This window comes from Cavia porcellus, unplaced genomic scaffold, assembly GCF_034190915.1.
Source record: "Cavia porcellus strain 051 isolate PalLab524CR breed Dunkin Hartley unplaced genomic scaffold, mCavPor4.1 scaffold_28, whole genome shotgun sequence".
Taxonomy (NCBI): domain Eukaryota; kingdom Metazoa; phylum Chordata; class Mammalia; order Rodentia; family Caviidae; genus Cavia; species Cavia porcellus.
The window spans coordinates 43,608,020-44,744,541 of record NW_026947511.1 but is presented as its reverse complement, the minus strand read 5'-3'; the positions used below and the strand labels follow the sequence as shown (position 1 = coordinate 44,744,541).

General features: G+C 43.2%; 7 protein-coding genes, 1 long non-coding RNA gene, 2 other non-coding genes and 1 pseudogene across 33 annotated transcripts; 6 read left to right on the top strand and 5 right to left on the bottom strand.

The window, feature by feature from the left end:
- Positions 1–14,185: 14,185 nt before the first annotated feature.
- Positions 14,186–268,890, bottom strand: Dnah8 (dynein axonemal heavy chain 8). 6 transcript variants are annotated; one of them, XM_063238969.1, is made up of 92 exons: positions 268,470–268,842; positions 267,872–268,006; positions 265,167–265,251; positions 263,175–263,326; positions 258,397–258,586; positions 257,603–257,766; positions 252,828–253,004; positions 247,628–247,741; positions 243,963–244,070; positions 240,503–240,604; positions 237,171–237,317; positions 234,272–234,469; positions 231,088–231,164; positions 226,656–226,755; positions 225,987–226,106; positions 224,804–224,939; positions 221,835–222,022; positions 221,065–221,145; positions 220,527–220,643; positions 219,246–219,365; positions 208,897–209,032; positions 206,512–206,624; positions 203,856–203,962; positions 198,788–198,863; positions 197,493–197,676; positions 193,937–194,133; positions 193,320–193,446; positions 190,938–191,173; positions 188,484–188,588; positions 186,761–186,874; positions 184,911–184,973; positions 180,502–180,602; positions 178,695–178,832; positions 178,314–178,554; positions 176,655–176,854; positions 174,316–174,469; positions 172,644–172,807; positions 171,789–171,891; positions 170,294–170,398; positions 169,687–169,848; positions 166,325–166,549; positions 162,933–163,105; positions 161,978–162,156; positions 158,059–158,246; positions 155,171–155,257; positions 154,965–155,072; positions 154,645–154,779; positions 152,691–152,852; positions 150,693–150,939; positions 150,332–150,573; positions 150,104–150,244; positions 148,411–148,648; positions 144,474–144,616; positions 143,898–144,032; positions 143,235–143,357; positions 141,210–141,423; positions 137,418–137,527; positions 133,592–133,755; positions 132,012–132,204; positions 130,176–130,298; positions 126,063–126,193; positions 122,521–122,674; positions 121,313–121,477; positions 119,770–119,996; positions 117,260–117,378; positions 115,192–115,295; positions 113,745–113,921; positions 111,674–111,841; positions 110,931–111,146; positions 107,956–108,093; positions 106,565–106,692; positions 105,659–105,830; positions 104,399–104,554; positions 102,431–102,586; positions 97,970–98,152; positions 94,918–95,023; positions 92,928–93,180; positions 92,412–92,602; positions 88,870–88,991; positions 85,882–86,000; positions 83,699–83,901; positions 72,931–73,004; positions 71,067–71,219; positions 70,554–70,709; positions 58,084–58,200; positions 55,999–56,100; positions 49,504–49,664; positions 37,495–37,651; positions 31,340–31,492; positions 31,071–31,260; positions 18,875–18,996; positions 14,186–14,600 (listed from the first exon to the last, which is right to left on the bottom strand). In XM_063238969.1, exons 1-92 carry the CDS (start codon positions 268,512–268,514, stop codon positions 14,313–14,315), a joined length of 13,773 nt encoding a protein of 4,590 aa, XP_063095039.1. In that variant the 5' UTR covers positions 268,515–268,842; the 3' UTR covers positions 14,186–14,312. The 6 variants fall into 6 exon arrangements, 5 of the variants coding, with proteins under 5 accessions (XP_063095039.1, XP_063095041.1, XP_063095043.1 ...); XM_063238971.1 differs by lacking the exon at positions 184,911–184,973; XM_063238973.1 differs by lacking the exon at positions 107,956–108,093 and having other exon boundaries at positions 268,470–268,841.
- LOC111758025 (U6 spliceosomal RNA) lies at positions 129,033–129,144 on the bottom strand. Its single transcript, XR_002792267.1, has one exon. It is a non-coding gene; the product is annotated as a U6 spliceosomal RNA (small nuclear RNA).
- A 14,756-nt stretch (positions 268,891–283,646) lies between the features above and the next one.
- Glo1 (glyoxalase I) lies at positions 283,647–303,648 on the top strand. The gene is made up of 6 exons (XM_003473677.5): positions 283,647–283,827; positions 296,500–296,582; positions 297,437–297,577; positions 298,817–298,884; positions 299,442–299,531; positions 302,036–303,648. The coding sequence occupies exons 1-6, from the start codon at positions 283,744–283,746 to the stop codon at positions 302,125–302,127; spliced, it is 558 nt and encodes a 185-aa protein (XP_003473725.1). The 5' UTR covers positions 283,647–283,743; the 3' UTR covers positions 302,128–303,648.
- Positions 302,239–321,533, bottom strand: LOC134473806 (uncharacterized). Of its 2 annotated transcripts, none has more exons than XR_010044240.1 (3): positions 321,345–321,533; positions 313,263–313,348; positions 302,239–310,649 (listed from the first exon to the last, which is right to left on the bottom strand). It is a non-coding gene; the product is annotated as an uncharacterized LOC134473806 (long non-coding RNA). The 2 variants fall into 2 exon arrangements; XR_010044241.1 differs by having other exon boundaries at positions 302,239–310,271.
- A 235-nt stretch (positions 321,534–321,768) lies between these two features.
- Positions 321,769–698,610, top strand: Btbd9 (BTB domain containing 9). Of its 4 annotated transcripts, none has more exons than XM_003473890.5 (11): positions 321,769–321,928; positions 361,862–362,070; positions 364,511–364,874; positions 366,120–366,384; positions 377,085–377,304; positions 380,636–380,755; positions 576,982–577,091; positions 611,710–611,899; positions 639,459–639,566; positions 687,992–688,070; positions 698,393–698,610. In XM_003473890.5, the coding sequence occupies exons 2-11, from the start codon at positions 361,886–361,888 to the stop codon at positions 698,594–698,596; spliced, it is 1,845 nt and encodes a 614-aa protein (XP_003473938.1). In that variant the 5' UTR covers positions 321,769–321,928; positions 361,862–361,885; the 3' UTR covers positions 698,597–698,610. The 4 variants fall into 4 exon arrangements, with proteins under 4 accessions (XP_003473938.1, XP_063095467.1, XP_013012082.1 ...); XM_013156628.3 differs by lacking the exon at positions 321,769–321,928 and adding an exon at positions 322,109–322,285; XM_013156629.3 differs by lacking the exon at positions 321,769–321,928 and adding an exon at positions 336,818–336,973.
- On the bottom strand, positions 683,627–698,393 carry LOC134473805 (uncharacterized). Its single transcript, XM_063239399.1, has 2 exons — positions 687,277–698,393; positions 683,627–684,179 (listed from the first exon to the last, which is right to left on the bottom strand). Exon 1 carries the CDS (start codon positions 696,068–696,070, stop codon positions 695,159–695,161), a length of 912 nt encoding a protein of 303 aa, XP_063095469.1. The 5' UTR covers positions 696,071–698,393; the 3' UTR covers positions 683,627–684,179; positions 687,277–695,158.
- A 5,313-nt stretch (positions 698,611–703,923) lies between the features above and the next one.
- Zfand3 (zinc finger AN1-type containing 3) lies at positions 703,924–979,819 on the bottom strand. Of its 2 annotated transcripts, XM_063239403.1 has the most exons (6): positions 979,605–979,815; positions 885,343–885,383; positions 781,470–781,652; positions 753,630–753,695; positions 728,446–728,613; positions 703,924–706,069 (listed from the first exon to the last, which is right to left on the bottom strand). In XM_063239403.1, the coding sequence occupies exons 1-6, from the start codon at positions 979,673–979,675 to the stop codon at positions 705,915–705,917; spliced, it is 684 nt and encodes a 227-aa protein (XP_063095473.1). In that variant the 5' UTR covers positions 979,676–979,815; the 3' UTR covers positions 703,924–705,914. The 2 variants fall into 2 exon arrangements, with proteins under 2 accessions (XP_063095473.1, XP_063095474.1); XM_063239404.1 differs by lacking the exon at positions 753,630–753,695 and having other exon boundaries at positions 979,605–979,819.
- LOC111757945 (manganese-dependent ADP-ribose/CDP-alcohol diphosphatase-like) lies at positions 799,587–865,082 on the top strand (annotated as a pseudogene).
- Positions 973,411–973,509, top strand: LOC111757996 (small nucleolar RNA U13). The gene has a single exon (XR_002792246.1). It is a non-coding gene; the product is annotated as a small nucleolar RNA U13 (small nucleolar RNA).
- On the top strand, positions 979,767–996,608 carry LOC101787316 (uncharacterized). Of its 13 annotated transcripts, none has more exons than XR_010044239.1 (5): positions 979,767–980,501; positions 981,352–981,452; positions 984,199–984,287; positions 986,144–986,263; positions 996,121–996,608. XR_010044239.1 is itself a non-coding variant. In XM_063239400.1 (5 exons), exons 1-5 carry the CDS (start codon positions 980,160–980,162, stop codon positions 996,135–996,137), a joined length of 600 nt encoding a protein of 199 aa, XP_063095470.1. In that variant the 5' UTR covers positions 979,767–980,159; the 3' UTR covers positions 996,138–996,608. The 13 variants fall into 13 exon arrangements, 4 of the variants coding, with proteins under 4 accessions (XP_063095470.1, XP_013012497.1, XP_063095471.1 ...); XM_063239400.1 differs by lacking the exon at positions 984,199–984,287 and adding an exon at positions 988,186–988,225 and having other exon boundaries at positions 979,767–980,457; positions 981,328–981,452; XM_013157043.2 differs by lacking the exon at positions 984,199–984,287 and having other exon boundaries at positions 979,767–980,457; positions 981,328–981,452.
- Positions 996,609–1,070,363: 73,755 nt separating this feature from the next.
- Mdga1 (MAM domain containing glycosylphosphatidylinositol anchor 1) lies at positions 1,070,364–1,119,097 on the top strand. Of its 2 annotated transcripts, none has more exons than XM_063238968.1 (17): positions 1,070,364–1,070,505; positions 1,096,121–1,096,260; positions 1,098,745–1,098,919; positions 1,099,987–1,100,183; positions 1,100,952–1,101,084; positions 1,101,268–1,101,537; positions 1,103,086–1,103,415; positions 1,106,558–1,106,854; positions 1,107,433–1,107,717; positions 1,109,110–1,109,261; positions 1,109,845–1,110,022; positions 1,110,264–1,110,287; positions 1,111,066–1,111,218; positions 1,111,509–1,111,643; positions 1,113,689–1,113,819; positions 1,113,992–1,114,100; positions 1,114,571–1,119,097. In XM_063238968.1, exons 2-17 carry the CDS (start codon positions 1,096,222–1,096,224, stop codon positions 1,114,660–1,114,662), a joined length of 2,700 nt encoding a protein of 899 aa, XP_063095038.1. In that variant the 5' UTR covers positions 1,070,364–1,070,505; positions 1,096,121–1,096,221; the 3' UTR covers positions 1,114,663–1,119,097. The 2 variants fall into 2 exon arrangements, with proteins under 2 accessions (XP_063095038.1, XP_003473935.3); XM_003473887.5 differs by lacking the exon at positions 1,070,364–1,070,505 and adding an exon at positions 1,072,596–1,072,777.
- Positions 1,119,098–1,136,522: the final 17,425 nt, after the last annotated feature.

The window sequence follows — 1,136,522 nt, the reverse complement described above, 5'->3', positions numbered from 1 at the left end:
CCTGTTGGTAGAGTCTCTGTTTTGTTTATTTAATGACTATCTGTGGAACACTTGAGCAGGGTCCTGGGGCACAGTGTTGCGGGCCATCCCGCCTGCAGAGAGATTATGTTTTAGTGCAGGAGGGAGGCAATAAAGGAAGGGTAACATCACTGGGTGTGGAGCGCAGTTGTGATACCCACTGTTGTCACAGAAGATGCTGTTAAAGATCCACCCACAAAAGACCACTTTCTCTGTGCCAGGGCCTGTCTCTGGATGGAAGGAATTACTACTTTTATGTCTGACCCCTAGGAGCAGCTGTGAGCCACAGATGAAGAGCATCAGAAGGACACATGTCCCCAGGTCCTGGCCCACTGGATAGGACAGCTCAGAGGCCTGTTCTGCGTCGCCCAGGGGTACCCAGATTCCCACAGCAGTCCCCTGCTCAGTCGAGCTGGTGCGGTGCTGTCTTTTGCTTCCCTGTCTCGCTTGCATATTTGCTGTCTGCAGTCCCAAATAAGACAAACCACTTTGTCCTTACATCCTCATTCCAGGTCTGCACCTCGGCGTGCCCAGTCGCAGAGATCGGGCTCGGCGTGTACCCAGGAGGGCAGGGCTGGCCCTCCCAAGACATGGGGGGTGGGTAGCTGACACTGTCATCCGAGCCTCTCCTGTTAGGGCCCCAGCTCCAGAAGGAACCCCGTGCTGCACCTCAGCACTGCACAGCTCTGTCCTTCTTGTGTGTCCTTTCTGGCTCTGTCTCCTGCTGCCACCATCGCTGTGTCCCGTGGGCCCTGGAAGACAGGGTGGACGTGTGGGAGGACTTGGTTCCCCCAGCCAGAAGGTAAGTCAGCTTCAGAGTCCATCCGAATTTGGATTCCTTTTTATAAGAACATAGCTGCTCCCCGGGACTCTCCCCCAGGCTCCTGGAGGATGACCTTTCTCAACCACCATCAGACCTTGCCATACCGCCCCCATGGCCCCCCATGCCCACCCAGAGCAGCAAGTCCTCCAAACCCAGCAGCACCCGGGGAGCTGGCTTAGCTCTCCTGAGGGACCCTCGCCATCTTCACCCTCTGTCCTTGCACACGGTCCCCGCTGTCTGGGGCACCCTTCCCCACCTTGCCCTGCTCAGACTGTGAGCTCCCAGCTTTCTCCGGATGTCCTGTAGTGCACCTACCTGGGCACATGGCAGATGCACCATAGATGTTTGTGGCAGCTGAAATGTACCAAGCCAAGTGTCCTGCAAGTGCAGTTCCAGGGGAACTGCACACCTCTTCCCCCAGGCGCTGCAGCCCTGGAGCAGAGGAAAGGCTGAGCCCTTGATAGCAGGGGTTCGAGTGGATGGCATACTGTTTGCTGAACTGTACTTAACACTGACCATGACAATGAAAACCACAGCTTCCACACTGACCAAGGTGTGCTAAATGCTTGGGCGGTCCTGGTCTCACCATCTGTTATAGGCAAGTGTTATTATACCCATTTTATGGATGAGGAGATGGAGGTCTGTGGATGAAAAGAGAGTTGTTCATAACCTGGCACCATCCCATTTCTGCTACCCCCCAGTGCTGGTATAGGAGGAAGCTGCTGGTATGTGTGTGGCAGCCCAGAGGTTCCCAGCTCCTGCTCTGCCTGGCTTCCCGTGGCTCTTTTGTTTACAGCCCCAAGTGGGGGTCTTGCTCTCACCCTCCTGTACAAGGCTTCTCTAGGGCCCTAGGGTAGGCAGAGAGAAGCCAGCCAGGTTTTCAGATTGTCTGCAGGGAGTTTAGGTGTATCCCTAAGAAGAAGATGCTACCAGGCCCTGTTCCCATGGAGGCGGCTGCCTGTCCCTCCCTGTCAGTGCTCAGCAGGAAAACCTGGCCAGCAAGCAGGCAGGACAGGTTCCGCCTTGGGGAAGGGGACAGAAGGAGCAGCAGGGTAGAGAATCGCTAGATAGGGGTCTCTGGCTCGCATCCTTCAGGCTCCTTCCCCAGCTCCAAGTCCCTGAGATACTCATTTACTCCCGAAGTTTAAGATCACATTGCTCTTAGCTGGGGATATAGCTCAGTGGCATAGTGCCAGCCTGGCAAGCGCAAGGTCCTGAGTTCAATTCCCAGTACAATAAAAATGGTCTCATCTCCCTTCTGAGAGGAGGACAGAGTCCCATTACCTGCATGTGTACAAACATACGTGGGCCTTAGTCTGACAGCAGTGGGTTCAAGTTGGTCGAACTCGGTCACTTTCTGTGTAGCCTTAATGCCGTGAAGCCTGTCTGATGACTTACTAAGAATGGGGACCAACCTCACCCAGCCCTCGGTCTGCGTGCACCAGGCGCTGTTCTAGGAGCCCAGAGTGCCATTCCTTTCCTGCTCACCAGCGCCCTCACCCGGTGGCCGCCAGTAGTCTAAAAATCTGCAGACTGCAGCTGCCGCCCAGGAATCCACTTTCTGCAGGAGATCCTGGCTGCTGCAGCTCCTGAGACACAGACTGTGTCACCAGAGGAGGCTCCCGCGGGCCACAGCTCTGACCCTGATGACCTCTCCCCTCTGCCACTCACCCAGAGCTCCCGGGGGGGGGGGGCTGGGTTGTGAATCAGGGTCATTTTGAGTCCAGTTTAACAAATGAGGGTGCTGACATCCAGAACCCAGCCCCAGAGAGATAACCCCAGAGAGCCTGGATGCAGCCCATCCAGCAGCCCACCGCGGATTCACAAGTGGTGTTGCCGTATCAAAGCAGGGTTTGCTGACAGCAAGTAAAGCCTCCGTGAGTGGCAGCATTAGTGCTGTGCTCTTCACAGGCCCTCCGTCCTCCTCGATGTTGGCGCAGCCGCGGTACCAGGTCTCAGCAGGCAGCAGGCGCAGCTGCTGGTGCCCAGGCGCCCTGGCACAGCCCCCTTCCTGCTTGGGTGGTCATCGCCAGGTCTGGGGTGGGTGTCTGCCAGGTCCAGAGTCCTCTCTGTGGACGCCCGCTGCCCCCATGCCCCGAGCCAGCCGAGGTCACCAGGTGCTGGGTCCTGTCCAGCTCCAGGCCGTCACAGGGAGGATTTACTGCCTCTGAGCTACAGTGATTATTGCTCTCTTGGGTGGATGCAGCAAGCCGTATTTCCAAAGTGTCTCTGTGTTGCTCTCAAATGGACTCCTCTGTGGAGAGGGACAAGCCCATGGATTCGCACCCACTTTATAAGGAGGGACACTGAGTCCCATGGGCATTGGGATTCACTCGAGGTCACTAAGGACGGTGCTGGCAGCCTTTGTGCAACTCTGGACCAAAGAAGAGGAAAAAGTGGGGTAGGAACTGGACAGCGCCTTCCTTCTCCACAGAGGGCTCTGCCCAGCGGTGGCCAGGGCTCTGTCTTTGTCCCAGGGAGGGATGAGTGTCAGGAGTGGGAGGAGTGAGACAAGCCCCGTGGTGAGACCGGAGGCCCACGAGGAGGGCGGGCAGGGGTACCCTAGAGCTCTTGTGGCAGACCTGGCTGAATGCTCCCTGAATCTGGTGCACACCCCATTTTAGTTTCCTGGGGCAGCTGTCACAAACTGCTGAAAACCGGGTGGCTTTGCAGCAGAGAGAGAATGTCCAAAGTTCCGGAGCCCGGAAGTCTGAGATCAAGTTGTTGGCAGCTGGGTCCTCCTGAGACTGTGGAGGAGAAGCTGCTGCAGCCTCCATGCTCCTGGCCCTGCACAGGGGTCCTCCCTCTGCCTTCACATCGTCTTCTGGGACCCAAGTCCCCTTTCCCTAAGAATTCCAGTCATCAGGATGGGTGCTTATGGTGCCAATTTGACTTTAACTCGGCCGCCTCAGTAAGGAAGGATCCTATCTCCAAGTCAGGTCATATGCTGAGGTCTTGGGAGTTAGAACTTCAGATTTTTTTGGCAGGACACACTACCACCCATTAAACATTGAAGTCGCATTTCCCAGCTTCGTTGGTTACTGAGTGTGGTCCCCAGCAGGTGACAAAAAGAGATGCAAGCCTGGCCCATAACACCTCCCAGGCAGCCTCCCCTCCCTTCTTCCAGCTGCTGTGTTGGCTACGTGACCAGCAGAGGGCGCCACAGCCCCAGACGACACTGGACCCCTGGTTCGGAAGGAGCCTGGGGGCCCTGAGACACTGCCTGGAGCAGAGCTCCCTGCAGACTCACACTGGCTTGTAGCTTGTTAAACCAGCAAGACTTGGGCGCTGTTTGCCACTGCCCTTAGCCTACCCACCCCTACATCAACACAGCGGGGCGTGCCCCCAGGTCTATCCTGGAGAAAAGTCCACCCCTGTGTGCAGCTGTCACCAAAGGAACGGGGCTTCTCACCTGGACCCGCTTCCTCCTCCCCTGCTCCCCTCAGCTGCCTGTGGAGGCTCTGGGTGCGTGTGACTGGGGCTCCAGGACTGGCGAGAAGGCTTAGTCCTCATCAGCGAAACCCACCTGTCCGCCTTTCTGTCTGGAGAGAAGGTGGGGGCTGAGGAGGGGGGTGGCTACCACACAGCTGTCCCTTCTGAGATTCTAGGATCCTACAGGGAAAGAGAAATGCGCCAAATTTCACACATCTGGAAATCAAGGAAAGGAAGTGTCACACGGAGGCCTCCCTCGGTGTAGCCTTCAGCAGTTGTGTCTCTGGCTGAGAAACCCACTGTGCCCAAATGAGAAATAAAACCACCATCAACCTGAGTCCATCATGAAAGGTGACCGCAGGCACCCAGCAAGTGGCCTTGTTCACAGAAGCTGTTGTTTCTTCCTTCTTAGAAGAAATAGCTGTCCCCCCCTAGCTGTGGCATCTCTCAGGCCAGCCTGGAGAGGAAATGGGCCAGCGGGGTGCCAGCTCTTCTCTGAAAAGGTTGGCCTCACTGCTAAGGGTGGGCTCCCTCAGACTCCCCCAGGTCAGAGAAGGAGGCTCCCTCAGGGCAGGCAGAACCCGGCCACAGGCTGGCTCCTCCATGAGCTTCCTGGGTCTGGTCTCGAAGTCACCAGCCTGTGTCAGCTGGCCTGTGGCCGGGGATGGGGGGAAGCTTGGAGTCTCCCTCTGTTGTTCACATCAGACCTCTAGACCCGGCCTCCAGAGGGCCTGTGGCTCTGCCTGGCAGGGGTCACTGTGTCCCGTTCTTTCTCCCCACAAGGCCAGCTCAAGTCACTTCCTACTTTCCCTGCTCTGAAAGTCCTCAGCCTGGTGTACTAAGTGATGCTCTGGTTTCTGGCTCATTTGCCAAATGAGACGGCAAACAAAGCAGACGAGCCTACGAAGCACCTAATGGATCAGATGTCTGACCCTGCCCTTCTGGCTCCCTCGGGGCACGGGATGGTGAGGGGGGCTCCTCAGAGGAGAGGCTCACGCCATTTATTCCAAGCGTGGCGGTTTTGTGATGTGAGAATGCGGATATTTCTCTGAGAAATTGATGACCAGTGCTGCAGGAGGGGCAGGAGGACCCTGGGATCCTGGAGGGGAGACTGCAGAGGCTGGTGCAGGGGGCTGGCAGGGCTTTGGTGGTACAGCTGTGTCCAGGGTCTTGGCTGTGGTCAACACCAAGGCAGATGACCCAAGCTGGTGGACACAAACCTAGGATAAGAAATGAGTCCCCAGCCAAAGACCTGAGGCTCAAGTCCCTGAAGATCTCTCTCTTCTCTTGCCCATCAAGGAGCTGGGTTGACCTGCTCCAGAGGAAGTCCCTCAAGGTCAAGGTCAAGGACATCACGCTTATACAAAAACAAACTGAGATTGGCAGCAGAGCAGGTTTAAGGTGACTGTGTCCACCAAGGAGGTACCCACACATCTGTAGCCTGCTGTACTCTGTCATCCTGGGGAAGGCAAGCCACTGGAGAACAAGATGGGCAAGTTCCAAGTGGTGCCTTGCATGGTGACAAGGCCACAGAGCTTTGCTCTAATGCACTCCCACACACATTGTCCTGGTCCCTGTGCCTATGATGCCATAGCTGTTGTCATGTCTGGGAGGCTGCTATGCCTCCGCCGTTTCTGCCAAGGCCAACTTTGATGCCCCAGCTCTGCATCTGGAAGGAGACTGCTCCCCAAGTTTCCCTGCCAGGAATCTATTGACTGCACCAGCATATCCAAAGGGGCCACTGCCTGAGGCCTTTGCACGCAACGTCAGTGCATTAAACCCCAAAGCGAACAACCAGCCAACAAAAACACACAGGCACACAGAACGAGAAGCTACCGAGGAGCAGGTTCTCCTGCAGACTTCCTACCCGCCTGTGGTTTACGGACAAGGCCCTTAGTCAGGGTTCTGGCGAGCTGGGCTCTCACCCTGGTTCTCCTGTGATTCTCCTAGGTCCCCAAGTCCCTTTAACTTTCCAAATCTTACAGCTCTCAGATGTGTAATAATTCCTGCTGTCCTCTCCTCACAGGGTTGCTGTGAAGATCAAGCCGGATAACACATATGAAAAAGCTTCAGAAACTGCCAAAGGCCTGGGAAATAGTCGTGGTTGCTGGGGATTTAGCTCAGTGGTACGGACACCCATCTGGAAAGCGCAAGTGAGTTTGATTCCCGACATGGAAAACAAACAAATAATTAAAGGAATAGTTATGGTCGCACCCACAATGTCCTTGAGGCTCTGCTGTCACACGCATGCAGCCTTTCTTCCCAGCTGTCCCTCTCCTGTGTCCCGTGCTGCGGCCAAACAGAAATCTGTCATGATCTGAATTCTGCTCCTGCTTTGCCTCCTCCTGGGATGCTCTTAGCCCTTACTTCTTTTGGTCAAACTCTTCCTGACTCAGCCTCAATGATACATTCTCCAAAGACCTCCCCAATGCTCCCAAAGACAAGTGAGTCAAGTCTCTCCCGCTCTCCTGTCCCAGGGCAGTGACCTCTTTCTGACTTTGCGTGGCTGTGTGCAGAGCTGATGTTTCCAGGATGCTGTGAGGCTGAGGATAGGGTCCGCGTCTCAGGGCTCTTGTATCTACTGGGGTTGGCGTAGAGCTGATGGTGCGCTCAGAGCACGTGGTACCATCATACTCGGTTACAATGAGTTGGAGTGGACCTCAAGCGGTGACCGATGGCACTGGAGCCTAGAGCCTAGACAAGTGGCTGGGCTCCAAGGATCAGGCCTATAAACCTCTTTTGACAGAAAAGCCCAACTTCAGAGCCTAGCAATTTGAGATCATATTTGCATTGGAGGCTTTTTAAAGTAGCAAAACTTTTAGATTTATGTCTTCATGAACAGATGTGGAAAGGAAAATCAATTCCTCATAGGATTGGCTTGTTTTTATTGCAGTACTAAATATTATGCACCAAGTGACAAATTAATACATAAATTGACCTAGAGACATCAACATCACGGGATGGATGATGAGAATGGAGAGGAGTGGTCCGAGCTCCTGGGGGCTGGGCGGGGCTGACACCTTCGCACTGCAGTGGAGTCAGTCAAATCAGCTTCCCAGAAAGATGCCGGAGGGGCTGACAGCGCCAGTCAAGTGTCAAAAAGAGGCCAGATCTTCCTCGGAAGAGGGTGGCTGCTCACACGCTTTGTTGAGGGACGGTGTAAGATGGTGCCATGCCAGGGCTGCTGGAAGCTGGCATTTGAAGGGCCTGGCAGCACCCAGGTCCCCTCCAGGGACCATATCCCCAGAGAATACGTCTTCCCCTCTGGGCAGGGCCAGTCCCAGAGCCCAGGGCACGGGGGCAACCGAGACAGCAGGCAGGAGGGGGCTCAGCAAGAAGATCCACCCGCTGAGTCCCTGGCCGCTGTCCCAGAGCCCTGGTTTCCCAGGACAGAGGAGGGGCCCTGGGGAGATGGGGGAGCTGGGACCCACCAGAGAGCACGGCGGCTGGCTGCCGGGAGCTGACACTGACACAGTCTCCGGAGAAAGCAGACCAGGTGGAAAGAGCACGTGTATTCCCTAAAGAAAGATTCCATGAAAGTGAAAAAACCCAAAAGCAACTGCTTGCCCCAGAAGAGGCGATGACACATAACAGACAAGGTCACTAACACCAAGTACCTTCCAGCCCTGGAGAAAGCGGGGAAAGGGAAAGACAGCGAGGGATCGGGAGAGGAAGGCAGACGGGCAGGGAGAGAGAAGAGCATTTTTTGGGCAACTTCTCAGGATTTATCAGGATGGGACACTGGATGTCCTTTAGGGGGCCAGTTTGCACCAGCAGGAAGCCGCGCATGGAAGCCACACGTGACAGGTGGGTGTCCTCAGCCCTCGGACACAGGCTGAAATCGCAACCATGCGTCTAGGCCTGGGTGCCGGGGACAGAAATGCCCAGGGATGTGTCAGCCGGGAGCCAGGGGAAGGCTCTGTCTTGGAGAAGCTGCAAAGATGCCAGGAAATGGAGGAGAAGCGGGAGGGAGCCGCTAGAGTAGCTCAGGTAAGTGAGCATGAGCCACTCCACCTGGAACACCTGTTCAATGAAAACTGAGCATAAAGAAAGAGCCTGTGACGTCGCCACATCACATATGCCCAAGTAAGGTGGCCTGGTAAGCCCGGAGCAAGAGAGGTAACTGTGTGTCCGTCCCTTGGCTGCTGAATCCTTGGGGGACAGAATGGAACTCTGTAAACCAGCAGCTCCTACAAGGGTTAGCACTGATGCAGGGCACATCGAGAAGTATTTATGCTTATCTCAGGAAGTCTTACATAAAGGGAGACCCCAGGAGCGGCTCCGGATGCCGGGAGACTCACGTGATGGAGCTGACCAGCGTTTCCCACGCACTCAAGGTACAGAAGCAATTTTTTGAACACAAAGTACAGCTTTAGCCTTCCAAAACAAATAAAATAAAATAAAAAATAAAACAGGGAATTTATGGCTCCGAGAAAAAAAGCAATGAAGGGAGGAGGCTTTCAGATTTCAGTTGGCTTCGGAGCTTGGGTTCTTTTCCAAATCTGCTCAGTCCCTACTCTGTGCTTGGGGGGCCCCAGCCCCTCGAAAGGGATAGAGCCGTGCATGCTTCAGGCCTTCTCTAGACTTCAGACTTGCTGGAAAATTCTGCATTTCAAGGCTGCATGCAGATGTCAGAAACACCATTAAGTTGTTCAGAGCTCTCAAGAGCATAAAGAGGAAGGGAGAGAAAACCTGCTCACCATTTGTGTTTTAATTAGTGGTGGTGGGGAGCAGGACGGGAAGAAAAAGGGGGAGCCTGGAGGAAGGGAGGCTGCCCGTGGTGTCCGGCTGCCTGACCGCCTTGGCCTGGGCCTCCTCCAGGTCCAACAGCCCGTGGGGCCATCCTGTTCCTGCCCGCCCCATCTCCTTGGCTGCCCTTGGGACTGGAGCCCAGGGACTCTTGCGGGAAGCCTGCACACAAGTCTCCATCTCGGTCCTCCTAGAAACCCGGACCTAAGGCGGACAGAGGCAGTGCTCAGTGTTCTTAGTAGGTGGACAGAGCTTGCAGTGCACACCTGTGATTCCAGCACTAGGGAGGCTGAGACAGGGGGCTCACCAGGAGTTCAAGGTCAGCCTGGGCTACATGCTGAGTTCCAGACCAGCCTAAATTGCATAGTGAGACCCTGTCTCAAAAAACGCAACAAAATTAAGTGGATGGCTGTCTTCAAATATAGGAAAGACACAAAAGCTGATGGCTAAATAGCCCTGGGGTGCCCATAATGGCGCTCCCATAATTCAGTCACCTTCCCAAATCCTTGTTTATGAGCACATGAGGTTCTTGGGAGACATCTAGATAGAAACCATCACAGATGAAGTCTGAAAGTCTAAAACATCTGAATAGATAAACTGCGATAAAGCCAGTAAGTTACTTTACCAATGAGTGATTTACCAATGAGTGACCTTTGAAGTTAAAAGCTTCCCATAGCGCCTTAATTTTTTTTTTCACTTACAACAATGAATTTGCTTTTTTTTTTTTTTTTTTTTTTTTTTGGTGCCAGAGATTAAACTCACAACCTTGCGGTTGCCAGGCAGGCGCTTGTGCCACTGAGCTACATCCCTGGTGGTCCTCCACATTTTTGCTCTCTCTCTCCCATTCCCTCTCCCCCCTCCTTCCCTTCTTCCTCTTCCCTCCCCTTCTCTTGCTGGATTTTAATCGCTTCTGCCTTTGCATGTGGACAAGGAAGCAGCTTGAGATCCCGACCTGAACTCGTGTCTTCCCACCGGGAGATTGGAGTTCGTCCCTCCAGCACGCTCCCTTCAGCCTACAGTGTACCTGCTGGCCTAGCAAGTTCAAGATGGTCCCCCAAATCATGTCAGAATGAACCCAACAATTCTTCCCAAAGTCCTTGATTTTTACACATTTGTTTGTGCATGCGATAGCTGTCCCTGCCTTCTGGTCTCCTTTCTCTGTGCATCATCCCTTCTGTTCCTAGGATTAAAGCTGCCCAAATGCATGGGACAGAGAAACACTGTACGGCTGTGCATTGCAGAGGCTCATACCATTAGGCTGGCTTTCCAAAACTCTAGCAGTGTCTCATGAAATTCACAGAGCACAGATAGGGGACATTCAGGCTGGTTTGGATCCCAGCTCTGTCTTTTGCTAGTTTGAGAATTTGGGCAAACAGCTTAGCTCCTCTGGGCTCAGTCTGCAAAGTGGGGATGATGGCGTTGGTACCAAGCTGGTACATGGCTTACGCGTATTAACTACTCCAAGCGCTCAGAGCAGCCTGTGCTAGCATGAGACTGGGCTGGAGACAGGACCCAGATCTTGTTTGTGTTAGGCAAGTGCTCCGCCACTAACAACATCCCCAACCCCACACATTATTAGACCAGGACTGCACTGTGAGCAACATGAGCTCACAAGCCTTGCAGTCTCTTTGTAGAGACCTCGGCAGTCATTCAGGACCATTTGCCCAGCAAGACAGCTCTTTTCCCCGCATTTTAAAGACAAAAGATGTATTCAGTTAGAGTTTCCAGACTATAAATTATATCTTTAGACTCCAATTATTTTTTGCTTCAGCTCAAGTTTTCTGAATTCCCAAATTTTACCTTCACACCCTATTTCAAATTGCTTGCTTTTCTGCCAGTCCAATGGTCAGCTCTCTGGTTCTGATCTCTACTTCATCTTTTCTGGTCTTGAACGATAGCCTTCTAACTGCTCACGTTCTTTAGCAGCTCAGAACTATCAATGGCTCCCTGCTGTCCCCTGCAGGCTTCTAGACTCTCCCTCATACCCTGCATCTGATGTCCTCTTCCCTGCCACCTTTTGGGTTATTTTGTTATTCATGCTTTCATCCAGCTGGTACTTATTGGGGTGCTTCATCGAAACAGGCTCTGCTTTTCAGAAGCATGTTATATATAAATAGAATCATACAATTATGCTCTCTTTAAGGGCAGGCTTCCCTTCACTGCATAATTATTTTGCAGTTCATCCATATTGCCTTGTGCCTCAACGACTTCTTCCTTTTCATTGCTGGGTAGTATTCCATTGTGTGGATATACCACATTTGTTCATTCATTCATCTGTAGATGGACATTTGGACAGTTTCCACTTGCTGGTCATTGATGTTACAAATAAAGTTTCTACAAATGTGTTCAGAAATTTTTGTACAGATCTTTTCCTTGGCAAATATCAAAGAGTGAAACATCTGGGTTGCACAGTAATTATGTTTTAAGAGACTGCTGTCTTCCAAAGTGTTTGTACCTTGTACACTGCCTCCTGCTGTGAATGAAGCCTCTAGCTGTCCCACCCAAGAGTTTTCTTCAGTGAGGCTGAGGGTGACAGTATGGTGACACTGGGTGGGGGGGACATCATCTAATCCTAGCGACAAAAGCAGCTGAGCACGGGGAGGGAGAGAGCCGTGACAAGGCAGAAACTTTGTCTTAGGCCAAAGAGCTCACCAAGGACTCTGGGATTTGGGGTGCACGTTCCAGGTAAGGGGAGCTCAGCGTGGGCTCTGTGTGGGCCTGTTTTGCACGTTCCGTGCAGCGTCCCGTCTCCTAGTCTCCTCACACTGTTCTTCCTTAGACGTGCTCCCCTACCGCCTTGGTAATGCCCACGACGGGGTCCAGCCCCAGCTGGAGCGCTGCCTTGCCTTCAAGCTCATCCCTCTCTTGTCCGAGCTCCACCCGCGGCCCCGAGTGTGTGTGCTTCCAGCTACAGGTGCGTTCTCGGTGCCCCCGAGGTCTCTGACCGCGGAGAGCGGCTCTGTCGTGCAATGCCACCCACAAGACCAACCCGCTTTAGAGGGTCTGTCTCTGGGTGCTCGGCTTCTGGCCTTTTTTTGTTGTTGTTGTTTAAAGTCCAAAGTAGAATAACATTTTAAATCAGCACAGGTATAAATCTCATTGCTCATTTTGCTGAGACCAAAATGAGAAGATGTGGACTGACTCCAAGGTGGATAAGACTGCTCTGCCTGTCTCCCAGCACAGCTGGTCCCCATCCGGGCCGCTGTCCTTTGCTCTTTTATGCTCACCAGGTCTCCTTCACTCAAGCGCGGCTAATTACATAATTAGTGAAAGAGCAACAATTGTCAGAGAAAATGGCTTTGTGTTTATGGAAGTTCAATGACTCAAAATGTGGCAGGAAACCATTCACGGAGGCGCAGAGAAGAAAGCAGGGCTGGGCCTGGCTAGCTCTTGGCAGGGCGGGGTGGCTGCGAGGTGCCTGCCAGAAACAAGGCCATTTGGAGGCACGGACCTGGCCCAGGTGCCCATCCCGGGTGGGCTCCAGTGCCCACTTCTCTCTCCTCTGTATTCACTCAAGGCAAAATAATCAGGCGGAGCAGAGTCCTCAGGAAGTGGTACTCGTGTGGCTTTAAGCAGACTGATCAGTGACTTCTGCTTAATGCACATTTGTTCTGTATCTTTCCCCAGTTTCCTTCAAGACATTAAAGAACACTAACCCTAACTACTATCCACAATAGCCAGGGGTTTCCACGATGCCTTTGCCTTCACTTGTTTTAGCAACTGGACAAAAAGTCTTGATAAAATCAGTTTTAGTTCAGGCTCTGTAGGTTGGTTTGCTCCTGTGTCAGAGCACTCTCCTTTCCCTGTGCCCGTCCACACAGGGCAGTGGTTCTAAAGGCCGGGCAATGTCATCTGTGATTACAGCGTGGCAAATGTCACTTGGACCAGAGGCCTGGCTACTTTATTAAACTGCCTTTTAACAGTTCAGTGGCTGTGACATTGAATCAGTCTCCTGAGTATACCAGAGGGCGCTGTGACAATGTGCATTTCATAACCTATTAGAAAGCCCACCAGACTCGGGCGGGATTTCCTCTGGGGTCTCCCTGGACTCCCTACCTCGGCTGTTGCTGGGCCATTTTGTTTCATTTGCCATCAGAGACAGCGGGTCAGAGAGGAGTGAGACTCCACCATGTCCCCTTCCCAATAGGTGGAGCTGCGGGCTTGGCTGGGGCGGGTGCAAGAACTCTGGATGAGAAGACCAGGGCCAGGCCTTCTTCTCTACCTCCGAGTGGCGTGAGCTTCCAACAGCGGACCGCGTCTGTTCTGCTAAATTGACAATTTCCTTGAGCAGGAAATAAAGGCTCATGCTGAGTTTCAGACTAACTACAGAGTAAGGAATAGCTTCACTTTTTAAAGACCGCCTTTTAAGACATTCGGCATCTAACCTAATTTCGCTTGATGGAGTTTGTTTTTCCTTCTCCATTTGCTGCCTAGAAATGTGTTTCATTCTCTCCCGCAGAATTGCGGCAGAGAGAGAGAGAGGGAGACTCAAGAGTTCCCTGCGCTTCAAATGTACTGAAAAAATAAAATAAAACTATTTAAATACAATGAAAACAAATTCCAAAGGCAGCCATCCCAGTGGAGTTCCTGTCCCAAACACTTCTCGCCCCCAAATGCCCCATGAAGGCCACTTCCTGGGCTCCTCAGGTTCCTGCTCAGGAGCAATGGGAAAAGAGCAGATTCAAGAGAGCCCAAGAGACCAGGCCCAGAGGCAGAGGCCTGTGACCTCAGCACCTGAGGCAGAGGGGTCAGGAGTTCAAAGCCACCGAGACCCTATCTCACAATTAAAAATGAGAACAACCTTGGTAGAGTGTCTCTGGGTTTGGTACCACCACCACCACCAAAAAGAAAGAAAGAAAGAAAGAAAGAAAAGAAAAAAGAAAAACAACAGGTTAGCACATTTTTCATTTAAGGGAAAGCAGTTTTTGTTGGAGAGGCAAGTTTTGAAAGTTTTCGTGCACTTGAATCCTTTCAGGATATAACAGATTTGCCTTTTCTTTTAGATTTTTTAAAACTCTAAACCTGCTAACGTGCTCTAACCCAAAGACAGGATTTTATCATTGAAATGTAATTATAGTGGAATATGATTCCTAGAATAAAAAGCATGCACGTCAGAATCGTCTTTTTTGAACATGACGCGAGGAAAGACACGAGCGAGAGGAGGAGAGGTCAACCTTTTAATTGAGAACGAGCGGTCAAGCAGCAGTCAGGGCGAGACACACGGCGGCTGGGTCTCTCCGTACCGGGGTGTCCCTGAGGCTCCTGGGGCCCTGGGCAGGTGGCGATGGGCTTACTTGATGTCACACAGAAGGGCCACGCCTCTCAGGATCCAGTGGTCGGGGGACAGCACCGTCCGCAGGTACACCACGGTGATGAAGGTCAGGTCTGTCCGCCTGGGCTTCTTGTAGATGGGACACACGTACAGCTTGGGGTCCTTGGGCGCCGTGGAGTTGATGGCGAAGATGTGCAGCACCGGCAGCAGCGTGAAGAGCACCTTGGGCGTGGACTCCGTGAGCTTCCCGTTGCGCCGGTCCCAGGCTGCCCCGTCCATGTACAGCCCGTAAATGTACACACCTTCCTGCAAGAGCCGAGGGAAGGGAGAAGGGTTAAAAACACGCAGGGCTTAGAAGGGCATCCGTAATGCCATGCTGATGGTCAGACCGGTGAGAAGGCCTACACCGGTCTTCAAAAACTACTGGATGAGGGATGCGCCAGTGGGCACTGGGCCCGATTTTTCCTCATGGCGTCACAGGCAGTGAGGCTGGGGACGACATGGGAGGGTCCTGTTACTGCTTATGGGGGTGCGGGGTGGCCCGCCTGGGCAGGGGCGAAGTCAAATCACTTCTGCGTGCAGCTACAAGTCTCTAAGGTTCTCATCGGAGTTGGTGCAAGGTGGGAACGTGGCCAGGGTGTGGAGCTGGGACCTCAGCCTGCCCTGGCCCAGCCAACCTGTGCGTCTGTGTGTGGCTCCATCCCTGGACACAGAGGAGTGTCCAAGCGCCCCCAGAGGCCTGCCGCGGTACAGCAAGGGAGATGAAGCGGCGAGGTAGGAACAGCACAAGTCTTCCAGGCATCTCTCCCACACACTGGGACCTGCCCTTGTGCCCCTCCATCCAACCAGGGACACGAGAAACACAGGTACGGGGCAAACTTTTAAAAGATCTGAATTGGATTCTAGCATCCACTTGTCACTGGGGCTTTCAGCTGAAGTGCATTGTGGGAGAATCTTTATGGGGGGTGGTGGCCCTGAGCTCTCCCACAATGCACTCCAGCTGAAAAGCCCCAAGCAAAGCCTGTGTTTGGCAGGCAAAGGAGAGAGGGTTGGTTTCCCAGACAGGAGCAAGACTACAAGGAAAGGTAGGACGGCTGGTGAGCCCCAAGCCACTATTTGGCAGAAGGTTCACCAGTGGTCAGTGAGGGCTTGGCCCGGGAGGAGTCCTGATGCCAAGCTGAAGGGTCTGAACCCGTTATCTTGCAGGCAGTGTGTGTGTGGGGGGGGTGTCACAGAACACCAGACAAGAGAAAGCAAGGCTGGGGTCTTACAGGAGAGCTCCAAGAATCACACAGGCTCATAAAGTACTTATACAGCAGATGGTGACCAGTTTTCCATTGCTAGTGAGCATAGATAAGGAGAAATAAATCTAGATTAACATAAAGGGCATGGAGATTAGTGGTGAAGTGCTTTCTAGAATGCCCTCACACAGGCTCCCAGCTTGAAGAGCATATTTTTAAAATCAGAAAGAGGCATGTGGTTTGACAGCAAAATCTTGGGCAGTCACAGAAAGCCAGGACATACAGTTCTCATCATCAGCTGAGTGCTTGATAGTTATCTACATGAACAAGGTATCACTGTTCAGAAACCATCTGATCTATAGTAAACTAGCTCTCTCTAGGGTCTTTTCACTCTCGGGACCTTATAACGTCAGTCAGAAGGTGTGGCAGATGGAACAGTGTCAACCCACATTCATGTCCATTCAGAAGCTCAGAATCAGGCTTGGAAGGCTGAGGCAGTGGGATTGCTGCAAGTTTGAAGCCAGCCTTGGCTACAAAGTAAGCTCAAGGCAAGCCTGAATGCATAGTAAGACCTTGTCTCAAAAAGAAAAAACAAAACAAAAAGATCAGAACACATTTAGAATAAAGACTGCAGTGATAACTAGTTTAGATAAGGACATACCAGGTGGTGGGTTAACTAATGTCAACTCGTAACACCCAGCTGAACTGAGTCAGCGTGTTGCTGCAGTGGTGCTGGGTGTGGAAGGCCCGCCTGAGGATTGTTGTCAACAGCATAAAAAGAGAATTGGAGGGGAAGATGTGTGCTGTTGGTCCTCTGAAGAACCTTGTCACATTGACTTTTTTGATATGAACTCAGATGTTCTCTTTGTTGGAGGAGCTCAGGTCCTCGCTGTCACTGAGGATGGCTGTGGTTCTCTTCAGGGGAGCTCTGGGATTTACCTTGAGCATCACTTCCTGGCTCCAGTGCGGATCCCTCAGCCTGCAGGCCTAGATACTTCATCCTCTGGTGCAGACTTTCTAGCTTCCACTACTGACCTTTGGGTCTTCCCAGTGCAGATCCTTGGTGCAGACTTGCATAAGACATGGTCATGGGCTCTAGGTCTCCAGCTGGACTCATGGGGGACATTGCTATAGGTTCTAGGTCTTCAGCTGGACTCGAGGAGGACACTGCTGTGGGATCCAGGCCCTCAGGTAGATTCTTTGGGTCTCTAGTGTGTGGACAGATCTCCAGACTCTTCTGCATTTGACTTTTTGGGTGACTATTATAAAATAACCCTATAAATTACGATCCTGTACTAACTCTATTGCTTTGTAAACCCTGCCTACAACACTGGTTAGGGCAGGTCTGAAATGACTTGCATTTTTGTGGGGAGAAGAAGAGGCATGCAGAGAATATACAAGGGGAAAAAGGTGTGCCCGTGAAGACTGAGGACTGCCAACAATCACCACAAGTTAGAGGGGTGCACAGAATAGGATTGTGCCTCAGAAAAATGATGCCCAGGTGACCTGAGAAGCTATCCAGCCACTGTGTGGGTTTCAGGAGGCCGCTGACCTCTAGCTAAAGCCTAGGGGCAGAATCACTGCCTAGAGCTGTGGGCTTTACAGTACCACTCCAGAAGCCTAGGGGACAGAGGACAGAACCAAAGAGAATTATTCCTCAGCCTGAATATCTAAGGGAGTTTGTCTTGCCAGGTTTTGGACTTCTTTGGACCCATCTTCCTCTTCTCCTTCTACTTCTCCCTTTTGGAGTGGGAATATTTCTCCTATTCAGGCCCCATCATTGAAGTTAAGCTGGAACAGAATGAATATATTCTGCATGTGAGAAAACCATGAATGTGGGAAGGGTCAGAGATGGAATATACTAGACCGAATTGTGTCCCCCCATTTTCCTATGTGGAAATCACAAATGTCGATGTGATTATGACTTGAAATGGAAGTTTTCGAGATGATCAGGTCACAAAGGTGGGGCCCTGGTCTGATGGGATTAGTGCTTTCATAGAAGAGATGCAAGACAGCTTGATTTTTCTCTCTGTGCCATGCAAAGAACAAGGCAGCCAGGATAAATCAGCAAGAGGACCCTCACCACAAACTGACCTGATGGCCCCCTGATCTTGGACTTCGAGCTCTAGAACCGTAGGAAAACAAATTTATGTTTAAACAATAAAAATTCTCAGTCTCTTTCTAGAAGAAACAATATTCCCCACACCTTGACTTAGGACTTCTGGCCTGTTGAACTGCAAAGGAATAAATTTCAGTTGTTTTTAGCACCTAGGTTGTGAGGCTTTATCAAATAGCCCCAAGAAGCAAATACGGACTTGGATTCCCAGAAGCAGGGTGCCTCTATGACCAACTGCAGATCCAGAAGTGACTCGCAAACCACATGATAAGTAGCCACTGGAGGAATCTTAACACATATGGTTTAAATAACTCAAATTACTTTCAAGAGAGGTCAGAAATAGAGTTTGAAAGTGTTTACCATGAGGTCTCAGATACAGTAAGGAATACGTTACTGGGCACTGGAGGAAGGACAATCCTTGTTATAAAGTCACAGAACACATGGCCAGACTCGGCCATCATCTGCTCCAGCCCCGGTATTTGAAAAATTAAGGGATGAAAGTCAGAGAAAGGAAAAACGGGGTTAAGATGTATTATTGTGTGTCTGCGTGGGTCCTGTATCAAATCTATAAGATGGCACAAGATGGCCAACTTCCTTCTCTGAGGCTGAACTGTCATGAGGTGAAGGTGAAGAATGTGTCCGAGTTTGCTGAGCAGATGTTGATATCCAAACAGTCGCTCGGGATGGCATCCGTCCTCCCCCAGCTGGATATTTTTGCATCCCGTGTCCCAACGTTAGAGAGGACACTCCTCTGCTACCATGGGGGCTTCTGAGTGATCCACAGTGGTAGCTTGAGATGCATGGAAAACCTTTCCATCCAACACGAACTTATTGAAATGATACAGACTCGTCAGCCCAGCCCTGGGAGACGGAGGCAGCAGGAGGCTCACAAATTCAAGCCCAGTCTGGCAATTTAGTGACTTGCTAAGCCACTATCTCAGAAATGGAAACAAGTAAATGCATAAAAAGAACTTGGAGTAGCTCAGTGTGAAGGCCTTGGGTCCAATCTCTGGTCCTTAAAAACAGAGACGAAAGTAGCCCGGGGAGTTCCAGGGTTCCCTGGGCTTCGTCACGGACCCCTTCCCCGGCAGATGGAGGCGGCTCTGGTTTGAGGTCTCCTGGGTACAGCGGAGAAAACCTTCTCTGTAGAGCAACCCAGTTGCTCCAGGCGAAACTTTAACTTCCACCCCCAGCCCCAGAACTGTTCCGGCAGCAGCACCTACCGCAGGGGGGGACGTGATTTCCTCCTTGGTCTGCCGCAGGACTTCGTTGTGGATGGTCACAGTGTCCAGTGCCCAGCCTTTGTGGGCACGAGTCACTTCCTGCCTCATGGCTGTGAGGAAGCCTGGAGAAGAACAAGGAAAGATTTGCTGCCTTGTTTGCAGTCGGTCCCCCTAGAGCCCAGGAGGAAGCAGTGTAAAGTGTTATTTGCCAATCAATCGCCAAGCCTCATGCCTATCCCCAGGGGGCTGAGGCCAAACCCCAGGGGGCTGTTTCTCCCAGTGTTTTGTTTCTATGGGGACTGCGATGAGGTCGATCTTTCCTGGCAGTGGACAGCACAGCACAACAGCGCTCTTTTCCGCCTTACCCTGGGGCCTTGGTTTGAAAGTCTCCTGGGATCCCAACTGCTCAAGTCCTCTGAGGGTCATAACCCACTCCCAGCTCATAGTCTCTATTGGAAGGGACAATATGGAACGTGTGACCGGAATGGTGAAGTATTCTGAGAAGCAGCATTCCAATTAAACTCCAATCAAACCATTATCAAGCTTCTATTCGCTATAATGGAACAATTTCATTTAGTCTAAGGAAATAAGGCATAATGCCATAATAGGAAACCCGACTTTCAATTTGATCAAACAAAGCAATCACACCGGAAAGGAAAGCTACATGTTTCAATGTGCATAATACAGTTATTTTAAGATAATATGTGGCTCCGTATCTTGTGGCCTTTGTTTAAACTTAATATTTGCAAATCATGCCATTCAATTCAATAAGAGAGGTCTTCTTGTAGACTGGCATTTTCTATTAGAAAGAATACCCTAAACTTCCACATGGACTTTAAAACCTTAGGTTCCATCTGTGACCTGTGTACTACAGTTCAGCCTCTGTGGAAATACTGCAAATTATGAGGCTCTCCTGTGGGTAAAATTTCGGGGTGCGTATGTCCTTGCTGCTATTAAATTGTGACCTCCGAGAGCAAAACCAGCGCATAAATGGTAACACGTTACTGGGCTTGAATAGCAATCAAGGGAAGCATTCAACCAAGAAGAGGGAGCATGGCAAGGCATAATCCTAAGCGCTGAGTTAAGACTTTTTAGAGATGGAAGGAAAGGACGGCACCCAGCCTGACTTCACCTGAATCAGGTCCTCCTCATCCCTGAATCAGACACATGGAGAACCCCCCAGATAGCCATTCCTTCCTTCCATCTACTCTCCATAGAGTGGCCACTGTGTACCCCTCTGGGTGGGACAGGCCCAAAGATGAAAAGACCCTGTATTTGAGGAGCTCAGTCTATGGAACTAGGGGCGGTGGGGCATGCCTATGATTCCAGTTTAGTAAGGAGGCTGAGGCAGAAGGATCGCAAGCTTGAGGCCAGCCTGGGCAATTTAGAAAGGCCCTGTCTCAAAATATAAATGTTGAAGAAAAGGTCTGGGGACATAGCTCAGCAGTAGAGCACAAGGCCCTTCATCCAATCCTGCAAAAGAGAAAGGAAAGGAAAAAGGAGCTCGGCAAGGGTGTGCAGTGAGGAGGACATTTCACAGTGTCGTTATGAGCAAAGGTGTGGACACAGCTCAGGAGGAAGCTCAGGGGAGGCTTTGGGGAGAAGATAGAGTGGGATGCAACTCTTGAAAGATGCACAAGAGTTTGCCAGGTGGGACAATTCACGTTAGAAGAGGAGCATGTGCAAAGGTACAACAGAGGTGAGGTGATGATGCGGACAGGGATAGAACTACGGCAGAAGCGTGGGTGTCAATTTCAGAGTTAGACCTGGATTTGTGCTTGACTTGGTGCGTGGCAGGAAGACACTGCCTACTTACAGCAGGCAAGTGATTCGGCTGCACTGGTATCTGAAGAAGACCTGATCAGGGCTGGGTGTGCTGATGCACACATCTGTAAACCCAGCCCTGGGGAGGGTGAGGCAGGAGGCCATTCTGGGCTACCCCAGCTCGAGGCACTGCATGGTGAGAGACCCTGCCTCAAAAAAAGCTTGTTCACAGCACCATTCAAACTGAATTTGGGTGTAAAGAGGGGTCTTTGCATTAATCCAAAAGAAAAGGTGGTCAGCATAAGAAAGGATGATTTTATGATACAAAATGTTGACTTTTATTAACAGGAGACATAGTGGAAATTTGCCTGGCAGCAGCTGCTGGTCACCGCCTGTGCCCTGATTGCGGTCCCTTGGGGGCCCTGATTTTCAATGTAATCAAGCAAAGTAATGATGAAATCATGGTCTGCATGTGGTTATGTTGACTCCCATTTGGGGATCCCATCCTCTCATAATAAAATATTTTGTGTGTTTGCCAGTCAGTGGTATGCATGACCACAATACTGAAATCTGATTCATCCCTCTAAGTCCCTCCATGAAAACGTCCTCTTCGTCATTGAACACTAAGTGTTCCTCCGTGTGGGCTGTGAGACACTGCATAGCCAAGGCAAGCACGTGGAATTAAATGGACCCCATTTTATGATATTTTAAAAATCATCAACCAATCCGTGAATCCACAAGTTCATAAAGCATAACGTACAAATCCTGGTCTTAAACATCCATCTGTGCAAGTTAAATACTTGATTTTTCTAAAATATTCTAAGTTCCAACTAAATTGCAAATTTGACCTCCCTCCATATGGCTCTCGAGACAATACCCGAGGAGCCAGATAAGGAGTGACCTGCATTCTCCCTTAGTAAGGACTCTGTTTTGTCCCTATTGCCGAGCTCTGAAAACCCTCAGTACAATTAAGGAGAGACCTAGACGTCCCTTGTCTTCTCCTGTGGTGCAGTATGCAGTTGTATCCTGTAGACTTGGTCAGCAGGTCTCCCAGGACTCAGGAGGCATGCCTACTGTGCCACCAGGTGGGACACAGGACACTCAGCTTGACTTACCAAGAAAGGATAAATGTCAAATAACTAGATCTGAGTCCAAAGGGGCAAGTAGGGAACTGTTCCCTGGACTATTTTCATTCAAAGAACATCGATAAAATTTGTATGCTTTCAATCCTTGATGGTTTTGATTTGATCTACTGAAAGAAAAAAGCATGCTCTGTGGCATTCCAGGGGTAGAGAGTCTACTTAAGTGTTCCATGTGTTCCACTTTTTTAAAGTGACTTAAAAAAAAAATAATCAGCGAACATCTTTCTTGAAGTCTGGTTCCAGGTATGAAGGAAGCAAAATGTGTTCTTGTTGAAGCCTGTATAATTCTTTAAAGATTATTGATACAGTTTTCCTCATAAGGGCTTGGAAATAAGCGCTTTTTTGGCAAAAATTAAGTTTTGATAATTTCTAACAGGTGATAAAATGATTCATATGCCTGAAGGAAGAAACAAAAAGTTGGGGAAAGTCTTCAACAATAATAACCTACTCTCCAGGAGGTTTAACCTCCCACATGAAAATGAGCAATTTGACTATTTACGTATCAGAGTTACAGGTGGTCTAAGTGAGATGCTCACAAAAATTTTCCCCTTGAAATTCATAAAGCACAATGATTTCTTTATTTAAAAAGCATAATGAATTCCTCAAACCCTTGTCAAGCATATTCTTTTTGAAAACTAGGATTATACATTGGAAATTCAGGGCTAAAACAACATTTGTTATGTCTTAGTTCCTATCACAGAGTAATCCAACATTTCTGCAAAGCTAATCCTGCTGTTTGACTTGTGCAATCAAGGTCTTTGGAAGGATAAAAGAAATAACCAATCACGAGGGCTGCTCTTTTCAACCTTATAGAGAGTTGGCTGGTCCTATCACAAAAATAGGCAACCTTTTTCTTTCTGTAATAACTGATGCGGTTCCTCTGTAATGGGCCTTCAGTTGTGCAGTGTTTCCTGTCTAAACAGTTACCAAGCCTCCCAGGAGCATCTTCAAAGATGAGGAGAAATGATGTTCCTGCCACGAGTTCATGACAGGCAGTTTTTCCCCCAAATGAGAGGCAAATGTAGTTCATGGCTAAGTTAAACAAAGGTCAGAAATCATTAAACGAAGATGGGGTTGATCCGCCCAGTTGAACGAAAATGCGCCAGGCATCTCTCCAGACTTTGCTGCATGCTAGAAGGCAAACATCTGAAAATGCTGCCAATCAGAATCATGGGGAACCTTGGAAAATCCCCAATTTCCGGACCATGGTCCAGATCAATCACGGCAGCATCTCTAGAGGCGTGGCCCGGGCATCCCTGTTGATTGAGGGTTTCTTCTTAAACTCTAATGCTCCCAGAACCACCTGGGTGGGGAGGGGGCTCTTGACACAGTGCGGGTTCTCAGGCAGAAGAAAAGTCGAGTGTGAGGCCCGGGGTCCCACATTTCTATGAGGCTGAGGTTCCAGGCTGGACGATACCATTCTAGGTCACAAAGACGGAGGTCAGGGTTCTGTACACATTTGAACGTCTAACGGACCTTTGAAGAAACCACTTGGACAGATTCCAGAGTCACCTCCCCAGAGATCACAGTGTAATTGATTCGGAGGTCCCAGGCACTATTAAAAGTGCTCTGGGTGACTCCACTGTGAGGGCTGGTCTGAGAACGACAGCTCTGTAAAAAAAACTGTGAGACAGGTCACCAACAGTCCCTGAGCCACATTTGCTTAAAGAGCTGGTTAAAGAACCTCTCAGTAAAGTAAAATAACAGGAAGGCTGTTAGTAGCCTGAGCTGACTTCTTAAAATGTTATTAACCAGGGAGATGATTGGTACCAGCAAAGCTTAGCACACCCAGCACCGTGCCTGTGCTCTCCCGTGTTCTGAAATGCATCCCCTGAGCCCATCTGTCTTCTCTTGTTACTTCATGCCTGTTTCCCTGACCCCAAATTCCATTTCTCCTCTCCCTCCTAACCCTTCCCACTATTTCCTCTGGCATGGTTCAGCCTCCTCAGAACAGTCTCTACCTTTTTGCCCTTCCTGGAAGCAGGCTCAGCCCAGACCACCTTGCCCTTCACAACAGCTGCTCCACCCTTCCTGAGAATCTCCAGCACGCAGGCAGCCACAGGCTTCCAGCCGTCCCCAGCCACTGACCGTCTGCCAGCATCTGGTCTCCACAGTGCCCCACTGCAGTGGACCCCTCTGTGCCTTGACCTCGCCATTTTAAACTCATCAACGCTACCCTCTTTCCTTACACTCTCCCCGTTCAGTCTAGATCCATTCTCTTCACCCCTTGCCAGGCAAGACCCCAACAGTGGATGGATCCAAAAGTTCCCCTCCTCCCACAGACACCGGGCTGACGAAGGAGACCAGACACCAACCCGCAGTGGCCATCGAGAACCCCAATGGGATTCCCGAAGCCACCTGGTAGACCCTCCCGCCTAGCTGATCAGCTGCCTGTCTCCGGCTCCCGCTACCCTGAGAAATCTCTCTCCTAACACCTCCTTTGGAGATGACTTTGCTTCTTTCTTAACATAGAAAGCAGAAAGCGCCAGCTGGGGACTCCTCTACCCCTGCCACCACCCCTGCACTAAGCTCAGCCTTCCTGCTGCCCCCGTCTCAGAGGGCAGAGCGTCCCTCCACAATGCCGTGATCACCCGTCCTGCCTCTTTACCTTCTCTCTGCCATCACTGCCTTTCTCTTTCTCTCTCCTGGTTTCTTTCCATCAGTGTGTGAACAGACATGAACTTCTTATTCTTACCATTATTTTCTTTTTCAGACGGGATTTTGATCTGCAGTGCAGGCTGGCTTTGAACTCACGGCAATCCTCCTGCCTCAGCCTCCTGAGTGCTGACAAAGCCTTAAAAGAGCCTTTTCACTTCACAACTATCCTCCAACCCGCTTCTCTGCTTTGGAACCAACTGTCTTGAAAGAATTTTCTATATTATCCACACTCCTTCTCCATCCCCCCATTCCCTCATTTCTCTCGCCCTGAAACCCAAGCCCTCCACCTGTGCACTCTGCTAGCTCTGCTGGACCACCTCTTGCCAACAGTGTTCCGGCTGAGAAATCCTTCTGGCCATCTCTGGCCCTCTGGCCTGGCAGTGGCAGCCCTGTCACCCCTCAGCACCTTCCTGCTCTTTGTCTTCCATGACCTGTGTCCTTCTGGTCCCTTCTTCCGAAGTTAGGACATGAGAGTACCGTCACAGAAAGAATGCAAACTGGCAGAAACACAATGCCACCGAGAGCTGATGGCAGGTGCAAATGGGAATCCTCCAGCTCCTCTGGGACGTCAGATGAGCCAATCACAGGTAGAGATGAATACTTCTACTTGTGAGAATGGCTAAGGCCATCAGCAAGAAGGCCAGGCGCGAGGGCAGAACTCGCTCGGGTACAGCCCACAAAGGCAGCTGAGAAGCTGCCCTCGGAGACGCGAGAACAAGAAGGCACGAGTGGGGCCAGGGTTTGGAAGAGTTTCCAGGATCAGCATCCCAGCTACCGTCAAGGGAACGGAGTCAGCAGGAAGGACGTTAGGAAGGGTGGCCTTGGAGAAAGTGGTTTCGGTATAGTAATGACAGCTGGCCAGGCTGGGAGACTGGTGAGGAAGGGGACCACGGGCAGGACTGGACTCTTAGGAGATGTGGTTGTGATGAAGGCCAGGTGTAAACCCCTCCCACACATGCACAAAGGCAAGCAGGACAGTCTGTTATTCAGTCAGGCATCTGAGCAAGTCGCAGTCCTCCTATGGGTCTGTGACATGGGGACAGGTTAGTACTATAGGGAAGGTTAGCGCTATTACCGATATCCCAGTCACTCGGATTCCCTCCGACATGAGGGGCAGCCTGGTTCCGCCAACTGCTCCACTGGGACATGGTTAGCGCTGTCACTGGTCCCTTCCAATCCTGATGTCCTGTGAACTTTTGGAGCATCCCTCCGCCTCAGAAACAGCAGGCTTTTACAAACTCTTCTCCAGGCAAGTGCTCAGAAACCACAGAGAGCAGAAGCCAACCAACACCCAGGCAAGAGGCTTCAGGTAATTTTTACAGAAGCACAATGTAACAGGGCAAAAATTCCCCATCTCTTTGCTTCAGCAAAATCCCTTCTCAGGCAGAGATCTCGACTCATGTAGGGCAGAAGCAGTTACTGGTATCTGCTGCCACAGGCTGCCCTGGCATGTCAAGATGCTGAGAAAAAGCACAGGGAAAAAGCAGTGCAGTTCGGCATCTGAAAGGCATACACTCCAGTCAAACATTTGGAAAATAATGACCCTGCGTGGTTCAGAGTAATCCCGAGGTGTGAATCCTGGGAGGTAAGACTGCATCCGCCTCCGTGCACTGCCAGCCCCTGAGTCACAGCCAGCATTGCCCAGCAAGGCGGGGCCGTCACTCTAGAGGTTCTGAGAGGCAGGCAGTTCCCTGGCTTGCAGCTCCTCACAGCTCACACACCAGAATCTAAATCATGACGTATGCCATGGCATATATGATGCCTTGACAAAAGCCACCTGTGAGAAAAGCAATCCTTGGAGAACCCCAAGAAGCACATCTTAAACAGAAGGTGACTCTGCACCCACAATGGCTGGGGAGGACCCAGGGGAGGATCGAGGTTCTTCTGACCCAAGGAGTCCAGTAGGAGGCAAATCCACGCACTGCAAAGGCTGTACCACGTAACACATGTTGCAGGGTCACAGATGCACAGAGCCTGACCATTTTAATAACCAAACCTAATTACCACACGGCTCAGCTCATCAACCGCTACAGAAATCACCGCAGAGAGGCTGAAAGCACCCGATGAAACCCACAGTGCCTGAGTCAGCCTCTTCAAACCTGGTCAGGTCTACGACAGCCCTGCAAACAGCACCAGCTCAGTCCTCAAGGAGGGGTGGGTGAAGCACGTCACCTCGCCTTGCAGGAGCATGGCTCTCAAAGTCACTGGAGAAGGCACCAGGGCATGAGGAGAAGCACATGGCAGAGGGGGTGTCAGATGCCACACTGCAGCATAAGATGATGAAAATGAAGTGTCCCGTGAACACAACCCTTTCAAGTGTTTTATTGTCTTCTTTAGCCCCAGAGATTCTAATGATACATATTGGTGGTGAAACCATGGCCTCTTAGCAAACTGCACTGTGTTTTCCTTGAATGCGGGGGACTAATTTTGAAGTCATTGACTGAAATGTCTTGGGTTGAAGAAAGAAAAAAATTTTTAACTGAAGGAGACTAGGTTAGAAGACAAAACTCAGGAACTGGGTTCTTGTTGAGGAACCCATCACGGACGCCAGATGAAGGCCAAGTCTTCCAGTGGGAAAGGGCTAGATGTGCTCATGCACCACCTGAGAACAGGTGTGCAGCTGCTGTAGTCTCCACATTTTTTAGAATAGGCCTAGCAACATGGGACAGGAAGTAATTGTCCTTCAAGTCAAGGGGAGGAAGTGGGAGCAGATAGGGATTTGTGTTTGGGAAAACTTCGTCTTCTGTGCAGTGAACAGCAAGCAGAGTTAAGGGTGTGCAGAAGCACATCAGGGTTAGACGCTGGCTGGGGTACGTCTGCATTTTTCACAGATAGGGAGCGAAGAGAGGAAAGATCAAAGTCTGGCTTGAGCACAGAAGTCCAGAAACAGGAGAAGGATGTATATTACTTACAAGCAAAATGAAGTAAGGAGCAAACAGGAATGTACATCTGCCTTCGTGTTTCTTTAAGTATTTGGTTTGTAGCGTTTTTTTTTTTTGTCTTTTTCCTTTTTATCAGTACCAGGGATCGAATTCACGACTTGCAAGCAGGCACTTATGCCGCTGAGCTAAATCTCCAGCCCCCGGTTTGTAGCGTTTCTTAATTCATATTCACTGCTAGAGATTAGCTCATGACAACAGTAAATTCATTTATAGAGTAGTTCTCGGTGCTAGACATTATGACTTGGGTCTTTTAAATTACTTTTTTGTTTTGTTTTGTTTTTGGTGAGACAGGGTCTCACTATGCAGTTCAGGCTGGCTTTGAACTATGAAGCCCAGGCAGATCTCAAACTCAGGCTCCCGAGTGCTGGGATTACAGATGTGTGCCACCATGCCCAGTTTAAATGACATTTTTAAACAAAAGTGAAGATAAAAAATAGCTACTGAAAGAAGCTGTTTGCCATGACAGATGGTGCATTTAGTCACTTGTGTCCATGGAGGCCAGGGACAAATCCTGCTCCCGCAGTTGCTGAGGTCAAATGTCCACCCAGCGGCCTCATAGTTTTGGGCCTTCTCTGCCACACACCTGGATGCCCAGCAGCTCTCTGACCAAGCCGGGCTCCCTCCCGCCTTGACCCCCGACCTGTCCTCTTCCCCTGCTCCCTGGCCTGTACTCTGCCTTCAGCCTAGGCCACTGCCTCCCCTGCTCCCCAAGGATCCTCTTTTTGTGCCTCCTTCAGGTCTGTCACCTCCTGCACTTCCAGCTGAGTGCCCGGCTCTCCTCTGTGGACCTGGTGAGAGTCCTCAGGTCCAGCCCCCCCCACCATCTCCTGGACCATCTCTTGACCTTTATTGACTTTCTGCTGCCCTTACAATCGAGCCAGAACTCCCAGAAGACTTTTCAAACTCCAGCACAGTCCCCTCCCTGCTTCCTGAGCCGAGCCGCAGCAACCCTGGTCTTGGGCTCCACGGCCACGTCTTCTCTTGGCTCAGGCCTCTGCCTCTGCAAGGCCCACACACTGCTTCCTGTGGAAAGTGCCTCTCTAGGCAGACTTATCTCTCTGCCCTCCGTGTTACCGTGGCACGTGGCCGTCACAGGGGTAGTGCAATAGCCACCATGCTCAGGCTGCTGACAGGTCTGTCCTGCTGACCAGATTATGGGCCCCTTTAGGGCAGGTGTCCGGTCTCAGATCTGTCTGCTGAAGGCAGTTAGCAGAGCGGTGGCACAGGAAAAAAAGGCAGCTACACAATTCTCACTAAGAGAGATGCTATTGCCTCAGGCTGCAGGCCAGGAATTACCTGGGGAGGACTTGCTCAACAGAGGGCTTGCAAGAAAGAAAAACACTCAACAGTAGACACACAAAACCTAAGAACAGCTGCAATTCACTTCCCGAGTGAGTGGAAATTCTGGGGGAAAAACAGATGAGCAGACTCTGAGAGCCACCCCTGCCAAGCGTAAAGGCCGCAGACCCAGCGCTTCACCATGTGCAGCTCAGCCTGCTCAGACAAGTCACCATGGTCTGCATTACAAATTTAGATGCTGTGAAGGCTCTCAAAGATGCATCAAGCAAGCAGATGAGTGTGTGTACGCTCTCTGAGGGCAACTCCCTGTGAACCCTTCGAGTACAACAGTTACGGGAGGACGGGTTATAACCCGGAACTACACAAACGGTGAGCACACAGCTCAGGGAACACAGGCAGTAACCGGCACGCAGGTCAGGAGGCAACGTTCCCAGGCTCTAGAGGGCCACTCCAGCTTCCCTAATCCCGGACCTCTCCAGGGGTAGCCCCTTCCTGCCTTCCCCACCGCAGACCCCCAGTGTCTGTCTTTACCTTCATAAAAAACAAATTGTACAGGAGGCAGTGTTTGCTGTTTAGCTGCCTTTACTCGCCATTACTGTGTGAGCTCAGCCACCTGGCTCAGAGAGCAGTAATTCATTCTCGGTGGATAGATGGCAGTGTGTCTTCTGTGGCATTATAAATGGAGCCATCAGGTGCTGAGCCAGAAGCAACCCAACCTCTCTGTGCCCCCAGATTACAAGAAGCAAAACTACCTGTGTTGTAGGCATCTACACAAACATTTGCTAGTTTCAGAACCTTCCAAACTCTATAGTATTTCTCAGGGAACATTTCTAAAATGAAGGAATAAATGAAGCAGAATTATAAAACATTGTTTTAGGGACAAAAGCCCCCAGATCCTGGGAGGGATGGAAGCCCCACAAAGCTCACTGAATATGTTTGCCAGTAATGATTTTCAAAGTTAGTCTAATTTTCTGACCTTTAGGAACAAATTTTGGATCTTTTGAAGATTTTCCTTCTCCTCCTCCTCCTCCTTCTCTTCTTCCTTCTGTCCTCCTCCATGATTTTTTCACAAACATTGAAAAACTAAAGTTTGAGGCCGGGGATATAGTTCAGCAGCATAAGTGCCTGCCTAGCAAGCACAAGGTCCTGAGTTCGGTTCCTGGTACATAAAAGAAAACTAAAATTTGAGAGAATTTTTCTAGAAATATTTTCAGTGTCCTAGCAGACCAAAGGTTTGAAAATGAAAATGAAAAGGGAAGATTTTGCCACTACATTGGAAAAGTATGGTAGGATAAATTTCAGCACACTTCTCAGATGGAGAAATACAAATGGCAAATAGATATATGAAGAAATGTTCAATATCACTGGTCATTTGAGAAACGCAAATTAAAACAACACTGAGATTGCATCTCACTCCAGAAAGAAAGGCTATCCTCAAAAAGATCATCCAATAACAAATGCTGGTGGGGCTGAGGGAAAAAGGAACCCTTCTCTACTGTTGGTGGAAGTGTAGACTGGTACAATCAGTGTGGAGATTCCTTAAAAAACTAGGATGGCAGGACCCATTCCCCCCAGCTAGTCCTCTTCTGGATATTTTTCTAGAAGAACTGAAAACATCACACCACAGCCACATATGTGCACCCACGTTTATAGCAGCACAGTTTGTAATAGCTAAATCTTAGAAACAACCCAAAATGAGAAATGGACAAAAGAGATGTAGTATTTTTATACAATGGAGTACTACTCAGCTATAAATAAAGATACATTTGAGGCTTTTAGGTAAATGAATGCAACTAGAGAACATACTCATAAGTGAAATAAATCAGACTTGCATGTGCAAACATTCCCTAGTGTGAGAAACTAGAAGAATAAATAAGATCCAAAAGGTACAATGAATATTGCAAAAGGGAAAGAAACTGCTTAAGAGGAAAGAACTGGGATGGGAGAAAGGAGAAAAGAAAGGAAAAAATATGTAAACACAAGACAGCTCAGGTAACTGTACTACTCATTCTGTTACTTCATTGAAAGGGACAGTTAGTACTGACCTTGTCTTATCTATTTTGCATGCCTGCATCTGGTAATCTGAGCAACTCTTTTGAAGACAACAATATGCAATATAATAACCGTTTTAATTTCCCATTATATCACTTTTGAAATTCTGCATTGTTTTTTAAAAATTCTCTTTCAAATAAAAAGAAGAAGAATTTCAGGTTGAATTTGCTAAATAAACAGAGGGTTGCCTGTGGTCTGCAGCCCCTGAAAAGCACGCTCAGCACCAGCAGCCGCACCTCTGAAGTTGTGCTTTATGCCCTCGCCGTGGGTTGCACAGCATCATCACCGGACTCCCCACGTACCTACCTCTAGGGGCCCCACTTTTCTGTGAGCGTGTACCTTGGGGATTGAAGAAGCCAGTCATCCAAAACACGTTGGGTCTCCCTTCGAATATCCAAGTAGAAAACTGAGCGTTTCTTTCCAAAAGCTCGGTAAACCAGAAGCCCAGGGTGGACGAATCCCAGGACACCCTCTTCCACATCTGGGGGATGCGTGCATCATACATGTTGTCCAGGGCATCTCTCAGGTTCTGAGGGAGACACGGGGACACACGTGAGGAGGACACAGCAGCGAAAGGGCAGATGGTGACCGAGAGAGCCCCTGCTCACCTCACTCATGATGATTGTGCCCTCGATGGCCAATTTGAGGTCACTCAGGCTGCTGCGAAGTATTGAGATGACTCTCTGCATCCTGTCAATTTCTTGTCTGAGGAAGATGTTCATTGAATTCAGATGGCCCATCTTTATCAGACGAGCTTTCACCTAAAACAAAGCACACGGCACAATCAAGAAGACTTGGCATCATTTATCATTTCTCTCCCATGGACCTCTCCTTCCTCAGTTCTTTTTCCCTTCTGGACATACTTCCACCAGACCAAAGCAACTCTAAAATATCTCTTGCAGAACCAAACTTGCCATTAAATCCCTCATTTTCTGAGCTTCAAAAACTCCTGTTCAACTAAAATGATTTTTACTTCCTGCTGATTGCACTTAGTTGATAATTGGAAATGTACTTTAAAAAGCTGAAATAAAATTGTACCTTTCCCTTCTTTCAAATGATTAAGTACTAAGTGTCAGTTAAATATTCTTTTGCAATCTAACCTTAATAAGAGTATGGCAGGATATTTTTTTTCATTAAGCTGGCAGAGTTGTTATTAGAAATGTCAGAAAAAGTTAATATAACTGAAATCTTTACAGAGCAGATGCTGGTAAATATGATTAACTGTGGTTTCTTAAGATCATGGTTGCCTGGGCTAGGAGGGATAAAAGGAGTCTTTAATCCACCCAGTGAAAATATTTGACTTTGTGGGAGAGCCATTGAGCGTCTGTCATTTGTTCCTTTTGAAATATCATTCACTGGCCATTTTAAAGAAATCAATAGGGACGTGTGTGGTTGTGGGAACAATAAAATATAACAATTATTGGAAAATAAGCCCATACATGTCCACATTTCATTTTAGTGGTGTGTGCCAAGAAGATTGTGAATGTGGAGGGCAACCATAAAGCACTTTGAACTTTTTGCTGGCCATAGTCTAAGGGGGCAGCACAGGAGGGACAGACACCCAGCGTGGGAGGGAACTCAAAGTGTGGTATCAGTCCCCAGTGTAACCAAAATGCCAGCAGCAGCAGGATTCTCATTCAGAGGTGCCCAGGCCCCTTCTTAAGGTGTGGGACGACAGAGGCCCAGAGGGACAGGGTCCTCTGGACCCCTCACTGGACAGAACAGGCCTCTGGGATGGCGCACACATTTCCTTCAGCCATGGGCACTTCTGGCTGGCTGCATCCATGTGGGTCACCCCGGGGAACAGATGAAGTGCGCAGCACAAACTCAACAGGAAGCGGTGATGTACAACAGGACAGCAAGAGCGTGACATGTGCATGGGGGCGAATAACATAAGAATCACAGCCTAACACGCCTTAGGTTTTTGCCCAAATCCTGCTTCTAGAACTGATGGTTTTGGACCCTCCAAGGCTGCTTCCCATCGCTACCCAAACCCCTCAATCTCTGCTGGCTGAGCAGCACCTGAGCTTTCAATCGTGATGACTCTCTTGAAATTCTTCCTTTTAGTTTTTTTGTCTTTCTCTTTTCCATTCCTTCCCTTTCCCTTTCCTTTCCTTTCCTTTCCTTTCCTTTCCATAGTAGTGGAGATTGAACTGAGTTGAGTTGCACCTACAACTCTTAAAAAATATTTTGATTTATTTTACTTTGAGATAAGGTCTTGCTAAGTTTCTAAGTTGCCCAGGCTGGGCTTGAATGTGGAATCCTCCTGCCTCTGCCTCCCAATGTGCTGGAATTATAGGTGTACACCATTCACACCTGGCTTGGAAATTTTAGGAAAAAAGGATTTACAGAAATACTTCTTCAACCTTGCAAGAGAGAAGTTAAGTCCAGGTATGGCCACAATCAGCCAGGTTTCTTTATTATGCTAACAGCTCCAAATTGCCCTGGCCTGCTTAGAGTTCTGAAAGGCTGCCTGCCTGGCATGCTGGCCTGTCCCTATAGACTCAGCTGCAGTCCTAACTTGGGAAGCTGACGTAAGAGGATTACTTGTGTATAGCAGTTTAAGGTCAGTCTGGGCAACATAGCAGAGCTCTGTTCAAAAAAATTAAATTATGGTATACCACCCCCCCACTGCTAAATTTGACTGCCTTTAAAAAAATTAAATTAAAAATAATAAATGGAAATAAACGCTTTACTTGAGATAAAGACATGCTTAGGGGAACTAACTCTTAAAATATAATTTTAGTACTCATCTTATTTTGTGTATGCTATCATTTCAGTCTAAAATTGTCTTTTTATTAAATAGAATTACAGATTTGTCATACACGATTTTCATTGTTTCTTTTATTCCAGTAACGAATCTGCAGTTTTGCTAAGGAAGCTAATGATGTAATTATATTCCTGTTTACAGAATTCATTTTACTGTCATATTTTCAAGGAGAAAGCGCCAAAATGCTAAAAAAAAAAAAAAATCAGTAATTTTGGGACAGGAGAAGTTTTGGGTGTTTTGAGGTACAAACTCCGTCCAGGTGGAAATCTACCTGGTGACATCCTGGACACTCAGTCTCTGCCTGCTCCTGCTGGTGAAGCGGCCCCATCAATCCTGGAAGACTCAGATTATCACAGGGGCTTAGGAGTGCCCTCTGCAAACAGCAAGCTTACAGCTGAGTCATGGAGAGGAGCTTCAACCACTTTCATACACCAGCTTTTTTAAATCTCTGAAGGAAGACATTTTTCCTCATCTATCTTTTGACAACCACACACATAGTGATGGCTGAAGCTCTGTCCTTATCATATTTATTTGTCCACCTAAAATTATTTATCATAACTACTCCTGCACGAAGCCATTGATTTGGGCATCCTAACCAAACGCCTTGGTTCCATCTACACAGCAGAGAGGAAAAGTGTTTTAAGAGGTAAGAAAACCTTGTTAATCTCGCAAGCACTCATCACAGGCTAAAAACGATTAAGATTGTAGGTTCTAGAATCGGAGCCGCGTGGTGTTCAGAGTCTAGCTGTATAATTTAGCTTGGCTCTGCCGGTACCATCCAGAGAGTGAAGGGTTATAATGTGCATAAAGCACTTAGCACAAGGCCGGGTAGGTAATGAGCCCTTGAAACAGCGGCTCCCGCCCCATTACGATCTCATCCGAGTGACCGAGTGACCGGGAGAGTGAGCCGCTGGGAGACCGTCAGCCTGGAAACCGGCTGCTTATAAACATGAAGCCCGCAAATCGCTCTGCTTTATTCAATCAGCTCCAGAATCGATTAAAAATCAATTGCGTTAGCAGCCCATCTATCCACTATTAAAATATTTCAGGCTCTGGAGGAATGGGAAACCACTGATACCTCCACTTTTTGGCTTGAAGAGGTTTGAATTTTTGTTTAGCATGGCTTTGGACACAGCAGAAGTTGGTATATAACTGGGTCATTGGGAAAGCTTTGACCAAAGAGGAATCAATTTGTGAAAGAAATTTTAAAGAGAAAGCAACAGGTGGAAAGCATGGCGGAAAATGTTTTTTAAGTCTTGAAGGATGCCTAGGGTAAAAGAACAATAAGAGACACAGAGTTTAGCAACATCGTTAAACAATATTCATCTGTCACGCAGGCCACACCAGGCAAGCTCTAGTTTTTCATGGTCATCAGACCGATGTGTTGAGATGCACAAATAAATGATTAGATTGCATCTACCCAGTCAAATACAAGATTCCCACGGCCAACTCCAGGAGGAAGAGGACGGAGGAGAATGCTATGCTGGCTCCCTCCCCTTCCAGCCCAGGGGAGAGGCCTGTAGCCACAGAGCCCTGGGGCTTCCAGCTTCCAAGCCCATCTTTTCCCAGACCTGAGATAGGGGCAGTGATACAGGGCAGCCACACCCGCATCATGGCCCTGGCCTCTGACCATTTTATTAAGGAGCTACACTTGTTGTTTGGGATCCACTGGGACCCTAAGATCCTCGCAGAGAGGGGTCCACAAGGTTAACCTTTATTTTTTTTTTAAGTAATAAGATACCAGGCTGGGGATTTAGCTCAGCGGCATAAGCACCTGCAAGCAGGTGGTCGTGAGTTCGATCCTTGGTACCAATAAAAATGAAAAAAAGACAAAAAAAAAACCCAAGTAATAAGATACCAGTTGATGGCTCTCTTTTCTCATGAGTAGACAGTGGCATTTATCAGAGGCCACATGGCACATAACAGGCCGGATGCAAAAGCAGGGGTAAGAATACAGCTGTCTTTTATTAATTAAGAGAGTAAAGAGATTTGCAAAAGGGCCAAAGAACTAATTTTCTCAATGAATTTTTTTTATCTTAGTAAAGTATACTTTTTAAAAATAAAAATGTCTTTTATGCTTACATATAACAGGTGTACAACCTGTTTTTGGGATCCTTCAATATTTTGTGAAAGGGTCTTGAGATTAAAAAAACGTCTTTTAAGAAAGGCTGATTTACACGTGGGAGGTTCAGGAGGCTGACAATCCCGGCCATCTCCTCCGGGTTTATTTAAATGGCCCCCACTCCTATTCCATAGCGGAGAGCACTAAGGGGGTGAAAGGCGGGGGGCCAGAGACAGAAACAAAAGGTTACTAACAAGAAATGACAGAGCAGATTTGGCTAAGAAAAGTGGGGAGAGCTCTGAAACTATATTTAAAAAAAAGCAGAGGTCATTGCTAATGGTGTATAACGATTTAAAAGACACAGTAGTCCTAGTGCCATATTTAGATTGAATTTAATTTGTTCTGGTCTGTCCACTCATGTCAGATTTGAGGACACAGACCTCTAGAACCAAAAATAGCAGGTTATACCATGATAACTATCCTTACTTTCCTATTAACTTAAACTGAAATCCTGTATTACTTACATTGTCTTACTATGACTGATCTTAATTGTATCTGAATCATAAGACTATTGGTTGGCCTTGGCTGATTCTATTTGAAATTGGTATGCTTGTTAGTATCAACCCTAAAAGTAGAGGAAACTACTCTGAACATGACAAGATGTAAAGGATATCCATACTGGTATGAATTAGTAACAGCTCTCAAATCCTACAATGCTGTCAAAGTTAAGTTTTTATAAAAATAGGTGATAGTATGTTTAACTATAATAAGCCAGTGTTGTGGACAAATCTATTGAAAATAACAAGAGAAAACATAGTAGCTACGGAAGATCATTTATATTGTAGTCTTATATGTCTTATCCATTGCATGTTTTTCTAGGAAATTGTTTTGCTGTCTTGCTATGACTTGGTTTTCCCTATAATACAGAGAGGATAGATATATAGGTAGAAATTCACACATGGGTTTTTTTTTTAAATTATTTATGGGAACAGATTATATAATGCAAGATGTAAGGAACAGATACTCTGAGGAAGAGACGCTGAGAAACCCGAGGCTTATTTTGTAGCATTATAATATAAATTCTAGCAATCTATTGTTCGCTGATTAGAATGACATTGGACTGGTTTCTTCAGCTCAACTTCAGCATATGCAGAGATGGGGACGGCTATCACAAAGAGAATGAGAGATGCGATGGTAGTTACTATTGTCTTCCCTAATTTGGAACTTGAGGACCTAAAAAGACTTCATCATCCTGTAATGATTTGATTAGTTCTATAATATGCAATAAGTATATAAAGTGGGTGAAGATAGGGACAACTATTTGTAAGAAGCTAGAGACAGTTAGATAATGAAGATCTTCAGTGGACTTGCTTTGAAATCTGTATTTCTTTAAATTGTTTTTTATTTTTTTTTAAATGTTCTGTTCTGTTTTGATATGTTTAATCTTACCCTCTTTGAGATGTAAAACAAATGTGTAGGACTGATAATCATATTACTGAGCTTTTGTTCGATCATAGAGCAGAATGGTTTGTAGGGTCACTTTTTGAATGTCATTCTGAATACTTTAATTCTATAACCTGAACAGCTATTTCGAAGAAGACAATGTGTAACTTATCAACCGGCAATTTCTTACCTTTTGTTTGTCTGTAATTTTGTATTATTTCTACCCTTTTTTTTTTAATCTCCATATATTTTTTTCGTTTCCTTTTCTTTAAATTAAAAAAAAAAGAGAGGGGAGATGCTGCGGGGGGAAGGGGAGCTCGTAATCTTCAAGATGCATGAGAAAAGGCAAGGAAAAGAAGACCGGCAGGTGAAAGGGAAGTTGGAAATGGAGCAGCAGGCGGCAGAGAATGGCAGGATGGGGCCACATGGGTCCAGCGCGGTGCTCAGCGTGTGAGGCCAGCCCGCCCGCTGCAGAGGGCACGGCTTACCTCATGGGGCACATAATCCGGGGGCAGCTTGCTCAGCATGTCTTCCGACAGCCTGTAAACGATGGCCTCCCGCGTCTCTCCCGCGCCGCCGCCACTCTCTTTGGGTTGGATGTTGGTGATGGTCTCCAGAACCCCAGAAGCCGTGTTACTCTGATACCTGATAGGGAGAGGGGCTGGTCAGAGTGAAACGGAGAAGCAGACAGACCCTCGGAAACAATTGTCAAAGTTAAGATGAAGGAATAGGAGCTCTGAGATCAAAGAAAGAGAGAAAGGAGGGAAGGAAGGGAAGGAGACCATCATAGCTAGAGCAATAAAAAAATTTAATGTCCTATTTACCGCCTCCTACTGGCACATCAAGAGCATCACAGAAATGAAAAGCTCTCCATCTCTGTGGAAAGAGATTCCACAAATGTCCTTGGTGACCCAAATCAGTGCTTGCAAATCCTGACTGTCACTAGCTCAAGCACCCTTTTATTCTCCTCTGCTCAGGGACAGGTCATGAGTGTCTAGAATAATATGACAAACTGGTTAGCACGAAGGGAGCTACTCCTATTTCCACACTCAATTCTGCACTACTAACATTTCCTTGATCCTTTCTGTTCTGTTTTCCCATTTTCTAATTTGTTTTATGATTTCCAGGGCGATTTCCTGGCATCCATCACAGTCATATCTTTAAAACCCATTTAGTCCCCATACACTGGCACTGAGCTAGATTTCAGAACATGGCAGTGGACAACACAGAGTCCTGTCCTCCAAGCGGAGGAAGTGTGCATTACACAGCACCACTGCAGGAAGCCCTGCGGAAAAAACAGGATGCTTTAAGCAAGTTTCTCTCCCGCTATAGCCCTTTTAGGTTTATCAGATGCCCTGAAGTGCAAGAACTTAGCCTTTACCCTGAGATGCTGGCTGGGTGTTATCTGGGCACTCATGTATTTGTATATGTGCATGTACATTTGTGTTGTGTGTGCTGGTGTGTCAGTAGCCAAAACCAGATAAAGTCACTTAAAAAGTCACACGTGAGCTGAGATCTAAAGGATGAGCAGGTCAGTCTGGCAGTAGGTGGAGTGGGAGGCAGAAAGGACCTTCAGGAAGAGGACGTGAGAAGGATTTCAGTGCCTTTGAAAATGGAGCCACGGCCAGTAAGAGTGGAGCCTGGGACCAGAAGAGCGGCAGAGGGAGCTGGGGAAGGGACCCCTGTGGGGTCATGTGGGCTATTTAATGATTCTAAACTCGATCCAAAAGACAACAGACAACCACTGTAGACTTCCCAAGCTGGAGTGTGGCACGGCGTGACCAGCTCCGATAGACATCAAATCCTCTGACTAAGTTTTGCATTTATAAATTTGTATATGTCCAAATGTGTACCATAACACAGAAACAGTGGGAAACAAAAGGCAACATTTTATATTTATTCTTTATATTGTATACACATTTAACACATTTTATAGTTACTTAACGTTTGACAAAAGAATTTTAAAAAGAAGTAATCAGATCAGTGCAAAAAGATTCATATAGAGGACTTTAAAACAGTATTTGTAAGAAAAAATCCTGCTAAAAATCTGCAAGCATTTACAGAAGCAATTAAAATGGTGATGTACCTCTGTTGATTCGGGATCATTAGGAGCTTATAGACCAACATAGCACTGAAAAACAGCTATCTATTGGACCAACTAGCCAGGTCCTCTCTTGGTAACAATGTGCATACAGGTACAGAAAAAAAATCTAGAGGAGTACTCTGACAGTGGGATTCTTTAGTATTTGTGCTGCCAAAGTGAGCTCAACAGTGGGATTTTTTTATGACAGGCTTTATATTTTTCTGCATTGCTCATTTTTTGCAGTAAAATGTATGATGTTTATAATAGTATAAAAACCATTTTCCTTGGGAAATATAGAGAAAAGGCAAAACCCCCATGGGCAAAGCCCATTTTAAGTGTCGAGAAAGCAAAACACATGGGTCAGTGGTCACCGGTTCAGGCTCACTGAAGAGCGTCCAAAACATCCCTACTCTTCGTGCCCCATGAGAAAGGTCTCCTCTAACACTGCTCCACAGTGCATGGCAACACAGAATGACACTCTCTCTTCTCGTCATGCCTAGATGTGAATTATACTAGCGGAACTTCCCGCAGTAGCAGTCAGCATCCTCAGGAGCTCCTGGTGAAGTTACTCATGCTTCTTTGCTTATGAAACAGTCACATTTCGTGAAAATAGAGGGAAACATATACAACTGTGCTTTTAGTTCACTTGGGAATGAAGCTGAAGAACACAGGACCTGCTTTCATATTTTGAGCATTGTTGTCTGATCACCAGGTAGAACAGCACATGTGGACTGAGACAAGTGTACCCAAAAGACTGGATCCTTCCCTAAAGCCCCAGCTATGGTAAATGCACATGGCAGTGATAACAGGCCCAGCGACAAGCTGGTCAGAGCTCCCACCCCTGCCCAGAGTTAAGGAATTACCTCCATATTACTTCTTTACGCATAAGAACTGCATAGTTCGTAGAGTAAAAGTGGGTTTTTAAAGATTGATTTTATATTATATATTTTATGTATAATTTAAATTTAGCTTGGATCTTTCTTGTGAGCTACCTCAGTTCAGAGGGGGTTTTAGGATAGCCCAAAAGACACATACAGGAAGACCTCAGTTTCTGAGTGGGTTCCTTTCTGGGAGAACGGTTCATTAAGTAGGATTTTTTCATAAGCTGACAAAGTGAATCTTACTCAGTACACCTGTGGACATTTGCAATTTGAATGTTCATAAGTCAGGGACTTAGCATATTGTAAGAGCTGAAACTGAGTACACAGAACCCATTTCTGAATCTTGAAGAGGGGGTGCAATCCGAATGGTTTAATGTTTTTTACTTGAAAAGAAAAACTGCATATGACATAATCCCAGTTTTCGAAAGTCATCTAAAGCACAACTGAATTACAAATAACTCTGAAGGAGAAATGAAAAAAAGCTGGTGAGACAACAAATTAAAATTTACTAAAAGCCAAGGATCCTCATGTTAATATATGCATTTTAAACAATGGGATTCATGTTCCTCTAGGTTTCCCCACAGCTTCAGATCCCGCAGGGACAGAACATGTAGATGCACGGCTGTCAGAGAGGAGGAGGTGCCACCTCTGCTGACATCTTCCAGAGAGCACGCAAGGCTGAGTGCTGGTGAATTCCTGCCTGTATCATGAACTCCTCGTAGCCACACATCCCGGACTCTGCCAGCTCTCTTTCTTTTATCAAACAAGTCCCACTCTAGACTCACTGTATGACTCCTCCTTGCCCTTCATGCCTTTGTCCTGGTTCGTAAGTGACCTCCATGTGTTCCCCCAGATGTCCACTGTAGAACCGCGGAGGTGGCCTCCTCGTCCACCCAGACTCCCTCAGTTCCCAAGCATTCAACCTCACCATCACCTCCACTGCTTTCAAAGCTGCTCTAAACTCTGCCATAAAACCTGGTATTTCCAGAAGCCATACTCTGCGTTAGTCCTTTACCCCCCTCAGTACCTGCCCCCTGCCACACTCGGAGCAGGCTGGACTTGGCCCCCAGTACCTCATGCACTTTGCCATCTTCATGCCTTCGCCCACATCTTGCCTGGGTGTTTCCTGCTCATTATGTCTTTCTGGCCTTGGTGCTGCTGTCCCCTCCTCCTACTCCCATCTCTAACCTCAAAATGCTCCACACGCATCAAGGCACAACGAGGGTTGCCTCTGTCATTAGCTTTCTTTGGAATTTGCCGCTCTCGCACTGCAGTCCACAGTACCGTAGATGAGCTCTGGCTGCAGAATGCACCAGGTTACCTGACAGACCATTTGCACTCAGCCCTGCTCAGCCTTGAGCCACCAGGGCAAGGATGGCGTCTCACTCCTCTTCGCTTCCCCATCCCGGCCAGACAATAAGTTCTCAGCGAGTATCTGTCTGTTGCATTGAAGCCAGTTGGCTGGGATTTTATTAAACTTCAAATATAAAGGAGAACAATTTTCCAAGACTTAGAGGACATGAAAATTTAATTGTCTGCTCCTTCTTAAAAGTTTTTAGCACACTGTTTTCCCTGGACTTCCGCTTCCTGGCACTTTTCTACCTACAAAGGAATATATATTTAGCTCCTTGGAGCCTTAATATTTGATGAGCTAATTTTGTTGTTTTCATCAGATGTGTTTGTAGGTTTGTCGTACTGTATATGACTTACAAAAACTGGGATCGTGTTACACTCTAAAAAAATTCAGAAAGGGGGTGCAAAAGGCTTCTGTCATACACATGCTCACATACACATGCTTTTTAAAATGAAAACACAGAAGTAAAAAGATGCAATTTCAAGATGAAGAAAAACTAACTTATATTATCAACATAGGTCTTTAAAGGTTAAAGAAAAAAATCAAGGTAAATTTCCATCATGCTAAGAAAATCCAAGTTCATTCTTCCTGCCTAATCTAGCTATAAACAAAATAGGAAAAGACCCCACAACCTGGAGTCCCAGGGTGTCCCTGGGCTATATCCCATCTAGAACGCACTGATTGGTGCCAGCAGTGCCCACCACTGTGGCCACGACCATCTTCTTCATCAGCTAGGCCAAATTGAAAGATGCCCAAGGGAGAGGCTGACAGAGACTCCTGCTGCTACGTCTCACCCAAGAAATCCCACTCGTGCTGGGTGCTTTTATTCTTTTAGGAGGTGACCTGAAAAGAACCCCAAGAACACAGATCCTGGGAAGCAGCCTGGAAGAGCCAGTCTGTGCTGAACAGGAGCTAGACAAGCTCTCCAATTCATTTCCCCAGCCCTCGTTTTGCTAGGCACTGAGCGTCATTTCTTGGTATTCCAGGGTTGTACCACTTCCATCTCTTTTTCGACAACGTGCTTTTTATGTTTGCAAAGATATGAAAGGCAAAAGCCAGTAGGCTGGCTAGAAGGCAAATATTTCTATACGCCTTCAAAAAAACCCAACGTTGTTTGACAAAACAGTGTCCCTAAATGTTTCCAGATGAAGAACAAGAACTTTAATATTCTGAGAGCACTGGTTCTAAGTTACTTGTTCAAGAAATTTTCTCTTTGGAATAAACAAGGGAAGAAACTCATCTTGGTTGTTCTGGAGAGTTGGGTTGCAGGCAATAAAAATGCAAAACAGCTGACAAAACAGAACTGTCTATAAAAGAAACAATTAACTATCTAATGAGAGATTAGTGCACGGTCGCATTCAAAGCAGTTTAGATTTATATACACCTTTGCAAATGAAATATCAATGAGCATAACTTTAAAAAAATCTCAAAAGTATCAGTTAATACAAAAAGGAACGCATTAAAATGTGCCCTGCATAGAAATGAAAATTGTAATAAGGTATTTGATAAATCTCAGAACATAGAAAAATATACACAACCACTAATGAGAAAAAGAGTCAAAATAAATACTGCTTTTCACATCGAGATGGTTGAATCTGTAATCTTTGGTGCCTTATAAATCTAGATAATAAAATGTGAATAAGCTATGCATTTCTTTTATGGTTCCTGTCACCAAGCTATCTAACCTCTTGGGAGAATTTTAACTTATTTTAAAATATTTATTCAGTGGGAGCCCCACCCGCCCCCTCGAATTCTTCAGAGGGTCTGCATTTTGAAACAAGGATGGAAGACAAAGACTGTGTCCCTTTTCTCTAAAGTTCTCTCTTCTCATATTTGTGGGTGCCATCTTCACAGGGCAGAGTCAGGTAAGCAGGGGACAGCCAGCAAGCCTATCTAAAAGCCAGCATTGTTAAATGACATGATCCACCATATAAAGTCATCATTCCTCTGGCTGGGAACATTAACAGACTTAGAAAGAGTACCGTAGGGTTCTCACTGTCTCGTGGCTTCAACCTTTATCTCTGCTCAAATGCACTCAAACCTCTCACCTGGGCTCCTGTCCATGTTTCTCACCTCACTCAGATAATATTCCACTGTCTTTCCCAACTCAGAGTCCCCAAAGGACTCTGTAACACCCAACAGGCACTTCCTCTCCCAGCTCCTCCACTGTACCAGCTTCCAGACCAGGTATCCCGGGCAGCTTAGGCTACTGCCTTAATTTCCCGCACTAGTTGGAGTTGCGTCTTGCTGGTATGGGAGGGGTAGGCTTTAGCTGGGAAGCTGCATCTGTAATTGTTTACTGCCTCCTGGTGGCTGCTAGGGGGAATCATGATGGGGGCGTAGTGAGGAAACTTCAAACAGGAGGGTTCCCTGCCCAGGGTAAGTGGGCTTGGGATTCCACTCACCAGACAGTTCAGAGCCCAAAGGAAAGAATAATTGAGCTTAGGACAAAACTCACGCAGAGACCAAGAAAATTGCCAAACATGGAGCTACAGAATGGAGCCTATTGCCTGAGCAGAAGCCCAGAAATAGGCCAAGATGTGCTAGCTCAGGAGAGGGGGTTGAGGTGGATAGGTGGTGGGTGGATAGGTGGTGGGTGGTGGGTGGGTGATAGAATCCTGAGTAGACCAAATGGGAGGTTGAAAATGGAGACAGGGGTGGGAGAGCAGGTCTTACAGACCAGCCAGTTGTCTATGTTGGAAATAGTCTTCCATCAGAGACAGAAACATCTGCAGCTTTCTACTTGACCTCACTGAGTGTGAAAATAGATTACTATGTCCTAACACTCTATTTTTGGGAGCCACTAGCTTAGGCATCCTACAGCCTAAGGGGTGGGGTGTGGGCCCCGAGAGAGTTGTAAAGGGTCACTTGCCAAAAGACAGAAGGTTCCCCATGCCCTCTCTACCACCTGTTGGCAGCAAAAATTGTATGCAAACTAAGAAAGCTATGGATTTACCATAGGGTCTCTAAGCCTCCAGATTAGGTTGGAGCATTGGGCCTGGTGGTGATGCCCTGGAGCTTGCATTGTATTCTAAGTGCTGGGGAAACTTCTGCAATGCAGAACAGGTATGGGAGATAGGGGCTTATTTTGGGGCTTTTTAAGGCTGTGCTTCCTGCAAGACATCCAACTGGACATCATGTGAAATTGTCTAGATGACCGCGGCCTCACAGAGGAGAGGTCTGGAAGAACTCAGCATTTTCTCTGGGATGTGTCAGTATAATCCAGCACAGTGGCTGAACAGAGCTGCCCTGGTAGGTCACACTGAGAGCCTGCACATTCATCCTGGAGACAGACTTCAGCGGTTTCAAGCTGTCATCAGATTTTAGACTGAGGTCTACAGAGATAGTGTTATCTCCACACTTCTATAATGAGTTTACTGAATGAGCAGGACTCATTATCGGATCGGATCACAGAAGGAGAAGGCAATTTTACTCTCTCTGACTCTGTACTATATCCAGCTCATTTAATCAGGTTAAAGCCTAATTTGTGTAAACTTTACAGTTAAACATGAAAACATCGAAGAAACCAAATTTCCTTGGACTGCACCATTTCTAAAAACTGACCTCAGTGGTAACTGAAGATAAAGATGACATCAAAAAATTAGTATCACCCAAAAGCACTAGGCCCAGATGGTTTCACTAGGGAAAGTATCCAACTTTAAAGAATGTGATGCTATATAAATTGTCCCAGAGTCTAGGAAACTTCCAAAATTTTATAAAGCAAATATAACACTGATTGGTAATTAAACCCAGTGAAGATATCACAAAAATCTCACTTATGAATATTATTGCAAAAGTCCCCAAAGAACTGTTAAGAGAATATTGGGACCAAGTAGAGTTAATTTTAGGAAATTATTAATTAGGAAATTATTAATATTATTCATCAAATTTTTATACATTTGGGGGTAATGATATGATTATCATCATAGAAAAGGTATTAAACAAAATTGAACATTCATTTGTGATAAAAAAGAAAAGTAAATATGCAATATAACTAGGAAAATCCCAGAAAAAAATACCAATGAGGGGAAACAGGATCTACCAGAGAGTAAAACACAGTCTCTAATTTTTTTGTTTTGTTTTGTTTGGAAGGGGGTTGTCTTTATTTTTTCTTTCTTTCTTTTTTTTGGTGTTTTTGAGACAGGTTTTCATTATGCAATTTAAGCTGGCCCTGAGCTCCCTTTGTAGCCCTTTGTAGACTGGTCTCCAACTTGCAATGATCCTCCTCCTTCAGCCTCCCAAGTGCTGGGATGACAGGTGTGCACTATCATGCCTGGTGAGTTTTAAACAGGGTGCCACCAGAAATGGACTTCATACCTATAGAAATCCTATCTATGTTAAAGAAGGCACCTTGGGTCACTGATGTTTTGTGGAAAAAGCTAACATTTTATACACACTTATTCCAAATGAAAAAAGGAACAAAATATATAAAAGGAAACATACAAATACTGGAAGAAAATATGGATTATGCCTTTATAATCTGCCGTGGGAAAAGCCTTTCTGACTATTACTAACAGTTTAGATAGCAGAAAACTAGCACCACCAAAACCAGGTCTAGAAGTGGAGGAATGCAGAAATGGATGCAGAAATTTGACCATGAGAAAGTAGAAGCAAAACAGAACACAGAGCAAAATATAGAAATGAAATAAACATTTCTCCCTAGCCAGTGGAAAAGGTCATAAGCAGAGCCTCTATAACACACATCACAAATAAGGGCTAGCGTCCCTAAATTTAAAAAGATCAAAAAAAAAAAAGAAGAACAAAGCTTCACTGGGAAAAATGGACAAACTATATATAAGGAGCCCTTGAATATATGAAAAATACCTCCATTCAACTCAAAATAACACGAAATTAAAACTACACTGAGCATTTCTCCTCATCCTATTGATGAAAATTCAACCCAACATCCTGTTGATGAGATTCTGAAGGGCCAGGTGGGCTCAGGGGTGCAAAATAGATCAGCCCCATGGAAAGGACTAAGAAAGGAAAAGGGAGATGGAGGAGGGGAGGGGGGAGGGCAGAGGTGGGAAAGAGGGGCGGGGAGGGGGAGAGAGATGGAGAGGCAACCGCCACACCTTGATCTAGCAATCCCACCCACAGCCACTGACCTAAAAAATACATCTCCAGCAGTAAGGAGGTGAGGTTGTCGACTGACGGATTATCTGAGTCACCAAAATACTGGAACCAATCCAAATGCCCGTCCTTAGGAGAACGGTTGGACCAACTACGATCTACACAGACAATGGGCAGCAGGCTGCTGTGAACAATGAGAAAGGAACTTAGGAACCGCTAAGCGGTGAATTATATAGGATACCCTGCTAAGTGAAAAAAACAAAATGAAACACCAACCATCACAAACCTTGGCAACTTGGGCAACTTCATGCAAGAAAGAAGGGAAAATAAGACTAGTATGCATAAAGGTTAAATGCATGCAAAAGGCAATCTGGGTGCGCTAGACCAGAAACTCACGTGTTTACCCACCAATGAAGGGAGCGGATGGGCTGAAGGGTTAAGACTTCTCTAACAACACCTCGATATGGAGCTGAGACCTCTGGCCTTGCTCATGTTTTGCATATTTAAGACAAAAATACAGCTGGGGAAAACTAAAATGTAATACAAACAACCACAACAAAAAATGAATGCAACCATATATTGACTGATAACAAAACCACACAGATAAAGGCAGTCTAAGTAACTTGGACACAGTACTCTCTATATCCCAAGCAATATATACCCAAAAGCAAAAACAACTTCCAGGAACCTCTGACCTCTACTGTTGGGAGTGGCATCGGTGTATTAATTTCAAGTGAATGAAGAATAGATTAAAGTTGCTGGGAACCACAGTTCTCACAGCTGGAGAAAGGAGGTTTTTTTTTTGTTTGTTTTTTTGTTTTTAATTTCCGAGAAAAGATAGATTAACAATGCATAGGGGAAGACAAGGAAGAATCTTGAGGTTTGCAATTAGAATTGGGATTATTAGTATTCACTCATGACATTTCACAAAATACTTAACTTTCCTAGGTCTGTCCACTATAAGGGCCTAAAATAGGTGAGTGTGCACACACACAGGAAGAGAGGGAAGTAAGTGTGGTTATATACGAGATATAACTTTAAATGTATAAATATACAGGTATTTGGAGATACAACATAGAAAGAGAACGAGCAAATGGAATTAAACGCTAACAAGCAGCCGAGGTGGAACGTGAGGCCCATGCACCGGAATCTTCCCCAGGATCCATAATCGCTCACAATAAGAAGCTCAAGAGCCTTCAATCTCATTTACACCATTGTTTTTCTCTGCACTATTCTAGCCCTGGTTCATATGCATTGAGAGCTGGTGACTATTATTTCCTCTGGCAACCAAGATAGAGTGAGTGGTTTTCACCAGAGTGAGAGGTTTTCGGCTTTGTATCATGTGCTTTTTGAGAAGACTCAAAGCCTGATAGGATCAGATTCTCAAGCTCTTGTCAAGGATAGAACCCAAGTTCAGAGCCAGAACACCTGAAGATACAATGACAAATCTCTAAATGCGGGGAGACTTGCTCACTGTTTTTCCGCCCACTCACATGAAATCATGGGACTGTTCTACTCTGACTAACAGCACTGCGATCAGATTCCTGGCAATCTAGAAGGATTCAGTGTCATCGATTCTATCGACAAACAGCTCTGGAGCACCAGGTATATGCCAGCACCGCAGAGACTGTGGTGAACATGGACACAAGTTCTAGGTGCAATGGAATTTAAAGCCTTTGTGGTGGTTGATAAATAATGGCAGATAAAATAAGTAAAATACAGTGCATGTCAGCTGGTGATATGAACTATACAAAAAAGCAGGGGTTGGGACAGGATTGCAATTTGAAAATAGGGTAGCTATGGAAGGAGTCCCTGGAAAAGTGATATTTAAATAAAGACTGGAAGAGGTAAAGGGGTGAGTCACATGATCTTAGCCGAAGAGTGGAAGAGAGTGGGAGGAGAGATTTCAGGAAGTGCAAGTTGCCTTGTTTGGGAGTTTTGGGGCCTGGATGAAAAATAGGGAGGTGGGGGAGCTGGGGCTGGCCAGGCAGGCGTCACAAGACAGACGCCAAGGTCTGCAGTTGGAGGTGGATTTCTAGGGCACCCTGACCTTGCCCCAGAGTGAGCCAGGATCTCAGGAAGGCTCTGGGGTGTGTTCCACTCACAGTCCCTTCACGCTGCACCCTCTTCCAGATAAGTTGATTGCAGATAAGTTGACCCTGAAGAATTCATTTTAACTCTGTTCTCCTTTCCCTTCCCAATTAACTTAACACAGCCTCTTTAATAACAGCTAGAGCTGCCACCAAGCCTTCTCTGCTCCCCATAGGACACACCAAGAGGCCACAGAGACGATGCCCATTGAAAGGAGGGGGTCGGCCAGGCATTCAGACAGTCTGGTCTTCTCGAAGGTAGTGATCTCCAAAGACAGGATTAGAGAGACTTTATCCAGAGGGTTGGTGGCCCAGGGAGGGGGGGTGGGGGGGTGGCATTTCTTATCTCTTCCAGGAGCAGGGACCTTACAAGGCAGTGACTTCAGTGTCCCATGGAGGATTTTCCCAGCAGGGAGGGGAATAATGGGAGATGGGAGTGGGGATGGAGGCACAGTGCCTGAGTCACCAGCGGCCTGAGGCGAAGGTCATATTGGTGACTGTGCCTCTCTCCAGCCAGCCATGCAGCCTCTCCCCAGCCTGTGTTAGCTCTCTGAAGCCTTGGCTGCGTGTGCCTGGTGCTCACTGCCGTGTGCCTACCCTGGGCAGTTCATGACGAAGTCATCACCTCCCAGCTCGCTCAGGCCCTTTTAGATCCCACTTATGAGCATTGTATTTTTAATGGCTTGTTGGAGAAAGAGATAAGGAGCAGAGAGACTACATTCCTATCCATGGAGAGCATCAATACCAATAACACCAACTGGTTTTATGACAGGACCGAGGAGGAGTAATCAATGCATAAATTAGAGCTTTAAGGTTGTCATAAACACAGGAGCAGCAGGATTTAGTGAGGGGAGAGCAGGCCAAGATGTGACACGGCTGTAATTGGGAGACAGGAAGCAATGCCATTCTTCACGGTAAAATAAAAAGAGGGGAAAGGAGAGAGATTAAGAGAGAAAATGAAATGCACTGCCTTTGCCAGGCTGGGTTACAAACGACCCTTCAAATCGAGAACTTACGTGATATCAGCATTAGGGTGAAGACCAAAGACTTCGGGGTTATCTAGGGACGGCAGTGACTGGATGTACTCAAAGTACTGGTCCAGGGTTTTGCACACAGGGATTTTATATCCGGTGTAAAAACAGAATGACGGCTCGAACATCTTCTCACTGAACCAGACCTGCGTGTGAGAGAGAAAATAAACCAGGGGACTGATGAGCACCTAAATGAAAACTGCCACTGTGGAGGGAGAAGGGCTGACTTATTTCCATCTTAATAGGGTTTTTCCTTTTTACATTGGTTTGGAAAGCATCTTCACAGAACCCCTGATAGAATAATTAGAACATAACGGAAAGGAAGAGAGACCGCGATGCAATAGCAGTTAGGCGGTGAGGAGGCAGAAGCTTCTGCTGCAGCTTCAGAGCAGGGGGGCAAGCTGGTCCCTAGTGGAGCGGTCTGACCACTGTCAAGTCCCACACCACAGGGTCAGCAGATGGGACCTACAGCCAGGCACCGAGATCCCCGGGCATTTACATTACCCTGCGTGCTGCCAAGGGGTGAAGCATGGGCACAGCTTTAGGCAGGACCCAGCCAGAAACCCTGGTCCCTAGGCACAACTGCCCTCCCACCCTGAGCCCGAGAGCCTCCTTCCTTAATTAAGTTGTGTCCCTGTCCACAAGAGGCAAATGGCTCCGCCCACCTGCCATGGTGTTCGCCTTAGACACCCTTTCTCACACCACATGGATTATCTGCCACAAACCGGTGAGAGAACAAATACGTACTTGGTGTGAATGGGGGGAAATGGTGCTGAAAGCTTACACGCGAGGCAGTGACTTCAGCGTCCCATGCAGCGATTTTCCCAGCAGGGAGGAGAATAATGGGAGATGGGAGTGGGGATGGAGGCACAGTGCCTGAGTCACCAGCGGACCGAGTTGAAGGCCACAGCGGTGACTGTGCCTCTCTCCAGCCAGCCACGCAGCCTCTCCCTGGCCTATGTTAGCTCTCTGAAGCCTGGCGATTACGCTGAAATACCTGCTTGCCTCTACTGCCTTATTTGCTCTGGTTCTGTTCTATTCAACTTGTGAGTGCATGGTACTAAGCTTTGTGTCAGAACAGAATGCAAAGACACCATGCCTTCCTTTGAGGAGCGTGTGATGCAGGATACGGCTAAGCCAATTATGTAACCACCATGATACAAAGTGTGCTAAGGTGAGAGCCTGAAGGAAATAGAAATAAGCCATGTTCTAAAGAAGATTACGGCAGAAAGAAAAAAAAAAAAAAGAAAGAAAATGGCCAGGTGGACGTCAGGCAGGGCTTTACCAAGGAGGTGACTTCAGAGAGAAATTTTAGAGCAGAGTATTTTGACAAGAGAACGGGGCCCTGGGGAGGCCACACAAGCAGAGGCATAGAATAACTGATGCACATGTAACCACAGCTAGGGTAGATATAGTGGTAGAAGATCAGATAGGAAAGGAGAGGTGAGGTCACGGTGTGTGGCTGATTGAATGTCAGGGTGATGACCGAGCTTAATTTAAGGAAACTGACAGTCGTTAAGGAGCACAGTGCTATAGCATAGTCATTGCTTAGAAATATTGGATTGTGGGTGATGTTGCTGACAATTGGGGGAAGACACCCCAGGGAAGCAGAGGCTTCGGGTCTTCGGCACACGGAGCACGGTGAATTCCATGCTGCCAGATAATGAATGTCTACAAGAGCAAGACGAAACTTCTTCCTGTTTTCCATTACTCTGCTTACACATGTCCAAATGGCTGGATTCAATACACACAAGTAGCCGAGTTTTACCGCACTTAGGGGCTGTTTCGGGCTACAGTCAAAACACAGACTATGGCGAAGTCTCCCTGGAATTACTTTGGAAGAGTCCAGCAGGTACCCGTGGAGGTCAGCAGCTGCTACAGACTGGATCTAAAATGACTGTAGCTTGTGGTGCTGCCGGGAGGCCGAGGAACCCTTAAGAGGCGGAGCCTCAGCAGAGGCCCCTCCCCTTCCTCGTTCGCTTTTGTACTCAGCCGTGTGTGAGCCGCTTTGGTCCACCACATGCTGCCCACCATGGGGTGCTGCTCTCATAGCCTCAGGCCCAAAAGCAAGGAAGGCAACTGATCATGGACCGAAACCTCCCGAAGTCCTGCAATAAACCTTCTGTTTCCAAGCACCTTATCTCAGGTACTTGTTACAGTAACAGAAAGCTGACATTGCAACCACCCTTGAATAAGAACATTCCACAACTGATCGCTCTGGAGGAGGCACCCAGTAAGATGCAGAGGACACAGAAGACAAACAGGGTCAAAGACAAGCCCCAAAGTAAAGGTCGCAGGGACAAAGGGTACAACCTGAAGGCACTGGTTCGCAGTGGAACCGCTTCCCCACCAAGGCAGCTGGTGCTGGGGAAAGTGGCGACAGCTTGAGGTCTGTGGTGAGGAGGGTGAGCACCAGGCTGCAGAGGAGCCAGGGCTGGGGAAGGCAGGATGCGGGTCCTGGGGTTCTTTCTGCAGCCTGTTCAAGAGGGTTTCTGCTGCTTAGCTCTCTGGTTATTGAGGGGCTACCTGGTACAAGCCTGAGCTAGACAGAGGGACAAGAGGCCAAGGACAGACAGAAGGTTGCAATGAGGAGGGCAGAGAGCAAACGGGAGGAGAATAAAGGAGTGGGCGACCAACTGTCCGACAATGAAGGCGTGGAAGCCACTGCGGGTCCTCAGAGAGAGGGGGAGTGAAGGAGCCCAGGAAAGCTGCTCAGGAGTAAGGGGTGGACGACAGTGGGATGAACTTTCCATTTAAGGCAGTGACTGCGGAGGACAGGGTCCGAGAAGCCAGGGCCAGATGATTTACAAGGGCAGGTGACCTGAGGGGAGGAGGCTGCTGGCACTCAGCAGCAGCCTAGAGAAGCCCCAGCGTGCAGTCCTGGTTCAGGCCAGCCCAGGGTTTGGGACTCAAGATCTTGGGCCTCTCGGAGGCAGGCAGTGGCTGAGCCTGATTGACTTGTCCCCTATGCCCAGTTGATGGCTGTCCGGGTAAGGAGAAGAGGAAGAGGACAGAAGGCGGGCTGGGTCGCAAGTTGGAATCAGATGGGGCAGGCTGCTGAGGGAGCAGAACAGTGCCTAGGTCCCTCCCTCCCCACATTCCTGGCTCAGCTGGTGGCCCCCGCTGTACCCCAGAGCCAGCCCTAGTTCTGAGGTGGGCCCCCTTCTTTGCCAGCTAACTGAAAGGTTCCAGCCACCCAAGAGTAAGGCAGTTTCAACAGAACAAAGACCTGCAGAGGTGGTTGGCTTTTTTTTTTTTTTTTTTTTTTTTTGTCTTTTTCCTTTTTATCGGTACCAGGGATCGAACTCATGACCGCCTGCTTGCAAGGCAGGCACTTATGCCACTGAGCTAAATCCTCAGCCCCGGTGGTTGGTTTTCTTGAACTCAAGAAAGTAGATACATATTTTATAAAACTGAGAGGCAAGTTTTGTTGGAAACAAAAACACCTGCTTTTCAGGTAAGGCTTGGATGTCTTTGGAAATTTAATGCAATGGTCTCTGCTTTGAATGACTGTGCAACCCTGGGCCTGGGAAGTTTCTAGTGTGTCGAGTTCCCATGATGCTTACTGGCAGAGGAAGGGGCACAGACAGCCAGAATACCCAGCACCTTGCCAAGGGACTTATGTGGAGTGGTTGGGCAGATGGCCTCTAACAGGGCCACACACTCCCTGTCCTGCTCTCAGAGAACTACTTATACTTTAGATTCTCTCTTCAAGTATCCCAAACTTCCTCTCCCCCACCTCAGCAGTGACCCATCCTCATCCTTCCCACCATAAGGAATGGGGATCCTCCTTCTGCCAGGAGGGCAAGGGAAGGGCACAAGATGGGGTGTAAAACACTGCACACACAACGGCCAACCCAGCTCAGCCCTGGTTGTTAAAGTCATCATGAATTCATCACAGTGTATGTTTATGGCTCATTCATCCTTCTGTATTTGCACAACTGTTTAAACATATTCTTGTTTTTTTTTTGTTTTTTTTTTTTTTTTAGTTTAAAAGAGGATAAAATAGAATAAAGCAAATCAAAACAAACCAGTGTGAGAGATATAGGCCTAAAACATTACAAAATCAACAATAGTTAACCATAATGCCTTTTGACATCTTCGAACTAGCTGCAGATAACTTTGGACATAGTAAAAATCAAACAGAACAGAATAGAATAGAAACAATAAAAACAAGACAATGAATTAATAAAGGACTTCAAAACAAGCCAAAATTGCTACCATAATATATCTTGCTATCTTGGAAATAGCTGCTCCTGCCGTTGGGTTTAACAATCAAACAAAACAAAAGAAAATAAAACCCAACCCAACGAAACAACCAAAACGATACAGGACTTCAAAACAAGACTGTAGGGAATCAACAATGGCTGCAGCCCTCAGCAGGAGTCCCCCCAGATGCCACACAGAGTACCACTACCCTCTGGACCCATGATCAGACCACTGGCCCTAGACCTGCAGTGTCAGTGAAACACCAAAGCACCGCAGGCATCCGGTTGCATTTCACCTCATAGCTATCAACACAGCCTGTTTCTTTGGATAAGCTGGTCAATTAGGGGCCGGTGTAGGGGAGGGCTGTGAGATGGTAGTTCTGGTTTTCTAGCTCACGTGCCAGAAGGTGGGCATCCACGCACAGTGCTAGATCCCAGACTCTTAAATGTATTCTTGTAAGTAGATATTTTATATTTTTTGGAATGTTGTCTTAGTTACTTTCTCCCTGCTCCTTGGGTCAAAATACCTGACATCCACAAGTTAAGAGAGAAAAGATTTGTTTTGGCCCACAGTTTATAGGTTTCAGTCTACAAGGCAGGAAAGCATGGCAGAGAGGCATCGAGGAGGAGAAACAGTCCATGGCAGGGTAAGCAGGATTGTGCCCATCCGCTACGTCTTGTTCTCTTAAGATTTTGTAATGGACACTGTCATATGGTCCTGATGCTCCTTCAGGGCCTAAGCTCCACCTCCCCCAGTCACATCTAGAGTTTTGGGTTCACAATATTGTCCCTACCCAGCAACTGCCCTGGGTGAAGGGGGCCCCCTCAGCCAAGATTGTTATGTGGGTGAGAGCAGAATGGGGGAAGGCAAATCTCCATGTCAGAGTCTGTTTCTAGGGAAACCAAATATGATGGTTTTCTTCTTCAGCTCTATGCGATGCCTCCATGAACGGTTCTGTATGTGCCCATCTGTGGACTTTCCCAAGCCATTGCCAGGCTGTATCTGCCTGGGTTACTCCATTTCACCATGTATCACTGGGTCATTCTTCAAGAAGTCTGTACCCGTTTAACCTCCAAGCAGCACAGCTCCACCCCCACATGGCCTCCCCAACTCTTGTTCATCTTTGTCTGCATACAGCTTCCCCCAAATTATGCAAAAATATGTTTAACAATCTCAGATCTCAGGTCAACCACCTGTTTACCAAAATACCCTAGAATCTTGTACTTTGTTGTTCAGGCTCTAATTTTGTTAAGAAAAAAAACTCAGAAAATCTGTATAGAAAGAGAAAATTAACAAAATAGTTCCTAATATAAAGAATTCAGCAATCATAAGAATTCTCCCGTATTCTTTTTCCACGTAGATAGTGCAGATCGCTCTTGTTGCTGTTGTTTGGTTAGTTTTGCTTCTCCCTCTCCTCCCAAGGCTGAGAATCAAGCTCAGGGCACAGTGTGGGGTTCACAGAGCTCTACCACTAAGCTGTGTTTTCAGCCCCTGCTCTCTGCTTCTAACATACACATCAGCATCCTCACGAAGAGCTCGCGGCTGATAGGGGTTATTCACAGTGTTCACCTTCGACATGAAAGCTGTAATTGCTAAGAATTCCTCTTCTCTAGAAAATGTTTACCAGCAAGTGAGATGTGGATTTCACTGGTTATAGACAGGGGAAAATGAACACTTCATCGATTTTCAACTGTCTGTCCTAACACAAAAAGTGAGAAAGCTGAGATTCTAATGCATTCCCCTACTCCTTATTTTGGGTCCTAAAGTCACGTGAATGTTGCGTTCAGGAAAAGGCACAGCAGTGAAGGTGTGGGGGGGGGGAGGGCAGCAGGGAGACCCGGGCAGGCACAGAAGCAGCTTCACAGACCCTTGAGCACCGACCGAAGCTCTCAGGGCACTGCAAGTAAACTGCTAGTTAGTGCTGCTGCTATTGTTGGGGTGTGGGTGGTAAGGGGGACGGTGGCCCCTGACTCATCCTTTTTTAGTGGCTGTTTGTTTCATGCTTTTTTCTCCTTTAAGGTTTTTTTTAACCTTTAGAGACAGGGTCTCACTATGCAGTTCAGCCTGGTTTTGACTCACTTTGTAGCCCAGGTTGACCTCAGACTTACAGTGATCCTCCTGCCTCAGGCTCCCAAGTCCTGGGATCATAGGTGTGCACTTGGATCCCCCTTAAGTTTGGCAAGCCCATTACAAACAGAAAGCATTCTTGTTCAAAAGGGAAATTCAATAAAAATGTGTCTCTGTGTCTTCTTTTTTCTTAAATTGACTTACCCTGGCAAAGCAATTAAGTAGACGTTTATCAAAGTCATCGGTCACTCTGCCTCCGTATTGTACTTCTCCAATCATGTACCGAACTGTGCTCCATGACACACCCTTTATTAAAATAAAAAAGGATAGTTCACTGTCAATCCAAATGAGCATCTCAGGGCTTTACCTAGCCCTTAGACTGTGTCTAAAATTATACTGTTACTTGCCTTGTTTGTTCACCAGAGAAAACCCTAGCAGGTATGATGCCCACAGAGTATTTAAAATAGGAGAAAAAAGTCTTTTTTTTCACTCTGGGGTTGTAATCACCTATAACAGTTATTATAGTCACGCCAAGTTATTACAGAGAGAAAAAGTGGTGTTTAGTGAAGAAGGAGGGAAATCAAGTATTCAGTGCTTCAGTGTGCTTTCCTAGCCATGTGTTTCCTGAAATCAGTATGAGAACAAGAAGAAAAGTACTCACGGGATTTTCCTACAACGCAATGCTTTGCATTTCATCCTGTGAGCTAAAACTACATTAAAAAGTACTTATTCATTTCTATAGCCATCATATTATCAATATATTTCAGACAGTAACGGGTTTTTAAAGCCCTCAATGCATTTTGGGTAGGAGAAATGAAGATCTGCCATTCTTAGTGGTTTTTTTTCTCAGTTAAAATTTTATTTCCCAGCTTGGTTGTCTTTCAAAGCAGCTATTTCAAAGTGACCAGGATTTGTATATACCAACATGATAAATAACCACACAAAGCTGAACCCATATGATGTAATGTTTTTGCATCAAATTGCCATACTTTTAACTTAATATTCCTCTGTCATTTCAGGGGAAAATGGATCTAGAGTCTCTTCCTGCCTAAGGAAGCCTTCACCATGGCTCACCAACACCAGCTGGTACTGCAGAGTCTGTGATTATTGTGAGGGCTTAGTACGGGCTGCAGAGAGGGATGGGCAGGAAAAGTGGTATTAGGAGGCCCTTGTTTGCACCACCATTGTGTCTTACAAACACTATTTCATGTGTTCACCACAGAATCTGGGCCCCCTTCCAGATGGCGATACAGCTCTCACTTTCACGATCATGAGGAAACCACATTTCCAACCCTGTGTAACATGGAAGGGGAGGGACACTTGGGTTTGCATTCTCAGCTCCATGGCCTTGAGGAGGACACTCAGCGTCTCTTCTCTGTTCTTCATCAGTAAAATGCACATCATAGCGATGCTTCACCACCTCATGGGTGATCAAGGCAAAATGAGGAGCATCTGGGAGTCCTCTGAAAACTGGGAAGCGCCCCATGACAATGAGTGACAGTATCAGAAATGACAGCACGGATGAGCAGAACAGTCAAGAAGTGATTTAAGGGCTCAGGTGTAGCCCAGTGGTAGAGCACATGTCTATCAAGTGTCTAGGTTGAATTCCCAGTACTGACAGCATGAAAGCCAAAGCCATTTACCCTTGAGCATCACTGAGAGACAGTGGGGAGGGAGGGAGGGGGAGAGAAAGAGGGAGACAAAGACAGAGAGAGAGAGACAGAGAGAGACAGAGACAGAGACAGACAGAGAGAAAAAAAGAAAAGGTAACCTAAAGTGAAAAAAACTTCTTTATGGGCTGGAAGATAGCACCTCTTTGTTTTGTTTATTTGCTTGTTTGGGAGGGAGGGAATTATGGAAGGTTTTCTTTTCTCTCTCTCTCTCTCTCTCTCTCTCTCTCTCTTTCTCTTTTGAGACAGGAGCTTGCTATGTAGTCCAGACTGGTCTGGTCTTGAACTCACAGGCATCCTCCTGTCACAGACTCTTTTAAGTGCTGGGACTACAGGCGTGTACCACCCTGCCCAGTTCTGTCTTCGTTTTTAAGGAGGCAAGTGTAAGGTCAGGGAGGCCAAGTTAGACGGAAGCTCACCTCTTCCCACAGGGCCCTGGGTACCTGTGTGACAGGACGGAGGCCAAGGGACTCTGCAGCACACTGGGTTCCATCTCTGGCAGGCAGCTTCGGGTGTGTGCAAGAAAGCTGATGGGGCGAAGAAGGAGGGGAGGTGGGACCAGCAAACGGCTGAGGACGGCGAGAGCAAAGCAGAAAAGGAAAGAAACTGCTTCACTCACTTTTTTAATATCACACTCATCGAGGTGATTCTGAATGAACTGAACGCTGGCGGAGAAGTCAGCAGAATTGAATTCATACGGAATGTTCCATCCCAAGGGACCGAATTTCCTTCGCTCCTTGAAAACAACAAAGAAAAGTTAAGCACAGCATGAGGGTTTAAAACTATGTGAGCTAATTCCTTTATTACTTGTTTTTTGTTTGCTTGTTTTTGCTTTGCTTTGTTTTGTTGTTTGAGATCAGGTCTCACTGTGTAATTAGGCTGCCTTGAACTCACTGTGTAACCCAGGCAGCCCCCTGAATGATGGAATTACAGGCATGCACCACCACATATGGCTTCCTTTTTTATTATTAATATAAGGTATGGTAAAATTAAGACATTATCAAGATAAGCTGACGCTGTCTTAAAAGAACAGTGTATGCAATTTTGGAAAGATTAACCACTAAAGATACTATTTCTATATATAGCTAAATCTATCTATAGCTAAATAAATCTAGTATTTGCCAACTTGGAATTTTTGGCTGGTTTTTGTTTTGTTTTGTTTAAGTCTAGACTTCCACTGACAACTGAGAAAAAACACAGTAGATGCTCAATAAAACCTTGTTGCATGAGTTGCTGTTCTAGGTCAGACCCTTTTAAAAGTGAAATATTAAAAGAGTTTGAATTTTTCAAGTTGGATAACGTAAGCCCTCATAAGCGTTCAGACTCGCTGCTAGTCTCACTTCGTAATGTCACCGTTTCGGAGTCTGAAATGGTACATTTGTCTTAATACTTCAGTACTGCCTTCATTTGTTTCTCTCCACTAAACCAAAAAGAACCTAAAAGCTATTAGAAGCTGTGGCTGTTTAGAATTGCCAAGTTCCTGATAAATAATCAAGCCAGACTTCATTCAAATGATTCAACTGTCGGCTGCTGTTCTGTAGGCCATTTAAAAGTCCTGCGTTAGAACTGATGTCTCCAGGCTCCAGCTGCCCAGCAAATCACACAGATGGTTCAAATACGCCCAAGCCATCAGCTCTCCATGCCCAGCACACAACCAGTCTCTACAGAAGTCCAGGGTTCATCTGGACCTGATCCTGGGTCTAAGGTGAGGGTGCATGTGGTGGCGAGGTCCCCTTGTACATTTATGGGGAGACTGAATTGTACTTCCTCATCTCTAAATACATAGCTTTGCTTTCTCTTCTGCTTTAACCAACCAGCTCTCTTTCTCTCTTTTTCTCAGTCTGTCTGTCTGCCTCTGTCTGTCTCCACAAGCCGTTTCAATTCTTTTCACTACAACTGTCCCAAACCTCACAGACTAAGTAATCTCACTATTTAAAGGAATCTCATTAGAATTTTAGCTTGGACAAAATCATAAACAGCTTAGAAAAGGAATTCAGAAAGTACAAGGTTTTCATTACTGATTTCCAGGGAATGCTTTTAAGATACTAATAAACCATTAACATCAATTTGGATCACAATGTTCTGAACCAGAAAATAAAAATGACATGGGGGGAACTTCTTAAAAATGGAAAATATTGCCATTACTTCCTTGACCTCCACTTCCTTAAGCAAGGTTATCAGGTGTTAGAGGCTTATATAATGTGACTCCCACCCATCCTCAGCTAATTGGATCAAAAGCGGAAGATTCCTTCTCCCAAGGACCTGAACTTGGAGCTCAGAGGCTGTCTGTGGTTTACAGAGGGAAGCCCTGTGAACTCAGGAGCTATGAAGGGCATAGAGGAGTGGAAGGCAGGACCATGACAGAGGACAGACTGACCCCGGGCCCAAAAAAGGGAGCCGTGGCCCTGAGACCGTTGGCTCTCCTCACGGTTTCCTAGTCCCACAGTGCCCTGGTTTGCTTTCAGGTTGTTTCACGTTGAAGTATTTAGTCCTATCGTTAGATTTGGGATCTTGGCAGTGGAAAACAGATCTTCTAATTTTGTCTTTCTTGGGCAAAAAAGCCAGGTTGCCCAATGAGCATTGGTCAGTTACTATGAGACTCACAGGAACTTTTCTGGGCACTCTCTGGGAGGTCAATTCCAGGCCGACCCAGGATTTTGACTTTCTGGAGCGGACATCAGAAACACTGCTGTAAGCTTCCTTGGGTTGTTCCCAGGAACCCAGGTGGGTTGAGAGTCTATACGATAGTATATTAACATGTGTTCAGTGAACCCATTTGTCCCTGAGATTTCTTCATCTTGGGTCTGTGATAAGAGGAATGAACTCACTGTGTGAAATGTGAATACAGTGAACCTCAGCTCACAAATTTAACTCTTCCCATGATTCTGAAACCGGGCTGTGGTCATGGCACTGCCTGATACAGAGTTGGCAAACAAAAACAGTTTTGTGGAATGTGTTCGTGAACTGGGGTACCTCGGTAGACTATTTTCCCATTTTTGAAACAGAGAATCCAAGCCTACACTTGGTTTTACCTATGTGTTTGACATAATTTTTACATTTCAGGGTTCCACTAGACAGGACACTGAATGAGAAATAATCCTTCCTGATTACTAAGCTGCTTAAATTGGCTCTGGGGAAACGCTCCCATTTGTATGCACCGAGCAACTGCAATTTAGTTGCTCTTTAAAATGTGATCTTTGAAAATTGCCCCAATGCTAAAATTTGCTTCACATTTATGTCACTTATTATCAATTTTCATTTAAAGCATTCAGTTTACAAGTTGGTTTACTAAAGTCATAGACTTTAGTTGAGCTCATTTTGGGAGGAAAATGACAAAATCTTACTAAGTGTCATTTTCTTCCATGAATGAAGCTGTTTCATATTCTTGCAATTTTTTTTTGTTCCACTGATCTCTCAAAGTGACAAATACATGTACCTGGATCATCATCTTGGCACACTATTAGAATAAACTCAAATCACTGGGGTTTAAGAGTTCATAAGGAAGCTCAAAAGCAAGGTATTTCGCTGGACTTATTTTAGTATACTGAATCCTTTCGATCCAAATAATATTTTGGAAGCCAAAAGAAGAGTCCTACGTAGCGCAACAGGAAAGTGTGAAAATGTATGTACTTTCATGCAGTTTTAATCAAGTTGAGAAAATAAGATTTAGAAACAAGGAAGGGACACCTTGATAGTGACTTGGAAATTAGCTGTCCAAATTTAGAACAGAAGCTACGCTTGAAAAAGACTTCTAATCAGTGGTTCTGGTTCAGGATAAAATTGAGTCTGTTCTCTGAAAAGAGAGAAGAAACTTCTGAGCTTGGCAAAGGCCATGAGCAAAGACAGAAGCGTGTATTTGAAGAGGAGGCTGCAAGTTCAAGGCTCTGTGCAGAAGGGAGTGAGCACTGGTGAGCAGCAGAACTGAGTGTCCACGCCCATCAGGGAGGGAATGGAGGAAGCTTCAACCAGCAACACAGCTTCCCGTACAGTGCTGGCCTACAGGACAACTGGTCATCCCCATACTTAGTTTTGCTAATCCAGTTTCTTTTTTTCATTCCAGAGAATATGCCAGTGCTACTAGTGAAATCTGGAAAACTTGGAAATTTGGAGAACTCTTCAGTTATTCATAGAAGTCAGCATTTTAGAGATGTCCAATAATCATTTAAAAAATGTCAAAGCTATTTCCAATTTGAGATTAGAATCTAACAGCCCCCACAGCCCAGTGCAGAATCACCTCACTTGCTTCCTTATAATCAGGTAACTGAGCTGGGTATGGTAGTGGCACATGCTGGTAACCTCCGCACTTGGGAGACTGAGGCAGGAGTTTCACTGTAAGTTCAAGGCCAGCCTGGGCCACATAGTTAGTTCAAGGCCAACCTGAATTACAGAGTAAGACCACTATCTCAAAAACAAAGACACAAAACCCCCCTAAGGTAACTGAAACTGTCTCACTCTAATAACTTGCACTAATATAAAATGAAAAACACTAATCCATATTAGATAATATAAAGAAAACTTTACCAGGTAAAATACTGTAATTAACAAAAACATCCCAAACCACAAGGAAACACTATAGGACAGTGTATAAAAAATCTGGATCATGGTGTAACTATTAGAGAACATTTAAAAGAAGAATTTTACAATCATGCTTGCCCAAAGCAAGAACTTTAAATGCACTGTTAAACTCACAAAAGGTGTTTGTCAAGGCTCAAACTTGAGAAAGAAAAAAAAATATAAACATCCAATATCATACTAAATAGACAAAAACTGAAGCTTTCACTCTAAAATCAGGAACAAGACAAGGATGTTCACTATCACCCTCCTACTCAATATAGTGCTGGAAACATTAGACAGAACAATTAGACGAGAGGGAAATAAAAGGAATAAGGACAGGAAAGGAAGAAGTTAAATTATCATTATTTGAAGATGACACGATACATGTACACAGAAGACCCCAAAAACTCCACTGAAATAAGCAAATTCAACAGCAAAGCTGGACACAAAGTCAGCACTCACAAATCAATAGCATTCCTGTACACAAACAACAGACTCACTGAGAGAGAAATTATGGAAATAATGCCTTTTACAATAGCATCCCAAAAAATGAAATACGGAGGAATCAATCTAACAAAGGATGAAAAAACCTATATATTGAAAACTACAGTATTCTGGCAAAGGAGATTGAAGAGGACATCAGAAAATGGAAACCTATCCCTCGCTCTTGGATAAGAAAAACCAACACAGAGAAAATGGCCACACTGCCAAAACTGTTACACCGATTTAATGCAATAGCATTAGTAGACCTCACAGATCTAGAGAAACAGATCTAAAATTCATTTGGAGAATGAATGAGAATGAATGAATGAATGAAGAGGCCTAGAAAAGGAAAGGCAATCCTGGACAACAAAGGCAAGGCAGGAGACATCACAATCCCAGTCTTGAATTATACAAAGCTACTGTGATAAAACCAGCATGGTACTGACAGAAAAACAGACCTGAGGATCAGTAAACAGATTAGAATATGCAGATACAACTACAAAGACACTCAGCCACCTTATCTTTGACAAAGAGGCTAAACATGTTCACTGGAAGAAAGAGAGCTTCTTCAATAAATGGTCTTGGAAAAACTGGTTTTCCACATGCCAAACACTAAAATTAGACCCTTGTCTATCACCATGCACTAAACTAAAGTCAAAATGGATCAAAGATCTAAATATTAAAACAGAAACACTAAATCTATTGGAAGACATGGTAGGCAAGGTAAAAATCTTGAAGATACGGAGTAGGCAAAGAGTTCATGAATGAAACACAAACTACACAGGAAGTACTTCCAAGAATCAAAACCTAAGATCTCATCTTATTAAAAAGTTTTTGCACATCAAAAGAAATCACCAACAGAGTGAAAAGAAAACCCACAAAGTGGGAAAGTTTTAACCAACTGTCCTTCAGACAATTCTGGATATGTTCTATCCAGAACATATAAAGAATTAAAAAAGAATATGGCCCTCCAAATCAAAGACCCAACCCAAAAATGGGCATCTGAAGAACACATGCTTCTCAGATGAAGAAATAAAATGGCAGATAAATATACAAAGACATGTTCAACATCACTGGTCATTTGAGAAATGCAAATTAAAACAACACTGGGATTCCATCTCACTCCATAAGGAATGGCTATCATCAAGAAATCAATCAAAAACAAATGCTGGAAGGGCTGTGGGGAAAAGGAACCCTCCTTCACTGTTGGTGGGAGTGTAGACTGGTACAACCACTGTGGAATTCAGTGTGGAGATTTCTCAAAAAACTAGGATTTCAGGTCCTGTTCAATCCATTATTCCTCTTCTGGGTATTTTCCCAGAAGAACTGAAAATATCATACCACAGAAAAAATGTGCACCCATATTTATAGCAGCATGATTTGTAATAGCTAAATCTTGGAAGCAATGCAAATGTCTATGAGCTGTGGAATGAATAAGAAAAAGATGTGCTATTTTTATACAATGGAGTATTACTCAGCTACAAAGAAGGATAAATTTGAGGCTTTTATAGGTAAAGGGATGCAACTTGAGACCATACTCATAAGTGAAATCAGACTCACATATGTAAATATTGTATCACCTCCTTAGTGTAAAAAAACTGAAAGAGTAAACATCCAAAATGTACAATAGATATTGTGAAAATGAAAGGGAAGGGCGGTGTGGCAGACTGCGGCCCCTCCAGGGAGAGAACCATCAGCAGCTCCTGAGATCCGAGCCATGGAGAAACTTAGGACGCTGGGAAGCCAAGCAAGCACCTCCCCTCCCTGGTAAGCAATAGTGAACCTACTGGTACACGGCCTAGAGTCAAACAGCCCACTTCCCCTACCCCCTTTCCCCTGTCTCCCCCCCCCCCCCCCGTTAGCAAATGGGAACCAGAAATCTGAGCGTCTCCTGGGAGGTTGACCATAGCAAATAAGGGGGATTTCCTTCTACCATCTCTTTGAAGGCAAATATTTTTATTACTGTTTTGCTCTATTCTGATTAATGGTACTGCTCTATTCAATATTCTGTTTTGATAAGTTCTATAATGTTCTGTATTTCATTTTATTTTGATATACATGATTGAAAAAGCAACTATTATAAAGATAACGAAATATACTGTGACACCTATTACTGTGATCCTGGTAATCTGCTGTGAAGTTGTGGACCAATTTCACTGTACGATCTTAGTTGGCTTTATTCTGTCTTGTTCTGTTGTATTTTACTACTTTCAAAATAAAATTTAAAAAAAATTTACAAAAAAGAAAATGAAAGAGAGAGTGCTTGAAAGGAAAAATAACATGGGTAGGAGAAAAGAGAAAAGAAAATAGGGAAAAGATTATATGTAAATATGTGTGTGTGTGTATATATATACAAAATAGATAACTACTGCTAATCACTGTTAGTTCATCAGAAAAAAGTTTGTGCTTTCATTGTTTGTTTGATCATTTTTCATGTTTAAATCTTATAATCAGAACAACTACTTTGAAGATAACAATATGTAATATATTAACTAGTGATAACCTCCTATTATTTTGTCTTGAAATTCTGAATCATCGTTTTTACTTTTTGTCATTTTGTTTTTAAAATAAAAAAATACTATGTAAATAAAATCAGAAAAAATAAAACAAAATGTAGAGGAAGTAAATATTTTCTGAAAGAAGTATTACTAATGGAATTTGTGGCACGGTGCTCCTCGAAAGATCACTTGTCTCCATTTTGGCTAAGCCTGGCCCTAACTCTGTGTATTGATATGTATACTCTACCCCCTCAACTGGCTTTATGCCATGCAAGTGTTTCCAGCCAAGGTGCTGGTGTGTATCTTTGGAGCAATGCGACAGGTCAGTGATGCTCCACCTGCAGCTCCCAACTACGAAGCGTGATCCAGACCAAGAGACCACTGGGTGAGACTAAGCCTGCAGAAACCACCCATGACGTCTCAGGGCAGGGGGACAAGAGAGCTAAGCTGAGCCACCAACCAAAACCATAAGATACTTCCTCAAACTGCGTTATGCAGATTCCTGTGAACTTAAAGGCTCCCATGACTGGAGTCTGCTACTCTGTCTGCATCCCTCTCCCTGCGTATTGCACAGGTGCTGTGGGGCCTCCTGCCCAGCCCAGGTCACAGTAGCCACATTCTCACAGTCACTCAAGCTCAAAGCACTCGCCTCTTTATGAATTAATAAAACCTGGTCTCTGCCCTGGGTCATGGCCTTTGTTCCGCTAGCCATGGTGCTGACTGGACCCCCTGGCTCCCCTCAACTGCAGATAATGTGTTTGTCTCTTTGTTTCATCATGGGCTGCACTGGAAGCGGTAGACTGGAATTATTTGCTAGAATTTCAGTAACTTTTCCCTGGCATTACAAATATAAATTCCTCAGGACCACTATGAGGCTGAGCTGGCTCTCTATAGAATTTCCTGGGCTGTGATGATATGGCTGTTTTTATTTAATATTTAAATTATTTTAAGGGCCATGATAAAACCCCTGTATTTACAGCTGCCATTGTGGGCCCATAAAGAGCCCGAGACAAGGCTGTCTCGAGGCTCGCTGTTCTGGGCTGGAGGCAAAATGAGCTTAGTAAAACAATAGCAGGAGCAAGAACTCCGCAGTGACGTATAAGCCACCAGAAACATCTCAAAGATGAGGCCCAAGGTGAGAAAATCAAAGTGATGGGAGGAGGATCCCAGACCATGAGGACGGCACAGAAATAGCTGAAGATTCCTCCCTTAGGCGCTGGGAGATCGAGAGCGGCACCTCTCTTCCAAAGCCTGCTTTGCGTGGCCTGGTGTGCAGTCCGGGTGCTGGCTGTGAAGCTCTGCTCAGTTCAGTTACCCCTTCCAACACACTGCTCAAGAGCCAGACCCTGGCCGCAAACGCCATTGTCCTCCTGTGGGAGGTGCTGGGAGGAGACCAAGAGTGCAATGACTGAGCTTCAGAAGGCCCAGACTTTGGAGGAAAGTGTGTCTAAATGAAACTCCTGGAAGATGAGGCCACAGAGGAGGTCTCCTTATGGGCATGTCCAAGAGCATGAAATGTTCCCAGGCAGTGGGGCCCAGTACGAGCCCGGGCTTCTGGAGAGGGAAGGCTCTCATGTGGCTGGCAGCAGGTGGCTGGCAAGGGCAGAGGCATCACTGGATGGCAGGAAGGGTGGCAGCCGCTGCAGGAACCTCCCGTCTAGGGCAGCTGCCGTGTGCTCAGTACGGATGGGAAGTCCCAGAAAGAGAAGAGGAGGGCCGCCGTGTGTGTGGAGTGTGTAGCGCTTTGCCAGGAGTTGCCCTGTCCTCTGGGCAAGTTCCTAAGGCAGCAGCCAGGGCATCCTCCTGTCGGGTAATTCTGATCCCACGCCAGTGACAGAACAAACCACACTCCCCACCACTCTTCTACCTGCAAAAGTCATCTCTGGTCAGTTCAATCTATTTGCCCTTCTCCAAGGAAGAAAGCTCATTTTGTTCTCTGCAACGGGAGTGGGGCCCATATCCCACAGCGAGACCCTGAGTTGGGGGAGGTGAAGGTTAATGCCAAACCACAATTCAGGACATAGCCGATCCTGGGGTACAGGTGGGGGGCTGGCTGTTTTACCCAAGGCCCTGCATTCGGATATGGGGTGGACTTTAGTGTGAACTCCTTCCAGGCCCACAGCTTCAGATTATGTGACATGAGTAGATTCTCTGTACTTTTTTTTCAGTCTCTCTGAGGACAAAAGTATATGCGTCCCATTTGTATAAACAAAACTTACTGGTGTGCTATGGTTTGGGTGAGTTTCCTCCAAGGCCCCTGGTCCTCAGCCCGCGGCACTGCCTGGTGGTCTCTGGACTCCACCCTTTAAAAGGGACCCAGTGGCCCTTCTCTTCCTCTCTTTTGTGTTCCAGTCATGAGGTCAACAGCTTTATCACACCTGTCTCCACCCATCTGTCCCCCAGCCAATAGCAACAGGACCAACTGACCATGGACGGAAACCTCCAAACCTGTGAGCCAAAATAACCTTTTTCTCTGTATAAGCTGATCAGCCCAGATGCTTGTTACAGTGACTGTGTGCATCTGGAGGAGCCTGTCAATTAAATCAGGTGTGTGGCTCTTGTATTTAACACTAAAGAGGTAAAAGAAATGTAAGAAACTATCTAATCCACCACATTTCTTCTTCTGGAAGTTGTGTCTCCATCTTTCACCTGCACACACAGCACCTGGCATCTTTTTACACTGAAGATTCTGAGTGGCAGGTCTGGGGGGCCCGAGGTCACTTCCAATAAACTCCAAGGGGCGCTAATCCTGCTGGCCCAGACAGAAAGCCTGGACAGAATCCTGGGTGTTTCTTTCAAGCTGGCACTATCCTAACCAAAAGAAAAGATTTAGGCAATGATCATGGTAAACATTTCTGAAACTGATGAAAAAAGGATCAGGGAAAATAAGTTTGTATTATCTATACCTGCTGTATAGGCACAGAAGTGAGTGGCAGGATTTTAAGATTGGGAAACACCTTGAAAGGTCCTGTGTTAGTCACTTTCTTGTCACTGGGAATAAAACCTGACACCCACAGCTTAAAGGAGGCGAGGTTATTTTGACCCACGGTTTTTAGAGGGTTCAGTCTATGTTTGCTGGCCCCAAAGCAGAGAGGGAATGGTGGAAGGGTCTGAGCAGAGCACAGATGCTCACATCACGGTGGCCAGGAAGCAGAGAGAGAAGGGGAGGAGCCAGAGAAGGAGACAGCCAGTCCTGAGGAAGCAGAGAGAGAAGGGAGGAGCCAGAGAAGGAGACAGCCAGTCCTGAGGAAGTAGAGAGAGAAGGGAGGAGCCAGAGAAGGAGACAGCCAGTCCTGAGGAAGCAGAGAGAGAAGGGAGGAGCCAGAGAAGGAGACAGCCAGTCCTGAGGAAGCAGAGAGAGAAGGGAGGAGCCAGAGAAGGAGACAGCCAGTCCTGAGGAAGCAGAGAGAGAAGGGAGGAGCCAGAGGAGACGGCCAGTCCTGAGGAAGCAGAGAGAGAAGGGAGGAGCCAGAGAAGGAGACAGCCAGTCCTGAGGAAGCAGAGAGAGAAGGGAGGAGCCAGAGAAGGAGACAGCCAGTCCTGAGGAAGCAGAGAGAGAAGGGAGGAGCCAGAGAAGGAGACAGCCAGTCCTGAGGAAGCAGAGAGAGAAGGGAGGAGCCAGAGAAGGAGATGGCCAGTCCTGGGTTACAACCCCAGCCAGACTCCTCCTCCTACAAGCCAGGTAGTTACAGCGTCCCATAATCCAATCCCCTTCCAAAGGCCCCATCTCTGAACATATGTGGCTTTGGGGAGAATGTTCTAGATCTGAACCTTAACAAATTCCTTCCTTCTGTTTCTTAACCACACATTTGGGGAAACAGAAGTCCTAAGGGGACATCACCGACCAACTTCACTCTGCTGACCGACTGCATGGCAAGCTAAAATCCAGGCCTTCCGACTCGCAGGGAAGCGCTCTTTCAAACACATTATTATACACTTTTAAGAGATTTTTTTTTTTTAAAAATAGACACTCTCCTATTGGCTTTCCAACCCTAACATGGAGATATTTTTCACCTTAGCGCCATGACTGCACGACAGTCTTGTTGCTTTTCTTGCGTTTAGCGCTGAACAATAGCCACTAAAAACACAGGTCACTGCACTGACCATATGGAAAATACCCCCCATCAGCTCTCCATGATAAGCAGGGTGGAAAAGTTGAATCATCACTGCTGAGAACAGAATCATAAAATACAGGATTTGTGAATGGGGAATTAAATAACAGAGATAAAGCAGTATTTGTATTAGAGTGATAAGGTCCAGCAAAGCGAGCAAGGATGCATGAAATAGGTCTCAGGGACTTGCCAGCTGTAATTTATGGTCCAAAGGCCACAAAGGAACTTAGTAAAAATAACCACCCACAAATCCTGTAACCTGACCGTAACTCTCCCGGGCTGGGAGACAGATAGCCACCACAGCTCTTTCTGGTGGTAGTGTGGGACCTTGGAAAGTGTCAGGAATGCTGAACCAGGGGGTTATTAAACATTTCTGGAGTGAACTCTGAACTGCCCTCCATCCTTGAGAAACATGAGGGAACTCACACACTCCCGAGCACAATGTAAGCGTGACCCTTGGGATGTGGCAGTAGTCCATTCTGTCCTGTCTAGTCTCAGGGAAGGGCAAATGTGACTCTTTATCTCTCTGTGAAACCAAGGCGCAAACCAAGCACATTAAAACCATAGAGCTTTCCAATACAGAACCACACACAAAGTTAAAATACACAACAGCAGGATGTGTTGGTGCATGCCTGTGACCCCAGCACTCTGGAAGACTGAGGCAGGGAGATCATAACTTCCAGCCCGGCCTGGGCAAGGAGCACCTTGATGAGACTGTGTCAAAAAAAAAAAAAAAAAATAGAAAGGGCCAGGGATCTAGTTTGGTGTGAAAGCCCAAAAACAGAAACAAACAACACCTGACCAGCCCCCCAAAAAACCCTTAAGATACAAGATAAAACAGTAACAAATCCCACGAAGTGTTTGATAATCAAAATTATTAAATTACTACTAATTATCTTGTAAAAACAAACCAAGAGGCCAGGAACTGATGCCAGCACCAACATCCCTCTGACTAGTAGAGAACACCACCAATCAGGGCCAGGCTGTCCTAACCTGCCACATGTTCTTATAGGGTCTCTGTGTCAGTTCCTCATTTTGAAGGTAGTGACCACCCTACCTTGAGACATGGTTTTTGCTGTCACATGAAATGATGCACATAGAATTCCTGACTGGCACAGGCCCTTGCAGGCCCAAGCCCCTTTCTTAATAATCTGATCAATACTCAAATGTTTATTGAGCTCTTGACTGTGCTCCAGTGCAGCTGTGACAGCAGGAGAAAAAGAAAATCTGCCCTCAAGAACTGTACCATCTCATGGTCAGGGCAGAAGCCTCATGACATCCATAACTAAGACCTAGGAAGTCAGAGGCGGTAAAGGGCAACAATGGGAAAGAAAGCAGCTCGAGGTGACAGGTGGCAGCAGGTGACACCTTCCCGCCACTTCTCCACTGAAGCTGTGGCTCATCATTAGCACCTTCTCAGTGTGCAACTGCTCTCTGATTACCTGCACAGTGGAGTGTAAAAACGCTACTGTGTAGAGCATTGGCTTCCACATGGGTAAATTACTGACGTCCAGAAGGTCCTGATTAATTCCAGCAAACGTTCTTTTCAGACCCGCGCGGACACCTTGGGGTGGCTCATTAGTGAATTTGAGAGAAGTCTGCCGTCAAAAAGAAAACAGTTGTTTCATTGCTATAAATTAGTGGGAAGAATAAAATAGACATTATGACACATCAGACAATGAGATGCTTGTGGCACATAAAATGTGGCGTGAAATTCCGCATTGTAGAAATTAATTACACTCATTGGAGCTGAGACTGAATAAATTAATACCCTCCTAGACCTCTCGTGGAAATAGTTACTGTGCAACCTGGACATTCATGGTCCGGATTCTAATGACTGTAAGATGTGTGCAGTGCAGACTCCTAGGCACAAAAGTTTCCATCTTTCGATGGTGTTGATTATGCTACTATTACCTGTGTGTCAGGGAAAAGGCCTGTATCTCACAGAAACCAACCTGAAGCAGTGTGATTGGAAATCGATCATGGGGCTCAGTAGTTATCCATACTCGGAATGAATCATCACTGGCCTCGGTGGTGGTTAGCGTCTCCAGTAATTCCTCCATGAATTCCAGGCCAAGGTGACAATTTTGCAGTAATACCCAACCACCCTGTATCCAAAAACAGGGCTCATATTTATTTCTTGAAACCACTTTGTGATCATTTTAGTAAAACAAAATGCACAGATTAAAAAAAAAACGTTTGCTTAGAGCATCTGATTATTCCAGTTTGAGGACTCATACACATTTTAAACTGTATTATCAATATGATCCCCTGCTACTGGTACAACCTAGTCATTTAGAATTGGGAGGGTTCAAAATGCCAATATGCTACTACTCCCGTTCAGGAAAGAACAGAAATTAGAACTTGAGGACAGCCTTGCATAAGTACACTGTGTGCACCATCTAATGGTGGGAATGGTGACTTAAACTGTCTGCCTATGGGAAAACAGGTACAACTCCCCCAAGCCCAAGAAGACTGACTCCTATCACCCACAGCTACAAAGCAAGATTCACCATCTCGTGAGAGAGCTGGAGACAGCACGTTTGGTGACATTCCCTACCGATATGCTAAACCTTATTCTTTGTTATTGCTCTTTCCACCCCATCCTGAAACCACATTTACTGAGCTCTGCTATATTAAATACGAATTTGATAGAATTACCTTTATTGAATTCATGATTAGTTTGTGTTATCCTCGACCTGGTCACTTTGTGGTTCCTCATTCCACATTCTGCAGTGTCACATCCTATAATATCCTAAATCTGGCATCTCTCAAGGTGACATCCTGGCTGTATTTGTTCATTTTCCCCTTAGTAATACCATTATTATCAATACTTATCCTACTATGAGAAATAGAATTTCAAACTTACAAAACCTAGTAGTCTGAAGAATGTTAATTGAATGAAATATTTAAATAAAAAAATTTCTAAAGAAATCACCTGAGCCCAAAGTTAAACTGTCAGATCATTCAACAGAGTGAAACATTTGAATCGAGTAGAAATGATTTTATATAATTGTTTCTATATAAACTAAATATAATTTATTATTGAATTTAATTAAGTGGTAAAGATTAAGACTTAGAGCACTTAAAAATTAATGACGAGTTTGAAATTTTGATGACCCAAGTAGAGTTTTGGCCCATTAACCCTAATTATTAATTCCCAGAAAAAAACTGTCCCAAAGTTGTATGGCTATGATGAGATCAAAAGCTTAAAAATAAACCAAGATCTCATTTTATTTTACAAATAGTGCAGTTTCTTATTACAGCTGAGATGGCTGCTTAGAGACCATTCCTAGAAAATTAGTATATTGTACCATTTATTAGGTGTGATGAAAACTGTATCTCAATATTTCATTTAGCTTGCAACTTCCAATGAGAATCATTATCAATAGTTAAATATTAAGTCCGTAAGTATTTCTTATTTGCCTGAAAACTGCTCCTTAATAAAAAATGAAAGCCTGTCTTTAACTACAAATTGAAATTTAACTATCTCAATCTGTCACTTCTTAAGCTCTACCTCCTAATACTGATCATGAAGTTCCAAGACTGTTGAGCTACATCCTCGGGAACCAGAAGACGCATTTCCCAAATTGTGAATATGTAAATAAATGAAAACAAAACAAAGTATTCATCATAGGAAATGGAAAGCTTCCCAGTGGGCTGTCAGGAGGAAGCTAGCTTGAGGATTAAAATTCACAAACGGAAAACAGGGATCAAGCATCAGTGACCGGATGGTTCTCACCACTGTGTGTTCCTACGTCAGTCAGAGGGTCGGAAGAGGGACAGTCACAAGGGGCACAGTGGCTCCTTGATACGTACCTGCTGCATAGACATCTGAATCAGCTTTCTAGCGTGCACTTCCTGTCCTTGTCCCATTGAGATAGTCCTACATTCTGTAACACAGGAGAAGGTGAAGCATCATAAGATTTTTTTAACAGGATTGGAATGAAAAGTTAATTTTGAAATGGTCTCAGCCTTCCTTCTGCTGTCACTTCTGAGAATGAGCCTGTGTTGTTTAAATACGCCTGGCCCTTGGTGTGTCGATCAGAAAAAATGAATAAAGCAGAGGACTGGAGACAGCACTTGGAAAGGATGGGGCAAGGAGACTAGCAAGACACGGGGAGGCAGAGACAGACAGAGACACAGACACAGACAGAGACACAGACACAGACACAGACACAGACACAGACACAGACACAGACACAGACAGAGACACAGACACAGAGATACAGACACAGACACAGACAGAGATACAGACACAGACAGATGGATAGAGAGCTCACGTGACAGAATTGAGGATCCAGAAATAAACTGTCACACACATATGGTCAAAAGGGTTTCAGCAAGGGCCCCAAAGCCATTTAGTGTGGAAAAGGACAGTATTTTCAACAAATGAGTGAAGTCTGACCTTTATATCACACAACATACCAAAATTAAGCAAATGAACCAGAGACATAATTGTCAATAATGAAACTATAAAGCTCTTAGAAGAAAATATAAGGGTAAATCTTTGTGACCTGAGAGTAGTGATGGTTTTTCTGGATATAATATCATAAACACAAGCAAGAAAAAAGAAAATAGGACTATAAGTTGAACTTCATCAAACTTTTGTGCTTCAGTGGGTACCATTAAAGGATATCCTACAAAATGGATGAAAATACTTAAAATTATACTTCTGATAAGGGTCTTGTGTCCATTATCTAAAAGGATTATTTCAATTCAACAACCAAGAGTCAATAGCCCAATTTAAAAATGAGGTAAGGCTCTGAATCAACGACTCTCCAAAGATGATAAGAAATGGCCATCAAGCACAGGAGAAGACTCTCAAGACCATTAGTCATTAGGGAAATGTAAATCAAAACTACAATGAAATGCTATTTCACTCCCACTATGATGGCTATCAACTTTTTAAAAGGGGAAACCACGCAATAGCAAGGATATGGAAAATGTAATCTTCCCACATTGCTGGTGGTAATGGAAAGTGGGGAAGCTGCTTTGAAAAATGGTCCTGTAGCTTCTCAAAAAGTTAAACAGAATTTTCATGTGACCCAGAAAATCTACTTCTCAGTGTCTATAGAGAGACCAACAGGGCAGAGCAGAAGCCAGCAGCAGATGATGGGCTCTCTAGGACCCGGCATCAAGTCAGAAAACTACTTAGTGAGGAGTAAGAAAGTCGGGCTTCAGGAATCAAGAAAGAGCCAACAGGAAAGCTAAAAACCATGGAGAAATAGAAGATAATGTAAAAACAAAGCAAAACAAAAAAAGAACAATGCATTCCAAAATGTTCATCTGGGCTCCCTAGAAAAAGGGAGCCCAACTCCACAAGCATAAGGTCAGCCCAAAAAGGGCTCCAGACCCAGTGATAAATGATGGCATGGCAGCGCCAGCCCCAGCTGCAAATGCAGTGTGAGACTTACCCTGAATGTGGCTTCTGCTATGTGGCAGGCTCGCTTTGGAGAAGAAATCCCCTGTAGTGCCTGCTGTATCTCAGAGTAGCACAGTCCGGAGCCACTTTAAGAAGGGTTCTATTGTTTGAACCTGAGTACTCTGGGAAACAGAATAGAACAGCCACACTTCAGAGTCCCTGGGGTCACCAGCCACAGTGACTGGGCAGAAGACGGCCACAGAGACAGCTGCAGAGAGGGGAATAGTCGTGACCATCCTGAGAATTTTAGGTGGTGAGGCTGCTGCTCCAGCTGTAGAGGACACAGTGATTGGCCACCCCACCCTCAGTGGTGGGACCAGGCCCTTTGTTTGGGCTTCTGAGGGGGCTGGGTCTGGCAGTGCCATGCTTGGCTCCTCTCGCTGCTGCTTGTAAGCGCACAACTCAGGGATGTTTGCCGGACAGGCAGAGGGGCCTCTGAAGCAAGTGGGACACTTCACAAGCCCTCAGGCTGCAAAGCTAGCTGGGCACCGCTGAGGCTCAGGCTCACAGAAGGGCCCAAACAGGTACTAAAAGCCTCTGGAGTGAATACAGCCCTGAGGCAGACAATACTGAATGATCCCTTCCCAGCAGGAAGGGTAGCACTGGGCATTTGTTCTTAAGTGGGTCTGGAAACACAGCAGGCCCCGGGGTGACTCACTAGCCTCCCCCACACCTAGTGGATTTCAGTGCTGTAGGTTCTGAAAGGCGCTCTCCCCACGGAAATGTGTCAGGAGGCAGGCAACGTTCTGCACAGATCCTTTCTTCAGTATTTTTTTTTTCTTGTTACTGTTTTGTGTTACTTTTACCTAATTCCATTAACTCTTTTTATTCTTTGAGTTTTTATCACTTTTTTCTGTTTTCTCATCTTCCTTTTTGAATTTTACTTCTTTCCTTTTTCCCATTCTCCACCATCCATTTATTATTACTACTACTTTATTGCTATTATTTTAACTGATATTTTTAGCTTTTTTACTTGATATTATTATTGCTTTTTTCTATTGTTAATGGTGGTGCACTTGCTGCTCTTCACTGGGTTTTACTGTTTGTCGATATCTGGTCTGTCTTTGTGTTATAGCTGCTGTGACTCATCTTCTCTTCTCTGAGTGCAGTGCAGGTCACATCCTCAAAAAGTCTGGACGCTAACAAGACCCCCACATAAAAGGAAAGAGACATCCACTCTGAGACATGCACAAATCTCAATTTAGAAAAACAAGAAGCATGAAAAAACAAGGTACTATGACTCCTTCAAGGGTTCATAACTTGTTTGTAAATAATACAAAGACATCAAAGCAGAGGAAATGCCAGACAAAGAATTCAAAACACTGGTTTTTTTTTTTTAATGATGAATGACTTCAAAGAAGATACAGATAAATGACTGAATGAATTAAGGAAGACAATGCAGGAAATGAAGGCTCACCGAGAGAGAGAAAGAGAGAGAGAGAGAAAGAAAGAAAGAAAGAGAAGAGAGAGAGAGGAGAGAGAGGTTTTCTGAGGAAGAATCAAACAGAAATCTTAGAAATTAAAAATGCAGTAAGTCAAATGAAAAGCCCAGTGGAAAGCTTCACCAATAGACAGGATCAGGCAGAAGGTAGATTTTGAGGGCTTGCAGTTATGGTTGAAAAATTACTATAAACAGATACTAATAATGGAAAGAAAACCAAGAGATTATGAACAAAACGCCTAAGAACACTGGGACATGGTTAAAAGACTAAACTAGGACTTTTTGATATAGAAGAAGGTGCTAAGTTTCAGATTAATTGCACAGAAATCTATTAGTAAAGTCATAACAGAAAACTTCCCAAACCTTGGGAAAGATATAGACACATCTAGGTATGGAAAGTATTTGGAACAGGCACCACCAGAAAACACCTCCCCATGTCATGTTATAGTTAAAACGTGGAGAGGACAGAACAAGGCAGGAATATTTGAAGCTGTCAGAGAGAAATGCTAAGTCACTTACAGAGGCAAATCCATCAGGGCAACTTCAAACTTTTTGGCAAAAACCCTCAAGGCCAGGTGTGGAGACCACCCGGGTGGCTCTCCCGGAAAGAAGAACATGTGTCTCCATTTGGCAAAACCTTGCCCTTGTATGTACAGAGCTCACAAGGATATCGCCTTTACACAATGCAGATGGGTCTAGCCAAGCGCAGATGTGTAGCCTTTGATGCAGTGCCACAGGTCAGTGATGTCCCGCAGATGGCTCTCAACTACTAAGGGTGAGATAGGCTGAGAGACGTGTGCCGTCAGCTGAGACAGAGCCTTGAGAAATAACCTGATGTCTCAGGGCGAAAGAGTCATACATTAAATCTGAGGCAACTGACCAAAAACACAATATACCTCCTCAAACTGTCTTATGTAAACTCCTCCAAACTTAGAGGCTGCCTGTCTCCAGAATCTGGTGCTCTTTCTGCACAGCGCCTCTGCATATTGTACAGGTGCTGTTGTGACTCTTACCTGGCCCAGCTCCCAGCAGTCTCGGACTTCGGCCACTCTCAGTCTCTCAACCCTGAGCCCCTCCCCTCTTCAGGAATTAATAAAACCTGGGTTCAGCCCTGGGTGGTAGTCTTCGTTCTGGTTAGCCATTGTTGTGACTGGACTCAGGATCCCCTCGACTCCTCACAACTATAGACATGTGTTTGTCTCTTTAGCCCCCTCATGCGTTGCACTGGCAGTGGTAAACTGGAATTCCAATAACTTTTCCCTGGGATCGCAAATATAAACTCCAGACTGTGACGAGCCTGGAGCTGGCTCTCTATGGCCAGGAGAAAATAAAATGATGTATTTCAAGCCCTGCATAAAAGAAAATAATTGCCAACCTATATTACTATATCTAGCAAATATAACCTTCAAATTTGAACAAGAAATAAAGAATTTATCATTAGATAAGCATAAACTAAAAAAATTCATGACCACTAAGCCAGCATCAGAGAAGACACTTAAAGGAGCTCTATACCCACAACAAGCAGAAAAGATAAATCAATTACAATCAGGAAAGGATCAAACAGTAGAAAAACAAAATGACAAGAATTGGTGCACATGTCTTTATAATAACTCTGAATGTAAAGGGTATTAATTTTCCAATTAAAATCCATGGCAGATCTAATTTTAGAAACAAGACTTAACTCTTTGCTATCTGCCAGAAAAACACCTTACTAGGAAAGAAATAAATAGTGAAAATATTAAAGTGAAAGTATGGGGAAAATATTTCTAATGGAACTAATGGAACTCGAAAGCCAGCAAGAGTAGCTATACTCACATCTGACAAAGCAGACAAAACTAGATGTCACAAAGAAAACCACTAATTATTGGTAGTGGAAACAATCCACCAAAAAGATATAACAATTGTAAATATATTATGCACCTAACATTGGTTCACTCAATTTTATCCTCCCCCAAAACACCGACTAACCAACAAACAAAAACTACTCAATATAGAGGCATATGAATCCCAGTATAATAGTGAGGACTTTGGTACTCCACTCTCATCAATAGACAGGTTATCCAGACAAAAAATCAGCAAAGAAGTATGAGAGTTACACACTTTAGACAAAATGGAATTAACAGATGTCTACAGAACATTCCACTTAACAACTACAGAATATACATTCTTCTTAAGCAGCTCGTGTTCTCAAAAGCAAGTCATATTTTATTTAGGTCATAAACAAATTTAGCAAGCAACAACAAGTACAAAAACATCAAAATAAGTTTTGTTTCTCACCATGTGATAATGGAATGAAACTAAAAATCAACAGCAAGACAAATGTCAGAAACTGCAAACATAAGACTGAACAATTCACTTCTGGATGATCAGTGGGTCACTGAATAAATCAGGGAGGAAATATAAAAATGCCTAAAAACAAGTGTGAATGGAAACACAACATACCAGAATCTCTGGGGTACAGCAAGGGCATTCTAAGACGGAGGCTTATAGCTATGAGCACCTGCATTGAAACATCACATTAGAGACTTCTCAAATAAATAACCTAATCATGCACCTTGAGGTCTTAGAAAAACATGGACAATCCAAAACTAAACCCAAACCCAACAGAAGGAAAGAGATAATAAATATCATAGCTGCAATTAATGAGATAGAGACTAAAAGGAAAATGAGCAGTCAATGAAACAAAGAGTTGGTTCTTTGAAAAGATAAATGAGATTTGTAAACTGTTAGCCAAACTAACCAAAAGAGAGAAGACTCAATACAGTTAGAGATGAAAAGAGGGATATTATAACAGATGTCACCAAAATCCAGGGGATTATGAGAAATAATTATTATAAATAATATTTATTATTAGTACTGGAAAGCCTGTATTCTAATAAATTGGAAACTCTAGAAGAAAAGGATACATTTCTAGACATACATGACACATAGAGCTTACTCCCAGTGTCTCTCCATGAAGTGGGATGGTATAATTCCCAGCCCACACTCTGATCTTCATTTCTATTTTGACTTAACTTATGGAGTTTTGAACATACCTAAAGTTTATAAACCTTATGCAGTCACCTGACCTATATTAGTCTAGTTTGGGACTCTGGTATTATTAGGGAAGTCCTCATCACTTAACATTACATCACTAATATATTCTTTTTTTTCTTTTACAGCATAATCTGAAGCTCTTAATATCCTTATCAATCCAGAAATTATTTTGGAGTTTAATATGAATAAAGATATTACATTTTTCTAACACTAACCTGCTGTCTCCACACTGTTCACTGGCTAATCTCTTATCTCCCTACAGATTTGAAATGTGAGTCTTATTATAAACTATTTATATATATACACTACAGTCTACCTTATTAGGCCTTTCATTTTGCTCCATTGATTTGTTTTCCTATGAAGCCAGTAACACACTAATTAAACTGCCCTTTGATAAAGTTTTTAAAAATTTGGTAGTACTGGATCTTCATTATTCTTTTTCTGTTCAAGATTTATTGACTATTTTTGTTCACATATAGTTCTAAATGATCTAAGATCTCCCTATTATCCAATTAGGAGGGGAAAAATGCTCCTTGAACTTCAATTAGACTTGCATTCAATTCATAGATTAATCTAGAGAATATTGACATCTTTACAATATTGAACCTTTATATCAAGAATGTGGGATACCTCTCCATTTATTTTAGCTAACTTTCATGTCAGAAAATTTTATAGTTTTCTTCAAATGGGTATTTAAAAATTATTTCTGCTTCATTTTTATTGCTATAGTTAATGGGATTTTTACATTTTTATCTTACAAGAAGGCATCATTGATTTTTTATATATTTATTTTTGTGACCAGTCACCTTATTGAACCATCCTATTAAGTCTAATCGTTTTTCAGCTGATTTATTTGTGTTTTTTAGTGAGACAATTATACTGTCTGAGAGTAATGATGATTTTTGTTCCTCCTTTCCAATAGATATATCTTTTATTTATGATTCTTACAATACCGTAACTTGTACAATGATGCTAAATAACTGGGCGGCAGCAGACATCTTTGTCTTACGCCCGACGCTAACGGATATGTCTGTCTCTAGCCACTCGCCAAGTCACGCTGCAACTTGCACGGATTATTCTTTTGTTCCTACTTTTTAAAAGTCAAATCTAAATGCTGAATTTTTATAAGATGCTTTGTAAGCATCTATCAAATATGATATGACAGCTTAAGGAAAAGTCTTTTGCTTATCATTGGGAAAATTTTTGTTTCTGTTCTTCTTCACTTTGTGATTCTGGGGCTGGGACTCAAGCTCCATCCTAGTCCTAAAGAGATTTATTCCTACTGCATCTTTCTGACGTTCACCTGTGGATTTTTACCTCCTCAAAACACCTTATTTGTACGTTATCATTTAAATTTTCCATTGCGTTTTCCTTACTTGTATTTTAGTTAAGATTTTATTGGCAGGTGAGGTGCATGCCTATAATCCCAGCACTTGGGAGGCTGACGCAGGAGAATTGCTTCAAGTTCCAGGCCAGCCTGAACTACACAGCAAAACCCTGTCTCAAAAAGAACCCGCCCAAATAAAGGACTTTGTATTTCTGTTGATCAGTAGAATCAATGTGTCGTTTTCTTTCTTTTATGTAATTACTGTCTTGGTCAGTTCTTGCTTACCAGGCTAATTAATGTTAATAAAGAAAAAATGTATCCCATTTTTCTATATTCTAGAAGAGAACACAGGATGTGAAAGTCTTTGGAAGTTTTTAAGGGACTCACCCCAAAGTCCCCCACGCCCAGAAAGCTTTGCTACAGTAGTATTTTAAAACAAAGATTAAAACTGCTTAATTTTTCTCACTTTGATTACTGGTCTGGATTTTCTACTGTTTCTGAGAAAATTTTGAAAATCTGTATTATTCTACAGACTTCTCAACCTGATGAGATCTTCCCAGTTACTAGAGTTCCATTCTCTCACTATTTAAAACATTTCATCTATGCGGGTTGTGCTCATTTCTCCCCGCTAATTTGTCTACGTGGGGGTTTCTATTTATTTGTGGGCCATCTGTCATTCGTTTTTGGAGTCCTTCCCTGAGGCCCACCCCTCTCACCCAGCTCCTCGCAGGGAGTGTCCTGGAGCTGCCTGCTTTCTCCCCTCTCCAGGTTCCCAGGACCTGGAGAACTTTGCTACTCCGAGCTTCTCTCTACAGAGCCTGGCCAGTGCTAGACAATGCCCGTAACTACAAGTTTTCCTTCTCTTTTCCTACAAAAATTTATTTGATTCTGTCCCACCCTCAACTTCCTGTCAGGTCTCTGATTAAGCCAGCTAGCAAAATCAGTGGGAGGAAACAAAAGCCAAAAGCCACTGAGACCAACGCTGTGGGGTTCAGGAGCCCAGGAGTCCTGAATCAGATCTGCCACCAACTAGCTCTGGGGCCTCCTCTCCACGTCTTGGTTTCCCCAGTTGCTAAGGCAATTGGGTCTCCAGGCTTTTAGTCTCGTTCACCTAGAGCATTCTATGGTCATCTATTACCCAGTCTTCCAGATTAAATATTAATAGTTGATGCTAGATTCATGTGCTGATTGGTCCACATAGTAGTTTAATTTTCACAGCTATCCTTGAGACTTTTAAGCCAGAGCAGCAGACAGAAGATCTTCTCTCACTGCTAAATATGATATGGCAATAGAGTTGTTTATGAAGTTCACTGGGTCCTTCAGTATAAAAATTCAATCCCCTCTGTTTCACTCTCCTAATGAAGTTACCAATAAAAGCTTGCACTGTTGCCAGAAAAACTAAAGGAGTAGCAAGAAAAGGAAATCATCAAATTGCTAAGCAAAGCAGATTAACAATACAGAAGGTGACTTCTGTATGTGTTTGCTGTCAGGGTTATGATTTCTTTCAAAGGAGATCCTGAACTCTTAATTCTGTTCTTAAACCATTGTCTGAGACAACAGCATTATTTTAAGGTGACACAGTAATACAGTTATGAATGTATTTGGGTTTTTATGCTTTACATTGTAGATTTGTGTCAAAGGTATATAAGGCTCCCTTTGTCAGATTATGAAGGATTCTAACTTATTAACATTACCCTGAAGCAGAACTCTTTCATAAGTCAGGGGCTTAACTGTATTTGAAATCAGAACTAACGAAATGCTTTCTTCTAACTGTGGTACCCTTTCTAAGAAATGACCCTATTCCAGTTCTATGTGGTTTCTGCTATGAATTTACGTCTGTGGTAACATTTCATCGATTGGTCCAGAAAGGAACATGTGACCAAAGCTAAGCCAATAAGTGACTTCTCTGGATATCTGGACTTGGAACCCTCAGGTGTTAGAGGTGTTCCCTGAGGATGCTGACTGTGCTGAGCTTGGCAGTAGTGAAGCCAGCCAGCCACCAGGGCCGTGAGTTCTGCACCGTGGAAAAGAATGACTTGTGGCAATAAAGAAAAAAGGCAGAGAGAAATAGAACACAGAAGCCGCTGTGAGCAGAAAGAGACACCAGAGTGATAAAAGCTAAAGATGGTTAATGACCCCTCGCCAGTGGTATATGGAACCTGTTTGCATTTGGCACCGTGTGAAAGCTTACAGAACACAGAACAGTGTGCTGCTGCAGGAACAGACCAAGGTCAGGGTGAGAAACGCTTGTGTGTCATGTTCGGAGAAGGATAGCAGAATGCGTTTCCACAAGTTAAAGACAGAATGCAGAAGGAAGGTGGCAGGCACCTGGGCATGTCTCAGTCAACTTAGTGAACTAGATAAGGAACTCAGGGTAAGGCTTAGTTTATAACACAGTTTTAGTGACTCATAATCAACCACTCTTATAATCTTTATAAATACCTGAATGAATGAATGAATAATGAATGAACTCTGTAAGTACAGTTACAGAGAGCAGAACCCAGAAGATCTGGGAAGATAACGCCAACAGCCTTTGGATGTGATGTCCCCGATAAACGGTCTCCCTTACAGGGACACTCAGGCCTGTCAAGATGAGCTGTACCTCTCTGTCCCGCAATTCCACTGCCTCAGCCACTGCTGCCACTGATTCTGGGTTGGCAACTCCTTACCCTGTTCCCTTTCTCTGGGATAATTTTCCATCTGTTTCCTACCTGGTAATTTAAAAAACTTTAAATCCTTTAACCTTATTTTTCAAAATATCTATATATCTATATTACGATCCTTTCCCAGGCAATCTGAGTAGCTATGAATTCTATGACCAGCCACAGCTGAGAAACTTATCACAGTGTTTCTCATATCGTCTTCAAGCACATATCTGCGTGTTTGTCTCTCCTAGCCCCGCTGTATTCATCCTTGTGCCTCTAACCTAGCAGGTGGTCTGCACTAGCTCATTACTGAATGAAGCTATGAATGAATCCCGAGTGACAATGGGTTACATCAGCAGCTACACTTTTTCAAGTAGTAACAAATATACGTTTTGAGATGATTTTACATAGACATGGAACAGCATAGAATTTTGTTTCTTGCTAATCTGCTGTCTATACAGTATATCCATGTGGTATCTGCTGACAATATAAAAAAGAAAAAAACACCACAGCATACAGGTAAGTATGTTCCTCTCTGCTCAAATATACCCATATTGCTTCCTTACTTTAAGAGGTTTAAAGGATAAATGCAGTATAGTATTTTTTCTAAATTTTACAGGCATCCTTAAAAACTCAGTCCTAATGTTATGAAAGGCAAACTTCAGAGCAAAAACGTGAGGGTTTGGTTACATTTCTCAGGTTGCTAATCATACCGAGCTTCAGTTTCTTGGCCAGTGCATCAATCTGAATGGTAGGATCCGATCCCATGGACAGGAAACAAATCAGGGGTGTTCGTGTATCACTTTCCTCCCAAGTTTTCTCCAGATTCAAGATAACTGGCTCCGTGTACTTCTCCTCCAAAGAATCTGCGATATACTTTCTCGCCTGAAAAACAGTACGGTCTGGGCACCAAGACCTAGAAAAAGAGAGCACATCAGAGGAAATAAACTCATCGTGTTTATTTTTACTCCATCTCATTCTGAGCATATACCAAACACATATTTCATTAGCCAGAGGGCAACACGCATATTCTCCCATGAGCAGGTCTGTGGAAGAGGGATGCATGAGCACAAATTTAATCAAGCAGTTTTGGTGCCAGGCACTGGCAAGGAGTAGGGCGGAGCAGGAACAGGGCAGGGCTTCCTGCCAGCTCTGTCAGCCAGCAGGGACCAACCTGCCTGCCACACCGTCTGCTATCAGCAAGTGTTTATGTCACACCATGTGTGTCCTGCACAGCACAGTAGTTTGCACCTGAAGGCACGAGTGTTGTAGAGGACCACCCGGACAGCTCTCCTGGAAAGAGAGTGTTTGGCCCTGCTTCTGCATACCGATATGCACAGAGCTGGCTAGGATAGTTCTTTACCACCTCAGCTGGCTTTAAGCAATGCACACGGGTCTAGCTGAGGTACTAAAGCAACCGGACAGGTCAGTGAGGTCCTGTCAACCACTCCCAAGTCCTAGGCGCAAGCTAGGCTAAGGAAAGCCACACTGTCCACTGAGACTGAGGTTAGAGAAAGAATCTTCAACATCTCAGGGCATGAAGATTACACATCGAAGCCCACGCACAACCCCTAAACACAAATACTCAGTCTGTGATACACAGATTACTCTTTCTGCATCTCTGTTTGTCTCTCTCTCTCTGTCTGTCTCTCTGTCTCTGTCTCTGTCTCTCTCTCCCTCTGCATACTGCAGAGGTCCTGTCAGGCTGCCTACCTAGTCCAGCTCACAGCACTCACATACTCCCCACTTCCCCTCAGTCACTCACCCTGAGCCACTCCTCTCTGTATGAATTAACAAAACCCGGGCCCAGTCCTGGGTCAAGGCCTTCGCTCTGATTAACCATGGCTCTAGCTGGGCTTAGGACCCCCTGGCTCCCACGACTACACACATCCCTGAGTGCCTTTATTCTTGCCGTGGGTTGCACTGGAAGTAGTAGATTGGAATTAATTTATTGGAATTTCGATAACTCCTGCGCGGGACTATAAATACAAACTCCCAGACCTTGAAGAGTCCCAGAAGGGCTTTCTTAAAGTGTCACTCGATACTTGATACATCTCAGATAAGCTCTACAGATTCCTAATTGATTGTAGACTACACTACTCACTTAAAAGAACTCCAATTTTAAAATGACAAAGACACATTTGTTCCCCCAAAGCAGTAGCCCTCTCCCACTCCGCAGAACAGGAAATTACTATTGCTGCTGTTCAGGTCACTCCCAAAAGGAACAAACTCTTCTAAGTGGAAGACCAGGTATATAATACTAGGAAAGACAAAAACCACCCCAGTAAATCTACATCTTTTATTCTCTTGGGTGTCTTATCTCTTTTAACGCCACCATTCCACCTTACCCATTGATCAAGCATGCATACATGTATGCACACACACACGGAGAGAGACAGACACATAGACAGACAGGCTGATTTTTCCAATTCAGTAGAGCTCTGAGGCTTTGAACCAAGGAAATGTGAAAAGTGAGAGGGGAGGGGAATACTCTCCCTCAACATCCATTTCAAACTTTTCCTTTTAGTAACCAAAATGGTATTCATATATTTTAGTGTAATATTCTTGGTTTTCTTCCTCAAATGAAATTGAATCTTAAATTATAAATTAATTGCTCTGTGAATCCTACTTTTTAAAGAAGTACATTCAACGAAGTGATTCATCCATCAGTGAGTGAATAAAGTGAATAATAAAAGCTTTTATTTTTGCTAGAAGCACTATCATTAATACATTGTAAAGATACAGCATTCTAGACCTCTCTTCCTAAAACCACAGTTTGGAAGCACACACATCTCTTATAAAATCGCAGTTATATGGGCACACAGTGAAATTAACTCACCCTGTCTGTAATGATAAGTCAAGTGATGCTCCCAGGTCTGATAAAACCTATTCTCACCTGATAAGTAAAAGCTTTCGGCAAGTATCCAGCGAGTCATTATATCCATCCGGGATCACTTCTTCCTCTGGAGCATCTTTATCAAACCAGTTTTTCCACCCCTTTTCATTGCGTGATATCTGTGAGATACAAACCAATCAGCGAGTCACATGTGACTGGAATGTACTGGACATTCTGAATGAACTTAGAGGGTCCTTATTCTACAGGCGCATACTCTTCACACAAAACCACACACATTACAGCTTTCTTCAGGATGAATGACTTGACTATTGTAGATACGGCAAAAACTGTTCCAAAGGTTTTCTGCTAGGATCATGCATCAATCACACGAAATGCTTAGGCAGGAAGAAACACAGGTGAGGCCTCTTCACCTTGGGGATGCTAACTTCTAGGGCTGGATAATTCTTAGTGATGGGTGCCATCCTGGACCTCATAGGATATTTAACAGCATCTCAGGACTCTGACCTAGTAGATGCCAATAGCATCCCTCCCCTAAATCTCAATCACTAAAAATGTCTGTAGACCTCGCCAAATGTTCGCCACCCAGGTGGTACAAAATTAGCATCATTAGAAAGCCACCAACACTGGCCATTCTAAGAAAAGAACTTCTGAATGTTGATCTTTACTTAGACAGAAACAGATGAGAAAATCAAAATTTTTATTTTCCTAGTAAATTCTCCGAGCCCCTGTGAGACCTTAAATCTAAGAATGGCAAAAGTACCTCCAAGAGCTGGTCTCAAACATCCTTTTAGGAGCACGGGGAGGGGCTTTGGTTTTCAAAGGTAGTCAAAGGCGCCCCCTGCAGCCTGAGTGCTGTCACTACAGATTGCAGAAATTTTAAGAGTCTCCGTGACAATCAAGCTGGATTCTTAATGCGCTTGTGAGCACTTTTTTAAACCCCCACAGTAGAGCTCAAGGTAAAGGCCACGAAGCAGACCTATGGACAGACTTCACTTCTGTTACTCCCACTTCTCAATGAGGCACAGGGAGGCTGGAAGTGGCCCCACATCACACACTGTGTGGCCAAATCATCGGATAGGAAGCACAGAGGGTGCAGACGCTAACAGAAGAGTTACTCGGGGATTCTATTGCTTTAGCTTTGTCCCCAGGGCCCTAGGAAACAGAAGTGGATTTCTGAAATGTTTCACAAGTGCTGTCTTTCTCCTGAAGACTCAGAGGCTCTTCCCGAGTGGAGGCCCTCAAACTAGCTGCCTGCATGCTGCTTGGAAGGCCTGGGTGGGACCCACCTGCTCCTGCTACCCTGGTGCCTATCTACTACCGCCACTGCGCCCCCTGCAGGCAACACAGAGGCCATGCAGGGAGAGGTGCGACAAGAAATCAGGTGACCATTCCCAGCCTACTAACCTTCCCCTGCTAATTGGACTCAAAACCGAGTGCTTTGGAGGTCAGTAGGCTGCACCCATGACAGGCGGTAACCCCCAGCCCCTTGCTCTCCATCTCCTCCACCTACGACTGCCTCACCTGTGGGCAGAAAACATTTCCATGGATTAAACAGCTTGGCCTGGGATGCTGTGGCCAGAGCAGCTGCAGCTCAAGGTTATTTTCCTTTTGTTCTTGAAAGCCACTCGGCTTGGAGCCTGCTCTACCCTCTCCCTTCCCTCCTGCATACAGGCCAGCCCGGCAATGGCCATGGGATGGCAGGTCGCCACTCAGTTCCTGCAGGCTCCTGGGAATGGCCTCTCCCCCGCTTCTGGGATACCAGGGTTGTAAAAGTAGGAGGGGAGAAGTAACTCATGACAGCACGGGAAGAGATGAGGGCAAGCTACAGCTTTGCCACGTACTGGCCGTGTGACTTGGGTAATGACAGGACCTCTCTGGAGTTCAGTCTTTCTCATCTATAGAGCAGTCAGGAACACTTCTCTTCAAGGGCTGAGCGAAGCACCTGCTTCCTAGTGAGCAGTGATAGCTATCAGATTCTGCACCTCTGGGTCTTCCGCCCGTTCACTGGCAGAGGCAGACAGCAGTAGTCTCCGGACAGAGCCCACCAGCAGAGGGCACTGGCTCTAAGTGATTTCCCCCTCAGCAATGTCTGAGGGTGCCCATGATTCATTCTCAGGCCACCAGATCATTTTCACCCAAGGTTTGCCTGGACTCCGGAGGCTCCTGTGGGGCTCTATATGAAACAAGGTTTACTATCCACCTCTACCCTCCATGGAGCCCACGGACTTCATCCAATTCGCTCTGACCCCACCGTGGCTGAACAGAAGGAGTCTGTACAAAAGTTTCAAAATATGACTGAAGAGTCACTGCTAGTGTGGGTCCCCAGGAAGGGATCAGAGCTCACAGCATGTGGTTCTGCCAGCCTGTCATCTAATGTGCCAACCACCAGCAACCACACAAAAGAGATGATTATCAGCACCAGACGCTGGGAAGCCACGGGCACCATCAGTACCCCTAGTTATAACCAAGAGACCCAAGGGAAAAATAGCTATCCTGCGAGCTGCAAAATTGCTTTCCATTGATGGCTGACTCGGTAACAAATTTGCAATGACCAATTTACATCTTGAAATATGAAAGAACTACAATAAGTAATCAGTACCTAATTCACCACTTTGAGCATTTTATATGCTCACCGCTAAAATGACTGATGTGTTTAAAGAGGGACTTTCATCTCATTTGTCCCCAACTCACATGTGCACAAATTACTTAACTGGAGGCAGAAGTAAAAAATTAAAAAGATCATTATGCTACAAAGAAAGGGTCCATTCACTGCATCAGCTTCTGATCGCAACTCTGGCAGGCAAGGAAAACATCCCACGCCCACCACAGGGGAGGGAAGGAACACCCTGTAGGGAAAAGGTTACCTCTGAGGCCCATCCGTCCCGTGTCCCCTAGACTGCCACAGCGCCTTAAACTGCCACACTCCTGTCTAGACGTCCTTGTCAGGGAGGAATCTCTGCCAGGAGGCTTCAGTTAAAATGTCCTGCAGGGGTGTGCTGGGGTTTACAGATCCAAATGCTCTGTTACCTGGTTCATAATTTCTGCAAACTGCGGAAGTTTACTCAGCTCTACGAGGTTCAGCCAGGTCATGTCGAGGATCCAGCGGAAGGGTTTGGGCGGGCAGGCTTTCAGGTCCAGGGCCGCACCCCCTGGGGAAAGTTACCATCACACGGTGTGAATCAGGTCAGCCTGTACTTCGTTTTCGGACATGTATTTTCCAAATAATAAAAGTGAGGGAACCACATTACATAAAAGATGGGAAAATTGGAAAATAGTCTTATTACAGAAAAGGCGGTGATCTTCCCAGGTACATTGCCTTCAGGCCTTAGTGTTTTACTTACTGATTTGCACCATCTTATAAAATACGACAGCAACCTTTTGTCATTTTTCCCTGCAAAGAATTTTTCTCAGGTGGTCGTGGTTATTTGCTTCAGGAACAAAAAAAAAAATTTTTTTAGCAACCTGAAATTTACAGATTTTGTTATCAGTGAATAAATAGGCTGATCTTTTCATGTGCGGTTTTCATAATGACTTGTTAGTCTGTCATGTCTCCCAGAAGTTTGATATTCAATACTATTTCTTACCAAATTAAATAAATGGATAGGTAAACGGAGGGCTGGAGGGAGAAAGGGAGAAGAACGGGGGAAGTGAGAAGGAAGGGAGGGATATCACACATCTTAGAGATTTTAAGGGGTGACTGGTTTCCAAATCATTTATTCATAAACATTTACTGAGCACTTTGCATGCAGCCACAAGAGCCAGGCACTGGGGAGGATGCACAAGAAAAACCAAGCACAGCCCTGCTCCGCTGGAGCTGGTCGGCTAGTGGAGAACGTGTTTTTGACTCAGGTCATGTTTTGAAGCAAATTACAAGTCAAATGAACATACCCAAGGTGGCCATATTCCAAGGAAATACATGATTATATTTACAATGTCTTTAGCAACATTGTATCATAACCAAGCTCCCCTGTTATTTAATTCAGATGCATGCAAAACAGTGATTCTAGATGTTTCATCAAACTCTCCACTTTTCAAACAAACCACTGGGCAATAAATAAAAGGTGGGACAGGGAGGATTTGGACCTCTGCTTCCCCGTCTACCATCCTCCTTCAAATCGGTATGAGCCGAGGTACTTTTTCATGTAGACTCCTCTGGTCCACTGGGAAGAACTCGAGGGTCAGCAGCTCCAAAGGCAGCAACTTCAAAACATCCAGGGCACATTCCCCTCCCTGCCCCGCCCCCTGCAACCTGGTGCAAGAGACTGCAGGTGCAACCACTGCTGACAGCCACCTGTCCTCTGCCCAGAGCCCCCTCTCTGCCTCAGAGACCAGCTCATCCCTATCCTCGCTGGTTGTTTCCAAAGAAATGTCAAGCAACCATAAGCTTTGGAGCACCAGGAGAAGAAGGCTAAACTGACTTGGTATGTTTTCAAACGCACCATGCTACCCAAAGCAGCCCAGAATAATTACCAGCCATCCGATTCCCCCAGATACCCGGGTTATACCACTCACTAGCTGCATACGCTTGGACAGGAAACACTACCTGTCTCGGGTCCCTCATATAGCGAATGGGTAAACATCCACCAGGTTAGCTGCCGTGAGGATTAAATAATCTATGTAAAACTCCTAGAACAGTCTTGGCCCAGAGTAAGAGCCACATAAACATCTGCAGTTCTTTCTATATCATTTATCTGCTTCTTGTACATCCTTTGGGAGACCCAGATCCAGTCTCCCGAAGGCACAAGAAGACCCCCCAAGGTGTCTAGTTATCCGTGGTCTACGACTAAAGACAGGTAATGCCTTTCTAACGTCACCAGGCAGAGGAAACAGGTATCTCCATAGTTCTATAATGCAGGATTGCCCCTGGTATCCATTTCATTTTTCAAAGTGTTCTGATACTGTAGAGGGCAGAGCAAAGTCAAAGGCACCTTACAAATAATGCAGAAACAAGGGGTGATTGATAGGTAAGGCCTGTGACTCTCGGGAAATCACACATTGCTGCTGTGAGAAGTACCTGTTTTAAGTATAGAGCTCACAAAGATAAACAAAAAACCAATCTATCATCTAAGAGCCATATTTGTTAACTTTGTCAAAAGCGTTGAAAGCTGAATACACCATCTCTTGAGAATAACTCAAAATATAAGCTAGTTCAAAACTAAACAGACTACACGGTAAACTAGTTCTCTCAAAAACCAAACAAAACACTGTTTTACCGCTGAGCATAATCAGCTCAGCGGTCAATCAACCTAGCATGCAATTCCAGATCAATCTCCCTAAAGCACCGCTCTGTTCATGCCACGTCCCTGCTCATAACACATTCAATGGCTCCCGACTGCCAACTAAATTAAACCCAAACTTCTCTCGCTGGCTTTCTTGGCCATGTACAATCTGGTTTTCCCCAGCTCTCTAGTTTTATGAGATGGGGTCGCAAAGGTGACAAAACATCATAGACTGGTGGTTTCAAAACAACAAAAATTCATTTTGCACAGGTCCGACAGCTGGGAAGTGTGAGGTCAGGGAGATGGTGGCGGATTCAGTGCCTAGCAGTGGCCGCCCACGGGTCACAGGTGGCCCCTTCTCAGTGTGTTCTCTTCCTAAGGTGGAAGGGCCCATGAGCTCCACTGATTCATCGTGCTCTACATGGGTGGCTTTTCCCCATTTCAGTACAGAGTAATCTCATTTCAACCTCTCCTTCCAGGATGCAGCTCGAATGCCACTTTTTGAGGGCTGTGCGGCTAGCTAGAGGACAGTGCGTTAAATTATACACACAGAGCAAACAGCATTAAGAAAAAGACGGAAACATATTCATCAGGCACCGAATAACCCTCGGGTTCACACTTCGCTAGCAGAGGTGTACTTTCGAAGTAGCTTTGCTGGGTTTTACCACGTAATTGCTCCCGCCTCTAAGACAAAGCACTGTGTTTCTTAGCTCTCTTAAAACAATTAGGTTCTTCTGCCTAGATCTGGGCTATTTTGAAAAACATCTTTAACCTTGCTCAAGAGGCTCCTATTTCTTTTAAAGCAATGACTAGCTGATTGTGATGTCTCCGACACAGGGCATGCTCAATAAATACCGCTCATCTTAAATAGGAAAGCAATACATACAGTCAAACTTAAAATAGGAAATACAAAGATCATGATGCTGCTCATGTGGAAGGAATTTTCTCTTTTTCTTTTTTTTCTTTAAGAAATCTCATCACAGGCCTTACTTTTTCTTAAGCATAAGCAACAAGGAACAAATCTAATATTTAACTAAAAAATCACAGGTTAGTACAGACCAGAATCTTCAGTAACCAGAGAAAAATTGATGGACACCAGAAAAAGAAAGGCATGAGATGAATTAAATGTTCATCAGGACACAGTTCCCCTAATGGATCGCAGACACAGGATTGGAGGACATCAAGACCACATCAGAGGAGGCTGGGGATTTAGCTCAGCGGCATAAGCGCCTGCCTTGCAAGCAGGCAGTCGTGAGTTCGATCCCCGGTACCGATAAAAAGGAAAAAGACAAAAAAAAAAGACCACGTCAGAAGCAATGTCCTCTAACATCCACATCCCGAACACTGTACCTTTAATGAGAGCCTGAAACTCTCTGTGCTTAACTGTCCCTCGCTGCAGATCAATCTTTAAGGTCATGAGGAGTGCAAAGAGGAATTTGTGGTTTTCATACAGGCCCCTGACGGAGTAGATAAAAACTTCATATGTCAGGTACTCGATAATGTTGGTGATTCTCTTCTGAGGGAGCGGAGACTTTTCAGATCTGCAATACATTTTAAAAATCCAAGAAGTAAAAAAAAAAGAGAGAGAGAAAAAAAACCCATCCCAATTTCTTCAAGAAACAGAAACAAACCAGGCACAGTGGCACACATCTGTAATCCCAGCACTCAGGAAGCTGAGGCGGGAGGATGGTTGCGAATTTGAGACCCACCTGGGCTACAAAGTGAGCCCAAGGCCAGCCTGAATGGCATAGCAAGACCCTACCTCAAAACGATTTTTTAAAAAATCAAAAAAGAAAACAAAAGAAATCAAAACAAAAATTGTAAGTTTCAGCTTCAGAGCCCCGGGGGTGAAGACAGGGGTCGCACCTGGCCATGGACTGGTCGAACAGCTTCAGGAACTGTGCCAGCGACGTCTGGTACATGATGTTGACCATGCTCATCTCGGTGATGAGGAAGTAGAGGATGCTCCCGCGGGTGGCTGCCGGCCGGAACTCCTCTTGGGCCATGTTGATCTTGATCTCGGTTTCTGCGGCCACGTGGAGCTTCTCACTCACCTCGGCTGCCGTCTGCTTGGTGGTTCGCAGGACACCAATGAGAGACTCGTCGTCTACTAAGGAACCTGGAAGCCAATGCAGAAAAGGACAGACACGAAGTGGGGCCATGTCACTTCCGCGGTGGTGCTGTTAATTTCCCACTTGACTTCTCCACTGTCCACGGGAACAAGGAGAGTGGCATCTTTAGACACCAAAAACCTTCTGGCCCACCTACCACCCACTACCTACATTCTTCTAAATATTCCTGCTGAAGTCTCTCTTCCACTCTGTCTGGCAAAACACAAAAGATCTACTGGCTCTTCAAATGTTTGAGGACAATGACCACAGCTCCATCAGCTGTTCCTGTGTAACACACTTTGACTCCCATATCCACCCCTGAGGCTCTCCCAAAGTGTCCCCAGATGACCATGGTGGTGACACCTATAATCTCTGGGAGACTGAGGCAGTCTCCCAGATCTCAAGATTGAGTCCATTCTGGGTAATCTAGTGACTTAGCAAGACTGTCCCCAAAGTTCAAAAAAGGGCTAGTGATGTAGCTCAGTGCAAAGGCCCTGGGTTTAAGGGTTAGTACAATAAAAAAAAAAGTCTCTATCTTGTTCATTGCCTTGGTCTTGGATGTGAACTGATCCAAATATCACACAGGAAACTGGAGAACTGGCTGTTGGGTGGGACCCTCTTTCTCCCGCCACCTGTGCTTTTCCATCTCTAAGGAGAGTACACTGGGGTACAGCGGGAGTTGGCTTCCCAGGAAGAGAGACCCTAATTTTGTTGTAGTTTTTCCCTCACTGTTATTTTTTTAATAAGAAAAACACACATTTATGACAATAAATTCAATGTTTAAGCAGCAGCAGAGGCACGGTTACTCTGATGAGCACGCTCCAACCAGCACGGAAGACTGACTGCCCTGGGTAGACCGCCCTGGGTCAGCCTCACGCACAGAGGTCTTGATCAGCAGGATGGACAAACCTGAGCTCTCCTTGTGAACACTTCGAATGCATGGCAGAAGTCTCTGGACCAAAAGACAGGTGACTTCACCAGTAAAAGCTGTGCCAGTCAGACAGACAAAGACATTTTCACCAGGCTTGTTTGAAGGATATAGTGCTGGGAGGTTAAGGGTTGGTTTGTTTGTTTGCTTGTTTTTTTGTTCAACCAGGCATTAAAGCAGCCTTGGGAAGTAGTCATTATTCAACTGCTAACAAATGGTGGAATTTAGGCTGTAATTCACTTGCTACAGAACAATGCGGCATCGTGGATCCGACTTTGTTTGAGCAGAAGTTTCCGGTACCATCCTGCTCAGAAAGAGCAGCCTTAAAGTAGGGTGTACTGTGAGGGGAGCCCCGCCCTTGACTTCTACCGGGAAGCCAGGTCACATCCAGATGAGCCAGGCCCTGGGCGGCCAAGTTCCTCTGCCACAAATGACATGTCACAGCCTGCTGTAGCAGATGCATTTAAATGCCAGATTTTGAAGGAAAAAAAAAACCAGACAAAACATATTAGTTTCCTCCGGGCAAGCAAATTAGCCCACTGTGAGTTACCTCACACTGTTTGGAAGCCCTTATTTTTCTCAGGAGAAAGTAATTATATCAGAAAAACTGTTATTCTCAGAGGCTCAGCTGCTAGTTGTTAATTCAAAATTCAGATTCTCTGCACTTTCCTCAGTGTCTGCATAGAAACCCCCTTGCTTGCTCTTCCACTGATAACTTGACTCTTTCCTGACATCTGTAACCAGGAGGGTACCAAAGAGAGTGCAAGAATTCCTCATTCAGAATCTGTTATTTGATTACTTCTTAATAACACAATACCTTTTGTAGCACTTAATTTATAGAGGAGGTTATCTTCAAGTTCTTTCATTTTCCGCTTGTTAAAAGTAACGTCCTCCAAAAGTTTAACCCTCTCAGACTCTAACTCCTGTCATTAAGAAACAAAAAGACAACATTAGAACTGTAATTACCAGTGATTATGCTGAATTTAACTTCCTAGAGTTTATTATCAATTTAAAAGGTTTAATTCAAAGTGCCTTTCAAATGGTAAAAGAAATTACTATGATTATCAAAATCTATTCTATTGTAAAATCTATTCATATTCTTATTTTTCTGCATAATTAAAAAAAACTATTAAGATTCCATGTCTGTAATCCTACTGGGGAGGCTGAGGCAGGAGGGTTGCTCTGAGCTCAAGGCCAATCTGAACTACACAGCAAAACCCTGTCTCAAAAAGACAAAAAAGAAAGAAAGAGAAGAAAAGAAAAAGAAGTATGAGTCCATGGCACCTACACTGGAATGAATGGAGAGCCCTGCTAAAATTTTACCAATTACACCAAGCCTTCTTGCTACCTGCATTTATTAACAGAGGGTCCCCATTCTTTTGGCCCTGTTCCTACCTTGCCTCAGTGGGAAATATCTTGATCTTCACTAGAAAGTGGTAGAATCAAGGAAGCATTAATGCCAAGAAACCACAGGGCACTGCTGACCAAATGCGAGCTCTCGGCTTAGGGCCTGCCCGGTAAGATCCTGGTGCGGCAGACAGGGACCAAGAGACATTCACTTTCCACTCTATTTATGCCTCCTACCAAAGGGTTACAGGGGGGCTTTGGGAAGTATTTTGTCCCCTACATAAATAATGTTGTATTTAGAAACTATACTTAAAACTATTTCAAATGCTCAAAAGTTTATTAGACTAGTACAATGAAGTCTCATTTATCTGCATTCACTCAATAACTTTTCTTTTTGTCTTTCTGAGACAGGATTTGCTATGTAGTTCAGGCTGGCCTTGAACTTGCAGCAATCCTCCTGCCTCAGCCTCCTGAGTGCTGGGATGACAGGCACGAAGCATCACACTCAGCCACTCTTGTCTTATCACTATCTTAAAAATAATACTTGCTATTGTTAGGATTATTTCTGCTGCAGCACTTGCTCTTGCCATGACACTTTATGCCTAAACACCGCAGCAAAAATTCTTAGAACCAGGACATTCTCTCGTATAATCATAACCCAGCATCCAAATCCAGAAAACTGAACGTTGACACAATACTCTCACTAAATACACAACCTAAATTCAGATGATCACAGTAACATTCTTTATAAAAGTTTTTTTCTGGCCTCATTTCCGAATCATCCGCTGCACGTAGATTAGATTAAAAGGCATTAGGACTATTTATTTAAGGACTATTTATTTAAGAACATTTCTTGACAAACTGCTTCAGAAAGTTCACCATTTTCAAAGTCTTCCTAAACCAACTAATCAACAGCCACAGTGCAGCACTGACCAATACATCAGCTATGGCTTGTGTCATGGTCTGTCGATGTGGTATTTTCCTACAGAGCTTGTGCATCTGGAGGGCAAGAATTTGCCCAGCTTCTTTTTTATATGCTCGACAGCACTTACTGATAGCACTGATTTGGCTGACTTCCTTTATTTTACATCTGAAGAAGCTAAGCCTCCAGGAATACGATCAACAGCCCATGGCTGCACACACAGCTACCTGCTCACGACCAAGCCTTATACCCTTCTCCTCCCGTTCCAAGACGAAGGTGACTGCCATATTCACAGGGAGGCAGTGTTTTCCAGGGTGATGAAGACCATGTTTGTATCTGCAGGAGGTGAGCTAACAAAGCACTGTCATTAAAATGTTCACCCCTGTGTGGCAGCACAGGAACACACAGACAAAATGAATCAAGTTGGCTTCCTTTTCAGTATGAACCAGAACAGCCGTGGCACCGTGGAGCTTTGTTACAACGTGACCTAGAAAGTTTATCTAGGCGTGCTGGTGGGGTGGAAGTCCGTCTGCCGTTACAGGATGACACCCTGCTTCTCTGTGGTCTCCACTTGGCCAGCTGTAAACACACGGGTACAACTTTTGGACTGTGAGGAGGGCACAGGTCGATATGTTCTCCTTCTGCATATGAAGTGTGCATTTTGTGATCCCTGCAAAACTGGTATGAACATCCCAGTGCCTCTCGAAGAGGAAGCTATGCTCTGAAAAGAGTGGGTATAGGGTGCTTTGGGGACTGTTACTCAGTGCAGCTTCATGGCAGAGCTGGACCAGTACGAAATAATTTCAAAATAAACCAGCACTATCCGTTAGACTGGAGAGAACCCACCTGGGTTTATTCTAGTCTCTTTCCTTTCACTGTTTCATGCCTCTCTGCTCCTATTATTTCTAACCTTGCTCTTTCCTTGTAAGTAGAATGCTAAAATTAATTAGACTGAACCAAATATAAACATTCTCGATTTTATGCAAATACATTTTACATATGCAAACATAATCGCTTTATGCAAATATACTGTGTGCATAAAATTTAACGTTTCTGAGCACTACCTTAGTCTAATCTTGTATCTGTCTCTTAAAAAATTCCTAATCCTAAATTGTTCCTTGTCTCATTAGAACCCTCAGTTATACTTAATTTCCCTGCTTTCATGCAAATTTCAATTAATCTAAATAAAAGTATGGGTCCCCCTGGCATTTGATGATTAAACTGTAGTCAGTGAAACTACTACAGTGGTAACAGCTATCAGGGCTTCTTTTTCTCTAGGAGCGTTGATTCACTGAATTTTTCAGGTATCCCCAGGTTAATCTATAGGAGTATAAACTTGTAAGTAAATATACCCAAAGGCTTGAAAACAGAAATAAAAAGCCCTTTCTCCCTCTCTCTCTTCTTTTTCTCTTTCTCTCTTTCAGTTGGAGACGTGAGTTACATGATTTCTTGACAGAAACTAACACTACTTTATGTTAACAAGGTTAATACAATTCGCTTACTTTTCCCCTATACTCAGCTACTCAGCCACTTCTCAATAGTTTAAACATTTATCATAATTTATTATCAGTAGAAGCTCTTTACCTTCAGAAATGATTACCTGCTTCTCCGTTAGAATTACTCTCCTGAGTAACTGGTTTTCCAGTCCTTTCATTGTAACAGTAAAATCGATGACCGAGGTCTTAGCGTTGATCTCGGGGGTAAAGGCAGGGTTTGGCAACTTGGTAGTAATATAAAGTTTAAATGTATCCATGATATCACATTCCTTATCACCAACTTTCACCTATATAAATCCAAATGTGAAATTAAAGACAGCCTAAAGACCAGAGCAAGGGAATTAGGTACAATTTAGGAAAGAATTTAACAAAGGTCAGAGCTATGAAACTTGGATGAATTGAGAAGAAAGGTTGTGAAATTTTAATCAGGGATCTTAACTAATAAAGTCTGTTCATTTTGAAATAATTTAGATTTGTGGACCTGTCTAAGAAGGATGTTTTAGCCATGATACCAAGAAAATCAAATGAAAAATTTATCTAGAACAAATGGTGAGTAAAGGGAAACTCAGATGCATTTAAGATTTGACTTTAAATTTTAATGTTTATCCCTCTCAATAATAGTTCACAGGATAAGCAGTGCTATCCCCCACCCACCCAGTAAAGGAAATCATGTCCTGTAGGGAACTCTGCTGTGTCTAGAGAAAGAATTGCTTTTCTTTGCAGGTTACAGTAGTGTCTGATGTGTATTTGTTATGGTTTATATCTAGATGACACCCCAAAGCCTCATGTGGTCATAGCTAGGGCTTTTGGGAGGTGCCTGGGTCACAGGGGAGTGATAATCATCAGTGGATGAGTCCAGGGGTGAGTTTATAGCTGACTCGCTGTTAGGAGGTGGAACTCTGGAAGGGTTCATCTCTTCCCTGCACCTCTCTTCCCTGCTCTGCTTCCTGTCCCTGTGCCCTGAGAGTCTCCTCTGTTCTCCTCCACCAGTCCCCTCTGCCCTGTTGTTCCCGCCTTGGAGCCAGCTGACTATGGCCTGAAACCTCTATAAACTGTAGGCCAAAGGGAACTTTTCATCCTTTAAACTGTGAGCTTTGTCCCAGCAAGGAGTATTGTAACTCAGACAACATTTGACAACAGAAAGAATTCATATACTTCACTACAGTGCGTGATGATAAAAAAAAAAAAGAATTCATATACTTTTTAAAGAAAAAAGAAATGCCAATCTTTCCTCCAGAAAAATAACACTTATTTTAAACACTATTACTTGCAGTATACTGGGGGGAAGTGGTTTTTGTGATCAAACATTTTGGTGGAAATCACAGCTTTTGAAAGTGGCTTGAATTTCTAATTAATCTTCATCTTGTACGTGATGGAAAATGTTACTAAAGCTACTGCTTTTGTGCTGCAGTTAGGAATCTGCAGACTTTTAAAAGACCTTCAGGAAAGGACAGTCTATAAACCACTCTGACACATTAAATAAGCCAGATACAAAAATACAACTACAGTATGGGCTCATTTATATATAGAATTTTAAATAGAAGCAGAGAATCCAATAGTGGTTACCTGGGCTGGAGATAGAAAGGGGGCGGTGTCGGTCAAAGAAAATACAATTTCATTTGTAAGATCAGTGAGTGCTGGATGTCAAGAGGGAAGCACAGGCGGTGATGGATTTACTAACTAACTGTGGTCATCACTATACAATGTGTAGGGGTAACAAACAGCATACTGTATACTTTGAGTAGATGGACGCATAACTTTGTCAAGTAGGTGTTTTTTTAAAATGCAGTTCAAACTTGAGGATGAGTCCAAACAAATCACTAAAATTTTCCCTTAACTTTCTTATCTGAAAGAGAAAATCTGTTTCCGGAATACACACTGAGTTTTCATCCCCCCCCCCCATAAACTCTTGCAGGTGTAAGTATATACTGAATATTCCCTAAACACTTGCTAAATGAATTGTTAAAATACAGTAAGTAAAAGAATTCACAATGTAAAGAAAATCTTTCTAAATAACCTATTTTTGTTTAATTAGAAAACACACATGTTTATTTACCCACAGATACTGAGAAATTGAATTAAGTTGACCAAAGTGAAAAAAAAAAACTCAATCAGAGATGCTATCATGCATCAAGAAATAAAACCAGGGGCTGGGGATTTAGCTCAGCGGCATAAGCACCTGCCTTGCAAGCAGGCGGTCATGAGTCGATCCCCGGTACTGATAAAAATGAAAAAGACAAAAAAAAAAAAAAAAAAAAAAAAACTAAAACCAAAGAAGCCTAAAGGTAGAGAATGACAGTTATTTCTTAAAAAGTCTTATGTTGAAAACAATTTATTCCAACATCAATAGTTGGAACCAGTACTCCTTGGCTTCCAGCAAACTCAGTGAGTTTTGATTGGAAGTTAATAAAGAGAGAAATGAACAAATCAATGTCTATGGACTTTATTAAATTGCTATTTTTTTGTACCCAGAATCAAATTCACAACCCTGCACTTGCCAGGCAGGCACTTGTGCCACTGAGCTAAACCCCCAGCCCTAAATTGCTAATTTTTTGCTGAGTTCAGGAGCAAACATCTGTAATCTCAGCAAACTGGGAGGCTGAGGCAGTAGGATCACAAATTCAAGACCAGCATTGGCCAACTTAGTGAGACAGTCACGAAACAAAGCAAAGCAAAGCAAAACAAGACAAAACAAAGGGCTGGAGATGTAGCTCAGTGGAAAGCACTTGCTTACATGTATGAGATCCTGGGTTCAATCCCTAGTTCTGAAAGGGAAAAAAGGTCCGTGTGTGTGTGTGTGTGTGTGTGTGTGTGTGTGTGTGAGAGAGAGAGAGAGAGAGAGAGAGAGAGAGAGAACCAGGTTTCAATTGATGTGGCAAAATACCTGACATACACAGTTTAGAAAAGCAGAGCCCTAGTCTGCTATGTTTTCACTCAGTGGCTGGCCTGTGCTAAGGCAGACAAATCTGGGAGGAGGGAGGGAGGGGGGAAGGGAGAGGAGGGAGGGAGGGGGAAAGGAGGGGGGAGGGGGAGGGGAGGGGGAAGGAGAGGCAGCATAAGGCTTCTTTCCTCTCCCTGGGACTGTGTCCCACAGCGATGAAGAATGAAACCAAGGACAGCGGAGGCAGAGTGCAATCAAACTGATTTAGAAGACAAAGGCAAGAAAGTAAAAGACATAAAAGCAAAAAAAAAAAAAAAAAAAAAAAAAAAAAAAAAAGTAAAGATAGAAAGGTGGGGAAGGAACACTCCTGCGAGTTGGGAGGGGTCCTGGCAAGATACCCAAGAAGAGCTTTCAAGGGATTTAGAAGAGAGCTGGGGCCTGGGGCCGTTGTAGGGGCAGTAGTATCTTTCCCTTACAGGAGACTACACACTTCAGGGTCCAATCTATGCAGCGTTCATGCAGTGTCCATGCAGGGCCCACAAGCCAATGGCCTGCCTGAGCGTGCACTGGGAGGTCACAGTAGCTAAAGGACACCTGGCAGAGGGGTTTGTAAAATCCCCAGAGGGTTGTGACCTGCAGATGCCATTCTGGGCTTCCCAAATGCACTTTGGCACAACTGTCCTTACTGCTTGATAGAATCCTAACTCCTGTCTCTCTAATTCCTGTTACAATGGCAGCCAGGAGGAGAGAGGACCAGAGAGTCAGGGAGGAAGGGCCAAGTACCAGTGACCATCCCTAAGGTCACACACCAGTGACCCACTCCTTCAACTGGGCCCCAAGTCCCGCTTCCATCCCCTCCCCATAATGCCATCAAATTATGATCTAATCAATGGGTCAATGCATTGATGAAGTTAGAGCCTTGTGATCATGCTAAAAGCCCATCAGCTAGCAACCAAGTGTTCAGTGCAATGAGTTTTTAGGGGGATATTTTAAATAACCATAACACACACATGCACACACACATGTACACGTGTGTATGGTAGTATTTTCTCCAGTGAGGAAATCCAGGTTTTCTTATTTAAAAAAATAGTGTAGGATTGCAAAACAAATTTTTTCATATATAAATATTTATATATGAATATAAATATTCATATATAATATACATAATATAATATAAATATACAATGTGTTTCCTCTTAATAGGTTACTTGGTTTCGATTAAATGACTATTCTTACCAAGATATTGCCCTCTCCTGTTTAATTTATATACCATTTTTTTAAAAGGTACTGAAATACCATATTGTATTCCATTGATATGTAAAATCTTAATGGTTTAATGGATCTGTCGAGAAATAAATTTAATAACTTTTTGAAATCTCATTTAGCAATTTTGCAGTGTTCAAAACATTGAACCCCATAAACACAAAAAATGATGACTTCTCAAAACCAAATTAAAGAAAAACAAAGTAATAGCCACCACTGCAAAAAAATAAGGAAACAAAATAAACATGTATGCCTAATAAATAAATACATGGAAACGTGGGTGATTGGTTTGGAGAGAATTGTTTGCAGCGTACCAAATGCTCCTACCTGGAAAAAAATCGTCTTCACTGCTGTGCCCGAAAAGATAAGCAGATGTCAGCATTGTTCTTCGCTTCTTTTCTCCCTGGCTGATAACACTCACCTTGAAAGTGGTGCCAGACTTAATGAAATTCTTCTCTAAGACATTGTCCAAAGCCGGGTCCAGCTCTTCCCGGATGTCCTCGATGAGCATGGGTCGGCCCAAGGACAGGCTGTCCTCCAAGTGCGTGCGGAAATACTTATGGTTCAGAGATGTCACCTGGAAGGAGAGCGCTGGTGAGGCCAAGAGGGCGACAGAGAATGAGCCCACTGCTGGGTGCAAACCAGCGATTTGTGGAAGGGGTGACCAGGAATTTTAAGGGCAGCAGAGGATGCCTTACTTATAAAAATAAAAGTAATGAACAAAAGTTAATTTTTAAAACCTGTTGAGCTGTGGGTTTGCTGTAGGCACGGCTGTGCAATGGGGTCTCTGGAAAGAGGAGAACCAGTGACATTCCTCAGAGGGGACACCAGAGCTCTGCTCCTGACAGGCAGCAGAGCAGGCAAGGGGTAATCTTTGGAGATTTACACAGCGATAATCACTGGTAACATGCATACTTACAGTATTCATTTATCTTCCAGGAACCCTCCTGAAATGCAAAAGTGATTTTAAAAAAAGTCACAACATCAAGAATGATATATTGACAGACTGAGCATCCATCCAGGTCTTCTGTCCCTTACTGACAGAGGAAAGAATGTGATACTTTCCATAAAGTCAGCCTAGCAGGACTACAATTTCCTTTCATCGATCCTCACGTTGGTTTTGGAAATGAGAACACAGAATGCCTGGCAGGATCACTCGTTTCTTAAATCAATACTTGTTATTAGTTAAAACAGTCACACGAGACTGGCTGACAGCTGCAGGAGACACTTGGCTTTGAACCCTCACTTCTCAGAGCCTTCTCCCTGCCTAAGAGGCTTCCCAAAGGCTCACGTTAGCCCTGTCTCCTTGGAGTCTGTCCCCACAGCTGTGGCCAACTGTGGCCAAATGATTATGACAGCAAAACTGATACACATCAATCACTGTGGGAAAAAATATGGAACTGAACAATTAAATAAGCTTACTTCTATCCCGTTTTGATTTAAAAGGAAATAAAAAATCTCCCACACAAAGAAAATTGTTCTGGATCGATGGTTTCTTTACACAAATTATGTGCTATAAGAACCTTACTGTGAGTTAATAAGGTAAATGAACTAAGCAAAGGCTTAGCCCATTAAACAAAATGAAATATGGTCCTAAAAAGCCTAAATTTGCTTATGTCCTATTCTGTTTCCCAAGGAATAAACTCTTTGTGATTTCCTTCCCAGGTAAAGAAATAGCAATTTTTCACTTGTCAGTTTACTTAGGATTATTTTTAACCATCTTTGATATCTTTATAAACCTGAAATAATATCTCAGAGTCACAACTACAAGTTTAATTTGCCTGATTTTTCTTGAGAAGCACAAATGTGAGCGAAGCAGGGTTTAGCCAGTGTGGTGGTACACATCTGTGATTCCAGCTACTCAGGAGGATCCCCAAGTTCCAGACCAGCATGGGCAATTAGTGAGACAAAGTCTCATCAATAAGCTAAAATAAAACTATAACAAGGGTTCAGTCCCCAGTACCACACACACATACACACACACATGCACACATGCAATGCAGGGGCCGGTGGAAAGAAATTATTTCACTGGAGATGTGACCTCACAAGGAATCCTAGGACCCCAGCCCTTCCGTTTCTGCTCTTTTGCATCGTGATTACGAGGTGAACAGTTTTGTCCTGCCCTGCTGCCATAATCTGCTGACTCTATCCAGGCCCCAAAACAATGGAGCCAACCAGTCATGGATGGAAATGGATGAAGCCAAACTATTTTGGCTCCAAAACTGTGAGCCAAAATAACCTTTTACTCTTCATAAGCCGATTAGCCCAGGTATTTGTTGCAGTAAACAAAAACTGACTAACACAGATGATGACTTTATGACTGACAGAGTCTACTGAAATTTGGGGGAAATTTTATGATTTTTTTTTCCAAGCACCAAATGCTACATACCTGTAAATCATTTTCTTTTTCCTTTGATTTAATCCAAGTTTTGCCTTGGGTCTGTGGATCGATGAGGAGCGGGTACCTGGTGGCTTTTGTCACAATGATGCCATTCTGAATTGAGAGATCGTCTCCTGGCAGTCCCTGCAGGCCCCACTCACCAATCTGAATGATATAAAGCCACTCAATGGATATAAAGGATAATGGATATAAAGCCACTCAATTGTGTTTCATTCACAATTGAAAGTTCCATAGAGTAAAAATAAACTTTTAATGTTGACATGTTTTTCTGTGAGACTATGCATCTAGTATCCAGGAAAAAGAAACTTGCTAATGCGAACCAAATACCATTAACTATATTTTTGTCTTTATTAGCTCGTGTCTACAGTACATAATGATCACATTCATCACAGGGAGTTGGTCCACATACATAACGCATTTTAATTCTCTTTTCATCTCCTTCATCTCCCCTCCCTCCATCTCTTGGTCCAGTAGACCAACCACCTTGGTTAAATTACTCCAGGCCTCCCAAGGGCCACAGTTAAGGAACACCCTGGCCCTCCCTGCTCCGTTGGACTGCCCCACACATCTCCAACACCTATCTATTCCCTGTAAGGATGAGTTCCACATTGTTTGAACTGAAGATTACTTTTTAACTTTTAAATACAGATAATACAAAATTAATAGCATCCCATCCCCTAAGGAAGCAGCAACTGGAGAGCATATTTGCAAATCAAAAATGCAATCATGAATACAAATTGCCTGGAAAGCACTTAGTGCCATAGGAGTTCTGTAAGCTACGCTGAAAATTGACAGTGGTGTTAAAATCCCACTGAGGAGGATTAGAATAGCAGGTTATCTCCTATTACTAAATAAGAGCAGAAGACGGTGAATAATAAAAGGAAGGTTAATGCCAGCATTTATGGCCTACGTGATGCCTACATTTGCCAAAAAAAACCCTGAGAGTGTGTGTGACTTCACAGGAGCACTGTAAACAAGGCAAGTTATTAAGGAGAGTTCCATGTAAGAGAGCTTGGAACTCAAAATGATCTTTTACTTCATAGTAGCGCTAATGGCTTTTCTCGGAAAGCAAGGGTCTCAAAATGCAAAGAAACGCCACAAAGAAAGTTCTGTTTCCCCCTCTCAAGGATTTTCAAAGCGATATTTTCAGTTCAACAAAAAAAGTAGAACATCAGGTGGGCCTTGATTTCTTAGTCAAGAAACAAATGAGGCTGAAATGTGAACATTATGAGGCAAAATAATACTTACCGTTGGAGGGTCCACCAACATTGAAATAAGATTCAGGTTTTCCGTGAAAGGAATTTTTCGAGCTCTCAACTCTAACTCCCACTGATCTTTAAGCAAATAATTCCTAAATATCTGATTGAAAGGCCCAAGATAGGAGAGGAATCCCGTGCACAGCAGGATGTCACCTACAAGTCTGTTAAGAAAAAACACACAAGCCCTCCCCAAATAAGTCAGTATCCATCTTTGTTTTGTTGGGTGAAGAGCTCACTAATCGATTGTCCCTCTCCCATACCCTGCAGGCATGGAAAGGCCATGCAAAAAGGAGCCCCAAACCCAACAGGGTAAGAGGGACCACATTTGGAGGGGATCAGGGAGCAAGAAAGCAGGTTCCCTGTGAACCCCAACAGGCACAGAGCCTCCCTCCTGTGGATGGACCCTCTTCCCATTCCATGCCGTGATACTGCTCACAACCAGTTTTATGTTAAACTACTTCCTCTTCCTCTTCTTTGCTATTTTCCTGCTCCTCTTTCATTTCTTCTAAGTTCCCTGAGGACCCCAATGGACATGAGTCCAAGAAACCTTTGCATTTAGAGCAAACCAAGGTCCACACTTTCAGACTCACGGAGGTGGGAACTAGAGTGAAAACCCAAATTGTCGGGCAAACCCAGACATCAGATGTGGGAGGTACCTGCAGACTGAAAACCCACCCAGCAACACCATGGCGAGGTTAACAGGTCCCACCGACCATGTGTTATTCCAGCTGTAAGCATTCTTAAAGGAAGGGATTCGGAGGACAGATGGAAATAAAGGGGAAAAGCACCCTCATGGAAATCAGTCGGTTTCATACGCTCTAGCATCACGGGGTGGATTTGTCGTGACGACTATATTAAGGAGGAGGGCGATCACAACAGAGACCGGAATTCATACCTACTGATCTGAGCCTTGAACTCTTTGCTCTGCTGTGTCCACCGCACTTTCTCCCCACTCAGTCCATCGATGAGTGTGGACGCCGCCTGCATCTTTTTCCGGCACATATCGGCGTCATTGAGCAGATCCTGCACTCGGAAAAGAATGCTCGATTGAACATCTGTTATATTCACCCGTAAAACTACAAGGAGGAAGGACCCAATCTGCAGAATAAATGTCATCTAAAAGCAATGCAGAATGGTGGAACTTCGCCGAGCAAATTCGTGATGGAGTGATTTGACCTTATGAGATGTCAAGAAAAGCAATTTTATAAGACATTATCCTGTTAATTCTGTCAGGTATTTTCAAGACAACAATAAAGAAAAGATAAATGTTGGAGGAGACAGATATGCTGCCCGTGATTTAAGTGTTACACAAACTACACGTTCCAAAACATTGCAGAGTACCCCATCCATACATACAATTTCCTTGTTTTTACGTATTAGTTTTTTAAATGCATTTAAGAAATATCAAATTGATTTTTAAAAAATCAATTAAATCAGTAGCTTAATCATTTGTTGCAGTTAATAATGTGTTTTCTCCAAGAAAAATCTGCCATGAGGATGAGTTTGTGGCAAATCATTAGTAGCAACTATTAAGTTTTCAGAGCTCAGTGCAAGCCAACACCAGTGGGGGTTTAGCTCAGTGGCACAGCACCTGCCTGGCAAGTGCAAGGTCCTGAGTTTGATTCCCGGTACCAAAAAGAAAAAAATTAAATGAAGTCATTATTCAAAATTAAATCCCAAAATTTACAATTATATCAAAAACAAGGATAATACATAATAAAACCCCTCATTTTCTGATTATTCAGATTTGGATACTACATATGCTGCTGAGGAGCCTCCCCCGTATCGATGTGATGGAATGGTACAGGACGAGGAGTGTGAACGCTTTTTTGCCAAAGTTGCATTCAGTGAATCACGGTGTGTTAACACAGACAGGGGCACACAGAAATCAGTAAATTCTGCAAATCACAGCTCCTCGGAGCCCGGGCGCTGATGCCGCCTGCCCTCACACCCTGCGGAAACCTGTCCTTCTAGGACCCCCACTTTACAGAGGGAGCTGGGTCCACTGTCCCAAACTGCACGCTTAGCAAGTGCCTGCGCTGGACCATCCACACCCTGTCTTCTCACTCGAGCGCCAGGACTCTGTCTGACGGACACGGTCCTACGATAGATCCGTGGTGATAAAAAAAGAGAAGACTCTAAAGGGCCAGAGATCCAAGACAGGGAGCCATAGACAGGGAACTGGGGCTGTTCTGCGAAGAATTTTCACCGCAAACCATTCTAAATATAACACACACTGGGCTGACGTTTTGGGACGTCATTTCGGTCACACGGGCAGCATCTCACCATTTTCTCATTCATCGCTGAGTCAAATTTTGCCTGGACTTTATCGAGCTCTGCTTGTTTCTCATCCAGGAGCGCCTGGGCCTTCCCTAATTCTAAATTAGCGACAGCTAAGCGGCCTTCCTGCTTGGCTAGGTTTGCCTGGAAAGGAAGAAGAGGTGGTTTATGTGGAGTTATGTGAGCACCTCGAAACATTTACTTATTTATTTATTGTCTTTTTGAGACAAGGTCTCATGCAGATCAGGCTGGCCTTGAGCTCACTTTGTAGCCCAGGCTGGTTTCAAACTCGCAACAACTCTCCTGCCTCAGCCTCCCAAGCGCTGAGATTATAGGTGAGCACCACCATGCCCAGTTCAGCATTTATAATTTTAATTGGTGAACAGTAACGTAAACTGCATGATTTTGGCAGTGGGTGGCATTCCCGAGCTCGTCTGTTTCACTGTTTGCAGTTATGGAAGCAGACAATCTCGGGGCTATTTCATTCATTTTTTTCCTCTTTTAATTACTAATGTTCAATATAGAAAATACGGGAGATAGAATAGTGTCTAGGAAGGAGAACAAAAATTACTTCTGAAAATAACCTGAGAGTATCCTGTTAAGAAGCTGGTAAGCGGCTTTTGGAGCTTTTTCATCTTGTGTGGTGTGACCACTTCCAACATATCATATTTGACTTCATCTTTTCCTGACTTACACATTTTTGCTCTCCCTTTACTTTTAATTCTTATAAACAATGCTGGGATGAGTACCATGGACAGGTAATGTTTCATGCTGCTTCTTAGGTAAAGATGCTTTGAAAATAAAGTGACTGTCACAGCAGCTTTTCGCCTTTTTCTAAATTCTACAGCATGGTGGCTATTTCCTTCTTCTAAAGTTAAAACAACAGTATAAAATAACAGAGCTCCTGGGGTCTGGGTTTCTTTTTCAAATATTTCATTTATTTGATTTTAGAGAACTTCCACTTAGATGATCTAATGTACTTACATACAACCATGTAAAATGGACTCTTTAATTAGATAAATCTGCACAACTGTGGTTATGTGGATTTATCTTTCCATGCTCATTCGTTTTTGCTTATTTTCTTCTTGATTAGCTTTTCTAGGAACATAGATCTTTATGGTTTTTTACTTATTTTTCAAAGCACCAGTTGTTCCTGGCTTTGCTCATTAATTCTACTGCTTTCTCTTCTCTATTTTTAATGTTATTTTTATTACTTCTATTCTGCTTTCTTAATTTCGTGTGTATCCACGCGGGGGAGCATCTCCTTTAACCCCTGTGAGGAACGTCGGCTTCTCTGATGGAGGTAAGGGTTGAGAAGGCACAATTGCACCCACATCACAATGGCTTTGGTAACTCGCCTGATTTCACCATTCCTTCATAGAAACAACTGGCTTTTTAAAAATGTAAGTTTCCTTATTGTATTGTTTACAATCAAAGAACGAGGCCGAGGAATTTCTGCTTTGGGGCATTTATCCAAGGTTTTCTTGAATATGATCAGTTTCTGTAAATGTTTCTTGGACAATAAAAATAACTTCACATTATTTGTTTATACTGAAGAAAAGACCCACTGTAGCTACTGAACCTTTAAAATAATATGAAATAAGAATCCTATAGAGTTGTTAATCAATGGCCATTGAGGACTTGTTCCATAATTTGCAGGGCCCCGGGCACAATGAAAACACAGAGCCTCTTGTTAAAAGGTTATGAAGCATTTCAGGAGGGCAGCAGGTGAACATTAAGCCAAGTGTGGGCCCCACACCTGTAACGCAGGCCCCGTGCCTAGCAGCTCTGCTGTAGGCTGCCAGTACGTGCCAAGATCAGACGTTACGTTATCCTTTTTGTTAATTTTCACTTGAGATACTAATGGATTATGTTTCACATAATACTGCTTCATAGCTAAAGCATTATCATCATTAAGGCTCTACTGAGCATAATTTTTATTGGTAAAAGATAACTCTGCTCCCATGTACTCTTTCTTATAGTTCATCAAGAACTTGATATTATGCTGTAGTAAGGCTTCCCCTTGCCATCTTTCTGTGGGGGTGAACCTGCGGTATTTTCCTACAGTGTCCTTCTGATAAAACTTCCTTACATGTAATGTATTTTCTGTTTTCCTCAAAGTCACCCACGTACAGTTTAAAGAGGCAGCCCCTTCTCTATGGGAGATTGTGGCACAAGAAACGGCCTGCCCACCTACCGGCCCCACAGAGCACCTCCTTACAACTCCACATATGTGGCATGGTGTAGGAATCTCTGCCTTCCTGAGAATGTCTTTCTGTTTCTTCGGACATAAAGGACAGCCTGGTTGGGTGTGAAGTGTGTGTGTGTGTGTGTGTGTGTGTGTGTGTGTGGACCAACTAATACTCAGTTGCATCCTTACAAATATCTTTTTGCTCCCACATACACTGAAGAGCAGCTTTGCTCAGTACTGATTGCTTGGACAACAGCAATCTCCTCCTCAAAATCCTGCTTATGTTCTTCCATTATCTTCTAGTGTTTAGGATAGCAGAAAGTCGACAATACCTTGATTTCTCTTCTTTTGTAAGTTTCCTTTTAAATTCTGTTTGCTCATTTGCCTCCTAGATTGCATACATTAGGACCTCTTTATGTGTTTGAAATTAAGACATGTCTAAGCATGAACCCCAATTTTTGTAAGCTTTATTGGGAATATAGTCATGGAACTCAGTCTTCAGGCCAATCTCCACACTTCAAGGAAATGGCGAGTTTTCTTTTTCTTGATTATTTTTCCCAATAAATTCACTTTCTATTTAACAAAATTGTTTTGATTACTTACCTGCATGGCCAAAAAGAAGTAACAGATATAAAAAGAACAGAAACTTCATGAGGGCATAAGGGAATAAAGACAAACTTGGCTACAAGGACATCTACCTGTATTAGTCTAAATTGCACTTCGTTTGTTAAGAGCAGTCATGCTGCTGATGGCCTTTAATAAACACTGATGCCCTGGGAGGGAAATTTACCTTGAGGGGCAAAACCTCTCTGTTGATGCCATAAAATGTTGCCATAGCAAGCGTCCAAGACAGCAGACCTGCCACATTCCCACAGACTTTTTTGGCACTTTCAAAATTGTAGTCATCCATATTAAAATATGGTTGTAGTAACTCCACCGTCTCTTCATTTATTGTGTCCTTGGGGAACTGCTGAAGACTGAACAGGAATCCTGTCGCGCTCATTAGCTGAAAAATAGTATTGTGACCCATTAAGGTACGGGACAAAAGAAACACTTTCTTCCTGGGGTAGTTTTTGTGGTTTCTAATTTGGATTTTTTTCCCCCAAAGACGCAACAGTTGATTTGTCCTAAATATATCAATCAAGACCATTTGTAATAATTAACCTAAATCTGTACATTGCAAACCATCTCCTTGTTTCCACGGTGAAAGAGTAAAGAGGAAAACCTGTAAGTTTCCTGCTTGGTAAATGTGTCCAGACTCCACCAACCACACAGCCTGGGCTGAACTGGGCTGAACTGACCTCAGGCTGTGCCAACACTTGGACACTGCTCTGGAATGATTTCATAAGAAGATGGTGGTCAGTTTGGAAAATCTATCCCTTCTTACGGGTGGGGTGGTACAGTGAAAGATAAACACAGTCTACAATAGACAGCAATGTATTACTGTCTCCTGGCTTGTCTGTCTCTGTCATGTGTCCTGGGCTGGGGACACCTGAAACACCTCATAGGACTTCCCGAGACAGACTTGATTACCTTTAAGGACTCGGCCCACGAAGGCTTGCAGCAGGGCTTTTCCGGATCCATGGAAACAGGGTCAATTTTCTTTTGAAACAGTAGCAGCACACAGTCCATGATGCGCATAATAAGATGCGGTGGCTTTGCCAGCTTCCTGACCGTGGCAATATCATTTGGTTTGATGGTCTGTATTGGAAATTAGGAATCCACATATTTTTGTTGAATATTACTAATAGTCATATGGAAATCAAATGCTTTTTAAGTCACTAAGGCAGGCTACTTGAAAGCTTAGTTTCTCTAATCCCCAATACTATCTCAGGGTTTGAATTGTAAGGGTATTTTTGTTTTGTTTTGCTTTTCTTCACAGCGGGGATCGAACTCATGACCTTGCACTTGCCAGGCAGGCACTTACACCCCTGAGTTAAATCCCCAGCTGAATTCTAAGATTTTTTGTGATTTTTCATTGATTTTTTAGAGTTTATTTATTTTTATTGCTTTATCCCCTATCGCCCTCAACTGATCTAAAACATCACTAGCACTGATTGTCCACCACACTAAATCTATTTATAAGTCCCACTGATATGTAATATTTAAATATTGCATTTTCAAAACATAAAGTTTACATTATGTGGATCTTAAGAGAGGAGACAAAATCCTGGATATCAGAACCCTCACCTTTGGATTTCATTTTAAGGGCTGCTCCATGTATGAAAGGGGAAGGAATTAGAAGAAAATAAGAGAAGCTCTTATAACACACGGCTCATAAAAATATGTGTGAAAGTTTCTATCTGTGAGTTGGCTTTCAGTTAAGACACGTCTGACATTTAAAGTGAGAACCCTGGGGAGGCCACATGGTTTATAAAATGTCTTAAGACTCATTTGGCGTAGCAATCTCTCTCTCTCTCTCTCTCTCTCTCTCTCTCTTTCCTTTGCATGTTATGGTAGGACCCATAACAGGAAGAATGGGAGGTGCAGAATGCGTCCTGACCACTTTGAAAATTTTATTAAATGATTATCATAGATATATTCATTACTTTAACAACTATAAACATTCCCTCATAGGGAAAAAACCAACCCCACCCCCCAAAAAAACCAATAACGTTGGCTTCATAATCTCCAAAGGAAGGCAGAGAAAACACAAGTACCCTAAAATAAGATTTCTGTCATAACAGACGCATAGGGAGACAGAAAAACAAAGGAAGGTTACAGAAGAGGAACTGAAAACTTTCCCAAAGCAGGGCAGCAGCCGCAAATCTGAGCCCAGATTTGTGAATGACTTTTATTAAGCAATAAAGCTGAGGCAAAGCATTCCTGGCATAGGAGAAGCACATTAAATGATAACAGATCATGATTCTCCCAGAACCCTACAGATATTTCTAATGGGTGGAACACAGAATGGCAAGAGTTAGAAAAGTTCAAGAGGCCGAAAGGTCTAGGTTATCACAGCAACAGAGGCAGTAGCTTTTATTGTGCACTTTCTATGGGCCCTGCAAATTACATCTTTTTTTTTCCCTTAACTTTTAACACTTACCTGGACCCTTCAGGTATCAATAAGCAATTATAATCCTCTTGGAGACCCAAGAAAGCCAACTAAACTTTCCCCAGACCATACATCTAAGAGGTGGTGGTCAGAAGCAGCAAATGCCTTCTGCCTGGTGTCCAAAGCAGGGCCCCTCTTGCCTGACACCTGTGGGTGGCCAGTCAGGGAATTTGTCTTTTAGGCAGTGGGAGCCATGTGAGGACTTTAAAAAGCAAAAGGACACTATTCAGAGGGGATATCAGAGATCCTGAGGAAACCAAGAAGGCTTTCCATGTAATCTGCATCCTTCATGGTACAATTTAGTCCATTCTTCTCCAGGATTTCTCAACTCCCAGGGTATACTGAGTTATGAAATAACAGGTTATAAAAAGTGAGGGCTTTGAAGAGTTAGGAAAAAAGTCTCAATAGAAACATTTGCCTGCAGGCCTAAGAAGACTGAGGACTCAATTCAGCTTTTGATTGTGAAATTCCACAACGGATTGCAGGCAAGGAAACAAGCAAGGTTTTCGGGGAGGATCTGTGCGGGGCGGGCCAGGACACACTGCTCACGTTCAGGGCGGCTTCGGCTTCCTCCAGGGCGGGTTTCGCGGCCTCCAGTTTGGTCTCAGCTTTCACTTTCTCACTATCAATTTCATCCACAATTTTCTGGGCTTTGTCTTTGACCTCTTGCACTTCATTTTTAACTTTGGCTGAAGCCTGAGCACTTATGGTCACTTCTGCTAATACCTGTCGCGTTGAAGAAACACATGAAAGCAAACAGAAACCCTTCAAGCAAACTTTACAGTCTCACTCACACAGCAAGAGAACATTCATTCCATACAACATAAAATATAGATAAGAGCAAGGCTACTCCCCATCTAAGCCATCTGTTTCTAAGGCGTATTACACTAATTCCTTTGGTTGGTTCCCCATGGTGTTCTATTTTTAAGCTTTCCTTAGGCTTAGCATGTATAAAAATACATATTTTTTTACAATGTATACATAGATTATATAAATACACATTTTAAATTGCATTTATAAATAAAGAGCAAACAGGCATTTGATGCTATGAATTCCTAAAAATTGAGACAACTCAAGGAAATAGAATAAGGTCAGAAACCACATTAAATTTAATGTAATAGCCATAAAAACACCTCATGTTTATTGAGTGCTTCCTACATGCTCAGACTAGGCCAAGTACTTCTAGATCTCTCTCACTTCCATAACTGGCTAAGGGTCGAAACTTAGGCTTCTGCCTAACTCTTGATGGATGCCAAAAGCAGACTACACACGGTGGTAGACAAAGGAACCGCACACGCATCCCTGTCTCTTAGGAAGAGTGTACTCCCCCTCCCCAAATCCCACTAACTCTTTTTTACTTTTTCCCTCCTCAATATCAACTTGAGATGAGACTTGAGCCATTCCAGGGAGCTAAACCATGCAGGACTTTGAAAGGGGCTCACAGTTGAGCAGAGATTCCATAGACAGATCAGGGAGAACAAGAAAGAGCAAGAGCAGGTGAAGGGATAAGAGTTTGGATGTGCCTTAGCATAAATGACAAAAAGTCCTTGTGAATACTACTTAGCAGGACTAATCTGTGGGTTATGCCTTTTTCTTTTTTACCCCCGTGCTGGGATGGAACCTAGCACATTTGTACTGAGCTATATTCCCAGTATGTAATATTTTTTATTTTGAAACAAGATCTCACTACATCACTTGAGTTTCCCACGCTGTGGTCAAATTTGCAATCCTCCCGCTTCAATCGCCCAGAGTGCTGGATTTACAGGTGTGCATCACCATGTCCCGTTTTGCTTTTTATTTTGAGAAAGAGTCTCTACTAAGTTTTCTAGGCTGGCCTTAAACTTTCAATCCTCCTGCTTCAGCTTCTTGAGTAGTTGGAACTACAGGTGTAACCACTGTGTCCAGTGGTCCTATTTCTAATAACACTTTTTAAAGTGTTTTTTTTAATATGGGAAACAATTCCTCCTCAATAGTGATAGAATAAGCGCAAACTTACCTCATCTGCTTTTACAGAGGCCACAGCCAATTCCTTCTCCTTAACTGCAAGATCTTGAGAGAGTTTAGCAACGGATTCACTTGCCTCCATGAGCTTATCAAGACCTTCACAAATGCACACATACACACTCTTGCTGAATACAAATACAGTGTCTATCCCGTCCTCAAACATTTACTATGTATAAGGCAATGCATATGTAAAGCAACAAACACAAGGTGATTATAGACAAAAGCTTTGAAAATACACATAACTTAGGAAAACAATACTGGCCATATTCCTGAGCATTCAACAGGGAATAAGAAAATAGCTTTGATGGGAGAATACCACCTATCTGATCTCCAACATCGCCATCTCTTAAAAGTCAAATAAAGGAGAATATAATTGAGATACATTTAAGGGAAGGTTACTGTGGCACACTGAATGCACGGCATTAGCCAGAAAATTTATTTGGCAAACTCAGGTTCTCCATGGCTTTGTAAATGGTTTGTAGCAAATCTTTTTTTTTTTTTTTTTTAGCTTTTGCCTTTGTACCATATAGCAGCTGAGTTGACAAACGAGATAGAAATGTTAGTATTTTTGTGGTTCCTTTCGCTATAAAAATGGGAACAATCACTAGACCTTGTGTAACTGACACTGAGGAATGCAGAGTAAAGATAATTGGGAAAATGAGTTTCTCATGTAGGTGGATGTTCATATCTAGAGGCCTCTGAGGAAGGAACACAGTCACTTGTGTATTTTCCACCATGGCTTGAACCCAGGTATTTTGCATTGAGTTACATCCCCAGACCTTTAGTTAGTTAGTTAGCTAATTAGTTTATGGCAAGAAAGGTTCTCCTTGAGTCACTGAGCTGCTTGCCCAGTTTGTACTTGAACTTCAGATGCTCCTGTCTTAGCCACCCAGGCTTCTGGAATTACAGGAATGCACCACCATGCTCAGCTATTATTTAGTTTTCCAGAAAGGCTGTGCTTAAGAACCAGACTGTGAAATTCCTAAAAACTTGTCAGCTGGTTCCATAAAGTAATACAAGTACGCTTCAGCCCAACACTGATTCTAGAGCATCATACACAGGAGCGACCAAGATACATGGTCAATGTTTAAATTTTAAAAGACGTATTATAGTAAAAGACATACCACCATTAACCCTTCTGGGAACACTCCCACTCACTTTAAATATTCTTATATTACTGTTGCCATTTCCGAAGCCACCGTAAGTGTCTAAGTGTCTTTATAACGTATGATTTTTAAAAAATCCAGTGAACATTGCTGCCAAGTACCGTACAACAGAAAGGAAACATTTAAAACACAGGAGACTGCATCCTCATCCACCTTATTCACCCGAGCTGGCACAGGGAGACTTGGCTCTCCTCCTCCAAGCCAAAATGAAAGCAGGCATATTCCAAGGGGGTGACTGGTACTGTCTCCTCCACCATAACACAGTTTCCAAAACTTAAACACTCACCGTACTCTTTCAAAAGCTGAGTCATGAAGAAAGCCACAATGAAGGTCACTCTCTTAGTGTTTCTATAAACACTGCTAACTTCACTGACGCTGGATCGCTATGTGAACACAATTTTGTTTTGCAGAAATAAAAGAAATACTTTGGATCATATGGACCCCATGCTGTGCCAATACACGTTTCCTGTTTATACTACAGAAAATCAGAAAATCATTGCTTGGCTCAGCAACCTCTTTTTTTTTCTTGTTTTGTTTTTTTCTTTGCTAGAAATCGAGAAGGCACTAACATGGCAAAGCTTATACAAATCAAGACAGTTAGTCTGAGGACTGCCTTTCCCCATCTCCAAGCAATGGCTCAGGGACCGTATTCACGACCCAACAGTGGACTGGAGTTAAGACGGCTGTGTGTAAAGATTCTAGAAAAAAAGATGCTCAATTTGTCCCTGCCCAGGGTCCCTTGACAGCACAAAAGACCCTTAAGTTCATCTGTCAAAATTATCTACTACTCACCATCAGGTTAACATTTGGCTTTCAAACATGATAAATATCTACCCAATGGCATGTTGAGGTTACTAGTCAAACAAACCCCGAAAAAGATTCCATTCCTCTTACCAATATTCATACGTTCAGCTTGTTCATTAATATACTTCACCTTCTCGGTGTAAATGTTCTTGTAACCGTTTATAAAGGAGAGGTAAGATTTGGGGGTCACGTGCGCTCTTCGGCGGTATCTGAAAAGAGATAAAACCATGGCCACCTCTGTGATGCTGCTGAGCTCCCTCAGGGCGCCAGCAGACTTCTCCCACTGTGAAGTCAGTGTGATTCCTTGTGGAAAGCAGAATTGTGTGTGGTCCCCCAGAGGGGAGGGGTAAAGGGCAACCTGAGCCTCTGATGCTTTGACCCTGAGAGTCCTGGACTTGACCTTCACCCAGACTCTGGACCCCTGTCTCTGCAGCAGGATGCCGGCCCTGCCTCCCCCTCCCCCTCAGAATTTTGTGATGATCAAACAAAATAGGATCTCTGAATACACTTTGTCAACCTTAAGGTTCTGGACAAATATTAGGGACAGCAAAGAAAGTGGCTGTAATTCACTTCCTTTTTTGGCTGCTGTTTCACTCTTTTTTAATTTTATGAAAAAACAAAACAAAATTTTATTACCAAATAATACAAGAGTAATCATAGTGCATGCACTCTGTAACATTATCTTCAAACCAGTTACTCAGGGTACAAGACGTAAATCAAAAAGATTCTTACAGAAACAAACAAACAGTAACATGAGATGTTCTTTTCAATGAACTCAGATAAAACTAGTAGTATAAACAAATCAAATTAGCATACATATTGAAATATTTTTAAAACAATGGAATACATAATTTGGGGACATATTTGAACATCTCCATACTTACTATTTACCGGGTAGCTCTTCTGTTTTGTTCTTTATTTGCACGTATACACATACACAGATATGTGTACTGTTATATACCTGTATATGTACACAGTGTTTCTCCTACAGAGAAACCATGTGATATTTAAGTGTATGTGTCTGACTTCTATCACTTAACATTCCCAAGTTGTACCTACTGATGGATGCCTCAAATTTGTCTTTCTTTAGGCCAATATAATTCACTTTCATTCAAATGATATTTGCCACACACTTCTTCACTGCTACACCACAGTGGGGTGGAGTTTACAACAGCAAAAATCAGTCTCCCCTGGTGCACTGGATGGGCCTCGAAGTCCACACAGCCACCCCTAAGGCAAGCTTACAGTGGGCTTTACAGTATTACAGTAATTATATTCAACGACAGATATGCATGAAAGCAATAACTTTACATAAAAGAAGCTCAAGTCAAAGAAGAGCTCTTCTCTTACTCTATAATTATGTCACTTTTTATATTAACCGTTCACCTTTGCCATTCTGAAGATTTTTAACAGTTTAAAAGGGTTTTTGTTTTGTTTTGTTTTGTTTTTAGGATTTGGGAATATATGTGACTACTACCGAAGTGGTATATGAAACATACATGCAGAATAGGGCTAGAGATACAGCTCAGCAGCACACTGCCCGCCTGGCAAGCAAGTGTGAGGTCAGGAGTTAGATACCCAAAAAAATAAGAGAATGCAGAGTGAACTTCCATAATCTAAAAGAACATGAAACGCTTTAAAAATATACAAAAAATAAAAATAAAAAATCGGTTTTTAAAGCTGCATGAAAGTAAAAATTCATCTTCATAGGTGACAGAAAATCAAGCAAAAAGATAATCCTCTTAATGGCACAAATTAATACACACTAATTCACTAGGCAAATCTGGGAGACTGTCTGGAATTACTTAAGAGAGGCAGTCCAGGTATGGTTTTAAATAAAGAAAAGGTTTTGGAGTAAACCTTTTGAGACAAAGACCTCTTTCTAGGCAGAAAATTAAGCATAGCCTTTCTGGGAGGTTCTGCACCCCCTGATGCTCATCCATTCACCCCAGAGGTTAATGCTGATTTTATTCACATCTGTCACACAATCTTACACAATCACTATCATGCTCAAGGGAAAAATGAAAAATTAAAAACTATATTTTTGAACTGCTGACACCAGCTTTCACATAATAAACACCATTTCTGCTCTTAGGGAATGGTTTTTCCTGCAGTCAGTTACAATTCTGTTTCATAGTTTTTTGGCATAAAAGAATTGGTAAGACTAAGTTATGCAAACATGAAGCCTAGATGCTCCCTTAACATAAGGCAATAAAGAAACTTAAAAACAGTGTACTACTTTAATCAAAATAAATAATGCATCAGAATAGGAAACTAATTTTTAAAGGCTTCTAATGAATTAGTTATTCTCAAAACAAAACTAAGCAAATGAAATCGAGCAATTCATTAAGCAGCTGTTACTTGGAGACTTAGAAGGGAAGGAGGCATTTAAGTGTGGATGCCACTTAATTTTTAAGTCTCTTTTATTTGCCATCTTTTCAATATATAATCTCTAGAAAATCAATGCAAGAAAAATCTAAATGCACCTGGAACTTCAGGTTCAGTCAGTAAAAAGAGTCTTTTAGTGGATGTCACACTTAATCCCACGAAGGAGGGACCTCTGCTGCCAACAGCCATCAAGCTTAGGCACTGTCACTTACCTTTGGAAATAACTCTCACAGCTCTCTGAAACCATGTCATGAAACAGGCCCATTGTTTCCACAACCTGTCTTTTAATTTCACTAGAGCAGACGATGTTATAATCCATAAGGAAATAGGAGGCCACAGCGACCAGAGCCTCCTTGGGCCAGCGACTGAACCAGTCCATTGTGCAACCTGATATCAGGCCAGGGAATTTCAGAGATCGGGCACGGAACTTCTCACCAACCTGTTGACAGCAAAATACGAAGCATCACAAACCCAGAGGGAGTATTTGGCAGTTAGAGAGGGAGAGGGATGGAGGTATTCTGAGCCGATGGTGTGACACTGTGAATCAACAAAAGAAAAAAGAAGACTTGGGCTGCAACAGTATGAAAATTTAGTGCTCAGATAAAGGAAGGGGACACCTTTCCACACCTCCCTGTCCTTGCACTACGTCTGCACTGCCAGCTACACCTGCAGGAACTATCTTCTCAGAGGACGCTGACAAATGAGACTTCTTTTGGGACAGAGGACCAGGACAGCGAAAGGCGGGGTACTAAGTGCAAAGAGCTGACGGATCAGATGTTTGTTCTGAGAAGGAAACAATTTAGGGAGCCTGAAAAAACTTTCTCTGAATACCTGAAAAGCTTCCTGTGGAAACAGGGACCGGAGTCATTTGATAGGGAAGAATTAGAAGCAGAAAATAAGGTACAGACAGACAAAATTTAATTGATCAGAAAGAATCATTGTTTCTTCAGCAAAGAGATTACGGAAAAAGGAAGCAGCCTGCCCTTAGATGAGACTCTCCCTGGAGCAGAGTAAAAGTGGCCAGAACTTGCTGTGATGATGGAAATGATGGATGTATATGATTTTCAACGTGATAGGCACTATCTACACATGGAAATTGAGCGCTGGAAATGGGACTAGCAAGACTTGAGGAAGTGAATTATTACATCCATGTAATTTCTTTCTTTTTCTTTTCTTTTCTTTTAGACAGGGTCTCACTATGCAGCTCAGGCTGGCCTTGAGCTCACTTTGAAGCCCAGGCAGGTCTTGAACTGGCAATCATCCTCCTGCCTCAGTTTCCCCAATGCTGGGATTACAGGCATGAGCCACCATGCCTGGCTTTTTCCATGTAATTTCAATTAATCAAAATTTCAGTAGCTGTAAGTGCCTAACAGCCACAGTACCAGATAGCAAAGTGAGCAAGAGATACTCAGTCCTAACTCAGGGATATTCTAGATGATATTTCCAGACTGAAGAAGGCACAGCTGGATGAAGCTCCATCATTAAACTCCTTACAACTCAAATAATGCATGTCTTTTGGTAATTCATGAAAAAGACTGAAGACCGTGCAGTCATCTCTATTAATATGAATATCTGAGTTATCACACGGGTCATGAGACTTGAGCCCATGGAGACTGGTGGCAGGAAAGTATTAACCTTAATTCAGTGAAATAAATGCTAATTTCTGAGCAAATAGCTCAACAAGGCACAGCAGGTACATACTGGGGACATTTAAACAACAGACACCTCTGACTCAGATTCAAAACAAAGACTCACCGGGGAGAAGCAGAGGACCACATGCAGGTTCTTTCTGGATCGAGAAATGAAGTACTCGTAGAGATTGTCAAAGGTGGGAGGGTGGCGCGGGAGCTCCCTCTTCATCACAGAGATCAGACCTTGGGTGATCTCATCCAGCTCGTCACGCGCAAACAGATTGGCGATCTTTGAGCAACAGACAAGAAAATGTTCTGTATGTTAAGAGTTCTCCAGCCAATCTACTGCCACTGTTCCCTCTTTTTTTCTCCCCTATGTGTCATATTGTTTTATATTTTCTTTCTGCATCCTGACATCCTGATTAGCCAGAGATTATTAAGTGTGATTTTTTTTATTGCACAATTGAATCAAGAGCAGATTATGCCTTTTCCCTGTGCTTAAATCGCTATCACTAACTAAATGACTCCACTGTTACCATGTGTGGTAATGAGTGGTCTGGCATCCTTTGGGAATGCCTGCCCTACTATGAATGCGCAAGGCTGTTCCACTGTGCCCAGGCTTGGATGCCAATACGGTGATGGATGGTGGACACCCGGCCGGCTGGGAGTCGCGAACTTCAGCAGTCGTAGCTAGGCAGAGTGACTACATGACCAATAAAACTGTTGGTGTCTGAATCCTGGACAGGCTTCCCTGAGCAGAAACGCAGAGTCCACATTCCTGTGCTTCCTACTAGAAGGCCAGCACGTTTGCAGTGGCCCCTTGGAGAGGGCCAAGGATGCGTGCACGTGGAGTCCTCCAAACCCCACATGGTGTCTCTTTCTTTCTTGCTTTATCCTTGCTGCAGGGCTGCAGTAAATCTTAGCCGTGAGTGTGACTGAGCCCCACGAGTCCTTCTAAGGAAGCACTGTACCCATCAGGGAGTGGTCACAGCAGTGCTGATACAACAGCCATCAGAACTTCCACCCACTCACAACTCACTTCATCGGGAGGACTTTCTGTACTCCCAATTAGTAAACGGACCTGTGGGTCCTTGCCTGCTTCTAAAATAATCTGTAGGATCAAACTGAAGATTCAAGGGACATGCAAGGAACCACACTTAAAAGTTGGAAGTGGACAGCCGTCACTTCACACAAATAAAATAATCCACAAAATCTCACCTCTCACATCAAGAATGTGTGCTAAATGGCCTGGCTTCTCAAGAGTTCCTCCCTTGCTATATAAACATAATTCGGTTTTTTACAAGACAAGCTTTCCCTCTCTCCTGGACCTACCTCCCCTGAAGACAGTAAGTTATTGAGGTATTCTAGAAATGCCTCGTCTTTGATCTCATTGTCAGTAAAGATGAAGGTAATGCCTTTTCCATCCGCACCAGCAACCTTGTATAAAGACTTCAAGTCGTCTATGAGGTTAGTCACATTGTAAGACCTGAAAAGGGAAAATTTACAATTAGAGAAAAAAAGTACGCAGTCTTCATTCATCTCAAATCACAAAGAGCCCGTGGTTGTCACAGTATAATCTGTACCAGCCCCAGCCGGTATTAAGTAACTGTGCCTTCCAGAAAACACAGAGACGGGCGCCGAAGAGCTAAGTGTTATCATTCAATTCAATTCAAATGTGCTGTTTTCCAGAAGTGAGAAATAGGAAGGTTTACCAGAAGTGACCCACGAATAGTGATGGGAACAGGACAATGAGCTTTTAACCCCGGCCACCCGACAGTTTTCCTGCCCAGCTGAGTACGTGTCTAATATCTGCTCGGAAATTTGGATGAGTTTGGTTTGGTGAGAAAAATCACAATAAATTATACGTAAAATAAAGCACACAGAGTAGTCATTTGCACAGCTAAGTGGTTAGTTACAGAGAAAGCCAACAGAAAATTAAAGATTATGCAAGTTGGTAGAAATAACAGAAATGTCCCTAGGTGGTCGCAGACTGTGAAAAGAGAAGATGTTGGTCCCTGTTTACTGTTTCCTGCTGGAGGCACACGCTGCAAGTGGTGATGCAACATATAAGAACAAGGCAGGCGCTCTCCGAAGTGCTGTACACGTCAGGGAAGCTGACACAACACAATGCAGAGACCTGACCTGTAGGAGGTCTCAGAGCACAGGCGGTAGGGAGCTTGGCTTGAGCCAGAGCGTGTGATGCAAAAGCTATGACCTTGGAGCCAGAAAGCTCTGGGTTCCAATCCTGGCTGCAGCTTTAATCAAAGTCCCCTTATGTTTCCCAGCTGTCGTTTCCTCATCTACAAACTGATGATATGTACTGTGAAGGTTGCGGGTACTGAGAATGGCATAGTATAAGGACACTCCAAAGCATAAATGGCTTCTCTTACACTAGGTTTTAAACTAGGTGTGCCAGTTCCCCTGTTCAGAGTGCACTATTGCAAAAAGTCTTGAAACTTCAGCAAAAGAACCTCCTTCCCAAAGAGAATCTAAGTGTCCCTTTCAGAAGAGTCCCACGGGGAACTAAGGGACTCGCGGAGGGTTCCTGAGCTGCAGCTGCACCTGTGCCTCAGTGGTACGGCCCGCGCTTCGGGAACAAGCCTTTCAGAGAAACTCTGACACAGAAGCCATCCTGCAATGAAGTCACGTAACTATGTGGGCTATTAAAAACAACTAGACCACTTATGTACTGCTTTAACAGATAGAGCCCCAACACGCCCCGCTTCAGGTCCTGTCACCCTGCCCCTCTGTCCTGGAAATGCTCCTCAGGAAGTTTTCTAAGCTCATCTCTGCTGCTTCACTCTCTAATGTCATGTGTTGTCTCGTTTTGGTGGCAGCACATAAACTAAAATTCTAACGGGCTGCGTCTTCCGCATCCATCCACTCCACTGAAAACTTCAAAGATCGGATGATTTATGACCAAAAAAAAAAAAAAAAAATGATACTGCGATGTAGCCAGGAAGAGAGGATCTTGTAAGTGCAGGAAGCTCACTTGGATATGCATATAGAAAATAATAATAATCTTAATTACCTCTTCAGAGCTTGTAAGAAAATGAATTTCTAAAATAGGATATAGCTCTAACTGTGAAAGTAGTAAGTTTTATTTATAAATGTCAAGGAAATCATAGAACATCTTTGTGACCTTAGGATGAACAAAGATTTTTAAATAGAATACAGAGAGAGACAGAGAGACAGAGAGAGACAGAGACAGAGAGGGAGGGAGAGAGAGAGAAAGAGAGAGGAACAGATACATTTCACTAAAAGTGAAGATTCACCTGCCCAGGGGGCTGGGGATTTAGCTCAGTGGCATAAGCGCCTTGCAAGCAGGCAGTCATGAGTTCGATCCCTGGTACCGATAAAAAGGAAAAAAAGACAAAAAAAAAAAAAAAAAAAAGATTCACCTGCCCAGGTAAAAAAGCAAGACAACTTGGGAAAGAAATTTGCAATACATACCCTAACCAAGACATTGTATCTAAAACACATAAAGAATTCTTAATAACCAATAAGAAAAAAAAAGTTCAATTTTTTTAAATGGGTAAATGACTTTAAACAGGTATTTTGTAAGCAAGGTTGTCTAAATGGCCAATAAAAGATGAAAATATGATCAATCATTAGTTGTCATTTCTGGAAAGGAAACTGAAGCCACACTGAGATACTGTGGAATACTCATCAGAATTGCTAAAATTAAAAAAATACACAATAACAAGGGTGGGCAAAGATGTGGGGCAACTGAAACACTCTCAGACTGTTAGCAAAAATGAAATGAGTTACATTCACTTTGGAAAACCTCTTAGATCCACTAAAGTTGAATACATATTCTCTATTCAGCAATTTTACTGGACGCAGCATCCTTAGACATGCACTAGAGCATTCAGAAAAGCTCTATTTGTCAAAGACCAGATATTTATTTTTTTAATTTTTAAAGATTTTCAAAAATTTAAAAACATTTTTAAATTTTCATTTTAAAGAGAAAAAACAAGAGAAAAAAAAAACAAACAACAACAAAAAACCCAAAACAATAGTAATGTAGCACTTCAAGACAAGATGATAGGAATTTAACAATAGTTGTTATATTGCATATTGTTATCTTCAAAAGGTTGCTCAGATCAGCAGATAAAGGTATGTAGAATTGATCAAACAATATGAGCACTAACTGTTCCTATCAATGAACTAATAGAATGAGTACAATTATCTTAGCTATCATATATACATACACACACATACACACACATATATATATACATATTTATATTTTTTCTTTTTCGTTTCCTTTCCCCCATCCTAGTCACTCTTTCCCTTTGAACACTTTCTCTCCCTTTTGCAATATCTAGTTTCTTACACTAGGGAGACTACATGGTGTCGCACATGCAAGTCTGATTTATTTCACTTGTACGACCAAATATTTATTAATAGTGTAATAGATGAGTGAATAGTGGTAATGACATGTAATAAAAATGATCAAACCATCGCTAAAGCATAACACCACAGAGGAATCTCACACACAGCGCTAGAACAGAAACGAAATGTGATGTCAAAAAAGAAAACCCCGTACGAACTGACCTAAAGTTCAAAGCTAAGCAAGATGAATGGATCAGCTCAGGGGTGGGAACCTCAGTTTTGCTGGGAAGGTAGTAACTGACAAGTGCCAGGGTAATGCTTTGGGGGTACAAGCAGTGTTCCACTTCCTGTGGGCTGTTCAGCCAGGTGTACTTGGTACTTTGTGACACACACGCACATTCTCTTCCATATATAAAAGTTATATAAAAATTTACTTTAAAAAGAATAACCACAAGTTGTATTTCTTTAAAAGTAAACATTTGACTCTAGAGAAATTAACTTAGAAAAACATATCGTCATGTTTTCTTTTATCTCACCTGGTTAATGTTATCTGGAATATGTGATATCCAGCTATAAACGATGCCAATCTTGAAAGACTTTGCTTTCCGGATCCACCAACACCCACCAGCAACGCATTTCCACATGAAGCCCGAATTATTCGTGAAATCTGTTTTGAAATTTTTAAAGTGTTCATTAGAGGAAAGGATGTAGCTACATTTTTTTGTACAAGAGTCCAAGGTTTGACCAGAATTTTATAGATTGAATTAGACATCTTTCTTGTAATTATATCCTTGGAATTTAAAATTTTTTGCATTGGATTACTTATCATAAATTTTTTTGTCCATATATCATGAACAAATTAGTTTTAATCCTTTCATAACTATTCTATGTATTTGTATAATTTTATTATTTTTAGATTCAAAGGATGCTAATTTGCAGAAGATGTAAAAACAGGTTAGAACTGTTTGCTTATTATCCATCAGTAATACAGTGAATCTCTACAACACTGTCCCTGTCATATCTCCACCAACAAAGCAGTTTGTTTTATTTTGCAACAGAGTCTCACTCTGTAGTTCAGGCTGGCCTTGAACTCACTATGTAGTCCAGGCTAGTCTAGAACTCACAGTAATCTTCCTGCCTCAGCCTCCCAGCATGCACCACCGTACCTAGACAACAAAGCATTTTTCACTCTGTATTTTTTTAAAGAGAATAAAACCAAACAAAATAAAACAGAATAAAGCCAATCAAAACAAAAGCGTGAACACAATACAGGACTTCAAAACAAGATAATACGAAATCAACAATGGCTGCCATGATATCTCTTGTTATCTTCAAAATAGCTGCCTATACCATCAGACATAAAATCAAACAAAACAGAATAAAATCAGGCAAAATAAAACAATGAAAGCAATAAAGGGTTTCAAAACAAGATAATAAAAAATCAACAATGGCTACCATAATATACCTTGTTATCTTTGGAATAGCTGCCCAAAACATCAGATATAGTAAAATCAAACAAAACAAAATGGAATAAAACCAATCAAAACAGAACAATGAAATGATACAGGGCTTCAAAAAAAGATAATAGGAAATTAACAATGGCTACCACCTTCCCTTTTCAGACATTTCCTCCCCTTTCTCTTCCGCAATGTCTATTGTACATTTTGGATCCTACTAACTCTTCCGTTTTTTATATCAGGGACACAACGCAATGTTCACCCATGTGAGCCCGAGCCGTTTCACCTGTGAGCATGATCTCAAGTTGCATTCATTTACTTACAAGATCCTTGAGATTATCCTTCTTTCTAGCTGAGTAGTTTTCCATTGTATAAACATGCTGTATCTTTCCTACCCATTCTGCAGGTGATGGGACAACTTCCCCTGCTTTTTGTTCTGGTTCCCTGTCACATGGAGCAACAAAAGAGACTGAGTCTCCTTTGACTTTCAGTCTATGAATTTCCTTTTGAGCTCAATGTTTCTTGTATAGCACACATTGATGGACCTTGTTTCTTGATTCACTCTGCCTGTGTTTCTTTTTATTGATGAATTGCGGCCATCTGCATTAATGGTTGTGGCCAGCATGCACTGGCTCCCCTCTGCCTTGCTATCTGCCTGCCATTTGCTCCCTATTTTTCCCTTGTTCAACTGCCTGCTTCACTCAGTGATCCCCCTCTGTCGCCATTCCTGGAACCATGGTCATTTTTATCTCTCCCTAGAATATTCCTCAGTGTTATCTGTAGGGTTGGTTTGGTGGTCATGAATTCCTTCAGTTGTTCTTTGCATTGGAAGTATCTTGTTTCTCCATTAATTTTGACAGTTTTGCAGGGTATATCAATCTGAGTTGGAAGTTGTTTTCTTACAGGATTTGAAATACTTCAAGCTCTTTTTGACCTGATGTTTTGTGTTGAGACATCTGTCATGATTCTGAAGGGTTTTCCTTTATAGGTGATCTGTTTCTTTTCTCTTACAGCTTTTAATGTTCTGTTCTTGTGGTCTTTCTGGTATCTTGATTATTGTATTGTCTGGGTGTAGATTTATTTTAGTTACAGCTAGTTGGAGTTCTATATGTCTCATTTATCCGTATGTCAAGTCCTTTCCCCATGCTTAGGAATTTTTCTGCTTATATCATTTGTATTGACCCCTGCTTTTTTGCTGACACCTGTCATTCTTAAGTTTTTTTTTTTTTGTTTTGTTTTGTTTTGTTTGCATCATCTTGCAGTCATTGAATTGTTACTTCTTGGATCCTTGTTATTTTTAAGAGATCTTTCCTTTCTCAACTGCTAGCTGCAGTCCTGTCTTCAAGGTCTGAGAGTTGATCTTCAGTTTTTTTCAAGTGGTTTTGCTAGATTTCAATGGAGTTTTTAATTTCCTGACAAACTCTTTGAATCAGTTCCGTGCATTCCAATTCTTCCCTATATTGTTCACTGAAGGTTTCCTTCATTCTCCTGTGCTCCTTTTTTAAAAAAAATCTGTATCTTCTTTAGATATGCTCAGCAACTCTTTCACTATGTTTGTCATTTCTTCTTTGACCAGAGATACTATTTCTGATCTGATTTCTTTTACAGACTCATGAAATCGTTTCTTTACTTTTGTTGGCATCGTCCCAGAAATTTCAGGTGTGCGATTTCTAATTTCTTCCATGGGCTTGTTCTGTGTGGGCTGGAAGCCACAGATTGCCTTGTACTCTTTCGTATTGACATTTTCCTGGTTTCCTCTGCTTCCTCTGGGTGAGCAAGTTGTGGGGTCCCAGGCACTGCCACGCTGGCTACCATCTGCGGTGTAGGAGAATGGGTCAGGCACCTGGTTTCTCCTAACCTAGGTTCACAGGGAGATGGTGGGGCATGGAGTAGAGTTCTTCAGACACCTGTGGCTTCTCTGAGGCAAGACTGGCTGGTTCTCTTGGCCCATGCCAGCTACAGGTCCCTGATGGTGGCAACTGGGCTCATAGGGTTAAGGTCAGCTGCTGCTCCTCCTGGCCCAGGCTGGCTACCCACAGGAGGTCCCCTTAAAATATGGAATCTTCATGGAATCGTCATGAGTTTGCGTGTCACCCTTGCTCAAGCACCATGCTATCATCTTTGTATCATTCCAATTTTAGAATATCTACTGCCAAAGCAAGCATCAGGAAAGCATTTTTAAAACTACCAAAATTCTACAGAAGTTGGGGGCAAAAGAGCATTTATGGAAAAGGCTCAGAGAGACCGGCTTCACTCAGTATTACTTTTCTAAGACTGATTTTCCCAGTGAGGATAAGACTCATATCATGGTCCAAATCTTATGCAGGCCATTTGAAGACTTCTAAAAATGCTATCTTTTACATTAATGTCACAAATTAGGAAGACAATTACTGAACCCATTATCACCACTAACTTTTTTTTAAATGCATGCTTAACAGATGGCAGCAGAGGCATACTGCCTTGGTATGCATTGATACTATCGTTACATTTTTAAAATATGTTAATTTTATGCATTCTTATACCTACAACAGGATCATCAGCTCCTAAGACCTGGCCATGGTGAGTGCTCAGTAATTACTTGGTGAATGCATGAATGAGGAAACCACCTTAGAACATCTGGACTCTCACCTCCCTATCTATGTCATCACTTAAGAACTCACTGTCAGACAACCAGTAACAGAAACAAACTTTCTGTAATTCTTCAGGCTTTGCATCAAAACATGCTCCTTTTTGGCTCCACATCTGACTAGCTCCATCAGTCCTCTGTACCTGCCTTACTCCCCATCAGTTTGTCCATCGTGTGTACCCCAATCACAAGTCTGAAGTTTGTAAAGCAGCATTTTTTCCTATGTGGGGAACCAGAAATAACAAAATGTAATTCCAGGTAACAAAATGTAAGTCCTTCACTGAACTCTTCAGTTTCCTTTTAGAAAGACAAAGCTCTTTGACTAAACATGTGAAAAGCTCTGAACACAAAAACCATGAATTTGTAATGGAAAACATTTGCTCTTGTGTAGGTGGATTCAGACAAAGGATGTCCTATTAAGCTATTACTTCCTGAGACAGTGACTGATCTATGTTTACTCTTCTATATGCCATGTGACAATGTGTATTTATATTCTTTCCAATTTATCTGTGAAATTTACTAAGCGTCAACACCACCTATTTATACCAGGGAATAGTCAACAGAACCTTAATAAGATGAGTCATCGCATCTTTAAAAAACACCAGGTCAAGAGACGTTCCTCTAATGACTTCATTGAACTGCCTCTGGTAAAACTGAAGTTTTTCAGCTAGAAATTCAAATGATGGTATCTATGGGTAGAAAGAAAGAAAAGAATATGTAGTATGCAGATATTTGTTAAAGTCTCAATTGTCAAGGCACTCAAAATTATTTTTTAAAATTATTTTAGGTTTTCCAAAGCCATATATTAATAAACTATAACAATTTTTTAAAATTCTTAATCTGCTTTTTATTACTGTTTATGGCTTTTTTAAAACATACAGAATTCTCACTTGTTTGCTGAGCCCCTAATTCACCAGTGTTTGTTGTGAAATAAAAACTTACCCACTTTGTTATAAAAATTGTTCCTTCTCATTTAATTCTTTATTCTAATGCATTCTAGAATTACCTAGGTTAGGTGACCTTGTTTTGGGGGGGGGTTGTTTTTGTTTTTGTCTTTTGAGACAGGGTCTCGCTATGCAGTTCAGGCTGGCCTTGAGCTTACTTTGTAGCCCAGGCTAGTCTCGAACTCACAACGATCCTCCTGTCTCAGCCTCCCGAGTGCTGGCATTACAGGTATGAGCCACCATGCCCAACGACCTTGTTTTTTTTTAAACTCTTTTGAATCTTATTTCATATTTCATTAAGCTTATAAATTAATTTAGGAAAAATGATGTATTTTTATTTAATTAAGTAAGGTTTTGATCACGTTAATTCCAAAATGTTTTATCTAAGTATTGCTGTTGTTGAATGAAATACTCGTGTATTATTTTCTGTGTTGTGATTGCTGCCAAAGCCTGGCAAGCTTTCTGTGAAGGGTCAGACAGTAAATGTCGTAGGCTTCACAGTCCTGACAGTCACTCTTATGACCTTCTACTCTCCATCCCTGCAGTGCTGAACAGACACAGACAACAGGTAAGCAAAGGGGAATGGCTGTGTTCCAATACTACTTTACTCAGGAACTTTACTGAGCTAGTTCTGTTATTTACGTAGTTTATTTGAGTTCCAGATTGTTTCCATGTGTCATAAGGTATTAGCCATCTTTTGATTTTCTAAGTTTTAAAAATGTAAAAACGGTTCTTAGCTCATAGTGTAACAAAAACAAGCAGCGAACTAGAGATGGCCCATAGACTGTAGCTTGCCATTCTCTGGTACAGAAGATAGTTTTCTGGGGTTTTTTTGTTGTTGTTGTTGTTATTGTTGTTTCATTTTAGTTTGGGGGTTTTCTTTTCTTTTTTTTTTTCTTTTTGTCTTTTTGAGACCAAGGTCTCGCTATGCAGTTCAGGCTGGCCTTGAGCTCACTTTGTAGCCCAGGCTGGTCTCGAACTTACAGCAATCCTCCAGCCTCAGCCTCAGTGCTGAGATTACAGGTGTGCACCAACACCCAGCAGAAGATAGTTATTGAGTTGCGTATTTTGTTTATATAATATTTGATCATCTTTCTGCATTCTTATTAAACCAATTCAAAATTCCTTTGGGTTATACAATTAAATAGTCATATCTTCCACCGATACTTTGGTTTTATCCCTGTCTTGATAGTGATGGCTATTTTTGTCATTTTACTCCACTGTCTAAAACTTTCAAAGCAACAGTAAATGAAGCGGGGATGGTGGGCACACTTTGTATCTGCCTTCAATAAGATTGTTTCCAAGTTTCTCTGATGAAAACATTTTACTTGGAGTATGATAAATGTGAATCACAACACATTCATAAATTAGAAGTCATGGCACCTCCACAGCGAAACCAGTGCAGAGAGAAGCAGCCAGTGAGTGACCTGAGGGGTCCTAAGAGATGAAAACACACACCAGTTCATAGACCTTGGGTACTTCAAAGACACTGTCCTCTGGCTCGTCGCCTGTTGGTTCAGGCATCTCACGGAGGAAATCCACAAAGTATGGCTCAGGAAGGATACAGGAGGCTACTTCGGGGCTGATATTTTCTTCCACTGCACGGATAAGATGTACATTAAACCACTGCTCGTCTTCGGGAGTTATAAATCTGAAAAAAAGATACACTAGTAAGGATGCAAAATAGGGAAGCATGTTTTCTAACTGAACATGGGCACGCCTCCCTCAACCTGTTTGCAGACCTAAGCCCGGACCTGCCTCACATCCCTATCCTTTTTTTTTTTTTTTTTTTTTTTATCGGTACCGGGGATCGAACTCACAACTGCCTGCTTGCAAAGCAGGTGCTTATGCCGCTGAGCTAAACCCCCAGCCCATCCCTATCCTTACAGAACGTGGGATGAGTCACTTAGGTGAGATCAGTGGGCCCCGACACTTCTGCAGGAGTATAGGGCTGAGAGCAACAGCGAGTGTCCTTTTTCTGAGTTTATGGACACAGCATCTGAAGGTCCTTTGCAGACTTACACAGGAGGAGGAAGAGCATAAACAGCTGACCAGTACCACTATCTCGTGATCCATACTCGACAACTTTGTAAGGCTGACCCTATCATGCATATGTTAATGATGAGGATGCTGCAGCTGAGAAGGTGCCTGGATTTAATGAGGTGAAAGCAGATTTCACCATGAGAAAACCTACCCAGAGTTCACAATCTTTGTTTTGGTGCCAGGGATCGAACTCACTACCTCATACTTAGCAGGTTCTTGTGCCACTGAGCTAAATCCCGGCCCCAGAGTTAACAATTTTATAACATATGTGTAACTCAATTTTGCTGTTCAATTCATGATTTATGAAAATTTACTGTTATAATACTTCTCAAGGAAATTGGCAGAGCTTTATTTATTGTTTCTTCTCTTTTTAGTGTACTAGGATGTACACCCAGGGCATCAAGGCATACGGCTGGGCCAGCACTCTACCACTGAACTATGTCCCCAGCCCTTTTCATGCTGTATTTGAGAGAAGGTCTCCGTAAGTTGCACAGGCTGGCCCTGAACTTGTGATCCTTTAGGCACAGCTTCCTGAGCAGCTGGTACAGGCGTGCACCACCATGCCCAACTGGCAGAGCACTTTTCAAGGTGATCAGTTCTCTTTAAGGCTACCACTGCCTCATAGCCCCTAGGAAATTCACACGGTGCTTTTTCCACTACTCATCCGAGTAGGAACGCAAGAGTTAGTCTGCAAGTTAGGAGAGGAAAGAGTAATGCAAACAGATCTGCTGCTACTATGAAGTGGTTGCTATCAAGCAGGGACATTATGATTCATAAAGAGACTTGTTAAGCTGGAGCAAATGAGTCTAGATGAGATCATTTTCACGTGACTAAATTAGCCCAGATCTGCGTATAACATAGTAGCCATTAGTGACATGTGGTTACTTATGTTTACATCTAAATAAAATTAGAATTAAATGAAATTTTTTTAAAAAGAGTCTGTAAATATAAACTCCTTAAGTCATTCATGTAAGTTCCAGTGCCAGCATTTATACCTGTCTGCAATCACTCGATTGCATTCATGTTTGAAAAGCGACATGAGAACAGGGATTGAGTCACACTCCTCAGCTTTTATGGTTAACATCCCTTGCCAGATTCTGGAAAGATCACGGAGATTGAAGATGTAATGAAATTTAGAAGGTGTCGGCAGCATCTTCACCTGGAGACAAAACAAAACAAACAAACAACAACAAAAAAAAAAAAACTTAGGGCTGTCAATTAGGTTTCAAATAAAATTAGAAGTAGGAGGGCTCTGAGAATGAGTCTATTTCACAACTTCCATCTCAGATAAAACAGGCTGAGAAATCAATCAAGAGTAAGTTTATATTTTTATCCCAGTACTGACAGAAAAAATACATCATAAATAAAACAAACATGGTGTTTAAAAGACCATAACCTCTTGGGTAGGCTAGAGTCAAGAATAATGCCCTAGATGCATATTCCAAGGCCTTGGTTATTTTCGAAAGTAAAAAACAGTAACCGGCTGGTGACACAAAGCACACTCCCACATGATTAATTTAGGAGAGCGCTTGCTTCTCCGCCTCCTCCACCCTGTATTAGGAAAGCACCCTGCGGAGTCTGCAGAGTAATTTTACTGGCTAATTCACAGTGCAAGTGAAAACAGCAGAGAGTGAGAGCAGCTGGATGAAGAGAAGGCGCATCCTTTCCATCACCTTTCAGTTTCCCTCTTGCTCAGATCCACTGCAAGACAAGATGTCCATTCTATCCATTAAAATATAAGACGCACATTTATACTAGAAATGTGTAGAAAAATACGCAAGGGACCAGGTTGTGTATGCATTGATTGTTGTCCACATGATAAAAGATCATGACTGTAATGGCAACCATTGGGGTAGGTGGAGCAATCATTAAAGAGAATTTTTGTTTAAAAAACTCCTCTTTTCCTTCTTATTCTCAGTATTTATTAACCTCCTTCTTTCCTTTTCTTCTAAAATTTCCCTTCACTTTTGTCTCCATCTTTCTTTTTCTCATCTGCTTCTGCTTTCAAGGGACATAAAGTAATACGAAGGTGAGTCATGGCACAAGGCAGGAAGGAGTTTAAAGGGCCCCTTGTGACAGTGGGAGATTCGCAGCCAAGATACCCAGAAGGTGGCCCCTTTGGGGAGAGGTGAGGAGAGAAAGATTCATTGTCTGTGCACTCCCATTGCTCCTAGGAAGATGCCACAATGAAGGGACAGCTACCTCTGCTACCGACAGTCACGCTTCCATTGCAGAAAGGGGCCTGATGACAAACAGGAAATTATAACATTCATTAAAAAAGAAAAAAAAACAGGCAAAAATAATGCTGGAAGTGATAGTAAAAAGATCAAGTAGGGTCAGGAGACTGAGACATGGTCACTTATTTCAGAGGACAGTCCAAGGAAGGCTTCTAAAGATAAGAACGATCAGAATGAGCAAAACAAACTCAAAGGGCCCCGCTGCACGAGTAACCTGCAGGATCCTAGAGTACAAGAAGGACGTCACAGCTCAAGAAGGGCTGAAGGGGAGAGAGGTAACAGGTCTGGTCCCGACGGTTCACTGTGAGTGTAACTGGGCATTCACTATGGTTTTAAGAAGCACTGATAAAATGGACACCAGGCCTGGCTCCTATCACCCCAGCTACTCAGTAGCTGCAACAGGAGGTCATAAGTTTGAGCCAAGGCTGGGCAATTCAGCAACTTAGTGAGACGAGACCCTGTTTCTAAAGAAAAAAAGACAAGGGTGTAATTCAGTGGTAGTACGCCCCTGAGTTTGATCTCCAGTACTAGGAAGAAAAAAACAAAGTGCAATGTATTTTTGTAAAACATTAAGGCTGTGTAAAGAAGAGAGTCCAGGAGGGAAGCAGGAAGCCGGGAGACTGGCTGGGAAGTCCTTGCAGGCCCAGAGGACAGATGCTTAAAGCGCACATCAGGATGGCAGTCAGGGGAGTGCTCATCTTTGGGGTGTACTCTGGAGGTGACATTGCTGAGGCTTGCTAGGGGGAGGAAGCAGGCAGTAAGACAGATACATCAAGGATGGTGCGTTAGGTTTTAGTCTGAGTGACAGGATAGCAAGTTTCCTAATCTAACTAAGAGGCAGAATTCCAAAGAAAGATCATAATTTAAGCATACTTAAGAATTCCTATTGCACATGTTAACTTTGAGTTAGAAATCAGTGTAGGGCCAGCCAGAGGGGTGGCACATGCCTGCAATCCCAGCCCTCGGGGTCTGAGGCAGAAGGATCACCATGAGCTCAAGGTCAGCTTCAGCTACATAGTGCATTTAAGACCAGCCTGAACAACAAAGGTCTTTTGCAAGACCCTGTCTGTAAAAGAAAAAAAAGGAAGGAGAAATCAGTCTAGCATCCAGCAAGCAGAGAGGTGTAGAATAACTGTACTAAGTTTGGAGTCACCAGCCCAGAGGTGGCGCTCAAAGTCTTGAGCTGGCCGAGGCTACCTAGGAGAAAATGCAGGTGGAGCAGAGGCCCCAGCATCCAGGCCAGGAGCATTCCAGTATGAAGAAGGGAAACTAAGGCAGCCAGTAAGTCAGGAGGGCAACCGAGAGTATGAGAACCTTCTAAAGCCCAAGAAAGAAGGCGTACCCCGAGGGATCATCTTCTTCAAGAGCTCCTGAAAGTCACCAAGGAAAAGAAGAAAGTTGGAACTGGCAGGATTAGGCCTTTGGGGCCCGGAAGAGAACAGTGGGAACGAAGGATTCTATAAAGCGGGCTCAGACGGTAAGGAGAGGTGAGGAAGTGGAGGCAGGAAACCTTCAGAGGGCAAAGGAGACACCTGCACGCGTCATGAGACCAGCGCTGCAAGCACCTTACTGTAGTAACAGCCCCGCAGGTATGCAGATGGCTCTCCCCACAGAAAACCATCTCAGGGGCTCGGATCCTGCAGCTCATTTCTTAGTTTCTTTAAGGGAGGCAAAAGAGTGTGTGCAAAGTCCTCCTGTGCACAAAGACCAGCCCCCTGCCAAGAGCAGACCTGATCCAGATGGAGGCTCCAGGGAGGAGCCCTGCATTCCACAGGGTCGCCCGGCAACTCCTGGGTCATCCTGCACCAGCCAGAATCCCCCAGTCAGCTGAAGAATCAGAAAGCCTGGCACAGACATGGGCATCTCCCTAGATATGTTTAATTGGCTTAGTTAAATAAGAATTCTCTCCCTTGCCAGTTTTTTCCCAAACAGATCAATCTATCTTTTCTTGCTTTCTTTCTTTCTTCTTTCTTTCTTTCTTTCTTTCTTTCTTTCTTTCTTTCTTTTCTGAATCCAGCCCTACCCTAACGGCTTCCATTCACATGGTGACAGATCCAGGTTTGCGGAGATTCACTCAGGAAGTCCTGATGTGTGTATTAAAATCCAGCCTACTTTCTTAACAATAGTTCCACCCATTTGTGAATTCATGCCTAACTTCCAAGAATCACACAATTAGGACTTCGAGGCTTGGTGAGCTGAAAATAACAGAAGTCCATGTATTAACTCAAGTCAATAAATGTGCGAGAGTCTGACACAGTTTGGTGGCGGGACACAGAGGCACAAAGAAAGAGTGACAAATCAGAGTAACGAGTAGAAAAGCAGCATTCTCATTTCAGAAGATTCTCCTCGATCTCGCATGTCATGTCTGGTTTGCAGTAATATCTCATACATATGGAAAGCATCACTCAGAATATTTGCTCTCTGGAAGGAAAAGGTGTCATAAATCTATTTGAATGCCTAATTTGTCTTCTCTCAAAAAAACACAGTGACATATGATGTTTGATAATTGAATGAGCCATGAGGTGAGACAGGGGCTGGAACAGCTGACTTTTTTAAAAACTATGGACAACAAACCATTCTGTACCTTGGTCCACTGCCACAGCACTCTGCCCACGGAGACTAAATGGGCAATCATCTCACATATTTCAGGTTTGAACTTTCTACAAGGATCAAAGTATCCACAGCCAATAAGTCCTGGAAAATAAAAACGATTGAAAGTATGGGCTTACGAAAGGATTACCCAGGTGCATGTTTATCCCAGTGAATAAATCATTACAAGGCTGACCTAACTGGGAAACGCTAAGAATATCTCTCAAGGAATCAGCTAAGATTAGGAGTCCACAGTGATTCTGCCAAGCTTAGTAATGAGTGGGTTATATGCATTAACTTATTTAATCCTCCCAGGCCCCATGAGACACTGACATGTGATAGACATTATTATTTTTACTCCCATTCTAACTCAAGTGGTAGTGGTATGCGTGTGTGGTCACAGGGCTCATGTGCAGGTAAATCTGAGATTTACATACAAGCAGCCTGGAAAAGGCTTAGCAATGACTTTCTCATCGTACAGAGAAGGAGACTAGGTCTAGGCAGGGAAAAGGAACTGTCCAAGATTACATGGATTGCTTGCTGGCAGAACTGAAGTAGGACTCACAACTTCTGTAGAAGACAAATTGGAGCAACTCCTCTTGAATGCAGAACATTGATTGTATCGAGGAGGCTTCTTTCCATATCCTGATAGTACAGAGCTGGCTCTGGTATTTCCTTCTATCTTCAACTGGCTCTAAGCATTGCAAATAAGGCCAGCCAAGCTACGGGTGTGTTATCTCTAAAGCCATCAGACAGTCTCCTGTCTCCTAGCACAGTGCTCTCTCTAAAAGATGAGCACAGCAGGACAGCAGAGCCAGTCAGCTCTGGGGATGTGAGCTGGGTAAGAGCCTCAGAGCAAGAAGTTATGAGTCTCCAGGGCACAAAAGTTTACATATTAGAAATGGAAGCAAAAGCCTCTTAAAATAACTCAGTTGCTTAACTGAATTATGCAGACTGGTCCTTCTGCATGTCTTTCTCCCTGCATTTTGCAAAGATGCTTTTCTTCCCACCCAGCCAGCCAGCTCAAGTTACTCAGGTAATTCCCGCCATCCTCACTGTCACTCATCCCTGAGCCACCATCTTCTTCACAAGATGCTAATCCTGGGAGAGGCCTTGGATCAGGGCTTTTGTCCACACATCCTCGTGGGGATTGTGCTCAGGACCCCTCGGCCGCCCTTAACTTTGACTATGTCTTGGTGTCTACTCTTGCCATGGGTTGCATTGGTGCTGGTAGATTGGAATTAACTTCCTGGATTCCACTAACACCTTCATGGGATCATAAATATAACTTTATGGATTGTGAGGAAGACTGGAAAAGGGATTATAATACTCGGATGACAATACACAATATTTGGGATTACAATATTTGGGGCCCAGTTGTCAACATCTCTACCTGGCCTGGCTGGGCAGCCACACCCGGGGACAGTGACAGTCACAGATTTCCTTAGGAAGAACAACTCCTAAAGTCTTGAGATGCCTTGGAGTCAGGCAGCAAGAAGAGATTCACTTTATTCCGCTCCGGAGAGCTGTACCCTGTACGTTTGGTTCTGAGCAGAGTGTGTCCAGAGGAATAAGAAGATCAGTATCTGTGCAGAGATGTGAGGCACTGAAGGAACAGGCTCCTTCCCAAGGACTGAAAAGCAGTCGCCATGGGAAAACGTGAACTTGCCCTCCAACGTCCTGGTGGGCCGTGCTAGTAGCCCCAGTGGATTTTTGGCTTCCTTAAGTGCTGTACTCTAGATTCCCACCTTCCTGTGGGACAAACCTTAGACGCATGGGACCCAGAATCAGAAGACAGGGATTAGTGCCCCCCTCTGCCAGGCACCAGCTACCCGGCCTTGATGGGCAACCATTTCACCTCCCCAAGCCTGGCCTCCAGGAACTGTAGCCCTCTGTGATCTGCTTCTGACCAGTCAGCATCATATTTCTTGGTTCCACTCACGTTAAAGCACGCACCACTGTACAATGCTACATTTTGTGCTTTCTGCCACAATCTCCTTACCCACTGTTGGTGGCAATGGGTATCTGGGCTATTTCAAGATTGTGCTGCCAAGCACACTGTTCTGTGAACATGCTCGTGTAAGTCTCCTAGTGTGCATGTGTTAGATTACAGAGGCACCGAGGACCTAACCATGGAAGGCAACACTATAGAGCATTTGGAAGAAGACAAAGGATAAGATCAATGTGAGGTCTGGGTAGGAAAGGACTTCTTAAGAGAGACCATAAATGCACAAATCGTAGAAGAAAATACAATAAATTGGCATATTTCTAGTGGTGGAACTGATGGGATAGGTACATGTCCTACTTTAACAGTGACAATGCCAAACGGCTCTCTGAAGGGTTTGCGGCCAGTTGCATCCCTGCCCTCGGGGGAGGACAGTCAGCTCTTCAGCACTCTCACTAACACTTTTATTTCCCTCCAGGTTTGGTGCAGCACACCTGTAATCCCAGCACCCGGGAGGCTGAGGCAGGAGTACTACCCCGAGTTCGAGGTCAGCCTAGGCTACTTAGTCCAAGGCCAGCCTGAATTACATAATGAGACCCTGCCTCAAAAAAAACTGTGAATATAGTAAGCATAAAATAGCATTTCCTTGGCATTTTTAATCTGTATTTTCCCCAAATATTAATGATGTTTATGATTTCCCCTTTTTTTAAAGTGTCTTTGAGTTTTGCCCATTTTTATATGGGGTTATCTGATTTTCACTGATTATTTTACAGGATTTCTTTGGTATTCAAAATATAACTTCATGTTATGACGTGGTAAAAATTGCTTACTCCTTAAGGCTTGTTTTTTCCTCTTCCTAGTAAAATTTTTAAATGAAGTTCTTAATTTCAATCTAGTGAAATTTATAATTTTTTCTCTATTTTTGTGCTTTCTGTATCTTATTTAAGAAGCCCTTTCCTGCTCAGTGAACATTTGAATATTTCCCTATTTTTTCTTCCAAGTGCATTACAGGTTCATCTTCCATATTTAAATCCTTAGCCCATCTGTATTTGACTTCAATACAGAGCACTAATTTCAATATTTTTCCATAAGGACTTGGATAGTTCCACTGGAACCTACCACTTGCCCTTCGCCGGCTGACAACAATATAGTAAATATTGTTATACCAAGAAACTGATGTCTGTCTAATTTAACAGATCTGCCTAATGCACAGGCCCATTTCTTTGATGTCTGTAATTTTTGACAGTGCAACTTATATGTGCCTAAATTTGGTGTCAAAAATCTTACCTTCAAGAACATGTCAAAGTGCTGCATTTTGCTTGACATATTATTACTATTAATGCTAACCTGTGATGGAGGTGCATGTGCTGGTATTCATTAGCACAAATTTCCCTGTTTAACCATGCCAAAGAAAACCAAAACACAAAGCTTCTTTTACCTGTAGTGTCAACCTTCAGCAAGGCGATTTCTGAATATCTCTTAGTCTTAGAACAGGATACTGACATGAGGCATCATTCTCATTAACCTCTCTTTCCTGGTAGTTAGCTCTCCATTTCAGATATTTAATTCCTATTTTCACTTTTTTTTTTTTTTGGCATTGGGGATCGAACTCAAGACCTCGCCTTTGCCAGGCAGGCGCTTATGCCACTGAGCTAAATCACCTTTTAATCCCTATTTTATGTAGGGCCTTTGGACTGTTACAGTTTTGTATATTTTATATGTAATATAAAATATATAAAATAATATATATTTATATCACATTTATATATAATATAAAATATACACCTTTGGCATACTTTCTATATGATGCAATAAAAAATTAAGTGCCAAGAATACGCTTACCAAAAATTTTGTCTATGGACGCATTGGAAGGCAGCGTGCAGTTAAACACGGTGAACTGTCTTTTTAAGCGTTGCGGGATGTCGTTCCGACCTCCTCCGGGGTGAATCATGGCCGCTATGAGCTGCACGTCCACAATGGTGGTGAAATCTCCGGGCTTATCCAAGCTGTACATCCCTTCCATCTCCATCATCTGCCGCACAATCTCGTTAGTTATCTGAAAATTTACACTAAGATTTTTGTGACATATCACTACATGTTCCCCTACAGCTCCTATGAAACAGCGCTGACCAGAGTAACAGAAAAATATTCAGCTCCCAGAAGGCAAGTCGGTGATCACCTTCGGGCCATTTGATTTACATGACGTCACCCATGAACTCTAAGTCACAAAAGTTAAACATGCCGGGTGCCAGGAGGGTGTGCCCCTGTGCTCTTCACCTGAGTAAATTTACACAGATGATTATGAGACAGCTGGTACAAATAGCAATAGTACTTAGGGTCACAGCAAGTTTTACACTAGGTGTGGTTCATATCTACACGCCAAAAGGCTCTAGATCAGAATGCGAGATGGTTCTATTCCTGAAGGTTTTGACCTGTGGTCTACGCGCTCTTGTCATCTTCTCTGCAGCCTCTAACACTGCTAACACTTCCTCCTTCTTTAATGTTGTCCTTTCCTTGGTTTCAGAGGCTCATCCTGAGACTCCTGATCACTTCCCAAGCATCCTCCACCCACGCACCCCTGGCTCTGTCCTTGCCCTTTTTGCTTCTCCCTACTCCAAAGGAAGCCGTCACAACCCAGTACCCTGAAGGATCTCAATGCTGGGGCTCTCGCTTCAGGCTCCAGTCTAAGCTCCAAGCCTGCGTACCCAAAGTCCTCCTGGGCATCTCAGAGTGGATGGCCGCAATCACCTCGGACAATCCTCTTTATTCAACCCAGGTTAGTAAGAGAAGAAGGCAAGTGTCACGCCCTGACTATGTTTTAATTGATTGCTGTCTGAGATCAGACCGAGAGAAGCCAGAGAAACAGAGATAAGGAGTAGGCATTTGAAATGGTCCCCAAGACAGATGGTGTCAACTGGCACCAGGTGGTAGGGATAGAGGTGGCTTTGGATCTGGAGGTGGCTCTTTGAAAGAAGAGCCAACATGATTTCCTAACAGACTCAATGTGGGGCTGCTCCTTCCTGAGATGGAGAAGCTGTTGGAGGAGCAGGCTTAGCACACTAAATTCGAGATCCAATTAGACATTCAATGAGCTCTTCAGCCTGTAGACAACAGGAGTGACAAGATCTAAACAGGTAGCCACTCTCCCCCGATCCTGGTAACTAATGGGGCCAACCTGCCCGGGAGTGGAGGAGTGCACAGAACTGTTTAAGAATTCGTCCCAGGATGAACCCGGAGTTTCCAATGGCTCCCAGGGTTGGGATAAAGAGGGACAGGAGCAGTCCTGGTGGACTTGGCGTAGATGGTGCCCGCCCCGGAAACAATGGTGAGGTCTTCTAAGGGGAATGACTTGGGTTGACAGATGACTGCAGCAAGGGCTGTGATGTGTGGTAGAATTGATAAAGCATTTACTTGTTTATTATTTAATTTATTTATTCTTTTATTTGGTCTTTTTGAGACAGATCTCACTATGCAGTTCAGGCTGGCCTGGAGCTCACTTTATAGCCCAGGTTGGTCTCAAACTTGTAGTGATCCTCCTGCCTCAGCCTCCTAAGTGCTGGGATGACAGGCATGCACCATCATGCCCAGTTTAAAGTACGGTTTTAAAACATCACAAAGTCCTCAGAGAATGAATGCAGAATAAGAGGTCAGAACAAGGAGGGCATCTTGGACCAAGGCAGAAGCAAGAGAGGAACCAGAAAAGACACTGAAACCATGCAGCCAAATACACATGAGGGAGCTGAGGAATTTTAAGAAGGCTGAGTCCAAAAAAGCTGAGAATTATCACTCGTCTTAATAACGTGCAGGTAACTGATGTCACTAAAAACACTGGTTAAGAATCATCTATGTGAACTCTCTGGGTCATACCTGATCTCCCCACTCATTAATCACAGGCATATTAATATCATCAATAAACACAGTCATTTTTCTCCCTCCTGGTGGCCCGTATGTGCTTCCCATCCGCTTATCCACGTAACTTTCGATGGTCCTCTAGGAAAAAGAAAGGTTTGTCTTACTCATTAATCCATATTTACAAAAAGGTGAGTAATTTTTCAGAGTCAAATAACATTATTGCATTAAGGGTAAATATAATTCTTACACTGTTATAATGTTTTTTAAAGTGAAAGAAATATGAATCATGAGTTTATAATAGATTTGCTCCAGTGGTCAGACTCAGCCTCAGTGATAGGTCAAAACATGCTACTTGGATTTGGCTTCAGCCTCAGCCATCAGCAGGCTGACTAACTGAATGCCAAATGGAGCCTTAGCTCTCTTGAGACATACATACAGCAAACACTTCATTGTAAGGTCCACTTTAAAATGTAATATGTTAGCTGGGTATGGTGGCACACTCCTGTAATCCCGGCACTCAGGAAGCTGAGGCAGGAGGATCATTGCAAGTTTGAGACCAGTCTGGGCTACAAAGTAAGCTCAAGGCCAGCCTGAACTGCATAGCAAGACCCTGTCTCAAAACTAAAATAAAAATAAAAATGTAATATGTTGATTACAATAGTGCCTGATGGGCTTTACCTGAAACATCATTGGTTCTGTGGCCGAGGAAAAGTTTAGACTTTTGGACAGCTGCACCTCGGGATCGTATTTTTTCAAATAGGCCTTAATCATTACAGTTTTTGCAGTTCCCTGCTCTCCTGTGAGCAAAACAGCCTGCAAGGATGAGATAATCCTGTTGAAAGCTGTTGTAAGATGTTCAGGGCCCAGTGAGTTACAGTTCCACTGGGTATTCTTGCATTCTTGCATCTAAAACAACGAACTGTTGATTGATTTTGGAGATGGCATCTGCGCCAGAATAAATCCTACTGGCATTAAGGATTTAAATGTGAAATGCATACAGTGCTGTAGAAGGGCTGGATGAGAAGGTAGCTGAGTGTTTGCATGGCCACTGGGGTGCAGAAGAAATTTTGCAAGCAGACACCCACCTTCCCCAGTAAACCGAGGCAGCAGAGTCTGCAGCGGGGGTTCTGGGATCTGGGGTTCACTGGCGGTACCTCCAGGCCTAAGAGTTTAGTTTTTCTCTGCCGTGTGTGAGTAAAGGACACGTTTCTGAGATGGCTGGGGATCAGCTAAGAATCTACCTCCTAAACTTACTTTATGTTGTTTTGCAATGGTGTCTATCAAAAAGTTTGTTCTAACGTTGTCAACATTTGGAACCAAAATTGATGAATATTCCGGAATGCTGTCCGTTGGATAAAAATATGGCTGAAGCTTCTTATTCCAGTGCTCCCAATCCCCTGCACGATAAAGAAAAATTTCTATCTTAAAAATGCATCCTTAGAAAGTTATGTCAGAAGACAAAACTGTAAGGGCTTCCATCAGCTGGATCATAGAGACATCTAAAAAACTTTCCCTGGACATGTCCCTGGATCTGTTCATTTAAAGTTCTCTTCCATTGCTTTTCTTTTTCATTCTCGACAGTGGTAACTGAGATCTTTTCTTTTTTCTTGCTATTTCTAGTAAGTAAATTATTAATTTTATTGATCTTTTAAAAGACTATCTTTTGGTTGCACTGATTTTCCCTCTTATTCTTCTGTTTTTTTGATCACTGATTTCTGTTTTGATCATTGTTCTTTCTTTCTTCTGGTTACTCTGGGTTTAACTGAACTCTTTCTTCTTTTGTAATACAGACATGAAGTGCTCTACTGAGAAATGTTTTATCATCCAGCAATCTGGGGAAATATTTTTCTGTGCTCTTGAAAAAGATATGCATTCTGCTTTCTGGGAATGAACTATTTACTTTCTATTAGCTGAAAAAGGTTGACCACGTTGTTCAAATCTTCTTTATGTAATTCTGCTTTGGCCATTAGCAACAGTAAAGACATCTTTACCATACTTGTGGGTTGATCAGGTCCTGCAGTTCTCTGACAGCCTTCTCAGTACAGATCCTTCCTCTCTGCGGGTCTGCCCCATATGTCCTAGCCACTTGGCCTCCCCCAAATCAGCCTCTGCTTCTGTGTTTTGGGGAGATGGCCAATTCTCTGTGCATTTCCTCTGAGTTGCTGCTAGAATCCACCTTCAGGCAGAATCTGGTACAAATGCCTTGTTTCACTTCTTAGACTGACTTTACTCCTGCGCTATCTGTGTCCAATGTCTGAAAACATTTGTTTCACATACTATTTTGTCCAGTTTTCTAATATAATAGGTTAGACTCAGTTTCTACTTCTTCACTGTGTCAGGAAGCAGAAAACCCCGTATTTAATTTAAAATCAAAAACAAGGCCTCTGAAGACAGTTCCATCTTCCCCATCAGAGTGGCCCTTAAGTATCTCCAAAAGTGTTCATGTCTGTGCCCCAGGAGGCGGGATGGATGAAGGAGACACACATGAAGAGCTGGCTAGAAGTTATCTGGAGTAGTATGTTAGACCCCTTATTACAGGGCCCAAGCAAAGAGAATCTTGGTTCATTTCATGGGTACTTACGCTCAGGCAAACAAATCCCATCCAGAGCTGTTATTCAGCGGGACAAGTGGGGTTCCTACAGGCCCTCAACATTGTCTTCATCAGGACCCCTTGAGGAACGAGTGGAGTAAGCACTATCACTGTTGTTCAGGGTTCTCCAAGGGAAACAATTTAATACAAGACACACAATTTATAGAATTGTTTTATAGAAGTCAACCAAAGAGGCGAGCACAAAAAATGCAGGAAATTCTGTCCACACACTAAGGACCTCAAAGAATGCAGCTGAGGGTCTGGATCTCACAGCAATGTCCTGCACAAATCCAGTGGAAGATCTGGAGGCCATGACATTGCCCTCTGCGAGTCCAACTGGAAGCCTAGAGCCCAGACAATGACTCATGCAAGTGTATTTCACGGATGTGCACTGGGAAGGCCCCAAGGTCAGTGATGGAAACTAGAAGGTCCTGTTCAGTGGGGTGAAGGATCTGTGCCAGCAGGCTGAGGGTTCTTCACAGGAGCCAGGAAGCAATGCTCAAAGTAAGGACCAGAGCTCCCCTGAAAAGCACCACAGCCAGCCTCAGCGACAAGGAGGTCCCAAGCTCCTCTGATGGTAACAGCCGAATTCACACCAGGAAGCCAGCATGGCAAGCTTTTCCTGGAGATTGAACAGCACACATCTTCCCCTCTGGAGGAAATGATGCTCAAAGTAAGAACCAGAGCACCCCCAAAGTGAACCACAATCATTCTCAGCGGCCAGGTCCTGAGCTCCTCTGACAATGAGCGCAGCTGAGTTCACATCAGGAAAGAAGCTCAACAAGTTCCTCCAGAAGAACCAATGGCAACAGGAGAACCAACACCATCCTTCTTCCTCTCCAGTTCTCCATTTTCATGTTGTTGGCAACAATCCTCAGGGGGCCCTCCATGTACAGCACTATGCTGATTCAGTTCAGCTGGGTGTGGCAAGTTGCCTGCCACTTGTCAATCCACCACCGTCACCTTTCTGTGAACATCTCCACTAAAACCAAGAAGGCACCAGCCTATAAACCTATAGAACTCATGGTGGGTACTCAGAAGAAAATGCTAGAGACATTGTTTTGGAACAGTATGAGTGTCTACCTTTGCAGGCACAGGGGAAAGTAAATACTCAGTATGCATCATTAGTGGGTCCCCCAGGGTCGGCGGGCTGTGGGGCCTGGGTCTTCACCCTCTGATAACTGGAATCCTGGCCCTCAGAGGAAGCAACTTGAACCTTCAAACAAGATGGGACTGTGGGATGCTCAGAGGCAATGTCTCTGGAGAAGCTTGGCTCTGAAGGCCAAATTCATTCTGAGGTTTGAGGATTCATGGTGAGATTAAGGATCATCGGTTTTGTATTCTGAGTTGAGTCTGGTTTTGTTACCTCAAGCCTTTGGAGGCACGTAATCACATGCGGTAAAATTACTGGTCATTTGGGTTTAAAATGGTTAGCTGCAAAGTTTATCTTATTCCCTTCATACTAGCACTTTTTGCAAAAATTGCACTTATTTTCCATTTCCAGTATCACCTTTCACCCTCCATGTGCCTGGTGCACCCCAGGTCTAGGAAAGCCTCTGTTTTGCATACCTCAGACCATGGCCCTGCTGCTTTGCCTGTGTGTGGGTAGGTGCAGGGTGCGGTGTACACAACAGAAGACTTTGGAAAGAGGACCAGAAGGTGTCTTTTCTTAAACAGACTCACAAGCACACCTCTCCCCAGGTTCCAGGCCTGCGCCCTTTGTGGTTTCTGTGATATATACCAAATTACCTCTCTACTCTTCCTAGTTTAGGACTTGGCTTTGCAAGCATGCTAAGCTACCCTTATCTTTCTGCTTTCTTGCTTTCAAAATTTTGTTACTTGAGCTGGGGATTTAGCTCAGTGGCATAAGCACCTGCCTGGCAAGCAGGAGGTCATGAGTTTGATCCCCGGTACAAAAAAAATTTTTTTTGTTACTGCTGTTTACTCTGAGTTTATGCATTAAAACAACAACAAAAAATCTTTGCTGTTTTAGAGGTTTTAGGAAAAAGAAGACGTAAATGTAGGAAGCATATCTCTTCCTCTCTGGGGCTTAGAAGAATTGGGCTCTGGGCCCCTGGCCCTGGACTCTGGAAAAAGTTCAAGGGCACTCCTTTAAGGAGAGGTGAGCTGCCCTGCCTGGAAGGCCAGGCGTAGGCGACAGTGATGCCCTGCCCCAACAAGTCTGCCATGCACCAGGCAGGCCCCATCTGCCGGTTAATTCTCCACTCTTGCTCCCATTTCCAACAGGGAAATTGTCAGACTGACCTGTTATATGTATTTCCACATTTTGCGTCATGAAAAAATTCTGTTCTTTTATGCTGCTACCTCCCTCCTTTAAGCCTTTAGAAGCATATAATGTAAGACATATTACCACTTATTTATGCCAGGTTTTATTTGGGTCACTCCAAAAGAAAATGTTAGGATTCTCCATACTAGTTCCTGGCTAATATGCAAAATCCTACTATCTTTTGCCTAGATGCTTCTTTTAAAATGGTGCTAAAAATTATGTTGTGCATCATTGACTACAATTGCCCCATAGAAGAGTTCATGGAAATTTCTATTTTTCCCATTTAAAAAAATAATATAATTTGCTGTTCTTACCGAAATCAGTAACATAAAACTCATACATGGTTTGATTTGTGCCTGCGGGTATTGCCGGTAAGTCTAACTTGCTCTCATGACGTCGTAAAAAGGCCTCCAGTTTTTCCCTGCTATCCAGTTCCAGGAGGGCTCCTATACTCCACATCAGGCCGAAGACAAATAATTTATGAAGATGACTGACACATGAAACACCACCTTCCTCTTTGGAGGGGATCAAGCCTTCCAGAAGATTCAGAGACTGAAACATGTTTAAATAAAATTTTAAATTAAAAATTTGCAGGAAAAATTTTTTGAAATAATAACAAAATTAAAAGGAAGGAAGAGAAAGAAAAGAAAACACAAGTATCTCACGGTATTTCTTGCTTCCTGTTCTCCAGCCCATGACATTCAGAATTGAGGCCTGGTCGGGCCTAAGCCTAACCCTAATCTTCTACATTTAGACAAGTTGCATGGCATGGAAGAATCTGGAATCTAGAAGTGTGGTTTCTACCCCCAGCTGCTCCTCTGACTTCTCAGTTTCCTGATCTAAATTAAAAGGCCAGCGCTAGATATTTTCTAAGATAGCTGCTGGTTCCAAAGTTGGGTTACTCAACCCAAAACAAAGATTTTATCTCGTTTTAATGTTTTACAGGACTCAGTGGACTGTGGTCCTGGAGGGGGCAGCCTCTTGCTTGGGTAGAGTTTTTGTCCAGCTTTCTAATGTTAGAGATTAAGCGCAGTTTGTATTACTCCACTGCGTCTGGAAGCAGAAACTCCCACATTTAATTAAAACCTAACTCCAAGTCTCCAGAGTCAGCCTGATCTTTGCACACTCGGTCGTCACGCTCTGTCTGCCTTCGTGTGCAACAGTGAAGTTGAACAGTTGAGACAGACAGTTGTGAAAGCACAAAATCTTTACCCTTTGGCCCTTGAAAGTAACAAAATTACTTCAAGATATGACTTCCCGTTATACATCTGAAAGTAATTACTAAATAATCCATTGGTACGTGTGTGTGTCACTGCGAACCTACCTGGCCTTGCTTTACTTTGAGACTCAAAGCACAAGAATGAATAATTCCCACCAACAGGCTGGCAGTAGGAGAGCCCTTAAAAATCTACAGTTCATTCTGGTTTTTGATAAAGACTCACAGGAAATTGAAATATAGTGGTGGGGAGAAATGCTATAAACCACTCCTCAGAGAATTTTATTTAAAGGTGTTGCCTGTCTGGTCTATATGCAGTTTCTTAAGCCAAGTTCCAAGCTCCAAGCCACCATCTAAGTTTTCTTGATTGACGCAGACCCTCTTTTATACTTTCATGTAAATCTCCTAGCTTGCTTGCTCGCTTTATTGTACTGGGGATCGAACTCACGACCTCACACTTGCCAGGCGGGCACTCCCCAACTCCCCTAAGCTTTATTGACTTATTTTGTCAACTCTCGTTATGGTACACACACGTAACCTGGGACAGGTTACAGTGGGAAAGGTCATTCCTCTTCCCTTGATAACATCATTTTGGAAAGCAAAAACGATGAAGAGATGATGATGATGATGAGATCATTCAGAATATCTTCTCTGAGCCTTCACCAGCACATCTTTAAAAGATTTCTATGAATTACCCCCGTTTTCTACTTTTGAATCCTGGAAATGGCCCCTGAATGAAAATAAAACCTCAAAGTCTAAGTAGTGAAAGCACCAAAATACCACGACCTTACTTGCACAATGTAGTTGCATTCCAGGAGCTGCATTTTGGGGGTAAGGCTTAGTTTCATGTATGTATACGCATCTTCGAATGCTTTATCATACAGCGTCTGGAACACAGTAGCTTCCTGTGCTGTCCGCTTCTTCAACCACGCCTATGGAAAAGGAACCAGACCTCTGTTTATTAAGAAAGTGCAAAAGCCGAGGCCCCAGGCAGACCCTCGGGTATCTCTCGCGCCCACCTGTAATATTGGCCTCCAGCTGAGCGCAGAGCTGCTGATATAGACCATGCCCATCCTAGAAACCGTGGCGGGAGACGCATTCTCAATATTGTGGACCTCAAACAAAAGCTTACAACTCGGGGCCATGGGGATGCGGTCTCCATTCGCCAGCGTGAGTGTTTTGTTATCATCCAACACAGAATTTAAATTCTCGATCCAAATGGCATCCACAGGGCCATCTAAAATGAGGAAAATGTTTTCACCTGCAACAAAAAAAAATTCCTTTTCATTCACAAATTGATTACGACAGAGAATCAGACAAAGAGCATGCCATGGACAAACTGGCAGGGAAAGAGATGACCACCCAGGAGAGCTCCTTTACCCTTTTTGGCTTTTAAGGTTTTCCTCCACAGAGTAGAGAAAATCCCATCTGTCCAGTCATTGGTTGCAGTGTCCAGCCTCCCAAACATCTGAGGCGCTGTGATAGCTTTGGGGTTCATCCGCATTTCCCTATGAGGCCGTCCGCACTCGGTCTGCGCCTTCATCAGGATGGTGATCACAGTGGTCTTCCCAGAACCGCTGGGGCCCAGCGTCATTAGGCCATGGCGTACCAGAGATGTCTCATATAACTGCACGATTAAATGATAAATTTAAAAAAATTGTAATTTTATGAGTCTCTGGTTGACATTGCTAAGAGCTGAAACTTTAAAGCCTTAATGAAGTTCTTCATTAACCACCGCAGTATGTAAGACATAAAAACGTTCCTGGTTTTACTGGCTATGGGTAGCCAATTAGCATCACATCAGCAAACGACATAAGTGATAAAGTAATGACAATGCGGGCTTGAATGACACTTTGGGAAATAATTAATTCAGGTTCTCGCTAATGCTTCCCAAACTACTGCTCCTGGGGATTCGGGTGTTACTGGTATGGAACCGAATTTTCCCACTCTCAAAGTTTCTCAGTATCCTGCGGGATGCTATTGCCCCCCAGTGGTGGAAAGCAGCATCGCACGGCACCACGGGGAAGAGCTGTGGGTTTCATGGTGGCCTCTAGTTAGCTCCCTGGAAGTGCGTCTTGCATGAGGATCCACTGTCAGTACCCTCAGGGTACTCCCAGGAGAAACAGAAAAGGGCCTGGAGAAGTGTGCCAGGGATGGGAAGAGGCCACGCACGGTGTGACAGCTACAGAGGGTACATTTCAGGGTGTTCCTGCCTCAGGCTCTCCAGTGATTGTTCCCAAGAGTTTGACTTTCCTACTCCATCACCCATTGGCCCTCTTGTAAGGAGAGGGTGGCTGGGGCCAGGAGTAACAAACCCCCAGGCACAGCCTGCCCTCCGTGCCTATCCACAAAGAGGCTGCAGGCATCCTTTTGCCACGAGAAGCAAATGCACAGAGAATGTGAGGAGGGGGCACATGGAAATGGTAAAAGGGGATTCAAGAAAATTCTAACAGACAGACAGCGCCTGTTAAATACTCTGAAGTCCCCTTCATAAAAATAAGGCAAAGGTCTTCCAGCGAGGCAGAAGGAGAAACAGCAGCAGTGTTCTAACATTTTGGGTAGAAACAGGTTACTACTGTAATCCGTAGTTGAAAAGAAACAAAGGCACTGCCTGTCCCACTTTGCTCCGAGTAAGGTGACCGCTCTCCGCTCAGACGCTGCTCTAGTTACCCCTGAGATGACACGGTCTCAGTGCACAGTATCCCATACACATAGTGAGTATAAAATGCTTGGCCAAACTTTTAATGGCTTCTGATCCTCAGATGAGGAAAACCACTTAAAACTTCTCGCCATGTATTTCCTTCTAAGATCCGGAGATGTTCCTCTGTACGTATGTAAGTTATAACTCGGTGAACAACAGGAAGCTAAAATAAAAACTGCAGATGTTTTCAAATAGTTTTTTAATACTCTCTAGCGGAGGCCCTTTATTTTTTAAATGCCTTACAAAAGCGTCAAGCTCACAGACATTTAACCCTGTGGATACTGCCTCGGGTCCTGTAGTCTGCTGGTGAAGTGGACAGGGCAGTGGTCAGAGGATGGGGTGTGATGGGCAGAAAGACAGGAGAGGCCCTCGCTGTGGGTAACCTGCCACCTAGGCACAGGAAGCAAGCTGGGTCAGTCCACGTAACATCGCAGCTGTTCTGAGAATGCCTGACCTTTTCTTTCCGTCAGTTGTAAGTTGCAGACTAAATGACTGCTTTAATTACTGTGCGGCAGGACAAACATTTTTCCCCTGTGGACGCTTGTTCCAATACCATGCACACGACGTTTTAATTTATTCCAACAGGTACGTCAAGTAAGACTAATTCAAGCTGGGGTCGTGTGATGTCCAACAGCTCACACGGACTGAACTACAGACAACAGAGCAAAACTGCCCACCTGTATAAGTTTGAGGTTCCAGGGTGGGTGGTTAATCAACCCTTCTAGCTGAACCTGGTTGGCTACTGCAGCTTGCAGTTCCACGTAAGTATTGCTATCCAATTGTAATCCCGGAAACAGGTCATTGATTAAGCTGAGGAACAGGGGTTCATCTTCATCCACCTAGGGTGGAAAAAGTTAAACTAAGTCAACAAACACTGATCAACGAGCCAGACCGGTATGGCGTGTTCTACTTGCACAGAGAATCACTTGTCATTTTCCTCATCTGACTTCCCTGTGCTGGTGTTTTCTCCTGAACCTGCTACTGGATCCACACTGTGCCAAAGTTTCTTGGCATTCTCCACCCACCAGCCAGCCCTGATTTCCTACTCCAAGTTTGATTTCATTATTTATCATACGAATGTTCTGTTTCTTGCAAACCAGTTTTCACAATGACCTTCAGATATGAAATTTATAATCCCAACCCTGTAACAACAGGGCACTGATATTTCATTTAAGCTAAGAAACAGCCAGCTGGGCACAGTGATTGGCATATGCCCGAATCCAGGCTACCTGGAAGGTTGAGGCCAGCCCTGCAACTTAGGAGATACTGTCCCAAGGTAAAACTTAAGAAAGGGTTAGGGATGTAGCTCAGTGATAGAGCATCTCTGAGTTCAAACCCCAGAGCCACAAGAGAAAGGAAATACCATCACCCTGTGTGACTCCATCCAATATTGTCTGAAAAACTCCATTAGATCAAGGTTCTGCCCTTCTTACAAGTAATAGTTTAAGTAAATTGACTTCAACTCCTCACTAGCTATGTCTTTAATATATTCATTGCCCAGTCCTAACCTCTGACCCCTTCTGATTTTTCCTTGTTCTCTGGCATTTCCCCGAGGCTTCCTTGAATATATACAGGTAGGCATTTCAAGAATCAAAGAGTCTAAGGTAAGAATATTCTAAGTTCAAGCCCAACCCTGGCAATTTAGCAAGACCCTGTCTCAGAATAAAAATTAAAAAGGGCTGGGCTGTATAGCTTGGTAGTATAGAACTTGCCTAGCATGTGGGAGGCTCCCTGAGCTCAACCCCCAATATGCACCCCACACACACCATTATCAAAGAGGGGCAGTGAGATTTATTACAAGGAGCACAGGATCTGACATTGGGACATTTTGAGGGTTGTTGTTCTGGCTTCTCTGATGATTGTGATTAGGGTCAGTCCCCTCTCCTCTCTGAGTTTCAGTCCCGTCACAAGGACTTGTAAGACGATGATAAGCAAACCAGCTGCCCGTATCCAAGCAGTGCTGTGGTGAGGCTCAGACAAGGCAGGGCACTGGACCAGCTTTGCAACAGTAATGAACAAGGCAGAGGTACTGGGTGGTTTCTGAAACCAGCCTGGGTTTCCCAACAGCCATTTCTTGTCCAACCTGCAGGCCCAGGGCACAGACACCCTATGTGGCAGGTAGGAGCCCTTGAACAAATACCACACAAACACGTCCAGCTAGTCCCAAACACCCAGCTATAGTTGTAACAGGCGTGAAAGCAATGAAATAACTCCTACAGTTACTGAGGCAAAACTGTAACACGGTTTAGGAAAACAGAAATAGTGCTGATGCTTTGGGAGAAACACAGCTGAGATACGCTATTCCCATACAAAGCAAAGATTCTCATGGTTCCCTACAGACCCGGATTTTCAAACTTAGAACCTGTGTTACACCATGAATGATGGTAGAGAACCTGATGGAAACTCTGGCCCTGAAGCCCAGCAAGGACCTGTTTTACTGCACACAACCAAAGAGAGACCACTTCGGCTAGTGATGGCTACACTGGCAGATGGGGACTCTGCCTGCGGAAATCACAGTCATTCCCCTGATTGCTAGGGCTCCCCGCTCCAGGAGAGCCACCACATGCCAGGCAAGCAGACAGAAGCCAGGTCAAACTTGTTAGAAAAGTGAAATAAGAAAAAAAAAGGTACCAGTTTAGAGAGGTTCATGTCTCTCAGGCCTCGCATGACAGTACTTAATTCACTGTCTTCCGGTCTGGCTCTTTTCTGAGCTCCAAGTGTTCTCAGAACAGACAGAATATTTCTTAATCCAAAGTCATAATGGACCTGTGATGAGAAGAAAAGGCAGGGAAAGATTATTAAATTGAAAAACTGTAAATATGAAAGTGGAGAGTCAGTTTTTTGTTTTTGTTTTTTAGAAAAAAACTCACTTATCAGCATCTGCCAGGGTAAGATTGCACAATAAAAAACCCAGTGCTACAGCTGAGGGAAAGATACCCGGATAAAGTCACCTGTTTAGTGAGCTGCTCTTCACAGAGTTTGTAAAGCACGTAAAACTTCTGGGCCAAGACAACATTTTCAAGAAAACCACAGCTTGCAAGTTTAACTCGCATAATGATCTGAAAAGTAACACAGTGAGACTTTTTTTTCAGCAACTTTGGTGAAGAAAAAGGTAAAGAGCATAAATTATACTATGCTTTGAAAGGCTAGTGCATACCTGTCTATCAGGAACCATCATAGCGACAGTTCTAAACTGGATTTTTAAGTTTTCTGGCAATTCCTGGCGTCCAGCATATCCAGGGTTCTAAGAGTTAAAACATAATCCATTTTTAGTTCTTGATACAATTTTCATTTTCTGGGTACATGATACTTTTCTTACCCCTCATTCAGATTCAGTTTTATAAAATGTCCTGCCTTTATCAAAAATGTGTACTGAACCATCCATATTTAATATTGTTCGCATCACTTCTTTTATTTAACCATTTTCATTGGCTCATTAAAGCCCCAGGGCCGGGACATAGCTCAGCAGCTCAATGCCTGCCAGGCAAGTGCAAGGTTGTCAGTTTGGTCCCTGATACCTTGCTAAAAAAATTGAAAAAAATAAAATAAAGAATTAAAGCCACACATATACTTTTGTATTGCAAAAATTAAGCATTTGTGTATATTGGTTTGAAAAATAGAAAAATAACAAGTGAATAATAAATGAGTAATTAGATCTAAAACATGTTACTCTAACAGGTTGTATTTTAAACAGTCTTTGGTAATTTTTAGTTCATCTTTTGAATTATTCTTTACAGCCCTAGTTATAAAATTCATTGGCTGACAAGGTACCATTAAAAGTAAGAACCACAAGGGGCTGGAGATTTAGCTCAGCGGCATAAGCACCTGCCTTGCAAGCAGGTGGTCGTGAGTTCAATCCCTGGTACCGATAAAAAAAAATAAAAGAAACACAAGTGTGAGGGGAAGAGTCGGGGATGATAAGAAAATACTGTGCTGGAAAGAACAAAAAAGTAAAGTGGAAAGGAAACTAAATTTCTTTTCTTTTTATTTTGAAGAGAATAAACCAAATGAGACAAAACAAAATAAAGTCAATCAAAACAAAAGGATGAACATGGTACATGACTTAAAAACAAAATACAAGGAGATCAACAATGGCTACCATAACGCCTCTTCAAAGGAACTACCCACATCATCAGCATAATAAAATTGGGCAAAACAGTACAGAACGAACACTCAAGTGAAGGCAGGTCAACTCCGAAGGTTCCGAAGAAAAGCCCGGGGAAGGGGGGGTTCAAAAACCTGTAGCAAATAAGGGCCCCATTATTTTACAACAGTTACTTAAGAAACCTTCAAGTCTCGAACATTTGCTGAAATGTATGTGAAGACTATAGGCCTTGCTAGGTGTTGAAAATACAGATCACCAGCTGGCCTTCAATACTCTTCTTTCTCAGGCACAGAACCCCCAGCTGCCCACTGAGTACAGCACCACTGAGATTAAAAACTACATTTCCCAGCATGCTTTGCAGCTGGTGTGATTAAATGCCAAGGGACACATTGTTGTGAAATACCCTCAAAATTTGTAGTTGGTTCAGTTGGTTGGCTGGAGCAAAATCGACCTGCTTTCTGTAGCATGTTGGGTCATAAAGTGACTTTGGAGATGGAAACCGTGATGGAGTAGACGCTGAAAAATCTTAGTAGAGTAAAGCCTTATATGCCAAGCAAGTATTTTTTTATGTCTCAGTTATACACAGCTTAATGCAACTATCTAATTAATATTTCTAATTTTGTTCTTAATCCTGGGGGACTGTTAAACTTGTAAAAATTCTTCTCACTGGTACTTTCACGCTGAGCAAATGTCTTCATCCTGTTTCCTATTATAACCGGTAACTTCTAGATGATTATTATTTCCCCAGTCGCTTTACTGCATATTTGCTTTCAATAAAGCTTATCAGAAACTTCGCTGCTTTTGCTGTCTATAATTTATCTTTGTCCACTGGGATCTTTAAAACTGAATACTTTGTATTAATCTTGCAACTCAGAGATTTACCTTCATAGATAACATATAAAACCATTAAAACTGGCTCAACATTAACTTCATTTCCCTAATTCATGGAAACTTCTGTTTATTCATGTCTTTCGCTGTTGATCTGTATGACAATTTATCTGCGTGTTGTCAATCTGCAGTAACTGAACTTATTATGACTCCTTGGTATAAGGCTGCTAAATTACTTTGAAAACTTTAAGTCATTTTCTTGTTAGTATCAGGGGATACTTAGTGTAGTGGTTAAGCAGCCAAGTTTAGAGTCATAAGAACCAGTTTCTCTTACTGGCTGTGTGACGTCAGCAAGTTTACTGGTCTCCCTGAGCCTTAGGCACACACGCTATGAAACGCCCGCCCTCAGAGGGGATGAAACAGTGAGCATGCAGAAGCCATTAGAGCTTCTGACCACTTAGCTCCTCCTCCTTGGAAATCTCATGATAGGCCCTCCCCACTCAAAGTCAAGTACTACCACGCAGATGAACTGGAGCCAATGGGATTTGGATTCGTGACACTTTGAGAAAGAAACAGAGCACAGCTCCTTGTGTTCCCTTTTCCTTTGCCATAGCAACCAGCAATGCTTGAGAGCGTGACTACACTGCCAGCCTGCATACCAGTGTAATGGCACATAAAGCAGACCCTGGCCTCCCAACCCCACCCAGCCAACCCCCAGTGAAACAAGTTTGAGGTTTTAAGCAAGTAGGATTTGGAGAATGTTTGTTAGTGCAGCATGAGTTATGCTGACTTAGTACCTAAGCCCAGAGCTTTATCTCTTAGTGATCAATGAACCGTAGCTGTTGGTATCAACGTATTACTATTTCATCTTCAAACTGGACTAATTTCCCTAATGCAAAAACAATTCCAAAGTCCTGGAATATAGCTCAGTGGTACAGTGCTTGCCTAGCATGCACAAGGCCCTAAGCTTGATTTCTACGCCATAAAAAATCACACAATAAGAGAGTCTGAACTCCTTGATAGTCATTTGCCAACTAATATATGGGTTCTAGTTTTTTTTAAGTGTGTAACAATCAAATTAATCAAATTGCATTTAAAGACTACATTCTCACCATTGTTAAGAAGATCCCAAATTCTGGGTTCAAATCAACACAATCACCATCAGAAAAAATGAACTGTTTTTTCCTCTCTTTTCTCGCTGTCAAGACAATGTAAATTTGTTGGGCCGCCACAGATAATACAGGCAATTCAATTCTGTTAAACTCATCAAAACAGCCCCAGGAACCCGACTGTGCAAGACCTGGCATGAAAAACAGTTAATTTGTGAGTTTTGGTCTATAATACACCTTTTTGATAGCAGTATTGCTCCAAAGTGCTTGCAAATGATATATTTAAGCATGATTTATATAAAGTTTCAGATCTGGCTGTTTATGAAGACACCATTATGTTCAGGAATAGTCCAAGGGAGATAAAATCTGATTCGGTCTGGAAGTTCTGCCTTCAGTGGAGGTGAACATGGATGGAGCCACAGTGTCTGGGAAAATAACAAAATAAGGCATGCCCCGTGGGGTCAGAGCGCTCTGTTCCTTTATTGCAAGAAGATAAAAATGTCAGGATGTGAGGAGAAAATAAGAATGGCCAGAGATTTTCTTATTTGTTTCTTACAAAACCCAGCACAAAGAAAGACCTGGGTATCATGAACAGTGCTGCTGTCCATTCTCTAAGGACAGAAACCTGTGTTACCGTCAGCTATATGAAGTGTTTTCATTTCTTTTATTCTTAGCCTGCCCAGGCTTTTTCTCTCTCCCTTGTGAATTTCTGTTATATAGAAGTCATATATACATGACTTCAGCTTTTCTGTCCGATTTTGTACCTCTCTTCCCCTTTCTGGTACATTCTCTTGGCTTGATATTTCAGCTGAAGAGTTTCTTTCTTTCAATTTGCATTTCCAGCTTCCACGAATTCCAGTTGTTATTGTCTCATAACCACCTGTTTTAATTGGCTGAATGTAAAAGATTCTGGAATCTCTCGGAAACTACTAACTTGACTTTCTTTGGCCTTTCCTTCTGTTTCTTCTTTACTCCAGTTTAGCAGTCAGCGCCTCCCTAAGTTCTGGAAATACTGTTATGACAGTTATCTCTGCCCAGTGACTTGTGAGTGTGCTGGTCCTCATCCCACATGCAAATTCCTGTCTGCAGGCCCCCTGCCTGTCTCTGGGGCTTTGAAGAAATGGCTGGGACAGGGAGGAAAGCTTGGGGCTTGGTCTCTGGCCCTGCTACTCTGGTATGTCATTTTTACTGTAGACAGCACTGTGGATACAGATTTTCATTTTTTTTTCCTTAATATATACAAATTACATGTTCACGATTTATGCATCAAGACCACTGTAACTGACGCTTGGGGTTGTTTCCAGTTATTTGCCATTGCAGGCGATGCTGCTACGAACATTCACAGATACGCCTTCCAAATATATGCCAAGAGGATGGCGGCTTAAAATATGCACGCCTGCTTTTGAAAGTGAATGACTGATATCCAAAAACATTTACGCCCCCACAAAGGGGATAAGTGTTTCTGTTCTTCTACATTCTTGCCAGTGGTCAAAAACATGTGACATGGTAGTGCACATCTATAATCCCAGCACGTGGGAGGCTGAGGCAAGAAGATCACTGCAAGTTCAAGGTCAATCTGAACTACAAAGTGAGACCCTGTCTCACATAAACAAACAAACAAACAAAATGACACATAAGTCATAATCTGCTAAGTAAATTCAGAACGGATTTCTTTTTCTTTTTAGGTACCAAGGAATGAACTCATGACCTCATGCTTGCAAGGCAGGCACTTATGCTGCTGAGCTAAATCCCCAGCCCATGGAATTTCATCATTCTATGTACTTGTTTGGGTGCTGGTCACTGGGTTTTCTTTATCTATAAAAAGCTGTCTTTTTCCTCATTTTTCTACTGTGGCATCTTTGCTGATGATTCATAGGCAGTATTTATATATTAAGGACACTAACCCTTTGTAGAGAGTTTACATTGTCAAAGCTTTGTCCAAATTTCTGGCATGGCTTCTCACTCTCTTTTGGGTTTCCACTAACGAACCTGTTTTTGACTTAGCGTAGGCAAGTGTATTGATCTTTTCCTCATGGTGTAACTTCTGTATTAACCTTTATTCTAAAAACAATTATTACCTTCTAAAACTACCGTTCCACTTTTGCCTTCCACATTTAGGCACTGCCCCCAGAACTGATGTTGGGGTATGGTATAAAGTAGGGATCCAATTTTCTTTGTTAGATAATATTCATCTACTATCCAGAACCACTTATTATAAGGTCCACCTCTTCATCACAGATTTACAATATCATTTTTTAACCACATACCAGGTGCCCCTGGCCTGCTTCTGATTCTCTATTATATCCCACTGGTCTACCCATCTACCTCTGCCCCAGTGTCGTACTCACGTTCAAAACTTCTGAAAATTTCATTTTCTGTTTTTGTGATAAATAAAAAAAATTGCCTTTGTGCTGATTTTACAGTCTAGTAAACTTACTAAATTCTAGTTTCCTTCAGATTTTGCTGAAATCTACCACGTCTGTTGTTCTCCACTGCACTGGCTAGAACTAGAGTGCAGTGAGGGACAGGAATTACAATGAGAGTCCTCGCTTATTCCTCTTCTCAAGGAGAATTCTTCCAAATTCTCAGCAGTGCCACGTCTGCTGTCAGGTGAGTGGATAGATGTCTAAAAGAACAACTCAGGAAACAGCAAATGTCAGGGTTCTGAAAAATGAGCACGCATCAAATGTCTGGCAGCCTCAGGAAGAGCAGTAGGGTGTCGGAGACGGAGGGAGGGAAGGCGTTAGGAGCTTGGGACAATGTGAGGGCGGTACGGGAAGGAGCAAGCGTGATCGTCCACGACAACCCGGACCACTGTAAGGATCCCGGCTTTTACTCTGGGCGAAGCCAGTAGACAGCTTTCAGGAGACCATGTCGTGATCTGATCTACATGGAATACTGTGTGCTGCTTTGAGACAAAAATGGAGTAGGGAAGGGCATAGAAGCAAAAAGACCAGCTGGGAGGCTTACAGAGCTGCTTCAGGTTAGATGCTGGCTGCTTGAGTCAGGATGACAGCAGGTGGGGGAGTGAAATTTGGGAGAGTATTTGGGAAGTAAAACCACTGATAGCATTTGTGGATGGGCTGGATTAGAATATCAGACAAAGACAGAAGTGATGGCTAAGTCAAAGGGGTTTTTTTGTTTGTTTGTTTGAACACCTAGAAGAATGTAGTGGCCACTTAATGAGGTAGAGGAGGCTGGGGAATGAGCAGATGTGGAGGAGAACAGGAGGTTAATTTTGGGTGTCATGAATTTGGACCTATGAGACATTTAAGTGGTGATGTCAAGTCAACGTTTTTATCTGGAGCCACAGTTTCAGACAGAAGTCTAATGCACAGTCATAAATTAGAGATTCATCATGAGATGGCATCTAAAGCTTGGTCTGCACGAGATTTCTGAGATGCACGGAGATACAAAGGCAAACAGAGCCAAGGACTGTGTTCTGAGATGGGAGTTCCCTTGGATTTCTTTTTCCTGTTCAGCTGAAATCACCTCCTAGATACCCTCCAGGATTTCTTCCAAAATTTCCAACTGCTGATAGCCATCCTTCTTAGTTTCCAGTACTGCTGTGCTTTTTAAAAAAAATCTTTCAGTTCAACGAGATTTAATACAAGAAAGGAAGTCAACCTTGTCATCAGTTTGCTATCTTGTTCTTACCTCCACTGTTGTTTCTATCTATTATACACTGATTCCATTTTCATAAGCTAATATACATTCAATGCATGGACTGTAACACCAGCAATAGTATTGAACCATGCTCAACTGATAATATTCAGCCACATCTTGTTTGGAAAAATGGCAACACATTTAGGTCAACTCATACTAATGCTGATTACTGGGATAATGGCATTTTAGATTTATATCAGGTTTAATAAAGGACAAATTCGTCTTAAAAAACAATGTAACAGTAGTTAACACTTGCCTTTGAAAATCCTTCCCAGGCCTCTGAAATCCATTTGGTCTGAGCAGTTGAAGACAACCACATATTTTCCCAAACACCTGCCCATGTCTTTTGTGGTTTCTGTTTTGCCAGTGCCCGCAGGTCCTGCCGGAGCTCCTCCCATGTTCATTCCCAAAGCCTGAGCCAGCGTGATGTAGCATCTGTGAGCGTGAATTAGACAAGGCTTTGTGAATGCAGTATAACTCATGTTACAGAAAAGCACAAGCAAGCGTCCAGTGTGATCAGAGTGGACCTGTCTGGTAGAGTTTTAACAGCCCACACAAAAGAAGTGATCAAATAGTGGTGTAGGCGAGGGACATCAAGAGGGGGCTGAAGATGAAACTTGACTGTGTTATCATTTTACTTGGAAGCAGCTCTATTTACAGTCATAGCAGAACAAAATGTTCTAAAAATTAACTCAGGTCGATTCCTCTGTTTTGAATGTGTTCTATGAATGGCATACGGAATTGGGTGTTGTCCATTATATGAAAGTAAAAAGGACCCAGTTCTTGCTTAGTGTCGTTACTGCAAAGAACTGTGAGAGGATCTGCCCTGGACTGATTGTTTACAAACTTCACTTCAGGCATCCGTTTCTACGTGTGAAAAACCAGCCGGCTGAATCAAATGACATCCAAAGTACTTTTCTTTGCAGTTCTGATCACATTCTTTATGCTTCTTGGAATAGTTTCCATCTTTCAATCTAAAACTCATTATTAAATTACTCACAGTCAACCTTCAAGCTTGCTTTTATCCTTTATCTTTGTCTACTTCATAAAAGTTTAACGAGCATCCTCATTTAAGTAATAGTGATGCTTATTTCACGTGAGACTGATGAGCTAGCACAGGCCCGACACAGCGGTAAATATTTTGAATATTTCAAATATAACTTTACAACAATTTGCAACACATAATTTAATTAGGAAGTATAATAACAAACCTATCAGTTAATGGTGTGATAACGAGGCGATCTGTGCATCCCAGAAATTCATTTTGGTAAACAAAATCAACGTCAGTAATTGATACCACGGTTTGATCCAAATCTTCCTTAAAATAAAATCTGCTCTGTTTAAGCCACTCAAAATCGGTAGCAGATCTGATATGCATTTTCACCTTAAAAAACATGAAATTTTCAAAATTTACACGCTGAACTTAGCATGCTGAGCATAAAACATAAGCATGTGGGAATTTCTGCTCACTCATTCATGCACTGATTCTCCTTCATTAAACAAATATTTATTGATTCCCTTTGTGCCTGACAGTATGTTTTTGGGAGGACAAAGACAGACACTGTTGCTGCCTTCTGGAGCGCACAGAAAAAGAACAAAAACAAACAATGAAACAAAGACAAATGATTTCAATACAGTAAGGAAAGCACTATCAAAGAAATTCAGTGTTCGTGAAAATATGTAGCCAGAGAACTAACCTAGCCCAGGAGATCAGGGAGGGATGCTTAAAAGAAAAAAACATCTAAACTAAAAACTGGTCAGGGAAATAAAAGGCAAAGATCCAGAAAATCTATTTCCTGTGTTTAAGAAACTGAGAGAAAGTTCAGTACACAACTGAACATTCAGTGTTAAAAAAAGAATGAGAGTTGGAGCATCGTGGTGCCCTCGGAGAGATTTTAGAGACTGTACTCGTGGAGCTGGGATCACTGAAAGTATTAAGCCAGGAAATGAACGTCTTCCTGTACCAGCAGTATGGCCAGGCCACCAGCATACACCACACCTAAGAATGGGACAAGATGTGCCAGGTTCTTGTCACTGTGGATGAAAGCTCTAGTACCTGGTCCCTGAGAAGAGACAAAAGCCAGGCCAGCATTTTTAAGAACTCCATCCCACCACAATCTCATTCCAAAGTACTTCAGGACTTCCCCCTGGTAAACTTGAAGGAACTTCTGTAGGAAACTAGCTTGCAAGGAATGCCTAAGCAGAGGGGCAAACAGAAGATTAAACACAAGACACAGCGATAATTTTTTTCTCTTTCTTTATGTTAAAGGGAATAAAACAAAACAATAAAATGGAACAAAACATTGGATTTCAAAAACAAGACAGAAGGAAATCCTCCACAGTTGCTGTATTGCATATTGCTATCCTCTAACTAGAAGCACAGACTACCAGCCTAAAGCCTGCAAAGCCAATCGAACAATACAAGCATTAAGTTGTTTTTTTTACTTCAGTTGCTATCATTTCAGCCTGCGTTCCTCCAAATCAGCTTATGAGGGGGAGGGACCATTTATCTGAGACACAGATGGCCAGAGGGTTCTTGCATCTGGCTCACCTCGCTTTTATTTACTTAGATACAGGAGCAAGCAGTTGGGGTAGAAGATTCATCTGCCTCCTGTTGTCTATAGCATATGCCCAGGTGAACAACAGGATCTCTGCTGTGTGACTCCTCCCTGGAATTTGCAGCGTGCCAGCATGTCTGCATGCTGCCAGCAGAGCACAGGTTGCTGTTCTTACCCTTTGTGGTTCCAGAGACGGTCAGTTAGGCCTCGATTCTCACTACCTGGTCTCTTACAAACCTCTGTTCTGCTTTTTTTAAAAAAACAGCTCAGTAGATCCATTTCCAGGTTACTCAACAGACACTAAAATCTGGACTTCTGACATGTACAAGGACCTCTGCAATACTCAACTCTCCATCTGACCAGGACTCCCACACCTTGCTGTTTATAGTCTTGCTTTTTATTATTATTGTCTGTAACATCGTTTAAGCTCATGCTTCCTGCTCCACTTAAAGAATCTACTTACACGTAACAATAGTCTAGCTCCATTCCTAGGGACTTCCTTTTTAACACAGAATGCACAGGCCTGGAGATGGAGGTAAGTAGCTACTTTTATCAAAAGTAAAATGGTAAGGAGGGGATGGATAAGAAAGAAAAGAATATAGCTATTGGGTGCTGAGTACATACGGATTATAATGTAAGCATTACATTTGGGAAAATAAAGGGTACCTATGCTGGCTACAAGATCCTATTTTAGTTGGGATGGAAACTGATGATGAGGTCAGTGGTGATTAAGACAAAAAGAAAACAGTTTCATAGTTCTCACTGTAGCCCAGTTGGGTTTTTTATTTGGTTTTTTAATTCATTCCGGTTGGAAAGTAAAGCTTTGCTCAGTACTTAGTTGTGAAAGAAATTTCTCCCACAGGACTTTGCCTTTAAGAAGTCAGTGAGAGAAATGAGGACATCTTCAGCATATGCTCAGAGGAGTACACTAACACATCCCACACTAGTGTTTCTTGAGACGGGCTTCAGTAAAAGTCAAAGTTTAACAATAACTGCAATGCAGTGAAAGCCAGTTTGCAGATGGCCACAGCAGTATGTCTATGCGTGCAGCTTTCTGACGATTAGTTTGATCCAGAGAAAATTCCATAGCAGTTTTTCTCAGCCTTTACTCTACATGTGCGAACACCTGCAGATCCTGTGAAAACACAGATGGTGACTCAGCAGGTCTGGGAGTGAGGAAGGAGCTGGAGATTCTGCTTTCCTAACAGGCTCCTGGATGGTGCTAATGCAACTGGTCCACACAGGAAATTTTGAAAATGAGAATCTAGGTTTCAGGAGAACAGATGACTGGCTATGTACCCTTCATACAACCTTCAATAAATACCACTTATCTGATTGGAATTTTTTTATAAAAGTTTGAAACTGGTAGTCTATGATCATACTGTCTTTTTAAAAAGTCCCAACTTGCATGGATTATGAATCTCTAATGAAGGAAGGGATGCCTTTAAGATGAATAAATTAAGTCAAATAAAGCAGCAATAAAGACTGTTAAATGAGGAAATCTGAAAACCACTGGGAGCCCTATTCCATGACAGAAAATTCCTGCTAATAGGATAACTTGGCCCAGCCCAAAGCCACTGATTACAATGCTATTTCCAAGAGAAATTCAAATACTATTCCTGTTACTCCCACCCTACACAAGAACCTTGCTCAAATCAACCCCTGCTGGATGCTATCAATTGACAAACAGCCATATGAGTGAGAACCTTGAAGTTCAATTCCACTAATTCTGGACCTCTCCATTCACAGCTGGTATATCAGCCCATGATCCACCCCAACAACATCATGCCCCTAGTTAACATTTAATGAAACAATTAGTTGACGTGTAGCCTATTTGTTGGTTCCAGACCTTCAGAGAACCACGTAGATATACATATATGGCTACTTAAACCACCTGATACAGACATTTGTGAGACATATAGGTGACATTTGTGAAAACAAAGGAGATGGGAAATTTATGTAAGTTAGACAAGATGTGTAATCCTTAACTGTTCCTTCTTAATTAGTACACGAAGTTAATTTGATATAAAAAAAAGATACTTTACCAAGTCATCGAAAATGTCTCTCTGATGCACGTGGATGGTAATCAGAGTCTCAAATTTCACTCTATCAAACTTGGTTAGGTCATGTGTTGTCTGGCTAATGAGAGTATTCAGAATATCCAAAAACTTCTGATTGGTCACTTGCATGATTTTCCTGTCGTCTTTTGCATTACGTAAAGCCTCTTCTGAGTCATGTGTCCACAACATCTGAATTCCCAGAAGCCCAACCTATAAACCCAGCAGACAAAAATTTATATTTGCCAACTATTTAAAGCATATCTGCAATAAAAGTTTGAAGTCACACATAGAAGTCACACACACAAGAAAACAGGACTTTACTTGTTTTTAACTGAAAAAGGGACATGCATTTCTCCACTCCAAAAGGAAAAACATCTGACATTCTACTATTGATATTTAATTATGTTAAGGTACATACCATGTTTTCTCCAAATTAAAACCTAGCTAGAAAATAAGCTCTCCCTGGCCATTACTGTGGCGACAGTCAGAATTATACCTCACTATTGTCTTGCTCGGTGGCCACTCTGTAATGGCAGGTAAGGCAAGGGCAGGCTCATTGGCAATTTTGATCCCTAATTTTTAAGGCTGTTAGGTCTCATTTTTGGGGAAATGAAGCAGATGAATAATTAAATAATGCCCACTGGTTGCTGAATTAACTTCTCTCCGTCCATTTTATGTTGCTATGATAGAATACTACAGACTGGGTAATTTATCATGGAAAAATGTGGTTCTCAGTTCTAGGAGCTGGGAAGCCCAAGCCCAAGGCTCAGGACCGGAGGAATGCCCCCCTTTGCTCACCATCTCATAGCAGGAGTGGGTGCAGCTGATGCTCATAAGGGCTAAACTCACTCTAACATCTGACTTCATGATGACTAATAGGAAGCTCCAAGAAGCTACTCACCTCTGATTCGGCTCCCCCTTCCAACACCACTGCAGGGGCATTACCATCCCAGCACACACACTCCGAGGGACATGCTCAGACTGCAGCATGTCACAGGAGACGCATAAGAAACGTTCCTATGAAAGCCTTAGACCACCAGATACCCCATGCAACAATTTTCCTTTCCAAGGAAAGCAAATGGAATTAATGACGTACTTTCTCTTGAGTAATATTTTCCAAACTTCTAAAAAAAAAAGTACTGCTTATCTCCCTTCTTGATCTCTCACTAATATTCGTATCTTCAGGTCACATTTCTATCTGTCTACAGAAGAGAAAGACAGGAAGTGAAAAGAGTCGATACTTGTCCTTGGTATCTTGACCCAGCATAAAGAAATTCTGATGAGTGTCACCTAAGACCCATAATTTGGGCTCTAAGGGAGTAGTCAAAGCAATCTGAACAAGCCCCACCTTCACCCCCTCACTGAATCAGTTGTTGTTTGAAGGGACCTCATTTTTCCCCAGAATCCAGCAACAGACCCAGATCACTCGGCACACAAGGAATCCCACATTTCACAGAGAACTGAATGCTATGTGGGCAGAATGTGGGCACTGCTGGGTTCCACAGTAAGTAAAACAAGGATGAACCGCTCTTTATCCCTGCCTCGTCAGGAACTTGTATATTTTCACTGCCAGAGCTGTGCACATCATGGGATCTGCAGGGGAAGGTAAATAAAAGCACCTCCTGAGACGAGCATTGGGACCTACAGAAAACGTGATGTCAGGAAACTCCCGCAGCCTAAGACCGCCCAGGATAGAAAATGCAATAAGAAAAAGCTACAAAAGTATAGTGGCATGGAGGTGTCTGAATTAAAGAAAAATAGGACCAGGAGACCCTGAAAAACCACTTCATAATTTCATGTATTCAAGAGTAAATCTTTAAAATAATTTTCCTGAGTCCTCAAGAAAATTTTAAATTATGCTTTTATATTCATGCTAAGACGTTAAAAGACTTAATGGTTAAAATTAAAGGATTTTTCATTAAAATAAAAAATAATGTTCATTCTCACCATTTTTATTTGCTGCTTATAATGAGCATATTAAAATTCTAGAGGGGAATACACTAAAAAATTAATAGTTATTTCCAGGTAATAAAAATATGGGAAATTTTTATTATTTTCCAAACTTTTCCAAATGTTTGTAGCAAGGATCCATTGCATTCATAATCCTTAAAATATGTTTTAGAAGAAAGCATATGTGAAATCTGAAATAACTTTAAACAAAAATCTTAGATTACTTTGATAGCAGCCAAATTCCAGTTATTTGGAAAAAGTACTTCAAAAGACACTAAAAAAAAAATAAAATAAAATAAAAACACACTGTAGAAAACTGGCCAACTTTCCTGCTATTTCCTGTTCAATTTTACCATTATTTTGAACTTGTACTCAGCTTTTCTCCCACAGTCTAAATGAGACCTCAGAATACAATATTCAGAATACAGACTTCAGAAATAGGGCTCAATATTAGACTCTGAATTTTCCTGGGAGAGGGAAAAATATGTTGACTTAACCTCAGGAGCTCTTTTCTCAGCTAACCAAGTAAAAACTTTATAAGGCTTTACCACAAAGATAGTAAGAATACTGAAGTTTGTCAAAGATATTACATAACATTAAAAATGAGAATACAAGATATTCTGCCCAGTAAAGGTTTACTCTGTATCTGGACTTTCGTGGTTTGAACAGCGGTTTCCTATCATTTCATCTGTCCCCAGTGTGTGGGCGTTAATTTAGGATCTGGGGTTGAGGCTGGGGCAAACAGAAAAGAAACACGGTTGGGGTAAACTGCCCCATTGTTGTTGGATAGTTCTTGTCTGATCTCACACTATTTCTGATCAGATTACGATCACCGTCATTTCACTCATCTGGGGGAAATTTAATGAAACTGTTAGTTCTTCATGTACCTATCAGGTTTGAATAACGCTTGACCTGTCCAAGCGGTGGACAGGTCAAGATCCCTGCCCGCTTGCTCCAACCCCGCCTCTTGCAGGTCTCTCCCCTTAAGAAATTAGTCACCTGAGAAAGCCTTCCTTATGGCAATTTTACTCACTTGAGGGCAAAATAAACAAAAAAAGCAAGAAGGGTTTCACTTTAAGAAAAGCAATGCTCGTTCCTTTAACGTATGTCCAGGTCCATCCACATTATCCTTGTATGGTACTCACCTAGGTCTTCATATGCACTGCATTGTACGCCTTAGCTGTGTGTCCCATGAGCGGTTTAGCCTCCGCACACACCCTTGGCCAGAGGATGAGTTGTGTCTGGTGCGGGCTCATGAGCAGGTGGCCAGAGCTGCCAGGACGGCAAGGCCCTCCCGAGTAGCGGTTCAACAGCCCGCTGCACACCCCCAGATCCGTCACTCCTGAGCACCACCCGGCCGCACTTCCTTTAACCGTTAGTAAACGCGGTCATCTCACCTGTGCCGGGAAGTGATTGAGGAAAGGCAAGAGCTGAAATCCCGAATCACTGATCTGATAGAATGCAGACCTGATGATGTTGTGTAGCGATGACATCTGTACTTTCAATAAATCCAGAAGCCAGATCTCGACGGGACCTTTGGCCATCACGGGAGTGTCCAGCTAAAAACACACCACAGGTGTAGGTCTCACTGATGACGCTCTGGTATTTTAACTAAGTCTCACCCTTACCTCAATACTTCACAATACCCCAAGGGCAAGCGGCAGCTTGTTTTATGTTTTATACAAGATTAAATATAGGTGGATTCACCTAATCACTGACACTGTTAACCGGAAGGAACAGTAGTATCACCCAGTCTAAACTCTCCTTTTATAGCAATAAAATTAATCACAGAAAAGTTCAATGGTTTATTCAAACTAGTTTCTATGAAGCCAGAGCTATGGAATTAGAGCCCAAGGTTACTTTCTCCCTCCTTTTATTTTTTTATAAGAGAACTGCATTCTCCTTCACTACATTGTCAGTGGGAACATACGTGCAAATGCTTCGGAAATCAACCTCAATGTTTAAAGAAATTCTAATAACAAAATTCAAAACAAAGCAAATTACCATAATTTTTTCTCCCTCTCTTGATATAACGGCCATCATACGATCGTAGTCTTTTGGATGAAATGTCACCTCATTTATATTGTCAGACACTGCGGGGAGATGTGGCTGTAGGAAAAACAAAACAAAACCAAAACATCGTGCATAAGCCAAACGCCAAGCCCTGGGCTATTTCTAAAAGCCTTAGTATTCTTTAGCTTTGAAAACAAAATTTTTATTTCTTTATCTCTGAAAACCAAACAATACAGGCTCTGCTATGACCCTTGAATGGAGGCATCTGGAAAAATCTTGTAGAAACTGAGTGTCATGGTGCATACCTGTAAACCCAGCACTCTGGGAGGCTGAGACAGGAGGATGTGAATTCAAGCCTAGCCCGGAGCACTTAGCAACACCCTGCCTCAAAATAAAAAATAAAAGGCGGGGGGGGGGGGGCAGGTAGCTCAGTGCCAAAGCCCTAGGTTCAACCACCAGTACACTGAGGGTTATGTGGGGTGGGAGCAGGGGTGGGGGATCCTATGGGATGTTTTCGTGTTTTCTCCCAGTCCTGCAAATGCCCCTTTCATGCTTCAGAGACTGGACTAATGACCATCCTCTCCCTCCCTCCAGATGGAGACAGACACAGGGTGCACCACCCAGCCCTCCGCTCCCAGGCACAGTGGGTCCTGCTCCTCTCTGCACTGTCTGTCTGCCCTTTACACCCATCCTCCCTTTCCTGATCTCTTCCCAGATCCCAAAGCCAGCAACAGCCGGAAGGTGAGCTCTCAATGCCTCCAAGCTCAGTGCAAAGGCTTTGCTCTTCCTCCTGCAGTATTGCTCTCGGAAACAGCCAAAGACATTTGAGAAGCATTCCAGAAGGAAAAGAAGGACAAATCTGAATCGCAAACCCTGTGGTCTAAGACTCTGAAGTAAAATCCTGAAGATGGTGAATTATAATCTGCAAGCACAAGCTATGCGTCACCTCGTGTGACCTGCATGACAATCCCACGATGCAGGAAACACTAGTCTCCTGCTTTGACAAATAAGGAAACCAAGGCACAGTAAAATTAAGAAGCTTGTCAAGGCCACACAGCTAGTGAGAGACAGAGCGGGACACCTCTGCTCATCAACACCACTGCATTGTGCCAGGCTCTGAATCCACGGAATATGACCGATATAATTTTAATATTCGTCTTTCCTGCCTGCTGGTGTAAGACTTATTGATTGACTGACTAATTGATTTATGGCAGTCCTAAGGCCTGAACATGGGGCCTTTACATTGAGCTACTTCCCTAACCTTTTCTTCAATTTTTTAAATGTTGAGACAGGGGTCTCCTTAAGTCACTAAGTTACTCGACCTAGGCTCAAAGTTGTGACCTTTCTGCCTCAGCGTCCCAGAGTGCTGGGAGTACAGGCATTCGCTGTCATACCCAGGGAACCTTTACTTTTCTTAACTGGTTTTTATTCTTGATTATACATGCTGTGGAAAAGGCGACAGCTATCTCAAACACTTGGGTTATACCTGGATGGTATGGGAATCACTGGCTTGTCCAAGGATTTCCAGGAGAACTGGATCAGACACAAAGAAGAATCTTGGAAATAATAACCGCTTCTTCTCCAAATACCTGCAAATAATGTCAATAACATATTACAAAGTGATTTTTTTCTGAATTACTAATTCTGTGTGTGTGTCTGTCTGTCTGTCTGTCTTGTCTTTCTTTTTGAGACAGGGTCTCTCTATGCAGTTCAGGCTGGTCTTGAACTCACTTTGTAACCCAGGCTGGTCTCAAACTCACAATGATCCTCCTGCCTCAGCCTCCAAGTGCTGAGATTACAGGTGTGCACTACCACACCTGGCTATACTAATTCTTTAGTGAAGACAGAAATCACTATTATCTTCAATAAGACAATGGCAAACACCTGGAGACATTTCCTATTCCCCTCCATGATGTCTGGTGAGACCCCCAAGTCTGGGTTCCAGCATGGATGCCACTTAGGAAAACAAAAGGATCATGAGAAAGTGATTTGGAGCAGGGCCACCCCAACATCCACCGTCTTTCTTATCATGAGCCCCCTCTGTCACATTTCCAAGAGTATCAGGAACCTCATGGTTTAAACTCGGAAGAACACAAGGATGTTTTGAGAACAAAACTGAGGATTAAGCCAAAACGAAGTCAGGACGGGGTGAAAATGATCGCAGTGTGTGCATGATGAATCTGCCAACAGAAAATCCATGCATCTGTGTAACCAATAAAAAGAGGAAAAGATAAATAAGTCCTATTCCCAGCTCATTCCTCACTATACAACCAGACATGCAGTCAGCAGAGTAACCTGTGCGGGACACAGCGCGTCACATGTGAAACAACACAGTGCTTACCCTGTAAGCGACTTCTGACAAACTTCCAGCTGTTCGTGTAAATGAGGCAAAAGCTGCCCCATGGTTTCGTCGCCAACACAGCAGCTAATCACATTGGGATTCTCATGCGCTCGCTGCATTATTTTTATCCAGGACTTGTCAATATTCTGAAAACGCTTTGCTTCCTACAAACAAACCCACAGTCGGTAAAGATTAGCTCTTGGATAATGAAAAAGCCAAGTCTTCACTTCCAAAGTTCTTATCGTTATTCAGCCCAATCTCTACTAATCTCAGGCTAACATCATTTAAACAAACTTCTTCACCTGAACAATAATTCTTAAAAAGAAAACCCCACACTTTACAAAGCTGCTTATTAAAACGCTGCTTCATCACAGGGGGGTTAGCGCTCGTCTGTTTCCCTGAGTTTAATACATTTTTGAAGCACCACATGATTAATTTGCAGAGCTCTCAACTTAAAGTTCAGATCTAGTCTTTCAGCACCCTGGGTGCTTTGGTTTGATGAACAAACTGAAGAAGCATGAAAATAATTTGATCTCAGGGTCCTTGGAATAATTACAGCTCAATAATACCCCAGGAAAAGAAAGAAAAAATAGCAAACAAAACAAAGCTCATTTACATCTTGGCAAATGAAAATTTTCTATTTGCCATGAATGATATAAAGCTTTGCATGTAATTTGCAAAAAACATGCCTCAAGAAATTGGCATAATCTTGCTTCTTTTAAAAAATTCTCTTTTCTAGTTTAAAAGCAAGATAATAGTTTTATGTCCTAAAAAATGTGTTAAAAAGACCAATCAGCCATTTTCAATCCCTTTTATCCTTGATTTATCATCTATAGAGATGTTGCTTCTCTATAGACAGAAATTTAGTAATTTCTGGCTTAATTATTTTAGGCTTAATTTGGTAAGAGGAAAGTTACCTTCATAGTCCCAAATTATCATTTGGTTACTGACATTCATTGAAAAACCAGAATAGAATTGTTTTTAAAGTTAAAATCCTCTAAGGCTGTCTCTTTGTCCCACAGTATATTTTGGATCTGCTGGTAACAGACTCACTAATAGTTCAGTTGGATTCTAGAATACAGATTAATTTTAATATTACTCTCAGACAAATACTATAAGGTTAACTCTTGGAAGAGATGAGCTACTATAATTTAATAGTGCTGGAGTTGAGCGTGTGTTCCAAGGTATTTCACTGTTTGAAATTTGAGTTTCTTTTCGATGCTAAGTCGATCAGAGATCAACATCTTTTTCTTTCTTTCTTTTTATTCTTGTTTCTTCTTCTTCTTCTTCTTCTTCTTCTTCTTCTTCTTCTTCTTCTTCTTCCTCTTCCTCTTCTTCTTCTTTTTCTTCTTCTTCCCCTCCTCCTCTTCCTCCTCCTCCTCCTCCTCCTCCTCCTCCTCCTCTTCCTTCTTTTTTGTAAAGGGCCAATAATGAGTATGTTGGACTTTGTGGGCTCTTTGGGCACTGTTAAGCCTACTCAGCTCTGTGGTCACAATGCAAAGGAGTGGATGAGGCTCAGCTTCAAGGATGCTTTGTTTAAAACATGTGAGTGGGCCACAGTTTGCCAACCCTTCACTTGTCAAGGCTTGGCCATCTGAATTCGGGAGGGCTTTCACAGAGATATACAGATACATCAAACCATCTTTTCGGTAATTCTAAAAGCCATATTTACCTGAGGTAGCTGTTTGGCGATATCTCCCCCTACAAATACAGCCTCAAGATACACCCAAAGGTTCTGTACCACTAGCCACTCTTCAATGATATCTGAGGAAGTGGATAATTTATACACCCAATTCTGTATGTTTTTCTTAAATGGAGCATTGTATCTAAAAAAGTAAGCATGGAAAACATTATGTTTCAAGAAAGATTAGAAAATAACATGGTTTAACAAAGCAGACAACAAATATTCCTTTGGGAATGAGTATTTTGTTCTAAAAGAGCGGTCGCTTTTACATTTCATACAGCTAACGAATTTTTTTCTTTTTCTCTGCTGTTGCTGTTTCCTTCCATCTGTGAAAGAATCATATAAGACAGTTTGTTACTGATCTAAGAGATTTATGAATCCATGAGACCATTATCCAGGAATTTTACTTCTATGAACAGTCCTAAAAGATTCATCCAAGAAGCTTCTAAAGCTTGGAGGCACAGAACAAATCTAAAGATTAGGAGAAGGTTAGGTATCACCAGTTCACGTGGGAAAGGATTACTGCAAATTAGGGTCAAGCTTGAGATCAGCTGTCCATTCACACAAGTGCCCTTTCCTGCCACGTTAGATTCCACAGTCACTGCAAATTAACCCTGCAGTGCTGCGGATCTGGGGTAGCTACCCCAGAGCAGTACAGCTCCTGCTTTCTGATCATCAGAGCTGGCAGGAGTGCTCATGAGAATAAAAGATCTCTCTACAAAGCCGAGCACAACAGAGAATGACAACAAATAGTGTGGATGCCATGGAAGAAGAAATGTTCCTGCACAGAGAATAAGAGTCACCTTTGATGTGTATAACTCTGCAGCATGAAAAAGAAGATCTTAAATAAAATCTAGTATGATTCGTTTCTGTCCTTTGGCCAGGTACTTATATTATACAATTTTTTGTGGTACTGTCCACTATAACTAGGAAAACCATGGAAGACCATGAAATCCCATGAAATCCGGCATCACAAGGAAAGTGCTGTGATCTAGGCACTACCTGGTCTCACCCATGCAGACATATGACCTCCTTTCAAAGCCACATTAAGGTCATCCCAGACATGTATGAAGCTCCACTTGCTATGAGGTCAGTCTGCAGCTATCTCTGAAACAGGATTTCCAAATCTACTTGGTGTTGCAAGGTCATCTGGAGGAAAATCTCCCAAAATGTGATGACTTTTAAGATAGCCTTACACTATTTCTAGCAGAATCTTAACATTGAGTTTATTAGTGCCATGAAGAAGTATTACACTAACCAGGTTTTGTTCCAGTAAGAAATTCAAGGATTTACATCTTGAATTCCTGGGCTGCAAACTCTGCAGCCCTTCTCTTCAAGAGGTTGTCATCCGAGAAGTCAAGATGGCAAAATATGCAACGCGCCTGTGTAGTCTGGGAACTAATCAATAATTTGTGGCTGCCTTTACTAGGACTATTCAAGTTCCCTGGAGGCAGGAGATGATGCCCCTGGGGAACTTTAGCCCAGTAAATGTAACCCAGAACTTTCTAAGAGCTTTGGAGATTAGAACATTATCCAAACAGAAGGCTGCCCCTGGAGCTGGACGTCATGTGCGATGCCGTTCACTAACCATGGACCAATTCCCTTCTGGAGAAAGGCTGTTACAATTCCCATGCTCCCTGGACAGGACCCTCTACTCATGATGGGGTTATAACATACGTCCTCGGTGTATGTGGGGAAGAACAGTCAGGAACTCCTGCGCAACTACGAGGATGCAAGTTGCAAACATAAAGACCTGAACAAATACATGATCTGATGTAGTCTCATGACAATTTCTTGCAGCTGCACCTGAGGATCGGACCCGTTCAAGCTGCCCCAGCAGTTCAATGGACCCCACACAGATGTGACTGCTTTTTACCATACAAAATCGAAGTTTCTCAGTACCAGTCTCCTAGATATGTATCGCTTTTGTGTGTGACTGGCTTGCTCTTTCTAGGCTAGAGGGTTAATGCTTGCACAGGGCAAGTCAGAGAGAGCATGATGACAAATCAAAGGAACCAAGGAAAAAGAAAAGAAAATGAGGAAGTCCTCTCAGTGCGGAGCCAGGACGTATAGAGAAAAGGCTGCCAAGTGCAGGAGGGGTAATTATGATGGTGCAGGTCTGGGAAAGTAGGGGGCAGATGAGTACCATTAAAGAAGAGACCGAGGCCATGAAATCTGAGAAAAAGGCAGTGCCCATCGGGACAGACAAGAGCAAGCAGCACAAGGCAGAATCACTCATGATGGCACAGCTATCAAACTAGGCACTTACTTAAGGCTTTATAGTGTAAATACCGCATCAAAACCGCCTCCTCAAATTATAAAATTACCTGTTGCTTAGTAAGGAACCTAAAACCATCAGACTGTCCTCCATCATCGTGATAATTTCTCCTGATTCAGTGCCTTTGAGCAGAAGTTCGCCTTTCCCCTTGAATGTTGCAAAACTGAGGTTCTGGTTGGTCCAGTTCTCAATCACTTGAGTCAGCTTCGCTTCAATATCCTTTTCCTTACTGGCAGATATGCAAATGTCCTGTGGAGGAATATCAAAGAACAAAGGCTATGTTTTCAGCTACAAATTAAGTGCATCTTAAGATCACAGGATGTTTTAGCTTGGAAGGGTCCCGGAGGTCACTCAGTTCAGTGAGTCATTTTGCAGCCAAGAATACCCAAGGCTCGTAGCAGGTTCACACCAGAACCTGACTCCCTGGCTGCTAATTATTTTCTTGTAGTACATTCATGGGATAATGGAACTTGATCCCTTCATTTTTTTCTTAATTACATTTCTAATTGGAGTTTTCCACTACAGTGAAGCCAATCCCTGCCACTCTTAGAATGAGAAATTTGGAAAAATAAGCCTGGAGCAAATTCACTAAGAACTCAATATATAAACAAGCGTTTTAAAAGAGAAGACCAAGTAAGGGACAGAAGACTAGACTGAAAGGCTCCAAAATGAATGTATTCCAAATAATCGTATTATCTTCTTAAGGTCCAAGATTATTTTGTGAAAGCCAAATATTCAAGAAGTCATATTTTGAACATGTACCATAGAGGACAAGTCTAATAAATGTTTATTTTTATTTATATTTTTAAATTTTTAAAAAGCAGAATATTTTTATTGGGAGAAAGAAAGCTTCTGTCTTGGAGAGAGACAAAAGAGGTCCTGAGTGGGTTGCCCTAAAATGTCTACTTTTTAACAGAAAGTGAATCAGAAGTTCTGGAAGGCTTCTCTGCTGAATACTGAGCCACTGAGTCAAGCTATACCCACAGTTCCAGTATGACAGATTTATATGTCTCTTATGAGAATATTGCTATCCCTCACATTAACTTTATGGGAATGACACACCCCAATTCCTACTTTATTACCAGCTGTTTTGCTAGAAACAATGAACATGTTTGATACAAGTTACTTTGATGGAGTAAATAATAAAGTTCCCATCTTCTTATTTCACGAATCATGGGAGTCAAAATAACTCCTAGGAGCCCCCAAATCTCTATACGCCAGACACAGAAAAACCAATTCCATGTGTTCTCATTCACATTTTGAAACCAGAGCCTTTAATCTCACAGTAACAGGGAAGGGAGGTGATCATGACAGCTGGGAAGGGTGGGAAGACAGAAGGGGCTGGATGGGGGACAACAAAACACAGGCAGATCCAAGGGACAAGGAGTGTGCCGGGCGGTGCAGTGAGGTGACCACAGTTCCCAGAATCTCATCACGTGTTTCATGAAGAACCAGAAGAGAGGAACCCGAAGCCTCCACACATGAAGAAACAAGGAGACGGGCATGCTCACTACCCAGAGGTGATCACTACACACTGTGCTGAAGATCACACCGTTCCCCATTCATACGTACAATTATTCTGTGTTAATTAGGAAGGAAACAGAAAATCAAGAAAATACAATCAAATGTTCCTGCGTGCAGTTCTCAGAAAAGACAAACAAAAGACATCCTTGAACAGACCCTTGACCAGGCCGATACTCCCAGGTACCTCAATATCATCTTTATTTTTAAGGAGTGGTGCTTCCATGATGTTCCTAAGACAGAAAGTATCAGACTCCACATCAAACGGGGTTTTGGTTAACTCCGAGATTCGATCCCAGTGCCTCTGTTTCATTGCCTTATTCGTCATCATTTCCAGCAGCGGACACGACTCACTGAAATCATCAATTCTCTTTTTGAGATCCAAAAAAGCCTGCCAATCTTTAAGGCCTTTGGGAAGTTTACGGCACCTTCCGGAAAGAAAGAGGATAAAGAAATTACCTATCTGCCTATTTCTTTGAAGAAGACACTACAAACATAGAACTATATAATGCCCATAGGGTCCTAAGAAGGTAAACACCACATAAAAGCTAATTTGACTGAAACTCACCTGTTTTGAAATTCCTGAAGCTCTGCATTAATTTTTTCAATATCTACATCTCCCCAAAGTATTTCATAATAACCACTGATACTGCCCATTACAGTATCATACAGTCCATACAGTTTCTGCAACAAGTTGAGTTCTTTCCTGGGGAACAGAATAAAGACATCACACAATGGGTATTTTGTTTGTTAGTTGGTTTGGTTTAATTTTACTTTTAGTTTTTCTAGACAGAGTTTCCTTGTGTAGTTTAGGCTGGCCTTGAACTCACAGTGATCCTCCTGCTTCAGCCTCCTGAGTACCGGGATCACAGGAGTGCACCACCACGCCAGACACAATGTGTATTTTTAAAATAAATTACTCTCAGCTAAATAGAGTCAATTTAAATATTCTATTTATCATGTGTACAATGTCTTTTAGATGCTAAACACAACAGCTTGCAACATTGAAACTTTGTTAAAGTCTTATCAATAAAGCAAGTTTACAGTTTTTGAATGTTCCAAGTCATACCATAAGGTTATGACAGCTTGTTGGGTTATTTGTTAAGGAAAAATCCAGACCCTTTTATAACCCTAACACACGTACTGATACACTAGTTTGATTATTTTCCCCACTCCTGACTCATTTGCTCTCTCCCATACCAAGATTTCATTATTACTCGGTTATTTCCAACCATGACTAAAATAACAGTTTGCTGAGGGATGACACAGTAACAAAGACATTACAATCACACCATTGTTCAGGTTTCTTACTGTGTTTCTGAAGGTACTATGTCACCTTTCAAAACAGAATTCTAGCAACAGCACTTTTATAGACTTTTGCTGCTTTAGCTTTCACATAGATAACAGAGGAAAAACATGACTCCCACCTGCTAAGTACCAGATACTCCAAGTTTGTGTCCCCTGAAATCAAAGAATGAATTCTAAGGAACAATGGAGGTTAAGTAGAGGAAAAATTTATCGAGAGATAACTTCTGAGAGGCAGAAGGAAACCTGAAAGTGGCTTATCACCAAGGCCACTTCTCTCAAGAATGTTTTACAGAGAAAAGTCATGGGGTGGGTACAAATCACAAGGTGAGTACAATGCGGGTCAAACTATAACCAGCCAATCAGATTACAAGTAGAGCTGCATTAAGTAATATTGACCCAATAGGTAAGTGGGTCATGTAGCAAGGGTACATGGAGCAAACAAAGGCATTCTGGGAAAGGGGTGGGTCCAGATGCTTTAGTCACCCACCTGGGTGACTGATGTCCATCTGGCTGTTAGTGACCTAGGTGATACCAATTATAGTATAATCCCAAATTACTGATTATTCCTGAGAGGAAAAGGTATGCAGGCCTGGTTGCTGCAAATCCATCTAGTTGCTTTGGAGGAAAGTTATACTTAAATTTCTATTTAAATTTACTTGTTTAAATCCTAGGTCTATTGTTCAAAATAAAGTTCATCTTTGGCCATCAATTTCAATAGATTATCAAGTGGGGAAGAGCAATTCAGCTCCAAGTGCTAAGGAGAGTTATTCAAAATTGCAGGAGCTCTGTACAATTGCTGATACCATTCAAAACTACTACAAAGAAAAAGAATGGCATAAATTAAATTTAAAGTCTAAAATAGCTGCAAGTCTAAAATAGCTGCAATGCATTTTTACTTTCCTAGACTATTTCTTTTCTATGGAAACTGTGTGCCTAATAGATCTAGAAAAGTGTTCCAAGCCATGTCCTTTTTTCTGCATGATAGAAGAACTGGAAGCGATATGATTTTTCTAATGGGCAGTAGTTAGCTATTAGCACATAATACTTTGTACATGTCCATAACTTACCTAGTTTTGTGTAAAACCTCATAGTCAGTCACAGGCAATCCAAAAAGTTGTTCACCAGATGAATATGTAACAAATTTCCTCCACAGATCATCAAAATTGGCCTATGACAAAGATTTTTAAAGTACACTAAAATAAAACTCATTCAGATTCTATTAAGGTAAAATTGATTATATCAGGTAAAATTTTCATTTACTTAGTATTTTCTATGAAGCAAGGATTTGTGAGGCAAATTTATAGCTATACCAAACCACTAGAATTAAGCTAATCATTTATGAAAGTTAACTTTTGGTGATCACAGGCTGTCGGGTGCCCAGGTCACATGGCGGGGTGCCCGGGTGGTGGGGGCCAGGTTGGGAGTTCCTGAGGGAAGAGTCGGGGTGGGGGACGTGGCAGCAGAGGCTCTGATAATGAGTTTTCTCGGAGGCTTTTGGGTCCTATTTGTGAGACTGACGTTGTTTTTAATGATGGGGAAACAAGGAAGATGCCAAGAGAAGCCTGAAGATGGCAAAGTAGAAAAACACTATCTCTTCTACGATGGAGAGTCTAAACATAGCCTTTAAACAACCTGCAAAGAGGCGACAGCACCAAGGAATTAGAACTGAATCTGTAGGTCAAATTGAACTTTTCCATGACAAGAGTAATACTCACGAAATGTGTAGACCTAGGGAAAGAACTAGCTTTACCTGGAGAACTGACTCAGAATGTAGATTATGATTTTGAATTTATACAAGTAGAAAAGCCATATGAATCTTACATTGGTGCCAATGTCTGCTTGAAGCATTTTCTTTTTTTTTTTCTTTTTCTTTTTTTTTTGTCTTTTTCCTTTTTATCGGTACCGGGGATCGAACTCATGACTGCCTGCTTGCAAGGCAGGCACTTATGCCGCTGCTCTAAATCCCCAGCCCCTTGAAGCATTTTCTTAAGGTGATGATAATGAGAAGCCTAACAGACCTAGTGAAAGAGTCTGATCCTATTGTTCACCAATTTGCCATCTCTCCTGATGTTAACAACTCTATTAAAATGGAACTGGGCACTGAAGATTGTCTACATATAGGATTTGAATATAATAAACCCAAGCATCACTTAAAGGATATGATCATTGGAAAAATTTACTTCTTTTTTTTTTTTTTTTTTTTTTGTCTTTTTTGGTACTAGGGATCGAACTCACGATTGCCTGCTTGCAAGGCAGGCGCTTATGCCGCTGAGCTAAATCCCCAGCCCCTAAAAATTTACTTCTTATGAGTAAGAATAAAAATACAACACATGTTGTACCAAGTTTGAGAGTGTAGGCAACAACTTTGAAGACAATAAGATTCACTATGATGCCCACTCTGGTTTGACTATTATCTTCTTTTGAAGTGCTGTAATGTCTCCAATGTTTTGGTTTTATTGGTTTTGTTCAATTTTATTATAACTGATGACATAGGCAATTCTTTTTAAGATAGCAGGAGGCATTATGGTAACCATTGTTGATCACCTTGTATTCTGTTTTTACATCATGTACTATGTCCATCCTTTTAATTTGACTGACTCTGTGTTGTTATATCACATTTGGTTTTATTCTCTTCAAAAAAAAAGAAATAAGAACTGTGGGAGTAATAAAACCCAAAATGTATAATTGTCATTGTAAAAAAGAGGAAAAGAAAGTGCTCCAAAGGATATAACTGCATGTATATTTAAGCATATAAGATAGATAACCATATTACTGAGTTTTTGTTGGATCATTGAACAGAACTGTTTGCAGTCTCACTGTTTGAATGTCCACTTTATATGCTTTAATTTTGTAACTTGAACAACTATTTCTAAGATGACAATATGGAATCTATTAACTAGTGATTTCCTACTGTTTATTTTTTTTGAAATTCTGTATTACTTGTACCCTTTTTCTGTTTTTTTTTCCTTTTCTCCTTAAATAAAATTTTTAAAAAATACAACACATAGGGTTACAACTGATCAAAAAGGAGGCACAGGAATTGGACCCAGTCCTACAACTGAAACAGAAACCATCGCCAAATACAAAAGAATGGATGGCGCACCAGTAAGATGATAGAGTCCATTCCAATAAGACTGTTTTTAGCAGGATATGCCCCAACACCAACAATGTGTACAAAAAGTGTTCAGTAAGGCACTTTTTTAATCTAGTGCTTGTTGATGTGGAAGACAAAAGGTTCTTCAAGCAGCAGGAAATTGTCTTATGGAGAAAAACTCCTGAAAAATTGAGGATACAGAGAACAAACTTTCACCAGCAATTTGAATCTCCAGACTCACAGGCATCTGCTGAACAGCCCGAAACGTGAACTGAATAGGAGGATAAAAGGAGAAAAATCCATACCCATTGAGATTAAGCTCAGCAGGTTGAAGATGGTTGCAGCCATGTAGCGGGGGAAAAGGCCAAAACTCCATGTATAAAGTCTTCCTTTATCTTAAGGGCTGCATTTATTTTATAGTATAACTAAATGTTCTTCATGTACAAACATTTTAAAAAGCGCTTTGAAACACTGGAGATTTCCTAAGCTGCCTTTATTTTTATTTTTGATTGCATGCTTTGATGATAAGTACTCAGATACTGCATCACCATAATATTAAATATTTTAATTTGCGGGAAAAAAAGCAAGAAAGAATGTAAACTTTTGAGCTGGGGATGTAGCTCAGCGGCACAGTGCCTGCCTGGTAATCATGAGGTTGTGGGTTTGATTCCAGTACCAAAACAGAGAGAGAGAGACAGAGAGACAGAGAGAGTAGAGACAGACAGAGAGAGAGAGAGACAGAGACAGACAGAGAGACAGAGAGACACAGAGCGAGAGAGAGGAACTTAATTTTCAAGCATTCTAAAAGCACCCATGTTATATAAAATTACTTCTTTAATAAATTAAGTGGTTTCCAGAAGACCTGTATGCTAAAATACTCTAATAAACATTTGAAAGTAAGAAAACTGCCTTTTAAAAAATCTGTAATTCAGGCTTCCTCACTGTATGAGACCAGCCTTCTATCACCTAAAGGATTCAAAAATGAGTAAGGTATTAGTATAATCCATTTGTTTCTGTTTTCTCTACATGCAATAAAAAGCCTACAAAATGGAAGATCCCATTTAAACTCCATTTGAAATCATTCTAACACTTTAAACCCTCAAACTCAAAGCATGCAATTTAACCTTTTTCCTTTGATTTGGAATTTCAATATCCTACATTTGAAATGCTAAAGATTAACAGGGTTCAAAAAAACACAACTGCAAACAGGGTATGTGACCCTACGGCATCGTACAGCCGGCCCAGCCCTTCTCCACCGCTCCCTGCGGTCCCCAACCTCCTACATCTCCCTGCTTCTTGCCTGACTCTTGGGTCTCTGTGCAAGTGCAAATCCCGCCTAATTGGCTTTTCCTCCTCCCCTGTCTAACTCTAATCCCCAAGATGCAGTTGAGATAGAAGCTTTCTCTTCTGGGAAAACTTCCTCTGCCTCCTGTAACACCCCCATATGGCCTGGGAGCCCCACACCTCGGTCTCCATAAGCAGAAATCTCAGAACTGGATCACGGTGCTTAGCATATGGCTCTGGAATTGTCTCTCTGGCTTGCCATCTCCCTGTCAGACTGCAGTAGCTCAGAGGTAAAAGCCATGGCTTCATCGAATTTGGATTGACATAATAATAGCTATGGAGTGAGTATTTTTTAAGTACTGAGAATGCAGGTGGGTTACAGAACTAAAAGAACATAAGCATTATTTTTCAGCTACTGTAGGAAATAGGAAAAAGAACAGGAATAAGATTGCTTGATGCTCCTGACCAGTTAATTTACAGAGAATGGCTCACACCAGAGATAAAGTACTGGGGTAAGAGATAACTACTAGACAAACAAGTTTTCATGAATTATTGTCCTGAGAAGCCAGAAAGTCATATAAAAAGGAATGCACAGCTAGGCATGGTGATCCAGACTCATGGGAGGCTGTTTTCAGAACATTAGTCTAAGTGGGTGTGTGATTTTTTCTCGAGATGTACTCGGCAGTCTGCGTGTAGAAAAAGAGTGACTGTTTGGCCTGATGCGATGAGTACGTACAATCTGAGCTGGGAAGTTTAAAGTGATGGACACAGACACAAAAATGAACAGTGGACCAAGGGAAGGCAGAGAGGCTGTCTGCCAGGATTTAAAATCTGAGTCCTGAAACTAGAACATTACTTAAACTCACAGTCACGGTCTCACTCTTTAAAAATACAGAGACAGATTATGTGGAGACGAGCCTGCTGGGACACAGAGAAGGAATTAATCACATCATTTAGCAGATTAGAATATACAGTAACTAAAGCCTCTCTGTAGGTAAATATTAACTTCTCCATTATCAGAAAAATATGTTTTCCCCTATAATCATCCTTAAAAATAATACACTGTCAATGTGACCAAAATAAAATGTGGTATTTTACCTGAAATATCTGTAGCCTATTGCTAGCTTCTTGGGGTGGTATATTTGGAACCATGGGTCCTTCCTGCAAGACATAATATAATCTCCGTTTTCGTTCTTAACCAGATGTATTTGCCTACTATTGGGTCTGTCTAGTATTTCCTTTTAAATAAGTGAGCAATACTTTTCATTTAAATGGTCTAATTTTGTTTTACACTTGAAGCGTCCCTTATTTTCTGTAACGCCTTTATTGAGACATAATTCACACACTATCTAATTCACCCACATAAAATTTACAATTCAATAGTTTTTACTATATTCGTAGAGCTGTGCAACCATGACCACCATCAGCTTTAGAACATTTTTCTTGCTCTGGCTTCCATTCATTTTTAAAAGGACCTTGACACAGCTAACTTTAAACATGCAACAAAATCATACCCTATAGGAAGTGTGTACCACAATTCTGTTGAACTTCATTTATGGCTATAAATGACGATGCTATGGTTGTGTATTAGGGTAACTGACAACAGAATTCTGAGAACAGCCTCATTAGCCCAATATGGAACCAGAGACATATATAGGCACAAGAATACTTGGCACAAGCAGAAGGCAATCTCTGATGCCACGACGCAGTACATATTTGTAAAATAACCCTTCAAAAGTAGTCCTCCACCCCCTAAAAAAGGCAAAAGAATGAAATAACTTCTTATATGGTGATAGACTAAAATACCAAAGGCCAGTCCCTATGAGAAAATGAAGGGCATTAAGAATATTAATGTGGTCTGTATTATCGTGAATACTGTGAATTTATAAATATTTACATCCCCAATATAATAGTGCTAAGGAGGTAAACTGAGGCCCATAAAATTTTAGAGTTTACTCATGCATACTGAGCTCCAGGAATCGGGCAATTCTAAACCAGAAGTCATCCAAGACTCCACTAAAGCAAGGTCTACACTTTTATACAGGGAACACAGAAGTAATACAAAAAATGCTTGGTTACAGGGTAAAGTTGTCTCCTTTCGTCTATCTTGCTGGAAAGTCCCCAGTTATACACATTTGCTTATTACCTCTCATTGATTAGCTTACATTCTGCATTGCTTTAATACAGACATTTACAGGAAACAGCTCAGGTTAAGTTTTGCTTTGCTGCAATCAAGCAAGGTTAAGGTCACTTAGATTGCCAAGCTGGCTTTGTCTGCTCAGAGATTCTTCAGACCTGATCTCCATTTTAATCTACTTTAACAATGGAATGATAGGGAAAATCTATGTTGATTAATCCAATTAAAAAGAGTTAAGTTTAATATGTATAAAAATACAACAACAAAGGCTTAAAACATCTTCAGTGATCATTAATAAAAGTAAAATAGTTTAGGCAAATACATTAACTTTTGAGTTTAACTTGAAGCACTCAGATATTATGAGAATATCAGGTTGAATAATCTACGCCACTGGTCCCTTATGACACTTATTATTTATGCTTGGTGACCCTTCAGTTCTCTAAGAATTAGTGACAATGCAAAATCAGTTGCACAATGCTCTAAGCAGTAGGGCATTTATAGTTTCTCATAGACTTCTAATTACTTTATTATAGTTCTGGCTCTGACAGGCACAAAACCAGGTCCTCTGTTCTTCCCATGGGATGCTGCTTGCTCATTTCAATGGTCAAATTTGCTTCTTTTTTTTTTTCCTTTTCTTTTCTGTCTCGAAAACATGCTTAAAAGAGCAGCCATCCTCTTTTTTTTATTTATTTTTTTGACCACTATAATAAGCAAATACAATGGACCTATTTTTTTCAGGGTTCATCACTTCCATATTATATAAACACATCACAGATCATTTTAATACAGTGTAGGCCAATATGTAAATTACCGTCTCATAGGCTTCTGAAAAGTTCATTACATCATCACGAAAAACTTCCACAGCCTCAAGGAGACTACTTTTAAATATTGGCTGCACTTGAACTAGTTCATCTTGTACAGAAACCTAGAAAAAAAATTCCACAGGAGCATGAAAGTCATACATTGAAAATGAAACAAGGATTCTATTCCAGTGAATTTGTTATCTCACAGATGTCCCGTGGGAACAAGGTGTCTCTGCTCGCTCGTAATAAAATACATAAAAAGCCCATCTACTCATAACAGCAGACTCAAATCACTCTAGCTTGTGACCCAAGAGGCTAAGGCATTTTCTCTGTTATTTGCTAATTGCAGTCAGCATAAAGTTCTCTGGCTGACCCAGTTCAGGTCATCACCACAGCCAGAAAAGTTTCTATTACAGGACCCGGTCTGGGTCACATGCAGTCTTTGGGGCCCTGCCAACCAGTAGGAGCAACGATGTCCGGTAGGTTCACATGGCTATAAGGGTCTCTGAAAGGGAGCCCTATTTCTCCAGGTTAAAGAAAAAAAATTTTTTTGCAAATATCTTCAACAATAGTCTTAAAAGCATCTGCTTAAACCTTCAATAGGCCAGGCCAAAAAGCATAGATACATAGATCAACAAAGTAGAATTGAATCTGAAATAAGCTTGTACATTTCAATTGATTTTCAAGACAGTTCATTAGTGAAACGATAGTTTTTTCCATAAATCATGCTGAGATAACTGAATATACCCATGCTTTTGCAGGAAGCTCCACTGCTAAATTATACCGTATATAAAAGTTTACTCAAAATGAATCAGAGACCTAAGCGTAAAGGCCAAAAATCACAAAACTCTTACAAGAAAGAGTGAATCTTTATAATCCTAGACTAAGCAACCATTTGCCAGATACTACACCAAAACATATGCAAGGGAAGGGGAAAAAAACAGGTAAATTGGACTTGTTCAAAATTAAAAATGTATGCAGGACATGACAGCACATGTGTGTAGCCCAGGAGGCTGAGGCAGGAAGGTCATGAGTTTAGGCAAGCCTGGCAACTTAGCAAGATCTTATCTCAAAATTTCACAAAAAGTGGGGAGCAGGAATACATTCAGTGCAAAGGCCCTGAGATTAATCCTTCATAGTAAACAGAACAAAAAAAGAATACAAAAGAACTCAGCGATTTAAAAAGACAATTCTGTTTTTAAAATAAGCAAAATATTTAAATTCATATATCTCCATAGAAGATATGCAAATGGCCAATAAAACAGCCATATCAAAAAGATGCTTAATATCATTAGCTATTAAGAAAATTCAAAGGGTGATATGGGACAATATTATGAAGCTTGAAAATGTAAGTTAAATGAAAGAAACCAGGCACAAAAGACTACACATTGTGTGATTCCATCTGAATAACCGTCTGGAGAAGGCAACTCTAAAGCAAGTAGATTTGTGGCTGCCAGAGCTAAGGTAAGGGGGAGAATGAGTGTGCTTGTTCATGGATACAGAGTTTCTTTTGGGGGTGATAAAAAATATTCTAAAATTAGATAATGATAGCAGTTATACAACTTTCTGAGAATGTTAAATAAAAAAGCCACTGAATTCCATACTTCAAAATAGTAAACTTTATGGTAGATGGATTAAACCTCATAAAACTGTTATAAATAACCAACTCTTGAAAAAATAAAATGTATGTTCCTGGAAATTTTGACCTAAAAGAATTAAAATTGTACTTACAGCTTTGCTCTGTAATTTGTTGAAAGAATATCTCAAGGTATCGACTGCTTCTGATTCTTCTTTGGTCACTTCAACTTCAAATCTGTTTAAAATCCCATAGGCTTCCTGCAAAGCAGAAGTACGGTTCAGAAACATCACAAGGAGGTGTGGTCACCTCGTCACCTGAGACACCTTCCCAAAATGCCGCGGTTTAGAAGAGGACACTTCTACAGGAGTGGGTTTCAGAAAAAAGACATAGGGAAGGCACCTTTAGATTCTCATGGACTTCCACATGTCGACTCCAGACTACAGGCTCTGAAATTTGCATTTAATAACCATTTAAGAGAGCCTGGTGGAGAGGTTAGCAGATAACGTTATACTATTCTAGAAAATACAGTTATCTTCTCTCTCCTCCTTCGTATTGTGCTAATGTCTCTATGTCTTGCAACATAATTTCTCCAACTGTTAAAACAAAGGTTGGTTAAATGTGATGTGGGTGTTAATCCAAAAAAAAAAGAAACCCAAATGATTCAAGGGATGGAGCAGGAATTGGCTTCACCAAAAGAAGCTATGCTGAAGAACTAAACTTCTGTAATCAGGGAAAAAAAGACAATGCATTAAATCTGGTGGTCAAAATTCTTAAATACTAGGATTATTAAAAGTAGCAAAGCTTAGTATTCTATCACACATTTTGGATCTTATTACTCTTTCAGTTTTTTATTATTTTTATACTAGAGAGATATTTACAAATGTGAGTCTGATTTCACTTATGAGGATAGTCTCAAGTTGCCTCCACTTACCTATAAAAGCCTCAAGATACTGTCATTGTATGATTATCCACTTTTTATGCTTTGATTTTGTAACCTGAACAACTACTTCTTAGATAACAATATGTGATTTATCAACTAGTGATTTCTTACTGTATTTTTTAAAATTCTGTATTATTTCTACCCTTTTTCTGTTTTGCTTTTTTTTTCTAAAGAAAGAAGTACATGCTAGAGAAAAAAAGTTAAATAGAAAAAAAAGTAGCAAATCTATGAAGTTCAGCAAGCTACCAGAGGGTGTAAAAGGCTGTGGAAATGCCAATTTATTACCCAGAAACTGCAGGTAATAAGGGCGTGCATTGCCTATAGAGAATTTTTAATAAGTAAATAAAACAAGAGTTTGATATTTACTGTTGCCCAAGTCAGAAATTTTGGATATTTTAAATAATGTTAGACAAACTAATGTACCCCAATACCGTGTACATTCTGATCCCTAAAATCTGTAAATACATTGCCAAAAAAGGAACAAAAGGGACTTTGCGACTGTAAGTGAAGGGGCTTTCAAAGAGGCGATGACCCTAAGTTAACCAGATGGGCCTAATGTGGTCACAAAAGTCCACCGAAGGAGGGAGGAGAGTCAGGAATCCGATGCCATCCGCTGGGGTGGCACTGCACCGCTGCTGCAGTGAGCTGTGAGCGAGGACCGTGGTAGCTTCTTTGGCCAGAAAAGACAAGGAACGGATCCTTCCCAGAAGTAACCAGTCTTGCTGACACCTTGCCTTCAGCCATGTGATTCTGAAATCTTTGCACACTCTGATCGCTAGAGCTATCAAACAATAGATCTGTATTGTGTTAAACCATTAAGATTTTTTTGTGTTAGGTTAATGATGGTGACCCAATAAAAGACCACGGCCAGCCTGAATTTAGGGTCTGAGTGAGACCTCCCAGGAATAACTAAAGGAGAGTCTAAATCAAGTTTATTGAGCTGGGGTTTTACAGACAGGATTGGGGGGTGGGAGAGCATGGGACTGGTGAAGCAAAATCAGCTAAGTAGCAATGGCTACAGGGCAGTGGCTAACATAGCAGCAGCTAATATTCTGTTGTATTGGGTGTGCTGTGACCTCACAAGGCAGGTAGGGTGGCAGCAGGATACAGCAGTACTGTTTTGGGGCTCAGGCACCTGGAAACTCCAGAGGCTGGGTAGAGGAGTCGCACCTATCTTTTTTAAATTTATACTCTTTGGTAATTTGTTATAGCAGCGATAATACAGTACCCTTTCCCCAAATCATCTTTTGCTGATCTAAGTCCCAACAGTTTTCAGTTAAGCCTAGGTGTGCTCTTCCCACCAGACTGTGGTATGCCGCTGGCCATGGGAGAGACCTACCAATGGTTTCTAAGGAAAGCCAAAGATACTTAAAGAATTTGACTAATACATGTGATTGACATAAAAGCATGCAACCCTTCTCTTTCATAAAATGTTAGTGTCATAGCAAAAGCACTGTATGTCCTGGTACAATATCAACACATTAATATTCCTTTGTACATTCTTCATTGTCAATCTTGTCAAAATTCCCCCTAAGTCATCAACATTAAAAAGGATACACAAAACATGTGAAGAAATATGTTAAAGGAATCACACTTCTAAATATTTCTCTTTGAAAAAGAGAAAAAAAAAAGGATTTCAAGAAAAAAAAATGCAATCATTTCTTACTTCAATTGGTCCCAAAGTCATGTCCATCTGAATTTCATTTTCACGAATACAAGACAGAGCTTCCATTGCAAATCTGACATCATCTAAATCACGAATAGGTCTCGATAACTTTTTCAAATATTCATTGATAAATGCTATCATGTCCAACATTTTCTTTTTGTATTCTTCATTCAAATATCGACAGAGTAACATCTTCCACGCCTTAGCTTCAATTGATAAGGCTAATTTCATTGGCCCTGATGTGGAGATTAAAAAAAAAGATGAAAACAGAACCCAATGGGCATTCTGAAACAGTTCACTTATGTATAATCTGAGTATCTACAATTGTCCAACTCAGGAGTCATCGGTCACCTGCAGCTTCTTAGCACCTGAAAGGCGGTTATGCTGAACTCATGTGCTATAAGGTTACTAGACTTTGTAGACTTAATTCCTGTCCCCATAGAGTATGTTCAGCTGTGTACACAAAAGACACTGCAGCTGGGGTGGGGGCATTTCCGACAGCACTGTTCTATGTGGACCTTGCCCTGTTTCTAGCCATCCTATTAGCAGCCCTCATTTAGTCACCCCGTGTCCCCTAGGGAACCTCTCAGTGAAGTGAAATCTATTGTTTTGCCACTCAAACCGCAGTTTTCTTGTTATTCTGCTCTCTGCCTCAGCCGCATGGTCAGAGCACTTGTATGACTTGACCCTGAACCTGGCTGGCCATCCCAGGTCAGTTCTGCCCTACGGTGGGCCAATTAGAGAGCCTTCTGGAGAGTTCAGAATGAGAGTTGAGAGGGAACCACGTGGTCTGGGAAGCAGGAAATGTCATATGTAGAGGGAAGCAGAAAAAAAAGAGGGTCCCAGGTCCTGGTCTGTTCTGCAGGCACTGCTGCATGTTGGATTCTGACATGTACCTTTTTCCCTTAATGTCACTCAAAAGGGCTTCTGCTTCTTGAAAATGAAACAGCACCAACTGGCCAACTCTTTTCCCAGTCCTCTCTTGCCTCTCAATGTCCTCCCCACCTTGCCAAGCTTGAAACACAGCTGCTGCCCCTCGGCCTCCAAGAGCTAAACTGGGGGGGCCTGTGGAGCAAAGGGAAAGGTGTAGCTCAGGAGGAAGCAGTCGGGGGTCAGGAGATGCCTCCTCGGGAGTTCTTATCGTGGGCCCTTCTCTCCTTCTCCTTGGGCTCAGGAATTCAGCCCACCTGCCCCCCTCTTTGTAGCTGTCTCCACCTATTCCAGTTTTTACTTCCCTTTCTCAGCCCGGTGTGACACTAAGGGGAAAATAATAAGCTATCACTGTCTTTCACACAAGGATCACAGTGCTAATCACTACGAGGAGACAAATTTTTAAAAATAATGTTATGTCCAAAAGTCTCCCGAAGCTCTTAATGTATAGTTTCTGATTTCCAGCTAAATAATCTCTCCTTGAGTATTTGTGATTCTTCCTCAATTTAAACCCTCTCTTGGCAGATTAGTAATATTTAATATGTACTGAACATTAATTATTTGCCACAGGTATTCTATGCTAACGTCTCATATAAAAGCAGCTCATGAGGTAGATGTCACAGAGCCAGCAAAGGAAAGAGAAGGCTGAAGCAAAAACAAGTAAACTCAAGTTACTCAAGTAAATCAAACTCAAAAGCCATAGTTACGCTGACTCCTTGAAGATTGATGTAGATAACTAGTGTAAAATAGTTGTTCAAATATCACCTGAGAATAAAATTTTCCCACAAACCAAGGGCAAGATGGATTCTTCTGCAACCATGGTAATTAGTTTAAACCCAAACCACAGCCCAACTCATGCCCTTCTTAGCATCAACCAATCAGAGAGGTTAATAAATTTACCTCTGAGCACCAGCCAATCAAGTCACACCTGAGTGAAGCAAGCAACTTGCAATAGCCGACCTTAGCCTAGCTACATCCACAATCCTTGGATTCTGTCTTGCAAAGACACCCTATCAAAGATTGCAGTTTGCCTCCCAGGGAAATTGTCCAACCAGCATAGCTCTCCCTAGGTGAGGTAAACCAAATAGCCAACCTGGCCTTTGTATTTCAGATAGTAAATGGTTGTCTCACCATATTTTGGTAATCCCAAATGGATGAATTTAAGAGACTTTATCTGACGCTTACCTGACGTACATAACACCCTCCTCTAAAAAATAATTCCACTGTGGTTTTAGTTATTTGACTGCTAACTGAGGAATCTGCCTATGTAATATACTTGTGGATATAAAGAATATGGATAGCCCGGAACTATTTAAAAATATAAATATTATAATAATATAAATATTATTATTATTATTATTATATTATACCAAAGTAATGTAACACTGCTTGCTAAATAAAATTTTTCATGTGGAAACATAGATATACTACACAATAAATAGTTGCAGTTACCTGTGTGTAGTTCAAGTGCCCCTACAATAATTATTGGCTTCAGCTCATCAATCTCCTGTTCAAAAGTAGCATAGCGAAGAATTTCTGATCTGATTTCCGTCAGAGAGGGATTGTTACCCAAAAATTCCTGTTCAAGATAGCAATTAATATTTTCTTAATTTTTTAACAGCCTAAAAAGTATATTTCTAATGGTTGACTTAGAAATTTTTACTTGTTTATACACTCTGACATTTACACTTGCTAGGTGGCCCAGGGCTTGCTAAAGGAAGGGCCACCTTGGTAGTCTTGAAAGAAGAGGGAGTCTCATAGTCTATGTGGTTACCCAGAGTTCTCTAGTTTCCCTGAGTCTCTAAGCTGGCCCTAACTGTGACATATCCTTGAATACCTGGCCTTTGGACAGTGTCTAACACCTAACTGGCACCCAATTTCTCAAAGAAATTATATGAAATCTGCGAGAGTCTCACTATTATCACTCGCCTTAAAGGTCCTGCCAGGTGCTGGGCATCTGGGGGTTCTTGGCCTCTGCCCATGAAACCTTCTCATTACTCCCGAAATGCTTATGACCCCCTTTCAACAGTTAAAGGATGAAACTGACAGCACCAGTAGTGGAAACACACCTTCACTTTCACATCTCGGTCCTCCGTCCAGAGAGTCTTGTACTTCTGAAACTCCTGCAGGGCCTCCTGGGCCACCGTCCTTAGAGAATTCACAGAGGAAGAAAGGAGGAGGACTAGCTTGGAAATGTCTTTATGCTCCGCCACCCCTGGGTAGAAGTTCTTCAGCTTTCTTGCAGGAATGATTTCTTCAAAGGATCCTAAAAGAAAATAAAAAGGTTATAAATAGGAAAAGAAGAAGTTAAAATAGTCCTACTTGCAGATGATACGGTTCTTTACACAGAGGACTAAACACAAAAGGCTTCTACATTTGATGGGAAAATTAATCAAAGTGGTGGGGTTCAAAATCAGTTCACAAAAATGAACAGTATACTGTACACTAATAAATGAACCAACAAAAAAAAAACCCCAAAAAACAATTCCATTCATGGTACTAAAATATTACACACCTAGGAATCAACCTACCTAGAGAGTAGGTATGACCTCTATAATGAAAATTCCTGAACTCTAAAGAAAGAAGTTGAAGAGGACATTAGAAAATAGAAAGACTGCCCTATTTGGGGGCCAGAAGAATTAATATTGTTATAAGGGCCATACTGCTAAAGGCAATCTATAGATTCAATCCAAACCTATTAAAATATCAACAATATTCCTCACAGAACTAGAAAAAAATCTTAAAAGTTTGTATCTAACAAGAAAAGACCCATGGGCTCGGGATGTAGCTCAGCAGTACAGCACCTGCCTGGCAAGCGTGAGGCCCTGGACTTGATTCCTGGTACCAAAAGAAAAAGAATAGACCCAGAAGAGCCAAAGTAATCCTAAAGGGGTGGGGAGAAGAAGAGGAAGAAGAGGAAGAAGAGCAGGAGAAGGAAGAGGAGGAGGTCAACAGAAAAAAGAAAGAGCAAAGCAAGAGGCACCAAAATCCACCAAATACTGAATTTCAACTTGTACTACAAAGTTAGCATAATAAGAACAACATGGTACTGGCACAAAAATAAATAGAAAATGGAATAGAAAAGGAGACACAGAAACAACCCCATGGTACCTCCAGCAATCTGATTTTTGACAATGGAGTTTAAAACTCCATTTGGAGAAAAGAGAGCCTTTATAACAAATGGTGTGCAGAATATTGAAATTTGATCCATATCATTCACCTTTTACTAAAATCAAATCAAAATGGATTGAACACTTAGCTATAAAACAGAAACTGCTAGAAGATAATGTGCAGGAAATACTTAAAGCCATAAACATAAGCAGGAACTTCCTGAAAAGAACTCCACTGGTACAGAAAACAGTATCAAGAGTCAACCAATGGGATTACATCAAATAAAAAAGTTTCTGCATGGCAAAAAAAAAACAGAGTGAGATCACAGAATGGGAAAAAAATTTTTGCCAGCGACTCCTTTGATAGAGGACTTACTTACTCAAAGAATTCCAAAAAACCCCCGAGATGACCCAATTTTTAAAAATGGACAAATGAATGGAATGGACACTCCCCCAAAGAAGCACAAATGGCTACTCAGTCCATGAAAAACTCTTCAACCTCTTTAGCCGTTAGGGAAATGCAAAGCAATACAACTCTCAAATTCCATCCCTCCCTAGTCAGAATGGCTGTCACCAGAATACCAAAAACAAAAGCTGATGAGTATTGGAGGAAAAGGAACCCCTCCACCGCTGGTGGGAATGTAAAGTAGTACATCACTAAGGAAATCAGGTGGCAGATTCCTCAAAAGAATAAAAATACGAATTCCATTTGACCCAACTATACTTCTCCAGGGTGTACTCCAAAAAGCATGAAAGGTGACACCATAGTGACACCTGTCACTAAAACTTCATGTTTCTAGCAGCAAAATTCATGACAGCTAAGCTCTGGAAACACTCTAGCTACCCATCAAGAGCTAAATGGATAAACAGAATGTGCTATATGCACAAAAGTGTTTTTCACCCATAAAGAAGAATGACATCATGCCATCTGCAAGAAAACAGAAGAAACTTGAGACCATAATATTAAGAAAAATAAATCAGACATAGAAAATTAAATATTGCATGATTTCTCATATATGAGAAACCTAAAACATTAATGAACAAAATAAAGGAGAGATAGTAGACAATAAGAAGATGGATTTTGGGAAATGAACAAGGAGACCAGAAAGCAGGAGGAGGTAAGAAAAAGGGAAGGAAAGAGACCAAAAATAATTAAGGTATGTTATGTGCAAGGACCAATTCCCCCAAAAAAACATCCCCAGTCTACACTGCAAACACACACTCAGAATGACTCTAAAAGCAAATGTTTTCACATTATAGATAGCTTCAACATTCAATTTTAAATATTAACAACTTTAATAATCATAGTATTTTCAACATGTATTTTCCTAAAGATACTCTCTTTAGATAATTAAATTGTGCCAAGTAGTTAAAAGCTATTATCTTGCTATTTTTGCATATTAAAAACTACCATGTCAGATTTAATTGTGAAGTCTAGATTTTTTTCTTTTAATCTGGGAAAACTATTGTTTTTCAGAGAGCAAAACAAAAAGACATTGATTGAAACCTCTCCAAATTTAAAAAAGTCCCTCAAGGAGAATTTCAAGAGTGAAAATTGCTATCTTATGGACCAGCACAGAGGGCAGAGGAGGGAGACTGCATGTATGAATGACCCCAGGCCAGTTGTTCGGTCTTTACGGCTACCCTCACGCAGATGAAATGAGACAATTTCAGCCTCTACGACACAGAGATCAGCCACAGCCCCGGACTGCTGCGACAAACACTTTTCACCCAAACCCAAATCTGGCCCTGTCACTACACTGATTGAAAATTCTCAATATTCTCCTATCTCACAGAGACCTTACCAATATATTTGTTTGGCCCATGCAGCACCTTCCTATTTCGAAGCAGCTTTTAATTTAATGAGATTTCACAAGAAACTCCAGATGCCCAGGTTCTCTTTTTAAAATAGCATAATTTATCACTGATGTGATAAATTTACCACAGTCCTCTCTAAGCCCCTATGTACTTTTATTTTGTCTTGTATTTTAACAAAATTAAGGAGGAAAATACAAAGTATTTTCCTAATTTAATTAATAAACTAATTCCTGCGACACGCCTTAGTTCAATCACTTCTATTGTGGGAAGCATTCTGTTGCGTAGCTATGCATGTGGCTTTTCACCACTTTGTAGACCTTCCTTAGCCATTTAGTGCTATTACCCACAACACAGCTATGAAAATTCACACAAAGTTTATTAGACCAAATGCAGTGTTGCAAGTAAGCTTAACAGAGGTTTAATTTTTAAGATTAATTTTAAAATAACCACCAATGTGTAAGATTACTATCATAGAGCAAAAATAAAAATCTTCGTGCATCCATGACCAAATACGAGAAAGACATATCGGCATGTTGTATTTTAGATGGAGAACAGTTTTTTATGCAAAATTTAATAACGAAACCTGCAGTTTACAAAGACCCCATATGCCGTCAAACCTGGGGAGAATCAGAAAGGCCATTACTAATCGCTAGGATTCTAAGGTTCTACCCTCCAGGACTGGCTTTAACTTTCTTACTGTCTTCTTTCTTCAACTGTTTTCCAACAGTGGGGTGTGCCAGGTCAGTGACGGTGGGACTGTTTGTCACGGCCTTCAGGTGCGGCTGCTGTCCCCAGTGAGCCACGCCGCGGCTGACCTCCAAAGTCAACTGGATCATCCGGTTAATGGCTTGCTGAATATCATCCAGACTGGGAACCATTACCTGCGGAAGAAGGAGCCAGGACGTAACACTGCCGGCACGGACAACACATCCCTGCACTTCTCACCTCCCCAGCCTCAAGTGGCCAGTGGGAGAGCTGTGTGCAGAGAGGGCAGGCTGCAGACTTCTCCGCAGGGAGGCTTTCCCACGCTATCCATTCTGTGGGCAAAAGGTCAACCACAGTCCTTGTCAGCCTGCGAGGACAGCAAGATGCAAGAGAAAACTGTGTGTTGGGTGCCCAGGGTAGAAAACAACAGAAGAAGCTGTACCACAAAGAATCTGACCATTCCTTCAAATGGTGCCCAGTAAGCTCAGGGGCTCTCCTTCCACCAGTCAGAACAAGCAAACGCGGTGTTAGGTGGGTCACAAGCTGGCCCTGCTGGGACCTTGGCCACCTGTGTGGTGTGGAGTTCTAGGCACAATTAAGTAGCCCGAGTAGTTGCAGAGTAAGTGCCAAGGAAGAGCCCAGGGGATCACAGGCTCAGGTCACAGGCTCTCTCTCCCTCTGTTTGCCATCATTGGTAAGTGGTCTCACAGTGGTGTTTGGGGTGGGGAGTTGGACTTTCATGATGACTTTATTTAAACAACTTAATATCTGAAGAAAAAGCAGGTGACTTGTAGGGTTCTTGATTACTGAGAGCAAAACAGATACTTAGCTCCTGACACCAGCCTTCAATACATCATGAGCTATTGTAATCATGTTTAATTGTAGTAACAGTTAAAAATAACATTAAAAACCTTTCTACTTTTGTTTAAGGAGAAAGTGGGCCGGAGGGGGGTGGGGAGGAAGAACCACATGAGACCAAGGCCTTCCTCGAAATGAAAATTCAGTTCTAATACTGTAATTCTTTTTTTTCCTTTTTCTTTTTTTTGGAGGGTCAGGGGATATTAGGGATTGAACTCTTGACCTCACACTTGTCAGGCAGGCACTTACACTGCTAAGCTAAATCCCTGGCCCTAATACTATAATTCTTAAGTGCATTATCAACATATCACTGTAATCAATAATACTTTTCCACATGGCCAGGGGATGTAACTCTGCGGCAGTGAGCGCGAGGTCCTGAGTGTGATTCCCAAGACAATAACCACCCTCCAAAACAGTAATAATACTTACCACATTAGGAATCGCAAGATGTACTTCGGTTTTTATGAACGAAATAATATCTTCTGACGGTCTGCGTCCATATGGGCTGCAATAAGATGATCATTTGGTTGATGAGCCTAATTAGCCAAAAATTTCATAACTAACTGATTATGCTACAAGTTTTGATTCTAAAAATAAGACTATATTCAAAATATCAAATTATACCAAACGTTACTTATAACCAAATCATAAATTGCAAAGAACACAATGATTTAATATTCTTAGAAGCAAAATACTAATTAATTGTGCATTTTCTAGTGTCTGAATGTTGTGCTCTCTCTGATATAACCATTTCACAACATTTACTAAAGATTTGCTTTGTTTTCCCTGTGACAATACAACATGAGAACACCAACAAAAAGCTACACCTCCGTGAACTTTTTACATTCTACAAGACTACACAGGAGGTTTACAGTCAAAGTTTTCCAAAAACTGCTTTTTTAAAAATCTCAACAAAGACAAAGAGACACATTTCCAATAATGAAAGCATCCAATAACACCTACAGAGCTACAAATTAGTTTGGCCATCTCCCTCTTATTTGACTTTATATTAGGCAGCTTTCTATCACTGTCATAAAACACCTGAGAATAACAACTTATAGGAGCAAATCTTATTTTGGCTCACGGTCTCAGAAGGTCTAATCCATGGTCGCCCTGCTCATCACTTTCAGGTGAGGCAAACACATCCTGGTGGAAGAGCATGCAGAGCAAAGCTGCTTAGCTCGTGGCAGCCAGGAGGTAGAGAGAAGCAAACAAGAGAGTGAGAAGGGCCAGACATAGTCCCCAGTGTCACAATCCTATAATCTATTCCTTTCAATAATCCACCTCTTGATAATGCCATGAAATTATGATCTCATCAGTGCCACTGATAAAGTTAAAAATCCTTAAGATTCACTCATTTCCCAAAGTCCAGCAGCTGCAACCAAGGCTTTAACATGTGACTTTGGGGAACTGTTCACATCAAAGCCATAACAGGACTCCATCCCTATTCTAGGAAAAAATGTAAGAACCATAAATTCCGTTCTCTTTTTCTCTGGGAATGCAAGGACTGCCATCACTGACAGACACTTCCACATATAAGCACATGGGGTCCAGGGGCAGGAATCACAATAAACATACACACACTACAGCTCAGAAGTGGAGCCCTCACTTTTAGCACTCAAGGCCATGGTTTCCAGATAAATATTACTGGAAGGAGCTCCTTGAACTAGGAGCAAGCAAACAAAAGCCTTCTAATTCATAGTCTCCCTGTGATATTTCAGGTACTTCAATAGAACAACAAGAACTGTACGTGATATAAGGGGTGCAATCTGAGAACCAGAAAGAGTTCCCATAAATACAAACAGCTGAACTAAAAAAAAGGCAGTGAGCTGCACCTAAATCAGTCAGCAATACAGCTGGTAAATCAGGGGATCAGCTTCAGCAGTTCTTAAAAGTTTCAAGTACAAAATGCAAAAAGACAGAAATTATTTAAAGAAAAAGAGAAAAGAGAAAAAGATAAGTAATGTTTATTGAATGTTGAGTGTATGCCAGGCACTTTAAATTTTCTATGGATTAACACACTTCACTCTCAAATTAACTTTGTGAAACAGATTCTGTGATTATTATTTCCATTCTATACATGAAAAAACCCTGAAAAGGAAAAGGTAAGTAAGGAACTTATCTCAGAGATACTTCACTATCAAGTACCAGTGTTTTAATTTTATATGAGTATAGTAAATTAAAGCAAGTGCTCCTTTAATTTTTTTTTTTTTTTTTGGAGAGAGGGGAGTCTTTTGGGGGTGCAGGGTTTCACTATATGTATGGTTTAGGCTGGCCTTGAACTTACTTTGCAGTCCAGGCTGGCCTCGAACTCCCAGCAATCCTTCTGCCTCAGGCTCCCAAGTGCTGGGATTGCAGGCATGGGCCACCATGCCTGGTCTCCTTTAATCTTAATAATTGACCTATTTTTTCATTTCAGAAAAATTTTGTGTGCCTCACAGGATTGAGAAGGGGGCTACATTCAAGCATATAATTTGTGAATTTCAAGAATTTTTTTTAAAAAATCTATAAGCATCAAAACAACTGCTTAGCAGCAAAATTCTCACCTGAAAACTAAAACAAAAGAGCAACATTTATATGAGAAAAACAGATGATGATTCACAAGACCAACTGACATCTGTGCATGCGAATGAGCCAAAGACATTTTAGACAAGCGAGGATGCTCAGTTATCACTCCTGATATCCCTCTCCAAATCACGTAGGTACTACGGAACCTGTAAGTCAGTGTGGCAGTGTGAGTTCATTCTCCAGAAATACCTCTTGGCGCAAAACACATCACAATCATGCACTGACACAGAGGAGGTACTAATGTTCAAATACAAGGCCACCTTCAAGCATCAGGAATGGACCACAAACACCAAACAGCCTGGCCAGGGTGTTTCTGGTTTCTAAGGGCAGCAGTGACAGTGGCCATGGTGGCTCTCGGGATTTGGGAACTGACAGTACTCCACGTGAGACAGGAGAACTTCAGGCAGTCTCACTGCATAAAGCCAAAAACCAAGAAGATTCTCCCTCCATTACCAAAAAAAGGAAAAACAACAAGACAGGCTATCAACCTCCTGCCTGAAGCTACAGCTTTCTGGAACACGCAGTGGCCCGGGAGAAAGAAACAAATCCACAGCTTCCCTGATAAGCCACAAAGTTGGCCCTTCTGCCTGCCATGCCCACAATCTCTCTCCAGGGGGCAGCACCTCTGCACAATTGAGAGCTGGACCTGGACTCAACATTGCAAGCCATACCTGGAGGCAAATGTGAAAATCCTAGACAGGAGAAAAAGAGAAAGAAACAGAAAAACAGAAAGACCTCATGCTCAAAGAGGACCCACACAGTAAAATATCAACAGGCATGCAAAACTCAAAGAGTACGACAGACAGAAAGGAATCAAAACTTGAAACGAGAAACTCGCTTCAGATAAAATGCAATGTTTAGAGATATGAAAAACTCTAAGTAAACTGAGAATGTTCAGTGAGTTAAGGGAAGGTTGTCTTCCCAAGAAAGATTTAAAGACTAACCTAACAAGGTACAAATGATGCAATATCTGAAGAATGAAGGGGAAAAGCATTTGTTTAAATATTTAAAATCGGTAGATAATACAATCTCTAGAGCAGATGCACACATACCTGCCCATAATGTATGGACAAAAAATGATACAATCGCATTGGCAACAGAGTGGTTAGGAAGGAGAGTTCAATGTTTGTAAGGATGCCAGTTCTCTGGAGAATTGATCTACAGATGCAATACAATTTAAATAACCCTCTCACCCCCCGAAAAAATAATGTTGATTTTTCAACAACTCCTGCTTGGTAACTAATAACTATGTGTAGAAGCTTTATCCTGTATAAGCATAAAAATCAATACCATGTGGATTAAATCTCTAAACATAAAAGACAAAAACTACAAAACTTTTAGGAAGCATGATGAAGTAGAAAAGAAGTTTTTAAAAAAAGACAAAGAAATCACAAATCACCTCTAAATAACTGATGAATCTGAATATCTTAAAAAATTGATGCTTCTGAGAAAATTTTAAATTTCATAAGGAAAAATATTATAATTAATAATGTAAATGAAACAATAAGACAGAAGTGAATGGTGATATTTACTATGTTATCATCAATAAGGTAATATACTAAACTATTTATGGCTCACTCCATTCCAATAAAAAAGACCGCCACCAAAAAAACCACCACAATTTTTAAGGAAGAGGAAAAAATGACCCATAAGCAAATGGAAATACATTCAGTCTCATCAATCATCAGGAAAATGGATATAAATCCCTTTGAGGTGCCACTTTGCACCCCTGTATGTTAGCAAGAATTTTTTAGTTGAACAGCACTGCTTGCAAGGGTGCTGAGCTATGAACATTCTCATTCCTGACTGGTAAAATGAGGCCCACACATGCCCTGAACCCCCCAAATCCACTCTTCACAGCTACAGGAGGAGACAATACAGGTACAGTCACAGAGGCTTTATCAGAGGAGTGTAACCTGGAAACAGCCCAGATGACCATCCCCAATGAAACAGATAAATAAATTGCACATACTCCACATACACAGTTGTGAAAATAAACTACCAACATAGGTGAATCTCAAAAGTGCAAAAGGGAAAATGGTGGAGCGGTGAGCAGCAGAGAAAGAACCTCTCCAAGTTTTGGTGTTCAGATCCTGGAATACAGCAACTATAAGAAAGAGAAGGAGGAGAGATGTGGGGCCCATGGACGCAGGAAGGGTCTGGACAGAGACTTGAAGCCCACGGAGAGAGTTAATTCAGGAATCAACAAAAATAAGAAAACCAGGGAAGGTGGCCCTGCTGGATAGGGAGAAACAGCACAAGGAAGCCATGCGGCCTCCCCTGGGCCAGCAGAGGTCCTGTTGGCACGGAGAACCCAGCAAGGGAACCGCCTCTGCCTCTCACCCCCTGCCCCAAGCAACCAGACACAGCACAAGCTGAGATGATGGTAAGTGAAGCAGGGAAGCAACCTGACATTTATGTTGTTTGTTTGACTTTGCAGGTCTGGGGCCTGTAGTCCAGGCAACTATTTGGAGAATAACAATATGCAATACAGTAAGGAGTGTGGATTTCTTACTGTATGATCACTGTTTCATTTTGTTTCATTTTACTGTGCTGTTTTACTCCCTTTAAAATAAAAAAAGGCCAATAACACAGGTCAAATACAGACAAGTACTGTACTAGGACTAGAAGCAAGTGGGAAGCTATACGGAAAAATAAGCATTGGTGAACACCTTGATCCTCAGGCAAGCAACAGGAGGGCCGGTCAGGGGACCGCCGTTCCCCTTGTCCTGTCCACACGCTAGAAACATGATTGTTCATTTGCTTGCTGTTCTGGAATATTACACAATGCCTTCATACAGCTTTTTTGTGGGTGCAATATATGACATTTTATGACTTTTCTAAATTAACAAGGCAATCGAGAGATACAATTAAAATGGTGTCATTCTGGGTAGGATTATCAGACAAATTTAGCATATTTTCAACTTGCCTCACGACAAATATTCTTCTTTTCATTGTGTCCAAAGATAAACGTGTAGCTTTTTGAAGGCTGTCTAGTAATTGATGAGAGAAAAAAGCATAGACCTCCTTACATTCCTGTAATAAGAAACCATATTACATTTGGTACACAAAAATAAACCTCTAAAATCCCCCAAAGCAAAGAAACAATAACAGAAATGATATGTGAAGGTGAGAAACAATAAATTACAGTTTCAATAACACTGTAGAAATAAACTCAACTCTGCATCACTTGTCTGTATTTTTTTAGACAATATATAAAACTGGATATTTTGGATACACACTCAGGCAAATCACGGCTTGCTCAAAAACCACAACTCAAAAAACAACGTACTCAAAATAATCCTAGTTTGCTTGATAGGCAACAATTAACTTACTAAAACCAAGAAAAAGGCACATTTCTAAGAGAAAATCAGACATACTCTCTGAGTACAGTAGAAACACAGTCAAAATCTGAGAGTAGGTGACAGTTTGGAAAAATTTATGGAAAAGCAATCAGATTTTTGAACTAAAGGAACCAAATAAATCTAAAACATCTTACCCTGCTTACAGGACTCAGAGTATTTATCTAACTCTATTAGGGGGAAACACATATTTCCTTGTATTTCTAAATACAGTTTAGAAACTGTCCCCAAAAGTTCTTTTTATATACTTTATAGCCAAAATTCAGTCTAGTCATTTTGAAAAGACTGTTGCAGCTCTAATTACCTGTGTGATTTACAGTCTAATCTGTTAATTTAAGAACATCATAATCTGACCTTAGCATCCTTCTTGTGGTCAGAGATGATAACAGACTACCCAGAAAAAATATGATCTAGCTTTTTCAAAGCTGTGTTATTAACTTTCTCCATGATCTAAAACCAGTTATTAATCTTTATTTAAAAAGTAAGGTCTTATTTATGGAAGGAACTACTCTAAGGAAAATAATCTATGGCCAAGCTGCGTCTTTCATAGCCTTCTACAGTGCATGTCTATTTACGCCAAATAATTTGTTGTTTCTTCAGATTTCCTGTGCTAGCGTGGTAAATCATCAGAGAACTTGTTTGGGGTATAAAAGTTGGATGCAAATAAATAATGTTCAACAATGAACCTAATGAAGGCAAAGCACTGCGAGTGTGGTGCAATTGTCAGAGCGTGCGGGTCTGAGCACAGGAGGACGAGCAGGAATCTCCCTTCTCTAGAAGTGCAGTCTGGTGGGAAATGTATCTTAAAGCACAAAAGACCCAAATGTACAGGACAAACCTTCTAGCCCTAGACCATGGCTTGACCTTCTCTTCACATCCTTTCTTCCCTTGAGAGGAGTTCACAAGCTTATTGGTTAGAGCGCAGAACAGGAGCTGGCAGGCAAAGACCCAACACCTTTTCTTCCCTCTTTTTATGGTACTGGCCATGAAATTCAGGGCCTTGTCCATGCTAAGCAGGTGCTCTTGCACCAAGCCACACCCTCAGACTGAGCCCCAGCAAGGCAGACACATCCACACCTCTGAGGTTTTGCAGCAGATCCAGGTTGAGTTGGGTCAGAAGAATTACAGAACAAAGAGGGATGTTTAGATTGTACAGAAGGGAAGAATTATCAAGTGAAAAGACAGGCACTGAGGTGATCAGGTTATAAATTAGAGAGACCTCTCCAGCAGCACGTGGCATGTGGAACCCAGAGACAGCTGATTTCAATGACACGGCTGCAGGTGACCCCGCCCAGAGAGGCTCCGAGAAGGCTTGTTCTAGACCCAGCCCGTGTGGAAAGGAAATGCAAGGGCTGGAAGATAGCTGAGAAGCAAGCTCACTTCCTAGGTGCAGCTGGCTCCTGCTGGGGGCTCAGCCACCTGCGTGGGGCACTGAGAAGCCCAATAGTGTGAACCTAGACTCCGCAGGAAAGTGCTTCCCAATCAACTGGCAATATCATCAACTGTGCCCTGTTTATTTCCAAACTACATTACCTGTGCAAAAGTAGGCAAAACAGGGAAAGAATGAAGGGAAGGTGAGGACAAGGGATTCAAAGAAAACTGGCAAAGGGAGGAGACAGCAGGAATTTGTGCAAAAGAGGAAAGGGCAGTTAGAGTTGACAGATGACCAAAAAGAGAGAGAGAGCTCCCCGTGTCTCCTTTCCAATCTTCTCGACTCATTCCAGCACGGTCTGCCCATCTGGGGTTTCTCTGAGGCAGAGGCCACAATTTGTCCATAGTGCTAGTTTAAAATACACAGCCCTGGGCCCCAGGTGAATCCAAATCAGGACTTGTGATACAGATAACTCCATTAAGCATCATCACTGCAGACAAAGCTCTCTGCTCTGAGCTAGATGGACTGAAGCTACCACCCCAGAAGTCACATTTACTATGTAAGAAGACACAGCTGTTCATAATATGCTGAGATCCGATGTGAACTGTAATCAATAGAACCACATCAGAAGTCGATGATCCCAGAGGAAACTGTGAGGCTGCAGTGGCACGGTCTAGATCTGCCTGGTCCTGCAATGTGAAACTGAGATGTATATTTATATTTTCTGGCAGCTGGAATAAATGAGACACAGGTTTGTTGCAGAACTGCCTGGAGGACAGCCCTGCTGGGACTGTCTACAGTCCTGAGCCTCACATCGGTGAAATCGTTCAACGCTGGTTTGCAATGAGTACCTTTTTAAATTCATCTTCTTTATCATTAGTATCACCCACATTGACAACATGGTCAAAATCAGCATTCTCACCATCTTCTGTTTCACCCCCAAAGACAACGTGTTTCTGGTGCTCTAGAGAGAGAAAAAATCCGTAACACGTATATTTTTAGTGTTAAGTTTATTCTCTATGCCCAAACCTTCTTGTGAAGCTCTTTTAAAAAAAAAAAAAAAAAGCTATTTAAAAAAATTTTATCTTCACTTTATTTTGCATTCGTTTGTGTAGGACTCATCCTTGAATTCAATGTAAATCACTCCTCTTTTAATAGAATCATCATACTACTACCAAGAAACACATTCTGTCAATATACTCTTAGGATCTAGCATTAATAAAAATTTTAAGAGGGTTTTTTCATTGTTTACTGGTACATTAAGAGGGTTTTATATATAATCTTTCTAAATTAGCTGGACTGTTTTCCTCCTGAGTTTTCTCACTTAACAAACTGGATTTTTGTGGTTTCTGATACTTGCAATAAAAGCTAACTAAACTAAGTGAAAAAGTGCCAAGAAACCACACTGTCCATATTCATTTGAAGCGGAGTTTCTCCTCCTGGCCACTAGTGACACAATGCCAGGTGTCACAGGATAATCTTTGGATCTGATGATTTTTGTCATTGAGGTCTGTCCTGCAGGACACTGAGTAGCAGCCCTAGACCTAGCCACTGGAAGCCAGTAGCAACCCACACATGCACACACACCATATGATAGCCAAAAATGTCTCTAGATGCTGTCAAATGTCTCCAAGGAGGCAAAATATTCCCTCCCTTGGCCCCACTGAGAATCAGTGTTCCAGGCGCAATCCCTCTGTCTTTTTCTTAACAATGTCGTTTACACGAACTCCTTTCACCTGGAAAGTTCGCCTCATCCCAAACAGCCAACCCCCACATATGCCCAACTTCACACATGCTGGTAATTAGCTAACCAAGGTCTCCTCATAGCAGCCTGCTCACACAAACCCCTGAGGAGGGGATGATGGGAAGGGCGGGTACTCGGGCGAACAGGACTCATGATTGATGGATACAGCTCCTCATAACACTAACAATTAAAACCTTCAACTGCAAATTTCTAACTTCACCAGTTCAAACTCTTTTCAGAGTTTGAAACAAACCTTCAAAATAAAAACGTTCCCTTCAAATGTATTCCAGAGTCTAAATAGCTAGGACAGGACAAGCCAAGTTAAACTAAAAAATTCAGGTTCTTAACCTGCTGTCCAGGAACCAAAAAGCAAAAAACTCTCCTACTGGAAAATCATGTCTTAGCTGGGCATGATGGCACGTGCCTGTAATCCCAACACTCAGGAAGCTGAGGCAAGAAGATCACTGTGAGTTTGAGGCCAGCCTGAGCTACAAGGTGGCTCTTTTTTTTCCCTCAAAAAGAAAGAAGGGGGGCTGGGGATTTAGCTCAGCGGCATAATAAGTGCCTGCCTTGCAAGCAGGCAGTCATGAGTTCGATCCCTGGTACCGTTAAAAATGAAAAAGACAAAAAAAAAAAAAAATACAAAACAAAAAGAAAGAAGGAAGGAAGGAAGGAAGGGAGAGAGAGAGAGAGAAAGAAAGATCATTTCTTACAACTCCCTGCCCTGATAAGGAAGAAGCAAATTCAACAGCTTATCTCTTGGGCTTATTAGAAACATGTGTTTACTGAAATTATTAAAGAGTTGGACTTTCTTGGGAAAAAAAAAATGAGATGCTGAAATCAGGAGAACAGGGCTAAAATTATTTCAACTACTTCAAATAATCCGTGCACCTTGTCCTACAGATTTGTCTCAAGAGCAGTGGTGAAATGAAGGATTCTCTCTTTTTTTAAGGACAGTGAGAGCTTTGGCAATGTCAAAAGTTACAGTTAGGACACAAACTTTTCAGGCTGTTCTTTAATTAAGGGTATGATCTTTGCTCCCTTGGGAACACCTCGCTCTATTAGGCCCCAATGACCTATACTCTGAGCCCCCAGAAACACATCTAAGTAGGAATGCATAATTTATTCCATTCGGACAAGGGTCTAGGAGGAGAAAAGTTCTTTAAACAGTCTCGCTCAAGTTAAGTTTTCCAAATTCACGAGAAGTACATAGTCTGCTCTTGCTGGGTTCACTTATGCTGTACCACAGAAAGTTACCACAAGAAGATCTGCTGGCAAGAGCAGCTTTGGTTTGGCTTCAGAGCTTGGGTTTCAAAGGGTCCCCACTGACTGCCAGATGACAAAGGAGCCCACTGGTCCTGAAACTGTAGACGCAACGCGATTCCCACTGAACACCTGTGCTCCCCTCCTTGGTATCTGGAATTCCGCTATCCACTAAGCAGCAGGGGCCCACCTGAGGACACAGCTGTGCCTCTTGTAACTCAAGCATTACCTGGTAACTGTTTTCCTTTATCCCCAGTGTTCTTAACTTCATAAATATGCTCAAATATTAGGATAAGTTCTCTGACGGCTTCTTCCACGTGCTTACTTTTGTGGTTGATAATATCAGCCCATTCTTTTGTGTACGTCTATTGAATAGAAGAAATGGTTATTAATTTTGAGATACCTAAAAATCTGAAAATTATTAATATGACTTTGATTCATCAAACTATAATTAACTTCACTTGAAAACAATTAGAGACCCTGAGGGGCACAGCTTGTTTGGGGAGCACTTGCCAAGCAGACTCACAGTCCTGTGTTTGATCTTGACACCACACACAAAAAAATCGTAATAAGAGATAGGTGCCAATGGTTTCACATCTAAAACTGCCAATGGCTAAAAGCACAGCTTCTGAGACCCAAGTAAATTAAAGGAAAAAGAAGAAAATCCCAGTTCTTTGATCTGTACCTGACTCAATCATATATAGACATTGAAAGTGGAAAGATGTCATCAAAACTGAAAATGAAATGTGGCTTTGGAGAAAGATAATCCAAAGTGTTGCTTTAAGATTTAAATAAAATCAAGGTTTCAAATGAGCATGGTGTTTTATGCCAGGCATCAATTCAAGAGCTTATATGTTTTTTAACTATTTTGATTAATTAAATCACATCCTTTTGGGATAATTAATATTACAGTCTCTGTTTCACTGACTCAAAATCCAAGGTTCAGAGAAAATAAGAAAGTTGCCCAGATCATGCAATGGTTGGCCAAAATTGGGGTTTGAAACCAGCTGTGTCTGGTTTGAAGTTTGCACTTAGCCTTTCTTTTTCTAATGGTCAGCAAAAGCTTTAGGAAGAAGTAGACAGCTAGTTCAATTCAAAACAGAAAATTAGTTTATCAAATTGAAGACATTTTTGAACATATCTAACAATACCTACGCATTTTAGGAAAGGAATGGAGTGAACACGGGCAACCAACTTGGCTTCAAGCAAAACATCTGTGAAGGGACCTGAGGATTTCCATGCAAACTGCTCCCCAAGCAAGCTTTGAAAGGCCCGCATTCCCCACGTGCGGCTCCCACGTCTTCCTTCTCTGCCTGCTTCATCTGAATCTGAACCTCCTCTTGTCTATCTTCAGTCCAAGGGAAACTGTGCTCCTCCTCCTACCCAAAGACGTGTTCTGATCCCCTCCATCCCTTTTGACCCAGCTTCATCATGCCTTCATTTCACCCTTTTTAATGTACTCAGCACAGTGCTACACTTGCATGGAAACTGGGGCTGGAGCCACTAGAAGGGAAACGAAGGTCTCCGAGTGGACACTGCAGCCAATGCTGGCAGACTGGAAGCATATGCTTATACACCCCTTGTCAGGAATTCCCCTAAGAGAGGAACTGAAGCAGGACACAGACTCGTTTGGGGACAAGAGACAGAGATTCTCAGGCCTTGATCTATGACCCACTGTCCACTGAAGAAATGCAGACTTGGATTTTCTCCATCTTTCCTTGATAGCAATGGGTGCTTGTAAGCTCCTCCTATCCCCCTGTGCTTAATGCAAGGACCAGGTACTTGGTCCTAACAGCAGCGGGACACCAGCATTTCTCCAAGGGTGAGAGCAGTCACCAGTCTGTAGCCTGAAGGAGGAAATCCCCAAAACAGGAGGGAAAAGTCTCAGCAGCAACAACAAAAATGCCACACCCAAGACCCAAAGGAAAGGACCAGCCTTCACCCTTCCCAGGCTTCATGTGATGCCATAAAAGCTGAACCCACTTCTTACCCTCTTCATCACTGTGTGCCCCCATCACTGCTCAGGGTGAAATCCCTCCCTTATTTTCTCTTACTTTCTAATTCTGCCTAATAAATTTAGGCAGTGCTTCTCACTGACAACTCCTGAAAGGCTTGTCTGTGGTAAGGGCTAAACCGATCCATGGTGAGTTGAGGTCTCGATCTCCTCTTTGGGAATCTTTTCAGACTGTATCCAGTGACAGAACCAGATACTGCTAGCTAAATCTGGAAGGCTGAGTACAGATGTTTATCTTACAACTCCCCTCCATCTCCAGGAACTTTAACAATGACAACAAAACAGTGATCATTTAGAAAGAACTTGTAAGAACCTATGGGAGAATGCCGTACAAATTCTTATGTATGGTTCTCATATTGTATAATAATAAGCCTAATGAGATTCAACAACTGGTGCTGGCGGAACTGAATATCCACTTGTAAAAAACGAAATTGGGCTGGGCATGATTGTGCACAAAAGAGAAAGAAAGAAAGAAAATAAATCATACACTAAATGTAAGAGCTAAAACTGAAAAACTTTGAAGAAACCATAAATAAAAATCCTCATGACCTTGAATTGGGCAAAGTTTTCTCAGATATGACACCAAAAATACAGAAGAGCAAACAAAAAAAAATAAATAAATTGGGCTTTAGGAAATTAAAAATGTTCATGTTTCAAAAAACATTACTAAGAAAGTAAAAAAGGGAAAATACTGTAAAAAGATAGCCCACAAAATGATACAACAATTTTGTAAATAGTATCTGACAAAGAACTAGTACCCACAAGGAACTATGGCAGTGATCCAATCTAAAGATAATCAAACAGACATTTATGAAGGAAAATATACAAAAGATTAACAAGCATGTAGAAAAACGCTCCATATCACCAGCCACTAGGGGAATGCAAACCAAAGCCACGTGAGCTACCACTTAATACTCACTGGGATGCTACAACCAAAAGACAAAGGATCACAAATGCTGCTAGGATGTAAGGACAGTGGAACTCCTGTACGCTGGTGTTGGGAATATAAAATGACCCAGCCACTTTGCAAAACATTCAGGCAGTTAGTTCTGCAAAAGGTTAAACATGAAGTTAACAACTGCTCCCACAAACTGCACTCCCAGGTAAACACCCAAAAGAAATGAAAGCAGGTGTCCACACAAGAGATGTGTACATTTGATGCTCATATCAGCATTATTCATGTAACAACCCAAATAGATGTCAACTAAACAGGTAACCAAAATTCATCACATCCTTTCAATGTATTATTGATCATCAAATACAAGAAAGGACATTCTAATACACATGAAACTGAATGAATTTCAAGAACAGTAAGTGACAGAAGCCTGATACAAAACACCACAAACATGTTATATGGTTTCATTTGAAAGAGATGTCCAGAACAGAAAATCTTTAGAGGCTAAAAGTCGATTAGTAGTTACCTTAGAGCTGGGAGAACTGACATAAAATGCAGATGAGTACAGGATTTCTTTGGGGACAACAAAAAGTGTTCTAACATGGACCGTAATGACAGTTGTACAACTCTGTGACTACACTAAAAACCACTGTGCTGAATAATTTATATATTTGAGTTCCATGATGTGTGAATTTCATCTCAATACAGCTGTTAAAAAAATAATAATTCATGCCAGAAATAATTTTAGCCAGAAATCAGGGAAGAAAAATTAATAGAAGATACAGATGTGAAGAAAGCGTGTGTGAGGGTACGGAGAAGCTCAGGTGTGAAAGGTGAAAGGAGATGGTGGGGAGATTGTGTTTTCTGCTGTTAAGGAAAAGGTGACAGCACATGAGACTGCAGGTGGGCGGGATCCAGCAGACAGTCCAAAGGGGAAGACAAAGAGAGGAGGTCCAGCGGGGCATGGTCACTGGGGAGGGGGGCTCCACAGACCATTGGGAAGATAATGATTTTGAAAAGGTGGAAATGGCCTCCATGGAACCAGAAAGAAGGAAAGATAAATGCAGAAAAAGTCAGCAATGGAACTGGGAGAAATACTTGTATGGTTTTAGCTTTGAAACCTGTAAATAACACCTACTCTTCCATCAGGACCATCTTGCCTGACATTCCAAGTGTGGCTCCCCATGCGCGCCTGGCCAGCCTGTTCTCAGGCTTCTGCATCCTCCTCCCTGCAGAGACAAGCTGGCCACAGAGACTCTGGCTTCTCCTTGGGTTTCCCTCAGTATGAGGCCCCAGAAGAAGACAGGATGGTTGGAGGACAGCCTGGGTGAGGTCTTTCCTTCCCACTCCCACCTTGCTAGGAGTTGTAGCTCTATTTTACAAATCTGATCTGAAAACACCACTTGGTCCGAATTAACCTCACCCCCAAAAATCAGTGTCATGTATGCAATCTTTCCAAATCTGATTTCTGCCCAGAGTGTTACCCAGCTTGTGCTGCCTTTCAAATCATATTCTGTCCACTACCATGACTCACCAGATGGTACATTTGTAGAATCGTAAATCTCTCCTCGGAAAGTGACTGTGGCATACTGCATAGCAAAGGTACTCTTCAAAACTAAGCCTCCTGCACCGTGACTTACAGCACTGAGAGTCGCCCAATAATAACACTTTCTTCTCTTGTGCCATTGATACAAACACCGCATTTGTCATCCGTCATATTCAGCCTGTCTCAGACTATCTCAATTTTCTTCCTTTGTGTGATGTGTTCCTCTTGCTACGCATATAAAAGCTCTTACTGACACATGTATTCAAAGCAAATTCTCTCCAACAGTGTGTGCTTCCCCTGCCCAATAAGTAGTGTCAAAATAGTTATAAATACACTCTATGAGAAGATGATTTTACTATAACTGAAACAAAAGATAGGAAACTGATGCAGAAATTTCTCTAGTGCTATGTACTCTGTTTGTAGACAGGAAGGTCTGCTATGAAGTGCACACAGTCAAATTCTAGGAGTGGTGAGGAGAAAATGGTGGGCAGGAGAATGGTCACATCTTTGGAAAATTTCAATTGCTAAGAAAAGATCAATGCAACATTTGAAGAGCTCTCACACCTACAGAAGCATGGGATGCTGGGGGACATAGGGAACATAGCAGATAAGGAAAGTCCCAGGTGAACAGTTTTGCAGCTGATTGGTCGATTAGAGAGTAACCCATCCAGGTAGAAAGAGGGATTCAGAAGGTCCCAAAGGGAGGTTTCTTGTGGGGGAAGAAATGAAACTCTCATATGATCGTGTTTTTAAAATACAAAACAGGAGGCAATTTGAAACACCAGAAAAAATTTAAATGCTATATAAAAAAGGAAATATTGTATATGCACTATGCAGCTCTATACTGACTGAGATTTACACGGGCACAGTGACTGCTATGCATACTTCCTGTTTAACTGACAATAATAATGTAACTATATCGAGAAGAAATGGGAAGAGTGGTAAAAGATAGAATCAAGGAGGTATTTATTAAAATAGGAATGAAATAATGCTCAAATTTGTCAACTGAAGAAATAGTCTCCCCATCCACTTCATTAGGTTGCTTAAACATGTAGGAGACATAATATCAGAAATAACTAAGAGTTAAAAACGGGGCCCTTTGCTAGCACCAGACTGTGCCTTTCAACAGCATTTTTATGGGTACCACTGGGGATGTATTCTGGGGATCCCAGATCTGGGGCAGGAAATGAGCTTGAGATGTCCAGGAGTTACAGAATGCAAGGAGATTTTCACAGACTACCAAATTTATCTCAAAACACGGAAGCCAGCCAGAATGATTCCACTAGACAAAGATGGGAAATCTTGAGCACTCAAAATATGATGACTGCGAGAGACTAAAACCCTCCCAGCCCATAAAACCCCATAAATTCATAATGATCTTCTTTTAAAAATGAAACTAATAGTGATCCAACTCATTATCTTGAAAATAGTAAATAAAAGGCAAACCGAAGGACTGAATCTGATATTTCTGAACAAATGCTATTTCAGAGTAACCAACCAATGAGGGGAATCTTTTCTTTACACGGAGACCTTGGCCTACAGTCAGATACCAGTGTTACCAGGCCCCAGTAAAACAATGACTGGAGGGAGCTCGAACTAAGAGCTCCTGAGCCTTAAGTGAACAGTGACAACACTGGAGCTCACTGATCAACCGTAACAGCTGTGTGGTATTATGGCCCTTTGATGTGATGCAGTAGGGGACACTCAGGATCCTCGAGGGACTATTTGTCAGAAAAAAACAAAAGGAAGTTGAACCTGAGCTGAATCAAGCCCCTGGATCTAATTATAATTTACAGGAAATTTGGTAGGCAGAGGTATATTGAATCACATTACCAGAATGTTACTGAGAAAAGTATAGAACACAGAAAGTTCTACAGAACTAATGATTCAATTTCCTCCAAAAAATAAAAAGCATTAAAACAAATATGATGGGAAAGATCTTAAATAGACATTTCTGCAAAGAAAAAGACAAATGGCGAATAAGCACATGAAAAGTTGTTCAACATCAGCGATCATTAGGAAAATGTAAATCAAAACCACAATGAGATTTCCCTTCATATCCATTAGAATTGCTACTATCTCAACAAGAGAAAATATCAAATATTGGGGAAGATGTATAGAAATTGGAGCCTTCATGCATTGCTGCCAGGAATGCACAATGGTGCCGCCATCCTGGAAAACAAGCTGGCAGTTCCTCAAAATGTTAAATACAGAATTACGGTACAACCCAGCAATTCCCATTCTGTGTGTGTACCCAAAACAACTGAAATCAGGGATCAGACAGCTGCACACCGATGCTCACAGCAACAGCACTATTCACAATAGCCAACGAGTGCCAACAACCCAAGTGCCCATCAAGAGTTAAATAGTTTTAAAATGTGGTCTCTGTGTGCAATGGGATATTACTCAGCCAGAATGAAATTGAAATCATTTTGATAAGTAAAGTGCACCAAATGCCAAAGGCAGAGAAATGATTTGACTTATAAGTCATACTGGAGCGGCTAAATTCTTAGAACGAAGAAGGAAGTTACCAATGGCTGAGGGAGAAAGGAATGGAGAGTTTTGTATAATATAGGCAGAGTTTCAGTTTGGGATGACGAAGAAGTTCTGTAAATAGAACTTGGTGGTGGTTATACAGCGTTGTAAATGTACTCAATGCTACTAAGTTGTTTACTTAAAGTGGTTAAATTGGTAAATTTTATATCAGTATGTTTTACAAGACACACACACACACACACACACACACACACACACACAGGTCACCAAAAACTGAATGGGGTAGGAACGATTTCTAAAAGTTAAGAAATCTACAAATCAAATCCAATGCCTGAATCTGCCTGGTTCTTAGTACAAGTAGACAAAGTCTAAAAAGACAGTCTCTACTAAAGCTAAATATATTCATAATCTATCACCAGCATTTTTACTTCTGGATATATGCCCACCAAAGTTAGTACCTAAAGTCACAAAGAAGAATAATGTTCCATGTAAAACCCAGAGCTATAAACCAAATACCCTCCAGAGAATGGATAAATTGTAGTAAATTCACATGATGAGTATTATGCTGCCATGAGAATATGAAAATTAGTGCAGATGAAGCTCACTGATGAAATGTTAAGCAAAAGAAATGAAAGACAAAGACTGTATGCTGCCATCTTTCCACTTATGTACTGTTCAAAAACAGCCAAACAAATACACGGACACAGAAATCAAACGGTGATTGATTGCTTGGGGGGCACTGCCTAGCATGGAGCCCAAGGGGTTCATCTGGAGTGAAGGAAGTATTCTATAGCCTAATTGTGGAGACAGTTTTGGGGTGTAGCATTTGTAAACATACTGAATTGTGCATACCGGGACCTGAAATGAAAAATAAGCTTCAACTAGCTGCTAAAGGAGACAGTTTTCCATAGCCAACAAAACAAAGACAGCACTGAACCCCTCACAAAAGGCTAAAAGTTACTCATACCTGCTCATTCCAATACTCCACATAACACCAGACAATCAACAGGGAGAAGCGGGTTAACTCTCCTGGCTGAGGTTCCAGGCTTGAGGAGCAAATTCTTTCTTGGGAATTTACAATCACAAGCTCACCCCAACATAAATCCAGACTTTGAGATTATACTACCTGTGCAGTTTTGGAAATTCCATGCTCTGAGAAGCTAACTTACTATGAAACTTTTAAGTACTACACAGGAATAAATAAGAAGGACAAGTTCTCAAATAAATAAGAAGGGACAAGTTCTCAAATAAAGTTGTCCAGAATTGTCACAAAAGGACACATGTGCATCAACCCACAACCTAAAATATATAAAAGTCACAAACAAACAATACCCCCCGCCCCAGCTGGAGTTAATGGAAAAAACAAAGGGCAGAATTAGATCCGTCACTTTTCTCAGGCAGTGATTATTTAAATCACTATGTAAAAAAGAATTAAAACAGAATTATATTTTTAAAAATCTGACATATTTGAAAAAGAATAAAAAAAAAAAAAACTCACAAAACCAGCTAAGTAGGGCCGAGGATTTAGCTCAGCGGCCCAAGTGCTTGCCTGGGTACAAGATCATGAGTCTGATACCAGTACCAAAATAACCATCATCATCATCATCCCAGGCCATGATTAAAAAAAAAGCTAAGTAAATGGAAAAGACAAAGAAAAAGTAAGAAAAGAAAGAATAAAGGCATATATAAATATATTGATAAATAAATATAAGTAGACTAAAGTTATCAGTTTATAAAAAATGTTTTTCAGAGTAGATTAAAAACAGACCACAGCCAAATGTTCTTTATGAGAGAAAACCCTAAAATAGAAAAAGCCAAAAAGATTAAAAATTACAAAATGGAAAGAGATAAATCTTTAAAAAACTAACCTAAAAAAGTTGGTGTAACCTACATTAATATCTAATGTTACAGATGTAAGGACAGAAAGCTTTCTCAATAACGATAAAATCCACAAACAACCAGGAAGATTCAGTTGTATCTCCATTCACAAAAGCGTCTCTTCATAAACAATTCAGTTCTCAAAGGAAATGTCTGAAAAAATTTTGCTTCAGTTCACAAACTCCACATCAGGTGACAAACACAGCCATGGGCATCTTCCCCATGCAAACATCAAGGCTGCCATCTTCCCCAAAACTGTAAAACAAATTAAGTTTGTGAGCCAAGGGACCACTGTATCATCATAACTCTGAATACACCCACAATGGGGTATTAAAATTGCTTACACTGTTACTGGTGAGAGCTGAGGCTCCAAAGTTGAAAACCCATGATTTTAAGGCCCCATAAAGCAAAATAAAAGAAAGACAGTAGGAAGCAGGGTGACAGATCTTTCTCAGATAGGAAGTGGATCAAGAGAAAGAGGGAGGGAGAGAGGGAGGCAGAGGAGAAATGGGGGTGACAGAGCAATGGAGATGCGTTACGTACACACACTAACGCCACACAAAGAATGCAAACATGTGGTGCAAACGTGTACCACACTAATAAAATAAAATAACGATGAAACAGACAGTTCTTAAACAGTAGCCCGTGACGCAGCTGTCAGCCTATTGCCCACTCAGAGGTCACAGAGGGGAAGCTCGCTCTTTGGTAGAGAGCTGGTGGCAATAATGTAAAAACTTAGAACTACTGAGAGGCAGGGTGACTGGTGTTCTGGAGAATTTGGGGATGGAGGGGCTGACCCATGCCTGAGTCCTGAGGCGAGAGGCTGCTAGTTACCCTAACCCTGCAGGCAAGGAGTGCCCAGGAGGGAAGATGCTATGCTGCCTCAGAAACAGGGGCAGGTGTGCTGGTTTCCCATGAGTCAGACTGTCCCCCTGGGAACAAAGCCATCCTCCATGTCTCCAAGAGGACCCACAGGGCGGGTGCAGCGGAAGCACAAGGAAGGGAAAAAAGGAAAAAAAAAATAAGATTCAGTTTGAGACACAACTTGGGTGCTTTTGAGAGACTGTGTTATGTACTGGGCCTCAAAGCCGATTAGACAGAGTTCCTGTCTTTGTGCTTTCAAGTCAATGGAGGAGAATTCGGTATCCAAACAATTTCATATAATGGGACACTTGGAGAAGCACTAGCAGCTAGCTATCAAAAGGTTCAACATTTCACAGTCAGATATGGAGCAATGTGGCTGGATCTGATGGGGGCCATTAAATCCCCAACAGACACTGCTAACCGCAAAAGGAGTTCTGCAGGCCAGACTTAAGAAATGAATAGCAGGTAAGGAAAAGGAGAGAATTTAAGCAAAATCTCAAAAGAGCTGGCTGGCTGGAGGAAGTGAGGAAAGATGGTGGTTCCCAGGTTCCTCAGCAACTTAAGGAAAGTACGCTGTAGTTGAAACCATGAGAAAAGCGACTGAGCCCTGGAAGCAGAAACCAGGAACCACTGACGGAGCACCAGGAAATTCCAGCATTAGGCTGACACACTGGTAATCACCATCTAGGGAACAACGAAGGGCCCGAGCCACTGGAGCTCTGGAAGTTTTTGGAGCTGAAGATGTCAAAAAACCTAAGAAGAAAATAAGACATCCGCTATCATCACAGATGTCTGCTTTTCGATTGTCAGTTCACATTTTAAATTTATGGTTCAGCGTTTTGCGTATTATCTATTATAATAAATGACAATAACTAAAGTGCATACCTCATTGAGGGTCAACATATCTTCCACTCTGGTAGCACCACCTTCAGGCAAGGAAATCAGCACCGTCTTGGCTATCTCCTTCAGAACTGTGTCAATATTCATCTCGCACAAGTCACTCACCTGCCAACAGGAAAACAAATGTCAAAGAATTCTTTAAAAAAAAACTCCTTGGGCCGAGGATTTAGCTCAGTGGCATAAGTGTCTGTCTGGCAAGGGCAAGACTATGAGTTCAATCCCTGGTACCGCAAAAAAAAAAAAAAAAAAAAAAAAACTCCTTTTCCCATGAGTGCTAATTTTTCACCCAAAAGGTGATTAAGCCATGCACTAATTTAGAGAAATAAATCTCAACCTCCTGAGTCAGACATCATTTGGTGAAAATTCAGTGTTTCCTTGAAAATAAGAGCTAGCCAGAAAATAAACTTCAGCTGTAATTAGTCATTGGTCGTTACCACGGTGATGGTCAATGTCATGCAGAAGATTATACCTCACTAGTCCTATGCTCAGTGGCCACTCTGTAATGACAGACAAGGCAAGGATAGGCTCCCTGGGGCTGGCATTTCTGATCTCCAGCTAGGTCGTATTTGTGGAGAAACACAGTCCAGTGTTGGGAGCATATCTGCCAAGGAAGCTTGACAGGGCACTGAAGTTTTCTTTAGCATCAACAGGCACCAATAATCTCATATGCATTATTTCCTTAGATCTTTATTACTATGAATGAGGCACTAATATCCTAGCTTTCCAGCTAAAGACACCAAGCCTCAGAGGAGTAAAATAATCTAGGGAAAACACACAGCTAGTAAAAAGCACAGAATCCTATCTAGGTTGATCCAAGTCCAAAGCCTCTGAGCTTGTCTGTAACACTAGGCCACTGCAGCAAACTAGCACATCTGAAAAGGTACGCCTGGACTGTGTATCAGGTAGGTCAGAAATCAACAGACAAGACTCCAGGTAGACTAACGCCTCATCTAGCCCATTTAGATGCATTACTGTTAATATTTACGGACTTCACTCTCATCCTCTGCAGTCTAGGATTACCTCATGTTCTAAACTACAATGCCAAGCTGCACCATCGTTAACAGCAAGATAACTCAGGGATTAGAAGAAGGCAATGTAGATGAAAAGGCTCCAACTCAGTAAAAGAAATGTAAAACCTTTTTTTAACTTAGCAGATGTTCTTTTAGTTAAAAGCCGCATCCTTCAAAGAGCTTCTGTGTATAATCACACTACTGCTTATAGCCTCAGTATTAATGCAGGTAGCTTTTAAACACTGATTGATTTTACCTTCTTGAGAAGTTGATTGAACATGCCCAAGACTGATTCAACTTCTTGAAAGAAGCTTTCCAGAGTTAACGATGACCATGTTAATATTGTAAGCCCCTGCCTTAACACAGATTCCACCTAGAAAAAGTCAAAAGAGAACAAAAAGTCTAAAGAGCATGGCTCCTGTTAGGAGCAGGAGCAGCTGCATTTACAGAAAAGACTTTCTCTTCTTACCTGCAAATACATTCCCTTAACTACCGCTTCCCATCGTTATCCCTAATAAAGATGACATTTTGTTTTAAATCGCCTTATCTTTGGCTGCCCAGGAAGCAGGCGTGTATTTTTAGAAAGTGTTCATGATTTAGATTTAGTTGTTTTTCAGAGACAACAAAACAGACAAGAAATCATTCTGTAGAAAAAAATCAGAGCTATAAAGTTGAACTAGAAAGATAGATAGAAAGCGTAGGCAAAAATGGATGATTCAAAAACCATCATCTACAGAACTAGAATCTAATTCAAAATAACAGGGAGATCAATATAAACCCCCAGCATCACTAACCTTTTTCATTTTAGGGGTCATCAGATTGACAAACACTGAAGGCACTTCCTGACATAACTCATCATAATACTGCAGAAGACCCTGTAAAAAGACAAAATGGCATATTTTACCTTCATTGAGTTTAAAGCAGTAGTCGCATTCTGATTCACACCAGGGAGGTTTCAACTACACCTGTTTCTTCATACCTCGCATCCCAGGGGCTGCCCATTTCATTTGAGTGGAAATAATGCTCTATTTTACACTGTGATGTGAAAGAATACTTATTTATGGATATCTCACTCTCTTAATTTATATATTATTAGTACCCTAAAATTAAATACATTATAAAAGCTTATGCACTTAATTTTTAAAATTATAAATCCGCTATTTCTTCACTCCTTATCTAGGAAAGTCTGATTTCTGATACTCTTCTCACATCCTACTTTCCCTCCCTAATCTTTTGTTTGCAAGTCAGTGTTACAATTTGTCAAGAATCAACATGGGAGCCTGGTGTGGTGGCACACACCTGTAACCCCAGCACTTGGGAGGCTGAGGCAAGAGGATTGTTTTGAGTTTGAAACCAGCCTGGGCTACAAAGTGAGCTCAAGGCCAGCCTGAACTGCATAATGAGACCCTGTCTCAAAAAAACAAAAAAAAATTAAAAAGCATCAACACAGCAGCAAATTTTTCCTCAGTGTCAGCACACCTGCAGAGATATATTTCTCTTGCACCAGAAAAAAAGAAGAAAAAAAACTCCTTCAAAGACAATCAGAAAATGTCATCTGTCTTACCTGCAAATATAGTTTGTCTGCTTTCAATTTACTTTCCAATTTCAGCAATCTCTTTGCCTGTTCTGGAACATCCAACTTCATCTTTATCATGCACTTAGTTTCCCGCACAATTTCCAAAATTTTGGGATCAAAATTAACCAGCAACTTTCCTGTTTCTGGATGTCGCACAAAAAGTGTGGCTTGTAAAGCTACAAATAAATGATTATTGACATTACTAATCCTGGATTTCCTCTCTGCTTCTAGTTCTGTTTACACGGCTGCCTCCTCCACCGAACTACTAACTTCTGAAGGGTAGAGCGATAGCTTTGGGTGCACCTGCTAGACGGGCAGAGTGTCTGGCAACTAATCAGCACTCAAAACTTCAATCAAAGAGGGCAGTGTCTGCAAAGCCCTAGAATCAGAGCCAGAGAGATCAGGTCTGCTGAAGAACTGATAACCTCCTTATTTTTATGGATTATCACTTAACTGCTGAGAGTCAGAAGACAGACAGATCTACAAAGCCAAAACACCCTAGAGACTTCAAATTCTCTTCCACTCTGATCTCAAACTGGCTTCCCTAAGGTTTACCTGAATTAAATCTCTTATCTTGAATTTCTGATAATTAAGCCCAGTATCAGTAAGAAATATCTGTTGAACAACATTGAGTTGTGGACTCTTAGAATGTAGAGGATTTTTTGTGCTGTAATTCAGATGCATATCATCCCTATAAACAGACATTTTCAGAGACACTTCTTATTAGGAACTGAAAAATATACCCCCAGACAGTTCTTACTGGGTAGGCTTAGATTATTTTTTATCCTAACAAGAATTACTTCTAGATGCATAATAAAACATTTATAGACTTGCATGTGTTCGTTCAAATTACACACCATTTTAGCAAACACTACTAACAAGAATTTCATGATGATCACAGAATCTTTCCAGCCTCACATTACCTCACAGAATGAGGCAACATCAAATTTCTAGCGGAATAAATTGGTCCCAATATCCCTCTGAAGTGGGCTTTTACTCACTAGATAAAATGAGATTTGATTGTGTTTTAAGGGTGCAGTTGACGAGCATTTCAGCTAAGAATTTTGTCTAAATAAATTGGAATCCTGTTAGAATTTGGTTAAAGAGCATTTGTCCAAGTGAATTCCAAAATAATTTTGAATATTATTTAATGAAATTGTTTTCCTTAGGTTATACCAAGCTTGTCAAAGAGACAGAAAGTTCAGGAGCATGACGAAGACAAACCAATAGCAACAGCCAGGAAGTTTGCTCCAGGACCGGGAGCATTTCATTCCATGTGAATCACCAAAGACACGGTATGTTTATGTACCAGTTCCCCAAGATTAGTACAATAATTATATGTCACACACCTATACCAAGAGAAAACTACCAACGTTTACCAAAAAAAGCTATAAAGCAACCAACTAGCAGAGGCTGACATGAGGTTCCCAATTATTATTTCAAAGTCCTAGACAGTCACATCAACAGAGCAGCAAGACGCCTTCCACAAAAATTAATCTCCCACAGCTTGGGCTCACCAGAAAGAATTTTACTTTTCTTTGTTAGTCTTGCTTGTGATCATTTCTCCTAGGCACCACCCCAATGAGCTAGTGGACCTAACAGATGTCAACCGATGTTCTTGGGGGGGATGAACCCCCTAGAAACTTGACATAACTATCACTTATCAAGATTGTCTGATTTCAGCCAGGTGTGGTGGTGCATGGGCGGAAGGCTGAGGCAGGATCACAAGTTCAAGCCCAGCTTGGGCAATTTAATGTTTTAGCAAGAGTTGGTTAAAAAAAAAAAAAAAAAAAAAGCTGGGGATTTAGCTCAGCAGCACAGCCTGCCTGGCAAGAGCAAGGTCATGAGTTCAATTCCTGATACAAAAATTGATTAATTAATTAACTAAATTAAAAAGCTCAGTGCAAAAACCCTGGGTTTAATCGCTAGTCCTACCAAAAAAAAAAATGCCTTGTCCTCAACAACTAAACTATTAGATTTTGAATCTGGAAGAAAAAAGAGAAATGGCCCCTCCCCGCATCCCACTAGCAAATGTTGTGCTCCCCAGGCACAACAAATGGAGATATTAGTTTGGCAGGGAAATGAAGCAGGAAGCTGAAATGAGCAACAACTGAGTTCCCGTGAAAGTCACATCCCAGATGATGCCGGCAGCGATGGTACTCCTGTCTCAGCTGAATTCAGTCCACATAACCCAGTCCCTGAGAGTCAAACCTACCACTACTCAAAGCAGTGTCATGGTTTGTGTTTGGAGGTCCCCCCAAAGCCTCATGCAGTCCTGGAGGCGGCTGAGTCCAGAGTTTGTGATTGGTTCATCTAGCACCAGGCTTGGCAACGTGAGTGCTGCACCTGCCCAGGGGTGGGGAGCCAGCCTACAATATAAAGGAGGGAGGAAGCATGCTTCCCTTTCTGCCCTTTTGCTCTTGTTGCCTTTGGTACTTATTGCTGCATACAGTTGACCCTCAGCCACGCCACCCTGCCTTGGAACCAGCTGAGTGTGGACTGAAACCTCCAAAAACTATAAACTAAATAAATCTTTCCTTCCCTCATTTTGGGTATCAAGTATTTTGCTTCAGCAACAAGAGAAAAGTAACCAAGACATTCAGTTATAGAAGAAAAAGAAAAAGAAAGGCAAGAGGAAGTAAAAGAGGGAGGATAGTTGTAATTTTTTCTCTCCTGATTGGGGCTGAAAGTATAACATGATAAAAACTAAATATGAAAACCGTCATACATCTATGAAGAAATATCTATTGAGATATTTTTAAATCATTTTTTCCCTCCAGGGGAAGAGTCATAGTTTAAGGCCAAGATAATTTTTACTCATGAAAATCAGAATATTAACAACTATAAATAAATAAATCATTGTGTCATCCTTAAATCTAAATTTTAACTAGCTTAAGATCACGTGAGTGGGAGGCATCAGCCCCAGAGGAAGCCCTGTGGCCTGATTTCATACATACCATACTGCAGCTGCGAAATCTCTCTGACCCAGGCCATATGATAGACCACCTCGAATTCCACCAGCACATAAGAGATTCTGTTATACTGACGGATGACAGCTTTACCTTCTGAGCTTGACAAAATCTCTGAGTTTTTCTGTTTTTCAAGGAAAAAAATATATTTTAGTAGGTTGTGGGCAATCTTCAGAGTTTAAAATGGCAGCAAATGGTTATGCCCCCAATTTAGATTTTTGCCTCAGGGTAGAACAGAGATAGCAAAGTTCTACAAAAGCTACAGATGGGAGTAGGGAAACACTAACACCAGAGACAGAAAGGGAAAGAAACGCTTTAGAGAGAGAGGTTGCTGGCCCTACAGCCAGCCCCAGGCATGAGGAGTCCAGTCCCTCCCCATTTTTCTGGACAAGACACAACTGATCAGTTTTCTTTGATTATCCATGTCAAAGGCCATTCCGAAATCCCAATAAAAAATTTACATACAATAAAAAGCAACTTTCCTTGTATAAACCTGAATGATTTGGGTTTCAATTCATTTACATCAGAGCAATTTCTACCATGACACAATAGCAACTGCGTCCCTACCTTGGCCTCTTGCCTAAGGCCTGGGCTGCTTCTTTTTCTTTTAAATGTTCACAGCAGTGGCCAGCCACGAACTGAACATATAGTAAGCCCTGATCATAAGATCATTTGCAGGACCGCCGCCTTGCACTGATGCTGTTCTACACTCAGGCGTCAGGCACAGCATCAAGCAAACCAACTCTACTCTGTTTCTCCGTTCTTCAGACAGCGAAGCACTCACTGTTTTCACTTTTATTTAATACCTATCAGTACCCTATCAACACACGGGAGGAGTAAGCTTCACAGCTAGGCCTGTACTTTGTGGCATTTTCAGAATAACTTTTTAAAAGACTTTATTAAGTGTCTTCCATTGTCAAAAGACATAATATTACCAGATACCAACTCTGAGAGAACTGCAATTGCAAGACCTTATTTGTAAAATACAAATGAATTTACTTAGTCTCTTTCCACTGTATTTACAAGCTAAATTTTCTTTTCCCAGTCACACTGGCTCAACCTACTTTAGTGGGCACAAATACGACAGAATAAATGTATTTGTGATGTAATTTTGTATCATCTATCCCCACCATCGTCCACATATTATAAATTTAATTAATCATTAGCTTACAAAGAAATAGTCGATGGGCTCATTTATCCGGCGGTAAAGCTGCCTCACCCACAGGATTTTCCCCGCTATCGGGGGCATGTTGCGAGCAAGAGGCGGATCATCTTTTTGAGAATGATAGAGCTGTAATTAAAAATAGAGTGTTAATGTTTGAATGTGATACAATAGAGAAAGCAAAACAATCTTTCTGTAAGTTGTTTTATCGTGATTCACATGCTGTGTACGCAAGAGGCAGTCCGTAAAACACGCTAATGCACTTCAGAGATGATAACCAGAGGCTCAAGAACAGTGTTAGTCCCATCATGAATTTTTTTCCGCTCTTACCCTGAATTTTAAGGGGGTGTTCAAAAGAGACAGCGGATAGCTACATTATACCTGTCATCACATTTTCCAGCACTTATATTTCTGTATGCAAAAATACTAACTTAACTGGGCATTTCTATACATACACCTGAATATTGAGATAAAATGATGTTCTTAAGAGCAATAAGGTGTTGATATACTCACACTACATTAGCCCGTTCGAACATTTATAGCAGAGCTCAGAGGTCACAATCAGGGACAGAACCACTCTGAAAAGCTACAAGCTACACTGTTTACAAGACAATGACAGCAAAAAGTTTCAGATTTTTGTCTCCTTTAGCGCTAATGTACTGTAAACATGACACTTACCTTCTTAGTAGCTTCAAGTTCAGCCACGTAATACTGGAGAATTCGCTCAATTGTGTGGTTGATTTCTAACTGAAGACACGGAATGTTTAGCTTCTGAAATCTAAAGTAATGGAAGCTGAGTCATTAAAAAGGAAATAAAAAATGTACAGGATGGCTGGAGTACTAAATATTCAATCATTTGGCAATAGGCATCCAGGCCCCTGCACAGTCCTAGGATACATATTGACAGGCAAGGCATATGCACTCCTAGCATTCCTGGAGCTTATGGTTATCTTATAGGAAAGGCAGGGACCAGTCAAGAGTTACATAAGTAATTATTTAAATACGCTGGAAATGCATGTAATGGGGGAACCCAGCAAGCCTGAGGAGACAAGAAATGGACTGTGACAGTTAAAACTGAATTACCAACCTGACTGATTTGAGATCCACCCAAGATATTAATAAAGAACACCCCTGGTATGTCTACGCAGGTCGCAGAGGTGTGCCTTTGGGTACTATATGTGACCTCTGGCCCCTTCCTCTCTAACACTGTTCTCCTGCCATGAGCTCAGAGCTTTTCTCCACCACACCCTTCTGCCAAGATGCTTCTACCTTGGAGTCGGTCCACTATGGACTAAACCCTACACAACCAGGAACCAAATTAACCCTCTCCTTTAAATCGTAGGTATAAGGTATTTAGTCCCAGGGACAGAAAAGTTGATTAATACAGTGACATTTAATTCAAGATGGAAAAGATGCATATTAAGGATCAAGGATGTAGCTCAGTGGCACAATGCCTACCTAGCAAGCACAAGGTCCTGAGTTTGATTCTTAGTGCCCTCCTCAAAAAAAAAAAAAAAAAACAAAGATGCATATGAAGTTAAAATCAAAAACAGAGGAAAGTACACTAAATGTAACTCTCCCAATGTTAACCTTCACATAATTCCAACCAACCGTCATCATAATGACCATCAGCCAGTCATCATTGCCTCCTGGACATGAAATAATGCCTGGAAAGTCCAAAACTTATAACATTCTGATAATAAAATTAATTCACAGCAGCCAATACAGGTAAAGAGGGATACAAGGACAAAAGGAAAAATTGACAAGAAAATATTACCTGCCATGTACATCACTCATCAGAATCACTTTGTATCTATGTTGATTCTCACCGTGGCTTCTTGAGCCAAACATGCAAATTCAGACTCGAACCCAGATCCACTGGCCCTCGGGGAGGCATTCACAGGGGTCCCTGATAGGGCCTAAAGCCCCCTCTGAGCTGGTAGAAAACAACCTCTACTCCACCCTGAACCTCTAACTGCACTCCCTTTGGGCGAATATTGCTGTACGAATCATGAAAAGGGGCGTGATAATTTTATTAACCATGTAACTATGTCTATGGAAACATCATGCTGTAAACTTTAAGTCCATGACCCAAAATAAAATTTTAAAAAGATGCAAAAGCCCTCGAGGAAAGACAAAAAATTTTAGACCCTACTATTCATATTAGTCTCATTTTTTGAAATCTTTTCAGTGTGTAGAACTAAACATGATTTGTTCTCTTTGCAATAAAAACTGTGTCATTAACCTCAAGCATATAACCTGGGTGGTGGTGGGAAGTCACGTGAGATACCTTATTTTTTTACTCTGCTATTTTAAAAATACAATGAAAAAAATACCATACTGATTTCAAATTTTCACCAGTCCCCTTTAGTGGTACTTGAAAGGTTAATGTTTATAAGTTGTAAGGTTTGCTGGGGAGAGGGTTCTGAGGGTTCAGATATAGATGTTCTCCTTTACCGACACCCTGAAGCCTTGCAACAAAGTTATTAACTGAACTGGTTGCTAAATACAGTGTGCACATTATTTTTTTTTTTTGTCTTTTTCCTTTTTATCGGTACCAGGGATCGAACTCAGGACTGCCTGCTTTCAAGGCAGGCGCTTATGCCGCTGAGCTAAACCCCCAGCCCCCAGTGTGCACATTATAATATACCAAAGGAAGAAACAGTGATAGAAACTCCATTCTGATGACTGTGCTTTCACTTGCATAACTATTAAATGCAGTGCTGTAACAAGTAAGAGAAAATAAAACTACAGTACTGGGCATTATAATCAGCAAAAAATACAGCACTGTATATACACAGAGTACTGTACAAAAAGAAGACATTGAGGCTCTATCAACAAGATGTACAAAATTGTACCAAAAAAAGAGTGGTCATAAGTCTGTGCGGTGGCTTATCAGTCCAAACGGTTGTTAAATGTGGAGTATCTGTATTAGACATCATATTATCAAAATAGCTCAATGACAATTATTTGTTTTATAAAGAACACATCCGGGGGGCTGGAGGTTTAGCTCAGCAGCATAAGCGCCTGCCTTGCAAGCAGGCAGTCGTGAGTTCGATCCCCGGTACCGATAAAAAAGGAAAAAGATAAAAAAAAAAAAAATGAACACATCCTGTCCACTAACCTTTCAAATAAAATAGAGCAGCCACCAACAAATCATCACACCAGCTGGATTCAGGCAACACTGATCCCTTATATGTCAGAAAAGGCAGAGATGAAAATTGCCCAGAATACAAGATATATTATGATATAGCACTGATATAGAAAGTGCTCTTCAATAATCATGATTGCAAAACAGATGCAATCCAGATATAATCTTTAGCAGAGCAATAAAGCATCTATCCAGTGGTCGTGCACACCTGTAATCCCAGCACTCAGGAGGCTGAGGCAAGAGGATCACTTTAAGCTTGAGGCCAGCCTGGGCTAGAAAGTGAGTCCAAGGTCAGCCTGAACTGCAGAGTGAAACTCTGTCTCAAAAAGACAAAAAAACGAAAACAAACAGTATCCCTATCGATTCCTGTATTGCTTCTCATGTCCTTTTCTGGCTGGCACCCTAGCATCTTCCATGAATTTTTCAAGCTTACATTAATTACACAGTTCATACTGCTGGAAATTATGTTTTGAATGTGCAATTTTGGCTCATTAATAAAGGAGTTTTTGCAGGTCACTGCAAGAGACCAATGAAACTAAAATACCACTCATAAGATCCCACAAGCCATCAACCTGCTGGACTCTAAAAAGTACTGGAAATGCCAAATATCCTTGGCGATGAGACTGGCACTCATAAAGCCACTGCTCTGTACACCTCTGCGGGAAGCATCTTGGAGGACAGAAAGACATCTAAGGTATGGAGTAAAGGTGATGACCAACCAGGAGTGTAAGGCAAAAAGTGAATAGATGACCATATTAATGTTTTTGGTTGGGTCATTGAACACAACTGTTTGCAGTCTCACTGTTTGAATGTCCACTTTGTATGCTTTGATACTGTAACTTGAGCAACTATCTCTAAGATGATAATGTGTAATCTATTAACTGGTGATTTCTTACTGTTTTGTTTGTTTTTTTGTTTTGTTTTGTTTTGTTTTGTTTTTGTAGTTCTGTATTACTTGTACCCTTACACCGCTTTGTTTTGTTTTGTTTTTTCTCTTTTTCCTTTTAAATAAAATTTTTTTAAAAAACAATCACAGAGCCAAGAACAAGAGTGATAGCTAATTTTTCAGTCATCTCCCTTGGTTCAGAAGTGTGTATGCTAACCCTTGAGGAAAAATGTCCACCTCTGGGGCATGAGACATCAAAAGTTCCAAAAGTTCCAAACGTAACGTCACCTCTAAAGAGTTTGTTTCTATCTGAAATTTATTTAGCTCCACATCAATCAGTTTTATTATCACCCAAGAAATGATTGGAAACAAATAATCTTTAGACGTGAGCCCAATAAAGAGTGCACTGATAAATTTTTCTGGCCCTTGGGCGTAGCTGTTGCCCCTGCATCATCTGGGATCAACAGATCTCACAGGACCAGGCTCTGAGCCACTCCCTTCTGCACCCAGACAGAAAAACCACACATTTTTATCTTTCCTCAGTATCAGACATTATAGAAACACTACTTATTTTGAAGACATTTGTCTTTTTCATCAATGCTATGTTTATTTATAATGTGCTTAGTGGGTATGCCTAAAATTCAATAAACTACAAGTATTCCCCTTTCATGACTGAGTTCCCTTCCTGGGCCAAAGCTGTTAAAACGTATTCCTCACTAAACGAGGAACCGTATTGAGTATGTACCTTACGATAATCAGAACAAAGAAACAGTCAAAGGAAACTCCGACCTGATGATTTTGCTCTTATTTGCATAACTCTTACATGCAGTACTGTAATATATAACATAAAACTATAGTGTTGTACTGTACAGTGTGATAAGCAAAAATTACAGCATTGTATAAACAAGGTAGACTGCACCAAAAAAGATATTGAGGCTCTATCAACAACATGGACAGAACTATACAAAAGTCTTAAGTCTGGAAAGTCATTAACTGGGTAGGTCATAAAACATGGAAAAGCTGTATAAAGTTATCCCACCTGGAAAGTGCATTGCTTAAAGCATTATAAATACCTTTGAAGTAGCTGAAGAGCCTGCTGAGAAGATAAGATTTTTCCAAAGGTACTGTTCATAAATACTTGTATTTGTACCTAAAATAAAATAGTAAGATTTAAATAACTTTTGGTGTTAAAGAAAATGCTAGTTTTATTTAACAATTAATGACTCTCCTATAGACTCGAAATACATCCAGCTCCAAAAACATCTAGCAACACCCCTGGAAATGCACGGTCCAGTAAGGTGGCCACAGACCACACGTGGCTACTGAGCACTTGAAATGTCACTACTTTGGAGTGAGCTGCTTGTGAGCACAAAACACATGCTGAGTTCCAACCCGTACAAAAAGAAATAATGCAAAATATCTCATCAATGGTTTTCACGTTAATGACACAGTACTAGCTTTTAAAATCAAGTACTCTGAATAAAATAGGCTAAACAACCATATATATTTTTTTTCTTTTTTTGTTTTGTTTTGTTTTGTTTTTGAGACAGTGTCTCACTATGTAGCCCAGGCTAGCCTTGCATTTACAGCAATCCTCCAGCCTCAGCCTCTCAAGTGCCGGATTATAGGCATGTACCACCACCAAGTATATTATTAAAAATTAATTTCACCTGCTTCTTTTCTACGGAAAAATTATAGTTACACGTGTGGTTTGCATTTGCAGTTCATTAGTGAACATTTCTGAGCTGCTGAATTTATGAAAGAAGGGAGGGTCTCCCACCACCCACTGTTCTGTGCGGCATTCAGAATTTCTGAGCACTCCAGTAGAGCAAGGCAATGACAGCTTCATTTTCTGACGCTGCTGCTCTCCCAGACCTCTTTGCCTTTGCTTAGGAGAAGCGAGAAGTGGCAAATGCTCTTGCAAGATTCCCACCTTCCCTAGCAGTGAACTCCCAACTCCTGGTGCACAAAAGAGGAAGTGGAACCACCCTGTGAATTAGTCTTTTGTTGTTGTTGTTAGTTTGTTTGGTTGGTTGGTTTTTTGGTACCGGGAATTAAACTCATGACCTCACACTTGCAAAGCATGAGCTTGTGCCACCAAGCTAAGTCCTTGGCAGTAAATTAGTAAATTAGTTTTGCACACAGACTCTCCTGCTATGATTACTTCTGTTTATCACATCTGTGAATCAAACACTGGAAAAGGAAAATTGAAATGCTGACACTTACCTAGCTATGAAAAGGTTAATTTGGCCTCTACATTTACTGAAAGCTAAAATTGGTATCAGGGACCACAATAGAGCTGTCTAACAGAATCTTTACTAACAAATCATAAAAATAATTTAATACTGGGGCCGGGATTTAGCTCAGCGGCATAAGTGCCTGCCTTGCAAGCACAGGGTCGTGAGTTCGATCCCCAATACCAATAATAAAAATAAAAATTAAAAAAATAAAAAGTTTTAAAAAATAATTTAATACATAACAAGTTTTTCTGTAAAAACAAATGGGCTTGAGGAGCAACTCCACCTTACCTCACTAGCCCAACATTCAAATCCATAACTAAAATATACCTTAATACCAAAGACGCTAATTTTCAAATGCCAAAAGAAAACTGATATCAAAAATATGAAGTGTTACTGTAAGAGTAGTAGAATTTTTTCAGAGCTTTCTTATTTATAGTGCCAGGATTATAAGTAATGTAATTTTTAATGTAAATAAAGAGACCATCCCCTGAAGCCAGGCTAAGGTTATAGCTAGTTTTCAGTACTGGAGTAACTCGGGTCACACAAGGCCAGTTAAAAATACACTACAGCCTCATCCAGGGTATTTTGAATGCGCCTCCTCATCTTTCTGGTTCCCCCAAGCCTATGACACACAGACTTGAGGCCTCTTCAGAGCTGCCCTCTCTAGCTGCAGACAGAATACGGAGGCAAAAAGCTCAAGGTCGACGAGAAGGTCAAAGGGAGAGCGAGCCATCTTCCTCATCTGCTCTCAAATTGACCACAGTTCAGACAGAATAAGGACAACCGATTCTCTCTTAGACTGCCAAAAGGGCACTGGCTCCTTAGCACAATAAAAATCAAATGCAACTTTTAATGTAAGTTAAAAATGAATCCAAAAATGGGCATCTGAAATGAACAGATGCATCTCAGATGAAGTAGAAATGGCATATAAACATATGAAAAAATGGTCAGCATCACTGGTTATTTGAAAGATGCAAATTACAACAATGCTGAGATTCCATCTCACTCCAGAAAAAATGGCTATTATCAAGAAATCAACTAGTAACACTGGAGGGGCTGTGGAGAAAAAGGAACCCTTTTCCACTGTTGATGGGAGTGTAGACTGGTACAGCCACTGTGGAAATCAGTGTGGAGATTCCTCAAAAAGCTAAAACTAGAGGTTCCATTAGACCCAGCTTTTCCCCTTCTTGGTATCTTCCCAAAAGAATTAAAAACATCATACCACAGCAATATATGCACACCATGTTTAAAGCAGCACGTTCTGTAATAGTTAAATCTTGGAAATAGTCCAAATGCGCATCACTCAGTGAGGAAATAAAAAAGATGTGGCTTTCTTATACAGTGGAATATCACTCAGCCTTAAAGAAGGATAAACTTGAGACATGTCTAGCTAAATAAATACACCTTGAGACCAAACTCTTAAGTGAAATAAATCAATCACACATGTAAATATCACGATGTTTCTCTGGTATGAGACACCAGAAATATAAAAAAGAACTAAAAAGTCTAACAGACACTGTAAAATAGGAAGAAAAACATTCACATGAGAAGGGGAACTAGGGAGGAGGGAGAGAGAAAGAAAAGAAGAGAAAAGGAAAAAACAAGAAAAGAAGGAAGAAATGGGAACAAAGCTTGTGTAAACAGGCAGAAGAGGAGCTGAAAGAGCAGGGGAATGGGCAGAAAGACGAACCAAGTTATCTCACGCTCAGGTACAAATTCCCCAGGATGAATGTGATCATTCTGTGTATCTAAAATGTCCCGTAGCTACAGCAGCGCTTCGGGCTTCTGATTTTTCACTAACATCTTTCACTGGCTTTGCTCATTTTTCATTTTAAAAAAGATGAAAAATATTTTGTGGATTTTTAAAAAGTACTCACTTTACAAATATTTTTTCTCTATTTGCAACAGTAATTTCAAACCAACAGTAAACATGCGAACATTTGCTGTATGGGAGTGTCTATAGTAATGTACAGAACAGTAGCAGCATTAGTAAATGAAAGTTTATGTAACTATTTACCTCTAAACCATTGATTTTTGCCATAAAGTCTAAGAAATCTGTGTCAAATTCTGTTCTTCTTGGGTCCAGAATGTCATACTGCTTTTTCTTAACCCCCTGGTATATGTTTTTGAATTTGATTGCCATGATATCTATTCCTTCGATTGTAGAATTGCTCAGTGCTGAATACGTTTGCACAATAGTTATCATTTCTGTAATCTTAAACAGAGAAACGTTATTTCAACATTAAACGTTAAACGTTAAAAAGTGAATTAGTCCCTTTTCTACAATAACCTCACTTCACTAAATCAGTGACTTTTAAAAAAGGCTCTAAAATCACTTGTCTAACCCCAACCAGAAGAGATAAAACAGAAGACAAATCTCCAGTCATTTTGCTGTACTGTTCAATCATTTAAGAAAGACGGTGTCCCTTAATATCCTGAGAGCATGTACGACATTTTGCAGAAGCAAAATACTTCGTCTTTGGGATGGTGGAGGAATATCATTCCTCCTCCTCCATTACTTTGACCAACTGCATCATGCTTTTGTTCTCAAGAAGCTTCTTACTGAGACTGAGTTCAAAGCTCTACTGTGCTTCCTGGCCCTCACTGTGGCTCTGCATGACATCAGCACAAATCCACTGTGTCCTCCCTTCGACGCTTGTGTTCAAGGCAAGGACAGACCCCAGGAAGTGGGCGCCGCGAAGGACCCCGGGAAGCCTCCACCATGACCTTTATTTCATGGCCGACTCTATCTCAGTGTTCCAACACCACTTACCTTAGCAGAAAGATGAACAAAAATGTACTCAGTCCCTGAATTCTCATCTAAGAATCCCCATTTTTATTCCTGCTTTAAGCGACAAGCATTCAAAGTTCTTTAGGGAAAGCTTGTTTGGCCAGAAAGGCAATAACCTCTTCTGAGGGAGAGTTTTAAATACCATAGACCCATAAAGACAACACTTACCATCCTTCTAGTCAACAACAGAGTTCACAAAAAGTACCTGCTAGCGTCCATCCAGAATTGTTTTCAGGGCAACTGTTTTAGAATCATTCTATCCAAACCTGGAGGGGCCCTGGGATTTCCAGCATTCTCTCTAACCTCCGCACAAACACAAGAACTACCTGGGTCTCCTTCTAACACCTGCATCCCACTTTATAAAGCAAAAAAGAGTAGAGGAACTCAAAATTCCCAGCCTGCCAGTTAGAGCCTGCCCTGTTCACCTCTTCCTCTACCAGCTGGCTCCAAGAGCCAGAGACTGAAACACAGTTCCTGTCATTACCACGTCCTGTTTTATCCCCAGGTGGGATGAGTCTGCGCCAGTGGCCGGTCCCACCGCTGCCCCTGAAGACCCCCATGTGTCCCACAGCAGCTACCCAACACCAGTCATGGTGACCGCTTGTGACCCGCCCCGCCTGGTTTGTCCCCGCCTGGGCATTTTCATCAGCTCTCTCTTCAACAACTCTGACCCTTTAGTTCAGGCAACCAGCTTAATAGTCCCTTTTCTGGCTCATGCACCTCGGCACCTTGTCCCTTTCTGCTCTCCTTGTCAACAGTTTAAGAGCTGACAGGAATAGTCCAACAGGACCCCCTCAAAAAGAAGCAACAAGCCGGGCACGGTGGCACATTCCTATAATCCCAGCACTCAAGAGAGGCTGAGTCAGGAGGATCGTTGTGAGCTCCAGACCAGCCTGGTTTACAAAATGAGCTCAAGGCCAGCCTGAACTGCATAGCGAGACCCCGTCTCAAAAGGACCAAACAGAAGAGGGAACAATCAGAAGGTCCCTCATGTGATGACGGAAAAATAACACAAGGTATATGATACCATGAAGATTATCCAGCAATAAAACGTAGAGCTATAAACAGGGATGAACTCTGAAAACATTAAACTAAATGGAAGAAGCCAAAAGAATGAGTAGAATATGATTTAACTTACAAATGTCCAAACTAGACAGACTTATTTGAGGAAGAAAGCAGATGAGTGGCTGCTTAGATCAGCTTGAGGAGAGAATGGGGTGTGACTGCTAGTAAGTATGAGGCTTCTTTCGGTGGGAATGAAAAGACTCTAAAATTAGATAGTTGTAGTTACACAACTTTGAGAAAATAAAAGTCACTGGCTTGAGAATTTTAAATGAGTAAAGATATGGGAACTATGTCTCAATAAAACTGTTTTTAAAAACAGTCAAAAAAAGCCCCACAGAAGTAAGCACAAAGGACAGCAGTAGTAATTTTGGTACCTTTCACCACCCATACTTTCTAGTCCCGGCTGGAGGCGGAGACTAAAATCTTAAAAACTGGCTATTGAACATGTCTAGGAAATACCCTTTGAGCTGTGTCACACCCCTGCAGCCCCCACTTTCCAACAAGTGATGACTAGGGTTTTTAATATCACCAGGATCCAGCGAGTTTGAAAGAAGGGGAGGTTGTGTCTAACGGTATCTTTGGGCTTCCTACAGCCCCTGAAAATATCATTCCTCCTCAGCCAGTCCTATTGCAAGGTGCAGAAGTTTCCAGCCATGTCTCCCCAGCACACAACACTGAGGTTACACCAAACACACCGTCCAGAAAGGGGAGATGCTCATACATCCAGACCTCCCACGGCTACCGGTTCTGCCAGGGACTGTGGGTATTTCGCCTCACACCCTCTCTCAGTCTAGTCTCACAGTCAAGAGCAGAAGCTTTGAAGGTCAGATTTTACAGGTGGAGGGAGAATTGAGGTCTTGAGAGAGGTGAGAGTCTGCAATAGCTTTTGCGTGCCTGGCAGAAGACAGTCACTAGGAAGGAAAAATTATGCTATAATAAATAACATCGCAGGAGCGAGAGAAGAGATCCAAAACAGTAATTCTCATTGGCGTTAGGGAAGGAATGACAGAAGCAAAAAGGTGTGACCCGAGCTGAGATGCTGGGACTGCCGAATGCCTACCTTCTCCAGTCTTTTACAGAAGGCTTCAAATTTCCCAAATATGTACATTTCAGACACCTCGAAAGACTTTTCCCCTGAGGATTCTAGAATCTGCTTCCTGGTTTTATGAAACGATGCCTGATATTCCTTGAAGAGAAAAATGCAGTCCTAGGAAAGAATGCAAAAAAGAGAGAGAGAAAGCGGTAAGAAGTTTGTCAGGAGTCAAAGTTTCATAACTGCCACCTTCACACAGACCTGGTCGTGCCAGCTCCTGAGCAGGCTGTGCTGTTAGCCGAAGTCCAAGTTCTCTGCCTTCGTACTGAAGGCCCACGAACACCAGGACAGTCTCTTAATATACGTCATATTTTCATTTCTTTATCTTTAAGGTTTTCCCCTAGTTTATCTTAATCAAAGTATGACAGATACCATCGGTTTTATGTTTTCATTACTAATTGCAATTCCCGAAGAGCCCAGAAATTATTGATCAAGACATCTCTACTCAGCTAGGATCCATCTTTACGTTCAAGTATACAAAACACGAAGACTCTGCAGTATTAATTTACCAACCAACCATCATTTCTACAAAAGGACATCATAAAAGTTTTGATTAATATTTAGCTACAGCTATACCACTGCTGTAGTCAGTTAAACAGATTAGGAAACCTATTAGAAATCTCAAAAAAGGATACAGGGTGGGCATGGTGGTACATGTCTAATCCCAGGCCTCGGGAAGCTGGGACAAGAGAATTACAAACTCTAGGACAGCCTGGGTTTTTTTTTTTGTTTTGTTTTGTTTTTTTGTTTTGTTTTTTGTCTTTTTCGGTACCAGGGATCGAACTCACGACTGCCTGCTTGCAAGGCAGGCGCTTATGCCGCTGAGCTAAATCCCCAGCCCCAGCCTGGGGTTTTTTAAAGAGACTTAGAGAGAACTTGTCTCAAAATAAAAAACAAAAGAAGAACTGGGCATGCATAAGTGGGAAGGGCCTCAATTCCTAGTACCTACAAAAAAAGACAAGAGGCGGGGAAAAAAGAAGTCATGGTCTCCAGGGTCCATTAATAATTAATAAATGTGCCATGCTAACATTTAGCTCCTAAAAATTGAATCATTCCTAACATCCCATTTTTTTTCACACTGCAGTGGCTCGTCAATCCTTACCACGTGCTGTCTCTGTAGTCCTGACACTTTCACCTCCCTCTCCTCCACAGAGGGACCCCTGCGCCCACAGAGACTTTCCCCATATCAAATTCCACTGACCGGAACTTTGATTCCCCCTTGCCATGCAACATGACATAGTCAAAGGATACAGATGTATTTTGACTTAGTGCTTGGATCTGACCCCTATACCACAAGCACTAAATCAGAATTTCTGTGAGCGGAACTTGGAAGATTTGAACAAGTTCCCACGGTTAATTCCCATAAATATTTGGATTTGAGAATAAGTCACCACGTATCTGCTTCTGACTCTTTCTCTCCTCTGTGTCAACCTCCCAAAAACACCACTGCTGTCCAGGGTTGCTGATAATTTTTCAGACACTCATGTTGACCAAGTGTTGGGAAATCTTTTGGAAGCCAAGAACGCAGACAAGTCTCCCCGGACAGAATATACCGTCTGTTCTGTTTCACTAGCACAACGTTCCCGCCCTTCTGTCCACGAGATGACCATTTCCTCCAAGTGCGGCAAATTTGCAAGTCTGAGCCTATCACACCATTTTCCTGTTTCTGCCACCATTTTAACCCAGTCCTCGCACTGTCTGACGCCTAAATAAAGTCCAAGTCTTCCTGGAATTTCAAAGTTCCCGCCTTTCTTTTTCGGGGACTCTTCCAGTTAGTTATCTTCTTGTGTTGCCAGGAATGCGAGCTGTCTAAACTTCCCCCTCTGCCTGCTTAGCCAGCTTCTGATTCCACTGCTTTGTTTTCTTTAGCCTCCTCCCCCTCCACACTGCTTCTGCATTTCCTTTCCTCTCTGCTTCTTTCCAGCCTTTCCTTTGAATTTCTGTCACAGCTATCTGCAGCCTCAACCAATATTCTTATTCCTTGCTGCTCTGCTCTTTTTCAGTCCACTCCACGCATCATGACATATTTTTCCCCCTTCGGCTTTTAAACAAGAAAATTCTCTCCAAGAATAAAAATTATTCTGGAGGTATAAAGTGATAAATTCACATCACCAACTTCTCTCTCTCTCTCCCTCTCTCTCTCTCTCTCTGTCTGTCTCTCTGTCTGTCTGTCTGTCTGTCTCTCTCTCTCTCTCTGTCTCTCTGTCTCTCTGTCTCTCTGTCTCTCTTTCTCTCTCTCAATTTGACCATCTTTCAACACCGGGGAAAACACTTCAAAGAGATTTTTCCTTTGTTTCACTTTTAGAAGGAAATGAGTTATCAAAAGTATAGAATCGATCCCATAAACACTCCTCTTTCTACTGGATCAAACATTTCATAAGCTTTTATGCAAGTGAAGTACTCCTCCTCTTTTTTTCTTTTAACTGGTTCAGCAGCTGATTTCCCTGATGTGTTAAAATCTCTGCTTAGGAACTGCTTTGATCTGTGTCTGTGCAGCTGCCCAGTTTACATGGTCGAGTTCAAGAACTGCATTCGGAATCTGGCTCCTCCAGTCCTTGGGACTCAGTATCCCAGCACAAGAAGCTCAGTTCGTCATTGTCCCATCCTTCAGTTTGGAAGTCCAAACACAGGAGATGGCCATAGCCTTGCCAGCCCTTTGGGGTGCAGCCACCTCCCTCCTGGGCTTGGGGCCCGGAGGAGGTGGGGCTCCCTGTTGGAGCTGTGCTCCTAGGCACCTCAGAGACCAGGGGGCAGTCCCAGCATGCTGGTGACTAGGAACCACTTTGGGATGGAGTCCCCCTGGGGAGCTATTTCTTCTGAGCTTTCAAAACACTGATTTTTAAAAATATGCTATGAGCAAGTTGAATTTATCCCAGGAATGTTAATTTTAGAAATCCAGGGGACGGGGCTTTAGCTCAGCTGCATAAGCACCTGCCTGCCAAGCATGAGTTCACTGAGTTCAATTCCCAGTACAAAAAAAAAAAAAAAATTAAAAACAGTTTTTTTAAAAAACTGAAGAATCCCACCCATCACACTAACAGGGTAGAACAGAAAATTCTATAAACACTGCAACAAATAGGTACAGGGGGGAAAAATGGAGAAAGCAAGAATTAAACTCTATCCTAAAAGAAGCACTGTACATAAAAGGAAATAGGGTAATACAAATAACATTCTTCTTGCCCTACTCGGTATGAGATTTTTTTCAGACTTAATATGTTTTCTGTGTGAACAAAATAAACATAATTGGGCCAGATGGGGTGAAGGCTGTACTTTATGAAAATAAACACATTTCTACAAACCTGAATTTTTTGTAGTACCACTGGAGTTTCCTGATCCCAAACATGGTTTACTCCTCCATCAGTAATATAGGCTTTACATGCTGTCACCATTTGATTTGTTACCTAAAATAAATGTAGGTACAAAATAACTGTAGGCAAAAAGAGAAATAAAATTCGCAGGTTTTGTTTTCTAAATTCCAAGCATGAAAATATGATAAATTGCAAACTTACAAAGTGAATGAACTGCAGAATACAGAATATAGAAATTGAAGAAATATATATTCTGATCAAAGCTAAGAAAACCCAAAGTCATATATACTTACTGCATTTAAGTTAATGTCACTGGGACTATACATTTCAAAGTAAATGACATTTTCCACTAATCTTTTTCTCCGCTTACTAGGACCCGACTCATTTCAAGGATGATTCTTTATCATACTTCAACATGAAAACACTTCTCACCTGCCCCAACATAGTGAAGAAAAATTACTAACTGCTTAGAAGTGGTTGAGAGGGCCGGGGATTTAGCTTAGTGGCATAAGCATCTGCCTTTGCAAGCAGGCAGTTGAGAGTTTGATCTCTGGACCAAAACATAAAAAACAAAATTAAAAAAAAGAAATAGTTGAGAGACTAGATCAAAATAGCAAGCTGACACAGAACATTCGAGAATCACAAAGATACCAAATGCACAAAAAATCAGATGTGCCAGGGCAAAGGAGAAAGATGACTAAAGAAAAGCAGATCTCAGATCTGCAAAAGGTTACTGTGAAGTGAAAATGGTTCTGGAAAACTCTCAATGAGGCTGGCAATATGACGTCATTCTCAGCTGTGAACCTACGCACTGAACTGAGAGGAACTTGTCTGGCAATGACTTCTGCTGCAAGGGCTAAGTTATAAATCTGAACCACAGCCCTGGAGAGTTGGAGCCACACTCTGAAGAAGCTGCTGCACCCCACGTGATCACATACAGGAAAAAAAATATGCATAATCCCATCCCCAGCAACATCTCATACTTCTTAGCTCCACAAAAGATAAATAATAATAAACAAAACAGAGAGACAAATCAGTAGTCTTAAATATACAAAGAATCACCAAGCAGCTGAAGAAAACAGTAACAGAAACATTAAAATGAAATTGAAGCCAAGTGTGGTGGCTCACATCTGTAATCCCAGCATTTGGGAGGCTGAGGCAGGAGGATTGCTGTGAGTTCTAGGTCAGCCTGGACTACCTTGTGAGCTGAAGGCCAGCCTGAACTACACAGGAAGACCCTGTCTCAAAAAGAAAAGAAAAGAAAATTGAATTTTTATGGTCAAAATTAAAGAAAAATTCTACTGATGAACTGACTACCAATTGGTCCACAAAATGAAGAGCAAACAAATGACCTGAGAATTCAAAGAACAACTAGGGGAGACCAAAAATATTGTTAAGAAAAATGGAAGTTACGTTCAGTTGAGCAGCTGATTCAGGAATAATCAAAAGCCAAAGAGGAAAATTTCCCAGGAACATAAAAAAGAGATAAAAACTTTCAGACAGAAACATCCCGATGAGTATAGAGTAAGATAAATGTAAAAAGAACCACATTTGAAATAAGTTCAAAGATACAGAACAAATCCTAAAAATTACAGAAAACAAAACCAAGTCCACCGAGGACAAAAGAATCTGATTAACACCTAACTTCTCATCAACATTGGATACTAGACCATGAGTGAGTAATATTTTCAAGTTCTAAGGGATAAGAATGTTGGACTTAGAACCCAGTTAAACTAGTATGTGAAGCCGGGCATGGTGATGCACACTGTAATCCCAGCACTCAGGAGGCTGAGGCAAGAGGATCACTACCGAGTTCAAGGCTAGCCTGGGCTACACAGTGAGCTCAAGGCCAGCCTGAACCATATAGTGAAATCCTGCCTCAAAAAAAAAAAAACCCAAACCAAGATGTGAGTGATCCAAACAAAATTAGGCTATTTTCAGGAACACAGGCATTAATGTTCATTTTCTCATACTCCTCCTCTGAAATAATTCCTTGACAATATTTCAGCAAGAGAAACAGTGAGGGCGCCAGCGAGCCACGGACGTGCCAGAGAGAGACCAAGTCAGCATCTCATGAGAATCGGCCATGCTGGAATTTGGGGGACCGACCCAGGGAGGGAATAAGTCAGTGTCTTCCGAAAGCTACCGGCACAGGGGCTGAGGTTTCAGGCACAGGATGCTGAGGTTACCGGCACAAGATGGTTTCAAGGTCAGCCTGAGTTGACAGCAACTAAGGCAACAAAAAGCAACTAAATACTTGTGCTGTTGGGTTGTTGTGTTGACCTGGGGCCAGAGGTCTGAGCATCTCTGGGGAGGATGATGGTATGCAATACAACAAATATGGGGGGTTTCTTTCCACCTTCTCTTTGAAGGCCAATATTGTTTTCACTTTTTGCTTTGTGCTGCTCTATTCAATATTCTGTTTTGATTGGTTTAATAGTGTTCTGCTTTTGGTTTGCTATACCTGACAGAATGGACAACTATTGTGAAGATAATGAGGTACACTATGGTAGCAATTGTTGTTTTCCCAGTATCCTGCTGTGAAGCTTTGTACCAATTTCACTGCATTGTCTTTGCTCTGTACTGTTTTGTTGTATTTTACTGTCTTTAAAATAATAAAAAGAAAGAGAGAAATAGTGAATCCAAGAAAGGAGTATGTGGACATCACAAAATAATGATGACCAAATCAAACAACAATACTTTGTTTGAATATTTTTTCAAAATATTATGAAGTGCTAATAATATAGAAGTAAGAATGGTTTCATATGAGACACATATTCAGAAAAAGAGCAAAGCATGTAAACAAGAAAAATTCCAAGGTTCTTGTCTTATTTAGGGCAAAGATGTGTGCTTAAGATCATACTTCACTTTTTATGGAAAAAAAAGAAATGAGACTTTACAATTTCAGTTCTGCTTGAATAATTTACAAAGAAATTCTATTAATGTTTGCATTGGGTAGTCTTTCAAATTCTTGAAAATAACTGCACAGCCTAACAAGGAAGGCTTTAGCATACCGCAGTGCTGGAGGAAAATTTTCATAGCGAGTACAATCCTTATCTTTGGAGCAGAATCAAAAGTATCTGGAAAGAATAAATTACAAAACAGCAGGACAGGCATGGTGGTGCATTCCTGTAATCCCAGCACTCAGGAGGCTGAGGCAGGAGGATCCCTGTGAGTTCAAGGACAGCCTGAACTGATCAGTAAAATTCTGTGTCAAAAAGATCCCCCTCAAAAAAAAGCTGATCCCCAACAAGGAGAAACCTGCACATTACTGATTCTATCACATACAACTGACTCCAATCAACGCCACCCTTTTCTTATCCATGAGCAGTACTAAAATCCAGCATTCTGAATGTACCCAAATTTCTCAATTCCTTTTCCTGGTTGTAAGGGAAAGAATTATTAACTTTTTCACAGGATTGCATTGGGAATTCTTCCCTCAGGAACCCACCTTGATAAACAATGAGGTCATTCTCTCCGAGGTATTATAATACCGTGACACACTGTGAATCATTTTGATGGCATTAATCAAATTTTGTATTCCATGTGCCATAGAAACCTAAAGTAAAAATATATTAAGTGAATTACATTGTATATCTATGATTTTAATAACCAATACCTCATATAACATTCACAACTCTAAATATACACGAAATGCTATAATATTTTCATCTTTAGGTCAGATTTTTAGCAAATGCACTATGATATCCTAGACTGCACCCTAGAACAGAAAAAAAGGATCTTTGCTTTGATAAACATAACCAAGGTGACAGAATTTGTTAGCAGGAGAATGAGTGAAAAGAATTCTGTACTGTCACTGCAGCTTTTTTGTTCAGAGTCTATTTTTTTTTTTTTTTGTCTTTTTCATTTTTATCGGTACTGGGGATCGAACTCAACGACCGCCTGCTTGCAAGGCAGGTGCTTATGCCACTGAGCTAAATCCCCAGCCCCCACTGCAACTTTTTTGTACAACTAAACTGAATGGCCAGAGATTTAGCTCAGCAGACAGCGCCTGCCTGGCAAGCATGAGGTCTTGAGTTTGTTTCCCACAACCCATCTTCCCCCGCAAAAAACTGAACTGAAAATATTTAAAAATAAAATTTCTGGGCATGGTGACACAGGCCTGTAGTCTCAGCACTCAGGAGGCTGAGGCAGGAGGGTCATTTGCAAGTTCGAGACCAGCCTGAACTGCACAGCAAAACCCTGTCTCAAAAGGACAATAAAATAAAATAAAATTGTAAGAGGTGAAAGCAACTTTAGCTAAACAGAATCCTTTTCAAAATGAAGAAACTGACCCTTTGAAGGGTGGCTTACGGAAATCAACATCATTACTTTTCAGTTGACCTTAAATGTTAGCAACCTTAGCATACATCTTATAGTTGATCAAAAAGATCCTAATAAAATTATACCCTTGGGCTAGGGTTTTAGCTCAGCAGCATAAGCACCTGCCTTGCAAGTGTGCAGTCGTGAGTTTGATCCCTGGTACCGATAAAAAGGAAAAAGACAAAAAAAAAAAAAATTATACCCTCACCAACCCTACAGAATACTCCTAACTCCAATGAAGAGGGTTTAGGAAGGGCACCATACTGGTCCCTCAGGAAAATGCCTTTCATTCAAATGTTAGACAACATTATTTACAACAGCATCCTGAGGGATCAGCTCTTACCTCCTCGTGCACAGTGTCAGACACGTGTAAGAGTCAATATGCAGAAGCCTAATGCCATGATGCTAGAAATAAAGCATGTATGAAATTCATGCACCAGAAATGGAAGCACAAATCCTAATTTTTTGTTTATTTTGTCTTTTGTGGTAATAGGAATTGAGCCCAGAACCTGAAACATGCTAGGCAAGAACTCTATCACTGAGCCACATGCATCGCTAGCCCTTTATAAATTTTTATTTTGAGACAAGGTCTTGCTAAATTGCCCAGGCTGACCTCAAGCTGAAGATGCTCCGGCCTCAGCCTCCCAAGAGACAGGATCACAGGTGAGCATCACTGCACCCAACTAAAGCTTTGGCGATTCTTCTGTCCAAATGAGAGTTACAAACTAAACAGCAATTGATGGGTACTTTAAATGACAATAAAGATAATGAGGGAGGAAAGAACTTTTGAAACTATAGCAATAGTGGGTGTGTGGGTGGGAAGCAATTATATGACTACTGTTATGTCATTTCAAAAGGTAATGCCTAAAACCTTCCCACATCGGAGACTGTAAAAAGCTGAACAACAACAAAATAACAATAATAATCATAATCATAAGGCTAAAGCAGATGAACAAAGTCTTCTTAAATTACTAGGATTAAAAAAATACCCAAACTGAATGATTTTTAAATTATATGAATTTAGACAGTCTTTTGAATAAAGAAGTTGAAATCCGTGAACCTTAAAATTCAGAGCTCCTGACAATAAAAAGCATTACATTTTTCCTGCAAGTTTACTTTTCACAAAAAAGCCTTAAATGTATAAAACACTACAGAGGCAGGTTTAATGACCACCTATATCCATCACTAGTTTGACAAATGTTAACGATTTGCTTTCTTTTGCTGCCACATCTATTATTTTCCTCATCAAGAGCGGCCTGCCAGTCCTCCTGGGGTAGCCTTTAGGTAAATGTGTGTTTCATTTACAACTTCGACATTTGCAACTCAACGCTTGTGAGTAACCCCAAATGCGTGTACATGTGATGATCTTAATTTTCCTCTGACATGAACTGCAAAGCTGGAGGATCAAGCAACTCAACAAGCCAAGCATTAGCCCTTTTCTCCAGTCCTACACATTGTGGTTTCCTTCACGCCCGGTCACAGACACCACAACACCCCCGAAGTCTCAGTACTGTTCTCACACAAAACAAGCTCCAAGAAGGTCCCCAAAGAACTCCAGGTGCTGGTACTAGGAGTAGAAGAGAGCATCAACTCTAGGTTCCTTGACTTCCTCTTTCTATTTAAAGAGAGAAAGGATTTTCCTTGGTTTCCCTATTTCACATGAAACATGAAATGCCAGATAATTTATAAACTGAAAATGCATTGTAACTTTAGGGGGAAAAGCAAATGCTAGGTTAATATGTTCTTTTTTTTTTTTTTTCCTACTACTGGGGATTGAACTCACAACCTTGTGCTTGTAGGGCAGGAGCTAACACCACTGAGCTAAATCCCCAACCATCAGCTATTATGTTCTTTAAAGGAACACTGGAAATTTTATAGCAAAAGTAGGTGAGAAAGCTTAAAGATGGGGTGTGTCCTGCATCACCACTTAGCTAAGTGATAGGCAGCAAAGCCTCCTCGACCTCAGGATGAGTCTTGGTTTCCTACTTTTTCAACTGGGAGATTTCAACAATGGTAGGAGCTTCCACGTTGGCCCTGTCAGATCCTGGTGGCAGCCACAGCCCTGTACACCTCCTCCCTCCGAAGTGTGGGGGAGATTTCCTGACTCATTTATAACCAAAAGGATGCAAGGAAAGGATGAGATGTTGCTTTTGAGTTTAGGTTGCCGAAAGATGGTGGCTTCCATATTGGACAGGCTGGTGGCTCACTCTGGGGTCACTTTTCTCGGGGAAGTGACTTGCAGTGTGGTGAGGGCGGGAGATCTGCCAGCAGCCACGTGAATGAGCTCAGGTGCGGACCCACTCCAGGCCGCCTCGCTGAAGAGGAGCCTGGTTGCACCCTCAAGAGAGCCCCTGAAGCAGGCCACCTGATCCCGGGCTACCGGCCTCTAAACCCAGGAAGGGATTAACATGTCTTTTTAGTACAATATTTAAGTCATTATCAACAGCAGCCACGAGGTGCCTGGACTCCTGCTGCACAAAAATGGTGACAAAATGCCCGCTGCTTGTTTCCAGTGACGCAGCCCTGGGTTATTCATTATGCAGCAGTGAGTAAGTAATACGCTCATCTCACTTCATTCACAAATGAAGCCACACTTATAATTAGGTTCTATATTTAAATGTCAGTTAACATATCAAATATTGTTTATAATTCATTAAAAATAGACAACAGAAAAATGTATCTTTTAAATAACTTTTTGGTAAGGTGCGCTTTTACTATAACTAAAGTTCTTTTAAAGCAAATTGGTTCTACAACTTAATTTTCTAAAGTGCACTTTTTTAAAAGCATACTTACTAGGTCGTAGTTATAGAGAGGTTGGCATACTTTTTCCAGAGTGTACAAATATTTAACATTATCTTTTGATTCATTTGCTGTATCTGTGATTCTTGCATCCAAATCACGCCAATTCTAAGGGGAAACATGTGCAAAAATTTCATTAAAAATCCAAATGTAGGAGTCAGTGCCATTTGCAGACTAGGGGGAGAGAGAACAAGGCCACACCAGGAAGCAAGCCCAGTCTGGCAACCACAGCCATGCGTGGGCCACTGCTGGACTGGGAACGGCCACACACCAGCCCCTTCTGGGGCACAGGCTGGCAATCAAGAAGTATCAATTCGCTCCCCATCCCTCTATAAGTGACCCACTTATCCAGAGAAACACAGGCTGTGATGATAGCTATGGAGGTGAAATGCAACCGGATGCCATGGTGCTTGGTGTTTCGCGAACACTGCAGGTCTAGGGCCAGTGGTCTGATCATGGGTCCAGAGGGTAGTGGTACTCTGTGTGGCATCTGGGGGGACTCCTGCTGAGGGCTGCAGCCATTGTTGATTCCCTACAGTCTTGTTTTGGAAGTCCTATATCGTTTCTGTTGTTTTGTTGGATAGAGTTTTATTCTCTTTTGCTTTGTTTAGTTATGTTAAACCCAACGGCAGGAGCAGCTATTTCAAAGATAGCAAGATATATTATGGTAGCAATTTTGGATTTATTATTGGCTTGTTTTGAAATCCTTTATTGCATTCATTGTCTTGTTTTTATTGCTTCTATTTTCTGTTCTGTCTGATTTTTACTATGTCTGAAGTTATCTGTAGCTATTCTAAAGACATCAAAAGGCATTATGGTAACTATTGTTGATTTTGTAATGTTTTGAAGTCCTGTATCTCTTACACTGGTTTGTTATGATTGGTTTTATTTGTTTTATCCTCTTTAAAATAAAAAAAAATCCAAATATATCAGAGTGGCATAGTTTATTCAACAAATTCAAGCCATGAGCCCAGGGTGGTAATGCATTCCTGCAATCCTAGCACTCTAGGAGCGTGGGAGAGGCAGAAGAATTACATGTTCAAGTCCACCCTAGGTTAATTAGCAAATCTGTTGCTAAAATTTGGCTGGGCTGGCTTCTGGCGTGGCCTTCTATAGATCAGCATGAAGGTCCCTGAGTTAAATTTCCAATATGAAAGAAAGAAATTTAAGCTGTGGTCTCTAATCAAACATATTCTAAAACTGTAGGTAATAATGATTAATATCTTTTTATTGGAGTGTATAAGTTACTATAAACATCTTAAAATGATTTACTAAAAGTGGAGTTACTCCTTTGTAATTAATGCCCTGTCTGGACACTTGAACTGGACCTAACTTTACTAGTTAGCTATGACATCATATTGCTCTGGGTTTTCAAGAATGGGTCAAGTTATTAAAACAGAAACAGAAACTATCCTATCAGCAAAGTGACTCAGCCTGCAATCAACCATTTTTTGCAAACGATCATCACATAGTCTCTGCATAGCTAACTCAACTATGAAAATAGTTCTCATTTTAAGAAATCTGCTACGGTCTGAATGAGGTTTGTCACCACCAACATTCTTGTCAAGGTTTCATTCTTTCAGTGTCCTGGTACTGAGGCAGCGGGGCTTTCAGAGAGGTGATTTTGTCTTTGAGATGGGTTAATGCTGACTCATGGGAGGAATCAGATTAGTGCAAGAAGGGACTGTTACACAAGAGCTGGCACTTCTCCTGAATGTCTCTTTTCCATGCAAAGTGAGCCTGTCTTGCATACTCTTGTCAAGATGGCATCTGCTGTATGACACAGGAAAATTTGTCCTTTTTAGACTGAGTAGTAGATAGCAAATCTGCACTTTATCAAGCGGTACACATCAGCTCCTTCCTTAAGAATGCTCACTGCAGAGTAGGTAAGACTCTTGAAGACACTGGTGTAGACAAAGACTTTATAAATAAAACCCCCATCACACAGGAACTAACACAAAGAAGCAACAATTGGGATCTCAGCTTATTAAAAAGCTTTTGCAGCCGGGCATGGTGATATACACCTGTAATTCCAGCATTAGGGAGGCTGAGGCAGGGGATCACCACCAGCCTGGGCTACAAAGTGAGTTCAAGGCCAGCCTGAACTGCAAAGGGAGACCCTGTCTCCGAAAAGATTAAAAAAAAAAAAAAAAAAGAATAATCCTTCATCCATGTTGTAGAATGTATCAGTATTTCATTCCTTTTCATAGCTAAACACGGTTACAATTTATAGTGAGACCCTGTCTCAGAAAGATAAAAGCTTTTGCACAGCAAGAGAAACTACCAACAGAGTAAAGAGACAACCCACAGTGTGGGAAAAAATGTTTGTCAGCTTTCCTCAGATAAAGGGTTACTATTGAGAACATACAAAGAACTCAAAAAAATGAGATCTCCCAAATTTAAAGACTCAATCCAAAAACAGGCATCTGAGATGAATACACACTTCTCAGATAAAAAAATATAAACAGCAAATAAATATATGAAAAATGTTCAACATCACTGGTCATTCGAGAGATGCAAATTAAAAGAACACTGAGATTTCACCTCACCCCAGAAAGAATGGCTGTCATCAAGAAATCAACCAGTCACACATGCTGGAGGGGCTGTGGGGAAAAGGGAACCCTACTCCACTGTTGGTGGGAGTGCAGACTGCTGCAGCCACTGTGGAAGTCAGTGTAGAGAGTCCTCAGAAATTTAGGACTAGAGGTCCCGTTTGACCTGGCTATTCTCCTTTTGGGTATCTTCCCAGAAGAATTAAAAGCATCACACCACAGCAATATATGCTCACCTGTGTTTATAGTGGCATAGTTTGTAATAGCCAGATCTTAGGGACAACCCAAATGCCTATTAACTGGTGAATGGATAAAGAAGATGTGGGTTTTTTTTTTTTTAATGTAATCGAGTACTGCTCTGCCATAAAGAAGGAGACACTCAAGACATTTTTAGGGAAATGGATGCAACCTGAGTTCATACTCTAAGTGAAATACTTAAGAGTAATTGGCCGGGGATTTAGCTCAGCTAAACAAGCACCTGCCTGGCAAGTGTGAAGTCATGAGTTCGATCCGCAGTATCAAAAAAAGAATAATTACACACATGTGTAAATACTGCATTGTGTCTCTGGTGTTAGAAACTGAAAGTGTAAATAAGGACCAAAATATATAATAGGTATTGTGAAATAGGAGGAAAATGTTCAAATGGGGAGGAGAAGAATGGAGAGGGGAGAGGGAAAGGAAAGAAGGGAAAAATAAAAACAAAAATTAGAAAAAGCTGTTAATTTAGTTCAGCAGCATAAGCGCCTGCCTGGCAAATGTGAGGTTGTTTGACCCCGAGTATCAAAAAAAGAAAACATGGAGACAGAGTACAAAGTTATATCATGTACAGGTACAAACTCTCTATGATGAATGTAATCATTATGTACATCTAAAATGTATCAATAAAATCTATTAAAAAAAATAGTGCTCACTGCAAGCACAAACCTAAGAAGTGGCCAGGTAAAGGAGGTCGGTGTTCATACCTAGCAAAAACACTATGCAGAGACACAATGAAGGACCATAATGCATTTCCATCATTTATAGTATATAAATTATATCTCAAGGCTGCTGAAAAGAGAAAGGAATGAACAAATAAAAATAGACAGAAAAGAAACCTGGAACCATTTCAGAAAACTACACAGCTTGATCTAACAGGCATAACGTCCCCTGCCATGCTGCTGAGGTGGGAAGAGGAGCTAAAGAATATCATGGTATGAAACTACTTAATGTAAAAATTAGAACCACAAAACAAAATTGTATCATTTCATATGGGCTTGGTAAACTCATGAATTTCACAGAAGATGTTCAGGGGAGGGAGGGAGTGGTGAGTTCTGTTTCTCAGTCAGGAAGCATAGTGGTGGGGAGGAGGCATGGTTTGCAAAATCATGTGATAGAGATCTGCTTTACATACAGTAAAACCATGCATTACAAGTAACTTGTTCTGCAAGTATTCTGCAAGATGAGCAAATATTTCTAATAAATTTTAACTTCATAAATAAGTGATGGTGGGGATTTAGCTCAGCAGCATAAGTGCCTGCCTTGCAAGCGCACAGTCATGAGTTCGATCCCCGGTACCAAAAAAAAAAAAACAAAAAAAAACTCAAACTGGGGAGTTAGATAACCAGCATAAGTGCCTTCCTGGCAAGCGTGAGGTTGTAAATTAGATCCCCAGCACAAACACACACACAAAAAATGATCTCTAGAGCCAGGTATGGTGGCGTACACCTGTAATTCCAGCACTCAAGAGGCAAATTTGAGAGCAGCCCAGGCTACAAAGTGAGCCCAAGACCAGTGTGAACTGCTTAGTGAAGCCCTGGCTGGGGATTTAGCTCAGTGGCTTGTGTTTGCCTGGTAAGTGCAAGGCCATGAGTTGAGTCCCCAGTACCAAAAAAAGAAAGAAACAAACCCTGTCTCAAAAGACAAAAAAAAAAGCCCTCTAGGAAAAAAGGTAGAAAGCAGGTAGGGGTGAGCTATTTTATGAGAAGCATTTCTATTTTTTGACTTTCTATGTCGAAGCATCTGTATTGATTTACAATTTCAAACCAATTTAAAAAATAAAAACGATCACTTTTCTAGCTAACAACGCACAGTAGCACGGTCACATTTGGTGCAGGAAATAATGAGAAATAAACTTTTATTTCAGCTGCTGGAAATCACTGTGATACATGAGAAGAGTTTACTCGAAGTTCAACACTTCCAAATACGTAATTCTGACATATTCAGAAGTCCTTCAATTGTGCAGAACAGAATGGCATAGAGGTCACCAGAAACTGGAAAGTGCAGGCAGGAGGGGATCAACAAGTTCAATAAAGTTCAGTGAAGGGCACCTGACTGCACAGTTAGAGAGGGGACATTCTGAATCTTCTACAGTGCAGTACGTAATTACTGATAAAAATAATCCATGACATAAGTCAGAATGACCAGAAGAGTACAAAATTCCCAATACACAAAAATCATTCAATGTTGAAGTGATGAAAATGACTTTTACCGTGATTTGATGAATATGCATTGTACACAGATATTGATTTGCCATAATGTGTACAGACACACAACTACTACGTCTCATTTAAAACTGTTTCCAAAGCAGCAGCTTCCGAGTGGTGATTTTCTACTCAGCTGCTCTGAAGCACACCTACCAAGCTTTAAAATAAAAGGACTCTTACCTTCAGCAGCTTGGAGTGGGCCACGTTTAGCACATTGATGACAGCCTTACACGCGGGCCCTTTAATCTGCTCAATGATGTAATTGAACTTGGCTGACATGCGTTTCCAGTGTTCCAGTTCAGTGAGTGGGCCAGAATCGTCGGCTTCTTTTCTCATCTGCTCACTCTCAATAAGTACCTACCACAAAAAAGCAAACAATGCAGAGACGGTACATTCTTCTCTGGTAAGATCTAACTTCACCTTTTCAAAGAACACTAAAGCCATAAATAATATTCGATAGTGAATAACTTTTTTACATTATCAGCAAACGAAGAACAGAAAGGAACTTTTCAACACAAGCATATATAGATAGATAGATAGATAGATAGATAGATAGATAGATAGATAGATATAAAACCTCTCTGGGCATAGTGGTGCACACCTGTAATCCCAGCACTTGGGAGGCTGAGGCAGAAAGATCACTGCAAGTTTGCAAGTTTGAGACCAGCCTGGATTACAAAGTGAGTGCAAGGCCAGCCTGAACTACTATACTACTACCTAACTACTATAGCAAGACCCTGTCTCAAAAAAATTAAAAATAAATTTTTTTTTCTTTTTTTAATCTGTACGGAGGATCGAACTCACGACTGCCTGCTTGCAAGGCAGGTGCTTATGCCGCTGAGCTAAATCCCCAGCCCCAAAAATAAAATATTTAAGAATATAAAAAGGTAAAATTATAAGTGATAAAGGTGAACAATTCAGTAAGTGATTGCTGGAATGGCAGTATTATTTATAAGCCATCTAACAATCTGAAATGTATTTTCCAAAAATATATTATTTGCAGTAGTGACCCTAAATGATAAGATATCTGGAAGTTAATCTAACTAAAAAAGTGGAAGATTTTTCAGGGGAAATAAGAACACTGACCTTAAGCACATAAAAAAAGACCTAAATAAATGAGAGACATACGCTATTCATGGGTGGAGACTTTAATAATAGAAAGAAGCCAGTTTCTCTAAATTAATGTATACATTCAATAAAATTCTAATCAAGATGTGAACAGTTTTTCATACCACTTGACAAATATGAATGGCCAGTTGACCAGAAATAATCAATGCGATTTCAAAGAAAAATACAGAGAAGAGACTTGGCATATACCAACTTCTGGTTTTGTGAAATTACAAAAAACAAAACAAACAAACAAACAAAAAAAAAAAACTACAGAAACTAAAGCACCATGGCATGAATACAAAAAGCAAATAAGTATACCACTTAGATAAACAAAAAGCCCTAAAAACCTGGTCTATGACAGGGGTGATACTATAAATTTTTTAGGATGAATGGATTTATTTGTTTTGTTTTGTCTTTTTCGGTTTTTATGGGTACCAGGGATCAAACTCACGACCACCTGCTTGCAAGGCAGGCGCTTATGCCTGCTGAGCTAAATCCCCAGCCGATGAATGGATTTATTAAAGAAGCAATTTAACAGAAGATGTAAAGTGGGGATGATGGCTACTACATGAAACACATGGAATTGCATTCCTACTTCACACCATACCCCCATGTATATACAAACAGTGATTCTCGATACATTAAAAATCTGTCAAAAATAGGATGGAGGGGCTGGGGATTTAGCTCAGCAGCATAAGCGCCTGTCTTGCAAGCACGCGGCCATGAGTTTGATCCCTGGTACCGATAAAAAAAAAAAAAAAACAAGATGGAAAATCTTCCATAAGAAAATATAGGCATATAAGTAAAACTGTTAGAAAGCACAAAATTAAATATCGTAATTATCACCACTAGGGGGAAGAAAGGTGATTTAAAGCTGAAAAAGGGGCTGGGGATTTAGCTCAGTGGCCTAAGTGCCTGCCTTGCAAGCAGGCAGTCCTGAGTTCGATCCCTGGTACCGATAAAAAAGAAAAAGACAAAAAAGAAAAAAAAAAGTGTAAAACTGGGAAAAAGAAGCAAGCATAGGTGTTAGCTGTGTTCTTTTTTCTCTTTTTGACTCGGTGTTGAAAAGCTCCTTTTTACTATCCGTAGTACAGAGTGCTCTATTTTGTAACCTGTACAAAGTTTACATGGATATTCACTAAACAACAATTTGTTTCTTTTTTTTTTTCCATCGGTACTGGGGATCAAACTCACCACCACCTGCTTGCAAGGCAGGTGCTGATACCACTGAGCTAAATCCCCAGCCCCTAACAATCTGTTTCTTTTACTATATTCATTTTTGTGTTGTTTCATTATTCAAATAAATACTTGGGAGAATGTCTTCATGACATGAGACTAGGAAAGATTTCCCTAAATAAAACACAAAAAACACAAAAGTTTCTAGTCATTGGTTGAAAAGAAACTGGGGCTGGACTACCATCTGTAATTATTATATTTAACTTCATTAAAATTTTAAATTTCTAAAGACACATGCCAAAGAAAAGACATGCCCAAGTGAGGGCCAGCAAAGGATTAACATCTGAAAAATATTTAAACTCCAACAATTAAATAGCATCAAGTAATCAAAAAAAAACTTAAAAGATATGACCAAGAAATTCAATAAAATTTAAATTCAATTTAAACATGCCCCTCTTCAACAGTATTCAAGACAATGCACGGTAAATTGAGATATCATTTCCCAGCCAGGTATGATGGTGCCCACCTGTAATTCCAGCACTCTGTGAGGCTGAGGTAAAAGGATCATAAGTTCAAAACCAGCCCAGGCAATTTAGCAACTTAGAGAGAATTTGTCTCAAAAACAAAACATAAAAAAAATGGGCTGGGGTTGTAGTTCAGATGGTGAATTCAACTCCCATACCACAAAAGATAAAACAGCATTTCACATCAAATATACTGTGCACAATCAGAAATCTGACAATTCTAGATGTAATAAAAAATTAAATGAGAATTCTCATATGCTTCTATAAGAAATATAAATCAACATCATCACTCTTCAGAGAGCTTTGTAATATCCAATAAAAGATCTACATACAGGGAGCTGGGGATTTAGCTCAGAGGCATAAGCACCTGCCTTGCAAGCAGATGGTCGTGAGTTCGATCCCTGGTACCGATAAAAAAAAAAAAACAGATCTACATACAAATGCGCCTAGGAATTCCATGGAGAAACTCCTGAACGTGTGTAAAGAAGTCCTGAACAAAAGATATTGCTGAATACGTGTTATCGTTGTAACAGGAACAGTAGTATTAAGGTGCGCCAGGCGTGGTGGCGCACCTCTGTAATCCTAGCACTCAGGAGGCTGAGGCAGGAGGAGCAATGTGAGGTGGAGTCCAACCCAGGCTACAAAGTGAGTTCAAGAACAGCCTGAACTGCATAGTGAAATGCCCTTTTAAAAGCCAGAAAAAAAGAAAGAAAGGTAGAAAGAAAAAGAGTATCATCGATTGTCTTTCTGAGGGTATGAATGAATACACTTCTCCTTAAATAGAGGATATTAGCTGTCCTTTAAAGGTTTCCTAAATGTCTGAAAGTTTATAATAAGATGGGGTTTGTTCCTAGGCCAGATAGCAGCAGTGAAGTGAATGAACTGGATTTATTTCTACTAAGATGAAAACATTAAGGGGGGCACAGAGCTGTGAAATGATAGACATTGCTCCCCACGTCATGGCATTTTGGATATGGAACTTTGGGAGAAAGGAGATTTCTACCCTCATGAAAGAGACGCATCTCTTCATAAACGTGATCCCTCGCCTCTCCCACCATGTGCGGTTATAGCAGGAAGCTCTGTGCGTGGCCCAGGATGCCTGTCCTCCCTAGGTGGAGTGGAATCTCTTCCAGCAACACAGCAGAGATGGCAGAAGTTCCCTGCGGGGTAACTAACTGCCCACTTCAATGACCTAGCGCCCTAGAAGCAGATTCTGTGGCCAGTGTTTTAGGTTTTGGTGGGGTTTCCAAAATCCTCTAGTTTTTAGAACCCCAACTGTACTTCCTGGCATAGTTCTAAAAAGGGTAAAACCAGAATGCATTCCTCAACCTTCTGTTTTTTTCTCCCCAACCCCTTACTTACCTGAAGATTATCTCCTCTAGCTGAATCACCCTATGCTCAAGAGCTCTCACTGAAGAGTCAGCTCCCAGAGGGCTCTTTCAGTTTAGAGAAACCACTGTACATAATATTGGACTTTGCTTTGCTTCCTGCATCTTATGTAGCAGAAGTTGGAGCCCTGTAATCCTGACATATATTCCATTCCTATTATTTTTTTACTGCTAGAGACAATGTTTTGCCCAGAGAGCTCCCGATTTGCCACTATAATACTGATACAAAGGCCCCTAGTCTGAACCTCCTGGGCAATTCTAGCCATTTCATGGATCAACCAACAAGCATTGCTTCAGTGTGAAAGCACTGTGGCTTTGCGGTGCGTCCTTCCCCTCTTTTACGAAGCATAATGACGATTAACACATTGTGGGGTTTAAATGCTAGTCCTTCCCGATTCTTCACTGCTTCCCAAGCCATATGGATGTGCTTTCCTCCTCAGGAATTTCCTCCTAAAGTATTTCCTCCTAAAATTGATGTTAAGTGATATACAAAGAATAATTTAGCTATGAAGCCAAGAATAGGCTGAATTTCAAAACAAAATCTGGAAGGAAGTAAAAAAAAAAAATAGAAAACAAGAAAAACACCCCTTTGGGCCGGGGATTTAGCTCAGTGGTATAAGTACCTGCCGGGCACGTGCAAGGTCACAATCCCAGTACAAAAGAAAAAAACAAAAACAAGAAAACCCCACCCCTTTCCTTTACGGTTGGGGCCTCAGTGCAAAGGCTCAGATGCCAGTGTGGCTGCAGGCAAACTCACCTGCTCAATCTGCTTGTACCATATCATCAGCACCTCTTCCAGCTGATGAACCATTTCCGAGTTGCCAGCTGCGGCTGTTACTTCTTCAAAAGTGTGCAGTTTAGAAAAATCAACATTGTCTATCTTCTTTAGCATCACCGTTCCCTCAATGCTTATTCTAGCACCTGGTGGGATCAAAGCGATGTGAAGAGAAGAGGGGTTTAATGTCAGCATGTTAAACGCCAATCACGTGCTTTCACTGGTATTTCTTGAGATGTTAAAAATCTTGTACTTGGCAGAAATACAATTCTAACTGAGCATTAGATTGTGACTTGAGTTGTAAGTAAAACTATATATTTTGCAATACGAAATAATGGAAATAGGTGTTTTACATAGTTCACAATGAAGCATATCTTTATAAATATGGTAAAATTTTTCATTAAGAATGTAAAGAGAGACTTTTCCTGCTAGAGTGGAAAAATTATTTTTAAAACACATTCTACTCCTAAAAAATAACACGTATCTTAGGCCTATAAAGATCCTGGGCAGAGCTGGGGGTTTAGCTCAGTGGCACAAGCACCTGCCTAGCAAGCACGAGATTGGGAGTTCAATCCCTGGCAATCAATCAATCAATCAATAAATAATCCTTGGAAATGAGGGAATCTCATGATTTCCTATCTTATCTCTAGATTTCAGAATTACTTTGACATCTTTTAAGATGGAAATTTTCTCTCTAAGGACTGTTTTTAATAATACATCTTCCAGCTAATTTATTCATTTTTATTAGTTTGATAGACATTTAATTTTATACTTACCATCTAAAAATGAAAGATATCTGTTGATGGTTTCAGTGAAAATATATTTTTCAGATTCTCCTTGCTTGGACTGGTTTAAAGCACCCCAATTGTTTGTTGCAAGAATAGCGGGTAGAAATATATTTGCCAACATATTCTTGATTCCACTTAAGAGCCCTTCTGATGCATCCAAAACAGTAAACAGTACTTCCTAAAAGAGGATGCTCAAATGTTACTTGATACACTAATTCTATTAAAGAAATGAGAATCATGAGCTATTCCTCACCACCATAGACTTATAGTTTGCAAACTATTACAAAAACTTAAGTGGTTACAAATGTCAGAACTCCATAATTAATCCACTCACGTTCTGCCCCATTCTAAGCGTGATGTGACCTCATCATGGAGCTGTTTTCCTGGGTGCTTTAACTTCTGCCTGGGGAAGGACCCATGGCCTGGACCCTACTGAAGGGAAGGAAGACTCAACTGAGGCTCCCACACAAAGGAGTTCTCAGGTCAAAGCTGTCCTGAATCAACAAATGGATTTACATAAAATTAGGTTTCTGCATAGTAAATAACACAACCAATAAAGTGAAGAAACTATCTACAAGATGAAAAAAACATTTCTGCCAGCTATGCCACGGACAGAGGATTAACATCAAAAATATATAAAGAACTCAAAAACATGAGGCCTCCCAAAACAAAAGTCCCAATCAAAAAAATGAGTAACTAAATGAACAGACAGAATGCTGGAAGCAGCGGCACACACCTATAATCCCAGCACTCAGGAGGCCGAGGCAGGAGGATTGTTGCAAGTTTGAGATCAGTTTGGACTACAAAGTGAGCTCAAGGCCAGTCTGAACTGCACAGTGAAACCCTGTCTCATAAAAAGACAATAAATAAAATGAGCAGACATTTCTCAGAAGTACAAATTGCCAACTAATACATAACAAAATGTTCATTATCATTGGCAATTTGCATCAGAGAAATGCAAATTATAACTGAAATATCATCTTACTCCAGGAAGAATAGCTATCATCAAAAAAAATCTAATAGTAACAAACATTAATGAGGATGTAAGGAAAAGGAATTCTACTACATTCCTGGTAAGAATGTAAACCAGTACCACCATTACGAAAGTCAGTGTCGAGATTCTTCAAAAAAACTGAAAATAGAAATTCCATTTCTATTCCATTCCATCTATCTCCCTTCGAGGTTTCTTCACAAAGTTAAAAATCATCATATTACAAGAATACATGCCTACCCAGGTTTATAGTAGCACAATTTATAAAGGCCAGTTCTTAGATACAGTGAACGTGTACACCAGTAGATGCACAGATAAGGAAAATGTGGTAGTTATACACAATGGAGTACTACACTGCCATAACGAAAGATAACTTGAGGCATTCATAGGTAAATAGGTACAACTTAAGAACATAATATTAAGTGAAATAAGACACACGGGCTCAAATATCCCAAGAAAACATACATATATACACAGATATGCAATTAAGAGCAAATTAGAAGAAAAATAAATATGAAATAGAGTTCAAATACTTCCCCAAATTACAAACTCCATTGTTTTAAAAATATTTCAACATACATGCTAATTGCTTTCATTTATATTACTAGTCTTAGTTCATTGACAAGAAAGTTATGTGATTATCTGTTTCTTTTTTCATAAGAACCTTTTTGATTTATGTCTTATACACCAACTACTTGAAGATCACGATACAGTATAATAACTATTGTTACTCTCTTGTTGATTATGAAATTGTTTTTCTGGTTTTTTTAAAAGCCCATAAACTAAAAGTCTATTATTCATGAGTTTGACAACTCAGCTAATACCATTTAAGAGACCAAGAACTCCCAAGCCAATAAAGTAAAACAGAAAGCTTGGTTAGGGCCACTGGAAATTGGTTGGTTGTTTTTTAATTGCTTGTCTGTGGCTCCCTTGATTTGACAATGGGTTATGTCATCTGAAAATCTGTATGTTAGGGACCAGGGATTTAGCTCAGCAGCATAAGCATCTTCCCGGCAAGTGCGAGGTTGTGATTTTGAGCCTCAGGACCAGGAAAAACATCTGTATGTTAAAGCCTTGGTCCCCAGGACAATGAGAAGGCGGAGCCTTCCTGGGAGGTCCTGGATTATGTGAGGTATAACATGAAAAGGGATTCTGAGACACTACCCCTCCTCTTCTCTCTCCACTTGTTGGTGCAAGATGTGATTGTTTATTCTTTTTTTTTTTTTTTTGGTACCAGGAATCAAACTTAGGGCCTCGTGCTTGCCAGGCAGGCACTGTGCTGCTGAGCTGCATCCCTGGCCTGTGACTGTCCATTCTAACATGTGTCCTCCCACTACTGCCACTCCGTGCTCACACCAGAGACCGAAACCAATGGTGCTGCCCAGTCCTGGATTTGAACCTCTGAAAGTGTGAGATAAATTAGCCTCTTCTTTATTAGTTAGCTGCCTTGCTGTTTTCTGTTAGTGATGCAAAACTGACTAATACAGCATCAGTGAAGAATACAACGGCTCCTTAAACAGTTCGATGCCACTGTTCTGGTCTGTGCTAAGTGTCAGCAATTTTTCCCATCACTGCTTCTGTATCACTGGGTATCGACTGGCAGAAAGGACAAACAGCATCTTAGCCTTCTGATGAAAACTGGTTTGCCCTGGCAGATCCCCTGAAGGTGTCTTGGATACCACTGGCACGGCACATGCCTCACAAGTCATAATGATGGAAAAAATCACTTAGCTTAGCTAGGCCTGGTGGTGCACACCTGTAATCCCAGAACTTGGCAGGCTGAGGCCAAAGGATCGCCATGAGTTCGAGACCAGCCTGGGATACATAATGAGTCCAAAAAGCCAACCTGAACTACATAGCAAGACCCTGTCTCAAAAAAAAAAAAATATTTAGATGAGCAGAAGAGAATATAACTATACCAAAAGAATGGAGGATTAGGAAAATAAAGAGGAAAAATAGAAGGTTAAAAAAAAAAAGTAAATTTTCATATAGAGAAAACTCCACAGATGGCATCTATATTGGAAAAAGGAACAATCAGAGCAAATTATTTCAAGTGTAGAGGTAAAGAATTTTTTAAAAGAACTTAATAGTTGCTTCTAGAGAGTGGCATCAAAGAGCTTTTTAAAACTAGGCTTAGAGTTATTCAGACTAGCTGTACACCATGTCTGTTTCTCTTTCCTCCCCCTCTTCTCAGCTTCAAATAAATTGTCTCCTTTTATTAAAAAAACTAGGCTTAAAGAACAACTTACTACTTTAAACTATGTATACATATAAACACCATAGAACAAAAACTAAATTTTTTTTGTCTTGACATAGGGTTTCAGTATGCAGCTCAGGCTGGCCTTGAGCTCGCTTTGTAAACCAGGCTGGCCATGAACTTGCAGCAAATCTCCTGCCTCAGCCTTCCAAGTGCTGGGATTACAGGCATGAGCCACCATGCCTGACACAAGAACCGAACTATAAAAAGTGGATTAAGACAAAAAAAAAATACCAAGGGACTGGGGGTTTAGCTCAGCGGCATAAGCGCCTGCCTTGCAAGCAGGCAGTCGTGAGTTCAATCCCTGGTACCGATAAAAACGAAAAAGACAAAAAAAAAAAAAAAAAAAAAGTGGATTAAATCACGAACAAGTGAAATGGAAGTAGATTGAAGAAATTTCCACACATAGAGACACTGTGGTGGAACTACAGGACTTCAAAGATACAGAAGAAATCAACCAGAAACAAAAAGGACAGATTATCTACAAAGGACACTTAACAGAAAAAGTCTCATCAGCCATGAAAGATGGAATGAAATATCTACAAGGAGCAGGAGAAAATAGCTGCTAACTTAGAATCCTATTCAAGCTAAACAAACTTTCTTTAAGCAATCCTTTTTTATAAATAGAAAAACTAAATGAGACCGGATTTCAGTTATTGTTCCAATTATAAAATATAATAAAACTCTCTAAGAATAATAAACCAAGTTAGTATTTGCAGAGAGCCTATAGCATGCCAGGAAATATAATAAGAATTTATTGTTGGGCCTGATACACTGCCGTAATTCTAGCATTGGGAGGCTGGGGAAGGAGGATTGCCATGAGTTCAAGGTCAGCCTGGGTGGTTACATAGTAAGTTTAAGTCCAGCCCAAATGCCATAGCAAGACGCATTTCAAAAAAGGATTTATTTATATTATCATGTATAGGTCTCACAACGATCTTGCTAGGTGACTATTATTATTCCCAATCTTAAAATGTCCTGAGAATGACCCACGTCTTAGAAAAAATAATCAGGTTGCCAGGGAGGATACCCTGTTACTCAGCAATGAAGCCAGAAGTAAATTTGTCTCTATCTGACTAAAACTCTTGCTTTCCACATTCTGCCTTTCCAGAATTACATTAGCAATGTATGGGATCAAAGTCAACCTGCTCTTCTGCTTACAAAAACCATGAAAGAGTTAAAATTTTGAGGGAAGAAGAGGTTAAGTAATACAACCAACACTTGTACGCACAGAATTGCATATAGTTGCAAAACTTAAAACTGTATGCACAGTTCCAAGTGAATGGAAGAATGAAAATTATCTGCATACCATCTAGAAGAAATGGAATTTTAATGAATTTTAAAAGACAGTATCTAAAGGATAAATATAGCTAAGCTCCATTATAGCTAATTTCTTAGTTTATTTGAATATATGAATATATTATTTTTTTGGAACCTAATCTGATATATAGAAAAGGAGAGGGAAATTTGACTATGAAAAGATATTGATATTTACACATTCGTAAGAAATAAGCATACCTCATGGATAGTTTTAGCAGTTATAGGAACATCGTTACGACAGCGAACAAAAAATATACACAGTCCCTTCAGTTTCTCTGGGGCAGCGTTGTCTACATACAACCTCATCATTTTTGCTCCTTTGCCTGCTCCCTGAATAGTTCGACCACAATCTAAAAGCAAAAGTCAAGAATTTAGCGTATAATCACTTACCTGATACGATGTGATAAGTGATAGCCACTACTGTTAAACTGTTTGGTGTTTTGCTTTATCTTAAGGTGTTTTTGACAAGATTGCTGGATATATTGTTTTTGTCTACCAAAAGAAGTCAATAATTCCATTTTTCTTTTTTTTTGCCAGTACTAAGGACTGAACCCAGGGGCCTTCTCACAGAGCTGTATCTCAGTCCTCTTTATTAATGCTTTATTAGGAGACAGAGTCATTAAATTGCCCGGGATAGGCTCCAACTTGTGATCCCAGCGCTCTGGGAGGCTGAAGCAAAATGCAAATTCCAGCTCAGTCTAGGCTGTCAAGAGTCTGTCTCAACAACAAATAAATAAATGGGCTGGGGAGATAGCTCAGTGTGAAGGCTCTAGGCTTAGTCCATGGTATCAAAATACAAAACAAGAATAGAAACAGATTTAACAAACTTTCATAGGTGATGGAAATAAAGATTTAAAATGTCTACCCTGGGCTGGGGATGTAGCTCACTGGCACAGTGCCTGCCTGGTAAGTGCAAGATCCTGAGATTGATTCCTGGTACCAAAAAAAAGTCTACCCTTTCTTCCTGCAATTCCCTGGGTGAGAATTCTTCCTAAAACTTCTTCCTAATCTACATAGATTTAGCTTCAATGATATTTATGCATGGTTGGTCCAAAGAGCCAACAGTTGTAAACAACCTAAATTATAAAAGGAGATCACTTTTGAAAAGTTTACTTACATCAGTTTAAGGAAAAACAATGCAACTAATTACAAACTTAATTGTAGAAATGTATTTATTGACATGGAGAAAACAATATAATCAAATTTTTAAACCCACTGTAGAGTATTATGCAGAATTGATCCCATTTTTATAAAATATGTATATATACCAAAACAGTTACAAAAAGATCTTCATCACCGGAGATATAGCTCAGCAGCGTAAATGCCTGCCTGGCAAGTGCAAGGTTTGTTGATTCCCGGGACAAAAAAAAAAAGATATTTGTCAAAGAGTTAACTACTATTTTTAGTGTTGGTTGTATTCGTCAAAGAGTTCTCCAGTTGAATGAGCCTATGAGCTTATGAATGGCTTTTATTTTTCTTCTCATTGTAGATTTTTTTTATCTTTCTACAATTTTCGGTTATTATTTTAATTTTTAGTATGTTTTAAAAATATGACCGTACAATAAGTTCCCCTCTAAGAACTATAAGAAACAGAAAATTCACCAAGTAGACCTAATCCCTAATTATGAATTATACATTTTGTTGAAGAAGCAAGACTTAGAGGCTGATTCCAGGACCCACAAATACACTAAAATCCATGGATGCTCAAGTCCCTTGCATAGAGTAGCACACTATTTGCATGTAACCTACTCTCCTTCCATTAAATCAGTTCGAGGTTACCTATAGTACCTAATACAATGGAAACACTGTGTAAGTAGCTGTCACCCTGTATATTTAAAGAATGATGAACAGGGAAAGTCTGTCTCCCATTAGTTGAATCCACAAGGCAGAACCCACAAACATGGAGAGCAGATGGTACGTACATGGAACAGTTAGAGGAAAGTGCAAGGTCCCGGCTGAGTGCTGTATTTACAGTGCAGGCCTTCAACGAAACAAGAGTTGGGGAGTATTCTCTAATAGCTGTCAGCGATTTCTATAAGGATATCTCTAGTCCTCCTTAAATTACTACAACAATGTCTAATGTATTTTGGTGAAAATGGTGCTGTTCTTAAGGTTCTATTTTATTTTTCACACAAGCTTATGGATGAGTTTTTCTTTATAAAACAGGAGATTATATATAAACATCCTTACCAAAGCCAGGCACGTCTCCTTCCTGATACAAAATTTTCAAAGTCTTACAACCATCTTTCTCCAAAAAATGGGTAAATGCGTCCAACTGTTAAATAAAAGAGGAAGTGATGATCAATAAAATGACTAGAGAATTACAATAAAAGGAACCGATCCCTGTGCTAGGCTTTTCACCTACCTTAATTAAGCATCAACATTTTGTAGAAATGAAGAAAATAAGGCTCAAAGACTTTATTGAAGGTTCACATGGACATGTATATCTGAGGCAAGATTAGCAACCTAAGCTAACTTCACTCCATTACTGCCCTAGAATTAAAGTGGATTCTAGTTCCCTTTTTCTATTTTGCTTTCTTTTTAGAGACAAAGTCTCAGTTGTTGCTCAGGCTGGCCCCAAACTGGAGTTCAAGTAATCTTTCTGCCTCAGCCTCCTGAGTAGGTGGGACCACAGTTGTATGCCACAGAGCCTTGCTGGGGACTTTATTTCTGAACCTACAGCCACATACTTGATCCTAGAGCAGATTGGTAAGTCCAACTGAAGGGTAAACATAAGGAATTATTGGGCAGAGGATTAGGTCAGTGGTGTAAATGCCTGCCTGGCAAGTGCAAGGTCATGAGTTTGATCCCTGGTACCAAGAAAAAAATATATAATTATTATTGAGAGAAAGAATTCTTAAAAGCTGTCTGGGAGATACAGAAAAATTGCCTTATTATTTTGTTTGCCAATTATTTTAGCAACTAAGCTCTCAGCAATTGTAATTTGACCCATATTATAACCAACTAACATAAAACCAAATCATTGTAATGAGATTCTTCTGTATTTATGAGCTTAACATTTCTTTTCAGTTATTTAGGAGTCATCGTAATATAAGCGGAAAACCATATTGGTTATATAAGCAAAGGCCCACAAACATAATCAGCTGATTCCAAAGCAAGGTAGCTGGGCAGACGGGCAACTGTTTGTATCAGCAAACAGCACAAAAAGAGAGGCATCAATTCTCTTTTCCTCCCTTATAATGTATGCAGGCTACCTACTTTAGGGCAGGTGTAGCACTCACACCATATCCCTATCTTTCTCTTACACAGGCTCAGGATGTTTACAAAGTGAGGACTTTGGCTTCTACTGAGTCATTTAGTTAAACTTCTCAGGTTGACACAATGAATCAACCGTTACAACATTCTAAAATGTAAACAGCCTCCCTAGGGCATGTCCTCTACACCCTAGCATGCAGAACTAACCAGTTACTTGGTCAAGCTTCTAGATTTCCCAAATTGACAAAATGTGTCAACCATTACAACTCAGAAAATTTTATTTCAAGATAGCAAGAGGAGAGTGTTAAACCAAACACAAGATCCTGGGTGACTGCATGGGACACATGTCCCAGAAGCCTGCCTGGGCCATGATGCTTCATTTCAGCAGGGAACTTCAGAGATCTAGGAAACTTTATTTGCAGTTGCACACTATGGAATCTCTTATTTTATGTGCATATCACTCATCCTCTATCCTGGGTCACTGAAATAACTTCAGGTTAATGATGTCTTTGCACCAATCACATCACTGTTACAAGCACAAATGAAGGAAGCAGAAAAATGAGAAATCTCCCTTATACCTCCAGGAGACTGCCAGAACACATTTTTATAAAAGTCTTAGAAGTAATGAAGGACAGGCAACTTTCCAGAACTATGCAATACTGCATCAAGCAAGGGAGGAGTTCTTTTAAATACCAGTCCATGAAATTCTGACTCCTTGAGCAAGCTAGTTTTGTGTCTGAGAATCACTGTAATACAGGGAATATCGACCCCTGGTGGTGATAACTCATCACCACTCCATCCCACCCCAACTCACCAGTGCTTGAGAGACTACCATTGGCCGGTAGGGCTCATTCATTGGTCTTGTTGGGATTCTAGCCTATTCTTTGCCTGAAGCTGAAAAAAACCCAATTACTGGTATTTCTACTGAAAACCAATGTAGAAGCAGAGCTATCAAAAAGGAAGCTATGACACAGACTTATCCATTACAATAGTTGGGGTAAGCATATGAACTTACCACCCAGTTCTGGAACAGGTTAAGGTATAAAAGGAGGTATGGGTAGTAAAATACATATAACCCAAAACTGTTCCTAGCATCTGGAGACACTTGGTAACCTGACCTGTAACTGCCCCTTTGTTTTCTATTATATGGTACTCCATGTCATATTTATAGTCTGTTTTTCTATGCTAGTAATTTGCATGGGATTCTTACAAATATAATTGCAAAATAGTATTCTACCTGTGCTCAACTATCCCCTTGTCTCCTGAAGTCACTGCTAGAATTGTAACCCAATTCCAACAGCTCACCTTTGTCTTCTGCCACAATAGCAGAGCTGACTAAATCTATTCAACTGGCCGTAATTTACCAAATAAAGCAACCTGAGTCGATCAAAACCCCAACCTTCTTTTTCAAAATGCTTTTTCATGACAATGAGTCCAGTTTCTTAAATCAGTTACTTCTTCAAGTGTCACTAAAAAGAATGAAGACACTTGGTGTGCAGTCCAGTTTTTGAGCATGTGCTCAAAATTCCTGAGGTTCTGTGTTCAAGCCCAGTATTTAAAACAAAAAACTAGGCTAGGGATTTAGCACAACGGTGCAAGCACCTGCCTGGCAAGCCAAAGGCTCCAAGTTTGATTTTGGGTACAAAAAAAATTATTTTAATGGAAAGATTTAAACTTACAGATGGACAATCCAAAATTAATTCTTCAACAGTTGGCAGGTCCAGGCCAAGCTTTTCTGCTAGAATTTCAAATATATATTTGCATGCTGGGTCAATTTTCATTTTTCGGTTTTCTCTTGCCTCTCTGAATCTTGCCTGAAGAATGAAATCACATTTTAAAAAATTATAATTATGAAGAAAACACGAGCAAAATATTCCACTTAAAAATATGGCACATTGGAAAAAAGAAGAAACAGCGAAAAAATATTGCACATAAAAATAAAACCCTTGTAGACCAAAATGTATAACAGATGTTGTGAAATAGGAAGAAAATGGTCAAATGGAAAGGAAAACTAGGGAGGGGAGGAGGGAAACAAAAATGATGAGAAAAGAAGGAAAAACTGTTAACAAGGCTTTTGTAAACAAGGAGGGAAAGAGAAGTTGTACGAAGGATAGGAGAATAGGGAAAAAAATCAAGTTATAACATGCACAGGTACAAATTCCCTACAATGAATGTGAGCATTATGTATGCCTAAAATGTCCCAATAAGCTAAATTAATTTTTTAAAAAAAGAAAAGAAAAACGCAAAGCAAAGTATAACGTCCTTGTACAAGCAAACCTGTCTCTCTTTCAGAGTTTCCTGTAGGTTTGGAATGCCGCTCATACTTCGGAGGTATTTGGAGGGCCTCCGGGAGGAATTCTCGGACTGCCCTTCTGCAAGCGAGGCCTGCACAGGTCGCGGGGCAGGCCTAGGCCGAACCCTCGGCTTGCTGCGCTCCCGCTCCCGCTGGGTGGGAACGTCTTCATCGGGAGGAATGAGCTTCCTATAGTCCGTCACAGAAGGCACACTGTCCACTGCAGGAAGAAGGCCAGCACCTTCCTCAGGTGCAGCATGTCCTTCTAGAGGGGGCGGGGCCTGTCCTTCTGGAGGGGGCGGGGCCTGTCCTTCCGGAGGGGGCGGGGACGCTTCTCGAGCAGAGGGTAGATCTTCTGTCCATGCAGGTGGGCTATCTTCTTCTGTACTCATGGTTTCGCGCCTTTACTCCTCCAAGTACCTTAAAATTTCAAAACCTAGAATTGTAAAATGTTTTCCTTTTAAACATGTATGAGCAGTTGGATGTTCCAAGTTTGCATTCCTCCTCTGGAAGCTAGGCAAGGAGCAAAGTCCTCTGCTTCTCGCTTAAGACATTAGCTGAAGAAGCTAAGTTTACTGGGCACACATTCCATCCTTGCAAAAAAAAAAAAAAGTGAGCTAGAAAGCAAAGAGGCCTGACCTTTCCCTTTTTCCCACTTCCCGTGAATGCCAAGGAGAGGTCATGAACGGCCTGGGAGCTCCAAGCACTGGTGCTCTATCTCTAAGGAGCACACACACACACACACACACACACACACTTTTTTTTTTTAACTTAATGACAAAGACTGGAGTGGCACCAGGGCCCATTGCTGATGTTCCTCAGAGTTTCTTTCGCAGTATAGTTTTAACAGTATAGTGATTAACAGTAGAGTTCCTCCTCCAGTGACCCTATTTCCTACTCCTGATCATTTATCTCTAGCTGTAGTGAAGTGTGGTTAGAACCCGCTAGGGGCCGCAACTCTAAAAACTATCATCCCAGAGCTATAAACCTGGAGCTAAGGGGCACTGACACTCAGGGTCAGAGCTGTAGCCCTGAGGCATGAAACCCACAAACATTGAAAGGCCAGGAGCCTCGAACCTCAAGGGAGCAGCACTGTGCCAATTTGATATTTCTATCCAAATTGAACAAAAAGAACCCTCGGCTGGTTGATAACAATAGCAACCTCGGCAACTGACAGGAAGGCACCTGTCTTCAGGTGTTTTAGGGATGAAAAAATATTCAGAACCATTGCATCAGGTGCTGGAGTGAAGATCATGGACAAGATAGACACAAAGACTCCAAGCAGAGAATGACATGGTCTGGAAATGTGCCTTCCTTTAAGGAAGCCTGTGATAGAATACACTTAATCAATCAGACACCCAACCGCTCAGCCATCTCATCTGTAAAAGCATTATCACACATGAGCATGGAAAATTAAGAAATATCCAGGGGAATGAGAGAAAAATGTCAGTTAGAGATAAAAATTATATTATAGGGCAATCATGAAGCCTCCATAAAAATAAGTTTTCAGGATACCATTAAAATCTAGAAACCAAGAGTCAGGTGTGGTGGCTCATGCCTGTAATCCCAGCACTCAGGAGGCTGAGGCAGGAGGATTATTTCGAGTTCGAGACCAGCCTGGACTACAAAGTGAGCTCAAGGCCAGCCTGAACTGCATAGAGGTCTATGTCAAAAAGACAAAAAAAAAAAAAAAATCTAGAAATCAGAATAACCATAAATAATTCAAATGCAAAGAATAAATTCCTGAGCAGAGAAAAAGTCGGAGAATGAGGGTTTTTCAGTGAATGATACTAGTGCAACCCTGGCCTAAGTTAAAGCTTTTGTGGCAAGACAAGATATGACAAAGATACGCATGTCATCTGTGTCCCATAAGTGCCCTCTCCAAGATTCCACAGAACAGCAGAAACTGTTTTCTCAATACTCTTCGCCTGTCTAAGGGCACAAATAACCAAACAAATCTATGTTTTAGATGCCAGCTAACCAGTTCACTACGCTCAAACTATACAAACAAGAATCATTATTCTCAAACTATCTGCAGTGTGATTTTTTTTTTCTTGTTTAATTTTCCTTCTCGTTTGTAAACTCTGGGTTTTGCTTTTGATCCTTGACCCTGATCTAATGTTTTTGTTCACACATGAGCAAATTTACTTGGAAAATAGCTAATTAAATGTGACTGGGTAGTCATTAGACCCAAGGAAAACCCATTTAATTTCTGAGGTTTACTTTACATTCTGACCACTTGAACTGGCCTAGAGGATTGGTCATACAACCTAGAACTGAGGAACAATGATGGTAATATGTGTTACTGAAGTTAGTTGCTTGTCACTTTCCTCAAATGCATGCTTCCAAATCCTACAAAACATTTCACTTTGCTCAGCAAGAGAATCTTTGTATTTTTTTCCTCAAGGGATATTGACAGGCATGATTTTCAGGTTTTAATAATCAAAAGAAATTAATTTAATTCCAGGATAGTGATGAATATATGTGCTCATATATTGCGCTCAGTAGGACTGGGCAGCTTCCTATATTCCTGGGACTTTGATACTCACTTTAGAAAGCAGGACAAGACCTCATGCTTAAGAAGTCACAGTTTTATGGGAAGATAAGGTCCCTACAAGAATCAATCAAGAGTGTTAAATTGCAAAGTTCTGCTGGAATCTCTATATAAGAGGAGGGCCCAGGGACTTAGCTCAGCGATATAAGCACCTGCCTGGCAAGTGCAAGGTCCTGGCTTCAATCCCTGACACAAAAAATAAATAAACAAACAAACAAATAAGGAGGTTAGCATGGACAAAACAGAATATTTTAGAAGATTTGAAGGAGGAATATGATGCAATAATAAGCAGAGAACCAATCTAAAGACAAAAGTAACAAGGTACAGCTATAAAAAGCCTGAGTATGTCAAAAGGGGAGAATATAATAGGAAAAAAAGTTTAGAACTATGCCAAATCATATTCATTCTTCCAAAAGTCCATGAACAGCAAAGATTCAGAATCAATTTAAGTAGAGCAATAAATGCAGATTTTTGTACAAGCAGAGACAATGTTACCATCTTAGGGCATAGGTTCAGTTCTATTTGGTGCTTTTATTCCAATATTCTTAAGTAGTTTTCAGAAACCCAGTGAAAAAGCGGTCGAGTTTATAATTTAGAATATTCAAAGTGTCCATTGGTAGTTCCTGTTTGTCTGGTAGTCTATGAAACATACCCTATAGTTCAACTCAGTAAACATGTTTAAATATACTACACATTTTCTACTTCTTCGTGTGTCTTATTTCAGGCTCCTTGAAAAAAAGAGAAAATGGCATTTAATTTCTGAGGTTTACTAGATTACTCCTCACAGAAAGCATGTCCTATGTAAAAAATTCAGTTTGTACTGAATATTATTTATTTCAAACTAAGGATAGGATCAAGTTCTAGTTTTTGAACCTTAAGGAGTCTCAAAAGTTAGTGGTCCATGAACCCTGGAATTGACAACCAGATAGTAATCACTATCATGAATGAGAAAAAAATAGATCCTAGATAACTCATTACAGTTTATATTTTTAAAAAGTTATTAAGATTGTCAAAATATGTACATCACCACTGTCGTTTTGGAAAGATTTTGCTTAGGGAAACTGTAGAATTCTTCCTCTAATAATTTAATGTGGGATGCATTTTCTCTATGGCTTTTGAATGTCAGATCTTATTTAGCACATCGTGAACTTTACTAAAATATCACTTTGCCACTTCCAAAGTGCGCTGCAGCCACTTAAATTTAAGTTAGGAAATGTATACAACTAGTTATATAGAACAATGGAAATGATTATATTGAATGTCGGAAGCATTTAAGGGCTATGCCTGCCATCTTGGAGGAGACTTGGGACTTGAACTTTTCAGCAAAGCTGAAACTGTTAGGACTTTGTCAACTCTTGCAGATGAACTAAATGTCTTTTCCATAAAAGGATACCTGTGAGTCTTTGGGGGCATGGGACAGAAAGTTACGGTTTGTGTCTGGATGTCTCCCCAAAGCTTCATGTAGTCAGGGTGGGGCAGGCTTTCAGAGGCAGCCGAATCCAGAGTTTGTGATTGGTTCATTGTCCTGTGCTGGGGTTGGGGGTGTGAGTGCAGCACCCACACTACTGCAGGTAGCCTGCATACTATGTAAGGGAGGGGAAAAGGAGTACTCCTGCCTTTCAATCTTGTTGCTTTTGGTATCTTTTGCTGCCATGAACTGTTGCCCCTCTGCCATGTGCCACCCTGCCTTGGAGCCAGCTGATTATGGATTGAAACCTTTGCAAACTGTAAAGTAAATAAAATTTTCCTTCCTTAACTTTAGGTTATCTCAGCAACAAGAGAACAGAAACTAAAACAGTCACTTTGCCACTTCCAAAGAATGATACAACTACTTAAATTTAAGTTAGAAAATCTATGCAACTACTTATATAGAATAATTTTTTCCCCAGTACTAGGGATTGAATGCAGGGCTTTCTCACTGAGCTATATCCCCAGCTCATTTTATTTTTTATTTTGAAGCAGTGGTGCTTCACTAAGTTGCTAGACTGAGCTTGAACTTCCAATCCTTCTGTTTCAGTCTACCACAGTGCTGCGATTACAGGTATGCACCATCAATCACACTTGGCTATAGAAGAACTCTTAAAAACTATTGTGAAACTTAATACAGCACACACACAATTGAAATGGAAAAATATGAGCAATTATAATTTACTCTTTATACATGAGACACATTGTGTGTATGAAACAAACAAATCAAGAAAATAACTCTGCACCTTGAAAGCAACTATGATGTGCCTTAATGAGGTACCTATTATATAATTATACTCTACTCCTCTATCCCATTGAATGAAATCTTACTACAGTCATTAGGGGTAAATGGAATGAGGGAGGACTATATGTGTAGTGTCAGAAGCTCTGCCATACATTATACAGATTTTTAAAAATCAAGGTATAATACATTGCATAATGAGACTAACTGTGTACATTTTTTGGAGTGTGCTTATATGCATGGTACATATGGCATTGCATCAGTTCTAAAATGTACACTTTCCAAAGGTTTAACTGGCAGCACTTTTTATTTCTTGATGCTTTTTCTTTAGCACTTACCCGTATGCATTTTGCATTTATGCAACTACATAAAATTATAATCACCAATTACCTAGATTTAACAAACATCAGCTTTCCAGGTACAGTCTATAATAAATTATGAACAGTAATCACTTAACTTAGAATGAAAGAGACTGGTGAAAGGAAGTAGAAAAGGAATTTTACTTTTCAATATGATAACATTTTGTAGGGTTTTTAAAAAATATGGTATGCATATTCTACTTGCATTATACATGTATCACATGCAACAACCTACAATGTGTGCCTATATTTTTCTCTGTATGTCTTAAGACTTACAGATTAGATTGCGGGGGGGGGGAGACTTACAGATTAAGACCTCATATTCCCTATAAATTTGCTGCTGGTTCCTCACTCTGCTGGCTGAAAGACAACAGAGTGAGGAGCCAGCCCTGTCCGCCTCCTCCCAGCCCTGTCCTCCACATGCAGTCACTTTCACTCCCCAACATGCCATCTTCTTAAGCTCAGTTTTGGGAGGTGAGTAAACTTCTATAAAGTCACCCAAACTTGGAATACCGCAGCACAGGAGTAAAGAGTTGCATATCTGTGTGTCAAGTGTGAGCACAGTCATGCTCTTTCCTCTTGGACCCATTTTTGTATCCCTATCCTCAAATCCAAAAGCTCACCAGTGATTACTGAGGTTCTGCATGAGTGGCTATGTGGGAGACTAAGGAGCCCCTCCTAATGAAATGCATCATCAAATCACAAGACAGCTAAGGACAGCAGGAGGGTCAGTGTCCCTAAGAGGTGAATTAACAAAGGACTGAGGGACCTGCCGGGCAGAGAAACTTTTGGGGGGAAATATGTGAGTCAGTGGGGAGCTTTTATGCAAAAGATGGAGATCATGGGTGCAAAAAGTTAGCCTGGAGAAAGTGGGATAAGAAGGTCTCAGGGATGCAGCCAAATAAAATAGGTAGAGGAACAGAAAAAAGTCTGGAGAGAGAGGCATCGGTCTGCAGAAAAAAATGTGTGTGTGTGTGTGTGTGTGTGTGTTCTTTCTTAAAAAAAATAGTGCTGAGGACTGAACAATGGTATCTGCCCCTGACCTACACCCCAGCCGCTTACTTTTGGGTTCATGAAAGCAGGGGTGGGGAGGTGGGGATGGGGGTATCACTGGGCCAGTGTTTCCCCTGGGATTTGTAGCAGGGTGTTTGTTCCCTGGCTTCGGCTCACAGAGGTGGAGAGCTGAATTGCAACAGGAACTCCAGGCCCCCTTAGGGAGGAGGTGGGCCAGGGTCCGGGAGAAGGAGGCCCAGCCCGGCTGCGCACTCACCCGAAGCCGCAACCTCAAACCACTCCGGCGGCCAGAGGAGCTGCTCCGGTCCGGGCCTCCGAGACGCGGCCGTTGGGAGCCCGAGCCCGGAATGTCCGGGCGCCTGCGCGGCTCCACGCATCCCCGGGATCCCCAAAGAATACCCAGCCATTCAGCCTGAGAAGTGAAACATTGCTTAGAGAACCTCCCCTCCCCAGGCTTGGAAATTAAGGGGTGGGGAGAGATGCAAGGGGCTTGGGAGAAGGCCGAGGTGCCTCGGAGGGACTGGCATGGAAAGGTGCAAATGTACAAAAATGGTGTTTTCAAGACAGGCACAGCGGTGCACGCCCGTAATTCCAGCACCCTGGAAGGTGAGGGTAGCCTGGACTGCATAGCCAGACTGGGAAGGAGGAAAGAAAGAGAGAAAGAAAGTGAAAGGGCAGGGAGAAAGGGAAAAGACAGGAGGAGGAGGAAGAGGAGAACAGGAAGAAGTGAGTTTTCTAGACCTTACAACTTCTGGGGTTCCTTAGTGATCCACTTGAGTGGTATAAAATGTTTTCTACTGAGTCACTTTCCTCCAATAGTCTGGAAAGAATGGAGAAAACTGACTTCTCAAAATATACCTCTTCCCTTTTCCAGTACCTTTGTACTTTTCCTGCAACTCCCTGACATGGTGTCACAGTCTCCTTTTTTTTTTTTTTTTTTTTTTCTTTTTTAAGTAAGTCCAACTCTGTAGCATGAGGGCTGCAAGCTCTGCCAACTGAAGAAAGAGAAAAGAGAAGGAAAATACAATGAGAGGGAAAACACCAGTGAATATAAAATCCTCAAGTCAAGTCTAAAATCCCAGGAGAAGGGAGGCTGCGCTGTGCGGTGAAGGCAGAGCGTGGGGCTCCGCGGCAAAGCAATCCCTGCACAGCCTCACTGCGCATGCGAGACCTGCTGTAACACAGACCCAGAGGCTGGGCCTGCAGATGACCTGCGGGTCACAAAAGCAGCACAAAACCTGGCATCTCTGCTCAGCTCCACATTATAGGCCTGCTGATCCCTTCAGGAGTGTCTGTAATACAAGGTTTGTTAGCCAGAAATTTACTTAGCTTAGCTTATCCCCCTCAAGACTGAAGGCACCAAGAAAAATGAAAGCACTGCGGTGTGCAGGAGTATCCAGCTGTCCAGACACCTTGAAGCAACGTCCGGAAGTCTTTGGATTTTGGCTTGAACCTGCACTCATCTCAGATTCCATCTCAGAAAAGCGGAGCTTCCCAGACCACCCCAAGATGAGGTCAGCTGCCTCCAAGCAGGAGCGATTACTCCATGATGGGAGCTGAGGCTGGCGGGCTAAGCAGGACCTGTCCTCTCATGATGGAGACCATTGTCCCCTCAAGAGATGATGGCTCTCTCAGAACTTCACAGAACCAATCCTGTGATACCAGTCCACCAGACCATGCTTTGAGCTGTGCAAGCCCTAGCTGTTGCAAACTCCAAACCTTGCTTTTCTTCTCCCTTTCCATAAAATCTCGAAGCTTCTATCAGCCTCCTGAAGACAGATCATGAACTCCTTTATGCTTTGCTGTGTTCCCCAGCATGGGGATTAAAATTCTCCAGCATGTTGATGAAAGTTCCTTTTCTGCCCTTTGTGGCCTTTGCCACTGAGAGAATCCTTGATTAGAGTTATGGAATGAGCAGCCGAGCTTGGTCTGTTAAGGCCTGTGGAGCCAGGGTTTTTGTGCTATGTATTGGACAATACTAAGTCTGAGCCTTAGCACTGCGAAGACACAGAAGCAGGCCCCAGCAACCACTCACTGGTGCCAAATTCAGGACCACACCAAATGGAGACAGGGCACCGGAGGGACTTTGGAAGGCAGCTTCATTATGCTAGCAGATTGAAGGGAATCTCAGTTCCAACTCATTAGCAGTGATTGAAGTTTTCCAATCATTTATATGTTTCCAAAAGGAAGCACAAAAGGCAGATAACATAATATCTTACAGTTGGTTACACGTCTTTGTCATTAATTGTTGGGCAGAATTCACTCAGCAAATAAATGAGGTTATTATCATACAACGTAGAGAAAAAATCCACCATTGTTTGAGACTGGGCAAAGATGTCCTTGCAGTGATAGCTCTCTGGTACTCGCAAGCAAGAGAAATATTTCTTTCTGACTGAGCTACTCTTAATCGTGCAGTTGATACCCGGAGTGTCAAAGCACAAATTTGTAGCTTTCTATGTCTCCTGGTGTCATCTTTAGGTAGTTTTAGAAATATGTTTAGTATAAGAAATAAAAGTTTCCAAATTTTCTCTGCTTCTATAACATGAGTAAGGCACAACTGCTCACTTCCCCGAGGGCCTGGCTTGTTTATTGCTCTCTACAAAAGAAGCTGAACCTTTAGCCTTACATTTCTTAGCTGCTGCACGATTGTTGCCTGCCCAGGGGTGCCTGTGGTGGTGGTCCCTGTGGCAGGGCAGTCCCAGGGCAACTGTGTCCTCGTCCTATGAAACTCCCACCTTCTTTGGGTTATTAATCATAAATGTCTCGTTCTTGTCCACTGAATCCCATGGCCTCACTTACGGAGCTGTAGCAGGTTTTATTCCTTGCCATCTCTTCTTGTCAGAGGGCCATCTATGTATTCTGATAAAGAAACTAACTGTAGAGTATCATATCTCTTAAAGAACTTTAAACATACCCATTCACATGTCTTAACTTGCAAAGTGCTCCTGTGAAAATATATCCTAAAGAATTATACTAAATAGAGGGGTTTTTTCCCCCTAAAAACGTGTGTCACTGTCCTAGGTTGGTGGCAGCACCATGATTCAGGCAAGAGTCATTGACTGCAGTAAAAAACCAAGAATGCCTCAGATTTGGGGCTGGGGATTTAGCTCAGCGGCTTAAGCGCCTGCTTTGCAAGCACATGGTCATGAGTTCAATCCCTGGTACCAATAAAAAATAAATAAAATAAAAAAAGAATGCCTTAAATTTGGGAGAACTGCACCTTTGACAGAGTTCTCTTGGGGTTTCATAGAAGGTAAACACAGCACTGTCACACTAAGTGCAAGACCTTGAGAACTAAATGTTCCTGAAAATCCAACCGGAGATGTATATATATAAACACTTAGCACAGTAGTACATAGAAATGGAAACGGCTTAATCAATGAGAGCTGTTATTGCTAATAGTTTAGTATTAGTGTATCTAGTGAAGGAAAATATTGAACTGGTAATCAGGGAACCTGAGATTTAGTCCTGGGATTGTGCCACTTAATAAGTAACTAATTAGTTGAACAACCTTTAGGTTGTAAAATTATTCTGGTCTTGAGTGTCAGCAAAATGAAGAGGAAGAGACAATTTCTAAGTTCCAAAAATCTATAACTCCATGATGAGTTTGGCTTCAAGCTTCATCAACTGAGCAAAGGTTGCTATATTGACAGAAATTAAAATGTCAAAACAACCAACTGGGGAAATCTAGATGTAGGAAATGTGCAATTAAAGTGTACAGATTATCGATTTTTATTATGTGTCCTAGTTCATTTTTTCTTGTTACTGAGACAAAGATACCCAACACCCAAAGTTAAAGGACAAAAGGTTTATTTCAGCTCACCATTAATAGAGGCTTCAGCCCATAGTCTGCCAGCTCCAAGGCAAAGTGGCATGGCAGCATGGCAGGGGGCATCACAGAGGAGAAATAGTCCATGGTAAGCAGACAGGAGACAGTGAAGCAGCAAGCAGCAGCACGAAGCCTGCCCTTCCCTTTTATCCCCTTTATCTGGCCTTTTGGGTAGTATCTTGTCATTATCCACATTCAGAAATTGGGCTAAACCAATTAGTGGACTAATTTAGTAATCACTTATTGCATGCTCCAGATTTAGATACCTCTGAAAAGCCCCACCTATAACTGCAGGAGGCTTTGGGGGATACCTAGACTTAAGTCAAAGCATTAAGCTATAATTGTCCTAATGATAGAGGGGCAAGAAACTTCCAGCCTGCTAGATGTCCGTGAGTTCATGCTCTCTAAACTCCAAGAATAAATTCTAAGAAAAATGGAGGTAAAGAGTGAAATATATTTATTAGAGAAAGAAAGCTTCTGTCAGAGAGAAATAGAAGGGGTCTTGAGTGAGTTACTAAGGACCCTGACTTTCTAAGAGATTTTTATAATGCAAAACCATGAGATGAGGTGGGTCCATGGTGGGAAAAAATGGGAAATCATATGGTGGGCAGGACGTGGGACAAAATTATGGGTCAACTAATAAGATTACAAGCATACTTGATCAGATATTGATTAAATGGAGATCATACAGGGAAGCAAGTCATACAGCAGGCCAGCATGAAACAGAACAGTGGCTGTTCCTGGCTTTCCTATCTAGACTATCACTGCCTATTGTTTATCCTTAGGGGAAGTACGTGGGTGCATTCTTTTCATCTTTTCTCTTGAGGTCTGGCCCTCATGGGTATGTCTGTGTCTTCCCCCACTGTTGGAATATATCCCTTCTGCACTGGCTCCCTCTGCACTAACATTGTTTTCTTGGCAAGTGTGAGGTTCGACTCCTGCTACCAAAAAACAAAACAAAACCCACTAACATAGTTATCATGTAACAATATAAGTAGCCAGTCACTTAAGTAAAATATACATAAATACTGAACAACTATCCACAGCTCATTTCTTCAAACTTTTCTTCTAGGACAGTTGCTGAGGACCAGCTTGATAAGTACAAGAGGACTACAATTAATATTTATAAATAGGCACAAAGTGAGTTGAAATTCTGTCCTAGGCTTACATAATTTGTACCAGAAGTCCTGGATGGCTTAGGGACAGATTAATTTTTAAGTCAGTGGCCAGAGTCCCAGCTAGCAAACAGTCTATGAAGTTCTGGAGCCTTAAAGCAAGATAGCATAGCAGCTGAGGACTTAACTCATGCATATAATGTCTAGCTCAGTAGTCGCAGTTAGCAGACAATCAGGTTACCAGTTAACCCTGATCTGTTCCTGTGTGATTTTCCAAAAATGTTCTGTTCTTTTCGGTTCTGGAAGCTGGACTGCACCAGCATTTCAGACCCACTGCTTCCTGCAGCCCACTGGCACGGAAGCCAATCAAGCTGTGCCCCTAATAAAAACCAAAGACATCCTGCCTCGTGATGCTGGCCTGTCATTGGGCTTTGACATCCTGGTGCCCCTTGTAATTAAAATACGCATTTGTTTGTGTTTTATGCTATTGGTGTACCTCTGAGCAGATCTGTGGCGCCAACAGACAGTGATGGTAAATCTTTCGGAGATAGAGTGCCCAAGTTGCAACCCCAAACCCACTTATTTATCACAAAGTGCTAATACTGCAACTTCACCTGAACATCTGCTCAGCAGCTGGGGTGACTTAGCTGGTGAATGGAGAGGGCTCCATATGCCCGCTGTGGCACCTGTACCATAGGTTCACCATCACTGTTGTAGGATTATCAGTCTGTGGCTATAACAGCACATTTATATCCTGTTTAATATTTCATTGTGTTAAAAAAAAGTGCCAATGCAAAAACTCAACAGGAACCTAGGTAATAATAAACTGGATGTTGGACTGGGGATAAGCTTAGTAGCACAGAGCCTATGTAGCAAGTGCAAGATCCTGTGTTCAATTCGCAGTACCAAAAATAAAATAAAATAAAAAGTAATATAAAATGGATCTCCATTAAGGAAAATAATTTTAGTCTAGAAGTTTTTTTTTTCTTTTTTTGTACCAAGGATTAAACTCATAACCTCATGCTTGCCAGGTAGCTAAATCTGCAGTCCCTTGCCTAGAAGTATTTTAAACATACTTTGAATAGATTTTCTAAACTTGATTTTTACTAACAAAATAGGGGAAAAAAACCCAAATATATCTAAGTCTTAACTTCTAGTACTTGTGAACATGATCTCACTTGGAAATTGTCTTTAGAAAATACATTTAAGTTAAGGATCTCAAGATGAAACCACTGCAATCTACAGTAGGCCCTAAATTCTATGATTTCTATCCTTACAATAGAAAGACGAGAGAGATTTATGGACAGAATTGTTGGGAAAAAGTGCATGTGAAGATGGAAGCATATTGGTGTTATATCTGGTCCCTGGGCCATTACTCTCTGGGTCTTCCCCCTGCTCTGTGTCCTGCAGCAATGAGTTGATGGAGTATCCTTTACTATGCCCTTCCAAAATGATATTTCTGCCTTTTGGAGTCAACCATGGACTGAAACCTCTGAAACCATGAGCCAAAATATATATTTCCCTCCTTTGAATTGTATATGTCAGGAGTTTTGTCCAGCAACAGACAAGCTGACTAATGTAATAATCAAGTGGAGTGGATTACACAAAGACCTGAGTACCATCAGGCGAGGATCACTGGGTCATTTTAGAAACATCTACCAACTTTTCCATTTACTGTTCTTTACCACTATCTATCCCCATCATTCTTAGTTACTATATATTTGGGGTCCCCCACAACCAAAATGTTACCAACCCCTTAAATTCATGCCCTTAGGTTCATTCGCCCACCACTGACCAAGAGTCAAAGTGTTACAGGTAGCTGAGTTAGATAAACATATTATAGGCAGTCACACAAGGCTGGACGGAGCCAGTGCAGAAGATCAGGTACCTTGCAACTATGGAGAGACAGACACTTCCACTGTGGACCAGACCTCAAGACAAAAGATAAAACAAATCACTCATATTCTTACTAAAGATAAACATCAGGGATTGATTTTTTTTTTTTTTTTTTTTTTTTGTCTTTTTCCTTTTTACCGGTACTGAGCTCACGACTGCCTGCTTGCAAGGCAGGCGCTTATGCCGCTGAGCTAAATTCCCAGGCCCCAGGGATTGATATTATAAATAAGTCTCTATCACTTTGAGGAAGCCAGAAGGAGCCACCAACTCAATCCACTACAAGAAAAGGCCCTGTTCTGTATTCATGCCCTCTTGCTATATGACTTGCTTCCCCATTTGTCCCCGAGCTAATCAATTTTACCTGAGCAATTATAATCTTATTGGTTGACCACATTTCTGTCCCACCGCATACTCACCTTGCAATTCCCCATTTTTCCCCACCTTGGGTCCACTTTACCTTGTGATTTTGTCCAGCAACAGAAAAGCTGACTAATGTAATATTCAAGTGGTGTGGATTACACAAAGAGCTGACTGCCATCAGGTAGAGATCACTGGGTCATTTTAGAATCACCTAAAAATCCCTGGAAAAGGCAGGGTCCTTAGTAAGCCATTTGGGACCCCTTCTGTCTTTCTAAGTCTCTCTCTCACAGAAGCCTTCTTTCTAATGATAAATATATTCTACTTTTCACACCCTTTGTCCCTAAAATTCATTTTTCGACTTTAGAGAACATGAACACATACCAGACATCTAGGAAGCTGGGAATTTCTTTCCTCTATATCAAAAGGAGGCCATATATTTTTGTGAAAAGAAAAAAAAATTATTCAAAGCTAGCTCCAAGGACACGGAAGGGTACATTTTCCTCAAATCACCATCTCACCATGACCAGATGGGCCTCGATCTTTTATATTAAGGAAAGTGGGGAAGGCACAGAGAGAAAATGTAAGTCTCCACAGTTGCTTTATCACACTGAGCTGTTTTCAACCCTTTGCCCTGGAAAAAGAAACCGGGTTCCTTTCCTGAGCTGGTGGTATGTGCATATTCAGTAGTTATTTTGGGCTGAGGATAGGAGGTAATATTGGCTTTGTGTTCAGCCTGAAGAAGTTTGGTGGTTATCTCTAGAAGAAAAAAAAAAATCTAACTTTTTAAAGTTTCATTTTGCAGTGCGAGTTACAAACCCATGACTTAAATTTTATTTCTTACCAAATGAAGAAAGCTTCAAGGGAATCTGTGGGTAACCACGCAGATTGCTTCAAAGTTCGGGGGTGTCTAGGGATACCTGACGATATGATTCTTACTCGTCTGGCGCATGTGCGCAGTGGGATAGAGTTACGTAGCCCAGTCTTGGCAGAGGTAGACGCATGCGCTGATTATGGCGCTGTGTAAGAATGTAAATGGGAGCTAACAATCTATATGAGAATTATGCATAAAGATGCAGGCGGCTCTTGCTCTTAGGTTCCTTGCTGCCTGCTATTGTTGCTGATGTTTTGCACAAGTGCGCTCTTTAACCTTGGGACTTAACCTGTGAAAATCTTCCTTGGGTCTCTGAGCCAGCACACACAATTAGTAATTATTCCAAGACTGATTCTACAGCTAATGTAGAGTGGAAGCAAAACTTGAACCTAGGTCTTTTACTAAACCAGAGCGGTTTTACTTATTTTTTTTGTATTTTTGTTTTATTTTTATTTTTTTAACTTATTCTGGACTTCTTAAACTGAGAAAATAAGCTTTCGCGCTTTCGATTTAAAAAGCAATAACTCTGGGACTGGGGATTTAGCTCAGTAGCATAAGAGCCTGCCTGGCAAGCATGAGGTAGTGAGTTTGATCCCCGGTACCACAAAATAATAAATTAAATAAATAAATAAATAAAAAGCAATAACTCCCGACTGTCACTTCCTATCAGATTACAATTTTCTCACAAGTTGCCACTCTGAGGTAAGAGTGGTTACTGAATTTTAACAGATAAGCAGAAACACAATTAGGTCTTTGAGCAAGTGCAAAACCTGGCTTTTCAGCTACTGGATTTTTTTTTCTTTTCACCCTTTTAAAACAGGGAGTCCGTTGTGCGCTAGGCACTTTGGGAGTTGTAGTCTTTAGTGGGTGGCACCGACTCACAAAACCCCAATCAGCAGCTAGCCAGCTGCTCTCCGTGCAGCGATTGGTTTGAAGTCAGCTGCGGCCCGCCCCACGGCGCCATCGCGCTATCTCTAGTGGCAGTGGCACAGTGAAGCGTGCTGTGACGGGGTGCAGGTCAGTGCTCTGTGCCTGATACGTCTCTGTGGACATGGCCGAACCTCAGCCTACGAGCAGCGGCCTCACTGACGAGGCCGCATTGAGTTGCTGCGCCGACGCAGACCCCAGCACCAAGGTGGGCACGGGGCGTCCTCCCGCGTGGCCCCTGGAGGGAGCATATCCTGGGGCTTCAGCCTTGGCTGGGCCTGAGGGGCGGGATTTGAACCCTGTCCGCCCATCGCTGCAGGCCGGCTGGCGTTGGGCGGACCAGAGTGGATTGGAAGAAGGGATAATGAATGGAGTCCCTTAGGAGCCACTGTGAGGACCTGCGAAGAATGTTCTTCGGATCGTTTCAAAAAGACTGCGGCCCGATTTCCCTTGACCTGTTTATTTTTGGGCGGTATTTGGAAGCCAGGCCACACCAGGGTCAAATTCCTTATCTCGTGGTTGTGCGTGTGGCCCAGAGCCGTTTCACTACTCCCGCGCAAAGGTCCCTGACAGTGCTGGGGCCTCCTAGTTTTCGCAGCCGCCCTAACAGCAGTTAACTCCTCCAGTCTCCTGGGATCGCTCCTTTGCTTGGTGTTGGCTATTGCTTTCAGCCACTCTTTGCCTTAGCGAAGTGTGGTGGCCCCAGGGGGCAGACCGTAGAGTTTAAATCTTAGAAATTCCCTGTCTGACTCAATCGTTTTAATAGTTGTGACTAAGAGGAATGATTGTTGAATTTGCAGGCTTTCACTTGCATAACACGATTGTATTGAGTCAGGGTAACTAACTCACTCAGGTATGATGCCTCCTGCCTTGTCCAAGGAGATGGGAGTTTAATGCTGTGTCATCAAAGTTTATTCTTGTGTAATCATCAGTGTCAGCACACGTTTGTATTCATTTATTTTCAAATTCCCAGAAGATTGATTTTGGGACTTTATACAAATCTCTGTCAAAAAGAGGCAGATAGATGGTCAACAACTTTCATCTTTGCCTTCAGGGCAGTCTGACATCTACTTGCTAAAGCTTTTGACCAAGACTTGCTAAATACTTAGCTTAGGAAAAATGTTAGTTACTACAAAATTAAGGGAGTAAGGAAAGGATGCTCACATGGTAGACTGAAGATAGATCGTGAAGGAAGTGTTGAATGTTACATCTATGAAAGTTGGATTTTATGTGGTAGGTGGTGGAGAATGATCCAAGATTTTGAAGCGTTTTGCAGCTTGGTAGCACTTTCTCATACTTAGCAATGGGTGGTCATTTTATATACCATAAATAAAATCAGTGTAAATTAATTTCCCACATAGCTGAGGGTTTTATGTCCTGGACTATTGGAAACAAACAAAAAAAGATTACAGGAGGTAGGGTAGTAACTTAGTGGTGGAAAGTATGTATTTGGTCTCAAGGTTCATTCTGCACACACACACAAAAGATTCCAGGAGCATTTAAAAATACACTTCCTGTGTTAGGTGCAATTGAGAGGCAAAAGAAAGGAAAAGAAACCTTTACTGAGGTTGTGGAGAGGAGCACACAACTTGTAGGGCTGGGCTCCTTCTCTGATGGGAGATAAGCAGGGTGGAGATTATATGACCTATGGTCAGGGGCGGAGTTTGGGGCGGGTGCTAATGATGTGTGAGGAACTAAAGAGGAAGTTGTGATCAGTGCTGGGGGCAGTGAGTGGTCATCAGGGAAATTGTTGTTTTTTGCTTTGGTCTTCTGCTGTGTTAGACCATTGCCATAGTATTCAGTAATTTGTACTAGGGCAGAAAGCTTTCCTTCCAGTCTTTTTGTTGTTAGGAAGGGGCTACAACTCTCTTAGAGTGCTTCATGCTGAATGAGGGCATTGTGTTGGGGATTGGGAGGGTTGATGGGACAATGGCTAATGCCCATGTAGAAGCTGGTACCAGGTGTTTTAGCCAGGACAGGAAGTTTATCATTGGTGAACGCTTGCATTCTACACTCAAGAAATCTCTAAAAAAAGTTTTAAAAGACGAGGTGCTATGAGGAGGCAGGTTATTATCATAACTAAAGGACCTAGGACAGGTAGGAAGAGTGCCTATGATCCAAATGTATTGCTCCACTAGGACCATGGTGAGGAAGAAGAGTATCCATGGCCTAGCTGTAGGTGCTTTTTGTTTAGGTAGTTCAGAGACTTTTTATCTTGTCCATGACAATTCCCAGCTCATTTATAAAGAAACAACATTCCGCTCCCAGCACAGCACAGGTCTCCCTCTTTTGCTGTAAAGACATTTAGAGCTCGCTGGTTCTGGAGAGTCCCTGCTGCAAGGCTAATTATATGGTTCTGGAGTGAGTGGACGGAGATGGTTATGTGTTGTAGCTATTGGTGAAGCTCCAGGGAGAGCTGATGATAAAGGTGGGCTGCCGTGCCTGTTCCCCACCCCAAGGCCAGCTGAGTACAGAGAGAATATTGAGGCCAACAAGAACTGAAACGTGGATGGCTGTTGTTTGTCAGGTGAAATGTGTACCGTGGAGTTGGGATGAGAAAAGATTTTTATGGCATCCTGAGAGTTTACTGTTAGGAATGGAACAGATAGGACTAGGGTACAAGATCTTGTCCATTGGTGAGGAAGGCATGTGTAGGCTCCTGTTTGCCAGCCAGGAAACCAGGCCTAGAGGCCGATGGCTATGTTCTGGTTGGAGGTAATGTTGTGAGTGCAGTGAGTGAGGAATGTCCTGCATTTGTTGAGAATAATTTTGACACAAAGATACCAGGAAAGTGAGGTTAGTTGGCCAGTCAGGAGGACTATAGTTAAAGAGAGGGCCCACTATGGCTGGATTTTGTGGATGGGATAGGTAAGAAGTGTTCCAGTATGTGGGGGCAGCCATTTAAACATTTTGTTGGTGTGGAATGCAAAGCCAGCACTCTGTAAGATTTGTGGAGTGTGATAAGGTAATGTATGCTGTGACAGAAGTTGGGGAATGGGTTGAGTTTGATGTGGAAATACTTGTGGCAGTGAGGTGGGTATTACTGGGGTGTTGATGGGGTGGGGCTATGGGTTTTACGCATAAAGTGAAGAAATTGCCTTGTGAGGTTGGATTACTTGGGTCATATTCATGATGGTCTTAGAAATAAAGGGCCCAAGTTTTGCCCATGAGATATTAGGATGTGATACATTTTAAAATTGTGAATCTTACCTGTTTTATACTGTTTTTCCCCATAAGTTGTGGCCGAGATGAATGGATCTGTTTCCTTTTTTTTTGCAGTGTGTGTGGGAGGGTAACAGGGATCAAACTCAGGACTTTGTGCTTGCCAGACAGGTGTTTGTGCTACTGAGATAACCCCCAGGCCCCATCAAATATTTCCTCTTGTGTGGATACTGATGGTTTCACATCTCAACTTGGCGAGGTAAAACTAGATAAATTAGGTCTCCTAGGAATATGGGAGAATCTGATTTGGTCCCATCAGAGGGTTAGGGAAGGCAGAGATCAGCATGTTGTTATAACAGGTGTTGGAAGAAGGAGAGGCTCGGGATAGAGTCAGCAAGAGGAGGGAGTTTTGGGGAGGTAGGAAGATTGCGGAGTAGGAATGGTTGGCCATACCTGAGTACAGAAGGGCTTAGAAAGGTAGGAGAATGAGGAAATGCTCTGAGCTTGGCTAACACTAAGGAAAGAAGTTGAGGCCAAGGTTGCTGTAGCTTTAAAATGAGTTTTATGAGGTGTGTTTTTCTGAGGCCATTTGCCTTTCCTACTTTTCCTGAGGATTGCAGATGGTATGGAATGTGTGGGTGCCAAGTGAGGTGTAAGCTTCAAGATACCTGTTGAGGGATCTGAGAAATAAAGGCTGGACCATTATCTAACTGGATACTCTGAAGTAGACCAAACCTAGGAATGATTTCGTGTAATAGGATTTTAATAACCACATCAATTTCCCTGGCCCCGGGAAAGGCTTCCATCTATTCTGAAAAGGTACAGACAAAGGTAAGAAGATATTTAAGAGTTTTGTGGTGAGGCTTGTGTGTGAAATCTACCCTGTCAGTCCTGACTAGGGGTGTACCCAACCCATGAAATTGGTGAGTAGGAAAGGAAGGGGGTGGTACGTGTCCCTGAGGAGAGGTTTTAACACAGACATGACAGGTGTGGGTAATCTGGAGGCTGATAGCTCTCAGAAAAGGATGTGTAACCTCTCAACCCAGCAACTTTGCTTTCCACCTCAAAAGAATACCTTCATCATGACTGCATTGAGGTCCTGCAGATGACTCCCACCCCTTTTCCTCACATTAGTAGCACACCTCTCTCTAGTCTTTGACACGTGGTTCATAGATGGCCATTTGACAAACACAGACAGTCAAAAAAAAGAGAGAGAGAGGTGAGAAGCAAAGTTGCTGGGTTGAGAAGCCTACAGGTTGCAATGGAGATGAAAGGGTCCTGCAAGAGGACTAGATGCACCTGTTGCATCAAGGCAGGGGGTGTTTTATGCAAAATAAGCTCATTTAGATGATGAGGTGAGTGTACTATAGTAGATAAATGGGAAATTTTTAGCTTCCTGTGTCAGTACAGCTGTGGCTGCCAGGGCTTGGAGACAGGGTGCCCATCCAAGTAGTCTGCTGCTTGAAAAGAAGGTCCCTACATAAGTGCCTGCCTGGCAAGTGTGAGGTCGTGAGTTCAATCCCCAGCACCAAAAAAGTAAAAAAAAAAAAAGAAAAGAAGATCCGTTTTTGTGCCCCAGTACACCTACAGCATTGTGACCTTGAGTGTACAGAGTGAAGGGTTGTGTGGGTTCAGGGAGAGTGAGGGCTGGACCTTTAAGAGAGCCTTTTTTAACTTATGAGAGGAGAAATGTATAGGAGAGTGGCCATGGGTTGTATGGGTAAAGTGTGGGATGAAGAACATAGGAGAAGATCATCAGCATATTGAAGGAGAGTACTGGGTTTGAGGTCAAGAGCTTTTAAGGTCAGCAGCAAGGCCTTGGCTAAAGAAATGAGGATGGTCTCTGAATCCTTGAAGGAGCACCACGCAGATGAGTGGTTGAGACCTGAGACTGTCTGGGTCAGTCCACATAAACGCAAAGATATCCTGACAATCAGGGTATGGGGGATGGCGAAAAAGGCATCTTAAGGTCTAGGATTGTGAAGTGAGTGGTGGAGGGAGGAATATGAGAGAGCATAGTTTAAGGGTTTGGCACCACTGGGTGAACTGGGATAACAATGTCGTTAATTACCCTTGTAATTACCAGGAAACATTAGGCTTGAGTACTTTGAGAATGGGAGTATTGTAGGGTGAATGGGTAGGTTTGAGAAAACCATTGTCCAGAAGGTGCTTGATTACAGGTTTGAGCCCCTGTTGATGTTTGGGAGCTCTAGGATATTGGGGAACACAAGGAAAGATTGAAGGCTCCCTGAGACAGATTAATACAGGTGTAGCATGGGTAGCACGGGTAGGTTGGAGGTGTCCCAGACTATGGAATTGACAAGAGAAAGAGGAAGACGAGGGGATGGATCAGCAGCACACTGTGATGGCATGTGGAGGATGAGAGCTGTGGGGAGGGAGAAAGTAAAGGAGAAGTTAAGCTTTTGGAGAAGATCCCTACCCCAAAGGAGTGTGGGACATGTTGGTATTACCAGAAAGCTATGGGTGAAGAAAGGAGGTTGGAACCAGTAGGGTTTGTGTCCCATTTGTAGAGGCTGTGTAGGTTCGCCATCCACACCCACTAGAGAGACTGTGGATTCAATACAGCGGCCTGAAAACTCAGGAAGAACACTATATGTGGTCCCCGTGTCTACAAGTACAGAGAGTGTCTTACCCAAGATCTCCAGTGAGACCCAGGGCTCCAAGGAGGATACCTTAATGGAAGCCATGGACCCCGAGCCTTGTCAATCTTTTTAGTGGCAAGTCCAGGTAGATCAACCAGTGATGAATCCAGTAGTTATGAGATCTCCTGTGAGAACAAGGAATTGGAGGATGGCTTACCCACTCTGTAGGGGCAAGGACAGTCACTCTTCCAGTGGCCATTGAGGTTGCAGAGGTGGCAAAGCCCTGGTGGCGGTTGTGGATTAGGGCATTCTCTTGCCCAATGTCCTTTGCCACACTTGAAGCATGGTCTGGGAGGGGCTCAGGCAGCTCCATCTTGTTTTGGTTTACCTGTCTTAGGATCCCCAAGTGCCAGTGCTACAAGAGCATTTTGATATTTAGCATGTTTCTTTTTTGTGTGCCTCTTTTTCTTCCTTTTGAGTTTTATCTCTGTTGTTGAAAACACAAAACAGCCATACTAAGAAGGTCTTGCTGTGGAGTTTGAGGACCAAGTTCAACCTTTTGTAGTTTTGCCTGAATGTCAGGGGCAAACTGAGAAATAAAATAAGGATTAATAATAATTGTTCCTCCCTGAGAGTCTAGGTTTGCATTAGTAAACTTAACTAGGGTGTCCCTAAGACATGTGAAGAACATTGCAGGGTTTTCATTAGTCTCTTGGACCTGTTCTAAAAGCTTGTTATAATTAGTATGTTTGTGAGCTATTTTGTTAAGGCCCACAATTACATATTCAGTTATCTTATGTACTTTATAGGCACCCTCTCCATTTTGATAATCCCAGGCTCAGGCACCATAGCAGGCCCAGGGTCATTTTCAGCAGTATTTGCTTTATGTGTATGATTGGCCTTTTGTCTGGCTGCTTGCCATATTTGAGTCCTCTCTTGTGAGGTGAGGTGGTGTTTAGACATCCTTGAAATGTAAGTCATAACAATTAGTTATAAATTTAAACTCAAGTTTATGGGTCAGCACAAAAGGAACCTAATTTATGGTTTACCTGAGATAGGTTGGCAAGGGAAAAAGGAACATGGATACTAGTCTCTCAGGAACAGCCTGTTTCCAAAGGGAGAATCAAAATTGAGGCTGAGAAGGCTGTGGAGTGGGAAGTATAGATGGCTACCGAGCAGCCAATTGCCCAACAGACATCTGTGGGCAGGAACAGGGTGATCATAAAATGGCCACTTGTCACCATGTGACAGGGAAGCACAAGATGGCGACTGGGTACCATGTGACCCACAACAAATTGGCAGCTTCTGGTCATATGGTGAGGGAGCACAAGATGGTGATTGGTCATCATGCGACCTGCAACAAGGTGGCTGCAATTGGTTACATGATGGAGAACAAGATGGTAACTTGTGACCTGCAACAAGATGGCTGCTGTTGGTCACATGATGAGGGGCTGCAAGATGGCAGCTGTCTACCATGTGACCTGTCACAAGATGGTGGCAGGCTGCCACATGGTGTAGGACCACAAGGTGGTGACTTGCAGCAAGATGGCTGCTGAGGACCACATGGTATGGTGTTGCAAGATGGTAGTTAAATGCCATGTGGTTTGCTAGGTGACTAAGAGACATGAGATCAAGTGTGGTGAGCTGGAGGGGAAAATGGCAATGGAGGAGGAGGGAGAAGAGGGGCTGTCTAGTGAGATGGATGGCTCAGGTTGAAGGGATTGAGTCTGAGATTGGGGAGAGGGAGTAAAGGAAGAGTTAGAGGCCACTGGAGGTGAGGAGAGAGAAGAGGGTGAAGGAGGGGGCTTAGGAACCTCCGGCAGAGACGCTGAGGAGTTTGTGCTTGAGAGTGGGGGGAAGAGGGAATACAGGTAGGAGGCATGACATCTGAGGGGTCCGGGGTGGGAGGAAAGGAGAGCATCTGGTGGGGTAGAGTGAGCCACAAGGACTGGGCCACCCCATGTGACTGAGTAAGAGATGGCCATGTCCTCCGAGTGAAAAAGGCCTGGACGTAAGGGATATCTGACCAGTTGCCATTGCAATGACAAAAGTTATTTAAACCTCGAAGGATGGAGGGGTCCAGAATTCTCCCTTTAAGCCACCCAAGCCACCTGACAGTAAAAGACCAGCTTTTTGAGTAAGTTTTCCAGAGACCAAGAGTGTCAAGGTTGGAAACCAGGCATCCCAGCGGTGTGTTTGTTGGAGGATGGAAAAAAGTATTCCCCATAGTGACAAGTTAGAGGTGAGCCAGGAGCTATGGCTAAAAATAGCCGGGGTCCCTGTTCTGCGAGTGTGACAAGAAACCCTACGTCCATTCTCAGTGGCCATCACTGAGAGTGTTGGGGTGGGGGTGTCCCAGAGGACCAGAGGGTAACAGCCCTGCGTTGGGGTTTGAGGGCAGTAGTCCTGCCCAAGAGGTGCATGAGAGCTGTTATCTCTGCCCAAGGGACATGCAGGAGATTTCCTGAGCTCATGCATTTCTGAGACTGAGAAACTGAGGCAGGGAGCCCCAACTGAGAGGTGGCTCAGCTGTGACAAATGAGGTGGATCAGTGCTGGATGTAGGCTAGCAATGCAAATAGGCAGGTCCCAGAGGAAGGAAGGGCGGCTCGTATGCAGGGGAGCTCACAATCAGAGGTAACCCTGGGAGCCACATACACTGCTAATCTGAGTCAGACGGCACCAATGTTGGGGGTTTTTTGGTTCAATAGAGCGGTGAAAGAAAGAAAAAGAAGCCTTTTTTGAGGACATGGAGAAGAGCACACCACTGGTAAGCCTAGACCCCTCCTCTGACGGAGACAAGAAGGGCCGGGGTTACATGACCTCTGGCCAGAGGCAGAGTTTGGGGTGCGTGTTGATGATGCTTTAGGAAATGATTGAAAATTTCTTTGAGGGCTCTGGAAAAGAAAGAGAAAGTTATAATCAGGGCTGAGGAGGAAGTGGTCATCAGGGAAAGTGTCCTTTTTGCTCTGGCTTTCTGCCATGTTAGACCACTATAGTATTCAGTAATTTATTCTAGGGCGGCATTTTTCCCCCACCTCAGTAACTGGGCATTGAACCAAGATCCTTCATGCTTAACTAAATTCCCAGCCTTTTAAAAAAAAATTGAGAAAGACTTCTGCTTGCCCGTCCTGGACTTGAACTTGGTATCTTCCGACCTCAGCCTACTGAAGTGCTGAGATTATAGGTAGGCTTCCTTGATTTACATTCCACATCACTTAATTACTTACTTCCACACTGTTTAAATTTCTCTTGATGATTTAAAATAGTTAACCCTAACCCTAACCCTAAGAAGATTTAGACGGAGAGATGTCGGGTGATTGACCATAGATGAGTTCATACCGTCAGCCTCTAACCTGTCTGCTTTTGGGTAGTGATTCAAGCAGTGAGTTTGGAATTTGCTATGAATTGGAAAAAAGCTTTTTTTCAATGCATTAAATTCAGGTTGATTGTTGATTGTCCTCTATATGCAAAAATCATGGTAGGAACTTTGGGGAGTACTGGGCTAAAGGTCCCTTCACCAAACATACCCCATCTGTACATAAGGTAGACCTGAGATTAATGGACTGATGGAATTACAAAGCACTCTGGGAACACAGTGATTGAGCTGATATTAAAAGAGAGGAGACAACTAGATAAGAAAGAGTTTAATGTGGGCACAGAAGGCGTCACCACAGAGAAGGCTGTGACAGCTCTTTGCAGACACAGGGTGGGTTCTGCTTGATAATAGGCTCTGATGGGGAAGGGAATTTGGGGGCTGATGTAAGCTAATTTATTTTGTGAGAGTGCAGGCAACTGGGTAGATCTTTACGTGCATGAACTTTGGCAAAGACTTTTGGGAGGCAGAACCATAGGGACTTCTGGGAAGAAGGAGCTAAGCACCCCGATGATTCAGCATTGCACGCTGCCATGACTGGGGGCCCCAGGCAGGGCCCTATAATCCCCATCACTTGTGTGTTAAAGGGTGCTCATTGTCTCTCTGGCTACTTCCTGCTGAACGAGGGTGGCCCGGGACCTAGGGAAAGGGGGTCTGGGTTGAGGGGCCTGTTGCATCCGAGTTTGCAAGGTAGTTGTGTCACCCAGGAAGGATTTCTCTCGAGGTGAACCCCTGTATTTTGGCTTGGATGAACCGTGAGAGGAGTCTGAGATGTCCAGCAAGACTTGGGGCTCTGAGAGAGCTACCTCGGTGAGGGCTGTGGGCACTGAGCCCTATCAATCTTCTTCATCGGCGATGCAGAGCAGATCAGCTGGTGATGAGTCCGAGGTGGCAGTGTCTTATCCTGTGAGGGCAGGGAAGGTGAGGCTGACCCACTCTCTGGGGGACAGGGCAGTCGTACTTCCAGTGGCCCCGCTTGATTGCAGATGGGACCAGTTCCCAGTCATGGCCACAGGTCAGGGCAAGCTTGTGTCCAGTACTGTTTTCTGCTGCACTTGAAGCATGGAAGGGGCGGGGCTTGGGTTTTTTTCTCCTCTGGCCTGTGTTTTATCTCAGGTCTCAAGTGCTGCAGCTGCAGCTGGCATGGCCAGAAATTGGCCTTGGAGTTTTAGCCTGGAATACAACTTTTTAAGGTCATCCTGTTTTTTGTCTATTGTTGAAGGTGTGCAAAGCCACATCTAGGAGGTTTCCCTGGGGGAACTGAGGACCAAGGTTGGACCTTTTGAATGTAGTCTGAATGTTTGACGCCAGCAGAAGTAAGTGGGTATTGGGGAGGTTAAGTTTAGTGTTGAGGTTGTTAAAAGCATAGGCTGAGGAATGCAGATTCAGAAATCAAAAGCAATAGTTGGTAGAAACTCAGTGTATTTTGTATTAATAACAGTAAGACAAATAATAAGCAAAGTTGCTTGCTGTAGGCCACACATTATGCTAAGCACATTCATGCATTATTCCATTTACATTTCAGCTCAACCATAGGAGCTAGAAACTATAAATTACCCTCAATTTAAAGGCGCAGAAGCTGAGATTCAAGGAGATTAATCTTAAGGTCCCATTTGTAGAGCCAGCATTTGAACTATATTGCCTCTCAAAAATAATTCCTCACAATTTGTCTGGTCTGTCTTCCTCTTCCTGTGAGTGAGATATAAAAGGCCTTCTGTGATATTGAAGAAATGAGCGGTGACCTTGGGTGCAGCTTGGTTAGAAGTATATCATCTCATAGCTGTATAAGTTAGAAGTCTGACGTGGGTCCCACTGGTTCAAAACGACGGTATTGAAAGGGTTGTGTTCCTCACTGGAGGCTACGGAGAAGAATCAACTTCTAAATTCAGGTTGTTGCCTGAGTGCAAATCCTTTCAATTATAGAACTGAGGTCCTGGTTCCCTGCTGGCTCTTCCTTGTCTGCCAGGAGCTGGTGGAGGTCTGCCTTTAACTCCTTGTATCGTCTCAAGCGAGTAGCTGGAGTAAACTCCTTCTCACCCTTGCCGTCTGTCTGACTTCTCTGTCACATCTCTGCCTTCTTTGCTATCTCTGACTTTTTTACCCTCCTTTTTTGCTTTTAATGTCTCTGGCGAGTCCACTGAACGTACCTCACTGCACTAAACCAATCCCCCTATTTTAAGGCTGCCTCATAACCTTTAATTCCATCTGTAAAGTCCCTTCCAGCAGCACGTAGGTTCATGTTCGGTAAAATGATCAAGGACGTCTTTAAAGTTTAGTTCTTATCTACAACTCCCTCCAGACACTGGCTGAGCACTGAGTCTACTGTAGAGAGGATGGCTTAGCCCCACGAGGCCTGTCACGCAGAGCCTCTGAAGTGCCAGGGTCTGGTCTGATGAGCACACAGGTCTTGCCTGGAAGTTGGCCTCCCTGGGGAAACATCCTAACAGACAGGGAATCTGTGGGGATCACCCATTAGCTGGAAGAGGGAGAGGGTTGCTGTTTTTGGAGTGTTCTCTGTGACTTGTTTTAATCTGAGCTCACACAAGCATATTACATGAGAGTCATCTTGCTGCTTTATAAATGTTTTATTTTTAAAATTTTTTGAAAAATGACAAAAAAAAAAAGATTTTGGTTTCAGTTCATTGCAGGCAGAGAGCGACTTTGTAGGTATTTTTTGGACTATGTTCAACAAAGGAGACCCCAACCCTAGCTCTGAAGGCTAGGCCAGTACACACTGATCAAGAACTGATCTCTCTTTCTCACCTGCTTATTAAAACTAAAACCATTAGGAGAGCAGTCCAGGCTAAGGAAAGTGATCTGCATATTCTGAAGACATGGAACGCAGGGCCTTATATGTGATTATAAGATACAATGTTTTTTGTTTTTATTTGGAGACAGGGTCTCAATTAGCAAGACAGCCAGGTGTGGTGGCTCACGCTCAGGAGGCTAAAGCAGGAGGATCATTTTTGAGTTTGAGACCAGCCTGGGCTACAAAGAGAGCTCAAGGCCAGCCTGAACTGCATAAGCGAGACCCTGTCTCAAAAAGACAAAAAATAATAATAATAAAATAAAAGTAGCACAACAGAAGAGTATCATTTTCTAGCAATGCAGGATGAATGAAGTGTTTATAAGAGATGAATTATGGGGAAAAGATAGCTATGCAGCTGCAAAAGCGTGCTTGAATTTTCAGGCCTTACTGTTATCCTTGTGGGCATTTGGAGTTCAGTCTCAATAGGGTAGTCTCTGAGGAACCATGTAGAAGGTGCTCTGTCCCACTAAAGGAGCAAGGAAGCCTGACTTTTTTAAATCTACCATTGGTTGAGGGTCGTTCCTGGCATTCTTTTGTGATTTTTTTTTTTTTTTTTTTTGAGAGTGGGGCTTAGTATGTGTTTTGGGCTGGTCTTGAACTCACTATGCAGCCTAGGCTGGCCTCAATCTTGGAGCCAGCCTCCTGCCTCAGCCTCCCAGTGCTGGGATTCCAAGTGTGCACCATCACTCTTGGCAGTTTTTGAGCTGACCCACACAGGGCCCTGCAACCAGAAAATACTAGTGGAGAGCTGCAGGTCATAGGTGATGGGCATGCTGGATTTTTATGATAGGCTCTAAGTACAGGTTTTCTCGTTTTTCACCTTAACTTTGTGTTATAATGGTGAACTGTTTATACATTGTTAAGAATAGTTAATGTTGCCAAGAAGTGGCAAAAGTTGAAGGTATTTAATATATATGCTGTTTGTCTTTAGGATTTTCTGTTGCAGCAGACTATGCTACGAATTAAGGATCCTAAGAAGTCGTTGGATTTTTATACTAGAGTTCTTGGAATGACGTAAGTAAAATATATATTAGCACCTAATATTTAAATCAATAGCATTGCAAAGTGTGTTTCAAAAGTAACAGAGGTTAGTTTCAGCCAAGAATCTGTAAGGAGTCCTGACTAGGTAGGGCTTAGGAGTAAGTGCCTTTATTTTGGCCAGGCTCAAATACATTTTCTTCAAATTCCCTTCTCCCTGAGAGGTGCCAGCTAAATCCTTAATATGTTCAAACCCTTTTTGATATTCTGACCATTTTAGCCTCTTGGGCGGGTGGGTTGTTTGTTTGATTTCCTCATTACATGGGATTGAACCCAAGACCTTTGCCCTGAGCTACATTCCCAGCCATTTGTAATACTTTTTATTTGAGACAGGGTCTCATTAATTCTCTAAGTTGCCCTGCCTCAGCCTCCCAGAGAATTGCGATCACAGGCACATGGTACCACCCCGCTGGCTTAGCCCCTTGTTTATTGCAGAAAATGTAAATATAAGGGCAAATTACTTGGAAAGAGGATGAGTTTACTTAACCCTGCGCTGTTTCATTTTTTTTGGATTGCATTATTGTTTGCTAAACATCCATTGATCTTAGCGTCTTTAAAACACATTTATGTTTTTTCTTCCCCATTGTTATTGAAGTACAACTGACATATTTTCTTGGTTCATTTCCCTAAATAACATGTTTTTGGCTTGCTTTTAATAACATATGTGTTTGTATAGAATAAGTTATGTTTCATTTATATCTAAATTGACATTGAGAGAACAGTTTAACTAATACATATCTATGTTTAGAAAATTTGACCTATTTGAAAAAAAAGAGGGGAAATCAGCTTTTCCTGTTAATGATATATGCTTGTCATATTTTAAATTTCAGGCTACTCCAAAAATTAGATTTTCCTACTATGAAATTTTCTCTCTATTTCTTGGCTTATGAGGATAAAAACGATATCCCTAAAAATAAAAATGAAAAAATAGCATGGGCATTCTCCAGAAAAGCTACACTTGAATTGACACAGTGAGTATGAATAACATTTTGTTTTATTTTTATTTTTTATTTTTTTCTTAGCAATTTAATTAAATCATCAAACAATTTTGTACTTAACCTTTGAATTTTAAGGCTTTTTTTTTTTTTTTTGGTACTGGGAATTGAGCTCATGATCTCTCACTTGCCAGGCAGGTGCTGTGCTGCTAAGCTAATTCCCAGCCAAAGTTTTAAGGCATTTTTATAACCTGAGCATTAAAAACATATAAATAAGCATTTTTAAAGTTATTTTTTATTTTTATCTATTTTTCATAATACTAGGGATTGAGCCCAGAACTTTCACATTGAGCTGTGTCCCCAACCCTGTTTTTTATATTTCTGTTTTGAGATAGGAGTTTGCTAAGTTGCCAGTGCTAGGCTCAAACTTGTGACCCTTCTGCCTCAGCCCTTCAGAGTGTCATTATAGCCAGGGATTTAGCTCAGTGACGTAAGAGCCTGCCTGGCAAGTGCAAGGTCATGAGTTTAATTCCTGTACCAAAAAAAATAAAATAAAATAAAACCAGAGTGTGAAAACAGGCCTGTGTCACCATGGCTGGATTGCTTTTTATTTCTTAACAGTTTTTTCTCCACACTCTTTAACAACTGCCAAAAAAGGATTTGTTTCCAGATCTGTGATTCAATGGTACCCTTGATTCAAAACAAAGCTTCAGAGTCAGACAGACCTAGACATGGGTCTTAACTCTGACAATCTATGACCTTGAACAAACTAAGTCACCTCTCTCCAGGTGGCCATCTCATCTATAAATGAAGTATTCAAAGCTAGCCTGTGGAGCCAGGTGGTGTAATCCCAGCACTTGCGAGGCTGAGGCAGGAGGATCATTGCAAGTTTAAGACCAGCCTGAGTTACAAAGTGAGCTCAAGGCCAGCCTGAACTGCATGGCGAGACCCTGGCTCAAAAAGAGAAAACAAAGCAAAGCAAAACAAAAAACTAGCTTGTGCAGCTCTTTTGAGGGTTTAATGAAATACGAAGTACTTAACACAATCAATGGAAGCTCTTGTCCAGGTGCCTCTTTTTACTGTCTCTTTCATGAAAGTCATACATTTCCTGTTTGCCCTTTCAACAGTTGAAAATTTCAGTATTTGTTGTAGCGGGGGCCACGCCAAGTGTGTGAAGTAGTATGTGTACGTGGAAAGATTTCAAAGGCAGATTTCTTTTCAGAATGTCTGCTCTGTAGGACAGAACTGTAAGTTACGTTTTGCCTTCTTTCGTAGCAATTGGGGAACTGAAGATGATGACAACCAGAGTTACCACAATGGCAACTCAGACCCGCGGGGATTTGGTATGTTTGTCTGTTTGTATGTAATACCAATATATGTGGATTTACGGGCTTTTGTATGGTGTGCATCTAAACCAGTCATGGTGTAAATGTCAAGTATAATCAGTTCAGTAGAAATCTGGTTTATTTTCTATAAATCTTTATTTAGCGCTGTATAATTTCAGAATCAATAGTCTACACACACTTTTCTCGTAGTTTTACTCTTTAAGTCTTAGTATTATATTTTCAGTAGATTTTTTTTAATCAATAAAAACCTACCCTGTTTCTGCTAGTGTACACTTCTTCCTTGTTCTAAAATCTCTCAAATTAGCACGACAGAATTATGGGCTTCCGGAGGTTGCTATATAGTGAATGCTGAGAGCAATCTATTCTGCATGAGCAGATGATTACGCTTTTATTGGTGTAGTTTTGTTTTTGTTTTGGTGGGTTTGTTTGTTTTTGGTTTTCAGATGCCTTATGTTTTGCATTATGTGTTGGAAACCACTTGTGGTGGTTGAACCTCTTGTAATTACTTCTTCCTTTTCTCTATTTTTATGGTGGGGCCGCTGGTGTCACCTAAGGTCACATTGGAATTGCTGTTCCTGATGTATATGGTGCTTGTAAAAGATTTGAAGAACTGGGAGTCAAGTTTGTGAAGAAACCTGATGAGGGTGAGTCTGCTGCTTTCTGTGCTCGTGCCTTGCTTCGGTTAAGCCGTGTTCCTCAGCACCCACTGTGGGCTCGGTTGTGCTGAAACTGTTACAGGTAACGGGCGTCTCCTTCAGCCTGCTTAAGGAAAGAAGAAAAATTAGGAGAATATCCGGGTATTCTAGGAAGCAGAAAGAACAACTAGGGTGCTTCACACAGACTGGACGCAGGGTCTGGAGAGCCATCAAATCTCAGGCTCTTTCTCCCAGTCTCACTTAATTTCAGTCTCTCCTCGGCCACCAGTTTCACTATTTCGAGGTATATTCTGGACACTCAAAAGTAACCTTCTTTAAGTCTTTTTAAGTCAGTTATTAGTAGTAGATTATCTAGCAATTCCTTGCTCATTATTTACAATCTTTCTGTGTATGTGTGTTTTAGGTGTGGCTATTAGGGTAGCATATATCTGGATTTTGTTGGCTTTACGTGTATTATGATTATTTTCCTTAGATCTGTTTCTGATACTGGATTTTATTTCAATTTTAATTTGAAACATTAATTCAATGCATAATATCCAGATCACTTCTCCAAGAGGACCCATTCTCCTCTACTAACCTTATATTATTGTTACCTAGACTGCCGTGTTACTCATTTCCTTTTTCTTTGAGCTTGCCTTTTAAAAATATAATGGTAAATATGTGAAGCTATTTTGATCATCTTTCTCTGTACATCTCTTATACTATAATCTGAAACTTTCTGTCTTTATTTGAAATACCTCAAAATTGTTTTCAAGAAGTTTGCAAGGCAAAACTCTTGAGCTTGTATGAGCCGAGTCCTGGGCCTGTGTGTGAGTGACTGTTTTGTTGACAGTCCTAGGTTTATTTTTCTTTAGTCTTGAAAATGCTGCTCCCTTACATTTTGCACACAGTGCCATTGAAACATCTGCTGTCAGTCTGACTCCTGTTCTTTTATCTATATCACTGTGTGTCTTCTGCTTCGTTCTGAACGCTTCTTATAACATTCTTTGTCCTTAATGTTTTTCTGAATGTTTGTTCACTCTTTTTCTCCAACTGTATTTGTTGTGACATTTAACTCACCTATTGTATTCCTAATCTATTTTAATTTTCATCCCTAAATTGCGCTTATTCTTTTAATAATCTTCTTGTTCTTGTTTAATATTAGCATGGCAGGTGCTTATGCCGCTGAGCTAAATCCCCAGCCTCCAAAAAATTGTTTTTACCCCACAATCATGATGTGCTTCTGACCTGGGTCTGCTCTACTTCCACACACACTGCGATTAAAATAGTCACTGCGCCCCATCCAGCCTTCCCTCAGGTATCCCTCCAGGGCTTCTCACCCTTCTCTCTCCTTTTCTCATCTCTGTTCCTCTGGAGCCAGAGATAAGAATCAAATCAATTCAGCATTTTGGTCCCAACCTAAATCTCCAGGCCACATATCTGCATTTAAGCAAACTCTGACCTTTTAGCCTCCTCATCCTGGTTATCAGTTCCTGGCAGGCAGAATCTCATTGGCTCGGCTTAGCCTGCCTGGTGGGATCAGCTGAGGACCGGGATTGGGTGATATTTTTGGAAGCAAAGGGAAGAGGGAGGATGGTCCACATCAAATTTATATTTCAAGAAAAACAGACAGTGGATTTATCATGGAGCATTTTTATTGGATTTTTTTTTTTTTTTTTAATATAGGGAAAGGGCCTGATTTTTAATGCTTTGTGGGTCTTTTTGTTTTTTGTTTTTGTTTTTGGTTCCGGGGTGCACACCCATGGGTCCTCTCATATTAAGCCACATTTCCAGGCCTTTTGTTTTTGTCTTGAGACAGGGTCCCACTAAGCTGCCCAGGTGGGACTCAGAGCTTGTGATCTCCTCCCTCAGTGTCCCTCAGTGCTGAGATTATGGGTGTGCACCGCTGCACCTGGCTTCAGAGGGCTAAAGGGGAGGTAAAGCACATTTCACCAGAGCCGTTACGCAGCTGTTTCAGATGATTTATACCCAGGCACCTAGCGTCTGGCTTCTTTGGTTAGCGACACGACCTGCTCTGTTGAGCACCTTCCTCTTTTTATTTCCTTGGGGTTTTTTTACGATGGGGTCTTGCAGTGTGGACCTCCTGCACTCAAAGGAGCCTCTTCCTCAGCCTCCTGCGTAGCTGGGATTACAGGCACATCGTGTCTAACTTCGTTAATTTCCGTGACTACTGACCTGGTGTCATGAAATGGTGTCACAACAGTGGGGCCAACACCTGTTACCAAATGCTGGCTGAGAGAAGCAGTCCGTCCCAAGTTTATTTCAGGAGGACGGTTTCCAGCTACATGTGGAAGATAGTATTGCAGTCAATATGAAAACTGAGCATTGGGCAACGTTACAGAATTTTTAAAAATGAAAACTGTAGTCAAAGCAATGTATTTCATTAAAATATAAATTTATAATTGAATAAAAGCGTTCCTAACTTTTAAGGATTCTTTTTTTTTTTTTTTTTTTTTTCCTGTTTCCAGTAATGAAATCATTCCATTTTACAGGTAAAATGAAAGGCCTGGCATTTATTCAAGATCCTGACGGCTACTGGATTGAAATTTTGAGTCCTAACACAATGACTGAAATGCTCCTTTGAGACGTCAGTGAGGATGGAAATAAGAATAGAAAAACATGACTCGAGATGCTCGGAGTACAGCAGCACCGAGGACCGACGGATCTGTGTTCCAGTTCAGATCATTCTTCCGTCCTTTTCCCTTCCCTCTTCAGTTCTGTTTGTTTTTGTTTTTTGTTTTTCCGCCTGCTCACTCAGTCTAGTTTTAAAGTACTGCTTTACTTTGTGACCTTGAATACAGCTGTGTAACTTTATTTTTTGGTAATAATTAGAACAAGTCCCTTCAGAGGCTGCATTTGCTGCCTTTTAACTCCGAAATATTACCTCTCCTTAAGTCTTGCTTTGAATCATCTTTTTTAAAAAAAAAAATTAACGTTTTTGTGGTGGCTATCTTCTGGGGTTTGAGTTCCTCAGAAATAGCTTTTCAGGGTGGAAAGTAAGGAACACTGAACAAAAATGAAGCTTCACATATACTTCAAACAGTATGAAGTGTTTATTTTATAAAAGAGAAGGTACTCTTGAGAACCGTTCAGAATCACACTGACAAGAAGACTGATAGAAAACTAATTTTTTAATTTATAAAATACTTTTAAAGTTCAAGGACTAATTTCGTTTATTCGGGAAGGAGGAGGAAAAGGGTAGAAAATTTCTGGATACTCAGACTGTTTCTCTGAGTGGGAATACTTTACTCATTTAATAGCATACTGTTTCTCATTTAATAGCATACTGTTTCTCATTTAATAGTCCAGCTACCCTATGAAAAAGAAAGCGGGCTAGCCGCGGAACTAACTTGAGGCAAGATCTCATCTTAGTGTTTAGCATATACCTCAAAATTAAACCTTACTACACCTCCAGCACTGGTTTCCTATTGTGAAAACCTGCAGTGAATTCACTGGTTGTGGTCTTTGCTCTTGGACCTGTGGCTCCATTGAAGGAAGAAATATAATTTTAACCCAAGTTTGCTCGAGGGACACCCCCTTATTCCTGCACAGGTGATGCTGTTACTTAGAGGAATCCTCTTTACCCAAGGTCTCAATCATGCCAGGAAGCATAGTCACTGATAATGTAATGTAGTTTTAGAAATCAGCTTAGTTAACTTGCCTGTGACAATTGACATTTGGTGAGTTTCAACAAATCAGAATGAGTTTGAAGATTTCTTATGGCTAGAAAATAAAAATGGCACCAAACTCTATGTAGAACACCTAAATCACCTGTCATGGTTGTTACATTGTGTCAACTTGAACAGTTTAGCAGTTTAAGAGACTCAGCACAGAGCCAGGGTTCTTTCTTTGTAAGCATCCTTATCCTATGCAGAGGAGGGCAAGGAGATTTTGTGAGTGCTAAACCTGCCCCAAAGGCTGGGTGGTGACCTGTGTACCATATAAAGGAATAAAAGAGACTGCTCTGCCCTCTTTCGCTCTGGCTGCTTTTGCTGGCTGCTGTCCTGAAGTGTTGTGCTGGTGCCATGCTAGCCTGCCTGGTGCCAGCTGACTGTGAACTGAAACCTACACAACTGTAAGCTAAATAAACCTTCCTTAATTTGGGGGTATTGGGTATTTTGTCTCAACAATGAGAGAAAAGTAACCAAGACACTACATTCAGGTTTTCTGTAGATTCTAGTGGAAGACCTTTGGGTAAGCCATGGCTATTTGTTGTTGTTGATGATGATTTTGGTTTTTTGAGGCAGGATCTTGCTCTGTAGTCTAGATTGGCCTTAAACTCCATGTAGCCCAGGCTGGCCTTGAACTCACAGCAATTCTGCCTCAGCATCCCGAGTGCTGAGGTTACAGGCTAGGCATGTACCACCATGCCTGGCTCATGCCAATTTTTCTTGCATTACTAGAAGCACTTTCCATTTCCTTTTTGGATGAAATGGAGCCACATAAGAAATTTAAGCAACTAGCAGTACTATAAAAACAAATAAATTTTAAATAAGACTTTTAATTTGTAAATTTCTATCTAACAAGTTCTTATAAAAGGCTTCCCTTAGAAAGTACTGAAAGGATTTGAAAGGGCTTGCAAGTTTGATCCGAACTGGGAGCAGCTGTAATTTTGGACCGCCTGGAACACAGAACCGTGGGGAGGGTGGGAGGAGGACAGTGAATAAAGAATAAAAGGTTGTGGTAGATAAAGTACAGAGAATCAAAAGACCGGGTATTAAAAAGTGAGTCATGGAAATTTTATGAAGACCAGCATCACATGTTAAATACTAGAAATACCGAACAGGAGTAAAGCAGAAATCCTGACCTAACAGCTGTCCTTTTGTCCAACAAGGCTGCAGTCATACAGTTGTCTGCCACTGAACTCCGCTCAATCGTTTGTCATCAAGCTGAAACTTCTGTGGGTGTGCCAAAAACGACTTTGCTCCATATGCACACTGCATAAGATACCCCTTGTGCCACAGCCTTCAGCTAGAGTTCATTTCGTTTTTGCCTCTTTTTTTTTTTTTTTTTTTTTTTTTTTTTGTCTTTTTAGTTTTTATCAGTACCAGGGATTGAACTAAAGGCAGGCCCTTATGCCGCTGAGCTAAATCCCCAGCCCCTTCATCTCATTTTTGTAATTTCTGTTCACCACCCTATAAATGAGCTCTTTGCAATCATCACCTCAGACCCTGGAGATTACTCCTCTGGGGTCCTCCAGCATCAATAAAAGTCCTTTCTTTTGACCTATTGGCTGTTGTTAACTCAGTTTTTCCTGCAAGGGGAGGTCAATTAGATTAGAAAGTTTAGTAATTTAAATCTTATTGTTAGGGAGAGAATACTGCTTGCTGAATAAATCTTGCCAAAAGGTAATTCTTACTAAATTGTTTTCTGGGCTCACTAAGACAATGTGTAGTCAGGCCTTGGTAGGAATAAGAATAATTTATTTCTTTTTTGAATTCATAAACTTTTTTGAGAAATGGTGATAGCAAAGGGCAAACTAAGGCAGAAGAAGTTTTCCTGTTTTTCCATGATGAGATGGCATTCGTGCTTCTAAAGCGTCTCTTCCTTCAGACTGTTAACAAAAACACTACAGAGGTCCCTTCCAGGCTTGTAAAAGATACGATACCTGCTTGCTATGTCCTCATATGACCAGGAGAAATGGTCTTTCATATCTTAGGAGAACACCAGTTCTACTCTCCTCAGGGCTCCAGGTTATGACCTAATTACTTTCCAAAAGCCCCATTTCCAAATTCCATCAGCACACTGGAGATTAGATTTAAACAGAATGGGAGGAGACACAAGCATTCAGACCATAGCATCGTATATAAACCTTGGTCGCATAACTGAAGGGGTTTCATCAGTAAAGATGCTGTTGGTAATAAGAAAAATGAAACAAAACAAACCTTACCTGATGCCACAGGCACTAAATTCTAGAATGTGTTGATAGTTCAAAAATGTCAAGAACTTCAGATTCCTTCCACCTTTCTCATCCTGTCATTTTTTTTAAACCTTTTTTTCTTTGAGCTGATAATACTTAGCATCTTTGATGCTTATCATCACCATCCACAGTGTCCTGTAGAACAACAATGTCCAATGAAAGAAAATAACTTCTCATTCCTCATTTGACTTTAATATGGACTAAAAAGCTTTTTCCAGCACTCCTTAAAATTCTCATCATGACCTGGCTCCAAACCTAAGAGACGCCGAAGCTCCCTGATGGCTGCATGGAGTTTACCACACTATTCCCAGATAATTCTGCAGTGTGTTTGAAATTTTCCACAGTAAAGTGAGACAATATATAGGGAATTTTTCAGTTAACAAAGAGGATACCAGGCAGGGGGGGGGGGTGCATGCCTGTAGTTTCCCAGCACCCTGGGAGGCTGAGGCAGAAGACTGCAAGTTCAAGCCCAGCCTGAGCAACTTAGTAACTTAGTGAGAACCTGTCTGCAGATAAAACCAGTAAAAATTGGGGGCTGGGGGTTTAGCTCTAGCGGCATAAGCACCTTCCTTGCAAGCAAGCGGTTGTGAGTTCGATCCTCGGTACCGATAAAAATGAAAAAGACAAAAAAAAAAAAAAAAAAGAAAGAAAAAGAAAAAAAGTAAAAATTGAGGGTAGCACAGTGAAAAGGCCCTGAGGTCAACCTCTGGTACTTGACCAAAAAAGGGGACGAGGATACCAATGTGAATTTGTGATTTTGCAACATGAATCCGTGCTTATAAATGAAAAAAGTGACGTGTGCATACAGGGGCGGTGCTCATCGTGCTCCTTGAGCTCTGCTAGACAGTTTTGCAGAATCCTTGTTTTATATGAAGTGTAAAGTGTCGGACACTTTGTAGAATACTCTCAATATGCATTTTCTGATTTTTGTCATGATCTAACTGAAGTAACCAGTTTAGAAGAGGAAGACCTCAGGTAAAAAGTGATTATCACACATCAAGGGGATGTGCTGTGGATACACCACTGGTGATGTTAACTGTGATCCACCAGCTGTGCGCTAACAGGGTGACAGTGACCACTTCCCCACAGGGGTATGGCTAGATTTCAGGGGGGAAATGAACATGAACCCTTTTGTAAACCGCCTAGGATGTGTCTCCCAACATTCTCTTCTCAGTGCCAGCCTTTTCTTGCCCTAGTTTCCCCACTTTGGTAATGTCACCACTGTCATAGCTTTAACTATCATTTTCTGGGTAACATAAGGAGTTTATAAAGATTAAAACTGTTATAGAGCAAAGCCAGAAATATAATTCATGTATACCTGTATTTGGCCTCCATGTCATCCTAGACTTTTGGAACAAAAGTAAATAGCTTATTTTCTTTTTTTTTTTTTTTTTTTTTTTTGTCTTTTTCATTTTTATCGGTACCGGAGATTGAACTCACGACCGCCTGCTTGCAAGGCAGGTGCTTATGCCGCTAAGCTAAACCCCCAGCCCTAATAGCTTATTTTCTCACATGAAAAGCTTAATCACCTTTTGCTGTCTGTCTTTCTGAGTTCTCTTTTTCTTTTATGATCAGGGTATTTTTTTTAAATACCCTTTGTTTTTCAGGAGCTCGGCGGCTGCTTCATCTCCATTTCTACCTAAAGCAGCGGTTTTCACAACTTAGCAAGGCCACAGAAGGAAACAGGGTGGTCAGTGCAGAAGCCACAAGTCACAAGAGCCTGCACATCGCGGGATTCCATTCCTGTGAATTCTCCAGACTGAGAGTATCCATCGCCTGGGGCGGAGGGCATGGCGTGGGGAGTGCGGAGAGTGACGGACAACGGCAGTGAGATTTCTTTTTGTGGTGATGCAAATGTTTCAAGTTAGATGTTTGCACAACCCTATGGAACAAACTACTTTAAACAAGTGATTTATAGCCCAATGGAGATTTCATTACACACACACACACCCACACACACACACACACACACACACACACACGCAGAGGGCTTGCGTCACCCCGAGGTTTTCAGGGCGTCACCCCGAGGTTTTCATTCAGATTTTTTATTTAGTTTCTAAACGAAGCTGCTCCGGCTGGCCCAGCACTGCACCACAATAGTATAGCACTGTCCAAAAGCAACATAAAACGAGCCATGCATATGACTTTTTTTTTTAAAGAAAGCATAGGAAGATGTCAAAAATAAATTTAACTTTCACCATGTTTTAAGACAATATATCCAAAATATCTTAAACAGATAATCAGTTTAGTACACTTCCAAGATATTTTGTATTCCTCTTTGTTTGTGTGTGTGTGTGTGTGTGTGTGTGTGTGTGTGTAGACAAGGTTTCGCTATGCAGTTCAAACTGGCCCTCAGCTCACTATGTAGCCCAGGCTGGTCTTGAACTTGCAATGGTCCTCCTGAGTTCTGGGATTACAGGCATGAGCCACCACGCCTGGCTTCGTGTTATTTTATTCATACAAAGCCTTTCAAATCTGGTATGCACACCGTCACATTTAGACCACATCTCAAGTGTTCAGTGGCCACAGGTGGCTAGTGTAATGGACAGCATAGCACTGGAGAATTCTGTTTTCCCTTGAACTGGGCTGGAGTTAAATGTTATTATATAATGAAGAGAATAACATATCTTATCTCATGGTATTGCCGAGGACATGCAATGAGTTAATATGTGTAAAAATGCTTAGAACAGTTTCAGCCAGGTAATAGTGCCATCTATTATTATTTCTCTCATAATAGTTATCAAATGAAATGATGTCTGGCTCAGTAAATACTAGACATATTGAAAAGCTATATGAAATACTATTTCAAGTTCTAACATAAATAATTGAAATAAAAGAATGACAAGATTTTAACCTGATGGCATGGGATCGAATGCTTCCGGCTGGAAGCCAAGAAGATTTAAATAACAAGGAAATTAAAGGTTCGCGTAACTCGTAACTCGGGTGCAGACAAAGTATGGCTCCATTTCAGTTGGTACGATTCAAGTGAAAGTGTCATCCCTGCGGCCCAGGCTCTTTCTGTCTCTTCACCGCGAACTCCAATACCGGTTTCATCCTGCAGCTGGTATCTCTTTTCATTTTGGAATGCCTGCTAGTAACAATTCGAGTTAAATACTTCTGGATTTGCTGTAATTTTTCCGAGCTGGAGATGGAACCCAGAGCCTCGCCCACGCTCACCACAGGCTGTAAAACTGAGCTACATCTCCAGCTCTTGCCACCTTTTAAAATATTAATTCTAGTTCTATTGCATTGTAGCTAGAAAGCATACACTATGTGTGTGTTTATTTTTAATTTCTGTGGGCAAGCGTGTGACTGAGTTTTGCAGATATTCTTTGGACAAGAATAGTCCCCTTTTCACTGTTTCTTGTCCAAGGAATAGTATGTGTTTTGTTATAGAATACAGAATTCTGTTTAAATTCTATTTAAAACTGTTAAACAAAATTCCTTCTGAGCTTAAAGTCCTTCAGCATTATTAGTCTCTTTGGCACATCAAATTCTAAGAAACAAAATCCCCTAAATTAATTGTACTTTTATGAAAACCTCTTTGCAGTTTGGTGTTGCTTTACCTCTTAACCATGGGAGGGACTTTTATTGGTACCTTTTTCCTCCCAAGTATGCGTGTGCAGGGGGGATCAAGTCATTTACACCTTACTTTTGTTTTAAGAAATATATACGGCAGAGATGATGTTGCATGGTGGTCAAAGCCTATGTACGAAATGAGGGAACACAGTTATTGTCAAATACCTGGTTATTGTCAAAAATGTAGAAATAATCACAATGATGTGAAATTCTACATGTGTAAGCAACTATTTTGAAAATACTTTGAAATTTGCTCAAGTGGAAGAGACCTGTAGAAATATTATAAAAGTATTGCTGTCAATATATGTTACTACAGTTTTCAGAAAACATACTCGAAGATGGAGATATAATAAAATGTATTTATTTTGGTTTTCGATTAATCATAGATATCTGATCGATGTGTCTGTAGTCTATTAAAAAATCACACCTTTTCAAGAAAAAATTATATCCATTATCAACTAAGAATAAATTGGTTTAAGGAATTCTGTGACATAAAATGCTCTGCTTACTTTTAAAAATGTGTCATAGTTCTGTTTTTACAGCTTACTGTTGACAGAGTAAGGTAAATTCAACTACAAATTTTCCCATATATTTAATTTCCAATGCATTAAAAATTGACAGCTCGGGGGCTGGGGACTTAGCTCAGCGGCATAAGCGCCTGCCTTGTAAGCAGGCAGTCGTGAGTTCGATCCCTGGTACTGATAAAAAGGAAAAAGGCAAAAAAAAAAAAAAAAAAAAAAAAAAGAGAGAGAGAAAAAAAATTGACAGCTCAGAACATGGAGTTCAATCTAGTAAACCAGCCCTCTGGTATCAGGTCACCAGGGTCCCCACTGTCGTACAGCTTGAGTAAGTTCTTCACGGGCACTTGAATCTTGGTGAGGTTAATTGTTTGGGAAGGAACTGTGGATGCTGGCAAATTTCTGCAAAAGTCTGGCAGACAGCATCCCTGATATCAGAGGTGAAAGGCCAGTAGGCTTCTGCTAGCCAGAGATGAACCCAGTCACTGTCAAGTGCTCTTTGGTAGCCCAGGTGTCCACAGCCAAGTTAAACGTGGCTTCCTGAACAGGCTTGTAGACATGAAGATGCTTTCTGGGTAACCTGTGCTCGCGGATGGTTCTCCTGGGCTCTGACTTGTAGCTGATGGGTGGACCACGCCATATACAGACTTCAGGAAAGCAGACTCCATTGGAGGAGCGGGTTCCGGTTACTTGGCACTTTAGACATCTTTGCTGCACAGCAAATAATATATCTTTCACTCTTTCAGAACGTTGGATTTCCAGTCTTTAGAGCAGTAGGAGGGTAAATGTATATTGTTTTACGCTGTTGCAGAGGAAACTAATACATTTCTTCCTTTTTTTCCCCACAAATATGATATCAGGTCCTATACTGTGCTTAGCATCTAGCTTTTTTTCTTACTAATACATCAATTACATCTTATAGATCAATACTTATAGGAGTAGTTCATTTATATAACTGAATAGTATTCTGTTGCACAGATGTCTCACAACTCATTTATTCATTATTGACCGACTCTCTCATTGTTTCCATTTTTTTAAATTGCAAATAATGTTGCGAGGCGCGTTCTTACACATGTACATGTGGTTTACCTGTTGGCATTTTTGAGGGGAGGAAGGAAGAGACTCTTAGGAAGATCTATAAGTTCATTTTTAATTTTGGTAGACAGAAACAGATTACTTTCTAAGATATCTATAAAAATTCACACTCTCATCTGATTTGAATTTCCCTCAGGACACGTGAAGTTGAGAACTTTTTAAAACACTAACGTGGCAATTTGCATTTTCTAGTTTATACAATGCTCCTTCAGTTCCTTTGCATATTTTTTGCTTTAAGATTACTTTCTTTAAGGCTTTTTTTTTTCTGTCAAAGGTCTTGGAAATATTCCTCTAGTCTTTCAGTTATGTCTTTGACTCTACCCTCCTTCTACAAAACCAGAATTTCCCCTTCCCATTCACAGCTAAACAAACGTGTGAATCTAAAATGCCATCTCATTTACCCTCCCACATTGATTTTCCTCAGTAAAGTCCACATCCTTTCTGCATCAGGATTACCTTATTTATGAAAAACACCATGGTACCTCTTTAATAAGAATCTCTGGCAGAAGCCATCTAGATGCCTCTCCTGCCCGTATCATACTTCCCCCTGGTATTTTAGCCTGAAATTACTCTGCCCTGACTTATTTGTCTGACCCTCACATGACTGACATACCAGCACAATTCAATAGAACATTCTGCAGTAACAGGAATATTCTACATATGTCCTGTCCGATGCACTGGGCTCTGTGTTTACTGAGTTCTTGACATGTAGCTAATAGATCTGAGGAACTGACTTTTTTCCTAAGTACTGGGAATTCAACTGAGGGAATCTGCATTGAGCTCCCAGTCCCCTTTTATTTTTTTTTAAATTTTGAGACAAAGTCTCATTAACTTGCACACAGTTGCCCAGGTAGAGCTGTAAGTTGGATCCTTCTGCCTCAGACTCCCAGAGTGCTGCGATTACAGCCAAGCACCACCACACTAGGCTAGGAACAAAATTTTTAATTTAATTTAAAATAACCACCAGTCATGTCTGTAATCCCAGCACTTGGGAGGCTGAGACAGAGGATTGTTGCAAGTTGATGACTGGCCTGGGCTACAAAGTAAGCTCAAGGCCAGCCTGAAGCGTGTAGTGAGACCCTGTCTCAGAAAGACAAAAAAGACAACACTGAATCCTGCTTGTAGATCTTCCATGTAGCTTCAGTTAAAAGTGTATGTATGCTAATATATTCACCAGCAAGTACAATCAGCTCATTAATATGTGAGGTGGAAAGGAGTTTAAAACAAGGAACATGATTCCATATGCAGAGAGCTACTCTTTCAAATTCAGGCTTACTGGGAGAGAACACTAAGGGAGATGGTGAGAAAATTGTTGATTGGAGAACGTGGGACTTGAAGCTTTCCATTTATGCTTGTCAGCTATTATTTCGCCTACCCATCTTCCTCAGAAGAAAAAAATCAAGTCAATGACATTCTGGGAGGGGCAATAACATTAAAATTTTTTGAAGATTTGTTCTAGCCCTTATTTATCTCTTATAAAGCTCTGGAAAACTCCTCAGTCACATTATTTTATTTTATTTTTTTAGCTTTTCAAAGGCAACTTTTTACTTTCTTTTATTATAAAGAGGGTAAGAAACAGAACAAAACAGATCATAAGGAAACAATTTTAAGAAACATGGATTTCAAAGCAAGTCCACTGGAGATTTTCACTGTCTTAGTGTCTCTAGTTTTCTTCAAAATAGTTGTCACCATCTTCACACACTTTGAATACATATTGAACATTATAGAACTAATCTAATCATTACAGGATGAGGAGGGCTTTTTAGGTCTTCAAGACCTGACATTGGGGAAGACAATAATACTACCATAGTGTCTCTCATTCTCTTCGTAGTAGCTGTCCTTATCTTTACATATGCTGAAATTGAACATAAGAGACTAGACTAATATCAAACTGAACAGTGAATAATAGTATTGCTAGATTTTATATCATAATGCTACAGAATTAGCACTCGGTTTCTTAGTGTCTCTTCTTCAGAGTATCTGTTCATTATATCGTGCATTATATAATCTGTTCCCATAAAATGTTTAGAAATTCTCCACATGTGTGAATCTCTACATGTACATCTATCCTTTCTGTATTATAGGGAAAAACAGATCATAACAAGACAAAAAAAACAAATTCCTAGAAAAACATGAAATGAAAAAGACATATTAAACCACAATATTAGGTGATCTACAGTAGTTACTATGCTTTCTCTTGTTATTTTCAATAGAATTGTCCACATCGTCAGACATATTATAATTGAACATAGCATTACATAGCTATTTTAATAAGAACACAACATTGGAGACATTGTAGTACTTCAAAAGAAGTTAATAATCAAACCAGAATGGGTATTTTATTACATCTTTGTTGGGCGCAGGTGCTCAACATACCATACCCCACCCGGGACTAAGGACCACGCCAGCTTCCGCAATGCGCTACGTCCCTCTCCAAATTAGCCACCCCATAATCACTTCGTATTCACCACAGCTGAGTATATTAGCCAGAGCCCGCGTCTCATTCCAGCCCTTCCTCGTGGCAGCCCTCGTGGCAGCCTGATTGGCTACAGTCAGATATATAAGCCAGAACCCGCAACAATAAAGTTGGCAGTTCCTGTTACCCACCTGAAGTGTTTCCTGTCTCACTGGGGAGCTGCGCCGGTCACATCTTGTCATCTTCAGAGTAGTTGCCTCTGCTCTTAGAGTTGATACTATCAAGCATATCAAATTCAAATAAAATCAGTCAAGGTAAAACAGCGGTCTAACAAACCAGCTTCAAATAAGATCAGTCATAGTAAGACAATGTAAGTAATACAGGGCTTCAGTTTAAGTTAAATTCAAGACAGTTACCATAGTATAGCCTGCTATTTTTGGGATAGCTGTCTGTGCCCTCAAATCTAGTATGAGTAGACAGACCGGAACAAAATAAAATCAAACTAAACAGAGTGATAAGACTACTGTGGCTTTTAAATCCTGATACACTACTAACAATGTCCTCTGCCTTCCTTTTTTTTAGGCAATTCCTCACCTTTCCTTTTCTCAGGGTGCTTTGTATATTTTGGGTCCGCTAGCTCCTTTAGTTTTTCGATTAGGGGATCAACCCATTATCTGAGTGGTGCTGAACCTTTTTACCCCTGAGCTTGATCTTGAGCTGTACTCCTTTACTTACTAAAGCCACAAGGTTTTCCTTCCTTCTAGCTGTGTAGTTCTACACTGCACAAACGTGTCATAACTTTCCAACCTATCTGCAGCTGCTGGATGAGTTGTCCCTATTTCTCTCTGGTTCCCTGTCACATAGAGTATCGTTTTCTCATCTTTGACTTTCAGTTTATTAACACTCTTTCAGGTTATTTCCTATTCAGAGCATCTCCATGAATTCTGCCTCCTAATCTACTCTGCCTGTGTTTCTTTTTGTTAGTGTATATTAAAGATTATAGGGGCTGGGGATTTAGCTCAGCGGCATAAGTGTCTGCCTTGCAAGCAGGCAGTCTTGAGTTCGATCCCTGGTACCAATAAAAAAACTAAAAAGACAAAAAAAAATTAAAAAAAAAATTTTCTGCTATTATTTGTCCACTTGTCTTCTTCATTCCACTGTCTGCCCTGTTCATTGAGGCCTCTCTGCCACTGTTGCTGGAATCCTGGTATGTTTTTCTCCCTCTCTATAAAATGTCCTTCAGTATTTTTTGTAGGGTTGGATTGGTGGTCATGAACTCCCACAGTTTCTCCTTGTCTTGGAAACATCTTATTTCTCCATTAATTTTCAGAGAGAGTTTTTCAGGGTACATCAATCTGTGTTGGAGGTTATTTTCTTTCAAGGTTTGGACTATTTTCCCCCATGCTCTTCTCAGTTTAATAGTTTGTGTTGCTAAGTCTGTTGTTATTTTGATCTGCTTCTTCTCTCTGGCCGCTTTTAATATTCTGTTTTTGTGGTGGATTTCTGGGATCTTGATTATTATATGTCTGGGTGTAGACCTGTTTTGGTTGGAGTTGGTTGGAGTTCTGTATGCCTCATTTATCTGGATATCATTTCTTTTTTCCTATGCTTGGGAAGTTTTCCTTAATTATTTCTGTGAATAGTTTTGTAATTCATTTGTGGTTACTCCCGCTTCTTTGCTCATGTTTTTTATTCTTAAGTTATAGATCCTCTTGTTATCTTCTAGCCTTTGAATTGTTACTTCCTGATTCCTTGTTATTTTTAACAGGTCTTTTCTTTCAGGATCACACATTGTAAATCTCTCTTCAAGTTTCAAAAGGCTAGTTTTAGTTTCTATCAAGCCATTTTGCCAGCTTTCAATGGAGTTTTTAGTTTCCTGGTAATTTCTTTGGATCTGTTTCATGTATTCTAGATTTTGTTTATATTCTTCACCAAAGGTTTCTCTTCCTTTTCTGGGTTCCTCCACTCTTCCATCTGTTTTTTCTTGAGAGGTCTCAGCATTTCTTTAATTAATCTTTTTATATCTTGCCTCACTTGGATTAGTATTTCAGTTTTAAGTTCATCTATAGGTCATGAAAGTATTTCTTTATGTCCATTGATGTTGTGGCTAATATTGCATGATTGCTGCCCTGGTTTTCTTCTGTGTTTACCTCTCCTGGGCTTATTTTCCCAGGGTCAGTAGCTGGAGGTTTTCTCCTATTTTTTTGTTTTCTCTTGTCATGTTTCTGTTTTCTTTCAGACAGGTGTGTGGTGCAGGTCTCAGGCCCTTTCCGTACTGCCTACTGTTTTTCTGAAGCATGCTGGCTGGGGTTTTGCTGCCTTCTCCAGTTTGCTGTTATCTGAGGTGCGTGCAGGTACTACGGGCTAACTGTTCTTCTCCGAGCCAGTGAACCGGCAAGTGCCTTCAAAAACTTAAGCTGCGCTGTGGCTATGTCACAGTCACAGGGTTGAGACAGTTTCATCCCTGGCTATTGGGTCCCGACCAGGGTTGTGACTCAGCCCAAGCTGATCCCACCAGTCCTCTCTGAGCCAGGGGCAGCTGACTGATGCCACCGCAGCACCAGACTCTGCTCCACTCCAAGATGTCTTTCAGCCGGCCTCACCCGCCATGGGACCCAATTTCCAATACTCATCGAGAATTAATGCAGTTCTCCATCTTGGCTCCACTCCATGCTTGTGCCTTGTCCTCCCGCCAAGCGCTTGGGACTCACTAAGTCCTGTTATCAGCAGCCGCAGCTTCAGCGTGACCGTGGATCATGCGACTCCACGGTGCTCCCAGCACAGCAGGACGGGACTCAGTGAGCATGTCCGGCTTCATTCCTCCACCCACATTTTTCCTTTTTCTTCCTATTTTTCTTTTTCCTTCAGTTTCTTCCTGGGGTTGTGAGAATCCCTCTCCACTCATCTGGCCCTCTGCATGTTGTCAAATTCCAGCATCTGAGTTGTTTTTCCCAGAGAGGCTCTCACTCCTCAGTCACATTCTTATCCACATAAGAGAATATATAAGTTTTAATTCTTGCTTGATATGAGGGAAAGGGTTTGGGATAAGATTGTTGTCCTAAGCATATTTACTGTTCATTTCTCAGCTGTTTCCACAAACAACTTGACACGGGTAGTATAATCACACACAGCATGTAACAGACTATCGACAGATCAAAGTGAGAGAAAACTCAGATTTAAACAGAAAGTTCTGACCGGGAACCAAGTAGAAAGCAGATATGCAGGCCACAGGTACATGACTTTCAATCGGAATTTCATGCAGTGATGGTAAAAAGGGAAACACGTTGTTATGCAATTCACTTGTTTATAAGGAAGGAGTATCAGTTACTCAAGGATGACCACACATTTCAGGGTACAGTAGTCGGTTCCAGAAAAGTAAAAGTCTCTCTAGAAGGGACATAAAGTGATCAAATGCACATGAACAGCTTTACAGTGAAGGCAAAGGTGGGGTCTGTATATCTGTGCCTTCTAGAGCTCTTTACCATATGCAGAAGACAAAATACTCAAGCCAGGAACCACTGCATGTGGAGGTGAAAAATTCTGTGAACAAGCTCAGGACAAAACTGTCAGGGGTGCACTTTCCGGCTGGCTTCAGATGGACACAGACCGTTTGGAATTCAGCCTGAAATTTGGCAGTGGGAGGGGGCTGACAGGTTTTTGTAAAGAGTAAGTCACTTCATTTAGATCGTCACCTTCGTAGGAACATTCCTCCATCTATGACAGTAGGTAGACGGAGCCCTTGCAGGCTATCTGAGGTTTTCTTTAAAATTCAACTTTTTAAAGAAAAAAGTAAGTGTTCAAGGCTGTCAAGTTGTGTCATAAAGGGAATGAAATGTTCAAGTCTTGTTTCTACTTTTTTTTTTAAATTCACATTTGCTATCATCATTTAGAGATCAAAAGATTTTAAATCTGCTAATCCTGGAGGTTTATACCGTACCACTCTGGAACAATCTGCTCAGCTGAATACAAAGCACTGCACTCATCTACCCAGGCTGTCAGCATTGAAATGCCCTGCTGGAGAATGGTGAAGATGTCAAAGAAATCATTGGTTCACTCTGACTACAGAAAAAATATAAATAATGCTTTCAGGAAACATGGCTTTCCAAAAAGCGATTGGTCAGTAAATCTACCTGGAAGATCTCCTTGAGAAACAAACAAATCTGGTTTGTAGTTACTGGATCTGAGCTAATTAAGTTGGAGGATGCATACAGAGATAATTATTTTAGTTTCTGACACATGGTGAGCAAAGAGATTAACTAGATATTAATGTTCTGATCTGTCTGTACAATTATTCTATTGATCTAGACTTTCAAAGTCAGGTCGTACTGATCTTATTAGAATTGAGATTTTTATATTTAACTCATACAATTTAACTTGAAACTAAGTTTTTTATTTTAAAACATTTTATTTTTTCCTTTATCACTTTTTTCTTTGTACTGGGAATTGAATTGAACTACGATTTTGCACATGCCAGGCAGGCACTTCTGCCTCTGAATTATATCTTCAGCCTCTGAAAGCTATTCTTAGTTAGAATCAAAACATGAGCAATTATCAAAACTTGCAAACAATTTTAAAAGCAAGGTTTATTTTTTCTAATTTTAAAAATGTATATTATAAACAACTCAGAAGGTAAAAATTTAGGTGATTTTTTCCCAATTATTTATTTTGAAAAATGTCCCCAAGTGCTGTCATTTGTATCTGAAATATTCCCAAAGAACCATGTCCTATGGCTTGGTACCCAGTGTGATGATATTGGAAGGTGGTGGAATCTCTAGAGGCGGGGATGCCTTTAAGTCATTGAGGTTGTGTCCTTGAAAGGCAGTGTGGGACACTTGCCCCTTCCTTGTTCTTTTCTTGCTTCCTGGCCATAAATGGAGTGGTTCTGCTCTGCCACACAGTCCTATCATAGATGTGCTGCCTTGCTACAGGCCTAAAACAACAGGGCCATTCATCATGGACTGGAACATCTGAAACTGTGACCCAAGATAAACCTTTTTGCTTCATAAGGTGATACTCTCTGATATTTTGTTATAGTGACAGAAAGCTGAGTAACATGCCAGCAAATACAGATATGCAGGCCAATCCACTCAGGTACAAGTGCTACGGCAACAGAGCTTGGCAGACAATATGAAAAGAGACAATCAGCTGGTTATGCAATTTACATTCCCTATAAGGAGAAACACATCTGTTACTCAGGAGGAGTCACACCTGTCCATGGCTTTTGAACTCATGGAAAAACCTGTGTTCATATAAGGAGTACAGAGTGGTGTCGCATACAACAACCCTACAATAAATGCACTGGTGAGTTCGGCGAGCTGTGGTTTCTAGACTCCCTCAACACAGGCAAAGGGCCACACTGCATGATGGTAGTAGTCAGTCCAGAGATTCAGAGTACAGATACTAGCATTCAGCTACATGGATTGGAATCCTGGTTCCATCATTTATTCTTTAACTCTGAGTTATAATTTAACCTTCCTGTGACTCAGCTTCCTTATCTATAAACATTTTGATGAATACTATCATTTGCTTCAAAGTTTTTATAAGGCTTAAGTGAGCTAATATCAGTAACACACTTAAACACAGATAAAAGGTATCAGAACTGTAGTAATGCACATATAAAGTATCATTATTACTGCGAATGCTACAGTGTAGGCACATTATGTTAACAGTACATAGGAAGGGCACTTAAACCAACTGAGGACTCAAGGCAGTGTTTTCTGCAGAGACTTGTGCTGTGTCTGATTGTCAGTTCACTCCTTGACTGTTTTGACCTTGGGCAAATTATTTAAAATTTTCATCCCTCTGACTAAAACTAAGATGTTGGTACTCAGTACAAAAAGCTAACGCTCATGAAATTAGGTGAGATAATGTGACGATTAGATATCAAACCCTACCAAAGCATAGCGTTTATAACAATGAATACATTTCCTCTTGGATATGGTGGAAACATAAGTAAGTCCCACAGCTAAAGTTTATTTGTGGACATTTTGCCCATTACATGGTGTTAGTTTAGAAACAGCTGTATATAAACAGATCATAACAAAAACACCTGGAAGGAATGTTAAGTGATGTCACTGGCTGAACGTCAACTCTCCTGGTCTTTTTAACCCCAGGGTAATGCCCTGGCATATTTCTGCCCATGTTTGAGGGATCCTGTGTCTCCCTGGCAGTGCAGCAAAGGACAATACCATGACTACATTAAGCAGAACTGATTGCTTCTTCATCTGGATCCCTGTGTGCAGCCCTCATTTCACTTTGCACAGATTTTATTATAGTCTACAATAATTGTATTCAGTTACAGGACATTTATACCTTGCTTTAAAAGAATCTATGGCAACTAGCTATTCACCTATGTGTTTGTATCTGCAAAATATCACATAGTATTTGGATAGAAACTGTGCACCCATACATTGGCCCTGAGTGCTTTGGAAAATGATCTGAATAGGATTTTAAGTGTGATGTTACAGGCAAATGAATCTAATCTAAAGTTGGGGAAATTGTATTTTCTCCCTGATTGACTTTATCTATGCTTAGGGCTTAATTGAACAATTATAGTTAATGTTCTTCAAATCTATTTCATTTTTCAACTCAACCTCATTCCTCATTCATTGACCTGCATAATTGATAGTTTATTGGACAGTTTCCTCTGAATATGTAGGTTTTCTCCACCAGGGCACACATCGCTTTGGAGGCCAAATAAATTGTATCCTTTTCTAGATAAAAGAGAAAAAACAGAAAACCAACTCTCTCCTTAATTAGTAGTTTTTCTTGTAACAAATTACTACAAACTTTGTGATTTAAAACAATACAGATTTATTATCTTACAGTTGCAGAGGCCAGAAGTTCTAATAAATTTTCTTGCCTTCCCAGCTTCCACAGGCTGCCTGCATTCCTTGGATTCTTCTTGAAGATTAACCGTATAGCATCTTCAAATCATTTTGATCTCTGCTTCCATTATTGCTTCTCCTCCTCTGACAGTCTGGCCAGTAATCTAAGATAATCTCCCCAGATCCTTACTCACACCTACAAGGTCTTTTTTGCCATGCAGTGCAACATAGAAAATAGAGTAGGTCATTTTGTGGACCATTATTCTGTACAACACACCTAAAAAAGTTGGTATTTGATATTACACAGAGAGTTTCCTAATGTTAAATGACAGAATTAAATTGGTTTACTTGCTTTATAGCACTGAATAGCCCCCTATTTCCACTCTCTGCTCCTGGACAAGCAGAGAACACCAGGACAGTTCCCCAAAGACAAGATAGTTTCTCTTTTTAAATTCACCAATCAAGGAGGGAGTCTGGGACAGGCAAGAAGTCAGGTGTGAAGGAGGCATTGTGAGAAGTGTTTCTTCAAGAAACATATGCACATTTGAATTCATCATTCTCCATGTATTTAGTCATCTGCTAAGGAATGTTATCATCCTTTGGTAATCAGGTGTTCTCAGCTAGGAACTTAGGTTCAGATGCAAAACCCAGACTTATCTTTCTTCCTGTCTTGATAAATGTTATTGCTATCATTGTGTTACTCATGCATCCTCTTCTCATACTTAGGATTGACCTAGGGCCCTTGCACCGACCCACAGCCTCAGACCTTTTTGATATTTCATTTTGAGATAGGGTGTCACTAAGAGTCTCAATTGGCCAGTGTTGGTAAAGCAGAAATCTGACCTAACTGCAGCCATTTTGTCTAATGTAGCTGTAGTTATTTGGTTTTCTGCCTCTGAACTCAAGACAGATCACACAATTTCTTATCAAAGTGAAATTTCTGTGAATGTGTTAAAAACAATTTTCCTACATACAACTGTGTTCACCACAAGCTATCCATTATACTATGGCCTTCAGCTGTTCTTATCATAGCTTTTTTAACTCCCGCTTGCCATCCTATAAAAAAGACAAACTTCTTGTATTCAACGCCTTAGATTGGAGATTACTCCTCTAGGAGTATGCCAGCGTTAAATAAAATTTCCTTTTATCTCCTGAGCTCCTGGCTACTGTTGACTCAATTTTCCTGGAACACTTATTGCTCTTGCTTTTCTGCTTTCTCTCATGAGAAAGATATTTTACATACTGAATGAGCTTTATCTTCTAAAAAGTACCTTTGCATACATTATTTGTTCTTAGCCTCATAAGTCTCCAGTATTGGCTGGATGGGTATTAATCCCACTTACACTTATCTACATGTTATTTTATTTTTTGAGGTGCCAGGGGTCTTAGACATGTTAGGCAAGTGCTCCATCACTCAGCTATATCTCCAGCCCTAATTCCACTTACAGAATAAGGGAACTGAAAGTCAGGAGGGATTCAAGTGTTGCTCCATCACACTTTGCTGCCTCGGCATCAGCTGCATCCAGCTGCTTCAGGTCCAAGTGCTCGGAGAACCTCTTTGCACATCGCATAAGCTGCTGATCAGGCCGTGTCCGACTGCACGACGACACTGCTCTCTCCACAGGCACGCTGGACCTTCCCATCTCTAGTGACACGCACCGCGCCGGTGACGCAATATGGTGACGCGTGGTGAGGCGCTTACCCGGAGCTGGGGGCCGACCTAGGGGCCACACGCCGAGGTCCCTGCTGAGGAGGGGCCGCGGGGTCGCGCGCGTGAAGGAGAAGCCGCAGAACCGCGGGAGAGGATCAAGGAACCTTAGATCTCCGGCTCCCAGGTACCACAGCCTCGGTTGCTAAGTGACGCCAGCGCGCAGAGACGCGTGCGCGGCCACGGCGGTGTGCGTAAAGGCGGGCGCGCGCCGCGACGGCGGCGGCGGCGGCGAGGACGGCGGCTACGGCTACGAGGAGACAGCGCAGCAAGCGGAAGAGCGTCCGAGCCAACGGCTAGCTCGCCTAGGGACATCGTTGGGGTGAGTAGCCGGGCCTCCAGGGCAGAAGAGCCCTGGCCGCCCCTGCTGCGGGGCCCCGGGCGCGGGGACGCGCGCTCCTTCCGTACCCGCGCGCGCCGCTCCACGCCCCTCAGTCGTTTTTTCCGGGGGCGGGGAAGGAGCGGGGACGGGGGCCGACGAGGGTCAATTCCGTGGGCCGGGCACCCAGGGAAGCTGTAGTTAGGGAGTGGTGGACTCTCATAGTTCTGGAAGGGGTGTGTGTGTATGTGTGTCTGTAGTGCTGTACTGGGGTGGGTCTGCTAGGCTCCCAGAAGGACAAGTTCCTGCCTGAGACGCGGTTGCCAGAGACCCACTGGAGCCGGACCCCAGTGACCCCAGGTTGGAGTTCAGGGGACTCTTTGGGGTCGTGGGAGCCCCAGCCCTGCCCAGTCACCGAGTAGGAGTCGGTTGTTATGGAGAGAGTTGTGAATCAGTGCTTGCGTGCGCGTCAGACACACCCACGACCCGGGGAAGGAGATCTGTCAGCCTAGATGCGACCTGTTGCTGGGTTTCTAACCTCACGTGTATGTCCTTGTGCTTCCATGGCATTTTATCACTGTTGTCACAGATTTTGAGGCTAAGGCTGACAGCCATTCTCACTTGTTAATCCCATAAACTCAAATCTGTGGCTACATTTGTCAGAATTTGTTATACTTTTGGCGTTATTAGGGCCAAAGAAGTATACAAAAATTTTTTTCCCCTAAAAGCAGTATCGTTTCGCTGTTTACCAGACAGAAAATACAGATTTTAGTGAACATGTGGGCTGGTTCGGAGAAACCAGAGTATAAAGGCGAAGCAAATCATGAGCCTAGGGCTCTCTTAAGTGTATCAGACTCACTCAGGGTAGGTACTGGTAGTTACCATACTTGGGAAGAGAAGTATTGGAAGTCCTTTTTTTCCTGAGTTGGTGATAACTAAGGCGATGCCTAGAACTAGTAAAAAGACTATACTGAAATATAATAATTTCTTCAGGCAAGAAAATTTAGGAAAATAACTTCAAAGTTTTCATCAAGGTCTGAAGTTTTCAGATTCAGTTTTATAACTGAGAATCTACAATGCATGTTTTGTGAACTTTTAAATGTTAGGATCGGTAAACCTTGCTCTGTAACTGTTACTGAGAATTCAAAAACTCTCTGGACTGTAATATCTTTTAGGACAGGAATTGCTTCTATTTTCTTCCTTGCTTCTCAAACCTGACAATGTGCTTGCCACAGAGTAAGCACACAATAGATACTATGTTTCACACTGGGCATAGGTGATGTATCAACGTATACAGAGCATTTGATTCAGTTCTTCACCTATTTAATATATGTGCCCACTCCAGTGTTATGCTAGATGTGGTGGTGGGGTTGTGAGGTTACAAATAACATAGGAGACTTGGCTTTTTCACTTAACAGCAGATCGGCTAGGGAAAAAGGAAACCAGATGGGACACTCTGAGATACTGTTGCAAAGAAGTGTTACCGTGAACCCTGTAAATGCAGTAGAAGGTGGTTTGAATTAGGGAACACTTCGGAAGAAGTAAGATTTGAACTGGTCTTTGAAGGAGATGTAAAATTAGAAAAGACGTAAGAAATTATGTGCTGAAAAGTTAATGTAAATTTGGTCATTGAGGGAGCATGTTGAGGAAACATGACTGGAGCAGAAAATGGTCTTTTGTTTATTTTAAAGAGAAAACTTTCAAAATTTCAAAACAAGATAATAAGGTAACAGTGATTATACACTGCATATTGTTATCTTTAAATTAGTTATGGTACAAGGTATTGACATTTAATTGTCCAAACAATATTAGCAGAAACCTTTTCAATGAACTAAATTAGTAGTATAACTATCTTAACTATTTTTTATGTATGTGTATATATGTATTTTTTTCTTTTCCCTCCCTTTTTTTTCCCATTCTGCCATTCCAGTTTCTTTCCTTTTGAAGCGTCCCATTTTACAATATCTATTGTACGTTTTGGATCTTATTTACCCTTTCACCAACACGATTTTACACATGTACATCTGGTTTATTTCATTGATGAGTATAGTCTTGAAGTGCATCCATTTACCTCAAAGTGACCAGTTTATCCTTCTTTGTGGCTGACTAGTAGTCCATTGTATAAGAGGACCACTTTTTTTTTTTTTTTTTTTTAAATCCATTCCTTCGTTGATGAACATTTAGGTTGTTTCCAAGATCTGGCTATTACAAATTGTGCTGCTATAACCATGGGTGCTCATATATCATTGTGGTATGATGTTTTTAATTCTTCTGGGAAGATATCCATAAGGGAATGGGTTGAATAGGATCTCCAGTCCTAGTTTTCTGAGGAATCTTCATGCTGATTTCCACTGTGGTTGCACAAAAATGGAGAAAGTTCCTTTTCCCCCACAGCTCCTGCAGCATTTGTTACTGGTTGATTTCTTGATACTAGCTCTGGGTTGGGATGGAATCTCTGTGTTGTTTTAATTTGTGTCTCTTGAATGACCAGTGATGTTGACCATTTTTTCATATATATGCTGTTTGTATTTTTTCCTATGAAAAATGTGTGCTTATCTCAGATGCTCATATTTGAATTGGGTCTTTAAATTTGGGAGTTCTGCTTTTTTTGAGTTCTCTATATGTTCTCAATAGTAATCCTTTGTCTGAGGAACAGCTGGCAACCATTTTTCCCCATGCTGTGGGTTGTCCCTTTACTCTGTTGGTGGTTTCTTTTGCTGTGCAAAAGTTTTTTAATAAGATGAGCTCCCAGATGAGCAGATGAGTTGATTCTTTGTGAGAAGATGATCTTTGATAGGTAAATAAGAGATAAAGTTTAACATGGTGAGAGGGGAAATTGTTGAAGGCTAAGAAGACTTACAATGTCTTAGTTATAGCAAGATAAGCTGCTGACAAGGGGAATAGAGATTGTTAATCAGCATAGTTTTAAACAAGAGGGAATGTTGTTATTTTTGCTTAAAGAATATTTTGTTCAAACCCGGATCAAGTGTGTATGTTGCATATTTTAATTTCAATTACTAATTGGGATAAATGCCTCATGAGTGTGCATGTACCATAGTCAGCAACGCTGATCTCATCTTCTGAAATTTATTGGATGTGCATAGGCCCTTCTGTTGGGAATTTACTGAAATGATACACATTTAAGTAAGTACACCTGTTTCCTTGTCCTGGGCAGTCTGCTCTTAAAGGAAGATGATCAAGTCTTACATGTTATTTGTGACCTCACAACCTCCATAGGATACTCAGCTAGCTGTACTCCATGACACAGTTTTGCTTGGGATTATCTCTAATAGTGTCTGTGAGTTTTGCAGTTTTTGCTGACTCTGTATAAAATAAAATGTTAATTGGGAAAGGAATCTTTCTGAAGGATACTGAAAAATACTGGCAAAATGATTTGACATGTAAAGGCACTGCTGTTGCATATCTTAACTATTTGTAACATTTTTTGCAGCAGGAAAATTCTTTTGAGTGGTATGTAAACTTCAGGTTGAGTTGCTAACCAAGGTGTATAGGGTTGCACAGCAAATGCTGCATTATTAAACAACTCAGCAAATATTTATTGGGTGCTGGCTACGGCTAGCCATTCTGTTGGGTGCTGGACAAACATGAATAAAGCAAGTGCCTATCAGAGGAGGTAAACTGCTAGATATGTGATAAATTGTGGTAGAGAAATAAATAACTTTGGCTGAAGAAAAAAAAATTGATAGTCAAGAAAGCTTTGAAGTGGAGAGGATAGAGTTTCGTCCTGAAGATTAAGTAAAAGTTTGCCTCATGTAAAAGAGAAGTGACATCACAACAATGTTATTAAAGATTAAAGCTGAATGGTTTTTTTTTTTCTTTTCCTTTTTTTTGTCTTTTTCGTTTTTATCGGTACCAGGGATTGAACTCACGACTCCTGCTTGCAAGGCAGGCGCTTATGCCGCTGAGCTAAACCCCCAGCCCCTGAATGGTTTTTGTTTTGAAGTGTCTGAGTTGTTTGTTGTAGGGTTGAAGCAAAATGACAGTAGTGGTGAAATAGGAAATTATTTTTGGAGCCAAATTATGAAAGGGGTCTTCTACTGTACTTAGATAGTGTAACTTCCCTTCCCTTCATCTTTAGGTGGCAATGGAGAGCCATGGAAAATAAAATAACTTGATCACAAAGTTAATCGACAGTTCATGTGCACACTGCATTAGAGTGAACGATCAATTAGAATGTAGCTGAGAGATGTTGGTAGCTCAAAGGACAGTGGGAATGGATAGTTTGTAGAGATTTATTTATTTGTCTTTTTGAGACAGGATCTTGCTCTGTGGTTCAGGCTAGTCTTGGGCTCACTTTGTAGCCCCGGCTGGTCTCAAACTTGCAACGATCCTCCTGCCTCAGCCTCCCAAATACTGGGGTTACAGGAGTAAGCCACCCTGCTCGGCTTGACAAACATATTTATTTATTTTTTTGGGGGGAGGATACTGACAATCAGACTCAAGACCTCACACTTGCCAGGCAGATGTTGCTCCACTGAGCTAAATCCCCAATCCCTGTACAGAGATTTTAGATGTTAAAATTTTTACATTTTATGAACAGGTAGACATGAGAGAAGTCAAACATCACATGTGTGCCTTGAGAAACTGGGTAATTATGATGACACTAAATTAAAAAATATTGGAGAAGGAACAGGTTTACAGCGGAGAGAAATGATGCCATGTTAATTTTAAGATGTCTGTGGGAGTTTAAAAAGAAAGATCCACTAGGTAATTGAAAATTCTACTTTAGGGGCCGGGGATTTAGCTCAGCAGCATAAGCACCTGCCTTGCAAGCAGGTGGTCAAGAGTTCGATCCCCAGTACCGATAAAAAAAAGATTTAAAAAAAAAAAAGAAAATTCTGCTTCAGAACACAGGAATGATTAAGAGCAGTTTATCATGTAAATGACAGCTTGAAGCTCTGGGAGTAGCAACCTTCTAGGAACTGTGTTGCAGTAGCCTGTGGACTTTGGAATTAGGAAGACCTGAGATGAAATCCCCATTATGGCATTTATTGATTGGGTGACCTTGGTCAAATTATTTACTGTCCCTAACCTTCAGTTTTTTATTTGAGTTAGAGAAATGTTGTAAGATTAAGTAAGGTAGTGTGTGAACAGCAATTAGCACAGTGTTTAGTTTATAAATATTTAATAAATGGTGGCAGTTGCTATTATTATGATTAGTAGTAGTAATAGCTGTAGCTGTAGTAGAAGGTTCTACCCAGAAAAATGGAGAATGAGAACTGGAAGAGACAGCAAATGAAACTTCTGAAAACCAGCACTTAAGTCAGTGTTTAGATTTAGGCCAGTTCTTGTCTGGATTAGTTGCTAGTCTGTTTTATATCTGTGTTGCAGAATATCAGAGACTAGATAATTTATAACGACTAGACATTTGTTTCTCCACAAATTCTGGAGGCTGAGAAGTCCAAGATCAGGTGCTGGCAGCTAGTAAGGCGCTTCTCACAGCAGTATAACTTGGTGGAAAGCATCATATAAGTAAGAAAGACAGAGGAAAAGGGACCGAACTCATCTTTTTATAGGATCCCACTCCTGCAATTAACACCTTGAGGGCTTGATAAAGCACAGAATCAGGGTCCTGCTCCATAGTGTCTGATTCCTTTGGTTTTGACTGAGACTCATGGACAAAGTCCCAGGTGCTGCTGATGGTGGTCATGCTGAGACCATATTGTGAGACTCACTGGCTTAGACTAGTGTGAGTGAGAGACAAGGAGCCAGCTCAGACAGTAACAATGAGGATAAGGAGAGAATCAGGACAGAGTTTAGAGAAAACTTGTGAGTTTTCATTGTCTGATGTCCATTTCCATAGACATCATTCTTATTTTTTTTCTTTTCCAGGATCTATTATACAATACTTGGTACAGATCAGTGTTTGAACAAACCTTTGAAGCTGCTTAATGCTGTCCTTTTACCTGATTGCACGTACTTCAAACACAGATTTCATGCACCCTCCTGTCTTTGCTGAGGCACAGTGAGGTTACTGTTTCTAATTTTACATACATCAAAAATTTATTTCAAATAGCTCTTGTGTAACTACATGCATTTGATACTGTTAGATGGTGCCTTTCCTCCTTTTTTAAAAAAATGACAACCAAGTTTGCAAAATAATTGTTACTTGTATGTGCCAAGATTCCAATCTGTATTCCTTATTAGTCAGCTTGGAGTTTTATAAAGGAAGCAAATAGTATACTTCTTATTCCTAGAGAGTTTATAAAATGTGGAAGAAATGGGAATAACCAAAAGGAAAGAAACAGAAAGAAGTATAATCACAGAAACCTGGATGTAGAGGAATCTAAGGATCATTTGTATATTGGGTGTTACATTTCACATATGCTGAGGACTTCTGGCATACAGTATAAACATTTGTACTGTTTTCTGATAGGAAATTGTAAAGGGATTTCACTGTTTAAGGAAATCAGAGACTTGCAAAGTTATAAACACAATTATGAAAAGATTCATCACCATACTTTCTAAAAACTTGTTCTCTTTTGGTTTTCTCAGTCAACATCCATTGTGAATGCACTAGTTACTTTCTCATTCCTGTGGCACAGTACCCAACACTCACAATTTAAAGGAGCGAAGGTTTAGTTTAGCTCTTGATTTTGGGGGATTCGGTTCATGTTGGCTGGCTCCAAGGGGAAAACAGCATGGTAGAAGGAAGTGGTAGAAGACAGCTGCTTAACCTGTGGCAGCCAGGAAGCACAGAGAGAATGGGCGAGCTATACCCTTCAGCTTCGTTCTCACACTTTTCATATCGCCCTCTGAGGAGCATGCTGCCTGACCTCATACCTACCTTTGAAATCTGGGTTGAAGCCTCCCTGACCCCTAAAATTCTTGCATTCTCTATGTCTGAAAAACCAGCACCATATAGATGACTCTTAAGTCTACCAGTAGCTGGGCCTCGGACCATGGGTGCAGCAGCCTCGGAGAGCCTGGATACTGAAATTGGGGAAATACTATCTTAGGCAGCCCTGAAAGGGCAGGGTTCTTGGGGCTCTCAGAGCAAAGTGTTTCAAAAAAGTTTACCTTTTTATGTACTCTTAAGCCTGTGAAGAGTGGGACCCAACTGATTTGTGAGGTGCCTTCAAGTCATTTTTTCTGTTGTCTTGATGCAAAGTACTAGGCTTTTTTTTAAATGCTAGTCTTTTCAACAACCATGTTTTTTTTTTTTTTTTTTTTTTGTCTTTTTGAGACAGGGTCTTACTATGCTGACCTTGAGCTCACTTTGTAGCTCATGCTGGTCTTGAACTTGCTATGATTCTCCTGCCTCAGCCTCCTGAGTGCTAGGTTTACAGGCATGCACCACCATACACAGCAACCATGCTTTTCTTAACTTCAACTTTTCAGGTGCTTCCTTTTTGTGAAACAGAAAACTTTTTACACTTTTGGCCCTGCTTTTTGTTCCTGACTTTCTCTGTTCTCTGGCTAAAAGTAGCCAGCACTGTCTGTGTCACAGATTGAACATTGGGCTTCCTTGAAATTTCTTCCCTTAAGTTAATAAGTCTACCAGCTTTAAGTTTAGCCTCATGCAGAGTCTTAGGACATGAACAAAACATAGACAACTTCTTTGCCAGAATAAAATTCACATCCTGTTTTCAATACAGCCCTTGTTCTCATCTTAAACCTCATGAGCCTTTACTGTATGCATTCCTATCACCATTCTGATCTGCTGAGCTCTAATCAGAATCACTGTTGAAGCTCTGCTTTATAGCATGCTAAGGCATCTCTAGTCCACATCTCCAAGATTTTCTAAACTCTTCCAGCAAACGAGTCCCAAAGGGTTCTGAACTACATGGACAGATACAGTCACAGCAGCATTCCTACTTTTGGTACCAGTTTTCTGTCACTGAGACAAAATACCTGACAACTACAATTTAAAAGAGGAGATGTTTAATTTGGCTCATGGTTTTGGGGGATGTTACAGTTTGTGTCTATATGTTCCCCCCAAACCTCATGCAATCATGGAAGGGGGAAGGGTTTTCAGAGGTGGCTGAATCTAGAGTGTGTCATACTAGAATTAAGGGTGTGTAATCAACTCATGGGTTGGTTTGGCATTGCCCTAATCCCAGCAGTTTAGATAAAGTATATAAGGTTAAGGTTGGTTATTGATTTTACTATCTTATGCCTACCATGAACTGTTCTCCTCTGTGAAGCCATCATTGTCTGGAGCCAGCCAATTATGTATTGAGACTTCTACAGACTGTGAGCTAAGTAAACCTTTCCTCCCTTAACTTTGGGCATTAGGTATTTTGTCTCACAGCTGAGACAGTAACTAAGATAGAGTTTGGTACCAGACAAGTGGGGTTGTTGTTGTGACCATACCTGATCATTCAGGTCAGTATCCTTTGGGAATGGCTTGTGGAAAGAATCTGGAATGATTCATAGTTGCTGGCTGAAGAAACAACTGGAATGCCTTAGGTTATACTGTATGAGACATTCTGGTCAGAGTTCAGAAGACCAGAAGGCTGTTGAAATCCTGTTGTTAAAAACCAGGCTTGGGAAGTTTCTGCTGGGAAAAATTACTGTGTTGGCTGTTGGACTCCAGACAATGTGTATTATGGCTTGGCAGAAGACTTGTCTGCATTTTGCTTGTGTCCAGAGATTTTACCTGAGAAGAGATTAAGGACAGTAAACTAGTTAATCTGGCAGAAGAAATTTCAAGGCATTCTACTGTTGAGATGGTAGCATGGCTACTGTTGGGGCAGATCTATGTTGAGAAGCATGAGAAAGAGCCCAGAAAAATGATTTAAAATATTATGAGTTTGGCTAGAAAGAAAGTTTCAGTAAAGCTGTGGACTGCAAAGATAGAACAGGAGGTTTTGATTGATAAGAAGGAAAGGAGATTAGAAAGATAGCTTGAGGGCATTACAAGAAGCAGTAGGACTTTACCCTTTGTGGCCTCAAAATTGCAGTGGTGAAAGACTTTGCTTTGAGAAGAGAGCCTCACAGTACTGTGTCCCAGAATGGTGATGGCCTAGAGAATTTGTTCCTCAGAATTGGGTTCAGAGAGCTCAGGGATCCAGGCAGTCAAACCCCTATAGCCAAAAGAGAAGGAAGCCTGGCTACTGCTCCAGTTGGCAGCAGCTCCTTGGTGTCACCCGTGTGGTGCTGGTTTTAGGTGCATGCAGAATAGAAGAGTTGTGGGGTCAGGAAGGCTTCTACTTAGATTTCAGAAGAAGGCCTGGGAGGCCAGACAGTGTGCCTCTGAGAGGGCAGTATGTGAAGCTGTGAGTGTGGAGACAGAGGTGCAGTGGAGAGCCCAGAAGTTTGGAAAAGCCAGGAATGTGGATTGTCAGAGGAAAACTGCAAGAAGGGAGCAGAGTGGACCCAAGAGAGAAGCTCTGGATACAATTCTTGGAAGTGTCATAGGGTTAGAGCACCCAAGCCTTTTGGAGTTTAAATCTTGCTACAGATTGCCTCAGATTCTGCACATGAAACTGTAGGACATAGTGTTTGCCCTTCTGGATTTTGGACTTGTTTGTTTCCATTCTTTTGTAACCTCTAATTCATAACTTTTGGAATGGAAGTGTATATCTTGTGCCATTGAATGTTGTGTTTAACTTTCTTTTCATTTGTACAGGGACTCACAGCTAAGAGTTTGCCTTAAATCTCAGAGGAGACTTGGAACTTGAACCTTTCAGCAATGCTGAAACTATAGGACTTTGCAACTCTTGGAGGTGGACAACATGCCTTTTGTATAAAGGAATGTGAATGAATCTTTGGGGTGTCTAGATGTGCCCCCAAAGCCTTATGCAGTCATGGGAGAGGGCAGGCTTTTCAGTGGTGGCTGAATCTAGAGTGTGTGATGCTGGGATTAAGGGTGTGTGATTAGTTCACTAATTTGTGTGGCAACACCCTAATATCAGCAGCTGATAGCATATAAAAGGGGCAGAAGTCAGTTGTTGATTTTGAAGTCAGTTGTGTTTGAACACAGTTCATGTGTTCTCTGCAAAGTCACCCTGCTCTGGAGCCAGCTGATTATGGACTGAAACGTCTGCATATTTTAAGCCAACTGAACCTTTACTCCCTTACCTTTGGGATCCAGGTATTTTGTCTCGGAAACCGAAAAGGTAACTGAGATGGGTTCAGTCCTTGGTCAGCTGGCTCTGGGGCTGAAGTGGAATGGTGGAAAGCTGCTGAGGACAGCGGAGAGAGAAGGGAGGAGCTAAGGACAAGAATTACAGCTTTTCAGGTCACAAATCCAAATGATTTTGCCACTCTGATGAGGCCCCACTTCTAAATATAAGACTTTTGAGGGTGTTTTAGATTTAAACCATAACAAAGCATTTACTCTTTCTGTAGAAATTCCATAGAAATTTCCATATCCATGGCCTGCTGGGCATGGACCAATGACAGTTTCTCTGGGCATATAAGTGTGGCTTTAGTTAGGGAGAATAAATGTGTAGCTGTGATATTATCAGGTAAAAGATGCAGATTTATATAATAAAATTATGCAGATAAGAACAGATATCGAGGACTTGATGTTGAATCTCTTCAACCTTATGTATGCAAGGGGCTGCAAAGAGTGGAAAGATGTGTAATTTTTTTTTTTGCAGCCATACTGTATTTGTAATTTGGTAGAAGAGGACATATTTGAAATACTACAAAGAATATGATAAATCTATATAAATACTGATTTTGGGCTAGGTACATACTTATAGGTATTCACTGAATGGTTAAGTGTTTTTGATTTCAACTCATAAGCCATTTAATGTTTTAGAAATTATAACAAGCCATAGGTCCACATTAACTTCCTGGGCTCTCTTTCACATAACAACATGAGACAAAAATATACTGGTTGTCTGTGCCCATCCTTGTTTTCTTGATTTGGGAAGCATACTCATGTTTGATTCTATTTGCCTGCTTTCTGTTGCTATGCTAAATTCCTGAGATAAATCACTTTATTAAGAAAAAGTTGTATTTTGGTTCAGAGGTTTGGAAGTTCCAGAAATGGAACTTGGCTTCAAAGATACAGTGTCACTAAACCACTAAACTGCCCAGCCTCAAACTTGTGATCCTACTGCCTCGGCCTCCTAGAGCACTGGGACAACATACATGCATTTATTTATTGGTTACTTACTTAATATCTCCATGATCTCATGGGTCATATATTATTTAATGGGTTATCATTTTTTTTTTTATATCAGGGATTGAACTCATGACCTTGCACTTGCCAAGCAGGCCCTTATGCTACTGAGCTAATTCCCTGGCCCTATAATTCTTTACTGTCATTTTTAATCTCAAATTATTCCAGATTTAACCAGTACACACCTTTCAAAGTAGCTCTGTATTTTTCTGACATGTTCTCATTATTCTCTGATCACTGCTTTATTTTCTGGTATTAGATAGTCTAGATTCACCTTATATTTTCCCTAACCTTGCCCTGGAATCAGCTATTTTTCCAAGGAGCCCTTAATGGAAAAATATGTGTTTTTGGAAACAATATCTCTATTAAAATTCATGAGTTCACAACGTCTCCTCAATTTCAGCCCTACACTACGGGATTGATTCTATCCGTTTTCCTTTTTGTGTTGGTAACTCCTTTCTCCAGCCTTGGAATCTAGATCTCTTTGACAACGTATTTACTTATTTGCATTCTTCTAAGTTCCCACAAAGTAGGTTCAGAATCACTTTTCTATACCTCTGTGAATAACCTATCAATTAGAGTTGTTCATTTTTAATGTTGGCCAAATACTGCATTAAAAGTTACAGGCTAGCCAGGCATGGTGGTGCATTCCTGTAATCCTAGCACTTGAGAGTTCAAGACCAGCCTGGGTTACAAAGTGAGCTCAAGACCAGCCTGAACTGCATAGTGAGACCCTGTCTCAAAAAGACCAAAAAGAAAAAAAAAGTTACAGGCTTAGTTCTTTCCCCTTTCTTGGTATGGTTGTGTTATTCATTTGAAATAAATTCATTTGATTTTGTTCATATTTTATATGAGGTTCTCTTTTCTTCTAATTTTGTTGACTTCATTTGTTGTGCTTGAGTTTGTGAAACATTAATACCATTGCAAAAGTTAAACAGGTCTTCTTACAGAAGTGTCACCTCTTTCTTTGTTCTTTCTAGTCTGTTCCAACACACTCCTCTATAGACCATGTATGTATCATGTTCCCATGAGCACACTTTATTGGAAGTTATGTATAATTGAATTGCTGAGCCGAGCAGTATGCTGATCTTCAACTGTGGTAGATAATACGAAGCTGTTTTCTATAGTGTGGCTAAACTGCTGGTGTGGTGTTGCATGCATGTTGTCCCAGTGCTCTAGGAGGCTGAGGCAGTAGGATCACAAGTTTGAGGCTGGGCAGTTTAGTGGTTTAGGGACACTGTATCTCAAGATAAGAAGTAAAAAACAGGCTGGGGAGGTGGCTCAGAGTGAAGGCTCTGGGTTCAACCTCTAGCACCGAAAGCAAAGCAAAGCAAAACACAAACAAAAAACAAACTAAGAAATCTAAACGGTTAGTTTTATTTATTTTGAGCTTTTATTAACAGCATGCACGTTACCTATACTAAGTCTGCTGATGCTCATGTTCCAGGTTTTAGTACCTTGCTAAAAGTTCTGGAGATTAAAAAATCTAGAAATTAATTATACTTTTAAAAAATTATCATTTTGAAAATTTAAAAATAAGGTCAAAAGAACATGCTCTCACCTCACAGTCATCCAGTTTCTTCTAGAGCCACCAGTATTACTTTGGCTCATTAATTTATTCAACAAAGGCTTGTTGAGTGTGTCTTTAATGACAACCGGAGTGCTAGTGTTTGGGGATGGAAAAATGAAAAAAGATACTAAAGTCTGCCTTTCTGGAGCTTCCTTTGTAGTGGGGGAGATTAAAAATAATATTTTCTTGTGTATCTTTTCAGAAAAACAGTATGTATATATGGCATGTGTCACTCACTTGTACTGCATATTGTTCTTGTATCTTGGAGGCTGTTTCTTATCAGCACATTAATGCCTGGAGAGTACTATGCCATGATTTCCTTTGAACAAACTTATTCCAAAATAAGCTAATTTGAATTATAAGAATTTATTTACTAGTTTTATTTGAAACTTTTAATTTAGCTTGTTAGCACCTCTGTTCATATACCACCATGACTTAGGGATCTTCTGGCCTATGTTAAAAATACCTCTGTTAAATCATCTTTGCACTTAGGTATTTTTGAAGCTCTCTCAGATTCTTGGCTAGCTGTTTTGTAGTGGTGGTAATCTCGTGTACCTTTGTGTTGTTTTCATTGATGTCTTTGTTGTTCTGTCACCCTCTCTATTAAATGTTGGGTTACTTAGACATTAAATTATGTTTACTTTATTAACCATTGCCGTAATTGTGTGCCTTGTCTTCTAGCTGGGACCCAGCCAAGGGCGCTGATTGCCTGTTAAGGGTATGGTAAGAGCATGAAATAAGAAACAGAGACAAATTCAGTAATAAATCATGAGTGACTGGGATGTCAGGGTCTCTGGATGGGCCAAGAAGGCGACACTCCATGACAGCCACTATATATTGAGTGTATACAGTGATAGACAGGGCTAGTGAAATATTCAAAGTTGTCAGAAGACTCAGAGGCCTGTCAGACAGCAATTTTGGGATTACTCAAGAGGATGGAGATGATTTTATGCTAAGAAGTATCATGCCTTGGAGTGTTTTTTTAATTTAGTGGTTTTAGTTGTAGTCTAAGTTTGTGGGAGAGGATGGCTCATCCCTAAAGAGTTCATGGGGACTCTCAAATGAATGATTCCAATAATACCAAGCCTCCATTTTATCCCTTAGAGAAGTATGCAAAATTAGCCATTGTGAGGGGCTGGGGGTTTAGCTCAGCGGCATAAGCACCTGCCTGGCAAGCAGGTGGTCGTGAGTTCGATCCCTGGTACCGATAAAAATGAAAAAGACAAAAAAAAATTAGCCATTGTGAATTCGTTGTTTCCAACAGTCTTCAATGGTAATTAAGTTATTATTATTAGTATTATTATTATTTGAGATAGGGTCTTGCTATGCAGTTCAGGCTGGCTTTGAGCTTACTTTGTACCCCAGGCTGGTCTCAAACTTGCAGCAATCCTTCTGCCTCCATCTCCTAAGTGCTGGTTTTGCAGGTGTGAGCCACCACACCCAGCTCAAATTCCTTTGACATTGAAAAATCACGCAATGGGAGTTGTGAGTTCTAAGGTGGAGTAACTGTTTTGCTGCCTCTCCACTTCTCTGTTGTCCACGTTTCTAGGGCCTTCAGTGAATTCTTTACTGCTTACACTTCTTAGGGAATGAAAAACTCCTGAAATCAGTCCCACCTTCTGTTAGCTTGATTACAGCAAGAAGTGTATAGCTACTATGCAGGGGTGATCTCCCTGCTCGGTTGAGGTAGACTGTAGTGTGACACCTGTGGTAAGCATTGACCTAATTCAGGTAGGACTGGGGGGCAGGTGCTCAGATAGCTTCCCTTTCATCCATGAAACGTGTGTTGGCCACTTGGCAGGTTATATAGTAAGTGCGGTAGGTAGAATAATATCAGGTCCATATCCACAAGTAATTTGTTATCTACCGGTGGAGACAGATTTAAATGCAGATGTGTGTAGTGTCCCCTGGTAGAAGCTTTCGCAGAGATATATTTGGAAAACTGTTAGCTTAGAATTTATATGCCAAGGATCCATCTTAGTGTAGTCTGGTGTTGGAGGAAGGCTTCCTAGTGAAGGAGGCGCCTCAGAGGGTTTCATGATAAGGCCTGCCTATGGGGGGTTAGGGGTAGTATGGATTTTAGGCAGAGAGAAGGCAGGATCTGTCAGGGTAACTGTGCTAATTAAGCTTGATAGCTTCAGTGGGTTAAGGGACTCGTGGAGAGGTGATTGGGTCCTTGTGCTGTTTGGAGGTGGGGCTAAGTTGAAGGTGGGTCACTGGGGGTGTGTCTTTGCAGGGCTATGTCCCGGCATTCTTCCTGGTGCTCTGCTCCTGGCCACCTGAAGTGAGCAGCTTTGCTTTGCTGTGCCCTTTGGCCGTGACATTTATTGTCTTGGAGTCAGCTAACTGGAGACTGAATCTTTTGAACCTTGATACCGTGAGTTAGTGTAAACCTCTCCTCCTGCTTGCTTGCTTTCTATTTTGAGACAAGGCCTTGTTAGGTAGCCAAAGCTGACCTTGAACTTGGCGGTGATCCTTCTGCCTCAGCCTCCTGAGTGTTGGGGACTCAGGCATGTACACTAGGTGCCTGCCCTCCTTTAAGCTGTGGTGACAGAAGTGGTAAAGCTGGTCAGTACAGTAACTGTAGCTGCTGTAGCTAGTTTGGTATTCCTGAAGCAGAATGATAGGCAGGGTTTTTTCAGGACGGACGCTGGGCTGGTTAAGGGTTAGTTTAAGGAGTTTCATTTATGGAATTTGATGAATTTGTGTGCTAGCTTGTTAATACAGTTGTTACTGTCATTTGTTAAGCCCTCAGTATGCACCAGGAAGTACTTCAAGGTTTTTGTCATTTAATCCTGTGAGACATTCACAGAAGAAAATATGGAGGTGCGGAGAGCTAAATAGCTTGTTCAAGGTTATTGCTAATGTACGTCTTTAATGTAGAGAGTAGTTCAAAAGTGCAGAAATGTGACTGATTCCAGGACTTTTTAACTAGAGAATCTTTAGAAGAGGGTTAAACAGGGGATTAGTGTAATTGTATCTCCATTTTGGATTGATTGTTCTGAAAAGTGGAGATGGAATTGAGGGGCACAAAATAGGAAGCAGGGAAGTAATTATAAGCTGTTGAAATAGTCCGTTGAAACCTGAACCAGAAGTTACTAAATTGACATAGGAGTGATAAATTAGGGAAATACTTAAGAGGTTAAAAAAAAACCCTGATTATATGTGGTGAGGCCAGGGGGGAATCCAAGGATACTTTCAGGGTGTTAGCATGAATTGACTGTGTGGTGACCCACATGTGAAGAGAAACCACAAAGGAGACTGTTCTACCCCTTGCCCTGGCCAGGAGGGTTCACCTGAGATTCCATCAGCCTGAAGAAGGACAAAGAGCCATGTGAGTGTCCGGCATGTCTTTACCGTCTCAGAAGCATGGGGGCAACACTGCAGAGTTCCACTCTTTGATATATGATGTCGTACAAGGCCAACAAGAAAAGTTATATTTTGTGGGCATGTGCGGGCTGCATAACATATGCTGACTCATAGCAAGTGGAAGGCCTAGGGGGAAAGCCTGAGCCCTGCCTTCTTGAGTGCTGTGACACACAGAGACAGGTAAACATTAAGAAAAGACTAGTTCAGTTTTGGGTCATTGTTTTGAGGTGCCATTGGGGTCATACAGTGGAATCACACTGCAGGCATACTAATCTATACATAGAGAGGTTTGGAAATCACAGTGGTAGGTGGTGGTTGGAATCTGGAGCTAGATAAATACACTCAGCTGGGAGTTACTAGATGGCAGATGAACTCGGGAGGCTAGATGAGCAAACTCACCTGAAAGGCATAAACCTGGGGAAGAGATGGCCAACCTTGTGGAGCTTTTTATGATAAGGGAGGATGAAGTGCCTAGGGAGGATAACAGTGCCTTAGGTTTGCCACAACTGCCCTAGGGAATGGAACTCAAAGAGACAGTGGGGATGGTGACAAAGGCTGTAACTCCACCACTCTGAGAGGCGAGGCCAGGAGAATTGCAAGTTTAAGCTCAGCCTAGATAACTTAGTGACATAATGAGAGCCTGTCTCAAAAAATATTAAAAAAGGGATGGAGCTCGGAGTGAAGGCTCTTGGTTGAATCCTTGTACGATATGCGTGTGCACACATGCACAGAGTAAAAGAGCCCACGAGGCAAAAAGAGCGCCAGGAAGAGGAGTGTCATAGGCCAAGGCAGTAGTTTCTCAAGGGCTTGTTCATGTGCCACATTGTTGTCTTGCACAAATACCCTGGCAGGTAAAGATAGAAGAGTGACATAGGCATTCCAGTTAAGACGTCATGGGTAACCTTACAGTGGTTTTATTGGAGTCATAAGCTTACTGGGAGACTTGCGTACACTGAGGAATGAGTTGGAGGTTGGAAGAAGGAGGCCAGGAAGATAATATGGGAAAACTTGAATAAGAACTAAAAAATGTGGCTGGGGGTGTGGCTCGGTGGAAGAATACTTGTCTAGAGTGTTTGAGGTCCTGGGTTGGATAGCAGCACTACAAAACAAAAATAAATGATGAAGAGCTAGAAAAGGGATTTTAAAATGTGTATGGACCTTAAAGGAGAGAGTTTTGGGCTAAGTCCAGTAAGTTGAAATGCTTGAAACTTTAGGGAGTGTAGACTTAGCCTGTGAGAGTCAGGTGCATCCTCTGTAGCTTCCAGCTGGGTTTTATCCTTGAATCAAATTGGCTCTGATTAGTCATCAGTGCAGTACACGTTAGAAAGTCCTTGCCCAACTGCGTCATCTGGAATTATACTTTGGCAATAACAGTAACAATAGCAGCAGCAACAAAAAGATGGGGTGAGTTGGTGGGCGGAACCTTGGGAAGGAGAAAGCTGTGCATGTGACAGATGGCAGGCACTGTACTGTTCTTCAAGTACTTTATCCTCATCACCACCCGTGGGGCAGTGGACTGTGCCCGTTTTCTAAATGATGGACTAGAGATCCCAGAGCCTCACCTCCTTAGTCTAGGATCTGCTGCTGAACTGCTCTGGCCTTTGACGGAGTCTTTGAGTTTTCTCATCTGTCAATAGCCCTGGATGTGATTTTTAAGTTATTTCCAGCTTTACGTGAATATTTACTAATACTGTCCTTTTTGGGAGCATGAAGAAAGCAAGTAAGAGAATTTTCTCCCTCTGAGTGAATTACTAACTTAATGGTAACACTGTCAGGTTGTTTGGACTAAATAATTTATTTTTCCATCACAAAGTGAGTACCCATTATGTTTGTGGCCTTAAAAGACTAGTGAAAAATAAATCAAGTAAATACACTTGGTGACAGGCCCTCCGTCAGTTGTTACTGATGCTGGGCACATGGCAGATAGCTACCTGCAAGACTGTGTGATAATTTTAAAGTATGTTAGGTTAAGTGCTAAGTATTTTTATTAATTTAGGATGTACTTTGCCATGTGGTGTTTATATATTATAGTATTATTATATTATCATAAATCTTGATTACGGCAACAAAACATATTTACTATGACCAGCTTCACAGCTGGGGTGAAATATTTTATAGCATGTATAATGAGCCACTAGATGATGGTGATTCTCTGTTCACATCTGAAAAATGAGAGTTGGGAAATGAATTAGAAGCCTTAAAAGTCTAATTGTGAAAATTCAGGGAGTGATGTCATGTAGCCTGTGAGTACTTAACTGAGGAGGACGCTAAAGGCAGGTAGAAGATTCTCAAACCTCCTAAGTCCATTTTGGAAAAGACTAAAATAAAACTATAATGCTCATCTGACTGTTAAAATATGCTTTCTACATTAGCAAATGCTAGGCGTTTTAAGATTGAGTATTCTCCCAGATCAGGGGCCGTGTGTTTTAGGTACACGAAGGCCCGGAGGCGTGGGAGGAGATCCTGCTGCCGTGGGACAGCCAGCCACGCACACCCCTGACTTTGCCTCTGTGCTGAGCAAGTGAGGGCTCTCACCTGCACCACAGCTCCGTGCTCCCTTGTTTTTAGGGTGGTGGCCATTCTCCCTTAGCATCCTGTTTGGGAAGGAGGGAGGAGACTATCAGCTGCAATTGACTTCAGGGGATAATGACTCTTTTTCTCATTTACCAGTGAGGCTACTAAAAACCAGCGTGGGGAGCAGACTTGCTGATAGGAGAGACTGAGCTAATGCCCCTCATGCTGCTACGGGGGTGTCTGGCAGGGCTTCTTACAAGTGTAGTCCTGTGTTTTCTGACAAGTTTATATGGAAAGAGAGTGCCCCCAGAACAGCTAGAAATCCTGCTGCCACTGAGTAACGCAGTCCCCATGCAGGCTGTGTCTGCAGGCACAGATAGCAGCCTAGGGGTTCTCTGTATGTAGAAGAGATCTGTTCCCGTTGGCTGGAAAGAGCGTTCTCTCTGAGTTACCTATATTTGTACTCTCTCACCATCTTTCTATTTGCATCTCCGTCCTTTTCATCATATTCTCGTAGAGAATAATGGTGGAAGTTGCTATTATAGTGATAGCAGTGGTACTGTGGAATATTTCTTATATGCCAGGCACCCTACTAATTGCTTTACTTTACCTCATTTAGTTCTACCAAAAGTCCTCTGAGGTAACATTTTATTACCTACAGTTTAAAAGCTAGGTTTAGCAAGAGGTTAAATATCACAAATTATATAGTAGTGAATTGTGGTGTCAAGATATGAATTCAGACAGTGTAACTTCGGATATTCTACTACTGCCTTTCCTAAGAAAATCTCCACAGCAGTGCTGTCCATCAGAAATATAATGAGCTGGGCATGATGGCTCACGCCTGTAATCCCAGCACTGGGGAGGCTGAGGCAGGAGGATCGTTGTGAGTTCGAGACCAGCCTAGGCTACAAAGTGAGCTCAAGGCCAGCCTGAGCTGCATAGTGAGATCCTGTCTGCAAAAAAAGACCAAAGAAAGGAAGAAATATAGTTAGCCACGTATGTATTTTAGAAATCTCCGGTAGTCTCAAAAAAAAAAAAAAAAAAAAACCAAAGAAATAAAGAAATACAATGTTAGCCATGTATGTGTTTCAGAAATCTCCAGTAGCCATGCTGAAGAAAAATGAGGTGAAATTGATTTATAAAGTCTAATGAATTTTATAAAGCTTAATATATCTGAAATATTATTTCAGGGTCTCAGTAAAATTGAGGTTTTTACTTAGTCTGTACTTTGTCTTTGACATACAATGTGTGGTTAGTATCTCCAGCATACGTTAGTTTGGACTAGCCATATTTTAATGCTTGGTGACCACATGTGACGAAGAGCCACTGTTGTGGCCTTTATTGTTTCAAAAGGTCAGTAGAGTTGGTTAAAAGTAGGACTTTGATTAGAGAACCTAAGAGAATGAAACTCTGTGGAAAATCAGATGATACCTGCAAAGGGCAAAAAGGCAGAGTAATCTCTCCCCGCCACCCTCAGGTCAGCCCTGGGGGCAGAGAGAGTAGAGAAGAGTTTGCTTTCCTTTCTCATTGTCCTGAAGTGGATAAGGTGTCCTTTTCTTCCAAAGGGAGATTGTATTTCCCTGAACTGTTAGGCCCTGTAGTTGGTTTCCATAGTATTTCCTTAAGACTCCTTGGGAATAAATAGGCATTTGTAGGCTGGCCATTACAAACTGCAGCATTGTTTCTGTGGAACAGATTTCAGAATTTTAAGATTTATAAATAACTTGCTTTTTGAATGTCATGCTTTATTCATTGTAGGGAGATAATGAGACTGAGGAAGAAACAGGCAGTTACTATTGGTCTTATCATCTAGCCAACTTTTAGTTGGTCTGTAGGGTAACGCTTGTCCCTTTTTCTTTCCCTGCGGCTCTGCTGGGTTCTGCGTCTAGAAAGCTTTCGTCAGTTATTGAATGTTAGTTGAAAAACCGATATTGACAGTGATTTCCTTCTTGAACATCCATCTTTTCTTGGGTGGTAGGTGAAGACTGAACCTAGTGCGTAGCACTGAGTTATGGTTTGAGACCTGCTTATCTACTTGGAGGTACTGGGGATTGGATGCAGAGTCTTCACAATGAGCTTCATCCTTGGCCCTGCTGTTTATTTTTATTGTGAGATAGGGTTGCCCAGGTGTGACTCAAACGTGTGGTCCTCCTGCCTTAGCCTCCCAGAGTGCTGGGAGTACAGTTGTGCACATCTGTGCTGGCTTTATTTTCATTTTGAGATAGTCTTGCTAAGTCACTAAGGTTCCCAGGCTGGGCTTGGACTTGTGATCCTCCTGTTTCAGCCTGCCAAATGTCCGTTTGTTACCACTTTCTTTCCATAGGTCTTGCCCACTGCAAAAGCAACACAAGCTGTCCTAACAACCGAACACTGAGGAGTACAAAGGATAGAGAATCTTGTTCTTCCTTTGTTCTGAAAATATAAACCTGAACTGTCAGCACAACAGTTTTGTATTTTTTAAATGGGAAAGTAGAATGGTGATGTGCCTGAGATTCTAAGAGAACACTCTTACATGTACACTGTGATTAAGGTTAGTTTACATTCCACTGAAAGTATTTACTGAATTGATGACTGAAAAAAAAAAAAAAAACTTGAGCACTAGAGACTTTGAGGAAGGACACCAAGAAAGGCTTTTATAATGCTTTTTATAAGTTTAAAAATACTTGAAAAGAAATGTAAAACATGCAAAGTGTGATAAGGCAATAACCTTGGTTAGTAAAGTAGAAATTAGAAAACCAAATACTTACTGAATATTAGGGGAAGGGAAACTTCTTAATGAAAATGTGATTTAAGTAGGCGGAGACTTTTTTCCTTCTGCAGTCCTAGGGATCAAACCCATGGCCTTGCATAGGCTGTTGGAGACCATTGAGGCTGAGTACTCATGCAGGGATGTAGGGTGGCCCGGGCATGGCTGAACTGAGAAGGAGGAGACACTTCAGAGGGCAAGATAGGGCACAGCTGGGGACACCTGGAGACCCTGGAGACTGTCTGGGTAGTTTTCCTTAATTAGCATCTGTCAGTTGTTCTGAGGGGTCCTTAACCCCGCCCAAGATCCTGCTCAGGTTTCCTGCATTTTCCCTTCAACTTCTTGCTTGTTCTGATTAAATACAGGCTGCCCAGCATCAGTCAGCCGGCCAGCCAGCAGGGTTAGGACGCTGCCGAGGATTTCAGTCCTCCTGCAGCCCTAAAGGTCATGCCTCGTGTCTCATTCCTTTGAGTCTCGCCATGAACTGTTTTGGGGGATCGGGGATCTAGACTCAGACTCCAACAATAGGCAAAGCAGCTGCTTGTCCATTGATCAACACACCCGTTTATCTTTTAATTTTGCCATTTATTTTTAATTAATTTATCTTTTGCAGTACTGGGGACTGAACCCTGGGTCTTCACACTGAGCTGCATTCTCCTTCCCTTTTTAAATTTGGGACTGGGTCGCACTAAGTAAATTGCCCAGGCTGGGACTGAGGCCTTCTTAGACTTTCCCTCACTCCTACCCTTTCCTGGAGTTTATTGTTTTTCACAGTGTGGTACTTGAAGTCCTTTTTTCTGTTTGTATTTAATTAAGTAGATAGAGATTTAGGTCCTTGCTAGATGCCAAGCATGTACACATATGTATGTATAGTCTCACATGTCTATACATACTTGTGTTTACAAAACTGAGTCATTGTATTGAGGCTTGCTTATATTTTGTGCTGTACTTTGGAGCTTAGGTTTAATTCCATGCTTATCAATGGCTGCATTATACGGATGTATTATAATTTATTTTGCACTCACTGTTGTGGTGGACATTTCATTCCCCCAGCTTTTTAAAACAATTATCAATGCTGTAATAAATAATAGCCTGATATGTATATTCTTAGAAGCACAGTTGCTAGGCTATAGAAAATATATTTTTAAAATTGGTAACATCTGCAGGAATGACCTCCAAAAAGCCGAATGAGTTTATACTTCCAATAACATGAGAATACCATTTTTTACATTCATGACTTAAAATTGTGGGTTTTTAAAAATATATATATATATTTCTTCAAAAACTACAGAATGTAGCCTGAGTCCTTACCTCCTTTATTAAGGTAGAGACTGGGTCTTATTTAGGGACTCGAAATGATTTGCCAAGACGTTAGGAGCGGGACTGTGAGCCCTTCCCAGTTTGTGATCTTTGTTCCTTTCAAGGCATCTTAGTTTAGATTTATTTTACATTGCAAGGTTCCATCAGTGTTTTATGTATTTCTATCTTTTCTGTTGTTACTAAAAACAAATTCCTTTTGGATCTCACATTTTCCCTTAGTGCCACCCACTTTTCTGCTCTTGCCATGTTGTCTGCATGGAGTATTTTTCATTTAATAACCTTAAAAATCTACCTTACTCCTTTATCTAAACCCCACCTGTTCCACCAGATATTTGGGTTACTTTATTCATGGCTATAGCAAAGAGAATATTGTGTGATTCTTTTATCAGCAACAGCTGATTTCACCTTATTTGCCAAGTACACAAGCTGCTTCATCTATAAACCCTGAGAAGAAAACAGACTACAGGCCTTTGTCTATTACAGCCTTTCTTTCAGCCACACTTGAGATAGTTTTGTGTTTGTCGGTGATGCTTATCAGGGAAATGAGGTCTAATGTAGTGGCATTTAAAATTTTTATTAACCACAACTTATTTTCCTCTTAGAAATGACCTTCAAAAGGTTTTCTGTTTGCATGGGGTAGGTTTTCTTTTCCTGTGTCAATGTATTTTATTTGTATGATGCCTGCTGTGTAAGCTGCTCTTGTAAAAGCATGGTTCTACTGTCCTTTGCTGTGAGTATTTGTGTCAGTCACAGCCCAAGTTGGTGCTGTAGCTGAGTGGTCACATACAAGATGATTTTATGTAAAGATCAACTGATGAAATTCTATGTTTGAATTAAATTTGGTGCATAAACATTCAAAACCAGGAATAGCAGTCTAATCATAAGCTCATCAATTATTCAGCAGTGTCTTGGTAGTGTGTGTTAGTGCGTGGAATGCAGAAGACCTCGCCACTATTCTTTACAATTTTTGTTGTAAAACAAAAGGAGAAGGGGCTGGGGATTTAGCACAGTGGCATAAGCACCTGCCTTGTAAGCAAGCGGTCCTAAGTCGATCCCTGGTACCGATAAAAATGAAAAAGACAAAAAACAAACAAACAAACAAAAAAACAAAAGGAGAAACATATTACTCTTTTTTAAAAATGGATTTTATTCTTCCACAGTATGAGTAAAGTTTGTAAATTTATACTGGAAGACAGTGAAAGGAAGACCACATTTTACTTATTCATTGATTCCTGGAAGTTTAGGAATAAGTGTAAATTTGAAGCATGAAATGGTGATAGTTCTGTAGGAAAAATCCATTTTGTTTATCTTAGGAGACGTGAACTTCTTGGACTTGGTGACCTTTTGCCCCAGGTTTTCTGTTTCTAAGGTGAAAGTTGTTGACCTGGCCTGTGTCTGTCACTCATTCTTACCTTTACCCTATTTTCACTTTGAGAAGAGGTCTTGGTCACATCAGTGGCTACCTAGCTAGTTAAGTCAGTGACTCATTTTGATTAGTAACTTCCAGGTTACATGAGGGTAATTATCTGAGTTTTGTCTGTTTTTTTTTAATCACAGTAGAGAATGTTGTGTTAGAGTTAAATACAGGACTCATTAAAAAGATAATTTATAGAGGGAAAAAACAGATTAGTGTAATTTATGAACTTTTTTTAGATTATATTTAGAATGGCATAAACTTGTAAATCATGATTTTAATATGAACTGATTTCTCAGAGTTGATCTTTTTTATTTTACACTTTCACAGAAAAGAGCCAAGGTATTGGGGTTTAACAAATTGCAATCAAAGAATGCACAGTACAACATTGTTATAGCATTGTACAAATGAAAAGCCAATTTCCTTTATGCAGACAATAATGCAGATGTTCACAGTAGCTTTGCTATGAAGAAATTAAATTGCCACAATTGATGATTCCATTGCTTTAATGGGAGTTCATGCTGTAATAACCTTTATTAATTAGGAAAATATCATATAAGTTAGATTGGGCAAGAATATTATAGACGCATAAGTTGTTGCTAAAGAAATTAAAAAGAAATGGTGTGACCTATATTTTCAAATATTATTACAACTACTAACGTCCATTCCCATCACGGCTTCCTTGTTTTGTGGCTCTAGCTAAATATATTTTTTTGCTTTGAGCATACAGATCATGTAGTTTTCAGGGAGTTTGGGACCAGAAGGCTGAGAGCCTCAAAAGGAGAGTAGTGTAAACTGTAAATTGATAGCTACTTCCGAGAGCTGCAGTCTTTGTCTACCAAAGTCATCACGTTATGGAAACTTGACTTACAATTCACACACGCAGCAAGCAAAAGCTGGAAGCCTGAGGGAAGGTTGGTGGCTGGATGATGGAAGCACTCAGTTTATAAGCACTTAGACTGAGAAAATCTGGTAAATGTTTGCATCTAACCTCTTTGCCAAACATGTTTCGAAGAAGATACTTTGTAAGGAAGAAAGCAGGAGCAACAGTAGGCTTCCATGCTGGGGAGGAACTTTACCATAGATTGTTAGCAATGGACTGAGGGTGTTTTGCTCAAGTCCCATAGAAACGGGTTTTCAAACTGCAGTTCCCTGGATGTTAGGGGCTTAGAGCTTTTAGCGTCAGAGACTGTTGACTCTTTATGTTGCTACTCTGAGATCTGAGGGCCAGCTTTCAGTGTAACCTTGCATGTTAGCAACTTGGTAGCTCTCAGCCAATTCAGTAACCAATTGGTGGCCTTCTAGAACCTGGCCAACAGCTTCTGGTGTCTCTTTCAGGTTCCTCCACAGGTCTTTGCAGGTCTGCTGTTCCTATCTCTTTAATTCCTCCCCACTGTCAGTTCCGTGCTGCTCTCTGGAGCATTGTAGCAGTCCTCTGGCTCCTAACCACACTCCAGGCTAGTGGCCCTCGGAGTTATCAACTCTTTTTTAGTGCAACCATCTCAGACCACTGTACCTGGGTGAAAGGCATGGGTCAGGAGTAAAGCTCCCTGAACAAGTAAAGCTCCCTTATGGGTGGGGGCATGGTGCAGCACAGGAGAGGACCATCTTACAGTGGCCCAAGGACAGTGAAGGTAACACCGCTTATATAGAGAAAGGTGGGCTGTGTGTGTGCAGTGTCCTGTACTGATGAACATTTAAAATTGGACCTTTGGAGTGGTGGTGCAGGGGACAGTTATCTGGAAAGGCTGTGGGGCAGTCATCTTTGTGATCATTGGCCATCAGTGGCTGTTGTACCTGAAGGTTCCCATACATGGTGTCGCTGTGGCTGGAGCAGAGTTCTCTCAAGCAGCGTAGGGGTCTAGAACAGCTTCATCTGTCATGATGACATCCTGCTAAACTGCTGGGAGATACAGCTGCTTTATTGATAGCTGTACTGTTTCCATGGAAGCCGTGGGGGCCAACATTATACTTCTAAAGGGTGTTTCTAGGGGTAGCAGCGGTGTTGATCATGACTCATTAGGGTTTGGAGGATTTGGGGGATAACCACAGCCCTAATCTGACTGTGATCTCTGTGCTGTCAGGTGTGGTCCTTGGGCTGCTTTTTAGGGAGGTGTAGTAGAGGCAGCAGCCAAGGGACTGCAAGGCCACCAGCCCAGCCACATCCCTGTCGGGGTCACAGAAGACGTTGGCGGCTTAGCAGTGGTAGCCAAGGCAGCTGCAGAGGTGGCTGGAAGGCACCAGAGCCAGGCAACACCCTCCCTCTCGCCCTGGAGTGAGTGTTGGGTTGGGGGGGATGTGATGAATGTCCAAGGGAAAGAGAAAGAAGCCAGGAGTCTCATTGTTCTGTCTCCCAATGAAGCTCATTTGGGCCATTTGAAACTACTTTGTTCAAGGATATCCTATTTGCATGTTTTTTGTTTGTTTGAAGGAAAAGTTGTAATTAGAAGCGGGACCCAGAAAGGCTTGAATTTAATAGAAAATAAAAACAATACTGCACGTTATAAATTGGGTTCTTTATTTCTCTTTTGGCCTTGGCAGTCTTAGGTATTTTGTGATTGAAAAATGAATCAGTAGCTTGTCTTAGTCACCACAGAACCAGCTATCATTGCCAACGTGAGCCTGGAGCATTGCCTAGCCCAGAACATTTTTCAGAAGTGGCCTAAGGCCACTGATGGGCCCTGATTAAAAACCAAAATTGGCAAATAACAGGCAATCTCCATAGTCTTTCATTTATACATATCCTTTGCCAGCTTATTAATAATCAAGTGAAGCATTAAGGGTATGCAAAACGTGGCATTCATAAAGCTACATTAGCATAATGTTGTGAGAGTGTATAAATAATTCTGATTATTGTTCTAGGTCTGCCTCCGCTTTACCATGTAACATTACAAAGCTCCTATCTCATTTACTTATGTTTTTGGAAAGACCTATCAGTATATATTGAGTTGAACTTTTCAGCTGTTCCTAGTTTTTTTAAACTATAAATTACTAGTGTTACTTGAATTTGTTACAGATTGTTCAGTGAACCCATTTGAATGTATTGATACATATTTATGTCAATAGTCTTATTCTGTAATTTCTAGTAACTGGGCTTTGTGTTATAGATTGAATATGAATTATCCTTCTTATAATGAGTGAAACAAATGTGCATGTAAGAGATGACTTGAAAAACAGCACTTTGTTCTCATCACCAGTGGCATATTTTACCTGGTCTGAATAGGGTATATTAGTATTTTAGAACTGGTGGCCTGAGGAACTAATTGGTAGATCAAAAGTCATAGTAAGAATAATTTGTGTTTTCTCTCATGTCACTACGGCATAGCTCTTCTAAGTTCGGGACATTGGCAGACTATTTATCAGCTGTGTCTTTGGTTAAGTTATTTGATCTTGCGTGTATATCAGTTTCTCATCTGTAAAGCAGAAAGTTAAAAAGTACAATACCTACCTAGTAAAGTTCTCTGAATATTGTATAATATGTAAAAAGTACTCTACACAGTGCCTTGCTTATATTGTTTTCGATTAGTAGTAGATACTCATTTTTTTTAAAATTTTAGTTTATGTTTTGAGATGGTGTTGCACTTTGTTTTCCAGGCTGGTTCAGCTCCTAAGTACAAATAAATGCTTTTGTGTCCAGCTAAGAGCCACTTTTTTCCTCCGTTCAGTATTGAGGATTGTATACTGCATTTTCACCTACCGTGAGGTGCACTCATTCCTTAGTCATTTTCCTTGAGAAGGACTTTCTGGTTCCTACTACAAGATGTTTATTTGTTATCAAAATGTAATTTTTATTTTAAGTTTGTTTTGGTTTAAAACAAATACTCAAATGTTTTAGTGCCTTTTAATAATTATAGTTTATGTTTCAGATGACCTTGATCATCTCAGATTTTGGGGATACCACCTGATAAAATCTGAATTCCAGAGTTGTTTGGCTGTTTTCTTACTTGCTTGTTCTAACCATGTAGTTTCCTTGTAGGAACATTTTAAATCCATTTGTCATTTCCTGAGTGACAATTTAATTAAAACATTTGGAACATTTGGAAAATTCACTTAAGCAGGCACATATAAACTTACTACTTTCCATGAACAAGTAAAGACATTACCTTTAGCACTACCTATTTGTGGAATTCCCATTATTTATCCTATGTGACAGACTGTTTTTGGAATGCTGATCATGAGAGGAAGGCAGTGAAGTATAATGTTTTATAGTTTTCCTTGGTTAAAAATAGGTATCAATAGAAATGTCAATGTTTTCTTCCCAGATCCTTGTGGGAAGAAATACACAATTTTGTATTTTGTGGTCTCTAGGAACTAAGCACCCTGATTTGGAGGTTAGTAGCCAGTTGTAATATTTGAATATTGTATTAAATTTTACTCTGATAAAAGAATAAAAAACAAGTGTGATTTTCAGAGTTCCTGGTCATATAATATTCTGGTAAGCATCCCTAGTTTTAGTAGGTACTTATGGAAGTGTTTGACTTTCTAAAAACCATAAAATCATAGCCCACTAATTCTAAAGCTAATGTTATCCTACCTCTCTCAATAGACAATGAATTTTTCAAAGGTAAAAGCTTTCTTAATCTTTGTGTTTTCTGTCATCTGGCACTGGGCCTGTATTATGAAGATGGCTCAGTAAATCTGTTGTCAATCATAATGGTGTGATCTGTATCTCACTAGATTGAAGAATGAAATTGGAGACTAAGGGAGTAGAGAGGAGGAATCTTTATTAAGAGAAAATAGCTTCCAGTAATGGGAAGGGGGACCCAAAAGTGGGTTGCCATGGGAACTTCTTGACCCTGGCCTCGTACCACTCTGAGTCAGACTAAGACCAGCCTACAGAACTAAAGCGAGTTTACTTAAACTAGGAACGGCTGTGAGGAGTGAGCTTGGAGCACGCCCGTGTCTACAGGTACTTTTGGCCTCTGTCCTATCCCAGTGGCATATTAGAACAGCAAAGTGAGAAGGAAGGCCATTTTCCAGGTAGGCAGGAGCAGAAGTTGTCCTAGTGGTCATCCATCACTGGTCATTTCCTCCCTCACTATATCCCAGAGCTTAATTATCCATCTGCTTCTCACTAGCTTTGACCTTGAGCAGTTTATCCGACTCAGGCCCGATCATCCTGACTTTATCTTGAGCCCAGGGCCTCTCCTGCTTGCTTGCTGTCTTCTGCGTAACTTGCCTGTCTATAGTAGAATGAATTCGAGATAGATTCAGAAACTAGTTTATTGTTTGGCAAAAAAGTGGAAAATCAATATGGTAATTGATAAATGGAGTTCCATGCCCTCATGATAAAATAATCTTGTGGACATGATAGTCTTTTCCAGAGAAAAAGCTGTGTCAGAAGTCCTTCCATGTGAACCTCAGCTGTGTCCCTCACAGCAACATTTACTGCCCAAGTGAGGATATTTTTTTGCAAGGGTTACAGAATATCAGAATCAAGGTTGTATCTACCAGTGTGGTCAGTCTTCACCTTTTTATTCAGACTTTCAGATAATAAGTGTAGAATATATATCAAAAGAAATGAGGTATCCTTACTATGAGAAAGTGGAATGTGGCTTTTTTTCTGAGTGTTTAAGATGCAATAGGACACCATCTATCTCCCCAAGCGATACTAATTTAAAGTTTAAGGAATACTCCTTCAAATTACACACCACATGGGTACCAAGAGCAGAAAGAAATTGCTAAACCATATGCTTGTAAATGCCATCTCTTTCCTCAAGAGAAAGATCATTTATATATTGCAATTAAAGAGCAGAAGGTCTTTTTTCCCCATAAAGGCCTTACAGTCAGGAAATGCACAGGGCTGAGAGGGCTTCCCAGGGGAGATGCAGGCGCACTTCAAGGACTTCACCTAGTGGACTTTTGTTCATCAAATATTTCCTGATTAAACCCTAGAGAATAAACTTTAATTCTGAAGAATGTAGTTAGCCCTTGTTACGGTACAGTTTGTCATCGGTTCTGCTGAAAGTGAGCTTTAAATCAAGAACTGATTCTTAGGTCAACTTGGTTTTTTCCTCTGAGGGAGGCAGTTGTAACATTACAGCGTTATGAGCTACATATGGTGTTCACTTTATTGATGGACATTGTTTATTATTTTGGTTAGAACAAATGGCTGTGGGTTTCTTATTGCATAATAAATAGGCAGTAGCCCTCTTATTTTTAGTACTGCTGCTTTAGTGATTTTTGTTTTTTGTTTTGATGCAATTGAATTAATGAAAGTTAACCAAGAAAAGCAGTATAGTTTCTTTACTGTTTATGGTACATAAATCTGTACAAGGACCCATTTCTCTCAGCTGATAATTGTATTGGGTACCATTTTCTAGTTGAGATATTCCTGTCCCCTCTTAGACTAAGTCCTGGCTTGCCCTGTCTTCCTGCACTTCTTCCTCTCTCCTTGTGGGAACCGTTGGAGCGATTGGGTTAGACCCTTGCCTTATCTTGTGGAAATCAGCAAGTTTGGGCTCCATGACTGTTAAAGGAATAAGTGTCAGAGCACTTGCCCTCGGAGAAAATCTGCCTTGAGGCTGGAAAAGTCCCTCTGAAAATCTCTTAGGTAGGTACCCAAAGGTGGGATGGATCAGGCAGTGTGTCCTTGAAGGCAGTGCTGCCCAGGTGTCTGGTGCACCTGTGTTAGTGTAATGAACTTTTTTTTCTTTTTTCTTTTGGCCTGTCTTGTGATGTGCTTTTTTCCTTGCCTTCAAGTTGTTGATTTTCATCTTTAGAGTTAATATATGGTTCTTTTATTAGTTACCTTTCTCCTTGCTGAGACAAAATACCTGACAGACAAAATTAAAGGGGGAAAGGCTTATTTACTTATTTATTTTGGTGTTGGTAATCAAACTCATGACCTTGCACTTGGCAGGCGCTGTGCCGCTGAGCCTTGGCAAATTTTGTATTTTGTGTGATTATTGAGTTTATGTTTTCAAGATGCTAGCCAACATTTTAAAAAATCCATGTTTTCCCCTATTGGATTAAAAAACACTACACCTATGCATTTATTTCTGCGTTAATATGTCCTAACAAGCTATTTCTCTTATGTGACATTTCAATGCTTTGGTTTGTGATTTGCTTTTTTTTTTTTTTTTAATCTGTTAAGCTGTTCCCTTTGAGTGCTTCTCTTTTTCAGTATGTATTCAAGATTATATATATATTCTTCCATTTGAAATCTCTTACCTCAGTTCATTTTAAAGAGTCCACTGTGGTTCTGATCAGGATTATGTTTAATTCATGGATTAATTAGCACTGTTTCTCAGCTTTAAAAAACCGTTTTAATAAGGGGCAAGGCTGTAGCTCATTGAGTGGTACAGCCTTTGCCTAGCTGTGCTTGAGGCTCTGGTTTCGTTATCTGGCATTTTAAAAACACAACAAAATAAAAACAGAAACCTCAGGATCAATGTAAAATTCTTATTATTAATTAATTTTCTAATATGTGTGTCCATTTGACAATTTTTAAACTGCGATTGTCCAAAATATTTTGTTGAGTTTTGCTCTCTGAAGTTTCTATCATGTAACGTTGTTAGGTTCACTGTGTAATACTGTAAAGTTTTTTAAGTCCTTCAGTGGGATTTTATAATTTGCATTACATATCCCGTGAGTTTGTTTCTAAGCCTTGCATATATTTTGCAGTTATAATTTTCAAATCTTTTCCCTCATATTTTGGTTGCTTTGGCATGGAAGAATGCTGTATATTTTCATATAATTATATTACATGGTCCCTTTAGTGAACCTTTCTTACATTCTTTATATTCTCTAATTTTTTTTTCTTAAGAAATTTTCATTTGGATAATCGGCCTCTGTAAATATTACTTTACATCTTTGTTTCTTTAATTTGGTCTCCTTATTTGTATTGTATTTTGCTCCTGAAAATGTTAATAGTAATGAGTAGACATCCTTATCTTTTCTTTTTTTTTGGTACCAGGGATTGAACTCACTATGTCGCACTTGCCAGTCAGGTGCTTGTGCCACTGAATTATATCTCCAACCCTAGACATACTAATCTCAGAATGCTTCTTGTGTTTTATTAACCCTGTCCTTACATCTTTTAGGCTGTATATGTATATATCAAATTATTGAGATACTCTTTTATTCCTAGTCATTTAAAACTTTGTAAACTTGTAACTGTTTTTGAAATACTTTAGCTCTATTGAGTAATTACATGAATTTTTCTTTTTGGCCTTTTAATTCCAGGAGTTATTGTTTCTTATATTCATCGGTCCTTTTTTTCGTGTGTGTGACTATTGGACCCAGGGCCATAGTCGTGCTAGTAAGCACAGAAGTACAGTCATAGCCGCTCATCTCTCGCTGAAATTCATCATCTTTGTTATGAGTCCCTTTTTTGGTAACAGGGATTGAACTCATAACCTTGCGCTTTGCCAGGCAGACACACGTGTGTCACTGACCTAAATCCCCAACCCTATGAGTCCTTCTTCTTAATTCTGTTGCCTAATATTGTATGTTGGATATTTTTTCATTAATATTAGTTTTTGAGTGTTTGAGTATAGTCATACCTTCATGTCAAAGTTATGTCGACTTCAGAGACAGGCATGGTGGCATATGCCTATAATCCGAGCACTTGGGAGGCTGAGGCAAGAGGACACTGGGAGTTTGCGGGCAACCTGGGCTGCATAGTGAGTTCCAGCTTAGACAATATAGTGAGACCCTATCTCAAAAACAAAACAAAACCCCCTAAAATCAAATAAAAACAAAAGTTATATTGACTTTGTAAGATGAAGTAGAAAACTTCTTCCTATACACTCAAGAACAATAACTAACATTGGAGTGATCTTCAAAGTTTGAAGAATCCTGTCCATAGCACTGTGTGGCGTAATGAGAGCCTAGGATTTAGGAGTCCACTGGGTCGTTGGAGTATGTTGTTGTTAGTGTTTTGTTAAGGACCCTTCTCACTTACCCAAATAGGTTTATACATGATGTGCACATTAGGTAGATAGACTTTTTCTTCTGTGCTTTTTATGACATTATGAGATCTTCTCATTTTTGGAGCGACGCAGAAGAGAGTTAACAGAGTAAGAATGAACTGGTCATCATTGGAAAGGCTTCATTGCAAGGTTGGCCCTTGATTGGCATCTGGGGATTCCAGTCAAGGAGGGGTTCCTTGATGAGAGGGCTGCATTATGGCTAAGCTGCACAACAGTTTTCCTTCTGAGATGCTGAAATTTGGGTCCATTCCAGGCAGGAGCTACCTAGATGGAAAGCCCCTATTACACATTCTGAGTGTTGAGTCTCTTCATGGGCTTCCTGTGCTGTCAAAACTCGTGATGTGGGCTTTCTTTGGCTTGTTTTCCTTGAGCTTTGTCTCCCATTTTTAAAATTTCTTTCCTTTGCTGATTTTGCTTTGTGTACTTTTGCCATAGTAAATCACATCTATGAATAGAAATGTGTGACAGAAAATATCATGAAAGTTTTAATTTTTAAAATTTATTGCTGAACCTGGTGGCGCACTCCTGTAATCCCAGCGCTCAGGAGACTGAGGCAGGAGGATCATTGCAAGTTTGAGACTGGCCTGGGCTACAGGGTGAGCTCAAGGCCAGTCTGAGCCCAAGGCCAGTCTGCACTGTGTAGCAAGACCCTGTCTTAAAAAAAGACAAAAAGGATTTGTTACAGTAAAAGATCACATTGCCTTTAATTCTTTTCAAAATATTCCCCATTTCCTGGAGCACAGTTATATTATCATTCTTGCCACTTCCTGAAATGGTTGCATCTTTGTGAGTGTTTTTAGTTGCTGTCATGATTCCCTGTGTCTTAAATAGATTCAGAACTTTAACTTCCTGGTCATTCTGGCTTGGGGAGGAGCCCGCAATTGCACAGCGCCAGATCCCCGGAGAAGGTGGATGAGGACACAATGTGGTGTTTTGTGAGCTCACCTTTACTGGGCGGCACTCAGCAGCAGCATTCCCTGTATTTCTGATCAGACTTTATACAGACCCAAGAGGACTTCCAGAATTGCTTCAGAAAGTTGCAAGATTGATAATTGTGTTTGAAATGAGGGTTTTGGAGGAGATTAATGGTAATATGTCTTTTATGATAATTTTTAAGAATTTTAGGCATGCATCTTATATTTTGATCATACCTTGTGACTATATACTGAACCATATGAGCCATTCTAATTATCATTGAACCTGGGGTGATGTAGGGACTCTAGACATAGAACCTATAGAATTTTGATCTTTAAAGCAGCTGGATAGTTCTCAAAACTACTTTTATAGAAAAAAGTTCTTTCATCACACCAACAACCTTTTCAAATAATTTGTACTCTTAGAAAAAGGATTGAGAAATGTGATATTAAATTGGGAAGTGATTTCAACTTCTCATTATAGGTTGTGTCATACTTTAAATACAATAGGCATGGGGGTGCATATCCGTAATTCAGTACTCTGAGAGGCTGAGGTGCAGACCACAAGTTTGAGCCCATCCTGGCAACTTAGTGAGACCCAGTCTCAAAAAACAGAAACAAAAATCCCTCCAAATAACAGCACCAATAACAAACCAAACCAACCAAAACTGAGGATGTAGCATAGTGTGCTGAGTTCCAATGCTAGTACCAAAATAAAATATTAAAAATCAGATAGATTTTTATGATATTTTGAGCATTTCATGGGAGTTGCTGACCTGTACTAGAAGCTCTGGCAGAGCTTTCTGACTTGTTCTGGATGTCTTTCTAGCTTTTGGTTCAGTGCCTGAGTCCTGGTAGGTTTTCAGTAAATATTTTAAGTGCATGATCACCATAAACTAATTTTAGTTGTAAATTATTCTTTCATGATACTGTATACTGAACCTTGGAGTTTTGTTCTGTTCCTCCCTAATAGGTGGTAAAAGAGGTGACTCTTAAGCCTTCTTGTGTACTAATTTTTTTTTCTGTACTGAGAATTGAACTCTCAACCTTGTATTTGCCAGGCAGGCACTGTGCCACTGAGCTGTATCCCTGGCCTTGTGTACTAATTTTGATATTGTTTACAGTTGTAAAATTTATAAAGTAAGGGGTCCATTAGATGTAGAGTATCTTTCACACATTTCTGCCCCTTCAACTAGAGTAGATCAGATGACAGTGAGCAGGCTGGAAAAACTTGACAGGGCTCATGTATGGGGTCTTGGTTTTCCTTTCTTTTCAGGTTCTTTGGTTCTTCTCTGGCCATCTCAGGGCCTTTCACTTTCCATGTAGTCAAGGCAGCTCAGGGTTCCCAGCAGCTTAGGACTGACAATGTTACTAGATTTAGGCTTCTGCCTTGGCCAGGACCTGGGTGTATCTATATTGTCTTTTGTCTTGGTCCTTGGGACAGGCACAGTGCACTTGGGAGAGTCCAGTCCAGCAGCTTGGTGGATTGGGAGTGCTTGAAGAGTTGCAGTAGCTTATAGGGAATGTATGCTCCCAAGGAAGGGGTGCAGTACCTGAGAGAAAGCCCAGGTACAAAGAGCTCTTCCAAAGAGGGTCGAGACTGCCATACAGCTGGCGGGGGAGGGGGATAGTGGAGCTGCTGGGAGCTGGAGTCCCTTAGGTGCACTGTGTGGACCTTAGACTGGTGATGGGGTCCCTAGACAGGGCTCTTTGAGCCCGCCTCAGGGAATGCAAAGATTGAAAATTCGATTGCAGTCAAGAAGCTTGGCCTCTGGTCTGTCTGAGGTTTTGCCTCTCAGGCTTAGCTGTGGTTCTTCTAGCTCCAGTTCATGTCCAGTTAACTGTGTTCTCTTCTATCAGAACCTCACTTCTATTGGGTAAAGTGATCCCCAAACTGGATGCTGTGATGCATGCCTGCATTCCCAGCTACTGGGGAGGCTGAGGCAGGGAGACTGCATGATCAAGAGCAGCCTTGACAACTTAGAAAGGTCCTTTCTTCAAATAAAAAATAAAAAGGACTGGGAATGTAGCTGAGTGGCAGAGCACTTGCCTAGTATGCGTGATCTCCTGGGTTTAAACCTCAGTCCTGCAAAAAAATAGATAAAAATAAAGTGATCCCATGGCCATCCCAGACTCAAGGAGAAAGAAAATAGAATCCTCATCTCAGTGAGGAGGTGGACTGTCGACCCCAGTAATCATGCACTTGCACAAACTTTTAAGAACTTCCAATCCTCTTTATAAACTTTGATTTTACATGTTGTGTTCTTGTTTTATAGCTGAAATGCCTTGATTTTATAGAAAGACCAGAAAGAGATATTAAAAGGCAGTGTAGTAGAACTATAAAATGTAACATAGAAAAATATCAGCTATACAGTGTACTATGGCACATGTACTGTAGTAGGCACCCAGACCCTCTCTGTCAACATGGAAGCCAAGTTGCTAAGTGATGGATATTCAGAATATTTAACTGCAGTGTTGGTGGTGTGTAATAAGTGGGTTTTGGGTTGCAGATTAGGCACTTGGTCTCTAAAACATTTACCATCCCTGGAAATACTCTTGTGGAAGTTTGTCAGAGGTCACATACATAGTTAATGGCGAAATAACTTAGTTGAAGAAAGTCATTACATTTTCACTCCATGAACTTTGTCTTTTTCTAATTTTATTATCAAGTTGAAGGGGTTATTTGCAATTTAACTTATTAGCATGTGATTCCTGGCACACTTTTGCTTTTTATTTTTTATTAGTATGTGTTTGCAGTACATAATGATTACATTCATTGTGAGGTGTTGGTACATGTACGTTATATGTCTTAATGCTTTTGTTTTTTTTAAACCCCTTTCCACTTTGTTCCCTCCCACCTTCCCCTAGCTCTTGGGTGTTCCCTTTTGCAAAAGATTGTATTATCCAAACTGTTCTGCATATAAGGTGTGGCATTGATAACTTTTAAAAAATAGACTAAATGAATTTTCTTAGTGAATATTTTTGTGAACTTGAATATCAAAGGGATGTGAACTGTATTAATCAGCATTGTGCTACTATAATTAAATACTTGAGGTGGGCTAACTTTATAAAGAAAGAGGTTTACTTAGCTCACAGCTTCGGAGGTTCAAGGGCATGGCACTGGCTTTGTCCTGGGACCTCATAGTACAGTGGCAGAAATGTGTGCAGGAATAAGAAGTGACATCTGGAAACAGGAAGCCAGAGAGGTAGTTGGGTCTGGTCTTGCTGCTTTTGTAGTAACCCTCTTGAGAAAACTACCAAGGATTCCCAAGAGAACTAGCTTCATCCCTTCTGAGGGAACTTCCTTAGTGACCTAAGGACTTTCCACTAGGCCCCAACTCTCCTGGGTTATATACCAACTCCTAATACCAACCATCCCTGGACCAAGAGTCCAACACACAGAGCCTTAGGGAGCAAACACCTCCTAACCACATGTGTACCACAGCAGGAACAGTCTAGACCACTGGCTGTTTTCCAGGTTGCTCACTGGAGTCACTTCAGGATGGTGATTCCAGTGCCTGGGCCCCATTCCAGATGAATTAACTAAGAACCTCTGAAGGGTAGGACTCAAGCATCTCTTGTTTCTTTTTTTACTCTCCCCATGTGTTTCCAGTATGTGGAAAGCTTATTGAGAATACTAGTCTAATTAAATCATTTCTGTGTGCCAATAGAAATCATGTTTATTCCACACTAAGTGGCTATTTTCTGTACCCAGCAATATTCTCTTTATGTTTTCATTTGGAAAAACATAATTAAAATGTAAATTTAGCAAAATGAAATTATATGTATTGAGAATAAAGATCTAGAGAACCTATTAAGAAAAATATTTACATGTGTAGTATTAATGTTCATAAGTGAGTTGAATTGTAAATTTTTCTTCCATGCTAATTAGCCAAAAATTGATCTTTGTTTAGCAAGATTCATTTAGTCAGTGATTTGAGTCTTAGCCATGACCTAGATAAAATATGAAGAGAATATTATGCCAGAGAGTGTATCTGTTAGACATGTATGCATCCTTTCAGCCAGGGAAGAAGTGTGTTGAGTCATACATCATGCTTGAAATACTAGGTGGTAATATTTGTATTCCTTTGAGAAGAATGGGATTTTGAAATTAGGTTTCAGTAGCTCTTAGAATTCCATGGCCAACACAGGAAATGGAAAATCATCTGGGTCACTCAGCAGAAACATTTAAGAAACTGCATCTGACTTTTGTCTAGGTGATAATTCTTGATCTCACGTAGAATGGATTGGCGTGGTATGGCCTGTGGCCAAGTCCAACTCTTTTTCTGTGTTACTGGGAAAGTAGCCATGTTCATTGTACTTACTGCCTGTGGCTGCTTCTAGGTCACAGAGCTACATTGTACAGCAAAGGTGGGATAGTGGTCAGAGCCTAGGGAATTTACTGCCTGGCCCTTTGCAGGAAGTTTGCCTGTTCCTGTATTAGCTTCTTGTGTTAAATGTTAGGTTATTGTATCACACATTACCTGTTTGTGCTCCTAAATATACCTTTTAAAACTGCATATGGTCTTTTATACACAAGGGACTGGAGATAATATATTTGTTTCAAAGGCCTTCAAGTGGAGACTGCAGCTGAGGGAGCTGGATTTGCTGTGGCACCAACGGCAGTTTGCTCCTAGCATGGGGGACCAGGAGTTTGCTCACTTACCTGGGGTGGATGGCCCCTAGCCTGGCCATCCTCCATTCCTCCTGGATCACAGGCCCTGCTGGTGGTCCCCTCTGTAGAGGCTGGGTGTGTGACAGTAGGTAGCTAAGCGACTTGGTCTGTGGGATCTTGACTGCAGTTGGAGGAGACTGTTTTTCTACACCTTGCTAATGATTGGTGTGGATATAGTGTTTAAAGATGAGTCGCTGCTGAATGCTTCCTCCTCATTCAGGTGGAGTTGAGAGGGTGTGGAGGGTGAGTGGAGAGAAGGTGTCTGGCTCAGTTCCTTCAGCACGCAGTGCAGCAGGCGGGCAGGGTCTCACCTAAGCTGACTGCCGTCTTTCCTGGTGTGCTGAATGCTGTGAAGTCTGTCACTCAGCTGCTGGGCTCTTAAACTGGAAAGCACAGCCTACAAGTGCATGAGGGATTTAAAAATAAAGATATTTTTGACTTTCTAAGATAACTCCCTTTTCTAACCTATAAAGCCATTAACCAACTTATGTCCTTTTATTTTTCAGATGTTTTTATAGAGAATCAGGGAGCGCCTGTACGTGGAGTGTGTGTAGTGTTGTGGTGTACACCAGCGTCCTGATCTCTGAGCCGTGCGCCTGGGATGCAATTTATAGTCTAGAGAGAAATGCCAGGGTTGTTCTTTCTCTGGGAGAGGCTTAGGCTGCTACTATAAACTTTCATTAATAAATGTCATTATTTTTGTTATTTCAGATTATCTTTCTAGAATATTTATGATGCTTTCAGATTAAAATCTCTTACATGAAATCTGATTATTTTATGAATTCTGTTTGTAATTTAAGCATAGGTCAATGCCTGAATGGTTTTCTGGGCATAGTTGTACCAAACCTTCTTAAATAAATCTTTGCTAAAATATGTTGATTTTAATTTTCCTGATGGTACATGACTGTACTCCCAGGGATTTGGGAGGCTGAGGAAGGAGTATCACAAGTTTGAGCCTTTGTCCTTAGCAGCTTAGGTCCTGTCCCCCCCCCCCCAAGTCAATCAATCACTCACTCAATCAATCTATCGATGGTGTAGCTTAGTGCAAAATCCCTGGGTTCATTCTCCAGTTGCAAAAACAAACCCATAGACCTGTGATGGTTTTAGTTTTCCGGATTGTGATAGCACCGAGTGCTGTCGGTACTTAAGAACCTGACATTTTTGTTTTTCTGGTGTGATGAGGTGTGAAGGCAGTGAGTTAGTGGAAATGAGTGGTTTCCCGGAATAAATCAGTTAATAAGGAGATTGCTGAAGATCCATGTTCTCTCCCATGAGTTTCTTTGAAGCATTTAAAGTTTTACTTGAGAATCATATATCATAAACACAGCTAACTGTACTCCCCTTCGTCTACTAACTCTGATCCCCTTTTTATAATAGATCAGCAACTACCAATTTGACAAGATGAGTAACAGCCACCCTCTTCGGCCCTTTACTGCAGTGGGGGAAATTGATCATGTGCATATTTTGTCTGAACATATTGGTGCTTTGTTGATTGGAGAAGAATACGGCGATGTCACATTCGTTGTGGAGAAGAAACGTTTTCCTGCCCACCGGGTAATTTTAGCGGCCAGGTGCCAGTATTTTAGGTAAGTGTGCAATAGTTATGAAGATTCAAATAGCATGTACAAACCCTTGGTATTTTCTACTCTGAAAAATATGTAACAAAGCACAAAGTTAAATCATAGCAATCCTTAAATTCAATACATATGAAAATTCTATCTTTGTAGACTTTTTATTGTTGATTTCCTTTAGAAATCATCTGTAGCCTTAAGGTGTTAAAAGGTTTCCCAGGTCGTGGTGACAGTCTACTCTTTTTAAAGGCCTGGAGAATATTTGTCAGCATGAGCTTTTGTTGCCTTTACCATCTCACAGTTGATGATTAATGTGACTTACACTGATTCCCTGGTAGACAGGCTTCTCATGGTCTTGGTAAACTGACCTCCCAACCTGCTTCTTCTCTGCAGAGTACTGCTCCATTATTATAAACACCACGTTTTCTTTATTCATCTGTTAATGGACAAAGAGGATGCTTCTGAAGTTTAGCTGTTACAACTTGTTCTGCTATGAATATAGGAATGCATGTATCACTGTGATATGACATTTTTAACTCTTTCAGGAAGATACTTAGAAGGGAATAGTTGGGTTGAATGGTATTTCTAGTTTTAGTTGTTAGAGTAACCTCTGTGCTGATTTCCATAGTGTCTGTACTGGCTTACATTCTCGACAGCAGTGTAGAAGGATTCCTTGTCCCCTGCAGCGTTACAGCACATGTTATTATTTGATTTCAGGATGGTGGCCATTATTTATGGAGTAAGGTAGACTCTCAGTGTTTTAGCTTGCATTTTCCTAATGGTCAGTGATTGAATATTTTTTTCATAAATTTATTGGCTATTGGTACTTCTGAGAAGGTTTTTATTACAGTTGTCCATTGTTTTTGATTGGGTCATTTATTTGGGGTAATTAACTTTTTTGAGTTCTTTTTATAGTCTAGATATCAGTCCTTTGTCTGAGGAGTAGCTGGCAAAATTTTTTCCAATTATGCGATGAACTTTTGATAAACTCTTATCTGATGATTTTAATGCTGTTTCTTGTGCGACTGGGGTTCTGTTTAGAAACTCCTTGCCTACACTTAAGTTTCAAATGGTTTCACCTGTTCTATCTAGTGGATTGTTTCAGTTTTATATTTAGGCCTTTGATACATTTTGTTTTAGTGTATAGTACCTGGTGAGAGATGTGGGTCTAGATTAAATCTTCTGCATGTGTAAAACCAGTTTTCCCAATGCTGTTTGGTAAAGAGGCTGTCTTTCCTCCAGTGTATGTTTTTGGCCCCTTTGTCGAAGATTAGGTAGTTGAATATACCTGGGGCTATTTCTGCATCCTCTGTTCTGTTCCTTTGATCCACATGTCAGTAGCGATCAGTATATCCTTAATAGAAATTCAGATGCTTTTAGAAATTTGAAGATCATATTGAGTGAATAGAATATTTTCCCCTCATTTATTGACCTCATTCTTGTGGATATCGAACCTTTGCAACGTTTGATGGTTCACTTGGCTAAACTCAGAGCCATGTTCAATATTTTCTTAGATTCTCATTGCCAACACTATTCATGAGCCAAGAAATGCTGAAAAGTTAACTGTCAGTAATCAGACGCCTAAGTACTGTCAGAAGAAGCTGTCAGTTTCCAACTAAAGAAAGGCTAACTGTTTAAGAGGGAAGTTTTGTAGTAAACTTTGCACTTTCCTTGCTTATCTGCAGTGCTCTAGGAAAGTGCATAGACAACATGTGCTGCGGCGGGCTCTTTGTATAGTGAGAGCTCTGAAAGGTTTGTCATCACTGGCCTAGACATGTCTTTCCAAGAAGTACCTCTTGGTCTCTATTGATCTTTCTAATGGCTATTGGATTGTGTGTGTCATTTTTTTCTAATGTGTTCCTATTTATGGACATTTTTCTCCAGAATTGAGAAAAGTAAAATTACTGCAATGAAGTGTATACACATTTTAGGTTAGAATAGGTGTCACTGAGTTACTTTTCAAAAACAAGGTCTCTTTTTTATACACTGTTTCTCAAAGCAGTGCATAAAAGAAACTGCTTCGTCAGTGTTTTTGCAGCACTGGATATTAATGGCTTTTTAATTTCTGTGAATCTAACAGGAGAATGACATCTGATGGGTTTTTAAAAATATGATTACATCTCTATAGTTTTATTTTGAATACTGCCTATTGACTTTTAACATTTTTATGTTGATTTCAATGTTCTTAAAAGACTAGCTACTACATCTATTTAATCTTGAACTCCCAGTGTAGCTTATTATTTCAGTTGTTTGTGGAATTCATTCAAAAAGATTTGAAAATCATTCTTCTGTCTTTCTTTAAAGAACTATTTAAAATGATTAATTTGCATTTCTTTAGCTGGACCCTTGTGTCATTAAGCAATTTATGTTTGCCTGATGTTGGAAACTTATTTCATATATACTGTAGCAAATCCTATTTGAAGTTTTCCTCCTGTGTTTCTTCTGTGATATACAGAGCATTACTGTATGGTGGGATGCGAGAGTCCCAGCCTGAAGCGGAAATCCCGCTCCAAGATACCACTGCTGAAGCCTTCACAATGCTTCTCAAATACATCTACACTGGGCGGGCAACCCTTACAGATGAGAAGGAGGAGGTGCTGCTGGACTTTCTGAGTCTGGCTCATAAGTACGGGTTTCCAGAGCTGGAGGATTCCACTTCTGAGTACCTCTGCACCATCCTTAACATCCAGAATGTCTGTATGACTTTTGATGTTGCCAGCCTCTACTCACTTCCCAAGTTAACCTGCATGTGCTGCATGTTCATGGACAGAAATGCTCAAGAGGTGCTCGCCAGTGAAGGTTTCCTCTCCCTTTCGAAGGTGTGTCTGGTTGCGGTAATTTATAGGCCTGCATTGTTTTATTTGTACATTGTTTACTGGAGTACAGCAGTGGAGTAAGAAGTTTTTTAAAAAGGTGATTGCTATAAAAGAAATGATTGGTCTCACCACTTGTATCTGGCTGTTGGGACTCTAGATCATATAAGAAAGACTGGTTCTGCTTTCATTTATGGCTCTGTAGATAAGTTTTATGTTCAAAAGATAACTGTGCTGCTGGGTGTGGTGCTTTTTATGATCACAGTCAAACAAGGGTCCTTTGATAGTGTGTGTTATTTTTTTTGGTTTTGTATTTCTCTGATAGAGCGCAACTAAATTCTTTATAGCAAGTGGGAAAATTCATAAAAAAGATATGTCATTGATGTCTTAAGTCATTGCACTTTTTGCTGATAAATTTACGGTTATAGGTAGAATAAAACTTTTTGCGCAAATCTTTCTCTGAATCTTGGGTAGTCATTTTTTCTCCTTTTTTCCTTTTTGTGTTCCACCTGCAACTTGGGTGTTTCTAATGAGAAAATCTTTTTAAAAGCCCTATTTCTTGGTTTGAGTGTAAGCTATGATTTTTATTATCCTTCTTAGTTTTTAAAGGCAAAGATCTTAGACTGTTGCACCACTGTTGATGGAAGTCCATTTGGAGAGCTGAGAACCAAAAATATGGTAGCTGTAACACAGTGCAGCAAAAGATTCTGAATTTTACACACCACTGCATCCTTTACTGGCTTACAGATGTGCACTCTGTTAAAGAATCTGAATGCATTTGTCACTTTTTATCATTTTTAACTTTTCTTCTTGTTATTCTAAAAAAGATGGGTATAAATATATTGGAAAGGCTAGATGCTTTATGTAGTGGTAGCAGATTCCAGGCAGGAAATAAAGGTGCCACTGCCTTTCTTATTAATCACACAGCCATAACAGGCAAGAGAATACATGACACAGAGTCTAAAGAAAGAAGAGGGTTAAAAGAATCAATTGCTTATAATTCCAGCACTCCAGAAGGCTGAGCCAAGGGGATCACAGGCTCAAGCCCAGCCCAGGCAACTTAGACTCTGTCCAAAAAAATAGGGCTGAAGAGGGAGTTTATTGCACAAGCTCTGGATTCAATCTCCAGGGCTGAAAAAAACAAAATTGCCTAAATACAAATGATACTACAATTCTGTAAAGTTTTGTTGATTGATCCTGAACATAATTGGATTCTGTCATAACTGAATTTTTGCTTTTTATCTTTTTCAGACAGCACTTTTAAACATTGTATTAAGAGATTCATTTGCAGCTCCTGAAAAAGATATTTTCTTAGCTTTGTTAAACTGGTGTAAACACAATTCAAAGGAAGATCATGGTGAAATCATGCAGGCTGTGCGTTTACCCCTGATGAGCCTCACTGAACTTCTGAACGTTGTAAGGCCTTCGGGACTCTTGTCTCCTGATGCCATTCTGGATGCTATTAAAGTTCGGTCAGAGAGCCGGGATATGGACCTCAATTACAGAGGCATGCTCAGTAAGTACCTGTGCATTCTCAGCTCACAGAGAGAGTTTGCTTGCATGTTATCCCATTCTCAACTGCAGAACTCCAGCTGTGGGACTATAGTGCAGTTGTACATGATGGGCTGTGAACATATAACTGCTCCCTGTGTGACGGATGGCCTTCGGTTAATTCTCCCTGAGATTGATTAGCCATTACAGACCTTGCCAACAGTGGTTTTCTGGTCATTCCTGGACAGACTTTTCCAGTTACTCCTCTAAATGTCATAAGTAAGACAATTTCCTAAAAAATTTCTTCTTCTTTTATGTCTTTTGCTGTCTTCCTCCATCAAAGAAGCATTGAGTATCTTCTGTGTACTTACTTTAATTACTGCTATTATGGAGAGCAGAAATATCTGTAACAGTAACATTAATGTAACACTTGGAACACTTGTGTGGTGACGTTTCTTACTAGTGAAAGTAACAGCAGTTATCACTTATAAAATGCTTACCTTATGTATGCACCTTATGTATGCAACAGGCCCTACACGAACATTTAATTCTCAAATGACTTTTTGAGGTAGGCGCTTTTAAACTATATTTTACAAAGGAGAAGTTAGGTAGCTTTCCTAAGGTCACACAGAAAGAAGAAGATCTGAGAGTCAAACCTAGTTCAGCTCTAAAGTCTGTGTATTTAACCACTGAACAGGGCGGCATAAGTGTAAAACATACATTTCATCCTTTTAATTTCTTTGTAGAAATAATACATAAGTCCTAAGAAAATTTAAACACAACAGTGTGCAAGTGGGTGTGTGGTATGAAACTTCACAAGAGGGTGGCTTAGAAGGATTCAAAGAGATTTCATGGAGATTATGAAATTCAAGTTTGACTTAGAAGGCGTGAGGCTGGGTGATATTTAGATGGAAAGACTGGTGAGGTTAATAGGTTAGGATTAGAGTATTTGAGGGACTATGGAAGGATAGGCTTTTGTTAAAAATGATGATAATAGTAATTAATATAAGGTGTGCCTAAGTCAGTTCAAGCCAAATTGTAGACATCTTTTTAAAATTTTTTTATTAATTTTATTTTTTGGTACTGGGGATCGAACTCATGACCTCACACTTGCCAGGCAGGCACTGTTTGTGGACATCTTTGAAGGTCATCTTTGAAGGAATTTTACTTACGTGCAGTAAGGTGCCAATTTAAGAGAGGCAGTGTCCTGTGTGCAGTGGCAGTTTGGAAAGATTGATCCATGCTGCATACTTGATTTTGACTGTAGAGAATGTGGACTTAGGACGACCTTTGAGGAAGCTTTCAGTTCATATAGCCTGAAATACAGTCATGGCAGGAAGGTGGAGAATGATGGATGTGTACAAGGAATGTTGTGGAAAAATATTAGGTCTTGGCGATTCAGGGGATTTAAATTCAGGGATTAAGTTTAGGATGAAGTTAGCATGTTTTATAAAATCTAAGGAAGGTAGAGTATTGCTGCTTACGCCATGATGTACACCACAGTGTGGACTTTCCCATTTCAGAAGTGTTAGTTTTTGAAGGGGATATTGAAAAAGAATTTTTAAAAGGTTTTGTTGAGTCTGAGAGTATCTAGGACTTTTAAATTGTAAGTTCTAGTTCATGCTAGTCATTTCTGAGAGATCTCTTCCTTGACCATGGCTCTGGACACACTTGAGAGACTGGATCCTTAGCTTGGGCCCCTCGCCCAACTCATCTGATCTGGACTGCTGTTTTCACAAGCAGAGGAGACAGAGCGTGTGGTAGTTGTCACAGTGGTCACATTATTTGAAACATTTTTGTTATTTGGCTGTGGTGCCTGAAGGCAGAGATTATCTTTGAAGGTCTAACTGGTATGCCATTCTCACTGTATAACACACCGAATAGCATATAACAGGTACTTGGCGAATGCTTGGTGAATGAATCAGAGGAGTTGTCTAACAGGAAGTGGAAACACATTGGTGGTGTTAAGCAGTCAAAGCTGGTGATAAAGAATTGAAATCTCAGGCCGGGAATTTGGCTCAGCAGCATAAGCACCCACTTGGCAAGCGAGAGGTTGTGAGTTTGATTCCTGGTACCAAAAAAAAAAGTGAAACCTGTCCAAAAATATAGAGAAAGAAGTAAAAATCAAAGTGTAAGACTTGAAGAAGATCTATACCCAGGGGACTTAAGAAAGAATGGAGAGGCAGGCAGGCAGCTGAGATTGTGAAGCATGACAGGGACCAATCAAAAGAGAGCTGTTATATAGAGGGAGTGGTTAATGGTACCTCAGGATATGCTGGGGTTAAATGGGAATGAGGATTGAGGTAAGACTCTGGGTATAAATTGTGAACTGAGCAGTCTGGGCAGAAGCCTGGCTGCACATGGAATTAGGCCATGAATGTTTGAAAAGACAGTGGCTATAATGTGGTGTATTGTTCATGAATGAGGTGACAGGTGGTATAGAAACTGTGTGGTAGCTACAGGAGAAGAGATTGGGAGAGGGTTGGAGGTGTTAGCTGAGGGGCAGCCTTTGCTCAAGTGTGGGAGGGGACAGAGGCTAGAGACATAAGGAGATGAGTAGTTAGTGTTGGACTTTCCAAATTCTCGCTATTGTATCTTTTTAAAAAACTAATTCCTTTTCACTTTATTTCATATATAGAAATAATTATGCTCATTCTTTAATTTTTTGTTTGTTTGCTCTCATGGTGCTGGGGATTGAAGAAGGCAAAAGCTTTGCCACTGGGCCGCATCCTCAGCCCCTACCCTCTCTCATGTAAGCGCCAGCCGCTCCCTTTCTTACTCTAGGTTAAGTTGCTGATGGGGCTCTGAACTGGATTTGGGAAAACAACAGAGGTGGGACATGGCTGGAGGGGTGAGGAGATGTCTCAGACATTTCTCATAGTTACTAGTATCTTGAAATTGATCATCTGGTCATTATAGGTGCTAGACTTGGGTTATTAAAAAAAACCCATGAGATTACTTGTGAAAGGTATAATCACCAGGTGAGAAACTAGGTTTCAGAACCATATACTTACCATGATTATTGCTCATTAGTGATAAAAATTGTTCGTTTTAATTTTGGGGCTCGAGGAAGTGATTATGGTGATGTTGAGGAATCTTTTATCTGACTTCTAAACTTGAATAATGATAAATAGCAGGCTGCCCAACCGTGATGGTGTATGCTTATAATCCCACGTACTTGGGAGGCTGAGGTAGGATCACAAGTTTTAGGTCAACCTGGGCAATGTATGGAGACCCTATTGCAAAATAAAAATAAAAAAAGGCTAGGGTAGGTCAGTGTTAGAGATCCCTGCCCCCTAGTTCCAGCTGTAGTACCATGAAGAAACAAACAAAAGCTGGGTTTTTTCCCTCTGACTTTTCAAGTATTTGAAAAGTAAGATGATAAACAGGAAGCATACTACTATTCTGTCAGACCCTTTAAAATAGATTAAATGCCGGACTGTGGGTGCAGGCCTTTAATTCCAGCACTTGCGAGGCTGAGGCAGGAGGATCCTTGCGAGTTCGAGATCTCCCTAGGCTACACAGCTCCAGGCCAGCCTGAACTGCATAGTGAGACCCTGTCTCAAAAAGAAAAAAAATTAGATTAAATATTATCAAAACTTTATTTTCTTTCAGCATACCTCTTCAGTTAGGAAAAAGGTCTAAAATTTAAGAACTGTTCCTGGGCAGATGATTTAGAAAGTTAAGTCTGCTGATTTTGGAATTGTCAGAGTTCAAACCTCTCATTCTGCTTTGGGCACATGGTACATTTCCTTAGGGATTCTTCATGAAATACAGAAGATCCTATTTTGGGAATAGGAACATAGTCACTAATGCTTTTTCTTGGTGTTCATTAGCATTGGTTTCTAGAAGGTTTGGTTCTTACAACTGTATACTCTGATTTTTTTAAACCAAATTAGAGATATTTTCAAATTTTCTTAAAAGATCTAGAGGATTTTAAATTTCTAGTGGTAGCTGGTCTTTCTGAAGATGGTTTATCTATATAAACAGTGAGCATTTATCTGTATAGCTGGAAAAAGAAAATTTTTATTGAAACTGTCTTTTCAGGAGGGTATTTGAACTACTCATACCATTCCCTTAGCATTCAGTTTATCGTAGCTATGGAAACATTTCTATTTTGAACATTAGTGCTTTTCTGGTACGTTATACTTTGTTTTGTATATCTCAGATTTTAGACTTTGGGAAAGAGAATTTCTTGTTTCTGCATGTTTATAATAAAGTGCTATATTGCAGAGTCTATCCAAAGATTTCTTTATTGAGTAAAAGTCAGTGTTTTCCTAGGACTGCTAAGTTAAATTATTAGTTAATGTGAGAGGAAAAGAGGAAAAAGGAGAGGGGAGAGTACGGAGGGGCCCGTCCTGTCAGCCCTGTACCTGTTCCTGTAGCATCCACGCATCACATCGTGGGAACCTGGCTGCGATGGCATCGTAGATGCTATTGTAACATTAAATTGTTGGGAGACTGTCCTGAGCTCTTATTAGACTGGGCCTTTTTTTTTTATTATTTTTTTAAATTTTATTTAAGGACGAAAAAAAAAGCAGAGAAAGGGTACAAGTTATACAGATTTACAGAAAAAAAAATAAACAGTAGGAAATCACTAGTTAATGGATTACATATTGTCATCTTAGAAATAATTGTTCAAGTCACAAAATCAAAAAGTGGGCATTGTAAAGTGGACATTCCAACAATGATACTGCAAATAGTTCTGTTCAATGATCCAATAAAACTCTGTGATATCATTTTCTATCTTACACACTTAAATATACATGCAGTTATATAGTTTAGAGCACTTTCTTTTCCTCTCTTTTGTACAATGACTATTACACATTTTGGGTTTCATTGCTCCCACGGTTCTTATTACTTTTTGGGAAGAGAGTAAAACCAAATGTGACATAACAGAACAGAGTTGGTCAAATCAAAAGGGTGGACATAATAGATAATGTAAAAACATAATACAAGGTGATCAACAATGGTTACCATAATGCCTCCCACTATCTCTAATAGAATTGCCTATATCACTAGTTATAATAAAATTGAACAAAACAGTAAAGAACAAAACTGACAAAACCAAAACATTGGAGACATTTGTAGGTCTTCAAAAGTAGATAAAAGTCAACGAGAATGGGCGTCATAATGAATCTCATTATCTTCACAGCTGTTGCCTAAACTTTCGAACCTGATACTATCCAGCAAAATAGAATAGGGGAACATCAGTTAAAAACAAGATGGTGAGAGTAATACAGGGCTTTAAATCGAGATAATGGAAAGTCAAAGTGGGTTACTATAATATATCCTGCTATTTTTATTTATTTTTCCCTTAATTAAAAGGATAAAAATAAAAAAGTAAATAATGGCGTGGAGATTGAGATAAAAAAGGGCATAACGGCAAAACAGCGCAGGTCAAAACGTAACTATTTAAGCAGAATAGTGTTTCACCACTAGATAATCCTGACATAAAAGTAGTTACCATATTGTCTCTTTCCTTGAAATCTTTGAGTACAACTTCGTATACTGTAGCATTAAATATATCAAAACAATGTAAAACCATTTAAGAGAATGACAGCATTACAGGGTATTTAGAATCGACTAACAGAAAATGAACAATGGTTTCTGTATAATCTCCTTGTCTTTAAAAGGTTTTTGCTTATACTATCGTACATAATAAAATCCAATAAGATACAACCTATTTAGACCAATGGAGACAGAAGAACAAAAGCTTGATGAGACTTCAAAACAAGATGATACTAAATCAATATTACCTATTAAGATTAGACTGGGCCTTTTTGAGGATTGACTGTAATTATGTCGTCTTTTTGCCTGTAGTTTTTTTTTTTAAGCACCTAATTCAGTGCCTGGATTTAGACTTAAAAACAAAGAAGCTAACAAAGTAAATCTATTCCTTGCTTCTAAACTGAAATTTGAGTCCATATCACCTGTCACGTACAGGCACTAATAACAATGAAGTTTTAGTACTTTGCGAACTTAATTGTTGCCTCTTTCCAACTGTAGTTATTTGTGATGGGTAAGTCTCATCTGTTAACTAGGGGGTTCAGACATCATTTCTGGGATTTTGGCATCATGGTGCACACCTGTAGTCCCAACACTCTGGGGGGTTGTGGCAGGAGGATTGTAGGTTTGAGCCCAGGCTAGGTAACATAGTGACTCAGTGAGACTCTGTCTCAAATCTTAAAAGTCTGGGAATGTAGTTCAGTGCCAAAGCCCTGGGCTTAATACTGCAAGGCCTACAAGACAAACCAGCACAAAACGCTTCTCTAATGCCTGCTTTTCTGTGGAGGTGTGGAGGGGCTATATATGTGTGCTGGTCCCATTAGACAGTGAGCTCCTGAGGTCAAGTCCAACACGATGGCCAACACACAAAAGGACACTTAGGACCTTTAAACAAAGATGGTCTCGGTGAGCTCCGTTACCAAGTAAAGTAGGTGCCTAGAGCTAGAACCACAATGCTGGACTTCAGCCGTATAAGAACAGTGCTCTTCCATGGCTGTCCTGCCTGGGTTCCTTTTGGCGTACCTTTTGTGATGCATGCATACGTTTTGTAGTGTGTTGAAATATCATGGTTGTATAATGTGGGAAGGAGGCTGCAGAGAGTTGGGGGAATGGGGAAAGCTAAGCCCGGGTGGCGGCCGAGAAGTCAGCTGCGGTGCCGCGGTGGTCAGCATTACAGGAAGGGAAAATGCGCGCATTCCCTATGGAAGTGGAGATGGGGAGAAATGATGAGGGTGACAGAGCAGGGGAAGGAGATTCCAGGGAACTGATTTGGCAGCCAGGTGGACATCAGGGTGAACGTCCAGGTCTACCTACAGGTAATGGAGATTTTTACAAAAGATAGTTAAGGACGTAGAACAAATAAAGGAAGACACAAGATAATCAGCCACTATCACTCAGAGTTTGATACTGTGTCACTGGGGATGCATGCTCTATCTGTCCTTATTTTTTCTGATAATTGACTTCTTTGTACCTAGCTATAAAGAAAGTTTAATTTTTCCTAACAGTTAAAAAATATATTAAAACTTAAAAATACAAAGTAAGTTTTGATAGACATCTATTCTCTTATTTAATTCTACGATGTATTTTTTGGGAGTTTTTTTCTGACAGTAAACAGGTAAATTTTTATGATTTGAATTTTTTCATGATCACACTTCCTATTAATATCATCACTTAAATAGATTTTGCAAAGATTACTTCAAGTCATGCTTTTATCCAGTAAGATTCTTTTTTTTTTTTTTTTTTTTGGTCTTTTTCGTTTTTATCGGTACCAGGGATCGAACTCATGACTGCCTGCATGCAAGGCAGGTGCTTATGCCACTGAGCTAAATCTCCAGCCCTTATCCAGTAAGATTCTTACAGTTATAGTCACTGTGAGAGAATTTCCACTTGTATAAACGTTCTCCATTTTGAGTAAAAAGATACTCTCCAGGAATGAACCTATGGAAAGCAGATAGAAAAGTTCCTTAGCCACTCATGAAATAAACTTCACAAGTAGACTGTGGTAGAAAAACTTCACAAGTAGGCTGTGGTAGAAACTTCATTTGTATTTTAGACTCTAGATGCAGTTATTTGAAACTCTTGTGCCTAGTGTGTTATTTTAGCTTGGTAAGTTTTAGTGCTGGGGAAGCTCACGCTGAGAGGAATGAAAGGGGACATCACTTTCTGAGTGTGGCGCTCGATCTTCTTCTTGGCTCAGTCTTGATTTGTGCTATCAGAACTAGAGGAGAGGGTCCAGGATCAGCAGCAGAAGGCTTGGTGCCTGCGCATTTTACACCTCGCAAGGTGGGGAACACACTTACGGTTACTTTTATCAAGTGGTTATGCATCACTGGTAGGTGAATAACACGGATTTGAAGCTCTCATTTGCTGCTTGTGAACGGCTTCCTCTTTAGACTGGAGGTACCAGAGGGAAGGGCCTTTCTTGGTCTAGTTCACTAAGTTACTCCCAGTGCTTTGCACAGTGCCTCGCGTGGAGTATGTCCTCATAAACCCTTTGATCCAGTGAGTGTTGTACTACATAGTAACTTAAGCATATGTTCTTTGTAATATAATTTGAAATAACTCTGTGAGGTACATTGTGAAAAATACTATTTTTAGACGGGAAAACAGACTAAGAAAGATTGAAGCTTAAATTGAGGGGTAGTGAACAATAGAACCTGAGTCTCAAATCTAGACTTCTTTCACTTTAAGTTGAACTCTCTTCCTTCCCTTTCCTGGCTCCTCCCTTCTTTCCTTTTCTGTATCAGACTGCCTGTTTCTTTCCTCTGGGTCTTGACAATCTGAGAGGGAGGTGGGGGCTAGAGAGGGAAAAATTATGGTCATCCCATCAGAAACCCTCCTGCTGAGGGAGGGAGCAGAGAAGCATATAAAAATGGGGCCCCTGTCAGTGACCGCCTGGGTTCTAATTCAGCTGTGCTACTTGCTGGTGGCCTGACCTTGGACAAATAGGTCTGTCTAACTGTCTCTGCCTCCCCTTTTGTCTTACATGCGGTAAAATGTAATCATGGTGCTGCAGCCAAAGGATTGCTTTGAGGGGTAAATCAAAGGCACTCATATTTTCGAAGAGCTTGGACAGAGTCTAGCACATAGTGTATTACACAGGTTTGTTGAAGAGAATGTGGATGCTTATCATCAGCTAATAGGCCTTAGAAAGCTGACCATTTAAACCACGTAAGCTTCTGGGGGTAAGACGCTGGGTAGGGCTCCAATGTTTTGTTCCTTTTTTTTTGCTGGTTACATGTGTGTTAGTTACTTTTTACTGGTGGCTGAGACAAAATACCTGATGCCCAAAATTGGGAAAGGAAAGGTTTATTTCTTACAGTTTTTGAAGGTTTCAGTCCATACTCAATTGGCTCCACGGTAGGGTGGCATGGCAGGGCCACAGTTCATGGCGGCTGCAGACAGCAAGGGGGAAACCATAAGAGAGAGAGAGACACCCCTTCTTCCTGTCATTACATTGTATGCTGGCTCCACCCCTAGGTGGGTGTAGCACTGACATCATCAATCTAAGCCCTGGACAATGAACCAATCATAAATGCACAATGCAAGCGTGTGAGGCCTGGGGGCCACCAACATAAACGATGATACCTTGGTTTTTTGTCTGTAATTTAAATCCCACCCTGCCCTCTGCTTTTCAGGTGCAGTCATTTTCTTCTTGTGGAGCCTCTCTCTTTGTCTGTCCTTACTAAATATGTTTTTTTTTTCTTTCTTTTCTTTCTTTTTTTTTTTTTTTTTTTGTGGTACTGGGGATCGAACTCATGACCTTCTGTTTGCCAGGCAGACATTTAAGCACTGAGCTAAATCCCCAGCCCTACTAATACGTTTTAAAACCAGCTTTCCAAGAAATCTGCAATGAGGAATTACTAACCATCTTTTCTATAGGAGCCTGATTATAGCTCATACTTTCCCATCCTCAAATCACATGGCCAAAATATGTGTGAGAATTTAGTATTTATTTATAATCACCAGATGTGCATCATTTTCTTACTGGATACTTTTAAAATATATGTTTAATACCATAATAATGGGCTGTTTTTATTTATTTATTTATTTTTGTCTTTTTCTTTTTTATTGGTATCGGGGATCGAACTCACGACTGCCTGCTTGCAAGGCAGGTGCTTATGCCGCTGAGCTAAATCCCCAGCCTCAATGGGCTGTTTTTAAAGAGTATACCATATACTTTATAAACATCATCTCATTTAATCCTTAAAAAACCCTAAGGGATAGACACACCCCCATTATGAAACTGAAGTTTAAAGAGGGTATTTTTCCCTAAGTGAGGACACATCTGGTTAAAGGCAGAGCCACGTTTAAAATTCTCAGCTGGTTTCTGCACCTCTTGTCTTTCCATGGGGAGGGTCAGTACATAGGGGCTGATTCCAAAGCTTTGAAGTATAATTTGCATAGTGGTTTTCAGAGTTCCAGGCTTATTTGGTGCCTAATAAACCTCATATTGGAGAGGGGAGGGAATTTAATAATATAATAATTTTGACTATAAATTTTCATCTAAAACTCTCGAGGGAGGTAAAGAGTTAAACATAACATTTTTTTTTTTAGCTAGATGAATGGATTGAGCATGTCCGTGTGTGACTGACAGCTATGCCATATTGGAACCCTTCTGTGTCTCGGTTTTATCAGATGTCTGCCTGTTTACTTCACTTTCATGTGTTGTCCTCAGTCCAGCTGGCAGGCAGAGGTCATCTTACGTGCTGTTTCCATCCAGTAGACATTAAATTAGAGCTGCTAACAGAATTACCTCAGAAGAGCTGAGTTCATCCCAGTACATGCTTTTTCCAGTATTAGTAACTTCTTCTTGGAAAGGTTTAGTCCCAGACACATTGTGGCTGTGATAGCAACTTTAAATTTAAACTCAGAATAGGTGTTTGTTGTTTTTTTTCCCCCTTGAGACAGGGTCTCACTGTGTAGTTCAGGCAGGCCTTAAACTTACCATGTAGCTTAGGCTGGCCTCAAACTTGAGGCAAATCCTCCTGCCTCAGCCTCCCAAGTGCTAGGTTTACAGATGTGAGCCACCATGCCCTGCTTCTGAATGCTGTTTTAATCCATATCATCTATACCTATAGACTTTCCTAGGCCGTTTTAAAAATAAAATGGAGATACTGAATCAACTGGAGTGCTAGCATTTTATCTTTTTGACAAAAATGTAGACTAATTAGATAAGTAAACATTAACCCTGCATTTTCTATTTTGTAATTGCAGTACCAGAAGAAAACATTGCGACCATGAAGTATGGAGCCCAGGTGGTGAAAGGGGAACTGAAGTCTGCCCTGCTGGATGGTGATACTCAGAATTACGATTTGGATCATGGATTTTCTAGGCACCCAATTGATGATGATTGCCGTTCTGGCATTGAGATTAAGCTAGGTCAACCATCCATTATCAATCACATACGGATCTTGCTGTGGGACCGGGATAGCCGGTGAGTCATCAGCCTGACTTGGAGAGAAACTGGCCTGTCTGATGGCAGCGGCCTGTCTTTGTGATCATCTGCTGTGGTTTTACAGATTTTAATGATTTATGTGTTGGTGATTATTTGGCTGTGTTTCTTGAAGGTTAGTTTTGTGGGAAGACGTAGATTATAGATTCTATATATTTTTTAAAAATGATGCTTTCCCCCCCATTGATAAAAGCACTGACTATATGTTTTGTGTGTGTGTGTATGTAATAGAAAGTAACGACCACATAGAAGAAAGTAAAAATTGGTAGTAATCTCACCACCCATTATGAAAATTTGTATGTATCTAATTATGCCCCGTACCAGGGATTAAATCCAGGGGTAGGAAGGCATCTACCTCTGAGTTATATTTCTGGCCTCTAACATTTATGTGTGTATATATAAATGTGAAATTAATTTGTTTATTAGTATTGGTACATGTTTGCAGTGCATAATACTTATGTTCCTCATGGGGAGTTGGTGTATATATATAAAATGCATCTTAATTCTTTTTTTTTTTATTTAGAGGAAAAAAGCAAAACAGAAAAAAGGGTAGATGTACAGAATTTCCAAAAAAAGCAGTAAGAAATCACTAGTTGATAAATTACATATTGTTATCTTAGAAGTAGTTGCTCAAGTTTCAAAATCAAAGCATAAAAAGTGGACAGTCAGACAATGACAGCACAAATCAATCCGTTTGATGAATTCTTCTATTTTTGTTATGGATACATAGGTGCATATGTGAACACACACAAACCTGCATGTTGTTTTAAAAAAAGTAAGTTTTTAAAGATTACATAAAAACCAACTGCACTTTTTAATTAATATATTTAAAACATTCTAACCTTTTAAAAAGATTTCTCTTAAATGTTTCTTGTAATGGTTTGGTGGAATACCACCATACAGGTGGTATTATTTACTGGATTCCTTACTGTTGAATATTATGATATTTTTTGTAGGTAGTTTTTGGGGTGTATGTATGTGTTTAGGAGTGCTGGTGATGAAAGCTATGGCTTCATACATGCTAGGCTAGCACTCTGTCGTTGAGCTATATCCATAGCGCTATGACAATTATTTAAATGGGTGAAAAGAGCTACTGTCCTTTAGTGTATGGGTGAATATCTTCAAAATAATGAGAAAATTTGGTGGGCCATAGTCTGGGAGCCTACCCATTTTCTCAGTGGCGTCAGGATTCTGCTTTCTTTCTAGCTGCTGTGATGGTTTTACCCACTGTGACTTGCAGGGTCCATCCATGATGGCAGGATAGCAAGGCAATGTGGGAGACCAGGATTGAACTGCCTCTCATTGCTGCTTATATTACACTAAGCTCTGCACACCCAGAAGCTTGCTCTCGCTCTCGCTCTCACATCTTTGGGTATCGACATGAGGGGCTTTGTAGTAACAGTGATGGTGCCCTGTGAATTTCACAGGGTGCTGCATTTCTCTCTTTGGCTCCTTTGGCCAACATCCTGGTGGCCTTTTAGCCCATTTGAGCCATGTGTGAGGGAAGAGACAAGGGTCACCATTTGTATATGCAGTGAGGTTTTGAGATTCTCCAGGTTATTGCTCCTTGACTTTACTTTCTTTCTCCCAGTGCTGAGGTTCGAACCCAGGACCTCAAGCATGCTGGGTAAGCACTCTACAATTTAGCTACATCTCTGCCCTTCTTTTTTTTTTTTTAATTAAGAATATATTTCCTGGGGCTGGGGATTTAGCTCAGCGGCATAACCACCTGCCTTGCAAGCAGGTGATTGTGAGTTCGATCCTGGGTACCGATTAAAAAAAAAAAAAGAATATATTTCCTGACATATATCTTTGATATAATTTGACTTTTTTTCCCTAAAGCTTTCACTCTGAAGTACATCCCAGGCCTCTTTTTTTAAATTTTGTGACATGGTGATCAGGTTGGGACTGAATTTATGATCCTCCTGTCTCTGCTTCCCAGAATGTTGGGATTGCAGGTGTTCACCACCACACCTGGCATAACTTTGTTTAATTGGCAAGTGAGTCTAATTCACATAGCCATTTCCAAGAGCCTCTCATTAATAACAGTGTAATAATATTTATATAGCTCTTTCATTTTTCCTCTGTGGTAGGCACTGTTCTAAAAGCTTTACATATTTCATCTAATTAGTACAGAAATTAGTACAGAATAATAAAAAACATGTAGGAATATTTGAAACTGAAAGCAGTTATCATTGTTTCCATGGTGTTAAGTATTTATAGTTGACTTTTTTATAGTACCTATTACTTTTATGGGGGACTTAACTTTACCACATCACTCATAACTCTTCTTTTCTCACAGAAATTGTTATTCTAAGCAAAGGTGAAAAATTCAGAATCTTAAGCCAAAAAGATTCTGACGTGCTTTAAAATTATATCTTGCATTACTGATAACTCGGAGAGGTTCAATAAAAGGTTATAACCAGTTTGAGACTGAGCGATAAAATGAATGGGAGTTGAGGGGACAGCAGAAAATGAGGCAGCGCCACAAAATCAGCTGACCTTTCCTGGTCACAACTGTGGGTTGCAGGCTGACATTTATGGTCACCTAAATCTTCAAGATTGTTCCTGTTGATATTACAGTACCAATAATAACTGCATCTCAAATTTAAATTCGGCTTATGACAAAGGAATATAGATTTGTTCAGTGTGGAACCAGCATGGAATGGTCCAGGGCAGCTGACTGGGGAGGATAATGGCCTATTTTCATTACTGTCAGGTTATTAGTTGGCAAGTTTTAAGTTGTACCCAAAAGAAACATGGATTATCTCTTCATCCATCTCGTTTATTTTTTTGCAGGCTGCTTGAATGTGTGGAGTGGGAGGAGAATGAGGGGTAGCAGAAGATAAACTAGCCTTTTTGGGGAGCCCTCCTAGTTGCTTTTCTTCCTGAGAAGGGAGGGCTGGGTACCCAGGCCAGGGCCCTAAAGGGAGACGGCACACCTGCTTCTGTTTTCTGGTCTCTCTCTTTTTTCCCTCCCTTTCTCCTGTTTGGCTCTATTAATTTGCTAATACATTATGGCCATGGCATCCTGGCCATGTTTGAAAAGGAACAAATGTCTTGCATGTCTGATAGGTGCTAAGCTATGGTCCTTGTTTAAGCAGTGTATGGTTTGATAAGGCAGACACAAAAGCTGAGAGAATTCTAATACATGAGGTACATGTTACACTAAAAGAATTTTGTACAACTTTCATTGTTATCAGAAGTTGAGTTTTTGCAGAAAATGTAATTAGTAAGTTCTATATATTTATGCCATTTACTACTTTAAATATAGCTTTGTATTTTAATGATTTTTTTTCTGCTTTGTTTGTAGATCTTACTCCTACTTTATTGAAGTGTCAATGGATGAACTTGATTGGATCAGAGTGATAGATCATTCACACTATCTGTGTCGGTCTTGGCAGAAGCTGTATTTTCCAGCCCGTGTTTGCAGGTTAGTTCTCATGGTTAATAAATGATTTTCATTCCTATTTAAAAATACATGGCAAGGTCATGAGTTTGATTCCCAGTACCCCAAAAGGTAAAAATACATATGTGTGTGTGTGTGTGTGTGTGTGTGTGTAATTTGAGAAGGAGATGGGAATCTTGTAGAAGAAGAGTGTTTCAGACTGTCAACTACCAAACTCAACCCATGGGGGAAAAACTTATGCAACATTATGTGCCTTGATGTTTAGAATGCAGTGGAGCTATTCTACATGTTTTGTATCATGGTTATGTGTAGAAATGTGAAGAATAAGGGACAGGGGACACTAGATAAGCTGAAATGCCTTTTAACACTCAGTGCTATATTTTGAAAATAAAATTATTGTTAGGGACTGGATTCTTCCCACAAAAGCTATGAGAAATATTTCTAGAGGCTTTCCAGGCTGTGCCCAGCACCACGGGGAGGGTTTTGAATGGCAGAGTGCATGTTCTGGCTATCTGTGTTCTTTCTCTAGGTAGTGGTTCTCAGATGTGTTTGACCAGACAGGTGTCTCAAGTGGCTGGGAGTGTGGTTGACTGGAGTCCATGTTGACGTCTTGTCTTCCTCTGTGTTACTTCAGCTTGCATTGTTAATTATATTGCAGCCCCCATTAGGATTGTTTTTTTTTTTAAATGGATTCAACCTTTATTGTGGGAGTGGGTTACTTATAAAAGAATAAGTTCAGTTTTCTTTTCTCTCCCTCTTCCCTTCTCATCTTCCCTCTCGCCTTCACACCTTCAGCCTGAATGCCACTGCCAGATCCTTTGCACTCAGTCTTAGACATACAATGTTCCAGAGTCTTTGGACAGCTCCACAGGTCTCAGGAGTGGATTGGCTTTAATATCCTCAATGAGCTCCATCATAGGTTGCAAGCACTGTATAGGGAACTTGGCCTCAAGAAAACACAGAGAGTTTTGCAGGGCTCAGCCACTGGGGTCATCTTCAGTCAGGCTCCTTGAATTTAGATCTGCTTCTCTAGGCAGTTAGAGGTCCAGCAAGTCTGGTCCTTACTTTCTCTTGGCAATGGTTGTTAAATGAACAATGGTTGAGTTTAATCTTTTATGGGAAGGAAAACAGTAAGTCACTGTCTGGCTCCCCACAGAGGGAGTGTGACCACAGAGGTTAGCTGGCCCCACTCTGGGTAATCTCTAAGGTCCCTTTGGCCTGCTGGCTATAATGCCACGGTGAACCCCCACCATAGTTATGGTACTAAGAAGATCAAATGCAGAGATTTGTAGGCCAATAGAAAGGCTCAGGCTGTTCAGCAACCAGTCCTCCCCTGACCCATCAACTCCATCGTCATTTCGAAAAAGGCAAGGTCATCTAATTGCAGTGTTTCCTGTCACAGAAAGCCTGCACAGAAAGTTCACCAACAATGATCACTGCAAAATGAATTCATACATTCAGGATCAGGGCTTTTTTTCAGGCTTCGAAATACATCATAATTATGGAGACCTCCTCCTAAAGGCACATAGCTTGCAGGACCCATTAGGATTGTTTTTAAAAAGTATTGAAAACCTACTGTTATTGTATTTCATATTCTCCCTTTATGTGTAAATCATTGTTAAACTTTCTAAACTTCTGCAAAATCTGTACAAATTAATGAATTTGGGAGTTGGGAAAGGTCATTAAAGGGCCCTGAAATTCTGACATTTTTCTACTGGAAGTTGTTCCCAGATATTCTCTACCTTCAGGTCCAAGATCAAAAGCAGAAAGTGGTTGGTTCTTTTAGTCAGGCGTGGCAGGAAGAAAAGGGAAGGGACATTGTGGCCATCTACCAGCAAGCATGTGACGCTGGCACGGCCACCACCACCACCTGTGACTGAAACAGACTGCTGTGTGACTTAGTGGAGGGGAGGGGGTGCCCCACAGCACTTGGTCTCTTGGTCATGAGTTACCCTTGCAGCTGTGATACTCGTGGCACAGCAGCAGGTCCAAATTCTTCTAGCACAAGAACTCCACAAAGCTTTCAGCCTCTAGTACAGTAAAGAATGTGCCAACATTTGTTTTTAAAGGTGTGACTGGACATAATGTCGTTACACAGGAATCTGCTTGTGTGAAAATGAACAAAGCCAGTTTCATTCCCAAAGAGGGACTGAAGTGTCTCAGACCCGTCAGTTGTTGTTTTATCAGAGAGATTTTGAGTGAATTAAAATAAGAGGGACAAGAAATCAAGTGAAGACTCCCTATCTCAGAGCTGCCTATGGATACTGGCAGAATAACTGAGTTTGAGTCTGCATTGACTCAAGCTGCTATGATTGTGTAGGTTTAAAAACGAACAGCATATAATAACCAAAGTGCCTGACATGAACCGAAGGACATTGTTTGTGTTTAATTTGAAGCAATGGAAATGTGGTACTTGCCGTGACTGTGTACACCTGGCAGCTCCAGGTGTAAGGAGCGAAGCCCTCCAACATCACTTCAGCCTTTTGGAAGATATACTTCCCCTTCACTTACCAATGGGTGTTATTTACAGTTAGTCCTTATTTTGCCAGTGCAGAACATTGATGTATTCACGATGCTGGCTTTTGTCTTGGTATTTCAGTTCCCAAATCTGAAATACTGACCAAGAGTGGTATTAGAAATTAATGATGGCCACAAGAGGAAGACGTCTCAATAGCCAGTTTGTAAGAAAGTTAAGGAAAAACCCTTATAACCACCTTACCATTATTAACTACGGTAGCCCTTAATGAACTCTGCCTTTGTGATAGGTTAGATTTTGATACTTTTTAAAATGGATCTAGGAATAATCTCCCTTGATTACCCAAGAATGTCTAGTGTTTCGAATCATTACAATCATTATTGACTACTTGACGTTCTAAAAACACTTGCAGGAACTTCACTGAGCAACTACACACTTCATTCCCTTAGCATAGCAGCGTTTAGTTTGCATAATATTAATTTGCATGTTTGTATGTTACCATTGTTCTTCAGTGTCCTTTGTTTGTCTTGCCTTTGATACCAAAATTACAAGCTCTTAAAGGCAAGGATTATAGACTCTAATCTTTTAGTATTTTGGCACAATATTTAGTAGATAGTGTATAGATGTTTGGAGTTTGTGGTGTTAAAGCACTGGATATGTAGTGAGAGATTGATTTAACAACAATAATATGTACATATATTTGTTGGTGCTTTTTATCAAATGTACTCATTAACTTGAGTGTGAGTACTGGAAGATTCCCTGGAGAGGAAAATGGTCTGTACTATTTGTAAAGGTTATTCTCTCCGATGTTTTTTTTTTGAAACTGAACTTTGAGATTCTTCTTGAAGGATATGACTGTAATGTTTTGATAAAAGATTCCATCCATTGCATTCACAGAAGAGATACTCTTTGAATTAGAAGTGGTAGATTACCATTTCCTCTCTCTGAGGCTACATAAAATTGTCTATAAATCAGCATTGTTAGTAAAGGAACTGGGTTGTGGAGTTAGAGCTCCTCTCAAATCATAGTTTTTACCTCAAACTTGCATTGTGATAAGTTGCGCCTTTCTGATCCCTGTGATCTGTACCTACCAACGGGAACAGTATCCTCCTCATCATGAACTTTGCCACGAGAAATGAAGGAAATAACAGGTACTAAGTGCAGTTCCTTATGGGAAGCAGAGGTTCAGTGAATAAGTGGTTTTTATTAATTTTCCTAAATTGTGAGACTCAACTGATGCTTGATCTTTATCAGTGGCAGTTCTCACTTTGCCCCCACTTTCCTTAACTCAAGAGCTAAGTTCTTTGGGCAGTTTTCTGAGTTGCCTATAAATCGCAATCTTGAATATGCCTTTAACTGTTCCCTTTATCTTAATAACCTGCCCATTTTATGTTTCTGAAATTTTATATGTTTAGGTTTTGGCAAAGCATTTTTTATTTTGGTAAAATACACAGTGTAACATAAAATTTGCCATTTATATATCTTGTGTAATGTAATTCAGTCAACATTTACCTTGCTAAGGTAGTGGGTGCTATCTAATGGCAGTCAGGGTAACGTTAGGCCTCAAAGCCAGAGTGATGGTTCCACTGCGGCCGAGAGTAGAAGTGATTGACTGGGTTTTTCTGAACTCTCTGAGGTAAGCAGGGATAACTCTCGCCAAAAGCTTAGGCCAATCATCTCCCTTAACCCTTAGCTATAGATGAAGAAAAGTTACTTATTTTACACACAGTTTTTCATGCCCCCCAGAATCATCTTACGTCTTTGCAAGCTTCCTTTTTCTCTCCTTTATCGTGATCCACAAGCTTCAAATATTTTTCTTTACTGTCTGGTAAGGTTTTCCCAATATTTTCCATAGTTTGCTTAAATGGTAAAGCCTAGGACTCAATGGAAAACACTAGTAAAAAGTGGCAATTATTGAGTATCCTAGGGATTTTATAATTAATTTCTAGCTATTTCACAACATGATGCTTTTAGTTTGGCAGTCATATAATACAGCTGAAATGTAAGACGACTTGGTAACAGAGCTCCATCTTAGGCCATTTTGTGTTGCTATTTCAAAGACTGGGTGTTTTATAAGGAAAACAGATTCTGACTCGCAGTTGTGATTTCTGGAAAGTCCAAACAGCATGGTGCTGGCTACCTGGCTGTGTCCCACCATGGTGGGAAGGGAACTGGCCATGTGGAGGGGGAGCCAAGCACACGAGATGGCCTTTTATAAAAATTTGCTGTCATGAGAAGTAGCTCAGTTGTATGACAGTCACGAGAGTTCTCCCCAGGGTGTTGCTCCCTGACCTATCCCATTCCCTTGGCCTGTTCTTACAGATACCACTTAGTATGGTCACATTGGGTATGCAGGGACTCTATCCAGGTTCCACCAATTAAACATAACAGCACCTCCTCTTCTGAACCTGTCACCAGTGGAGGTATTGGTAACATGTTGCCCTTGTAGTTTATGATTTATAAGCACATTGTTATTTTACTTTGAATTTATCACTGAGTTAAAGTATCTTTGAATACTGGGCATTTGTTCTTATTTATGAAAAGGTGGTTTTTGTCTTCCGTATATTTCTTTTTCCGGAATGGTTATCTTTTTCTTTTTGACTTGTGAGAACTTTATATTGATACCGTGGTATATCTAAGTATATATAATGACATTATTTTGTCAACAGTACCATTTTGTCTGTTATGTATTGTACAGTTGGTTATTAGTTTTTTGAGTTTGTTGGTAATTTTTAACCTTACTTTTAAAAATGTAGTGACATCTATTGTTGGTCTTTTAAAAAATGATTTATGATTTGATAGCATGTTTAGGAAGGTATTCCTCTAGCTTTAAACTATGCTGTGTTTTCATATATTTTTATCTACTACTTTAATAAACGTTATGTTAAATATTCAGCCAGATTTTTTTGTATATATTTGCAGGTAGGAGGAGGCAGCTGACTAAGACATTCATTAATAATGATTTCTTTCCACACTCTTGTGGAAGGCCATATTTATCAAGTGCTGAATTCTAGCATGTATTCTACTTTGTTCCATTGATTTCTTTGCTTTTGCTGAATGTTTTAATTATTTTCATTTCCATTCTCTCCCTTTCCTCTTTTTTTAGAATGAGAAGTTACAGTGCACCAAATGTGTCGCAGAAAAAAGAAAGGATATTTGAGCAAATCTGTCAGCCTGTCTCCTGGTCTCAGGGGTCACATTAGGGGCTGTAAGTGATGATAAACATCTCACTAGAATGGCTTTATTTTCACTTAGAACAAGAAACTTAGGCATGCTTTACCAGCTAAGGAAATAGATTTATCTTCATTTATTCCTCTGTTTACTCATTCATCACTTGCTCATTCAACAAATAAGCTCGCACTTTGTGCTGTGCATCTAACGTGGTACCGAGGCCGTAACACTGATGAAAACTTGCCAGAGTTTCTGCGCTCATGGAATTTTGGAGAAGCAGATATAAACAAGCTATAAGAACACAGAGGGTAATGATTAATATTTTGAAGATGGTTGATGGTGGGAGCATTGTTACTTTACACAGAGTGGCCAGCAAAAGCCAGAGAGGGAAGGTGGGCATTTTAAACTGAAATGAAAGGGGTGACATTTCTGGTTAGAGTTGTAGATATTTAGTCTTTCTTTGGTGTACGCTGCGTGCTACCCAGAGTAGCTGGTCTGCTGCAGGAGGCCTCATTAGATGAATACTAACACTGTACTATTTTTTGGTATAAGGCACTTTTCGTCTTTTTTATTGCTACCATCCATTCCAGATTCTCCCCATCCCTGCCGTCATTAGATACAGCATAATCTTTTTTACACGTTCTCATTAGATTATAGTACCTACACCATGCTGTAGATCTAGGAGACATAAAACAAATGAGAAAATAAGCATTGCTATTTATGAAAGTATTTTCTCCTGCCTGTTTTAACAGTGTATGAATGCATGTGTATCTCCTTTCTTTTCTTTTGTTCTGTTCCCTGCTCCTGAGTGTTAAATATTTAATTTTAAAGGCAGACACTTTATTTTATCCAGGAGGGTGTTGCATACTAGTGAGAATTATGCCAAGCCTTTACTTTTTGTGTGTGACGGGAGAGCACAATGCAAGAAATGTCGTATTCAGATGTAAGAGAAGCAAGAAGGATTTCACTTTTAAAAGTCATTGTTTTAATTCACATGTATTTTGAATTGTACCACTACCCTACAACTTCAGTATCATAATTGAACTAGCATAGAGCAACTCTGCATACAGAGAAGTGTTTTCTTCTAGGAATGCAAAGCAAAGTATAGCCACACGGTGTCACTAAATTATAACAGTTTTACTGAGAGCCAAAGAGAATTTTAAATTCCTTTTTTTTATAAAGCCGTATTTAAATATAAATTGTTCTGAAGTCTGTGATTTGTGAAATAACATGCGAAGCTGTTTGTACTGGTTAAGTCTTCCTGCTGATGTGCAGCATGAATTACGCCCCAAGTCCGTCGACGTACAGTCAGGTGCCTGCTGGCTTTTGAGCCGTCATCTGCAAAGCACAGCAGATATGAGGGCTTCTGCAGTACAGTTATTCAGTTTCACACAAATAAGGTTTAACTTCTTTTGGAATTTTAAAATAAATAGAAGAATAACTTGAAGGAGAATTATTTATAAGAAGTCAGGAAACAGAAGAAAGGAGAAATGGACTAAAGAGAGACAGGGTCACAGGACCCCAGGAAAGGACAGGAAGGGAAAAGTCAAACATTTACCTAAGGATTTGCCCGAGGCCGAGCACCTGTCATTACTGTATTGTGATTTTCACAAGAGCCTTGTGAGAGAAAGAACAGCACTTTAATTTTACAAATGAGGAAATTAAGCCTTAGAAAAGCTGAATTTGTAACCAAATCTGACTTGACAGTCTTAATACTGTTGGGTATCAGGTGGAGTAATAGCTGCTCAATTTGGGTGCAGCTCAGTGGTAGAGCCTTCGTATGCATGCGTGCGTGCGTGCGTGCGTGCGTGTGTGTGTGTAAATCTGCTTTAGAGTAGTAGGACCAGACCTGGAGCATGGAGCCCTGAATAGGCCCACGCTGGCCTTCGGGAGGAGCTGTTCCCAGGAGTGCGCATGAGAAGGAGGCCGGTGTGCTGCTCACTGCCGCTGACTGCAGCAGTGGGTGTACTCATGATGGTGACAATGATGATCAGTGGAGGACATTTCCTTTTCAGCCATGCTCCGAGAAGAGTGCAGTAACCCGTTATCTAGGTGTGTTTTGTCAGTTTGTCAATAGAGCTGAATTTCCTGCCCCTTCATTCCCCTTAAGATCATTTTAGACTTTATTACAGAGTGAACCTGATTTTCTTAACTGCTGATTTTGCTTCAGCTATGATTAGAAACAAAGGCCACAAATTACAAAATTTCTCTTCACATCTTGTGTTACTTTTTAACGCATCTTGAGACTTTATCCATTTGTTGTTTTCACCTACACTCTAGTTTGGAGAACCCCACAACAATACAAACACACCCCAAGCCCCATTATGCTTTGGATTCAGTAAGACCTTAGAGAAATGACTGCTGGTAAGTTACTCAGTTGAATCCAGGCTTTTTGTTTTGTTTAAAGGATAATAACATGTTGAGATCCTTTATGTGTAAGGGGGATTGGAACATGAGAAAATAGAACAGGGTCATCCTTTTTCTTTGTGTTTTTGTTTTATGATTTTAGAATATAAATTAGTATCTTAATAACCTCATTGCATGAGATGCTGTTAATGACAGTAATAACCTGTAATTATTACCACAAACAGCCGTTGTCTGATTTTTATTCTGGAAGGGCAAGACCTATATTTGGTTCTGCTAATGGTTACTTCCCAAGCAGTTAGGTCCAGGGAGCAGTTCAGATGACCCCTCCTTAGTGGGTGATCACACCCCCTTTTTCTCATGCTTTTCTTCTTCGCAATCCAACTCTGTTATTAATAGGATCGATTTATTGAGACACTCACCTGACAGACATTTATCGACTAAAACACAGGTGCCTAGTGTAAGTGTCAAGACACAGCTGCTCGTCTCAAGAATTTCGCGATATAATGGGGATGATAGACTAAAGAAGATTGATAAGAAAATGTGACAGGCACAATAATAAAGATGTTATGGGGGTCTAACAGAGAATCTGAACAGTCTAAAGGACTGGGGTTCATGCCATCTAAATAAGGGAGAAAGGGTGTTCTTCAGAGTCAGGACTTCAGCCAGAGGCTGACCATAATGGGCCTTGGTCATGCTGAAACCCTGTGCTCAGCTCTCCATCCTTATGTCCTTTTGCTTCTCCAGCTTGATTCTTGGTTCCTAAGAAAGAACCCTTTTTGTGTCACCAGTCAGAGTGGTATGTTTATCATTTACTCATGCATGCCTCCTACCTGTGACTTAAGCTCAAAGAGTATACATAAGTGACGCTGTCTTCCTTCTCTGTTACCTTGTATAGCTTTTGTAGATTCTGGGATTTATTTGGTTTTGGTAAAAGTTTTAAAATCTCCTTTTTATGTGATTAAAACACTCCTTGTAGAAAACTATAAACTGGATTGGCACAGAGAAGTGAAAAAGAGGTTACTCTTTTGGAGCCAGGATTCAAGCACGTATGTCTTTTGCTTTAAAAAGTGATGCATTTTTGTAGGTATTTCATTCTGAGTTTAGATCTTACATGTGAGGAAGTGAACATGAAGGGATTAATGTTCATGTTTGAGATCTCCTTTTGAAATCTGTTTTGGTACTGCTGATCTCCAAGTATCTATTAATGAAAATGAAATCCTGAAGCAGGAAGCCAAGTACTCAACTATTAGTCATGGACAGTGGCTCTGTCAAGTAGAAAACTAGGAAGGAATCAAATGCAAAGCCCAGGACTTTGGGCTCCTGGGTATACGCTGAGGTATTCTAGCACAGAAAACAGATACCAGAATTAATGGGACTGCTGGCAAAGAGATTCCAGGATCTTCAGTCCAGCTTCTAGAGTGAGTAAAAAAATTACATTAATGGAATATGCATATTTAACTTTTAGATGACAAAGAAAATGGGCATGTATATTGTGGAGGTAAAAACAATACTTGGTTATAAATTTATTATTGTGAATTAGTCATTTTTTCTATCCTGCTTATTTTGGAAATGTAATTGAAAGAAGATGTTAAGGAAGTTTCTCAATGGAAAGTTAAGCTTTTGTGCCTTCAGATTTTACCCCTGTAGTGTCTTGCATTGGCTGCTATAACCTTTCATAGCGTTGATAGCTTGGATCACCCAGTTGAGCCATTAATTATGTAACACATCTGTTATACGTCCGTATTTTGTGCTTCCTGGGTTTTAATTTATATTGCTCTGGTAGTAGTTGCTAATCAGATATGTCATCGAGTCTCTTTAGCTCTCTTATCATCCCCAGTTGCAGTTGCCTGGGGAATCGATTTTTTCGGAAAAAAATACTTTACAACTGCTATTCCTCCCCTCTCCCAGTGTTGCAATATGATACCAAGACTTTACACATTTCTTTCCACAGAAATTTTTTTTTCTTTTTTTTTTCGTTTTTATTGGTACCAGGGATCGAACTCAAGACTGCCTGATTACAAGGCAGGCACTTATGCCGCTGAGCTAAACCCCCAGCCCCCCACAGAAATATTTTTAAAGAAAATAGTGTGCGCAAGTCCCATGATTAATAAAATCATCAGAGCTTTCTAGGTGACTATTATAAATGTACAGGTCCGTAGATCAGGGTGCTCTTTGTGGATATGGAGTTAGCTCAGGGGAGAGCAGACCAGAAGTAAAACCCGATTGCTTGTCAGCTGCCAGAAATTCTGGGCAGAGTGCCAGGCTTGGTTCACCTTCTAAAAATTCATCTCTCAGTATGAAAATAGAGGGCTCGATCCCTGCAAGCAGTGGTGGTAGCATGAACATTTGGACTTCCTTCAACCCAGAGTCTCCATCGATGTGGAGGGGTGGGGGAGCCACTGTTGGCTTTGACCTCATTTAAGAGCCATAATATTTTTTTAGCAGACCTACTTCATTATGTTTTAAATTATCATTTTATAAGTTAATAATTGTTCTTCCAAATAATGTGGGTCATATATACACATGGACATGTTCTGCTGATAGGAGGCTGTAGGTTTAATTTCTAATAGTCATAGAAATTCTGTGCACATTATAAAGCTATTAGGATGTAACAGCTGTTTTAGCTCATTTCACCCTGCAAAAGAAATGTGATGCAGACTAAAGTGATCAGTAATTATGTATTTTGAAAGCTAAACCTCCAGTTATAGAAAGAGCTAATTTACACATTAGATACTGATAAAACTACAGTATGCTGTGAGTTTCAAAGTTAGTGTTATCTTCTGCCTAAGACTATGAAAGCAAACTGTGTCAAAAGACATTTTTCTTTCTTTGAAATCCTCTTTTGCATTGCCCATTGTAATTTTGGAGTTGCACATCAACAGTAGCAAAATACTGCTTGATATTTTTCTAAAGAAAAAAAAGTAGAAGGACTGTTAGAGGGAGTAGGATTTAGAAGGATTTTTATGTCTGTTGATCAGTGACTACCATCTGCCTTCCATTTAATGTTTTAGAAGCATGCATGCGTTTCCCAGTTCTGAACAGATGATGTGCATGGTTGTTGAGATATATGTGTGTTCTGGATTGGTGTGTGTGTATATACCTACAGTGCTTAAAATCACACTTGAAGTGTAAAACAGATAATGAACCTCCATTTTGAGTTAATTTGCATATTCAGTTCTTGTACACAAAAGACCACAGTGACATTGATTTTCGTTTCTACTTTAGAATCAGCACTAACCAGCTGTCAGCAAATATTTTGATTAAACACCTTTCTTTATTGGGGAACTTTGGGACACATTTTTTATATAAACATTGTTTTCTTTGATTTCAAGGGACATTTTCAGTATGATTCATGGATGCATCATACTGGTAAACTGTCATACACAAAAATACATTTTTCTTTATAAGCTTCCTTTTTACCTTTGATTTCTCTAGGGCAAAAACATGGTTAAGAACAATGTTCCAACTCAAGATATTTTCTTGAAATGTTTTAGGTGGCTTTCGTGAACTAAAAATTTCCAGATATGAATTCATAAAGTTCCTTAGCAGTTCCTATAATATATTTAAAATATGAGATTGCAAAAAGTTTCTGTTTCAACATATTCACTAGAATATTAGTGTGCATTCTAATCGTCTAAGTGTAATTATACATAAACATACGTTCAAAATGGTATTTTGGGCAGTACGTACTATTTGAAACCTTGCATTTATATCTATATGGCTATCATTCTATATTAGTACATAAAATATTCTAAATGTACTAACATTTATCCAACCATTTCCCACTAGGAGAACCTTTTGAATATTTCCAGGTTTGCAGTTACAGGACATTGTTCCTTTTGCCCACTCACCTGATTATCTGAAAGCAAGCCAGAGTCAAAGGATTATAATCATATTAAAAATTGAAATACATTGCTAAAGGCCATCTAAAAGCATTGTACCAGTTTTATGCTACCAGTTTCTCTACATCCTTATCAACACTGTTGTTGTTATTTTTTTGTGTGTGATATTAGGAATTAAACCTAAGGGTATGCTACCTCTGAGCTACATCCTCAGACTGCTTTGATTATAACTTCTTGTTTTGAGACAGGTTTTGCTGAGTTAGTCCCGGCTAGTCTGATGCTCCCAGTCATCTTGCCTCAGATTCTTGAGTAGCTGGAAATCTGAGCCTGTGCTCCAGTATATTATCATTTTAAATCTTTGTCAAGTTGACAAACTAGCCAAGTATAGTGGTGCATACCTGTAATCCAAGCACTCTGGGAGACTGAGGCAGGAGGATTGCCAGTTTGAGCCTAGGGTAGACAATTCAGCAATTTAGTGAGATCTTGTCTTAAAATTAAAAAAAAAATTTTTTTTGTCTTTTTTTTTTTTTTTTTCATTTTTATCAGTACTGGGGATCAAACTCATGACTGCCTGCTTGCAAGGCAGGTACTTATGCCGCTGAGCTAAATCCCCAGCCCCCAAAAAAAATTTTTTTAAGGGCCAAGGATATCATTCAGTGCAAAGACTCATGGGTGTAATCCCCGGTACTACAAAAACAAATCTTGATAAATAATGGTCTCTTACTTGTTGTACACTGCGGATTTTTAATTATTTGTAAAATTAAACAACTGGGCATCTGTTTGTTACTTGGCACCCATATTTTCATAGTAAAGATAAAATTTGAGTTAATTTGAAAGGATAGGGTAACTTTCAATTAAGTAGTTAAGAGAGCTCCCATCTCTCTCGGGGGCCAGTGGTTTTCAGTGGGGGCAGTTTTCTTTCCAGGAGACATTTGGCACAGTCTGGAGACTTGGAGGATCAAGATGCTTCTGATATCTAGAGGATAGAAGTTAGAGATGCCACTAAACATCCTACAGTATGCACGTCAGGCTCCCAAAGAATTATCCAGTCCCAAATGTCAGTAGGGCCAAGGCTGAGAAACTGATTTAGAAGGTTGCAGGAATCACATATAGAAGGGCGTTTGAATTACACTTTGATTAAAATAGAGAAAAAAAAGAGCTGTGAAAGACATTTCAAAAGAAAACCTAGATGACTGGATATGGAGGAAAGAAAAAAACCCTCCAAGTTTAGATCGTGGAGCACTGGGAAATGGGGTGCCGTTGGTAGGAAGAAGTTGTGGGGTCAGTTTGAGCTAGTTACGGAATTATTAAAGAAAAAATGATGACATTTTAAGCTATTTTACCTGATTACTTTTATGTAATGAGATCCTTACTTTATTCTTGTTGCTAGGATTGTGTTGGATTTGGATTTCAGAATCTTTAGTATCAAACATCTGGGGTCAGTTTCCTCTTTCTGAAATATTCTATCTGAACTCCTGAAGTCTGGTGTAGTAGTCAGGGTTTGCAAGGAGAACAGTTATATATAGGACACATAATTTATAGTATTGTAATAATCACACAAAGAGTCAAACACGAGAAGTGCAGGAAATCTGCCCACCCACTAAAGACCTAGGAAATCCAGCCCAGGGCCTGGATCCCATGGCAGTGTGTTGCACAAGTTCAGTGAAGACGAAAAGCCCATGCCAGTGCCCACTATGAGTCCAGCTGGAGGCTGAGAGCCCACAACAAGGTTTCATGCAAGTCTGTTTCACAGATCTGCCCTGGGAAGGCCCAAAGGTCAGTGATGGAAACTACAAAGTCTGTGTCCGTGGAATGAAGGAGCTGTGCCAGCAGGCTGAGGGTTCTACACTGGAGCCAGGAAGCAATGCTCAAAGTAATAACCAGAGCTCCCCTGCAAAGTACCACAGCCAGCCTCGGTGACAGTGAGGTCTTGAACTCCTCCAACAATGTGAACAGCTGAGTTCATGTCAGGGTACCAGTGTGACAAGCTTCTCCTGAAGACTGAGCAGCACAACATCTTCCCTCCAGAGCAGGGAGCAATGCCCACCGTAAGAACCAGAGCTCCTCCAAAGTGAACAGAGTCATTCTCAGCGACAACAAGGTCCCGAGCTGCTCTGACGAGACAGTGAAGTTCATACCAGGAAAAAAGCTGGACAAGCTCCTCCAGGCGAGCCCACATCAGCTCCAAACAACAATGACTCGTCCTCTCCAGATCTCCTTCTTATTTTGACAACAGTCCCCAGGTGGGCCATGTGCAGCCAGCACCCTGCTGATTCAAGTCAGCTGATGTTTAAGTTGAGCATCAGTTTTCAGTCTACCAAATCCTGTATTCATTTAGCAAACTAAAATTCTGCTTCCTCCAGAAAATGTTTGGTCTCCCCAAATGAAGTGAGTGTTTTTTCCTAATGTTTACTGAGTACCTATTTCCTAAAAGGCCCTGTGCCCAATACTGTGGTAGAGCTGCAATGGAGAGCTTCAGACACATTCTCAGCTCCTATGGAGTTTACAGCATAGCAGGACAGTCATGCATTAAACAGTGTAGTTACAAAAAGGAAGATCTCTAAGCTGTGATAAGAGCAAAGAAATACACAGGTGGGCACTAAAGGAATGACAGGAAGTATGATTTAAATTGGGGAGTAGTTGAGGTCTTTTAGGAAAGGCATATTTGAGTAGAAACCTAAATGATGATTACGAATTAGGCAAAGACAAAAGGGGAAAGCTTTGGAGCAGAGACAGATTAGGAAAGGCTTGAGGGGAGAAAGAATTTGGCTTGTTTAAAAATTAATGCCATTGTGGCTAGAGAGTGGCAAAGTAGAGAAGGAGAGGTAGTAACAACCAAGTTGTCGGGGTCTGGGATGAGCCAGTAGAGAACTGTGTGTTGGAAGTGCAGTTCCCGGGAAGGGTGTTAAGGGAGAGGACGTGACATAATAATCTGATTGAAATATGATTTAAAATTTAGAGTTTTTTCCCCTATACTGGGGATCAAAGCCAGGACCTTGTTCATGCTAGGCAAACACTACCAATTTAACTCCAGCTCCGGCCCTGACTTCAAGTTTTTAAAGATCTGTTTCCTTTGCTAGAAGAATTATAGTAGGTAGGAGTAGAAGTAGAAACCAGTTGTAAGACATCTGTTGCAGTGTGGAAGAGGTGTGGTGGTTTACGTAAGTCTCTAAATGAGTGGATTTGAGACGTGTTCTTCGGCTCTGAAATCCCGGAGAAGCATTGGTAGGTATATAGGTATACAGGCGCTGGAAAAGGAGAGAGAGGGTAGAGAAAGAAGAAAAACAGGAGCTAGTCTGGACTTTCAGGTGCTCTAAAATTTGTTGAGCAGCAGAAGAGAGATTATTCCGAGATAAGGGCAGCCAACAAGACAGCGACAGGAAAGAAAAATGTGGTTGCAGGAGGGGATGGGTCATAATGCCAGATGTTGCTTGGAGATCAAATAGGTAAGGAATGGAAAGTGTCCATCAGCACTGGCCGCACAGTGTGCTTTTCACCTTGGCAGCAGCGGTTTTGTGGGTTAAAGGAGTAAAGGAATATTCTATTATAAAATTAAGCATGCATATACCCATTGGGCCAGTAATCCTCTGTTGGTAAAATATATTTAAAAAGGTGTTTGTTAGGGATGTTTATTTTACAGCATTATAGCTTCAAAAACTGGAAATTCCAGGCACAGTGGCACATGTCTATAATCCTAGCACTTGGGAGGATGAGGCAGGAGTCTTGCTTTCAAGCCTTGAGGCCAGCCAAGGCTACATAGTGAGTTTAAGACCAGTCTGAGCTATATAGTGAGACTCTGATTTAAAAGTAAACAAAACAAAACAAAACAAAACACTCATCGATAAGAGAATTAATCACAGTAATATCTATATAAATTTCTAGAGGCACAAAACTTGTTAAATGAAAAGCACATTGTAGGTAAGTGCTTGCGGCATGGACCAGGAGGAGAACCAGAACTCCCGAGATCCGGCCATGGCAGCTTATTCACCCATCCTCTTTGTAAGCGCCTGTGGCATGGGCCTGGAGGAGAACCATTACCTGTGAGCCTACTGCCACATAGGCTGAAAGTCAAGCACCCTCCCCACCCCCATAGCTACTGGGGATAGATGTCTCAGCATCTCCTGGGAGGATGACCATATGCAGTATAGCAAATATAGGGATTTCCTTCTGTCTTCTGTTTGAAGGCAAAAGTTGTTTTCACTGTTTTGTTATGTTTCTTTTGCTATATTCAGTATTCTCAATTGGTTTTATAATGCTCTATTTTTGGTTTGATTTTGCTATACCTAATTGACTGGACAACTATTGTGAAGTTAAAGAGATATACCATAGTACCTATTACTACTTCCCAGTATCCTACTGTGATATCCTGTAACAATTTTACTGCATTGTCTCGATTGGCTTTGTTCTGTCTTGTGCTGTTGCATTTTTACTACTTTCAAAATAAAATTAAAAAAGAAAGAAAAGCACATTGTAGGTAGTATTATAATATTTTATCAGTAAACCTTTTGTATATGTGTATGTATGAATTTATGTGAATATAGAGATCAGCATGAAGGGTACTCACCAAACTCACCATTGGAAAATGAGGATGGGTTGAAAAGGCGAGAGATAGCATTAGAAGTTTGTCTTTTGTTTTGCTATAACTTTTTTTTTTTTTTTTAATTTAAAAGAGTTGGATTTTAAGAGTTCTAGGAAGTAAGGAAGTGGAGAAAAATCAGTAACTTTTTGGGAAACTTTGTTGGTAAGGTGAATAAAGAGAAAAGATGAGGCTGGAAATGCAAGTCCTTTGTATAGCTAAGAGGCCCTAGCACATGTTCAAATGCTGATGGAAAGAATCACAGCTGGAGAGGTTGAAGAAGCAGAGAGAAAGAGACAGCCACACTGTCTTTGTAGAGAACAGGAGGGGGAGAGGGCAAATGTAGCTCCAGACTGCAAGAACCAGTGAAATGTTTTCTCTTTTCCTCCAGACACATAGAACAGAATCGTCAACTGAGCGTGACGGGAGTTGGAGGTTTGAGGAGAGTGGAGAAACAGAATAGTTGTTGCAGACCCGGCGAGAGGAGTTTTCTAGGGAAACTGGCATGCGGGCAAGGCTGACTGTCATGTAGGTGTGGGAAGCCTGAGTTTGTAGTGGTTCTTCTGCTTTGGTGCTTTTCTCTAGTGAAATTAAGCTGAGCAAAGGCTCAGAGAAGCGAATGTGGGAGTTAATTAGGCCAAGAGTTTGGATGGGCCCACGCAGTAGAAAGCGGAAGGACAGTACAGTGGAAAGGATGTGCAGAGACTCGAGAAGTGAAATCATGAGCTCATTGCCGCTTGCTGTTGCGATAATAGTGATGCCCTCGTGTCCAGGTCCTGATCTCTACCTTGTGTGTTTGTTGCTTGTGTGGGCACCACTGTCTGTACCAGCGTTTTCAAACACTTTAAGAACAGCTCTGCTGACTAACTGAATAAGACATGGTTATTTTCTAGTTTTCTTGCAGCTGCTGAAGTCGGAGATCCTGAGACTTACCTTTAAGTGTAAACTTTATGTAAGTCTGTGTGGTTGCCCATCATCTGGAAAGAATATGAACTAAGAACAAGCAGCAGGTTTGATTGGGACCAAGAGTATGGGCAGTGTGGTGCTCATGGCCGTGGCCGGAGTTGTGCATAGAGGGAGAATGGGTTTACAGACTTCCGAATTTCTTGATTAAGAAATTGTTTCAAGCACTGTGATGGTTTGATTGTTTACCATCAATTTTATCAGTTTGTTATTTATGTTATCAGCTTAGGGAAGCGTCTTTGGAACAAACTTTAGGGATGTATTTTATTGCTGTCATAGTATATTTCCACATGTGCTCTATAGGGTCTGGGTCTATGGGGCCCCTACATTTTGATTTTCGGAGGTTTGGTGTTTTTTTAAAACTACAAATTGTTGATTTCTTATTTTTAAAATGGCATTGTTTGTAGAGCTTAGATGCCTGGTAGTACTAAGTGCTTTTATATAAGTTTTTTTTTTTTAAAGTTCCTAAAATGACTCTTGGTATAGGTTTTATTATCTTCAGTTTACACAGCCTGGAGGTAACTATTATTGTCCAGCTATTTGTGTATTTCACAAATGAGGAATGCTGAGACTTAGAGCATAATGCCCTTACAATCACACAGCTAGAACGTGACCTCTGGGATTAAAGCAAGGTTACTCTGGCTCTAAAGGTCTTTTTAAAGCATACAACACTGTCTTTTACATCTCTCTATTATTCTGTGGCATTATCTTTGTTTTCTTATGTAGCTTCAAATAGAAAATTATTTTATTCTGGACTTTAGGATTTTGAAGTAACTGAAGGGAGGGGAGGAGAATGGGAAAAAGGAAGCAAGGATTCTAAAGTAATAACTTTTCCTGCAGGATGGTCAAATTCTCTCCCTTGCTTCCTCACCCCAGTGCCCTGCCCACCTTATAAGAGCAGGATAATGTCCGGATGCTACCTATCTTTTAATTTTCTGATGAGATGTGGGTTATTCAGGATGGTATGGCTCTAGACAGATCTTTTAATTTTTTAAAGCACTTCATACCCTCAGTGGGGCTGGATTCTGGCAGTTGCCAGAAGATTTTTGAATGCTTAAGTTAATAAATCAAGATTTTAATTTTGACTGCTTAGTGAATGATGCCGTATTAAAATTATCTCCATTATGCATATTAGGTATCATTCAGTCTATTTATACTACAATGGTAGGGCATGTAGACAACAGTGTTAAAGTGTAGAATGTGAGGATGTGTTTCTGGGCTGTGCTTCCCAGTCCCCTGAGAAGCTTTTCTTCTGTATTTCTCTGATGTCTGTGGCCTTTTATATATGGTTGCTCCTGTTAGCCCAGTGTTCATTATCTCATGCCTTGCAGCCTTAAAGGTTGCAGAGGGAGGCAGAAGTCATCATAACATAAAAATATTCACTAATGAACTGTCACTTGTAAAATTAGTTTCCACTCAGACATCCCTGATGAATAGTACTCCTTCCCATCCCATTAGTTATAGCGTTTCACTGATTATTGGGAAGATATAAGATCAGTGTAGTCAAATGCAAAATCTAGTGGTAGATTTTATAAAAACCTGGGAAATGAAGATTTAATGAAATCAAGAAAAATGAGGTAGTAGAACTACTAACCTTGTGTGTAAAAACATTTGGCAAATGAAATTCTTGAAGTATTAGGCTAGCGAACAGTTGAAAAAGAGAAAAATTCACCAAAATGATGACATACGTTTCAGGACATACGTTCTCTTAAAAATTAAGAGGACGTTGGTGATCTCCAGATATTTTCAAAGAATTTTCCCTCACTTTAATTTTGCCGAGAAAGTTAGAAAATGTTAAAAAGCTTTACTGGAGTGTTTCTGATGGCCATTTATTACTGTTGATACTTCAGTTATTAATTTTATTAAATAGAAGATAAATACACTCTGATTTCGTATTTTAATTTAGTGAAACGCTTTTCCTACATTCTGTATCTGTGATTTTGGTCTGTATTCACTTTAAATACCTTTTTTTTTTTTTGTCTTTTTCATTTTTATCGGTACCAGGGATTGAACTCACAACTGCCTGCTTGCAAGGCAGGCACTTACGCTGCTGAGCTAAATCCCCAGCCCCTTAAATACCTTTTTGCAGATAACTGTTGTCACGGAATAATGAGACCCTCTTGTACTGGGTTAGATACTTGTCTTTCTGCATCTGTATATCTTCCCTTTCCAGTTTTGCTGGCAACAAACACGGAGGGTTTAGACATGGTGAGTTTAGAGGTAGGGATGGCTCAGCCTGAATAAAACTGTCTCTTAACCAGTGAAGCAAAGAAACAGAACCTTGATGAGCAGCAGTCTCTTCTAGAAGAATGGCTGGCTGGCAGATGATACTTTTATCTTGAGAAAGAGCATCAGGTTACTCATTAAATGAAATGGCAGTAATTCTTGTTGTGGGGTGGTTGAGGGGAATATAGCAGTATTGTTTTTTGAAGTCTTTCTCTTCTTTAGTAGTAGGGGTCATAGCTTTGATGTTACTCAGATTCCAAGATGATATACTTTGGAGCTTCCTAACCCACTTGAAAATAAAATGGGTTTGTGACTTATCACCTTGATTTGGCCCACCCGGTAGACTTGGGGCAGGCCCTCCTGCAGGCCTGAGTGGGTTCTAGTGTCCTCTGCTTGCTGCTGTCACCAGCCAGGTTCTGGAAGCTCATCATTCCTAGGAATGACGTTGCTTTTGTATTTTAAGTCTGGGGCATACTCCAACATTGTGATTGTATCAGAGAATTTAGTATTATTTTAGGTTTTGATAAAAAAATATAAAACATTCCCTGGTTGAAATTAATACGTAGTTGATTTTCTGGTAACTTCCAACAACAAGCAAGCTGTGTCCTAACAAAGACAAGAGTTTTTCTTTTTAGACCTGCAAAATAAATGTGTACCTTGCAGCTATTCTCCAATAGAGCTCATTCATTATGACCCACATTTATATTCATGCTTCCCCTGGACTTGGGCCAGAATATTTATCTGTGCAATTTAAGTGGCAACACGTTAGTTAAGTGCTTGATTTAAAGTAGCTGGCATTTCAATTTATTTTCCTTTTATTGGAAAAGTTCATCCCTCTGAGAGGGTTTGAATTAGTCATTGTGTAGTTCAGATAAGTCCCTCGATCAGGGGGCAAAACATTTGCAGGATTTGTGGCGCTGCCTGTTGCGTGTGTGTGATGGACACACCGAGAATCTCTTAATAGTTGTGAGATTGCCTTTCACTGAATGATACAACATGTGACTGATTCCTGCTACATTTTATGGCAAACCATGTAGCTCATACTTCATGCTAACCATAAATCTTAATTTGTTTGTCCAAGAATTGTACTCTGAGATTCACCTTCTTAGAAATTGAGAAGTTTTAGTACCATCTATGGTTTCTGTTATTATGCTCAAAAATACATTTTCATCAAAATATGCCAACCTTGTATTATAAGAAAAAAGACAAGTGCTTCAATATATTAAATTTATTTTTTCTCTTTTAACCTCCATCTAATTAGGTAACATGTATAAATTTTAAGGGTTAGATTATTTAGAACATTTAAAAATGTAAATCTTGAAGCAGTAAGCTACTTAAGGGCAGCTACATCAGATACATGATAAAATTTCAGAAAATTTGTTGCAGTTATCTGGTGCTGTTTTTTTTTATATTATAAAACTACAGAAATATATTCTCTGCTGGAATTACATTCAGCTAATGCTGATAAAAGAATCACTGTTAACGGAGAGCTCAGTCCATACTCTCTTCATGACCGTGAAGTGGGGTGAAGATTGAAGGGGATTATCTGGCCAAGAAGCACAGGGGTGAGGGATGAGAGGCAAAGCCTGTCTAGCCGCTCTCTGCAGTGTGTGTATTTCCGCATGCACACCTCCCTTGGTGCCTGGTCTTCGTTGGACAGCTGCCCCTCCATGATTGCTACTTGGGGTGGCCAGTCCTGTCTTCATCCGGCAGAGCAGCCCTGCTGTCTCTAGTCCTAAGCTCAAATAAACATTTATAAAAAGCACCAAGCTGTTGCCCAAATTTTACTCCCAGATTGGGCAAACTATTCTAAACCACACATTGATATTATTTGTGCATTTTTTCCTTCCTTCATTAAACATGTTTCCTTGGGACTTGTTTTCCATAGTTGCCTTGGTATGACCCTCAAGGAACTGAGTTTAGAGCCTAGTACGGTTGTGTGTCAGGACTTTAGAGGTCTCAGAAAATTAAAAAACATTGTTAAACTTCTTTAGAAAACCATTGGCTTAGGAAAAGCAAAAAACAAACCAAAGAAAACAACAGAAATGTATGGAGTAAGTAGTACATTTGGTTAAATGGTTTCCGTGTAGCTAGTATTGAAAACTTTAGAAATCCACTGGACCTACAACTTCTTCCAACTTCTTTATAATTGCTCTTAAGTCTGTTCTGTTTTGCTGTGGTTTTGCTGGGGTTCGGTTCCAGAGGCTTGTGATGCTAGACAAGACCTTTCCACTGAGCTGCTCCCCCGTCTCCGTCCTCTTTAAGTTGCATCCTTTACCTGAATTACTAATGGAAAGTCCTGCTGTTATGTCTGCCTTTTCAAGAGTTGAAGGATTATTCTTGTTGGCTTTTATGGCAGATAGTGTCCTACATTACCTAAATTCCTTTAAAAATACTATCTGTCATTGATCTTTTTGAGAGGCTATGTGTCCTAGCCCACCAGTGTTAAAGATAGTGATGTAAAATCTCTCAAGTTTTTTTGTATCCCAGTGTTTAAAGTGTTTTGTCTCACGCTCCTCCCTACATCCCCAATAATGGGGATTGAATCTAGAGAGTGTTGAACTATATCCTCAGCTATTTAATGTTGTCTTGTTTTTATTGTTTTAAAATTTTGAGATAGAGTCTCACTAATTTGCCTAGACTGATCATAAACACACGATCCTCCTGCCCTGTCCTCCGGAGTAGCTGTGGTTTCAGCATGTACCTCCTTGCCATTAGCTTTAAACATGTTAGAATTCAAGGAAAGCTGGCTGAGGTAACACTTTTGCTTGTGGATTTGTTTCATTGACCAGGCTGCTTTCTCCAAATTCAATCAATAGTAAGTGAAAATTATAGTCACCTCACCACTGGCATTAATTTTATGACCAGATTGACCCACTGATGAGGCTGTTTTATCAGTGAGAAAGGAATTGAGCTCACTTTGACCTCTTGTTCTGCCTCTTGAAGGTTTCCTGCCACCATCACTTTCTCTCGCTGAACTGCTTTTGTATTTCTTCCAATAAATTCAACCAGAATGTGTCATGCAACCAAGGCAGTCATCCTTGGTTCATGTTCTTGTCCTCTCCGCACATCGCCTTAGGTGCTGGTGACTACTTCCGTTTTCTGCACTGTGTGGTTGACCTGAGGGTAGGGAACTCCTAAGATACAGAGCTGACATGAGGGAAGATGGAGGCCTTTAATTGTATCTTGATCCTTTGCCAAGTGCTCTAGTCCAGCTCTCTTAGATTTCTGCTTTGTGGCACTTGGCTTCTGACCCAGCTTGTGATACTTTAATTTGTATCCAGCTTTTGATTTCCTAGCAATATTGTTATTGTTTTTTTACACATGTAGATACATGGAGAGAAGGAGCCCTGGGTCTTCAGCTATCATGTTGTCAAAACCTCTCAAAAGTTGTATTTTGTTGGGAGCCGCGGCCGACACCGGTCGCCTTACTTGGCGGACGTAGGGCCTGTGGGTGGGAGTGGAGCCTGAGCTAGATTGCCCCTCCCATCGAGTGAGCCAAGTTGGCGCCTGCTTCCTGCCCCCTGATTGCGCTGGCGACTTAAACAACCCGCTCTGTAAGATAGTCTGCCTAGCAACAACTGATGTTAGCCAATCAGCCCGCATCGCGCGCTTTGAACTGATTGGCCACTGTTACCCTATAAAAGTGAATGCCTCTCCCGCCACGAGGGAAGAAGCACAGAGAGAGATAGAGAAAGTCCACCGGAGAAAAAGGGCTGGTGGCAGAGAGGAGGCCTCGCGGGGCCCACGCGGAGACAAATAAAGGCAAGGTTGCACACCGCCAGACTTTGTCGTGTGTCTTTCCTGCCGGCCGGGAGCGACCCCGACAGTATTTTCTGGAGTATTTCTCAAATCCACACTGCCTCCCTCCTCCTTGTCTTAAATCCTTCTTGAATCTTGCATCCTGCCCTTCTCTTGTCCATACTGCATATCACATCCTAAAATGTAAATTAATGTTATTCGATAGTTTGAAAGTTATCACTGACACTTCCTTATCTATACCACAAAAGCGGAGATCGTTAGCACAGTGGCAACACAGTTTAGAGATTAAGGTTGTACTTTGGGAATGTCTGGCTTTCATGTATTAGGTGATTTTTGCCAAGTCATTTAAACTTTGTATAATGGAGATAGCACACTGTATAATGGATGGAGACAGCAATAGTGGATTCTTGCTAGGAGAAGGCTTGCTCCTTATTGAACTGTGTAACACAGTGCCTGTCATACAATGAATGCCTAGTGTTAGACCCCTGCCTACTTTGCTAGGCTCACTTTCTGCTGAACCTTAAGTTCCATCCAAACCAGACTGATTATAGATGCCAGATACACGCTATGTTAACTCATTGTTCTGTGATATACCCTTTGTCCACAGGGAACCTCATCCTGCCTGGTGTCTGAGTATTGCTTTCCCTGAGAAGATTTTTCAGTCTGGTCTAGACAGTCTGAGAGTTGTGGGCATTGAAGATTCAGCAAAGTACAGATTGCACGAAAATGCCTGTCTTCATGGACATTACGTTCTAATGGGGAGAGACAGACAATAAACAAAATAAATAAGTAAAGCAGGGAGAAGGCACTAGGATGTTTATGGCGTTGGCTTTGCAATTTCAAATAGGGAAGGCCTCATTATAAAGGTGACATCTGAGTAAAGACCTGAAGACGATCGGGAAACAAGCTGGTGTTGCAAAGAGTGTTGCAGCGTGAGGGTGCAGCGGCTAGCGCTGGCGGGGACACATGTCCAGTGTGCTGTTGGATGCCAAGGGCGCCGCTAGGGCTGGAACAGTGGGCAGAATGGTAGAAGGCCGTATCCTAACGGGAGAGCAGAGTCGAGCTGGGTAGGATTTGGGTGAGTGAGATACAGAGTGGAGGATTCTGTGCTCATTCTAAGGACTGTACTGGGTGGAGCAGAGCACAAAGGCCAACACATTCTAACAGTCATTGTAGGCAGAAGGTGGTAGCTTGGATAAAGGTAGAAGCAGTGTAAATAGAGAAAAACGCCTTAAATGCTGGCACTGCTGGTAGGTTTGATGCGTTAAGAACGGGATCAAAGAAAACATCAAGGTTTTTAGAACTGAAACAATGAATTGCTGTAGAATGTAGTGAGGAGTAGCTCAGTTTGAAACAGATTAGGTGTGGGATCCTTTTTAGATATTCATGTGGAGATACTGAAGAGGCAGATGAAAAAAATATTTGTTCATTTCAAGGGAGAAATCTGAGCTGGATACATAAAGTTAGTAGTGATCACCTTTGATGTTCTTCTTAAAGCTTGAACACTAGAAGAGATCACCAGTATTAAGAGGTCAGGGCAGGAGGAGCATCCAGCGTACACACTGGGGTGAAACTGGTGGGGGCTGTAGGGACAGCTGGTGTCTTGGTGAGAATGGTGTTTTTGAAGCCAAGGAGGGAAGTGTTTGCTCTGGCCAGGCTGCCTGGAGGTCATGTAAGATGAGGCCTGAGGACTGGCATTAGGATTTGGCAGAAGGCGTCCTCAGTGTCCTTTGAGGAGCACTTACAGAAGAGAGGAGAGGAGGGGGGAAGGCCTGCACTGAGGAGGTGTAGGGGGAGACGGAAGTTGGGAACACCATGTGTAGACAGCTGTTTGGAGAAGTGGACCGTGACAGACCGGAAAGCTGCACAGCGGTGTCCCCGCCCTCTGAAGGCTTCACCACACAGACACTCCTGCTGTCACCTGCCTAGGAGGAATTAGTTTTGCAGAAATCTAGTCATTATCATTAATCTTTTTGTTTTCTCTCCTGACAGCTGTCATTTTGGGTTGCTTCCCTCGTTTACTCTGACGGTACCCAAATTAGAACCTACTGAAATCTTGCTTTACTTCAGTTCTCAAATAGGATGAAAAAATACTGAGCCACTGTGTTTGGGGACAGAGTTAGTGCCTTCCACAGTAGGTTACTGGGCCTGTCAATTTGGAGACACGACATTTCCTGAGACGTGGGGTAATGCTGTGTGAACAGAAGATAGCTTGTATTTACTGAGTTCGCCATGCCAGCACAGTATTCTTCATCTTGTCTGTGTGGGGTGGTAGAGCCTTGTAAAAAGAACATTGCAGGTAGATCTGTGGGGTTGTGACAACCCTCTCAGCACCCTGCTTCATCTTCCCAGCTTTGGTAGCTCATCAGCATACCCAGGGATGCTTTATGAGTGCCTCTGAGTACCAGGCACATTGGTGAACTGGGCATTAAAAGAAGTCCCATTGCAGGTTACTCTAGAAAAATATACTGAACTTCTGGAAAAGGTAGCCTTCACTTTCTTAAACTGAGAGGCTCAATTTTGGCAAAAAACACCCCAGTCTGATGAAAAGCCTCCTGAAGCTCTTAAATCTTTAGAATTTACAGTTCCCCTGTACCCATGGGTTTTGTTGTCCCTTTCTGCAGTTATTGATTTTTCGTGGTGCCTTTTCTGTATCTGCCCGGCAGTACCCACTTCTTTATGGATTTATTGCTCGTTTTTTTTACCCTACTCTCTTTAGAAAAATACTATGTCAAGCTTTTATCTTTTCTATCAAGTTACAACAATTTAAAAGTAGATTGTGCTTTTGGCCTAAACATGTTGACGGTGACCCTTAACCATACAATACCTGAATTCTAGGGTGGCTTCCAGGTAACCAGGTATCTTTTTATGTGTTGACCTCACTTCTAATTTGCTTATCTCTAGGTAGAGATATTCCTGATTTGGGCAAAAAGAAATTCTGTTTTGAAATGACACTATTCTTTGTTTTGTTTTGGTGCCATGTAGGAATGCACTGTTTTAAAAATTTTGAACTTTGTAGGCACATTTTCATTTTAAAGGAAGAGGAAAAGTGATTTTAAAAAATGGGTTGGCAAAACCTGAAAAAGCTCTTTAAAAAACGACCATACACTGACAAGAGAATAGAAAGAAATGATTACTGATGATTTCAATTTCCAGTAAATTACGAAGCATACATAATCGGCCTTGACGAGAGATGATTCCTGTAGCATACTTCATGGTGCCTTCACAGAGAAGTGTGCAAAGGAAAATGAAACGGATTGTGTCAGCCTGGCAAATCTGTACCATTTTGGTGGAGTGAAAATGAGTGAAATTGAAATAATTCTATCACTCTTTAATGAAAATAAAACATATAAATATTTTTGATGTGTTTCAAGAGAGTAATGCACTTATAGGTTTGCTGCAAAGAAACAATTTTGAGTCAGAGGTACCTAAAGAGGTATAAAAATGCAGATACAGTGATGATTTATATAATTCATACTGCAGTTTGAAATTTTGAAATGTTCCTTGTAGCTCAGAATTAATTAATTTTGTACTGGAGATTAAAACCAGTGCCTTCACACTCAGCTACTTTTTCTTCCTTTTCTATTTTTTGAGACAGGGTCCTGCTGAGTTGCACAGGCTTGGGTATTTGTGGTCTTTTGGCCTAAGCCTTCCAGAACGCTGGGATTTTTAGGTGTGCACCATCTTTCCCAGTAAGAACTTTTAAAAAACAACTTAGAACTTAGCAAACTTTCAAAATAGGAAATGCATTTAATTCATATAGTCATTTTTCACATGTTTATTAAAAGCTGTGTTCCATGTGATATTAAAGACAGAAAAACCATCCCTCCTTTAAGGAGGTTATAGTCTAGAAAAGGAAAATGGTAATAAACAAAGTAGATAATTTTATCATTTCAGTTACCGTGTGGTAAGTGCTGTGTAGAAGTTTACTATTCCCTCCCAAGTGTACGGAGTGAACCCCAGGCTTTTTCACTGAACTACAGCTCCAGCCCGTTTTAGTTTTTATTCTGAGTAAGGGACTTACTAAGTTGCTGAGTTATCAAAGTTGGATTTGAACTTGGAGTCCTCCTGCCTTAGCCTGCCCAAGTGCTAGGAGCACAAGTTTGTACCACTATACTCGGGCAAGTTTGGAAGTTTTTGGGGCCTCCCTGAGAAAGTGATGACTAAGCCGAGACCTGAGGAAGACAGGATGTAACCGGGCGGGCAAAGAGGTGGGGAAAGAGATGCAGAGAGAGGGGCATGTGTAAAGATGAGGAGGAGCCTGGTGCATTCTTACACCAAAAGAAGCAGAGGGCTGGGGAGTAGCGGAGGAGCACGTGAGCCAGGGTAAAGAGGTACAAAACAATGTTGGGGTGATGAATTGGGGGTGGCTGTCTTAGGGTTTAGTAAGTGAACTTAATTTGGTACTGAAGAGAAGCTGTGAAAGGATTTTTGACATGTTGCCATTGTTATAGGATCTTGGATAGGCATCTCCAAAGGTGTCCAAGTGCCCAGTGAAGACATGAAGAGGTGTTTGGCAGCGTTCGTTAGTCATTAGAGCATGTAAATGAACACCACAGTGAGAAATCACCTTACACCCAGTAGGACAGCTGTTATAAAAAATAAAACAAAAACCTGGGCATGGTGGTTGGTGCTTATAATCCTAGCACTTAGGAAGCTGAGGCAGAGATTGTCACAGGTTCAAGGTCAGCCTGAACTACATAGTGACACACTCTCAAAAAACCAAAAACCAGAACAGCCCTCCAAAACAGAAGATGACATACGTTGCCAAGAATGTAGTGAAATTAAAACCCTTGTGCAGTCCCACTAGGAATGTAAAATGCTGCAGCCACTGCGGAAAATAGTTTGGCAGGTCCTCAAAAAGGTAAACACAGAGTTACCTATATATGACCCAGCAGTTCCACTCCCCCAGTCTATACCCAAAGGAACTGAGAGAATTTAAACACATGCTTGTACACCAGTGTTCCTAGCAGCTAAAGGGTGGAAGTGTCCCTCCACAGATGAATGGGTAAGCAAAGTGAGGTGTGGAGAGTCGGTAAAATACTGTCCTGAAAAGGAATGAGAATGTCATGCATCTTACAACAAAGATGAACTCGGAAAATACTACATTAAGTGAAAATAGGACAAAAACAAAAGGACAATCATTTTTGTGATTTTGTTTATATGAAGTACCTGGGATAGGCCAGTTCCTAGCAACCAAAAGCACAATACAGGTTACCAGAGACTGGAGATTCTGGTGCTTTGGAAGTTATTGTTGGATGGGCACAGATTTTCTTTGGGATGATTAAAAGTTATAGAAATTGATGGTAGTGATGGTGAATGTACGTAACCACTCTGAATTGTGCACTTAAAACAAGATTAAAATTATTAAAACAGTATGCAGAAAGTCACCATGTGCAGTGATACTTAGGTACTGCTTGTTTCCAGGAGGCATGAGAGTCCCCAGTGAATTGTTCTGTCTGGAAAACCTGGCCAGTCACAGGCCATTGACACTGATGAGTTCTAAGCCTGCACGTCGAGTACCAAATAAACGAAGTGTACCAGGACAAAATTTTCACCTCAGACTCACTTGCCAAGTTTCAAACAGTCAAGCCCCGAGGTCTGACTGTGTATCAGGGAGGGATGCATTTTAGAACAATCGCAGGAAGTTCTGTCTTACATACCAGACTGCTCATCCTTCTCAGAGGAGAAACCTGGAGGTTGGTGCCCTGCAGCTCAGTAATACCTTTAGGAGCCAGGCTTTTTCTGTTTCTCCTGCTGACAGCCTTGGTATGTTGGCATTTGCCCTCCTCCTCCTCTTGGAAGGTCCCACCTGTCTGCCCTGCCCCAGTCTTGTCCATGTTCTAGGCAGGGAGGAGGAGGACTGGCAGGAAGGGGAACAAAATGTCAGGAAGGTGAAAGCTGCGTGCTTGGGGCTCGGCATCCTCCCACATTGTTTTTCCTCACAGGCCACATCTAATCCATAGCAAATCCTACTGGCTTTACACCTTCCAAGTGTCTCCAGCATTGGACCCACTTAATTGTAGCCTCAGCTGCTTTCCGGGTCCAAGCACCCCATCTCTCGCTTAGATTATTATACTGATCTAATACTTTGTCTCTGTGTGTACTTCTAGTCTTACGCTCCCTATGGTCTGTTTTCAACTTTGGGAATAGTTTGTGTTTTTTAAAATTAGGACATAATTCATCTACCATAAAACTCAACTTTTTAATAGAGAACAAGTCAGTGTTTCTAGTATATTAGAAAGGTTCAGCAACCACCATCACTATCTCAGCCCAGAGAGTGTTCTTAAACATAAGTCAGAAGCCTCTTAAACCATCTAATCAGGTCAGGGGTCTAGTTCAGTGGCCTGGTGCCTGCCTGGCAAGCATGAGGTCATGAGATCAATCCCTGGTACCAAAACAAAGAAAAACAACCATTTGTCTTGTTCATGATAAAAGCCAGATCTCTCTCCACTGCTCTGCAGGACACACTGTGTCTCTAGTTCATCCCTTTCACACTCCCCTTTACTGAGGTAGGTGTCGATGTCCGCTCCCGGCCAGCAGGAAGGACACACGACAAAGTCTGGTAGTGGACAACCTTTTCTTTTTATTTTCCTTCTCCGTACAGCCTGCCCTGGGTTCTCCCAGCTGAAGCCTCCTCTGGTCCGCTCCCCGCGGCTCCTTTTGTGCTTCAGTCTGCCCCAAAGCCTCTACCGGTCCGCTCTCCGCGGCTCCTTTTGGGCTTTTACTTCTGGGCTTCTACCTGGCTTCTTCTTCCGCCCAGGGGTGGCACCGGTATATATACGGGTACAGTGTCCAATCATGTTAAAGTAAGCAAGGCAAGCTGATTGGCTAACATCATCAGTTGCCAGGCAGACTATATTGTTGAGCGGGTTGTTTACGCGGTAAGCAGGAAACTAACATATTCGATGGGAGGGGTAATCTACCCCAGGCTTTGCTCTTTACCACAGGCCGCACGTCCGCCAAGTGAGGCGAGCTATCACAGACGCGGCTCCCAACATCTCCCCCTATTTTATTTTTTATGAATGTGCGCATCGTAGCCCTTCCTGGACTGGGTGCAGAGGCTTATGCCCTATGTGTAGGCCCACCGTAGGTCCTTGGCTTAGACCCTGGTTGGCCATGCCATGGTCTGCCAAGGCCCTGAGGCCCTCGTCCTTTTTCTAGGGCCAGGCACAAACTGGACGGAACCTGGATGCACACAAGCTTGCACTCATTTCCTCTCCGTAAAGAAATCCCCTCGGAGAGAAATTTAGACCTGGGCAGCATCTAACAGTCCAGCGGCTTACGTGCAGGATGGGGTAGGGCCTGGCTTAGGTCAAGTCGTGCTGGGGAGGCACGCTCTTACCCGTCATTGACTCACCTACCCTGCTGTGTATTGTCACCTTATGGAGGAGAATGAGGGATGCCCGCCATATCTAGACTCGGTCGTGGGCCAATTGAGCAAGCCATGCATATGCCTGAGGATCTTCTTGTCCATTTCGGGCTACCGCTATTTCTATTCATCTTATTGGTTGGTCTGTGATGGATCTCCAGTAGGGCAGGTCTGATCTTCAGTCGAGGGCTTTGTTGCCCGTGTCAGTCTCTCCGGTATCCACAGTGGTTCTCGTCCCGGTTCCTGTGGGAAAACACAAACCGCGCCTCGGTTCCAGCTGACCACTGGATCCGGGCCCATCCATTGTCCTGTCAGGACATCTTTCCACTTCACCCACCCTTTATGGTTGGGGGAAGGGTTGCAGTGCTCCACAGCTGGGGAGCGATTATCATTATTTAAATTTAAAAAATTGTGTGTGAATAGTGCCATGGATAATCGTGCCTTTGGGGCCAGGCCTTGGCCTACTCCCCCTTTTTGTTTTTTATTTTTTATTTTTTATTTTTATCTTTTTCGTTTTTTTTTTTTTTTATTGGTACCAGGGATCGAACTGGCGATTGCCTGCTTACAAGGCAGGCGCTTATGCCGCTGAGCTAGATCTCCAGCCCCCATTTCCTCGACCGGCGTTTTTCTCAGCCTGCTCGGCAGAGAACTCTGCGTACCAGGCTCGCCAATCCAGGTAACTGCCCGAGGGCAGACACGCCTTTGCCAGCTGAATCCAGTCCGCGGGGGTGAGGGGCCCAGAAGACAGATTCTCCAGCATGGCAATGGTGTAAGGCGCAGTCGGCCCAAAGGTTGTAACTGCATTTTTAAGTTCTCTAATCTGCTTTATCTCAAAAGGCTCCCATACATTGCGTCCCTGGCCCATAGCTACTTGTACAGGAAATATCCCGTAGGGGCCACTATCTATCCCAGGTGGATGTACCTCATGAGACAAGCGTCCCCCCTGCCAAAGCCGCCTGTAAAAATACCGACCCGCCGGCGGCGGAGCATAAGACAGCGGCCGTGATTGGGCGGAAAATGGGGGCCCGTGCATCACTTCCTGTTCTGGCGAAAGGGGAGAGAGCTCCCAGGCGGCCGCCTCGTGGCGAGGAATCGCCTCCGGAAACGGCCCCCAAGGTAAAGAACCCTGCGACTCCTTATCGAGCGATTTAGGCTCCTGACAGCTGGTCTCTTTGGCCTCCTTGCCATTCAACTTTCCCTCGTCCTCGGAGTCAGACGACTCCGAGGCTAGAGCCCCGTCCTCCTCCTTAGCATCCTTGTTCCCCTTGACGGACCCCTCTCGGGAGCTCCCTGACTGGGCCTGCTCAGATACCCTGCGTACTTTTGTAAGCTCTTGAGAGCTTTCTCCACAACCACCCTCGCTCTTAGTGTTGCTACCTAACATGTTTCCCATTTTTTAATATGTTACTCACCGCGTGAGGCCCAAGGAATCCGCCACTTACGCGTGAGCCTGAGGGGAGTCTAAAAGCCCTGTAGGTGCGCGCCACCCAGAGCCCAGGCTTATCCCCAACTCACCTGTCTCGCAGCTCTGTACTGGAGCGTTGTCCACTTCCACGTCTCGGGGGTGATCAGTCCCCGGGCGGGCCTCCAAATGTCGATGTCCGCTCCCGGCCGGCAGGAAGGACACACGACAAAGTCTGGTAGTGGGCAACCTTTTCTTTTTATTTTCCTTCTCCGTACAGCCTGCCCTGGGTTCTCCCAGCTGAAGCCTCCTCTGGTCCGCTCCCCGCGGCTCCTTTTGTGCTTCAGTCTGCCCCAAAGCCTCTACCGGTCCGCTCTCCGCGGCTCCTTTTGGGCTTTTACTTCTGGGCTTCTACCTGGCTTCTTCTTCCGCCCAGGGGTGGCACCGGTATATATACGGGTACAGTGTCCAATCATGTTAAAGTAAGCAAGGCAAGCTGATTGGCTAACATCATCAGTTGCCAGGCAGACTATATTGTTGAGCGGGTTGTTTACGCGGTAAGCAGGAAACTAACATATTCGATGGGAGGGGTAATCTACCCCAGGCTTTGCTCTTTACCACAGGCCGCACGTCCGCCAAGTGAGGCGAGCTATCACAGACGCGGCTCCCAACAGGTAGGGAAGTTTGGAAGCGCCTCATGGCGGTGTGGAAAGACCCAACACTGGGTAGTGGGATGTGGCCTGTCCCAGACTTCGTAGCTTGAGTTTGAGATATGTGCGGGTCACCCAAATGGAGATTTCCAGAGAGAGTTGCACACAGGAGAGACAAATTAGGTGTTGCCGACCTGTAGCAGTACTTGGAGGGGGAGCTCTGGGAGTAGTTGAGACCAGCTGTTGAGAGGGGTACAGAAGAAGCCTGACGTCCAGCTTTAGTCTCATACCTGTACTCTGGACAACCATGTCTGTGGTCTCCTCTCTGCATGCTTTCTCTAGAAACTTAGGGGTTAGTCGTGTGAAGTTTGCCACCGTACCCCTCAAAATGACTGGTTTTATATTAAATTTTCTAGGAGCAGAGGAAGCAAGCAGGCATTTTACTAATTCTTGGTAGAGATTCAGAGTGTGATCAATTCAAAAATGAAAGTTTTATAATTGGCTTTTATGTGCATGCTCCAGTCATAAAATTCCCTCCTGTTTGAACTGTTCTGTTTCCTGTTCTTACTCCTACCTCTCTTCCTCCTCTCTTAACTTTCCTCACATAGTTGAGTACTTACCATGTGCAAACACTGTGTAGACATAGGTGATATAATAGTAAAACCAAACCAAACCATGAAGCTTGTTATCTATTTTCAGCAGCATAGTGTGCAAATATGCTACTATTCTGACATGCATTTTAAGAATTTTCATGCTTTTTATAAGGGGAAGAGTGGAAGGCCTAAAATAAAATTAGAATAAATGTTAATAATAAGTATTTCACTTTAGGAGTCTGTCATCTGAGAATACCAGAAAAATGTAGGTTTCTATTTACCATTTTGCCTTTATCCAACATTAAGATGGCTATTGTGTTTTCTTCTTGGACTTGCTGTCCTGATCAAGCTGTGAATACATATGAAAGTGAAAGCCCCTGCTCAGTACAGGCCATTAGAAGGTGGTGCTGTGGGCAGGGTATTACCACTTTAGTACATGGCATCATAGGACACCGCGTGAGCTACATTGCGTTCTGCTTTGCTTTGGAGTTACATTCAGAGTAGAGATTTGGTTTTATTTTTTCAATTGTGTAAGCCTTTTGGTATCTTAACATTTGCTTCCAGGGAGGCACTGCTAAAGCCCTCCTGCTCAAGTCTTTGGTGTCCATAGATAGCAGTGTTTCCTTGAGATAGACTTTATTTTATAAAGCTTTATACAGTTGGCCCCTTGGGTTGACCTTAGGATATAAGACATACTGATTCTGTTCAGTGGTTAAAAAAGAACACAAAGTAAATCTGAACAGAGCTAGGATTTTCTCTTTGTTAGAATTTTGTATCTGCTTTTATATCACGTAAATGCCTAGAGGCATTTTAAAATGGACATGATTTTATAAATCTTAAATCAAAAATAAATGCTTTATAGGTTTGGGATTTGCAAGTAGGTGATACGCTATAAGTCAGTGAATCCATTGTAACACAATAAAGTGTATTGTAACATAAACCTATTATCAGAAATATGGCTTATGGATTACTAGCCTAATCTATAAAATGGGCCCCACTGTGGAGCATTTTGTATTTATTAGACCTCCAAAATGTGTATTATTACTTAAAAACAGCTATTTCTTGAGGACTGGAAAAAATTAAAAGATGGAACTTGACCCAACCAAAAAATTATTTGACACTCTGATGTAGGAGCCAGGGAGAAGAAGAAAAGCTTTGCTTTTTTCTGTCTCCTTTTTTTGTTGCTTGTGCTTCTAAAATATGTTTGATTCCTAAACAATTTCAGTCCTATTTCCAAATTTGGATACATAAAATAATGCTCATAATTCTCATGTCCTGTTCATTGTAGGTGTTAATGAAGAACCTTAACTTTTAGAGGAAAACACCAGTAACTGAGCATCCCTTCTCTTCATCTTGTGTGAACCTTTAAGACTGGCAGTCCACCCACCTCCAGGTTTCTAGAACATGCATTTTTCTTAGCTTGTATACTCTTAAGTGACCACAAGTTTTCTTTAGTTACTTATCTACGAGCTTATCCCATATAGAGGCTAACACAAATTCATGCTTTAAAATATCTTAATACCGATAGTCAAATCTCATTGATCTCTTATAATTAGTCTATATCTTATTTGTGCTAGATTTTTTTATACCCAAGTTTAGTTGGCTGAACTATCATTTTTGCTTCCCTTATTTGGCTTGTACCCAGAGAAGGTAAGTCTTTTTTCATGTCATCCTGAGGAAAATATAATCAGATGAATCTCTTTAAAACATTAAGAGACGTTCCAGAGCCAACCAGAACTGATTCGTGAGTTGTTTTTGATCAGCCGCCTTTGGATAACATAAGTGATCAAAAGCCAGTTTGAGCAGAACTGTGGTCATCTGCTTAAAGATACACTGGCCACCTGTCCTAGTGGGGTGTAGGCCCCGAGCCTCAGGTTCTTCATTCCATCTTGGGAAATAATTTCAATCCTGAGATTATTTGGTTGGAGGAAAAAACCCCACTTAAATAAGGCCAGTGTTGGCAGTATTGTGCTAAACTATGATACCAACATTAATGAAAGTTAAATTTGCTATTGAAATTAGTTAAATGTGGAACAAATGATTAAAAATGGTAATCAAAAAGCTGTATACTTAGTAAGTTTAGATTAAAAATTGATTTAGATAATTAGAGATATCAAAATTACTTCTGTTTACAAAGAGAAATGTTAAAAGGATGCTATGGAGATGATACCTGTCACATATGGAATGTATGTGAATTTAGACTTAAAAATCAGCAAATACGTTTATCATTTCTCTCCCTGTTTCCACTCCCATTTGCCTTTTATTATGAGTGTTGGCAGTGTATATGCTCCTTGGAAACCCCTTAATTTCCCCAAAGTAATTTGCAAGCTTGTGTCTTGGGTTTAATGCTATGGATTCAAACATTAGTTTTTTATCTTAAGAGGCGAATGAATTCCTAGGCACTGGATGCACAGGAATAGATTTATACTGTACTGGGAGATGTTTTTCTGCCAAATTAGTCCTTCCATACTATGAATTTGCAGCGTGGTGGCATTTAATACGTGTTTCTGATGTTTAATTTAATCAATATCTGTATTATTAAGGGTATAGATTAAGCTATTGTGTCAGAGGCTCAGTCACTTTGTTAAAACTGGGTTTTTTTTTCCCTCACCCATCTGGACTGGTAGATAGGCTTTTGTATTGGGTGGTGTCTGGATGTCCTCCAAGAAATCTCATGGGGTCATAGATAGGGCTCTACACAGGTGGCTGGACCTAGAATGTGTGACCACAGGTGAGTGATTACTAAATTAGTCCACTGATTGGTTTGGCATGATTCTGGGTATGATTAAAGGTGTGACGCCATGGATTTGCATGCCACCTGCCCTACGACATGTAGCCTGGGTAAGACACAAGCGACAGAAAGAGGGCCCCTGCTTGCTGACTGTTACCATTCTGCCACCTGCCTTCTGGCTGCCCTGCTTTGCCATGTACTGTTTATCCTCAGTGATGCCCCTCTGATGTGCTGCCCTGCCTTGGAGCTGGCTGCCCATGGTCTGAAGCCTCTATGAACTCTAAGCCAAATAAAATCTTTTTTCCTTTAACTTTGAGTGTTGGGTATTTTGTCTCAGCTGTGAGAAAATTAACTAAGACAGCTTTCCTTTGGGACCTCAAGGGATGGAGACTGGCAAAGGGACTCTGCCCTTCTTCGGGTAACTTTCTTGGTTATTCTGGTGGATTCATGAAAGCGGAGAAGGAGAGCTCAGTGTATTAAGACCAAGACCAAGACCTGGAAATGTCATACATTATTACTACCACTCATATTCTGTTGAGCAGAACTTAGCTACTGGCACACGTACTGGCAAGGAAACTGAGAAATGCAGCCTCAAGTTTGGTAGCCATGTGTCAGCAAAAACTACCTGTAGAGGAGAAGAGAATAAATTTTGAAGGCCAACCAGTTCATTGGATATTTTATGTTTCCTTTGTTTGTAAAAAATTAGTGGCGTGTTGGGGAAGGGCAAAGTGAAGCACGTTTCCTAGTTCTTTCCCAATCCCAGCTTCTCAAAAATAAATAAAAATCAAAGATACAGGCTTAGCAATTATTTGGTATATTAAACCTGCAAAATCAGAAATTGATAAATCATCCATACCCTGTGGGAATCTTTGATAATGTGTTTGTATTTACATATCCACAAACTAGGCCAATCAGAAGACCTGATAGCCATTTGCAGTAGATACTAAGAGGAGCTTTACTGAGAGAGATTCTGGGAGAATACACCCACACACCAATGGGGAGCATTCCTTTCTGTCGTCATGTAGCAACCTGCTTCCTTTGGAGTTCTGACACCTTGGGCATCCTCTTGACTCCTGAACGGTTCTCTGTAGACAGAGAAAATTCATCAAACAGTCTATAAATATTTCTGGTTTTCATGAGAGTTATTTCACATGATGTATTCTCTCTTTCCTTAGGATATTAGTTTCTGATTATTTTTGACTTCTATTGAAGAGGTAACTAATAAACAATAGATTGTGCTGATCATGCTAGCATGTGTTTTATGAATTAATAAATCATTCCAATGCCTGTGTCAGTCTTATGGAGAAAAAGGGATTTACTCTTTAATCATGAATTTTGAAAAACTTAGCTAAAAGGCAAAGATGAAAACAATGTGGGACCTGGGTGTGGTGGTGCACACCTGTAATTCCAGCATTCTGGAAGGCTGAGGCAGAGAGATCCCACATTCCAGCCCAGTTTGGGCAACTTGGTGATTAAGCAAGATCCTGCCTCAAGATTAAAAAATTTTAAAATGACTGGGGAAGTAGCTTAATGGCAGAGCATCCTGGGTTTCATCCTCAGTACTGTACTCATTACTGGAGGAGGCAGGAGAGCAATAACAACAAAGATTCTTCGAGTTTATTCCCTAACGTGTATCAGGGAAGGGTAGCTTTAAGGAGTAATTGAATTTGTTACCCAACCACTGCCAAAATGAGTATCAGCTAGCCCAACACTAAAACTAGTTTCTGACTAAACGGTAACCCCATGTTATTTGGTCACCATGTACAGTTTTCAGAAGACTCATAATGCTGGACTTACTGGAGTATAGTTTTGCATAAGAGTCATGTTCCACCAAACACAACTTAGATAAATTTGTGGCCAAGGTAGCTCACTCATTTATTAAAAAACACTGATTTATTTTTTCTGCATTCTCACTAATACTAATCTATTTCTCTTTCAGGCAAGACTACTCAGTTTTTCTAGGCATTTTTTTTTTATTTGCAGGGATCTGAAGCAGAAGAATTACTTATACTGTACTTAATATTTAATCATTAAGAAATCTTTTTCCTGATACTGTTGTATTACCTGGAAATTGGAGCTCATCAAATATCCAGTTTCCTGTAATAAATATTCTGTACTTTAAAATGGGCACAGTCACATACTAGATTTTGAAAAGCTGCTGGTGTTGTCATTTTAAAAATACTTTTAAAATATATATTATCGCTTGTGTTTAGATGTCACCCCAAAAGCCTCATGCAGGAAAAGTGGGACTTTCCCGAGGTGGCTGACTCTAGAAAGTGTGATGCTGGAATTAATTCATGGTGCAGTGCTAGGCTCAAGGGCACTAGGATTGTGGGCGTGTGTACCACCTGCCCTGAGAAACCTAAACAAGACAAAAAGAACAGAGAGATGCTCTTAAGTTTCCTTATTACTTTGCTACCTTTTGTCTTCCATGGACTTATCTCTGTGAAGCTACCCTGCTTGGAGCCAGCCTATTATGGACTGGAAACTCTGCAAACTTTGAGCTAAATAAACCTTTCTCTCTTTAACTTTGAGTGTCAGGTATTTTGTCTCAGCAACGAGAAAAGTAAGACTGTATAAACTAACATTTGTTGATAGCAGGAACTGGAAAAATCAAAGTATTTGAAGATTTAGCCTCTGCTTTCTGAGAAATCTAGTTGGAGAGAAAAGAGATACTTATGTCTTGTCATCTTATCATCTTGGAAGACATGTCTCAAAACAACTAATTAAAAAAAAGCAGTATAGTATAGCCTCAAAATGCCCAAGAGTTCCAGAAGAGTTCCTGCAGAATCTGGTTTATTGACTTTGGAGCCACACTGCTTGGGCCTGAATGTTGGCTCTGTCATTCACTAACTGAATGAGCAGTTGCTTCACTTTTCAGTGCCTCAGTTTCCCTACCTGTTAAATACAGTAGGATTCACTTGATAACATTACTGTGAGATACAAACTAAGTTTGTATATATGTATGTGTATATATAGTGTTGTACATAATAAAGGCAATAATAATGATTGAAACACACTGTAGGTTGGGTCATTTGAAGGAAAATGGATGGGCCTAGAGACTGTAATGTTCAGTGGAATAAGTGACATCCACAAGCATAAATATCATATGGTTTCTCTCATAGGAGAAACCCAAAGTGTAAATAATTTAAAGACTAAAATAAAGGATGGGTTGTAGGAATTAGGGAGATAGACCTTTTGCAAATGGAAATGAGACCTAGAGATGGAAGGAGGGGGAGAAAGAGGAGGACAGGAGAAGGGAAGTCAACAAGATGTGTTGGTACATGTACCAGCTCCCTGCGATGAATGCTGTCACTCTGCATTGCAAAATGTACCAGTAAAAAATTAATAAAAATACATTTGTAGTCGTTAGCCTTAAGGACCAAAGACAGGCTTTGGATAGTCTTAGCAGAGAACAGAGACCTACCCAGATAAGGCAGGAGACCACAAGATGTGTAGGGGGCACGGAGTGCACTGGTTTGATTAGGTCAGTTTGTCTGAAACAGGAAGGCTTAAGAGTGGGCAGACTGTGGTCCTACTCTGAGTGTCTCCTGCTGTCACTGAGTGTCAGGAATCCGGATTTGACTCTTTGTAAGTGGTAGGTTTCAAGCAGTGTTTTAAGTTTTGATCTGGGGTACTTTGTTAGTTGGTGGAGGTGGGTGGTGAGCAGCTGGGGTTATTGTAGGGTGGGGTCAGGAGAGACAGTTGAAAACGGAGAGGAAGAGACATCTGTAAATGATGTCATCCTGGAGAACTGAAAGGGGCTTTCTGCTTCTGTTTTTTGGCAGTTTTCTTCTGCTGAGCCTGCCCACTATTTGTGAAAGATCAGGGTAGGGACAGTTTTTGGACCAAGTGTCAGATGGAGGGGGCGTTCTTAGATTGAGAAGCCAACTGGAAATGCCTTTCAGGATGTTGGAAGGAAGGCCTGAATCTCAAGGAAGAAGTCTGACATGGAGAAGTAGGAGCTGGATTTAGAAACATTGCAGTCTACTCTAGAGAGCTGACACTTGACTCTGTAGAATATCCAGATCTTCAAGAGAGGAAGTCAAAAGATTGGAGCTGCTCCTTAGGGGACGTCTGGTTTAAGGGCATGTGACAAAGCAGTCAGGAATTGGGAGGAGACCAAGATGCTGTTAACAATGTATGATAAAGGGGCCTTTGCAAACAGATTGCATAGTCAGCAGTGTCAGAGGCTGCAGGACACACAGGGCGAGACCTAAAATGGTTATTGGACTTGACAATACAGAGGCCATTAGTAATATTGGTAGGTGAATTTTCAGTGGAGTACGGGAAACTGGTTGCAGGATATTGATTTGAGAAGTATGGGTACAAACAAGAAAAGAAATACATGATGGTCTTAATAGGTTCAGATTTAAGAATTTTTTGAAATGGTAGATGTGTATATTTTCAGCCAAAGAGAAGAAAGCCTGAGAGGGTGGATGTGAGGAAGGAGGTAGAACAAACTGGCAAGGGGGTGGAGCAGGTGGGCTGGATAAAGCAGAGCCCGTGGTCCATTCCAGAAAGGAGGCCCGTGCTCTTGGGCAAGGCGATGGTCTTGTGCCTGGCACAGTGCTGAATAAAGGTTGGTTGGTACTGGAAAGCAGCATACGGAGGTGTGACCCAGGAGAGGCAGCCCAAGTCTAAAAACAGATATTTAGGATGGAGAAGTGATGAAATGGCTGAGAAGTTGTTTGGTTTATCCTTGTAGTAGTGAAGGTGTCAGGAGGATGGTGGAGGTAGTGGCTGACGTCTGTGTGTCAAGTCACGCCAAGCATTTGCATGTGTTACTCACTTGCCGGACAGCCTGTGGGGTATTGTTGTTATATTGTCAATGGGGAATTAAACAGAAAACAATAAAATATTTACCTCAAACCGTACATTTAATAAAAGACAAGCAGCTACAGGTTGTAAGCTCAACCACTGGGCTATTGCTTTGCGGGCCCAGGGAAATGAATGGTAGATTGGGACATTTATGAGCATTTAGATCATTTATGTTGAGAATAGTGGCTGGGGAGTAAGTAGGGGTTTAAATTCAGGGCCTGTCATCCCGGGTAGGAAGCTGTCAAAGGAATACCAGTTTGAGGGCAGCTGAGCAACTTTGCGTGACTGTCTGGAAACAGTTTTATAAAAGGGCTAAGAGTGTAGCTGTGCGATAGAGTATTTGCTAAGCAAGCACACGGCTGTAGGTTCAACCCCAGTACTACAAAACAAAATCAACTATCTTGTATTTTTAAAAATAATGTTTAATTTTTATTTATGAAGAAAACTTAGAAAATTAACAAGTCATAATTTTTTTTTTTTGGTCTCTTTCGTTTTTATTGGTACCAGGGATCGAACTCACAACTGCCTGCTTGCAAGGCAGGCGCTTATGTCGCTGAGCTAAATCCTCAGCCCCAAGAAGTCATAAATTTAAACAAAATCATCTTAAACAAGAGATAATTAAGGCTGACAATTTTGTGTATTTTCCTGTAATTTTTCCTATATTTTGTTTTTACAAATTGGATGATAGTGTATGTGTATGTTGTGTGTATGTGAACACCTACCCCCCCATACAAATATCTGTTTCTTACATTTTTGTGGAATTTTCATTTAATGCCATAAAGAACAGCATAAAAGTTTTGCCATTTCTTTTGTGTTGAATGGTCAGGTCATTTCTCTGTTTTGTTCTTACAGCTCATGCTGCAGTGGCCATTTTTTCCTTTGTTTACAGTTGTTACCTTAGACTACATATTAGTCAGGACTCTGGTTGTGAACATTAAGACTGCACCTTGGAATAGCTTAGGTGACAGCCGGACGTTTCTTGGCTCATGTAACTACTGAAATGCCACGGGGGCAGCTGGGCCTCCAGAGTAGCTGGAGCTAGAAAGCAACCCCTTGTTCCTAGGTCTTTTTACATGTGTGATTATTGAAACATGTTACCTCCATAACCTGGAAAACATGACGAGATAACTCCAGTGCCATGATCACGTCATTTCCAGTTTGCTCTCCTACCCCCAAATTTTATTATGACATTTTTCAAACAAAAAAGAAAGAAGAGTTTTGAGGTGACACTTTACAAGTGTGTATAAATGTGTGTTACTATACCTGCCTCATGACGTATCCCTCTGTCCAGCAGTGCATCTTTTAAAAACACTTAAGAATAAACTATGCATATGAATACTTACTCCTAGATATTTCTGCATGCATATCATAAATTTAGGGTTCAATATTTTCTTGTAGGTTTTCATGTGATGTAAAATTCACATGGAAAGAAATGCACAAGTTGTTAAATGTATATTCACTGACTTATGAACAAATTCATACACACGTGAAACCAAAAAGCCTTATGAGACTCCCTTTTTTATGATCCAGAGCTTAAAAAATGGCTCTATCTGGCCCACTTCTGTTCTAGTACCCCTAAGAGTGAAGAAAGCAGTATTTCCCACAGGCAAGAGGATGCTGTGCTGGTCAGACAGAGCCATAGATATCTGTAAGAGAGAGCTTCCTGGAAGTCAAATTATACTAATTGAGTTTGGTGCTGTACCCACAGCATATGCATGAGTTTCATCTCCTTTGAAATGCTTCTAGTGGCCACAGTGATGATTTTCTTATCCTGTGTACCTGAGCTTATTTTATCTTTAATTTGATATATCAGTTTTATACCTTGTTTTATGTCTTTAAAAGATAAATTGAAAGCTCTTAAGAGCAAAGACAATGTCTTCTCTCTCTCTCTCACTCTCTCTCTGGGAATCGAACTCAGTACCTTGTGCTTGCCAGGTACACAATTGCATTGCTGAGCTGTGTCTCTGGCCCAACCAGTATTTTTCAAATTAACTGTATTCCTTGTATAATGCATGTTATGATGGTAGGTATTCAAATACTTCCCAAGTAACCAGATTCCTTATATAATCATTGAAGGTGGCATTAGGTTCAAGAGAAGACTGACTCAAAAGGATCGTCTAATAAGAAGTATGTGTCCTTATGTAAAAGTGCAGATATTGGCCAAGTTCAGTATTATTGCCTTGGTGTCTTGATAATATTATCAAGAACCTAGGACTTCCCCATGCTTAGACTCTGCCATCATATTGTGAGCTTTGCTTTCAGACTGGTTCTTTTCCTGATCACAAGGTGATCCATGCAAGGCCAAACAACTTGTTCAGATGTAGTAACATCTCTTCTTCCATTACTCAAAAGCCAAGAAACTTTCCCTAGAAGCCCCCAGAGACTTTGTGTATAATTGGCTAGGGCGGATTGAAAATACACTGTCTCGGTCTCTAGTGGGGATAATAGAACCGTGGGACCAAGCGTTATTGTTCAAGATTTTATGTCTGAGAAAGGAGGGGCATCCCCCACTTTTTTTCCATATGGAGAGGAAAGAACACAGCTACAGTTAGTATTCTTAGTAGTAAGAAAGAAGGAAGGGAAATTTTATGGTTACAGCATCTGTCACACATTATTCCTTAATTAAAATGCCAGATCTTGTCCTCTGAGGTTTGTCGTGGTGGGGGCACCTTAAGGAAGTTCTGTATTCTTGTAGCTACCTGAATGTGCTTTCTCTTTTGGCGACATTGGATCTGTATTGATTGTGGTTTTATAGGTTTCAGGTGCTTAGTGTTAGTCTACTTCTCCTAAGCATTCATGAGTCTTAGATACTTATTTATGTTGGAAATGTGGATTTTGATTTTGTTTCTTAATGTGATATAGAATTAATAGCTGTAAGCCTAGAATGTAAGACTGGGTTCTCCAGAAAATAACCTGACACAAAAATTAAGGCCTTGTGCTCTCTTTGGGAGGGTGAGTACAGGCCTGTATGGGTAAGGGCAAAAGGAGGCGAAGCAAGGACGGAAGTTTACTCAGCAGAGAGCTCAGCTTTTCTCTCCTCCCAGGCTGCGCAGGTAGGCCCTCTGTAGCTATTCAGGACGCTCGATCCCGTGCCGTGTAGTGTGTTATATGGAACAAACCCTAAGTGACTTGAGTAGGTGACAAGAAGAGGGGACCGGGAGGAAGCAAGCGGGGAGAGCGAGGGAGTTGGCTCTGGTGTCTGAGGAGACTCCCAAGGTGTGTGTTTCAGTTCACCGGAGGAGTCAAACTGTCCGCCCAGTGTTGCTTTGGTATTTAATTACTAGAAAACATTTTAGTTTTACAAAATGCGTTTGTGGTTCCAAGCTCCAAAGTTTAAGCAATCACCTTTCGAACGAGTTTCCTTTCTGTGGTCTGCCATCTCATGTAAAACGTGTTGGCGGTGTCCCAGAGCGCACACGTGTCGTGGGTGTGGGTCTGGCTACCATCGTCTCCTTCCAGGCGTTCTGAAGCATGACTGGGGCAGGGCCGAGTGCCTCTGAGCACCCTTAGATCGGGCAGGTCTCCAGGTTTATCAGGATTGATGGGCCTGCTGCTGGGCATCCTCGGGGCAAGGCTTTGAATCTGAAAGTTCTTAGAAGGCCAACTTCTTTTCAAAGAGCAGTTTTCACTTTTTATTCAGAGTACACTGGAAACTGTGTTGGATTGGCGGAAGAGGCACGATTCGATGGCCTAAAGGAAGGGACGTGGGGGTGGTGGTGTCCTCATGGATGTCTTCCATTCTCTTTGGTTACCTATGGCTTTGTTTTTTCCATTAATGTCGTTACTCAAATCACTATGACTGCTTAGTAGATACTACAGAGTTATGGTAGCTGTTCTTGTGTGGAGATTAAAGGAGAAGCTTGTCAGAGATGAATGTTAATTGGGTGCATCTAACAAGCCTGAGGAGACTTCCTGCTTCTGTGTTGGAGCAGGAGCTGAACCAGAGCACTTGGGCACTCCCAGCTTGTTGCCAGCTGCATGCTTTTCACTTGCTTCTGAGTTGCCTACGCTGGCTGGCACCGGCAGGACAGAGTTGTGGCATAGGGAGTCCCTTGAGCTGCACTGGAGGCACAAGTGTGCTTTGGTAGGTCCTGGTAGTGCTGCCCAGGCTTTTGGGTATGTTCTGAAAGGGTCTGCTTTCTTTTATCTGATTTCAAGGATTGTGTTTAACCTAGGGGCATAAAGGCACAGTGGGGTTTATTGGTGTTTACATAACAGGGAAGTGTTACCTGGTTTACTGAACCTACCTAACTTTAAAATTCATGAAATGGCTGCTGAATGTTACTTAACATAACCTTGAAAAGTAAAAGCACTCCCCCCCATCCATTTTCTATTCTACTGAAGACATCACCCTTCTCTTTCATTTATCTTGGGCCCTGGTTTTTTGCCCTGAGGCACAGGACTGCTTGTATGACTGATTTAAGGTGATACTTTTTTTTTCCCTGTTCTTTTTGAGGCTATACTTATGAGCTAGAATCATAAAAATTCAAGAATGGTGCCAAATTTTCTTTTGTTGATAACTGTGATTTAGTCTGTTATGTAACTGTAATGTATAATTTACACATCCTGAAGATCATCCGTCTCTGTACAGAGTGACTATATTTAACCCCGCTTCTTTGGAAAAAGAGAACATTACCAATTATCTTTGAAACTGTATTTGTGAGACAGTGCACATTGATCCACCCTCTGTCTCCATGTTTAATTTTTGGTACATCAAGTAGTACTTTATGATTTGTTCCTTGCTTTTCGTGTACAAAGGCTCAGAGGAGAAAGGGAGGGCTTAGTTGCTGATGCGTCTGCCTGGAGGTTTCCCCTTGCTCATGTTATCTAAACCAGGAAGAACAAACATAATGTCTCTGTCATCTCTGGTAACAAGTTATGTCCAGAGAGAACAGAAGGGGAAATCTCTTCCCACTATTACCTTCTCACCTGTGGAACGTGAGTGGAGAGAAGATACTGAAATATACTGACTTATTAAATGGTTGACAGTTTAGTCGTAAGAAAAAAAGGCTTTTTCTGTGTGACACCACTAATTTCTTCATGATATGAAGTTTCTGAGATAGAAGATGGTGAGTTTCCTCGGATCCTAGACTTTGGAAGTCAAGGCCAGTTTTAAGCTCAGATTCCACAGTGGTGTCTTTCAGACAAATTCACTCGCTCGCACCCCCCGACACACACACACATTTTACCTCACTGCCTTGTTACAGGCCCTGTTTGCATGAAGCTGTCATGATGTCAGAGGAAACGCTGACTGTTTTCATACAGGATTGTGTTCCCTTAAAAAAAGAAAGCCTTGAATAAGAAAGTGATGTTCTCATTAAATCAGCTCTTTAAGACTAGGTGGGAGGAATTGCTACCCATCAAATGGATTTAATAGTTCGTATACAAAATCTGTGGAATAGAAGTAATATTCTGCAGCTGAGTAACTGTAGATTAATCCATCTTCAGACAGAATTCTAGAAGCATCTGTAAAACTGGAAAATTACTTTTTCTTTACTTTTTTCAGGCACAACTGGACTAAATGTATTTCCCAAATACTTTAAAATTAAATTACATCCACATAAGTAGGTCTGCTAAAATTATGAGAAAAATTGAAATAAAATCATAAAATACAGAAGCCAGGCTCTTCTTGGCTTCATTTCGTCTGGTGCTTGTCTGTATGGTATGCTGCCTTGTTGACGGGTACCCAGAGGTCACTTGTAAAAACTCTTCCTTTGTTAGCCAGCCCCCAATGGCTAGTGGCGGCCCATTTTAGTTTCCATTTGGATGAAGTAACACTTTTAAGGTGGGTGGTGAAGTCAGACATTTAAGCTTCTCTTCAGGCTCTCCCTTTGACCCTCCTTAAAGCCCTTTTCTTTTATTCCACCCACTGAAAACACATCACAAGTCCTCCTCCTCTGTCAGGAAAGGCCAGCCATTCCCTTTCCCCTTCTTGCCCTAACCTTTAGTGAGTGCTTGGTTCTGCAAAGATAGGGAGACTCCCAGGACTTGTGAGAATTTTAATAGGTTGGAGTGACATTCTGTAGGTGCGTTTGTAAGACATGAAAGGAGGTGGACTTTGTTCATGTCTCGTGTTTAAATTACGTATCCCATTCATGGGTAATGATGCCTACAACCACGTTTAATTTGGGCAGCACATACAGTTTGAAAGTTCTCAAAGATATTAAGGAATGAAATAACAGTAGTGTCAATAGTTACGGTTCTGTTTATTGGACATGAGAAAATGCAGGAGGAGGAATAGATACATATTAGGAGCGTGGTGTTTTTATAGAGCATTACAGTTTACAAAGCACTCCACATACTCCCATCCGAGTTTAGTGTGGTCTTACATGGTAGCAGGTGGGTGCATTGGTTGAACTCGCATAATTTCTTAAGCCTTGAGATCTCTGAATCTGGATCTGAATCTTCACACCAGCAGTTTCAGTCGCTGTTCTTGCTGCACTGAATTGTCACAGTGGCTGAATAGTCAGTCCGCTCTTCGTGGCAGCTGTTCTTGCTCACGTTTAATCTTCCCTCTCCTCTGTTTCTCTCATCACTATTGCTTTCCAGTTTGAAAACCAGAGCATGTGTAGCCATCTTTATTTACTTTTGTCCTATGCTAGCATTTGTCTTCTACCAGACGAAGTTGTCCTTATGAGACAGCTGGCAGTTTGTTTCCATGTTCAAGACTCAGGCAGTGTGTTTCAGAACCTGAGACACATTAACAGGGTGACAACTACAGAAGTAGGGCGTGAGTGAGCACTGGACCAGAGATGGTGAGCTACAGATGCCCCCCCCACACACCTGAATGTGTCCAGTCAGTGGCACAATGCCTTCTTCTGTCCACCCCACCTCTCCTGACAGTCTTACAGTCCGTGGTGGACCATGAGAACAGCTATAAAGAGGTGTGTGCATGTACGTGTGTCTTCACACTCATCTTTCTGAAAAGGAGTCACTGCTTGGCTTCACTCCGGATTCACTTTGAGCAGTTCTCGTCATTTGAGCTTAAATGTCTTCATTTCCATTTACACTGGGGTCATTGAAAGGATTATGGAACTTTTGAGCAAGATGGAAGTGCTTCATAAAACAGACTTTGATTACAGACATCTTATAAGAAAAATTCAGTAATCTAGGTAACACCTCAGGGTTTCCTAGGTTCTGTGTCAAGCGCTGTGAGAAATAAGCATGGTGCATCATGAACTCTTTGGCTTTCTATTTGGAGGATGTGCTCTAACCTAGTAAAGGATGCTGCCCTTGTTCATGCAACTGGGTTTTTGTTATATATGTTAGTTTTGAAATTCAAAGACTAAGCAGATTTTAGCTCCTATTTTGACATTACATGTATTGTAATATTAAATCATCATTAGGTTACATGTAAATACTTAGATTGCGACTACACAATTCTGTCAGTATAATAGTTAAGTGAACATATTAAGAGTGGCTTACAATATAGATTCAGTTTTTAAATCTGCCTCTTCAGAGTTAAAAGTTTTATTTCTTCAAGGCAAAGGAATTTTTCTGAAGTTTAACTCTTGGTGATGTCTCTAACAGGATTATTTGTATTGTTTTGTGTATATGCAAAGGTCAGGCACAGTAGCTCACCTCAGCAACATAATCCACTCTGTTATGGATGCTGGTAAGGATTTCTTGGAGCATGTCACGTAAAGGTGCTAAAGAATTCAGGTCACCTCACTAAGCAAGTTCCCACCCATGTCTCGACCCTGGTGATATGGTGGTGAATGAGCCCACACCTCCTTTTTTTTTTTTTTTTTTTTTTTTTTTTTTGTCTTTTTCGTTTTTACCAGTACCAGGGATCGAACTCACAACTGCCTGCTTGCAAGGCAGGCACTTATGCCGCTGAGCTAAATCCCCAGCCCCTACACACCTCCTTTCTTGATCAGCTGACGGCATCCTGGGAAGGGGAGTTTCATGTGAGTCATCTCCGTTGGTGGCACCATGTGGCGTTTGATCCGCACATGTTCCACAGGCACTGTGAAGAAATGGGCAGTCGAAGTATTCTCTCCCTTTCTTTCCTTAAAACAGAGTGCTGTTTTGTTGTTGCTGTTTTTAAATTTTCTTCTGGCTTTTTTTTAAATTTCCTTCAGTCCACACTGTAAGCTTTGAGGAGAGTCCTGGACCATTTTATTTCCCTTCCCTCTGCTTCTCACATCTAAGGTGAAGTGCTTCCCAGAACTGCACCTTTTGTTTGAAATGCCCTTTGGTTATCTGGCCAAGCAAATCTTTTTTCCTTTGTGTTTTCATGTGAAACTTTCCCACATCTCAGAGAACAAAGCCCTAAGTCTGTGATTTCCTCTCACACTTTGAATTCTGCCTAATGAATATGCAGTTAATCATCATAATTGAGATAGAATTCAAGCTACACTAAGGATATTTACAAAATACCATGAGAACAGAACACAAAGGAGGAAATGATTAATTGTTTCTAGGCAATTCAGAAAATCTTTTGTAAAGAAATGAACATTTATCTAGGGTTTGAAAGATAAGTAGGGGTTTTCCGGGTGGGAAGGTTATTTTAGGCAGGGGGACAATAGTATGTATGAAAAGTTACGGCATCAAAGAGAAGGCATGGCGTGCTGAAGCAGCATGGCCAGCCTGTTGGATGCACAAATGTCTGGGGGGGCGGGTGCTTGTGCTGGGAGGTGGAGTCCCCAGTACGATTTGTACAGTAATCTCTGAGATGCTCATGTCTCTCTGATGGAGTGCCTTGTGTTAGCACCTTGCCAGGTGGAGTTCAGCATACAGTACCTTTCTGTGACTGTAGCTGGCTGTTTGATCAGGGTAGAAAAATGCGCACAGTCTTGTAAAAACCATATTCATCCTTTACCAGGAATTCATCCAACAAGTATGTACGGAGGCTGCTGTATTCAGAACAGCAAGGGAAATATAAAGATGTTTCCACTCTGTGCAGTGCCTCTTCTCTAATTCAGGGTTTATTAGATTTTTCTTTTGAGAAGCGTTAATTCTGTGCCATTTTATTATGTTTTATGCATGCTTGCTACTGTGCAGTTACTGCTCTCTGAGATCCAGAACCATTTTAACCCACTCCATGGCTTCATCGTAAGATCTCACTGTACATTTTAAGGAGAGTCCGTGTGCCCAAATGGCTGGTGTTTTTCTGTGTACCATGCCTTTGTAGCAAGTGTTTATGACATGGAGGAGGAGGAGGAGTATCAAGAGTGAGAGAGAAATCTGAAAGCCGATTTGTCCTGAACCTTTCAGGCCTAACGTGTTTTTGCTGCCATTTTTTACTTATAATTGATGCAAAGAGAACACGTTTAAACTGTAGCAAAGAAAAATAGAGTAACACTGAAGGCAAAATAGAGACTTCACTTTTAGAGGTTCCACTCCTAATGATACGTTCTTTTACTCATGTGCGGCGGAATATTCAAACTACCTTATTTGTAAAGGTTATTTCACACTCAGAATGGCTGGTTCATGGAGAATGGTTTGTAAGGGGGACACAGAACTGGAACTCAGCCCCTGGTTGCGTGGACTGGGTTGGCAGCTGGAGCAGAGCGGGTGGCCAGTGAAGTACACTGCATAGACTCAACGGGATTCAGCCATGTGTGAGGGAGGGGCAATGGGCAGGAAGAGGAAACACTTTAGAGTTGATTTTCTAATTTTTGTTTAGTTAGTGACCCATAGGATGGAACTCAGAGCTTTATGTGTGCCAGGCAAGTGCTTTGTCATTATAACTGACCCTGGTCTGATTTTAGTGACATTTACTGAGGTGAGAAAAACTGAGAAGGATCCATATTTCCAGTGCAGGTCAGGGCTGGAAAGACACACAGAATTAAGATTTCTTATTTTATAAACTATGGTAAAATTCAGTTGCATAAGGACATTTTTAAACTTGGCAGTTGTATATAGATATGTGGAGGTTAGAGGGGAAGTGTATTCTAAAAAGAGGAAAAATACATATATTGAAGTGGTGAGATGGAACCTAGGGCCTGGTACATGCCAAGCAAGTACTTTACCACTGAACCACACCCCTACCTCTCAAATAAATACTGTATTTAAAAGTTTTGGGATGGCATGGTGGCACAGGCCTGTAATCCCAGGGCTCGGACACCGAGGCAGGAAGATCACCGTGAGTGTGAGCCAGCCTGGACTACACAGTGAGTCCAGGCAGCCTGAACTGCATAGTGAGACTCTTCTCCCCCTCCACTCCCCAAGAAAGTTTTGACATATGGATGTATTTAAAGTCATGAGAATGGACGAGAATCTTGAAGAGGATACAGGACTAATCTCTGAGTTGTGCCAGCGGCTAGAGGTCAGACAGAGGGTATTGAAGCCGCCAAGATGGAGGAGCAGCCACTGAATGGGAATGCAGGAGAAGGCAGAAGCTGAGGGAAGTGTTTCGGGAATGCAGGGGAAACACCTTGGCTGAATGTTGGACTTGGTTGAATAGGATCAGCAAAGTGTCCTAAGGGTTTGGCGTCATTTAGATTAATACATTACCAGTGCAAGACCATATTCAGTGTTGCTCTGGGCACGGGAGACGAGGGAGCGCGGTGGCTTGTACTGCCTGGCCCTTTGTAGACTTGATCCATTCTCCCAAGGGCCGCGTGCAGACTGTAGGTAGTTCCACCACAGTTTATTCAGCGTTCCACTAGGGGTGGACATTTATTTGTTTTTCCTCTTTTTCACTGAAATAATGCTGGAATAAATACTTTTGTCTGCCTTAACACACTGGCGAATTTATAGACAACAGATTCTAGAAAAGAGCTTAGTGGAATGCTGGACATGTGTATTGTATTTAATTTTAATGGGTGGTGTTACTTACTTTCCCCAAGGGCTACACAGGTTCATATGTTCACCGTCAGCTTGTGACAGGTGGTATACAAGGAGGACCCACCTAGCTGAAGGTTTGAGGTTCTTGTCTAGGTAAGAGGAGATGTGGTCCAAAGTGCATGTAGAAAAAGTAAACTTTGATAGGCAAAGAAGGAAGAGGAAGACTTAAATACTCACAGTTTTGTGGTTTTGGTGGTGGTGACATGGGGAAGTTTTCTAGTCTCATTACATAAGATAGGAAACCAGTTGCAAAGGGAGAGCATGGAGGCTGGGGTTCAGCTCAGTGGCAGAGCATGTGTTTCGTATGTGCAAGACCCTGGCTTCAGTTCTTAACACCAAAGGGGAGGGGTGGTGGGAGGACTTAGAAGACTCAAAGTAGAAAATAGTTCCTGGAAGGAGGAAAGGGGATATGGAAGGATTCCTGGACAGAGCTGAATTTGAAATAAAGTCTGATGGTATGACTTTTCCTGAAGCTCTATGCAGTTTCCTGTGTGACTTGAGGTCACACAGGGCAGGATTTTGCCAGGCAAGCATGGTAGAAAGAGGGACAGAGTGAGGGCATTTATACAAGACTGTGAAGGTACATGGACCTCAGGATCTGAGATGTGGTCCAAAGGAAGGAAGCAGGGCGGAAAGAGGCTGTAGGCCTGGGCGGGATCTGTGGGTAAGAAGGCTCGGTGAGTTCCTAGCAGTGCGGCTGCTAAAGAGATGAGTGGGAAGGATGAGGAAGAGCATTGGAGTGTGAGGTGATTGGATTCAGGATTTTGACAGGGCTGTGATTTCCCGGACTGAGTCAGGAAGTCGCCTGCAGATTTAGGTCACTGAAGTATAGTGGGAGAAAGAATTCCTGGAGTGAGGATGTCAAGGATGTGGGAGACCAAGATATTATTTGATGTGGTCTGTTGACATGTGCGGACAGGCACATGGGTGGAGAAGTTGGTGGCGTGAACGTGGAGTTGGGAGGTAAGGGTGACAGGAACAGGTGGAGCTTGACTGTGGAAGGCAGGGCGATCTGCAGGTGGCAGGGAAGAGGTGGTCTAAGAGGTAGTCACGGGGAACATGGGGTTTGATCCTCCCTCCTCCTGGGCCAAGGATTTATGGGGCATTGAGGGAAAAATGTTTAGCTTAGCAGAAGGTTGAGGAAGCCTGGGCAAGTGGTGGTGAGGATTCAGGAGAGAAGGAAAGGAGTGGGAGGGAGAGGGTGCAAAGCAGAGCTTCCTGAGAGGGGAGACTGCACGGATGGACTCGAGAGCCTTAGGGAAGAAACGAACCTTGGTCTTGTCCTGGAGGACAGGAAGAGGGCAGTAGCCCCAGGGGCTGGTGTCCAGACCCCATGCTCCTTTCGCTCGGCAGGAGACAGCCGGAGCTGCTGCTGAGCGTGGCATCAAGGGCGTTGGGGAGGAGACAGGCAGGTGATAGGGAGATTTGAAGTGACCTCTGTGGAGAAAGGAGGACTAGATGTCCCATGCAGAAAGATCCCAGGAGATGGTAAGGGCTCAGCTGAGCCTGGAGACCTCAGGTTAGCTGCAGATTCTCATTCCCTATCCTGTACCTATGCAATATCTATCTGTCCTATTCTCAACAGAATGAACTTCTTTTCTATCCATGTTTTATAGTATTAAGCACCAAGCTTTTGCATCACTCGCACATTGTGTTAGATTTTGCTGTTGAGTGTGAGTTCTTGCATGGTATGAGCATGTGTCTCATTGATCCTGTCTTTTATGATCCCCTAGACTAATGACTGGAACATAACAGGCCCTCAGTTAATGTTCACTGAATTGAATCGAATTAAAGTGTGGTCATTTAATTTTCCTAAAGTTCTTTTCCTCTGTGGACCCAATGCCATACCTTCTAAACAGCTCACTAGTTTCTGCGAGTATAGTGTGCTCATTAGGGATGCACCATCCTGTTTCCGTGCTGTGCAAGAGCAAGACCTGTGCAGAAGATTAAGATACCACAATTGACTGTACAGGATTGACATATTTTGTTTGCCTTGGAGATTTCCGTCAGCAGAATATTTACTTTCCTTGTTCCTGGCCTTGCCACTTGTCTATAACAACATGGTTTGAAAGTAGGGTGAACAGACTTTTTCCCCTAAGCCTTCTTCCCCTATGCTTCTTTCCCTGCCAAGTGAATGGTCCTGGGCTGTGTGATGTGAAGGCAGTAGGAAGCAAGACAGGAAGGAGAGAGCTTTTCTCACAAAGTAAGAACTCAAAAACAGCAAAATTAAAGGATCACTTTGCATCCAAAATATAGGAAATACTGTACTGACACGAAAACCATACAAGTATGGAAAATATTAACTTGTCCATTAATATGCTCAATTGTTTTGTGATGGTAAAATGAAGGCACATTACATATTGTCCATGGTCCGTGTCAGTACTCACAGCTCTGGAAGGAGGCTTCCTTGGGTCCCTTCTCAGACTGAATTATGGAGTCTTGTTTTAGAACGGAGCACTGTGAGTGGTTGGTCCCATCACCTGGTCTTACATTTGATTCCCTTTTCAGGCCCTGGCAGCTGGGGCTCTAACCTCTGCTCAGATGGCCCTAGAGATCTGTGCAGCTCCTGAGAAGAGAGCCATGTTCTGCGTAGATGCCATGACATTGCAGGTGGCAGTCTCCAGAGCAACAGTTCTCAAATGTTGGTGTCCAAAGGTCCTTTGTCCTCTTAAAAGTTACTGAGGACCCCAAAGAGTTTTGATAATGCAAGATACAGCTATTGTACTTATATATGAACTATTTTAAAAATACACTAATAACCTTATGACATGCCAATATGAATAACGTTTTAAATGAAAAGCAGCTGTATTTTCCAAAATGAAACAAATTTAGTGAGGAGAGCATACTTGTAAATCTCATTAATGCATGGTGTAATAAGTAGAAGACAGCTGGATTCTCATAACTGTTTCTCATTGTGTCTGTTATGATACCTAACACCATACCATAGGTGATGGTGCCTATGTGAAAGGCAAGTAACTCCTTAGCATTAGGAAAGTTTGACCTCGTGGATCTCCTGAGGGGCTTTAGGGATCCTCAGGTATCCCCAGACCATGCTTTAAGAACTGTGGTTCTCTGGTCCATCAGGAGATGGAGTAAACTGGCGAGGTTCATACAGGAACTGTAGTGAAAACAGGAAATAGACACGAGAGGGCCCAAAAATGGACTGACATCTGTGGCCAGCAGGTACTGACTGTACATTAGTACAAAGCACTGAAATAATGCACTCGTATGAAGACTCATTTTGACATCAAAAATAATTTCATGCCTGTAAATTGTCTTTTATTTAAAGCATCCATTGAGAAAATGACATCCTCCAAAACCCCCCACAAGAAAAGCTGCTTGTGAATTACATTCTGGTTTTTAATGCATTTCTGTTTTATTAAGCACAACAGTATCTATGGACATTAGAAAACGAACTGTTTTATACATTATGCATTTGGTCTGCAGGCAAGAGCTCGGTGCCGTGGGGTTTGCAGAACGCTTGCAAACAGCTCTGTGCCTGGCCTCTGTCACTTCCCCTCTGCATCGGACTCATGGATGGGGAACTGAAGTCATTCATCGGCTGTGGACACCAGCATAGAGGTGCTAGTGATGGATTGATTTGTAGATTGTTTTAAGCCACTAACACTTTTGGTGCCTTTACTCAAGATGGCCAGCTAGATGTCGTGCAAGAAAACGTGAGACGGGTGTGTGAGTAGCTAGGGCTTCTCTCCTCCCTGGCCCTCTCCTGCCCAGTGCCAGCAGTGAGCACTTGTGTGTTGCACACTCTCTCAGACCCTGTGAGAGGTTCCTGAGAGTAAATGGGAGTGAGCTGTGTTAATGCTGAGAGGAAAGTGAAGTGTGGAGATAGTGCAAGGGGAGGAGTGAGAAATTAAATGGTATCTTTTTAGAAGTCTGCCTTATTGCAGTCTGCATTGCTCCTCGGGGATTTTCGACTGAGTACAAGAAAATCAGCAAGCACTTCTTGAAAAACCCAGAAGAAATTACTGCCATAAATTTTTATTTTTTTTCATGGTATAAAATCCTTAATTTAGATGGGGAGGGTTTATTACCAGTGTTTTCTTGGCATGGCTAAGTTCAATTAATTTCAGATGACAGGCCCTATACCCTCTCTCTTGGCTTTCATCCCCCTCCCCCACATGTGAGAAGTACACTTTGTTACTGGTTTGCCTGTGGCTCTGGAGACCTCATTAAGGGCCTGAGAAAGGGATTCTGTCTTTTTCTTTGACACCTTTCTGTTTTCTGCTGGATTCAGACCATTTGCATTGTCACATGTAAAGTATGTGTGGTGTGTGTAAGGAGGCTTGCAGACAATCGTAGTCATGTTTATACCCTTTACTGATTTCAAATGACTGTTGCAGGCTAAGAAATCATCACCACCGGTGTTCAGCTAAGATTGTGGCTCATCTTAAGACAGGGTCTCTGCATATGATGTGGGCAGATTTAGACAGGAAAACTTGCTTAGCTGCTCTGGCGGGTCATATGGAACATACCTGGTTGTTGGAAAGCAGGAACAAGATGTCAGCAGAATACTGTGTTTACTCATACTCCTAAGGCCTGGCGTAGCACCCTGCAATCTTCTAGTTCTTGTTCCTATCAGAGGGCCATGCGGGTATCTTACAAACAGGGGAAATAATCTATGGTGTTTCGTTCTGTTTTCCTCTGCATGGTAATATAACATCCATTGTACTGTGAATAAAAGGAGTCACAAGAGATTCATTACTGTTGTGAAGTGTACTATCTTTGTCTTTCTGCGTAGATCCTTTATTTTACTTACAAAGCAGATACAAAAATTAGAATTGAGGTGATAGAGACTATATATTGCATAAAAGCAATTCAAACAAAAGTTTTACCATTAAAACAAATAAATATTGTGCTTCAGAGGTTAGACTCTTGCTACATTAAGTGCTTGACAATTAATTAGCTATTGTCTCTAAAGTTCCCAATATGACATGTTACTTAAATACTATTATTAAGAATAGCTGGATTAGTAATAATAATGTTCAAGTGCCACTGGCAACAATGGGGAGATTTTAAAAATAAAGATAAATGCGTGTGATCATAGTCCAAGTGATTTGTGTGCTTGGTGTGGAGCAGGCGGTGCCCAGCGCAGTTTTCTAAGACTGCAGCAAGGAATGCTCAACGCCAGGCATAGTATGCGGAGGAGGAGGAGACAGAAGTGCTTAATTTGTTAATATTTTTAATCTGCTTTTTGTGTAGTGTTTAACCCCTTGTCAGTACGGTGTTCACTTAACAAAATTAAGGAGAAAGTAAGAAAGCTGACAGAAACCGGCTTGGCGCGAGGCCATGTCTGGAAGGTCACCCTCTAGCTGTCCGGAAGGTGACCCTCTAGCCGCTGATGTCAGCCGTTGCTTAGCTTCTCCCCCAAATGCTGGACCCTTCCTTAGTGTGTTTTTTGAGGAAAGAGTGGGACGTAATTGTTACGGATACAAATGTATGAGGCTTTAACTTCACAATAAAGGTTTTTTGCTCTGTGGAATTTATAGCTGAGGCAGGGGCCGCATTTGTTGTGGATGCAATTTTATGAGGAAAAAATCAATATGGGAGCCAAGAACTGACCCAGTCCCAGTAAGGAGTGGAATTACCGAAGTCCAAGGATACACACGAATCCTCAGTGTGGAAAATGGAGCTTATAAGAGGAATAAGATGGGACAGCTCAGTTTTTAGAATCAAACGTTTTTAAAATCAGGAGACAGTGCTTGTTAAGTTTCCCATGTTCCCTCTCGTGCTGATGGGTTTGGCTCTGTGACATGCTGGGGCCAGTGGACATTGGGAGAGAGGCACTTCTGGCCAAAGAGTTCATGCCATTGTGTTCCAGCTCGTTCGAAGTTGGTTCTTAGACATTTTATTTTTATGTTTTTTCAGTACTACTAGCTACTCAAGAGAAAACCATACAACTTTTGAAAAGTATATTGTGTCTAAATACTGAAAGAAAAGTGGCTTATGTTACATACAGCTTCTTGGTGCAGTCTGCTTTCGAAAGTGTCCTGCATTCCCTTGTCTGTGAATATGGGACATGGATGTGGACCGCTTCTGGCACTGTGGCTCATCCTTGATCCTTACGTGAGTCCTGACAAGACTTTTGTGTGGTGAAACACACAAAGCTAGCTTGCTTCTGGCCTTAGCTGTTACAGACTGGTGCCTCAGGCAGCCAAATTCATGGAGTAAACCACCTTCAGAAATGGCTAGATTTATGTCTCTGATAATTTATTGGGAATCATTTGAATGTTTGTCTTACTAGAGGTTTTCATTAATATGACAGTGACTTTAGAGTGTGTTTCCGTGAAGTCAGTGAGCCCCAAGGTCCGAGGGCACGCAGCCCCAGTCCGTGTTTCCGGCATGCCTGATGCATGCGTTCTAATTGAGTGCTCTTTCTGCATACCTGGCTGCTGCTGCCGACTTGGCGGCGTGGCTGCAGTTTGATCCTTGCTAAACTTGCTTCGGACCTGAAATAATGCCTTCGGACTGCCTGGGAGTCGGGAGACTGAGCAGCGCTGAAACCTTGGCCTCCGTACTGATTGCTCAGGAGTGGGAGTTTGTAGCAACAAGGCTTGGAAACCCTCCAGGAATCTCTGCTTTTCACTTTTGCGAGGTCAGTGGTCAGGAGTGGCCTTCTGCATTGACCATGGTTCTTTCTTGCTGAGAACTGTATTTGCAGTTTTCTGTCCCCTTCTCCCTCCTGCCCACTTTCTCTTTTCCTCGGTTTCCCTCCCGTCCTTTCTTTCCAGATAATGAGCTGGTCAGTGTGAAGAAGGGGACTCGCGCTGCTGTCACCGAGTCTCCTGTGCAGTGTCCGAGAATCCTGATAATTTTGAGGAGTCAGTGTGAAAATCACCCTTAGGAACAACTACTGGATGTAGCATCCTTTGTGTTAAGTGACATGATAGAAGAGGGAATAAAATTTGGAAAAGAAGAACATATTCTTGGGAACTGCGTTAGAGAATATAAATTACAAATCAATATAAATTTCAGAGGCTGCTTTAGCCAGCAGTTGTGTGTGGCAGCAGTAAGAGGTGGGAAAAATTCTCTCCGTGTGTACATTTTGAGAAATACAGTGTTTTTATTTGGTGCAGTTGCATATTCATTTCCAACAGACTGCATCCTAAAAGAATTGGGCATTTATAGATTTTATGAATATTCAGAGAGCCACCAAAACCAATTCTGTCCTTTACCTTATGTATCTATATCCATCTGTCATTTACTTGCTGGATGGCTCTAGCTCTGTTTGGTGGCATTTGCCTTTTGAGAAGCACTTCCTGCACTGATGAGGGGGCATGCCGGTGCCTTTGCTGCCTTGCTTGAAATTTCCTGTCCTGCTGTGGGACTTGGAAATTGTGTGAGGCCGGGGCAGGTCCTGCCTTCTTTGGCATTTGGTCTTACTCTTTTAAGCTTATCTGGGCATTGTTTTGAGGACATAGAGACAGCGAGACAGGCATTGATGGCAGTTGCTGCTGGTAAGTCATCAGGGAACTTGGCAAGCGGGCAAAAGCTGGAAGCCTTATCCATTTGCATTTTAATTGGTATGACCATAGCCTAAAGCCCAGATTTTAAAAGTTGTCCCATAAGCCTGTTCTCCCTTTACCCTTTCATGTTCCTCAAGCAATTTGTATCTTCAAAAAAAAAATCATGCTTCTCAGTGTTTTAATAAAACTCCTGATCCTTTTGATAAGTGTAGAAATCTTATATCTCCCTTCATATTAAAGTAAGAATGTAACAAAAGAAAGAGTCACTGACAGTCTCGGAAGGGGGCCCCTTTTCCCCTGAAGTCACAGGAGGAGAGGAGTGTGAGCGCAGGCCGCTTGCCTGCCTGCCACAGCATTTTACCTGTCCCTGCTCCTGACAGAGGATAGCGCAGGTCACTTTCACGTCGAGCCTGTACAGCTGCTTGGTTTTCTTGGTCACACAGAACAGAGAGCCTGCTTTATAAACATAACTCAGAAAAATGCCCTTCAGAATATACACGCCCCCCCCCCCAGGGTTTTGATATGACTCATGTCCTCTCCCACTGCCTCACGGCTTTAAATACTTAGATAGGAAGAGAGAAACAGATGAAAGTAATTAAGATGGGATAAGTAAGACATTCTTATTCATGAGCACATCCTCGTCTCTGTCACCGTTCTCGTGGGGCTGTTATTGCTCCTCTTTCTCGCCGTCTTTACCACCTAGATCTGTCTGCACAGTCAGCTGGGACTTGTCCTTCAGTAGCCACCCCGCTCTGTGCAGGCCTGGCTTTCTGCCCTCCCCAGGATTCAGAGACTTTTGCTTTGTGTCATCCCTGGGTCTTCTAGGGTATGGCAGAAAGGAGGGGACGGGTTTTCCTAGGTGAGATTCCGAGTGGGTGCCTTGGCCCATCCATGTGGCTGCAGATGTGCTGGTTCCTGTCCCTGTGGTGCGAATGGGTCTTCTGCGTCCTTTTCTTCTTGTTGCTGTTGTTTATAATTTTTTGGGGCCAGCAGTCAAACCCAGAGCCTTGCGCTTGCCAGGCAGGCGCTGCCCTGCTGAGCTGAACCCCTGGCCCAGAGTTAGCATTCTGTCAGTGGTAAGAATGGATGGAGAGGGGGGCTGGGGATTTAGCTCAGCGGCATAAGCACCTGCCTTGCAAGCAGGCGGTCGTGAGTTCAATCCCCAGTACCAATAAAAAAAAAAAAAATGGATGGAGAGAACTAGCATTCCTTGAAGAACCCCTATGTGAGTTGCAGGCAGTGGAACTCCTGACCCCTGGTCCTCACAGCGTTCCCAGGAGATGGAGTTGTGTTATTTGCCCGACTTGGACTCTGTTGTAGGTGGATGCAGGACCAAACCCAGAGCTACTGCTTCTACATTGGACAGAGTTGCTGCATCGGTTCTATTGAACGGAGCAGTCCATTCACACGTGTTCAGATTGCTTTATTTTAGGACTGACAGAAGAGGGAAAATTATTTAGAAACTTACTAAAATAAATACATTTTAAAAATCAAAATGTATGCATTTTGCCTCATTCTACCTACTGTTGGTGTAAGATCTTGTGCACTGCTTTCAGGCCATACCATTTTTGTTGAGTAGAAAACCAAAAATATATGCAATTTACTCTTATTTCAGTTCTTACTATGCAGAGAACTATGGCCCCTTTTAATAGAGTTGAGTTGTAATGATGAAAATGTAATGTATAAGGGGCTGGGGATTTAGCTCAGTGGCATAAGCGCCTGCCTTGCAAGCGTGTGGTCGTGAGTTCAATCCTTGGTACCGGTAAAAATACAAAAATACAAAAAAAAAAAAAAGAAAAAAAAAAAAAAAGAAAATGTAATGTATATACAGTGACTATTTACAAGCAGACATGTTCACATATAATAAATTGAATACGTGTATTTGTATAATTTTGAGTCTGCCTTCACCGTGTCTTAAAGTAGGCAGAATGGAGGCCCTAAGCCCACTTCAGAGTCAGATTTCAGCACCCTTAGCACCGTGGCTCTGTCCCACGGCTGTGGGGAATTCACTCCCCAGCGTGCCTACCTCTGTCCCGCTCCCGGTCTGTTCCGCTTTACTTTGCTTTGCTTTTTTATTCTCCAGAATGTGTTGCAAGTGGAGCAGACTCAGACTTGAAAAAAGTTTACATTTGGTGAGGGAAGTTTGGCAGCGTGAAGGTGGTCTGATTGTGAAGGCATGGACTGAGATAAACAATTGTATTTAAAAGAAAAAGAAAAGTTTGTGTTTTTGTCAGTTCAAAAAGATTAGCCACTGAACTTTGGCCTTTGGAAATTGCACTTTGAGTACTTGACCACCAGAGGGCGCTGTGCTACTGCAAACCAACTCAAGTCAGAAGTCGTCAAATCTCTCTCCTCCTCGCTAAAAAGATAAAGGATTTATATTCTTGTAATGCCAAATCAGTTCATACTTAACATTCAGCCTTTAGCCGTGGAAACTTGTTTGAATGACAGTAATGGCTTCATTTCAAGTTATTTAAATGTTTAATGCTGTGTAATTTACTCAAATGTGTGTAATCCTTTATTTAACTAGATGAAAATAATGTTCTGTTAACATTGTTTTTAGCATTAATTAATGTGACTAATTACAGTTAAAAACACTAACCCAGGTTCCTTATTTGCTGCATGATCAGCCTGTAGAGGGACTTCTCTGGCCCCAGGTGCTCTCTGGTCCTGGTTCTGTGCTCAGCCCTGTTCCTCGCCCCCACCCGTCCCCCCACCCTGCTGTTTTTGCCGTTAATTTGATCCCAGTGCACTGACATCTGTTCTCCGTAGCCAAGCTGTAGGTCCCTTTCCTCTGAAAATTGGCCTTGGAATGAAAAGAACTTGGTAACAATGTTTTATCTTCTAAAGTGGATGCAGCAGCCATTGCAACCACTAAGTTACCATCTGCACTTAGAAAGAGGTGCATCTTGGCATCGCCAGTCCCACACACACAGGAGACGGCAGAACTCGTTTTCAGCTGGGAAAGGTGGGACCTCTGTGCTCCTGCCTGGAGACCCGGCCGGCTCGGCAGGTGCTTCTGCTGACTGCCAGTAATGAGGAAAACGCAGTCAGAAGCCTTGCCGTTTCCGAGGCTTGAGTCTGGCCTTGGAAATCTCTGAGTGTAAGTCAAAACCAGGTAACAGGTTCCTGACAGCCTGCTTGTACTGCTGTGATGTGTTATATTAAAACTGCCTATTACAGGTCTCTGTTTGTAGGTATAAATAATTTTTTGTTAAACAGTGTTCCTCTGGGGTACTGAAGAAATTTTTACCCATTGAAATTTTTGAGAGAGATAATTTTTTTCAAAGTAATTGTTGAGTCATAGAAAGCTTTCTTATTCTAAATTATGTGGAAGTTTTGTTTATAATTGGACAGAATTTTAAAGATTAAAGTATAAAAGTATCCCGTAAGTTTTAGATTGAATACTTGGATTAGAATGCTTTCTATGTCCAAAAACATAAACAGAATTTGTCAACAATAGGGAGTGGCACTATTTTAGCTAAAACCTTAAATAGAAAGCCTAAACTTAATTTAATGAGCAAAATTCAGTCTTATTAACACATTGATCTTTATCTGTAACTTTAAAAATAACTTATATATTGGTACCACACCCTACTTTTCTGTAACATAATTTTACATGTATATATAAACATAATTTTAAAACATAAACAGCCACACCACACAGTTCTCAGTTGGGTAAGGCAAATGATTGAAATAAAGAATTTCATTAATTCTTAAATATAGTCCACATAGCACTTTTAGATCAGGTTATGAAATTCGTGAGAAAGTGACCCAAGTTTAAAAATCATATTGCTGTAGTTGTTTTTATTCTTCTTTGTCGGGCCCCTAAGTAGTGCCCAGCACTCTGGAGCCCCTCCCACGTACTGAACGGGTGTAATGGAAACGTTGTCCCCATTTTCTCCTGAGGGAAACAGAGGCAGACAGCCTGGCCTCTCACCCTCAGGTGAGGCCCTCCACCTGGAGGCGTGGGGTGTGGGGCCCAGGCTCGTGCCTCAGGCCAACCCTGGTCATTTCTCTAAAATGGGATTTGATTATTCTTTTTCCATTTGATCCAGTACAGAAGACACAAGAAGGGGATTTTAACTTCTTGAGAACTTTGAGCCTGAGGATAAAAGGTATCTGCAGTGTAGTTTTCTGCCTCGCGTGCTTCCTGAAGGTGAATGTGGCTGTCTTCTTCATATGAAAGACAGTAAGCAAGCTTGAAAAGCAGAGCACTGGGAGCAGACAGATGTGTGGGCCCCTCATCACAGACACACAAGCAGGCAGTGCTTTAATTATCCCTAATGCTTCCCTCTGGACCAGCTAGGGGCTGGGGATTTGGGTTTTGGCTTATTGCCTCCTTGCTTTGTGGTTTCCTCTCACTTGAGAATGAAGTCTAGTATGTATTTCTACTGGGCATGGTGGTACATACCTGTAATTCCAGCACTTGGGAGGCTGAGGCAGGAGGATTGCTGTCAGTTCAGGCTCATCCTGGGCTTCATAGCGAGTTTAGGATCAGTGTGAACTACATAGTAAGACCTTATCTCAAAAGAAACACACAAATGCACACTTTCTCTCTCCAGACATGCACACACACTTTTATATTTATATACATATATATGTGATGATAGACTGATTTCAGAGACACAGTGTTTTCAGATTAAATTAAACCATAAATTACGACATAACGTCTCCTAAAGGCATTTTATGTTGTAATCTGCTAAAATACTGGAAAAGCTAAATACTGCAAAAGTAGCAGTAAAGTGAAGAAAGCAAACAGGTGCTTAATATTGTGTGAGCAGGAAATGGTTACTGGTGAAGTACATGCAGTGAACGGTTAGCAGCGGCACACGGAGCGCTTTAACTTGCTAATGTGGTTCCTCATGGCCTGGCTCTGCTGGTGCCGCTCAGGCCCGGTGCTACTGTTAGGGAACAGGCGCTGTGCCTCTCCTGCCAGCACGTAGTCCTTCAGAGCACAGGTCACACTCCCATTTAGGGACAGCCCCGCCCTCTCCTGATTTACCCTGGAGCACTTGTCTTTCCCTGTGCTTGAGGGTTTTTTTCTTTTTATAAGTTGTTTTGTTTTAAAACAGGATCTCACTATGTAGTTTAGGCTGGTGTTGAGCTCAGGGTGATCCTCTTGCCTCAGCCTCCCAAGTACCAGGATTACAAGGTATGCCACCATGCCCAGCTCTGTTTGAGTTTTGTCCTGTGTTTTTTTTTTTTTTTTTGGCTCTTTTGGTATCTGTGACCTAATCGATGCCTGCACTCCGAGAGCCGGCTCTGGTGGTGGTCCCCTCCTAAACAGCTTCTTCGTTTCACCTCAAAACGCTTGCCACGTATTCTCATCACAACTCACTTTGGGTCTTTTTGTGCCCCTGTTCTTCTGCCCTCGGTGCCCCTGTCCCGGCTGACTTGGAAGAAACATGGAGGAGTCCCTGCCCTGGTGTTGAACCTGTGTCATCTTTGGTTCCCCACTACCTGGGGCGCCCTAGGTCATGGCTGCTCGTGGGAAATGAGTTCTGTCACCTGTGTGTCTGAAGGACTACGGTTCTGTCCTAGAGGCAGTTACTGCCTCGCGCCTTGGCTCTTCTTGTTCGCCGGCTGGGCTGTGGGTCCTGACCAGCCTGGAACAGCTAGCACCGTCTCTGGTGTGCAATAGGAAAGCGCCCTTAGCTCTGGCTGCGTCTTTGAGATGGTAGCAGCCAAGCCTTTCTTTTGATTGTCAAGATCCTTGCTACCCAGGGAGCTGTGGGCTGTGTGTAGGGATGAGCAGCAGGCCTGGGGCCGCACCCAGGCCTCCTGACCCCTGATCTGTCTGATCGCATTTCTGCCACACGTCCCTTCTGTCTGGCTGCCAGCGAGGGGAGCCTCTGCAGGCTGTGCGGGTCCAGGGGCTTCGGCCAGCGGATTTGACAGACTAATAGGTCGTTAGCCAGCTCCAGTGCATTGTCCTGCGCGTGGCTCCATGGCAGTGGGCAGCCTCAGACAGAGGACAGAGGGATTACAGGGGATTTGACCAGACAGGAATGCTACACTTCTGGAATTAAAAACAACAACTTAAAAAGACAAGGCAGTGCCAAAGTGGGAAAAAATAGGATATTTAAAGTAGAAAGAGATTAAAATCTTTGCAATTTGATTTTTATAATTGAAAAGGAAAAAGATGAACCCTCCAGAAGAGAACCAGAAATAGGGTATGTAATACTGAGATTAGACCCTTCAAGAAAGAAGGCATGTGAGTATAGTCGGCCCTGTAAGTTAGGACAATTCATATGATACAAATGCTGACAAGTTAAGTGAAAAAAATACAGAAAGAATGTTCTAAGGTTTAAATGACATGTATAAATGCATTTTTAAAAGGAAGTATAACAAATGTTACTTTTATTTTTTAAAGACTATTATAAAATGAAAAGACTGAGTGATTCTTTAAAGTTTTTTCTTACATTTTCTATTTTTTAGAATGAACATGGCTTTTTGAAATTTAAAAAGCACCATAAAGTGAGAAACAAATTGTTTAATAAAGCGGTTGAGCTTTCCCTTCGGATTGAACACTCTTTGCAAAACTGCTGGGCTTTGTTTGACCTTTTAAAAAGCCGTTTGCAGAGTGTGTCTGTGCGGTGAATGCTGGCCGCATGGCCCTGGGAGGACAGACAGCCTAGGAGCAGAAGCTACCGGTGCTGTGCCAGCCCCGCCGTCAGGCCTGAGGCTGCTGCCCCTGCTGGGCTGTGCCCTGGTTTACGGAGACCGACACTGGGTCCTCCACGTCCCTGAGGTCCCCTGCAGCTCTGAAGCTGGATGCTTCTCATTCTTCTCCAAGCCATTGGCTTCCTCCTTTCCTTCTCATGTTTCCGGGGAGCATCTCATGGCTCCTAAGTGGGAAGGCCAGGTCTACTTTAAACTCTGACTCTAGGAAGTGCTGTTGTAGATGATGTATACCTTCATAAAATTTCAGGTGTAAAGTATAAATAGAGCCAGCTGTGGTGGCAATGCCTAGCGTCTCCGCCCATGGGAGACTGGGTGGGACAGGAGGGTTGCCATGAGTTTGAGCCACTGGGGCTGCATCATGAGTTCAGGCCAGCTTGAACTGCATAGTGAGCCCTGCTTTAAAGAAACCCCCCAAAACCAAACAAAAATTAATTATATTTATAAAACATATATTATTTATTAAACAGTGTTTTGTAAGCTACATATTTATTTCATATACAATACAATATATATTCTTAACCATGTATTAATTTTCCTGGATACTTCTGAAAACCTTCAGGGAGTCACTTTTTCTAACTGGGGACTTTATTCACTATAGTAAATATTTCATACTGTTTGTGTCCATTTTTAAGATCTGGACTAGGGGCCAACAAACGTAGTCAAGTGCCAGGAAGTGAATATTTCAGGCTTGGCAGGCCACGTAAAGTTTCCATTGTGTGTTCTTCTTTCTTTAACTAACTTAATGCACGAGCCATTCTTGGCTCATCGGCCCTAGTTTGTTGACCTCTGTTCAAAACCTTGGAGGAACAAGCAAGTATTTGTCACACTGGTGACATTTGCAAACTACGTTTCCCCTCTCCAGTCCTGGGATAGGTCTCAGCCAAGCATAGCAGCACATGATATAATCCCAGCTGCGAGGAGCAGAGGGAAGAGTACCACAATTCTGAGGCTGTCCCGCATGTCTCACAAAGGATGGCATGTAGCTCGGTGGCAGAATACTTCCCTAGCATGTGGGGGCCCTGGGTTTGATTCCCCAGTTTCACAGAGTTTCTGGACTATGACGAAGACGAGAGAAGAGAATTTATGTAACGTGTAGCCAGCACTATATTGCTTTGTCTGATTCCTCAAATGTCTGCATACCCAAGAATTAGAGAATCTATATCACTGGTACTGTTTTGTGTTGCTCATGTAGTGTCTTTTATGCTATTTCTGGACATGTCTTAGGGCTGTAGGTTTGGGTAAGGACTCTACGAGTTAACCCCATGCTTTCAGCGGGCTCCAGCTGGTGCTTTAAATCCTCCCTTCTGGACCTAGGGTAGGAGCACAGTTTTAGAGCGAGCTTCCTCCCAGCGTGGTCATTTATCCCCTGCCTGGCCTTCATAAGCTAGTTTCCTCATCTCTAAAGTGAGGACAGTAGCAGACCCTGTCAGGTGGGGATCCTGCGAGCGTCAGAGGGGTCCGGCTCAGGGAGAGGCACGTGATCGACACGTGATTGTTGTTTCTCCTCTTGTGTAGAGGATGTTCCATAGTCCTCTGCAGGTGCTGATCAGCATCTCAAATCATAGCCCGGAAAGTGTTGTCATAACGCTGACCCACATGTTACCTACATCCATTCTCCTAAATCTGCAGCCCACTTTCTGCTTGTTGACTTACTTGGTTTGCTTTAAGTTAGTTAATCCTCATCAGACATAACAGCTAGTGATGACCTCTGGAAGACTGGAGGTAAAAAGCCTCCTCAGCAGTTCTGGTTCTCGTCCTGTGGTCCGAGTGCCCTGTGCACGGGTTATTTTGTGTTTCCTTTCACTTCTGTTGCGCTCCTCTGGAACCAAGAGCTGGGCATGGCCTCCAACTGAGGGCTTCAGGCATTTCACTCATGCCTTGGGCGAATGTTTACAGGGAAGACCTGCAAAATGCCGAACACCGTGCCTGGAGCCAGATACACAGCAGTGAATGAGACCGCGTCCTTGCTCTATGTGCCTTACATTCCAGCAGGCAGACTGACAGATGAGGTGTGAAGAAATGCATGTCACACTGTGCTTGTAATGTTTTGAAGAAATTGGGCTGGGGTCATGAGCCAGCAGGATGGCTGAGTTTGGGCAAGGGATGCTAGGACAGGACAGTCAGCAGGGCCTCTTTGGAGAAGACAGGTGATCCAGGACATGAATGATAAGAAATCGTCATGCAGCGAACTCAGGGAAGTGTGATCCTGGCTGGTGAACATTAAGGGCGAAGGCGCTGGGTGGTAACCAGCTTGGAGGTTCAAGGAATAGAAGGAAGAACCCCATATATTAAATCTGCTGGGCGGCTCTTAGGGTGTGGTGAGAGTGATGGTTAGAAATGAGGGAGGGCAGAGAGGTAGACAGGAGCCGGGTCCTGCAGGGCTTCGGTGGGATGCAACTCATTTAAGTGGGTGATGATGGGAAACCACTGGGGGCTAAAGCCAGGTGACTAAGTTGGGTTGTATTTTTGAAAGATCAACCATTAGGGCCTAATGTGAGAACAGAGTATAGCGGGAACAAGAAGTCAGACAGGCAGGGGAAGGTGAACAGAGCTTGGAGAAGGATCTGCCAGGGAGTAGGCAACAAACAAGGACAAGATCTTCAGGGACTGTGAAAGAGTCTTCCCATATGGGAGAGCACAGTGGCTGCATGAGGCACGTAAAAACACAGATTGAGCAAGATGGGCCTTGCTGGTGAAAGAGCCAGGAGCCATTTCAGGAAACAGGCTGCGTCAACTCAACTCAACGTAAGAGAAAGGGGAGTCGCGGGGAAGGACGGGACTGGTGGGCGCTGGCGTCAAGGGAGAGGACGCCAAGCTGTGCTTGTATGTCCCATGAGAGCGGCAGCCCGGGAGCAGGACTTGATGATGCAGGAGAGTGTCCCTGGATCAGGTCAGGGGCTGGGCCCCTGGGACCAGCTCTTGATAGAAAGGAGGGCAGCTCTTCCCTTTACCAGGAGGAAAGGCCCGGCGTGGGGAGGGGTGTACATAGTGGATGGCGTGAGGCAGGCCTGCAGTGTCCCGCTTGCAGTTCCCACGTGTGCTGCGCATCCCCGCTATGCAGTGCCCTGGCTCCTTTCTTGCTGCTTTGCTGAGTTATTTGTGCAATTTCATTTCTTTTCCTTACTCAGGCTGGGGATCTTAGATACAGATCTGTTTACATGTCTGTCTCCTCTCTTAAACTGGTATCTCTTCAACAAGAGCAGTTGTCTTTGTATCTCCAGACACAGCTCTGTGTTTGGCAAGAGCTGAGTTGAAGGAATGACAGCTCCATCAGTGCAAAGAGCTTGCAAAGCAGCTACACAGATGCGCTGCTGAGGGAAGCAGTTCGAGAGTGAGCACAGAACTAAGTGTTTACATTGGTGGGAAAATTAGTAAGATTTCCGTTTTACAGGGTGAGTAGATTGCCACCCATCATGGTAGAGGAGTAGCCGAAGGTGAGGAGGAGCAGCCCCCAGTGGCCTCGTGGCAAGAAGGGGCTTCGAAGCCCTCCTGATGCCTGACATGCTGTTCCCATCTCGGGAGGAGGCCAGGGCCGAGGGTATGAGGGAGAAACAGGCCCTGGCGTGCTTGCCGGGCTCCTGCAGAGAGGGAGGCTGAGTGCTTGGAGCAGGGCGCCTGTCAGGGAGGCGGCCTGTGTGGACTTGGGTTGCAGAGCATTTCCAGGGGGTGTGTGGAGCTCTTGCCCACATGCCTTCCACTTGGGTTGGGTTGGGGGAGAACATGCACAGTAGCTGCCCACACCCGATATTATACAGCACATCCAAAATGAAACACGAGCCCTGAGTTAGAAGCTGTGCAATCTCAATGAATGCCGCGTGCCCCGAAATTAATGTTCCATGGGTGCTCCGGGCTCAGGTGACAGGGTGTAAGTTATACGCAGCCCAACTGTTCTTTTAACTGCCGCATTAAGCATCATGAAATGAGTTACCCTGAAAGGAACCATCTGAATAAAGCAGCTTTTTTAGCTCCTTGCTGCACGACCCCAGGTCATCACTGTTGATGTGGGAGCTTTTCTCCCACTTGTCACCCTCTGGCCAATAATGGACAGGAGTTCTTCAAGCCGGGCACCCTGGCTTGCTGTCCTCGCCTCCCTTACCCCTGCCACACACACACATAGTGCTGCCAGCCCTGCCGCGGACGCAGGACCACACAGCCTCTCCTGTAGCCCCCGTCCCAGAGGCCTGTGGGAGGCCACTGAGGACAGGTCAGAGTCCAGACCTGCTCTGCAGCGTTCATTGTCTCCAGGCTCATTGCGGTGCTGCTTTCATCATTCCCCTGGATTGCTACTTTTCAAAACAGTTTACAGTGTGCAGCCTCATTTTATTTTACATTAAGCTGACAGCCTAATGTCTCACCACGTGTCAACTGGGAATACAGTTCTGTACTCACTGTGCTGTGCCATCTTGCCAAGTTCTGTCTTTGTTACTTAGCCCTCATTCAGAAAGGAATTAATTTGAATTACATGATGCTGTGATTGTCTCCTTGAAGAGAGCTAGGTTCTTGCACACCTCTGGAAAGGATCGATTAGTGGTTGTACTTGAGCCTTCCAGGTTATGTGCGGTTCTGTTCTCTCTCTTTCATGTTGTACTGGGGGGCAGGGGGGTCGGTTTCCCCTCATGTTAGAATTAAGTCTGTTTTGACTCTTCCTACTCATTAGGATTTTCAGGGGATTCTTCCTTCTGTTTTTACTTCCTCTTACCTGAGAAAAGTTCGTAGAGATGGAAAGTCATTTTTGAATCTAAATACAGTGTTCTGTGTTTAGAGAGGATTTGTAAGAGAAAAGAAGTCGTAAGAGGAAAGAGATTCATGTTGTTGAAGGTGCCCACGTGCCAGCTTACTTCCCCAAAAGCACACACAGGCACCCATCACTGTGTTTCTCACTGCTGAGCACGTGTGATGGTGGCCTGGTGTCTGGCAACAGTGTGACCCACACGGGAAGGGCCCCATTGTAGATGGGTGCTAGATCCAGAACTGGCAGTGGGATTGTCTGCGAGAGGAAGAAAGGATTTCTGGGTAGGGAGTAGAACAGGCAGGTGATGAGGCTTCTGCTATGCATATTAGCATGTGGAGTATGATTGAAAACTACCGTGTTTAAAAATTTTTAGAATTTATTAGAGTAAGACACATTGTAGTTAATCCCTTTCAAGATACCCTCACATTGAACACACCAGCCTGTTATTCTTGCCATTTTCTGAAGCAGTTCTGGAGTCTCTTTCGTGATTTTATTTATGCTACTGTGGTTGCCTCAATGTCCTGAATTGTTTCAAAATGTTTACCTTTCATGGGCATTTTGACTTTGGTAAAGAGCCAGAAGTCATGTGGTTCCGGTGAATATTATTCTGGTGAATAAAGTGGACAAGGACACATTATAATTTTTACTTGGCAGAAATGTCTATAAACTGTTGATCAGTACGGATCATAAATTATGATGAATGTTAAAATTTTAAAAACAATTATTACAGTAAAAGACACATTGTCCTCTTTCCCTCTCAGAATATTCACAATGCTCCCCCTCACCTTGACCGTGGTTATTCCATTGTTCTTGGTGGTGTGTCTTCTACTGTAGCATGATTTTTAACATGTAAATGTTTACTATATCTTTCACTTATGTTTTCATTCCTTAGAACAATGGGTTTGATGGGATTTAGTGGTGTGTTCTGTTCATGAACTGCAAACAAAATTAGAGCTTTTTGCTTTTATGCTATTTTGCATGGAGACAATCTCAGAATCTTAGCTGTACTAATTTTTTAAAGAATTTGATGATCTCTTAGTTACTTTTCTCTCATTGCTGAGACAAAATACCACCCACATTTAAAGGGGGACAGGTTTATTTAGCTCATGGTTTGCAGAGGTTTCAGTCCATAATTGACTGGCTCCAATGCAGGGTGGCTTGGCTAAGGGGCATCATGGGGCCCACAAGACAGCCAAGCCAACATACTGTATCCAGGCTGCCAGAATTAGGGCAGTGCCAAACCAGTCAGTGGACTGAATTAATAATCGGCCACCCTTACTTTTAGGACCCTTCATCCTAGCATTGAACCATAAATTAGCCACACACTAGATTCAGCCACCCGTGGAAAAAAAAGCCCCATTTATGACCAGAGGAGGCTTTGGGGGGACATCTAGACACAAGACATAACATCTGCCCATACTTAATTTAGAAGGGCAGGAAAACAGAATATGTAACCCATCACTGACCATGGGGTGGCACTTTTCTCAGAACTGTCTGTACCGTAAAAGCTCCTAGGCAGAGTGCTGTATGACTATGTGTGGTCTTCTGCCTTAGCTCCAGGATTGGTAGAAATACCTGCCATTTATTGGGCACTTGCAAAGGGTTGCATATCAAATAACAGCACTCCTCAACCCACAAGCACCCTGGAAAAGAAGGCATCGCTCCCCTGATTGATAGATGAGGACGCTCTGTCTCAGTTCGCCAAGAGTCTTGACCTTGGGAAGGACAAGGCAGAGGTTCAAGACTACTTTACTTTATCTGGTTCCAGGGAGTGGTGACTTTCAAAATAAGTTTCAAGTGCTCCCCACCCTTTTTCTATTTTTCTAAGCAGTCTATTACAAAAGATCACAAAGATTTTAGTGTGCCTCACTTGAGGCTTGGGATCTGAAGTGAATATTCTCGTTCTGGATTGAGCAGTGATGGCAGCATGTATCATTGTGACTTGGTGGCCCTGTTTTACCAAGGTGGTCCAGAAAGGGAGTGTTGCTCTATGCATCACTAATTCAGTTCTGGGGTTGGACTTTAAGGTGGTGAGAATGTTAAGAAGCAGGACTTTGTCCCTCCAAAGATGTTGATAACCTTGCCGTTGTACTGTTAGCTTCCCAGTCACAGTGCACCCCCTTTGTTTACTGACGTTAAGGACAGTATACGCTGTATGCTTTCTCTGTCTTCCTACTTCCTCCCATCTACCCTTTGTGGATTATTAGATAAACATACCACGAAAAGTCAGCGCTGGGTTAGCCAGGGCTTGGGGAAGACTGTGTGAGCGGGAAGCCATCCTGGGGGAGCAGGATGGCTGTGTGTGTGTGTGTGTGTGTGTGTGTGTGTGTGTGTGTGTGAATTTCCATTACTGTGTTGTGTGTCTCTCTGCAGCCTCATTAACAGTGTGATTTGCAGAGAACATCTTGAGCTTTTTGAGAACTCCTGAAACTCCTACTTTGCCTTCATCTGCAGGCAGGATAATTGAGGCATCCTCAGTCCACTTTAGCAGCACTTCTTCCTGTAGACTGTGCTGCAGTTTGAGTGTTCAGCAAGGTCCAAGACAATACAATGCGTGGAGCTGTGATTCTCATTCCGAGATCACAGCAAGGCGGGATTTCAGCTCACAGGCAGACCTAGGGTTGCTTGGCCATTATGCAGTGGGAACCTCTTATAATTGCCATAGTCTCTTCTGATTCTCAGCCTAGTGACTTTTTAGTTTTTGTTTTTTTTTTTTTAAAGGAAAACAGTGTCCTAGCTCTTTCCCGTAGTTGCTGAAATGGTGTCCCATCAAGTTGGAAGGTAAGTGAAGAAGTGGGTCAGAGTACATCCAGAAGCCAGGAACCCACCTTCCTTCCCTCCTGCAGGTTCTGCTCTGTCTTCCTGGCCACGTCCTTCTCAGTGGAGAGAGACCACAGCTGGTCTTCTAAGGGCAGCATGGGAAGAATAGTTAAGATCAGTCCTGCAGAAAGGGGAGGAGATGTCTGTAGAAGAATGATGAGATTTAATGCCAGCCTCGCTGCTGGCCATGAGATGCTCTGAAACAACTGGGAGGAGGCTAGAGGCAGTCACGTCATACTAACAGACCATTCTTCAGGCATCTCCGTACCCAGAGACACCTAAAAGACCAGTAAATGGATTATGTCCGGTGATATATATGGGCAAACCAGTAGATATTCATATCAATAAAGTAAAAACAAAAATACTTGGAAGATGGCAAAGCTCATGAGAGCACAGTAGTTGCGAGTATATAACCTTTATTGCACCTGTCCCCCTCCGTGTATATACCCTCAAGCAGAGACTGGTTGTAAAAGTTTTGAGCTCCTCAGCCTTTGCCTCGTAGAAGGAGGGAAAAGAGAAGAAACAGTGTCTTGGACTCAGGCTACTTCAGCTTGTCAACTACACATACTTTACAAAATATTTGTTACTGCACGTGTGTAGTGATGTTTGGATTCCTTGTGGGCTACGCATCTGTAACACATCTTAATTCATTTTTCATTCCCTTTTATTTCCCTCTGTTTGCTGTCTTACCCATCTTTTGATTCCCTTGCTGTTTGGTTTTTTGTACACGTTTGCAGTACACAATGTTTATGTTCCTTGCATGGAGTTGGCATATGCATGTAACTCATCTTTTTGCCTTACCTAATTATGCAGAATATAGAACATCCATGTACAGTAGGGACAGTCTCAATTTTATAGATGGAGAAATTCAGGCTCACAGAAAGTATAGAGTTAGAAAAGAAAAAGGTGATGGGTCCCTGTTTTCAAAAGCAGGTTTAGCCAGGTGCATTGGTGTGGACATCAGCTACATGGGAGGCTAAGGCAGGAAACCAGGCTGGTTTGAGACCAGCCTGGGTGATATACTGAGACTTTGTCTCAGAAACAAGACAAAACAAACAACAACAACAAAAGCCCAAAGAAATACCCTTAAAAAAAGAAAAAAAAAAATAGGTTTGAGCTTGGTGCAGTGGCCCAGCTACTGCAGAGGTTGAGAAGGAAGGGTCACAAGTTTGCGGCTGCTGGGGTAACTTCATATCTCAGAATATGATTTTTAAAGAGGGCTGAGAATGCAGCTTGGTGATAGAGTGCCTCAGAGTTCAACCCTCAGTTGAAAACAAAAGAAAAGATAGGTTTCCTTGGCTCCGGAAACTTTATGTAGGTTCTCTTTCCTTTAAACCACCCCGCCTTGCTAGAGAGCTGTGGCAGTCTTTAGTTGATTGCACTAACAGCTCCTTTTTGCTCAGTTCAAATCATGCTAGGAATTCCTAAATGACTCCAGGATAAGACCTCCTGTAGAGGCTTTAGGGAAAACAAATATCCCCAGTTAGTATTGCTTTCATCGTCACTTTCTTAACTATAATCAGCATTGATTCTTTCTTATTCCCTGATAACATTAAGTTATGATAACATTTGGGTGACAGAAAATAGAATCAGCAAATACAGATACTGCTCAGTAGATCAGTAAATGTGAGGATTGGCAACCATTAAAGCAGGTATTATCTAGAAAGTATGGGCATAAATACAAAGCACAAGTTTCGGAAGCTTTGCAGATAAAGATAAGTTGGTTTGCTAAACAAGCTTTTATTAGGTATAAAGGAAAATGCAGTCTTGCTTTTGAGCATCTTATTAGAGGCATGGTCTTATAGGCAAGAGCTTGCTCTTATAAAGTAGGCAATTGCTATTCAGCTTTATTCAGATGATACATCTAACACGTTGCAGGCATTAGATAAAGGCTAGTTGATGTATATCACCCTGAATCTCTAATAAGGTATCTTCTAATTCCAATATTTCCTTCGTCTTATCCATGGTGTCACTTTCTGTAGTTTCAGTGATGTGCAGTCAACCACGGTCTGAAAATATTAAATGAAAAATTCAAGAAGTAATGCCTAGTTTTAGTTGTTCTATTGTAAGTGTTTTTAAAATCTCTTACTGTGTTTGATAACTCAAACTTTACCATAGGCACATGTAGGGGGAAAAAGGGGATACAGAGCTAGGGTCTCCTGTGGTTTGGGCACCATCACAGTCTTAGAATGTGCTCTCAAGAAGAAGGGAGACCACAGCATTACTTTTGCATCTGTTCCTTTTCTATCTAGGTTGCTTTATTCTCCTCTCACTTTAACTGTCATCCCCCATGATTAGAGAAAGAAAGCACGGGTTAAGGCTTCTCTTCTTTTTTCCCCTCAACTTCTGCCTCAGTGGGATTCATGCCATTGCGGGAAGACTTCTGTGTCAAGAAAGACATCTGTCTTTGTGTGTGCTGCGCAGTCCGCAGCTCTAACTAATCATTGGGAGAACCCCACCCATCCCCTTGTCACCTTGCTTAAGCCTGGATTTCACTGACAGGGCCCGCGCAGTGTTCTGCAGTCCTCGCTTCCTGTGCATATATTAAAAACCAGTTGACAAAAATTTCTGTTTAAAAAGCTCCAAGGGAAAATTAGGTAGAGCAATAACATTTTCATATGATTATTTGCCATATTGGCATTGAGGCAGAAAAATCTGTTAGAAAAACTGTTTGCTCTTTTCCCATGTGTCCATGTGAATATTTGAGCTGGTTAAACTGTCTCTGTTCTGAAGCTGTCATGTGTTATAATAACTGATTTGACACTTATTATCTTTTTTAATGCAAAGAGGAAATTGTCAGAGTTCCTAATAGTCAAATAGATCCGTTGTTATTTGTATTTTCCCTTAAAAGTATTTTTTACCCTCTTTGCCTTGATAAAACTGAAGTTTATGTGGTAGAAGCCGATGGCATGACATGAAATGCCAGAATTTGGACAGTATCACCGGAGAGCAGGACTCAAATGAATCGTTAATTGGTGTTTTTTGGAAGCAATGTTTATAAGCAAAGCTGTCAACTCAAATCATAGCCTAGAATCACAGGATCTTTGCGCTTTATCAGAATAATTACTCATCACTGACTTTAATATGTCTTCCTGGAGTTGTTGAAAAGCATATTTTCTATGCCATTTCCTAAGCACGTATCTTCCACCCTGGCTTAACTCGGGTCTCTTTCATTCATTCCAGGGTTTTAAGAAGGATAGCCTCCCAAGTACACTGAATTATATTTTTTAATTTAATATCCTAGGGAAGAATTTGTGATCGGATGATTCTGGCCTTTCTGTTGTGCTGGCTTGAAAACAGTTTTTAAAGTGCCTAATGATTAAGCTTTTTAAAAAACCCAGTACTTTCATCTGATTTCAACAGGAATTTGGTATTCAGTAGCTAGATTATACAGAACGAAAAACACAATGGCAATCCTAAATTAATTTTCTCCAGCCTTCCAAGTGGACATTCAGGAAATCAAGTGGGCATTTCCAAAATTAATTGCCAGTTTACATTATTTGAACCGTTAGGGAGCAGGGCTGTCGGAGCCAGCCCTGTAGAACAGACTGGAGGAAGGCTGCTGAACCTGAAGCCATCGGCCCAGCCACTGCCTCTCCCGGGGACCCTCAGCGAGGTCTCAGCTGTCTCACCCGTCCTGCCCACCCGTGATTCGGGTGGGAACTGTGGCAGCAGCTTTAGCCACAAAGCAATAGGGGCCCAGGATTTCCTGGCCATACTACGCTCAGAATTGTGCCCTTGCGTTGGAATCACTTCATTGTGAACAGTAACCAAATGTTCAGTGCTTAGGTAAAGGGGCTGTGCCTGGTGTGGGGGGGGGGGCAGGACAAAGAGAAAACAAAGTGGATAATGAATTTGACAGAGGGGATGACAGCTAAGTCATAGAAGAGGAGTTGATGCGCCAAGGCAGCATCTGTGGATGAGTGCTCTGGGTAGGTACCATCAAGGCAGGAACTGTGTTTCTAAGGGCACTTCCTGGCTGCATTCCCTGGCTACGGAGCAGAGGGGTAGGCAGTGGAAAGGAGCGTCCCAGAAACAGGTTTGCAGACTTGGAACAAAGACGGGGAGCGCTATGTGGAAGTAGGTGGAAAGGGTTTTCCTTTTAGCTGTATCTATTACCGGGATTTTGTTGTTGTTGTTGTTGAGAAAGGTACTACTATTGTAAAAAAAAAAAAAAAAAAAAAAAGTTGGAAACGACAAAATATTGAAAAAGTAAAAATCATCAATAATGACCTGATAATCCATAGCTCTTTACTTTGATAACTCCATTTTGTAATCATGTTTATGTGTATATGTGTATTCTTTTCAAAATTGAACTTCAGATCATATTGTAGATGTATTTTTTGGTCATTTTTAATATTGTTTTGCTTTTCCTGAAATTTTAAATATTTTATGAAAATGTTTTCAAGAACTATTGTAGTATTTCACTCTAGAGATACCCGATTTGACCTTTTCTATATTGAAGCATGTGTAGATTATTTTGGTTTGCTATCATAAATAATGCTGTAATGAATAGTGTTGCATATAAAATTTTACTTTTTCTTCTGACTGGTTAAAAATTACACTTCTACTTTTATGTAGGATTCAATGTGGCAGGTAAGGAGTTTGAACTTTAAACTGTGAAGATTAATACCATCTAATTTTTAAAATCACAAATGTTGACTAAAAACGATATTCTAGAAAATCAACATAATCGTGTCTGAGAAGGAGACTGGAGGAGGCCTCTGTACGGTGAGGGCGAGCCGTGAGCACCGATGCTGGCATCCCGTGCTCATTCGTTCCTTTAGAGGAAGCCTGGGCGTAAGGCGGCTTCTGTTCCTTCCACGTGCGCTCTGCTCTTTCTATAACTGCCTCATGGACTTGTAAGTGGCTTCCCTGGGTTTACTGTTGCTTCCCTCCGCTCTCTACTTTAGCAGCTGGTATTCTTTTTTAGACACAAATCAGATGGCACGCATAGCCCTTTGGGTTTCCCCATTACGGGGTCTGGGAGGCCACTGTCCATTTCTGTATTTCCTGAGATGTGATGAGCGCTTTAGTGTCTCGGGGTTTTCCTGTCTCCTGCCTGCCTTCCTAAAACAGTCCTCACTAGCAGTCTCTTCAGTCACAGTTTAGTTTTCATTCCCAAGAAAAGCCCCTGCCAGCACCCTTTGTCGCAAGTCTTCTCGGACTTCTTTCAAGAAACCAAAATATTTTTCTTTAAAATATTAATCACAATTTTGCCTTAATAAAACAAAGCCTGTATGTTTGTTTACCTATATGTCTCCTGTGCTGGATTATAACCTCTGTGAGGGCAGGAATTGTCAGGAATCTTTTACGCAGTTCCTGTCGCTGTCCATGTCGTGTGGCAGAGGTGGAAAGGTGAATATGATGGACACAGTCCCAGCTCTCGCACTCATAGTCTTAGTGAGCTTCCACATTGGCTCTGAGGGTAAGAGAAGAAGAAGGGTCAGAAATGAGGGATGCAAGCTTCAATCTAGATGTTTGGTAGGAGAAAGGTGTCATCAATAGAAAGGGTTAGGCAAAGAGATAAGAGGTCACATCAGGAGAAAGGTAATGAGTTTAATTTTAGGCTTGTGAAATCTCAGGATGAACATTGAATAATCCATTGGAAAAATCCAGCATGCCAGTAACAGTCCCTTGCCTTAATAAAACAAAGCCTATTGCTCATTTTTTATTGGAAGACATTATTCATGAATCAGAATTTTTTTTATTAAGGCCCCAGAGACCATTTTTTAAAAAAGAATATTGACATTTATCATTCTGAGTAGCAGTTGAATAACAGGATAGAGCCATCTTTTATGTCAACTTGAAGACGTGGTTTTCTTCCACCTCCATGACTGAAACCCAAGATGCATCCTTGTTTTGTTTGGCAAGAAGCAGAGATTGAAACTGCATCCTTACTCCTCACACCAGACTCCCTCAGTTTCAGTCAAAACTTCCATTATTTTTTGAAAAATGTCTAAATTATGAACTGGGCATGGTGTCACATGCCCATGATCCCAGAACTCTGGGAGGCTGACGTTGCCCAGATGGGGCAAGTTTGAATCCCAGCTGAGTATCTTAGCAAGAATTTGTCTGAAAATAAAAAGGACTGGGGATGTAGTTCAGCGCAAAGTCCCTAAATTCAATCTCTAATACTGTACACGCTGCACACATCCCACAACAAGAAGAAAACAAAACAAAACAAAAAAACTCTTAAACATAAAACAGACTTAGATCACAAATTTGAAAGCCTTCTGTAGTGTTTTCACATATTGGATTCAACCATAATATAATATTAGATTTGGAATATAGTGTTTTAAGTCTTTTGCAGTATTTTGCAGATTTACTAAGATAAATTAAATTGAAAGCTGGGTTTTTACAAGAAATAATAGAATTACTCTTTGCTCTGTGAAATCTGAGTAATGCAAGAATGGGCTTGATTGTGACTTGAGCAGGATTATAGCTCTTGGAAAGCCAAACCTAGAGACGAGCTCATCTGTTTGTATCACAGGCCCAGCATATTTTTAGAAATGAGTGAAAATATGAACAAAAATCTCATCGCAGATTGATGCCCTTTTTTTGGCCTTATGTTTATAGAAGTTATAAATTTTATCTGTGGACTGGTTTGTTATTTTATGTCTTTAAGATTTAGTCCATCTTCGACATGGGTTTAAGGTACAATCTGGAGGTCGTACAGGTTTTTTAGACATTCCGTAAAAGACCGAGGAATTATCTTTTGCTGCTTGGCACCTTCCTATGGCAGTGCCCAACTCTCCTTTTCAGTAACCAGCTCAGCCTGACACAGTTGTACTTGCTGCTTAATGCTCTGTAAAATGTTATTTAAATATTTCTAACTTATTGTTTCATGCTTGGTTTTATGGTACATAAATTTCTATTTAGGCCACTAATTTACAGGAGAAGTTTGGTGCTTATATCACTGCAGGCTCCATCCATCTAAAAATATTGCTCATAACCTACGCTAAAAATATGTTATTTATTTTGCACTGTATGTAAACAGTGTTGTGTTTTATTAGTGTGCAGTGCTTTGTCTGTGGAAATGTTGGTATTGCAGCATATATTTAGAGGGACTAGGGATACAAGTATGTAGAGAGACTACAGAAAGAATGAAATCCCTGCAGGATGGGATTTATGGAATTTTCAGACTGCTTTGCAGAAATCTACATATAATACATTTTCTGTGAAGGCAAAGTGGAATCTTGCAGAATGTTCAGAAAGGTCTAATTTCCTGTATTCTCCAGATTGCTAACTGGTTTATGGAGGATTAAAGCAGCAAGTATTTCAGCTCAGAAAAAGCAGTCATTGTTGTTTTCATTGACCACAGTGTTTACCTTCATAAATACTTCTTCAGTGGGCCAATAGTGACATAAGTTGGATTTTCTTTTTGGTACTAAAGAAGCATAATCCTGAGGAGTGAAATTTTGATTTTTTTCTGAGTGTCTTTAGCTGGAGGGATGATTTGGGGGTGGAAGGTTTAAGTTGGAAGAGTTCTGTGGATTGTTTTGAGCAACCTTCAGTTTTGTAAGTCAGTGGATTCCTAGCTTCAGTTCTGAGCTCTGGTCTGTCCCTTCCCTGGTAAAAATGAAGGAAAAAATAGATTAAGGGGAATTAATCCTAGTTATTCAGGTAAATTTTGTTCATGAGTTCTGATGGCTCTGCTTTCTGGTGGGAGGCAAATGGCGCTGACTCCGTCTTCTGACAGAAGCATCACCGGGGGCACCACCTGGTGAACTCACAGTTGTTACTTGCGACCTGGCAAAAGGATTATTGTGTCTCAAAAACTGATTTAAGCTGCCAATTAAGCTCCCCAGAGCTGGGCTTTTACCACTTCTCAAGGGCTGCCTGAGATTCAATAGCTGTGTTTGTAAACAGAAGGTCTTACAGCTTGTTTAAAATACCTTTGCAGAAAATTAAGGCCACTGGACCTGCTCTGAAATAGTGATAGTGTAGTGTTTACCATCCTGCATTCACATGGTTCCCCGTGCTCCGGAAGCCATCATGTATGTGATGCAGACTTTGCAGACAGCTCCCAAAGAATTTTAAAGTTGCAAATGAATCTCGGACAATGTCTCCCTATCTAATTCACTACTTCATTCAATATGTGTTAAAGAAGCAGCGAGTCATGTAATTAAATGTGATCCTTCAGGCCTTCGAGGTGGCACTTGGCAGTTAGTCCACACTGGCATTGCTTGGCCTGTAGCAGAGGGCTCCTGGTGGTCACCTCCACGGAGTGTGAGGTTGCTTTGTGGCAGCGTGCTGCCGTCGTTGTGGTGCTGTCGCCTGACTGTCTGCAGGCTCTTGCTCTCCCAGCGCTGCTGCTGGTGGTAGTTTTACTTAGAAAGTTCACAGACATTCATGTTATGATAATAATAAAATGTTTTCTAAAAGCTAATCACTAGATCATTTGATGAAATGGATTGGAATCTAATATAAATTTTCCAAAGGGATCTTTTTTTCCCCTACAGTAAAACCAAACTCCCTAATCAACAGTTTTATTGCCACAGGGCATTCATTGTGTCTCATTCCCTGAGCTGTAACCCACCCTGTCTTCAACATGTGCTCCCATTTTCAAGACTCAAACATCCTTGGTTTAGGTAGAAATTGCGTGGCCTGCATCAGGGTTGCTATCGATGTAAGCCTGGCCAGGCATTGCACAGGCTTGCAACTGGGCAAGACGAGAGGTGTGAAAATTGAACTGGGTTTCATGGCTAGGTTCTCAGTTGTTTTTTCTCTTCTGGTTATTTTTTCTGTTCTTAGAGGAAGGAGAACAAAGCCCATTTAATAACTGTGAAGGATGTAGACTGCAGAGGCCTTAAAGATTACTGGCAACCTAACATATTTATGCCTTTAATAAGGAATTGAAATATACTACTCACTAAATAAATGTTTTCTCTCATCTTTCTCTGTTCTTTCTCTTTGGAAACTATGATGAAACAATTTGGTCAATCAGAGTATTTTATTGATGTCTTTTGTTTCTTTAGGCAATATTTTATAGTATTTCTTGCCAGGAATAAAATTGTGAAGTAACTGCATTCTTAATTTAGTGGGTAATTTTGTATTGAATATTTAAATACTTTGTATGGCTTCTCAATAGCTCAGGACTGAAAGAGTGGATGACACATAGTAAATGAACGAAGGTGACTGTGAGAGTTTATTTTATGGCTGGAGATGTGGTTGTGGAATCATGGTGATAGTTTTCAAGGGAAACTTGAAACGAGCATGCTGCCTGTGGAATGGCCTCCCACAGTCTCTCCAAAAAGACAAGGAAGCTGTCATACCCGGATCTCCCTTCACAAGCTGCACGGGTAAGCAGGTGAGTCTTGGCACTGGGCGAGGGGGAAGCGCTGCTGAAAGTCAGCAGCCTATGGTGAGCCAGGCACCGCGGACGCTGCCCTGCTCACAGTGTTTGCTTGTTGACCAGTCACACAATTCTGAGTAGGCCTTTTGTTTCTTTTTAGATGAAGTTTTAGATTTAGTTTTTTTTTTAAACATACAAAAAAATAGTATACTGTCAAATTGATATTTTATTTTTTAAGGAAGAAATGAAATTAATTTATCACTTGCTTGCCTTCTGGCTATGATACGCTTCTGAGGCCCAAATCTGTCCTCTTGGGATTTTCCTGGCATAGCCAAAGTTATGTGTTTTGCAGGCTGAGGCTGAAAGAAGCTTTGTGCAGACAGAGAAGCAGTCAGATCCCCTTTATGCAGGACTATAAGAATTACGTTTCTACTTGTAGATGTTTTTTTTTTTTTTTTTTGTCTTTTTCGTTTTTATCGGTACCAGGGATCGAACTCATGACTGCCTGCTTGCAAGGCAGACGCTTATGCTGCTGAGCTAAATCCCCAGCCCCCTTGTAGATATTCTTATTAAGAGAGCTTTTCATGCCAAGGTTGTGATATCCATTCACTGAATCATTGCCTAAATATTTGAGTGTCTTTTTGAGTCTACAGTGATATATTCTATATAGCAGAAGATTCAGTCTCCCTTGAGTTGAATTATTAAATATTTTATCCTAGGGAATCTTTAGAGCTATTGAAGAGAATACAACATGATTTTTGACCTCAAGGGGCTTACAATTTGATAGATGCAAAAGAGCTCAATATAATAGTGTGTGTGAAGGGAGATGATAGAAGTACAAAGTGCCATAGGAATCTAGAGCAGGAAGCCTGTATTTTCAGGGATAACCAGGAAAGGCTTCCAAAAATATATTTATGCAAGGTTTTGAAAGATACCAAACATTTTTAGGCAGACTGGACAAAGAATTGTATTTCTGGCAGAAGTCACAGGGATGGGAAAGGACATATTTAGGGAATGGCAAGTGCTTTTATTTGGCAGGTGGAGGGATTGTGGGAAATAAGGTTGAGCTACAGCTTGAGGTCAGACTATAGAGCTTTGAATGTGCTGAGCTTGTGAGAATTGAATTTATATGACAGTTGATTGAAAGGCTTGAAAAGCAGAAAATTACCCAACCAGGACTGTACCTTAGAAAGATATTTTGGAAAGCCATGAGTAAAATAGATTGGAATTAGGGGTAGAGGATACAGACAAACTAGGATTCAGAAAGCCAGTCTGGAATTAACTGTAACAAACTAAGGTAGATCCTCTTTATATGTAACTCATGTACACACACACACACACACACACACACACACACACACACACGCACGCACACACACAACTGGGCCTTGACTTGGAAATATAAAGGAAGGGTCAGAATTGAAAGGCATCTTCGAGTAGAATCTACAGACCTGTCAGTTATGATTAAGTGGAGGTGGGTGCAAAGAGTGAGGACATGGAAGTCAAAGATGATCAAATTTTTAAGCATAGGTAATTTAGAGCCATCGTGGAGCCAGAATAGAAATAGAGAAGTCAAGAGCAGACAGGAAGAAGGTTGTTTTAACGAGCTGATGAGTTGGATATGTAGGAGCTGAAGTACCAGCAAGCTGTCAGATTGGCTTTGTCCAGGGCACAGGTGAAAATACGGAAAATGGGGAAGGGTAGGCTTTCAGCTGACCTTTCACAAGTCGGAGCTATGAATATGGATGCAAGAAATTGCAGTTTCTTATAACTCTGATTTTTCATGGCCTGAATTACACTGTTCTTAGAATTCTTGATTACTATAGAAAAGAAGTTGAGGTGAGTTCTGTGATTTTTACATCGGTTTATTACTGGTGCATTTGTGTCCAGTGATGCTAAGGCAGCATAATTTAGAAACACAGTTACATGTTTGTTTGTATGAAAACACTGGGCATCTCCTCTTCTACATATTGGGATAGGGAGACAGGCCTGATGACTTTTGGGACCAGAGCTGAAAGGGACAAAAAATAGGACGAGATGCTTTTCAATAGCAGTCTCTATAACTTAGGGAAATTGTCTGAATATTGCTAAATTCTGGTTTTTGTTTGTTTGGTTTTTAATTTGTTCTACTTTAGAACCACAAATAGGAAAAGCTACTGCTTACATTTTGGTTTAATCATTTCTCTCATTTGCACATTCTGATATATTGGAGTTTGTGGCTTCTGTTTGTTTGGTTATGCATAGATTTGTTGATGTTACCCTTGAATTTTTGTTTTTAATACGTCAATAATATAGCGCCTCTTGGCGAAAGAGTGTTCTGTATTTTCTTTCTTAAAATGTAATTGAAAAATGCCATAATTAAATGCCATAATTAAAATGGGTAGCAGGTATTTATTTTTAGCTCTGTTTTAGCACTACTATTCAGAGTGACCATTATATTTAGTGTTAGCACTACCCTACCTTTCTACCTTTGACTTTCCCATCTTGATTTTTATGTTTCAAAAATATTGAGCAATTTATAAAGTGTATACCAAAAATATTTTAACTGGTTTTTTTTTTGGTAACTTAATTGTATTTATACAGAAATATTTTGAAATTTTAGTTCAAGACCATGAATAAACCAGTAAACACAAAAAAAGTTCAATTTGACTTGTTTAAGAAGAAAAGGAAGTGGAGAGCTGAGAGTTTCAAACTTTTAAGAATGTCACATTATTACAGACTCTACAGATGTTACAAAAGTGATCACAAGAATAATGATGAATATTATAAACAACTATGAAAGTAAGACAACTTAGTTCTAATGAATAAATTTACTGAAAAGATAAAGCATAAGTTACTTAGGAAGAAATAACTAGAGAGAGACAAGAGACAGACACGGACAACATAAACTAAAATGAATTTAAAATGAAAAGCTGTTCCACTAAGAAACACCAGGTCCAGATGGCCTTACTGATAAATGCCGCATTAAATGTGTAAGAAAAGACATCAATTGCACACAAATTTGTCTTTAAAAAAATTGAATAGGAGACAGTATTTCCCAAATCACTCTGAGGCCTACTTAATCTCAGTACCAAAACTAGAACATGATGATGTGCAAAAAGAAAATTACAGACCAATATCTCTCATGGAACACAGATTAACAAAATTTTAGCACATTGAATCCAGCAATCCATCAAAAAAAAAATAGCGTATCATGATCAAGTAGGAAATTTTTCCTATAATGCAAAGCTGGTTGAAAATTGAGAGATCAGTGTTGTTTACTGTATTAACAAATTGTGTTACTGTGATGGGGTGCTGTAGCAAAAGACCATAGACGAGGTAAATAAACAATAGTTTTTCTTAGCTTTTGGAGGCTGGAATTCCAAGATCAAGGGGTTGGCAAGTTTGATTTCTTCTGATGCCTCTTGACTTCTGTCTTCTCTTTCTGTGACTGGCTGGCTGTATACTAATTATTTTTTTATAGGATGTGGATTAGAGCTAACCTGAGTAGGTCTATTTTAATGTAATTACTTCTTTTACTCTACCTTATCTCCAGAGCAGCCTGTCATAGGCTGAGATCCTGGGGTCTAGGACTGCAGCATGTAAATTTGGTGGTGGTGGTGGAGGTCAAACTTCAGCACATGATGTTTGCTGAAAATTATGTACTCATCTTAGTAGCAGAAGAAAAATACTTTTATGATATCTAACACTCATCTCTGTAATTAATAGCAACAAACAAGATATAGAAGAGAGAGGAAAAAAGAAATCAAAGGCTAATTTAATGGCAAGCAACTGGGTACTTCCCCCTAGCATCAGAAATGTGCCGAGCATCTCTGTTCTCCTAAATTGCATTTAGCATTGTGCTAGAAGTGCAGTATAGGCAAGGAAGAAAAATAAAAGGCATCCAAATTGGAAGGGAAAAGAGGAAACTTTTTAATTCTCAGGTACCCTTTTTCATCTATGGAGAAATTGAGTGAAATCTACATAAAAAGCTGCTAAAACTAAATAGCAGGGCTGCAGAATGCAAATCATTTTACAAAAACCAATCGCATTTCTATACACTACTCATAATCAGCAATTAAAAATTGAAAACTCCTATTTATGATAGTATTAAAACTTGGAAATTCTTAGGTAAGAAAAATGATGAAGAATATGCAGGAAACTGAAAACTACCAAAAAATGCTAAAATTAAAGACTTAAATAAATGGAGAGTGATATAATGTGTTTATTGTTAGAATGTTCTCCCCAAATGTATCTGGAGATTCAGCATAATCCCAATTAAAATCCCAGCAGGCACTTTTGAAGTAAAGGACAAACTGATTCTAAAATTCATATGCAAATGCAATGAAGCTAGATTAGTCAAAACAACTTTGAAAAAGAACAAAATTAGAGGTCTAACATTATCATACTCTAAGATTTCTTGTACTTTAATCAGAATGATATAGTATTAAGGTAAACAGTAATAGACCAAAACAGAGATGAGAGGTAGACCACATGTAACAGTTGACTTTCAGGAGCAGTGCAAAGGCAATTCAGTTAAAAATGGAAAGGTTTTTTCAGCAAATGAATGTCCACGTATAAAAATGAGCTCTAACTCATACCTTTTTCCATAGATAAAAATTAATTCAAAATGGATCACTGATGTAAGTGCAAAAATCTAAAACTATAAAGCTTCTGTAGGAAAGAATAAAACATAAGAGCAAACCTTCGTGACCTTGGCATAGGCAGGTTTTTAAATCTAACACCAAAAGCATGATTCATTAAAAGAAAAAAATTGGCTTCATCAAATGTGAAATCTTTGGCTCCTCTAAAGACATTTTTAGAGAATAAAGAGGTATGTTACAAACTGGGAGGAAATATGTGCGAATCATATATCTGCTAAAGACATTCAGAATATGTACAGAATGCTTATAACCCAATTTTTTTTCATGACCTCATATCTGCAAGGCAGGCACTATGCCGCTGAACTGTATCCCTGGCCCATAGCTCAATTTTGAAGTCCAAAAAATAAAACAAAAATAACTTTCCTCAGAGGAAAACAGGATAAAGTTTGACCAGAAACTGCCAAAAATGATATATAAATGGTGGGTAAACATGTGAAAAGATATTAAATACTGGAAGTCACTAGAGAAGTGCAAATTAAAACCAAAATAACATTACTTATTAGATTAATTAAAATTAGAAGATTGACTGACTGTGGCACCGGTGGGATGCTATGGTCCTCTTTCTCTGCTGGTGAGAGTGTCAGATGTATAACCACACTAAAGAACAGTTTAGTAATTTCCCCCCAAAATTAAGCATGCATGCATGCGTGATTCAGCTAGTCTATTCTTAAGTATTCATTTATTCAAGAAAATGAAAATATGTATCCATAGAAAGACTAACATGCAAATATAGCAACATGTTTTTAAAAAGCGTGCTAGGGGTGGAATCCTGGGCCTTCACAGAGAGCTACATCACCAGTTAGTTTTATTCTTCAATCGCTAAATTGCCCAGGCTAGGCTTGGAAGTTGCAGTCCTCCTGCTTCAGTTTGGTTTTTTGAGACAAGGTGTTGCTATTGCTATGTCGTCTCTCCTGGTCTTGAACGTACTATATAGCCCAGGATGGCTTCAATATCATGATACTCTTGCCTCAGCCTCTTAAGTACAGGGGTTACACATATGTGTAACATGTTACATCATGTGCTGAAGTTTGACCTCCACCTTCCCCAACAATTGCATGTTAATACCCCAAACTGAAAACCACACAAATGTCTAGAAACAGATGAAGAAAAAAATTCTAGATTACATGCAGCAAAAGTTGGATCCTTTACTTCAAAACTGAGAATTTGAAACCTGAAACTTCCTGAGCTCCAGTATGATGATTAAAATGTTGCAAGTTTGGAGCATTTTGTATTTTGTCTTAGAGATGTTTAACCAGAAAATTTTATTCAGATATTAAAAATCTTCACATTTGAACCTCTGTGGATCCTATGCTCTTCAGATAAGGGACATTCAACAAGTGTCACTCAGCAACAAAGATAATTAACTATTGTTGCATACGAGAACATGACTAAACCTCAAAATAATTATATTGAATGAAATACGCCAAACAAAAAAGAATATGCATTGTGTGTTGCATTTCTATACAATTTCAGAAACCTTGAAGTAATCTATAGTGTCAGAAAGCACTACGGGGGCTGGGGATTTAGCTCCATGGCACAAGTGCCTGCCTGGCAAGTGCAAGGTCTTGAGTTCGATTCCCAGCACCAAAACAAAACAAAACAAAAAACACTACAGGTAGGAAGCAGGTTGATAAGAGAAGGAAATGTTGCAAAAAGGCCCCAAGAGACTTACCGAATTGTGAAGCTCAGAATTTTAATCAAAATAGAAGAGATTTTTAGCATCAAGGGTGGTTCTAACTCGCTAAGTTATTTACAGTGGAGACTTTGGGGTGTGTGGCTGTAAAACTTTCTGCAGTTCCTTTTGCTCCACAAGGGTGAACACAGTGAATAGAAAAGGACTAGTCAGGATAGCAGAGGTGATTTCCTGAGGCACAAAATTTATTTTCATAGTTATGTGATAGAAATTAAATATTTCCTCAATTACAGTGTTACGTTACCTGGCTTTAAAAAAACCCTCACTATGAAATGGTTAGTAACAAATTCCATGGTTTGGTTGAATGTCTATATGGTATATGAAGAAACATTTCTTTTTGTTTATTATATGCTCACCAGCTATTAGTTTAGAGTGCCCTATTGTTCTTATATTACACTAGTAAATTCTCTTCTGTTTCCTCTTGGGAGGGGAAATAAATATGCAGCTGCAGCATGCATAGTAATATTCAAGCTAATGCTGTTGTTACCAACCAAAAAACAAATAGCAGTGTGTTGTCAGGTTCCTGGGTAGTCCTGGCATAAGGGACAGCCTCGTTTTATTTTCTCTCAGATCCAGCTGTTTGATTGCTGTGATATTGCTAACTTAGAAAGGAGGAAAACACAAACTTTGCATACACAGAGAAACTACTGTGGAACTAAGATTATTCATATTATCTCACTGTGTAAAATTTTTTTCCAACTTTTTTATTTAAAGAAAAAACAAAATAGGAAAAAAGAAAAAAAGTAGAATATACAGAATTCAAAAAATAACAGGAAATCACTAGTTGATACATTACATAATGTCATCCTAACAATAGTTGTTAAAGTTACAAAATGAAAGCATAAAAAGTGACTAGACACTCAAACATTGATAGTGCAAACCCTTCTGTTCAGTGATCTAACAGAAATTGAGTAATATGGTCATCTATCTTACTATACGTACCGTTATATCCTTTAGAACACTTTCCTTCTCTTTGACTTTTACAATATCTGTTATACTTTTTGGATCCCATTATTCTGTCAGTTCTTATTTTTTACACTAGAGAAACAATGTGACATTTACTAATGAGAGTCTTGATATTTCACTAATGAGGATATTGTCAGGTTGCCTCCATTTACCTATAAAGGCCTCAGGATCATCCCTTTTTATAGCCAAATAGTATTCCATTGTATAAAAACACCATATTTTTTTCATCTACTCTGTGGTTGATGGACATTTTGGTTGTTTCCTCACTGTGTAAGATTTTTGTGCAGGTCCTTTGGTTTGTTGTTGTAGTGGAGATGTCTGTTAATTTATGGGTTAGTGTATAAGCAAAACATATTATTTGTCTGAAAATTTATATAGTATTGATTCCCCCATTCTATTATATTGTTTTTCTGGTTGATACCTACTTTGGCTGATTTGCTTGTTGATATTTCTGTCATGCTCTAGTGTGAGATGATTCCATAAAGATGGTAAAACAAATGAAACAACACAGAACTAAAAGTTTTCTGTGTAGTCTTGTAAACCACCATTAACAAATCAGTTTTGGAAGTAACAATAAGAAATAAAATGACTCTTTACAATCAAAAGACTACATACTGACCTGCAGTATCTACACTTACAAATTAAATGTACAGTGTGAATGGGTTCTTTGACTAAAATTAGTCTTGTTATCTCCTTCAGGTTACTCATTACTATGAACATGATTTTCAGCTGTGAAGATCTAAGGCTAGCCTAAGATACTTGCACTAACAAAAATAAAATTGTGGTAACCTAGCATAATGCAGGTACCTCTTAAACTGTGCGTCTGCCACACGGCAGGCGTTGCATTCCGTGTGGTCACTCTCAGGGACCTTGGCTGATAGAGGTTTTGCCGTCTTCTAGCTGACTGTGCCATCTGGAACAAGTCACTGGGGAGGTCAGGGCCGGAGAGTAATGTGCTATCCTTTAAATTCTTCAGCGTAAAAGCTGAAAAAGAACGTGTTCCTCTAGTCACAGCCCACTGCCCAGAATCAGTAATACGGCCCACCAAACTGCAAGCTAGCTGAAGGATTGAGGGGAGCGTGTCCATACGCAGTGATAACAAACATCTTTGATGTAGAGGGGCGGTCAAATTTTTATGTAGCATGAACTTCGCTTGGTATTTTTGAAGTTAGAGCCTTGATAGAAAATGTAATGCCATATACTTATTCAACTGGTAAAGATGTTTTTAAGATTGGCTTTTTATGTCACACTTAAATTCTTTGCATATTCTCATTTGTTAATAAATGGTGGAAGGGAATCACTATATTCTTTAATTTACTATTATTTATATATAAAGGTAGATAGTTTCCTTTTTCCAAATCAAAATAACCTTGCTTCTGACCTCAAAGTGAACTTTTGTGTTTGTATAGAAATATGTTGCTACAATAAAGACTAAAATGTTTTGAAAGCTACCAGAGTTATTTTAGTTATTTTAGAAATTTGTCCTGTTCAGAGTCTCTTTATCCCTGTTTTTGCTGTTATGTTAATTTTCCTTGCATTAAAGCCAAGCCGTTAAGGAGAACCTTGTATTTTGATAGAATTGGGTTTTGCTTAGGCTGTGGAAATATAACCTTTTGTCCTGCCTAGGCCACTCTAGTTGAAAAGGAATTGTCTTGGCCAGCATATGAAATATATAATTAATGTATATAAATGACAAAACTTGCTTTTCAAACTTTTTATGGTAACATTTTTTAAAGGCAACATAAACTGCATGGTGGACTCTGAAGGCAGAATTAGCCCTGTACTCTGCCCTCTCCTACAGAGTTCCATTATGTCCATGCAGTCGAGTCATAAAATATATAGCTAAAAATCATGTAATATTAAAGTTTAAGGTCTTTTGGGGCTGCATTAGTAGCTGACCCATGGGTTGGGCCCACCTGGACTTCATGTTCTCTCGTGAGTCTTTTTGGTGGAAGCAGTCAGATGTGAAAGAATTCTCTGGTAGCAGCCCCAGCCACTGTTGGGTCCTTTGCATTCTTAAAGGGCTGGGAGGGGCCACTTGTATGTGGATTGTCAGACCCCACGACAGTCTTAGTTTAGCATGGTCAGCTGACCTATCACCTTGTCAACGCTCATAAATGGAAAGAACTGATTTTGCAGGTAGGAAATGAAAATTAGTAGAAAAGAGAATCTTCAGACTCATTCTAGGTGAAAAGTGGCTTTCTTATTTGCAAACAAGTATTTTAATATGCTCCTTTGACCCTTTTTTGCTGGAAATATTAGTTGCCAGTATGGACACTGCAAAAATCTAACACTTAGAGCTTCCACTCTGGGATTGCAGTCTCCTGAGGGTCTCTCGTCTTTACCAGCCTGTGAACACCCAGTACAGTAGCATTGATGAACACATAGGTGTCAGACAGGCAGATCTGTTAGATACAGATGCAATGTGGAGAAAACACGATCTATGCACTTTGAAGAATTTACAGGCCAGGTGGGTGGGGAGAGGCTGGTGGAATTCCATTTCAGTGGAATGGAATGCTGAATCCCCAGTCCCAAACTCAGGTTTCTGTATCTCTGGTCTCTTTTCTTACACGTCTGTATGCTTTTAGCTCTCAAATTTATCTTTCTGGTCTAGGATTCCTTTATGTCCCAGCTATTTATTTATTTATTTACTTTTTAAAAAGATAACTTTTTTATTTTAAAAAGCATAACAGAGAAAAGGATAGAAATGATGCAGAATTTTTTTAAAAAAATAGGAAACTAGCACTAGTTAATGTGTTATGTATTATTTTAGAAGTAGATTACAAGATCTAGGTATAAAAAATGATCAAACAATCCATCAATGGCAGTACAAACTGTTCTTTTTGATGAGCTAATAGAAATTAGTAGTGTAGTCATCTTTCTTGCATACATATACATACATACGTTTGTATATGTGTACTTACATGCATATAATCTTTTCTTCCTCTTCTCCTTTCCTCTATTGTTGTTTTTTCCTTTTGAGCACTTTCTTTCCCTCTATTGATTTAAAATGTCTGCTGAGATATCTGTTAGGTATTTTAAATTTAATATGTTCCAAATGGAAACCTTGAATTTTCACTCCTTTCTGTCACACTGTGTCATTATCATCCACCTATTATGTGACCCCAAACCTAGTAGTCATCCTTGATCCTTCTGCCTTATTACTTTCTGTGTCTTAGTCCATCAGTGAGTGCTGCTGGTTTTGTACTTTCTTGAATCCACCGACTGCAGCCCGCCTGCTTCCCCACCACTCTAGTTGCCACCAACATGCTTCTCGCCTGGTGTGTAGTAGTCTTCTCACCAGTCTTCCTGCTTGCCTCTCCAGTTAATTCTTCATGTGATAGCTGGGTGAATCATTGTTCAGTAAAAGAACCTCTCTGCTTAAAGCCCTTCAGTGGTATTGTACTTTCAACCTGCTCCAGGGCCTGCGAGGCCGTGAGGGCCTTGGGCCCCACCTCTGCTGCTGCTCGTCATCTGAGATCGCGTTCTGGCCCACTGAGCTCCACCATGATGGCTTACATCGGCTGCTTGGACTTGCTGAACTTGTTCCAGCTCAGGGCTTTTGCTTTGCTCTTTTCTCTCTACCTGGATATTCTTCTCTCTGGCTTCTTATTGCTGTAATCTCAGTTTAAATAGCACCTTCTCAGAGAACCTTTCCTGACAGCTCCATCTTCATCATGCCACTGTGGTTATGAAAAGCTGTGCTAAAACTTTAGCTGGGTAATGATTTTAAAAATAGCTGATATTTGGGAAGATAGGTAAGAAAGATACAAGGGGAAGACATTTGTAGCACAGGATTTATATTCAAAATATACAAAGAACTTGCAAAGTTTAATAAGTAAACAGATACAATTTAAAGGTCAAAGATCTGTACGGGTACTTCATCAAAGATGGTATCCAAATGGCACTAAACATGTGAAAGATGTCCATAAGAAGACCATAAGAAAAGCCACAGTAAGACACTGCCACACATGTCTCACCGTGACTTTTATCAAACAACCTCCATTACCAAGTCCTAGCAAGGAAGGGAGTATCCAGAAATCTCACACCCCTCTGGCAGGGATGCCAAATAATGCAGCCACTTCAGGGAAGAGTTTAATAATTTCCTGTGAAGTACACATACTTATGCATGGTACAGCTATTCTGTTTAGACAGATGCCAACTTTTGTTTGTATAAAAACCTGAATAATAGTTATTAATAGTTGACAAGAACTAGTTGTAGCCCAAGTATCCCTTGAATTGGCAGGTGGAGAGACAAGTACAGGTGGCGTCCGCATATGTGATGTACTCAGCCAGCACAGGGAGCGAGCTCCTGATGGACACAGCACCTGGGTGACTCTCAGATGCTTCACACCAAGTTGGAGGCACAGGACTCCAGGGCTGCGCACTGGGTCATTCCATGAACAGTGTCATTCTTTAAAAAGAGGAGCAATTGCAGTGAAAGCGCAGCTAGTATCTGCTAGGGATAGAGAGAAGCTGAGGATTTCACTGCGACTCCAGGGCACGTTCAGGATGATGCTGTTCTGTGTTGTTGTGACTGGCGTATCAGCCCACATGTTTATAGAACTCGCAGAACATTACACCAAAAGGCTGAATGTTTCTGTCTGAGTTTTAACATAAATGAAAGACAAAGATCATGGGCAGAGGTGCTTCTAAGTATTGGGTAAGCTTTGATCCCTGCCTCGCCCCACACCCCATCATGATGATTGCTCCCAGACTAACAAACTCAGGTTTTATCCTTTCCAGAAAAGAGTTGTCTGTTTATAGGAAATGTTAGTTTCTTTTGAGGGATTCATTGGCAGTAACATTCTTTAAAGTTGCTATGTTGAGATTCTCCTCATTTTTGAAATTAGCTTTTTTTAGCCGAGCGTGGTGGCTCATGCCTGTAATCCCAGCACTCGGGAGGCTTGAGGCAGGAGGATCGTTGCGAGTTCAAGACCAGCCTGGGCTACAAAGTGAGCTCAAGGCCAGCCTGAACTGCATAGTGAGACCCTGTCTCAAAAAGACAATAAATAAATAAATAAGCTTTTTTTTTTAATGAGTAGGCTTTTATTTTATGTATTTTTCTATTATTATTTCCAGTATCAGAGCTGGGTGTTTTTGGTTTGAGACAGAGTCTTGCTGTGTAACTCAGGCTGGCCAGGAACCTGCAGCCTCAGCCTTAGTTGCTTAGTGTTGGGTTTCCAGATGTGTGCCATTACACTTGGACAGTGTCTAATGTCTTTAAAAACCACTGAGGAAAGAGATTAATCTTGAATTTTCCTTTAAAAAAACAAAAAGATAGTGTCAGTGCTTTGTAATACAACAGTGTGTATATGAACTGTTTTTTTTTTTTTTTTTGGATTGTTTTAAATGTAGGGACGCTGTACCACTGAGCTACAGCCCTAGTCTTTATTTTTTGTTTTGAGAAAGGGTCTTACCAAGTTTCCCAAGCTGGTCTTGGATTTGTGGTCCTCCTGTCTCAGGCTCGTGAGTGGCTAGGATTGTAGGTATGCACCGCTGTTCCTGGGTCCATATATGACCCAGGAACTCTAGCATCAAAAATAATCAGACTAAGAAGATATAGAATAAAATATTTCTATTTTTTAATACTTTGGGTTCATCTCTAATAAAACAGCTCTGTCTACAAGAGACTATAAACAGTAAGTTAGCATTTATCAGACAGCATTTTGTAGTTTATTAATTTTGTAGCAACTTACTGTGTTAGGTTAATCACTTAAAACCCAAATCTACCCGAAGAATTTTCATTGTGAAGTGCTTCAGGGTCATTATTCATTGCACCCATAAGAAAACAGTCTGACATTTACTTTTTTCTTATCTTCCTTAACAAAAGGAAACCACTTTTCACCCTGCAGAGGCATTACATGGTGTGTGTGACTCGGTACGTGTTACATGAGTGTACAGACTGTAGGACTGGGGCTCCTGTGTGTCCACAAGATTCCGCGCTGCACCTCAATTCCACACTCCCCCGGGTCCCCGAAACTAGCTTGGTGTATTTATGCAGCAGTTATTACAACTGTAGCAAGCATGTTCTTTCTGTATTTGGGATGATATTCAGGAGAACACTTGATAGAAAGCCCACCTCATCAGCCCCTGCCCAGCTGTCAGGCTGTCCTCCCCAGCGGGTGGTGCCTAGCTATCTACTCATGGGATCATAGCACTTCTTTCAAAACTTGTCATTTAAAAACTATAAAACCAAATATTTAAAAGCACTCTGTGTTTTTACCTTCCTGTTGGTTTTGTTGTTTTATGGGATGCTGCATTGGAGTCCGTTGTTAATCTTGTCCTAACTCGGTAAAATATGTAACAAGCCGGGGAACAGAGTGATGACAGCAGACAAAGAGCAGGGCTTCATTTGAATTCATGCAAATGCAGAGGTTTCCCAGAAAGCCATTTTTAAAGTATGAGCCACATTTTGAAAATAAAACAAAGGATAAGGCCTTGGAGTAGAAATCTGTAATGAAACCCATAATCGCTGAATGAGTACAATAAATTCTGCAGGGAGAGGTTTCCATTTTCTGTTCCTTTTCAAATTCTAATACTAAACTCTATTAGTAGTCTGTATAAAATGATGAGACATGAAGCCCTGCTGGTGTAAGACTATTACTAATCTGTTACTTTGCATAAATTTTCACTCCAACGATTGTCTGTGGTCTTCTTATGAAGGACCTGCTACACGCTTTCCAGCTAAACAGATGAGACCTATTAACTATCTCCCTTGAATTGAATGGTGTTAGAATTTGCAGCCATTTCATTTCTTACCAGTTGAGAAAAGAAATGGGTTGCACAGGGAACACAAGGGTATTTGCTCCATTTGGAGAGCTGTGTTCTTGTGTGAATTGATGTCCTTTTCATCAGTTTCTGTGTCACATTGCACAAAGGGAGAAAGGCATTTTCAGTTTTATTTTAAAGGTAAGCGTGTTCTAAAGTAGTCACTTTCCTACACATAGGTCACATCATTGTTTTAACAAAGTTTTCATTTCCGCTCCCACAAATGTTTTCCCTATTTCAGCTCAAGCACCTCTTTTGTTTCTTGGTCACACAGACTTATACTTTAAATCACTTTGATTCCTTTTTTCATCCTTCAGATGTGTAAACCTTCGCCAGGTTCTTTTGAGTCATCTTTCATAATTTCTCTTACATCCATTTCTTTCCCGTTCCCATTGCCAGCATTCTAGCGGCTTCATACCTAAATTATTACATCTTTAATTGACTTCCCAACCTCAGTTAATTCTCTTCCAATCTATCCTGAACACACCACTAGATTTCTCTTACTAAAATATGGCTTTTTTGTGTGTGTGCTGGAGATTGAACTCACAATCTCTTGTTTGCCAAGCAGGCACTTACACTGTTAAGCTAAACCCCTGGCCCGAAATACGGCTTTTTTAAACTTGGTAATTTGAGAGTTTGGAAGTGATTGCAGTAATTATTGAAGCTACTGGTGTTATTAAGAGACACTGGTAGAATGGTATATTTGCTTCACAACCAAATAGACATGTGTTGGAATCCCAGATTAATCCCTTAGTAATGATCTGACCTTAGAGAATGAGTTTCTTGATTTTGGGTGGCTTTAGGGCCCTCAGTTGCAATAGGAAGAGTAATTCTGTAGTGTTCTGAGGAATAACCATAATTCATGAAAGACATCGCTTAGTGGACTCAATTAATGATGATGATGATTAGAAGTGTTGTTGCTATTAGTGTTATCTCTAAGATGAAATGGAGAAAAGGAACAGAGAGCAGAGAAGGGGAGCTAGGCAGAATATCTCCAATTAAAAAGTTAAGAGATGCAGCATGGTGCACACATTTGTAATCTCACCCACTGGGGGAGGCTAAGGGAGGAGAGTCACAAGTTTGAGGCCAGCTTGGTTTAGCAAGACCTTGTTTAAAACTAAAGAAAAGTAAGATTGGCGATGTAGGTAGTGGTAGAGAGTTGCTTAGCATGCGTGAGCCCCTGGGTTCAATTCCTAGTATCTCAAAAAATGAATAAATAAACAAAACATAAAGGGAAAATCTTCCACATGAATAGATAACTCTGAAAGAGTGAGAATTTAAAAAAAAAAAAAAAACTTGTAGGTTTTGTAATGATTCTACTTAAAAGACCCAGACGTTTTTAAAACGTCTGGGTCTTTTTGAATAATGACTACTTTTCACACATGTGAACTAAAACTTTCTTGCAGACCTAAGGATCCAAGAGCATCAGTTTGGATGATTAGAAACTTAGTGCTGACTTTTCAGATTGCAGTTTCATATACAGCAGTTAGTGCCAGATAGGAATGAAAAAGAGGATGGGTGTAGGAGAAACCGCCAGGGATGAATCAACAGAACCTGGCAACAAAGGCCGGTAGTAAATTGTGGTCAAAGAGTGGAGGCAGAGAGTGTTAGACACTCTATCCAGTTAGTGTAGGGTGAGAAAAAATAGAACAGCCTGTCGGGGCTACCAAGATTAGGAGAGGCCTTTTCACCCCTGCTGAGAAGATTAACATCAGCTGAGGCTCAGTGTAGACCACACTGAGCTGGAGGAGTGTTGGTACTGTTTTATTGTTACATGGCACTGGGGCACTCTCTCTCAGGTGTTACTGTCACCTTCATGTGTGGCCACCATCCTGCTGTTCTTGTGTCTTTGCAACTCATGATCATTGTGATCTTTGAGGACTCTCGAAATGCTTGCCAATTCTAAAACACTTGTGAGGCACGCCTTTACAGGCAGTGGGAGTTTTCAAAGGTGGTGGTGGACACCGTTTGAGAGAACTGTTTGTAAAAATGCCTTACAGAGTGAAAACGGGAAGGAACGGATGGAAGTTACTCATCGGTGAGTCTGGCACAAGGTTTATCAGACTTTGAGTCCGAGCTCTGTGCTAGTGACTACAGAAGGGCACCCATCTTCAAAGAACCTACACTTATGTAAGCTCAAAATATCCACCCGAGATAACATTCATGCATGCAGCAAGTGTTTATTTGATTATGTTTGTAACACACTGTGTTACATCACACTGTGTTATGACACACTGTGGTTATATCAATGAAGACAATGAAGCTTCAGTGGGAAATGAGTCAGAGATGCTCCTCTCCAAGTGTTCATGGTGTATAAATCACTTCCCGAGTTAAGGACTTGTTAACTTCATTGTGCCAGGAGCAAGTTTCACTGGGGTGTACAAAGTCATAGCAGAGTGTTCAGAGTAAATAGAGCTCATAGACGATTAGAAAATCAGAAATCATTGGTCATTCAAGGTGATCTTAAAGAATGAACAGACTCTCAGTAGACAAAGAGAAGTTAGTGGAACTTGAATGAGTATAATTTTCTAAGAGGCAACAACACTGAGAAAAAGATTGATCTTAGCAGAGTAAATATTTGGACCAGCCAGGGGCTAAGGGGTAGGTGAATCTCCATAGCTCACCTAGTTTTGTTCTCAATCACGAATGAACATTAGAACCTCCTGGAGAGTTTGTTAAAGTGCAGTTTCCCAGCCACGTACCTCCTTTGATTCTTGGGACCCAAGAGCGATCTAAGAACTTCCATTATTTTCTGAACGTGTATCATTTCCTAAATTTACATTTTCAGTAATTATTTTGAGTGGCTCTAATTCAGTTTGTCCTTCAAAACAAGGACTGGTCTCAAACCTTCAGTCAGTTCTTCAGCCCTGCTCACTGAATCTGTTCTAAGTGATGATCTCTGCTTTGAATGGACTGGCACTGTCTTCTTATGGAGCCTATCTGTACCTGAATCGACCCAGTGGTCAGAAAGTTTCTCTTTATTGAGCTGAAATTCTATCTATGGTTTTTGCTTTCCTCCCTGGACACCGCAGAAAACAGTATGCCTTTCCCGTGCGAGAGCCTTCAGGTATTAAAAGGCCTCTCTTCTGTAAGCTGAGCACATCTGTCTTCTCTCTTGATTCAGGTTTGAGTTCTTTCCCTGTCCTAAGGACATGCATCTGAATGCATTCCAGTTTCTGTGTGACCTTTGGGAAGTGAAGCACCCCAAATTAAGCACTGTTACTGCATGGCACCTGAATTGAGAGTGAATAGTACCAGATGGGCCATGTGGTTATATCAATTATTTCCTCACATGGTCCTCATAAATATTGCAATGAAAACTTGGGAAAAAACGGTTGATTGGGATAACCTTTATTAAGGATTACATGCCAACAAAAAGAGAGGGACCAGAACTGGCTTGTTCTGGGTTAGTAATTGTCAGCTACACAATTTTGGAATGAAATATAATGAGCTAGAATACTGTCCTTGTCCTTTTAAAATTTTACCCTGTGTTTTGACTTAGGAAAATACTCATCTTCCACTTCCATTTTCCTTGTAACAGCTTCCTTTCTCCCAGCCCTTTCTTTCTTGTTCAGAACTTTGTATTAGTGTGTGTGTGTAGTATGTGTTTACGTCTCTCGTGGTTGTGTAGGCCGGGGCTCTGTGTATGTGGGGAGAGGAGGTGGGATGGTGATGCATACGCTCCTGGAGGGGCCGACGGGAGCTTTGGCCAGGAAAGCACAGTACCATTGCCACCCTCTCTTTTCTTTTGTGACCCGTGACCCACTGCAGTTGCTGTTGCAAGAGCTGCAGTGGGGTAAGCAGGATTTAATTCATAAACTGCCTTTGGGAGGGTTGTATAAGTATAGGCCTGTAGGTCTGTTTTAGTGTTGAACCAGGACCAAGCTGTTCACAAATCTTGCAGCCTTCATTCACCTGTTTCAATTTTAATTCAGATTTTATCTTCTAGCAACTTTTTTGACTTACCCTCAGAATACATAGTTTGTGCAAGGTGGGGTGTTTTTCCAACACGATAAATCATATTATACAACCTTGCCATAGAGAGGCTGATGATAGGGACAAAGAAGGGAAGTGATTCAGTGTTTTTTTCTTTTTCCGAGGCAGCTCTTCAGTACATTTTCTCGATTTATAATCTTAATGAGTCAGAAAAGATACCCAATAGTTAGCGATTTTGTAGGAAAGTTCACTAAGACTAAAGTCTGTACTGTAATAACCTTGCATTTTTTTTCATTTTTTGTCTTTTAGTGATAGTCTTGTTTGTTGATGACTATAAGAGCTTTTGTTTGTTTTCTTACTGGTGTTTGCCTTCTAGAATAAAGTAGGCCAGTGGGCTTTTCATGAGCTCATCAGTTTTCCAAGTCTTACTAACATGTAAATTTCTTTTCTCCCACTTCTGTGCTGAATTATTTGCAGCATCTTTTGTCTGTTGCTCATTATGCCAGGTGATTGAAAAATCCATTGAGTCTCCTCCTATCTTTCTGACCCCAGAACTGACAGTGTATTGTAATAAATTGCTATGTACACCGACCCAAATTCTATTTAATTGATGGATTTTGCAAACTTCCATGAGTTTCGACAGTAAGAGGATTTTTTTCTGCATCTTCGCTTCTTGACAGCATTTTGTTTCAATATTAGTCAGCTTTTGGTATATTCTCTTTTGCTTAGGAAAAAAAAACCAGTTTAAATACCCTTGGAAAAAGCCAAGCAGTGATGGTTCAGATGACTTATAAAATTGGCATTAATAAAGAAATATGGCCGGAGATTTAGCTCAGTAGCATAAGCGCCTGCCTGGCAAGCGTGAGGTCATGAGTTCGATCCCTAGTACCAAAAAAAAAAAAGAAAAAAAGAAAGAAAGATGAACAACATAGGGGAGAATTACTGTTTACAGACTTGTTTTCTTGAAGGCAGAGTTTTTGAGGATAATTTAGTGTTCTAATTAACCAAATATATGGGAATTTTGCCTGTTCAGGTTAATTTATCTAGATTTATATTCAGAGCTTGACTTTTGGACTTTGTAATATGCTCTGGAGGGATTATCCTACTCTACCTAGCTGCTTAGGGTTGCATTATGAGTATTTATTTGCTTTGGCATCCAATAGACTGGGGTTCAACTGTATGACCTGAGCTAGGATACTTGTCTAAGCCTCAGTTTCCTTATCTGTACTATATGGCTGGTGTTAGACCCTGCCTCACAGTTGCTGCCAGGGTTAAACAGAATCATCTTTTTGAAGCCATCAGTGCCTGGCGCAGCATCAGCACCCAGGACGTGGCAGGTGCCAGTGGTAAATGTGACAGTTCTGATTGCAGTCCACCTTATCCAGTCTCTGGGTAAGAGAGCAGCACTATGCAGGTCCCTACAACATGGTTGTTTACGGTTTCCAGTGCTTTCCAGCACAAGGACAGGTTGCATTTTAAAGACCGTGTTCTGAAGCTAGTCCTTTGTGATGGTCCCCAGCGACTGTTGGGTCTTTCTGCTGGAAAGGGGCCGTCTCTGGTTATCTGAGCCGGTGGGTGGAGCCCTCACCACTCAGCTGTCTTGCTTTTCGTTTTTGCTCTGCTGTTCTCCCCTTGGTTCAGTGAAAACTGTCCTCCAGAACAACAGGAGGAAGTTCTCTGGTCTAGGGATTGTGTTATATACATTAAATACTTTTAAACTGCTAGCTAGACTGTGTTTCTAGAACTAAGTTTTCGAATTTGTTCACTCCTTAGCAATGCTTGGCAGATGTTACATATTTAAGTTCTTAATAACTTATATTAACCAACAGATAAACAAACTTGTGATCTTCTGTCCTCCCACTATACCCATTTTGCCTGACTGCATGACTGTATCCATACAAATGTCTTCTTGAGTCATAAATTCCATGTATTCATTTCAAGATCTGCTGTTGATGTACTTTTTTCAGTATGTAGTCATTTAGACAATTTTCTATTCAAGTGTCTGCATTTAATAAAGTAACTGATGATACAGATAACCTCAAAAGAAAAGATGTCTATTTTAAGAATATTTTCATAAATAGATAGAATCTCCAATATTCTTTGAATATATAATACTTCCGAGTAATAAAATTATCATAGCAGACAGAATGAGTTGGGTGGCTTGGCTTGATCACACACACTATCAGTTTACACTTCTTATGGGGTTCAGACCATCCAGTTTATCAGTGTCTTTTCTAGTGCATTTTGATCTCCACTAGCTCTTCACTAGGCTCTTCAACTTGGCTCTTGTCAAATTAATGGTCATCACCAGAAAGGCGTTGGGAATTCGGGTCCCATCCAGGTTTCCTTCTATGGATCATTTAAGAAGGTAACAGCCTGTGGATCCTGTCAGAATCTTCTGGGTCATCCTGTGTAACAGCCAACTCTGAAATCTCAGGGGCTTGTTTCTCACTCCTGCGACAAATTGGGTGAGACTTGTCAAGGCATTGCTGATTGCATTGGTCACTCAGGAACCCTGGCTAACAGGGACTCCGTCTCAGTACCTGTCTCCAGGGTCACGGAGGCCGGGGCACAGAGCCCTGGAGGCTCCCACTCCAGCTTGCGGACCAGGTCAGGCCTGACTCACGTCACTTCCACTCACAGCTCCCCTGGCTCCCTTTAGCCACAGAGGAACAGGAAGTTCAGTCTTCGTGTGCCCCGAAGGGGCGGAGAACTGGACCTAGATGTCGGTGAGCAGGAATAGTGACTGCAATTAAGAATAAATGAATCAATTTTCTTTTAGTTAGTAGCAAATTACTATTGTTTTGGGGGGGTGGAGAATGATGATAACTTTTTAGCTGTGTTTTCGACAGCCTACACATATTCAACAGATAAGTTGTTTTAAATATAGATTCTTGCCTGCCTGGCAAGCATGAGTGAGGTTGTGAGTTCAATCCTTGGTACCAAAACAAAAACAAAAAACAATAAATATAAATTCTCGCATACACATAATGTAAAATGTAGTGGCTAACATCAACATAACACTGTTTTGTGCCCTATTCTAAGCATGTTACTCACTTTAACCCATTTACTCCTCATGACAGTCCTGTGAGGATGCTGACATTCTGTCCCTATTTTATAGATGTGGAACCTGAAACACAGAGAGGTTAAGAAGTCTAGCATCTCACAACTGATAACAAATCCAGGGTTCTGTCTTAGGTAGTCCAGCTTCTGAGCCCAAGCTCGTAAATCACCAGGGTATATTCCACTCACAGCAGCCCAGTGGGGGTGTTACGAAGATGACGGGTGTGTGGGACCCAGGGCCTCATGCATGCCAGGTAGTGCTCTACCACTGAGCTGCATACCCAGCCCTTATTGTTTCTTAAATAATCTGTATGCCATAATACTCTCTAGTTTTCCAGAAGGAATACGCAGCTATTAGCAGGGGGCTGGACTCGGTTACTAAGAAATTTCCTTCCAGCCGTACGACTTAGTTACAGTTCTGGAGTAACTTCGGAAAATATTTGAGTGTGCCAGGCACTGTGGGAGGCTCTGGTGATTTGCTGTAGTAAATAAGATAGAACCATCTCTGTTTTCACAGAGCTGTTTATTGTTCTTGTGGAGCAGACAGTCGTGGATGGGAAGCATTAAAAAAAGCAGCAGGGCACATGGCCAGGGGATTTAAACTCTTGTAGATAGTTAGGAAACAGAGCTTGTCACCCTCTCACCCGAACTGAGGCAGATAAGGGGAGAGAGGTGCAAAGAGTGCCCAGAGCTTGCCAAGCAGATAGCCAAGTGAAGAAGTGGTGAAGTCTGCAGAGCAGAGGGTTCTGGGGCAGGAGCCGGTTAGATCACGGGAGCGTAGCCCAGGGAAGAGGGAAGCTGTAAGCAGGGAATGACGCTCTGAGCAGACAGAGGTGTGGCGTGGATTAGGGGGAGATGCGAGGAAATGGGAGAGACCAGCAAGAAGACCGTAACGGCGGTCGTGGTGAGAGAGGTGGTAGGGGGGCTCGGGTGGTGGCAGTGAGGGGTTTAGAGAGAAGACGGTTTCAGGCCTGAATGTATGTATAGAAGTGGAAGGCAGGAGAGGGGGGACAGATTTCCTGACCTGGGGCCTGCAAGCTGAGTACTTGTTCCCTAGAAAGGGGGAGAATGTGGGAGAAACTGCTTTGGAGGGGAAGGTGAGGAGATAGACCTGCACACCCTCTGCAGTGGAAACAGGTGGCACATGTCAGCGTAAGGGGCCGAGGAGACAGGGACAAGTGTGCATTGTGAAATGAATGTGGAAACACGGATGGAAACAGAAGTGAGCAGCTGGGTAGTAACACATATCGGAGAAAACACATTCTCGCCCGTCTCACCCAGAAACAGGATTGACCTAAGCCAATCTAAAGTGTGCTATATATTTGCTTTTCTCTCTGCAGTGGACATTTGTTTGTAATGTCAAGGTTTCTGTCCCTTGTTAACAGTCTTCACAACATTCTGAACTGTTTCTTCTTTGATTAAGTTAGTATAGAAGTGTCATCTAGTCTTGTGTGGAAAATTGTTTATTTGGCCCTTTATGTCACAAGGTCATAGCATTACAATCCATTTGATTGCTAAGTAAATACTTGCTTGACAAAAAAGAAATCAAATTGATCCTGTCCAGTTTGAGTTTCTTATAGCGTTAAAAAAAGCAAAGCCTTCTTTCTTATTTAATACTTTAAGGGTGATAGTTACTTCCTAATTTCCTTAGGAAAGGCTGTTACTAAGCAAACCAGGTCTGGTGAAGCTTCCGAAGATATACCCCAGCATCTTTTTTTTTTTTTTTTTTAAAGACAGTCTCAGTGAGTAGTTTAGGCTGGTCTTGAACTCACTGTGCTTCTCCTGCCTCAGCCTTGAGGCACTGTGCTGGGATTACCAGCATGCACCACCATGTCTGGCTCACACTAGCACGTTTGGGTATAGTCTTTTTCTCTTAGTACACAATACTTTGGCTTTTATATAAAATGTAGTTCTAGCAAAATTTTTGATTATATGAACTCAGGTCTGTTACAGACTCAATGATAACCTATAGAAAAGTGGAGTCTAGAAAAAGTCTGCTGTCCAGTACCACCATTATGAAGGTCTTGGGATCATGTTCGTGCATTTCTGTGCGTTCTGATCCTGGGAAGCTGCTCTCTTTTGCCATGCTTTTGTTTGGTCTCTTCTAGCAGGAACATTTCCCCTCTCTAAAGGATGTTGGGGAAGAAGGCTTCATGCTTGAGAAAGTGGCTCTAGAATAGACTGGGTTGTTATTTAGTTCTTTACTTCATAATTATACATTTAGGCTGGGTAACTGTATGGCTTTGCATTCTGTGCCACATGTAAAACTGGACTATTTTTTTTCTTTTTTTTTTTATTGGTACCGCGAATCGAACTCATGACCATGCGCTTGCAAAGCAGGCGCTTATGCCTCTGAGCTAAATCCCCAGCCCAAAACTGGACTATTGATGGCATCTACTTCATGGCTTATTGTCAAGGATAATGAGATAATACATGTAAATCACTTAGAAAAAGTGTCTGGCACGTAGCAGAAGTTCATTAGATATTAGATATTACTACTTTCTCTGTATCCCCAGGATAAGATCTTAGGTTTTCTTTTTTGCAACTCAATTCTGGAGTCTCCAGAAACCACCTTCCCAGACATACTCGCAGGGATTGGCAAAGAAATAGAGCGAGTTAGGCCTATGGAAGAAGCTCCCAGCAGCCAGGAGAAGTGAAACTGTGCTTCTACCCAGCCCTTGTGGGCTGTTGGTCGGTACACAGGCTGGAATCTGGTCATGAGAGCTGCTCTGCAGGCTTCTCTTCCACCTGAGTGTCAGCTCTGGGTGTCTGTTCTGGGGTTATGACTCTACCCTCCCTAGATAGTTGTCCACTTTTCCAAAGTGTTTCTCAGAAGCACATGAGAAAATGGTTTGTGTTTTCCCAGAAGACAAATATAAGTTTAAATTACTTTGCCAGCTCAGAAACTCAATATCAAAGATACTTCAGATTCGGCCATTACTAAATTGGAAAACCCAGATCCTCTGGCTCTCTGGCCAGTGCTGTGCCTGCTGTTGTTCATTATCTCCTTTAAAATCCATATAAAATATACATAAATGTTTAATTAGTATATGGTGGACAGAAGGCCCTAATGTACTATAAAGCAGACATTCAACAAATTAAAATATGTCTATTATGCTATAAATTTGACATACCTAGAAGTAATATACACTAAACATTCAATTAACACCACTGTTGCTTTCTTAAAATTCAGAAGGGATTTGATGAATTCAGAAAGCTGTCCAGTGTCTTGTCACTTTTCTAGAACTGTTAAGAAATTTGCCCAGAAATTATTATTATTATTTTTGGTCTTAAACATATTCTAAACAGGAAACCCCTCACCTTACACCCTCGAAGTCCTGGTCACACTGGCTGCTGTCATCAGGCCGAGTCCCCTGGTCTGTTCTGGGTCCTTGTCCTGTTTCACTGTCAACAGTGTGTGAGTGAGCTGATCACGCTCTGCTCCATGAAACCCATCACGGACAGGACTCCAGGACCCCCTGCCCTGCTGGCTGCTTCTGCTTTGTGACTTGTGCCGGTTCCTCCTCCACTCCGACCTCCGAAACTCAAGTGCCGGGTTTCATCCTGACCCCCTCTTCCTGTCCATACACACCCGTGTTCACATGCTCAGTGATCTCGCCCAGTCTCAGGGCTTTAAGCCATGTCTGGGCCGAACTCTCCCAGATCTCTGTAGGTAGCCCAGACTTCTCCTTCGAACTACAGATTCATAAATTAAGCCACCTACTTGACACTTTCACTTTAATAATGTCTAACAGAAGTCTCAAACAACATAAGCCACAGTCCTGAGCTGTTCTCAAAAGGCTCCCTCCCACTGCTGTCTTTAGTAGTTTTTGGTAAATAGCACCTCCATTCTTTAGTGCAGGCCATCCTTCTGTCACACGCCTCATCTAACTGTCAGTAAATCCTGTTCATTCTGCCTTTGGAATATTTCCAGAATGTTGTCTTTTTTCCCGGTCGTCTCAACATGCCCCACCCATATCACCCCCTCCCATTTCCTGTCTCGGGAGCCTCATGAGAAGTAATAAGCTGCTACCAGTGTTCCTGGGAGTGTTTTTCCCAATCCAGCACCAGAATTGATCCTTTTAAAATGTCAGATCGCATCAGCACACCTAGGCTCTCCTGCAGTGATTTCCCATTCTGTCCTAATTAAAAGCTCCACTCCTTGCAGTAGCCAGCAAGGCCCCACACTATCTGGTGCTCCGGAGTGTTGGACTGCTTGAACTTTCTGTCTGTACTTTTTTTTTGGTATCAGGAATCGAACTCAGGACCTTGAACTTGCTAGGCAGGCACCTGTGCTGCTGATCTGTGTCCCGGGGCCTGTCTAATTCTCTTGTTCTTTTTTTCACTCCAGCACATTCTTTGCTGTATTGTGAACATAGTAGGTGCTGTACCTGAAAGACCAAATGCTTCTTGTGTAACTTTAAAAGGCAAAGAAGCCAGGCATGGGGCAAGTGCCTGTAATTCCAGTTATTCAGGAGGTTGAGACAGAAGGATCTCAAGTTTAAGACCAGCCTGGACAATTTAGCCAGACCCTTCTTTCAGAAATATGATGTGATGTAGCTCAGCTCTCGCCTAGGGTATGTGAGGGCCCAGGTCCAGTCCTCAGTGCAGCAAGGAAGAGAAGCAAAGAGGCATAACAAGGAAACGATGCTTCATTTAATTGAAGGGCCCAAATAGCTAACAGGTTTATTTCTTAGGAATGTTTCCTTTTGAAAATACTGTTCTAGTGACAGGAGCATGTGTGATGTTTTGGGCTTTTTGTTTCCTCCCTCTGAACTCCTCTGCTTTTTCAGCACTTCCATACCACTGTCGATCGGAGTTAACCGCTTGCGTCTGAGCTCTGAAAGTCTATTACGTATACAATGACCAGCACTTCTCCACTTTGTTGTTCTGCTGCCCAAGCTTATGTTGAGGACCCAAATTATCTGCAAGTAGTTTTTGTGTTCTAAATTGCCATAAGCCGTAAGAAGATGGTAGCATTCTACAGGCTCAATCATTTTGCACTTATTTTAGGACTTCAGATTCAGCGCTGTCAGTTGGGGTGAAAAGCCCACCTCTCTGTCCCATAAGACAGCTGGGCTTTGGAGCAAGGTGGGCTTTGTTTAAATTAGAATTCTGGCTCCAACACTCACTCCACTATGTGACCTTGAAAAAGCTGCTTAAAATCTTACTCTGAACCTGACAGGTTCAGCACAGGTCGCTTCTCTTTGCCTTTTTGGGCCCTGTTCCTTTTCTCTAGGTCCTCTGGGTCCTGCCCAGAAGGGAGGCCCACTGGGCTTCCCAAACCGTGTTGCAGAGATCTCATTTCAACACTGTCGCCTGCTTAAAAATTGTATTCAGGGTTAATCTTGAACGTTTCAGTAGGCTCTTTCACCCTTAATTATTATTAATGAAACTATCTTCAGTACGTGAACTATGTACTGAGCAGTCAGCCTGGAATCTTCACTTTACAAGCACTGCAAAGTAAGACAGATAGGTCCTGGGTATAAGATTACAAATGAGTGCATTAGAAAGGGCACTGCAGTTTTCACAGTCCTTCTCAAGATGTCTTTCTTTAGAAAGAAACAATAAAGGCAGAAAAGACAGATAATGTTTTCACACTTCTCAGTAAATAGAAGTAAAAATTAATAATAATGCGAACAGAATGTGAATCCATAAGTTATTTTGCATCTTCCTGTATTTTTTTCGTCCTCAGACTGTTGTGAGCCAACAGACACTTTCGGATGAATGTCAGAGCCATTGGGGAGAGGGCAGAATATTTCTGGGAACCCCAGCCTCCACGCCAAGGCCACCCTTACGCAGCAGAACAAGTCCAGGGGAGCTTTGTTCTCTGTGTCCTTGTCCTTCCTCTGTCATTGTGTCACCTTGCTCCCCAGTGGGAGCATACCCCAGTGGTCAGAGCTGACCCCACATTCTGTATTCATATTTCTTACTGGGATTTGTTGTAATTCATATTATCACCAACCCAGCCCTTTTTTGATTTTGGTACCATGTTTGGCTCTGCACTATTAAGGAGAATAGAGAGAGACTGGCCTGCTTTAGATATCACAGAAAGTCAGAGGAAGAGCTGAATGATCCGAGAGGTACACATATACATATCCCTATGCCTGTGATGTTCCATATCACAGTTGGCTTGTAATTTCTAGAGCTTCCTGTTTTTAGATAACAGAGAGAGGCTCATAGTGACTTGAATTAATACTGACAGCCAGGGGCAGGCACAGCCAGGAGTTCTGGTTCTGACAGCTAGAGAGCTCAGACAAGCACTCAAACCTGTCCTGCTCTCTCCTTTCTGTAAAAACTCCCTGAATGAGGATGTTGACGTTAATATGCAGTCACATCAGAATTTAGGCGGACACTGCTGCCTTAGTTTCACTTTGAGAAGATTCGATACCCTGTCCTCTTAATGTTAGATAACAGAGTATTTGGGAGGCAGAGAGTGGGGGATTTGAGTTTAAGATGAGAGTGAGGGTGAGGTGTAGCTCAGCGGAAGAGTTTGTGCCTAGCATACGTGAGGCCTGGGTTCAATCCCCGGTAACACACACGCAGTAGAAATTAGAATTGTATCTTCTGAGGTGTTCCTCATTGTATTGCTTTTATAACATATGAGCAAGAATTTCTACTATTGGCTTCACTTTTCACATTTAATAAAAACAGTGCTTGTTTACATATGAGTATGAGGCAGAGACTCCGTATAACTTTCAATTTTAAGATAGTTAAGTTTATGACACTTACTGATTTTGCTACAAATTGCCTACTTTATCCTCAGAATGTTAATACTGAGCCTTGTTAGAAATCTGTGGTTGTACGGGATACTTTTCATGCCTCACTGATTAGACAGACAGTTCTGTGGGGTTCTTCAGTTCTAAAGATTGTTCTTATTTTTTGATGTGTTCTAGATTTTTCTTTCTTTCTTTTTTTCTTTTTTTTTTTTTTTTTTTTGGTCTTTTTCCTTTTTTATCGGTACTGGGGATCGAACTCACGACTGCCTGCTTGCAAGGCAGGCGCTTATGCCGCTGAGCTAAATCCTCAGCCCCGTGTTCTAGATTTTTAAGAATAAATCTTCAATCATACTTTCTCAAAGATTAAATGTAACAGACTTCTGCATCTCATGCTTGGGAAAGGCTGAGAGGAAAACTACATGTACAAAATGAGGTTGGAGAGTTTGCTGTAGCTGGAGGCCTAACCTCTTGGCTACAATGAAGCAAGTCAAACTGATAATAAGCCTTTTGCTTCCTGTCTTCTAGAAATTTCTTCATAAAGTAGACAAAGATATGTAACTGTGTCTTTCTATCCATATGAAACAGTTGAACAGTTAATGAATGGTGTGCTTTATATCCAGGTATTCCCCCAGTCTCCTAAGGTGGGGCTTTGGGGAGTGGCTGGATCACAGCAGCGTAGATCAGTTTATAGCTAAATGCGATGCTGGGGGTTTAGGCCTGGTTGGAGGAGGCAGGTCCTGGTGGTATGGCCTGGGAGGTTTTACCTCCCTCCCTGCTCCCTAATTTTTAAAAATCTGCTTCCCTTCTGCCCATGCCATGAGCTGTGGCTGCCACTGTGCCATGATGTCCTGCCTTAGAGCCAACTAACTACGGTCTGAAACCTCTACAGACTGAACCAAAATAACTTTTTCCTCCTTGGAGTTGTGGGTGTCAGTGTTAGAGATGAGAAAGTAACTAAGGTGGTGTATAATCACATACTTTCTGCGTGGCAGGATACATCTGGGAGAATGTAGACGAGAAAGTGATTTGCTCTCAAGTTCTCAGTAAGTACTGATTGAGTGCCAGACGCTGCTTCTCTCTCTAATGTACCTACCTTGTAAGCTCAGCTGACATGGACCCCATTGTAAAGTGAAGGGCAGACAACAACGGAGGGCAGGAGAAATCCACTGAGCCATCAAATACAAATGGCAGTTTCAGATGCCATGAATGCTAGACGGAAATAAACATCGATGAGAAGCTTTATATCGGGTCGTCAGAGAGCCTAAAGCTGAAACTCAAATGACAGGGAATGAAGGAAGTAAAAATCTCATGGGGATGCATTCCAGGCAAACAGGGAACTCAGCAAAAGTCACGAGGCTGGACTGAGCTTGGCGGGAGCGGCGGTTAGAAGGCTGGCTTGTGCGTGACGGCCGGTGGTAGTACAGGAGGTTGCAGATGTGGCTGTGAGCCTGACCACATAGGGCACGGTGGAGGAGTTCTAATGTTGTTCTCAATACAGTGGATACTATTGGAAGATTTTAATTAAGAGGAGAAGCAGAGCAGGTGTGTTTCTACTTGCCCGAAATTCCAGCATTCAGGAGGCCGAGTCAGGAAAACTATGAGTTGAAGACAGCCCAGATTACATAATGAGACCCTGCCTCAAAAAACAAAGAAAACAGAACAAACAAATAGAAGCAGAGAGACCAGTAAAAGACTGACATTACTGCTTTACTCCTCTGTTTCATTTAAAGGAAAGTGAAGGGGCGGGGCTGTTGGTGCTGGCAGTGGAAATAAAGAGCTCTGGTTAAACCCAGGATATGTCCTGAATTTGCTGATGGGGGAGCAGAAGCAGATAAGGAAAAGAGAAAGTTTGAGCACATAGTTGGGGAGGAGCAGATTTGAGAGACGGGAATCACGATTTTGTTTTGGCCAGTTTATTTTAAATTGCATGACTCCAACACTTACTTACCAGTGGAATATTGAACAAGTTATTTCAGTTTCTTCATCTGTAAATTGGGGATGGAGCTTGGTGAGGTGACACATACCTATAACCCCAGCACTGTAGGAGGCTAAGACAGGGATAACAAGTTCTAGCCCAGCCTGGATTACAAGCAACTTAGCAAGACTCTGTCTTTAAAAAAAAAAAAAAAGGCGGGTACTATAGTCATTTCTATGATCTTTGGAAATTAAATGAATTGATATACCTGAAGCATTCATGCATGGGTGGATACCTCGTAAGTGTTCTGAATGTATTGGCTGTTCTAGCGGCTGTGTCAGTCTTGCTACCTGTAATGGCTGTAGAAGCATAAACCCAAATGAAATGTTGGATAGGCTATGGCTGTGCATCTGGACCCCGGGAGGGAGTAGAGTGCAGGACTGGAGATAGACCTGACAATCATCAGCATTTCAGTGGATGTGTTCTCTTTATGAGATTACCTATGGAGGAAGGAGAGGAGGGAGGCATGGACTGAAGAAAGAGGACCCCTCCTGCATGACAAGGATAGAACAAGGAGGCGCAGAGAGCAATGAACTGAAGAGGAGCTGTCAAGAGACAGGAGGGAAACCTGAGGAGTGTGGCATTGTGGAAACAGAACACATAAAGAAAGAATTGGACTGTATCAAATTATGCTGAGAAGTAAGAGGAAGAACAGGACAGGCCTGACGGTGGTTTTGGGCAAGGGGTAGGTTGATGGTATCTTGATAAGAGCCATTTCAGCTGGGGTGGGGACTGAGAGCTGTCTCCAGAGCTGGAGGGATGAAGAGGTGGGAAGTGGGAAGGTAGCCTTTAAAGGGTGGTGCAGATGTCTCAGGAAGCTTATTGAGAGTGTTTTAAAATATGGTTATGTGCTAATTGAAATGCTTATTTTTGCAAAGGAGACTTTTGTGATTTAAGAAAGGTAATGCTAACAACAAAGTCCTTGAATAGGCAAGAAAGGATATGAGAGACTTTGAAGGTGAGCAGGAGGAGATGGCACAAGTAAGATGGTTAATTTGGTAATAGATTGATGAAAATTTTTATTTAATTTTTTGTCATTTAAAATGAAGCATAAGATGGACGGGAATGGTGGCACATGTCTGTAATTTCAGCACTCTAGAGGCTGAGGCAGGAGAATCACCTCAAACTTAAGGCCAAAGTGGGCTCTGAAACTGCACTGCTCTGAGACCCAGTCTCAAAGAAAAAGGTATAAAAATGAAATTACAAGATTGAGAGAGTGAAGAAGGAATTAAAGTATTTATAATGGATTGAAAATACAGGCAGGCATTGTAGTCTCCTCTCTCAAATTTAAAACATTTGAAAGTTGTGTCCTGAAGTCTGAGGAAAACAGACGGTAGCCTTCACCTGGAAACACTGCTCTGATATTGCTTTTGCCAATAACAAAATAGAATTACAAACTCCTACCTTATTTCTGTTTTCAAATTGGAATCTAAAAAACAGACATGGCTGAGAAGGGTCTGAAGCCAGAGTTACTGTCTCAGGCGAAGGAGGTTTAAGGTGGGTAAGATTGAGGGAATATTTGCTGCTTTAAATTAGTTCTAATCTCCAGGTTCTGCTAAATTACATCCCAGGGGGTCTCAGAGAACTTTCAAATCTGAGTTTTGAGTTTTTATTCACCATAATTGATGGAAGGAAAATTGATATCACATGATTTTCTCCCTGAAAGGAGAATTTCTATATACAAAGAGAACAGAATTGGCTATTATCCCTGGTAAAATTCTAGAACCAATGATTAATCTGGTTTTTGAGCACTTGAGAAAGAAAAGGTATAGTGCTAGTAACCAATTTGTCTCATCTAAAATAAGTTATTCGCAAATAGGTTTCCTTGTAGATTTTGTTGTTAAAAATCTGAGCAACAATGTAGGTGCAGCATATCCTGATTTTGAAAGGAGAAAATTAAAATTTTAAATAAAAGCCTGCCTAGGCCAAGTGGGCATGTTCAGAAGGCCTGATAAGAGAACACTTCCTCCTTGATATAAACCCCTTTTTGCTGCCTTTGTGCAACTGATAGCCTTACAATGTAATTTAAAATGTTGTAGAACATTTCTCCTCTGTATAGCCGGTAGCCTTGTGATGTAACCTGAAATGTTTAAACTCCCCTAACAACCCATGATGACGCCCGATCTTCCAGTCATACGTGCTGAATCTGCCTTTGTCCTCCTCTCTTTCTCTTTAAAAGCCATGAAGCCCCACTGGGCAGGGCTCTGGCTCTCTAGGAGAGACTCTACTCAGAAGCCCGCTGGTGTAATAAAACGCCTCCTTAACCTCCTCCATGCCATTTCTTCCTGCATTTGGTATGTTTTCCATAACAACTTCAGCCAAGTGTTTGATAGTTTCTCATGTCATTTTGTAGATAAGAGCCAGCTTAAGCTAATGTTTAAGCAACCTATGCGCAAGGTGCTTGATAAGATGGTGAAATTATATTGGAAGTGTTGGTTCTTGAATCATGACTCCCATAAAATTTCTAGTGCAGTGTCACAGGGTTCTCTTTTTGTCTCTTCTTACTCCTGGAGTTTTAGTGAAAAAGGCTCAGCTCTAGGATCAGCTCAACCACATCCTCAGTGTACCAAAGAGGTGTTGTTGAAGGGTGGAAAGAAAAGCTTGAGTTAGTGCGCCTTACTGGGAAGGATAGGTGAAGGGTTCCAGATCTGTCTTCAAGGGGCAGACAGGAACTTTGAGGTTGGGATTGGGATTTTGCCTCGCTGGGGCTGTGAAATCGAATAGCCATAGTCATCCTGGAGTTTGGTTAGTTACTGGTTCAGGATTGGTTCTGCGAAGTGGCCCCAGAGAAGTCCTGGTGATTTGAGGAGTCCATTTGCTTCCCATGGTGAGATGGTTGCTGCTGCTTGCCATGGCAGCCTTGGGGTCCTTCACAGGTTAATTGCTGCTGTTGAGGAGGCAGTTACATCAGGGAGGATCTGTCTGCAAGACACTTGTCTTCCTGAAATTCAAGGTGACTAGAGGTTTAGGACAATAACTGTAGACTTCTAGCTGCTGTTGGCCAGCTATCGTGCTCTTCCCAGGGATCCTTTTCAGGTTCAGAACTGAACATTTGTTAAAGATAGGAAGAGAAATATGCTCTGCAGAGTGAGTGCAGGCACTTGAACAGAGCTCAGTGGCCACAAAATTAATGGCCACTGTCTTTTGTAACCCCCACTCCTTGGACAGATGTCAGATCTAAGCTGTACTATCAAAAATCAGTTTTCTTTCATGCCAGGAGAATTGAAGATAGCGGTTTCTCATTGGTTCATCGTGAAGGGCTTGGGAGCTTGTGCGTGTGTCCAGGATCTCCGTGATTGAAAGGTCATGCCCACTTGTGGTCTGGAGCAGGACACAGAAAAAGCTCTCAATTCAGGTATGCTTATAAATCATGAAAAAAAAATCCTATCTTAGTGTCCTCAGTCTTGAAGAGGCTGGGTAAATAAATGTATATTACCAGTTTTTAGACAGACATACCTGAAGTGCGTTTATGCAGAGCTGAGCAGAAATCTGACCCCAGTTTAGGGTAATAAAGGAGACGTACAAAACCGAAGGCAGAGATGCCAGGCTTTATCCTGATGAAAAGTACTGTAATGTGCAAGTGGAGATGAGTCAGTGGGCACTCGTCTCAGTGCCTGGCCATCATCTAACAGGGAGCCATTCATTTGTTCATTTATTTGTTCTTACTGAGAGTGTGATATCAAGTACTATTCATGGTATTGAGAATTAATAGGGAATTGAAGAGAAGCAGGTCATCCTCCTTGCCTTCAAGGACCTTCTAGATTCTGTTAAAAGAATGCAACAGTATATATAGCAGGTGTTGACACAGAGGTGCATACAGAGGTCTTTGGGGCCCTGCAGACAGGGCCAGTCGGTCATCTGGGAGCTCCTCTGTGCAGTGCTTTATCTTCCAGATGCCCAGTCCTTGAAAAAGGGCTTCCTTTCAGGCTCTTGTATCCTTTCTAAAAGGTGATTGTCTTAGGCCATTTCTGCTGCTATAACAGAAATAACACAGACCAGGTATTTCGGGAAAAACTCAAAATACTACTAATACTGCAGCCTAGTAAGTCCCATTTCAAGGTGTGAGCCTGGGTATCACGGTGAGGCAGAGTGCCATTTCACACGGGAGGGGCAAAGGGTTGCACCGGCACTCACACAACTCCAGAGATAATAAGCCTAGTGCAAGCAGCAATATATTGATTCTTCCATGAGGTCAGAGCTCCCGTGACCTGTGACCTCTTAAAGGCACCACCTCTTAGTATCTCACTGTGGCAGTTAAATTCCAACATGGGTTTTAGAGGGGACATTTAAGGATGGAGGTACATTAAAACCCCTCTTGATGTTCAAGACTGAGGAACCTCAGCCTTCTCATCCTGTTCTCTCCTATCCTTTCCTAGAACCTCCATCCTGAACCTAGCTGCTCTTTTGTTTCTCACGCCTTTGAAGGGGCTTGTTACCTCTTTTTATGCAAATATGGAAAAGTACCTTCACTTATGCAAATGTTGAACATTAACACTTCCTGGCATCCAGGAGCAATGTTCCCTCAAACATTAGGGAGTAATAAACTATGAAGGTTAAGTGTACAGGAAGCTTAATCTTGTAATCAAATAACTTACTGTGGTCCACGCAGCACATATAACTTACCTCATTGTTATTTGCTGCATTATAATTAGTGGAATAGAGAATGGTCGACCTAAGAGAATGTAATTAGCATTTCTCGTATAAAGTGAAAATAGATCTTTGTGGATTTCTCCTTCCTTTTGTTGGTTCTCTGTTACCTATAATTATCTTCATTGTTGACAGTTTTTCTTGAGTCCACTATAATTTACTCTTTCTGGTATACTTATAAACACCCAAATCCTCTGACACAGGTTACAAAACTAAAACGGTTGTATTTGCCAAGATTGCTTCCTTTCCGTGCTTGCTCCGGCCCAAGTGTGAATCTTCCTCCATTCTTGCTCGCACAGGCATTTGCCAGTCTGGGTGGGCCTGGTTTTCTTTGGCTTGTTCTGCTCATATGCAACTTGAGTTGAACACCATTGTTCCTAGAGGGACAGCAAAACTGGATTGTGATCATTTGTCCAGGGAGGGTCAGTGTGAGCATCACGGTGCTGGAGAAGGAGGCAGAGAGGTCCTGCTGGCCTCCTTCCCTATAGGCCACTGAGAGAACTCCACGCGGATTCTAGGTGGCCAGGAATTGAATCTTCCTTGTAAGGTGTTCCTAGGGCCCTGGAGGCTTGGGCAGACACAGCATCGCCTCAGACTCCACCACTGACTGCGCCCTTGGGAACAGGCCCGGAGCGGCTCTAGACAGCCCCTCTTCTGCTCCTGGAGGTCCATTCTTATCTCCCTTTTTATGAAGACACTAAGAATTTTATCAGATTTAATTTCTTCTTTTTTATTTTAAAGAGAATAAAACAAAGCAGATCAGAATAAAACAGTGCAAGCAACACAAGACTTAAAAACATGACAACAGGAAATCAGCAATGGTTACCATAAAGCCTCCTGTTTTCTTCGAATTAGATGCCCATATCTTCATATGCAGTGAATTCAAACCAAAATAGTATAAAACCAATCAAAACAAAAGAATGAAAGCATTACAGGTCTTCAAATCAGACAACAGAAAAATGAACAGTGGCAACCATAGTGTCTCTTGTTCCCTTCAAAATAGCTGTCTGTACCTTCACACATATTTAAGTCAATTAATAGAAAACAGACTAAAACCAATCAAAGAAAAAAGTATTACTGGACTTCACAACAAGATGATAGGAAATCGGCAATGGCTACCACAATGTCTTGTTTTCTTCTAAGTAGCTATTAATAACATCACACATAATAAAATCAACTTTTGTAAACTCTTTAGGAGAAGATCCTAGGCGTGCATAAACATACATGTACATCTATCCTTTCTATATTAGAAGGAAAAACAAAATACAAGAAACAAAAGAGACAAATAATAGTTATATAATTTCTGGGCTGGACTCGTACCGGTTTTCTGGAGTGCTGTGATCTCTGCTTAGAGATGATTTCTAGATCCTTTTATCACAAACAAAGGACTGAATGAAGCAAGCAAAAATGGTAGTGTTGGGGGCACAATTATGATGTGAGAACATTTTTGTAAAATAGCAAACTTAAAGGTATTTCGTGATCAATTAGAGGTGTCTGACCAAGTTTTCAGTTGACCTTGAGCCCAGCTGCATACCTCAGAGTAACTGTCTATACTCCAAGGCGTCCTGGGCTAGTACAAGGACTCCTGTAACTATGCCCACTCTGTAAGGCTCCCTCCCTTACAGAAACTCGCGGAGTGTTTCTGTATTCCTTTGTTTCAACAAATCTGTTCAAGACTAGCCTACCCATCAATATATGACTCAAAGCATGTAGCCAATTATATAACGTTTTGTCACTTGCTTTGTTTCTCCCACTTCTAAATTCTACATAAACTAAACTCCTCCTAAATTCAGGGCAATCACCTTTGTGGAAATATCCTGCAGCCGTCCGCTGGCGTAAGATTAAAATGCTGCCTTCTTATCTCCCTGGTGTCCTTTCCATTTCATTTGGCGGGGCTTGGGAATTTTCCTGCAACAGTGGCAAAGTTTCACATTTATTAGAGATAGGAAAATTAAGAGAAGGGTGAGAAACGAACAGGCTCTACAGTGAATTTGGGCCAAGGAAAAAATAAAAAAATAAAGGTATGTCCTAAAGGGCAGGCCATCATGAGGATTTTCCCCAGCTGGTGCCACACACAGGCCATCCTCCAGAGATGCACGGGAGGCCTCCTGAGAAGTCCACCAGGAGGTTCTGGAGCAGTTCTGCACGCGTGTTCTGGGATCCGCTCACATCTCCCTTGCCAGCTAGTTTAGACCATGCCCTGGCTTCCTGTCTCAAACGCACAGTTAAGCCCTTAGTGATGGCCACAGGGAAACTGGAACCCCTCTGTTCTTCCTTTCCTTGACACACTTCATACACAGATCTCAGAGCTTAAAGTCATTTTTCTTGGTTTTAGATGAGATGTTAAAACCCATAGAAGCTAACTGTGCTGCTGAATATCCCACAGCTGAGGTGAAGATCCACTTCTCTTGGCTGCGAGGTCTTTGCTTTTTTTTGTCACACTGTACTATTTTCTAGTATATTTTCCCAAATATTTTCAGTATCCTAAGGACCTCCATATTTTGGGAACAGATTAACTTTTGGAAATTTCTGTAACTCATTCAGATGCAAGCCTTGTAGGATGGGAGATCTCGCTAATATTTGTGGTTTTATGACTGGCTGAAAATTTACTGTCAGGAGAAATATTGTCATCAAGCCGTATTCAGTATTACACTTTTTCTGTATCACAGAGTTTCTCAATTGCTTAACATTTTCTTGCTTATAAAGTGGACAGTATGACCTTGTGGGAGGAATTTGAATGGACTATGCCATCTGCTTGCTGATGCCTAAAATTTCTTTAAAGGAGACACAGATTTTCATTCCACAATTAGAAGCAAAAGCCTTAAGATGCAAATGCCTTAAGCGCCTATTGCAAGCAGGCAGTCATGAGTTCGATCCCTGGTACTGATAAAAATGAAACACACACACACACAAAAAAAGATGCAAATGCCTGAGACAAGACCCATGTGAACTCATTCATTCATTCATTCATTCATTCATTCATTCATTCATTCATTCACAGGTGGTAGTCAATGAGAGAACAAAAATAATACTGATAGCGTCACTTATTTAGTTCCTCTTAGGGACCTGGCTCTTGGCTGCCTTACGTACTCATCTCCAGAATTCATACAGAAAGTGGAGCTTAGTACAGTGGCATGTGTCTGGGGAAGTTGAAGCAGGACAATTCTTTGAGCCTAGGAGTTCAAGGCCAGCTTGCACAACATAGCAAGATTACATCTCAAAAAAGAAAAAAAAAAAGCCAGTATTACTGCCATTGTGCAGACAGAAAAGCAGGCTTCTGAAGGGTCACGCCTGGTCATGTCTCCAGTGAATCAGTACGTGGCTTTGGACCTTGAACATCAGCTATTTTAAAATGTAGTCATTTATTCATCTAAGACCAACAGATTTGACTAGATTTTTAATATTCCATATATTCTTTTAATTCATTTTACCTGACATATCATTTTATTGTTGTTGTTATAACAACTACAGAATCTCAGTATGAGTGTTTGGCCTTTGAGGTGGTGCATTTCAGTTTTGTTAACCATTCCTAAACAAAAACAAAGGGGTTGTGTATACAGGAATTACCTGTATGCTATTAGAATAATTACCCTTTAATCACCTGATGGTGATCTATAAAGAAGTTAATGGAGTTGACCAAAGACGTCAAGATGCACCTGTGCCTACAAAGCCCTGTGTAATATAAATGGGTGGCCAAATGCTGGCATCTGAGAAGGGCTTTCAGATGGGAATCTGCTCGGCAGTCACCCTGGGGCGTTTCTTTTCTCACAGAAGATCTGGTCTTAGATCGTGAGGCCCAGGTTCTGCAGGGAAGGTCTCACATCTTCATTTTACTGAGAACATTAATTCTTACCCTCATCAGGCCCTCCATGGCCCTTTTTCAAGAAATTTCATACAATGGCCTTTACTGTCTGGAAATAAAATTCGTAGAAAATAAAACCTACTGACAAATGTAAATTTAAAAAGAAATCAATATAACCCCAACTGGTTCTTTAGTGGAATTTAACAGGCTGATTCTAAAATTTATGAAGAAACGTAAGGATCAAAAATAGCCAAGTCACTGAAGGAAGAAAACAGGAAAACTTGATTTGTTACCTATCAAGTAGGGGCACCCAGGGCTTCCAAGGTACTGGGCAGGAGCTCACTTTACAGCCATTTGTGAGTTATACCTTTAGATTTTATTTCTGTGTATATTGGTTATATCACAATGAAAAAGGAGTTTGAATAAATCAATATTATGTTCTAGCTGTGCCTTAAAGAAGTGAAAGGACTCCACTGCAAGACAATGACATGAATTCTGCAAGACAAAAATGCTCTAACAGATTCCAAAATGTCCCCCACAATGATTCTGCCCCCTCTAAAAATCTCTAGATTGCTCTAGATTACTAGAGGTAGTCTATGTGATTACTTGATACAGAAGTATTACAACTGTACTTGATGTAGTTTTTGCTTTGTTTCACTTGCTGCATTTATTCATTTACTTTAAAAAATTTTTAATTCACACATAATACTTGTGAATATTTATGAAGGACAGTGGAACAGTTCCAAACATGTATGCTATGTGTAATGACCAGGTCAGAGTAAATGACCCATCTTTCGCCTCATTCAAAATCTCTACTCGCTATTTTAAAACGTAATTGGTTGCCGTTGACCATAGTTATCCTGCTGTGCTGTGTACAACATTAGATATCATAGCTCCTTGTCTAGCTGCACCCCTGGCCCCACTAACCGTCCTCTTTATCCTTTCCTCCTGCACACACCAGTCCCGGGCTGTGGTAATCACTACTGTGTTCTGTGCTTTCACATCAACTCTCAGCTTGCACACATGAGAGAGGCTGTGCAGTGTTTGTGTTTTTGTGCCTGATTTATTTCACTTAACATAATGTCCTCCCATTTCATCTATGTTGCTGCAAATGACAGGATTTCATCTCTTTTTATGGCTAAATAATACTCTATTGTGTTCATGTACCACACTCAGAGCAACTGGTCATTATTTTCAGTGGCAGACATTCATATTTTTGGCTAAGTTTTTATTTTTACCATTTTATGTTCACACACCTACTTTATATTCATTTTTTTGTTCCATTTTTGATGTACCTTGCACTTGTCATTAATGAACTTAATTATTCCATTGACAGTTTAATATTGGTCAGAACTTCTAGCATCTGGTCAAGGTCTTGCTGTTTGGTATCATCTCAGTGTTCAACTGCGTCTACTGCATATTTTTTTGTTTGTGGATGAAAATGGTAGACATATAGCATGGGAATGCATGGTCATATTATTAGAGACTCTAAAAACCTCTGTCTGTATACAAATTTGCCCTAAGTTAATGAACAGAGCAAACTTCTTTGGGGTAGATGGTCCCATTTACAACTAAGTCTATTACATGTATAATCTTCAAAAGAAAAAAATCACAAATTATTGATAAGAATATAATTTAAAACTAAACTATATATTAAACATAATAAAGAGAATGTTGTTTTCTAAGTAATCTTTCCTCCTAAAACTGTTACGTGTTTTCTAAAACACTTTTAGATTTTTTTCTTTTTCAGTATTAGAAATTGAATCCAGGGCCTTTGCACTGAGCTATTTCCCTGACCCTTTTTAGTTTATTGTGTTTAATTTTTTTTATTTTGAGATAGGGTCTTGCTGAGTCACTAAGCTGCCCAGGGCTAAGCTCAAACTTGTGATCTCCCTGCTTCTGTCTCCTATGGTGCTGGCATTGCAAGCCTGTGCAGTCAGGCCTGGCTAACTATTTTTCCTGAATATACTTTAAGACATCATAAATAATTTCAGACTTCTTTCAAGCTTTATCTAATCTTATCACTGTGACATTTAGATTTTTTACTGTTTAATAGCTATAAAATGTATATATTATAAACTACTTTTAAATTTCTGTGTGTCTTGTTTTGTTTTATTTTTGAGACAGGGTTTCACTATGCAACTCATGCTGGCTTTGAATTCACTGTGTAGCCCAGGCTGGCCTCAAACTCATAGTGATCCTCCTGCCTCAGCATCCCAAGTGCTGGGATTACAGGCCTGTGCCACCAGCCCTGGCTGCTTTTCTGGGTTGTTTGTTTTTTAGGTGACATTTAAAAAACTGTCTCCATGTATCTGTCACAAGCACCCATTTAAGTGGCTGTGTGGTGTTCCATCTTTTTCATAGAACTTTACTGTTGGGCTTAACAAGTAAGAAGCATTCATGAACCCCAGGGCTTTTACTAAGGCACCAGTTTTGCGTTATCATTGCTATTTCTCCACAGATTTCCACATGAAAATAACTGTTTTAGTGCCACTTTGTTCTTTACTGGTCCTTACATGCAAAGTAACTCTTAGAAAGCAATTAAAGAAAAAATACATAACTTTGCAGAGTTATGTGAGTTTTGGGATATTGGTTACCATGGTAATAGTGCAAAATAGAGTTGATTTTACTGGCACAGTGTACTTGATTAGTCTTATGAGTTGTTATTGTCTTCTACTTATAGAATAACTAAAAGCCTAAAGGGCTTAGAATTTTAGTTTTTTTTGTCAGGAAAGTGGGATGTTGTTAGTGGTTTTTCAGAGTTTGTACATTTAGGGGTACTCAGGCTAAATCAGGTTTCACTATTTCGGTTGTAGTGTAATTCATTTATCTTCCCATATTTGAGGGCATTTAGTTTGTTGAAAGGAAGAGTCCTTGAGCACCTCAAAAAGTGTTAAAATATTTTCTCTTAATATCTTTTAGCCAGTTTAGTCTTTCAAAATAAGCATTTTGGGAATTATATAATGTGTTGTCATTCATGTTTGACTGAGTGTATATGTGCATGCATCTGAACCCAGGGCCTCACACATGTGAGCATATGTTCTGCCACTGTATTTGGCTTTGTTAGTCCATTTTCCTTTACTATATAACAAAATACCCGACGCTGGATACTTTAAAAAGAGGTTTACTTAGTGCATAGTTTTAGAGGCCAAAAGTTCAAACGGCACAGCATAGTTTCTGGTAAGGACACTCTGGGCTGTGTCAGCAGATGGGCTGACAGCATGGAGGGAGTGCATGAGAGAGAGAGAGAGAGAGGTCACACGCATGGTGACAGGAAGCCAGAGTGGTGAAAGCGTAGCTGCACTTGTTCTAACAACCCTCTCACCAAAGCTAGTCCAGGGTCTCACAAGAACAACCTCATTCTCTTCCTAAGGCAGCACCTCCGGCAAAACCGCAGCCTCCCACCAGGCCGAGCTCTTAACTTCCCACCATCTCTTCCCATTGCCGCCCTGGGGATTGGGCTCGCAGCAGACACGCGTGCAGAGCCCAGCTGTGGCTTTCACCCGGTGTATTGTTCTCATGCGCACTCTTGTTTAGCACACCTCACTAGTTATTCCTTGTATGTGTATTAGTTACTAGTTACTAATAACTACTAGTTATTCCTTATATGTTACTCCTTGTATATGACTGTATAACATTTCATTTAGATATTCATCAGATGAAATTGGGATTATTTAAAAGGTTAGGATCTCTGACTCTAGCACCAATTGGGTCTTACTTGGTAATAGGAATAGATCTGAGAATTTCTTCCTCTATCCAAGCCCCCAACAGAACAGGATCCCTTTGGGCTGTCAGGATGGCAGGAGGGGGAGCAGAGGGTACAGACCAGTTTGCATTAACCCTTGCCAAGGTATAATGTCAGGAGGCCTTAAGTAAAGGGATTAGGGTCCAAACCTTAAATGATTATAAGTAGTACGTTGATACAGTAAATCACCAGTAGTGTACTTCTAACTAAAGGTAAATTGAGTTTCAGGTGTTATTTTTCATAAATACAAACATGCAGGTAGTTTGTAAGGATGGGTTTACATCCTTGGTAGGATCCGTGTTATTGTATTCACATCCTCTGGATCACATTTTCCGTCCAGCATCTGCTGCCCTTAGACAGTGAGAATTCATTCATGGGGTGCCTTGCTCCCCTCCCACCCAGGAGTTGATATTTCACGTATAAGATACAAGAATACCTTTAGCACATAATCAGATAAAACTAAGATTTCATGGGGAAAATAAGAGGGGAAATGACTTTAAAAACCTTCTTAAGGGGCAGTAGTGGAAAATAGAAGTTCAGCCTTAAGAGGGCAGTCCGTGCTGCACAGGTCCATCGGGAATTTTCCTAAGGACCACCTGCAGCAGCCAGGTCACTAACTTGCTCCCTCTTCATCTTACTCATACACATCCTGGCCGTCCTTCCTCTGTGATGGGGAAGGGGAGGAAGTGGCAGAGATAGGGAGGAGTGGATCGACATCTACTCAGGTAGCGCCCAGATTTGTAACTGGAGAGCCTTATATATAATCAGGCAGTTTCTGTACCTAAGCCCAGACACATTTACCTGGTAGTTGAACAACCCTAAACATATTTGCCCCTATATTTAGAGTCAGAAAAAGTGATTTTGTGTAATTTATTTCCTTTGGAAGGCTCATCTCCTACCAACACTTTTGTTTCATCAAGATCCTTTATATTTTTCCCTTAAATTTCCAGTGCAGTTAAATGTGACTCTTTATGGGCTGTAAGCAAAGACATAAATGATAATAGAAAAAAACATTCTTCAATTATAGGAACCAAGAGTTCTAGGGTATACTGCTCAGCAGCATTCTTTCCCTGTGGTAGAAAGCTGGTAACAAATGACTTTTAAAAGGTTTTATGTGTTAGGCGTGGTGGCATCCACTGATAATACCAGCTGCCTAGGAGGCATAAACTTGCAAGAGGATTCTAAATTCCTGGCCAGCCTGGGCATCTTAGCAAGATCCTATCTTAAAAAGACCTGAGGTCTGTAGCTCAGTGGTACAGTGCTTGCCTAGCATGCACAAGACTTCGGTGTAATCCTCACTATACCCTCTCTCTCCCCACAGTTTGTCTTGAGTTTGTCGCTCAGTGTTATAGCACCAGGCCCTGAATTTAATTCCCTAGGACCTCCCCCGCAAAGAAGTTCAGAAACTTTCCTTTAATGGGTAAAATGAGCCATAATAGTCAGTTATCCAAAACAAAGGTTACTTCATATTGTGGGAAAATGGAAAATCAACTAAAACTAATATCTATATTCTCATTTAGTCAGCAAATGCCAATTACATGTCAGTATTCTATTTAGCGTTAGGGCACAGAGTTAAGACCAAGTCTCACCTTCTGGGAGATTACAATCTAGGCAGAGGAAACAGATTTAAAAATCAGTTAACCCTCATATCGCCCTAAGATGAATAAACCAGGAAACCCAGGACAAGTATGTAGAGTGGAGAGATGGCCCTGTGAGACTCTGAAATAATACCTGCTTCAGGAGCAGAATAAAGGGGAAAATGTCAGACATTAAAAAAACAAACAAAAAAACACGAGCACGGGAAGAGGCAGAAAAGGGCGTGAGTGTGTCGCAGAGGAACGGGTAGTCGGTCACATTAAGCGTGCACGGCAGTCAGCAGGACTGAAAAACACCCGGCTGGACCCAGCAGAGTGGCGGGGGCAGAAGACCAGTGGCAGCAGGCTGAGGAATCAATGGGAAGAGAGAAAGTGGAGACTGATGTGGAGGAAGGAAAAGAGAAAGCACAGTAGCCAGGGGGAGAATATAGATTTGAGGAAGGTTTTTTCCCCTCTCTTTTAATAATGTATGGTGGGGGAAATGATGAGCCCAAATGATTAGGAAGCTGTGAGTAGCGTTCTCCATTATTCAGAGGATTAGTTCAGTTTATCGGTAGAGCTGATATTAGCTATTATTTTTGAGATGCTGTGGAATACCAAAGCCAGCCATAAAAGCTGGAGAGTAGCTTCAGGATGCCCCCAATAATTATGGATGCCTTCCTGATCCCGATAGGGAAGGTAGCACAGCCTGTCCTCAAACAGTCCACTTAAAATAGCCACCTTGACAGCGCAAGACACTGCACAGCAGTGGCAGTGTTTGCAGTGGTGGATTTTGTCAGTTGTTCAGTCTTTTTCAGTGGTAGGTGTTCCATGAACAGACATACAGAAAGCCATGTAACACCTAAACCTCGGGGTGCCCTGGGCTGTGGGAGGTGAATAGCAGCCCCCGTGACAGCACTGCTCTGTGGCCGGGAGGTGTGTGTGTGCCAGGTGTCGTACAGAATGCTCTCCCCGCTCTCCGTCCGAACCTGCCCAAGGAGCCGGGGAACTTCCTCCAGGTTGTATAGTGGGTCTTTAGAGAGAGCTGAAGCAGTCCTCGGAGGAACAGGTTTCTAATCTAACCCTATTTTAAAAATATAAAAAGGTAAAAAATAAAAAATATATAAAAATGTGGCTGTGCCATAGGATGGCATACTATTCTTTTAAAAGAAAATCCGAGGCTCCAGCATGCATATGAAAATGACATGTAAAGCCAAGGTGTCATGCTATATACCTGTCATGTCATTCCTAGAAAATTGCGTCCTTTTTCCATCTGTATTTGAAAAGAATATACCAGCTGATTTAGATGGAACAGCCCTGATCATTAATAGGTTGAAAAAATAAACCCCTTGAGAAAAGACTAAAGCAAGGCTTATAATTGTGAGGTTGAAACAGTGGCGTTTTTGTTTGGCCTATACAGAACAGGAATCTGAATTGGATGCTAGCTCTAGCTCTCAAAAATGGGAAGCTTCCTATGAAAAAGCGAAGTGACCAGCTGCTCAAATAGGAAGCCAACACGCCATCCACATTCCCTGCCCTTGACTAGAGTCAGTGTGAGCACATGCTCTCAGTGTGCCCTGCTGCCCACGTGGGCACTTGCTTCGCCTTCCCTAGTCTAATCCATGTGCTCAGAGGAGTCTAGCTTTGGAGATGGGTGACTTTTAAAGGAAGGATGTTGCCAGGCCTAGCAGGCTATGCAGTGAGTTGAAGGCCAGTTTGGATTACACAACCAGATCTTCAAAAACAAAACAGAAACAAGAAACTAGCTGGTTGTGTTGACAAACAGGCCCATAATCCCAGCACTTTGGAAGGTTGCAGCAGGGGGTTTGCAAGGTTGAAGCCTGCCTGGGCAACTTAGATCCTGTCTCAAAATAAAAGGGGTGAGGGTAAAACCTAGTGGCAGAGCACCCCTCCCTCTCCTTCTAGAGGGAATAGTTAAGAAGAAAGAAGAAAGGAAAGAAGGACAGAGAAAAGGAACAGAGAGAGGGCAGAAGGGAAAGAAGATCAATTTGAACAAAGTACGAGTTTGTTAGGAAGGAGATCTTTCCTAAGGGAATAATTTTCCTGGAGGACCATGCATCCGACAGCGCAGTGAGAAGCATTTTACATGCTCCAAAGTCACTCTGGGTTGCACCCACCTATCGTACATTAGATATATGCTGTTGGCTGGACTGGAAGTTTCAAAACAGTTTATAGAATTTCCAGCTGTGAAGGTTTTTTATGTAGCCCTTTAGCTCCTTAGTACATTGTCACGTGGTAGCAAGATCGGACCCCTCACTTAGAAGCCTCAAATCCCTGACTGCATGTGAGGCAGGAGGTCACGCTAAGAGGAGGCTGCAGTACATTCTAGGGTCCACATTCATTAATCATGCAAGATTTTATTACTGAACATTAGTCACTGAATAACATTTTCTAAGGAAATTCTTCACCAAAGATACGTATTTAATTCATAGACAATGTATCGTTACCAAATAGTTTTGTTTTCTTATCAGTAAAAGTAATGTTATAGAGCTGTTTTAAAATTCTTCTGTACCGCAGTTACTCGATTTCATAAAAATGTTAAGTTTTCGAGATTGTTTCGTTTACTGTTCTTGGCGAGGGCAGTACTGGGGATTAAACACAATGCCTCAAGCATGCCTGGTGAGTACAGCTACATCCCAGCCCTTTTCATTTAATTTTGTTTTATTTTGAGATGACGTCTCACTTAGCGGCCCAGGCTGGTCGCAAACTTTTGATTCTCCTTTTTTAGACTCCCAAGTAACTGAGATTATAGGGATGTACTGCCATACCAGGCCTAAGTGTTTGTTTCTAATTTCAAGATAAGAAAAAAAATAGATATTTTATAAAATAAATAAACTTTTTTTTCCCATCTTTTTCAGACAGGGTCTCACTATGCAGTTCAGGCTGGCCTTGAGCTCACTCTGTAGCCCAGGCTGGTCTCGAACTCACAGTGATCCTCATGCCTCAGCCTCCCGAGTGCTGGGATTACAGATGTGCATCACCATGCCCAGCTATGGACTTTCAAAGAACTATTTAAAACTATTCAAAACCCTTGATATTACTTATATTACTAATTTCTTAGAGTAAATAGTGATTGTTTTTAAATTAAAAGCTTCTTGATGTGATGGATCCCCCAAAATACAGTGATTTAGCTTCAGAATTTAATGATTCTGGGCTCACTCACCCTAATAGGCAAGTGGATTAATTTGTTTGAGTTATGCTTTACTTTTTTAAGTTTTATCCTCAAAATATTTAAATGTATAGCCACACATAGGTTACACATCCTAGTGATAGCCCATTCAAGAAATCTTTAATGAGGCACACAGAGGCTGAGGTGGGATAATTGCACATTCAAGGCTGGCCTGGATTATACTGCAAGATCGTATCTCAAAAAGCCAAACCCAACACATGAAAATCCTTAATCCAAACGGTACGCAGGAGTTTATGAATGTATGTTTTTCTGTATTTTAGAAATATTTTTAGAGAATAAGAATTTAGAAACAATTACTAGTTGCTATTCTATCTTATATATTATTTTCCATTTCAAAACTATTTACCATTGATTAAACCCTTTAGACCATCTCAGGAAAGTACTGCCATGATACTGCAAAGTGAACTTTCTCAAAGTGTTAAGATGATTCACATTATGTTATGGGTCGCCGTTTCACTGTTGGGTAGTTAGTTGTCTACTTACCTGTTTTTCTGCAGCACCAATACCTGCAGTAGGAAAAGCAGTAACTTTCCCTCTTACTACTTGCTTTAGGCTCTGTGTGTGCTGGGAACAAACTGGAAGGTGACAGTAAAAATACTACTACTGTTAGCCTTAGTTTCAGAGAAAGAAGGCTAAAGATAAAATTAATCTGGAAGCCTGCTGTCAGCAAGAGTTAGGGCATAATAAAACTTGCTTCCTGTTGTTTGCATATGTTTCTCTCTTTTTCTGTTGATTGCACACAGCAGCTGTGTTCTTTGGAGTATTTATAGGTTGTATGTTCAGTGGTTTTTCAGGGATTTGTTAGGCCAATATACAAACATAATGACACTAACAGCCATCTCTCTTGACACAGAACTAAGATGTCAATGTGATAGTCTTGGAGTTATTTCAATTTAGGTGGAAGGAAAAAAAATTTTTTAAAAAGCAACACAAAAACCTTTGATAGATCCATCTCCCCTCTCCGGATCAGAAAGCTTTAATTCGTTAATTTGCAGCATAATTAATCTTGGGGCATTAGAATAACTAGCTGAAAGGAATAACACAAAAGCTTTAAAGAAAAGGTTGAAAAAAGATATAACATTGCACTGTTCCTCAGATTAAGTCACACCATTGTGCTAACCAGTGTGTCCCTGCAGGGATGTTAGCTTTTGGAGAGCAAGATTCCTCAGTGGCAGTGACAGAAGCTGACTGTCACTCCTGTCTTACAGAGCTGCTGCCAGGAAACACGTTCACTCCCTCTTAGGTGCCATGGTTTTAAATCATGTCCTCCTAGTGTGGACAGGAAGAAAGGTTTTCTTTAGGTTATGTATTAGCTATTTCATTGGGATCTCTTTTCTCGAGGGAGAGGGAAAGTCAGTCATCTCCAAAAAGAAAGAGAACAGCTTTCCTTTGATCATACATCTGATTATACATCAGAGTTGGGTTCTTAAATGCAAGAATTCATGAATTAATTTGGATGAGTAGGCAAACATTGTGGATTTTGTTAGTCTTCTAATTGAATCCAGTTTTGATAATTATCTGCATAGTTTTTCCAGGGTTTCCTATTATCTCTGTGGTCACAAAGGAAACATGTGGAAATCCCTGGGACAATAGAATATTACACTTTTTGTTCAAAGTAATCCTTTAATTCATTTGATCTTGCACATTTCTCCACATTTAACCTTTACCCTAGTATCTCCCTTTTTCTCAGTGTGAACTGAAGCAAGTCTAGCATGTTGGGAAAATGACTTTAAATGCATGACTGGAATCTTTTCAAACCCCAGCCATCCTTTGTGAGGAGTTGCTGCAGGTTGTGTGCAGGACAGACTGGCCAGTGTGCTTTCCTCTCCAGGCAGGGGCAGGCTTGTGCACTGGGACCAGGAAGGTTAAACATACCTGATTATGCATTGGTCTCAGCCATAAAATGTCAGCTAGAATTCAAAGTTGATCCCTGAAAAAAAATCTTCCTGTCTTATTGCTCTGAAATGATCTTTCAATTCAGGCTCGTTCTTAAAGCTACCACTTGAATTGGACTGGGACTAAATGTTCGAATTTACTGAAAACAACTCATTACTTAATCTTTAGCAATTACCTTCCATTATGTGATCAACAGATGTGTGGCCCATTGAATTCAGAAGGAAAATAAAAATTGAAATAGTTAAAGTGTGGTCATCAAAGAGCTTCCAGATCAGAAATAACCGGGAATTAAAATTCAGCTTAGACATACACAGCTGCAACCATTTTGATTTTGATTTGGCGAGAGGATGTTAGGGGATGTTAAACCCAGAGCTTCACAAACGTTAAGCCTGTGTTCCACCCCTGAACTGTACCCCTAATCTGCAGGCCATGTTTCTGTTCTGTTCATTCCCATCTCTGACCCCCAGATGTATTTTGTATTTGTATGCTCATTTACAAACTAGGCAGGTAGTGAAACACAAGGAATTTGGGCTTTAAAAGCTTTAATTTTGGGCCCGGTTCTGCCACTTAGTGGTTGTGTGAGCCCTGCTCATACTGGTTGTTGTACGTCCCTGAGCAAAGCATTAAAAGGACCTACTCTGCCTCCCTCATCAAGGCAGGTACTGATTTCAGATATGATGCATATACACATTAATTTCCTCCAGTGAAAGTCTTCTGATCAAAACCCCACATCCAGGCCTAGACCTTTAATCTTCTAATGCTATTTTAAAGTGTAGGGCCATCAGAACATTATTTTCCCAATCCTTCACTACTGCTGCACTCTGGAACTGGGAATACCAAATCTTCAAAGTAAATGAAAATGTGGTTCCCTAACCTAAGACTCTTTCCAAATACCAATTCCAACAAGACATTTAATGGAATGGTAATGTATGTATATTCCCATAAAGTGTGGTGCGAGGCTTGCTTAAACTTGCTGATAGTAGAATTTAGAGATTAAAAAAAAATCAATTCTTAGGCTGTAGATCAAAATCTCAACAACACTTACAACTTGGCGAAGAATTTTGCCTTTGGCCTGTGTCGTGTTCTTGATAGCTACTCTTTTCTGAGACTCCGAAATGTTAGAGCACTGTATGAGCCCATGATTTGTAAGGTGCTAAGTCCCCCTCCCACAGAGTTGCAAAGGATTTCTCTCCTTAACAGTCTCCTGCCCTTTCCCTAAGTACCTGTGAACATGTGCTGTATCTAAGCTTAGGGTGTAGGGTTTAGGCCATAAAGAGCACTTTACAGGATCATCGCTCTGCTGATCTCATAGATTGTAACATTCGCTGCCATTGTTTCTGTCCAGAACATTTTCCACCCCCACCCCCACCCCCACCTGCCCCCAACATCTTCACAAAACTTCTTAGTGCTCAAATGCTCTTCAGAAATAAATCTGTAACAGTCGCACAGTCCTGACATGCAGAACTAGTCAAGATGCTAAATTTTTAGCATCTTAAAGGTCACTGGAAAACTCATGATTAATATGAAAACTCAAGTAGGCTTTGTGGCTGTTTTTCCTAATAACATTGACTTCTGTTTATTTGAGACTCGTTGGCTTTTAACAATTATAGAATAAATCTGCATAAAATAATTTGAAAATTTCACAGTTATAAAACAAATATGACATTTGTATTGGGAATGCAGCTAGCTCTTGTGTGTTTTATAACAACCAATAAAATGATTAATATATGTTTTGCAGGAGTTTGATTTTCATTATACTGAAGTGTCAATATTGGAGCAGAGATTGTGAATCTGAATCTGATTTTTCAGAATCTCAGCTCTAAGTTTTTTTTTTTTTTTTATCGGTACCAGGGATTGAACTCACGACTGCCTGCTTGCAAGGCAGGTGCTTATGCCGCTGAGCTAAATCCCCAGCCTAGCTCTAAGTTTTTATGTGCTGATGTAGGCCTGCTCTTTTTAGGTCATAGCGATTTGGCATTTCTAGAAGCTATTCTTAAGTGACTGACAGGAATCATTACTCTCTATGGCAAGAAACCATAAGTTGGCAGGAGCCTTATAAGGACTGTTCAATTGGATATATATTTTTAAACTATTGTGCCAGTTTCCAAATTATTTCCAGTTACAGAGCATCTGTTTTCTTTAAAAAAAACTTCAAAATAGGTACCAAATCAATTTTTTTATTTTATAAAAAGACGAAATTGCATCATCTAGGGCTGGGGGTTCAGCTTAGCAGCATAAGTACCTACTTGGCACATGCAAGGTCGTTAGTTGGATCCCCAGCACACACACACACACACACACACACACACGCAAAAAAATTCATAATCAAATAATAGAAAAATAATATTACACAATGTATCGATATCTTCAAGGTAGTTACTCAGAGTGCAAGACTTAAACCAAAAAGATTCTTACAAAAAAAGAAAGATACTATAATGCAAATTTTTCTTTTCAAGCAACTAAGATAAGCTAGTATAAATGAAACCAGTCAATATGTATTTGTCTCCAAGTCAGTTTTTGCGGAGTCCAGAGGTAGTTCCTCAGACAGACTTTTCAATTTAGTACTCCGGACAGAAGCAAGCAATCACAGTGCATTCCTAGAATTTCCCATGTCAAAGCCAATTTTTGTATATGTTCCTGAAACTCTCGCATTGTGACTCTCATTCCTTCTGATGGTACAGAGGTGTGACTCAGACAAGGCTCACTTTGTAATGATTACAGCCCTGCCCCCAGACCTCCGTGATTTAAACAATATTTCTTGCATCTTCTTTCCAATATAAATTTTAAACCATCGAAAAGGGCCAGGACTACAATCTGAAGAGATTTCTTGATTTCTCTCTTGTGTGAGCCAATTAACTGAAATAGAAATACTGAAGTGGAAGCCACTGTGGCATTAGAGTCCACCTTTTCACCTGGAGTTAAACCGTCCCACTTTACTCCCGCTTTGCTGGCCAGGGCCAATTGGATAATAACAAGCTCAATGTAAAACGTGTGTTTATTTCCCTAACCTGCATTAACAACTAGAAATGCTTTTGCTTGTTTTGAGCTTTGTCCTCCATAGAATCTTGGTATTTCTTTCCAGTTTGGTTTTTGGCAGAATGAAATGTTTCACGTGTGAGGCAGGCTCGAGGATGTGTAATTAGTAGTTTAGGATTCTGTTTTCTTTTTTTTATTTACTTGATTTGGGCCAAAGCTTTCAGTTTTCAGACTTTTGACTTCTCTTGTCTTCACTGCTGTCAGTAATAAATGTATTGCCTGTTTTGGAACTGTGCCTGATAAGATACAAATTTGACTATATTTTTTACCTAGTGAGGGTCTACTGTTGTTTTATATAAGACTTGTAAAATTGGGCCGGGGTAAAGTTCTTGCTCTGTAAGGAAGGGAGGAAATGGAGTGGTCTTCTAAAGGAGTGTGTTTATGTTGATAGCTCTTTTCTCTGGAATTTTAAATTTCACATGAGAGCCACCTTTTCAAAGTGTACAGTTAAGTGGGTTTTAGTATATTCAGAAAGTTCTGAAACCATCAGCGCTCTCCAGTTATTTCACATTTCCATCCCCAAAAGAACTCCATGCTCATAAGTGGTCACTTGCACGATCTTCTTCCCCTGGACCCAGCCATCCACTCTGTTCCTCTGTAGATTTGTCTCTTGCAGACATTCGTAAAAACGAAGTCACAGCATGTGTGGTGTTGGCGTCTGGCTTTCTTCGCTTCACACAGTGTCCAGTGTTCATTTGTGTTGTGTTTCTGTGCTTCGTTCATCTTTACGGCTTAATGATGCCCCACTGTTTGAACTTACAACATTTTCTGTACCCATTCATCAGTTGACAAATAGTTGTTTTTTTTTTTTAATCTTTCGACTTTTATGAATAATATTCCTGTAGATATTCATGTACAGTCTCTGTGTAAACATGTGTTTTCATTCTCTTACACGTTTGAGTAGAAATGCTGTCATAGTACAGCCTAATTGTTAACATTTTAAGGAACTCTTTTCCATCCGAGTTGCACTATTTTCCACTCCCAGCAGCAGGATGGGTTGGGTTTGATTTCTGACAGCCTCCCCAGCGCTGCTTGTTAGCAGACTTGTTGATCTGAGGTAGCCCACTGTGGTGCTGATTTGTATTTTCTGATGACTGATGATACTAAGCATCTTTTCCAGCCCTGTATGTCTTTTTGGGAGAAATGCCTTGTTCTGGGCTTTTGCCCATTTTTGATTGAGTTGTTTTTATTTGCCCATTATTTAATTGGGTTACTTGGGCTTTTTTAGTTGCTGAATTTCAAGGGTTCTTTGTTATTCTAGATAGTAGGTCCTTACCAGATATGTTTTAAAAAGATTTTCTTCCGTCATGTGGGTTCTTTTTCTTCTCTCCTTCCTCCTCTCCCCACTTTTAGTGCTGGGTATTGAATCTAGGTCTTTACATGTACTAAGTATATGCTCTACCACTGAGCTACACTCCCAGCCCTACCTTTTGAATAATGTGCCTTAGAAGAAATTTTTAATTTTGATGAAATCATGTAGGTTTTCTTTGTTTGCTTTGAGTTTAGGTAGTGTTGTTTTGCTTTTGAGACAGAGTCTTGCTATGTAGTCTAGGCTGGCCTTGAACTCAACTATTAAGCCCAGGCTGACCTTGAACTCACAGCAGTCCTGCCTCAGCCTCTTGAACCAACATATCTGGCTTTAGGTTTCATATTGAAGAAATTATTCCCTAACCCAGGGTCATGAAGATATATATGTAAGTTTTATATTATTAAGGTTTTATAGCTTTAGCTCTTATAGCTAAGTCTTTGATTCATTTTGAGCTAATTTTTACACATGGTTTGAGTGAGGAATCTGTATTCATTTATTGATTTGCATGTGGATATTTAGTTTTTCCTGCACTTTGTTGAAAAGATTATTCTGGCTGGGTGTGGTGGCACAGGCCTATGATAATCCCAGCACTTTGTAGGCTGAGGCAAGAGGATTGGACAAGAGTTCAAGACCAACCTGAACTAATAGAAAGAAAAAGAAAAAAAGAATAAAACAAAAGAAAAGAAAATCACAAAGATTATTCTTTTCTTCATGGACCTCTTTTAGCACTCCTGACAAAAATCAATTAGCCATAGTTGTGTGGGTTTATTTCTAGTCTCTTAAATTTTATACTGATGCCACACAACTTTGATTACTAGAGTTTGTTGTAAGTTTTAAAGTAAAGGAGTGTGAATCTTCCAGCTTTTTTGTTGTTGTTGTTCATTTTTGGTAGAAGGAGATTATTTCAGTTATTCTGCATTGTTTTTATATGCATTTTAGGTTTGGGTTGTTAGCTTCTGTGTAGTTTGGCTTTTGAAAGGAACTGTATGAAATCCAGATATCACTTTGGGGAGTATTTTCATCTTAACAGTGTTAAATTTTTCAGTCTTTAGACACAGTGTTTCCCCACATTTGTAGCTTGTCTTTCAGTTCTTTGAACAGCATGCTACAGAGCTGGGGATAGAGCTCAGCAGCACAGCACCCACCTGGCAAGTATAAGGTTGTAAGTTCTCCTGGTATAGAAAAAAGAAGAAAGAAGAAAAAGAAACAACAACAAAACCAGTATGTTACAGTTTTCAAAGTGTTTGTAGTTTTGTTAAATTCATTCCTAAACATTTCAGCGCATGTACACCTGTGTGGAGCTGGGGATTGAACCCTGGGCCCTATACACGCTGGGTTAGTGACCCACACGTCCAGGCCATTCTTCCTGATGCTGCTGTAAACGGAATTGTGCATTAATTATATTAGCCATTTGAAAGAACATCTTACTATAATTTCAAACAGATTGGAACCAATTTAGAAGACCAGTTAGTCTTCCTTGGATTCTTTTAAAGACAAGACCATGTAGAGCTAACTTTTATTGAACCTATGTGTCATTCACTAACCCATTACATATGTCACAGTCAATTATTCTGATTTCATGCTGGTCTCTGTCTCCATTTTACAATGAGGAATCTTTGCCCATAGTCCTAAATTAAATTGGTGGCAGAGCTGGAACTTGGACTCTGGGACTTCGTGATCTGCCCACTGTGTGCCCACACAATTTCTCATTTCATTTCTTATACTATTCCAAAAGAGTAAGAGCCTTGCCCTTCTTTGAATATATCATATTGTTTACAACTCTGCATCTGTACTTGAAGTTTCCTTTACAAAGAATGTTCTTTAGTTCTTCATTTGCTCAGTGTATTTGCTTGATCCTGTCTCAGTTGTCTCCGTATTTAAATAGCCCCAGTCCTTTGTGTTCCTAATTAGTTGGCGATATTTCCCTTTGGGGAAATAATTCAAAGTAGCTCTGTTCTAGGACTTAGGCAATAGTTTAAGTAACAAGGAAATATTTTCCAGGTCTCTAATTCTTTTCACTTACCTGGATTGATCATTTCACATTTGTATAATGATGATTATCTCCCTGCTTTGAGAAATTGCAGTTTCAGAGAGATTCTTAAGCGTTCTAGAGCCTTGTAGAATCCGGAGCCCGCTTCTCTTCATCAGCTAGAGAGGAGTAAGGCGCAGTGGAGAAGGGGTGAGGTAAAGGAGTGGGATTGAGCAGCATTTTGAAGGTACAATAAGAAAGCAAGTGTATACTACAGGGGATGGAAAAAGGGGGGTGGGGTAAAAAGCAGCTGAATTTTACTGTACGGACTGAGTAAGTGGTGGTGGCAATGGCTGGAGATGTGTTAGTCAGGCGGAGAAGACTGTGGGCTCCTGGGGCACTGGAGGGAAGTAGGTGCTGTAAAGGTTGGACTGTCAGAGCATAATGGGAAGATCACTTAGACCTATTCTTATCTCTTATAAATTATTTCATTTGTATACTCAACAAATATTTAGCCAGTTGTATAATAGGAAAGTAGATGTGATCCGGTGTATCTTCATGGGAGAGACTGTTACAGGAGTTAGATAAGGAAACCCAAGGTATATAAATACCAATTATGTATCATAGAACAAAAGGAGAGTGTCATGAGAAAGAGGGAGTAATGTGAAATTCTGATTTGGAAAGGGGCCTGGGAAGGCAGTGACTCTTGAGCTGTGACCTACCTGAAGTATGGTAGGAATTGGTCCAATATAGGTAGGGAAGGGTGTTTCAGGCAGAGGGAGCAGATGTGTGTCTCACAGGATTATGCTGAGACTTAAAGAAATAATACACGAGATTTCCTAGCCTAGCCCTGGCACAGAGTAGGTGCTTTAAAAAAAAAATTTTTTTTTTAAAGTGAGCATGAAAATCAGAAAGCCAAATAAATCATCCTGTTTAAAAGTGGTTGGAGCGGTGGGAGGTACTGAACTGGCCTTGGAGAGTGTATTTGCTGAGACAAGAAGAGATTTGAAATGGTATCCTAGTACCATTGGGGTAAATGAAAGAAGACAGGAGCACAAAAAAGGCTCAGAGGAGTGACCTGAGAGACAGCAGAAAGAACTGGGGAGAGGTTAGAGGAGAAGGAGGAGGGGGAGGGGGGTGTGGAGAAAAGCAAGTGTCTGAACTTGAACTGGTAGGGCGTAATAAGGAAGGGATGGTGGGAGGAGTGGCTGCTGGAGGCACGTGTGTTGTTTGAGGCTCTGTGGTAAGGAGAGGCCAGCAGAGGGAGAGCTGTTAAAGACCCAGAGTGAAGCCTGGAGGTGGCTCATGTAGTCCGGAGGCAGACGTGGGAGGATCCTTGTGAGTTTGAGACTAGTCTGGGCTACAAAGTGAGCTCAAGGCCAGCCTGAACTGTACAGCGAGACCCCGTCTCAAAAAGACAAAAAAAAAAAAAAAAAAAAAAAAAAGACCCAGAGTGGAGCAAGTGCTGATGACAGATGGGAGGAAGAAACTGGTGAAGGACCTGGGAGGGGGGCTGGGGACATGGGTGGAGGAGAGGCATAGGAAAGGTGACAGGAAAAGGGGAAAATCAGGAAGAAGATCAGGCCCTAGTCAGATAGCTACTTCTCTCTGCCAGAGACATTGGGAATTGTAGTTTGTAATCCAGACAGTTATGTGCTCAGCTGTAAAAGCAAAGCAAAACAATACAAAAACCGAGGTGGTTTTTTTCACTAATAAGATAAAAATACAGATTCTTGGTTAGGCAGTTCACCGTCTCTGCCATAGATAGCTCAGCCCCCAAAGGGAGGATGGTGAGCTTTCATAGGGAATTAGACATTTTACCACTCGCCAATGACTTTATTTCCATGACAGGAAGCTGAACTCAAAATGTCAGTTGCCACAATTCACATAGTGAGAAGGTAGCATAGCAGAAACTAAAGCCTTTATTCTCCTGTATCCAACATTCGTTCTGTTGCACTGTTGCCTTTCATATGATTGTATGTGTATAATAGTGTAGTTCAACTAATAGACAATCTTAAGATACAGAGCTTTGATTTCAGATACTATAAATCTAGGTAGTATTAGGTATACTGTATTAAAGTCTGGAAAGATTAGGAAGTTAGTGGAGTTTAGATGAGGTCCACTGAAAAGCTTTTTATAATGGATTTAATTTTAGTTCAGAAACTCATTCGGCTTTAGAGACATAGTCATTTCTCAGGGTTTGCAAATATCTTCCCTGCATCAGACTCGCCATTATTATCATAAGGGCCACTGTGAAAGCTGATTCTGAACATGACTTATTTATAAAGCCTTTCCCTAGTAAAACAAAATTTCTCTATCTTAGTGCTATAGAATGTGTTTTATCTTGGAAAACCCGTGGCAGTGTAAATGCCAAAAGGCTCTAATCTGAGGAGCCCAAAATACATGACTCCACAAGTCAGTTTTAGCAACCATAAAATGAAATAAAGAAAATACTTTTCAAAAAATGAATGTGAGCATGAATTAGGAAAAAATAGTAAGTTGAAAATAAAACAGATTATGTTAGCCTACATTTCAACCTTCAGCTTAAGTTTCTTCTCTTCTGACGTCGGAGAGAACTTGTTTGGGAGTGTCCTCCTCTCCCAGCCCTGGGTGCCCACAAGCAGAGGGTCAGGGGGCAGTGGAGTCTTTGAGAACTAAGAGCAGGTAGGTGGAGGATGCTCAGAGGCCTGGAAGAAGCTTCACTGGGCAATTAGTTTGTGACGCTGTGTCTCTGGAGTGTGAGTGGTCCTTTGATGACCCTCAAGAAGGATTTGCTTCCTTTTTCCATGCATTTCACCAGACTATACGATATGCAAAGTGGCCACTGGTCCCTTGGAGTGGCCTCTGATTGTTAACATTCTGGCTTGTGTGCATATAACTACTTTTTTTTTTTCTTTTTCCTTTTTATCGGTACCAGGGATCGAACTCACGACTGCCTGCTTGCAAGGCAGGTGCTTATGCCGCTGAGCTAAATCCCCAGCTCCTCTATATAATTACTTAAGAGTGAATAAGTGGGGAGGGGTGGAGGGAGGGAGGCTTGCAGAATTGTCACAGTTACAGTTTTACATTTCTCACTAGTCCTTCAACTACTGACTGTAGTTAGGTTTTAATAATTTAGTCTAGGGGTTTTCAAGTTGTGCTGCGTGGAACCAAGGGTATGTCGGGACCAAGTGGGTGGGTGCTCCTTGGAATTAGGCTCATGGACCTATAACAAAATTGTGAAGATCAAATGAGTTCATGTCACTCCTCTGCTTGAAATTTCCTAGGGCTCCCCCATCTGTGGCAGAAAGTTTAAGATTTTGATCTGAGAATGCAAAGCCCATCATGATCTTCCTATTCAATGTTTGCAGTTTTTCTTGTCCTGTTACTCATACTATGTTCCAGTGGTGCCAGATTCCTGCCCCTCTTATGAGCTCGTCAGGCAGTTTCTAACTTTTTGCACTTGCACGTGATGTTTGTTCTGCAGAGAATACCCTTTCTCTCTGTTTATTTAGTGTATTTCCTTTTTTCTGGGCTTAAATAGCCACCCAGCCACTGTCTTGTGATCCTGCTGTTTTCTGTATAGCACCCATCACAATCTAGACTGATATCCTTAGCATATTTGTGTTGTCTGCTTTCCTCACTCTGCGCGCTCCCATGTAATCTCACAGGGCTCAGTTGCAGTCAGGTAATAGCGTGACCGCTGCCTGCCTAGGTCTGTACCCAGTGCTTGCATAGCTTTACTAGAGTGACATGGCACCTCCGGTTCACAGAGTGCGCCAGCTCACTCGCTGTATTCTCCAACATTCTTCTTTCTGTGCTGTCTTCTCAGAGCTGGGTGTCATCTTTCATTCCTCCCTCTTCCACAGCCAGTCATTTCAGTTTGCCAGTTCTTGGCCTTTAAATTCCTTTCCATCCCATCTTCTTTTCTGCATTTCCATCACAAGGAGTCACTGCACTTTTCTTGCTTAAATTATGAATTCCAGGTCCTTTGGAACAGTGGTTTCCAGTAAAAATACATGTTTTAAGTAATTTTTTATAGTACCAACATTAAAAAAGATAAGAAACAATGAAGTTAAGTTTAATAATATATTTTACTTACACCAGTATATCAAATATCAATTCAACATGTAATCAATATAAAAATTATTAATAATTATTTTTGAAACACCATCTTCAAAATCCAGTCCATGGCTTATTCATAAAGCACATCTCAATTGGGATCAGCCACGTTTGCACCTGTAGGAACTAGAGGTACTAGGTTAGTGACTATGACATTTGACATTGCAGCTACACAGTATACAGAACCTGAAGCAAGGATTGAAGTGCTGGTATTTTCTCTGGCAGCTTCCAAGCTGGAGAGGGAAGGGCGAAGGATAAAAGGAAACTAAGCAGGAAGTGAACCTTAGCGTGCTGACTACCCCCTCGTAACCCAGCAGGGATGCGTGGCTGCTCAGCATGCATGGTTCCCTCCCATCTTCTGTTTCCCATTGGATTCTCTGGACACCTTGAGAGCTGTTCAGAAAGCAGTACATTTGAGCCAGGTCTAACAGGGAAGCAGGGAGGCTCAGTATGAGTTAGAAAAGAACAGGCTGGAGCTCACTGAAGGAACCTAGAGAGGCGCTGAACGTGTGCCAGATAGACCGAAGTGTTGGACTCGGCTGCTGTCTTCCTCTGATCTGTTTCCTATGACCAGATGTTCTTGCTAAATGCAGATCTGACTTTTCTGTCCCACTGTTTCAAAACTTTGAAACACTCCTCATTATCTTCAGGATAAGGTCCAACATCCCTGCTGGTCAAAGTTTAACATGATCTGGTCTGGCTGACCCTGCTTGCTCATTACCTCAGTCACCTTTGGTTCTTGTTTGTGGCCTCTATCTTGGTCCATGTGGGCTGCTACAACTATGATAAACTGTATAGTTTACAAACAGCAGGAACTGTTCACAGTTTTGAAGGCTGAGAAGGTGAAAGCTCGCTTGATCTGGTATCAGGTGAAAACACAGTACTGATTCTTAGGTAGTAGCTTTTGTTGTGGTTTCACATGGTCGAGAGGGGGACACAAGGTCCTCAGCCCTCTTCTACAAGGGGCAATTTCACTAAGTCCCGACTAACAGATGAGTTCTATTCTGGGAGAATGTTCACGAGCAGGGTTTGTTTGTAAGTCCAGCAAAGTGAGTCTTAGGTGGAAGATTCCCCCCGTTCATCCTGCGTTTTTCTTCACATCTTCCAGTTTTCTTGAATAAGCATTATGCTGACTGGGACTCAACACTGATGCTGATTGTGAGAATCCCCTCCATCTCCTCCGTCACTTTACCACACTTTGTGGATATTGTTGTTGACTTCACTGGCACAGCGGACTTCACGGGTTCTGTGATCTTGTTTTTGTTCTTTAGAATTGTGGTTGAACCATTCACATTGTAAGAATGAGTGATGTTTACCATCTTGTCACTTTGGTCCAGTATCTCAATTGTTTTCACTTTTATCTCCATAGTTACTGCTTTGCGCTTCCTGGCAGTCCCCACAACATCACCACAGCTTTTCCTCTCCTGCCAGACCTCCTGGGCTCTGACTGAGCACTGTACTGCCCTTACACTGTTACACTGTGCAATTAGTGCAAAGCAGCACCACTGACGGATGCAGGAGCTTCTTCTGTGATTCGTTCACATCTGTGAATATTTCTTTTCTTTGCTTTTTTTTTTTGTTTATCGGTACTGGGGATCGAATTTATGACCACTTGCTTGCAAGGCAGGTGCTTATGCCGCTAAGCTAAATCCCCAGCCCATCTGTGAATGTTTCTAATCCAAGGTCTGTTCGTATCTCAAAGTTCACAACTCACATACTCATAAGAGGATTTCCTGTATTTTCATCCATGAGGGCTTCTACCTCAAGACATGCACCCCTTCCCAAAGGCACCCCACCTCCTAAGGTCATCAGGATATAGGATTTCAGCATGTTTTGGAGGAAAGCAGATATTCAGTCTACATCCATCTCTTTCAGAAGTATCACGAAAATATCAGCCAGAAATATAGCCATCTGGAGTCATGACAAGGCTAGAAAGATTCGTTTTAAAATGTAATCCACTTGGAAGGTTGGGAAAGTGCAGGTTGGCCACTGGCAGAGGCCTCAGTGTCATTTTTACCAGAGGACTGCTAGAATGTCCTCACAGTATGGTGGCTGTCTTCCCTCTGAGAAGGTGACCCAAAGGAGAACAAGGGAGAAGCCACAGTGTTGTACCCAGCACTGGAAATCAGATATCACCATGTTCATAATGTCCCACTGGTCACAAAGGACTGGCCTTGTATTGGTTGGGAGTGACCTGTGCAAGTCATGAGTAACAGAAAACAACAACCATGGGGCTGTGTCGGAGGCTGGCTACCAGTGCGATTTTCTTTTTTTTTTTTTTGTGCCAAGGATCAAACTTATGACCATGTGCTTGCAAGGCAGATGCTTAAGCCACTGAACTAAATCCCCAGCCCTACCAAATTTCTTTAAACCCCTCCGCATGCACTGACTTGTCTCTGAACTATATTGCCCTCCTATCACAACAGAATCATCTCTTTTGTCTCTTCCCTTCCTGTTTGCCCTTCTTGCTCTATTTATGCTTTAAGTTTCAGTCTGGATGTCTTCTCCAGGGATAAACTCTTACCAGCATAATCTTTACTACCACTACCAGTGAGTCTCTTCCTCAGGTACCCTGTTACATTTCTCAGAGCACTTACCACCCTTTATTGTAGTTAGCCGTTTCCTACCTTGTTTACTGTCTTAGACTCTGAGTTCATGAGGCTGTGGACCACATCTTTCTGCTTCATTGTTACTTCTCAGTGCCCAGCACAGTATTCGTGATACATCACAGGGGATCGGCAGATAGTTGTTGGTTGGAAAGACGAAGGAAGGGATGGAGGGATGGACAGCTCTGAACTAGAGAACAGTGTCCTGAGCTTTTCATTTCTGTAGCTCCAGGGTATTCCCTAGGGCCTTGCACACACCAGGATAATGTCCTTTCCTTCCTTCTTCTCTTTTTCCCGTTGTTTTTGATGGAATAAAGATTTTGAGATCCAACATCTGCCTGAGTCTATCATTAGTGATCAATCTAATTATTTATAAAATTTATCTCAACTGTTTTCTATATGCAGGTATTATTGACATTCCTCTATAAGTCAAATCTTGTAATAAGATTTTAGGTAATCTGTATTTGTAATAAGAGGGCGTAATAACCTTAATAGTGTTCATTTAAGCTTAGGTACCTTCAACATGGAAGATATTTTATGAATGACTGATGAATTCAGTATATTCCTAAGTACCTCTCATTGAGTGTAGTGAGTTTTCCAATTGTATGAGAAGAGAATAATTTTTATTAGATCTTAACAAATTACTGGCATATAATTTGAATGTGTCATTTCTGCTGAAGTTTAGGAGAAAGTTGAACTATTACTGCGACTCGATTATTTTTAGGAATGGTTCTCTTCAGCTGTCTGGCTAGCTGTGTAGAAAACGGCAGGTGAGCAGGAGACTGAGCAGTGATGCTGGCCAGCCCTGCTGCTTCCCCACAGAACGCGCAGACCTGGGTCAGTGGCCAAGAAACCTCTGGCGTGAGTGCAGTGATCTTTATTGTGACTGCACATTTTTCATATTATTGTCATTTTCATTAAAATCACTGTTTTATTTATATACTGTATAAGTTAATTCTATTTTTGGCTGTTTTGTTTTGTTTTTAAATTCCTTCCTAGAGATTCATTGAGAGGGCGTGGACTTTGGAATTAACCAGAACTATATTCAAGTAGTCTCTGCAGCTCCATCCTGGCAGTTACTGGTTCGAAAGATGCAGGAAAGGATGAGTTGATGTACAGATGAGTGATGTGTTGGACAAGTTACTTTCCATGTTGTAACCTTTTTTGTTTTATCTTCCAGTATACAAAATGAGGCCAGAATTGCTCCTTAAGATTGTCATCAGGCTCAGTAAGATACGTTAACGTGGGCTGTCTTTGGCAGACAGTAGGTGCTCAGTCAGTGACCCCTTCCCATTGGGTGATGTCATGTTGCCTGAGGAGTGGGGGGCCACCCCTTCCTGCAGGGCTCGCTCCCTTGCTGTCTAACAAAGCCCACCTCTGCTGTTTGCTTAGTTCACCTTCCATCATCAAAGCAGTACAGCCTAACATAACATATTGTACTTACGCCGGTGAGTGTAGTTTTTGCTTTACTGTTTGTGGTGTTTTTCTTTATGCTCACATCTCCTTTTGACTGTGTTCTGCTTGCCTTTGGTGATGGTTGATATTTTTAGGTCCTATTTGCTTCCACCTGCTGGTGTCTGTGAGACTAGTTCCTTGCGCTGCCTGCCGTTGCTATGCATGAGTGGCTTCTAGACCCTGGGAGAAGGACCCTGCTCCTGGGAAGCCTTTGCTCCAAAATCTCCCTGGAATTAGCTACTCTGGGGTTTACTGGACATCCTGCTGGGAAGTGTTTGTTTGGATGATGTGACTTCATTTTTCTCCTTATGCTCTTCAGAGTAGCCTGACTAAGAGAAGAAATGTGTTGGCCCCGCAAGTAGGCAGTCTAGAGTATCCAGATCTTGAGTTGAGTGGCCTGTTAGAACAGGTCTGTGTCAAAAGTGATGAATAGTTTTTGTGGATTTTGAGCAGGTTGCCAATCGATCAGCTCCTGTTTAATGAGAGAGAGGCACTGTAAGAGGAGCAGAGCCCAGCTGCCTGTTCAGGAGCCACCTGCCTTTTCTCTTTACTTCATTTTCTTGCTAATGAAGGAACCAATTGGTTTAGAGGGATCAATGCTGACCTATTAGGATCAGACATTGTTTTGGCATTGCTAAGGCAGTTAAATTCAGGGTAAGGATTAGAGCAAGAAAGGCTGTGGAAAAAATAAAGAAACAGGGACTTTTTATTCAGAAACAACCTTTCTGGTGTTAAGAGGTATAAAAAGGATTAGTTTAAAAGAATTAATCATTAGAGCATTTTCTTTTTTAGTGAAATAATCAGAACTATTGTTGATACTAGTTCTCAGATTTAGGGAGATAGAAGCTCTGCTTGCTGATTGACTTAAGGTGCAAACTTTTACCGTTGCCCTCTTTCCTTTAGAAAGCTGCAGTTCATCCAAGAAGCGTTCTCTGAGAGACCTTGTATTGAGTCATAGGCACTGTAGCTTCATGTGCTAGACCTTCTGAAGCAGCTCTAATTTGAAGCAGTCTAGCCCCTCCCTACTCCATTAACAGATGATGTAATCCAGAAATTGTTCACCAGTCGGTCATTGATGTGATAAAGAGCACAGAGTAAACCCTGGAGGCCAGACTCATGAGCGATCCCTTGGCACATATCCGCCTGGTCCCTCGGCCATCCTAGCACAGAGCCTTCCACTTAGTCGCTCAGAGAACAACGTAGTAAAGCCACTGACAACCACTGGTTGAGTCAGTAAGAGGCTGGATCTCTAAAGATGTTTGGATTTGAAGACTTGGTATTCCAGGGTTAGGAAGTAAGGGGAGGGAGCCTCTAAAAGCAGGCATGTTGAAGTAAGTTAGGGAGACTCTTCTAGAATGAAAAACATGCACTGAAACAGTTTCCAGACTGATTTCACAGACTAGTGCATTTTCCACAAGTAATTTGCTAAGTAAAGTTCTGAACTTTGCCTTACTGTTCCTCCATACCAAAATGTATGAGTTCTTGGCAAGAACTCTTCTTGCCAAGAAGAGTGGGTAGTCCTTTAAATTGCTTATATTTTGCTGTATTAAAAACGCGGTTCTTTTCATTCTCTACCAAGGAGAGCTGTTCACACAGACACAGGTGCCAGCCTCCAATGGCCTGGTCCTTACACAGCATCTCCCTTGGAGTTGTCACTAGACTGCACTTTGATGGGCTGTTTGTTGATGGTTTGCCAGGGAAGCAACTGAAGCATTACTGCCTCTCCCTCTCCACAGTAAGAGGGAAATTGTGCATCAGGGCAAGTAGCAGTGACAGTTTATGTGACAGTCCTGTGTTCCTCACTGTTGTTTGACCTCCTTGACTTGGAGCTGGCATCTGGACGTCTGTGTCTGGTCAGTCTTTGATCGCCCATTGATTTCCTGTGTCTTTGTCTTGATAGTTAGGCCACCTACGAGTGGTCTTTTGCTTGTTCCTGAGGATTTAAATATCTTGAACAGGAGCTATTGTGGTTTCTCTAGACTATTTTCAGGGTTTTCTAATTGCCTCTGAAATTCCCAGAGAACTTTACTTCGGTGGCCTTCCAACTTTTCTTAATCAGCATTTATTAGTTAAAAAAATTCACACATGGACAGTTGATCAGCCTCATTAGTCACCAGGGAAATACAAACCAAAGCTACAGTGAAATACCACTTTGAACTCCTTAGGATGGTTAGAATCATTTAGTTTGGATTTTTCCCCTACTTTGAACAGGGTATGTACATTTATATACTGGTGCGTGTCTTTTCTATAGCAGTGCTGTCTCATTGCAATCACATGTAATTCAAGATTTTCTAGTAGCTACATTTTAAAAGAAACAAGTAAAATTAACTTTAATAATATAGTCAGCCCATCGGTACCGGCGATTAAACTCCCAACTGTACATTTGCAAGACAGGCTCTTATGCCACTGAGCTAAATCCCCATATTATCGTTTAAATGAGAGATTTTGCACTATTCTGTTCAAATTAAGTCTTACAAATAAAGTATGCATGTTTCAGTTGGAACACAAAACTTTTATGTGCAGTTTTTGATCTGTATTTGTGTTTCATAAAACTTAAAATGTATATTCACATACCTAGGTTATTCTAAGAATGCTTGAAAGTACTATAATAATGGAATCAGTATGAAATTTTAAATTGAAATTTTAGTTACTTGTTTCTTTCATCTTGCAAGTATTAATGTCTACTGTATTAAACAGAACAGCCCTATGGAGTGACTTCTGAGTGTTGCAAAGCATTTCTATATGTTGACAGATTGCTTTCTGTAGAAATGCCTGGTTTTTCACTTGACTTGGTATGATCTTTCCAATGTATTTCATTTATCTACTTCTGTATGTTGTGATATTTCTTTTAAAATGTAGCATGTTTTCATAAAAAGTGACAAATTAGAACATTATATATTGCTGGTAGCAATATAAAAATGTTATAGCTACTTTGAAAATAGTTCCTCAGAAATTAATATATAACTACCACTCAGCCCAGTAATTCATTTGTAGACATATAATCAAAAGAGAGGATATTTAGCAAGTGTGATTCCCAGTACCCTGAAAGGCTGAGACAGGAGGATTGCAAGTTCAAGCCAAGTCTGGGCAGTTTAGGGACTTCCCAAGACCCTGTCTCGAAAATCGGGGGTGAAAGAGTTGTTGAGGAAGTGTAGCTCTGCTGAGTGGAGACACCCTAGGTTCTACCCATGACACTACAAAGAAAAATGGGAGAGAAATGCAGACATATGTCCACAGCATAAAAACTTGAGCACAGATATTCATAATATTCACAGATACTCATTCATGTGCGAAAGGTAGAAACAGACTAAGTGTCCACGGATTAGAAAATGGTTATGTAATGAAACATTATCGTCATCAGCAGGAACGAAGTGCTGATACATGCCAGAGCATGGGTAAACCTTGAAAGCACTGTGCTGAGTGAAAGAGCTCAGTCACAAAGACTGCAGATTTTAAGAGACCATATATATGAAGTGTCCAGAATGCGTAAGTCTACAGAGACAGAAAGTAGAGTGGTGGTTGGTTAGGGCCAGGAGAGTGGAGAAGTGCCAGCAGAAGAGTACGCAGTACTTCCCGCGGTGATGAAATGAACGTTCCTCAATTACGGCGGTGGTTGAGTCTGTGAATATACACTGAACCATGGCACTGCCTGCTTTGAAAGGGCCGATTGTATACTAAGCCAGTTGTATCTTAATAAAACTATTCACAAAAGGATTTCCAAGTGGGGTGCCCTGATATAAATATATTTGTTTATTCTTAAAGTGTTTATATGCACTCCCACGATTTTTTTCCTGTGATTTTATATATTATAAAAACATAAGAATTTAAGACATTGCATAAGTGTACAGTTAAGGTAATGATAATGTAAATTCTAGTATTTTCTTTGTGTAATCCTTGAATCAGAATCTTAGATACCCCTGGAGTTGTTCGTACCCCCCTTGAGAATCACTCTTTAGACCACTTGATAGAGATTAATCGGGGGGCAGGCTTTGCAGGAAGGCTGTTTGGTGAGTCCAACAGTCTGCTGTGGTTATACTCTGAAAATGTCTGGAGCAGGCTCCATATCTCAAGGAGAACGAAAGCTGCCCGCATTCATGTAGCACAGCGCACACTGAAGTGTGCCTTGGCACCAGCAGGAAAAGTATTTCCAGTCACTTCACTGTACCATCAGAGAGGAGCTTGAGTGGCATATGATGACAATCAGTGATCGCCCTGTAACCTCATATTTCATAATTACTACTAGAATCTATTCAATATGTATGTGGGAGTCTACAGAGTAAAAGGAAAATCCTATTCCCAGCTGCATGATATAAAGCTGTATTTTTTATTAAGAGATTTGACTGACAATATAAATCATAAATCACCAATATGAAGCTTGAAGCACCAGAAATGAGAGAGGAAATATAACCTGCAAAATGTACCATGCTGGTATAATTTAATATTCATATTACTAGGATTTTAAAGCAATTATACGTCAAATTAAGGCATCTGATCTTTTATGCCACATTTTATTTTTTTCTAGTGAGTCATGTTGATCCTCTTTATGGTATGTTGATCCATACCTTTATCATGTCAGTTGACAATTATAAATTTAGGTATTTGTGCATCTAAGTGATTGACTTTTGAAAAAGCTGGCAAACAGTTACAGCATACTTTTCATAAAGCATACTTTTCATAGCATAACCTTGTATGCTATGAAGGCATTCTAAGGTACAGTCAGCTATTAGTGAATATGTACCCACAGTGACACCCAGAATAGGGTTTGGGGGGGGGCAGGGGTCTCACACACATTTTTGCTAGTGATATTCATGTTGAAAGATTAAAAGGGGAGTATTTTAAAATTTCTTGACTGTTTGTGAAACATACACAGTCACAGTACTACATTTTTGGTGCAGTAATGTATCATTAACAATTTATTGTGGTTTATCAAGCCATGAAACAGACCATGTCTTGAGCATATTTCTCTGGCAAACAAAGGTGCAGATTTTTATATATTGAGTTAAAAGGAAATGAAACTTTCCCAGCAAGGGTAAGTAGAAAGAAACTTGGCTGCAGATATAATGTGTGTCTTTAAAATGTGGTGAAAATAAATTTAAATTCATTATTAAATCCTCACTTCTATTAATTAATTTCTATACTATAAATTATCACAGATTTCCTTACAGGTAAAGACAGCTAAAAGATCAAGTGAAAAGACTGGTACATTGTGTAGTCCTAAAAATAAATTATTATGATACCATCCTCATTTCCCCTTCCTTCTTTAAACAGAGCTCTTTACCTGATACAAAACCAGTGGTCTAACAGATTTCTTTTTTGAGAAAAGATAAAACAATACATCATAAAACACAATTTATTAAAGCCTTTAAAATGTAGCTTTCATGATGACATTTTAACATTTGAGAAGTCAGGACATTTTAAATTTCAGTATAAATGATCCTCAGCTTCTGAATATTAGTATTTTTTTAGAAAGAGTCATTTCAAGGTTAAGGTCTAGAAGCAGAATAAATGTTTTTACACATGCACAAAAACATGCTGGCCACAGGATTGATGGACACTGCCACTTGAGCAAACTTCATTTGAAAAGGGCCGTATCGGATCTGCAAACACACTAAATTCAGTTGATATGTTTCCTCTCAGTCACTGTGAGCCCAGGCAATACTGTGGAGAGATAGGAAAAGCTATTGCACCATGTGCTAAAATATAATAGCTAACTATAACAAATCATTATAAAAATCTAGATGGGCTGTAACCCTAAGGGCTAACACAGGTACTAGGTTGTATTCTCTTCCTTTGAATAAAAGAAAAGAAAAAAAGAAAAGGAAAGAGTCTCTAGTGTCGGGGTGCTGCTGTGGCTGCCACCACCACTGCTGCAAGTGGTAGGACGGGCCCTGGTTACTGGTTACAACAGTAATGTCAGGCTCCAGCCAGTTAAATTATGAGCTTCAAAGCTGTTTTACCAAAGCAGACTTCTGTCAGGGGCGGTTTTACTCGGAGCATCTTCCTGGCACAAAGTGCACATCTGAACATTTAAATCCAGATATGCTAACAGATGTCTCTGGAGTGAGAGCATCATAAAGCCAGGTTTCACTTGAGCGAGGAAAAGACTTTTTCCATCATTTCTTATTTTTCACTTGGAGATTGCATTTCACTTCAGACGACAGCTCCGTGGACTGTGATTAGAAAGGGCATCTGAGAAAGTAGAACTGGGGTGCATCCTATCAGCACGGGGCGAGCACACGCATTTCAAATGGAAGTGATGCTACCTGGTCCTGAGAACGTGGAATGTTAATGAAACGGGCCATTGTTTTTCTCACTTGGTTTTCAGGCCTCTTTCCCGCCAGTGTCTGACAAATGAATTTGCTCTTCTCCTTCACGATTCTGCAGGAATGGATTTGGCATTACAGCGAGTCCCTTCTCCAAGAATTTAGTGGACTAGCTTATCTGCTGCTTTTCCCTCTGGGCACAGATGGAACAAAATGAATGACACATTTTTAGAAGGCTTCTCTCAGATCCATCTGTTATATCTTGTGGCCATCGCTCATACTCTCTGTCACACTGACCAAATACCAGAGGCTGAATAATGCGTGTTGGATACATGATCCTTTCATATGTCATCTAATTTCTAGATTTACTGTAATTTCACTCTGCAACAAACAAATGTTTTCAATCCAAAACATAATAGTTGAAAAATAACTATTATTTGATGGTCTAATTTGAAATCCTTAGGAAAGTGAATGTCCAAGAGTAAATTATTGGGTCACATGTGATAGGTAATGCCTGTTATCCTAGCTACTCAGTAGGCTGAGGCAGGAGGATTGCAGATTCAAGGCCAGCCTGGGCAACCTAGTGAGATTTCATCTCAAAAGAAAATAAAGGGGGCTGGGAATGTGACTTAGTGGTAGAGGAAGGTCCTGGATTCAACCTCTAGTGCACGCACGCAAGAAATCCTTAAATGTTTTCTTGTTTATTCTGTTGCAAGAATCCTTTCTTAGAACAAAGTATAGACCATCACATTAGAGGTATATCAAATGCAGTCATCCCTCATTATTCTCAAGAGATTAGCTGTAGGTCCTCCATGTATACCAAAATTAAGGACTGTCAAGGCCCTTGTATGTAATGGTGCATCTGCATATAACATGAATATTTTCCCATATACTTTCAGTCATCTCTGGACTACTTACAATACCTAATGCAGTGTAAATGCAGCATGAATAGTTGTTATACTATATTTCTAGGGAACAGTGTCAAGGAAAATTCAGTACATTTTTAGCACGAATGCATTTTTATCTGTTTTTCAATCTGAGGCTGGTTAAATCTGTTGATGTGGAACCTGCAGATATGGAAGGCTGACTGTATACAATTTAGCTACATGAAAAATTGAGACCAAAAATACCACCAGTAAGGGTAAACTTTTGGGGAAATGAATATATCAGAAAATATTTCCCAAATGTGTGTATCACTATAATTTTATTACATTTATATTGGTCTGAATTTTGACCTTACACATGAGTCTGAGCATTAACCCCTGCTGAACTGCTTTTGTGGGCGTCATTGCTCACCCTTGGGATCGCAGACTTTCATGTTCGGCTGACGTCTGAAGAAGAACAGTATATTTTGGAGTGATTCATAGTGTTCTGCTCTTATATTCTTTTTATGTTTATTCCATCAAATGAGAGATAACCTGTCATGGATATTGTAATATGTAATTAGGTTTTCTCAGTCATTCATTCATTCATGCATTCATTCGTGGAGTGGTGCTGCGAATTGAACACAGGGAGGGTTCATGCATGGCAGGCAAGAACTCAACACTGAGCTCCACTCCAAGCCCCCTATTTATGAAATTCCAAAATGGCAAAATCAATGTACCAACATATAAAATAACTACAACAGAGGTTTTCATTGACTGTCATGAGTAACATTTTACCAACTAATACCACAAAGATTAGAATTATTATCTAATCTCAACAGTCTGCTTGTTTTGACTAAAGTTTATAGGTTCAAATTGATTTTAAAAATGTAATGTTCTTCCTAAATATAGCTGGCAAATTTATTATTTCTTAATATTTGTGCTGTTAAATGCATCTCCAATTATTTAATCACTCTAGCTTTTATAATTTTGTACACAGAATTTTTTATAGTTATCATTATTACTGTAGCATTTTACTCTAGGAATTATAAATATACACACCAACGTATATTCGGAATAGGATACTTAGCTCTGTTTGAAAGTGAGTAATCAAGTATTAACACCAAAGGTTTGGCTGGCAGGGTGCCACATGCCTACAGTTCCAGCTACACTGGAGACTGAGGGGGATCACTTGAGCCAGAAATTCAAAACTAATGTGGGCAACGTAGGGCAACTACTAGATAGTAACGCTAAATCCAAAGGACGTACCTTGTCCGTATATCGGAGGTTAGTATTGTTACTTAGATTTTCTGGGCACCTATGATGGTCATTGGTCATCAGTACATTCAGGGTGCTGCAGCTGGCTCTAAAGCTGACTTTGGCTTCTCAGCACCCTTCCAAAGACTGAGATCCAAGCCACAAAACTGCAGCCAAGGCTGAATTTATGTGTGTTCCTCTCATAACATTGATCAGAAATTATTTTTAGTCATGCTAAGAAAAACCTTGAACATCTAAGTGTAATGTTGAACAGGTATTCCATGCAAGATGAGGCAGAATTTTCCTGATGACTGGAGGTCTTTATACTTAAGTTTTAATTGATCATGCTATTCAACCATCATGAAATTTTAGGTCACTCAGGAATTATCACATATCACATACTAGCCTAATCAAACTTTCCCCCCAGTCTTCTGGGCCTGGAAATAATTGATTTTCTTTCATGGTTATGAGACTGTTTGCAAACTGTTAATATGTATCCTATGGATAGGTTCCGCTCTAACTTTCTGTCTAAGCAGCCACTAAGCAGCCTTTTGTTGGGAGATACATTTTGCATATCCACAAGAACCATTGCCAAAGGCCTAGGCTCAGATGAAAGATAAAAAGGGGTTTATATCTGACAGCAACCTTTGTCTCTTTTAAAACCATTTTACTGAATTCTTCATAAGGTGAAAACTACTCAGTGAGTCTAAAGATGCACAAATTAGGCTCAGAGAATCAAAGCCATTCGATGATATAGCAGATAAGCAGTAAAACTTTATATAATGAAGTGTGCTTTATTTTTATATAGCCTAATTCACAGTATCACAAGACACCCTATAGGAAGAATCAATTGCAAGCTTAAAAGAAAAAGGAAACTTTTAAAGTGAGATTTAAGGACAGAATGTACTCTAATTTTGCGTTTATCTTGCAACCGAATCAGAATCACTGCCTTATGTACTACCATGATTAAAGTTAGACTTAAGATTTTCCCTCTAACTGAGCCCTGCTACTGTACTTCCAGCCAGCAGAGGGAGAGGTGCTTTGTTTCCTTGCCAGCCAATAAAAAAGCCACTGTCTCTACTATAGCTGCTCAGTCATCCTTGGGCAAAGAAAGTGTGCTTTTTTTTTTTTTTTTTTTTTTTTTTTGTGCCAGGGATTGAACTCATGACCTCACGTTTGCCAAGCAAGCGCTTATGCTGCTGAGCTAAACCTCTGGCCCCTCTATGCTTACTTTTTATATTCTTGTTACAATGGTGCCTCAATTCATGAATTTAATTCTTTCCACAGTTCTGGTCACAACTGGATTGCAAGCATATTGAATCAACCATGGAATGAATTCTGTGACCAGAATCATGGAAAGAATTAAGTTCATGAACGGAGGCACCACTGTATTAAGGTCAGCCCTCAGGTAGGCAGGTGTGGTTGCAAGTATCTGTAACCCTAGCATCGGGTGGCGGAAACGGGAGGATTTCAAGCCTGGGCAACTTAGTGAGATCCCATCTCAAAACACCAGAATAAATATAGCAGGCCCTCAGTAGGACACCAGCATCTTTACCATTGCATCTTTGATTTTATCCTCCACTGTCACTGAGCATTGTGTGTGTATGCTTGGGTGTGTGTGTGTGTGTGTGTGTGTGTGTGTGTGTGTGAATTGTGGGAAGTGGCTAAACAAATTATTATACTTGTAAGATTCTGTCTTAGCCTGTTTTGTGCTACTATAACAGAATACCACACACCAGGTAATTTATAAATAATAAAAATTTATTTGCGCAGTTTTGGGGCCAGGGAGGAGAAGCTCAAGATGCTGACAGGCTTCATGGTCTGGTGAGGCTGCCGTGTGTCTTGGAGGCAGCCCCACATGGGAGGAGCTCCATGTCTTCTCATTGCAAAGGCCAAAGGATGGCAAGCTGAAAGCTTCCAAAGCCTGCTTTGTCAGCACGCACGGGAGAGGTACTCTGATGCCCCAGTCACCACCTAAGACCCTGGCTCTGAGACCGTTGCACTGACCATAAACATCATACTCCACCCCTCAATTTTTGGAAGGAACATATCTAAACTATATTGTTGCAAAGGCATTTTTGAATTTAAGGCTATCCTTTTATAATTTTCTTAAAGTCATAATTAGATTTAAATTTTCTTGTGAAATATTCAAAAATGGGGCTAGGGATTTAGCTCAGCGGCATAAGCACCTGCCTTGCAAGCAGGTGGTCGTGAGTTCGATTCCCAGTACCAATAAAAAAAAAAAAGAAATATTCAAAAATTGTGTGTGTGCTTATGTAATGTACGGTTTAGAGGTGAATGTTGATCTGTTCAGGCTGTGATAGTACAGTATCATGAACTAGGAGGCTTATAAACAACAGAAATTAATTTGTCCTCAGAGGTGGAGCTCAGAGTCGGAGAGCAGCTGTGCGGTGTGTGGGAGGCCTCCTCTCTGGCTCAGGGGCAGTGCCTTCACAGTATGTGGCCTGGTGGAAGCAGCAGACTGGCTCTGAGGTCTTTTTTTCTTCAGAGCAGAATATATTTATCAAGAGAGAGAAAGCATCTGTCCAAAGGATAGACGGAAGGGGTCCCAAGCCTATTCCCTCTTAGAGGAAACAGCTTCCACTTTTGCCCGCTCCCTACTCATGACATGGTCACCTTGCAAAGTCTCCAGCTCCTAGAACCACCTCCTCAGGGCAGGATTTCAGAGAGAATTTGAGAGACACGAGCACTAAGCCTGTACCATGAGTTTCAGTAAGTCGCAGCTATGTTACCACAGTCTCAGACACTGAATGCTACCCGGTTTTTGTGGGGATCTTTATGATAACTGTATTGTCCTATCCATTAACATGGTATGTCTCTCTATTTCTTTTGATCTTTACTTAGTCCTTTTCTCCACATTTCTTACAGCTTTTAAGTTTGTTCCTAGATGCATTTATTTTTGTCATTCTTGTGTACAGTATTAGTGTGTTTTGCCCAGTTATACACACTGTGTAGAAATATGGTCAAATAGAAGGAGCAGTGGAAATCATCTTTCTCACTGCCTTTTCCTTCTAAATACGACCATTTATTAAAGTGGGAAAATAGAGTGTCCATTTTATTTTAAATGCAGCATCCATTTTACCACCAAAAAAAAAGACAATTTGTTATAGGATTTTGACAGACACCCTTTCCTAGGTTAAGGAAATTGCCTTATATTCTTGGTTTGTTAAGTATCTTTAAAATTTCTGAATAAAATTGAATTTATCAAATGTGCTTTTTTGAAATATTAAAACAATCATAATTTTTCTCATTTGAAATTAATGTAGTGAATTATATTATGAGATTTTTCAGTGTTGAAGATACCTGGCATTTCTTGAATGAACCTAATTTGATCACAATCAGTTATTTGTACATTGAATTTGTTCTTCTAAAATTTTGTTGAGGATTTTGCATTTGTGTTTAAGAGTGAGCTCCACTAGAATTTTCATGTACCTTCTTGTCTAGTATTTTTTTTTGAAGTTATATGAGCCTCATAAAATATGTTGAAGAGTATTTCTTGCCCAGCAAAAGACTTTGTGTAATATTGAAACTATTTCTTGACTGTTTGGTGCAGTTTACTAATAAAACCTTCTGGGCATTGTCAGAAGATTAACTATTGATTAAATATCTTAATGTTTACAGGATCACTCTGGTTCTCTGTTTCCTATTGCTTTCTGTAATCCACATTTTCTAGACATTTGTCTAATTTAACTAGGTTTTCAGGTTTGTTGACTTAGTTACTCATAGTTGCTTTTATCTTTTCAATCTCTTTAGCATCTCTCAGTGTTTCCCTCTGTGCCTGTCCCACCAGTCTTCCAAAATTGTTTCTGACCCTCTCTACTAAGGATCCCTTTTTCTGTTTTATCAGTCAGCTTTGTTTTGACAATCTTTGGATCACTGTTTTTTATTTCGGTATTTTTGCCCTTACCCTCTTCTTTCTACTTTCTACTGTTTATCTAACAGTGATTACAACAATAAATTGCTAAGTTGAATGTCTGACTCAGTATTTTCATGTTTTCTTATATTTTTCAATATAAGCATTAGAAATCTCATTAGCGATAGCCTGCAAATTTCAGACATAGACATACTAGACAGTCTTTGTCTAGTAAGTCCTATGCTTGGACTTCTTCTTGAGTAGTTTCTATTAATTTCTACGTCTTTATCCCTTTTTGTGAATTGACCATGTTTGCTTGTTTCTTTGAAAGTCTCATAGTTTCTTCTTGAAAACTGGACATTCTGAATATTATAATAATGTGTTAACTCTGGAAATCAGATTCTTCTCTCTCCTGAGAACTTGGAGTTGCTCTTTGTTGTAAGTTGTGTTTGAAGACTTCTTGAACCTACTTTTGTAAAGATTACATTTTTTGTTATGTATGGCCCCTGAAGTCTGTATTTTGTTAGCTAACTGGTTAGTATTTTGATAGTTTTCTTAAACGTTTGAAGCCAAAAACCTGCCAACTCTTTATAGATTCTCTGTTTTGAGGCAATGCATCACCAGTCCAGTCTGTTGACAACTTTGCTTTAATCCTTTATTGACTAATGGTCCTGAATTCACTGTGTGGCCCAGGCTAGCTTCAAACTCAGAGTCCTCCTACCTCCACCTCCCAAATGCTGGCTGAGATTAGAGGGGTGTGCCATCACTCCCAGTGTACTTCCTGCTCCACAGGACCTGAAAGCCAGCCACACACAAAAGCTTAGGGGCTTCTCAGGCCTTTCTTAGTATGCACCCAGCCCTGTGGTTGCATGTGGACTTCTCTTTTCTTCTATATTTACAGGAGTTTTTCAAGAGTCTCCCATGTACCTTCTTTTCCAACCCCTTTATTTCCAGGCTCCACCTACCCCATTTTCTTGTCTCAACCCGTGTCCCTTGTCTTGTGCTGTTGCAGCCAGCAGTTATGCCTTTAAATGCTTTTGACAAAAGCCACTTGGGAAGCTACCCAACCTTGGCACATTTCCACAGTGGAAAAAAGATAGTCAAACCCATAAGCTAGTCCTTAACACAGTTACCAGATAGGTGAAAATCTACAACCAAAATTCTTTGAGAATAAGGTTCATATTTCTCCCTCTGGTCTACAGACCCACAACAGAAGTATGAGCTCTGGTACTCACAGCTGCCACAGATGTGAGGTGTGGGGATAGTACCAGGCTATTAATGAATGAATGAATGAATGAATGAATGAATGAATGAATGAATGAACAAATGAATGAAATAGGGTCTCGCCGTGTAGCCCAGGCTGGCACCTGCCATCATTACAGTCATTACAGTCATCTGCCATCATACATGGCCACCACAGCCTCTTTCTTCACCATGCCTTGTGTCGGTTGCAGTGGGTTTTGATTAGGTTCCAGATTTCTGCAAAAGTTGATTCTGACAAATTTTGTTAGTTGCATTTGTAGAGTTGGAACCCCTGGAGTGTCTTTACCACTTTCAGTGATGTCACCCCATAAACAAGTATTTATTAAACGTTATTTTCATTATTGCTCTTATCCAAAGACTAATTTCCATTATTTATTTCTTCTTTGACCCATGGACTATCTAGAAATGTAATTAGCTTGCAAATGATGGGTTTTAACAGTTACTTAAAAGGGTTGTGTGTGTATATGTGATTACTGTTTTCCCATTAATTTGGCCCAGAGAATATGATCTATGTGATACTGATCATGTAAGATTTATTGACTCTTAGCCCAAGTGATGTGTTGGCTTATAATCCCAGCATCCTGGAAGACTGAGGCAGGAGGATAGAGAATTTGACCCCAACCTGAGCAAATGAGAAAGACCTTGTCTCAAAATTGAAATTAAAAAAAAAAAAATTGGAGCATAGTACTGAAAAAAGTTTGTTGGTTCTTGATTACCTAAAATGTTGTATTTTTTAAAAAGATACCTTCTTCTGTTCTTGAAAAGAATATGTGTTTTCCAGCTCCTGGAAGCATTCTTTTATGTCCATGTTATTTTGATTGTATAGCTCATATATTCTGTATTTTTCTGACTTCGCCTGGCGGATCTATCAGTTGCTGAGATAAAGCAGTCAGAATTTACCTGATAATGGGCTTGTCAGTTTCTTGGCATGTCACTTTTGCTTCATGTAACTTGAAACTATATTGTTACATAAATACACACTTAGAATTGTCAAATATTTCTGATAAAAGTGAACCTTTTATCAATATGAAGCTTCCTTTTTTTTTACTTTAAAGTCACTTTTTCTCATGCTATTTTAATTTTATATATGCGCCTGATATATCTTTTTCCATATCTTTCATTTCATGTCCTAATTTTTTGTTTCATTATACATTTTGACTTTAATTTTTTTCCAGTTTGGTATCTTTTAAAGTACAGAATTTGATCCATAGATAGTGTTAGTCTTTATGCAGTTGATCCATTCCTACTGTATCATATTTACTATTTGTCTCATTTTTTCTTAATTTACTTGATTTTTTTTTGCTTTCTTTCAAGTTGATTTGTATTATTATTATTATTTTTCTTCATTCTGGTCCTTCCACAATCTGATATTTTGGAAGTTGCACATTCTGTTTATATTTTGCAGTTTACACTGGACTTTGGAAATTTTTTTTTTTTTTTTTTTCATTTTTTTTAAAATTTTATTTAAGGAGAAAAGAAAAAAAAAGGAGGGAAAGGGTACAAGTTATACAGATTTACAGAAAAAAAATGAACAGTAGGAAATCACTAGTTAATGGATTACATATTGTCATCTTAGAAATAATTGTTCAAGTCTTTAACTGATGTTCCCCTATTCTGTTTTGCTGGATAGTATCAGGTTCGAAAGTTTAGGCATCAGCTGTGAAGATAATGAGATTCATTATGACGCCCATTCTTGTTGACTTTTATCTACTTTTGAAGACTACAATGTCTCCAATGTTTTGGTTTTGTCGGTTTTATTCTTTACTGTTTTGTTCAATTGTATTATAACTAATGATATAGGCAATTCTATTAGAGATAGCGGGAGGCATTATGGTAACCATTGTTGATCACCTTGTATTATGTTTTTACATTATCTATTATGGACTTTGGAAATTTTAACATGCTGTTTAACCTGACGTGAATCTATGTCTTACCCCTCTATTAAGTCTTGATAAGAACCATAGACTATGTCCATTTCCTACCATCTGTTTTATGGCCTCTGTTGTAGTCAGGGGTTGTGCAGAGAACAATCAGAATTAGGACATGGAACTTATAATATTATTTTATGATGGTCATCCCAGAGTTAACACAAGAAACTACAGGATATCTGTCTACAATACTAAAGACATAGAATATTCAGCCAAGGGCCTGAATCCCACGGCAGTGTCCCACATGAGTCCAGATGAAGACCCAGAGCTCATGACCATGCCTCCCACGCGTCCACCTGGTGGTCCAGAGCCCACAAGAAATACTTACGCCAGTCTCTTTTATGGATCCGTGCTGGGAAGGTCCAAAGGTCAGTAGTGGAAGCTAGAAAGTCTGTGTCAGCAGGGTGAAGGAGGTGTGCTGGTAGGTTGAAGGTTCTACACTGGAGCCGAGCAGTCACACTCATAATAAAGAACAGGGATGTCCTGAAAAGCACCATAGCCATCCTTAGTGACATGGAGGCTCTGAGCTCCTCCACCAATGAGCAGTCGAGTACATGCCAGGAAGCCAGTGTGACGAGTTCATGCTGGAGATTAAGTGGCACACATCTTTCCCTCGGGAGCCAGAAAGCAATGCTTGATGTAAGGACCAGAGCTTCTCCAAGAGAACCAGTGGCTCAAACAACACCACTTGGTGAAAACCACAACACCTCAATGTCTCTCTCCTTCTCCATGTCTCTATTTATGCTAGCAACTTTCCTCAGATGGGCCATCTATGCACAGCACCATGGTGATTAATTCAGCTGGTATTAATTTGCCCACCAGTTTTTAATCCATAATAGCCTCTGTGTCATTATTTTCAGAATTTTATGTGCATCTTGATTTTTAACCTCACAAATGGAACAGTATTATTATAATCTAGTCAACACGTGTTTAATGGCATCCATAATTATTTCCTCTATTTGGCTTCCTTCTGTATCTCAAATAATTCTTCTGGAACAATTTTCCTTCCTTCTGAAACTTTCAGAAATTGTTTTAATAAGAATCTGCTGGTGTCGAGTGAGGTGGCCTGCGCTTGTAACCCCAGCACTCAGGAAGCTAAGGTAGGGTGGCTGCTACGAGCTTCAGGCCAGCCTGGGATTCAGAGTCAGTTCAAGGCCAGCCTGAACTGCCCTAGTGAAACTCTGTCTCAAAAAGGACTGACCCACCCCCACAAATCTGCCGGTAGTGAAATTTCTTACTCTTCTTTGAGAATTTCTTATTGTTCTGAAAATTCTGTCTTTATTTTTACTTTTAGTCTTGAAAATATTTTTATTTGGCATATGTTTACCAGTGCTTTCTTTTTGCACTTGCCAAAGAAATGCAGGTACATAGTTCAAAAAGTCAAGTAGCGACCAGATGTGGTGGTACACACCTGTGACCGCAGCACTTGGGGGAAGCTGAGGCAGGAGAGTCACCACAAGTTCAAGGCCAGCCTGAACTACATAGGGAGGCCCTGCCTAGGAAAAAAAGTACAGAAGCACTTGAAAGCATGCAGAATAAACCCAACAGTGCCTTCCTCACTTCCTCCGCCGGCTGCCTCTCCACAGGCGCACACTCCCCGTGCTGCATTCTCTCCCCACTTCCCACTTTCTGTGCATTTTGGGATGTTTCCTCTTCCTAATCTGCTGACTTTTATTCTCTCTCTCTTTTTTTTTAATTTAAAGAAAAAAGCAAAACAGTAAAAGGGTACAAGTAATACAGAATTTCAAAAAAAAAGAAACAGTAAGAAATCACTAGTTAATAGATTACATATTGTCATCTTAGAAATAGTTGTTCAAGTCACAAAATGAAAGCACACAAAGTGGACATTCAAGCAGTGAGACTGCAAACAGTTATTCTCTTTCATTTAAATTTTTGCACTCCTATTTTTTATTTTCTAGAGCTCAATTTTGCTCTTAAATAATTGTCTTGAAGTTTTCTTCAGAGTTCGTTTGCTCCAATTTTTTTTTTTAGCTCTCTTATTTTAGAGTTTTCTTTAGTTTCCCTCTGAGGAAATCCTTGATTACCCTCTTATTAACAGTAAAATACTGACGGAAGCTCAGTCAGACTTTGAACTCTGCTGCTGGGCACTAGTTCTTACCTGTGACTGAACATCTAGGAAGCTTTAAAAAAAATGCCAGCATCCTCCAGGCATGGTGGCTTGTGCCTGTGATTCCAGCACTCTGGAGGCTGAGACAGGAGGATTGCAAGGCCATGCTAGGCAAGTAATTTAACAATTTATAGAAACGTCTCAAAATTTAAAAAAAGAAAAGTTGGGAAGGGCTGAGGTTGTAGCTCAGTCAGAAGGTTCTGGTTCAGTCCCAGTACTGGGCAGGGCGAGGAGGAAGGGGCTGTCTGGGCTGCCATGTCAAAGACCAGTTAGAATCCACCGCAAGGCTCTCAGGTGTGAAGTCATTTGTGTCACTTTTTTTTTTTTTAAAGCTTTGTAAGTGATAGCCCCAAGCAGCCACATCTGAGAACCATTGGTAAGGCTCTTTTTTTTTTTTCCCCCCGGGGGATCGAACTCATGACTTTATGTTTGCCAAGCAGGCACTTACGCCACTGAGCTAAACCCCTGGCCCTTGGTAAGGCAGTTTTTAAACAGTGTCAGCTGTTGATATTTTAGGATCAATCCCCAAAAGTAGGCTTAAAAGCAAACATTTACCTGCAGAGTAAAGATCTAGTTCCAGTGTTCTAAGAGCTGAAGGGAGGAGGAGGAGGCTTCTCAGCATTCTCTAGTCAGTAATATGGTCAGGTTGTCTCCTGATCTCTGTAAGATGCTCTTGTGTTCTATGAGCTGGGTCAACCTCCAGTCCAGAGATTATTTTATACTCTCTGAAGGATAAGCCATCGAATTGTTTTTCCTGTGATGAAAGCTGGGCTTACATGTTGTCACAGTCCAATATCATTATGAGCTTTTACCCCAGCTGCACATGTCCTTCACCCCCAGTTCCAGAGGCCTCATGGCTACGGGCTTCCGGGGACCTTTCAGGATTTTGTAGCTTAACATAGACAGATTCTCACTACTAAAAATAAGCTTTCTTAGGCCTAGGAAGCCAGTTTTGAGTTCCAAAAGTTTATCTCCTTTTCTTGTTATCTTTTTGACTTTCTTTTGAATGTCTTTTTATTAAAGCTTTAAGAAATTTCGGGTCAGTGGTTATTTCCCTCATTGTTCTTTAATACCCTCCCCTGCCTCCCTCAGACCCTCACTGAAGCCAGCCGTCAGTCCTGTGGTACACTCTGCCTCCACACGTTTCCAGCTCTACGTTTTGGTTGTAATGTGCTACAGACCACTACACGTTTAGATACAACTATCTTTTTGTTTATTGTACTTGGGATCGTTGGAATTATTTCATCTGCAGATCAGTATCTTTCATTAGTTCTGGAAAGAGCTCTTTTTATTACTCCAGTAATTTATTGCTTTTCATTCTTTATTTTTTTATAGATTTGAGTTAGATTATATGTTAGATATCTTCATTCCATTCTTCATATGCCTTTTGCTTTCTTTTTTATATTTTTCATGTCTTTTATAGCATTCTGAGCAATTATTTTAGCTTTTTTTCTCATTCTCTCCAGCTATCTTTGATCCCTGATTAGCTGATTTCAGTTTAAACTGTATTTTTTATTTCTGTAATACAGTATGCAGTGTTTTCTTTATGCTTTGTCAATTTTTTGTACTTTTGGGTTGCATTATGCTCTCCACCTTCTTGGTACATTAGCATATTCATTTATATTCTATATCTGATAACTCTAGTAACTACACTACTTGCTCATCTGGTTATGCCATTTGTTATTTCTACTTGTTAATTAAGGCTTCATCATGTTTTTAGTGATTCTTTTTATTGAGCACATAGTCTTTGGAATTCTCCTGTGGACTCGGGAATTGAGACGTGCATGTATGTTCCTCTCTGGATTAACAGGTTGGCTTCTTTTCAGCTCTTAAAGGCAGACTGTCAACCAAAGATCATTGAAAACTTAATTTTTAATTTTGGGGTTTTTATGCTATCCCAGTAGTATGGATTCTGATCTGAAACCTAAAAAAAGTTCGTGAACCTTTTCTTAGGAATTCTCAATTTGTTGTTGTTGTTTCTTGTTTGTACTTGTGTATGTATGTGTTTTTTCTGTTTTACTCAGTCAAACTCTAATTAAATCTGTCTCCTTTTGCCAGGCAGATTTCTTGCATGCTTGTTTGCTTGCTTCCTAACCAATTAATATGCTACTTGGTGGGGAGGGCAGTGGGTGTGTGAGCTTTTTCAAGTGTCTCCGGTTAGCTTCTGCTCTGTTCAGACCCCAGGCTTTGTCTCCTAACCCCCTGGCATAGCCACGGCTTGTTTAAATCCAAACTCCCACTGGTGATCAACAAGTGAGCTCGGGGCAGTGCCATCATGATCTTGATGTCCCTTGGAAAGTATGACTGTGTTTTAGCTTCGTTATTCAGACTCGGGGTGGCCTGGTGTGGGTGATGACCAGTGTAGCCTCCCCTACCTCAGAGCGGCACAGCCTTGAGACTTGGCTTGTTCCTAGAGAGTGGTTCTTCTCCAAAGATTCTTCCCACTGGTTATTCCTTATACTTCGTTTTTAAATAACAACCTTGTTTTTAAAAGAATTCAAAACATTTTTTATCCATTACTACTATATAGTCTTCTTGAGGGGTTTCTCCATGCAAAGTCAACAGTATTGCTTGATTTGAAAGCCTGTTCACATCTTTGAAAAGATCTTATCTAAGGAAGACTCTGAAAGATTTCTTTTTCAGGAAAAACTCAGAATGTTACTTCCTATACCAGCCTGTTAATTATATAATACTTCTTAGATTAGAAAATTAATAATTCCATTAAAATTTAAAGATATACTAGATGGAGAATTAAAATTCAGGGTAAATATGATTATAAAAAGATGGAAAAGCATCTTGCTTAAAAATTAGCTTTCTCAAGTATTGTAACTGGAAATTCAAAGCAAAGTCCAGAATCAGTAAACAGGAGAGGGGGTCGTTCTGGATAAATAGACAATAGGGGCAGTGTGTCGTGTTTATACCTGTGAACATGTGGATGTTATATTTTTTATGAACCCAAGAGTTAAATTGAGAAGCATAAGTCAAAGGAGAGGTTCTTACTCCTCCCGTTTAGGTGATTGATTCCTTTGGCCTCAGCTGCAACAGTTGCATACTATTGTTGGTTTGTGATATTCTTAAAAAGAGCGTGACACATAGTGCCTGACCCTTCCTCCTCCCTAAGTGGAGAGGGTGACTTCACTCTGTTGGAATTGTTTGTGAGGGGAGACTAGTCCAGCCTCAGGGTAGCTTCCTCCATGTGACTGACAGGATTTCTTCTGGAAAAAATATATGAGGCAGAAGTATGTATGTATGCATTCGCATACGAAAGTATGACTTCTCCAAAGCAGTAAGAAAGCACTAGGTAAAGTGTTCAGTTTTCACTTACCATGTATCAAAAGCGATTGGTAATAAGCTTAACCGAAAATGTAGGTACTTGCCGAGCAGACTCGAATGGTAATGAAAGCAATACAGTAGATTTAGGCACAAAAATTTGATGAAATATTGGAGACCTTGCCCCTCACCTCAGGAAACTGGTTTTCATAAGCCGAGCTTTGCTCAGGGAACTTATTTCTGAGAGCGGTCTGTAGCATCAGGCAGGGAAGAAGTGTGTGTGTCATCAAGTAGGATAATACACTTAAAGGAAATTATGACACACAGTATATTCAGATGGCAGTCATTGTAATTCTAATTATCCAGTCCATTCAAAGTACTGGATAGCTTTTTATGATTATAACCACTCCAAGAAGAACAAATATAAGGTAATAAGCACACAGAGCTATTCAGTACCCAGAGTGCATAGACTTGGAAAAATGAATGATATCGGAATACATCAGCTTGTCTCCAATTTCCTTTGTACACAATTGCAATAAAACTTGATGTGCAATTCATGGTGTTAGGAGGTTTCTTAGTGGTTAATGATTTACATAATGATTTCTCTTTTATCAGAGTGTTAACACAGCTCTTGTTTCTGGATTTAGAGTAATTTTGTTACAGTTCTCATTCTATTTCATTTAGATGTCTGTGTACATGCCTTCATTTAAGATGAGTGTGTTTATATATTAACTGCCATACATGGTACTTGTATCATATAGATTGTAGAAAAATTCTGCCATTTAGCATAAAATTTCTTTTCCTTAGTGTCTTTCTTATTTCAATTCCATTTCCTACTGTAATAAATATTATCAAATGATCCTTCATTTGGATACACTTCAACATTATTTGTAAAAAGCTAGTCTTTATTGGCATTTAGATAAACTGTATGTGTTTAATGTTTTGCAATCTTTCTGCTGAAGTCATTCCCTCTGTACCTTGTATTACCTACAATGTTTTTCCTAAGTTTCACTTGTGTAACATCGTTTGTTCAAGCAAAAAAGAAAAACACATTGCCACATGGGAACCTTTTCTTCCATGGCTTCCATGCTCATTAAACAGCAAGGAAAAATAATTTCTGGTTCACTTTTCATGTTCAGTCCCCCATCTCGGGTACGCTGTCTGGTTATATTCAATGAGACATGTAAAACTGCAGACTTGGCCACTTTTCCTGTCATAGTTACCAACATACTATTATAGATTTGTTTGTTTTTGCTTGGCTCAAGGTTAATTGTTTCGCAAAAGTTTTAATGTAGGCCAAACTTACACTTTAAATTTGGTAACCAACAGATGCCCATTTTAGACAGGAAGGGTTGCACAGTGTGCACTGCGTCTGTGTCCGTCCTCAGAAACCCTGCCACAGGTGGATTTATTTTTCTGGCTCACCCTTTTCCATACACCCATTTTCCTTGGAGAAGTCTGTTCAATAATTAAGATAGGGCTGAGGATTTAGCTCAGTGGCATAAGCACCTGCCCCAGTAAACGCAAGGTTGCCAAGTTTGATCCCTGGTACCGCACACATAGACACACACAAAATAATGATAATAGTAATAATTTAGATAGTTAAATTTCTCTGAGTCTGAAAAGGTCTGCTACTGTTGCCAGAGTTCAAATACCTGCTAACCTTTCATGCTCTGGCTAGCAGTGGTAGACAGCAATCCGAAAGATGTTCTCAGCCTCAGTGTTCCAAGTTTAGAGCCTTGCTAACTTCCTTTCCCCTGTCGTTACTAGATGCAGTGACTAGCATTTGGTTCTGCTTGAACTTGGCTAGAAGATTCTAAGAAATCTGAGAACACAGACTTCATTATTAACATGAAAAGTTTTCAATGCCAAGTCCCTAACACAGTTGTATGCTTATTACAGTTAAAAATATTTGTTGCTAATACAAAGTAGGATCTACAGTGCAGTTGTCTGGATAAGTCATGCTACAGTTTCCACTGAACATGATTTTGACTAAATTTATGTGTCATTATTGCATTAATTGTCCGTGCTTTACATTCTGAGAAAGAGCTCCTGTGGTCAACTCCACAGTGTTTCTGCCATTAACTTTCCTGGCACTTCCCTCATCCTGGCCTATCTGACTGCTTCACTGCTGGTTTTATTAAGGGATTTGAGAGTCCCATAAGATAGAAGGAATATTGAGTGATTCAGACCAGACTCTTGCCTTAAAGGCAAGAATGTATGAAAGACAACTCTAAGCAGCTCTTCCCCATCAAATCTCCAGGGTGATGGCTATCACATCTCAGCTGCTCCCAGAGATGGCTTGGGGATTTTGGACATTGTGTTCCAAAGATCACTAAAATGTCGCTGCTAACTCTGAAATCCTTTCCTTGTACTATAGTAAGGGGGACAAAGCCAGTGACACTTTTCTAAGACACAGTAGGTGTATCGATAGGTCTATCAGTGCTTTCCAGGCCACATAAAAGGTATTGATTTCATGCTGATTTCTGTGCAGGGTTAGTTCTCTCTGTAGGTGTCTGTTGTGTGGGGGGAAGGATGAGATCTTTTTTGATTGCAGAACTTTTAAAATAACTTAAATCGAAAGCATTTTCATTATTTTGGTTTATTTTGTCTGTTATGCTAAAAATGAGGAGTCACAGAAAGATAGTTCTTTGTTAGTATACAGTAAGTTAAATGGCATGTTTGATTTCTAAATAATGATATTTATGGTTAGCCAGACATTTCTGGCTATTAATAAACCTAGCTGTGAAGTTTAGGCTTTTCATGCTATCTACTCCTTCTCTGTGTAATTGAAATGCTAATAACAGGCAAAAAGCTCTACCAAAAGGTGGCAGGCACAAAGCAGAGCTCACGTGGCTTACCTGTATGTCTCTATTTCCCTTTGTCATTTTTTTCAGTTTCATTGTTAATATTTCTAAACCTGATTTTAAACTACTATTGGCAAGTTTATATGTTTCTTACAATAGTAAGTACAGCAGGATGCTTCCTGAAGTGCGTATATTATGGCTTCATTAAAAAAGAAACTGTCACAATATATTTCCTTCAACATATATTGGGAATTTAAGATAATGTGGAAAATACAGAAATGACTTAATCATAATTCCTATATTCAGTGAACTCAAAATCTTATTAATTCTGGTTCAGTAGAGAGGAATAAATCAGAGCATAGAGTAATCTGTCCCAAAAGCAGAAGACTGGCATGAGTAGTCTTTCAGTAATTACATATAATACCTGAAAATATACAGTCTGTCTACTAATCAGCTTAACAGGGAATTTTTCTGAATACTAGATTATTTTTCTGGAAATTATGTCCAGGGTAACACAGAAAGCAGTAAAATTACACATTTTACTCTTTTGATCTCTTGTGGATGTGTAGCCTCCTGGGACGAGTAACCATGGTTTTATCTAATATTGGTCCCCACCCTCTTGGTGCTGGTTGCCACACAGCCAGCAGCCCCCAAGCTACAGAAAAACTAGTGGAATGGCCCAGCTACCTCGACCCCATAGAAGAAACGATACATTCCTGCATGCTTGTATAGCGGGTCATGGAGAAAACCACAGAGAAAGACACAGCTGGAGTAGGATGTCTGAGTTTGAGTTTCCGCAGACCTTGCACTCATTTTGTGCAAATCCAAGACTCTCATGGCTAGAGCAGAGAGCTTTGGGGCATGTGTCAAAGGTGTTAGAAGTCAGGTCGTGTTTGGGAAAATTCTTGGAAGGAAGTCTAGAAAGAGATTTCATGTTCTCTAGGTGGAGGGCACTGAGGGAAAAGCCAGAGCCTTCCAGGACATTGTAGGGGCAGATAAGTAGGCCCAGTCTCAGTGCTGAGAAAGCTAAGAGCCCATCCTCTGAAAAGGGGAAACAAACACAGAAAATGATACATTTTTGATAATTTTTAGTCCTGAAAATATGGATGAAAAGGTTTTTATCCTGCTGCTTCGTGTTTTAAAGCATTTTTTTCCTTGAAGAATCTGTGGATTGGTGGAATAGGATTTTCTTCTCACTGCTGTAGCAATATGTTTGATTTTCAGAAAACGGGTTCTGTCAGTCCACACGGAGCCAGTAAAATCCCATCTCACAGCTGTAGAAATAGCCCGAGGAAGTGACAGATTGACGTGCCTCGACATACTGTGATTAAGCTCACAGTCTTTTAATAATGAGTATAACTCTGCATGGTAAGAGAATAAACTGGCAGTTTTTACAGAGATCTGGTCCCTCTGGAACTTTGGTGATATTTAAATTTTAATTAGATTTCAGGTTGTGAGTGAAATGGAGGTATGACTAAAAGTCCTGTCACTCAAGGCCCTGGAGTCATCGTTTACACAGGTGACTGATGACCCCAAGATAGGGACTTGTTTATATTGTGTGATTCCTGTAGGATGCAAAAGGCATCTGATTGATCTTACTTGTTTTACATTGAGGTGTTGTGATTTGCTGCTGTTGTTATTTTGTGAATAAAATAATCTTTTTTATTGAGATTATCCAAAATTTATATAGATCTTTCCTTGCAATTTTATGAAAATTGGGCATAGCTGGGTATGGTGGCACATGTCTGTAATCTCAGCGGCTTGGGAGGCAGAGCAGAAGAACAGAAAGACTGAGGCTAGCCTGGGCAGCTCCGTGAGACCCTGTGTCAGAAAAGGGGGTGCATAAATAGCTCAGTGCCTCCTAATAAGTTAAATTTCAAAACTACAAAAAGAATAGATGTTAAGACCATCAAAAGTACAAGGTTTAAAATTTTTTACTCACTTTCTGATTGTAGCTGTATGCTAGATACTGATAAAAGCAGCTTGAGACATTAAAGAAAGACAGCTGTACCATACTTGCTGGATTCACTAGGTACATGGCCCTTTTTTTGAAGTAACTTTGTTGACATTATTTTCAGTATGCTGATTTGCAGATTACCGAGAGATTGGGAAGCTGTGAGATTCATTGTTCACAGAAGGTGGACAGTAGAGTCTATTGCTTTAGGAAAGCACACGGCTAAGAGCGGCAGCCTGTCCTACATTAGTGAATCATGACAATGGCGGTGACCTTGAGAAGCCATACATCTCACTCTCCCCAAGCTTCCGGGCAGGACTGTACTCACACACACTCCTGGCCTGTCTCATATGCTCGATGAGATCCTGAGGAGAACTGTACTCTCCCCAAGTCCTCCCAGCCAGTGATCGTCTGGTCATCCTAAGTATTCTTAGCATCCATCACAGTTACCCTGGGCTGATCTTATTCATGGCTGCCTGATTGCTGGACACTTTCACAGTTTAAATTTCACTTGGTTTTGGAGAAAGGGCCAAAGTCAAACTCTTGCAAAACAGAAGGTCTCATCTGTGCACAATACACAGAATGCTAAATTGTCCCAGGCGGACTGGCTCATCTTTCAGTAAACTAATACTGCTGAGATCCATTAAAGCCACGGGGGGCTGCCAACTCCTCACATCCTAGACTCATCAACTTGTTTTTTTTGCTGACCACTCAGTCAGTCAGCAAGAGCAGTGTGATAAGTCTTGGATGATAAACATGGTTCTGTTACAGAGACAAAATGGATCACAGCAGAGAAGAAAAACTGTTTCAGTTGAGGAAAATAAATGCCAGCAGCAAGGTCTTTTGGGATGAGAGCAAGTCCTTTCAGATCCAAGAGATTCTTGTTCCCATATGGAAATTGGAAAAGAAGAAAAAAAATTCTTTTTAAAAGTCCCATATTAGACCTCAGCCTTCGACACCTGCAAGTTTGCAAATAGCTCTAGGTAAACCCTTGACTTCAAGACATGTTAAGGGCAAATTTCAGTACTTGCTTAATAGAGTAGAGACATTTGTTGCAATGAAATGCAGATCTGCTGTTAGTGTGAATTTATTGTGCTGCTGTAGCATCTTTATTATTTCCTATAAAATACAATCTGATTTAAAAATAACTGGTCCTATGACACTTACAAGGTTGAATCTGATGGGATGTCCACTGCAGATGAATAGCCCTGTAAATAATTTATGTCTTTTGTCACTTCTGTGTGAATTTTCTTAGACCTATAGTAATTAGCAATAAGTTCTAGGGTAAACTAGAGAGTGAAAGTGCCAGAAAGTCATATAGGTTAGTGAGTGCTATTGATTCTTTAAAATAATTCTATAGTAACGATCATGGGAAAGAAGCCAGTATTTTTCTAGGCCTGATTAATAGCTGATTTAATTTATAAGCCTTAAAGCCCAAAGTAAAGATTCATTTGCTTTCAATTCTCTTTTATGTTTTTTGGAGTATTGAAGCTTGGGTAGTTTATTTAAATGAAGTACATTTATGACTTTAATACGATTGCCCTCCCATTTACACAGAAAGTAATACATTGTATGCAAAAAGGCAGGTTGAATGAGTAATACTGGCCATGAAACAAACAAACAAAAAAGGCGAGAAGGATTCCATAGTGGCTGTCACTTCTCTGCTAACACTGACATTTGTTGCAGTGAGCAGAAATTTGCTCAGATTGACCGAAGCAAAGTGGAATTTTTACAGGATGCAGGGAGACTTGGCGGAACCAAAGGAGGAATGTGGGCAGTTCTCATTAGAAGAAAGGAGAGGAACCGGAATGTGGTGCCATGCTATTGCTCTCTTTGTTATCCTGCCAGAGCTGAATATTCCCTTGCCTTTTATTACTGCTTGTACCTGCACACTGGTTTTCTCTTCAGTGAGAACTGTAGTTGGCTTTTGTTTCAGATTTGTATTACTTCTCAGGGTAAGAAACACCAAACAACTAGCAAGAACTCTGATTGCTAATTCCACATTCCTGGAAACAGTCTGATTGGCCCCACTTCGTCAGATGGCAAAGAGCAAGCCTCTGGAAGGCAGGTGGCCTAGCGCGAAGAAGGTACAGAGGTAGAGTTCCAGTCTGCCTAAGATCCTTTGCTAGACCTTCTCCCTTCTGTCTGCTTTCTGCTGTGAGTGTCAGATTTTTAGAATGGTTACTACACTGCCTACAGAAAGGGGAGAACGTGCTGGGATGTTGCAGGAGAGGAAACGCTGTGTGGCGTGAACTGATTGCACTTTGATATGAGTGGAGTCTCGAAAGGGCAAGGGGCGACATGAAAATGAGACTCCAGGACAAGTGATCTGAGGATCCCATCAAGAATATAGGGTAGATCTGGAAGGCCACTGGTATGTTTGTGCTTTTTTCAGGGACTGGTCACTGAAGGGCTTGAGCAAAAGCAAATCTAATAGTCTCTGTTTATTTGGGCGCATGTCTGTAGAATGAGTTGGAGAGAGAAGAGCAGAGCAGAGCAGAGACGGGCATCATTTCAGCGTCTCCCGTGGATGATAAGGCCCTGCACGCAGCAAAATTCTGGAAAGGGGGAGATTTTTGACACATATTAAGTCAGGGCAGTGGGAAGGACATGTTGATTGATTGGCTGTAAAATAAGGAGAAAGGAATTATAAGCGATCAAATTTCTACTTGGCAACCCGAGAAGATATGGTGGCATGAACGGATTGGAAGCCAAAGCAATTTGAGTGGAACAGTCCAGGACAGGGCAGCAGGGGCTGAAGCATCTGTGGGACATCCACACAGACTTATCTGTCAGCTGGAGTATCTGAGCGTGGCCCAGAGGCCAGTGCTTGAGTAGTGAGTTTTGACTTGGAAACACCCAGGTGCTAGTATGTAAGAATGTGTGTAATTTTCCTGGGGTGCACACAGGGCAGCACTGTCAGCTCGGGGTCCAGGGACAGCCCTATAGGATTCAGTGAGGACTCTGACCGTGTACAGATGTTTTGTACCTGTTTGTTTTTGGAGGGGACACAAGTCCATACCTTACATCAGATTCTCAAACAGTTCCAAGAATCAAAGTGTAGGGGCTGGGGATTTAGCTCAGCGGCATAAGCACCTGCCTTGCAAGCAGGCGGTCATGAGTTCGATCCCTGGTACCAATAAAAATGAAAAAGACGGAAAAGAAAAAAAAAAAGAAAAAGAAAGTGTATCAGGCTCTGGTACACAGTGAGTCTTTGGAAACAGGCAATATTTTCCCCCCAGAAGGATGAAAATTGCTTCTTAGGGGCAAAAGAATCTTACTCTTTTTTGTGGATAAGGTGGAGATATGTGTGTAGTACATAAGCATATAGATATTATATCTGTGATGTTAATGTTTCAAGATTAATCTCTTCAGCCAAGCTAAGACTAATGTCATAATTTTGGTGGTAGGAACCAAACCCCAGGCCTTCTGCATGCTAAGCACATGTTACTGTTGTGTTACCCCCAGTCCAGTGGTGGCAAATCTGTGGCACGTGTGCTGCAGTGGGCTGTTTGTATCTAAAAGATTTGCCACCAGTGCCCTGGTCCCAACTTGGTAGTGTTTTATGAGAAACATACGGTCACAGAAGTTACTACTGAGCACTGAGTGAAGAATACAAACATTATGTGGTTTGTGTCTGTGGTGAGCACAAAAAACAGGGTCCCCCAGGAAGCAAGGTGACTGGTGCAGAATAAGGGCTATTCTTATTAAGAACCAGAGAGAGCTGTAGAAAGAAAATGCAAATCTATTTGAGGCTGCATTGTGGATGGCAGTGTGATCAGCCTCAGATGGGTTTTGTTGTGCTGAAAGAGGAAAGAGAAAAGAAAAGAGAAGAAAAAAAAAGAAAAGAAAAGGTTAGGGGTACTTGTGGTGCTATTGCACCTCATTGTCTGAGCTACTGAAGAGCATAAAGAGCTCCCTGAATCCAAAGATGGTAATGTCCACCAGCGTGCTGTCGGAAAGCCCGTGGAGAAGTGTAAGGGATCCGAGGTTTTGCCCGGTTACTTCGGGTCCTGTAGCTCAGAAGTTGGTTTAATGGTCTGACAGCCTACTAAGAGAAATAAGGAAGAGGGCGCAGAGTATCGAAAACTTTCGACAGAGGCAATAAACAAACAAAAACCCACTAGGAACAGGTTGCCACAAGATACAAGCCATCCTCTTAGAGGTTCTCCAAGTCTAAATGCAGTACAAGATAAGAATTTTAGGGGCTGGGGATTTAGCTCAGTGGCATAAGCACCTGCCTTGCAAGCAGGCAGTCGTCAGTTCGATCCCTGGTACCGATAAAAAAAAGGAAAAAGACAAAAAAAAAAAAAAAAAAGAATTTTAGTAACAAATGACTAAATCAGTCCTTAAAGTGTTTCAAGGTACAAGGGATTTAAAAACAGACACCCTAACAGGCTCTTTAGGTAAGTGGTCATGAAGAAAAGAATGCAAGACAGCTGTATGGCATTAGAGAAGCAGTGTTTTCTGGTCTGCTTTACTCTCAAAGTCTGAAAACTGGAGACAGAAATAATCTGCAGATTTTCTTGCTGACAGCAGTCCTGCTGTGCCGCACCTTTCCCTCCTTTCTGTTATCACGTCGCCATCACTGCCAGCACACACTCATCCACACATACGTACTGTCTGAAAAGTTTACAGTGCATCAAGTTTACCCAGGGTGTGAGGAATAAGGAGGACAGCGTGCTTTTCAGAGGGACCCGTTTTTTTTTGGGTGGGGCTGGAGCTTTCTAGTTTAGCATTCTTTCAGGATGGTGTAACAGTAACTATTGTAACTAGCATTAGCATATTTTAAAACTGGTCTTGCACATTAATAGGCATACTTTCCTCTTACTGCCGACTAATAAAGCATCGTTTGGGGTGCTCAGAGCTTCCAGAATTGTACTCCTCTGGGCTTCTCTCCATCACCTCTTCTGATGCTAATAATTTTCTCCACTGGGTATTTTTGAGCCCTCACTGCACATGTAACACCGGATCTAAATGTTGAGGAGCCTCATAGAATTCAAAGAGGACCAGATCTCCTCCTTGAGAATCTTCTCTGACCCACAAGAGGAAAGCTGGCAGTTTGTTTCAGAGGCACCTGCTGCTACAGCTGGCTGTCAGAAATTACAGACTCAGACGCCTCCTCAGGAAGACCCAAGTCACTGAAAAGCAGCAGGGAGCTGTCACTTCTCTATCTAATGTATTATGTGTACTCCTAATCTTAATTGTTTTATAAGCTACTTAGGAAAAAAGATGGGCAGATTAACCAAATTTCAGTAATCTTCCCATTATTTTATTTTCGTGTAAGTTATTGGCCACCCTTGGGGCCAACGCTGAGGGCAGCAGCTTCTGGAAGGGGAAAGCGAGATCAGCAGGTTTCCGGCCACTGTAGTTCATTAAACCAGAAATCGTTTATCTGCATTAAGTGCCGTTCTGAAGTGTTCACGTTTGAAGCATGTGTGGGTGAGGGTTTTCATGAGATGAGGGTCTGCTTTGTGCACTTCCAATAACACAAGTTGGCCCTTTGAACCCATATTCGTCTTGAAGCCCTGTTAGCAAAAAATGGAGCTACTGTATTATCAGGCCCCTGGAGTCAGGACGCTGAGGGCTCTTTGTGTGCTTCCCTTAACTAACTAAAGATCAAAGGCAGCAAAACTGTAACAGAAGTAGTACAGGAATGCTAGGAGACAGGGAGCACACATCATCAGAAGGAGGCATCACTCTCTTCCATGCCTGTGAATGGTCCTAAGGCTGAAAGTTTTCTGTTTTCCTTCTTCCATAAAGGCTTCGTAAGATAGCTCACCATTACATTTGTCATTCTTTATCACTTTCTTTAATAGTATCGGTGCGCCCAAAACTGTTGAGGAGCATTTCAGAGCTTAGCAACTCCCAAAACATGGATTTTAAATGTCTTTTAGTGTTAACAAACCAGCCATTCACATTTGTTCAGGGCAGGCCAGGCTTCTAGTTTACATTGATTTTTGGTTCTGCACTGTGAACATGAAACATACTAAATAAACAGGCTTTGTTTTTCCGGCTTTGGGGACAGCTTTCTGTTAGGTACCTGCTTCTTGTGTCAGCCAACTGGCACCCCCAGTGCTGGGGAAAAGAAATGATTCCTTGGTGCTTAGATAACTGTTACAATTAACCTGTAGACAGGAAAATATTTTCCTTGGAAAGAAGCTGGAAGGAACTGCAGAAGGATGTCTGTCATTGTGTGGGGACACTCAGGCCATGAGGTAAGGGGTCCTTATTCTGCAGATTTAAATCGTGACCCTGTTTTCCAGACAAGTGAAAATCTGACTTAATAGACTTTCAATTTTTTCTCTTATGAATTCTCTACATTTTAATAAACTAAACCTATCCATTTATGAAGCAAGTCATACTATTCTTTTAATTCTGAGAAAATGAGGCTAGCTTTTATTTTTTACCCCGAACCTCCAGATATTTTGTGATATCTTGTGGAGAGCAATGCACCTTCTTTCTTTTAGGTGAGAACAACCTAGTTAACATGGAAATGAAAACCTGTTTTATATCATTTCTAAAAATCAGTCGTTGTATAACTGGAGCAACTTTTCCTTCCATTTTTCACTTACGTATATTTTTGCAGTGCTAAGAATTAAATCCAAAACTTTGTACATACTAGACAAACTTCTTACCATTGAGCTATATCTTCAACCTCTCCTATTTTTAAACACAGTTTGTTTTTCTATATAATGAACCACATAGGAAAAGGGTTGACTCAGCTTTGAGGGATTATACCCTCACCCATAAATAGGTTGTTACTGTTGCTAGGACATGTGGTGTAAATATTTACACCATGTTTTAGTTCAGTTCTTGTGGCTATGCAAATTAACCCCCAGATCCATGGTCAATGACTTACTAAGTTTAAAAGTGCAGGTGGGACCACCATGTATTTTACTATGTGCCTGTAATGTCAGCTACTGAGGAGGCTGAAGCAGGATTGCCTGAGCCCACAAGTGTGAGGGCCATCCGGGCAACATATATCTCCAAAAAAAGAGAAATCAATCTTGTGACTCACCAGGTCCTGCTGTTCTATATTGGCCAAGCAGTTCTGAAATTCTTATGTTCTGAAATACAGCCTTGCTGTTTGGCCAGCCTCAAAACATAGCTCTTCACTTCCAAGTCTGTGAATTTGAACAAATGTGTTAAGCACTACATTTATGTTTGTTTGCTCATCTGTAAAATGAGGTTCTTGACCATGCCTATCTCCTAAGTTATGAGCATTTAATGAGATATGAAATAGGTAAACTATTTAGCATTGTATCTGGCCTAAACTAAATAGTCAACAAATATTAACTTTTAAAATTTTGCCGTAATTATATTATCAAGTTGGATTTTATAGGAGTGAAGAGTTTGATCCAGACCTGAAAATACCTTTGAAGACCAGGTTACTTGATGGGCTTCCCCCCAGTACTTTGGAATCTTTGTTGTCATGGGATCCTGACATCCTAAAATTTGATTCACTTACACAAAATCTGCTGAATAATTTTGACAGAACATTGCTTTATTCTTTAGTTTATTTGGCTAGTTTTTTGCCAGTGAATATATATTTCTCATCGTTTCCTGTTGGATGAACTAGAAACAAAGTAAATGACTTGCTCTAGGATGCCTGGGTTTGGTAGTAGAACTAGGCGCAAAACCATTTGACTGCTATTGGTGGGTGTGATGTTTTACACAGATCCCACAGCTGAGGTAGCATGTACATCTCACATTAGCTGCCAAGGTCAGCAGTGGCTGTGTTAGTTTTCCATCGCCTAAGTGTTAATTCTAAGTACTTTATCATAAATATTTAAAGCAAATAACCAATTTCCACTTAATCATAAAGCACAACTCTTGTTAGCCTGAAAGCATTTGCATGGAAAACTACACATCACTTTAATGTATTTTCTGTCTGTTTTTGTATCCATATAAAAATAACAAATCACAGATGCATGATGACATCATCACAACACCAAAGAAGGAAGCAAAGGAAATTGTCTTGTAGGCTGAAGGTTTAAACCATTCCCTATCAGCTTAGGAGTGCTTTTTTAATTTTTAGGATGGAGTTCCTGTGTGTAGGGTCAGCTGAAAGACCAAGGATGGTGATGCTTACTCCTATGAAAGGAGCCCCAGGTTTGAACACAGTGTCCTCCAAATGTCCCTTGGTGCCAATGAATGTGGTATTTTTTAAAATGCTACATTAGCTTCTCTGGTTCCTCCCACTCGGCTCCATTGCGTTTTTGGTAGTGTTGAGTTCAGCTTTAAATGACCTGAATGATGGGTGTGGCGTCTTGCACCTGGTGGGTGTAACCGGGAGTGCCCAGGAGTCCCAGGTCTCATTCACTGGGTAGTGCACCGAGGCAGACCTGGAAGGGTGGCAGGCTCACAGGGCTTTAATTGCTGCCTAATAGGCTATAGCAACCTGCACATTTTATTAAGAGGGCATTTAAAATTAGCATTATTATTCCAGAAGATGCATTCACACTGCAGTAAAGTCATGCTGAGAATGTTTGATATGTAACCTAATTTCTCTACTTTCTTAATTTCTTCCCATTACTCCTGGTAATATACCTCTCAAGCCATTTTATATTCTTCTCTTTGTACTTCTCTGATTACATAAATAATTTTATCTCCTCCCTCTCTATTTTCCCCAGGATATTCATGAAAGCCATAATCCTGTCAATAGAATTGGAGCGTATTACAAGCAGAGTTTTCAGAGTTGGAGTAACTTTTTCACAAGTAGATGCTGAGGATACCGATGGAAGCAGGCAGTATACCTTTCCATACCAGGGTGGTTGTAATTTTTAAAACTTCTTCTTTTCCTATCATCCCACTGTGTTATTTCCAGGTCACTCCCCTATTACTGATACTCTGATGAGTGAAAGGTAGATTCAGTAATATCGTCCTTCTAGAAAGTTACTTTTATTTTTCTTCTGTAGTAATATTTGAGCAACTTTGCCATCATAGGATGGTTATTTAATTCCATTGTATGTATAAGCAATTCTCCAGTCTGCTGACGGTTGTCGCTTAGAAACTTTGCTGGTAGTTTTTGTTTTCTTTTGCTATGCTCATCAAATTCTGCTGCCTCATTCCTCTAGCTGTCCACTGTGATGTTATCCCAGCAGTGGATGGCCACCTAACAAAAAGGTTTTCAAAAAAAACAAACACTGCCTAATTGACATTTATATGCACTAAGCTGAAAGCATTGAGTTTCCTGCTCCATACCACTGGGGAAATTATTTGTTTTTTTGTTCCTTTGAAATAATTTATGCTCTTCTAAGAAATAATATTACGTGATATTATTTGTTTTGATAACTTACCATATTTAAGCATTGTTATATTCTTCAATGCAGTTCTTATAATAGTTACCTTCTGATTATTCACAGTGGTTCATTTATTTAGCAAACATTCGAGTGTATTCAGGGCATTGTGGTGTGTACACTACTGGCTTTGAAGAGTAAAGTAGACCATGAGCCATCTCCTTTCAAGAGGATAAGAGTTCAGTAAGGGAGGCCAAAATGCACTTAATGCCTGAAAACGTGAGGCATGATAGGGTAGAGATTAGGTGAGCATTGATGAGGAAGAAATGATGCGTGTTTGCATCACAGACAGTGTATGTGTCATTTGAGCTTTGTGGCGAAAGTTAAGGAATGTGGAGAAAAGGCACGCCTCAGAACAAAAGCCCCATTACTAAGTTCTGTGATTCAGACATAGGATGCGTGGTAGACATAGCTGGTAACAGAATCAGAAAAGTGTGTGTGGGGCCAGAATATAGCTCAGCGGCACAGCACCTGCCTAGCAAGTGTGAGGTCCTGAGTTAAGATTCCCGGTTCCTGCTCCCCAAAATATATGAAGGTACAGTGCAAAAGTGAACCCGCAGGTGCGGTGGGGCGTTGAACCGAAAGTTATAAGCCTTTGCTTTGAAGTTGTTTTTCTGCCCAGCTGTGTGTGTTTATTATGATTTTGACTAACGATTTCCACCCCTCACTATATATTGGACCTTGTCTCATTTCAGTATAGCTAAATCTTTCCAGATGACTTCTGTTCAGAACCAGGGCTAAAAAAACTACTTATTCTGGCCCCTCAACATTTGAACAGGTTTGTAGGGGCACCCCTGAGACCTCTTTAAATAGGAATAGGCACCCTTAAAGCCGCACCCATTTCTCCCTTCCACTGGCGGGAGGCTACAGTCTCCGCTCTCTGCCCATGCTCCTGCTCCAGCATGTAACCTTGTTCAGATCACATCTGTTTGCTTTTAAACAAAGTGAATCTCCCCTCTCTCATTTTTTAGAGGAGATGGCACTGAGGGTTGAATCCAGGGCCTTCTCACTGAGTCGCACCCTAGGCCCATTTTTAAATTTTTGTTACTTTGTGGCAGGGGCTTGCTAACTCATGCGCCCAGGGGTTGAACTTTTTGATCACCTGCTTTGCCCCCCGCAGCACTGGCATTTCAGGCCGGAGCCACCAGCCCTTCTAAATCTCTTCTCACCCTGTAGTCCCCCTCCAGCCCTCATCAGTTCTTGTCTTCACAGATTCAGCCTGAATTCCCACTTCTGTTTCTGCACTATCTGGGTTCAGCCACTGTACCCCCGCATTCCTCCTGGTTCCCGGGGCCTCACCTGCCATATTTCACATCTGCTGCCCTTATGCCTGGACTTCTGTCCCCACTTCCCCACTTCTTCCTGTCACCCCCCAACCTCCTCTTGCAGTCACATCTGGAGAGCTTTTCCTGGTCTTTCCTGTCTGGTTTAAGTGCTACTCCCATGTGCTACCATGCTTTTTATGTAGAATTTATGTAACTTTTATTAATTTGTATAATTACCTGTCTGTCAAACAAAGGATCTTTCCAGAATTGATGTGTTAATACTTGCTGTCTTACCAGTACCCATCAGTATTCAGCATATAGTAGTTGTGTAATAAAAATGCTAAAGAGGTTACATTGGCTGTATTCATTTAGTGTTTTAAGCAGCATCCCCTTGACGGAGAATTTAGTGTATGTCTGATTTTCACAAATTTTTTCCAAGTTAGTTATTATTATTTCCTTCTTCATCGATGAGGAAACTCAGCCTCTGGGAAGTCAAAAGAGTAAACCAAAACTGAGTTATTCTTTATGATACTTTTCCAAAATTGATATTTCACACTTAGATTTTAATTTAGGTCATAAAAATTGACTTTATTTTATTTTATTTTTCTGGTCTTTTTGAGATAGGTTCACACTATGCAGTTCATCCTGTCCTTTGACTTACTTTTTAGCCCAGATTGGCCTCAGACTTGCAGCAGTCCTCCTGCCTCAGCCTCCCAAGTGCTGGGATTATAGGCATGCACCATCATGCCTGGCTTAGGTCCTAAAAATTTTAAACAATATGTTATCATCCAATTAATTATATTTGTCTTACAAGTTTCTAGCATTACAAGTTGTTTGTCAAAGGAATGTTTTAAAAGATAAAATCTTGTGGGGTTAAGCTAGTAATGTTTTTTGGTATAACATTTATAATTTTGCTAACCCTCCAATTAAACTACAGACTGAGCAGTTCATCCACTGGAGCATTAGGAGAGACAAAGTAGTTAAAATTGGTGGCTTATGGCACAATCCCCAGCTCCCAATCTTCTCTCTGCTCCTGAGCCAGTGGCCTGAACATCCTCCATGGGAACTTGCTCATAAATGGGAAACCTGGCTGATTTGACTTCTCCCGTCCCTCCCTTTCTGCTCTGCCTGCTAAAGAGCAATGAGGTGGCCTAACGATTGGGGCCAGAGGAGTGGAGGGCAGAGCTGGAGCTGGAGCACTGCATCCACCCACAGCATCATCAGCCCTGTGTAACTGAGCTTTCTTTGGCTTCCTTCTCAGAGTTCAGCACAGTGAAGTTACTGAGGAATGCAGTATCTCTCAAGGCGCCGAGACAAGCCGTGTTCCCAGTTTCTGCCATGATGGTTTTGATTCAGCTGTGTGGGCTGGATGGCTTGTGGCTCTGACAGGAACTCCAGAAAAGCTCAGAGTGACACAGTCCCTTTCTGCTAAAGTCAACGCAGACTGACCTTTCAGTGCCCTTCTCTGTTAGGCTGTACATGAAACAGGCTGAAAAGTATTTGTGTGGCAGGAGCAGCTAGGGAGATCAGGAAGGGGCTGTATGGGATATGAACGCAGCCCGGCTTCAGCAGGTCCCTGAACAGAACGTGGCTTTGGGTACTGGGTGAGCAGCAATCCATGTTTGCAGGAGACTCAGCAGTGTCCAGGGATAGATTTTAAAGCCGGGAAGTCATGGGCCAGCCTAGGTGGTTGGCATCCTATGCATTTAACTTAATTTCCCTGAGTTTAACAAAAAGGTCAGTCTGCTGAAATAATTTCCTATTGTGCTTATTCCTCTCTGGCTCATTGGATGGCTCAGGAGAGGAAACAGGAAAAGAGCCTGGACTTCTGGAATAAGTAAGACTGAATGGGCTCCTGTTGAAAACTGTCTTCCCACTCGGCCCACGTCGCACACTCCACTTGTCCCTCTAGATCCTAGATGGCTCTCTTCCCCACACCCAGAATGCATTTCTGCCTCTCACCCTGCCTTTACTGTTGCTGCAGTAACTCCAGGGCTAAAGAGGGGGTGCAGTTTGTACTTTCTCCTGCTTTGGCACTTGCCTTCCGTAGCACTGCTTAGATGCAGCTGGCTGAGCTGGGGTATTAGGAAGCCTCCCGGGGATCCACAGCTGAATCTGTCAGGGCTCCCGTAGCAGCTGGGACCTGAGCAACAGCAGCAAAAGAAGGGTGCGGGTGTGCAGGAAGAACACCAGACAGGCTGTCTCTGCTCCGGGGGGGTCTAAGGCAGCCCATCTGCATGCGATTGTGTGGGAGAGTGTGGGAAGGGGAGGAGATGGTGTTCTTTCCACAGCTATCAAGATAAACAGAGCAGCCAGTGCTGTCTGTGCAGCTGTTTCCGTGTGAGGTTGAGCGGAATTATTTTTACTCAGTGGGAATTAACACATTTCCCCGTTCTTTTGAGGAGACAGAGATTATGGCTAACAAAACTATTTGATGATCTCAGTTTTCCTTCAGAATGGTGGTAATTTATGGGATTGTCTGGACATATCCTTGTTTGGACATTTAATTGATGAAAACAAATCTAGAAGATAAAGTAGCTAAGTAATCTGAGACTAAGAGGACCAGTCAAAGACCTAGTAAAAGGAGAAGGACAAGATGGGATGGAGGAGCAGCAACAAACTGCAGATGTTACTTTAGTGAGGAGTAAAGAGCTACAGTCCTCAGGCTGAAGACAGGGCAGGAAATGAGGAGAAGTATTTCCTGTATTACTGCTCTAAGTGTCAGATGGCTGTAGTGGTTGTAGTCTGTCGCCCTAGCAGGTTGAAAGGTGCAAAACTTCAGCCTCCAGCAAAATCCCCAGGTCCAGCAAAAATCCCAGCTTGAACTTTGTCCTTTCAGAAATAACCAAAGGGATGGGCATAATCTTATTAAAAACAGTTAAGGTTTCAAGTGGTAATGGCAGGGTGAACACACATCAGTTCTCTCCCCGCTTCAGGATAAAACCTCAGTAAAATGACAGTAAAGGAATGTTTTAGGCACAACGCCACACCTGTCAAGAGAATGGGAAGAAGAGGTAAAAACATGAAAGAGGAAGCTGAAAAGAAGATGAGAGTGCCTGTTAATTCAGTAAGCTTTAACAGGCTCACGCAAACTGCATCCTAAGCTATCAAAGGCATGCGACATCTCAGAAACTAATGAGTAAGATGGCAGGAAATGGCAGAGGATTTCCTTCGTTGTGTGCTTACAAAATAGGGAAATGATCGGTCTAGACCCTCTGTCCAGTCTCATGGAACTTTGACTGTTTTTCCCCAACCCTGATGGCAAACTGAAAGTTTATACTCTGAGGATTAGAGGCTTTCTAGACTAAGTTAGGTATCATGCGTAGTTGAGAAAGGTCAGAGCATATGGATGAGTCATGTGCTGTGACCTGCCATCCAGTAACCTCTCCACCAAACACGCGCACACACCTGCACGCACTCAAGTGCTGGTTCCCTGTTTTACCACTTAACTTGTAGATCTCTAGTAGTCAGGCCCAGGTCTTCTGAACAGGAGATTGGAAACATTTTCTTACATAATGTCACCGGCCCAATAGAGAAGAGGTAAAGAATGTGAAAGTAGGGTTTTTCTGGCAGTCGACCTATTTAGGTAGCCATAAAATGAAGCTAGATATCTGTAAACTTCACTGTTTTCAAAATACCCTAATGCAGTTTTATTTTTATTCATCACAACCCTTTTGAAAAGCAGATATCTGAGAAAATGGACATGAAATACATCATAAAGACCAAACTAGCAGGAAAATTTTATATCTATCAAGAGAGATATGAAAACTTAAAAATCATTGCTGTCTTTAGAAATTAGAATAAGATACCACAGAAAGAAGCATTTAGGGTACAATAGAATGCAGTTAGAAATTTAAAATATTACAGCATAAATAGAAAACTCAGTAGATACCATTGATGATAAAATTTCTTAAAAAGTAAAGAAAAATGATTAAAGGATCATGTCAGAGAAGTCATACAAGTGCAAGTCAGCATCAGGAGGTCTGGCCAGATACTGTGCATGGCACATGCTTGTAAACTTAGTATTTGGAGAACTAAGACAGAAGGATCCCAAGTTTGAACCTCACATGGGCAATGTACTGAAACCCAGTCTCAAAAAGGCCTGGGAATGTAGCTCAGTGCAAATGCCCTGCATTCAGTTCCCACTGCTGGGAGTGGGTAGTAGAGAATCAGGAGGTCCAGGATCCAAAGCTAGGGGGTTCCATGAAGAGAATTACCAAAAATCAGAAGAAATCAATAGCAGTAATTTAAGAAAACTTGTCAGATCATAAGTACATGGGTTTCCAGATTGCAAGGACCTGTGAGTGCCCAGAGTACTAGCAGAAATAGAAGGCATGTCATCAAGGCATGTCAAGAAATCTCCAAGTGCTAGGGATGTAGAGAAAACCTGCTTGCTTCTAGCACAAGACATGGTTTTTTAAAACAGAAAAAAAAAAAAAAAAAAAAAAAGAAAGAAACGAGGTCACATATCACAGTGTCTTTTCAATAGCAAAACTAGAAGTTTGACAGGCAGTATTCAGAGTTCCAACTAAAAATTCTGTAGTCAGCCAAATTATCAATCAGATATAAAGGCATACTACAGATACATTCAGATAAGCAAAGTCTTAGCATTTTCATCCCCCTGAAACCCCTTCTCAGGAAGCTGTTTGTAATATGCACCACCAAAATGACAGAGTAGATCAAGATGGGAGAAAGTGTGAGATACTGGATGCAGGCTGTTTAACTGAGGAGAGAGGGCAAAGCATGTCCCAGAATGATGGTGGAGGTGGGTCTCAGGGTTACAGCTTGCACAAGGCTTAGGGGGACAATCAGACCTGACTGAAACAGCCCAGAAGGCCTTGGCAGCCATCTCTGAAAAGAAGCAGTGGTGAACAGTGAATCCCTGTTATGTCTGAATGTCTGGTTAATTAAGGGAGTCTAAGGGAAGGAGGTAGATTAATATTGAGCTTATAGAGAAGTAGGCAAAAGTTAGGACTGCTTTTAATTCTAGCAAGGGAAAATATTAATGTGAACATTATTAGTTCAACTAAAGATACAATACATTCTAAAATGGGACGGGAAAGGGCAAAGCTGAATTCTTGTCTTCTGTAGCAGTAGGTTGGTCAATGAAGCCTACAGCCAGAAGATCAAGAAATAGTATTACAGGCATGTTAATTATAGATGTGAGATAAATCCCAAAATAGTAAATTAAAACAGGTAATAATGGTTGCCTCTAGAAAGGGGAGGAAATGGAGCATGCAAGGAGGTTTTTCATAGTAAACCTTGTAGGCTATTTGTCTTAATAAACTGTGTGCATGTGTAACTTTACTTTCAAAATGCACAAAAGGAAAAATAGATTAGCTTTATTTTGTTACAGTGAAGAAGCCAAGGATCACAGCAGTATCAGTGACTATTAATAATATAAAATCTTGTTTCTTTTTAAAAACTCCAATTTTACAAAAGCACCCATTTTACTTTATGCTCATTATACTCACTAATTTTTTTTTCCTTGAATTTCTGAAATAAGTGTAAGGATTGACATTTTTCTTTCTGGTCACTGCCACAGCACTAATTCGACAGCACTAAGGTCTACGTCATGAATGGTTGAACTCTGAAGAAGCTTTTGGGAGGTGAAACATATTCCTCCCAGCCTGCTTGCTAGTCCACCAGAAGTACAGGTTGGGACAGGCTTCAAATTAAATTTCAGCATTGGGCTCCCAGTATCAGGTGCACCTGTGGGGAAAGTCTTTTAAGATGATTGGGCAGACTGTCAGGTTTGACTGTGTCCTTGTCTGCTCAGCCCTTGCTGTAAGAAGCAGGCTCTGTACATCACCAAATACCAGCACTTGGAGCATCTTGCTGTTTTCTGTTTTGCTTGTGATTTTATCAGCAAATCTCTAATAGCAGTAGTGCTGAAATTAGAACAATAATCCCCATGCTGTTTGGAAACCAAAGTGCAGACTTGTGCAGTGAAACTGGTTGTGCACTTCAGCTTTAATAATCCTGAGGTGATGCATAATTCATATCCATGCTTTGGCACCCAAGACAAAAATACAAGTGTGTGTCTCTTTCTCTCTGCTGTTACTGTTTACATTTCCTGTGTTTGAGTAGTGAGCATTTATTTTGAGTTTTCACTAGTATTTTTAATCACTTTGACTACTTAGCCTCTTGTTGCTGGCTTTGTGCATAATCATACCAGTGATTAAACTCCAAGCTGGTTACATCTCTGGATTTTTTTTTCTGTTGTATTTCCTAAGTAGAGTTAATAGTTTTCCAAAAAGGAAAAGAGGGTCCCTGGAATTTCTGTGAGTGTTTGAAAGTCTAGGGCTAGTAGGTGGCATACGTGGGACTTTATGGGTTGGGCTCATTTACCCAGATACGTTTCAGTGAGTTGTCTGAAGAGGTGCTGTAAAGAGAGGCCTCAGGGACCATGTGTTCAGCAGAATTTCAGCATCTCTTTCCTGAGGATGAACCTGTGTCACAGCTAAGTACAGTGTTATACGTAGATGCTGTGTATTTATGATAATGCATCTGAACTTGGGCTGCAGTGTGGGGTAGGGGCTTCTGTGAAAGGAAACAGGCCTAGGGTGTTCAAAGCTGTGGGTTTTATTTTAATTCCAGTGCTGTTTCTCAGGAGTCTGGAGTGTGGCTTGTGGTTTCTTTCTTTCTGTGCTCTTTATCACTCTTAAGATTGGCGCTTAGTTTTCACTCATGTGTTTCAGAAGTTCATGGCAATTTCTATCTTATTTCTAAGGATGTTTATACTCCTAATAGGATTTTTAGATTTATCTTTGGAGAGGGGCAAATTGTTTCTTCTATTTGCCTCTATTCCTCCTCTGTTTAGTTCTCTATTCTAAAAGAAGAAAGAGAAGAAAAAATCATTCCTCCAGTCCTCAAAATTCTGTTGTAATAAATGATGCCTACGCACCATGGACTTTGGTTAAAGAAAAGAGAACTTTTCTTGCCCACCATGATCCCAGAGCAGAGTTGTTACAAGTCACAATCACCACATGAGTTCTTACAGATTCATAGGGAAACTAACAAATTTCTTTTCCCTCTGCCTTTTCTCTGGTGCACAATGTCATTAGGCTCATTTGTCTAAACTTGTGGAATTACACAGCCTACTGGATAAACAGAAAGATAATGCAGCCGTGTTAAAGATGAAATTAGAGAAATTCTCTCCCCTGCCCCCAGCATCTTGGGCTAGGGGAAAAGTTAATGAAAAAATGCAAATGTTGAACTTTTGGTAATTTAGTTCTATTTCTTAAAATATACTTTGTGTTGGTTTGGAATGTTTTATTGAGTAATAAAATTGGTTAACATGATTCCCCTCTAGGAATTTATTCATACTAGCGCATAACAGACAGAAGAAGGAACTATTTGTTATACTCACTTCTGTCTTCCTCTCCACTTCTCTCCCTGTGTCCCTTTCTTCTCCCTTTTTCTTTTTCTTTCTTCCCTCTTTCTCGTGTTCATTTTTCATATGCTTGCCATCTCTATTTCTCATTATTATTCCCTCAACAATACAATCTGAAAAAAATGAAAAGAAAAACTATAAATATTTGTCAATGAAATTCAAATCGGCTCCTCTTTCTAGATCCTAAGAAGTTCATATAATTAGATTTCTTTGATACACCTTGCTAAATATCTATAATAGGTATACTGTGTTCATATTTCAGATTAATGTAGCTATGTTCTTAGAACTGGTTGTGCTTTTCCATTTGATCTGTCTTTTATTCTGTCAGATAGAGGTTTTTTTTTTGTTGTTGTTGTTGTTGTTTTTTTTTTTTTTGTCTTTTTCTTTTTCATCGGTACCACGACTGCGTACTTGCAAGGCAGGCGCTTATGCTGCTGAGCTAAATCCCCAGCCCCCAGATAGAGGTTTTATAACTATTGATACTTTCATTTTGGCAAATTTCTTCATAAGGGTCTGTGCTAAATAGATCACCTACTAAATAGTAGATAATTGTATGATTTTTAAATTTCTTGTTTGTCTCCTGACTTTAGATGCGAGTTCCATGGGGGAAGAGATTTTATCTGTTTTTAAACCCATTTTCCCAGCCCCAGTAGCTCCATATGTGTAGTAAGTGTTCAGTTAATATTTGTTGGGTGAATCATTGATCACCAGAGGTAAGGGGATAGGAGAGAATTACTTCTCCTTTGGTCACATTTGTTTTTGTTTTTCAAATAAGAGAAGGGAGTCTCCAGGGTGAACATTTAAAGTTCGTGTTGTTCTAGATTCGGTGTTGGAAGAGTAAGCTGCCATGTGCTCTTCCATCTACCTCCAGTACCAGCATTATTAACATGGACCCTGAAGCGGAGAGAAATAAGGAATTTATCCCAGATTTTACATCCAAGACGTTAGGAAGCTCTAACTAGAACTCACATCTCTTTTGAACTTTCTGATCATAGTTTGTTGTGTTTTAGGCTTGCCTTCCAACTGCACTACAATCTTCTTTCGATTGAGGTTTGTGGCCTGCTATTCTGTCCATTCCTGACAAGGCCTGGCATGCTTTCCTATACCTAGTAAATGTTTGTTGGCTCTTGATTAACAGCAGATAAACCTAGGGTACCTAGAAGGGCTATAACTGATACATGAAAGCAGAGAATTTAAGTGAATTACATAAATATGGTTGTCTATGTTTTCTCACGTGATTTACCTAAGTACTCTAACTCCAAATACAGTTTTATAAGTGAAAGCATATCATGACAAACATTAGACTTTGAGTACTTTGAGGCAGGTCAGAATTCATCCCCCAGCCCCAACAACAGGAACAACAGGCACAACAGCTCCTTCTCTGCCTCCTCATCTCTGCCAGTAGAATGGCTTTTTATTTTGGATAGCACTGGATTCTGATGTCTTAGTAATTATTTTTACCCGTCTTCTCCTCTTCCTACACTTGGTTCTGCAGAGCATCAGCTTTCTCTGTGAAACAGGATGACTTCTTATTTTGTCTGCCCTTCAGGTTGGACGGTGCAGGCGCTGGAACCTGATCACTCCCCTGCAGGGCTAACGGCCAGACAGCCTGGGTCGGGGCTGCTCTCTGAGACAGTGGCCTCTGCTTAGGCTAAGGGCGCACAGTGTTTAACCTTTCTATCATTCTTCCTCCCCCAAACAAGCAGATGCTGCAGGGGCCCTTCGCTGAAGTCAGTAGAGGAGAATCTATAGCTGTACAGATCAGCCAGAGGCAAGGCTTTCTACTAGTAACAAATCTTCTGTTGCAAGATGCTTTTTCTAGAAGCTTTTTGTCATTCTGGCAGCAAACTGTTTTCTGCTCGCTGCCTTAGCAACAAGACTTGAAGTCGCTCCTCCTCGAGGCTGTGGTTTGATTATAAGAGAGCTAACATTATACCCAGAACTAGAAGGAATATTATGCTGGGGAAACCTGCCAACCTTACCTGTTTGTTGGCGGAGGGTGTTATTTATGTACATTGTCAGTGTCTCTTTGAAGGGAAAGGTCACACAGGAAGATTTGGAAATGGTGATTCCAACCCCAGGTAGTCCTAAATCTCTAATAAATGTTCTCTTTGGGTGACATCTCTGGCCACAGCAAAGAATAGTTTTTCTTCTCAGAGTTGTCCATGGCTACTTGGAAGAAGAGCCAGAATGCTAAAGATCCTTTCTTGCGTTCTAGTCTTATATAGACTATTAGTTGTTAGTAGTCTTTGTTTAACCCAAGAACATAAAGTTCAATTTGAGAATAAAACTGTTTACCAAGAAGTAGAATTCTGGTAGCATTTGGCTGTAGTTGATCTCTTAAGAGCTCATTTAGACATCTTTTACCAAATTTAGTTTTATCTTGTAATAGAATATGCATAATACAGAACAGTACAGAACCGGAGCAAAGATTAAGGATTAATTATTACATGCAGGCTTGTGGTCCACCCGAGCTAAGGACGAGAGGCAATCAAAAGTTAAAGGTAGAAATGTACAAGTAGCTATCTTTCTGTATTTTCTTCCGTGTATGAAAAATGTATGTGACTTAAAAATTAGCTCTGATAGCATCCTGACAAGAAATGATGCAAAAACAGATTCATTATAGAAATGCGCATCTTTCCAGAGTACATAGGGAATGCAACAAAAGCTCCAAACAGAATGTCGTTGTGTCGTAGTTCTGTGATGTCTCTCTATAAGGAAACCCTGTTCTTCTTAATAAATTAGGACTCTTAATTTCTAGAATTTGGACAAAAAAAAAAAGACACCCTCCATGCTTACGGCTCAGTGTGCCTCATGGCCCTGGGTTTCACCTCTGCCAAAGATGGCAGCTTTGGAGGGTAGGAAAGGACTTCAAACTGCAAGCTGATATATGGGCAAGAAACACCTACCTTTGCTTCCTCCTACAGGGCTGAGAACAGGTCAAGCATAGTTTTTAAAGATTGTAGGATCAAAGCAGAAAACCAGAGAGCAGGAAATCTACTTTCTGAATGTAGCTTGCTCTCTGTGGCCTCGGTAGCCACCCTGGTGCCCAGTGAGGAGGGCAAAGCCCCTGTCTGTGTTGAAGTTGGCTTCTTATCCTGCATCCTCATGCATGCACGTCCACTCAGAAATACTCTCCTAGACAGCCAGCATCGAGTCCAATCCAAGAAATTTTGCGTGCAGCAGTCTGCTGTTGGAGTTCCCATTAGCAACTTCATCCTCTTCCAAGTACTGCCTAACTCATTTAAAATTATAAAGTTTTTATTATTAACCTCATTTTATAGAAGAGGAAACTAAGGTTCAATAAGGTTTTAACATTTTATCCCTCCACACCCCAGCACTCGTAATTAATGGCAGGGCTGGGGAACCAGCCAGTTCTGTTAGGCCACAAAGCCCTCATTGTTTCAGAACTCCACAGGACCTTTCAAGTTTTAGCCCGCTACCCTGGGAGACTTTGGGGCTCATCTTGTTAAAGAAGACAGCGTCTCTCTTGCCCAGAGTCTCTCAGCTCCAACATCCTTTGGGAAGGCAGCGTCTTGTTCTGAGGTGTGTTGGGGTCCAGGCTATGGCAGCCATAGGAAGACTGCTGAATGGGGAAGGGAGGAGAGTGTTAGAAGAGGACCGTTACACGGGCGCACGTGGACAGCACCCATCGTCCTCAAAACTGGCCAATCTGTTGCCTCTCTGCCTTCCCCAGCACCCTTTAAGTTTTAATTATCCTCCAGCTGTCTGAGCTGCTGTCAGGGACTGCAGACAGGACAAAGGATCCTTGTGAAGAGCTGCCAGCAGTGTCCCTCCACATGCTAGTGAAGCCGCTGGCCACCGCTGCCTCCGTTACCAGGTTAAATCGGCCTGACTATGCCCTGGAGGGAGATGGTACTGAAAAAAATAAAATCAAATTTTAAAAAAGTGTAAATCTTTTACTTTATTTGTTTGTTATTCAGGGTTTCTTGTAGCAGAGAAAATGTGATGCCTGTTTCTTCCATTTAGGTGTTAGGCCAAGTTGTGCTTTGTTTTTCAAAATAAGGTAAAAAGAGAGGGGGGATTCTCTCCCATCCTGTCCTTTAGGTTTCCAGTAGCTCAGTTCTAGTAACCCTCTGCCTTTGGGATGCGCAGTCCTGAGTCCCAGTAAGGAGATATGCTCACGATCAAGAACGGAGCCTGTGCTGCCCTCTGCGCCCCTGTCACTGCTCAGGGACCAAGGCTCTGCTTCCCAGTGGACGGCAGCTCTGAGCGCTTAACGTGTAGAGCCCCAGGCTGCAGCCTCCACTCATCACTGGTAGGCATCAGGTGAAGCGGTTTGCGTTTCAGCTCTAGATCTTTAGCAAAACGCCCAGGGTATTTACGGTTCTTGCTTGAGCAAAAGGAGCATGGTGGTGGTGTTGTTTTAATGACATTAACATTTTTAAAAATATATGTTTGAGTAAGGACTCCTTGCCATTTTTGTAAATTATGCTACAATTTTATAGAAACTTAGAAAATAATGTAAAACTAGAATAAACTTGCTGTGAGCATTACATATAGCAGGCTAATCAAGAAGTGTGATGTACAGCGATGAATTGCTAATTTGACCTCAGGATTATGCAGCAAAGACAACATTATCTCATTTACATGGAACTTTTTATCTGGAGGCATCTCTCAGTGCTTTTCTAGCTATATATACATTATTTTGTTTAGTATCACAAACACTATCATTAAGACTGTAAAATGTATGCCAGTGCAGTTTTTATTTTCAGTTGCTTATAACGAGATTGGGGGAGTGCAAAGGGGAGAGGAAGGTTGCATGTTTGCTTCCATTCCTGACATATGTATCAGCGTGAACTTTGGGAAATGGCTGTTATCTAAATTTGGAAAGCTTGATTGCATAGAATATTTTAAAAAAAGGAAAAGGGAAGGCACAAACTTTGCAGGTCCCCTTAGGTCAGCCAGGGCCATATTTAAGCTTCAGTGCCTTGGAGGAAGAGCTCAACAGTCATTTCCGAGCTTTTTTGTACTGTGCGATGGAGGAGAGCTGTCCTTGCTTGGGTGGAGATACCCCATGGAGGGACTCAGAAAGCGATCTGATCAAATTCCACCAAACCAATGCCCTCCAAGGTCACAGCAGCAGCACTCAGGCTGGCATGGCTCTGTGCGGTTGAAAATGCTACACCAGTTGAGTTCCTGTGGGTTTAAAGAAATGGACAAAAGTAGATTCAGGCCAACGTGCTGGGTTTAACACACCCTTTCCTTCCCAGAAAGACCAGGGAAACTATGACTGCTGGCAGTAAGAGACAACACAGTTTATACTACTTAGACCATGAAGAGCTTACTTTGGAATGAACCCACATAAAATCAGCACCTTGTGTTTGCCTGGAGGGCCAGACAGATCAGAGCCAGCTTCTTGCTCGGCCATGGGACTTTGGTGGAGTAACCCTAGCCCCAATTCTCCACACTGCAGAGTCATCTTGCCGCAGCGAGTTTGAGCACATTGAACAACCAGCCAGGAGACAGCATTAATATTGGTTCCGAAGATGGGTGATCAGCTCATGTCAAGGAACAGATGGCTAAATGAGGTGCTCAAGGAACACCGTGAGATTCAGGCTTGAAGAAGCAGGAGGGAGAATAGTCCATAGTGCGGAAACCCTACATAGAGTCTCCGTAATGTGAATTTTAAAAATCGACTTTTATGCTATGCAGTTAACTCAGAGTGATAAGAAACGTAAGAAAATGACCGAATTAGTGAACGGCAATTAACATCTAAATCAGAAGTTGTTTTACACACAGGAGAGGGATATTACTAAAACCTTGCCGGTCTGTCATGTCCTAATTGAAGTCTGTTCATTTAATATTTCCCGTCCTTCTGAGTGCATAGTTCATAATTCAGAAGCACTATATCAGTTAATCTATTTATGTTTCCTGGTTCTCCCTTTGTGTTCCACTGTGTGGCACATTCCGTGGGATTACGTGGCGCTTGGAAAGAGTAAGTTTGTTCATTAACCTGCAAACCGCCAGTCGCTTTGGAGAGCTAAGGGAGCAAGTCATGCCAAGGTTAATGCCTGTTGTCAGAAAGGAATCCTCCAGGGGGACGATGGGGTGAACAAGGCCAGGATGCTCAAGACCTGCCTGGCAGATTCCGCACTATGTGCAGATACGAGGTCCAAGTAGCCAGGAGGGAGGTGCAGGGCAGCTGGGTCACGTCTCCAGACCACTTCCTCTGGTCAGGAGACTTCCCAGCTGGCAGGAGCAGGGGCTGGTGTAGGTAGGTAGGGTTAACTTCCTAACAAGGGTGTAGGAGCAGTACTGAAACAGAAGACACCATGGGTGGTTTTCAGTAGTTTCTGTGGATTTTTCCTTTTAAAAAGGAAAGCAATATTGATTTCATGTACTTGTCTCCAGTGGATGAGATGTTGCATTGAGTTGAAAAGCATTTGATTTTGCTTGTGTTTGTGCATATGTGCACAGACACATTTCTAACTGTTAGGCAGGGGCAGAAGCTGCTGTTCTCCAGTGTAAATGCCTCATGGACACGGACTTGTCCTGGCATTCAAGAATTAATGGGAAAGAAACTGGTGTGATTTTCTAGGTAAATTTAAATTCGAGTTTTCCTGCATTCTGTGGGGAATGATATCACCCTGATTTTGCTGTGATTCTTCCAGGGTCATTTGGAGCCAGCCTAAGAATAGATAACCCTGTCCAAAGTCAAGTTCAGGGTCTCCTTTAGACCATGTTCTGGTACACTCTCCATTTCAGTGGTGTTCCTTATCCTTGGATTGGTTGTGCTCATTGCCAATGGACTTTCTTTTCCTTTTACCCTCAGGTATATTCGAATAGTTGGGACTCACAACACAGTGAACAAGATTTTTCACATTGTGGCTTTCGAATGCATGTTTACAAACAAAATCTTCACTCTGGAAAAGGGACTGATAGGTAAGTATTACCATTGCATTTTGGTGTATATACCTACTTAGGATTCTGTCTTCAAATACTTTGTTATTCTATTCATCTTAACTCTCAGGGCTTTAGTTGATTTGAATGTCTTATGGGCGAGTGACAGAGAAGATGGCTTATAGTTTTAGAAGCAATTAAAATAATAATTCCAGTAAACTCAAAAGAATGTAAGTATTGTACTAATAGCTACCAACTGAAACTATTTTTAGTGATCCATTCAGATTTGCAAGGTAAGGAATGTTATTGATAGGCAAAGCCTTTCATACTTAAGACTTTTCTACACTTGACAGTAGGTGAGACGGTGCAGGCAGTCTGATGTTGATCAGATATCCCGTTTCCACAGCTGTGAAGGTATATCGGACCTTGATCCATGTGAGTGATGTGCTGGACTGTGGGCTGTGTGCTTTTCAGGAGCCTGTCAGTCTCTGTTTGTCCTGTTTACCCAAGTACCTCAAGAAAGCTCATGTCCGTTACTTAAAACCAGCATGAATGAACCATCACTGTAAAACTTGTTAGTTGGTGGGAAATGCCGCCTGACTGATCTTTCCAAAGGATATTTTAATCCCAGATTAGTTGTTGCTTGGATTGGCTGTTTGCTGTTGTGTTTGCTTTGGCAAAGCTTAGCTAGGCATTGTGTAAAACCCACCCCAGATTTTGATGCCCTAGATATCATAAGTAGCTTTTCTCATCCAGAATACTTAACTTTTTTTTGCGAGGAGGTGGTCGTGCTTCCATTTTAACTTCTGACTTGCAAAGGATCATAGTTAAACTATGAGGTCCTTGATGCTATGCCCTTACCGTTGTTTGCTGGGAACAGTGCTCCATATGTTCAGGTGGAAGGGACAAGATGCCCTTGCCTGGCAGTACCTAAAACAGAATCCTGTGTCCTTGACAAACAACCTCAGTTCTCTTGTCCTTCTCAAATCCTGTCCATGTTAGTACAGGTGTCCTTATTGACACATGTTCTAAAAGCATGGCAGTGACTAGAATGCTACAGATGATAGAGCTCAAAAATATTTTTGGCAAATATTTGGTAAATATTTGTGGCAATAGAGGGCAGTGAAATCGGCCATTGTTTTTGTCTGTTACCCAGGTTCTTCTGCAGAGTACAGGCTTCACTGCGTCTGTGATTACATAGGCAGAGTTATTACTGACACAGAGCTTAGAAACCAGTCTCCTTAGGCAGGAATGGCAGGTCACGCCTGTAATCCTGGCACTCTGGGAAACCAAGACAGGAAAGTCACAACTTTGAGCCCAGCCTGGGCACCTTGGTGACCTAGTGAGTTCCTGTCCTATAATTAAAAAGGGATTTGAGATGTTCATTGGGCTCCATACCCAGTATCATCACTTCCTCCACCCCCACAAAAAAGATCCTTCCTATTCGTAAGGTGTGTCGCACTGGGCTACTCGTTTCAGAACCATGTGCAGCATTTTTTCGACATGGTGCATGGAAAATACCCCTTTTTATTGGAGGAAGAGAAGCGAGTGCATGCTGTGATTACTGAAGAAACAGACCCATCTGGCATGAGAGGCCGTTATAGGGCTGAAGCTGGGCACGAGCTGAAGTGAGGGAGGCTGTTGTTAGTGTGTGCTTTATGGCTGTTGGGACAGTATCATTCACACTAGAAGCCATAATGTCTCAGGTATGTCAAGCAATGAAAGAAGTCACAGAGGTGCAAGAAGGGCTTTTGGATTTGGTGTTTGAGTACTTTTCTGCCAGCCCTTTTCTTTGATGCTCACACGTTTGACTGTAAAGAGCACTGTAGTCACCTGCCTGTCATTGTTCCTCACCCCAGTGGGTACAGTAGTGTGGCAGGCAGCCGTGTGTGCACACACTTGCCAGCAGACAGCCTGCAGTGGGACCCCCGGCCCATGCGCCCCCGTACCTGCTGCGTGGCTCGGAGCTGCCCATGCCAGCAGGCTGGAGGTGGTGTGAGCACACAGGAGGACGGGGAATCACACTGTCCTCTCTCTGACAGTGCGGCTGTGCTTGGCGTGCAGCAGCATTTAAAACAATAATGGCCAGCTTTCCGTGTTGATTATCAGGTACATTTTAGCAGGACACAGACCTTGGCCACCTTACAGGGACCTTCCAGAGAGGAATGGTCCATCTGTGAGGGCATAGTGGTATCAGGTTCTCCTAGACTTGTGCTGCTGTTACAGTTGGTGTGTTGTGAGACAGGACCTCACTGTGCTGCGCAGGGTAGACTGTGACTCTCGGACTCCAGAGATCCTCCTGCCTCAGCTGCCCAGGTAGCTGGGGCTATAGGCACAAGCTGCCAGACCCAGAGCAGGGTTGTTTTTAAGTTGTAAGTTCCTACTGTTTACTCCTTATACTCTGTAAAATGTGTGTTCTTGCCTTGAGAACCATGAATATAAACTCTGGATTTTCATGGTTGAGGAAAAAAAAAGAGTAACAAGTAGAAAATCAAAGCCGGATTTTATGTTTCTGGATTCAGAATTTGTTTCCGGTCTTCCTTTCATAGTTCAGGCTCCTCTATCATTCTCTTCTAAGACATTTAAAATATTTGTGTTTTTTAAAATCAGATTTCAATGTTACTGCTTGAAATTTAGCTCAGCAATGACAGGAAATCACGTAAGTAAAAGCAAGTGCGTCAACTGTATGAAATGTTAGTCTGTTCCCGCCAAAGGGTTTCTTCGCCATTGTTGGTGAAAGTGTGTCACCTCGTGCTGCCTTACCTGTACGGATTTGCAGGGAAGCTCTGAAGGCCTCCTGGTTAACTTCTCCTTGGCTACGGGCCCTGCCACACCCACCTCTGCTGCTGCACACCACAGCCCCTGCTCATTTGCTGGCCAGCCTCCCCCGTTAGGAAGCTTTGGAGGAAAGGCTGTCTTACCGATGAGGTGTGGAAGGAGTGATAAGAGCAGGAGTGACTGCTGTTTACAGGCTGTCACCCTCCCAAACCGCGCGCGTGTGTGTGTGTGTGTGTGTGTGTGTGTGTGTGTGTGTGTGTGTTTTTCTCATACTGTTCAGCAGGTCTTCTTTCTTATTTAATCTAATGTTTACGTTCATGTCTTTGAAAGTCCCATTGGGTACACACAGACAGAATAGTTCACCATCACTGTCTTCACAAACTGTCAGCTCACAGCCAACCTAGTTCTGTCTGTGTGGCCTACTTCCTCCCCATCAGATTATTTCGAAGCCATTCCAAAACATCTTATTTCATCCATAGCAATTCTATTACACAGTCCTAAAAGTAAAGCCTTCCTTTTGAATACATAATAATACCACTGTCACTTCCTAAAATCAAACAGTAATTTCTGAAGATCATTAAATACCCAGTCAGTGCTGAAATTTCCTTAATTGTTTCAAAGTCTGTAGTGAGAGTTTTTGTGGTTTATAGGTGGTTAAAATCAGAATTTGTGAGGGAAAAAGAAATAGGGCTAAGAGTGAATCTCAGTGGTAGGGCTTTTGGCTAGTATTTGCAAGACTGGTTCAGTTCCCAGCACCACCACCAAAAAAAAAAATCAGGGTCAGAAAAGGTCCATCTGGGGCTGGAGTTTAGCTCAGCAGCATAAGCGCCTGCCTTGCAAGCAGGCAGTCGGGAGTTGGATCCCTGGTAACGATAAAAACGAAAAAGACAAAAAAAAAAAAAAAAGAAAAGAAAAGAAAAGAAAAGGTCCATATGTGACAATAGCCAGTAGGACTCTTAGATTGTTTTAAATCATAGGTTCCTTATTTGTCTCTTTCTTTTTTCCAAAAAGAATTTTTTTTTAATTTTATTGAAGGAATTAGGGTTTTGATTTCTATGGTTTGTGATACCCTGTGTTTTGGTCATCGAGTTCTCATGTGATTGTGTTGCATCTCTTGTAACTTGAGAATCAGAGGCTAAGTGGAATTCAGCCATTGTGTTATGGTAATAATGCCCCATAGATAGTAATTATGTATCTATCAAGAAGCACAACAAAGCTCTGATCATCTTGCTTGGATGTTCACATCGGTGATGATTATTTCCTAGATTCATTATTTTATAATCTGTGATTGCAAAATGGTTGTATTTTAGTTCTTTCATTCTGTCTTACTTGGTAGCTACAAACAGGAAATTTCTCTAAAGACTCATTTGGTAATTGTGAGACACAGTGTGTCCAAGAAATGAAGGATAAAAAAACAGTCTTCAAACAATGGTACAAAAACTACCAATGGACCAGATGAATGCTAAGACTAGTTTAAGATTTTCACAATTTTTCTGGCTTTAGGGTGTATCCTGCTCTAGAAAGGTACTGTAAAATGGCTCTTTTAAAATCTTTTGAAGTAACTCTTAACCTGGCGTACCATCCAGGTTCACTTGTTGCATTTTGCTTTCAATATCTAGGGGTTGCCTTTACAGTTTCTTTTTGTTTTAGTTCTTTGGGCTCTGTGGCAGAAGCAAGATTAACAAGGGGACGCTAGGGTTGTGCACTACCATCGCCCTAAGGCTTGTCACCTTAAAAGTCCACCTGTGGTACATGTGGCTGCCCTGCCAAGAAAAGTCTCAGAGAAGCCAAGTGTGGTGGAGCACAGCTGCAGTCCCAGCGCTCTGGAAGACTGAGGCGGGAGGATTGCAGGTTTGAGCCTAGTCTGGGCAACTTATGGAGTTACCAAGACCCGGCCTCAAAAAATAAAAAGAGCTTGAGACACAGCTCAGCGTGAAAGCCACGGGTTCGGTCAGGGGGATCTACCACCCCCTCCCCACACACGCATCAGTGTAACTGGAACGCTAAGGCTCAAAGAGAAAACGCCACGGGGGCTGGTTGAATCAGAGGCAACTACAAGTTGTATGTGACAGATTCAAGCAGGAGTTCCACGTACTGTGGTGCTAGCTGTGCAAAAAGGTGCTGCTCACTCCTTTTAATAGCTACGTGGTGCCGAGACGCTGTGGTTTATTTAGCCTCTTCTCTCTGCTGAACCATGGGGTTGTTTTCAGTCTTCTGTTACAGGCAGCTGTTGCTTTGTGCAGTCTTTTCCCATTTTTGCCAGTGTGTCCAAGGGGTTGTATAATCAAAGGGTAAATGCGCGTGTTATTTTGCTAGATATTGCCAGTTCACCTTCATGGAGATGAGGCCATTTTAAAGTCTGTCCTGGCCTTGCATGGTGACGACCATCCCTGTGGTCTTGCCAGTGGAGCATATTCTCAAACGTTCGGATTTTTGCCAGTTTGATAGGTAAGAAATGACCTCTCAGTGCAATTTTAACTCCATGTCTCTTGTGAGAGAAACTGAACATATGTTTAAGAGCCACTTACATTTCTTTTTTCTTTTTAAGTAGCTCTTCTGTTCTGAGGTGAACAGAGAGTGCCTGGGGGAGCTGTAGACAGTTCTCTGGTGTTGGAGTGTGATGTTCAGCACTGCAGGGATCTGGTTCCCCTTAAGGTGTCCCGGGTCTTCTGGAAGATATGAGCTTACATAAGTCCTTCTTCATCCTTGTCCTTGGCTCTGCTGCTCTGCCTAAGTGATACTTTACTAGAGAATGGAGGTCATCGGCCAAAATTCGGGTTTCTTTAACCTGCACAAAGAATGGGAATAAGATCTTATTATTGCTTTAGACTGTTCTGTCTTATCTATGTTTCTCTGGCAGAATTGGGCCAGAAAGACTGGTGGCTTTTTCCTAGTTCTTAGTTAGCAGTTGGCCTAGATCACTGAAAATAGGCAGCATACATGCAGCATCTGTGTGGCTGACACGGTGGGGCACTGCTGACTGCCCCCTCCCCCCGGCCCCAGGGAATGTGCTGTTTGCAGAGGAGCCCAGCTCCATCGTTGCTACCAGAAACAGCACAGAGTGTGTTCTTCGATCCTCCCTTCTGTCTTCCGGTCCTCCACCTGTTTTCTTCTGTTAGTGGAACTAGAAGCCAGGCTGCCAAGGGGTGGCTGGGAGCTATGGACTGTCGCAAGACGAATACATCAGTGTTAGGGAAAAGCAGGAAAACTACAAAGATGTGAGCCCTGGAACAGGTTTATGTCAGAACAAACCTGAGGGGACTGCCCTGGCACTTAGACCAGACCTGTTACTGTCATACAGGCTGTGGGGTCTTTTACAGGGTCATGGGGTGCGGGGGTTGAGTGAAAGGGACTTGGGAAAGTAGGGGGAGCAGTGGTCGCCCAAGGGTGAGGCTTGGGAAGGATGGGGAGTAGAGGATGCTGTCAGTACTGGGCGAATAGTGATGGGCGTCACGGGTGCAGCTGTGCTGACTAACCCGTGCCTGCACCTCCTTACCTGGAGCACAAGCAGAGTGGGGAAGGGGAGGGGAGTAGAGCGGCCACTGCTCAGCCTGTGGTGTGGCAGCCGTCAGATTCCTTCACAGGGGACTTCTTCCAACTGAAAATACTCTGATGCAGAATGCAGACAAGCGTGTTTGGAGAACAACCAAAGGCCCAAACCATGGGAAAATGTTAGTTGGTTGTAAGAGAACCCAATGTATCTCCTTGTCTGGTAAGTTCATGAAGGATGAAAATTTGAACTGAGCCTTAAAGAATTTAGTAACATTTACAGGCATAACAAAAGTGCTAATTTACGTAGCAACAAGAATAGGTGACACTCATTTCCCTCCAGGGTACTAAAGGGAGGAAGTAGGAATCTCATGGGTGATTTTTTTTTTTTTTTCTTGTCTTTTTCCTTTTTATCAGTACCGGGGATCGAACTCATGACTGCCTGCTTGCAAGGCAAGCACTTATGCCGCTGAGCTAAACCTCCAGCACTGGGTGACTTTGTTTTAAAGCACTCTGCAGTTGTGACAGTGTGTTTAGACGCTTTGAGATTTCTGGGAAAGCAGTGTTGGAGATCTGGGATGTGAGCGGCTTTGGGCATCTGCTATACACTATAGTACGGCTTTGTGCTGTATAACTCTATTTAGAAAAGTAAGTGTCCATGGCAGCAGAAACAGATTGGGAGTAGGGGGATTCATTATGTATGAAGCTGTCGGTCTGGTGGCAGGAAGCACGCTTGGGCCTCAGTGCTCACGGTTTTCTCTGATGGTGCTGGTGCCTCACTCCTGGGCCAGACCAGGAAGCTGCTCCCTTCCCAGGCCGGGTCCTCTAATCAGATGTTCAGGCTGGTTGTAACTGTCATTGAAACTTAACCTCTTTTGCTGCTGTAAATTACCTGGCCATAAGAGTCCTTTATTAATAGGCCACCAAGCACATTCAGCCACCAGGGAGACAGAGAAACACAGGCGTGGCTTTTGGCTTGGAGGCGCAGTGAGCTAGTAGAGGAGAGAGACTTACACTGACTGTGACGGCGTGATAAAATAATAGTATTGAGACATTTCAGTCAGTGCGTTAGGAGTGCTGAACAGGAGCACCACCATGAGTTTGGAGTGCTGTCAGGGAGGATGTCCCATTCCAGTGACAGGATGCATGAGGGCAGCCCTTACGGACTGAAAGAAGACAGAAGCTTAGGGGAGAATCCCATATGGTCCCCAGTGCGAAGGGCCGTCTCTGACCTGCAACAGCTGGAGACCCTGCAGTGGGGCCCGTGGAGGAGGCGCTGCGGTTGCTTGTGCCTCACTTTTCCCGGTAGAAGATAAAGCTTTCTTCCTCCCCCTCAGTGAATCTTAAGAGTTTTTGCAAAACTTCAGGTAACTGTAATAGTACACGCTGTTTGTTTGCCCTCTGCAGAGCTCGTGCTCTCAAACAAGGTCATGGTCCCAGTCTCGTGGAGGGGGAGGGAGGTGTGTGTAGGCCACTGGCTCCCAAGGAACTTCCTCACCCTGACCAGGGTCTCAGCTCCGTGTGGGTGGTTGTGTACCTAGATACTCCTTCCGTTGTCCTTTCCACTTTTTGTGTTGTTTTTAAATAACGATTACGTGAAAAAGTTTTCACACCTCTTTATTTTATAGGATTTGCTCTTACTTTTTATAGAATTCAGTTTTTTGAATTCTACTTTCATATCCTTTTTATAGTGGAGATTTGTAAATATAGCAGTGTGTGTGTGTGTGTGTGTGTGTGTGTGTGTGTGTGTATATATACAGGCGTGCACATACGCATGTGCAGCTCCAGGTAAATGTAAACATCCAGCCTGTTCCTGCATGGCCCATCTGGGAGTGTGCGTCCAGCACTGTGTGGCAATCCTGCTTTCTCACAAGACATGGCCTGCCCCAGGCTGCCATTATGAATAGCTTATAAATAGGAGCGTTTTCCTGGCACTTGTTGAAAAAGATTGCGGTAATTAAGGGGCAGTTAGTCTTGTTTTTATTGATTATGGTCCCTTAACCAAAACCTGGCAATTTGGGGACAGGGAGGTGATTGAACCCAGGGACTAGTGTACTTACTACCACTGAACCATGTGTCTACTCCCCAAACTTGGTTCTTTTACTGTTTTGAGTAGATTTTACAAGTGTATGTTCTGTTTTTGTTTGTTTAGTCTCTTTGAGACAGGGTCTCGCTATGCGGTTCAGGCTGGCCTTAGGCTCACTTTGTAGCCCAGGCTGGTCTTGGACTTGAATTGATCCCCCTGCCTCAGCCTCGCGAGTCCTGGGATTACAGGTGTGTGCCACTACGCCTGGCTTACAAATATATATTCTGTTTCTCCCCTTTTTAGTTAAAAAAGGGAAAAATATATCACGTATTCACTTACCTCTTTTCAGTTAAGTGTTAGCAGTTTTTTCTTACCCATACCGCAGCACTCTCTCATTCTCTCTTTGTGTGGTACTGATTGAAGGGAGGTTGTGTAAGTTACTTAAGCCGTCTCCTTTGATAGACGTGTGGTTGTTTTCAGTCTCTTAGCATTAATAACAACCCTGCAATCACCCATTTTATAAACAGGTTTAATCACAGGCATTCATTATAAATCCTAAATAAATGAGTACCTATTCCCAGCACCATAAGAAAAACCACCCATTATGACACCCAGAGAGTTGGCTGCATAATTTTTAGGGTACAATGGAAAGTGAAAAACTGGGGGCCTTTTGTTCAAAAGCAAAATATCATTGAAAGTGCAAAGTTGTGAGTTTGATCCCTGGTACCAAAAACAAAAATTTTTTTTAAATTTTTTTTTTATTCTGTAAGCTTGACTCTACATGATATTTTGCTATTCAATATCATTCTAAGTAAAGAAAAATTAAACTTTTATTAGCATGAATTTTTATCTCCTATGCAGAATCATGAAAATAGCACAATTCACGTATGGTAGCTCATACAGGTATGTGAATTTCGTTCTTACCAGAAGATTAAAAATGCTGCACCACACCAGCCGCTCTCTACTTGTCCTGGCACTCTTTACCTGAGGGTTGTCAGTAAGGAAGGGAGGGCTCAAAGCAGCTGCAGGTGCCGTCTTTGCTCTTCTTTCTACATCATCACTGTCAGCTCGTCGTATTGCCCAGGTAACGTTAAGAGCCAAGGATGGTTTGCCACAGGTCCTTGTCATCCGTGCGCCTTCAAGTGCCTTTGCCTTCATTGTACGTTAAAGCAAGTTTAGGTTAGAAAGGGGAGCGGGGCTCTCCACATTGCCCTAAACCTGTGTAGTGGCACAAAGCGCTGCCGTTGCCCTTGTCCTCAGTTTGCGGCTCCCGGTTCCCCGGCACTGCGGGCCACTGCAGTTCCATGCTGCTTGCGGGCCGCGGTGAACACAGTACTCAGAAGGAGCCGTGAGCAACATGGGCAGGCGTATTTGGCATATCGTCTCCTCTGTGTGAGTTTTTCCCATTGTCCTTGGACCTTACTTTAAAGATTATTAAGAATTTACAGAGAAGCAGTAAGCTGAGTGTGGGTCCCTTTGAGCGAGCGCAGCAGGGGTCTGACTGTAACGGGCCCACACCATGACTCTGCCCTGTACTTCCTTTTAACAGTGTTCCTGTTTCTCCAGCACTGTAGTAAGTAATTAGGAAGTACTGTGTGATAGGAGTGGGCAGGATCATTTTATTCATAACAATAATAAAACTGTAAAATCAGTACCTAATAACCATTCATGAGCTGCACTTCTGCTTTACACCTAGCCCATCACCAGCACCCGTTCCTGACCCTCAGCAAGCCATTAGCCATGAGAGGAGGGTCAGGAGCAAAGGTGGTGGCATTCCGATGACGGGGCCCGTGGGTGGCATGTCCCTGAGGAGACCAGGCCAGGGGATGCCTTGAATGTGCTCGCCTTTTTCCCTTTCACAATTACATATGAATGAATGTGAAGAACCCTTAAATCTTTCAGCAGCCTGAAGTAATAGATGCACTCTTGGTTGAGGAAGTTAGAGTACTCTGTAAATTTGATGCAAGGCTGCTCAGACTCCTAATTGTATGCGATTTAAAAAAATACTTCTTGGGGCTGTTGATTTAGCTCAGCGGCATAAGTGCCTGCCTTGCAAGCAGGCAGTCGTGAGTTCGATCCCTGGTACCGATAAAAAGGAAAAAGACAAAAAAAAAAAAATACTTCTTAGGTTCTCAAGAAATGTAAATGAAGCTATCTCCCCAACACACAAAATTCCAAGGAAGTAAATATTAAAAAAAAATGGGGGATTTGTTACCATCATGTGTTACAGCCAGTCCTGTGGGCCAAAAAATGTCTGGCAGTAACGCAGGAATAACCTGGTAGTGAACTAACCCTCCAGACTCCGAATGAGAGTCTCAGTGGGTATAAAGGTACCATGGGAGATAGAGGTACTTCCCGCCAGTTAAGGACAAGAGGCTTAGACAGCAGATGAGACTGAGACCCTTGACAGCTGAAAGCGGTTGCACCAAAGTCTTTTCTCATAATAGAAATCAAAATATTTTCCTGTTAAACAGTTAGATATTACAGTTTTACTCCGAAAGAACTGTAGAGAATTATAAATAAATATCTGATCTCAAGGTAGGAAACAACTTCCTCAGCATAAAAGCAGAGGCAGAAACCATAAACAGATTTCAGAGGTGTTTGACAACTGGGAAAAAATAATTGCAACATCCGTGACAATGAGTGATTATTTTTAATATAAAAGAAACACAAATAAGTAAGAAAAACTTGAATCCCCAGTGTAAATTGATATAAATAATTAATAAAAGGGAAAATGAAATAAAATAGTCTACAAGCACAAGTTTGGTCTCCCTTAAAACAACGCTGTTGAAACAAGATTCCATTTTTGGCTGGCTTAATTGCAAATTTTCTTCAAGTTTTTATTTATATAAATAACGCAATGATCATTTCTCATTACAAATGGCATTGGAAGTCCTTGCCGGTGAAGTTGGGCATGAGAAAGACATAAAAGGCATCCAAACTGGAAAGGAAGGAGAGACATGGTCTCTGCTGACAACACACTCTTCTGTACAGAACACTCAACAGGCTCCACCAAAAGCTGGTACAACTAATAAATAACGTAGTAAATTTACAGGACACAAAGTCAATACATCACTATCTTTAACATTACTGTGTACTCTAACCAGACTATCTGAGCAGGAAATCAAAAGAATAGTGACACTGACAATACACACAGAGATACATAGGAATACATTTAACTAAGGAGGTTGAAAGGACCTGTGCGTTGAAAACCATAAACTACTAATGAAAGAAGTTGAAGAAAATACAGATAAATGGAACGATTTCCCACATTCATGGATTGGTAGAATTAATATTGTTAAAACATTTAGACTGCCCAAAGCAATTGACAGATTCAGTGCAATCCTTATCAAAATTCCAATGTCATTTTTCATAGAAATAAAACGCATAACATTCATATGGAACCACAAAAATGTAGCCAGTGCAATCATGAATAAAAAGAACAAAGTGGAAGCGTTGCATTATTTGATTTTAGAATACACTGTAAAGTTGTGATAATTAAAACAATGTGATAGTGGCAACAAGCTTTGACCAGTATAAAATAATGGTGGGCTCAGAAACAAATCAGCGCATATACAATCAATTGATTTTCACCCAAAGTGCCAAGCACATGCCATGGGAAAAGGTTAATGTCTTCAATAAATGGTGTTGAGAAAATTGAATATCCACATACAGAAGAATGAAAATGGGCCCTTATCACAGACTACATACAGAACTCAAAGTGGATTAAGTACTTATACTTAAACATAATGCCAGACACTAAAACTATTGAAGAAAATATAAAGGGAAAATTACATGACAGTGGTCCAGTTATTTTCTGGGTTGACTCTCAAACCACAGACATGAAAAGCAAAACTGGACAAATGGAATTACATCAGACTATAAAGCTTCCATACAGGGACGGAAACTAGAGCTTGCTGTCTAATTTACAGATTGGGAGAAGGATCCATAGCCGTGATTGCTATAACTCAGTGGTAAGCAAGCAAAACCGAATTTTAAACAGTGAACAAGGGATTTGAATAGATATTTCTCAAAAGAAGACATACAAATGGCTAAAAATGTGTGAGAAAAATGTTCAGACTTGCTAATCATTAGGGAGATGCAAATTAAAAGCACAGTAAGTGATCATCTCACACCTGGCAGATAGCTGTCATCAAAAGACGAAAGCTAACATGGTTGGCAAGGCTGGGAAAAAAGGGAGTCCTTGCATAGGCTTGGTGGGAATGTAAAATAGTGCAGCCAGTATGAAAGCTCGAGGGTCCTCACAGAACTAAAAGTAGAACTACCATATGACCAGCAATCCCACTTCTGAGAGTCTCCCCAAGACTTTAAGTCAGTTTGTGGAAGAAAGATCCGCATTGCAGACCTACTGACAATAGCCAAGTTATGATCAGTCCATCGGCAGCTGAATGAAAATCTCCCACACCACACACACATACAGGGTAAGGGAGAATACTGCGGAGGAAATTCTGTTAGTGGCAACATGGATGGGATTGAAGATCCTTATGCAAAGTAAAACAACCCAGACACGGTAAAAAGCTGCATTTTCTGATTCACATAAACTCTAAAATAGTTGAACTCACAGGAGGAGAAGTACCAACTTTTCATAGGAGGACGGTAGTTACCACACTTGGGCAGTTGAGAGAATGGGGAGATGGTGGTCTAGGGTACAGAATTTCAGGAATAATAGGTGTGGTGTTTTATTTTTGCACAGCATGGTGAATATAGTTAATAATGTATTACATGTTTTTAAATTGCCAAGTATAAATTCAATTGTTCCCATCACAAAAAGTTAAATATTTAATATAAAGGATATATTAACTAAGTAGATTTAACTATTCCACAGTATTTTCATAAATCATAATATTAAGATGTCCCATAAATTTATACTGTTACTATAGTTCAAAAGCCCAATGGCAGAACTATATTCAATAGAATATTTGGCTTTTAGTTTGTATCAGTCTAGTTACTACTAGAATTGAGTATCATTTTGTTTTTTGGCCATTTTTTAACGTTTTACCTTTCTGTATTGTTTACCAACTTATTGTCACTGCTTTTTTATGGTTAATTTATACATAGCAACATTCTTTGCCTTTTATATGCATTGTTGATATCTTCTCCAAGACTCTGAGTTTTCTTTTAATTTCATTTGTGACATCTTTGTTGTAGAGAAGTTGTGAATATTGCATTGATTTGTTTTCTTGCTTCTGGATTTTGTGATTTGTTTAGAAATTCTGTCACTAGGCCAAAATATAAGCATACAGAGTTGGTGGTGGTTTGGTTTTGTTATGGTTGGGGAGTGTGTGTATGTTTGTGTGCATGTGCTTAGATTTAGTTTCTTTAATCTGTTTAAAATTTCATTTGTGTTTGGTCTGAGGTAAAGATTTAACTCTTATTTGTAAAATCCATGGCCAGTTGTGTTGAAGTCCTCTATTTCATCTTTTCATTCATTGATTTAAAATAGTATCTATCATGGATTTATCTTTTACAGCTTTGATGCTTTATAATCGATTTTGCTGTCTCATTGCAAACCTACACACGGTTACTCCTTTCTAAAAATTTTAGCTATTTTTTTCAAATTTTCTTTTCCAATGAGCTTGAAAATCAGCCTGTCAAGTTTCATTTTAAAATTCTGTTGGTAAGGTGTTTTAAATGAAAATATTCGAATGTTGAGAAATAGCAATCTTATTCGCTGCTGGAATATAGATGATACAGATTTTCTAGAAGAAAATTTGGTGATATCTATTAAAGAGTCTTTAAAGTACCCCTGTTGTATTACTTCTGCCATTCGTAATTTATCCTTAGGAAATACTCAAGAACCGCTTTTCTTCTATATGAATGTTCAGCACAGTGTTATTTATGATAACCAAAAAAAAGAGGAAGCACTTCAAAGGTCCAACAATCAGGACACAGTGAAATAGATTATTACATATTCGTACATCAGAATTTCTTTGTAACTGTTCATAACACAGGGAAATGCCCATAATACAATATAAAAACAGAAATAGGATACCACTTTGTAGCCAGATTGACACGGGGAGTAAGGATTATATATGTATTTTTATATTTACATGTGTTAGTTTGCTGAGACAGTGATAGAAATACTACACAGTGGGTACCTTGGCAGAAATTCATTTTCCCTGGAAGTTTAAAACCAAGGTGTTGGCAAGGTCATTTCTCCTAAGGCCTTGCATTCTGGCAGGAGATGGTCACCTCCTTGCTAGGTCCTCACGTGGCTGTCTCTCTGTCCACTCCTGTCTCTAGGCTGTCTTCCACTTCTGCTCAGCACAGTAGTCTGCTAACCTCATTAACTTAATTCCTTCTTTAAAGGCCCTGCCTCCAAATACACTCACACTGAAGATGCGAGCACTTCCACATGTGAATTCCAGATGGACTCAGCTCAGTCGGTAATAGTGCGTTAAAAAGGCCACAGGGCAGAACATCAGAATGTTACCAGGGTTACTAGACGGTGAGCTTACAGGGAATGTTTTTATTATATTTTTCTGCAGTTGTTTATCTTCCTCAGGGAAGACATAACGCGCTGGTAATCAGGGAAGAGCGATTCTTTTCCTCGTGAAGCTGTTTACTGTGTGAGAGACACAGCAAAGTGGACGGGCCAGCACCAGTGCTGTCCACGCAGCTCCATGCCAGTTCAGTGCATTCCTGAGTGCAGTCCTAACCTAGCACAGCCACCCCGGGGCTGCCGTCGGTGTGTCTCGCTGCTGAGTGGCTTGTTCACTGATGGTTCAAGCGTGACTCTCCCGCCAGATAATTTTTCCACGTGATGGGACGAGCTTGTGTCACCCGATGAGACAGTCATACACGTACCACCAGGGTTGGTTCCGTTCACTGTAAAGAACTTGAAGTGGAAGAGGAACTGGGGGAAGAGATTCCAGAAGGCTCACTTTTGGGCACTGCAGCGTGCCGTTTTTTATTCCAAGAATGGACCTACTCTTTGTGATTCAACTGAATCTTCTAGACTCTTGAATCAGACTGTAGTGTAAAATCTTGGGGCAAGGAAGGCCTCTAAATGCATGGCCCCTTCCCCTCATAATCCTTAGGAGTGGGCTTAGGCGAGTCCTGGTTTGAGTACCGGGAGGCGACTGTCTGAGGGAAAGCCGGTAGGAAGCAGCCTGGAAGGTAGAGTCTTTGAATTTATTGGCTCATTAATATTGTGAAGACGAGTGTGTTTCTTTTATGGCCACATTACACACTTAGCTTTTTAAGGACAGGAATCGGTACAGTGCTACAAGAGAGAATGTACTTAAAAATCATAACATTACCTGTGGTAAAATTATCATAAAAAGTGCCTAGTGCTCAAGCAGGGGATGCTGCAATTCTGGCCCAGTAATGACAGGAAATGGTTGGCGGTGAAGTTGTTTTTCATGAAGCTGTGATGAAACCAACTAAAATGGTAATAAAGCACAGTGTGCAAGTGAGGGGCTCCAGTGAGACGTAAAAGCACAGAAGGGTTAGGATGTTTGAATTGGCGTCTTCAGGAAGTGATTCTGTGCCATATCAAGTAGGGCTTGATGGAGCTGCTAGCTGAGAACTGTCAGTGGTGCAGGGCAGGGCGGTCCCGAGGCTGCAGGAGCGGAGACGGTGGTGCCCCCTCCTCGCCTCAGCCTTGATGGGCAGCTGCCGTTTCGCTAGTGGTCAGAGGAGCTGTAAGGTAGACGAATGGTCTTTGGTGGCAAATGACAGTTTAGGGAAGGCTTACAGCCCTATTTCCTTCCTTCTGACTCAGGAAACCGATTCGCCCTGCGAATTTATAATTTTATAATCATACACTTTTCCGATGAGTCTTTGATGAATTAATATTCAGTAGTTGCTGATTATAAAAAATTGGAAGCACAGCTCCATAAAACCTCAGTGAGCTGTGGAAGCACACTAAATACACATGACCAGAGATGTTTCCACGTTACAGAAATAACTTTTATGTGGACGTTACATTCCAGACAGCAGATCTATCCCTTGTTGCCACTGCTGCTAACTGCCTGGTGTAAGCCACCGCTGCTTCTCCTTGGTAGGAGAAGCAAGGTGTAAGCCACTCCTGCTTCTCATTGCTGTCTACTCCACCACCCTCCTGTCCCCACGTCCTTGGTCCTTGCCGTTCTCCATGCTCCACATGGAGGTGTCTTACCAGAACATTTCTTTGCTCAGTATCATGCATGCTTTCCCTTGCTCTCAGGATCAAGTTCAGAACCTTCACCATGACCCACCAGGCCCTTTGGGGTCTCATGATGCATATTTGCTTCATCTTGTGCAAATACCCATCTGACTTTCTGTCTGCAGGCCAGGCAGACCTACTGCACAGTCTTAGAGACCACAGGGCCTTTGTGCATGCCGTTCTTTCTAGAATGCTTCTTGTTCTCGACTCATCCTTAACCTTGTCTCATCAAGTTCCACCCCTTTCCTTAAGTGGCTTCTTAATAATCCTTTAAATCTCACCTTAATATTGCTTCTTCAGAAAAGCCATCCCTGACTTTCTCAGCATAGGTAAAGTTTCTTTATGTGATGTGCACAGACCTGAAGTTTTTGTTTTGGAGCAGTTATTGTCATTTGTAACTATACCCTGATTCACGTGGCTTGATGAGAGAAGGACTGCATCCATTTCATGCCTTCCCATAACCCCAGCACTTGGAATCTTTTTTTTTTTTTTTCGTTCGTTCTTTTTTGAGACAAGGTACATGCCATGTAGTTCAGCCTGTGCTTGATCTCGCTATAGCACACAGGTGGGCCTCAAACTCAGGGCAGTCCTCCTGCCTCAGCTTCCGTGCAGAGATTACAGCATGCATCGCCATGCCTGGCATCAGTTCTTCAAATCTTGAGTCTCAGTAAATGTTGAATGAATGAGTGGAACAATGTGTAACCAACCCAAATCCTCATTCCTACCCTTCCACTGATACGTTTATGAATAAGACATCTCTCTAAACCTCACTGTCTCTATTGTAAAAGGAAAATAAACACTAACTTAGTGAACTCTTTTTTTTTTTTTTTTTTGTCTTTTTCCTTTTTATCAGTTTTTGGGATCGAACTCATGAATGCCTGCTTGCAAGGCAGGTGCTTATGCCGCTGAGCTAAATCCCCAGCCCCTAATGAACTCTTTTTTAAAATATCCTTTAGATGTATAGAATTGTGGTCAGGTCATCACACGCCAGGCTCACTGGTCTGTGCAGTGCCTTCTCTTTTGATAGTTCTTTGAACTCCACTGCAGTTTGCCTCGCTTTTATGACATGGTCCCCTAGACATGCTGCAGGGAATTTCCTTGCATCTGTCTCCTCCCCAGGACCTGTGAACAAAAGTGAGATCCCTGAGCACTAAAGTGCCTACAGGTTTAACACATCCACAATGAGTCTGTAATTCACATATCACTGCTGCAGCTTGAACCCCGGGTGCTACATGCATGACTGTGCCATCGGCAGCTTGTACCGTTGGTACCGGTGGTGCAGTCACGCATGGGACAGTCATGCACGTACCACCAGTGGCTCAAGCCGGTGGAAACAGGTTAATTCTGCCCTGTACTTGCAGATCACCTTCCTGCATGGCTGTGCAGGTTCATCATCCCACCAGCCCGAGTCCGGGAGGACCTCTTCCTGCCCATTTCTCGCCCATATTAAAGATGAGCTTTCTGTCTTCCAGTATGGTGACTATAAGATTGTGCATTGTTGTTGCTTTAATTTGCATTTCTGTCATTCATGGTTGGCTTTTCACCATGGCTGCCGCTGCCACCCTAACACAAACCACCACCTCTCCCTGTGTCACCGTCTGTCTACTCAGTGACGGCCTGTCATCTTGTCTAGCTCTTCCCGTGTTCTTGCTTCAGCCAGAGCGCTCTTACTCCATCCCCCTACACTCAGAATCCCTCACAACCCCTGGAATCAAGGGTAGATTTTTTGATAATCCACACCGGGGTGCCAGGACGCTGGATAATGGATGCAATGTATTCTGAATACTGTAATATTGGGCTTGGTTGGCTAATATTTTAGAATTTTTGCACTTACTTTCTTAAAATGATCCTATAAACTTTTCTTGGCCTGTCTCTAGGTTGTTTTGTAAACAAAGATACAAAATAACTTGAGTAGCTGGGGATAGTGGTGCATACCTGTACTGTAATCCCAGTGCGCTGAGAAGCTGAAGCAGGAAGACCACAAGCTTGGACCCAGCCTAGGCAATTTAGTGAGACTTTTTCACAAAATAACAAAAGGGAAGGGATACAGCTTTGCTGTTGTTTTTTTGGCTCATGTGTGATAAGATAAAAGTGATATATTCCCTGAGATAAGAAGTCTTCAGAGTTCATCCCTAACTGCAAATTGGATGATTCTGCGAGCTCCTGCACCCATGGATACCTTTCCAGTGTTTCGCTGGGTGCTTAGGTCCACTAGCAGATTAACGTGTATCCAGACTGGTAGGGACACTTACAAGAGCCAGCCGATCGATACCCTTTGTCATTTGTATGTTTATTTTGCTTCTAATATTTAAATTTTACCGATGAAACTTAGGAAGTGTAAGCTGTTTAAGGAACATAAGGAGCCTGCTGATCTTATCTTCACAGTGACCTGCCCATTTCCTGCTCTCTACTTTCCCCAGGAAGCACACCGCTTTGTTTTAGTCCTATTTCATCTCTGTTTCCCTGTGCCATCTCCCCCTCCTGTCCATCTGAACTGTGTGCTTCAGAGGGAAATTAAGTTACTTGGGCACAGTGACAAGGAGGTAGAGTGTAGGTTTGGCAAGACTAAGAAGAGTGAGCAGCAAAGGAAAAGGTAAATTTGTCAGATAATGGAAAAAATTACCATGCTGGTGGATAATTTCGTGACTCAGCTCTTTGGAGGTAGAGATGTGAAATTGGGCCAGTGCACTGTGGCTTCAGAGGACTTGGGCAGCACATTCCCTGTCAGACTTGCATTTCGAATTTGTAAATTTTAGTCTGGACTAGAACAATATCAGACAAAATCAGAACAAGTGACATTACCATTCAGACATCCCTTATCCTTCTGAGTACATATTACTTTAAACCATAATAATAATTTTCATATCATGTTATTTTTATTTGTCAATTGGCTGAAGACGCAGTACATGCAGAGAATATTACTCATCAGACAGTAACTGCCCGGCATGCAGATCTACATAATGGCAGTTAAGCTGAGATCCAGAGTCTGACAAACAAGCTATGAAAGCTAAAAGGCAGAATTTCTTGTGGTAGATCAGTTATGATAATTTCCTATCACAGTGTTTCACATACGTGACATTTTGTATAATAAACAGTTAACTATCTGCTTTTGACATTTCAAAGTTGAAGCGAAGAGAGTTATAAAGCAGACCCTGTAAACGCCACCTCCCAAAGTGAAGTGGTTAACAGCCTGCAGCCTCGGGGAGGTGAGATCTAATTAATCCTCACTGTGCACTCTGTACCTTTTTACTACCAGTTGGTGCTACATTGTCTTTGATAAACAAGATAATTGATATAAATGAATGTGATTCCGTAAAATGGTTCCCCGGTCACAGATTTCTGTGGTGAGGTGTAATTTTCCTGGTGGCACATTACTGCTGATCTTCAAATGGATAGATTGGTTAATCTCCCTTCTACAAGCAGGCATTAGGTGAGTCATCCCTTAGCAGACCTGACAAAAACATTGGGTCTAACTTAAGGCACCGGGAAAAATGACTGATGGTCACATTAGTAGATTCCTGGAGTGAGTGGGAGATTTTAGAGTTCGGAATGCAAGAAAAGTACTTCAGAGAGAAAGAGGAGATGCAGTCTCTTTAGGAAGAGAACAAAAGGGGTAGCTCAGCTTTCTCCTGGGATCTTAAATGAGAAGCCTTAATGTACTTTCTCCCTTTTGTTTGTTGGGAAAGGGCTGGGGCTTTATAAAACGTTTTCTATCATAAATCAGTACTTAGCATTTGCAGTCCTCCATTGGAAGGCTGTCTTTTGGAAATGTCATGGACTGAACCACCAGAAGAGCCATGTAAGTGTCCCCCAGTTGGGAAGTCTGGGATGGAAGAATTGACTGTCTGCTTGCAAAAAACTCTCTCTCTCCCCATCTCTGTGTTTGACACAGCAATGAAGAGCGAATGGCGAAGAAAGTGGAAAAGCACTTGGGGTACCTGATAGCACATCTGTGACTTTCCATAGGGAAATGTTGTGCAGCTTATTGCTTAGAGTGGTGGGGGTTTTAAAAAAATGATGATCAGTAATTATTTATGTGTCTAGGGCATCCTAATACTTAGTTTAAAAACTGTTTTAAATTCATGGCAAGGAAAGCCAAAGCGAGACAAGTTCTCTCGCAGGGCCATTCTCTGGCAGGGTTATCACGCAGCCTGTCATGGATCCAGCACGCCAAGGGTGGTTTGCCGTCCAGTTTAATGTCAGCTCTTCACCGAACGAATGAGCTGCCTCCCTCCCCCTTCCACTCTGGAAAGGTTAGCCTCTCTTCAGAACAGTACAGGTTTTCTGGCAACATCTGTCAGCTTAGCAACGAGCACACCCTAAGGAAATTATGAACATTTGAAGACCATCTAAATACTGTAGGGAGCCCTTCCTTCGCTTCTCCTCTCCTGTCTCTCTCCCTCCTATCTTCCTCCAAGAAGAATGGGACGGCCACATGGCATTTTCCCTCTGCGCCTTACGGATGCATTATAACCCATTTGTGTCTGTGATGGCTTTTAATGTGTTTTGATTTGTCCTTCCATTGCAGTAACTCTTGAAACCTCAGCACATGGTTGTCCTAGGTGTCCTAGGAGGCAGCTGTGGACAGACCTCTTTGTTTAATGAAAGACCCCCCCCCCATCCCTGAGCCCCTGAACTCTTGGCACAAAGAAGCTTCTTTGGTCTAATGATTCAGGTGATCTTGATCTGATTCAGTAGGTCAGAAATTGCTGTCTCCAGCAAATATCGACCGGAAGGAACTGCTTTCTCGGTTATTCTAAAACTGCCAGCTGCATATTACACTAGCAGGTGCTAATAGTATTTGCAGGTCAGTAGAATTGTTATTGGCCCTTCCTTCCTTTGCCCCTATTCTTTTACAATGGCAGCAAGGTAGCTCATGAGAATTAAGTTTTCAGTCTCGTGTACTACCCAGTTTCTGAGGTGCTGGTCCCACCTGATCATTCTGCATGGGGATCTGAATTTCCACAAGTAGAGAAGGGCCAGGTCTCAGAAACTCTCAAGGTGTCTCTTGCCTTTTTTTCATAGTACTGAATTGAGGCACCTTACCATTCCATTACACACCCAGCCCTTTAAAATTTTTTATTTCACAGTGTCTTGCTAAATTGTCCAGGGTGGCTTTAAACTTAAGATCCTCTTGCCCCAGCCTGCCAAGTATAGTCAGGGTTTGTATAGAGAACAATTAGAATCAGGACATGTAATTTATAATATTTATAATATTTTATGATAGTCACCCAGAGTTAACACAAGAAAGTGCAGGAAATCTATCCAATGGCCTGGATCCCACAGCAATATCCTGTATGAGTCCAGATGAAGACCAGACAATGCCTCACATGAGTCCAACTGGAGGTCTAGAGCCCACAAAAAGGGCTCATACCAGTCCATTGTATGGATCTGTGCTGGGAAGGCCCAAAGTTCAGCAGTGCAAGCTAGAAAGTCCATGCCAGCCAGGTGAAGGAGCCGTGCTGGTGGATTGAGGGTTCTACAAGGTAGCCGAGAATTCACACAACAAAGACCAGGGCTGCCCTGAAAAGCACCACAGCCATCCTCAGCGAGACGGAGGCCCTAAGCTCCTCCAACGACAAACACAGTCAGGTACATGCCAGGAAGCCAGCGTGACCAGTTTGTCCTGGAGACCAAGCGGCACACGTTTTCCCCTCCAGAGCCAAGAAGCATTGCTCATGTGAGGACCAGAGCTTCTCCGGAGAACCTACAGCTCAAGCACAGCAACACTGAAACCCACAATGCCTCAAGGCCTTAATGCCTCAGTGCCTCAATACCTCGCTTCTCTTTCTCCACAGCTTCATTTATGCTGACAATTTTCCTCAGGTGGAACATCTATGCTTGGCACCATGGTGATTTTATTCACATGATGTTAAGTTGACCACCAGTTTTTAATCCATAACATTCATCAAAATGCTTCTGTCACCCTCAACTAATTCAGCTGTCAGTGTTCAGAAGCAGATAGGGAGTGCCAGCACGGGGGCAGGCACCTGCAATCCCAGACGTAGAGGCTATGGATTGTGAGTTCAAGGCCAGCTTGGGCTACGTAATGAGAAGCTGAATCGAGAATTGAGGGGGGAAAACAATTGGCTTTTTTCCTTCAAGGTAGAGGAACTGTATCAAGGTGGTTAAATAGCTGCCTCCTGATTGTGTCTGGGAAAGGTGGTGGAACGGGGGTGGGTTCCCTTGGTGGCTGCTTTCTAAGCCATCACCTTGCCCAATGGAGTCTAGGGCAGACAGTGGGAAGAGTGGCCTTTCCCCGCCATCCAAGGACCTGCACGTGAGGAGCCCCTGAGCACAGGAGTGAGAAGCGCTTCCTAACTGGCAGGGCAGAGTATTTATACTGAGGTGCGTTTAAAAATACTGCATGTGTCCTATCTTTATTTCCCAAAACACTAAGTGTAGACTGTTAAAAGTACTACAAATAAGAGTAAAAGGCTCTTCTTCATGAGTTACTTTTCACTGTATTTTAGACAAGCATTTTTTAAAAAAGTCTCATCCTGTAAGTCTCCTGCAAACCGTGGCTCTGTTTCTTCAGTCTCATTTATCTTTGGCCCACAGCAGGCAGGGCAAATGTGTGTTTTGCCAGCTTATTTTTCTGGTGCAACTTTGCTTCAAAAGAATGAGTGGAAATTTCCCGGCACACGCCAGCTCTGGCTTCCTTTGAAGCTGGTAGCCAGATTCTCCTAGAGTCGGAGGGATACAGGGAAGTGTCGCCCCCGCTTCCCCTCAGCCCTGAGCTGGTGCCTGGGTCTAGATCTGACTCTGCTGTAGGGAGAACGGCTGTCCCGCAGAAATCTCCCACAGCTTGATGCAGCTCCCAAGTCAGCCCAGTGACTGCGGTCCTGTTTCCTGGAGATCCTTCCCATACCGGTTGTTAATCCAGGCTTCCTGGGCTAACACCTCTGAAAACCAGCTGTTCTCCATGTTTGCTCTCTGCATCCTACACTCGAGGCAGGAGCTTTCTGCCAAAGTACATCCGGGAGAGTGTCTTTGCTACAGATCAAATTGGGACGCTTTGTCTTACAACATAGCTGTTGTAGAGCTTTCATGTTTGAATACTTCACTATTGCTAGTGCTTGGTGTCAGAGAACAAAAATAACTTGTTGATTTTTGACATCTCTTAAAACATAAGGAAAATAACCACATATAAAACCCTTACATTGGCAATCATAGAAAAAGATGGTCTTTATATTCTAACTTTTTAAATTCGAGGTTTCTGAAATTTGCAAAGCTATTTTCAGCAGCTATTTGTGTGTTAGCTATTTTTCTCAGTTACCACCATGATTAACTTCTCAGTATGTTTAGGGAGCAAACACAGAGTCTCTTTCTTTGGCAGATCACGTCCAGAGCAAAGAAAAAATACCAGTCTAATGAGATATTGCTTGTTAGTTCAAACACAGAGTCGGATGTTTGGGATATCTTTTCTCTTACATCTGGAAATGCTTTTTCCTCAATTTCAAGGCTTGTCTACAGAGTGAATCCTCTTTGACACACTTTAGTAGTTACTGCTGCTAAACACCTGATGCTTGATTTTTTAAAAATTTTATTTAAAGAAAGACTAAACAAAATAGAAAATGGATAGAAATAATACATATGTTCAGAGAAAAAATAAACAGTAAGAAATCACTAGTTGATGTTTACACACTGTCCTCTTACAAATAGTTGTTCAAGATACAAAAGTAGAACATATAAAGTGGGAATTCCAACAGCGAGACTGCAAACAGTTCTGTTCAACTATCCAACAAAAACGTAATGTTATCAATTCTATACACTTAAACATACATGCAATTGTCCACCTCTTCATTTATGTTTAGATTAAACAAACCCAAGCAGGGTAAAATCATTCTGAACAAAGAATAATAGTATTGCTGGATTTCACATCATGACACTCCAGGATCAGCACTGGGTACTTCAGTGTCTCTTTTTCTTCAAAGTATTTGTTCTTTTCATCATGTGTCATAAGATCAATTCTCATAAACTATTTATAGATTCTACACATGCATGAGTCTTAACATGTATTTCTATCCTTTCTATATTAGAGGAAGAAACAAAACCAAACAAGACAAAACAAAACATATTCCTATAAACACATGAAAAAAAATATAAGACCGTTGTACAAGGAGTTCTACCATAGTTCCTGTGTTGTCTCTTGTTATCTTCAATAGAAATGGCTATATCATCAGACATAGTATAATTGAATATATCAGTACATAACAGTATTAATAACAGAACTTTGTATATAGTATAAAACTACAAAATCAGGCATTTATCAAACCATAATGTGTATCATAGAGTGTTGTCATCTTCAGTGTAGTTGCCTATATTCTCAGACTTGATACTGTCAATCATATCAGTTTTGAATAAAATCTGTCGATAGCAAACAGCAATCAAACAAACCAGATTTAAGATGAGTCATGATAGGGGACTGGTGATTTAGCTCAGCGGCAAAAGTGCCTGCTTTGCAAGCAGGCAGTTGTGAGTTCAATCCCCAGTACTGATAAAAAGGAAAAAGACAAAAAAAAAAAAAAAAATGAGTCATGGTAAAACAGTATAAGTCACACAGGGCTCCAGATTAAGAGGAAATTAAAGGTGATTACTGTGCTATATCCTGATGTTTTTGGGATAGCTGTCTGTACCCTCAAATCTAATTCAAGTAGACAAACTGGGACAGAATAAAATCTAAGCAGAATGGCCATCTTTTTTAAGACTCTCCCTCCCCTTTCACTTCCCCAGGGTGCACTGTGCATTTTTGGGTCTGACCAAGACCTTTGGTTTTCAATGAGGACAGCCTGCTATTTACCTAAGTGGTTCTGAACCTTCTCTCTCCTGGACTTGATCTCTAATTATATTCCTTTACCTATTAAAGCCTGTCTTTCCATCCTATCCACAAATACTGGTCTAGTTGCCCCTATTACTCTCTGGTTTCTGTCACATAGAGCATTGTTTGCTCATATTTGATTTTCAGTCCATGTAGTCTTTTTCATGTTAATTATATTTCCTATAAATAGGATCTTGGTGGACCCTACCTCCTGATCTACTCTACGTGTGGTTCTTTTTTTTTTAATTTAGTCTATCAAGACCATCTATATTAGAGATTATAACCAACCTTCTCTGCCTCATTTCTGTTATGCTCTTTTTTTACCATCAGTTGTCTACTTGTCTTCTTCATTCTGTTTTCTGCTGCATTCATTGAGACCTCTCTGCCACTGTTCCTGGAATCTTGGTACTTTTCTCTCTCTCTCTAGAATGCCCTATAGAATTCTCTGTAGAGTTGGATTGGTGATTGCGAATTTCCCAAGTTCCTCTTTGTGTTGGAAGCATCTTGTTTCTCCATTAATTTCTAGAGACAGTTTTTCAGGGTACATCAATCTGGGCTGGAGGTTATTTTCTTTCAGGGCTTGGAATATTTTGCTCCAGATTCTTCTTGACTTGATGGTTTGTGTCGAGAAGTCTGCTGTTATTCTGATGGGCCTTCCTTTTAGTATTCTTATATTGAATTTCTGGGTTATTATATGGCTGGGTGTGGCTCTGTTTTGGTTGTAGGTGGCTGGAATTCTATATGCCTCATACATCTGCATGTCATTTCCTTTTCCTATGTTTGGGAAGTTTTCCTTAGTTATTTCTATGAATAGAAATAACTTTGTAGTTCCCTTGTTTGTACCCCTGCTTCTTCATTCACATTCTTTATTCTCAAGTTATAGATCCTCTTGTCATCTTCTAGCCTTTGTATTGTTACTGCTTGTTTCCTTGTTGTTTTTATAAGGATTTTCCTTTCATAATCCCACATTGCAAACCTGTCCTCCAATTTGTATAATCTATCCTAGTTTCTTTCAAGCAGTTTTGCCATCTTTCCATAGAGTTTTTAATTTCCTGGTAATCTCTTTGAATCTGCTTCATGTATTCTGTGTTTTCTTTATATTCTTCATCAAATGGTTCTCTCCTTTGTTTGAGTTCCTCCCTTCTTCCATCAGTGTTTTAGCATCTCTTTTATTAATCTTCTTATATCTTGCTTTATTTGGCTAAATATCTCACTTTTGAACTCATCTATGAGATCCCGAAGATATCTCTTTAAGTCCACTAGTGCTGTGTCTGATATTGCATGTTTGCTGTCCTCATACTCCTTTGTATTTACCTGTCCTGGGTCAGTATTCTCAGGGTTTGGACCTGGGGACTTTTTCTTGTTTCCTCTTCCCATCTTTTGTTTTGTTTTGTTTTGTTTTGTTTCTTCCCAGTTTCTTTCTTTGTTGGTTACAATTCTTCTGAAGCACACTGGCTAGGTGACCCTTCCCACTGCCGTGTGCTAGAGAGTTGCAAACAGGGGCAGCAGTATGCTGGCCCCTCCCCTTTGGGTCAGTCAAGCTGCTGAGGCTTCACTGCATTAGTGTGCACTGCTGCCATAGGGACTTGATTCCGGATAGCCTATTGGGTCTCAGTCAGGTCACATGACCCCAGGCCAAGCTCACTCCTCCAATCCCATTGGGGAAGGGAACAACTTACTGAAGTCACTGCTGCCCCTTGTTCCTGCCAGTCCTGCTCGGTCCCAGAATGTCATCTGTTGGAGCCTCCTTCTCTGTGGAATGGTTTTATTCCCGTCACTCACCATAGGTCGATGCAGGTTCCCCGCTAGCTCAGTTCTCTGTTCAGCTCACCAACCCCCAACCTTAGTGTGTCTGTGTTTCCAGTGAATTGAAGCAGCGGGATTTCTGGAGGCTCGGTAAAGTCGCCTCAACTCGGATTCAGGCACTGCAGCGGGAGCACTGAGCCTTCAGCTGTTCCAGTATTAGCACCAGGACTATATGTTTGATTGGTTCTTCTCACCTTAGTTTCTTCCTGGGATGAGAGAATTTATCTCCCTCTGTTCAGGACTCCCCACGCTGTATTATGTTGAATTCTACGTGGACTATCTCAGGGAGCCTCTGTAGCATGCTGTTATCTATCCACCATCTTTGCTTCACCCTGATGTTTGATTCTTTAGGGTGTTTCTTAATTGAAGATTTTCTCAGCTAAGATCTGCAGTGTTTAAACTATGGGATTGTCAAACTGCACAGAAGAAAATACACTGCACAGTTAGTTTCAGAAATATACTTTCCTTCAAAGACTCCAATGGGAAGAGAGAGAATTCACTGATCCCAGGGAACTTGCACATTTAAGACCCGTTGTCCCCCAGCCCACCACCCCACTTCTGTCCCTGAGGATCACCTGCTCTGATTTCTTACCTTCTAGAAACATTGAGAACTATGGCTGCATAAAATCACATGTGTTTGAGAGATTGTGCTGTGGAAGGGGCCACATCTGAGGTTTAAAAAAAATGTTCCTCCTCTAGTCACTGGCCAAGGGCCCAGCTTGGCTGGCGGAAGTAGTGTCATCTCAAGATGTGGTGCATTTGGGTACACTTGGCACTGGCATAGGGATGATCAGAAGACAGAGATTAGTACCAACTAATACAGCCCAACCAAGATGGTAGAAAAGGCTCTAGGGAGAGGGCCTCTAGTGTTCCCAAAGGCATGGCCTGTGTTCCTCCCTAGGGCCTGCCATGCGGTAGAGAGGAGCTCACGACCCCGTTCTCTGGGGTTGTATTTGTACCTTCTCTCACGCAGGCTGGGGGAAGCTATGATACAGCGTCGGACTGTGAAGGGGATTTTCTTCATCCCAGCCATAACTAAGAAAGAATTAGTGTGACCAAGTGCCTGTGTTGAGGCATACATTTGTGCAGCTTTTTGATAGTTTCCAAGAAAGATGTTTTTGTTCTCTAATTAGCTATTGTTCTTTTACAGCTGTTAAGACCAAACAGCTGTGAGTATTTTTTCCTTGCACTAACTTTACAGAAGTGTGGGTTGTTGTTGTGCTTGGAGCCTGCCTGATCTGCAGCATGTTCCAGGGAGGCCTGGGGAGAGGCCTTGAGGACATTAGCCCCTAGAAAGAGAGCCGGTCTGTGGGGGCTATGGGAGTGTCACTGGAAGCTAAGAACAGCCGGCCTTATCCTTGTGATCAGGAAATACCTCTATTTAATCTTCGGCAGTAGAGAAAATCCACTCCATGACTGTTAAGTGCCTGGTTGTTGGTGAAGAAAATAATTTTGTAAGGGAAACAGCCCAGGAAATGTTGGATAAAGTCCACCAAGAGTACCGTTTTTGAAGGTAATAATGCTCTGTATGTGCTGCTATTTCATGTTTTAAAAAATCTGCTTCAATTGGCGTTTCCCGCACTTCTCAAAGGTGATCTTTGGAGTCAGTTAGATAACATACCCGTCTTATTGTCAAATGTAACTGGTGTGTGTGGCTCCCGGGTCATGTCCTAGTGAGGTAACACCACCTTTCAAAAAGAATGTTACTCCTGAATTTAGTCTACTAGCACGCTGTTCACCCCCCCGCCCCCGGTGCTGGGGGCGCAGTAGAATGGTTTCCAGGTCACTTTCCACCACTCCCCACAGTCTGAGTCGTTCCAGTGTTCACCCCTTGAAGGATGTATACACTTTGTTAACATGGGATTTTTGCATTCAGAAACAGCAAATTAAATTTGTCTGAGCAGAATTGCTGTGTGCACAAAGGGGAAAAGCAATTCTGGCCAGGCTGGTCCCCTGTGCCCTTTGCTGCCAGCACAGCTATTGCAGTAGGTACGTAGCCAGGGTGGTAAGAGAAACGCAGGAAGAGACACACTGAGGCACGGGTTTGGGCAGTGTGGCTTTGTAAACAGAGTGACACAAATTGGGGCTGAAATTCCAGTGGGACAAGGGAAGAGAGGAGAAGACTGAAATACAGCACAAAGCTGAATCCCATCCAGATGGTGTTTTTAACAGATTTTATCAGACAAATATGAAAGCCGGTAATGAACATTCAGAACGGGGAGTGGCCTGGTTCCTCTGAGAAGAAAGGCAGCATGGAGCCTTCGGCATGCTGGGTCACTGGAGCACTCTGTAATTTTCCCAGCACAAAGACTGCAGAACAAATTCACATCATTAAATATTAAGCAGCTCACCTGCGCGGACTGAGGCTTGTGATGCTAGGAAGAGCAATTAATACCACAGTTATTTCCTGCTGGAGGGGAGGAAGGGATCTCTCCAGGTAGGAGAAGCCAGTGGTAACATTCAGGACCAGCCTGTTCTCTCAGAACTCCCAGACTGTACTGTGACCGAAGCAGATAGCCACATTGTACCTGAATTCCTTCCCTACCTCTTGCCCTCTAATATGGTTTCTCCATCAGAAATATTCTAACCTACCAGAAGTAAGCAGACTTTCTGTACGCTGGACAAACTTTTTTAGGGAGAAGAAGAGGCAGGATGGTACTTCCATAGCAAATCCTGCTGTGGGTGCATTTCTTTGTAATGTTTAGGTCAAGACCGAGAGATTGATCATACTTTACTTTTCTAAGAAAACCTGCATAGAAGAAGCACTTTTTTTCTGCTTTATTCATTAGCTTTTAGGTTTTCTTCCTTTTGGTAAGGGCCTATGTTAAGGAAGGTGGAGCACCATAGCCTTCCGTAGGCATCATTGTCCATCTGACTCGGTCAGCAAATATTTATTGAGTACCTACTATGTGCATGGTACTGTTTTCTCCACAGTGGGAATATATTAGTGAAAAAACAAGTTTTGCCCTTAAGAAGCTCATATTCTAAATTTTTTTTTTCCGTTTTTTTCCCAGTACTGGGGATCAAACTCACGACCGCCTGCTTGCAAGGCAGGTGCTTATGCCGCTGAGCTAAATCCCCAGCCCCCTAAATTTCTAATTGTCAAGTCAGATCAAAAACTGACAAGGATGGAAAACAATATCCCACACAGTGAGAACCTGAAAAAAATTCAAAAGTAGCTGTCCTATTTTCAGAGCTGGACTTCAAGCCAGAACTGTCCGGAAGAGGCCAGGGTCACTGCCTTCTGGTTGAGGGAACAGGTTAAGAAGAAAAGATTACAGTTACAAACATATGGGGGACCTCAGTTCATTACCTTAATTCATCCAACAGTTCTGGAAAGGGTGGCCACATTTGTGTCTTTGGGGAGTGATGGCTGTGGTTCTGTACGTCACTCAATACAAACAAATACAAACAAAAACAAAATTTTGCCGGACACTTCAGTTTGCAAATAAAAGTGTTTGTGAACTGTGTTACCACTGTGTGCCCCAACCCTGGCCCTACTGACTTCATAACACAAACAGCACTGGGCAAAAATATCGGGTAAACAAAAACAGTGACGGTGTGGAACGCAGTAGCCTGCTCTCGCAGATAGACAGGTCAACTAGACACAAAAGCAGGAGAGAAATATCAGACTTGAGCCAAACCTTCGTACAAATGGACCTCATGGATATCTGCAGTGTTCCACCCAGCAGCAGCAGAAGCCCTGCTCTCCGAGCAGACGTGAGACTTCTCCGAAGGAGACCCCTGCGGCCATATAACATGCGTTAGTATGCAGAGGCAGTGAAACTGCCCCAGACAGAATAAAGCAGATCTTTGTGCAGTAAGACTGGAAATTAATGACCAAACAAACCACAGAAACTATGCAGACCCTTGAAAATTAAATCAGGCCCTCTGAAAGGAACAGACATGGCTCAGATTCTGCAAAGTTAGTATTGTACAGATATTGTTTTTGTATACATTGTATTTAAAACTCAGTCAAAAAGAGCCTGGAAAGTTAAAAACCTACATCTGAATAAAAAGAAAAAATCACAATGGGAATTAGAAAATATTTAGAAATGTTCATTTTTTTAAAATTATGTATCAGGAAAAAAATTATGTATCAGAAAACTTCATATTATATATCAGACAAACTATAGAGGACTGAACATAAAAGATACAAATAAACATATTTGGAATAAACAAAATAGCATATTATGGAAATTTTCATGTCAGATATATTTGAAAACCTAAAATGTAAAATTTTCCCAGAAGGACCAGGGATGTCTAAGATAATTTAGAAGTAAAAGGAAGAGGGAGAAAATATTTTAATATTACTATGAAATTATAGTAACTAAAACGGCATGGTAAAAGCACAAAACAAGGGCAATCAATCAGTTAAGCAGAATCCAGACTATAAAAGGAGATGCAGATACATGCAAAAAGTTCCTATGTGACCAAAGTGACAAATTAACAGGACAAGGGGCTGCTCATTAAATGGTACTGGGGGAATTGGCTGTCTTTACGAATAAAAGATGAAAATAATCCCTATCCCAAAAAATAAATTCTAAGTCAATTAAAAAACCAAACATGGAAATAAAATCCACAAATTTTCAGGAGAAAATACAGGAAGATAGCTTCATGGCTTGATGTAGGAATTTCTAAACAAGTAAGAAAAAGCAACCATCATAAAGGAAAGGATTAATATTCCTTCTCAGTATATTGACCTACAGAGGATTGACATCCTGCAAATCGATTACAAGGAAAGTAGAAAAACAGAAGAAAACAGTAGAAAACAGAAGAGACAATGGAGGATGGTCTGAGTGAACTGTTTAATTCATCTCTCAGAACAGTGCAACACGAACACTGCATTCAGCTGGGCACAGTAGCACAGACCTGTATTCCCAGCTACTGGGGAGGATGAGGCAGAAGAATCACAAGGTGAAGAGCCTGTCCCAAAAAGAAGAAGGGCTAGGGATGTGATTCAGCACTTGCCTAGCTTGAAAGAGGACCTGGCTTCAGCCCCAGTACTGTTAGACATAATCTCATTCTCTTTCTCTCTCTGACGTATCTTTTCATACTTATCTGATATTATTAAGAGTTAGTAAGGTATGGAGAAACAAGAGTGACATTTCACAGTTATTTTGGTGTGGATAGTTTGGTAAAATCTATGATGATTGAAAGTAACCCAAAACCATGAATATATATATGTAGGTACATATGTACATACATATATACTGTATATAGTATGTATATATTACATATATAGCATATAATCTGCATATATACTGTATATATACAACACACACACACACACACACACACGCCCCAATAGCCACAGTTTAGAGGAAAGATTTGCTGTTTGGGCTCACAGTTTGTAAAAGTTTCAGCCCCCGGTTAGCTGGCTCTCAGCAGAGAGGCCATGGAGAGGCAGGCTGCTCCGGGCACGGTGGCAGGAAGCAGAGAGACATCAAGGGAAGAAGAGGAGAGATTGCACCTCTGGGCCACGCCTGTGATACACCTGGGAGCAGGCTTCACCTCCCAACATGACATGAACCCATCAGTAGACTAATCCGTGTCCAGTCACTTCCCAAAAGTCCCCCTGCGAGCACACGAGGCTTTGGAGGACATCTGGATATAAACCAGAAAACAGTGATAGCAACCTAAATGTCCTTTAGTGTGAGACTATGTATTATGGGGTATCCATACATCTAAATACCTTATATACTTCAAACAATAACCAGATTTCTCTTTTTATTGAATGTTCATTCGTCCTGACTTAATGTTTGTGGGAGATGTTAATTTTTTCTCTGGGTCACTGCTCCTGTACACACAGCGGGATTGTTCTCTGTACTCTGCTCAGCCCCTGCCTTGTCAGGGAAGGCCACATGACTTGTCTTGACCAATGAAATGTGAGAAAGAAACTTGTGTTAGTTTGAAGAATTATTTCAAGAGGCAGTGTCAGGCTCATTTTCTCCCCACTGCTTCCGTGACTGAGGAAACACAAGGAAGCTTCCATCCCTGGAATCCCTGAGCGATCCAGTGAGCAGAGCCACCTGGCTGACGGAGTACAAAGTGTGAGTGAAAAGTAGACTTGTGCTGCATTAAGCCCCCGGGATGGGTGCTGTCTGTCACTGTGATGTGGCTGCCCTGAGCATTGTCTTACGTCTCAGCTCAGTGTGCTGTGCGTCCTGTGCCCCTTCCTTACGTTGTCTCCTCTGGATTGCAGCGCACTGCAATCGAGGGAGATCGAGGGAGATTGAGGTGGCAGAACTTGGCTCCGTAATTAGTCCTTCACCTCTGCTGTGTTACAAAGTCATAGGCAGCTTTTCTCTGAGCCCCCTTTTCTGACAGGAAACTGTCACCAGTTACAGGAACTATCACCAGTGTTTTGCTTGTTGTGTTAGAGTTGAGTCTGATAGTCAGAGATCCATCACCAGAAGATCCATCCTCTATCTCCTTCCCTGCCTTCCCCCATCTTCAGAGAGCAGAGCACTTAGGGAACTGTGAGGGGAAAGCCTAAGTACAAACAGTGCAGCTTTGGCAAATAGTGGATCACTTACAAGATACATGTAAGGTTATTTCATCAATGTTGTTAGAAAGTGCAAGTGTTTTGGGTTAGGGTTAGTGTTTTGGGATGGTAGTGGTCACTGCTGTCCTTTCCAGAGAGGAAAGTATGCTGTCTGCAAAGTATAGCAGGTTAGCATTGTAAATTTTGGTTTAATAAACTAAATACTTAAAGAATTTAGATTATTGTTGAATAGCCTTGGGAACTTAAGATGGCCTTATCTTTTTATTGTCTTCTCACTGTTTAGAGAATCTCTATCATATTGAGAACCGTCATTTGGTGGGAGCTCTTGACTTTAAAAATGAGCTGGTTGATGTGGATTTGAAGAATAGAGAGACTCAGAATCAAAACACAGCTGGTTTTTCAAGATACAGCAGTTCATGAACAAAGGAAAAGCAGTTGTGTTGCAGTGCACAGAATAGTAAACAAAAAAAGGAAATGAATCACAGCTGAGGCCAACTGTGTATCCTGAAAGGGAATTGGTACCGTGTCCTGGGTTACTTTTTGCTTTATGAATTCTAGAATTCTAAATTTATGAATTTGATACCAACATATCTGTATGTTATTAGTTTATTAGTTTATTAGTTTAGTTTCAATTGCTTATTAGTTTCAATTGCTCACCTGCTCAGTATGCAAGAGGACCTGGGTTTAGTCTCCGGCAACACACACACAGTGTCTGTCTGTCTGTCTGTCTCTCTCTCTTTCTCCACTCCCTATAATGGCTGTGAAATTTCTCATTGTAGTAATATTTTATGCTTATCCATTTTGCATTTTATAGGTTATATCATATTTCTTTATAATACAATACTTTAGGGTTAATTGCTACATATGGTTTGGATTGTTCTAACCTCAGGTTTAATTTTTTTCATTATTTTGCATAGAAACCTCATAAGATAATCAAGATGTTCTAATTTCCTTTTTATTGTTGGCTTGAGATAGCAGTTAATTAATTTTGTCCTGAGCATGCTATTGGGATATATTTGACTTCTCTTATCTTGATGCCAAATCTTGTGTTTGGATTCACAGTTCCCGCAGAGAACGTGGCCACGATTGCTGATTGTGCCAGCGTGATTGAAGGAGTCAGTCGGAGCCGAAATGCCTTGCTGAATGGGGACACCAAGAATTACGACTGGGATTCCGGCTACACGTGTCACCAGCTAGGGAGCGGGGCAATTGTGGTCCAGCTGGCACAGCCATACATGATTGGCTCAATACGGTAGGATTTCTTCTCATTCATTAGTTTTACAGTGGAAACCACCATACAAGTGGTATGTTTGCAAAATGTTGACCTCTCAGTGAAGATGTAATCTCAACTGCTTAACTGTTTTTACTATAAATGTCAGGAACAGTTCTGAGTGGAAAGGAAGACAACTGTGGCAGTCAGGTGATTGTTGAGATTTTCTGGAGGGAAGATGCATCAGAATTAGGCTTGGGGGGTGGATAAGGGGCCTTTCCCAGGATGATGTCCTGCTTTTCAAATTTCAGTTTATCTTGGTTAGAGACCTAAGATCATGTCAAGAGAGGATTCGTAGGATGAAAAAATCATTTTCCACTTCAATAAATGGTTTTATGCATGGACAGATAATTGTGAACATGAAACCTAGTTAAAATCTTAGTGGCCCTTGTGTTTGTAAATTGTTACTCAGTTTTCTTTCCTTTTAAGAAAGAAACATTCTTGATTTACAGGATTCTGTAGTTTTTAAGCAGGAGACTGGTGGCAGCCCCCAAAGGGTGACCTTTAATTCAGTACGGCCACTTGGGTCTGCAGCAGGCTGCTGTTTCTCTCTTGGTTGTAAGGAGGCCTCTGAAGGAGGGCCTGTGTGAGAATCTGTCTCCCTGTTTGCCTGCCCTAGCTAGGGCTTTGGGTAGGTCCTGAGTATCCTCACCCGCTCAGCTTCACCAGGTTCCCTTTGTTGTTTCTTCAGCCGTCTGTACAAAGAGTGATTTAACATGAGAAGCGGCAAGCAGGAGGCTGATGGGCACAGGTTTGATGTTTAGGGAATGCAGCTTCCTGGTTCTCCAGACACCCTGAGAAACTGATGCTGGCTGCTTGGCTGCTTCAGATTGTCAATTTCTTCATTTAAATTGTCAACCCCCTCTAATCAGGGGCCACCTCACAGGCTGAGTACCATGGGCAACAAACCAGAGATAGCAAAGCTTTTCGTTCAGACTGCAGGCCAAGATAACTTGCTTTGTGCTTGGAGTGAGGGGGGAGACCAGCCACAAGCAGTCCAGACAGACTAGTGATTTGGGTAAAATGCTTCCCTCCTCTCAGCTGTGTGTGTGTTAACCACGCAAAGCCATCTTCTGTAAGCTGTTCTGGACTTCTGCTGTAGGTGATATAAAACTTGTTTGTATATTTCCTGTGATAATCTGTCCCTCTTCACTGTAAAATTGTGGAAAGCAGTGGTCTTCCTTCTGTCTTCTAGACCTCTGTATAGTCCCCACAATTTCTCAAAGATTGCCATCGTGTTTCCGAGATTACATCTGCAATTTCTTTCAGCAGGCTTGGGGTGTAAGTCATCTGAGCCAGGGGACGTGAAATCATTTAAATTGACTGGCCCTCTTCTTTTCACTTCACCTGTTTGGGACTTCAATTTTCTCCTTATTATGTTTGTTCTGCCATTTCTAATTTGTAGGCCGCTCTTCTTGCCAGTGAAGATTGAAGCAAATGGGCAGCCCAGTAGCTCTGCCCACTCTCTTTTAATGTTCCCGGTGTTCCACTTATTTACCTGGGTTTCCATGCCCCATGTGACAGTGCTCCCTGAGCACCTCAAACCCAGACATCTCAGATGGAGGTCCATCGCCCCCCCTTCCCATCAAGCTGTTCAGCGCACCCCTCCTCCATCCTGTGCCTCTTCCCGAATCCCTCCCTCTCCTTCTCTTCTCCTGCCTGCCAGTTCTGTCTCCCCAGCCCCCCACCATCGGGTACCCTTACCTAGTGCCTTTGTGGCTTCACTTGCCACCTGACCTTCCAACTTGGTCTCGCCCTCCGCCGTGCCCACACACCGGTCCGCACCAGTCCCCACAGGTCCAGGGTGGCCACACTTCTCCCTCGGACTCGTGGCTTTTTGCCTTCCAGGGGAAGTTGGCACTGAAGCGTTTGAGTGTGCTCTGACCACCTTCTGTGTGGCCTTGTTGCTGTGTCCACCAGGCTACCCCACCCTGCCTTTCAGGACTGCCTTTCCTGAGCCTGTCGCATGGGCACTGCCTCTCGTGGCTCCAGCTTTCAGGTCTTTGGTCATGCCCGTCTCACTGCGTGTACCTCTTACCACCTCTCCCTACCCCTCTTTACTGGCTTGCTCTTTTTTTTGTTCCTCAGAGTACTGGGGAATGAATCCATGCTCTCATGCTTGCCGTAAAGTTACATTCCCCAGCTCCCCACTTTGTTTTTTCCTAATTTTGGAACAGGCTCTGGATAGGTTGTCCAGACTAACCATAAATTTGTGGTCTTCCTGCCTCAGCCTCCCAAGTACCTGTGATTAGAGGTATGTGCTGCTTTACCATACCTGACTCTTGCTCCTTCTTGCTTCTAGACGCTGCCCGGCAGGACTGCTTCTCGAGTCTCTGTCATTTCCTGGCCTTATTGAGACGTCCCCCTTGAGCTGTCCCACGCAGTGTAATTCCTGTCACAGTGTTTGCAGTGCGGTTGTTTACTTGCTGACTCCTCCCAGCCATACCTGATATATAAAGCTGGTGACAGTCCAGAATAAGCTTCTTGACAAGCTGAATGTTCCGATGAGGTAGTCTGTCAGGGTGGAAGGGAAAATTATGATAGGTATCATAAGAAATCTACAACGTAGATCCTGCAGAGACCTCATGAGGTTGTTGCCAAGGGTGACAGCTCAGAGACATAGCATAAGGCCACGTTGACCCCTAGCTCTTCCAGATACCAGAGGTGTTAAATCAGAGTCCAAGAAAATGCATCTTGGGGCTTAAGGCAAGAGAAACCAGTGCCCATTTGGTGACTTTAAAAGGAGAGTGAAAATGGCCCCCCAAACAATTTTTCTTTTCCTAACTGGGGTGGGAGGAGATGGTGAGCGGGAACATAACCAAAAGCAGAATTGTATGTTTCAGCACAGTATGGAACTCTGATTCCTTCAGCCCAGCTATTATTTTTTCAGTGAGAAAATCCATGCAATTGAAGTTCCGCATAACTAGCTGAGCATTGAAAGAGACACGTTTCGGTAAAACTAACATTATGTTGTCAGGAACTGCATTTGCCTCTTCTGTGACATTATTAAGAGAAAAGGAGAGAGATTTCCTAGGCACCAGTGGCTGTGGAACAACGCTGGATATCTTGGCAGGCTGCAGTTACCAGAAGCTGATGTACCCAGATAGACATCCATTGATAGGAAACTAGATCCTTGGCACCTCTTCGTGGGAATGGGTAGTTGACCAATGACAGGTTGATTAGTCAGTGACATTTGACCCCTGGCTTCTGTTGCTTGTGATGACTGACTTGCTTTCCTAGTCACTGTGTCTGCAGCAGCCCAGTGATTGCAAATCAGCATTTACAGGGAACGCATCCTGGGGCCCGAGGCTGACGCTCTCCCCTGGAGGAGGGCGGGGAGCTGCAAAGCCTGGGGACTCGGGCTAGGTCTACCGGTCTGAGGCCTGACTTGAGGTCCTGCACCGGCTCCCTAGGCTGACAAAGTCAGGTTGAAGGCAAGGGCGAGAGCATGAATTTTCACGATGATTGCCTTGTTTATTCCTAAGAGCAAACATAGCTTTTGTGGATAAGATTTGTTTTGCTTGGCTATTTTCATTCACTGGCAACATTTCTTCCTTTCCTGAGAGTTTGCCCTGTGGCCGCATAAGGAACCAGAGCCACCTGGGCCTTCTAGTGGTTCATGGGAGCCAGGTCCTGCTCATGTGTCTAGTTCTAATTCCCTCTGGTGTTCTGGGGAGGGTCACTAGGTCTCTGACCATCCCTTTATCCCTTCATTTTCTTCCATTCATTCCATAAACATTCACTGAGAATCTTACTCTATACCAGGCACTGCCTGAGACATTGGCATTTGTAGCACTGAAAAATCAGAACGAGCATTGGTGTCCACAGTGCTGATGTGCTCTGGCTGGGGGCGGAAACAGTAAACACCTTTTATAGTGTGTCAGAAATTTGAAAGTGCAGGAGGGAAGATAAAAGGGAGCTGGTGCAGTGTTAGGTTGGGAGGTTGAGAGAGTTCCCTGAAAAGAGAAACATTTGAACAGAGCTGCAGGTGGGAAGAGAGGCCACCAGGTTCCCTAAGATAAGCACCCCACAGAGAGCAGTGACCCCAGGGCTGGAGCAGGAGCCGGAGGAGGGAGGGGGACAGCATGGGGGCAGACCAGGGACGATTGTGAGGGGTGGCAGCCCTGGGCAGTTTGTCTCTTGTGGTCAACACCTGTGCTTTCCAGCCTCCCAGCATTTCATTAGGAGCAGGAGAAGAGAGGAGCACAAGTGCCTCAGTGGCTTTCCTCATCACCGGGGCAGAACACACAGCACCAGCAGCTTAGAGCGCAGAGGTGGAAGGGCCTGAGCTGGAAGGAGAAAACTGCTCACCTGTGGTGGGCAGGAAGCAGAATACTAAGGGAGGAGTTGGGAGGGAGAGAACCCCAAGCCACACCCCCTGCAGCCCACTGCTCCCCTCCAGGCCCAGCTCCTAACAGCACCTTCAGCTCTGGCGTGGCCTTCAGTCACCTTTCAAAAGCCCTGCCTATGAGCGCGGCAGGGGGCTCTCAGACAGAGATTTGGAGGTGAACCCTGCCAGGAGGGGAGGGAAAAGGCAGGTGGAGCCCTTCATGCCTGGCACAGCACCTCCTCCGTCGTAGCATGTACTGGGAACTCTTCCCCCCACCTCCTAGATCGCTTCCCTCCCAAGGCAGGTACTGGGAAATAAAGGAGTTTGTCCTTGTTGTTGCTAGGTTTATAGGCACAGCCAAGTTTACTCATTTTATTTTAGACAGACAGAAAGAAATTATCTGGAATGTGCCCTAAAAATGGGTAATTGAGTAGTAATTGTATCATTTCCATACCATTTTAAAAACATTAAAATTTAAATAACAGGAACTCTTCAGAGGCTTGACCACATAAAAAGACCAAGGTAGAGTCATAATAACTAACCAAATCTGCCTAATATCTTAGTTTATAGTCCCTTTGTTACCTTGGTTTAAAACTTACTATCTTCCTATTTGCTAATCATGATGTCCTTTTAAGTGTTTCAGACTAGGGTGGGAAATCAAAGATGCTATGCATTCAGTACGCCTATCACCAATCTTTTTCAGGTAATAATGACAGCACTTTGTTGAAACTCTAATTATAAGAGAGTCAATTAAATTAACAGTTTTTATATTAGCTTGAAACTGATGGTTTTGTAATTGATACGTGCAACTAAGTAACATATCCATAAATTTTAAGTTGCATATCTAATGATGAGTAAACAAGCTGTCCAGAAGTGAAACAGCACCAGCAGATGCAGCTAAATAAGCAGTGAGCAGAACGCCGTGACAGGGCTTAGAGGCGGCACCTGCAGGAGCTCCTAAAAGCAAGCTAAGGCTTAGCACCCCTGCCTTCCTTTGTATCTCTCTCATTACCTTAAAACTTCGGGTCAGACCCCTACTCGGCTCTGCACACAGGCCTGTTACTTACTTAAGAAGTGTTTATAAGATTTATTAGCCCCAAATTCTTCACCCTGTCTCATCCCCCATCAAGACTGAGTACACCAAGGTAAAAACTAGCATAATATTCGGGATTTACAGGGACATTTAACTGCTAATTGTCACAGTGCCCAATTCCAGATGCCTCTCTGGCAGTGCCTAGAATTCTCCAAACCTACAGTCACCTGGGCTCCACTGGAGTCCCACATAACACCCCGTGGTGAGGTCACCCCTCCCACAGCAAGAGCAGTTACACCCTAGTGGGAGAGCATGTGTAGTCATCTCATGAGAGCCAAATTGCCCCTCAGGCCGTGAGGATTGCTCCTGAGTTCTGGAGGCAGAACTAAGCTAAGGACTGAGCAGACCTGGCCCCCTTAGCTGTTCCTCATGCTCTGAACAGGCCCGTCCGAACTTTGAGAGTGAGCCCTCTCCAAGGTGGAATCTTTTTCTGGTTTTCCCTTAACTGATTCTGCCAAGTAAATCTACATGATGCCTCCCACTGACACTTTGTGAAATTCGTAAGTCAGTAATGTACTCAGTGGGCAAAGTTGAGGTCCCCATCTCTTCTTTGTGTGACCTTGCAGTAAGACCATCTTAGGAGAATTAAGTTCACAGCACAAAAAATAGTTTTTCAGCTGACTATACATAAATGCAATGTGTTACAACAAAGTAGATCTCCCCCAAAGTATGTCCTTTATGGGTATTCGTAATCTCTTTAGTCTATGGTAATGAGACTCTTTTTATTTTATAATAGAAAGAAACAATTCCACCACTTATAAAAGATAAGACACAGAATGTCTGAATGTAAGGTAAAAATAAGTAATACCAAGTTGATTAAAAATAAGTAATACTCCTAGCACTAGGGAGGCTGAGGTGGTAGGATCGTTGCGAGTTTGAGACCAGCCTGAGCTACAAAGTGAGCTCAAGGCCAGCCTGATCTACATAGCGAGACCCTGTCTCAAAAAAAGGCAAAAAAAAAAAAAAAAAAAAAAAAGGAATACTAAGTTGATCTTTAAAAAAAAGAAAAAAGCATTATCTACGTCCCTGGGTCCTTATCCATCCTAGGCTCTTGGTTTTTCTCTGTGAACTGTGGAGACCGTGCTGAGGTCAGCTGCCCTTTCACTGTCATGTGGCCATAGCCATTAGATTATCTGTTCTGGCTCTCTTTTTGGCTGCAATTTTTTCTCTTCCTGCTGCTTGCCACATTGCCAAACTGTTGCTCATCCAATTCTGTCCTGAAGGATAGACATGGAAAAGGAAAAAGTGAGGAATCAGACCACTCTGTTTTGTTTCCTATTTAATAGCTCCAAATGAAGGTTTAGTCAATAAAGGTAGGAGAAGAATTGATGCTAATGGCTCCAATAATGGTTTACAGTTATTTCAGGATTTTCTGTATCTGTGCAGCCCTAAATCTTTCGCAGGGCCCTGGATAATCGGCGATTGACGGTAGTGGGTTTTCAGTATAGTGATGGACTTGGGTCTCTGCAGCAGACTCCAAGTGCCTAGTATGGAACTGTGTGCGGCAGGTGCTCAATAAACACTCATTGGCTGAACTGACAACAGAAGATGTCAGTGCAACTAGAAGGAGTTCTATCTGTCAACTAAATTGTGCATCATATTTGCTCAGTGTGTCTGATTGGAGCACATTTGAGGAAACTGCTGAAGACCTGGCACCCCCTGCAAATGACAGAGATTAAGCTCCCTTAACCCAGGTATGGGAGCTTGCCCCACCTGTACCACTCTGCCTCTGTTTCATTCCATCTGAGTACTGCACAACAAGCAGCACATTTATTTACAGTAAGGCAGTCTCCTTTGCAACCCAGAGAGACAGAAATTTCTTTTTTATAGTCTGAAGAATACAACAAACATCTAAATATATGACTCCTCTGGCTTGGATTAAGATTGCCTATAATTCTAGTCAAAATTGGGGAGATATTTTACAAAATTTGCTTCATATCCGTCATGCCGAGCATCACCTGTCATAGCCCTGAACTGAGGAATTCTTCCTTGTCTCACTGATCCATGATTTATTTACCATGTGCTTCCCTCTCTGAATCTGTCTGCATTACACTGAAGTCTTCTTATCACCCTCAGACCTGAGAGCTCTAAGTCTCAGCAAAATCACAGAATAAAGAATTATACCTCCATATATGCCGGAATCTGAACTGTGTGGACAGTTAAGGGACTAGAAATCCTAGAGCCTAGAATCAGATACCGAGTTTGGGGGCATGGCAAATAGTCCTCAGCCAGTTTCATCTTAGAGAAATCTCAGGATCCAAAAGCATTGCTATGGCAACCAAGTTGTATGTGAAAAATACTGGAGGGGGGCTAGAATTCATATGTTTTTTGGAAAGGCATGAAAGGTTAAATGCCAAAACAAAAAAATGTGTTTGTATATATGTGATTTACCTCGCATGCCAACCATTTATCTCTCTTGAATGATTGGGGAACTTGATGAATAGGCATTGTAAAATACAGCTGGCTACATGAACAGAGAAATCTTTTTGGTGTTCCAGATTAACTCATCAAGAAGACATTTTTACAAGGCTCCTGCCCCATTTGATCCAGTAGTTCATGCACCACTATATGTTTAGTAGCTGTAGTGGGAGTCCCCTCCTGGGATTTGCTTTGGCAGATGTTACCCGAGCCGATGCCCTGGGATAAGCCATGCGAGGATACAGAAATGTGGCTGTTCTCACAAAGGCTAACAGAGGTGTGGGACTTGCAGCAGAGTGACTAAAACTTTTACAGATTTGATCTAGGGGGTTTAATCTCGTGCTCAGTTTCGGAGGTTTCAGTCCGTAACTCCAAGACAGGAACCTCATGGCAGAAGGGGATGGTGGAGCAAACTGCTTAGTTCATGGTGGCCGGGAAGCAGAACAAGGGGAATAGGACCAGAGGGAGGGGAGCCAGAGACCAGATACAGTACTGAAGGTCATGCCTTAAGGACCCACCGAGACACAGCCACAAGTGTGTTTTACTCTCTAGCCAGTCAAGTTGACAGTCACATTTTACCCTTGTGACATGGCACTCAGGCACATCTCCTTAAGCCACACTTAATCTCCATAATTAAACATAAAGTCATAGTTCCACCTAATGTGTTATAGCTATAATCATATAACCAAAAACTTAAGTGCCAGTCATTTATCTCTCTTGAATTATTGGGAAATCATTCAAGAACCTAGAAACAATGCTTAGAAGTCCAAGTTAAAGTCCTTTCTGAGACTGAAAGCAAAAAATAGGTATAAACCCCTCAAAATTCAAAAAGCAAGCTACATAATGACAGTATGCAGTGATACAGGGGAAACATTCCCATTCCAAAAGAGAGGATAGAACAGGACTAAAGTGAAACTGAAACTCTGCACAGCAGCCTTGAGTCCTGTACCTCCGTGTCAGCGTCCGTGGCACATAGTGGTAGCATGTGAGTTCTAGCGGGTTTGTGCAACCTCATCCCTATGGCTGTGCCTGTGGCTTTGCACAGCAGATTCTCCCAGTTCCTGGCATCTGACTTGAATTTCACTGCTACAGCTTCATTCATTCCCCTCTCAGAGGGACACTGTCTGGTCTCTCAGGATAGTCTTTGAAATCAGGATGGAACCTTGGTTCACCCCACAGTTCTTGTGTTCTGCATGTTAGTCAAACCAATATGGCAGTGATAACACTCAATATTTGCTGCTAGTACAAGCAGAACCAGGCCCTTTGGATCACAGTTGCAGCAGCCTCTGAGCACTTAGATGCCTGAACACAGTGAAATTCATCCCAGAAAACCAATTCTAGAAGCCCAAGAATTACCTTCTCAAGTGAAAAGTTTATACTTTTGCGTCCTTCAGCTTGTGGATGGGGTCTTACTAATTTCTGAGATGACCCCAAGGTATCTTTTTTCTTGTCTGCCATTCAAAGTACTTGATTTTCGATAAAATGCTGCTGATCTTTTCAGCCCCCACATCTTCTTTGGCCCCAACTTTACACATTTTGCTTTCTGAGAAAAATTTTGGTCTTTCAAATACTTCTCTATTTTTTGTTCCCAATTCTCATTATAAATCTGGCTAAAGGGATCCACCAGTACCCATGCCACAGTTCAAATGTTGGGCTGCCTTGAAATTTCCTCCACCAGATCAACTAGTTCATGACTGTTAAACTGTGTCCCCTCAATATCTTAGGACCTGGGAACAATGTAGTCAAAATTTTGTGCCAGAATATAATATGCATGGCCTCCAGTTCAGCACCCAACAGAGTCTTTGTTCCTAGTTGAAACTTCATGAGCCTCGTCTTTACCGTGCATGTTCCTATCAGCATTTTTGTCTTCTGAACTCTAACCTGAATCACCCATCAAGCTTTTCTTGCAGCATTTTAGGGTTTCTCTGGCCTGATTCTCCAAACTAAATTACTTTTTCAAGCCATTTTCAAAGACCTCTGAATCACATGGGTAAGTATACTCACAGCTGTCACCCCTCTTCTTTGGTACAGGTTTTCTGTATTAGTCAGTTTTTACCACTGGGACTAAATACCCAGTGAGTACAACTTAAAAGGAGGAAGGTTTACTTTTCTCACGGTTTCAGAGACCGGGAACGTCATGGTGGGCAAGTGTGGTGGAGCACAGCTGTTCACTTTGTGGTGGCCAGGAAGCCACACATGGGAACAGTGCCTTGGAGAAAGGGGCCAGAAACCAGGCACAGACCTAAGGCTGCATCTCCACACCCCCTCCCCACTCAGACACTCAGAAGTGCTTTACTGATCTCCTGGGAAGCTGTCAAGTACATCAAATTGACAGTCCAGCCTAACTATCACAACATCAAATTGCTTTAATATATCTTTTGAGTATTAAGTGAATAAAGCTATTCTGAAAGCTGATGAAGGATCACAGCACTTAAGATTAATCTTTGAATCAATCCAATGCAGTAATCTATCTTAGAAAATCTTCATATCCCCAAGTACCCTTAAATCAGAGGTTTTTTTCCTCTCAGGAGCACAATTTCATCATGTTTTCAAGATGCTTTTGGTTGTTCTTAGTCATTCCTGATGTTAGTGTGTCTCCTGTGTCTGTCTCTCTCCCTCTCACCTAGTACCCAGAGAGGCACCAAGACCAAGAAAACGTCTTCCACTGCGTCTTCTTGCCCTGCCCCTTTCACCTCCGTTTCTGCACCCTTTTCCTACGGTGATGGCAGGTTGGTGCCAGCAAGGACTCGTTTCAGCAGTTCTCCAGGACCTCAGGGGCTGACTCTGGCTGAGGCATCACTTTTGTGCTGTGTCCTGTCTTTCAACAGTGTATCAGGTTCAGTGCAGGGGTTTGGTTACATAGGTTAGTGCAGAGGACACTTTTACTTCTCCTTGGATTTTCTGTCTTTGCTGCCCTTTAAGACCTAATGGTACAGATCCTCTTTCTTCCTTCAGCCTTAACGATGCCTGAAACTGTGTTCCTCAATAATTATGGCATTACGAGCCACAGGATTCTTGTACTCTAACAGAAAACCAGCCAGAACGGTGCAGGTTTTCCAGTTTATGTTTAGAAATGCCTCGTAGTTCTCTAGGTGTCTGTGTCTCACAGGGTTTTTGGTTTGCCAGTACTGGGGATTGACCCCAGGACCTTCATTTTTTATTTTTTATTCTAAGGCAGGATCTCACTAACTTGGTAGTTTGTCCAGACTGGGCTCCAACTTGTGATCCTCCTGCCTCAGTTTCCCAGAGTACTGGAACTCTAGGTGTTCACCAGCATGCCTGGCTCACAGTAGTTCTTAGGTGTTAGCTGTTTTCACTGTCTTCATATAGGAGATGGAGAAACCAAAAAATAGTTCAAATGCCTTCTCTTTCTTCCCATTGTGAACATGGTGTGGTGACTCATGCTGAAACTCCAGCTCCAAGGATTCCAGTTTGCTGTGGCCCCTTACGTCCCTGGAAAAGAAAACGCGAGGAGGCAGTGCATCTTCTGACTCCTCCCTCTCACCTTTCCTAGCGTTACAGCGTATAGGCCCTTTGGTTAAATGTTACAGCTCAGATTTGATAATACTTCATTTTTATTACTAACACTCACTGCACCCAACGAGGCTGAATTTCATTGCAATTAACAGAAAATCTGAGAAAGTCTTCTAAAATGTACATTTTTAAGTTTTTTAAAAAAATTATTGTGTCTCTGTTTTGGTGTCAACAAAAATCTGCAGGAGTGTGGTTCTGCAATTTAGTGAACTCACAATTTTCTTGATTTTTATTTTTCCATATTCTTTTTTGCCCCAGAGAGACTAGATCGCTGCTGGGACTCTTAACTATTGTGTCTGTATTTAGGCAGGTAAAAGGACAAAGGGATAAAGGATGAAGAGGCTTACAGCAAAGTCTGTCCCTTTTCATTAGGAAAAGCTAAGCTTTATTTGAAGCCCTACCCAGCTGACTTCCTCCTGAAATTATCAGGTGGAACTATGTCCTCGGAAAATTGCCTAATAAATTGATTGACCGAGGTAATGGGTCAGCTCATCCAGCCAGCAGCTCTGTCTGAGAACCCTGCTTTCCTGACACTGTTTATAGCAGCAACGTTGGAAATTTTTGCAAATCTCCGTATTTCATGTGTTTTCTAAAACAAGAACAACAACGAAACAACTAGTTTACTGCAATTTCCCGACTTATGAATGAGTTCCATGCCAGGGAACTGTTCCTAAGTCATTCCTTAGTAAACTGACAATGAGTCTTACACAATACACTTGTGAAAGTTTGCGACTCAGATGTTCATAAGTAAGAGACTTACTGTGTCAAGGTGTAATTCACATACTGTACAATATCTCATTAAAGTGTATGATTCAACATGTAACTATTCTGTGCGAAGGTTCCCCCCCCCCCGTCCTGGGTGTTAAGACCAGGACCTTACACTTGCTGAGAGTACTTTACCCTCTGCTTATGTTTGTTTATTTGCTTATTTATAAATGAAGTTAGGACTGGCTCGGCGTCATTCACCACACCAAAACTATTTGCAGTTTTGTTTTATTGTCAGTGCTTGGAGTTAGACCCAGAGCCTTGTATATTCTAGACAAGCTTTCCACCATTGAACTACAAACTCAATCTTCCAGTTCTTTTCAGAAGCTGTGCTTTGAGCCCACACCTTCTGGCTGTGTCTGAAACACTCCTATAATGATTGTATTTTACATTACTCCCAGTTTCAGAAGTGTTGTAAATTTATAGCTCACAATTCTAACCTAAAAATGAGAGTTATTGAATATATGTTTGATTTCTTACTCATGAAATTTACTTCCTAAAAACAACCTCTAAGTTGCTGCCATAAACGTTTAATCTGGTTTCCTGTAACTTGTGTACTTTACCGGCATAGTGATGGCTCATGTGCATAATGAAATTTGGGAGTTGGGGTATCCCAAATACCCTCTCATTGATCACAAGAACAGGGGCCGAGTGCTTGCTGAGACTGCATTAGACCCCTGGGTTCAGTCTCCAGCAGGGGACAGTGTGGCAAGGGGGTGGGGGGCAAGAGGATGGGAGAGATTTTGCAGGGGGGTGGGTAACAGGGATAGAACTCATGATCTTACGTTTGCCAAGCAGGCACTTATGCCACTGAGCTAAACCCCTGGCCTGGGAGAGAATTTTTTATTGGTGTGGTTTTACCGTTATGTCTGTATGGTTTTTTTTATTATTCCCGAGTTGTTTTTAAACTGACAGTCCGTATGAAATCTGTTAACTAGATGTATTTGATTAATCAAAGCATCTGTTTACCTAACCGGGTTATACAGAATTAACTATTCTTATGTACACAGAAATTCCAATGTCAGAGACTTCGCTGCATATTCATGTGATCTTGTGGTGGCAGGTTAATTATGTCAGAGTCCCTCTAGAAATAACGTTTTCGGTGTTTAAGACCTAAAGTTCAAGCAGTCGTGCCCACCTGCTCTGAATAAAGTGCTGCATAAATGGCCAGCACTTTCAAAGGGCAAAGACTGTCACTCCCCTCCTCTGTTCCTCCTCTGACTTCTGGGGTGACGTGGTGGGATTTGTTTGGGAGGAGAGGACTGAGAGGGACAGGGTTGTAGTGAGTGTTTCTGACTTTTGGAACATTTTAAATAAGAAGTGTCTCCAGTGGGAGGACAGTTAGAGCAACACCACAATTTTAAATCTTGAGAGACAAAACCTAAGTACCCTGTCCTCGTCCCACGTTGCTCCATGCCTCCCCTACAGCCTCGTCACTCCTCCCTAGAGTAGTTAGTGCTCATGGTCAGCACATCCCAGTCTTTTCCAAGGGAGACGACGATCAGATTAGGGTTTTCTAGGACTCAAGAGATGACCACAGTTAAATGAAACGCCTCCTTGTGTCTCTTTCTCGCTCTAGCTCTAAGAGGCCTGGCCAGGACTGTTCCTGCTCAGGAGGCCTTGCCTCCCCTCCCCTCCCTTCCCCCCTTCCCCAGTCCTGCCTCTCCCTATCTTCTCTTTTCTCCTGTTCTCACAGCAAAGTAGTAAGCAAACCCATCCTTCTATCACTTTAGCTCTTACTTCCTGTCTCTGACGGCAGCCAGGATGACGTAAACTCAGCACTAGGCAGTGAGGGACAGTGTCTCCCATATTCTTCTTGCTTCTCTGGTACTAGGATGTATACTGGGTAGATCTTTCTTTAATTTTTAGCAGTAAGAACCAAGACAAGTTGTGCGTTGTAAAGGACAAAGCATGTGTCCTATCTTGGCTTGAAACTTTTCAGGCTTAACCAAAATGTTCCTTTTCCTGTGTGTTTTGCATTATGGTTTTGAGCTTAAAATTTTATTGGCAATAAAATGTTCCATTGCTTCTGTTTCGTGTTTCCTGGAACTTCCTTGGCATATCTTTAGCTTGCGAATCTTATGGTAGGTGATGATGGTAGCCAGGATGATGGCTCTGGTTTCTTAAATCCCTTTTACATGTACCAGTTCATTGTTTGCTGGTGTGCAGTACAAGTCTTATTTACTGATATTAGCCTTTCTGTGTTCATTTCTTCTCTGAGGTTGAAAAATAAAGCACATGTAATCAAGTATTGGCTTTATTATAAAGGTCACAGTAAAATGTTAGAAGTAGATAAAGGAGTATAGAGAATTGGTACTAACCAGATAAATATCTTGTTGATAACAGCCTTCCTGGTAAAATAGGAAATCAGCTTTGTCATGATTGTGTTCACTATAGTAAGATTCTAGCCATCCATGTTAGACGCAGAGACAGGTAGATTAGTCGTGGAGATTAGCTGAATCTATTTTGGAAGAATATATGAAAGTGTCATACATGTAAAATTGGTTTTATTAAAGATTTTAAATGAGTATTTCTGTTAAAACACCTAATACTGTTAAGGTTTTTACTGTTCTGTGGCTGTTGACTGTCCTGGCCAGCTGTCTTGTACACTGCTTTTTATAGTCACAGTAGAAGAACCAGAGAGGTAGAAAAAGGGTATGTGATCCATACAAATTCATTTTCCCCCGGTGATCAGCATACAACATTGTCTACTTAATTGGTGTGTAGTATCATCTTCCTCAACAACTGCCACATTGTTATTTTACTGCTGTCATATTAACCCATTTATGCTTAAGATTGCAATTTTGCATGAAATTCATATGCTGCCAAGAAAAATTCAAGGTACAAAAATTTTACTATGTTCTGTGGTTACAAACATTCAAAAAATGGGTCACTAAGCATTGAGGAGTTAATTGTCCTGCCCATGCCTGTACAACTTTTAGTGGGGTATTTTGTTTATTGGCTGTAAGTGTGTCTGTAACTTCGTCATACCACCCTGCTACTGTACTTCTACCCACTTTGGTAGGGATCTGGAGGATTGCAGACCACGAGTATCTTACACCCATGTATTTAATTTGAGGGTGTAACTCCTGGGCACTTTGTCAGTTCAGGGAATAAGGATGATTTTGAGAATAGTTTTCATTTTTAATTGGAGGAGTTTTTTGCTTCCATGTCTTTTATAGTTCTGTTACTTTTAGGGAAGATAATAGAAATTTAATTTGAAAGGCAAGCCAAGAATTGTCAGCATAGTTGTCACAGTAGCAAAGATAGGATTGTGACGAGAGCAGGATCTAAAAGGTCCAGGTGGAATTTGCTGCATAAAAATCTATTGAAACGTTCTATAGTAGAAAGATTTTCAGACATTTCTAGGTTAAGCTCAGCCTTGGTTTGAACTTTACTTAATTTTATACCAGGTACCATAACTCTTTACTACTCAAAGAGAATAGCGTCAAGTTTACTGACTCCTTCTGGAGCTTGCAAACCACGTTTTGGGAAGGGGCAGGTAGTGGGTATTACAGGCTTTGCGACCACACACTCCATGTTACAGCGTCTTCACTCAGCGGAGTGCGCGTAGACGTGCTCCAGGAAGACTTGATTGACAAAACTAGGCATCCACAGGCCATACATTACCTGCTTAATCTTTCCTCCCTGATATCTCTGGCCTATGTAGGTAACAGGGAAGAGTCAGAGAAGTTTATTTGCCTTTATTGTTTTAAAAAACTGTGAATGTTTGTGTATCTGCTATTAAAGGTACAGATACTGAAAATAAGCTTTTAGCATGGGAGCAGAGTACGTACCACGGCCCAGTGCTTTTTCCTGTTTGCTTTATGGAGGCCTGAACCTTATAGGATGCCACGGGAAGAAACCAAGGCTGTCCTTGCAGATGAGCCTTCAGGCCCTAACTCTGAGCTCGGAGAGCAGGTCTGCCTCTCCCCTACCCCTTTTGGTGATGCTGAGGTTGAAGCCAGGACCTTGTGCATGCTAGGCGAGCCTCTATCACTGAGCCACTCTCCCAGCCCCCCAGTTCTATCTTTAGTTATTGAGGTTCTTACGTTTGTAAGCAAGATTCTGCTACTAAATAGTATTTTTGAAATACTGGTTTACATTTTTTATTATTATATTTTTATAATAAATATGTTAGGGAAAATATCGAAAGATATACATCAGTTATTGCTTTGTAATTAAGAAAATATGGGTCCTTTTAAAAAGGAGCAGGGCACAAGTCATTTAAGTTAAAGTCTTTTCCTGTTTACTCCTGCACCTCCCCACCACCGTTTTACAGATTAAGATCTAGGACAGCTGGGGCTCTTGTTTCCCCATGGATACCACTGCCACTGGTTACACAGCCTTGCTATGGCCATTCTTGTGTCCATCAGGAGAGCAGTGGAGCCCTCTCTGCCCCAGATGGGCCAAGGAGACAAGAGTCAGCCTCACTACTTTTTTCTTAGGCACTCTGCCCTCTCTTCCCTTGGGCTGCCAGGATCCCCACTTTCCTGAGTGCTCTCAGACAGTTAGGGTACAGCTTCTGCGCACAGTTCCAGCACTGACTGCTTAGAGGTTACCTCAAAAATATTTCCCAGCCCAGGCCCTGAAACACTGATTGCTGGAAAAGTCTATGTGACTCAGACAATTTTTCTTGGCCAGGTCCTGTTCTGCCCCTGATGGCTCGTAAGGATTCAGTGCCAGAGTGGGAGCATCCCAAGAACCCTGAGATCTCGGGTACCTTGGATTGTGAAAGCGCACCATCTTCCCGGCTGTGCTTCCTAAGTGGGAACCAGGCATTGAATGGAGGGGCTCGGGGACGTGTGTGCGAGTGCCTGCACAGGTGCCCTTGTGAGTGTCTGTGGAGGTCCCACCAGCCCAAATAAGGAAAAAGTAAGAAGGCTGCTGTGGGTGGGCATGAGGCAGAGGGGAGACAAAAGTGGGCTCTTCTTGAGGAAGGGAGGCCAGCTAAACATAGGAGACAGAGTGCAACTCAGAGTGCAGTTTCGCATGAAGGCTCACGCTGTGCTTGAGTCAGTGTGGCGAGGTCCGGCTGTGGCCAAGCCTTTCATGGAGTGATTTACTCCTCTCTGCCTCCTTCACTCCGATTTCCTCCTTTCAATCTTCCAGTATGCACCACCAGAAGCCTGGTGTTTGTATGGCAGTTTACTCTAGCCGCTTGCCTGGAATACCTTCTGCAGGATTAGTGCACAAGGCATGGAGTCTGGCCCCTGCGCCCAGGATGCTTGGTGAATATTCATGTCAGCACCTGGAAGGGTTATTGCTAAAAGGCAGCTCTTGCAGAATCCATTCCAGAGAGAGAGAGAGAGAGAGAGATAGACAGAGAGAGAGATTTCTCTTGTCTCACAATCCATCAGGCACACGTGGGAGGAAGCGGGGAGCCACTCGACAATTCTAGTAAGTGTTCATGAGGCAGATGTGGCATCTCCACGTCTTCTGCAGCAGCAGGGGAACCAGCATCCCTGTGAGCCCCCGTGAACCTTCCCCAGTGTAGGTGATTCTAGGGCCAAAGGCAACTGCTCATTTAGCCTTTGGTCCTGTAGCCCATACCAGTTTGGTTTAATTATGGCTGTTTAGCAGTCAGGAAAGTTAGAGTTATTAACGTTCTGCTAAAGATGTTTGAATTCCAACTTGTGATCCTAGCTTTGAAGACCTGGATCAAGAAAACTGTACTCAGTGGCTATTGATCAAAAGAATTCCATTAAAAAAGTTAATTAGCCATTTTTTCTGCTAACCTTACCAAAAAAAAATCACATAACATGTTATCCCCCCCAGCTTCTTACCATTCTTCAAAAGACTTATCACACCATTAAAAATTAAATCGATTAATTATCTTTTGCTTTTAAGACCTGACAGTTAAAAATTTCACCTTTATATACTGGTGGAGTTGTTGCTATTACAATTCTCATTAATGTGTTCTTTTGAACAGGAAGTCATGAGCCACATGGCAAGTTCAGATTTACAGACACCTTTGTCTTCAAACAGAATTGTCTATTCTGAGTGTTGAAATCGTATAGCCCTTGCAACTTGCTATCATTTTATTTTTGTGTTTTAGGGGCTGACTTTTCATGTGAAAGCTTTCACAAAAGGTTTTGGGCAGAAAGGTTATCAAAAACAAGCCGATGTAGCTGCGAGGACAGCAGGCTTTGATTGCATGGGACCCCCCCAGAGCCCACCCAGCGGGCCGCAGGGGTGGAGGCTGGAGCTGCTCCTGCGGGAGAGCAGCTGAGGGAGGGAGGGGTAGTGGCCAGCATGGCAGATGGAATGGGCAGGGTCCGAAATGATTGGGCACAGGTTTTGCCATCATTTTCAGCTAGAGGGTAGGACTTTGTAGATTGTACCCTGTGGGACAAAGATAATTCACAGCTGGAGCAGAGGTTGAGACCCTGATCTGATTCAGGTAAAGAGGTCAAGCTGCTAAGAAAGCAGAAGAGACCATGAAATCATATTAGTGGTGTTGAGAGACCAGAAAAGAGATGTGACAAGAACAAAAGCAGACAGGACGTGATCTGACAGGAAGAGTTTGCCATGCAGTTCATTCGTGCTGGACCTCTCCTGCCTGCAACACTCAGACAGGCCTTTCTGCCTTGCTTGCCCTTCCAGTCTCCCCCTTTATCACCAGGTTGAAAGAATACACAGATCTGCCTCAAGCTAAATGGTGAATCCTGCCACAGACACACACCCCTAGGAAACCTCCACACAGGCATAAAATGGAATCTGGGCACGGGACGCATTGTCCATTTAGACACATATTAGTGCGTGGTCAGAGAGGGGCAGGAGAATATGCTAAGAGATGAAATACCAGTCAGATGAAGGCTTTTCATAAACCATCTCTTGTGAGACTCCAAAATGCTATGAGGGCTAGCGGTGGAGGACTGGCTGAGTTGTGTGTGCTGGTGGTGGCGGGGTAGCTAATTCATTTTCGGTGACGTTAAAGATGCTGTACCAGATGTGTTTCCTGGGTTTTGTGAGAAGGGGGCTGTACTGTATTCCCGTTTCCTCTTTCCATCATCCTCTCCTGCTTTCTGTCTCCTTCACTTCAACGCAGTAAAGTGCTCCAATCTGTCAGGCATTGTGCCACGAGGAACCACTGGGAACACCAAGACCATTTCCTGTGCACCAGCTCTGCACTCTAGAGCCAGGGTCAGCAGGAGGCTCCTGAGTGGATTTGGTCCTCTGGGCAGAAGGAAGGGGCCCCTGGCTCTTGTTATTCAGGGAACCTGGAGCCAGACAGTTCTCCTCCCCTTCCTATGACATGAAGGCCCAGAGAAGGGCTTTATCCCACAGCATTTGTACGTGTTAGATAAAGATTGAAAATGTAAAATCTCTAACACTAGATTTGTAGATTAGTGAATCCCAAGCTCTTTAATGTGTGCTTCTCTTTTCACTCTCCCAATAATTTCCTAAAATTAAAGACAGGGAAGAGAAAGGTTCACAAAGAAGCACATTCTCTTAAGTGTTAGAAGGCACTGATTCTGTGCTTTTAAAATAGCACAATAGCATCTAATAACCTTCCTAGCAAATGAATCTGCAAGCGAGCCAGACTTAACACCTTGGAAGCTAAGTCCTTGTGGTCTGGGCAGGACCTCGCTGTTTTTTGCTGCCTGTGATCCGTTTCTGATCCCGCCAAATTGGGAGGCTCTCACTGATTGTGTATATGCGCTGTGATGAGGAAGCTGCTGGATGGAGGCAGGTGGCCTGTGTGGAGAGGGGACTTGATGATGCCGAATTTAAACCCCGGAAGGTCTGTAAAAGCTGCACGCCTGCTCAGTGTGTCACTGCCAGAAAGGTCTGCAACATAATGAGACTTCACCTTCAAAATACCACCAGACCGTTTGATCAGGTTCTGATATTTTTTATGCCAACATCTTGCTTAGGAAAGAGCTGTGTTGGAAAGGGTCACCTTCAAAATATAAGAACACTGACTTTCTTCTCAAGGGGTATTTGGTCTGGAAAACATTTTCAGTATATCCACATCAAAAGCATAAAATGGAAGCGTTTTCTTCACATTGGACTCCGGAGCATGAGATCTGGATCACAAACCTGGGCCAGAACTTAACTTGTTAAATAGAGGTTTGCCAAGTGATTGAATAACCTGTAAAAAAGGTGGCAGTGTTTTACTCGTGTGAGAAAATTAATCAAGGAACTTGGTGAAATAGATTTGCATTGAAAGCAGGAAATGTGCTGACTATATTTTTCAGAGGTGAGAATGTATGCAGAGCATTGGAAGCAGGAGAGTCTGTGTGAGTGCGAGGCAGGGTTGGGCCTGGTCCCCTGTCTCCTCTCCACGTTCAGTCTCCTGAGTACTGCAGCTGCAGCCTGACTCTTGCTAGTCCAGAGTTGGCTTCACATTATCGCCTCAACCTCGAAACTGCGAACTTCGTCACCCCAAGAGTAAAGAGCTGGTCTCCATGAAGTGTTAAGAATTGGTAGTTTTGTATTAGTGAAGAAGTTTCGGCCAGCATTGCTTTGCCCAGCTGTGCACGGGTCTGTCTCACAAGCACGTGCTCTGGTGACATCTCTCTGCTTCTACATACTGTACCTGGTTTAGGCTGTTCTAGAGGTAGATGTGAGCAGAGAGGGAGCCCCTCCTTGGTTCCCCTTTCCCAGTGAGATGGCCCGCCCTGGGGACCCGGGTGTACACATCCACCTGATTTCATTTCACCCTGGGGCTTCAGTGCCTAATCACGTAAACTCCATATGCCAGACATCTGAGAATCCTGGCTTGCCAGTGCCATCGTGAGGGAAACGGCCCTCCGCACCTGAAGCAGTTCGGATCTGGAATCTCTCCTGGTAGCCTTTCTGTTCAAGGCTTGCTCCCAGACCTTGGCATTAATGACAGCAAGTGGGACCTTCAGGGATGGGGCCTAGTGGGCAGAAGCTTGCTCACTGAGGCCGCCCTTGGAGGGGATACTGGGGCCCTGGCTCTCTTTTCTTTTTGTTCCCTGACTGCTATGAGTGAAGCCTTTCTTCTGCTAAGAGCTCCTGCCATGGTGTGCAGCCTGACCAGAGACCCAGAAGTAACAGGGCCAGCCAGCCAGCCAGCCAGAGTCTGAAAGCTGCATAACTATGAGCCAAGATAAATGCATCCTCCTTTTGAATGGGCATGTCAGGTACTTTACAATGAGGAAAGCTGACTCACTTGACATCCCAGTGTTGAGAGGTTATTGGGTGTTACATGGTGCTACGTGACGTCCTGTACTGTATTTCCCAAGTACCCATTCCTTCTGGGAAGCAGTGTTCCTTTTCCCCGCTCCTGCTAGTGGAAAATCCCCTTTGCCCTGAAAAGTTGGGCCCACCCGGAGACAGGGCCTGTGTGGTGACAGCCCCTGCAGAATTCTCGTGTCTGTAATGTACAGGGCAGCCACCATTTCTGGTGACACATTGTTCCCTGGCTCTCGTGTCCTGCTGAGAATCTCATTTTGGACTTGCAGTCTTCCAGCAGCTCTTCTCGGCAGGACCTTGCTGCCCACCTGAGGATGAAGCTAATAATCAAGCCCTGTGACAGCTGACAGTAGGGCTCCCTCTCATCCTTGGGGGAGCCCTTATTTCTCACTAGTAAGAGTTATTTCTCTGAAGTGGTACTAATTCTTCTGGAATCTGCTACAGCTATCTCCTGCCTTTCAACAGCAGCACTCAAATGGTGCTCCTCACATGCTGGCCTTTGTGAGTGAGTGGAAAGTGCCAGACGTGGCCAGTATTCAGTATTCTTCTGGGTCCTGTGCCATGTCTTCCTGCTTGTCACCCTGTGCCACCCTCTCCCAGTGCCCCTGCTGAGGAGAGAGAGAACCCCCGCCGATTATTCCATCTTTGCAAGGCCAGTGCCTTGCAGCTTCACTGACCTCACCGAGTGTTTTCCAGAGCCCTCTGCCTTGCCGCCGCACACTGCATCTACCGCCCTCCTGCATAGGTATCTTCTTTCATATGGGGGTGAAACATGCATCCAAAGGGAGCCTCCTGCCCTCCCCATAACTATCAAAGCATCACTACCATCTTGGTCATTGGAACACACACCTTTTGAGCACCTTTCCTGCCCAGTGCATCCTGCTAGGACTTTCTCGTAGGCCCTTCTGGTTCCAGGAGATGGAACCTGGGGAGAGAAGGCTTAAGCCATACATGGTGGCTTTGTCTAAGTGACTGGGAGGTTTCTCATGAGATTTCTCATGGGGTGGGAACTCTGGTACCACTCGTAGGGATGGAGCCACACATACCAATCTGTCAGGGGCTCAGGCTGCCCTGTGTGAGCTGTACTGTCATGTCTGCTCTGCTCTGTAGCAAGGCTTTTTTGCTGCTTTTTGCCGAGAATGAAAGAATGCCACCCCAGAATGCCTGCGTCCTCATTATCTCATTTAAATGAACAGGGCCAATTAAACTAGAATCTCTCATAATTCTGTTTTTGAGAAAAGGAATCTGATTAGCCCAGCATGGGTTGTGTGGCTTCCCAGGATACAGTCAGGTATACAGAACACACACTTGGGAACTTGCTGTGTCTGCTTTCAAGTTCAGCTGGAATCAGTTCTCAAAGAAGGGTTATGTCCCCCACAACACCCCCACATCCTCTACTGCATGTGGAATAACGAAGGATTAGCAGAGAGCTGGAATGGCCTGGGCAGCCGTCAGATCTGCACCTTGGCATTGACAAGGGGCAAAACTGGAGTGCAGGTCAAGAGGCTTGCCTCATGCTGCCTGTGTGGGCCGCAGTAAACAATTGTTTTTAAATCATTGACTGTAAAACAATTATTTCTGAGGAATTTAAGGAATCTTTAATAAAGAATTCTTTTCAGTTATAAATTTTGAGGTTAGTCGTGTCTTTGCTTGACTGAATAATTAGAAATGGATCTGATAAATTGTTATCTTACTACTAAAACAGCCTCATATTTGATCTTCCTCTAGTTTATTGTTTTCACCCAGATTTAAAAAAAAAAACTAGCAACAATAGCAGTGTGGTCTCAGGCCTTGCGGTGAAATCTGTACAAACTCTGGGCAATTAGAAACAGGCAAAGCAGGCCCTTGCTCCCGGCCTAAAAGGCACAGTTCAGCAGAGATGTTGTTGATCTCCACTGTGAAGCCTCAGCCATTGTTCTCATCAGCCTGGCACAGAATTAATCCCTTAAGAAGGGGATAAAAAAATGCCATTCAGCACAGCATAGTTTGTCATCGCATGCATAATGCAGACTTTCCAATTAGAATGCTACAATTTGGAAACTTTCTTCACAGACTGATGAGAGAGCAATTATTTTAAGAAGAGAAAACTTAGTCCACTGGGTTTGCCTGGAGTCACTTCTGACTCAAGCCGCAAAGACAAGGGTTTTGAAATCATATTCACTATTGAATTTTGTATCAAAACACCAGCAAGGAGAGCAATTAGTTGCTGTAAACTGAACCCCTGGTAATCAATGGTATGCAGCCAGCCAGAGCATTTATGAAAGATGTAAGCAAAATCACATCTGTTAATCAATTTTAAAAATCGCAGCACTTCACTGCTTTTAGGGAAACTCCACAATAAAAACAAGAGAAGATGAAGGAGACAACATTTTATATCACCAGGCATTTCTCGCAGTGCTTACTAGAGAGGTTTGCGGCGACAGCTGAATGCAGGCCCAGCCTACTTCAGGTCTTGGCCAATGGCTTCCCTCACTCAGCCTCACTGGAAATGGCTACTGCTGAGTGCGTGGAGGGAGGTGTGAATGTGGGCTTGTGGGGGGAGATATGTTTAAGGAGTGCATTTCTGTTAAGGTCATGAGTTGTGTCTGTCCTTGGTGAGCTCACTGGGCAAACATTCCAGCCAGATTACAAGAAAGAAATGTCCCTATGTTGCTGCAGGTGCAAAGACATAAAAAAAGGCTTCGCAGGCAGGAAAAGCAGGGGAGGGAGCTGGGCTTTTCATTTGTGCCTTCTTAGAACCAAAGTCCTCTCCATGGATCAAAGGAGACTGAGTTAATTTTTCCTTTAGTGTCCTTAAAGTGCATTTGCTTTTTCAGTTGAACCAACAAAAGATTTTTCATTTCTGAAGCCTAAATTCTAAACCAGTATGCATCCTGGCACATACATGGAGCCCTCCTTAAAATGCCACCGCATGAGTCAGCTCTAGCCTTAATAATGTGAGGCACATCAGTGTCCCTTTTCCACTCAGGAGTCAGGGGGCCCCATGGCCCTACCCCCCAGCCCTGGGTCTCCTAATAGAGGAACAGAGAGGAGATGTCTCAACAGTGTGTGCACGTGGCTGCAGTTCAGAAGAAAAGAATTTAGGCTGGGAAAAATTATGGAGGTAAAGATCGATTGACTGGGCTAATAAAAATTAATATCTTCAGCATACAGATTCTGATAGGCCATGGATTAATGTCCTTCAGATACAGAGCACATTTTGTAAGTCATTAACGAAAGGATAAATATAAGTAGAAACTAGCAAAATGTTCAAGTTCACTGATAAGTAAAAACCTGCAAATTAATGAAATACATGTCATCTGTTAAATTAGCAATATTTGTAACTGTTTTTCTCCCTCCCCTCCCTTCTCCTTTCCAGTGCTGGGGACCAAAGCCAGGGTGGTACTCTTGCTGTGCAAGCTCTCTGCCGCCTGTATCCCCCACTCTTTTTAAGGCTCTATTTTGAGATAGGGTCTCAACATGTGATTCTCCTGCCTTAGTCTCTTGAATAACTGGGGTTCAAGGCTTGTGCTGCCTCCCCTGGCCCGCAGTATTTTAAGGTAATGGATAACATTGGTGGCAGTGCGCAGAAACAGGCGTTTATTTATTTGTTACTGCATTATCACACTGTCGTGTGATATAACCTGTTACAATTTTTTTGGAAGGATGGGGAGAAGAGAGAAATGCATCAAATTCATCAAAAGTTTCACCAAGTATTACCAACTGGACATTCAGGTTTCACTAAATATTATCAGTTGGGCACCTGCGTGATGAAGCTGATTAAATAAACTAAACAACACCCATACAGTGAAATACTGTGAAGTTAGTTGATACAGTGTAGAACACTTGATAATCCAAAAAGCTCTTCATAGTAGATCATTAAGCAAAATAAGCAAGTTTCAAGCAATAGGCATTGTGTGCATGTATTTACAGCAATAGTGGAATTACAGATGATAGTTATTTTAACTAGTAATTTCCTTAGACCAAATTGGAGAACTTTTTAGAATAAACTACTTGTAGAATATGCGAGGCACAGCTTTACAGACTCTTGAATATGCTGTCACTTTTGAGAGTCTCTACTAGGTCATTTGAGACAACTCATAATCGGTCATCCTGTCTAATCTGCTCTGTGTACCATGTCCTCAAGGCAGTTGTTTTCTATGAAATGTGTTGAGATCTGGTTAGGTTTTATCTCAGAAAGGACTGATTGTTTTCATTTTCAGTCTTTCTAGCAACACTAACTAATTGTCTGCAAAGACAGGGATTTGACAACTGTTGACAATATTCCAGAATCTGGGTGGAGAAAGTATCCTCAATAGTGCATCCCAGCGAACCTGTGACCAGAGATATGAAATGAAGACAGTAATTACTTAATTTGAAATCTTTTCCTAGTTTTGATTGCAAACATATATTACTGTATAGCCAGCAAAGCTGTGATTAAAAAAAGAACTGAGAGAAAAGAGAAGCACAGGACAGTGCTGATCCTCAACAGCAGCTTGGCGACACTGAGCTGAACTCGTGCCAAGGGTCTGCAGTGATTCTAATTGCAAGGTTAAGGGAAAAGAGTGCAGACCACTCTTTGAGAGTGCTAGGCTACAAGTGAAAATTATGACTAGGGGCGTAGACTGGTAATAATGGAAGCATTTACTAGTGGGGTTACAGAGCTGGGTTTTAGGTCAGGATGCAAGGTTGCAGTCCTGTCTCCTCGCTACCGAGTTAACCTTGGTCACCATGTATAATTTGGTGGAGATAAACTGTACTTGATAACAGGATATTTAGAAGGACTCAGGGCCTGACACACAGCAATAAGGACATGAAGGGCATCACAGTCATTATTACAGTCGTTACAAAGAATGTATTTGCTCAGCAGACATTCCCCGAGTGTAAATTCTGTGTCAGACACTGTGTCCCGTACTGAGTGTGGAAAGGTCATTTTGACACGGGCTCCAATTCAGAAGGCTCACAGTTTTAGCTGACAGAGAAAACAAACACATGTGACTCACTGTGAAATAATAAGATACGGTGCATAACTTGTGCAGACAGAACTTTTAAAGCTGAAATCATAGCAGAAAATGATACGGCCTCTGTGGCACTTCACGAAGCAAAATGCAATCCTGTATTGTAATGTGCAGATTTTTTTTTTGAAATTACTTTTTAAAATGAGTGCACAAATCACCGAGAGTACACAAATCTTTTATGTACAACTTAGTATATATATCCATGTAACTACCACTCAGTATGAAAATTAGTACAGTTAGAATGTTCCTTTGTACTGTTTCCAAATCAGTGCCTTCCCCTGAGGTGACCACTATTTTGAAGCCAATAGATAAATTTTGTCTTTGGGCTTCATGTAAATGGAATCACATCAGCAGTTCTTAAATTCTTACTGGGCAGAAAAGGGAAATAAGAATAGGATCAAAATATGAATTCCTAAATATTGAATAAGGAAGTTTTACTAACTATGTTAGCCTATCTCTGTGTGCATTCTTTGTGTGCCACACAGGAGATAGAATCTGTAGATCCTGTCTAACCAAAAGTTTTTAAATATGTTTTTGTCTGTACTAAAGATGTATAGACATCTTTTTGGTTGCTAGTTCCTTAAAATATAACGATTTACATGGCATTTACTTCTATTACATAGTATACATAGCCTACAGATGACCTGAAGGATACAGAAAGATGTACATAGGTTACCTATGAGCACTGTACCATTTTCTACAAGGGGCCTAAGCATCTGCAAATTTTGAGGGGTCCTGAGCCATTGTCCATGAATGCTAAAGGATGACTACATCTCCAAATCAGATAACTTTTGCCAAAGTTACACAGAAATTCTAGTAGAACATGATAGAGAAAGGTCATGCTCATTACTGCCAGTTAGAAAGCAGATTCCTCCATAAGTAGCAGTCGCCAGGATGGTACCTTTGGTCACCCCTGCCAGCTGGAGACGAGAGCTGGGGAAATCAGGAAAGAAAGGGGTGGGGCATTAGTTCCCTCCTGATCCAGTCCCAAGAACTTGACCACCAGGAGGACAGAGGCAACATTGGGTGATTGATGAAATAATCTGGACAGGAGTGACAGATTGACTTGAGCTGTTCTCTTTAAACTTCTGTTGGAATTTGCATTATTTCCCCAGTCCTGTAGGTGTGTTAGGGCAAAGAGGTGGGAGGGTGAGCTACACATAGATACACCTAACTGTGCCTGTAGCCCTGTGCCAGCCGAAATATTTACAGAATCATGTTTTTGTCTCTGTTCAGGTTACTGCTTTGGGACTGTGATGATCGAAGCTATAGCTATTATGTCGAAGTTTCTACCAACCAGCAGCAGTGGACCATGGTGGCCGACAGAACAAAAGTCTCCTGCAAGTAAGTCGCACCCTGTCAGCACTTTATTCTAATGGCAAAGGTAGTTCATGGACACACCGATGTGCCTTGGTTGAAAACATATTCCAGTGCTCCTGGAGTTTTAACTATCAAGTACTTACATGAGAATTTACTTGATGGGAACAAGTAATCTTTGTCTTATGCTTTGAACTTGATTCACAGCTCTGAAAATGACAGATGTATCTGAACAGAGAAAAGAAATGGACTTTATGCAGTTCTTTCTTGAATCCTCCCCATGTTGCACACTGCCCTAAAGGAGTTTTTTCCTCCATAGAGAGTTTTGTTGAAGTGATAGTCGGAGGCTCTGACTCCCCCGGCTCTTGTCATTCTTAGGGTTAGCTAAGCATTTATCTCATCTCAGATTTAGCTACCCTTGTTTTAGGTATTTTCCTTACCTAAACCGAGGAAAACCTTGTGCCTTAGGTTCTTCTCAGGCAGACAGATGTGTAATGCATTTGGCCCTGGAGATCAGTTTGAGCCTACCTGCTTGTAGGAACAGGGTTCTGTGGTTTCTCACCAGCTAGAATTAAGGTACTTGAAAAGAACTCAGTGTATTTTTGTATAGAGATAGATTCTCTGTGGGACATGTCAGAACGAATAGCTGAGATTTCTTTTTCTTTTGGAAATGGAGTTAAGATTCTGTGTTAGATTTCCATCACTGTGACAAAACACCTGAGAAAATCAACTTATAAGAGGAGAGATTTGTTTTGGCTCACAATTTCAAGTGCTTCTCTCATGGTCTCTTGGCCTTCTTGCTTTGGGCATGTAGGGGCATGGCCCACCACAGCAGGAGTGTGTGGTAGAGGAGGCCTATTCAAACAAGGCGGCTGCAAAGCAGAGAGAACAGGAAGGAGCCGGGGCCCCAGTGTGCCCTACCAGGGCATCCTCAGTGCCCTGACTTACTCCACTAAGCACTACCTCCTACAGGGTCCAACTTTACCCAGCAGCAGCATGGTCTGGCGACCCAGCTTGCTTTTTCTTTTTTTTTTTTTTTTTTTTGTCTTTTTCCTTTTTATCAGTACCGGGGATCGAACTCACCACTGCCTGCTTGCAAGGCAGGCGCTTATGCCACTGAGCTAAATCCCCAGCCCCCAACCCAGCTTTCATTCAACACTGAGGCCTTTGGCTGGGGTGTGGTGGATTCATATACCATAAATCCATCCTCACAAAGTGTACAGTTTAGCAGTCGTTAGCACACTCAGAGTTATACGACTACTGTTGCAGAATACTTTCACCACCCCCAAGAGATATTTTATCTACATTAGCAGCTCCTCCAACTCCCTCACTTCCCACATCCAGCTATCTACTCCTCAGTGCATGGATTTGCTTATTACAAACATTCATAGAATTGGAATCATATGCTATATGACCTTTTGTTCCTTCTTCCACTTGGAATAACATTTTTGAGGCTTATGCATGAGAATTTCATTCCTTTTTATCTTTGAGTAATATTCTATTGATTGGCCACTTTTTTTTTTTTGTCTTTTTTTTTTTTTTTTTTTTCATTTTTATCGGTACCAGGGATCGAACTCACAACCGCCTGCTTGCAAGGCAGGTGCTTATGCCGCTGAGCTAAATCCCCAGCCCCGATTGGCCACTTTTTAATCCATTCACCAGTTAATATTTGAATTGTTTCCACTTTTTGGCTGTTGTAAATAATGTTGCCATGAACACTTACGTACCTATTTTTATCTGAACATAGTTCTCTTAGTTTTATGCCTTGCACTGTGATTTCCGAGCCATAGGTAACTGTTTCTGAAGTGCTGCCAGACTTTCCATAGCAGCTGTGCCACCCTGCACTCCCTCCTGCACCGTGTGAAGGGGTCCAATTTTCAAATTCTTTCGCCACTTACTACTGTCCATCTCTTTATCATAGCCATCCTGGATATGCCACAGCAGTGGCATAGCACTGTGACTTTGAGCTGCATTTCCCTGGTGGTGATGACGTTGAACATCTTTTCATATGCTTATTTTGCCAAGAATTCTTAACGGGGTTGACGGCTTGTTGGACACAGTGTTTGGCACCATCACCACACCACCATGATCTAGATGATGTGTTGCACTGAGGAAGGTGGCATGGGCTATGGTAGCAAGCGTCGTCAGTGTTTCCATGGCTTAGATTATGAGTGAGTTGTGTTGTGTGACAGGTTGGGTGTTCCTGCTAAGTGGCTCTTCCCCATAGTGACTGAGGGACCTGTGCAGCTTCCTTCCTGTCTTCCCTCCATCATTCAGGGCCTCATCAGTATCATCTGCATCTCTTTGGCAGGTTGGGAAAGAAAAGAGAGACCGCACACTTGGTTCTGGGAAGCACTGGTGCAGGTTTAGCTTGTAGTCTGTGTATTCACAGTCCTCTGGGGACAGTGAGTCACGTTGCCACCTGCCCGGTGCCATGGCTGGGAAATGTCGTCAGTTCCTATCTGCGTAGCCACTTGGCAGCATAAATCTCGTGGTCCTCACTGCCAGGAGTGTAAGATAATGAAGAATTATTTTTTCCTAACTTGTAGTCCAACACTTTTCATGTATTTGATCTCATTTTGTCTGAATACAAAGCCCACTGTGGGATACTAGCCTAATTTTATGAAAAAGAAGATGAAACTCAGAGAGATTAAGTATCTTTTCCAAGGGGCAAAGCTCAGATTTAAGCCAGGGCTCTTTCTGGTGCCCCATGTTGCCTCCTGGTACCTGCAGCACCGCTGAGGAGTGTCCAAGCCAAGCGAGGTGATGATGGGGATAAAGTGCTGTTAATTCCCAGAAACCTGCATCCCTTCAGTGCGGGCAGAGGCTGCAAGGCCCCTCAGCAAACAAGCACCCTGTTTCCTTTCAGAATCCTTGGTTTTCGAGTGTCCAGTCTCACTGGACACTGTGCTGTTTTACAGTGTGCTGTCTCTGGCGCGCCATACCCATTCCTACTGTCGTGTGTGTGTAGTAGAACGGTTTCTTCGCCTCCTTCATTAGATCCTCTCTCAGTGGTTTTGTAATAAGCCACCAATTTTTTTTAGTGTATTTCCATTCATTGATGAGTTTAAATAATTTGCTTGTAACTTAATGTTTTAGCATTTAGATGCTGTAACATATGTAATAAATGTATAAATGACAAATAAATGAAAGCCTGGCATGGTGGCACATGCCAGTAATCCTAGCACTCGGGAAGCTGAGGCAGGAGGATCATTGCAAGTTTGAGACCAGCCTGGCCTACGAAGTGAGCTCAAGGCCAGCCTGAATTGCAGAGAGAGACCCTGTCTCAAAGAGATCAAAAAACAAAACAACAAGCAAATGAATAAACAATACTTTAGAAAACAAGAGTACTAAGAAAGTGACAAATGTCTTTTTACCTTGAAAGAATCAAGGGAACCACAGGTTATGGTCTACATTTTGGGGTAAAACCTGCATGTATTGTACCTCCCGTTTTCAAGGCAGGCCATAGAAGAAGGTATGCGAATGATATAAGAAGAATTTTCTTCTTCACTCTGCACTGCAGAGCAGACCTCCAGAGAAGAGACAGTCAGCTGTGGGAATGTTAGTGGAGTCGGAATCCTGGAATCGCACAGATCTTTAGGGCTCCAGCTCTGCCTTGTGCTAGCATTGTGCCTTGTGGGAAGCTGGAGCAGATTTCTTCTTTTCCCTGAAACATCCTCTGGGAAGGAGCTGTCGCCAGCCTCTCTCAACCTCTCAGCCTCTGGGCTGGCTGGCTGTGGGGGCACGGAGGTTACTTTTCTTTGTAGTGCTCTTGAGTCCTTTCGGCTGGATTCACAGCCTTTTTCAGAAAATCTCACTTTGCAGTCATTGATTCAGTTTCTCTGCTGTTCTCTAAATTGCTGAACCCTAGAGCAGGGTGTGGTGGCTCACACCTGTAATCCTAGCACTAGAGAGGCTGAGGCAGGAGGATCGTTGTGAGTTTGAGACCATCCTGGGCTACAAAGTGGGCTCAAGGTCAGCCTGAACTGCATAGTGAGACCCTGTCTCAAAAAGACGAAAAAAAAATTGTTGAATCCTAAATCTGGTTATTACAATCAGCTTTTAAGTTATAAATATAATTAAAAAATTAAACAATACATAAGCACACTGGGCACTCTGGAGGCTGAGGCAGGAGGATTACCATAAATTCAAGGCCAGCTTGGGTAACATAGTGACTTCAAGGCTAGCCTGGAATTCATGATGAGACCCTGTCTTTAAAAAAAAGCAAGCAAAACATAAAATCTTACCTTGTCACCCTCTGTTCTCAAAGGTGACTATTTTTGATATTTTAAAAAAGAATGTTGTGACTTTTAAACTATAAATAATATTGTATTCCTCTGTCATCTATACTGTGCTTTTTAAAAATGAAAAATTTAGCTGACTTTAACCATTTTTGTTACTTTTTCATTTCAATCCTGTTATTATCTTTTAAAATTAAACAATCTACTTAGACCTCTGATTTTGATCAGTCGTAGATAGAATTTCTTGACTTCCTGCTCTGATGATGAGGAAATTAGCACCACATCGTTCCTCTTTCTGCTTCCCATCTGCTCCTTGTTGTCCAGCCATACTAACATTACAGGGTTTTAGGTTGCTTGTTTTTTGTTCTGTAACTTAAAGTTAAATCTTCCATTTGTTAACTATAAAATGGTCCTCAAAAGGGAAAACCACTGAGAATTGGTTTTAACATTCTGATCATATAAACATTATGCACAACTTATCTAGTAAATGGTTAGATCTTCAGTGAGAGAAAAATTTGTCACTACGCTTGGGCCCTCTGGAAAGAACTGTACTGTGTTCAGCGCAAACAGATGAGATTTTCCTGTGAATGCTCTGGATTATTCCGCATATAAGTGGCTTTGTATTAACCAGCCTTTTGTTTTCCTGAAGTCCCTAACTGCCTCTTTTCCTGCTTCAGCAGCTTCTAATGCTCACAGTTTATTATTGGTTAATTTTGAGAACACTGCTTCCTACACCCACTCTATAGCTGTGATCCTAGAAATTTTTTTCCCTATCTAGGTTGGTAACACTGTTTTTTGGATTTCTCTTTCTTTGTGGAACATAGTAAAGGACTGACAATATCTTTTTTGCTCTGCATGGGATATGGATCTGGGACCCACTTACCTTTCCAGATCTCCCTCAAATACCTGATGGAGGTGAAGTATCAGCTGTTCTGTTTTGTTGTCTTTTTCCTTTTTATCGGTACTGGAGATTGAACTCACGACTGCCTGCTTGCAAGGCAGGTGCTTATCCCCAGCCCAAGTATCAGCTGTTATTAAGCAACGTTGTTTATGCTAAAAATTACTCCAGTCAGCACGACGCATCATGCTTAGAAGGATCCTAAGTATCTGGGTGGAAGCAATAGTTTTGGGCATCCCTGGGCATCCCTGGCTTTATAACAGAGCCTGTCCCTGGGGCTTCTGAGAGCCATGCCTCAGGGGTTGTTAGGGTGACAGTAGTTTCTATGGAGCTGCAGGGCTTCCGAGCCAGTGTCTGTCTTGAGTCTTCTGTACGGTACCCTCAACTTGACTGGCGCCTGGACAGTTGTGTAGACTGCTGCAGGGAAGGATGCCGCTGCTCGGTGTGTCTTCTGGGTGGATCTGAAGACAAGTGTGGCTTGTTTGTGTCTTAAGTCTGGACATTTAGCTAAGGAGATCGCTTTTGGCTATTGCAGAGAATAAATCTGTAAGTAGCTTTTCTGGTTAGAAAAGACATGGAAAGAAAATTTTCAGAATTTTTGCATATCTGATTCATAGTTTGTGCATAGAATTCAGCTCTTTAGTAGATTGAAATCTTGGATTTACTGTAGCCAACACCCTAACTTTGGGGATGAGAAATCTGGTATCTCTTTTAATGTGAGGACTTTGTGAAAAAAAAAAAATGAGAAATCTGGTGTCTCGATTCGGGTCCTTGAGGATCTTCTCTTCATCACATCAGGCTCGATGTACCTGCTCATTTGCTTCAGCATGGAAGTGTGCCCAGTCCTAAAATTAGGAATGAGTGACATTTTATCCGCATGCCATATCTAGAAATTCACCAAAATCTCTGATGTATCCATGTCCTCCCTTGTGGTTTGCACTGGCTTTGGGAATGCATTCCTCATGCATTTCTTAGGTGGCAGTCTGTGGTTTCCAGGAAGGGAGAGAGGTCGATGTGCCCCTAGTTGACCATCTTGCACCTGAGTTCCCAGAAACACTGCTGCACAGGCTGATTTGCAGTCAGCTGTTGATAATCTTCCGTGACCTGGAACTGGCTTCCTTCCTTCTCCTGTGGCTGGTGGCTCCTCTCCCATGTTACAGTTCCTGCAGGAGAGGTCTGCTCCAAAGAGGTGATCCACCATCGATTTTTTTACTTCCTCACATACTGACTTTATTTGCGTTTACATTTTTAACCATTTCTTCACTTTGCCCACTGGATAATATGTCTGCCACAGCATGAGTAACCTCAGTCTCCGTCTCTCCCAGACTGCCCTCGGCAAACATCTCGGTAAATACAAATAGAAGACAAAGGCATTGGGTAATAATGAACAGTTTGTTTTTCTACTTGAAAACTCTGTGGTTTTAACCTAAAACTACCTGTTCTTTCTAGCATTTAGCTTCTAATTTTCTCACAAATTTTGTCTGCCTGCCAGATTTATCACCCAGATTCCCATCGGAATAAGTTTATTCTCCAAACCTAAGTGTTCATTAAAAGTGGAGTTTTGAACAGTTTTATAACTTACAGAAAATATTTGCATAATAAGATTTTTTAAAGCAGGATACAAGATCATAGAAGTATTTATTACCGAAAGTAGGGAAAGTGCTGGGGAAAGAAAACCAAAAGGGTATATTCCAAAGTCTTAATGATGGTTGTCTTTGTGTAGTAGTAGTATTTCCACATTTTGACCAGTTTACATTTATTTGTTTTAAAAGTTAAGTGAAAACTGTATTTGGAGGAAGCCACAAGTGTTCTGTGTGTGTCTGTCCTTGCTCCTGTTGGAGAAGCGTATGCCGGCAGTAAGTAACATGCCTTGTTCACTGCCAACACTGACTCAAATCAAACAGGTGCTATACATGGCAATGCCCCAGCAGCTCCGCGGGACCCTGCCCTGCTTACCCAGGCACAAGCTGGGCTGCTCTAAAAAGGCCCCTGGCACTGCATTTTGGAGAACCCCAAAGCCTGGTTCTCCTGGAGCACTTCTCCTTTGGCCTTTCTCCTAGGACTCCCACAGCCCCTTCCCATCTGAGTGCATCTTCTCGGGGGGTCTGGCCTGCGAGGAGGTGAGCTTCCCCTGAGAGTCCTTCACAGGCCCCGGGTGCCCTCCCGTCCTGGGTGGAGTCAGCTTGTCTGCTGCCCGACTTCAGGGTGATTACATAGTTTTATGAGAAGCAGCCCATCCTCCTTGCTTAATTTACTGTGCATCACTGAGGCCTGGTATTCTTTGCTGGGGTCTGCTCTGTAGCTGCTGCTGATCATTCACAGGGAATCTTAGAAGAGTCATACTTCTGCTAGGTGCTGCAGGGCTGAGGACAGCAGGACTAATCCAGGGTGGAGAGTCACGGCCTCCGTAACTCCTCCAAGTGCGTGGGCTGGAAGAACGGCACATTGAAACCAAAACAGTTTACACAGCTATATATTCTCTGCATCTTTTCCCCATTGTTGGTGATGAAGTTGAGAAAGCCTCCTTTTTGTTTCTTACCTGACACTTGACAAAACAAAGGACTTGTTGATTGCAGGAGGCCACTGCCGGCCATGTGATTTGGCTAGCTCTGTGAAGGGTTTGGGGTCACTACTCTGATACCACAGAAAGACGAAAACGTCTCCGCATCAATGCTGCTGACACCAGGCCCATACGCAGTGGTAGGTTTCAGTTTCCAGGAAGGGATTGAAGCTCTGGGCTGTCACACTGCTCCCACGCTGGCATATCACAGTTGCTTGCCAGTTTGTGGTATGGTAATTTGTGTTATGGTAATCTCAGGTCTGTGGGCTGGGGGAGTGTGTTTCCTTGTTCCTTCTGGAAGTGCAAGCCAATTAATGGGCTCTGGTTGTGTAATTGTCACTTCTAAACTGCTCAATGAAGATTTTTCCTCTTTTTATACTTAATTCCATTTTTCTACATAGCATTTGACAACAATAAAAAAGCCAGTCATGTTCTTTTCTTGTATTTTGTTTAAAGGGCAAGCATTGGTGCTAGTTTTGCCAAGGCTTTTAGAACTTGCGTGATAAACATGCCACTATAAGAGGAATGACAGAAGAGTGGAAAAAAGAAAGAATAATTCAGATAAAACAGGCACAAGCATACACAGAGGTCAAGTCAGACACTAAGCAGTCCTTAATGGTGAGACGCTGGAGCTTGCCCTGAGGGGCATCTGTGTGCTAGACCAGACTCGGGGACATCCACGGCCAAAGTGTTGTTTTGTGGGGCTAAGGAGCACTTGAATGGATGGATGTTTTATCTACTGACTTAATTATTTTGAAGTACCTGGGATGGAACCCAGAACCTGGGAATGCCAGCCAGGCACTGCACACTGAGCTTCACCCTTATTCCTCAATGAATGTTTTAGGGCAGAACACATCAGCTGGGACATCAGTCATTGGCACCACATCTTTAGAGAGGCTTTATCTTTTGTACTGCAGAATGTTTTCATGCAAAACTTTACCTGTATGTTAGAAGGCATGTGGAAAGTGGATTTTCGTGCTAAGCCTGTGAACTGCCTGAATTCTAAGTCTGAGCTCTCAGTGGGGCCCACGGACCTCCAGGGGGAGCCCCCAATGGAACATTTGACAGGTGAAAGAGCTCACAAGAAATGAAGTCCTCCTAGGTGGCAAATAAGGAACATTCTCATTTCTCTCTTCCTTATTTAACCCAGTAGCCGCGTTATTCTGCAACGGTAATAATTTTTTCCATGTCTGTTATTAAAAAAAATGAAGCATACCTCAATAAAATTTTCTTAGTGAGCTGTGTGAGCACACTTAAAATGTGCATGGTCAGAAAGATTCTCCCTTTATTATGGAAATAATTTTTGTATTAATATTATATTTCAAATGCCAAAAATAAATCAAGATCACACTAGTCCAACTACCATTATTTCTCCTCTGCTCTGCTAACTGGCCTGCACATTCCTTTGCACCTCTCCTCAAACCAATTTCACTTCCTGTAGCCAGAGTGAATGTTTAAAAAAATTTTTTAAGCACTGGAGATTGAACCCCAGGTCCTTTCACATGTTAGGCAAGCTCTCTACCATACAGCCACACTCTCAGCCCTTTTATTCTGAGATAAAGTCTCGCTAAATTGCCTAGGCTGGCCTTGAACTTGTGATCCTCCTGCCTCAGCCTCCTGAGTAGCCATAATCACAGTTGTGTGCCACAATGCCCGGCCAGAGTGGACTTCCCTGTGCACTTTTGGCACTGTTCCTGTGTAGGTCACTTCGCTGCCCCGCATTGCTCTCTGGGTCAAGACTAGAATTCTTTACGTGGCCTTCATTGTCCAATAGTCTGGCTCTTCTTGCCTCTGCAGACTCCCCTACCTATTATAGTCAGGGGTTGTGCAGAGAACAGTTAGGATCAGAACATGGAGTTTATAATATTATTTTTATAATGGTCACCAGGAGTTAACACAAGAAAATATAGGAAATCTATCTGCAACACCAAGGATACCAGAGCCCACAAGCAGGACTCATGCCAGTCTCTTTACGGATCCGTGCTGGGAAGACCCAAAGGTCAGCAGTGGAAGCCAGGAAGTCCATGCCAGCGGGGTAAAGGAGCTGTGCTGGTGGGTTGAGGGTTCTATGCTGGAGCTGAGAAGTCACACTCACAACAAAGACCAGGGCTGTCCTGAAAGCACCGCAGCCATCCTCAGCCACACGGAGGCCTTGAGCTCCTCCAACAACAAGCACAGTCGGGTACATCCCAGGAAGCAGCGTGGAGACCAAGTGGCATATGTCTTCCTCTCCAGAGCCAGGAAGCAACGCTCAATGTGAGGACCAGAGCTCCTCCAGGAGAACCAACGGCTCAAACAGCAACTCATAGGAGAACCCACAATGCCTCAATGCAATAACACAACAACACATTAACGCCTTCCTTCTCCTTCTCCACCTCTTTATCCTGGCAGCTTTTCTCAGGTGGAACACCTTTGCTCAGTGCCATGCTAGTGTAATCCAGCGGCGTTAAATTGACCACCAGTTCCTAATCCATAACACTGCCCCCCTGTCTGTGCTCTTGATGTTCCCATCTCGCTCACATCTCTCCCTTCCCACCATGCCTCTCGCTTTGTCCCACCACAGAGCCTTTGCACTTCCATGGTGGCCTTGTCTAGAGCAGTACCCCCAGTCAAGTTAACCACTAGTGTCCTTCTGTTCTCCATAGTTCGCAATGGCCAGTCCTGCACATGCTTGAAGCCACTGTCGTTATTCCCACCACAAGATGGGCTCTGTGAGTGCAGGGGTGATCTCTTCCCTTTCCTCCTGTAGCCCAGGCAGCCCAACAAGGGCATGCACTCATGGGACGTGTGGATGTGGATGGGTGAGTGCTGTGACGTCCCCAGCCAGGCGTAGGTGTTGGCTTCATTTGTCCGTTACTGTCTGAACTTCTGTGGCAGTCATGGTCTCAGCTCGGATGACACATCCCAGTGCAGGTGCCTCACAGGACTTAGGAGTTCCCGAGAGAGAACAGGAGTTGCCCTTGGAGACACAGTCCTCCAGGACGGGAAGGTATCCGCCCCACCTCCATGTTAATCATCACCAATGTGTCCTGTATCCGCTTGCAGCTTTGTTCTGTAGGTTTTAATCCAAGCATTGCTGGAAGGCTGGCTTCCTCTGCTCTCCACCTCTACCCTTGCCCCCCAAGTTAATGATTTGGATCCCCCAGGAGCAGCTTATCACTGGAGGTTGGTTATTGGCTAGAAGTCCATCACCCTTTTTTTAACCACTCTTAGGAGAGTGAAGTTTCCCTTTATAGGGAGGCCAAGTACTTTTAGGACTGTTTGCCAGCTGTGCCCCTTTCACTTTAGAAATTGATTTGATTTAAAATCTCAAGTTTGTTGGGTTAATATGTTTCAATTGCTTCTCTGAATTTTCAGAGTAAAGGTTAAAAAAGAAAGGAAGGAAAAACGAACGAACTGACCTTCGGCTCTGGAAGGGGCTGGGAACTGCCTGCCAAGGCCACACAGACCTCTCCGGCAGGGCGGAGTGTGAGGAGCTGCACAGGCCCCACCTGCCCTGGTCTCCTGGTGGAGTGGAGGGTGCAGTCCCAGCCGCCCGAGATGCTGGGCTGGTGCACCCTCCCTGGCACACCGGCCTTGCCAGCCCCTCCCTGAGGTGGTAGAGCTGGTAGAGTGTTGCAGACCTAGGGAGAGCCTGCCCGTCAGCCTAGGGCAGCGGGCAGACGGGGCACCAGGCATGGTAGGGATGGTCGTCACAGACTAGTGTCTTAAACAAGTAGTCAGTCAGCACAGGCATCTGCAGAAAGGGAGAGCAGAGTCCGGGGTTGGTCAGTGAGCAAAGGCACTGAGGGAAAGCCATGCGATATTTGATCATAGCTTCCTAAAATGGCCTGCCTCAGCTTACCAAGTTATAGCCAGAAGCCAGCAGCCAGCCTCTGAGCGCTAGCAAGAAGCCTGTCTTAGTGATCATGCCGTGAGCCCCGCTGAACGCCAGGAGGCTGTGCCTTCTTCCCATGTACATACAGGATTGACTTTGACCCTGAAGGGACTCCCTCCTTGGCCATCTTACTCTGACCCGTGGATGCCTCTTGCGCTCATGTTTCCCACTGAGAATGGCTCGCTCATGGCTGGACTTCTCTGTATAGCAGTTCCTCTTCGGTGGCGCCCTCACTGGTGCCGTGGCAGCCACATTCTCCTGGGCACCTCTGTCACTTTGCCCTCCACAGCCAGTCCCTGATTACCTGTCCTTTTAAGCCCTCTTCTGTTTCCTCTCCTTCCGCTTCTCCCCTTCCCCTTCCTACCATCCTAATGTAGACCTTCACACCTCTTCCCCAGGACATTTACAATGTCCTTCAGACTGTACTTTGTTTAGACCTGTCGTTCTCAGGTCTGTCTGCAGCCCTGGTGCTGGGTTGCTGTTGGGGGTGATTCCTTCACCCCCTAAATTACAGCCACCAGTGTTCTACTGAAAAAAGCACAGGTCTTTGCCAGGGTCATCTGTCTCAGTGTGACCAGGTTTCCCAAACATCTTGTTTTCAAATGGTCTGTCTGCTATTAGGCTGTATGGCCAAATTTCAAGTATATACTTTTCATGTCTCTTTGGTTCTTTATCACTTTATTCTTTCTTTACAGATATGTTGCTATTTTTCTTTCAGATATATTCCTACTTCCTACAGATATGTTCTTTAGATACTTTTCAGATATGTTTCTACATTCCCATATACATATATGTTCTTACTTTCCTTCCAAGTTATATAGAATATCTGATTGATCTCTCTCCCTTCTGTCTCTTCCCACTGCCCCCCACATATGGCTTACATAGAATATATAATATAATATAATATAATATAATATACATGGTACCAGTATCATTAAGATCATACACTATAACAGAAAGTGCCATGGAAATTGTGTCTTGGCCGGGAAGTGGAGACAGAGGCACAGGTGCTCTTTTCTCACCCAGTCCTGCTCCAGGAGTAGACTCCTGACTCCAGGCTCCCGGTTCTGCACCTTTGCCCCAGAAGCTGTGTGGCCTCCGAGACTAGGGAAAGACGCCTGTGTAGGTGCTGATAGAGTGCAGTGGAATGGAGTTAGGGGAGTTTCCTGTAAAGGTGTACTTCACTACTTACCCACTGCTGACCCCCATCAGAGTTGGGGCAGCTGGTAACTAAAGACCTGTAAACTTCAGGGTTTAGAATCACACACAAGTACAAGTCAGAAGCCGACTCACCTTCCAGAGGAGTGATGAACACTATGGATTACAGAGAAACTCCCCTGTATTTTCACATGATTTCCTACTCTGAAGTTCACTATTGCTACTTCCACAGAGTACTGATTTGCCCAGCCTATTGGCTGTGTCACAACTTAAACTTTGAAAATACGTATTGTAAGTATATCCTGTATACCAGCAGTCAAATGTAGAATACCCAGGGGTTCATTATCCAGGCTGCATGGATATTAGCCTCTGTTTTTCCTCCTTTTTCTTCCTATAGCTTACTTTAAAAAATCATTACACTGTTCATTAGGCCATTTATTAGTCTGTTTCTTTCACCAAGAAAGACCTGCGTGTATGTTTTCCCCACTGTTTTAAGCCAAGATCCATAAAGCATATTTTCCCCACAGTTGGCATTTCCTTTTCATGATCCCTTGCAATGGAATGTAAGTGAATTTCGCCATAGCATTGTAAATGATGTAGTGAGTGTCAGTAATAAACATTCCTCACAAAGTTATAAAGTGCGGTTTCAGAGTGGTGATCATCCAGAATTGCACACATTTACCAGCTGCTTCGGAGGGAGTTAGTGCTTTTTGCTCACATACTTTTTACCTCTTTAGCAGGATTTATATAAGAGAGTGGAGCCCACGTGACAAGCCCAAAGAGCAGCGTGCCTTTGAGCTCAGTCCTGCGGTGCTATGGTGTCACCCTGATGCTCTGATGCTCGGCCTCCTTGCTCCTCCTCCCGCCTCCAGGTGGCGTTGCACATGAACTGTACCTCAGAGAGCTGGTGTTTTCCCCAGTAGAGCAGCCTGTGCTGGACCTCAGGGGTGCCCCTCACTGGTTCTCAGAGTCTGGGTGTCGGTTTCTGATGTGGGGTGGGTCTCAGGCAGAGGAAGACGACGCAGTGGGTGCCGCTCCATGAGACCAGGGGAATTTGTATGCATTGTTTGTGGTCCTTCCTGATTCTCTAGGGAGAGATGCCCAGCTCCCTAAGGCATCTGTCATTTCTCACTGCTGGAGCTTTGGCCGCATAGTCATGTCTTGGTCTCCTGGGAGTAGCAAGACGAGGATTCCCGTTGCTTATTTATTTGTTCAATATTTCTCAATTTTCTGAATTCATTTTTCTTGATTAAAATGCAGAGTCAGACTTATACTAACCTAATGTTGAGGTCACAGATTTAAACTAACACAATGACAAAGTTCATGTGCTCATGGCACCAGGGACCCTCTTGTGACAGCCTCTGCTTTCACAGGGACTCTTGCAGGCCAGCTGAAGGCCTGTGGCTCAGCAGCATGGTGGCTCTGGCCTGTGAAAACAGACAGCCATGGCAGTGTTAAGTGGTACTCAGAGTTTTGCTGAGATATGGCACCCACTGTTACAGCACATTAACATGTGGATGTCTCGTCTGGTTTTCAAGTTTAGACCATCATATTGCAGCAGTGTGATATTTCTATTAATATTCATTAGCGTTATAAATTTCTGAGAAGATGGAACATAGGACAAAGTCTTCTGCAGCCTTTTGTATTTGGAAATGGAGCAGCAGATATTTTTTAGACACTGTTTTCTTCTTTCCCATTTCCTTAATTAAGATTATCTTTCGACTAATATTGAATCATTGCTCTGCCACAACCCTGGGTATGGGGGACATGGGCCCAAGTTAGCCCGGGACTGATATTTATCCATCCATTAATTTGGCAGATGTGTTGAGCCACTGTTTAGGCCAGGCACCCTCTCGTCTGGGCACAGAATCAGCCTTCCGACAGCTCAGGACCAGTGGAGACTACAGGGCTTGATCCAAATGTAAACAGCAGAGTTTGTGGATTTTGCCACACATAGGTGGGCCACATCTTCTCTGCGTGTGTCAGGAGCAACAGCATTTATAGGAGCAAGGAACATTCTGATTCAGGAAGCCCGGAGGTGGACAGGTGGGCTTGGCCTTGGCCCATAAAGATCACCACACCTCCCATCAGCTGCTGGAGGGAAGTTCAGACGTGCCTTGAGCTCAGGACTTCCTGGATGGCAGGATTGCTGCCCACACACGCCTCCAGTCCTCTCTTTTGTTATCTTTTATGTAAGGAACGGTGGCTCCAGCTGTGGTGATGCTTGGTAAGCTACTGGTGTTTGGTTGCATTCCTGCAAGGTGCTCGGCCACGCCCTCTGCTGATAAAAGATAAGTGAGCTCCTCTGCTTGTAGTAATCACTTGACTCTACATAAGCTGTGGAACACTGTGTAAAATAAGCAGTGATTTTCCGCTTACCCCACCAATGTGATGACTTTTTTTAATTTCACAAGATAGATTGACAACTTGGCCTCCATGTTTGTCTAAATCTTGTAAAACTTAGTCTTTCCTGCAAAAAGTCAAAGTCAAATAAAATGGTTTCAAAGTAGCCATTTGTAATAAAATGACTATATACATTCCTAAGCTCATTTCAGTGTCTCCTGGCTGTGCTTCTCCTCTAGGGATTGGTATCTTGACGCCAGCCCAGTAGCTTAGATGATAAAACTGCCATGCCTCAAATTCCTGTTAAATTTCCTTTAAGAAATTATATCTGGAGAATAAAGGGAACTGCCCCTGGGTGACTTCGTGCCCTTCCTGAGAGAAGAGAGGCTGATGCTGAGTACCCTTCTCCCTGGACCACATGCTGTCAACATTGGAGGAGGTGCTTGTTCTGATTTTTAGTTTTTAATCAGCAGAAAATACATTTGGCATAGAAAGCGACAGAAGCGTTATTAAACTGCCCTCCTCCCCCTCTTAAATTCATCTCATTTTTTCCTCCATGCTCAGGGGGCCATAAGATTCAGTGTTCTCTGTAAAAAATTAAGGTTGCTTTTTCATCAGACTCTCTCCCTTTCGGAGGTATGCATTACTCACTCATTTGCTGGTTTCTGTTGGTCTTGTGGTAACCATTCACCCCTATTGGATGGCTTGAGCAAAACCAGACAGTGTTGATTTTGTACTCCTGAGGAGGCTTTACGAATCGCCATGATGGTAGCCCTGGTACCTCCATGACCACTGGGCACTGCCATTGGTCTGCCACAGAGCTGACCTTCCTGTAGATTTCTTGCCTGGTGCTTCAGTATATCTGACTTGCTAAAGCCAGGATATTGGTAAGGGGTGGCAGTTAGATGCAGAAGTCCGGTGTGCACTGACCTCAGATTTAAAAGATGATTTTGCCTTCTTTTGGCACAAAAAGTTGTATTTGTTCCCCCAGAATGATAGATCAATCCCTTCTGTGTGTGGTGCTCCGTGTGGCATTATGAAGGGAAGATAGGCACATGCCTGTAGTCTGGTTCAAAAGCAGCTTACACATCCAAGAAGACTCCATCAGGTGACTTTTCCCAGTGCCACCTAAAAAGCAAACTGGAGCTGAATGATTGTTTGCTTCCTCTTCTGCTTAAAAATGTGTACAGGTCTCAGGAGAACAGGTGAGCAGTTTATAACGATGGTCTGTTAGAACTGGGGATAGCAAGCCACTTGAACCTTTTGGAAGTCAGGCTGCTGGGCAGGGAGGAGCGGAGCAAGCGTGCACTGAGACCAAGACTGTGCATCTGGCATGCCCTCCTCTCTCAGCCTTTGCTTCCTGGGCCAGAATCTGGATGTACCGTCTCTGCGACTGGGGTCTCGGGAGCTATTGTTTCCCTTCTCCCGTCCTGCCATCCATTGAAGCTGCTTTGCTGTGAGGCGCTGGAGCTGCTCTGCACATGAAATGCGTGGACCCAGATGGAAGCAGAATTTTAATCAAATGTCAATAGAACAACCCACTTGCTGCCAGAATCTCTGGAGTCCTAGCGTTGTTGGTACCCACATTTTCTACTTGTTCTGGGGTTTGATTTCTAGCATAGCAGGTCATCTTTGGGGTTTAGTTTGTTTGAATAAAATTAGGATTCATAGACTGGAGATTTTTTCCCTAACTACTGGAAACCCTCCATTACAGACATAATATCATGTATTAGCAAACTATAGTAGTCCAAATGAGGGTCCTTGCTCAATCAGAGGGCTTTGCCCTGACCTGAACTGGGCATTACTGTTTAGGCTCTGTATGATGTCAGATGTTAGGATTTTAGGTTTGGGGATAGTTTTCCAAGGAGTTCAAAATGATGTCACAAACTAGGCATGGTAGTGCGCTCCTATAATCCCAGCACTTGGGAGGCTGAGGCTAGAGAATCATTTGCAGATTCAAGACCAGCGTGGGCTACAAAGTGAGCCCAAAGCCAGTCTGAACTGCCTAGCAAGACCCTGTCTCAAAAAGACATAAAAAAAAAAAAAAAATGATGTCACAGACCAGTGTCCTCCTGTGGCAAAGTCTAGGGTATTTGATTTGTTAATGTTACTGCAAATGCAGAGATAAGTGTGGATGGGACATGGAAAAGTCTAGATTGTTTTTTCAGAGAAGCCTTAACATCTCTAGTGTTGCTAACTCCTGGTCTCCCTTCATTTGGAAAAGTGGCTGCCGAAGAAAAGCACCTCACAGAGGCTGTGCAGAAGCAGTGGAACAGCTGCTGTCAACCTTAAGTTTCCTGAGGGAGGCACTCATTTCCCACGAGAGTACCTCGCTTTTGTTTTGTTGAGAAGTCAGGATTCTGGCTAGAAAGAGGTGCGAATCCCAGGTCTGCGGTGCTGCCAGCCCAGCGCCAGGCCTGCGCCTTCACCTCAGGCCGTTGTCGTGCCCACGAGATCTGTGGACAGGCTGTATTTTAGCACCATTGAGTTCCCTGTTCAGTTGGTTTTTATGCATTTGAAATACTCTTAAAAGTATTTATAGGCTTCTCCAGACTGCAAAGAGAGCCACGCACAAGAAAGGGAAGACTCGGGGGTCAGCTGAGTGCTCACCAATGAAAACCTTCACCTAGAGCAGACATCTGTGTAAAGACAGTAAGTGTTGGTTCTGAAAGTCTTTGTCACGGTGCCGTCCGTTAACCCGGTTTCTGCAGGTCTCCTGTGACCTTTCAGTCCTGTGTGCCTCCTAGGTCTGGGGCCATCACAGCGAAGCCGAGCATGTCAGGCACGTCTTCCTCCCTGTCCTCCGTTAGACCTTGGAGTGCAGTGATCTCTGTTAACTTCAGCCAGTGGTGATGAGAAAGAGGAGCACAGCAAAACCAGCCTCTACCCAGCTCAGGTTCTCACTTCCCTATCTGCGTCTGCACCTCTCTCTGGCAGGGCCAGTCCTGAGACATCAAGGCCCCAAAGCTGGCTGGCCCCTGCTTGTCATCAGCCCACCCTGGGGCCCTCCAGTCCTGTCTCCCTTCTTTCAGGACTCCTTTCCTGTAAACAGGAGACTGCAGCGTCCACTTGCAGGAATTGCCGATGAAGGCCTTTGCCCATTTAGCCCGTGTTTAGGAAGCGCTTGCTGTGATGTGGGGTCAGTGCTGTGCCAGGCAAAATATGGCCGGCCATAAATCAGGGAGCGAGCTGAGGCATACTTGTTAGCCACGCCGGGTGACAGGGAGAATGTAAAGAGCAGTGCACGGTGGACCAGCGCTGTGAAGCCCTGTAGTTTAGGAATCTACTGTTTTTCTGCTGTGTGCTGGGCACTTAACCAGGGTCTGCCCCAGGGGAGGTACAGGCTGCTTGCTGAAATAAGGCGCACATGTGAAAGCATAAACCGGTGGTAGAATCGTGTTTGATGTCAAAATAAGGCCATCTCAGCCTTTATGGTAGTGATTGTGTTCCTGGATGTTTACCATGATCTTGCACCAGAACAAAAGTGCGAAATATGACGGCGTTAACTGCACATGAAGGAAGAAAACTAGGCAAAGTGATCTCTGGAACAGAAATGGGAAGGCCCAGCCACAGTTCTGCCCCCAAGCCGAGTGTCCTCTGGCAAGGCACATACTCCCCTGCATTTGTCTCTACATCTGTAGAAAACGTGACTTCCCTCAGCCAAGGCGTAGAGCTAGGCTCCAAAGGCTGTTTTTGTTCAAATAGTGTGTTTCATTGTTGTGTTAGAATAGTGATTGGAAAACATAAAATAGAATTTACCTCCAAAACTCCTTTCCAGTGTTGTATATGTGGTCTGAAATTCCTGGAGCAGCGTACTGGCTGAACAGATGTACAGACACCCACATGCATGTTTGCTTTACATACAAAACACACCTGTGGGGTTTGAGGTCTCCCACAGAGATGAAGCCCCCATAGTGCTTTCCGACCCCACTCTGCCCCTGGGAACCCTCGTAACTGACAAGTACTGGACCCCTGTAGCTGCAGGGGCACAGCTCCTCTAGTAGAGCCTTTAACAAACCATATACTCTTTTCTTGGGAAGTGGGAAAAACAAACAACAAAGAAAATATCTTACCGACCTTGCTTCCTGGAGATGAGTCTGTAATAGATAAAGCTGTGTGTCTGAGAGAAATGGTCTGCAGAACAACAAATAGAGGTACTGAGGCACAAGGCTGGGTGAACTTATGTGTGGAGGAGGGCAGGAAGCTTAAGTCTTTTCCTTCTAAATCACAAGCACATCCTCACGCCTGGAAGCCTTCTCCTAATGAAATATTAAGATCCATTAGAGGTTGGGCATGCATTAAAAATGTCTCAACATTTGTATTTTTAGCATGGACACAGTGCTATCAGTAAAAATAATTAGCCCTGCCTGTAATCTAAGAGTCTTATCTCTCTACTCTTACTTTTTTAGAAGGCAGATGTTTTAAAACTGATTTGAAAATCAAATTTGCCCTTCAGTGATTTCATTTGGAAGAAACAGAGAAGTAAACATTATAAAGAAGGCTTTTCGGTACATTATGCATGCAAATGTGGCAGCCAATTCAGGTTCAGCGGTGAAGGTGGATGACTGTTCTGCTCGGGAAAGGTTGAGCTGCTTAGATGAACGCAAAGGTCAGGGACCCTCAGACTCTGTCTTCTGTCACTGGATAGAAGGCCTTGCTTCTGCCTGCCAGAAAGGGAGACGCGGGAAGCTGGCAGGCAGAGGCAGAGGCCCCTTCACAGCGCGGCGGCGGCTATTTCCTGCTCAGCTTCTGTCAAGCCGCTCACTACTTCTCCCAGCCCTGTGCTGGGTGCGGCGGGGTGGGGTTCAGGGGTCTGCTGTTTCCCCAGAACCACACTGCTGCTGGTGGTGGTCTTCAGGCCAAGGTCATGGGAACTAAACGTGTGTTGCAGAGTCTCCTTGACACACTTGTGACTTTGTCTGATGTCCCTTTGAGGGCCAGGGCCTATGTTTTATTCTGCTTCAAATTACCACATGGAAGCTTAGAACTTGACATGTGGTAGGAACTTAAGAGCGAGTTCACTAAAAATCAAGGAATAGGGGCCAGGGATTTAGCTCAGTGGCACAAGCGCCAACCTGGCAAGCCTAAGGTTGTAAGTTCAATCCCTGGTACCAAAAAAAAAAATCAAAGAATGAACTCAGGACTGAGTGAGTGGTTATATTTTGGGTAAAGTTTTGTCTTTAAAAAATGGAGCTGCAGCACAGACTTTTTTGGTTAGACAAAGGTTGTGGCTGTGGAGGAGCAGAAAACGAGATTTAAACTAATCTAAACCAAATTCTCACTGTCCTGAAGATTAAAAATTCAAGTCCTCTTTACAGATCTAGAGAGAAGTCTCCCACTAAGACAGTGTGATCACCCTGTCTGAAATCCAAATTAAAAATCCAGTTGGCCGCACTGCCTCTCCACCGGTAGGTGGTCTCTGAGGGGGCTGGTTCCCCATGGAGCGGGGCCTCCAGGCAGGGCTGGCTGGAGTGGGCGGGGGCAGCTGAGCTTCAGGGAAGGCTGGCCGCTTGCTTTGTGTGATGCTGTTCTGTACCAGGGAGACTGCTTTCAAAAGGCTCACTAAATGAACTGCAGCTCCAAAGTCCGATGACGGGAACCTTTGGGGAAGAGCTTTATGATATGCTACATCTCTCTCGAATCTTTTATCTCCTTTCTGTTTGAGAATCTTTATTTATCTCAGGATGCTTGGGGAGTGCAAGGAAAACTTTGCCGGCTATTCTGTCTTCCGCCCTTTCCTCGGAGGTTCCAAGTCAGCTCTTCCGGGGAGAGCGCTAGCCCTCTTGCTGCTGGCTCCTCCTGGCTCTGTCCTCAGACTGTGGTCATTTCCGACTTCGCACTCACACTGACAACACCAGAGGTCTTCTGAATGCACCTAGCTGAAGCTCCTTGCATGTCTCTGAAAGGAGATTATAAAAGGATTTTCTTTTGTCCACTGCCTGTGAGACATAGACTTGGCAGGTGCTGGGTTCAGAACGTCTGGGGTTCTGGGCCGTGTTGAGATTCACGGAACTCACCCTGGAAAGTGAATTTCCTGTGCACAAACTTCCCCGAGTGGCATTTGGGGGCAAGTCAAGTTTCACACACTAGGAAGAGAACTCCTTAGGCACTTAGGCATTTGGGAAAGAAGCTGAGACGGGGCGAGGGAGGCTGAGGGCATTCCTGTGAGGTGTACAAAGGACAGCTCATCTGTTACGCAGCAGCAGCAGCCCTGCCTGTGCTGCTGTGGTGTGCACTGTGGCAACCATCGTGATCACCTCAAACACACTTGAAACACAACAGTCCATAAAAGCTACAGGGGACAGGTGTGCTTGTGGAACATTATTTGATAATGAAAAGGAATGGTTTCAATGCTACAAAATAGATGGTTTTGAAAACTTTTGGCTGAGTAAACTAAGCCAGTCCCAGAAGGTGATATGTTGTATGGTTCCATGTACAAAGTACCGGACATAAACAGACACATAAAGAAAAAGCATGTCATTACTTTGGGGAGATTGGGAAGAATGAGAAATGGCTAAAGGGGATAGGGTTGCTTTGGCATAATGTAAATGTTCTAAAATTGACTGTGGGGATGGTAGCACAACTCTGAATATACTAAAAACCATTAAATTGTACCTTTCAGAGCAGTAGATCATGTGGTATGTGAATTAATATGACAATAAGCTTGTTGTTCGCAAAAAGAAAGAGACTGGGATATGTCCAGCCCAGGGCTAAAACTACCCCTGCGAGCAGAGCTGGGGATGCCGGGAGCAGGGCAGCCTGTGGAAGGGCGGCCGCACGGTGTCCTGTGTGTGTGTTGGCACTGGGCCTTGGGATTGCAGGCTTCTTCCAGCTGATAGGACCACGAGCTGCTGGGGTCCTTGCTGTCGGAAGGGGAAGCCGGACCGAACCCCAGCAGCAAAGCACAGCTCTGCTCTGTGTTTCACCCACAGTTCCCTGAGAGAGGAGAAGGGCTTGTGTGGTGGTCACTTGGCTTCCTCTCTGCTGTTTCCCGCTGCGTCCCATCCCTTGCGTCCTGCTCATGGTCCTCTTTGCAGGTGTGGTGGGCCATGAGCTCCTTCATTTTTTCAATATTTTATTTTTACTAGTACATGTTTGTAGTACTTGACAATTATATTCATCGTGGAGGGTTTGTGCCTGTGCATAACACGTCTTAATTCTCCCTTTTTCCCTGCTTTCCTGCTAGTTTCACAGACCAGGAGTTACGTATTCAAATCCACAGTTTTTATTGTGTGCTTTTGGGTGAGAGAAGAACAGAACGCAGGCCACAGTGCCCGCATCCCGGGAGGCTTCAGGGAAGTCTGCTCGGTGGGAGCGGGGGTCAGGGGTCGGGGTGGTGCAGGGATCTGTGCCGCTGCTGTGGGCTGTTCCACGCGTTCACAGCCTACTTTATGTGTGGCCACTGGGTCAACGGTGTGAGCCCCTACTGTAAATAGAGCCTTTCACCAACATCGTAATGGAGCTCTTAAGTCAATAAAAAAATTGATTTAAGATTTTAAAATCGGCATGAGCCTTGCCCTTAATGTTGTAGGCATAAGTGTATATAAATGCAGGAGTTAGAGACATTAGCATGAACTTGACCTGCCAAGCAGCAGCCTTCATAAACAGCTCCTGTGATACAGGAGCAGTCGCGTTCTTAGCCGCAGAGCTGCATCAGCCGCACGGAGGTCTCAGAGTGCGTGGTTTCTAAGTAGCCTGTCTGTGTTCCCACATAATGCCTTTTACTACCAATTACTGTCTGACCTAACTCAGTGTGGGTAATTCAATTTAATTCGTTGATGGCATCATAAAATATTGATAACAGAGTAGATAATTATGATGTAATAGTGGAACCAAAAGCCATTTTTATTAGTGCAAGTCAGGTCATAGCACATATATTTGACTTTTCTCGATTTTCTGATTCGTACCCATAATGTACCCATTGAATAAATAGTAATTGAGCATCTACTGCATCTACTGCGTATTAAGCAGTGCACAGGACTGACAAGATCCCTGCTCTCCATAAGATTCTAGCCTTGTAGGGGGAAATACGAGGTAAATAGGAAAGTTGAGGCTCCTGAGAAATGCTGTGAAGCAAATGACTCAGCAACTGTGCTGTGATAGGAAGAGCGGCTGCTCTAGGCCAGAGAGGCTCTGAGGAAGTGCCCTTCCACCCAGAGAGAGGGCTCCCAAAGTGTTGAGGAAAGGGGGTTTCAGCGCCAGTCCAGGCTCTGGAGAGGGAACGAGCTTGGTGTGTGCAGAGGGGAGAGCTTGCTGCTGCCGCCTGCACAGGGGGCCAGGTGTGGAATGAGGCGAGGGAGAGGCCGGTGGCCTCCACATCACGCGTGACCTCTGCGTCTTGGTGTGCAGTGTGAATTTAATTCTAAGAGCAGTGGGGAATTATTGGAAGAGTTTAAGCAAGCAAGTAGTAGGAAATACTGCTTTTAAACATTTTACTGTTGGTGCTGGGGATTGAACCCAGACCCTTGAGCACACAAAGGGATGTACTCTGCCTCCAAGCTGTGCCCCAGCTTTGTTTCTCCCTCGGGAAGGTCGCTGGGTTGCTGTGTAAAAGATGAGTTTGGGGGTAGTGAGGTACGGAGCTGGGAGGCCAGGGAGGAGGCTGAGAAGAGGCGGCATGCAGGGGAAAGGGTAAGAGTGAGCTGGTGAGCTGTCCCTGGCTGCTGGCTGCGGGCTCAGCGTTAGCAGAGGGTGCAGCAGCCCGCCCAGGTGGGGTGGGCCGAGGGAAAAGGTCTGTGATGTTCCCGCTCTGTCCTTGGTCCCAAGCACGTCTTCATTTTTACCCATGCCCTGAGAGGCCTACTTGGCATGTGTCTGGATGAGACCGAGCTAGGGAGGGTGATTAATGTGATGGATGACAGTGTGAGATTCAGACGATCTTTCAGGGCTGAGCTGTGGGACCAGACCAGCAGGATACGACTAAATGGGGATAGATGTGAGGCCTTCCGTCTGGGTTCAGGAAATCGGTGTGAGCACAGGACAGGGACAGGGAAGCTCAAGAGTCTGTGGGGAAGAGCACTGCGGTCCGCTGGCCGCAAACTCAGCGAGCTCATAGGTGGCCTGCGGCTCTGCCCCAGGCAGTGGTAGTCTGCACTGCTGCCTAGCGCTCACCTCCGCCCACAGGTTTTCCCCGCTGCTCTGGGGTTGGGGCATCCACACTGAAGAGGCACATGGAAGATGTCCCAGCTGCGAGAGTTTAGAAAGGTGTTTAATGCAGAGACCGATGTAAGGAAGTGGGACTAAAATGAGCTCCGTAAGTCATCCCAGAGACGGTAGGACCAGGACAGTTATTTTTAAATGTCTGCAGAGCTATTGTGTGAACTAGAGACCCTAACTCTGTGTAACCCCAGCGGATGGCACCAAGTACGTTTCATCCGTATTTCCATATACCTTTAAGTGAGTGTCTGTTTAGCAAGTTAGTAGTTTCTCATTTATCAAATGAGGGGCCTAATACGCTTTTGGTTTCTCCAGAGAGTGTTTTTTACAGCAACAGTTAGGCTCACAGCAAAATGGCAAAGAGGTGCAGACATTTCCTGCCACCCTCTGCCTGACCCCTACACACACACAGCCTGACCATTATCATGTCCCCAGCAGATGTGTGCATTTATCCTGCTTGATGGACCTGTGTGTACACATCAGAATCCCCCAAGTTCTGATTCTTTCCATGATTTTGGTTGCAAACCAAGTTGGACAGGATCCGAATCCAATTCCGTGTTGAGGGTCAGTGTTGACCTCCTAGAGACATCTGATTTGGTCTCATCCAGTTCAGTTTGAATTCCATTGTATTTTGTGTGTCGCATATGTGTCTACCATTATGTATTGGAATATTTCATTTTCCTAAAACCTCTCTCTCCTCTGTCTGCTTAGTCCTTCCCCCTAACCTCCGGCAGCCACAGTTCTGCATTTCCCAGGGTGTGTCTTGTTAGAATTACACAATACATAGTTTCTTTAAAAAAAAAAAAAACAGGTCCCTGAACTTGGAGCACTTGCATATGGTAAAGTAGTCCAGAGGCCACCATGCAAGTGTACAAGGGCCTAGGGACACAGCAGAGGAGGTCATGCCACCCAAGACACTCCTTCGTCCTTTGTGGACAGGGGCATCCTTTGGGCTGGGCCTTAATGAGTGCGGGGCTGGCAGAGATCTGTCTAGGCTGGGCAGGCGCATGGAAGAGCAGTGTGTACCCTGGAGATGGGCTGGTAGTGGGTAGCTGAGTGTGGTGTGTGTGACTGGAGAGCTGGGTGGCAGGTGCAGGCCCCCAGCACCTTTTTGGTTCGAGGGTGAGAACAGGGTATCCTGCACAGCCTCCAGAGTACATACAGTGTGCCAGAGGGTACAGAGGGGAAGGCGGGAGACCAGACTGGAAACCCTGGGTGCATGTCAGGAAGGCGACCTTTATTCTCGGGGTGGCAGAAAGGTGTGGTAAAGCTGTGATTCATTTAGCAAATTGTTCTGGCAGTGCCAAGTGGAATACATGGGTGGTAAGGGAGAGAAGAAAGCCACTCACAGATGAGAGGTGATCAGTGTCTAAGCTAGAGCTGCGGCAGTCGGGGTGGAAGGTATTCTGGGGGAGAAGCTAAGAGGGGCTTCAGGGGGGCAGAAAGATCACTTCGTTACCCTGCGCCCTGGTTTCCTGAGGCAGAGCGCGGGCAGAGCTGGGGTAAGCAGTCAGCAGGCTGAGCTGCCAAGGGCAAATGGTCAGAGGCAGCAAGGCCTCTTCCAAAGATGCTGCTGCACATCATTCCAGAGGTGCCGACTGCCGCTGAGCCCGCTGCTCTCAGGTCTGCTGCTAATCAGAGCTCTTGGCGAGGAAGGGCTACCAGTCCCACGCTGCCTTCTCCATTGTGCTCGCTCTTGGGGCTCTGTCAGCTGCAGGAGCTGCGAGCACAAAGGAAAAGGACTCCTCGTTTGTTCCTAGGGTGGGGGCTCTGCCCTTCTGCGGACGTCCCTCTGGCCTCGCCGACGCAGTCTTGAAGCTGTCCCTTGGCCAGCTAACCCAGCCCACCACTGTGGCCAGCCCTGCTGTTGGATCACTTTCCTTCCCTGCCACATCAGAGCAGAGGGGACAAGGACATAGCTGACGTGTCTCTCTGAGGGTCTGTAGTGTTTGGCCAACCTCCTCGCGTAGCTCTTTCTTCTCCAGCTGAAAGGCTCATTGTTGAGGCTTCTGAGAATCTGTAGATTAGAAACCCGAGGAACTGGAAGCCAGGATGTGAAAGGGTAAGAATGGAAGCTCTGAACCACCCAATCAATGTGTCCCCAAAGCACCTCGCAGGAACACTGATGACTGCAGCCAAGACTTCAAGTGCAAACCCCCAGAGCGGTCTCATTTGGACAGATGTCAGACTCCCAGAATTCTCAGAGAATTTGAAAGGGTACTTCAGCAGAAGCTCTTAGGCGTTCACATCTCCTTAGAGTAAACTGTGTCCTTTCGTTCTTGAGTGTCTGTGCCCTACAGGCTCGAGGCCCGCCCGGGTAAGCTGGTCATTCCGGGACATACTTGCTGAGTGGTAACCCTCACCCAGCCCTAACCTCTGCTCATCTCTGTAAATCCGGGTCAGACTGAGGTTACAGAGTCAATTGCTTCCAAAGCAAACCTGCTGGCCTGGTGTTTGTTTAACTTGGGGCTGCTCTGTGAGCGATAGGCTTGCCTTTGATAGGCCACAGCAGCAATTTCATGTCTAACTAGTGTTCTAATGTTTGTGAGAGGCTGTGGTTAATTGGATCCCCGTAGTCCCACAAGTGGCTTCAGAAGACTCTGTGTGTGTGTGTGTGTGTGTGTGTGTGTGTGTGTGTGTGCGCGCGCACACGCACATCTGGGTTCTCTACCTGATTGAGCACCTTGAGATGTCATTGTCATTGGACCCAGATTTTAGGTTTGAGGGTTTTGTTTTATTTTTAGCTGATGCATAATAATGTACCTTTTAAATGGGGTACAGTGTGTTTCAATATCTGTATATGTTGTGTAATAATCAAATCCAGTATTCAGCATATTCATCCTTTCATGGATATTTCCTTTCTTCAGAGTAAAAATATTCAAATTTCTTTCTTTTGGCTACTTTGAAATATTGGACTCAGTATTCTTTACGTTGTCACCATGCTATGTCACAAAATCAGAACTCTTCTCCCGGTGGCTGTGGATCCATCTCTCTGGCGCCTTCCCAGTGTGGCAAGCCCTCTTCTACTCTTCCACTAGTCCAAGGATCACTGAGAGAGCGCAGTGTTTCTACGCCTCTTCGACTTAACAGTGTCCTCCAGATTTCTCCACATTACTACAAACAGTACAATTTTGTCTTTTTCTGCGGCTGAGTAGTACTTCTTTGTGTGTATGTGTGTACATGTGTATGTATTACTAATACTTATTTTTCCTAGAGTTAAAAATCTTGCTAGGCATGGCCTGTAATCCTAGCTCCTAGAGGCTGAGACGAGGACCGCTGAGTTTGAGCCCATAGTGAGCTCAAGGCCAGTGTGAGCTATATAACTAGACCTGTCTCAAAAAACTAACTAAATCAAAGAACCCTGACCTCATCCCTGGATCTTCAGCCTTTTTTCCCTCCCCCACCTTGAGCGGGGAGCTGCCCAGTCCGACCATCTTGTTCTGGGTGTCATCTGCACCCATGGGCCTGCGTGAACCTTCGCACCTGGCTGACTGACTCCTGCAGAGTCCTAACAGCAGGCAAGACCCCTTCTCCACTAAGGGGTGTTCTGCTCAGTGACACTGGAGGCCTCTGTATACCTGCTTGTCCTCTGCTCCATCCTGAGGAGGATGCCTGTGCTTTGTGTCATGTGGTCCGGCCACGTAGGCAGGGACCGGCATGACCTGGGTCCCACAAGGGAGGTGGTTTCACACTCTCATTCCTTCTCTGGAACCCAAGGTGGCTGATTGCTAGGAACCTGATGGAGCCCAAGACATCTCTGTGGATGGGGTGGAGAAGCAAGGGTGACAGGGGTTCTATAAGGATCTTGGTGGGGCACAGGGGTAGCTAAATACTGGAGCAGAACAGACCTGGGTGCCTTGGGGCTTAGGAGTCTGTGAAGGAGAGAAGTCGCTCCACCTCTGGACTTATGGACTCTGCTCGCTTGGTGACCTTTAGTCTCGTGTGTGCCTCTGTGTGTGTGTGTGTGTGTGTGTGTGTGTGTGTATCTGTTGCAGCAGCCTTAAATGAATTGGTACACATGGAATTCATCTCTGGTTGGTAAAACTACACAATATATCATTAGCCGGATTGGGGAGTGCATGTCTGAAACCCTCCTGGGAAGAAGGTGGAAGGTTCTTGAGGCCAGCCTGGGCTGCTTGTGAGGCCCTGCTTCCCTGACACACACACCGAGACGTTAAAAGCTCAGGAGGTGGAGCTCAGTGGTAGAGCACTTGTCTGCCCATGTGAGGTCCTGGGTTCAGTCCCTATAACTGCAAGAAACTATTCTAAGTTCTTTTCATCTAGATCGTAGGCTCGTTGCGGTCCAGGGTTTGCCTGCCGTTGCTTTGCACTCAGCTGAAGTCCCTGATGCCTCGCTGTTTGCCTGGCAGGGTAAGCCACGCTCCAGGGGGCCTTGCCCATTAATTTTTTTCGTAGCACTGTGTTCTTTTCCTTCATGAAACCTGTCATAATTTGTAACTGTGCATTATTTAATTTACTTACTTATGTGTGCTTTCCCCTTTGGCCATAGGTTCCCCAAGAGTGGAGGTCTTGTTCATACATTCTCAGCTAATGTCCAACGCCTGCCATGTTAACATTCTTTCTATTATGAGCAGCCCTTCCCCAGGAGGGCACTAGTGCGCTCAGGGCCAGAGAGCGTCCCTGTCCCAGCTCTGACCACCTGGGGGGCCTTCACATTCAGTGGCTCTGGGTAGCTTCTTACTGTCCCTGCATTCCGCCTCTCCCATTCCATCTGAATCTGACTTCTGCAGACTTGGTTCAGGTGACCCTGAGCTTTGGGTCGCCTCGTAGCATATCTGTCCCTACCTCTGTGTCAGTGGTGTCGGGAGAAGAAGCGGAAGTCTGGGGACTCCAGATAGCGGGAGGTGGCAAGTGCAGTCTGACCAAACATTGCCTTCCTTTGAGTGAGTGGCCAAGGCTGCCCTGGGGGTATCAAGAGTGTGCTCTTCTGTGTCCTCCAGGGCAAGGTGGTGACGCACGTTCTCCTCACAGGAGAACACGTTAAGACCACACTTGCCGTACGCCAGTGAACATGCATGAGAAGTCAGTGACTGTAAACCACATTTGACTTTCTGACCCACACTTAACGGGCTTACCCTAATTAGATTGTGGGATTGCAGTGCCACATTCCATTATTACCTTGAAATTACCATTTCCCTGTGATGACCATGTCTTGTAAACAGTGCCACCTGACACATGCACTCTGAAGCCAGCCCCCCCACATCAGCTGAAGGCTACAGCAGGTGCTATTTGGGTGACGCTGATTAAATATATAGATCGTAAGATTCAGACGTGGGGAGAAAACAGCTCTGCTGGCCTTGGTCTCAGCAGTGACTTGTCTGGTAGCTCTTGATCTTACAAAGCTTCGTGGTTTAAGTTTTTCCCTTTCCCTCACAGTACTTGTTTGCCCTGTTGGGACCTTCCAGGGACCAGAGCTGCTCCACTTCTGCTGCTCACACGTGAGCGTCCTTTGGCTGGTAGGCTCTGAATAGTCTTTGTGTGAAGTTTTTAAATGTGTTTAGTCCAACACTGGTTTTGCCCCGAGGATTATTCCCTCAAGCGGTGGCCCAGGGTTTGGACAGTCTTTTTCTTTCTCTCCTAACAAGATGGCCCAAGTCCAGAGGCACTCGCAGGGCCGTGTCTGAGACTAGGAGGGTTGCTGGGAAGGCCAAAAGCTTACCAGCTGAGCCAGACGGGCAGCTAAATCCAAAACAGGACATGGAGGTAGGAAAGGCACTAGCGGGGCTGGAGGTTTAGCTCAGCGGCATAAGCGCCTGCCTTGCAAGCAGGCAGTCGTGAGTTCGATCCCCGATACCAATAAAAAAGAAAAAGACAAAAAAAAAAAAAAAAAAAAAGGAAAGGCACTAGCGCAGGCCAGGGACCCTGCCCCTCCTGCTAGGCCATCCGTACCTCATGATTTTAAGGAATTTTTAGTTACTGTAAAAGACTGCATAGCCAGTATGGTGGGAGACACCTGTAATCCCAGCTACTGAGAAGGTTGAGGCAGACATGGCAAGACTAAGGGCAGCACGGACAAGTTAGCCAGAATCTGCCTCACAGTAAAAAATGCAAAGGTCAGGATCACGTAGCCCAGCGGTGCTGCAGCCCGGATGTGATGCCCGGCAGAGCAGAGCATGACCGAGACCGTTCGGCTGCTCACTGTGGTAACCGACAGTTCCCGGGACCCCACTGGGGTGTGGAGCTTCTCCCTGCTCACTTTCCCACACAGGTCCTTTAAAAAGGCAGAATAGGAAAGCAGGAGGAGGAAAAGGAGGGTGAGAAGCCAGGACGACCACGTGGCTGCTCTGTGTGTGTGTGTGCACACAGTGCACGTCTGTCTCGCCTTAGGCTTGACACACGTGGGTGTTTCTATGTCTGGGAGACACACTTGAGCGTCCTGTGTTCTTCTGCCAGAACCTCTACACCTTTGTGGTGCCCTGCAGTATTACATAACACCTCTCATTTTTATATTATTGACTGAGGTTCTTTTGTTTGGCAAATAAATTGGATGAATTCTGAGCGCTAATTTAGTCTGTTCCTCTCTTCATCAGTGTGATTCCTAAGCAGTTTTATTGAACATGTTGTATTTGAGTGGCTGAGAGCCCTGATATTTAAGGCAAGTCTTACATTTCAGTGTCAAATGATGCTGAGTTTTGTAAGTGCTGAGACTCATCTCTGCCTTCTCTGGGCTTCCTTTCTTCTGACCGATTGAGTAATTATCCCAGCTCCTCCCCACTCTGCCGGGCTATTTGGAAGGTAAATGAGATCATAGCTCTCTGAAACACTGCCTGTGTTAGAGAAAGTCTTGGTTTGTGGTTAGGTCATTATTATGGCTCTCTTCCACGTGGCATGTACCCCACATACTGCTCGGGCACCCATAGTCGAGTTGGGCTATTCCTGGAAAAGTGATTTAAAGCAGCAGCTCAGCATGGGCCTGTGGTCAGGGCTCCCTGTGGCACCCATGGGCAGAGCTTAGCAGTGCTCCTGACCTGTGTGTCACGAGTCTATGCATCCAGCGCTGGGCAGTCCAGGTCTGAAGAGAAGATGGCACTGATGGCAGCCTGTGGGGAGGATTATGGGTGGGACAAAGCTGAGTGATTACAGGAAGACAGGTGCTGATTTACCTGTTTGCCAGTTTATTTTCTTTTGGGAGGCAGTGTTTCAATTTACTGCATTCCTTGGAGGGCTGACATATCAATTAGATGTTATCGACAGTAATAGAGGGGCAGTTGCTGTAAATGCGAAGTTTTTACTGGTAAGCCATGAAATGACACCCCAAGGGACTGTAACGGAGTGGTGTGATAAATACTGTGTTACTTGCACATAGGCAGAGGGACTGATTAATAGGGAAGGATGATTCTATCTCCTGCGCTAAAGTGTTATTTATTCATTTGCTGTCAATCAAACCTTCTGTTCTAATTGGCTGAAAGGTTAAATCATCAAGATCTGCTCATAAACCAGGTTAAGGTAGGAAGAAAGGCGGTGCTAAATCACAATCAGTAGCTTGTTTATTTACTGCATCACTGCATGTGTGTGACCTTGGGGAGCCTTCCTGTACCCTCTGAGCATAGTAGCAGCCCCGAGACAGACGCCTGAGTGAGCAGAAAGCAAGGAGAGGAACGGATGGCTGCCACGCCCAACAGCAGGCCGGAATCCAAGGACAACGGGGTTGGGGCTCAGTGCAGCATCACCCCTGCAAAATCAGACCTCTACTCCCCTTTCTACTGTGTTTTTATTGTGTGGCTTTTGTACTGCATGACACTTGTAAAAGGAAGAATTACTTCCAAAAAGACAAATATATTTCCATACTAACAGTTTTATAAAGATGTCAGCGCTTAAGTGTGGGCATCATTAAATCACATTTTAAAGGCAGGCTTCTCATTGTGATAAATCTGCATTATCAAGTCTCATTTCTGAAATGAATCCTACATTGTAAAACTTTATGAAAGTTGAGTAAAAGATTCCTTGTTGGCCAGTGGAAGTGTATATTGTCAAACCATGCAGAAAGGATTGCTTCAAATCCCAGAGAAAACGCCGACAGGGTTGTACCCGTTTCTTAGAAGCAGTATTTCCAGAACAAGCTACTTTTGGGTGGTAAGGAGCTTTCCTCATTGTCCGAGTAGCTTAGTCAGAGAAAGCCAAGAATAAATTCCCATTCGAAGGATCTTTCTGTTTGGTTGGAGCTTCGAGTACACAGCTTGCTGTTCAGTGGTGATGGCAGAGGTGAGAATCCTGGAACCAGGGCACAGAGGAAGCTGAGGCTGGGCCCTGACAGCCGTCTCCACGTCATGGGTCCCCGTGTCATCCACCAGGAGGCACAGTACTGCAGCTGAAGAGGTGGGCTGTTCTCTCATTACCTGGAGAGTCAACAGATTTGCATCCATGCACGCTGTCGGAATGTTTAAACATAGCCACACCAACTCCTGTGTCGCCTACACCATAGTACACATTCAGTAACGTAGAGACCTGTCCATACGCCATATGGGAAACATGTCACACGGTCGCCCTGAGATGCTGCCTGCCTGCCTGCCTTGCCTGCCTGCTCCGTGCTGCGAAGACCCTCTTAGGTCCCTGTGCTACGGGAGGTGAAACATGCCTGTCAGGGGCTGGAGCGCAGAGCCCGCTGACCTCGTCTGCTTCATCTTTCCTTTAGTAACTGCGAGTCCATCAGAAAAGCACACTCCCATTTTACGGCCACCTGGTCTTAGTCTTCTTGGTGGACTACAAGGCGTGGCTAGTGTCTTACACCACAGTAAGGTCACCAGGGAGGTGCATGGCTGCCAAACTCCTGGATGAGATGAGATGACAAATAGAAGGGTTTCAAGTCAGGAAATTAATCAGAGATGGAAGCTAAGCCGAGGACTCAGGCGGTTAATTTGGAAAAGAGGAAATGTTTAGTCTAAGAACGAGAAAGTGACAAAGGAATGAGCAAATCACCTCCAGATACCACCCCCACCCTTCATCCTCTTGAGCAGTCTGGCTGCTCTGGGCTCCCCAAAGCCCCTCACTGGGGAGACCCTGTGCAGAGCTCTCGTCTCCGCACCTGCAGCGCAGTTCAGGAGGGCGGTCTTTCCAAAGTCACACTTGGTAAGTGATGGCTTTCCCAGGTCAAAGTAAATGCCTACTCCAATAGAAAAGCCCTATTTCTAGTTATACGAAAAACTCACTAAACTGTTGTTCCTGAGAAATATAGCTTATTGATCTATTGAGATTTCAGAATAAAGAAAGTACCTAGGCATGGCTGTTCTGGCGAGCTCTCAGCCCCGGTACCCACCCCAGCCTAGGGGAAACACAGGCACTTGATTGGCGACCTTCCAGACCAGGAGAGTTGGGGCTGGACGTGGGCTTGCTGTTGGACAGAATATTTGGAAGCAGAAGAGGGTAGAAGTTGAGATAAGCAATCCCGGGTGACTGCTCCCCAGCCAGGCACTATATAGCACAGCCTAGCACCTGGCACTGGGGAGTTGTAGCAAGGATGCAGCCTCAGAAACTGAAGTTCAGAAACACTGCAGTCCAAGGAGGGCTGCAGCTCAGAGGCTGGCGGGGGACAGGGGTCAGGAGTTGAGCTGCCCCTAGCACGCTTTCATGCAGCCCTGAGCTAATAATAGTTTTCATATTTTAAAGGATTGTCTGCTGCCCCTGTCTTGGGCTCAAGTGTAGAATAATACCTGCAGCCAGAGCTACAGGACCCAGAATGAGTGAGAGCCAGACCCTAAGCCCAAGTGCACAACAGATTGCAGCAGGGCCTCTCTCACCACCTGCTTTTCCCTCCTGAGATGGGAGGAGACTGAGGCCAGGCCTGGGTGGGGTTGGCACTTGCAGGAGGGAATGTGTACCCCTGCACACCGGTGTACCCCACCTCACAGGCACAGTGGGTAGCATCAGCATGCAGTGTACCCTCCCAGCCACTGCATGGCATTGATTTCACCAGCTCCTGCAGGGTAGGGTTTCCTCCATGACAGCAGCCCTGGCCCTCAGGTGACTCTCAAAACTGTGGCCCAGCGCCAGATCTTGAGCCTAACTCCAGGTGTTAGGATCCCTACCCAAGCCTGAAAATCCAGGCGCTTCTCCCTGGAACAGTTATTCAGGAGAGGATACTGTGGAATTGTTAGTGTCAAGGTTTTTCTGCTCATTTGGGCTATGTTTGTATTTTTCTTGGTTTTTGTTTACTTTTTAGTTAATCTCTAGTTTAAAGGCTCCTCAACATAGAATTTCAGAGCCGGGCGTGGTGGCTCATGCCTGTAATCCCAGTACTCGGGAGGCTGAGACAGGAGGATCGTTGCAAGTTCAAGACCAGCCTGGGCTGCAAAGTGAGCTCAAGGCCATTTATATATATATATATATATATATATATATATATATATATATATAAAATTTCAGATCTAGAGTTCTGCTGAGTTCATGGAATAAAAAACAAAAACAGGTGATTGATGCGGAACTGAAATCCCATTCATCTCTGCATCTTCACACCCATAGCCTTCAGGGCAGCCCAGTGGGACACCAATGCGATCCTGTTGGCTTGGAGCCGTCACAAGGGGAGATGGGTAAATCATCTGGCAACCTCAGGAAAATCTACTCTGTTCTTTCACACACTTGGTTGAACTTTTCAAAAATATTGACTAAACAGCTTGCCAGCAGTGATTACCAACAGCTCTATCTGACAGCTGCAGACAGAAAGCCAATGGGCATGCATGACGTCACCTGCCACTAACAAGACCTCCGTCCGCAGCCTTGGAGGTGATGAGCGCTCTCCTGGCCCCACAGAGTGATTAGTGTCCCGGGCATTGCTCACTCAAGCGAGTGTCACAGACGATTTGCGTGGCAAGCCCAGAAGCAAACATGAAGCCTGCCTGTACATCTCCATCACTCTGAGGGTTTTTATGTTCTGATCACCAAGAACACAAATAAGTTGTTCCAAAATACAAGCGATAGAAAATATCATGGAAAAGGTGAATTGCCAGACAGTGAGCCCTCGTGACCGAGAGCTTACTCATAAAATAATGACGGATTTATAGCACACCTTCACTACAGGCTTTCTGAGATTAATAGCTGATCTATCTGACTTCAGAGCCTGACAAGCGAAAGAGTTACTGGTCAGTTCTCACACTCACCCCTTACCTCCCAGCCCTCCCCCCAGCAAATACAGAAACAAGCTGATTTAGCTCCAGCAACCCCTGTGCAGTATTTTATCACAGGAGATTTCCATGTGCCGAGGGTAACTCTTCACCTTGCTGAATGCAGTCTGACTCCTTCAGCTTTGCAGTCTCGGGCAGGAGGCCAGATGGTGAATACCCAGGGTGGACAGAAACGCAGCCAGGAGGAAGCTGTGTTTCCTTGTGTGTCTCATGACCGCTTGTTTTCCATGATGTAGTAAAGAAGTCAGTTTTTGATGTCTTAGCCTAGGGGGCGTCTACAAAATTCAAAGCAGGTGTTAAGAAATACAGGCCTCAAATCTCGGGCGCATGTATACACTTCACACTTGGTGAAGCCTAGGTTTGTAAAAAATGGGAAGAGGAATTTGAGGTTGTGGCCTGAGGGCCTTCAGGATTCCTCAGAAAGAGCAAGGACTCCTGTGTAGCCAGTTAAACCCATCTGGTGGTTTCCCGCCACACCTCCAGGCTCGGTGCCCAGCTAAATCCCGTGTGTCTCTCTCGGCATCTGATTTTGTGTCATGAATCATTGAAGTTACGTTACTTAGCACACGCCCTTAGCACGTGCCCTACCATCATGTTTTCTGTCTCGTCTGGCTGCTCTGTGCATGCACAGGTGCCCGCAGGCCACCCATCCTCTGCACTCCAGCACCAGCACGCTGCCACATGGCAGATGGCCCCAGGCACAGGGAGTGGGGCAGCAGTTGCCAGGGAAGCTTCCTGCCTGTACCCAGGCCAGGATGGGATCTGAGAGCAGGGGCAGGAGCAGGGCAGGAGCCTGCTCAAGGGAGGTCCAGCAGGGTGAGGCTTGGGCCCAGGAAGTCACTGACACTGAAGGCAGGTGGAGTAGGCTGGGGTTTTTTGTTTGCTTTTTCTTCTACAAGAGGCTGTTTAAAAAGGAGAAATGATTTCCTAAAATTCTATGCTTTTTTGACAGAAAGTGTCCCAAAAAGATGGTTCCGGCCCAGTCTGCCTCACCTCTACCTGCAGATCGTTCCCTGTCTTCAGCCTTAGTAGAATGCAGAGCTGTAACTCATTGAACGAGACACTTCATGCAGACTGTGCACAGTGTAGCCTTTTGGCGGCCCGCCTAACCCACTGGTCACCTATTCCCAGAGTCCACTGAGTTGCATGGCTCCAGGCTAGTGCTGGGCAGCCCAAGCTAAGAGCAGTTGTTTTCATCACAGAGAAACAGTGCTTCTGGACTCTGGAGATTCTTTAAGCTCCTTCTCAGTGCCTCTAATTTATCTGTTCATCTGCAGATATCAAGTCCTTAATGGCTGGGGGCATCTATTTGTAATGTTTTTATTAAATATCCCCCCAGGTTAGATGCTGAATGATTTTACCATGTCCTTGGATCTGGGATCCTCACAGGGACTTGTGTAATTTTTGGGATGAAACTGGTGAGATTTGGTTCTCAAGCTGTCTGGTGATCCTTCTGAAAGGCTGTTCATTAGCTTAGCTGTATGAACGGTGATGGGTTTCTGAGGACTGGATTCTGCTTTGCATGGGCTTTTGGCCCAAATTTCCATGAAAGCAACCTTTCTTCTTTTAAACCTGAAATTTAGGGGATACCTTAGTCCTCATTGTGTTCTGAATTCCTTCGGTATTGAAAACACTGAGAAATGAAATTGCCAAATTCTTAACATTTGAAAATTGGCTCCTGCCCATGCCCCGTCTTCTCATTGCCAGCATGCCCCTCCCCATAGGAGGGACACACAGGACATTCGCAGGAGCCAGGAGGGGAGGCGCTCTCCTTGGACACCGCAGCCTCTTCAGAGTTAGGCCGCCAGGCGCCGTTCACATCATTAAATCAGTAACTGTGGAGCATTGTTTGGAGGCGACAGGGACTCCTCTGGGGAGTAGCCCAGTGGGCTTGCTCTCTCCCCTCGCCAGCTCCAGAGATACCTGCTGGCTCTGCCAGTGCCAGTTGGTGGAGACTTTGGCTCTGGCTGCTACTCTGTTTCAAGCAAATGTCTTCAAAGTCTCCAAGCTCCTGAGCTACGCATCAAGCTGTTGGAAGTAGGAATATCCCTGCGGCAGGGCATGGAGCCTGTGCAGGGCCACATCCCACAGTCCCACCTGGCTCCTCCTTGGCCTCCATGACTAGCACAGGACTGGGGTAAAGTGACCCCTCCTTCTGTTCTGGCTAGGGACTTCACACGTGCGTAAGCGTGGCCCTCACACGTGTGAAAGCATGGCCCAGGTGGGCCCTTCGGCCTGGACATGGCCAATACCAGGTGCAGATCACTCTGGCCAGCTGCCCTGGCTGAGGAGAGGGATTAGCCCAGAACCTCTGCCGGGGTGGAGAGCACTTGCTCTGAGAGAGAACCGCCCGGGTCTCCTGCTCCCCCGACGTCACACCACAGACATCTGCATCAACTCTCCTGGCCCTGTCTTCAGTGCTTTCTCATTTCTCAGTGGGCCAGGAGGTTACTAGTCCCCAGAATGTGTAAGTCACTGATTTTCCACATGTCCCTCAGCCAGGAGTGTGCCAGTCTGGCTACAGGGGTCAGCTGCTGGACTGAATACGGAGGTCCATACGCTGCTTGGTTCCTGAAGTCTGGTTGGGTTGTTTTCCCCAAGGACAGTGCAGGATGAGTGTCAGTAAGCTTCCTTCCTCTCCCGGCCCTCCCAGTGCAGACTACTTGGTAGTGTTCACTCTTTAGAGGCAAAATAAAAGGACTTTTTGCCCCTAGAAACCTCGTACCTTCAGAGTCATTGATTTGGTCTGAAGGTAACTAATCTTCAGCTGATCTTTCGGTATCAGATAAGGTTGAGTCAAAGTGATTTTTTTAAAAATTGAAAATATATTTATTGGAGCTTCCTAGCGCTCCAAGGACATGAGCCTGGATAATTTGAGGGTGAAAACTCCTAACCTCCTGTACCTACACTAAGTCTTATAAACTGGCTCACTGCCATTCTTTGAGGCTCTGGATCCCTCTCAGCAAGTTATCTTGAATATAGCTATTTCTAAACACGTCTTTATTGCTTATTTGCTCAAAATAAACAACAGAGGAATCGATCAACTTTATAACATAAAATCTTCATACCTGAAGAGCTTAGCTACTGATAGCCAGTTTAACCAGAAAACTGAAGGATCCAGGCTTCTGAAAAATACTTCCTTCCCTGAGCCAGGAGGTGGGCACAGCTCTGAGGTGGGGAACCTAGATGTTGCGTGAGCCCTGTGTGTGGGAGGCCCTGCACAACACCTGCCTGCGTGTAGCTGTGTGCTCAAGACAGCTGTCCCTCGTGGGCCCTCCTACCTCAGTCTCTCAGAGAGGGCAGCTACTACCCAAGGGGAAAGGTGGTTAATTATAAAATGTGACAGGAACCCTATTAGAAAGAACCCTTCTCAAAAGACTCACCAGACATTAAGAATCGTCTCCCCAGAGCTTAAATTTGCAAGAAAGAAATGCCACGTGGACACAAATTTGATCGAGGGGCCTCCCCGGCTCTGTACCACACCAAGGCTCGTGCCCAGGCTCCCACTGCCACTGGTGGTACAGCCGTCGTCATAGACCTGAACCAGGGACAGGTTTGCTTTCGTCCTGCAGATACTCCTGCACTGGGCCTTGGACACAGCTGATGCTGCAGGAGGGGAAAGCACTCAGCCCAGAGTCTGTTTATGTGTTTGAGCCAAGAAAGCGGTTTTCGTTGCAAGGAGCTCTAAGTGAGACAGACAGAGTCACAGAATAAGAGAGAGAGAGAGATAATTATCTAAATTATGTTCGTGCTATTATCGAAGACGAATATAGTTAAAATGTAATTAAATATGACGGCTCACAGGATGTAAGCCAAGCTTTGGAATGCTAATCATCAATTACAGCATCCCCTTAGGGGACTGGAGGAGCTCTGTGCAGAGGGTGGGAGCTGGGCTTTGGGGTGGGGTGAGTGAGGTGTCGAGATGAACACTGCCCCCACGATCATTCCAATACTCCAGGAACATCCCTGGGACACAGCTTTCTGTAGCTGTCATGAGGGGTAGAAGCTCTGGGCTCTGCTCAAATGAGGAACTGGCAGAAGGGTCCTGACCTTCTCTTTGAGAGAAAACGGCTCTGAAAGGGGAAATTATTCTCTGAATAGAGAAAGTAAAACCCAAGACCGGTTTATATTAGGGCAATGAATGCAAGTGCATTTGTCAGAGACAACTGAATTCCCCCTCTGCAGAAGGGATCAGGTGCCCACCTAGATCTAGGGTTCCCCAGAGGAGTGGCTGAGGTGGACATAATTAGCACACACAATGCCGCTTGTGCAGGCTCATGAACTGCTCCTTCCGCTCCCTCTCCAGCCTAGGCCCCACCTGCTGCACATTGGAACCTCTGGGGAGCTGACAGAGGACTGCATCGGCCCCCCTCAGTCTGCGGTTAGGTGGTTTGGGCAGGACAGAGAGCTGGAACCTGGAGAGGCTCTGCAGATGGCTGCTGATGTGAAGCCAGGGAAGAAGAATCATCTAGTAAAACCCAAGTCTGGGCAGAGCCAGAAGGAGGCATCGAGAGGCAGCAGGGACTGAAGCCTGTGGCATGGCGCGCTTCCACCAGCCCTGCAGTGCGTCTCTCCAGGCCACGGAGAGACAAGCATAAGGGTGTGTGTTCCCGATTTGTAATATATTAAACAAAAGTTCTTTTGCTAGATCTCCAAAGACTCTTTGTTGGTCATAGTTCTGCTCAAGAGTTCAAACTTAAAAGTGTTGTGTCTTAAGACGTGAAACACTGCCTCCTTGGATGGGGTAGGTGACGTGAGCGAGGGAAGCCACGTCCTACCAGAGGCCAGAGGCCTGGGCTCTGCCGTGCCTCCCAGCCCCAGCTGCCTTGCTTGCCGGATCTTCTGGTTTTCCAGAGAAACCAGAAAGCAGTATTTCCCTGGGAAATGTCTCACTTCAGACTGGAAACTGACTCAGCTTTTCAGAAATTCTCTGTGCGCTCCCATGAGCAACTTCTGATCTCAGTGAGCTGCTCCCGAGGGCTCCTGAAACAGTTTCCCCTGCCTCTGGTCAGTAGTCAGCCAACCTTGCCCAGCAGTCCTCAGCCCGGCATGAAGAGGGCTCTCAGTAAGTATTGTTTGAGTGGACTGACAGACTGAACGGAGGGAGGTCAGATTTCCCAGTCAGTCTGGGCAGTGAGAGCTGTGAAATCCACTTACGTATCACACAAAACAGAGAGCTCACACCCAGGCCCCGGAACTGACACAGGCCTTACAGTGAGGGTTTTGTAGGATGGGCACCAGAGATCTGGGCCACTCGGGTCTTTGCAAGGAGAGACAGAGAACGCAGGCTGACTGGAAAACACACTAGACACAGTCTTAGTGTCTTGGATCTTAGATCTCCCTCATTGCTGGAATGTAATGCCTGACACTCACAACTTAAGGGGAGGTTTATTTTAGCTTATGTTTCAGTCAATAGATGGGAGGGGGCTCCAAGGCTGAAAGGCCTGGAGGAGGAGAGCTGCTCCTGGCGTGGTGGACAGGAGGCACGGGGGGGCGGGGGGAGGCTGGAGGAGGCACCCTCCAGGCTTCCAGGCTGTGCCCTCAGTAACCCGCCTCTTCCAGCCAGACCTCACCTCCCGGTGCCGGGGGCTCTAAGCCCCCATAATCCAGTCCCCTCCCCACAGCCACACCTAGGAGCACGTGAGGCTTTGGGGGGCATCCAGATCAAACCTTGACAGGTGCCTTCTCTGCCTCTGCCTCTGCCTGTGGGGAGCCCGGCCCAGGGACTAGAAAGAACAGTGCCACCTCACCTGGTGCAGTGGACGTCCCCAGCCCACAGATCACCTTTGGATGTGATTAAGGAGGTGGGTGCAGGCCCCGGCCCATCATAGCAAGCCAAACAGTAAGAATGGGGCCGGCCTCGCTGCTGCAGGGTCAGTCCCAGGGGCGCCCAGAGAACTGCCAGCCACCACCCTGCCGCAGGCTCTGCCTGCTCAGGGCCTCCAGCACCTGCCATGTCTCAGTGCCACTCCACTGCCGGCAGCCCAGCTGACAGGGGACAGCCTTAGCAGCCCCTCCCTATCAGGAGTCTGTTTCCAGAGATTCCTGTTTGCCTTCCAGCCCTGTTCCCAAAGGGTGTAAATAAATCCATTCCCACACACCTTCCCAGCCCTCCTCACCAGAGGCTTCACTCTTTCTTGCCATGCTTGCTTTTTTTTAAACTTTAACATTTTTAAAGTTTATATGGAATTTATACACGTGTGTAGTTTAATAGCCCAAGAGAAGCATGGGCTTGTGAGGAAAGCGGCGGTGCCACCTGCACCTCTCCACGCCCCACAGAGCTGCCTGCCTTTTAGTGCTTAGAAAAACCCAGCGTTGTGAAGAGACGACAGTATATTCAGGAGAATGCATTCAGTGTGGCTTCAAGAAGATTATATACAGTGTACAGACAGTGAACTGTCTCCTCATCCGTCTTCTTCCAGAGGGAGTTTAAAATGACGCAGTCTCCCTGGGTGTTTTGAATAAAAGTGTCCCCTCGCCTTGGAGATTTCTTGAGCTTCCCTGCATCTCCCCTTCAGCTATGTCGTCTTTTGTGGTGGTGACAGTGAGGCTCTGCCACCATTTGCGTACTGGTCCCCAGGTCTCTGTTCTGCTGCTCTGACTCCTGCACCCTCTTCGCAGGGACTGGGAGCGGGTGCCTGGGGAGGCCGGGTGAGGTGCTGGCCCTTGGGGACCTGAGTGCCTCCCCTCCCACTGGTGGGGAGCGTGTGGCCTGGCTGTACTTGTGCCCGCCCACCTGTCCAGGTTGCCCACGATCGGACTTTGAACAGGACAGGCGAACGTGTCCATCTCCTGCAGGACCTACCTTTTGGCCTGTGCTTCCTCCCTGCTAAACTGTGTGCTGATTCTGACATTTCCTGATGGCTTCGCCAAGGCCGTCTGTTCTCTTCCTACTTGGGAAGCAAAGGACTGGCGTGGTTGGCTTCCGTAGGGTGTTTGGCTCTCCCACACCCCATGAACTGGTTTTCCTGGTACCAAGTCAGCCCTGGCCTTGCCAGGGCGAACCTGGTCTGATGCTTGGCGAATCACCTTCTGCTCACGCCCTGAGCCAGCCTCTGGCTTGTCCCCCACCAGTCAGCGCAGCGGGCCCACTGCGCCCAGCCTGCTCTCCCAGAAGCTCCCTCCGCCTCTGGGTGGGTGGGTCTGTCTGTCTGTCTGTCTGTCCTTGGTATTAGGTGAGTTCTTAGCTTGATAGAGCTCATTTTCCTGGTAGTTTCTATGAGTCTAGCGGAGACGGGTCCGCAGGGGTTTGGGCCAGAATGACACTGCTTCACGGCACGCACAGTCGGCTGGTGGTTTGGCCGGAACTAACGGCTCCCTCAGCCCCAGAGGGCAGCGGTGCTGCCCTGGCGAGGTCTCACGTGAGCCCGACTCCCGGGTTTCCCCGTGCACATGACGTGGAGCTTTATGACCGGTCTGTATCTGGGGAACTTGCCTGTGTCTGCCCCAGTTTCCCAGCTGTGTGTTCTCTGCCGAGTCTTCCTGGGACATCTGCTCGTTAGGTCGTGGATCTCTTAGTTTGTTCCTCTCATCCTGCTTTCAGTTTTCTGTCATTTTGTTTGACATCCTGGGAAATTTCTCCCACTTAAGCTTTCTAACCCTTTTGTTGAATTATTTATATCAGTTAGTAGTTTAATTTACACGTGTATCTTCTTGTTTTCTAATGTTCTTTTTTCATATCATTTTATTCTTACTTTAAAGGTTTAATGAAAGGTTTTACCTTTCTCAGATAGCATGGGTTTTCTTCCTGAAGTTTGATTCTGCTTTTTGAATTGTGTCCCTGTCCGTGGCGACTGTTCCTTTCTGTTTTCCTTGTCTTTATCTTCTGTTACGGAGTCTTCCCCTGATGACCCTTGACAGGCTGTTCTGCTTTACCCCTCAGACACTGGGCAAGCTGGAAGCTTTCTGTGGGCTCCCTGGAGGGCTGGCAGGCGGGGACAGTGTGTGACCTGGGGAGAGCCTGCCATTCAGATCGTCCCTTGGAATGGTCTTCAGCTCTGTGTAGCCCTGGCCTCTGCTCCTATAAGGTCTTAGCTCAGCAGCTGCCTCGCCAGAGGCCTTGGTAAATGTGTGTCTGACGCAGTGTCGCCTCTGTCACCTCGCATGGCCCAGCTGTTCCCATCATGCCCCTGAAGCCTAGGCCCTCGCCCGCCAGAAGGTCAGCTCCTCTAGGACAGGGGCTCTGTCCTCTGCCCTGTCTCCAGGGCCTGCTCACATAACCATTCGGTAAATAGTTTTGAAAGGAAGGGTGGACAGTGGATGGACAGACAGAAGGTGGGCCAGTAGCTCCAGGTCTTTCTCTAGTCTCCTGCCTGGGGGCTGAGCCTGGAGCACGGTGGTCTGAAAGCCGTGGGAGGAAAGGGGTCTGGGAGTCTCACCTTCAGGGGTCTCCACTGCTCTGCTGTGCTCTGTGCCCACTGTCCAGACCCCTCTGCCAGGGCCTCCACAATGAAGTGTTTCCTGCCAAGGTGGGAAAGGGCTGGTCCCTGGTGCACAGGAGGGAGGGAATTCGCAGGGGCACCGTGTCCTGCTGGGTCACCCTGCGGGGCGGCCGACCCCAGCACTGGGCCTTTCTAGGCTTGGCAGTGTGAGTCCACTTGGTCCCTGTGTGGTTTCTTCCTGTGTGGCGGATGCCGAGACATGATCACATTTCCTCACCATTCCTCTAGTGTTTGGGGAGGGAGCTGGGGGGGGAAGTAACACACATTTCATGTGAACATGCATTAAAGTTCTTTACTGCCTGTTTAGGAGAGGGAGACAAGATTAAGCCATGGATTCTTTTTCCCATATTTAAGGGCAGCCCGGGCCCGGGTAGATGCTTCCGGTCTTCACCTACCCCAGGTTCCACAGGTCTGCTGCAGAAAGTTCTAGCATTTGCTTTCTCTCCTGGCACACAGTGGATTCCCATAATCCTTCAGCCTGGCAGGGAGGTGCAGGAGAAGAGGGAGAAGGCCTCGGATGCAGACCTGCTCTCCACCGCGCTTTGCCGTCTCCTGTCTCCCCACCCTGGGCCTGCACGGTGTCTCTGTCTTCAAGGCCACTCACGCAGGCGGCAAGTGGGTCCTCCCTGCCCGGTGGCTCTCTTGTCTCTGCTTCCTGCAGACCGAGGCGCAGCTGTGTGCAGCCAGGAGTGCTGCCTGGGACGACTCCGCTCTGCCCGCATTTTATCTTTGCAGTTTAGTTAATTCCACCTCGGGCAAGTTCTTCCTCACATAAACACAGACCCTGCTTTGATTGCTTTCTTCTCTTTTCTTTCTTACTTATCTCAGGAGCTGTTTAAAATATATAAAGAATAAAAGTAATAAAACTTTCACTCACATTCTATTTCCCCAGAATTGACCATAGTTAATATTTTTCACATATACTTCAAGTCTTTTTTATTCTAATCAAAGGAATGAAATATTCCAGTTAATGTCGAAGTCTCCTTTGTTCCCGTCAGCAATCTCTTTCCTCGCCCTCTCCTTGGAGACAGCCACTGTCAAGAATTTAGCTCATACATGTCCAGAATATTTAAAAATACTTTCCAGGGGTGTATGTTTAGAGACAGTGCACTCGGTCTCCCGTGTGCTGCCCCACATCTCGGGCTGCTGCCCAGCGCAGGCTCACTCCAGGGTGGGTGTCCCTGCCACCTCGTCTCTCTGGTCGCTGTGGGCGGGGCCGTAGGACACACTCGTGGCTCTAGGATATAGCTCCAGTGTAGAGCCCTCCCCCAGCTCCCCCAGCTCTTGTGAGGCCCTGGGTCCAGTGCACAGCACTGAGGAAGGAGGGAGGGAGGGAAGGGTGGACGGACGGACCGATGGACAAATAAGCGACTGAGTGACAGCCCCGTCGCTAGGGCCCAGGGAAGTAAAACTCAGGGGGGTGGCTGTTCTGTGCCCACCTGGGGGTTCTGGTGGGAAGAGCACGGCCTACATGTTCACCCTGGCAACCTTCAGGACTGCAATGGGCAGCCCCGTGATGCTGTGGATCACGGCGGCCGCTGCCTGTGTCCTCGCCTGTGACGTGGGATCGGCCAGCTGTGTGTCCACCTAGCGGCTCACATCGGGAACCACGTGAGCTGTGTCCCAATTGGGAGCAACTGCGTCCCTCTGCTGCGGACAGACCCACGGCCTTCTGTGTGTGGCAGCGTTTCATTCTCGTTTCTCAAGTGGCGGCTTCACAGATTGTTCTAAATTCCTTGTTTTTCTGGCTTGTTTACTGCTATGGCAACATCATTATATTTCCCCTTTTTTAAGCTTCATAGCTATACTTCAACCTCATTAGGAATTAAATTGAATTTCGTGGGTGACCAGGGAATCCTATCAAAATGTGTAGCTTTAGTTTTTTGGAAAAAATCACTTCTACCCAGTGGAGACCGCTGCGCTGTATAGGTCACGTGGTCCGCTGGTGATGCAGCAGGGCGGTCTGTGCAATCAGAGACTTCTCTAGGTCAGCACTGTGTCCTGCATGGGTCCCCATCATGACCAGCAGGTACCAAACTCAAGGACGTATCCAGCAGGCGTGTGCTTAATCCCCAGCGCCCAACTGCCTGTTCACCTCCAAGCGGTGGGTGCGGGTGGGAGTCGCCATAGGTAGCCTTGGCAGTCAGCATGTCACACCCCGTCAAGCCCGACGACTCAGAGTTTTGTCTGGTTTATACTTTTTCTAGCACGTAGTATATGGTGGCACTGTTTTACATTTGCCAGGATGCTCAAACATTACAAAAACATCTTAGGTGTTTTTTTTGTCATACCCATTTTATAGATGAGGAGACTAAGGCTCAGAGAGTTGGGTAACTTGCCTGGCTCACAGAACTGTTAAAGATTCAAAACCAAGATTCCAACCCAGACAGCCTGGCTCCAGGCCCCAGGCCCCAAGCCATTGTGCTGTCTCCTTCTGTCCCTGGGACAGCAGGCTTAACCCACACTGTCCCCACTGTGTGCCCATCATCCTTTCCATGGGAAGTGTACGGTGCAGTGCTCTCACCGGCTTTGCGTCTCCTGACCTATATTCTCACCTTGGGCCTAAGGCAGGATGGATGGATATTCTTAATGTGTGTGCATCCATTCTGCCCAATTCAAACAGGAATAAATGATTCCTGAAATTCTCTGATCCAAAGCTCCAATCAAGAGCGTCGCCCGGCAGTCACCCCTGCCCCACTTTGACCACATAATGGCGGGGTGTGGCTGAGACCTGCTCCTCCTAAAGTGTCAGCAGAGGAGGAAAGGACAGCGCAGAGCCAGCCCAGGTCTGGTTTGCCCACTGTGGAGCCATCGTGCGGGCTGGCCCTTCAGTCTACCGTAGGGATCTGGTTTATAGGAAGCTCTCAAAGAGAGGAGGACGTCACTTTTCACTTGTATTCAGAGCGGTTTCCTTCCGGCACAGCCCCACCCATCCCCACAGCGCCACTGTCTTTCCTAGAAGTTGTACTCCTGGGCCAGAGGGCGGGTGCTGGGCACTGAGTGCTCATGGCCCTGGGCTTTCCCGCAGACAGTGACTGACAGGATCTCCGTGGAGACCTTGAGCTTGGAGGTCACAGAAGGATGGGAGCTTGGCTGGGTCCTAGAGTTCTCCCACAATGAGCAGCACTAACAGCTACGTGGCCAAGCACCATGGTGCACACCTGTAGTCCCAGCGCTCAGGAGGCTAAGGCAGCAGGATTCTTGAACCTGGCTGTTTGAGGCCAGCTTGGGCAATGTAGGGAGACCCCGTCTCCATGACAGGGAGGAAGAGGAGATGGGAAAGGGCAGGAAGTTCATGCTAAAGAGGTGCAGGGGAAGTAGAATCTGGGAGCTCACCCTCACAGCTTCTGCTCCTGCTGACATTTTGGTTTTAGGGTAAGCATCTAGTTCTGCTGAAAATGAGGTCGTATATTCAACTCTCTGGCCGTGTTAGTGCAAACGAACTCTAATGTGATTAGATATTAATGTGATATAATGGAGGGTTGGTATTAAATTGAGACCTTCTGATCTCATTACTCTGCAGATGCTTTCTCGCACTCAGCCCGCCGTCCTGCCCAGAGCCCTGCGGCCAAGGAGAACCCTTGCACAGGGGAGTGTGGAGGGACAGGAGGGAGTGGGTGGCCGTGGGGCCGGGTCAGGCCTGCCTCCCTCCTGCTGGCCTGGCGCTTCCTGCCAAGGAGTCTGACCTGTGTCCATCTCCAGGGACTGACAGGTGCAGGCTCCTGCCTCCCTGTGCCCAGCCTTTCTGTGCACTGTGACTTGCTTGAGACTGATCCTTTCCTTTTCTGGAGGTCTGGGCTGAACACAGGCAGTGGACAGGGTGGTCAGGGTGTGCTGTGGCTTGGGAGGGAGCGCGGGGGTGAGGACGGGAACCTCTCCCGGAAGTGGCACGAGCAGGAGGGCGCACGGGGCAGTTACAGGGCCTCACCTTCGGGTATGAAGAATGGCGTTTTCATAAGGAGCGATTTTCTGATCTGCTTTCAGAAAGCTGCTTTCTGAGGCACAGCCTTTGCACACAGGCTGGTAACGACTTTTTAATGACCTTAAGAGGCCTGGTGTCCGGGCAGCAGTGAATCAATCTCAGTGGGAGGTTCATAGGGAGAGAGAAGATGGAACACCTGAAATCAGAGGGGGAAAACAAACTGCAAATACATATATTTTCTTTGCTAGCATTACTTGGTAATTAGACAATTACAGGAAACAGCTTCGCAGCAGCTGGCATTTCCACTGTGTGAGCGGAGGAGGGCTGGCAGCAACTGTGAACCCCACACATTTATTATAGAAAATATTGTTGGCGTTTGCAGCCGTGGGTGCACGCGCTCCTGGGGCATCCTGGTGAGCTGCTGGCCTCAGCCAGATGCCGCCATCCCTGCGGGGTGACCCAGGCCTGCCCGGCTCCTCAGTTCTGAGGACAGGGCTGTAGGGCCGGGTCAGGCTGCCCCTGCCACAGGACTCCCATGGAGGTGGTCCCTCACCCTCAGCGCTGTGGATGTGCCCTGCACCCGAAGCTGGGGATTCGGTGGCCTCACGAGGACCGAGTCTCGTCCTTGGCAGGGGGGCAGCGCCTTCCCCGGGAGACACAGGCACTGCTCCTCGCTGTCCGCAGGGCAGCTGCAGTGTCTTACCAGTGTCCCCTCTCACAGGTCCTGGCAGTCAGTGACGTTCGAAAGACAGCCTGCCTCCTTCATCCGCATCGTGGGGACGCACAACACGGCCAATGAGGTAAGGGCGCTGCCAGCCGACGCGCTGCCATCCTGGGGCATGGTGGCTCATTACTGCCTGGGTGTCCCAGCACCCTGCCTCGCCTCCCCGGGCCTCCCGCCTGGGCCCTCAGGCCTCCCTGACAGTGGTTTGGGGAAGGCCAGAAACGGGGTGTTGAGGACGGCCATGTGTTTGGCCACTTTCGGCACCATTTCCCGGGTGGGCTGAACCTCTTTAAGGCCTGTGAGTGACGAGGGGCAGGGACAGTGAGGTGGGAGCTCATTGGGAACCACAGTGTGAACACCCCGTGGGCAGCGCCTCAGGGCCTGGAGTGCACTGCGTGGCTGAGAGGGGTCAGGGCAGGGCAGGGGCGGACAGGAGCAGGGCGGCGGGATAGCAGGCGGGAGCTTGCAGAGCTCTCCACAGCACGAGCACGGTGGGCTTCATGAAGCCTTCTAAAAGGTGAAAATAGCGTGACAGTTTAGATCGCTTCCCCTTGGTATTGTTCAGGGTAAAAATTGATTCCCACCCTCAGGTTTTCCCCCATCAGTGCGCAGACACCCCAGAACCTTCCCTCCCACCTGTTCCTCTCTCGAGTAACCTGACCAAGAGGAAAGTAAACTGATGTTTTAAAAGCAAATTCAAGAATTCTAAACATGAGGTTATAAAACCACATCTCATTTTTGTGTGTATAACAGAAGTAAATTTGAATCAGCATTTTAATATATATTTGATTTCAACCCATAATTTTAAAATTTTGCCAATGAATTCCAATTTTTATTACCACTTATGCGATGTTATTAATGGTGCTAATTTTAAAAGAAAGTTTAAAAAGTAATAAACTCTTGTGACCACATCCAAACTGAATCAGCCCCCAAGAGCCCACTCCCTGAGCGCTCCGTGGGGCACACGCAGTCTTCGCATGGCCTGCGTCCTAGCTGGAGCTCCGGCTCATTTCCTGTTAGCCACTGACTGAACGCAACACCCCTGTGCTAACTCCAGAGTGTGGGTGGGCCCGGGCTTCAGCCCAGGGAGGTGGGATCACAGGCACCCACGGAGGGGGCAAGAGAAACAGAGGTGCTGCGGGGATGGCCTGCCTCTGCAGGCGCGACAGCAGCTGAGGGCTGGGCTGGGCTGGCGGGCCACGGCCAGGCCCAGGGCTCCTGGGTGCAGGGGAGGTGGTGTGCAGCCCTGTCAGCAAAACCAGGCAGCGGCTGGACAGTGTCGGTGGCCAGAGCCACCTGCTGCTTGGAGGTTCCCACATAGCTGCACACAGCCTGCGCCCAGTGAGCTGATGGATCCGGGCCCTGGCCCTCGGGTCCGTGCCCACTCCAGACGTCCAGCTGTTGCTGGGGGCAGGGGCCGCTCAGGCCACGCCGGATGGGGATGCTGCCCTCTGTGGGCTGTGTCTGTCCTGGGCCTTCCTGGGTCACCTGCTGTGTGGTTGCAATGCCTTCTTCCCTCCTGGTGGCTCATGCAGATTTATATTTTTATATTTTATTTTTTGGTGTTGGGAATTGAACTCGGGGCCTCACCCTTGCCAGGTGGGCACCGTGCTGCCGAGCTACACCCCAGCCCTCACGCAGATTCTTGGTGGCTGCTTGGCCACGCTCCTGGCTCCTGTAGCCCCATCCCTCTGCTCGTCTCTCGTCCTCTGTGAGCGCCACGGCAGGGCCCTCCCTCGCTGGATTTCTTAGCTCTGCTTCCGGCTCCGTCAGTAAGTTCCCCGCTTCTCCTGTGACCTCAGCATCTCCTCACCGGAATCTCCTGGCTTAGAACACGCCCCTTCCTCCCCCTCGGCATCGCTTCCTTGTCCCCATGCTGTCCTCTCCGGAGCTCCGTGACCGTTTTTACATCCTCTGCCCGCCGCCCTCCCTGCCTTGTTCTCGTTCATCTGATCTGCCCCGCACCTGTGGCTACAAGGGCTGCTCTTGGCTCTGTCCTGGACCTCTGGTGGGCTCACAGCCCTGCTTGGCAGGGCCTCGCACACTCGGCTGCACTGTTGGCTGGGGGTGAGGGCTGGACATTGCTTCCCTGTCTGAACAAGGCTAGGACCTGCATGTACTGCAGACGTCAGCGCAGACCCCTGACCACTCCACAGAGCCCTGCTGGTTCCCACAGGGGCTTGGTCTCACTCCAGCATTATCTTAGCAAGATAGTGACAGAGGTACACACCCGTATCCTTGGAGAAGCTCATCAGAGTTTGAATGAGATCAAGTCTGCACACCTCTGAAAATGAGTGCATGGTATTAAAAGGAATCGAACGAGCTGGGATGTGTCTCAGTGGCACAGTACCTGCCTGTCAAGCACAAGGTCCTGAGTTCAAGTCCTGGTACCAGAAATAAAAAGAGGAGGATACCTCCTGCAGTGGGCCATGGTGCATGCCGATGCCTTTATGACAACCTAGATTCGAGAGCAACTTCTAGAGTAGTTTTTCTGTAGGCAGGGAGCTCAGGATCCAGCAAACTCTGAGGATAAGCAGGATCATGGAAGAGCAAACTGCACATACGAATGTCAGCACATGGTAAAGGACGTGGCTGGGGTTACGTTCGTGGAAACCTCAAGAACAAGCGAACCCCATGTGGTGTTTATGCCTACACAGGCGCTGAAACTACTAAGGAAGAGCGTAGGCAATGATGATTGTTCTGGTGGAACTGTGGTTTCTCCGCATGCATTCTACTGGGCCTTGCGGTGGCCCCTGCCTCTGGACCGACTGCTGTCTCTGTGCTGTTCCCTGTGTAATTCCACAGCCAACCTTGCACGGGTTTCATGCACCTTTCAGTGCATAGTTTTCATAATACAAACTTTGGTTTTAAGCGAAAAGGAAGTATCAAGAAACCAAAGCCAAGAAATACAAACTGATTTGTACATTGTAACCCTCCACTGAGTGGCAGAGCTGGGATTTGAACTCAGGTCAGCTGGCTCATCACAACCAGGCTGCTGTCTCTCCCAGAAAGGCCTGGTAAATCTTAAGGTGCAGAAATGAGCCTTGCTGTGCTCTGGCCCATAGCTCTGATGACCGAGTCAGACACTGGCAGGCGGGCGGTTCCGGGGGGCTCAGTGCGCTGCCCATGATAGATCTAGGGGAGGAGCTGAGGGAGAGGGTCTCTTTAAAGGGAGCACAGCAGTCTTGCTGCCTGACAGACATTGACCCCCAAGAGGAGCACTTTAGCTCGGGGTGACATTTCAAACGCTGGTGCCACAGGTGGTAGGGAGGAGTGTGGTTCATGCTGGCAGCAGCTGATGTGGACAGGTGCGGGGGGGAAGGGGGAGGGTTTCCTTGTCTCTGAAGTGGATCCAGTGACCCCGGCCCTGGGGGTTGGTAGACATGAGTCACATCACCTGGAGGCCAGAGCTGCAGACGATGCTGCACACCCGTGCCTTCCGTGCTGGGAATAGCAATGGGCCTGAAGCTTGTCACGGGGGCCTCTGTGCAAGCCGGCACCATCAGGACCAAAAGTCTGCAAGTGGCTACTTGAGCTGCCCTCCAGGACCGCTCAGCACAGAGCCTGGAGTGAGGCAGAATTTATTTACAGGCTTCTTGCCAGCCAGTGAGCAGCTCTGCGCCTCCAGTGCCATCCTTGTTCCCATAGCAACATGTGGCTCTAGTGAGGGGAAAAACACTGAGAAAGACCCACTCTGAAAATGCTCAGTAAATACTCCTTTCCGGCCTGGGAATAATTATCTCCCAGACCTCCTCTTACGTGTCCTGACCCCCCGCCCCGCCTCTCTAGGGACCTCCCTGGGCTTCCTCCAGGGTCATCATCTGGACCCAGCAGGAGCCACAAAGCAGTACACACTGGCTCCCAAGGCACATCCCCAGCCGGGCAGCAGCGGGGACACAGCAGACACAGAGCAGCTGAGCCACAGAGACTGGGAGCAAACAGGGCAGCAGGCAGCGCCCTGCAGATCCCTGGTCTGTGGGGGGAGACAGAGTCAAGTCCTAGTGGGAAGGGTGGTGCACAATGACAGCTGCTGCAGACAGAAGTGGCCCAACTGCCAGGCTCCGTTGGCACTGTGGATACCCTTGGTGGGACATGCCAAGGCAAGTACTCTGCACCAGTCACCAGGGACCTGGGCACAAGGATAGGGGCCCCAGAAGACAACTGGGGGTTGGCTTAATAGTCCCAAGCAAAGGCTGTCACCTTTGTGTCCCAAGCACCTAACCTGGAGCATGACACACAGTCGCCCCTCCACTAGTCAGAGCAGGAGAGCTTTGGTGCAGAATTCCCAGTGAAACCAGCACTCAGGAGTCTTAGGGACACCCAGAAAGGGAGCAGAGGGGAGACCTGCTGGTCCCCAGGAAAGGAGGAACAGGCCCCGGATGGGAAAGTCTGGAGGCTTTCAGTTTCGAGAAAATGCAGGGCTGGGGAGGAGCAGTGAAAGGTGAGGGATCCAGGGAAAAGGGTGCCTATAAGAATCGCACATGCAGAGGACGCTCGAGGCCAGGTATCCCCAAGAGCTGGCCCGGAAGGAGACATAGAAAGCTCTAGAAGGAGCTCAGAAGCAGTTGCTAGAGGCAGACGGGCACTGGACCAGGGCAGAGGAGAGAGCAGGGGAGGAAGGGGCTGCAGACCCCAGGCAGGGCACTTGTAGGGGAAGGAAATAGATCTCAAAGGTTCTTCCCAAGGAGACATTTACTGCATAAGTATAAAGAGAGGCTTATTTTTCTGTGGCACTGAGGATCAAAAATAGAGCCTCTCGCATGCTAGACATACAAGACCTCTTCAGGGGCATCTGTATGCGTCCACTTCCATTCTGAGAGATTTTATTGGAAAAAGCAGGACAGGGACACGATGTGGAGCCCTGTCGCTGCTTCCCACGTCGCACAGCTGTCCCGCCTGTCGTGTTGGAGCAGCAGTGATTCTGCATGCTCAGCCAGCCTGGGCAAGGTGGTCATGGACGCAGGCAGGCCAGCCCCTGAGGGCCGGTGGGCCTCACCTGTCCCCTGTGCAGCCGACGGGAGCAGCACGGCCACTCAACAGCCTGACTGCTTGGTGCCAGCAGGAAGGGACCTCAGTGAGGCCATGTCCACAGACAGGTGTTCAGCCAGCCTGGAAACCTGGGAGTTTGTCTTGCAGTGCTTTTTTGCTATTTTTTAAATAATTAAGAAATCCTCAATGGTGTTGTGGCCAAAGTCAGAGTGACTCCCCGGAGCCCTAGGGTATGCACATGTAAAGACAATGCCAGTCAGCTTGAGGGCCGCTTGGAGGAAGGCCCTTTGTTCTGGAAGCTGTCAGCCAGCTACCAGTGGGTACAGGAAGCTGACACTGGGGGCTTCAAAAGCTGTTGCTGCAGATGAGCATTGTTTCCCGGAAGTCACTTCCACCCCTCCTAGGGATGAGACAGCTGGGTGCCCCAGCTCTCCTGGCTGTACTGAACACCGCAGCTTCCCGCTGGGAAAGGTCGCCCTACGAAATGGTTTCTTTTTTTTTTTTTTTTTTTGTCTTTTTCCTTTTTATCGGTACCGGGGATCGAACTCACGACTGCCTGCTTGCAAAGCAGGTGCTTATGCCGCTGAGCTAAACCCCCAGCCCCCGCGAAATGGTTTCTGAATAATGTGGTGGGCACTGAGCAAGTCAGAAGTATTTCATCTTCCTTCTTTTTTTTTTTTGTAATTTTTTTTTTTTTTTGGTCTTTTTCCTTTTTATGGGTACCAGGGATCGAACTCACGACTGCCTGCTTGCAAGGCAGGCACTTATGCCACTGAGCTAAATCCCCAGCCCCTTCGTCTTCCTTCTTAAAGGAACAGAAATCAGAGTCCCCTGCAAACCAGAGGCTGATGGTTGCCATCGTCAACTCCGGTCACTGCGCTGAGCACTGGCTGTGATGCCCCCCAGCCTCGTCTCCTGGGGACATCAGAGAGCTGGTCTAGTCTTATAGGCAGCTGGCAGGAGGTGGGTATCTGCTTTACAAAGAGGTGTTGCCTTGGTAGATTTTAGCTCACAGCTTGGATTAGGAATCCTATTTGTATTGGTTGCCATGAGAGAGTTCTGCAAAAATTACCCAGGAGAAACCAAGAAAGCAAGGTGGAATCATTGATCAACATTTATTAAATTTTACCAATTCTGCTACAGTTCCTGGTGCACCCTCAGGCCAACTTGGGAAAATTAGCAGAGGTGTATAGTTCTAAAATCCTTGAAGATATGTCAGCAGACAGTGTTTGGGGAGCCCTGCTAAGAAAGACAGCCGCCGGCTGAGGAATTAGCGGAAGGGCTGGGACACGTGTGTAACCCTGTCCCGGGCTCATGGAGGAAGGAGTGCCCCAGACCACTGCAGAAGTGTCAGAATCACAGCTCCTGGGGGGCCAGGCAAAGCAGTAATAAACAGCAGCCACAGAGAAGGACCCGGGCTGGGACAGAGGCTGTGTCAGATTCACACACACGACTACGTTGCAAATTAGCCCGCACGCCTCTGGGGACAGATGCAGGGGCCATTGAAGACGGAGCGCGAAGGTGCCCCTTTGTGAGCTGCGCAATCAAACAGGCTAATGGGATGCATGATTGCCGGGAAGGGGACGGGAGCCGCAGAGCCGCAGGAATGGCTCTGCATAAATCAGGAGTGGGGCTCTGCCCTGGATGCCTCATTCACTTGTGGTCACATCCTTTCCATCACAGGCGTGGGAAGGTTCAGGGGAGAGAAATTGAATACAGGCGCTTCTGAGAGCAGAGAAACCTGGCCTCGGCCCATCCGCCTGGACGACAGAGGAGTGGGGACTGGCGGGACAGGCAGGCCACGTCCAGGCCACTCCTTGTGGTGGGGGGTGGCAGGAGCAGCTCTGCACCACATGCCCTCGATGGAGCCTCGCTTATAGATCTAAAGGACCTGGCTAGCGTCTGCAGTGCCCAGAGCTGGCCAGGGGCCACCTGGCAGCTGGCTCACGGCGCATGGCGAGTGGCTCGAGGCCAATGGCTTGATCGTGGGCTGAGATGACTAAGCCATGCTCTGTTCAGAGGGTGGCAGAGCCCAAGGGAGCCTGGTGCCAAGGTCACCATTAGCCTCCATCTGGGAGTGTGTCCTTTGTCCCTGTGCCCGAGGGGCCACTTTCTTCCTGTCTGCCTGCAGCCCATCTCCTCTGGCCCTGGCCCCTCACCTCATCCCTCCACACCTCAATGCTGGCTGAGGGGGATGGGAGCTGCCCAGCCCTGAGGCCGAATCCAATCTGCAGCTGCTTGCAGAAAGTGGGCACCCAGCACAGGGGCCTGTGCCCCCCTCAGGGACCCTGAGGGCAGGAACTGGGTGCCAGACACCCGAGGGCAACAAAGGCCCAGGGACCCTGCATGTCCTTGGCGTGAGGGCGGGTGTGACGGCTGTGCAGGGCCTGAGCTGCCCCCACCCCACCTTGCTGCCTGCGGTCCCCGCCCCTCCAGCATCGCTGCTGATGCTCTACGTTCATGGAGTTTGCTGTCAGCTTGTGTTGTGTTTTGTTTTTCTTTAAGATGACTCCTCACTGATGGTGAGCCGCTGCTTTTCCTCTCATCTTCTTTCATCTGCACCTGCACCCAGCTCCCCATGCCCCGTCCCGTCCCTGCCCTGGCCAAGGCCCAGGAGCCCTGGCTGCCCCCCTCTCCCTCCTCATGCTGTCCTGCCCTCAGCCTTCCTGGCCTCAGCCTTCCTGGGTCCGGGCTGCACTGATCCCTGCAACCTTGGGCTCGGGAGCCCCGTGTTGACACAGGAGGCCTCGGTCTGCCTCCCCAGAGGCTCCTGCAGCTCCCCGCTCCGGTGCCCTCAGCCCTTCCTTGTCCTGGCTGTGGGTCTTCCACCTCCCATTGGTGCCTGGGCTTCCTAAGTGAACTGCGTCCCTGTGCAGCCCTAGAGCCTGCAGAGCCTGCACTCTGGCATCCTGAGGCCTGAGGGTTCAGGCTGAAGCTGCCTGAGCACCCCATTTCCCCTGTTGGATGGCCATTTCGGTGGCTGTGCTCCCCAGGACCCCGTAGCCCACACGGGAGAGTACAGGCAGGCGGCAGGTGGTATCTGGAGTGTGGTGCTGGAAAGGTGCACCCTGTGCTCCGTGCTGACATTGGGTGTGCTGACTTCCACTCCCTTAGGAGAGAGACTCAGGCTGCCCGGGGCCAGCAGCCCAGGCGGGCCATACACGCCTGCTGTACACAGCCCAGCATGTGACACCCAGGTCCTTCCATGTGGCAGTGGGTGGAGGCCACCAACCCAGCATGGGGCAGTGCCACCAGCTTCTGGAGAAGCCACGAGAGCTTGCAGCCTCCCTTCCCAGCCCAGGCTGCTTCTGATTTTATTTTCCTTGCAGCCTTGAGTAGGAGAAATGGGGGTGAAAGTTTGGGCCTTGAGTGCAGTGGGAAGGGACAGAGCCGTGGTCAGGATGAAGTGCTGGGGGTGAGGAGGACAGGAGCGGCTCGGGAGGGGGTAGGAGAGGAGGGCCCGGACCAGCACTGTTTCGTTGTCTCCATGGGTGGTGGGGACAGAGTGCCACTGGACTGGATTGTCTTGAAAGAGATGGGCCGTTTGTTGCTAGGAGAGGCTCTAGATGAGGTGGAGGTGATCCAGAGCCCTCTCTGCCACCTGGGCTGGGGACAAGAGATGGGGACAGAGGGTCCCCTGCCGGAGGCTCCCCTGGCTGCTGCAGAAGCTTCAAGCGAGCAAGGCTGATGGGGACGCTGTGCAGAGGCCCCTGCCGGCCCAGGGCAGAGCTCCTGGCCTGGGTGGGTTTCTGACCACCAGCAAAGGCCCTGCTGTCTGACCTGCTGGGGACCAGGAAGGGAGATGCACTGGCAGAAAGGGAGCGGAGGAGGAAGGGGCAGGAGCGGGGCAGCTGCATCCGAGGGACACCACCAGGGCCCGCCCTTGAGGAAAATCTGCTCATTCTAGGAGAAAACAGCTGCTGCCCAGATGCAAGGGACAGGCTAGGAAAACACAGCCCATCCCCATAGTAGAGCTTGAAATGTGAAATTTGAAATAGTGGTCAATAAATGAATTGAAACAGGAAGGTGGAAAAAAATAGTGAAGCGGGAAGGTAAGCGCGGAATTTATATTTTCAGCATAATTCCAGCGCAGTCTGCAGGAGGAGGATGTGCGTGTGCTGCCGAGTGTGCAGCTGCCCGGGGGACAGTGCCGCTGGCTCCTTCCCGCCCCCCTGCCCCGGCACCCTAACAGGCTCCCCCCAGAACAGACCCACAACGGAGCAAGTCTGGGAGGACCAGTGTGTGTCCTGTTATGGGGCTCAGTGGCCCAAGGGCATGGCTGTCACACGCAGGCCACAGACCCGCCAGCCAGCCTTCCAGGCCCATCGAGCCAGCCCCAGCATTTGCACCCAGGACCAAGGACGGCGTGGAAGGGTCCCCAGGGCCTTTCCCACCCTTGTCTGCGGGGGTGCTCTGCTCCAGTCACTGCTTCCTGGGATGCTTTCCACACGTGTGTCCTCCTTCCAGGTCATGTTAGAGACCCCTGCGTGCCTCTTCCAGGCCCAGCTCCCCAGGCGCTGTGAGCTGCAGCCTGTGCCCCCTGTCGTGCGGCCCCAAAACAGCTGCGGACAGACATGTGTTAGGCCGTGATATAGATAGTGTCTCATCGCGACCTAAATGCAGTTACTTCTATAAGCAAGTGAACGTAAGATGGCAGATGAGGGCTGGCAGGAGTGTTGGATGACGTGGCTGGACAAATACATTTTAAGGAGCTTATGGCTTCTTAAAATCTGATACTCTGGACAAGGTTTATCCCTGGGAGCTTAGCCAGGGAATCCTGAAAGTGTTTTTGTAACTCTAGAAAAATTCCAGCTATGTACATGTAAAAACTTTGTGTCACTTCTGTGCTCTACACTGAGACATCCGACTCAGGCCAGGGTCCCCAGGGTGCCGCCTCACCCCGCCTGCACCCACACCAGGCCACAGGTGCGCACAGGTGCCGAGTCCAGGGCAGCGCCCTTCTGTGCAGCGCTGACCCAGGGCGGGTTCCTGGCTGGCCTAGGCTTTTCCTGTGTCCCAGGCTGGCCCACTCCGCGTGAGGCAGGAGTCCCGTCCCAGCCCTGCAGCTGGGGAAAGTGAGGGCCCTCACCGGAGTCCTGCCTGCCAGCTGCCTCCTGGGCAGCTGATGGCGGTGGAATCCCGTCCTGTCCCCTTCACTCACCCTTCCAGCCGTCTTCAGCGCTCACCCCTTTTTTACCCTGGGAAAAGTTGGTGGATTGGAACAGAGCCATGGGATAGAATTCACTCAGATGGAGCACTCCAGCAGGACTCCACGCAGAGAGCAGCTCGGTGGCGCCTGACCTTTCACAGCGCCAGGGAGGGCAGTCTTCCAGCTGTGCCAGGCTTGGGGGAGGGGCAGCGGGGGCCCCAGCTGGCCCGTCCCTCACCCTCTTCTCTCCTCTCTCCCAGGTGTTCCACTGTGTCCACTTTGAGTGTCCAGAGCAACAGAGCATCCAGAAGGAGGAAAGCAGCGAGGAGCCGGGGCCGGGAGATGGCAGTGCGGCCACTCAGCAGCTGGACCTCCATGCCCTGCGGGCCGCAGGCGCCGGCTCGCTGCCCCCCAGCCCCAGCCCCAGCCCCAGCGCACGCTCACCCAACCGGCAGCACCAATAAAGGAGGCAGCGGAAGGGTCTGTCCTTAACTTTCCTCATTGCTGAGACACCCAGGTTAGAGGGGGAAGGGTTGTTTTCTGTAGCGCACAGTGTGTGTGGGTTTCAGTCTGCAGTCTGCTGGCTCCCAGCAGGGCAGCACTGCAGAGGAGCAGTCCATGGTGGGCAGAGGGCAGCGCAGTGCAGGAGTGGGGCACCACCAAGGACAGCAGCCCGCTTCTGTCCCTCAGGCCCATCCAGGCTACGTGTGCACACCCTGCTCCGTGCCAGGTCCTCCATCCCAGCGCCACACCCTAGATCCAGCCAGCTCAAAAAAGCCCACCTATGACCGCTGGAGGCAGGGTGCCATCCAGACACATGCCCTAATGGTGTGACCTGGTGGCACAGAAGGGGACAGGAATGTGTCCTCCCTGGCCCTGCCCCCTTCTGGGAGCAGATCTGACCACAGAGATGACACTGAGCAGGTTTCTCCCAGGACATCGGGAGGCCGAATGGCTACTCAGTTTGGCCTGATCGGTGTCTCCAGGGAAGAGGCGGCTCTCCAGGCTTCTTCAAGGCCCTGGGGAAGCCCTGCTTCTCCCATCCCCCCAGGTGAGGTCAGAGGGAAGTCCTGGTGTAGAAACCGTGGGGGAGGGGACACTTAGGCCTTTACTCCCTGGAGGCACCCGGCGGAGATGGAGCACGTTGCCCTGGCAACCGAGTGATTCTTATGTTTCTTGTAGTTGTCCTGCACTTGCTGAATCGTGGGTGTTCCAGATCTTTCTAGGCAGGCCAGCAGCAAACTGCTTGTCCTGATCCCTTCTGAGAGTGGTGTTTCTTTCCTTTCTTGGGCCGACCAAGTTCGGGGCAGCGCAGACGCAGACACGTCCACGCAGGGACCCATTCCTAGGAGGTGTGGGGGACACCTGCATGCGGGCTCAGCGCAGACTGCTGAATTATTAACCTGCTGTTGGATTCTCACCCGCCCTGTGTTCAGCAGGCTGACGGGGAAGGCTGACACTGTCCAGCCACTACTGTTAACTCCTACTCAGAGCCGCGCCTCGGCCCTGCCCTGCATTTCTGGCTGGTGCAGCAGGTGACAGCCCCGGGTCACCTCAGGAACCCACCGTGTGCTGGCTGTGGTGCTGAAAGCACTGCTCCGAGAAGCTTCCCCAGCCCTGGGAGCGACCCCTGGCCACACTGGCTCCAGCTGGCCCTCTGTTGTTGCCAGTGACTTCCCGGCCGTGCTGTCCCCAGGGTGTCCCGCTGCGTAGAGGCGGCACAGGATCCAGTCCTACCCCAGGGTGAACGCTTGGGGGCTGCTGTCTGCTGTCTGTCCTGTCTGGGACGGACAGGTCTCCCCAGGAGTACTGGTGACCGCACAGCACAGCCACAGGCGGCAGAGGTCACAGGGTGGGGGAGGGCCCAGTCACAGTTCTCACGGAGCGGGCCTGGATGTGGGTGTGGGAGGCACCTCGTGTCAGGCAGGCTGATGTCCGCCTGTCAGCACCCAGCTCCTGGTGCTGGGCAGCAGGGAGCCAGTCCCATGGAGGGCGCAGTGACCTCAACATGGGCCAGTGACCTCAACGAGTGGGCTATGGGGACATGGCTACTCTGCATCACTGGGGAGCTCCAAATTGTACCCAAAAGCACCCCGACCCACAGGTGTGGCTCCACCTGTCCCCACCCCCACCCCGTAGCCAACTGAGGAGAAGACGGGCGCAGCACGCTGAGGGGGGCTCTCATTCTCTGCACTTGGCTGTGTGGACACTAGGGATCCTGGCTTGAATAGACGCCCACCCAGACCCAGAAGCACGAAGCCTAGAGCTCTGCCTCCATGGGCTGTTCAGAGCAGGGGGCCTTCCCCGATCCCCCGGGCCCGGGGGCCATATGTCCCTGGGATGCACAGCGGCCATCGCAGGAGTTCCACAGCCACGTGTCCTCCAGAGCCTGGCAGGAGGGTCCTCCTTGGTGCCCGCCACACCAGTTTGGGCCACAGACTCGATGCCAAGCGCGAGCCCTGCTGAGTCAGAGCTGGGACAGGGGAGGCCGCTGTCAATGCAGCCCCTCCAGGCATCGAGCAGGTGACTGGGGCCGTGGCCCGCCCTCCTGGGACCCCTCCAGTCCCGACTGCAGGTGGCCTCCACCTGCCTTGAGGCTGGAACCTCCTCCCTTGATTGTATTTGGGGGTGGGGGTGGAAAGGATTCTTGAGTCACAGTGCGGCTGCCCTGGACGGCAGGTGGGGTCCGAGGGGCGCTGGGCCTGGCACAGCCATAAACCTCCAGGTCCATCTGCGCGCTGCTTTTCCCGCTGGTCTGATTTTAGTTAGAACGCGTCTGTGATGGATGTGGGACTCTTCTCAATTGCTCTTTAAATTGTCACTTTTTAAATCTTATTAAATGAAGTGTCGATTCCTGACAAATACATTAAAAGTGTTTTATTTCTAGAAGAGTTAGGAAAAGAAATCATTTGCAGCAAGTGTGTGTGATGTGTTTGTTAGACAGGCTCCTTGGCCAGGAAAAAAACGGTTTTGAATTGTGCAAAAAATTGCCCAGTAGTCACGCTGGTTGTCAGACTGCTGTGCACACAGTGTTGACCTGGTCCCCTCACCTGCTCTTTAAGAGGTAACAGAATTGCAACCCCTTAGCCTTTCCGAGCAGGAGCCTCGGGGAGGAAGGTGGATCCACGGCAGAAGCGGGTGCTGCTCCCACACGCCCACTGCAGCGTCATGGAGGGCTCCTCGGCCGGGGGCGGGGATCGGAGACGAAAGTACCCGCCTCTTTCTGGGAGGCTTCCCGCACTGTGGTTGCGCTCCCATGTTGTTGCTGTGGTCATCTCCCTGCCTGTGGCCTGGTGGCAGGTAGTGGTCACCACAGTTCGGTGTGGCAGGCGTGGGCTGGCGCCGTTCGTCTGTGTGGCTGCAGCCATGGATCCTGCGCGGTTATCCTGGCAGCAGCCTCAGCAGGAGCTCGGGCTCACCCGGGGCCCTGGGCAGTGAATGTGCCGTTCATGGCTCTGACCCACAGCGGGTCTATCATTATATTAAATTAGAAGGCTTCCTGGTGCCTGGTGTTTGCTCAGGAGTTTCTGGACGGAGAGGTCTGCGTGGGCTGCGGGCCCCTGGCATGTGTGGAGTCTGCGATGTGCTCGTGGTTCACCCGTCGGGGAGCTCGGAGGCTGTGGCCTTGGCATGCCGTTCTCACCGCACCTGCAGCGCCGTCTGAAGGTCACCACGTCTCCCCACTTCCTCACTTCCTGGGTGGCACAGGGTGCAGCCTGGCAGTGGGGAGGTGACTCCGCCTGGCCCTGGCCACCACACCCCTCAGGCCAAATCAGGCTTATTTCTTTGTTTTAAAAGAACTAAACTGTTCCCCCAGAGGCCTGGAGACTCGCAGTCCTCCACCCATGCCATTTGCATCCCAGAGTATTTATAGCCTGAGCAGGGAAGGAGCCGGAGGCGGCCCGGGAGCCACGCCTGTCCCCTCACTAGGCAAGGGCCCAGCCTCCCACAGGGCTGTCACGGGCACCACCCACTCCCGACTCTGCACCCTCCGAGCTGATGGGTCCTACAGTGTCTGGTGCTGTCCCAGAAGCAGCCGTCCATCCGCACGCCATCCATTGAGGCTTCTTTTTCTGCAGTGTCTCTGGGACTGTTGCTGACAATCCATACACTCGAGTATTGGGCTTTCCACTCTGCTACCCTGGGCCGTGTATGTTTTTATGCTCGTGCCTACCATTTGCTTACTACGGGTTTGTGATACGTTTTGAGGTCAGGGAGTGGGATGCCTCCAGCTTTGTCCTGTCTGCTCAAGACTGCTTCGTGTGTCTGGAGCCTTTTGTGGGTCCACGTGAATTTGGGGTATTTTTCCGAGCCTGCAAAGTGGCAGTGTTTGATAGGAATTGCATCGATACCCAGCACCTTTCAGTTTGCACATGAGGGAAGAGCTGTTCCCTTGACAGCTGGTGTCTGAATGTGCCCTGCGCCCACACTCCCCGGGAGGCGCGTCCCTTCACTCACTGGAGGGGTCTGAGATGCAAACGCTGTCTGGAGCAAGACAGCGCGCAGCACTGACTCAGCACCGAAGGGCGGCAACTCCCCTCCTCAGTGCCGCTGCACGCACGCAGATGCACGCAGATCTACGGGCTGGCCATGGGCAGGCGCTGGCCAGCAGCCTCGGAGAGAAGCCCTCGGCCTCCCGCCTCCCAAAGTGCCCCTTCCACCTGTTTTTTCTGAAGCACTTGATTTTTTCAATCATTACCACCATGTTTCACAGCAGTTAAAGTAAATGAGCTCCGTGTTCTCTTCCAGGAAGACCAGACGCTGCCCTCCCTGCCCACTCACTGCCGCCCCGGAGTCTGAGCTCGAGCTCCCTGCAGGAGGCTCGCACAGCTTGCTCCATCCCGGGTCAGCGGTCCTCCAGCGGAGGGTACCACAGCAGCCCTGAGTCACGCAGGGCTAGTGCTACCTCCTCCTCCTCCTGCTGGCTTTTACAAGTTGCCTGCTTTTATCTGCTTCATCAGAGTGCTCCCCGTTCACATCTGACACTTTCAGGCTCATGGGACCTTCTACCAGGCCGGGTGGCCCGGGCCTCTGTGCCCTCCCCAGGTCCGGGATGGATGGCTACAGAGCAGGTGCTGTCCTAGGATTCTTCTGGGTATTTCTGTTGCATCCATCTGGGGTCCTCCTGCTCGGGGAACAGCTTCTGTGCGCCGCCATGGTGAGGACCTTGCCAAGCCCCCAGGAAGGCGCCCAGCTTTTGCTCTTGGCAGTCTGCTCGCTCACCTCCACCATTCCCTTTCAGTTTAAGGATCCTGAACCATCCTCATGCAAACGGGGGTACATACCTTAGCCCTGCCACATGTTTCTTTTTTTGGTACCAGGGATTAAACTCACACCTGCATGCTTGCAAGGCAGGCACTTATGCCACTAAGTCCCCAACCCCTGCCAAATGTTTCTTAAACTTCTCAAAACAGCACACCCTGTGTGCCAGAGGTCACAGGCCACACACAGCCCTCCCTCCCTCCAGTGGTGTGACTGTCACCTCCCACGGGCCTGCTGGGCAGGACTGAGACGCCAGACCCAAAGCCCCTCTGGGACCCAGGCACCCCAGACCAGCACCGGGGGCCCCTCAGACTGCTGCCCCATCTTCCACTTTTACCTGGAGCTCCCGAGGCAGAACCACCGAGCAGACACCAGGGCAGCGGCTGCACGGCCGACAGTCACCCCAGGAACACTGAGGACTCAGCGCCAGAGCCCCCTCTCTTCCGGCCCTGGCCAGGGACACATTTCACCGGCTTTTTGGCCATTTAAGGAGCACCACGGGAACCGGCGAAACAGAGAAATCCAAACATTCATACGATTGGTTTAATTTTTTTTTCAGCAGGAGAAAAAAGAATAAAGTTACAAGATTCTTTTAATATTTTCACAATGTTAAAACTAAAACTGAGCTCTAGGCTATGTGTGTAAGTAAATCTAGAACACAAAAGGGTTAAATAAGATTTTCTCTTTAAAGATACAAGAATTTAAGCTTTCCTTACATTTAACAAACTCCACAGAACAGATACTGTAGGGGAACGAGCCCTTCCTCCCTCCACCCGGCTCTGCCAGCAGGAAGTGGACGGGGGCTGCAGTCCCTGCATGCGCCACCTCCACACAGCAGCTGGGGCCTCAAGAAGCCGGGAAGGGCACACACGTGCCACCTCTTCGGGTTCGAGCTTGGCGGGGGCGGGGGCGGAGGCAGGCGCCTCGCTGAGGATGGCCGGGAGGCCAGAGGGCCGTGGCTTGGCAGCAGTGGTAAACGCTGGACAGACCCGGCTCCCTGCCCTGGGGCTGCCCCAGAGCAAGATGCCCGTCTGGGTCCTGAAGCAAGAATTAAGGCTGGAGATTCTGCAGTGGGTTCCACTCTGGTGGGGTGGAGGGTGTGGCGGAGGAGGAGGTTGGGAAGAGCATGATTTCCTATTTCGGATCAAAACCATTTGTGGGTGCAGGTGTGGTTAATGTGCAGAGATGAAGTGTGTTTTGTACAAAGGGAAGTTGCTGGGTTCAACTAGTCAGTCAGCAGCCTGGTGTGGGCCAAGCTACCAAGCTGTGCGGGAGCCGCCTGCCGCAGGCTCTCACGGGCGTCCTTCCTGTCTACCCAGCCCGCCCTCAGCTGGTGGGCAACCAGGCCCATGGCCGGCCCTCTCCCCTCTGGCCCAGGCTACTGCAGCTCACCGTACACAGGCTGGGCACTGCCCTCCCGCCCCCCCCCCCCAGCGGCGCAGGACACTGTCGGGAGGCCCAGGCCCACAGTGCTCGAGGCACAATGCCTTCCCTTCCCAACGTGCCATGTGGCAGAGGTGGACTGGTCATCCCTGGACTCTGGGACTGCATAGAAACGAGAGTGGAGGCCACAGTGCCACCCTCCAGGCCCCCGCCATGAGGGCAGAGCCTGTTCGGGCTGCAGCAGCGTCCCCTGATGCCTGGTGACTACGAAACGTCTTTTGTTTAAAGGAAAAAAATAAAAACAACTCCCCGAGTAGAAACCGGGCTGCAAAAGGCGCTGTGCTGCCAGGAGCCTCACTGGACCGACGGCCAGGTCCCTGCGCTTGGCAGCCATGGCCACTGGGTCAGACACCGGGGCTGCTCCCGTGACCTCGGATCTTGCATGGAAGGCAGGTCTCGTGCGTGGACTAGTCTTGAATGGAGCTAACTTTTGAAAGTGAGGTTACTGTTTCGCTTGTAGGATGAGTTTTTCATAACAAGTCAGGTAAAAAAAAATTTCCGTAAGAATCTGCCCCACCCCCCACTCCCGACTCTGCAGAGAACAAGGCCGCGCCCAGCCCGGCCCCACACCCGTCAGCAGCCGCCCATGGCCAAGGCACGGTGGCCGTCAGGGTCCTGGCTACTGGGACCAAGGTGAGTGAAGAGGTGAAAGGCCGAACATTAAACAGAGTTTCTGGCAAAGCCATGTGCGTCGTGGAAACTTTAACCCCAGCTTCTACTGCTCTAAGTAACTCAGAGTCTCCATCTGGAACGCTTTCCGCTTAAGGCTTTTTGTAAGTTTGACTCCAGCAGTGACAGGTATGTGTTGTTTTAAATCCACTAGCCATGCTCAAAAAAAATATTCTTCATGTTTTAATTTTATACAATGGCTAGCAGGCACCTTAGTAACCAGCCAGAAATCAATTTCAACCACCATCAACCCCTAAACTACAGTACCAGGATGGCTGGCTAAAGAAAGGAAATGGGCTGGCTGTAGTCTGACGCGTGCCCAGTACAAGGTGTCTGGCTGACTTTGTCCTAAATAAGGCTAACATTAGTGAACTAAGAACAGCGTCATGTGATGGCCACGCCTGGCCTTCAGGAGCACCCCTCCCCGATGCGCTGGCAGGAGCGCCCCACTTTGCGGTCCAGTTTCACCATTTTCATGATGGCTTCCTCTCGGCCGCGGCCCATGTGGTCGAACGTACAGTCGTGCTGCTCGGGGAGGCGGTGTAACATACAGAACACGTAACCTGCGGCAGAGAGGCAGAGGCAGAGGACACGCGGTTAGGGCGCGCCCGCGTGGAGGGTGGGTGTCAGTCCCCGCAGTCCTCCAGCAGCTGAAGGGTTTATGTGACAGACTGTGGCGTCCTCAGAGGCTCCTGCCCAGGCCCAAGCTGACCACAGCAGCAAGACCAAGCCTGTGCCTTGGAGGGGCTCTGGACCCCCAGCCAAGCCGCCACGAAGCAGAGAGGCAGAGGGGCCCAGCGCTGCCGGCTCAGCACTCTACCTGGTTCCGCAAACTGTAGTACCCACCTCAGGACACCTGCCATTCCTAGGAGGCAGGGAGAGAGGAGAAATGACCGCGGCTTAAATTACGTTCTACCTCCTGCGGAACTCCGGGCTCCGGGCAGAGGCTGGGGGACTGAATGGGGGCTCTGGAAATAAAATGGATGCCTTCAAGTCCTGGAAAAGTAGTATCAGAGATGCTGAGCTGAGCTAACTGCCATCAGGAACCCACGCTCCAAGTCCCCCTGGGAGGCGGGCAGTCGAGGTCCCATTAGCCCTGCCCTCCCACACCTGGAGGCAGCTTCAGGTCTTCTCGTTGGAGGACAGAAGTCCAAGGGAGACAATGGCCAGATGAGCAGAATCAAAGTCCGAGGAGAGGCCACAGAGCAGGGAGAAGATGGTACAGCGGAGAGGAGCAGCTTGGGTCGGGAGGAGGCTCGGGGAAGGCAGGCTGCATGGAAGAGCAGCCCTTCTCCCGACCTGGCTCCCTGCTTCATTTAGAAGGCTGCTGTGCGTGTGGGGGAGAGGGCCTGCAGGCTCTGTAGGGGGGGGAGAGACACCTGCCTGGCTGCTGTCTCTCACCTATGCCATTCTCCTGCCTGGACAGACACCCCTCCACCCCAGGGGCCCAGGCCAGGTCCTCAGGAGCAAGCTGCCAAGTGCCAAGTGGCTTCCTAACCCTGCTCTCCCTGTGTGCCCACAGGAGCCCCCACCCCTCCTCTTTGCTCACTCCAGGCCAATGTCCTCTTGCACAAGCTGCCACCTTTTAGGACCAGAAAACAGTGGCTACCCCTTGCAAACTGACTCATCCACTCTGCAGCCTCAAATTCATTTTGTTTTCAGAGTGGAGGCTGAATTCAGAGGAATAGGAGAAGCTGAAGAAAAGGCTGAGTGGTAGGATGGCTGACAGTTTCAACAGTGTGAGATCCAGTGGCCATGACTTTTCCACCAGCTTCATCTGGCCAGAATTCCTCAGCCTGGGGGAGGCCGCACTTGCATCCTATGCAAAAGCGTTGGGGTCAGGCTTGGCGGGGCACAGGAGACACAGAGAGCAGGGCAACATGCTTGATTCCGAAGTGGGCCTGGGTTTACAGAGAAGAATGCCAGCCTCCCACATGGCCCACAACAAAGTTAAAGATTAGTGAGCTCATGTGTTCCAGTGACTGTTGAGTTCACTGCTCGCAGATACTGGACACCAGCTGTCTTCCTCCTAAAGGGTTCACAGTGGAAGCGTGCAGAGCCCAATTATGTCTCTTTTTGTTGAGCCAGCAAGATCAACTTTCAGAGCACACAGCACCGGAGCAGGCCTGCAGATGTTTCTGACACTGAACCCTGACGTTCCTGTACCTGCAGAATCTGCAGTAAGGGGCTGAAGACCCCTGCCACCCCTCTCCTGCAATGCCAGGATGATTCAGGAGAAGGTGCTGGGGTTCTTCTCTCGCAGTGAATGGTGCTGGCTGAATTAACCCCAGGCCTGGCTCAGCTTAACACTGCTGAAGGCAGATCACAGTAGGGGCGCCAATCTGGTCCTCCCCCACCCCCACCGCCCACTCAGGCTGCCTTTCAGCACCTACTGAGTAGCCAACTCTGGAAAAGAAATGGAGTGACAACCCAGCAACTGCCCTCCAAGCCCTCTCTATCCAGCCACGGACTCTGCATCTGGCCCAAAGTCTCCTGTCTACACTTATCTTCCAAGTTCTGTGTACCTGTTAGTCTTGCCTTTCCTTTCTGAACCGTGAAAACATTTGGGGAGCAGCACTGGTAACAATGGAAATTTATTGGCACTGTAATTCGCTGGGGAAGCATCTCGGAGGAATTGTGGAAGGCTGACTTCCCAGGTTACGGCACTGAGGTTATTAGATGGTATAAATTAAGCCCAATTCCCTCTCCTGTCAGCATCTCTCACTAAGCGGAAGTTACATGCTGGAACTTGCCCCGAACACTGACTAGCTGTTATCCACTGATGGCGGCCAATGGCTGAATGTACTTTGGCATCAACAGCAGGGAGGTCGCCTCAGACACAGCACGGCCAGCAGACGTGGGTGGGAATGACTGGTGGGTGGCATGCATCTTTATCCTTTTTTCTTCCTATATGAAGATTTGCTCCAGAGCCACTGCAAATGCGTGAGCTCTGCATGGCTCCCTAGAGAATTTAGGAGACACCTACACATGGAGAGAGTGGAGTCCAGACCACAAAGTGTGTGTGTGTGTGTGTGTGTGTGTGTGTGTGTGTGTGTGTGACAGAGACAGAGAGACTGCTCTTGATTTCAAAGATAGATGCATCTCAGGGCACAGAGGTTTATAGCCTTGTCTTGGCCAGGCAGCCTCAGCATCCTATCTGGACACTTCATTAGAACCAACTGGGTTTCTTTCCAGAGAGGGTGGAAGAAGGGTGTCCAGAATCATGCAACTCTTTTTCCTTCATGATTTAAAAAATTTCTATATGAGAACTAAAACTGACTCTTAGAGCCCATCTCTACCCTCCCCCACTGTTCCCAAAATTCTACACCCAGTTTCACAGTACTTTTTGTTTACCACAGCAGCACAGTGCTCTGCAGGGGTGGGGCTGGGAGCCTCATTTAAATGATGCTCACCCACTAAACAGCCAGGCAAATGACTTTGAACACATGATCTGTCTGCTGAATGTGGTTTAACCTCAGCCCGTCTCAGTGGATTTCCATGAACACTGACCCAAGAGAAGCTATAGAGCTCCTCTCAGGCCGTCTGAGCGGTTTTCAGTAAATCTGCACAAAATGCTCAAGAACCTGCACAGGTCTCGCTGGCTGGACTGGAGAGCGACTGAGGCCAGTCCAGGAGAGGGAGGGAGGGAGGCAGCGGCTCTCCACGCACTCTGGGCTGCGGCCTCACCGCCCAGCAGGCTGGACCGCAGCTTTTCTCTGCTGCCACTGTTCTGGCTTCCGCCTGGCATGGCATGAGGGACAGCAGCACTAGAAAGGAGGCCTGATCACACCTCCGTCGGGGCAAGGAGGTCCCCAGAGGAACCCCACAGCTCTCTTCAGTGTTAGAAAGCAGCATTAGGGGCAGAGCATGAAGAGGGAACAGGAGCTTCCTTGACAGCCACCCCAGACAGAAACATCAGTCTGCAGCTCACATGAGTCGAGTCACTTGCGTTAATCTAGCACACGTGGACACTGCCCTGCTCCACCTTAGCACATGGACATGAGATGCCCAAAAGGAAAAGGCCTTAACATACAGGACCCGCAGAACACAGCCTCATTCTTCCAAGACTCCTAAACATGCAGATTTCTCAAAACGCTCATTTCATGGAACCAACTTCTGACCTCATCCTGCAGTTTCTAAAGCTAACCCTGAGGGACTCGACCCCAGCCCAGCCTCACTATCACTCACACAAGGTAGGGGGAGGGCTTTGTGACTAAACCCGCAGTAGGCAATGAGGGAGCCATCACTCAGCTAAAATGCCTCACCCCCAGCTCCGCGCCTTGATTTGTGCTGCGGAAGCTGTGAACTACCTCCTCCACGCCTGTGTGTCCCAGGAGTCGCCTGCCCCAGTGCTGAAGAGGGTCTGTGCTGTGCCAGTCCCCTCCTGTCCTTTCCCCCATGCCACAGGAACGGCCCTTGCCTGGCAAGAGCCCACCATGTGGGCCATCCAGGGGGGGGTTCCTACCCTTGGTGGGGCCTCTGACCCCCAACACCAGCATTTCCTTTCCCACCTTAAGAATTGAACAGGAGTTGCAAACATCCTCTATCATGGACTACCTGAGCAAGACAAAGCGATACCAAAGTTTGAGCCCTTGACATTTTTATTTAATCCCTGTCTGACACAAATGATTGCTGGTTTTATCTTGGACTAAAAGGAACCATTTAAAGTTGCAAAGCTGGGAAGCTCTAGACACTTCAAGACTTTAATAAAACACTTTCTTGCAGACTCACCCACCTGCAGCAGCCTCCTCCAAGTATCTGTTTTCTTGAAGCCAAGACCAGGGTGGGCCTCACTCCAGCTGCACTGTAATTTCACGATGCTTGCAAGAAATGCCTTACACTGTCTTGCTCATCTGAATTTTAAATTCTCAAAGGTTCAAGCAGAACCCTCCAACTACTGATAGAATACTCACAGAGACCCAGGCACTGTACAATGCTCTGCCAGTGTGCAGTGGGGTGGTGGTGCATACACACTCTGAGCTGGGTGCCTGCTTACAGGCCCCTGGTGCCCTGCCTGGCACAGCGTGGGGATGAGTCCACTCACGATGCCCGGTTCCAAGGTAAGGCAGACGCAGATGGCCACCAACAAAAAGAAGCTCCCAGGACTCCCAAAGCTTCCTGTGAGCCACTTCCACATTTCAACTTATTCGCAGGTACCACTTGCCCTCTACAAAAGAAACAAGTATGCTAGCCTGTGTGTCTGAAGCGACCAGGAAAGCTCTTCCACGGGAGTCAAGTTCTCCCAGCAAGGCGACAGTGGAATGCCCAGGACAGCTCGCTGACCTACAGCTCGTTTGTTAGGACACACTGGAAACAGCAGGTGGCTACAGGAAGCCTGTTTGAATGCTTTAGCTGCTTACAATCCCTGGGCTGCACCATCTCCGCTAACCCAATGCCCAAAGCAGAATCTCTAACACAGAAATGTATTAAAGGATCTCAATGTGTTTTACTTCAACAGGCCCATGGTTCAAGCAAAGCAGCTGCAGGTGTTTGAGGAATGTGTCTGCTTTACATTCTCCTCCATCCCTACAGGCTTTGCATGTAGAAAGAAAATCATCACACTACAAGACTCAGAACTGGATCCCAGCTCACTGAGGCGGGTGATGCCGTGGGCTGCCATGTGCTGCTGGGCTAAAGAAGTCACCCAGCAATGGACAGAGGTCGTCTGTCTAGGGCTCTAGAACCAGAGCTTCACTGAAGCACCACACTGGGCATCTGTCTTCCAAAGGGAAGGAGAAGTTGCAGTTTAGGAAAACCCACTCTACTGCTTAACAAGTTAATAAAAAGCGCTAAATCACACAACTCTCAAACAGAAACAATCACGTCTTCTCCCAAATCAATTAAAATTAAACTATCAGCTGCATACAAGCTAACTGTTACAACAAGCAGCAGTGTGGTGAAAGCAGCACTGGTCTAAAGCAGCCACACGCATTCAGCAGCAAACGGTCCCCCCTGCGCCTGCGTACATCACAGAGCAGGACAGCGACAGGAGAAACCTGCACGCCAGGGAGAAACCATGTGAACGAAGCCGGTGGTGCAGTCTGTCCACCTGCTGTCTTAAAACAACAAGAACGGCCACCCCTGTCATCGTTGTTCCTCTAGGCTTGCAAACCCCCTCATTACCTCTTTCCTCTCCTCTGTGTGCAGTGTCTGCTGATCTCAGTGACAGCCCCTTCTGTCACCCGGAGGCAGCCCTCCTGCACCTGACAGAACAAGCCTCCCACAGCACACACTTGCCTTCACCGAGGCAGGCCTATTTTTGCCCCCGGGGGAGGGATGGAGGAACAGGGTACCTGCACTGTGAAGAGGCCGTGACTTGTGAGAACCCTCCCGCAGCAAGCCCTTTAACCGGGCGCACAGGGGAAGGCAGCTGGCTCCATCCGTTATGCCAGGCTGTTCCATCTAGAGATGAACACATTCAAAAACTCGGAAGGGCTCAGGGCCATTTCTGCCTCACGATGATACCTTGTTCTTTCACACACCACTTCTTTTTGGTAGCTGAAAGCAAGCGGCATGGATCTCTTGGTGGCTGGGGTGGTTTGGGACGCAGCTTTCCCTAGTAACCTATGTGGCTCGGCTTCAAGGAAGAGTGACACAGTTAGAGGGGCATTGCAAAGCAGGCAGGAGGCGGCCTAAGACAAGCGACAGTAGCAAGTGACCAATCTGGGTGGCTGTCAGGCAGAGAGCCTGGTTGGAGTAAGGCTCTGGTTTTCAGGTGATCTCAGCCTCCGTTTCAGCAGGCTCCTGATTTCCATGGCCACCTTTCACCATTTCTTTGTCCTTTAGAAGATTATCTTTTCAAATGGAGCAATTGTCTACAAAGCAGCCGCAAAGCTGCCCCAGAGGGCACGACCTGGGGCCAGGTGGCTGCCAGCCTCCAGCCACAAGACTCCCCGGGAAGTGCAGCCTCTTCGCCCATCCCTGTGAGCACCTCTGAGGGAAGAGCCCGCTCATCCACTTCATAGAAAACCCATGTGGCATGGGATGCAGCCAGGGGGCGATGCAGCCAGGGAGCAAGACTGGGGGGGGGGATGCCACGCCTTTCTCTCTGGAGCAGTCTCTGAAAATATTTCACACTCTTTTGCTTCTGGCCTTTGCTTCCACACCCAGGGGCCCCCGGGGGGCACACAGATGACAGGTGGACACCTGGAGAGACATGGAACCCAGTCCACCCTGCTGCCATGCCAAGTCCCTTAAGGCTCCCCAGGATAATGCAGAAGTGACTGTGTACTTCCGACCCTGAGCCAGGACTCAGCTCCAGCTGCAGTGACAGCTGTGTGGCTGAGGCACAGCCGTTTAACCCTTTAGAGCCTCAGCTGTGCACTGTGAAGCTTGGGGTTATTATGGGCATTAAAGATAGTGATGCCTGTGAGGCTCCCACTTACAGAAGCCTGCGGGTTCCTGGGTGAATCCTCTCGGCGGTACTCACCCTCAGGCAGACACTGACCCACCTGGCTGCCTGGTTCCCCTCCCCCCACTAGGCTTGCCCTGCCCACCTGCCTCTACCCACTACGACTCTCTTGCCCTTCTCCGTCCAGAAGTCTCTGCCAAAAAGGAGAATGATTCTGGAATCTTGTTCTGAACATGTGTGCCTAAGTTTCCTGTCTCCCTGTGCACAACCCTGCTTTTACAGACTATAAATGTATGCTAAGTGACAAGCTCAGTGAAGATTTCTGTGGAAGACACGCACCTTTTAGGGAAACCTGGTTTAAATATATGAAGACTACTATACACAGCAGTCTGGGAAAAATTCAGTGCTCAGGTGACAGCTTTCCACGGACAGCAGAGAGCAGCTCCTCTGCCCTCGTGGGGCCTCCAGAGGTCCTTCGGAGAATCCTGTCAGCCCCTCTCAGAAGCAAAGGCACGGCGCGTTTCCAAGTCGGTCACATCCTGGTGTGTGGAGAAGCCTGCGGCTGCTTCCCTAAGATGCCGGCCGGGCGCGAGGGTGAGGATGAGGGAGGGGAAGGAAGGGGCTGCAGACCGCGCGCCAGCATGGCGTGCACTTGGCTCATGTGCCGCTTTCGTGAATGAAGTCTCTCTATGTGCTTTGTTTTCACAGTAACTCAAACAGGGCATTCTGAGGAGTTCCAGGCTGTAAACATGCTTTTCTCGATTGTCACAAAATCTGAGCTTTAAAACCCCAATTCCCACAATTTCTGATGTCCAATTACTGGGGTGGAGGGAAGAGTAAGGGAGAGCTGGTCTCTGGATTCTTGGTGTTTCAAGTTTATTTAAACGCATCACCTCTAGCGGGGAAGAGGCTTACTCAGTGCAGAAGAATATTCTGCCTTCAGACATGAGCTCAAATCTGAAGTCCTACTGCAGATGCTAGTTAAACCTTCACTGAAGCAGCGGGCCTGTGTGTGACCCACACGCTGTGTCTGGAAGGAGCTAACCCCACACCCTAGCCCACTTCACTTGCTGGGAAGGTGTACAGGGTCTTACATACGTGGAATGCACCGAATGGCTACCAATCTAACCACCCTCGATGAACGGAGGCTGAAAATGGCTAAGTTGAAGAACCCATATGAGCACCAGCCCAGGTGCCACCCCTGGGCTCTGGGACACCCACTTAGCGTTTCTTCCTTCTCCTTCTCTGACAGCAATTTATGTCCTGTCCTTGAAAAGTCAGAGCTATTTAGTGGTTGGCCCTCTTTTTGCCTACCCAACAATCTCCAAGACTTACGAAAAGTCTGAACTAGGGGCTGGGGATTTAGCTCAGCGGCATAAGCGCCTGCCTTGCAAGCAGGCAGTCGTGAGTTCGATCCCTGGTACCGATAAAAACGAAAAAGACAAAAAAAATAAAATAAAATAAAATAAATTTTAAAAATAAATAAATAAATAAATAAATAAATAAAAGAAAAGTCTGAACTGTATATGCAAACAGTCCTGCAGCTGGTCTCTCTGCGGAGCGCCCTGGCTCCACACTGAACCATCTATCCTCACTGTCCCAGGGTCTGGAGAGGTCTAAAGCAGGACACCTGCTACTTCCCTGACAACCTGCTTTCCCTATTCCAGAAGAACTGGGCCGCTCTGCAGTCAGCCGCTCATGCCACATGCCGGGAGCCACCACTGTCACCTTCTTCTCTTCACATTCAGTCACCGAATCCTGTAAATCACTCTCTTCTTCCCATCTCTACTGCCGCCACCTCATCCAAGTCACCAGCCTTTCTGCCGAGGCAGCTGCAACACCTTCTCTAGGTGGTCATCCCACATCAAGCCCACCTTCCTCACGGCTGCCACGGTGAGTCAGACCCCGTCCATGCAAGATGGCCACATGCCCGCTTAACCCTGTAGTGGTTTCCCACAGATGCTAATGAAGACGGCCCCGCTGCAGCACGAGCACACTGGGCTGCTTCTCCCGCTCCCCTCTGCCCTGGCCCTCTTTCTACTCCGTGCTCTCCACACTCCGGCCTGCTCATTGAGCTCCCGTATGCAGCAGGCCTCTGCCTCCCTGTCGCTTCCTAGACCTCAGACTAGGCCCTACCTTGTGCCTGCATGCCATCCTGGACTTCAAGAACAGTCATAATCGCAATTTTATGTTCACGAGTAATTTTCTCATTCAATTTGTCTTCCTGATACTACATAAACTCCAGGAAAATATTTTTATAATTTATCACATATCCCTTATGCCTAGATTCTAGCTTTGTTCACTCAAAATATTTTGGTTAAATGAATAGGAAGTTAGTTACAAAGACACTGCATTCTCTGAACCCTAGGGAGCAAGACAAGGCCAGTAAGAGCTCAATGGCCAGAGCCAGTGTCCTCACCCTGACCTCTCAATGGCATCTGGCCACCTTCCCCACACTTGGTGGCCTTCTCCTCCAGCCTCCGCAGTATCCCTCCTGACGTTCTCCCCCAACCCACCGCTGCTCCTGAGACCCCTCCTGGCTTCTCTAGAAGTCACCTCGGGTAGGACGGTCTTACACATTCATCTTCACACTCCAGGTCCAAGGCTTCATATAAAATCTCAATGGTGATGGCTCCTAAATTTGTATTTCCAACCATAAACTCCCTCAAACCCAAACTCCTTTATCCAACTGCCTACTTGACAAACACCTCACCTGCAACTGGACAGTAAGAATTTCAATCATAACACATTCTTCAGTCGTAACACATTGAAAACAGTGTCTGCATCCCCTCAACCCCTGCACTGGCTCCTCTCTCCACCTTCCCTGCCCTGGCCAGTGGGAAAATATCCACCACCAGCGTTCCGGTCAAACGCAGCCTCCCTCTTGCTTTTTCTCCCATAGTACATTCACCTCTACGTGATGTCCTGAATCTGCCTTGGTCTGCAATACATGCTAAAGTCCTGGGACAGGAATAAGCTGGCCCACAAATCTAACAACATTCAGTGACTGGAGGCTGAAAATGGCTAAGTACCGGGAGAACATGGCGGACAGATAACAGCAACTGCCGGAGGCTCTCTGAAAAACTAGGCTCAGAAGCCAGGTATGGTGCGGACTAAAGAGACATAAGCTGGTGGATTTATGCTCTGCTGACTCAGGAACGAACTCGGCTGAGAGAAACCAACTTGGAATGCAGTCCTGGTGCTAAAACAGGAACAGAAAAGCCTTGCTCCGAGGCTGGACCCCGCGCCATTGGAAGCCGCGATTTGGGTTTCCCGCTGCGCGGTGGCTGGCTGCCTCTACATCGGCTCAGCAAGGAGAGAGACGCGCGGAAACTCTGGGAGCGGGAGTCTGCGAACGGAGTCGAAAACAGGACGGGCAGGGAGGCATGTTCTGACTTGTGGCGAGGTGAGTGAGGGAGACTGACACTCCGCCACAGTTTGAGCCACAGTTTGACTCCAGCGGACTTCCTGGGCCCCAGCAGTCCTGCGGGAGCAGGGCGCGGTGGCGACTCCAGCCACACATCCCCCTCTCGGGCGGGATTGGTGAAAAGTGCCTGGCCTGCGTGACGCTGCTGGCGGATCCCGTAGGCTGTCCCAACCCAGATCCCAGAGCCTGACGGTGGCCGGGAGGGGAGACGCGTAGGCTGCCTGGTCCGTAACTCCCTGGTGCGCAGCGGTGAGCGGGAACACCTAACTGGCGCAATTCGATCAGGCTGTGGCTGACTGGGAGAGAAGCTGGGCCTCTTATATAAGCTTGCATATATAAGGAACAGAGAAGAAGAGGCAGCATGGGAAGAGGCAGCAACAAGAAAGGCTCCTCGGCCCCCAATTCTGAGAATCAGGCAATAGCAGACACCGCACCAATACACATAAGGCGCCATATAGAGAGCCTCATAGACCAATTCAGGAATGAAGTTATCAACGACCTGAAGCTAGAAGTAGGCAGAATAGTTAGAGAAATGCTAAGTACCACCCAAGAAAAAACAGGTGGTGGAATGGAAGAACAGAAAAAAAGGGGAGAATTGTTTGATGGAGAAAACAGAGAAAGCATAGAATACGTGAAGCAGGTTCAAAGGGACTACCAAGATACTAAGAAGTCTATCGAAGACTGGCATAACAGCTTGAAAGAAACTAAGGACAGACTATCTGAACTGGAGGGCAGACTTGTAATATGGGAGAATGAAATGAAAAACTTCTTAAAAATAACAAAGAAACAAACAGCAATAATACAAAAACAAGAAGATGATAAGAGGATCCATAACTTAAGGATTAAGAACATAAAAGAAGAAGTAGGGACACAAACAAGTGAACTACAAAAGCTACTCACAGAAATAATCCAGGAGAATTTTCCTAATTTAGCAAAAGGTAAAGATACTCAGATGTATGAGGCATACAGGACCCCAGCCACCTACAACCCAAACAGAACTACACCCAGGCATATAATAATAAAAATTCCAGAAATTCAATACAAGAACAGAATATTAAAAGCTGTCAGAGACAAGAAACAGACCACTTACAAGGGAACACCCATCAGAATTACAGCAGATTTCTCTGCACAAACCATCAAATCACGAAGAGCGTGGGGGGAAATAATTCAAGCTTTGAAAGATAATAATCTCCAGCCAAGATTGAGATATCCTGCACAACTGTCCCTGGAAATTGATGGAAAAACAAGGTGCTTCCAGGATAAAGAGGAACTGGGGGAATTTGCAACCACCAATTCAACTCTACAGAGAGTATTGCAGGATATTCTAAAAAAACAAAAATACAAAGAATTCAGAAATAGTGGAGGCCACAACGAATGGAGCAGAGAACAAAGTGAAGAAGACAAACTGACAGCTACTGACAGAATAAGAGCTCAACAGAAATGAGACAGAGAAGATTGGATGATCGGAACAGCTATTTTGGAGAAAATGACATCTTAATAGGTAATACTGATTTAGTATCATCTTGTTTTGAAGTCTCATCTAGCTTTTGTCCTTCTGTCTCCAATGGTCTAAATAGGGTGTATCTTACTGGATTTTATTATGTACGATAGTATAAGCAAAAACCTTTTAAAGTCAAGGAGATTATACAGAAACCATTGTTCATTTTCTGTTAGTCGATTCGAAATACTCTGTAATACTGTCATTCTCTTAAATGGTTCTACATTGTTTTGATATACTTAATGCTACAGTATACGAAGTTGTACTCAAGGATTTCAAGGAAAGAGACAATATGGTAACTACTTTTAGGTCAGGATTATCTGGTGGTGAAACACTATTCTGCTTAAATGGTTATGTTTTGATCTGTGCTGTTTCGTTGTTATGCCTTCTTTTATCTCAATCTCCACTCCATTATTTACTTTTTTATTTTTATCCTTTTAATTAAAGGAAAAAAAATAGCAGGATATATTATAGTAACCCACTTTGACTTTCCATTACCTCGATTTAAAGCCCTGTATTACTCTCACCATCTGGTTTTTAACTGATGTTCCCCTATTCTGTTTTGCTGGATAGTATCAGGTTCGAAAGTTTAGGCATCAGCTGTGAAGATAATGAGATTCATTATAACGCCCATTCTCGTTGACTTTTATCTACTTTTGAAGACCTACAATGTCTCCAATGTTTTGGTTTTGTCGCTTTTATTCTTTACTGTTTTGTTCAATTGTATTATAACTACCGATACAGGCAATTCTATTAGAGATAGTGGGAGGCATTATGGTAACCATTGTTGATCACCTTGTATTATGTTTTCACATTATCTATTATGTCCACCCTTTTGACTTGACCGATTCTGTTCTGTTATGTCACATTTGGTTTTACTCTCTTCCAAAAAAGTAATAAGAACCGTGGAAGCAATGAAACCCAAAATGTGTAATAGTCATTGTACAAAAGAGAGGATCTTTTGTTTTTCTATTATAATAACCAGCTTTTGGTATTTCATTGTTACGGAGATCTATTTTTAAAATAAAATTTGTTCTTCGTTTAAAAAAAAAAAAAAAAAAAAAAAAAGAAAATGGCTAAGTAAAGAACCCGTGTCAGCAGGCCAGCAGGCCAGCAGGCCAGGGGCAGTGAGGCTGCTGGCGGCCCCAGGGCTTGCGAGCGCCCTGCTTCTGGCCTGGCTGCTCTCCAGGTACTCCCCGGGCAGCACAGAGCGGGCTTCTGGGATTACTGCGTTTATTCTGAGGACAACTGACCCAAGATGTACTCGTGTCATGTTTGTTAATTCCTCTTTGAATATAATAATGGAATATATGGATATAGTAAAATTCAAACTGTATAAACTAATATCCAGCAGGAAGTCAGTCTCTCTTCTCATTCTCTCTCACCCTCCGCAGAGGCCAAGCACCACTGCCACCAGTTTTTATGTATTCTTGAGAGTCTATGCATACACAAGCATTTCTGCCTCTCTCCCAGGGGGAGGGGTATTTTAAAAATGTAAATCAGATCATGTCACTTCTCTGCTTTAAAACCCTTCAATGCCTTCCCACTACATTTAGAATAATAATCAACTCCTTGCAAAGGCCTAAGAACCCCCAGCTGTCCTCCTGCTCCAGCCACACTGGCTGGCTTTCTGCCTCAGAAAGCTCCTACACAAAGTTATCTGTTATACCTCTTCTGTTTTTTGTTTTTTTGTTTTGTTGTTGTTGTTGTTGGTGTGTGTGTGTGTGTGTGTGTGTGTGTGTGTGTGTGTGTATGCCGGGGATTGAACTCATGACCTTGCGTTTGCCAAGCAGCCACTTACGCAGCTGAGCTAAACCCCCGGTCCCTACCTCTTCTGTTGTTTATAGTATCCAAAAAATTTGGGACTCTTGGTTTTAGTCCTTTCTCTTCTACAACTCAGTAGTTTTACAGAAAGAAGAAATGATTTTAGTTAGCCGCTGAGTCACTGTAAGCACAAGGAGCTTGCATTTAGCAATGACAGAACGTCTACTGTCCACAGCTGACCTTCTCCTCCAGGAGACTGGCCCTGCAGTGTGTCTGCTTCCAGCCACCTGGTGAGCGGGGTGAGCAGGGGCAACTAGAAACCATTACTGTCTGGCTTCAGATGTGTTCTCCCCATCTCCACCCACCCCGCCCTTTTGGTTAAGACAGGGTCTCACTGTGTAGCCCTGGCCTCCGGGAAAGCGCCACCTGTTCTGCTCTTCATGGGTTCCTATCCCAGAGACCTTGCTCTGGTAAAATCCCAGTATCTCAGAACAGAACACTTCTGGTGCTTCGTAATACCAGCCACCACATGAGCGCCAACGAGCAGATCAGCGCCTTCCCCACACCTGTTCCCTGAAAGACAGCAGTGCTCCCACTGCAGGCGCCCCTCCTGTCACCCTGGCATCAGCGCAGATCATCGCTCTTTGCCATACAACTTTTACACGGCCTCTGCACCAGCAATGAGACAGTGACACGTGAAGTGACGAGGCAGCCTTGGAGCCTGCATCTCCAGGCCCCAGGAGCTAGTGAGCAGGATTGTCTCTAAGACCCTTGGCCTGCTTATCCAGAAGCAAAACAAACTTTGTCGATACCAATCTTCTCAGAGGAAAGGTGCTATAGAAATCGCATCTGACAAAAGGTTCAGACTCCAGTGTTGGGCTGTCAGACCAGCAAGGAAAGCAGCTATCAGGCCCAAAGAGTCAGAAGTGTTTATTGGCCATCTATACCCTGTTTACAGCGCTCTGCTCTAGAGGCTGGGGGGAGCAGAAGGAAAAAAAGAAGTCAATCGTTCCTGCCTGCTACCTTTAAAGACAACTAGAGATGCACAGAAGAAAACAGCTGAAGGTCACAAGAAGCAAAGAAAGAAATCAACCTCAAATAAAATCAATACAATCAGCAGTGTGTACTAAACTAGGGAATCAAGGAGAAGTCAACTGCATATCCTAGATGAGACAAGTTTCCTCAGAGCAGGAGGACAGGAATTTGCCTTCAGGAGAAAACAAATGTACACTTCAGTAAGAATGAAACTCCATTGCCATGGTGTCTCAAATCTTCCAGGAGACAAAAAGATGGCTATGAGGGGGCTGGGGATGTAGCTCAGGGACGTAAGTGCCTGCCTTGCAAGCACGCAGTCATGAGTTTGATCCCTGGTTACCCCCACCAATCCAGTTATTTATTAAAAAAAAAAAAAAAGGTGGCAATGCTGTGGACCCTATCCTCAGGGAGCATCTCGCCTAGATGTGGTAACAAGTGGCACAGGGCCATAACCACAAGCAGTGCTGCAGGGTGGCTCCTCAGCCCTATTTCAAATAGGGGATTACATACATTTTTTTCCTACCTGCTAATCAACAACAAGCATCTCTGAAACGGGCGAGTGACGAGGCCAGAGCCACGCTCCTCACAGCTGCAGCACAGTCATTTTGCTGTTTAGGGTACTTGGTGGGGCAGCCTGGGCCATGAATACATGGTGGGCTCCTGAGCTCACATCCCGTTTTGTGCCTCAGTTACTTCAAAGTCAGAGTTTTCACTTTGTAAAAATAGCGGTACTGGGGGCTGGGGATTTAGCTCAGCGGCATAAGTGCCTGCCTTGTAAAGCAGGTATTCGTGAGTTCGATCCCCAGTACCGATAAAAAGGAAAAAGACCAAAAAAAAAAAAAAAAAAAAAAAAAAAAAAAAAAAAAAAAAAAAAAGCAGTACTGGTAGGGAATCATGCTGCAAACCAGTAACCAGCATTGTGGAGAATGAGGCAGGAGAATCACAAGTTTGAGCCCAGCCTGGGCAATTTAGCAAGATCTTGTCTCAATATAAAAAAAATTTAAAAGGGGCCAGGGTAGAGCTCAGTATGCAATCCCCAGCACTGGAATCAACTGATCACATACATACCCACCAAAAAAAAAAAAAAAAAAAAAAAAAACACCTAAAAATGCCATTTGTTCAAAAATACTTTTATAAGGGTCAAATACAAGGGAAGGCACTGAGACTATAGTAGGTGCTCAGTGAAGCGAACAATCTTTTCCTGCACTCAAAAGGCTCCTCACTGCAGTGATGCAGCGCTCTCAGTCCGCTCGAACATTTACTAAGCGTCACTGTACAACAGGCACTTCAGCTGGAGAGAGAATGCCATAATTCGGCCCCTACTCTGCATGCCTGGGCCTGGGGGGGAAATAAACACAGGTAGACAGAGAAGTTCGGTGTGGGCAGAGACACTGTGGAAGAGAGGACTTGCAGCAGTATCAGAGGAGATCACTAGATGAAGATGTTCTGTTTAAAAAGACTCCCAGATTTTCTGAGGCCCGCTGACAGAAAACATGGAGACAAACTATGAAACTAATCCGGTGCTCCTAGAGGAAATGGTCTGTGCTGTCCCAACACCAAGTCTTTACTCCCTAGGAATAGACTTGCAATGTGGGGAAGAGGTGCTGGGGAAGAGTAAGCTGTGGGCTCCAATCCGGAAAAACAGGCCTACAGAAGAGGACTGGCAGCAGACTGTTTCAGGAGGCTCCTCGCCAGTCCTGGCTGCCCAGCATTCTTTCTTCATGCTGGGAATGGACCTTGCAGCTGGGTCACCCCATGTGCACTGACCATGCGGTGTCTACAGTGACGCCTATGGGGATGGCACCAGAAGATGACTCTGGAGGTGCCTTAAGTGCTGGCATTCTAAGCCAAAGAGTAGCAAGTTTTTAAGGTTATAGTGAGAGGCTAAAGGGGTCACATACAGTAAGTCTGCAGTGCTGCAGTCTTTGAGACCTCCTTGAGGCAGAGGTTTTATTAATATACAAATATACCTTTCCCTAAAGTTCAGTTTAATTAAAACCAGATGTATCAAATAATTGTAATTAAGTAGCACCACCCTATCTGGTAGTATATACGACCTATCTTATACTTTCCTTATATTTTACTTGCACCAATAAAAACTCAGTAATGTTCTCTCCATAGGTATTATTCTTTCAGCAGCCTTATACTGCATCAGGAAACTCCCAAGCTGCAAATACACCTTGAGGTGCTCATGAGTTTTCCCACTCAACTGTGGCTGGCCTGCCGTCAAACACTATTCCTGAAGGGTTCTCCCCTGGTGACAACCAGCAGGCTCACGAGAACACCACATTTCTTTTGACTTTTAATTTTTTCTTCTGTGACACTAATCAACACTCAGTGGGTCAACATCAGAGGCCATGTACTACTGCAGAGAAGCTACAGAACATATGATTCTGGCCCCCGAGATCTTCCAAGTGAGGTATGGGAGGGAAAAGCATGTGCCAGCCAGTGCTATCAAGGATGGAGACTGGGGGCTGGGGATTTAGCTCAGCGGCATAAGTGCCTGCCTTGCAAGCAGGCAGTCGTGAGTTCGATCCCTGGTACTGATAAAAAAGAAAAAGAAAAAAAAAAAAAAAGGATGGAGACCTACCCATAACTGCAATGTTTGGCTACAAAGGGGCCACACATGGGTTCCAAATGCTGAACAGTTTTGGAGGCTGAATACAGGGCTCAGACATATTAACACGGAGAAGAGACCAACATGGGTACTTCAGAACAAGATACGCTGGGGTTCATGGACATGGTGAGGTTAAGATGGGACAGAGAGGCACAGTTGCTGGGGTAACATTTATGTGCAAGGGAGGAAGGGGAAGACATTGCCCCAAGTGGTCATGCTGGTCCGAAACTCCTGAGCTGGCTCTCAGCATTAGATCCAGGCTGCCCAGAAAGCCACTATTTAGCACACAGGCATGACCCAGAAGAGGAATCACTTCTCTGATCTTGGTTTCCTCATTTAAAAAAAAAAAGGATGGTACTATCTGGTTTTACCCTGTCACAGACTTTTGCATTTCACTGAAACAGCACCCTTCTCAGTGGGGCTTGCTTTGGTCACCTCCAGGCAAAAGAGCCTCCAATAGCACCTGGTGTCTCTCTCAGGATGCTGGTTTGAAGAGAAGAGAGCCGCTCTCAGATCAGAGGGCTTCCCACTTCACCCAGACCAACATGGGACACAGGCCTATGAAGACAGGCAGACGCCTCGACTGTCAACAGAAAGGAATCTGTGGGAAGGCAAAGCTCCAGCATTGTGGACCTTTCACAGGGCACATGGCAGCTTAGCCTGGGCTAAAGAAATCATCTGTTTTTGTAGAATGTGTTTGAAGGTTTCTCACTCATATTTTCTTAGAATGTATTCAGATTTGCCAGGGTGAGGGACAACTGAGGAAACCTACACTCAACTACAGTGGCAGTGAAACACCGAAGGCTTTCAACCTAAATGAAAGAAAGACGACGACGTTTCAAACTTCTGTTCAACATCAGGAGAGGCACAAAAGGCCAAGAGAGAAAAAGGACATAGACTGAAAAGGAACACAGCTGCTTACAGCTGCAGGCAATGTGGTTATACCTGGAAAAAATCCTAATCAATCTGGAACTAAATTTAGCCAGGATAAATAGTTATAAACAAAAACCAACTACTTCTTTTTTTTTTAAATCAACTATTTCTAAGAGGTAGCAAACAACCTGATAATAAAAAGTTTAAAGTCCATGTATAATATAATAAAAAACTAAAATACTTTGGGATGTGTTTAATAAAAGATAGTGAAAAATATAAAACACAGCTGAGAAATTAAAGAAGATAAATAGAGACTTTATGAGCTAGTATATTGTTAAAATGACATTCCTGTAAGTCTTTTGGTTTAAAGGAAAAAAAAAAGGTGAAATACTTGAAAGGTGAACAGAGTCCTAATCAAAAATTGTAAGAAAAAGATGTCCAAAATCACCAGAAATCAATATGCCTCAATGAGATACTAGCACACACCTGGTACTTTAAGCACTAAAACACAAGACTGAACGTTAAAAGGACTGACATTTTTCAAGGTTGGCAAGGGAACAATCACAAAAGAGTCTTTCTATGCTGATTCTGTCCTCTAGCTCCTATATTTCTCACAAAACTTAGCAAAAAACTTTAAGTACAATCATTTCATAAATGTTTCCTGCATTTGGTCTGATAATGAATGACAGGGCAGAGATGACCACTGAAGTACTTGAAAATAATAAATTACTCCACAGGCTCCAGCTGCAGGCATCACTGGATTTCTTCTTCTTCTTCTTCTTCTTCTTCTTTTTTTTTTTTTTAACTTTTTTTAACTTTTTATTGGTACCGGGGATCGAACTCACGACCGCCTGCTTGCAAGGCAGGTTCTTATGCTGCTGAGCTAAATCGCCAGCCCCCTATCACTGGATTTCTAACTGAAACTTATCTGGAAAACAATACAGTCAGATTACTCATGAGGTTAGTAAAAGCCTATTGTCCCCAAAAGAAGCATATCCATTTACATTCAGTTAAGTTACCAACAACTGAAAATATGCAAAAACTTATGCAAAGCTCTTGGACTAGTTTTAAAAATTAATTCTGTGGCTCCCAGAAGTAGCACCCATGCTGTGTGTATCACTCAAGGTCTGCTGAGAGAGGACAGCACTCATGGGGCTGTGGTGCGGCCAGGTCTGACAAGCACGGCCACATGGCAGACGAGCATCCTCTCATACACTGCAGGAGACAGGACTCTTGCGAGGAAAAGGAGCTGATTAGTCTGCTCATAAGGGAAAAATGAAACAAATAAATCCATTTTATGCAACTGTTTTCTAGCTTGAGAAGTTAAACTGCTGAAGATGCTTAGCATGCAGGGTATCATGCCAGCCTCACTGCATGCCTTTTCTAATTGGCACCCTGAAAGATTCCACAGAAAAAGGGTGTTACTCTGGTATTGTTGATGTAAAGGTTATCTAGTCACAGTGAGGAAGAGAAGAACTCATCTTCAAAATTCACCTCCTCACAGAAGCCCATGGAGTGTCCTGGCAATTAACAATTCCTATCACCTATGGCTGTTCCCTATGTGAGAAGGCTCAGAACTCGCCTTACAAATTGCTCTTTTGAAGATCAAAGGGAAGCTGAATGTGTCTGTGTGTGCTCTCGATGAGACTGCAACTTAATGGAATTTCTAGAGGAGGCTGCACTGGCAGTGCTCGGATGACAGCCCCAGGCGGAGGATTCAGGGGAGCTTGGCCACCCTTCCCTTCGGAGCATCTTCCCTGCCTTTAATTGGCACCTCATTAGGAATTAATGAAAATGACATCCTCTGTTCTTCCTGCTTTAGGCATAGAATGCTACAAAAAGGCCCATCACAATTCATAACACATTCAATTTATATAGCAATGGCTCTTAAGCATTATTTATGAGATGTGAATTTCTTGTCAGCAGTTAATAACCTGTACAGAGTGGAAGGGGAATGGAAGAAAAGATTGCGGATCTGTATAAAAAAAAGATTTTCTGCAGTGAAGAAGTGTTCTGTTTGAGTTCAAACTACCTTCCTGAGACTTCACTTTCGACAGTAAATTACGGTGGTCCCCTCTTCACCCAAAACCTTTCAGGGCTGCTAGATGTCTGCCCAACACTTCACGCATCCTCAAGGACACAGCCATACAACTCCTCTCTCCTAGACAGACTCAAGCAGGCACACAGGAGGAATGTAACACCAGCTGTCAAAGGCGGTCCTGGCTGTGTGTGCCCACTGCTGTCCTTCATTTGTTTAAAGTGTGGCAGCTAACTCAGTCCTTTGCCCGCCCCATGTTTTAAGACAAACTCAACTCTCAGGTCTTGCTCTAGGACAGCTCCACCTGCAGAAAACTCAGTTTTCTTCTTCAACAAAAAAGCCCATTTTCCTTTACATAAACTCTCAGAATTGGACACAACTGGACCAAGCATTAGATAACTGAAAAAGAACACAGTTCTGTGGCAAACCAATGGCTTCCTGCCCCAAAAGATGAAAGCATACTGAAGTAACCACGCTAGTTTGATAGTCAAAAAGCTGATTTCACTAAAGGCACAAGAAGTCATCGAACAACTGCTTCTGGAACTGTTCAGTAGGGTGCCAAGACCTCGGGAAACTAGAGAAAAGCTGAAGGGTAAACTGGGGCGCTGGGTTACATCACCTCAGGATCTCAATGCTAACCTGTGAATTCCTTCTGCAAGCCTGACACGAGAGGAAGCATTAGCACTGCCAGGCAAGACAGTACACCTGATGGACCAATTGCTCGTTCTGCTATGGCAAATCCTGTGATTCAGATATCCGGGATTCAGCTACATTCAAGAAAAGAAACAATGTAAGGTAGAGAAAAATCATACAGTTCTGAGGAGCAATAACCAAAAGCCTATGTTATTATAAAGGCAACAGGTAATAGGTCCAGGTAGGTTTCACAGGACTGCTAACAAACTGTACTGTTGAAATTCTCCAATAATTCATGAACATGGATATGATAATTTGCAGACCTCAAAGGATTAGACTCTTCTGTACAGGGCAATGTTGGTTACCATCAGGCCTTAGAGCTATCTATCCAGGAATTTAAATTACCTTGTCAGCTTGGCTAAAACAGCCTAAGCATGAAGTTCTGACTCATGGGGCACACCCCATGCACAAACCCTGCTAAAAACCGCTGGCACTCTGCTCCCACCACTTAGCTTTACACTTTTCCACTTTTCCATAAGCATTTAGGAGCATTCCCGAATGTCCTAAGCATCCTACTTCTCTAGACACCCGCCATCCTGCTCCCTGTTCCTACATGTTCTCTAACCTTGCGGAGTCACACACACCACAGTGTAATAGACAGGCACGCGGCCCTCCCTGGAACAGGCATTTCAATTTAGTTTCCATGAGAAGCTAGCAACCCCCTACTCATTTCCAAAAGGGCAGGTAACTGAAGGACAGAAGCAGCGTTACGGCTGGCTGTTAAAACTTTCCAGGGAGTTTACCACCACCACACGTGGAGGTTGTCCATGGCCATCCTAGAGGTGCACAAGGGTGTCTAAGGGTGTCTAACATCCAGGGATGAGAGAGACCAGATTCTCACAGGTTAAAGCCAGATTCAAAGTCAGCCTGATGATGACAGTTCTATTCCATGGACCAATTTTATAATGACACTCTAAAATCAGGAAGTCAAATCAGCAACCAGACAAATGTGCATCAGCCTAAAATAACACAGTTACACAATTTTAACCCCTGTATGATGTGATATATGTGGTCAAGAGGAATGAAGAAATTCTAAGTTTTGTTCCACCATGGGTAGGCATAAAGTTTTAGGAATTGCACCTTTTCTGCAGCCATCCTAAGAGGTGGTATTATACTGGCAAACTAAGAAGAAAAGGTTACTTTGATGGCAATTCAAGGTGTTAACTCACTGACTGAATTAAGAGTCAAAGAAAACAATTTGCTTATCACACCTTAAAGGACATATAAAGAAAATTCTTCTATTTATCATTACTAGTAAGAAGTTCCTTCAAAATTAACTTAATATCTAAAATTTATGGTACATAACCCACATTTGCTGATTTGGGAAATTTTTAAAACAATGAACAGAAGAAACCAGTAAGAGGTAAAGAGAAGCTAAACGCAGCAAGTAGTGACAAAATAGCTCAGTATGTGGAAGAGTAGTTAGGAAACTATTTTTCTTTTGGTCTGCGGGAGACGAGAAGAGGAAATGGGGGTGTTTTGAGGCAAGAAGCTGCAGTCCTGCTCTCCAAAGCCCTAACCCCACAGTCTATAGGAGGTGCTGGGGAGGGAGGGCAGGACGCCAGCACCTCAGGGATAGCTTGCAAAGTCCTGCTGGGTAGGCGTTAAGGACGTCTCCATCGTGCCTCTGGGGAGATGCTTACCACAGCGACACGATCCCAATTCCTGCTGCACCAGCTCCAGTTTGGTTTGGCACTGGAAGCACCGACGTCGACTCTTCTGTTTGGACCGGCTGGTGTCCTCAGACCGCTCGGTACTCTCCAGTAGTCGTGGCCGTTTCACAGGAGAAGCCTCATTCTCAGACTGTGAATCTGATCAAAACAACACATCGAGAGATCACTACTAGTTCTTGGCTTGGCAAGCACAAGCAATTTAATACACTGCCATGCACCACTCTGGTCTAGGAGGAACTAGACCTATGTGAGCAAGAAGCCAGGTTTGTTCTATTTTTGGTTTTTTAAAATAGAGTCTCTGTATGTAGTTCAGGCTGGACTTGAACTCACAGCAATGCTCAGCCTCAGCCTCCCAAACACTGGGATTACAGGTGTGTGCCACCACACCCAGCAAGAGAGCCTATGTCCTGTCAGGTTTATAATGTATAATCTATGACAAGCAGACACCTTCTAACAAATCAGGCCTGGGGAGGGGAGGGGAGGGGAGGGGAGGGGAGAGGGGAGGAGAGGAGAGGAGAGGAGAGGAGAGGAGAGGAGAGGAGAGGAGGGTGGAAATACTCTCCAAATCAGTTCTGGGTTGCTGTTGTTTTTACAAATAGCTAAGTTGTCATAAGGACCCCATTCCAGCTGGAAGTGGGATCCTCTATCTGAGCCCCTTCTTCGGCTCCTACCTGTTTACTACTTACATTCAGCTGTTTACCTCTTCTTGGGTATGTGCTTGTCCTCGAGTGGACTGTAATTCTTTCAGAGAAGAGACTGTAACACATACTTACACTTCTGTGCTTAGCACAATGCCATATTCAAAGCCAGTGTTTGTCAGGAGATACAATCTTTTCTATGAATATTACAGGTGTTTCTATTTTTAAACACATAAAACTAAGGCTCCACTATCAAAAGTAAGCCCAAAGTTATCATGAAGGAGCACCCGTTTGTCCCATGGCCTCCATTGAGTGTCACACAGGCAGCAACTGAAGCCCCACACCAGGAGCTGTACCACAATGGCAGGAGAAGGAGATGTATGGCAGTTCGTGTCTTTTAGCCTCAAAAAAGTAGCTAAAATGCAATGAAGTTCAAATAACAAGAAGGCTACAAACAACTGGTTTCAAATAAATGGGGAGTACTTGGGAGTGGGGGATGCTGTACTCCTGAACAGCTAGCACAAGACAGTGGGAAAGCAGTCTTGAAAATAATCCTGATCTAACCACTTGTCAGCTCTTCAACACCCCTGCAATAATCTAAGCCATCACCATCTCATCCAGCCTAGCACAAAAGCCTCTTTGCTGGCGCCCTGTTCACCTTTTGTCCCTCACAGTCTTTCCATAAAGCAGCCAAGAGATCCCATGTTAGAATCACTTTCCTGCTTAAAACCCTCCAACAGCTCCCTCTCAGAGTAAAAGACCTTGCATAATGTGCCCTCCTCTCCTCTCTGTCTCCCTAGGCTCCATCTACACTAGCCTCCTGTTGCCTGTATCTGGAGCTCTGCACCCTCTGTTCCGCTCTCTGAAACACACATCACCCAGGTTCATGTGACACTCCCCCAACACCTTTTTCTTCGTACCAGGAACTGAACTCAGGACAACCTTGTGCCTGCCAAACAGGTGCTGTCTGTGGAGCTACATCCCTACTCCCTTTAAGTCTTTGCCTCAAAGCCAGTTTCAGTGGAAGTCTTCCGGATCACTCCACCTACCCACCCTACCTCCTGCCTTACTTTCCTCTGCAGTTTGTCCCTTAATGTAACCTCTTAGGAGAATGGGAGCTCTAAAAGAGCTAGAAACTCACCTGCTTTGTTCAGCAATGTGCCCTCTACGACTACAATGCAGTAAGCATTTCCTGAATGGCTGATCTGCTAGGCAGCCCTGCTTCTCTATGTCAGGTGGCCTCAGCACACTGCACGCGTCTTAGTGCTGGCTGTCTGCACTGCCGTTCCCTACCCTCCCAATGTGCGAAGGATGGCACACTTCACCTAAGATCATCCCTAGTTCCAACAGAGAGGGGCAGTCTGTTCTCAGACCCAATCCTACCACCCTGTGCACTGGCATAGAGATGCCCTGCACTACTCTTAGCAATTGCAAACTTCATTTCTCATCTCATTTAATTCCTGCAGCCCTACATGACATTTTCCCCAATATAAACCAACCAGATAAGGACTTTGATGAAAACATTTGAAAGCAAGCTCAACCTATTTCCCAGCTCTGCTGAGTGCAACTGTCCAGACCCCAGCCCTGTGGCCACTGAAGCAGCCAGACAGGCTGGGCCCCTTCCTCTTCTTCTAGGAGACAGTAACAATCTAAATGTAAATCATAAGCAGTCTGCCAAACAATTCATCTTATGTGAGCCATGCTGCTCTCCTGGGGGTCCTTTTCCACAAACCCGCAATGGCACTACCTGTATTAATACAACTATTTAGACATACTTTTTTGTGTAACAAAAAATTCTTGAGTAAAAGCCACAACAACAACAGAAGGTATCTGTTCTGAGACAGGGCTCTAAATCTGAAGCATCCTTGTAAGAAAATTACAGAGGTATCTCGGTTCACCAACACTTTTGTTTGCATACAATACAGTTGACAAAAAGAAGCATTTGGCAAAATTCCGTTTTTGTTTGCAAATTCTATATGAGTGACCAACACGACCACAGCCATCTTTCCCATACAAACACAAATGGGATCATTTTTTCCCAAAACTATAGAAAAAAATTAAGTTCATGAACTGAGATATCACTGTATCCTATAGCCTGGGGTAGAGGGATTTTTATTATTAACACTATCAAAATCTAGAGGACTGTGGCATGGTGCCAGCACACCTAACATAAAAGAGGGCACTCAGATGCTGAGGCTCTCACTCACACTTCTGATAGAAACAATTGTGTACAGAAATGCAGCTGACTTTCCCACCTTCCCAAGTCTGGTCTAAACTGTCAAATGTACTGTTTACCTGCAAACATTTTTAAAGCAGACCTTTGCTGCAAGCAGAAGACAATTTAACTTCAGGTATCAATAAGGCTGCATGGGAAGGGAGCGGGAGGGGAAAAGGAAGTAGGAGGAAGGAAAAACGGGGGACCCCTGCAACATGAACTACAGCTAACCACTTTCAAATAAACAAGGAAAGGTACATGACAACTTTTTTCACTGTATGATTCCCAATGATTGGGAAACACAGTTCATATTTACAAAACCACAACCAAACAAGTGCTTTAATGAGCTGACCAACAGTTAAGAGGCTGCCCAGTAGTGACCGCTTTTCCCCCACCTTATCTAATCAACAAATATCAATAACAACACTAAAGAATCAATCTATGGTTCTTTGATGAGATTATCCTTGATCCATTCCACATTAACATCAATAGTACTGAGTTGTTTGTTCTGCTAGGTAGTGGGTATGGGAAATTCCCAAAATAATGGGTCCAAAGGGAGGCTTCTGATCACACTGCATTGGCCGTCCTAAAGGACACCACTGAGCTCTAGCTGGTCCTCTGAGTCAATGCCCAGCACCTGTCCAAGTCTACAACCAAAGGATTCATGAAACGAAGAATTGTGAGAAGCTATCCTAGAATGTTCTATACCAAGACAGACAGACAAAATGTCTAACACAGGGTACTATTTTTAAGTAAGTATGTGTGTGTGAGAGAGAGAGAGAGAGAGAGAGAGAGAGAGAGAGAGAGAGAGAGATCAGAGATCGGGATCAAGGAACTATTCTTAGACATTACAGCAATCCACAACTTTTAAACTCTGGAATATGAAGGGGGAGGGGAATTCAGCCCCGAAATTATTTGCCAGTTTCCAAATCAGCCATGCAGAAAAGTAACTGTTGCATATAACTTCTTGGTGAAGGCAAATCGTCCATTGGCATTTTCTCACAAGTCATCTTAGAGTTTTAATTGGAAGTTAATGAAATAAATAGCAGTCTATAGGAGCATCATCATGTCTGCATAAGAAATTTACATCTCCTCTGCTAATTATTTAATGAAATCTTGTGTCGGGGAAGTGAGCTGCCTTAAATACCAGAAACAGATGTCCAGGACAGGAATTCTAATGACATAATAATGAACTAAATAATTCAACTATTCAATCATAAATTCTGTATCAATTATTAAAAAAAAGTATCAGAAAGAAAAGATCCAAACTGGTTAACACTAAGGAAACCATCTACTGTCCATATTGGAATGAACTAAACTATGATTATTTACTTTTTGCTCACAAATATTATTTCTATACCCTGAGGTAGGTTCAATTTCCTTAACAGTGACAGAGAACTAATTAACCTACTTGCACATTCTAAACTTGGTTAGTAAGGGTTAAATGTGGAGCAAGGTGAACAGAAATAACTCTTCTACGAAGCTTTAACTGTCAGAAGAAACAAGTCCTTGCAAGGAGCATGCTCATTAGCAGCAGGAGGAGCTGTAGTGGCAAGCTATAAACTGCTCCCACCCCAGGAGTTGAGAGTGACTTCTAATTAAGGTCCTTCCTAAAGAGCCAACAAAGCAGATTTTTCCCCCTCCTATGCGTTCTCTTTAGAACATGATCTAGTCTGGCTGTATCCACACAAAGCTGACACACTCCTTGCCAGGTCTGCAGACCTTTCTTTCCCTGCCAGTGTTTGCCAAGAGGACAAGGATCCCACATCAGATCCTCTGGTCAGAGGAAAATGTGACCAAGGACCATGTGATTAAATGAGATAAGAAAATCTTAAGAAAACCCAGTCTACCTATCAGCTGGCTTTGTCTGAAGGTAATCATTGCTTAATTTGTGACAGAGAACAAATACAATGATTTTGAAAACATACTCTTCTGAAGAGAAATTCTTCATTATGTGTTCCTAGCCAACTGCAGAAAGTATTGAGACTTTCAATACAAGAACACGTTTAACTGGAAAGCTTGACTGCAAATAATAAACAGAGCGACTTCTTCTAAAATTCTGTTTGGTCTTTGACAGAAATTCACATTTGTTCCTTGCTGTCACTGTTCTTGTCTTTATTACTCATATTCTCTCCTAGAAATTTCCAAACACACTGTGTCAGGCCTGTCGGAGTTGAATCCCAGCCTCTCTTCATCTCCTGTCACTGTGCAGTGAGCAGCCTGCGCACACCTGGGCCGCTAACCAGGCTGTGGCCTGCTGACACCTCAGCCCGCTCTGTGCCTGGCAGAAACCAACACCCTGCACAGAACAGGGGAGCGGGAGGAGCACGAGAAGAGAGCCTCCTTCTACCCCTCCACCCACCTCCCCTTACTTCTGCGGAAGAAAGATGAATCTGTTTAATCTCAAGCTCTATGACAGCTTTTGAGGTCCTCAATCAGTTTTTCAGAACCTATCACAGTCTCCTGACAGACTGACATTTACAGTCAGTCCAACAGCCTGTGCAAACATCAGTAAGAGCAATAATTAATGAGCCCTCGCACATCACTGCTGCCTCTCGCTGGTCATTTAAAAGGCACTTAAACTGTGAAAACCTCTGTCTGCAAAAGAAAACCACCACTCTCTTTGGAAAAACTGATGAAAGACACTTGGAAAGCCTTTTTACAGGTGCTTTTCCTTGTGCTTCTCCTCATGCTTTGCTTTTGGAATGATCCTGCCATTTTATTTTGTGTGCCACAAAAACACTTCAAGGACAGAAAATACCCTCATTACCCATTACACCCCCCAACTTTATTCAACTGGGATCTCCCCTTCCTTTCTTATCGTCTTAATGACCCCAGAATAATTTTGGAATAACAATGTTAAAACAAAACCAAAAAACCCCCCATTAACATGGAAAGAAAATGAGGTTCTAGAGGCTGATCATTAAAATTTTGTGGGGAATGTTGTCCTCCTCATTTGGTATGAAGATAAATCTAGATTGCAATACACCTAGGGTACCAAGTCCTAAGCAGCACCATTTAAAGTCAGTGGTTTACACTCTGCCAGGTAGTATACTAATGCCTAAGGATTAGTCCCCCTCCTTTCTTTCAAACCCATCCTCTGCCCTCAAATTATTTTCTCTGCCTCTCTTCTTTCCTATTAAATATTGAGAGAGGATACAAAAAATAAAGATAGGTAGTAGAAAGGAGACACAGAAATAGTAATTTTGAGAAAACTGCAGCCTCAAGACATAATTAGTTACCCAAGCTGCAATGCCTCTCCCTTGCTAGGCCTGTTTTCCTTCCAGAAGCTTCACTCCTAAATTCCTAAGACTTTTTTTTTTTTTTTGGTACCAGGGATCGAATTCACAACCTTGTGCTTAGCTATTACCATTTTGACCTGAGCTAAATCCCTGGCCCATTCACAAGACTTTAAAGATGCTATATTCATCTACATACTGGGCCTGTGTCTTTCTCTGGGATCTATAAAGCACAAATTCCAGAATTCCACCTTCAGAGAAATGCCACTAACTGGATAACATAGCTCCACAAACTTTAAACACATCATTCAAACGACTTACATTTTCAATTATCTGATCAAGTCATATCCTGCTAAAGCCCACGAATAGACAGCAGGCTAGGCACTAGGCTAATGTTACGCAACTCAAAAGATAACTTAGGTCATCCATCCTGAGGGATATCCCCAGACCACAGTATACCTCAACCCTCAAACACTGTCTTCCTCCCCTCAAACATCCTTTCTCTCTGAGTGTGTAACTTCTTTGGCTCTAATAAAATTTGCCTATGATTCTCATGGAAGCATCCTGAAATGGTTTCTGGTATTGCTAGGTCAAGAACCTACCTGGGGCAAGCTGAGGTCTCCTCTTTAGGGAGGAATCCTTAATTGTGTGTTCCATGACAATGCTTGAGGGAGGCCTCATCTTCCTTCCAAATCTCAAGACTAAAACCAAACCCCGATCTCTTCTCCCTGCACAGAGCACTAGATGGACAGACTGGAGAGTCCCTAGTCAGTAAGACCAAGGACCTTGAGAATCCACCTGAGTTTGGGGGCCTCCGCCCTTCTCAGTGTGCTCAAGAAACATCAGGGCACCAGAACTCTGGGAGCTGCTACCATCTGACTGACTCATTTTGGTCCTCCCAGGCCCAATGCAAAAGTGCTTCTGCAAAACCATTTTGACCTGATGGCAGACTGCAAACAAGCAACACACACAGAAGTCATGGCTCATGGTAACTCACGCCCTTCAGAGACAAGTACCCACATGCCCCGAGGTATGTTTCAAAGGCTGGGATTAGGGTCCCCATTTCTGCACAGCCCATTTTGCTCTCTCATTCCTGAAGTACAGGACCCAGAACATTTATCCCAGAGATATGTCTCCTGGCCAATCCTTGTCCCCGTCCCCGTCCCCATCCCGTCCCGTCCCGCCCTCCCCTTACATCTTGATACCAGAAATAAGTAGGTATGAATTCATCAAAGGCCTTCAAGCAGGAGAATCATGATGATGAATTCAAGTGTTACAAGAGGACATCTCTGCCTTACTAGCCTTAGGGAGGAGCAAATTGTTCTTCAGCCAACTTTTTATTTTATTTATTTATTTTTGTCTTTTTCCTTTTTATCGGTACCAGAGATCGAACTCACGACTGCCTGCTTGCAAGGCAGGCGTTTATGCCACTGAGCTAAATCCCCAGCCCCAACTTTTTATTTTGAAAAGGCCCAAAAAATACAGAATAAACATCTGTGGTGTAAAGGTATGAATAGTCATTTTGAAAAAAAGGAGACATTATGGTAGCCACTGGTGATTTTCCATCATCTTGTTTTGAAGTTCAACAATGCTTTTATTCTTTGTTTTGATTGGTTTTAGTCTGTTTTCTATTACTTGACTTCAATCTGTGTGAAGGCATGGACAGCTATTTTGAAGAGAACAAGAAACATTATGGTAGCCACTGTTGATTTCCTGTTGTCTTGTTTTGATATCCTGTGTTGCCTGTATTGTTGTTTTAATCTGCTTTGTTCTGTTTTGTTTTTCTTCAAAATAAAAACAATAAACACCTGTGTACACTCCATTCAGAATCAAAAATTCTTGATACTCTGCCATAGTCTTTAAACTCTCTTCTCCATATCTGCCCCTAAGCTGGTGATGGTGAGCATTTTAGAGCTCTCAGAGACAACAAACAGCATGCTGTGGCATGTGCACCACAGGTTCCCCACTGTCCTAAACCATCCAAAAATAAGCTGTGAATAACCAAAACACTCTAATCTGGAATATATACACAGCTAATAATAGGGTAAAAATAAAAAAAGCCTGACACTCATTGGTGTGGAAGTCCTGGGTTCATTCCCAATACCACCAAAAGTGGGGGAGCAGAAATGGTACCTTCTGAACTTCAGAGTTATATATGATTTTTAGCTTACATCTGTTAGTCTTACATTCTTTTCAGTTAGGCTTATCCTCGGAACATCATTTGTATATAAATTGTTGCTTGTATTTTTCCCTTTACCAAAAAATTACCAACTAAATATAGACTATCTCTGAGTCTAAGGACCAAATACATCTGGAGAACACGGGTTTGCTAGACTTTTAGGGAAATAAAGATGTACTTTTTTTCTTGTCTTTGTGATACAAATTTTCACTATGCAGTCAGGTTAGCTTTGAACCACTCACTTTGGAGCTAGGCTGGCCTTGAACTTGTAGCGATCCTCCTTCCTCGTTGACTGCTGGGATCACAGGTGTGCTCCATCATGCATGACTAGCAAAAATGTACTGTTTATCCTTCCTGTTTGACCCTGATTCAATCCCCCACCCTGGCACCCTCTTGCATTCTGGTGTATCTCACTAAATGTCAACAGTCATGTCTTTTGGGATACACACATGGCTTTTCCACTGTCAATTTTTCTCTATCAGGAATATTTTAGCCTTTTATTATCTTTATTAAATGTACTGAGACAGATAGGTTAACAAGTAGTTATGCAAGAAGTAACACAGAAAGATCTGATGCATCCTTCGTTCACCCAGTTTTCTCCGGTGGCAGTATCTTATAAAATGCTAGCACAGTTATCAAAACCAGGTGACTGATTTACGCAGCATCAAGATAGCTAACGTTTCCATCGCCACAGGGATCTTCTGTACTGCCCTTTTACCGCCAACCTATTTCCCTTCCTCCCTGCTTGGAGTCTGGCAACTCTGGCAACTACTAATCTGTCCTCCATTTCCACAATTGTGTCATTTCAAAACCTCATATATACGAACACATATAAGATTTTTAAGGGTCATTTTTAGGACTACTCATCACAGTAAGTGAATATGACAAGAAGGTTTCTTAGATAATTCCTTCAGTAATACTTGCAATAATGAATGCTGACACAAAGCACTTATTTGATACCACACTTTCTATGGGCTTTTACACATAATACCTCATTTAGTTTTTACAATGCTATTAAGTAGGTACTATTAGTACCTGAATTTCGCGGATGAGGAAACTGAGGCACAGGCTAAGACAAATGTTCAGGGTCACAGGGCCACAGAAGACTTTGAGTCAAGTCTGGCTAGAGACCTTGCTATTAATCATTATGCTGCCCTTGTTCCAATGTTACATGTAAAGATCCTGGTTCTGCTTACCCATAAAAGCAGTTTACCATTCTAAGATGAGTTTCTGCTGCTTTCTGTGTATAAACTCCCAGCTGCATCTGGAAAGCGGGAAGAAGATAGATCCTGGGCCAAGTATGCAAACAAAAACAAACTCCTCTCTCTTCCACAAAGGAACCTCTTGTCCAAATATGATTACCAGTTTCTTAAAGGTACATCTCTGCTGAGTTAACTTTCATTATCCTGTTTATTTATAAGACTTCTCATACCATTTTCTTCCCCATGCCTGCTAACTCCCTGAGTCTGTGGACTGTAATCACAGTATTTAGTTTATAAAAATCATTTTTATTCATTTCTTTTTTGATGTGCTGACTGTCATATCTTGGGCTTACTCATGGATTTAGATACTCTGATGTTACTTGAAGAAAGTCCATCCTTGGATATTTGTTTTTTGTAGGATGATACAAACAGTGTTCCCTAAGAGCACAAGAAAAGCCAGATTTTAATTTTTATTTCTTTTAATAAGTCATAAAAGGCAATAAACATGGGCCCCGAAGGCAGAAGATATCTGCCAAGGATTTTTCTTCTAACCATCCTGACAGTCTCCTCCGCCAAAAAGGCAGACAAGTGTAGGTAACCACAAACCCATCGGCCACTTTCTGGGCTGATCTGGAAAACCCTATTTGCTGCCCCACGGTCACCACCCCACCACGACGCTGACCCTATGGACGCCAACACCAGGACCTCCAGAACAGGGATCGCAGTCACCCTTTTCAGCAAGCATGCGGCCCACCCACCGTCACTCAGTTTCAGCTTCTTCTCAGCAGGCCTCTCCTGTCTGTCCAGCTAAACCCCACAGTTTTCCCCAGTTTTTTCAGTTCTCACTGAAACTGGCAAACAACCCTCAATAGATAATCTTGTCTTTTTATAACCTGCTTTGGATATTTCAGAGTTCAACCACATTATAATGCACTGATTTTAAAAAATACTGTATTTATTGGATCAGAGTACAAAATAAGGGAACAATTAGTGAGACGAATCAGAAAAGCAAGATTAAGCAACCCAACATAAAGCCATATGCCTAGTCCTTTGTTTTTTATTTCTTGGTTACAAATCAGTCTGTGACCATGAAGATTCAAACTCTTCTTCTTGTATTTGACTATCTTTTCCACTGTTACCAGCAAAGTAAGACTAACTATCATTTATTTTCAACCACCCAAGGAATGAGAATTTTGAAAGATCCATTAAAGTGTCTATATACCCTGGCTTACTCATACTATTGTGTCTAAGATGGTCAATACTGTTTTTACTTAGTTTTTCAGAAGGCTCACCCCAAAGTTAAATCTTCCACAAAAATTTGCAGTAAGTCTTCGACCAGCTGTGTGGTTCCAGGAGGCCAAGAGGTCTCCTTATTTACCTTACAAAATTATGTAACTGATTAGAGCACCTGGGTATTACCTGTGGCTATAAACAGCCACTTCTTTCTACTGATGACTTATATTTGAGGAGGCCCAGAGGGAAGACATAAGGCCAGAAAATCTTTAAATAATATTGTACTCCAACAGTTTGGTCTCCAAAGCATCAGTGACTTGCCATCAACTTGATCTGGCCCTGAATTCTCTGTCAGGGAGACTGAAAACAGACACTCTTTACAGAAAAACACTGCAACACACAGAAGTAGAGTTGGGGAAATGGGTACAGATAAATGAAACACTAATTTCTCTAAATTATTGTTTAAAACATACACATAGAAGTCAAATTCCTCCAGGAAAATCAACACACCTATAATGAGGCTTAACTGCTCTCTCAGTGGATGTTTTTAATCTTCCAACTGTGTTTCTTATCTGACTTATAATGCAATCTTCTATTGCAAGAAAGGAGCAAATTCAGCTACATTTAACACTCTTGTTAGTGCTCAACGGTAAAATACCACCACCACCAACAACAACAGAAGAAGAGGAAAAAGCAAAGGACAAACATGAAGTAGATCTTTGTAATGGGACAAGTTCCTCAAGATGGTAATCCTACCATGACAGACCTATGGGATGTATGTTCCAGGTTTAATGCAGGGGGAAAATGTTTGAATGGTTATATTTGATGTATAAAAAAAAAAATCAGCCTGAATGCATAAATGAATAGGTGCTAACATAGCTGATTTGTTTTTAAAACTATTTTTGTTTCAAATTTAGTGTCAGCTTAATTCAGTTCCTCTTTCCACCTATCATTTATGTTCTTTCTACCCCAAATCTAGTCTTCTGACTCACTGCTCTCTGGGAAAATCTTTAAAATTATAAATAACTTGTTTTATCTCATTCAAACTCTTTTTGATGTGCAGCTAAAGAACTTAAATGCAGATTTCTTCCAGAAGTCCAACAGGAAGGTTTGTAGCCCTTTTCTCCCTAAGTAAAAACAGTAGGTGTCCCTTTCTTAGCATTGTATCAGGGTTAATACAATGTGCAGAGAGTTTAGAAGGCCTGAAGAAAACTGCTTTAAGGAAATGGTATACCAAAGAAAGAGAAATAATGTTAGCTGTAAAACAAGCTGCTAGAAAATCTGAGGCAAGGAGTTCTGCATCAGAATTATTATAAAAACTACGTTTAGTCAATATTTGAAACATAAGCAAGTACCTAACATTTTAAGCTCAACTCAACTTATTGCTCAAATTTCTTTCATACAATATTTATTAGGAGACTACAATATGAACAAATATGCTAAGATTAATTATATATTACATTAATGTTAAATGCCCAATTTTGAACAGAGTACTATAACCATATAGAATAATTCTTGACTTTAAGAATTATATGCAGAAAGTTTTAGTATAGAATAATTGGAATACTCAGTATGTAATCTACTCAGATGGCTAGAGGTAAGGACACAATACCCATACACAGACACACACACAGACATAGAGCACAGATGGACTAAAATGTCAACATCACAGAGCCTGGGGAAGGGGTACTCAAGAATTTTACATACTGTTAACTTTTCCATAAGTCTGAAATGTCTGAATACACACATGTGCACTCTCATCCTGTATCTCAGAGCAGCCACACATGGGAGGTAAATGGCAAGAGAACCTACTGAATTCTTTCCCAGAAACGCTGATCCTCTCCTGAGAAAATGCACGACAAGATGGTTGTGGCAGTAGGCTGAGAGTAAGGTTAATACCTGTACTTCCCCAGGTTTGTGATGAAATCAATATCCATAAGTGTACTTTAAAGACTGGTCACGGACTTTTACAGGTTACACTTTGTTTACAATTCCTCCAACCCTAAGAAGGACCCAGCTGTAACTGTGTGTCAACTGCTACAACTGCAATTCCAGGAATTAAGAAACTCAAGACCTTACTAAGGTGCGATCTTAATCTTTTAGAAATGGCCTTGTCAACATGATGCCAAAGAAGAAGTGGCCTGAATCAGTCTACTTAATCTTGTCAGTTTCAGGAACTATCAGTGCCCTGGAAGACAAACACAGGGAGTTAATGCGTCCTATTCAAAATGGTGCTGCATAAGCCCCCCTGCCCAACTTTCTTGTAAAGGCCACCTTTGTATTTGGACATATAATTCCAGTTATAATGTAATAACATCATCTTTGGAGAAGAGTTCTACTTTTCCAGGGAGTAGGGGGACAGACGGCAACAGCATTCAGAACATTTAAAAAAAATATATGTACCTTATTCAAGGTAAATATTTTAAAAGAATGTCTACTGTAGTCTCTACTCCTTGCTAAAATAAGGAAAAATGGGTACAATGTGAGTTAAATGTCCTATTTTCTCGCTTATATATGTATACATTTTTAGTAAGTTTAGAAAGGGTAAGCAGATGAATGTGGGGAATGCATACCATGTAACTAATTCCCCCGTCCATTGAGCTAATAGAGATGTGGTTTATTTAAAATTCTGAATTGTGGTTCTGCTACTCGGGAATGGCTTTCTAAAACTCTGTGGGTGGATACTGGTAATGAAATAGAGGATTCAGAGCGGCAGGGAGCATAAGGCCAAATAAGCTTTTATAGCAGAATGTGTGTCTGCACCAAAAATAATTATACATATATAGTAGGAGGCTGCTTAACTGAGCCCACAGAAGCACTTGGCTTTTCAGACAACTAATCACAATATGAAATCCCCTATGACAAAAATGCCTCCAAGGTTAAACTGTCTGAGTTTTAATCATAAACAAGTGAATTTACTGACTAAAGTAATTTTCTACATTTAAATGCAAAAGCCAGTCTTTTTTATCAAAAATTTAACCATAACAAAAATATACAGTAATAATTTGTGGCCCCTAATTAGAGTTATGCCCCAGAAAGATGAGTAGTATTCAATAAGGTGGGGGGAGGGGGCTCCTTAAAAGCTTAGGAAATAGACATATTTTTTTAGGACACAAGCTTGTGAAATATCTAAAAGAATTACTTTCTAACAACATATACCTCTCTGTGCAGTCAGTGTCTAAATGAGTTCTTTTTCATTTTCCCTTTATACTCTCTGCATTTTACACCTTCCGTCTGCACCTTCATTACCTACCGAGTATTTATCAGGCATCGGGTAGGTGCTTTAAATAATAAAGTTTAACGAATAAGTTTATTATTATTAGTCATTCATAAGTTATGGTCTCAAAAGGAGACTGGACGAGAGCACAAAGCCTTGCTACAGGAGGACACCAAACTTCAGATTTAGGAGGCCTCTAAAGCACTAAATACTTCAAAGGGACAAAGATACCCATTGGACACTTCATCACAAATTTCAGAATACCAGTAATAAAAACTTGATTCTGAGTGCTGTAAAGCTGAAGAAAAACCAAGGATATAGTGCTTATGAAAATGAAAACCTCTGGTGTCTGATCTCAGCAGCAACATGGAACACTAGAAACAAGGACGCAATGATTTTCCATAACCTGGAAAGCAAACTTCCCGTCAAGATGCAGGTAGGAAAGACTTTTTCAGATGTCCGTGAACTCCAACGCTGCTCCTCTTCGGCACTACTTTGGGGCTTGTACTCGACAAAACATGAGGGAGCAACAGAAAGCAAGAGCAGTGAAAGGAAGTTACTGCTAACAGAGCAGGCTTAAAGAGTACCTTGGAAAAGGTATAAATACAGAATTAGGAAAAAAGGAGCGACAAAAATAAACACTGGAAGAAAAATCAGTCATAAAAGCCTGGGGAAAGCTGTATTAAATAAGTATAATCCGAATATAAAACAAACTAAAATGTTGCATGGTTTCTGAGCAACTGATAGAATATAATAACCAATCTGGTGTTGTATAGGAACACTCTTTTTCAGCACACTGGAAACCTAACATTAGACCCATAAAAAAAAGAAATGACTTCCTAGCATGGAACTTGAGCCGGGCAGAGAACACCTACAGAGTCACAATAATGTAAATGGCACTTAAAAAAAAACAACCTGTGAACATAACATGGAAGATGTGTTTGTGGTTGCAGACCTGAAGAGACACAGTCACAACTACACCAATATGAAGAAAACAAGCACCGCTGAGCGGAGGCATGATAAGGTATCTCCAACCCAATGTTCTCCTATCCTCACGAAGAGGTGGTGCTGGAGGCTGGTGGATCAAGAAAGAAAGCCAAAAGTAATCATACAGTACCAAACACTGGAGCGGGCATGAGTCTGAGCTAAATCGTATTTCCTACCAGCTGACGTTTCAAAAAGTAGGGCTTGAGCACTTTTTTCTCCCACAATTTTAAGGTTACTTGCTGTACAGAATGAAAGTACTGGAAGAACAACTGGCTAGAGAGAAAAGGCTGGTCCGTGTTGTGGAACAGGATGGCCTTGACGGCCACTTTCTCTTCTAAGCCACTCTGTGGTATGATGTGCTACCGCGTCTTACTTTTGAAACCATGAAAGCTTATCATTAAAAAAAGAGAAGTGAGCACCACTTGTTCCCTCAGTGTTCTTTTGTGTACCTGTTATAAATTTAAACTATTTAATGACAGAAGCTTCTACTTCGAGACCCTATTTTCCCTCCATACTCAGTTCGCAGGTGTTCTCTCCGTAGGACCCAGTTCTCTGTTATTAATTTCACAGGATGGCATTATCTACATCTTTATTCACAGAAGTGACCTACAATGATCTCCCTAGTCCATTTGTCTCAGGTAGTAAATCTGTAAATGAAAGGAGAAAAACCTGCTGACCTGTAACTACATCTTCTTCCTAATACTCCTAGAAGGAAGTAATGTTTCTGGATTTCTATCTCTTCTTTTTCTTTTCTTTTGTCTTCTTGTTTTTTCTTTTGGAAATAAAACTTATGAACTCACACTTGCCAGGCAGGCACTGTGTGCTGCTGAGCTATATCCTCAGCCTATCTCTTCTTGATTGTACATCTCTTCCTCTTTTTAATATTTCCTACTCCTTTTTCTCCCCCTGGGTTCTTTTTCTTTTATATTTTAACAAGGACAAAATCGTTCCCTATCTTTATCTCTACCTTAAAAAAAAAAAAAGCTGCACCCTGTCATCCCCTCCAAACACCACTATTTATTGGGTTTTAGTGGTGCAACTACACCCAAAATGAATGATTCCACCTGCTGTCTTCCGTTCCTTCTTGTCAAGAGCCTCTTTGCTGATCTCAGGCTCTGGCTTCCCCTCACACTCTACACACTTGTTTCAGGTTTTCCAGTGGGTCTTTTAAAAGCCAGCCTCTCCTTGTTTTCCTATTTCCTGACCCTTTCTTCTCATGGGTCTCTTTTGATTGTGTGGGCAGTTCTGCCTCTGACTCCCTTCTCTTTCTTCGCTGGCCCCCTAAGTTTCAGCCTCTTACATTTATTCCCTTATTCAGTTGCACAGCTTCAATCAATGCTTCGAGTTTAACAACTTCCAAAACAGGCCCATATTGATAATTTTCTATAGTACCATCTACAATAATCTAAAACTTAGTACCCGAGAAACCAAAAGCGGTTTCATGGTAGGTTTTCCTTCCCCACCATCAGTTACATATTTCTTCCTTTAGCTGCCCAGGTTTACACTTTGCATTCTTTATTCAGCCATCTCTAATCAGCTCTCAAATCCTGTCAATTGTTTTTTTAAAACACCTTTCTCAGATTAATCTCTTTCTTCATTCTACTGGCTACTACCAGAGAATAATCTTGGAATAAGTTAAGTACAAACTGACTTTTTGTGTGTCAAATTTTGTTTTATATGTAAAACGAAGAACCTATTTACATCAGCCCAATTACAAGGTGTTTTATACATATTACATTCTGTTTATCTGCTTTTTAATACTGATCATATATCAGCTTCTTTAAAATGAAGTACATCAATGTGTAATTTGAAGCACCAGAGAAAAACTACAATTTCTCTAATAGCAGGAAGCCTTCTGATAAGTTAGTTCTGAAGACACTGCATAAAAGAAGTATACACATTTACAGGTACAAATGACAAAAAATTGAACTACGAGAAAGGCTCATAAATTCCTGGATCAAACTGACAAGCTCTTCTGAAAAGTCTTTCTCTGTGCATTTGCTACAGATTGTTTCTGTCTCAAAAGTCTAATGATTAGCCAGGTATGGTAGAGCACCACTGTAATCAGTCTGAGGCAGGAGGAACACTGAGTTTGAGGCCAACCTGTGCTACATAGTGAGTTCAAGCCAACCTAGAATATACAGAGAAACTCTGTCTCAAAAAACAAAAAACTAAATAAATAGTTATTGAAGTCTAATTACTGTGATTTAGTGAAGGTGAATGATTAAAGTTTAACAGAGCTATGTACCTCAACTTTCCCGAGTAGTAGAGGCTTATGTGCTACTCAAAAGCACTGCCAAGCCGTATTTTATGCTTTCTGTGCACCAGAACACACATCTACTGCTGCCACTACACCCACATTTCAAATCACTCTTAGTGACTTTGAGGACCGAGTTTTAAGCATTAGGAGGGCGATTGTTTTGTTTTGTTTTTTTAAAGAAAAGGACATTAGTATCACACTTTTTTTCCTGATCACTGACATAATCTTCCTTTGTCTTCACTCTCTGAAATCAACATAATTATGTCTGTTACTCTCTTAAAAGCTGAAATTAGCTTTATTTGTTTCTACTTTCATTCTACCTTTTAGGGTACAAGCCACCAGGAGCAAAACACATGTGCATCTCTTGCACAGCCCTAGAGTCATCTCCAGGACTCCATGGTGTCTGTTAATAAAAGCTGGACTAGCTGAGTACTTTCTCAGCTGGTCGTATATTCCACATAAGCAACCACTTCTGAAGATGTGATCTATAACCATGACAACAAGCAATACAATAAGATCATGGCTTTAATTGGCCATGATTATGAAGTATTTCTGAAGACCCTCCATTGAGGAGATGCACTGGAGGCAGACATAGGTATAAGGAATAAGCGTCAGCCTACCTGCTGCCAGAAGAGGCAATGGAACTGTCTCTCCTCAGACAGATGAGCAAGCAGGAAAACGGGTAACACAACTTGTCTTGAAAGCAAGCAGCAAGATGAGGCAGTAAAAACCCATCAGCATACATCATCTTCTCATGGCTCAGTGTCATTCCCAGCCTCTATTAGCCGTCACCGCATCAGCGCAAGTCCCAGACACTTTATCCTGTTTATAATTGCTGATGAACAGTAATAAGGCCTCCGTGCCTCAGCTCTGTCCGTTCCACTTCGGCACCCACCTATTAGGTAATAACTTTTATTTACAGCCTTGCTTGATGCGCTGTTCTGTTAGTACAGCCAGGAACTGAGTAGGGCACGTATACACACACACAGACACACATCGCCTTAATGGGCAGTATCATTGCAAGGTTCTGATGATTTACAGTGCGGCCCTTCGGGGAAGGCTACTGCTTCAGCTGGAAAGGCTACATTTCCAACATGCTCCCTCTAATAAGCATGCACGTGTCATGGACCAGCCCTTGAACAGCACTCCTCAGATCCATTCCCCACTCAAAACAGGGATCCAAAAATGTCTAAGGAGGCAAGGGTTATGAATTCCTATGTCAGCCTTTATAAATAGTATTGGCTTAAGCATTCTGCCCCAGTGGAACAATAGAACAATTAGTTAATAGAAATCTGAGATGCTCTATCCTTGGTAAGAGAGCTACCTATGATAAAATGAATGACTACAAAGATTAAATACACACGTGTCGCAGTTACATTCATGGATCTGACCAACCTGTGCAAAAAGCACAAGAAGTTCAACACTCAGATCAAGGCTAACCATGCACTTCTATCTCTAAAATAGCAACGAGGCACATCACAATTCACTTCTTGTACTTAAGTATGCTTATATTTTTCAAGTGCAAAAATGTATCTTGATGGGACTGACACCCTAGTTTGACACTCATTTTCATTAGCAGCCTTTGCTCAGAAGGGCCGCTCTTCTCCTGAGTATAACCCAAACAAGGCCCCTACTGTAACGAGCCCCTGACATCAAGTCCAGCAAACCTATACATTACAGGCTGAGCTAGCCTGGATCACAAACACAGCAATTGGTGGCACAAGACCAGAGGGCCACGTAGGGGTGAAACTGAAGACCTGTAAGCTTTCCCTGACCACTTCTGAAACCTATACAAAAAAGTACTATTAAGTACATGCAGTGTGGAAGTATTCTCCCCCACCCCTCAGAACTGCAGGCTGAACCCAAAGTCTTTACACTGAACTGTATCACAAGGCTTTTGGGTTTGGAAATAACAACTCATCTGCTACTATTCACATTTTGAGGATTAATCATCTATTTATATAATGCTCTACTACACCCTCATTCCATTTTTAACACAAATAACCGAGGTACACTGATTAAAGTTATTAAAGGTGGAATGAAACCTAAGAGAAAGAATTTAGATTACTGCCCTCCTCAGCTACAAACTCAGTGCCCAAAAACACTGTCAGGAAGCAGTCACCATGATATGCCAGGATAAACTTCGGTGAAAACTGCTGCCTTAACTGGGAAGAACATGGCAAAACAGCATCTTCTCTTTTGGAGAACTTTCTGCTCACTTTCCAAATATCTGGTATTCATGTTGTCCCCTGCCCCAGGAATCAACTGAACTTCTTCCAGACAAAACACGATGAGTGCACAAAATAAAATATTTTTAAATACTTTTTTCCTTGCCATCTCAGATTTACTGTTTTGATCTTTCTTCGATGGTTACATTAAATGCTAATAAAAATAGGAAGTTTTACATCTTCCCTAATATTCTCCTGATGGGAACTTGCATATTACATAAGTAGGTCAAATTTCTAATTTTCTTCCTCAAATGCTGATACTGCAGAAGATCAGTTATACTTGAAGGTCAAGAAAGAATGAACGAGAGAGAGAGAGAGAGAGAGAGACAGAGAGAGAGAGAGAGAGAGAGAGAGAGAGAGGCAGACAGACAAGAATAACCCAGTTGAACTCACTTCTAAAGCCACTTTCCTCTAAAATTCCACAGAGCAAACAGGGCCAGGAAGAGTCACCTATAGTGTATAATACTGAACATTACTTTACAGTACTGACTCAACTATTAGTAAATTTAGGTGGAAATGTTTCCATGAAATTGATTCTTCCAGGAGATAAAAACCACAACTGCAGATATTTTTAAGATTTACAAGGCCACCTCTGATTTAACACCAACACCCTCTAGCTTCTGAAACAGTTTAAAAGATCTCGTGTATAAACCTCTTGGTAACATAACAGCAATGAAACATTTCCCTTTAACTGGCTTCTGAACACTGATGTGAAAAGTGTTTAGCACATCAATCTTCTCTTAACTCCCAGGTGAAAGGGGGTTTCTCCTGTCTTTGTTAGAACAGACAATAATAGCATAAGAACACAGCACAAAAAAGTCAATCAAGAAAGGGTTTGGGGGAAAAGCAAAAAACAAAGAACAACACAGGTCTACACTAGGTCATGGCACTGTTTACTAAGCTGAAAGGAAAATAGGTGACCCAGAAGGAAAAATCTGTGCAGGAAAGAAGAAGAAGTGAAGGAAGAAAAGAATTTAGCTGGTGAGAATAACGCTGAACTAGAAAGATGACACTTTCTGGAAAACCGTGTGATGTTTTTAACAGTTTCTAGACCCATCTGCTTTAATCTCGAGCAATAATTTAGCTCCCCTATGGCCCCCAAATAGTTATTTTACTTGCTACTCTACTAATTTAATCAATTTTTAACATACACAAGATTTTTTAAGTCGACATTTTTCACATTTATCAGAAAGAATATTACCTACCCCATATATCTGCTGGAAGAAGAGTAAAACAATCCAGATACAATGGAGCCAAGTCTGCTGATAATATTGTCAAATCAAATGCGTCTATAAATTTTTCTACCTTCAGAAATAACAGGACCAAAACAAAACAACAAAAACTCAAGTCCTCATGAGTAGTCACTACAAAGGAGGTAATTTTCTTTCTTTATATGCTAAAATGTCTGCCCCTCAATACATATTGAACCCATTGCTAAGAGCTAGTAGACAGACACCCTACTTGATGTTACTGCCCTATCCCCACCCCACCAAAGGAGATGCCCTAAGAAATAGAGTCCTTGGGCTCTTCGTTGTTCAAGGACCCTGCAGGAGAGAGGTTACTTCTACAAGAACATTTAAACCAAACATGGGCTGAGGATGCAGTTCGGTGGTACACACTTGCCTACCACATCAAAGGCCGCACCACAAAGTCAATCAAACAAACAAACCAGGTAACAGTTCCACCTGTCCATTACAGTGTAAAATTTCAGATTTACAAGTACCAAATCCCAATAAAAGAAAAGACAAAGTAGCATTTTTTGGCTGTAATTCTAAAAATAATACTTTAAATAAGAAAAGCTAATGAAAAGCCACAGACAACTTTTTTATAAGGTGCTTTTAGCCACAAAAATATCCACCTAACCAACCATCCATACTTTCCAAATAAAATTATCTAAGGAGTTGATCACAGCTTGCATTGCAATGTTCTTGAGCACTGCATAATGTGAGGACTAGGAAAGATGAAGGACAAAAGGGAATCCTCTGGTGGTTTGTTGCCCAAAGACAGCAAACTCATTCTTGGCGGAAATGTTTTAAGAACTAACAAAGGAACATTTCTGAGTTCTCTGAAGAAATGCAAATTCTCTCAAGGAATGTGGAGATGTGATATACTGTTAACTCTCACCTTCTAACTAAAAGCATTTTTCTGTCAGCTCTGCTGAAGTAGACGTATCTGTGCTCTACAAAGGGACCGGGGTGGGGTGGACTGGCAACAACCACACATCCCTTCACTCAATTTTTATCTGCTTAGACATCAAGCTGATCATGGTGCCGCTTATTTTTATGAATCTAAAAATTAAAATGACTTTAACTGTTAATAGTTCTGTATGGCTGAATGCCAGCATAGAAACTTTCCCATCTAGCTCACAAATACAAACTGACCTTTCTTTCATCTGCACTACAGTCACTTTTTTGTAACCTCCTTCTTAAGAGTTATAGATCTTTAAAAAGACTTCTCGCATTTTGAAGGTTGGAAACTAAACCACGCCACACTGTGGTCCACTTCCCTAAATTATCTTTTACCTGATTGACACAGTCACTTGAAACAGAAATGAAGATCTGTTAATTAACTACTTAGGCCTTTACTTACTAAGTCACACTCTAATGAGTCTAATGCTAATCTCTGGATTTAACCTTAAGTATTATTAAAACAATGAGCTGTTGCCTAGAGCAGAGGTCATTAATCTTTTGCTGATGTACATGCCTATCTAAAAGTCATATGATTCTTTTATATGTATATATATATATATATATATATACTTGTATATATGTTTATTTGCTGTTTATAAACTATGTATGGATGTAAAAAGAACTTGCAAAATAGTAATTTTATAAGGTTGAGATAAAGAACTCTCACCAGTGTACCTTGTACCTCAAAAAACATACACCTGTCGTTATCCAGAGCTGCTGACCTAAAGAATCACTTTATGCTAGCCTCAGTGTCCTTTCTCTAACACACCACTACCAAGTTCAATGCTGCTTCACATAGTCTAAACCTGAATGGATGGATGGCTGGGAGGAGGTCAGTAACATCTCATCTTCATCTCCTGCTATGGCTCTTAAGTAACGATGTTACTATAAGGTAGTTACTCACTGACCCTCTATACCTGGAGAAGCACCAGAGAACACAGGATACACTTAGAAGAAAAATAACCAGAACTCCCACTATGGGCAGCCCTGCTGACTGAAAGACACAGAGAATGAGATGAAGACCATCTGTGGTCTCAAAGCAAATCAGGAAGTTCTATCCTTGAGGGTCAGGACCAATGTTTAAGGCTACAGTGGCTGTTCAGCCCTAGCAGCTTCTGAGGAACAAAACAGGCTTCTTACAAAGAAGCACAGCAGGGTAAACTTGTTAACCTTTGGTGTCCATGCTGACAAATCTCAACCTTCACTCAGGCTCCTAAAGAGATTACTTGACACTGTATTAATTTCCTTCCAAATCAAAAATTCTCAATCTTTTTCTAGGTAAGATTATGCATTCATCTAATGAAGGTCTGGAAATTCATGACCAAGAGCTCAATGACTCTTATCATTTCAATGTACCCTTGAAGATACAACTTAGTTCCTACCATGACACTGATGTGCAAGAAAAAATGTGGTCACTATAAATTCAACTAATGAAACTGGGTATGCCTATGAGTCCTAGTATATTTCACTCCTCCTTCCTCTAAAAAAATGGCTTTGTGAGCTTTATATATAATTTCCTTCCTTATCAACTCTATCACTCTTTATGTTCTTTGCAGATGAAGAAAAAAAATGTTGAAATGTCAACTCACTTTAAAAGAATCACAATTTATTAGTGGCTGAAGCTGAGCTCTGAAAATGGATTTAATTTTAGAACTTGCATTTTAAAAGTACTAACTAGGCTGGGGATTTAGTTCAGTGGTTCACATGCCTGCCTGGCAAGTGTGAGGTCATGAGTTTGATCCCCAGTACTAAAAAAAAAAAAAAAAAAGTATTTAACTATATGCTGTGTTTCCAAATATGTGCTTTGTTTTCTCCAAACCTCACTGTTATGTTTTGCTACTCTCTATTACAGAAAAAATCACAAAATGTGAAAAGCACTAATGACAGATAGCAGAAAACAACCCAAGCTTTAGGATTTTAAAGATTTATGCACAAATCCTGGCTCCATTACTTATTAGTAGTATTCCCTCAGAAAATAAACTTAACTTTGAGTGCCTGTTCTTTGCATCTGTAAAAAAAGAATGGTAAGTGTCTTGCAGAACTGTTCTGAAGATAAAATGAACACGCATGTAAGTACACTGTGTGGTACCTGGCAGTATGGAAGCACAGAGAGGGGAAAAGATCTACCTAGAAGATAGAACCAAGCACATGATATTCAGGGCAAGCCCATTTGAAGTTCAGCATCTGAACTCAATACATCCACAGCTCTCTTGCCCAAACTTCTTGAGATAATGGTTCACTCCTTGACTATTGCCTAAACATGATAAAAGTAAAAATCCTGTTCTGAGGGCCAAGCCTGGAAGCAAAGAAAAGGAATGTATACCCTGTGTCTATTGAGTACTGGACCTGACATCAAAAGGCTCTCCAAGTTTCAAGCTTGTGGCTAGAGGAGGAAGGCAGCTGGCTCTCTAACCTCCCATTGGCCAATCAGGACCATCTGTCTTTCCCCAGAGCACAAGTCTCTCTTTCCCACCTCTACAGACATGCGTCTGGTGCTTGCAGGGGACAGGAGCTATGAGAGCATGCCTGGTCTTCTGCATACTCTCCTACATTAAAGCATCACTGGGAGAGAAAAGTAAAATTAAAAGCTCTTTAACAGTCAATGTCTGTATGTTACCCTGTAAGTGTAGGATAGTTAAGTCTGCTTAAAGTGTTTAACATCAAACTATTACAGGCAGAGAAATTAGATAGAAATAGATACATATATAGGCAGAGAAGGACTGGGCCCTCAAGGAAGTCAGCACAAAAGAATCAGAATTGTGGCTGCAGGCAAGTCTGAAGAGAACCAGGCCTCAGCACAGAGAAGCAACAGCAAGGCCTTCAGGCCTCCCTAGAGATAAAAGCAACTTGGAATCGGGCTGCAGTTACCACCACCTGGTTCAGTGGGTGCACATGGGCATCAAATGCACAAATGGTGGACTAGACTATCTGGACCCATGCTCCCTTTACCTTTCCATGAATTTACTTAATCTTTTTGTGTGCCCTTGCTATGTGATTCATTTTCCTACTGGATCATTATTAGCTAAGTAGCTATACTTGTAACCCTATAGGATGATTAGAGTTCCAACCACATCACACTCCCCTTGTAATTTTGCTGTATAAACAGCTCTGACAAAGGCATTGGTGGCCACCCACATGAGACCCTTCTGGAAATCCATGAGCTATTCATCTTAATTCCAATAAAACTTCCCTATTCCACTGATTCACATTCTTCATTCCTTGATGTTATAAGGTCATGAACTCATTTTTTTTTAAGGAGGTTCAAGATGTAAGACAAATTAGCCACACATTACAAACTGAACAAACACCTGCGTTTATGTACCTTTCATGTCTGAATAATAGCTCTGGGTACTAGGGAAGTGGGTTCATTTTGATGCTCACTTTCTTAAACTGTCAACTGACCCTAAAGAACATTATATCAACCTTTCCTCACATTCCATTCCTAGTACCACAGACAAAATATTTTGTAAGTGATGAAAGAAACCAAGAGAATACCCTACACACAACAATTTAAAACCAATGGCTAACTTTTGGGAACAAGTCAGGAAGATGAATTCACATACATACCTGTACCACAGGACCTTTTGGCTGGTGTGACTAACGAGACATGAGCTGTGTCTGTGCATGGCCCACCTAGAAACAGAAAGGCAGGCACATCAGTCACATATCCTCCATATGCCCACAGCAGCTACCCTGACCAAAGAGAAACCCAGGAAAATGACCAACCTGCAAATACGCATAAGGAAGAACAGCAGAAAAGATGGTGATGGTGGGTTTCTTCTACAGATCTAATTTTGGTTCAGCCATTCATAGTCTACAGAGATACGTAATATTTTTTACACTAAAGCATACTTTTCATAAAAGGTATCACACAATGTTAAGGAGTGAAAAGACAAGAAATTTAATTAGAATTCAGATCCAGGTGAGCAGTTGTTATCCACAAGCCCAGGGAGATGAGTTCTTTCACAAAGTGATAGATAGTGTGTTCCCTCTTTCACAAAGTGATAGTATTTCACACTGTACACAAAGGAAGACTATCTAGGTTGATTACAAAAAATATGACATGAAGACACCCTTTGTGGAATCTTGGCCCAAAGATCTCACATGCACAGGCATAATTCTAGAGTACCCATGGATATGAGTAGTCAGTGGATAAGGGCTTAAACATTCTACAGGATCAAGACCATCGAAATGTTTTGAAGTTGCTATCAGTACACACTCCAACATCCTCACCAACCACACCCTACCATCTAAATGAGGAAGTTGTTATATAAATTTGAAGGCCAGTGATGTCTGGCTTGACCTGGGAAAGGCAATGCTGATGATCACAAAGGACCAGAACATGCATGCAAATGCTACATATCTATTTGGAAAAGGTTTCTTAGGTAACTGTGACTAACAGAAAATGTAGTTACTTGGGGTGGCTGTACCTCATCAATGAGAAGACTTTATATCACTAATGTTACTGGAAAGGAGGAAAAGTGAGAGCTGTGAGATCTGCTCTACAGATCCCATGTGACAAGTTTACCAGCAGTCCTCTCTTTCCTGTATCAAGGTTAGAATGGGAGCAACCCATGGGGGGTATAAGAAGACACAGATGGCAGCATTTTTTAAGGGAGGACAACCCAGGTAAGCATGCCGTTAGCTTCAAAGACTACTCAGCAAATACCTACTATTTACCACCTTGATTCCACTTATAATCTTACTGGGAACACAACATTTATACACATATAAACAAAAAGCAACATATGACAGCAATAAATGGCTAGATGGAAAATGATCAAGAGCTGCAGAACACAGAGCAGGTAATAAACACCGCATGTAATGGAGAAGGCTGTTCATTGGCTGATACTACCTGGAAGTGCAAGAATTTGAAAATGAGGCAAGAACTGGAAGTTTAGAAAGACCAGAGAAGTATTTCAATAGAAAGTTTTCTATAAGTCACATTCACCAGGGAAAGTTCAATATACTAAAAGTCCAGAGGTTCAAACAGGCAATTGTGACATGAAAATAGACAACATGCAGAGATAATGAGTCACAAACACAGAACCCACACGCTTAGCTGTCCCCTAAGCACAGGCTTTTATAACTCCATAAAAAGCTGTATGTATCTTCTGCTTCCATGTCGTTTTTTGGTTGGTAGTGGAGGTTGAACCTAGGCCTCCTGTTAGCTAGGCAAGCCCTGCACTGCTAACTGACATATTTGTTCCTCATGAAAGGTTTTGGATTTTGTTAAACAAAGCATTCTTATTTCCAGGACTTCACAGGCTTTCACAGAAGATGCAGTTTAGCCAGGGGTGGTGTGAAAGCACACGCCTGTAATCCTGGCACGTGGGAGGCTGAGGCAGGAAGATTAGGCCAGTCTAGACTACACAGTGAGTTCGAAGCCAGCCTGAATGGCAAAGAAAGACTCCTCCACACCACACACACACACACACACACACGCGCGCGCGCGCGCACAGATGTACTTAAGCTCCAAGACTTGCTGAATAACCCAGGATAAGTGAACTTCAGTTTCTTCAAAAATGAAAGGGAATAATAACATTACCAATATGCCAGCGGGTTCACAGATCACGCATACAAAATGGTTTCATAAACTGTTATGTTTTATTTTACGCAGAATCATTTTTCTTTTCCACCAGATTTTGCATTTCTAAGAATCAAGACTTGCACAATTTTAACAGCTCCTGGGTCCCACCTATGTGGTTAGTAGATCCTTAACAATGTTAACTAAGTGGCCACTGCAAGCTATTTGATTTAACTAGGAAAGTGAGCTACTAATTTTAAAAGAGCTTTTTAATAGAGGCATAACATAAAGAGGATGAAATACATTTTGGGTATCCTCTTTTCAAGAATCCTGGGACCAGAACTGTTTCAGACTTCAGAGCTGGATTTTGAAATATTTACATATTCATAGTAAGGTACCATGGAGATAGAACCTAGGACTAAAACATAAAACTCATTTATACTTTATATATACATAGCTTAAAGATAATTTTACTCGGCATTTTTAGTGTGCCTGTGTTCTGTTCCAACTGTGATTCATCACATGAGAACAGGTACACAATTTTACACTTGCGGAATCACCACAAAGCTCAGAAGTTTTTGATTTTTGCCACATCTTGGTGCTTTGGTTTAGAAATGCTCAATCAGTGCTAGAATGAACACTCACAGAGATGTGCACACACACATAGGCAGGTACAAAATGGCCATGGCATAAAAACTATTAAAATATTTCCTAAAAACTCAAAAGTACTGGGAATCACTTAAAATACAGATACCCAGGGTGTGGATCTGGAAATTTTGATGCAATCAGTTAAGAGAAGGTAGAGTAGACTATCATAACACATTTCTCAACCAGTTGCACACTGTGGATATCAACGGCCCTGCTAGCCCCCACTATCTGCTAACATTTTCTGTAAATTCTAGCTCAGGATCTGGCTAGGATCACTGAGTTCTTGTCCAGAACACAAAAGTGATCTACACAGAGCACAAGTCAGAGATAGTATAAATGCCAAAATACTTAAAAAAAAAAAAAAAAAAAAACAGAATAATCTATCTAGTAAAATTGTAAGGAAGAAACCAAATTGTAAAATCAAAACCCCCAAAGAAATGTGGCTGAGACTCATGAATTAATATCTCATACTTATAAACGTCCTAGATAATTACTGAATAATAGAATATTTACTTCATCTCTTGCTTGAGAATTTTATCCTTTAAAAAATTTCTAGTGAATGAATTTCATGTTTTGGCAAACACACAATAACTTTACGGATACCGAGCATATCTGAACATGTATCACCATGCAAGTGTTCTCCAGAGAGCTTGTTAAACTAACAACCCAATCCAATGTATTCACCACAGGACAGTAAAGTACAAATAGAACCACAGTTGAGCCAAGATAAACTGACAACATGAGTAACTGGCAGTGATAACATATCCCAGGTTCGACAAAAGGGTTATTGTACTCTGAATGGAGAGCTTGGAATTAAGTTTGGCCTGGCAGATCATAACCTATGAAACACTTTAAAATCTAGAACAAAAGCATCTGAACATCATGCATATACCCTACACCAACTGTGCTATCATCCCAAATTCTTATACCCTCAAATAAAAGGAGCAGTTATATGTTATCTAGCCTTATACAATTAATTTCAAATCAACTCTGTCAACATGACTACAACTGTATTACAATTATAGGCAATTCACGGCAAACCTTTTTAGGTTTCTGTCCACTATCAAAAAAGTATAATGTGGCGCCTTTATGGTTATACCAAATAAAACACTTTCTGATGTTAAGAGTCAAAGTGAGTGCAAAACAAAACACAACAACCACAAAAAAACCACAGTTAATAGGTAGGCTGGACCTAAAGGCACATGGCTATAATCTCAGCACTCTGGAAGGCTGAGACAGGAAAATTTCAAGTTTGAGTGAGCCTGGATAACTTAGTGAGATCTCATCTGATGGATGGGCTGAGGATACAAGCTCAGTTGGGTTCAATTCCCAGTACTACATAAAAACACAAAAACTACAGAGGCAGATTTTCCATTGTCAACTTTCTAAAAGTGCCTGAGAAAAGGGTTCATACGTCCCCATAACCATTATAGACTTTGCTCCAATTTGTAACCATTCTTTCCAACCAGCAGGTACAGCAGAGCTAGGACAAAGAGCAGGGTGAGGAACTATCTTAAGGACACCAGCTTCTACAGGTGGATGGGAGGGAGGAGGAGAGAGAAGACAGAGACAGAAAGGGCGGAAGGGAGGACAGGAAGAAGGAAAAAGCAGGGGATAGGAAGAAGTAAGCGAAAGAGTATAGTGGGACTGAGGCTGAGAAAATAAATATTTCTAAGCACAAAACAATTCAAACCATTATCTTTGTCACCCAAAGAGGCCCGGGCAATCTGTGATGACCAAAAGGCATCTGACAGTTTGGGGTATTAGCACTATGATTTGGCAGTACAGACCAAAATGTGATCCCCTGGGGAGGTGTTTCAGGGTCATTTTATGGGTCTAGCACAAGGCTTATCCTGGACTAGTAAGGGTTGAGTTCATGTACTCCCAGAATGTTCACAACTCTTGGCACAACAGCAAGTTAGCAGACTGGTCACAGAACAAGGCATCTGGGTTACCAAAGTACTTCCTGCTATCAATTTTCTCTCACATCTTCTAGCCTGCATTAGTTGCAACTGAGTTTAGAAAACTAAGTTTTGGGGTTTTAAAAAATCTTAAAGCATCTTCCTTAACATAACAGACTTTCTGGGAACTCTGAAGCAGATGATAATAAGATTAACTAAAGGGATCTAACTCTTAGCCAATTATCACAAGTGTTTATTGCTTTCTTTTGCTTAAGCAAATTGAATAACTTTCAAGTTTCTTCATTATCTGAAGATATTTTAATAACAGAGCAACATTTTGCATTTAATATTACATTTAGACAACTTCTTCCTAAAATGTCAAGATTCAATCTGTGAGTTAGTAATGTCTGTGGGTAGGTGGTAGTTTATGAGTAGAGAAGTCTAGATATTCTATCTTTTCTTCTAGAGAAATTTCAATCCTTAAAATGTTACATAAATGCAACACTACGGATCACATTTGCAATTTCACATGAAAGCCACAAAATGGTCTTTTTCAGCTGTATCCCCAATAAGTAGGAACTTTTACAGCATTTCCAGTAGGGCAACAGATTTTGTGGAAGAAACAGTACTGATTTCAGTCCTGAAAAGTTGAAGAGCTGGGTCAAATTTGCACATTCACTTTACTGTAATCTGCAGAACAGGGCTATATAAAAGTACCCCATTAGACTCTTCCGGGAGAACATGGCGGACAGATAACAGCAACTACCGGCGGCTCTCTGAAAGACTCGGCTCAGAAGCCAGGAATGGTGCGGACTAAGGAGACATAAGCAGGTGGAGATATGCTCTGCTGACTCAGGAACGAACTGGGCTGAGAGAAGCCAACTTGGAATGCAGTCCTGGTGCTAAAACAGGAACAGAAAAGACTCGGTGTGGAGGCTGGAACCGCGCCATTGTAAGCCGCGATTTGGGTTTCCCGCTGCGCAGCGGCTGGCTGCCTCTACAGCGGCTCGGCAAGGGGAGAGACGTGCAGAAGCTCTGAGAACGGCAATCTGCGAACAGCAGGGAGGCGTGCACTGACTTGTGGTGAGGTGAGTGAGAGAAGCTGACACTCTACCACAGTTTGACTCCAGCAGAGGACTTTCTGGGCCCGAGCAGTCCTGCGGGAGCAGGGCGCGGTGGCGACTCCAGCCACACATCCCCCTCTCGGGCGGGATTGGTGAAAAGTGCCTGGCCTGCGTGACGCTGCCGGCGGACCTGGTAGACTGTCCCAACCCAGATCCCAGAGCCTGACGGTGGCCGGGAGGGGAGACGCGTAGGCTGCCTGGTCCGTAACTCCCTGGTGCGCAGCGGTGAGCGGGAACACCTAACTGGCGCAATTCGATCAGGCTGTGGCTGACTGGGAGAGAAGCTGGGCCTCTTATATAAGCTTGCATATATAAGGAACAGAGAAGAAGAGGCAGCATGGGAAGAGGCAGCAACAAGAAAGTCTCCTCGGCCCCCAATTCTGAGAAACAGGCAATAGCAGACACCGCACCAATACACATAAGGCACCATATAGAGAGCCTCATAGACCAATTCAGGAATGAAGTTATCAACGACCTGAAGCTAGAAGTATGCAGAATAGTTAGAGAAATGCTAAGCACCACCCAAGAAAAAACAGGTGATGGAATGGAAGAACAGAAAAAAAGGGGAGAATTGTTTGATGGAGAAAACAGAGAAAGCATAGAATACGTGAAGCAGGTTCAAAGGGACTACCAAGATACTAAGAAGTCTATCGAAGACTGGCATAACAGCTTGAAAGAAACTAAGGACAGACTATCTGAACTGGAGGGCAGACTTGTAATATGGGAGAATGAAATGAAAAACTTCTTAAAAATAACAAAGAAACAAACAGCAATAATACAAAGACAAGAAGATGATAAGAGGATCCATAACTTAAGGATTAAGAACATAAAAGAAGAAGTAGGGATGCAAACAAGTGAACTACAAAAGCTACTCACAGAAATAATCCAGGAGAATTTTCCTAATTTAGCAAAAGGTAAAGATACTCAGATGTATGAGGCATACAGGACCCCAGCTACCTACAACCCAAACAGAGCAACACCCAGGCATATAATAATAAAAATTCCAGAAATTCAATACAAGAACAGAATATTAAAAGCTGTAAGAGGCAAGAAACAGACCACTTACAAGGGAACACCCATCAGAATTACAGCAGATTTCTCTGCACAAACCATCAAATCACGAAGAGCGTGGGGGGAAATAATTCAAGCATTGAAAGATAATAATCTCCAGCCAAGATTGAGATATCCTGCACAACTGTCCCTGGAAATTGATGGAAAAACAAGGTGCTTCCAGGATAAAGAGGAACTGGGGGAATTTGCAACCACCAATTCAACTCTACAGAAAGTATTGCAGGATATTCTAAAGAAAGACAAATACAAAGAACCCAGAAATAGTGGCGGGGAGGCCACAACAAATGGAGCAGAGAACAAAATGAAGAAGACAAACTGACAGCTACTGACAGAAAAAGAGCTTAACAGAAATGAGGCAGAGAAGATTGGATGATAGGAACAGCTATTTTGGAGAAAATGACATCTTAATAGGTAATACTGATTTAGTATCATCTTGTTTTGAAGTCTCATCTAGCTTTTGTCCTTCTGTCTCCAATGGTCTAAATAGGCTGTATCTTATTGGATTTTATTATGTACGATAGTATAAGCAAAAACCTTTTAAAGACAAGGAGATTATACAGAAACCATTGTTCATTTTCTGTTAGTCGACTCTAAATACTCTGTAATGCTGTCATTCTTTTGAATGGTTTTACATTGTTTTGATATACTTAATGCTACAGTATACGAAGTTGTACTCAAGGATTTCAAAGAAAGAAACAATATGGTAACTACTTTTAGGTTAGGATTATCTGGTGGTGAAACACTATTCTGCTTAAATGGTTATGTTTTGATCTGCGCTGTTTCGTTGTTATGCCCTCTTTTATCTCAATCTCCACTCCATTATTTACTTTTTTATCTTTATCCTTTTAATTAAAGGAAAAAAATAGCAGGATATATTATAGTAACCCATTTTGACTTTTCATTACCTTGATTTAAAGCCCTGTATTACTCTCACCATCTGGTTTTTAACTGATGTTCCCTTATTCTGTTTTGCTGGATAGTATCAGGTTCGAAAGTAGGCATCAGCTGTGAAGATAATGAGATTCATTATGACGCCCATTCTTGTTGACTTTTATCTACTTTTGAAGACCTACAATGTCTCCAATGTTTTGGTTTTGTCGGTTTTATTCTTTACTGTTTTGTTCAATTGTATTATAACTAATGATATAGGCAATTCTATTAGAGATAGCGGGAGACATTATGGTAACCATTGTTGATCACCTGTATTATGTTTTTACATTATCTATTATGTCCACCCTTTTGACTTGACCGATTCTGTTCTGTTATGTCACATTTGGTTTTACTCTCTTCCAAAAAAGTAATAAGAACCGTGGGAGCAATGAAACCCAAAATGTGTAATAGTCATGGTACAAAAGAGAGGAAAAGAAAGTACTCTAAACTATATAACTGCATGTATATTTAAGTGTATAAGATAGAAAATGATATCACAGAGTTTTATTGGATCAATGAACAGAACTGTTTGCAGTATCATTGATGGAATGTCCACTTTACAAGCTTTAATTTTGTGACTTGAACAATTATTTCTAAGATGACAATATGTAATCCATTAACTAGTGATTTCCTACTGTTCATTTTTTTTCTGTAAATCTGTATAACTTGTACCCTTTCCCTGCTTTTTTTTTCTTTTCTCCTTAAATAAAATTAAAAAAAAAAAAAAGTACCCCATTAACAACCAACACATTCAAAGTGAAATAGCACAATGCTTGAATTTTTTCAGGCTCCTATAAATTGACTGTGTATGTCAAACACCTTAGTTATCCATGCAGTAGTCAGTCCTACAGACTACTAAAAGACGTAAGGAACAGAACTGGTTTAGAGGCGAGTGAACATAGGACAGCAATATTCCAGGCACTCTAAATCCTAAACTGAGAAGATACAGAAAAATACAGTATTTTCTCTTTAACCTTGAAACAGAGAGCTACACTCTACTAGTTTTGTTAAAACAGCTGTGATGACTGGTTATTTTTGGCTCCTGGTTCCACCTGAGTCTGGTTCCACCCTCACTGGCTGCAGTTAAACCATGTGAAAAAACATATCAGTTAGGAAAAATGGGCTGTAAAGGAATCAGTCAGCTAAAAATCAACAGAAGCTGAATAATCAAACAAATATTCTACTATTGATATTTGACAGTAACTGCAAAACATTAATATACAAAAATAGCCATTCCTTTGGTAGATTTACAACACTTCAATTTCCTTGCTTAATTAACATGACATTTACATAACAGTATCTAATTAATTTTCAACTAAAAGCACTGTGGACTAATTAGAAATGCATCATCCTTTTTCTACCAGCTTGTCAATCTCTCACTATCATAATCCGTGCACTGTTTACCTCTGTAGCACCTTACTTCCCAGCTCACAGTTCTAAAGACAATTTCAGATTCAACAGCTATTAAGTCTCTTTCTTCCTATCTATTTAGAATGTCTTACTGAGTTTCTTGATGAGGGTTATGGGGAGAGGCATGCAAGAGATATAAACTACTATCTCCTAATGTGATCACATTAGGAATATAAATTTAACTTTAAAAATATTCAATTCTGTATCTTCATCAGTGAAATTGTTCTTAAAGACTTCAACTTTTACATGAAGATTTAAGATAGTAAAGAATTGATGGTAATATATTAATCTCAGGGAGAGACAATGCCTAAAAAAGTAGTCAACTTCAGAAAAGAAAATCCTATTCTCCAGCCTCCCCCTAGACATGTGATTGAGAACTGTTTTAAATCAGAAAAGATACACCTAATCTGTCTATGCAATTGAAAATGAAAAGCTCCATTGATTAAAAACAAGGAGACATACAAATATAATGAGAGGGAATTTAAGTTTACAGGAAATCAGCAAGGTAATAGCCCTCCCATTTCTTAAATAAAACATCCAAATCAAACCATTTATATAAGCAGTTATAGAATGTGTTGATCTCTCAGTTAGAAATTCTAATCCTAACCCACTGCAAGATCTGTCACAAATTTAAATCTAAATAAGGTATTTATGAGAAAGAGATTTTTAAACAGTTGAAAAATTGCTATTGATAGATAGCTTATCTATTTTGTTCATAAAGTGCTTCTCAACAAAATTTCATTGCTACTTACTCAAACCTGACTCTGCTAAATAATTATAGCACTAGGTATCTCTGTAAATATTATAGTGTATGTGTACATGTGTGTAGTTATAAACCTATTTATTCAAGAGATAAAATTCTATCACAGTCTCTGGAACAACAGAAGAAAATCTAAATCAGCAGTAATTCTCACGTGCCTGACAGTGACAGACTCACTGTCTCTCTCTTTGGTTAACTTGTTTGTTTTGTTTTCCTTTCTTTTTTTTTGGTCTTGCTATGTAGTTGAGGCTGCCCTTGAGATCACTATGTGGACTGGGCTGGCCTCCAACTCCTTGCAGGCTTCCTGCTCCGCCCAAGTTCTGGGATGACGGGCACCCAAGTTCTAGGAGGATGAGCATGTGTCACCATGCTCAGCTTGACAGACTAAAGGACTAGTGATGGGCATCCCTACTCAGACCAGGGATGTTCCAGAAGGAATGCTGACCTAATAATGGTATTAATAGAATATACCTTAAAGGCAGCCATCTTACCTTAGAGTAAATTAAATTAGCACAGCAGGTATTCAAAACACAGTTTTCATGAAAATGATTTAAGTCAAAAACAATTACTGAATATACAAGGTATGACCAAAATACAATAAATGTTTAAATTTTTTAAAAATTTATTACAAGAAAACATATACTGTCACTAACCTCTACCCCAATACTCCACTTACTTCAAACGTATTTATTCCACCTTTTTTGTCACTTTCTGAAGCAATTCTGGAATTACCTTCAAGGTGGTACATTGCTGTGACTGCCTCAGCGTCCTCAGCCAACTTACAATGTTTGCCTTGCATGGTCATTTTGCATTGCGGGAAGAGCCATGAGTCAATTGTGCCAGACCTGGTTAGAGGCCTGAGTTTCCACTGGGCGGCACTAAGTAGCAGGACTCACCGTATTTTCTAACACACCTCATAAAGACGGTCATTAAGATGTTTAGAACTGCTTCAGAAAGTGGCGAGAATGATGGGATAAGTGTTTGAAGTAACTTGGGAAGCATTTTGAGGGGCATGATTAGCAATGTGTCTTCTACTGCAATGAACTTAAATATCCACTGCATATTTCTATCACACCCGGTAACTAGTTATTCAGAAATCCAATTATTAATAAAACAGATGATTTTCATCACATTCACACATTGATTAGTAAAGCATTTCACAGACTTACTGGTTTTTGGCTGATCTTTTTATATTTAGAAATTAATAATAATAGTTTCGAGTTGGGCGCATGCCTGTAATCCCAGTACTCAGGAGGCTGAGAAGCAGGAGGATTGCACTGAGTTCAAGGACGTCTGGGATACATAAGCAAGTTTAAGCCTGGCTGAATGATACAGACCCTATCTCAAAACAAAAACAAAAACAAAAATCATAAGGAGCTTTTGTTTTTAAGTTACTGTTACTTACCTATCTGCAATTAAAAATGACAAACTTTAAAAAGGTTTTCATTTAAAATTAACAGAATTACATTTCAAATCGTAATAACATTCTTAAACAGTTGGGAAAGGTAAGATTTTAGAGACTTCGTGAGTGGGGCTTGGAGACCTCTACAGGTGTGCAGACCAAACCATACTCAGAGAGCCAGCAGTACTGAACAGTGACCTGAAGGTTATATAGTCTCTGATTTCCCCATACTCCTTACATGCTCACGGGCTTGAGTCTTTCAGAGAATAACCAAAGCACTAAGCATAAGTAACAGTAAGATACCACCCACTTTCAAAAATTATTTAAACAAATGAAAGCAAGTGAAATTATGGTCATAATTTTAAAATCAGGATATTCTTTTCCTACTATTTATGTAGGAAAAATCAAAACACATTTCATGGAATGCAATGGATTTTGGACAAGCAGTTAGATTTGTTTAGTATCAGCTTTTCATAGTATCAGCTTTTCAAAAGTGATACTGTGACAAAGCCAACAACAATTAACAGTGAAATTCCAAGACATCATCATCACCTTTTTTAGCAGGTTAAAATATCACCTGGCTAATAAAATCAGTTCTAATTTTAGATTTTGTTTTGTTTTTCTCTTGTGACAAAGCACATTTAATATGGATATGAAATCAGGGGCTGTCACTTCTCCAATTTAAGCTTCAGTTTGGACTATTTACAGACGTAACGAAGGCTCAACTCAGATTTCCACATTTGCATCTTACCATCAACACAAGCATGATTCTCAGAACAACACTAACGGAGGCACCACTCAGTTCTAGAAGAGCTTTTATGCTTCTTTATATAGTTCAGCTAGCAAGAGCACTCTCATAAAGACTGGGTTGCGCTGAGAACTAAAAGGAGACTGAAATGCCTTCCTCAGAAAGAAAAGTTAGTTGTGCTTCAGAAAAAAATGAAGTAAGACTTCTACTCAGGCTGCAGTTACTGTCTCATAGACTTTCTTAACTTTTTTTAATTTTTTTTTTTTTTTTGTCTTTTTCCTTTTTATCAGTACCGGGGATCGAACTCACGACTGCCTGCTTGCAAGGCAGATGCTTATTATGCCGTTGAGCTAAATCTCCAGCCCCCAAGACTTTCAAAATGAAGCTGGACACAGGGGGCCTCCTGCTGAGCCCCTCCCACCAGCAGCTGAACCGCTCACTACCGGCCTAATGTTCAGGGAAAGAAAGGCGTGAGGTTCAGCTCTGTGTCAGACAGAAGCGAACACTGCACACCTTACTAGTAAGACCCATCCTTGTAAACAGAGATTATACTGCTATTTTGGAACTTTTAAAACTCCTGACTAAAGTGGCATCAAGAATCACCTTTTTGATGGATAAAAAAGTGAAATGGTTTATGAGTAAAAGAGGACATGAATATAAATGCAAAGTTGCATAATCTTTTTTTTTTTGGTACCAGCAGCTCTGAATTCTCACACAGAATTTCACAAACATAATATATTCATGTAAAGTTAAAATGAGTACTTCTAACATTTTCAAAAAGATGCTCCTATTATGACTTTTCTTGCCAGTTTGTCACAAATATAGTTTAGATTTAGTTTAAAATTGGTACAGTGTCACTTATTACCTGTACCTACACAAAATAAAAAGCATGACAACTACATAAGTCTAAAGCTATGGGAAGTGTGGTTGTTCACTCTGAACTTTACTTTCACAGAGAAGCACACAGCATTTAATTTAGTAAGAACTTTTTAAAAACAAATCCGTATTTATAAATGGGAAGAGGGTAAGGATGTTGCCTCAAAAATTCACCCAAGTATCAGTAACTATGTAATATTACAGGTGCCTAAAGAAATCTTTGTGGAAGCTAACCTTTCCAATTTACACAGTTATAAAGTAACCCTGGAAAATGAGTACTAGAAGTTTACTAGTCTTTCTCTTGCAAAGCTGAAATACCTCGGAATGAAATTGTTAAAACTATTAGAAGAAAATACCCTGGAATAAAATGTATTATTTTACAATATACAGGTGGCTACTGAAGGGGGAAGACAGGAGACAGACTTTTAATTTCCATTATTCCAAAAGTCTCAGAACTGTCACAACAAAGCACACAAAGCCTTTTTGAGTTGTGTGCTTTGGGATTACTGGTGTAGAAAATAATATCAAGTAGCTATTTTTAAAAATTAATTATAAGCAATAAGGTATTCTTTAATGCATCAAAACAGTAAGTTTCAAGAAGCAATAAAGATTAAAAATAAAACTTTTCTAAATATTTGAATCAGTAAGCATTTACTAAGCATTATTGCCATGCCAAGCACTGTGCTAGATACTCTCGGGAGCACAAAGCAACATAAAGTCCTTCATAATTTTGGGATTTGACTCTTACCTTGTGTAGGAAGTGATACTCTTATGTCAAAAAGGTAACCAATAGAAGAACATGAGATCAGATGTTACAGATAAGAAGCACGCGGAATCCTTAGAGGAAGTAACCAGTGAAAATGAAAGACTCTTATCTGGGCTCCCAAGAGACTGGACATGAGTGATAATGGGAGCGCCAAGTGTCTCTCAACAATGCTAGGAAAGTGGGGTGCAGGGGGGAGATCCACTGGAGTGCTAGACTGGAGGATGGATGTGTGGTACAAGAGTAAGAACCCAGAAAACCCCACTGGCAGTGATGAGCCAATGAAACAACGACTGTCAATATGAACCGCATTAGATGTGTTTGTAGACTAGGAGGACAGTGGAAGCAAAGTACTCTGGGGACTATGCTAGAATCCAGAGGAAACAAAACAGTAAGTGACAACTTTCCAGGCTTTCAGTAGTTCCCTTTGAGCTAACTACAGGATCATAAAGAAGGATCATAAAGAAGACAAATTAGGAAACATAAACAGTGTCAGAGTAACTATAGTAGATTTTGGTATGTATACCTGGTAGAACATGTACCTTGAAGTTAACAGCATGTTCTTGTGAAAGAAATTTTTAAAATTAAGAATTCTACGTATAAGTTTACTTCAGTATTTAACAATCCAGATGAAATAGACATTTCTGTACTAACAAAGTCCCCCTTATCCACAGGTGTGATGTTCCATTCCCTGTGAATGCCTGAAAGCAGATGGCACCAAATCCTCTATTATGATGTTTTCTTCTATGCTTAATTTATCAATCAAGAACAGTAAGATTACCAACACTAAAACAGAACAATTATAGCCACATACTATAATAAAACTGCAAACCTTACTATCTTTGTGCTTCAGGGCCACTGTTAAAGGCACCCTGACAGCTGACCTGGCAACTGAGAGGCTTCTAAGCATCTGAGGGGCAGGAAGGACGAGACAGCACAGATACGGTGGCCCAAGGGGGCAGGAGGATGCAAGATTTCATCAAGCTATTCTCAGAAGAACAATGTAAAATTTACAAATTACCTATTTCTTGAACTTTCTACTTAGTGTTTTTGGGGCCACCATTGACAGTGGGTAACTGAAACTGTGGAAAATGAAATGGATCAGAGGAGAGGACAGTTAAGAGTTAACTGCAAACACTGACTTCAAATGAAGTAGAAAGCATGAGTAGTCCAATAATCATTAAGAAACCAAAAAGGCATTACAATAGAAAAAGATGAAAAGTTTCCTATGAGGTTAATGTAACACATGACAGACGCAGCATGGCTGCTGTATAGAAAATCAAATTTCATTTATCAAAAAGATAAAATTTAAAATAGAATTAGGATTTTGAATCCAAGAGTATACTGAAAGAATGAGAATTATTTAAGGTCTGCTAAGATAGCTAGCACCAGAGGTATATTAAAATCAAGAGATTATATGTTAAGTAGAAATTATGATGAATCTTAATAGATGTGTAAATAAAATAATATTTTATAAAATTTAACACCCACTTGTAATTAAAGGTTTGTGCAAGTGTATCCTTAACTTGATAAAGACTACATCTAAAAAATCCACAGCAAAAGTTCTACTTGTAAAATTCTACTAGAAAAACTAAAGTAGTTTCCTTAAAGCATAAGAGGAATATCATGTGCCAGTATACACACCTGTAAGCCCAGCACTCTGAAAGGCAGAGGGAGGATGATTCCAGGTTTGAACCCTACCTAAGCAACTTGCTGAGACTGTTTCAACACAAAAATAAATGTTTTAAAAGGGCAGCTCAGTACAAAAGGCCCTGGATTCAATTCCTATGATCACTAAACAAAACAAAGCAGCAAAAACAACAACAATGAAACCATAAAGCAGCAAAGAAGAAATTCCAGCAACAAATATATAAAACCTATTTTCAGCAAATAACTTTACTCAAGAATATGAATATATAAGACAAATTAAATTCCTATCTAAGCCCCAAAGGTTTATTAAAAACTTATTCTTATATATATATTCAACAGAACATCAATAAAAAGTATACATTTGTTTATCAGTTGTTTGGTTGATTAGTACACCTAGGATCTTCTCACTAAACTACTTCCCCAGCCCTTTTTATTATCCTTAATTTAAGAAAAGATCTGCCAAGTTGCCAAAGCTGGCTTCAAACTTGTGATGCTCCTAGTTCAGCTTCCCAAGAAGCTGGGGTTACAGGCATGCACCACTGCACCTGGCTGTAATGTGTAGCAGAACTTAATAAGCTGAATATAAAATTCATCAAGAAGAGAAAATCAGAAAATAGCCAACAAAATTTAGAAAAAGATAAACTAACGAAGACTAATTCTATCTAATATTAGTACACATCACAAAACTGTATTTCACTTTTAGCAATACAGTATAGTGGCCCCCTAAAAGAAGGTGAATGAGCCTAGAAACAAGTCTGTATTTATATACCAGCAATGGTACTGGACAATTCAGTGAGTGGCTATGGAGTAACAGTGAGCCATGGGAGGGTAGGAAGGGGTAAGTCTCTATATATTATGCTGCATACAACATAAATTCCAATAAGGTTCAGAACTAAATGTGAAAAAAGATGAAACTATGAATGTATTAAAAACATACTTAGATGCCATCGACTGAGGAATCAATAAAAAAGTGGTATTTTTATAAAATGCAGTACTAAGCCGTAAAGAATAAACTTGAGACTTTTATGGGTAAATGGATACAACTTGAGACCACACTCATAAGTGAAATAAATCAGACACACAGTATAAACATCGTATTGTCTCACTAGTGTAAGACACTGAAACAATGTATGTGTACACACACACACACACACACACACACACACACACACAAATACACAGTGTATATACGTTACCCCCTAATGACTGTTTGAAATTTTTGTTATCTGTTTCTCTTTAAAATACAGATTTGAAACGAAAAAAAAAACTTAAAATTTTTTCTAATCTGTAGTTTAAAAAACCTAAGAAAAACACAAAGATAGAAGATAAAGGATGAACAGACTTAAATGAAGTTCTAGTGAAAGATGAAGTACTCAAGTCCAGTAACATACCAGAAAAACTATTGACAATATAAATACTAAAGATATTATCTAAAATATAAATTCCTACAAATCTTTAAGGAAAAAAAAAACAGCTAAGAAAAATGGTTAATAAGCGCCTGCCTTGCAAGCAGGCAGTCTCACGTGAGTTCGATCCCCGGTACCGATAAAAAGGAAAAAGACAAAAAAAAAAAAGAGAGAGAGTAGGAATTTGATGGTCACAGAGAGTGTTGTCAGTAAAGACTATCTTTACTTTCTGTTTTATATAAATTTAAATCTTTAAAAAAATTGAGAATGTAGCCACGCCTTACCCACATACTTCAACATAATAGGGGAAAAGTTCGTAAACAAATAACTTAAAAAACATGATTTTATTTTAACTTGATTCTATCTTTTAAATAGAAGTTGAAAGTCAGATGACACTATATATGCATGAACAAGTTCCCATGCAGATAACACTGTGGAACAGAAAAAATGTAAGAAAATACTGCTAACTGCTCAAGTTCTGCATTTTGACAAGGATTAACTTGACTTTACACACTGATTCCTGGTGAATTATAGTCAATCAATTCAATACAGCATATAACTGTGCATTATTAAACTTCACTGTACAGTATCAATCTTTTTAGAATAGGGCCCTAATAAAAGCAGCATGCTTTACAGAACCAGATTCAGGATTAATAAATAAATGCACTAAGAAAAAAAGCCCCTTAAATTAAAATCAAAAGAGACTTTTAAAGTTTGGGCATTCTTCATTATGGGAAAGAATCTTCCACTTTGAGACTATTATATATCAGAAAAGCTCCATCTGTTGTATAATTATCTCTGATAAATGGCCTGATGCTTTGAGCTTCATTAGAGGAAAGGGAAGAGAAAGGCACATACAGAGAGAGAACTGTAAATAAATCTCTCCACCATATTTCACTTAAAACCAGCCCAGCAGGAAGTCATAAAATATTTTAATAGGTAATATTTTCCAAATGCTTTACAAGAAGAAACCATCCTGTTTTGCCAGTATCTGTCCTCCAGAAAAATACACTACATAGTCTGAAAAAAGGGGGAAAACTGGTCTCATTTAGAGATTACAAATTTAAATAGTAAAAGCAAAAAGATTAGCGGTGATATTAATTTTTCTGAGGACAGATAAGATCTTGTCAAAACCAGGGCCAGTCTAGCAAAGACATCTGTTAAAAGGTTCTACCATTCTTTTCTTTTTTCTTCTTTTCTGAATTCCTGGGAAAGCACAGATATTGCCAGAAAACTCATTTTCAAAGGAACAATGAGCATCTCATTCAAACCAAATTAATTTAACCACAGGTAAAGAACATTCTCAAATTGCTATTTTGGAAATTAGTATTACATTAAAGGAAAATCCAGACCACATTTGGAAATGAAACTTTATTTGGCGGAAGTCTTCACTAACATTCTAGTTAGTTAGGTTCTCACTTTTTATGGGTATTTTCTTTTCACTACATTAACGTGTCTTGGACAAATGCAATTAATATAAGGAAGGGAAAACAGCAAGTATTATACATGAGAAAGGCTCAGACCTGAGTTGGAGCCTCTTGTATGTCCTCACCCAAACCTCTCTTTTCCGGTCTATGGATTAGGAAGGAACGTATGTATACCCGTCCTTTGCACTCCACTGTCAGGATGATGCCAGAAACAAGGGGTTTGTCAAAGTCCTTTGTAAAACTAGTTTGCAGCGTTTTTCCACAGGAGTCCACCACCTCTCTGGAGCAACTACCAGCTCCTGCTGCTGTAGCACAGATGCAGCCGTAAGCACATAAATGAATGAGGGAGTTGTGCCTATAAAACTACTAATCTCCACATTTTACAAAACACCATTCTCTTGATTTTCTTCAACCATTTAAACATGTAAAAATGTAAAATATAATTTTCTACTTGGAGGTGATGGGCTAGATATGGCCTGTGGGCTGCAGTTTAGCAAACCCTACTAGTAAACTACAGTTTTATGAAAGTGGTGGTCACTCTTCATTGCTAACATGTGCCTCCAGAACTTAAAAGAATGTTTATATAAAATATACCTTCTCACTCTGCTAGGTTAAAACAAAAGAATGTTTTGAATTAAGTCAATTTCTTGCTATTAAATTTTCCCTAACAACAGGCTGCAATTCTCTTCCTCTGATGCCTGGAAGCAAACAGGGTAGCCAAGACGCTCTGGTACTTCCACTCCCACCTCATGTGTTAGAGGAGCTAAGGAAAAACCCCACAACCTTAGGCTTTCACACTGTACAGCTTCCAAATATGCCACAGTAGGGATGGCCAGACCTTCATGAGCATAACAGGAAACCTAATTCACAGAGGACACAAAGAGGGAATAGCAAGACAGAACTTCCAAAACTGCATCAATAAACAGTAAGAATGACGAGACAAATGGTTTTGAAAGGAAGAATATAGTGAGAACATTGGCAATATGTCTTTTCAGTAATCCATTCTTAAAATTTAAATATAGACTGTTTTTCTACCAAGTTAGAGTAACCAAAACAATATGATACTGGCAGACACATCAACCTATAATAAATCCACACCCCTAGAAGCTATTGTTTTCAAGACTCAAGAAAATATATCCTAAAAGATGAAATACTTGGCTTTCCTCCAGCGTGAGCCAGGAGGAGACTCAGCGGCCCCCAAGATCCGACCACGGCCATGGTATAACCCAGGAGGCTGCAGAAAAAAGCAATTCGTCTGCCCTCGTGGTCAGTGCCTCTCTCCAGCATGAGCCAGGAGAACCAGTCAGCGTCTCCTCTGAGCCTACCAGTGCATGAGCTGGGAATCAGACATCTTCCCTCTCACCTTGTGTCCCCATTAGCAACTGGGGACAGAGGGCTGAGCATCTCTTGGGAGGATGACTGTAGGCAATATAGCAAATATTGGGGATCTCCTTCCATCTTGTTTGAAAGCAAATGTTTTCACTGTTTTGTTTCATTATGATTAATTGTTTTGCTCTACTCAATATTCTTTTTTGATTGATTTTATAATGTTCTGTCTTTGGTTTGATTTCGCTATACCTAACTGGCTAGAAAACTACTATGAAGATAATGAGATATACTATGGTATCTATTACTGTTATCTTGGTAACCTGCTCTGAAGTTCTGTACCGTTTTCACCACGTTGTCTAGACTAGCTTTGTTCTGTCTTATTCTGTTGCATTTCTACTACCTTCAAAAGAAAAAAAAGAAAAAAATGAAATACTTAAGAATCACTCCAACAAAGGGTGCAAAAGATCTATACATTGAAAACTATAGTATTCTGAAAAAGGAGACTGAAGAGGATATGAGAAAACAGAAGGATATCCCTTGCTCTTGGAAGAAGAAGACTCAACATTGTTAAAATGGCCATATTCCCAAAATTGTTATACAGATGTAATGCAATACTGATCAAATACCATTAGCATACTTCGCAGATCTAGAAAAACCATTCCTAAAATTCATTTGGAAAGAGAAGAAACAAAGAACAGCAAATTTAATCCTGGGCAACAAAGCAAGGCAGGAGACATCACAATCCCAGAATTGAAATTATACTACAAAACTACTATGATAAAATCAGTATGGTACTGGCAAAAAACAACAAAAAACAAAACCAGACCTGAGGATCAGTGGAACAGATTTGAAGATGTAGACACGACTACAAAGACACTCAGTCACTTAATCTTTGACAAAGGGGCCAAACATGTTCACTGGAAGAAAGCCTCTTAATGAATAATGCTGGAAAAATTGGCTTTCCACATGTCAAAGACTAAAACTAGACCCATGTCTATCACCATGCACTAAAATAAAGTCAAAATGGATCAAACATCTAAATATTAAAACAAAAACACTAAATCTACTGGAAGACAAAGTAGGTAGAAATCTTAAAGACAAAGGGGTAAGCAAAGAGTTCATAAACAAGACACAAACTGCACAAGAAGTACTTCAAAGAATCAACAATTAGGATCTCACCTTATTAAAAAGTTTTTGCACATCAAAAGAAATCACCAACAGAATGAAAAGAAAACCTACAGGATGGGAAAAAATTTTAGCTAACTGTCGCTCAAACAAAAGACTTCTATCTAGAACATACAAAGAATTGAAAAAAACATGGCCCTCCAAATTCAAAGACTAAATTCAAAAATAGGCATGTGAGATAAGCACACTCTTCTCAGATAAAGAAATACAAATGGTGAGGGCTCAGCGGCATAAGCGCCTACCTTGCAAGCACGTGGTCGTGAGTTTGATCCCTGGTACCGGTAAAAAAAAAAAAAAAGAAAGAAATACAAATGGCAAATATATATAGAAATGTTCAACATCACTGGTCATTCAAGAAATGCAAATTTAAACCTCACTCAGCTTCCATCTCACTCTAGAAAGAATGGCCGTCATCAAGAAATTAACCAACAACAAATGCTGGAGGGAAAAGCAACCCTTCTCCACTGTTGGTGGGAGTGTAACTGGTACTACTCTGGAAATCGGTCCCATTCAATCCAGCCATTCCCGTTAGGTATTTTCCCAGAAAAACTGAAAAGGTCATGTTACAGTGATGTATGTGCACCCATATTTATAGCAGCACACTTTGTAATAGCTAAATCTTGGAAACAACCCAAATGCCCATCAACTGCGGAATAGATTAAAAAAGATATTATTTTTCACACAATGGAGTACTATTTAGCAAAAAGAAAGATAAACTTGAGGCTTTTATATATAAACGGGTGCAATTTGAGATCGTACTCATAAGTGAAATAAATCAGACTCACATGTGTAAATAGTCTTCCTAGTGTAAAAAAAACCTCAAAGAGTAAATAAGATTCAAAATGTATCACAGATATTGTGAAAATGAAAAGGAAAGAAAGTGCTAAAAAGGAAGAACAATTGGGATAGGGGAAAAGGAGAAACGAAAGAAGGAAAAAGATTGTATGTATGTGTGTGCATGTCTATCTACAATATAGATAACTCTATTACTAATCTTTTTATCAAAAAGAACACTGAGTTTTTCATTGTTTATTTGATCATTTTTATGCCTAAAACTTATAATCTGAACCATTTTGAAGACAACAGTATGCAATATATAACTAGTGTTAATTTCCTATTATTTTGTTTTGAAATTCTGCATCATTTTTATTCTTTGTTGTTGTTGTTGTTTTTAAAATAAAAAAAAAGATAAGAACATACACTGGAAAAAAAGGAAAGTCCCTTCAATAGATGATACAGAGGACAGTAGCTATCTACATGCAATAGAATGAAACTTGGTCTTTTTCATACATCCTACACAAAAATCAACTCAAAATGTATTCAAGATTTATATGTAAGACTCAGAACTGTGAAACTAGGATAAGGAGTTATACAGGAAACACTTCTGGAAAGATTTTTCAAATATGACTCCAGGCAACAAAAAGAAAAAAGTGACAAATAATATTATATCAAACTAAAATATTTCAATATAGTAAAGGAAAAAATCTACACAGTTAAGAGACAACCTATACAAAGAAAGAAAATATTTCCAAACTATCTGACAAAGAATTTCCAGAATATTCAAGGAACCCAAAGATTTCAGTGGCCAAAATCCCTAAATAATTCACATTTTCTAGCGTATTTCCCAAAAGATATGCAGTCAACACATATATGAAAAGTAATACTGAAACCACAACGAGATGTTATCTCACCCAGTTCAAATGACTATTACATTGACAAGGATGTGGAGAAAGAATGTTCATGTTACTGTTTTTGAAAATGGAAATTAGTATGGCCATTAAGGAAAATAGTATGGAAGTCTGTCAAAAAATTAGAAATAAAATTATCTTCTAGCAATTTTACTTCTGAGTATGTATCAAAAGCAAATCATTAAAGAAAACTGTACTTCCATGTTTACTGCAGCAGTTGACAATAGCCAAGAAAGACATTCATTGAAACGGGTGTCCATCAATGAATAAATAAAGAAAATGTAGTGTACATACCCAGCAGTATATAGTTTAGCCATAAAAAGGAACCAAGTCCTGCCGTTTGCAGCAATGTGGCTAAGTGTGGAGGACACTTGGTAAGTGAAGTAAGTGAACGAAGACAAATACTGCACGCTCTCACGTGTACGTGGTTTGAAAACTTCATTTCACAGAAAGGAGATAAAACAGAAAGGGAAGACAAGGATGGAGGCAGAATGTTTAGCAGCACACGGGTGCGGCTGGGCAAGGCAAATAACGATCTTTTATAGTACAAGTAGGATAACTACAATTGACAAAAGCTAACTATGTATTTCAAAATAGCTAATAGGATTTTAAATACTTCCAACTGGAAGAAATGAAAGATACTTCATTTATGTTCATCTGATCATTACATATTATATACATATATGTATATCATATCATACTATAGCATACCTATGTTACATATATATGTTTCGCCAATTAAAAACAAAGACCAAAAAGAAACATTATCTCAAATCACAAATGTCGTTTGTGAAAAAAACCAAAAAGCACGAAGTAGATGGCAGAAAAGAGGGGCTCTATTCTTTTGAAATGTCCAACACCTCTTGCTCTGGATAGCCTTCATTTGCAAGCCATGGACTATAGACTACAAGTCACTCTAGAGACAGGCGGCTATGGCAGTGGTGGTGCACAGCCAGGTCTCTGCAGGCAAACTGCCATGTGATCTTGAGCAAGATGGTGACTATCCATCCAGGGCCTCTATTTCCACACCTGTGAAATGGATCTAATAAAATTACCTACTTCACAGGGTAATTATGAAGATGAAGTAGGTTAATATATGTAACATACTTGGAATACTGCCTCGTACCTTGTTAATTACTCTAATGCCAGCTGTTACCATTATTAGAGCGTTTAAATGTTATGACAAGTCTTTTAGTTACTATCTGCATTTTGCTTACACTTTTTTGAGAAAGTTTTTATTGGCCAACATTCTGTGTATCTACTCTTCTACAGCTATACAGTTTGGGAAGGATAAAGATGTGTGTTCAGACAAAGAAGTATCTCTTAAAGCCTTTAGATATTTGCTTTATTAAAACTTTAACAAACAGTTGTAAAAAATTCTTTTGGTTAAAAATCTGTCTAGGTTCCAGGGACCTATCTGGACCTCTACTCCACCTCTGTGTCCCTATACCCAACACTCACCTAGCACAGCTGCTTTCAACCTAAGAGACGCAGCAAAGCCCACTGGTAAAAAGCTTTTTCTCCCACACATCCGTCCCCAAGTTATTACACCTCCTTGGGAGAACATGCCAAAACCTCAGTATTTGCAAAGGTAACTTCCTTTTGGTATAGTTCATCTCAGTCACTTAACCTAGTATCTAACAAAGAGTAAGGCACTCAAGAAAGACTAGTAAATGAATGCACACACTCTCTAAACAGCTTATTTAGGTGAGCAGTCCCACAACCCCCGAGGCCAGTGCCTCTAGCTAATTTACAGCCTTCGCAGCATTTTCACAATCTTATGGCCTCGTGTCTGAGAGCACAGACCCAGGATCTCAACAGTGTGCTGGAAGGAGGGTCTCTGGTAACTGAAAGCTCTGTTAACTGTGGGCAGAAGTTACTAGGGCTCTTTCTGCTTCAACTTGCTATATACAAAAACAGGGATGATTTCATTAAAAATTAAACATTATTTCTCTATAACGAGCTTAGAAGAGTGCTTACCATACCACAAGTACTTCATAAAAGTGAGCTAACATTTTCATTAAAGCCCACAGCACCGTAAGCTGAAATTTGTTTTTTGGCTTTTCTGACCTTGCCTGCTCTACCATTCTCTTCCTCTCTGACCTTTTAGTGGTCGCTTCTGTCATTGTTCCCTAAACATAAAGGCTGTGCCCAAGACCCATCCTCACTACTTTTCTTAGCTCTCACTTTTAGAAGTCAACCCTTAAACTTAAAAGTACTGCTTCAGCATGGACTGTTCTCTCTTGAGCACCCACTTGCCCAGCTGAACAAAACACAATGCAAGTTATTCTCATATTAGAGCAGCAAATCTCACTTCCCTAGAACTGTAGAAAACCTGTGGAATTAGGAAATGACATCAGCCTCAACAAATATAACTCTAAGATGGATACATAATGGTTTAAAGAAGTGATTTGAACGATTTGAGGTGATGAGGGGGTGTGAAGCCCCATGTTTAGAAGTGGCGCTCTGAAAGTGACCGGATCTCAGGCGCATTATCAGTGGGTTAGTCTGCTGATAACTTTAGAGCCGAACGTACTGTTAGACGGTAGAGCCTGGTCAAAGAGGCAGGTCACGGGAACGTGACCTAGAAGAGTATATCTCCCTCCAGGTTCCTCCCTTCTCTCTCTCTCTCTCTCACTCACTCTGCTTCCTGGCTGCCATGATGTGAGCAGTCGTCCTCAGGTAGGCCACTCTGCTATGTAACTTTCTACTGTGCAGCCAGTCCACTAACTACGGACTGAGTCCTCTCAAAAACTGTGACAAAATAGGGCTGGGGATTTAGCTCAGTGGCATAAGCGCCTGCCTTGCAAGCAGGCGGCGGTCATGAGTTCGATCCCTGGTACCGATAAAAAGCAAGAAGCAAAAAAAAAAGTGCAAAAAAAAAAAAAAAACCTGTGACAAAGTAAACTCACTTCCTCCTTTAGGTTGTGGTTACCTCTTGTAGCAAAGAGGAAGGTGACTAAGACACATCTTTAATCACATTAAAGGTATTTATAAATCAAAAGAAAAAGCATGAAATTATAGTGGGCTAGAATAAAATGCAGGAAGAGTTGTAGCTTAGGCTCTAGATCCCAGGACAAGACAGCTCAGGCATTAGAAGGCGAAAGATTTCTGAAGATGGACTCTTGCACTGAATCCAAAAGGCCTTTCATGTTCTTAGGATGTGTCAGACAATCCACGTGACTCAAATAAAAACTCACTTCCTTTAACTCCATTTGTTCTGAGCCCACATTGTGTCATTTGCTATATAAATCCTCATTATGAGTCAGCTTCCATGAAGGTCTGTTGTCAAAGAAGATGTTTTGGTTTTTGCTTGTTTTGTTTTGTTACAAGGTCAAACTCATGACCTTGCGCTTGTGTTGCTGAGCTAAACCAAGACATTCTAAGTATATGGATACATGCTTACTTCCATCTCTGTTACATGGATGTCTTGAGATAAACTGAAGTAATTTCTGGTTATGACTTGGGATTCTACATAGCTAAACTATATGTAGGAAAAGTGCTGGTTTTATTCTGAGTGCATTTTACAATGTGAATTAACTGATTAAAGCATGGATTCTGAATCCAAATGTTTGAACATGAATCTAAGTTCTGGTAACTGCCAGTTTATAACCATGGACAGATTACTTGAGCTCTCTCTTCATGTTTCTTTACCCACAGAATGAGGATAATGGCAGTATATTCCTCACTGGGTTGCCATGAGGAATAAACGAGAAAATATGCAAAGTGAGTACAATAACGTCTCACACATCAAGTGCTTAGTCAATGGCAACTACTGTTATCTGAGCTTCACATGCATTTTGGCTGACTGAATTGGTTTCTTGTGGCCTGGAGCTAATCCAAGTTCTACCAGGTGAGTTCCTCATTAGCTCCAGCCTTTCTCTTTGACAACAGATTCTTGACTTGAAGGTTCCTGAGAAGTATTATGTAAAATTGGGTGTAACCGGATAGTGTGTATTTCCAAAAAAAAAAAAAAAGCAGCTATGGTTTTCATCAACTCAGTAAGTACATGACCTAGAATTGATTTTCAAAAACAAAACAAAGCCTTCTGCCTTGACACGACCATGCTTGTTTATAACATGTCATAGTATTACAAATCTTTCTCCGCAGTGCTATTCCAGCATACTTGTTCCTATTTTCATTAATGCCAGGTTACTTCTCCAAAAGAATTACAATGCTGTCACTTTCTCTGTTCAAAAACAAGTCCAAACAGCTTAATTGAGCATTCAAGCACTATGACTTGCCCTAATTTATCCTTCCAGGCCTGTCCTCCATTCTCCTCCATAAATCACCCTAAAGAAGTCACAGGCCACCAAGGAACTCAATGCAACTTTCTTTCGCAGCTCACACTACTTTGTGTAGAATGCCTTTTCACTACTTTGGATCCATCTCCAATATTACTTCCTTCAGCGAGCCAAGTCCTTCTTCAAACAGTCACTGTGTTTAGCACATGGCAGGACTGTTATCATGGGTACACACAACCATGCATCAGAGTTCCTAAACCTCAAGTCAGGTAGGAATGTGGAAAGCATACTATATAATGTAGGATGTTTAACAGTCTCCTTGCTCTCCACACATTAGCAAATATTCACGCCTGGTTGGTAGCCTCTTATGTAATGTCACAAATATTATTTCATTTGCTTTGATAAATAGTAAATTCTTTAAAGACAAGGACCATGACCTTTATTTTATATTCTTACTATAACCGAATACAGATTATAAAAGATTTAAATAAATATTGTTTTCAACTAATCATTCTAAAACTACAGACAGAATATTCTAACATCACATTTCTAGATATTCATTAAACTTGGATCACTAAATTCCACTCTTAAGTAAAGCTATTTAAAGGCAAAAATTCCTGTCATCTTGTACTTTTCAACAAATACTCTTATTACTGTTGTGTTCCAAAAAGAGACAGTCAAAGCCTTATAAAGTTTAAGTAGCCAATGAACTTCCAAAACATGTGAACAGAATTCCACCACTGAAGACGTACAGCAGAGTAATAGAAACAATCTCTTACTCCCTTCAATTAGCATGTTTTCTAAGACACACGCAGCATTATCGTCTAAATTAAATGCTCAGAAACACTCCAAGTCCAGATAGTGACTGGGCACATTTTCAATCCAAGGCTCTTTGGACAGGGTTAAGGTTCTCTAGATCAGTGATTTGAAACCCTTACTGCACAGCAAATTTCCTGCAGAGCTGGAAAGAACAGATTCCTTGGCTTCCCTTTAGCCCAATTAAATCAGAATCAGGGAACAGTGCTAAAGATTACCCCTCTAATGTGCAGTCAGAGTAGAGAGTCACTGCTATAGAATGGATTAAAACTTCATGTATCTAGGCAGGTAATGTAAAAACATATCTCCTGAGAAGAGCTTATACCCTATGAAATGGCTGGAAATTATTTTCTAACTTGCTGAATGAGTCCTGTATGTGAATACAGTACTTATCTCAAATCTAAAAAACTGCTGCTTTCCCTGGAGTTAGACATAACCAAGAAGCTCATAGCTTGGCTCCTGGGCTGTTCTCCTTGCCATCTCTCATGATCCAGGCACTTACATTCCTCTTTACTGGGTGAAGTTACATTCAGTTCTGTCGGAAGCGGCTGCTGGCTGGGACTTAGAGTTGGCGTGGTTATGGAGGTATTGTTGTTGTCACTGGTGGTCTCTTCGGAAAACAAATCTGATTGGCTGTTACTTGTACTTGGAGTGGAATCATCGTCTGGTTGTTTCTTTTGAAAATCTGAGAAGGAATAAGAAAACCAGTTTTCTGGATATTAAAAGACAATGTAAGTTGCCATAAAATTAAACTCAACAACAGCAATCATAAAGACTAATTTGGATGACTAAAAAAGCACAAAAGCAAAATACTGGTCAAAAACAAATATTGGTAAAGCGTGATGAGAATTAAAGTTTTCCAAAGTCTTTTTATTGTTCAGAAGAAAGGCAGACATATTGAATTTAATATTAGACTCTGAAAAGCCAAGGGTACATGTTAAAAATTCAAGGGTAATCCATACAAGGAAAAAAGAAAAGTTGTTCAGATCAATTGAAGACAGATCAGAAGGAAAATGACAGTAAAAGAAACAAGCAAGCAGAAAATACAGATAAGATGGTAGAAATAAGGTACTGGTAATGATTGTAAATGTGAACAATCTAAATTTATCAGCAGAGGCAGAAAACTGAGATTAAATAACATTCAATTGTACTCAGTTTATAAGAAACATACTAAAAACAAAAATGGTTTACTCTGTAATTGTTTTATTTCTTAAACTGATGGCTATACAAATATGAGTATTCCCTATGGTCCCTGGATGTTTCATTTAAAAATCTAATGCTACTTTATGAAGTACGGATTATACTTCATCAATTTTAAGAAATAAAAGATGATCTTTAGAACTCCACACAGTGTTGTTTTCTGAACCAGAAAAGCACTACTACCATGCTCTATAACCTCATCAGCATCATTATGCTTTGACATATTCTGAGGATAAAAACAGCATTTATGATACATTAACCATATGCCAAGCACTGAAGTAAATGTTTTAAGTATATAATTCATTTATATTAATCCTCAGAAAAATTAACAAGGCAGGTATAAATAATACTATTTTATCAAAATGGAATCTGATGTTTAGAAAGTTTAAGTAATCTGCTCCAAGTTAACAGCAAGGAAAGGTCACTTGACAACAAAACTCACTGTCTTCAATCATAACCACAGAATGGAGAACGGTAAGTAGGACACCACACCCAAGAAGGTGCCAAGCCCTCACCCATTTTCAGTAGCACTGGGGAGTGCAATGAATTCAGCTGTCTCCCACCTGCTATGCAGGCAGTGATATAAGACTCTGCCGCTATGTTTCTGTGTATTTATTTCTCCTACCTACTTATTCTTCAAAGTTTTGACATTTTAAAATGGCCTATTATCTCAATGCTATTTGTGCAGTACCTTTAAGAACAAGGTACTGTATAAATTGAATAAAAAATACAATTATGCTATTTTTATGTCATTCGTATATATATATATAAAATCAATGATCACTGTTTCTCCTGTAACAATTTCTCTATCATTTAACTGGAAATGTTATAAGGCCTTAAAAGAACTATAATGGAGTCACTGTTGCACCACCTAGTCCAATTCTCTCTCTCTCTCTCTCACACACACACACACACACACACACACACACACACACACACACACGGAAAAGAGCAACTGATTTGACTCAAACACAGTAATCTTTTGACATAAATGGTGCTGGTGTCTAAAGACACTGCCAAGCCCCACCCATGCAATCTCCGGCCCATGCCTGCCATGTTCCTTCGATGCTCGCATACTTTTCTTCATGTTTTGTGAACCAACAGTTGACAGGACTCACCTTCTTTTAACCTATGCTCCCCAATATGCTTTTTTTGTTTAACAGCACTGCAGAACAACAATGTCATAAAATCTATAGACTAACAGTATTCATTATAAACCAAAGTGGTTGCTCACAGAATATTAGTACACATTATACATTCTCTGCTTGAATTAAAAAAAGAACCAAAGAATCACACATTTTTACAAGAAAACTTTGAAGATTTACTTCAATATTCTCACCTTACAAAGCAAACAAAGACCAAGACAGTTAATACAGTTCACCAGAAATCTAGTGCTAAGAGTTTTCAAACTCCCACACCCAAGTTAGCAGTTTTTGCGACACACAGTAGCATTAGACCTGGATTACAATCCTGCCTGGACTGTTTACTTGGCATATGGAAGGTGGTTATTCAAAACTCTCAGGATAATGTGATTAAGTAAGATAGCAAAATATTAGGCACATGGGCATTCAGCAAAATAACTAAAGACAAATGAAAGGTATATCCCTCGTTTAAACAAAGGGTCACTAAGTAAAACTTCTCTCTCCCTCATGGACCTGGTACTTATTTGTGTCATAGCCATACTCTCTTGCACTATTTTTTATTCTACATCCAACTTCTGCTTACACTCAAGAAGAGAGGGTGGAAGGATGGACAGAGGATCCCAGAAGTCTGTTCCAGAGACAAAAGGGGTATAGATTTATACTACATGTGAAGAAGTGAACAAAACATGAGGCAGAGAGACTGTCTCTCTGTACGGTACACTGAAAAGCTGAAAGAGAAAGGTCCAAAAATAGCCCCTCTATCTGATCCAGACACAGTGACAGTCTGCTCACTTCTTTCTGGTACAATTCTCATAGAAATGAGAAAACTAGAACTCTCTAAGAACATTCACTTTACGTGAATACATGAGAAAAAACAGGAGTAACTGTCCGTCTTTATAAATTAATGCTGCTAATGGTATACCCAAATGTGTAAACCTTTGTATAAAGTTGTGAGTTTGAGAGCTTTAGATGAATAAAGATTTTCCTAAACTACTGTTTGTAAAACCTAAGCAAAAACCTGTAATAAGACTACTATCAGCTGGGAAGAAAAATAATTTCTCAACAATGTTACTCACAAATCCTTTAGTAACGAGAAATGAGAGGTTTTCACGAGACAGAAAGTAGCCCAAGGGTGCTGCCTAACCTGAAGGCCAGTGCAGAAAGGCTGCCCAGTTCTCACTGCACCTTGTCTCCACCACTGTTCTCAGGACGACTTTCCACAGAGTAATCTTACTACAAAAAGTAGCTCAAAAGATTGCGAGTACCATGAAAGAGCCCTGCCTTCCTGCTGCCAAGTCCCACTCTCTGACAGCTGCCTCTCTGGAGCTACACCCTGGCTAGTCGCTCTTCAAAACTGTGCCTGCAGTGTGCCTGTTTATCTCTCAGATGTAATACTGGATTTGGCAAGATGCTTATTAGCTCACATTCCTATCTTCTTACAGATGATGACAATAATGTATCTTTCAGAATGATTTCTTTCAAAACAGAATACACAGAAGTAATTTGGAAAGGATTTCAGGGGTTTTCCTCAACTAAGTGTTTTCAAAATAAACTGTCTTCACTTTAACCCTTTCTGGTAACGTATTCTCCTAAGGGAAAATATATGATACAGATGTATGAGCACTGATAGATATGTAATATACCAATTTACTGATGTATCAATTAAACAATTCACTATTGTAATACATTTTCAATTACTAATTTTTCATTAACATAAGCAATACTTTACTGAGCTTTCCTAGTTATATTCCTAGACGCGGATCAACTGCTAAGAGAGGACACACATTTTTAAAACACTGATACACAATGTCAAACTCTCTTTGCACAACACCCTGTGATTTCCCATAGCCCAACACCAACTATGGTGTACTGTATAAGGATCATCTGTCCATTACTTGGTCTCCCATGTTATACAAGACCTAACACAATAAATAGCCAATAAATATTAACTGGATGAATAAAGAAGCAGCCAGATGTTTCCTTGTTAAAAAAAAAAAAACAAAAAACTATCACAGGATTGCATTTAAAAGTATCAACTGTTACTTTAAATCTTTCACAAACTATTTTATGTGCCACTTCACTTGATCCAACTCACTAAGATGATCTGGCTCACAATAAGGCTTCTATGTGATTATGATGGACTCTAAAAGCTGGCCATAAAAAAAAATCAAATGAGAGATGAATGAGGAGCTAAGAAGTTAAGTATCTACCATGAGGCAGACATACTGCCGGGGATTTTAAATTCGTTTTGTTATTTAAACTCAGAATCAACAGGGCAGTAGAACTGCTAAGGCTCAACAGAGGACTGTGGCTGCGGCCAGGCTGGGAACCTGAACGAGCTGCGGAGCAGCGGGGTTGAGACCAGGTTACTTTGACTCAGTGCCTGTGTTCCTCCCACTGCAGCCGGCGCCACGGAAACAACCCCTTCCCAGCTTGTGTCCAGGAGCGGGTACTTTGCCAGTTCCCACATTCCCATCCCCAGTGTTCAAACCCTGATTTTATCAGGCACTACTTTGAATTTAATATCCCACGCTGTAAAATACTTCATATTTCAAACAATCAATTAAAGTAAAAAGGAAAAGGCTGTCAGTGGTTTTGTTTCTCAACCCACCTACAAACAAAAATTCATTTTCTTCATCTCAAAAGCTTGACTCGTGCCAGACACTATATAAACTCTCCTTTTACAGAATAAGGTTCTGTACTCTTCCTCCTTTCTCTTTCTCAATGTATGTCCGAAACAGGTTACAGCCTTCACTGGCAAGTACACGTTTCGATTTCTACAGTTGCACAGCATCCAATTCCCCTTGCCATCCCTAAACTTGTGTCTTTTTTTTTAAACTTAGGTGTCTTAAAGAGCCATAAAGCCATTAACAACAGCCAGCCAATTCAGAAAATATAGTTTTAGCCTTCTGATTAAAATCTTAATAAAATTTTAGTAGGTGGACGTTAATCTGAGTTAATAGTTTCAGCAAGAACAAATTAGTTTAAATAACAGTTAGCAAGAACCAATGGACTTGGTTACTATTTAAACTTACATTTCCTTGAGGAAAACTGTGGATTAATTTAAACTTCTTTTTATAAATAATCTCTTCTAGCATTTTTAAATTCTCACTTATCCCTCACCTCCCTCATGATGATTACTTGTCTTTTAAAACCCAACTTTTGCTGGGGATATAGCTTAGCCACACAGCACCTGACTGGCAAGCAACAGGTCCTAAGTTCAATTTCCAGAGAGAAGAGGTTTGGAAAAGGGAGAGGGGGAGAGCAGGGTAGAGAGGAGAGAGGAGAAGGAAAACTCAACTTTTGGGGCAAGGGGGTGTGGGGGGACCAAACCAACTTTTTTATTGACTTCACAGCATATACATAGACTGAATGACATTGTTTCATGAAAACTCTTCAATACAGTCAGGTAAGTTAAAAATATATACCCTATATACATAAACCTTATATACATACATACATACATACATACATACATACATACATACATAGTCTATGCTTCCTGTTGGTGCCTGTCAATCTGTGTACTTTGAAGAATATCTCAAAATTAAAGTAAGGGGCCAGGGATAGTAGCTCAGCAACATAAGCACCTGCCCAGTAAGCACAAGGTTCTGAGTTCAATTCCCAGTACCAAAAAAGAAAAAATTAAAATAGAACTTTCTTCTCCCTTCTTGTCATGTTACTAGCATCAACACTGACCCAGAGGCTGAAGTCAGAATCATCTTGAGTCCACAGTCTCTCTTCCCTTAACACTGTATCTGAAAACCACTAAAACCAAGTCACTTACTACTCCTAAAATACCTTCTGATTCCATTCAACCCATCCACTTCTCTATTTCCACTGTAGTCTAAGGCTTCATCATCTGTCAGATTCCCACAAGAGCATCTTAATCATACTCTGTACTATATGCTTTTCTGGTCACTCCAATCCATTCTCCACAAAGCAATGAGTTACTGCAAAGTTTGTAAAATCCAAATTCTGATAACATTACTTCCCTAAGTAAACTTTGAATCATCTCCCATTGCCTTTACAATCAGATCCAAAATCCTAAACAAGGCTAGGAAGGCAGAAATTCTCCTTGTTACTGGCTACTGTCTATCTTATTGCTCCCGCTCGCTGGCCCCTGCTTCGGCAAGTTTATGGTGCTTTGGGTTTCTCAAATGCTCCCTGTCCCTTCACAACTGGGAGTACTTTGATCATGGCATGTTGGAGACTTCACCTTGATGTCCATGCTGGTAACCCCTACCATACATGAACACAACATAATCTTAAGGAAGTCCTGAAGATCACCTTAATATTAATATTTTGGTGTGAATTAATGCCTATTCACTATCCCAGTCCCAAACAAAATACCTGCAACATAATACACAATATAGATTTGCTGAATTTATTAGATACTGGTAGTTTAAAAATATTAGTTTTTTTTAGACATTAGTGGATTTTAAATTTCTATAAACTTTATTTATAGGAAGCAAGAGTACTTCTACACACAGCATAAACATTAATATCCCTTATCAATGAGCAGATATTTAGATTTTACAAACCATCCTTAAATACATAAAAAAAAAGTTTGCCTTCACTACTCATGATGGGTGAACAGTCTTGATAGGACATAAAAGGGCTCTTAAGTGACTTCCAGTGTGCTTAAATTCAGAACACAAAGCTGCATACTTCTATTTGAGAATAGAGATAATATTACAGTAAAAGCATGTCCTCAAATGATTCTTGGAAAAACAGTCACTAAAAGAATACATAAACTAGACAAAACTTACCAGTATTTAACTTTAAATTTTTAAAATGTGGTTTACCACTAAAATTATATACACTACAGCCTTCACATTTAAAAGAGAGACTGCTCTAAGTATAAACTAGCAAAAAAGTTGTGTGAAGTCAGGCATTTATTGTGCAGACTATCCATTTCTCCTCAGTAACAGTATCTCATATTCATTTACAGGGCATAAATTAACATGGTTAACACTACAGCAAACATCTAACAATCCATTAATGCTACAATCACACACAGAAGAGGCATTTACCTCCCTCAGTCTAACCACAAAATGTATCAATTTTTCAAAACCTGACACATTTTATGAAATTTGTGATATTAATGTAATCGCAACCAAAAGTGTTTTTGATAATGCATTTGCACATAAATACTGCTCAGACATCAAAACTCACCGGTAGGGACAGGTATACTGTGTGAAAACTATGCAAAGCTGATAAAATAGGCCAGTTAAAACCTTAAAAACAAAACTTTTAAGGATAGGGATGTAGGGATAGGGATGTAGATCAGTGAGGGCCTGCCTAACATGAGTTAAGGTCTAAGTTGGATCCCCCTAAAAATGTCTGTTGTTTACAGCTGATTCTTGGTACCATTTAAAGACCTGTCCTAAGCCAATAGTCTTTACTGTCATTCACAAATCACTCAAATGGCATAGGGTTAAGCAGCAGCGTACCTGTGAGAGGCAGGAGCCTGGAAGATTTTTCAGCCCCTACCTAAGCCTTTAAATGGTTCAATGACACAAGAGTAGAAAAATTAGAAAAACATTTTGGGAATAAATTACAAAAAACAGGTCACTCTGCTTAGCCCTCTGTTTTTGTAATTCTCTCTAGTTCTGTTGGTATCAGCCTCTCATTTTAGGGTGCACAAGTGATGTAAACAAGAGATACACTGTATCTTCAAGATGTGGGGGGTAGAGGGCAGTGGGGTAGCAGACAGCAGGGTCTGGTGATCCCTTGAAACTGGGTCTTCACTCTTGGACAGGAGGCGCGGAGGCGCCCTCCCTGCCTTCCTTTTCCAACAGTTCTCAGTCTCACCGTCTCACACCAGGGTCACCAGCTTTGAATTTTCCTTCATTTAAGTCCTAAAGCTACGCTGGCTGCGGCATTTGTTTCAGGGAATTTCTCAGAGTGGCAGTGTTCTCTTCTTAGATACAGTTTCCTGTAGATAGGACTTAGGAAATGTTCAGTGTGAAGTATTTTTCAAGCATTATCCAACATGAACATGGTGTATTTTAGGAATACCACACTCTTTTCCAGAGAAAAACAAGAACACATACTGGCTTAACATGCTCAAAGAAAATACTTTAAAAGGACGAAGTGATGGGTTCACTAAACATTTTCTTATTACACCTACTAAAGCATATCAGGGGATGGTTGAAAAAAATCATGATTTTCACAAGAATAGGGCTAATTATATCCAATGAACCCAAGTAATAGAAAACTACATAATGCTTATCTAATTCATAATCCCAAAAGGACCTGGTCAAGTACCAGAAAAAATTTTTTTCTCAACAACTCTGTGATAGGAAGTTATAACCTACTACAAGAAAAACTTATAGTTCTTCCCTAAGACCTATCAACCACAGACATAAGATGATTCCACAATGGTGAGAAAAATTTATATACAATCAGTCTACATACAGTCTGTCATAAAATACAGTGCTTCCAAGTAAGGAACCAGATTTCCTAAATTCAAATCCTAACTCTTCTTAATAATTATGTGGCTTTGCACAAGTTATTTAACTTCTCTTGCTTCAGGTTTTGCCTCTAAAATGTGAATAATCATTTATTGCATAAAGTTACTGTGTAGTTAATACATATTAAAAGTTTTAATGCCTAGCATCTACGAAGTCTTGAATTAATTATGATCATTACTTTCCTTATGCCTCCTTGTACATAATTTTAAAAATTGTTAGCTTGAGACTGTGCCAGTGAAAATAATTTTTCTGGTAGACAATAAATGACCAGACTAGAAATACACTTAAACCCTTGGCTTCAGTGACAAACAAACCAATACTAAGGATTACAAACCCAAAAGTTTTTATGGACCAGGGAGGGATCATAAATGTGTGTAATTAGCTGGCCAAACACATTAATGAGTGGTGACTTAAATAACCTTGAAACACAACACATTTGTGCCCCGAAAGGAAATAAAATGTAAAACTTCTGATTTAACACATTCACCACAGCCAGGGACTCCAATTTTAACACATCACTTTCCCAAGGGCTTCAACCACGAGTGGTATAAGTATGACTGTCTCATGTCGCTCAATGGAATAGTCATGTATGTACCACCAGTGGTTCAAACAAGTGGGAATGTATAAGCAGAGACAGAAGAGTTGGGCATAGTGGTACACACCTGTAACCCAGTGCTCTAGGAAACTAAAAGCAGGAGGATTGTAACTTTGAGCCCTGTCTGTGCAATTTAGTGAGAGCCTGTATCAAAATAAAAAATAAAAAGAGGCCAGAGCTGTAGTTCATTGCAAGGTCCTGGGCTTAAGCCCTCTGTACTCCCCTCTGCCCTGAAAGACAGAAGTATTACAAGTTTTGAACACTGCATTATTAGTTATGCACACAAGTAAGGAAATGATTCATCAAATACAAGTGAAATGGATGCAAAGAACAAATAGAAAATATAAAGGTAGTACAAAAAGAATCAGACAGACCTATGTTTGAATCCTCCCTAAGCTACTTAGAAGTTATACAATCACAAAAAAATTACTTAACATATTTATATTTCCGTATCTGTAAATTTGTTAAACTTTATTGTCTAGGATAATGACAAGCATGTGTAGTGGTTGATCATGTCACTTGAAACATTTAGAAACTTAACTAATCCGCTTAGTAATTCTACCCTGTAGCCTTTATTTAGAAGACCCACCCTCCTGGATGGTATAAAAGGGAAGGACGAATGAGGTTCCACTCTTCAGAGGAGCTGCAAGTCTTGTCTTTGGCTTGGATGTTTCTTCTGGCTTCTAGCACGGACTCTTTAGCTTCTGCCTTGGATCCTTCTGACTTCCAGCATAGATTCCTCAGCCTTCCGTCACAGAAAAGACCCATCGCCTGCTGGTACACACTTGCAAAGGGCACTGCAGTGAACTCCAGACCTTGGACTGAATCCTTAGGCCGCGGGCTTGCAGACACACTCTGCACTCTTCCTCCTCCGACTCTGTGGCTGACCATCATGATCTTGTAATTCCTTATAAATTTGTATATCTTGTGCTATAAATGGTTTTCACCAGTAAAACCCTGACTAATACAGCATGGAGCACAATACAAGTATCTCTCATAAAATAGTATTCAATATATTTTAATGACAAGTAAATGTCAAAAAAAAAAAAAAAAAAACTCACCTAGATCTAACACAGATATTCTTAAACCAGGGTTCTTACATCAAGTATTTTTAAAAAAACAACTCCAATAACATTACAATCTAGAGGCTTTATGACAGCAATGGTTGCTTTTGCTCACTTTAGAGATCCACTGGTATTTCACAAGGAAGACAGATAGCAACTCTGCCCCAAGTGTGTTCATCTCTTGGAGTCTCAATGAAGAAGAGTCCTAACTAGAACACTGTTAGTATCTGGCAGAGGGAAAGGAGAGAGACAGAACCACATTATAGCCCTTCGGGTTTCTGGTTCTATGTGGCATGAGAACTTTTCATTTGCATTTTATTGGCTAAAAGAAGTCACATGGCCAAGCCGGACGATGAAGACAGAGAATTATTATTCCACTGGAAATGCAACCATTATGTGGGAAATATAATACAGTCTTGAATTAATGACTTGTGCACACAAAATCCTGTCTACAAATTGAGTAATCTTATTAAATTATATGCAGTATTATATATGCATTAGGCATTTCCCTTTACAAAAGGAACATAGATACTATATTCTGAAAACCACGAGGGTCCAAAATAAATCAGACTGGTCAAACACATGGCCATTACTAATGATTTTATAATACTGGATCAGTATTTGAGTTTTAACTGTTGATTACTGGAGTAAGTGTGGACTGGGTAAATAATCTAAACTTTCTATCAGGTTTTATTAAATTCTTTGTTGCCTTATTAAAAATCAGTGTATGAATGCAGTGAACCCACATTAAGCACATGCTACTTTACTGACAATAAAGTCTCATCTGAAACAACTGGGATTTCCAGATAATGAAGGTCCTGCTCTTTATGAAATACCAGGTAATCTGATCCTAATTCAAAACTTTGTTTTCATAGTAACAAGGACATGCTATGTTGATTTTATTTACCATTTACTGACTGTTACCTCAGGCTCACTCTTGATTCTCATATGGACACAAGATACTAAATCAATGAATTAAAATGTTTATAGCTCCCCATCTAATAGAGAAAATCAGTTATTGGAAAGTCATAGTAACCAAGTATCTCATATCTAGTTAAATGATCCAACCTAGTTTATCTAAATTTCATTTAAGACTAGTGAAATTTTGTTAAACTAGTAAATTTTTAAAATATTTTTTCATTTGGAATATGCTTTTTATTTTACCTGCAAGAACAGGTGAAATAGGGACTGGGGATTTAGCTCAGCGGCATAAGCGCCTGCCTTGCAAGCAGGCAGTCATGAGTTCGATCCCTGGTACTGATAAAAACGAAAAAGACAAAAAAAAAAAAAAAAAAAAAAAAAAGAACAGGTGAAACTTAACAATCTAAAATTATTTTTTAAACACCTGATGGCATATAAAATTCCTAAACAAATTAAGTGATAATATTCATATAAGGTTCAATTCTATCTCTCCTCCTACTTGGCCCAGTAAGAGATCTTACAAATTGAAACCCTTTACAACTTCTACTTTAGGCAATTTACTGGATTTAAACCTTGCAATAGGTTTGAGAGTGATGCTCACCATTAATTCTGACCAATAGGGAAAAGGGAAACAAGATGTATTTCTGTTCCATTAGTATTTGCCTTTCACAGATGAGGCCCTCTGATTCTAAGGAGGACTGCTGTAAGAATCATGTTAAGCACACGTGTGTTGAAAGGCTATTACTATTTACTACTCTCACCATCTACTTTAGAGTTCAGAAGATGGCTATCTGTGGTGACACTGTTTGTATTTCCATCTCTACTTCCAACCCTCACCAGCTCAGCTCTCAATCCGTGCCATCGCAATGACTACACGCAGGCTTACGGTATGAATTTCTATGTTCAAATTCTCTTGTCATCACCTTATTTCTATATGTGCCCTTTGTTTTTTCTGATACTGGGGATCAAACTCACGACCTCACACCTGCAGGCCAGTGTTTGTGCTGCTAAGCTATAGCCCAGGTCCTTCTATCATTACCTGGTTAATCAATCTGAATTTTCCCTTTCCTGATTTCTTCATTCGAAACAAAAAAAGCCATTGTTCTATTTTTTAACTAAACTATTATTTTGGGGGAAGCCATACTGACAACCAAATAAAAATACCATAATCTCACTTTTTCTGTGGGGAATTTCATAACCACAAACATTTGAACTAGTCTATGGTTTATCTGTATCTACATTTAAGTGAAACAAAAAGGAAATTACCAGAAGTATATCAAATTACTAATAAAATTATAAATAAATTTCACTGAAATATCTATATAAGGGACCAAACATAGATTTTCATTTTGTCTTTCAGAGTAAGACTGCAAGGAGAAATATGAACTAATGTTAGAATTTCTATTAAAAGATACCACAGTTATATATTTTTTTTTTCATTTTACATTTTGAGGCAAAGAAGGCAAGCAAAAAAAAAATACCAACTAAATAGAAACAAGTGGGTTTTAAGCTGACATGCTGAGTCTAAATAACAGATCTAAAGATCTACTGCGAAGTAAGGGACAAAAATGACCACTGGATACTTAGGAGACTAGTTACAATATTACAAAAGCAGTACAATTCAGTTACTCTTTACCCGTCTATTGTTGTCTCAGCATACCTTACACAAATCTAGAAAGATTGGCTCAGGAAAAGGAAGAGTAATTACTTTTGAATCTTCAAATGTTATTTATCAAGAGAAAAAAACATCCCCTCAATATATCCAGCCTCAATGCTCCCGTTTCATGAAAGTGACATATAACTTCACTTATACAACAGCACAAACTCAAGGAAAAGGGCTGGCATGTCAAGAAGGCTGTAGCACATTCCCAATTTCTCTTTTAATTTTGTATTTATCAGTTTGTTAGATGTTAAATTCCATATTTCTTCCTCCCTAAAAATTAAAATTCAGACTGAAAAGGAAAATTATTCTCTCCAGTAAAGTCTTCTGCTGAGGCATGAAAGATATCCTAGATGGGAGGTTCACAAGTTTGAGCCTAGCCAGGGTAATTTAGAAATTTTGCAAGACATTGTCTCAAAAAAAAAAAAAAAAAATTGCTGGAGATGTTGCTCAGTGTCAATGTAAAGGTCCTGGATTCAATTTCCAATACTGGAGGAGGGCTGGGAGAGAACAAAAACAAAAGAATAGAAAATACCAAACGTTAGTACTCAGAAGCATAAGCTCTTCTGCAAGATCACCAAACAATGAATATTAACTACTCAGTTCAGATAGGAAAAAATGCCACTCTGCAAATCCAAAAATAGGTAAGAGTGTTGTTTAGTTTCACTTTTGACCTAACTGAAATCCAATAATAAAACTTTTATTTAAATCAACACTATGCGTATGAAGTATCTGTGCCACAAACAGTAATGAGTGTGTTGTTACACGTGCAAAGAATGTCACTTAAGAGGAAAATACAGACCACGGGATACAGCTCATGGGCAGTGCTCTTTGCCTATTGCGTTCTAGGACTTGGATTCAACCTGCAGCACTGAAATAAAGCTAAGGTGGAAACAGCGTAACTGGGTTACACTAGTGGTGACTGTCATCAGAGGACAGAGTAAAGACTTGGAATGGACTTTCATTAGGTTGGTTTTGTTGAGTTGTGCAAAACTAACCAGACATGAGAAGCTTTTCTTTGAATTGTGTTCTCTTCACAGACTTATTTCATAGAATATACTCAAACTAGTTGAGTTGAAGAGTTTTTGGAAATTATCTACAAGTTTTTGATCTAAAAACAGGGTCAAAGGTGTCATCAGTATTCTAGAGCAACAAAAAGGAAAATATCAGAGTGCACTGCAAGTTAATTTATGCCTCCTAAAGCTCTCCATTGTGAGTACCTACAAGACAGACACAAATATGCAGATTGCACCACAGTGAAAAATGTCTTATAGGTCACAGCTGTAATCTCATACAATGCTTTATATACGAAGTAAAGTGAGGCAGAGAGAAAGGAAGAAACCAACCTTTCCTGCCATCTTCATTGCCATGTAAAGAGTTTAAGTGAGAAACATACAAAAATATCCCATCCTACAAGAGACATGGCCCCCGCCATGGGAGCCAGTTCCTAACTTCCCCACAGAGGTCTTTCTTACTTGTTATTTGTCATACATTGTTTAAAATACACCTAATGATTGACTCAGCCATTCGGATAGTGGTGACCTTTTAGTCTTGAATGGCACTGAGAGAAAAACAACATCCTTTAGCTTCATCTCCTTGCTTGCAGATGTTTCTAGTAGCTGAAAGCTGGTAATGACCAAGGCGCATGCACAGTTTAAAGGTGGACGCTATTCCTCCCTCACACTGGCCACAAGCATGTTTTAGCTTAGTCCACACAGTATCTGAAACGAACCACTTTTTTAAGCTTGCCAGGCAGGCACTGTGCTGCTGCTCAGCTGCATCCCTAGCCCTGAACCTGCTTTTCTAGCCAGCAATTCCAATTTGAGAAAAATGTTTTAAGGAAAACAAATACCAAGATACGCATATACAAAAATAATAATAATAATAAAGGAGAAGGAAAGGATTCCCACCAGCCAAATATGGGGTAATTCAGAAATAAAATGACAATAATAGCAATAAGAATGGATTAGAACTTACTAAATAAAACTAAAATTTGTGGGTTTATACTAATATAATTAAAAATGGACAAGAAAAAGCTCTTCCTTACAATAGAAAACGAACTAATAAACAGAAGAAATTGTGGTTAAAGAAAATTATCAATGTGTCCTAAGATTAGTGGGTGAAATTTTGATGAGGCACAGGACATTCACATCGTCTCAAACATCTCCCACAAATCCCTTGTTAATTAGACAGGACTGTAGTAATTGTACAGTGTAGAGATCTGAGAATACCACCATAATCACGTGCCCCCTGATAATGATGTACTGGGGACTCAATATCACTTTCATGACATTATTCTGAAACACAAAACTTGAGCTACAAAAAAACATCAAATATAAATTGAGAAACACACTACAAAATACCCTGTACTCCACACTAATAACAAAGTCAAGAAAAACAACGCACTCAGGAAGCTGAGCTAGCCTGAAAGGTGGGGGGCAGCCGGGGTGGGGGAGAGGCACTAAGGGAATATTCCAGACTAAAGGGACTTAAGGAAATTTAGCAGCTAAATATAAGAAATGAACCAGGAGTGGGGGGTGAAAGGGGCATTATGGGCGTATGTTATAAAATCTGACTATGGATAACGGTATTAGTATTAGAATACTGATCACTGTACTGTAACTAAGAGAATGTTCTTGTTCTCAAGTAAATAGACCCTGAAATATTTAGGAATAAAGGGCACAATGTCATCAGCTTATGCTTACAGGTCATGGAAAGATGGTGAGGATGTACAAGCATACAAATACATAAAACAACTATCAAGCCTGTATAAATAATGAATGTACCTTGTATTCTTTTTGCTTTTACTTTAAACAAGCAATTCCTACACAAGAAAATTGTTTTAAGAAAAACAAAGCACCAAAATATTTTGAAAGTAAATAAAAATAAAGTTTTAAAAAGTCAGGTCCGGGGCTGGGGATTTAGCTCAGCGGCATAAGCGCCTGCCTTGCAAGCCGGCAGTCGTGGGTTCAATCCCCAGTACTGATAAAAAGGAAAAAGACAAAAAAAAAAAAAAAAAAAAAAGTCAGGGCCAGAGAAGCAACTCTAGTGTGCACTGTCAAATGAATGGAAGAACAAATGCAGCGTATACATACAATGGACTGCTGGATAGCCCTAAAATGAAGAAACTCTGTCAGAGGCCATGATATCAACAAACTTTCAGGACATCATATTAAGTGAAATTACCAGTCACCAAAAAACAAAGAGTGCCCAAGTCCATAAACAAGGGGTCTGAGTAGTGAAACTGTGTCAAGGAGACATAAAGTGGAATGTCAGGGTTATGAGGGGAAGAAAATAGGCAACTACTGTTTTGTGAGTATAGGATTTCAATTCTGCAAGATGAAAAAAGCTCTGGAAATAAGTTGTACAACCATGTGAACGTACTTAACATTACTGAAATACACACGTAGGCAATGTTAAAATGGTGAGTTTCACGATAAACAAATTTTACCAAAATTTAAAAACATATATGAATTACAATTTTTAGAAAAGATGTACATATAACAAGAATAGTCACTGAAACCTTTTCTGTAACAGTGTCAACCACTAAAATGTCCCTTAACAGATGACACAATCATAGGTGAACAATGAAAAAAAAGTAAAAATGCAAGCATATAAAGCATTATGTTCAATAAACTATTTGTGCAAAAATAACTTTTTATAGTTTTAAGAATTTTCAGCCATTCTCTTCCCCAAAAGTCTCAATAGAGATGTATCAGAAATTCAAGAACGGAAATGCCCAGATGAGAGACTTTGAAAGGTAGACTGTTTTCTATACTTAGGTCATGACTGACTTTTTAGAAAAACAGTATGCACATACTTTAAAATTACTAAAAACAAAGTGCAGAAAACACGACATAAGTAGTCATTTGTCTCCTCACCAAGCACGAACTAATTTCCAAATTTGTTATTGTTATATTTGCACTTGTACATAATGCATATGTATTACTGGTAAAACCATGGAGCTACTTAGTGCTATCATGGATTTGGAATATTTCCTTGTAGGTCATGCATTTATACTTTAATTACTATATGCGAGCTTTTAAGATTTATATATAATATTGTATTGCGTGTCTCATTAATTTTTCCTCAATATTAGTTTCTGCATACATCCATGATAACAAGTATGTTTTTAATTTATTCATTTTTAATGTCTAAATATTATTCAATTTTAAGAGTATTACACTCCCTTTGTGACTCCTTTTAAGGCAAATCCCTAGGAAATTTCAATAATAATCCTTAATCATGTTAGAGTAAAAATATACTCAGAAAATGTTAAACAGGGAAAAGGGAATCAATTTTTTAAAATGTAGACAATTAACTACATCTGATAACTATTATTTTGGCTATAGGCAATTTTAACCTTTAAGTTGCTAGGCGTTATTGACATCTCACAAATTCTGAGACTTTATAACATTTTGCTACATAACGTCATTCTTCTCACTGGAGCTGGGCCACTACACTCCTCCCCTGAGGCAAGCTGGTGGTCCCCGCCCTAGAAGTTCCGCACCGGAGTCACTGAACTGATCCTCACCTCACTCAGGGCAGACACCTCATCAGCCTGGCGCACTGCAGCCCACAACTCCTGGGCTCAACTGATGCCCCTACCTCAGCCTCAGAGGTGCTGAGACTACAGGCAGGTTCCACTGTCTGATAAGAAGTAGATTTTTTAAAGAGACATTAACTTTTAAAGGAAGACTCCCATATTTTATTTTTCTAACCAAATTTAAGAAAAAAAAAAAAACACTGACGAGAAGATTCAACTCGCAAATTTCTTTAGGACAGGATTTTTCAAACTTGTGATATTCTTTAATACTGACAATATAACCTGTTGATCTCAGATTGAGAAATCTGATATGGGTCCTACTGCAACTTATTCATCTTACCATAAAACAACCTATCTTATATAAAAGCAAAACCTAGTATCTATTCATTTTAACCTCTCTGGTTTTACTTCTAATTTAAAAGCAAAAGCAGTTAGATTTCAGTTGGCTTAAGGTTTAAAACCAAGCAAATTTAAACCAAGGTGTTCGAGATACAGGTGACAATTCTGAATCTAAATCATGTGAGAAACAACTTCTTTCTCCTCTTAAAAAACAATTTAAAGGATCAGATGGGAAAAATGACTTGCAGTCGACCGCTCTCATATGAAGATGTTTAGAGATCTTGCCCCAAATTTCCTGCCTTAGGGGCCTGGCGTGAATCTTGCCATCCAAATATATTCTACTTTAAGAGCAATTTATCTTACAAATTCTTTTCAAATCCAGTTAAAAGGGTGTATTTGTTTCAGTTTTACTTGGTAAGATTCATTTAAAGTTTACATACTTAAAAATACCCATCCACCTGTATCAAATAAAGGTATGCGCCTTTTCATAAAGAGAAATATGGACCACACACTGAGAAGAATCTCTTCCTTGATGCAATCACAAGGCCACAGACTGCATATTACCACCTCAGTCTTTACCATACAAAGGAGAAAAAAATGTGTCAACTGACTAGAGACAATAAAGATCTGTAGCACCACTACTTCCACTCTTAGGGGTCTCCTCAAAGCTGCCATGGCAAAGAAAGACAGTGTGAGGTACAAGAAACCAGCAGGCTGGATCCACTCATCAATCCTTGAAAACATGCCTGAAGCTCGCCTCTCCCAAGGGTAAATGTCCCTGAAGCAGTTCCCATGACGTTCTCCCAGATTCTTTGGCGCTTTTACCGATAAGCCCATATTCTTCTACACAAGCCCTTCATCGACAGACATATTAACGTCATGAGGAGGAAAATCACCCTCTGCAAGAAAAGATTAAGGATGTGAAGTCTGGGAAATAATCTTGTCTCACCCAACTCTGCAGTAAATGTTCAAGAACACGCCGGGTCTGTGATCAGTTGTTTGTACCTGGTGAACAGGTGGCCCTATGGCTGCTCTCCAGACTAGCTAGAAGGGAACATAAGAGAACAACCTACACACCCACTTTTCAGGAGAACGACAAAGGTGAGAGTCTTACATGGACCAAGGAGTCCTCACCCTAATTAAGGAGTATCAGCAATGGCTATGTGCCCTTTATGGGCATCCTGTGGGCCATCCCAATGAAAGGGCTATTGTGTCCCCTAAGCTGCGTATGGGAAGTTGCTTCCTCTGTCTACATTAAAGCATATGTACCTTTAACCTGTTGGCTGATGCCTTTCAATTTCATCATCAACATAACCCAACTTCATAGTATTGATCACGAAAGTTTTTTCAAAGTTATACAATCATCCATCTTTTACGTGGGACTTTTTCTATCCTGCTAGGTCATGTGGTTTCCTAACTGGTTGTGAAGAAGGGCTGGTCACATGAGGTGGTTCTGAGCAGAACTAATTACTGCTCCAGTGATTAATGGAGTTGGATATTACATGTCTTTTCTTGTGTGAGTTGGCCCAACTGATCAAGGGTGCTGCCTTCTAACAAATGTCCTACCCATCAACACACAGAAAAGGCCCCCACTTGACACTAAATCATAACAGTATCTCACAAGTAAAGTACAATAAATCCTTTATCTAGAAACCTACTGGGGAGTTATAGCCAAAAAGCTCAATCTTCGAACTTCAAGTGACAGATCAAAATGGCTCATCTCCTTTGATATTTAGTATGCTGATTTAGAAGATGGATACGATTTCCAAGGAAACAGGAAGAGGTACTACAGACAGTCTTCTTCACTTAAAGGATGCCACTGAAGACTGGAAAAGAATGAGTATGCACTGCTGTGTCCTCTACCTTAGAGAGAACACTGATGGCAGTAATGCACAATACAAAACATCAGCAAAGTCCTCACAACTTGTTATAAACAAATTCCAGATGCCTAAGTCCCAGCTCATCACACACATTATAAAATTCAAGCCATGAATTTTATAATTTCAGCAGACACTATTTAACAAACTCTAAACATATAGTTTCTAGAAACCCAAACTATACATAATCTCAAGACTTTGCCTTTAGAGATTTACTGTGCTTATCATGTTATATATCATTCTCTAAACTCAGTTCATTTTACAGTGTTCTGCAAATTACCAGTAGTGTATGAAGATATTGGGGGTGTGCAACACAAATCAGGAATTGAGTAATCCTCAGGAACAGTTTGAGCCTCAGTTTGTCCAGCTCAATAGAGCATTTAGTAAAGAACAGCTAAACTTGTTGAATAATATCCTCACATTCTCTGACACAAACCAAGAAAAGGTGTTGGTTGTGGGCCATCTCCCTATTTACTCAGAAGCCTCTGACACTACAGAGATGCCCTGGCAATCATTTGATCTCATGGCTGTGTGATTATGTTTTTTCCTGGTCACACTAATGATGGTGGCTTACTCTGAAGGGCCTTTGGGTGTGCATTATGTTTTCTAGGAGTTACTGAAAAGGCTTTGCACAGTGAAGCTTGTGGTACAGTTCATGTCTATCCTGAAAAAATGATGCTGAGGGGCTGGGGATTTAGCTCAGCGGCATAAGCACCTGCCTTGCAAGCAAGCAGTCATGAGTTCAATCCCCAGTACCGATAGAAAGAAAGAAAGAAGAACGAACGAAAAGATGTTGAAAAGTGAGACAGAGCTCCAGACAGTATTATATATTATGCATTGGAAGAAATTCCATTTTTAGTCTAGATATCTAAATTACGTTATTTACCTTCTGTTTCCTCCTACTCATGCTCTTGGGCTTGTTTAGTGGCTTAGTGGAACCAATTCTATATAGTCTATTTATCCCAGAGCATGCCACTCTGATAGTCTTGCTCAGATTTATTTTTTTTGTTTTTAATTTTTACCTTCCTTTCTGGAGGTTGGCCCTGGGTCATCTAAAATCACTTGCTGGTCAAAGATTCTGCTTAACATACAAACTATCAAAACTAACCCAAATAAATATCCTTAACAATAACAAGCAATGAAACTGACACAGTAATAAAGAATCTACCAACTAAGAAAAGCCAAGGACTTAATGAGTTTAATACTAAATTCTACAAAACTGTTATATCAACATACTATTCAAGCTCTTGGGGAAGGAGGCTACTGGGGATTGAATTCATGACCTAGCACTTGCCAGGCAGGTGCTTATGCCACCGAGCTAAATCCCTGGCCCTATTCAAGCTCTTTAAAGAAACAAAAAAGGGCAGAGCGCTCCCATACTCATTTATGGAAGCTACTATCTATCACCTGGATCCTCAAAATGGATAAAGACTCAACTAAAAAAGAAAACTATGAGCCAATCTCCTTAATGAACATAGATGCAAAAATCTTCAACAAGGCTGGGGATGTACCTTAGCGGCATATATATATATATAATGCCTGCCTCAGCAACTGCAAGATTACAAGTTTGATTCCCACTACCCCCCCCCAAAATTCAACAAGACATTAGCCAATAGAATGCAACACATTATCACAGAGATCGTATGTTGCATGGTCAAGTAGGTAGGAACCTAGAGATGCAAGGATGATCCAACATACGTAAGTCAATAAATATAACATGTCACATAGAACCCAGGTCAAAAACTATATGATCCTATCAATAGATGCAGAAAAGGCTTTCAGCAAAACTCAACAATACTTCATGATAAATACACTGAAGAAAACAAGTACAAACGGACCATACCTAAATATAAAAGTTATTTATGACAAACCAATAGTCAGTATCATACTAAGCGGAGAAAAACAAAATGCTTTCCCATGTAAGTCAAGAAACAAGTCAAGGAAGTCCCCCTCACCTCTTCTATTCTACTTGAAACAGCCAGAGAAATTAGGCAAGAGAAAGAAATAAAAGGAAGACATACAGGAAAAAAAGAACTTAAATTATCATCATTTGTTGATGACATGATACTCTATATAGAAGGCCCAAAGAACTCTATTTAAAAACACTTAGAATAACAAACTTCAGCAATCTACTAGGATACAAAATCAACACACAAAAATCATTAACTTACAACAATGAACAAGATGAGAAGGAAATTATGCAAATAGTTATCATTTGCAGTAACTTCAAGAAAAATGAAACACCTAGGAATTAACCTAACCAAGAAAGTGAAAGACATCTACAAAGAAAATTATAGTACTGTGAAGGAGACTGAAGAGGACATCAGAAAATGAAAAGATGCTCACTTTTCCTGAATAAACAAGTCAGTATGATCAAAATGGTCACACTCTCCAAACTGTTGCACATAGCAATGCAGTTCCCATCAAAATACCAACGGCATACTTCACACAACTTGAAAAAACAATCCTAAAATTCACATGGAATCAGAAAAGACCCAGAATAGCAAAAACCAATTTTGAGAAACAACAGGAAAGCAAGAGGCACAGCAATACTTCACTTAAAACAATACTACAAAGCAAGAGTAACAAAAACAGTATGGTTTTGGAACAAAAGCAGATAATGGATCAATGGAACAGAACCAAGGACACAGAAACTTCCCTGAATAAACATTCAGTTATTTGACCCTTGACAAAGGGTTCAAAAGTCTGTGTTGGAGGAAAGAATCTGTCCAACAAATGCTGCTAAGAAAACTGGTTCTCTGTATACGGAAGATTGAAACTGGACTCATCTCTCACCATATACTAAATTAAAATCAAAATGAATCAAAGATTTGAACATTAAAACAGAAACATCAGACCTACTAGAAGAAAAAACAGGTGAAACACTTGAAGACATACGTATGGGAAGGATTTTCTAAATAGAACCTCAAGTGCACTAGAAATAACAGTAAGAATCAACAAGTGGGGGCTGGGGATTTAGCTCAGTGGCATAAGCGCCTACCTTGCAAGCAGGCAGTCATGAGTTCAATCCCTGGTACCGATAAAAAGGAAAAAGACAAAAAAAAAAAAAAAAAAAAAAAGAATCAACAAGTGGGAGCATGTCAGACTAAAAAGGTTCTGCATAACAAAAGAATCAATCAGAATGAAAAAAAAAAAACCAACCTTAAAGAATGGGAAAACTGTGTTGGCAGCTACTACACTTAGAATACACAAATAGCTAAAAAAACAAACAAAAAAACAAAAAAACCCATCTAAAATCAAAGACCCAGTGAAGAAATGGGCAAGAGAAATGGAACAGATACTTTACAGAGAAAGAAATAAAAATGCTCAACAAATATATGAAAGGAAAAAAAACACAAGCTCAACATTTTTGGCAATTAGAGAAATACAAATTAAAACAACACTAAGGGTCTATCTTACTCCAGAAAGAATGCATCAAAGTACAAAGAGAATAATAAGGATGGATAGGAGACAAGGAGATGGACCTCCTGCACTAGGGAAGTGGTCCTAGGGGAAAAGAGATAAGGAAGAAGGGAAGGGGAAATAGAATAAAGATGTGCCCTGTACAGGAATCTAGTAACTTAAATTATTATAAATTTTATCTGCCATACCACGAGCTAAAATTAACAGCATCAACAAGAATGAAAAACAGGACACAGGAAATGGAGGAGGAGGTAGGAGGGGGAAGAAAGGGGACTTAAAAAAAAGAAAACAAAACTGTGATTTGTACATATAACCATTGCTCAGGATGACTGTAAACTGCATGAACTGCAAACATGTTTTGGGGGTTTTTGGGGGTCCTGGGGATCAAACTCATGACCTCATGCTTGCCAGGTAGGCACTTATGCCACTGAACTAAATCCCTGGCCCTAAACATGTATTAATAAAATTAAATTTTTTAAATTAAAAAAAGATTGTCCTTAAGACAGTTAGATATTCAACCTTTAATGTTCAAAGTGTGTATGGCCTAGAGATTGCTATTGTATTTCAAGAGATTTTTTGTCCTGCATTTAGGAAAGAAAGTCACTTGGGGGTTCTCTCTGTCATTAATCCTGAGAGGGTGCAACTCCAGGTATATGCACAATCTTCCATACCACCAGGGATGAAAGTGACCTTATTTTTAAGCTGAATTTCCTAGGCACTTCCCTTCCCACCTACCCAGGCAGGAGGAGGTTTACTGCTGAATTGGCATTTGATCACAGGCTGCAGTTAAGCTCCTTCAATCAGTAAAATATCCACATTTGCTGCTGGACCTGCCCATGACACAGCGACATCTGACCCATATTCTGCTCTTAGTGAGACTGAGTGGGCACAACCTACTACTTGCACACAACTTTCATATCCTATACATATACCTCGTCATACCCAACATATGTGTATGATCCCAGGAGGGTCCTTTTGGGGTGTTTCTCTTGGTTCTGTTAAATTTCTGGGTGATCGTCTTTTTCACCTGGTGTTTCCAATACATCATAGAGCTGCCCTTTCCTTCTCAACTGTTACATTATTTTCAACACTGCCCATAGTCTCTAGCCTTTGTTCCAAATAAAGTCAAGTCTTTGGGGACAGGACTGCAGATACCGCCTGACCCATACCAATGTATAACCTCTACTGCCACACAGGTGCTGAGGGTGAGAACAGCAGGTACTCTGCCCGACTGACATTCTGGTTCACCCTGCCCTCATGGTGTAGAACCTTCTCCCTACAGCCAAGGTGGAGAAGGGGTAATGAGAGGCCTGGTATACTGACCTGGGAACCTGTACCATACAACCAACACGGAAAAGGAGCAATTAAGGAGCCTACTGTTTTGACAGGGGTTGGAGGCACTTGCTGTATGATTGGGGACCAGGTCAAGGAAGAAAGTCCGAGTCCTCTTAGCAAGGACTTTGTACCTGTCTAGAATAGCACTTCTGTAGCATGGGGCTGAAAGCACTGTGAGCAGCGTGTCTTTGTGGTGTGAAACTGTACTCCTGAACCCAAAGCTGGGGCAGTGGTAGGGTGTGGGGGATTCCTGTATTCCTGGCTGGGTAGTAATCTGGAATGCAACAGACTCTTGCTGTCCTTAACAAATTTTACTAGACTTTCATGAGTAAGAATTTCTCCATGCTCTGCTTCTCTTCTGTTTTACTTTCAATAATTTTCACTACGTGGTTACTTCACTGAGGAGAGGGTCCACCAAGCTCCAGCACATCACTGTTCCAGAAACTCACAACCAAAACACTATTCTAGGAAAGTAAAACATAGCTATGTGATGAAAGAACTTGCATATTTCCTAGTTTAGTGATTTGTATGCTCTTTTCTTTAATGACTCGATAGAACAGTTTATATTGCTAGAAAAGAAAATGTAGAGAACTGTGCTAATAAGAATCTCTCACATACCGATTAAGCAATGTAAGTTTAATATTTTGTCTATGACTAAACATAGATAACTCGGAATGTGGGTGTGCTTAAGAAAATGTACCACCCTACCCCTTTTTGAAGATTTTTAAGGGTTTCAAAGCTAAAATACACAATTACTCAAATGTAGCAACATACATGCCCAGCCATGTATCATCTTGGTTGCTTAGAAACCATGAGACATGACCTGAATAAGCAAAATCAGAGCTGAAGAAGGAAGAAATCCTTTGTTAAACAGTGGTTTAGAGAAAAATACTTTGGCTATGATTATGTATTTTGAAAATAAGACTGCAAAGTAAACAAACATAATGGGAGGTTAAAGATGTCACATGTAAAGATGTCTTCTCAATCAAAAGCACTTTAATTCTTAATGCCCTTGTGTTACACACTTTAACTCGGTTACAGCTTACCAAAATAAAAGAACTTTAATGCATAAAATTTCCACAATCCCATGCATCCAAGTGTCAAAAATGCACCAAGAAAAAATACACTGACCTATACGAACCTCAAAGATCAACAAGAAATCAGCCTTTCACCAGGTTTATGATACATAAAAAACTGAATTTCCACTCACTGCTAATAGCAGTGATGTAATTAGATTAGATGTAAGGCAACCAATAACAACCTTGTATATTTAATAGGAAATTCCAAACCTGATATAAAAAGATCCACAAAAAACATACTACCTTCTTTCACACAAAGAAGTAATTCGCTTCGATTGGTTCTAGTTTATATACTCTATGAATATTTATCATGGTGTCTATTTTATCTAATGCAAAAAGAAGTCCTTGATAATCAGATGAATTTAATTTCTGATTACTGTTAGTCACCATTAATCACTATATTCTCAGAAGAAATGTATGCAGCTATATGGGTTAAAGCTTACACTAAAAACAAATTTTAAAAAAAGCTCCAAGGACAAGTGGCTAAAGCAAGAATTATTTTTAACCATTTTTCTGTTCTATTCCTTCTGAAAAGCAAAGGGATAAAATGATTTTTAAAGTTGCCAATGGCAATACTGTCTGTATAGGACAGGAAAATTATTTTAGAAACTAATAAGAAATATCACATAACATTCAAAAATTCTTGAGCATAGTCTCTCTTTTGAGATTTTTAAGGTTCATTTGTTTACAAGCTACAAATCTGTAGCGACAAACAATTTCCAAACAAGGATAACTTTCCTGGCTGTCAAGAGATTAAATACAAGAAAAAAGGAAAGGAAGGACTCACTACATAAAAAGGGTAGTGGTCCCCACCTGTATGTTCGAAAGGTCAACAGAGTAAGCGAGAAGAACCTAAATACTACTTCTTGTTGACAACAGTGCCGTCTTCACACTACCCAAATTTCCACTTAACATTTCTTGATGAACAGTCAGAATTCAAGAAAAAAATACTAATTCCTTGAAAATCCTTTCTTCTATTCAACCTAATTCTAGGGCAACAGAGGTTTTATTTCGGATCTAATATGACTTTCAGGTAGGTTAACACACAAGACAACACAACAGGCCCAATATACAGTAAATCCAATAAATGGGAGCTGCCGCCCTCATCTTTATCCTGCAGGCAACCTCTAGATACAGAAGTCAGAGGGCTTTCATCTCATTTCTAATGACATTTATCTTCCATTCTACTTCAGCTAACAATTCTCAAGGCAATAACCTGAACCTCAGAACTGAAAACACATTTCAGAAATTCTCACCTCGCCCAATTTCCTCTTCCACAGTTTGTACTTCTTTACTTTATTCCAACTATTTTTGCTTTTCTTCTCCAGTGCACCCCACTCCAGGTAATGAGCATCTTGTTGGTCTTACTTCTTCATCTTTCACCTAGCCCAAATTTCTATAATCTATTATTTGATGACTGTCACCAACTCCAATTCTCTTGCATCCTTGTCTTGTTCCACAGGCTCTACAAATAACTCCTCCCCTAAACCTGTATAAACCTGTTGTATTTTCCTCATCTTTTTTTGGGAGGGGGGCACCGAGGACCTAACTCACAACCTCGCGCTTGCTTGGCAGGTTCTTTGCCACTGAGCTAAATCCCCATGCCAAATTCTGGTGGGAAGGCAAAAACAACAGGGTGGACTAGCTCCTCCTCCACTCTCTTGTTGGTCTCTCATGTTCAGCATGCAACTATGCTGAAGTATACCCCAATGGCACCTGCTGAAAAACCAAAAGCCCTTTTTGACCCTTGGCCCTAGAGTTATCTATCTCTTTCTCTTTACACAAGATTACGAAGACAGATATTCTGACTTGACTTAAGCTCAGAAAGAAGTGTACACAGTAATAAAAATCATAGAAAGTACAGTCTTCATGACAAAGATTAACATCCCATCAACCCGTGCAATGACTAAGTGATTATCAAGGACCAACGGCCATGGCTACTGGTTTCCTCCCATATCGACAAAGAAGGGGCTCGCTGAGATGAGAAAACAAGAGGCTCACAGAGACTAAGTTAAGTAATATAACTCAAAAGTGGTAGAAACGATTAGATATATCCTCAGGAAGCAAATATGTCTGACATGCAGTTTCAAAACTAAATTTTCAAATTAAATACAGTTCATTATTCTAAAATACTTTCTTTAAAAATCTCTTTTTAGGGATTGTATAAAAATAATTGTATTTGTCAAATTCAGCGTCATAAATGTAATATACATATCATTTGATGAGTAAGCTACAATTCTTATTGTTCTCAATTCAATTCGGCCAGGGATATAGCTCAATGGCACAAGCACCTGCCCTGCAAGTAGTTCAATCCCAGGTATGACAGAAAGAAAAGACAAGAAAAGACAAGGAAAGGGAAAGGGAAAGGGAAAAGAAAAGAAATGATTAGTTCAACCTTGTAAAATGCCTATTGAGCCATTCCCTTTTGAGGGTCACTGTTCAGAAGGGACAGGTTTTCATGCACCTGAAGTGCCCCAGTGGGGAGAAGACTAACTTTCAGCTTTTGAGTCTTTTTTTTCCTTCTTCCTTCTGGTTTTTATTTTACATTGAATTTTAAATCACACTAGAAACATAATTATACTTATTTTTAATTACACCAGTCCAAAACCATTAAAAACACACTGTACAGTTTTGAAGACAACACAGCAAACACACAATGTGCTCCCTCTGCTGGCTTTTCAAAACTTCTTCCTTAGATGTTACCTTACACCTTGAAATAGAAAAACAAAATATACTTTCCCCTAATAAAACAACTGTAGATGGGTAGTATGTTCCACAGTAATAGACCGGGCAGCCTTTCAGTACAGGAAAGGTTTACTTATAATTTACAATGAATTTTCTTGGGTTATTGTCTTATATTTCAACATTTCAATTTTCCACACAGGCCTGAGTAGAGGCAGAAAAGATGTGTGCTTCATATAAAGAAAAGATACTCGTTTGTTTTGCTAAATGAAAACATTTATACAATTTGGCAAATCTGACTTCACACAAAAGATGAAACTAAGTAAAATGCTAAACATAAAACATGACAGATAAATTCAAGCCTATTTAAAAATGGAGAAAAATCATTGTGTCTGTAAATTTGTTTTCTTCACATCTCAACAGGGACAAAAGATTAGAGAACTGATACACAAGCTGGAAGCTCCTCTTCTAGACCCTATACTGGGGGAGGCGGGGATCTAACTCACAACCCGACACTATACTTTTAAATTCCTACAATTTTAAGCCCTCTGTAATCAAATCTATTCTGAATCAATAAAAAGCACCTTTTTAAACAAAAAGTTTAACACTGCTTATTTAAATCTGAGGCAGTGGCAAGTACCATGAAATGAACAGCACAAGAGTTGCCACAGAGATGTTCTGTGACTGACAGTCATTGGTGGTGACCCATCACTGGATAAGCCATGACAGGCTTCAAGGAAAAAGAAAATCTACCTTCTTCTTTGTTGTTAGTAAAATGAACAATAAAAGGATTTTCCACTCATGGCAGATATGTTAACTGTATAATAAGTACATTTAATTGTAATCATTAAAAAGAAAAAGTATACATTGGCATATAAAATTCAGTAAAAACAGAAAAATGTGACTAAATAGGTAAATAATCTTTCTGGACAGAGCTGGATTACTGTTTATGTGCTGTCACCCACATGCTGTTCTAATTACCTGGTTCAAGAAGCCAAAGACCTTTCCTGTGAGCCTCACACAAATAACTTTATTTCATAATAAGGTAAGCAGGAGAACACTACAATAAACATAGTTCCATTATCTATATCAACAACTGGCTGGTACAAAGACATCAAGTCTGCTAGGAAACATTTCAACTTGAGTTACGGCAGAAAGGCAAATATGCTACTTTTTGAAAAATAATGAAGACTAGCAAAGTCACAGTGTTTTCTAAACTATTTCTGAATTCTTCATATCTTCACAGTGTAATGAAAATCAATATTGTATCAAGTTCATGCAAGAGAGAGTGAGAAAGCGAGAGGGGGGTAGGGGAGAGAGAGAGAAAGGAAAGGAAGGCAGGCAGGCAGGCAGGTGGGCGGGCAAGCTTTCACGTCAGATCCAAGTAAATCATTTCACATTTAATTCTTATATACTTAGCTCCTGGGTAAAGATCTATATGCAGCCATTCTGGCTAGTTAGTATGTTGAAACTTTTTGGCTAGCAGGTTATTTCTTCTTTTCAAATACATTTCTTAGTAGCTTTCTGCCCAAAGGACACATTTTTGTGCCAAAGACATAATGGTCTTTGTATTATCATTTTGGGAGGACAATTAAGGATACATAAAGCAGTAATATGGACATGGACTTTGCACAATAAATTTACAGACACAAAACTAAGACATCTTTATAGAGACTAGACTGAATGACAATTCATTAAAGAACACAGCTTTCAAATCAATAAAATCTGACTTGGTAAGGAAGTCAGCTTGGTTCTAGGTAAGACAGAGCATGGCCACTACTTTGCAGGTACACACAAACTAAATAAGGTCCAGGAACGCCTTTGGGCCTCAATTCTTCTCCAGGTATTAGATATCATAAGCAACTTCTTTTAGTTGCTTTTAGTGGCAGCTTTTTAAAAAGAGAAAAAAATGTTATCAAGTACTTTTTGACAACAACCTAGATCTCTAACTGCTCCAGTGGTTGAGTAAGGGAAGCACAAGTTTCGTTCTCCTTCGGAGGCCCATGTCTTCCTATGGCCTGCCCTGTCGTGCCTTTTCCACCATACTTCCATGACCACTGAGTAGAGCAAAAATGATACTTCTGACACAGTTTAATTATCTTAGAAATGTCCTCTGCCAAGTTATTTCCACTGCTAAACTTTCCAAACAACTGATATAGTCAGTGACAAAATGATTACACAACAGCATGTCCCTTCAGTACTTGGATATTTATACCAATGCTAAGAACATCTCTGAAGAATATAATCTGCGCTAATAAAATATAACAAAACTATTACCTGCGCTAATAAAATATAACAAAATTATTACTTTGCTGCATTACAACAATCTAACATAGAATGTTTATGATACATCAAAATCACAGTATATAGAACTGCGAGGGTTCCAATAATGCAAAAATAAATACGTATAACAAAGAAGATTGGTTAAACAGTGTTTAAAATGAGTGTTTGGCTCTATCAAGCAATTAAGGATTATCTCAACCAAACTGTATAAGCACCTCCTTTTAAGGTGGTTAAATTATTTTCATTTACAAAAGAAAAAGGTTTTCAGATGGATCCTGAATTGAAGACAGAACTGAGTGTGCTAGCTACAGGAGGGCTGTTGTTTTAAGAAGGGGAAGAGACAAAACAGTAGGCCTAACCACAACAGTCACTAGTTAAAATATAAGGTTGTGTCTTTTTTTGATTTTTTGGTACTGGGGATCAAACTCCCAACCCTTGCGCTTACCAGGCAGGTGCTTGTGCCGCTGAGCTAAATCCCAGGCCAAAAGATAAGATTTTAAGGCATACAAAACGTCTACTGAAGAGGAGGAAAACGGCTTGATGAGAAGGCAGTCATGGCGGGAAGAGCACTCAAAGATACATTAAGTATTGAGGTGGCAGGCTGTGGTTAAGGAGACAAAAGTTGTAGTAAAATTCAGGCCTATGATTGATTACAGAGTAACCCAGCAGTTTTAGAAAAAAGAGAGAAAACTAAAACTTGGTGGTAGCATCAAAAATGGAGAAATTAAAAGCACAATGTAGTAAAAGAGCAATTTGGATATGAAAAGACTCATGTTCTACTCCAGCTGTTAGGTTCTTGGGGAGGAGCGCACTCTCCCTGGCTGTGTTCATCACCTACCATATTCTTGTTCAAATTGCCCCATCTTAGCAAACTTTGCTCCACTTATTGCTCCACATTACTGTTAGGATCCATTTTGGTCTTATACTGTTTAAATTCCAGAAGAAATTAAAATTGTTTCTGTAATCGATATTAATTTTAGTTAAGCTGAAGTTTCATTACATCCTGTTTACCAGTTTTTCTGGCATTTTTCTCCCTATCTGAATTTTTTTATTTTTTGAGATTTTGCTTTTAACACCATACTCCTCTTAATGCAAACCAGCAGGTGCAACTTTCTTCATTTCTGTTTGCATGGCAACATTTTCTTTTTATGTCTGAAGAGCAGGTCCTTTGTGTTTGCATCATAATTTTAAAATTATTTTCTTTATGCCCTTTTAGATATACCATCCTACTTCTTTCTAGATTTCTGTTTCTGATTAATAATCAGTTCTTAGTCTTACTACTTCTTTGAACAACCTGTGTTCTTTTGTCTTGACACTGTAGCTTTTTCATGGCTGTTCCCCATTTCCCTGTACTCACACAGTTTTACCATATAAGCATTATGGATTTCTCTGCATTTTCTTTCATTGTTGTTGCTTTGGTTTATGTTTAAACAAACATCCCTTATTTTTTCATGGTTCTGGAGGCTGGTGGTCTCAGGTCAGAGGGCCAACATGTAGGAAACGTTCTGCATTTCATGTATGTTTTGATGCTAGAGCTATAGAAATTACTCAAACTGTACCATAGTGGGGGGAGGGGTGGAGGGAGAAGAAAATGAAGAAGTATAACTATTATACTAGATAAAGAAAGAAAATAAAAGCCAGAAGTGGTGGTGTATGCCTGTAATGCCAGCATTTGGAGGCTGAGGCAGCAGGTTCTCTGGAAGTTGGAGGCCAGCTTGGGTTACAAAAGTCAGTTCAAGGCCAGCCTGAATTGCATCGTGGGGGAAAAAAAAAAGTGTATGTAAAAAAATAATGGTTGAGAATTTTCCAAAATTACTAACATACACTCAATCCCAGTCTAAGCAGCTCACAGGACATGAAGCAAGATAAAGACTTCGAGCAAGATGGACACATGTACATACAGGTAAACACACACCTTTTGGCCACCTGAAGACTAAAGATCTAGGAAAAGGAAAATCTGGAAGATGGCTAGATGAAAAAAGACATGCTAAAGAGTAAGCTAGTAATTACAGCAGATTTCTCATAAAAATTATCAGTATCACAACAAAGTGGAGTGCTATGCTTTAAAGTGCTGAAAAGAAAAAGAAAAATATAGTCAATCTGTAAGTTATATGTATCAAATATTAGTAAGACATCAGGCAAAAGAAAAAAAGATGAATTTATTGCCTGCAGAAATATATAACAAGAATGTTAAAGGAAGTTCTACACGTAGAAATAATGTGTTAAAAACACGTTTCTACACATGAAAATAAAAGAGTACTAAATATGGGATAATTTAAGGTAAAGGTCAACTCGATATTTTCCTTATTTGCATCTGCTTTGATAGGTGAGGGCTCAAAAATAGCAGCAATGTTTTAAGTATTTATATCAGAAGTAAAGATACAGGTAAGATGGTAATTTACTCTTCTGTTGGAAATACATGAGTATTTTTGTTACTTTATATTTATCACCAATATTTCATTTCTTTGTAACTCCCTGATAATTACAAATTTAAATATTTTTCCTATGTCTGGAATACCAGCTGGGTATTCCTTTTGTAAAGTGTCTAAATTTTTGCCTATTTACTTGTAAGTTTGTTTTTTAAGAAGGAATATGTAATCTGTTAAATTAGTACTTAAGTGTTCTTTACATGTTCTAGATATGAATCCTCTGTTACGGCACGAGAGATCATGCCAATTTCCAATAGAAATGCTGTGTTGTTTTCTGCTTACCTATAAGAGTAAGTTAAAAGGGAAGAAATCCCAGGGAAGACATTCCATTACCATAATTTTTAAAATGTTTTTGCTTATATTATTTAGTAACAGTAACTAATGATCAAATAAAAGTCAGTAGGTAAAACTAAAATCAGAATTGATACCCTTCCTGAGATGAAGAGGCTAAAAATTTGCAAAACCAATTTACAAGATGACTGCCAACCTAGGCAGTTGAGATCAACAGTCAGAAATAGGGCCACCTAACCTAGAATAGTTTGTAAATATATCTGGATGGACACATTTCAAAACTAGCTCTAAAAACTGTAATGATTTAAAAAGATAAGTAGATAATTCTGATTAAATTTTCTCTAAACTCTTTTCTCTAAACTCTAATTTTCCCAAGGTTAGGAATACAGAAACAACTGAAGTACTATGCAGACCAATAACTATTCTGACGGGGTTTTTTTGTTTGTTTTTTTAAAGACAGGGTCTCGCTGTGTAGTTTAGGCTAGCCTTGAACTCACTATATAGCTTAGGCTGGCTTCACTCTCACTGTGATTCTTCTGCCTTGGCCTCCCGAGCGCTGGGATTAGAGGTGTGCAGTAGCACACCTGGCCAATTAGCTATTAACTAAGGTTCAATCAAGACAGTCAAGGACTAAGGATTTAGCTCAGCGGCATAAGGGCCTGCCTGGCAAGTACAAGGTGCTTGATCCCATGTCAGTGATTGGTTAACATGAAGAGGTCACTAAGACAATCCCTTATAAGCAGAATACAGAGCTTGATTTGTCATTGACTATTCTGCCTCATGCTTTCTTCATTAATAAAGGAAAAGTCAGGTTGCACAGTCATACTGACAATGGAATCCTACATGGGATACCCCCGTATGTGGAATCTATTCATGATAAACCACATGCCAGGCAGAGGTCCAACAGCCTACTTCAAGTCCAAGTGAAATCAGCAACTTGGAATTTACTCACTAGCACACTGACTGGAGAGGTCAAGAGAGATCAGATTAGTAAGTACTTTCCGTACCACAATATCTCAGATCAGACACGCTTGAGCTGCAATTAGATATCACCTTCAGAACTTAATCAAGCAGATCGCAGCTGCCTGAGGAAAGTGGAACAAGGACATCTTGATAGACAATAAATATACAATCATGTAAGCATGGAATACAGACTATCGTATATTCTAATCAGTAGTGTACTATGATGAGACGGTTAAAAACTAATCATGTAAGAGAACATTTTTTAAAAATTCTAATACGGAAAATTTGGAGTACTGTTTAACTATCTTAATTATATGTGTACCACATATGCAGGTCCTACAAACTGCTCAAAATTCGTGGCAGAAGCTAGAATCCTATGTTTTCTAATTCACAAATTTTGTTACCCTATAAAAGTTTACATATAAACTGTGTCTTCTTAGATTTCATTTCAGTAAGAGGCACGAACTACAGAAAAGAAACAAGGAAGAGAAGAAAAAACTTATCGGCCCATTCCTAAGGCCAGTGATCTTTCTGGGATACTAGCTAAAGATGGACTTATACACCTCCATAAAATAAAAAACTGAAGACCCAATTCTAAGCAAATGTCCTTTCCTACATGGAGTGGCAATTCAGGGAAAGCAAAAAATGCCCCAGAGAATAATCATTTAACCATCTTTAAACCTAGCCTCCAGAAAGCAAGAAGGCTGCATGAATTCCGGAGCACAGGCTCCAGAGGGAGACGACTTCCTCTCAGTGGAATTTGCTGTGAACCATGGCTGGGTGCTCACTCAGCAGTTTTGCTGAGTCAGTCTTGCACGCACTGTACTCTGGCTTCTGCCCTCCTAAGATATCCAGATGGGTTTCAGAGTCTCTACTGAGAGCAACACAGCCTTTTGCACAAATATTCAAATTTTATACCTACTAAGGCAGCCAGCTGTGAAGAACAGTTTTTCTTCAAAAATTTGCTTTGATTCGTTGCTACTCTCTTGAAGCTACTGAAAGCATGATAAGTTATATGCACACCACCCGTTTTTTGAGCCTTAGTACATTCATTAATATTTCCAAGGCAGTTAATTCCAAGGCAGCTAACAATATATTCTATTAATATGCTCTATTTAAAAAGGTACTTTTAGAAGGGCAAACTGCAGCCTAAAAGATACTTACAAAAGGAAAAGTTAACCTTGAAAAAGGGTATCTGCCTGAGCTAGTCAAAGCTCCTGTTCTTCTGAGAAGGGTCCTAAAAGATTTCATAAACAGAACAGTTTCTGAACAAGCTGAATGAGAAAGGACTACCTGTCAACAATGAAGCCCTCATCAGACTTGCTGAATTTACATTTGAACAAAGCATTTTTTAAAGGCAGGAGGCAGGATGACATGAGGAAAATCACTGTTAATACACTCTGCTAACTATTCCCTATCCTGAAAGACGAACAGTAAGGAGGAACAAGTGTTTACACCCTTGTGACAGTGCTATTCTGCTAGGGCTGTGCTATCCATTACTAGGGCCTGTTTCCCCCGACTTGTAGGTTCTAAAAGACCTCTCTCTTTGCAACAGGAAAATATGAAAGGAAACACGATTTACTTAGTTCCAACAGGAAAAAAAATCAGTAAATGTTTCTTATTTAGTAAACACTAAACAACTCAAAGACCTGGATGTAGAGTTGAGATTCACTAGCTACTGTGTAAGTAGGAACTAAAGCTACATTTGCTTCCTAGGCAACCCACATCCTGAGGGAGAGAACTAGATTAACCCCCCTACACACACACACACACACACACACACACACACACACACACACATTACATTAATACATACCATAAATTATAGATTAGAAAACCATTTTAAGTTCATCTGAACAGAAATTCCAAAATTATATAAGTAGTAAATGCTAATAAAACGCACGATATGATATAGATCTTCAAGGCTGAGTAAGCATCCTTTTAATGAGTCCTTTTACACAGTTACCAAGCATTTCCTGACATCATCTGTGAGTAAATAAAGCTCTGACCACAACGCTTAAAGACGCCAAGGACTTGGTGAAGTAGCTCAAGGACTTGGGACTGAAGAATCAGAATTCATAAATAAAAATTACAAAAACAATGCATTAAGTATTAAATGATCCAGTATAAACTGAATGTAAGTAAGTAAGTTTCCTAAAAGATCTAGGGGTTTGAGATAGATGTGAAAAAGGAATTGTTAATAATTTATAACTTAAGTGGAAGAATTTTTTTGTAATAGCTTTATTAAGATACAACTTGCGGGGCTGGGGATTTAGCTCAGCGGCATAAGCACCTGCCTTGCAACCAGGCGGTCGTGAGTTCGATCCCCGGTACCGATAAAAAAGAAAAAGACAAAAACAAAACAAACAAACAAAAAAAACAAGATACAACTTGCATACCCTAATTTTGCTCACTTAAAAGTATACCATTCAATGGTCCAATTGTTTTAAGTACACTCAGTTTTTCAATAACAACCAATTCTAAAGCATTCTTACCACCTCAAAAAGAATTTCCCATACTCTTTAGCAGCAATCCCTCATTTTCTCCACCAATTCCCACCCCAAGCCTCAGGCAAATGGCAATGTACTTTGTTTCTGCATTTCATTTTGGACATGATCTATGAAGGAAAATATACAATATGTGGTCTCTGGCATCTTGCTACTTCCATGTAGCACGTTTTCAACATTTGGCTCTGTCATAGTATATGTCAACGATTCATTCATTTTCACACCTAAATAAAAGTCCATTGCATACATGGACCACCGTTTGATTAGTCATCCAAAGCAGACATAAATACCATCAATAGCATTGTTAGGAATGTATTTGTTCAAGTGCCAGTTGCAAATTTTAGGGGGTATATACCTCGTAGCATGTTGCAAATTTTGAGGGGTATATACCTAGCATCATCTATTAGGCAAACAACAGATTTCTGAAGAAAACAAGAGTGAACACAGTGATTTCTACAATTTGTCAACATTCTTTTTTTAAAATTGGGGGTTTTCTTCAATGATGCAACAGTTTAAACAGTGATTGATGAAAAACATTAGAAACCAAACTGAGAATGTAAATATAAATACTACTTAAATTACTGTAAATCTTTTTAAAATTTTTTCCTTGAATCTTTCTGATTTTTCTAGACAAGTAATGACATTTTTCTTGTGAATATGTGAAATTGTTCTTATATTTAAATACTTTCTTCTTGCCAAAATGAAATATTTTTTCCTAGCCTATGACAAAAGTTGGGTTCATAAGCAGCACATTCTAGATCCTAAAACGTTATAGTTTTGTTGTTACTTAAATTGACAGATAAAAACTGTATGTATTTATCACATGCAATATGTTGAAGTATGTAATACTGTGAAATGGCTAAGTTGAGCTAATTAACATATGCATTGCTTTGTACACCTTTTTAAAATACAAAAACTTGCATATTTTTAATAACAGTGGTAATACTTCAACTATTTTCAATGAAAAGGTAAATATTTACCTTAAAATACATTTTACAAACATAGGCATAGTTTCTTCTCTCTCTACAGAAGTTTTCTGAATAAAAACTACCAGGAAGATTAAATCTTTCCTTCATTCAGTATCTAACTACCTAACCTCTGAAAGCCTGTAATAATGTCACTGATTTATAATCAGTTTGCTTAAACAAATTATCAATCCCTTTTTCCCCTTGTAAATTACAAGTTGAAGAACTGCTGTAATCCACCGTTGTGAGGAAAACAGTTACATATAGTACACAGAATCTATATTCTATTATTTTATGAGGTAACCCAGAGTTAAATACAGAAAGTGCAGAAAATCTGTCCACAACACTAAAGACCCAAAATATTCAGCCAAGGGCCTGGATCCCATAGCAATGTCCTGCACAAGCCCAGCTGAAGACCTAGAGCCCATGGCAATGCCTCCCGTGAGTCAAACTGGAGGTCTAGAGCCCACGACAAGGACTCATGCCAGTTTGTTTTATGGATCCATGCTGGGAAGGCCCAAAGGTCAGTGCCAGCAGTGTGAAGGAGCTGTGCCAGTAGGTTGAGGGTTCTACACTGGAGCCAAGAAGTGACACTCAAAAGAAGAGCCAGAGCTTCCCTGAAAAGTACCACAGCCATCCTCAGCAACAATGAGGTCGTGAGCTCCTCCGACAATGAGAGCAGCAGAGGAAGCCAGCATGACAAGCTTCTCCTGGAGATTAAACAGCACACATCTTCCCCTCCGGAGTCAGGAAGCGATGCTCAACGTAAGGACCAGGGCTCCCCCAAAGTGAACCACATCCACTCTCAATGACAAGGTCCTGAGCTCTTCCGAGGATAATGGCCAAATTCAGATCCAGGAAGCCAGCGTGACAAGCACCCCCAGGAGACCAATGGCTCTGAACAGCACCATGTAAGAACCCAAAATGCCCAGCTCTTCCTCTCCACATCTCCTTTTATGCTGGTAACTTTCCTCCGGTGGGCCATCTACACTCAGCACCTTGCCAATTTAATTCAGCTGGCATTAAAGTTGGCTACCAGTTTTCAATCCATAATAAGAATTAACAAAGGACTACATTCTATTAGCAAATATAATTTTACTTATTTGCAAGAACATACAGATTATATGACCTTAAATCTAACCCCTCCCCAACATACATACCTGCTCCCAAATTTAAACCCCTAAAAAAGGGTTTATACATGGATATTGTACATTGTATTCTATGACAGCCATTTATCTTTTCATTGAACATACCAATAATACCACAATCACATCAACTTACAGTCATTAAGGCATTCTCTAGCAACATAAAAGTTTTGTATTTTTGTGGATATGTAAAATTGCTGTTATATTTGGATGTTTTCTTCTTGCCAAAATGAAATGTTTTCTTGCCTAACACAAAAAAGTTGGATTTACAGTGTATTCTAGATTTCGAAACTTTTAGGTGTATGAAGTACTGCATATCTTAGTTCAAAAATAAAGCCAATGAACATGGATACACTGAAAAAATTAGTGACAGAACTACACTTGAATTCTCTTAAATCTTAAGTCTTCTACTCAAGTTGTGTTATACCTTAGAGGATGAAAATAATAGTAATCCTACAGCCAAACACTACCAATTAGTAAAAATTACACATTTTACCTATTTGCTGTTAGATAAGTTCTGCCTAAATGGCAGAGAGAGAGAGAGAGAGAGAGAGAGAGAGAAACAGCACACTAAGTAAAGGTCATACACTCAAACAAATCAAGTCTAAATCCCATTAACACTGGCACTGGGTGACCTGAGCAAGTCCCTTTAAAATTCTCTGAGCCTATTTCCTCATTTGGAAAAAAAAAAAAATAAACAAGACAAAATGTTGAGGAGTGGAAAGGGGAGTTCTTTAAATAAAGAACTTTCAAACTTAGTAGAGTGTCTTGAACATCAGTCTCAATGAGTGGTAGTAGTTGTTATTAAAAGACCTGCAAAGCAAAATGCTGCCTTATTTCTGTAGTAGAGATCACAGAGGAAGGAATAACTGCCTTTTTAAATAGCAGAAACAGGAAGCTGCAGACAGTACCAGCACAGCAATGACATTAGCATCCTGTTGATGAAGTAAATTTTATTTTTAAAAAGATTCTCATCCCTTTTGGATAAAACAAAAAACACTGTAGACGCCAATTTTGAAAGAGCAAGATATAATTTATTATAGAGCTTCTCAAACTGTCATGTGCAAATACCTTATCAGAGTCTTGTTAAAACGCAGATTCTTTGTGTTTAGCAGGTGTGGGCCAGGGTCTGACACTGTGCACATCTAACCAACCGTAAGGTGGTAAGTACACTACTAGCACAGAACACAAACTTTTAAAGAGGTTTACAGAATACCACATTAAAAAACACACACACACAATAGTAAAAATTAACGTTGGCCATGCTATGAGATATCTGATCTATGAATTAGTCGGGTGTTGACACCATTGTAAGTCAGCTGTACGACTGATACTTAAGTGTTGACGGTCTATTTACTGTTGTACTCTCTAAGCACCACCTCACCTAACAGTGTTAGTGGCACCTCCCCTGCCTCACACTGTAGGTCTCAGGAAAGAGAAGTTGAGTTTGAATGGAGAAATCATAGACTGTGTCAGGCAATCCTATGAAGTCAGGAACCCGATGTGGCTAACACTGTTCTCGTTAATTTTGCTGTCAATGAGTGAAGAACACAAATGTGAGTTCTACTGTCGTTCTGTTTCAACCATGATCTCCAGATATCTGCCCCCCAGGAGAAGAATTTATGGTTGGATGTCACCTTTCCACCACTGAGTCAAAACATTTGACACCAGAAACTTAGAAGTGAAGAGGTTATTTGGCTCCCAATTTCAGCAGGTTTGGTCCACAGTTGGCAGGTTAAAGGCAGAAAGAACACAGTGGAAGGACACTGTGGGGCACAGCTGCTCAAGCCAAGGCAGCCACGATGAGGAAAGAGTGGGCCCAGGGACTAGTATACGCCCCCCATCATCCCTCAGTGACCACCTCCCCCACCCAAACCTGACATCCCAACAGCATATTCAGCTGTGAATTCATCCCCAGAATAACCCCACGATCCAATCAGGTTTCTAAAACCCCATTACTGAATTTATCACACTTCTCGGAAACCTTTCAGATCTAAACTATACATGATTCCAAAACCTACCTTAAAAAAAGGCAAAAAGAGAACAATACCACAGACAGCAAGGCAGAGTGAAAAATGTCTGATGTTACATAAGGAGGTGTTTTTTCCTGACCCCTCCCTCTCCTTACCTCCTTGTATGCTACGTCTGCCTCTCTTTCACCAGTCAATGAAAAATTCTGGTCCTTGGAGGTGGCACTGGTACAAATGCTTCCTCTGGATTATCAAAGGAAAACAACTCAGCAACCACTAATTCATGTAAGGACAACAAGCGTACAGCTATGAAAAGCAGGGCTCTTCCTTCTTCCCTGCCACTCTTTTAAATTGGGCATAGTAACAGGCCTCATGCTCACTGGCTCTCACAGACAAATCATTTATCTTCTCCACATTACTTATCACCACAACTAAGATAATATTTGCTCTACTCTAACAGGTTTTCACTTCAAAACCAATTGTAAAACTCAGTAGGGTGCTATATACAACTTTAATAAGAGCTTCTTACTCAAGACTCGCCAATATAATAAGCTTGTTCAGAACTACTGAATTTTATTAGCTGGAGTTAGTGACAGAGCAAGGGAAAGATTAACCAAGAAACAGAATTCTAAAAATCAACTCTCTCCATTATCTCTTCTTTTCTATTCATCTAAACATAAAAATACTAATAAATTTGACCCAATATGCAACAGAATTTATGTTTACCTTCTGTGATACCTAACCAGCTCTACAAAACTCCTTTTTAGACCATTTCCATTGCATCCCACGGCTCCCTACACTTAATGCAGAGCAGGGGAGTAGCTTGCTGACAGCTATTTACTGGGAGAGGTGGAGAGTAGTGGACATATCCTGGCAGCATGCTTAATGGATACGCAAACACCGCAGCCATCAGCCTAAAGTGATTCTGGCAGAAAATTAACTTAGAAACACAAAACTCATTTCGTGAGAAGACCCACAGCAATCCGGACAATAACAGACCATGTAATAGGTAAAGGGGCAAAATAAGAAGTATTTTTCTAAACATCCCTTTAAGAAAGAAACATTTAAATTTTTTTCACATGCCAATGTGTAGCTTTTTTGCTTTAACATAAAAGTGAGAATTTTGGTTTCCAAAGATGAAGCACCCTAAATCCTCAGCTAGGCAATGGATGAAGTTTTTTTTATTTTGTTTTGTTTTGTTTTGTTTGGTACCGGGGATCAAACTCACAACTTCGTGCTTGCCAGGCAGGCGCTTATGCTGCTGAGCTAAATCCCCAGCCCTATGGATGAAGTTTTGTCAACTTGACAAAAGTATCAATGAAATTATTTTATTTTATGAGGTAAAATGGAAACATGTTTCTATCAACTGATTCTACTTTCCAAATTGCTTTTCTCATCTCTCTGATATTGAGGTCAGAGAAAGGAAGAGAACTAATAAGTGTTGCATTATAAATTATGACGCCGTGCTCTAAGCATACAGTTAATATATACAGTATCTTCTAATGTTCATAACTATCCTGGAGGCAAGTATATTTCACATATGAGAAAGCAAGTCTTAAGTTATATCCGTCTATTTCACGTAACAGCCAGCAAAGAAATGGTTTGACCATTAGTCTAACTAGATCTACAGTCTATGTCACGAAGGTCCCCTATAATTAAGTCACAAAGGCATTCTGAGAAAACCAAAAGCAGTGTTCGGATATTAATGTTTGAAATGGTTTTTACCAACATAGATAGGCCTATTACATAAAAGGAAAAAACATGAATTCAAATAAAACATTAATTTTTCTTTTTAAATTTCAGAGAACAGTCAGCCTTTCTGACACAAAAGCCAGGAGCCCTACAAGAGAAGCCTGGTGTGCCCAACTACATAAAAATAAAAACTGTCTGGCCAGGCATAGTGGTATAGGTTCATAATCCCAGCACTCAGGAGGTCAAAGCAAGAAGATCACAAGTTCAAGGCCAACCTGGCCTAACAGGGAACAAGCATGGGCTACACTACATAGTGAGATCATGTCTCAAAAAGAAAACAAAAAAATGAGGGAAGGAGAAGAAAGAGGAGAATAAAATAAAACTAAATTTTAACACATGCCATAAGTAAAGCAATGACAATTATTTGGAGAAAATATTTGAAACATAGAGTACAGAAAAAAGGAGCTCACTTCCTTAATATGAAAACATTCCTGCAAGTATGTATGTATGTATGTATATGTGTGTGTGTGTGTGTGTGTGTATATATATATATACCCCCAAAGCCTAATAAAAAAATGCACAAAGGACATGAACGCACAATACCAAGAAATCTAAATCATTCTAAGAGTATGAAAAAATGTTCAACCTTAGGATATAAGAACTACTGCAAGATAAAGTGCCATTTAAAAAGTCTGTTACACTGGCAACACCACAAGAGAATGGATTAAAGAAACCCAAATACTGGTAATGGGGACATAAATTCATCCCTCCTGAATGAAAAGCAATTTGGCAATGTCAAAATTTTATACGCACCTACCTTTTGACTCATCAACTCTATGCCTATCTTACACAGATAATAATTATGCACACACAAAATACCCTATGTACACAGGTAACAAGTAAAAGTTGGGAGGGTGCATCTATCCTCTCCAATAAAAGCTGGGAAGGTGTATCTATCTATCCAAACAACAAAAAACTGGTTGAATACAACATAGTATAATGTAAAACTAGGCAGCCATTAGAAAGAGTGACTATTTTGACTTTTTCTTGTTATGAAGTGATAGTCTGAGGGCATCTGCATGGAAATCAAAAGGTACAGCTGAATGTGTGATTATAAAAAGCAAACCTGAGGTATATATACAAACTTTGTGTATGGGGATTAGGAGGACGAGATTTATTTTTCAGGATGTGTATACCATTTGGGGCCATTTTGTACCCTCCTGCTCAAAACTTAAATTACTTTTTACATTTAAAACATTAGGGGCAGAGTGCATTAGTAGCAGAAATGCATGCTTAGCATGTATGAGACCTTGGATTTGATCCTTAGCACCAACAATAAATCAATAAATTAACTGTATCTCTGAAAGGACAGTGAAAAAAAAGAAAAAATAGTTGTGGCAACTTTTATAGGTAACATATATGATGTGTTGCAAGATGTAATTAAGATTCTTTATTTCACTTCAAAATACAAATCTAACCCAAGTGGTTTTTCCCTTTATTGATATAATGGGATAATATCAGTGGACCCCTTTTACAACACAGATCACATATGGCAAGGCTAACAAACAGACTCAAGATGGTGAATCTTTTGCAACTTTCAATGATACAAACAGCCCACTGTGACACCAGCAACATAGGTTTGTCACCATGGCTATAGACTTTTACAATGTATTTTCATTATTTAGGAATCAGTTTACAGATGACATTATCTGACCTGTCTTATTTTGAAAGCCACATTTAAACATGCTAAAGTCCCATTACATTACTGGACAGTCAATCAAGACAGGGTTACACCTTAGTTCTCCAAGACACACAAGAGGGAGTTGACCTTCAGTCTGAAAAATAGAGAGCACTTTAAGTCTTTTTCTAGGAAAAGTACACCTCTAAGAATAAAACGACAGGCAATTTGGAGAGACAAAACTCAAACTAGATACCCAAGAATGCTGATATGAATATTTTTTTCTGTGGTTTGACAAAATACAGTAAAGAAAACACTTATTTACATAAAACAAACAGGTCCATATCATTGGCTGGCAAGTAAAATATAAAGGAAGTTCCCCTGGAAGTCAAATGCACATCTAGAAAAGCATAGTTAGTTACTTTAGGGGAGAAGAGTCATCCCTCTCCAGTAAGACACAGACATTGGGTCTCTTCCTTCACCCCAACTTTTCAAGTATCAAACATAAAGAAATCCTAAAAAATGTATGTATGTTTTCAGAGTATCATTTCCTGTAGAGTTTAGTATTAACAAAATGAAAAGGCAGGATCTGTTAGAGTCTCCAGAAAAAAAACATGAACAGTGGTTTAGTGGAACTAAGAAGATCAAGCTTTCAGGCTTTATTTTATAAACACAGAGCTACCTCAGGAATTCATGGCTCACTGGGCACACTAATAACTAGCTTCAAATACCAGCTGAAGTCACCGTGGAATAGAAAAGTGCTGCCTCTAACTGAATGCCAAGCAGCCCCTTTTCACAGCACGCTGTATCCCAAAGTTTCCTATCCCTCATAAACTGAGGGTAACCTTTCCAGCTGGATTCTGGGTTAACCCAACGGGAGAAAACAGATGAAACTGCTCCTCTTCCACCCACACGGCTGGGCTTGACACACTATTCCCTTGCACCGCATGGCTGTGGGCACCTGCCAAACATCCATGCCTCTAAAATGCCTATAATCCTGTCACCAGGGAGGATTTAAAAAACTCAAAAATTTAATTTCTAAGCCACTGCCTCAGAACCACAAGAGATGATGAATGATGACTGAATTTGTTGCCCCTTAAAAACATGTTAATCTTGGGGCTGGGGATTCAGCTCAGCGGCATAAGCGCCTGCCTTGCAAGCAGGCAGTCATGAGTTCAATCCCTGGTACCGATAAAAATGAAAAAGACCAAAAAAAAACCATGTTAATCTGGATATATTTCATTATACTTTTTAATCAATTTTGCCTAATCTTAATATTTCACTCTATTTGTGTCTGAGGTTTTGGGTTTTTTTTGTTTTGTTTTGTTTTTGGATACAGGGGATCGGAACTCATGACCTCAAGCTTGCCAGGTAGGCGCTTATGCCACTAAACTAAATCTCTAGCCATCTGAGTTATAAAAAGGAAGAGTACACTGTAGGTCAACCTACACTGTAGGTCCCCTTCCAAGAGGTAACCATTCTAAGTCTAGTCCTGATTTGCATTCAATGTTCATGTTCTAACACTACTTTACTCATCAACATCTACCAACATCTACCTTTATGCTTCCAAACTAGATAGTATCAGAAAACACATGTGCATCATTCAGAAGCTTTTTAAACTCAGCCATGTGTTGGCGACACAGCCCCTGCTGATAGCGGCACGGTGCCCAGTGTATGAACAACCCAACCCTAAGGGGTACAACAGTCTCTTCACTGCTGCCAGACAGTTAGCTTGTTCTTAATGTTTCCAATAACCCTACTAACCATGAGTACCCTTGTGCCTGTCTTACTGTACCACCACTCTGGAGGACACATTTAGAAACGCTAGGCCCGGAGGTCTGCCACTTTTACCAAACACTGTCAAATTGTTGGAAAGGTGGTAATCAATTCATACTCCCACCAACACAGAGCTCATACATCTTCACTAACATTTGGTATTGCCAGATATTTTAATTCCTGCCGGTATGATGGTGTGAAATTATCTCACTTTTATTTTAATTTGCATTTCCCTGATTAGTAATGAGACTGAGCATGTTTTCATAATTACTAGCCACAATCTTTAAAAAGAAACTAACAGCACAGTTAACTAATTAAACATCAAGAGCACAGATGTAATATAAAATGGATATAATAACAAGTTTTCCCAAAAAGAAATACTCAATGTTAGATTCCAGGTAGTATACAAAATAGTGAAATACATATTTTCCTCATCCCTGTATACCTTACATACAAATAAATTTATGCATGCCAGCTGTTGGCTAGTCACTGTATTGATTAAAGGAGGCTAAACTCAGTGATATAAGATACCTTTGTAACTAAAAATATAAAGTAGTCAGACCATTTTATTGGGGAAAAACGATGCATAAATAGAAACTGAAACAAAGACACCCACAAAAACAAATACATTCCTTTGTATTTAGAAAACCTCAATAATTATTTTCTGCATTTGCAGGAATTATACCTGCATTATTCCTAATCACTTTGAACAATACTTTGTGCCTATGATACAGAACACAGGAAAGGTTAAGTTGATTGATGTTTAACTAAATATCATCTTCCCTGTACTCTAGATATTATACACTAAACGCCTCTGTCCTTTAGAGAAGAGGGGCAAAGAAGAAAAAGGTTTTCCAGTAAGTGGCAACATGAAAGAGAACGATAACAAGGCAGGAGTACTCAGCACCGCAGTGTTTTTGAAAACTAAAAACGAAGCGCAAGGTATGAGCTTGATCCCCAGTATCAAAAAAAGAAAAGAAAACTAAAAACGAAAATGTATTTCCAGCTAGAGACTAGTCTGAGTTAACAAGCACTATCTCTCTCAAAACTTTTACAGAAAAATTACAGGACAAAGAGACAGCAGAAGCACTTATGCCATCAGTTACGTAATTCAAAACCTACTATTTCGCCCCCCAACACTCACTCTCGCTCTCCACCTCTTGAGTATTTTGAGTAATCAAAAGTTGGACAAACACTTCCTTTACCAGCAAATATCTACATGTTAAGCTGTACATCTTAAGCCACGAAAACTCCTTGTGTCTGTCTTCAGAAAGGTATTTTTCCATGAAAATACTGTTCTCAGTAATTTAAGATACTGTGTAATTAAGTAACTCCATATTTTTCTTTTTCTTTTCTTTGTGTGTATGTGTGTGTGTGGTGTGTGTGTGTCTTTTTAAGACAGGACTTACCTATGTGGTTCAGGCTGGCCTTAAACTTACTTTGTAGCCCAGGCTGGTCTTAAACTTGCAATGACCTTTCTGCCTCAGCTTCCCAAGTGCTGGGATTACAGAAGTGTGCCACCACACCCAGCTAATCACAAGTTTCTTTTCTTTTCTTTTCTGTTCTTTTCTCTTTTTTTGTACCAAGGATCGAACTCACAACCTTGTGCTTGCCAGGCAGGCGCTAGTGCCACTGAGCTAAATCCTCAATGAAAAGCAAAGTTTTCATTGTTAAGAGTTTAACTTCAGCACCCATGCAATACAAATTAAGTAGGGCAATGGTTCATAAACTTCAGCACATTGCAATCACAAAGGAATCTTTTGTTAAAAACAGTACTGAACCTGCCTCCTGCTGCAATTACTTTGATTGGTATGGGATGCAACCTGGGCTCCAGGACTCTATAAGCTCTCTAGTTTTAAAAATATGATAGTTTTTGAAACAAGTATTTTAGGACCTAGCCACCTACACATCTTTTAAAATACTGATTTTAGGAAAAGGTGTTACAGTCCCTAACAACTGATTATTTCAGATTAAGGCAGGCAAAACTGTTTTTGTGTCCTGGGTTGGGGGGAGGTCTCCCTATGTAGTCCAGGCTGGCCTCAAATTCATGGCAATCCTGCTGCCTCAACCTCTCAAGAGCTCAAATTATACATATGTACCACCATGCCCAGCAACAATGTACAACTTTAGGCAAATACTTCTGTGTGCTTCCCATGTGCTGCTCTGGGGCAGTAGGATAAAAGCAGGCACAGCTAAACAAGGAACAGACAACACAGCACAACCACAGGAGAAAGCAGGAAGCACTGCACTCAAGTACTTCAGCTCCTACAGGAACACAGACTATGTTTCCTTTGAAACATCACAGGAATGCTGAGTGGTCCAGAAAGATCTGATACATTCATTAAAGAAAAATGACTCCCTGAGCAAGACTGAAGTGAAAGAACATTCTAGAAAACAGCATTAGCGAGACCTCAGTCTCACAGAAATGTTAAGAGAATAATCAGTATTCTATTAAAACCCAAAGGGACACAATAAAGAAATAAATCATGTACAAAGGACTCTTAATGCAACTCCAGTCTGTCCTTTTAAGGACTAGCAATGGTCTGTGTAACAGTGCCTGGCACACAGGGATGACCACCAAGTGGAGCTTTCTCTCTCCTGAGCCTCTCTTTCTGTTACTTTGGATTAAGGCCAGCAAAACAAAACATTAATAAAATTTAGAAAATACAAAAACTATAATAATGAAAATAAAAGTCACCCACAGTCAAACTACCCAGGTAACCAAATTTCATACTTTAGGTAACTCCTTAGTAAAGTTACTCATTCAGATTATTCCAGAGTACAATATAGAATTCTGCATAAACACAAGAAAGAGGCTCAACCATTACCCTTCGGAGGTACACTGAGGATACGACGGACTTGCAGCGTGGCCACAGCAGCCACAAGTCTGACACATCCCCATCACCAGCCCCCAGGTGTGGGTCACAAGCCCTTAACTGACCTGCAACGTAAGTTTTCTGTACTCTAATACCTCAACAGGTAACGATTAAAAATGACTACCAAAAAGAAATAGGAGACCCCTTCAGGGATATGAAGTTTTAACAGAACACAGAACTTGGCAGGTATTTTACTAAATTTCTCCCTTTACCTCTTGGGAACAAAATGCAATTTCTCCAATAGGGAGGGACAGAGGTTCTTGCATTATATACAGCATGCGGCAGCAGCATTCTGCATTCTACTGCTGCCCTCTCCTGCTTCTCACCACCATGCAACACAGTGAGACAACTGGGGTCTATAACCTTGAGTGCTGCCCACAGAATCTGCCTCAACGTACTACACACACCCCAACTATAAAATGTCAAACAAATGTACCTTCTCTTTAACATTTTAATGTTGTACCTTCACCAAAAAGAATAACTTATGTATGAATGGATACAATCATTTATAGTATATTTGAATACATTTTAAGTATACATTTCAGGATAATCAAAAGAGCAATTCATATTAAAAAATTATGCTCCTGACTATGGAGAATCAATGTTCTGAGAACACAAAAGTCATAAGCAAAGATGGTAACAATCTGAAGGCAACTTCTTGTGCCATAAGTACAAAATTCACGTATGTTAAAAATAAATGTATTTCAAAATGCAAATTAAAACCACCATGAGATAACATATTTTGTATTCAGTAGGATGATTAAAATTTTTAAAACACTGACAATACCAAGTGTTGTCAAGGTATCAAACAATGGAAATTCTCACAGATTACTGGCAGGGATATAAGAAAATGGTACTGGGAAATAATTGGGCAATTTCTTATACCGTATATATTTGCTATACAACCCCAAATTTTACCTTTGTGTATTTATGCATGAAGATTTTTTTAAAAACATATCTATGGCAATACCAGTACTTGAATATTCATGGCAAGTTTAACTAAAAGTAGTCCAAAAGGAGAAACAATCCAAATGTCCATCAATTACACAAATTTCCAGTAAATCTACAGAATTTATACAAACCACTAATGTCTACATCAACATATATGAAGTAATTACACTAACTCAAAAAAACCAGACATAAGAGACTATACTCTGTGCACTTCTACTAAATTTCTAGAAAATGAAACCATAGTGACAAGGACCAGATTGACATAACTACAAAATAGTACAAAAGAACTTCTGGGGGTGATGGAATCTTCCTCCCCCACTAGTATAATTGTGGTAGTGGTTATACAACTATATATATTTCAAAGCTCAGAGAATTATAACATTAATATGAATTGTGCTTTATATGAATTGTACCTCAAAAATGCTAATTTAAAACCTACAAAATAAAGCATCTTAAGTCAAGACAGTAACAGAAAAAGAATGAGAGGAGATTTACTTATAGGGAAATACTTTTCTCCTTTGTATCCCTAATAAATGTCTGCAGCGTCCTACATGGAAAGATGTATCTTGCACGTATTTTTAATTTACCACCCACATGGAGAGAAGCACTCAGTCACTGCTGCTCACCACACTAAGTCTGGAAGATGTCCCCTCACTGTGCCCATACAGTCACCAATATTTGGCTAAACATCAAACTGTCAGAAAACTAGACCAGTTCTCCTAAGACTCTGGGCGCTATTGTTTAATAAAACACTAGGTTACTGAGCTATGTAACACAGCATTGGAAGCAGCAAAATGACCATTACCCTACACCCTTAACATAGCATCTAAACCTCCAACATAATTTCTAAGCTATTAAATGGTCTCCAAAAGGTCCTCAATTAATTGTGCAAATATGTGGTTAGGGATCCACAATGAATATAATCAAATTGACACCATTTGTAAGTATGGAATTTTTTAGAGGGAGATGAAAGTGTTCTAAAATCAGATTGTAGTGACAGCTGCAAAACAATGTACTAAAAACCACTGAACACTTGAATGACATGGAATATGGATTTCATCTTGATACAGATACTTTTTAATCAATATAGTTTATCAGTAAGTTAATTTAGAACTTAACATGAAACATAAAAAATTTAGTGCACCGTGAAGGCACAGGTAAGGGTGAGGGGTATGGGTTAAAGACAAGAAAACTCGAATGGCAGCCTAGGGTCCTCTGAGTGCCTGGATAGGAACACGGAAGGGAGGTCATGAGGCTGCCTCTGGGGCTGGTCTAGACCGTCTGCTGCCCTTCATTTAAACCTGTAACTTTTCTACAAATTATTACTGACACTAATGTTGGTTTTCCTTCTCCCCTTTCCAACTTGTTGGTTTCACATTTTTCAATCACCAACGAAAAAGAATCTTAGTCAATTTGCTTCTTAATTTATAGAACTTCCTGAACTACATAAAAGTGCAAGACACAGAATATTAAAATACTTAAGTACAAATATTTCCACATTTCCTATTTGCATAAAACAAAAATATTAATGCACAGAAGCAGTGACTTAACTAAGGTTAGTCACTAAAAACAGTAAAAACTAGAACACCATCATATATCCATTATCTTGGACTTTCACAAAGGATGTAACTCTTTCTTAAAGTTATGTAACCATATACAAGTATGTATTTTTTTTTTTTTAATCTACCCCAGGACAACTACACAATAGCCAAAATCACCTTAGGTACAAGCACTACGCCATGCATAATTAAACTTATACAGGAAGACTTTGATATCAAGTTGCAAATTTTACGAGATGCAGCAATAAATTATAGGTAAGTATTTGTTGTTGTCTGAGATGAGGTCTCACTGTGTAGTTCCAGCTGGCCTTGAACACCTTATGTAGTCCAGCAGCCAGACCTCAAACTCACAGCGACCCTCCTACCTCAGCCTCCACAGTGTTGAGACTACAGGAATATACCCCGCTGATTTTGACACCATCACAAACCACTTGATATGTGTTGCATAGCTCATGGGAACATCTATCTTAAAAAGAGCTTTTACAATCAAGCATTCACCAGCTATCTTTTATTCTATACACAGTTCATTCAGAGCAATGTTCAGCTAAACTGAAACAGAAAAGTTAAAAATGTTTCACAATCTGCCATTAATATATTCCAATCCCTAACAAAGGTAAGAAAAGACTAACAGCTGCAGATGAAAGCATAAGCACACTGCGGGACCTGAATTAGCTCACATGATGCTATGATAAAGTTTAAACTTTCAAAATCCCGATTAAAGCTCTATTGAGAAGAGGCTCAGTTACGGCTCCAAGACAGCCTGAAACCTTCTGCCCAGTTATGTGACAGAAATGAAACAAGGTACACATTTGCACTTCCACCTTGCCCCTTCCTCATAATACTCCCATTTCAAGAATATCAAGACAAATGAAAACATAAAAATTTCAGAGATGCTAATATGACTGTAACCTATCTGTTATTCTGGCAATTGATTGTACATTTTGCAAAATAAAGGGTAATGACAACTACCATTCATTACATCTGCTTTCATAAAATGGGTCCAGATCAAACTCAAGTCATTATACTGGTGTGTGAATTGAAAAGGAAAAGACCTAATTTGGCCCAGGAATTTCCTAGGAAAGCACCTTCAAAAGAAATTAAACCAGTTAGGTGTGGTGGTGCACACCTATAATCCTACCACTCAGGAAGCTGAAGCAAGAGAATCACTGTGAGTTTGAGGCCATCTTAAGGTAGGGGAGGGGGAGGAAGGAGAGGGCCAAACAAATCAAGCCACACTCACTTCAGAGACAGAATCTGGAGGGTGGCAAACGTTACACATAATGCAACAGCAGGTTCCTGTAAGAGTTCACAATACAACTTTGAGGGGCTTGTAGACAACAGATGTATGAGAAAAATGTGGAGATCATTTTATTTCTTCTGCTATAACCATTTTCAGATATTTACACTGAAGACTACAGGGTGGTAGATAAACACTGGCTCTTTTACAGCTTGGTATCTCCAGTAGTGTTTGGTAGTTATTCACTGATGAGGAAGGAAAAAAGAAATTCAAGATGTCAGTGGAAAACAAGGCCAAAAGCATTTACCCCTTGTTAAAATGCCACCCAAACCTATTTCTTCCCCTTCCACAAAACAGCATCTGGTATCAGAGACCACACATTCACAATGAAGATGCTGAGAAATTTCTTTAAATTTTAGTATTTTTTGACTAGAAATGTAATTGGTAGAGCTCAAAATTCAAAATGCATAAAAAGGTAAACAATGAAGCCTCCCTGTGCTCAGGTTCCTAATAATTCAGTTCTCTTCCTAAAGGCAATTTGAGTGCGTACTATTGATAGCACAGGTGTGCAAGGGAACCAATTCAAGTGTAAGAGTAAGAGCTGGTCCTTAAACAGTATGCTATGCTTGCAGGCAAACATTAAGGAGATTCTTAATTAATTACCAATGGAATAAAAGCTGAACCCTGCCCACAAGCATATGGGAGAGTATACTTTTAAATACCCTTTGTGATTTTTAAGGGTCCTCTCACACACACAGCACAAGGCAATACGTATCCTTCAGTTGGACCTGAAAAGTCAGCCTACACACCTCAACAGTCCTCAGAAAGCTCGGTATTGCCCCGGAAGTTAAAATAAAAGACTACTATTATCCAACAGTCTGAGGTGCTGGAGAGGGAGGAGGAAGAAGAGACAAAGGCTAAAGAAAGAAAGCAGTGAGGAGGAGTGAGGGCATTTCTCTGCTGCTGTACTTTAAGAGCAGAGGTCCCACTCAAGAGTCTCACTCTAAACAGAACACCTGAGCTGGTTTGGGTGCAGGACAGAGCAGATGACTTCTACGGTTGTTTCCAACTTTAGTTTTTACTTTTATTTCAAAATTCTATCACTTCTAAACTATTTAGCCCCAAAACTGTGACCCATCTTCCTTTTTAACAAAGCATCTTCGAACTAGGCAGGGCAGCTCACACTTGTAACCCCAGCACACAGGAAGCTGAGGTAGGAGGATTGCTGTAAATTCGAGGCCAGCCTGAACTAACATGGAGACCCTGTCTCAAAAAACTAAGTAAAATTAAATTAAATTAAAATCATTGATTTTAAAAAGGTTCCCTCTAGTTGCAATTTAACTTGGATTTTTGTCCAAAGTATAAAACCATGCCTGAAAGGATGCAACTTAAAGGTTTCCAAACCTTTTAGATATGCCAGTTTATATCTAACAGTTAACTAATTGGAGTCATAATATCACTAATATAGATCTCAAAGCCTCTAATACTACATTTTCAGTCAAGCTTCAGTTACTATTTTAAACAATTAACTTCCTCCAATAAATTCGGTTTTGGAAAACACGTTAATCAAATAAGGCAAAGGATATGTGAATGTTGACTGAAATCCTTGCTTCCAAAAAGGTCCTCTAGATCAGTATCTCAGATCTGGTATACACAGGAACCACCTGTAGGTCCCTGGGAGTGTGTGAAAATGCAGATTCTATTTCGTTCTATATTTCTAGCACCTCCAAAGTGATGCTAATGTAGCGAATATTTACATCATACTTTGAATACCAATGATTCTCTATTTCACGTTATCTATTCTATAATCTCAGGAGGACTGCATATTTAAGTAACTCAATGTGGAAATGTACACACCAAACTTTTTGGAGGTAACCTACTGAAACTGGATAGTTTCATCAGCTGTGTTCAATTTTTTTAAAACCTCATTAAACAACAATTAGCTTAGCGTCCTCAAAAAACTGTAAATGGAAGTTCCATTCAACCAAGCTATTTCCCCTCCTAGGTATCTTCCTGGGTAAGTTAAAAACATCATATTCAATGTACCTTAATTTTCTCTCACTGCTGAGACAAAATACTCAAAACCTAAAGTTAAAGGGGGAAGGTTTATTTTATTTAGTTCACAGTGTGTAGAACTTTCCAGCCATAACTGGCTGGCTCCAACGCAGGGTAGCATGGCAGATGACATCGCAGAGGACAAACAGTTCTTTGCAGAAAATAGCAAAGCAACAATGACAACTACAGCTCTTTCTACCCCTTCTGTCTTTATCTAGGGTACTTAGAATGAGTAGCACTCACATCCTTAGTCCTAGTGCCCTTGATCCTAGCATTGCACTGTGAATCATCACATACTCTGGATTGAGCTCCCTCTGAAAAAGCCCCACCTCTGAATGCGTGAGACTTTCAGGGGACATCTAGACACAAACCATAAATATATGCATACCAATGTTAATAGCAACATAACTCATAATAGCTGAATCTTGGAAGCACTCTATATGTCACTGACAGAGAAATGGATAAAGAAAATGTGGGACATAGTTATATACAATGGGGTACTACTCTGTCATAAAGAAGCATAAACTTCAGTCATCTGTAGGTTGAGACAACGGATACGTTGAGACCATAACATTAAGTGAAATAAATCACACATTAGCTTATATATCCCATGGTTTCCATTATAAGAATCCCAACAATATAAACAATAAAATAAAAGATAACCAAAAACAGGAAGATAGCTTCTTTACACAAGAAAGGGGACCAAGAAATTGGGGGAGGCACTCTGCAGGTGGACAGGGACTGAAAGAAAAAATGAAGATCTCTTTAGGTACAGGTATCAACTACCTATGATGAATACTACATGTACTACAAATGGGCACTAATAAGTTTTTAAAAATTTTTTAAAAAATACTAAAAAGGGAATTAGCTTAGAGCTGGTAGAGGTCAGTGTAACACAGTTAATCTTAAACTGTTATATTTTAATTATGACCACTTCATTGCTAATTTGGAAATCCTGGCCATGGTGAAGAAATTATATAACTAGGTAAAGTTAAACGGGTATCAGTGTTTCATAAAACTAAACATTCTACCTTGTAAAACATATTGTTATAATTTTAAGTCTATGCTGGTGATTTTCCTTTTAAATATCTAACTGAATAAAATGAAGTTGGAAATTTTATATTGATCACTTACCCTTTTTTATTTTTAAACTGCGTAATGTGATTTAAATGTCAGAATCATTAACTCTACACCTCTCCCTTTTCTAAGAACTTAGAGAGCTGGAATCTCAATAGGATATGTGTGTATCTAAAGAGGATTTAAAATAAGGGATAGTTTTTTAATCCTTTCTTTCCTTTGCTTCTCTTCCAGTGTGCCTTTGCCTTTTAAGAAAAAGATAACCAGATGCACGTGAATAATTCTGAAAAATGAAAGTATGGTACAAAGAGACAGAGTAACTACATTGTTCTGCAGACACAAGTTATGGTCCTGAATGTGCAACTTAATAGTTTTTCTTCTCTGTTTCATTAATTCTAAAATTAAAATGTATCAACCATTTCCATGAATAATTTTAAACTACTCAATTCTCCCTCCTAATCATAAAATTACCCTGTGACTCTGCCTGAAAAAAGTAAAAAGGGCTGGGGACACAGTTCAGGGGTAGAGCACATCCCTAGCACACAGAAGGCCCTGAGTTTAATACCCAGCATTGCCAAAAATAGCAAAATACTTCAAAATGGTTTAATGTAATTGCATCAGTTTACTCTCACAAAGAATTCTATGATACAGACAGAATAGGTGACAGTCATGTACTATCATTCTACAAAGTAGTAAACTCTCTCAGCGTGCTCAGCACCTCAAAGCAGACAGAGATGAAGGCCTGACAGACTTAAGCACTTAAGCACATGAGTCCAGTTTAGGAAAGTCAGGTGCTATTAGAAGCATATTTTTTGGCAGGCAACTGTGACGTTTTTGGAAATGTAATAATGCCCACCTACACTCATTTTATATACTGACACTGTAACAAAATTAAAGGTTTGATTTCAAGGAATTAGCCTCAGAAATCATCTGTCAATGTCTGGCATCTTTTAGTAAAGATATTAAAGCCCATCTTTGAGACTTCAATTCTCTTTTTCAAAACATACTTAGACAGGTCTATACAGTGACAGTAGACACAGAGAATATGTCCACATTAGAGCCCAAAATAAAACTACCCCATGTGGAGCTCCTGGGATTTGAAATGGCACTAAAGAAATTATCCAAGATTCTCAGCAAACTACTGAGCAGACTCTCATTTTTCCTTCTTGTTCATGTTAAAACTTCAAAGCCATCACTCTCTCTTTCAGAAGCCGATTATCTCACTGAAGGTTGTCCATCACTTCTTCTATAGGCTAAGCAGTCCATTATCTACACATACCCTAGTAACTCTGAGACATCAAGAAAATCACCAAATTGTAGAAGGGACCATAATGATAGTGTAATTTGCAATCTGCATTTTTACAGGCTATAGGTAAGCCCTAGACAACACCTGACTGATCACCCCCCAAAACACCGCCACTTTCTTTCCTACTCTCCACCATTGTCACTATGTGATAATGTGTTATGTAATGGGATACGAATGCTAGGAATAAAAGTTTCAACCTCAAATAGTTCAAAATAAATGTTGAGAATTACCTCTGGATTTCAATATTTTAATATTTAATACAGCATATTGAGCTAAAAATTCAAGTTTGATAGTGATTTATACTGTATACATTCCATTATTCTAAATTTAAAAAGCACAGTATTAAAAGCATTAACTGCTATCTAGTATCATTCAATTCCATCTGAATGGACACCTACTCTTGTTTAAAAAATAAATGATTTTAGATTTATAATGGAGTATTACTTTTATCAGGAACCTACTCTCCTACTGCAACCCGAACAAATATCCACCTCCCCCCAAAAAAAGACAGGAAAAGGAAAGAAAAATTCCACAAAGGAGAACACTGATCATATCTCAAAGACAGGTTACACAATGCTATGAGCCTCCACGCCAGAAACTAGTTCTCTCCCTTGCTAAGATTCTATCAAGTAGGTGCAGTTAATCCCCGTTTGCCGTTTTATTTCTTGTACTTTCACTAAGTGGAAAATTTCTGAAATGACTCATAAATGCAAACTGTGTACCACAGTGAGTAGCGTGAGAAAATCTTGCACTGTCCTGCTCTGTTGTGAATGGTATCTTCCTCTGTCCAGCATATCCATGTTGTACCATCAGCACATCCATATTCCACACCCACAGGACGCACATCCGTTAACTGAAACAATAACGGATCAAGTATTTTTAAAAGTAAGCCAGGCACAGTGGCGCACACCTGTAATTCCAGCACTCAGAAGACTGAGGAAGGAGGATTGCTGCAAGTTCAAGGACAGCCTGGGCTACAAAGTAAGTTCTAGGCCAGTCTAAACCATATAGTGAAACCTTGCCTCAACAAGGACTACATATATATACATATAAAACATGTACAGACTTGTTAGTTCCTAAACAATTCAGTGCAATAACCACACGACATTTACAGTGCACTGACAATTGTAAATAATTTACAAATGACAAAGTACACATGGCAAAGTGCATAAGTTATATGCAAATATATTCCTGTTTTAAATAATGGACTTAAACATCCACAGATTTTGAAATTAGCAGGAGGAGTGTCTTAACATCAATCCTCCATGGGCACTGAGGTACAACTGTATATGGTACCCACCTTATGTCGTCTTGTGGCTTTCTTAGCTATGTGATTGTTGTGTATTATTCTTATGTGTAGGTCTAACTTTGTCACAATGCCTATATCATTCATTCAATGTCATCATATGGCATTGATTCATCTCAAATCATCATAAGGGGAAGTACAGCAAAGTAAGATTTTTAGGACAGAATAAGTTCAAATAACTTATAATACAGTATATTGTTACAGTTGTCCTAACATTCCTAGTTACTGTTAATTTCTGTGCTTAATTTAATGTATGTATTTATAAATCAAGCAGAGTGAGGTTCTAAGGGCAGAATAACTACATAAATTATTTGGAATTCTACATGGCAGATTTGTCTCTTTCTTCCCTTTTATTTATTTAATCATTTACTGATTATGTCACAGTGCAGATCACAGTTACATGTTCTATACTTTGGATGACAACAAAATACAACTCACCACATTTTTGTTGTTTGAACTGTTCCTGCCTTGGTCACTAGGAGCTCTTTCAATGGCTCTTGTGTCCCTCTGACATGCTCCTATTGTTGTGAGGTTCTTTGTTTTGTTTCAAAAAAAAAAGCATGAATCTATTTTCCAGTACAGTATGCTTCAAGCTCATCCTGTACATTACTTGCCTTGTTCCTTGGTCATTTTCTAAGAGTTCTAGTTCCTTTAATTAGAAAATGGAATTGCAAACCAAGACTCTGGGCGCTCCGTATGCCGTATCCCACTGTGTAAATATACTATATGCAGTTTGTGGAGTCATCATCCACCTGCTGAAGAACATCTTGGTTGCTTCCAGATTCTGGAGATCGCAGTAAAGCCAGACAGCAGCTTTGGCCCACAACAAGTAAATAAAGCACTTTGATTAATTTACCTGCAAAATAAGGCACAAATTCTCCCCAGTTGGACAGAAGGTAGCAAGCTGGTCCCGGCAGTTACCTGCCCTGAAGTGGCTGTCTTCACTGCAAGTAAACACTGGCGTGGGACTCCCCAGGAATATAGACTGCATGTACTGCGTCTTTTCATGAGTCTCTCCTCTCCTTCCACCAGTATGCATCTGAGCTGACTAAATCCCTAGCTTTCTGTAGGTAAGAAGAGCTGGTCAATTTCCTGTCTTTCTGATGGTATGAATGATAAACTATCATTCTTATTACAGTCAACAGAGATTCCCGACCCCCCTTCTATCACACCACAATGTATTCTGCCCTCCACCCTCACTTTCCTTAGAAAAAACGCACAGCAACTATATGCCTAAAACTATGACCTGAAACACTACACAAAAGACTAAGACTGAGATACTAAGCCACCTTTATTTAATGTTTCCCTATTGTCTACCAAATTCTTACTTTCCCCAATGAAAACAGAAAACAGTATTAACTCAGACCCCTTCAATTTTTTATATAGAAAATAACTTTCTAAGGAATACATTTTATTCTGAAAATCTATCTCTATTTACCCAGTTCATAAAAGTATTCATAGGTAGAAATTCATTATACGAGGTTCAAAGTGTAACTCATTTCTAGAAATTTATCCTACAAAAATAATTCAACAGAACAAAACTGTTGCATGCAGAAAAATGTTCATTACATTACGTATAAAAATAAAAATTCTTTAAAAACCAAAAATGCCAAACTAAGAGAACAGATGAATAAATATGCATAAATTAGGTCAATGGTATAATATGTAGCAATTTAAACTGCAAAGCAGAAGCATCAAATGTCTAACATAGGAGAGTATAAAATCACAAATATATTTACACACTGCAAAAATTACACAGAAAGAAACTGAGTACAAATACATGGAAAAAGATATAGGAAAACCAACCAAATTTTTTTCCTTAAAAATTTTATAATTAAATTCTGAAACAAACACAAAAATCAGCTTTGCAGCTTCTTCTAAATTACAGGAGAAGGGAGAGGAAAGAAGGAAGACAGGAGGAGGTAGGAAAGGAAAAAGAGGGAGAAGGAGGAGGGAGGGGACCTGGGCCCAGGAAACAAAAGGAGATAAAACATCCCAACACGTGATCTGAAACCAGGTTCTGCCAGCCATTAGCTCTGTAACTGAAACAGTAACCCGCCCCCCACCCCGAGTCCCCCTTTATATATATTTACCCTTAAATTTTTGTAATAGTAAGAAGTAACTTGTGCATCAAGAATATGATAAATATAGATGGTTATTATTCCATTCATAATGTACTGGTAACAGTGTTGAGAAATACTGTAAAGACTATCAATATAATCTTAAAGTAATATGTATTTCATACTCTCTAATGCTGATAAATATAACTATTGAAAATCTGCTCTCAAATTATAACAAATTTTATTTTAACAAATCTTAAATTTATAAATATGATTGCATTTGACTTTGTAAAAACTACCTACTGATGTTTTGATATTTCATACATATTTTAACTATCAATTTTAATTTTTGTGTCTATTAAAAAGCTTTCAAAGCTAAGCATGGCTAGTACACCTGTAATCCCAGCCACTGGGGAGGCTGAGGCAGGAGGACTGTTGTGAGTTCAAGACCAACCTGGACTACAAAGTGAGCTCAAGGCCAGTCTGAACTGCAGAGAGAGACCCTGTCTCCAACAAAAAAAAAAAAAAAAAAAATCTAAAAACCTAAAATTTAATTAAAGGAAAAGTCCTGCTTTCTTCATCTTTGTATTCCTGGTACCAGGCACCACATATATTCAACAAATAAATATTTATCTATTGAATTCTTTTAAGCATTTTTAAAATTCCCACTGTAGTTTTATTTGCACAATGATGTGGCTAAGGAGTAAATAATACTACACATTCATAATGTAATTTCCAAAAGATAATTCCAAATTTTTATTTTAGAACCTTTCATTAATAGATACCAAAAAAATGTAATCAAGAAATAAACACAAAGATCTATCCAAAATTCCCTGCATTGATACATAGGCTGGGTTGCTAAAGGCAACTCAAATTGAGAATGTACTGCTTAGAAATAGTACATTCTCAAAATGCTTGTCCCTACCAATTATGAACAACAAATGAAAGGCTTAAGTTTCTGCTGGCTTAAGAAAGAAGTTATCAAATTAAATGTCTGTTAGTATTCCTCCAAAGGGGTGAGAGAGAGATGCCATTAACAAGGCCTGGCACAAGTCAACAGCTAACCCTGCTCCTGTCAAGGCATTCTACGGCCACAGAGCCACTGTCCTCACACAGACATGCCTCGCAGTGTGGTGCTGTCACCCTCCCATTCTGCTCTCCACTCAGTGTCTCACTCAAAGGAACTGTTAAACTGCTATCCACTGCCAGCTAAGACAGCAATTCAGATGATAGGATCGGCCGAAGAGCACAACCTGGAACCTGATCATTAGGACATCCCTCCTCTCTGAGATGAGAACGTCCAAGCTTAAGTCTCCTGCACACCACACTCGGGAAAACTGCCTGACATAAACCAGATAAATGCTTATACACCTGCAAAACTCTGGCCCTGCAGTCTTGGTTAATCTTCACTGTTTCAAATTACTCTAGTGAACCAGAAAAAATAACAAATTGCTTAATCTAGTCTGATTTGTAACTAAGCAGACTTGTTTTACTGATGGAAATTGTATGACAAGAGTTACAAATCACATTTAGTGTTATAAAGGTATCTACACTGTATTTTATATAGACACTCTGAAGACGTAAATACCCCACACACTGGCAAAAACACAATGTCAAAACAGTGAAAAATGTTAAGACTCCAGCTCATAATTAGTCATTCTACTGCAAGGGAGGTGATGGCAGGCAATTTCTGGGGGAAAAGTAATGTCTCACCTTGGAATAAGCAGTCTCTCATTATGGAAGAAATGGACACTTAAGGACTGCTTCAACCTGCTCATAAATATTCGCATTCACAGACAGATACCTGGTGGTCTACCTAATCCTACTGTGAGTAGTAGTCACTGTAAAAAAAATAAAATAAAATAAAGCTCAGTCCCTAGGTCCATTCTGGAAATGGAAGTAAGCTGCCTGTCCTCCTAAGGTACATCAGGAAGTTTTCTTCCAGTAACTTTGTTCCATTTTTTGAGATCCAAACACTCTTAACTGAACATCTTTGCTTCACCTTGGAATCATAACACTATAATCATTAAGTAACAGTCATTTTTTATTCCCTGTTAATTTTTACAGGCTAAAACATGTTTTGTGTGGTATAATCCCAAAATGTGGGAGGCTGATACAGGAAGATCACCATGACTTTGAGGACAACATAAGCTACGTAGCGAGTTCAAAGACCACTTGAACTACATAGCAAGACCCTGCCTCAACTCTTGCCCCATCTCAAAAAGTTTACATACTAAGCATTCAAAAGTGTTACAGGAGCTGGGGATTTAGCTCAGTGGCATAAGCGCCTGCCTTGCAAGCAGGCAGTCATGAGTTCGATCCCCGGTACCGATAAAAAGGAAAAAGACAAAAAAAAAAGTGTTATAGTAATTCTTCACATGAGTGTAAGTTTAAAGAGCCATTTTAAATATAGTGTCTCATTTGGTGTTATGGTTTGTATCTAGATACACCCCCTGAACAAAGCCTCATGTGGGCATAGGTAGGGCTTTTCAGAAAACACAGGACCTAGGATGGGCGACGCTGGGATTAATGGTGCCCCACTCAGTGTGTGAATGCTACCTACCCCAAGGGTGGGTCGCTGGACGGAGTATAAGGCACAGAATGAGGGCTGCTGTCATCACTTTGCTCCTTCACAGTTCTGCTGCCTTCTGCCTGCCCGGCTTTGCCACAAACTGTTTCTGCTCTGCGATGCCCCTCCACCAGGCCATCCTGCCTTGGAACCAGCCAACCCTGGACTGAAGCCTACTCAAACTGTGAGTTAAATAAACCTTTCCTACCTTAACTTGTAGGTGCTGGGTATTTTGCCTAATCAATAACACAAGTCACTGAAAAAACATTTGGTTTCTCAGTCACATCCTGCTTAACTGTGCATATGGGAGCACCATTTGGAGAACGGTCCAGCAGATTCCTGAGGCCAGCTACAGAAACACGGCCTGTTTCTGTACTGCCAGAGGTAAGACTGGTCTCTACAGTTTTTTCCTGTGTTTATTTTTTAGTAGTACATACAGTGCACGTTTACATCATAACTGTACTCCCTGTGAGGAGCTGGTACATGTACAGAACACATCTCAATTCTCTTTCCATCCCTCTTCCTTCTTTTCCCTCCCTTTCCATCCATCCAGTAGGCCCTCCCTACTTCCTATTGTCCATCTTCTATCTGGGGTTTCTCACATAAGGAAAAACATGGTATTTTAGCATGTGAGGCTTATTTGTATCACTTAACATTTAGGACTCATGTGCACCCATTATTCTAAATACGATTTTGGCTCACCTTTCTTTATGGCAGAGTAGTATTCTACTCTATGTAAATACTGCATTTTCTTTCTTTATTCCTCTGTTGATGACCATACAATCTGTTTCTAAGATTCAGCTAGTATGAGTTGTTCGGCTACCCAAGATCTTACCCAAGTTGTTCGGTACCCAAGATCTTACGTGTATCACTATAAGTGTCTTTCAGGAAAATACCGAGAACAGCTGTGTCAAATGCAGCTTCTAGTTTGAGATTTTTTTTTAGGACTCTCTATGTTGTTTTCCACAGTGGTCTACAAGTTTGCATTCTCACAGACAATGTAGAAGGGTTCTACACCCATCTACGCATGCACAAGCACATACACATGTGCACATCATGAACAACTTCATTGAACCAAACACACAATCCTAATACATAAATGTAAAACTGTAGAAAGCTGGAGATCCAACCCTTTTAACTAGTTCTGAAACATACTGTTTGAATGGTAGCTCAATGAATTATCTTCACTGGTGACATTCACTTTTTGAAAGGGGATTTCCATATCTTTGCAATAAATGAAAATGTTACAATAAGTTAAAAGAAGTCAGTGACATGTTAACTAAGAAACAAAAATAGCACTATAGTACTATATTACACAGTGTAACGTAACAATATTTAAACCATGGGTTACGTGGGTCAATTTTTATTTGCATAAGGTGAAGATAAGCAATTAAATACTTTGGAGAGTTAAATACCTGAGTTTTGAAAGGAAATTGATAGAGATCTGGACAACATTTTATTGTTAATAATCACATTATCAGGAATTCGGAAAGGCAGGTGTGGTAACACATGCCAGCAAGCCCACCTACCTGGGAGATTGAAATGAAAGGGTTACTGGAGCCCAAGAAAGAGTTCAAGAACAGCCCAGCAACACTGAGACAGTCTTTAAAACCAGAATCTTCCCAGGCATGGCAGCACACATCTGTAATCCCAGCACTATGGAGGCAGAGGCAAGAGGATTTCTTTGAGTTTGAGGCCACCCAAAGTTACACGGTGAGCTCAAGGCCAGTTTGAACTACATACTAAGACCCTCTCTCAAATAATAAAAAACAAAAATTAACAACAAAAACCCACTAGCAAATGAGCAATAAACGAAAATAGCAAAACACAAATTGAAACAAAAGATTTAGAGAAAGAAATAATCTTCAAAAATAAAATCATTTTTGAAGATTAACAAAAGTGAGCAGAGACTGTATTTTTAAGTTTACAGTTCTGGCATATTTAATCACACAAAGGAGACCAAAATAGTATGCTTCAACCTAATAAATGACTCATTTCCCCCTAGATTGAAGACCTCTTGACCAAGTGAAATTTAGTCCAAAAGTAAGCTTATAACCCAAAGATTACACAGAAATTAAAGATGGAAAAATACATCTAACAAAGCAATCTAATGGTCACCAACTTAAGCCAGGCTCAAACCTGGCAACACCAAGAGAAGCACAATTGATATTCTGGAAATCATTATATAAGAAGAATACATAAACCTATAAAGTCATCTATATAGTTCTCATGCCATGAAGATACCAATGAGATGAATCCCGAATGTTGGACACTGTATAAACTCTGACCAAGACTCTCCAAAAAAGCCAGCATGGCCAAAATATAGTGGCCCATTGCAGGCCTAATCAAATGTCTGAACTCTGACTGGATCTTAAATTCTTTTAAACAGCCATAAAAGACATTTAGGGTACAGTAAGGGAACTGATCTATCTAACTTAAGGTCACGTACAGGTATTCATTGGTCTAGTGCTTTATCTTTTTTATAGGTTTAAGTAAGTGCAGTTATACAAAGTAGACCCCCACCACGGAAAAAAGCATTTTAGGCTAATAAACATTTTATCCCTAGATAGAAATGATGCTATACAATTTAGATTTTGTTTTTTTTTTAATTTATCAGATTTTTACAGTACTAGGGTTTGTTTTATATCAGGCCTCTACCACAATGAAAAAGTTATTATTTCTGCTAGTATTTTTATAATTTTCTTTGCATTCAAATCTGTAATCTGGGTATTAAAGGAAATGTTGCTCTCTGACAGGTTGAGTACAAGGATATTCTGCAAAGTCCAAGATGCAAACTGAAAAGCTATAGTGCTCACCAGTTCTGGGACCCAGAACCGGCTTCTTGAAGAACTTCACAAAGGACAGTTACTTCAACTAGCCTCTGCTCAAGCTTCTCACAGTTCTCTGAGACAAGTGGGTTGGCTTTTGCTGGTTCGGGCCAGGGTCACAGTTCTCACACTTCACTGCTGAGTCAGGATCAATTGGAGCACTTGTTAAGATGCTAACTAAAGCCTCATCGCCCGAGTTTGATTTTAATACATTTTCAGTGATGCCAAGAGTCGGGGGCAACACTGGTAACCACTGGTTTCAGAGTTCTGGGCTCAAGCTCTGGAATCAGAAGGCCATCTCTGTCTGGTAGCTCTATGAGTAGTCCTATTGTATATGGGTTCTTTCTTCTCTTTGCCTAACCAGTTTCCTTTTGTTGAACCCCAGTATGCATTTGTTCCAGCAGCTCTGAGAAGTGAATGAAACTCAGTATTTGAAATGGTGCCTACTTGACACCTAACAAACTACTGCTTTTTGCTACTCTGAGTGAGCTCCTTTGGCCAGCACTGTCCTAACCCACTGCTGTCCTGTAAAAGTGACAACATGAGATTAAAACATTTTTAGTAGTCACATTAAAAAATAAGCAAAAACAAAATAAGGTAAAATTAACTTTAATACTTTAACACACATGGCATATTTAAATCAAAATTAGTTACATAATCAATATAAAACAATTTTAAAATACTGTCTTGTTCATGTTGTCATTTCAATTTTTGTGTATCTCATATTTGATATCACACGTCTCAATTCAGATTAGTCAAATTCTTCTCTTTTAACTTTCACATTTAATAGGTAAGTTGAATTCCTACCAGAAAGATTTGGCCATTCAGATTTTCATATTCATTCAGCACTTTTTGCACTTAGCCCATTTGAAGGTAAACATGAATAATACCTTGCCCACGATGATGTATCGTGCTTGATGACTCCTTTATATTCATAAATAAGCAACATTACTTGCATTTTTTAAAATATTACTGTTGCTGAATGGCTTTAACTGTTTTAAGTTTTTTCTTTTAATAAGGACTGTGTCATGTTTTCAGACTAGGTTTCAAAATTCATTCACCCTTAAAGGACTGCCTTTTGAATTTGTTTCTGAACAGTATATTTCCTATGCTTAGGAAAAAAAGAATTTTGTGTCTGTGCTCCCATCATACATTAATCAGCATTTAGCAACTTCAGCTGCTGAGAGAAAAGTCATGGTAATATGACTTTCATTTGCAAACAGAAACCAGCAAAATTTTGCAAGTAGAAGAATGGAGCTCCCACAATTGTTCTTTCCCCTCCCAACTTTATATTTTAATTGCTATTAAAAGTCTCTGAGGCACAGGCCTCAATCCTACCAAAAATAGTTAAGTAAAGTAGGTGGAGATGGCTGGAGAGAGGGGAGGGAGAGATGGGGAGAGGCAGGTGGGGTGGGAGTGGCTGGGAAGGAGACTGGAGGGTGGGGGGAGACACTGAGAGAAAGAGATATTCCAAGCAAGTTAGCTAGCTTCTGCTATTTTTGCCCCCACCTTCAACATTCTCAGTTTAGTTTACAGAAACTATTCAGGAATTGTTCAGATCAAAAATCTTTATATTGTATTTGATTTAATATCTCTTCTCCATTTTCCTCCCTCCCACATCTGATTTGCCAACATCTTGCCTGATCTACCTTCAAATAACAATTATTTCTTCATCCTCACTGTCATCATTCTGATTCAAGCCACTGTGAACTCTCCCTGGATTATTACAGGGGTCTACTAACTGTCCTATGTCTTTATCATTTCTTAACACAAAAGAATCACTAGAAGCCAGGCAGAAAGGGCTCAGCACTCAGAGAGGATGAGGCAGAAGAACTTCAAGTTCAAGTTCCACCTGGGCAATTTAGCAAGGCCCTGTTTCCAATAAAAACCACGAAGACTGAGGATGTAGTCCAGTGTGCACTAGCCCTGCATGGAAGGGGCAGGGTAATTCTAGCTCCGTGGTGGAGTGCTAACTGGTGGTCAACTTTTAATACCAACTGAACGTGGTGCTGGCTGTAGATGGCCACTGAGGACTGTTGCCAAGGTAAAAAGGAGAGGAAGCAGTCAGTGGTGGTGTTGGTTCTCCTGTTGCCCTTGGTTCTCCTGGAGTAGCTTGCAGAGATTTCTTTCCTGATATGAACCTGGCTGTTCTCATTGTTATAGGAGCTCAGGACCCTGATACTGCTGAGAATGGCTGCAGTTCACTTTGTGGGAGCTCTAGTCTTGTGTTTACCACTTCCTGGCTCTGAGGGGAAGATGTGTGCTGCTCCATCTCCAGGAGAAGCTTGTCACACTGGCTTCCTAGTATGAACTCAGCTGTTCTTATCGTTGGAGGAGCTCAGGACTTTGCTGTCACTAAGGATAGCTGTGGTATTTTTTGAAGGAATTCTAGTTCTTTGAGCATCACTTCCTGGCTCCAGTACCTAACAATCCTCAGCCTGCTGATACAGATCTTTCATTCCGCTAGTGCAGACTTTCTAGCTTTCATCGCTCACCTTTGGGCCGCGCAGCACAGATCTGTGAAAGTCACTGTCAAGGGCTCTAGGCCTTCAGTTAAGACTCGTGGAGGGCACTGTCACAGGCTCCAGGTCTTTAGCTGGACTCATGCAAGAGAATGCTGTGGGACCCAGGTCCTTAGCTGGATTCCTTGGGTCTTACAGTGTGGATAGATCTCCTGCACTCTTTGGGTGATCATTATAAACAATACTATAAATCATGTGTCTTGTATGTAACCGTTTTCCTTGCAAACCTCTGACTACACCAAGCTCCTAATACATAAATTAGATCACAGACAATTCTGCTGAAAACTCTTCAATGGATTTTTCATCTCATTCTATGAAGGTTGAAGTCTCTACCAGAATCTGAAAATCCCTACATGATATAAGGAGACCTTATCCCTTGGCCTCTCTGCTCTCTGCTGTCATCATACTGCTGACATCATACTGGCCCTTGCTGTTCTTAAGTGCCAAAAACACATTTAATCCCAATGATCCCCGCACCAGACTCCTCTCTGGCTAACATACTCATGCTCCAGATATCTATATGGGTAAATCTCTCACATCTTTCAGATTTTTTATTTACAAAGACTTTCCTGGTCACTTTATCTTAAATTTTACTCTCCGAAGGATGTGGTGGCTCATGCTTGTAGTCCCAGCACTCGGGAGGCTGAGGCAGGAGAATCATCGCAAGTTCAAGACTAGCCTGAGCTACAAAGTGAGCTCAAGGCCAGCCTGATCTGCATAGTGAGACCCTGTCTCAAAAAGACAAATAATAACTAATTTAATTAAATTTTACTCTCTAGCCCTGATGCTTCATCTACTGTTTCACTGATACACAGCATCCAGCATGCTAACAAAAGTTTGGTGATTTGACTCCCCTCATGTAAGAAATCTGGTATGGATTTGTCTTGGAGGCATTCTTTTACAACTGTTACAAAATTTTATCAAATAGTACCTTGTGTGAAGTCTTATTCTCATGTATCTTATTATTTAATGTGGGCTCATTGAAGATTTTAGTCTCTAGCACAGCAAATTTTTCTACATTATTACATTGATCCTCTCTCCCCATTTTTAACTTTTCTTTCTGCTTTGTCTCTTAGGTTCCTCTTAAGTCAAGTTTTTGAGAGAAAATAAGTTTTGGATTTAATCTTTACTGTTAAACAACATTCTCATATTGATGTTTTCAACATGGAGACTCTTACCACTTAGGTTAAGCTGTCTGAATGTGGTCCGGGATAGCTAAGTAATGTGGCCCCACAAGACTGGAAGCTTTTAAATTTATGTAACTTTTTGGCAATGTTTTTCATGACTTCACTGCATGGAGTTTGACCATACATGTGTCAAAAACACTTATGGAGGGGAAGGCACAGTACAATGGTTAACTCTACCTCCAACGCCAGTCATGTATGTCCAGTCTAATCAGATTGCATGTCTTATATGACTTAGCAAGTAAAAGGCAGCAATTACCAAGTACTTTAATCTATCTACGTGTGTGTGTGCCTGTGAAGGACAGGTGCTTACCCCTACTAAACAGACATGTACGTTTTCTTATTTAAATATTAAACTTGGATTGGTATTACTTCTAATTTTTTAAATATAAAAACAAAATTTTCTTATCTACATTGACTGTATATTTTACACAGAGCCCAAGATGTTCTTCATTTGCTGCAGTCCAAGAAACCAAAAGGTTGCACACCCATGACTAAGACCTTTCTGATAATGGTATCAAACTATGTTCAAGTATGTTCTCTAGCCCCACCCCCAAATGAACTTCAACAGAAAGACGTGATAAACTCATGGTTACACCTAAACAATGGTTGCTACATAAACAAAAGGAAAACATACAAAGAATTAATCCCCATCTGGAATACTACAGGCATCAGTAGGGGTGGGGGGTGGGGGTTGTTAGCCAAGCATATGGCTAGCCAAACAGTCTCTCAGTCTGTCACTCTGCACCAGACAACACTGGCTTCTTTCTTCCTCTTGCAACATACTATGGTACACTCTGCAGCCTCAGTCTTTGCACTTGCTGTCACCTTCGCCTGACATTCTTCCCTCAAAGTTAATACATGATTTCATCTCTATCTACTACCAGGGAATGAGTATGTGTTCCAAAACCTCTTGTGTTAAAGTCCTAATCCCCAATGCTATAGCACTAGGAGGCAGGACCTCTTAGGGGTAGTTGAGTCATGAGTGGAATCCTTGTGAATGAGATTAGTGTCCTTGTAAGACTCATGAGAGTATCTCTGCCACATGAGGCTACAGCAAGAAGGCATGTGAAGAATCAGAAGAGGCCCTCACCAGAAATCAAACTTGCCAGTACCATGATCTTGGTTGACTTTAGCCATCTGTACTATGAGGAGCAAATTTCTTTTCAAGTCATTCACTCTTGACTTTTATGGACCTCCCTATATAAGCAGGAAACCCATATAGTCATACATCCTTTCCCTAGCACCATCTCTCCCTCTATGATTTTTCTCCACAGAACTCATCACCATCTTGTGTACTACCTATTTATATATTATAAATATAGTGTATATGGTCCTTAAAAGTAGAAACCAGCTTTACTTTCTAGTATATTCTCAGTGCTGAGGTACTGTCTGGTATTCATTATGTGTTCAAGTAGGTACCTGTGGAATGAATGAAAATTAGTCATTTAAAAAACATTAAAAAGATCACTGAGGAAACACTCACTACTTTGTATGTAGAGCCTAACAGCATTTCTGAGGCCCAGCGGATCCCAATAAATTTGGGCAAGCTACACATGAAGTAGCACATTTGTAATCCCAGCATTTGGGAGGCTGAAGTAGGTTAAGAGTAATTGTGAGGCCATCTAGGACTACGTATCAGGCCATGACTTCAAGCAAATAAAGGTAGAGAAGAGCTAATAAAGCTGTATCCTAAATTAGAAAAGAGAACAAATCAGAACTATGAAAACAAATCAACATTAAATACTTAACTCAGAATAAAAGCTTGCTTCAAAGAACTGAGAAAAACACTTAGGAAGTAATATTTTAATTTTGTAAAATAATGAAAAAATAGAAAGCTTACAGATAGAAACTATATTGAGAAAAGATAAACACCTTGTATTACATATGGGGAAAGCAAGCAGAATGCAGGAGTGGAGAGACAGCATGACAAACCAAACATTTCAAGGCAATGACATTTCTGAGAGGGGGTGGGGAATGCAGAAGCCTCCAACAGATGTGGCAAGCTATCAGCACAAGGACAAAGTCTGGCAGGAATAGAAAGCACAGAGGTCAAAATGGAGAGAGACCACATATTTACACAGCGTTCTGGGAAAGCAGCACTGAAGTTCATACTTAGTGATACAGAAAGAATTCTATGTGCTTCTAATCAGGAAAGAGCACTAGTCACACAGTCCCATGGAGGAACACTGCAGCTGTGTGAGGAGGGCAAAGATAACGTTACTATGGGAGCTTTGTTTCTAGGTTTTTCTACTCACTGACAAAACTAATATTTTCTTTTAATGTAACATTAAATTTCTACCAAATTTTAACTCAAACAGTATTTTCTTCTAATTCCAAGAGCCTTAAAAAACCATACTGTTTCAAAATATGCTCTGTTAAGAATACATAAGTAATTAGAACAGTGCTAGCCTTGGTGAGAAACTAGCATTTCTTCTCAGAAAATGCTGAATTTATTTAAAAGACATCATTTTAAAGTGGACAGTTTTCATTTGGAAGGCACCCCTAATAGCAGTAATATTTGTTTTTAAAGAAAGGCCATGGAAATCAAACAAGACCAGCAGTCATTATCTCTCGGCCAGTTTCTAGTGAGTGAAGTATAAATTTCACCCCAACTGACTTCCTTGGCTCTTGTTCCTCATCTCTCTTCACTCAGCAAACTACTGCCCTGGTAAATGATCTCCAATGTTCTGTACCAGAAGACACTAACAGTAGTTACGATTTAGACTTAGCAAATTTGGGGCAAGACCAAGGTACTCAAAAGTTTAGTCAAATTCTGCAGGCAACTTGGAGCCAGCATTTCAGAAGGGATAAATGCTTTGTTGAGATGCTTATTTTTTTAGGCTTACAGGTTTAGGTTTATGATGTCACTGCCACACACAAATACACAAGTATCCTCACCTTTATCAGAAGAATGCACTCCAGAATCATTTTTTTTTCTGTTCTTCATACTAATTTCCCATTTGATTTTAAGCTTTTGTAGCAAGCTTCCAAGTGAAAGAAATGCGAAATAATACAGAGAGGATTCTACAGCAAATTAAAATTTGAAACTATTTTTTAATCTAGAATTTTATTCCTCTGAATACCACTATCACCAGTCTCTGACTCTTATCAAAGAAACAAATTTCCCTCTTGTTTGGAGAGCTACTAACTACTCAACTGATTCCTCTCTCCTATGTTCTGAGCATTTACAATGAAACATAACAATAAAACTAGACTTAAACTTCAAACTTCACAGCTAGTACCACAATCTGATTCAAAGTGAAGTCCTACTTCAGACTGACTATTCCTAAACACTTTAAAGACCACTCATTTTCAAGCTAAATCATTACTCTATATTCACAAAATGTAAATTTGAAACTGATAAATTAAAGGCTGAATGAATGAGGCCATGTCTTGCGTTTATTCTCCGTGCCTTGAACATTTAGAAAACTCTGAAAATTTTTTTCATTGCCGTAGTTTACAACTTAGGCTTCCAACAAAATGATGAACATAAAGCAAAAGAAGTGTTTTGCTTTTAACCATATAAATGTAAAAGGAGAGTCAGAACACCGATGGGGAGAACAAGGAAGGAAGTTAGGCCCCTGCCAGTGGGGCCCTCATCCCCCACTCACCCCATTCCCAGCAACCAGCTGATCTGGAGGAACTGTATTGTTTGACTGACTTTGCAAGCCTAAAGCCAAGTAACTACTTAGAGGAAAGCAATATGCAATATAGTAACTTGTACATTTCTTACTGTCTTACCACTGTTTCAATTTGTTTTATTGCTATTTTAGTCCCTTTAAAATTAAATAAATAAATAGTAAGGAAAGGAACGCATAAGAGGAAAAAATACACTCTTCCTTCCTAGTAAAGTATGGATGGTTAAATGAATAAACCTCTTCTTTCTCCAGAGATTTGTTCCTTTGCTCTAATAATAAAGCATACTTGGAAGATGAGAAAAAATAATTTACTAAAAATTTCCCCACTCGGGGCTTGGGGATTTAGCTCAGCGGCATAAGCGCCTGCCTTCCAAGAATGTGGTCATGAGTTTGATTCCCGGTACCGATAAAAAAAGACAACAACAACAACAAAAAAAAAAAATTTCCCCACTCAAAAGATTAAAAAAAAAAATAGGTCAACATAAAGCTTAACACACAGGAGATTCAAAAATTTTATTAACTAAAATACTTGTTTTTATTCAATGCAGTAAGACTAATAAATCTGCACATGTGAACTAGCCACTACATATCACCTTAAGGAAACTGGCGGAACTATTTCTTTAGTCCCCAAAGATGGTATTTCTCATGCACAGGATGTACCAGTGGGAGCTTACTAAACATAATTTTCCTGGTGGCTATGACAACATTCAACCACTGTCACCACCCTCAAATCCATTTATAGTCTGTCCAAGGCAGCAGCTCATAAATCTCATCAGAGCTCAGTCACTTCAGGGCAAATGTCACAAACTCAATGTGTGTAGGCACTAAGCAGGTAACACAGGTAAGTACCAGGTAATATAAATAAAGTTTCTGCACCTGGCAGAACAAGGGAGTAGTGCAGAACAACAGGGAGTAGTGAGTCTGGGACATATCAAAGAAACCTGCCCATCTAAAAGGTATCATCCAGTCAACTCCAACCGAACTACATGGACATGTGGGTAAAAATAACTTAAAAAAAAAACAACCAAGAACATACAAACATGAGAGGTTTGGGAGTGCAGTTCAGCGGTAGAGCACTTGCCTAGCACACGAGGCCCTGGGTTCAATTCCCAGCAATAAGAAGGACAGGATGGCAGTCACAGAAAGCACTATTTGGTCCTTATTCTGAGGTTAACGATGCTCTCTTACCCCAGAGTTCTCATTATGGTACTATTCTGACTTATCAGGACTGATCTCATCATGGTGTAGTTTTTTTTAAGTACCCTATTAACTGGAATATAAATTATGCCAATGAACAAAACAGGATCCTAAATCAGCCCAAATTCTTCTATTTATATATTTACCACCAGCAGATTATCATCCTTTACGCTTTTAATTCCTGCACTTTTAATTTTTTCCCTGTATTCTTCTGCTGCCCTTAAAAATGTATTCTTAGTGTGCTGTTTTGTACAAGATTAAGTACAAAGCAGAGAACTAAATTCCCAAAATACTTTCTCCAGGAGAACTCTACTTCACCAACCTAGGTGCTGCTTACCTTACAATTAATTTTAATATTGTAGCAGGGAAGACTTTTTTCCTTTGTGTTTTAATCAGGGGACAAGAACAAATCCAGTAATAGAACATCAACATTAATTTGAAAGGAAATGAAAAATGGCTTAATAACACTGCAGCAGGATTAATATTATACAATAGATCATCGAGCCATAAAGCTCGACAAATTCATTTTTGTATCACTGTATATTCTTGTTAACAGAGCAGGGTATATCTGAAAAGCTGTTAATACCTTACTGCACAAATGCCAATCAAACTGCATTGAAGGGAATGTTTTACAAGAAGTGAGAGAATTGTCCTCACCCAGCTGCAGCGTGTCTTTAAATACAGCATAGAGAAGAGTCAGAGCAGGATGATTTCAAGTAGGAAGCTAACACTTGCTTGAAACCATGTGGTACAATTCAGAAAATGAGTTGATGGTTACCGAAAAATCTGCTTCCACTTCAAGACTCTCCAGCCAAGGTATAAGGTTGGAAAACAGCAAATGATAGGAGAGATTCTACTCCAAATAGATCCAAACAAGATACAAAGTCAACAGTTCAAATAGGGAAATCCTAGCCTCGTTTGCCACAAAGAAGTCACCACAATTTCAAACAAAATGTACCCTAAAAACAACTTCTACCCTCAGGTAAAATGGACCAGGAGGGATTAGGATTACCCTTCATCCTGAAACAACCCAAAACCCAGACAAAAATACCTGAAACAACTATTTGTAAGACTATGGATGTGTATCAAAATAAGAAGCATGGTCCCTGAGAGATGGGAAACAAAGGGAACCAGAGCCTTACTACCATCTCTGCCCACTGACTTGAAGAATCTCCAGAACTCGGAATAGGGAGGGAGATATGAGGTGGAGCCAAGCTGACCCCCTTGCTTCATGGATATGCAACCTACAGACAAGTGCAAAAGTCTTGTGCCTCATACAATGCTCTACACCTAGTATCTTGAAATCCAACTTGTATTTCAACCAAGAGCCCATATTTTCCTTTTACACTGGGCTCTGGAAAATACACAGCTGATCCTGCCCAACAGATGCCCTTATCTGAAGAAATGAGGTGACAGTCTGGTGAGAACAAAGCAATTAGAGCTCACAGGTCACAATAACAAGGAAGTAAGAGCTGTGTACTGTAGAGGGACACCTTAAGTATTCAGCAGAATACAGATCAATGCATATACATATATGAAAAACCTACTGGGGGCCAGGTTAGAAACTATAAGAAAAGATTAGCAGAACAGCAGCTCAATAATGCCTGGTCCCAAGGTCAAACTTGAAAAATCTGTGATTTGTTGGCACTGATAGAATACTCAATAAAGTCTCTCTTCAGAAATAAAAAAAATCAGCCCCAGATTAAGCACCACTATGAAGCCATCTTTTAAAAAAGAAAAGAAAAAAAGGACATATAAAGGACGACTCCAAAAGATCAAATGATTTGCAAATACAGCAATCTCCCTTTATCTGCAATTTTTGTCCTGCAGTTTGGTTTTACCTTGTGGTCAACAGGCACTCAAAGGCATTAAACAGAAAACTCCAAACACAAGCAATTTCACATTCACATAACTCTACTACTTTATTACTACTTATTACTCTCTTACACACAGTGCCTAATTTAAGAATTAAACTTCAAAATAGGTATGCATGCTTAGGTAAAAAAATACAGTATATATGGAGTTTGGTTCTACTCATGACTTTGGATATCGATGGAGACCTTAACATATGCCCACAAATAAGAAGAAGCTATTCCAACGTAAGTATATCTCAGAACAAAGCTGGAAAAGATTTGTAGATGTACAGTAATATTCAGCATTCGCAAAATTCAAATTCACAATATCTAGCATTCAAACAAAGATGTTCATGTATACAAGGAAGTAGGAAAGTGTGACCTACAATGAGTCAAATAACAACCAACCCACAACTGACAAAGATGTTAGGTTCTGCAGAGGACAGTACTACAATAACAGCAGAATTTGTAGGTTACTACTAAAGGAGTACTTAAGTGAAAATTTGTAACACTGACTATTATTAGAAAATATGACCTCAAATCAATGGACTAAGGCTTTCACCTTAAGAAACTAGAACATCTGGGATGTAAATGAGAGTGCTCATTTACCACTATCCTGTCTCCATTTATATTTTTTTATTCAGCATTCACATTACTATTAGTAAAAGCACTTCTTCCTTGAAAGAGAATAATGTCCTCTGAAATTTTCTTCACTTTTTTTTTATACCTAAGGAAATATTTTGGTGAGTCTCTCCACAAGCTAATCTTCGTATAAGCAGGAGACTATTCTGGCTCATATAGAGAAAGTAAGACTGCTGTAAGTTAGAACCTATTTATGAAAAGGCCAAATTAGCTCTCACTTTACAGTGCCTAAGAAACACCTTTCTGGCTCATAAAATAAACTCGAGTGACACAGCTCCTCAGTGACAGTGGAAGGAGGGCAACTGAGGCAGCTTATAATGAAGTGGATGGAAATGTGCAAAGTTCCCCCGGTTAGTGCCAACAGGTATGTTTCTTAGATCAAGTATGCCTCGTTTCACCCAAAATGTGGCTTTTTTAAAACAAGTTTTTTGGTTTTTTGACTTTTGTATACAGATCTATTTTCCCCTTGATTAACAGAGTTTGGACAACCTGAAAAACTTGAGGATAAGGATATACTCTAGAGGTGCGAGAAAAAACTGAAAAGTCTCCTGAAAATTAAGAACATTTGTAATTCTCACCTTTTGTAAGAATGTTGTAATTTAACATTCATTCCCAAACTCAAATACAGGTAAAATTTTCCTAAAGCAAAAAAAAAAAAAAAAAACAACAACAACAACAAAAAACCTTATAGGCATACAACTTTTCAGAGAAAAATAAGTAAAAATAATAAAGGTAGGGTAGAAAATAGCCAAAAGAGCGGCTGTTTGCTGTGAAAAGGTGAAAGTTGCTATTTTCCCTTCAAATTCATCAATTTTGAATCAAGTAAACGTTTATTTTTGTGAAGACAGTAAACAATTATGTCTCAGATCACTGAACTCAGATGAACTCAGCTAACCCACAGCACAATCTACCAGCCACTCATAATTGCTCACCTAAAATTTAGTAAAAGCCTTCTATGTAGATGAAAAAGAACACTTTAGAATTCTTCCAGATGTAGAGCTAGAGAAAAGTGGAACAGAATCTTTGTTAGACGGAAAAATACCAGTGAGCAGTATTTCTGGCTCTAGGACAAACAGAGATCACTTGCAGAACCTGCAGTTTAGGTACTCAGTGTAGGGCCTAGGATTTAGCTCAACAGCTCAAGCGCTGCCTGTTAGGTAGGTACAAGGTCAAGGTCGAGGTCGTGAGTTCTATCCCTGGCACCAGAAAAACAAAAACAAAACCCAATTAGGTACTTAAGTGTAATGGTCTAGAGCTATGCTAACACACACAGCAATCACTCAAATTAATCAAAATGAATGAAACACAACATCCAGCTCCTCAGTCACATTAGCCACATCTGAAGTGCTCAACCACATGTGGCAGCTGGCTTTAACAGTCAACAACACAGAGAACATTTCCATAATCAGAAAACTTTATTTGCAAAGTACGTGAATAAACTATCACATTCATCAGTTTTCTGCCCCACTTTGGAACAATTCAAGACTGAACAAAGAGAACTGTGAGGGTTTTATCAAATTCAAAATCAGAAACTATGAAAAAACAATTAAAAAGTGTACATATAATGACAATCTGACGGTTTTGACAATGAACTCAGACAACAAAGCAAGTGCAAAATTTTTTACAAAATAAACTACCACTTTATTAATGAATATAAATGTCAGTAAACTGTATGAATAATTTGGGTCCATTTTCAGTTTAGAGCAATCTTCACTGAAATTATCCATTAATGACTTTGCAGAAATTGTCACTAGTTTACTAATTCAAGATTATTAGGAGTAGTGAAGATGAGTATTATGCATGACTACCGATCTTTTTTACTTAAGTACCTTCAGCCAAATGAAATCTTGCTCCAATTGTCAAAATTTAATAGGGGCAAAAAACAGGGAAGAAAAGACAGAAAGTATAGCTCAGAAGTCAACTATCTTCACTAATAACATAATCTCATTCAAATAAAATAATACTTATCATGACTTTAAGAATTATTGCTGAAAGTTTCAAAGATATTTGGGAGCTCAATAGAGATTCTCAAAAGGAACACTTTCACCATTCCATACATCTGCAAAGGTCCAAAAATGTTGGGCAGTTACATCTTGCATTCTAATACCATATTAGTATGTATCAGGCATCTGGGGATGTATTTTCATTAACAGAAGAATCATCAATTATTTCTAAAGACTCATAGAGGCAAATATAGAGGCTGAATACCTAACAAAACAGAGTATGGTTTGATGAATTATGTTCATATAGCAAGGTTTATGTGCTAAGTTCACCTTTATGAGGGTCCTCTGTGTGCAGCAAGAGGAACAGCTAGGACTTTGGGAACTATAAAAAGGACACTGTGCCCAGTGAAGTGAAACATCTGGGCCCCACAACCTAGAAAACTGTTTAACAGGTTAGAAGTAAGAAGAGGTGGAGTTCAAAGAAGGGGGAAAGAAAATTAACTGCACACAATTCACTTTCATCTTCCCTTCATATGCACCCATATGCAACTTTTAATAAGGAAAAGTTAGACAAAGTTGATACAAACCCAGTGTGAAGCCCTTGTTGCTGCTATAAAGCCACAGGGGAAATAAGGCAAATAAGGAAAGCAAGTATTGCTGTTTCAGGGAAAGGAAAAAGAAAAAGAAAAGAAAAAAAAATTTAAATCTTAGAAGTGTTACACTGCTGACTAAATCAAGATATAATCATTTTAGAAGAGTCTAGAAATAAGAATGTACACCTGAAAACTTCATCTAGCTCCCATCAGCAACAAACTTGGAATATGTTCACTATGCTACTCAGAAGGCAGTCAAATCAATATCAAAATAAAACATTTAATCTCAACTAATGAAACACTGTCCAACCCAAGACTCATTCTTTTTAGAGGTACACAAAACAGTATCTAAGTCAATATGTGGTTGAGTGCATACAATAAAAGAGCTGTCCCTGGTACCGATAAAAATAAAAAATAAAAAATAATTTTAAAAATTAAAAAACAAAGAGCTGTGCATTCATTACAGTAAGGTGTGCAGAATCAGATGGTTTAGGAGAAAACTCATATAACCCAAAGTCTAGCTTATGAGGGTCAAGGAGAACAGGAACTGCAACAACAGTGCTTTTGTCAAAGACTAAATGAATGGAAATTAAAAGTCACACTCAAAGGAAAACTAACTGATATTCCTGATACTCGATGGCACTGTTCAGATCTCTGAGAATAAACATACATATAATATCAAAAAGAAAAACCATATCATCATCCAAATTTTCAGTATACACCCTCATAGAAAGACTCAGGACAAATGAATGAAAGTCCTAGACTATGATCTGTTTAGTGTTTTTAAATCACTGAGTGTACTTCCTTTCCAGTATTACTCCAGTCCTTCTACTTCTTATTATGAAGTTCAAGTCAAGACCCCTGGACTACTAGGTCTTGATCCTTAGGGTTAGGGCACTAAATAATCCTTGCTATAGAACCAAAGTGTCAGTACTCCGTAATTAGAATGAGCTCCTCTGGTCTCAATACACCAGATTTTAGATGCAAAAATCTTCTGTGACTTTTAATGTTTACATAATCTAAAACTTTCAAAAACTTTAAGAATAAATTAAAAAATCAGGTACCATTTACCAAGACTCAACAACGGTTCACATTTTCTTTTCATGGAAAATCTGGTTTTTATTTTTATTTTTTCATTGCTAGAGATCAAATCCAGGAACTCATGCAAGTTAGGCAAGCAGTCTGCTACTGAGCTATACAGAAAATATGAAACATTTTTTTGACCCCCAACATATATGTTCTTTTCTTCTGGAAATGACATTATATCATTACAAGCCCTCTAATTTCTCTGCTATTAATACATTAATTCAGTAACTACAAAGGAATTTGATTGTTTCCTAAAGGTCAATATCAAATATGAATTTACTAAACAAGATTTCCATAAATGCAGTTCCCTTCAGATAATCAGAAACTTAATTCCCAAACGACTGAATTAAGATACAGGACAGAAATTACCTATACATTAATTAGCACAAATTCCCATCCTCTATTCCCAGTATTTTAAATTCTTCTAAATAACTCATCACTCTTGGCTACTAATTGATTCACAAATTCAGCTTTGTCTAATATTTAAAAAAATATGAATATCCTACAATCTTCCTTGCATTGAATTCTATCTTGAAGCATTGTAGAGGTAGGATTTCATGATCAAGTTACTGGATGTACTTCAGCGTGTTTCAAAAATGGTTAAAATAAATTTTCTCCATTTGGTCTGATGAGAAAACATGAGAGATTATTTGACCCTGGGAAGGAGAACAGTCTAGGGCAGTGTGACACCTTTTCTCACTGTCCTGGCTCTCCTCTTAGTAACTGCTAATCCTCCTGGTTATTTTCCTCTTGAGGCAACACCTACCACATACAATGGCCAACCTCACACCTAGCCCCAGTTTCAGGTCTTCTATTTAACTGATTCCCTGATAATCTACTTTTTCATATTTACAAGGAGGAGTTCCTGCATTTAAAATGCCCCAACCCAATTCTCTACATTGTCTGGCTTGCTGAGTTCGGTAACATCCTACCAATGGTTAGACCTAGCCCAAGCAGTCTCTCAGTGGAGATTTTTTTTTTTTTTTAAACATTCTTGCTAAGCCTTCTTGCCTACCAAGGAACATTCCCCATTCCACATCTACTGTAAAACAGTAAAACTTGTTTTTTCCTTTATACTGTATGTATCGTTAATGAGAAATTCTAGAAACAGCCCATTAAGTCCCAATTTCTTGTCAAAGGAACAAGTCTAGTTCTGTAATCATTTGCAGAATACAAATTATTCACCCAGGCTGAACCCAGGAAATATTTTTCAGTTCTAGTGTTCAATTCCTCCCACTAAGAAATTCTAGTTAGTATTCTACCAGGAGGACAATCATTTTAGAGGACTCTTAATGTTGTAGCTTATACAGTAGCAAAAACAAATACAAGAGGATTGGATTAGCTTAATAAAGTCATTAAGAAAATTCACTTTGGAGCTCATGTTGGAAAAGGAGAGTGCCTACACTGAAAGAAAGTGTGTAGAATGGGGAAGCATAGCCCAAGAAGAAAAAACAGCACCTAGGCAGGCAATGGAAGTGGTAGTGATGGAGATGAGAAAATGGTTACAAATGGGGAATGATCATTTAGCAAATGCATTAAGGTCAATGCAAACCTAGCTTCTCACTGTAAGAGAAAGACACTTTTAAAAAAGGAAGAAAAGTGGAAAGAATCTTCTGGTACTGGATTGGAAACAGTTACAGTAAACTTAAATACATATGAAAATAGGGAGGTAGATGTAAATGTAACCTTTTGAAAGGGCCTGGGAAAAGCAACATTCCAACAGAAAAGAACACTAATCAAGATCTTGGCTTCTAAGTACTATTTCACACTAAAAACAGGCTCATTGGAAAGGAAAATGATGGATCATTCAGGACTGCAAAAAGAAACTACAAGATGAGCCCAGTGATAGGTTTTTAGCCACATAAATCTACCAGTCCTCATGGCAGAGTCCAATATGGTGAGGAGACTCATAAAAAACACCTTATCAGTCTTCTTCCTCTGGTGCACCAGACCCAAAACAGACTTCCTTCCTTTCCTTTCCCTCACACCAAAGGCTTATACAGTAGCAAAAACAAATACAAGAGGAGTGAATTAGTTTAATAAAGTCATTAAGAAAACCCCTAGATTAAACGTCATTCCTGCTCCACTGGCACCAGCTAGTTTAGCATCACCCCAATGAGAATTAATATAAGCAACCCACAGCCCTTTGTCTAGCAAGAGAGAGCCTCTGCATTTCTCCACAGCTAGTCCCGTGCCCCTCCTTAAAGACCTCTTCATACATTGTCTTCTTCTTTCTCTTGAGCTGCTTCAGACTGAGTGTCAAAAAAAATAATCACCCAGAATATCTTTTTGTGCCAGAAAGCAAGAAGACACTCAAAGAGTGATGGGAATATGTCAAATAGATACAAACACTGGCCTGAAAGATCCACTAACTAAATCTGGAATAATTTGAGTATCAAAACAAATAATGATAATAAAGAGTATACTCCACTGAATAACAAGAAACAAGTCTATACAACACCAACTTAATGGTTGACTAAATGAAAAATGAACAAAGATGGAATGTTTACATAGTTTTAAAGCATTTTCCCACAAAATATTTCATAAATTATAGAAGTGAGAAGAGTATCTATAAAGAAATGAAATCCAGAATACATCACCTCAAAATATGGTCAATGTGGCCATGATTCATAACTGGTCAAAATGAAATTATCTGTCATGATGTAACAGACAATGAGAAGAAGATCATGAATTAAGACATTTTTCGAAAAGTAGAAAACTTAAATCATGAGGAAATATCCGATAAATCTAAACCAAGGAAAATTCTACAAAGTAACTAGCTTACAATCTCCAAAAAGCATCAAGTACATGAAAATCAAGAAAAGATCAGAGAAAAGTTCCAGAAGGAAATAAATATTTGGGGTCATATTCTATAAAAGACATTACTGGGATATCTGGAGATCTTGACTGGGGTTCTGAGGATTAGATGTTTTGACATTACTTGGTTGACTTTGATTAGTATATTTTAGTTATACAGAAAAATATTCTTGTAGAAAATAAGCATCAAAATTTGGGGGAGCAATGGAACATCTTGCTGGCAACTTAATCTCAAATGGTTCCCAAAAAACGGGATTTGTGGTTTCTTTTTGGGGGGGGATCCACTTAAGAGTTTGGCAAATCGAGGTTCAAAATCATTGTTTGGTCAGTCACAAACTGTAAGTTTGGATAAAATGCTTTACCTCTTGTTTGTTTAGAGAATAATGGAGCTCAATCGTAATGAAAATTAAGACAGCATGATGTCTGGCACTTAGTAGGTGCTCTGTAACAGTTATAATTTCTCTGAGGATAAAAATCTGAGAATGCTTAGCTCTTCTCCTAAAATACTCAGAAAAGATTACACAACTCTGGCCAAATGGAGCATTTTGCAGACCTTTTTACCATAGGTAGTCCCAGGACCTGCTGTTTGTCACTCTGTACCACAGATTCATGGTCTGTCACAGCCTTTGCAGCACAGAAGGAAAAACTAGACCACACTCCGGTGACAACGGCTTCCCCCTTTGACAACCATGTAGCTTGTTTAAAGCTGCATTTTAGTCAGTTCTACCATTATTCCGGCCAAAAAGCAGCAATAGCAGCACACTACTCCTAAGAACTTAGCAGAAATGATTTGGCCAAGGTAATGCATGTTTTTCTGGCCCTTCAGCGAGCACAGTTTTCTCATTTCTAAACTAAAGAAGAACAAGAAGAAAACTGAACAATACAAAGGAAAGAAAAAAACAATGTTAACACTGAAGAACCAACAGAGACACAGCATAATAAAGAAGTGATTCCTGAGGCCTTAGATGTTCCTCACACACTGCTCAGGGTCAAGAAGCGTTTTCTTGACCCTGCTATGCTGGTTATGGAAGTGTTGGTGATAGAATCATTCTGCTCTTCCCCCATGTACATGTTAGTGCACACATTCCATCTTCTGTGTGTCCACACCACACCACAACAATGCAACTCAACTATGGCCCACAAATCAGTGCCAGCCTGCAAAATATTACTGGTCTACAAGAAGAGAAAAATGAGGAGCAAGAATTCAGAAAATAATGTAACAACGTGAAAGAACAACTTTTTGAATGTAGTAAAAACAGGATTTACATATGTCTTTACTGTTGTGATTTTGAATCTAGTAACATTTTATTGTACTTACACAAAACTACTGGACTGCGACAGACTGAGGAGAAAGCACTGATCTATTACCACAAAGTTTGAAAAGTAATACACTTAAGATGTTCATATCCTATGTTTGTATATAATACACTAACATTTAGTTAGTACTTTATCACATACCAGTATTAACTTGATACAAAATACCTAATTAAATTCTCACAGCAAAAAAATCCTATTACTACTTTCATTCTACAAATTAGAAAACTAACGCTCAGACAGGTCAGACAACTTACCCAAGAGTTCCACAGTAAATGATACGTCTGACTTTGAGGGCTTCTGCTTTCTTCTTTCTGCAAAGGCCTTCCTCTGCTTCAAACATACAGAACCAAAGAAGATCCAGCCTATGCACAACTTCGATCATCAATACAAATTTCCCTACTTTGTCTCCGTCTCACTCACACTCACATATATACACACACACACACACACACACACACACACACACACACACAGAGAGAGAGAACTTCACATTTCCTTTAAGAGCCACAGAGGTTAAAAGCTAGCTACCTCAAGGGGTGAATCAGGCATCCCTTCAGGTCCAGCAGCAGCAGGATGGTTCAACGGACACAGACCCTAGCAAATCCACCTGTCATAGTTAGGGGTCAAGACAAGACTTAAAAGCCTACATTTGTTCTACATTATATTACTTGATCTTTGAGAATATGGTAATAGTCTATAAGATCCAAGGAAAGATTTAGACGTAAGGATTTTCTTTTGTAGGTATTAAAAGAAGGAAGAATAAAACAAAAATAGAAGGAAAGGGGTCAGAATTATAACAACACGTAAGATAAAACAGGATTTTAATATATGGAACACTGTCCAAACCAAAGGTATTTGACAGTTCTCTAAAAAAAGCAGAATTAGGGAAGTGACAGACCTCATAGCTTGAAATCTTGGGAATATTATAGGAAAATAGGCAGTTATATATCCATTTTAAGTGTACTACTGAATGATCTTGTCATGCTGTGATGAAGACAGATGCAGAGAGATCTCAGATATGACATCAAGATCAATAAAACAATGCTATTAAGTGTTACACTCAAAAAGAGAAAAGAAGAAAGTCAAAGGAAGAAAAATTTGGGAGAGAAGGAGGCCACCACATTCAAAAGTTTAGCAACCATCACAGAAGCAGCTTTTGTTGGTGAGGCAGGAAGGAAATCTAAAAACCAGAAATCTGAAACAATTTTAACTTTTAAGGTGGATGGTGGATGGGAAAGAACTTTTAGGACAGATGATTATCATTGGTGATCAATAAAAATGTTGATATTAATAAGAAAAATTCCTGCACCTAAAATGAATCCACAAGGAAGTGAACACATAAAATCTGATTTTAAAATAAAGGCAGGCAAAGAATGTGAGTGAAGAAGCAGGAGTACAAAGGAACTACAAAGGCTATTCACAGAAATAATTAAGGAAAACTTCCCACACATAGGAAAAGGAAATGATATTCTGATGTATGAGGCATACAGAACTCCAGCTACCTACAATCAAAACAGAGCTACACCCAGGCATATAATAATCAAGATCGTAGAAATTCAATATAAGAACTGAATATTAAAAGCTGTTAAGAGACAAGAAACAGATCACCTAAAAAGGAAGGCCCATCAGAATAACGGCAGACTTCTTGACACAAACCATCAAGTCAAGAAGACCCTGGAGCGAAATATTCCAAGCCTTGAAAGAAAATAACCTCCAGCCCAGACAGATATACCCTGCTAAACTGTCTCTAGAAATTAATGGAGAAACAAGACAAAGAGGAAAAAATTCACGACCACCAATCCAATTCTACAGAGAATACTGCAGGGCATTCTAGAGAGAGAGAAAAGTACTAGGATTCCAGGAACAGTGGCAGAGAGGCCTCAATGAATGGAGCAGAAAACAGAATGAAGAAGATAAGCAGACAACTGATGGCCAAAAAAAAAAAAAAAAAAAAAAAAAGCCTAACAGAAATGAGGCAGAGAAGGTTGGTTATAATCTCTAATATAGATTTCCTTGATACACTAAATTAAAAAAAAAAAAAAGAAGGAGGAGGAGGAGGTAGGGTCCACCGAGACACTATTTTTAGAAAATATAATTAACATGAAAAAGAGTACATGGACTGAAAATCAAATATGAGAAAACAATGCTCTATGTGACAGAGAACCAGAGAGTAATAGGGGCAACTAGACCAGTATTTGTGGATAGGTTGGAAACACAGGCTTTAATAGGTAAATGAATACAATTAGAGATCAAGTCCAGGAGAGAGAAGATTCAGAACCACTTAGGTAAATACCAGATTGCTCTCCCCCCACCCCCCGCAATTTAAAACCAAAGGTCTTGGACAGACCCAAAAATGTACAGTGTACCCCTGGGGAAGTGAAAGGGGAGGGAGAGTCTTAAAAAAGATGGCAGAAGATATTGCTAATAGTGTATCAGGATTTAAAGCCCACATTAATTTCACCACGCTGCTTAGATAGATTTTATTTTGTCCCAGTTTGTCTACTTTAATTAGATTTGAGGGCACAGACAGCTAACCCAAAAACATCAGGTATAGTACAGTAACCATCTTTAATTTCCTATTATCATAATCTGGAACCCTGTATGACTTATACTGTTTTATCATAACTGATCTTAGTTAAATCTGGTTTGTTTGATTGCTGTTTGGAATTGACAGAATTTATTCAAAACTGATATGACTGATAGTATCAAGTCTGAAAGTATAGGCAACTACACTGAAGATGACAAGACTCTACGATACACATTCTAGTTTGATAACTGCCTGTTTTTGAAGTTTTATACTATATACAAAGCTGTGTTTTTATTCTGTTCTGTACTGATATATTCAATTATACTATATCTGATGATATAGCAAAGTCTATTGAAGCTAACAAGAAGACAACACAGGCACTATGGTAGAATTCCTTGTACAACGGTTTTATATGTCTTTGTCATTTCATGTGTTTATAGGAATATGTTTTGTTTTGTCTTGCTTTGTTTTGTTTCTCCCTCTAATATAGAAAGGATAGAAATACATGTTAAGACTCATGCATGTATAGAATCTATAAACAGTTCATGAGAACTGATCTTACGACACATGATGAAATAAACAGGTACTCTGAAGAAAAAGAGACACTAAAATACCCAGTGCTGATCCTGGAGTGTCATAATGTGAAACCCAGCAATAGTATTATTCTTTGTTCAGAATGACATTAGCCTGATTGGGTTTGTTCAATCTCAACATAATTGAAGATATGGATAGCTTCGTGTATGTTTAAGTGTGTAGGATTGATAACCATATTTCTAAGTTTTTGTTGGATAGTTGAACAGAACTGTTTGTAGTCTCGCTGTTGGAATTCCCACTTTGTATGTTCCACTTTAGTATGTTGAACAACTATTTGTAAAAGGACAATCTGTAATCATCAACTAGTGATTTCTTACTGTTTATTTTTTTTCTTTGAACGTATGTACTATTTCTACATTTTCTGTTTTGTTTAGTCTTTAAATAAAATTAAAAATAAAATAAAATAAAATAAAGGCAGGCACATGGGAAGGTTCTGAATGTGGTCTGGTAACAGCTGTGTGTGTACATGTTAATAGGACGCATTCACAGAGACTGGCAATTCTGCAAAGGAGAGTCACTGCCAACCTCAGGCAAACATCCCTAGTGTATCCCAGTGAGCTGCTGTCTACAGTGTGGAAGGGATATACAGCAGGCGCACTGGCAACAGACAACTGAAACATTTGTCACACTAAACATTCAGCATTCAGGGGTTTGACATTTGCGTTTTCAAGGTTTGCTGCATATAATGAATGACTGCTAAAAATGGATTTGAGTTGCCTATGTTGCAGGACAGCTGTGCAGGCTATACACGAAAACTCACTGTGGTTCGTGAGCCTAAGTAAACCTTAGTTTACTATGGTTTTAATTTAGTGCAGGATCTAAATTAATTCTCTGAACAGTTGTGAAGAAGTAGGGTATTAATATCTCCCACTTCAAGCAAAGGAAATAAAGAAAAAATAGATGCCACATCCGGGTGTTGAAAGTTACAGAGCACATCTCCCACAGATGTCAAGAGTCCACCTAATACTGCTAGCTCACTGTTTATGTCCATCTCCCTCACTAGGCTTTAAGGTCTTTGTGAGTAGGACTCGACACTTATTTCTCCCTGCAGTGCTCAGTGTAAGGTAATAAACAAAGACAGTTAAGAAATTATCTTTGAAGAAATGCCATTTAGTTTCTTTTTTTTTTTTTAATTTTTTATTTAAGGAGAAAAGAAAAAAAAAGTGAAGGGGTACAAGTTATACAGATTTACAGAAGAAAAAATGCGCAGTAGGAAATCACTAGTTAATGGATTACATATTGCCATCTTAGAAATAATTGTTCAAGTCACAAAATTAAAGCTTGTAGAGTGGACATTCCAACAATGATACTGCAAACAGTTCTGTTCAATGATCCAATAAAACTCTGTGATATCATTTTCTATCTTATACATTTAAATATACATGCAGTTATATAGTTTAGAGCACTTTCTTTTCCTCTCTTTTGTACAATGACTATTACACATTTTGGGTTTCATTGCTCCCACGGTTCTTATTGCTTTTTTGGAAGAGAGTAAAACCAAATGAGGCATAACAGGACAGAATCGGTCAAGTCAAAAGCGTGGACATAATAGATAATATAAAAACATAATACAAGGTGATCAACAATGGTTACCATAATGCCTCCCGCTATCTCTAATAGAATTGCCTATATCATTAGTTGTAATACAATTGAACAAAACAGTAAAGAACAAAACCGACAAAACCAAAACATTGGAGACATTGTAGGTCTTCAAAAGTAGATAAAAGTCAACGAGAATGGGCGTTATAATGAATCTCATTATCTTCTCAGCTGATGCCTAAACTTTCGAACCTGATACTATCCAGCAGAACAGAATAGAGGAACCTCAGTCAAAAACAAGATGGTGAGAGTAATACAGGGCTTCAAATCGAGATAATAGACAGTCAAAGTGGGTTACTATATTATATCCTGCTATTTTTTTCCCTTTAATTAAACGGATAAAAATAAAAAAGTAAATAATGGAGTGGAGATTGAGAAAAAAGAGGGCATAACAGCGAAACAGGGCAGATCAAAACATAACCATTTAAGCAGAATAGTGTTTCACCACCAGATAATCCTGACCCAAAAGTAGTTACCATATAGACTCTTTCCTTGAAGTCCTTGGGTACAACTTCGTATACTGTAGCATTAAGTATATCAAAACAATGTAAAACCATTTAAGAGAATGACAGCATTATAGAGTATTTAGAATCGACTAACAGAAAATGAACAATGGTTTCTGTATAATCTCCTTGTCTTTAAAAGGTTTTTGCTTATACTATCGTACATAACAAAATCCAATAAGATATAACCTGTTTAGACCATTGGAGACAGAAGAACAAAAGCTAGATGAGACTTCAAAACAAGATGGTACTAAATCAGTATTACCTATTAAGATGTCATTTTCTCCAAAATAGCTGTTCCTATCATCCAATCTTCTCTGTCTCATTTCTGTTGAGCTCTTTTTCTGTCAGTAGCTGTCAGTTTGTCTTCTTCATTTTGTTCTCTGCTCCATTCGTTGTGGCCTCCCCGCCACTATTTCTGGGTTCTTTGTATTTTTCTTTTTTTAGAGTATCCTGCAATACTTTCTGTAGGATTGAATTGGTGGTTGCAAATTCCCCCAGTTCCTCTTTATCCTGGAAGCACCTCGTTTTTCCATCAATTTCCAGGGACAGTTGTGCAGGATATCTCAATCTTGGCTGGAGATTATTATCTTTCAAAGCTTGAATTATTTCCCCCCATGCTCTTCGTGATTTGATGGTTTGTCCAGAGAAATCTGCTGTAATTCTGATGGGTGTTCCCTTGTAAGTGGTCTGTTTCTTGTCTCTTACAGCTTTTAATATTCTGTTCTTGTATTGAATTTCTGGAATTTTTATTATTATATGCCTGGGTGTTGCTCTGTTAGGGTTGTAGGTAGCTGGGGTCCTGTATGCCTCGTACATCTGAGTATCTTTACCTTTTGCTAAATTAGGAAAATTCTCCTGGATTATTTCTGTGAGTAGCTTTTGTAGTTCACTTGTTTGTGTCCCTACTTCTTCTTTTATGTTCTTAATCCTTAAGTTATGGCTCCTCTTATCATCTTCTTGTCTTTGTATTATTGCTGTTTGTTTCTTTGTTATTTTTAAGAAGTTTTTCATTTCATTCTCCCATATTACAAGTCTGCCCTCCAGTTCAGATAGTCTGTCCTTAGTTTCTTTCAAGCTGTTATGCCAGTCTTGGATAGACTTAATTTCTTGATAGTCCCTTTGAACCTGCTTCACGTACTCTATGCTTTCTCTGTTTTCTCCATCAAACAATTCTCCCCTCTTTTTCTGTTCTTCCATTCCACCATCTGTTTTTTCCTGGGTGGTGGTTAGTATTTCTCTAACTATTCTGCATACTTCTAGCTTCAGGTCGTTGATAACTTCATTCCTGAATTGGTCTATGAGGCTCTCTATATGGCGCTTAATGTATATTGGTGCGGTGTCCACTATTGCCTGATTCTCAGGATTGGGGGCCGAGGAGCCTTTCTTGTTGCTTCCCTTCCCCATATTTTCTGTTCCTTATAAAATGCAAGCTTACATAGGAGGCCCGGCTTCCCTGCCTGTCAGCCACAGCCTGATCAAATTGCGCTGGCTAGGTGTTCCTGCCTACCGCTGCGCACCAGGGAGTTGCGGAGGAGGCAGCCTACAGGGGAGTCAGTCGCTCCTCCGGGCCACCGTCAGGCTCTGGGATCTGGGTTAGGCCAGCCTACTGAGTCTGCCCGCAGCGTCACGCAGGCCAGGCACTTTTCACCAATCCCGTCCGAGAGGGGAATGTGTGGCTGGAGTCGCCACCGCGCCCTGCTCTTACAGGACTGCCCGAGCCCAGAAAGTCCTCCGCTGGAGTCAAACTGTGGTAGGGGGTCAGTTTCTCTCACTCACCTCGCCACCAGTCAGTTTTCGTGTACGCCTCCTTGTCCGTCCTGTTTTTGACTCCGTTCGCAGACTCCCGTTCCCAGAGCTTCTGCGCGTCTCTCCTTGCCGAGCCGCTGTGGAAGCAGCCAGCCGCCGGGCGGCGGGAAACCCAAATCGCGGTTTCCAATGGCGCGGGGTCGAGCCTCCATACCGAGTCTTTTCTGTTCCTATTTTAGCGCCAGGACTGTATTCTAAGTTGGTTTCTCTCAGCCCAGTTCGTTCCTGAGTCAGCAGAGCATATCTCTACAGTTCATGTCTCCTTAGTCCGCATCATTCCTGGCCTCTGAGCCGAGCCTTTCAGAGAGCCTCCGGTAGTTGCTGTTGTCTGTCCGCCATGTTCTCCCGGAAGTCCCCGAGACAGAGTCTTGCTATGTCCTTCAGGCTGTCCTCAAACTGTTAGCAATTCTCCTGCCTCAGCCTCCTGAGTACTGGGTTTACAGGCGTCTGCACATCTGGCTCACGTGTTACTTTGGCCTCTCTTGCCTCTGCAGCCCCACTGCAAAAGTGCTTAAGGTAAAGGGTTAGGGAAGTGGCTGGAATGGTCAAAGGGAACTCCGCCATTTAGTTTCATACGTATTTGTTCTCTAGCTTCAGAGGCCCAGGTTTACATGGTTTCAAGAAGAAAATAGTTTAAACTGGAAGCCTGAAGAACTTTTCTCTATTTAATCCCAATTTACATCAGGATCTGGAATATGAAACTTATCCTAAAGAAAAGTTTCAAAAATCTTATTTCTGTACTAAAACTTTACAAATGCAACTAGACACAACTTTAAAAGACAAAAAATAAAAGAGTATGATCATTTTTCAGCCCACCATGTTATAAATTCTTCCCTACAGAATTTATAATGAACAAAAGACAAGCTGAAATTCAGTGAAAAACACTTTGACACCAGGGTCAGACATTATATTAAAGACACAATATACAATACACAGCAAAATATTTACAGTACTATTGGCAAGAAGGAAAAATGTGTTCTTCCTAAAAGAAAGGCAACTTGCTTAATATATGAAAGGCTATAAGACACTATCATCTCAAACAGCCCATATCCAGATCGGATCAGAACTGGATATCAACAAGGGAACAAGATCCAGGAAAGAAATGAAACAAATTTTGGCCTCCCTTATCAGCTTCAAACTCTGGGTCAGAACCCGGCTCAGCTCTGCACACAGGAATGATGATGATTTAAGGAATATCTGTATTGCAAGGTTTGTTAGCCCTAAATTTACCTAGTCCATCTCGTTCTTCAAGACTGACAACTCCAAGGTAAGACTGAAGTAATTGTGACCTGGGCTGGGGATTTAGCTCAGTGACATAAGCAGCTGCCTGGCAAGCTCTAGGTTGTGAGTTCGATCCACAGTACAAAAAAAAAAAAAGTAATTATGAGTCTTTGCAGTGTGACAAGCAAAACAAAAAACATATGTACATGCATATGTAAATAAAAATAAGATAGTTATACTACTGATTTGTGTGAGTTTGCTGAAGAGAAAGATTTGAACTGGTACTGTTTGGACAATTGAAGGCAAATATCTTGTGCTCTGGGTCAATGATTTGGAGATGACAATGTGCAACGTATGGACCACTGTTAACCCCTGGCTGATGTACTTTAAAATCTGGTTGTAGTTTTTTTGTCTTCTTTTTTTCTTTCTTTTTATCTATAAATAAAATGGATTTGGGAAAAAAAATTGTGAGGGTTTGCAAGGACACCTGATTGCATCCTTCACAATGTCCAGTTCCAAACTCCTCTGGGGCATGCTTAGAAGTCTACAAATCTACAATCACCTCTGATTCCAGGAAATGCAAAGCCTTGCAAGACCACCTCATGTTGCCAGGGAGATGCCAGGGATATAGCTCAGTGACATAAGCGCTTGCATGGCAAGCACAAGGTCCTGAGTTCAATTCCTGGTATACACACACACACACACACACACACACCCTTCATGTTTAGATCACGTCCCCTCTCAAGCAGAAACCATTACTGCATTACCAAAACTCAGGTACCCACTCCCTCAAGTTTGAATAATCATTGAACAATCATGAGAACTTAATTATCCTTCAAGCTATAAAGATTCTTTCTCTGGAGCTATGTAACCAGAATTGAGACAAATAATCAACCCAGTTCAGGTCCACCACAGCTAATCCACAAACACTGTGGATAGTCTTTTGCAAGCCAACCAGTCTCAACCTCTTTATCAGTGAGTTCCCCCAAGCTGCTCAGGTGGGGGCCCTTTCCTATTCTTCCTTACCTTCTAACTCTTAATAAATCTGCCTATCCCTCACCCTGAGGCAGCCCAATTTTCCTCCAGGATGCCAGGTCAGTATCTCTACCCTCTGTAGAGGACCAACCTAGCATCTTATCTCAGGACAGTGGGTCATTTCAACTTTCTGAAACAAGCACTTGCTTTTCAGAGTATCCCTAAAAATTCAGGGAAATGTGCGGGCTGCCACAGAGCTAAAAACCTTCAGGTAAGGAAATCCCTAATCATTTGTCTGCTCCCAACAATTTTTATTTAAAAGATTAAATTATTAAATTATTAAAGAACTGTCTGTTCATGTCTACAACTTCTTTCTTCCTTCTCATTTTACAATCTGGCTCCCACACCTACCACTCTTAATAAAACTACTCCAATTAGAGTTCTTGACCTGAATGTAAGTACCTCAATGAAATTTATGAAAGCTATCAAATGGAACACATACATAAGTACACATACATTTTTCTTAGAGAATCCACAAATTTCAAATTTTCAAGTTTTTAATCCCGAAAGGATGAACACTGCTCTCCAGGATCACAAATAACAATATTTATTAAATCTGATAGCTGTTACACAGTGGCTCACTGCAGTCTTTATTTGATGCCATTTATCACCGTATCATGGATGCTTGAAACTCTGAAGTAACTTCTTTCTTGACTCTGTCACTAATACCATCTAGCAAGTGATAGTGCCCACCTCTGCAGCTTCACTTACCTCAGCTTCTACCTCCTCCCCCCAGAAGCTGCGCGCTCCTTCATGCTCTCTACGCTACTTCCCCAATCCAGAGTTGAGGGAGTGTGGTCTACAGGCCCTGCAGCACCTGGGAACTTGTCAGACAGCCAATGGCTCTGGTCTACCCAAGCTCCCATGCTGACTAAATCTCCTGAATCAAAAACTTGGGGGTGAGGGGGATATTTTAACAGGCCCTCTAGGTAGATGCAGGTTTTGGAACTACTGTCATGAGCACCTAAGCTTCAGTTTTATTAGTTTACTTTGTATTTCAAACATTTAATGAACATGTGCAGGGATCTTATTTTAATGTAACAACTTTTCAAAACTGATCTTAGACCTTTCACACAGTCCAAAATCCTAAGTACTCCACAGAATAAATGCAGTTCCTAATTACCCCAAACTGACAGCAACACCAAATTAACCAATACCTCTTCACCCCAAAATTGTGTACCTACTACACACACAATTTTCGTCAGTGGTGAAAATTTTTTCAGTCACATTATTTTATCCCCATTTTCTACATAGAAAAACCTAAAGACTCTTCTAGCCTAGTGTAATTTAGAATCACCCCTCCCCATCCTCATAGGGAACTTTATATTTAACTGGTAACTGCCAAGAGACAAGTGGCAGAGGCTATTTGATTCCAGAGTTCAAGTTCTCACTACTTAAATGATATTGTCTCCTTGGAGCACACCACAGCACTGACATCACTTAACTTCCTATTTAAACCCTTAAATGACTTAAAACAGTTGCTAAGTCACAGCAGAACTATCACTTGGCCACTAAAATACCTATACCAGGGGCCAGGGATTTAGTTCAGTGGTGTAAGTGCCTGCATGGCAAGCACAAGGTCGTCATCCCCCGTACCAAAAATAAATTAAATGCCTATTCATTGATGTGCCCATCTTTCCCTTTCCCAACACTGAGCCATGCTGAGCTGCTTTCTCTTCGGGGGAGCTCCATCTCCATAACACCCCACATGTACTGCATTTTTGCCTACTACAGTGAGAATGAACAGCACACATACCAGGAAGAACCAGTGTAGACACAAGACAGCACAAAGTCCCTAAAAATCAAATAATCTTCAGTCATCTGAAATTTTCTACTTGTCAGTGTATTTTTAGCTTTCCAACCAATTTTATAAAGTTTGTCTAAGGGACCTCTACTTCTAGCTAACACGTACAAAGAAAACTAGATTTACCCATCTACAATAAATGACCCAAAAAAACCTGGTAAATGATATGAAATAGTTTTCAAGAAATTAGACATTAGTCAAAAAGACAGTGATTGCCAACAGGAACTGGATAAGATTGACATTCACCAGGAAACTCCAGAGTTAAAGAGGCAGAGCTGAGACTTCCCTACAGACCAAAGTGGTTAGAAACTGCAGAACGAAGTACCGGAAAGGAAAGAACATATAAGAGATCTGCACAAGATCTGCTCGAAGTAGTTAACTGAGTACTGATCAGGTCCTACGTGAGGAAAAGAGCCTAAGGATAAGAAGCACTTCAAAATAACTAGAGGGAATAATAACTAGGGTTCACATGGACCAGGAAAAGTACCTATTCCTAAAAACTAGAATCGCAAACCTCATAATTCATGGGACACAGAGTACCCATGGCATTTTGCCTCGATAATGCTGAATAATAAGGTGTCGACTGAAAACTAACTCCTCAGGGGCTGCTTAACAAATCTTAAAATTAAGACCACAAAAGATTAAAAACTGTTTCTCAGTAACCTCACTACATCTCAGAAGAAAACATAGGAAGTTTTGCAGTAATACAAAAATATCCAATACCAATGAGATATCAAATTTAAAATAAAGAACAAATAAGGAAGCAGGAAAAATATGCTTTATTCTAGATCTTAGAGGACACACTTTCAGCTATTCTTCATTCAGGACAGTATTAACTGTGGATCTGTCAAACATAGCTTCTACTCTGTTGAGGTATGAATCCTAAATTTCTAATTCATTGGGAGTTTGTAGTATGAAAGGATGTTGACATTTATTAAACACTTTTCCTTATCAAGATGATCATCTTGGGCCCAGGGATTTAGCTCAGTGGCATAAGCGCCTGTCTGGCTGGCAATTACAAAGTCATGAGTTCAATCCCCGGTACCATAAAACAAAAAAATCACCTTGAGGTTTTTCTTCAAAATGTGATCTACCACATTCATTGATTTGCATATTTGAAACCATCCTTGCATGCTTGAGTGAGTCCCATTATAATCTAGAATTATACTTAGATAGTTTAATATTCCTCTCAATAACTGGTAGAAAAGGTAGGCCCAAAAAAAAAAAAAAACCAATAAAGAGAAAGTAAACTTGAATGACACTATCAACCAACTTGATCTAACAGATACTTATAGAATATACTAACAACACCAGCACACGTATTTTTTGTAAGTGCACACAAAACATTAAGGAAGTTGCCAGAGGGTTTAGTTCAACAGCATAAGCACCTGGCTGGCAAGCATGAGGATGTGAGTTCGATCCTTGGTACCAAAAAAAAAAATTAAGACTGACATTTTGGCCCATGAAAGAAACCTCAATAAATAAAATCACATAAAATTCCCAGGGTAGAAAATAAGGAGCAAAAAGGAAATAACTGAGTATAAAAGTCATCTTGAGGTGCCAATTCAAATATTAGACTTATTTAACTTAAAAATCTTACTGTAAATATACTAAGGCAGGAGAAATAAGATGGTCTGAAAAAGCAAAGGCTTTATACATTATGACCTCAAAAAAAGCCTCAAGTCAAAAAGTTGCAATATCTGTACATTAATCATAAATATGAAGAAGTATAAAATCGAAATAATTGGAAGTCAGAAATAATTGGAAAAAATTAAAACAGGAGTTTTGTCTGTTTGTCTGTCTGTCTGTGACAGAGTCTCATGTGGAGTCCAGGCTAGCCCTGAACTTACTTGTTTGACTACACACTTGTAGCAATCCTCCTACCTCAAATCCCCAAGTGCTAGAATTATCAGGTGTATGTCAACGTACCTGATAGTTCATTACAAGTAATATTTTGACATTTTAAACTACATACGTTTAGTATATTTTTTCAAAAGATTTCACCTACCCTATCCAACTGATTTGATTCCCAATGAGAGGTAAAGGCATAAAGTCCTCCATAAGACAAATAAGCAAACTGATACTGCAGGCATGAAGTACAGCCATACTGTTGTGCAACTGTCAGCACCATCTGGAGAACATTTTTAATCTTGCCTAGCTGACATTCTGTATTCATTAAACCATAGTTCCCCATCCCCTACAGCCCCCTATTCTGCTGTCTCCAGGAATGCGACTGATTCACCTACAAACATGACTAGTCTAAACACCACATCGAAGTGGAATCACATTTGTCCTTTTGCAACTGGTTTATTTTACTGACTACAGTGACCTCAAGCACAACACTTTTTAAAGCCGATTTCCAAAGAAATATTAAAATAAATTTCTTGATAATGCTGAGAGAAATTAACACATCAGTGAGCCAAAGAAGTATCAGTCAAAAAATTAATGCTTATCCACTCCTTCAAACATAATCAGGGCACAAAATATAAAAAAGAGGTCACACTCTTAAAAACTATCAAAAAAGATTATCTTGATAATTTCAAAATATGCACAAAAGAATGAAAATAAACTCTAATTTTGTTTTTGAAAAGTAAGTAAGTTCTTCTCTAAGGTTGTGCTCTCTTCAGTTCCCCAATAAAGGTCTATAAAAGAAATACTTTTGTAAATGCAGACTGTCTTGTTAAGTTTTTAAAGATGTGGATACACAAAAACAAAAGTACTAACAATGTCAGGTATTCACAAAATCCTGAGTCATGGTGAATTACGTTATAAACCAGAAATAAAACAGCCTCCATTCAGTCACACAGAGCTCAAGCAAGAAATACATGAAACCTGACCTTTACAACATATTTTGAAAAGGTTCCCGTGGTTGCAAGATTAGCACCCTTGCCAAAATCCAAACTCTTTTTGTGCTTTTCTGTTCCCATCATTTTCTCTCTGAACCTCTGCTCTGAATATTCTGTATTTATTTCATTTAAAAACTCACAAGTATCAGGCAGTCTTCCAATAAAGCTACTAAACAAAGCACACAGCCCTTTATGATACCCAAAACATTACTCTGCTATTAGGCTGCCTCTCTGAATTAATATAGAATGCAACTGAAGTTACCTGCAAATTTTAACAGGAATAAGTACAAGTGTCCAAGTATATACTAACTTGCACAAGATCTGTGCTCTTCATAGGCTTCAGCTATTAATACTAAATAAGGAAAATATCTGCACAAAACAAAGAGATTTAATTATTAGAAAGCAATGTTTTACATAAGATATTCATTTTATTTTATTTATAAAGATTACACCACTGATGTGTCCAAAAATAAATGATGTTCAACTATAAAATTTTCTGTTGTCCAAAATCATATGCTTCCCTTTGGCACTTTTTGAGATCTGCATTGTTCCCCTCATCGCAAAAAAGGCAAATACCAAGTACTAAAGATTGAAATTGCCCAAACTCTAAGAGTTCTCACATTCCTGTGATTCTCTCTGTAGGTCAAAACATAAGACTCCAGTTTAACACAAAAGAAAAATGTAGGGCTGGGCATGGCGGCACATGCCTGTAATTCCAGCACTCCTGAGGCAGGAGGGCTGTGAGTTTAAGGCCAGAACAAGTGAGTTCGCAGCCAAACTGCACTACACTGTGAGACCCTATCTCAAAAGCAAAGGAAGAGCAGGAGAAAAGGGAGGATGGATGGATGGATGGGTGGATGGACTGCTTCTGACTTTAATTTCAGTGAAGACAACTTTTGGCCTTAGAGAACCATGAGATCTGTTCTCTTTATTTTCCTCCTCCTTTTAAGACTGTTGAGGGGAGAATTTTATCTTTTGATGTTTTATAAAGCTAAGGTAACTAACAGAGAGAAATTCTTTTTAAAAAGAAAAAAATTTAACTTCCAAAGATATGTGGCTTATCTATTTAAAGGGGAATGAAAAATATATATAGATAATATACTTATATATAAAATAGACTTTTGTTGAGTTTGGGGAAGTATTCTTTTAGAATGATTTCAGGAAACTTTTTGGTATATTTTATTTTCTTTTCATTGTTATGTAGGATAAAATCTCACATAAAAAAGCAAACCCTAACTATAAAACAATGAATAAATCTGTTACTTTCTAAGAAAATCGGCAAATGAACTGACAGTCAATAGACAAGGGCATACATAGTAACCGCTCACCAAAGGCTGATGCCACTTTCTTACTGCTTTATTTCTACTCTCAGCTTCCCAACAGTTGATATAATAGGGAATGGTATGCTCAGAAGGTTGAAGCAGGAGATCACTAGCTCCACCCAACCTGAGTGAGATTTTGTCTCAAAAAAAGCAAAACAAAACAAGATTATTAACAGTCACTTCAAAGAGAGAAAGGAGACTAAGGTTCAAATATACCAATAAAATGTGTATTTTAAATAAAATGCATACCAATAAAAGCAAGCCATTTTATCATTAGCAAATTCAGTTTACTGTGAAATGCATTAATCCAGTATATAACTGAAGTAAGTACCAGTATTTTGGATAGAAAGGGCGCGCTGTTCTCTTCACTCAGATATTCTACGATCATCATTTCTTAATACCACACAATTAATGAGACTCTCATTTCTAGACTTCCTAAAAACCAAGAACAGTGTTCCATTACAAAAGTTGTAAGCGAATAGGCACAGCAAAGCTGAATAATTCAGCATTCAGCTGCTGTCAGAAGCCTGGGACTTATGTTAAAAGGAACTGTGGAGAAAGATTCTTCCTGATGTTAATTTACGCTTAACATGGAATGCAACAACTGTTAAACCACACAGTTGAGTCAAAGAAAACAATGGTGTTTCTTTAAAGCTGGGAAATTCAATGATTCCTATAGATGCTACATATTTGCAAACAAAGGCATCTGTCCTGCTTATGTTAGCTTAGCAACAGGTTAAAATAGTGTTAAGATAAAGAAGCAACAGATTTAAGCATAAGTATACAAACTTTCACTCAGAAAACTGGACAATTTAAAGTGTTATAAATGCTGGGTATCAATGTTCAGAAGTAAAGCACAGGTCATTGGATAACACTGTTAGAAGACTATCTCCTCAAACCATCAGGCAGACTTGCAAGATGCTAAGAGGATAGTGCTAAAAAAAGTCTGTCTTCAGTTTAATTTATTCTAAAATAAATAGCCTCCCCTAGTATACAGTTCATTTTTCACAGAATTCTGTGTACTTTTTAAAAGTGAACTGCTCCCCAAAAACGTATTCCTCTTGTTCTCTCTTTTTTGGCATAGGCTAATACATGCTAAAATGTTGTCTAGCTTTCTTCTTCAAGTCTTTATTTCAAGGCTTTTGATAGAATCCTACTTTTTCTTCAAAATAAGTTCTATGAAAAAAATAGAAAAACTTGTACAACTCCATGCCTGTGCCAATGTCTAATTTTCAAGCTTATTTGATATATGAACTACAAACAAAATTCCACTATTTTAAGATGCAAATACTACATAAGCACAACCAATTTATGAGGGTCTTTCTATGGTGTGAATTATTAAACTAATGGCCTATAAATGTCTACTCAAAATTACAAGTGCTGCTCAACTTCTAGTCTTACGTTACAGAAAGCTCAAAATTCTGTAATTCTCTACAACAAAAATAACACCCACACGAGATTACTAAGCTTTAAATTGTTCTTCGTTATTTTACACTATCTCTGGAAGGAAGTACTCCTGTTAGGTGAGGATCTGCCTCTCTGTAATAGAAAACAAAGAGTCTCATACAGGATTGATTTTATATACTCTCACCTCCTAAACATGAACTTCAGAAACTACAGTAGCTTCTGGTTAAATATACTCAGAAAGTTAGGAAACCTCATTAGCATATCTCAAATGATCTTGAAGAAAAAAGATTTGAAATGATGAAGTTTTAAGTTTATTTAGTGACACAGAGGAACTTACAAAACCATCATCTAGAGGTAAATCTTTACCTTTCTCCCCCCACTTAAAAAGTACTGATCTTTAGTAAAGGATCTTTACAAGTCAGAGTTAAAACCTTATCTTCTTATTCCCAAAAGAGTGTCAGTCCCACTAAGCGGAGCCATGTTTTATTTAAAACATACTCCTTCTCGGTAACCACTCTGTTCTAATTGGCAAGGCAAAACCAGGTCCCTAAAGCACATAGCTCGTTACATTCAGTTTGGATTACAAAAACACAGGATGAAACAAACTGCATTGAAATGTACAAATTAAGGGCTCAGGAATATGGGACAAGGTGGTAGAATTAGACTGTAATATGGAACAAAATCCACAGGGAGGCTAGGGAACAAATCACTATTATCTCTATACACTATACAAGGTTTCCAAATGAACAAATACACAAGACAGAGGACAGGCTTTTCCATAACTACCAAACTGCTAAATATGAATACAATAAAACAACTCTTTTCAACACTATTATGCACAAAGCATGAGAGAATGGGAATACCAGCAAGACTTAACAAATGAAACCTACAGACTGCACCTTCTAAATATGAAACACCTTCACCTTCCCACTGACAATGTGCAAACAAACCCGCAATTAAATCACACTTCCAAACATTTTTTTTTAAATCTTGAGAAGCTAAATACAGAAGACTAAATTAGAAATGGTGCTTCACAATCTAGTGCAGAGAGCAAGGTTAATGAGCTAAAAGTTTCATGAAAAAGAAGAAATTAATCCTTTCTTTACGACTAATACTCTCATAAAAAGAGAATCTAGAGAAGCATTTTTAAATCTATTCTACCACAAACCGAAATACTAACATCAATCACTTCCCAGTGCTCTCCTAGAGTATCTCCTTTAAGTATCCTACAGATCTTGGCACAGAAAACCTTGGGTGACAAGTCTTCAGGTCAAAGGAACTTTAAGGCTAAGAAACCAGCATTTGGCCAGGCATTTAGCTCTGCGGTACAAGCGACTGCCTGGCAAGTGCAACATAGTGAGTTCAATTCCCAGTACCAAAAAGAAAGAAAGAAAAAAGGAAACAAGCATTCCATACATTTGTGACAGAACTATCTTAAATAATTTCCTCTTTTAAAAGTAACAGAGGCCACCCACATTAGGGTTCATGATAAGAAGGATGTCAAACAAATGAAAGTAAAAGTGGTATTTTCTCAAAGAGAAGAATTTTGGTTGAGTTGTGAGCAAGCCTTTAGCAAATCCAGCCAAGTTGGTTCCTCTTCTACATACATAAAAATGTCTGACACTGGCATTGCTCATTCTAACAATATCATCATAAGTAACACTACTGTTTAGTAGACAGTTTGCAACCAGCTAATGTAATGGTGGTCACTGGGGCAGGGAAACGTACTCACCATTTAGCAGAATATTTTATCAGAGACAAAATAATTGAGCCCTTCTCTTGACCAGGCCTCAACCTGGAAAAACTAAAGACACTCAACAAATGACTTCATTCACTCTCTCCTGCATACACAGTAAAATTTCTGATATAAAAGGCTATAGCCCTAGGACGACCCTTCCCCCTCTTAAATTGTCTTCCTCTTTAAATTTAAGGCTGCCATAAGAATTTACTACTGGTTCCAATCAACACTAGATGGCTACATGATTAGTCTAGCCCCTAATCATCTTCTTTTGACTGTTTACTAAAAATGGATTGTTTGAATCATTCCTCTCTCCCTTTGAGACTGATTGATTTTTTTCCCCCTATAACTCTGGCATGTCTCTTTCAAGGAACTGAAAGCCATTCTTTAAATGTAATCATCAAGAACGATCAGATCTCTATCTTCTATCAATGTAAGAAAATGGAATCCTAACTTTAATAACTGCCAGTTAACGGACACAATTGGTATGATCAGAATGTTTTGCTGACTCCCTGCAATGCTTGCATTTCTGACTACACCGAGCCTCTGTTCAACCCCTCCCTCTACCCCTTCAGACTCCCCCTTTAAAAGGCCCACCACCTCTGTGCAAGCTAAACTACTAGACTCTCTACTAGACTTTTCTGATTAAAATCTGTCCTCACTGTTTTAAGCTGTGTCTAAATTTGTTTACCTCTGACAAAGTGAATAAAGAAGGAAAGTTAAATGTATCCTAATTAGTAAAGATTTATAAAATCGAAGACACCAAGTTTTTGAGTAGTAGAAGGGGGAGAGGAGGAAGAGGAATAGCAGCAACAGCATTTTGGGGCTAGAAAAGACCCCTGGCAAACATCAAGTCCCTGTCCTTCATTTCACAAATGATAGATCTACGAAGTTAAGTGACTTGAGACTGAAGGTGACTGCAAGGAATAGATATGATTAAAAGGAGCTAACTCAGTGGGATTCGCTTCCTGACATCAATGAAAATACTCTGTGTAGCTGCATCAGAAACACAACATTCACCACCAATCATGCAAGTCAAGATCAGAGATAAGTATTGTGAAGTAAGTATTTTAGTATTCTAAAATACATTTTGTAATTCCATCATATACTAACAACAGCAAACTAAGGTAAGTTTCTTTGGTACAAATACACCTAGGCAAACATACATAGCACCTTAGTAAGGAGAAACTGGTTGACAATGCTGAGAAACCAAACTCCTGTGCACCAATCAACAGAGTCAAATAATTTCAATAATCTTAAAAACCAAAAGAAGAAAAATAACATATTTTTAAACCCTTTTCTGCACTTACCAGCAAAGCATTTGGAACAGAGATTCATAGTCTTGCTGGACCTGGGACAAAAAAAAGAAAAGAAAGAAAAAAGAGCTAAAAATTCCATGTTACTCAAATAAAAACATGAATTTTTTTTAAATGTAGGCAAAGAACTTCCTAGCCAATAACTGAACTAATGAACTAGTAACAAGTTCCTGACTAGCTATCCACCCTGTTCCACCCCATGCATAAAAAACAACAAAACTAAAACACAACAGTTTTGTTGTTTTCTCAATGCTACAGATTGAGCCCAGAGCCTCAGATATGCTAAGCAAGTACTATATCATTGTGTTACATATATGCTGAGCCCTTTATTCTTTTTTTGAGATAAGGTCTCACTAAGTTGCCCCAAGGTGTGCTTTTTTAAATTTATTGTCTATGAGTTAACCAATGTTTATTCTGTTTAACATGATTAACAGCTCAGGAAGTTCAGGAAGTTCATGACCAGAAGCTGGCACAGAAGTCAATGTAGTCCACATGATGACCACATTCGCATTTACACTGAAATCTATGCTATACAGTTATCTAAGACGATGAATACTTTGTCTGTAAAGAGGTACCAATTTCTCATATACATACGTATCTAATCACTGTATCATCACTTACATTTTTACCTCATCTCTCCTCTCACTGTAGTCCTGTTTCAGATCCTGTTCACATTATGATCTTGTTATTTAAAATTCTTTGAGATGTTCTCAAGTTATTTTTCATGTCTTTCATCTGTTAATAATAGCTACATTCACTGAATGCTAACTTGAATGGACATTTAACATACATTATCTTATTAATCTTCCCAAGATCCCTAAGATAAGTATTACCATATTACCTTTATTTCAAACTGCATTTAAAAATCTCATTACCATTTCTGTAACCGGAAGACACTACAAATGCCCACAAGTGATGAATAATTTAATGAGGAAATGTTCCCCCATCTCTTCCAAGATGTTTAGCTGAAAGGTCTTAGAATGAATGAAATCTCATCCCCCTCTGACAGGTGAGCAGTTTGCCCAAGGCCACACAGCAGGAGAACTACAGAGGAATACCCAACCTTAACAGCAAAGGGCGCCCTGCCATCTTGCTCACAACACAGCAGCCCAGGGACTACACAATAGAGAACTGTTTGTCAGGTTTCCCCTCTGGTTTCTTTTCCTCGTCTTCTATTGTAACTCCTCTGCCCAAAACCCTAGAAAACTCCTATTGGAAAGCTGACATATTTGTAGCTTCATCCCTCAGCAACTCCTCCCCATATCTGTGCCTTTGACCACTACAAACATAAACACACACACACACACACACACACACACACACACACGCACGAAAAAAAGCCTCCTTTTTACTAAAACTTATAATTAAAGAAAACTTCCCTTAGAAGTATTATCTGGTGACTAAGATTATTTTCCAACATGGTGGAATCTAAGACCTAACAGTAATTGTCGCAGAGTGGCAAGGTAGTAGAAAGAGGATCTATTTCTCTTTCTCAAAGGTGCTGCTATGTCAACAAGTAGATATTCCTTCAGAATTCTGCTTACAATGAACACATCAAGGGCAATGAAGAAAATCAAGTAACAATATGAATAAAAATGATTAAGCAAATAAAAAGATATATTACCACTGGCAAATAAGACTACATGTCTGCTATGTGGTAAGCATAATACCAGTTGCCTTCAACTATTTTTAAGAATGAGGAAACAAGGGCTGGGGATTTAGCTCAGCGGCATAAGCGCCTGCCTTGGAAGCAGGCAGTCGTGAGTTCGATCCCTGGTACCGATAAAAACGGGAAAAAAAAAAAAAAAAAAAAGACAGAGAAAAAGAATGAGGAAACAAGAGACCCCAAATGGGTATCAATTTGCCATACCTGCCAAAAATTACAGAAATGGTAAATGAACAAATCTGATCTATGCGAAAGCCTGTGCTCTTTTCACACTGTCATATAAAGGCCTCTTCCCCTTTAATACAGAAACTGAGGGGCACACAACAACCCCAAGCTGATACACTGATAGTCTGTAAGAATGGTCTCGGGACTAAAGAGCGGAGCTATGATGACAGCGTCAGCCCCCTCCAAAGTAAAGCTGCCCATCGGTACTACAGCTCTGTCCCAGCCTTTCCTCCACATTCACACACACACACACACACACTCTCTCTCTCTCTCTCTCCCTCTCCCTCTCTCTCTCTCTCTCTCTCTCTCTCTCTCTCCTGTACTCCCAACCATTTCAGTTCCAAAGGATTCCCGGGTGGCTTGGCGTGTCCAGTAGACAAGCAGGGACCTCCCCGGCGTGTCTACTAGTTCTGGTCCATGCAGGATTCCCAAAGGCAGAAGAGGATGTGGTATCTTGCCACATCCCATAGGGATCATGGAAAGCCTTGGTACAGGGAACAACAGAGCAGCTCAACTCCACGTGAGCCCATGTTAACATTTGTTATTTCACAAAGCTGGTAAGAAAAACTCTGGAGGGAAAGGCACATTTTTTGGAGTCTCTTGAATCTCTCTTCACACAGTGTATGTATTTAAATTGCCAACCACACCTACATTATTACCTAAATGACATCCATTCCACATTGTAAGATTTTTTTCAGCAACACAGCTATCAATATGGTTATCAAAGAAATAATGTACTGCAGGTGATACTATAAATCAAAACACGTTTTAAATCTAAAATAAGACAGCTTTTTGGCCACAGAAATAACAGCCCCTGCTGAACTATGGCTATGGATGACACATTGTCATCCACACCAAAAGCAAAGGACCTGGCAGAGATTTCCGTGAACTTTTCTCCTTTCTCACGTTGAGCAGTGAAAGTGAGTACCTACATACAGGTGTTCTGATCAACCTGGGAGTCCCAGGACAGGTGACAGAGTTGTCTGTGTGTGTAGTATGCACAAAAAAAATGGGATTCTGGACTTCTAGCCTCCAAAATTTTGACAAAATAAATTTGTTATTCTAAGCCACCAAGTTGGCAGTGATTTGTTGTAATACACAAGGGTTATGTGTCTGATCTCATTTTCTCTCTTCTCAGCCCCCCTCAGCCAGACCTACCTTCCCTCTGAAACACCTTCACTACCTGTCCGTCACAAGTCTTAGATGAAGCCTACCTTCCCCCTCCCTGATTTTCCTGCCAACTACCTCTTCCCTTTCAACCACCTTTACAAGGTCCTCCGTGACTGCCAAGGTCCTTCTCTAGAGGTCTCAAGACTCAACCCTCATTACCTCTACTCCTCACTTTGCAATTTGAGGCAGTCTCTTGGCTTTAACTACTGTATCTATACATTAGTGACCTACAAATGACCTTTGATACGGACCTTCATTCCAGCCTCTTCACCTTGGTCCTAACTGCCTCCTGGACATTCAACTCACAGTTCAAACAACAGTATCACAGTATTTCAAAATCAGAATGTTCTATCATCTTTCCCAAGTTATTTATAAACGGAAACATCTTCTTCTCAGGTGTTCAAATCAAAGTCCTAGAAGACATTTTTGATTCCCCTTCCCTGCAGTTTCCTGTATGTAACACTCAGCCAAATTAACTGGCTCTACTTGCAAATAGACCTCTCGCCTGGCATTGTGCCTCTCTCCTTCCTCTGTGTTTCTACTCTAGCCACCACTGGGGCATTGTAAGGAACTTTTTACTGGTTTCGCCACTCCCATTCCTGATCCCTTACAATGATTTTCCATTGTACTTTCAAGGTAACCTTTTTTTTTTTTTGGTCTTTTTCTTTTTTATTGGTACCAGAGATCGAACTCACGACCGCACACTTGCAAGGCAGGCGCTTATGCGGCTGAGCTAAATCCCCAGCCCCAAGGTAACCATTTAAAAACAACTTAGAACGTGCAACTTTCTTGTTTAATGCCATTCGACAGCTTCCTTCTAAATTTAGTGTAAAATTCAAACTTTACTAAAGCCTGGAGTACCCTTATGATCCAATTCTGCCTACCTCCTCTTTCCTCTCTTAACCATTTTGCCCTCTGACTCACTACATTTCACCCACCCTGGCCTTTTCCCTGTTTCCAGAAGGTGCCATGGAGCTTTTGCCTATACTGCTTCCACTGTCTCCAAATATTGTGAAGGCAGTCTCTTGTCACTTGGGTCTTACTTCAAAAACCTCCATAGTAGTCTTCTTCTGACCCTGTCCACTCAATTCACATCAAACCCTCTTCTGTAATCTCCCAACACATCTCTCTTTGATATGTTACCACTTTCCTATTTTCTTATTGATGATCTTTGACCAGTAGAAAGTACCAAGAAAGCAATAACCCTCCTGATCAATCTTGTTTGGCATTTAACAGGTATCTAACAAACATTTGGTAAATGAAGAAATGAATCCCTTCCCTTCTTAGAGAGATGAACCATGAGAAAAGCAGATTTTTAAATACACATTATAAAGGTCATTCCCACCACCTAGATGACAGGGAATCTACAACTCCTGAGACTTCTCTCTGATCCTTTGTCACAATGTAATGGTTATAAATGGTAGGTAACACCATCCTATGTATCTGGCCATGACTGTTACTGAGGAAATAGCAAGTGGCAGACACTTTAAAAAGTTTCTAATGACATGGAGCTAAAAACCAGTTTAACAGACTAGTGTGGCAGCATACACCTGTAATCCTAGCACTTGGGAGGCTAAGGCTGAAAGATTATTATGAGTTTGAGACCAGTCTGGGTTACAAAGTGAGCTTCTTCCTCCCAAAATAAGAATTGTTAACATTTTGAAATACCTCTTATTTTTACAGACAGATATACCTAACACAGAACTTAATATATTTAACCATACTGGTAAGAGTTGGATCGTATGCTTCATACCACATATAAATATTACCCATTTTCTTTTGAATGCATCCAAATTTTCTAAGGGAATACATCCCAAGATTTCACTTTACACTTAGCATTTCTCATATCATTATTTGCTGCAAAAACATTATTTTTCTATAACATCTATTATACACTAGAAAATATAGATACAAGTACAAATAATCTACTGTATACTAACAGCTTAGTTGCACTCACTACTGAATTTTTCCCAGGTATTTTTCTATTATAAATACTGCTACTGTAAGCATTTTTGGACACCAATATTTGGTCATAAATCTATGTTTGAATGATTTCCTTTAAAACTTATTCTAAGAAAAAGAATATACTTGATGGTAGGAAAGCAAAAAGAGGGTACAAGAACAGAGGAAAGAAGAATGGAAAACCAACTACAATGCCTCCACTCTAAAATCATTTCAGTTGTCTATAGGTAAAATTAGATGATTAAAGACTAATAATCTACCTGCCACCTATTACCCTTAAGAGCAAGAAAGTCTGAATTCCTAGAATAGCTGAGAAACAGCAAACAGCTCTACTAAATCCTAACTCTGCTCAACGCAGGCAAACAAGAAAAAGGTCAGTTCAAATAGATGGCATCCTAGCTGGCACTAGTGCAACCTGCTTGTTAGAACTGTTACACATTGCTCTAAGTCATTTTAGATGCCTACAGAGTTTTCTTTTTAAGGAACTACCACAAAGGACATTTCTAAAATATAGCTTCCTGCTTATTTTAAAACATAATTTGAATGTAGTAATTTAGATCCCAGGTAAAGGAACTGCAATTAACATTAACATTTTATACCCAAATTCAAGGAAAGCAGAACATAGTATATTTTGCTGGGTATGTACATTTTGAGTCTTTGCCCTGAGGTCCACCACACATTACCAACAACGTAGTTTAGAAACACCGAACAATTATAAACAAGGTGAGACATTGCCATAAATATAATCAAAAGGAGGAAAATAAAACTTAAAATATGTGAAAGTTTCTGCAGAAAAGTGGATTTCTTCAGAGAGGGGAAAAAATGAACTGAATAAAAATTCAAATTATTTTTCACATAAAAACAACTGAGTGGAAGAGTTTCAAAAATGGCAGCTTGCTAGAGGATTGGGCGGAGAGTCTCTCCGGAGAAATCATATTAGATGCTAGAATATGACAACATGGAGAGGGTCAGACGAATGGATAAAGATTCTTATTAACCAAGATAGCACAGCTGGAGGATTTGAGGTCGTGCTGAGACTGCGATGGCTGTTAACGAGAGTCTGCAAATCCCACACCTTTAATGTGGCACACTGACCAGTGGATCCAAGAGGAAAAGCTGTGTTGGCTTTTGGTGACTGCTGGAAATTGAGACCCGGGACCCCACGAAGCAGCCAGGGCTGTCTGGCTGCGCTGGAGGAGATTGTGAGAAGCTCCGGAGTTCCGAAGCTGGCACCATGCAGTTTTCTGACCGTTCCGCACTGTGTCGGGAACACAGTGAAGGCAAGCGGCGTGGTGTGCAGTAGACTCAAGAGGAAGACCTGCATGGAGTCCTGGTGAGTACTGGGGACTAGGTCCCGCGGCTACTGTGGCTGGCTGGAAGACATCTTGGAATCAGGCAGAGCCCGCAGCTCAGTGACATCAGACAGTCACCCCTGGCGTAGAGAGGTCTGGTGGAGGACATCTCGAAAGTGGGCAGAGCCCGGCACCTTATCGGCGTCAGCAACATAGAGAGAACTAGTGGAGGACATCTTGGAATTGGGAAGACCCGCAGCCACGGTGACATTAGATAGTCGCTCCTGGCACGGAGAGGTCTGGAAGAGGACAGCTGGGATTTGGGCAGATCCCTGTGCCACGGTGACATTAGCCAGCTGCTTCTGGCACAGAGAGAACTGGCAGGATCTGCTGGGGCTGAACCAAGCCTCTGGTTGGGACCCAGTAAGCAGATGCAAAATAGTCACGATTCTGTGACATCCACAAAGTACAGCCTAATTTGCAGATTGACTGGCACAGAGGCTGGAGACAAGCCTGCACCGTCCCTGCATCCCTGCCTACCCCAGATAACAGCAAATTGGGGAAGACAGCAAAAACTCAAGTCAACACACTTCTGGAAGGCCCTAAGCAGTACGGAGAGAGCCAGAGACCCCCAGAACACTCCAGTCTGAAAGAAACCAGAAACATGACAAGAGATAGAAATAAAAAAAAAATCTCCAGCTGCCCAACATGAGAAAATAAGCCCAGGAGAAGTAAACACTGAAGAGAACACGCACAGTAACCATCCAATGGACACAGCATCAGCCGAAATAAAAAAAACACCTCCATGACCTCATAGATGAATTTAAAGCGGTACTCCTGATCCAAGTGAGGCAAGATATAAGGAGATTTATTAAATGACAAGCCCCGCCCAAGAGAACACAGAAGGAAGAACTGAGGAAATCAAAAAAGAAAGAGAAACTTCTGAAGAAGAATTTAAACATAACTTAGAATACATGAAACAGATCCAAAGAGATTACCAGGAAACTAAAAACTCCATTGAACACTGGCAAAATGCCTTGACAGAAACTAAAGTCAGCCTTTTCAAACTTGAAGAGAGATTTATCATATATGATCATGAAAGAAAAGACCTCTTAAAACTAACAAGGAACCAGAAAGTAACAATTCAAAGACTAGAAGATGACAAAAGGATACATAACTTAAGAATAAAGAATGTGAGTGAGGAAGCAGGAGCAACCAAAAATGAAATACAAAGAATATTCACAGATATATTAAAGCAAAATTTCCCATGTATAGCAAAAAGAAATGATATCCAGATAAAAGAGGCATACAGAACACCAGCTACCAACAACCAAAACAGATCTATGCCTAGACGTATAATAATCAAGATTCCAGAAATCCACAGAACAGAATATTAAAAGCAGCCAGAGAAAAAAAGCAGATTACCTACAATGGGAAAATTATCAAAATAACAACAGACTTATCAACACAAACTCTTAAATCAAGAAGGGAATGGGGAGAAATATTCCAAGTCCTGAAAGAAAATAATATGCAACCAAGACTCATATACCCATCAAAACTCTCTCTCAAAATTAATGGAGAAATAAGATGCTTCCAAGACAAGGAGGAACTGTGGGAGTTCGTGGCCACTAACCCAACCCTAGAGAGAGTGCTGAAGGACATTTCAGAGAAAGAGGAAGGGATACCAGGATCCCAGTAACACTGGCAGAGAGGCCTCAATGAACGGGGCAGACAGTGGAAAGAGGGAGTAAGGTGGACAAATTATAGCAGTAAAGTGGAGTAGCAGACATGAGGCAGAGACGGTAAGCTAAAGGGTTTAGTATAGATAGCTTTGATACACTATAAAAAAGGCAGAGGTCATTGTTAATAGTGTATCAGGATTTAAAAGTCACAGTAGTCTTATCGCCCTGTTTAGTTTGAATTTAATTTGTTCTAGTCTGTCCACTCATATTGGATTTGAGGGCACAGACATCTGACCCAAAAATAGCAGTTATACCATGGTAACTTATCCTTAATTTCCTATTAACTTAAGCTGAAATCCTGTATTACTTATATTGTCTTACTATGACTGATCTTATTTGAATCCGATTCATAAGACCACGGTTTTGTGTTGGCTGATTTTATTTGAATTTGATATGTTTGATAGTATCAACCCTAAAAGTAGAGGTAACTACTCTGAAGATGACAAGATGTAAAAGATATCCATACCAGTATTAATTATTAACAGCTCTCAAGTCCTACAATGTTTTCAAAGTTGTGTTATTATAAAAATAGCTAGGTAATACTATGTTCAACTATATTAAGCCAGGTGATGTGGACAAGTCTATTGAAAATAACAAGAGAAAGCATAGTAACTACGGTAGATCACCTAACACTGTGGTCTTATGTTTTTTTCACTGTACGTTTTTCTAGGAATTTGTTTTGCTGTCTTGTTATGATTTTTTCCCCTATAATACAGAGAGGATAGATATACATGTAGAAATTCACGCATGAGAAGATTTTTTTTAAAAAAAACTATTTAGAGGAACAGATTATATAATGCAATATGTAATGAACAGATACTCTGAAGAGGAGACACTAAGAAACCCAATGCTAATTTTGTAGCATTATGATATAAAATCTAGCAATGCTATTATTCACTGATCAGAGTGATATTAGTCTAGTCTCTTAAGTTCAATTTCAGCATATGTAAAGATAAGGACAGCTACTATGAAGAGAATGAGAAATGCGATGGTAGTTATTACTGTCTTCCCCAATGTCAGATCTTGAAGACCTAAAAAGCCTTCATCATCTTGTAATGATTTGATTAGTTCTATAATATGCAGTATGTATTTAATGTGTGTGAAGATGGGGACAATGATTTGGAAGAAACTAGAGACAATTAGATAGACAGTGAAGATCTCCAGGGGACTTGCTTTGAAATCTGTATTTCTTTAAATTATCTTTTTAAACTATTCTGTTCTGTTTTGATATGTTTAATCTTACCCTCTTTAAGATATAAAACAAGTGTGTAGGACTGTTAACCATATTACTGAGTTTTTATTGGATCATTGAGCAGAACTGTTGGCAGTGTCACTATTAGAATGTCATTTTACATACTTTAATTTTGTAACCTGAACAGCTATTTCTAAGATGACAATATGTAACTTATCAACTGGCGATTTCTTACCATTTATTTTTCTGTAATTCTGTATTATTTCTACCCTTTTTTATCTCCATATATTTTTTTGTTTCTTTCTCTTTAAATTAAAAAAACTGAGTGATACTATCAACTCTAATACACACAATGTATATGCAGTGATTCCAAATGTCTTAACCATTTTACACTCTAAGATAAGATTTTCATCCCTAAAATTATTAGAAATTGTTTTGTAAGGCTAGGTATTGTGGTGCTGTATATAATCCCAGCAGTCAGGAGACCAAGGTAGGACAATCACCACCAGTTCGAGACTAGCCAGGACTGTAGAATGAGACACTGTCTCCACAAAAACCAAAACAAACAAAGTTTTACAATTAAATTCTTAATTTCAAGATAAGTACAGCACTCAATTTATGCTAAATACAAACAAGCCCAAGGTGAAAAAAAGGTAAAAACAGAAAAAGCTTCAAGAGAAACTGAAAGAAAGCATGCAGTAATGCCCAAGAAAATGACATTTAGGATTTCAAAAAAGAAACGAAAGTCAGAGGACATGGTCCTTAATGCTGAGTTCTGGCAGAACACCGAACAACTCAGCGCTGGGTGCTCCGTCAGGATGGTTACACCAAACGAGCCTCACAGGAGAGGACACAGTTTATAAACACCAGTGTAATTCTTATTTCTGAAGAGTGACCTCACAAGTGGCTACCACCAAACACTGCTGAAAATCACCTAGAAAACAATACAGTAAAATCCTTTGGAATGTCAAGAAGACTATAAATGACATCAGAATGATGGCAATGTTGTATGAATGGATACTTACGGCTTGGGATAAAGTTTTCAGTGATGCCGACATTTGTAGATTTTTCCAATGACACTAACATTTACAAATTTTAGATTTAACACCTAAGCTTTATCTCAAACAAATTGACAGTTGGAAACAGAAATGAATATGATATTCTCTGAAAACCCACACTCAGTAACTTTAAAATGGGTTTTAATAAATATTCTAAACTTGTGTCTGTATAGAAAATTTAAACAAACCTGTTCACAGTATTAGAATAGTTCAAAATTTAATCAGCAGAATATATAAATAATTTTATATATTCTGTGATCTTAAATATTTATATGCAGTTACCAATGGGATAAACTAGGTGAAAACATGAGATTATTTTCACCAATTACATATGTATTTTGTTTGTTTGTTTGTTGTTTTTGTCTTGTTTTTTTGGTGCCAGGGATCAAACTCACAACCTTGTTTCTTGCCAGGCAGGCGTCTGCACCACTGAGCTGTATCCTCAGTCCAGCTGCACATGTATTTTGCACATGAAAAACATCTGCAACACATGTGTGAGCTACTTGTTGACAGAACTTATTTCATCTACTCCTCTAAAAGTTTCTGTATCCAACATGATCAAAACACTTTTTTTTTTCTCTTTTTATCAGTACCGGGAATCGAACTCACAACTGCCTGCTTACAAGGCAGGTGCTTATGCCGCTGAGCTAAACCCCCAGCCCCAAAACACTTTTTCTTACAGAGAAAATGGAGAATTGACTTATACTTAGATCTCTTCATATGCAAATGTATACTTCAGAAAATTCAAACCCTGTGCAAGAAAAAACACTAATGCTTAGCAGAACTCACGTTTAGAGTGGAGAAAATAAGTTCACTGCTCTTCAGCTACCTAAAGAACTCACATACCAGTTAAGGTTTTGGTTCAAACTTGTCCTATCTTGTAAAAGTATTTTTTCATAAGTCTACAGTGTATCAATGGAGGGCACTTTCTGGAAAAATCTTCTATACTTTGATCTGGGTTATTCATGTGTACCCAAAAATTAAGTTATACATTTAAAATTTTACTATATACACATTATAGTTCAAGTAAATAGCTTGTCTTCTTTCTTTTCTTTGTTTTTTGCGGTGTGGGGGTTGAACCCAGGGCCTCTCACACATGCTAGGCTAGTACTGTACCACTGAGCTACAGTTTAGCTTGCCTTTTTTTTTTTTTTAACTTTAGACACAGTTTTACGAAACTTCTCAGGCTGGCCTCAGATTTTCTATCCTCCCATCTCAGACATCTGGGTAGCTGGGATTATTGCTGTGTATCATCATGCCCAAGTTCATGAGCACTTTGGGAACAAAAATAACCTCAAAAAAATGCTGCACCATTTTAGAATGCTACTAAAAAGGCATTCTTTGTGTTGCAATGAAAGCAGATACAAGCAGTATTTCTCAACCACTGATTACAAAAGCAAAAATTTCACGATTAAACTGAGAAGAAAAGCTTTAACAGCAGTAATAATCAAGTACCCCCTGACCTCACTCTTCTTCTGGCTACTCACGCTGCTTCTGCAAGGGGGCTGAAGGAGCACCACTCATTTATAGAGATACGAGTGCCTTTTCCCTAATAAAAGTCACAACAGTTACGCACAAATTTTATAATGGATTCATCATACTAAAGAACCACTTCTACAGGGGGCTGGGGGGGGGATCAACTCAGAGGCCTAAGTGTCTGCCAGGCAAGTGCAAGGTCTTGAGTTCAATTCCCAGTACCAAAAAAAAAAAACACTTCTTCTAAGGCACACTATTGACCTGTACACTTCCCATCTCTGCAACCATATAAAAACTATACAAGAATTATTTTCGTATTTGCCCTAGCCAAATATTCTTGCTTCATCCTGATGAAATACACATTTATCTATTTTCACTATAAGTCAGACTTTGAGGCAAAGGCACTCACTTAGCCATTTTTATGGAAAATCAAATCAAAGACAGGATAATTTTAAAGGAAGATGAAAAGTAAACCTAAAGTATTATTGTTAGATCTTTCTTTGTCAGAAAATGAAGCACAAGCCTAAGGAGACAACAGTTATAAAAGTTTGAACTATAAGGTTAAACAGAATAGCAAAGGCAGCTTTATGGCTAAGAAAGAAAAGCAGGAGGTATTTTTGAGCAGCTGGAAAACATTCATGTCAAAAGACATTTACATGATCCAACATTTTACTTCATGTCATTCAAGTAGGATCTAAGAACCAACAAAACATCTACTAAATATACAGAAGAGAAAGCAATGTTAGCAATGTACAAACAAAAGGAAAACTTAAATGTATAGGTAATGTCACTGACATTTTTTAAATGTCACTTATACTTCAAGGGCACCTTTCCTTTACTCAAATTCCAAACATTTTCTACATTGTATCAGTCAACTAGCACATTCTCAAGGATATTGTGTAAGGGTTGGAAAGATAATCATTCCCAACTTGAAGCTGGACGGGGCAAGGTTGAAATACAACAGCATAAGAAAAACTGCTTTCCTTATTCCCTGTCCAATAAATAAAATTCAAACTCCCAACTATTACCTGGCTGCTTTAATCATTCACTAAAATACAAGATTGACGAAAAGGCTGCAAAAGAAAATTCTCCATGTCATCATCCTGAGCTGTTGTGATTTCCAGCAGAAAACGATTAGAATTAAAGAGTAAATTTCTTTTGCCACTCTGTTTCAAAATCAGATTCTACTATTTCTTTTTGTATCTAAGTTTACTGTTTGCAAATATTAAATTTCTGTCCCACTGGTTGGTATCCCTCCCACTATTATAAATTTTACAGTTCTTTCGTCAGTCTAAAAGCCCAGGTTGCCACCATGTAAGAGCAATGGCCTGATCTGAAATGTGTCACCCCAGACTTGGGTTTTCTCATCTATCAATAAAATGCATTACTCAGACTGGTGACCCCTGTCAGTCTTTGAATCTATAATTACACAAGGATATAATCACTTGTAATTCATCCAGAGAAATACTAAACTCTCCTTTGTTGTTCCTAGGCTAAGTAGTCACTATTTACTTTTGATAGTCTATTTCCTAGTTTTTCCGAATACTTTGTTCATTCTGGAATTAGCATGTCTTTAGACTCTGAATGTCTAGCCCTAAATATGGTAAATGGATAGCTCTGTGATTTCTGTAAGCACTATTCCAATGTTAGTTCTTGTTAATGATTTGAAATACAAAAGCCATCAATGAATTTTATTTAACTGGTTTTCTTAGCACTTTGGGGCTGTTTTAACAATTATTGGTGTAAACCCTAACCTAGTCCCATTCTGAGTTTCCCTAGGTACAGTATTTACTTTCCTTAAGTATCTTGCCCTGATCCTACTAAGTGTGTTACCATTTATAGTCAACAACTTTCTCAACTATCAGGTATTCTAAATTATAATTCAGTTCTCTATTGATGCCATTCATAAATTTAATGAACAGAATTAGTGCCATCATCTAAGACTCTGTGGAAATACTAAAAAGCACCTGGCTCAAGATCTACCCGACAGCATTCAACTTGAGTGCATGATTCTCCTTCACAAAGCTGAGGTCTGGAACTGAACTGCGACTAACTAAGCTTAACAGGGTTCTGACACTCCTGTGAGTTTACTTTCACAGAGCTTGCCACTTCTCACAAACACACCGCCCAAACTGTCATAAGAAAAACACAATGAAAGATTATATGCTTGCAGAAAACAGACCCATAACAAGTACAGTGAGTGCCCTAAAATGGTGAGTCTGCAATTTCATCATCTCTTAGAAGAATAGAGCAGAGATTTTCTTGACAAGACTGTACTGAACTGGCTAGATTAACCTCAGCACTTGAGGACGCCAGGAACAGACTGACAAAGCCACAACTTGGCAAATGACCTCTCAGCAGCAAAAGCACTTTCCAAAACTCGGGCTCCTTTCCACTCCCCACCTCCACCCCATGGAGCCCAATATCTCTAAAGCCAGTTGGCTTTTGTTCTTAGATTTGCCTATACCTTATAATTATGCCTGTTCTACTTGTTACTGTAATTATATTGTTATAACCTAAATCGGTAAGTGCAAAAAGAAAGTATTATTTCTATGAAATCCACGTTGATTAAATAGATTATATGCTAGGAGTAGTAAGGGGCAGTGGGTAGAAAAAGGAGCAGAAGGGAAGGGGAGAAGGAGAAATGGCAAAAAGAGAGGGCTCCAGTCTAGAAAGCCCAGTCCAGAGGCCATGTTCCTGCTGTGCCAACCTACCACAGATGATGTATTACTTGTACGACCTAGAAATAAGCAGATGGCTCTCAAATCAACTGACATGTAAAGAAAGTCTTAGGCCTTATTTTTAAAAATGCATATCGTGTACATTTATGTTTTAAATTAAAGCTTTCACATTTTTTTGAAAATTCCATATTTTACCAATTTTTTGCTCTTAAGTTTCAGTCTCACCAATCGGAATAAGTGGCTTCTGGGACACACTTTCCATATCCTGAGACAAGCCAATCATAAACCACAATGATGATACAAATAGCTACACACTAATTACTGGTATTATTAACATACCATATTCTCATTTCTCAGGAAAAGAGAGGATTTACAGGTTTAGAGGTAACATCCTAACGGATACGAATTAAAATATAAAGTTGTAAAGTAAGTCAGAGATACAAGCTCAAGAATTAAATGGTGCCTCTTATATGAGAAACACAATACATACAAATAAAGAGCAAAATAGAAGAGAGATAAACAGAAGTATAGAAAAGCTCAAATACTTTCCCAAATTATATTCCACTGTTTTAAGAATATTCCTATATGTTAATTTGTTTCATTTACATTAACAGTATCTTACTTCAATGAAAAAGTTTATTACTATGTTTCTTTTTGTAAGAGTTGGTTTGCTTTATGTCTTGTATTAGTAACTAATTTAAAAATAACACTGTAACAGTGTGATAACTATTATTACCCTTATTTGGTTTTGAAATTTTTATTTTTTCATATAACAAAAAATAGGATAAAAAAGATGTAATGTTCAGGGATTATACTCATGATTAGTCACTATCATCATATGAACAATTTCAGAAATACAGAGAAAAAAATCCAGGCAATTTTACCAAAGTCTTTTTAAAAAACTGCAAAAACAAATGAAAATGAAATTCTTAACATTAGGCAAAAAATCTTTTTGGAGGGGGACTAGATGATACATGAGATTATTCACAATTGGGTAAATTTTTCCTCTAAGTGGATTAATTAACTGCTCTATCATTTTGCTGAGTGCTGCCCTGCAATCAGGTATCATTTCATAATCAATGGCAGTTTCTAAAACGAAATCTGTCTCCACACTCTTATATACCATCACAATAAATTAAGAAGTAAATGCCTCTCTGAAACCACAAGTACAAACTACGTTTTATCAAGTCAAGATAACTAGAGTATATTTATTTACCCAAGCATAGAAACCTAAAAAAGAAATACAAAATGTCTTTTCAACTATACAATTTAGAAAGTTCTTTTTCAAAATACTTTATGCAGTCTTTAGTGCAGTAATTATTCCAAGCAATGAATACTGAAACAATTAGGTAAAGATTACTTTAGAATAAGATACCATATGGTCTCAAAGATTCATCCCACAAATTACTTAGCAAATATAAAAAGTTATACCTTTAGATCGTGGTGCTAAAGTCAAGTTATTAAAACTTTCTACAAGAGTAAAGGGAAAGCCTGACACATCATATTCACGCTAATGCAATGTTTTAAGCTAAAATACAGCATTGACACTTTATGATTCCATACTTTAATTCGCTTTTGTTTAATCGCTATTGCACAGAAAATTGCAAACTTTACCTTAATGCTAAATATACTTGCCAGAAAGATTTAACTTAAGGCACAAGAAAACAACACAGCAAACCTAAACAGGGTAAGTAACCTATATTCTTTCGAAATCTCATTGGCAAAATAAACAAAAAGAGGCGAGGAAATAGTGTAAATTGAAGGGACTAACAGCCAAATGCAATCCATAAATCACTTCTTGGATTTTGAACAGAGGAAAATTCAATATTGGCTAGAAAAAAGTTAACATTATGAAATTACTAATCTTCTATGTGCAACACTGTGGTTATGTAGGAAAACACTTTCATTCTTAGGAAATTTCATGCTGAAACAATTCCAGAAGAAAAGTAAGACAATATGGACAAGCGGCTCTAAAAGGGTTAAACTAGCACGTGTGACAAAGTTAACTGGTGAGTCTAGGTCAAGAGTATCCAAGAGTTCATTATGCTACCCTATCTCAATCCTTCTGTGGAGTGAAACATTTTCAAATAAAAAGTCAGAGAAAAATGCACACACAAAAGCTTGCACATGAATTTGTTTGTTACACAGTCAAAAACTAGACACAATCCACCAAATGCCCATCAACTGAACAGAAAAATGAAATGTATTGTCCACAGAAGAGTATACTGTAACTCAGCAATAAAACAGAACGCAACAGGTACATGCAATATACAACATGAAAAGACCTCAAAAACACTGTGCTCAGTAAAAGAAGCAAGTCACAGAAAACTACATCTCATTATGGCTCTACTTACATGCAAGATTCATCAAGGGTAAATCAATATAAACCTCCCAGCAATAGAGCAGATAATGTGTCCCAACAAGCCCAAGAAAATTTTTCAGGGTGGTGAAAATTTCTGAAACTGAATTATCATAATACAACTCTATAATTTACTAAAACTCAATGTACGTTGTTATAATGGATGAGTTTTATAGTATATAAATTAGACCTCAATAAAGCTTGTCACAAAAAAGTTGGGTCAGGAGCCATCCATGATCTAAAAAACAATCAATGTAAAGCAGTAATTTTGCAAAGAAAGAATTATCTGCTAGTACCAATTAGCACAGGGAGTCGGACATCAGGCATACCTATAAAATTAAAGTGAGTCATATGTCTAAAATAATAAATATTCAATAAAATTTGGCTTTAAAAAAATGGAGTACAATTTATTTTATAACCCAAACTAAGGCTCTCACATAATATATAAAGTTTCATAATCAAAAGTCTTTGCCTTCAACAAAATAACACAATTAAATAATGGACCAAAAAATTTATTTAAAAAAGCACTTCTTACGTGATAGCAAAATACACTCAATGCTTAAATTTTTTTAGTTTATTAGACATATTATCATTAATTCCCCTCAAAATACTCCCATTCCCCTAGCTTCAAATATACTTATCCCATTCATTTGTGCCTCATTTTTGGCTTTGTTTTTTGTATTTGTTGTGGTGGTGGTTGGCTTTTTAGTTTGTTTGGTTGGTTTTGTTTTTTTGTTTTTTGGCTCTTGCTCAATTGCTGGGCTTTTCACTCAGCCTCCTAGAGTGCTAGGATTATGGCTGTGTGTACTACCCATGCCCAGCTCTTGTGACCTGCTAGAGCAGGTGAATGTCTTTAGTTGCACCATCATAGCTGCACCAAAGTCTTGAATGCTTCAAAACAATTATTCAAACATTTTAGGGACATTCTGACTGTGAAGAAAGAGCCAGAAGGCCACTGATGCCAGATCTATGAAGGATGAAGAAACACCGTAATGTTATCAGGAGCCTACGACATTTTTGATCACATGTTGTAAAGGCACAAAAGACAACTTCTAGAATTGATTCATAAAATGACCACAAAAAGGGTATATATGAGTTCAAAGCAAAGCAGAGTATTACTAAGTTATACTTTAATTTACTATGCAAATTAAATGTTTAATTTAAATATCATCACTCCTTGGTCAAAAAGTATATGATGTCATCAGCCATCAGCAAAATGCCAATCAAAAACACAGTAAGATATACATCACATCTTCTAATAGGATGTCTATAGTAAAAAATAAAAACCAAACAAACACAAATCAGAATGCAACTGTCAATCAGGATGTAAAGAAATTAGAACCCTCTTAGAGTTGGTGGGGTGTGAAATGGTGCAGTAACTGTGGAAAGTGGTTTGGCAATTGCTCAAAAAGTTACAGCACTACCAAGTTCGAGAGTATAGGCAACAACTGTGAAGACAGTAAGATTCACTATGACGCCCATTCTGGTTTGATTATTATCTTCTTTTGAAGTCCTGTAATGTCTCCAATGTTTTGGTTTTATTGGTCTTGTTCTTTATTGTTTTGTTCAATTTTATTATAACTGATGATATAGGCGATTCTTTTTAAGATAGCAAGTGGCAGTATGGTAACCACTGTTAATCACCTTGTATTTTGTTTTTACATTGTGTATTATGTCCATCCTTTTGATTTCACTGATTCTGTTTTGTTAGGTCACATTTGGTTTTATTCTCTTCAAAAAAAGTAATAACAACTGTGGAAGTAATAAAACCCAAAATGTGTAATTGTCATTGTAAAAAAGAGAGGAAAAGAAAGTACTCTAAAGGACATAACTGCATGTATATTTAAGTGTATAAGATAGATAATCATATTACTGAATTTTGTTGGATCATTGAACAGAACTGTTTGTAGTCTCACTGTTTGAATGTCCACTTTATATGCTTTAATTTTGTAACTCGAACAACTATTTCTAAGATGACAATATGTAATCTATTAACTACCGCTTATTTCCTACCGCTTATTTTTTCTGAAATTCTGAATAACTTGTACCCTTTTTGGTTTTTTTTCTTTTTCTTCTTAAATAACATTTAAAACAAGAAGTTATAGCACTGAACTAGCACCTGATTCAGCAATTCCACTCATAAATATATAACCAAAAAAAACTGACAGCAAATGCTCTAACAAAAACTTATACATGAATGTTTGTGGCAACACTACTCACAAGCCTAAACAGGTGGAAAAATCCAAATGTCTATCAACTGATGAGTGGATAAATAACTCTGGTGCATCTATGCAATAGGGTATTATTTAGACATAAAGTGGTGCAGTCGTAATGATACAACATAGACCAAAAAAAAAACAAACTTTGAAAGCATTATGCAAAGTGAAAATAGTCACAGACACGAAATACACAGAATACAGTAAATCTGTAAGAAGAAGGGCAAGTAGTTAAGGAGAGAGGCACATGGAGTGACTGCTGACTAGGAATGGGTTTCTATACACGGTGATGAAATGTTATAGAATGGGACAGTGGTAATGACTGCAGAACACTGTATTGTACGAAACACTAAACAGTTTAAAAATAGTTAGAAGGGTGTGTTCTTAAGAATTTTATAGTCATAGGACACCATATCCTGCTGATATCTTCTTCATGGGCCTGTGGGCAATCACATTTGAAAACTGCTACTAGAAAGTAAAGAAAAAATTCTGAATCAAACAGAGCCGTTAAATTAGCACTGAATTTTAAGTACAGGAGCACAGGATTTTTATCTGGTTGTAATGTCAAATACTTTTACTGTACATATATTTCAGAGGCCATGACTCTAGCCAAAATATACTTGAGTCTTTGCATTCATGATATTCAGCATATCAAAATGTACACTTTCAGAAATCTTTTATCAGTTAATGCCAGCTGCTCATGTATTATTATATTATATGGGATACAAACATACATACTACAAACCTTACCTGACAGCCCCGCCTCAAACAGCTTTCCAGTAAACAAAAGTAAATCTAATAAATATTTACATATTCCCATATTGTGTCCCAGGCACTGTGCTAGGTTCTATAACACAAGCCCAAAGTAGTCTCACAACACATGAGCAGCAGGAATACCAGTTTTTTAGCAGACCACTATAGAAGTGTCCATCTCTTTTCAACATTTTCCCTATTTAACTCACAGATGTGGATATTCTGCTTCATCCTTCCCTGGAGCACTACAGGATTCTCATTTTGTCATATCAATCCCTTTAAATTCCAGTTTTCATTTCATGTAGGAAAAATGTACATCCAAGCAACCTCTGTTACTATTTCAAAGCAATTGGAAAATCCCAGAATCCACATTTCCATTGGGCTGAGACTTTCCAATATGCCTAATAATGATACTTTATGACCTAGAAGTTCCAATGAATTGGTAGTAAGAAAACATTGATTTGCTTCAGTGGCACTGTAATTGGAATAGTGATTAAATGTATCATGTTAAATTTACCCTGGGCCTTTTCCACTGTGGAAAATATAAAATGAGCTATCAGCAGAGCACCAGCAGAGCCTAAACTCTTTCCTTCAACAATCATACTTCTCCTGCATGTCAAAGGTGGTATGTTTGAGCTTCCCCATTAATAATTCGGGGTGTAACATGACAGACTGTGTACATCCATACAGGCTTCCACAGGATGCACACTGGCTAACATGGTTTACTACGTTTAGCAACTTGGGACAACCTATGTATGTCAGAGAAGTGCATCTGCACCACTATGGTTAATGGTCTGTCAGCATTTCCATTATAAAGCAATTTTCAAAGGTTTATTGCTCTGCTGAAGAATTTGCTCCGAGCTGAAATGTGGCATTCCAGAAAAGCAAAAACTGTGGCCTGTAGTTGTTTATTCCTTTCCAAATAGGCTAAGTAGCTTGTTTGTTTGTTTGTTTTTTTAAAGTTAATCTGGCCTTTTATTTCAGAATTTCCTCACAAGAGCCCTATGGGAATGTCCACAAAATAAAAACTTGACACCTCACAAAGGGACTACTGTTTGGTAACAGCGGCTAGCAGTTTGTAAAGTACACACCACAGATTCCATTTAGTGATGGAAAATAAGCTTTAAAAAGCAGCCTATTTTGATAAATTACAAACTTTAATAGTTTTTCATCAATTCTACCTAGTTACAATTAATTCATACTATTACAATGCTCCACCTTTACAATGCTGGCAGGAGTGTACATTAGTGTCACTACCATGAAAACCCATATGCAGAGACCTCAAAAAACTAAAACCAAAACTAGAAATCCCATTTGACCTAGCAATACCTCTTCCAGGTATATTTTCCTGAATGAGTTAAAGATGACATATTATGAAGATACCTTCAACTCCTAACTAAACTTCTGAAGCAGACTACAGTCCTATGAACAAATGAACGTATAAAGAAATACACAACAGAGTACACTATTAGGCCCTCAAGAACAATGAATTTGAGACCTTTGTAAGAAAACAGATTACCCTGAAACTATAATGCTAAGTGAAATAATAAGCCACGAGAAGTTAAAGATCTCACACTTTCTCTTGTATGAAAAACCCAAAGTATACATAATCTAAGGAGCAAAATGAAAGACAAATGAAACAGAAAGATTCTTTGTAAAAAACAGAAGAGGTCTAGGGGTGGGAAAGAGGCATGAGGGAAAGGGAAGTCGTACCAATTCACAAATCCAAACTAGAAATTTATTTATTACCAATATATACTAATAAAAAATGCCAGTAATGCAATTAAGATATCTACAAAAATACAGGGGCTGGCATAAGCACCTGCCTTGCAAGCAGGCGGTCGTGAGTTCGGTCCCTGGTAAAAACTGGTAAAAAGTTTTTAAAAAAAGATATCTACAAAAATACAAACTACAGATGCTTTTCCAAAAAGGAAAAGAAAAAATACTATAGAAATAATGTATTCTGTGATTAAGGAGCTTTAAATCCATGTAAAAAGCGACCAAAACTGCAACTATTATTACTCAATATTTGATGTTATTTTACAATGAATTTCTACACAAACGGAAGTCTGCCCAAATACCACTTGCAAGATTAAATGATACCATGTGACCTCAAAAGTGCTAAAAAAAAAAAAAAAAAAGTGCCTAGCATGGTTGCACAAGCGGGTTATTCTAGGTAATTTGGAGGCTGAGACAGGGGACTCAGTTCAAGCCAGCCTTGAAAGACAGATGGCTAGGGATGTGGCTCAGTGATAGAGTACTTGCTGAGCACAAAAGAGCCCTGGGTTCAATTCCCAGTATTGCACCCACCCTTCCCCCAAAAAAGGAAAGAAGTACTTAAAAGGTTACTTGCTATACAATTTTTTTAGAACAACATGTAAGTAAGTTATAAATAAAAACATTAACAATAAATCATAATAAAAACACCATAATGGTCAACACAATTAAATGCCACTCTAACCCTATAGAATAACTAAATATAAAAAGACCCAGTTAACAAGTTAGCATCATATTTAGTGGTGAAGCATTGCTGTTTTCCCTTGATGCTAGGAAAAGATGAGCAGATTCACTATCACTATACCTACTCAATATTATAATGAAGGCCCTAGCTAGGGAAAGTAAGCAAGAAAAGCAAAACAAAGAATCGTAAAGAAGAGAAATGAAGAAATAAACCTGTCATTATTTATACATAACATGCTCAGACACATAAACCACACAAAGAGATCTATAAACTATTACCATTTGCAAATGAATTTAGCAAGGTCACTGATTGTAAGAGACAAAAATTAATTTTATTTCAACATTCCAAGCAACAAATTTTTTAAAAAGGAATTTAAGCCATTGTCTTATTTAGCACAGCACCAAAAGACATTTAGTAACAGTAAATAAACCTAAAAGATATGTAGGGCTGCTATACTTAAAATTATAAATCACTGGTGAGAGAAATTAAAGACTTACATAAATAGAATTATATACTCTGTCCTTATGGTTATATTATAACATGACAGTTTTCCCAAAGTTATCTACAGTCAATAGAATTTCAATCAAAACCTTAGCAGTTTCTTTTAATTAAAATTGACAAGCTGACTCTAAAATTTATATAGAAATGCAAAGGGGGAGGAATAGGTAAAACAAATAATAAAGCTACCGAATCTAAACTATCAAATATCAAGATTGACCTAAAAGTTACAGCTATAAAGACAGGGTCATTGATACAGAAATGAGCAAACCGACCAATGGAACACAAAAGAGCTTAGAAACAGACCCACACATATTCGATCACCTGATTAAAGATACATATCACCACATCAAATCACTGGGGGGAAACTATCTTTATTTATATTTATATTATTTAAATAACTAATAATGTACTAGATCGACTTAAGAGTCTGTATTTAAAAAATGAGCTTTCATCATTAACATCACACGTAAACGTGTACAACAGACACAAGTGTAAAATTTAAAACAATAAAGCTAAAACAATGAAACACAGCACACCTTTGTAACTTTGAACAAGACAAAACTTGTCTGAACACGAACACTGATGACATAAAACTCCAATAAACTGTATTTCATTAAAATTAAAATTAAGAATTTCTGTTTAACAAAAGCTAACCACTAAGGAAGAAAGCTATAGCTCAGGGGCAGAGCATTTGTCTAGTATGTGCAATGCCCGAAATTTGATTTCTAGTCCTATGGGAAAAAGACCAAGGGAATAAAAAAGTAAAACCCAATTGGGGAAAAGATAACTCCAAAGCACTCATGCACGCACGCATGCATGTGCGTGTGCATGTGTCTACAGGCGGTAAATGGGTGGGGGCAGGGGTGGGTATATGTGTAATATACAAAGAATTCCTATAAATCAGTTTAAGACTCACATCTCCATCTAAAGTAGACAAAAGACTTAAACCAGCACTGGTTAATAAGGCAAACAGAAAACAGCTTGCTGTCATCACACATCAGAGAACACGAACTGCAATCAAAATACTGGGCTAAATAAAAATGTAGCTCAGTGATGACAACAGTAGCATATCTAACACGTATGTGGCTCCAACGAAACAGACACATGTAATGCCTGTATGTGTTGACAGTTGGGCTATGGATACAGAAAGAATTCAAATGACTCTTGCTATTATGAGCAGCTACCCATACTGTTTTTCAACGTAGTTGGGTTCTACCTGAAAGAAAGACTTGAGTGCTAAATGCAAGCAGTAACATAACACAAGACCTAGTTGTTCAAATGAATTATCACAAAGATGAGGGTGGAATATGTCTTAGCATGCCAAATCAATTCACGCTTCCAACACAGATGCGAAAGTAATTAAGAGAAAATACTAAAAAAAAAAAAAAAAAAAAAAAAAAACCACTTAAAATACATGCTGTATGGGTTCTAAAAATGATATACACATTTGAAAGCGGTCAAAAGAAATATTACACAAACACAAGTTATATCAACAAATAATTTTCTATTTTTTCAAGCTAATTAAAGACTGAGCAGTTATTAAATCATGGTTCAAATCAAATACACTCTAGCAAGCAGGCAAGTATTACACAGCAACCTGCGCAATGGCAAGCTCAACATTCACCAAAGGAGTACACAGTTCCATACATCTAGGACACTGGGTCTCAGACTAACACATTACTACTTTCTTCTCTCTTATGCCCTTTTTAACTACAACACATGTGAAATTCAACGAATGGTCTTCCAGTGTGGCAGACACTGCTGCTAATATACCCATTCCTCCTTCCTAACAAACTTCTTATTATCTTCTGGGAAATTGTTAAGTCTACAATGATTTCGGGAGGCGGCGGGGGGGCGGCAGTTTTACAAGGATTTGCTAGCTTTGGACTCACTAGCCCAGGCTGGCCTCAACTCGCAGTAATTCTCCTGCTTCAGCCTCCCAAGTGCTAGGATTAAAGGCATGCACCACCACATTGGGCTTCAAGTTTTTTAAAAGGTAGGCTTTCATCACTTGGTAGAAAAGCATTTATTTAGGCCCCTAAAGTTACTCACAGCCCCAAACAGTCAAGGACTCAGCAACTTCAGAGAGCAGTCTACACAAGTTTGTCACATCACCTTTTAAAGATAATCTTTCTATACTTTCTGCAAATACTTAAACAGATAATAATTAAAATCCAACAAGAAAGAGAAACTGATCTAGAAAATAGCATTCCTTTCCTATTCAGTCATAAATTTTTAAGGATCCCATAGCACTGTGGAAAAAGGAGAGAAGAAGCCTAACCAAAAAAAAAAAAAAAAAAAAAATTTCAATGCATATACCATGTAATGACATGGAAAAATCAAACTCTAAAAGAAAAAACACAGACATCTGAACCATTATGCATTCCTACAGATATTGCCCTAATTATGCAACTGCAGTTCAGATTTTAATTCTCCTTAGAATTCAGCATTATCTGACTTCATTAAACTAGTTCAGAGCTCAGCAGAGCTGATCTATTATAATATCAGAGACTAAACTATATCCAGTTCAAGTTGCAAGGCTGGCTTTAACAAAATTTAATACACAATCAGAAACATTTAATCATCTATTAAAAATTATGTTCTAGGGACTGGGGATTTAGCTCAGCGGCATGGGCGCCTGCCTTGCAAGCAGGCAGTCATGAGTTCGATCCCCGGTACGGACAAAAAGGAAAAAGACAAAAAAAAAAAAAAAAATTATGTTCTAATCTCAATCTGCAAAAATTTCAACTATATTCTAGTATAGAAAAGCTGGAACCCATATAAAATTTACATTGCGGGCTCTGGTACTTTCTAGGAGGATGGAACACAATTAAGAAAAGATCTTAACATGGTTCCACCTTACACCTTTTTTGATTCAGTAGATTAGCAAGATATACAGAAAATCTATAGATGCCTCCTTATTGTAGTCAAAAATGACAATACATGGAAATACTCAACATTCTGCTTCCAATCCAGGCACTAACAAAACCAGGGAGCCCTCTTACCAACTCACTGTTTATCTCAAGTATATTATTTACAAAGTTTTTCTATACAGTGACTTTATTTAGTGATCCTAACTATTGTGAACTGTTGCCTTTGTATGTTAGTTTACACAGTAACGCATTTTCTGTCTTTTTTCTTTTTTTTTTTTTTTTGGTACCAGAGACCAAACTCACGACTGCATGCTTGCCAGGCAGGCACTTATGCCACTGAGCTAAATCCCCAGCCCCTAAGCTATCACTTTCAATAATCTTGGTATAAAGCAAGTACTTTAACTGGTACAAAATACAAATGATTTTGATTTTTAAAAATAAAGTCATAATGATTACATATTAATACAAATTCTTGTATTACATATTAATACAAATTCTGTACTCTTACTAGAGAACTACTTCCATTACTCTGCAATTTCCCTGCATTCAAATCCAAAAATCAAAATTTATACCTAAGACATTTAAAAGAAAAAAACAAACAGTTCTTTTTTAACCATATGGCCATACTTTTTACTTCATTAAAATACTCTGCTTTAAATTTTTCACTAATTGAATTGCCAAATTAAAAAATAGGGCCATGTCATGTAACCAACTGCTCTTGGTTAAAACATGTTCCAAGGACTTCCCATCTAAAGTATACGCATGGACACTAACACTCATGTATGCTATGCAATTTATTTTAAAATGTTAAGTATTACTGAGCAATTGTGCCAAAGCGATCAAAGTAGAATCTATGACTATGGAAGATCTCCTCTGATTAGAAATCACCAGTCCTATCCAAACAATTAGTATTGTTTTAGGGTTCAGTCATCCAAACCAATCAAACAAACAAATTTGTCAGATTTCAAACAAATCAAGTCTAACCTTCTAATTGTATAGACACAGAACTAAGGCCTAGAAATGCTTAAATGATTTGTCTATTCCTTTACTCCTCAATTTAACCCTAGCAGTGACCTTCCTTGTCATCTAGTTTAGTTATGATAGTTAAGACTAAATAGCAGCTCACTTTTTTGGGGGGAAAGGTATTTTTGGTTTAAAGTATTTATTCAACTGCTTTGCTCAGAATCATACTGAGTACTTTTTCTTCCTTTTATTTTTTTAAACAAACTATGCACAATTAACTGCTGGGCTTAAAAGAAAATAACTTTAAGCAAGTTATCTGGGAAAGAGGCTATTACTCAAAGATAAGCCAACTACTTATTTCTCATACCAGCCCTGTAAAAACAAGTAGGTTTTTGGTCTTTGATACGAGAAAATTAAGGTCACACAAGAGTTGTAGCTACACCGTTCCTAGACATGTGACTAGCTCTTTTCACTGCTCTATAGTTACACCACAGTAGAGTTGGTGATCACCATTTTTTTTCCCTCATCTTGTCTCTCAAAAGCACTGCCATTTCTCCCACCCACGATATATCAAACTTCAAGCTGACTAGGCACCAAAAAAAAACCATGTTTTTTGGCCCCCTGAATACAAACTCAAGGCCCCTCCAGACAGTCTGAGCAGTGAGTAGTGCAGTAATTTAAAAGGCTCAAAAAGCAAGAATTCTCAAAAATAATCGTGTGGGTATCTAAACAAGACGCTTATGAGATTTAGTATCTCAAAACAGTTTGAAGATGGAGACAAAACAAAGATGCAGGAAGTCAGTTCATTCTCAAAGTTCACACATGGATTTGGGAAGTATCACCATGTGAGAAGAGCTGGCATGACTGAAGTATGATAAATGTTCTCCATTAACGATGAATTCGCTGATAATGTGTACATACATCTGTTTTTAAAAAAAATATTCTGATAAGGTACAAAATCTACAATGAACATTGTGAAAGGGTAAGAAACTGCTCAAAGAGGAAAGAATAACTCAGGGAAATAGAGACAAGAAAGAAGGGAAAAGAAAAAAGATATAAATTTGTATATATACACTTAAGATAGCTGAGATGGAAGGGCTACTCGAGACCCGGCCATGGAGGGACTTAGGCAGCGGCACAAGGAGGCAACCCCGCCCTCTCGGCAAGTGCTCCTCGTGCCAGGAGGAGAACCTGTCGGCTGCTCCCGTGAGCCTACCGGTGTGGGGCTGAGAATCAAACACTGCCCCCTTCAGCAACTGGGGACCGAGATCTGAGCGTCTCTTGGGAGGATGACCATATGCAATAGAGCAACTAAAGGGGATTCTCTTCTATGTTCTGTTTGAAGGCAAAGGCTTTTTTCACTGTTATATTTTGTAATGATTGTTGTGCTCTATTCAATATTCTCCTTCAATTGGTTTTACAATGGTCTGTTATTGGTCTGATTTCACTATACCTAATTGACTGGACAACTACTGTGAAGATAATGAGATATGCTGTAGTACCTATTACTACTATCCCAGTGTCCTGCTTTGAAGTTCTGTAGCAATGTCACTACATTGTCTCAATTGGCTTTATCTTGTTCTGTTGTATTTTTACTACATTCTAAATAAAATTTTTTAAAAAGACAGCTAAGATGATTGTCTGTTAATTCTATTAGTTCTTGGAGCAAAACAGTTAACATTCACAGGATTAGATCAATTTTACATGTTTCTATCTGGTAATATGAGTAACTCTTTTGAAGATAACTATGTAAAATAACAAGCTTAGTTATATTCCTACTACCTTGTTTCAAAGGCCTATAGTGTTACAGTTTTGAGCTCCTTGTTATTGTTATTTGTCTCTTATTTCCTGTTTTTCTTGTATTGTTTTGTTTTTCCCTCTAATACAGAAAGGACAGATATATATGTATAGCCTTATACATGCCTAGAAATTCGCCTAAAGAATTTATAAGATTGATATTATTACACGTGAAGATATGAACAGCTAGTTTAAACAAGGCATTATGGTAGCCACTGCTGATTTTCTAGCATCTTGTTTTGAAGTCAAATAATACTTTTATTCTTGTTTTGACTGGTTTTAGTCTGTTTTCTATTATTTGATTTCAATATGTGTGAAGGTATGAACAGCTATTTTGAAGAGAACAAGAGACATTTATGGTAGCCATTGCTGATTTTCCTATTGTCTGGTTTGGAAGGCTTGTAATGCTTTCGTCCATTTGTAGAACTGATCACAGTTCTATACTATGCTGTTTTGTTTGAATTCATAGTGTATGAAGATAGGGACCACTATTTCGAAGAAAATAAAGAGTCATTATGGTAGCCACTGTTGATTTCCTGTTGTCTTGTTTTGAAATCCTATTGCTTATATTGTTTTGTTCTGATCTGCTTTGTTGTTTTGTTTTGTGCTCTTTAAAATAAAAAATAATTAAAAAGGTATTCTAAGTGACATCACCAAGTACCTGGAATGACTCTACAATTTAATTTATTTGCTGATCATTTGCCTTCCACTTATTATTTATAGTAGTATATCAATGGTAAAATCAAGAAATCTCAGAGACATCTTGGTCTAGAGCAACAGTGACAAACTCAGCCTCCGTGTTATTTTTAAGACAAAAGTTGTTAACGGATGAGTTATTTTTTCTAAACAAAACCTCAGTATTCAGGTTTAATTGCAGTGTTGGCACTCTGCAAAAAGTAAGTGGTTTTTGGGTTACACTTTACCTAAAACCATAATGGAACTACATTTTAACAATGTGTCAGAGAACACATAATCTTACCTACTGTAATACTCACTTTTCTGAATCAAAACATACATTTTCAATAACTTTAAAGCCCTGTTTAGTCCCAAACAAATAATACAAATGTTCCAAACAATCCCCTACTTTTATGTAATAGAAGTTCAAAGTCAATCTCTATTACAAGAGCTACACATATGCCAGAAGTCTATACCTCTTTCTGTACCTCTATACCTCCACAGAGCACTAAAGGTTCTCAGTCATCCAAGATTTTCTCCACAAAGTATGACCATAACCTTCAGAAATGCTATCTCAGGAAGCTGCCAGGCCAGGGAAATCTGAACATCATGAACTATTTCTGAGTGGATAGGAGAATAAGGAATAGAAAATGAAAGGGATAGGTCATTTTCATAAGGGGTAGATTTCTAAAAGCTTAGTTGTTCAAAAATACTAGGACACAGAACTCATTTGCAATATGGGTACTTTCCTGTCAACAAGAGACAGACACAAAGAAACAGAGATACAGAAGAAAGAACAGAAAATTCAACGTTAAATTTTCTTCACAGTGATAATATTATTGGTATGATGACATAAAATTATATTAGAATGTACTTACCTCCTGATGTGTTTTTCACACTGACTAGAATTATGATTCATTATTTCTGATTCATTAACCAGAACTATAAGATGTTTGAAATATAACCACATACCTGAACGGAGCTAGTGAAACATTAAACAATCTCTGGCATATTCTGAGCCGAAGTAAATGTTTATGACAAAACACAATTCCAAAGTCATACATTCAATAAATTTTTTAAAAGACACAGAATTTCCGATAGTTAAATTTGCAAATTTGCCATTTGCTGTCCATCATTATAAGTATTACAGACCAAGTATTACAGACCATTCTATTTGCCAATCAAATAGAAAAGAGGAAGGCTGGAGATTTAGCTCAGTTGGTATAAGTGCCTGCCTGGCAAGCTCAAGGTCATGAGTTCAATCCCTGGTACCAAAAAAAAAAAAAAAAAAAAAAGAATGCAAATAGAAAAGAGGGAGGGGGCAAGTATAGACCAGTGAGGTGGCATCTCTGAATTACATTTATCTCTGCTTTCCTTCTCCAGACAAGTACATGGTTAGTAACTAGGCAGGAACTGATCCCCAGAACTAATCCAGAAAGTCCTATCTCCCAATGCAATCTTCTATTCAAGCACTGGAAGTTTAAAGGCCTGGGAAACCACAACAACATATTCTGCCCTTAGTCAAAGGGAGAAAGAAGAGAAAAGGCACACTATATGCTTCCAGTTTGACCACTGCCCCTGCATAACCAGAATTTGGAAAGTCTAAGGTTGAGGGCTTAATCTGGCCTGTCCTCATATCTGGTAAGAGAATCACTGATAAGAGAATCATTGTAATGAACACAGTTAATCCAAAATCATCACTGATCATTTCTATTTTAGTGGGGTTAGACTGTTTAAGTAATATATAAAAAGTAATACTTTTGTTAGCAAAGTCCTATGGTAAAACCCTACCCTCTCTAGCAATGCCTACGTCCAACAACCTGACCACGCAACTAGAAATTTCTGAAAAGCACCTCAATGTCATAGACAAGGCACTTAACCATGCTTCAGAAAACGCAAAGAATTCAACACTGGGCACATTTTGTTCTAACACTAGTGAAATTAAACTGGTATCAGGGCATGAAAAGAACAAAACTGTCCAGAGTCCACTCTGCTAAGCCCTATAATCTTCATGTGATTAAACAAGAGACTTTTAAAATTCATAGTACTTATTTACCGTACATTAACATCCAGAGGAATTATTTTTTAAACCTACTGTTATTGAAATCCTGAATACAGTTTTCAACTCTACCCGTGTGCCAACCTCATCCTTCAATTCTTTACGCTCTCAAAACTGAAATTTCTTCAAACCTCATGAATCCAGAAATAAAAATCCATGAAGGCCCCAAAGACTACAACTTATTTTAGTGTTCTATTAGTATATTCAAAAGTATATGCATCCCAGCACTCCGGAGGCCAAGTCAAAAACATCGTTGCAAGCTGGAAACCAGCCTGGGATATAACTGAGCCTTGTCTCAAAAAGAGAAAAAAAATGCACAGAGCCCTTGCTCTATAGTAGGAGTAGCACATACCTGTAATCCCAGGATTCTGGGAGGCGGAAGCATGAGGATTCCAAATTCAAGCTCAACCTGAGCAACTCAGACCATTTCAAATTTAAGAATAATTTTTTAAAGGACTGAGGATGTAGCTCAGAGTGGAGATAGTAGGTTTAATTGCCAGTACACCAAGCGAGCAAACAAGCACACAAACAAATAAAATAAAATTTTTAAAAAGGCACCATTGTAACAGGTACAATGGCTAGAGATCTAAAAAGAGTTAAGCGCCAGAAGTCCAACTGTTCTATTTTCTATTTAGTAAAAGGGGAACCTTTTACTGCCCAGAACTAACAGTCTCTCTCCAGCCTTTCTCTAGCAGAAAGATAGAACAATCAAATCTAGATCTCTTGCACTAACAATAATTCAGTCTAGCCTGCCACCACCTAGCTCCTTAAGGACAACTATCTGAGCCTTCCCTTGCAGACAATCTGTTTTGAAGCACTAGTACAAAGCAGCAGAGAATCTAATGATGAACTTTTCAGAATATATATAATGGTAAAATATGATCTAAAACTAAATAGTTTTTGAAAAATTACATTACATTATTAAACATATCATTCATGAAAAGATAGATGCAAAGTACCTGAAACTAAGCTCTGAATAAACAATTTTAGGCAAAGTTCTCTCAAAGCTTATAATGCAGACTTTTTAATGTCTTGAAAATATTTTTAGTTCAGAAGAACTGTCCTTCCTCTGAAGCCATTCCAGCTCAATCTTCAGATTCTAAAAGATTCAGTCTATACAACTCTGGAGTATTCAGTGAGGGACTCTCACTGAACTCCCACAACAAGTCATGCACTGCTTGAGATTACAACATTACTAGGCGATTAGAACATTTTTCTTTTTTAGTTCCAAACAAAGAAATTTTTAGATCAAAAAGAACTGCTGCAGCATGCCTACTGATGCAACAGAAGAAAGCAGAGGAAAAAAGCACTGGCTAATACCATGCTGCTACTGGAAAGTTTACTTCTAAAGCTGTGAATATAGTTTTGAAATACGAAGTTTAAAGTAAAATGGACACCCAGTGTATATGTGTGCTCCATTTTTTAAATTAAATCCTTTAATGACTTTTTGTCCATTCACCTTATAATACACCAACTAGTGGAAAAGAAAAACATTTCATTTTAGTAAATGCTTTAGTGACCTAACTTTTAGTGAAAAACATAACCCATATCTCTCAACTGCTAAAAGCTAATGAATGCTTTTTTTAACCGAATATATAAAACATCACACACAGATTTTGCCTGGAATTCTAGGAATACAGGTGGTTAGTACTAATGGCTTGTCCCTGTGTTCAGTCTACTACACAGCTCCCTCAAAAGTTCCAACGAGAGCACCCTCGGCTATCATAACACCACAATATTTAGTTCAAAAGAATTCCATGTCAAATATATCCGGTTCCAAAACTCACACTCTACAACCAACAGGATGAACTTTTATCAATGATAAACTATTATCCATATTAAGAAAAAGCATGCTGATTCAACACAATTATTTGAATTTTTTTTAAATATTCAACTACAGGCAAAATAAAATTTCATTTAGCTAGGTACCTTTGATTACACCATTTAGGCTCTGACACATGCATATATCTATGCACTTTTCAGTTACATACACAAAAAACTTCCATTTCATCACCATAAGAACTAATTGCCCATACTATGCAACTCCATGAGTGAACAAGGATAACAAAGATGGTTCTACTCGATCTCTCCCACTTTTTAAAATCAACTCTCCCACTTACCCATTCCTACCTTGTCTGCCCCAAAACAGTTCTGCATTTGGAATGAAAATTGGGAGTAAAGCAGAAAACTATTCCTGCTGGATCAAAAGAAGAGGGGAAGGAGGAAAAGGCTGCGCAGGAAAGAAGGGGAAACAAGATTAAGAGGAAAGATCAACTCTGAGCAAAACGCTGTTCTTTCTTTGCCACCCAATTTATTCCTTTCAAAGTAAAGAACAGGGGCTGGGGATTTAGCTCAGCGGCATAAGCACCTGCCTTGCAAGCAGGCAGTCGTGAGTTCGATCCCTGGTACCAATAAAAAGGAAAAAGACAAAAAAAAAAAAAAAAAAAAACAAAGTAAAGAACATAAAGATCAACAGTTACACAGGTCATTGAGGTCTGGAAAAAGAACCAATTAGTTTACACAGTCAATTACATAAGCACCAGACATAAGAGATCCTCCTCTGAGGTACCAGACTTCAGCTCTAATCAAAGATACTTGTTGAGATCTATCTGATCAAACCCTATGTGTCACTGACATGGGTGAATGTGTCATGGGGCTGGGAAAAGGTTACACGCAGCAGCACATTACCCTGAGCAATGACACACTTTCCAAGGTGCCTAGGACTTGAGAAGCTTGTCATCAGATAACGTGGTAAGGAAGCAAATTCTTTTTTTTGTTTTAACTGGGTGGGGGGAGACGGTCTTCTTGAGACAGGGTCTTCTTGCTGTATGCGGTTTAGGCTAGCCTTGAACTCACTTTGTAACCCAGGCTGACCTTTAACTCTCAACAACCTTTCTGCCTCAACCTCTTGAGTGCTGGGACTACAAGTGTGCATCACCACACTCAGCAAATTCCCATTTTTATCTCTTATTTTTCCCTTATAGATTACAAGAGACCAATTGTCTCTTTTCTTATTGCTCTGAGAAACCCGACCAACACCACCAGGACAAAACTTTTTCAGAAACCAATTTCCAATTGAACAGCTTCAAACTGCTTTCTTCCTCTTAACATTTCCCAATGTCAAGAAACTATACACCAGGAATCTAAGAAATGATCAATTTCCATTATACTCAAGTTCATATTGAATATCTACAAAGTAACAAATCCTTAGCTACACACTAAGAAGTTTTTTACCCCTAAGCATGGGGAAAATACCAATGAAGAAATGCTCCCAAAGAAAGATGTTATGATTTGTCCACAGCCAGAATAAGCAATAAAATCACCCCTTTATTCCCACTGGTGAATACATTTTCAAGAGTATTCTTAACATACTTACATATACTACTATGCACCTACACAAAACTCTTCAAACTTCCTTTCACATACATAAAGTACCATACCTGCATAAATATACAATACTAATATCCAGTGTTATAGGCAGGGTTTGCAAGGGAATTGATTTAATACAGGACACACAATTTACAGGATCATTTTATAACATCCAGCCAAGAAGTCAAGTGCAGAAGAGTGCAAGAGATTAGAGATCCAAGATTCCCATCAAGAGCCTAGATTTATGGCAAAATTCTGCACGGGTCCACTTAAAAACCTAGAGCCTGGGGCTGGGGATTTAGCTCAGCGGCATAAGCAACTGCCTTGCAAGCAGGCGGTCATGAGTTTGATCCCTGGTACCGATAAAAAGAAAAAAAAAAAATTTTTAAAAACTAGAGCCCATGGCAGTGTCCTCCATGAGTCCAGCTGGAGGCCTAGAGTCTACAACAATGTCTTGTGCAAGTCTGCATTAAGGATCTACACTGGGAAAGCCTAAAGGCCCAGTGGTAGAAGCTATAGTCTTCACCAGTAGGATGAAGGATCTGAGCCAAACAGGCTGAGGGATCTGCACTGGAATCAGGAAGCGACACTCCAGCTAAAGACCAGAGCTCCCCCAAAAAGAACCACAGCCACCCTCAGCAACAGGGAGGACCCAGCTGAGTTCATATCAGGAAAACCAGAGCGACAAGCTTCTCCAGGAGAATAAACAGCATAACCATCTTCCTCTCTCCTGTTCTTTGATGCAGCTCACAACAATCCTCAGGTGGGCTGCCTTCCACAACCAGGATCCAAATTTCACCCAAGTAAATGATCCTTGCAAACGGAATTAACTAATACATTCCAAATTTCAACAATGGAACTGGAGTATTTCTAAAACAAATTTAACAAAGATGAAAAATATCTAAAATAACTAATTTCAATTAACCAGTTTATGTATCTGTATTTTGATCTCAGAAGATAAAAAGCTCATGTAATGACTGTCCCCTTCCATAACTCTGTACAATATCCAATCTACAATGTGTACAAGAGGCCAAATTTTCTTTCTACCATATCCTATGTCTCCTTGCCTCAACATGATGTATGTCCTAATACATACATCATGATTACAGTTCTTTATAGATGTTTTGGCAAACACACTGCAGCAAATCATCAAGAACATTGTACACCATGATCAAGTGGGACTCATCCCAAAGATGGAAGGGTGGTTCAACATACATAAATCCCATAATAATAGAGCCAAGCACAAAAATCATATGATCATCTCAACAGATGCAGAAAACGCTTTTGACAAAGTGCAGCACCCATTTATGATAAAAAAAAAAAACTCTACAGAAAATTGGAATAGATGGTCTTTACCTCAATCTGATAAAAACTATCTATGACAAACCAAGAGTAAACATCATACTAAATGGACAAAAGCTGAAAGCCTTCTCTCTAAAATCAGGAATGAGACAAGGATGTTCACTGTCTCCACTCTTATTCAATATAGTTCTGGAAACTTTAGCTGGAGCAATTAGACAAGACAAAGAAATACAAGGAAAATGGACAGGAAAAGAAGAAGTTACATGTAATTTGCAGATGACATGATACTCTACTTAGAAGACCCAAAACCTCCACCAAAATATTACTAGGCCAGGGATTTAGCTCAGTGGCACAAGTGCCTGCTTGGCAAGTGCAAGGTCATATGTTTGATCCCAGTACCAAACAAAACAAACAAACAAACAAAAAAAAAAAGACTACTAGATTTAATAGGCAAAATCAGTAATGTAGCTGACTATGAAGTCAATACTCATGTATAGCCTTCCCGTACATTAATAAAAATTCACTGCAAGAGAAATTGGGGAAATAAGACCTTTTACAATGACATCCAAAAAATGAAATACCTAGGTATTAATCTAACAAGGACACAAAAGACCTCTACAATGAAAACTATAGTACTCTGAAAAAGAAGATTGAAGAGAATATTAGAAAACGGAGAGACATCCATGCTCTTGGGTTGGAAGAACACACACAGTGAAAATGACCTTCCTTCCAAAACTATTATAGCAGATTCAATGCAATCCCAATAGCATTATCGCACAGAATTAGAGAAAACAATCTTAAAATTCATCTGGAACCAGAAGAGACATAAAGTAGCAAAGGTATAAACTCTTCAAAACATTGGTATAAGCAAAGGCTTTATGAACAAAACCCCAACTGCACAGGAACTATCACAAAGAATTAACCTTTGGGATCTCACCCTATTGGAAAGCTTATGCACAGCAAGAGAAACCACCAAGAGAAAAAAATGTTTGCCAGCTGTACTTCAAGACAAAGGATTACTATTGAGAACATATAAAGAACTCCAGAAAATTAGTCCTCCCAGATTTAAAGACCCAATCCAAAATAGGCATCTGAGATAAATCACACTTCTCAGATGAAGAAATACGAACAGCAAATAAATATATGAAAAAATGTTCAACATCACAGGTCATTCAGGAGATGCAAATTAAAACAACACTGAGATTCTATCTCACCCCAGAAAGAATGGCTGTTATGAAGAAATCAAGCAATAACAAATGCTGGAAGGGCTGTGGAGGAAAAGGAACCCTTCTCCAGCGTTGGTGGGAGTGCAGACTGGGGCAACCACTATGGAAATTAGTGTGGAGATTCCTGAAAAAACTAGGACTAGAAGTACCATTCAACCCAGCTATTTTCCTTCTGGGGATCTTCCCAAAAGAATTTAAAACATCACACCACAGTGATATATTAGCACCCATATTGATAGCACACAATTTGTAACCACCAGATCTTGGAAACTTAAATGTCCATAACTGAGGAATGGATTAAAAAAAAAAGTGGGATTTTTATACAATGGAGTACTATTTGGCCATAAAGAAGATAAACTTGGGGACTTTTATAGGTAAATGAACACAACTTGAGACCATATTCATTAGTGAAATAAACACAAGTGTAAGCATCATATTAACTCATTAGTGTGAGAAGCTGAAACATAGATACATGTATATGTACTCTTAAGTTTAGATAGTTATACTACTGATTGCTCTGTGTTCACTGAAGAGAAACATTTGTGCTGATATTATTTGAACAACTGAATGCAGATGTGCTGTGCTCTGGGTGAATGATTGGGGATGACAATGCCATAACGTATGTACCACTGTTGCCCCCTGATGGATGTGTTTTGAAATTTTTAGTTTTTTCTTCTTTTTCTCCTTAAAATAAAACAGACTGTCGGGGGGAAAAGTTTAAATTGATAAAACTGATTGAAGATAAAATGCTCGCATTATACCTCCTCACAAAGCCCACAACTCATTCCAACCACACGAACCAACACAAAAACTACTGCAATGAAAACACATTCCAAATACACAGCCTTTACGTGCAATAAAAATGGGACTTGTTCGTTTTAACCCCTTTTCTTATTTTCTTCTGTATCTTGTCAGCACATCAAAAAGTGTATTTTAAAACCCTTTTAGACTTGGTTTGCAATAGTGTTGACAGGGATGCCTTTAACTGCTAAGGGAAGACATTCCTCCATCAGCTTGGAGCTGTCAACCACTGACCAGCTCACACCAAGAAACAATGAAAAAAGGTACGCCTATTAAATTTTAAGATAGGGGTGGGGATCAGGGCCCACAGGGTTCCAAAAATTGACACAGAAATGAAAACAAAACTTATTTCATTTCTGCTGTGGCTTCTCTAACAGTATATTAACCTAATGTATTTTTTTTATTTTTCAACAGTAACAATAGATATTACACTGTGTATCATTGTCTCCAAAGTAGTTACTCAGTACAAAAATGATTCTTACAAAAAAGATACAGTGGGGGCTGGGGATTTAGCTCAGCGGCATAAGCGCCTGCCTTCCAAGCAGGTAGTCGTGAGTTCCATCCCTGGTACCGATAAAAAGGAAAAAGACAAAAAAAAAAAAAAGATACAGTGATACATTCTTTTCCATATCCATACACAAACTAAACACTTAAACACTTAGGTACTAACCAAAGACCTCTACAGTGAAAATTACATTTAGCTGAAAAAGAATCCTGTGGGCCCTGATCCCCATATACTAAAAGATAAACTTTTAGTATAAATGAAACAAATTAGCATACACATCAAGTCTTACTACAATGAAATATATAATTTGGGGAAGTATTTTAATTTCTCCCTATTTCCTATTTACCTTTATTTTATTTTGCTTTACATATGTGTGGGTGAGAGAGAAAATATGAAAAACCTGATGATACTTCAGCTTGTGTATCTGACTTCACTAACATTATGTTCTCAAGTTGCATTACCTATGAATGGCTCAAGTTTTTCTTTAAAGCAGGGTGCATAAACACATTTTCCTTACCCTTCATCTGTTGAGTGACACATACGCTGTTTCCAAGACCCAGCTATTATAAGTTATGCCGCTATAAACACAGATATACATATATCCCTGTAACATGATGATTTTAACTCTTGGAAAGATACCTGGGAAAGGGACAGCTGTGTCAAATGGAATTGCCACACTGAATTCCATAGTGGTTGTCCTAGCTTACATAACCACTGTTTTGTTTATCTTTTCTTTGGAAACCACCCAGATGACTCTCCTTGAGTCTCCTCGAAAAGAAGAGCAACTATCTCCATTTTGGATAAATTTAACCTATCTCCATGCACAGGGCTGGCCAGGCTATTTCTTTGTCCCTTCAATTGGCTTTAAGCAATGTAAAATGGGCTGACTGAGAAAGTGATGTGTAAACTCTGAAGCAAGGTGACAGGTCAGTGTTACCCTGCCCAGTGACTTCCTCAAATACATAGCTGAGCCAGGCGGGTTGGAGAACCATGCTCCACGCTGTCGCTGTCACTGGGACTGAGTCTCAAGAAAGAGGCTATGACTTCCCAGGACAAAAATGAAGATACATCAGAATTGAAGCACCAACCCCAAATTATTAGATACTAACCTCATTTGTGGTGTACAGATTGCTCTCTCTGCATTTCTTGCCCTCTGCATACTGGCAGAGGTGATCCCAGGCCTCCTACCTAGTCCAGCTCACAGCAGTCATGGCCATCATGTATTCCAGCCACTCTCACTGTCATTCATCCCCCAGCCCCTCTCCTCATGGAGGATTACTAAAACCTGGGAAGGGATCTGGATAGAGGCTTTTGTTCCAGTGAACCACCATCTTGGCTGGACTTAGGACCCCTTGGCTCCCCATAACTGTGTATATGTCTTAGTGTCTTTCTTCTCACCATGGTTTGCACCAGAGGTAGTAGACTGGAATTAACTCACTAGAATTCCAATAACTTCTCCTTGGGATTACAGATATAAACCTTCTTGGACCATGACGAGGACAGGAAAGGGTTCTGTATATCTCTCATTGCTTAGACAAAATACCTGATGCCCAAAATCAAGGAAGAAAAGGTTTATTTAGTTTACAGTTTATAGAGGCTTCATTTCATAAACAACTGGCTCCAAGGCAAGGTAGCACACAGCAAAAGGGCAACCATTAACTCCACTAACAGTGTAACAGTTTCATCCTTATCAGCATTTGTTATTATTAGATTTATTGATGACAGCCATTCGTAAGCTGAGATCTGTGTGTTTTTAATTCGCATTTCTCTAATGGCCAATAATGGTAAGTATTTTTTCACATATTTACTGGTAATCTGTTCTTCTAAGAAGTGTCTACTCATTGCATTACTTTTGTTTTTTGGACTGGTCTTGCGACATTTTTTTTCAGTTCTTTCTATAATCTTGATGTTAGTCCTGCCCATGGAATAACTGGCAAAAACTGCTTCCCTTTCTGTTGACTGTGTTTTCATTCTGTTGACTGTTTTGCTTTGCTGTGCAAAAGCTTTTTAATTTGGTATCAACTCATCTGTTGAGTCTTGGTATTATTTTTATCACTAGGGTTTTCTGTTTAGGAAGTCCTTGCCGACACCTATGTCTTCAAGAGTTGTACCTTTATTATCTTCCAATAGGTTAAGTGCTGCTGTTTTAATATTAATCTTTGATCCATTTTGATTTTAGTATATGGTAAGATATATGGCTCTTGACTTGATCTTCTGTGTATGGATATCCATTCCAATGTTCCCAGCACTATTTATTAAAGAGGCTATCTTCCAGTGTGTTTTTCACTTCTCTGTCAAAGATCAAATAGCTACATGTGCCTGGGGTGGTTTCTGCTGCTTCCACTCCACTGATCCTCGTACCTGGTTTTGTGCCAGCACTATGCTGTTTTTTGTGAGTTTTTGTTTTGTTTTTTGGGGTTTTGTCTTTTTCCTTTTTATCGGTACCGGGGATCAAACTCACGAATGCCTGCTTGCAAGACAGGCGCTTATGCCCCATAGCTAAATCCCCAGCCCCTACTGTTTAATCTCTGTAGCTTTACAATGTAACTTAAAGTCTGAGATTGTAATGCCACCTGCTTTGCTTTTGTTATCCAGGCTTGCTTTTGCTGTTCTGGGTGTCTTGTGATTCACATAACTTTTAGGATTGTTTTCTCTGAATCTGTGAGAATAACACTGATATTCTGATTAAGATTGTGTAAAACTTGTATATCATTTTTGGAAGTACTGCCACTTTATGTAGGTTCTGCCTATCCAGGAACCAGGGATGTGTTTTCATTTTTTTGACGTCCTCCTTCAGTTTTCTTTTTCAGCTAAATGTAATTTTCACTATAGAGGTCTTAGGTTAGTACCTAAGTGTGTGTTTGGTGCTACTGTATTTACTGTATTGTTTTCCTAATTCCTTTTCCAGTGAGTTCATGATTAGTGTATAGGGATGCTACTGATTTTGGTGAGTTTATTTTGTATCCTGCTACATTGTGAATTTGGGTATCATCCTAAAAGTCTTTTGGTGGAGTTTTGAGTCTTAGGTAAAGGATAGGTCATCCACAAATAATGATATTCAGACCTCATCTTTCCCTACATGTATCCATTTAATTTCTTTCTCTTGCTTGACTGCTCTAATGTTTGGGGACTATGTTAAATAGGAATACTAATAATGGACATCCTTGTCTTGTTCCTGATTTTAAATGGAAGACATTTAGCTTTTCACCATGCAGTATGGTATCGGCAATAGGCAGACCATAAGTGGCCTTATCTTGTTGAGATAAAAATCTTCTACACCAAGTTTCTTCAGGAGTTTTATTATGAACAGATGCAGGATTCTGTCCCAGACTTTTTCTACATTTATTGAAACAACTGTGCGATTTTTGTCCTGCTTCTGTCTATGTAATGATTACATTTATTGATTTGCATCTGTTGAACCATCCTTGCATCCCTGGCATACAGCCCATTTGGTCATAGAGTATAATCCTTTTGATGATTTGTTGCATTCTGTTTACCACTATATTCTTAAGGATTTTTGCATCTATGTTAGAGAAACTGCCTATGGTTCTTTTTGGCTGCATACTTGTCTGGTTTTGGAATCAAGATAATATTAGTTTCCAAGAATGATTTTGGAATTACTCCTTTCTTCTCAATTTTAAAAAGTGTGAGATGTACTGGTGTTAGATCTTTCCTGAATTTCTTTGCAGAATTTGGCTGTGACTCCATCAGATCTTAGGTTTGTCTTATTTGATAGTTTCCCTATTATTACTTCAACTTCATTGCCTGTTATTGGATTGAAATTTTTAAGTCACCTTGGTTCAGTATCAACAATTTAGATATATATAACAATCTCTCCATTTCTTCTGATTTCTCTAATTGTCTGACACATTTGTAAACAAGTTGCTAACAATTTCCCAGATTTCGGAAGTGTTCACCAGAATCTCTCTTCATTTCTAAATGCATTAATATGTGTCTTTTCTTCCTTTTTTGAGTAAGAGTGGCTGAGTTTGTCTTTCAAAGAACTAGCTCTTTGATTCACTAATTCCTTGTATTGTTTTTAGTCTCCAATTCATTAATTTCTGCTCTGATCTTTATAATTTACTTTCTTATACAAGCTCTGAGTTAGGATTGAGACCTTGAGATGCATCATTAGGTTATTTATTTGGGTTCATTCTTTCTGATGTAAGCATTTACCACTAAGGACTTCCCTCTTACAAGTGCAACACCTCCCCCCTAAAAAATTTGTATTGTTGAGCAGAATACTGTATTTATCTATAACCGTTAACTCCATTTGTTGAAGGGTTGTTTCATCTTTGATATTTGTTTTGTTTTGTTGATCTACTTGTGACAGCATAGCACTGAGATACCCCTCCATAACTGTATTCATGTTTATATGATTTTTATGTCCACTGGAGTTTTATGAAGTTGGGTGCACATTATCACTTCCTGTTCAATAATTTTTGTTAGCCATTATGTAATAATGTCCTTCTTTATCTCTTTTGATGAGTTTAGGCTTGACATACATTTTGTCTGAAAATAGGACAGCTAATTCCTGCTTGTTTTGGGGTTTCTGTTATATGGAATATTGTTTTCCACCCTTCAATTTTTAGTCTATAAATTTTTGTGTTAAATATATTTCAACATATCATCCAACTGTTTCTTAATCCATCCTGCTAATCTGTGTCTTTTGATTGGTGTGCTGAGTCCATCTACATTGACAGTTGTAACTGAAGGGTACTGACTTATCCTGTCATTGTATTAACTTTCTGTTACTATTTGCTTTCTTTCTTTACTGTTTAATAGCTGGCTCTACCTCACATACTCATTTTATTGGATCTTTTTGGCATGGTTAAATGCACTGTCTCTTTCCTAGAGAATTTTGGGGCCAATGGTTTGGTGGTCATGGAAGTATCTTATTTCTCCAGTAATTCTGAAAGATAATTTTGCAGGATATAATAGCCTGCACTGGAAGCTGTTCTCCTTGAAAGCCTAACACAGGCTCCCCTTGCCTTTAAAGTTTGTGCTGAGAAATCTACCATAATTTTAATAGCTTTTCCTTCACGGAAAACTACTCTTCTCTAGCAGCCTTTTAAAATTCTGTTCTCTGCTGTATGTCTGGTATTCTAACTATTAAAATATAATTTTTAGATAATTTAATTACTTTAAGTTTTTAATTTAATAATTAAAATACCAGGCATTGAGTCGTTTTTTTTTTTTTCCTGATCATAGCTATCCAAGTGTTATGGTTTAAGTAGAGATGTCCCCCCAAAGTCTCATGCAGTTATGAGGCAGGTTTCTAGAATTTGTGATTAGCTCATGGTCCAATGCTGGGATTATGGGTACGAGTGCTACACCCACCCTAGGGTGGTATGTTCTACATACACTTTAAGGCACAGAAAGAGTTTTCTCTCCATTCTCCTCCCTTTTTGCTCTTGTTGCTTCTGCTGTCTTTTACCCACCATGAACTATTGCCCTCAGCCATGAGCCACTCTGCCTTGGAGCCAGCTGATTATGGACTGAAATCTCCACAAACCATGAGCTAAACAAACCTTTAATTCCTTCATTTTGGGTGGCAGATATTTTGTCTTAGCAACAAGAGAAAAGTAACCAAGACATCGCGGGGTTCTATATGCTTCACTTATCTGTAAAATTCATTTTCCATGTCTGGAAAGTTTTCTGCTATTACTGTGTAAACAGACTTTTTAGGAGGCTGTCTCTCACCCAGGCTTGTGTGAAAGGCTATGATTTCAGTTCTGAAGCTAAATTCTCCTCTTGAGCATTGGTCTCTTCTTCAATCAGGAAGGTCTGAGGGCTGTCAACTCTGTTGCCTTGTGCTATGGAGAACCCACGTACTACAAGAAGATGTTCCCTTGCTGGATCCTCCTAGGCCCAGCCTGGGGCTTGTCAGTTGGCAGCAGAGACTAGAGACAGACTAACCAAATTTAAAACAACCTATTTCCTCCCACCTTATCCCCTTCTTATTAGATTACATATACTACTAAATCAGCAAATTTCCAAATTTTCATTTAGGGAAAAACCTTTTGTCAAATCCATCTTGAACATGAACATAAAATTGAAAAAAGTGATTTTATGAGAAATATTTCTCAAGTTCAAATGTAAAGTGTTCATGTATTATGAAGTCGATAACCAAGGAAAAGTAAAGCTAATTTTATTAAAACAGTGACAGAAAAAACACACCACATAGCTGAAGATTTTAATATTCTTATCAATTGTTAAAACTAGATTTATAAAATAACAATATAGAAGATCCAACAGCACAATAACCTTGAAAAAACTGACATTTATAGAATACACTCAACATACATTCTTTTCAACAAGACCAACATAAATAATTGTTACCATAAAATAACTGTTACTAAACTGCAAAAGAATAGTGGGTTAATGTAACAATACACTTCAACAAAGAAAAATATTGCAAATGAAATTAGAAAATATTTGGAACGGAAATATCAAAATTTATAGAAGCAGTTAATATAGTCTTTTATACCTTTGAATATCAATATGTAGAAATAAGGGACATCTGAAAAGGTGAGACTGTCCTGAAATTCTCCCTCAAAAACTAGAAAAAGAACAAAGTAAACCCAAAGTAAAAGAAAAGAAATAAAAAGCAAAACTTGGCTCATGAGAAAAAGAGGGCAAAGTTGTTTTTCAAAGAAACAACAAAACTGACAAATACCTATTACCAATATCACAAATGAAAAAATAAGTATCACTACAGATCCTACATTAAAAATGGAATTTATCAAAACTGGCCTAATCTGAACTAGAAAATCCTAATGGCTCTAATTCTATTAACTGAAATACTTATCAAACACAGTCTCACAAAGAAAATCACAGACCCAGATAGCTTCACTGGCCAGTTCTCTCCAATTTAGTAAGGAATAAAAATGTCAATGAAACACAAATGTCCTTCCGGTAAATAGGAAAAATATTTACCACTTTTGTTACCAGTATACCACCTTGTATCATAATCAGAGAGAAAACATGAGTATGTGTGAAAATATCCTTAAAATAATAAAAAGAAATCCAACGATATATTTTAAAATATAACCCATCATGATCAAGTGAAGTTCCTTCTGGGACTGCCAAGCTGTTAAACAGCTCTTCATCTATTCTGTATCACTATCTTTCCCACCAAAGTCTAATTCATTCTCATATTCTCCCTCCCTGTCCCTCCCTCTCTCTCAAAACTGTCTGGCTTCCCAGATAAGAAGAAACCTCAGCATAGCAGATAAAATTTTTTTCCTAACCCACTCTGCACAGGAGCACCCTCTGTAGTCATTAACTTCCAATATTTAACCCACTACAACCACCATGCCCTCTGCCCAAGACATGCCATGTCCCTTCATTCACAAATTCCAAATCTCCATCTCAGTTGAATTCCTCTGAAAGCCATCTTGATTTCATCAGGATTTCACTACTCCTCTTTTTGCATTCCCACTGTATTATTTGTAAAACTCAATTACAACAGACATTATCATTACTATTTTGTTTTTCTCTATTCAACTATTTCTCCTACAAGGCAAAGACCACTATTAACAGAAGAAAAGAACCTCACTGAACATTTCAAAAGATTCCTAAAAACCATTTGAGACAAGTCAGTATGTATTTGTGAAGAAAAAAACAACTCTCAGCAAATTAAGAATTGAAGGAAAGTTCTTCAATCTAATAAACATGTCTAACAAAAACCTACAACTAACAACCTACTTAACTTCCAAGTAGCACGAACCACAGTACCAATGCTCCCATTTATCTATGTCCTCGCAGATTTTCACAAGGATCTTGTGTTTAAAAAAAAAAAAAAACACGGTTTTTTTGTGTGTGCCAATTGATGTAGCAGCAACTCTGGATCAGAAATGTTAAACGATGCACCAAACTAAGAAAGCTTCCAGGCTTTGACCTAGAAGTATTGTTCCATTAGAGTAAGCTGTCTCTTGTCTTTCCACTGGATCACAGGGACAATTAGTCCCTCCCACAAAGCACATTTTGTTAGTCTTCCAAAGATGGAGTGTTGGCCATGTGTCAATTCTTAATGTTTGCTAGCAAGGACACTAGTTTAAGTGGCTATAACAAATACCTCATAAGATATTCAAAAGAGCTATTATTTTTTCATTAGTTGGTCAAATAAAATAGGGCAAGTTCTACTTACACAGAATGAAAACCTTTAAATCCACATTAAGAACCCACATTACAACCTCAAATCCCCTTTTCTCAAAATGGCTATGTACAAGAACAGGTCCTTCAAGGGCTTATCTGAATTTTTATCTCTAATTCATCTAGTCCATGCCTTTTAGTGAGCACCTAGCAGCTAGCAACTTGGGATCACAGCTCCTTGATAGAGAAGTAAGAGTGGCATAGCTACCTATTTCTCTCTCTCCTGCAGGAAAAGGAGTTTTGCCTTACCATCATCTTTCCATCTGTGATTCGCCCACAACAAGCAAGTTCCACAATGAGGTTCTGTTTGCTACTTTACTACACCAACATGTGCTGACTTCAAAGTACAAAGGGAAACCCAAGTCTGTTACCAGAAACAACCAAAAAAAAGCTTTTTCTTCTTTCAACTAATTTCATCACCCAGCTGCCCCACAGGTCAATCATTTCTGTGCATTCTCTATGGTATGCCCAAAAATTGTACACCTGAATAATCATCTGTCCAGGACAAAACACTAAGCAATTAAAATAAAATAAGCCTTCTTCTCTATAATGGAGTTGTTTTCAGTGTGAACATCCAAATCCTTCATAAGCCAGTTATAGTATATATTCCATGACAATCCATGTCCTTTATGAACCAGGCTTGGTGAATTTACCTGACCTTTCTACTGCTGAAAGTCAGTGACCACAGATGTATCTCTCACTGACATTTACAGTGATTCAAGTAAAAATAAGGACCTCTTTTCTTTAAGTGACACAGAAAATTCAAAGGTCACTGGATAATACACTAACAAGTAGACTCCATTAGTATCTCAGATATCTCTGTACTCAAAATGTCTGCTTGCAACAATCTTTTGAAGTAGACTATGAAAATCACTTAGTGACTTAGATATGGGGGGGGGGGGGTTTGAAATCATGACCTTGCACTTGCTAGGCAGTTGCTTATGCCGCTGCGCTAAATCCCCAGTCCCATGACTTAGATTTTTAATCAAGTAACCAACAAAGATAGTCTCATTATGATTATTTCTGGATAAACTAATATAATTTCTTTTTTTTTTTAATCGGTACCAGGGATTGAACTCATGACCGCGCACTTGCAAGGCAAGTGCTTATGCCACTGAGCTAAATACCCAGCCCCTAACTAACATAATTTCAAACTTCTGTTTAGTTCCCAAGAAAAATTCACAAATATTTTAAAATTCTAATAATGTCTTTTAAATTTAAAAGCAATGTTTTGGTTTAATTCTTATTTATAGTCAAAGAAAAAAGGTAGAGAGTTATCAAGAAAATTTACAATGTTCTTATTTAAACACATCACCCAACAATACTGAGCAACCTACAAACCAATCCAACTTCGCAATACCACCCTTAAATCTAATTCAAGAAGGTGGGGGTAAAAATCAAATAATTATCTAACCCAATCACTTTCTAACAGACTTCCTTTAAAGCTCCTCTCTAGCTCAGTAATTCCTCTTAACCTTTCACCAAAACCTGTAGCTAGGAGAGTTGGTATTCTCTTCTCTCACAAGGTCAAAGTAGGAGCTGCCATCAGCCAGGCCACACAGCAGCAGTTAGGTAAAGAAGACTGGAAGGTGAACGCCCCTAAATAGAGTGAAGCCTTGGCCCTGACTGTAGACCACATTCTCTCCGGGCCACTCCTCCGGCCCACTCCGCGGCAACAGTCACTCCGCTTGCCCCAGGGAAGCCCTTACTTCATCACATCTGACGCTCTGAAACAATTCCGCCCCTTGTTGCAAGTGAACTCTGAAATCAATCTATTTTCTTCACTTAAACTGCTTAAGTTATACCTCAACCCATATAATCCCATTTCACATAAAATTTATTAAAAGTTACAGCATTAGATATTTCAATGTATGTGAAGTGTAGTTTATAAATTTTCATCTAAAAGAGGAAGTCTTCCATTAAGATATGCTTTACCTAAGTTTAATAGATGTGCTAGCAAGAGGAAAAATTACTGATATAAAAGTATTTACAAGCATATTTGCTTTTTTTTTTTTTTTGGAACCAGGAATCAAACTCAGGACCTTGGCCTTGTCAGGCAGGTGCTGTGCTGCTGAGCTGTATGCCCGACACCCCAACCACACTTTTTATGCACGTGGAAACTGGTCATCCCATATATGTTGGGCCAACCTCATAAACCCAGCAAACATTTACCTCTAAGTGACTGGATAGAAAGGAAGAAAAGTACTCACCTTTGTCCTCAGTAATGAAGAAGTCCAACAAGAAGACACATATACAACAGACCAAGTCTGTCAAATATATAGTCCTTGCTTTTCAACAGGCCTGTACAAACTCTATTTGTATTATATGTAAACTTCTAAATACAAATTATCAGTTTCAAACCCCAATTCAGATTCAAACTGTTAGAACAAAGAAAGCTTTCAATGTCATAAAAAAATACATATGCTACTCCAATTTGGCTTTTTTTTTAAAGGAACACCATTATCAATTTACATAAAGTCTGTAACAGTAGGAAAACGGCTTGAAGAACAATGAAATTTTTGTCTCTTAAACTGGGTTTACAATTACCCACTAAAAGGAGAGGAAATACCCAATTCTCTTTTACTTCAAAATTAACTTTCAGCCTATTTTATACTGGCAAAAGTAACACTAACTCATCTGTTCTTTTCTTTCACTCATCTCACAAATACTGTATCATCTAAGGATACATTTGAGTAGCAGATAGGCCAGACACAATCCTGCCCTGATGGAGCTTCCTGTCTGTCATCAATCTAATCCAGCGAAACAGTTTAACAAACACCATCTGAGCTAACAGGATGCAGCTACTGGCCCAAACACCACTTATCCCGACCACTTGGTCTATTTGTCTCCCTGTACAGATGACTGAGTAGGCCTGATTAGACAGTTGTTACAAAGCCATGACTGCTTTCCCATTTGGGTATTTAAGAAATCATTCAGGGTAAGCATTCTAGAATGGGGAAATCTATGAAAGCTAAAAGTTTTCAACAGCCATAGGGATCAAGAGGAGATTACTCAGCAAGAAGACAAAGCGCATGCCTTCCCTTGAACCAGGCTCGGGCTGTGAAACCTGAAGAGCACGCCCCACCCCATAAGCAACTGGCTGATTCAGAGGACTCAGGGAGAGATGACAGCAACCGAGGAGAAAGGAATAGGCTTGATCATTATGTTGTTTGACTGAGTTTGCAGGCCTGGGGCTGGTGGTCTGGGCATCTATTTGGAGGACGGCAATGTACACTGTGGCAACTGTGGGGGATTTCCTTCTGCCTTGTTCTTAAAATCCAGTGTTCTTTTTCATTTTACTGTTTTGTTTTATTCCTGTTTCTGGTAACCTGAGTAACTGTTCTGAAGACAACAGCATGCAGTATAATTCCTATCACCTTGTTTTGAAAACCTATATAGCTATTGTTGTTTTTTGTAGTTATTGCTGTCACTCTGCTTTTGTTATTGTTTTTTAGGTTTGCTTGTATCTTGATTTTCTGTTTTTTCTTTCTCTTTAAAATTAAAAAAAATGTACAACAGATTGTGAATTGGGAAGAAACTGTTCAAAAGAAAAGACAAACTGCAATGGGGAAAGGAAGAATGGGAAAAAGGAAAAAAATTGTATTTACAAGATCGTTAAGGTAGTTATCCAGCTAGCTTCTGTTTGTTCTTTGAAAGAGTGTTCTGTGCTAATACTGTTTAGATAAGGTATCATGCCTATGTCCTGTGCCCTCAGTAAGTACTACAGGACACCAGTACGCCAAGGAATCAAGTACTCTAACTGTCCTGCTATCCTGTTCTGACACTCACTTTCACTGCTTATCTGTTTTTCTCTTTAAAATTAAACAAAAAAACTTTTCAACAGCATAGCAAATACAACATATTTTCTATTTTCCAGTCCAACTATGTAATACTTCAAGCTCTAAAATCACCCATATTTAATGCTAAGCAGTTATTTCTACACTTTTTAATTTTTTGTTTCTAAACTTTTTAAAAATTACTTTCCTTTGAGGTGCTGGGAACCCAGTGCCTTCGGCATTCTAAGCCAATGCTCTACTACTAATCTACATCTCCAGCTGGGGATACAGCTCAGCAGCTCAGTGCCAGTGCCTGCTTGACAAGCACCAGGCCCCGAGTCTGATTCCCAGTTCCAAAAGAAAAAAAAATCCCCATCTCCAGTCCTCTAGTCAAATTATAAAATGTTAAAGCCACATTCGTAATACCTATGTTGCATGGTCTTATCCAGTTCCTCCTGGAGTTACAGCTAGAGAAACAGACTTCACCTACAGCCAGACAGATACAGAATGAAGGCCTGGACATTTGATAACCTGGAAATGGAAATTAACACAGGAGTTTTAACTCCAGAAATCTTTCTTCATCTGTGAAATGGAAAGTCACAATAGAAAATTAATATGTGATGATTAAATCAATTATATAAAGCTCCTGGGAAAGAGCTTTACCCTGGTCCCTAAATAAGCCGCATTAATTTCCTGCTCATGCCCTTTGTGCTCATTTTGTTTGGAATGCCATGCCCTCCCCTTCCTCCTATCTACCACATCAGTTCTACAGAGCCTTTTCCCAGTCTTTCCTAATGCCCGCTTTATTCGTAACACTCTCATGACGTTCTTTCGCTCAGAAATCCAACTATTTACTATCTGCAATACTTGTGCTATTAAGTAGGGCTACAATAAACCTGGTATTTCACTGGCATATGGTGCGGATCACAAACAGAGGAGATGTGACCCTTTATCAAGTATCACCTCTTCCTTCTATGTTCGTGCTTTCAGTGCCTTACAGAAATTAAGCCACATTCTATAAATAAATGCCACATTCTGTAAAAGAACACAGGATCATATAAGAACCACAGAAATTAGACTGTTTTGGTAAAAAAAAAAAAATTAACAGATGTAAAAGTTAACTGAAGGGGCTCTTATGAACAGAGAATAATTTTAATGCACGTGCTACAACTACAAGGTTTTCTGAAATAAGGTCTCACTCTGTAAGTATAGGCCAGTCTTGAACTGACTGTGTTACAGGCCAGCCTAGCACTCACAGTGATCCTCTTTCCTCAACCTTCTGAGTACTAGGGTTACAGGTGTGTGCCACCATACCTGGCTCAAAAATCTAGCTTAGTTTAGAAAAGTGAAATGATTATTCTTTGGCCATTAAACATCACTGCAAACAAGGAAAACCATAATGCAATCAATTCAATGACATCTTCTGTAAGTTTAACTACTACTATAGGGAATGTAAAATTTGATAAATATTTTCAGGATTGAATTAGGAGTTTGCTTTCTTTCCCAATACATTACAGTATTTATAAAGAGTCAACCAGTAGGGGGAGTGCAAGCTTTTTAACACTACAATCTCAAAATACTTCAGGCTAACAGTATTTTTTAATATTGGAAAAACTTTTTAAATTTATGAATATTTGCCATAAAAGTCACTGGAGCCCATGGATTTTTAACTTATAGTGTTTTATCCTGTAATTCCAGAACTCAGGATCACCACAAGTTCAAACCCAGCTTGGGAGTAGTTCAAGGCCAGCCTGAACTACAAAGTGAGACCCAAATGAAAGAAACCAGATGTGGTGGCGCATGCCTGAATCCACAAGAGGACTGAAAGTTTAAGCCTAGCCTGTGCAATGTGGGGACTTGGCAACACACTAAATACTGGCAGCTTGTTTGCTTGCTTGCTTGCTTGCTTGTTTATAAACAAGGTTGCACTACATCAGGCTGGCCTTGAACTCACTATGTGGCTTAGGCTGGCCTCCAACTCATCATGACCTCCTACCTCAGCCTCCAAAGTGCTGGAATTACAAGTGTGCACCACCAGGCCCAGCTTACAGACGGCTTTCTAAGGAAAGAGATCAGAAGGTACACAGACAAACTCCATCTCACTAAGTCATTTCTTGCTCTTACACATGCTCCCATCGTTGTACTGTCACATACCACTAAGACCTAGTCAGTGCCAAGCCCATGTCAGCACTCATACCTCTGCTATGAGCCACATAAACCTCTTTCCTTTACAAAGCACGAGCATCAACTATTTCATGATGGTAACATAAAATGGTCTTACATGCTAGAAAATTCAAAAAAGTGAATGCAGTAAAACAATGCAAACACAAAAAGGCCAAGTAAGCATTGAAGCATACACAAAAGATTGTTTAAAAACAGTATCTTAAAAACAGTATCTTAGGGGCTGGGGATTTAGCTCAGCGGCATAAGCACCTGCCTTGCAAGCAGGCAGTCGTGAGTTTGATCCCTGGTACCGATAAAAAGGAAAAAGACCAAAAAAAAAAAAAACAGTTATCTTAGTTTTTATTTGGTTTAACAAAACAGGTTGCACTGTTTTGTTATATATGCAAGAAATATTAAATATTCAATGTTACTCAGCAACACATGCCTGCCATTTGTGTTCAGATCAAGAAAACAGACAAATAACATGATGTTTTATAATCAGTGTTCACTATTTACTCAAACAGGTAGAAACAGTTTTATTTTACATTGGCAATTTTTTTTAATCTTTTTTTGTTTATTTTAGTTTTCTAAGACAGGTCTTCAGTATGAGGTCAGATTGGCCTGAAATCCACAACCCTCCTGCCTCTGCTTCCCCAGTGCTAGGATTACAGGTTGTGTGCAACCAATCCAGTTTGCAAGTCAAAAATTTTTAAAGAAAAAAACCTACCCTCCACTGTCAGAAGCTATCCTCCTCAATGAACCTAAAAACCTCCATAAGGACAGACTTCAAAGTTGTACTATATTCACATTCTACTCAGATGCTAGTCTGTTTTGCTTTAAATCTTATTCAAACCTTTCTGTACTTCAAATACAACTCTCTTACTAACACCCATTGGCACTGTGATGAGAACTCTTGAAGGCCTTCAGTACATACACGAAACCACCTGCGATCTACCACCCCTAATAGGTTCTTCCAGTTTTAAGGTGCCTGTGCCTATCAGAGAAGATAACTTTGCTATTCCGATTGTGCCAAAATGAAACAAGAATTGGCATCCCAGTCAAAGAGGCATGGACTGAAAGAACAACTACAGTGAAACTTGGCTCAATGGAGATAAGTGCTCAAGGAATGCTAACAAATCCACCCAGACAGACCCTCACTTAAAGACTACTACACAGAGCGGGTAGGGCTCTAGATGTCAAACAGTGCTGCAAGTGAGTCTGAGTTTTCTCCATGAAGACTACATTCCAGTCTGTGAACAGGATTCAGAGTCAATATACAGGAAATAAGCAGACACTAGCCAATGTTACTTCTCAATAAAGTCTCATTCCTAAAGATGTACCTTTTCCTCACAATTCTAAAAAGTTTAATGCAGCTGATCTATTTCTCTAAACAGTTCAACATAATCATTCATCATGTCCATACGACACAGTCATCTGACATCCAAGCCTTCACACAATCCACCACACTCCTATGGAGTCAGAGGCAGGCAAAATAATCTTACAGCAGTAATCCACGTAACCCCGAGCTCCATGACAAGTCACCTCCCTCAAGAAAATTTCTACAGCCTGGCGTGGCGGCACGTGCCTGTAATTCTAGCACTCAGAAAGCTGAAACAGGATGACAGGAACTCAGGGATAGCACAGGCTACACAATACATTCAAGAACAGCCTGAATTACACAGCCAGACTCTGTCTCAAAAAACAACAAAACAAAAAAACAAAAAGACTTCTGCAAGTGATAAAATGACAGCAAAATATTTATTCTACGTCCATATATGTATTTGTTCTATAAACCACATTATCTTTTTATGAACTGTCAAGATTCAGTCCAATTTACAGACTCACAGTTATTTTCCTTGTGCTAAACAGCATTTGAAACTTGCGGAGGCTCTAATTTTTTTTCCTTTAAAAATACAAGTCATTATATTAATGTTTTTGGATCATTGAACACAGCTGTTTGCAGTCTCTCTATTTGAATGTCCACTTTGTATTCTTTGATACTGTGATTTGAGCAACTATTTCTAAGATGATAATATGTAATCTATTAACAGGTGATTTCTTACTGGTTTTTTTTTTTTTTTTTGTAGTTCTGTATTACGTGTACCCTTACACCGATTTGTTTTGTTTTGTGTTTTTCTCTTTTTCCTCTTAAATAAAATTAAAAAAAAAAATACAAGTCATAAGCCAGGTGTGGTGGCACACATCTATAAGCCCAGCACTCAGGAGGCTGAGGCAGGATGATCACCACAAGTTCAAGGCCACCTTCAGCAACATCAAGGTCGGCCTGGACTACATAGCAAGACTCTGTCTCAAAAATAGACCTTTATTCCTTCATGGATTGTATACCATATTCAATTATCTCCATAGTTCCACTGCTCACTAGTATGCAGCATTTTTCTCCTTACTATGAAGCATCTTTCCCAAATTTTTTTTTTTTTTTTTTTTGTCTTGAGCTCACTTTGTAACCCAGGCTGGTCTCAAACTCACCATGATCATCCTGCCTCAGCCTCCCACGTGCTCTGATTATAGGCATGAGCCACCACACCTGGCTATCACATGTATTCTTTATATGTTTTATATTTCATAAAGCCTTACAGTTTTACAAGTGAATAATGTTGTTGACAAATATAATGCTTTATTCAAACTACTTTAAAGGACATTTAAAACAAGGATTTTGATTACTTCACTATCCTGAATTTTCTAGTACAGCTGCGTAAACATGTAAAAAGAACAGTTGTAACCATGGGTTTTAAGGATAGTATTTACAGTACTAGGTTATTTAGCATCAAATATAGTCTTACGAAATTACTATATATATAATAAATGAGGAGCTGAGGGGTGTACCTCTGTAGTAGAATGCTTACGTAACAGATATGATGCTGCCCCTAGATTCCATCCCTCCCCCAGGGGAAGGGGTTATACCTCATCATCTACAAAGTCATGAGGTAGTGAACCTAAAAGCCCAATATATCAAGTGATGACCATCACACTGTGCCTTGGGAAGTTAACAGACAATCAATGTTAATAACAAACAGTACACACATGTGGAAGTGGAGCTGCCTGAATAAACAAAAATGCAGGAAGTGAAGTCAGTAGGAGGTGCCTGCTTCACTGAACAAGTGGAGTGCTGAATCTACTCTCTAACAGAAAAAGCTACAGATACTGAATAGTGAAAGAAGTAGGTTACTTGGCACAACTGGAAATGGAGTATCAAATTAATCAAAAAGGGAATAATGCAGGCCTAAGGAGGATGCATCTACATAAAACCACATGTTATGATTTAGGCGCGGCTGTCCCAAAAGGGTTCATGCACTGCAAGCTCTCTACTCTGGTGATGTTGAAGAGACACGGAGACCTTCGAGTAATGAGCCCAGTGAGAATTAGTCATTGGAAACACTGAACTCAGGAGGATTCGAAGTAGTTCTCGTGGGAGTCTGAGTCAAGTCTTGAGAAAGGGAATTATTATAAAAGTCCCTCTTCTCACACTCTCGCCTCCGACTTGCCTCGTGGTCCTTCCCTGCGCGTGCACTCCCACTATGATGCCATCCACCAGGGGTATGGTAGCCAGAGGGGCTCTTGCCAGCTCCAAAGCCGTACTGCTTAGACTTCCAACATACAAAACTGTTCTGCTAAACAAACCTCTCTTCTTTGTAAGTTTCCCAGCCGCACTTAGTTAGCTATAGTAACAGAAAATGGGCTAATCCATCATACAAATGATCTGACAACAAGAAAGATTATCAAGACTTACAAAAGGTATCTAGGTCTGAGAGAAAATATGAGAGAGGGTTACAGATTACCTGCATGTGCAATATCAGCAATTCAAAAAAGGTGTAGCTAAGCAGTAGGGTGCATGCTTAGCACACACAAGGCTCCAGGTTCAACCTTCCAGGTCCCCCGAAGAAAACTTTTCTTGCCTACCAAGTGACAAGCCTTAAATTCAACCTTCACCACTGGGAAAAGGAGGAAGAGAAGTAAGGGGGCATACACATAGTCTCAAACTTGAAGTATGAACAATAATCAGAACAATACCATCAGTTTAAAAGTTTGTTTTGGGAAAGCTCCTAGTCAATCCTCAAAGTGTAGGAACACAAGTTCAAGTCCAGCCTGGGCAACTTAGTAAGACGGTCTCAAAAAATGGAATGAGAGAACAGTAATTACAAAATACATTAAGTATGTATTTATACATTAGTTATGCATGTACACAACATAAAAGTTTACACATGCTCTATTTTAAAAATGGCACTGGGGAAGGGAGAAAGGAAACAGCAGGTAGTTCCTTTCCTTTTTCATTAGAGTCATACTTCTGTTTAAGAATCAATATGCCTCCCCCACCAAAAAAATTAACAACTGAATAATAGACACAAACATTAACTGCCACAGAAGTCAAAATTACTTCCTCAATGCAATCTTCCAAAAAAGCAGGATTTTAGATTGTGACTATCTAAGAGAGATGACCCAGAGACTAAAAAGAACAGGTCATTAATAACCTCTGAAATCATAATCTACCAAGATCTTCCCCCAAAAAACCGATTATTTTTCTGCTGTAAACCTCAAACTTCTAACAATTTTTACCTTTTTAAGCTCCACTTAACTGTTAGCTTTAGCTTTTTTTCCACATATTAAATTTTATTTCTCATATTTTAAAAGCATACAGTGGTGGATATCAAGTTGTTATGGTGTTCAGATTCTACTGGACACATTACAAAATAATTATTTTCCATAAATTGCCAATATTTTCAGTGTGATATGGTAAAATCATTTCAAATTAAGTTATAAAAACTTTAGTTAACTAGAAAATTATCTACAATGGAATATTACTCAAGATAAAAAAAGAAAGAAAATTATAGAGGAAGTACATAGAATTCAACAAGTTCTCTAGGAGATACACAAAAAGTTGTTTTTTGTTTCTTGGAGATCAGGCTTGAACTCACTGTACAACTCAGGCTATCCTGGAACTCAAGATCTTCCTGCTTCAGCCTTCATGGTGCTGAGACAGATGTTAGGCATGTGCCACCCTGCCCAGCTCTCAAAACTTTGATGATTACTGCTGTGAGCCAGAGGAAAGGTATCATCAAGTCTGCACAGAATAATAGATGGATTCAGTATCCTGTACCCTGTTAGGGACAGAGTCATATGTCCTTGACATATTAACCTTAAACATCACCACATACACACACTAGTTTTTTTTGTTTGTTTGTTTTTGGATGGGATCTCAGATAGTGAACCTAGTGAAGGGTGAGAAAAAAACTTTTTCTTAACAAGACGAGGGCATGCTGGGGATTTAGCTCAGCGGCATAAGTTCCTGCCTTGCAAGCTCGTGGTCGTGAGTATGATCCCCAGTACCAATAAAAAAATAAAAAGAGTTAAAAACAAGACAAGGGCAAGGGGTGTACACAGCACAGACAGGAAGCTTTAGCTTTTAAAGACCAACAACATATACAACTTCTGAGCATCATAAAACCACAATAAGTGGTAAAATTTCACGCCAACTCACTTCTTTTAAATAAATAAATAAAACATTTTATCCCATGCTATCTTATGAAGTATAACAGTTAAAAGAAAGTTCTAGAATCAAGCATATTTGGTATAATCCTGGTTGCCTGAGAGTAAGCAAATAAAGTTGAATGTTTCCTCATCTATAAAATACAACTATAATTAACACCTATCGGGCCTGGAGATTTAGCTCAGTGACTTAAGTACCTGCCTGGCAAGTTTGATCCTCGGTACCAAAAAAAAAAGTATAATATTAACACCTACCTCAGAGTTGTTAGAGACGAAAGGAGAAAAACTTCTTAGTGTTTCTTAGACTGTGCCCAGCAAACAGAAAATATTCAGCAAATTTTTTACTCACTAGTAACATTTCTCTAGAATTTAAAATATATGAAAAAAGCTGGGCATGGTGGCACAGGTGTAATCCCTGCACTGAAGAGGCTGAGGCAGGAGGACTACCAGCTATTCAAGAAGCCTGGATACACAGTGAGTTAAAGACTAGCCTGAACTGCATAGTGAAGACTGTCTCAAAACAGAAAGAATAGAATAGAATTTAAAAAAAAAATATGCAAGCAGGCATAGTGGCCCACAACTGTAATCCCAGCACTTGGGAGGCTAAAGCAGGAAGATCACTGAGAGTCTGAGACCCGTCAGGGCTACAAAGTGAGCTCAAGGCCAGCCTGACCGCACAGAGACCCAGTCTCAAAAAAATACACACACACACAAAAAAACAACCAAGAACCTCTTAAGTAGTCCAGAGACTTGGGACATAACAGCTTTGTAAATGTCTTCAAATATTCTTTACTAGACATTTTGAAATTAAGTCAATGATATACTTTTTATCTGAATTCACGCCTGCCTACAGGTAGTATATTCCCAGAAATGTCTTACCTCTTTTCCTTCTCTAAACAAGTTGACTTACAGGGAGTTCAACTACCAAAAGGAAGGTCAAAAGCCTTATTTTTATATGCTTCAAGTTCTCTGCCCTAAATTTGCATTACTATTGTAATCAGAAAATATAACGTTATATTATTAAGTTTTTTCCTCAAAAGTTTATTTTGGCAATCAAAAATTCTATTTTCTTATTCAGGTGCTTAACAGTTCAGATTCTTAGGGATTTGGGTGTTTATTTCCATTTCACAAACCTATTAGACTGCTCATGAGCAAAGGCCTAAAAACAAAAGGCACTGTACTAAACCGGACTATGTTTTATATATCAGCAGTTCCCTTTTAGAATACAATCCATTCGTAATTCAATTGCTTGGAGTTCCAATTCATTTTTCCTTGAAAACAATGTTGTAAATATGGTTTAAATTCCCCGTTTATCCCAAAAAGATTATTTAGCCATAGTATTATTGAGTTCTAGTAATAAAATTACTGGGCCAGGTTCTGAGATCCAGGGCTATTGCAATTAAGGCAAGAAATAATATGAGTACTGCTTCTTTTTCTGAGGCTAAGAAATGGCCTCTGGCAAATTTTCTCCTGACTGCCCCCGATATGTGCTCCTGGGGTCTCAGTTGCCCATCAAGCCCCTTATCACAGCACTTACTCAAGCCCAATCCTCTTAACACCAGCTTATGCAGCTCTCTTCTGTCACCTACCCTACCACGTATGGTAATAGGTGCCAATCAGGTATTAAATACAGAGTCTTATGAATGAGTCTACTGACACTGAACCCCTTAATTCTAACAGAGCATTTCCTATCATATAAAATGAATAAGAAATATTCAGGCCACATCATACAGATACTATTATCAGGACATGGTGACACACACCTGCAATGCCAGCTACATGGGAGACTGAGGCAAGAGGATCACAAGTTCAAGGCCAGCCTAGGCCACCTGGTAAGTCTCAAAACAAAAATAAAAAGCACTGAGGATGTCAGTCACTGATAAAGCATGCTGGGTGGTAGAGGGCACTCAGCAGTACAGCACTTGTATAAAAACCACGAGCCTCTAAGTTCAATGCCCAATACCACACACACAAAAAAAGTGTGACTGATCTAGAAGGACATCACTTGCTACAAATAAGCTTACCCACTTAAGAAAAAATATCAAAGATTTAAAAACTCTATTTTAAGACTCAAGGTCACTAGGAATCCATTCATAATTTTGCTATAATACTTTGAGATCTTCTAAGAATTTAAAACAGGGCACATAATTCTATGCAACTCACGTGTGTGGGGAAAAGTGGGATAAGAACTAAATGGGATAATCTGGAAGTAAACTAAACACGGTGAATTTTATCTCAAAGAACTCAAGCCCTTATTTTTTATTTTTGTATTTTTTAAATTAGATTTTATGGGTGCATTTTAGATTTACATAATGATCACACTCATCATAGAGAATTTGTACCTTTATATAACTTGGGTTTTCCCCATTCCCCCACCCTTCCTTCAACTCCTCCTCCCCTCCCCATTCACAAAGCTTTGTTTCCATGTTTTTATTTTCTGATTTTTTTATTTTTCCCCTTCTTTCCACCTCCCATCTCCCTTGTTCCCCTCCCCATTTGATGAATAAATGTTAGAACAAATTTACTTTTCAAATATCACAAATGAAAACAGAACAGTGGAGAGAAAGACTGGAATCCAATCAGCAGCATCATTAAAAGACAATGGGCAAAAAAGGAGAGGCTCCCTAGGGCTACTCCCAGGCTAGCAGTGGTGCTAAGCACACAGAGACAGGTAAGCAAGCCTAAAGACCAATATGGTGAGTAATGAAGTGGGAACTGGAGGCGGTGTGAAGTATCAAAGATGGCACACATCTAATTTGGCAGATGTAGCCAAGCTGGAAAAACAGTAAGAAACTCATTTCCAAGGAATAAGATACTGAGATAGATTTAGGGTTATTTTTAAGAACTAGACTGACAATCTCAGTAAACTAGGCTGTAAATCAAACATGTTTCTACTTTAAATTTCATCTTTAGTGAAATGGAGAAAAATAATAGTCATTCAATTTATTTGTGAAGATCAAATGAGCAGTTAAAAGCAGTTTAGAAAGAATCCATGTAGGGTAAAAAGTATTTATTTTTTTACTTCCTGGTAAAATGATCAAATATAATCTTCAATAGGTGTCTTCATTTCCCTGTCACAGATCTCTAATCGTCATCCTAAATTTATACACTAAAACCACCAATAGCTTCCCCCTCACTGTTTCTGTATTTTCTTGGGCATTTTGTTTCACCACTGTATTTGATACACCTTTGCTCTGACATCCTTTACATTTGTTACAGAAAACTCACACTAAGGATATTAACTCTGAAAGTTGCTTTTCCATTCATATATTCTTCACCCCTACTTGTTTTTTCTATTCTGTCCTGTGTTTTCTACTGCTTCAGTCCTGTTTCAAATCTGCAACACACTTGGCATCCTCGCCTTTTGTCCAAGGCAGCTCCTTTCACCCAACAAATCTTCATGGCTGTGAAGGTCTGACAAGGACACTGAAGCGGGTCACTAGGGTTAAGGGAGGGTGTGCACATATGCACGGGCCTGTGCGTGAGTCTGAGTGTGTGTTCTCACTAGGTTACATCTCAAGAGAGACAGTTACTGAAAAGTAGCACATGACTCCACACACTCACCCCTATCCCCACCAAAAGAAACCTCCAAAACTGACTTAGTCTTTGTGAGGAAAAGTAGGAATGTCACAAAGAATAAGAAAGAACAGAAACTGAAATACAGGAAAAACAGATCCCAACATATAACACAGCCACACCTGGTTCCATGTTCCACTGAGTCTGTTTCACTGTCTTATCTACCTTCATGCCCTTTAAGAATGAAACTCCCAAGCAGGCAGTTGTGAGTTCGATCCCTGATACCAATAAAAACAAAAAAAGAATGAAACTCCCCTGACACAATCTTCTTATAGAACCTGGCGTGGATTTGCAGACACTCTTCATGGGAGAAGAGAATTACAAAACATCCATACACAGTAAGCGGCCCATCAATAAGAAAACATCTCAAAAGAATTTATTAAAGGCCTCTGTTCTCAAAGTGTAGTCTCCAGAGGAACAGCACTGACTTTAGCAGGGAACTTGTTAGAAAGGCAAATTTTTGTTCCCTTATAGAAATACCAGCATCTATTTCAGGTGATTGTGATGTACCCTGAAGTTTGAGCTCAGTAAGAAACAAATGTTTACCTACTATTAAGGTTCTCAGTCCAAGTCCAAGCCTCCATGCAATGGATCTGGCTCTGGGATTAACTAAGACTCCTTTCTATTGCTGAATATCTCGAGTACACAAAGAAGCTACTCAATAACTGTTGAATGAGTGAATAGATGGCCTTAAAAATAAGACTCACTTCAACAAAAGTATTTTTAATGCAACTGTTTCTTATAACTTTCTTTTTGAACACAGGTTTTGCACGAAGTTGTATCTCCAGCCCTTTCTCTTTTTTAAAAAATTTGAGACAGGGTCTCACTAAATCACTAAGCTGCCCAGGCTTGGCTCAAACTTGCACTCTTCCTGCCTCAGTCCGAAGTAATCTTGAGCAATACATATGGGAATCAATGGTATAGTACATAGAAAATGTCCACAGTCCCCTGGAGATATTCCACAGATCCTGTAGCAAGAGGTAGAACACAGTTTTGAAGAAGAAAAAAAAAAACTAAGAAACATACGCTGTGCAAAAGAAAAAGTCAGAGAATTTGAAGGTGCAAAATTGAGAATTTAGCAAGAGAGTCACAGTACACTGATTTGACCTTGTACAAGGCAATGGGGCCAAAGCAGAAACTGTTGAGATTTCTCAAGAGTCTAAAAACTTACTAAAGACTTTGACCTTTGCCTCGATAAGGAGTGACAAAAGTCTCCTCTGCATGTAATGATTTACCTGATCTGTACATAATTTACACCTTATGATTCCATCACCCTACAAAAATAATTTACCCCTTTCAATTTGGCTGTGATAGAAGAGGAAAAGAACCAAATAAAAGCTACTACACTAAATCCTAACAAGTCTTAGAAGCAGAATTGTGTCTTCTTCCCTATTGTTGATACCATGAATACCAGAGATTTATTCAAAAAATGTAAATAAAGCAAAATCAAATGGAAACTTGAGGGGGTGCCTCTTATCACAGATTCTTCTTTCGCAAATGCTATACAAATAATTTAAAATTCTTCAGTGTCTTCCAATGAGACAATCTTCTCAATGATTTCATATTTAAACTGCTCATTCTCGGAGTCTTTAAGAGACATGATTCCACTTCTTAACTGCACCCACTTTATACTCATTGCTCCCAGCTGACTGTGTCACCCTCAACCAGGGTACATGAGAGCAGTGACTTTTCTGCCTACAGCCATGTCTGATACAGAGTAAACATCTGCTGAGGGACTCCCACCCACATTCCCACTCCAAGCACAAGTTCTAAGAGGATACTGGTTCCGACTTACCCTTTCTCAGAAAATCTTTGCCTCTTCCAAACACTTCTATTTCCTGACTACTAACAGCTTCAACTGAAAGAAAGCTAGCTTGCTTCTGCTGATGTTTCAATCAATCTATCATTTCACTCTTACCTTTTTCTTTTTTAGATAAGATACTCATAGGCAAGAAGCAAAACCCCTACTGTAGCAGTGAACCTCCCAGGGATGTACCCAGGGTAAATCCCATGTTCTAACAATCCACTGCCCAATCTGAGCAGACACAACCTCCTAGTGCTGTTCCACATACCTGCAGAGGCAGCAGTGGTAGCAGCGAGGGCAGCAAAAGGTAACAGAGATACAACACAGAAAGCAATCAGACCTCCATGAGACAGTGTAAGGAGAGAAGACGTAGCAGAACCACAAAGCCTCCCTCACCTCTTTATCAGGATCATCATATTCCTTCCCAGAGGTTACTTAAACCCAAGTGTAAGCCCTTAGCTGCCCTTCAAGACATTTTTCAGCTATGATTACAAGCCTATTTTATCTTAAACTGATGAAATTTTAAACAAAATCAAAATACTAACAGCACAACCACCAACTATTAAATGAAGCAATTCATCTGAGGTAAATGCTTGTACATTACTTAGCTCTCCTCTCTTCCACAAAAGAGGGGAGAAGAGGAGCACGCACACACACATCCCACTCCAAAGAGGAACGCGCCTTCTAGAATGTGGTGCACTTGTACTCTGCACCCTCTCCCGCCCAATCCCACTCATGCCCCATCTTCATTCCAGCTCTCTGACGATCTGCTGCTTCTGCTGACAGGCAGTAGGTAGGTGGGATCTGAGCTGATTCACCTCAACTTATAAGGTAGTTTAATTACCTCAATTATACGACACTATTGGGTGATATGCCTTAAGACTTTGGTCAAATCAAGAGCTGATTTAAATTCCATCTCTGCAAGAAAACATGATATAGAGGGCCGGGGGTTTAGCTCAGTGGCATTAATTACCTATTTTGGCAAATGTCTTTTTCGTTTTTTTTGTTTTTATCGGTACCAGGGATCGAACTCACAACTGCCTGCTTTTAAGGCAGGCACTTATGCCGCTGAGCTAAACCCCCAGCCCCTCTATTTGGCAAATGTGAGGTTGTGAGTTCGACACTTGGTACCAAAAAAAAAAAAAAAAAAAAAAAAAAAAAAAAAAACCATGATATTCAGGAACTTCAAGGGGCTGGGGATTTAGCTCAGTGGCATAAGCACCTACCTTGCAAGCAGGCAGTCGTGAATTCGGTACCAATAAAAAGGAAAAAGACCAAAAAAAAAAAAAAAAAAAAAAAAAAAAAAGAAAAGAAAAAGAAAAAGAACTTCAATAAAAATAGAAGTCTTGAAGAAGTTGAAAGTCCCTCAACAGTTTTTTCAATCTGTCTAAATCTTCAGCATCACGTAACACAAAACTACCAGCATTAAGATGACAAACACAACCTTTTTATTTTTAAACACAACTTCAATGATAAACTCTGCCCCAAAGCTAGCTAGCTCCTCCTCCAGTTTAAAAGCTTCTGGCTAGTTTAAGTTATGACAACTTAAGCAGTTCTATTTCTACATTTTCCAATTAAAAACTTAACAGAGAAATGATTTTTAACCAAGACCAGAAAGACTAGCAGACTTAATGGCTATAAAGACAAAGGGAAGAATATACTCCACATAGACAAAATAACCAGTTTCTCCATCCAGTGCTGCAGTTCCAGCAATCTAATGGTTCTTCATTCATTCACAATTGAAAATGATAGTAAAATTCCCTGGTGTTGACAGCAAGTGATTTTAACTTCACTGCTGCCTGACAAGTACCTACAGGCTTTATCTGGCCTCAATCTGTCCATTTTGGAACTGACAATTAGTAGCTTCTCAAAAGCAAATCCCAATATAAGCCATTTTAAAAATGCTTTTCAAAATGCCAAATAAAATGGACCAGTCAAGCCTGGCATGTAAGAACAAAATACAACTTGAATGCTCAACCTGGGCTGCAATTCTCAAAGCCAAGTGACAATGAGCAAAAAGAGGGTCAAATTCTCTAGTTAGGTATATTCCTCCTGTAAACAAAGTGTACTACAAGCATCTAAAAGGAGTCTTCAGTGTAGGTAACAAGTTCCTCAGCAGAGTATCAAGCACTGATACCCTAAGGCAGAGAAACTGGTACAGGTTTTCTGTAAATATTTTAGGCATCTTAGGAGACATGGTATGTGTAACTACTACTCTGTCAGTGGAGCAAGAAAGTAACTGTCAACAGTATGTAAATGAAGATGAGTGTATTTCAATGAAACTTTATGGATGCTGAAATGCGACTTTCACACAATTCTCATAAAAACATTCTTTCCAACATTTTTAAAATGTAAGGCCATTCTTATTTTTTTTAAAAAATCTTAATTCACTGGCCAGGTCTGGCCCTGAGCCGAAGTTTGTTGACCTACTTCCAAGTAATACATTCCCAAGTAACAGAGTAACTTCTCTCTTTCTCAAGTGGTACTAATTATAAGCCATGTAATAGTGAACTGAGAAAATATTCGAATTATTTTCTGTGTCTACAGTGCTCTGAATGTCTACCACTCTAGGATTAAAACTGAATGAGATTTTATTAGAGCTTGTTAACTTGGGCAAATACTCTTATACGAGGTATTTTTAATTCTCAAAATATTAAAAATGAACTTTCACAAGCAGCATACTGCCAACAGATAACATAAATCAAACTGCTGCAAACTAAATCCCTGGATAATGAAATAAAAATGGAATTCTAGTAAAGAAAAGAATTCAACAATCATTTCTCAATCTATTTTGTATCTTCAGATATATTTTTTTTCCTCAAAGCAGAATCTATCTGAATAAAAACCATAAATACAAATTACAAAATTGTTTCAGATACTTAACCTACTAGATTTGGGTTCCAGTTCCACCTCTTTCCACGTGAGCGAATTCCATACTCTATACTCGTCCCTTAAAATGAGGAAACACCTGCCACCTCGAGTAGTCATGTGCATTTAAGTTTATGTGAAAGAATTTGTACACAATACTATACAGTGCTAAAGAAATATTATTTCAGGGCTGGAGATATAACTCAACCTGCCTGGCAAGCACAAGGTCCCGAGTTCAATTCCTAGCATCAAAAAAAAAAAAAAAGAAAGAAATATTATTTCAGGTGTTACCATCAGGTACTCAATGGTTTATGACTTCCTATTATCATTTTCCAGTTTTTTTTTAATAACTAGTTTCTAAGAATCAGGTTTGGTAGAATAACGTATACCTAAGAATATACTCAATTCCGTACATTTAAAATATAGTAAGAGTAACTGGGGATATAGCTCAGTGGCAGGCAAGGTCATGAGTTCGATTGCTGGTACCCAAAAAAAACATACATATGTAAAATATATTTGTTATATACCATATATAAAAGATGACCAAAATGGTCTCACAAGCTTCAAATAGCTTAAAGAGCTCAGGCACAGACACGTAAGTCAATGCTATAAAAGGAACCAGTGAAAGCCAACAGGAGTGAATGTGGAATCAGGAAAATGTGTACAAGTATGTAACTTGGATCTAAGTATGGGAAGGGAAACATGAACTGCAGGAGTGAAGGTGTGGTAAAACACTGCCCTACATCCCAAGATGTAAGATATTGCACATTTGAAGACAAATCTCAAAAAGAGTTACCAGTTTCACAATCTAATCAGGTAAAGAAAAGCATTACCATTAGGTTTTTAGGTCTCTAAAACATATGCATCTTAAAGTTGGCTCAGGAACTTGGAAAGTTATAAACCAAGGTGGCTTCAATCCATTTCATCATATCCCAAAGGACTTTAAAAACATTATCTAAGGGGTTACGTTTAGAAGAGGCTGAGGACAGGGAAGGGACAAACCCAGCCTTGCAAAAGTCACTGAACGCTACAAGTCTAGATCTTAAATATCTCCCAAAGGCCCATGCATTAAAGGCTTGTTCCCCCAAAACAAACCTGCTGCTGGGGGAGGTGGTACCATTAAGAGGAGGGGCTAGTGAAAGGGTTTCGGGTCCCTGGAGCCAAACCCTTGACGAGGACTGTGGGACCCCAGCCCCTTCTTTACTCCCTGGCCACGATGTGAGTGGTTTTGCTCCATCATGTGATCCCTTACCACAGACCCAAAAGCTGTGCCAACAGAATTGGACTGAAACCTCTAAATACTGTGAGCCAAAATAAATCTGTTTTCTTCGTCAGTTGATTAGCTCAGGTATTTGCTATGATAACAGAAAAGTGACTAACAACTACCAAGTCTGCTGACTTGGTAACATATGCATCCTGCTTTAAAAACAATTCTCTCCTCCCGGCTCCCCTCCCCTGGGGACTAAACCAGGAGTCACACACACGCTAGGCAAGTGCTCTACCACTGACCTATATCCACAACCCTTTTGAGACCAAGTCTTGCTAAGCTGCCCAGGCTGGCCTCAGAAGTGTAGTCCTGCTAACTCAGGCTGCTGAGTAGCTAGGATTAGAGGTGTACACTACTAGGTCCAGTTTAAAAATCACTGTCTTGTATGTTGCAAGTCATCACAGTTCTTAAGAAAGTAAGAGGACTTGTACAGAAGTCAGATACTGCTGAACACAATAAAACCATTCCTCTGTGATGTTCCTCCCCGCAAGGCCAAACCCCAATCCCAAGAAAACTGACAAAAAGTTGGGTGAAATATGAAAGACAGCAGCAGCAGATCAAGTCAGACAGACTCAAGACAAAAAAGAAAAGTAACTCCTCTTGATTACCTGAATTTCCATAAATCATCCAGATCTCTACTTCTGTATCTATAAACAAAACATTAAGCAAATTTAGATAAAAAACAAAGCTTTGTTAAAAAATGACTGAAGGATCAAATATACTTACATATTAATACACAGGAAGATGAAACAGAGTAGAGGCTATGGAGTCATGCCCAATTATTTTAAAATCAGTAAAACATAAAGTTTAAGAAATGATCTTATATTCAACATCTTCATACTAATTTGGGGAATATGTTCAAAATATGTTTTTCCTTTTAGTGAGGGTTTTGGAGGGGAAACTAAGGACTGATGCAGAAAATTACATGGTTGGGATGTTAAAAAGATTATACTGTAACACGTCTAACAGGAAAACAGGTCTCATTTACTATTGACATTTGAGTATACTGCAAATTTTCAAATGAAGGAAAACATTGTATAATTTACAAAACCAGTCTGTAATCATGAAATAAACACACTGATCTCTGAGTGGAATTACAGTGAAAAATATAGCTCCCAAAACAAAAATTCTCATATCAGTTCTCAGTGTTGCCTTCGGCTTCGTCGAAACAGGCAGAATTTTACTATACTGGATTACAAGTGAGAACAGACACATTCCTGTCTGGTGGTAGTGGCAATCACCTTAACAGTCAAGACACATTAGGCTTAAGAGAGCAAGACTGGAAAGATCAGGGGTTGCTGGGGCTGGGGGTTTAGCTCAGTGGCATAAGGCCTTACCGGGCAAGTGTGAGGTCATGAGTCAATCCCCATACCAAAAAAAAGGAAAGAAAAAATGTGTGCTGAGAAGTGACTCTTGTACAATTTTAAGTTAATATAAAAAAGCAAATCTGGAAGTCCACACACAGGATAAACAGAAAAATAGACAAAATTGTACCACAGTTGCACAAGAGAATACAATTTAAAAATAAATAAAAAGAACTTCTAATACACACAACACAGAGGAATATCAAAAGCACCCTTGCCAGAGAAGCTGTATGTCAAACAGTATATACAATTTCTATAATATGACTTTTAAAACAGGCATTATTAGTCTATGATGGAGGGATTTAGCTCAGGGGCATAAGCACCAGCCTGGCAAGTGTGAGGTCGTGAGTTCGATCCCCCATACAAAAAAAAAAAAACCTACTTTAGGCCGGAGAGGTAGCTCAGTGGCACAGCACCTGCTGGACAAGCACAAGGTCCTGAGCTCGATTCCAGATACCAATCAATCTGCATTATGCTGTCTAAAAATCTTGAACTCCTAGTCTATGATGGAAAGAAAATCAATTAGAACAGTAGCTCCTCGGGAAGAAAGGAGAGGACAGAATGACTAGGAAAGGACTAACATATTAGAGGGCAAGGTACTGTCACATTATACACCTTCAGATAGAGGTATGGGATACAATGCTGCAGTCTGAATGCTGCAGTCTTCCCAAAATTCATGTTGGAACCTGACACTCAATGTGATGACAGTATTAAGAGATGGGGCCTTTTGGGAAATAACAAGTCAGTAAGTCTGAGGCTGAAGAGAATGTTCTAACTCCTTCCTCCACATGAGGATGTAGCAACCAGGGACCATATATAAAGAATGGGACTTCATCAGACACTGAACCTGTGAGTGCCTTGACTCTGGACTTCCCAGCCTCCTGAATCACTGTGAGCAATAAATAAGGTATCATGTTACAGAAACCCATATACTAAGATACACAGGTAAATGCACTTGTCAAAATGCAATGAATAACAATTTAACAATGTTTTTCACTGTATATAAACAGAACTTCAAGGCCAGGCATGATGGTCCCCCACTGCAATCCCAGCTACAAGAAAGACTGACAACCACAAGTTCAAGGCCAGCCTGGGAAACTTAGTAAGACTTTCTCTTGAAATCAGAAACATTTTTTAAAAAAATGTAATTGAACTTCAAAATGAAAGTTTAATATGCATTCTGAACTGTTTGGGGGCAAAATGTGCTTGATGTCTGCAATTTACTTGGAAAATAATCAAAACATAAAGAGATTAATAGAAAGCAAACAGTAAAATATTACAGGACCTAGGTGGTAAGAATACAATTCTTATCTTTCATGATAAAATGTTGGAAAGAAAACTAGATAGTAGAGATAGTCTCTTTCTATTAAACTATTACCCAAAGAATTGAGGCTCATCTGAAGAGCCTCTTCCATTTGTTAGCCCTTTTTATAAGTGAAATGAAATATTTACTCAAGACTACCACATTCCCTCTGTGGTGATTTTTCTCTAATTCAACAACTCTCTGATTGCTAATTATTTCTCAAGTACTTTGAAATCATAAAAGAGATGCTTTAGACTGAGACAAATGTATAACAGATTCAAGCACTACAGTGACAAAATACATCTAAAAAATTTAACCAATGGATTTCATGCTTCATTATTAATAGTTATTCTTAAATTGGTTTCTCTAACCAATTGGTCTCATATGAATTTTACTACCAGACTTTGCCTTCTCCCAAAGTGTTAAGAAACCTTCAATTAAAAAAAAAAAGGAAAAGGAACACAATTTCTGGTTTTCAAAAGCAAAATATTAGATATTATCCAAATAAGTGATGTCTCAAAATACCAATCCTGTGAAGGCAGCTCTTTTGTTTTTGTTTTGACATGGTGTCTTATTATGTATGTTGCCCCCAAACTCCTGTGCCCAGCATATCCACCTTTCTCAATCTCCTGAGTAGCTGAGACTACAGACACCCACCAAGCCACCTGGTTTTCTCATCTGCAAAATTCAGTTATCTGTTTCGCCTTTGCCAGCTTGGGAAGATAAATGTGAAATACAAACCAATGCATTTTGAAAATGATAAACATTTTACATGATTATAATATACTCGCTTCCATGATGATACTGACAAATATTCAAAATTACCTATTACTAGACAAATACTTTGAAACAAAGGAGAAATTACATAAGCAAATTACAACTATAAAGGAATTAAGGCCATTTGAGAGAATTACCCAGTACAAACGCTTGACCCACAGTTACAGTATTGCCTCATGTAAATATTCGTGTCAGTCAAGAACTACTACTCCCAATTAATGAAAAGACCTTTCTGTTTCCTCTATATTCAACAGAGGACACAAATGTCACTAAGTATAATGCCTTAGTGCCCTCCTTTTGGGAGTGCTACTAAATAGCTACTGCAACTCAAGGTTTTTAATACTGTTGAGCAATTTAAAAGGCCTTGATTCAAACAGGTACCATGAAAAGAATTCTCTTGTCCATTTCAGACAAAACACGGAGAGTATCACTGTCAGCACTTATAACCTTGCATTAAGATCTTATTTGGCTATTAAATTTTCCCTATTTCTTATAACTAACCAGTAGATGCAGCAAAACTAAGATTATTCATTCAAATGAGAAACAGCATTGATACCCAAGGACAAAGTTATCTGCTGGGTGCTGAGACATATTTGAGAACACTGCACAACTCCCACATGCTTTCTTATCTAAGGAAGGACTGAAGGAAGAGAAAAGTTGCCTAAAGCAACTGTAGTTCTAAACTCAAAGTTGACATTTACCACACATTGAACAGAAGAAACAACTAAAAAAGAGGGAAAGAAGTATCATCAAAACTTGCACAAAGCTTTCGTCATTTAGCAAGTAGCACTGATTAGTCACACCAAAGTGCTCAGCACCATTATAACGTGTGAAGGACACAGGTAACAGAAATGAAACATGAAACACTTGCTAAATTCTTTGGCTAAATTTTCACAGGGTCAACAAAAGCTCTTCTTTCACTGTCCCTAGAAGCAATTCACCTGTACAGAAAAAATAAACATGAAAATATTTAAATCCTTGTTCTTCAATCTAAAATTAGATTTAGCCATGAGTAGTGGTACATGCCTGCAATCCCAGCACTCAGGAGGCTGAGGCAAAAAGATTGTTGTGAGTTTCAGAGCAACCTGGGCTACATAGTCAGTCCAAGGCTGGCCTGAACTACATAGAAAGACCGTGTCTCAATAAACCAATAGACAGACAAGCTTAATAAACAGTGCAGACTAACCATATTTCATATCAGAATGTAAATACAAAATCCAATAGGGCTCTGATAAAACACATTTAAAAGCCACCTGGGACAAATTCCTTGTTAACAGTTTATAGAAAGACAGGGCTAGGCTAACCTTTAAAAGCTTAAATGGAAGAAAAGATGACACTCCATATGAACAGACTACAGAAAGGATTAAATGCAACCTCCCTCCATATTATGAAAATGAATACATTCAATCTACTATTTAGAAGAATCATTATTTCCAAGTAGTTTAGAGCAGACATAGCTTAATGAGAAGAATGTAAGTTCTGAAGAGTCAGTCCTACCAATGACTTCTATGTAAAACCTTGGACAACTATGTCTCAGTTTACATGTCTGTAAAACAGGAAACTGCTAGTTCAAAGACCATATGATTCCTATGAGGAATGGGGAAAATAGCATCTATAAAGTGACTAGCACACAGTAAATGGTAGCAATTATTACTGCTTTCAGGGCATAAAGTAATGCTTTAAAAAAAAAAAAAAAGGACTGAAGTAATCTCAAGGGAAATCAGACAGTACTCCAAGACAAACGAAAACATACCAAAATTTACAGGGGGGGAAAGTTAAAACAGCGCTTAGAAAAAACTAATTATACCTAGCCTATCAATACTGATAGCTGTTGTGGGCTTTCTGCAGGAGTGGGTTGTTTGTTTTCGTTTCTTGGTGCTAGGAACTAAACTCAGGACCTTGCACTTGTCAGGCAGGCACTTACACCACTGCGCTACATCCCCAGTCTTATAGTTGTTTTTTTGTGGGTTTTGTTTTGTTTTTGGTTTTTTGGTACTGGGAATTGAACTCATCACCTTGCACTAACCAGACAGGGGCTGTGCCGCTGAGCTATATCCCCACCCCTAAATACTTACATTAATAAAAGATCTTAAGGGCTGGCGATTTAGCTCAGCAACATTAAAGTGCCTGCCTAGCAAGCACAGGTCCTGAGTTTGATCCCCAGTACCAAAAACAAAGATTATCAATTCAATAAATTAAACTTCACCTTGTAACATGAAAAAAAGGCCCAACTAAAACAAAAAGGAAAGAAATAACAATATGAGCATAAGTTAATGATACAGAAAATTAAAAACAATAAAGAAAATAAATGGAATCAAAACTTGGTTGAGCTGGGCATGGTGGCACATTCTAGCACTCTGTAGGTTCAGGCAGACACATCCCAACCTCAGCCTGACGTGGTCTTAGCAAGACCCTCTCTCAAAATAAAAGGGGGAGCAATGCAACTTAGTACAATGGGTTGCGGGTTCATTTCTCAGTAAGTGGCAGAAGGACAGCGGGTGTCACTGAAACAACCAACAAAACTGATAAACTTGTAACTACTAGCCAGAAAAAAACAAAAGATTAAAAATACCAAACCACAAATGAAAGAACAAGCATCACTACTAACCTTTCAGATATAAATCTATATCTCAATAGTATCTATATAATTTATAAAACTATAAACAACTACAGAATATGCTGACAAGTTAGATGACTTTGATGAAATGGGAAAACATCCTTTAAAACAACAAACTGCCAAAAAAAAAAAAAAAATTTTTTTAAATCTGCATAGAAGCCAGGGATTCAGCTCAGGAGCAAAAGTGCCTGGGTGGCAAGTACAAGGTCCTGAGTTTGATTATACCAAAAAAAAAAAGAAAGAAAGAAATCTGCATACCAATGAGGACTAAACTAATAATGTTTAACTTTCCACACAGAAGGTACAGGGGGTATCACTGGTTAATTGTACCAAATCAAATAATAACAGTTCTTCAAAAACTCCCCAAAAAGTTGGGGCTGGGGATTTAGCTCAGCGGCATAAGCACCTGCCTTGCAAGCAGGCGGTCGTGAGTTCGATCCCTGGTACCGATAAAAAATGAAAAAGACAAAAAAAAAAAAAAAAAAACTCCCCAAAAAGTACAAATAATACCCAACTAAATCTTCAGTCAGTGTTACTGTGATACCAAAAGCAAAAACATTACCAAAAAGAAAAAGCCAGATCAGTATAATCTCCAAACACAACACAAAACCTCAACAAAATAATAGCAAATCAAATCCAGCAACGTATTTTTAAAAAAGGATTGTTTAACAACCAAGAAAGTTATTCTAGGTATACAAAGTTGATTTAGCAACCAAAAAACAAAAAAAAAAAAAAAAATCAACCAAAATAACAAAATCATATGTTGACAGATCAAAAGACAAAAACCTCATGACCTTCTCAACAGATGCACCACTGAAGGAAAAAGTAAGTGTGTGCAAAGAGCCTAACATAGTCCCCCCCCAAAAAAACCTCGTTAAAGGAGAATAAAGTAGGCAACTATTTCGCACAGAGGTCTGAAGTCTCATCTCTGGATACTGCTATCCAATGAGGGGTCCTAGAACCGATTCCCATGGATCTAAAGCATAACAGGAAATTCCTCTGGCCTTGGAGTAAATAAAATTTTCTTAGATAAGGAAAACTAAGAGCACAAACAACCAAAACCAAATAAATAAATGATATAAATTAGACTTCATTAAAATTAGCAACTTAATTGCTTCAAGGGGTACACCCAAAAATGTTTTAAAAGAATCTACAGAATCAGCGATATTTACAAATCATGCATCTGATAAGGAACTAGTGTCCCAAATTCATATACAAAAGAACTTTTCCAAAAATAATAAAAAGATGCATGGCTCAACTTAAAATTTTGCCGTGCTGGAAGTGATATGGTGCTTGTCTAGCATGTGCAAGGCCCTAGGTTTACTCTCTAATATAGGGGGAAAAATTCAGCAGAATTTGAATTGACATTTCTGCAAAGATGATACACACCAAAGAGCACAGTAAGAAATACGCTTGCCATCCATCAATCATCGGAGAAATGCAAATGAAAACAAGATACCACTTCACATGCACAATGATGACTGTTCTCACAATGGTAAGGATGCAGGAAAACTGGAGTCTTCGTACAGTGCTAATGGGAAAGTACAATAATGGAAGCCCTCGGAAATACAACCTGGCAGGTCCTCAGAAAGTTAAATAGGAGTCACCAGCAACTCTCTCCGTAACTACTTAGCTAAGAGAACTGAAAACAGGTGCTTTAAAAAAACAAAACCTAGTACACAAATAACACCGTCCATAACAGTACTATACAAAATATCAAAATGGTGAAACAAACCAAATTCTATCAACTGATAAACAAAATATGGAATACATTCACCCAGTGGAATATTATTTGGCCACAAAAAGTACTGACATATTCTACAATATAGAAGAACCTCAAAAACATGCCAAGTGAAAAAACAGGCACAAACGGATATTATATAACTACATGTATTTGAAATGTCTAGAACTGACATGTCGAAAAAACAGAAAACTCATTTGTGGTTGGCAGGAGCTAGGAGGAGACAGGAACATAAAGTGACTACTTCTATGCGCAAGTTTTTTGGGTTTTGTTTTGTTTTTTTTTCCAGTACTGGGGACTGAACCCAAGGCCTTCACACAGAACTCCATCCCGAACCCCTTTTTTTATGAGATAGGGTCCTGTGCTGTTAAGTTGCTAAGTGGCCAGGCTAAGTTCAACTTTGCAACCCTCCTGCCTCAGCTTTATAGAGTGCTACAATTACAGACATGCATCACTATGCATGGCAAGATTTCTCTATGAGACAAACTGTTCCAGAATTAGACAGTAGATGGCTGCACAACTGCAAATTAAACAGAAGGAAAACCTTACTAAATTGAACACTTTAATAGGATGAAATTTATAGTAACATATCTAAATAATAGAAAGTTGAGCAACAAAAGAAAACTAAAGGAATAAGATAATTAAAATTTGCTTTCTATATTTAATAATGCTATCTTTAAAAAATAATAATAGTATCTCAAAGCTACATCTGAAAACTTTTTCTTTTTTGGTCTTTTTAAGACAGGGTCTCACTATGTAGTTCAAGCTAGCCTTGGGCTCACTGTGCAGCCCAGGCTGGTCTCGAACTTGCCACCTGCCTTGGGCTTCCAAATGTTGGGATTACAGGAGTGTGCCACCACGCCTGGCTTATCCAAAAATTTTTAATGCCTTTCATAACTAGACATGTTAAACCTAAAATTTCAACTAAACCAAATACCATCAATACTTCAAATGTGTCTTAACTCTGAGCCAGAAGCTCAACAAAAAAACTTTCTAATCAGTCCCCCTATTACAAAACAAAAGGTATCAAAATAGCTTCAACCACAGCCAGGGATTTAGCTCAGTGGCATAAGCACGTGCCTGGCAAGCAGAAGGCCATGAGTTCGATCTCTGGCATCAAAAAAAAATAGCTTCAACCTCACCCATCTGCTCAGGGATAATCTGACAGAAAGCAACGGCAGTTGCCATTATATTTTAATAAATATAATGATACAATTAAAATATATCAATATAATTTTAAACAATTTAAAAATGTATGTGTATATTTGCCTTTAAAGATTTAACATTAACATGTACCACTTACATAATGTTTTATAATTAAACTTTTTTTATAATTAAACTTTAATAAGAACCTATCTATAATCAAAATGGCCTGTTTTTGATAACATGGTTCAAATGTAAAAACCCTCAAAATCCTCTCAAGTTAGAATACAGCAGTCGTGTAACTAAATAAACTGAAGAACAAACAAGAAGTAAAATGAAATTTTTAGATCTGAAAAATGCCGACCTTAACTCTGAATTGGTTTTCCAAATTAATTCTAATATAGTCTTTCCTCTCATGTCACACTGACACGTACAACCTGTACCATGAATAAAATGGCTTAAATTAGTATCAGTAACTGTCCCCTCATCTTACCTCATACTTCACCTTGATTTCCTAAATAAAATACTGAGCTTTTTTTTTTTGTTTTTGGATGGGGGGGGTCCATTTTTCTCCTCCCAAACAGACATTTTCTTGCCTCCCACTTGACAGGAGAAAAAAAGGAAGGACAAATGAAAATCAGAGTACAAATAAATATTCACTATCTTTTCAGCAACACAGATTCACTTCAGAAAGACACAGCATGTAATTCAAAATACTAGAAAAGATGTCTGAATATTTTTAGGGATAAAAGTCTAGACTAAAAAGATTTCTTAGAAAAACAAAAGCTAAGAGAGTACTGAGTAACTTTCTACCGAATTAAATTGTCAAGAGATGTGGAGTACCAACACGATTCAAGAAGTCAACAAGTAAAACGTCACACATCCCTACACGGAAGGGTGGCCAGCCAACACCTCTGTATATGAGGCAAAGGAAATGTTATTACCTGGATACTGTTAAAGGCCGTAGTTTTTAAATTTAATGAGAACCATCACAGCTTCTACAGGAGGCACTTCTATTTTTCTGAGAAGAAAATGGACCCAGGGCTTTCCCACTGAGCTACGTGTCTAGCCTGTTTTTAAATTTTAAGACAGGTCTGAATAAGTTGCCTAGGCTGGGCTCAAACTTGTTATCCTCATCCACTTGAGTAAACAGGATTCCAGCTAAAGAGGAGGGCATGTCATGATGTGTCATGACATCAATCTTTACAATAAAAAATTTTCATTAAAAAAGTGGAATGAATGCATTTTTATCTACCACAATACTGTAGAAGATTAGGTATAAAGTTCCACTGAGAATCTAAGAAGCTACAGTTCCAGCTGGTGGTGGTCTGTTGGGTTTTTTTTAATCTTAAAAACTTACAAAATGTATTACTGGAAAAATGTTAATAGGAGTCACAACTATAAACAGATTAAAGTTCTTTCAATTCATGATTGTTGGATCCATGGAGCCTTAATGGAAAGTGTTAACTGCTGGTACACATGGGATAATTAAGGCAATTTTCCACAAAAGGTCCCGATTCCCTGCCACATCAAAATACTGCTGAGATGCACAAAAGTGACTGAAACAGCATCACTTAAATTGTCTTTAGCACCTTTCAGAAGGGAAAAAAATAAAACAATTACCATCTTGACCATTCATAACGTGATCCTAATGTCACTTCCTCAAAGAACTATCCCTCCCACGAGGTTCCATTAACTCTGTGCTCACCTATCTCCAGCTGTACCTCTTTACACTCTTTTTCCCTACACTGATGTTTCACTTCACTGTCTTCTCACTCTGCTTCCATGAATCTCAAAAAAGTGACAAACAAAGCAGACACGGTGGTACACACTTGTAACCGTGTCATCAGGTGGCTGAAGCAGGAGGATCACAAGTTCAACAACAAGTTAGAATACACAGGAAGTCAAGAAAAGTCTGGACTATACTGTTAGACCTTATATCTAAAACAAGAAAAAAGTAACATAGTCAAGGTATAGAACAATGATGGTAAAGATGTACTTGCCCTGGACCCACTGAACTGCAGCCTGGAAAGGATCAGCAACGTGTTGTTTATAGAAAAGGCTCCACATATGATTCTGAGAACCCCATACTGTTAAGACATGGAAAATTCCTCATCTAACAGTACTCCCTGTGATCCCACAAATGTCCTTGTTTCAGCTATGACCTGTGCATTCCTGTCACTCTAAGTGGTGCAGCTCCAGTAAACATTAGACACCTAAGGCATTTCCACAATGTACAAAATTCAACATAGGTGACACCATTTTTGTAAAACAGTAATATTATCCATCAAACCTGGTTAAATAAACTCTACCGCACAGATCTATTGGAATATTATGCTACTATTTAATGAAAGAAACTAGAAATGTATATGCAGATTTGGAAAGAATTCTAAGATATACTAAGCAAGAAAAGCAAGGTGGGGCTGGGAAAGATGTAGCCTGGTGGTGAGATGCATGCTTAGCATGTACAAGACCCTATGTTCTACCCCAGCACCAAAAACAAAAGCAAGGTAGCAAACAGTGTGCACTATGTTACCATTTATCTTAGAAAAATATACTGTACATACACAGAAGGCCATGCTAAAAACTTAACCACAGATTTTGACAAACCATGAAACTATAGACACAACGTGTACCCAAAGATTAAGACTAAGAAAAGGGCTGGGATTTAGCTCAGCGGCAAAAGTGCCTGCTTGGCAAGCGCAAGGTTGTGAGTTTGATACCTGGTTCCAAAAAACAAAGACTAAGAGAAAGACAGCCCTTTCATCATTTTTCATTTGTGTTTTTGGAATTTTTAATCATATAACATGAACCTTTAATTAATATACTACGAAAGTATGCGAGTACATTTACACACCAACTGAAGAAAGGATTCACACTCACAATACATAGAAAATGCATACAAATGAGTAAGAAAACAGCAGATGACTTAAAAGAAAAATGAGGTTGAATAAGCACTTTACAAAAAAGTTTAGGCAAATGGCCAATAAAGAAAAAAATCTACATTTCATAGTCATCAGAGAAATTCAAAGTAAAGCCACAATAAATAACCATACACACAACTAAAATGAAGAAGATAGTAAAGATCAAGTATTGACAAAAACATAGAATAATCAGAATTCTCACACTGGTGGTGGTTAATAGATACAACCACTTTTGTAAAGGAGTGTTACTAAATTATGTACCTGACAGCCCAACAACTCTGCTGCTAAATATGCGTACATGAGAAATGTATTTGTCTACTCAAAAGATGCAAGTGCACAGTAGCATAGTACACAATACTGCAAGTAACACAATATGCCAAGTAATCTCAAAAAGTAGACCTGGATAAATTATACTATCATATACTAGACTACTGAAAAGCAATGACCAATAATTACCTCTAGACAAATACGGATGGATCTCATAGTCATAAATACTGAGGGAAAGAAGCAAACACAAAAGGTTTTTAAATACATGATTTAATTTCCACAAATCAAAAATAGGCAAAATTAATCTATAGTCAAGAGGAGCCTGGGAGTATAAACTGGGGTAGAGCACACGGGAGACTCCTGCTGAGGTGCTAAAAATGTATTAAATATGTATCTTCCCATAGATGATGGATATACCAGGTACATACATATGAAAAAAGTCATCACTTTATATATAAAAATTCATCTACAAAATGCAGATAAGTCCTAAATTGGTAGAATACATTTATACAAGAAGTATCTTATATGTTATGCAGAATATAACAAATAAACTCAGTAATTTTTAATTCAATAATTTCTAAAAACCCAGCAAAGTCACACATGCATGTCAAAACCACACATGGTGATGCACACCTATAATCCCAGCACTCTGGGGGGCTGAGACAGAAACATTACAAGTATGATTCCAGCCTGAGTAACTTAACAAGATCCTGTTTCAAAAATAAAAACATGGGGGCTGGAGGTTTAGCTCAGCGGCATAAGCGCCTGCCTTGCAATCAGGCAGTCGTGAGTTCGATCCCTGGTACCGATAAAAAGGGAAAAGACAAAAAATAAATAAATAAGTAAATAAATAAATAAATAAAAACATGTTAACAAGGCTGGAAATATAGCTCAGTATAAAGAGTCTGTGTTCAGTCTCCAACCCACATATAAAAAATAGTAATAATGACAAAAATAAGTAAAAATGGACTAAAGACATCAACAGACATCTTTCCAAGCAAGATATACAGATGGCTAATAAGCACATGAAAAGACACCCAACATCATGTATCATTAGGGAATTGCAAATTAACATGAGACAGCACCACACACCAATTAAAATGGCCAAAATCCAAACCACTAACAATACCACATACTAAGCAATGATGTGGAGTAACAGGACTCTCTCTCACAGCTGGTGAGAATCCAAAATGGTACAATCACAGTGAGATTTGACCAGTATCTTACGAAACTGAACAATCTCACCATAAGATCCAGCAATCATGCTCTTTAGTACTTCCCTAAATGAGTCACAAACAAAAACCCACACAAATGTTTACAACTACTAAAACCTGAACGCAATTTAAGATGTCTTAAAATGCAGTACATCCGGGGCTGAGGATTTAGCTCAGCCGCATAAGCGCCTGCCTTGCAAGCAGGAAGTTGTGAGTTCAATCCCCAGTACCAAAAAATAAAAATAAAAAGGTAAAAAAAAAAAAAGCACATTACTAGTAGAAAGAAGCCAATGTGAGAAGTTTACATAATGTAGGATTCCAACAATGTGACATTTTAGAAAAGCCAAAATTACAGAGACAAAAAAAATTAACAGTTATCAAGAGTTGAGGGGGAAAATATGACTAGGTAGAGCAAAAAGGATTTTCAAGGTAATGAACTATTCTATGAGACACCATAATGACATACATACTACATTCTCTCAAAACTCCATAAAGTAAGCAGGCATATTGGCACACACCTGAAATCCCAGCACTCAGGAAGGTGACACAGGAGGATCGCTGTAAGTTCAAAGTTAGCTGTAGGTTCAAAGGTCAGCCTATGCTATTTCTTATTAAAGGTGTTAGTTACATAGGTATATTCACATTATGAAAATTTAGCTAAACACTCAAGATTTATGCACTTTTCATTATATATGCTATACTTCAAAAAGTTTACATCTAAAGTTTTCATAAAAGGATACTGACATGTTATCTGATTCACACAAAAAATTCAATCATCTAATACCATCACTGCCCACAAAGTCTAGTACAGAATCACTTCAAGAATTTCCAAATTTTCTTCTCCCAAAAAACACACTGCACACCCCTGACAGATGACACTAGTGACTGCATTTACAATTTCACTTTGGACTCAAGAACAAATGGATTCACCACCTTTCAAAACCTAACCAACCTGTAAGTGGATTAACTTCTGCACCCATCATACCTGCCTGCGGCCATCTCCACCCTGTAGCCAGGGCCAGAAACCTTGCTGCTGCTCCCCTCTATCACCCCTGCCCCCTCCCACCATACAGTCTGTCCCTGCTCTCACATCCAGGGCCTCCTTCTCATCCCCACTGTGCAGGCTGCAGCCTACATTCAATTCTCAGTTCCTCTCAGGGCTGCTTTATGTAGGTTCCACAGAGAGAAATGCATTTCAATCTACCTAGCTGCACTGTAATACAGGTGTTTTATTTTACCCATTATTCCGAGAAGAGGTCACAGACCACCACATTGCTGAAGAAGTTTATGTTCCTAAAAAGGATTAAATGTACTAACTAAACTCTACTTTCATTCTGATACTCTTCAATTCACTGTCTGGTAAATTTTTTTAAATATAACATGTCATCCATGCTTAAAATATAATGGTTTCCAGCTGCTTCTCAACCCTTAAACTCGAGAGCACAGCAATCAAGTGTCTTCCTGACTGTCCCCTGCTCTCATCTCTCCAGCTTCGTTCCATCACACACTGTGGCTAATACACTGACTGTGTATCAGCATGCCTTTCTGAAAATTCCTCTGTGCCTTTGCACAAGCTATTCCCTCTGCCGGGAAAACCCCTCCTCCTGACTTCATATGGTTAAATTTCTGCTCACCTTTCACAACCAGCTCAAGCCCCATCTACAACAGAAGCCCTTTGGGCCATCCTCCAACTCTAGGCCAAGCAAGAGGTCCTGCCAGCATTCTCCCAAACTTTTCAATGATCTCCTATAGCACTTTCCTCAGGGTTTTTCCAGTTTAATGACCTGCCTCCCCCTCCAGACTATGTGTGAAGTCAAAGCAAAGACAGCTCATGCCACCCACACATCAAGTCACAGAACAAGACCTCAATGCAGTACTTAACATATCACTGCTGAACAAGGACAAGACTCTGGAAAATGGCCAGAGGAAAAAGGCTGCTCTAAAACTTTACCAGCTAACTATGGAGCACCAGTCTGGTGAGCTTTACAAATACAAAGTGTCCAAAGGAGGCAAGAATGTTCTGCATCTATTAAGCTGCCACCAATGTGCCTACTTTCGGGGCTGAAAATTCATCTTAATAAATGTAATTATCACTGCCACAAACTGTGGTAAGAGCTTGACAGGCATTAGAGCTCAATAAATCTCATGGCAGTTCTAAAATATTCTTGTTTAAAGACAAGGAGGCAGAAAGGTAAACCCAGGTCTTTGACTCCAAAACTCATGCCTAACCACTGAGCTCAGCTGGTTTTCATGAGATAAGAGACCAGCATGCCCTGCACCTTTGAAGTAGTACTGGGTTTCATGAGCGGGGCTCTTCATGAGCCTCTTAGTAAATAAGAAAGATCTTTTTTCCCCAGGAAGCACTACTTCTAAATTTTTTAAGATTTTAACTTACTCTATTCATCACAAAATCTTTTATCAAGAAGGCCTGTGTAAGTTGTTTTTCCAAGAAAACAATTGCAAGAATAAAGCAGAAGACGGGCAAGACTCTTGGACTCCCCACCAGGCTACAGGGAGAAGAGCAGGGAGGAGGGAAAAAAAAAAAAATCACACCCAAGGTAGGTAGGTAGTTATGGCAGTATCAATAAAGGAAAAAAAGGTAGGCTGAGTCTCAGTTGCCTGCTGCAAAGACATAGCACAAAGCATTATCCTTTAACTGACTGAAAAGAGGTTTCAGGGCTAAGGGATGAAACACCAATTTCATTGAAAGCTGCTATTTCCACTCAACCTTAGTGTGGAATCTGTACCACAGTTCTCATCCTGTGATCTTTAGCACTTCTCTGTAAGACCCCGGGGACTCAGACCGCACACTTTAAGAAAATGTTTCTTGGGGCTGGGGATCTAGCTCAGCAGCATAAGCACCTGCCTTGCAAGCAGGTAGTCGTGAGTTCAATCCCCGGTACCAATAAAAAGGAAAAAGACCAAAAAAAAAAAAAAAGAAAAGAAAACGTTTCTTTAACCCGTCCATCACCTGTCCATATTCATTTCCGCACCATTACAGACAGAAGACAGATTTTGACTAGAAGATGGTGGCCACAGAGCATTCTGATTACCACCACCCCACTTTTCTCAAATCACCATCTTCATCCCCGCTGAACCCCAGGGTCTCCCCATCATCCTACTCTTCCAACTCACCTCTCAAGGCTGGCAGCTCTTACACAGACCTGTTAAGTGACTTATCTATAACCCAAGTTTTCTTTGTTTTTTGTTTGTTTGTGGTACCGGGGATCGAACTCAGGACTTCATACTTGCCAGGAAGGCGCTTATGCCACTGAGCTAAATCCCCAGCCCCTACAACCCAAGTTTAAACACAAAATCAACAGTCTAGTCTTCCTGTCCCTATTGCCAACCAAAAATATATACAAGGTAAAGGTCCAATTTATATGAAAAGTATCTAGGTAAATTTAAGATGCTTTCTACCATCAGATGAGAATTTCTAATCAAGGGTAAGAAAATAGTATGTAGGGATACCTACTTCCACAGATCAAGATTTAGAGTGGCAATGATTTTCTAAATTCATCCTTACTAATACTATTGACATTGTAGACCCCTGAAGAGAGTATAGTAGTATACACAGTGAGATACTCCACATTTTCACTCAAGATTGTGTCATTCGCAAAGGCTTTATCATTGAAGTCACAGCAACCATTTTTTTTATTAGATTCTGCCAAATATTCACTGAGGATTAGCTTATAAATAAAACACATGGTCTAAATATACCTGGGAAGTGTTTCAGCACTGTAAAAAGGCAGGGACAGGAAGAGCTAATTAATAGTGACAAATGATCCACAGGAAGAGAGAATACAATCCTTGAGATTACCTGAATATGTTCATCCAAATTAACAAAATAATTTTTTTGAAGTTCCCATATGTGCTCTTTACCAATTTAAGGAAATCATTTATTAACATATTATAAATTAAAATTATTGCCTGTTTTTAAGTATGTTCAATAAGTTTAGTCAAAAACGTAAATAAAATTCCTGTATTTTATAGATCAACATCCAAGTACATTCCTTTTAAAGATAAGTCCCATGTCTTCAGGTTATACTAAAAAGGGAAGCTGGGCATGGTGGCACACACCTGTAATGCCAGCACTTAGGAGGCTGAAACAGGAAGATCAAGTGAGTTTAAGGCCAGCCTGCACTACACAGTGAGACCATGCCACACTGAGACCGTACATTACAGTGTATGATTTTGTACATACAGGCAAAGTTTCACATGCAAACAAAGACTCAAAACCAGTTTTCTGGATTTCAGTGGCAACTGAAGAAAAAGGATACCATCCATGACTCCCCGAGCACAGAAACTAAGAAATAATCTAGAAACAACTCAAAATGAAACATACTCCACACATTCTCCTACCTCCAGTTTACTTTTTACTTCTTGCTGGTTAATACACTCTTCAACAGTTAAGAATTACTGCATTATTTAATCTACTTTATGTGTGCATTCATAAATCTTTTCAGATAAATGAGCACACTTATCCATACAGGGTTATCCTAGAAAGGGTTAAAACTAAAAAATGATGGCCTGAAATAGGGGGGAAGCAAAGCTTTGAAAACACAGTATGACATCAGCCCCATCCACGCACTCTGCACTCCCCAGCTTCCTACCTCTACTTTTCCAGGTAGGTACCATGAACTACAGAAAGTCCCATGTTCAGAAATACTATCAAAAGAACTCGGAAACACTTAGCCCTTGAACTTGACTGCAAGTGATGTTTTCATGATACATCTGAATGGTCAAAATCCTTTTCCTTGGAAGCATAGCTGAAAGTGCGATCATACATACATAAACTCGCCAGTGTGCAAGAGTCCAAGAAACATGTAAGACATCAACTGTTCATACCGCTCCCCCTCATAAGGAAAAAGATGAGAAATGACACTTCCCTAAAGGTCATAAACACACCAATAACCTTTGCCCTGTCATTTCTTAGGCGCAACATGATTACAGAGCTGTAGTGTGCCCCACTCAACGCCACCCACAGTAGTAAGCAGCACCAACGATCCCTCCTAGGATATTCTTCCACCATTATTCAAGCAAAGCGTGTGCATGTACAGGACATCCCGTACAGGTGAAGAAACAGATGTGGTTAGCTGGTACATCACCTTTCCTCTGGTTAACAGCCGCAACCACAACTTAGGTGCCTCAATGTTTGCAACTCTGACCTCAAAGATAATGTGGCGTTTTCATGATCTTGTGTCATTCTCTTAGCCTTGACACCCCAAGTCAGTTTGATTTTGCCCATTGCTGCTGGATATTCCAATATACACTACCTTTCTTGTTACACAGGCCTTAAACAACGTACTTATCCCTAATCACACATTAAAAGGTGCTTCTTAGGTTTATGTTGGTAAAAACAAGTATTCCACTACAAAAGTCACTTAATTCTCTCACTAAAAAGAAAAACAATTGAATCTCTATTAGGCCAAAAGCTCTGTGTATAGTCCTCTAAGGTTGCCAATTTAATAGTGCTGAGAAAAAGGTCTATGACAACTGACTCAGAAGTAAACATGGGAAAAAAAGTTCAAAGTATAGACTAAATTGTACTGAAAACCCAAGTCCCATAACTGAGCAAAGAACACTCCCAGTAATCTGGATTAACAACAGGCATTGCATCTCCCAATAGAAACAAAGTATGTTGGAGCTGGAGAGTGCTCCACACCTTCCCTGCCACCCAGCAACATATTCTCCAGTCTCTGGAGTCTTCTTCAAAGAATGCCTGGGCCCAGGAAGAGGTCCTGGTCACGTCCTTCACTATCAGGACCTCACTAGAATTCACCCCTGCTCAGCCCCTACACCAACCTGCCAGCATGACCAACCAGGCCATACCCTGCAACTACCCAGTGCCCATGCGAGATGATGGGGACATGCCTCACGCGCCCAGTCACCCCTAGGACCCCTAGGGCCTCAGCCTGAAGTGGCTGAAGAAACTGTAAGTACCTCTTTCCATGGACAGTGAGGTGGGCCCCTGTCCCCCAATATAGCATGAAAGCCAACCCCCAACCAAAAGAAAAAACAAAAAAGATTTCTTTAACTTTTATTTTTTAGTACCAGGAATCAAACTCACACCTTCTACTTATTGGGCAGGCACTGAGCTGCTGAGCTCTATCCCCAGCTCTGCGTGTGTGTGTGTGTGTGTGTGTACCTATATATATGTATACATATATATATTGGAGCTGAAGAGAAACTTAGAGCCGATTTAGACAAGTCCTTCATCTTTAGAATATAAGAAAAAAAGTATCTGAAAAAAAGAAAAGAGGGGCCCGGGATTTAGCTCAGCAGCTCTAGCACTTGCCTAGTAAGGGCAAGTTCATGAATTCGATCCCCAGTACCGAGAAAAAAGTATCTGAAGAGTCCACAAGAAAATAGGCTTGAAACTTATGGCTGTGTATCAGCGTAATTGTTCTAAAACAACACTGTCCAGAACACCTCAGGGGGATGAAAATGTTTTGTATCTGTGTTCACCAAAATAGTAGCCACTAGTTACTGACCGAATGAGTAATGAAAATGAAGCCATTATGACTGAAGAACATAATTGCTAAATTTATTGAAATCTAATCCAAACTGAAACTGCAACTTGTAGACTGTGGCTACTATAGAATAAAATACTACCTTAAAAGGCTGGCTATTAAGTACTTTAAATAAAGTTCTTTAACCCCCTCTTCTGCCTATGAGTATATATATGAAATTTCTTATGTGCTAAATATTTCATTCAGCAATATAATCTCCACTCCCACCCCATGTTAGGGACTGAACCCAGAAGCTATACCCTCAAACTCTGACAGAGTCTCTGTACATTGCCCAGGCTGGGCTCAAATTTGTGATCCTCCTATGTCAGCCTCCAAGTCACCAGAATATAGTACTGGGATTACAGGCATGTACCAGTAAGCCCAGCTAGCAATGTCATCTTGTCATATAAGGACCCACTCCAGAGCAGGATTACTAGTCCTCAAATCCCTAACAGAACTGTTACCCACAGCTAGAATGCATACCACTCTGAAAAATACACTTGCAAACCACTGTTACTAAAAAGTCACAATATCCGGGGCTGGGGATTTAGCTCAGCGGCATTAAGCGCTTGCCATGGCAGGCAGTCGTGAGTTCAATCCCCGGTACCGATAAAAAGGAAAAAGACAAAAAAAAAGTCACAATATCCAACAAACCGGAATCTAGATGCTTTAAGTGTTTCGTTAAAATGTGTTAGGCCATGACCAGTCACTTCCTTCGTGTGGCTTTCCCAAGATACCAATTTTAACCTTTCTTCAAAAAGAGATGCTACTTCGGTCATGAGCGTGACGACTGGTGGTCAGGACTTGTGCAAAATGCATGAGATGTGCCTCCCTCAAACCAAAGCACATTACCTGTCTGACATGGGGGGGAGGGGGAACAGAGCAAAGAATTCTGGAGGAAGAAAAGGGACAGCGTGGCCACATCTAAAAGCTCAGGTTAGAGAAGGGAATTAACCTCAATCTTGAGCTTCAATTACTGTAGGATTTCAAAACATGACATCAGTTTGCATGGATACCACCTCCTTAATGCCTAATTTAAAAATCCAAAATTATATTAGTTATCATCTTAGTACTCTAAGTGAATAATACTTTATATGCTATTCATTCTTTCTTTTAAAGAGCTTTATTGATGTCAAAAGATTTTTAGTCTTCTGATTTTTCCAGCTAGGAAAAGGTTGATACATGAAAAACTAGTGTTAATTCTGATACCATTTAAGAAAACAGATTTTTTTGTAGTTAAAATTTTTTATCATGACTTAAAAGTACTGAATTTACCTCTCAGGGAAGGGGTAGGAGACAGTGAATGGGTAGAAGAGTGAACAGGAAGGAGAACAATAAATAGGGCAAAGAAGAAGATAATCCAAAACAGCCATCTATCCTATAAGTTAACTGGACCTATCAAAACTACTGCCTCAAGCCAGTTTTACAAAAGGACGTTTTCTTTTTTTAAAAATGTTATCTCCCTGTATTTGAACTTCTCATAAGGGCAAATGCAACATTCTTCTGGAGATCCCAACAAGAAGATAGGTCAAGCAGGTATATTCACTAGTGACTACTCAATTCAAGTCATGCTGTATCTTCAGATGTACGCGACACTCAAAGGTACAGTGAAGCTGCACAGACAAGTCGCTCTGTTAAGGGAACACTTAAGGGGGTTTTAGAATCAAGGGGTAATTAGTGACATCACCGGCATGCACATTATACTGATTAGCTAGTGATTCACCCTACATGCACGTGGACTGGAAAGCCCAGCTTAAAAACCAGCTCAAGTGCAGCCAACTGGGAGCTGAGAATGACTGAAAAAGCAAGAGTGTGAGAGTCGCACACTGCTGGGAGCAAGCACACCAGCCAGATGATCCACGCAGTAAAAACAACACACACGGTGTCCCACACTAATTCACAAAGCCTGAGCCTACAGGAAAAACTATATATTGATCCTATTTAAGCTAAACAGCTCAGCACTTTGTGATTGCCAAAAATAAAAGTGGAATAAAACAAATTATGTTTTCGATCAACTTTACCATTTCAAGAATGGAATTTATTTTGTGGGACTATGCCTATTGCCACCTCTGCCTACTTTCATATCCTATATCCCTAAAATACAAATTCTATGTACCAAACTAGTTTGTACACAAAAGACTTCAACAGAGAGTCAGGCATGGTGCTGCACACCTGTAATCCCAGCACTCAGAAGGCTGAATCAGAAGGATCACCATGAGTTTGCTATTCCTCCTGCTGAGACAAAATATCCAACACCAAAAGTTAAAGGAGGAAAGGTTTATTTAGCTCACAGTTTGTAGGGGTTCAGTTCATAGTTGGCTGGCTCCGAGGCAGGGTGACATGGCAGATGGGCATCACAGAAGAGAAACAGTTCATGGTGGGCAGAAGGAAGCAGTGAGCAACAAGCACCAGCAACCCTCTTTCAGTCCCTCACATCCTACCCACCGTAGTTTGGGTAACACAGAGTGGCTGAGCCTTAAGCCTCGCATTGCCCCATGAATCCATCCCAGCATCACATGCTTGATCCCAGCACCACACTCTCTAGATCCAGCCACCTCCAAAATACAGCCATAATGCCTACCTTGCTAGCGAAAATACATTCATGTATTATTTATCTTGCAATTTGATTTACTGAAATAGAAGAGCTTTATCTTCAAATCAACAGTTTACCTAGTAAATCTCATATTTAAATATTCTGTTACTCCCCAAATACCAAACTAAATAATTTTGTCCCCTATGCTGTAAACTTATTTACAAAACTTTTGAGGGTCCCACAGTCTTCATCATGATAGACTGTTTCCAATTATGAGAGCAAAATGTCCACAGTAATAATTGGGTTTTAACACTAATCAGTAAAATTGGGGGGGGGACTCCCATTCAACCTCTATTCTCACTAATTACCCTTTCTGTTATCCTGTACTATACATAATATATTCTTATCCTCTTAATTCTGTAATATTCTAGGTCTTTTCTTTAAATAACTTTTGGAAACATAAACTAGGTCTTTTGGGGGGGGGCGGTGTACTGGGGATCGAACTCATGACCTTGCGCTTGCCAGGCAGGTGCTTATGCCACTGAGCTAAATGCCCAGCTAATTTTTGGAAATATTAATGAAGACTCTATATGCCTCCATACACATTAAATGCCTAAACAATTTCAGAGTCAGAGCTAGAGCTCAGTGGTAGAATACTTGCCTAATAAGTGTAAGGTCCATTTCAGCACTGAAAAAAAGCCTAAAAAATTTTGAAAGGCAGATCAATACTACTGCTATCCAAATACCTTTGACGTTTTCATGTATGTACAGACAGGTATTAACTAAAGAAAACATATAGATGTGGTGTGCATTCCTGCAATCAAGAGGCTGAGGCAGGAGGACCCCAATTCAAGGCCAATCTGGACAATTTAGTAAGACCTTGTCTCAAAAAGATAAGAAGGGCTAAAGGTATAGCCTAGTAGCAGACTGCCCCCAGTCCAACCCCCATGTTTCATCTTAACCATGAACATTAGCAATAAGCACCTTTTTTTTTTATAAGCATCTTTTCTGCCTGATTACTAAATACCTAAAAAGAGCCAGGAAAATGCTCATGCTTCACTAAAAATTTTAAGTCCAAGTTACAGGGAAAAAAATGTTTTAATCCTAAAAGACATACATACTATATTAAGAACTTCCAACTTTTATAAACAGAGTGATTTTCAGCAATTTCTAAGGTAGCAGATTTTCCCAGTGGGAAGATGGGTCTCTCTATAAAATAATTACCCATATGCAATTACACAATATAACAGAGACACACAAAACTGGAAACTAAAGGGTTGTAAGCAATAACTCATTTGCAATGTTTGTTCCTCTTGGCGTTCTCCTTCCCATAGCGCTTCCACAGAAAAGATCTCAGATCTCTCCTCTTTACCAAGCCCCTCTGATTGGGGTCCTGACTGGACAATGGTGAGAGCAAATCCTACCGCCTGAGTCACCAGAGCGAGCAGCAATCCTAAAGGAACTGCCTTTACTCTGCTGGTGCCAGAATATTCTGCTGAGAGGCTGCTCTGCAAAGGCTTGGGTGTGGGTTCTGGCTAGCTGACTTTAAAGACCTACAGCTTCCAGAGTGCTATGTTGCACAGAATTTTTAGAGAACAAAAATGGCCTTCATTTTCATGAAGGGAAAAAAGATGCCTCCTGAAAGACTTTCAACTCTATTTCTCGCTATTCTTCCCCACCCCACACCACTCATGCCACCACCCCGGCTGGCTTGGATTACTCCTCCTCACAGACGTTCTCTATCTCTGGTCCTGGCAACATACACCGCTTTCATAAAGACACACAGAATCACACACAGACACACCCAGCCACTCTCAAGATCATCCAATAACCTTTCACATCAAAGGCAATCATGTCAGTCCCTACTCAAAGTTCTTTATTAGCTCCCCAAAGCACTCAGGATAAAAGGCCAAAGGCCTCAGTACTACCCATGGGAATCCTATTATCACCAATTCCTCTCAGCTGCTCGCACTGCTGCAGCGGATCCCCTTCACAGTCTACCAATGGGACCCACTCTGTCCTACACAGGTGTGAGCTCCCACTCACATCCTAGCCTTCACACATGCCACTCCTTCTGCCTTGAACACTATTTCTATTCTCCCTTTTCACCCTTCTTACAGGTCTAAGGCAGTGGGAGCAAACAGGAGAAATCATGCCATAGGGTGCTGTCTGTATCATCAAAGTTTTGAAAGGTTTGCCATCTCTACTCTAGGTTCCATGCTAAACTGTCACTTCTTCCAGGCCACCATCCTCTACCATCACCCCAGCCAGTGTAGGTGGCCCCTCCCATGGCACTTTGACAACTGACTGCTCCAGGCAGTTCATACCTCTATGCTTCCTGCCCCCGAGCATGGCACTTGTTCCCCCTCACCCACCACTGTATCAGAGGCACCAAAATATCTGCCAAATAGAATCTAAGTTTAAAGAACATGTATGAATGTGCGCCATGCAATACAGGACAGTGCTAAAAATCAGGTATGACCTGATGAAAAGGCAATAATTTTGTTAACCTTTGTTTTAAGATACCAACTACACAGATGTTTACAAACACCCTCAGGAAAAGTTAAAACATGCACACTAAAAAGAACACTTTTCACCATGAAGCATTAGCTCTGCACTTTACTACTGCTGTTAGGCAAACTGGAGTTCATAGAAAATTTCAAAAAGAAGCCTTTGCTGCTTGCAGGTCAATTAAAGCACCACTGGAACTTCTGCTATCTGCTACTACCAAACTCTCTTGGCCTTACTAAGAACCTGCTGACTAAAGGCAAGACTCTTCCATTCCTTAGTTTCTAAACCCTGATGTAAGTCTTTTGATAAGGATTCCACTCATAATAGTCTCGATGACATAAGCATGTTGCCAGGAAACAGACCTCTGGCACTCTGGGCCACATATCTTACAAGAAGGTACAATGTGAGGCTTGTGACACCACATATTTCCAAGGCAGCAGACTGATGTCATAAATGTGACAGTTCAAAGCACTCTGAAGAACTCATCAGCTCCCCCCTACATTGTGTATAAAGCAGCAAATTATCCTTTCTCTTTAAGCCTCAGTTTCCCCAACTAGTAATAGATAATGGTTCCTACCTTATAAGGTTTTTGAGGAAACTAGACTGCCCGTGAAAGCACCTCACAGACAACCCAATTTATTTGCAAGTCAAAATGAAGGAAGACATTGAACCTAAAATATTTTCACATCTTCCAGACTCGTGGTAATACCCTAACTTACATTTGACTAAAGTCCTTTCACTAGGAAGTTTCTGAAAAAGAAAATGAAACTACTTCATCATAACTTTTGGAATCTACAACTCTACAGAAATTTACATTGAGAATCACTTATGTTTCCCTGCACTCCTAAAAGCACAGTTAATTTCTGTTACCCATTCCTGCATGGAAGATGGCAAACAGAAAATACCTGTTTTTTTCCAAGATGTTCTCATCCAAAATAACCCTTTCCTTCCTACTTGTAGTATCTTCATATACATTCAGTGTTTTTAAAAAAGGGCTCAATCACAAAAGTTGGTCTTTGTCAAGGGCTCCAGTTTGCTCAATAGAGAGCTACAGCCATGAGGTCTGCATGAGCACCTGTTAGGCAGCAATTCACTAAACCCATGGTGTTCCAAGGCCAGTTTAGATTTTAAAGGGAGTGGAGGTTTCGCTCATTTTTGACCCTAACACGGGATAGCCAAGTAACGACACACACTACTCACTGTGAACATTTTTATCGTTTTTTCCAGTGGAGAAAGAGGAATTCGAAAGCCAGCTGAGGAAACTGGCTATCATGCTCCCCAAGTCAAGCTGACTTAAGGTTTGGTTGTTTTGGGTTTCTTTTGTTTTTCACAAGAGAATTTCACAGACCTCCTAAAAATGTGTTGTAAATAAAGGTGAGACCTCAAAATAGTCTTCTAACTTTTAAGGTAGCCTGCGTTCTGAACTCGGGTTTTTATAAACGAGTGACGTGTGAACAGCTTCCCAAAAGCAAATGGGGCACTGGGATATAATTTAGGAAGTGATGATGCAAGTCTCTGGGGAACAGGGAGGAGGGGAGGTGAAAAAGTCAGAGGAAATACCCTCCTGGTGCCTGGACACCAACTCATATCACAGGCCAAAAGAAAGGGGGAGCCCTGCTCCAACCAGGAGGTGCCAACGCCGCCCCTTCATATCCCCCCTACGCTGCCCTGCCCCCCACCCGTGGCCGTCGCCCCACACCTCGGGTCAGCTAGTCGCAGAGGGTGGCAGCACCCCAGGCAGGGCCGACTCAGCCCACTCTCGGCCCCCGCCCCGCTGCCCTTCTCAGCCCGGCCCCAGCCCCCTCCTTCTAGGCCCTGCCCCGGCCCGGCTCCAGGTCGCGGCCTCCGGGGTCCGAGGCCTGGCGGGCAGCCGGGTGCCCGCGCCCGCCGCCCCCACCCGGCCGGACACTTACCCCCAGAAGCCGCAGGGACAGCGAGGCGGCAGGCTGGGCGCTTTGCTGCGCTCGCTCCCGGCGTCTCCCATGGTGCTCGGCGGCGGCGGCGGAGCTCGACGGCGGCAGCGGTGGCGGCGGCTGGGCCTGGGCCCCGCTCCGAGGAGGCGACGGCGGCGGCAGGGGGCTCGGGCCGGGGGGAGGGGGAGGGAGCGGGCGCGCGGGCGGGCGCGAGTCCGGGGCTCCGAGCCGGGATTCCAGGCCGGTCAGCTGGAGGCGGGCCGCACCACTCGGCCTGCGGAGACGGGGGTGGGGGGGCCGGGGCGCGGAGAGGGAGGGCGGGGAGCTCGGGAGGAGGGGCGTGCGGGCGGACGAGGGCCGCGGCGGAGGAGGGCGACCCGGAGGCTTTGGCAGCTCCCGCCGCCGCTCCCCGGCCAGAGCGAGGTCCCGTGCAGCGGCTCGGGGACAGACCTGAGGCCCCCGCCAGCCCCGGAGTCGCCGCGGCCGCTGTGACGCCCGAGGCCTCGCTCCCTCCGCAACACGCTCCCCTCCCCCGGAGGCTGCGCTGACCGGACAATGGCCGCTCCGCCCCCTCCCCTCCGCGTGCTCCCCTCCCGAGGAGCCGCGATGGTCTCGCCCGGGGAAGCCGCCGCCAAAGCCCAGCAGCTGATCAGCTGGGATCCGGGCGTGCCACTTTGTTCCGCGGCTCAGAGTCCGGGGCTGTGGGCAACGCCGAGAGCGTCGAGCAACGGGCTTCTGAGGCCTTCGTGTTCTAGGAACTTTCAAAATCTGAGGCAAACTTACTTCCCCCTGTCAGAGGAAGGAGAGCATGTTTCTGAGTACTCTGGGCGCTTCCCCCCCAGCAAAGCGAATGGTATGCTCCAAACAGGAGGGGGAGGAGCAGATTAGTTGTTTAGGGTAAGTTGGGCCAGTCCCAGAGCGGCGGCGCATGCGCCCGGAGACCCCACAGCCGGGTGCTGGGAGGGGCCGCGAGAGAGCCTTGCCAAACCCGGAAGTGGGTGTCGGGCTTCCCGGGGCTGTCGGGGTCTTCCCCTGTTGGCTGCGCCCCAAAGGCGGTCTCCTTACCCTTGGACGATGCTGGGGTGCGTTTCTCCCCAAATTACCAACACCCCTGGTAATCTCTCTCGCTTCCCAAAGCCCCACACCCAACCCACTCTTCCTGTTCCACCCGGAAAACCGGTCTCCTTTTAGCTGTAATGAATTTCTGAAAAAGACGTAATTCTCCCACCCCCACTTCCACCCAGCTAATGATTTGGGAGGTTAAGTTCCGTCCTCGCCAGTGTCTCAGACTCAGAGCTACAAGTCCACTCCGTGTGCCTTGACTTGGACAACATTTCTTGTAGAGTGGAGATATTTGGTTTTCTGAGGGGACATTTGACTGAATCAATGATGGAAACTGATAAATGACCAAAGAAATCTGAACCATTACAAAGTGTTCTGGTTTAACGTTCTTTGTGCTTGATCTTGAACTCTGTTCCCCTGCCAATTGTGAGCAGGATAGCCGGTTGATAACTAATTTCAACACAGCAAATTTGCACCAAATGTCACGGGAGAGATAACCTGCCCCCGAGGGATAATTTCAAATCCTTGCTGCTTCCGGGAAGGTTCCTGGCTACCCATCCGATGCCTCCGGATATTCCCTATATTAATTTTATTACCAAATGTTGACTTTGTTTATATACAGCACATTTCAGTTTCACATTCTCTGGATTTCTTAACATAGTGTCCTTGGCCTCTAAACTTCTAGAGCAAGAACCATATTCAGCTCCGTATCTTTCTAAAGATGCTGTTGGTAGAGAAGAAAATATTTGTAAAAACCAAGCTACTTCACTGGAGCACTCCCGAAACGTAAGTGCTGGTTTTTCTGCATTATACTTAGTTTCAGTTTTGTGAACATTGACAAGTCTTTAATAAATATTTCTAGGGGGCTGGGGGTTTAGCTCAGCGGCGTAAGCACCTGCCTTGCAAGCAGGCAGTCGTGAGTTCGATCCCTGGTACCGATAAAAAGGAAAAAGACAAAAAATATATATATATATATATTTCTAACAAAAGTTTGTAAGATGAATGAAGCCATACAGAATACTTCACTCACATTGACTTCATATTGCCCTTAAATCTTAAACTGATTTTTTTAAACATTTGCCACCTACATAAGAACTGTACAGCCTCTGAATTTAACAAAGTGAGATTAACTGGAACTGTCTTTACTGGCATCTAAATAAATGATTTTCTTTTATGTATGGAAAAAGAAATCTCTGAAACCCAAAGGAAAATTTAATATAAAAGTGATTATCTTACAACTGGTTGCCAGTTTGTCAGTTATTTAATTCCACAAGCATTTATGATGTACAAGGCATTTCTTATATCTCTGAAGACTAAAAGGATTAATAAAATAGCATTCATTCACTAGGAAGTCCGAACTCTACATAAAGAAGTTAAGTAATCTGGCTTCAGTCTTCCTCTCGGGCTTTATTTACTGCTCTCCTCCATGCATACTGCAAATTAGCCACTAGTTACTGCTGCTCAAAAACAGTTTGCTTTTTTTTTTACATTTCCATGTCTTTGTTCCTCCTATTCCCCTTTGCCCCAAGTGCCCTTCCTCCTCCCAGGGCTCTCCCTTCCTCCATGTATGTGTGTGTCTGTGTCTCTGTGTGTGTCTCCCTCCCTAGCCCTAGCTAGGGAATGAACCCTGGGTCTTTGCATTGAGCTGCACTAAATTGTCCAAACTATACTCAAGCTTGTAATCCTCCTGCTTCAGCCTCCCAGAGTACTGGGATTACAGGTGTGCCTTGATAATAGATTGTGTCAGTTTAGTTTTTCCATACAGCAACCATGAACTCAGCAACCATGGACTGAATTTGCTCTGAGCACAGTTCCTTTTAGAGCTCAGACAAGAAACAAACATGTAAATTTCCTGGTGGTTACTATGGGATAGTATGTGGACAGAGGAGGGAGGCACAGACTCTGCTGTGGCAGAGTTTGGAAGGCACTGAAGAGATAATATCTCCTAAAGGGCCAGGGTGATCCTGAGTAAGAGGAGGAGGAGGAAGTATGGTGCCAGTCGCCTGTGACCCCAATTCCTCTGAGAGGCTGAGGCAGGAATATCACATGTTCAACCCAGCGTGGACAACTTAGCAAAACTCTGTCTCAAAATTAAAAATTAAAAAAGGGTTGGGATGTAGCTCATTGCAAAGCCTTTTGTTAGATCCCTTCACCACCAAAAAACAGCCAGTGTCAGCCAAAGGTCTTTTGTCTGCCAGAAACAAAATCGCACTTAAACTTTCTCGTGCAAAAAAGAAAGAAAGAAATGCACATGCCTATGTGTGTATAAAACCTTCCGGAACCTGAAGGCTCAGAGCAGTGAGATCTCACAGAGGACTGCGATGAGGACCTGATATACCACAGGCAGCCAGGAACTGCTCTCCTAGCTCTTTTTCTCTCTCTAGTCCTGTGTTCTTCCTTCCCTTCTCCTCTCTCCAAAACCGGTTCAGTCTTCTGACTTTGAGTGCGTCTCTGGCACATCGTTTGAGCTTGCTTATCCCTGTTTCCAAAACCAGTGAGCCTAATTAGCACCCATGAACCGCAATCCCCAGGAGAGAGAAACTGAAGGGTCCAATTTATGTCAGGTTTTGTCTGCTCTTGGTGCAGAATCATCTTTGGCCAGGGGAGCAGATGGCAGTCGAGGCTCTTGTGATACAAACCCGGCTGCCAGGGCTCCATCCTTAAAAACTGCAAATCCCCAAAACATCAGCCATATTCTTAACAAACATCCAAAAGGTAGCTGCCACAGACAAAAAGTAATAAACCGCTGGGGCTGGGGATTTAGCTCAGATGCATAAGCACCTGCCTTGCAAGCAGGCAGTCGTGAGTTCGATCCCCAGTACCGATAAAAAAAAAAAAAAAGAATAAACTGCAACCGAAATTCAAAACCACAAGGAAAAGTGAACTTGTGTAAGAACTGTCTAATGGACTAATTCCTATTTAAACTCTTTTGGGCCTTGATTTAAGTGGTGCCCCTTAAGCCCTCACTGATCCGCAAACGTGTTTTCCCCTCATTGTCTCACATGGTACTTTTCCTACGCAACAACTACCAGTTATAATTAAATATGTATTCATGAGTCTCCTCTTCAAAGGTCATATCTGTTTTGTTCCTCGTGATATCCACAATGCCCAGGACCTGTTTGGAAGACATTCTATGAATATCTGTTGAAAGAATAAAAAGGCACAGTAATTTGTTAGTCAGTGTGAGACTCAGAGATAGCTTGACTTTCCTGGAGACATGTACCAGTCACCAACTCACCTTCCCTAGAAGACCCTGAACCTCACTGCTAGCTTTCTGATCATAGTTTAGTGGGAAATAAGACCCCGCGTTTATCTGCTTTGTCTTACGACATTCCTGGCCAGCAAACTCTTCACTCTTAGTCCCAAAGTCTCTAGCTGAAGAGATTTGATCTAATTCCTGTAAAATGCCCACCTAGTTGGCTGAGAGCTCCAAGAGGACATAACGTTTCAGGGCATCATCAAATTAGGGGACCAAAGTGTGGGGGTCATTGGCAGAAGTGCCGTTGTCATAGTCATCTCAACTATTTTCCAGTGTGGATTATGCTCCAGATGAACCTGTCGTGTCTCTTGGGAGTAGTTGCAACCACCATTGGCCCAAAAGGAGCCGTCTCTGCTTAGCAGGTGCGGGTAAAGAGTAATACGGAAGCTGTGGCAGCCAGGGCTCTTGCAGTAGCATCTACAGTTGTATGGGAAAGAACCCAGCACCACTTCAGGGCAGGGCTCCGAAGGGCTACCCTCCTGGTAAAAGCCCCAGGGACTCCTTATGCAGTCCTGGGAGACAGGACAGAAAAGATAGGGCTTAAAGGAACTGACAAAGAGCAGAGGGCCCTCCACTCTGGTTCTAATCCTTACCCCAACTCTTTGAGCCCTGAGTCTGGCTCAAAGACTCTGATCATTATAATTCCTTCTAACCTGGAATTAGCCTTGATGGCCAATCCAAACACTGGCCTCCATCTTCATCCTAATCTTCATAGTATCTGTAAAATTTAATCCCGGATTCCAGATCTAATGCCACCCATCATTCTAAGAGTTTATCGAAGGCGTTGGCCTGACCACCAAAGCGGTTTTCCCAGCTCCTTTTCCTTGTGACCCTTGACCTTGATCCTCTCGTGGGAATATAGACCCTTGTAACATCCTAGACTCTGGGGAGAATGGGAGCCAGTTTCAATAACCAGAAAAAGGAAAAAAGCCCTTTTTTGAGGAAAAAGAATATCGGGTATTTCTCACCTGTTGGCTCATTTAGGAGCAGTTCTGCCCCTTCACAAGGCCAAGACACAGTCCACATCAGCTGCATGGACTCAGAGGTGGTGGACATGGCCTAGAGCGGAGGTGAGGTCCTTTTGCAAAAAATAAAAAGAGTTCCACTAGGCAATGGCTCTGTTTTCAGAGAGCAAGATTTCCCACTACGGCGGCTCTCCTCTCTGCCTCAGGTTGGTTCCAGCAGGGAGAGATGTTGAAAGTGACTGAACCAGACTTCTCTAGGGTTCCTTCCGGCCCTCGAGTTCTTGATGTGCAGTTGGTTGTTGTAGTCACTTTCAATCCGGTTGGCTTGGATAAACTCTCAGAGCCAAGGGAAAACAAGGGCAACCAAGTGTCCCATCCCCAGCCCATCTCAGGAAACTAAGTTAAATAAAATGAAAAGCACAGTGGTCGCTTGTGTTCAGGAAATTGCTGATTTCCTGGCTGCTCACACCCATCTTGCTATGACATTTGATTTTATTGACTTTTAAATTATTTTTCAATGCATAAATGTTTTTCGAGGAAACACTTGACCTATGTTGGGAGAAGGGATTTAAATAGTGAGAAGTCTTGCCTATTACGACCACCCCAGTGATATCCTTTGGTAGCAGCTTGTTGTAAGCCCTGAGGATATTTCATTAGTATGTTGCCATATAAACAAGTCGGTGCAAGGCAGTATAGTCTAGCTGTTTTTTAATGAACTCTGAAATATGCCATAGGCATCTTTCATATCTCTGCACATAGCTTTGCAATATAGTCTTATAGCCGATTGTATTACTTAAGGTCCTTCAGAGAAATAGAACCAATGGGAACCAATTCATACATGTGTATTATACGAAAACCAGAGAGATTTTAGAGAGAGATTTATTACAAATAAATTGAATTGGTTTTATAGTTATGGAGAATGAGAAGTCCCAAAATCTACAATCTAAAGGCCTGAGAACCAGGAGAAGCCAAGCTGTAAATTCTAGTCTAAGTCCAGAGGCAGCTAGTGTCTCAGTTCAGATAGCATCAGGCCGAGTGACTCCCATCTTGCTCAACCTTTTCTTCTTCAGGGGGAAGAGAGGACTACTGAACCCAGGGCCTTTGCACTGAGCTACATTCCCAGCTGGGTTTTTGTTTTTATTTTTAGGGGGGTTTTTTTGGCAGTTTGTTTGTTTGTTTGTTGTTATTTAGATGATCTCACTAAGTCACTAATTTGCACACCTAACCTTCTTGTTCAACCTTTTGTTACTCAGGCTTTCAACTGGAAGATGCCTGCCCATCTTGGGGAAAGGAGACCAGTGGAAGTCTCTTTTTTGCGAAAGGACTTCACCTCTGAGTCCATGCAGCTGACGTGGACTTTACTTAGCCTACAGGTTTGTTTTCTTACATTCTCAGCCTGCTGTACAAAAAATACTGTAATTGGGTAGCTTATGAACATCAGAAATTTATTCCTCACAGTTGTGAGAAATCCAAGACCAAGCCACATGCAGATTTGGTTTGATAAGGGCTTACAATGTGCTTCAAAGATGGTGCCCTCAGGCTGAGGATACAGCTCAGTGGCACAGCACGAGGTCACAAGTTCAATCCCTAGTAGCAAAAAAAAAAAAAAAAAAAAAAAAAAAATGCAGTTGAGTGACTAAGCATAGGCACAGAGCCCTTTCCGTCTGGTCACAGGATTTGGAGTTGCCTCAGGGAGACATGGCTCATTCTCTGAGCCAACTTGCTATCTTCATCTCCTGGGATCAAGTGTCCTCAAGATCACATAAGCCCAGAGCTGCTGTGGGACCTTCTGTCTGGAGTAAGGCTGCCTGGCGATCAATCCAACAAAAAGGAAGGAAGAGAAAGAGATTGAATTAACAAGATGTCATTTCAGACCTTAAATCCAGCTAAGCCTGATGCCAGAACTGCCCTTTGGACTTTTCAGTTATCTGGACCAATAAATACCTCTCCCTATACACATACTCTTACGTTAGATTTCAGCACATTTCCATGAGAAAAGTCCTGACTATCCCTAATATCTATTTTATATTGTGGGTTTGTTGTGAAAATTAAAGTATATAATTCAAGAGGAAACCTTATCTTAGTACACAATTTATTGAGTATAAACTCGATAAATGTGTATTATTATTTGTTTCTTCTTGATAATTATTGGCCACTCTAGTGTATGGGTATACCCTTTGAAGAATTCTCTCTTGATTCAGTTTTCCCTCATTTATTCATTTATATACGTTTATTCATTCAACAGACATTTGAGCACCTATTGTATTAGGAACTATCAGAGGTATTAAGGTACAGTTCAAATGAGGCATAAATTCCCTGCTTTAGTGCTTATACTGTAGTAATAAGGCAAGCAATTTTTTCAAATATTTAGAAGAACAAACCCCACTTTTCATGTTTGTAAATAATTACAGTGAACATCTTTCATCTTTGCCTGTGTGTCCTATTAGTATCTTGGATATGGTTTTTTGTTTGTTTTTTGTGGTTCTGGGGATTGAACTCATCGAGCTTGCCAGGCAGGCACTTAGGCCACTGAGCTAAATCCCCAGCTTGGATATGTTTTTAAATGGGGTCTCATCATAATGACCAGACTGGCCCCACGCTTCTAGGTTTAAGCCATCTTTCTGCTTCAGCCTGTCAAGAAATGAGAGCTACAGGCTTGCACCACCCCCACTTGGCTTTTGGATAAATTTTTGCTTATGTTTTGAGACAGTCTCACTATGGAATTTAGGTTGTACTCAAACTCACTATGTAGCGCAGGCTGATCTCCAACTCACAGCAATCCTCTTGCCTCAGCCTCACAAATTCTGGCATTACAGATGTGCACCAGCATGCCCAGTTTTTTTGGATAAAATTTTTGGAAAAAAAAAATCATGATACTCTTTTAATAGTCATTACACGTGGTCAAACTTTGTTCCAGAAAGGTTATACCTACTTGCACTCCCTACAGCAATGAACAAAAAACGTAGATTTCCCCATACCTCAGTAGCCTTGGGATAGCATTACTCTTTGCAATTATTGCCAATGTAAAGATAAAAAAACCCTCCTAATGGTTATTTCAATTTGCATTTTTAGAATTATTGAGCTCCAGGCACACATATATGTTTACTTGTATTTATAATTATATATAAGATGTATTTTACATATAAGATGTATATGTATTTCTAAAAATATGTGTGCATAAATATATATAAAGTATTTAAATCTTTTTTTTTGTATTGCCCTATTTATGTCCTGTTTTTCTTTCTTTTCTTTTCTTTTTTTTTTTTTTTTTTTTTGTCTTTTTCCTTTTTATCAGTACCAGGGATTGAACTCAGGACTGTCTGCTTGCAAGGCAGGTACTTATGCCGCTGAGCTAAATCCCCAGCCCCTTATGTCCTGCTTTTCCACGTGTGTTTTTTATTATTATTTAAAGGTATTAATGTTCACATTAAGAATACAGACACTTTGTCAAATGCATTGTGAATTATCCCTCTTATCATTTGCCTCTTACTTGTTTCTAGGCTTTTCATTTTCAAGAGTCTGAAAATGTGAATTAACTTTGTCTAATGTTTGAATTGCTGACACCGACACTTTTTCTAAAGGCCTCTAGTTGTTTGTGCATTAAAAAGAAAGAAAAGGAGAGAATTAAAAGGAAATCACAAGGTAGGAGGGGGAAGACATAAAGGAATCCTGTTCCCTGGCCCATCCTGCCTGTCCCGCCTCATGTCAGGCAGTCTGCGGTCCACAGCCAGGGCCTCTGTGGTCAGCCCAGCCGCTGGGGCCTGGTGCCAGCCCGGTGCTCCTGGAGTGAACCACCCAGGCCACGGGCCCCATCCTTCCTGATTTCACATCCAGAGGCTTTCAAGAAGCAGCTAAGAGCCACTGCTTATAACGTAGCTCTGTGAGGCCCCAGAAACTGGCCTGACATTTCCCACCAAGCCCCTCCACCTGAGCAGTCTGGAGATCACCTCTAGGGCTGAATATCACCCCATGCACCCGGCGGGTGCTGGGCTGTGAAGTTGCCGAGCAGCACAAATGGCTATGGTCCGGGAAGAGGCTCCGATGCCAAGGCTGAGATCAAAAAGCTAAGGCTGGTGTCTTCACATGGGTGTCCCCAGAAGCTAAGCCTGAGACAAAGATGGGGAGGGACAGAGAGCATAGCTAGGGATAAGAGCGGATCACTGAGCCAGCTGTTGCTGGAGTGGTGAGAGCTCTGTGCTGTGGGGACCTGGCCAAGCCAGACCTTAAAGTCACCCTGCCTGAGGAGTGGGGGGAAGGTGTCTTCTGCTACACCTGCTTCAGTCAAGGGCTGATGGAGGTCACAGCACCGCAGCCTGTCTGTGCAGGCCACACAACTTCCCTGGAAACACCCTTGGGCAAAGAAGGCCCGTGGAATGGGATGGAATAGCCCCAGAGCCACAAAGGGAGGCAATAAAAATGGGGCCTCGACAACATCTGCTAAAGCTGGGGACAGCTCACACGCGTGCATGCGCGCGTGCGTGCGTGCGTGTGTGTGCGTGTGCGTGTGTGTGTGTGTGTGTGTGTGTGTGTGTGTGTGTGTGTGTGTACTTTGTGTAAATATTTGCTCTGATTACCCAAAGGATTCTTCCTAAGGCTGTGATTCACTGAGCGAGGCTAGTTATCTTCTGGACAGGAATTATGAAGCAGAGTTCCAGTTACAATGGAGATTAGAGAATTAGGTCCTATTAAAGGCACCATGGTTATTTTTCCTGCCCTATGTTACACAGCTAGAAAAAGGTGAGCAGTGCGAGACAGAGGCCTCATCTGTGTTGCTCCAAGGAGCGTGAAAAAGGACAGAGGTCCAGGTGTAGGAAACCTGGTTTCCACAGGATCCTCGCAGCCCGCAGCTTCTTCCCGGCAGCCGGGGAGCTGGGCAGGCGGAGGCGATGCAGCTGCCATCTGTCCCCCTGGCTCCACTGCCTGGCAACTGGCTGCTGCGTCTGCTTTGGGCTCCGGAGGAGGAGGCATTCCTCCACGGCCCATCGAGCAGGATGAGGGGCTGCGCCCTCGCCAGGGCCGCACCACATGATGGATTCGATGATTATGGCTTTCCGATGTGGGGGTGCTCAGTCATGTAGCATACACGGTCCCATCTGCCACGAATCTTCAAAGCATGGCTGGGAGGAAAAATCTGCACACTGTTCGCGTATGCATACCAGTGGGTGTGTGTGTACACAGAGGCACAGTTGTATACACAGGTGTAAACCTAGGCATGTGGTGTGTGTGCTCACACTGCTGTGCACATAAACGCTGAGCATTCCCCATTTCCAACACGGAGATTAGTTAGCAAATAATGCATTAATAAATAATAATGCTACTGTTGTCTGAATGCTTTCCCTAACCACAGTAAGTGCTTTATACATATTGGTTAATCTAATTATAGGTTATAGTTAATATAAACCTTAAAACTACTGTGCTAGAGAAATTTTATCTTCTTCATTGCATGAGGATACCAAAGTTCTCAAGCTTAAATGAGCTGCCTAGGAGCTTTGTAAGTGGTAGAGTCAGGGTTAGAGACCATGTTTCTTACACCACAGTGCACGATATTTAATTTTCATCCCTCCCTAAATCATCTAGGAATGAGAAAGAATGAGGAAATTACACATGACAATAGGAATGCTTCACATAAAGCTAATGCTGAGTAAGAAGGCAGACACAAAAGAATACCCACTACATGATTTTGTTTATGTAGATTTTTAAGAGAAAAAAAAACCCAGAATTTCAGAACACAATAATTAGAGGGTAACAATGGTTAATATATTGCATATTGTTATCTTTAAATTAATTACTCAGAGTACAAGAGAACTGCAGTTAGTTGTCCAAACAGTATTAGTACAAATCTTGCATTTCAGTGAGCTAGGAGAAATTAGTAGTATCACTATGTTAACTATTTTATATATATATGAAATAGCTTCTCACCCTAGGGAGACAATATGGTGTTTACACAAATGTATCTGGCTTATTTCATTTACGAGTGCAGTCTCTAGTTGCATTCATTTACCTATAAAAGTCTCAAGTTATCCTTTTTTATGGCTGAATAGTAGTACACTGTATAAAAATACCACATCTTTTTGGTTTATTATTTTTTTTTGTCTTTTTTTCGTTTTTATCGGTACCAGGGATCAAACTCACAACTGCCTGCTTGCAAGGCAGGTGCTTATGCCGCTGAGCTAAATCCCCAGCCCCAAATACCACATCTTTTTAAAAAAAATACCCCGTCTTTTTTTACCCATTCTTCAGTTGATGGTTTCCAAGATCTAGCTATTGCAAATTGCACTGCTATAAACATGGGTACACATATATCGCTGTGGTGTGATGTTTTTAATTCTCCCAGTAAGATACCCAGAATGGGAAGAGCTGAGTCAAATGGGCCCTCCAGGCCTAGTTTTTTGAGAACTCTCCACGCTGATTTCCACAGTAGTTGCACCAGTCTGCACTCCCACCAACACTGAAGAAGGGTTCCTTTCTCCTCACAGCCCCTCCAGCATTTGTTGTTGCCTGATTTTTTTAATTTATTGTTGATTTTTTTGATAATAGCTATTCTTCCCAAAGGGAGGTGGAATCTCAGTTTTAATTTGAATATCTCAAATGACCAGTGAGGTTGAACATTTTTTTATGTATTTATTTGCTGTTTGTATTTCATCATCTGAGAAGTAATGTATTCATCTCAGACTCCCATTTTGGGGTTGAGTCTTTTAATTTGGAAGGTCTAACTTTTTTTTTTTTTTTTTTAGTTCTTTTCATGTTCTCGATAGTAATTTTTTGTCTGAGGAACAGCTTGCAAACATTTTTTCCCACTCTGTGGGCTGTCTCTTCACTCTGTTGGTGGTTTCTCTTGCTGTGCAAAAGCGTTTTAATAAGTTGAAATCCCAGTTGTTGATTCTTTGTGATAGTTCCTATGCAATCAGGGTTTTATTCATAAAGTCTTTGCCTACACCAATGTCTGCAAGAGTTTTACCTGTTTCATCTTCCAGCATATTTGATGTTTTTATTTCAATATTTAGATTTTTGATCCATTCCAAAATTTAGTGCCTTGTGAAAGATATGGGTCCAATTTTAATCTTCAGCATGTTGTAGAGTCAGTTTTTTCAGCACCATTTTTTAAAATTTTTATTTGGGTTTTTTTGGTCCTGGGGATCGAACTCATGACCATGCACTTGCAAGGCAGGTGCTTGTGCTAAGCTAAATTTTATTTTATTTTATTTTTGTCTTTTTTCTTTTTTATCGGTACTGGGGATCGAACTCATGACCGCCTGCTTGCAAGGCAGGTGCTTATGCCGCTGAGCTAAATCCCCAGCCCCTGCTAAGCTAAATTTATTAGCTTATCCAGTACCATTTATTGAAGAGGGTATCTTTCTTCCAGTGAATTTGTTTGACACCTTTGTCAAAAATAAGGCGCCTTCGTGTGTCTGGAGTTGTTTCTGCATTGTCTAATCCATTTCTCTGATCTTCAGGTCTTTTTTTTTTTTTTTTTTTTTTTTTTTTTTTGCCAGTACCATGTTTTTTGCCAGTTACATGTACTGTTTTTATCCCAATAGCTTTATAGTATAATTTTAAGTCAGGGATTCTGATGTCCCCTGTCTTGCCTTTGTTGCCCAAATTTGCCTTTGCTAGGGCTCATCTGGTTCCAGATAAACTTTAGGATTGTTTTCTCTAATTCTGTGATGTATGCTATTGGAATTTTGATTGGAATTGCATTAAATCTGTGTAACAGTTTTGGAAGTATGGCCATTTTTACTATATTGGTTCTTGCTATCTAAAAGCAAAGGCTGTCTTCCCTTTTTTTTTTGGTCTTTTTCCTTTGTCTTTCCATTTTCTAATATCCTCTTCAATCTCCTTTTCCATTAAAGTTTAAGAACAGGCAGAACTAATGTACAGCATTGAGAACTGTTGGGTTTATAAAGGGCAGAGAAAGACTAGCAGTGGGCACTGAAGGGGCCCCGGGGAGCTAGGCGTCCATCATGCTTTATTGCTTGATCTGGGCACAAGATACACAGCTACATTCTGCTGTGTGAACTCATTGAGCTGTGCACACATGACTCGTGCATTTTTCTCTATGATTGTTTCACCGCTAGCTCAAAATGAAACAAAAACAAAACTCCTTGCTAGGTGCTAGGAGGGATTCAGGGACAGGAAGCATCCCAGGACCTGCCCTCAGGGAACACCTCTTCCAATTGGGGTGACACAGTCTGAATGCCAAAGACTTCCAGCTTTGGGTGGTAGGAATGTTGAGGTCATGGGCTGGAAGATGGGTGCCCCAGAGGTGCTAATGAGAAGTGATAAAGGCCAAGGAGAGGTTAAGTCTAAAGACTGGGTCACGGGGGTAGAAATCAAGAGAAGATCACAGCCTTTGAGATCTAGCAGACCTGGGTTGACACCCCAGCTGCCTCCTCTACTAGCCAAGTGACACTGAGAAACCCACTTAACCTCTGAGAACCCTTGTTATCTCCCTGTGCATGGGACCACAGAAGTACAGACTTCGTCAATGACACCATAAGGTTTAAACCTCTGTGCAAAATGGTATGTGCCTGGCACCCCATGAAAGGTGTGTTTGGAAGGCAGAAGAAAAGATGCTTTGAAATTGGAGTGCCTCTTCAGGATCAGAGAGGCCGAGATGGAAGATGCCCAGGCTCTGAAGGGGTAACTTGTGGGCCAAAGAAAGTGACTTGTTACCCGTAGGGTAGGGTGTGTGACGGGCGGGCAGGCACAGTGCTGGTGGTGGCAGCCAGGCTGATCGATCAGCTCTGCCATGTGAGCTTCCTGGGAGAGGTGTACAAACAGAGACCCAGGAAAAAGACCCAAGTTTAGGTCACAGTGAGGCTCCAGGTCAGCAGCCCAGCCAGAGAGATGACAATCTAATTTAAGGAAGGCTATGAAAATCTATGCTGTGGGGTAGGAGTTCTCCCGAAATCATTTTGGGGGGAATGGTTTTCTACAAAATAAGAAGACTGATAGGATTTGTTTTGAAGACAGACACAAAGAGCCAAGTCTGGCCAGACTGACATTGTCAGCCCTGTAAAGACAAGCTGATGGCTCAGTAACAGAAGGAGAACTTCCTTGCTCATCTCATAACCCAAACGGCAACTACCTCAAGCAGCTTCCTTCCTCGATGACTCGCTTAGAATTTTGCACTCTCTCTTTCCTGCTCTAGTAGCGTCTGTCCACCTTGCACGGCTCTGGGAACTAAGGCAGGGGAAGTGCTTGCTTCAGCTGTTCCTTCCATGTGACAGGAACCTCTGTGCTTCTCCCCAACTCTGCAAACAAAACAAACAAAACAAAACACCAGTGGTCTGGCCTGGCACAGTGGCTCACATCTCTAATCCCACCTACTTGAGAGGCTAAAGCAGGAAGATGGCAAGTTCAAGGCCAAACTGGCCAACTTAGTGAGACCCTGTCTCAAAAATAAAATATAAGGGGCTGGGGATTTAGCTCAGTGGCATAAGCACCTGCCTTGCAAGCGCGTGGCCGTGAGTTCGATCCTGGTACCAAAAAAATAAAAAAATAAAGAAAGGCCAGGGATGTAGCTCAGTGGTAGACTGCTTGCCTGACATACACAAGACTCTCAGTTCAATCTCTAGTACCACACACACACACACACACACACACACACACACACACAGAAATGACCTAAACATATCAGCTATTTGTTTTGGCTTCCTTTTAAAAGAAGTGTATGAAATCTCGTGCATCAAAAGGTATTATTAACAAAACATAAGGACTAGCCACAGACTGGGAGGAAGTAGCTGCAAATCAAATGTCTGAGAAAGGGCTGCTATCCAAAAACAAAGAACTAATGAAATTCAATAACAAAAAGAAAAACAATCCGGGGTTGGGAATTCAGCTCAGCCGTAGAGCACCTGCCTAGCAAGTTTAAGGCCCTGAGTTCAGTACCCAGCACCCCCAAAATTAAAGACAAATAATAAACTTCTAAAAACGGACCAAAAAATTTGGATAAACATTTCACCAAAGAAGTTACATGAATAATTACTCGCCCATGAAAAGATGTTCAAAATCATTAGTCATTAGTAAAATGTAGATTAAACTACAAAGAGATATCAACTCATAGCTACTAGAATGACTATCATAAGACGTGTATCAGCAAATCTCCCTAAAGATGCAGAAAACTGGGCTCCCATAGACTGTGAGATGGTAGGAGCCCTCACACAGAATGCTCAGCGGCCCACTTTGGAAAACAGTTTGGCATTTTCTTCATAGGTTAAATACAACTTTTCTAAAATAAAAAGTAATTCTACTCCTGGGTACCTATTCTACAAGAAAAATGGAGATATATGTCCACCCAATCCAAATGTTCACAGCAGCATTATTTGTAACAGTCTTAAAGAGGAAACCACTCAAATAGTTATTAACCAGTGAATGATGTAGCCATATAGTGAAATATGATTCAACAAGAACAAGGAAAAAAGTACTAATACAATTCAACATTGTTTTGTCTTGCTTTGCTTTGCTTTGTTGAGACAAGGTCTTGTTATATAGTTCAGGTTGGTCTTAAAACTCACTGTGTAAAAAAAAAAAAAAAAAAAAAACTCACTGTGTAGCTTAAGCTGGGCTCAAATTCCTGGCAATCCTCCTGCCTCAGCCTCCTGAGTACTGTGATTACAGGCATGTACCACCATGCCTGGTTTAGGATGCCGTGAATGAACTTCAAACATATTATGCTCCGTGTAAGATGCAAAAGTCTACATCTGCGTGGTGGTTCCATTACCATGAAATGCCTAACTATAGAATCGAAAAGTAAGTCTGTGATTTTTAGGAGGCTGAGGTTTCAAAGGGGGAAAGAAATGAGGCCAGATGGACATAGACTGTGTGAGCCTACCTCTGTTACTTGTGTTCCTTACTTTTTATTTTTTTGCAGGTATATCTTATAAAAAAAAGTACACTAGGAATCGCTTGACTGGTACATGCACACGCGCGCACACACCCTTGCAGAATCAGCACCTTAAGACAGCGAATGTTTCTAACATCTAAAATTGCTTCTCGTGGCCAACCACCCACGACAAAAAGCACCATTCTGATTTCCACTCTTGCAGGTGGGGGTCGCGGATTCCCAGGAGTCCCAAGTGGCTTCGCTGGGCACTGGCTGACGTTTTCCACCCGGACCAGGCTCTGGGTTTGCTCATTGCAACCCTCGGGCCCAGGCTGGGCCCCCAGCTTCTCCTCTGCCTCCCAGATCGTCCACCCAGACTCATCTGGCTGTTTTTCCTGGTTTTAGTTCCACTTTCAAGATGAAGAAACGGGGACCCGCAGAGCTTAGATGACTTACCCGGCACCAGCTCCTCCCGGCTGAAAGCAGAAGTTGAGCTCGGCCTGCAGAACCGCCAAGGGCGCCTTGTCCATCGCTACCTCCCCAGAACCTGGCAGAATGTCAGAACGCACCAATGCATGTCCTATCTGGATCTCATTAAAGAATGGCTTCGGGGAGAGGAAGGCCTCCGAAGCCCCCAAGAAACTGAAGGAGAGGGTGGGGGGCAGTGAAGTGGGTGGAGTGGTGCCCCGCCCCGGGCTTCCTGGCGCAGGGGCTGCACTGGCTCGGGGCTCCCCTCCTGCCCTCCGGGAGAGCGGCTGCCAGCCTTCATCACGGCCTCAAAGCCTGAGGAAGCTCAGGGCCCATCCTGGAGGACACTTTCAATCAACTTTGGTTCCATTGATTCCCTCTCAATGACTCCGAAATGTAAATAAAATTAAATTAATGTTGCTGGATTTGCCTCTGGTGAGGGCTGTAATGGGCTGCAGTAAGGCCTTCCCTGAGATCACCTGCGAAGGGAGAAGGGTCCACCGCCCTGGTGTGGCACCCCTCCGTCTGCTCTGCTCCCACTGCACAGTCTATGAGGCCTTTGATGGGGTCGGTGGGACCTCACGGCGGCTCCTTCCTCTCAGAACAAGCCCACCTGACCCCCCACTTGGTCTCCACAGACGTCTCCACTGCATTGCCCCTCTGCCTTCGCATTCTTGGGGGGCTCTGGGAGAGGACAGAATGTTTCTTTGCCTCATAGGGTGATTTGCAGCATCACTGGTCTCTAGTGGCTCCCCTCACCTCTAACTGCAACAACTTAAAATGTCTCCAGATGTTACCGAATGACCCCAGGGAGGCAAAAATCACCTTTGGCTGAGAAGTACTAGAGAGGGAGTGGACCCAGAGAAAGGAGAGGGACAAGTGGACGTCAGACCCTTCCCACCCTCTGCTAGCCTATCTATCGTGCTCCCCAATACTGTGTCTTATCATCCCTCCACATCATCCTAACAGCTGGAGTAATAAGTGACCAGCCAGCCTGTGGGGTGAACACCAGTGATGGTTCTCCTCCACCCAGCACTCTGTTCCTCAGTTTAGCCAGCACAGCCCCAAGAGCTTCCCCCAAGAAACTCAGAAAAGGAGACTCCCTTTGCATTTTGGCCATTGGCAAAGACAACCCAGGAAAAGGAGTTCTTGGGGTTATCCAAGGAGGAAGAAACTTCTTGCCAAGAATAGATTCCAGATAAGAATGGAATTCCAGATAAGAGACAGTTTTCCCACAGAAGTAGACCTGTAACATTTCATTGATTGCACTATTAGAAATTTCCTCTGTGTGTGTGTGTGTGTGTGTGTGTGTGTGTGTGTGTCAGAGAGAGAGAGAGAGAGAGAGAGCATCTATAATCCCAGCACTTGTGAGGTTGAGGCAAAAGGATTCCCATGCGTTCAAGACAAGCCTGAACTATACAGTGAGATCCTGCGTCCAAAAAAATATATTTTTTTAATTTTAAGATGTTCTAAATCACTGAAATGTCCAGGCTGTGCTTGAACTTGTGACCCTCCTGCCTCGGTCTCCCAGAGTGCTGAGGTTACAGGTGTCCAGTGCTTTGCCAATCTCCTTTAGATCTTGCTAGAACTGAACTACTCAAAGCCCCCCGCTGGGGCAGGCTGGGGGCTGGCCGAGAGCTGTCACTTCTGCCCCTCCAGTCTGGTCAAGAGGAAGTTAGGAGGGAGCAACATCTCCCAGGCCCAGAGGGCTTGACAGTGAGGGAATGAGGATGGATTACTAAAGGCAGCGGGGACGGGGCGGGTCCTCCTCCCTCTGCACCCTCTCACCTCTCACTGCAGCCATCTCAATAAATGAACCAACTGTGGGAAAACAATCCTGTGATTTCTACTCTATTTATAAACCTCCTCCTACAGCTTTTATATAGTCCAAAAGAATGCCTGGCCAGGACATTCCAGCTTACACAGAGGAAATCAAAGAAAGTGTTTACAATCACAGGACAAAGCCCAAGCCCAGAAATACACCAAGGCTGGGGTGGGGGGGCTATCACACAAGAATTCGATCCCATCCTTGTATTTCACCATAATCTGATCTGGGGGCTGTGTGCATGTACTCTCTGGGTTTCCACCTCTTGCCAAAGTCTGTTCCTGGCAGACGGTCTGAGTTTTGAGTCAGTAAAAACTGCAGTCCAAAAGTGCATTCTCAATCTGGAGAAGGTCCATCACCCAGCTTGGTGTTAGTAGGATGTTTATTTGACCTGTGGCTGCTGGGATCATTAACTCAGCAGAATGTATAGATCCAGATCGGGCCGCCCTTGTGCTAAGTCTTTGGGTTATTTTCCCCCCTGTGAGTTCTGCCATGCTGGGACACCATAGTGCAGCTAATAAAGAATCACTAAGGGCTGGGGATTTAGCTCAGCAGCATAAGTGCCTGCCTTGCAAGCAGGCAGTTGTGAGTTCGATCCCCGGCACCGGTACCGATAAAAAAGGAAAAAGACAAAAAAAAAAAAAAAAAAAAAAAAGAATCACTAAGCAACACAGATGGGGAAGACTTCATGGGTCTCCACACCCTTCCCTTAACATGACTTGGACTTCCGGGTGCAGCCTTCACCCCTTGCAGGTGTAGGGAAGAGCTGCTTTGCTAGCCCCATGACACCCACACTGTGCCATCCCCTGGAGAACAGACGGAAAACCGTGGGCTTCGCGCACAGTGAGAGGATGGATGTGATGGCCCCAAGGGGCCCCCCAGGTCTGCTGCAGTCCTACCTGGCCAGCCTCCAGGGGGAGCACTGTGTCCCCCCACCATCCTCCAGGATGTGGCTAGAAATAAGAGCTAGAGAAGGAGGAGTCCAGAGGGCAGTCCAGACCCTAGGAGAGCTAAACTTGACACTCAAGGCTCTTTTGTTTCAAAGCTGATTCAAGCAACCAGGATTAAGCAAGCCTTCTCTGCCCACCAAGGCACTGTCCTCCTATCCTGCATCCTACAGGGTCCATGTCTTCCCACAGGCCAAAGCCTGTGCCTCCTCTAACATGGGGTGCCGGCACTATACGCACAGCACAGCGCTGAGCGGCATCAGCACCGCTCCCCGCCTTTGACTTCGAAGGATGATGAAAGATTGGGATGGAGTGTTGTGCGTGTGTGTGTGCGTGCCGTGTGTAAGTGCACATGTACCGAACAAATGTGGGGCACACAGAAGCAAACAGGACAGACACGGGACAGAACATGAAGCCCAGATCGGAAGCTGGCTGAGGCAGGAAGACAGAACGAGACCGGCTGGGAGCAAGACTCAAAGCCTGACCTCCATCCCCGCAGAGGAGCCAGGAAGGTGAGCTCTAGCACCTTCCTGTGCCTCAGTTTCTTCACCCATAGCACAGGGACAAGAATAAACCCCACCTTGGGGTGCAGTCATGAGAATCAGATGAGTCATTCCACCTACGATCCCTTAAAACCACTCCTGGCTGTGCTGTTTCATGGAATATAGATATTACTATCATCATCTATTTTCCTCATCTTTGTCACCTCCCGTGGCTACTCTGTCTTGTCCTCCTCACACCCACATCCACATCTTCTGCTAATAACTTCTCAGCACCACTATTTTTCTCCTGAAATTCCCCAAAGCTCCCTCCTCCCTGCACTCCCTCACCCAACAGAGCATCAGCTCTGTTTGTCTAAACAAATAGGCACGTTGCTTGTATGCAGGGCGAGATAAAGTGGAACAGATGGTTTGAATTTAATTGATTGGGGGCCTTGAACGTTAGGGTATGGTTTGGGTCTGCTTCTAAAGTAATTGGGGACCACGGGTGGTGTCAGAGAAAGAATTGTGCGGCGTATCTAAGGATTCATAGGATTAACTTTCAAGGACTATTAAGTGCAGGGTAGTATTTTCAGCTCCCCTCAGTCATTTACATGCTTGTAGAATGAAGGTCAAGAGCTTTCACGGGAGCAGGGGAGAGGAGAGAAATCACAAGTGTGCGGAACAATGCAGCCTGGAGGTGCAGGGTGATGGACCCCAGGCAGCTGGGGCCAGGTGCTTTATCTGGGGTCCTTTTCAGTGACTTAGCCTGGGCTGGAGGTCAAATACAGAATGGTCCGCACCGAAGTGTGCTGTGTGGCCATGCACGCGCAGGGTAAGTGAAGGCAGGGGCTAAGACTGAGACACACGCCTGGTGGCCTGGTGCCACGCTGCAGGGCTGCAAATCCTGGCTCCAAAATGTGCTACTTGGCCCAGTCAAGATGCCACTCTGCCTCAGTGTCCTCCGCTGTCTTGGGAAGAAATGAGTAAACACATCTAAAATGCTGAGAAACACCCACAATGCGTAAACCTTCAGGGTGCCAAGGGTCCCATACATGTCTCCTCTCTTCCTTCGGTTCGTTTCGGTTGCTTTCAAGGAACAAAAAGCCTTACGTGCGTGTATAATCGTATTTGCTCTGTGTGCACACCCGTGTGTCCATGTGCACGCACACACCCATTTCTCATGTTAGCTGCCTGTCATTGACTGAGGTCAGGCAGGGACTCTGGCTTCAGCGGCTTCTCGCAGCACGCCTTTGTAGCTCTTGCAGTCACCTCGCCCTCCCGGCAGGCGCCAGTTTCTGGAAGCTTCTGGAAGCTTCTGGCAGCTCGGTCCACATGGCTCAGGCCGTCGTGTCTCTGCGCTCTGCATATCAGCGTCCTAGCCTGGCGTGTCTTCACTCGTAGTTACTTCCCTTGTCTCTTACACAAAATACCCAACATTAGCAACTTAAAGGCAGGAGGGTTTATCCTGGTTCACCTTAAGAGTCCAGGTTTGGTGGGCTCCAAGGCAGGACCAAGAGGGCTGGGGATATAGCTCAGTGGCATAATGCCTGCATGGCAAGTGTAAGGTCCTAAGTTCGAGTCCCAAAAAGCAAACGAACATACAAAAAGAATCTAGTTAGAAATTTTTAGGGCCAGGGGTTTAGCTCAGTAGCATAAGTGCCGGGCAAGTGCGAGGTCGTGAGTTCAATCCCCAATACAAGGGGGGGGGGAGGGAGTAACAAGGTAGGACCAGCAAGGCCCGGAGTTGAGCGGAGAATAGCTGCTCCTGCCACCATGGACCAGAAGCAGAGAACCGGCGAGGGTAGGGGCCCGGAGCAAGCAGAGCCCTCCAGGCCACGCCCCCAATGTCCAGGCTCTTCCAATCAGACCCCGCCTCTCAACAGCAAATGAAGCCCGGCCTCTGGGTGCCTGAGGCTCTTGGAAGACACACTGAGAAAACCACAGGACTTTCCCTTTGGTCAGATTCCTCCTTCGGGCCACAAGAAAGCCTCAGCCTAGCCCCTCCACCCTGCTGGATGGGCTGCTCCTCCTCCTGTTTTTCCACTAATTGAGCACTGGCAATGCTGTGACACTGTTTACCCATCTGCTGTGCCCTTTGTGATCATGATCCAGTGATCCAGGATGGTTGCTAGAGCTCCAGCCATCATATATTTGTTCCAGGTAGAAAATGGATGAAGGCTGAATGAAAAAGGCACAGGCTGTGTGATTTTCTGGAAAGATTCCCCAAAGTTGCCACATGACACGCTTGTTTATATGCCATTGGCCAAAACTTAGTCACATGTTCATTAAGGCTCAAAGGAGCCTGGTAAATGTTCTCAGTGCTTTCACGTGCAGGGCTGAAATTTGAAGGTTCTCTCAATGTCTGGAGAAGTTTCCAGGCCTGAGACTCAAACTCATTTCTGTGACACATGCAGCCAGTGTTCTCCCTGGAACCAAGAGGAAAAAGAATTTTTGGGTTGGTTTTTTTTTTTTTTTCTTTTTCATTTTTATCAGTACCGGGGATCGAACTCATGACCGCTTGCTTGCAAAGCAGGTGCTTATGCAGCTGAGCTAAACCCCCATCTCCAAAAGAATGATTTTTAAAGAGCACAGGACATGTGAGGCGTTGGAGCTGAAGTCAAGAGCAACACAATCTGCAGAGACAGATTCTGAGCCAGGGCCCCCAGGAATGGACCCCCTTCTTAAGCCAGTGGCTGTAGAGGAGATTGAGCCAAGGCTCAGTTCTCAGGCAACAGCTTCCAGGGGCGGAATCTTGCAGCCCAAGTCAGAGGAGGTTCCAGAGAGGATCAGAGAGAAGCAAAAGTCCCTCCCCAGGCTTTGCTGCTCTTCAGGGTGCCCCTGGCTGGGCTATGGAGAGGGATTATCAGCTACTAATAGGAAACTGCTGGGGTTTGCTCCTAGAATTAAGCCTCAAACACTTCTCAAGTAAAGGCTTGCCGCCTTAAGCCTTCTGGATTGGACACGGTTCTGTTCTCCCAGGGGGCCCTCCTGGCAACGTGAGGCACTCTGGAACCCATAGAGATGGAGCAGGAAGGCGAGAAAGTGTTTGCTGCCTGCAGTTGGGGGGGGGTGGTAGGGGGTGGGGCAGGCTGATGGCTGTGGAATGGTGGTGTTGGGGGCCTCTGCCCCCTTAGAGCCTCTGTCTAGCTCTTAAACTACCCTCTGCCTCCAGAAGCATAAACAGTGCTACTGCTAGCTGTGAGACTTTGGGTATGTAGAGGCACATCTCTGACCTCAGTATCCTCATCCATGTAATGGACAGAAAGTAATATTTTGAGGTGGGAAAAGAGGTTACCTAAAGGGGACATTTGACTGGAACAAAGCTTAGGAGTCCTGAAATGATGAGCATCTTGTTCTTGTCATGGGGCGTACTCATATACATGATTCATAAAGCTGGGTGTGGTGGTGCACATCTGTGCACATCTGAGAATTGCCAAACTTGAGCCCACCTTAGGCAAGTAGTGATTTAGCAATTTAGTGAGACCCTGCCTTAAAATACGGAATACACAAAAGGGATGGGGATATATCCTCAGTGGGAAAGCCCTGAGTTCAAACCTCAGTGCTGAAAAAGAAAGCTGATTGCACGTGCATTTACGATTATGTACCAAACTGCATGTAAATTACCCAGCTCCGTGCAGAAAAGATGCCTCTCATCCGCAAGCCTGTCCTCAAGGATGTGCACGAGGAGCAATGGGGTGAAACAAAGCTTCTCGCACAGAGCCTTCTGTGACCTCTCCTCCCCACCGCACCCTCGATGTCTTTCTGTGCAACAGAACGAGGCACTGATTAACCACAGAGCTCAACCAGGAAGACTTCCCTGACTCAGGAAAATTGAGACACAAACCCAAAGGAGAAAGGAGACATTCAAGTTTTAGACAGGGGCAAAAAATACCAAAATCTGCAATTTAGAGCTAGGAGAAGCACCATGCTGGCCAAGATGTAGGAGGCCCTGGAAGAATTAACGCCCGGCCTCCACCCCCACCCCACCCCCACCCCCACCCCCACCCCACCCCCACCCCCACCCCCAGCCCCACTCCAGGCCAGCCGCGCTCTGCCGGCGCCGCCTTCCCGCAGATGGCCGGGTCCGCGCGCCTGGCTCCCCCTCGCCCCCCTGTGGCCAGCCTGGGAACACCGCAGGTGCGAGGCGGCCCGGGCGGTCCGCGCACGGCTGAGCCAGGCAGAGGCCCCATGCCCATCCCCAGCTGTCCGCACCCGCTGTCACCCAGGGATCAGGGATCGGGAGCTGGAGCTCGCAGCTCGCCCTCGCCCGGCTTCCCGTGCGCATCCTTGGCAAACTAGCTCACTGGGTCCCTGGGTTTTCAGAGAGTCCAGGGATGAGGGTGGGGGTGGAGCGACCACCAGTATAACCTCCCAGGTGCCCTGCCTGACCTCTTGACCTAGCTCAATCCATGCCCAGTTCCCAGAACCCCATTTGGTTTGTCCCCAGAGAGAACTGAGCGTTCTCTACCCAAATGGCTCCCCCACCTTCCTTGGACCCCAGCTCCCCAAATCTCTTTCTCTCTGCTTTTCTCCCCTTCTCCCTGCTCCCTGACACACACTCAGACTCAGTCTCATTATCCACCGGGCCAAGAAAACCCTTCCTGGATGAGGAGCCAGCCTGCCAGCGAGTCTGTGTCATTAGCACCCCACAACTCCGCTTGCTCTCCCACCTGGCTGATTTCTCCAGCCCAATAAACCTCACTCGATGGCCAAGTCTTAAAAAGGCTTCGGAGCAATTTCTTTTATTTATTTATTTTTTTAAATTGGTACAGGGGATCGAACTCATGACTACCTGCTTGCAAGGCAGGTGCTTATGCCGCTGAGCTAAATCCCCAGCCCTTCGGAGCAATTTCTAGTGTGAGTCTTTGGATGTGTCTGTTCATTCCTCATTCAGCTATTTAATATGCATTTACTGAGGGTCAACTATCTGCTCCATGCTGGGAATACAGACACACAGCATTGCCAGGGTCCCTAATTGGGCACTCGAAAATGTTTCTTTTTCTTCTGCCTTCAAGAGCTGTTTCTGCATATTTCTGCTCACTAGCTACGTGACCTTGAGTGGAAAACAAACAAGTAAAAAACAACATTGTTACAGATGCCAAGCTATGGAGGTGATTTACATCTGCTGTGTAAGTCTCCTGACAGCCCCTGGAGGTAAATATTATTATTCTCATTTTTCTAGGGAGGAAATAGAGGCTTGGAGAACTGAAACTTGCAGAGGACCACAGAGCTAGCGGAGGGGAAAGTCCTGATTTGAAGGCGAAAGTCCTGCTTTGAAGGCGTGTCATTCCACCGTCCCCAACCTGTTTCCTCACCTGCACAGTAGAATGTGTTGTAATAAAATCTGTGCTGGAATCAGCCGCTCAGGGTTTTGTGGGTTTTTTTGTTTTTGTTTTTGTCTTTTTCATTTTTATCGGTACCAGGGATCGAACTCACGACTGCCTGCTTGCAAGGCAGGCGCTTATGCCGCTGAGCTAAATCTCCAGCCCCAGCTGCTTAGGTTTTAAGAAACTTTTCTGCCTTTCTCTACCCCTGAGTTTATGGAACAGACCTCAGCGAGGTCTCTTGGGGTTAGATTTAGGGGTGTTCCCCAGATACACTAAGCAAATGGTACTGACAGACCCCAGATCCAAAGACTCATCTGCCATATTTCTTTTAAGGCTAGCCCTGGTAGGTCCTGTGCTGGTTCAAAACACCAAGGCGTATTGCATTTCACTGCTGAGGAAATAGCCCCAAGAATGGAGTAGCTTGGTAGGGGTAGGGGTCTCTTGAAGGGCCAATGGGGAGCAGGGTAGAGGCAGCCTCTCTCTCCACCTGCTCCTGCTTCCCAGGCTGGCATACAGTGCTGGGTCCAGAGGGATGGGCTTGCTGCCTGACAGAGGGTCCAGAGTTCTCCACTAATGGCTCTGTGGGTCTGTCCCTGACCAATGCCAGGGCATCTCAGGAAGGGCAGCTGAATTTAAATAGGTGGATGTGCACAGCCTTTGGGCTGGTTACGAGGTGCATGAAACTCTTGATTTTGATGAAGTACTTTTTTTTTTTTTTTTGGTATTGGAGATCGAACTCAGACCGCACACTTGCACGTCAGGTGCTTATGCCGCTGAGCTAAATCCCGGGTGCCTAACCTCTTGATTTTGAAACTCTGATTTTTCTATTCCAAGGAACAAGAGATCTGAAGCTTTCCTTCTTTCTGGGCCCATGATACCCATCCCCCGCATGTCGTACACTCTTAGGCCTCTGCCAGCTGTCCTGGAAGGTCAGACCTTTTGGCACAGTTTGCAGTGTGGTTTCACTTTAAGATAATTCCTGCTTTCTTCCCAGAAAGTAGACATGAAAGCAGGGGAGACTGGGGTGAGAGACAGGAGGAAAGATTGAGGGCTTCCACTTTGACCTGGCCTCTCCACAACCGCAGAGGCTGTGGGCAGGCCTCAGAGGGAAGAACAAAATTTGTCCCCAGTGTAGAGGTGCTGATAGACACAGCCCCTGCCCACTAGGAAGCCCCGAGGTATTGGGAGGCTGGACGACAGGGTGCTAGCTCAGCCCTGTCCTTTCAGGATGCCTTTCTGTTCTCTGACTTGCATCCTTCCTGCTAGAGGTTCTTCCCAGCCCGTTTGTTCCATCCTCAGTGGGAGTGGAGTGGCTCTGTGAGACCCTCTGTTGGTAAGAGACCCTCCCTCGGCCACAGCCCCACCCCCACCCAGGGCCCGAAGACCCTGACCTGGGGAAGGCCCACCTGTGTTGCTCTCTGCAGTCGCCCCCTGGGTTCCTATCTGGGTCTGGGATGGCACCTGGCACAATGTGGGCACTTGTTGGCTGGACTCTAAGGAGGAACGGGCAGCAGCAGCAAGCTCTCCCCCCAAGCCCATGATCTGCACGCTCCGAGGCCATCATGCCCACCACCTATTTCATGTCCTAGAACCTTGTGTCTTACACAGACCTGTGCTGTCCTGAACTTAGTAAGGCGTCTCTTGATGGTGTCTCCAGGCCAGTGCACTTCGGACGGACTTCCCTGCTGCGTTTGCAGCTGGCCGTACCCCTGGTCTGCACTGCACTTTCTTGGCAGTGGGGTAACAACAGCCAAGCGTGCAAAGTTCCTGCCTTCCTGGGTGTGCAGTCAGGGCAGACAAAGATAAGGATACAGACAGTAACCTTTGTGGCATGAGGGAAATAAATACATTTTGCAAAGGGAGAGGCGGAAAGCCAGGAGAGCGTTGAGAGGCTCCCTAAGAAGGTGGCAGAGCTGTGACAATGGCCCTGTGGTGCCATGGTTCCCACTCTGGACTTGGAAGGTGGCAGCTGTAGCTGGGCGGGCAGGAGGCAGTCAGGCGGGGTACTGGTGGGAAAGGGAGAGTTTTAAATCAAGGGGACCACTTGCATAAGAGGCAAGCAGGAAATGTTCTGGGCACTTGGTGATTCAACATGGGGTGAGCCAGGGTGCTGTGGGGCTGGCCCTGTCAGCCGTGAAGGACTTTAAACCTGAGCCGTACAGTGGGGAGTCCAAAGGACTCAAACGTGACTGACAGGATCGGGCCGGTGTTGGGAAGGATCCCGGTGGCTGGAAGATGGATGGGATGCGGGGCGCAGGAGCAGCGGGGAGGCTAGCTGGGTTCCCCATCCACCAGGCCCTGCCACGCTCGCTCGCTTGCTGGCTGGCACAGCCCGCCCCGCCGCCCCCGCGTGGACCGGGGAATCACAGTCTCCCTTGGCCGCCCTCCCTCACCTCCAGCCGGAAGGAGGGATTAGATCAGCAGCGGCTCATGACTTCAGCCTGCTGCCTGGTAATCTGATCCCGCGCATCCTGCCTTCCCAGGCTTTTTCCCACCGCGTGCTGCTGTGACTGTGCCCTGCCTGTCACCGACTCTGCAGCCCCTCCTCTCTTTCCCGGTACATCAGTGCTTGGCACCTGGTAATCACTCCATTAGCTCCCCCAGTCTCCAAGGCAGATGCCAGGACTCTTCCAGGAAACCACTTCCCCTCCCCTGCCCCGGGTGCCTGCGGTGTTGGGGGTTTCTGTGGCTCTGCAACTGATGTCTGGGTACAAGGACACCTAACTTGGTAGCTCCCCAGTAAACAGGAGCAGATGTCTCCCCATCAGACAGGGGTTCTGTTCCAAGACTGGGATTTTTCCTTCTTCCTTCCAAAGTCCGTGGGATCTTTTGGGTCCGGGTGGTCTTCCTTTGAAGTCTCCTTTAGAACTTCTCCTGAGGGCTGATTGTCCTCTTGTTCCCCAAGTCCATTCCTGTCCCTCCTCCTGTCTGCTCCACACCCCCGGCACAAAGGCTGTGGCCCAGGCTGCATCCCTGTGACAGGATGCTTTCACTCCTGCTTCTAGATCTGGAGGTTGGAGGAGGTGAAGGCCAGGCTGTCTGCCACACCCCTGCTCCCTGTGGATTGCTGTGGGCAGCGGCTGCCTTTACCTCCATGGGTGGGTCGCCAGCGCCCCCTGCCACAGCGCTGTCAGACTTTGGTAGCAAGCATCTTCTCTTTCCCCTTGACACCCACAATGGTCAACAGCCCTGCACACTGACATCTCTCATTGGCTTCCTTAAAGCTGCCCACACCTCTGTAAGTGCTCTCCTTACAGTACCCCTTCACGTAAGCTCAGAAGCGGGTCCCATGTTTTCTGCCCGGACAGCCCCACCCCATGCACCTTCAGCCTCCCCACCCCACACTTCTCCCGGACCTCTCACTGGAGGGAGGAGAGTCGGTGTAGCCCACACCCCCACCCCACCTTGGACACTTAGCTCATGTGCTCAGTTTTCTGGTGGGTAAAATGGGACTCACTGGCAGATTTCACTCCTCGGGTGGTGCAAGGACTTCCTGGTGCTTAGGAGCAGGCGGCCCAGCACTGTGCCTGGCCTCTGCGGAACCCCGAGAGATGGCAGATTCCTTCCCACTCTGGGATGTGTGGCTTCCCCTCCTCTCCTGCCTCCACCTGACCTGGTCATTTAGGCACTCGAGGGAGTGTTTCCAGTGACAAATCTTTCCCGACCCACCTGCGCCTGCACGCATCGCTCGAGAAAGTACCTCTCAATGCCTCATTTGCCTTTGACGTGGAGAGTGGGTGGGGTAGAGGTGGGGAGGTCCTGTTGGTTACAGAAGGATCAGAAGAGTCACCGCTTACCCTCCCCAAGCCACAGCCATCAGCGGGGCCTGGCCAGGAGCAGCTCCCACTCCATTAGCCTTCAGGAATAAAAAGAACGGTTTCTTAAGTCAAGAATAATTATTTCAACCAGCTTTTCCTCCTCAGCTCGCTGCTGCGCCGGCTGGGCCGCGTGTCCTGGCTGACAAATTAATTTCTATTATTTATATTGGGCTGGAGAGGAAGCACAGGCCAGGAACAGGGAGGAAGGAGGGGCAGCGGGAGAAGCCCAGGGAAACGGAGATGGAGAGACAGGGACAGGCCTGGGGGACACAGGATCCGGGCTGGAGCAGAGAGAGAGGGGGAAGGTCAGAGATGCAGACGGAAGAAAAGATGGTAGGAAGAGAGGAGGAGGAGGAAGGGGCCGAGGGAGGGCAGGCTGGGGTGCGCTCCACGCCTGAGGGGGCTGGAGCTGGGCCCAGCCTTGGGGTGTCGCGCTGGCTCTGCAGCCCACATTTGTGGGAGCACCTGGGTCTCAGCAGTAGTCATGCCGGAGGTCTCCCAGAGCCGGGTCCTCCCCACCTGGGACATGCACTGGCATATCATTGAGCTCTCAAGGCCAAGGCTCTTCATCATCCGTCAAAATGCACAGAGATGACTCTGCTCCCCGGGGCTCCTGGAGCCTGCCAGCCCCATGTGTCCTCCCAGGGGGGGGGGGCTAAAAACTCTCATTCAACTGACCCCACCCAAGTCAGCACACTGGAGGCTTCGTAGAAATGTCCCCCCCTTCTTCCTTTCCCTCACTTCCTGCCTCCCGTGTCCCCCTCCACCTGGGGTAGAAAGGCATAGGCTTGGTCTGCATCTTCCCCTGTGGGAGAGCTGCAGGGGGAGTGGTGGTTCAGGATGCAGATCAAGCTGCAGACGCCAGGCTAGTGATTGTACTCCGGACCCACACACTCCATGCACAGACTCAGAACCTCTCCCTCCAAAGAAAGGGGAGCGGATAGTGTCGGCCTGCTGTCCCCATGTCCTGCCAGGATGGAGAGCCAGAGTTAATTTGGCCATGTATCTTCTAAATTGATAGATGTCGCATTGATTTACTTTCTTATTTAAAAAAATCTCAAGGATACAGTTTTTGCATGTGTACATCCCCCCCCCCAGGGACCACTCACCGCGGAGATCAAAGTAGGAAACACTTCCGGAACTTCTAGAAGCCCCTTGGGTCCACGCCTGGCCGCCCGGCCTCTGGGAGGGAACTCTTCCCCTGTCTGCTGTCAGCCCAGCAGCTTTGACTCCTTAACGAACTTTATCTAGTCAGGCAGTGTTTTGGTGGCTGGCTCTTTTGGTCACCCTCATATCCGCTGCCATGTTGCTGTTCATAGCAGTGACTATGGTTTTGTCTGTCTGGAGCACTCTATTACAGGAGTATACCATGGCTTATTAAACCCTTCTAACGGTAGAGAGCCCGGGCTCTATTCAGTTTGGGCTCTTACGAATGAAGGTCCAGGAACATGCTTGTCCCACCCTGTGCTCTTTGCACTAAGGGCAGTGTGAACTTGGACAAGGCATCTCATGCCTCAGAACCTCAGTTTCCTCACCTGTAAAATGGGGAAGAGGGAAGACATTAAGGATTGTGTTAGGGAATCATGCGCATTAAATAAGATAACACACACACAATGCCCACCACAGTAAATGCTAAATAAATGCCATTTTCGCTATCCTACACTTGGTGGGGAACTGAGAAAGAGTGCTGGAAAAAAATCTTCAGCCCAGGACTCTGAGGTCAAAAAGTCATTTCAACAGCAACCACACCGGCAGAATAATAACAGCGATGAGCCACTGACCTTTCACGAGCACTGGCAGGGCAGGTGCTGTGCTGAGGAGTTTTACTGTGGAAATACCACTCCCTGCTCTCCAAGACTCAGTTCCCTGGAGCCTTTTGGGGTTCCTGGAGTGTCAGAGTCAGGTTCCCATTAAACAGTTGGGGAAACCGACTTTGCCCTAGGGCCAGAAAGAGTGCTGGCCTCGTGTGCACAGGGCTCTGGGTTTCACCCACTGCCTGAAGAAAAATGGCCCCAGGCCCTCATTCATGCTGACGGGTCATTTGCTAAGAGCTAACCATGTGTCTTCCTCACCTCTCTTTTTGTGCCTGGCAGAGGGTCCAGCTCAGGTCAGGAACTGAAGGAAATGACAGGCCCCTCTTCTCCCGCTCTGCCCTCCTTGGTACCCTCATTGGAAGGCGTGGCTGCAGCTTGCTGTGCTCTTTGGCCCTCGGTTCTTCCCTTGGAGAGGATTCCTGTGCCTTAAACTGCCCTGGGATAAGCAACAGAGTTTAAGTGAAAGGGTGCACAGAGAACCCCAGTATCCCGGGCCCATGGAGAACTCCAGGGGGTTACCTGAGTTGGCTTCTAGTCTGAGTTGAGTCCTAACTAGGGTGGTGGCCTGGCTGACCCCCAAAGCACTTGCAGCTGCCTTTCCCATGCCAGGGAGGAGGTGGCGGCCTGAGGCTGGAAGCCTGGACAGCTGACTGCAGTTTAGCTGGCATCCCTGGAGAGGCCTGGGTGGCCACAGGAAGTTACTGTCCTCTCTGAGCCTTGCATTGCAACTGAAACTGTGTGCTTTGCAAGAAAGGGTTTCACTCCACAGTTCTGGGGAGTGTGTGGGGCGGGAGCAGCACAGGCTGCAGGGTTCTAAATCTCCTGGCTTTGGGCCTTGGTGACCCCACCCTAGGGCAGCTCTCCTTCCCTCCACAGCCATTCCAAGGAGGGGCCGCTAATTGCAAGGTGGAGGGCTGCTAATGAGCTGCTAAGGACCTCAGAGACAGTGCTAAAGGGCTTCCCTGAGTTTCTTTAAAAGCCCTGGTGGCAGAGAAGCCTCCATTAGCAGGAGGATTAATCACCAAACAGATCTCAGCCACACCTTTCCCAGCTCCCCTTGCTGCACCCTCAAATCACAAATGATGGGGCTTGGGTTCAGAGATACCCTACCTGTGACCTGCCCTATCTGATGGCAGGTGAGAGGGCAGGGTGGCGGGGGAAGGCTGTGGGGCTGGACCTGGAGGAGGTGGGAGACAGATGTGAGAGGAAGCCCTGAGCCAGGGGCTCCCAAAGTGATTGCAGGACCCTCGGAGAATGCAAATGATATGCGAAACACTCAAGCCATTAGTGATTAGTTGTGGGTCAACAGCTCAGGTCCTTTGAGTAATAAATTGGCAGCTCTGCTCTCTCAGCCTCTGATTGGGCCTAGGGGAGGGACAGGTGGCTCGGCCTTGGTAGGGTTTGGACCAGGACCTCTGGCTCCTCAGGTAAACAATCCTCCAGCCCTCCTGGGCACCATCAGAGCTCCCCTTCTCTAGTAGAGGGGTTCAGGCAACTGGATACTCAGAGAGACCTCTGGTCAAGCTGCAAACTGCCCTTCCGCCTGCAGAGGCTGCACCACCATCTGCTCCAAGTGGCCCTGCCCGGCTCCACGGCTCAGCGCTGCATGTGCTGGACAGAGGCAAACCTCCTCACCACCCCTCCAACTCCAGGGGGTGTGAATTTCCCTCCTCGCCTCTCCCTTTCCTTCCCTTCCAAGTTAGTCTCCCTGCTTGGTATCTGGACCGGTCCACCTCCCTTCTCCCTCTCTCCATGTGTCTGTGATTCCCGGGGAACCTTCCTCTGTGCCCTTGTGCCAATGTCCTTGTGCCTCAGTGGCATAACTCACACTTGGTTCTCATTTGACACATTCAGAGGACCAGCCAGCCTGGAAGGGTGAGGGGAAAGGACCGTCTACACCGTCTCCAGCGCTCATGTTTGCTCAGAGGCAGTGGGGAGGGGACCTTGAGAAGGCACCGTGTGCCCCCTGCCTTCCGCCAGGCCGTGTCAGGCACAGGGTGAGGGTTTGGTGTGCTGGTGGCCGTGTGGAGGAAGAGCCCACTGCCTTCTGAATGCCCAGCCTGACCCCAGCGCCCTGATGGGAGGAAATTCTTCCTGGGTCTCTGCCACAGCCGTGGAGGGGGGGGACAGGGGGAGTGAATTTAATTAGTAGTTGCCAATGCCTGCTGCGTCCCCTGCAGCGTTCTAGGTGCCACGAAATGAACTGTGCGTGGTGGGGGAGACAGGCGTGTGCATGACGCACTCAGACGTCGCCTTGTCTGAAATGCCTGCCCTGGGTGCACCACAGCAGCTGGCGGGGCTGCTGGCCCGGGTGGGACCTCAGACCTGCTCAGTTGGAAGCCGGGCAGGAGAGACAGGCAGAGGGACACTGCAGGGGCAGAGACCTGCCACTCAGCACCACAGTTCGACCCTCAGAAGACCAGGCAGCCCTGGGCAGTGCTGGACAGAGCTCAGCAAGGGCGACTTCCTAAAGCCCTCTGCTGGCTCCCCATTAGGCTCCTAGACAGCTCCGGGGAGATGACACACAGGGAGGAGCTAAGCCTGGGCACTGTCCTTTGTAGGAATGCTGGGAACCAGACCCTTGGTTGTGACAGGTAGGGTGGCAATGGGGACAGGCCAGGAACAGGATGCCCCCTGTCTGGCCTGGGGACCCTCATCTTCTCCACAGTTCCCACCATCACTCTGTTTCCCTTCTCAGAAGACAGACTAGGAGACAAAGAGGAGGAAGTGGGCGATCTGGGGGCCATTGGAGCTGGGTGGAAGTTGGAAGGCCCTGCGTGGAGCTACCCTCCTGCAGGATAATGGGACTGTCCTGCCTGTCCTCCCACGGGATGTGGAGACCACCGGAAGAGACCTGAGCACATGGTGGAAGGGGCAGGGCTGCAGCCCAGGCTGCCCAGAGCAGGCCCACGGAGGTGCAGAAGCCAGTGTGCTGCTCAGCTTGTCTTCTCCTGCCTCCTGGTCTCTGGGAACGCACCGTCTCCACCACGGGCCTCATGGCCACTCGCCTGTCCCCACACCCTCTGGACGGCAGACCCTCCTTTTCCAGCCCCCAGCAGTCTCCTCTGTGACATTGCTGGAGCGGCTGGCATCAGAAGCTGCCTCTCTCCCCGGGGGCCTCTCCAGTGTGCCAGCCGCATCGGCTTTCCAGTGTCCCCCTCCCTGCGGTGGCCAGGACACCCGCTGGCTGGCTGTGACCTTCAAGCAGGACCGGGATCTCCTTTCAGCTGTCCTCCCCCACTCTCCCAGGCCCCGTGCTCACTGCGCTCTGCAGCCTGCAAGGCTACACTCTCCGGAGCCCCTGGGGAGGATCAGGTGTGTCAGGGCTGAGGCCGGCTCCTCCCTGGGCCCAGGGCAAATGGAACAGAACAACGTCTCTCCTCAGCCCTGACTCCGCAGCTGAGCCGCCGCCCTTCCTCATCTCTGAAACCCGAGCAGAGCAGAGAGGGGTACAGTTGGGAAAGGAGGGCCTGCAGGCCTGGCCTGGACTCTGGGCAGCCGGAGCCCCTGGTGCTTGGTGGGCAGGACTGGGGCATGGAAGGGAACCAGGCTGGGCTGGATCAGGGTGTCTCACTCACCCTAGGAGTGAAATCTAGAGGGCGGGTCCCAAACTCTTAGTAAGGAAATAACATTTAAATGATTTGGGAGTCTGTCTGTCTGTCTGTCTGTCTGTCTTTCTTTCTTTTTGGCTTTTTGAGATAGGGTTTCACCATGCAGTTCAGGCTGCCTTGAACTCACTTTGTTAGCCTAGGCTGGCCTCAAAGTTGCAGCAATCCTCCTGCCTCAGCCTCCCAAGTGCTGGGATTACACACATACACACACACACACACACACATACATATGCTACCACCCCTGGGTTAGGGAGGTGTTTCTTGAGATAGAGGCTTACTATGTAGTCCAGGCTCGTTTTGAATTCATCATCTTCCTGCCTCAGCTTTTGAAATACTGGGATTACAGGCATATACCACTATGCCTGGTTTTTAATGAAATGCTTTTTTAAAAAATCAAAAGGAATGCGAGACATCTGCTGTGGTGGTACACACCTGTAACCCCAGTACTTGGGAGGCTGAGGCAGGAGGATCACTGTGAGTTCAAGGCCAGTTTGAACTATACAGTGAAACCAGTCTCAAAAACAAACAAATAATGAATGCAAAACTAAATCTGTGGTTGTGTAGGGAGAGTAATGCCCCCAGAGGTGTATGTCCTAATCCCCTAACCCCATTATATGGCAAAGGAGAATTAGGGTTTAGCATGGAATTAAGGTTGTTAACCAGCTCACTTGCAGGTAAGGAGGTGAGCCTGGATTATGCGGGGTGAACAATGTAGTAGCCAAGGTCCTTAAAGGGAGCAGGGAGGCAGAGAAGCGGGTATCTGGGAGGGCGCCCCCCGACTGTGGGAGGCGGTGATGTGCAGAGTGTAAGGGGCGTGGACTGCGTGCCAAGGGGTGCGAGCGACCTCCAGAAGACAGGAGAGCGCAGTCCTGCGGGCACCCTGGTTTTAGCCCAGTGAAACCAGCGTCAGGGTCTGAACCATAAATTAATTAATTGGTGCTATGCTAAGTCCCTACGTTCTCAGTAATTTGTAACTGCAGCCATGAAAAAAAACAAACCTAATGCAAAATAATGAACCAAATACAGTCACCCCCCCCCAGTACCAAGGCGGGTTGGTGCCAGGCTCCCCCAGGGTTACCGCGTCACATGCTGTTCCCAGGCCTCGCGGAAAAGGGTGTAGTATTTGAGTATAACCTACGCACATCCTCCCATACATCCTGATGCTCTGCAAAGAGGTGTTTTACCGTACTGCTTAGGCACACGACAGGAAAAAAGAGTTCTGGGCGTGTCCAAGTATGGATGTGGTTTTCCCTCCCGTTGGTTTCCACCTGCGGATGGTTAAATCTGTGGGTACAGGAGCCGGGGCTACAGCTCAGAGGCACGGGCGCTTGCCTGGCAAGTGTGAGGCTGTGCGTTTCATCCCCACCCCCAAAAAAGGTTAAAAAAATAAAAGCATCTGGCAGATACAGAGGGCCAACTGCACAACATGTTTAGTAAAGACAGGGTTAGGAGAGCCCAGGCTCCTGGCAGGGAACCACTGCCCAGTTATTGTGCCCACTCTGCCCTTGAGCCAGACACCCTGTGGAAGCACCTAAGGGCCTCACGCTGGGTGTGGGTAGTTAAAAAGTCCAGTACTACAAGACTGATGACAAACCAGCCATTTTTGTTGTTGCTGTTGTGGTTGTTGCTTTGGTTTTATGAAACAGGGTCTCGTTATGTAGCTCAGGCTGGCCTCAAACTCTTGGCAATCCTCCTGCCTCAGCCTCCCGAGTGCTCGGATTACAGGTGTGGCCACCATGCCTGGCTGAAGCAGCCACTTTCCTGGCCTTTGCCACCCTACAGTCCTGTCCCTAGGCATCCAATTACAAGTTTTAACTGCTTTTATTTTGCTAGCATTTACTTCAGGTTTCTAAACAACAAAATGCTCATTTCTCTGTATATTTTTCAGATTTAAGTATTAACTCTGACTCCATGCTATGGAAAATGAAAGGTTAATTTTATTAATTAGCACCCTCCTCCCCGAATATAGTTTTACCGCTTCTTAATAAGTCAATATTTGATGCTTATTAAGATTTTACAATTTTACTCATGCTTGAGCCAAATAGTGAGCCCTGACAGTATTTTCTAACTGTATTACTTCCCTGCCTGTGGTGCTAATTATTGCTTCTACTTTTAAAAACAATGTCCTTATTTTTTCAAACTCAGTCACTAGTTCAATTTCAAATTCTCTGATACCTTGAAAATTGCAAGTAATCTAGCCATTTCTCTTTCTTTCTTTCTTTCTTTCTTTCTTTCTTTCTTTCTTTCTTTCTTTCTTCAGATGGGGTCTGACTATGTTACCCAGGCTGGTCTCAAATTCCTGGAATCAAGGAATCCTCCTGCCCCAGCCTGCCCAGCCCCTGGGACTGCATTCCACCGAGCCAGCCTCTTTGGGGATCTCTTCCCGGAAGTCAGCTGAGCCCTGCAGCCTGGGTGGGAGCTCCTCTGGCCAGCTCTCACGCTCAGAGTCCCCTTGACCACTCAGCTGACTTCTGTGTTTCTCCTTTGTCTTGGTCCTTCTTTCCTGGATTGCGATTTTTTTCTCCTTCTTCATTGGCTTCCTCTTTTTAGCAAAGCACCATGTTTTTCAAGAGCTGTTTGAGGAGGGGTCTGCAGGTGATACACGTACAGAAAACCTGCGCTTTGGAGCAGGTCTTCAGTCTACCCGCCCCTTGGCAGTCTGCAGGTGTACAGTGTTCCACAGAAGGCTCTGTCCCTCAGGGTTCAGCTGCAGGAAGCTATTGTTTTCCGGCTTCCACGCTCCCGGATAAAAAAATCTGAGTCTGTTTTGATCCCCTTTCTTTGCAAATGACCTATTTCTCTCTCTCTCTGGAAGCTTTTAGCCTTTTTGTTCTTTTTTCTTTCTCTTTCTTCTTTTCATCGCTAGTGTTTTGAAATTTCACGAGGATGTGGCTTTGTAGGGTCCTCGTTATGGATGATCTCAAGGATGTGTTTTCTCATTAGGACTTTTGGGGGGCGGGGGACAGAGTGCAGGGGTGCCCTTCAACTCACTGTGGAGCCCAGACTGGCCTCAAATTCAGGGATCCTCCTGCCTCAGGCTCCCAGAGCTGGGATTACAGGCCTGTGCCACTAGGGAATTTTCTTCATTATTTCTTCCTTTATTTTTCCCCTCCATAGTCTCCTCCTGACTTCCCCTCATTTCATTCTCTTCTTCCTCTTTATTTTCCTCTTCCTCCTTCTCCTCCCTGTTCTTTTTTTTTTGTGTGTGTGTGTGTGTGTGGTACCGGGGATCGAACTCACAATCTCACGCTTGCAAGGCAGGTGCTTATGCCACTGAGCTAAATCCCCAGCCCTGTTCTCCTTTTTGAGATGGAGCCCTCACTGTGTGGCCGAGGCTGGCCTTAGACTTCCCATCCTCCTTGCCTGAGAACCCCAAGTGGCTGGGATCACTCAGACGGTCCACATCAATGGCTCTGCTCTTATTTTTCTGATATCTGTTAATTATGTGTTGAAACGGCTCAACTGATCTTTGAATTTTCTTTTTTTTTTCTTTCCATTTCCCCTACTCTTTGGTTTTTTTTTTTTTGTTCTGTTTTGTGAGAGAGAGAGCCACAACTTTATCTTCCACCTGTCATATTGAATTTAAGCAGGTTTCCTTTTCAATTATTTACTCTTAAAATGACTGGTTTTCCTGCATGTTACCTTTTTAGCATCTTCTTTTTACGGCACAGATCCCACACGTTCTCATCTCTCTGCAAATAATTTCTATATTGCTTTTTATTTTGTAAATTTTTGCTTCCTACACGGTCTGTTTCCTCACATTTCCATCTTTTCCCCGTGTTTGTTTGGGTCGCTGTCTTTCAGGTTGGACACTTTTCTATACCCATATGGTGATCCCTGCTGTCTGTCAGATCTGAAAGCCAGTTACCAGGAAATCATTTGACAGCGCCATTGGAAACCATCCACTGCGTGGGCCTCAGGGACGGGCCATCAGGTGGCGTCCTAGCCGTGTCCTGGGTGCATGCCCAATGTCACACATGTGGACTTCCCCGTGAGCCAGTGCTCTAAGGGAAAATCCTGCAGTCCCTCCCTGGAGATGTAGACCCAAGTGCCGGCTCTCCCTGGGGTACAGGAGAGCTGGACCCCACTGTCCAGTCTGCAGAGTCACCTCTTCACCTTTTCCACCGATGGTGAGCTGAATCCTGCCCCCCTCCCCACCAGACGCCTTCCTGTTATGAACTGTGGAATTTATGGCTGCTACACTGTAAATTTATTTGGATCTTTGCACATATAATCAGGCTAAGGAACTTGAATGAGGCCATCCTGGATTATCAAGATGGCTTCTAGATCCAGTGATGAGTGTCCCATAAACAGCACAAAGAGGCCTGCAGACAGAGGAGAAGGCCGGGTGAAGCTGAAGCCAGAGCCTGGACTCAGGCACCCGCAGTCAGGCACCTGGAGCCACTAGAAACTAAAGGAGTCAAGGTCACAATCTCATGGATGCTGGAGGTAGCACAGGCCAGCTGCAACCAGTTCAGACTGCTGGCCTCCAGAGCCGAGTGAGAATGTTTTAAACCACTGAGCTTTTGCTAATTTATTCTTGTGGGATTGGGGATTGATCCCAGGGCCTTAGCACTGTGCTATGTCTCCAGCTGTTTAAAAAATCTTTTGAGACAAGGTTTTGCTAAGTCAGTAAATTGGCCAGACAGGGTTCAAACTTGAGAACCTCCTGCCTCAGCTTCCTAGAGTGCTGAGATTACAGGCATGTGCCATCACACATGGCTAACCCTAGGAAATTTAGCATTTCATCTCCAGCTGGCTTGTTATTCCTAATACCAGACTTAGTTACTTTTCTCTTACTGCTGGGACAAAATACCTAACACTCAAAATTAAGGAAGGAAAAGTTTTAATTAGTTCACAGTTTGTGGAGGTTTCAGTCCATAATCAGCTGGCTCCAAGGCCGGGTGGCACGCACTGGGAAAAATTTCAAGGCAGCAGCCAGCAAAAGCACAGGCCACTGCCCCCGCCTCCCCCAGGGCCAGGGTAGCTCTCATAAAATCTCCTTGCCTCCTCTTGCATAGGATGGGATGTTTGTTTACAAAGCAACAACCCTGACTTCCTGAGTCTCTTAGTTAAATTTCTACACTTCTCAAATTGACACAAGGTATCACCATAACAAACCCTTTGACACAACCTTTCCTGGGAATAAGCCTCTAGTCCTTTGCTGGGGTTTGTGAGAGGCAGTTGACTGGCTGTGTGAGACGGGAGGTGAAGGGCTGATGGCTCCTTCTAGAGACTTTAACCAGTGTCCAGCCCGGCCTGCCTACCTTAAGCCACAGCTGGTGCCTGCAGAACGGAGCCTTGCTGTAGATCTATATTATGAAGTGCCACTGATTCTGACCTGTGGGCTTCAGATTTCCTTTGTTTTGGTCTTTTGAGACAGGGTCTCCCATGCCGTTCAGGCTGGCCTTGAGCTCACATTGTAACCCAGGCTGGTTTTGAACTGACCGTAATCCTTCTGCCTCAGCCTCCCGAGTGTTGGGATTACAGGCGTGTACCACCACGCCTAGCCAGATTTCCTTTTATAGTCTGAAAAATCCACTCCATCAGTATTCGTTTCTCTAGAGAAACAGAAGAGAGATTTTACTGCATCTGGTGGAATAATTCAGTCTGGGTTCAACGGCATAGCATGGCAAGGGACCCAGGGAAGAGGCCTGGGCGCTGTCTAGGGTGGACAGCCTGCTGGTGTGAGTGCTAGTGCATGATGGTCTCATGTCCAAAGCTGGAGGGTATGGACGTCCCAGCTCAGGGAGAGACTGAGTCCACCTCCCTCTGCACTTGGCTCCTTGCAGGCCCTAAGTAGATTGGGCAGTGCCCTCCTGGACTGAGGAGGTTGGGTCTTCTTTCCTCAGGCTACCAGTTCACATGTTCATCACTTCCAGACACCCCAAAAGAACCTTTACCAGCTCCCTGGGCGTCCTTAGTCTGGTCAGGTTAACACAAAAATTAACCATCACATGCCATCCATCCGTCAGCTTTCTAACTGCCAGGATCTTAGGGTCTCTCAAGAGTTATCAACCTTCTTTCACTCTCTTGGGTCCAATGCTGATAGGTAACTGTGAGTTGTCGCCTTTTTTTTCTAATTTTTATTTTTATAGCGTGAGGGAGGGGCTGGGGGTTTAGCTCAGAGGCATAAGCGCCTGCCTTGCAGGTGTGTGGTCGTGAGTTCAATCCCGGGTACCCATAAAAAAGAAAAAGACAAAAAAAACAAAAGCTTATCACGTGGGAGAGTGAACCCAAGGGCTCCATCTTTGCTGAACAGGTGGTGTACTACTGAACTACAGCCCCAACCCATGGCTTCTATTTAAAAATACCTGTCAATACAGGAGGCTATGGACAGCTATTTTGAAGAGAACAAGAGACATTATGGCAGCCATTGTTGATTTCCCTATTGTCTGGTGTTGAAGGCCTAAAATGCCGTCATCATCGTGTTCTGATCAGTTTAATACTATTTTGGTTTGTATGAATTCATTGTGTGTGAAGACATGGACAATTAGTTAGAAGAACACAAGAGACAATATGACAGACAGAGAAGATCTCCTGTTGTCTTGCTTTGAAATCTGTGTCTCTTACCTTGTTTTTATTATGGCCTGTTTTGTTATGTTTAATTTTACCCTCTTTAAAATAAAACAAAAAATATCTGTCATGCCATGATATTTTTTTCCAAATCCATTTTATTCAACAAAATTTCAAAACACATCAATCATGGGCAACAATAGTATATACATTGTATACTGTCTTCCCCAAATCATTGACCCAGAGCACAAGATACCTTAGCAAGGATGCAGCCCTGGGTTCACTCCTCCGCGCTGTAAAAATAAATACATTTGCATTCTACTGTCTGAATAATACCAGCATAAATCTTTCTTTTCAGTGAACTCAGAAATCAGTAATATAACTGTCTTAACTATTTTTTATATATATACAATACAAAAAAATTTTTTTCTTCTGTGTCTCACACTAACTAAACAATATGATGTTTACACATGTGTGTCTGATTTATTTCACTAATAAAGTATGTTCTCAAGTTGCATCTATTTACCTATAAAGGTCTCCAGTTTATCCTTCTTTATGACCAAGTAGTATTCCATTGCATAAACATGCCACATCTTTTTTATCCATTCCTCAGTCAATGGCATTTAGGTTGTTTCCATTTAGATTAGCTACTACAAACCGTGCTGCCATAAACATGGGTGCACACATGTCAGTGTGGTATGATGTTTTGCCATGGTATTTTAGGAAAAAGCGATAAAAGTGTATTCCATTATTTTGTGTACTCGAAGGCTAATTTTAATTATTTGAGTTTGCTGGCTGCATGGAGGGTCATGGGCTTCCCAGTGTGCCACAGGCTCAGGGCTGCCTGCAGTGCTGCACCTGATCCGATTAGCATGGTTATGTCTTCCACCTCGTTTCCTCCTGTGGGCATCTACATTTGTTATCCCCACTTCCGGTGCCTTCAGAGATCAGAATTTCAGAGAGCGAGGTGACGGGGTTATTTGGCAAGACAACCTCTATTTCATCCCCTCTGTTGAAAACATACGGGGACTGGGCTTAGGAAACAGGGTGAAATCAGAGGCACAGAGTCGGGGCAGGAGAAGCGGGAATCAAGGGCAGCTCAGCGTGGCTTGCTGACTTTCTCATTCTTTGTTTCTGCAGCCTGCTGGCTCCTGGTTTTCCCACTCGGCCCCCATCATCTGTACCTAGTAGAGAGAGGTGGGGGGAGGGAAGATACAGGACGCCCGGAGACGGGGAGCGGGGGCTTTGCTGTTTCCACGCTTGTCTGCAGTGATGTGTGTAACATTTTTTTCGTCTTCTTTTTGGTCTGGGGATTGAAATCACGACCTCAGGCTTGCCAGGCAGGCACTGTGCCCCGCGGGGATCCCCAGCCCCATGTGCACGTTAGCTTGATCAGCACTGAACTGTACGGCTCAGGTCTGTCTGCTCCTCCCCCGGAGATGCCTGGTTGGCCCCCCTGGCCTAGGACACACCTGGAGGGGCCTGGAGGTCCACGTCCTGCGTTGTTGTTTGCTTTATGTATTTTGCTTTTTCAGCATTAGGGATGGAGCCCAGGGCTTTCATGCTGACCTACGTCCTTGGTGTCTTTTTATTCTGAGACGGGGGCGGGAGGGGGGTCTCATTAAGTCGCTCAATTGCCTGGGCTGGACTAGAACGTTCCATCCTGGCTCCTCAGCCTCTTAGAGCGCTGGGATTACAGGCGCCATCACCTGGCAGCAGAGTCCTGTTACGGAAATCGATGCCCTCCAGCTGGGAGACAGACTATGATGACCCTCTGGTCAGTCAGCCCTCCTGCCCATCGGCCTCCACCATGGAGGGGTAGAGGGGCCTTTCACTTGGGCTAAATGCTGCATAATCAAACCAAAGCTTTAAGGGGGCTGATGGGTGGTTTCTTCCCCCCTGAAAAGAGCCGATTCCTGTCTACCTGGGTCAGTGTGATAGGAAACGCCCTTCTCCTTTTTTTCCCTAAAAAAGTAACCCAAAGTTACTGGCGTCAACCACCAGGGCTCCCTTGGCAGCCCATGTACTAAATTGGTGCAAACCGGCCCATGTTTTTCCTTTTGTTCTATTTCCTTGTTCTCAACCCACTGGACTGCTTTGCCCGGTGGGAGTTCGCATTGTGTTCTGCAGAAAGGAAGCTGCCCTAATGCACGAATCACAAATAAAAGCCAATTAGCTCGATAACTGAATTTGCCCGTAACACTGTGTTTTGGCAGGCCAAGCCCGTGGCTTGGTTCTTTGGAGTGAGGGCTCTGAGGGGGGCTTTGGGAGGACAGCGGCGCGTGGGCACCACACGGGAGAGGAGGTAGAATGGGCCGCAGTTCTCCGGAGAGCGCCCAAACCATCAACCCCACCCCGCGGCCCTGCTTCCTGCCACCCCTGGGTGCTGCAGAGATCTGGGGGGGCAGACGCTCCGGCCACCCGGGGAGGTTGGCAGGATTGAGCTGAGTGCCCGCATCTGTCCCTCCCGGGACATTCAGGCGTCCCGAAAGCCAGCCAGGAGCACCCCACCTGATTGCCCACTGGGGGCTGACCCCCCCATGTTGCTGGTCCTGGGAAAGGGGGCAGAGGCAGGATCCGGCAGCACCAGGGCTGCCACCTCCCCCTTCTCTGTCCCTCCCCTGCCCCCTGCCATCCCCCAGGAAGCAGCAGACACAATCAGCAACTTTCATTTTAAAAAAATAATAAAATAAATAAAAAGGCACTTTAGGGCTTTTATGGAGGAGGCCGAGGCCCATTAAGACACAAATTAAATCTTTGTGGAAACAGCCGGAGTGTGGAGCCCCTGTGTGAGGAGGGCCCCTCACGGGCTCCACTGCCCCCCAGCCTGGCTTTCACCGGCCAAAGGCTGCCCCCCTCCCGGCTCCCGCCAGGATTAGAGTGCATTTTATCGGCTAGAGGGGAAGTTAATCAGGCTGTGCATGAAGTGGGTTCCGGGTGGGGCTGAAGGGGGTAGGGGAGAGAAAGGAGCAGGTGAGAGGGAGACGGCTGGGGAAGGTGGGGGATTGGTGCCAGAGTCTGTCCAGCCCTCTCTCGGAGCGAGGGAAGAAATACTACTACAGATGGGGAAAACTGAGGTCCCACCAAATCTAGGGATGGGAGTTGTCATGCTGTTAATGTCAACCGGCATTTGAAGCTCCTTTTAGAATATAAGACAGGAAGAGACAGGCAGAGATTCGGCTTCCTTCTTTCCATTTCCTCCTCCTGCTCCCAGAAGGCATCCGTAACCAGGGCAGCAGCCAGGAGGCTCTAACTGCATTCCCGGGACCAGCCACTCTTGAGGGTACCGCAGGGAAAGTGTGCTTTCTTTGAGGAGGTGCCTCGGCTCAAGCCTAGTGGCTGTAGGGGTAGAGACTGGTACTCTGGTATCCGCCTACCCAGTGACCCATCAGGAGCCGCGCCAGGAGATTGAAGGCTGTGCCCGGCAGGCTCTGGCGGCTGCAGGAGGGGCTGCCAGGGAAGGGCCGGCCCTTCCCTTCCCGCACTTTGCCTATACCGACCTGTCACTCATTCATTCCGCCAACAAGTGTTTATTCAGCCCCTGCGGTGCAGCTGGTGGGGGGCTAAGTGCTTCAGTTAGGGAGCTGTAAGAACCAGCACAATGCAGCTTGCTTCTTGGGAGCCCCCCCCACCCCAATCAGGCCGGTCTCACGGGCAGGGAGTGTGGCAGTTTTTTTCTGCAGGACTTCATTTTTCTCCCAGGTACTTTCAGCCGTGGTGTGTCTGAACCTTGAGAGTTTAGAATGGGTGAAATGTTGGTAATAGCCGCACTGACGGTGTTTACCAGGTGCCAGGCGCTCTTCCAGCTACCCGGCCTCTATTAATACCTCACAGCCTCCCCACCGCCCCTGAGATGGGAACTAGCATTGTCCCCATTGGAGAGACAGGGAAACCGAGGCACGGGAGGTAGATTTCCTCCTCTCCCTTGAAGAGCGCACAGCCTCATGGGCTGTTTGGCAAACTTCATTCTTTGCCAGGCTATTTAACCATGGTAGAGCCCCATGTGGGCGGCCAAGAGAAGCCAGAGAAGTGAGCCCGTCCTGGAAATGGCCCCATGGCATGGCTGCAAGGACCTTTCCGACTTTCTGTTCCAGCCAAGAGCTCACCTGCTCCCTCTCCCGATGGTCCTATCCCGTCCCCCTTGGTGCTGGGTGTATAGCGATCCATCTCCGGGGAGCACCTGTTCCTCCTACCAGCCCAGCAGCCACACCCCAGACTGTGGGGAAGGGGAAGAGCAGGGAGGGGGAAGGGACAGAGGGTTAGGAGAAGCTCAGATTTCCCCTCCCTGAGCAGACAGAAGACCTCTCTTGGAGGTTTGCACCGCCCCCCATTTAGATCCAGCTCAGGCTGGGAGGCACCTGAGGAAATCCCCCCTCCCCTCCACTCACAGTCCAGCATGGGCAAAAAGCCAGCTGGGAATACAGGACCTGGGTGCATGAAACCCATCACTAGGCAGGTTTCAGGTCTCACTTTCTGTCTGGACAGTGGAATAATTCTCCCCCAGGGGATGCTGGCTAGGAGCCCTGGAACTCCAGGGTTCCCCAGAGCTTGGTGCCTCCGGGGTCTCTGCTCCCTGACCACCTCCGCTCCTGTCCCAGTCCCTCCCCGGCCTGACTCTGCCGAGTGCTGGGAAATGAAGACCTCACCTGCCAAGAGGAGCTAGCAGGGCCGCTGAGGGCCCTGCCAGCAGCCTGGAGCTGTCAGGTTGCTGGTAATTAATTAATCAATCCATCCGGGAGGCCCGCAGCAGCCATGAGCAGCCTCTGCATTCAGCAGGGTTGGGCAGGGACGGCAGCCTCTCTGGGAGGTTAAGGCCAGGGGCCTCGTCACCTGGACGGTGTGGATCTCTCCTCCTGTGGCCCGGGAGAAGGCTGGGGGAGGCAGAGAGGAGGCCCATGTGCACAGCCCTGGCGTGTCCCTCACTGGTTTATTCATTCTGGAAACACTACCGATCACCACCTGTGTGTGTCTCTTGTCAGGTTCACTGGCCACGGGGCTTGAGACAGACTCACACACTTGTCCTTGGGGACTCTCGCCTGCAGGAAGAGCAAGGACGTGGTCCCAGGCAAACTAACTGTGGCCTGATCTGCAAGGAGCGTAGTGCGAAGCTGTCCCCTTAGAAATCGGGGAGCCATTAGCACCATAGCCAGCGCAGCTGAGGGACGGCTGCTCCTGCAGAGGTGCCAGGGCCCTGGGAAAGAGTCAATAGATTCTACACGCCTAGTTCTCAAACGTGGCCTCTGGAGCAGCGACATCAGCAGCACCCGGCAAATGATGCATCCTGAGCCCTGTCCCAAACAGCCTGATTCCCAAACCCCAGGTCCAGGACCCAGGGAGCTTGGCTCTAATGAGCTTCTCTGGGGACCTGCTGGCCGGTTACATAGAAGACAGGGCACAGGGGTGAGCTGTTCGGTCCCAGTCCCGGTGCCTACCGACGTTCCCCTGGCCTCTCATGACACTTCTCTCTCCCGTACACAGGAGGCCAGAGTAGAAGGAGGCAGGCACCCTAACTGACCTGGGTAAAATATACGCCTTTGTCAATCTTATTAAGCCACCTGACCATGGCACCTATTTGCTACCTAAGCAAGTGGCCTTGCAACAGAGTCGCCTGCAGGGCGGCTCCACGGCTGAGCACCCTCCGCTGCCTCCCCTTTTGTGGGCTAAGCATGACCTGTGTGTGCCACCGAGGGCTCCTCTACAGCAGGTGCTGACCTGTCTGACTGAGTGGTGGATTGTGTCTAGCCTTTAAATGGGCCCAGAGCTGGCGGCCTGCGGGTCCAGCCGCCATAGCCGGACCTCCAGCTCAGCGTAACCTCGGGTTCCCTCGAATGGCTTTGGGTCGAGTGCCACCACCAGCACTGCCCGTCTTTTACTCACTTGGCAACTGTTTTGGAGCAGTTCATCTGTGCCAGGTCCGGAGGTGGGCCCCAGGGGCTGCAGTGCCAGTGTAGAGGGTCCCCATGTTGGGGCCCTCAGCGCTGCAGCTGCAGATTCTCAGCACCCACCCACCTGTCCCCACCAAGCCAGCTCTCAGCTCTGACTCAGGACATTCCGCACATCCTTCACTCCATTTTGTCTTACTAGATTTGCTCTGCTCGGCCTTTCTGCCAGATTCATTTTGGATCTCAGGTCTGCGTGGCCTCTCCCTCCTGGCCCCATGTCACCCGCAAATGTGATAAGCCTGCCTGTTATGTCTTCATCTCAGTCCCCAGCGACACAGTGCGACTGCCCAGGCGGAGGACAGAGCCTGCGGGCTAGAAGTTTCCCTCTGGGTAGACACAGGCTCCTTAATTAGCGCTCGGGGCTGGCGGTCCTATCCACCTCATTACGCGGTCACCCAGCCGTGTTTGTGCCTTGCTCTCAAGGACATCGTAAGAAGCCTTGTCACACTCCTTGGTGAGCTGCGACGATGCCACATCTGACACAGTTTCTGTTGGTCTAGCGACCCTGTCAAGGAACGAGGAGTGGCTCAGGAGGCTGAGGCGGGAGGGTCACTGTGAGTTCGAGACCAGCCTGGCTTACAATGTGAGCTCGAGGCCAGCCTGAGCTGCATGGTGAGACCCTGTCTCAAACACACACACACACACACACACACACACACACACAAAATAAAAGAAAGAAAGAAAAGAGGAGTGGATTTTGTTGTTGGCTCACTGACGCCCTGTTTTTTTTTTTTTTTTTAAATCTTCACTGAATTTTGCATTCAGAAAAATTCCCCAACCCCAAGCACACAGCTCCGTGGCATTTCCCCTTAGGGCCCACTGTGTGATCAGCACCTGCATCAAGAAACACAGAGGAGAAAACCACTGTTCCCCCCAAGTCTTCTCTTGTCTTCTCCTGCAATAGCAACCTTCTGGGGACTTCTAACACCACCGATTAGCTACTCATCCCAGCTTTGAATGTGGTATCAATGGAATCATACAGAACACACTCTTTAGAGTCTGGTTGCTTTTGCTCAACACTACGTGTGAAATCCAGCTGTCTTGTAGGTGGCTATAGATATCTGTGCTCATGAGTATGTAATATTCCACTATTTCTCCATCCTACTGCTGATGAGTGGCATTGCTTCCTGTCTGGGACACCGGGCCTGGGGCTGCTGTGTCATTCTGTTATTTACACGATGGTGCATGCGCTGAGCCTGAACCTAGAAGTGGAATTTCTGGGTCACGGCCTCCACATTCTGTAGATTTGCCAGTTTGGGAAAGAGGTCACACTGTTCTATGCTCCTGCCACAACATACAAACATCTTCACCAACATTGGGTATTGCTGGCCTTTTCAGCTTTATCCCTTTGCTGGAAGCAAAGTGGTGCCCAGTGAGACTGGGGCTCCCTGATGACTGATATTCACAGAAGTGCTCATGTGCTTCTCGGCCGTTTGGACAGCCCGCACTGTGAAGTGTCTGTTTAAAGCTCCTGCTCATTTTTCTATTATGCCGCTGCTTTTTTCTTATTGATTTGTAGTAGTTTGTTTCCTTTGCATTCTTAGTGCGCACTGATTCTACTTCAGACTTCGGCCAATTATTTGTGCAAACGAGTGTATTTGATCCCAGGAGGAAGTGGGGGAGGGGCGCCCCACGGTGGGAAGCTGAGTGAAAGCTCTGGGGCTGCCCCAGCCGTGCTCAGTTGGGTTTTATTGGGGGGTGGAAGAGGGGGCACCTGGGGATCAAACTCACAGCCTCGCACTTGCCAGGCAGGCACTTGTGCCGCTGAGCTAAACCCCTGACCCACCATTGGCCTCATTTGTAATCAATCCAGCTGCCAAGCTTTATCTCTCTCTCTCTCTCTCTTTTGTCTTTCTTATTTTTTAATCTTTTTTTTTTTTTTTTTTTTTCTTTTTTGAGACACAGTCTTGCTATGTAGCCCAGGCTGGCCTTGAACTTACAAAGATTCTCCTGCCTCAGTCACCCGAGATTACAGGCTGGGATTACAGGCGTGCGCCTCCAGGCCTGGCTTTGCCATGCTTTTCTCAAGAAGAGAGGTGTTGGTGTGGAAGGTGAAGTGATCTAGAGAGGGGACAGGACAGAAGGGCAATCCTGTGGGTGCTGCAGAGCAGGATGGCAGGGGGGCTTCATGCTGTCGGGAACCCTTGGCTCCGGCTCTGGCTTCCCCGCCTTGGGATCTGTGATCTTGGATCAATCATTTGGCCTAAGTATTGACTTTGTCTTCTCAGAATCCAAGATAAGTTCTCATTTGACAGGGTTTCTGAGGTTAAGTAGGAAAGCAGTTTACAAAATGTATTACTTTATAAAACGTCCCGTACTCTTGAAGAGGGGAAGACCCCACAAGTTTTGCTCACTACAGTAGCTCCTCAGTAAATATAAATTGTTGCATGCTTAAAGGATACCAGAGTGACAGTCTGATGGCAATGAGGCTCTGATGTCACATTGCCTGGGCGCGAATGCCAGATCCAACACGTAGGAGCTGTGCCTTCCCCTTAGGCCAAGATGGCCTTTGTACCTCCTCCTGCTCTGTAGAACTAGGAAAGACCCAAACATACTAGCTCACTGCAGGCACACAGATATTAACTGCTATTGTATTACCACATTTTCAGCCCACTAAAGTAGAGTTTGTATTATTGCCTCCGTTTTGCAGATGACGACAGAGGTTAAGTACTGCAAAGGTCACATGACCTGTAAGTACCAGAGCTGGGATTTGAACCCAGGCCTCTGTGGGTGTGTTGTAATCCAATGCACTTAATCAGGCTGCTGTCTGACTCCTATCTGGCAACCCTATGTCCAAGAGCATCAGGAAAGCTATTGGCAAATGCCCCTTTGGATTTTTTGAGGGGGCACATGAGGCCAGAGCTCCGCAGGCTGCACACACGGTGTGGGTTGGGCACCCCTCGCCTGGCGCCCGGGGAGGGGTGGAGGGGTGAGGTCAGCGAATCCAGGCGCACTGAGCCAACCGCCCTGAGGGGCTCTCCTGAGTCCCAGGCGACAGGGCCAGGAGAGCCCCAGAGCTCTCTGTAATGAGCCTGCCAGATGGCCGGACAGAGACTTATGACTTCTGGTGGCTGGGCCTCCTCCTCCCGCTTGTCCTCCCTGGTTATTTATCACATTTGTCCCTCTGCAGAGGCAGGTCCATCGCTTACACTGTCCAGAACAGGGAATGCAATAAAAGCAGCCTCCAGCCCTGCCCCCTTCACCGAGGGCTCTCCTGGTGGGGGTGGGACACGGCCCAGTGTGATACCAGCCCAAGTCCAGCAGGTCTGTGCAGCACTGCCACCAGCACAGCGATGGACACCGCTCACCCTGCAGGCCACCTCAGAGCGGACAGGGTCACTAACAGCACCTGGATGGCCACCTGTGTCTTACTCCTCGTGCCACCTGGACACCGCAGATAAGACTGACACTGTCCCCCAGGGACACTGTCCTCACCATCCTGTCATCATCGCGACCCCTGCCATGGTCATCCACGGGAAGGTAGTTCTGGATTCATCACCCCTAAACTGCAAATCCAAGCTTCAAAAAGCTCTAAAATCGGAAACTTTTGGAATGCCAATATGACAGCACAAGAGGAAAAGTCCACACCTGCCCTCAGGGACGGCTCAGGGTCAGATGGAGGCGCCCTGAAAATATGGAATGGAATTACTTCCGGCTCTGGGTCTGCGGTGGACCCGACACTCAGATGAGTTTCTTGCCCAGACTTGAGTCCTGTCCCTGAGAAGTGTCATTCTGAATGTGCAAGGTTTCAAAATCTGAGAATGTCCAAAATCGGAAATAATGTATGCCAAGGGTTTCGGATTATGGGATGATCAACTGTCACTAGCTCGGCTTCGTCACTCGTTTGAGCTTGGTTCAGAGGACAAAGGAATCAGACTTTTCACAGCTGTTTCTGAGGGCATCTGCACCTCCCTGATGGATCCTAGAGAAAATCTGGGCTTCTTGTCTGGTTTCTTGGAGGCAGACTCCAGTCCCGAGTAGAATTGAGCTCTAAATTGGGTGTGATGGCACATCCTTGGAATCCCAGGACTCCGGGATGCTGAAGCAGGAGGATTTCCAGTCTGAACTCAGTTTAGGCAATTTAATGACTTAGGGAGACCCTGTCTCAAAATTTAAAAACAAACAAACAAAAACCTACAACAAAACAATACAAACCTTGGTAGTAGACAAGCCTGTCTTTGGACTCATCTGTGTCCCTGCAGTAGGTTACTGGGGGGAAGTGTGCAATGTGTCTGGTACACAGTACATGCTTAATAAACGACACAGGGTCACCGTGATTACTGTTGTTTCAGGGTAAAACTCCTCTCCTCGTGTTCCCCACGCGGCACCCTCCTTGCCTCTGCCCGGTGAGGGTCACGCTGGTCACCGAGCCCAGGGTAGCCGCTCCTCTCTGCGTCTCTCTGTGCCTGACCTAGTTTCTGTGAAAACCCAAGTTTCTCACGGAACAGAGACGGAGGAGTCACATCTACAGGTCTGTTCTTCCTGTGAGGACAATGTTGGTGTAAACATTTGTTATTCACAAACCCAATTACATTTTGATTGCTCTGACCCAAGTGAGATTGGGGTTACTCTCCATCCACGCTTATTTTTTGGCACAAGCTTCTTAAAGTGCGGGGAGAGGAAAACATCTTCCCTCCCCTTCTAGTGTTCTATTTCTGGGCAGGAATCTTCTCCTGGGCTCCCCCATTTCCTCTCCTTCCCTGTTCCCCAACACCTGGGCACAGGAGGCCGCGCCCAGGAGAGAGGGTCTGATTAGAGCGAGAGGAAAACTTGCCTCAGGAAAGGGAGAGGAGCGCCTAGGTGCGGGGGCCCGTGTCTCTGGTGGGGGACTCAGTGAGGCGCTGCCTGCATTTGGGGTTGGGCGGCAGGATCCCTTCCGATTCCCAGAACCTAGTGCCCCTGAGTTCCAGCTGCGCCTCTGGCTAACGGGTCCCAGCTTGAACCCTGCCTGTCTGGAAAAGCTGCTCCTCCTGAAGTCTTCCACATCCCCAGGTCTCGTGTGGGGAAGGCGCTTGGATCATGGGGGGCTATACTCACCCGTGGATTCATGCACGCACGCGGTCACAGCTGAAGATGCTATAAGGAAGTTGGGCCTGATTGCTGGGGAAGGGTCTTTGGGGGCGTGGCCCGGAAGGGCCCATCTCGGGGCCAGCTGACCCTGGAGCCCTGGCAACCGTGAGCTGCTGGGCTCCTGTTCCTCGCAGGGTACAAGGCAGAGTCCTGAAAGCACCATCCAGGCCCTCAATGGCCTGGTCTGCGGAGGCTTCTCCCTGACTTCTTCGGCTGCTCTGCTCCAGGCTTGGGGACGCCAGGCATGGTCCTGCCTCCCCGCCTTGGCAATGCCTGCTCCCCGAGCCTGGGACCCTTTCTTCTCAGATCTCCACATGGCTTGTTTCCTGGCCCACTTCGTGCCTCTGCTCCAAAGTCACCTTTGCAAGAAGGCCATCTCTGCCTGCCAGATCCCAGCAGAAAACAGATGGCACGCTCAGATGACGACAGGGTGGTGCGGGAAGGGTGTTTGGAAAGGAGAGCGTAGCCTGGGACACCCCGTCTAGAGTGGGGGAGGTGATTTACAGAATGCGAGAGAGAAAAAGGGTTGCGTGGAAAGGGGGACCTGGGAGGGTAAGGACACAGCTACCCCCGACCCTCTCTGCTTGGCTGTAGTCAGATAGCAGAGGTCGGGGACCTGGGGACATGGTGTGAGCCAGCCCCCCAAAATATAGAACTAAGGAAAAGGGTGAAGAGTGATCTGCAGGTCAAGGGAAGGCTTTTGAGCCCGAACTGCAAGCGCAGTCTAACATCACCACCCCCTCCTAACCATCCCTCCCTTCCGGCTTGTTTTTCCGTATCCAGCTTGTCTCCTTTGAAAACACCCCTAATTGTTGCCTTAACCCACTGGATTATAAACTCCAGACGGGGAGAGATTTCGTCCATCTTGCCCACAGATGCATTTCCCCAAGTCCAGAACTGTGCTGGCGGAGCAGCCTAAGTGCTCATGACCAGGTGCCAGGACGCACCAACGTGCAAAGCGGGGAGAAGGGCCAGGTGACACGCACGTGGTGGCCAGAGGCCTCGCCCTACGGCCAGGGACTCCAGGCTTCCCTCTGGGAATTGCCATCCCTAATGGAGAAAGAATGCATTGGTTGTTCAGGTAATTGGTAGTAACTGATGGTAATTTCAAGTAATTAAACACTAATTAATTCGATGAGTCAGTAATATATTTATTTATGGTATCTGGGTTTGTTCCCTTATAAATATTGTTATTACTTTTGTCAGGCAATTAAAATCCACTGGGGAAGTCCCTGAGGTCCCAGTCAGTGTGAGCCAGCACGCTGTGACGGGTACAAGGTTAGATGAAGGTCACGGTTGGAATTCCTGTGGCGTAGGGTGCGCCCAAGTGGGCCCTGGGTTTGGGGTGGGTTTGGCTGGTGTTGTTTGGGGTTGGGACTTAAGAGACTCTGTCACAAAATCCTTTCCAATGTCCAACTTCCTCTTGTCTTCCCCTCTCCAATCCGAAGGTATTCTCTTCGGGGTGTAATGCTCAGGTGTGGGGGACACTGGATGTGGGACAGTCTCCCCTCTTCTCCAAGAGAACAGTGAGGTTCCAAGTCCTTGCTTCTCCGCCCTAAGGCCTGACCCTCCTGGGACGTGACCACCCAGTTCTGGGTTGGGTAGACGATGGCCACGGAGGAGGAAGGGCACCCTGAAGGAACCAGGGCAGGACCTCAAGTCCCGAGAGGAGGCGGACCTGGAAGGCGGGCTGAGCACAGAGAAGGGAAACCTCAGACTTTAGGGGCTCTTGAGGACTCTGGTTCAGACAAGTAAGGTCTGTGTCCTGTAGGTGGCCTGGTGTGCAAGGACAGAGCACAGGCGCCTTAGGAGTCACCGACCCCTTCATCCTAGATTCCCAGCTGCACTCCCCAACACCTCAGGCCTCCGGGTTGCCAAGCCTGCAGTGTGTAAGAAATCTCTCTCTTTGGGGGTCCTCTTGAATTACCACTCCCCTCCTTTGGGTGGCCTTTCACCCATAAAGTGGGAGTAGGGGGGCATCAAGGCACTGGAATTAGGTGGCATGGAGTCAGATTCTGGGTGTGAGGTGCTGGGCAAGTTACTTGACATCTCTGTGCCTCAGTGCTCTCATCTGTGCAATGGGAATGATAACAGTCCCCACCCCCACAGAGTTGCTTGGCCTCATCTCTGGGTGGCAGACCTGTCCTCTTGGTCCTCAAAGATTGGCAGAGAATTCTATTTCCTTCGCTTCTACCTCTTCTGCTGCCCAGTTCGGGCCAGGTGCAGCTGCACCGTGACCTCCAGCTTTCGGCCTCTGTGACAATGCCACAGCCTTAGGCTGGCTGGCTCTCTCTATCCCTCTCCCTCTCCCTGTATCTCTCTCTTTCCCTCTCCCTCTCTCTCTCCCTCTCCCTCCATCATCTCTCTGCTGTTTTCCCCTCCCCTCTCCCTCTTTGTTCTGTCTCCCTTAATTAGCCACACTCTGGAACCGAAGTGGTTTTATTATGTTTTATTTATTGAATGGCTTTACGTTTCCTGTTCTTAATTTAAAAGGCAGATCGATAAAATGCTTTATATTCCTTGCTTAAAACAAAACGAAGCTAAGTTAAGTTGTGCTTTGTTCCTGTGGCTCTGCCTTATTTTATTTCTCTCTCTCTCTCTCTCTCTCTCTCTCTCTCTCTCTCTCTCCCTCTCTCTCTCTCCCCCTCCCCCCTTGGGAAGAAAAGCTTCTTCACCCACATTCTCTTGATTGACAAGAGCAGTTCATTTGCCCAGGCTCTACTGAGCCCCACTGGGTGCTGGGGGGACAGGCACCGTGCTGGACTCACCAAGCACAGCAGTGACAGAAAGCAGTGTTCCTGCCCTCGGGAGCCCCTGTCTGGCAGGGCCGTGAGCCTGTGCACCGCCGAGTGCTAGGAAACAGGAGAGGTGCTGTGCCGGTGTGGATAGCGTCCCCGGGGGCCAGGGAGACCGCACAGAAGCAAGGGGCCGGCAGCTCAGAGACGAACACTGCTCTGGTTCCAGCTCAGCCAGGGCGGGTTTCAGAGGATCTGGGAGCTCGAGCCGGGCAGTGAAAGGAAGGAAATCTACACTGGGTGCCTGAGGAGCAGGCGGCTGGGAGCCTGGGGGGCAGGCCTCCGTCACCCCAAATGAACAGTGAGGGAGCTGGGTTTTTATTCTCCCACCAACCGTGTCCGCCACTGGCGATGAGTCCCAGTTCTTGTCCTTGAGGTGAATAAACAGGGCTCTGGCGGCCGGGAGCCGGACTGGTGCTCACCGAAGAGGCAAGGAGGTTATGGGGCGCCGGTGGGGTACCAACATCACCTGCCACTGCAGATCCGGGGCAGGGAGGGGTATGGCAGACAGATGGAAGCTACAACCAGGGCAAAGGACGTAGTGACCCCAGGAGCCCACACATAGCTTTAGATGGCTCCAAAATCCGAATCTAGGAAATCTGATTTTGAGCTGACTGAGCCACGGGCGGTCCAGACTTCCCTACTCATCCAAGATTTGCACAGAGCCCTCAGCTGAACCCTGAACAACAGAGCCCAATTCAGCCCCCTTTAAAAAAAAAGTCTCTGTGCCACACCCCCCGCCAGCCTGCCAGGCCCTCGGAGTGCGCGGCTATTTATGACGTCCTGTCGATATCTGTCTTGGCCGAGGACCGTGGAGGGGACGGATGGAGCCTGGGGTCCTATCCATCAGTCACTTGGCTGCAATCTCTAAAGAGATTTTAATTGTGAGCTCAGATTCACTCCAGTCACCGGCGGTGCCCGCCCGCCTCTTTACCGGCGAGCGCGGGACTCGCGGGCCGCCGCGGTTTGCCAAATGGACCTCTGGCAGCAGCAGCGCCAAGGAAATATTTGCTGCAGTGAAACAATGTGCCTGGCAGAAAGCAATCGCCCTAAATCGCCCCCTGACAGCCGCCTGCGCTCCGCCGGGGGCTCCATCCACCACACTGCGGCTTTCTCCCCTGACTGCTGCCCGGAACAAGGAAGACGGCCTGACACCCAGATGGGAGGGAAACTGAGGCAGGGCCACCGCTCCCTCGCTTCTGGACCCCGAGGGAGAGGAAACTGTAGGATACTCATTGGCGGGAGACAGTAACTCTGGGGCAGGCAGACCCGCGCCAGGCCCACCGCAGCAGGAGGAAACAGAGGAGGGAAGGGCAGAGCTGCTGAGGTTCCAGGGCCAGCTGAAACGGGAGCCACAGGCTTTGGCCTTCGGGGTTTTGCACAAGGTTGTGTCTTTGGAGGTCTCGGCAGCCCTTTTCACCCCTCTTTCCTACGCTGGGTCCCCAGATGTGCCCCGAGGAGCTGACCTGTGACCAAGGGCCCGTGGCTTGGGGTGGCCACAATCTCCCCTCCACCTGGGGCAGAAGGGTTATGTCTTGAGAAAGGAAAACCTGGGGGCAGGGAGCTAGAGGAGGGCGTGTGTGCAAACCCACAAGGGGCTGCCTTCCTGCGTGCACACCCTTTGACCCAGTGAGTGCAAAACCATCAGCCTGCAAGAATGGAGCGCCACGTTGATGGTGGTAGCAAAAACAACACAAACCACCAAACACACAGAAATGGGAATTTCCATGAATAGGGGCAGGAGTTCCTTGGATCTGCCACGCCAGAGAGAAACTCGGGGGACGTCTGGGAGGGGTTTCCCACACCGAGGAGCAGGAGCCCAGGAGGGAGGCTGGCTTCTGTGTGTGGGACCCTGCAAATCTGGTGGTGGCAAATCTGTGGGTGACACAAAGTGGAACCCCCATACATGCATTCAGGCTGGCAGTGGCCTTGGGAGCTCCCCTGTGCCCCTCATGAAAAGTCAAAGGGCATCAAGCCCCCTCTACCCCCAGATTGTAAGTCATCAGGGGAAAAGTGACTGAGTCTTGGAGTCCTCTGGCTTCTGCTTTGTCTGCAATCAGCCTTCCGTTTGGTGACATCTTCCATACAGGTCACGTGGCCATCAGAACCCTGTCGGGGGAGGCTCTGATTTGGACACACAGAAATGTGCGTGCACACACTCACGGTGCCCACATGTACCATCACCACCACCACCACCCAACACACGCACGCAGAGGAGTCTGGGAGATGGGAGGTCAGAGGGGAGCATGGGGGACTGTGGGGAGGTCCTGTGCCTCTCTTTCGAGGACAGCCTGGCGGAGGAGTCTCTCCTCCTCCTGAGTCCAGGGAGGGCCGCAGGGGGCAGGGGCAGGTGGCTCTTTACTCTGTCTCTTGTTCCCTGATCCTCTGGTCCGTCCCTTTGTGAGTAGGAGTGGGGGACATGGGAAACCCACGGCCTCCTGGGTCCTCCAGCAGATGGGAACCAGCAAAGCTGAGAGGGGACACTCCTGCTCCTCTGGAGGGGCCCTGGTCCCGCCCAGCTCTGCTCTCGGAGGCTCTCAGCTGGCGGGGTGGGGACGAGAAGGGACAGGAAGAGGCCTCTGGCCTTGGCCTCTGTCCCCACCCCACATTGCCTCCTTCACCTTTCCCAGGTTGTGTTTACCTTGGCCTCCTCCCCCTGCCCTGTTCTCCCTGCTGATCTGATTGCTGTAATTAGTTAATCAGTAACTGGCATAATTTCCCCCTGATTAATGCGGGAATAATCACCCGCCAGAGCTGCCAGCAATTTGCTTATCAGAGTCACTTTGAAGCAGCTTTGAAAATGAAGGATTGGCACCTTCCTGAGGTTAAAATTGGAGCCCACGGAGGCCGCCCTCTGCTGTGGGCATCTGGGATGAGCGCCGCCAGGAGGGGCTGCAGGGAGCCCCTGCCCAACTTGTAGGGGCCTTCGGGGCTGGGGAGCTGCACAGCCCCTATCTGGAGGTCCCAAAATTATTTGCTGAATGAAGGGAAACTAGAAACCACCTCTGGGCCCTGTGTGCTGGAGGGTGCTGGGGCTTCCTCGGGGAGGAAACTGAGACCAGGACCGGAAGTCCATCCCTGGCAAGGCAGGTGAGCTGGTGATACAGGGTGGGAAGGAGGGTCGGCTCTGCACGGTAACAGTGCTAACTGTAGTAATGGTAAAACAGGGTCTCTCTGGCCTGGAGCAGAACAGTCACCTACTTAGACATTTACTGGTACTGGGTATGGAACTAGAGACCTGCACACACACTAAGTGCTCCACCGCTGAGCTATGTTCCACGCTTTTTATTTTCTCTTACTTTGAGTTACCCAGGCTGAGCTCAAACTTTGCATCCTCCTGCTCAGCCTCCTGAGCAGCTGAGATGACAGGCAGGTGCCACCATGTCTGGCTCCCAAGCCTGATTCCTTACATACCTCACTGCACGTAAACCTTACGGGATAACATTTAACGAGTGTGCTCTGCCTACGGGGACTGTGTCTCCAGTTTTGCAATTGTACTTTTAGTTATGGAAAATTTCACACAAAGAGAAAACCGTGGAAGGAATCACCCCCAGTTTCTTTTCTTTTTTTTTTTTTAAACTGGTACCAAGGATCGAACTCATGACTGCGCACTTACAAGGCAGGTGCTTATGCCACTGAGCTAAGTCCCCAGCCCTACCGCTAGCTTCTACAATCACTCATTGTTTCTCAATCTCATTCCATCCATTCTAGGCCCTGTCCTTGTTCTTCATGTGATCTAGGAGTCACTTGTAAACCAGCTCCAGGCACTGTATCGCTTCCCCTGAGGTGGGGGTGACACGAGCATCTGTCTGGGGGTGGTCACCAGGGTTTAGTGGTGTGATCAGTCTTAGGTCACTCTACAGATCTTGGTTGTTACCCTTATAGAAGTGGGGGTTCCTTTGTTTGCTTGTTTATTTATTTAATTAATTTATTTTTTGTCTTTTTAGGACAGGGTCTCTCTATGCAATTCAGGCTGGCCATGAGCTCACTGTGTAGCCCAGGCTGACTGCAAACTCCCAACGATCCTTCTGCCTCAGCCTCTCAAGTGCTAGGATTAGCGGTGTGAGCCACCCTGCCTGGCAATTGTTTGCTTGTTCAAATCTACAGGGCCGAGAGGAGAAGCAAAAGACAGAGCCAGGACGTAAAGCAGGTTCCGGGTGACTGGTTACTGGTCTGAGCCTCTTGGACTAAGTCACGCAGCGCAGGTTTATCGGTTACAGACAGCAACCAAAGCAGGCTTCATAGTGAGCTGGTTTCCTCCAGACTCAGCTCCCCCAGGAAAGCTGTGATTCTTGGGGGCACAGAGTCTCATCGATGCGCCCAGCCAAAGGCCCCCGGAAGCCAGCGTGTTCTGGGTTTTGTACCCTGAAGGCCACCCTATTCCCTGGATGGATTCCAGATTCTAGGAGGGGCTTGGACAGAGCCTGGTCCTCCAGGGCTCACCGGGAGCTGCCACTGAGGACCGAGGGGTGAATCAGGACAGGGGAGGCGCCTCAGAGTGGAGTGGTGCCCTGCTCAGGGTGTTCTGCGCAGTTTCTGGAGTCCAAGGCCATCTCTCCGCTGGCCTGAGCGGCTAAAGGGAGGCAGAGAGGCAGGCAATGGGGAGAGCGGGGCATAGCTGGCACGGCAGCAACCCCGGGAGATCTGCAGGCCCTCAGGGACCCCAGCTCCAGGGCCCCACATTGTTGAATTTGCTCCCTGATGGCTGCTGGGCCCTGAGGGGGCTGAGAAGGAGGTAAGGGAAGGCGTGGCTCTGGCCACAGGGGGCCTGGGGCCCACAGCCCCGGGGGAACTCAGTGAGTCAAGCAGCATGCAGCTGGGTGTGGGTGTCCACACCAGCTCCCTGGCCGGGAGTCTTGATCCCGAACACATGCACGCCAATGTGTGCACGTGTGTGTATGTACATGCACGTGTGCACAGACACACTCCTGCCTCACAGATGAGCTGTCTTGGGCACACAGTCATGGAGCACCTTTGTCAGGGTGAGGAGGAGGAAGAAGGTGAGGAGGAAGAAGGAGAAGAGGAGGAGGAGGAGGAAAGGAGGAGGAGAAGCTAATTTAGAGACATTTCTTCGTGACACAGGTGAGACTGTGTGACCTGCTGCACTGTAAAATAATTCAAACTTCACAAAAGAACTTAGCACAGGTCTTATACTAAAGAAATGAGCTGTCTGTGCATGGCGTGGGTTCAGCGCGGGTCCCTGGGCGGGCCTGGGCCCGGCCACATCTCCTGCTTCGTCCCCTCTGCCTGGCCCTTGCTCCATGCTTCCCTTAAGACCGAGACCGAGACTGGGTCCTCAGCTGAGCTGAGGTCAGCACCACATGTCCTCCCGCGGGCTCTCTTTGATCCTCTTGTCTTGTTTTTTTTTTTTTTTTTGGTCTTTCCTTTTTATCAGTACCAGGGATCGAACTCACGACTCCCTGCTTGCAAGGCAGGCGCTTATGCCACTGAGCTAAATCCCCAGCCCCTCTCCTGTCTTGTTTTTATGGCCCAGCTGAGAACTCCCAGCAAATCCCCCGTCCCTTGTCCCCACCGCTCTCCAAGGACACTGGGCCGCAGGTCCCCTTGCATCCTGGACACACCCGCTGGCCCTGCTGCTGGAGACTCATATTCAGTCTGCCCACCTTCCTCTGTGGGAGTCTCCTCTGCAAACCGGATCACCCTTCTGCGATGTCTAATCCAAGCCCGGCCCAGAGATGTGGGAGCCACCCGGCCCCCACCTAACCATGGAGGCTCTGCCTTGGCCCCCATCCCCTCCGCCACCTCCCTGCTGGAGCCTCAATCCTCCCCCGAACTCCTCCTCCTCCTCCCCGCAGCACCCCTCCAAACCCCAGCCAGGGCGGAGCTCCAGGCCCCTCAGGACAGCGTGTGCGAGCACTCCATGATCGGTCCCAACTATTGTCCCAATTTATCTCTCTGGCTTCACTCACCAGGTCCCTCAGCCTCTGCCTAAGACTACCTATCCCATTCCGTGTGTGTGGTGCTGGGAATCCAACCCAGGCCTCACCTATGCTACACAAGTGCTCTGGCACTGAGCCGTGTACTCCCAGCCCTCTCCTCCATTTTAATAGTCAGCATTAGATTCAGCTGAAATAATAAAGACTTCAAGTGATAGTCCTTTAAAATACATATTGATTTTCATGTACAAATCCAGACGGAAGCCAGGCATGGTGGCACGTGCTTGTAATCGCAGCACTTGGAGGCTGAGGCAGGAGGATTGCTGTGAGTTTGAAGCTAGCCTGGGCTACACAGTGAGTTCAAGATCAGTCTGAATTACATAGTGAGATCCAGTCCCCCCCCCACCCCAAAAAAAGATGGAGCTCTACTTCATAAGGGCTGAGGGGCTTATTCTAGTTTACTGATTTGTTCCTCATGAACCAAGATAATGGCTAAGGCTCTAGCCATTACCTCTGCATTCTAAACATCAAAATAGGAGATGGCTGTCCTTAAGGAAATCTATTTGTACAATGGAGCATTTCTTTTTTTTTTTTTTTTTTTTTTTGTCTTTTTCCTTTTTATCGGTACCAAGGATCGAACTCACGACCTTGCAAGGCAGGTGCTTATGCCACTGAGCTAAATCCCCAGCCCCACAATGGAGCATTTCCATTTAACATCCCACTTAGCCTTTGCTTTGAACTGGATAGCTGGTTTAAAAAATCTGATCTGAGATTGTACGGCTATGAGAGGAGGGGCAAGAGCTATGAGCCTGAACAATCAGGAGCCCTGACACCCTTGGATGGAGGCCCACTGGAGCGACTCATCCTCCAAGCCCTTGTCCCCAGGAGAGTGAACCAGCTCTTCCTGGGCTCACAGCTCCATCTTTACTGGATTGCTCTGCTCGCCGAGCACACAGCACTGGGGTCAGTATCCCCACCCAGACTCAAGCCCCAGAGGCAGGGAAGGTGTCCTCTTTGCCCTTGGCCTCCTCCTGGGGTGGAGGGTGCTCAGCAGTGCACTTGGAGAGGGCCGCAGCCCCCAGCCCAGGCCCTCCCTGCGCAGCCAGCAGAGCCGTGCCGAGCAGAGGTCAGCGTTCATGGCTGATCTGTTTTGTTTCACAGCACTGCTCTGAGGCGTAACTTCTCCGTCTCAGGGTCCCCTGCTCTCATCTAAGCCCCGTGATTTTACTGACACACTGCTTGTGGAAGCACCGCCCAGCAAGACAGAACATTTCTAGCACCTCCCATGCGGATAGCCTGGGCAGAGGAACCTCACTGTGTCAGACTGTAGCTTCATCAACACCTGTGCTACCTGGAGGGCAGCACCTGGCTGCTTGGGGCTGTGAAGGAATCAGGAGTCTGGGCTGGGAAGCATCTGTCTCTGGAGCTGCAAGTCTTTCTCCAGCTACTAGTCTTTAAGTTCCTTTAACTCATTCAGCATGCTGTGGGCCCAGGGCTTTTGCACTTGACATTTTATCTTCTGAGAGCATCCACTGTCTCCTCCAGTGGCCCAACTCATTCCTGTTTGACCTGGAGGTCTCAGCTCAAATATCTCTGCTTTGTGAAGTGGTCCTTACCCCTACTTAGGCTGGGTTCTTCACTGAAAGGAAACCTTAAACCCTGCCTTAGTTTTTCTCATGACCCCTATGCACAATAGAAATAGCTAATGTTTTCATTTACAGAGTAGCTGCAGGAAGAGTCATCACTCTTGTAATTCTGTGATTCCTGGGCCAGCAGACATGCCCTAAAGTGACCCGCAGTGCATCATGGCCCTGTGGAATCCCTTCAGGGCCTGTCACTTGCTTCTTGTCAATAGATTATATCAAAGGTGCAGAGATTTAGTAGTTCCAAGACAAATGATTTTGAGTTAACTGAAAAGGTATATTATCCTGGATGAGGTAAGCAGGGGAAAAACGAGGCTGAAGACTAAAAGAGGGATTGAGGCCTTCTTTTAGGTCAAAGACTTTCCCGCTGACCTTGAAGAAGCCCCAGGATCTGAGCAGGCCTGGAAGCGGATCTCCTTCCTGTCAAGACCTGGCTGGGGTCACAGCACAGCGGACTTTTCCTCCTACATTGGCAACTGATTTTATTTTATTTTATTTTTTATTTTGACACCAGGTTTTGCTAAATTTGTGTTTCCCAGGCTGGGTTCAAACATGAGATACTCCTGCCTGGGCCTTCCAGAGTGCTAGGGTTATAGTCCTGTGTTACCACGCCCATCTTAGCTGACATCTTGACATGGCCTTAGGGCTCCTCCAACAGAGAACCGTGCTGTGCTGGGCTTGAGCTTGTGATGTACAGACACTGAGATGAGGAATATGTGCTGTAAGTACCTAAACTGGTGGTAATTTGTTACTCGGCAATAGCTAACTGATACACATTCACCTCTAGCCTAGCATAGCCTGTGAGCCCCTCCCTCGCTCCCGGCCGAAGCCTGGCACCATCCTTGAGGCTGTTGTTTCTGATGTTATTTTCAAGTTCCAGGCTTGTGTTCTCCACTGCTCATCAGACATTATCTCCTGGCTGATCATAGACTGAATAACCCAAAGATATGCTGGGCATACCTTGGGAATGTAAATTTGTGATAACACTATAACTCTAGCCCAGTAACCAGCACCCTCGTAAGAAGAGGGACATTCTGGACCACAGAGAACACCAGGTGTCAACAGGGGTGGAGACTGAATCTCTGCATCAGTGAGTCACAGAGCGCCAGGCGATTCTGGCGAGCACAGAAGCTAACAGGCGAGGAAGGAGTCTTCCTCCCGTGGACTCTGGTTTTGAACTTCTGTGACGGACCGAGTTCCAGCCATGTGAAGAAGCCGTGTTTCCTGTGTTTGTGACAGAATCCCAGGCAACCACACATGGTCTGCAGGTCCCATGACACCGGCCACACAGAGGGGCTCGCTCCTGCTGAAGCCCAGGCCTCCTGAGGGAACACTGTCTGTGTCGTTCCCAGGGGCCTCCTCCATGCTCGTAAGGCCAAGATCCATTGTCCATCATTCCCTCACAAGCCACTGACCACCCATGCCCTTTGGGCTCCCTCATCTGTCACCCTTCTCCTCCCCCCCACCTGCTTAGTTTAGACGTTAGACCCTTACTCTTCTTGCTTTGGGTCTTGTTGAAACAGGGTCTGGCGATGTAGTTCAGACTGGGCTTGAGCTCACTTTGTAACCCAGTCTGGTCTCCAACTTGCAACAACCCTCCTGCCTCAGCCTCCCAAGTGCTGGGATTACAGTCCAGTCTCTTTTGATTCATGCTCCAAACCATCTCATGTAGGATTGAATGATTACTTTCCCAGGGTGAAGCTATCAGGTAATAAGTACCCCACAGCCTCCAGATAAAAACCACAAAACTCGACCTTGGTCAGGGACCCTGCTGAGGGCCCACGGGATCCCCTGACCTTTCCCCTTTACCTTTCACAAGGGCGCCTGCCTGGTGGCTGTGAGTGCTGATCGGCAGTGGCTCCTAAGTGCTCTTTCTCTGGGGAACTGTCCTGACCCATGGGGAGCCACACTGTCCAGTGGTTAAGCCCTGCCCTGGGGTAGCCTGCAGCCAGCGGAGGAGACTAAAGCCAACTCTTTTGCCTCCAAGCAGGCTGGGTCTGTGGTGAGACCCACACTCCAGAGCCCCCTGAGGGACTGGGCAGAACCCAGACTCCAGCAAAGTCCACATCCTTGCCCACATCCTGCAGCCCTGCTGCCTCCTTCTAGCAATTTCGAGAGTGCACCCCAAAAATCACATCCTCTGGGTGCTGTCGCAAGCTCTGTTTTTAGGGCCCTCACCTAAGCCAATCTAGACAGAGCAATGGCATCCCCTAGTAAACCAGGCGTGGTGGCGCATGCCTATAATCCCAGCCTATGGAGGCTGAGGCAGGAGGATCAAGGCAAGTTCAAGGGCAACCTGGGCTACAACGTGAGCTCAAGGCCAGGCTGAACCACATTGTGAGGCCCTGTCTCAAAAAGACAAAAACAAAACAAAAAACTCTGCCCCTCTTCGTTGAGGCTGACTGTGGTTCCCAGAATACCCCCTTTCTTAACCTTTTCTGCACCCCTTAAACTTCTGCCTTTGTTCTATGCTGATGCTGAGCATGGTGCATCCTGAGTGGGACCCCTCAAGGCCTTCTCCCACCATCCCCCTAACCCATCTCTCCTCTCCTTCCCTTCCTTCCTCCCCCTCCCTCCCTTCTTCCTTGTCCTCCTTCCCTGGGAATTGAACCCAGGGTGCTAACACTGAGCTATGCCTTGCGATCTAAATACACAGTGACTGCTCCGACTTTTTTTTTTTTTTTTTAGGTGGGTAGCGGGGATCAAACTCACGACTGCCTGCTTGCAAGGCAGGTACTTATGCCACTGAGCTAAATCCCAGCCCCGACTGCTCCGATTTTTAAACATTTATTACAGCAGAAGACACACTGCCACTAACTCCTCTCGGAATCCTCCCCCTTCCTTCCAACACTCATCCCGTTCTTCTGGCCACCACCTGCCTGGAGCAGTTCCGGAATACTTCTCCGCCATGCAGCACAAAGGCAGGCCCATAAAACATGATGCTGTGTTCTCACCCATTGGACCCACTGGACCTCGCACCGTATGACTCCTGGCTCTCCTGCAAACCCAAAATAGGGGCTGGGGATTTAGCTCAGGGGCATAAGCACCTGCCTTGCAAGCAGGAGGTCATAGTTTGATCCCTGGTACCGGTGGCTGCTCCCCAAAGTGGCCAGAACAACGAGGTAGAGGTGATCTAAGCAAGGAGGACTATTTTGGGGAGATTCATGGCAATGTGTCTTTTACTGTAATAAACTACTTTTATATTTCACCATGTTCTAAAATTCACCTTATTTTTCAATCACACCTCGTACATCTCTAGGCCTTTTAAAATTTTTATATATTTTCTTAAAATTTTGAGACAGGGTGTCACTCAGTCGTTAAACGGCCCATCCTCCTGCCTCAGTTTCTCCGGTGCCGGGATTATAGGCACGGCCACCACGCCTGGCTCCCTGGGTCTCTTCCTATGCCCTTCCTCACGCCTGGCTTCTCTGCCTCCCCCGTCCACAGCAGCAGACCACTGTCCACACAGGCAGCGCCTCCATGCTCCCTCTCCCTCCAGCCGGAAGTCCCACTCCCTCCCTTGACCTCCCACAGCTCTACCTCCGTCTGGCTGTAAGGGTACTAACCCTTTCTGCTCAGTAATCACAATAATCACGGGGTAAGAGCAAGTTACACGGCACTGTTTCTGTCTCTGCTCAGGCTGCAGAATCAATAGATGCCAACTGGTCTATGATGAGTTTGGATCCTAAAAGTGACAGCCTGAGTCCCTATGGTACACACTTCTGGGTTCTTCCAAACCGAATTTGAACCTTACTCTTCGTGCGCGTGCGCCAACATTCCCCCAATCAGCTGTCAACACGTCATTCTGCCCGCCCTCCCTACCTAACCGAATAAAAGCCCACTCGCCTGCCTTTGTTTGTTTGTTTTGTTTTGCCTCAGAGGGTTCTTGCACCCGCAATAAAGACCTTTCTTTTTTCTTTCTTTCTTCTTTCTGCTCTTGCTTCTCTACTGCACCAAGGAAAAACAGTCTACATCCAGAGTGAGGGTATAGAGCAGCCCAGCAGGACTTGCAAAGGAGGTGGTGAACAGTTGGTGCCTGATGCTGTGCACGCCTGCATCGGGGACAGGTGACAGAGGACAAAGGTCAGCATTGGGCTGGAAAGGGTGTCTCCAAAGAGCCTATGACCTCCCTCCCACCATGAGAGCGCAGAGAGGGCATCATTAGAGCGCTTTTTAGTACCAGGCAGGTAAAACCATTCCTGCTCCCCACCTCCCTGAGTCCTGACTCTGGAGGTACTACAGGAGTTGGAGGAGAGGTGAGCAAACCCTCCCTGGTCCCACTGCAGCGGCTGACCCTGGAGTGTGTAGTCAGGGAGACCTCTGCACTTCATGCATAGGCTGGGCTAAAAACACACAAGTTTCATTAGGGATAATTTCCAGCAAAACTGTAACAGATTCATCTGCACCCAGTGTATGCTGCAAACATTTCCAGCGTGCGGTCCACCCAGGTCCACCTGCACTCTCTTCGTTCACCCCTTCCTCATTATGGGCAGAACATTTTAGTTCCCAAATGCAACAAATTTTCCTGCATTTGGTCTTTTTTTTTTTTTTTTTTTTTTTTTATCGGTACCAGGGATCGAACTCACAACTGCCTGCTTGCAAGACAGGCGCTTATGCCGCTGAGCTAAATCCCCAGCCCCAAAAACTCAGTTTTGACTGCCTGAGTTTTGGCTCTGTGTGGCCTGGGGACAGTGGTTTCCCCTCTCTGTGCTGAAGTTAGTGAGAGTCATGATCCCCAGCCTGATGCCCTCGTGTCAGATGTGGACCATGGACGTCTCTCAGGTTGGCCGCTTGCTGGGTGGATGAGGGAGGAAGTGGCCATGACCACAGGGTCAGGTTGGAAAGCATGGCGAATGTGCATGCGGTGTGTGGTTGGCAGCTGGGTGATGTGCCCTCATGTGCTTGGCGTGTGGTGGGTGTGGGGGGAGGGTGGTGGCATGTGGCTGGGTGCAGCATGAGGTGGCTGGGAGGGGAGGGAAGCTGTTGGCTGGGCCGGCTCTGTGATGATTTATCTGACCCGCCTTCCCTGGTGCCTCCCTCCCAGCGGCAGCCGGCTGCATCTCATACATACCAAGGATCTTCCACATCAAGGATTCATAATCATCCCAAAATATTCAATGGGGATATGAAATATTTACACACAAAGCACCAGACGATGAAATGAGCCTGTCCCCAGATCCTGGCAGAAATCTCTGTCCTGCAGGGACAGAAATGGGCTCCTCGTGGGTTGCTCTCTGTCTTTCCAGAGCTCAGGGTCCCGCGGGAGCACGTTCTGGGTGGCCTTGTTCCGAGGGAGGTGAGGATCAGATGCCGGCCTCCTCTCTCTCCCCTGAGCAGGTTCCCTGTCCTGAGCCCCCGAACAATCACAAGGAGGCCTCTGTGTGGCAGGGGTGGCAGAGGGAAGGAGCAGATGGACAGGGAGGAGACTTGACCTATGTCATAGCTGCCCCAGAGCCTGGAAACGGGAGCCATCTCAGGACAGGCAGGCCCCCCTTTCCCTAAAATGACACAGGGTTCTCATTTACCCATTTGCTTCCCTCCAACAACAGGGAGCTCACTTCCGTCACTGGAGAGCTGGTGACTTGTAGTGAGAAAGTTCTTCCCTCTGTGGCAACGGCTATCAGTTCCACTCAGTGGTGCTCTTCAGGTCCCTCTGAGGGGTCACCTTGTCTGTCCCCCTGCCTGTGTGGGTCTCCAGTGCCTTGAGGCCCCTACACCGGGATTTGAAAGAGCTCAGATGGGTCCCTGAGCTGCTATAATGGCCTCGTCTGTCTGATTAGCATGCAATTAGCCTAATGTATAATTTAATACTGCATCAGGGTTGCTCATCAATCATCCCCAGCCCAGGAAGGACAGACAGACAGACAGACAGACAGAGGGTTGGCCCGCAAAGCCAGGAGGAAAAAGGTCTTACAAGTAACTTATCAGGGGTACAACACACCCCAGAAAGCAACAGAAGAACCTGGGGTGCTGTGTAGTGTTAAAAAGATCTAAAGTCCTTTCCTCCAGTTTCCAGGACAGGATAACAATGCTCAGGCCTCAGTTTCCCTACTGTGCCTTGACCCCCACCTCCCACCCACTTGAGCCCGTGGAATGGGCTGTGACTCCCTGAGTGATCCCTCCCCCCCCCCCACCGGTCCCCAGCCACCACCATCCACCATCAGGCTGGGAATCTCCGGAGGCCAGAACCCTGCCCCTGTCCCACCTCTCCCGGCTTCTCCCCACCCCGCGCCACCCAGAATCCCCAGGTAAGGATGATGCTGCTGCAGAGGAAGAGCACGGGGCTAGGAGTCCCCGGATGCATGGGTAACAAACTCAGAATCTATCTCCACCATGTGGAGCAAGAGGACACAGGCTAGAAGGTGGGCCTGCCATCCACACTGACCCCCACAGGCTAATGGGGGGACTCCTCCGAGCCTCCACCTCCTCCACTGAGAATGGGTTCCATCCTGTCCACTTCAGGGTTGGTGGGGAATTCAATAAATTGGCACTGTGCTGGCTCTTACAGATAACCGAGACACGGTGCCTTGAGTGCACAGGCCCCTCCGTGGATCCGGGCCCCTTTGCTGGTGGAGAAGTTCCTGGGGAACAAAAAGACCCTCTGGCCAGCATGGGGTGGAGCCCTGAATGGGATGGAGGGGTCTCTGCAGAGACAGCATGATCACCGCACCCTCCAGAGGGATAAGCAGGAACGTGACACTGTCACCGTCAGACCCCGAGCGGCGGAACACAGAGAAGCCTAAATATTTCATGGTCAAATTCATCAATAATGGAGAATGAGACTAAATTACATAACTGTCACCTTTCTGTTAAATAATATTTTCCGCAGGGGGCTGGCAGGGGACTGTGGGGGCCTTTATTGCAAGTCATGAATGATTTAGGCTGCAAATAAAGAGATCAGGGAAAAGAGAAAGAGAGGTGGATTTTCTAGGATCATTCCCCATATCGTCTGGGTCCCCGGATGGCTGGAGGGAGGGTGCACGATGCTAAGATCTTGAGGGAGAAGGTGCTGGGCATATCTACGTGGAGTGTATTGAATGGCTTTCTGTTACTATAACAAAATACCTGTAGTAAATCAACTTAAAAAGGAAAGGTTTATTTTGGCCCATAGTTTTGAATGTTTTAGTCCATGGTTGGTTGGCTCCATGGCTTCCAGGATAATAGTGTGGCAGCACATGGCAGCCGAAGCAGGTGGCAGAGAAAGCCACTCACTTCAAGAAACGGAGTAAAAGGAAGGGACAAGAGTCCCACTGTCACCTTGGAGGGCTTGGCCCCCAGGGACCTGAGATGTCCCACTAGGCCCCGACTATCAGAAGGTCCCCCACCTCCCAGTGGACCAAGCCTCTACGGTGTCCCTCTTGGGGACATTCCAGTTCCAAGCAAAAGCAGGGAGGCTTTTGGGACAATCTTCTGCATCCCTGGAGAGGGGCACATTTATCATGCAGATGGACAGAAAGATACTCGGAGACAGCCAGAAATCAGGGCTATGGCTCCCTGTCAAGTAGAAAGGGGTGCAGAACTGTCTCCCTCTGCAGGACTAGAAGGATCCGGAGGCCACAGTGTCCACCTTCTCCATCAGCCTTGGGCAGCCCCATTTGACTGGAAGCTTCCTGGGGGAGCCCCAACACCCTCTGGACTTCTTCCCTGCTTAGCGGATGATGGGGAGGTCGAGGTGAGCTGTCTCTGTTGCCATCTGGTGGTCTCCGAGGCAGGCGGGCCTCCCTCCGGGAGAAGGAGCCTCCGTGGGCAAAGCCACCAACTCGCCCTGCGCCGTCAGCCCGTGTGGGAAGGGTGAGGGGTGGGAGTGCCATGCCCGCTAAGTGTATAATTACACGGTACTCGGGGTAATTTTCTTCTTCCTCAAGAAGCGCACGTTGGCCCTGATTTTCCTATCTGCAGATTGTAAGCTCGTAATTAGCTGCAAATTACCCACACAAGTGACAAATTTTTGTGCTTTCAAGTAAACAGACAAAATACCCACAGTTCATAAATTGCCTCTCGGTGCGGCAGGCACCTGGCTCTCGGAGATGCCCAGCCTGCCCACACGTGGCAGGGAAGGTGGCAGAGAGCCACCGTGAGGCCGAGCCACCGCCACAGGGATGGCGGGTGGAGCGGCCCACCTCGGCCACTCGTCCTGCCTGACCAACCACAGCAGCCTGTGAGAATGCAGGCCCCAGGGCAGGTTTGTGAGCTCTGACTAGATAAAGAGCACCTCCAACTTGCAGCGATCCTCCTGCCTCAACCTCTAAGTGCTGGGATTACAGCCATGTACCACCATGCCCAGCTTCCTCATTTTTGAGAGGGATTCATCAGGCTGAGAAGGAACAACATTTGCCAAGTGCTGGCAAAGAAGTCTGGTGTGTGATGAGCACAAGGTTGTGGGGCCATGACTGGCACCATTATCCCTGAAGATCAGTTACTTTGCTGGCCCCTAGTGACCCATCCTCCATCGTCCCATCCACTGCTGGCTGGCCTGGGGCCCTGCATGGAAGGACAGGGCAAGTCCTGGCCTGGGCCTGACAGCCTGGTGTGCTGGGCCTGTCTGGAACGGGCTTTCGAGAGCCAACTGGTAAGTCTCAAGGAGTTTTCTGAGCTGACTGACATCCAGTGGGTAGCTTGAAATTAGTTTTGGAGCTGGGAACAGAGATGTGTGCTTGTAATCTCAGTACTGCAGGAGGCTGAAGCAGGAGAATCACATGTCAGAGGTCAGCCTAGGCACCTTAGTGACTTAATAAGACCCTATCTCAAAGTGAAAAATCTCTTATAAAAGGGCTGGGCATGCACTCAATGTGAAAGCTCTGGGTTCGTTTCTCAGTACTGTGGAAGCAAGAGAGGAAGGAAAGAAGGAGGGATGTGAGAAAGAGAAGCTTTGATACAAGAAATTACCCCGTAGCTAGGCGTGGTGGTGCACGCCTGTAATCCCAGCTACTTGGGAGGCTGAGGCAGGAGAATCACAGATCAGAGTCTACTTGGGCAACTTAGTGAGATCCTGACTCAAAAAACAAAAAACAAACAAACAAACAAAAAAAAAGTTGGGGTGTAGCTCAGTGGTAGAAAGCCCTGGGAGTCAATAAGGAGGAAAAAATGTCTGCCACAGAAACTGGAAATACTGCAATCAGGGCCCTGCCCTCCTGCCCTCCTGCCCTCCTCCTTTCTAACCCTGCATGGCCGGCCGTCATCACTCTGCCCCTCTTAGGGCTCCCACTCTGAGCTCTGCTGAGTCCTGAGCCACCCTCTGAGGGGTTCTGCCCACTCCGGGAAGGCCACCAGGTGGGGGACCCAATGGGCAGGAGGAGGCCGGAGAGAGCCAGATAGCAGAGGGCTGAGCCTCCCCGAGGTGTCGGGTCCCCCCGGCTGGGGCCCCCAACCTAGCCATGGACATTTCGGCCTCAGGAGACTGCTAAGGAGTCAGAGGGGAGCTGTCCCTGCTCTAATCGGTTTGGACCCCTGACCCTCAGGTAACGTTTTGGGGGTGCTTTTTCACGTGGCAGTAGATAGCTGAGCCACCGCCGCCTCGCCTCTCCCCGTGCTGGAGCCCGTGTCCCGTGTCCCCTGCTCCTCACTGCAGGTGGCTTCTCATCTCTCTGCGTTTCCTGGGTTCCATCACCCCAGCGGGGCAGCGGGCAGCGGGGCAGCGGGCAGCGTCCCCTGGCTCTGAGCCCCACCCCAGCCTCACACATTTTCCCTCCCCACCCCCCGACCCCACAGACAGGGTGTGGGAGTGTGGGGTCCCGCTGTAGAGGCTGGCATGGGCTGGGAGAGGGACCGTCCCCTCCCTTCCCTGTTGACATTTGAAGAGGACTAAATTAGGAGGCAGGTAAATGCCATTCTCCTCTCCCGGGTACAGGAAAGAGGAGAGCAGACACCTCCGATTCCAGCTGTTTTGTGTGTCGAAGGTGCCGGGGTGCTGGGGCCTGTGGTTGCAGCAGGGTGAGGGGTGGCTCCTGACCCCACATCCTCCAGCGGGGGTACCCGGGGCTCTAGTACCCCAAGCCCAGGTGAATCCAGAGGAGATGCACAGGCCTGTTAATATTTCCAAACGCCTGACACATACGAATCTGGGGAGTGAGAAATTGGGATTTCTGAGCAGTCTTGGAAATTTCTGAAGTCAGATCTTATTCTGAATTTTTCATAGTACAATTTTACATACTTTAAATAATAAGGAGACCCTATAAATAATAAACAGAGACTCATTTTTCTTTGGGTGGTTATGTTTCGGAGGTCTTTTGTTTAAGGAAACATATTCTATGGAAAAATGGATTATTATTAGTATGAACTAATATATCTTGACAAGATTATATATTTTAGTAGGTAAAATTGCTCCCTGCCTGATATAGAGATCTGATAAGCAAAGACTTTAAGATAAGGGACTGTCAGTAGGAAAATAATACCAAAGAAAAGTTATTAAAAATTCAAAGCTAACACAAATATTTAATATGTAAATTTTTTGGTGAGTTTCTTTTTTTTTTTTGGTCATCATTTTATTATTTATTTTAAAAAGCAAACCAGAAAAAAAAAGGATAGAAATGATACAGAATTTCAGAAAAGAAAAAGACAGTAGGGAATTAACACTAGTTAATATATTGTGCATTGTTATCTCACAATCACTTGTTCAGGTTACAAAATCTAGACGCAAAATGATCAATCCAACAGTGACAGCACAAACTGCTCCTTTTGATGAACAAAGAAAGATTAGTAGTATAGCTTTCTAGTGTGCACATACACACATACGCTTATATATGCTTACAGTATTTACGTGTGTGTGTGTGTGTGTGTGTGTGTGTGTTGGAGACTGACATGGGCCTTTAGACCGAGTTTTATCCTCAGGTCTTTTCAAATTTTTATTTTGAGACAGGGTTTTGCTTAAGTCATTAAGTAACCCAGGCTGGGCCGGAGCTTGCCGTCTCCCCGCTTCAGCCTTCCAGAGTGCAGGAATTACAGGCCTGTGGCCCTATGCCTGGCCGAATTTCTATCCTGGAAAAGACAAAATTTGCAACACAGGAAGCATACTGTATGTAACCTAACGATACAGACTTTTATTTTGCAGCACACATTCCAGACCTAGAAAGCAAAATATTTCCATGTTGCCATTACTGGAATCATCAAGCTGGTGTCCAAAAACCATCTTCAATTCAGGAGTGAAAACACAGGCTTTTTCTTAAATAATGAAAGGGCTTTGTCTGCCTGCCCTGATTTCCTTTTTGCCACTGAAACTGATACTGCTTTTGCTCATGCAGATGTCGCATCCATTTCTGATTTTGTGTCTGAGAATTCTACTGCATTCCTGTCTTTTTTTTTTTTTTTTTTGCATTTTTTTCCACACTGAATACTCAAAGACTAGAAAACACCAGTGACTGTGGCTAGATGGCATTTGAATGTAACATTCAGTCTTCCCAGCAAGGTTAACAGTATACCATGCATATAAAAATTGCCAATTTAAAGGCTTATTTTGCTTCCAAAATTTATGTCTTGAAATACTGCCTACAGGACTTGTATAAATTATACGATGTATAAAACCTTATTAATATTTATTTTATTTGTAAAACTGCCTCACCAGTGGCACCAGATAGGGCACAAACATACGTTGATACAGCAGCAATGACCACAGGCCAGGCTGGTTAGACGGTGCCCTTCCCGCCCGTCCCCGCCTGTCCCCTGACTTCTGGAAATGTTCACCACCCTATCAGCGTCTCGACTTCTTTCTTTCAACTGAACGTCAGATAATTCATTCTAATCAGTAATGTCTTTGTTGATGGTAAAGTTTTAATTCTCACAGCAGAATTATAATCTCCCTCCGCCACCCCATGCCGGGGATTTAGCTCAGCGGCATAAGCACCTTGCAACCTTGTGGTCATGAGTTCGATCCCTGGTACAAAAAAAAATTATAATGCTTTTCCCCATTTTTTAAAAAATGTTAGATTGGGGGCTGGGGATTTAGCTCAGCGGCATAAGCGCCTGCCTTGCAAGCGCATGGTCATGAGTTCAATCCCCGGTACCTATCTTAAAAAAAAAAAAAAAAAAGTTAGATTGCTTGGGATTTGAAATCTGGGAAAAGATCATTCCTGAGAAATTCTGGGAATGCATGGCTGCCTTGTGCCAGTGAGCGTGTACCATGGATTCAAGGAGAATGAACTCTTATGACCCACCCTCCTCTGGGCAGTGTGGGGTGCTGCTGCCAGCATTGGGGAGGACATTAGAGAAAGGCCACCGGGTGCCCCGTCTCCTCTGCCCGACTCTGTAGACGTCATGGCTCCCAGGGGACCTGTTTTTACCTCTGATCTACATCCTCAATGACCTCCAGACCTCTCCCACTCTTTTACCTAAAGACCCATTTGCAAGTCTTTGTGTTTGCCCTCCTTGCATGCCTGGCCCCAGAGTTCACAAGTTTAGAGGTCTGAACTTGCGAGCCAGTGAGGCTTCTGCCAGGAGACAGTCGCTATTCTGTGGAACTGAGAGGTGAGTCCGTTGTCATGAGGCCCTTTAGTGTCTCATGCAAACCTGGGATTATGGTGCTGGCTGGGTGCCTGATCCTAATTATCTCTGGGACAGGGAAATGCATGGGGCATTGCCCAGCGCCTGTAGTAAAAACTAACGGGAGACTGAGGGGATGCCAAACAAGCCACCCCATCAAAGGCTCAGCCTCCTCCAGAAAAGAAGCTAAAATCACCCCATGTTATAGATTAAGAACTGGTGGCCAACTTAATGCCAACTGGATTACATCAGCATGGCACTGAGTGAAGATGCTCCACCTGAGGAAAGTTGCCACAATAAACAGGTGGAGAAGAAGGGAGGTGCTGAGGGTTGAGGCGTTAAGGTGTTACTGCATTGAGGCATTATGAGTTCTCCTACGAGTTGCTGTTTGAGCCGTTGGTTCTCCTGGAGGAGCTCTGGTCCTCACATCGAGCATTGCTTCCTGGCTCCGGAGGGGAAGACGTGTGCCGCTTGGTCTCCAAGATGAACTTGTCACGATGCTTCCTGGCATGTACCCGATTGTGCTTGTCATCAGAGGAGCTCGGGGCCTCTGTGTCACTGAGGATGGCTGTGGTGCCTTTCAGGACAGCCCTGGTCTTTGTTGTGAGTGTGACTTCTCGGCTCCAGCGTAGAACCCTCATCCCACCAGCACAGCTCCTTCACCCTGCTGGCATGGACTTCCTGGCTTCCACCGCTGACCCTTGAGTCTTCCCAGTGTAGATCTGTAAAGCAGACTGGCGTGAGTCCTTCTTGTGGGCTCTGGACCTCCAGCTGGACTCGTGGGAGGCACTGTCCTGAGCTCTGGGTTTTTATCTGGACTCATGTGGGACATTGCTGTGGGATTTAGGCCTTGACTAAATATTCTATGTCTTTGGTGTTGCAGATAGATTTCCTGTGTTAACTCCCGGTGACCATTATAAAAATAATATAAACTCCATGTCTTGATCCTAATGGTTCTCTCTGCACAACCCCTAGCCAATACACCCCAGCTGCTCAAGAACACCGACCAGCTGAGGCGTTTAGGAAGACAAATGGGGCGCGAGATAAAATGACCCATCCCACCCACAGCCTGTGATCAGAGACACAAACTAGGGCTACGGCTGTACCGTACGCTACCCTTGCTGTTAGTTAGCATCTGTTCATCTATTTTAACAGAAGAGCTCCTTGCCCCGCCCCCTTGTCCTCTTCACATCCGGATGTTGTTGATGATTCTATTTGCAGTGTATTGCAGATTACTTAATACGAGATGGATCATGAGGGAATTAGAAGGAGATTGAATTTCCTTGTTATCCTGGTGTAATTACTGATCTGAATTTGGATCGTCTCCCTTTGGATAAGAGGATGAGCAGTTTTCCTTCGGAGGAAAAAGTACATTCTGTTAGGGAGAAGCAGGTTTTGGCGATGGGTGTCATGACAGGTGAGGTTAAGAATGGAAGAGGAGAGCCGGGCACTGAGCTCAGCAGCACAAGCACCTGCTTGGCAAGCGCGAGGTCCTGAGTCTGATCCCCAGTACCAAAAAAAAAAAGAAAGAAGGGGAGCCCCGGTAGTGTAATCAGTTACCATGCAGTACTTACACAGAACCGGAGAAGGAGGCCAGCCTGGGCCTTAGTCCTCTCTCAAAAAAAATATAATTTATTTGAAAACAGGGCTAGGGATGTAGTTTGGCACTCCCTGGATTCAATCCCCGATGCCACAAAAACAAACAACTAAGAACCAAAGAAAGAAGAATGCATATTGACCCGGTCTACCATGAACATGGACCTCTGCCATTCTTGTTGACTTCCTGGAGCTTTTAACCCCTCTTTATTTGGGGTCTCCATCTTTTATGTATCTGCCTTTCCTCTAAGGTATACTAAATAGGAGGTATACTAAATACTAATAAATGTTTAAATGTAAAAACTGGGGCTGGGGATTTAGCTCAGTGGCATAAGCACCTGCCTTGCAAGCAGGCGGTTGTGAGTTCGATCCCCAGTACCAAGAAAAAAAAAAAAAGTAAAAACCTGTTACAGTAAAAGACCATGGCCAATTAGCTCCCTCAAAATGCTCTCCGTCACCTGTCCCATCGTTCTTGACACGTTCCCAAGCAATTCCTCTTCCCTGATCGTCTCTATGAAGTGTGATAAAAATATGGTGACTGCTGCTCCCACGCAGAGACCCGAGCAAAAAGGCTGATGTGCTCTTACCCACTTTATTCACTGGGCCTGGCACCGTGAAATTTCTGACCCTTCTCCAAAGTAAAAAATGACCAGGAAAAGGAAACATCTTGAGCTGACTCAAGACGGGGAGGCCACCGTGACAGCAAAACTGAGGGCACTGATGAGGGGGCACTTCTGGAACTGCTTTGAAAAGCTGCAAGAATCCAGAGTGAGAGTGTGAGAAGTGAGGGGGAGCACTTGGAGAAGGAGGGATGGCAAGCTGGCTTTTATCGAATAACTTTCTTTTTTAAACTTGAACACACACCATACTTTTCAATCGTACCCTGCAGACCAGCAGCTCACTTTTGCAGGCTTCCTTCCCCAGGTATCTGTGTAGTCCAAGGTTGCCCTTGAACTCACAGCAATCCTCCTGCCTCAGCCTCCAGAGTGCAGAGATTATAGGCATATGCCACCATGCACGTGGCTTTGGTTTCTACATTTTGGAGGGTCCTGCTCTAGTCTTCCTCCAGCCACACCCCTCCCCTGAGGATCAGGAATCTGTAAGACCAAAGGACATGGCACTCAGAGCTTACACCTTCACTTGTAACCATGATGCGAATCGCAGGACATCAGAGTTCCTGTCCAAGCCGCCCCAAACTCTCTTCTGGGACCCATGCAGACCACTTGTGGTCTGTCTTCTGGGGCAGGTCTTGCTACCCTCCTGTACCCCACAGCTGAGGAGCAGTCAAAGGATGCGGGGTGTGAACAGAGCCTGGGCCTGTGCGCATCAGTGTCCACAGGTGTGCAGTGCTGGCCAGGGCTGCAGCCAGCTAGAGAAGGGGCTGTCTCCCGACCCACTGCTCCCCAGCACTGTCTGCAGGAGGCTGAGGATTCCACGCCTGAACCCGGCTGTTAGAAACTGTACTCGCTGAGCCCGGAGACCTTCAGATCTTCCCTCTGTTCACAAAAAGAGCCTGCCTGGTCTCCCCTTGAACCTTGGCAGGACTCCGGGAGCGTCCACCAGCTGCAGATGGCAGGTGTGGTGCTGCTAGACCTCAGGTCCGCGGGTGTCTCCTTAGGAAATGTGCCAGTGGAGTGAGGAAACTGGCCTGGGCCAGAAGGAGGTGTGCATGGAGAGGCCAGCAGGAGCCTCCGGCTGGGCACCAGTGAGCAAATAACCTTGCAGATGACTCCCGTCCTCAGCCTTGAAAGCTCCCAGCCCAGGCCTCAGAGGTCATGGGGCCAAGAGAACGCCTTCAGAAATCTTTCTCCTATGACTTCATACACAGCGTGGCTGTAGTCTCAGTGACTTTTGGCACGCCTTGCTTATGCAGACATGGCATATTGGGACAGATTTAAACAGATGGCATCTGATAGACTGTTAGCTCTGTAACTTTAAAATATTTTGATATACTGGATGGGAGTCTCCGTTTGTACCACCATTCTGGGCCCTGCAAATGTTAGGGGTCTGTCTCGAGTAAGTGTATTTGGTGTCCGGCATCATCAGCGTCTGCGCCCAGTCACAGGTGTAGAAGGGTTTCCACAGCAACAGAACCAGACAGTCACTTGGACAGCTTTCTGCCCGTGTGGTCTCCAGGCTCTGTCCTCTAGGCCTCTGGAGGTTCAGTGAGCCACCTAATCTCCCTTGTCAACTTCTCTCTGGCAGAAAGCAGCCAGCATGGCTTCCATAGCCTGCCACTCAGATACACTGATTCAAACCGACCCAGCTCTGATTGTTTCCCTTTGACTCGGTTCAGTAGTGAGCTCACATTTACTGAGCGCTCAGAGGGTGCCGGATTCTGTGCGAAGCACTTGTCCTGCTCTGTCTCGGTTCTCACAACCACCTCATTAATGGTGGGTGCTATCACTAACCTCCAACCGGAGACAGGAAAACTGAGTCAGAGAGGCTGAGAAACTCGATCGAGATCACAGTGAGCGATGCTGGAGCTGACTGTGATGGGACTGCCTGAATCATTTGTCTCCAGGGGACACCTATGTCTGGCGCAGGAACACACAGAGTCACGGTAAGGCTGATGAATTAAGGGCAGTGCTTTAGGAGCCCAGAGGAAGAGCAGTTAGCGCAGCTGGAGGAGGACTTCTGGGAAGACTGTCATCTACGCCACAGGGGAAGCAGACGGCTTGCCTGGAGGGACTGGAGCAGTGTATGGGCTGGGGTGGGCTGGGCCCAGATCCCAGGGCACCAGGTCACCCCGTGCTTAGCTGAAGAATCTGAACTTGATCCTGGAGTCTGCTGGAGACCGAAGGGCCATGGAGGGATTTTCTGTGGATTTGTGATTCAGTAATGCTCAGGCAGAGCAGGGCGGTGGTTTCTTGGGTGGAGGCTGGAAGCAGGCAGCTGTTGGGAGGCCTCTGTGTAACCCAGATGAAAAATGAGCAGGCAGGGGTCCACGCCGCACCCCCTCCCCCACGCCCCGCCAAGCTGCACTGATGGGAAGAGGAACTGGACAGAGGGACGGAGCTGGGCGGGGAGGGAGGAGGCAGAAGCTGACGTGTGAGTGGGCTCGGATGCAGGAATTAAGAAGAAAGAAAGAGCTCAGGGTTAAGTCCCCGGAGTCCCCTGGGCGGCCAGGGAATGGTGAGATAAGCATGCAGGAGAGGAACCGGGGCTGCCTGTGCAGAGAGAGCCGGGCAGCCTGGGGACAGCCCACAATGAGTAGGCAGCGAGGTGCGGGAGATTGACAGGGTCCTTACAACAGCCTCTCACGGAGTTAGCACGCAGGAAGAACTGGCTGTTAATTTTACTGTCATCCTTAGCACTGTTTTACAGGCAGGGCATAGAGACCCGGTGTATCTGAGTGTCGGGAAGCCTGGGGGTCGCTCATGGGGTGCAGGAGCTCTCATAGTGGACCATAAAAGAAACGGCAGGCATGCAGAGGGACACAGGCAATGCTGTCCCCCCAAATCTCTTGGCCTACTGTGTGTCCTGTAGGCCTTACTGCTGCTCAAATTTTCAGCACACATAGCCTGAGCCCAGGGAGGTGTTGACAACATATCCCTAAGATTCCTGTGTCCCACAAGAGCCTCTGCTTCGTGGTCAGGAAGGTCGAAGTCCTGGTCCATGCCTGGGACCCTGGGGTGCAGAGAGCTCCTTCAGGACAGGAAGGATGCCGAGTGTCTCCTGCAGGAGAGCGGGCTTTGGATATGGTCCTGCAGCAGCAGCAGCTGAGGTGCTACTGAGCAGATGACCATAAACTTGGTCATTAAGATTATTCACACTGCAATCTCCAAGGGTTTTTCCCCCTGATATTGGGGGAACAGGACAGGATCTTTCCTACTGGACAGGATCTTGCCAGGTCACTAAACTGCCCTAGGCTGGACTTGAATTTGGAATCCTACTGCCTCAGCCTCCCAGAGTGCAGAGATGTCAGGTGCTCTGTCACATCTGACTGAATCTCCAAGGTTTAGCCCATTGTCTAGGCCTTAATTTGTGGCATAAATGTCTGAAACAAAACTCCTTGGTTCTGGTGCTGGCTTTCCCAGGGGCAAGGCTTAGCCTCAGTTTCCTCATCTGTACTGGGGACACGAATCCCCCTCTCCTGGATTTCCCACGATAAAGGCAAGAGCTGGTGATTGTACTTGCAGAACCGAGGGGTGTTCTAGAAGGGAGGTGCCCAGTCCCACCCTGTTTTTCCCCTCCTGGAGCCAGTAGGTGACAGGCTAGAGAAGAGGGTGGGTAGCTGGGTTCCTTGTTAGACAAGGGGGGTGAGTCATGGTGGTGGGGAGGTGAGGCTTAGGAAGCAGGAGCAGCAGGAGGAGCAGGTGTGAGCTGCCACTAGCCTGCTGGCCCAGGAGGGAAGCTGAGGCCAATGTGACCTCCTCCCTTCCCTCCCTGCTCCTGCCTGGTGGTTTGGTACACGTGGCTTTGCATCTTGGATATGAATTTGTGCTGCTGGCTGGCGGGTGATTATGAATGTGCCTGCAGTGTCCCAGTTCCTGCAGCAAGGAGGTGGGGGGTATGGGGCTACAGGCAGAAGCCCGCCTCTCGAATGCACTCTCTCCTGACCACCTCCTGAGCCCTGAGATAACTGGAGTGCTTGCAAGATGTGGTTTGTGAGGGGGTCCCGTAAGCCCCACACTCACCGCCCTTTGGCAGCCATGCTCCTGCAGGCCGGGCCTTTCCTTGAGAAGAAATGTGATGCGGAGGAGACTGGGGGAGAGGACAGGTGTCCTGGGCTCTGCCCTGTGTCAGCAGCCCCTTCCTGACACCACAGTCCCTGTGATATCAATGTTTTGCTCCAGGAAGGAGGTGATTTTTGCAGGTGTGACTGGGGAGGTTAGAGGTGAGAAAACACTCAGCTGGGCTTTGCCCAGGTGGGGCCAGTGTATGTTTGTCTCCTGGATCTGCACCCTTCCCTCGCTGTCCCCGACTTCCACGCAGCTGTGCCACTGGCCTAGGCTGAGTCTCTCCTTACTACACCTCCCCGGGCTGGGTGAGGCTGTGCATGCCTGAAATCACAGGCTGAAGCAGAAGATCAGAAGTCTGAGGCCAGCCAGGGGCACGTTGAAAGCTCAAGGGCAGCCTGGACTGCACAGCCAGACCCTGCCGAGCACCACACTCTCCATCCCTGCTGCATTTCCAGGTCACAGACGCAGCGGTCTTGTAGTGCCCTGGGGTCCCATGTGACCCTGGCGATCGGATCCGTGTCCTTCTCTGGTTGAGACTGTAGGTTCCTGGGGCTCCATTCAGTGTGGCCGAGACCTCCAGCACCTGGTACAGTGATGGCTGCCCAAGCATGGCACTGGCTGAGATGCCACCAACTTGGTGGCTGGTGAGTTGGTTTGAGGACACAATGGCTGATACATCTTCATGGGCCATAAACTGGATGACAGCTGGTGCCTGACACGTATAGTAGGACCTCAGTATGCACAGTAGGTCCTCAATATGCATTCGAATAAATGAATGGATCGAGAGGTGAGTAGAGAGTCAACAGGAGGAATCAAACCAAGGGCCAGTGCAGTGGTGACTCATGGCTGGCTTTGGCGGGTCAGTTAGGCAGAGACGTAGGCCCACAGCAGGCAGAGCCAAGGTCTCCCAGCCCCCAGGGGAGGCCCTGGCCCCCAGGTCAGGCCCCCCAGTGCCGACTGCTTTGCATTCTCTCATAAATAACCTGTAATGCTGCTGGGTGTGCTTTTCTTTCTCCAGCCATGACAAAGCTGCCAGAGTGAGTTATTGGAAAAACAAGTCCTGCTCTAGGCCAGAGAGGCTATGAGAACAGAGGGGAGATTCCAGGAGGCCAAGCAACTCTCTGAGGTGCACAGTTGCTCACAAAAGGGAATTTCAAAAGCCCTCATGGCTCATGTGTGTTCTGGACTTTACAGTTCACATAGATCCTCAGAGAATCCTTCCTCGAGACCAGGCTGGGTTAGAGCTTTGACATTCGCCTGCTCTGAGTGTTTCAGCCTCAGGGCCTTTGTGCTTACTGCTCCCTCTGCCAGGAGCACCCTGCTATTTATCTGCCTCCCTCCTTCTCTGTGCACATGTCCTGGACTGAATGTCAGCTCCTCGGAAAGACTTTTCCTGGTGATCCTGCACACAATGACACTCACCCGTTCTCCACCTTTCTCTGTATTTTTGTTTGCATAGCACTCATCATAACCTGATGTGTGAGGTCGCATTTTCCCAGGAGCCCAAGGGGCACGTGGCATCTGACAACTCCAAGGAGATGCTCAGAGGAGAACAAGAAAACAGTCAGTAAAGGGTGCGTTACTCATCCAGGTACCGTGTGCTGTAGTGCGGTGTCACTGGGCCAGCTCTCAGGGAGCCAGGGGAGTTACGCGGTTCCCGGACCCCTCCTAGGAGCTGGGCATCTCCGGCCCTCCTCACTTCTCCGCCTGCAGGGAGAGAAGGCCTTGGGCGGAGGCCTGTGGGTACCGACAATCAGAAGCCCGTGGAGGGCGCTGAAGTGTGGGTAGGCACCGACTGGCTCCACCAGGCCTGCTATGGTACCGTCATCTCCTGGACCCACCTACTCCGATGGGGCTTCCATTGCAGGAGATGTGAGTCGTGTTCATGGCTGTACCCTCTGTGCCGTGCACAGCACCTGGTCATTCAAAAGTCACTGTCAGATGAGCAACAGACAAAGAGGGAGCGGCTCAGAGGTGTGAACGACGGTGCCCAAGAATGGACTCATTTGTACAGGAAGCATTTACTGAGCATCTACTTTGGACTCCACCCTTCCAGGGTCCAGGGCTGCCCTCCAGCATTTCCTGCCTAGAGGCAGGGGAGGTGGGAATGTCCCCCGCCTTCTGTACCCTCCATCCATGCTACTCTGACATCTATCTTTGCGGCCCCGAGAGGCCTGGGAGCCCAACCCTGAGGTCCAGGCACGAGTTGTGCAGCAGGGTCTAGACTGAGATGTCCAGCTTTCTCATTCCCCACAGAATGACAAGAGCCCTTCTTCCGGCCACCGTGGCGTGGAAGGTCAGGTCCAAGTCCCAGCTTTCTCACCACAGGAACCTTGGGTGCTGTTGTCAAAGCAGCAGCAGCAGCAGTGACAGGCACTCAGTTAGGTCAAGAAGGTGAAGGTTTCCTGACGGAGAATGGAAAGAAGTGGGGGCGAGGAAGGGCTCCCCAGCCTAGGCAGGGTCAGAGCCCTGGTTTGTGCCACTCTGGCCTGCCGGGCGCACAAGGATGTGGGTGGAGACTGGGCACGAGGTGCTGAGACCCAAGGTCTCCAGGGCCACTTGTCACCATGAAAGGGCCACGGCGGGCCCTCTCAGAGTATGTCCAGGGCAGCAGGGCCTGACAGCCTGGCCCAGGGTGCAGGGGTCACAGTGACAGGAGTCAATTACCATGGCAACCACAAGGCCAAAGCCGCTTTTCCTGGATCCTAGATCCTTCTATGACCCTGGAGAATCCTCCCAGACATAACGAAGGCTGATTTCTCAGCACTGTGGCAATTGGAGACTTGGGACCAGAATTTATTTGACTTGAAAAAATAAAACAGCATGACATTTATTGCATGCGGATGTTGCAGAGTGAATTCAAAGGCACTCTAGTGCAGAAGGACCTGGGGGCCTCCAGGTGAAGAGCTGTGAGCTGGCAGAACCTGGCCTAGGCCTCCCGACTGCCCGGAGGCCTGACGGGGCCCGGCCGCGCGGAAACAGCGGAGGGAGGACTTAAGTATTTGAAAACAACACTCATTTATTTCTGATTATAAAAACAAAACCTGCCGCTTGTAGAAAACTGGGGAGAAATGGAAATATGCAAAGACAGAAATGCAAATCACCCCTAATTCCACCACCCACAATAATCATTAAAGCGGTATTATCCATCCTTCCCCTCTTTATTCCTCACGCAGCTCCGAACATAATTGAGCACATGTTAATATTATTTATATAATTTATATGCTATCTGTAGAGGACCATGGGCGCTGAGCTCTGCGTGGTAAACAAATGAAACCCACACCTACAAACACTTCCTCTCTACATTCCCACATTAATTTGCACCGAGCCACAGGTCCCAACCTTGCTACCAAGCAGCACCAGGACCCTGGAGGAGATCCTTCACCCTCCAGTTGCCTCAGTTTCTCAATCTGTAAAAGGGGGTTGATGAAACCTCATCTTACCACTTTGCATTTTGGGGAAAGCACATATGAAAGTCCTTTAAACTGGGTGTCTTGGCACGTACCTCTGATCCCAGCCCTTGGGATGCTGAGGCAGAAAGATGTCAAATTCATGGCAAGCCTGGGCAACTTAGTGAGTTTATCTCAAAAATAAAAAAAATTCCTTTAGCAACTAGAGTGGCATCATTACCCATTGTGGTGAAGACACAAGAATCAGGCTTTCTTGTTCCCAGCATTCAATCTGTGTGCTTCTTTCAAGCAGTTCTTAGTCTCTCTGATTTTAAACCATATGTGTTGTTAAACTCAGGACAACACACTGAGCTGTAATAATAAAACCAGCAGCTCTGAGAAAGTAGGGGGCTTCGGCTCTGGAGTACCACGGGAGCCGCGACACGGAAATGTTCTTCATTGGTGTCGCCCAGCCCAGTAGCTGCCGGCCGTGTGCAGCCGTCGAGCACCTGAAACGTGGCCAATGGGGCCCAGAAACTGAGCTCCTCGGGGCTATATATCAGCCTGCACCGCTCCAGGACCTCAGAGGTTGGACCCTTTTATATGTGGACAGCACCAGGGGCAGAAAAGCACAGACTCAGAAGTCTCGAAAGAGTGTCTCTGGTTTGACTATCAGTTAGCTGGGGGCCTTGGAGGAGGGATTACATCTCTGTGCCCCCTCTTTTCCCTGTCTCCAAAACGAAGATGATAAAGGTCTTTGGGCTGAGTGCTTGATGATCATGAAATTTTATCTTATTTTTATTTATTTGAGATAGGGCCTCGCTATGTAGTCCAGGCTGGTCTGGAATTTGTGGTGATCTTCCTTGTCTCAGCATCCTAACTGCTGGGATGAGAGGCGTTATGAACACTGAACTTCTGCTCCTTCAGAGAAGCCCTGGTGGGGAGACGGAGAGGGCAGGGAGCCGCGGGCTGGCCCATCCTCAAGGGCTGAATGGTTGCTGCTCCTCTGCTCCTGACCTGGACCCCAGTGGGGCTAAGAGGTAGAGGGCCAAGGGCCAGCCAACGACATAAGGGTTTAAAAAGGGTGTGGTGGGCACGCATGTGATCCCAGCACTAGGGAGGTTGAGGCAAGAGGATCGCTATGAATTTGAAGCCAGCCTGGGCTACGAAGTGAGTTTAAGGACAGTTTGAGAAGCTGTCTCAAAAAAAAAGAAAGAAAGAAATGAGGGCTTAATCACAAGGGCAGTGGGTCCCCAGGAGCCAGTGTGCACAGCAGGGCTGGGGCTGGGACCCTCTTTCCCTCCAGTAGTGGGGGAGTCCTGCAGAGGTGAAGGTTAGGTGGGGGTAACATGGTGGAAAACGGGGTGCAGACAGGAGCTGGGGCCAGGCTGGGACCAGAGCGGCAGGTGGGGGGGGGCACTTGTCCTGGAGGTGGGCACCACGCCTGCAGTATTCTGTGTCAATAGCGCCCTCTGGAGTTCATGCCTCTTGGTTGTGTGTGAGACAGAGGAGAGAGAGAGAGAGAGAGAGAGAGAGAGAGAGAGAGAGTGAGTTGCTCACTGCAAAGTCCATTCTGTATTTCCTGCTCATCCCCTACTTGGAGCACAAAGAGCTAGTGGCACACATCTGTAATCTCAGCACTGTGGGAGGCTGAGGCAGGAGTACTGTTCAAACCCAGTCTAGGCAATTTAGCAACATAGGGAGACTCACTTTCAAAACAAAAAATAAAATAGGGCTGGAGATCAGCTCAGTGGAAAGACCCTGGGTTTAATCCTCAATGCTGGGTGGGGAGGCTAAACCAAGACAGAGCAGGGTGACGCCGGTCCCTGCCGCTGTGGCCAGCCCGGCCCTCTACTGCTATCCTCTCCCGCACAGCCGGGCAGGGCTTTTCTGCCAGAAGAACAGTTGTTCCTGCTTCCTTTGTGGCCTCGGGAGCGGAGCAGGGTGGGGGACAGCCTTGGGAAAGGCCAGCTCAGCGAAACGGGATGTTTCCCCTCCGCTCACCTCCCCTGAGAACCAAGGACCCCAGCCTGGCTCTAACCTCAGCTTCTGCCCCAGATCACTGCTGTTTGTCCGGAATCTCCACAGCAGCTGGGTGTTAGAGCCCCGTCCTGCTGCACACAGTCTTGCCCAAAGCCTACCTCTGAGTTAGTCACTGCGGCCAATGCAGGTCACTCTCTGCCCTGCACTGGGCACTATGGCCCCAGGTGTGCGGGGCCCCTCCTACCCCTGAGCTTGCAGCGCACTGGGAAACAGCACAAGACAACACAATCGTAAGCTTGGGTGTGGGGCGGTGCCCCCGGGCCTGGGGCCAGCTGGTGCCTTCTCTCCCCGGCCTTGGACTCTTTTTTTTTTTGGTGCCAGGGATCAAACTCATGACCTCATACTTGCAAGGCAGGCACTTAAGCTACTGAGCTAAATCCCCAGCCTTGTCCTTGGACTCTTAGCGTGGAGTGGACACTGTCGCTGTGAGGGTGTCCACCCCAGGGTCTATGGTCTCCCCTGGGGAGCAGAAGCTGTCACAGTGGGCTCTTCCAGGTGAGCCCGTAGCTTTCCCTGTCCGATGTGCCCGGTACCCTGCAGGTACAATGCCTGGCTCCCCAAATACTGTGAAATTCACAAAAAATCAATAGAACCTCACTTTCCCTGGAGGCACGCCCCTTCCCAGACCACCCCGCCTTCCCTGGAGAAGCAAAGGCTGTAAGTCAGGGGGCTCACACCTGCCCAGAGGGTGAAACCCACCTAATTTTTTAAAGTCAGCATTAAAATTACTTCCAATCCATTGAACAATCAGTTAAAAAACAAAACCCTTCTCTTCCAATATTATTGTGGACAAAGGGAGTTTGGGACAGCCTAGGTGACCCTCCCTTGGGAAATGGTGGCATTTAGATATTAGTCCTGGGCATAGATTGTTAGGCTGAGGAGTCCAGTGTGGGAACAGTTTTGGGGGTGCCTATCTAGGGCTCTGTCTCTCTGTGTCTCTCTGTCTCTGTCTCTCTCTCCCCTCCCCATAGGGGATTGAAATTAGGTACCCACTACCACTGAGCTACATCCCTTTTAGCACTTGCTAAGATGCCCAGGCAAAACCTGAATTTGTGATCCTCCTGCCTCAGCCTCCCAGAGTGCTCAGATTACAGGTGTGTGCCACCATCCCCAGCTCAGCCAATGTCCCCTTGCCTCAGTTTTAACATCTACAAGACGGAGGGTGTCATGTGCCTCACCTTACTTGCCTGGGATAAGTTAAAGACAGGACGGACAGTGGAGTTGGGGTTCCTTGGGAAGCTGGAATGCCAGGGAACCTATAGTGATGGCCGGAAGTAATTCACGAGAGAACCCAACTCGATTAGGCTTCTCTGATAGCTCTCGGGGCCATCATAGTCTAGCCTCATCCGTATTCATCAGTCATGTCATAAGCAGGTACTGAGCACTCACTGAGTGCCAGGCGCTGTGCCAGGCGCTGGGGTAGGGTGGTGCCCGCTCCCATCTACTCGTGTAGCAGCCTTGTGTGCTAAATTAAAGGCAGAGCCCTTCCTGCTGGGCCCAATACCATCACAATTCCCGTCACATCCGGAGCAAAACTCAGGGTCCTGCAGTGGCTCGGGAGGCACAAAGGACCCCTTCCCTACACCACTCAGACCCCAGCCACTGCTGCCGCGCCCTCTCCTGCGCACTCCAGCCGCACCCTCCTCACCACCGAGGGGCCCCCTGCCAGCCGTCTCCTCTCCCTGTAGTGTCCTCCCCTGCAGTCCTGGCATGGTCAGTCCTGCCCCCTAAGACCATGACTCAAATGTCCAGCTCTGATGGTTGGCAGCTCTAACACTTTCTACTTCTCTTCCTAGCTTTTGAGTATTTTCTCAATACTCCTTTCTATGTATGGAGATGGTATTTCTTAGCCAGATGTGGTGGCACACACCTGTAATCCTAGCACTAGGGAGGCTGAGGCAGGAGGAGCATTGCAAGTTCCAGACCACCTGGGCTACAAAGTGAGCTCAAGGCCAGCCTGAACAGCAAGGGGAGACCCTGTCTCAAAAATACAAAAAAAAAAAAAAAAAAAAGTATTTCTTTCTCTTCTTTGTGTAGCCTATTGTCTCTAGACTGTAATCTCCATGAAGCAGGCATCTTGTTGTTTTGTTCTTAGGGAGTAGGCAGCATCTCCAGCAGTGCCTAGTGTGTAGTAGGTGCTCATTAAATATTTGTGAAGTCAATGAGCGGAGGATGCAGCCTGCATCCCACCAGCAGGGGGCCTGGCTGGGTACAGGTGAGGAAGGGGCGGTGGAGACCACAGACCCTCCTCTCTCAAACAGCGTCACTGCCTAGATAGTGTTATCACTGGTCTTGAGCAGCACAATTTATAAGGGAAGTTAACTGCTTACTAATTAGCAGCTGGAGCCATTAATTGGCTATTTGTTAGAGCCAGAATTAATAAACCGGCCTTTCAGGGGGGTCATAACTCTCTGGGTTCCTTATCCCCGCCCAGTCAGCACCGCCTCCCCCCTCCAGCCTGAGCATCTTGCTTGGAGAGTCAATCAATACCTGCCTCCTTGTGGTTTTCAGAGAGCTCTCCCTGGAGAGGCAGGCGATGACACCATCCCGGCAAAGACTCTTCCTCCACCTCACTCCCGGCTCCTCTTCCCGGCTCTGACTCACAGGAGGACAGCGAGGGGCAGGAGGAGTGGGGGGGTTCCTAATAACACGGTGTGGGTTGCAGACCAAGCCTGCCGCTGCCCTGTGTGACTGCGGCCTGGGCCTCCAGCCACTCTGGCCTGTCACACAGCTCCTCAGGTTCCCTGGGGCCCAAGCCCTGAGCTTCCTGTGAGCCAAAACACGGGGCTCTTCTGTCTGCAGGCAGCTGGCTCTTGTCTAACCCTAGGCCCCGGGTTGGTGGTTCCTCAGCCTTGGGGTCTATGTCTCATGCCCTCTCAGTCCTAACCTCATGTAGTGCTGAGCATGACAAGAACCAGACTCGCTCCCTGAGAGGGCCTCACAGCCCTTCCTTGGGAGCAGTTGGCTGCCAAGGCCCGGCCCGGGTGGCCTCCCAGCAGCTGCAGAGTCAGGAGAATGAAAGGGTTAACACATGTAACAGGGCCCGGCCTGTGTCTTCAGCTACTACCTTCCTTACTGCTCTCCGCCATTCCGTGAGGCTGGGATCCTACTGCTGACATAAAGGGAAACTGAGGCCTGGGACAGTTACAACTGGCTGGTGGTCCCGAGGCTGGTGCGCTTTGTCTCCTCGGGGGTGGTGGCCTGCCACTGTCAGACACCGGGCAGCAGGTAGGGCACACGTGAGGAAGAAAGTGACTCAATGTACAGGCACGTGTGTGCACACACACACACACACACACACACACACAGGCTGTCGAGGTATTTACACTGCATAGAATTAGCTGTGGAGTATTCACAAGTGGATTAGTGACAGCAAATGTTCACCCCCAGCCAGGCTCCCGTCCGAACCTCGGCTCCCCTCCCTCCCCGACCCTCCTTGTCTGTGTCCACACAGGACAAACTCCAAAGCCATCAGGCTGAGCAGGTGGTGGGGATGGGGGGGGGGTCTCTGTCACTTAGTCAATTCAAAGCCAAAGAGGAGCATTTCACCACTAGGCTGGGGCTGCAACAGCTAATTGGAAAAGAAGGCGGCAGCTTCCCAGGACATACTCATCAGCTCAGAACCAAAAGCCAGGAAGAGCCGGAATCACCACAGCATCCCTGCAGCTGCCTGGGGGAGGTGGGGTTTCTAGAATGCTTCCAGTAAGGGGAGGATGACAATGAATGGAGCCACCCTCAATGGGTACCGCTTCCTCCTGAGACCAGGTGGGAAGAAGCAGAGAGCTTTGCATTTCTGTGAAGCATAAATGATGTTTCCCCGATTTGGGGCAACGGGAGGTGGAGAATGAAAAGGATGTCAATAGTGGGGGTGTCTAGGATCTGTGGCAACCGGCCTATGATGAGCAGCTCTCATTAATTCGTTTAGCTGGGAGCGCAGCGCAAAGTTGGGGTTGGGTCCCTTACTCGGCGTTGGACTTACTGGACAGGGAGAGGAAGGGGGAGGGGAGGACGCCGCACAAGCAAGTGTGGGCAGCGGGGAGAAGAGTCTTCCGGGGTTCCGGGACTGCCTGCGATGGGCAGGGACCAGCAGAGGTGTCTGCTGGTGGCGCCCCCCCCCACACCACCAGGCCGGGCCCCTAGCTCCCGCCTTCCTGGGGAAGGGGGTCAGGGGAGGGGCCCAGCAGGAAATGGGCCTCGGAAGGTGCAGTTTATTATTGTTATTTTAAGTTCATTTTTGCTGGCAGAAAAATTAACTTTGGGTGGGTGGGGGGTACAGCTCTTTTGAGTTTGAGAACCGACGCAGCCAGGATCCCGGGCAGTTCCGCCGGGCGATGGGGGTGGGCGGGTGAACGGCAGCCTCCCGGCTTCTCACGGCTGCCGCGCTCGCCCGGGCCCGCGCCAGCACAATCCCGCGCACACGCCGAGATAAATAACGGCGACAGGCGGAGCAGGTGAGATGAGCGGGACCCGGGTCGGGGCGCCATCGGAGGCCAGGGGAGCCCGCCTCGCGCCCCAGCCCGCGCCCCTCCCCGCGGCGTTCCGGAGCTGCGCGGTCCCCACCGCGGCTTCGCGAGGGCCGGCCGGGGGAGCCGAGACCCGGAGCGCCGGATTCGCGCGGGCGGCCGGAGCGGGGCCCAGCTCGGCTGCAGAAGGGCGTGCGCCCCTGGGGCCCGGGGCCGTCTGCGGTCCTGGGGAGGCAGGCTGGGGAGTGGGGCGCGCAGAGAAGGCCACCGTGTGGCCGGGGAGGCGCCGGGAGAGGGCTGCTGCGGGCAAACCTGTTGGCAACCTGTGGGCCGCGGCAAGGGCATAGATCTAAGTGCGCCCTCTCTGGCCATGGCCCCGGCGTGCGACCCGCGGGGAGGCCGAAGCGACCGGGGAAGGGGCGAGCACTCGGCGGGCGGGGTGGGTGGGGTGGAGGACTCCGGAGCCGAGCACACAGTCCGGCAGCCCCGCGGCGGGCGGCTGGATCTCCCGCCCGCCGCTCCCCAGGAGCCGCAGACGCCCCGGCCTCGGCCTCGGCTCCGCACTCCGGTCCCATCTCCATAAAGTGCAAAAACACTGACGAAGTGTACAGTGTCCTGCAGGCGCGGGGCTCCGGAGCGGGCGGTCGTGCTGCACCCCGGCTCGGGCAGCCAGGCTGGGCGTGCAAGGGCGGCGGAGAGCGAGCGGGCGAGCGCGCGGCTCCAGAGCCCGCGCCGAGACCCGCGTCTCTCTGCCGCTGTCCTTGGGATAGATGGATCCATTTCTGCTTTCTGACATTTTCCTGCTGGGGGCCTGGGGGGGCGGGGAGAGGGGAGAAGGAAGGGTGGGGGAGGGGAGGGGCGATTGAGCGGGAGAGAGCGCTTCCCCTAGCCCTGTTTTGTTTTCTCTAATTGGTCCTGGGGGAGGCGAGGAAATTGGACAGAGGCTGGGCCGGGCGAGCTGGGCTGCCTTTAATTGGCTCCTTTTTTTAACTGGAGGGGAATCAAACCCGAGAGCGAGCGACAAAGGGTGGGAGAGCGAGAGACCGAACGGGGAGGAGGGAGGAGGGAGGAGGGAAGAGGGCGGGGGAGCAGGAGGGAGGCGGGGGGAGCGCGGAATGAAAAGCTCCGAGGGGCGCAAAGGCAGCACAGCGGAGCCCAAGTTGCCGAGCGAGCGGAGCGCTCCCGCGGCCCTGAGCCGAGCGGCCGCCGCGCCCCGGAGCCTGGCTCGGCCCCGCCCGCCCGCTCGGGGCCCCCGCCGGCCGAGCCCGCGGGGCGGGGGCGGGGACGACCAAGTTGGGGCGCGGCGCAGCCCAGCTCTCCGGAGAGCGCGGAGCCGGGGAGCGCGGCGGCCGCGGCCAGACGGCGGGAGCCGAGCGCGGCGAGGCAGCGGAGGCGGCTGGCGGCGCCCGCGCTGCAGCCCCAGTCTCGGCGAGAGCGCGACAGTCTTTCAAACGACTCAAACTTTCCTCCTTCCCTGGCTGTCTGGGGTCGCTTGTGCCTGGAATTGCTCTGTAGATTCCCGCGGGAACGCCGGGGCGCGATTTCCCCTCCGGGTTCCTCGGTGGCTCAGCTAACTTCGCCGACCCGGGCGCTGGTGGCGCTCGCCCAGCTGCCGAGCCCAGCCCGCGCTGCTGCCAGGCTCGGGAGGCCCGGCGCTGGGGCTCCGTGGCTGCCGGGAGGGTGCCCAGCGCGGGCCCCCTTGGGTCGGGCCGCCCAGCCCTCAGCGTCACGCGCAGGACTGGAGACAACGGATTAACCCCGGCCGAGTCCCGGCCTCCGCGCCCCCGCTCGGTGGAAGGGCGTCCCCTGGGCGGGGAGACAAGTTTGTCAGTCGTCGGTGGCCTGTTGGACTGAAGCGCCGCTGCAGCAGCGGAGAGGTCCCCGGCGCCCAGCAACCCCAGCGGCCAGCCTGGGGACGGCGAGGTGACCAGGCTCCTCGCGCCGGGGCGCTGGCTGCAGCGCCGGGCGCTTGGCGGCACTCGGGGCCGGGCCAGCGCCCCCTGCGTCCCCGCGCGGGCAGCAGCCCTGCCGGAGGAGAAACCCGGTCGCCGCCTCCGCCTCCTCAATCTCCTGGTCTCCGTCGCCTCTCAGGGGAACAAGGAGACACAGGGGGCGTCGCGGGTCCCCGGCGGATGCGCCCCTGCCGCGTCTCGGGCTGCGCCGCCTCGCGGGGATGAAGCACCGGCCGTGAAGATGGAGGTGACCTGCCTGCTACTCCTGGCGCTGATCCCCTTCCACTGCCGGGGACAAGGAGTCTACGGTAAGAGCCTGCGTCCCACTCCACGCTAGCTTAGCCCCGCGCGGAAACTTTGCAAGAGGCGCAAAGTGCGTACTGCTGGGGCTTGGAGGAGACCTCGGCTCGGACTCCCGAGTGGATACCGCGTCCCGCCCTCTCCGCGGCGCGAGGGGACCAGGCTAGTGGCTTCGGCGAATAGGGTCTGGCATGAAGCTGGGGGTGTCAGGGGGAGGTACCGTTTTCCCAAATCCTGCCAGGTGCAGGAGTGACTTGGACCCCAGTGGCTCAGAGACCCCACGCACCGGGTTGGAGCAGCTACTTACTCGGAAACGGCGTCCTCTGGCTCGGCTTCCGGATGGGAAGCGAGCGCAGCGCGATCCCGAGTTGCGCGCGGCTGCCGGCGAGCTGCTTACCGGGCTGGCGCCGGGCTCGCCTTCCGCCCGCGGGCGCTGCGGCTTCGCTGTCCCCGTTCGCTCCTTGATAGGAGGAGTGGATTCGGGGACCCCCCGTCCGCCGAACCCCCTTTCAGACTTCTCCCGAGCCGGTTCTTCCCGTCGCTGGCCGCCCAGCCCCACCTTCTTTCTCCCTGCCTGCTCACACAGACACATCCAGCCTGTGTCCCCAGCAAACGCAAACACTGCACGCACCCATCGGGCTACGTGGCCAAACTCTGCCTCCTGCCGCGCGGCTTTGCTCCAGCGCCCCACGCAGAGCTTCGGCCCCTTCTCCATTCCACCCCGTGCGTTTTCCCCGGGAAGGCCCCAATAGCAGGCGTCAGCCGTTCACGGTCACCCCGGCTCACCCCTCCCACCGTGCTGTGACCCAAGCGGTCTGCAGGGCCCATGGCCCTTCCTCTGCCGCTCCCTTCTGCGGGGAGGGCTCTGTAGACCCCTTTTTAATGTGTGACGAGGTGGGCAAGATTCTCATTCCTTCTGGCTGAGGGTCTCATTATTCCGCTTTAGACCGGGAGAGAGTTTGTCCTGGGTTGTGTAGGGTGGCAGAGGCAGTGTCCCCTGGCTGCCAGCTTCAGGTGCTAAATGCTTCATTCTGGAGGGGTCCTGATCTGTCTTTCTGTGCGCGGCAAGAGGAGTGGGTGTCTTGGAGTGGGGGTCTGGGAGGTGGCCTGCCTCTGGCCTTACACAGCTAGCTGGCTTAGGCTGAATTCCCTAGTGAGGCGGGCCCAGGCATGTGGCCAAACTCTGCTTCTTAATTAGTTTGTGTATCTCGCAGCCTGGCCCCTCACAGAGGCCAGAAGAGGCAGGAGGAGGAGGGGCGCTGCAGGCACCCGGAGAGGCTGGGCTGTGGGGAGGAGGCCCTGGAGTCTGCTGGGGGCTTTGGTTCCTTAGGACAGAAGAAGACACCTGCGACCTGGGGATTCCTCTTCCTTCTTTTTCCCCAAGGAGTCCCTCCAGCTCTGCTGCCTCCTTGGGGTGCCCCAAGAGGGACACTCCTGAGCCTGGTGCTTCCTCAGGGGCTCAGGGTACCCTCACCCTTGTGTCCTCCCTCAATGTGCCCTTGTGCCGGTCTTCCAGCCCGGCTCAGTGGTCAAGCCTCCCCAACCCTCCAGCTTCTGCAGCCTTCTCCAGGGCTGCTTGGGGCTTGGTCTGGGAAGCCCCCAGCAGTGAGGGTGGCATCAGAGGACAAGGGCAGGCTCTGCAAAATGAAAGTCTTTGTGGACTCATAGGTCTCTGTCTCCCCCTTCGTGGGCCCAATGCCAGCTGTTGTCACTCAGTACAAATCAAAGCAGGCTGGGTGCACCAGGACAACCTTGGCTTTCTGGGTGACATCCTCTCCACCTCCCCTTGGAGAGTTTGGCTCCTGGGGAGAACAGAGAATTTTGAGGTGCAGTCTTCCTGAGGTGTAAGGGGAGGGAAAGATCTAACAGGAGCAGGAGAACCACGCAAGGCTGCTGAGTTCTTCCCTATGCAAGATTACTGGGCAGGTACAGGGACTCGGGCACCCCTGTAGGCTGGGGCTGGTCTAAGAAGTAGGATGGGGAGATGGGGTTTACTCTTCTGTTCCCATCCAACTGAAGATGAAGCGCCGGGAAAGAGTGAGGACAGTGGGTGGGGGACAGAGGTAACCACTCAGGTCCCTGTGCCTGCTGCGGAAAGTCCCCCACATGGTGCCTGGCACACCCCGGGAGCACAGCAGTTTGTGGAGTGAGTAAGGGCCATTCTTGGGGAGGCTGAGCACCTCTTGGAATTCTTTCTCCCCAAGAAGTCTGTCTAGAGCTTGGTTTCCAGCAGGGCAGGGAGCTCCGTGGAAGGGTTTCTGCGAGTGGAGTCCTCGGGAGGGGAGGCTGGGAGGCTGTGACCCTGGCCGTGGGGAGGGTGGCAGTACATTGTGCTCAAGGCACAGGTGAAAAACCATGAGCCCAGACTCTGCCCCCTGGCCCCTTGGCCGGTGGTGCTGGGGAAGGCAGTAACCTAACTGACGTAAGGAACCCGAACTGAAGAGAGGAAGGAGGATGCCGGGCAAACTGGGCAGCAGCTGGCCTGGCCTGTGGGAGCAGGCGCCTGGAGCCCTAGGCCCAGCTTTTACCGTGGTCCGCGCCTGCTCCAAGTGCTGCTGTGTGCAGCAGGGCTAGGGAGGCTCAGTGGGGCCAGGTGGCTTCTCTTTTCTTTGGGGCACAGATGCTACAGCAGCCCAGAGCCGGACCAGATGGTCTGTTTGGAGCCGATCCCCCTCCCTCCTCGCTTCCCAGTCTCCTGGCCCAGTTTGCTGTCCTCCGGGTAGATCCTGTAATCTGCTTTCAGACAGGCCAGGGTGCTGGGCTGGGCTCAGAGGCCTTGCTCTGGGGCAAGACAGGAGCCGGGAGATGGAGGAACAGTACCCTGAGTGCTGAGAACACCCACACTTTTGGCCTGCGTCTTCTGCTCCTCTCAACGCAGTCAAATCTCCAGCCAGGGCCGGGTGGAAGGGATTCCTCTCCCTTACAAAAACCCAGCAGACCACTGGATTATTTAATATGCAGGGGTGGGAATTGACATTATCCTTAAGACAGGTTGTTTGCAACTTACTGGTGGAAGTCAAAATATTTCACCAAAGGTGTCATCAGAAACTACTATCCTATGCTAATTTTTGTGGGAACATGAAGACAGATGTTGAATAATTTGACAAGAGCAACATAGCTTACAGAATTATCACCAAGTCAGGTTTTTTCCCCTCCTGGGGAGCGGAGGGAAGGAGTTTCAGGAAGTCTCCTCTCCCAGTGTCGTCTCATCTTTGGGGTGTTGATCTGGGCACTTGGGATTTTCCACTAGCAATTCTCCCGCTGCCTTGACTCTGGCTGTTCACTTCTGGGTCTTCCCTGGAGAAGGCACTGCATCCACGGTTGGTCCCCGACGGCAGCAGAAGGCTCTGGGTTTCCCAGATGTCGCCTCCTGCTTTGATTCCATCCTTCTTCCCACCGTAGATACTGCACGAGGCAGGGACAGGAACAGCTCCGTGCCCACAAATCCAGGCTATTTCGTTTGCTTTGCCAGCATTGTGCACATCCCTAAATTGGTGCCAGCTCCTGAGCCAGCCCCGAGGCTGCCAGGCTCATGCTGTGAGGACAGAGAGACAGACCCCCAGGGTCCAAGATCTCTAGGATGTCCCCTGGGACTTCAGGCCGGGCATCAATGGGTTAGGGGCGACTCCAGGGAGGGGAAGATGGGTTTGCATGGGTTTTTATCAGCAGGAGAGCCCCCTCGAGGGCCCAGGCTGGGCTGTTCAAGGGCCTGCTTGTAATTGGCCAAGCCCGGCTGTGAGCTGCTGGGGCCAGGGTGGCAAAGGCTCATTTAGAGCCTCGTATTAGCTCTGCTTTGCTGGAACATAGAGGGCCGGGCGGGGGCTCCGTGGGGAGAATGGAGGGAGCTAATCACAGCCGCCAAGGCCTGGCAAATGAATGATGCAGGAAATCAATACCTGGGGGCGGGAGTGGAAATCCGGGCAGTGGTAGCAGCCTTGGTTTCTCCTGGCTGCCCAGGAGGCAAGGATAGGCCTGGGAGGAGCTGGCCAGAGCAGGAATGCAGAGCCGCCCCACCCCACCCCTTTGGCCTCCTTCCCTGCACACTCCTGGCTCTCCTCTCCTTGTAGCTACTATCAGGAAACACCCAGGAGATGCCCCACCCAGTGAAGGCTGCAGACATAGGAGATGGACATTTGGGCCCACCAGACCTGGGTCTGACACCATCCCTGCCTCTGGGCATCTGGGCCTGAGCAGGGCTTGGGCCTGGAGGTCTGGGGGTGGGGGGGCTTGTAGCTGCCTAGAAACCCTGCCCTGAGTGGCTGGCGCTGCTGCTCCAGACCTAGCCAGCAGGGGGCGGGCTTGGCCACCACATTGCTGCTGGCCTTTCCGGGATTCGGTGGGCCTCCCTTTAGGTAGGCAGGTCACTCCCATTCCCGAGACTGGGGCTGCAGGGGCCTCCTTGGGGGTTCTGGCGCTTCAGTCTTACCCCAGCTGCTGTGTATCCATCGTAGTGTTCCAGGGCACTGCACATGGTCAGAGCTGCACTTCCTGAGAGGTCCAAGTCTTCCAAAGGCAAGGGGAGAGGTGGGTAGTGTGTGTGGGGGGGTCCAGCTCTGCTCAGTGTGCAGGGCTTCTGTGCCCTTGCAGGGTTACCTCTTACAAAGCCGGGCCACAGCACCGCTTCCCACGGTCAGAAGACTGCTGTGCAGGCTTGTGCCTGCCATCGGCAGTGCTGGCTCCAGGGATCCCCAGTGGCACTCAGGGTGTCAGGGAATCTTGGTAAGGCCGTGCGCAGCTCAAATGAATGAATCTTTTTTTTGCCCCCCCCCCCCCCATGAATTCCTAAGTCTGAATAGCATACACTTTTGCAAAACAATCCAGTGATACCAAAAAGTAGGATGAAGTAAAGTTCATGAAACAGTGCCATAGCTTTGGGAAGCCCTGTCCGGGTCTTTTTGCAGGAATGAACCGTGTGGGGATTTTTGTTGGTTCTGACAATAATCCCTTACCACTGTCCTCCCAAGCATTTTTATGCCTCTCCTGTCTTTGACTCCTGTGACATCCTGAGAGGTCAGCCCAGGAGGTAGATCCTATTGTCCCCATTTAACAGATGGGGAAAGTGTGGCCCCCAGAACTTAAGTGCCCTGGTCACAGTGGCCCCAGGACTTGATCCTAATGGGGCTTCTGATTTAGGGGGAAGGAGAGCAAGCCGTGGGTGTGTCTGTCGTTCACCATTCATTTACTGTTTCCAGAGTCCCTGCCCTGAGTCAGACCCAGCCCTGGGCACGGTGCTGGGGACGGAGGAGGAGAGATGCTGGTTCCCGAGAGAGCTCGATAGATGCTGCGTGGCGAGGGCAGATAAAGGGCAGGGGTGTGGAGGGATGAAGAAGTCGCCTCCCAGGCCTGGTGGCAGAAGCAGTATTTGAATTGCTGGCCCTGACAGCAGGCACAAAGGGCATCCCAGGTAGGGGGGCTGAAGACCCTCACATGTGTGGGGACAGAGTGGTACCTTCGGGCCAAAGAGAATCAGGGCAGTTGAAGTTGGAAAAGAAAAGGAATATTAATAGTAATCCGGGCATTAAATTCCATTTTACCCCTGAGTAAACTGAGGGCTGGGACTCGTGAGGTCACTTGCGCAGGAGGCAGAACTGGACTTGAGCCTGGGCAGCTGATTGCAAAGCACATGCTCACGGGGGTTTGGGGCTGGAATTCTGGGCCCGGAAGAAGCCGTCAGGTGGAGCACGGTTCCGAGTTCCGGGCCGGGCAGCCACAGGGCTGTGGGTTGGAGGAGGCTCGGCAGGGGGACGCCCAGGAGGCCCTGCGAGTGTGGAGCACTTACAGTGAGTGCTTGACTGGTCGTTAGTGGCTGTGAGAAGGCTCAGGAGGGAGTGGGTGTAAAAACCATAGTCACTCCACAAACAGCGATAGTCACTCCACAAACAGCGCCTCTGTTTGAGCCACTTGAGAGAGCTGGTGAGAAAAGCGTGTGTTTTGCTGTCCTGGAGCCAGGACGTTCAGATGGGGACAAGAGCAGCAGTAACAAGAAGACAGGACATCTTTCGGCCATGAGTGTTATGGAGAAACAGATAGCGTTGAAGGTGACAAAGAATGTTGTGGTCCAAGGTCACCTGCGGTGGTCTGGGGGTCTCTTTGAGGCTGCCAGATGCTGAGGGAAGCAGCCTGGCGGGTCTCTGGGGGACTGTGTTGCAGACAGGAGAGTCAGTGGAAAGGCCCTGGGGCAGGAGCATGCCTGGCCTCGCCTGCAGGGTGACAGCCAGGAGCTCATTGTGGCCAGAGCCAGAGTGAGTAAGGGGAAGAGGGCCAGGGAGCAGGGGGGAGGGTTTGGAGGGCCAGTGGTTCGGGGTCTTGAAGGCTCGCTAAGGACTTTGGATTTTATTGTGAGTGAGATGGGAGCTCCCGTGAGGGCGGCCCTGGGGACCAGACACACGGAGGGTCACAGGAGACCCCAAAGCCTCCAGAAGCCAGGCAGCCTGGGTGGTGAGGTGTAGGAGGTAAGGACCTGGCCTTGGAGTCCGAATCCCATCTCTGCCCTGCTCGGGCTATGAGAAGCGACATCTGCTCCTTAGGTGGTGGCCCCTCCTTCAGTCACACCTGCCATGGGATGGGGACTGGCGGCCCTGAGCACGAGCCTGCACACAGCACAGACTGGGAGCTCGGTTTTTGCAGCAGTGTGGGCTGGCGGGTCAGGTGGATGAGTCTCGGGTTAGGGTCAGGCGAGAGATGGACTCTGCAGGGGCTGTGTGCACATCTGGACCACGTCCACAGCAGAATGCGGGCTGGAGCCATGGCAGGAGCCGAGGGAGACCCAGGAGGGGCCAGAGCCCTGGGGTGCACCAGTAGTATTTAGGGGGTGGGAGGAGAAAGAGGAGATGGAGGTTGGAGGAGCCTGCAGGGGGGACGGAGACCCAAAAGTCAGGGAGGAGTCTTCGGGAGGACAGGACGGGCCGAGGCTGAGGCGGCAGGTAGCAGGGAGGGGGGCACTCAGACTTCCGGTCCCCAGGGCTCTGTGTGGATTTCGTGAAAATGCACTAGGGCAGAGGCTGTGCTGGTATTCTTAACTCTCACGAGATCCCAGGTGATGTCCAGCAGCTGGCCTGTGGATCGCCCGTTTGCACAACCAGGGCCAGTGGACAGCTGCAGACGGGGCCGTACCTCTGTGCCTCAGTTTCCCTATCCTGAAGGCGGGTTCAGGCATACCTGCCTCTTAGGGTTACTGGGAAGCCTGCAAATGCCAGACGACACTTAAGGTGGACTGTGGGGACGCTGGTTCACGAGAGCAGAGGGGGTGGCAGGCAGATGGCAGGGAGCCCTGGTGTGGGTGGCCTTGGAAGCAAGAGGAGCAGGCTGCGCTTTTGAGAATGGTGACAGGCGGGGGAGGCCGGGTGACAGCTTCTCTTGCACGAGCACTGCGTCTAGCTGGTGGGTGACCCCTGCCAGGGGGCCTGGGGGCATCCCTTGGCCAGCCGTGAAGACATCACCACAGGTCTGTCTCGGATGCTTTCCTGTCCCTGAAACTCAGTCAGGGTGCTCCTATTCCCTGGAGACGGAGAAGTGGTTCTCAGCCCCACAGCTGCCACCTGCTGTCACAGCCACCTGGCAGATTTTCCCAGCCCTGAGGCTCCGCCCTGGCGCTCTGCAGGTGGCTGCCGAGGCAGCTGTGGTAGGAAGAGCTCTCCAGTCAGTCTGGGCACACAGCTGGTGTCGACAGATCGGAAGGAGGCAGGCTAAAACACACATCCTCCTCTCCGGGGGCATGTCTAGGTTTTCCGGGTCACTGCCCAGCTTACACTCCGCCACACTCAGACCCACCCTGGGGTCTTAAAAAACAAAAAAACAGCCCATTTAGGATTTTTAAAACTAGGACCAGAGACTTTCTACTCTAATGGTGCTAACCAGAAGGTCCAGGCCAGTAGCTCAGGAGAGGAACAGCTCTTCCTGTGCTTTATTTTTAAGTCACAATCTTGCTGTGTAGTCCAGGCTGGCCTTGAATTTGCAGCAACCCTCTTGCCTCAGCCTCTCGAGTGCTGGGATTGGAGGCATGAGCCACCACACCTGGCTTTTCTCCCTAACCTGGAGAGGCTGGGACCAGAGACAGCCCCAGACGGGTGCTTTCTGTTGATGGCTTAGGTCAATTCTGTTACCTTATGAACAGGCTCTTTATTTTTGTTAATTCTCTTCTCTGTTTGCTTGAGGATGAATTTCAGAGCTACGTGCAGAACAGCAGTTCAGTGTGCCTCCCACAAGTAGTTCAGTGCCCGGGAGGGGGTGGTGCCACCTGCAAAAGGGACAGCAGGCGGCCTCAGGTCACGATGGAGCTGTCATTCCCAAGGCTCCGATGGAGTGATTTGTGCAGGGCCCTACAGTCTGGGAGGTGGTGGAGTCAGTATTAAGACTCGGTCCCCTCTGTGCCACCCGGGGCCTGCATCTCCCCGCCGGGGCTGGCTCCCAGGCTGCTGCCTGTCCTCAGCCTGTGCTGTGGGGAATGGGTTGGCTCTCAGTTACAGCAGTACGAGGACCTTCGCCCCCAGGAGCCACTGTTCTGATGTTCAGGGCTGAAATACACCCCAGCTGACTTTTTTCATGTAGAGGCAAGCTGTCCAGGCTCCTCCCATCTTGTTGCCCTTCTCCCTTAAGCAATGATTTCCTAACTTTCCTGTGTATTAAATATCTTAGAAAGTTTAAAAAATCCTAATGCCCAGGTTACACCTCATACAATGAAATCAGAATGTCTGGGGGCGGGAATCAGCCATCAGCATAAAAAAAAATTCCTAGGTGATTCCAGGTACAGCAAAATCTGAGAGACCCTGTCTTGGAGAATTTTGCTTCAAGATCACAAAAGGGCTGCTGAGGCTCAACCATCATGACATACTGCAGGTTGAGACAAGGAACATTTCAAAGGGTGACTTACCAGCTGAGTTGTTTTCCTTTATAGAACTGTCCCAGAAGCCCCCTTTGATGCCTTCGGCTTACATTTTCAGCCCTGCCGGTTTGCCACAGCCGTGGAGCTTTTATCTCCTCTCCCTAGGTTGAGGCTGAACCTGAGCCTTTCCCAGTCTTGATGGAGGTGCATTCCCCGCCCCTGAGAGGGGTACTGGGAAGGTAGGGGTAGGAAGTGGGCTCATTGTCAGAGGCCTGGACTACTTGGGTTTGGCTCCTGTGCTCCCCCAAACACAGGGGGCCCTCGGGCAGGTCACTTTACCTTTTGGTGGAATTGTGGTGCCTTGTAGGCCCAGTTTTGATGTCCTCCCAGACCCGAGGGACTGGGCAGGCACAAAGGAGGGCTTGAGGGTGTGGCCAGATGACAGTTTGGTGGCCAGAGGCAGATCAGTGGAAGAGGTGACTGAGGCAGAAGAGACCGAGCAGGTGGCTTGCCAGGGAATCACAGGTGTCCAGGCGGAGTTTCAGAGCCACACTGTGGACTCAGAGCTAGATCTTCTCACCCAGGTTCCGGGGGACATGCACAAGGCAGCTCGAGATGAGGAGCTCGTTGTGGGCCCCTTCCCTGTACCCTGCGGGCTGCTCTGGGGAGACCTGGCCATCCGGGCCCTCTTAGATGAGTCGGGTCTGAATCCTGAGATTCAGGCACAGAGTGTCCGGGGGAGTAAGGGGGAGGCGGGGACACGGCGGGCTACCTGGGGTGTGTGTGTGTGTGTGTGTGGTGTTACACAGGGGTGAGCTCTGGGTGTGGCCACAGAGAGATGTAATAGTAGACGCTGTGGACAGTCAAACTTTACTTAGACTGGGGAGCTTAGTTTGGTCCCTGTCGGCAGAGGGACATCGGTGGCCCTGGCTTCCCGATGCCCTCCAGAGCCGGCCTCGTTCTTGGTCCTGGCTTTAGGGCCACAGGTCTCAGCCCTGATTCCAGGCTGAAAACTGCCCCCGGCAGCCCCCCAGACCCAGGAGCTGCTCATGGGCCTCTGGATTCTGTGCCTGAAACCCTCTCCCCTCTGAGACTCCCTGCTACGATTTGGGCCCTTTACACCTACAGGGGACAGGGCCGGGACCAGTGAGGACAAACCCCATCTGTGGTGTCCTCTGGGCATTGCCACAGAGGCGCAGCTGGTTCAGTTCAAAGCCAGAGCCAGGGTCCCAGCAGAGGGGCTGCTGGGGTTGGAGGGCAGAGCCACAGAGTCAGAGGAGATGGTGGAGCGAAGCCCTCGTCACAAGAGGAAACTGAGGCTCAGAGAGGCCAAGAAAAGTCCTCAGAGCACACGGCAAGTAGGGCGCCCAGCTTGGAATTCTGAGGGTCCGAGGGAACCGATGTCTTAGAGGTGGAAATGGTGGCTGCAGATTCTGGCCCACCTAGTGGCAGTGAGCACAGCCTCCTCCCGTGTGTCTCCCGGGCCAGCCGGGTGGTCACTGACTGCAGGGTCAGTGTGTGTGGCCTGGGCCGGGCCAGGCAGGGAGCAAGACCGCCTTCTCCAGATTGAGTACCTGACCCTGTCCGGTGCTGACCCTGTCAGCAACCGCAGCGAGCTCTGCCCTGCTCCTGCTTCCCCTCGGCCCCTGGCATCACCCGCTGGCACTGTGGCCTCGGGTGGCACCAGCCAGAGCGCCCTGCTGTGCCCAGGCGCAGACACCATCTGGATGGCCGCCTGGCTCTCTGGGGAGCTGGCTGGGTCACGTGTGGGCCGCAGCCTCCGCCTCATCATGCATATGTGTGCATACGTGCACGTGTGTTTGTGTGGACCACTGCACAGAACCAGCTGCTCTCCACAGAGACAGGAGCCGAAATACAGTCCCCTGTCCTTCCTGCTCCACACGTGTGTGCTGTCTTTGTATTTATACTCTGCTGCAGCACACAGGTGCGTGGGTGTGTGTTTCTGTGTGTGGGGTCCCCTGAAGACCTCGGGGGGCCTCTTTGGGTCACCTCTGCCCCACTCCGCAGCAGTCAGCCCCTGGCAGCCATGATTTGGTCACCTGGGTCACAGGTCTGCAGTCTCGCCGTCCTTTGCTTATGTCCAGTGTGGCAGTGGCTGTCCTCTGCCCCTTTCCGAAGGCCCGACATGGGGGCAGGGGCAGGCCGAGGCTGGCCTGGAGCTCCTGGCTAATTTTCCCGGCCTCAATCGATCCAGCAGCTTCTCCTGAGTCTATTAGCAGTCGGCAAGTGAAAATATCCCCTATCGCGAGCCCTGACCGGAGACAGGGAGGAATCCATAGCAATTTGTTCAAACAGAGAGGAGCGCGTCCCTCTGATTTGTATTCCAGGCAGGAAGGTGGGGGGCTGGGGGGCCAGGCCCAGCCTGGCCTCTGGTTCCTCCTCGACAGCCAGGGTGGCAGCTGGTACCCCCTGGTCCCAGGGGGGTGAGGACTGGAGGGTGGGGCCGGCAGGGCTGGAGCGCTCGGTTGTGGGTCTGCTTTTCACAAACACAAAGCCACCCGCTCTCTCTCGGGCTCTGGGGCTGGTGCCAGGCGTGTGCTCACCCGTTGTACCTGTGCCAGGATAGAGGCAGGGCCTGGCATGGAGGGACAGAGCTGTTGAGCCCCAGAAGGGCGCTGGCAGGTTTGCAAGGCCCCCACGTGAGGCGTGGAGCCCAGGTGCGTCTTCCAGGCCCCGCTTTGTCCCTGTCTGCACCCGGGCTGACCAGAGGTCTCTTTGGAGCCACTACAGCAATCAGCACTCTGGCTGAGGTTTCCTAAGTGCCTGCTGTTTTCCTAAGTGCCCTGTGGTCAGTGGTCAGTGCTGTCAAGCACCAGGTCCTCCTGCTGCTCTGGCCTTGTCACCCTGTCCTGCCCTCTACTTTACCTGAGAGCTGCTTTTTCCATTGGACCCAGGGGCCCCCTGATGCCTGGGGGTCCTTGCGCTCTGCAGCCCCTTTATTCAAGGAAACCCCATAAATAGCTTAGCATTCTTTGGTTCCTTCAAACCCTTCGCGCCCCATCAGGCCTCAGGCCTGGCAGGGGTGGCGCCATGGCAACCAAAGAGGAGGATTCTGGGAAGGTGGCAAGTGACCCGCACAGCCCCCAGCGCTGAAGTCATTGCCCTGGGGAGGGGCACAACCCGAGGAGCCGCGAGCAGCTGGCTCTCCGCGCTGAGGTCAGCCGTGGCACATGACTTGCCGGGCTGCATGACACCAGCGAGGTCTAATTTCAGCACCGTGAAACTAAATATATCAAAGCTGAGGAATCATGCATCTCGCCGTGGGGGGCTGGGGGGCGCAGGAGGTGGTGTGGCTGGAGGGTGGGGGTGGAAGCCTTGGAAACCGGGGTTTGAGCTTGCCTCAGCTCCACACTGCCTGTGGAATCGGGGCAGGTTTTGCTCCGTGCCTCAGTTTCCCCACCCATGAGACCGCGCTAACAATGACACCTTCCTTAGACGGGAGGAGGGACCCGTGAAAAGCTGATCTCAGCCCGGGGCCTGGTGCGCGGGGAGGTGGTGGAGCTGTCGGGCGAGGCCTTGCTTCTAGAAAGGTCTGGCACCTACCTGCTGACACAGAGGCTGTTTCCCCTGGAGGCTCTGTGTCCAGGAAATTGACGCAGGATTGAGAGAGAGCGGGAAGGAGGGCAGCCCTGGTGCGGGCAGAGGGTGGGAGGCGGGCGGCTGCTTCCCTCTGCCCTTCTGTGGAGGAGCCAGGGTGTCCCATTAGCCGCTTAGACTGGGGGAGACCGCGTTCTGCACCCAGCCCTTTGTGCCGCCCACCTCCCTGACCATCCCAGCCCGCCCTTCCCTCTGCACCCCGCCCTCCCTCCTCCCGGGTCCTCACCCCCTCACCCCCAGGGCCTCCTAATGCAGCGCTGGCTGTGATTGAGCTCCAGGCCAGGCCCCCGCCCCACCCCCACCCCTTCAGTCCTTGGCTTCTCTCCCCCAGCCTACTGGGTTTCAAATCATTTACAGGTTGTTTGGAGGCTCAGCATTATAATCAGATCCTATGGTGCATGCCACTTAGGTGGTTTCTAAAATTTTAGTCACAAAAGGAGAGAAACTCTTCTGTGAGGGGAAAAAATAATGAGAGAATATTTAAGAAGGAAGGTAGGTACTGCATTTCCTGATTTCTAAATATACCTGATGCTAAGGAAACTGCTCTCAAACTTGATGTTTCCTGAGTTCACTCTTTGTGGGAGGGATTGATCATCCCTGGAAGGGGTCTAGCATGCTCCACCTCCTGGGGTATCTACATTGGAAGGGACACAGAGAAAGTGAATATTTAATATGCTGGGTGTTGAAGAACCCACAAAACGGGGGAAGGGATAGAGGATGGAGGACAGCGGGTGGTCAGGGAAGGCCTCTTAGGAGACAGCTGAAGCAAATGTGGGTGGGCAAGAGCTATCCAGGCAGTGCGAATGGCAGGTGCAAAGGCCCTGGGGTAGGACAGGGTTTGGCCCGCTTGGAGATGATGACAGCGGAACAGGAGATGGGGAGAGGTCACGGTGACAGTGGGCATTGCAGGCTGTTGAGAAAGCAGCAGCTTTGACTCCAAGGAGGAAAGGACCCGCAGCTGGGTCTTGAACCCAGAATGGGCCCCCACTTGGTGTGCAGGGCACCCTCTGGTTGCTGGTGCAGAACAGGCTGCCCTCGCCCTCCCAGTTTGGTGACCACAGGGGAGAGGAAGACAGTGCGTTCCTGTTGCACAGGTGTTTGGGGGTGAGAAGCAGCTCTTGGGGTGTAAGGAGTCACTGTAGGTTGCCAGGTGTCAGCAGGCGAAGAGCGTCCTGCTGGCCAGGTTCTTGCATCACTGCTGACCTGCCTGGCCTGCTTGAACCTCGAGCGTGCAGCGCAGAGGCGGCCTTGAGCTGTTCCTGGCGAGGTCCCAGCAGCCCTGGCTCCTCCCCCAGCAGCAGCAGCAGCAGCAGCAGCGGTGCTTCCCGGGGGGTCAGCTCAACGTGGGGGTCCCACAGTAGCCTGGAGTGGAGGGATTGGGGTGCTGCCTTGCAGCAGGGAGTCCCCCCCCCGCAGCACTGCCAACCTTCCCCCTTCTCCCCCTCTTCTGGGGTGAAAGCCCATCCTTCTTTCCCAGCTGCAAGATTGATTTTGCTTTCAGTGTTGTTAGCGATATTATTATCTACTTAAACAACTTCATAGGGGGAAAAACGCAGCCCGGTGACCGGCAGGCATTAACCATTCACTCTGAGTTCCCTGCCCATTCCTATCAATATATTTTTACATAGCAGTAAACAGTGGGCCACTCTGCCTTCTCCACTGACTTTATCTCCTGCACACGTCTCCTGCTATTGACCGAGCCCTCAAACCTGTCACTTTTAATGGCCACGGAGCGCCCCCTGCATCGACGGCGGGTGTGGGTCACCAACTCTCTGCCGCTGGCAGCCGGTGCGGCCAATTTCCTCTCCTCTTAATAGTTGGGCCATGAATTCCCTCCTGTGAATGACTTTTTCCTTTTTAAGTTATGTCCTGGGGGCCTCCTCCCCCAAAGTGAGATTGCCTAGTAGGTCACAGGCAAGGAACGTGTTGATGGCTCTCATTTTGTTCCGCTGGACCAGGGCGTGGAAGTTAGTGCTGGTGCAGGGCGAGTGGCCTGGCCAAGCTGCATTCTGTCGTTTTCAAGGACTTGTCCGCTTTGTAGCTGGGTTACAGTGCGCCTCTTAACTCCCCATTCCCGCTTCCCAGAGCTGCACTGGGGTCTCCAGCACCTGACGACACGGAGAACTGATCAGGCAGAACTTTACAGTCTACGTGGCACTTTCTGATTACGTCACCTCGCTTAATAAAGACGCCCACAGTCTAATCCTTGGCTTCGGTTTCATACAAGGAGATGGGGGATTGGTGACTTTCCTGCCACACCAGATGCAAAGGTTTCCCACCCACCTGTCACCAGCCTGTTCTATTCTATTTTATTTTTAATTTTTGAGACGAGGTCTTGCTATGCAGTTTAGGCTGGCCGTGAACTCACTTTGTAGCCCAGGCTGGTTTTGAATTTGCAACAATCCTCCTGCCTCAGCCTCCTGGGATTAGAGAGGTGAGCCACCACGCCTGGTTGCCACTCTTACCAGAGGGCTCAAGCCCTGCTGAAGCCCCTGTGAGCTCAGGGCCAGTGTCTTATCCATTGATCCCCACGGTCCCACACACAGGCCGGGGCCAGACCCCAAGCTTCAGGTGGGACTTAGCTTCATGAGGCTCAAGCAGAGTCATGTTTGAGCCCTTGGCTCCTCTGGGCTTGGGGTCCGGTGGAGCCTTGGGGACTTCTTACTTCAGCCAAGCCAGTGCTGGCCTGAGACTGGCCTAGGTCTTCATGCTGGACTGGAGGCCTAGATGGGGCCACTGGGCGTGTGGGGGTAGTGTATCCATGGTGACCAGGCCTCAGGCTCTTAGGAACAGGGTTACCCGGGCCAAGGGGCTCTCGGTGGACCTACCCAGAGTCTGAGCATGTATCCTGGGGTCAAGAGTCTGGCCGACATCCTAACCTCTGTCCCTGGCTCCAGGTTCCTGGGCCAGAGCGGCTGAGGTCCTGGGTTGTGCTGAGGGGTGGTAGTCCCGCATCCCTGTCATTGTCCTGGGCTCTGTTACCAAAGGGAAATGAAGCTGAAGGGTATTGAGTGTGTACCACGTACTGTACCCACTGTGTGTCACCTGATTTGATCCTCACGACAGTCTGGAAATTCCTCCCAGTACAACCCAGCCAGTTCCTCGGTTTGCAGAAGAAGCTGAGGCTCGATCGTTCAAACAGCCCCAAGATCACTAAGGCAGAGGGGGAGGCCTCTCTCCTGCCCGACACCGCACTCACAGTCTACCAGAAGGCAGCTCCCGCTCCTTTGGCACTGCGGAGGCTTGAACTCGGGCCGTGGACACTGCAGGTCTCACCACCCTGCTGCACCTTCATGGCTTCTCATTTGGTCCTGAGACAGGGTCTTGCCTGGGGCCTGTTATCCAGGCTGACCCGGAACTGGTAATCAATCCTCTTGCCTCAGCCTCTAGGATTGCAGGCAGGCACAGCTGCGCCTGACCAGACAGCGCCCTCAGGGTTCCCCGCCGCTGGAGGGTGTCCCGTGGTGGCCATCTGGACAGCCCGAGAGCCCGTCAGAGGTATGCAGATGAGAGGCCTGCTGATGCACAATGGGGATTCCGCACCCCTCCACCCTGGTTCTCTCCTGCTGCTTGCAGTGAGCCAGGGTGGGGGGCAGAGCGTGGACCTTCCCAGGGACCAAGGCGCAGATACACCCCACACCCTTTCCCAGAGCGGGGCTGTTCCAGAGTCAGCCCCTTCCCAGAGCTGCGGGATCTGCAAACAGAACCAGGCCCTGCCGGCAGCTGCCGCACGCCTGACGATGAGGCAAGCTTGTTTTTATGCTCCGCCGTGGTGACAGGGTGACAGCCTGTGTGCTGATCCTTTGGCTACGGTTGCTGGCCGTGTTCCGTGTCAGGGCCCTCGCACCCTCGGGTCAGAGATACATGTACTTGGCTGGAGGACAGGCCCTTCTGCAGTCACGGGGGAGGCCGCAGAATGAGGGTTTGGTTTTGGTTTCCATTAGCAAGACAAGGGCTGGAGGTGGGGTGCTGCCTCTGCTGTGGCCTGTGGCAGGGGCGGGCAGAGGCTGCTCCCCAGGGAGGACCCAGTCTCATTAGGATCCCTCATCCTAGCGCCCGGGGGCAGGAGGTGTCTGGTGTAATAGGGGCTCTTGGAAATGTTACAGAAAGAATCAGTGAATCAATGCAAATTAAAAGGTGATTGTGTGTGTCCCCTGGGGCCTCGGGAGGACAGGGAAGGGAGGGCGAGTGGGGAAGAAATGAACCTGACCAACCTGTACTTGGGTCTAATGACCCGAGAGAGAATGACCGAAGAGAGACATGCCACAGATCTCCCGCCAAGGTGACCTGTGCTAGAGGCCTGGTCAGCCTGTTTCAAACTGGTTTTCTTTTCCTTTTTTGTGTGGTTTTTGGAGACAGACTCTCACTGTGTAGCCCAGGTTGGCCTTGAACTGGCAGTGATCCTCCTGCCTCAGCCTCCCTAGGGCTGGGAGGACAGGTGTGCTTCTCAAAATGGTTTTCTGAGTACAGAACTACAGCCTCCCCCAGACTCAGAGGGCTCCTGGGAAGTCACCTGGTCCACCCGTGGGTGACGGGGGAGAGAGGACGGGCTCTGTAGCCACCTGCTGCAGACAGCTGGGAGGAGGGCAAGGTGGACTCTTGCTAGAGGCACAGGCTTGATGGCCCGTGGGCCACCAGAGAGGCTGGGAGCATCTCGCCTGTCTCCTGGAGGAGGAGGCCCGGGCGGACCCGCCAGCACCTTCCTGGGAGGGCCGCCGCCAAGTCCCCAGCCGCCCTTCTTGGAGCAGCTAATTAAAAGAGAAGAGCTTGTTAATATTTCAGCACTGTTAACTGCACTAAATTATTAAGTGTCCATCTGCATTACATGCATAAAAGGATCAATAAACACGTGCAACCCAGGAGCCAGGAGGGCGAGAGGTGTCACAGGAGGGGGGGGAAGAGCAGCTTCCACGTGTTGTAAAGATCTGGTCCAGTGGGCAGCATGGAGACAGTGTCCCCAAGCCCTGCCTGAGCCCCAGCCCCAATCCCTGTGGCCTCAGCATCCAGCAGGTGGAAGTCCATAGGGAACTTGGCCTGAAAGTGGCAGAACGAGGCAGACCGCACAGCAGAGGGGCATCCTGGGGACACTCACTGAACCTTACTGAGGCTCAATGTACTTATCAGAAAAATGGGAACAACCAGAGTCCTGTTATGGGCAATCTGTAATAAACACAGCACTGCGTTCAAGGCTGGTACCGAGAACATGCTCAATAAATGGTGGCGTTACAGTTACGGTTCCGTGATGGTGGGGTAGGGAGAGACCAGAGACAGAAGATGGGTCTCTAGCTCGCTGCAAGCCCTGTCTGTCTCCTAGCAGCCCCCCGACTTTTTTCTGATGCTGGAATTGAACTCAGGACCAGATGCCTAAGCATATATGCTCTGCCACTGAACTACACCCCCATGTCCTCAGCGTGCTTATCCCAGCTCCCTTAGACTGTACGCTTCTCTAGTGCAGGGCCTGAGCATGGCAGCTCCCTGTACCTGCAACACCACATTTAGTACTTCACACTGGTAAGGGTTCATTGAATGACTGATAGACGGCAAGACAAAAACACAGATCCCAATTTGTATTTCCTTGTTCCGAACACTCGAACACTCAGGGATTTGGATGAATGGCAACGTGACTTACTGCAGTGGGTTTTTAAAATGTAAAACTTATACCCTGAATATCCCAGCCTGGATGATCAGTCTTCTTAAACGCAGGGTGGGAGGGAAGCTGAGGGGTTTAATAAAGTTTTTCATTTTCCCCACCCACCTGTGTTTCCTGGCTCTGGAAATTCCAGGGCCGTGGAAGTTCCAGGAGAAAGTCCTCTGGAGCCGCGGTGGGTGGTGGGCGGGTTGGAATTTGCTTTCCAGGGTCCCAGGGCTCGAGGCCTGCTGAGGGCTGGAAAGTTTCTCCCTGGGACGCTGCCCACAAGTGAGGGCTTTCCTGCCACTGGGGCCGGGGAGGGGCAGGTGACACAGCCCCATACCCGTGAGCTTTGTGTGGGGTGTGGGATCAGTATTCCTTCACCCATCGTACAGAACGCTGTGGCACCTCATTTATTAAGAGGTGTTCTGTGAAGGAAGGGTTTTCTGGTCAGTAGGTTTGGGAAAGCTTTGGGTGGCACTTGAGATACGTGGTTTGTCTTCTGCAGGACTTATCAGAGCTTTCAATACGCTCTGTGTGTGTAGTCTGTCTCTGACACACGGGAAGCACTTAGCATATTTATTTGGCCCTGAGAAGCTGCAGTGGGCTCTCAGTGAATACCATGTCGTACGCAGGCTGGTAGACTCAAATTTTCTTCTCCTGGGGGTTTCTTGTCAGAGCTCCAGAGAGTGACACAGAAAAGTCTCCTAGATCAGAGACAGGAAAGCATAGTGGATTCCAAAATCCTGACCAATGTGTCAAGCAGAGGTGGTCAAATCCCACCAAGTCTCTTATTCAAACTGTGGGTTCTACCCTGAAGGGTCAGGTCTGCTGCTCTTGGTTTGAGGACCTGGAGGTGTGTGCATTTGAACAGCTCTCCTGGGGGTCCCAGAGGTAGGTCGCCTAGGAGGCCTGTGACAGGGAGCAGAGTCCCCAGCCAGCAGAGGGAAGGCCTGGGTTGAAGTCCCGGCTTTGGGACTCTCACTGAACAGAGCAGGGTTTTTCCCTCTGGGCCTGAGTTTCCCCCTCTGTGAAGCAGGCTGACTATAATCTGTCCTTTCTGCTTCTCAGAACTGAAGGGAGGGGCTGGAAATGCTCAGTGGGCCCCGGGAATGTGCCAGCTGTCACCATATACACCAGTGACAAGGCAGGGGCTTCGTGCAAAGGGGGCCCAGGCCCCAGAGAGGCGGGGCCTTGAGGTGACGCAGGGCCATGCATGGAAATCAGTGCTGGGCAGTGCAAAGGTGCAGGCCTGTCATCTCAGCACTCTGGGGAGGCTGAGGCGGGAGGATCACAAGTTCGAGCCTGGCTTCAGCAACTTGGGGATTTAGCAAGACTCTGTCTCAAAATAAATAATAAGGGGCTGGAAATGTAGCTCATGGCAAAGGTGGCAAATGTTCGATCCAGTACTACCAAAGGAAAGACAGGAACCAAGGCTTGGTGGCACCTGAGATCTCTTGCTATGAGAGATGGGTCATACATTCCTCACGGCAACCCCATTTCATGAATGAGAAAACTGAGGCTAGGGAACGTGCAGAAAGCATGCAGCGGAGTGTGTAAGAGGGGCACTGAGGAAAGGCTGTGTCCCTCCTCCCTCCTTGAGCATTTCCACCCCTGGGATGCCAGGGGCCCCCAGGGGAGGTCCTTGTCCCCACACCTTCTATTTTTTGTGGGAGGTGCTGGGGATCAAACTCACAACCTCAAGCTTTCCAGGTAGGCGCTCGTGCCACGGTGCTAAACGCCCGGCCTGTTGCTTCTCTTGAATCATTTCCAAAGCAGTTCTTTGTTGAGGCAGCACCTGCTGTTGGGCCCAGTGCTGACATCTATCGCATTAAACCCTCACACCAGGCGGGAGAAGAAGGCATCGTGGCTCTCATTTGACAAATGGGAAGTCCCAGGCCCGGAGGTTAAGTAACTTGTCCTGTCTACCCAGCCAGTGGCCAGCAGAGCCAGGGGTGAGTCCTAGGTTGGCAGTCTTCCACCTCTCTCTCTCTGGAACCACCCTGTCTGCCACGGTCCCCTTGTTTGCTCTCCCTGTCCCCCATAGTCCCTGAGCCGTGGCTCCCGTTCAGGTCTTGTGACGCTGTCTCCAGGCCAGCACAGCACCGGGGCCAGAAGCGTTCGCTGTTTGACAGACTGAACACCCCCAGGTATTCACCAGGACCCGGTCACCCTGGAATCTCCTGCTGCTAGTGGGAGAGGCTTCGTGGGGCGTGCAGGGCTGGCGACTGAGTGAGGTGGGGTGGGGAAGAATCCTTTGGGGTTCAGGCTCAGAAACAGGGTCCCAGCCTTTCCAGGGGTGAACAGAGTCAGCAGGAGGCTGAGACACGATGACCAACCTCGGTGGGGAACAAGGGACACAGTGAAATGCCAAGGCCCAGGGGCAGGGTGAGGGGACCTGCAATTTTGGACTGGCAAGCCCTTGTTCCAGAAGGAAAATCCAAGAACCAGACCCGTGCTGGGAAGGGGTAGTTGGAATGATTTGTGATTCTCTTGCCAAATCTCATGGCTGATGACGTCACACACTGGTGGGTGCTTTCTTTTTTGTTTTTTTTAACCAAGTACAACTTAGGGTGACGTTTTTTTGTGGGTGGGGGTACAGGAAATTGGACTCAGGACCTTGAGCTCGCCAGGTGGTTGCTTAGGCGGCCGAGCTATACCCCCGGCCCTAGAGTGAAATCTTAAGCACATGCCCAGCTGTATTTTCCTGTGTCCTGTATTTCCATCCGCCTGTGTACACAGCACTCAGATCAAGAACACCCAACCACGGCTGGAGATTTAGCTCAGCAGCATAAGTGCCTGCCTTGCAAGCAGGCAGTCGTGAGTTCGATCCCTGGTACTGATAAAAAGAAAAAAGACCAAAAAAACCCCAAAAACACCCAACCATCTGTCCTGGGAAGTTCTCAGGGACCGTCCCAGTCAGTCAGGCCCCGTCCCACCCAAGGACCTCACCGTGAGGCGTCTGTGACAGTCAGGCTCCCGTTTCCAGTTCTGGATCCTGAATAAATGAAGTCATCCATTATGTATGCTTTTGTGTCTGGGTTCTTCTGAGTCAGGCCTGTGGTGGTCCACAGTGCGGACCTCGCCGTAGTGCTTTTTCTTGTTCACGTATAAGGAATGTTCCAGCCGTGGCTTCCTCCTGCTGCTCTGATGGCTCTGCAGTTGAGTCTGGGTTTCAGCCATAAAGCCACCACGACTGCTGTCTTGCCCACTGTGGGCTCCCGCAGGCCTAGTGCCATCCAGTAGGGACTCGGGCGTGGACCAGGAGACCTGCCTGTTTGCTTTTTGTAGTAACAGCCGAAGTCTCTTCCAAAGTGGTTCTACCATTCTGAAGTTGAATAAACTCTCATCGTTACTATCATCAAGGGATGTTGGGTAATCTTGACAATGTCACCCACGGTGCCCACTCGTGCCCGTCTCCAGGGAGGAGCCCAGGCGGCCGGGTGTCTGTGGGCCAGGCCCATCTTCCCGGCTTGTGCTGCCCAGGCCCTGAGACGTCCCGCTGGCCACAAGCTCCTTTTCAATATTCCTTATCATCACCAAAGCGGCTGCCGTTACAACACCACCTGGCTCTGCCCGAGCCACAGTGGCCGAGATTACAGCTTATCTCCCAGAGGGACCCGCTGAATGCATGTCATCCTCGTGGCGAGGCGCCCCAGGCCTCTCACAGACATCCGTACTGCCTCCGGGCCTTATCAGCAGCCAACAAGCACATCGTCTCTTGCGAGGTTGTTTCTTGATGAGATTTCTGGGGACCTTGACCACAGGTGGCTATCTCTTCCCTGCATGGCGGTGTTCATGTGTTTTCACAGCAGAGGATGACAGTGCCAGGCCCGGTGCCCAGAGCCTGCTGTGGATCGTACATCAGGGGTCCGTGCTGATGACCAAATCTCACGCGAAGACTCAGAGATCACCTAATAGGCTTTTGTCCTAGAAATGGACAAGCAGGCTCAGAGAGCTGACTGGAGTGCTTGCAAAGACCCGCGTGGTCACGCGTAGCCTGCGGCACTCTCAGGCTGCCCCAAAGATCTCTGGACCGCTAACAATTGCCTCTGTGGTCACAGTTCTCTGACTGGCTCAGGCCTGCCTCACCCATGCAGGGAGGGGTGCCCTCTGCATATGGCACCTCTAGAGCACATACTGTCTACAGCACATACTACCAAACATTTTTCATTGATCTTGTGATCAACCTTGAATTCTCGGAAGTTCTCCTGCCTCGGCCTCCCAAGTGCTGAGATTACAGGTGTGAGCCACCGTGCCCAGCTCCCTGGACACTCTGTATCTCTTATCCGGAGTTAAGGAACCTCCCCATGGAATAGCCTTGTCATTCATTCATTATTATTTGAGGCCTTGTGAAGCTCAAGGATAACAAGGAGAAGCTCAGAGTGGAAGGCATAGACGAGAATCCTGCCTTTGGCTGACACTCAGGCCTGATGTTTACTGTGCACTTGGATACAGGGAAGTGCCTGCCTGTCAGACCTGGAGGCTTCCTGGAGGAAGCAATATGCCCTGCTTTGATCTGACCTCTGTGAGCCTGTTAGGGGGGCTGTGCCCTTGGCTCATCTCCTCCCTGGGCCCTTCTAGTCATAGCCTAAGCCCTGGGCACTGTCACAGGGGCCAGGGGGCAGGGAGGAGGCTCTGTACCCCCAGAGAACAAGCAGTGCACAGGACTGGGAAGGAGGAGGAGAAAAGTGACCTGGCCTCTGCAGCGAGGACAGTGCGGGCTGTGGACTGGCCAGGGCGGCGGCTTGGGTTTCACTGGCTGAAAGCGGATCCTGCAGTGGTGAGGGCAGGAGCACAGTGGAGGCTGAGGCAAGCACTTTCCTGAGGCTCTCAGGAGAGAGACTGGGCTGAGGGGAGCAGCCAAGCAAGGAGGCGGCACAGGAGGTGGGGCCACAGCCCACCCCCGGCGGGAGGGGTTCACCGTGGAGCACAGGCGATTGCCTCCGCGTGCGTGCGTGCGTGCGTGCATGTGTGTGTACAGGATGTGGCAGCAAGGAGGTGGGGGCCTCCGGGCAGCGGAGAGGTGGACGCTGTGCCATGTCGGGGAGCGGGAAGCCAGTGTGGCCGTGTGCAGATAGTGTGTCCCAATCACACAGCCCCTCATCAAAGGTCTCCTGCGACAGGGGGATGCCTGGGTTGTCCCTTGCCTAAATCCCTGGCCTGGGGCCCCGGGAGGAGCCTCCCTGCAGCTCCGGGCATCAGGTCCCTGAGGAGCGGCCCGGGGGCCTGGCCTGGTGTGTCCGGCCTAAGCCTCCCCGTCCTGCTGCCCTCTCTCGCCAGCTCCGGCTCAGGCCCAGATTGTGCACGCGGGCCAGGCGTGCGTGGTGAAGGAGGACAACATCAGCGAGCGTGTCTACACCATCCGGGAGGGGGACACCCTCATGCTGCAGTGCCTGGTCACCGGGCACCCCCGACCGCAGGTCAGCCCCTGCCCAGGGGGAGCGGGAGGGACCAGGCCTCCGCGGGGCCCATCCTCCCCGCCCGCCAGGGACCAGAGCTTGAAGGCTGGAGAGCCAGGGGTTAGACTGGGACCAGGAGAGAGCTGGGAAATCGACTCTGTGGGGAAGCTCTGGTGGCTGTGGGCTTACTCATCTTAAAAAAACTGGTGGCTGAGACGGAAGAATGAATGAAAACTTGCATGTTCATTTCTTCTCCATTCCTCGTATCCAGTGAGCAGAGCAGCTGTTGACCACCAAATTCACATCACACGTCTTTCTCCAGTGTTTCCTTCCTGAATCCCACAGGCATTAACAGTCCCATTCTACAGCTGAGGAAACTGAGGCTCAGGAAGGTTAAGGAAGCAGCCCAGGTCCCACAGCTCTTGTGAGGCTGGAAGCAGAATTTGAATCCAGAACCAGCGTTCTCTCCAGAGCTTAGCATGCTCCCACCGGTGTGTCCATCCTTAGGTTGGGAGCTCTGAGAGTTACCGACCACACAGAAAACAGACCTCTTCAAGAAGCTTCTAGCAGGCAGGCACACGCTCTGGAAGTGCAAAGACCCAAAGTACTTAGAACCAGAAGATAAACATCTGGAGATATCAGATAAATTTTGTCGCAGATCAAGTGCATGGTTCAGGCAGGAGGGCTGGCCAGTCATCGCAAAGAGCCATGCGAGGAGGAGGGAGGAAAACAGGGCTGCAGGGCCGGGTGGGATTTGCCGGTGAGCACCTGTGACCTTTAACAGCTGCAGGGAAGGGGGTATGGGACCCGGGGAAGGACAGTGGAACACAAAATCTGGTTTTCATTTTTTTAATGGGCCATTTTGGGAACAGGGAGGACTCTGGAAGGGCTGGCCTCGGTATGAGCTGATGCATGAGGGAAACCCTACAGACTCGACCTCAAAGTGGGACCCTGGCCTGCCCCTTCTCAAAGGCTGGCCAGGAGGTGAGGACAGTGCAGCTAGGTTTACCAAAGTGGGGTGCAGTTCTCCATAAAAGGCCCCTCCGGCCGTACTGGCCACCTGCATGTGTCCCCTTATGAGTCCCCCACATGTGTCACCTATGCTTGTGTCTCTGTGTTACACACATTTTTTTCTCATCAGTGGTTTTGTTCCAACTACCCAGGCACACATGCGTGGGCCTCAGCTCCCTCTCCCAACCCATTCCTGCACCCTGGGGCTGGCCTGAGCACCCCTAAACTACCTCATTGCTCTGCTGAGAAAGCCTCGGTGGCGCCCATTATTAGCCAGCTCCAGAGGGGGAACTGCAGACTTCCTGCCATCAGGTCCCCTCCCATCTCATGAAGCAGCTCTGAGCAGGATTTAAATTTAACTAATTGGTTTTCCGTGTTTATCTGTGAGTCTGTCCTGGGCCTCGGCCCCTTGCCTGGTGATGGGAGCTGATTCATAGTAAGTGAATCTCCATGAATCACTGGTCCTGGCTGAGGCCTGTAGTGGTCTGTGAGGCCAGAGATACCTCAAAAGACAAGACAAGGCCACAGCTGCGGACACTTGACTCGGACATCAGTTAACTAGATAGAGACTGCAGCTGCAGGAATTACTCCTACAGTCTCTCGCCTCCCATGTCTTCATGATAAGACAGTTCTACTAAATTGACATGATTCATTACTTGGAGATGGCCTTGAAGTGACCCCGAAGGTCCTGCTCATTGCCTGTGCTTTCCTCACTTTCCCTGATCTTTGTTGTTGGACCTAATAAAAATGGGTGGTCCAGAGAAGGCTTTGTCTTAGCCTTCAGAGTCTTGAACTCATCTAAAGAGTTTTGATCCTCCTGGAGCCCTAAAATCATACCCTTGTCTCATTGTATTTAAGCCTTTGACATACACTCCTTTGGGAGATTGGAGATCCAGGTCAGGACCGGATAGCCTCCCACGGCCATGGTCCTCAGGCCCGGGCTCCAGCTGGCCCAGCCTCCCCTGTCCCCAGACACCCTGTCCCTTCCCACCTCGCCACTGCTGCTCCTCCCTCCCAGGAGGCCTTCCCGCTTCTCTTTCATTAGGACAAATGCCCGTGGAGCACCTGCCATGTTCCAAACCCAGCGAGGGGCCGGGGGAGGGGTACGGTGGGGGGGGGTGGGGAGACACAGCTTCCGCGCTGCCTGAGACCTCCCTTCCTCCCCGGGTGCCTCTTCACGGGCTACTTACGGCAGAATCTCTCCAGAGCAAAGCACGACAGAGATTGCAGGGCTGGACCAGAAGGAAGCACTGGCCATTTTACAGACGGGAAAAGGAAGGCCGGGGAGGCCGGGAAATGTCCACGAAGCTGTGGACACAGCTCCAGCCCCAGGCTCGGAGCCTCCTCCCTCTGACCTGGGTCCCCCAGGTTGTTGGCCCTTTGTTGAGGGTCAGGCCTGGGGGGGGCCCAGATGCGCTGTGGGAAGCGCGGGGCACTCAGCCCTCAGTCCCCACTCACAGCTGGCTGTGTCTGACCCCGACCGCCCGGCCCCAGGTGCGCTGGACCAAGACGGCGGGGAGCGCTTCGGACAAGTTCCAGGAGACGTCGGTGTTCAACGAGACGCTGCGCATCGAGCGCGTGGCACGCACGCAGGGCGGCCGCTACTACTGCAAGGCGGAGAACGGCGTGGGCGTGCCGGCCATCAAGTCCATCCGCGTGGACGTGCAGTGTGAGTCTGGGCCACGGCCCGTGGGCTCAGGTGGGCAGGGGGTGGAGAGGCGTCTGCTGGGGGACAAGGTGTCTCTGTGCGTCCGGGGCCCTTCCGACAGCTCCCTGCTTTCCGTCCAGGACCAGCTCCCAGGGTTCTTGCCCCACCACCCGTAGGACCCTCAGTGTGTCACCAGTTAGGGCGCTGGGCAAAAGCCTTTTATCCTAGAAGTTCTAAAGTGTGGCATGCCAGTAGAGGTTCAAATAAAATTATCACCTCAACCGAGGATCAAACTCATGACCTCAAGCTTGCCAGCCAGGCGCTGTGCCGCTGAGCTATAACCCCAACCCAGCACAGATGTGCGTCCACACCATCCGCGTCAAAGAGATGCATCTATCAGGACCTTGGAAAGTTCCCTCCCACCCTACCCCCAGGAGCCATCCCTATTGTGACTACTGACACCCATCATGAGCTCTGCCAGACATCTGTCAAAAAAGAGAATCTTGGGGCTGGGGATTTAGCTCAGCGGCATAAGCGCCTGCCTTGCAAGCAGGCAATCGTGAGTTCGATCCCTGGTACGGATAAAAACGAAACACACACACACACACACACACACATACAAGAGAATCTTGCCAAGTGTAGTGGTGCCCGCCCGTGATCCCAGCATTTGGGAAGCTGTGGCAGGAGGATCATCACTGAGAATTCCAGGCCAGCAGCCTGGGCTACATAGTGAATATAATACTACCCTGGGGTATATAGGGAGCCCCTATTGAGAAGAGAGAAAAAAAGAGGCAGAGAGACAGAAAGAAAGAAGATATCTTCCAGTGATGTGTGTTATACAGAGTCAAAAACAACCAACTTAGGGTCAGGGATGTAGCTCTGCCTGGCAAGCACAAGGTCATGAGTTCAATCCCTGGTACCAAACAAAAACACCCACCACCTAGTGTAAATTAGCATCGGAGAAACTGAGATCCAGAGAAGGAGAGACTTGGGCAGGATACCGTTTCCCTGAGGGCTGCCAGGAGCAGGAGACGCCCTCTAACGTGGGTGCTGCCCATGCTGACTGCACGGAGGCCGTGCCCTTGCAGACCTGGATGAGCCGGTGCTGACCGTGCACCAGACGGTGAGCGACGTGCGTGGCAACTTCTACCAGGAGAAGACCGTGTTCCTGCGCTGCACGGTCAACTCCAACCCGCCTGCGCGCTTCATCTGGAAGCGGGGCTCCGACACCCTGTCCCACAGCCAGGACAACGGGGTGGACATCTACGAGCCGCTCTACACCCAGGTCAGGGCGGGCAGCTGGCTCCCGCGGTGAGAGGGAGGGCGTGGGGGCCGAGGCTGCGCAGTCTGAAATTCTGGGGGCTTCCCCGGCTCCCAGCGGTTCAGTTCTTATGTCAGAAGCACAAATTCTGACCAGGCTTCACACAGCCTGGGGCTGAACAAGTCAGAGTGGAAAAGTTAGCAAGCACTGACAAGGACAGGAGAGCCCCAAGGCCCCGTGTTCTCCAGGGTCACTGCTAGTTAGGAAAGGTACCCCAGGGCCAGCAGATCACCCTGCCTGCTGCTGACGAATTGAGCATTGGAAACACATGGGCAAGCGCTGCAAGAATTGAGGGCCTTCCTTTTTCTGGGTTCCTTGCAGTCCCAGGAGATGGGGAAGCCACCCAGCCAGGGAGGGTCCTCGGAGGTGGCTGCCAGAGTTCTCTGTGTGGCCTGGTCCAGTCCCCTGTTGGCGTGGACTGTAAGATAGAGTAGAGGTCCCTCCTTTTCCCTCCATTTCTCAGAGTGGGAAAACTGAGGCCTGGCCAGTGTGCACAGGGCAACCTTAGACTCAAAAAAGCCTATGAGGGGGCAGAGCTGGGGGCAGCAGAGTATAGCATGGGCCGTCCTTTCTGGCCCAGGGTCCTCCTGCCTCAGGGCGCAGTCAGTGGCCTGGGTGTGGGTCGGGAAGATGGAAATTTGAACAGGAACGTGGTGCTGCTGGGTGTGAGAAGATGGGGGGACCCTGGAGATTCCAGTGGGCCCCTCACTCCAGTGTTCCACTGCCGTCCAGGGGGAGACCAAGGTCCTGAAACTGAAGAACCTGCGGCCCCAAGACTACGCCAGCTACACCTGCCAGGTGTCTGTACGCAACGTGTGTGGCATCCCAGACAAGGCCATCACCTTCCGGCTCACCAACACCACAGGTACAGGCTCCCGCCACGCCCCCTGCCCGCTCCCCAGGGGAGACAGCGCCTTCCTGATGTGTCCACCCCCCAACTCCTGCTCCTTTTTCTCCCCTCCCATCTGCCCCAAGGCCCGCTGCTCTCCCCCTCGCTCGCCCCCTCTGGCCTTCACAGCCCTGAGACCTTCCCTCCCTGTCCCCTTAGCACCACCAGCCCTGAAGTTGTCCGTGAATGAAACTCTGGTGGTGAACCCTGGGGACAACGTGACCGTGCAGTGTCTGCTGACGGGTGGCGATCCCCTACCCCAACTGCAGTGGTCCCATGGGCCCGGCCCGCTGCCCTTGGGTGCTCTGGCCCAGGGTGGCACCCTCAGCATCCCTTCAGTGCAGGCCCGGGACTCTGGCTACTACAACTGCACGGCCACCAACAATGTGGGCAACCCAGCGAAGAAGACCGTCAACCTGCTGGTGCGATGTACGTACCTGGGGCTGGGGGGAGTCCCAGGGGCTGTCAGTGAACTGGGGCAGGGTCTCCCCCTCCTGTCTGCAGGTGGCATATGTTGAGAGGTGTGTGATAATATACATGTCTAAATATAACCTTGGTGATGCAAGAAGTGGGACGGGCTGCTATTGATTAGCTATAGTTTTTTATTTTTAGAATGGGAAACCGATATTGAAAAAAAAAGAAGCTAAAGTGGATATTAGGCTTCAAACAAATTCCCCCGGCTTTCTCTCTCTAGAGTGGTTTCTAAGTGATTAACTGAATTTAAGTGAAAAAAAAAACCCCACATTTCTACAGACCTTATATGCGAATCTTTAGTAGCAAAGTGTTTTAGGGACTCTGAAGATCATTACTGACTGTGAAATCGTGCAAAACAGTACAAACCCCTCCTTATTAAACCTCAGCTCGGTGTTCCCATGAGCTGCTGCTGGCGACCTGGTCTTGCTGTCCTTGTTTGCATGTGCGGTGTTAGATGTTTTTGCATGTAAGATCCGGGCTTGTTTTCAGCCCTTTGACCGGAAGTAAAGCACAGTGGCTGCCGACGGGAACTCCCTTTGTTCGTGTTCCTGACCTATCAGTCTTCCCGACACTCCTCGCACAGAGGTCAGCTTAGGTTTACTTCGATCTGAGAACGCGATGGCAAGGTGGTGGCTGTCTGAGGCCTTCCTTTTGCTTTCGTGTTATCTTTGCCCAGCGGCAGCTCATTTTCCTCCACCTGATTCTATTTGGCCTTTAAAGCCTGGGTTGCCGGTGAGGGTCACCTCTTAGGCTGACCCTGCCGCCGTGTTCCAAGCCCACAGTCCTAATTTGTGTCTGTTGTGCCAGTTTCCTGGCCAATTAGCACTCCACCTATTAAGAACTCTATAAGTCTTTGGCTTACTTGAAATAAGATGCACATTTTTTTTTAAAAAATGCTAAAGCCTTTTCTATCTAAACTGTTTTTATGTAATCCTGTGTTAGACCACTGTACTGTCTGTTATAAAAAAAAAAAAACCACAAACTTGTTGCAAATAATCAAACAGCACATAAGGGAAAAATATGCAAATTAACGGTCTTTCAATTCATCTTAGTTCCGGTCTCTAGGTAGGATCGTTATTAGATGCTGATGCAAATTGGTATTTGGGGTTTAAAACAAAAATAAACACAAAACAGCGCGTAGTGGTCAAGAATGCTTGGCAGGGGTGGATTTAAAAGCAGTTTTGAGCCCAGCTCTCTTCTTTGTCAAATAAGAACAGTACAGCGCCTCCCCAAAGACCGAGGGTTGGGATGCGTATTGTACGTCCACATCCCCACCCACACCATGGCTGGCATCATTATTAAACTCGTTTTTCTTCGGTGAGTTTTAAAAACTCATGATCGTGTAGAAGAGTTTCCAGGCAGAGGAAAGAAACGGCGTCTTGCAGGAGGTTGCGGTCCCCAACCTCCAGGAGGACCAGTTTGAGGGGCGAGAAGCTGGGCTGGTGTGCGTAGGACAGGGCTTCGGGCCACCCCAGCCACCCTTCCCTCTGTGTCCCCCTGTAGCCATGAAGAACGCCACCTTCCAGATCACCCCGGATGTGATCAAAGAGAGCGAGAACATACAGCTGGGCCAGGACCTGAAGCTGTCCTGCCACGTGGATGCGGTGCCCCAGGAGAAGGTCACCTACCAGTGGTTTAAGAATGGCAAGCCAGCACGCATGTCCAAGCGGCTGCTGGTGACCCGCAACGACCCCGAGCTGCCTGCCGTCACCAGCAGCCTGGAGCTCATTGACTTGCACTTCAGTGACTATGGCACCTACCTGTGCGTGGCTTCCTTCCCGGGGGCACCCGTGTCTGACCTCAGTGTCGAGGTCAACATCTCCTCTGAGACAGGTGGGCAGCTGGAGGGGCATCGGGGAGATGCGGGGAGCCAGGGAGGCCCAGAGGGAGGGCGTAGGGGGAGCAGCTTGGGAGAGAGAGGTCAGCGAGGGCATCATTTGTCCAGGCTGTACACATTCCTTGAGCACCAGGGCAGCTCATGGATTACAGCAATGGGAAAACCAGTCTCCGTCTTCCTTGAACATTACTACTGTCTGGCCCTTAGTATTTTTTCAGATGGTTTCACAAACAAAACTATCACTGCAAACTGGGATACATGAGTCTAGAGAGTTTCCTGAGGCAGAGTGCTTGAATGGAGATCTGAGGGAGGGGCAGGATTTTACCAGGCAGAGGACAGCAAAGGAGAGTGGAGAAAAAGTAGAATAGGCTGAGGAGTCTGTACATGCAAAGGCACTGAGGCAGCAAAGTGCATTGCCCTTTGGAGAACTAAAAGGAAGTGGGGTGGCTGAGAAAATAGGGTGCAGTGAGCTCGGAGGGCTCGCCAGGGCCAGACTCTGTGTGGCCTTGTGGGCTATATTCATTTTTCAGGATGGTTATTAACACAGTGTCACAGACTGGGTGGCTTCAGCAGAAATTTGTTTTCTTCCAGTTCTGGAGGTGAACAGTCTGAGATCGAGGTGTTGGCAGGGTTGGTTTCTCCTGAGGCCTCTGCTTGGCTGGCAGCTGAAGGTCTCTCACCTTCTCTGTCTTCATATGGCCTTTCTTCTGTGCGTGTGTGCGTATTAATCCAACTAGAAGGACACCAGTCCTGCTGGGTTAGGGAGCATTCTGTGCCATCATTTATTCTTAATGACTTTTAAAAGGCCCTGTCTCCACACACTGTTCCATCCCGAGGTCCTAGGTATTAGGACTTCATTTGGAGGGCAGACAGTTCAGCTCCTACCAGGCCATGGCGAGGCTTCAGGTTTTTATCCCAATAATAAATAACAATAACAGTAGTGAAGTGACCCTGGCCATATGATTGTTTATTGTGTGTGCTGATGATTTTCTATTTTCTCATCCGCTAGTGTGACTGACCTTTCGGGGTAGCCGTTTGTGTCCCATTTTACAGATCAAGAGTAAGGTGAAACTTAGGCTCAGGCAGCTGGAGCAGCTTAGCAAGGTGACACCACAGTCCGTGTGGAGCTGGGGTCAGGACCCAGGCAGGCTGACTCCAGAGCCCGCTCCCAGGCTTCAGACTTTGGGAAGAACTGGAGATTGCAGGGGACCTTTGGGAGGTCTCACCCTGAGCTGACGAGCCCTGTCTTTGCAGTCTGAGGCAGAAATGAGGGTTCTGTTGCAAGTACCTCCTGTTTTCACATTTCCCCTCTCAGGCCTCAGTTTCTGTGTGTGAGAATTCAGAGTGGGGTGGGGGGGGTGGTGTCTCCCACACATTCATTTGCAAACTGTGTCTGTGGATCCCTGGGGAGGAAGAGAGGCTCCAGATTCAAGAGGTGGCAGGCAGCGCCTTCCTCAGAGCTGGCTGCCTGGTGAGGGGAGACAGGCCTGTGACAGGGAGGGGCGAGGCAGGACCCGGAAGTGGAAACCATGGGAATGTGATAGGGGTGTACAGCACCCTGGGGGCACCAGGCAGGGAGGACCAGGCTGCCTGACAAAGTCAGAGCAGGCTCCTGTGGACACAAACTCACATAAGCCTTGGGAGGTCGCTGGAATTTGCCCGGCAGAGGGACAAGCCCAAGGAGGGATACAACCATCAGAAAGAGGGAGCCCCCCAGAGTAGGAGGCTTGATGTGTCCAGGGCACTCCCTACCATCAGAGGTTGCAGCTGGGACACCAGATGGGGCCGTGGGGGGATTCAGCGGGGGAGGCCGGAGCCTGAGGGCCGAATTTGACAAAGCCTTTGAGCTTTAACCTGAGGGCACAGAAAGGCAGCTCAGCCTCAGCCCTTGGAGGGTGTGGAGGGAGGGCTGGGAGCTGAGATGTGTTAGGGACCCGAAAGGGGCCCAGGGCACTTCTCCTTGTGGCTCCTCAGCTGCCCCATGGAGGGCATGGAAGCCCCTGGAAACGATTTAGTCCTGGAAAAAAATAAATGAGCTGGCTCCAAAACACAAAGAGAAAGCTGCAAAATTAAAGCCAATAAGTGTATAAATGTTTGTAGTGTATAAATTATGCTAACTAGATGATTGGGCCTCAGCTTGCTTTGTAGAATTCCTTAAAAATAGTAACTTTATAATTTAATTATATTTCACGTTAAATATTTAACATTTGATGATAAAATACACTAGTGCATTTTAATTTGTTTGATGTGTGGAATAGGATTAGGACTCCAGAAGGTCTTCAAAAGACCCTCCGTTTGGGCAATGTGTTGGCTTGGATTAGGCTCAACTATGAATAAAAGAACTCTAAAAGTGGCTTCAGGGCTGGGATGTAGCTCAGCGCCATGCAGAACCCCAGCCCCTTGGCGGGGGCTGGGGTGGGGGTGCCTTAGGCAAGCTAGATGCCTATTGCTTCTTGGAGAAATCCTCTGGCCAGCAGTTTTGGGCCAGCAGACTAGCTCCACCAAGTCCTCTGGGCCTCAGACTCCTTTAACTTTTTCTTCTATCTTCCCTTAGCCAGAGCCCTCTGGTCGAGGGAACTACATTCAGGCCTGCAGGAAAGAGTGGCACAGCCTCTTCTCTTTAGCAGACCTTTATTAACCCCTCACACCCCAATGGTCAGAATATAGTCACGTGGTAACCATTAGTTCCTAGGAAAGCTGGGAAATGTAGTCCTTGTTGCGGGTGGCTGTGTGCCCCTGCTGAAAGCTCAGTACTGTTTTCTATGACTTTGGAAGGAAGGGCAGGTGTTGGGGATAGACAAGTGGTCTGTGATCACACTCCTGAAGAAAGTAAGGGCAGAGGCAGGAGTAGGAGACGGGGTTGCGAGAAGAGAGATTTAGTAGAAATACTTAAGGCAGGGGGACCCCATACTTAGTAATGCTGGGGAAGAAGGAAAATGTCAGGCTGACTTCAGGACGCCGCAGACTGGGAGTCTCCGAGGTAGGGGAGTTACACAGGCGAGAGGGGCCCACTTGAGGGAACCAGTGGAGGGTCTGGGCTAGGGGAGGGAGAAGCCCCAAGTCTGAGGCTGGGAAAGTGGGCTAGGGGATGGGGGACCTAACTCCCCTCCCCTCGCCCAACCCTCCTTCCTCCCCCAGTGCCCCCCACCATCAGCGTGCCCAAGGGCAGGGCGGTGGTCACGGTGCGCGAGGGCTCGCCCGCGGAGCTCCAGTGCGAGGTGCGCGGCAAGCCCCGGCCGCCCGTGCTCTGGTCGCGCGTGGACAAGGAGGCCGCCCTGCTGCCCTCAGGGCTGGCCCTGGAGGAGACGCAGGACGGGAAGCTGCGGCTGGAGCGCGTCACCCGCGACATGAGCGGCACTTACCGCTGCCAGACCGCACGCTACAACGGCTTCAACGTGCGCCCCCGCGAGGCCCAGGTGCAGCTGAACGTGCAGTGTGAGTCCGCCCACCCACCCGCTTCCCAGCCCGGCCCGGCCCCCTCGTGCCCCGGCAGCCACCCTGGTGCAACCAAGCCTACTACCACCGCCTAGGCAGGCCTGTGCTGTAAAATGTGTGTGTGTGGGGGGAGCTGTGTCCCTCACTCCACAAGATATAGTTCGATTGTGACAGGTGGAAATGGGATTTGTGCAGGAGGAGGAAGGATCCTCAAGGGAGGAAGGCAGTCTGATAAAATGATGAAAACTCAAACTGTGCGTGTCCACCGGTGCTGAGAGCCGCTAAGGGAGTCAACTCACTGAACCTTCCGCAGCACCGTGATTAGGTTCTGTGATTCCCAGCAAGGCCCAGAGTGGTTAAATCCTTTGCCGGTTCTGTTCTCCCAGGTAGAAGCAGACAGGGCTGGGATTTGATTCTAATCGGTGCAGCTGTAAACCCGGGCGTAACACGGCCCTATTCGCTTGAGAGGCATAACAGAGGCCCAGTCTGGGAGGGGATGCGTGAGCGTGGCTACTGCATGGAAGTGTTGCGTGGGGCTCACCTCCTCTGACTCCCTCTGACCCCCGCCCCGCCCCTAGTCCCGCCCGAGGTGGAGCCCGAGTCCCAGGACGTGCGCCAGGCGCTGGGCCGGCCGGTGCTCCTGCGCTGCTCGCTCCTGCGCGGCAACCCCCAGCGCATCGCCACGGCCGTGTGGCGCTTCAAGGGGCAGCTGCTGCCGCCGCCGCCTGTCGTCCCCGCTGCCACCGAGGCCGCGGACCACGCCGATCTGCGTCTGGACGCCGTGACCCGGGACAGCAGCGGCAGCTACGAGTGCAGCGTCTCCAACGACGTGGGCTCAGCCGCCTGCCTCTTCCAGGTCTCCGGTGAGTGTCCCGTCGGTCTGCCCCACCTACGAAAGGGGCCAGGCCCTGCCCTGCTCCTGCCGGGCCACACCTGGCTGGGCCCAGTCTCTGAGGCCCGTGGAGCAGGTGGCTTTCCAAAGCCCGCTGAAACCAGGTGGACACCCAGCCTGGGTGGCCCTGATCCAATCCCTGGCCTTCTCTTAGAGCCACGCCCCTCCAGACACAGGCCACACCCCTCCTTTACTCCCTCTCTAGGCCTGTTTCTGTTTTGAGTCCGCCCACTGTAACTCAGTCTCTTCTCCAAGTCCAAAAGAGCCACAACCCTTTCAAGCCCAGCCTTCACTAGACATGACCCTTCCCTTTATGGCCACGCCCACTCCTGACCTAGGCCACACCCACCTAAACCCACAGGCTCTACCTCTTACAGCCTCATCCAATCCCATCTCTGGACTTCCAGCCCTCCGGCCCCGCCCACTCATAGTCCTCAACCCTGCTCCTTGTCACCTCGCTCAGTTGATGCCCTTCTGCCCTGGCCCCGGGGCCTAGAGGCTGTGGCTGCTGAACCCCTTCAGGGCTGAGCTACAAAGGGAAGAAGATGGCTCTCAACAGCTTCTCTGGAATATCATGCTAGAAATGCAGGCCATTTGGTGCCCAGAGTCCCTCTTGGCCCCACCTGTACACCAAGTCATTCCCTGATGGGCTGATGGGCTGTAGATGGGCCATGGATGGGGTCAGAATGCCATGGAGGTGGTGAAGGGGACACAGTGTCTCTTGGATTGCAAGCAGCCTTTGGGGAGAGCCACCTTCATGCCGGAACTGAGGGCAGAGTCCCTGAAAGAGAGCTGCAGGCTACTGATCCCCCATTCCACGGCACCCCCAGCAGGAGGGGCTAGGATTGCAGGTCACTGGCCACCCTCCCAGCTCCTCCCGCCCACTCAGCCCTGCCAGCCAGAGGCCCTGTGACATCTCCCACCTCCTTCCCTCCTCCCCTGTTCTCCCACACTTCCCGTCTCCCCACCTTTCTCCCTGTATCCATTTTCTCTCTCTCCTCTTCCTTTCCTCGTCAATATCCCTGGCCCTTCCTGTGTCTGCCCCAATCCTCTCTGTGTCTCCCGAAATTTCTTTTCCCTGGTCCGTCCTTGACCTCTCCGCTCTGTGCTGACCATCACCACCTCATGGAACTCGACCCTTAACCTCCCCTCATGGCCACCTGACTTCTCCCCCACCTTCATTTTCCCCACCCCGTTGCTTCTCCCCACCCCTCCTCTGCTCACAACACTGCCTTTCTCTTTGTCGCCTGGACACCCTGTCCTCTGTGCCTCCCTGTCCTCTGTCTCCCTGTCCCACGCCTCCTCTCTCTGTGTCTGCCACCCCAACCCTCCACGGCCCCGTGCCCCCTCCCCGTCCTCTCAGCCAAAGCCTACAGCCCGGAGTTTTACTTCGACACCCCCAACCCCACCCGCAGCCACAAGCTGTCCAAGAACTACTCCTACGTGCTGCAGTGGACGCAGAGGGAGCCCGACGCTGTGGACCCTGTGCTCAACTACAGACTCAGTGTCCGTCAGGTGGGCCGGGGGGGCGGGGCCTGGGACAGCGGGTGGCACGGCTGGCTGGGGACAGGGCTGGGACCCGTGGGCCTTCTTCAGAGGCCACAGGAGCTGGAGTTTCAGTGCCTGTGTCTGGACTGAACTCCGAATGCAGCCAGTGGGGTCCTCGGGGAGCCAGCGTGGCTCACGGGACGTAGAACCTTTGCTGGGGTCAAGGGTCGGGCCAGGGGCCTCTGCAGTGCAAGGCCAGTGTCCTATGCTATTCTCATGCCCTGCCCATCTCTCTGTGAGAGCAGGCAAGCTTCCGTCTCTGTGGCCTCATTTCCTTCCCTGTAAAGTGGGGTGATTTTAATATACTGCCCCAACACACTGATCATGCAATGTGTGTTATTGTCACTGTCATCACTGAGGCAGCCGGGGAAGGAGGCCTGGAAGGGGTGATTGTCCAGCTCACAGTTGAGGGACACCGAGGGCCTGATGTGCTAGGCCTTTGTTCTTTCTGCCTCTCCACACTCCTGGACTCAAGTCACACGAGGGTCTGGGCTGGTGGTCCGGGCAGGGTGTGGCCTGCCGGGCATCTGGGAACCCCCTGTGTCTACAGCTGAACCAGCACAATGCCATGGTCAAAGCCATCCCCGTGAGGCGCGTGGAGAAGGGGCAGCTGCTGGAGTACCTCCTGACTGATCTCCGTGTGCCCCACAGCTATGAGATCCGCCTCACACCCTATACCACCTTTGGGGCTGGTGACATGGCTTCCCGCATCATCCACTACACAGAGCGTAGGTGACCATGGTGACGCTGATGGTGGTGGTGCTGATGGGGTGATGGTGGTGGTGGTGATGGGAAGGGTGGCCCATGGGCCCATCCCACGCCCGGATACTCCCTCTCCGCTCCATACTGTGCCCAGCTCGGGACACCCGGCCACACTGTCTCTGACGCTGTCACTGCAGGCCAGGCCCTGAGGCCCTCGTCCCTGGTCTCCTCTTCTGTGCTGACTTGTTTCTTTGTTTGCTTCCTCAGCCATCAACTCTCCGAACCTGTCAGGTGAGACTTCCCTGCCCCCTCTGCCTTTGATGTCCTCTTCCCTCTAAGGACAAAGTGGTGGCAGGCAGGGACCTGGAGATATCCCGAGAGCATGACTCCCATGGGCAAGGCCCAGCAGCCCAGGGCCCGGCAGGGCTGGAGAAATGGCAACCAGGATTTATTCTGAGGCTTAGATGGGGTAGTAGCAGCGGGGGACAAGGGACAGTATTTGCTGTCCCTAAAGAAAAAAAAAAAGCCAGCCCTAGGCTGTGATCTATGGACCCCCAAGTTAGGGGGCGTATGAATGGGGGAATACAGTTAATTCTTTATTTTCCCTGACTGCTGTCAACACAGTAGGATAATCAGTATCTGCCTGGCATCAGGAGAAATCCAATGTTTTCACGTCACCTCCCATTCTTGCAGGGATCTCCAAATACCATTTACACTCATTAGTATTTCAAAACTACGGTAGTTATTAGGCCTAACACGGAATCTTGTGATTTAATTAGATACTAAAGAAGCTCAGTTACTGTATAACAAATTATAACAGTTTTTGGACAACTGTGTTTCAATATAATTGATTTTTCCTTTTGATCCTGTGCATTTCATGTTATGCGAGGGAAACCATTATTCTGAAATGATATCCTTAAAGCTTCTCTAGGTGTCAGAGAGGTTTGTGGCACCAAGAGATCTTGCCCCAGAGGTCCTGGCCTCTGTCACGTGTCTTCCTGGGCTTGACAATGCTGGATCCATTGCTCGGATAAGGCTGAGCCTGTCTAACCCCCTCCCCACCATGCAGATAACACCTGCCACTTTGAGGATGAGCAAATTTGTGGCTACACCCAGGACCTGACAGACAACTTCGACTGGACGAGGCAGAACGCCCTCACCCAGAACCCCAAGCGCTCCCCCAACACCGGGCCCCCCACGGACATCAGTGGCACCCCAGAGGGTGAGGACATGGCCTGGGGCTGGGGTAGAGGAAGGCTTCAGAGAGGGGTCTCAGGAGGACACGTAGCCTCATCTTTGGGGAGCCCTGGCCTCAGAGAGCCATGGTCCCTGTCCTTGGGGAGCCCCGGGGTGAGGGGATCACAGAGGGTCAGAAAGAAGCGAAGCTGGCAATCGAGCCCTGAGCTCTAGTGCCAGGAGCAGGGTCTCCGGGAGTCAGCAGTGGGGGTCAGGCCGAGTCACCAGCTGACAGCCTGGGAGGCGGGCAGTGGTCACATCTCCGGGCTCCTGCAGGCTACTACATGTTCATCGAGACGTCCCGGCCCCGGGAGCTGGGGGACCGTGCCAGGTTGGTGAGCCCGCTCTACAATGCCAGCGCCAAGTTCTACTGCGTCTCCTTCTTCTACCACATGTACGGAAAGCACATCGGTGAGTCGGGGCCGGGCAGTCTGCCCGGGTGTGTGCCGGTGGGGGGTACCCAGGGGACCTGAGCTTCCTGCCTTGGCTAACTCGTGGGTCCTTGAAGAGGACCTGCCGAGTAGAGTTGCAAAAAGCAAAAGAAAGGTGAAAGGCAGGAGAGAAGACTGGCCAGAAAGTCCAAAGCCAGCTGTCCGAGGTTTTGAGATGATGGAGGTTTCCGGGGTCTGCAGAGAAAGGCCGCGGCGGGATGGGACGGAGGTCGGTGGTGTGGGTGCTGCAGTGTTCCAGGGGTCTGGGGTCTGCTGCACGCTGGGTAGCTTTCAAATCTGGGCTTCTGGGAAAGTCCTCGGGGACAGCTGGGAGACTCTCTCCATTCGGCATTTATTCGGTGAGGACTGACAGACACGGAGCCAGACCTTCCCTTAAAGGGCAACGTGGGAACTGGAGGAGCCGTGACTGGCTCGCTGTGCTGTCCCATGACAGAGCGGTCTGGGCTCCGGGGCTGTGGTTTAAGCCTGAGGAGGATCTCGGCTCCCAGCCAAGCCCAGGAGCACTTCCTGGAAGAGGTGGCATTTCAGAGAGGCCTTGAAGACCCAGGATTCTTCAGCAGAAATGGCAGAAAGGCTATCACACACAGAGGGCAAGGGCCAGGGCTGGGGAGCGGGTCTTACCGGACACCAGTGGCAGTGCCAAGCGGCTTGGGAGGTGGGTGAGGGAGACGGGTAGGAATGTAGTGAGCAGATTCGCTCTTAGTGGGTAGATCTTAGGGAGGTTGAGGGTCTTGGGCTCTGACCGACTCTCATGAAGGGCATCAGAGTCCCTGAGCAGGGGGGACCTTGCGGCTGAGGGGTTGCTCAGAGAAGGGAGGCAGAAAATGGATTTTTGTTTGGTTAAAAAGAAAAAAGGCAGGCTTGCCTATCGGAGCCCTCAGGGCAAGGTGGCAGGGAAAACAGTTTGGGGGGTTGGGGCCGTATTCAGGCTGACGGGGGACAGGCCGGATCCTTGAAGAAAGAGCAAGCTGGCTGTCTGGAACCAGTAAGGGCCGCGACAGATGTTGGCTCTCGGGCTCTGTGGAAGCCGGCGCATCCTGTTCTGCTGGGCGCTGACTGTGGCCTGCCAGCTGGAGGGCTGGTCCGCTAGCGAGGAGCCCCCACCTGGCTTCAGGGCGCCCCAGCCTGGCTGTGAGGGGGCACTTTGTGCTGTCTGGACTCCTCCCGCCCTGCCTGGCAGCCCCGGGCACCAGCTGTCCCCAAACCTTGCATCTCGTCAGCTCTCCTTGGTCCCGGCCAACCGCTTTCATCCCCGGCAGGTAGCATTTGGTGGCTCTCCCCCACTGGGGGTCTGTCTGTCTAGTGTCGCAGATGGTGTGGCTTTGTCTGTGCGCAGTGCCATGAAAATGCCAGCCACCAGGCACTGTCTGAGATTGATTTCCTTTCCCTCAGAGCCAGCTCTTTCATGTCCCTGGGGCTCCAGGTAGGCGGGAAGAGACAGGGAGTGGGCGGAGGCATTGCCTCTGTGCCCTTACCTAGGCTGAGGCCGCGCCCCCTCCTGTATGCTCCTCAGCACCCCTGAAGCCCCAGCTCCCTGTGGCTGCGGGCAGATGGACTCAGCACTCCCGGGCTAATGCCCCGCAGTCTCCGGCTCGCTGCTGTATTGTAGCGGCACAACACACGGCCTAATCCTGTGTCTCGATTTTGCGTGTCTTAGAAATCACGCACAGCAGGGGTGTGTGCTGTGCTCCGGGGACCCCTGCTCTGCGTGGAGGCAGATTTCCATCGCCTGGGGTAGCTTCCCTGTCTGAAGGGAAAGGGCGGTGCGTGTTTCGGGGTGATTGGATCAGTTGATTAACAGAAGAAACGAAGGGAAATTTGCAAGCTGTCCGGATGAACTGAGATCCTGTCGCCATCCTGTCTTCTTTGCCATCGGGTGGGGAGCAGGTCCCACCCAGGCCACCCGGGCAGTTCTGTGGCCCAGTGGGGCGGAGGGCTCGGTACCCGCGGGAAGGTAAGGGGGCCCTTGGGCACCTCAATGTCCTCTTATCTCACCCACCACAGGCTCCCTCAACCTCCTGGTGCGGTCCCGGAACAAAGGGACTCTGGACACGCACGCCTGGTCCCTCAGTGGCAATAAGGGCAACGTGTGGCAGCAGGCCCACGTGCCCATCAACCCCAGTGGGCCCTTCCAGGTGAGACTCGGCCCTGGCAGGCGGGGCGGTCGTCCTGCCGGGCAGCACTGCCGGGGCCTTGTGCCTCTTCCTGGGGCCCTTGCTGGTAGACTGAGGGCACGGGGTGGGGTGGGCATCTGTGTGCCTGGCACAACCTCACTGACCCTGCCCCTCCCGCTCTGCCTCACCCCAGATTATCTTCGAGGGGGTCCGAGGCTCGGGCTACCTGGGGGATATTGCCATAGACGATGTCACGCTGAAGAAGGGAGAGTGTCCCCGGAAGCAGATGGATCCCAATAAAGGTGCCAGACAGGAAGGGGTGAGGGGATGAGGCTGGGGGGGCCCTGTGAGGGAGGCACCTGGCCACTGGGCAGGGGGTGGGAATGGTGTGTAGTCTGACAGTGTGAACAGGGAAGGGGCACCCGGAGGACAGTGAGGAGCCCCCAGCCGCCCTCCTCTGGTTACTGAGTCATTCACAGTCTTAGATGCCTCCTGACCCTGTGCCTCAGTACCCCTCGGGGGCTCTGGGCGTGGACCTGTGCCTTCCTGAGGCCAGGCGATTCCAATGCTAACCAATCCGGTTGACCAGATGATTACTGTGTAGCAGGCAAGGTACAAAAACATGTCTGCATGTTCCACCTGATCCCCATCACAGCCCTCTGGGCTCATGGACCCATTTCACAGATGAGGACACTGAGCCCTCCCACAGAGGTGGAAAATTGCTCCAGCACTTTAGTGAGCCCTGGCCTGTCTCCTCTTTCTCCCATTGCAGTGGTGGTGATGCCTGGCAGTGGAGCTCCCCGCCAGTCCAGCCTGCAGCTCTGGGGTCCCATGGCCATCTTCCTCTTGGCGTTGGAAAGATGATGAGAGCTGCAAGCCCCCCCACCCCGTCCCCCGGCACACCAAAGTGTCCACATCGTACCAAAGACTGACCCCCGCCAGCCGGGGTGCCCAGGGGCAGGGCTGGCCTGCCAGGGAGGGGCCCGCATTGCCTTCGAGAACAAGGACAGAGAATAAGGACAGAGCCCCGGCACCGAGGAGGCCCTGGAGACAGTTGTGCGACACACATGCACACTCACGTTCACACTCACACACAGAGATCTATTAAAGCACAAGTTTCTATCCGACCTGCCAGCACCTCCTTTACTGCAGAGACAAGGGGACTTGCCTGAATGGCGTCTGCCCCCAGGGACCTGGGGGTGATATAGGCCTGTCCTGGCTGCCCCCAGGGACCTGGGGGTGATATAGGCCCTGTCCTGGCTGCGCGGGAGGTGTGCTTCTCACCTGCCTCCTGTCCCCCAACTCACGGCAGAACTCCAGCCCGGGGCCCTGGCCAGAAGGGAGCCGGAAGTGGACAAACCAGGAAACTGCTCCTCTGGTCAGAATGACCGCCCACCCCACCCCAGGGAAGGCGGCTGGGGGCAGAGGAGGGCCAGGGGAGACTTTGTGAGCTCTGTGACTGTCCTCTGTCCAGGGGGCAGCAAGGAAGGCAGGGATCCTGCTGTGAGGGCTGTGCAGTGGCCATCCCAGTCACCCGGATCCTCTGACCTATTTCTGGGACACTATATTCTCCACCTCACTGTGCCCTTTGAAGGGGCCCAGCGCGGGGTTGTGGGCCTGGGCAGCCCAGAGACTGACACCTTCCCCCCAGCAGCTGGCTCCCAAGAGCATGGTCCCTCCCAGAACTCAGTCCCACGCTGGGGCTCAGAGGAGCTGGGAGTGGTGGACAGGCCATTTTTGGGGGTGAGGCTTGACCTAAAGAGGGGCAGGGAGAAGTCCTGCTTCTGTGCACTTTCAGGAGTGGAACCTCCACTTGGTATCTGTCTGGCATGACTGGGCGCCCTGGACGGGTGAGTGAGTGGGGAGCACTCCTCCCCCAGGGTCAGTGAAGGAGCAGGGCGTGTGGACTGGGGATGACCGGTGAGGTGTGACAGTCCCCTTGTTCCCTGGAGTTGTGAAAGAACCTGGGCGCTGGACCAGATAGAACCTAGAGCCCAGCTCCTCAGTATCAGCCCTCAACAACCCACCTGCCGTCCAGGGCAGAGGAGCCCAGTCCCTCCAAAACAAGTCTGCGTGCGTGCGTGTGTGTGTGTGCATACGAGTGTGTTTGTGTCTGCATATAACATGGGCACAGCTCTGAGCAGGAGTGTGCATAAATAAAGGTCTGTGGGTGCAATTAAGCATATCTGAGGGGCTGGGTCTGTGTGAGTGTGCCCCTTCATGAGTGGCACTGTGTCCATAGGAGACTGTCCGAGGAGGCCACCTCAGCCCTATTCTGTAGTCCCAGGCTGCCTGCCACAGCCTGAAGTCGCACCCCTCACCTCCTGTGGAGAATGGGGAGCTTACAGATGGCCCTGTTGAGTGCAAACACCTTGGCGGGGTGTCACAAGGCTCTTCTTGGGCCATTTGGTGGGGACAGCTACAGAGAGGCCTGGAACCCTGGCAGCACTGTTAGTGCCAGGAGCAGGCAGGAAACCAAGGCAAACACTGCCCGGCATCCTGCTCTGCCCAGACCTGTGTCATCGTCATCGCCAACAGCTGGTGGGTGGCCAGGCTGGGCTGCTGCTGCTGCTGCTGTGGGGTCTCCTGCTACCCGACTGGCCTGACTGCTTTTCTGGCCCATCCAAGGTCAGGTCTGAAGTGAGTGGCTCCAGGTTCCCAGCAGACGCTCCCATGGGGTCTGTGATTATTGTTCCTTAATTGTCCCATCTGTGCAGAGTCTGTTTCCCCCACTAGACTGTGAGCTCCTCCTCCGAGCCTCCCGAGCCCTCTCCCCCTCCTCCCACTCATGCCTGGCACCAGAGAACCTGGTACGGAGCCTGCCCTACCGCTCTGCCTGGCACAAGGGATCCCATAGAGAGATGGTCCTCGGTCCTGGCTGCAGAAGGAAACCATCACAGGGTTTTAGAAAGCACTGATGCTGGGCTCCCAGCTCGGAGGTTGAGTTAACAGGACCGGAGTGCATTCAGGCGTCAGAATGCTGAAAAGCTTCTCAGGAGACCCAAGTGGGATGGGGTGGATCCACTGGCCTCTCCCCTCATTCCCCTTGGGGGCTTCCTCTGGGTCCTTGCCGGGGCCACACTCGAGCACCTGGTGACCTCTCGGGGGCTCTCGAAATACCCCATGCCTACTCCCCCCACCATGGCTGCCCCTTCATGGGGCCTCCTGTCCGTGTGTCTGTCCTGCCTGGTGCAGGAATCATGCGCGGTACAGGGTGGTTGAGCTGAGCTGCCGCTGGTCCCCATGCTCCTGCTCTGTCTGGGGAGAGGACACCTCCTCAGTGCTGAGCACAGCGCTGCCCGGAGGGCGCTGGGCCAGTGTGGCCCTTGTGTTTGTGTCTGTACAGGTCAGCCGGTGTGTGTGTGGTGTGTGCGGGTATCCGTGTGAGCAGCGCCCAGGGCACGAACCTGTGTGAGTCTGTGCATGCGCTCAAGTGTGCACAAGGAGTGAGTGTGGTTGTGTACCCCGTGTTACAGGTGTGCCTGCATCTGTGCAAGTGTCTGTGTCTGCGGCAGGGTAGGTGCTGTGCAGATCTCTAGCCCCTGGGATCCAGTGCCTCTCCCCAGTGGCAGTCTCACCCTCTGAATCAGGGTGACTGAAGCATATTGTGGCCTTAAAACAGAGAGTCTGGGGGGTCAGCTCCCATCACCCCTCCAGGTTAGAGTCTGGGGGAAAAGGGATCCTGGGACCAGGTTCTGGGTAGCAGCAGATGGGGAGCCCCAGCTCCACTGGCCCCTGGGATGACAGGGCTCCTCACAGGGGCGCCTGGTTAGCCTGAAGACCAAGTGCTCCTCCTTGTCCTCCTCCTCTGAAGACCAAGTCCTCCTCCTCCTCCTCCTCCTCCTCCTCCTCCTCCTCCTCCTCCTCCTCCCGGAACCCTTCCCCCATCTTCTCCCTCTGGGGTGGGCCCAGGACCTCCTCTCCTTTAGCTTGTGCTCTCAAAGCTGCTGCTGTGCAGGGTGTCAGAGCCAGAAGGGGCCACAGGTCAGACTCCTCAGGGTGCCCATGAAGAAGCTCACACAGCCAGCCTTTGAGGCCAGGTCCTACAGCCCTGAAGGTGTCACACCACCGGCCACTACTCCCGGGATCTGCCAGAATAGCTAAGGGGACCCTGTGTCCAGAGTGCTACAGATGTTACTGAGAAAGGTACTGTCCTAAATTGCATTACGGTCTGTCAGCCGCACCCATAGACCTCCCGCCCTCTGTCCACACGTGCATAGCTGCTGCTGCCTCTCCCAGGATCCCAGGCAGAAGAGGCTCCATTTCCTGTTCCCGCCCCTCTGTCTTTACAAGAGCCTGGGGTGTATGGACAGAAGTCAGCAGGTCCTCATCCTCTTGACCTCCCCTCGAAGGACCAGGAGGGCTGGAGCTGAAGGGTGCAGGATCTTTGCTTTTCTCTCTCTGGACAGCTCGAGGCAGCTGGGAAGGGGGTGCCCAGAGTCTGTCCTCACACAGTGAGGGTGGAGCCAGCCCTGGACAGACCCTGTAAGGCCTCAGTTCTAGGTTCAGGGGAGCCCTTCCTGCTTCCAAAGGCAGGAAGCCCCCTCCGCTCTCCTGCGTCAGTGCCGTGTGTGTGTGTGTGTGTGTGTGTGTGTGTGTGTGTGTGTGTGCGTGCGCGCGCGCGTGCGCGGGGGTATGCATGCATGCAGAAGGACCACTCTTTCCTGGGACTCCTGTGACCCTTAGAACTGGAAGGGACCCTAGATGAAAACATAACCCAGTGCACCATTACACAGGCGAGAAATCTGGGGACCCAGAGAGACAGCATGTCCCCTCCCCGGCCCCTTGTGTCATCCGTGTCCACTGCCCAGGGGCCTGCTGGGAATGCCCTCCCTGCTGGCACCTTCCTGCCCTCTCTAGCCGCCCACATCACCCCATCTCAGCCGACTCTGCTGGCCCCTCTGCTCCAATGGACTCTAAGCGTACTTCTTGCCCCATGGCAGCCTGCTCACCGAGACCCTAATCTCCCACCAGAAGGGTCAGGGAAGGAGAAGACTGCTCCAGCCCGGAGGCCTCAAAGACTTGGGAGAAAAGCCAAAAGCCCCATGCGCAAACCCATGTGTCTGACCTCCCCAGCTCACCCTAGCACCAGGTAAAAGCACAACGGGAGACCCCTTAGCCACGGGGGAAAGGTATCGGGGTTGTTTTTGAGTCACACGACCCTGTCCTCACCCCTTTGCCTTGCTCTGTCTCCGCCCAAACCTCTGTTCCCCCCTTGCCCCGTCTCACTCCCAAGCCTCCAAGTGTAACCTCTAATTGCGAACACGGTTGTTTCGATCAATAAAGCTACAGTATTGTAGTGTGCAGGGTCAGGCTGTGTGTGGGGCCGGACAGGAGGGGGAGGCGGGCAGGCTGGGCAGGGGTGAGGGCAGGGCAGGAGCGGGTGCTTTCAGTTCCCGGGAGCTCTTTCTTCTGTGTAGCTGTCACCGTGGATCCCACTCAGTGGCCTGGATAGCCCGACCTGTGTCCTCACCAATTTGTTCATCCGCAAATACCAAGCCCGTAACAGCCCCACGGAATGTCCTGTTTACTGGAAGAGAGAGGCACTAAGCTAATAATTGCATCCCAAACTATGTAATTATGAATATAATTAGGGCTGTGAAAGAAAATCAGCGCTGGCAAGAGGGTGCTTATTTGGGTTGGAGTTTTCAGGAAAGATCTCTAAAAGAGACACTTAGGAGAAACTTAAAACATGGTGGAATCAGCCTCCTGGGGCAGGAGAAGTCTTCCAAGCAGCAGGACCAGCATGTGCAATGTACTCACAATCTTTTGGTGGTAGGTACGGGGAATCGAACTCAGGACCTTGTGGCAGGCACCGTGCCACTGAGTTAAGGACAGGAAAGGAGGGCTAAGGCGGACATAAGTGGTTGAAATGTCCTTTTTCTTTCTCGGCATCCAACCTCAACATCCCTCCTCTATGGTCAGAGTTGCCCCCAGAGAATCCCTGTTTCGGCCTCCTAAGCCCCACCCTACCCCCTCCCACCCTACCCCTACGGGCTGCCTCTTTCCCTCACCCCTGGCCAGCCACCCCCTTGCTCTGCAGTCATCTGATCCTAGCCTTCTCTCTTGTCCCAGACCACTCAGAAATTTAGGATTTCAGAGCTTCGAGGCCCTTAAAGGGCCATTTATCTATTCCTTTGCTCTGTGTTTTCCTGAGGAGACTGGGCTTGCCAAGGCCAGGGCAGGCAGCTGGGGAAGGGGAGGATCCACTGTCCTGTGTGTCCCAGGGTAACCTTCAGCAAGGCCGCGCATGGCTGTTGAGATATGCCACAAGAAATCAGGCAAATGACAGGGGGAATCTACTTTTTACTTGGTGACAGTGACTCAGATTTTCTGTCCGTGATTCAGATGGGGAAACCAAGCCCTAGACAACACTAAGGCTCCGGACCCTCTGAGCGTTTTCAGCTGCCATGGTAGCCGATTTCTTGCTGCCGTACCTGAGATTTCTAAGGATTTCATCACTGCTGTAGCTTGGCTCCCTGGGTACAAGGGGAGACCCACTTGAGCTCACTCAAGTACAGGAGGGGTACGATGAGGATATGGAGATGGACAGACACACCAAAATCCAAGCAGGTTTCTGCAGAGATGGTTTTCCCCAATCAGCTGTGTGTTCTGGGTTCAGGGTAGCTCATGGACCATCAGCGGCAGTAGCTTATGGCCCCTCCTGGGGGTGAAAATGGCCTTAAATCCCTTTCCTGTGGAGAGGTAGAATCTAAACCTCTTCCCTCTGAAACTGGGGAGAGGAATCTTGCCCTTGAAGATTCCAGTGAAACCACAGTAGAATATGATATTTTCTCCTGGAAGCCAAGAGCTACTGCGTGTCCAGCTCCCCTGAGAGCATCCCAGCTGAGCCTGGCCCTCAGCCCTCCCCACAAAAGCCCTGAAGGTGGGGGCCTGAAGCCTCCTTGGAGCCTCTAGCCCAGCCCAGCTGCCAGCTGATACCTCTGTTGAGGTTGCATAGAACAGAAGAATCGCTCTGCGAACTCTGCCTAGATTCCTGACTCAGTGTCATGCGATAGGATGAACTAATTATTGTTCAAATCCCTGACTCAAGATGTCTCCTCTCTCACAGCTTCAGCTTTTCAGGCATCACAAACAACTCCCAGGGCTCCCACTCCCCAGTGCTCCCCAGTGCTGCCACCTTCCACTGGCAGCTGCAGTGTTCACTGTCACAGCCTCTCTAGAGAATGGACAGACTGGATGCTCCTACCTTCTGTGTCAAGCCGTCCATACACCATTGGTCAATCTGTTGATTGGCTGCCCTGGAGCAGGTGCTACACCTGCTCCAATCAGCTGGGTTGAAGAAAGGAGTCATGGGTAGAAAACATGACTCCGGGGGGGGGGGGCTACCATTTCTAGAGAGCTCGTGCACAGGTGCCTTAACAGGGGCAGCGAGCTGGCAGGCACCTTAGAGATATCTCTTTGAATCTTTCCTCTTTCACCCTCCTCTGGTGGCCATCTATTTCAGGATGACAGCTGTCTAGTAGTCCCTGTCAAAGGGCAGTCCCAATGCAAGCTACTCAGACATGGCAGTTAACAGAGAATCCTGTGCTCCCATATTATAGACGAGGGAACTGAGGCTCAGAGAGGTGACATGGTCACTGTAGCTCATAAAATTCAGGAGGGAAATGGCCTGGAGGAAAACTCCAATTTTCGACTTCTGGTGCAGTTTTCATTCACATCAGCCAGAGTCCCCGCTCCGTATCTTCCCCTCAGGAATTGTCCTGTTTCCATCCCAGCAGGTCCCTGAGGACCGCTAGAAGCAGGGTCCTTTCCCATTGCAGCTCAGGCTGCAGTCAGTCCTCTGCTTCAGATGGAAATTGTCCCTGGTCCTGCTTTTCTATTTCTGGCTGCCTGACCTTTTTGCATACGTCCTTTGTTGAAAGCTACTATAACACCTTTTCAGAAAGAGGCTGGGTATAAATAAATCCAAGAAAAAAGCCGAAACTCTTCTCCTTGAAGTCACCCCAACCCCAGGTGGAAGCATCCTTTGTACAGTTCCTCCAACTCCCTGCTCCCAAATTCCTCTTTCCTGGGCAGACGGCCCCACCAGCGCCCCGCGTGGCTTCCTGTCCTGAGGTCAGCTTGGCAGGTCTCCGATGCGAATCCCACTGTTGAATTCATCACCCCGACTTTCTAGCTGTTAAATTCCCCTCTAAGGATTTGGTGAGCTTGCTGTTTCTTGTCCCCAGTGAAAGCTCAGCCGAGGAGTCTGCACTGTCTAAGGCCTTGCTGTATCTCTACACTCTGATCTAAGCAGGGCACCACTCTCAGAGCGCGCCCCCAGCCCCCAGAACCACCCACCAATTTACCGTCATCTGAGCGGCGGTGAGAAGTAAGGAAAAACATGAATCGGAGAGGCCATGCAGTGGGAGTCCCTCTGCCATTTGAAGATGTCCGTAATACATGGCTGAGAGAGAACACAGGTTAAAAAAGAACATGCTGGGCCAGGGACTTAGCTCAGTGGCACAGTGTCTGCCTGGCAAGTGTGAGGTCATGAGTTCAATCCCAGCTACCACACACACACCAAAAGAACATGTCTGTTACTATCTAATTTTTATGTAAAGGATGTATGTGTTTTTTTAAGTCTGAAATGCTATTCGATAGGATGTGAATAGTAGTTTTCTTAGTGACAAAATTTCAGAAGCTTCTGGCTTGCATCTCTAGGTTTTCCATGTAATTTGAATATTTTTCATGTATTATTATATATTAACACGTATTATTTTTAAAATTGTGTCAGGCATGGTGGCACATGCCTGTAATCCCAGCACTCAGGCTGAGGCAGGAGGATCTCCATGAGTTTGAGGCCAACCTAGGTTACACAGCGAGTTCAAAGCCAGCCTGAACTACATAGTGAGACCCTGGCTCGAAACACAAAATAAAACAAATAAATAAAAAACCAGGAAAAATGAGAAAACAAAAGCCAGAGGTCATCAAGGACCATCGACCAGAAACAAAGCTCACTTTCTGTTTGCGTTATTTTTATAACTATTTTGCAGAGTTTGGGAAACTCAAATCTTCAACTTCAAATCTTTTCCTCCTGATTTAGTCAGACACAAACACTGACATGCTTGGGAGACGAAGGAGAAGAATTAGACTGAGTTGATCAGAGGAGGGAGGTGGAAATGTGGAACTACGATTTAGGAGTTCAGGGGCTGGGGACATAGCTCAGTGGCACAGCACCTGCCTGACAAGGTGAGGTCCTGAGTTCGATTCCCAGTACCAAAAAAGAGTAAAATCTATCCAGGAACAAATCCTACCTGTTAAGCTGGACGTGGTGGCTCACACCTGTAATCCCAGCACTCAGGAGGCTGAAGCAGGAGGATTGTTTCGAGTTTGAGACCAGCCTGGGCTACAAAGTGCACTCCAGGCCAGCCTGAACTGCATAGCGAGACCCTGTCTCACAAAAAAGAAAAAGAAAATCCTACCTGTTATGTTATGGCCAAAGCCCCGAGAGTGTATTGCGCGTACGCATGTATGATTGTGTCTGTGTGAGGGTACTACGTGCCCACTGGTGTAAGCCTGCAGCAGCCTTGGCTACGTAATTAGTGACGAGGCAAGCGGGTAAGGGAAGCGCCCTGGGTCAGTGGCTGCCGCAGTCAGTGGGAAGGGCCCAAGAGGGGTGGGGGCTGTAGCTCCTTTGCATTCCCTGTTGGCCACCTTCCACCTCAGCCTCTTCCCCTCACCAGACTCTGGGCCCCGGAAGTGACCAAGATATGGGGCTGGGTGAAGGGGAACAGGGTCTGATCAGCCAGCCAGGACTCCAGGGTTCTGCCCTTTCATCTTTGGCCCCTTGTACTTTCTCTTTTGGCTCAAGAATACATGGTTTCTCAAGCCCCGAAAAGCAGGAGAGAGAGGGACCAATCAGCAGACTTACGATTCTGATGCATTAGTTAGAAAATTCAATACACGCGTGCAGGAACAAGAGAATTAGCTGTAGGGTGGTGCATGTGGGTAATTACAACTACTTGGGAGGCTGAGGCAAGATGACAAACTCAAGGCCGGCCTGGGCAACTTAGTGAGTCCCTGACTCAAAATAAGCATTTAAAGAAGGGCTGGGAATGTCGCTCAGTGGTAGAGCACTTGTCTAGCCAGGGCAGGGACCTGGGTTCAATCCCCATGCCTCAGAAAGTGATTAGCTAATGGAAATAGGCCTGTCATGGGCACAGCCCTTTGTATCAGTTTCTGCTTTCACGGCCATGCTCACCCTGCAAAGGCACCATCGGTGCGAGACCCTCAAGGAAGAAAACTGGACATCGCAATGCTTTCCAGGGAACTTCCGGGATCCTGGACCGAATTTTTCTGGCTCTAGTCCAGGAAGGGGGCTGCAGGGAGCAGGTGGCCTGGGAAGTGACCATGTGAGGATAGAAGAGGAAACCACTGCCCCCTCCCCGCGGTGCCCGGGCCAGTCCTGAAGGAGCTGCTCTTCAGGCTTTCCGGAGGGAAGGGGCAGCAGCTTGCAGAGAAAGGCCGGAAACATAGGTGCTGGGGTGCAGCTGCGGGGCTACCAGGGAGGCCGGGGATCGTGGGCGTGACCAGGGGCCTGCCTCCTGCTCCCGCTTTCTCCTTGGGATCCTGGTGGCTGGGACCATTGAATGAGGCCTCACTCCAGATAAGCTGAGCTTGTGGACAAAGTCAGCCACGGTGGCAGGGGACAGAGGTGAGGGCGCCTGGGCAGGAGGCCTCAAGAAGTCACACTCAGCAGACAGAAATCCCCCTTGGAAGCTCTCTGCTGCTTGGCTGGAAGCGTTCAGGGCTCTTCTTCTGAATGGTAGAAGTCCTCAAGCTAGAAGCGGGCGACTCCCAGGACTTTCCAGGTTCCCCCACACGCCTTTGTCTCACTCTTGCGGGAAGTTCTGTGAAAATCTAACTTACACCTGTCTTGCTGTTGTAGCCAGGGTTTGCAATGCTAACAATTTCATACAGGACACACAATTTATAGGTTCATTTTATAATATTCACCCAGAGAGTCAAATGCAGGAGAGTGTGGGAGATCTTTCCATGCACGAGAGACCCAAAGAATCCAGCTGAGGACCTGGGTCCCATGGTAATGCCCTGCACAAGTCCAGGTAAAGACCTAAAGCCCATAGCAATGCCCCCCATGAGTCTAGCTAGAGACCAAGAGCCCACAACAATGTCTCATGCAAGTCTGCATCAAGGATCTGTGCTGAGAAGGCCCAAAGGTCAGCAGTGGAAGCTAGAAAGTCTGTGGCAGGGGAATAAAGGATCTGCACCAGCAGGCTGAGGGCTCTGCACTGCAGCCAGGGAGTGACGCTCAAGGTAAGGACCAGAGCTCCCCGGAAGAGAACCGCAGCCATCCTCAGTGACAGCAAGGACCTGAGCTTCTCTGTGGAGAACAGCTGAGTGTATACCAGGAAAACCAGAGTGACAAACTTCTTCAGGAGGATCAGCAGCGCATACCAGCTTCCCCTCCTGTTCTTTTCAAGCTGATGGCAACAATTCTCAGGCTGGCCTTCCATACCCAGCACCACGCTGGCTCTGTCCAGCTGGGCCTTACGAGTTGACCATTAGTTAACCCACCACACCTGCTCTAGCTTGACCAGCTACAATGATAGCAAGCTCCTTCATCCTCCAGCAAACCCCCATCCAGCCGGTTTCCCATGAGGAGGGGTGCTGGCTTCTCAGTCCTATGTAAGTACTCTGAGCTCTCTGAGGAGCCCAAACGGGTCCTGCAGGCCTGTGCTGGTCTCTGCCTCAAGACTAGGATCAGAAATGGAGCTGGATCCGCAGAAAGGTGGGTGGGAGAGAAGTGGGAGAGGCAGAGCTGCACCCCAGGGAGCTGTGCACACAGAGCAGAATGCCTAGGCCTGGGTCTGCCTTGGGAAGCAGCCTGGCAGCTGAATGCCGCTGTGAATCAGAAGAGGGAGTACAGAGGTTTGAACGTGAAGGTTTTCCAGCTCTGGGACTGTGACACGAAGGGGCTGGGGTGTTCTTAGCAATGAAGAGGAAGTACCCCATCTACAAAGGGATAAATGGAAACCCTGGTGACATAATCCTGTTTCTGACTGTAGGAGGAGCAGTGGGCTCTGTTCCCTCCCCAGGACTGGGGACCCCACTACCCAGCCTAGTGGAAGCTGGTCAACCTGCTCCTCTTCCAGCCCCAGGCCCTGATCTGGACTCCACTGGAGCCAAAGGAGGGCAGGTGGCAGGGTGGGGGGCGTGAGACCAAACCTGAGCCTTGGCTGGGTTCCTGGGGCTGTGGGCACCGAGCAGCTCTCAGCAGCCAGTGGAGCAGGGCACGGAACGAGTGGCGGCCTCTGGGCTCTGAGCCCAGGAGGCAGGCAGCCTGCCCGCCCTAGCGAGTCTGCTGGAGAGGAGCGGAGAGGATGGAGTCTTAGCAGGGCAGGGCTGTGCCAGGAATGCTCCAGGACAGAGGAAAGAGAGCCTGCCCCACCCCCAAGGATGTCTGCAGCATGTGGGGAGCTGCAGGGTTGGGCTTGGGGACTGGGTAGAGCTGGGACGTGGGGACACCTCCCCTCCATGAAGCCCCATTCAGCCCTGACTCTCCTTAGATGGTGGGGGGCCCAAGAAATCCAGACCATTCCCTGGGCTCGCTGGCCTTGCCCTAGACCCCTCTCCTGAGTGGGGTTGTGGGGGCTGGTGACAGACGGGACCTGTCCTGAGTCTTAGAGCTGTCCCTTCTCCTTTCGCCCTGGGTCAGTGACGGTGACGATCCCTCCCACTCCTGCCAGGATGGGCACTTCAGGGTCTGTGCCTACCAGTTAGAGAACAGGAGGTGGCCCTTGTTGAGCTGATCCCCCCCACGAGCACACAGGACACCACTGCCCCAGGGACCCCTCTGCGGTGCAACGTGGGGTCAGGGAATATGCAGCATCCTGCTGACCTCTGTCCTGGGAACTGGAGGGCAATGGAGTCCAGGCCCCCCAACTTCTGGGACGCACGCCTCTCTCCCCAGCCCAGAGCACACCTGGCCCCAGGGCCAGGCTTCATGGGCATCACACGTCCCTCTAGTCTCTCATGGAGCAGCCTCGGCGAGGGCAGGGCCATCTGGGGCCTGTTGCTTGTAGACCTCAGCCCGGGCCCCACCCCTGGCTGGTGAGAATCAAGTCAATTTCAGATACTGTTACAGGCTGGGCAGCCACGGAGACCGGTGGTCCCCCCTCCAGTGGCCTGCCAGCGTCCTCCCTCTGACATTCCTGCAGCCTTGGTGAACCCTGCTGGGGACCAGAGTTTAAACCTACACAACATCCCCGGAGCCACACTGGGAAAGTGGCCTTGCCAAAATAAAGAGAAGAACTCTGTTTAGCACCCCTCATTATTCCAAGGTGCTCTGGAGAAACCCCAGCTGTGGCTCTCAGCTCGTCCCAGGGAGGCCCCAGCGGCCCTGAGAAACGGCGTGGCCCCAGCAGGAGGTGCAGATGGGACCCTCCAGGCTGGGTTCCGGTCCAGGCTGTGCCACAGACATTCTTCTGTTCTTGTCCCTGGTCTCAGTCACCCCTCCTGGGAAATGGGAAGCTCTGGAACTGAGTGACTTCCCCTGGGGCCCTGGAAGGTCTGACTTCCAGTGTTCCCTTCTATCAGAGTAAAGGGCTGGGCCTGAAGAAGGTCACCAGCAGCCCCCAAGAGCTTTTGGTTGACCTCTCTGGCTTAGCAGAAATGGATCCTACAACCCACAGTGAGTCACAGAGCCAACCTAGGCATGCAGGTGACTGTAGCTCCTCAGGCCAAGGTGGTTTCTCTTTCTCTTCTATCCCCCGGCTGCCTGGCCCACCCTGGATCCTTCTGTCTCCACACCCTGTTATGGATTAAGAGCTGGTAGTCAACTTAATGCCAGCTGGATTACATCAGCATGGTATTGAGTGAAGATGCTCCACCTGAGGAGGGTTGCCAGGATAAATAGGTGGAGAAGAAGGGAGGTGATGAGGGTTGAGGCGTTAAGGAGGCATTGTGGGTTCTCCTACGAGTTGCTGTTTGAGCTGTTGGTTTTCCCGGAGAAGCTCTGGTCCTCACATCGAGCATCGCTTCCTGACTCCGGAGGGGAAGCCATATGCTGCTTGGTCTCCAGGATGAACTCGTCACGCTGGCCTCCTGGCATGTACCCGACTGTGCTTGTCATTGGAGGAGCTCGGGGCCTCCGTGTCACTGAGGATGGCTGTGGTGCCTTGCAGGACAGCCCTGGTCTTTGTTGTGAGTGTGACTTCTCGGCTGCAGTGTAGAACCCTCGTCCCACCAGCACAGCTCCTTCACCCTGCTGGCATGGACTTTCTGGCTTCCACTGCTGACCTTTGGGCCTTCCTGGCACCGATCCATAGAAGAGACTGGCGTGAGTCCTCCTTGTGGCCTCTGGACCTCCAGCTGGACTCGTGGGAGGCACTGTCCTGAGCTCTGGGTTTTTATCTGGACTCATGTGGCACATTGCCATGGAGTTTAGGCTCTTGACTAAATAATCTATGTCTTTGGTGTTGCGGATAGATTTCCTGCATTTTCCTGTGTTAACTTCTGGCGACCATTATAAAAATATTACAAACTCCATGTCTTGATCTAATTGTTCTCTGTGTACAACCCCTGACTACCGCATACCCTGACCATTGTCTAAACCCCGACTTCCCTCCTCCTCCTAACCCCTTCTTCCCCTCCATCACCCGCTTTTCCCCTTCCTGAAACCTGCCGCTGGTTTCCAGGAGGAATCTTCTCTCACTTAGCAGAACACAGCTCCACTTTTTTCTGCATAGGTTTTTTCTTCTTTCCTTTCTTTACTTACTGTGGTGGCCCCTGCGGGTCACTGATTCATGGTTCTTCTCTCTGCTTGTCGGCCCCACCCCACCCCATAGCACTGGGTGAAGTAGAGGGACCAGTCCCCACCAGGCCCTTCCCAGGTTCAAGATTCCTGAGCAGAAGAAAGGCTGTCTTCATCTGAAGCTGCTATGGGGCTGGTCTGCTACGCAGCAGTAGATAACCGGAGTAGCAGGCCTGGTCCCCTCTGGGACGGGAGCTCCCTGAGGAAAGTCTCCACCTCTCCTCAAGCTGGGATTCCTTGAAGCTGGGACCCTGTCTCCCTCAAACTGAGGCTCCTTGAGGACAAACTATGTCTCCCCTCAGACTGTAACCTCTGAGGATAGGGCCGTGGCTTCCCTTCCCTTGGGGCAGGGCTGGGGCTCCCTAAGGATGGGAATACCTCTGTTCATGTTTGGGGGTACCCTATATCTCTCCTTAGACTGGGGCTTCATGAGAATATGTCCTTGTGTCCCCTTGAGCGGGGTCCTGTAAGAGTTGGGGCTTCCCGAGGGCAGAGCCGTGTCTCTCCTGGAAGCAGGCTCTGTGTCCTCTGAGGTGAGGCCAGAGGCTTCCGTCAGACCGCAGGGCTCTAACTCCTCTCCCGCTGGTGTTTCCTGAGGACGGGGCGGTCTTTCAGAGTCAAGCTCCCTCGTTGCTGGCTGTGTCTACCCTTAAAATACGATTGTGTTTTCCTCTTAGGGCCATTCTCCCTCAGATCAAGGATTCCTGAGAGTAGCAAAGTCTCCCCTCTGACAGGCGATTCCAGGGGACAGGCCGATGGACACTAAGATTTGTTGATGACAGAGTGGTCACTCCACTCGGATTAGTACTTCTGAAGACAGCTCTAACTGTCCCCCCAGACCATGGCTCCCTGTCCCTTAAAGCTGTGTTTCCTGTCAACAAGTGTCCCCTTTAGGGCAGGCTGTGAAACCTCTAAATGGGTGCTTCTTAAGCCCTTCTTAAGGTGTTTCTCAGGCTCCCCCTCAAGGTAGCCTCCCTGGCTAAGTTCGGATCTTAGTTACATATAAAATTAAAATCAGACAAGGCCTAGTTCCCAGCAGATGTGGGCGATTCCCGGGCCTCGGAAATGTCACGGTGGTCCACTTTCTTCAGGGTTCTGTAGGGGGAAGATCCCCCACCAATGGGCTTCTAAAAGGCTGAGGATTCTTGCTGAATTTGTACAGAAATCACCAATTGCAGAGCATAGCTCTTTTAGTGTTAACAGCCCCAGGGCTTGAATGCCATTGGCGATCTGTTCCTTAGCAGCCCCTGGCAGGACTCGGGAACTCCGTGCCCACCCCAGATGGTGGCTCCCGGTGATCCTCCATGGTCCTCTGCCAGCCTCGCTGCTGGCTGTGTTCTGGGTTCCTATCCCCAGCTGCTGGCTGCTCTGGGGCCAATGACCCTTGGTCTTGCTGGCTCTTAGGGTACAGCACAGCATGCTGGACTTGAGACAGAAACCAGGAATAGACAAAAAAGTTATGCTATCCAAATAAGACTTTATTAGGATGGATGCTGCCCCCTATCAGGGTGAAAGGATCTTGCCCTAGGCTGGACACTGTAGCTGGGAGGAGGCTGGGAGGCAGGACCAGGGGGCTCTATCTTCCCCGCCCCTAGGAATTCACCTGTGGCGAGAAATGAATACCAATGGGCTACCTGTGCATCACTAATGCCCCTCAGGCACCACCCCAAACCTAAGCTACACGTATGCCCCCACACCACGTGTCCGATGGAGAGAATGCCAGCCCCCAGAGACCCCGGAGGGTCAGGGGGTCTCTCCCCACATTCTTAAAATAAAGGTCATCTGTATTTCATACTTCTTATCTTTTCAGCTGTGCCAAAATTCTATCATATGGTTCCCTGACCGGGAATCCAATTCTATCACGGGGAATGGCACGCTGGCCCAAGTGCGAAGGGTTTCAAGCTGCTGCTTATATAGCAAAATGGAGCCGGTTCCCCGATGCCTGGTGTCAGACTTTGGTTTGGTCAGGGATGAGGGAGGGACCTCCTCTAACTGAGGCGGGCTGTGGAGGGGCAGAATCCTGGGGACAGGCCCCTGAGTAAAGCATGCTGCAGCCAGAGCGTTGTGGCCCCAGGGTGTTTGGGGGAGCTGGGGGAACAGGGGTGGTGATGGGTAAACTGCGTTGCCCAGAGCCCTGGATGCTTCTCTTCTGTCTTGGTGTCTGTCTGTCTTCAGGGCAGTGCTCCCTGACCACAGGCAGCGTGTCCACGTGGTAGGGAGCAGCCTGGGGACCAGCTGTCTCTCCTCAGGCCTCGAGTCCCTGATGGGGACCCTCTGAGGCTGGGAACTCTGTCTTCCCCGAACATTTTCCACCCTAGAACAAGTATGTCTTTCTCTTCAGAGTGAAGCTCCCTGCGGCCTGGATGGTGGCTTCCTAAGAAGGGAGCTGTCTCAGACTCAGGCTGCCTGATTTTATGGCTGTGTTTGCCCTCAGACTGTGACTCCCTGGGGGTAGGGCTGAGTCTCCCCTCATTATTTGTCCCTCAGGACTTGCACCTCCCCTCAGATTTAGGCTCCCCATGGACAGGGCTGTCTCCCCCACTGACAGGAGCTCCTGCTACATGGGCTGATTCTCTGCTCGGATTTAGGCCTCCAGAGAACAGGGCTGTCTCATCCCTCAGCTCAGTGCTGTGACAGATTGGAGTCGCTACGCTGATGCTCCTCACACTTAGGCTCCCTGAGGACAGGCTGTGCTGCCCCCACAGAGTGTGGCTTCCTGAAAATTGGGTTTTCTTTCTTCAGGCTGGGATGCCCTAAGGATAGGATGTTGTCTCAGCTCAGAAAACAGCTCCTGAAGACAAAAGTGCTTCCGCTCCTGGAATGGGGTTCAATGGGAAGGAGGTGCCTTGACCATAGGACAGGCTCCCGTGTTGGAGACCATTGAGGCTGAGTACTCATGCAGGGATGTAGGGTGGCCCGGGCATGGCTGAACTGAGAAGGAGGAGACACTTCAGAGGGCAAGATAGGCCACAGCTGGGGACACCTGGAGACCCTGGAGACTGTCTGGGTAGTTTTCCTTAATTAGCATCTGTCAGTTGTCGGGCTGCCCAGCATCAGTCAGCCGGCCAGCCAGCAGGGTTAGGACGCTGCCGAGGAGTTCAGTCCTCCTGCAGCCCTAAAGGTCAGGCCTCCTGTCTCATTCCTTTGAGTCTCGCCATGAACTGTTTTGGGGGATTGGGGATCTAGGCTCAGACTCCAACCCTCCCCCCTTCCTGTGGTTCTTGTAGAACAGAACTGACTCTCCCCTCAGCTCCATGATGGCGGAGCTGCTGTCTCCACTCAGAGCAGAGCACCCCAACAGGAGGGCCGGGGCTCCCCACAGACCTCTTCACCCTGGTGGCATGGCCATCGGTCCCTTCCGACTGCAGAGCACAGACCACAGACCGGAGCTCCTGAGAAGCAGGCTTCCTCTCCGCAGGCTTCGTCTGCCACAGTCGGGGTTTCCTGGCAGCACAGCTGTTTCTCCCCTGCGCCTGCTGTTCCCCGTCAGTCATGCTGTTTCTCCCCGGAAGGTATTTCCTGAGCAGAGTGTTGTGTCTGCCTCAAACTGCGGCTTGTTGAAGGCCAGGTTTTGTTTGTTCTCAGCCTGCATTTTCTTTCTTTCTTTAGTTTGAGGCAGGATTCACTATGCAGCTCCGGCTGGCCTTGAGCTCACTTTGTAGCCCATGTTGGTCTCAAACTCGAAATGACCCTCCTGCCTCAGCCTCCTGCGTGCTGGGATTACAGGAGAGCTGCTTCTCCCTTCATCCTGGGGCTCCCTGAGGATAAGACACTGTCTCCCCCTCAGAATGGCCCCCCTGAGTATGGGGCTGCTTCTCTCCTTAGCCTGGAGCACCCCAAGGATCACTGTGTCTCCTCAGCCTGGAGCACCCTGAAGACCAACTGTGTTGCCTGACAGTCTGGGAGTTTCTGTCCCCTCATCCTGAGGGCAGGACTGTCTCCCTTCAGAAAGAGCTTCAGCCCCAGCACAGGCTGTGTCGCTGCTGTGTTGGATGCAGGCTGGGGCTTCCTGACTGAGAGGTGTCAGCCCTGGCACTGGGCCTCCTGGGCTTCAGGCTCCCTGCATCCTCGGGTGCACCAGGGCAGGGCTGTCTTCCTGAGACTGGGGGTCTCTGCGAGGAAGGCTATGACTCCCCTTAGCCTGGGCTCCCGAGAGGAAGCTGTGTCTCCGAGACTGAGGCGCTCTGACGCGGCCGTCTCTCCTCCAGACTGCCACAGCCGCGCTTCCTGGACAGGGCTGAGGGTCTTCTCAGATGGCGCTTCCTGAAGACAGGACCTCGTCTTCGCAGGCTAATGTTTCCAAAGCACTTCACCTTGCCTTTGCACAGCCTCCAGCTGCCTTGATTAGAGAGATTTTTTTTTCCTTTCCTGTCAGATTTGGCCTGGGGGGACAGGGATGTGTCCCCCAGCCCCAGGCAGGCTTCCTGAGAGTTAGATTTTTTCCTCCTCACAGCAAGGCTTTGTTCCTTGATGGGAGGCCAGGTTTGCTCACCTGTGTCTCCCTGAGGGCCGGCTATGTCTTCCCTCAGACTTGAGAACAGACTTTCTCTCTTAGTCTGGGTGCATTCAGGTTAGAAACAGTACCCTCTGATGTATTTTGAAATTTTTAGGGTTTTTCTTTATTCTTTTTCTCCTTAAAAAGGAACTAGGGGAAAAAAAAAACCAAGTGCCACACTTCAACCCCAAACTCACATATTTACCCCAAAGCACCAACACTGCAATTAAACCTGAGTATTGAAATTTTAACTTAGGAAAAACAACTCTATGATAGCACCGTTTGCCTGAACAGAGGAGACACATAGCAGGCCTCCCACAGGCTCCCACTCAGCCCAGGCTTCCTGATATGAGGGCTGCTTGCTTCTTGGAATGAGGCTCCCGGAGTACCAGGCTGTTTCCTTCCTCAGACCATTCTCCCCTCAGACTGGGGTGCCTCAAAGACAGGGCTGCGTCTCCCCCCAGACTGCGGCTCCCCAGCGACAGGGTGGCTCTTCTGATTCAGAAGCGTGTCTGTGAACTTCTGGGTTCAATGCACGGCAGGACTCAGCCTCCCCTGAACTGAGCTGGTGTCTCCTGTGAGGCGGGCAGTGACCACGGCAGGGGCTGCAGGGGGCACCCAGCAATGCTCGAGGGTCTGTGAGCACCCTGAGAATGAAGTTTAGCCTCATTAAGGCTTGTTTGAGGGAAGAGCCAATTAGAGAGGCAATTTTCCTGAAGCAGCCTCAAGACCGTGTTGGAATGATGGGCAGTCAGACCCTCAGCTGGGGTTTCCTCACATTTCTGCCGGCCCGAGACGGGGCCCTGCTGCCCCCTCACCTCCCGGAAGTCTGTCCGCCACTTGGAAGTGGGCCAGGGGTTAGAGAGGGCCTTGAGGTCCCCCCAGAAACTCAGGTCCCCAGAGGTCCTTATGAGCTGCCGCTCCCCTTTGATTAACACCGGCTTCTGCAAGCTTCAGGCTCCTGGCAGCTGGGAAATTCTTCTGGATCACTAATTGCCTTTTGGGGGGGCTAAAGTTTCTCTTATAGTTCAAGGAAGGGGGGGTTGGAAGCAAATGAATCCCAAAACTGAAACGCTGCTAGAACTCTGGAGCTGCTTCCCAGTCTCTGCTTTCTGCCTGCTGACATGATTCTCAGACAGGGAAGAGGCCTGCTGGCAGTGACCCCGTGTCCCCTTCACAGCCCATGGCATTTCCAACGGGCAAAAGGCCCCGGGAGGAACCCTGGCTGGCCTGGCTTGGAGCACGATCACCTAACAGGTGAGGGATGGAAGCCTCCACTGCAGCCAGAGCTGGGTGGGTGGGGTCTGTTCCCAGAAGAAAGGGAATGGGGATCCCAGGAGGAGAGCAGGGCTCTGTGGTCAGCGCCGGTCACAGGGACACTATCTCCTTTCCTCATCATGTGCCTGACTTCCTGTCACATGGGTCATCTCTCACCTCCTTTATTTCTTGAAACAAAATAGAGGCAAGTTTCTGTTATTGTTACCATGAGTTACAGGTGCAAAAAGAATCAAGGCTCAGAGAACTTAAGTAACTTGGCCTGGCTCACGTAAACGTTCAGCGACAGAGTCAGGACTTGAACCCAAACTCTGGGCAGAAGTGGGGAGAGTGGAAAGTATAATCCGTTGGGTAAGATAAAGCTTGGACATGTGAAATGGAACTTCTAATGCCAAGTGTCCCAAATAGAGCACCCAGAGATCTAAAGACAGGCAGCTCCTGGAGGCAGAGGTGAGCAAGCTCCAGCAATCAGGGTAGGCTTCCAGCAGGAGGATTTGTAAGCCCAGTGGGCATTACTGGCTCCTAGAAGAGAGTTAGGAAAAAGGTGCAGGTGATGCCACTTGCAAGCTGGTTCGATGTGTTGCAGGGAGAAGTGGGAAGGAAAGGGTGGGGACCCATGGGCTTTGCCTCAGTAGCCACATCAGAAGGTTGTGCTTCCGGGTCAGAGAGATGGGTTACAGAGACCTAGATGGGTTACAGAGACCGAGACAGGGCTGTGGACTTAAACCAGCATGGGGACACTGGAGATTTTTAAACAGAAGGAGTGTTCCCTAGTCCCGGGCAATGCGGGGCTCCGACCTGACAGCTGAGCCACTTTAGGGGAGCAGCAGTAGGCACACAGTGGCTGCTCCTGGACATTGTTAGCGTCACCAGGACTTCCCTTAGTGGTGGGTGTCCTGGGAGGCTCCGGAATGACACTGCTGGCGACTGAGTAACTACTGTGCCAGGCACTTTTTGGTGGTCTCTGGAAGGAGTGTTGTGACGACAGAGATGGACACATTTGGGCTCCTGCTCCATCCCTGTAACCTTGCACATAATAGGACCTTACTCTCTTTGTGACTCTCAAAGGCAAGTGTATTAATAAACTTTTCTTGTTGACTAAGTATTTGAGAAAGTCAGTTTAGCTGATCATGGGCCACAAGGAGGAAGAGAAGAATCCAGCCCCTTCCTGTGAGTCAGCTGCTATGTGGGCTGGGAGACAAGAAGAGCCGAGGTCCCCCCACCCTCACCCCAAACAACTGGCCGATTCGGAGAAACACAGGCTAAGATGACGGGTATTGAAGTAAAAAACAAGCAAACAAACAAACAAAAAAACCCTTAATGTTTGTAGTGCTTAGTGTTTGATTGACTTTGCAGGCCTAAAGCTATAGTCTGATCATACCCTGTTTGAGGATAACCATATGCAATGCAGCAACCATGGGGATCTCCTTCTGAAGGCAATAGCTATTGTTATTTTTCTATTGTCTTGTTTAAAAGTTCTGTATCATTTTCATTGTTTTGTTTTTATTAGATCTGATGGCATGGACAATTATTTCAAAGATATATTATGGTAGCCATTTTTGATTTCCTATCGTCTTGCTTTGAAGTCCTGTGTTGCTTTCATTGTTTTGTTTTGATTGGTTGAATTCTGCCCTGTTTTGTTTGATTTTATTATGTCTGGTTATGTGGGCAGCAATTTCGAAGATAACAAGAAGCATTATGGTAGCCATTGTTGATTTCCTATTATTGGTTTTGAAACCCTGCATCACTTTCACTGTTTTGTTTTGAATGGCTTTATTCTGTTTTATTTTGCTTGGTTTTATTCTCTTTAAAATAAAATCAAATAAAACCAGCTTAGAGGAGGAGGAGGAGGAGGAGAGATTTATTGTGGCTCACGGTTTCAGAGGACTCAGTACAGTCCAGCCAGTTCCAAAGCAGAAACATCATGGTGGAAGGATGTGGAGGGGGGAAACTGCTCACCTCATGGCATCCAGGAAACAGAAATCAAGGGACAGTGAGGGGACCAGGGACCTGCTGCTTCAGCGGGGCCTTACCTCCATTGAGCTGTGAACTCAGCAACAGGTTAACCAGCTAATGCCCCAGATACCTCCCTGGGCCTCACCCCTAAACACTGCTTTTCCGAGGACCAAGCTGTCAGGGTACAGATCTTTGGGGGGACATTTTATATTTAAACCA

Coding starts and splice junctions, on each gene's coding strand:
- Dnah8 (XM_063238969.1), bottom strand. CDS start 268,514: ATGAGCGGCATTCCAAACCTACAGGAAACTCTGAAAGAGAGACAG. Junction 231,165..234,271: donor CAAAAATCAATGGTTTAGAG/GTAAATAGTTAC, acceptor ATTTTATTTTAG/GTACAAATACAAGTATTTAT. Junction 122,675..126,062: donor TTCCAGATAACATTAACCAG/GTGAGATAAAAG, acceptor TTCCCTTTTCAG/GTCTTACAATGTGACTAACC.
- Glo1 (XM_003473677.5), top strand. CDS start 283,744: ATGGCCGAACCTCAGCCTACGAGCAGCGGCCTCACTGACGAGGCCGCA. Junction 283,828..296,499: donor ACGCAGACCCCAGCACCAAG/GTGGGCACGGGG, acceptor GTTTGTCTTTAG/GATTTTCTGTTGCAGCAGAC. Junction 298,885..299,441: donor CTCAGACCCGCGGGGATTTG/GTATGTTTGTCT, acceptor GTGTCACCTAAG/GTCACATTGGAATTGCTGTT.
- Btbd9 (XM_003473890.5), top strand. CDS start 361,886: ATGAGTAACAGCCACCCTCTTCGGCCCTTTACTGCAGTGGGGGAAATT. Junction 380,756..576,981: donor TTTCCAGCCCGTGTTTGCAG/GTTAGTTCTCAT, acceptor TTTTACCCTCAG/GTATATTCGAATAGTTGGGA. Junction 611,900..639,458: donor TACATGATTGGCTCAATACG/GTAGGATTTCTT, acceptor GTCTCTGTTCAG/GTTACTGCTTTGGGACTGTG.
- LOC134473805 (XM_063239399.1), bottom strand. CDS start 696,070: ATGTCAGCACGGAGCACAGGGTGCACCTTTCCAGCACCACACTCCAGA.
- Zfand3 (XM_063239403.1), bottom strand. CDS start 979,675: ATGGGAGACGCCGGGAGCGAGCGCAGCAAAGCGCCCAGCCTGCCGCCT. Junction 781,653..885,342: donor CTGTTCCAAATGCTTTGCTG/GTAAGTGCAGAA, acceptor ATTCCTTCTCAG/ATTTTCAAAAGAAACAACCA. Junction 753,696..781,469: donor TTCACCCAGTAAAGAGGAAT/GTAAGTGCCTGG, acceptor TTCTGTTTCTAG/GTGGGCCATGCACAGACACA.
- LOC101787316 (XM_013157040.2), top strand. CDS start 980,160: ATGGCCGCTCCGCCCCCTCCCCTCCGCGTGCTCCCCTCCCGAGGAGCC. Junction 980,458..981,327: donor CCCCCCCAGCAAAGCGAATG/GTATGCTCCAAA, acceptor TTCTTAACATAG/TGTCCTTGGCCTCTAAACTT. Junction 986,264..986,564: donor GGACTTTACTTAGCCTACAG/GTTTGTTTTCTT, acceptor GTCTGGTCACAG/GATTTGGAGTTGCCTCAGGG.
- Mdga1 (XM_003473887.5), top strand. CDS start 1,072,711: ATGGAGGTGACCTGCCTGCTACTCCTGGCGCTGATCCCCTTCCACTGC. Junction 1,103,416..1,106,557: donor CAACATCTCCTCTGAGACAG/GTGGGCAGCTGG, acceptor TTCCTCCCCCAG/TGCCCCCCACCATCAGCGTG. Junction 1,109,262..1,109,844: donor ACAGACTCAGTGTCCGTCAG/GTGGGCCGGGGG, acceptor CTGTGTCTACAG/CTGAACCAGCACAATGCCAT.